This window comes from Onychomys torridus, chromosome 6 (genome assembly GCF_903995425.1).
Source record: "Onychomys torridus chromosome 6, mOncTor1.1, whole genome shotgun sequence".
Taxonomy (NCBI): domain Eukaryota; kingdom Metazoa; phylum Chordata; class Mammalia; order Rodentia; family Cricetidae; genus Onychomys; species Onychomys torridus.
This window is the reverse complement of record NC_050448.1, coordinates 4,310,019-5,463,451: the sequence shown is the minus strand read 5'-3', so window position 1 is coordinate 5,463,451 and position 1,153,433 is coordinate 4,310,019. Positions and strand designations below refer to the sequence as shown.

Here is a 1,153,433-nt window from a genome sequence, read left to right as displayed (position 1 = left end):
AGGTACAGCAGTGCTCTCCCTGAGAACAAGTGTGCCAGTAAGCCTAAGAAAGTAGGCAGCAGCACACGACAGGTAGTTTTGCAAAGACTGGGAGAGAATTACAGTGTAAAACACCTGCTTAGCAGTTTTACAAATCTTTCACAAATATTAAAAACAAAATTAGGTTTGGGTACACATTTTGTTTGTTTGTTTATTTATTTTGGTTTTTCAAGACAGAGTTTCTCTGTGTAGCTTTGCACCTTTGCTGGAACTCATTCTGTAGCCCAGGATGGCCTTGAACTCACAGAAATCCACCTGCCTCTGCCTCCCAAATGCTGGGATTAAAGGCGTGCGCCACCACCTCCTGGCTACACTTTATTATTTTAGCTCTGTGACTTCTACAAACTGGAAAGAGTGGAGGTGAGGAGAGAGAAAACCACATTATTTACTCTTCATTGCCATGAACAAAATTCCTCATAGAAACAATTTGATGAATAAAGGATGTCCTTGTCTTACTGTTCCAGGGTGCTCAGTCATTGGATGCTTGGCCCCATACATTTGGGCAGAACATCATGGCAGTTCAAGAATGTGGCTGAAGCTGCTACTTCCTTCTTTCCAGGTAGGAAGCAGGTAGAACCAGGGGAAAGTGGTGGAAAGGGCAGGGAAAAATACAGCACCAAGTGTGTTTACTGAATGACTTATATTCTCTAACAAGGCCCCACCTCCCCAGTTTTAGCATCTCCCAATAATACCATCATATTATTAATCCATCAATAGACTAATTGACTATTTGACAGGTCAGAGAGCTCTGATTAACTCTGGAATTATAATAAAGTGATTAGAAGTCCTTGTCCTTGTGGTTGCCTCTGCTAAATGATGTGAAAATACACCTACTGCTGGGTGTGCTTTAATCCCCAGTAAGTTATGAATCCAGTGAAGTCAACAATGAAACACATCCACAACAGGCCCCTGGCTGAATTTGCTGCTGGATTTATTCACTTGATCTTACTTTGGGAAGCTTTTTTTTTTTTTTTTTTTTTTTTACTTAGAAAGGACTCCCTCCATACTTCAGGGAAAATGTTGGGGGTTTTTTTGTTTGTTTGTTTGTTTTTGTTTTGTTTTGTGTTTTTTGTTTGTTCGTTTGTTTTAGTATATCACTCCCAGCAGAGACCTAATATTGTTTTACAATGTGGGGTATACTGTCATTGGGAGAGAGATTATTGCCTAGGACTTTCAGAATTCTGTTAGGAAAAATAATACTTTGCTTCTAGTTTTCCCCATGGGTTGAAATATTTGTGAGAGTAATATTTATTAAATTTTCTCTTAAATAGGAAAACTTACATGCTAACTATAATAAGTAGGGTAGTGGACGAATGAAACCATTTGTAAGGCCCAAACAGGCTGAGTATACCTAAGGTACACCACTCCAACTTTTTCAGCTCCTTGCGCCAATCAATTCCCTTTTATAGTATAGCTCCTTTGGGTTAAATTTTCAAACTTACAACTGAGAGAATTCTGCCTTTTAAAAAAGGTCTCCCTCACAAAAGTTAAATTAATTAGAGATTCTACTTTTTGAATTGAGTAAAATGACATTATAAAGGTAATTTACTGACCTACTAATTTTTTAGTGGGATACAATCAAATTCCCAAAGTATATCTTTGGTGGTCATTTTAATGTTACAATCATTTACATAGTTAGATTTTTTTAAAGGTGTTTCAGTGATACATCTCATTAACTATTACAATGTCCTTGTGACCTGCCCAGGAGACAGGTATGCTTATCTAATAACATGACAGTCCTGCTCTCTGCATGACACATTTCAATGGAGGTTGAGTAACGAAGCACCAGGTCCTCTATGTAAGTACCTATCTAAAGAAGCAATGGCTTCCCTAACTGGGTAGATGGGACAGTACTACAAACACCTGACTAAAGATCACAGTGTAAGTCATGAGTGTTCATCCAAGAAAAAGTGTCCAATAAAAACCTGGGCGGACCAAGAACTAAGGCAGCTGAGGAAAACTGGGATCAGGAGAAAAGGCTTTCCCCAAGGAAGAGCACACCAATTAGTTGTCCAGTACCCAGCAGCCAGCCTTGAAAAGATACATACAGGTAGCATTACATGGACCAAACAAGTTTTAAAAAGGAATTTATAGGTATATTCTTATATGCATACAATAAAAATTAGTTTTAAAAAAAGAGGCCATAACTTTGAAGGCTAGTGGAAAGGGTTATATGGAGGGTTTGGAGGGAAGAAAGAAATACTGTTAATCAAATTATAATCTCAAAAATGAAAAACCACCTGTGATGATATAGGTATATGAATATAAAATGAATGTAGTATCTGATATGAAGTACATATACATACTATCTGATATGGGCTAAACAGATACCTAGCCAACACATTTTAATTATTTTAATTTTTATTTATTTTATTTTATGTGTTTGGCCTGGATATATGTCTGTACCACATGCATACAATGCCCAATATGGTCAGAAGAGGACATTGGATCCCCTGGAACAGAGATATAGATGATTGTGAGCCACCTTGTGGGTGCCAGGAATTAAACCTGGATCCTCAGAAAGAGAAGACAGTGTTTTTAATGACTGAACCATTTCTCTAGCCTATGACTGACATATTTTAATGGAAACCCTATCTGTACCTTGTGATATCTGTAGTATATACAGTTTAACAATATAATTTCTAAATATGTTTTAAACAATTTCCAGTTTTAAATCCTGGCAAATTACATTCAAATTACATAAAAATGAAAATTGAAATATGCCAATAATATTCAAGTATAATATTTTTCATTATTGTGAAAAGGTATTTCCCTAGTAATGAATTCCCCCCAAGTACCTGCCTTGAGAAGATTTCTCCAGAACAGATGCTACAAGTGGCTAAGGATACTAATCTGAGGGATATCAAATGAATCTAAGCACACTGAGTTCTTTAGTCCATTTACTTTCTTCTTCTAAGCCAATTCTATCTACACCGTTTCAGCCCTGTCCTCACGTTCAGCTCTTCTCTGTGCCCAGTTTTTCTGTCTTCATAGTTTTTGTAAGCTCTTGTGCTTTTACCTGATCTTCATCATCCTCCATTCCTTTGTCCTCCATCTATATCCTTCCTGGCTCCTCACCCCTGGCCCTGATAAACACTACAAGAAATCTGCTTTACCCTCTGCTGAACCTCGGTCTTCCTCTCTTCTCTCTGGTCAAGTGGTTCTGTCTATTGCTTCTGTCTTTACCCTTCACTCTGCCTCTCCTCTCCCTGGCCATGCAGTTCCTTTGGAATTCTGCTGCAGTCCTTACTGCACCTAGTTATGCAAAAAGCCCTATTGTCCTCATCCATTGCTCTGGAATGCCACTAGGCTTGAAGGCAAGGGATGGTTTGAGCTTCATTTGCACAAGAAGCAAAGCTATGCATCTACAGCCAGCTTGTCTCCTAGGCTCAGAGGGGGAGTTAGTTACCTAGAAGTTCAGCAGATCTGAGGAGCTGAACTGTTTGCCAAAGGGTCTGGGAATATTTGGGCACATAAGAACTTCACAGTAGAAGACAGATGAAATATTAAAAACTGAATAACACCAAACATTCCATAATAAAAGGCTTTGCCTTTTGACAGACCCTTGGCCAGTCAAAGCATAGCTTTTAATACACAGCTGAATCTCTATAATATATACTTGTGGCCTGCAAGACCCTACCATACTATTTTTATTTATATTACTTAGTAAAGCAGATAAGGTAGACAAGTAGCCAATATTTTCCTCATTAAGATTCAGTTTTAATATTTGATGTAAATGAATCACATAACAGCTGAGTGCATTGTTAAGTTTCACATGTGTCAAAGAGGCCTGTGTCAGTTCACTCTATCACGGATGGATATTCCACAGGCCACATGCACACATGTATATAACCATCTGCAGCTGGTGGGCAGGTGATATCCTGGATATAAAATCCCAGGAGCAGTGTAGAGGGGTCCATTTCTCCACACCATTTCTACCTCCAGAGGGCTTCACAGCAGATGTGGTACCTGCTGTGACTGGCTGTGTTTTGTTAATGACTAGATGCAGCATCTTGTGGAGCATGGGTTATCATTTGGATGTTCCAATGAGCACTCCTTTAAGATGCTCTCCTATTTTAAAACTGTCATTTCATTGTTGAATTGTAAGAAATCTTACTCTGGGCACCAATCCTTTGCCAGATGTGTGGTTTTCCTAGTATTTCTACCATTCTGAGGGCTCCCTTTTTACTTTAAAAAACATGCTTTAAATAAAACAGGAATTTACATTTGATGAAAAAAAAGATTCAATTTTAATATTTTAATCTAATTTTATCTAAAATATTTTATACTTTTTGCCAATTCTACTTCCTTCATATGATTTAATGGCTCTTCATAGAAGTAATATTCTGAGATATAAAATTTAAAATGCTTGAGGATTTACTGATGAAGATAGTTTCTTAAGCCCCTCATATTGTACTTTCTGAATTTCTATGTTGCTTTTGATATTTTTCTACCTTTTGAGATTCTTTAGATTTTGTGTATCTTTAAATAACATCCATTTGGTTTAAATGAGTTTGAGTTTCTATTCTTATTCCTCTAATTTGGGGATTATTTACACATTATATTTTAATACACACACTTAAAATAATTATATGATTCTGCAGTATCACTCCTGGTAATAACCTAAAGGGAAACATGAGTGTGTGTGTGTGTGTGTGTGTGTGTGTGTGTGTGTGTGTGTGTATTCATGTGTGTGTGTATTTGTGTGTATGTATTCCTGTGCATACATGTGTAAATGTGTATGTTTTGTGTATGTGTGTGTGTGTGTGTGTGTATTCATGTGTGTGTGTATTTGTGTGTATGTATTCCTGTGCATACATGTGTAAGTGTGTATGTTTTGTGTATGTGTGTGTGTGTGTGTGTGTGTGTGTGTTGGTTTTGTGTATGTGTGTGTATATTACATTGGCTACTTGACTTTTTGTAACCTGACAAATCAACTTACAGAAGGGTTGGTCTCCAACCACAGCTGGAGTCCTCAGGCCGCCATGGCAGAGAAGTGGTGGCAGGAGTGTGAAGCATCAGGTCATGTGCCCAGAGTCTTGAAACAGAGAGAGTTGAACGATTGGATAAGAGTCCCCAGCATGCTTTGTCCTTTTTACAGAGTCTGGGACCCATGCCCATGGCACGATGTCACACACGGGTGGGTTTTGACACTTCATTTAACATAATCTAGAAAACCCTTTACAGACTTGTCCAGAGATTTGTCTCAAGGTTGATTATAGATCCTGCCACGTTGAAAATCAATATAAACCCTCACTCCATGTGCTCGTGTTTCTACTATTAAAAGTGTCAAAAATATTTAAAGATACATCAGTCAAGGTAGCAAAAAGAAAAGTAGATCTGACAATTAGTCATGACAGATTTCTAGAACAGACAGGGCATGGCCGTTATTAAGGATGGGTGGCACAAAATGACCCGAGTAAAACTTTCAAACAAAATACAAGAATGAATTTGATAAAATGGAATTATACACATTTAAGTGTATAATAACTAAAAGAAATATAAAGGAATCTTCAGGTGCTGAGTGTCAGTAATATTTTTCCTATTAATTTTGTTTACAGAATGTAGACATGTCTTAGGAAGCCTCTGTAGCTGGTTTTCTCCAGTTCTGCCATGCCCCACAGACCCTGCAACCGCTTATGAAATAATCACTCAGAAGCTCATATTAATTAAACTGCTCAGCCATTAGCTTAGGCCTACCACTGACTAGCTCTTACACTTAAACTCAGCCCATTGTTGTCAATATGTATGTTACCACATGTTCTGTGGCTTTACCTGTTGCCTTTACATGCTGCTCCCTGGGCGGCAGGCTGGCATCTCCTCCTCAGCTTTCCTGTTCTGAGAATTCTCTTCTCTGCTTGTCCTGCCTATACTTCCTGCCTGACTACTGGCCAATCAGCATTTTATTTATAAAGAGTGATATACAGCAAGCCTCCAAAGTAATGTTCTGATTGTGTAATGGTCTGCACATATTTTACACTTCAGTAATTTTACTCAAAAGTCAATTGTGATATTATACATCTGTAATTCTAGGAGCACTTGGAAGGCAGAGGCAGGATAATCATGGACTCAAAGATAGCCTTGGCTGTATATAGTGAGAACCTCTTTTTAGTGACACCCATACCTTGGTGGTAACCAACAGTTCTCAATTTTGACCACCAACACAGTCAATAAGATTGAAATAATGCCTGGTATTAGAAATCTGGCCTACTACCCAGGGCTTGTGAATTATAGACTTGGAGGAGAATAGTTGTACAATATTAGTTGAAGATGAGTTATATTTGTTCATGTTGTGGAATGCTTGTTTAATAATGCAAAGATTTGTTGCATTCTTTTATGTTGCATTTGTTTAACTCTGTGAAGTTGTGTTACTTTGCCTGTCCAAAACACTGGATTAGTCTAATAAAGAGCTGAATGGCCAATAGCAAGGCAGGAGAAAGGATAGGTGGGGCAGTCAGACAGAGAGAATAAATAAGAGGAGAAATCTGGAAAGAGAGATCATGGAGTGAAAGGAGAAGAAGAGGAATCCAGGGGCCAGCCACTCAACTATACATCAAGCCGTGAAGTAAGAAGTAAAGAAAGGGATATAAGAAGGTAAAATCCCAGAAGCAAAAGATAGATGGGATAATTTAAGAAAAGCTGGCTAGAAACAAGCCAAGCTAAGGCCCTGCATCATAAGTAAAAATAAGACTCTATGTATTTATTTGGGAGCTGGGTAGTGGGCCCTCAAAGAGCCAAAAAAGTAAAGAACAAATAGAAAACAAACAAACAAACAAACTAAAGAGAACCTACAACTGCCTCTTTACTAAACTAGTAGAATCCCTAACTACATTCTAAACATTTGTCCTTACACCCACAGATAAGTGTAGTCTTTCCCTCTCATCAAGAAAAACTGTCTCTTTGCAACTGACAGAGACCATTACAGAAAACCTCAAAGAAACAAAATGCAGAGTTGTAGAACCCAGTCCTACAAATCAACCCTGCACCTTAGACTTAGGTAACAGTAAGGAAGAGAGGCAAAAAGATTGTAAGAGCCAGAAGATCAGGAGTTTGCTGTGAGACTGTCTCCTAGTAATGTCAGAAACCATACACACAAATTCTTACCAACACAACTCTCCAATTATGATCTGAACAAAGATGACACCAAGAGATATGTCAAGTGGAGGAGAAAGTCCATGATGCTTAACCCTGCACAAAGAACTATAGGCAATCAAGGAAAGCTGAGAATAGGAGAAGTGGTCTTCCCCAGGAAAGGGCACACCAACTGGTTGTTCAGTGCTGTATGGTCAGCTCTGAAAACATACATACAAGTAATATTATGCAGACTGAGAAGACTATTTCAGAATATATATGTGTATTGTTACATGAATTACTGTGTATAATGAGACTCATATATACATATATAACATATATATATATATATATATATATATATATATATATATATAATAGCAATTGATGAAAAAAAGAGGTCATAAACTTGGAAGAGAACAAGAAAGACCATATGGAGAACTTGGAGGAAGGGAGGGGAAGGGAGGAATGATGTCAATATATTAAAAACTAAATATAAAACAATGTTCAAAACTATAACTTTAATTATGACATATTCCTTATTATACATCATTTTGAGACATTGTATTTGAAAAGGCATAAGGTGTCTCATTTTATCCATCTAATGATCAACTAACCTATTTACTCACTCTTTGTTATTTACTTCCTTTCACAACTCAGTACTATATAAGGCTCTAAAATATCATGTATTTTAAACCAGACCATTAAAATTCCCAAATGTGTAGAATTTACTGTCAATCCAGTCTCATGATTATTTAATTCCTGCATATAGATATGTAGGTCAATTTTAGCTTTGTTTGGTTGCTTAGTACCATAGAATACAATTGATCAGGAATTAAGTTTCGTAACCAACCCCATAAGAGAGGAAGCAAATGCAGTTTATGAAGTAAAGGGGCAGTTTTATAAGTGAGACCTCTGAGGAAGATAAGAGAAAGCAACTCAAAGTGCAGAAGAGGAAAAAAGAAGAAATTCAAAACTGGAAGTGATTAACTATCATATGCTGTTCATTAGTAGATTAAAGACTAGAAACCAGAAACTTTGACACCTGTGCATATCAAATAAAAAACCTGTGCATTGCTACCACATCTAGAATATCAGCAAGTCTCTCTGCACTCTCTACCTCATACATGCACATCCATCCATACACGCTGAATGATAAGTTTGGATTGGAGTCTTATACAGATACTTTACTATGGCTTGATGAGTATTTGATGTATGATACTCAAATGAGAAGATGATTGGGCAAATTTTTCTATCTTCAGACTGTGTTGAATGACTCTGCTTTCTCCAGTAGTAGGAATAACTAGGCTAGCAGAGAGAAGAATAATGAATAATAACATTAACAACTCCAAAATAGAGTACATTTGGATGGAAAACTGAAAACGACATTCCTTTCTGGAATATGAACTGATTTAGAAACTTAATTTTTGAATTCAGTAGAATTTCTGATGAAAACTCTACCTAAGGAAGAAGTCTAGAAGATACCACATGCCTTGATCCCTTTTGGGTAGGATTCCTCAGGGATGCTGAAAAAGCCAGGGAGCTTCAAGATAAGTTTGAGTCATCGAAGAGATAGGATGCAAATAAGAGTGACTGGAAAAGCCACAGACTTGGCTGCACTCTGAAAAGTTCAATCCTAAATCAAGTTTCCAATCAGAAAAGGCTCGCATTCCTCAGAAATGGCATTGCCATGGTGTGTCTACTCTTTTCTGGTATCAGCTGGGGACAGCACTGTGAGCATCACTGTGAATGAAACGCTGAGGCTGTGAGTCAAGCTGAACCGCTGAGGGAGGCATTTTCATGGAGACTTCAGTGGATGTGTTCCAAACTGGCATTTTAAATAAAAACGAGCAGCACTTGTTTTAATAATAAGAGAGGTTGTGTAATTTTTTAATACTGTCAATCATTACCTGGTAGACACAGGTGTAATGTGTTTATATGTGCTTGTGTGTGTGTATGTGTATGTGTACATATATATGATAAATGATAGATTGCCAACTGATAAATGGATTGATTGATATATAATTAGACTTTATCAATGTGTGAGAACTTAACAGAAAATCTGTTCAAACTAAATGCCTAGTTTATTCACTCAAAACTATTCCTGACTATATACAGCATGTCTTAGGGCAGAAAATAAAGCAGATCAAGAGTATCTATCATAGACATAGTACACTTATATAAGATTTTTATAGCAGTGGACTATGGATAAGGATAAAGCTGATATGAAGAGGGAAAATTGTCTGGCAAACATGCTATTTTAAAGAGATAAGTCATTTCAGTGATCTATGATCAATGATCTGGGACCATAATGAAGTGAGTTTGTAGAAAAGCTTTCCAGGAAAGAAGAGTAAACATACAACATAGAAGTAACAAGGAAAACAGTTAAAGGCCAAGTGCAAGAACAAGAGAACTACCACAGTGATCATGAAAAATATTAGGAACCAAGGAGCCAGCTCAGGACTACAAAAGCCAGGGATGCTGTGAGAGAAGCTAGACTAATTTCTATAATTTCTGTAATATTGGAAGTTCCAGTAGAGCTTGGGGAAGTAAAACAGGATGCTGACTCATGCTATTAAAGGAATTGCTGTGGTAGTTTTGTGAGGAACACCTGTAAGTAGAAAATAAGTTTGAAATAATGTTCTATCAATAACTCAGGGTCTATCTACCTATATCAATTATTCTGTCATGACTATAGAAGTTGCCTCTTTCATTGATGTCTTTACAATTTAATGCATACTTAAACGGAGTAACTCAAGAATAATTAATGAAAAGATTACAATAGGAATATAGACAAAACAAAGAGAACCCAACAAAAGTAAATGGTGCTCTCTGTCATCTACTCTTAAGCTTGAAATGGAAATAATGAAGGGTAAATATAAGAACCCAGAATGATAGCCATTGATTTGAATGTACTAGGCAAAACCCATGGATAAGAACTTAGCCAATGCCAAAATATAAGCCCAGATGATCCACTATCCTAGAGTAAAGCATTCAAGAAACTATCCCTACCTAAATTGTCAATGATACTTCATGTCTGGTCCCTACCATTGACCGAACCTAACCAGAAGTCAGGAGTAAAGTAAATCCATCAATACAGTTCATAAATATTACACACTTGATAGAGCAGCTGGAGAAGCAGGCAAAGTGAATTAGTACATCCACTCAACAATTAATTTAGATATTCATAAGTATTCCCCCATTTAAATTATTATGCTAATTAGTCCCATGAACCTCTTAAACTTCTTAGAGAAGATTCATGAATTATTCACTGTTACCACTTCTGTATTTCACATTCTTTTCTCCTTGTTTCCATTCTCACCAATTCCTAGAATGTGATATTTGTTATTGTTAATGTGATAGTTAATCTGTATTGTCAACTGGATGGGATTAAGAATCACAATGGAGGTGCCAGATGTAGCAGGAATCTTAACAGGTCTTATTAATAAAAACAAACCTGAAGCAGGGTGAATACTGGAAGATCAGAGAAGCAGAACAAAACACAGCTACCTCACCTTGCTAAAACCTCAGATAATCCTGTTTCCTCAGACTGGATGCCTCCAAATGGCTCTCAGCCGAAGTGCTGCTCAAAAGCCTGAAAGCTTAACCAACATCTAGTTCCTCATGAATACTTCTGTAAGAGACAAGACAGGTTTCAGAAATGGCCCCAGAAATAGGAGCTGTATTAGACTGTATTATTTAATTGTTTTGTTGCCATACAAAAGTAGTTTAAGGAAGGAAGGTTAATTTGGTTTACAGTTCCAGAAAAAAAACAGTCAGTCGTGAATTTGTGTAGACAGGAGCTTCAGGCAGCTTCTCAGATTGCACTCACATTCAGAAAGCAGGGAGTAATAACTGTTGGCTTTCAGGTTGTTGTCTCCATGTCATTCAGTCTTGGATTCCTGTTCATTAATAGTGGCAACATTCCAAGCTGGGATCCATGACTACATAAAAAGAATGTGAGCTGATCACAAACATTCATCATTCTGTGCTTCCTGACAAATGTGACCAGCCACTTCAAGCTACCAGCTATAATGGGCTACAGTTTGGAAACATGAGCCAAAAGAAACCATTTCTCTCTTAATCAGCTTTTGTCAGTATGTTTTATCACAGCAGCAACAAGTAAGATGAGTCCAACAATCTAATATGACCTGTTCTTAACTTAATCATATCTACAAAGGTTCTATTTTCAAATGAAGTCACACTCACAGGTTCTAAGTGAACATGAGTTACATGGGGCCATTGATTAATTTCAAATGAGTTCTTGAATCATTCTTGAAAGAAATAGGCCTCTGAGCATGTCTGGGGGAATATCTAGAATAGTTAATTAAGGAGAGAATACCCACCATAAATGGGTACCATTCCATGAGTTGGGGACAGACCCATGAGGGTAGAAAGGATGCTGGATTCAAGAAAATGGAAAAAGCAAGCTGAGCATTGGCAGTGACCAACTGCCTCTTTCAAAACTCTGTCCTCAAAACAAAATGCTTGACCAAGGTTTCTTCAGTTCCCACTTTATACAGATTTCAATCACAAAAATCTACAAGGAGCTAAACATACAACTGCTGTGGATATCACTCTGTGTAAATAAAGTTCTGATTGGCCAGTGGCCCAGGCAGGAAGTATAGGCGGGACAAGAGAGAAGAGAATTCTGGGAAGTAGAAGGTTGGAGAGAGACACTGCCAGCCGCCGCCATGAGAAGCAACATGTAAAGACACCGGTAAGCCACAAGCCTTGTGGCAAAGTATAGACTAACAGAAATGGGTTAGTTAAAGATAGAAGAACTAGATAACAAGATGCCTGCCACGGCAATACAGTTTGTAAGCAATATAAGTTTCTGTGTGTTTACTTGTTTGGGTCTGAGCGACTGTGGGACTGGTGGGTAAGAGAGATTTGTCCTGACTGGGCCAGGCAGGAAAACTCTAGCTACATACAACAAAAATGTGTAAAGTAAATGTTACAAGGAAAAGTAACAGCTTGTGGACAGTTCCTGGTGACAAGAATGTATGGAGATATTATGCTTCATCGTAGATGGAAAAGCTTGTATTGTTCTAAAGATACCATCTGATACATTCCACCTCATAACCCCACAATGTCAAATCACCTGATGTTGTCCACATGTTTCCTTGTTTGTTTTGGTGTTGTGGAGCACACTCAGGGTCTTGCTCTTGCTAGGGAAGTGGTCTCCACTGAGCTAAATCCCCAGTCCCAGACTCATAGCACTCATACTCATACCTGCATACTCCCACATAAGCACACATATATGCCTAAATTTAAAAGTATGTTGTAGATAAAATTCTAAATGATGTTATTTTATAAGAAACACAGAGCCAAATACAGAGTTAAAAGCCCAAGAGATCAGAGCAGTAGCGAATAGCCTTTAGCTTACCACTTGCTGCCATCCTTCCCCTGAGAGAAAGATCTTCTTCCTGTGTCCTGTCTTTTTATTGCTTTTCTGTTCTGCCTTCTTATTGGCTATAAACCCAACCACATGACTTCCTCATCACCACCTGTCTATACAGACCTCCAGGTCTCTATGGTTGGAACTGGGATTAAAGACCCCTGTCACCATGTTTGGCTGTATCCTTGAACACAAAGAGACTCTTGTAGTTAGAGTTTTCCTGCCTGGCCCACACTCAGGACAAATCTCTCTCACCAGCCAGGCCCATAGACACTCAGACCCTACCAAGTAAACACACAGAAATTTATATTGTTTACAAACTGTATTGCCGTGGCAGGCTTCTTGTCATCTACTTCTTTTATCTTTAATTAACCCATTTTTGTTAGTCCATACTTTGTTACATGGCTTGTGGCTTACCAGTGTCTTTATATGTAGTTTCTCATGGCAGCAGCTGGCAGTGTCTTCTCCCCCACCCCAGTCTTCCATTTTTCAGAATTTTCTTTTTCTTGTTCCGCCTATATTTCCTGCCTGGCCACTGCCCAAACAGCATTTTATTTATACAGAGCACACCAGATATTGGTGAAATTATTTAGGCCACTCCATGTAGTTAAAAGGGAGGTTTATTTTGTGGGGTAACTTACAAAATGAAGGGATAGGTTGTAGGGTCTGGCAAAGGTATGGCGTGGTCTGGCGGTGTTCTCTGGAGAACTCTGCTCAGTCTACCTCCAGCATCCAGGGTCCCAGAACCAAGAGAGCCCTCTCCTCTCTATTCTGGGTCTTCAGCTTCCTCCCTCAGCCCTGCCTTGTGGGTGTGACCATTACCAAAGCCTCAGTGGGGGTTGGAACTTCCAGTCCAAGGCTGGGATGGCTACCCACTACAGACTCTGCCTGGCATGTGATTAGATTAAGGCTGTGTACTTACCACTGCTAGACTTCTGCTTAATGGCTATGACCTCTGATCTCCAGGCAACTTTATTTATTAATGTACAAATAAAATCACATTTCAGCACAAATAAAATATCACCATAATGTTTCTATTAAGTCTTGTAAAAGCTCTCTAATGAAAGCCCCAAGTCTCTAACATGAGTCTTGTCTTAGCGCTCTGTAGATGCTACCTTCATTCTTTTTCTTTGCTAATATCAACTTTGTGTTACCACTAAACCAACACATATCACTTAATCCTCATAATAGGCTAGTGATAGTATCTTAATTCATGTTGTAAATAGAGAATGAGAAATCTCTCAAGTAGAAGGCATATATAAATCAGTGTGGAGAAAGTGAACACCCACTTCCTGGCTTCTGCCAAAGGCAACAGAGGTCACACATCTAAAATATCAACAGTGCCTCTAAGAAATAGTAATGTAAAATATGAGGAGACTGTTCTCATTAAAGAACATGCCCAGGGTCATTGCTGCATTTGCTGAAAGCTTCTTACACAGCTCCGAAACAAGGAAAACAGACAGACCAATGCTTGAATTGGAGCACTGCCAGAGAAAAGTGAGCCTGAGCTCCTATGAACCATTCTGCAACTGAACTTATAATAAGTCAAAAGAGATGAGATGGATCATCAGATGCATTTCTACTAATAAGAGAGTATAAATTTACTAGGTAACACAGATTGCAAAGGAACCGCACCAAGACTTTATTCATGTTTGCCTGATTCTAAAGGCTTGCTTTCAGACACAGTAAGTTCCTGCCAACTACACAGCGAGAAGACATAGGTCCCCAAATTGCATTCAATGTTGACACAAACTATAAACCAGGAAGAGGCTACCCCAAAATTCATTTGGATTCAGTAACTCACTCAAAACATAGGCTACATAAAGTTCTTTAAAAATCTATTTTACTCATGGTTGGAAATAAAATCAGCCAGAGAGACATGCAGAGGTCAGACCTTTTGGAGAGTTTCAAACATGAATTTGCATGGTCTCCATCCATGATCAGGATGCATGATTTTGCTGGCATCTGTGGGTGATGGACTTAACTGTGCATGGAGTGTCCTCTACACAGGAACTCATACAGGCTTCAGCATCCAGGTTTTCAAAACTTTGGACCATTCAATAGGCATTTTTAATAAATGATTTCCATTTGGTTTATCTCAAATTCTAGGTTGATGGATACAAGAATCAAAGTCTTTGCCTAAAGTGTGGGGGGTGCTTTCTAACAAAGCCAGTCCGTACTCTGAACCTATGCAGTGTGGCTACTACTACTCTAGGATCTGATGGACCAACCTCCTTCACACACACACACACACACACACACACACACACACACACACACACGCACATTTGCACAAACACACACACCAACAAACGAACAAATAAAGAAACAATAACAAAAAACCCACCCCTATCAGATTTGACATAGATAAAAAAAAAAACAACCCAGGTCAAAAATAGCATCTGTTTTGCACAGAACCAAATTCCTTATTGAAAACAATGAAATATGATAAATCCTGTCCATTATAACACATAGGTCTCAGTGTGGCCCCTCTTACTTAAATGTTGTTAGTGGCTCTCGCTCTTTTTTAATTAGCATATCAAGCATCTCAAGACTGTCCCTGTCTGCACTGCCAAGATCAGAGCCTTCACTCTTTGTATTATCTAGTACTTTAAACCACTGTCACTTCTCCTAATGTCACCCCCTATCATGAGCAGCAGCTTGACTAGTAAAGTGAAAGGTGGCACACACTCACCTTCCTCCAAATGATAGTTCCCATTCATCTTTTTTTCTGTTAGTAACTCAGATTAAGACATAACCTTGGGACTGTTGCTGTGTTTATGGAGAGATTACCCCCTTGATAAAAGTGTTATTTGAAGAAGAGAGATGGGACAGCATGAGCGAGAAAGATTATTCAAGTTCAAGTTCAGCCGGTAAATAACAGAAGTAGGTCAGAGATTCAATACCTCCTACTGTGTAGAGCAGAGGTGATATGTTCAGACCTTTATCTAACTCTCCCCATGTATAGGCCATTATAGTCTAAAAACTCTAAACATATAGAAACTTCTCCCCAGGAAATAAATATATGCACATGCTGATTGAGAGAATCTGAACTAATAAACTACATTTTAAGAACCTGATATATAATTCATGCCTTCAGTAAGGACCGCTTCTCTGCCTCTTCATTGACAAAAACTAAAGAGTTACTAAGATCTATTGTTTCTCGTTATTTAAATATTCTTCCCATGACTACAAATCTGTGATTAAAGAACTCATACTTTTATCTTTGCATCATTATGATCCATCATAGGACCCAATGAGATTTTAATAACATTTATAGATTAGATGAGAAAATGAAAGGATAAAGGGAGACACACAGGAAAACAGAGGAAAGAGGAAAGAGGGAAGGAAGGAGGACGGGAAATATGGTCAAAGTTCATTTGATTTAAGATGCTGAAGATGAGTTAATGTTTATTCTAATAGAATACTGTCCTCTGGCTCCCCAGTTCCCCTCCCCAGCAGCCTCAGCTCTGATGGCAAGAGTTTAGTTAGCTCAAGGATCACATGCAACATAAGCTAAATGGCATCAAACTGCTCATGGGTTCATACCCAAACCAATTTCCACTGCAGGGAGGTAATATTTCTGCAGTCTTCTAGACCACTTTTAGAATCTCTCCAGGCTATGGTGGCAACAATTTAGTAGACAAGAGGGAAATAGGGGCATATCACATGAACTGAACTGGAAAATGTCCTGGCCAATTAACAGCAAATGTCTCAGTCAATTAACAAACAGCCGGGGAACAAAGATTATCTATGGTGCTCTGCTCCATCCTGGGATGTTTATTGTCTGTTTGTGTCTTTTGTTTTATAGTTTCTACATTTCAAAGATGGATCTTCTACTCTTTCAGCAGTTTGTGCATTCCCTCAAGGATCCAAACCCATTTGATGAATCATTTTACTCACACAGCACCTAGCACAGTGTTTGATCCAAATAGGAATGCATAAATGTTCTTAAACAAATAAAAATTTCTATCCAAAATCTGAAGTTTTACTTTAAGTCTCTTACTCCCAGGTGGCCAAAGAAAGACATAGGAATGCCGACAAGATATATGTCCTGAAGACTATACTTTATTTGCCATTAAAACTAAAACAGGATCTATACATGTTGGTAAATACTGTCAATCCAAAATCTCAGGACCTGGAGTTAGAAGGCCCAATATTTCAAGGTCACCATCAGCTGGATAGCAAGTAGCCCAGCCAGGGACCATGTCTTAAATGAATTAAAATTAACTAAACTATATTTGCATTGGGAAGGTTTGGGGAAGTCATTTAATTCAATTCTCCATTTCTGTGACATAAAACCTGTTAAAATGGCTTGCTAAGCTTGTTTGTTGGACATATGGTACAACTGTATACAGATGTCAGCTCCCCAGTTTCGGTCAAGTGCTCATTTTTTTTTTCTAAACAGGCTTGTCTTATTACTTCTATAGTAACCAAAACAACCAAGTGTGTTTGTTTGTTTGTTTTTTATCACACCATTTAAGATAATGTAAAGCACTTGGCCCATTTCCATGGTTTCTTATTAACAGACATCAGTCAGCCTTGACTCTTTGTTACAGGGGCATGTCTGAAAGTCTGCATTTCTTCCTATACTGTTAGAGAATAGAAGCCATGAGCCAAGGTCACCATTACTCCTGATTCTCATTTATGTATGCTCTAGCCTCATGGACCCTTGGTTAGCCTAAGAGAAAGGGGTGCCTATTCTTTATAGATAAACTCTCCACTGAGGCTGCTTCTGTAATTCTCATCAGTTTCCTCCAGCTTTGCTCCATAGTATCTCTGCTTCTCCTGAGTCCTGAACTTCTTACCACCAACTAGCACAATCTACACACTTGTACATATTCCAACTAAATACCTCAAATATATCAATAGCTCCACCAAAAATATGTTGTATGATATATTATAGAATAGTATTTTAAAATGTGTTACATTGGTTGTTGCTGTGGAACATTTATTTAAAGATGAAATATAAGTTGTATACTTTTATGTCACACTTGTTTAACTCTGTGAAGCTGTGTTACTTTGCCTGTCTAAAACACCCGATTGGTCTAATAAAGACCTGAATGGCCAATAGCAATGCAGAAGAAAGGATAGGCAGGGCTGGCAGACAGAGATAATAAAAAAAAGGATAAGAGATCTGGAAAGAAAAGGTTTAGGAGAGAGAGAAGGAGGAAGACTCTAGGGGCCAGCCATTCAGCTACATAGCAAGCCATGGAGTAAGAAGTAAAGAAACATATGCAGAAATAGAGAAAGGTAAAATCCCAGAGGCAAAAGATAGATGGAATAATTTAAGTTAAGAAAAGTTGGCTAGAAACAAGCTAAGCTAAGGTCAGGAATTCATAAGAAAGAATAAGCCTCCATGCGATTTATTTGGAAGCTGAGTGATGGGCCCCCAAAGATCAAAGAGCCAAAAGAATAAAAACCAACAAACAACAATTAGGTACAAACATTATCAGATAAAAGTGTAATGGATACAAAAGTAAAGAATGAGTACAGGATGACAATATGCTTACTGGGACAGTGTTGATCTTGAATCATAGTTACTCTCTGCTTCATATTCTTCAACACTGTATTATCTGCCCTTTCCTAAATCTTCTAGTGGTTTAAACCTAGGGCAAGAGAAATATTAAAAACAATCAAAAATCCAAATATGTCCAATTTCATACATGGAGAGATCATACTGAAATTTTTTCTTATAAATCATTATCAACATAATCACTTTCACTAAATCTCATTTCACTATACCCAATATCCCTACATATCCAGTTAGTCATCAGATCTTAAAAAGTATTATCCCTTATGATTTCTTGAATTTGCATTGTTTCAGTGTTTCTTAATATAGTCCTGAATATTCTCTTCCTAGATTACTTACTAATTTAGACCTTGTCAGGTCATTCCACCTCCAGACTGTCCCTCTCAAAATACAGACCAGGGATAAAAGACAAATGTTAAAGTACTCAGAACTTCTCTCTTCCCCACATCAGACAGTATCATTTGTAATTTCAAAATCTGTCAAGAGTCTGGAGCTTCTCACAGTTTCTTGCTGCAGGCATGTATCTCAGAGGCCTATGCCAGCCAGAGTCACCTGGCAACCATGGAGAACTGACTCTCACTTCATAGATCAAGACATCTTTGTGTTGTGGAATATTTGTTTAAATACGTAAAGGTGTGTTTCATTTGTTTATATTGCAGAATATTTCTTTAACTATGTAAAGCTTTATTATATTTGTTTATGCTGCATTTGTTTAATGATGAAAAGGTGTGCTACTTAGTCTGCTTAAGGCCCCTGATTGGTCTAATAAAAAGCTGAATGGCCAATCATTAAGCAGTAGAGGGACAGACATGACCAGTAGGCAGAGAGAATAAGTAAGAGGAGGAATCTAGGCTCGAGAGGATCAGGGAATAAGAGAGGCAGCTGCCAGCCAGATATGGTTAGAACATACAGAAGGAAAGAAAGGTAAAAAGCCCTGAGGCAAAACAGATGAAGAGAAACAGGTTAAGATAAGTTATAAGAGCTAGTGGGACAAGCATAAGATAAGGCCAAGCATTCATAATTAATGATAAGCCTCTGTGTCTTGATTTGGGAGCTCATTGGTGGCCTATTAGAAATCCTACTACATTTTTATGTTTTTTCCCAACAATCAGAATTGCCCACACCTTGTTTTTGTCTTATACTCTAAGTGTGAATTGGTCTTCTAAAGATCTTTAGCTCCATTTCCAACTGAATTGCATGTGTAATTCAGCACTGAACTTAAACAGCAGGTTCAGATTCTTTGCAGTATTTTCTAAATTAAACACAATATGTATAACTTATCTCATAACATTTTGTTTTTAAAAAGAAAAGTCACTAGGGTCTCTTAAAAGACAGATATCAAAATAAAAACAAGAAACCTTAGGAAGGAGAGAAGCTGGACTGTGCAACCCAAGATAAAAACCCAAGATGATCCCTTTTATAAAATCAAATGTAAATGGTCTCTAAAATACCTAAGAATAACATTAAGGAAATACATGAAAGAAACTAAATTTTCATGAGAAACAAAACAAAAAGCTTAAATAAGTAGAAGACAGTAAAAGATAGTTCATAAATGAAAATCATATTACTTACAATGTCCATTTCTTTTCCTTGAGTTTGTAGTTATTTTCCTCTTTTTGATTGACAAAAATGATTCTTCGTTACATGTCTGTGAAGGGCTGTGCACATGTGTTTCTATAGCATGCCTGGGGAGGTCAGAAGACAATGAGGCATTTTTCCTTTTCCACAATGTGGGGTTCAGGGCTTGAACTCAGGCTCTCAGGCTTGTCAGCAAGCATGTTAACTTACTGTGGCCATCACCAAACTTATTTTTCCCTTTCAATAAGGGAAAAGAATCAATGTCTAGAACAGTACAGAAATAAATCTCACTCAGGCAGAAAATCAATTTAAACAAGGTAATGGAGAACACTTCTTTCTTTAAAAAAAGTTTATAAATTTCTCTAAAATTACTTAAATGAATATTGTTATTACATATAAATTTATCCCCATACTTTTATTCTCAGTCTCAACACTCAGAGGCTTGCATACCATAGACAAACCCCCAGAAACTTGCATTCCACAGGCACACCCCCAGAGCCTTGCATACCATAGGCAAACCCTGAGAGACTTGCATTTCATAGGCAAACACGCCTTCACTCAGGCATCGTTAGACAGAACTTTATAGAAGTAGGTATTCTAATGAAAACAACCCAACCACTGGCAACTGAAATTATTCCACATTAAAAAAAAAATTGGGGTGTGGGATTGGACAGGATACTCAATAATAAGAACTATTGCTGAGATCTGGCTGCACAATCATGAGGAACAGAGGTGCTTAGATTTCCAAATGCATGGGACAAACCTGGTGCCTACAAATGTCTGTGACTTCAACTCTGTGGGATCTGATGCCCTACTGCTGGCCTTCCTATGTGCACAAGAATTAAGTACACTGGCACGTGCACGTGCACACAGGCACTCGTGTGTGTGCGCGTGCGCGTGTGCACACACACACACACACACACTAACACACATGAATATATTAATTAATTAAATCTTAAAAAAAAATTTAAAAGAACCTGGAATCTAGCTCTTCAGTGGAATCATGTCTCAGAAGCTTACATATTTGAATTACAGCTCATTTTCAAATACAAAAATAAAAACAGAACTGATAGAAGGTAAGTATAGAAGTTTTCTTCATAAAACATTTAAAGGAACAAAACACTTGGCAAAGGAAACCCAGTGCAGCTTCCTGTGCAGTGATGGGCAGCTTCCTGTCATCAGACTTGCCTGAAGGCCATTGTCACATTGAGTCCCTAATGAAATACTGGGCAATTGTAACATTCAAAATTTTCATCCCCAAGGTATAATGCAAATGTGTAAAACCTTGGGTGTCTTAGTTTTTATCTCAACAAAGCTTCAAGCATGTACCAGCAGATAACCAGACATTTTCCCTAAACAACAGGGTTTTTGTTTGTTTGTTTGTTTATTTGTTTGTTTTTCTTTCCCTCCTAAACTCCTTTTGGCTGTAGGATGGTATAACATGACACCAAATGTCTCCAAGTATTGGTGGAACTGAGTTATACTCCAACATGAATGCTCTACATGTTCAAGATAATGTCCCAAATTCAGTTGCCTTCATCCTGTCTTTCTAACTTGGGCAAGAAGTATGACTACAGTGTGATATTTAAGAAACAAGCTACTCATGGCTTGGAGCCAAATGTGAACCCTACTATTCTACATTTAAAGAATAATTATCCATTCCCTGTGCAATTTTAATTCTGGATGGCAGAGATCTTGCATTTCCAAAATATGCCAGTAAACTCTACAGCTCTGGAAATTTCTCAACATCTAAAGTGCTAATATTGATACACAAATACATGGTAACTGAGATAAATAACCTTTCCTCCAATAGCTTGGCTGGGAGTTATTGCACCTTTAAAAAGTAGCTTCTATATTGAAGAAAAAAATGAAGATGCCAAAGATTAATGCTGGCCACTTCAGTGGTCAGTAAGTCCCAAAAAGCAAACATAAATCTCAAGCAAATAAGAGTGTATTGCTTAATTTTGCTTATCATTCATTACACAATTGCCAGGAAGTTAACTGTTCTATCTTGCAAAGCCATTACTTCTTAAATTATTATTGGAAAAGTTCCTTCTTCCATTATTGTACTAAGCTTTCATGGACTAATAATACATCATTAGATCTGGAGAAACTATGAGATTAAAGTGGACTGGAGTTCTGAGAGAAAGGGGATTGTGGTGTAAATTTTTCCAACACCTTGAACTCTTTATGTACAAGAAAAATTCAATCTGCAGCCTGTGGTCCACACAGCTATAAGTGCAGCCCAACTCAAGTCATAGATTTATATAAAACTTTAAAATATTTTATTTTTATAAATGAATTGTAAGTTCTCAAATGTTAACTTGGTGAGGAGCATTGTGTCTCAGTGTCAAAAGGTTTACCATCCACAGTAGACAATTATACCTTTATTTTCAAATGATTCTATCAAGAAAAAGTCAACAGGTTTTTATCATTTTTTACTGAATAGTAAGCAAATTGTTTTTATAAACCCAGGAGCCAAGTGTTGTGAGCACTGAAAAAATAACAAAGCATCACTTTCAAAAGTAAATTTTTAATAAATAAATTTTCTGTCATATATAAAGATCATTCTATACCATTATGCTTACTATGAAACAGTGCATTAATTACTAAATTTAATATATATTTTCCTAGTGCATAATTAAAGAATACGGTATGGTAATAATCCTTATCCTTGTGAAATTTGCATGCTCAACTTATATAAGACAAATTGTATCCTGTAACAATATTATCAAGTACATCAACAGTAGAGTTACAAAGATGCAAACAGTTAAAAACAAAAGGGGGAAATAGATAAACTTGGGGTACATTTCAAGAGGTAATTGGTACTTGCTATACACATATAGTGACTGGAATATATACTCACATGCTTTGACAGACACCAGCAGACAGAATCTAATTCATCTCCTCTTTAATGTAGCTTACCTTTAGCGATTTGCTTCTAATGAATTCAGAGCGCCAGAAGCAACACTGTGTGCTCCTTAACGCTAACTCTGAAGGACTATTCTCTGTTCTATTGGTACATGTGCTTTGGGATCCTTGGAGCACTGGATTAAAAAACTCAGGTAAGATGTCCAAGAAGCTCCAGTGGTTTCAGATTAGAGTTCTTTGTCTTTCAAGGTCAGCCACAAAATACATAAGTTAGCAAGTCTCAGGCAATGCGTATATTGCATAGCTCACGCTGACCCCTCTATGCACGACCCCCTGGCTAAGCTCCGTCTACTCCTAGGACAGGTACAAATGCTGGCACAGCTTGGCTACCCTGCAAACGATGACTAGAACAACAGGACGGGGGACTCGGAAAGAAATAAAGCCTGGATGACATTCTCCTGTTTCTGAGCAAGAACAAGCTGAAATATGAGTAAGGGAACGGCTAGAGGACAATCTGAGAAGCTAAGCAGAGGCTAGATCCCAGAAGGCACACTGCGTTATGCCATGGAGAGGTGTATACTCAAACACATGGATATATACCGCACTTCGAGAAGCGGTTATTTTTGAGGATTTATTCATTACTCTAGAATACATTCTCAGAATAACTTGAAGTGATTAATTTGCAAGCACACACACATTCAACCAATGCTGTCAGTTTAATAAATAAAATACTCAGTAAATGTTTGTTTTGTGCTAGTTTTTGTTTGTTTGTTTGTTTGTATTGCATTTTTTTATGCATACACTTTGGTCTCTGAAAACTCCAAAGAACTAACTGTTTAAATGAGCACTTCATTTTACTGGAATCAAAGCAACCCATTGAAACAATGGCCTATCCAGACATGCATGTTATTTTCTAGTGAGTGGCTTGAATGGCTATTGAAAAGGATTTCAGTGCATCACTGAAACTAATCATCTAAGCACTCTGTATGTTTAACCTTTGGTTGCTATAAAGATTACTCACTAAGAGCTTTTAATATTAGGAAGCCTGAGTTGAAAGGAGGTTAACTCTTTATCAAGTTCAGACAGCCATGTAGTACTAACAATAGTAATAAAATCCACATCTTTTCTCAACTAGCAGTTCTTACAGAATGCTTCCAGTTGGGCAAGTAATGGACATGTTGAAAAGAAATCAGAATGATGTGATTATTACTTGCTTATGACAGTGCCTTAAGTTAGCACTGAGTTTGGAACAGTGACATTCTAGTAGACTGTATATGTAATAATGTTATATTTGTAACAGAAAACATATCTCATATTTGGAAAAGTCAGCAGAGGCAGAAAAGAGTTATATTTTCTGTATACAATTATATAATTTCTGTATAAAATTCATCTGGTATATATATTCATATACTTTTACTGCCATACTGAACTTCTAAATTAATTCAGATTATGAGAAGAATGTCAGGCAGGCAGACTTCATGAGGTGAATTCTGAAAAGCAGCATTTTAGTGAAAATACCATAAACTCCCTGTTGTATGACTTAGGTGTGTGGTGTCTTCAGCAAATGTCTCATCATCAAGTTCTAGAGATGACTGAGAACATCGACAATAGCTTCTAATGTTTGGGGTCTATAGATCCTCACTAACCAACAATTCTGTGGTGGCTATTCTTGGTTGTGAATTTGACTATATCTGTAAATAATTAAAATACCAAAATGGAGGGCACACCTGTGAGGTATTTCTGCTTAATCCTGATCTTTGAGGTAGGAAGACACATCTTTAACCCAGATTTTTAACCACTATCTAAGCTGGCCCACACCCTTTGCTGGAAGCCTATATAAGGACATGGCTCTTTGCCACTTTCTCTCAACTAGCTGGCAAGTTCATTCCTTTGCTAGCATTAGAAATAATTCTTTGTGATTTTAGCATCTACTGAAGACCAGGTAAGACATCCAGCCTCATAGACGGAGCAACTTCTGGATTCTCGAACTTTCCATTCATAGCCAGCTATTTTCAATTAGCTGGGCCACATCCTGGGAGTCATTCTAATAAATCCCCTTTACATATATATTCATTCTATAAGTTGTTACCCTAGAAAACATTGGCTCATACACAGGCTGAGGTGAGAGATGTTTGGTAAAGTGTTTGCCTTGCAAACATAAAGACCAGATCTTGATTCTTCAAAATCCCCATTTAATAGTGCTGGATGTGGTGGTCCATCCTCATAATCCCAGTGCTGGGAAGTGGAGACCAGAGAATTCCTGGGGTTCACAAGCCAGCCAGCCTAGACTACCTGATAAAATCCAGTCAGTTAGAGACTTTATGTCAAAAACTATGATTTATTACATCTGAAGACTGTTAACTGAGACTGTTCTCTAGTATTTACATGCCTGTGCACACACAGTGTCTTGCACCTTCTCACACACTGAAAAGACAGATGGTCCCTATATTTTAAAGAAAAATGTTATTTAACTACCGTGTGGGACTGCCTTAAGGCAATAAAAGCAACCTAGTAGCTGACCACCAAACCTAAGCACATAAAAGAAGATTTCATAAGGAGGTTCATTAAGGTATAGTCATCAGCCTTGTTGAGGCGTGTTACTCTACTTTAAGAGGAGACAGAAGATTGTCAAGTATTAACATAAATACTGCAGTGTCAGTAAAGGGATACTAGTGTGCCACTACACAGGTGGTTACATGGTAGAAACAGACATGTGTTCCTAGGGGAAATACAAATCTAAAGAGTGATTCTTTTTCTCACCTAGAATATGTCAAGCATAAGAACATGTTTAAACTAACAAGATAAAAAGGTAGGATAACCTATGTCTCAGATTTATGTTAAATGTATTCTTGTTTGATAAAGAAGATATGACTGAACTTCTTCATGCCAAATGGACCACTCAGAAGGTAGCGAGGGACCTCAGCCCAAAGGACAATCCCATAGGAAGATTCTGAAAATATGCCTCATAGTAGAAGAGGTGACATTTTTAAGAAGTCAGCCAGAAAGTGATGCTCATGTATCAGCCAGAATTTGGAAGCTTGCCATTAGAGCCTATGTCAGAGAGATTGCTCATTACAGGAAAGATATCATCTTTCCTTCCTACAATTACCCTATTCCAGCCTCTTTTGTCTCTGAAAAAAAAATGGCCACCTAGTAAATAGAGTAGGAGAACAGAAGATTCTAGCAAAATAGTACAAAATAAAACAAGGTTATTCAAAAAGTTACCTTGGGAAGAATTTAGTCATACCTGAAAATGCAAAGTGTCCCTAAGTTAAATGTAACACAAAAGCTTCCAATCTCCTATAACTGTAAGAAGACCGCAGGGAGTTGTTTCTAATGCAAATGGTAAAGGAAAATAAGGTTACATCTGTATTACAGTAACCTATCAAAATATTGTTCTTTAATAGGCAATTATATTTTTAAAAAGACAGTTCCTTCAGGAAGGTGTGAGCTCAGGTGCACTTTTGACAGCAATGGGGCAAGACATATCACAAAGCTATCACAAAGAGTCACAGATCTTAGGTGTCTACCACCAATAAACAACTGTTTCTTTTATAATGCTCTGGGTTTGCCATATGCTGTATGACATTTTCTGGAAGACATTAATAAATGACTACTGGCCCATGGAGGGCACCAATGATAGAACAAGGAACATTTCCACCCAAGTCTAGCCAATGAATGGATAGAAGTTTCTTACAATAGCAAGGGTTAGAGGCAACTGCATCACTGGAAAGCTGACCATGGATGGCTGAGGCCTGAAAGATGGCATTCCTGGATTTCATTGTAAACTTGCAGGCAGTTCTATTGATGGGTTTCTTCTCTCTCAGTGGTCTTACCCATGGTGGCACCATTCTATGGGTCCTGAATAGATAGGGGAAAAGCTTGCTGAGCTGAAGCCCTCTTCCTTTGCTTTCTTACTACAGATGTGGTATGAGCAACTGTCTCAGTTCCCGCTGCCATACACCCTCCCTGTCCTACAGCACCTCTTGGTGGATATTTTATTACAGCAATAGGAAGATCCTTTCTTATCCAAAGTTATTTCAGTCAGTTATTTGGTCACAGCAAGAAAATAGTCACTTGAGAATGTGATACTAAGAAGCTGGACTGTGCTTGTGACTAAACATGTCTTAGTTAGAAATACACTTGGTGTGTTGAAACACTGTGGCCAAAAGCAATCTGAGTAAGAGAGATTTGTTTTTCTCACACTTTTCATCAAGGTTTACTACTGAAGTTAGTCAGGGCAGGAATCTGGAGGCAGGTGCTGATGAAGCCATAGATGATTGTTGCTTACTAGCTTGTTCCTCATGGCTTGCTTTGCCTACTTTCTTGTAGGACCCAGGACCACCAGCCCAAGGATGGCACCACCCATAATGGGCTAGGCCTTCACAAATCAATCACCAACTAAGAAAATGCTCTAAAAGCTTGCCTATTGCCCACTCTTATAGAGTCATTTTGTCAATGGAGGTTCCCTCTTCTCAGATAAAATTCACTTATGTCAAGTTGACATACAACTACCCAGCACAAGATCAAACAACAAATTATAAATATATTTTTTCAAAGTTCAATAAATATCTCTTTGGTGTTCCTACAGTCCTACTGGGTGATATCGTTAGGCCTTGCTCAACAGTGCAAACGTCACATGTTGCTAAGTTCTTTGATTTCCTTTCTCCAGACATATTCTTATTTCAGGGACCTGCAGAATATAGAAGAGAAGTAACTTGATTCAACTCATGGTGGTACATAAACATTTATATGCCACCTAACATTCACATATGTGTTTGTATTCACTGGGTATTCATTTTGAGGAATCAAATATTCTCAGCATAAAATTTCAGATAGTATAATAAAAAGAAACCTGAAGACAACAAGGACAGTTGAGTCTCCAGCGTGAGCCTGGACAGTTTCTGATGGAGCCTGTGTAACACACAGGTTGATTTCATCATCACCAAATCTTTGATGAAATTTTATTCAGTTTGCTTATAATATCTTTAAATATCTCTAAGTTAGTAATAAAACTAGATGAGAAAGAAAATTTTGAAAAGGATAAGCCCTGTGGACAGATTATTTAGTTTCTCAGCTAGGAACAAACGAAGAGCCTTCCCAGCTGTCGGAGCCTACACTGCAAGGACATTACAGTCTTTAAAGAGAGAATGCATTCTAGTTCTTTTTCCAAGACTTTCAGTGTTTCCAAAACAGTAATCTGGCTGTTTATTTATGTGTGATGAATGCTTTTCTGACCAGCTCAACCCTAAATTCAGAGACTTTTGTAAAGAGTGAATTGTCCCTGCAGCCAGCAACACTAACAGGCCCTAGGGAAGAAAACAGTAAAGGGGAAATGAAACATTTGTCAGCCACTCTTGAAAACTTACAGCATTGCTTGGGAATTGTGGTATTTTGTTTAATAAATGATGTTTACTTAGTTAGGGCAAAGTGTTATTATAGTCATTTTCAAACACAAAAACTTTCTTAAATTTCTCTAATCCCTTCACATTTTCAGAGGCTGTCGGTTATGATGGCCCACAAGACAGTGATCTGAATTCTAATACCAGGTTATAAGTAAACCCTTGCCTTGACTTCAGGCATGTTGTTTTATCAAGGAGGCTCTCTTGTTCCTTTATGTTTGCAATGTGAAAGCTAATCCAGTACTCTATATGGACCCAATCCTGAGCCCTGGATTCCCATAGCTGAACTCCACTTTGTCACATGTGAGAGCCACAGGTACAGCCCACTCATTGTTTTCATGGTTTGCTTTCAACATCTCAGTTCAAACAGCCCACTGAGTCTACAAGAATGTCTTAGAGCGTCATACTTGATTTCTTGTCTTTCTGCCCTCATCTTGATACTTTGAAACAGGCTAACAATGTGATTTATAAGTGATGCAGAATTCCTGATGTTTATTGTTGTTTTCTCATTGCTCCCCTTATTAGCAAGCCATACACCCTGTTTAGCACTATGGCATGACTTTAATATGGGCTCCCCAGATGCTCTAGGGCAATAAGACTCTGTTCCTTCTTTGGGAAAGGGACCATCTCTGAGCTCTGGCACATTGACTCTTTGATCTTAATTACAGTAATTCCATTATCTTCTCCATCCTTTAAATTTACTGCCTTAGGTTAATTTTCTTCTTTAATAGGTAGAGCCTATAAATCAACTTTGTAATCAAATATATTGAGTGTTCGTTCATAATCTACCCGAAGTTATCTTTCTACATTTATTACCCCAAAGTGTCCATAAAGCAGTCCAACTCTCCTTTGTCTGACCCATTTAGATTCTAGGCTCATGAGCACATTAGTGGGAGCTGCAGTCTTGGTAACGGATGAGTTCACTCAGCAGATAGATACCTGTTGAGAAGGCTGAAGACAGCAAGCTCTGTGTTCTCAGGTCAAGCAAGCAAAAGACATCAAAGAAATAGATAAGAAGCATTTTCAGAAAAAAGTAAGCTTAGTAGGAACAAAAAAAGTAGTGTTAGCCAGAAGAGGGGGAGAGGAAGGGAGGGAGGGAGAGAGAGCTGGAGAGACACAGAGACAAAGAGAATGAAACAAAGAAATCACACACACACACACACACACACACACACACACACACACACACACACACACACACACAAATGAGATAGCCAGGAACCGAGGCCTGGAAGAAAGAGATCTTAAATGTGGTGAGTTCAGTTAGAGAAAGTGAGTCCTCTCAGTCCTCAGTCAAGGGAGATGGCTATGTGGGGGGGAAAAAAAAGAAAAAAATCACTTGCCATGTGAGTCTGAAGACTGCCATGGAATCTGATCCCCAGAACTAAGGCAACATGCCACATATACTAGAGTATATATCTGGAATCCCAGCACTCCTAGAATAAAATGGCTGATGAGGACAGAGAATCATCTAGAAGCCTACAGGTCAGCCAGTCCAGTGTACACAGAGTTTCAGAAACACAGAGATTCTGAGTCAGAAGTGAGGTGGAAGACAAGATCCAACTCCCAGAAGTTGTCCCCTGACCTCTACCTACTACTCTATGCCTACACTCACACACATGTGGGTACACATCCACTACAAAACTTACAAACACAAAGTAAAGATATTTTTCAAAAAGTGAGTCCTTTCAACACTCTTTGTCCCAATAAAAATTACACTACAGTTATTTTCCCTGGTTCCTTACCTACCTATTCTACATATGAAGTTTCATTTTGCCTAGTCTGTACCTGTGTGACATCACCACCACAAGTCCCCTCTGCCACACTATCATATTGCATTGTTTTTTATTACTCATTAATAAAATATGTAAAAGGAGTTTATAATATATAGATAGATAGATAGATAGATAGATAGATAGATAGATAGATAGTGCTCTATGGATTAAGTGTTGTTATTGTGTTCTGCTCTTGCGGGCCACAAGAATATATATATATATATAGAGAGAGAGATTCAGCTGTGTATTAAAGCTATTCTTTGGCAGGCCAAGGGTCTATCAAAAGGCAAGCCATTTATTATGAATATTTGGTGCTATCCAGTCTTTAACATTTCAGCTTTCTTTTACTATGAAATTCTTGCATGGCCAAATATTTTCAGACTTGCTGAACTTCTAGGTTAACTACTTTCCTGCTGTAGTCAGTGCCTGAATAAGGTCACAGAAGCAAAGACAAGCTGGCAGGAAACCCAAAGCTTTGTTTCTTGGGCAAATGAAGCTCAGACCATGCCCCTGACCCAAGGCCTAGTGGATCTCCAGAGCAATTGATTGAAAACAAAAGAGGTTTTTACAAATCAAGATGAGAGGCAGAATAACATTTCTGAGGAGGCAGTGAGCCACCTGCCCAAGGAAAGAAATTGAGAGAAAAGAGAGGATGACAGGTTGTGTAGAGGGTAAGCAGATCTCAGGCAGAATCTTCTGAGTGCCAGGAGTAGAGAGCAGCAGAGATGGAGGAAGAGGATACAGAGGACGAAGATGAGACTGGAAACATAGGAGTTTAGTTGTTAGCAGGATTATAAGCTGGGGAATTGGGTGGAATTGAAGCTATAGAGACAGAGCTTCATCCAAGAAACTTAAAACAGATGGATAAAGAGCTTAGTGTATCTATATTTATTCTTATTCTGAATGCCTGATGGATCTATAGCTGTATTGATAGAGTTTTGTCTTAGAGGAATATAATTCACAGACATAAGAACATAGTGTACGTAGATATTTTTCCCCTCAGATATCCCATGCTAGACATGGCTAACCCCTGGACTCCTGGGTATTCCATATTCTGCTAAGATACTTAAGTAATAAATGAGGAAGTAATTCCTAAATGATGATGATCCTTTAAAGGAACAATGATGTGAGAAGAAATCTATTTCCATGAAAGTGCATTTCATTGCATACTAACTGAAGCTGATGAGAGAGGTAGAGTATCGTTTCAGAAAAAAATGACCTCCCAGTTCAAGTAACAACTGAAGTTTGGGAAAGGGAATTGTTATCTCAAATTAAGTAATACCTTCCAACAAACATGAAGAGGGTAATGTTTAGTTTTACCAGACTGTATTTGGAGCCTCACAAGATGATTAGATCCAACACAGTGATTGAAATCAAAGACTACTAAATTACATACTGAGAGTTTATAGGTATTGGTCTTTTAACACCAGGAACAGGAGGTCCAGTCAACTTGCCAATCACCTCTTCAGATATCACTTCTGATTTGGAATACAATGTTCCATGTCATAGAAGAGCCACAGATTAAGCAGTAGCTCTGTTTACCCAAACAGTAATCATTGAGTAGTAAAACATGGCAAGTGGTGGAAGTAGGTCAGGACACCGTCACACACATCTTTATTTGTGGTCCCACCCAAGAACAGCTTTGTGTCAGGTTCTGGGGATGATCCTATGATGAGCTAATTGATGAGGACTCACACAAACTGCAGTAGGGAAGTTCTGTGATGTTTCTTCCCCTCATGGAATAAATTAGCCCTCCCCATTTCTATTCTTAGTTGGGATAAATATAGATTGAGTGCTACCAGTGTGGATCAGAGTTCAAATGGTACCCACTGAGATTTCTAGATTGCTTTTTATCACATAACAAAGAATTGTACCAAGGATGTGTGGATACTGACAGAAATGGAACCAATTTATTAAGGAAGACAATGATATGTTAAAGCAAGGAAGCAGGCTAGAGAGCTGGGATAGGTCCTAGACTCAATAGCCCTTGACCTCCAACATCAAGACCATCATGGATTTTTTACATGGGCACCTGCCTTCTTCTGCCTTCAAAACTCACAAGGCTTTTTCTCTCTGCTCCCTCTCATGTAGATCCAGGTTTCCAGTCCTTCAGCCAATTGCTCTATTTCATGTGTTAACCTTGATGAATCTTTCTCCATGCACTACTCTGCTGCCACTGAGATCTCTCCTAGAAGTAAACATAATACAAAAACAACTAACCACATCCAGGGCACCTTACTTGTTCCTACAACTCCAGGAAAATAGAAATTCAAACCAGTCTCAGAAAGATGCAGAGGTGTTTACTACATCCATGGCTACCTCACATGTGTCTTCATGTCCAGGAGACCAGAAAGTCAACCAGTCTCAGAAAGATGTAGAGGTGTGTACCACATCCAGGGCATCTCACATGCCCCTTCATCTCTAGGAGACTAGAAATTCAACCAGTCTCAGGAAGATGTAGAGGCATGTTGATGAAAACAGTTACATTTTAATATATAAAGGATCTCATGTTAATGAATATTGAAGCCTCCTGTGTTACAAATGGAGCTGTGTAAGATAGAGATTTATAGCTAGAGTAGGATGTGATAATGTGAAAATAAGAAGTGAATACCAGTGGTTGATGTCTTAACCTTTCCTTAACTGTGCACAGGTAAAATCAAGAGCTGAAATTTGCTATCTGTCTTTTATGAAGTCAATTGTTTAACTTGTCATGGAATATTCAGGATTGTAGAACAAAATAAAAATTGGGGTAATATTTAAACACTTAAAATTTAGCCAGGTTTCTATCACTAAGAACTTGAAGAAACACAATTTACAGAATAAGAAAAAACTTTCTTTCAGAAACAGAAAGAAGTAACCATTTGTGTTTTGTAAATATGGTTTATATAGAATTATTTTAAATAAAAATAGTTATTTCAGGTTTGATAAATTCATTGAGAAGGATTTCAGGTGAAATATCCTTTAAGAATGGAAGCCACCCTCCACCAAAGGCATGAAGGAGGCCTTCCTCCTGGCCATGGAGTAAAAGGACTCCTTCTGTGGTGTGAACCTTATGATAGTACTACATCCTTATTGCATTAATGAGATCTTGCCCCTTCAAATCCTAACCTGATAGATCTCTGAGCTGACCATAGCTCAGCTCTGTGACTAGGGAAGACAGAGCCATGACATGTGCAAGTGACAAGGACTAAGAAAGAAGGAAAACACCAAGTCTGAATTCTCTTGGTTGCTTAAAAGTTGATCCTAAAAGTGTGAGAAGTTATTTGTGGTGGGATTGTATTTCACAAAATATTGTGCATACTAATAAACTTATCTGGGGTCAGAGAACAGAACAGCCACAATATTAAACACAGAGGATGGGCAGTGGTAGCAAGCAACTTTAATCATAGCATTCCATAGGCAGAAATACCTTTGGAACTCTGTGAGTTCAAGGCCACATTGGAAATAGCCAGGCATGGTAACATGCGCCTTTAATCCCAAGAAATGAGCCTTTAATCCCAAGTAGTGACATCAGAAAGTAGAAAGATATATAAGGTGTGAAGACCAGAAACTAGAAGCATTTGGCTGGTTAAGCTTTCAGGCTTTGGAGCAGCACAGTTCAGCTGAGATTCATTCTGGATGAGGACTCAGAAGCTTCCAGTCAGAGAACACAGGATCAGCTGAGGAACTGGTGAGGTGAGGTAGCTATGGCTTGTTCTGCTTCTCTGGTCTTCCAGCATTCACCCCAATAACTGGCCTCAGGTTTGATTTTATTAACAAGACTTTTTAAGATTCCTGCTACAGTTAATCCTATTTTTTAAGAGTTCAGGTTTTTTAATTTGTATAAAACAAGTGTCAATCCATTTTATAAATAAAAATCCTAAAATTTAAAGTTAAAAAAAAAATGTAGGCCATCTAATAAAAATCCTAACAACAGCTATGAAAAGACCCTTTTTGGTTGTTGGTTAGAGACATCAAGGAGACTTCCAAAACATATGTCTGATCACCATTGACCTTGGTTTCCCTGCAAAGGTTGAAGATAAATCCCTATTGCTGAAGACACAATGTACTTCTGAAACAGGACTCAGAGACTCCTGAGCTAGAACTGACCTGAATGTTTATTTTCTCACTGATGACCAGTTTTCAATGGTAACAGAAGGCACCATGTCAGCTTCTAAAGAAATAAAAAGGAGACAACCAACAGCCCTACCCAGGATTACTGTGACTACTATCAACTACATCAATGACTAGAGTGACACAATAGCCCTAAGAGTGCAGTAGTGGCATGCATACCTTGTAATTAATCAGCAGCTCTCTAATTGGACTTCAGGCATGACCAAGAAGAGGGAAAACATACCTGGTATTGGAAACCTAGTTGATAACTTAGTGATAATGAAGTCATGGATCTTAGAAGAGAATCCACAACCCCTATGTTTACTCAGCTAGCATAACCACACATAATTGTACACTGTACAGCTTTTACATATGAGCTTCTTTCACACTAAAAATATGCAGTTGGGATTCATTTATCTTTTATGTCCTGATAATATGGTTCTTTTTATTACTTAATAATATTCCTTTATAGAAACTAAGCACAATTTGCATATCCACTCACCAACTGAAGAAGCTTTTATATATATATCTCCTGAAGTGCAATCCTAATTATAGGTGGGAAATCCAAGCAGAGATACAGAGAGAAGTCAGGGGTAGATGCCAGCCAGCTGCTAGAGGAGCAAGATATATTAGAACATAGATAAAGCCAGGAGACACATGGCTAAAAATAGAATAATAGAAATGGGTTAATTTATGTTATAAAAGCTAGTTAATATTAAGCCTGAGCCATAGGTCAAAAATTTATAAATAATACAAGCCTCTGAATGATTATTTGGAAATGACTCTGAAATGGCACAGGACAGAGAAAAGTCCACATTTACATGGCACCAAACACATTCCTAATTAGTTTTAATAATAAAAACCTGGAGTGAGATATCAGGGTAAAAGCTGAAAGATCAGAGAAGCAAAGGAGCAGCTACTGTTACCTCTTACCTCTCCAACTGCTCAGACTGAAAAGGGCCATGCTCCTGTCTCTGCCTGGCCTTATCACTTCCTCTCTCTTCCCAGCCATATTACTTCCTGTTGTCTGTCTGTACAGACCTCCAGACCTTTATGGTTAACAAGTGGCTAGCTCCACTCTCTTATCTTCAAGCAAGCTTTATTTGTCAGAACACAAACAAAGTATCACAAAGGTTCCCTCTTTTTATCTAAAATAAAAAGAGAAGGTTTAAATTAACATAGAAAAACTATACATAATAAGTATAATAACTACATACAAATATCTACAGGCAATAATTACATCAACAATGTCTAGTCCATTAGGATTTGACAAATTCAGAGAAAATACTCCATTATCTACCCTATCTTAGTGAGTCCAAAGGGTTATACCTAATTCACCTACTATCCTAATATGTATTACCAACCCAAACTATCTTTTGATGTCTCTCAATCCTATACACTTTATTCCTCTTTAGTGAGTTTCTTTTATGAATTTGTTAACAAGGAAAACTATAGCTATAACTACATAGTCTTCAACTCCACCAGGGACCCAAGAAGGAAATAATATTTGAGTAAGCAGAAAGTGTAAGCAAGTGCCATCTACAAGCTGTGAGAAATAAGAGAAACAGTTAGCTGCCTAGACAGTCATCCAAAGTGGTTCTATAATGTTGGGGCATTCATCTTCAGCCTACATGCCTAGTATATCTGAAAGACTTTTCTGTGAAGCAGGATATTCTGAAGGGCTGTACTGCCTTGTCTTGGCAAAGTTCAGCAGTCACTTTCTTTTGTGTCATTTGTCCAATTTGGACAGCTTACTGTCAGCATACTTTTTTTATCCAGTGGCTAACTTTTGCAACAAAGAAAGTAAACTCCATATGGAGTTTCTTTGATGTCCATCATCTTCTATGAAGTAAATTGGTGCTGCCAGGAGCAGACCTGTCTCACAGATAAAAGAATCTATGCCATTAAAACATCTTAAATGCCATATTCTGTAGATCTCTGAAGTATTTGAAAACCACCTGTGTATGTAAAATATATATTTGACTTAGAAAACATATCTACTATGACTACAAGTTTGATTGTAATAGGTGACTAACTACTAACTTGCATTTCTTTATTATTCTAAGTAGGTTGTAATAATAACTTTCAAGGACTAGGAATTTGTATTACATTATTAAATGATCTGTATAGGTACAATACCTTGAACAAGAGTAGAAATGTACATACAGTATGTTCTAACAAAAATAACCTTAACCTTAAATTTGTATCAATATACAAGAATCCATATCAATGTAAAATAATTAAAACTAAAACTAGCAGTTGCTTTTTTTAATTTAAAAGTAGATTCAATAATCTACCTTTTAATCCTATCTTTTGTTTTGTTTTGTTTTTCGAGACAGGGTTTCCCTGTGTAGCTTTGTGCCTTTCCTGGAACTCACTTGGTAGCCCAGGCTGGCCTCAAACTCACAGTGATCCGCCTGCCTCTGCCTCCCAAGTGCTAGGATTAAAGGCAGGCACCACCACCGCCCGGCTAATTCTATCATTTCTATAACATATATACAGTATAAGAAAAATGACCTTAACTTTGTCTCAATATACAAAAATCTAAGCCAATGTAAAATATTTAAAGCTAGTAGTTGCTTTTTTGGTTCAAAAGTAGATTAATTAATCTACCCTTTTATCCTATCATATCTATACCCCCTTTTTTCTTTTCAAAACAAGAACCCTGAATCTATTCTCCTTTGTTCAGCTTTTTTCCTGACCATTATCAATAAAAAACCAACCTCCATAGACAATGACAAATATACATAACCCACTGAATGACCAAAAGCTACCCATCCCACCTCTTGGGAATATAGGTGTCATGCTCTTATAACGACTTCCTGATTCCTGCAGGTGATGGCATCTTTAGAGACCCCTGGAAAAACTTGGATAATTATAAATTCCTAGGAGAGCTAGCTGTATCATTAATTGTTCAGTCTCTGCATAGTGGGAAAATTCAGAGTTTATCTCAAGCCTTGGCTAGAGTAGCCTGCGAGGCTAGGCCATCTCAGTAAGCCATGCCAAAATGGTCCTGAGCAGTCTGTAGTCCAAAGCCAAGTTTTGCAGTGTTGTTCATTGGCTTAGTGGTCTTACCACAATACAGGTGGAATCATTGTTGTGGAATCCCTCCTCCTTTTGGAGACACAAAGGTCACTGTTAGGCATGGTCATGGCTCACTCCAGAAAATTTAAATATTTTAAATATCATATGCTGTGATGTACCCCATATCATGTACCCCAATAAAGCTTACCTAGGGATCAGAGGACAGAGCCAGCCACTAAATTAAGCATAGAGGTCAGGCAGTGGTGGCATACACATTTAATCCTATCACCCAGGAGTCAGAGATCTGTCTGAATCTCTCTGAGTTCAAGGCCACACTGGGCTATAAGAGAGCAACAGAACCAGGCAGTGATGGCACATGTCTTTAATACAAAAGTAATATGGCAGGACACAAAAAGGTGTATGAGGTGTGAGGAAACAGGAACTCACTCTCTTGAAGCTGAGGATTTTATAGACATATACTAGTGGCTGGCTATTTTGCTTCTCTGATCTTTCGGCTTTCACCCCACTATCTTGCTCTGTTTTTTTTTTTTTTTTAATCATAAGATCTTTTAAGATTCATATTACATCTGGCACCCAAAATTTGTGTGTCACAAATTCACAAAAAAGCAACTGGCCTGTGGCCTTGCAGGCCCCAGCTTATTCCTGAGCTACATGCAGCTGGAGTCTCCACTACACATGGGCCAGAGTCCCTAACCAGCTAGATCCAGACAGCCAGATCTTTCACTTCTTCTCTCCTGGTGGTCCCCATCTCAGGCTGCTACCACACTAGGTAGCTGCCTTGAAACCCATTTGGGCTTCTACTATTCTACATAGTTGGCAGAGTTGGTGAGTCAATTGAGAATTCTTAAAAGGAAAAGTTAGTTAACAGATAATTTTTCCCCCTTCAAAAAATGAAAAATGTTTTTACAGTGGAGGTTGTTTGGTTTCTGTTTGATAACATGTTAGGCAGTTTGAGAAAGGAATAATTAAGTGAGAGGATAATTAATGTTGATGGAATAGATGTAAAATCAATTATAAATATTGTTTGTTTGATCATTTCTGTTTTATCATTAAAAAGTTGGTTAATGTGAGTGCCAAGATAGAAGTTTTAGAAAAATTTGTAAAATAGATTATAGAGAAATTCAGACCCAAACAGAGGAATTTAAAGGTGAACCTATCTCAGCATTGCATTGTATGGTTACAGAGAAACAGCCTAAGGCTTTCAAACAGCCAACCTTAATCTATCCAGTAACCTCACAGGAACTGCCAAAAGCTCAAGGCTATGTACAAGCTGATTGGACTCCTGTGCCAATGTTAAATTTGAGGAGATTCAAAGAAGCTATATCATCATATGGCATGCATTCTCTGTGAAGCAAATATTAAATTAATGGTCAACTTCTAATAGAATTATTCCTCAAGACTGAAAAGTTTGATTACAGTGGTCTTGGAGGCTGGTTCCCAGGTACAATGAAGGATCTGGTGGAAAGATGAAGCTAAGACAATTGAACAATGAAGTATATGTAGGGGTATGGAAGTTTTCCAAGATCAACTTCTTGGAGAAGGTGATTATACTGATATACAAAGATAATCTTTATATGATAAATTTTATGCTGAATGGAAGCCTTGAATGCTTGGGACAGAAATGAAGAAGTAGGAAAGAAAACTGAATCATTTACAAAAGTTATACAGGGACCCCAAAACACCTTCACATATTTCTTACAAAGGCTATATCTAGCAGTAAATAGAATGATACCAAATTCGGAAGCTGGACAGATAATAATTGAATCTCTAGCATTTGAAAATGCTAATGCACAATACAAAAGAATGATTAGGCCATTAAAGGCAAGTCCAGCACCCTTGGAGTACTGGATCAGAGATATAATTAATAATAAATCTTATGACCATGATGATACTTGGCTAGGAGAAGTAATTTCCAGAGGTTTGAAGAAAAATAGTAATGTCAGGTGTTTCAATTGTGGTAAACAAGGTCACCTAAAATGGGACTGTAAATAGGGCATTCCTAGAAATGATGTTTTATCAAGGAACAATAACAACAGAATGCCCCTCCCTTCTGGATTATGCAGAAGGTGTGGTAAAAGCAAACATTGGACTAACAGATGTTAATCAAGAAGGGACAGAGGAGATAATCCTTTGCCTTTGCCATCAGGAAATTCTCTGAGGGGCCTCTTGTAGGCCTCCATGACAAATTTGGATCAGTCCTTTCCTGTCATCATATAAGAAACCCCTTCTCAGAGCAATTAAAGAACCTAATGCTTATTATAAAAAAAAAAAAAAAAAAAAAAAAAAAAAACCATACTGCTCAGGGTGATAGAACAGCTATAGAAGAGAGAATAGAAAATTCAGGGGAAACCATACAGTGAATTTTTTGGCAAACTTCAATAAATGAACAAAGACCAAAATTAAAAATACAAATAAATGACATTTTCATTAAAGGTCTTATAGACAAAGGTGCGGACATAACAATAAATGCAACAGAATCTTGGCAACAAAATTGGCCTCTTCAGGAGTTAAATATTCAGCTTTTAGACATCAGAAAATTATCTCAAGTGAAACATTGTGAGATGAGTCAAATGTATAGGTCCAGAAAGACAGAGGAAAATTGTAGCCATATGTGGCTAATAAAGCTATAAATCTATGGGATCATGATTTATTGCAACAATGGAATGTCCAGATTAACATTCCTCCAGCCTCAGAAACAAACCATAAACTAACATATGTTTCTGAGAAAAATATTACAAGGTATTATAAAGAACAGTCATGAACCATCCAGACTATACAAAAACAGAGCAAACAGCTGCTGATCTCTCTAAGACACCAATGACCCTAACTTTAAAATGGTTAACAGACAAGCCTGTATGGGTTCAGCAATGGTCTTTAACAACAGAGAAACTACAAGCCTTAGAACAGCCAGTACAAGAACAAGTAAATGCTCAGCATATTGAAGAATTAACCAGCCCTTGGAATTATCCTGTTATTTTGTTATTAAAAAGAAATCTTGTAAGTAGAGAATGGTAACAGAGCTAAGAGCAATTAACAAGATAATTCAGCCAATAAGCTATCTACAGTCTGGAATTCCTTTGCCTACTCTGTTACCTAAAGGATTGCCTCTTATAGTTATTGATTTAAAAGACTATTTTTTTCTTAATACCCTTATAAGAAAAAGACAGAGAAAAATTCTCCTTCACAGTACCTACATATAATAATTCTGAGCCAGTCATGAGTTATCAATAGAAGGTTCTCCTACAGGGAATGTTAAATGGCCCAATCATGTGCCAATATTTTCTAAGACAGCCATTAGAAGTAATATGTAAACAATTTCATAATCTATAATTTATTTGTACATGAACAATATTTTACTAGCTCATTCAAATGTGGATACTTTAGAAAGATGGTTTGAAGAAGTAAAGAAAATTTTGCCTTCTTGGCAATTACAAATATCTCCTGAAAAGACACAAAGAGGTATTCTATTAATTATTTAGGTTATAAAATAGGTCTATGAAAAATTAGACCCCAAAAGGTGCAAATTAGGAAAGATCAATTACAGACTCTTAATGACTTTCAAAGATTATATAGAGACATTTCCAATCTACAGACTGCTATTGGGGTTAAAAAAAAGTGATGAACTGAGTAATTTGTTCAGAACCCTAGAAGGTGACAAGGACTTAAAAAATCCAATGGAATTATCAACTGAAGCTCAGAGAGAATTGGCATTGGTAGAAAAGGAAATACAGGATGCACACATGAATCATTTGGATCCAAAGCTTGATTACATTTTGGTTATTTTACCCTCTAAGCATTCTCCTACAGGAATTTTAATGCAAAGGGAAGATGTTATATTAGAATGGATATTTCTACCAAATAAACAGAGTGAAAAATTAAAAACTTATGTAGAAAAGATCTCTGAGTTTATTTTAAAAGGAAAATTAGACTTCAATAATTAGCAGGAATAGACCCAGCAGAAATTGTTGTAACTTTAACTAAGGAGGACATTGACAAATTATGGGCAGAAGGAACCTTGGTAAAGAGCTTGCAGTAATTTTTAGGGAGAGATTAACAAAAAATATTCCAAAGGTAATAAAAATCAACTTATAAAGAGAGTTAACTGGATCCTGCCTTACATAGTACAGAAAATACCAATATCTGAAGCCCCTACATTTTATACAGACACAAATAAACAAGGAAAGGTAGGTTACAAATCAAAAAAATTAAGTAAAGTGGTTCAAAGTCCTTATAATTCATTCCAAAAGTCAGCATTATATGCTATTCTGATGGTATTAATGGATGTTTTTTGGAACCTCTCAACATAGTTACTGACTCTCAGTATGCCAAAAGAGTGGTTTTAGATATTGAAACTACAGAATTTATCCCTGATGAGTCACAATTAACTTTGTTCTTTATTAAGTTATAAGAAATAATCAGGAATAGGAAACATCATATCTATCTATCTATCTATCTCTCTCTCTCTCTCTCTCTCTCTCTCTCTATATATATATATATATATATATATATATATATATATATATATATATATATATATATATCCTGGCAATAAGTCAAGAAAATTATAAGGAGATGCCTATTGTAGTGGGTAGCCATCCCAGCCTTGGCCTGGAAGTTGTAACCCCCATTGAGGCTTCGGTAATGGTCACACCCACAAGGCAGGGCTGCAGGAGGAAGCTGAAGACCCAGGATCGAGAGGAGAGGTCTCTCTTGGTTCTGGGACCCTGGACGCTGGAGGTAGACTGAGCAGGGTTCTCCAGAGAACATTGCCAGACTGTGCCATACCTTTGCCAGAACCTACAACCTGTCCCTTCATTTGTAAGTTACCCCACAAAATAAACCTCCCTTATAACTATGTGGAGTGGCCTTAATAGTTTCACCAATATCTGGCGCCCAACATAGGTGCCATTTGTAATTAGAGTTTTCCTGCCTGGCCCACAGTCAGGACAAATCTCTCTCACCCACCAAAGAAAATATGTCTCAAAAAAAAAAAAAAAAAAAAAAAAGAGGGAAAAGAAGAAATGGAATGGATAGGTATAAAATATTATGGTAGACTATCATATACATTAGTAAACAAATTTAGTAAAATAGCAGCCTTAGATAACTTGTACTGTTATGAATTCTTATATGTTGATACAAATATAAACTTTTTATATTCCTATTTAAGATAATTTGTATATTGATAAAAATACAGAACTATGTTTGTTATAATGTACACATATTTTTACTCTTATTTAAAATATTTGTATATTGATACAAATGTAAATTTATATCTGTCATATTGTATGTATGTTCTACTTCTGTTTAAGCTATTCTGTATACTGATATATATTTAAGATTATTATCATATCTCATAATGCACTATACATTCCTACCTCTGTTAAAGATATTTTGTGTATTGTCACAATTTTAAAGTCATTGTCCTTTTACTGTACAATTGCTTACAGACTGTTTGCCTTATTTATGTGAAGCCTTAATCCTTAGGTTGTTTAGGTAGATAAGACTTACAGATTTATTGTCACCTATGCTTGTCATCTCTATAATTATGTTAGTTAGGTTATCCAGATTTATAAATACATAGGTCAGATGGACAGGTAATCTTCAAACACTTCATGGACCTAGAGAATATGACATTTAAATAACTTAGAATTTTGTTGACATGAGACACAATTGCTCCTGGCAGCACCAATTTGATCCCAAGAGAATGTTGGGCTTCTAAGACATTTCCATTTGGAAGTTTGTCTTCTTGGCACAAAATGGCCTACTGGGCAAAGAACTGTCCTTGCCTCAACTGCTGACAGTACAAATGTTGTTCTTTCTGGACCAGCGGGACACAAAGAAAAAGACCACTGTACTTTGCCAAGACAAGGTAAGATGGTCTTTCAGAATTCCTGCTTTTGAAATTGGCCTGTAGCCAATTTGAATGCACCAATGATGCTGAGAAACATTAGGTGACTGTCCAGGCTGCCAGCTGTCTCTGTCTACTCTTGCAAGACTCCCGAAAGTTGCTTGCATCCTTCTCCCATTTCTCAGGTACTATTATATTCCTTCTTAGGTCTTTGATGAGGTTGAAGACTAGCAGTTATAGTTACAACTTAGTATATATACATATATAATATCTTAGATAAAATATATTAAGTATTAGACTCAGGTTCTTTAGGATAGGACACCTACCACCTACCACCTACCCACACTCTAGACTTCCCTGGATTTTAGTATGTGTTTTTTGCTTGATATTGTTTGCATTTATTGTAATTCCAACTTATCTAGGTCATTATCCCTCATTACTCCTGGACAATATTTGATAACCATTTCTTTGTATATAGTCTTGTATTAGGTTAGAACCTTCTTATTTAGACAAAAGGGGGAGATGAAGTGGGTAGCCATCCCAGCATTGGCCTGGAAGTTCCAACCCCCATTGAGGCTTCGGTAATGGTCACGCCCACAAGGCAGGGCTGCAGGAGGAAGCTGAAGACCCAGGATTGAGAGGAGGGGCTTCTCTTGGTTCTGGAACCCTGGACGCTGGAAGTAGACCAAGCAGAGTTCTCCAGAGAACACCGCCGGACTCTGCCATACCTTTGCCAAACCCTACAACCTATCCCTTCATTTGTAAGTTACCCCACAAAATAAACCTCCCTTTTAACTATGTGGAGTGGCCTTAATAGTTTCACCAATAGGCTATTTGTTCTTTATGCAATCAAACGCCACTACCAGCAGGTTGTAACTTATAGGGTACTCAGAGGAATGAAATCTGACAGATGGATATGTTTCATTTTGTAGAATTTGGAAAATAGAAATATGTACACCACACCATTGATACCTCTTCAGGATTTCAATGGGCAACTGCTCTGAGTTCTGACAAGGCTGATACTGTAATCACACATTTGCTAGAAGTTGTGGCTATTACAGGTATACTTGTGCAAATTAAAACTGACAGTGCTCCAGCATTGTCTCTGTTAAAATGAGACAGTTTTTTTGTTTTTTGTTTTTTTTTTTTTTTTTTTTTTGCTTATTACAATATAAAGCATATGACAGGTATATCACATAATCCCAAAGACCAAGCAGTCATAGAAAGATTAAATCGAACTCTAAAGGATATGTTAAATAAACAGAAAGGGGTAACAAACCCCCCCAGGAATAGATTACATAATGCTTGATTAACTTCGAATTTTCTCAATGCTAATGAGAAAGGAACAACAGCTGTGAGAGACATTGGATAATAGAAAAAAAACTACAGAATTAAATCAGCGTGTATACTTTAAAGATGTGCTGATCTCAGAATGGAAGCCAGGATATTTGTTACACTGGGGACAAGGTTTTGATTTTCTTTCTACAGGAGAAGAAAAACTATGATATCATCAAAATTGATAAAGGTTTGATATGAACAAGAGAGACCTCTTTAATTAGAAGAGGTGATATGATAGTTCATCAACCAGCATGACCATTCAATTTAAATTAACTTATACCACTAACAAATGCTTTTCATTTAATCGGATATAACTTGCCAAAAGTTAGGGTTAGGGAAGCATTTTTATTTTTGTCTTTCAGGAGAGTGAAGGATAAGGAATCTGAAAAATACTGGACAAATGAAGCATCTGAAGAAAAAGAACAAATGATCCAGAAAAAAAATGTCCCAAGAAAAAGAGTAAATTGGCCTATTGGTATATTGCCTATCTAACAGGATAAAATTGTATAAGTCTTCTTAGGTGTTTCTTCCTGCTGTTCTCCACAGACATATAACACAAATGGTCTTTATGTAGTCCAAGTTCAATTTAAAATTAAAGCTGGCTTTAGAGTTGGAGTGTATCTCTCTCCTTTAAACCCAAGTACATTTGTTAAAAGAAAATGCAAAATCTCAGTATCATGTCTAAAGTGCCACCTGATATGGGACAGAAGAAAAACCAAACTTAAGGTACTATTCTATTGCCACTAATCTCTGGTTCTATATTGACTCTTTAAAAGTTTTCTTAAGGAATGAATGTTATATTAAAATTTATAAGATTAATATATTTATTTTAAATCTTGAGATGATATTAATGGTCATATAGAGTACTAACTAATTCTTAAACAAAGGCTTCATTTAGCTTCCTGCACATGGTTTTGGGTTTGAGTCTCTACCAGTTTTCTGCAGGGAACCATGACCATGCTTAATGGTGACTTTGAAGTTTCCAAAGAGAAAATGGAGCCCCACAATGACAATTCTATCAGGACAATTAATAATCCCACTAAGATGACAAACACCACCCAAAGATCAGTTTTGGACTACAAACTGCTCAGAACAATTTCAAGACGCCTGGCTGAGATGATCCAGCCTCACAGATTACTCAAGCAAGAACGTGAGACAATCCTTGCATGTTCCCATTATGCAGAGACTAGACAAATGACACAGTTAAATCTCCCAGGACTTGATAATTAACCCAAAAGTTTCCTTTTCAAGATCCCTAAAGATCCTCAGAAAGTAGGAAATAATTTTAAGAAAATGATTCCCACATTCCCAAGAGGTGGGGTGGATGGTTTTTGGTCATTCAATGGGTTATGGATAATTGTCATTGCTTAGGATGGCTGATTACAAATTGTTAATTGATAATGGTCAAAAAAGGGCTAAACAAGGAGATTAGATTCAGGATTCTTGTCTGAAAAAAAAAGAGGATATAGATAAGAGGTAGATTATTGAATCTACTCTTTAAAGGGAGATACAGACACAATCAGGTAAAAAGGTAGATTACTGAATATACTCTGAAAAGAAAAAAGAGAGGATATAGATATGATAAAATAAAAACGGTAGATTATTGAACCTATTCTTTAAAAGCAACTACAAGTTTTAAATATTTTACATTGGATTGGATTTTTGTAAACCCTGAACCCTTTTAAAGAACAATAAAATATATTTTACATACAAAAAATTATGTATATTGATATAAATTTGAGATTGATTTTATTAGAAAATATTGCCGGGCAGTGGTGGTGCGTGCCTTTAATCCCAGCACTCGGGAGGCTGAGGCAGGTAGATCTCTGTGAGTTCAAGGCCAGCCTGGGCTACCAAGTGAGTTCCAGGAAAGGTGCAAAGCTAAACAGGGAAACCCTGTCTTGAAAAACCAAAAAAAAAAAAAAGAAAGAAAGAAAGAAAAGAAAATATTATACATATATTTCTAATCTTGTTCAAGGTATTTTACCTATACATCTCATTTAACAACGTAAGGCAAATTGCTAGTCCTTGAAAGTTATTGTTACACACTAATTAGGATATAAAAAATGCAAGTTAGTAGTTAGTCACCTATTACAGTTGAACTTGTCATATTAGGTATGTTTTCAAGGTCAAACAGAAATATATTTTAGATAGGCCATCTTCAAACACTTCAGAGATGTATAGAATATGGTATTTAAGATGTTTTAATAATATAGATTTTTCTTTTTTTATGACAGTGAGCTATGTCTGCTCCTGGCAACACCAATCTACTTGAAAGAAGATGATGGGCATTGAAGAAACTCCTTATGGAGTTTACTTTGTGGCAAGTTAGCCACTGGGCAAGAAAATGTCCTTTCCTTGACTATTGACAGTATGCTGTCAAAATGGACAAGTAGGACACAAAAGAAAGGACTGTTGCACCTTGCCAAGACCAAGTAGAAGGCCATTTAGAAAATCCTGCTTTACAGATGAGTCTGTCAGGAATGCTAGGCCTATAGGCCAAAGATGGATGCCCCAACTTTGCAGAGGAAACTTGTGTGACTGTCCAGGCAGCCAGATGTTTCTGTCATTTCTCACATTTTTTGGAAGTCATTTGTTTGCCCTTCCTGCTTACTCAGTTAATATTTCTTTCTTGCATCTCCAAGGGAGTTGAAGATTAATACACTTATAGTTTTCTTGTTAAAAATTTCAGAAAAGAAACTCACTAAAGAAGGGTAAAATATGTAAGTTTGAAAGACATCAAAAGATAGTTTCAGATTGGTAATGCAAACTTGGATAGAATGTGAATTAGATACAATCCTTTGGATTTACAAAGATAGGATAGATAATGGAGCATTTTCTCTGAATTTGTTAAATGCAAATGGACTAGACATTTTTGATGTACTTATTGCCTGTATATATTGTATATACTTATTGTACTTACTGTATATAGTTTTTCTTGTTTTAGTTATAACCCTCTTTTATTATTATAGACAAAAAGGGGGAAATATGGTACAAGACAAATTACAAAATGGTCTTATTAATAAAAAACCCAGAGCCAGATATTGGGGTAAAAACCTGAGAGATCAGAAAAATAGGAAAGCCACTGCCAACATCACCTTACAGATGTCTAAGTCTCCAAAGAGACCTACTTCCTGTACACCCACGCCTATATGCCTTTTTGTTCTGCAATCTGACTTCCTCTCTCCACCCAGCTACATCATTTCCTGTCTGTCTGTACAGACCTCCAGATTTCTATGGTTAGTGCTGGGATTAAAGGCATGTGTTACCACGTCTGGCTCTGTTTCCCAGTGTGGCCTTGAACTCACAGAGATCCCTGTAGATCTCTGCCTCCTGAATGCTAGGATAACAGGTGTGTGCTACCATTGCCTGACTTCTATGTTTAATATAGTGGCTGTTTTTTTACTCTTATCCTCAGATAAGCTTTATTGGGGTACACAGATAAAATATCACCACATTTTCCCTTTTTTTTGTCTAATAAAAAAATAAAAAAGTTTTAACTAATGTAAGAAAAACTATATACAATAAGCACAATAACTATGTACAATATATACCAGCAATAAATACATCAACAATGTCTAGTCCATTTGCACTTGACAAATTCAGAGAAAATATTCCATTATCTATTCTATTTTGGTGAGTCCAAATTGTACCCAATTCACTTTCTATCCTAACTTGTATTACTAACTGAAAGCTATCTTTTGATGTCTTTCAAACTTACACACTTCATAGCGAGTTCTTTAGTGAGTCTCTTTTCTGAATTTCTTTACAAGGAAAATTATAATGATCTAATCTTCAACTCCCCCAGAGACCCGAGAAGGAAATACTATTACCTGAGTAAGGAGGAAGTACAAACAAGTGACTTCCAAATAATTTGATTTATGTAAGAAATAGCTGGATGACTGGTCAGTCACCTAAGGTTTTTCTGTGACATATAGGCTTAGTATATCAGACAGACTCATCTGTGAAGCAGGATTTTCTAAAGAGCCTTCCTATTTGTCTTGGCAAGGATTGGCAGTCCTTCGTTTTGTGTTCTGCTTGTCCATTTGGACAGAATACTGTCAGCAGTCAATGTGAGGGCTCTTTCTTGCTCAGTGGCTAATTTTTGCCACAGTGAAAGTAAACTCCATGTGGAGTTTCTTCAATGCCCATCTTCTCTGAAGTAGATTGGTGGTACAAGGAGCAGACATGTCTCATAGTCATTTAAAAAAAAAAAAGAAAAAAAATCTATGTTATTAAACATCTTAAATGTCATAATCTGTAGATCTCTGAAGTGTATGAAGCTGACCTGTCCATCTAAAATATATCTCTGCTTGACCTTGAAAACATACTTAATATGACTACAAGTTCGATTGTAATGACTAACTACTAACTTACATTTCTTTATCCTAATATCCTAAATATTTAGTAATAATAACTTTCAAGTAACAGCAAATTGCATTACATTGTTAAATAAACTGTACATGTATAATACCTTGAACAAGATTAGAAATACATGTATAGTATGTTCTAAAAAATTAATCTCAAATTTATATCAACATACATTATTTTACAATATACCAAAATCTAATCCAATGTAAAATATTTAAAATTAGTAGTTACCTTCTTAAAGTAGATTCAATACTCTACCTTTTCTTATCATATCTATATCCTCTCTTTTTTCTTTTCAGAGTAGATTCAATAAGCTACCCTTTATTCCATCAGTCAGTAATAAGTCTAAGCTAATGGCTGAGTAGTTATAATTAATATAAGCCTCTGAATGATTATTTCATAAGTAGTTGCGGGACCTCAAGGCTGGGCAAGACTGGAGAAAATTTCTGACTACATCTTTGTCTGTGTCTGAATATCTCTGTGATCTGTTTTAATAAGTTTTTCTAAAACTTGTATCTTGGCACATATATTAACCAACTTTTTAGGTATAAAACACGAATGATCAAACCAATAATACATTACATAAATCTCATCTAAGTTAATTATTAATTATCCTCTCAGTTAATTGTTCCATTTAAACCATCCATTGTGTAACCATACAGAGACCTAACATCCTCCATTGTAATAGTTTTTTTTAGCATTGGAAAACTCCCTTTCTGTCTTTTTTGTTTTTTTTAACTAATTCCCCCCTTTAAGAGATCCCAATTGCCTCACTAAATCTGCTGCTGATGACAGTGAATATGTGGAGGCTGTCTGCTGCTGCATAGAACAGTAGAAGCTTGAGAGAGTTTTCAAGGCAAATACCCAGTTTGGCAACAGCCTTAGGAAGGGGGCCAGGGAAAACCCAAAACCCACTGGGAGAGGAAACCTTCTGTCTTAAAAATGCACACGGAGAATCGTGGGGAAGAAGTACGTGTGGCAGGGACTGCCTAAAGGCAGAACTGGCCAGTGGTGAGGGTCTAACTCTCGCACCATTTGGAGCCCAAGTATCTGTGAAATTGCCCCAGAGAGACAGAAAAAATCCCAGACTAGCTCAAAGGGCTTTTAGAAAAGAAAGAAAAACCTAGCCAATGGGGCAGTGACTCCAGCGGGAACCCCTGTATGCAGCTCCAGCTTGTCCAGGTGGCTACAAAGCCACAGGCAAGCAAGCACCTTTCCCATGAATTCTTGCCCCAAAAGTTGGATGCCAGTTCAAGTGTGAGATGTAAAGCAAAGGATAATCAGACTGCAACTCACGGCTCCAAGGAGGCTAGCTAGTAAAGAGGACCCTAGGAAAGACACAGGGATGGCCCAGCAACAGAGAAATGTATGAGATCTATATGAGCAAACTGGGGTGGGGGGGGGGGTAATGGAGGGCAAGGATTGAGGGAAAGAGAGCTGAGGGGACCTGGAGGTTCAAGTTGGATCAAGAACAGAATGGGAGAACAAGAAAAGAGATATCATGATAAATGAAGACACCATGGGAACAAGAAGAATCAGAGCGCTGGAGAGGTCCCCAGGAATCCACAAAGATGACTATACTATAGACTACTGGCAATGGTTGAGAGAGTGCCTGAGCTGACCTACTCTGGTGATCTGATGGCCAAACACCCTAACTATCATGATAGAACACTCATCCAGTGACTGATGAAAGCAGATGCAGAGATCCATGGCCAAACCCCACTGGAGCTCCAGAAGCCCAATTGATGAGAGAGAGGAGGGATTATAAGAGCAAGAGATATCAAGACCATGATTGGAAAAAGTACAGAGACAACTAGCCAAACTAGTGGAAACACATGAACTGTGATTCAATAGCTGAGAAACCCCCACGGAACTGGACTAGGCCCTCTGGATAAATGAGGCAGATGTTTAGCTTGAACTGGTTAGGGGGCCCCCAGGAAGTGAGACTGGGACCTGTCCTTGGTACATGAGCTGGCTTTTTGGAACCTAGTGCCTATGCTGAGACATTTTGCTCAGTCTTGGTGCAGGGAGAAGGGGATTGGACCTGCCTCAACTGAATGTAAGAGGCTCTGCTGACTCCCCAGAGGAGACCTTGCCTTGGTGGAGGTGGGAATAGGGGGTGGGTTGTGGGGGGAGGCTGGGGGATAGGAGGAGGGAGGACAGGGGAATCTGTGGTTGATATGTAAAATGAATAGAAAAATCTCTTAATAAAAAGAACAGAAAAAACATAAAAACAGGAGTCAGATATAAGTGTAAAAGCTGAAAAATCATAGAACCAAAGGAGCAGCCACAGTCACCTTTTACCTCTCCAATGCCTCAGACCATAAAGGGCCAATCTCCTGTCTCTAGCCCACCTTATCACTTCTTCTCTCTGCTCAGCCATATCACTTCCTGTCTCCTGTCTGTACAGACCTCCAGACCTCTGTGGTTAACTAGTTGCTAGCTTAATCCTCTCATCTTCAGGCAAGATTTATTTGCCAGAACGCAAACAAAATATCCCAACAGTCTCCAGTTTAGTGTGATTTCAATAGAACTACTATTAACATTTAAATGCCAGGCATGCCTTCAGCAGTTTTGTTTACATTGTTATTGAACAAGATCCCTACCAGTTCACAACTCTACTCAGTTCTTCTTCAGGTAGGCAAACTTCAACCATGGCTTTACACAATTATGTCTCTACAGTTTCTGGCAATTTGCTCAGCGACCTCCATTCTCCAATGCAACAAAATTTATGGGCTTTCCATTTTCTTTTAATTTTAATGATGGTCTTTGCTGTAAGCACAGAGTGAGAACATTTTCCCCCTTTCTCTATGTTGCCTTCTCTGTCACTGAACGGACTTCACCACTGTGGACAGACAGAGACACAGTTGGCGGGGCTGACCATGATTTCCATGCTTAGCTTGTGGCAGCAGGGGCAAAAGCATCAGCCCACAGCAACTTCTGCAGATCAAAACCCACTGTGATGAAATCCAGGCAAATTCTGTTTGAAGAGAGAGGGAGAGGTGTGTGGGGCAGACAGGAGAGCAAGTGAAGGAAGCAAACCCCATGTCATTGCCTACGTCTCTGAATCACTGTTGATAAATCAGTATCAACCCAAGTAATTTTGACACCTGTGTTTTCCAATAGACCAGTAATATGGACAAAAAATAAATAGGCAAAGATGCACCAAAATTAAATGTCATCATCCATTATATTGATGTAAGAGATATCTACAGAATATTCTACCCAAACATCAAAGAATATATATACATTACTGAGCACTGCATGGAAACTTCCCTAGAATAGACTACATTTTGGGATACAAACAAAAGTTTAACAATCTCTGAAAAATTTAAATAACCTGATGTATTCTATCTAATCATAATTCAATAAAATTTAAAGTCAATAGCAAACACATCTCCAATAAGCAAACAAATACATGGAGATTAAGCAAGTGAATCCTAAATGATGAATGAGTCAAAGAATAAATCAATAGATTTTAAAGTTCATGGAACTAAAAAAAAATTTAAACAACATAGTAATACTTCAGGTACACATTAAAAAACAGTCTTGTGTGGAGAATTTGCAACTCTGTGATCCTATATTTTCAAAAAAAGAAGGAGCATAAATAAATGACTTACTGATACTATTCAAGAATTTGGAAAAACAACAACAAACCGAAACCAATTTCAGAGAATAGCAAGAAATAATAAATGTCAAAGCAGAAGTTAATGAAATAAAAACAAAGAAAACAATACAAAGAATCAGCAAATCTAAGAACTTGTTCTTTGAGATGAAAAGATGACTGACAGACCCTTGGCCAAGCTAATCAGAAGAAAGGTGACAAAAATGAACAGAATCAGAAATGAACAAAGAAAGCTTACAACATACACCAAAAGATTCTGATTATTATAAGGGAATACTTTGAAAATCTGTACTTCATTAAGATGTAAATTATAAAAGAAATAGATTAATTGCTATATTCATCCAAACTACCAAAGTAAAACCAAGAAGTAAACAACCTAACTAGACCAATAACAAACACGAATATTGAAATAGTAATAAAAAGCCTTCCAACTCAGAAGAACCCTGGCCAGATGGATTCACAGTATAATTACACCAAACTTTCAAAGAAGATCTAAAACCAATCCTATTTAAAATATATATATAAATTAGAAACAGAGAAGTTCTACTAAAACTCCTTCTACAAAACCAATAACATTCTAATACCAAAAAGAGTTTTACACACACACACACACACACACACACACACACACACACACACACTAACAAACAAATAAACAAAAACAGATACAAATTGTCTGAATAAAATACTTGCAGACTCAGCAAAGGCACATAACCAAAAGATCATATAACTTGATCAAATTGACTTTATCTCAGAGATACAGTGATGGCTCAACATTCCTGAGTCAATGAATGTAATAAATCATAAATGGACTTAAAGACAAAAAAAAAAAAAAAAAAAAAAAAAACCTCACATAATGATTTGAATAGATGCAGAAAAACCTTCAGTAAAATTCAATATGTCCTCATGCTAAAAGTCCTGGAGATAATCGGGCTGGTGGAAACATCCTTCAACACAATACATGCTGCATGTGGTAAACCAGAAGCAAATTTTATCCTAACTGGTGAGAAACTTGAAGCAATCCCATTCATATCAGGAACAAGACAGAGATGTCATCTCTCTTCATTCCTTTTTAATAGGGCATGAGTTGTAATTCAATAGCATTAGCTGGAGTACTAAGATAAGAACATAAAACAAAGGAATACAAATGGGAAAGAAAAAGTCAAATTATCCCTATTTGTAGATGATACATTTTACATAAGAGACCTCAAAATTTCCATGAGATGACTTGTAGAAATGATTAACAACTTCAGCAAAGTGGCAGGATACAAAATCAACTTTTCAAATTATTAGCCTTTTTATACATCAACAGCAAATACACTGAAAATGAGACCACAAGAATACTCCAATTTACAACATCTTCAAAGAAAAGAAAATATCTTCGAATAAACCTTGGACCCAAAGCCTCAGTGTAAAACCTGAAAGCTGAAATGGATAGTAGAAAACATAGACGACAGTGCCTTCCAAGAGATAGGTGCAGGACAGGACTTTATGAATAAGACTCCATTTGCCCAGGAATTAAGGTTTACAATTGAAAAACTGGACATCATAAAACTAAGTCTTCTCTAGAACTAAGGAAAGAATCAGCTGAGTAAGAGGAAGCTCACAGAATGGGAGAGAAAGCAAGAACAAAGATTCAGGGAAACAAACAAGCCTACTAAATGATGGGCTAGTGATCTGAACACAGGGTTTACCAAAGAAGAAAGAAAAAGGACTAGGAAGTATACCAAAAAGTATTCACCATCCTTAATGATTATAAAAATGCAAATCAAAATAGCTGTGAGATTTCTTCTCACCCCAGTTGGAATGGTTAAGATCAACAAAACAATTGATAACAAATGCTGAGGAGGATGTGGATGAACAGAACCCTCATTCACTGTTGACAGGATTACAAACTGGTACTGCCACTCTGGAAATCAGTTTGGAGACTTCTCAAAGAGCTACAAAACATCTAACATATAAGGCAGCTATACCCCTTCCTAGCATATGACAAAAGAATCCAACCTCCTACCACACAGAAACTTACTCAGCAATGTTTGTTGCTACTATATGCACAATAACTAGGACATGGAAACAAACTAAATGTTCTTCAACTGGTGAATGGATAATAAAATGTGGTGCATATACACAATGGAATACTTTTCAGCTGTAAAGAAAAGAAAAGAATTTTGTAGGTAAATGGATGGAACTAGAAAATTGTATATTAAGTGAAGTAACTCAGTCCCAGAAAGACAAATGCCACATATTCCCTCTTATCCATGGTTCTTAGCTCCATGTATTTGGATGTGAGTATATAACCTGTAGTAACTGCAGAAACTAGGAAAGTAAGACTGTACTGTGGGGATCTTTAAAGAGAAGAATAGTGGATAAGTGATAAGAAGAATGAAATGGGAAAAAGGAAGGGGTCTTTAGTTGGAACTGTGCTAGGGAGTTCATTATAGAAGGAGAGAGAAAACTAGAGGGATAAATAAGACTAAGGATGCTTGAGTAAGACATAGGGAAGCATCATTATATATTTACCTAAAGTTTCATACAATGCATAAATGTTTATGTGTCACACACATCAACAATATTATAGATATATACAACTTGGGGTGATAATTCTTCCCCCATGAACCATAGACTAGCAAAACATGCCAGTATCAGTCAAGAGAAACTTCTTTGTAAGTTGTTGGAGAAAGGAGTGCAAAAGACTCCTGAAACAATAAAGTCTATTGCCATTCCCTTGGTTGCCCTTGAGAAGCTGAAGGTTAGTCCCTATTTCTAAAACCACCACACATTTGGGATACAGGATTTGAGCTGGAACTGACCAGAAAGCCTCCTTCCTGACCACTAGCTTTCATAGTACTGGGAGGTGATATGCAAGCAGGTAAGGTAGAAAAGTTACCAGTAGTCCTACCCAGAAGTGATGGCTATGAACCACAGTTTCCAGCATGGCAAGGTATCCTTTGAGATGCAATGGTGGAACTTATATTTTGGTGGTAACTAACAAATGTCTCTTTGGACTCAAGGCTCACATTAACAGGAAGAAAATTATGCCTGGTCCTATAAACCTAGCCATGACTAATTAGCTCTTAAATTTTGAAGGAGAACCTACTACTACCGTTTTCCTAAACAACTATAATACTAATTTCATTCTAAACACTTATCCTTGTACCCATAGAAAAGTGTAGATCTTACTTCTCATCAAAGCATCATTTTGCAGCAGCAGGAGACCATCACATAAATTCACACCTTATTAAAATGCAGAGAACAAATGACTGTCACATGCCTAGGCCCAACTGATACATCAACAACAAACTTTTTGCAACTAAGCTTCAGGGAACATCTTGGAAGAGGGAACAGGGCATCTGCTGATAGACTGTGCCTTCTAATTGGAGCAGAGAAGCTACATCCATGAAATCTCAACTCATCTACCTACGCAAGACCTGAAGAATTCCAAAACAGATTACACCCATGTTGCTGGGTCCTAAGAGCTCCCTGAGGGAAGGGATGAGAAGGCTGAGAAGGCATGGCATCAATGACACAGACAGGAGGAGTCAGGTGAAAGGTAAACAGTAGACCTATATACTAGGTAAGGCAGAAAGCCTTATATATACCCTCCTCCCAGCATCCAGGCTGTGTCCTAATTGGGTGACATTGTGTGGTTTTCCCTCATTGGTCCAGCTATTAGGACCCAGTAACACACCCCAATGTAAGTGAGGGAAATCCCACAGGGTCCTACCCCAGATGCAATTAGCAAGTGGCCAGGGAAAGAGAATTAGTCTTTTCCAAAGATGAGCCCTTGTCCTTTGTTCAGAATTACTCTGAGTCTCTGGGGCCTTTTGAACCCCACCCCCATTCTTACTCAGAATGCTATTAGAATATTTATGGGGATGGCACAGATTCAGTGTGTCACTCCTGGTAATGCAGTCATTTTTGCTGATCTATTTATTGCAAGTGTCTGACCATCTTCTACTGCCTTTCTTGGCATCGTTCTTCAGTGACTCAAAGTTTTCACTGTAGAGGTCTTTCACTTCCAGGGTTGTTTATTCCTACATTAAAAAAAAAAAAAAAGCTATCATGAATGAGCATGTTTTTCTGGTTTCATTTCAGCAGGTTTGTTATTGGCATGTATAAAAGCTACTGGGTTTTGTGTGTTGATTCCTCTGCACAGAAAACAAAGCAACTGCTTGAATTAAGATACAGCCTGTCGAATGGGAGAAAATCTTTGCCAACTATATAAATGTGACAGAGAATCACTATCTAGAATGTATAAAGAACTCAGAAAAACTAAACATCAAAAATTTAGGAAATTTAATCACTTAGTAGGCTAATGAAGTGAGCATCCAGTTCCCAAAATAGGAGGCATAAATTGTCAAGAAACTTGAGAAGGTGTTCACTATCCTTGCATATTAGAGAAATGCAAAGCTGCACTGGGATTCGAACTCAATCTCATTAGCATGGAAATTGAGTTAATTAACAGACACACTGGCCTGGGCATGAGAAGAAAGGATCCTTATGCCTTATGAGTGAGAATGAAAGTTAGTTTTTATGGAAATCAGTACAGGTTCCTCAGGAGGCTGAAAAGAGTATTTCCGTACAGATCTATCTGATTTGTGGGTGTGTGCTTGGAGAACACCCCCAGACCTATACTCATGCCAATCTTTCTTCAGTATCACTCCCGATAGCCAAGTTCAGAAATCAGCCCAGGTGTCCATAAACAAACAAAAAGATGGACTTTTAAACCATGGTATACATGCACAGTGAAGTTGTATCCAGCCAAAAAGAAAAACTATGCTATTTGCTGAGAAGAGGCCAGAACTAGAAAAAGAGGTCACAAATTTGAGAGAGAGCAATGAGGGTCCATGGTAGAGTTCAGAGGGAGAAAATGGAAAAAAGTTACAGTGAGTTTCAAAAAAATTTAAAATTTATTATAAGTAAATAAATAAATATAATAATGGCAGGAAACACATAACTTTAATTTGAAAACACTAATGGAGCACCAGCCATGTGGCCTGGCAGAATTACTCAAAAAAGAATAACTTCTCTTTTTCTCCTTTTTATTCACTTTTCTTAGTGACACTTACAACAGCCTGGGCAAGCTTTTCCTGATGTCCCAGCTTCTTACTTCTGGGAAGTGTCCTCTTCCTTCTGCCCTGAGGCTGTTTGTCCCTTGCAGCTGGTTGCTGACCTCCACTGCTGAACTTTCTGTTTCTAGCCCTCTTCCTTTCCATCTCCCTCCTAACAAATGCCGTGATTTATAGCTTACACACCTTGTTTTCTTCTCAAACACTAATCAAATAGTTTTTCCATTTCAAAAAACAAAAACATGGACATGGACATGGGAACAGCAGAATGCAAAGGTAATGTGTGTGCCATTAGCTTCTGATCTGTCAACTGCAATGGGAATTCTGTTAGTTGTTCTCTAGGGGTACAGAGCCAATGGGATCAACATATGAAAGGACGTATTGTGAGAGTTAATTTGGTAACAGCAGCAGAACCCCAACTCAGAGCTGAGGCCAGGAACTGTTTGGTCCTTCAGTCTGGGTGTGGCAGCATCTGGTGCTGGTCTTCAATGGTTGTCTCACTCTGGGGAAAGGAAACCTGCAAACAGAAGTAGCCCAGTTCACAGTGATGGGTCTCAGCAGTGCTAATCTGCTGCTGGAAGCCCTGGAGGTTTCTTGAGAGCTGCTGGTCCTGAATCCATGCTGATGAAAGCTTGGAAATGCTTCTTCTGACCTCAGGGCAAGAAAGAATCAGCAGTAGTAAGAAGGCAAATTATCTTGGTGCCAAGAGGAATCTTCCTCAGTCTTTCATCTGGACTGCTACCAGCTGTTGAAATCAGTGTGGGTCCTCCCATGTCAATCACAACAATCAGTATACACTTCAGGTGTGGCTCCCTACTTTGGTGATTCTGATCTATGGCAAATTGGCATTGAAACCAATTAAAATGAACCGCCAGGGGATAGAAGACAATCTGTTTCCAGTAGAAAATCTCATTTAGCTTTTACCTTCCTTGATCATTCAATATGAACCTCAGCATGTATATGAAAGGCCATGAATACCAATCTGTGGCATTTTTGTTGTGTTATGTAATCCAGAGACCAGCTAACCTCTTCTCCTATAAAGAAAAGATAGTTTCCATTTGGTAGAGCATAGGGTAGATATCTGCAGAAACTACTCTCCCATGGCAGTACAAAAGCACCCAGGAATAATAAATGTAGGAATAAATCTCTCTGTGTTCCAATACATTAGTTATGAAAGCAAGCAAAGATTGGATTTAGTTCATGTGCCATACATGTGGCTGCCTACCGCCAAGGTAAGTAGTAGTTTATTGAAGGTGCTTGAGAAGAACCTGACCAAAGCAGACTTTGGAGACAGTCTTGATATAAGACATGTGTATTAAGTGTTAATTATGTGGAACTGACCAATGTTTTCATCAGCTAGAGGTAGACTAGAACTCCCTTTTTGGTAAACTTAAAATAACAGAGTATATGTTTATGTAAGTCACCTAAATTCTTCCTCTTTTAGTTTTCTCTTTTGTCAAACAAACTACTTTTTTCCTATTTTTATTTATTTTCTCCAAGATAAATAATTGGCAGGACATGGGGTGGTATGGAGGATTTGAGTGTTGAATATGATAAGTATATGTTATATGCATATATGAACTTCTCAAAGAATAGATACATTATATTAAAAATAACTGAAAACTTACTTTTTGAAAAGTAAAAAACCCTCTTTCTGTGTCTATGTCTGAATTGGGTCTGGGCTCGCTCTCTCTCTCTCTCTCTCTCTCTCTCTCTCTCTCTCCTCATTCGAGCCCATGGAACCAACAGTTACCAAGTAACCTAAGATATTAGGTGCTTCTTTGTGAGTTGTAAGCATAAAGGATGTGTAAATAAGAATTATGTGAGGAGTTCCTCACCCTACACACCATTGTAAGTCAAGCAAAAGGTTGGATTGACTAATACAATTAAAATTATTCACTTACCAAGCCTTAATTTAGAGGTCACTTGGCATTTTTTATTTCTTCATAAAATCCTCCTTTATAAAAATGTTGGAGTGATAATTTTCTTGTGAGGCAGTACATCTTGACAATATAGTTTTGCAGATGGAGAGTTGAAGACATCAGGGATTTTCATTTCCTTAGTCAAACCTGATGAAAATTGCTTTATCAGGGAAGAAGATACAACACTATGACTTTCTGTCTACAGGATGCTACAGCCACAGTGTGCAGAGTGAACAGCCCAGTTAGTGAACCAGTTCTTGTTGATATGATAACAAAGCATTAATTTGCCTCCTATTGTGGGCTTTTAAATTAACCAGCTGTGTTTAGGGAACACAGTGCAAACAACTGGCTTTTTAAACTGTTTGTTACTTCTCTGATTAAACTGTACTCTCCTGTAACAGCCAGCAAAGAGCAGTCACTTATCTGTTCATGCATCACTGACTGGTAGAGCACTTAGTAAGAAGCAACCATGGGTAAGGAAGTGAGTAGGAAATCTGATCTCCAACTCTGTATCAATCTGGAACCTGTCCCAGCCTCCCTTTCTTCTGTCCCCATCTCCAGTGAATCACATGGATCATGTCCTCCAATCTTCCTTGCCCTACTAATTGCTTTATCCTAGCCTCCCTCCAGCATGCATTTCCTGGGAACCCACAGGCCACTGGAGCCATGGAAGCAGGTAGGCTAACTGCACATCTTCACCTACCACTCCTCTCCTCCAAACCCAATACACAGTCTCATCCCCAGCTCTGTAGCAATCCACCTGCTAAGGCCTCCCTCTGTCCCCATCTCCAGAAGATCATTCTACTCCCCATTCATCCTGTTATCCCAGGCACCAACTACGGTAGGCTCTCTATTAACCCACCATTAAGCGCAACTCAGAAGCAAGTAGGCTAGCAAATCTGGTGGATTAGCTTCAAATCTTTACTTTCCCTCTATTTTAAATGGAATCCCTCAGCCTCATCCCTAGCTCTGTAGCAAGCATTTCATTACTCTCTCCTCATTTCCAGGGGACTAAGAAGATCATGGTGAGACCCTTACTCCCAAAGGTTCAAGGATAAAGACCACTGATCCAAATCACCACGGCCAAATTAATTAAAGTAAGCAGTTAATTAAAGAAAGCTATTTTTATTTGTATACATGGGCAGTGTTAAAGAGATCATCATTGTATGTGAGGGAGATAAGATTTTATAGCTCAGGGACAGGGAGTCCAAAAGGGGAATTTCAAGGGCAAAATAGGCAGGGTTCCAGGAGCAGAAGCACAGTAAGTTGGTCATAATGACTTTCTGAAACAAAGGCATGGTTGCAAGGTGGTCATAACAAGATAGTCATAATAACAGGTAGTTACAGGTGGTCAAAATAACCTTTTGAAACAAAGACATGGTTGCTGTTTCTGGAACAGGCAGTGTAGAACCATTTGCATTTAAGGTTACAGGTGGGGCATAGCCCAATCCTTGAGACACAAAGGGTTAATCATAAAGAGGAATATATCTAGTTTGTCTTTACTGTAAGATAACTTTAAAGCTTAAGATGAAAGCTGGTTGGTTCATCAAAATATCCTGCTTCCCTCCCTCCTGCAGAAGTGCTCACTTACCCCACCCATCCCCATTCCTAAGTACCAGCTCTTAATCCCTACGAATATATTTGACACTGAACTCCCAGTGGCCACATGTATCACCAGGCAACAAACAGTCAATTAACTCTCAAAAGAAGCAGAGAGGCCAACAGAACCTAAGGAACAACCTCCCCCACCCCACCCCCAAAAAAGCCAAGACCTGATATGAACTCCTGGAGTTACAATCTTCCTAACCTAGATGCTTAGACGACTGTGTGAAAAGTCATCACCAACAGCCAGTACAATGTACTTCACTAGAGCCTAGCAGCTAGCCACAGCAGGCCCAAAATATTCCAACAGAGATGAAGCACAACAGAAAGACCCAAAAATAGCCTTTATGAATATGATAGCAGTCCTTAATTAAATAAACCCCCTAAAGAAATCTATGAAAACATAAACAGTGGAAGGAAATGAATAAAAAATATTCACACCTGGATGTTGAAATAGAATCAATAAGGATCAAACTGAGGAGTATCAGATAATGAAAAATTTAGGAACTCAAACAGGAACCTCAGAGACAAGTCTCACAAACAATATAAGATGGAAAAGAGAGTCTCAGGCATTGAAGACACAATAGAAGAAATGGATATTATAGTCAATGAAAATCTTAAATCTAAAAAAAAAATCCTTGCTCAAAACATTCAGGAAATCTGGGACACTTTGAAAAGACCAAACCTAAGAATCATAGGAATAGAAGAAGGAGAAAAAACCCAGGTCAAAGGCACAAGAAATATTTTCAATGAAATCATAGAAAATTTCCCTAAAGAAGGAGATGTCTAACAAGGTACAAGAAGCAGACAGAACACCAAATATACTAGAGCACAAAATAAATTTTATTAGGTACATAATAATCAAAACACTAAATGTACAGAGTAAAGAAATAATATTAAAAGCTGCAAGGGAAAAATACCAGGTATCACATAAAGATAGAACTTTTAAGTAATGCCTTCTTAATGAGGACTCTAAAAGCCAGAAGGGCCTGGACAGTTGTCCTGTTGACTCTTACAGAGAACACAGATGCCAACACAGTCAATACAAAGCAAAACTTTTGATCACCATTGAGGAAATAAATCATCCCACGATAAAACCAAATTTAAGCAATATCTGTCTACAAATCGAGCCCTACAGAAGGTGCTAGAATGAAAATTTCAACTTAAAGATGTTAACCATATCCCAGAAAATACAAAGAATGAATAGTCTCAGACCATCGAATCAAAAGAGGAAACATTCCCCCTACACACATACAACACCAACATCACCACCATTACCATCACCACAACAAAAACAACAACAGCCAATAAACACTGCTCATTAATAGCTTACAGTATCTATGATATCCATTCCTCAACAAAAAGAGAGAGACTAACAGAATGGATGTGAAAACAGAATCCAACTTTCTACTGTGTACAATGAAAACACCTTGCAATCAAGGGTAGAAATCCCCTGAGGGTAAAATGATGGAAAAAGATATTCTGAGTAAATGGACCTTAGAAGGAAGCTGCTACAAGACATTTTAATATTTGACATAATAGGCTTCAAACCAAAACTAATCAGAAGAGTTTGGGAAGAGCACTACATACTCACCAAAGGAAAATGTACACCAAGATGACATTGTAATTCTTGACATTTATGCCCCAAACAAAAGGGAATCTAAGTTTGTAAAAGAAACACAACAACTTACATCAAATATTGAACCTTACTGACTGAGAGTGGGAGACTTTGATACCCCACTCTTGCCAATAGACAGATCATCCAGAGAAAAACTAAACAGAGAATATTGGAGTTCGCTGACATTATAAAGCAAATAGACCTAACAGATATTTACAGAACATTTCACTCAAACACAAAAGAATATATCTTCTTCTCAGAACGTTATGGAACTTCCTCCAAAATTCACCAACACTTGGATATAAAGCAACTCTAAATCAATATAAGAAAGTTGAAATAACACACAGCATCCTATCTAATCACCACAGACAAAAACTGGATATCAACAACAGAAACATTAGAAAAATTAGAAACTCATAAAAACCTAACAATTTACTACTGAATGAAAAAATGGATCACAACAGAAGTAAAGAAGAAAATTAAAGGTTTTCTAGAATCAAATGAAAATGAATACATAACATACCCAAACTTATGAAACACAATAAAAGTGGTTCTAAGAGGCAAGTCCATAGCAATAATTGCCTACTTTAAAAAAAAAAACTAGAAAAATCTCATACTAGAAACTTAATATCACACCTGAGAGCTCTAGAGCAAAAAAAAGTAATCACACTCAAAAGGAGTAGATGGTAAGAAATAATCAAACTCAGGGTAGAAATAAATAAAACAGAAACAAAGAGAAAGAAATGGATAATTTTCTCAATAGGTATCATTTATCAATGTTAAATCAAGATCAATTAACGTTAAATCAAGATCAAGCAATTTAAACAGTACTATCACTACCAGAGAAATAGAAGCAGTCATTGAAAGTCTTTCAACCATGGATTCTGGTGACAGCATAAACTGTGAACATCCACATGGTCTCTAGCATCAGCACATGTTAAGGATCGTTGGTAGAAGTACAGACCACACATATCAACATGGTTCTTTGCCAAACTTGGACCACAGACACCATCTTAGCCTTGAGCAGCAGCACAGGCCAAGGAAATCAACATGGCCTCCAAAGTAGCAGGCCATGGACACCAATATAGACCCTGGTGGCAGCCAGGCCCATGTACATCAACATGGTCTCAGACAGCAGCACAGACCACAGGCATCAATATGGCCAAAGTCGCAGCATGGCTCACAGATATCAATATGGTTTCAGGTAGTGGCACAGGCCTGAGAAATCTCCATGGCCTTAGGTGGTAACATGGGCCATGGACATGAACACATACCCCTGCCCCCCAGCCCCACTCCTACCCCCACCCTACCCCTGGGTACAGTAGGACCACTGACCCAAACATGGCTTTTAGCAGCAGCCATTATCTGTACTCCCACTGACTGTAAAGGGCAAGGAAGTGACTTTTTCTGTGGTATTAATGACTGTAGACTCACAGTTGAAAAGAGAGGCACAGAAGGCTTCTGTGACAACCCATGCCTCCACCCCACCCCCAAAGAGTAAGATCCTAAACAGAAAGCTATTAAAGGGAACTCTCAAAAATTGTGATAAAAGTGCTGAAATGTAGCTCTCCACAATTGATGGCTTCTGAGGGTGCAAGTGGAAGACCCAGTTTTTTTTAAGGGGATGGCCACTGGAAGTTTGACCATGGTCCAGTGAGTATATGAACAACACAAATTGGACTTTTTTTCTTCTTTTTTGTGAAGGTGGAGGTCACAAGGGTGGGAAGGCAGGCATGGGAGGACAGGGAAGTGAGTATGATTGGGGTACATGATGTGAAATTCCTAAATAATCAATAAAAATATTGTGTTGAAAAAACAAAAAGTCCAGGGTCAAATTATTTTAGCACAGAATTCTATCATATTTCCATAGAAGAGTTAACACCAATGCTCTTCAATTGAGACAAAGTATAAACAGAAGGGACATTGCTCACCTCATTTTATGAGGTCACAGTTACCCTGATACCCAAACCACATAAAGACCCAACAATGAAAGAGAATTACAGACCCATTTCCCTCATGAACATAAATACAAAATTTCTCAATAAAATACTTGCAAACTGGATCCAAGATCACATCAAAAAGATCATCCACCATGATCAAGTAGGCCATCACAGACTTGCAGGGATAGTTCAACATAAGGAAATCAATGAATGTAATCCACCATATAAACAAACTGAAAGAAAAAAATGATGCATAACCATCTCATTAGATGTAGAACCTGAACAAACCTGAATAAAACTGAAGTATAAATACTACTTGAATTGCTTTGATATTGAAACCCCCAGAAGACATCATAAAGGAAGAACTATATAAAGTAAGCAGTGATGTAATTCATCCTTCATATTTGGGAATAGAGGATCCTCTGAAGGAGAAATTATCCATAGCCTGGATGAATCATGGTAAAACCCAGCTACTCTTAAATATGCACTACACACAGGAAAGCCAAATAATCTTCATTCCTCCCTATGTTGCACTGTCTTAAAAATAACCAGGACCTACCCTGTACCCTCTTTTACTTTACAGCAGTTTAAGGGTGGGTAGGAGAGGTTGAGGGGAGAAATGAAATCAATTCCCTTGTGTCTGGGCTGTGGAATGTAACCCAGGAGAGTAGCACACCATTGTGTTAAATGGCTCAAGGATATTTCTAGAACAATGCAGGAGGATTGCTTTGTGGGTGATTAATGACATAAGGGGTCATTTTGAAGAACCGTTGCTTAATGGGATCATTATTGAATCATAGCCCATATGCTCCTCCAATTGAGGTAGTGAGAAAGAAGTCTGGAAAAAGATGAGAGTGTGAATTATAATACTGCTAATTGCTAAACTTAGGATGGTCTATAGGCTTCTCATAAAGAGAACCTAGATTTCACTTTATTAGATTTATAGAATGGTTTTCAGCAGTTAAAGCTTATGGTGATTGAGACAAGAGATTTTCTGTGACTACAAACTCTGTTCCATCAGGATGGTGCATCGATCCCTCACAAAGTCCTTTTGTTGGGCTTAAACAGTGTGGTGTCTGACAGAATATAGGCACAGAACTGATGTTCCCTCCACTGAAAATATCTGTGGTTTCTTAAGAAAACACATGAATTGCTTCTTTTTAAAGTGCTACTCTATGTGCTACTAAGGGAGCAACTACAGACCTTATCCCATTACTAAGGGAGCAACTACAGACCTTATCCCATTACTAAGGGAGCAACTACAGACCTTATCCCATCCATGTCTCCTAGGTGCTTATTTCTAAGGCAAAAGCTGCTCACTATGGAAAAGTGAAAATATCCAGTGGAGGGTTTTATTTTATTTTTGTTTTCTTTACTAGCTTTGTATCAAGCTAGATCTGTCATAGAGACAAGTCCAGGGCTGTGAGAAGACTGTATGCCATCAATATGACTGTATTTGGGAGCAGGTCCTGTAAAGGATAACTGAGATTAAATAATATCACAGGGTAGGACACTCAGGTAGGGTTTGTGTCTTAATAAAGACATATATCAGAGATGCCTTATAAAGACAAAGGGTTCCATGAAGCCACATCTGTAAGCCAACTCAGGGGGAAAAACTGTCAATACTTTGAAGGTAAATTTCCAGCTTCTGAAAAATATGAGTAATAATCCCTGTCTTTGAGCCAAGAAATGTTGATAGGAATTTGTGTTGAGATCCAGTTGGGATTGAGATCCAAAGAGCTGATCCAAATGATGAACTTCATATCTCTATTGAGGAAATCCTCAGATACTGTATATAGAGGCCCCCAAAGTCAGCCTGTAGGGTTAAGCTTAATTTGCCCACAACCACAACTTGTTTATAATTTACTCAACACTGGCTTCTTTGCCTTTTCTGTACCACATTATGTTATCAACTGTGTTTTTGTCTCTTCCGGCGTATACATGTTGAAACCTCATGCCCTGATGGGATCTATAAGGGACTGCTGTCTTTGGGAGGAACTGAGATGAGTTAAGGACCCTTATGTAAAGTCTAGAACTTGCTTCACTCTGTACTCCATCTTATAAGAAAGCAAAAAGTTGTAAATATTCATCCCAGAAAAGAACGATCCTCAGGACCCTAATATGCAGGGGTTTTGATCTTGAAATTCTAATCTTCAAAACTGTAAGTATTTATGTTGCTTACAAGTTCTCCACTGTACTATACTGTAGTGTTTTGTTATAGCAGTCTGAGCTGACTAGGCTACTCATTTCTTATTCTCAAATCTTCAAATTATATGTGGTGTATGTGCGTGCAGGGGGAGGGGTGTGTATTAAATCTACCTACTAGTTTTATTTCTCTGGTGGTAATAAAAATACCAGAGCAAAAATGACTTTGAGGAAGAAGAGTTTCTGTTAGGCCACAGTTTCAGGTTACCATCTGTCATAATTAGCTTCAGTAGTCCATACCTGGAAACAGTAAACTTCATTTGAGTTATTTCCTCTGTTTACTGGGCATGTGGATATTTTGTAGAGCATTTTCTTGATTGATAATTGGTATAGGAGGACTCAGCTCACTGTGGCTAGTCCTGTTCCTGGACAGGTGGGCCGGAACTGTGTAAGAAAATTAGCTGAGCCAGCCAGAGAGAACAAACTCAAAAAGCAGTGTTCCTCCTGGTCTGGAGTGTTGTCTACAGTTCTTGCCTTGAGTTACTGATCTGATTTCCCTCAGTGATAGATTTGGACATGGGAGTTATAAAATGAAATATGTTCCCTACCCAAGTTGTGATTGATTAGTGTTTTATCACAACACAAAAAATGTATAATAAACTGTCAATCTCATAGTGTGGAATTCACAGTCACCCAAGTCTAAGGGGAGTTGTTAACATCACATCCAAAATCAAGATCCGAAAGCAATGAATGCATTCTGAATGCATACATTCCACTTCTTTTTGTACACAGTCTAGGATCCAAACCCACGGAATGATGTTGCTCACCTTTAGACTGGATCTTCACATATCAGTTAATAGAATACAAACTATTTTCCACAGGCCTATCCATAGACCAACCTAATAAAGAGAGTGCTCCATTCAGACTTCCTTCCAGATTCTGTCAAATAAAATTTATTAACATACTATCCTAAATATTTTTGCTGTTGGATGTGCTTACCTGAAGATCATGAGTCCATACATGTTTACACCTCTTCTTTTTCCATCCTCAAACCAAGAGTAGGGAGAATAAGAAAAAAATCTGTGATTTCATAACATATTCTTCACTTTATCTGTCTACTTCTCATCTGTACACCCTGAGAAGAAAAGGAAATAAATGGTTAAATCTACATAGTGTAGGTTCTTAAATAACTGCTAATCAAAATTTGGTTTCTATATCCTTATCCTTTTGCAATTTGTTAGAGAGCAGAGTTTCTGACCTCCTTCAGTATCAAAATAAGAGCCTGAATTTTAAACAAGAACTCTAGGGTCTTGACATATGCAGATTACAATCTGAGTATCATGACACATATACTCAAGGACATGATCTTTGGCAGGAGAAGGAAGCAGCATTTTCTCCAGTGGATCTCAGCCAATAAAACTGGGTGCTTGACTCTATGTTGAGTATTTCAAGTCAAATAACCCCAACAGAAGTTCAGTCATACAGTAATATCTAGACATAGATGCAATTTTATAAGTTGCCCGCTTGTTTAATGAGCTGCCAGTGTCTTCCAGCTGAAGACTGTCAGGAACCCTTAGTCAAAACGGTTGGATTTATTATTCATATATCATGATGATTCTTGGATATCTTGGTATGGTGATGTCAGGGAAGCCTTGTTAAAATGTTTTGTCTGTGGTTGGCAGTTTTTTAAAATTGAATATAGATTCTTTTCTTATACAATATATCTTGACTACAGTTTCTCCTTTCTCTACTTCTCTCAGTTCCTCCCCATATCCCCTGGCCTCCAGATCAATTTTCTTTCTCTCTGTCATCAGAAAAGAGAAGACTTCTAAGAGATAACAACCAAACATGACAAAATAAAATATAGTAAGATAAAACAAAAACTATCAATTCAAATCTGGACCAGGCAAACCAGCAGAAGGCAAACATCCCCAAGAACAGGCACAAGAACCAGATTTGACACACTTGGGAGGCCCATAGCAACACTAAGCTAAAAACTATAATACACACATAGAGGAGTTGACTCAGGAGGTCTTATTCAGATATCCTCCATCCTTTATGACTCTTACACTTTCTCTTCCTCCTCTTCCACAAGGTTCCCTGAGCCCTGAGGAGAGGGATTTTATGGAGACATCCCATTTAAAGCTGTGTGCTCCAAAGACTATCTGCGTGTAATAGCTGGCTGTGGTCCTCTGTATCTATTACTGTCTGCTGCAGCATGAAGCTTCTCTGAGGATGGCTGACTAAGGCACTGATCTGGGAGTATAGCAGAACATCATTAGGAGTCAGTTTATTGATACTTTTTTTTAGACCATTAGTATTTTGTTTTACCCATGGTCTCTGGGTGATCAAGTTTCTCATTGTTGGTCACTCATGCAATGTTTTGGAGTTGGCCTTATGTCAAGTCAGACATTGGTTGGTTACTTCCACAAGCTCTGCACCACCATTGCCCTAGCATATCTTGCAGTCAGGACAGAGTATAAGTCAAAGGTTTTGTGGCTGGGTTGGTGTTTACATTTATTTTTGATAGCTTGCAGAGTACCTTCCTGTACCACAGACTCTAGAACATAGGGGTGGAAGATCAATGTACATAACAGCTAGATTTGTCTATGTTCAATGAATTATACAGGTGTTTTCCTCAGCAAGGAGGACCCTTCTTTCAGTTCATAGGAACCAATCCATTGCCTGGGCAACAACTTGGGTTGTCTGCAATTTTCCAGACAACTTGGCCAACAACTCAATTGAATTCAACTCAGTACCAATACTGAAAGCCTTATTTGGTGATAAGAGATGGCCAGTTGGGACTCTGTCTCCTTCATTATTAGGTGACCTCATTAGGATTGGCTTCATATACTTCAGGAAGTTTCTACCGCACTAGATTCAATAGAATCCCTCAGCTGCCCCTCAATTCTAACTGTGTCCTCTCACATTCCCTCCCTCAACAACATCTCCTTTCCTGCTCTCCATCTGATCCTCCCATTCCTATCCCTGTATCTTTGTCCCCATAGTCATCCTCCCACAAAATCTATTCTATTTCCCTCTTCTGGGGGAATCTATGTATCGCCTTATCATTCCCTTCTTCTACATTTAACTTCTCTGAGTCTATAAATTATATCTTGGTTATCATTTATTTACTGGCTAATATACACATATAACCAAATACATTGCATATTTATCTTTCTGGGTCTGTGAAAATTTTTACTAATTTCATCCATTTACCTGAAAATTTCATGATGTCAGTATTTTTGACAGCTCAGGAATACTTCATTGTGTAAATGCACCACATTTTATTTACCCTAGATACATATAGATTGTTTCTAAGTTCTAATTATGAATAGAGAAGCAATGAATATGGTTCAAGTACTATACTGAGTAGATAGGGAGAGAGTGGATAGCCTTGTCTTGTAGTTGATGTTAGTAAAATTGCTTTGAGTTTCTTTCCATTTAAGTTGATGTTGGCTATGGGCCTGTCGTATACTACCTTTATTATGCTTTGGCATGTCCCTTGTATCCCTAATCTCTCTGGGGCTTTTATCATGAAAGGGTGTTGTATTTTGCCAAAGGTCTTTTCTGCACCTAATGATATGGTCATGCATTTTTTCTTTTAGTTTATTTATATAATGAATTACATTCATTGATTTACTTATGTTGAACTATCTCTGTATGTTTGTGATGAAGGTTGGTTAATCATGATAGATGATCTTTTTGATGTGATGTTGGATTCAGTTTATAAGTATTTTATTGAGAATTTTTCTATCTATGTTCATGAATGAAATTGGCCTTTCTTTGTTGGGTCTTTATGTGGTTTGGGTATCAAGGTAACTGTGACCTCATAGAAAGAATTGGGCACTCTTCTTTCTGTTTCTATTTCATGGGATAAATGAGAAATATTGGCATCAACTCTTTGAAAATCTATAGAATTCTATGCTAAAACAATTTGGCCCTGGGCTTTTTTTTTTTTTTTTAATGTGGCTAGAGGAACTTTTAATGACTACTTCTGTTTCACTAGGTGTGATAGGCATGTTTAAATTGCTTATCTGATCTTGATTTAACATTAGTTAGTGGTACCTAATGAGACTTGCTTTGTGTTTGAGTTATGTGGTCAGTTTTGGAGAAAGTTCCATGAGGTTCTGAGAAAAAGGCATATTTTTTGTTGCTTGAGTGAAATGTATAAATATCTGTAAGGTTCATTTTGGTTTATAATGTGTGTTAACTCCAACACTTTTTTGTTTAGTTTCTGTTGGGATGACCTGTCCATCTGTGAGAGTGGGGTATTACATTCTCCCCCTATTAGTGTTTGAGGATCAATATGTGATTTATGATATAGTAGTGTTTATTTTACAATCTTGGGTGCCCTTGTGTTTGGGGTGTAGATGTTAAAAACTGAAATGTCATTTTGGTAGATTTTTCCTCTGATGAGTATGTAGTGTTGTTCTCCATCTTTTTTTGATCAATTTTGGTTTGAAGTCTATTTTATCAGATATTAAAATGACTATACCAGATTGATTTTAAGGTCCAATTGTTTGGAATAGTTTTCCAACCCTGAGGTTATATCTATCCTTGTAGTTGAGGTGTGCTTCTTGGATACAGCAGAAGAATGGATCCTCTTTTGGCATCCATTCTATTGTCTGTGTCTTTTTATTGGGGAATTGAGACAATTGGAATTGAGAAAGATCAATTACCAATGATTGCTGATTTCTGTTATTTTCCTGTTGTTTGGTGGTGGTGGTGGTGATGGTGGTGGCATGGTGGGGTGTATGTGCGTGTGAGTTTCCCTTCTTTTTATTTTGCTGGTTTGAGATTTATTCTCTGTGTTTTCATGGGGTTAGTTAACCTTATTAGGTTGGAGTTTTCTTTCTAGCACCATATATAAGGCTAGATTCATACATATTGTTTAAATTTGGCTTTGTCACAAAATATCATTTTTTTCCCTCAATCTATGATGATAAAAAGTTTTGCTGAGCCAGGCAGTGGTAGTGAACACCTTTAATTCAGCACTTGGGAGGCAGAGCAAGGAGGAACTCTATGAGTTCAAGGCCAGCCTTGACTACAGAGCAAAATCTAGGACAGGCACCAAAACTATATAGGGAAACCCTGTCTCCAAAAACTGAAGGAAAACAAAAATTTGCTAGGTATGGTAGCTTGGGCTGGCATCTGTGGTTTCTTAAAGTCTGTAGCACATCTTTCCAGGCCCTTCTGATTTTTAGTTTCCATTGAGAAGTTAAGTATAGTTCTAATAGGTCTGTGTTTATATGTTACTTGCTCTTTTTTCTTTTGTAGCTTTTAATATTCTTTCTTTATTATGGTTATTTCTTTGGTTATTAGGTGCCAAGGGGACTTCCTCTTCTGGTCCAACTTATTTGGTGTTCAGTAAGCATCTTATATTTTGATAGGCATCTCCTTCTTTAGGTTAGGAAAATTTTTTTCTACAATTTTATTGAAAACATTTTCTGAGCCTTTGAGCTACAATTATTATCCTTCCTCTGTTCCTATTATTCTCATATTTGGTCTTTTCCTAGTGTTCTGAATCTCCTGGATATTTTCTGTCAGGAGATTTTTAGAGTTAACATTAAGAAAATGATTGATATATCCTTTTCTTCTGCTTTATTTTAAATGCCTATGATTCTATCTTCCACCTCTTGTATTCTGTTAGTGGAGCTTGGCTCTATAGTTCTTGCTCCAATTCCTGAATTTCTCATTTCTAGAATTCCCTCAGTTGAGGTTTCCTTTTTTGATTCTATTTTCATTTTTAGGTCTTGAACAATTTTATTCATTTCCTTCCACTCTTTGTGGTTTACTGGATTTCTTTAAGGAATTTATTAATTTTTGATTTAAAGACCTCTATCAACTTCATAATTCTGTTATAAGGTCTTTTCCTTGTGCTTCAGCTAGGTTGGAATATTCAAGACCTGCTACAGAAGCTCTAGTGGAGACATATTGCCCTGGCTATTTTTGAATGTGTTTTTGTGCTGGTGTCTAGAGGTCTAGGCATCTGGAAGTGGATGATTGTAGGCCTAGGTGCTGATTTCTGGATTAGTCTTGGTTGGGTGTGGGCTTTGTTCCTTGGATTCTGTTTCCTCTCTGGGTTTTTGGAGTGTGATGATAGGAAATTTTCTTTGGACCTGATAGTTGTAGCTCTTTGGGGTTCTTTGGAATTGGGGGAGATAGTAAAGAGAGGCAATCCTAGAAAGCCTGAAATAGCACAGAGGATGGAACTTGGGGGTTGGATCTGGAGGAATTCGAGGAGAAGGGGAGATCTACAGACAGCCAACCTGCTTCCATGGCAGGGGTGGTATGTGGGTTAGGGGGTACCTGCTGGAGTTGAGGGCTGGGATGAAGCAACAGGTGGGGATAGGGAGGTGAGGGGGAAGTTCTGTGGGATCCACAGGAGATGTGGATGTAGGAGGAAGGAAGGCTGCAGCAGGTATTCTGGTGCAGAAATGTGGATGAGACTGGGGGATTGGGTTTGGAGAAGGGGAGGGAGTGGTGAATGTCTTCAGTTAGATTACCTGTATTCGTAGCTGGTGTTTCACCAGGAAATGCCTGCTGGTGTTGGAGGCTTGGATATTGGGATGAATTGGGGGAAGAAAGGTTGGAAGATAAGAGCTTTGTGTTCCATTGGGAATGGGGTCTGAGAGAAAAGGGCAACTGTAGAAATACTCTGCTATAGAGTCAGGGATGAGACTTGGGCGGGAGGTGGGGTGGGACTGGAGGAGCAGAAGGAGAGGTGAAGATCTGTTGTCAGCTTATCTACTTCGCTGGCAGGAGTCATGACTGAGAGTTTTTAAGAAGGAAACCCTTGCTGTAAACTAGGTAATGTCAGCAAAGAAGGATAATTCTGTAATTGGGCATGTTAGTTGATGTTACTCATAAAGTAAACAGAGAGAATATTCTCTTTTGTATGTTGGAAAGCATACACAACACACACACAGAGTGAGAGAGACACACACACACACACAAATGGGGAAAGAGAGAGAGAGAGAGAGAGAGAGAGAGAGAGAGAGAGAGAGAGAGATCACTCAAATTGTCCAAGAAGTGAAACCTTTAGTGGGATTATTTTGGTTTGGTGAGGTTTGATTTGTTTTTATGTCTTGAAAATGCTCATGCTTTATCTATGTCCAAGGAATTCTCATGTTCTAGGAATCAGTGTTTTACCAAAAATAGCAGAGGGTCCAGCTCTCATGGTCATATGATCTTTAGCAACACAGTCAAGAATCTTAACTTTGGCAGAAAAAAAAGAAAGAATAAAACTGACAAAAATGGTGATTCCCAAGAATTCATTGAGCTTATTACAGAACAAGTGGACAAAGTAAACCAAAGGAAACTGAGCTTCAGCTCAGTTGTAACACACTGGATCTAAACTCGCCCATAAATAAAAGTGCCAACCAGACTCCATATTGAGGATAAGGCAAGGAAATTGAAGGGTCAGAGATATTAGAGCCCATTCACCTCCATGCCAAGGCAATAAAGGAAAGGAGAATGGTCTGGCAACAGAACTAATGGTGGAAGTCCACAGTGTGACTAGAGCAGAGAACAGGTTGACACCAAGAATCTGCAGTTTAAAAATAAATTAGGTATTCCGTCACAACATGGCAGAATATTGAACAAAACTGTGTCAAATGGACCTTTGTTAAAATTTTTATTTATGAATAATATTATTTCAATAAAGCCACATTCAAGAAATCGAGGAATTTTTATTAAGTTAAGGGAAAATAATTGAGGAAGGACAAGGAAATTAAATAGAAAGATTTCCTTTAATCTTTTGTCTCAATCATTCAGAACAGTATCAGAAGAGGACCATTAAGGAGCCAAATTCCGTGTCATTTAGAAAAAAAAGGGGGAAGTTCAGAGTGATAACAATCAGTCTGTATATTATTAATTTTATCATGGCAACTAGTATGGCAACTAGTGGTAAAGGAAAAGCCTGTTTACTAAAAAATGGAGTAAAGCTTTACTCCACTGTTTCCCTAAAAGGTCTAGAAGTAAAGGGAAAAGATCAGAACCTTACTATTTTAATTTTGGTTCTGAAGAACCTCCAAATGCAGCCCAGACATGTGAAGAAAGAAAAGAGGGCACTGCTGCCTGTGGTGAGATGAGCAATCTGGACTCTGCAGCCCTACCATACACAAGTAGAGGAGTGGCTTGAAAGAGGAGCCACGCTAATGAGGAGTTCCAGGGTAGACGGAGTGTGGTGATGAACAAGAGATCTTAAGCTGCACCAGTTAGAATACTTACTGGGGTGTCTTAAAGGTGCTGAAGAATTCGTGGGTTGCATTTCTTGGTGTAGAAGATGGTACTGGGGTATGTGTTTGTCATAGCAGATGGGTCCACAGAAACATTTGGATTCCTCCCGGCCTCCTCCAACTCCAGGCCATCAAGGACACCAGGGAGAGTGAGAAAACAGTGGAAGTCACCAGAAAGATAGTAAACCTCCAACTAAAGGGCAAATGGAGAAATCAACCATATCATCAAAAGTCAAGTCTGCCCACCTGGGACCAAGTTAAGGCCCTGTTCACCAAGGGGGAAATTACTTTACTAATGGCTTTGGGTTTATGACTGACCTTGAGACCATAATAGACTCATTCATTTCTCTGGAGAAGAGACTGCATTTTATTTTTCCTTGGGATTTAAATCACTCCCTAATTGTATAGGATGTCATAATATTTGGATTCCTATTAAAGTCAAATATGGGCTGACATTATACAGCAGACCAGAGCTACTAATCACATGAGTCTCTTTTCAAGCTATCCTCTAGATTTTTCTGATCAATATAATATTGTAACTAATAGTACTAGATATGGTTTAGATCTCTGTTCTTGGTACCAAGTCCTGTGCACAATGCTTTTACTGATCTAATATTATAATTTGCTTGCTTTGGTGAAAACTCCAAGAAAACAAGAGTCTTTTCTTACTGACCTCAGTTTTTTCAGAAGCTTGGGACTGTTTTTGGCATGCACTTTGGTGCCTCTCTCAGGTGTGGTGGATAGGATTAAGATTACCTCAGATTGTTCATTACAACTGGCTATTATTTGTTTATATGCCTCTATGGAAAATCATGGTTCACTGTGGGTGGTTTGTCCTTGTGATTAAACATCTTACTCATGTGATTCTTGTTAACCCTCAGAGTATAAAGTATTTAATGTTCTGAATAAAGTTGGGCTATCACATTAGATATCCAGCTCATTTTTAAGCCCCATTTTCCCAGGTTCATGCCACGAACTAGAGCAGCAACAGCTGAGATTAATAGACTAATTACTGGCAATATGTGGTACTTCTTGCAAAATTCACTTGTTACATTGTAACTTGAAGTACTACTTATACATTCATTGTATATTCAAAGATCTGAATATTAATTACACATGATATATTTATGTTCATGGTCTTTAGAAGAATTAATGTCTGCATATGACTCTATATACAGATAATCTCAAGAAGAAATATGAAAACTTTCCAGTGGTGATGTTTCAACAGAACAAATGAGAAGAAAAAAAAAACTTCCCTCTGGATGAGAAAATTGATGATGGTAGAAGTCAGAAAAACTGCCAAGTCAGACATCTCTAAAAGTTAGTAAATGCAAAATGGTTCATACATAAGGTGGTCCAAACAGGATCACTATCAGGCCTCAGCCCATGTGTAGTTGTTTTTACAATTGTGACCCTGCCCAGTTGGTTAAAAAAGAAACCTGTGGTCCCAACAGAATCAAAGTTCTCTCCTTCCAAAATTGAAAAAGTTTTCAGATTCTGTCTTGGAAGCAAAAATCAGAACCTCCAAAATATGGTAGCCTGACATCAGCCCAGCTGACTCCTGACACATGTCTTTGTTAGATACACAGGTTATTAACTTGGGAACATTTTTGAGAAGAGCTGAAGTTGAGCCACTCCATATGTAAGTATATTACATCCCCATTCATGCTCCAAACAGAGAATATATTTAAAAATAGAATCAATTGTTTCTATCTCTCTCAAGTGAAACAGAAAATAGGAAATAGAAAATTTGATTTTTCCATGAATTCCCAATGCCACATTTGATCACCCCAAAATTAGTCTAAGTATAAATGATACAACCTGTGCCTGCATTACCATCTACAAGTTCCAGGCAATCTTTTTTTTATGTTCAACACAATTGATGACTTTTACAATGGTAAAACGATGTATTGAACTTATTTAAACATGAAATCATGTAGTCATGTGCCAGTAAATAAAGATTTTGCCAAGGCACTGATGTATGTCCTAGGTGCTGTCCTTGGCTGTAGATGCATGGTGTTAAAGCAGATTAAATTCCCATTCTCTTGTAAATAAATAAACAACAAACTGTAACCAAATTATTCAAATCAAGTAGTGAAGCAGAGAACACAAAGAAGCAGGATGGCTGAGGACGTGATATCAGAGCACTGGAGCTAGGACCTGAGTAATGTGCAGGACACAACCATGTTCAGGGATCAGGGGATAGTTAATACAAAAGCACTGCATTTAAAAACAAATGGTTGTTTCCGAATAAAAGGAAGAGGGCCTGAAGTACAGTGAACTGAGAAAAGAACAGAACAATAAGAGGCTACAACTTGGATTCTGATATCTGAACTTGAGCAATGCCTGAAGACAGTTAGCTGGTGACTGAAGAGTTTACAACTGGAAGAACCAGCCTGAGGACCCTCAAACTTGTTCCCTGCTGTGTGTGCTATGTAGTTTCATCCTGGCTTTTCCATAGTGCATAAGAAACCAATCACAGTAAAGACAGAGAAGAGCAGTGGGAACCTGGGTTGCATCAGCCTGTAGCCCCAGATCTCAAGAGCTGGATGCAGAAGCATCACAAGTATGAGGCCAGCCTGTCCTCACAGTAAGACAGTGCTCAAACAGCAAAACCAAGGGAGGACAACATGACTGTGGTCTAAGCAAATATTCCTGAAATGAGTGAAAAACACAGAATAATTTTAAAGTATTCTCCTGCAGGTAGAATTTAGGAGAGAGTGGGACAATACAATGAAAAAGTTCTAGAGACCAGCATTCTCTAGTCAGATATATTTTTTGGTGTCTGGATGGTGACCAGAATACTAGATGGAAGTATGAGAGTAAAGACACATTTCTCAGAGGACAGTAGAAATGAGATAAAAAGTGTGAAAGGGAGTGAAATCATGAATATTACAAAGCAGAAAACTAAAGTATACTCCTGTGCCCTGACATAGAGATGAACTAAATGTAGCATAAATGTAAAATGAAAATTGTTGAGTGAAGATTGGAAATAGTTTAAAGTCATAGTGGGGATACTCAGTTTCTTCATATTAGGGACTTAGCATGATTTATCTCACACATTGGTCCCATCTTGTCTTTCTCAGATATTTTGTTAGTTGGACCTTGGTCTTCCCAAACTGATACTTGAATTCTTTAAGTTGCTTGTACTTCATATGTTCCTCCTCTCTCATTTGAAAATGGTATTTTTCTTTAAAGACAACATTCTTAAAGTACATCTAAATAATAAATGTAGCTTTTGGAGGTTTTATGAATAAATAAGAAACTGAACAAATGGCTATACTGGATATGTAGCAATGTCCTATGCTGCCAGATATTCCCATGGGCATGAAGACTTTTCTCTTGTCAAAATTAAAAATGGAAGTGAATTAAATAATGTGAAAAATGCATACAATGGGGAATGGACACAGAGTTCTAACTGCTTGGTCTATGATGTTCAAACTCCAGAAAAAATTTAAATCAGAAATGTGATAGAATTTTATATGAAAATACTGAATATGACATTATTTATTCATTCAGAAACTGCAACAGAGTTTTCTTTTTAGCCTACCACATTTCAAGTGTCATTTTAAGCTGGATCTGCAGCATGGAAGTCTTTTCACTCATGGATATCACACTTTTAACTAATTAGAATAAAGTTTTAGAAACTAGCTTAATCCCTTCTAAAGAAGGTGGAAATTTAAGTTAAGAAATTTAAGAACACTGGCTGCTCTTCCAGAGAACATGTTTGGTTCCCAGCATCCACAAAGATGCTTACAACCACATCTGTAACTACAGTTCCAGAGGGTCCAACAGATACTCTCTTCTGGCTTCTGAAGGCACCAAGCATGTTTATGGTAGACAGATACATGAAGGTAAACTATCCATACCTCTAACATAAAATAAATAAATATGTTGTTTCCAAATATGTTGATGAAGTTCTAAGCAACCATCAAGAGGAAACTTGATGCACATATATTAATTTAGAAACTGTGCCAAGATATAGTATTAATAATTTATATTGCTCTACAGTACTTTGTGCCTTCTTTGAGGCCCCTTTCCCTCTGTTGGTTTGTCTTATCCAATTTTGATGCGATAGTTTTTGTTTTATCTTATTATATTTTAATTTGTTATATTTTTTAAAATGAGTGAGTGAAGTAATACCTAGTCACTAGGGTAGAGGTTAATATCTGAACCATCATTTATAGCTGCTGGGAGAGAGAAAATCAGTTTTCTCCAATGGAGTGATGCTGAGTCCATCAGCCACTCCAGGTCAGGCCTCATGCTCAGGAGTAGATGACCAGCATGTAATAGACTCCAGGGGTTATTTGTTTGTTTGTTTGTTTGTTTGGTGTGTGTTCATTTAATTGAAGTTTGATAGAATTTTTTTCTTTTGGGGTGGTATTTTATTCTGTTTTCTTTGGTTTGGGGGGGTTTGTTTTTGTATTGGATTTTTGTTTTCTTCTAGAGGAATAACTTAAAGTTTGGAGGGTGGGGAGAAGGAAACAGATCTGGAAGGACCTGGATGAGGAGAAAATATGATCAAAATATATTTAAATTTAAAATTGTTTTAAATAATAAAAAAACATAGTTGAACAGTTGACAAAAACATCAATCAGAATAATGACCATCTTCTGAAGATAGGAACTTCTCAAATGACAATTGGGAAATGAATCTATTGGTGAAGGATAAATCATTAGGAGCTAATGTAATACTATGTCCATTTAGTAGAGTAATAGCAATGGGTTCTTTCCTAATCCTATGACTAGTCTAGCCATAGGTCCTTGGCCTATCAATTATTCCAGGAATAAGTTCTATCTTGTGAATGAGAATTAAATCCAATCATAAAATTGTTGTTTACTCCCATGATGTTCATGCCACTATTATGCCAGTGTGAATGTCTTGCCAGGTCAGTTATGATTATAGTTCCCAGGACTTACCCCTGGGTAAGAGTGATTATCTACCTTTGTACTCCAGTAGAATACATAGCAACTTCCAATACTATGAAAGTTATCCAGTGGGGATGAAGCTTCCAGGTAGTTCCAAGTTGATTTCTCTATGTTCTGTGATTCAAATATATGGTATCTTCAGAAATAGTGTCTTACTGTTGGATTTAGTGGGCAACCAAGAGCATTGGCAATCACGTGTAATGTTGAGGAGTCTATGGTACCTTTCTTGACAACAACTTCGAAAGTAGTAACCCATTTTTGGCACTAGGCTTTATATTAGATAGTAGTATAAAGACTAGTATCTAGTAGGGGCACTGGTGTCCTGTTATAGGGAAAATGTCTTCATAAATGTGTGTGTATACAAATTAGGAATCTTCTACAGTAGTAGGTATGTTTCCCTATGACTGTGTTTGAAACATATTTAGTGTTACTTATACCTCCCTGTGTTCCATCCTCTACTTTGTCCTCCCATCCCTCACCATAAATGAACATTTCCTGTTCCATTAGTTCCCTTTAAGCCTTTGCTTGACTATATTCTTTTCAGTCCCTGCCCCATGGCTCCTTATGATTTTCTGATATCTACATGTGTCCAAACAAAACATACATATCTACAGATGTAACACTAGAATTCATAAGTGAAAGAAACCATGTGATATCTTTCTGTGTCTGATTTACTTCACCCAGAGTAACTATTTATCTATGCATTTATGAGAAAATGTTATAATTTCATTTTAACAGATGAAGAACATTCCATTGTGTAAATAAACCCTATTTTCATTACACATTTATTCATTCATGGATACCTAGGCTGTTTACTTTTCCTGGTTATTGTGAATAGAATAGCAGGAAAAATGGATGAGCAAATCTCTCTACAGTATAGTATAGAATCCTTTAGATATATTCCCAAGAATGCTGCAGTGGTTTGAATAAAAATGGCCCCCATAGACTCATAGGGATTGGCATTATTGGAGTTGTGACCTTGTTGGAGAAAATGTGTCATAGAGATGTGGGCTTTGAGGTTTCAGATCCTTAAGCCAGTCCCACTGTCTCTCTCTTCCCTGCTGCCTGCCAATTCTGACATAGAACTCTCAGGTTCTTCTCCAGTACATGTCTGTCTGCACAGCCATATTTTCCACCATAATAATAAAGGACTAAACCCCTGAACCTGTAAGCCAGCCTACATGGCACACTTCTAAATAATAAACTTCAAAATATTCAAAATTTATTTAAAATAACTGATCATCTATCAGAAGTTTTTCTTATAAAGATTTTATCCAATTCTACAAGCTGCATCTTCATCTAAATGATGGTGTCTTTGCTGTATAGGAGCTTTTTAGTTTGGTGGGGTCCCATCTACTGTAGATCTTAAAGCCTATATTATTGGAGTCTTGTTCAAAATGTTGCTTCCTGTACCTGTAAGTTCAAATGTATTCCCTATTTTCTCCTCAATCAGATTCAGGGTACCAAGTCTTATATGACATTGTTGACCCATTTGAAATTGGATTTAATGTAGGCTGAAAGACAAGGATCAAGCTTCATTCTTCTACCTATAGTTAGCTAACAAGTTTGATCAGTGCCTCTTGCTGAAGATGCTAACTTTTCTTCAATGTATATTGTTCACCTCTTTATATTAAAAATTCATTTGGCTATAACAATGTGGGATTGTTGTTGGACCACAATTCTACTCCATTCATCAATGTGTCTCTTTTTTTTGTCATTATTGTGTTGTTTTTATTATTCTTACTTCAAATTTGGCATGCTGACATCTTCATCAGGATTGGGTTGTTTTTGTTTGTTTGTTTGTTTGTTTTGTTTTGACTGCTCAGGATTATTTCAGATATCCTGGGTCATTTGTGTTTTCACATAAATGTAAGATTATTAATCAATTTGCTTACAGCTCTTTGTCTGTCTTCTCAATTTGACTTGAACTCATTCATTCTTTTCAATTGCATCTCATTACTTAGGAACTGGAAAGGACCCTGAGGAAATCATCACATGACTTTGGGCCAATCATTTTGTTCTTGAGTTTTCATACCTAAATCTGAAAAAAAAAATATGGTTTCTAATTGCTTGGGAGGATATTGAGCAAAATATATTAAAGTAGAGAGAGAACTTAGAATAACACTTTACTCAATAAGATCAATTAAGGATTTATTTTTTAAAATATTTTTAAAAATCTGTAAAATATTTAAAATATTTAATATTTTATTAAATATCTGTAAAAAAATACCCATAATACACATTAATTTTATATATTCAATTTATATATTCCAATTTATGTATGGAAAACCATAATAAAATAGTATTTAGAGGCAATGATTGTCAATGGATACTCAATTTTCCATCTTTTGAGTCAAAGGATGTGTGTAATCAGACAGCAATTAAAACCAGTTTTCAATGATACAATAGAAAGGTGAGATGACTGAAATCATGCACTTAAACACAGAATCTTACAGGAAGATGTAGAAGTATCTCTGTATTTTTTAAAGCGTTTTTAATTACATCTTGTAGGAATTAAGTGAAGTTCTGAGAGTATTGTTTGACCTGGCATAGTCATGTTAAGGACCCCCTCCGTGCCTCAGACTCCTTGGAGTGGCAAAGCCTTCCATGAGCGAGACTCAAATGCACAGCAAAGCCCCTTTCTGGTCCAAATGTAGCTGTTGAAGAAATGTCCAGCATGAAGAAAATGTCCAGAGTATCTTTCTCTCTCTGGATGTTTATAGCCTGAAGACTATCACCATTGCATAGACTGCTTCTACTGAGATTAACTAAACCTGCCTCCTTGTTCAGCTCTCCGTAATAATTCTACGTCTTTGTTTATCTGTGTGTAATAATTTCGCATGCTTCTTCAAGTGTATGTACTAAACATGCTGTTAGTCTGGTATGCTGTGTCTTTTTTACCATTGAGTGCCCAGACCACCTGATCCCAGATTTTCTATCTTTTTGGTTTTTCTAGACAGGGTATCTCTTTGTAGCTTTGTCCCTTTCCTGAAACTCACTTGATAGCCCAGGCTGGCCTCGAACTCACAGAGATCCACCTGGCTCTGCCACCCAAGTGCTGGGATTATAGGCATGCACCACCACTGCCCGGCAGATTTTCTGTTTGTGTGTGTGATTTCATCATTACCTCATCACTCTTATTCAAGGTTCCAGTAACTAAGACATGCAGAAGCTGGCATATTTTATATTTTGTTTCAATTGTTTGTGAATGTATATGCGCACATTTATGTAGGCATGTAGATGCTACCATCTTGTTAAATAAGAAACACAGAGCTGCCCAGTTTCCGGCCATTTGGTGGGCCCTGCAGGAAGGCTCCCCTTTTCCAAGACTGCAGGCATACCCTGCTGTCTCCACATTCTGCCCCCACACCCATTTGCCCAAGACCCCAGCCACTTCCTGAGAATCAGAGACCAGCACCCAGCTTCCATCCTGCCCTGGAACTCCCACCTGGACCAGAGGTGAGTGCCTGGGGTCACACACAGAGAGACCCACACCTGGGTCACAGCCTGGGGCACCAGCCACTCCAGGGAAGATCTGCCCAACTGGGCCCCAGGTTCTGGCCATAGGGCAGGACCTCCCATCCCCTCCAGGAAGGTTCCCCCTCTCCAAGACCCTCTGTTGAACCCTACAATCTCCACGCCCTGCCCCCACACCCATCTGCTGGAGACCCCAGCCACTTCCTGAGACTCAGAGACCAGCCCCCAGCTCCCATCGGCCCCAGAACTCCATCTGGACCAGAGAGCCCCCAGCTACCATCCCCCTCAGAACTCCCATCTGGACCAGAGCTTCCATCCTGTCCTGGAACTGCCATCTGGACAAGAGGAACTCCCATCTGGACAAGATAAGGAGACTCCAGGGACTTCCTGAGACTCAGAGTCCAGCACCCCAGCTGCTATCCGGCCAGCACTCTCATCTGGACCAGAGCTCCCATCTGGCTCAGAGCTTCCATCTGGACCAGAGAGAGGCTCCCTAAATCTGTCAGCTCTGTCTGGACCAAGTACATTGATAAGACCAAAAACAAATCCAAAAGGAAATGGGCAGATGCCAAGGCAGAAGTATATACCACAAAATAAAGAGAAATACAGCATCAAAAGAACCTAGCCCTTCTCCAACAGCTAGACCTGATATTAACAGAATGGAAGAAACAGAAGAAAACAACCTTATAAGAAACATCATGAAGAGGCTAGAGCCTTACATAGAAGAAATCAAAAATAAAGTGGAGGAACAGACAAACAAAAAATGGGAAGAACGCTATAAAAAACTAGAGGAAAGGACAATTAAAGCAGAAGAAAACAATAAGTCTCTGAAAGAAAATCATGAAAAAGCAAGGGAAACAGTCCAAGACCTGAAGAGGGAAATAGAAAAAATGAAGAAGACACTAGCAGAAGGAATGCTGGAAATAGAAAATCTGAGTAAACAAACAGGAACTTTAGATGCAAGTATAAGCAACAGAATGCAAGATATGGAAGAGAGGATCTCTGGTGTTGAAGATATGGTAGAAGGAATAGATTCATCAGTCAAAGAAAACACTAAAACCAACAAAGTCATGATCATAGAAGAAAACTTTCCCACCTTAAAGAAGGAAATGACTATGAAGATACAAGAAGCCTATAGAACACCAAACAGACTAGACCCCCCAAAACAGTCCCCTCACCACATAATAATTAAACAACTAAACATAAAGAATAAAGAAAGAATATTAAGGGCAGCAAAGGAAAAAGGCCAAGTAACTTATAAAGGCAAACCCATCAGAATAACACTCGATTTCTCAATGGAGACTTTGAAAGCCAGAAGGACCCAGAGAGATCTGGCATCAATGGTCTCTTAGTGTCTGAATTATATCAGGCACTAAGAGACCATGGATGCCAGCCTAGACTAATATACCCAGCAAAACTTTCAACCATCATAGATGGAGTGAACAAGACCTTCCAAGACAAAACCAGATTTAAACAATACTTATCCACAAACCCAGCCCTAGAGAAAGCACTACAAGGAAAATTCCAACCTAAGGAAGGCAGGTACATCCATGAAAATACTGGCAATAGATAACACCACAGCAGTAAACCCCAAAGAAGAGAAGTACACACACACTACCACCAAAAAATAAAAATAATAACAGGAACAAACAATCACTGGTCATTAATATCCCTTAATATCAATGGACTTAATTCACCTATAAAAAGACACAGACTAACAGAATGGATATGAAAACAGGACCCATCCTTCTGCTACATACAAGAAACACACCTCAAACTCAAAGACATACATCTCCTAAGAATAAAGGCTGGGAAAAGACTTTCCAATCAAATGGTCTTAAGAAGCAAGCTGGTGTTGCCATCCTAATATCCAGCAAAATAGACTTCAAACTAAAATCAATCAAAAGAGATGATGAAGGACATTACATACTCATCACAGGAAAGATCCACCAAGATGAAGTCTCAATTCTGAACATTTATGCCCCAAACACGAGGGCACCCACATATGTACAAGAAACATTACTAAAGCTTAAATCACATATAAAACCCCACACATTAATAGTGGGAGACTTCAACACCCCACTTTCACCTCTGGACAGATCGGCCAAATTGAAACTTAACAGAGACTTAATGGTCTTAACTGATGTTATGGCTCAAATGGACTTAATCGATATCTACAGAACATTCCACCCAAACAAAAAAGAATATACCTTCTTCTCAGCACCCCATGGAACCTTCTCTAAAATCGACCACATACTTAGCCACAAAGCAAATCTCAACACATGCAAAACAATTGGAATGACCTCCTGTGTTCTATCAGACCACCATGGTTTAAAGTCAGGTTTCAACAAAGAAAAAATAAAATAAAATCAAAAAATAAAAAATAAAAAACTACAGAAATCCTACAATTTCATGGAAACTGAATAATGCTCAACTGAATGGGTAAAGGAAGAAATAAAGAAAGAAATTAAAGACTTGCTAGAGATCAATGAAAATGAATACACCACATACCCAAATTTATAGGATACTATGAAAGCAGTGCTAAGAGGGAAATTCATAGCACTAAATGCCCACATAAAGAAGCTGGAGAAATCTCATGCTAGTGACTTGACAGCACACCTGAAAGCCCTTGAACAGGAAGAAGCAAAGTCTCCCAGGAGGAACAGACACCAGGAAATTATCAAATTGAGACCTGAAATCAATAAAATAGAAATAAAGAGAACAATACAAAGGATTAATGAAACAAAGAGTTGGTTCTTTGAGAAGATCAACAAGATAGACAAGCCCTTATCCAAACTAACTAAAAGACACAGAAAGAGACCATCCAAATTAACAAAATCAGAAATGAGAAGGGGGACATAACAACAATTATCCACCATGATCAAGTAGGCTTCATCCCAGGGATACAAGGGTGGTTCAACATACGAAAGTCCGTAAATGTAATACACCATATAAACAAACTCAAGGATAAAAACCACATGATCATCTCACTAGATGCAGAAAAGGCATTTGACAAAATCCAACACCCCTTCATGATAAAGGTCTTGGAGCAATCAGGAATACAGGGAACATACCTAACCATATTAAAGGAAATCTACAGCAAGCCAACAGCCAACATCAAATTAAATGGAGAGAAACTCAAAGCAACACCACTAAAATCAGGAACAAGGCAAGGCTGTCCCCTCTCCCCATACTTATTCAATATAGTACTTGAAGTTCTAGCCAGAACTATAAGACAACATAAGGAGATTAAGGGGATACAAATTGGAAAGAAAGAAGTCAAGCTTTCCCTATTTGCAGATGACATGATAGTATACATGAGTGACCCCAAAATTCAACCAAGTAACTGATATAGCTAATAAAAACCTTCAGCAACATAGCAGGATACAAGATCAACTCAAAAAAAAAAAAAAATCATTAGCCCTCCTATATACAATAGACAAACAGGCTGAGAAGGAAATCAGAGATACAACACCCTTTACAATAGCCACAAATGATATAAAATACCTTGGGGTTACTCTAACTAAGCATGTGAAGGAACTATATGACAAGCACTTTAAGTCCCTGAAGAAAGAAATTGAAGAAGATGTCAGAAAATGGAAAGATTTCCCATGCTCATGGACAGGCAGAATTAACATAGTAAAAATGCCGATCTTACCAAAAGTAATCTACAGATTCAACGCAATCCCCATCAAATTACCAACACAATTCTTCACAGATCTGGAAAGAATAATACTCAACTTCATATGGAAAAACAAAAAACCCAGGATAGCCAAAAGAATCCTGTACAATGAAACAACCTCTGGAGGCATCAAGATCCCTGACCTCAAGCTCTATTATAAAGCTACCATAATAAAAACAGCTTGGTACTGGCAAAAAAACGGACATGAGGAACAATGGAATTGAATTGGAGACCCTGACATTAACTCACACACCTATGAACTTATAATTTTTGACAAAGAAGCCAAAAATATACAATGGAAAAAAGAAAGCATCTTCAACAAATGGTGCTGGCATAACTGGATGTCATTGTGCAGAAGGCTGCAAATAGATCCATATCTGTCACCATGCATAAAACTTAAGTCCAAGTGGATCAAAGACCTCAACATAAATCCAGTTACTCTGAACCTGATAGAAGAGAAAGTAGGAAGTACTCTTTAATGCATTGGCACTGGAGATCACTTTCTAAACATAACACCAGTAGCACAGACACTGAGAGAAACAATCAATCAATGGGACCTGTTGAAACTGAGAAGCTTTTGTAGAGCAAAGGACACTGTCAACAAGACAAAGCTACAGCCTACAGAATAGGAAAAGGTCTTCACCAACCCCACATCTGACAGAGGGCTGATATCCAGAATATATAAAGAACTCAAGAAATTAGACATCAAAATGCCCAACAGTTCAATTAAGAAAAGGGCTGTAGAACTAAACAGAGAATTCTAAACAGAGGAAGTTCAAATGGCTGAAAGACATTTAAGGAATTCCTCAACATCCCTAATTATCCAGGAAATGCAAATCAAAATGACTCTGAGATATCACCTTACACCTGTCAGAATGGCTAAGATCAAAAACACAGAGGACAGCTTATGTTGGAGAGGATGTGGAGCAAGGGGAACTCTCCTCCACTGCTGGTGGGAATGCAAGCTTGTACAGTCACTTTGGAAATCAATATGGCACTTCCTTAGAAAACTGGGAATCCATCTCCCCCAAGACCCAGCTGTAGCACTCTTGGGCATATACCCAAGGAATGTCAATCATACCACAAGGGCATGTGCTCAGCTATGTTCATATCAGCATTGTTTGTAATAGCCAGAACCTGGAAACAACCTAGATGCTTTTCAACTGAAGAATGGATAAAGAAAATATGGTACCTATACACAATGGAGTATTACTCAGCAGAGAAAAGCAATGACATCATGAGGTTTGCAGGCAAATGGATGGATCTAGAAACAATCATCCTGAGTGAGGTAACCCAGACTGAGAAGGACAAACATGGTATGTACTCACTCATAGGAGGATACTAGATGTAAAACAAAGATGACTAGACTGCTACACAATTCCAGGGAGGCTCCCTAGAAAACGGGACCCTAGGAAAGACCCAAGGATCACCCAATGACAGAGAAATGGATGAGATCTACATGAACAACCTGGACGTGACAGTGGGAGTAATGAAGGGCAAGATTTGAGGGAAAGAAAGCTTAGAGGAGCAGGAGATCCCAGCTGGATCAAGAACAGAAAGGGAGTACAAGGAATAACAGACCATGATAAATGAAGACCACATGAGAACAGGAATAGGCAGAGTGATGGAGAGGTCCCCTAAAATCCACAATGATACATCCTCTGTAGACTGCTGGCAACGGTTGAGAGAAAGCCTGATCTGACCTAGTCTGGTGATCAGATGGCCAAACACCCTAACAGTCATGCTGGAACTCTCATCCAATAACTGATGGAAATGGATGCAGAGATCCTCAGCCAGGCCTCAGGTGGAGTTCCAGGAGTCCAGTTGTTGAGAAAGAGGAGGGACTGTAATAGCATGAATTGTTGAGAACAAGATTGGAGAGGCACAGGGACAAATAGCCAAACAAATGGAAGCACATGAATTATGAACCAAAGGCTGTGGAGCCTCCAGCTGGATCAGGCCCTCTGGATAAGTGAGACAATTGAATAGCTTGAACTGTTTGGGAGGCATCCAGGCTGTGTGACCGGGACCTGTCCTTAGTGCATGAGCTGACTGTTTGGAACCTTGGGTTTACACAGGGACACTTGGCTCAGCCTGGAAGGAGGGGACTGGACCTGCCTGTACTGAATCTACCAGTTTTAAATGAATCCCCAGGAGAGTCTTGGCCCTGGAGGAGATGGGAATGGAGGGGAGGGGAGGGGGGGGAACGTGTGGGTGGGGGCAAGAGGGGAGAGGACAGGGGAACCCATTGCTGATGTATAAAATTAAAACACAAATATAATAATAATAATAATAATAATAATAATAATAATAATAAAGAAAAAATAAATGAAACACCGAGCCAATTACAGACTTATAAGCCAAGACGTCAGAGCAATAGCTGAGAGCTGAAAACCTTACCCTTCACAGCTGCTCTGTCTTTCTTCTCCCCAAGAGAGCTACTTCCTGTGTTTTTCTCTTCTTTATAGACTTTCTGTTCTGCCTTTCATTGGTTGTAAACCCAACCACATGATCTCCTTGTCACTGCCTGTTTGTACAGATCTCCAGGTCTTCTATGGTTGGTATTGAGATTAAGGGCATGTGTCCTCATGCTGGCTGTATCCTTGAACACACAGAGATCCTACCTAGCTTTGCCTCCTAAGTGCTGGGATTAAAGGCGTGTACCACTACCGCCCAGTTTCTGTTATGGCTTGCTCTGACCCCAAGGCAACTTTATTAATATAAAAATAAAATCACATTTCAGTACAAATAAAATATCACCACACAGGCATACATGCCATTGTGTGCATATGGAAATTAAGGAACACCTTGCATGAGCAAGTTCCCTCTTTCTATCATGTGAGTCCTAGGAGTTGAACTCAAGTTGTTAAACTTATTAACAGATGTCTTTATCCAGTAAGCAATCTTGTCATCTCTCCCATGAAATATTTTAACTAGATATTTTACTGGAACCTAAAAGAATCTTAGTTTAATACCTTCTCAGTGTGTAAGAAAAAAATTGGTGACTAAAGCTGTATGTTAAAAAGTCAAGGATATAATCACCCAAATTAGAATATAGGAAATATTAATAACCAAATTTCTTAAATAAACAATATGACAAAAGGTCTAGGGAAACCATTAGATATATAAAGTTAGAAATTTAGCATATTAATATTTAGATATTGAATGATAAGAATTGTTTATTCCTTTCAATTCCTTTTTTTTTTTTTTTTTTTTGCCTAATTCACTGCTATCATTTTGTTGCTGTTGTTGTTACTGCCTGTCCTAGTTCATTGTTGTATATTTTTCTAAGTTTTAAGTACTAATTTTTCCTTGTTCAGGGAATGAGGGATCACATCTGTAGCACCATACAAATACATAGCACCATAAAAATATCAGTCACATATGCTGTGCAAATTCTATTAGTATTGTTTTATGCTTGTTTGTTCTTAAACGGTTCCAGATACAACAGTAAGGCTTTGTCTATTTTCCCAAGCATATGAGAACCATAGTTTTACACCAGTTAAACTGACAGTAGTGGACTTTCCACTAAGAACATTCTTACTGATGTTTGATAAAGCTGGTTGGCATGGAGTGCAGGGAACAGAGAAGCTGCAGGCTGTGATGAAGGAAGACAGGTCTCCCTAAGGAAAGAGCTGTGCCTTTCCACAGTGTGGCCACATGCATGAACTCTAGACACGAAGATGCAGCCTTTCCAAAGCTGAAAGCTTTCATTTCTCTGAGTTCCCTGGTGAGGAAAACTCCCAGAGAGACCACCTTGGTGGTGGCGTTCCTATGTCTGAGTAAAGGAGAAGCTCCTTACCGCTGACATGTCTGGTTGTTGGTTGTTGTTGCCACTACCTCTGGAAACTTTTGAATGTGATCTAGGATCTTTACACCTCATACAACAAGTCCTGAGTTTCTGCTACTCCATCCAGTGACATTTATATTTTTTTTTTACAAAAGTTCAAAAGATGACTTACTTCCAGACCCAGGTGCCTCTTCTGGGAAGCCAAGGTGTACAGGTGAACTACCGGTGCTCAGTGCAGTCAAGGTCACTAACCTATAAATGACAAACCCTATAGCAGTGAGCACTCATGTAGAAAGATGTGTTTCTCTTTCTCTGATGGGAACACACTACCATGTAGCTAAAACAAACAAACAAACAAAAAACCCCAAAATCTTCCAGAGCCTATTGCTTTGCAGGGTTTTCCACATGTTTCTATCAGTTAAGGCTGTAGCTATCTGATTTCATCATAGCCAAGTTCCTGTGATTTCAAATAGTTTTATACAACCTAGACATGAGATTTACATTTATCTTTGAGAAATCTTTTTCTTGTTAACAATATTATTTTAAGGCTATAGGATTTTTATTTTGTAGTGAACCTAGAGACACAAAAAGAGGAAGAAGTTAGAAAAGACCATGTTAAGTAAAGACCTAGACTTCTTATTGTTGACTTCATTTTTCAATAGGCTGCCTCAAGTTGAAAACATAATGTATGTTTATAAACAGGATTATAAACCATCTTCATCTTTCAATATTCACATATACACCATCTTTAAATTTTTATATACTTATCATTATGTCATTTTACAGGTATAGTATAATAAAGGAATAATAAAAGAACATGGGAAGGTGACCTCAAAACCACCCAAGGTATACAAGGTAGTAAGAAGGATGAGTTTCTGCTTTCCATTTTTTTATTCATCTATTTATTCATTTGTTTTGAGACAGGCATCTCCTGCAGCACAAGTTAGACTCAATCTCACTACACAGCAGAGAGTCACCTTGAATTCCTGATTCCTGGTATGTACTACTTCACTCTGTTCAGAGCTAGAGACTGAACCCAAGGGCTTGAGAGGCAATTGAGCTATATTACCAACCCAGTTAAGTTTAGTCTTTGAGGATCTAAAGCATTTTTGAGAAATCAAAGTTATCAATACATTAGAGATTACAATGACAATAATCCATAAATTACAGTTCTTTTTATATTTCAAAGTTTATTATCCTGCCCTCAGGAATACAGAATAATAATTTCAATGACATATTCTTTCTCATAGAACATCGAAATGACTGGGACTTGGGGAATGGATAAGGATTGGTCCTTTCTAAATAAGAGACTCTCAAGTCACACATTCTTATGATAATCTGCATTGGATGAATGTTATTGTGTGTCTCTTGTACGTTACAGAGGGATTTCTGTCTGCTGTATTCAAACCTCAGTAATAATGCAATGGTGTCTCTTCCTGTAGTATAAAGATAAAGAGAACAATGTCAAAATCATCACAGCCTTGTTCAATTTCTCTCACTCTACTTAAGCCTTCAACTTTCTTACTCCACTAATGCCTTTGCTGCCAACAGATGGTCCTGGCATGTAATATTTCTAGAATAGAGTCTTCTGGCTATAATTTCCTCACATTTTTTTCTCACCTGAAAATCCTCATGACCACAGATTCCATTCTCTTTGTGTTATAGAAGCAGCAGGGGCTTGAATGGCAGCCAGGCTGCCATTACTAGTTAATTTGTTTAATCTCCCCTATCAACACATTAGTCTCAATCATAATAATAATACTTCTCCAAACTTGTTAAATGTATTTAGAAAGGGTATTTTTAAGTATGCTCAGCAGAACGACAGTAGTCCATATATATCATGGTTAAAAGTAACACAGTAAGTGAGGGGTTTGCTGTTTTGTTTTTATCAGAAGGAAAGCCTTTTCTTGCCAAAGCTAACCTCATCCATCATCTCTCCGCCCATCAAATGTCTTCATTTTGTGTTTAATTATCTTATGATTAAGAAAGAGCTTCTTCTGTGCTTTTAAGAGTCATGGCTGCCATTGCAGTAGCAGCAGGGACTGGGGAAAGGGCACACTGTGCATGAACTGACTCAAACGACTCTCTGAAAGTGGCACCTGCCATTTACTGCCTACATCTAATCCAGCCAATATGTCTCAAGGCCACACTAAATTCAAAGGTATGAGGAGGGCTGGGGATGTATTTAACTGGTAGAGAGCTTGTCTAACATGTAAATACTCTGGTTTTGATGCCTAGCTTCCCCAAACTGGATAATGTGGTACATACTTGCAATCCCAGCACTTAAGAAGCAGAGGCAGAAAAATTAGAAGATCCTTGACTACACAGAGACTTAGAGGCCTGCCTAAAGATAAACAAGATAAAAAAAATCATCCAAAAAACAAAACACTTCTTATGATTGTCTTATTTTTTAAGACTTGGTTATATTTATATGTATGTATGTGTGTTTTGTGAATGCAGGCTATATGTGAATAGGTGCCTAGGGAGGCCAGAAGAGGGCATTGGATCCCTTCGAACTGAAGTCATAGGCAGTTGTGAGCTGCTTGATATAGATTCTGGGAACCCAACTCAGGTTATCTGGAAGAACAACAAGTATTCTTAACTTCTGAGACCTCTCTCCAGCCTTGATAGTTACCTTTTATTTGTGGTGAATTTGAACTCCTGATGCACCTGCTTCCACTTTCCAAATCTAGTATTATAGTTGAATGTTACCAAATAAAGTATGTTTTAAACTATATTTATTTGTTTATTCATATGAATGGAGGAAAATATGAGTACTATAGTACACATATGGAGGTATTATCAGGACTTGCAAGAATTAGTTCTCTCCTTCCCTGAAGCACGATCCTAATTACTCTTAAAAATAAAAACCCAGAGGAAGATATTGAGGATGAAAGCTGAAAGATCAGAGAAACACAACCACCAGCCACTAGAGACTTCTTACCTTTATGAAATCTCAGAACAAATGTGGGCCATCCTGTCTCTACAAATCCTCAGACTGAATGAGCCAAAATTCTGTCTCCACCCACCTTATATTCCAGTCTCCACCTCCCTAGTGCTGGAATTAAAGGCATGCACCACCACTGCCCAGCTCTGTTTCCCTTTTAGACTGGTTCACTCTTAGTCCAGGGTGGCCTTGAACATCTGATCTTCCTGCTTCCTCCTCCCAAGTACTAGAACTACAGGTGTGTGCCACTAATGCCTTGATGGTTAACTAGAGGCTAGCTCTATCTGCTGATCTTCAGGCAAGTTTTATTTGTCAAAACACAAACAAAATATCACAACATTTCCCCCTTTTTGTCTAAAAAAAACCAGAAAAACTATACAGAAAATACAATTACTGTATACAAATATATACAGGCAATAATTACATTAACAATGTCTAGTCCATTAGGATTTGACAAACTCAAAGAAAATACTCCATTATCTACCCTGTCTTGATGAGTCCAAAGTGATGTACCTAATCCACTTTCTATCTTAACTTGCATTACCAACCAAAAACTTTTTTTATGTCTCTCAAACTTATTTATTTTTCTTCTTTTTTTGTGAGTGCCTTTTCTGAATTTCTTAACAAGAAAAACTACAACCATAAAGTCTTCAACTCCATCAGAGAACTGAGAAAAATTTAATACTACCTGAGTATTCAGGAAGTGCAAAGCAAACAACTTTGAAAAATAAGAAATAACAAACAGCTGGATGCCTGGACAATCACCCAAGATTCCTCTGCAACTTTGGGGCATCCATCTTCAGCCTACAGGCATAGAATTTCTGACAGACTTTTCTGTGAACCAGAATTTTTTTTAAAGATTGTACCACCTTATCTTGGCAAAGTTCAGCAGTCACTTTCTTTTCTGTCCTGCTCATCCAATTGGACATCATACTGTCAGCAGTTGAGGCAAGGGCAATTTCTTGCCCAGTGGCTAACTTTTGCCACAAAGAAAGTAAACTCCATATGGAGTTTCTTCAATGCCCATCATCTTATTTGAAGAAGATTAGTACTTCCAGGAGCAAACATCTCTCAAATCTCTCAAATATCAGTCAACTATCTCTCTTCAGTTAAAAATACCAAAGACAACACAATCCAGATTTTATGTGTAATATCCATCTTTATGTGGCTTATTTCTGATACTACCTTTACTGTCTCTTTAAGACTTTATTTTTTAAAACTATCTATTTGTTTGTATAACTGTATATATTTCTTTTTCTCTCTCTTACAAGCCTACATACATTTTTAAACACATTGTAAAGCATTTAAAGTTTTGTTTCATCTGAATCTGTATTATTATGAATCTACTGTTTTAAACTACAGCATTACTAGGGCTAAAATAGCAGCTTTGGCTGGTGGCTCCACTCACCTCAGCTTCCTAATATGGTGGTGGTAAGTTAACAGGCAGCTCTGGGAGCCACCATCAACTCTTAGAAACAGTGGTTCTATGCTTTTATCAAAGCTAAGTGTAGCCCAGAAATGTAGAGAGCTGCGTGTAGCCGCACCTTAAAGATGGCGCTGGCTTCCACCCTCTGCCTTCCTGACAGCAAGTACTCTTTGTGGTGAACAGCTCCTTATTTGGTTATGGCTGGATTCATGTGCCACTGGCATATGTGTGGACCTATGGATAGTGCTCACATGGCTGTCTGGGGTTGGTAGCCCAGACCTACTTAAGGGCTGGGAGAGGCTTACCTGGGGGACAGACATCGCTACTAACAAGGTCCTGAATAAACTGCTTAAAGAAGAGCTTCAGTGTTGCGTCATCCTTGCTGGTCGAGGCGGTCACAACAAGTGGTGGCCCGTACGGGGAACTACCACATTTCTCCGTGGGGCTCAGAACTTTCTGCAGTCAGGGGTATACCGGTAAGTCCTCAGGTAAATTGGGGATCCGCGACAAAAGCGGGTTTTTTGCTCTCACCTGTAGATAAAGGGGGAGCGGGACAGTAGAGCCGCGACCATAGCGGACAGGTAATCAGAAAAACAAAATAAGCAAGTGAAACTGGAAGGCTGGGGCTGTTTGGTAAAGGCTCCGAGAAACCTCTCAAATTGAGGAAGAAAGGATATGTCAAGATGGGCGCTTCCTCCTCGCACCCAATTTTTCTGGCTCTTAATGAGCTGCTTCTCTCTAAGAAATTGAGGATAAGGAAAAGCACCCTAGAAAGATTTCTGGAAGAGTGTGATGTTGTTGCTCCTTGGTTTGCAATTTCAGGAAGTCTTACAGTGTCTTCCTGGGAGAAATTGGGAAGAGACCTAGTCTTCGCCGCAGAGCAAGGCACACTTAAGCATGGAGTTAGACCAGTCTGGAAATTAATAAGAGGGTGTTTAGAAGATCAGAGATGCAGTGAGGCAGTTGAGAATGGCCAAACTGCTCTGGAAATACTGCAGGAAGAAAGATCAGAAAGGGCAACCTCAGAGAAAGCAGTACCTGAAAAGGAAGGGCAAATAAAAAATAAAGAGGCAAAAGATGAGAAAAAACATACAAGTTTATATCCTAGCCTTTCTGAGTTGGAAGACTCGGTGCTTCCGATCTCTCCGACTCTGTCTTGGATGATGAGGATGTTGAATCTGTTTGTGAGTCATTGCAACGAGTGAAGGTTAGAAAGAAAAGAAAAGAGAGAAGAGGATCCAAACAGTTAGAAAAGGGCCATGAGAGCGTGGTCCCTTCTGCTCCCCCTCCGTATCCTGGAGCAATGGGGGCAGAGGGCCAAGTGTCTTTTAATGCTAGAGTATGGACAGAAGTTAGAACAGAAATGCAAGTTGCATTCCCAGTATTTCAGAATCCTCAGAATCAGAGATATCATGAACCTCTAGATTTCAAGATTATTAAATCATTAGCAGAATCTGTCCAGACATATGGTATTACAGCTCAGTTGGAAGCTCTGTATAGATATGCTATCATTCCGTCAGACTGGATGAACCTTGCACGAGCCTGTTTAAGTTCTGGTCAGTATTTAGATTGGAAAGCCTTTCTGACAGAGTTCGCTAGTGAACAGGCTGCAGCTAACAGGGCTGCTGGTGGAGGCCAAGCTGCTTGGGATATGGATATGTTGCTTGGGCAAGGTAAATTTGCAAATCAGCAAAATGGGTATCCTATCCAGGTTTATGAGCAAATTAACAACATTGCCAACAGAGCTTGGAAGGCATTACCCAATAGAGGAGAAGTTAGTGGTAATCTCACTAAAATTGTCCAAGGACCCATGGAACCCTTCTCAGACTTCGTAGCTCGCCTAGTGGATGCAGCTGGAAAGATATTTGGTGATCCTGATACAGCCATGCCATTAATTAAGCAGTTGGTTTATGAGCAGTGCACTAAGGAATGTAGAGCTGCCATTACACCTTACAAAACTAAAGGATTGGAGGTTTGGATGAAAGTGTGCAGGGAATTAGGGGGACCACTAACCAATGCTGGGCTGGCTGCTGCAGTTTTACAAATTAGTCAGAAGAGGGCAGGCGGCACTGGGACTTGCTTCTGATGTGGTAAAATGGGGCATATGAGACGTAGCTGCCCCCAAGGAAGAAGTAATCAAGGGGGAAGTAACCAGAGACCAGGGAGTGACCAACGCCCTGTCCCGGGACTGTGTCTTAAGTGTAAGAAAGGAAAACATTGGGCAAACGAATGCAGGTCAATCAAGGACATTAATGGACAGCCTCTGAGGAATAATACTCCTCCAAAAAACGGACAGTGGGGCCCCCGGCCTCAGGGCCCACAAATATATGGGGCAATGGAGGATCAGAGACAGGAAGGGAATCAAGAGCAGTGGCTGACCCTCAGACATCCCAAACACCGTGGCAAGCCACTGCAGGTTCAGCAGGATTGGATCTCTGTGCCACCACCAGACTCATATTAACCCCACAAATGGGGGTGCAAGTAGTGGAGTCTGATTTTCAAGGCCCCCTTGACCCTGGGACAGTGGGATTGTTAATAGGGAGATCATCTACTACATTAAGGGGATTGCGAATCCATCCTGGGATAATTGACTCAGATTATACAGGTATAGTTAAAATCATGGTTGAATCACCAAAAGGAATCACTGCTATTTCCCCAGGAGACAGAATTGCACAACTTATCCTGTTACCCAGTTTACATGATTCTCACCCAGCCTATGACAAAGAAAGAGGAAGCAACGGATTCGGATCCTCAGGCACAGATTTAACATTTTTATCTTTAGACTTAGATCAGAGACCCACATTACAGTTAACCATTAATGGCACCAAGATAATGGGACTTTTGGATACTAGGGCAGATCGCAGTATCATAGCTAGCAAAGACTGGCCTCGAGGTTGGCCTATACAGGCTTCCTCACAAACATTGCAGGGATTGGGTTATGCCAGTGCTCCTAATATTAGTGCAAATTTGTTGAATTGGCAAGATTCAGAAGGTCACTCTGGCATTATGCAACCCTATGTTCTTGAACTTCCAGTGTCCCTTTGTGGGAGGGATCTTATGAAATCCATGGGCTTTCAATTGAGTAACGAATATTCCAAAGAATCTAAAAATATCATGAAAAATATGGGGTGTCATCCTAATTTTGGCTTGGGAAAATTTTTACAAGGCAGAAAGGAGCTGATACAAGCAGTACCTAGGAAACCCAAACAAGGATTGGGTTTTTCCTAGGGGCCATTGAGGAGGGTATTCCCATATCCTGGATAACGGAGGAGCCAGTGTGGGTTCCTCAGTGGCCACTCTCCTCCGAGAAATTACATGCTGCATATCAATTAGTGAAAGAGCAATTGGAGGAAGGGCACATTAAACCTTCCCTTTCTCCCTGGAATACACCCATATTTGTCATCAAGAAGAAATCAGGAAAATGGAGATTGTTACATGATCTTAGAGCTATAAATGAACAAATGAGAATTATGGGACCCATACAACATGGTCTTCCATTGCTGTCAGCCTTGCCTGAAAATTGGCCTATTATTATGGTAGATATTAAGGACTGCTTCTTTTCCATTCCGCTGAATAGCAAAGACAGTGAGAGATTCGCTTTCACTTTACCGTCCATTAATCATGAGGAACCTGATAAAAGATATCAATGGGTTGTATTGCTACAAGGCATGGCCAATAGTCCTACTATGTGTCAACTGTTTGTAGCAACTGCTTTAGAACCCTTGAGAGCACGTTTTCCTGGCCTGAGATGCCTCCATTATATGAATGATATACTGTTAGCAGCTAAGGAGGAGAGCATTCTTCAAGCAGCATATAGCTCACTTGTGGAACTGCTAAAGCAAAAGGGACTCTGTATCGCCCCTGAGAAGGTGCAACAGAGCAAAGTTGTCAATTATCTTGGCTCTAAAATAATTAATTATCATATCATGCCACAAAAGGTAGAGTTAAGGAAGGATCATCTTTGCACATTGAATGATTCTCAGAAATTATTAGGAGATATAAATTGGATAAGAGGAAGTTTAGGAATGGACAATTATGAATTAAAACCATTATATGATATTCTAATTGGAGATGCATCCTTGGATTCACCGAGGCAAATAACCAATGAAGCCCGAGAAGCCTTAACAAAATTAGAGGATAGGTTACAAAGGGCTTTTCTTCAAAGAGTGCAAAATAATGATGATATTACCCTGTGCATTCTGCCTACCCAGTTACAACTTACGGGGATTTTATGGCAAAAAGAACCCTTATTATGGATTTATGCTAAAATCTCACCTGCAAAATCAATTGAGTATTATCCTACTGCTGTAGCATTACTTGCCAGAGAGTTTGATAACCTGATGGACCAGCTGAGGGTGGCTATTGTCACGGTGAATTCTACCCGAATGGATACCGGACTGGCAGAGAGATTATCTTCCTGGATTGCTACAGCCATGGATCACCTGAAGGAGTGGGCGGGAATAGGAGCCCTAGTAGACTTACTGGTGCTCACCTCCCTAGTATGCTTGTGGTGCATTTGTCGCATTAGGATCTCACAGCGTCGCCATGTGGCCATGATTATCCAAGCCTTTATGGCCATTGAAGCAGGACAGTCCCCCCAAGCCTGGCTGGCTACTTTAAAAGATATTTAGGCACAGGATGTGAGGCCTGCGCACTGCACTTTAGGCTAAGATACGCTGACCTCAAGAAGAGCAAGTCTGATTGCATGTGGGTTGGTACCCTAACTCCCACCTCTGTGAAAAGGGTATCGGACGGGTCTAGTGTTCTCTGGGTGGACGATGCCTGGACAAACATTAGTACATGTTCCATTTTAGCAGAGATCAGACCTCTACTCTTGCCTGTTGCTCTGCAAAACAAAAAGGGGGAAACTGTAGAGAGCCGCGTGTAGCCGCACCCTAAAGATGGCTCTGGCTTCTACCCTCTGCCTTCCCGATGGCAAACACTCTTTGTGGTAAACAGCTCCTTATTTGGCTATGGCTGGATTCGTGTGCCGCTGGCATATGCGTGGACCTATGGATAGTGCCCACATGGCTGTCTGGGGTTGGTAGCCCAGACCTACTTAAGGGTTGGGAGAGGCTTGCCTGGGGGAGAGACATCGCTACTAGCAAGGTCCTGAATAAACTGCTGAAAGAAGAGCTCCGGTGTTGCGTCATCCTTGCTGGTCGAGGCAGTCGCAACACAGAAACCCTGTTTTTTTGTTTTATTTTGTTTTGTTTTTGTACTAGCAAAGGCTAACAGCATAATATGTCACTTGCAGATGCCTCATTTTCGCCACACTGCTGATCAAATGCTCATGCCAGGAACCCTCCAACTTAAGAGAGACAACTAGGAAGTTGTTTTTAGCTCCATTTTGAATTGGTTATTAAATATTCTCAGGTTTGAGGTGGAGACTCGAGCTGTTGGGCACTATTAGTAGCTGGAGACATTCTCTACAGTGCCTACCAAGCCCTGTTAGTCAGACAACCCATTTGTAAAATAAACATACAGATGCTTATATTATTTAAACTGCTTGGCCATTAGCTCAGGCCTACCATTGTCTAGCTCTTACTTTTATATTTAGCCCATTTCTATTAATCTATATTTTGCCATGTGGCTTGTGGCTTACTGGTACTTCCTTGTCCTGGCAGCTGCTGGCAGTGTCTCTCCGCCTCTGCCTTCTACTTCCCAGAATTCTCTTCTCTATTTGTCCCACCCATACTTCCTGCCTAGCTACTGGCCAATCAGTATTTTATTTATACAGAGTGATATCCACAGCACATTAATATCAAAACAATATGTTTAAATTTTAAGATAGTACTATACCTAAAAAAATGTTTTAAAGAGTCAAAGTGAATTTGAGGGGTAAGAGATTTATGACAATAATAGTCCCTCAATTTTGGTTTTCTTCTCTCTCATACCAGATAGTTCTTCTGATATGAAACAAAGACTGAATTTTCTTTTAACAACATGCTCAGGTTTAGAAAACAAGAAATCCATGCTCCAATTCCAAAGCCAGACTTAATTTTATTCAATTGAACTGGGACTACACAAAGACCATTTGCATTATGTGTCTGTAGAGAACAGCAGAAACAAACATTTGGGGATATTTTTGAAATTTTCTGTTAGAGATGCAATATACCAATAGGCCAATTTATTCTTTCTTGGGACATTTTCTGTGGATGAATTCTCCTTTTTCTTCACAGATGTCATTTGTCTTCAGATTCCTTAGCTGGATGCCTTCATTATCCTGGAAAGACAAAAACAAAAACAGTCCTAACATTAACAGTGGAGAGTTCTTATTTGTAAAGTTATAGCTGATTAAATGAAAAGCATTTGTCCTTATAAGTTAGTTTAAATTTGATGGTCATGCTAGTTGATAAACTATCACCTCTTCTAATCAAAAAGTCTCTCTTGTTCAAATTTAACTTTTATCAATTTTGATGGTATCTATAGATTTTTCTTCTCCTGTGGAAACACAAGCAAAACCCCTTCCCCAACATAACACATATCCTGGTTTCCATTCTGAGGTCAACACACCTTTAAAATAGATAGGCTGATTTAATTACATAGTTACTTCTATTGTCCAATGTCTCTCCACAGCTGTCATTCCTTTCTCATTAGCATTAAGAAAATTTATACTTAATAAAGCATTATGCAATCTATTTCTGGGGGATTTTATTACCCCTTTCTGTTTACTTAGCATATCTTTTAGAGTTCAATTAGATCTTCTATAACTGCTTGTCCTACAGGATTTTGTGGTAGACATTTAATATGTTTTATATTGTACTGTGCAAAAAAATATTTAATTTTCTAGAGACATATGCTGGAGCATTGTCAGTATTAATTTGTACAGGTATTCCCATGATGGCTATGACTTCTAATAGATGTATAATTACAGAATCAGCCTTTTCAGAACTCAAAGTAGTTGCCCATTGAAATCCAAATATGTATCTATGGTGTGTTGTACATATTTAACTTTCCAAACTCTGAAAAATGAAACATGTCTGTTTGTCAAATTTCATTTCTTTGAGTACCCTCTGAGATTCTTCCTGCAGGTAGTAGAGTTTGGTTATACAAGAACCAAGGAGGCCATTTTCTTATACTTTCATTGGCTTTATCAAACTTTTGCTATTGACATTGTGTTTTTCATGAAATTCTTAGGCCTTGAGCACATTTTCTACTAATAACTGATCAATTTCATCATTACCTTTTGCTAGAGGGCCTGGAAAACCAGAATGGGACCTGATATGTGTTATATGTATGGGATGGTTTCTATTCCTGACTAGTTTATGTAGTCCTATAAATAATGAAGTTAATTCTAATTCATCAAGAATAAGTTCAGCAGATTCAATGTATAAAACAATTCTTTCTGCATATTCAGAGTCAGTGACTATGTTGAGAGGTCTGTAAAGTCTATTAATAACATGAGAGGAGCATACAATACAAACTTTTGGACAGAATCATAAGGCTTTGATCCACTTTACTTAAATTTCCTAATTCATAACTTGCATTTCCTGACTTATTTGTATCAGTATAACATGTAGGGGCTCCAGTTCTTGGTGTTCCCTGTACAATGTAAGGAACAACATAATTGGTTCTTTTTATAAATTGAAATCTCTTGCTTTTGGGATATCTGTGTTGATCTCTCCCCAAAATTATTTCAAGTTCTTTGCCAATATTCATTTTCTGCTTATAAAGAGGAATTTTCACCATTAGTAAAAGGCACTACAATTTCTGCTTGGTCCATTCCTGTCAATTTACAAAGTCTTAATTTCCCTTTTAGAATTAATTCAGAAACCTTTTCCACATATGTCTTTTTTACTCTGTTTGTGTGATAAAAATATCCATCCTAAGATAATATCTTCCCTCTGCATTAAAATCCCCGTAGGGGAATGCATAGAGGACAAAATAACCATGATGCAACCAAGCAAATGATTTACATGTGCATCCTATAATTTCTTTACCATCAAACCCAGTTATCTCTCAGTTTCCACTGATAATTCTCTTGGACTACTTAACTTCTTGTCATTGTTTAAGGTTTGAAATAAATTACTCAGTTCTTGATTTGTTACTCCAAAAATGCAATGTAGATAGATAATGTCTCCCAGCAATTTTTCTAGTGATTAAATCCACAATTGCTAACTCCTGGATTTGCATGTTTTGGGTTGAATTTTTTGTAGACCTATTTTAAATACTATGTAATTAATAGAATCTCCACTTCATATTTTTGGGAGCAATTTGTAATCCCCAACACAGCAATATTTTCTTTACTTCTTCAAACATTTTCTTTAAAGTATCTTCAGTTGTATCAGCTAGTAAAATATCCTCCATATAATGGAAAATTATAGATTGAGGAAAATGTACATGAATAATTTCCAATGGCTGTTGTACAAAATATTGGCACAGAGTGGGTCTGTTTAATATCCCTTGTGGGAAGACTTTCCATTGATATGTCTTAATAAGCTGAGAATTATTATAAGTATGCAACATGAAGGCATTTTTTTCTATTCTTTTCGTGTAAGGGTACAGTAAAGAAATAATCTTTGAAATTGATAACTATAATAGGCCATCCTTTAGCTAACAAAGAAGGCAGGGGGATTCCAGGGTGTGAAGAGCCTATTGGCTGAATGAGCTTATTAAAAGCTCTTAGTACTGTTTCTATTCTCCATTTTCCAGATTCCTTTTAAATAACAAATACAGGAGAATTTCAAGGACTACTCAATTTCTCAATGTGTTGAGCATTTAGCTGCTCCTGTATCAGCTGTTCTAAGGCCTATACTTTTTTGATGTCAAAGAAGAATGTTCCAAGACAGGTTTGTTAGTCAACCATTTTAAAGGTAAGGCTGTTGGTATCTTTTAAAGACCAACAGCTGTTGTGCCCTGTTCTTATACAACCTGAATGATTGGTGGTTGCTGGATCCTAATGACTCCCTTGGGGGAAGGGCTGAGAAGGCATTTTGTCAATGGCACAGACACTGGGAGTTTCTTGTTTACCTTCAACTGACTGCTGATTTCTGTGCCATTGACGCAACACCTTCTCACCCCCTTCTCCAAGGGAGCCCTTGGGTTCCAGCAACAATTGATGAGTGTTCTTTATATCTTTTAATATTTTTCCCAGAAACATATTTTAGTTTATGGTTAATTTCTAAGATTGGATGTGTAGCATGAATCTTAAAGGTACTTATTAATAAAATCAAATCTGGATCCAGGTATTGGTGTGACCAATGGAAGATCAGAGAAGCAGAACATGCCACAGCTACTTCACCTTACCAGTTCTGCAACTGATCCTGTTTCCTCAGACTGGATACCTCTGAGTCCTCATCCAGAAAAGCTTTCATTTGAACTGTTACTCAAAAGCCTAAAAAGCTTAACCAGCCAAATGTTTCTAGTTTCTGGTCCTCACACCTTATATACGTGTCTGCTTTCTGCCATCACTCCCTGGGATTAAAGGTGTGCCTGGCTGTTTCCAATGTGGCCTTGAACTCACAGAGTTCCAGAGGGATTTATGCCTCTGGAATGCTAGGATTAAAGGTATGTGCTACCACTGCCTATCCTCTATGTTTAATATTGTGGCTCTTCTGTACTCTGACCCCAGATAAGTTTATTAAGGTGCACAATATTTTGGGGAACACAATGCTATCACATGGAAGACTATGAATCTGGGTATTCCATTGATGTAGCAAATCGTGTCCCTATAAATTCATTGCTATATTAGCCACATATGGCTTTAATTTTCCTCTAAGTCCTTCTGGCCCTATATATTCAACCCATCTTGTGCTTTGTTTTACCTGGGATAAAATTCAGATCCTTAAAAGATGAAAATTTAACTCCTAAAGAGGCCAATTTGGATGCCAAGATTCTGGGGCATTAATTGTTACATCTGCCCCTGTGTCTATAAGACATTCAATTACAATATCTTTCATTTGCACCTTTAGTTTTGGTCTTTGATAATTTATAGAAGTCTGCCAAAATATTTGCTTTGTGATTTCTCCTGAAACTTCTGTTTTATTGTCTAAAGCTGTTCTATCATCCAGAGCAGTGTGGTTTGGTTTTGTTTTTGGTTTTGTTTTTTGGTTTTGTTTTTTTAATTGTCCTTTAATTGCTCTGGAAAAGAGTTTCCCCTATGGTGATTGGGAATGACATGGGGGCCTATGAGAGGAACCCAAGGCATTTACCAATGGAAAAGTGCTACCCTCTCTGTCTCTTATTGATCTGTATTCTTTGGCCCAATGTCTGTCTTTGCCACTCCTTATACATACCCCAGAAGGATTATTTCTTTAAAAAAAAAAAAAAAAAAAAAACCAAAAACCAAAAAACATTGTTTCTAGGAATTCCTGGTTTACAGTTCCTTCTTATGTGACCTCTTTTTCCACAATTAAAACATTTGATGTTTTGATTTTTCTTTGAGTATCTGGAAATCACCTCTCCTATCCTAGTATCATTATGGTTATGAAATTCAATATTGACTGTATCTAGGATCCATTCCTCTATGTGTGCTGATCTTGCCTTTAAAGTCCTAATTCCCTTTTTGCATCATGAATTAGTATTTTCAAAAGCCAAGGTTCAATTATCATTTGTCTAGCTTCTAAATTTCATATCATTTTATTTACAGCGGATCAATCTTTGTGAAAAATCAATGAAGGTTTCTTTAGTAACTGACTCAGTTCTCTTTCCAAATTCTTCAATTCTGTCCCAAGCATTCAAATTATCTACATGGCATTGAGCCAGGGTATGGTCATCATATAGAGTCTGTCTCTATATAGCAACATAATTGCCCTTTCCAAGAAGTTGGTCTTAGGATATTTCAGTACCTCTAGACCTACTTTTTTGCTCAATGGTCCTAGCCTCTTCTTTTTCCATGAGGTCCTCCACTGTAATTGAGGACCAGGTTTCACTACTGCTGTCCTGTGGGACAACTCTGTTACTAGTTGACCATGACTTTAACATCTGCTTCCCAAAAGATGAATGCATACCATATGAGACTATTACTTTGTTAAATCTCCTTAAATCTAACACTTCTACAGTAATTATGTCAGCTCTTACACAGCCTTGGGGGTATCTGTCATTTGGCAATTTCTGTAAGGTGACTGGCTGGATAAATTAAGGTTGGTTGTTTGAAAACCTTGTGCTTGTTCCTCTCTAATTTTATAATGTGATGATGAGATTGATTCTCCTTTAAATTCCTCTGTCTCTATCTCTATGATCTGTTTTAATATGTTTTTCTAAGGCCTGTATCTTGGTACTCATATCAACTAACTTTTTCTAAATTTTTATATTCATTTTACATACCAACCACAGATCCCCCTCTCATCCCTTCCTCCACTCTCTGTACCTTACCCCTCATCCCCTCTTCCAACAGAGTAAGTTTTTCCATGAGGAGACAGGTAAGCCTGGTACATTCAGTTGAGGCAGGACTAAGCCTCTCCTCAATTTATCAGGGGTGAGCAAGGTAATGGGATCCCATAGGTAATGGGAACTAGAAAGCCAACTCTTACATCAGTGACAAATCCTGATCACACTTCCAGGGGCACCTCAAACAGCCCCAGCTATACAATTGTTTCCCATATGCAGAGGATCTAGTCCAGTCCCATGCATATTCTACAACTGTCAGTCTAAAATTTGTGAGTTCCTTTGAGCTTGGTTCAGTTGGACTCCCAGAGCTTGGCCTGGTGCAGGCTGTGGGTCTCTGCATCTGCTTCCATCAGTTACTGAATGCTGGCTCTATGATGACAATTAGGGTAGTCACCAATTTCATTACCAGGGTAGGCCAGTTCAGATACCCTCACCATTGTTGCCAATAGTCTAATCTGGGGTTGTTCTTGTGGATTCCTGGGAATTTCTCTAACCCCATAATTGTCTCCCTCTATCAAGATATCTCATTCATTGTTCTCCCACTCCCTTCCTCCCCAAGATTGACCATTCTGTTCCCTCATGTTCTCCTCCCCTATCTTCTATAACCTATCCCCCCCCACTTTGCCAGTTTACTCATCAGGATCTCCTCTGTTTCCACTTCCCAGGGTGATCCATACATCCCTCTTGGGGTCCTCCTTGTTTCCTAGCTTCTCTGGAGCTGTGTATTGTAGTCTGATTATCCTTTGTTTTATATCTAGTATCCACTTATGAGTGACTACATACCATGTTTGTCTTTCTGAGTCTGGGTTAACACATTCAGGATATTTTCTAATTCAATCCCCATTTGCCTGCAAATTTCATGATGCCTTTTTCCCCCACAGCTGAGTAATACTCCATTGTGTATATGTACCACATTTTCTTTCTCCATTCTTTAGTTGAGGGGCATCTAGGTTGTTTCCAGGTTCTGGCTATTATGAATAATGTTGTGTTCTTATGGTATGCTTGAGCATCCCTAGGGTATATGCCCAAGAGTGGTATAGCTGGGTCTTGAGGTAGTTTGATTCCCAATTTTCTGAGAAACCACCATACTGGTTTTCCACAGTGAATGTACAAGTTTGCACTCCCACCAGCAGTGTAGGAGTGTTCCACTTTCTCCACATCCTCTCCAACATAAGCTGTCATCAGTGTTTTTGATCTTAGTCATTTTGACAGTGAAGATGGTATCTCAGAGTCATTTTGATTTGAATTTCCCTGGTGATTAAGTATATTAAGCAATTCCTTAAATGTCTTTATTCTTCTTATTCCTTAAATTCTTCTATTGAGAATCCTGCATTTAGACTTGTAGCCCATTTTTTTAATTAGGTTTTTTTTTTTTTTTTTGGTGTTTTGCTATCTAGTTTCTTGAGTTCTTTATATATTTTTGAGATCAGCCCTCTGTCAGATGTGGTGCTGGTGAAGATCTTTTCCCATTCTGTATGCTGTCATTTTTTCTTATTTACTGTGTCCTTTTCCTTACAGAAGCTTCTCATTTTCAGGAGGTCCTATTTATTAATTGTTTCTTTCAGTGTCTATGCTATTAGTGTTATATTTAGGAAGTGGTGTTGTGTGCCAATGATTTCTAGACTACTTCCCACTTTCTCCTCTATCAGGTTCAGTGTAGCTGGATTTATGTTGAGATCTTTGACCCACTTGGGTTTTGTGCATGATGATAGACATGGATCTATTTGCAATCTTCTGCATATTGACATCCAGTTATGCCAGTACCATTTGTTGAAGATACTTTCTTTCTTCCATTGTACAGTTTTGCCTTCTTTGTCAAAAATGAAGTGTTAATAGGTTTGTGGATTAATATCAGGATCTTTAATTCAATTCCATTTGTCTACATGTTGGTTTTTATGCCAATGCCAAGCTGGTTTTATTACTATAACTAGAAAGAAATTTTGATAGTGAGAAAGGGAGTCTTCGTTCACTATTTTTCTCTTTCCAGTCCAGTATTCATGTATTTATTATTTATGACTTATATATCCAAAATACATAAGTTGTATATAAATAAAATATAAAACAATGTATATATATAGATATAGATATAGATAGATAAAATGTGAATACATATCTTTAAATCTAATTCCCAATCCCATTTTTCTGGTTAAGTAATCTTTTATCTACAATGTGTCTATTCTTTTGTATATACATACACAGTATTTTTGTTTATACTCAGACTCCCATTTCTGTAGATTCAATGAAGTATAACTTGAAAATACTCAAGTAAAGTGAATCTGTACTGATGATGTACATTTTTTCTTCTTTTCTTCCTTCAGCAACATAACATTTTGAAAGTGTTTATAATGGATTAAGTACTATCAACAGTCAGGGATAGTGTAAAGAATATAGGAAGATGTGTCCACATTTCTCCTGCAAGATTGGGCAATAGTGGCACAAATGATATGGAAGTAACTGGCCACTCTTGGATTAGATTCAATGCCAACTCCATAAGCTGGAATCCATTATGACACTGCTAACATGACCAAGAACCTGAGACTAGATAGTTCATGGGCCTAGGGTAAACCTAAGACTATTCTTCTGCATCAGGAACATAGTGATAAAATGGCACCAAATGACATAATGCTATATCTATGTGCCTTGATCAACCACATCAGAGAAGCTTCTTAATGAATGTGGGATATAACACAAAGACACACAACTGTGTAGAGAGTGAGAGATTTTGAAGCACTCAGCTCTAAAATGGATATCTTTATCAAATCCCTCCTCTTATGGCTCAGGAATTGATATAGAAATGGAGGCAGATTGTGAAAGCCAGATATGGTAAATGATTCTGAAGAAACAATGTGTTACAGATACAACAGGACTGAAGCTTAGATGGATTCACAGAGACCATGAAAACATGCCCAGGTTCAAACCATACAAAACCTCAGCATTGAAAAGGGGAAATTGACACAAACCCCACCCCTAACCAAGAAATTATTTGCATTTGATACCTTCTGAGAAATGGAAAATCAGTTTTCTCATAGTTTGTCTCTATGTCTATTAACAACAGTCTAAGCTAGACAACATAGCCAGGAGTAGTCACCAACACAAGACAGGTTTCAAGATATTTGTGTGCTTTTTGTTTTATTATGATACTTTGTATTATTGGTTATTGGTTTTCATTTTTTTCTTTTTCTTTTTTTAGTTTGTTTTGATTTTTTGACAGAGAGAGAGAGAGAGAGAGAGAGAGAGAGAAATAATGGAAAGAATCTGAGTAAAGTTGGGAGTGGGGAAAGAAAATAAAACATATAGTATTAAAAAGTATATGGGGAAATATGCATAGTTTATGTGGAAGTACAATACTATGTCATTTTCTACAATGGTTTTGAGTGTGCATAAATTTGGGAAACCTAGAGTTGATCCTGGTCCCTCCTTTTTGAAATATGTATTTTTAATTTGTTCTGGCTTCTGTAACAAAATACTGTTAACTGGATAGCTCATAACCTTTTCTGATTTCCACTCACAGTTATGTAATATCAAGAGGTCAGTGGATCCACTGTCTAGATGGTCTGTGGGGTGTGGCCTACCTAGAGTTCTGTTGGCCTGTATGGCCTCTGGTGCAGCAGGGAGTGTCCACCTAAGTTAGGGCTTGGGATATGGCAATGAAGAGGGGAGGGAGTACTGGGTATAGGGTAGGCAGCATACCTGGTCTTCTGGCAGGTGTGGCCTGTGGTTGGGCAAGGAATGTCTTCCTGAAAGACCTAAGAATGTAAGAGAGGCTTGAAGGCTTTTGGCCTACCTGGTCTTTTGGCAAATGTGGATTGTGGTTGGGCAGGGAGTGTCTGCCCAAGGATGTAGAGAGACTGGGGTTGGTCCACAGCTACTGGCCTTCCTGACTTTGAATTAACATTATTTAACATACACAGAAAAAACTTGTATTTTGTTCAGCCATGTTTTTATTCTTTTTTTTTTTATAAACAGAGAATATGCTATAAAAGTTGTACATCCAGAATAGAAGTCAGTATGTCGATTCCTCAGAAACTTGGGGCTCATTTTACCCCCAGATCTTACTATACTACTCTCTGGCATGTACCCAAAGGACACTTCATCTGACCACAGGGCACCGCTCAACTATGTCCATTGTGGCTCTATTCTTAATACCAGAAACTGGAAACAACTTTGATGTTCCTCAACAAAAGAATGAAGAAGAAATTTGTGATATATTTACATAGTGGAATATAAGATGTTTTTAAAAATGACATCATGAAATTTGCAAGCAAATAAATGAAACTAGAAAAAATCATCCTGAGTGAGGTATCCCAGACAAAAAAAATATAAATATGGCATTTATTTGCTTACATATGAATATTGGCCATTAAATAAATGATAACAAAGCTACAATTCATTAGACCCAGAGAGGTTAAGTGGAGTGGCAAGGACTGGGCTGGTGGTGAGCATGGATCTCCCTAGAGGGGAAAGTAGTTCAGATGTGATGGGTGGAATGGGAGTGGGACTGGGTAGGAATGGGGAGATCAGGTGTGGAGGGGAAGCTAGTGCATGGGAAACATCCTAACACATATGGAGGTGATCTCCACAAAGTCTCTAAATAATAAGGGAGACAGAGTCCCCACTGGTCATCTCTTGTCACCAAATAACAAGTCTTGGTACTCCCAGTATTGTGGCTGGGTTACAGCCAATTGAGTTGTTGGACAAAGTGGTCCTATGGAAATCCTCAACAACACAGGCTATAGACTCTCCACAAACTGACAGCAATACTGAAGACCATACCTACATACCTCATTGAAAGTGGAGAGGTTAAGCATGTGCCTACATGGAGCCTTCATCTTTATGTTCTAATGTATTTGGTAAAGGAAGGTATTCTGCTAGCTTCCAAAGATAAACACCATAAACACCAGTCCAGCCACAAATGCTTTGATTTATAATCTGCCCTGCCTGCAAAATATACTGGAGCAATGATGGCTCAAAGCTTGTGGGAGTTACCAACAAATGTATGATTTGACTTAAAGCCTACTCCAGGAGACAAAACACATGCAAACACTGTTTGGATGCCCAAGAACCAGAGCCTATATAGTCCAGAGACTTAAGGTAAAACTAAATGCTATTGGTTAAAAGGAAGGAAGGAAGGAAAAATAATAGAATAAAATAGAATGACTCCTAATGATATTCTGCTATACTCATAGATCTGTACCTTTTTCAACCATCATTAAAGAAGCTTCCTCCTACAGCAAATGGAACAAATACAGAGACCCAGAGCCAGAAATTACAGAGAGAAAGAGGTGTGGGAACACATAGCTCTAAATGGGACATCCCCATCAAATCCCACCCCTCAGAACTGAAGGAACCACACAGATGAGGAGCCAAAAGGGATGGAGGACAGCAGAAGAACAAGCCTTCTAAATCAATAGCAAAGCTCATATGAGCTCACAGAGACCAAAGCAGCAAGTAGAGGCCATGCACAGGTCTGGACGGTGTGCTCTGTGTATACTGCAGCTGAATATGAGAATGAGTGTATCTCTGCTTCTTGTGTCTCCTCTTGGGCTCCTTTCCATTTATTGGTTTCCTTTTCCAACTTCAATGTGATAGTTTCTGTTTCATCTTATTGTATTTTATTTTTCCCTGTTTGGTTGTTACCTCTTAGAAGCCTGCTCCTTTCTAAAGAGAGACAGAAAAGGAGTGGATCAGATGGGAGATGTGGTTGGAAGGATGTGGGAGGAGTAGAGGGAGGGATTGTAATCAGGATATATTGTATAAGAAAACATTCTAGTTTTCATAAAAGGGGAAAACCAGTAAAATTTGTTAGTACTTGTTTTATGGTTCAGCATATATATTATGATAGTAAGTGTTTGTGTATTCTTTGAAGACCTTGAACACTTATAAGGAAACTGTTGTATAAGTTTTTATTGGTGATGATTAAATTATACATGGTAATCTATACTAAGACTTCCATTGCTTGTTCTATCAGTTACTGAGAAAAATATTAAGATCTTTACCTTTGGTGATTTATTTATTTCTCCTTTTGGCCCTGTGCATATTTGCTCCATGATTCTTAAAGGACTATTGTTGAGTATATTCACTTCAGGGTTGTTTATCTTCTTGATGAATTGACCCTTTTGTGATAATAAAGCAATCCTGTGTCCAGTGGTGTTCTTGGTCTAGAAGTCAGTTTTGTTCGACATTGATGTAGCACATGAGCATTCTTCTGTTCATCTGATCAGTGCCCAGGTGCTCTGTCCCCCATCCTCTCCTGCTCACTCTTCTGTCTTTGTATTTGCAGCAGAACTATTGTGGGCAGAGAGCTTGGGTTTGTGTTTATGCAGTTTGATAAGCTGAATTTAAATTATTGATATGATTGAAGTTTCATCTAGCATTGTGTTATTTACTGTGCATTTGCTCAGCTTCGTTTTGGTTTTTTTTCTGTCTTCTATTGGGTTAACATAATGCTCACTGTCTGACACTATCTCTCTAGTCCCTGTTGAGCTCATACAGGGTTTATTTTGGCATCTTTCCTCTATGGGTTATAATGTGCAAGCTTAGTTATTCACAAGTTTTTAATCATTATTTTTCTTTATTTATGAGGTAAGTCACCATGAGCCAGATACTACAGCACTTGCCTATAGTTGTAGCTAATTTGGAAGCTAAGACAAGAGGGTCACCTGAGCCACAGAGCCAATGAACAACACAGATACTGATTTTATCTCCAAAATAAAATAAAATAAAGTAAAAAAAAATGAAAATTTTAAAATTACCATTCCTATCCTTTACATATTTCTATAAATTCTAAACATTACAATATGATGCTTTTAGGTTTTATTTATTATAATCTATGATGTGAGCCTAAGAAAAATTTTAGAGCTATTTTATATTTACAGATATATTTAATATCTACAGTCTTTATTTTTGTGTGTATCTTACTTAAGTTCCATGTACTGTCAGTCTGCTTTGTTCAAAGACTTTCCTTTAGCATGTTTTACGTCAAATTTTAAGGGCAACAAATTCCCTTGGCTTCTATTTTTCTGAAAATACGTTATTTTGCTTTCATTTTTAAAAGATATTCTGCTGCATCTGGAATTCTAGATGAGACTTCCTCTGATGTCCATGAGGGAATAAGCTAGTCTAGAAGTACCTCTGCTGTCAAAGGAAATAGAAATTTATGGGCAACAACTATTTTCAGATTGTGGCAATAAGTGGCATAGGATTCATTCCTTAAGAGAAGTGAAAACAACTGAGGTGAGTGTCGACCCTCACTTTGGCTTTCTGACAGCAGTCATTCTTGAATTTCAACAGTCAAGAGGAGTCCAACAGCCTCACGGAGGTGAAGTGAAATAGATTGGACACGGGTGTTTAGGGTTCAGAATATGGCTTTTCTGTATTCTACATAACTTCCTTTCTTGCAAGATTCAAATCCCTCCATTCTCCACATCACTTTGGTAATTCTAAAAAATATCTTGTGTTTAACATTCTCCCCCAATTTATCATTGTTATTAATAGTAGAATAAATCTTGTACTGTTTTTAAATACATAAACCAGAACTCTTATTATGGTTTTCTCAAATATATTTATTATTTATTTGTTTATGTGCATGCTCATGTATATATATGTACACCATATGCATGCAAATGTCCATGGAGCCCAAAGAGAGTGTTAGGTCTCCTGGAACTGGAGTTGGTGGTTGGGAGCTGCCCTATGGGGTTTTGGGAATCAAACCTGGGTTCTCTACAAAGCAATATTTGTTTATAACAAGTGAGCTATCTCTCTAGCCCTTCTTATGAGTTTTTTCTATCTACAATATGTCTTAGAGGTCATTGTCTCAATATCACATATCCTATCTCATTCTTTTTGGTGTTTGCAATTTCTTTGGCTGTATATCCATGAAAGACAATTGTGTAGTAGGAATTTTAAAGGTACTTGTTAATAAATCTCAAACCCGAGGCCAGTTATTGGGGTGATTGCTGGAAGATCAGAGAAGCAGAACAAGCCACAGCTACCTCACCTCACCAGTTCCTCAGCTGGTCTTGTTTCTTCAGACTGCAAGCTTCTGAGTCCTCCTCAACATGAATCTCAGATGAACTGTGTTGCTCCAAAGCCTGAACGCTTATCCAGACAAATGCTTAACTAACTAAATGCTTTTTTCTCCTTTAATTCCTGGTCCTCATGCCTTACATACTTTTCTCTTTCTGCCCCCACTCCTTGGGATTAAAGGTTGGGTTTCTGGGATTAAAGGTGTGGCTCACCATGCTTAGCTGTTTCTAAAGTGGCCTTGAACTCAGAGATCCACCTGGCTCTGCCTCCCAAGTGCTGGGATTAAAGGTGTGTACCACCACCGCCCAACTTCTGTTAGGGCTTACTCTTCCTATTTTCTAGCCACCATTTTTGGCTTTGTTCTAGTGGCTGTCTGTTCTCTGACCCCAGATATGTTTATTTTGGGGAATACACAATATTTCAGGGAACACAATACCCACCACACAATTGTCAACAATATTGTCAAAGACAATATTGTACGTTACAAATTATGGTCAATATGCTTATAAATGTTGTGTGTATGGTATTTTTCTAATAATTTTGTCAATTTGAGTACAAGAACTACATTTTCTTCCTCTTTAGCAGATCTCAAGTCTGCTAAACACACATTCCACCACTGAGTATATGCCTTCAATCCACTACCATTTTTCTAGACATTTGCAAATAATCTTTTCTGAGTTAAATCTTAATTTCAAGTTATGTATTCTTCCATGACCCTGACCCAAGAATAATGTATGTGTATTTGCATGTTTGTTATGATTGTTGAAAACAGATAGTATAGGCTGAAAGCTGTCCTATAAATGAAAATCCAGAAAAACTGTTGAGAGCAACATAGAGACATTGTTCAATAAACAATGATGTTTGTAATTCTACTTGTTATTTGGGTCAGTTGAAGTAAGATAGTTAGTGATATAATTCCTTATAAAACTCTGCAAAAGATTTCTGTAAAATAATCCCCATTTCTTCCCCACATGATGCTTTCTGTCCTGTTCAATACATGTAAGTGTGTCTATCCCATTGTTAGGGATAGACACACTTAAGACACTTAGGGACAGACATATACAGACAAAGCCAGAGAGATATGGGCCTAGAGACAAATTCACAAAACAGCCTTCAAGCAGGCACAGATAAAGATTCATACAACAGACCGACAGAGGAGGACAGACACAGGAGAGTGAAGCAGGAATGCAAATCCAGGCCCATTCATGGTTAAGTGACACAAGGGGGAAGTGCTTTGATTTCTGCCTTCAGCATAACATTTTATTGACAACTTGTAGCTTATTATTAATTCATTCAAACTAACCATGATTTAGACCACATGTGAGGAAGTTTAATGTGCTAAAGGTAAACAAGGCTTTTTTTTTTTTCTCATCTGATAATGTCAGCTTTGAATCTTTATATATGTGTATTTCATTTGGGGACACAAGGAGGAGAAAGAACACACTTATATAAAGGCTCAAAAGATAGCAATGAAATGAAAAGGGTTAAATTGGGGTAGAGGAGAAGAGGTCAGGGTAGAGGAGGGAGTAGAAGAGGGATAAATAAAACTAAAGACCTTTTGACAAAGATATGAAATCTACTGCTGTAGAAGGTTCCTAAAAGATAGATAGATACAGATACAGAAAACAGAAAGATACAGTTATAGATCTAGATAGACATACACACACACACACACACACACACACACACACACACACACACATATACATACATACATACAAAAAAGGGTTAAAGTGAGGTTACTCCATAACAGATCAGCAATGCCCCACTTGACTTTTTGGTTTGAGTATTTTAAGTAGAATTGCATGGGTTTTCAATAGCCTCCTTATAATTGTTTCTAGAAGTATAATTACCTGCCCAAACTTCCATATTTAATAACAGTAAATTGTTCTCCAGATGTTTGAATGCATGACATTCACTATACTACAGTTCATTTTCTTTTAAAATTGTTTTAATTTGTGTGTGTGTTTGTGTGTGTGTGCGTGTGTGTGTGTGTGTGTGTGTGTGTGTGAATCGTGCATTTGTTTAGGCATATGTACCAGTGGAGCATGGATGGAGGTCAGAGAAAGCCTGTGGGGTCATTTTTTTCCTCCCACCTTTACACATCTTCAGGGATAGGACTCAAGTCATCTGGATTGCTCAGTACATACCTTTACCTGTTCAGAATGTTTGTTATTAATCATTAGCAATATTTTTTATTGTTGACTTGTGAGATTACAATTACATAAATTTTTCCCTTCTGTTTCCCCTCTCCAACTTATTCCATGTATCTCCCTTGCTCTCATTTAATTTTTATTTTAATTTTAATTCTCTTTTTTCTTTGTTATTTTATATATATATATGCATGTATGTTTGTGTGTGTGTGTGTGTGTGTGTGTGTGTGTGTTCCTAAATATATAAATGCAACCTGTTCAATCCATATAATACTGTATTTTCTTTTTCAGGCCGGATCACTCAGTATTGGACACCCAATTGATGTGCTCTTCTTCCCAGGGAAAGACTATTTCTCCACTCACAGCATTCTTTAGTTGCTGATAGTTCTTTGCCTAAGGTTGAGGCCTTGTGAGCTTTCCCCATTCCTCTTTAGCATTTCTAATCCTGTCATCTGTGTTTAGGTCATGTTTAGGCAGCCATGTTGTAAGACATCATGAGTGTAGCTTCTTCTCTACTGTTTCTATGAAGTCTCTCTTTGCAACAGATGGTGACAATTACATAAAATCACAACAGATCAAAATGCAGAGTTCTGGAGTCCGGTCCAGACTGATACATATACACCATAATATTTTTATCTCATTCATTTTATAAACAAAAAGAGTTTTCTCGTTTTCAATTTGTTTTATTGATTATAAAGTTGAACACGAGTTCAAACCCAGACTGGTAGACTGGGATACACAGTGAGTTATTGACCAGCCTAAGCTACAGACTGAAACTTTCTCAAAATGACAACAAAAAGAAAAACAAAATCAGTCTCTTTTGCCTCAACTTGACCTTTATATTTTACATTTTCTTACTCGTTCTAAATGTCCTGATAAACCCAGTAACCTTTTGCACACATCTAACAAACCTTTTCTGCACCATTCTTGGAACTCAGTCTGGCCTGCCACACTGCTGTGGCTTTATCCAGTCTTTCTTCTTCCTTGACACACTTAGAAAGGGATTCTTAGAAAGGTTCCCATTCTTGCTTTCCACTTCTCTAACAATTGCACTCACACATATGTCTTCTACATCTTCCTACTTCCCTCATGTTTCTCTCATGCTGAAAGAAAACAGTAGAAAGGAACAGCAGACAGAGAAAAAGATAGAAAGAAGGGAAGAGGGGAGGGAGGGGAAGGAGGAGGGAGAGAGGGAAGGAGGGAGGGGAGGGGAGAGAGAGGGAGGAAGGCGACTCAAAGAGGGGAGAGGAACTTCTTCAGGGATTCAAGTAGTTCTCATATTTTGAGCAGATAAAGGCTATAATTAATATCTTTTCACAAATGTTGAAGAGAGATTGAGTTTGTTAATTCATGAGCTGCATGATGTCAAAGAAGAATGCTGAGTAGTTCTTCCTCTAGAATTCTAGGCAAGAATTCTAACAGTTTCTTCATGGCCATACTTAACCAGAGACATCTGCCTATTTTAGCAACAAAGATCTCACAACGAAATAATAAAGTAACCTGAACATGAGTGTGTGCTTATTAATAATAAATCACAACTTAAAAAGATGTTCAGTTGTCAGTGTACACAGAAAAATGACAAAGGACAGAGAATTCCCTTCATTGAGATCTAAAAAACTCCAATGGTTTATAGTGTTTTTTAAATTTTTCTTGATATCTAGGTGTACGGGTTTTAAAGTTTGTGTACATAAGTTTTCCTTTTCTTTAGGTTTTATCAGGTTAATTTAGAAAGAAAAATCTCTATAGTTTACAGATCATAAAGGCCTCTCACAATGTAGCAGCTGTCAAGGTATGAATTTGAATTTAAATAGTGCTATTAGTGCACATTATAAGAGCAGTTTTCTGTAATGTATTAATCTTCTTTAATTACTCAGTTGCATCCATCATTTCAAAAAAGTTTAAAATTTATTGCTCTAACTCTGCAAGATGAAGAGAGTTTTATTTTAATAGTTGCAAAAGGAATTATTGTACTCTACATATAAATTATTGTAAGATTACAGACTACCCTTAAGAATAGACGCCTTTAAATTTTTCAGATAAAGAAATGATGAAATTCATCCTTCATACACCAGATGTCAGTGTTTCTCCATGATAGTAAAATGTAGCAACAAATTTTGGCAGTTAAAAAAAAAGTTTCTGTTCTCAAGTGTACACAGAACAGAAATGTGTTATTGTGGAAAACCAGAAGTAAAACTAAGAATGTTCATAGTAATTTGTATTTCTTTGAGGTGGAGACTACCCAAATGCTAATGTAGCATCAAATATGTAAATACTTCATGAGTGTTTGCCTACAGTGGACTCCGATGAAGCAATGAGAATGACAAACATTGACTGCCCTCCATCCCGTGCACCAAACTCAAGAGTAGTTCACATTAGAGTGTTAGAGTCAAATTCAAAGGACTGAGCTATGATTAACTAAGTTTTGCCAAGTTCCCAACATGGAAACCTCATGTGTGGGATAGATGAATGATCACCCTTGGGTGGCTGTGAATAGGAGAAGAGAAGAAGGAACTCTATAGTAACGTAACATCTCTCAAACTCAGCGGAAACTTAGGATTTGATCAATATGAAAATTCATTGAGCAGTACCTTTTTATTTCTTCAATTGTATATATCAATGTTAGGCTTTAAAGATTTTATAAAATTGATTCAAGAATGAGAATTAGTTGGAAATCTCTCAAATAGCTAATCTCCTGATAGCTCCACAAATTATAATCCAATTTCGTGAGTAGATATGTTGTGTAAAAAGTAGGAATTCCAAAGCTTTTGCTTTCAGACTTTCAGTGTTTAGGTTTGATTCCCATGGCTGCTGGTTCTTGTTTCTTCAAGGAAATTCCTTCAGCATGATGACTGTGCTATCCCACTACAAGCCAAGGGTGGATTTTCCTATTTGTTAAAATCTGCCTTAAGTCAGACATTTCCACACTACCAATGCTTTCCTTTTAGCATATAAAATATCTTTGAACTTGTCCTATTTTCAAAAATAAAATACCCTATGCTTCTTAGCGCCCATTAGCTATGTTGAATCCATTTTGATTTTTTTTCTGAGCTCAATTTCATAGCTTCATGTTGTCTGCCCCCAAGGCCTAGCTCTATAGTGACACAGATGCCAAAAATATTCTCCCCTAAAGTAAAAATCCTCCATAGTGTTAATATTTTTGTGTAATTCCCTAAGACATTTTAAAGCACTAAGGGTTATTCTCAGAAAGAGAAAAAATGTGTAAAATCTCCAAAGTCCTAACCTAAGAAGTAAGTCTACAGAGGACATCAATCCCAAATGGCAGTTTCATCTCTATGTAATAATTTTAACACTATTATGAAGTTTCCTTTGTAAAGAGTGAAGAAAGTCCTGAGTGAACGTGCATTTTTGACATGGGCACAGCCATGTCAAAAGCAAATCCCTGGAGCCATGGGAAATCTGCAAAGCTTTCCCTGTATATATCAGGCTCTGAACTGGCAAAGCTGTCCTCTGGTACAAAAAGTGTTGACAAGGTGTATGGGTGCAAGTGCTTACAAACAACTAACCAGTGTGTGTAAAAGCTAGCAACTGCATCTTTCTCCTCCAGATGTTCGAGCCTAAGACTGATGCCCTACAGATACCGCCGCTGTAGATTAGCTAACTACTCTCTCTGCGCTGTACATATTGAATGCCAAGGATTCCAGGATGCTGTGTAGGTGATGCTGCTCACAGCACGGCCTGGGCTGGGCGGTGGTGGCACACGCCTTTAATCTCAGCACTTGAGAGGCAGAGGCAGGCAGATTTCTGTGAGTTCGAGGCCAGCCTGGTCTACAGAGTGAGTTCCAGGAAAGGTACAGAGCTACACAGAGAAACCCTGTCTCGACCCCGGATTTTTTGGTGTGGTGTTCCTGTGCTTCGGTTTAAGATATGTAGCTTCTCAGACAGTTGGTACAATCCTTGTCACTTCGCTACGCTTCTCTAAAGTGATGACGAAGCAGAAAATATGAGTTCTGAATTAGTTCTTGGCAGTGAGGAAAAATGGTGACCAGAGATCCAGTAACTGTGACACAATTGTGATGTGTTGGCACTTTTCTCTCTCTTGATGCTGGTGGAGAAACGCTTCTCACCCAGAGCAACCCTGAATGCACAGTACAGGGAGGTTTTCTGTTGTTTCGTCTTTTGTTTTTGTTTTTATTTTTGACAAAGAGCATAGAAAAACTGCATCCTGCTTGGCAGTTGCAGGAGGAAGCAAGCAAGCAGTTTAACAAGAACCAAGAACATGCAGTTAGCTAGGGCATTTGGACCTTGAGTTTCTGGAACATGGTTGGGTGCCTTACCATGGGACTTTTCAGAGCAAGGGGTGTAAACCAAAGGTGGCTTCAGCTCAGAAAAGGTGGAGAAACTTCTGCCCTGTTGCATACATACATGCATACATATACACACATACGTACATACATATGCTCAGTTTTGAAAAGTAATCATTTATGGAGTACCATATGATGGCTGTGATACATGTACATATTATTTAAAGTTTAAATTAGGTTAAATATCTCCCCAAATAGTCTTCATTTATCATTAAAACTCTCAAACTCCTTTCTTCTAATTTTTTGAGATTTTGTATTTATAGTCACTTAATTATATAAGTACCACACATACAACAGTATCTTGTTCTGTCTAACCAGATCTAATTACTTACTGATGAGTGTTTTCCCCATCATCCCCTTCCTCCTGACTCTTTCCAGTCTCTCTCTGACAGTCATCACCCCACTCTCAATTTTCATGAGATCAACTGTTTTATGTTCCACAAATGGATGAAACATGGCATACCTGTCTCCTTGTATCTAGTATCTAGCATAATTCTGTCAAAATAATCTCTGTGCCATCCATGACATTTTATCATTTGTAATGATTGTGTAACTTTCTATTATCTATATGTATCATCTTTTCTTCATCCACTCACAGTTTGGTGGACATTTTAGCTGTTTCTATTTCTTGACTATTGTATTACTGTGATGAACATGGTAGTAAAAACATCTCTTCAAGGGCTGGAGAGATGGCTCAGAGGTTAAGAGCACTGACTGCTCTTCCAGAGGTCCTGAGATCAATTCCCAGCAACCACAACCATCTGTAATGAGATCTGGCACCCTCTTCTGTATACATAATAAATAAATAAAATTAAAAAAAATCTCTTCAAAAGATTAATTTAATTTCCTTTCAATTTATCTCAAATTAAATTTTTGAAGAACTTCCATACTGTTTTCTATAAGAGCTGCACTATTTACAATCTCAACAATAATATTTCCAACATTTTTGTGAAAAAGGTCCCCCTTTCTGTACATTTTCCCACTTTGGTCAATATATATGGAAATCTAACAAAAACAGGAAATGAGTGTAGGGTGTGTCTATTTAAACACATTTCTGCCAGGAAGTATGCTTAATTCTATTGTCTGATTGCAATGATTAGACAGAGCTGGTGCTGTCAAATAAGGCCTCTTTTTCCTATTGGTTTGTTTGTATTTGCAGCAATTATTTCTTTTCAAAAGACAGAATGAGTATGTATCATAGATTATGTGTTTAAATTCCCAGAACAAAAGGATTTGAACAAACTCTAGAAATAGCTTCAGAAGGCCAGTCTATCCTAAAATAAGGGAGGATTTGGATTCAATACCTGGCCTCATAAAAATTAAACAAACAAACAAACAAACACACACACACAGTATTTTTGTCTCCACATGAAAATGCAGAAAAGAAGCTATTAGAGAAACCGAAAACTTAACTGAACACAGTGATTGTTCGTTTTACAGCTTTCATCATTAAAGTGTTTAAAAATTTGCACAGCTTTTCAAATAATTCTCTTTTCTCAGTTGTAAGCTATAAAGCAGAAGTAGCATGGAACTATTTATAATGTCACAAGCCAAAGACTGCAGCTGGCAAAGAATGACTCTTCATACCTCTGCCTCCAGTGTCTGTCCCTCCTTTGGGAGGTACAATAAGCCTTAGGTTGTTACCTTGAGGGGGTAACTTTGTACACACTAAAAGCTTTTGGTCTATTATTATGAATTTCTTTCATTGTTTCATTAACATACTTTCTCCACACACAAACATGCTGCAGTTACTGTGGGTTAAGAGAAACACTTCACAACTTTTTGTTTCCCTTAAACTAGTAGAAAACTAGTATAAGAGCTTTCACATTCCAGTATCAAGAAAAATCAAAGTTATTATGCAAAAGATAGATGTGTTTATCCTTGACTTCTAAACACAAACTCACATGGCTTATTCGCAATCCTCCCAGGCTACAATAGAAATCTTGGAGCTGCTTCTGAATAACCTAGGAGTGCAATTGCAATTCAATCCTTTGTTCCCATGAAGCAAACAGAGAGTGAAAAGAAGTTCACAGTAAATATGGCATTCAGATAGAAACTTTTTCTTTTATTGTCTAAAAATCAGAGTAAAGAACTCTTGTAGCCTCTAGTACCTTCTATGATAATTGTATCGCATTCAGTTATTTAACAGAAGAATAAATTAGGAAATATAATCTAACATTAAGATCGCTTTTAGTAGTTCTTTTCTGTGTTGACTAATAAAATAAACACATATTTTAAGAGATACCAAGAATGAAAGAGCAAATGCTTAACTAATATCCAACCTATTGTCTAACGTTATTCTCTTCCATCCCTGCATGCTTACCATGCCCCAATTCTAATTTGTAATAAAAATAGCAAAGCATTTAAATTAATAAATGTTAGGCCAACATATATGTTCATCAAAGTGTAATCAATTTATTAAAATATTTTTAGACATTCTACCAGACATCTCTAAATGGAAAAGGAAAATTAGGTTGACAAAAAGATTGTTCATTAAAATAACTGCATTCAAATGTAAACACACTATTTCATTTTATTCTTACTTAAATTTAAGAACTGTCCCTGTATTATTAGAAACTAAATTAATATTGGTCCATGTAGAAAAATTCTGCCTTTTACATCTCTTCAGCTACAGTTTAAAAAGAATCACTACAGACACCAACAACCACATGACAACAGTGTTTGTCTAGTTGTGTTGAATGATACTATCAACATGACTGGATCCAAGTTCACTTAGTAGGCAAGTTGATATTTTGTTCATGCTCTAACAAATAAAGCTTGCTGGAGATCAGAGTATGGAGGTACCCACTAGTTAACTATTGAGGCAGGCAGTGGTGGCCCACACCTTTATCCCAGCACTTGAGAGGAGGAAGCAGGAAGATCAGGAGTTCAAGGGTACCAAGAATATATGAGATTAATCAGATCTAAAAGAGAAACAGAGTCAGGCAGGAGGCTCACACCTATAGTCCCAGCACTAGGGAGATGGAGACAGTAATATAAGGCCGGAGGAGACAGGAGTTCCCCCACTTTGGTCTGAGGACTTTGTAGAGGTAAGAAGTCTCTCTAGTGCCTGGCTCCTTTACTTCTCTGATCTTTCAGCATTTACCCCGTTATCTGACTCTGGGGTTTTATTATTAAGACCAATTAGAATTCACACTACAGCAAGCTCCTGGCACATTTATGAGAAATAATTTTAATCAGTTAACTGAAGTGGGAGGAGCTATACAAAAAGGAGTTTATATATAAAAGGGCTATATATAAAGAGGTTCTGCATGAAAAGGAGAGTGGGGACTGAGCAGAGACATCCATCCTCCTCTGTTTCCTGGATTTGTGTGGGAGCCCATTTTCAGGTTCCTCATGGCTTTACCCAGCAGATCTCCATAGAGAGGATGATTGGAACCATGGGCCTGAGTGCAGGTGTCTGAGATGGTCTTGACTGTGCTGGAGGAGGTCTCTTGCTCCATCCCTTGGCATTTGTATAAATACCCTGGGGCAGAGACAGTCAGGGCCTGTTGGAATAGTTTCCAGGCCCTCTCAAGGCTATCCTGTATTTTCTGTCTGTTTATCTCTACAATATAAATCTTTCTATCTAATATTTCCTGCTGCTTGTACTCAAGAAAACTCTGGGGAGCTGTGGGGTTGGTGGGTAAACACCCCACAGAATGGCGCCATGAACTAAAGAAAAAAAAAGGGACTAAAGAAAAAAGAAAAAGGGGGGGGGGCTAAAGCCAAATGAACAGGGACTAAAGAAAAAGGAAAATAATAGTTTTATTACAGAGTTTTTGGTGAAAGTGTGAGTCAGCCTTGCCAGTGGAAAGTGGTATGCCAGTGTTATGGAATATATATATAGATATAGATATAGATATAGATATAGATATAGATATAGATATAATTGAGGGGCAGGGGTTTTATCCTCAAGAGAAAAGGAAAATGGACTGGAAGGATGTCTGATGCTGAAGTGCAAAATTCTCTTCTGTCAAAATTTTCTATCTTCTATCCCTTTCTCAATTTCTATCTGAAAAATAAGTATAAGTTATAGTGTAGCAATATAGTGTAGGAAAGACTTAGAAATGTAAGACTGCGTAGAAAAAAATAAGTAAGGCAACTAGACAGAAAACTTTTCAGTTTTCTAACTTTGGGGGCTATGAATGCAAACTGGGGGAAAATCTTTCTTTGAGCTTTATGGGGAGTAAAAAAGCTCTTCTTTGAGCTTTTAGGGAAGAAAAAGTTTCCTATGGAAGCTTTTTGGGGACAGCTGAAATGCTAAGTGCAAGTGGCAGGAGAAAGTGATTTCTCCCTGAGGCAAAAATGTGGGTGTAAAAAGCCAAAAAGTTTAAAGTCAGAAGTTTTGGGGAAAATTGGTGTTTCTCTCTTGGGGAAAAAAAAATCTTTCTCTTAAACTAAAAAGCTTTTCTTGGAAAAATTGGGAAAAATCCCCCACCTCCAAAGGCAGCTAGCAGAGGTACAGAGCCACAGACAGATACCTGAAGCTCTGCATCTGGTGGGGGGTGGGGGAGGACAAGCAAAATGAGAATAAAATCAGTGGGAGAAAATCTCTCTGAAGGAGCTATGGAAAAGCTGTTGTAAATGTTTTTGTTTTTCCACTGCTGGGTAAGGCAAACACAAGCCCCAAGGAAAGTTGCTATCAGAAATTGCCCACCTCAAGGCACACTAATGAGGCAGGTGCAGTTCTAATTCGGGGGCTAGGGTCAAATGAAGGAGAGACACCTGTTGAAGCCAGCTCAGAATAAATCTCCCAATGTCTTAAATGAAAACTTAAAACGCTTGGTTCAAATCTCTTGTTGCAAAAGCAAAAACTTCATAAGCAAGATCGGTAAAAGTACCAGAAGTTGACTCCCAGACCCAAAAAGAACTATGGGAAATGGAGTCCATAAACTAGCTCGCAACAAAAGACTGATATAAGAGAAATGCATTCTGGGAAATGTAGTTTTCCAGCTAAAAATGACGATACTGTCCAAAAACTTTTCAGCTCAAAATGAAGTTACTTCTCAAAGCAATGCTAGAAAGCTTAATCTTACCTCTTGAGAACTCAGATCAGAAAAAAAAAGCTATATATAAGAGCAAACAAGCCACTTTAAAATCCTTAAAACAAGGGAAAGCAGTTTATACACTGAACGTTGTCTCAGCTATGAAGAAACTTACATTGAAATTAAAAAAAGTTCCTTGCCTTTTGAGCAAACTGCCTGCAATGAGTAATTCCTTTGCAAATCTAATAAGGGAGACAAGAAAACAGGCATTCAAAAAGAATTGGCTGCTTTATAGACTGGATACAAACTTCAGAAAATCTGTCTTACAAAAGAATTGCTTCACCTTAAAGTTCCTTATAAGAAATCAATACCAGATATCACAGCTGCTAATAATATCAGAAATTAAAGCTAATGAAGTGAAAATAATAAATCCTGAAAGTGCTTTTTCTCAGAGTAAGCTAATGAAGGAAAATGTTTCAACAAATTCAAGACGCTATTCCACAAAAGAAAGTTGTCATGCTCTGTGGGCCATATTAGAGCTCACTCCAATCTTCTTGGTCCTTTAGCTGAAGGTAATGCAATGGCTAATAAGTTAAAGATAGTAGCATTATCCCAAGTGGAAATGGCTCAATAGTCACATGCTCTTCATCAAAATAGCAAAAGCTTAAGAAAGCAATTCAATATTACCAAAGAAGCAGCTCATCAAATAGTTAAACGATGTGGGATATGTCCAAGATATTTTCCTGTCCCTCACCTAGGGGTAAACCTTCGAGGTCTTCTTCTTAGTCATCTATGGCAAATGGATGTTACTCATATTGCCAATTTTGGCAAATTAAGATATGTACATGTGACCATTGACACTTATTCAGGATTTTTAATGGCTAGTGCACAACCTGGGGAAGCTACAAAACATGTAATTGTACACTGATTGAAGTGTTTTCATGTATGGATATATAAAAAATTATTAAAACTGAAATTGGTTCTGAATATAGTAGTAAGGCATTTCAACAATTTTGTACCTAGTGGGGAATCGTACATAAAACAGGTATTCCTTGTAATTTTCAGGGACAAGGTATTGTGGAAAGGGCTCATAGCAATCTTAAAAATATAACTTGAAAAAATAAATCATGCTCTTTTTGTTCTGAACTTTTTGAATATGGATGTCTGTGAGCAGTCTTCCGCAGATAGATTTTGGCACAGTGGCATCCAAGCAACTTTTGCTCAAGTGAAATGGAAAGATCCCTGCTCGGGACTATGGAAGGGTCCCGATCCTGTGTTAATATGGGGTCGAGGACATGTTTGTGTTTTTTCACAAGAGGAGAATGAAGCTCGGTGGTTACTGGAGCGTTTGGTAAGGAGTGTGGAACTAAGAAAAGTCAGCCCCAATGACGTTCCTATAAAGGAACCAGAATAAAAGTGGCTCATATGTGTTTCTGAGGTTTTGTCACTGGTTAATGCAAACAGTGAGGAAATAGAGTTCGGAGCTGTGCTGCTTTGGGCTTTACTAGCTCCTTTAGAAAAATACTTTATATCATCTATGCTGTGGAGTATTTTGCGAAGAGCTTTACAGCAGCTAAATACAGTAATTTCACCCTCAGTGTAAGGTGAAGTTTTTCAGTAGAACAAACCAAAAGTACTACTGCAATAGAAATGTTTGTCTGAATTGAAGCACTTAGGGGAGCTATTATGAATGTGGGTGAAGGGACAGCCTCTAGTTAAAAACTGTTTACCGCTGGCAGTGCTTCTCTGCCGGTTCTGGAAATGCTGAGAGAACTGGCAACTTTGAGGTGTGGCTTCCTCTGGAGAATGTTAGTCCCGTAGCAACAGCTATCACAGTTCTACCACACCTCTTACAAAATCCCAGTGTTGTATAGCAAAGCTGACTATAAACTTGAAACTTTAGAAATGATGTACATACTTCCTGTCTAGTTAAGAGAATATTTCTAATAGAGATTGTGATAATAATTAAGAGTAAGAAGTAGAAAAAGATGAAAATAAGATGTGTGGGTTTGTAGAAATTATTCTGTTGTTAGATCTGTGTTAAGAAATCATTAGGTGTTTGCTAAGTTAAATATACGTTAATGGTATCCATATATAAGTTTGGAAAATAGATCTATAGAGTTCCTTTAAGAATATAAGCTTGCAAGAAGTATCTAAGGTAGCCTTAATAAGCTTGTAAAATGCGAAGATGCTAGTTGTAAACGTAAGTTTAAATAAGAAATAAGATGGAATGAATATAAGTATATAAGAAGTAAATAAGAAATATATTTGCTAAAGTAGTTCTATAGTTTCCTTAAGGAGTATAAATAAGTAGATATTAATGTTATATGTGAGTTTGTAAAAAAAAAAAGGGTAAATGTTGGATTGTGTTTAAGTGCTTTGCAAGACAAAATATGTTATATGTGAGTTTGTAAAAAAAAAAAAAGTATAAATATTAAGTGTGAGTCTATTAATGTACATGGTGAAAGAACCTGAGACACAGAAGGTAGTGTCCTAGTAGACTGCAAAGCAGGCAGTCTGAATGGTTTCAAAAGCTCCAGAAGCCGCTAAGAAGCTAAGAATGGCGGATGCCAGAACCAGCACAAGAAGGCATCCACAGCTGAGATCCATGGAAAATCAATGCAACACAGAAAAACCTGAGCTAACTTCAAAAAAACGGTGTGGTTTGGAATACTACTGTAACTAAAAAGATCTCTGTGAGAACACAAGTTGCAAAAATGCTTGTTTGAACTAAAATTGTTAACTGCAAAAAGTTTTGGTTGTAAAATGTCTCTTTGTATTTGGAAGTGAAAGCCTGATACCAGAATTTACTTTTTTGAACTTTTTGAACTTAAAATAATGAGATAAAACTTCAAAAAGATTTTGGTTATGGATTCCTTCATATTTGGAAGGCTAGTACCAGAATTTACCATTTGAATTTTGGGACTTAATGAAATGAACAATAGATTTTATTGCAATGGGACAATTTTGAGTTTACTTATAGTAATGACCTAGAAACTGTTTGCTGGAATTGGGTTAAAAATGGAACTGTTTAAATGAAGAAATTTATTGTTTCTACTTTGAGTCAAGATGCAATTTTATGTATGCATATATGCTTTATTAACTGGTGATTCATGGATTGTTTTATGGAACTGTTTAAATGGAAAAGTTTGGGTTTTCTAACTAGGCTGGAGACTTTGCTTAAAAAATTATAAATGAAAGGGAGTGTAGTAGGAAACTTAAAAGGTCTTATTAATGAAACCAAATCCGAGGCCAGTTATTGGGGTGATTGCTGGAAGATCAGAGACACAGAACAAGCCACAGTTTTCTCACCTCACCAGTTCCTCAGCTCGTCTTGTTTCCTCAGGCTGGAAGTTTCTGAATCCTCATCCCAATGGCTCTCAGCTGAACTGTGCTCAAAAGCCTGAATGCTTAACCAGCCGAATGCTTTATTCACTACATGTTTTTTTCTCTTTAGTTCCTGGTTCTCACGCCTAATATACCTTTTTCTTTCTGCCCCCACTCCCTGGGATTAAAGGCGTGGGTCACCATACTTAGCTGTTTCTAAAGTGGCCTTGAACTCAGAGATCTGGCTAGCTCTGTCTCCCAAGTGCTGGGATTAAAGGTGTGTACCACTACTGCTCAGCTTCTGCTCTGGCTTGCTCTTCCCATTTTCTAGCCACAATTTCTGGCTCTGTTCTAGTGGCTGTCTGTTCTCTGACCCCAGATATGTTTATTTCGGGGAACACACAATATTTCAGGGAACACAATACCCACCACATTTCCCCTGTTTTTGTCTAAAATTAAAAAAGTTTATAACTAATACAAGAAAAATCATATCCAATAAGTATATACAATATACACAGTCAAGATTACATTAATGATGTCTAGTCCATTAACATTTGACAGATTCAGGTGAAAAACTCCATTATCTATAATAATGTCCAGTCCAGTAACATTTGATAAAACTCAGACAAAAATTTTTCATTACTTATCCTATCTTTTCTTTTCATAATAGATTCAGTAGTCTACCTTTTGTCATTTTTATATCTTCTCCTTTTTCTTTTTATAGTAGATTCAGTGATCTACCCATTTATCCTATTATTTCTTTGTCTTTTTTCTCAGGGTAGATTCAGTGATCTACCTCATATCTATTTTCTCTTTTTCCTTTTCTTTTTTTTTAACAAAACCTCTGAATCTAATCTTCATGTTCAGCTTTTTTCCTGACCATTAACAATTAACAACTTGTAACCAATCATCATAAACAATGACAATATCCAAAACTCATTAAACGACCGAAAACCTCCCATCCCACCTTTTGGGGATGTGGGCGTCATCTTCTTAAAATTACTTCCATCTTTAGGGGATCCTGAAAAGAAAATTTTTGGGTTAATTGTCAAGTCCTGTATCATTTGTCCCACCGCTGCATAGTGAGAAAGTGCAGGGCTTGTTTCAAGTCCTTGTTCAGGTAGTCTGTCAGGCTGGATCATCTCAGCCAGTCATCTCAAAATTGTCCTGAGCAGTTTGTAGTCCAGAGTCGATCTTTCCATGGTGTTAATGGCTTTACCTTAGTCCATGTGGCATCATCATTGTGGAGTCCCATCATCCTTTTGAAGATTTCAAAGTCACTGTTAGGCATGATCATGGTTCCCTTTAGATTTTTTTTTTGCCTCCTCTGTGGTTTGGAGTAATCACAGTCTGATAAATGTCTGTCTCTCGGGACCATGAACGTTCTTCCCTAGAAGAGAAAATCTTCACAGCAATTTCTCCCCAGCATTTCTCTTGCCAACCTTTTCCAAACTGACCTTTGCCGATGCTTTCTTATAACATGATGGTCCTGGCAATTCTTCTCTGAACAAGCAGTGGTAAACCCTTTGTCCCAGGTAGCAGCATCACCAAAGTCACCAACACCATGAGAAGCAGCCAGCAACTTGGAGCAGCAGCTGCTGCCTCCATAGTTCCACCACTCTGTTTGTGGCTCCCTTCAACTCGGGATCCTCCTGCCTCTGCCTTCTTAAGTAAATCCTACCAGCATGCGCCACCACAACCGGCCGAGTGTAGCTCGGGCCTAAGCTGGGCCCACAAGGCCACAGGCAAGAGGCTATTTCATGAATTCGTACCACAAACGTTGGGCGCCAGATGTAGTATGAATCTTAAAGAGTCTTAGAAGGCTGGGGAGAGACACCACCAGTCGCCGCCATGAAAAGCAACATGAAAAGACACTGGTAAGCCACAAGCCATGTGGCAAAGTATAGACTAACAGAAATGGGTTAATTTAAGATAGAAGAAGCAGATAACAAGAAGCCTGCCACGGCCATACAGTTTCTAAACAATGTAAGTTTCTGTGTGCTTTCTTGGTTGGGTCTGAGCGACTGTGGGACTGGCAGGTAAGAGAGAGTTGTCCTGACTGGGCCAGGCAGGAAAACTCTAACTACACAAGGGAGAATTAATATTCCTTAGTCTATTTAATTAAAAAATATTTTCTTGTTGTTTGAGTGGATTAATGTCATGTTTTGTTAGTAAAAAATGCAAATGGGGTATATTAGGAGACTACTTTTAAAGTGTAAAGAGTTTAATTAAGAAACTGCTTTTGGATGCTTTGCTAAAAGTTTTCAAAGTGTTAATGGTTAGATTGAGAATATTGTTTTTCAATATGGGTTTGTAGAAATTGTATGAGTTTGGGTTTTTTCTAACTAGGTTTAAGATTTTGTTTTAATTTTTTTTTTTAAAAAAGGAGGAGTTACGAGTGAATTAAGGTTGAATTTTACATTTGCAGAAATTATGTTTATTTTGATATTAATGCACCCTGGTTTTGTGGAGTTAAGGAAATATTTATGTTTATGAATACATCAGAAGTTTTTCATATGTTCTGTTAGCAAGAAAATTCAAATGATTAAGAGTTAAAGTTGTAAGACTGAGAAAATTGTTAACTATATATAGTACCATATATGTTAATTCAAATGATTCTGTTAAGAGGTTGCTTTGAGTTGTAAGATTGGGAGAATTCTGACTATGTATAGCAATATTTATGTTAACCTGTAAATGGTAATGATGAAGCCAAGGGATTCTTTAAGTTTGCGACTGCATGAAGTTTTTAGTTTAGAAAGGGCTTGATGTAGCTAAAGACTACTGTAGTCACCTTGGATCTAATTCAAAAAAGAAATGTCATCTATATCATCCTCTACTCCCATACTTGGAGGTATAACAGCTATGGAGATTGCTTATGTAGATTGCTATTATGGAGATGAGTTATTTTTTTATATATTAAGAAAGGGAAACCTGTGGGGGCCTGTTTTCAGGTTCCTCATGGCTTTAACCAGCAGGTCTGAGTAGAGAGGATAATTAGGAACATGGGCCTGAGTGCAGGTGTCTGAGATGTTCTACACTTGGCTGTGCTGTGGGGGAGGTCTTTTGCTCCATTCCTTGTATAAATACTCTGGGGCAGAGACAGTCAGGGCCCATTGCAATAGGTTCCAGGTCCTCTTGAGGCTGTCCTGTATATTCTGTCTGTTTATCTCCACAATATAAATCCTTCTATCTAATATTTCCTGCTGCTTGCACTCAAGAAAACTCTGGGGAGCTGTGGGGTTGGTGGGTAAACGTCCCACAGATGTCGATGTGATATGACCAACCAACTGCCTGAAGCTCCCATGAATGTTTTTCCTGCCTTGAGAGAATGTAACCATGAAGTGATTCACCATAAATTTTTCCCTCTGAAGTTGCTTTTGTCAGAGTATTGTATCATAGCAAAAGTCCTGAGCAGTTGTATATATTAACAATTAATGAAAAAGGAGTCCAAGAATTTGAAAGAGATAAAGGGAAAGTATATGGGGAGGTTTGGAGAAAAGAAAGGAAAAGGGGAAATAATGTATTTATATTATAATTTTAAAGAATAAAAGTAATAATTCAAATTCAAAAAAGTAAGTGCAATGAAATAGTGGTGTTTTGAAAATTGTAGTAATGTGTTAGATCCATTTACAAACTAGTGTTTTCTACCCTGGTTATAGAAAAGTAAACAGATACAGCATGAAGCCATATGAATAGAATGGCTGAGAAGCAATTCTCAAGTTCCCACCCCATAATTTGAACAGAGTTTTTGAGCATCTATACAAGGCAGCACACAGAGTCAGAATGCTGTGGAGGAAACAAAGAGTGGGTCATCTGATCCTCCTGTAAACACGAAGCTTCTTGGAACACTTGAGTGTGCAACTACTCTTGAGTGTTCTGAGGAAGACAGGGTGGATAATGAAGGATCAATTAAGTTTCCATAAACCTCCAACACCAGTGTCCAGAGATGTCCCACTGTTTCCACAGAAGGAGAAAAAGGGTGACTTAGCAGAGATGGGCTACTGTGTCCAAACCCTTGGGCAAGAGGTCATAGGTCACATCCACAGAATGAACTTTCCTCATATCCCTCATATCCCCAGAGTGCGATGGAAACATTTTAGCTTATGTGCTTGTAACTGGAGAAGACCTTCCTGGAGATTCTATTTTCCAGGCCACACTAAGGATAACTATATCCTGGATACCAAAAATAAAACTTCATATGATGCTTCTTAACTCAAAAACTTGAAATAATAGATAGCACTTAATTATAAAACCTGAGGCAAACAGACATGGTGGCACATACTTGTCATCCCAGGACACTAGGGGTGCTGAGACAGAAATATCACCAGCGGCCAGCCTGGGCCACACAGTGAAACCCAGTCTCCAAATCCAGTAATAATAACACTAAAACTTGTATCTCTTACCATAAATTATCTAATTGTGTTGTAGAAGCTTTAGCTAATTCATGGTCAGAACTTCTATAAGAATTAATTTGGGACTTCTCTTTTCCTTGAGATATGTAGTAAATTCTCATGGCACTGGAGCAGTAGGAGGAATAGTATTGACGTAGAAATCTAGTACAAACTGCAGCCTGCATCCCCACACTGCTCTTGTCTGGAAATTTTGGGAGGCCTGCCTCTTAACAAGCTGCTGGAGGATATCTCTAACCCCTTAAGATATTTTCTTGATAAGAGGACTTTTTGTATATTTGAAAAATTAAGCCAGAGAGGTACCACTTTAGTTAGATAAACTGTATTTAAAAATGTGATCTGTGGGTGAAGGTTCTATTTGTTTTGAGATATAGCCATCTTCATGTCTAAGCTGAGTCACCAGGCACTTCATACTTGTATGACTGATCTGCAGTGGGAACCTTGGACATCCTGGTCCAGTGAGATTTCACAGTCAGTCATCTCTCATATGTATTAGCGTACTATTTCTGAAAGAATGACGTCCGCAGGGCTCCTGAAACAGGAACTAGTAAAGGACGTATTTGTTTTTCCTAAAGTCATGTACTTTTTCCCCTAGATGATTGTTTTTGAGACATGGTTTCGTGTAGCCAACTCTAGCCCCAAACTCAAGTACCATAGGATTTGACCTTGAACTTCTGATCCTCCTACCTATATCATGATTACATGTGTGCACTCACCATATAAGGCTTACTTGGAGTTGTGTTTATGCTAGGCAAGCACTCTATCAATTCAGTTACATCCCAGGCATCTATTTTTTTTTTTATGGTTTTAATGCTTCCTTTCGCTCAAACTGTAATTGTGAATAGATTGAAAGCTTTCCAGGTTCTGGGAATAGTCTTAGGATTCTACAACACAGTACTGAATATTAAAGACATATTTCTGAGTATGTTTGATATGTTAACTCAATTAATCCACAGAAACATCTTTGGCAGAGGAGAGAAGAGGATTATAGCTGCCAACATACCAGAATGTGACTTTTTTTTTCAGTTTTACAATCGTAAAAACATGATATGCAAAATTCCAATTTTGAATTTTGAATGCTTCCCAAGTTAGTTATATGTGATACAATGTTCTTAAGATGCTGGGAACAAGAGCAGTCACAGATCCTAGTCAGACAGCTATAGTGCTAAACAACCCATACCATGTACTATACACTCTGTAAATTATATGAGATTTCCAATCCTATGTTATAAGGTGCACTTTGGTTAAATGATTTCATGTACAGGTCAGTGGAAAGCACTATGAGCATATTCAAGGTGGTAACTTCGATTGCAATGTTCAATGGGTTATCAAATGCATTTTCAGTTTAGGATAGACTTGCTGGGGTATGACTCCTTTATAAATTGAGAATCATTTGCAGTTTTGTTTTTAAATGAACAAACTAAGATGCAGAGAGTATGTAGTATTTTTCCAAAGTTATGAAGGCAATCAATGACAAAGCCTGAACCTAGCTATCTGTGGAGGATGGACATCCACAAGCCAGGTGGAAGCACAGATAGGTGGGCAGAGAGCCAAGCTCTCCTGAGTTCAGCATCCCTGCCAGTCTTCCTCCAGGTGTCTCAGACCTGTCCTCGGGTGAAACTGTACTCTCTTCACTCTGCCTCACTATAGTCTGGGAAGTTATGCTTGTATTTCTATCACTATGGGGTCAAATTGATGTTCCATTATTTCAAAGGCCACAAGTGCTCAGAAACCCAAAGAAGATAATGTCTAGTGGGTCTTATTCAGAAAGCAGTACATGTGAGCTCTGTACCTCTTCATCTCTCCTCCCTAACACTCAGGGAGTGAGTAGCTACAGAAAGTGGTTGGAAAAAAAGAGGAATCCATACTATTTACTTTTCTCACAATTCCCCAGGGTTTATGCACACACTCACACACATACATGCTATTTCATAGATGTAGAAAGTGAGGTAAAAAGGTTAATTCACTGTTTGTTTCCAAATTTACTGATTTAGTAATTTGTGGAAGTAGAATGTGAACCTAGGCAGGTTCCTTAATACAATCATGTTCTTTAATTCAAATAATTCAGTTATTCTTCATTCATTCAAATAACTCAGTTATTCTTCATTTGAGAAAGGAAAACAGAATAGCTTCAGTGCACAATAGAATTATTCCTCAATACTTCTTTTCTGACCTGGGAAGGTTCTGACATGTTGGAGTCTTCATGAAACCCCATGTAGAAGAGAACATTTAAAATGAGAAACAGGAAAGATTAGAAGAAGAGAGCCTGGGTTTCTTGCAGTAGGTCCAGAGAGTGTTGGTCAGCGGAGGCACCTCCAGCACCCAGGGACTCTCACCACAAGAAGAGCTGACAAGCATTTCTCCCTAAACCTTGGCTCCTACTCCAGATGAATAGATCTGTAGTTACTAAGAAATGCATTGCTCTTCAGCTGCAAAAGAAGGAGGAGGGGAAGTCTGGTATCAATCATGAGCAAAGAGAACACATCTAGCCCAGATACTTGACTCCACTCAATGACTTAAAATGAATGTTGACTTCCTTTGAGCATTAAGTGGACACTATGAATGGAGATAATTATGATAGTGGCTTCATTACTATTTCTGAGACTGTTTTCATTCAAATCACTGAACTTTGCCTTGCTTATTTAAATGCCAGGGTACAACATCCATGACAGCAAAGAATTCATCCTCTTGTTGACTTTTTTTCTGTTCAGTATTTAAACAAGAAATTGACCCTAACAAGAGACATTATAAGTAAATATATGTTAGCTAATGCCTGAATGATGGAGCAGATGAGGACAAGTTTTATGGGATTTGCCCTGAGCCTTGTGACAGAGAGTTAAAGGGAAAGGTGTTGAGAGTGAGAGAATAGTAGCTATGTGTCTGCAAAGAGAGGAGAAACAGACTCACTCTTGCCACAGCCCTGAAATGGTTATTCATGACAACTGGTTTATCACCTTGAGGAAAATCATCACATGCCCCAGTCATTGTATAGTGACTTGGACTGGCTTACAGCCTTGGAGGGGAATGACTGCTTCAGCTGGAAGAGTTCAGGAGCTCACTGAAATATTCATTGACAACATCAGACACCTGCCTGGGATGGAAGTGGCTTGGATCCTTGCAATTATTTATGGAAGCCTTTTGTCAGAAAATACAGTGCATTCCTGCTGCTTTTTTCTTTTGATGCATGTTAGTATTTGTTGTTTCTTTTTAATCCCTTGGGCTAAGGCACCATGGGAGTGTACCTCTTAAACTCTTTGTTATCTGATGGGAGAGCATCTAGCTAATGGGTGCAAATATCCTCAATACTTTAAAGATAACTTTGACTCAATACTGGCAACTTCCTTTATTTCTTCCCCCCTCCTCCTCTTTATCTTCACTATATGTATAGAGAATCATAAGCTTTCAGTATATTTGGTAGAATCATGGTTTTCTTAATTTAAGGAGGTATGTAGATTTTTCTCTTCCCTTGAAAATTAGCTTCTCATTCTCAAGAAGTGAAATATTGACTCATGTTATATTATGTATTAAAATAAATTTTGTTAGCACCTTGGGAGAATATTTAAAGTGATCCCCATTTTCTAAAACCAAGATGAATTTCCATGAATGAACTAAATACAGCATGGGGCTGTAACTGCTTGGAATAGATGTATAGTTGGGCCATTAGAAGTATTTTCCACCCTTCTGAATGAACACAATGTCTCAAAATGCTGCTACCTCTTCTCAACCCAGCATAGACCATTTCACATTAGCAAAAGTTCAATCTTATTCATCATACCATTTCATTAGTTCTATCCATATGCTCTGGCCCTCCACTTGCCTTTCAATTTTGGGAACCTCCCCTATCCATCTCAATTTCTTCCCCATATTCTTGTGAACTATCCCTCCAACATTTCTTTCTTGTATCTTTATAGCCTTAGTCCATTGTCAACTTTTTTTCCCTTGTACACTCAATCTCAACATAGGAGTTCCATTTTTCTTGCTGTAAAGTAATGTTTGCAAATATGGCTTGGGTCTTTTTATGTGTATGTGTTAGACATACTCCAATAACTAAGCTATGGAATCAATTCAGGTGGATAAAATGGGGTATATATTCACAGTGGAATGTTATTCAGATTTAAAAAGAGCAAAATTATGTCCTTTGCATGAAAATGGATGTAACTAGAGTTTACCACATTAAGCAAACTAATGTAAATTCATAGACAAATATCACAAGTTTTTCTCTCATTTATAATCCTAAATTTTATATGTATGCTTGCTGTGGATATTGCTCTGTGTAAATAAAATTCTGATTGCCCAGTAGCCAGGCAGGAAGTATAGGCAGGACAAGCAGAGAAGAGAATGCTGGAAACAGGAAGGCGGAGAGAGGGACACTTCCAGCTGCTGCCATGACAAGAAAGATGTAAGGTACTGGTAAGCCATGAGCCACGTGACAAGTTATAGATGAATAGAAATGGGTTAACTTAAGATAGAAGAAGTAGATAACAAGAATCCTACCATGGCCATACAGTTTATAAGCAATATAAGCATCTGAATGATTATTTTATAAGTGGGCTGTCTAACAGGGGTTGGCAGGGGCTGGAGAGAAGGTCTCCAGCTACATATGCTTAAAATCATGTAAGTATATAAGCTATGAAAATAGAAGTTGATCTAGAGGAACAAAGAAACTTATGAGAAGGGGAAGAAACGGGAGCCATAGGAAAGAATGAGGTAGGAAACAGTCAGAGTATATCACATATATGTATGGTAATGTCCTGCTGCTTGATAATATGTACAAGAAATATTCACCAATAATAATGCTAATGACTGTACTTTATATGTAAGAAAGATATATGCCAAGTCACATTTGTACCCATTATCACAAACACTAAAATCAAACAAAGAAATTTGAGTGAATACTGAAGTTTCAATGCTACACTTATATAGTCTCCATTTTCCACTAAAAATTCTAAGTCTGCCACCACTTTCTACAGTGGGAGTGTTCTTGCTTGTCCTTGGCTGGGTGTGTCTGCCTTTGGACGCTGCCCTTTAGAATTCACACATCTGCAGACTGTAATACTCCATAAGCTTCGTTTTATCTGCACACAAGGCCCTTGGCATCAGTCTTGTATTTTTGTGGTTAGTGTATATTCTGCAATCTATTTCCACCTGAGAAAAATTCAAACACACACACATTATCTCTATTATTAATGCTTTGTCAATTTTCTTCTTCAGCTTTTAAAATACTTTATTACTTAACATTTTATCTTTAAGTTTGTGAATGTTCTTTTGAAATTGTTATAGCATAATATAACTAATTATTATCAATATATACTGTCATTTAGCCAAGCACTCACATTGTTGAACAATTGAGTAATAACATTTATTATTAAATGCGTGCTAATGGCAAACATCATTCTAAACCTAACACATCACACCAGTTTGAATTCCTCTGTGAGGCTAGATTCCCAGGAGTGTAGATTTTTAGGTCAAAGGTCATGAAGAATTTGACACAATCTGGATAAAGGTAGAGCTCCCCTTTCATGTTCACAAAGAACAATTGGAGTAGAAATGGTACTTTTGTGTCCAAAGCTATTCCCAGGATTATTTTGCTGAGGGAGTCTTGTAGATGAAGGGACATTTTGAGAAAGCCAGAGTTAGAGGCCATGGGAGGACTAAGGAACTAAAAGTTGAAAAGGGAAGAGATGTGATAAAACCAGAGGGTGTGAAACTTGGTGAGAATGAACAGGAATGGGTAAAGGGGACATAATGGGATTTAAAGAAAATCTTTTATAAGAAGCCTACATTTTCTTTAACAAAAAGCTTGTAATGTTTGTTCTCACTCTGTCTTCAAGAAGTTCAAATAGGTCACATGGAAATTTACTGAAGCTAGTACACAAAGGCTTATAAAAGCAAACTTCAAAAGAATATCTGCAAAGCTTGCATGCCATGAATCTGTAAAGCAGGTATTGGGGGTGAAGGCTATGAGCTTTTGGAGCACAAAAAGCCATAAAAGAGGCTTTTAGCTGCAGCCTGGTAGTTTTGAATTTCGGGGGTTGGGAGTAAGGCTAGGACTTATAGAGAGCTCTGGAATATATCCCAAGTTTACCTCAAAAAACAACAACAAAACAGTTATGAATGTATGAAATTTTCTTTTCTGTTTGTTTTTAATATACAATTTTCACTATCCCTAAGGATAGTGGGCATGATAATTTCTTTTCTTTTCTTTCTTTTTTTTTTTTTTTTGGTTTTTCAAGTTTTCCTGTGTAGCTTTGCACCTTTCCTAGAACTCACTTGGTAGTCCAGGCTGGCCTCAAACTCAGAGATCCACCTGCCTCTGCCTCCTAAGTGCTGGGATTACAGGCGTGCGCCACCACTGCCCAGCTGATAATTTCTAATGCATTAGTTTTAGTCCATTATTTTGTTTAATACAGACCTCAAAACCGTGCCACCTGAGTTCAGAAGCAACAAGACACCAGGAAAATAGTTTTCCCACATAAGAAAGGAAAGTATAGAAGAAGCAGTCCAGGAGAAGCCACTTTAAACTAAGAATCATGTAAGTATCATATACACTTTTTAAACCAATAAATCAAAGAATGGCAAAATAAATCATGTTAAAACTTTTCAAACCACTCTAAGAATATCTGTCATCATAGCTGCCTATATAAAGATTATTTCAAATTATTTTTAAGATCTAGTATTTTGTCTCTGGGTTCCTTTATTCTAAAGAGAACAATGGAGAAGAATAGTAATGCTAGTATCAAAGTAAGTTATGGGCTATGCTGATATTACTACTTTAAAACCTTGTTTACTTAATAACTTATAAGATCAGTAAAAGAAAAAAACAAATACTACTTATTTTTGCTTTTCTTATGTTTCAAAATACTCAAAAGAAAATTTTTCTTTATAGAAAAGTAATAAATAGTAAATTCAAGAGAATATTAAAATTGGAGTATCACTGCTTTACCACCCATAACAAGTTCTAAAAATTTTAGATGAAGGATTGAAGAAAAAAAAGTGGGTAAATGACAATATTTGAGCTATCTTAATCTGAACAAAAGCAGGAAAATTACATCATGTTCTTACGAAATGCAATAGGGAGTTTAGATCATATTACTTCTCTGTAGTTAGAGTTTTTCTGCCTGGCTCATAGTCAGGACAAATCTCTCTCACCAGCCAGGCCCATAGATGCTCAGACCCAACCAAGTAAACACACAGAAACTTACATTGTTTACAAACTGTATGGCTGTGGCAGGCTTCTTGTTATCTACTTCTTCTATGTTAAATTAACCCATTAGTATTAATCTATACTTTGCCACGTGGCTTGTGGCTTACCAGTACCTTATGTCTTTTTTGTCATGGCTGTGGCTGGCAGCATCTCTCCTCAGCCTCCCTGTTCCCAGCATTCACTTCTCTACTTGTCCCGCCTATACTTCCTGCCTGGCTACTAGCCAATCAGCATTTTATTTACACAGAGCGATATCCACAGCACTTCTATTTTTCTTTTTTTTTTAAGGAAGGTTTTAACTTTTATATAGTAAAACTACATATAACAAAAAATTATGAAGCAAGAATTACAGTTACAATATTAAAGAAGATATCCTATCTATCTTATAGTTGTGAGTCTAAGGTTTTATATCTAACTTATCTTTTATAATAACTGAGAAAATTATAACTATCTAGTCTTCAACCACATCAAAGACCTCAGAAGGATATAATATTACCTAAGAAATGGGAGAAGGATGCAAACAACTTTTAGGAGTCTTGCAGGGTAGACAGAGACAGCTGGCAACCTGGACAGTCACCTAATGTTCCTTTGTAAAGTTGGGGCATCTGTCTTCAGCCCACAGGGATAGAGTCTCTTGGTCACTTTTTTCAGTGTCCTGTAGAATATCTGGTTGTTTCCTCTGCTAAGCAGGAACCTGAAGGACCATTTTGTCAGGCAAAGTTCAGTAGTCACCTTTCTATGGGTCCTTCATGTCCAGTTGATCAAACAGTCCAGGCAAGAACAGTTTCTTGCCCAAATGGCTATTTTTGCCAAGGTGAAGATAAACTCCACATGAAGTGTCTTCAATGCCCATCCTTCTCTCTGAAGTAAATTGGTGCTGCCAGCAGCAGACATGTCTCATTGTCCAGAAAGTCTAAATTTAAAAACTTTTTTAAATGCCATATTCTGTAGTCTTTTGAAGTGTTTGAAGATTACCTGTCTATCTGAAATATCTCTGTGTATACCTAGAAGACTTAACTAACATGGCTACCAGTATGATTATCATAGATGACCAATTATTAATCTATTTTAATTATCCATTACAATTTTAAATGAGCTGTACAAACATAATACCTTAAACAAGAGTAGAAATATACATATAGTATAACAAAATTAACTTTAAGTTTGTATCAATAGACTAAAATCTATACCAATGTAAAACATTTCAAACAAGTTGTTGCTCTTTAGAAGTAAGTTCATTAATCTACCCTTTCATCCTATCATATCTATATCATATCCCCTTTTTATCTTTAGAAAGAGATTGTATTTATAATCAAACAGTTTTAAATAAAATATTGTTGTTTTTTTTTTCTGTCCCATACCAGAGGGCTCTTCTGATTTGGGATGTAAGAATCTCTTAACCTTTTCTTTTAACAATGTGCCTGGATTTAGAGAAGGAGTGAGCCAATTCCATCTCCAAAGCCAGCTGGGAATTTGGGCATAGTTTTTGTTACTACTTCCTGCTGGAGGGGGGTGCTGTATCTTATGGGGACACAAAGAAAATTTTAGGATTATGGAGTAGTCCATGAGGGTAAACCTCTGAGCCAGTTGCCTTGAAACCATTCTGGATGTTGGATCATCTGGGCCATGGTGTCATTGGAGACCTTTCAGGGGGTCTTGGCTGATCAAACCTGATGTATCTTAATCTGGAACAAATCCATAGCCTCTGGCTTTCTGTGGAAACAAAAGCAGAGACTCCTTTCCAAAGCAACATATGCTTATATCCAAACTTTGAAGTCAAGGTACCTTTAAAATTTACATATTTGTTTAACTCAACGGCTTTTATGATCAAATCTTTTTTGTAGTTAAAAATTCCAAAGACAACATAAACCAGATTCTCTGTGTAATATCCATCTTTATAAGACTGAAATGCCACTGTGGCTGCTGGCTCCGCCCACCTCATCTTCCCAAAGTGGCAGTGGTACAGTTTACCACCAGCTCTGGGGCTGGAGCCATGTGTACCATCAACTATCAGAAGCAGTTCTATCAAAGCAGTGCATAGACCAGAAAAAAAATTTTTTTTTAACTAGCAAAGGCTAAATGTACCATGTAGCAAAATAAAGTGTAGCTTGTAGACTCCTCATTCCCGCCACATTGCAGGTCAGATGCACATGCCAGGAACCCGCCATAGTAGTTCAAATGCGCAGGCTGCCACTAACTTGAAAGAGACAACTAGGAAGCTGTTTTTGCTCCATTTTAGAATCTTTTTTCTCAGGTTTTAGGTGGAAATTCATGCCCCATGTTGGGCGCCATTTGTAGTTAGAGTTTTCCTGCCTGGCCCATAGTCAGGACAAATCTCTCTCACCAGCCAGGCCCATAGATGCACAGACCCAACCAAGTAAACACAAGAAACTTATATTGCTTACAAACTATATGGTTGTGGCAGGCTTCTTGTTATCTACTTCTATCTTAAATTAACCCATTTCTATTAATCTATACTTTGCCACGTGGCTTGTGGCTTACCAGTACCTTATGTCTTTTTTGTCATGGCTGTGGCTGGCAGCATCTCTCCTCAGCCTTCCTGTTCCCAGCATTCACTTCTCTGCTTGTCCCGCCTATACTTCCTGCCTGGCTACTAGCCAATCAGCATTTTATTTACACAGAGCAATATCCACAGCACCTCTCTGCTGTTTTTGGTTTTTAATTGCCAGAAAAAAAAATGGCAAAAATGAGTCTAATAAAATCTGGGTCTGCTGCCAGATTACTGCAAAAACTCACGTATGGGGTTATGTGTCTCTTAATGTCATATATAACCAGTGCATGGAAACTAAGTGAAAGTTAACAGCACACATGGTTTGGTGGATGGACACAGCATATCAGACACTGTGCTCACAGGTAATACTAGCATGTCTACACAGTTTGCCTGCCCACTTCAGAGGCATTTGCTTTCCTTCTGGACATCTAACATAAACCATCATCATTACCTAAGCTCAGGTGTATCTTCAGTTAAAACAACTTCTTTGCACACAAAACATGTGACCAGATGGACTGGATAAAGCTCCCTATGCTCACTGGAAAAGTGTTACTTATAGCAGCCAATCAGGATCATCCTGAATAGGAAGTATGCAAAGCATCCATTCATTATCTACTTAGATTTACAGAGGAAGCCAGGGTTTTAGTGCATGAAATACAAACTATCTTCCTTTATCAGCTGGCAATGAGTAACTAACTCTTCCCATGAGGCAGAAAGTTGTGAATGTAAAAATTATAGGTCACATTGGATCATAGAGACTGGATGATCTCCCTTATATCTTTTTATCTATGTATCTACTTGAGCCTGAACTTTAATATATCACTTACACAAAGTGATAGTAGATTTGCCAGGTGTTAAGATGTGTGTTTCAATCAGCTCATGATGGATCATTTCTACTACACAAGCTTTTCATATTTAGGGTCAAAAGCTCAGGTTCTGCAGTGTCAAGAGCTGTTTTAGGAATACATATAGCTCTTTCTCCCTATTGCATATTACTCTAAGTTCTGTGAAGATAAAAAGAAGCCAGATACGTGGCACAGTAGTTAAGAATAGAAGTTATTCTTTCAGAGGACACTGTCTATAACTGAAGCTTGAGGGGGATATAACGTCCTCTGTCATCAGAGACACCATATCCATATATAAAAACCTATACAGATACATGCACAGATACACATATTTTTTTTAAAAAGAATAATTTTTTTTATCTTAGTGTTTGTATGTTTATGAACCTATGTGTCAGACACAGGGCACATGGAAATGTCAGAGGCCTCTCTTACTTTGTAGGTCCCTGGGATTGAAATCAGATTGCCAGGGATATCAGCAAGTACCTTACCTTCAAGCCATCTATCTCATCAGCCCTCAATAGAATTTTTAAATAAAAGTTTAATATAAAGAACTAGTAGCAATGTGGAGTTAGAGTAAAAAGAAATTGAACAACGAGGAATAAGAACATTTTAAATAATGTGGAAACATCAAACACAAGGAACACCTATCCTTTCTTGAAGGAGCTCACTCTCACTGAGCGATGACATCTCAAGACTGGAAGAGATCTGATATCTTGTTCCCCTTGAGCCTGGGAAAGCATTGCAGATGCTGTCTGAAGGCATGAGATGTTGGAGTCAAGAAAAGGATCCTTTTTACTTAAGACACAGTGTAGAAGTGAATCTTACTGGAGGCAATTCCCCATGGATTTTGTGAACAAGGGACCTGGGGAAAGCTGTAGCCCACTGGATGACAGAGAGTCATGAAGAGGTCTGGCCCTTAGGAACTGTAAGTGTTACAGGAACCTAGTTTTCAAGAATGGTTCACTTGTTGTAGTAGAACAGAGCAAGCTACTTGCTTAACAATAGCACATGGGAATGTTTTTGGCACATGGAAGGAGGGGCAAAGCCCTTGTGGTGCCCACCAAAGCCCCCAACAGACAGCACTTCAGTGTCAAGCTTGAAAAGAAAAACATTCAAAAGGCTCAGGTCAGTTACTATAGAACAGGTAACAATACGAAATTACAATGAGAGTATATAATCTGATATGTGGCTCCAAAGGGGTCTGTACCATGCCCATGCTTATCAGGCTTGCCTCTTTCTGAAACAACATCATTTAAAAGCATTTCATTATAACATGTTTGTATGTGTGGTGAGGAAGAGGCATGAGCCGCATGCACACGTGATGGTCAAATCACTGGTTCCCTCTTTCCACCATGTCAGTCCACTGGTTCCCTCTTTCCACCATGTTGGTCTCAGGGATTGAATCTGGATCTTCAGGTGTGATGGTGGCTTTACCAACAGAACCATACCACTAGCCCACGGTTATCTTTCCTTAGTGCCTTTGAGTGTGCTGGCTTATATGGTCCGAGTAGCTCTATATCCAACCATAGCAAATATATTCTCTGGAGTCCCTTCTTGCTCTGGGTTATGCTTTCAAAGCTAGCATCCTTTTATTCCATACTATAATTGTCTGAGGCACTATTCTAGGTTTAGACTAAGTTGCTTCTAAAACATGAATAAATTTACTAGTATTTATTTAAGTGAAAGATATGCCTCAGTGGGCCCTAGATTACCAGACCACTAAAAAGCTCAGTGAACCATCATGTTCCTGAAACAATAGGTGTATCTCCTACCTCTTAGACCACAGGTCCTAGCAAGGCATCCAGAACATTAGTCATTTCATGTTTACTAAGTTTCAGTTAACATGATGTCATAAATCTGATGAACCAGCATATTGTTTTGTGATATGTTGCTTGATTCTGGTCACTGTTGGGCCTAACATGACAATGAACATTTGGATCAATATAACACCAAGGTAGGACATGAATATATCCTACTCTCAATTCAATAAATGTCCTCTTGCCCTGATCTTCAGTCTCTTTATGTGAGTGGAGAAGAACCCTTTCCATGTAGTCAAATGTCTATTGGCTTACTGTAGGAAGACACCAGTGGTAGTTTATCAGATGGAATTAGGGTTAGTGGGGTGTGTGTGTGTGTGTGTGTGTGTGTGTGTGTGTGTGTGTGTGTGTGAAAATGATACATGTGTGGGACTTTGGATGCCAGTGTGTGTGAAAGCCAAAAGACAACCTTGGGTTGGTCTTTAATTTCTATGATGTTGGAGAGAAGGTCTTTGTTGACCACAGTTAGAATAAGCCAATCTACCTGGATCACAAACTTTTGGGATGTTAGATATTTTTCCTTTTGTCCAGTTGACACAAAATGGAGTCCTCTTGGGAGAGGGAACTCCTGCTGAGAAAATGCCTCCATCATATTGGACTATAGACAAATCTGTGAGGAATTATCTTGATCAGTGCCTGATGTGAGAGGGTGGTCCTGTGGGTGATGCCATCTCTGAATACAAGTTCCTGAGTTGTATAAGAGAGCAGCCTGAAATCATGGGGATTCAGCTAGTAAAGTGTTTTCCCCATGGCCCCTCCCTCAGCTCCTTATTCCTAATTCCTGTCTTGCATCCCCACCTAGACTTTCCTTGTGAAGGAGTATGACCTGAGATGTGTAAGCTAAATAAATAATTTTCTCCCAATGTTACTTTTAGTCATGCTGATTTATCACAAAAATAGAAATCTAACAAAGACATGCCTTGTCTCTGCCTTAAACATCTTGCCAGAAAAACAAGGTTACAGAAACACATCGTTGCACCCAGCTTTATTCAGGCCCTGGAGACACTCATGTATTAAGCACTGTACCATGGATCCATCTCCTTCATCATGGCTACTCCTTAATTAAATTGAATCAGTCTACTGTCATAACCCATAGTTTTTTGTCTCAGCTAGCTTTATATACTAGATGAATGTTATTGAGAAACTCTATTACCATAGTTCTGCCTTTGAGTTTAATAAACTAATATGAAGGATCTGTCAACTACCAATAACCCATTTAAATTTTCATCCAGAAACTGAGGAAAATGATTACTATTTGTAGTCACAGAAGCAATGTTAAACTAATATTCTGATCCACTAATTGAGACAACTGGAATCTCAGGATCCTGTACCTCAGCATCGAATGTTTTAGCAAAAGTCCTTGGAACACAAAGGCATTCTTTTTTTCTCCCAAAGTCTTACTGTTTAAATGACCATAAATCACATGGAGAAACTCATAGGAATTACAATAGTATAAATTTGGTCTTTTGTGTCAGCAAGCAGTATTTCCATGTACTAAACATATTTAAACAAAAAAAAAACAACAGCAAAAGTCTCCTTATATCCGTATTGAACATGTACAGACTACTCTCTTGTTTTTCTCTAAATAATATAGTTATTTATTCACAAAATATTTAGTGTACTGGGGGTTGAAAAAGTAGCCTCTGGTTTCCATTTTATTTCATTAAAATAAACTTTCACATATAACATTAATATATTACTTTTGTAAACTGTTTCCAATAAGCCACTTACTCACAATTTGAATGTCACTTCCTGTACCATATCATGTTTTACTTCTGTAATTATTTGGTATCATTGGTACATATTTCTTTTTATTCAGTCATTTCTCTATTGGATTTTGCAGTAGCTATATTTTTATCATCTTTGTTTTTTGGTTAACTATGTTTTACTTCTTTTTCTCATATTTCCTTCCCTGTATTATATGTTTCAGAAACTACATATCCCAATCCCCATTCTGTCAGAGCCTTGAAGTGACTTACGTTTAAATGAGAATCATCTCAAGGTTTGAAAGGCAGAAAGGAAGCAAAAATCAATTAATTTTTCTCTAAATGGGTGGGCACATTTTTAAAGCCTTCTGCAAATATGTAGGCAGAAGTGATCTTAGTTGTGATTTCCCAAATTCCTAATAAATTATAGTAAATCCCTCCTGGTTTAAGTAATTAGAGGTGTTTAGTGTTTTCTCATGGAAGGCTGAGCAGGCAGCTTCTGTGAAAAAGCATCTGGTTTTCACTCTGGTTCTTTCTCTGCCTTTCACCCTTTCGTTGTCAACCTTTCTTCCTCTCCTTTGCCACATCTATTTCTTCTCTGCATTCTTAAAATACTAGTAATCACAGTACTTATCTCTTCTTATTCTACATTCATTCCCTGGTCAGTTTTCACCATCCCCATCATACTGTATTCTACAGCTCCAGATTCGTGGTAATTAGTAATGACTATATTAGTCAGCTTCACTGGGATATAGGATCATTCTGCTATTCTTGTGGCTTACAAGAAAAGTGTATCTGCCATTTACATTTATGTCAGCTGAGAGTCAGGACTCATCTGTAGGTCTGAGCTTTTTCCAGTGCACAAGTTCTGCTTGGATGTAGCATATCACACCCCTGTCACATGAACAAACAGCACTAATGGGATGGATACTCTCTTCCACAGGAAACTGTGTAGCAACTCACCTAGAAACTGATGTGGATATATATAATTATCCAACAGAAGTGAAGAAGTGAGTGTGTGGGCTCACCAAGGTGATTTACTAACCCCAAAAACTGTAAATAGCTTCGATAAAGATGATATTATTTTTTAAACTTTCAAGAATTTGTGTGCATTATTTCATCTAATACCCATAACAAATATGAAGGGATACAATGACTCAATTGCCATTTTGTTTCAATTCAAGTCTTTACTGCAAGTCTGAAGCCATTAATATGAATAAATCATTGTTGCTGGTGAAGCCTTAGGCTTTATTGAGATCTATAACTAATAGTTACTTGTCTTTTCCAATGAAAAGAATCATAAAAAGATGCATATTTTCCTGCTTAAAATGTTACAGTGTTGGGGAGATAACTTGGTCATTTCTCTGGCTAGCTTTATGTCAACTTGACACAAATTAAGTTATCTGAAAGAGAGGAAACTATTGAAAATGCCTTCATAAGTTCTGGCTGTAGGATATTTTCTTAATTATTAATTGATTGGGGAGGGCCCAACTGATTGTGCATGATTCCAATCCTGTGCTGGCTCAGTCCTGAATTCTATAAGAAAGCAAGCTGAGTAAGCCATGAAGAACAAGCCAGTAAGCAGCACTCCTCCATGGTCTCCATATCAGCTCCTGTCTCCAGGTTCCTGTCATGTTTGAGTTCCTGTTCTGACTTATTTTAATTATGAACAATGATGTGGAAGCATGCGTCATATAAACCCTTTCCTCTTCAAGTTGTTCTTGTCATGGTGCTTCACCCCAGCAATAGTAACCACAACTAACTCAGTCATTAACATACTTTCTGGAAAACATAGTGACCAGAAACAGATCCCAGAAACCATCACAAATACTGGGTGGGCATGGTGAGTACACATGTAATTCCAGTCCTCAGAAGGTGAAGGCAAGAGATTTCCAGAACAATATGCCCAACCCCATAAGCCATGAAAACAAGCTGTGGATTCACCTAAAGGACTCTGTTTCAATGAATAAGATGGATTTTAATTCAAGAAGGCTTCCACTATCAACTTCAGGGCTCCACATGTAAATGCATGCATATTGGCAAATACATACACATGAGAGAAATTAAAACAAAGAATATATTCTCCAAATATATTACTATAAGGGTGGTCCCTATCAATGTTTTGATTAAAAGGATAAAAGGCAAAAAAAGTACTATATACCACTCTGAGCCTCTAACTAAGAAAAAATGTGGGTTTTTTTTTCCCCCTTGGGTTGGTAGAAGGCAGGTATTGATGATCTTTTTGAGATGCATGTGGGCACCTAAGCCAAGAGTTGATCATAAGGTGATTACTGCACGTCCAAGTCCAAACCTGCTTGTTCTAGAAAGTTACATGAACAAGGACTCAACTCCTGTCTTGTTGGGCTTCTTAGTCCCTTACTTATAGTAGTCTAGCTTGCAATGTCTATGTTTCAAGTGGAGTACACCAGTGTACAATGGATTTCATCCACTCTCACCTTGATGCTAGATATTCCTGGAAAAGAGCCTGAGAGTTGAGGACTCCAAATCTCTAGCTCCTGGTGAGACTGTTGTTCAGAAATAAGTGGACACATGGGGTAAACTCTGATACTCACATACTCATTGGCAGCCTGTAAAAATCTCCCATTGCCTAGATCCTGTTTGGTTTTCTTCATATAACTATCTTATCTGATATGCTATATTATTAAGCGATTAAGCAAGAGAACTTTAGCTTAAGAGACGAACCAAAGCTAGACTGTAAAAGAGCTCTGTTGAGATATGTGCACTCAATGACAATGTAAAATCCTAAGAAAGATACTTTGCTGGTGACTTTTTTTTGGTCAAGAGTAATCTAGGGAGAGGGAACCATAATTGAGGGGGGAAAATGCCTCCATCAGAGTGGCCTATAGGGAAGTCTGTGCTCTATTTTCTTGATTCATGACTAGTGCAAATAGGTCCAACCTGTTGTGGGCAGTGCCACTTAGGGGCAGCTGGTGTTGTAAAAGAAAGCCAACTTAGCAAGCCTGTTCTCAGTGCTCCTTCATGAGATGGGCCCTGCTTCAGTCCCTGCTTTTATGGTCCCACCTTGACCTCCTGCCCTGACTTCCCTTCATGGTAGACTATGAGCTGAAATTAACTCTTTCTTCCTAAGTTGTTTTTTTGTTATCACGGTGTTATTATTACAGAAATAGATATCAGACTAATATAGATACACAGTGTAGCTGGATGTAAACCCAGACCAGAACAATACAAAAACAAAGATGTTTAGGATTGAAGAGAGAAGAAAGATACTGTTGCCCAGTAACAAATGAAGTGAAGGGCTTCTATTCTCAGAGTGAATTATTCCTACTGATGCATTCATCTTATGGAATTCTCGCTGTTTGCTCACACACTTAGAGAGAATCACACCCGTGATCAAGTCTAACCCAGGCACCGAGCTCCAGTTAGCCTTTCCAATCAGGGCAGCAATAAACAAAGGAAATCAGCCCTGTGGAAACATTCTGAATTGGCTGGTGGAATGTGGAGTGGAAAACCCTATTCCAGGTATAGCAAATGCTGTTGATGCCCGACCTACATTCCTTCTGCAGAAACTCACTTTTCTCTTTTGTCTGATGACTTCTTGTTGCAATAGCCTGCCATACTGAGCTTGCTATGGTCAAGAAAATAGACTTAACTTATGTATAGGGTAAGCTACAAAGACTAGGGAGTACCAATTCAGAACAGTCTTCAACAAATTAGGAGTACTGATAGGTGAGAAGTTGCAGCTTTCTGATATTCTCTGATAAGAGATATGTTCAATATGCCTGATCTCATAGGCATTCCCTATGGAATTGGGCACCAGTTATCCATTGGGTCAACCTCATAAATGTAACCGTGTATATGTTCTTCCATTTCCTTTCTCATCTCCCTATGTCCTTACCAATAGATATAAAGTTGGGACTCCAGGCCCTAAAGTTTTTCTACTATTTATAATTTTAAACCTTTTTCAATAATATATAACTTCTATTAATCCAGAAATGGCTTTAATCTTCAAAAGTATTTAAAAATATTGAAAAGGAAAATCAGAATTACCTATAAATGTAACTCATTTATTTTTAAAACAATAGACACCAAAACTTTCCCTTCTACTTGCTTGCAGAGGATGAATTCTGATGCTTACACTATCAGAAAGTCAAGATCTCTTTTAAAGCTTCCCTCTGCCCACTGTCCAAAAGAAACAGATGGAGAGTGGAGAGTGATGATACAATATATTCCCCATAGTTCTCAGAGCTGCTCTTACACTGTGTCTATAAACTTTGTCCTCTGTAGACTGGCGTGCCCTTACCTCTGTTTCCCCCAATGACTAATTTTTAGTAATGGGCCTCTGGGAAGCAGCGGGCCCAGGTTCCTAGGGGAATATTCCTAGGCTCAGCTATCCACATCAGTACATTCAACCAAGTAAATCTAGTCATGTTGAAAGGTGTTCATGAATACAGGCATCTGCTCCTAGTAGGTTACTTTTTGTAACTGATGAAGTCAGTGGGAAATTGGAGATTCTCAGGATTCTACACAAGTCAACATGTATATATTCCCTGAGCCTTGGTGGTCAAGGTTGGAGGATGGTATAGTTGCATTATGGAGGGCTAAGAACTCAGCCTCTTACTCTAAGGATTTGACCAGTTCTCTATCTCACAGTTGACTGTTACTCACTTCCAAAAGAAGCTTCTCTGAGAAAGGTTGAGAGCAGCCTGTATATAAACATATACATTTATTAGTCACAGAATGAACACTGAGCAAAATAACAATAGCAGGTTTTACCATAGGGCCTTACGCTCCCATCCATGGGCTTTTGACCAGGATTACAGTGCAGACATGGAACACAGTCAGCCTGTGAAACAAGCCTAGGTAGGCCACAACAGTGGTGCCACTGTCACACAGCTGGCATAATTTGCTCGGCAGGTCAGGAAGGCAGTATGTAGAGTACAGTGCTGGTAAGACCATTTATAACATTTCTTTCCTAGACTGCATGATATGTTACTATACTGTTGCAGAAGAAGATGGAGAAAGAGTGCTAGAGCCAATGGATGGGTAGTAGTGCTATTAGATACCATATTCTAGACCTGCATGACTCTGACACTCAGGGATTCATGGCAGCTGTGGTCAACTGCACTGAACCTGCCTAAGGTCAAGCCCACCAGAGTAATGACATAGAATAGGATAGATTATCTCTAGACTCTGTCCTCTACTGAGGAGTTGCTGTCAGTTAATAGTTTGGAGGAAACAATAATCAATTCTGTGAGGATGTGACCACTGGTATGATTGCAGTTTTCCATCTGATGACCCTACATCAATGCACACATGGAAAGCAGTAACAGGACTTAGAGGATTTTTTTTTTTAAGACATGAAGTTGTGGATGGTATGCATGTTGGTGCCATATGGAGAGATTTGGAGGGAAAGACTGGAGTATATGTGATTAAACATCAAGCAGGATGGAATGGAAAAATTAAGGGACATGGAAAGGAAAAGAAGACATCCCCCATCCCATAATCTGGTTGAAAGTTCTGAGAAGTAAAAATCCCAACCTATTAACAACATTTGCGGCCAACATAGACATAATATTCCTTTCATCAATATACATTTTATGTTAAAGTAGCAGTGATCCAAGCTAAGTGGTGAATGTATATAACCTGGGGCTTCCTTTCCCCAGACAGTTTGCAGCAAAGCTATGGAACCTTCCAGCATCTCTATGATAAGACTTTGACCTCATCAACTGTAATCCTGTTATGTGCACTCAGGCACCATCCTGGGATCTCATTACTTTTCTTAGCTACTCTTTGCTTGAAACCCATGGAAATGGTGTATGTGAATATTATAGAGGCAATGCAGTAGGAATCTCTCTCAGAGAAGCTCATGCTGTGGGGTATGTCTTACTTTCTGAGTGCCTTCCTGCTTCTTAATCTTCTTGCTTAAAATCCATATTAAAATATATTTTAATTAGAACCTCAACTCTGGTTCATACTAGATCATCTTCAAATCATTTTTAACATCAAACTCAAGGTGCTTAAAAATTTAAGAAAACTTCATAAGTTGCTGTGAACAATGGAGTGGAGCTGTGTCTCTTTTCCTACCCCATTGCCTTTTAGTTAGTTTTAAGTTTTATTCTTGTTCTTGTATTTTCTACAGACCTTAAGTAAAATTTAATAACATTTCTAATCATATTTTTTGTGGTGCTGAGCATGTTAGGCAGCATTGTACCACTGAACTACATTCTCAGATTTTTGAAATCGGATTTTGTTGTTACAGATTTTTTCAAGAATAAGAAAGAGCTCTCTCAAGTGAAAAGTAAAAGTAACCTGAGTATAGAGTCATGAAAAAAAATCTGGATAAAGAAATTGGGCAAACCATCACCCTACAAATTAGAGCATGAGATATATCCACAAGACCAAGCAGAGCCGATTGAATCGATAGCTGGGAGGAATGCATATATAAGGCACCTAAGGACAAGAGTAGTGTAGTAGTAGAGTGTAACTCAACTTGGTGTCTGTTATGCACACCTTGCTCCTACATACTTGTTACCCTAGATCGTTTGCCTGCACATACTACACATATATTTACCTCTCCAAACAATGCAGCAAGCAACTTGGACTCTTGGGCTAAATGTATACTCTTATCTAAACAAAGAAATAAGTTTCTCCTCTTCTAAGGACCACCAAACTTGGATAGTTTCTATGCAAACATATCCCACTTATTTCAGGTTATTGAGTGGGGGATGAATGCACTATAGGATGGGGCATTTCCAGTAAAAGTGAATACGACTTAATAGAATAGAGAACCACCTATACTATTCCTTTTAGTCACCAGTCCCTTCAACATTTAGACTACATTAAACAAGGACTCAGGCTGTAACTAAGGCCTTTCAGCATGCTCACTCACCTGGCCCTGTTGTGGAATATTTAACCACGTAAAGATGTTTTATGTTTGTTTATGCTGTGAAATATAACTTTAACTGTGTAAAGGTATACTACATTTGTTGCTGTTGCATTTGTTTAATTATGAAAAGATGTGTTGCTGTTTTACCTTGCCTACTGAAGGCACCTGATTGGTCTAATAAAGAGCTGAATGGCCAATTTCTAGGAAGATAGAGGAATAGGAGGGTCTGGTAGGCAGAGAGAATTAGTAGTAGGAGAAATCTAGGTGAGAAAAACAAGTAAAGAAGAGAGGAGGGAGACACCTGGGGCTATCCAGGCAGCTACCAATAAGCACACACAGGACAGAACATACAGAAAGAAAGATAAAAAACCCTGAGGCAAAATGTAGATGAAGAAAAACAGGTTAATTTAAGTTAAAAAAAAAAAAGCTAGTGAGAAATGAGCATAAGCATTCATAACTAGTAAAAAGTCTCCATGTCAAGATGGTTGGTGGCCCAAGAGGAAAAGCCTGCTACACGACCCAATGTCAGTCTTAACAGTTGTAATGGTATATCCTCTTCTAATCTGTGCTATGCTTTACTTCAGAGTTATCTTGCTACTTTTGTGAGCCTGTGTGAACTCTCATTTTCAATTCTTTGCAAGTCCAAGCACTTGCAAACAGCTAAACATGATTACTAACCACACACACACACACACACACACACACACACACACACACACACACGTTATTCATCATTGAACCTGTAACACTGCATGTGCTAGAATAAAATTTTCCACTGAGCTTTGTACTCCAGCAGAAAAACCCTATTTTTGGTAAATTGCTAGAAGCCTAGGGGCATGAGAAGGAAGAGCCTTCAAGAGTATAGGTAAGGGGCTAGAGAAATAGTTCAGCTATTAGGAGCATTTGTTGCTCTAACAAAAGACTGAGATTTGGTTCCCAGCTTCCACATCTCCAACAACCATCTGTAACTCCACTTCTAGGATATCTGACACCCTCTCTTGACCTTCTTGGGCACTAGGTATGCCCATAGTTTATATACATACAAGCAGGCAATACACTCCTATACACAAAGGAAATACAGAAAAAAGTAATTTAAAAAGGATATAGCTATAGGAAAGCCTCCCTCCCACCCCTACAACATCCAGGCTTTTTTTTTTTTTTCAGGAAATCTACCAAGTTGGCATGGAATAAATATGAGAAAGAATGTTAAAAAAGAGGAGTATCCACTGTGAAGTCTTTGGAGAATGTTGTTCCTAACAAAGTCCTCATTGGCCCCCGTCAAAGTCTATCCAGATCTCTTGTTTGACGTATGGGAGCAAATTAATACATGGTCAGTATAAAAGAGGGCTGGAAAGAAGTGGCCTGGGAATGCTGGATCCATAGCAGATGACAGGGTTGAGTGGAAGGACATACAAAGGAGAGAGGTAGAACTAGGGATGGCCCTGGGGCAGAGCTAGAGATCTGTATGGTGCAAGGGCTCAGAAGCAATGCAACACTGACAGTAGTGAATACTCATAACATGTGTTTCTAATGGATGAGTGGGAGATGTTCTTCCCTGTCTGGGGCTCATGAAGATTGTCAACACCTTAGAGCATTGGCACACATATAACCAAAGCACTTGGAAGGGAAAGCCAGAGGTCAAGACCTCAAAGGCAGCTTCACCTACATAGTGAATTTGAGGTCATCTCCAACTACATATGACCCTTTATCAAAATAAAGGAACAAACAAAGAAGATAATGTGCTATTGTCCATATTTTAGTTGCTCTATTTTGAGTTTCCCACACTGCATTTTTTACTTTCAAATATATTTTGAATGCTATAAGAAACAAAACATTAGTAAGCGAACCTTGTAATTTCCAGACCTAGTTTAGCTTACGTCACTTTAAAATGTATATGTATATGCTGTGGGATGTTCAAGTATGTCAGATGTGTTGCTCTGATTGGTTAAAATAAAACACTGATTGGCCAGTAGCCAGGCAGGAAGTAAAGGTGGGACTAAGAGAGAGGAGAATTGAGAGAACAGGAAGGCAAAGAGAGACTGGCCAGCTGCCATGACAAGGGAGATGTAAGGTACTGGTAAGCCACAAGCCACGTGGCAACTTATAGACTAACAGAAATGAGTTAATTTAAGATATAATAACTAGATAGCAAGAAGCCTGCCACAGCCATACAGTTTGTAAGCAATATAAGTTTCTGTGTGAGTATTTTATACGTGGGTTGTGGGACCGTGGGGGCTTGGTGGCACCTGGAGAAGAGCTTTCCAGCTAAAATGCACCCAACATAGGGCAAGACTTTCCACCTAAAACTAGAGAAAAAAGATTCTAAGACGGCGCTAAAAACAGCTTCCTAGTTGTCTCTCTCAAGTTAGCAGCAGCCTGCCCGTTTGAGCTACTATGGTGGGTTCCTGGCATGTGCCTCTGACCTGCAGTGTGGCAGGAATGAGGAGTCTACAAGTGGCACTTTACTCTGCTGCATGGTGGATTTAGCCTTTGCTAGTTTTAGGGGGAAAAAAAAGGTTTCTGGGCTATGAACTCCTTTAATGGAACTGCTTCTGATAGTTGGTACACGTAGCTGGCCGTAAAACTGTAGCACCACCAAGTTGGGAAGCTGAGGTGGGCGGAGCCACCAGCCACAGCACCATTTCAATCTTAGACATGCTACAGTTTAAAACAACTGATTCACAATAAGACAAATTCAGATGGAACAAGACTTTACATGCTTTACAATGTGTGTAAAAATGTACATAGGCTTGGAAGAGAAAGAAAAAGAAATATACAGTTATTTAAACAAACAGTTTTTAAAAATAAAGTCTTTAAAGAGACAGTAAAGGTAGAATAAAAAATAAGCCATGTAAAGATGGATATTACACAGAGAATCTGGATTGTGTTGTATTTGGGATTTTTAACTAAAGAGAGATATTTGATTGTAAAGGCAGTGGAGTTAAGCCAATCTGTATATTTAAAAGATACCTTGACTTCAAAATTTGGATATAAGGATATGTTGATTTGGAAAGGAGTCTCTGCTTTTGTTTCCACAGAAAGCCAGAGGCTGTGGATTTGTTCCAGATTAAGATACATCAGGTTTGACCAGCCAAGACCCCCTGGAAGGTCTCCAATGACATCATGGCCCAGATGATCCAGCATCCAAAATAGTTTCAAGGCAACTGGCTCAGAGGTTTACCCTCAAGGACTACTCCATAATCCTAAAATTTTCTTTGTGTCCCCATAAGATACAGCGCCCCCCTCCAGCAGGAAGTAGTAAGAGAAACTATGCCCACATTCCCAAAATTATCAAGCTGGCTTTGGAGATGGAATTGGCTCACTCCTACTCTAAACTCAGGCATATTGATCTAAAACAAAAAAAAATGGTTAAGATATTCTTGTGTCCCAAATCAGAAGAGCCCCTGGTGTGGGACAGAGAAAAACCAATAATTTTATTTAAATCAGGTTGATTATAAATGTGATCTCTTTCTAAAGAAAAAAGGGGATATGATATAGATATAATAGGATGAAAGGGTAGATTAATGAACTTACTTTTAAAGAGCAACAACTTGTTTGAAATGTTTTACATTGGTATAGATTTTAGTCTATTGATACAAACTTAAAGTTAATTTTGTTATACTGTGTGTATATTTCTACTCTGTTTAAGGTATTATGTTTGTACAGCTCATTTAAAATTGTAATGGATAATTAAAATAGATTAATAATTGGTCATCTATGATAATCATACTGGTAGCCATGTTAGTTAAGTCTTCTAGGTATACACAGAGATATTCAGATAGACAGGTAATCTTCAAACACTTCAAAAGACTACAGAATATGGCATTTAAAATAGTTTTTAAATTTAGACTTTCTGGACAGTGAGACATGTCTGCTCCTGGCAGCACTGATTTACTTCAGAGACGAGGATGGGCATCGAAAACACTCTATAGAGAGTTTATCTTCACCTTGGCAAAAATAGCCATTTGGGCAAGAAACTGTTCTTACCTGGACTGCTTGATCGACTGGACATGCAGGACCCATAGAAAGGTGACCACTGAACTTTGCTTGACAAAATGGTCCTTCGGGTTCCTGCTTAGCAGAGGAAACTGCCAGACATTCTACAGGACACTGAGAAAAGAGACCAAGAGACTCTAGCCCTGTGGGCTGAAGACAGATGCCCCAACCTTACAAACGAATATTAGGTGACTGTCCAGGCTGCCAACTGTCTCTGTCTACCCTGCAAGACTCCTAAAAGTTGCTTGCATCCTTCTCCCATTTCTCAGGTAATATTATATCCTTCTGAGGTCTTTGATATAGTTGAAGCTAGATAGTTACAATTTTCCTTAGTTATGATAAAAGAACAGTTAGATATAAAACCTTAGACTCACAAATATAAGATAGATAGGATATCTTCTTTAATATTGTAACTGTAATTCTTGCTTGATAATTGTTTTGTTATATGTAGTTTTACTATATAAAAGTTAAAACCTTCCTTTTGGAAAAAGAAAAGAAAAAGAAAAAGGGGAAGTGCTGTGGGATGTTCAAGTATGTCACGTGTTGCTCTGATTGGTAAATAAAACACTAATTGGCCAGTAGCCAGGCAGGAAGTATAGGTGGGACGAAGAGAGAAGAGAATATAGAGAACAGGAAGGCAGGAGGGAACACCGGAGCCACTGCCATGACAAGTGAGATGTAAGGTACAGGTAAGCCACAAGCCATCTGGCAAGGTATAGATTAACAAAAATGGGCTGAATATAAGAGTAAGAGCTAGACAATGGTAGGCCTGAGCTAAGGGCCAAGCAGTTTAAATAATATAAACGTCTGTGTGTTTATTTTATGAGTGGGCTGTCAGAATAACAGGGCTTGGCGGGGGCTGGAGAGAAGGTCTCCAGCTAATGTATTTCTGAGGGGCATGACTGTGAGGGCAAGTGAGTTGACACATGTGAGGGACCACACTGTCATTACAGCATCCTGCCCTTCCTCTCCTTTCCTCCATAGGCTTTTCATAAATGGAGGAAGCTGGCTTTCTAGATAGTGTATCAGATTCGTGTAAGGTAGGGAAAACCATTTTCCTGAAAGAGAAGATATACAGCAGGGGAAAAATAAATGCAGAAGATTCCATGGTGCAGACCAGACTAGAATGTTGGATGGAGAATAATACTGCATCACTAAATACAATCTTCCACTTAACAGACAAAAGAATCCTCAGAAACATATGTTACATGAAGAATGTTGGAAGAAAAAAAATCTAATATTTAATGAGTTACTTTGTCTTCATCTTACAATCCTTAAAATCATCCCTATATTTCATCAGCCATCTTTTCTTAATCATTAGTCAGTCATTTTATTTGTGTGTCAAAGTAGCTTCTAAATCATATTTTGAAATGCTTTACTATGGCAAAATAGCTGCAGCTATTAGAAACAAATGTTATCATAAAAGCCCCCATGGACATTCATACTAAGTCATCCATCCAAGAAATAGAGCTTGGGCTTCACATAACATTTAATACTCTTTCCTGAGCCATTTGGTATATTTACAAGACAGGCAAAGAAAAAAAATCCCCTTCCTACCTTATATCTAGCTTTGTATGAGTATTTTTTATAAAATGTGTGTCTTTAGAAAGCCATCATATTATAAAAGCTTTGTGGTATCAAGATGAAAAAGGATATTGCAAATCATACATTCATCCTGGTAGTAAATAAACCATTTAGAAACAAAAAGATGTACTGTGCATAATAGGGGAGAAGAATGAAGGCAATGTTAGACCTTAATTTTATTTTTTTGAGTAATTTTATTTCATTTTTCTTATATAATTCTCTAATTTAAAAACTTAGCTATGATATTTGAAGTTTTAAAAAAGTCATTGGTACCATCAACAAAAATTTGAGGGGCTGGAGAGATGGCTCAGTGGTTAAGAGCATTGCCTGCTCTTTCAGAAGTCCTGAATTCAATTCCTTGCAACCACATGGTGGCTCACAACCATTTGTAATAAGATCTGGTGCCCTCTTCTGGCCTGCAGAAGACACATGCAGGCAGAATAATGTATACATAATAAATAAATCTTTAAAAGAAAATTGAAAGTTGCCTTTTTTACTTCAGATATAGAAAGTCATTTCTGAGTTCAGACATAAAATTAATGGGCCTCGCATGTATATATGTTACTACTATATGTTGAATGGTAACAATTTTTATATAGCACCTCCCCCCTCTACACACACAACAAGGTCTCAAGTAGCCTAGGCTGGTTTTGAACTCGCTAAGTAGTCAAAGATGACATTGAACTTCTGATCCTACAATGTTAGAATAACACATGTATATGACTACCCCTAGTTTATGTGGTGCTAAAGCTATAACCTAGGGCACTGTATATGCCAGGCTATTAGAGCTATGACTCGAGCTATAGTTACTTTTTTGTTTTGTTTTGTTTTTCAAGACAGGGTTTCTCTGTGTAGTTTTGGAGACTGTCCTGGAACTTACTTTGTAGACCAGGCTGGCCTTGAACTCACAGAGATCTGTCTGCCTCTGCCTTTAATCCCAGCACTGGGGAGGCAGACCATCACAATTCTTTAATTTAATGATGAAGGAAAATTTCCTTCCTAGTTCTAAAATAACCCCAAATTCTAATGGTTTGATGCAATCAGCATTTATTTCATTCACAAGAATTCCAAAGCAGACATTCTACATTCAGTGTCTAGGCTCATACTTCTCCTTAGGGAGAAACTGGAGGACACTTGATCCCATCCTTCCATCCAGGAAACAGGATTGACTTCAGGATTGCATCTTTATTCTAGACATAGATTTTCTCACAGGGTTTTGCTCAGCTCAGCTCTCATGGTCTTACAGAGCTCAGGTCTTCTTCCTTTGAAGTCCCACTCTACATTGTTTTATAGTAAAATGCTGTGAGAAAATGGCATTTACTCATCTTTCCACATGTCTTTGACTGTGGTATTCTGCCATTAGTAAATATTTACACTTAAAATACTCTTATCTTTCAGAGTCAGAATTCATGGTTCAGAGACAGAGAAGCAGATGTACAACATGGCTCCTCGCACTACTACATTTCCTTTTCCGTTAAAAATCTTGCTTCCCATGGTTGAAACTTTTGACTTTACTGGTTTAGTCATCTCATTTCCAGAAGAGTAAGAACATATCCACTAAAGTCTAAACTTTTGAACCTAAAATGAGACTGACTTATAGCCATTGTGAGCTTTTAATTATTTTTTCAGATATACCTATTATAGAAAGTAATTATGCTTTTATTAGAAATTAATCTTGATCACCATTGAGAAACCAGGTAGCTGCTACATAGGGAGCACAGATAGGATCATATTGAGAACCCAGTGAAGTTTCTGAACTACCCTTTAGCATGTACATACTATGGAAGTCCAATACAGACAGAATGAATGAATCATTGATTTTTCCAGAGTAAATATCTGACACTTTCTACCAGGTTGATAAGTGTGACACTGGCTGAGGTCAAAGGAAAATCAATGAATTATGAAACAAGTTGTAAATTGTTTTCTTTGAGTACCTTCAGAAATAATGAACCTACAAAACCTTGCACACATTAGTTTCCACATTATTTCTCTATTACTTGCAAGAGGACTGGTGATGGTGGATAGGGTTTTTACGCCGTTATTCAGTTACAGATATGTTCAGCAATAGCTGAGCAAATAGGAACCTAACCTGACCAGCAGATTACAGAAGTTATGTTGATGTGACTGTGTTTTCTTGCCCTGTGTGAGGAGTGTGTGAAGCTATCTCTATTTGAGAAAATGAAGTGTGAGATTGTTGCTGTAGTTCTTAACCATAAAGAGGAATGTGCAGAGATCCTGTGATGATAAAGGTAAGCAGTGTGCTTTCTTTGTGACCATTAACTCTGTAGGAATCCAACCTCTCAACATAATATTTGTTATGTAAAATATCCAAAGTTGAATATACAGGTATAGTATAGGTGTGCATTTGCTAACAGTATCACTTTAGAAGGCAGAACTGAGAAAGGACTCCTGCAATTTCTCAGCAGGATTTAAATAACCATGATAAGATATTGACTGGTTTTCATTTCCTTTTCTCAGAGCTAGTTTTGTTTGCTCTCTCAGGGGTACCAGCTGCAGCCAACTGTGCCTCCTACCATAAGGTCATATCCCTATCTGCATTCTTTCCTTACAGCTCCTGAGTTACAGACACTCTATGATGGACAGTTTGACTACATTTCTTGATGCTTGATTTCTGATGTTTTAGTCTCATAACTCCTACCACTGTTGAACTTTATGAACCTAGAAAAAAAAATCATCCTGAGTGAGGTAACTCAGACCCAGAAGACAAGCATGGTGTGCACTCACTTATAAGTGGATATTAGCTGTAAAGTAAGGATAATCACTCTGAAATTCATAGACCCAGAGAGGCTAAATAACAAGGAGGGCTCCAAGGGGGACTCATGGATCTCCCTGGGAAGGGAAAATGAATGGATTTTGGAAGTGGTCTGTGGATGGGTGAGGATGGAAATGGGAAGGATCAGCCAGGACAGTGGAGTAGGGTAGATGGAGACAGTACAAGGAGAGACTGGAAATGGGGACATTTGGAGGGTGATGTGGAAATCTAGTGCAGTGGAAACTCCCTAGAATCTACAATGGTACTCCTAGGGAGTACTGCTAGTAATGGGGGATATGGAGCCTGAACGGGGGTCATCTGCTGTAACCAGGCAAGTGTTCCAAGGGTGGGACTGGGACACCAACCCAGCCACAAAACTTTGACTCATGCCTGTCCTGCCTGCAATAAATGTTGGGGCAATGGTGGCTCAGAGCCTATGGGCGTGGCCAACCAATGACTGGTCTAACTTGAGTCCCATGCTATGTAGGAGTCCATGCCTGACAATGCCTGGATGGCTAGGAATGGGAAGTTGGATAGTCAAGAGATATAGCATTCAAATCAAACAAAACTGGCAAAACAAACAAACAAACAAAAAACAATGAAATGATTCCTAATCATAGATTGGTGTCTAGCCCAATTGTCATCAGAGAGTCTTCCCCCAGCAGCAGATGGGAATAAATGCAGAGACCCTCACCCAAACATTCAAACATTAACTGGAGCTCAGGGAACACCTCCAAAGATGGGGAGGAAAAATTGGAGACAGAGGGATTGAGAACTCAGCCCATGGAGTCAACTAAGCAGGGCTCATAGGATCTTAGAGAGACTGAAACAATGATCATGGAGCCTGCAAGAGTTTGCCCTAGATTCTCTGCATGTATGTTATGGTTGTGTAGAGAAGACCCAACCTGATGTCCCTGTGAGACTGCCGACAGTGGTAGTGGGGGTGTTTCTGACTCTTTACCTGCTCTTGGGGCCTTTTTCCTACAGCCTTGCTCTATGTGCCCAGTTTTATTTTAACTTGTTAAGCCATGATTGGTTAATATCCCTTGGAAACCTGCTCTTTGCTGAAGGGGAAAGGAGGAGGAGTGGATCTGGGGGAACGGGGAGGTGGGAGAAAGGCAGGGGGAAACTGTGGTAGGGATGTATTGTATGAAAGAAGAATTTAAAAAAGAAAAAAGGAAGAACAAAGCTCTATGTGTCTTTGCCTTGGATACCAGTTTAAAAATACATATCTTGTAAACTGGCATTCAATAAAAAGGAAGTGTTCTCAATCCTGCTTCTCACTCCCTATTAAGGACCTGCCTATGTCTGTTCTGTCTAGAAGTCCCTATGTGAGTAGAATGTATATTGAAGTTAAATTCTTCTTGCATGTTGAATGTTATACTTCTCTTCATCCTGCCTATAATTTTCAGGAAGTTCCTCCCACTTTTTGAGTGTCGAGCAACAAAATTAAGCCCTTTCTCAGAGAACTGATTAATCAAGGCTGTTCTCCACTAGGTTTGAGTGTGCCACTTCTTCCCTTAAGGTTTCTAGTGCATTTGCTATTATTGCTGCAAAATGAATTACATAAAACTTAGAGCATTAAAGATAATATTGATTATTTAATTTTGAGATGGTCAGAAATGTGACCACCACTTAGCTGGGAGCTTTTCACTCACAATTTCCTACAAGGTTGCATGCAAACTGTTGGCAGGAGCTTTGGTCTTATCTGAAGGCTTGAATACAGAAGAATTTAGCTCCAAGCTCTTTTAAGTGGTTGTTTGCAGACTTTAGTCCCTAGCTACAGGAATGTTTCTTCCACCACACTGCTTTATGACACATTAACTGGTCTTTCCTGGAGTGATTAAGCCAAAAGAGAATGAAAGAGACCCTGTAAGACAGATGCCTTTTTCTGCTCAGTATTGAAACTGACATTTCATTATGTCATATTGGTTCTATTCATTAGCAGTATCATCAAGTTCAGCCAATACTCCACAGGAGAGTATTACACAGAGAGTGAATATCAGGAGGCAAGGGGGCTTGGGGAGTGGCTAATGTGCTTTCTGCTATATTCAGCTATAGGGATAGTAGTACTTTCCTGAAATTTCCTTCAAGTTATTTAAGTAATCTTCAGCTTCACAGAGTAAACATCTGTGTATTCAGCAACTTGATATTCAAATTCCTGCCTGCAAATAATAATCAGCATTTATTTTTCATGACTTTTTTTTTATGACTTGATAATGAGAGTCAGACAGAGATAGTACCTAATCCTACTTCTGGAACTTTTCCAAACATTCAGCTATAAATAAAGAGATGACTACAAATATTTGTCCACATGTCCTCTATCAGAACCTAGTTATAGCACTGAGGTAACTGGAAAGTAGGTGGAGAAATACATAAAACACTCATGTATTAGCAAGACTAACAACTTCTACAATGTGGTTTAATTTTCAACAAGTCATAAACATGTTGTCAGCACCTCTTGTATACAACTGTATTAGCTAAGTTACTTATTTCCACAATAAATTTTTTCAAAAGCTCAAAATTCTCTGCAAACACTGGGATTCTAATAAATTTATCCTTTCCATTGGATACATCACACTGAGCACATTTCCAGAATTTACTGGAAATTATAAGAACTTCTTATAGCTACCACATATAGACTGTAATTGAAAGCTAATTAAATATGAGAATTATTTTCTCTTAGGTATTATAGAATTAAAATACTAACTACTATGCAAGTTTTTCATGAAAAAGGCAAATTTCAGAATTTCTAAACCATATGTTATCAAAATACACACTACAATATGTTGTTATATCATACTTTCCTTTGAATAGCAACATTTGATGCAAACTGAAACATTTATCACAGAAAGTGGGTGAGAAGGCTCTGGAGCTTCAGGTGGCAAACAGGAAGCAAACAGAAGGTCACATGACCAGGAGACACTTAGAAAAGTCTTGGTATCCTCTATACAGAAGAATAAAAAGAAATCAGTAGTTGATGAGATGAATATTGCCCAAAGTATGGGAAGCTAAAGACATGTTTGGAACATGGAGCTATGCTCAAGCTGCTTAGAGAACTCCAGGTTGTAGGTTTTTGAGAAATGTCATCCATGTTGGATGGGCTTTCTAGTGGTACAGCTGTTTGAGTTCTCCATGCTCCTTTAAACTAACTACTCACTTGTAATTCTGATAGCAATATCAACAAAAATACACATTGGTTTACCAAATTGGACTTCAGTGCAATTGTTAGAGTCCACAAGAATTCCCATAAAAGAACACCAGTCATATATGCAATCAACAAGAATCTTTATTAAAATTACCAACATGTTAGGGTCTAACAATCTGACAAAGTGGCAAATGATGACCCCCTAGAGAAGCTTGAAGCCTCTTTTTAAGCAGGGTTTGGGGAATTACAAACTGGAGAGATTAGTCTGGGGACTGATTGGTAGGTTTAAACAAAAAGTTTTTAGGGTTGGTAGGTAGCTTTAGTGGTTAGGAACTTTCCCTCATCAGAGTCGGGAAAGGTATCTTTAGCTAGCAGAAGGCTGTTGATTGCTTGCCCCTAAGTGTGGTTTTCCCAAGATCTGCTTGCTCAACTCCAGTCAGCTCCAGTAATCAAAACTAAAGTCTGGTCCCTGGCAGGGAGGGACTACTAGGAGAGTCTGTCATGGCTCTAGTCTGGCTTACTGGCCCTCTCAGAAATCATTACTTTCATCTGTTCTGGGTTCTCTTTCTGGAGAGATTAGATGTGTGCATGTTGTTTCTCCCAAAAAAAAAAAAAATTCCCCTATTTTTTGAAACTTCACAATGTCTGAAAAGAAACGAAAACTGAGTCTGGTAAATTTATTTATTTACTTCTTTGTTTGTTTTTGTTTTGTTTTGGGGACAGGATTCTTTTCTATAATAGCCCTGGCTGTTCTGGAACTCACTCTGTAGACCAGGTAGGCCTGGAACTTACAGAAATCTGCCTCCCTGTCTCTAGAGTGCTAAGGATAAAGGCATATGCCACAATTCATGGCCTGCTAATTTCTAATAGCATGCATTTTTATAGTAAGAGCAAATATTGACAGACTCAGTTAATTACAAGCCAAGATTTGTAATAGTGGACATCTGGATGGCATAATTAGATTCTTGCCAGTCTGAACTATAAAAGTTAAGCTGTTGTCTTTTCCATCTTCATTTACTTTTTTGAATTTTGAATATGATAGTATAACATATTCTATCACATTACATATAACATATTCTATCATATTACATGTAACATCCATAATGATGAATATGAGGCTAAACCTTTAAATGAACAATATTTTGTTATTGAATTTATACAGTTATAAATTCAGATGAAATGTTACAAGTTTAGAATGTTAAACTTAATTTCCTTTGTAGCTACAAACAAAGTAACTATAAAATGTACTTAGAAGGAAATGAAAAATAATTTAACTATTTCACTATAAACAACCAGCCAAGCACAAGGAAATAATTATTGTAGAAAGTGAAAAGATAAACAAAACAAAATATGTAGCTCATTCACAAACAAAATAGCATTTTTCATTATTAATTAAGTGTAAATGGGTTAAATTTCACAGTCAAAGTCATATATTAGCAGGATGGGTTTGCAAAGATAGATTAGCAGCTCTGGATGCTGGGACTCAATCTCCACTCTCTGGAACTGTAGCCAATGCTCTAAGCTGTTCTAATTCCACAGGTTTGAGCCCATGTAAGTGGTACACATACACATAGTCAGGTAAAACATCTAAACCTGTAACACACACACACACACACACACACACACACACACACAAAATAGAAATAAAACAGTTTTTAAAAGACATATATTAGAATTGTTAAAAAATAAAGCCATACATAATCTACAGATACTCATTTCAGATTCAAAGATACAAGTCCTCCATTTGTAATGATAATTGGTGAAATTACAGATATTATGTACAATAGTGCTCCCCTGTGCTTATATAACCAAATGATGTCATAGCCAATTTTTGTTTATACAAATCAACCATTGATGCCTACCCTGTAATGTTTCCACAAAATAAATGTTTGCATAAAATCATGAAACCACATATTTTTCAAAATGAATTTCTGTCATGAAGTGAATCTTTGCTTATTGAAGATGAAAGGTTAGAAAGATATTCTATAAAAATGGAAAGAAAAGATGGGTGATTATAGTATCATATGAACAAATTTTAGATAACAAATAAAATAAAAATTGCAGTAATATTAGCATCTAATATTAAAAATACAAGATATAATAATAATAATAATACTAATAATAATAATAATAATTTAGTCATTTAAATACACCAAGAAACACATAGAGAAAAAAATGACAATATCAATGGGAGAAGGAAACAGAACTAGAGAAAAGAAGTCTCAGTATTAAGAACATAGTATAAAATAAATTTATTGTGAGGAATAGATTAACAAAAGAAATTTAGAATGAATCATCATGTCTGACACAGTATGTTACCTACCCCCTAAAACTAACCACAATATCAAATAAACAAAAATCTAACCACATAGAAAAACAGTAAGTTACTGGAATTAACAAACCTCCTTCAAAAATGAAGTGTCAATGACCTTAACTCATAAATAAAAAAGATAGATTACATGGCTAGATTAAAAAAAAAAAAAGATTCAGCTGTTTGTTATGTCCCAGAAACATATGTCACTAGCAAAGGCCCACACAGAGAAAATTAAAAGAATGAAAGTCCATGTATCAAGTAAATAGAAAGCCCAAACAATATGGCATACTAAGAAGTCTGGGGATCAAGTCAGAGTTTATTAGCAGACAAACTCAGTGCACTACACTCAGAAAACAGAAGGAAGCTACCACACTGCCACGGGTCCAGCTGCTGCTGCCTCTTTGTTCCCAAGAGGGATGAGGACCAGAAGCAAGCTGCTAGCCACACTTCTCATCTCACTGCCAGCTCCTTACCATCCAAGGGAGCATACTTCCCCCTCCCTGAATTTTTTGGGATTTAGGTCACATACCCTCCAATATAAACTCTGCCCTTAGAGCAAAGCTGCACCTTACTTTTGGCTATCAAACTGAATGACAAAATTCTCACAACATTTCCCCCTTTTAGTCTAAATAAGAAGGAAAGTTCTAATCCTAACATAATAAAACTATATAAAATGAACACAGTTATCAAGTCTTAGCCAAGAAAAGAAAGGAAATAACCTTAACAACAACAAAAAAAATGAAATTACATAAACAAGAACAAATGTCAAGTACAAAACACATTCTAGATATTCAGACCATAGGTAATTGGTAAATTCATAGAGATTACTCCAATAGTTGTCTTTTTCCTGAAAAAGCTATATTTTGTAGTCAATATGTTTTTAGTTAAGATTCAAGAGGACTGTAACTATGACTATCTTATATTCAATCACACCAAAGACCTGAAAAGGAAAATAATATTACCTGAAGAAGAAGGAATTGCAAGCAAACAAATTTTTTAAAAAATGCAGAAAATGACAGAAATAGCTGACTTCCTGGTAAGTCACCCAAGGTTCCTCTGTAATGTAGGAGCAGACCTTTTCCAGAAGCAGCAAAATGTTGAAGGGCTGTCCTACCCTGTCTTGGCAAAGTTTGACAGTCACTTTTCTTTGTCCTGTTTGTCCAGATTGGATAGCATACTTACTGCCAGAAGTCAAAGCAAGGGCAGTTTCCTGTCCAATAGGCCAGTTTTTCCATAAAGAAAACAAACTCAATATGGAGTGGTTTTGGTGCCCATCATCTTCTCTGGAGAAGATTGGAGCTGCCAGGAGCAGATATGTCTCATATCAAAAACAATCTAAGTAAATAAAACATTTTAAATGCCAAGTTCTGTAGGTCTTTGAAGTATTTAAAGATTATCTACCTATTTGGAACATATTTTTGCACACCTAGAAAACTTAACTAACATAATTATAAGTTTGACAAATATGGGTGACTATTAATCTGTTATTCTTTGTGTACCTATATAGGTTTAAGTACTAAAACTTTACATTATATAAATAAACAAGCTGTACAGGTAATATCCCATGTAGAAATGGAAACAGATGTACGTTATAAAGACAATAACCTTAAACAATATACAAAAATATCTTAAACAGAAGTAGAAATGTATATACAATATGACAAAAGTATCCTTAATTTGTATCAATATTCAAAAATATCTTAAACAGAAGTAGAAAAATATGTACCATATAACACAAATAACTTTGAATGTGTATCAATATACAAGAATCCATATGAATGCAAATTATTTAAAACTGAGAGTTGTTTTTTAGTTTATAAGTAGATTTAATAATCTACCTTTTTATCCTATTATACCTATCCCCCGCTTTATCCATTTCAAATGAAATTCCTGAATCTAATTCCTTTTGTTCTGCTCCTTACCCCATAATACCTTACTACCAACACCCTACAGATGACAATTATCCATAACCCTGAGAAAAACCCAAAACCATCCACCCCACCTATTGGGAAGTTGGATATCCTGTTCTTAGAATTACTTCCTGCTGTCTGTAGAGGAGAAGGGTGATGGTATCTCTATGGGACCCTATAAAGCTGAAACTGGTTAAGATTTGAGATAAATAGCTGCATCCTTTGTAGCCACTCTCTGAGTGATGGGTAAAGCTTATTTGAAGTTCTGGCTGGAGTGGTGCATGAGGGTGGATCATCCCAGGTAGCCAGCCATCTTGGAATTGGCCTATACAGTTTGTAGCCAAAAGCCTATTTTGGGTGGTGTTTATCAGGTTAATGGCATTATTATGATCCAGGTAGAATTGTTGTTTTGGGGCCTCATCATCTTTTTGGAGACTTCAGAGAACATTGTTAGGAACATTTATTGTTTACTATGGAAAACTTAAACATTATTAATATTAAAATGGAATTTTCAAATTTTAAGGTGGTATTTTACCTAAAGAAAAGCTTTAAAGAGTCAAAATACTATTTCCTACTTTCTCTTCTATCAGGTTCAGTGTAACTGGCTTAATATTGAGTTCTTCGATCCACTTGGATTTGAGTTTTGTGCATGGCAATAGATATGGATCTATTTGCAATCTTCTACATGTTGATATCCAGTTACACCAGCACCATTTTTTTGCATATGCTTTCTTTTTTCCATTGTATAGTTTTGGCTTCTTTCTTAAAAATCAGGTGTTCATAGGTGTGTGAGTTAATGTCAGGATCTTCAATTTGATTCCATTGGTCCACATGTTGGTTTTTATGCCAATACCAACCTGTTTTTATTACTATATCTCTATAGTAGAGCTTGATGTCAGGGATGGTGATGCCTACAGAGGTGGTTTTGTTGTACAGGATTCTTTTAGCTATCCTGGGTTTTTGTCTTTCCATATGAAGTCGAGTATTATTCTTTGCAGGTTTGTGAGAAATTGTGTTGGGATTTTGATGAGGATTGCACTGAATCTGTAGATTGCTTTTGGTAACATTGCAATTTTTACTATGTTAATCCTCCCTATCCATGAGCATGGGAGATCTTTCCATTTTCTGACATCTTCTTCAATTTCTTTCTTTAGAGACTTAAAGTTCTTGTCATATATGTCTTTCACTTGCTTAGTTAGAGTTACCCCAAGGTATTTTATATTCTTTTTGGCTATTGTAAAGGTTGATGTTTTTCTGACTTCTTTCTCAGCTCATTTAGCATTTGTATATAGGAGGGCTACTGATTTTTTGAGTTAATCTTGTATTAGTCTTGAATGGACTGGCACAGGAGACCACTTCCTAAATATACCAGTAATATAGACATTGAGAATAACAATTAATAAATGGGACCTCCTGAAACTGAGAAGCTTCTGTAAGGCAAAGGACACAGTAAATAAGATGCAACAACAGCCTAGAGAATGAGAAAAGATTTTCACCAAGCCCACAGAGGGCTGATCTCCAAAATATATAAAGAACTCAAGAAACTAGACATCAAAATAACAAACAATCCAATTAAAAAATGGGCTAAACCACTAAACAGAATTCTCAAAGGAAGAATTTCAAACTGCCAAAAGACATTTAAGGAATTACTCAGCATCCTTAATTATAAGGGAGATGCAAATCAAAACGACTTTGATATACCATCTTATACTTGTCAAAATGGCTAAGATCAAAAGCAGTGCAGACAGCCTAAGTTGAAGAGGATGTGGAACAAGGGGAACAGTCTTCCACTGTTAGTGGGAGTGTAAACTTGTACAGCCATTTTGGATATCAGTATGGTGGTTGCTTAGAAAATTGGGAATCAATCTACCTCAAGACCCAGTTATACTACTCTTAGGCATATACCCAAGGAACACTCAATCATAAGACAAGGACACATGCTCAACTATGTTTGTAGCACCATTATTCGTAATAGCCAGAACCTGGAAACAACCTAGATGCCCCTCAACTGAAGAATGGATAAAGAATACATATACACAATGCAGTACTTCTTAGCAGAGAAAAACAATGATATCATGAAATTTTCAGGCAAATGGATGGAACTAGAAAATGTCATCCTGAGTGAGGTATCCCAGATGCAGAAAGACAAACATGGTGTGTACCCACTCATAAGTAGATACTAGATATAAAGCAAAGGATAATCAGGCAACAACCCACAACTCCAGAGAAGCTAACTAACATAGAAGACCCAAAGATGAAGGTATGGACCACCCTGGGAAGGAGAAATAGATGCGATCTCCATTAGTAAACTGGGGATGAGGGGTAGGCAATCAAGGGTAGGGGATGGGGGATGAAAACATAAGGGAATACAATGGTCGAGTTGGAACAGGAGGGAGGAGAAAAGCAAAGAAAGAGATACCATGATAGAGAGAGCTATTATGGGGATAGAGAGAAACCTGATGCTAGGGAACTTGCCAGGAATCCCCAAGGATGACCCCAGCCTGGACTACTACCAATAGAGGGTTCCTGAACTGAACTGGCTAGCCCCAGAGATCAGACCAATGAATTCCCTAACTGTTATCACAGAGCTTTTCTCCAATGACTTATGGAAGCAGATGCAGAGATCCACAGCCAATCACCAGGCAGAGCTCCAGGAGTCCAATCGAAAAAAGAAAAGAGGGACTCTATGAGCAAGTGCATCAGGATCATGATGGAGAAACATGCAGGGACGACCAAACCAAACTAGAGGGAACTTGTGAAAGTTGGATCAATGGCTGTGGAGTCTACATGGATGGGACTGTGCTGGGCCCTCTGCATGGTGAGACAGTTGTGTAGCTTGATCTGCTTGGGGGGCCCCCTGGCAATAGGATCAGAATCCATCCCCAGTGCATGAAGTAGGGGGAAGGGTTTGTACTTGCCTCTACTGGATGTGTATCCCCCTGGGAAGCCATTGCCTTCTTGTGGATGGGAGTAGGGTTGGTGGGTTGGGAGGGGGACACTGGAGTGGCAGGAGGAGGGAAGAGGGAGATCTTTGATTGGCTTGTAAAATGAATGAAAAATTTTTCTTAATTAAAAAAGGGGAAAGAAAAAAACTCAAAATAAATTTTGATGGGTAAGAAATTTGAGACAATAGTCCCTGGATTTGGTTTCCTTCTGTCCCATACCAAGTGACTCTTAATATGAGACAGAGACTCTGAATTTTCTTTTAACAACATGCATGGGTTTAGAGAAGGAGAGAGCCATACTCCAACTCTAAACCATCTTTAGTTTTTAATTGAGTCAGGACTACACTCATTTCCAGAGGTAATGAGATTTTACCCTGTGGAAAGTAATTGTACCCTTAGGCCCGATTATTCTTTTCCTTGGTAATTTTTTCCAGACAGTTCTCCCTTCTTCTTTAAAAGGCTATCTATCCAAAGGTCCTTGATGTCATCAAGATGGATATTTTTATTTTCCTGTAAAGTCAAAAACAGAACCCCGCCCAGCCCTAATTTGGTGAGTTTTTTCTTTAGACATGTTGAATCACCATTTTGGTTGATGAACTATCATTTTTCCTAATCAAAAGGTCTCTATTGTTTGAATTGAATCTGTGTCAATTTTGATGGTATCTATAGCTTTTCTTATTCTGTGAAAACAAAATCAGAACCCCTTCCTCAATGTATCCTGGTTTCCATTCTCAGGTCAACATATCTTTAAGGTACACAGGCTGATTTAATTCAGTACTTTTTTTTAAAGAAACTATCTAAAATTTCTGCACAGCTGTTGTTTCTTTCTCATTAGCATTTAGAAAATTAATAAGGAATTATGCAATCTATTTCTGGGGGTCTTTATTAACCCTTTCTATTTAGTATTTCTTTTAAAATGCAATTAGATCTTTCCATAACTGCTTGTCCTGTTGGTTTGTGTGGCATACCTGTAGCATGCTTTATATTGTAATATACAAAACACTGTTTAATTTTACTAGAGACATATGCTGGATCATTGTCACTCTTAATTTGTACAGCTATCCCCATGATGGTCATGACTTCTAATATATGTGTAATTACAGAATCAGCCTTTTCAGAGCTCAAAGCAGTTGCTCAATGGAACCTTGAATATGTATCTATGGTATGTTGTAAAATTTTAATTTTCCAAATTCTGCAAAATGAAACACATCCATTTGCCAAATTTTATTCTGTTGAGTACATTTTGGGTTACTTCCTGCAGGTAGTGGAGTTTGGTTATGCAAGGAACAAGTAGGACATTTCCTTATAATTTCCTTGGCTTGTTGCCAAGCGATGGAAAAATCCTTTCTCAAACTCTTGCTTTTGATGTGGTGGTTTTTTTTTTTTTATGACATTCTGAGGCCTCCAGCACATTTCTTACTAATAACTGATCAATTTCATAATTATCTTGTGTTAGAGGACCTGGCAGACTCACATGGGATCTGATATGTATTATATCTATGGGATGATTCCTATTCCTGACTGTTTCCGGTAATCATATAAATAAAGAAGTTAATTCTGAATCATCAGGGATAAGTTCAGCAGTTTCAATGTCTAAGACCACTCTTTTTGCTTATTGAGAATTAGTAACTATAGTAAGAGCTTCTGAAAAATCCAATAATATCATGAGAATTCCATATAATTCTGACATTTGAACAGAATCATAATGGCTTTGAGCCACTTAACTTAAATTTCCTGACTTATAACCCACCTTTCCTGATTTATTTGTATCATATAGAATGTAGGCTCCAGATATTGGTGTTCCTGTACAATGTGAGGAGGACCCAGTTGGTTCTTTTTATGAATTGAAGTCCTTGCTTCTGGGATACCTGTTGTTAATCTCTCTCAAAAAACTACTGAAGCTCTTTGCCAATGTTCATTTTCTGCCCATGAAGAGGAAAATTCACCATTAGTAAAAGGTACAATTTCTACTGAATCTATTTCTGTCAACTGATGAAGTCTTTTAAAAAAATTATAATTTAATTTAATTTTATATATCAGCCACAGATTCCCCTGTCCTCCCTTCTCCTTCCCCCTCTACCCTCTCCCCAGCCCACCCCCCATTTTCATCTCCTCCAGGGTAAGGACTCCCCTGGGGATTCAGCTCAACCTGTTAGAATTAGTTGAGGCAGGTCCAGTCCCCTCCTCCCAGGCTGAGCAAAGTGTCCCTACATAGGCCCCAGGTTCCAAACAGCCAGCTCATGCACTAAGAACAGGTCCTGGTCCCACTGCCTGGGTGCCTTCCAAACAGTTCAAGCTAATCAATTCTCTCACTTATTTGATCAAGTCTTAATTTCTCTTTTAGAATCAACTCAGAAACCTTTTCCACATATGTCTTTAATTTTTTACTGTTTGGTAAAAATATCCCTTCTAAGACAATGTCTTCCCTCTTCGTCAAAATCCCTGCAGGAGAATGCATAGAACATAAAATAACTAGGATGTAATCAAGTTCTGGATCCAAATGATCCACAAGTGCATCCTGTAATTTCTTTTTCACTAATGCCAATTCTCTCTCAGCTTCAGTTGATAATTCTCTTGGACTGTTTAAGTCCTTGCCTCCTTTTAAAGTTTTAGACAAATTATTCAGTTCTTGAGTTGTTACTCCAAAAGTGTGCCATAGCTAGGTAATGTCTCCCAGCAATTTTTGAAATTCATTAAGAGTCTGCAATTGATCTCTCATGATTTGTACCTTTTGGGGTTGAATTTTTTGTAGAACTATTTTATATTCTAAGTAATCAATAGAATCTCCTCTTTATATTTTTTAGGAGCAATTTGTAATTCCCAACAAGGCAAAATTTTCTTTACTTCTTTGAACATATTTTCTAAAGTACTTACATTTGAATCAGTTAATAAGATGTTGTCCATATAATGGTAAATTACAGACTGAGGAAACTACATGAATTAGTTCCAATGGCTGTCATACAAAATTTTTGCACAGGGTGGGGCTGTTTAACATCCCTCATTGGAGAACCTTCCATTAATATCTCTTAACAAGCTGACAATTATTATAAGTTGTCCAGCTGACCAACAGGTAGGGCTGATGCAGGACCAGTCCAGCTGGTATCTCTCTGGGACTGAGTGGGATGGTGAGTGTTGACGGCCCAGACCTCCCCTGTCTACCAGAGAGAAGCACACGGAGCTGGGAGTCTTGTCAAAGCAGGAACTCATTTTATTGCATCAGGAGTGGATTTATATAGGTTGGGGTGATGAAGGATGGCGTGAGGGTAGCGGGCCAATGAGATGATGCCATCTCAGCAGTTACTAGGCAGAGGCAATTCTAGGTTTGGTTGAGTTGAGTCGCTTATATGTGGAAGTCATGTCCAAAGACAGGTTGGCAAACTTGAGCTAGACTGGGGAAGTTACATTGGGCCTCACACCCAGGCCTTATGAGGCCCAACAATAAGTAAGTATTGTGAAGTCAAAATTTTCCCTATCCTTTTCTTTTAGAGGTGTAGTGAAGAAACATTCTTTTAAATCAGTAACTCTAATAGACCATCCTTTAGGTAACAGAGCAGGCAGGGGAATTCCAGGCTGTAAAAAGCACATCAGCTGAATTTTACTTATGGCTCTCAAATCTGTCAATATTTTCCCATTTTCCAGATTTCTTTTTAATAGCAAATAGAGGAGAAATCCAAGGACTGGTTGATTCTTCAATATGTTGAGAATTTGGCTATTTTTATACCAGCTGCTCTAAGGCCTGTAATTTTTCTGATGTGAAAGATTTGTTCCACCCAGACAGATTTGTCAGTTAACCATTTGAAAAGTAGGATAGGTCAACAGTTCATGAATTCCCACTAGTTTGGTTTGCTTGTCTCTGTATGTTTCCCCATCGTGATCTTGATGCCCTTGCTAAAAGGATCCCTCTACTCTCTCTTTGACTGGACTCCTGGAGCTCACCCTGGTGTTTGGCTGTGGATTTATGCATCCGTTTCCATCAGTTACTGGATGGAGGCTCTATGATGACAATTAGGGTATTCGCCAATCTGATTACGTGAGCAGACCAGCTCAGGCACCTTCTACTATGGCTAGTAGTCTAGGGTGGGGTCATCCTATGGATTCCTGGGAACTTCCCTAGCACCCTATTTCTCCCTGTTCCCTTGATGTATCCCTCTATCATGGTATCTCTTTCCTTATTCTCCCACTCTGTCCCTGTTCCAGCTCTACCATCCCATTCATTTATGTTCTCATCCCCCATCCCCTACCCTTCATTGCCCCCTTCATCCCCAGTTTACTCATGGAGATCTCATCTATTTTCCCTTCCCAGGACTATCCATGTGTCCCTTTTAGTGTTCTCCTTGTTAGCTAGCTTCTCTGGAGTTGTGGGTTGTAGTCTGGTTATCCTTTGCTTTATGTCTGGTATCTACTTATGAGTGAGTACATACCATTTTGTCCTTTTGTGTCTGGGTTACCTCACTCAGGATTGTATTTTCTAGCTATGGATCCTCCTAGGACTGGACTAGGCCCTCTGCATAGGTAAAACTGTTGTTTAGCTTGACCTGTTTAAGGAGCCCCTGACAGTGGGAACAGGATCCATCCCTGCTGCATGAGTGGGCTTTTTGAAGCCCAGTGCCTATGGTGGGACACCTTACACAGCCTTGGTTTAGGATGAGGGGCTTAGACCTGTCTCAACTTAATATACCATCTCTGCTGACTCCCTATGGGAGTCCTTGCCTTGGAGGAGGTGGGAATGGAGGGTGAGTTGTGGGGGAAGGCTTAGGAATGGGAGGAGGGAAGAAATTTGTATGAAAAATGAATAGAAAGTCTCAAAAATAAATAAATACATAAAAATGAACAAACACACAAAAAGTGGGGTTGTTGGTACCTCTGAAAAATCAATAGCTGTTGTGCCCTGTTTTTTACAGCCTGAATAATCATTGACTGTTCTTTATGATACCTTTTAATATTTGCCCAGAAGCATATGTTGGTTTATAATCTGTTTCTGAGATCAGAGGAATGTTCATCTGGGTATGCCATCTCTGTAACAAATCACAATCCCATAAATTCATTGTTGTGTTAGCCATACATGGCTTCAATTTTCCTCTCTGTCCTTCTGGCCCTATACATTCAACCCATCTAGTGTTTCATTTCAGCTGAGATAAGTTTCCAATACCTAAAAGCTGAACATTTACCTCCTGAAGAGGCCAATTTGGATGCCATGATTCTGGTGCAATTATAGTTACATCTGTCCCTGTGTCTAAAAGACTTTCAATTACAATGTCATTGATTCATATCCCTAGCTTTGGTATTTGATCATTTTATGGTTTCTCCTTAAACTTCTGTTTTATCTTCTAAAGCTGTTCTGTCATCCAGAGAAGCATGGATTTTTACCATAGAAAACTATTGCTTCCTTAATTATCTTTAAAGCTAACATTTCTATAGGATCTCATTTATATTCTGTATATCCTTGGAGATACTTGTCATTTGCTTGTCTTTAAATGAATAGTAATTGGATCAATCATAGTTGGTGTTTTTACAACCTTAGACAACTCTTATCTAATTTCATAAGGTAATGGTAAGGACAGTTCTCCTCTGAATTCTTCTGTCTATGCCTGAATGCTTTTATTGTCAGTTTTAATAAATTTTTCTATGGCTTATAATTTATCAGTAGTGACTTTTTCTAAGGCTTATATATTTTGAGTAGTGAGCTATTCTAAAACTCGCATATTATCAGTCACCTTTTTGTTCTCTTCATTGAAAAATACTTCTAAAGCCTTTATCTCATTAGTCAAAGCTGTCTTATCCTCCTTAGTAATTATTTGTAAGGCTTGCATATTATCAACTACTTCCTTGGTTTCTTTATTGGTAACTACTCCTAAAGCTTTTATATTATCAGTCAACATTGTCTTATTCTTCTTAGTAACTATTTGTAAGGCCAGCATTCCTTTCTTTAAGGCCTGTGTCTTTTCCATTTCCCATTGTTGGCACTCTTATCAAACCATTTTTTAAGGATAATACATGAATTACCAAACTAATAACAATTATGATGAAAATTATATTGATTCCAGCTAGGCTGCTTATCTCCTTAGTTAATTTTTCTAACATCCTGCCCATATTAACATCAAGCAGGGCCCTAAATCCCTGCATTATGATATTTCCTGTCATTGACCTGGGAAAGGTTTTAGGATTATCCTTTCCGGTTTTTCTTTTAGTCTGCCTCTTTTTATTTCTTTATTTCTTTGCAGAGCAGGCAGAGAGCTCAGGCTCATCTCCTGGGGAACTCAAAGACCAAATGGGCAGGTGGGCAGGGAGGGCCTGAGGTGGTGGGATGTCCAGCAGATTTGGGCCTCAGAGGTGGGCTGCAATATGATGGCTGCATACTCACACACCTGCACACCCTCCCTTGGAGGCAGGCTGCATGTGGGTGGCTGTTGGTGGGTTAACCAGGCCCCACATTAAAGTGCTAGATAATGAAAGAAGTCTGTTGATCAAATTAGAGTTTATTAACAGGCAAAATCAGTTTACTACACTCACGATATAGAACAAAGCTGCCATAGCACCACTGATCCAGCTGCTGCTGCCTCTTCATTCCCAAGGGGGCAGAGACCTGAACCAAGCTGCTAGCCATGCTTCTCAGTGGCTCACTGCCAGCTTCTCACCATCCAAGTGAGTATGCTTCCCCTGCCTTGGCCTTTTATTTGGATATTCAGTCATGTATCCACTAATTCAAACTCCACTCTTAGGGCCAAGCTGCTCCTTATTTTTGGTTATCCAACCAAAAGTCAAAATTCCCACAACAGTCATGTCTGATAAAGTGTATTAAAAACAACAATTAGTTGTAAGCATGAAAAGGCCAGTGCATGCTAATAAAGAAAACAATTCGTCAAGAGTTAATAATGCTAAATATTTTTACACCAAACTCTGGGTCTCACAATTTCATAAACACAGCTGAACATAGAGGATGACCAAAGTCCCAGTGCAATATAAGTAGATGAGTTTACTCTCCTGTTGTTGTTTTTTAAGACAGGTCATCCAAATTAAAATCAATGACAAAAATAGACCTATCAGATAGCCACATATGTCATCTTAAAAGGAAAGAATACATATTAAAAATTATTTTGTTGGTATGAGTATATTGACTATATGCATCTTTCTGTACCATGTGTGTGCCTTGTGCTCATGGAGGTCAGAAGAAGGTATCAGATCTCCCAGAAATGGATTTACAGAGCTGCCATATGGGTGTTGAAAATTGAACCCAGGCCAGCAGCAGAGAATACATTCTTCTTGGCAGCCTACGGAATCTTCTCTAAACAAGATCATATTCTATGTTAATCACATAGAATATTAACAAATACAAGATAATGAAAATACTTGCTTGTATCTTATCGGAATATCATGGACTAAAACTAGAAATCAATACAAAAAGAAACAATAGAAGCTTTACAAATACTTAAAATGAAACATTCTTAAATGACCAACGAAGGAATCAATGAATAAATCAGATAGGAAATTTAAAATTTTCCAAAAATGAAATAAAGACAAAACTACAACTGTGATGGTCTAAATCAGAAATTCTCTTGTAGCACCGTAATTGACCACTTGGTCCCCAGTTGGTGGCACTGTTTGAAGTTGCTTATGGAACCTTTAGGAGGTATAACTTTGAGGAAGGAAGTGTGTCACTGGGGGCAGGCTTTCAGGGTCTTTAGCCCCTTCCCACTTCCATCTCACACTCTCTGCCCCCTGTGTGTACATGAGAACCTGACTAGCCAGCTTCCTTTGATGGCCATCTGCTGCTATTCCTCTCCTTTCATAAACTTTCTCTCTGGAATCATAAGACAAAATAGGCTTTCCTATCTATAAGTGCTTTTTTTAATGGTATTTTATCACAGTGAAAGAAAAATAAATACAACAACTTAACCAGAAATGTTAAGATACAGTTAAGCTGGTTTTATGAAGAATATTTGTATCTATTATTCATATATAAAACATAACAGAAATATCAGATAAATAAGATAATGTTAAAACTTGTTTGTAAAAGCAACCAAAAAAAGAACAAGCCAAACACAAAACAGTAGATGATAAAAAATAATATAGTTGTTGAAATGAATGAAATAGAGACTAAAAACAATAATAAATAGCCAAGAGTTGATCCATTGAAAACAGTGACATAGACACTCATAGACAATGCAACTGAAAGAGAAGATCTAAATTCTAAAATTATTAATGTAAAAATGAACATACTCACAGATTCTAATTAAAACCAGTAGACCATTAGGAAATACTTTGAGAATCCATATTTAAAAAAAACTGGTAAACTTAGAATAGTTGGATAAATTTCTGGACACACATGGCCTACCATCAGTTAAGAGGATAGAAAAATATAAGCATGTCCATAGCAAAAAAAAAAAAAAAAAAAAAAAAAAAAAAAAAAAAAAAAAAAAAAAAAAGGAAAGAGAGAGAGAGAGAGAGAGAGAGAGAGAGAGAGATGGAAGCATGAATGAAGATCCTCCTGACAGATACAAGCTCAGGATGGAACTGCTGGCCTCTATTAAACCTTTAAAATCAGCTAACCCAGTACTTCCCAAAGTGTTTTATAAAGTATAAGGAATACCACAAGATAATTCTACAAACTCACCATCAACCTATAGAAAATCAGATAAGAACATAACGTAAAAGTACACAGTGGTTTCTTTGATGACTAGCAACATAAAAATTCACAATAAAATTCTTACAAATTGAACTCAAGAATAAATACACTGTATTCAAGATAATACACCATAAAAATTTAGTTTTATTCCATAAATACAAAGATTATTCAACATGCACAAATTAATAAATATAATGTAGTACAGAGATTTAAGACAAAAATCCATATGATCCTCTTGATATAAGTAGAAGATGCTTTTCATAAAGTTCAACATCCCTTTAAAATGGAAGTTTCAAAGACACAAAGAATAAAAACAACAAACAAACTTCAGCCACTACTACATTACTAATAACTGAAGAAACAATGAAGGCATTTCCTTGAAGGTCAGTAACTGACAAATTATTCCCAATATTAGGTCTTATTCAATGTAATCCTAAAAGTTTAAACTAGAGCAATAAGACAGGAAAAATATATGAAAGGTATATAAATAGGAAAGGAAGAAACAGTAGCATCAATATTTGCACTTGTGATTCTACATGAAAGCACACCATCAAACTGATAAACACAGCATTGTAACAGGACACAAAATCCACATGCAAAAATAAGTAACATTTTTATGTTCCAACAGTGAACAACCAAGTTGAAATTAGGAAATAAGTCCCATTTTTTTTAAAGGTAGTAATAAAGGAAGGAAGTTAAGGGATGATGAAAAATGTAAAACACTGAGGAAATCAAAGAAGACACTAGAAAATGGAAAGATCTCCTCTGAGCTTTAATATACAGAATTAGTGTTGTGAAAATGACTACATTTCTGGAAGGTGTGCACAGTTAATGAAATACTCAGAGACAATAGTCATATAGGTAGAAAAAAAATCATAAACTTCATGTGGAAGTAAAAATGTTGGTTGTTTTGCTCTTTTGAGGGGCCCACTACACAGCTCCCAAATAAAATCCACAGAGATGCTTATTCTTTCATATAAATGTCAGACCTTAGCTTGGCTTGTTTCTTGCCTGCTTTCTTAAATTATCCCGTCTACCTTGTGCCTTTGGGCTTTTTCCTGTTCTTACTTCTGTGTATCTTATCTTCACTTTTACTCCATGCTGGCTGTGTGGCTGTGTGGCTGGCCCTTAGCATCCTTCTCTCCTTGTTCTCTCCCTCTGTCTTCATTTTTTCTCCCAGATTTCTCCTTTTATATAGCCCTGCCTTTCCTTTCTCTTGCCTCTCTATTGGCCATTCAGCTCTTTATTAGACCATCAGGTGTTTTAGACAGGCACAGTAACACAGCTTCACAGAGTTAAATAAATGCAAGTTAAGCAAAAGTAACACATCTTAAAATAATATTCTACATTTTCCCTTTTTTTGTCTAGATAAAAGAAAGGTTTTAGCTTTTACTATAACTACATACAACAAAAAGTTATCAAGTAAGAATTAATTTACAATATTCAGTCCATTTACATTTAACAAATTCAGAGAAAGCACTCCACCATCCATCCAGCTTAGTGACTCCAAAGTTTTATACATAATTTACTTTCTATCATAACTATGGAAAACTACAAATATAACTATCTAGTCTTCAACTCCATCAAAGACCCCAGAGGGTATTATTTGAATAAACAAAAAGTGCACTGAAAATACCTTCAACCCTCTAGCAATGACAGAGACATCTGACTGCCTGGACAGTCATCCAAAGTTCCTCTGCAATGTTGGGGCATCCATCTTCAGCCTACCAGTCCATAGAATCTGGCAGAACTTTCAATGAAGCAGGATATTTGAAAGACTGTGCCACCTATGTTGGTAAAGTTTGTCAGTCACTTTTCTCTGTGTCCTGCAGAACGTCTGGTACTTTCTTTTGTGAAACAGGAACTCTGAAGGACCATCCCACCTTGTTTTGGCAAAGTTCAATAATCACTTTCCTGTGGGTGCTACATGTCTAGTCTGCACAGCACATTGGCAGCAATCAAAGACAAGAGAAAATTTCTTTGCCCAGTGGCTAACCTTGTCATAATGAAAGCAAACTCCATAAGAAGTTTCTTCAATGTCTATCAACTCTGAAGTAAATTGGTACTTCCAGGAGCAGATGTGTCTTATTGTCATGAAAAAACCCCTAAGTTAACAAAACATTTAAAATGCCATATTCTGTAGGTCCTTGAAAGGTTTGAGGACCATCTATCTACCTAAAATATATCTCTATATGATCTGGAAAACATACCTAACATATCTACAATTTTGATTGTTATAAATGACTAACCACTAACCTATGTTTTCTGATTATCCTATATAGTTTACAATAACAGCTTCAAAAAACCAGAACTTCTCTTTACATTTCCAAGTGAACTGCATAGGCACAATACCTCAAACAAAAATAGAAACATACATGTAATATGTTTTATCAAAAATAACCTTAAAGTTTTATCAATATAGATAAATCATTTAAACAAGAGTAGAAATATACAGTGTGACGAAATTAACTTTAAATTTGTATCAATATACCAAAATCCATGCCAATGCAAAATATCTGAGATTAATAATTGTCTTTTTATCCTATATTCCTATATTCTCCTAAATTATAACAGACATCTATACCCCACCAAATAACCAAAGATCACTCACATCTCCCAACTCTTGGGAATGTGGGCATAATTTTCTCCAAACTGCTTCCTGCTGTCTATGGACAAGTATCTTTAGGGTCCCAGAGAGAAAATTGAGATAATAGCCAAGTTTTGGGAAGACCTTTGTTGATAGATACCATTTGTCAGGATTCAGGAGGTCTCCTTTGATCACACCTGATCAACATCATTTCTGAAGGAATCCACAACTTCTTGTCTCCCGTGGAAACAAAACTCCAAAGCAGTTTAGATTTCCATTTGAAAAATACATTTTTTGACTTCTTTTTTATAGATAACCCTAAAGTATCTGGGTTGGTTCAGTTTTGCAGTCCTGTTCACAACCCCATGTCTCTCTCAGCAGTTGTTGTTTCCTTCTTAACATTCAAGATGAACGCAATAACACTCAGGATTCAGACTCCCTGTGTATTTCCTGTCTTATGTGGATTTTTTCTTTTATATTACTTTATTCTCTTTATAGTCTTTACTTTATTATTTCTAAACTCTTTCTTTCTATGACTGTCCATACCCATATTCTTTCTAAGCCTATGCACATTGTAAAACACACTGTAAACTGTTTGGATTTTTTTTTTTCCATCTGGAAATCTTTTACTGCATATCTTTTACCCTTTTTTGACAGTGTCAGCAAACCTTTAAACTGTTAACCTACATCTATATCCTCTGAGGGCAGCTTTCAGCTGGCTCCACCCACTTCTCAGGTCCTGAAATCCAGGCCTAAAGCTCACTGCCAGTCAGCAGTTTGTGACCAAGAACTGCATTCAACCTTCCTTGGGTTCTAGAATGCTAAGGTTTGCTCTGCAGCAAGCATATTTTACTTAGCTTTTTTTTTTGTTTGTTTCTATTTTTTATGTGGAAAAAAAAAAGCTGTTTATGTGCTCTGCTATATGGAAGGGTTTCTTAAAGGAGCCATATCCTCTTTTTTTTTTTTTTTTTTTAAGCTTTCTCAGGCACTGTGGAAATTTGAGCGCCACATTGGTATGCCAAAATGTTGTTGCTTGTTTCTGTTCTTTTGGGGGACTTGCCACCCAGCTTCCAAATAAATCACACATGGAGTCTTATTCTTAATTATAATGTTCAGCCTTAGCTTGGCTTGTTGCTAGCTAGCTTTACTTAAATTATCCCATCTAGTTTTTACCTTTGGGCTTTTACCTTTTTCTATTTTTGTATACCTTTAATTTTTTTGTTACTCTGTGTCTTGCTGTGTGGCCCGGATGTTCTCTTCCTTCTCTGGCTACTCCTTCCTCTCTGATTCCTTGATCCTCCTTTCTTCCCTGGCTCCTTCTTTGTTTTTCTCCTAGATTTCTCCTTTTATATAGTCTCTCTGCCTGCCAGCCCCACCAATCCTTTGTCCTGCCTTGCTATTGGTCATTTAGTTCTTTATTAGAGCATCAGATGTTTTAGACAGGCATAGTAACACAGCTTCACAGAGTTAAACAAATGCAACATAAAGAAAAGTAACACACCTTAAAATAATAGTCTACAACACACAAGGCCCCTGGTTAATCAACTCAATTTTAAGCAGGAAATACAATTCTGGAGGCATTGGGATACCTGATCTGAAACTATCAGTGTCTTTAGCCACGAGGGAAATTGTTTTGTGATTTCACATCACCACAATCAGAATTGCTATTATCAAGAAAGGCAATAGTAAATAGCAGTGAGCATGTGGGGAAAGAGGAAATTTTATTCACTGCTGATGGGAAAGTCACTGGTCTACCACTGTAGAAATCAGCATGGCTGCTCCTCAAAAAACTAAAAACAGACCTTCTGTATAATACAGAAGGTCACAATTTCAAACAACCAATTTTGCAGTACCAGAAGTCTGTTCCATAAGTTAACTTATTTCTGCAACTATTTACAGAAATGTCAAGTCCCATTAAGTTTAGGGCTCAATCCCATGTGATTTCCTCTGACTTCAAAGGGCATGATGATGACCCATACTGCTAACCACTCTAGTATGAGTTGAGGAATCTTACCATGCCTTCTTTCAATTCAACTTAAGAATAGCTCATAGGGGTTGGAGATGTAGCTCAGTGGTAGAGTGCTTGCCTAGTGAGCACAAGGCCCTGGGTACAATCCTCAGCCAAAAAAAAGAAAGAAGAAAGGGAGCTACTGCAAGGGATATGTCTTTGCCGGGCAGTGGCGCATGCCTTTAATCTCAGCACTTGGAAGGCAGAGGCAGGCAGATCTCTGTGTGTTCGAGGCCAACCTGGTCTACAGAGTGAGTTCCAGGACAGGCACCAAAGCTACATAGAGAAACCCTGTCTCAAAAAAACAAAACAACAACAACAACAAAATAGCTCATAGGCTCTTCAAGATATATTTGCATACTGACATTCAGAACGACATTGTGCACAAAAGCTTAAACATACAAGTGTCCATCAAAGGACAAATAGATAAGCACAATGTGATTATCTACCTTCAACAGGAAGTTATGCAGCTTTGAAATGAAAGGAATTCTATCAAAGTTATAACACAGATAAACTGAGTATGATAAAATTGCTAGCAAAAGATAACTAATCTGTGAAATAGAGTAAAATTTGTATAAACAGAATATTATCCCTGGGGCTGGGAAAGGGAAAGAGAATTGTTTAAGGGATATGGAGTTTCAGCATTTTGTGATGTATGCAGTTGTGGAGGTAGAGAAGAATGACTTATTCAAGAGTCTTCAAGACTGTATTTCTGGGGCAGAAGAGATGGCTCAGTGGTTAAGAGCACTAGCTGTACTTCCAGAGGACCCAGATTCTATTCTCAGAACTCACATGGCAGATCTGGGGGATCCGATGTCTTCATTTGATCCACTCAGGCACCACACACACATATAGCATAGAATTACATGCAGGCACAACACCCACACATAAACATGAAAAATCACTGCTGTCCCTTGGCAAGTCAGAAATCTCAGACCTCAGCATCCCCGGTTAGGCCAACATTGGGTCTGACATTTGAACGTTGATGCAGATCTTACCAACACTCCTGAAATCCATTTACAAAGGCTTGCATTCGATCAGGCTGCTTCCACGTTTCCTGTTGCTTCTACAGTGATTGAGCAAATGAGAACTTTGTAACAAAATATTTGTGTGGGGAGGGAATCTTCACTGAATGCTCAATTTTGAAAGAAAACTAAGACCTTTGAGGTTCAAGGAACTAACTTTTTCTGGTGTAAACTAGGACATGAGGAAGAGAGGATCTCATCAGCATCACAAGGTTATATAGTAAAACCTTAAAATCACATGAACTACAGTTTCATAGAGACACTCCATCTCTATCAAAGTTGATACTTTATGTTTTTCTTGTTTTAACTTAGTGTATGAGTGTGGATGCTCTTGTGAGACAGCATGTGGGTTGATGCCAGAGGAAACCTTAGGTGAGGGTCCTTTTCTTCCATTTTGTTTGAGACAAGGATTCTTGTCTCTCTTGTGTTCCCCAGGCTACGTGGCCTAGGAGCTTCTGGCATCTCATGTAAATAGCACTGGGATTACTGGTGTATGTTAGTTACAGTGTCCAACTTGATGTGAATCTGGGAATCTGAACTCAACGCTTCATGCACTGAAACCTGGCCCTGCTTGACATCTTTAATGCTGATTAAAAATTGGGCTCAGAGTTTTAAAACAAGCAAATATCAGTCAAAATTCTCTTTTCAGTAAACTTATAATATGCTTTCACACCTACAAATCAGGTTTCAGTATGTAGAGGGCCAGTGTCTAGCCAGAAAGTGGCTCCGGGATTCAGGTGTTTAATGACGATACAAAATCAGATGGTGGGTTTTTCTTTGCTTAACAAGAGTGGGAACTTCTCTGACCAAGGCTTTTCAGGCAAGGCAAACTTTTTATCCATTCCCGATAAAACCCCTTTGTCCTTAGCTTTACTTTGTGCTGCTTCTTGGTGGAAAGTGAAGGACAGAGTTTAGGTCTACAGCCAGAGTTCTGAAGTTCCTTTGGGAAAGCTCCTCAGTCTGGAATGAGAGAACTCCTCCCTGGAGGTGTGAAGAGCTTCCTACTCTAAGATTTTATCCCCTCATTTCACATGAATAAAAGTTTAATAAGCTTGAAGGGTTTGCAAAAGCCAGAGAAAGCATGGGATTCTTTAAGCAGAAACTACCTCTTTGCCTTTTACGCAGAAGACCACTGAGAGAAACAGGAATCTTCTTAGACAGAAGGTCTTTGTCTTTTCCTTACACTTCTTCCATAGTGAAGGGCTGTGTCTATTGCATAGAAAACACTTCCAGTGTTTGGTTCTTCAAGTAATTAGGACGATTTCCACTCTATCCCATTTCATCCAACCGTCCAGTCTTATTGTTCCTTGTTAGCAAACAAAACCTTTTCTGATTTTGTATTTGGCGATTGGTTCTCACTCTCATTAAAACTTCAGAAAAATCCTTCTGTTCAGAAAGTTCCACCCTGCTTAGAGTGGGCCAGCTATAATTCCTTCCATTCCTTCATATTCATTAAAACCATCTTTCCCCTAAGCAGTTCCAACGCAAAAATGAAAAAAAAAAGAAAGAAAGAAAGAAAAAAAGAGAAAAAAAAGAAGAGAAAGAATGAAAAAATCCAACCGCAGTGAAAACAGAAATAAGGAAGAAGAAAGCCAGAGCTGGTGATTTGTTTTGGACTCTTTCATGTTAGCTAATGGTGGGGCAGACACTTTACTATTAAGTAACTAGCTCAGCTTTGATTTCCACATTCAGTTCTTAAATTTGTATGCGGAGTCCTTTCTTGTAAAATTGACAGAAGCACAGAGGGAAACATCACAGCGTTATTAAAACCAACCAGAATGCTCCATCTGTTGTGCCTTTCAAGAACCCAGCCCACTAACTTTGCTGTGGTGGATGACTCAACCCCTCAAGATGCAGCACAAGGAGGGATAGTCTCATTTTGCAGAACTGCCAGATCTCATTCATTGGAGCAAAGTGCCTTCCCAAGGGGCTCATTTACAGGCAGTTGTTTATCTGTTTACATATTTAAATAACCTCCCTCAGTGGACGAAGTTTGTCATGAATTTCTAAAGAGCAAGCGAATGCATTACTCTGCTGTGTGCACCCTTCTCTCCTCTCTTTCACAGGTTTTTAATCTTTCCTTTTCCTCAGTTCTTCCCTCCCTCCATAATTTAATTCAATTCCCTAAGTGACCACGGATGACCTCGAACTTCAGATCCTTCTGCCTCTACCTCCCCTCCAGTGCGCCGGCCGGTGAGTGGGCGGGGTGCAGAGACATTCCTGCTTCTGTCACCCCAGGCTTCAGCCCAAGACCCTCGCCTAGGCCATCCCACCACGTTCCAGCTCCGCTTTCTGTATTTGAACAGCGCTTCACTGTTTGAGAAACTGAGGCACAGGCTTGCACCTGCATATTTGGTCTAGAAAACCATGCTCTTTTTAATCTTTCGAAAGTTTCATGGGATCCAAAGTATAATCAGACGATTATACTGTCTCTGGGGGGGTCGCCACGGGGCCAAGGGTCCTCGTCCCGGTGCGAGCCGCTCGCCGTCCTCCCTCCCGCGGGCCTGGGTCCGCCCTGGCAGCGCGGCTCCGTGACTCAGCCGCTGGCCCAGCGCTGGCCCTGGCTGACGCCGGGGAGGAGGGGATGGGGAGAGGAGGAGGGGAGGGGATGGGGAGGGGATGGGGAGGGGAGGAGGGGAGGGGGGAGGGAGGAGGGGAGGGGATGGGGAGGGGATGGGGAGGGGAGGAGGGGAGGGGGGAGGGAGAGAGGGGGAGGAGGGGATGGGGAGAGGAGGAGGGGAGGGGATGGGGAGGGGAGGAGGGGAGGGAGGAGGGAGAGAGGGGGGAGGAGGGGATGGGCGGAGGGGAGGGGAGAGGAGAGGAGGAGATGGGGGAGGGGAGGGGGGAGGGGGTATAGGGAAGGAGGGGAGGGGGGAGGGGGTATAGGGGAGGAGAGGGGAGGAGGGGAGGAGGGGAGGAGGGGAGGAGGGGAGAGGGGGGGGAGGGGAGCGGAAGGAGGGAGAGAGCGGAAGGAGGAAGGGAGCGGAAGGAGGGAGGGAGGGGAGGAGGGGAGGAGAGGGGAGGGGAGGGGAAAGGAGGGGAGGAGAGGGAAGGAGGAGGGGAGGAGAGGAGGAGTGGAGGAGTGGAGGAGGGGAGGAGAGGGGGGAGAGGGGAGGGGATGGGGGAGGGGAGGAGGAGATGGGGGAGGGGATGGGGGAGGGGAGGCGGGGAGGCGCCGCTGGCCGGAGACCGCCAGCCAGGCTGGGGGTCGCGCTCGCCCGCCCGCCGCGCTTTACGGCTGCCGAAAACCGGCCCCGCCGGCCGCCGTACCGCAGACCCGCGGCGCCGCTCAGGTAATGCGAGTGTCCGTGTTCGTACCGCGGGAGCCCGCGGGGCGCCGGGGCGAGGCCGGGCGCGCTGGTCGGCGGCCTCCGCGGCCCCGGGCGTCGCTGCCAACGCGGCGTGCCGAGCCCACGACGCCCCGCGGGGACGCCTGCAGCGTTGGCCTCGGCAGCAGCCGGGGGAGGCCGGCCCCGTCCCCGTGCTCCCGTCCCCGCGCTCCCGTCCCCGCGCCCCCGCCCCCGCGCCCCCGCGCCCCCGTCCCCGCGCTCCCGTCCCCGCGCTCCCGGCCCCGCGCTCCCGTCCCCGTGCTCCCGTCCCCGTGCCCGTGCTCCTGTCCCCGCGCTCCCGTCCTCGTGCCCCCGTCCCCGCGCTCCCGTCCCCACGCTCCCGTCCCCGTGTCCCCGTGCTCCCGGCCCCGCGCTCCCGGCCCCGTGCCCCCGTCCCCGTGCTCCCGTCCCCGTGCCCCCGTCCTCGTGTCCCCGCGCTCCCGTCCCCGTGCTCCCGTCCCCGTGTCCCCGTGCTCCCGTCCCCGCGCTCCCGGTTCCCATGCTCAATTTAAGCATCTCCAGCACTGGCAGCGCCCAGCCCTGAACTAAGTTACTCGGTAGAGTTCAGTCCGCCGAACTGGGACGGAGGAATGTAGGTGATGTTCTTCTGGAGCCCGGCGTTTACTCCTTTCTGTCAGCCGCTGGCCGGCCAAAGATGCAAAATTCAGTCCCTGCCCTCGGGGTGCCCTTTGTCCAGGAACTCAGAGCCGGGTGCTATGGTAGTAAGGGTCAGGAGATTGAAGGAAAGGTTGGGGTTTTAGAAGGGGTTTCTTCACTTCTTTGTAGCCCCAGAAATTCTTCCTGAAAAGGGGGTTTCTAAGGGATTTCTCTCTTTTACAATCTGCAGTTATCTCTGATAGACATTCTCAGAAATACAGTTGTTTCGTGATGAGAATGATCTAATGCATTTTGATACCACAGAAAGAGTATTCCAGATTTTTTATTAGAATTCCAGCAAGAGTGAATTATATAATTTAATAGTTACGTAAAGCTTACTAGGTCACATGGAGAGCTTGATTCTTGCTTATACACATAGTTAACACATACCCATTGCTTACTATCTACCAAACACTGTCCTTGGCATTAGAATAAAGTAGAAACCCTTGGTTTCTTGGTTGTACTTTCTAGTGGGAAATATATGCAATAGGAAAAATAAAAGGGTGTACCATTATACACACTATGCAAAATACAAGGTTTGTGTGTTTAGCAACTTAAAATTGTCTTATACAAGAAGTTTTCAAGAGAAAGTAACATATTTCAACAAACTTGACCAGCTGAGGGAGCAAGCCATAGGCTGAGTCCAGAGCTTTCTAGGCACAGAGTAGCAAGTCCATGGAGGCCTGTCGCTGTGTTCAAGGAGAAGGAAAGAAGTCTGTAAGGCTGCAGTGGCATTGAGGGGGAGGGAGTAGTACATATGGTTTTAACCTTTTCCGTAGGGGCTGCTTCATGTGTATACTGAACTATTGCAATACCTCTTAAAATAATATGGACGGCCTTTGGAGAATTCTGACAATATAAGTCAACTGGTGATCCAGCACATCTGTTTAAACTCGTCCTTGTGGTTCCTGTGTTGGGGCAGACTGAAGGGAGGGTTTAAAGCAGGGACTCTAATTAGCTCTTAAGACAACTTTCACTAGGCTGGGAGACTGTAGAAGGTTGGTGTGCCGACTAGATTAAGAATCTAGACTGGGCCGTGAATGTATTTTGGATGTCTATGTTATGTCAAGCCAGCAGTTAGTTGGAACTCATGTGATACAGAATTTCAAAGGTGGGCAAAACAGTGCTACATTGTAATGCTGAATGGATTGAAACATTGCTTATCCAGCAGAGAGGAGTACAATGCCAGTACTCATAACCGAGTGGGGAACTCCTGATGGCGTGCCAGAGCATCGATCATGTGCAGGTCTCATGCTGTGTGTTTGGGACAGGAACAGCCGTGTCCTATCTGGAAGTCAACATTTCATAACATGTTTTCCTAGCCTCCAAGCTTTCACAAAGTTCAGCCTTCTCTTACTTGGTGTCCTGGGCCTTGGAGTGTGCGATATGGATATTCTGTCACTTATTCTCATGAACTACCACACCCTCCCTGCAGAAAACAAAACCAACAAAAGACCCACCAGCACCAAAGACTGCCTAATGCAGGCAACACACTTTTCTGGGGATAAGAACATAAACATTAGAAGGCAGTTTCACAATATATCTGTTTACAAAACAACAGTAGTAGTAGTAGATTACCTCTTAGGGCTCAGTACCCTCCCAATTGGGGCTTACCAAGTGTGTATAATTCTTAAGGGAGTGCACTCCAATCAGAAAATGACTTGTTATCTTTCAAACAGTTCCCATGAACACTACCTAGTAGGAAGGAAGCTTCAAGCTCAGTTCCATGTTTGTTTCTCTGTGTGCTCTAACCAAAGTCTGTGGTATCTTCAGCAACAGGTCTTACCTATTCTGACTCGCAGCCAGGAGCAGTGGCAACTATATTCATTGGGTGAATTCTAGGGGAGCCCTTTGGCAAACAACTCATAGAGAATTATTTTGTTTAAAATCCTATGGTGTCTGGGTACAGCATTATGAATGTGGTACCATTCAGGGTACCTCTGTTAAAACTCATTTTTAAAATGATATATTTCAGTTAGTTTATAAGGGGTAGGCCCCTATGTGGCTTTCTCATGCATCCTTAGTTTTGGATCATCTTTCCTTCACTGCCAGCTTCCTCTCTGCACACCCCCCATCTCTGTTTAAACCTCGTTATCTCTAGTATTTTCTTCCTACCCAGATGTGCATATCACATGTGACTTTCTTCTCCCTCCTCATCAAGATCTCATCAGTCATGACTCCTTTCTTGCTTCCAGACCTGTGCAGATATTCCAGTCAAGCACAGAACATAAAATTCAAAGCTAGGAAGGATCCATGAGAGAGACTATGACATCTGTCTTTCTGAGATGCCCTACTCATTCAGTATATTTTTCTCGTTAGTGATGAATAAAGTTATATTTTCTATAGTTACCACATTTTCAATATTTGTTAGTTTATGGACATCTAAGTTGATTCCATTCCCTAGCTACAGTGAGTAGACCAGCATTTAACATGGATATTAATCTGTAAGAGGACATAGAGTCCTGGCATATGGGACAGGAACTGTATAGCTGGGTCATACGGTGTGTATATATATCTCCCTATGGACTGACTCTCACTAACATTGTACAAAGACCCTTTCCCCACACCCTTGCTAGCATATGTCCTGTTTGTTTCCCTGATAATAGCTATTTTGATGGGAGTGAGATGGAAAGTTGTTTTAATTTGTGATTCTTTGATAGCTAATGATGTTGAACATATTTAAAAGTGTTTATTGATTAGTATATTTCTTCTTGTAAAAATTCTGATCAGTTTCATAGTCTACACTCCCATCTTATTGAGTTATCAGAAATCTGGGGCCTTGGTCCATGCTAGGCCTGTGCTCTGTTGTGTTAGTACATACCTATATCTGATACTCTTGGCTTTTGATATACAAAGTTTGATGAAATGAAGAGAATTGTCGAATTTAATTATGGAGAGGTGGTATTACATTTAGGGAATATGTTAGCAGAGATTATTTTCAAACTGGGTTTGAAACAATAAAAATTGACTGGATGGCATGACTAGGCTATAGCAACAAAACATGGAGAACTGTCTCTTGGAGAGTGTGTCAAGAGTGAGAGAATGGTTGCAGTTGGAAAAGGACCCGTTTAAGATTGTTATCTTTTGTTTATGTGGACTCTTTGTTGAATTAAGATTCAGCAGGTATGATATAAAGTCTTAGGTAGCAGATGTAATAACCACTATGTAAATGACATTATCTCTGCTTTCACATTACTCTTCCTTGTAGAAAAAGAAAGGTATATTCGAACATGCCAGTGAAATTAAAAATGCCTTCGGACAAGCACTGAGTAGTGTGAAGGTCTTAGAAATTAATTAATGGAAATTATCAGTTTGTGTCAAGAACCCCAGAGCACTCATCAGCCTTCAGAATCCATTGTGTGTTGTGGGGAGGGGAGGGAAGAGATTTCATGTATTGGTGGACCATTGTGGGAATGTATCGTAGACCTTCTCTCATGTAGAGGTGTGGGGAGAAGTCTGAGCTGCTTCTGTCCCTGTCTGTGGTGAGCTAGTAGCCTTGCTCTTCTCCTGTCAACCCTGATGGCCTGGAGAGTATGGAGGTCATTCTGTATCAAGGGGCTGCAACTGTGTCCCCAGACCAAATCTAGCCTGTCACTTGTTTCTTTAAGTGACTGTGTATCAGGACCCACCCACATTCATTCTCTTCTGTGCTGGTATGTTATTCAGATAGCTTCACTGTCAGTATACCAACTGACTGGTATACCAGCTATAAATCGGTAACAATAACAATAATGTTCTGATAGTTACTAAGAGCCAGGGTTTTTTTTTTCACTTTATATGCAATAATTTATTTAATCCCCATCAAAATATTACCAGATAGTTTCTGTTGTTTTTACATTGAAAAGAATTAAGGTATGAAGTGAGTTAAGAAGGTTTCGGGGAACATCTTACAGGGCCTTAACCCTAGTCAGAGAACTACAGACAACTAAGGAATGCTAAGAGTGAGGAAATGGCCTTCCCAGTAGCTGGTGGTCAGTCATGATGTCACATACATGTAAGCAACAGATAGACTGGGCTGGCTTTATATATATGTATATACATATATATATCTATACACACACATATATACACACATATATAACATTACATATATCACTTGTATAAATTACATATATATGAAACTATATACATTTATATGATATATATTATGTATTTAACAACAAAAAACTAGCATTAACATAAGAGAGAGAGAAAGGGAGGATGTTTGGGAAGGGTTGGAGGGAGGCAAGGGAAGGTGGAAAAGATGTAATTATAATGTCTTAATTTCAAAACAGTAAAGAACTTGCTCAAAAATTTACAGGAAGTAATAGAACCAGGAGTCTTTTTTTTTGAGTATCTGTGTCCTCAATTTTAATACATCGTTATCATTGAGTACATAGAAAAATGCATGCCATGAAGAGAACTTTAGCTAATCAGAAAAAACTATAATTCAGACATGTTTGTGTTCAAATAAAGTTGTATATCGTGAAGTTAAGACACTGATTAAGTCTGAAAGAACATTATAGTTGAATAGTCAGTGAAACCTAAATATGCCTTGATAGAAAATTCTACCACAGCTTCCCTTTTTTATGCCTCTGTAGATGTTTTGAAAGCAGTATCTGTACAAAGTAATTAAATAAGAAATGAGACTGCAAGGGGGCTTGTCATTATTTCTACTGACAGTGTTGGTGAGTTTTCAGGAGTCCATATACTAAGTATCTGGTGCAACTAATACAAGAGATTAGGAGCTAAGGATCACAGCTGGAGTGCAGTCTCAGTTCTGTACACAGTGAGTATCATATCCAAGCTCTTTGGTATTTAGGTTTTTTAGATTTCTCTCTCTCTTTCTTTCTTTCTTTCTTTCTTTCTTTCTTTCTTTCTTTCTTTCTTTCTTTCTTTCTTTCTTTCTTTCCTTCCTTCTCTCTCTCTCTCTCTCTCTCTCTCTCTCTCTCTCTCTCTCTCTCATTTCCTGAAAAGTAAGGAGATAACTAAAGAGAATATCTCGGGCTCCCTACAGTTCAAAAACGTTACAATTGTGTAATTTTTTACATTATATATTCAAAGAAATAGATGGAAGCACTATATGGGAGAATTAAGTTTCTTAAGGTTGAAGAGCCATTTCCCCACTGTGCACACAAATACAGATGAGAATACACAAACATTCACTTGATATTTCTATAGTATCAATGTGACTTACTTTTTATCTCTGATTTATTTGACTCTGTAGTTATATTTAATTTGTAGTTAATTAAATACCTGCCATGATTTTTTTGTCTTTGTATGAGGAGTAGATAATGGTTCTCTTGATAAATTCCTTGACCCCTGTGATCTAGCAGCTTGTCTCATGTTTTCTTAAGCAAAATTTGTTTCATTGCTCAATTTGTCTGCTAGTTAAAAGCAAATATATAGGTGAAATCAGCGTATCTGTTTCCCACTGTTGCATGGGCTATTGATATCAGACAAAATTGTAATTTAATTGTTTTGACATTTTGATCTGAACAGTGCAGATATGAAAGGTGATTCATCTTGCATAGAAGCCTACTATTTTCAGCTCAGCATGATTTTCCCCTAGCAACTTGCTTATAAATGTTGTATCGCTTTAAAAAAGTTGGATTTTAATCATTTAATGGAATGTTTTCTCAGTTTTAATTACAAGGATTTGATAGCAATATAGGTGTTCTACATTCTAGATTTTTAGTCTGAAAAAAATCTTAGAGATGCTGTGAATCTTTGATGAATAGATAATAAAATTCCTTATTTGGTTAGGGTGGGACCCCACGTCCACCTCTTCCCTCTCAGTGTTGGGATCCTGTTTGACTTGAACCTGTGCAGGCCCTGTGCATGCTAGCACAGCCTCTGTGAGTTCATATGTGCATCAGTCCTGTTGTGTCTGGAAGACCCTGTTCCCTTGCAGTTATCTATAACCTCTGGCTCTTACATTCTTTCTGCCCCTTTTCCACAGAGATTATCCCCAACCTTTGAGGGGAGAAGCTTGATGAAGGCACCCCATTTCAGAAGGAATGCTCCAACACCTCTCACTCTGCATCTTGTCCGTTTTGGGTCTCTGTGATAATTCCCATCTATTGCAAATTAAAGATAATGACATTGTTGAGATTCTAGTAACTCATCATTATCCATTCTTCTCTTGACTTCATTCTGACTGGTGAATGCATGTAAAAACCAGCTGCTCTTTTATTTTTTTTTCAATGTCAAATGCAAAATTTAATTGTGTGATTTTTTTTTTTTGTATCATTATCAAGGATTCAATTTCAACCCAAACACAAAACTACATAATAGAAGCTTGATGTGTTTGTATTATAATATAGACATTTTTACATGCTTCTGATTTGAACTCATCTAAGCATTTTTTTTTTTTTGTAACAAAAGTCCTTCACATTGTGTTTGGAACAAAAGAGCTACAAACGTGTAAATGAGTGTTTGATTGAAGATGGCTCGTCCATTGTACTTTCTGACATTTTTCTGTCTCAGTAACCTTCTTTTTGTATTACATACATAGGTTTTGGATGCAGGTTTCCTCATTGTATCAGATCTTTTCCTTAAATATTATTGACAAAAGCCCCTCTTTCCTATCCACCCCCCTTCCTGCCCACCCTCCTCAACTTGGTTTGTTTTTAACTGTATGGATCTGTAAAGTTCATAATTCTTACCTAGGAGTGTTCAGTGTGAGAGACAGAGAGAGAGAGTCAGAGAGACAGACACACACAGAGAGAGAGAGAGACAGACAGACAGAGAAACAGAGAGAGAGAGAGAGACAGAGAGTCAGAGAGACAGAGACAGAGAGAGAACAAAGCCAAAAACAAACACAAATGACTCAGGGAAGCCTGTTCCCAGAGGACAGAGTGGAATGAGGAAAAGCACCCAGGATGAGACATTCTGAGATTTTAAAATGGTGGGAAATGAAAATGAAGTTCTTTATGTGGCTTTCCCCAGTTATTTGCAAGCCTTGCATATGAAGAACAGCTGCAACGTGGAGAAATGCTGATTAGGAATTCTAGTCACCTTCATAGAAATCATTCCATTATTTTATAGATTATTGATTTCACTGAATACTTCACCCTTAAAATGAGAAATACGGATGCTGCTGAGTTTAGTGTCTTCAGTGAAGGGTACTGTTGTAAACTTTAAAGATAGCATCTTTACTTGGATGCCGTCTTTGAAATGGTGTCAGACTGAAGCTTTACAAAGTGGGATTTGGGATTCCAGTGACAGAAGTCTTGCTGTTTCTCATGTTTTAAATGACCTGCATGCTGCAATGTGCGCCTCAGTAATTATGAAGTGATATGAAAAAAATTAAAGGTTTTGCAGTTACCTTAGCATGTTAATAAGACTCTGACAACAGTACTAAGATTAAAAGTGAAGCTAGTTTCTCTGATTTTATAGGAAGCATAAACATGTTTTGTTAACACACACACACACACACACACACACACACACACACACACATCAAATGAAAGTAGAAACAGTTGAAACTCTCTCAGTAAAACTCATAAATAATTTCTAAGACAGAAGAGTCTTGGCATCAGGAATCGCACATGGAGATGAAAGCGCACGGCAGAAATAACTGAGCACTGGTCCTTTCTTGTCAGTATCCTCTAAATGTGCTTCACTCTGGTCAGGAAGCCAGAGATCAAGCATCCTTTTAAGATGTTGCTACTGTTTGTTACAGCATTGTGGGGAAGACGGGGCACTCAGCATTTATAGTTACTTGAAGATGTTTTGATAGAAAGATCTAAGGGGTATATAGTACATATTTAAGGTCTGCTTGGGTAATTTTCTGATAGAAAGTACACCTATTTTTAAAAAAGTTTTATTTAAAATTGATTTCAGAGAACATTTCTTGAAAAGGAAACGTATGTTTATAATTTATTTCATATTAAGACAGTGCAATTGTTGAACATTCAGATATCTGTAAGTCTATTAAAAAAGAAAAAATAAATCATTTTAATTTTTTAATAATTTGTATTTATTTATTTATGTGTGTGTGTATATTTCATGTATGCAGGTACACATGTCTGGGCACCCATAGGAGCGAGTAAAGGGCTGTATTTACAGGGGATTGTGAGTCACCTTATCTGGGTGCTGGGAATCTAACTTGGGTTTTCTGCAAGAGCAACAGGAAGTCAGCTGATACACTGGGAAGTATCCTGAGTATATGAAGCCTCAAAGCCCGCCCCCACAGTGACATACTTCCTCCAACAAGGCTCTTAAGTGCTGAGCCATTTCAACCCAACAACACACTTGTAGCTTATGACCCAGTGATACCCTATATTCTGAACAGTTTTTAATCTTCTCATCTTTTTGCATTTTCTTCTTATAATTTTGAAATTATACTAGTATTTGCAATTTAAGACTTTTAACCATAGTCCACATGTACTTTCTTAAACATTTTAAAATGTAATGCCTGGTCCTGACATGACATGACACTCAGTTTGGTCGTAGTAACCTATTGTTCTCTGTCAGCCATTGAAGCCATTTGAACAAATTCTTTCTTTTCTTCAGGATTTCTTCACATGAGTGAGGTTGTTAAAATATTTTTAAGAGAAAATCAGTTTTCTCTTCCTTCCTTCTCTTTCCTTCATTACATGCTGGCTGATTCTTGCAATGCTTCTCTCCCTGTTCATTCTACTCTGCGAATCTTGTTCTGTACACCATTATGGCAGCTTGAGAATACTTGGAATAGGTATATCATAGACCTACATAGGCGAAGAGGACATGGCTTCTTTCAAGTTACCATAAACCTCAACAGGAGGTCATTTTTTATCTTTAGAGCCATAGAAACACTTTGTGACAATCTTTGCAAAGATTTAAATGCAAAGTGTGGCATGAAGAAGTGCTTATTCATGCTGTAGGGTGTTTTTTTTTTTTTTCTAGTATCACACATTTTTATCATAGTTATATGCAAAACTAGTATTTCATGCCATTAATAGTAAGACTCTGTGAATTTAGTGTGGATTTTTATGAAAAATTTACTTCTTACTGATCTCAAGAATACAGCAGTTTCTCCATATTATGTTCTAAATATCCTATTGGGTACCAAGCCATATCTGAGTTTAATAATTCTTTTGAATAAATCTTATCACTTTGTAGAAAAAGATAAGTAACACTGTAGACTCTACCATGGGGAGAAAAAGAAAAGGTCTTTAACATCCTTGTGAGATGTGTGGATTTTCTCCTAACTTAAGTAGTTTTTATTTGTATTGGGAAAATGGTACAACTTTGTGTTGGATTTGATTACTAATAAAAATATATATTTCTTTTGGACCAATTTCTTCCCTCAAAATTCTTTTCATTTAACACCATTATAGTTTGTTTAAAAATATATATGTGAAAAACATCTCACTGAAGTGTGAAATGATTTCTGGGAAGATTAAATGTGTATTTATTAATTATAATCTATACTTATTGACCTGTTTTTAGAATAACATTTGAATTTCTATATGATAGTTCTTTTATCCACCCTAAAAATTTAGAAGACAACAGGACTTTCCAATTGCTCCCTCAAGCCCCTGTGTATTTGTTTACCTGCCTGTGTGTGGGTGAGATAATTGCTTCTTGAGTATCTAAGATGACAATAATGCATAAATACCTGTCATTTCATTAAACGAGTAATTTGTGGTGGAAACAATGCATTTTTGTGTTATTATGGTTATATTAACCTAATATTTTCATATAAAACATGTTTTTAGAGGTTTTCAGTGTAACAATATTTTTAGTTTTTATTACATGGTCACTTAATGGCATTGTTTTGTAGAGAACACATAAGAAAATATAAGACATATTAAATTTTGCTTTTGACTTTTTTCTTAAACATTTCTTTATTTTTTTCTTAACTATCATTCCTTTCTGTTATAAGAGCTTCTGTCCTTGGCTGTTGAAAATCCGTCAGGGCTCACTGAGAACAGCTTATTATATACTTGAGCAAGGTTATGTAGCCACCATTTTTCCAATAGAAAATCAAGTCAGAATTCCAATAGTTTCGAATTTATAACAAATACACTCACATCAGAAGAAACATTTTCTTCTCTGTTCTAAGTTGATTAAATAGATGGTCAACTTGCAAACATTTAAGAAATAGAAAAAAAGCTATTGATCTAAGAAGAGAGGGACAAAAGTGTGTAAGTCCTTTGAAAAGTGCTCTGACTGTGCTAAACCAATGCAGAGTTGTCTGTAGTTGTTGTAGGTATTGCAACAGCATGGCTCCTGAACAATAAAAGGACACCTGGATTCAAGATTGGAAAGAAACAATTTAGGGAATTAGATTTGCTGGCAGAGGGGTGTCAGAGTGTATACATACTAAGTAAAGATAATAGCTCTCAGCACTGTCTTAATGAAGGTAGGGAAAGGACAGAGGACCCTTGGGAATAAGCACTAGCATACAACAAAGCTAGCAAAGCTAAGTCAATTTATGGTGTAGATTCAAGATGGAAAAGGATCTTACAAATTTGTGTTTTGTTTGTTTTTAAATTGATTTATTGATCATAAAACAGAGGTGTTAATAGACTTGATCTCATCGAATGGAAAATCAGTAACCATCTGGGTTATTGTAGATGCTCTGCCATGTGGCCATCAGCTGGTTGTGAGCTGACATGTATCTCTCAGTTTTAGCCATAGGAACATGTAGAATTTCAAAGGAGCAAACTTTCATGTGGAGATAAGAAGAAAGGTCAGTCGCTGGGTCAGAGCAGAGGAATGGGGAAGGCAGAATCTGCATCTCTCAGCACTTGGTCCTTTAGGAAAAACGAACAGGACTGTGTCTAGCTCGCTTTCTCTGCTAAGTATGCTATGCTTTTGACTTGCTGTGCCAAAAGCCTTGCCTTCTGGAAACAGTATTGGAATGGTGAGGGGAAGAAGGAAAGAATAGTGACAGATGCCATCTATGTAATATGTCATTTATAGTCCCATGTAATATGTCATTTATAGTCTCACTTAGTGGAAAAACTGTGAGCCACTCTGAATGCTCATTCTCAAGAAATAGCTGTTAAGGCCTGGAAAAACAGATCAGGTTATGATCACTTACTGCTCCTCCAGACTCTCTGGGCTTTCTCAGTACCCACATGGTGGTCACAACATTTGCTACTACAATTCAGAGAATCTGACACCTCTTCTGGCCTCCATGGGTATTGCATATACGTGGCGCACAGATATACACACAGGCACAACATTCATATATGTAAATAAAAATTCTAAAAATGAAATAGCTATTAAATTGGAATAAAAGAAAAGCACTAGGTTGAGGACACAGTCATTTTCTTCTGTGAGAGTGCTACATACAAACTAAATGATATAAAAACAATACATTCCAGGAACAATCTCATATTTTTTGAGGTGATGTATTTGTTCATATTGTTCTTTATTTTCAGTTTCCTAGGAATACAGTCTTCAGTATGGATGAGATTAAGTCCTTTTAAAATGTTTTAGATTTATAAACATGATACATTTTTTTTAAAGGAAGGGCTACTGTCATGGTCCAGTGTAGAAAGGATCTGTGGTTCCTACTTGCGACAGTGTATTCCATTGCTGAAGAAATACTGTTGTAATTCTTCTGCTTTCTGGTCAGATTGCTCAGTTTGCCCTCTTAATGACCTGTATGAATTGCTTTGCTGCCCTGTGGTCATTATGTACATATAAGCCATTCAGTTTCTCCTCTGGATGTTCTTCATTGGAGACATGATACCTTGAAGTCATCAGAACACGTTCTTATCTGCCTTGCTTTTTTTTTTTTTTTTTCATTTTTCTTTATTAAGAAATTTTCTACTCACTCTACAAACCATCCACAGATCCCCCCTTCTCCCACCTCCCATCCTCCAACCCTCCCTCCCTAGTCACCCCACATCCCCACATCCCCCAAGTTAAGGTCTCCCATAGAGAGTCAGCAGAGCCCTGCACACTGAGCCTAGGCAGGTCCAAGCCACTTCCTACTGCCACCAAGGCTGTGCAAGGACTCACACCACAGTCATGGGGCTCCCAAAAGCCTGCCCATGCACCAGGGGTGGAGCCCAATCCCCCTGCCTGGGTGCCTCCCAAACAGTTCGAGCCAAACAACCATCTTCCATATCCAAAGGGCCTAGTCCAGTCCCATGCAGGCTCCACAGCCACTAGTCTACAGTTCATGGGCTTCCACTAGTGTTGCTGGTCATCTCTGCCTATCCTCCCATTGTGATGTTGATGTCCCTCGCCTGCAGTATCTCTCCTCTCTCTCATCAACTGGATTCTCGGAGCTCAGCTTGGTGCCTGGCTATGAATCTCTGCATCTGCCTCCATCTGTCACTGGACAAGTCTCTGTGATGACGGTTAGGGTATTCATTAGACTGGTCACCAGAGTAGACCAGTCCAGGCACCCTCTAGACCACTGCCCGCAGACCAAGGTGGGGTCATGCTTGTGAGATCCTGAGAGTCTCCCTGGCACCCCGACTCTTCCTATTCCCATGATGTCCTCTTCTATCATGGTATCTCCCTCCCTGCCCTCCCACTCTGTCCCTGTTCCAACTCAATCCTCCCATTTCCCTATGTTCTCATGCCCCACTCCTTGCTGTCCGCCACCATTCCCCCCCACTCCCAGTCCGCTCCTGTGGATCTCATCCACTTCTCCTTCACTGGGCCATCCATGTGTCCCTCCTAGAGTCTCTCCCTGTTAGCTAGCCTCTCTGGAGTTGTGGGTTGTAGTCTGGCCATCCCTTCCCTCACTTCGAGTATCCACTTATGAGTGAGTACACACCATGTTTGACCTTCTGAGTCTGGGTTACCTCACACATGATGACTTTTTCTAGTTCCATCCATTTGATGTCATTGCTTTTTAATGTTGAGTAGTACTCCTTTGTGTATATGTGCCACATTTTCTTTATCCACTCTTCAGCTGAGGGGCATCTAGGTTGTGTATACACATACACACATGTTAATTCTATACAAGAATATATTAGTTCTTTTGGCTTCTAACATGGTTTATTTTATTTTATTTTGGATTTGAGGTCTGTTAAGAGTGCCTACTAGTTTTTACATGAATTGTTGCAACTATACCAGTCACCTCTGTAGTACTTTTTAAAAATTTTGTGCATAAAACTGCTTATATCTTTCATTTATTCATCATTGAAAATATTAAAAGGAAAGAAAAGACAAAATGCTTATATATACTCAAATTTATGACATTTCTTTATGCTACACCTTTCCATGTATTATTTAGATCAGTGTTTTTCAGACTTCAAGATGACCTACAAAGATAGCTTAATGAAGTATAGTGTTTTTATATGTAAAAGAAATGTAATAGTATAAAGGGAACTATTTAACATTGTATATAGTAGTATTTTATGAAAATATTTAATAATATTTAATTATTTAATATTTAATAAGGGAATTTTATTTATCCTGATAAGTGTAAGTACTAAAATTATCACAGTAAAAAGTATTTTCTTTCATTATATCTGTATCTTCCTCCTTTGATCCCTTCCCTCTATCCCTCTATCATTTCCTGTTAACAAAAGTGGAATCCTGCCTTGCACAGTGTTGAGGACCCTCCTTTACCTCTGCGGTGAATGTCTTCCCTTGCAATCCTTTGTCTCCAGAGGCATCTGAAATGAAGACTATGCTGCATGCTCTTCACAGGCCTCGTCTCTGATTGTAATTTGTTCTGACACTAACATTTTATTTCACATTTTGGTTGTTTCTGATTTGGGCCATTATAAATAAATCAGTAGATGTTTTTAATATCTGTAGTCACTGTTTTTTTGTGTGAACTCTACCTACACAGAAAATTGGTGGATGAAATGACAACATTCTTTAAATCTTTCCATAAGTAGTTCCTGGTTCCTCCAGGGGTGCCTCTGTCTGTATGTGGTCTACAAGTGTCGTGGCTAATGTACATCATGGTAGTTATTTGTTATTTACATTTTAAAGTGTATTTTTTTTTGCAACAATGTTAAGGCTTTATATTTCTCTTTCTTTCATTTCAATATATAAATTATTCTCTCCCTTAAAACTCTTGAATCATTCTGAATCATACCTCTATTCTCCTAAAGATATTCTACTATCAACTTCATATAATTTATATTGTTATTTATAATAATATGTACTATTTTCACACACTTTATTATAAGAAAGTCATATGTGGATGTGGGACCCTGACCCCTTTACAGTATATTCTGATCACACTTTTCTCCTTCCCCAGCTTCTCCCAGATCTTCCCCATCTCCTCACCTACCTAACCCTTTATTTCTCTCACTTTAAACAAACAAACATGAATGAAACAAAACAAAAAATAGACCAAGAAACCCACACAGAAATTACCCCCACCAAAAGAGAAATCTGAAATATAAAAACAAAAGACCAATAGGATGAAAAAAATCTACAAACAAAGCAGTATGAGACAAAAAAAATCTCTGAATTTATTTATTTTGTGAATTGAATTTATTTTGTGTTAGGTATAGGACCTACTCAAAAGTGTGGTTGATGTATCCATTGAGACTTCATTGAAGAAAACTATTTTTTCCTTTACCAGCAGATGTCAGTTGCAGATAGCTTCTTGGTTAGGGGTAGTAGTCTGTGTCCACTTCCCTGTCTCAGTGCTTGGGACCCTGTCTGGCTTAAACCTGTACAGAACCTGTGCATGCTGCCACAGTGTCTGTGAAGTCACATGTGTGCTAGTCCTCTTGTGGTCTGCCAGGCACTGTTTCCTCGGTGTCTTCCATGCCCATGTGCTCTTCTAATCTTTCTGCTTCCTTTTCTACATAGTTCTCTGATCTCTGAGGAGAGTGGTTTGATGAAGATGTTCCATTTAGTATTGAGTGCCTCAAAGTCTCTCACTCTGTACACCTTTTCCAGTGGTGGGTCTCTGTGTTAGTTCCCATATACTGCAAGAGGAAACTTCTCTGGTGATAGCTGAGAAAGGCATTGAACTGTGGGTATATCAGAATGTTGTTAAGAGTCATTTTATTGCTATGTTTCTTTAGCAGAACAATAGTATTTGGTTTTTCCCTAGGCCCATTGCCTATCTAGTCTCATGTTACTGGCCACCCAAGTAATGTCAGGCATGGGCTTGATCTCATGTAGTGGGCCTTAAATCCAGTCAAAGAGTGGTTGGTTACTTCCACAGTATTTGTGCCACTACTGCGCCAGCATATCATACTGATGGGTCATCACTGTGGCCACAGGGTTGCTTTCTTTACTGAGTCGAGACTGTAGAGAGTCACATTTTGCTGGTAGTACATTTGGGATATTAAGAGCTATTGCCTCCTATTCTCAACTTCTCTCCTTCCTGTGAGGTCATTTTCTGTATCAATGGAATTTGCTTTCAATGTTGGAAGACCTGGGTCCTGACCTCACAGTGAAAAGACAAATTCTGTACCTAAGGTATTTAGAGTGCTATCCACTATATGCATATCTGAGAGACAGATTATCTTAACTGATGGAAATCATTTAAGCTAACAGGGCTTTTATTTTTTCATTTTCCAGCAGCAGATGAAGAGAACTAGGACTAAGAAAGGTCAAAAGGGCCCATTTGTTTTGGAATTGAATAATTAGGTATTATTTAGAAGAGACTCTTTTCTTAATATATTTCTATTTTGAGGCAAATATGAAATAGCATCTCATGTTTCACAACACAATTTCATGGTCATTGCATGATCTGTAAATAATGTCTAAATGAATGTAACATTTTTGTGAAAAGCATGATCTGTAAATAATGTCTAAATGAATGTAACATTTTTTGTGAAAATTTCTGTAGGCTATTGACTCACAAACTTTAATTAATAAACTTAAGATTCATAAAGAATCACTGAATGTAGTCATGAGGTTTCAAAGTTTGAGATTTGCAGTCACAAGTTTCCACTTCTTGGTGACATTTTAAGCCCTACAAGGAACAAGACTCTTGGAAGAATTACTGTATAGTGGGAAGGAATAAGAATTAAAATGCATTTGCCGGAGAGGTTTTGACCTCATTAAAGTTTCAAACCAATCCCCTCACATACCCCTGAAAGGATTGACTTGAAAGCCAGTACTGTTTTTACATAGTAATTGGTGTGGTCAGGAGATTGATGACATCTGTGCTTTGTAGTGCCGTGTTTCTTACAAAGTTCTGATGCTGCCACACCCTTCATTACTCCACAGGTTCTCTGTACTCTGCATTTAAACAGTCTGTCTTCTGATGAGGTAGGTACTCAGTGTCATCATGTCTGGGTCTTTGCTAGGCAAGAAGCTTAGCATATGGTGTGTGAAACTAAGTCAGCCTGGCTGCCTTGCTCTCAAGGGACTTCTCATGCACCATGGGTGTGGTGGTGGGATGCATATGCTTTTCCAGTGTTAGACCTCAAACTAGGCCAAACAGCAGAGAATGTTATGACTAAGGGGGACCTAGCAGTCCTGAACATCGACACAGGCTTGTTTACTGCATTGTCACTCTCAATTTGTTATAAACATCAACCTAGGAATAAAACTTGTCTTTGTAAAAATACATTATAAAGGAGACAACTCAGATTTTTTTAAGGAAAGAAGTACTATTCCATAAATAGTGTTCAGAAGTTTCATAGACTGTGGAAAACACTTAGATTCTTACCTAATAACTTAGTATAAAACAAATTTCAAATATAGTAGTATTTGATAATGAACTGTAGTGCATTTAAAAAGTATATTTAAAAGCTACTAATAAGTTAGAAAAGTAAAAAATTGCAATTACTTACCGCTATCAGGTGTGGATGTCTTACATAGGTCTGCACAAGAATGGGCCCTTCAAAATTCAGACATGGATGAAGGAGCGGGTAGAACTCTACCCCCTCAATGCTGAACTATTTGCTACTGATGAATTGAAGGATGGGGCTAGGGCACATAGATCAATTATGTACCCACTGATGATCCCATTAGACTCCAATACTTCTGACCCAATAACTACATAGATACCTCAGGTTAAACTAAAGGAGTCACAAAACGAAATGAAGTCATGTGTCTGGGAAAGGAACTGATGGGAAGCAGAGAGGGTTCATAGGAATGGAAGGGAGGTAAGAGACAGTTTTGGGGAGAGAATATTCAGAATGCCCTGTGTATATTAAATTATAAAAGAACACATTTAATTAAAAACTTTCAAATATTTGGAAAGGAAAGAAATTTCAAGATCCAAAGCAAGAGAACAGCCACTAAGGAAAAGATAACTGGTGATTAAATAAACGTATTTCTTTACACTAAACTAAAGCGAGAGACTGTCAACTATTGTTGAAAACAGTGTAGGTAATGCCTATAGCATAGCATATGATAAATGCAATAGAGATTATTGGATGCTGAAGTAATAAACTACAATAAAATGCATGACTCTAAATAAATACAATATAGTTGAGAAATGTGTCTTTTTCTTTCTTAGAAATGTATTTATAATGATTAATAGCAAAAACAGTTTTTTTCTTTGTGGAAAGGGTGTTTCTTATTAATGATAAAGTGGTTTAGAGTATGTAAAAATTATATATCCTGTGAATTTCCAATATAAATCAAATACTAAACCATTCTGCAGACATCATTTGAAGACTTAATGTGTGGTAGGCTCAACTAACTGCTGAAATGCTGCATATGAATGACAGAGTCTGTTTCCCAAGGAATTCACAGTGCAGGAATGGCACACTCTTCCCCCCTCTTTCTTCTTGCCTTCTTTGTGATAAAGGAGAAACTACCCAGAACCATTCTAGACATTTGTTTTATTGTTATCTTTTCTGTGTTGTATAATGTGATGTTTGATACATTGTCTTGTCATATCTTTGAATTTCACATTTTGAACTATGCTGTTTTTCTTTCTCTTTTGTAGTTAATTTTATTTCCACTTTTCTCAATGTTTTAATTTTTCCAAAGCTTATTCAAGTGGTCTGTTAGTCTTAAACTTTAAATTTATTCCTGTGTATGTAAATGATCAGACATCATCACAGTTCATAAAACATGCTGTGCATTATGCAAACTTGTTCTGTCGTGTTATAGAAGTGACAGTGTGGTCAATATTTCAACAAGATACTCAGAGATAAGTAATAATACATGCAAAGGTTATCTGTTATAGTATGTTTTTCTCATGCCTATGCACTGGCCAGTGTTGTTTTGTGAATCATACCCACATCAGCTTTGACTCAGTATATCGAAGTATTTCAAATGAGAACCACTGTGGAGGGAACTTTTGTCTTAAAGGGAAATGTGGAATTTTTGGGTCAGGTATCTTTTGAGCAAGGTCTGTAAAGGGCTTACAGTAAGAACTAAAATCTATGAAAAAGAACGAAACAAAGTCAGCTTGGTTTCAAGATGAAGATATTATTGAATTTGTATCATATTTTTTTTTTTTATAGATTCTGTCATGTAATAAATCTGGGCCAAGTATTTCCTGAGTCTAGAAAGTCATTCTTACTATTCTTAGTTCTGTGTTCTGTATCTATGCATTTTCCAGTTTTGTGTTTATGGTGTTGAAAAGAATAAAGCCATTTGAAATAAGCTACAGGATGGCTAAGGATTTAACATAAAACAAAAGCCCATTCACATGTGTGTCCTAGTAGAATGTTTGTATAGACTCTCTGAGTCACTTAGCAGTCTCTTGCTATAGAGCTCTTAGATGCTGACTTCTCAGAACCACAAAGCATCATGTTGGGTGAGGATTAGGGTCATTGACTTGCATTAAGTTGCTGCTTGAATTGGTTAATTGGCTGTCTGCAGAACTTCCTATTTTAATTTGTTTTTTAAATAATAGCAATTGTAAAAGTAAGAAAACATGCTTCCAAGTAGGCATTTGCATATTGTAGCTTAGCTATTCACATCTGATTATCAGGGAAGCAAATGTAGGCAAGTTCCCTGGGGCAGAAATAACCCACACATAGATTTCAAAGTCTTGGATTTTTATCTCTTTCTTACCTCTCTCCCTTGATGTAGAATAACTGCACAATTGTATTAAGAAACTACACAAGTCTTTCACTATTATCTGTGAGGGAGAACTCTCAAAGAACTATTGAGCATTTGAAGGTGTGAAAATGAAAAGATATCACACATTTCATGGGGGAATTATTGGATGTATGTGTACAAACAGAGGGTGGTAGAGAATTGACGGGACCCACATTTATCTGTTAAGAAAAAATTCATATGCCTAAATTACTTTGTGCTTGAAATTTAATTTGACTTGATATTTCATATGATATCCATTTATGTTTAAAATAGAAATACCAACTGGCTCTGTTTCCGAAAATTATTTAGAAGGAGAAGTTTTGTCTTGTTTTTCATGTTGTATCCTTGATGCATTTTAGTGTAGAGATATGTGTAGTTGTGAGATTTATAATAATTTATATTTAGCCTGTAGATAAAGAGACTTCCCCCTAGTGAGAGCTTTTAACAATGTTTCTGAAAATCTAAGCATTAGACAAACAATGTAATCTTATGTGTTTGACAAGTACAGGAATACCAAGGGATGACTGAGGTTGTAATTTAAACACTCCATGGTATATGAGAAAGAATAATGTTATGATATTATTTATTCAAACTGTGGTGTAAATAAATCAGTAAAAATTAGATGAAACTTGGGAAATATCATTTCTCCTCTATATAAAATATTGATAGCATCAATATAATAAAGTAACACATTGCTAGGTATCAGTTGCAAATTATTTTCAGCAGAAGTGTTAATTGAAAATTACAATGCATGAATATTGTATTTAATTTTATAATTCATCTTTTTCACATATATTTATCTTTCCATGCCTGAATATCATTTTTAAAAATTCTTTAAAGCACAACCTAAACTGATTTCTGAAAAACAAATTCTCAATATCTTTTTATATAGTGATTTTCTTTTGGGGGAAGTGATTTTCAGCCTTTATAGAATTATTTGACATAGATTAATAAGTTCTATCCTCACTTCTGCCATGCTTTAATGTGTCCATTTCCTAGCATCATGTATGAAAAGCTTCATGCCATGGATTTTGTTAGTCACACTAGAGTTTATTAAACATGAATTCATTCATGTGATTTTATGAGTTTATTTGAAATACATGTGGAATGACTGATTTTACTTAGAGATTTAAAATTTGAAGTTTACCTTAAATGGTCCATCCTTGTTCATACCTTCCCTCAGCTTTCTAGACTTTCTAGACTTCACTTAAACTGGGGAGATATTTGATGAAAGAATTTAAAAATGAAATAGTAATAGGATGATATTTGATATAGTATTATGAGAATTCCAAAAATAAATTTCTTCATACTAATTTTTCAAAACACATATTATAAAATCTATTCAGAACAAACTGAGCTTAAATAGAAAAATTATGGCATCTGTTTACTTTTGGAGTTTTGGAGTTACTGTTCCTTTTTCTACTCCTTATGTAAGGAATAGCAAGGAACATGTGTATGAGAGTGGTGATGTTCAAGGTAAAGGATAAACAGAAACAAAACTGAGTAGTTGCCCTGGGAAATACATCTGTGGATGCAGGAATAACAAGATGACTGCAGGAGGGGCCTTCTAGTACCTAGTAGTAGGAATGCTCTGGAACTGCCCTTGATTTGAATTTCTTGAGGTTTTGTGGTACTAGTTATAAATTAAGGATTGATAGACATATATCTATCTATGGAAGAGCCAGGTAGTCACAAGTAAGGAAGATGCCAGTTATTCAAGGAATGAAATTGTCTAGGTCAAATAACTACATTCAAGTGCAGTTTTTAGTTTGTCTAATCAAAGCAGACAATTTTCATTGCCTTGCAAACCTGTCTGCCTGCTTGGCACCCTTTTCCTCCTGACCTCATTGTTGCTGATCTTTGCAATGCTCCTAGAGTTTTGCCTTCTCCAGTGTATTGGATCCAGTACGGCCCTTCAGGTTTGCTTCTTTTCCTTAGTGATTTTGTTTGTTTCTTCCATGTCTTTTCTTTGTTCAGCTTGATTGTTCATTTTCTTTTAGTACAGACTGATGCTCCATTGTCTGGATTTTTTTTTTTTCCATCTACTTGCTCATGGGCATCTCAGTTTCTTGCCCTTGGACTACTGAGCATCTGGCTGCTGTAAGTATTCATGCTTTTCTGAGATGTAAACATTCACATCCTTTGTTTAAATACCAAGGAGTGTGACTCTTGAATGCTGTGGTCTGAGTAGTGCTCACTTTGTAAGGAATCTCTAAGCTGTTGCCTGGAGGTCCTACAGCATTTTGCATTCTCATCAGCAAAGAATAAAAGTTCTTACTTCTCCACATTTGTCCAGTGTTTGTAGTTACAGCTTTAGAATTTGGTCATTATATTGAATGTGTTATGCTATTCCATTGTTTCAATTTATATTTCTCTCTTGCCATTTGACATGGAAGATCTTTTGTATGACCATTTTGGAATGTCTTGCTTAGTAAAGTTCATGTGATGTATCTTTGGAAGTCAGGGAAGGAGCTTGAGGCCTGAACCTGGTGGCAGGAACTGATGCAGAGGCCATAGAGAAGTTGCTTACTGGCTTGCTTCCCATTGTTTGCTTAACTACTTTTCTTATACAACCCAGAACCACCTTCCCAGGGATGGCACTCATAGTGATCCTGGCATTCCTACACTAGTACATAATCAAAAATGCCCCTGTAGACTTGCTTGCAGGCCAGTGCAATGGAAGCACTTACTTTACTGATGTTCCCTCTTCCCAGATGACTCTACCTTGTTTCCTGTTGACAAAAACAGACAAGCAAATAACCTAACCAGTACACTCACAACTGCTCTTGACACACATACCCTGAACTGTTAAGTTTATGACTTCTTCATACACACACACACACACACACACACACACACACACACACACAAAATGATCTACTGAGGCCAGTTAAAATTGTCTGTATTTTTTTTTTTTTGGTATGTAGGCGTGGCCACTAGAACATGGACAATAATATATAGTGGCTTGTCTCTGAAGAAAATTGACTTTCCTCCCCTTAGCAGAAATTGACCACCTGTGGAATCACATTTTCCCACATTCTGGAATATTCACTAGTGTGGTATTGGTGAAATTATTAAGGCCACTCCACGTAGTTAAAAGGGAGGTTTATTTTGTGGGGTAACTTACAAATGAAGGGGTAGGTTGCAGGGTCTGGCAAAGGTATGGCACAGTCCGGTGGTGCTCTCTGGAGAACTCTGCTCGGTCTACCTCCAGTGTCCAGCATCCCGGAACCAAGAGAGAGACCTCCTCTTGATCCTTGGTCTTCCACTCCCTCCTCTGCCCCACCTTGTGGGTGTGATCATTACTGAAGCCTCAATGGGGGTTGGAACTTCCAGGCCAATGCTGGGATGGCTATACACTACAGTGTGGTCTTCTATATGTCTTATACATGCAGCCATAGTTGTTGAGAGTTCTGGGATAGACGCGCATGTCCAGAAGACAGTGTTATAGAGAACTCACAAGGTGGGGCTGAGGGAGGAAGCTGAAGACCCAGGATTGAGAGGAGAGGCTTCTCTTGGTTCCAGGACCCTGGATGCTGGAGGTAGGCCAAGCAGAGTTCTCCAGAGAACACCACCCGACTGCGCCATGCCTTTCCCAGACCCTGCAACCTATCCTTTCATTTGTAAGTTACCCCACAAAATAAACCTCCCTTTTAACTACATGGAGTGGCCTTAATAATTTCACCAATATCTGGCACCCAACGTGGGGCAAATTCCAAAGGCCTAGGTGGCTCCCATGCTCAGCCTCCTCCATGACTGGCAGGTACCTAAGCCCGCTTGCAAAGTTGCATTTAACCAGGGAACGCCTGCACAGTTCCATTCCCGAAAAAGGGAGCAGCTAGTCTGGTCTCAGTTCCCTACCTTAGCCCCCATACCAGCGAAAACCACTGTGAGTGAGGCCTTTCCACTCCTCCCTGAGTGCCGACTTGCCGTCATCTTAGCTCCTGCCTTCAGCTGCAGCCAGCCACGGTCACCAGCAGGCCCTGCTTTGGTCTACACTAACGCCTCCTACTGTGTGAAAAGTGCTACTGCACCCCCCAAAACCACGGAAAGGTAAGCTTATTTCAAGTAAAAGTACTTGATAATTTTACACCTTAAAACTGACTAACAAATTTTGAGTAATTCTTGTAATATTGCCGACAACATTACCTCACAAGAATTTAAAAAGCTTTTTGCCTGTATGATGAATGACATTTTCCTGGAAATATACGACCTCCCTAAGGCATATCTGGCCTGTACCATTTTGGCATTCATTGTAGTAATTCACACAATTTATTATTTTGTGGGGTAACTTACAAATTAAGGGGTAGGTCGCAGGGTCTGGGAAAGGTATGGCAGAGTCCGGCAGTGTTCTCTGGAGAACTCTGCTCAGTCTACCTCCAGCATCCAGGGTCCTGGAACCAAGAGAAGCCTCTCCTCTCAATCCTGGGTCTTCAGGTTCCTCCCTCAGCTTGTGGGTGTGACCATTATAAAGCCTCAGTGGGGGTTGGAACTTCCAGGCCAAGGCTGGGATGGCTACCCACTACATCTCCCCCTTTTGTCTAAATAAGAAGGTTCTAACCTAATATAAGACTATATACAAAGAAATGGTTATCAAATATTGTCCAGGAGTAATGAGGGATAATGACCTAGATAAGATGGAATTACAATAAATGCAAACAATATCAAGCAAAAAACACATACTAAAATCCAGGGAAGTCTAGAGTGTGGGTGGGTAGGTGGCATGTTACAAAGATCTTTCCAAAAGGTGTCCTATCTTAAAGAACCTGAGTCTAATAATATATTCTATCTAAGATATATCTATATATCTATATCTATATCTACATATATTTATATATTAAGTTGTAACAATAACTGCTAGTATTCAACATCATCAAAGACCTGAGAAAGAATATAATAATACCTGAGAAATGGGAGAAGGACGCAAGCAACTTTTGGGAGTCTTGCAAGAGTAGATAGAGACAGCTGGCAGCCTGGACAGTCACCTAATGTTTCTCAGCATCATTGGTGCATTCAAATTGGCTACAGGCCTAGAGTATCTGACAGACTATTTTCCGAAGTAGGAATTCTGAAAAACCATCTTACCTTGTCTTGGCAAAGTACAGTGGTCACTTTCCTTGTGTCCCACTTGTCCAGAAAGGACAGCATTTGTACTGTCAGCAGTTGAGACAAGGGTAGGTCTTTGCCCAGTAGGCCATTTTGTGCCAAGAAGACAAACTTCCAAATGGAAATGTCTTAGAAGCCCAACGTTCTCTCAGGATCAAATTGGTGCTGCCAGGAGCAATTGTGTCTCACGTCAACAGAATTCTAAGTTATTTAAATGCCATATTCTCTAGGTCTATGAAGTGTTTGAAGATTACCTGTCCATCTGACCTTTGTATTTATAAATCTGGATATCCTAACTAACTTAATTAAAGAGGTGACAAGCATAGATGACAATAAATCTATAAGTCTTATCTACCTAAACAACCTAAGGACTAAGGTTTCATGTAAACAAGGCAAACAGTTTGTAAGCAAATGTACAGTAAAAGGACAATGACTTTAAAATTGTGACAATACACAAAATATCTTTAACAGAGGTAGGAATGTATAGTGCATTATGAGATATGATAATAATCCTAAATATATATATCAGTATACAGAATATCTTAAACAGAAGTATAATATACATACAGTATGACAGATATAAATTTATATTTATCAATATACAAATATTTCAAATATGAGTAAAAATATGTTTACATTATAACAAACATAGTTCTGTATTTGTATCAATATACAAATTATCTTAAATAGGAATTTAAAGTTTATATTTGTATCAACATATAAGAATTCATAACAGTGCAAGTTACAGTGCAAATTATGTAAGGCTGCTATTTTACTAAATTTGTTTACTAATGTATATGATAGTCTATCATAATATCTTATACCTATCCATTCCATTTCTTCTTTTCCCTTTTTTTTGAGACATATTTCTTTCATTAAGGAGAGTACTGAGTTTAACTGTTTCTTCCACCCCCAACCCTAGAACCATCATCCATAACCCTGAGAAATATGAAACCTTAGGGAGAAGGGGCATCGTTTTCTTAGAACTCCTTCCTGCTGTTTAGGGGACGATGGTATCTCTGTTGGGTATTGTGAGAAAGCTTAGATAGTTAAATCTCAGTTATACTAACTGTAGATTCTGTAGCAACTCTTAGAGTAATGGGTAAGAATGTCTGAAATTCTGGCAGTTAGTGTAGTATGATGATGATTACTATGGCATCATTCTGGACTGGGTAGAGTTGTTGTTGTTGGGGCCCCATCTTCCTTCTGGAGACTTCAGAGAATGCTATTGGAAAAACTTATTTTTATTAGAATGGAAGGTTTGGAATTAAAGATAACATGACATGTAAGAAAGGATTCTGAGAAATCAAGAGTAAGCATGGAGAGAATTAGAATCTTGAAGACAATGGTACCTTATAATTGGTTTCCTTCTGTGGGGTATTATTACAGGTTTATTAGTTAGCCATTTTAAAGGTAAGACAGTTGGTATTTCTCAGAGTTTAACAGCAGTTGTGCTTTGTTTGTGTACAGCCTGAATGGTTGGTGACTGTTTTTTATAGCATGTTATGATATTATTCCTAGAAACATGCATTGGTCTGTATTCCTTTTCTGAGAGTGTAGGAATTTGAATCTGGGTATTCCACTGTTGTAGCAGATCTCGGCTCCATAGATTTACTGCTAAATTTGCTACATATGGCTTTAGCCTTCCTCTCTGTCCTTCTGGCCCTATGCATTTAACCCATCTTGAACTCTGTTTTATCTGAGATAGGGTACCAATAACTGAAAGTTGGACATCTACCTCTTGAAGAGGCCAATTCGGATGTCATGATTTTGGTGTAATTATATTCACATCCGCACCTGTGTCTACCAGGCCCTCCAGAACCAAGCCATTAATTCAAATTCTAAGCTTTGTTTGCTCTTTGTTCATTTATGGAAGTCTGTCAAAATATTTGTTTTATTGTGTTCTTTGTAAACTGTGATTCATCTATCAGAGCTCTTTTATCATCCATTGCATATCGGTTTTTACATTAGGCATTGGTTTATTCACATGTCCTGGAGAGGAATGTCTTCCACAGTGGCTGGGAATGTTCTTACCACATTTGATTTGGGGGCCTGCAAGAGGCCCCCTGAGGTGTTTTCCACCAGTAAAGGGTTGCCTTGTATATCTATTTTTGATCTGCACTTACTGGTCCAATGCCGGCCGTCGCCACATCTACATAATCCAGGAGGTTGTTGGGGTCTCCTGTTTAGGCTATTCCTAGAAGGAGTATTACTTCTAGGATTATCCTATGTACAGTTTTTACTTATATGACCTGGTGCACCACATTTAAAACATTTGGTACCACGGGGCCTTCTTTCACCTCTGGGATTTGTCTCTCCTATCCAAGTCTCATTACTGTAGTTAAGAGACTCGACACCATTAGTTTATTGAATCCATTCTTCCAAAGGAGCTGATCTGATCTTTAATGGTGTAAGTATTCTTTTGCATTCTGCCTTAGCATTGTCGAATGCCAAGGACTCAGTTAATACTTTTCTTAATTCTTTATCTGACACAGCTTTTGTTATAGCTGTGTTCAGCCTTTGTAAAAAATCAGTGAAGGGTTCATGCAGTCCCTGAAATATCTTTGTGTATACCTCAGTTGCTTTTCCAGGTTCTGGAATTTTTTCCTAAGCATTTAGAGCTGCTGTATGGCATAGGGATATTGTATGCTTATCATAAATGGCTTGTACATTCCTGTCAGCGAAACACCCCTCACCAAGTATTTGATCTTGGGAGATCTCAAAATCTCTGAGTTTACCTTGTTGTTCTAAATTTCTTGCCTCTTCTCTCAACCAGCTTTTCTACTGTAACTGCTGGCTATATTCTAGAACAGCTGAAATTAACTGATGCCAGTCATTTGGAATGATTCTATGTGAGGTAGACCACGAATTTAACATCTCTTTTACATATGTGGAGTGTATCAATATGTAACTGCTGCTTCCTTTGTATTTTTAAAGTCCCTTGTTGAAATTGGTTGTAATGTATATGTGGTATATGGCTCGGGATGTGTGCCATCTGCTGGCTTCTCATGGATTATAACAGGATAAGCCATTGTATGAGAGCCATTTGGAGATGTTACCACCTGTATGGTCTTGCCCTTCTGCTTATTAGGTCCCTTGTCATGTTTATTGAGAGTTTCCTCCAGGGCTTGTAAACGAGCACCTAGGGTCTGTTCCAGGGAGTAAACCTCCTCTCTTGTAAGGGATTCCAGATTTCTCATGGAATCATGGAAGTTTTTATGTTTTTCTGAAACACATGATTCCATGGACCTTATCTTATCAACCAATGATAATTTTTCTTCCTTATATAGTGTCAGCGTAGCTACAACTTCACTCTGGAGAGTTAGTGTTCTATCCATTAAATACTCATATTTATTATCAGTAAAAGCAATTTTTGGTACAAGCTTGTTTTGTAAATTCTGGTTAGCAGATTCCAGAGAGAGAATATTTTTATGTAAGTACTAGTCAGCAGATTCCAGAGAAAGAATCTTTTTCTGTAAGCCTTCAACACAGTCTGTGTTTTACTACTCCCCTGGATCTGAGATATCAATGTTGACTAGCTATTATTTACTTTTTGAAATTTTGTTTTGTGCATATGGGTGTTTTGCCCACATGTTTGTTTGTATACCATGTGTCTACAGTGCCAAGAGGCCAGAAGATGGCATCAGAGATGGGACTGGAGTTATACACAGTTTTGAGGTTTTATGTGGATGATGGGATTTGAACCAAGGTCCTCAGTAAGAGTAGCCAGTGCTTTTAGCTATTGAGACACCTCTCCAGCATTCAAGTTATTTTTAAAACCATTGATGGTTGCTTGTTATGATGATAAGAAATCTTGAAAAATATTCAGATCATAGCTAAACCTAGATTTTTTATTATTAAATACTTATTTGTGGCCGGGCATTGGTGGCACACACCTTTAATCCCAGCACTTGGGAGGCAGAACCAGGTGGATCTCTATGAGTTCGAGGCCAGCCTGGGCTACCAAGTGAGTTCCAGGAAAGGCACAAAGCTACACAGAGAAACCCTGTCTCAAAAAACAAAACAAAACAAAAACTTATTTGTGGAAAGCTGCTTTTGACAAGGGTATTAAAACAATTCAATGCAGAAAGAAGACTCTTTTTAACAAATGATGCTAAAACAATTAGATATCCAGATGCTGGGAATAATGTTGAATCTTTACCATGCACAGAAATTAGCTAAATAAAATCATGCCTTAAATCTCAACACTGAGGAGGTAGAGGCAGCCAGATCTCTTAGTATGAGGCCTGTCTGTTCCACATTGTAAGTTCCAGGACAGCCAAGACAATGTGGAGACACCCTGTCTCAAAAAACCAAAAGTAAACAAACAAAAAATGGCATAACACACACACACACACACACACACACACACACACACACACACACACACACAAACAAGTTTATAAATCCCATACATGATAAAGTTCTTATGACTGGAATGTTCACAGAACTCCGAACAGACTAAGATGAAAACATATCTACAAATAACATTATACACACTGAACAGAATATATTAAGAAATATATATACATATATTTGCATATAATAACAATTAGTGAAAAAAAGGCTATGAATTTGAAGGAGAGCAATAAGGTATATATGGGAGGTTTTGGAAAAAGAATGGGAAGGAAGAAATATTGTAATTACATTATATTCTCCAAAATAAAAAAAAATGAAATAAGTATAACCATCTGAAGTGACTCATTAGGCACAAGAAACAACACTCAGCAATGAGTATCAGGTAGTTAAACAAACTAACCAACCTAGAGCTACAGTAACAGAGAGTAAGGAAACAAGATTGGTGGTGAAGATTTAGAAAATTCAGCCTTCATATCTCGATGTGGACAAACGGTTGCAGTTCTTTTAGTTCATAAACCTAGATGTAACATATAAGTGACATTTTCAATGCTAAGTATGTATCTAAAAAGAAGAAAACCAAATATCTACACAAAGGTTTGTGTTTGTTTATGGAAGTGGCCTAAAGGTAGAAACAACTGAATTGCCTGTCATCTGTTGACTAGTCAGCTTAAACATATAGCTGTATAGTTAAACATTAGTTGGGAATAAAAAGAATGACGTATTGATCCATATTTGCCCAGGGATGAAGATTGAGATCATGGAAGGGAAAGAGGCAGGCCATTCACGATACTGTGTGATTACACTTAGATGGAACATCCAAGATTGGCCAGTCTCTACAACAGAAAGTTGTGGGCCTAGATTTGGGAGGAATTAATAACATCTGCTGTAAGTGTGGAATTTCTTTTTTGAAACTAAAAGTGTCCCAAAGTTGTGCTAATTTTTGCAACTCTACATATACTAAAACAAACTAAATAGTCCACTCCAAATGGGTGAATTTTATTTTATGCAAATTAAGTTTCCATAAAGATACTTTGAAGTTTCAAGACCGCATGGTCTGAAATGTAAAGGAAATGGTGGTCTGTAGCTTTCAAAATGTGTGGGCAGTTGAGATAGAAGTCTTAGGTGATTTAAATTAGATGAGTGAAATAATCAAATAAGGACAATTTCAGCACTTCCTATTTTAGCCTTTCTATTCAAAGGAACTCCTTTAAAACCTTTTTTTTTTTTTTTTTTTTTTTTTTTTTTTTTTTTTTTTTGCAAGGTTTGAATACCTTGATGAGTTAAAGACCAATTGGGTGATTTGCTTCACAGCTGGAGAGATAAGATGTTTAGATATTATCTTCATACTTGAGACCCACACTTACAGTGTACTTAGTACTATCTCTGTTCTCTATTCAAATTAGCAATGAAGCCTTCAGCGGGAAGGGAAGGAGGGCAAATCGTGATATTTTGTCACTATATAAAGCTCATATATTATCCTGAGCCTTTTAACTAAGATGGAATAAGTGATTCCAAGGAAGTAGGGAGTCATAAGAGAATCAACGTGCACTAGAATGCTGGGACTTCCAGAAAGTACTTGGAGAATGGGTGACTTAACAGTTTGGGTTTTTATTTTATTCTTAGAATGTACTCTGACTTCAGCTCATCATCATCTGCTGTCCTCTACACCCTCTTATATCAGTTTTCACATTGATGTGACATACTAAATATTGTAATTGCAGGCCTTGGGTCGCATAGCAATCTGTTCCATATTTCACAAGTACGTTTTAATTTTTTTATTTTGAGATTATATTGGAATTACATCGTTTCCTCCTTCACTTTCCTTCTCCCAAACTCTCCCATATATACCCTTCTTTGTTCTTTTTCAAATTCATGGCTTCTTCCGATTAATTCTTATTGCATGCATATATGTATCTACAGATACATTCCTAAATATAACCTTCTCAGTTGATATAATGTTACGTGTGTGTGTGTGTACTAGACATATATATTCAAGGTTAACTATTTGGTATTGGATAGTCACCTGCTGTGCTCTTCCCTAGAGAGACTGTTTCTCCTCCATCAGCATCCCTTATTTGCCTGTATGTTTGTGTAGGTTTGAGGCATCACGGACTTTCTCCTGCCCACTTTGCAATGATTTCAGGAGCTATACTTACAAAGTCTCACCACCGTGATTGCCTGAACGTGAGCTGAAAGAGGACAGCACCACGACTATCTTGCAGCTATTCAAAAAGTAGTCATGAGTTCCAAGATAGCCTGGGACGCAAAGTAAGACCCTGATTCAGAAGACAAAACACAATGTAATAACAAACAAAACAAGAAAAGAACCCCACAAGGAAATGTAACTTTTAAAATTACTAGTTGAGAATGCCCAAACACCACTTGTAGATGTTAGCCATACCATACATGAATATAATTATATTAAAAACACTTAGTTTTTACTCTAAATGCTTTATATGTATAGTTCTCTGAGAATAAGTTGTCATTATTGATAATTGTTGAATATTGAAGCCATTATGTTTTATTCATTTCGCTTATTTTTAAAATCAAGTGTGTGTCTTAGTTAGAGTTCTTATTGCTTTGAATAGACACTATGATCACAGCATCTCTCATAAAAGAAAACATTTAATTGGGGTGGCTTGTTACAGTTCTGAGGTTCAGTCCGTTATCACCATGGTGGGGCATGCAGTCAGATGTGGTGCTGGAGAAGAGACATGTTGCAGGAAGTGCTTTGAATGTCACACTGTGAAAGAGACCTGAAAGCCTGTTCCCACAGTGACACACTTCTTCCAGCAAGGTCACACCACCTAATAGTGCCACTCTCTTTGGGGACCATTTTCTTTCAAACCACCACATTCTACTCCTTGGCCCACAAATGCTTGTAGCAATATCATAATGCAAAAGTGCATTCAGTCCAACTTCCAAAGTCTCCATAGTCTGTATAATTTAAAAGTCTAAAGTTCAAAGTCCCTTCTGAGAATCATGCTGACTCTTAATTGTAATCTCTGTAAAGTCAACATAAAAAAGCAGGTCACATATTTTCAACATATAATGGCACAGGATATATATATATATATATATATATATATATATATATATATATATATGCATTAACATTAAAAAACATAGGGAAGGGAGCCTAGTGTGGACATACTGAACCTCATTTTAATGTTCCTCTAATCTGAAATCTCTTGAGCTAGGCCCCTATAGATCATCAAATTACATTTAACACCACTCTCTTCCATGCTCCTACTAGTATGGCCCCTTAAGCAATGCTTAAAGCAGTGGAAACTTCTTTCATAACTCAAAATACCAAAGTCCAAATTCCTTCAAAAGAAAATATTATCAGGCCTATCATAATAATACCCCCGTCCCGTCTTAGGGTTTTTAATACTGTTAAGAGACGTCATGACCATGGCAACTCTTATAAAGGAAATGTTTAGTTGGGGCTGGCTTACAGATTCAGAGGTTTAGTCCATTATCATCATGGGGACCATTTTCTTTCAAACGATCACATTGTTTAAATAAACTAACACTAATTCAGTATATTACTGGTGTTCTCAGAAATTGTTTCAGCTTGTAGCTTAATATAGATAACCCTTGTATGGAATGCTTTGTATCATTAACAATTTGAAACTTTTAAATTTCTACCAATATTAATTTATTTTAAATTTGCCTGACATATCCTACAGTTCTGTGATATTCTATATGTATTTCTCATAAGAAATGCTTATATAAGTAATTCTCCTTCAAAATAGTCTTCTAAAATGCATAAGCATCACTTTCTATGTCTAGTTGTTAAAATGAATTTTTTTCAAATGTGAGTTTGCTTTTCCTGGATAATTGTGCTGTCTTTGTTCTGTGGTTATTTAGTTGGAAAAATATATACATGCAAAATTGAATGTGGTGGCTTATGCCTATAATTTGAGCCCTTGAGAGGCTTAGGAGTAAGAATGGCCATGAGTTTCAGGCCACCCTGAGCTATACTGTACGACTCTGTCCTAGAAAATAAAACATACAAAACAGAACTACAAAACAAAACAAAAAAATCCAAAAGAAAGTGTGATTTCTAAAATTACTACTTAGTAGGTAAAGTTTACATTATATGCTTCACATTTTATCATAGAATCCAATGGGCATTATTGATTTATTTACTTATAAACATAAATCTTACAGTTCAGTATGCTAAGTGCTATTTTTTAGGACTAACCTTTGATTCCTTCTTGGAATATTGTGCCCTATTGAATAATTTTGGAAGAACTTATGGATCTGCCAGGGAGCACCCACCATAGATATGTTTTAGGGTGTGCTAAGAGCAGCATTTAGCTCAGAGAGGGTCTGCAGGTTCATAGTCTTTAGTTGAAGAAACATTTCCAGACTCAAATTAATTTGTATTACCTTTGAGTACTTTCTAGATCTCCTCCAATAGAGTCCAATATGTAAAATGAAAGCCAGGTACATGGGTGCTTTGAGTATGTGAATGACAGGGAAGTCAGTTAAACCCTTTGCTTATATATTGTCCTTCTCTTAATATTACAAACATTTGAGATAATTAGAATTTATTAAGAGAGAAAAGTTCATTCTTTTTATAGGTTTTGGACAATCTACCCACGATAAGTTCATCCCTTTCCTTCAGCTCTGACATGAGGCAGCACACAATGGTGCGAGTGTGGGGTTCAGATAAACTGCTCAGTGCATGATGAACTTGGGAGCAAAAGACAAGAGGAGGAAGGATGTATTTGTCAGCCCCTTCAAGAGCACAGAGGCAGGGACTGAAGAGAATACCATTCACACTCACCTCTGAAAGATTCCCCAGTCTCTAACAGCACAATTCTGGGGAGTAACACAAAGGACCTTTTATAAGACTAATTGCTAAATGGTCTTATTAATAAAAAACCAGAGCCAGATATTGGGATTAAAACTGAGAGATCAAAGGAATAGGACAGGCCACAGCCAACCTTACCTCACCAACACCTGAGTCTCTAAAGAGATCTACTTCCTGTATACCCATGCCTGTATGCCTTTCTGTTCTGACATCTCATTTCCTCTCTCTCTAGCTATATCACTTCCTCTTCCTGCCCAGCTCTGTCATTTCCTGTCTGTCTGTACAGACCTCCAGACCTTTATGGTTAACTAGTGTTGGAATTTAAGGCATGAACTCACAGAGATCTAGATGGATTTCTGTCTCTCCAATGCTAGGATTGAAGGCATGTGCTACCATTGCCTGACTTCTATGTTTAATGTAATGGCTAGCTTTTTCTTCTAATCCTCAAATAAGCTGTATTAGGGTGTACAATATATTGGGGGTTAGAATATATCACCACATTCCCCCTTCTTTGTCTAAAATAAAAATAAAAAAGTTATAACTAATGTAAGAAAAACTATATACAATAAATACAATAACTATATACAATATATACAAGGAATAAATACATCAAAAGTGTCTAGTCCATTTGCATTATACAAATTCAGAGAAAATATTCCATTATCTATCCTATTTTCATGTCTGCTTCTAGCAGCACCAATCTACTTCAGAAAAGTTAATGGGCACTGAAGAAACTCCATGTGGAATTTGCTTTCATTGTGGCAAAAGTTAACCACTGGGCAAGAACTGCTGACAGTATGCTATCCACGATGGACAAGCAGGACACACACACACACACACACACACACACACACACACACACACACAAAGACTGCCGATCCTTGCCAAGATAAGGTAGGAAGGCTCTTTAGAAAATTCTGCTTCATAGATGACTCTGTCAGATATGCTAAGCTTGTAGTCCAAAGAAGGATGCCCCAGTGTTGCAGAGAAACCTCCGGTGACTGTCCAGGCAGCTGGCTGTTTCTGTCATAACTCACAATATTTTGGAAGCTGCTTGTTTGCACTTCCTGTCTTACTAGATAATGTTATTTCCTTTTCCGGTCTCAGAGAGAGTTGAAGATTAAATAGTTACAGATTTTCTTGTTAAGAAATTCAGAAAAGAAACTCACTAAAGAGGTGTAAAGTGTATATGTTTTGAAAGACATCAAAAGATAGTTTTGGTAATGCAAATTAGGATAGAAGGTAAATTAGATACAATCATTTGGATTCACAAATATAGGATATATGGAGTATTTTCTTTAATTTTGCCAAATACAAAGACTAGGTATTGTAACTGTAATCCTTACTTGATAACTAACTGTTCTATTATATGCAATTTTACTATGTTGAAGTTAAAACCTTCCTTTTTGATTAGATGGAAAAGGGGAAGTGCTGTGGGATATCTTTCTGTATACTGTGAATATGTGTTGCTCTGATTGAGTGATAAATAAAGCTGCATTGGCCTATGGCAAGGCAGCTTAGAGTCAGGCAGAAATCCAAGTGGATAGACAGAAAGAGAAAGGAGAGTCAGGGAGATGCCAGCCTGCTGCCAAGGAACAGCATTCCAGCAAACTGATAAGCCACAGAACATGTGGCAAAACATAGATTAATAGAAGTGGGTTAAGTTATAAGAGCTAGCTAGCAAGAAGCCTGCCATAGGCCATACAATTGTAAATAATATTAACCTTCTGAATGATTATTGTATAAGCGGCTGATGGTCCATGGAGCAGGGTGGGACCAGAGGAACTTGGGACTGGAGAAACCTTCTGACTACAACCTTTGATGAATTTTGAAGATCCAAAGTGGGGACTTCTACTTTCAGCCTGAAAAATCTCATGTTCATTTCATAACACAGTAAGCAACGTGTTTCCCTCCAAAGGTCTCCAAAGTCAGCATTGCACAGAGCTTCAAGTTTAAAGTCTTTTGGGACTCCAGATAAGCTCAGTTGTGAGCCCTAGTTCTGGTCACTGGTGCAAGCTGTACATGGGCCTGATGAAACCAAGACAACATAGGCCTCTGAACAACTAGTGATCTGAACAACAAGAAATGAATCTCTTTGAGGTTTTGTGCATTTTTGCACATTTTATTCGTATAAAAGTCTGTGAAAGCAATTTGAACCTGTGATGAATGGGGTAACCTTGCAGGTTCCTGCAATTCCTTCACAGCACCTCTGATTTTCCTGGTGTAAAAAACTTGGATTATTTTCTTTAAAATATCAGCCTTAATAGTAGTGGTCTTCTTGGATGCATTTTTATGTATACATGTTTCTTTTTTGGCCAAGCCACAAACTTTTCAAATCCTTCTTGTCTGTTCTTTTTTATTCCAACATTTTACCATAAATGTAGCTAAAAGAAACTATTCATAACCATGATGTAGCCTGAATGCTATATACTTCTGCCACACTTTCTTTGCTACCTAAAGTAGCATGTCAGTTTACTTCCCACAGCCTCAGGGCATGGGCAAAGTGATTTTGAATTTTTTTTGTTCATAGTGTTTCCAGGTTGGCTTCTAGTCCAATTCTCACTAGAATCTGCTTTTCTCTAAAACCTCAGTGTAACTTGCACTATCTCAATTCCTGCCCAGATTCTGGGTGTTTGAGCCATTGCCCGACTGCTCACTGTGCTCGTGTACAGCAGTGTAGGCTTTTCCCGGTTCACTGTTTTAAAAATTTACAGGTATCTTTATTAGACCGCTTACTACTGAATGGCAACTTTATGTGATAGCCTCCATTTCATAACACAACCTCAAGAGAAGAAACTTACAATAGTAAGTGTTTGCTCTGCAACTTCCAGTGCGCGATCCAGTGACACTGTGGCCTTGGGACCTTTGCTGAGGTCCAAATTAGGGCACTAAATGCTGGATAAAGCAAAACTGCTCACCCTATGGTGAGCTAGGAAACAGGACGGAGGGTAGGGTGGGGAAGGAAGAGGAGAAGGAGAAAGAAGAGAAACAGGAAGAGCTACGTCAAGGGACAGTCCCAGTTGTCTTGGTCTTTAACCTTGTAGAGCAAAGAGAAAATACATTTCTGTTGAGATACCCATTGTGATCATGTTTTGTTGTACTCATAGCTAAGTCATATATTCACTTTTAATTTATTACTAAGGTACATATGAGAGACTCCATTCTCAAAAGCCTAGAAAGAGTGAAAGTTTAAAAAAAATCATGATTAAACCAATTTTATGAACTTTAAGAAGGAACCAAATCCTTCCACAGTTTTTATTCATTCAATTTTCCCAGTTGATATTTTTTTAACTTAGGTGTTATGAATTACATCATATTTGGGTTCAAAATAAATATAGTCTATGCCTTTGAAGAGTACATATTATAATGATAATGTAAACAAATTAAACTATTTTATAACTACATTGATGATCTATGGCCAATAAGGCAGCAAATGGGAATGCTCACCAAGCTTTTGGAGGCAGGATGTCTAAAAGGCATGTGAGAGGGTTTGGGAGTTATTAGAAATGAAAGCCAGATATTTGTATTTTAAGGTGAAATTTGGGGGGTGCTTGACTGTAGTAGGAGATCACTGATACATTTTTAAAATAGAATTAAATAGAGTATTGACCTTTAGAACACTACTTTTGATATGTAGATGATGAAGTATCACTGGATGCTTTAGATGAGGCAATGCTTTATAAGATTTTTGTGTTGGAGGACTAGTCTACAATGCTGTGAATCACAACTGATTTATATGAAATGAAGCAGGTTTGACAGTGGAAACTCCTCATTTAGATTTAGACATTGTTAGTTTAAGATAGTTTTAGAATTCTCCTATGAAGAAGTTCACTGGTACAAGTTCATATTCAGTCTGGTGGCAGCTTGCCCAAGTCGGCAATATGTTACTGTATCCCAAAGTCTACCATTAAACCATCAAAAGTGAACCTAGTGGTGGTATTAATTTGATAAGAGATTCCTATTCATTGGTCAAAATATCTTACTGGAGAAATACTAATTTTATAATAGTAACATCAAGAAAAGTCCTGAATTGATTTATTGAGCCTGCAAAGAACTTTGCATCTGTCTGTAAATTGAGAATGTTTTGGAATAACTGGAAGATTAATCAGTATAGTTAAACCCATGTAAGGAAAACTGGTTTAGAAGAGCATTCTTTCTAGAGTCCCAAGTAGAGGGCCACTCCCAGACAAGTACACTTCCTCCTTGGGAATAGTCTGTTACATACGCCATTGTTCATGACAGTTGGAGAACATAACTGTTAGTAGTTATTAGAAGTAACTACATAACCTGGCCTTGCAACACTTACATCCACAAGCCCTCTTGATAGCCTGTAATTTTTCCATTGAGTGTAGTGGTAGATTGCTCTTGGTGTCTGAGATACCACCAGGACCAAGCTGCTTATATCAGATATTGTTTTAATTACAATGGTAAAAAAACAAACAAACAAACAAAAACAAAAAACAAAAAAAAAACCCTCTCATACAGCTTTGGCACTTTGACAAAGACATGTAAAAGAACTCACAGAGATCTTATGGAGTAACTACACAGGGAATACCAAAGCTTTTTGAGAATAAATAATTAGAGGTCACAGCTGTATGGCTTTTCTGCTGTACCTACCTAATATTTCTAGTACTTAAGAGGAGACTCCCTGCTGTGGCAGGAAAGAGAGAACTCTGGGACTCAGGCTCCCTATTTCTTTAGAGTACCAGTGAGCAATGACTAAACTGCTGCTCATAGTTTCTCTGTACATGAAATGAATGTATGAACTGGATCAGTGGTTCTCCTGGTTTGCTTACCCAAAGGATTTAGAGGGAACACATCACAGACATTTGAGCATAAATGTTTATAGATAATAGCAAAGTTATAAAACTAACCTAGGATGGGTAGAGAAAAGGTGGAGGGTGTGTGTGTGTGTGTGTGTGTGTGTGTGTGTGTGTGTGTGTGTATATGTGTGTGTGTGTGAGAGAGAGAGAGAGAGAGATCGAGCGAGCATATGTTTAAATTGGAACTTTTCAACCACAAAGAAGAATTCAGTTATATTGTTTTCAGGATAGCAGATGCAATTATAGATAACTATATAAATAGAATTAAGCCAGTCTCAGAAAGATAAATATACATTTCTCTCATTTTGTCTTTCTAGATTTTATATAGATACATAAAATTCTGTATGCCTGTATCATGTGAGGTTGAAGTAAATCTGCCTAAAATAAAAGGGATAATGGGAAGGGAAGAGAAGGAGAAAGGAGAGGAAGGCAGTTTAGGAAGGATATATTCAATATCCAATATATAGTTTTATATAAAAAGAAACTATATTTACCAAATCTAGTAACAAAAGAGCTTGATACTGATAAATGTTTGTATTAAAAATTTCTTCTATAAAATGTTTGCCTATGATTTCAGGAAGTTCATCCAGCTTCTGAATCATTGTAGCGAGCTAGTGCTTTGCACACTGAGCTGCATGGCCCTGGAGAGCCTTGCCAGCTCTGAAATGTTCTGATTGTCTGTTTATGACCTGAACTCCAGAGATTCTTTCTTCAGTTTGGCAGCTGTTCTGCCTGGGACACCTCTGGTTCTTCTGGGGTGGCTAATGAACAGTCGGCAGGCCAGCTGTGTTGATTTGTTCCATGACCTCATTAGGCAGTGCTAGTATTTCCCAACTCAGGCTATGCACATATTCTCCTTACTACCCTAAAGGTTTTCTGTTTGATGAACTGTGAAAAAGTTGGACACATCTCAAAGTCAAGAGTATGAAAAATGTAACCTCCATTAATGCTTTGGCTCTGTCTGTGTTGATGTAAGATACTGGTTAGCTTTTTTGCTCATTTCTCATATATTTTAAAATTTTATTTTATTTTTATCATGCTTTTTTATTTTAGTTTTGAGATTATAATTATCTCACCCCCTTCCCTTTCCTTCCTACAAATGCTCCAATATACCCCTCCCTTCTCGCCTTCAAATTCATGGCCTTTTTTTAAATCACTAATTCTTATTGTATGCATATATGTTTATGTGTACACACACATATTCCTGAATATAACATGTTCAGTTAATATAATGTTATTTATATGTATCTGTGCTGGACTGACTGGCACTCAAAACCCCTTTTTGAAGAAGACCATCTTTCCCACTCCCAGCTGAAACTGGAAACCCAGCTAACTACTCATTGCTGGTGAAACCATGGTTATCAGAGAATCTACAGCCTCTAATTTACTAAATCAGCAGAACCTTTTACAAAAGCTATAAATTTTGTCTTCAGCCCTTACCAAGGTAACTTCACTTCAGTACAGAAAATCTCAGATATTTTCTTGTGACTATAGAGGTTCATTATTCTATAGCTTATAGATTAAAAAACAGACATAGATTCAGGGGTTGGGGATTTAGCTCAGTGGTAGAGTGCTTGCCCAGCAAGCACAAGGCCCTGGGTTCGATCCTCAGCTCAAAAAAAAAAAAAAGACATAGATTCATTGATGTCAGCTTGTGGTGTATATCTCTATATATTTATCCCTCATATTTCATGCAAGAATTAAGTAAAGGAAAAAGTCATTTGGCCATCTATGTTAGGTTTCAATCAGTTTTAAAGTTTGGAATTATTAATCTTTTAAGTATTCTGAATTAAGGTGATATGAAACTGATATTTTCATCTTAACTTACTGTCATTGATCTTGTTTTTAGATAGGGTCTATCTACCCATGTACCCCTGGCTGGCCTAAAACTTGCAGAATTCTACCTCATCTCCCCAAGATAGCAAAGTTTATTGCTATTCTGGACCTTAATGTAATCATTCTCAGTTGTATTATTCTGAACAATAATGAAATAACAGAAAAAATGTATCACACTAACTCTAATTTTGTTAGAATATTTTCAGGACCATAACTGTTCTGTTTCTTAACCTCCACAATTCCTATAAGACTTCTTAGAGACCTACATTAAAATGTTTTCAGCGGTAAACTCTAGACTGAGTATGTTCACCACTGAAATAATTAATTTATCATAAGTGATGAAAACAATAATATACCCAGTATTCAGATACAGTCTCGGTTCGGTGCTCATTGTTTGCTTGTTCTATTTTTTGCTCTTCTATAAAAAAGGAAGTCATCCATTTAAGCCATTTATTTATAAACAACTGTTTCAATGTTAACAGAGTTTTTCAGTATTTACCAATTATCTTCCCAAAAAGATTTCAATATCTGAAAAATATAAATGATGAGTGTACTGGCTGGTTTTGTGTGTCAACTTGACACAAGCTAGAGTCATCAGAGGAAGGAGCCTCAGTTGAGGAAATTCCTGGATGAGATCCAGCTGTAAGGTCTTTTCTCATTTAGTGATTAATGGGGGAGACCCAGCCCAGCCAATGGTGAGTGGTGCCATCCCTGGGCTGTTGGTCCTGGGTTCTGTAAGAAGGCATGCTGAGCAAACCAGTAAGAGGCATGCAATCCTCTGTGGTCACTGCATCAGCGCCTGCCTCCAGGATCTGACCCTGTTAGAGTTCATGTCCTGACTTCCTTCAGTGATGAACGAACAGCAATGCTGAAATGTAAGCCCCCAAATCCCTTTCACTCCAACTTGTGTTTGGTCATGGTGTTTCATTACAGAAATAGAAAACCTAAGACAATGGGACTGTAGAGACAGCTCAGTAGTAGTTAAGATGGCTCTTCTGTTTGTTCTGTTGTGTTCTGGTTTGTATTTTATTTTATTCTTTAGATGTCTGTTTTCTAATGAGAGAGTAGTGGGGATTTGTCTGGGAGGGGAGGTGTGAAGGATCTTGGAAGAGTTGGAGGAGGGGAAGCCATAATCAGAATATATTGTATAAAAAGTTCATTTTTCTATAGTAGAAAAATAGAAAAGTAGAAATAGCAGCAAGACTTTTAAAGTGACCAAAACATTTAATCATTTTGTCAGTTTAAATGTTTTACTAACACAAACTCTAAATGTTTAAATCAATGCTTTTATTTGAAAAAGAAAAGGAAAAAAAGAACACATACTGTCTTTGGAAGACCTGAGTCGAGTCGCAGCACCCACATCATGCATCTTACCAACAGCCTGGGACTCCCACTCTAGGTTATCTGACACATCTGACCTCCTCATACCCAGGCATGCATCGTACACATAAATAAATGATAATATACTTTTAAAAATAGAAAGGGTGTGTGTACAAATGAGCAAGTCCTCACAGCAGGTTTTTTTTTTAATTATCAAGGAGTATCATCATCTTATACTCAATTTCATAGTCATATTCAAGCTTAAGCCATCTGAAACCTGTGCACGGGGGCTTGACAGGCAGTGATGATTCATTTTCATAGAATCGTCTTGCAGGAGTGATATCACTGTAGCCACCCTTCACCTATAGCTTGCTTCCTCCAGAGTTCTCTTTCCCTTTTGCTCTATATGTTTCCGGCCTAAACTTCTGTGACAAGTTCTGCTCCTTGGGCATTTGCCTCCATCTTATTGCAACTTCTTTCTATTTATTATAGCCTACATATGTTGGAAATTGTCTTCATAGATTTGTTTTCCCAAGTATGGCCTCTGCAACTTGATGTACCACTTAGACTTATTTACCTTGTTTTTTTTTTATGTTATTTAACCAATTTTATGCTTTGAACTCATATGCACTTTAACACTCAAGGAATGTATTTGGAAAATGAACAGTAGTTTCATTTCCTACTGGTTGCTTATGATAACGATTTTGAATTAGATGCCTTTGTCTAAAATATATACCAAAGAGTTTTGAATTTTTGTTTCATTGTTTGTTAATGTTTTAGAGGTTCTCACTCTGTAGACTAGGACAGGTTAGAACGCACTTTGTAGACCTGATTAGTCTAGAATTTGCAACAATTTCTACTTCTTCCTTATCTTTAGTGCTGGGTTTACAGGTAGAGGAGCACAGTAGGATACACTTTTCTCCTCTGGACTGGACTGACATAAGTTTCTGTGTCTTTCTTTCTATTATTTTCCCATGTTAGGCTGGAAGCAAGCATCTGGCTTGCAAAGCTCATGTTCTTTAATTAACCATATTTGATTAACCATATTTGTGGAAGATTTGGTAATTTCCTATATATAACTAAAGTAATTGTCTGAGATTAGAGATTGTTTCACTTAAATTGAAAAGGATATTTGAAAAAGAATGAAATTTAGAATGCATGAATTTATTCTAGAAAGGATGAACAGTTACTTTATTGTTTTCTAACACTACATAAACCAAAAATAGCTTGTCAAAATCAGCAGACAAATGTAAACAAACTTTCTTCAAAACTTCACCTATTTTGCAAAATTAAAGGAATTCTGTATTTTGGCTGAGAATTTAACTTTTGTAGAATATGATAAACGTCCTATAAAAACAAGAAATTTCTCACCACTGACCTACTCTGGTGATCAGATGGCCAAACATCCTGTCATGGTAGAACTCTCATCCAATGACTGAGGGAAGCAGATGCAGAGATCCACAGCCAGGCCCCAGGGGAAGCTCCACGAGTCCAATTGGTGAGAAAGAGGAGGGATTGTATGAGTGAGAATTGTTGAGAACATGATTGGAAAAGGCACAGGGACAAATAGCCAAATTACTGGAAACACATGAACTATGAACTGAGGAGCTCCCAACTGGATCAGGCCCTCTGGATAAGTGAGACAGTTGATTAGCTTGAACTGTTTAGGAGGCCCCCTGGCAGAGGGATCAGGACCAGTCCTTAGTGCATGAGCTGGCTGTTTTGAGCCTGGGGCCTATGCAGGGACACTTTGCCCAGCCTGGGTGAAGGGAGGAAGGGACTGGACCTGCCTTGACTGAATCTACCAGGCTGAGCTGAATCCCCAGGGGAGTCCTTGCGTTGGAGGAGGTAGGAATGGGGGTGGATTGGGGGGAAGGCAGGGGGGCGGGTGGCGGGAGGAGGGAGGGCAGGGGAATCAGTGCCTGATATGTTAAATTAAATTAAATTATAAAATTTAAAAAAAACAACATAATTTTCATAATAATACACGAATCAATAAAGGAGATGCTGGTTCTTAATTCTGGAGTCACTCAGAGTAGAGCTCTTCTCCAGGAAGCAATTCTGCCACTTATTCTCCAATGACTAAATGAAGGAGAATCAGTTAAAAGTTGCATTTTTTTATTGTGAGGTAATCACAGGAGACACCTCTATTTTCTGTAGGAACAGAAATATTTTATTTTATAACTAGATCACCTGTGCTCCAAGGAGTAATTCCTAAGTTCTTTCCATTTGTTGTTCTGTTCCATTCCTCCATGGATTATGCCTCCATTATTGTATTTCATGACTTTTCTGTCTTCTCCTCCTTAAAAGAGGGAATTTACAGATAGTTAACAGCTGTCATAAATTGGTTGTAATGTATTTGCTAAAGAAAAGTCTTGAGAGGATGGTGTAGATGGCTGTCATTAAGCTAGCCTAAAAAGAGACTTGATCCAAACTGTTTCAAATGGTGAACTGTTTCCAAGTACAGAGATCAATCATAACATTGACTTTCCATAGAGCATGCAACAGTTTACAAAATATAAATGTGGTTATGTCATTACTGTTATCGTAACAGGCTGCTGATGTATCTTCAACTGATAAATTGTCTCAAATAGAGATCCATTTTGTATCCTAATCTCATGGAGTGAAGAGGAGAATCCCATTGTAAATATTCCCTACCACTATTTCTATAACTCTACTTGGGAGAGTTTCATCCAAGTGCAAAAATGAAAAACTACAACCTGCCAAGCGTCAGTGGCAAAGTGAAATGAAAAAATTGCAAGTTAATAGTAGTGATGCCTCAAAAAAATTTCCTGTCCAATTTAACATCACTTCACCCAAGGTCACTTTTCAGAGCTGATTATTCTTGGTAATTTGTAGATGAGACGATTCTACCTTGGTCATAGCTAGTGAAGACTGAGAAAATGCCACAGGAGGCTTGAGATTCAAGGTTATCAGTCTCCCTTAAATGAGACAAAAACCACAGTCTCACTTGTTTTTTTTCCTAAAACTCAGCACAGCAATAATGCTCAAAGAAATGAAACTTAAAGTCTGTGCTATGTTTTATTGGCAGTCTGGAGTCATTCTAATGTGAAGTATCGGTGCAAGGACAAGGCAAGGGCATTGTGTTGCTCTCATGTAGCATTTCATGGAGGGAATTTCCAGTGACTGTTCTTACTAGTTTACTCTGTTGTTTTAAGAAACCATTGTAGATTTTAGTCTGTGTAAATATATATCAATTATAGCTGAATTTTTAACCTCCAGGAAATGCCTCAGTATGCTCTCTTTACCCAATATAAAAATATATTGTAAAAAGGCTTTCATAAAACACTTTCTTACTTATAAATGATTTATATATTATAGACAAGTCCAAAGAAGATAAATTTTTCAAAGGTATGTCATATACTGATCTTTACTGTATCCTTGTCAAACTGATGTACATATGTACACGTGCAAACATGTATGTGTGTTCACAAGAGAGAACAGAAAAACAGTGCATTAATTATTTACACCTTTTTAAAATTTTTTGATTAAAATATAATGGCCCCATTTCTCTCCTCCTTCCAACCTTTCTCATATAACTACCTGCTCTCTCAAATGTATGACCTCTTTTTAAAGATTGTTCTTCTTACACACATACACACACACACACACATACACACACACACACACACACACACACACACACACACACACACGATAAAAATGTAAATACATCCTGCTGAGTCTGTTTCGTGTTATATTTTTATGACCAAGCTACACTCATGAAATCTCAACAATACAGCTGCCTAAACAAGTCTTGAAGAATTGTAATAACAATTTGCATCCCAAAGTGAATATGGGACAGTTTGTAGGCACCATCTCTGAATGATAAGCTATAAACAATTAACTACCAAGAGAGGAGAAATTGGCTTTTACTCAGGGACGAGTTTCCTCATTGGTCACACAATACCAATATATTTAAAAATTATTATTATTATTAATGTGTGTAGAGGTTACACATGACATGCATGTAGAGGCCAGATGACAGTTTCATATAGAGTTGCTTTCCTATTTTTCCATTTATGTGAGTTCTTGGGATCAAATTTGTATTGCCAGTCTTGAAAGGCAAGTTTTTTTACTCACTGGTAACAATTTCACTAGCCTAGATTGCAACACTTTAAAAATGGCTTATACTAGAGATCTGGGTATGGCTGGTCACATCTGCAATTCCACAGCTTGTCATTTTGAGATCAGCTAGGACTAGATTGCAAGTTCAGGGCCAGGCTGAAGTACCTACTAGGAACATGTCTCAAAAATAAGAAAAATAACATCATCAAACAATAAAATCTTAAACACTAGTATCTGTACAGTGTGTACAAGGTCCAGGGTTGAATTCCTGTCACTAGCATCAAAAGTTACGCCAAAGATCTAGTCTTGCAGGAAGAGCAGCTTGCCATGGACACTTCTGTCTCACTTCCTGTTGCATCATCCATTCCTGTTGCATCATCCATTTCAGTGCCTTCATCGCACAGTTGCAGCTTCTGAAACAGATGGGTATTTTGGATATTTACAATGTCACCAATTGAAAAGTCTGAAATATATGTTCCTTTCAATATTGATCATTTTACAGAATAAAGTTTAATAATAAAACATGATGAAAATTTAGATATTTAATATCCACTACAACATCCTCTTCAGAATCATCTAAGCTTACACTTCCCTATCAGCCAAATTTGAAAGCATAATGTTGTTATGTTCTTATAAAACAGATGTTCTTGTTAGGTGAGTATGTGGTATTTTGTGGGTTAGTAATGTTGACTTTACTTTCACATGTTTGATACATTGGGCCTTATGAATGTCCTGCTCATATATTTTATCTCTTCTCCATTCTCTTATTAATTAAATGCCTTTTTGTCTTGGAACTTTTTGTCAGAGTCTTACTTGGTTAATTTTCTTTACATTTTCCTTCAATATATTAATCTTTTCTTTATTTCTGCCTTCTAGTTATGAAGTTTGCTACACATCACATTCACTAGACACACTTACATAACTAAATTTTTAAAATTTTCTTCTGCTAATTTTTGATATTAATTATTTCAACCAACAAAGAATTTATTATTATGTATGAGTTAAGACAAAAACTTAACTTATGTCTTATAACAATATAATTTGTGTGTATTATCTTACCATATTTCCTTTATTCAGACTATATTCTTAATGTGTTTAGACTACCCAGAATATGCCTTCATTAAATATACAAAAACTGAAAATAATAACAAGCAATATTTTTCTTTTTAGCATCCTTATATCTCAATAGAAATACTTGTGGTTACTTCTAATTTTTATAGATTTTAATATTTTTTTTTAATTCAAGCAGCTTTATGGAAATTATGTTTATATACAAATGCCAATCATTACATAGCCACTTGATATTTCTCTCATCCTCCGTGTGCATTAGTGCTCATCCCTCCTCTTCCATAGCTAGCTCTGGCAGCTGCTGATTTGCTTTTTATACTGCAGATTTGTAGGAGTTCACATAGAAGAGATAACCCCAGACACTCCTTTCAACCTGGCTGTTTGCTCACCACAGTGTGTCTCAGACTCACCTGTGTCTGTTCCTTCTCACAGACTAGATATGTACATGTACCATTCACTTTTCCATTTCTGTGCATACTGTTTGGAATATTAATTCAGCTGATGCTTTTTTATTATAAATATAGTTTCTAGGAACATATACATTTATATGTGTAGACATAAATTTATAGATGCAGTATGTCTGCTTTTACTAGACAGCTTGCAGAAGTTGTATTTTTATTGTATAGAATCAATACATTAGTTGGGGGATAACCAAAATTACATCAGTTTTGAGTGCTTCCGTTTACAAATGTAATATTTTTCATTTGCTTACATTATCTTAAGTCTGATTCTGCAGTTTGGAGAAGGACAGATACTTCTTATGATAGAAATAACTTAAGGATAGGGCAATGGCTCAGACAGTTCATTTCTTGCCTTATAAGCATGAAGATGTGAGTTTAAGCCCTGAAATCTTGTATAAAAGCTAATCCTAGTAGTATATGCTTATAATCCCAACATCGGGTGTAATTGGTTTTTTGCTTTTTAATTAGGGGCCTGCCACCCAGAGCTCAAATAAGTACATGGAGACTTATTCTTACTTATGAATGCCTGACCTTAGCTTGGCTTGTTTCTAGCCAGCTTTTCTAACTTAAATTAGCCCATTTTTCTTCTTCTATGTTTTGCCTCTGGGCTTTTCGCCTTTCTTTACTCTATACATTTTTATTTCCTTGTTACTCCATGGCTGGCTGTGTGGCTGTGTGGCTGTTTGGCTGGCCACTGGTGTCCTTCTTTCTTCCTTTTTTCTCTTGAGCCTGGATTTTTCTTCTTATTTATTCTCTCTGCTTGGCATACCCATCTATCGCTCTCTCCTGTCTAGCTATTGGTCATTCAGCTCTTTATTAGACCAATCAGGTGTTTTGGACTGGCAAAGTAACACAGCTTCACAGAGTTAAATTAATGCAATATAAAAGAATACAGTACATCTTTGCATAATTAAACAAATATTCCACAACATAAATGAATGTAACACATCTTAAACTAATATTTCACAACAACTGGGGGAATGGAGAGATAAGAGGATCTCTGAGATTCTAGGCCACTATGATTCCTTGTATTAAAAGATCAAATTTGGGTGTATGCATAGAGAGATTTCTTAGTAGTTAGGAGCACTTGCAGTTCTTTCAGAGGACTTGAGTTTGGTTGTCAGTACCAACATGGTAATTCACAACTACCTGTAATGCTCATTCCATGGTGTCTGATGTCTTCTGATGTCTGTGGGCATCATACTCATGTGCACCTACCTACATGCATACATACTTCCATGCATAAATAAAAATATATCTTAAAGAATTTTAAGGTTAGTGTCTTATTCACTGCTCTATTGTTGTGAACAGATACCATGACCAAGATAAATCTGACAAAGGAGAACATTCATTTGAGGATTCCATTCCAAAATGGAGGTAAGGGAAGTTAGTGAGGGAATATTGTACCAAAGCAAGTCGGAAAGCCAACTGAGGAAACTCTGCATCTCCATGTGTGTTGTCAAAATATTCTTTACATTTCCAATTCCTTTTGGCTTTTTTTTTTTTTAATTTTTACTGCAATGTACTTCTTTCTCTTGGGCTCATTCTATGTCCTGTTACCACCGCTCCTATGACACCTCCAACATCTTGGGGTCTCTAAAGCAATCCATGATTCACCTTCAAAGTTTCATGCAATGACCTCTCTAGGACTTTATCCAGGACAACCTTGAAACATGCCTGGCCTCAGTGGCTTTCCTTAATCACAAAGGAAGATTACATAACCCCTTTCTTCTATCTTTGACTCTATAGCCAGGACTATGTGGCTGAAGATTCCAAGTTCTGATGCTTGCTGGGGCCAGAACATGGCCCCCTCTTTCAATTACAACTTCACTAGCTTTCTGTTTTCAGTGGTTTTCTTCACTGCTTAAGCTTGGCTGTCCTGAAACTGGATCTGTAGAACAGTCTAGCCTCAAACTCAGAGATCCACTTACCTCTGCCTCTGAAGTACTAGTATTAAAGGCATGCACTACTACATCAGGCTCTAAGCTTTTCTTTAATTCCTTTTCACAAGTTGGAAACTCAGCTGGGTGGGATTTTGCCCTGAGGTCACCACTCCCTTTATTCCATTTCTTAATCTGTTTATCTCCAAGAACACAGGACTTAGCCCCATTCTACTTCCAGTTATTCCTTTCCTCCTCAAATTGTACATTTTGAATTTTTACTTGTTACTTGCTCCTTTTCATTATAAATCTTCATTAGATTTACCACTAATAACCACATGACAGAGTCTTTGCTAGGCTGTTTTGAGATTTCCTCTGACAACAGAGTTAATCCAAAACTTTTCTTTAGCCTCAGGCAGACTTTTCAGGCAAGGGCAAAAGCAGCCACATCCTTCACCAAAATGGCACATGAATGATCTCTAGGCAACATACTAAAATTATTCCCCTCTGAATCTTCTTGAGCTAAGGCCATACAGTTCAAATATTTTGTGCTCCTATTAGTATGTCCCATTAAGCAGTGCTATATACCACCTGGGTCCATAAGTTCTGCATGTACTTAATACTTTCAAATTTTATATTCATAATTCTTTTCATCATTTCTATGTAATTGTGACTCCATAGTTAAAGTCCTCAAAAGCAGAGATCAATTCTAATAAACCTTTATCTACATCTTTATATATTTGTTTAATCTTTCCTATAACAAAGGTAAATGGTAAATTGATTCAGATTTGAAATCAGAAACTAGACTAGTAGCGCAAGATGACATCATGTTGTGGCAGTATATGCATGTTTGAAAACAGAATCATGAGGACTATCTTGTGGGATTATATTGCCAAATTGAATCAGTTGTACTGACACAAACCCACCTGGGATTTAGAACCCTTACCTATCTCATTTCTGGAGCAATGTCTGCTTCGTTATTTTTGGCATTCAGTCCTGAACACACCAGAGCATTCACATCCTCGGTTTACAAATAGGGTTGTAATTATGTTTTATTACGTTAGTCATCGTAAGCACTCTCATATCATTGGTGACAGTATTTTACCTTTAGTTGGTTGTTTCACATGTTAGTATATTCCACTTAGACTATGAATTCCCACTATGTGCCTATTATTGCAGTACTATTTTAATCTTGTGTGCAAAACAAAATATCACAAACTTAGAAAATAAGACACATGGCTTATAATATCAAATGAAACAGATTGTGCATCTTTTGTATAATTATACTATTTTATCAAAGTGAAACACCATTAAAATTTATTGTACATGGACTTATTTGGGTTGTCTGAGAAGAAAAATCATGGCATTAAACTTGTCAAAGCAGTAAGCTGTGAGGAATGTTTCATACAGCCTTCAACAGCTCATCAGGTAAGCACCCTGACTGACAAGGCTGGTGACCTGGAGGATCTCCAGAGCCTGCATAATGGATGTAAAGAATCAATTTCAGCAAGTTCTTCTCTGACTCCACTCACATATACAACACACAGCTAAATGTAGAAAAGCAATTAAAATTATTTCATGTAAAAATAACATTAAATAATTAGCTCCCATTGATGTCTTTAAAAGAAACTGGCTGTCTGCTATTGGAGTTTGTTTGGTCTTGTATTTGTATATATGCTGCATGATTCTTAGTATTCCTTGCTATTTTTTAACTCACATTTTCTTTTGAATTTGCTTTAGTTCTAACATGTTATTGTTTTCTTGACATTCTGGAAATTCATTTGATTTCTTTAGTTGTCTTGTGAGATTGGAGTCCACAGTTGAGACTAACAGTGAAACTAAACTCTCTAGTTCCAAAGTGACAGTGGGATTACTGTTCGCTCCTGTATTCTTGTGAAAAGGAACTGTGAGTTACCATTGTTACCAGCAATGACAGCTGTGCAGAGGCCACCTCCCAAGTGATCACTTTCTCTTTGTTTGTGCATTTGTATGTTGATTCCTGTTTGACCTGCATATGCAAATATTCAGTGAAGTATGTGCATGTGGAGGCCATAGGACCACTTTTGCTGTCATGAATTAGTCATTACCCACCTCAATTTTCAGATATAACCTTTCTGTTTGGGGCCTGGATCTCATCAAGTAGACTAGAACAGCTGGCAGAAGGGCCTCGGAGATCCGCCTGTCTGCCTCTCCGGCACTGGGATGACAACTCTTTGCCACTACACTAAGCTTTCTTTGGCAGCTTAGTAGTAGTGTTCTGAGACTAGAATTCAGTTCCTCACTTAAATTGAAAAGGATATTTGAAAAAGAATGAAATTTAGAATGCATGAATTTATTCTAGAAAGGATGAACAGTTACTTTATTGTTTTCTAACACTACATAAACCAAAAATAGCTTGTCAAAATCAGCAGACAAATGTAAACAAACTTTCTTCAAAACTTCACCTATTTTGCAAAATTAAAGGAATTCTGTATTTTGGCTGAGAATTTAACTTTTGTAGAATATGATAAACGTCCTATAGAAACAAGAAATTTCTCACCACTGACCTACTCTGGTGATCAGATGGCCAAACATCCTAACTGTCATGGTAGAACTCTCATCCAATGACTGAGGGAAGCAGATGCAGAGATCCACAGCCAGGCCCCAGGGGAAGCTCCACGAGTCCAATTGGTGAGAAAGAGGAGGGATTGTATGAGTGAGAATTGTTGAGAACATGATTGGAAAAGGCACAGGGACAAATAGCCAAATTACTGGAAACACATGAACTATGAACTGAGGAGCTCCCAACTGGATCAGGCCCTCTGGATAAGTGAGACAGTTGATTAGCTTGAACTGTTTAGGAGGCCCCCTGGCAGAGGGATCAGGACCTGTCCTTAGTGCATGAGCTGGCTGTTTTGAGCCTGGGGCCTATGCAGGGACACTTTGCCCAGCCTGGGTGAAGGGAGGAAGGGACTGGACCTGCCTTGACTGAATCTACCAGGCTGAGCTGAATCCCCAGGGGAGTCCTTGCCCTGGAGGAGGTGGGAATGGGGGTGGATTGGGGGGAAGGCTGAGGGGGGAGGGGGGAGGAGGGAGGACAGGGGAATCAGTGGCTGATATGTAAAATTAAATTAATTATACAATTTTATATCATATCTTCCTTTCTTCTTTTAGAAAGAAATTGACTATGATCAATAACAATTTGTAAACAAAACCCCTAAATAAAGACAAACATCCATAGTCCATTTTTTGGGAATGTGGGCATAGTTTTCTAGGCGACAATAAGAATGATTATCCAGTATTGTCCAGGAGAAAGAAAGGGTAATAACATAAACAAAAATGGAAATACAGCTAACAATAACAATGTCAAGTAAGAAACATAGTAAATTTCCAGATCATAGGTAAATGACAGAAATATATATATTTTTGGAGGTTCCCACTGCACTAGGTTTTCCAACTGTTCCTCCCTGTATTCCCTACCTCTCCTGACTTGATCTTCCCTTCTAGTCACCCATGCTAACAGTCTCCTTTTGAGGCAAGCACTCTACCAACTGAGCTATCTCTCCAGGCTCCAATTTCTCTTTTAAACTGTAAATTTGAATGAGCATTGGGGACAGAATATTCTAGGAATGGGATTTCTGAAAAGTGAGTTCTTCATAAGGATTTCAGACCTTCCTGCAGTTCATCTGCATGTAAGTACAAGATTATCTATTCTGGGGAGATATTTGGTTACTTCAAAATCATCCACAAAAAGAGAAACTCCAAAGGAAGTTGATTTATTTGCTTTGGTAAACTTGATTCTGTTTTGTAACCTTTGAAACATGGCTTTTATGAGTGATACTATTAAAATGAATGCCAGTGATTCTTAAGACATATCATATATTTCTCTGAATGAAATGTGATTTGCAAGAAATAAGGACCTGCCTCCACAAATACATTTCAGGGCACTAACTCCCTCTCAAATATCTAGAATTTTTAAATCGGTTTTTATTTTACATTTTTGAAATAAAATATTTCACTCTAACAGTTGCACTTTAATGCTCCAAAGGATTGGTGTATCATAATGGTAGTTTGAGCATAAATAGATCAAGCACTAGCTCTTCACGTATAATGCAGTTCAGTGGTCTCTAGACATTCATTATGTCTAGACTTCATGAAAGTCTCCCTTCATCTTGCAGCAGTGGTGATGCATGAGGGAGAGCTGATGTCAGGCACTGTGCGAGGAGGGTTGCAATCAGATATGAATACTTTTAAAAGTGTTTTGAAAGAGTGAATATCTACCTCTATTATGTATTAAGGTCTTATTTTTTGCATCATGGACAATATATAATGAAAAAGCTCGGAATATTGGATGATGTTCAGGACAGCATACTGCAGTTTTGTGGAGGTTTTCTTAGTCATCTTGTGAAAGCTAATCATTGTTAGAGTCTGTGCTATGATTAGGGGTAAAAGTGGGATGCTAGCCAGGCACACACTATATATCCGAGTTTTAGATGCACACATATGCCAAACCAAACTCAGAATATGAGATTTTATCATTACTGAGATTTCAGGCTTAAAATATTTGACTAGAATAGAAAGGAGGCATGGAGTTTACCAAACTTTGTATGTAGGAGAGGAAAGAACATTTTTAGGAGCATTCTTCCACTGAAAGAAAATTCAGTCCTCTATTGAGTTTTGTTGTGATTCAACATAAAAGACACACTATTGTCCGTAGGTGCTTATAAATTAGCAAAGGAGACTGAAAGGTGCATAAAGATTTCTCAAATTAGACAGGGGAGGTGCAGTTGAGCCCCTGTCCACAGTCCACTCTGTTTATTGGCAGCACACAGTCCCTGGGGATCTCTGCTCCCTGTCACCAGCGCTGTATCCTTTTCTTATTGCACATTCTTAACCTTTTCCTGTTCACCCTGTCCTACGACAAACAATAGTCCATTGGCCTTTGCAAGAAATCTGTGACATTAAACCTTCCATAGAGAGGTAAAGCCATGAACCAGTGAAAGGTTTGGTGACCTGTGGAGAAAAGGATCTCTGTAGCTCTGCTTCCCATTTCCTCATGTTTGCTCTCCTCTGAGGATCCTGGAAAACACTCATTCTGGTACATGTTCTATTGAATGACCATTCCCGCCCTATTCCATTGTCCACCAAATTGTGGCAAAATAGGATATGCTTTTACATATCATCAACTAATAAAGGAACCATGGATGGCTGGGAGAGAGTAAGAAACAACATAAAGTAATTTAGTGTTTGAGATTATCAGATATGAAATATAAATGGGAGAATGATGAGTATGAGTGAAGTGTCTGTCCTTTAACTGTCTATAGAATCTTTGAAGAGATTCCAGGTAATTTCATTCCAGGCCTGGATATCTTCTGGTCCAAGAAGTGTTTATTTAAAGAGCAGATTTTGAGACCCAGGATTGCCATCTGGGTATTTGAGAATAAGATGTACTCTACTGAAGAAATGCAGGCAGTGTTCAGCATCAACCTTTAGGAAATCAGGTAACCTTTCTTAGATATGAAAATATTCTTCTTCACTTTAAACATCCTATACTGGGCAACAAGCTTTTGATTAAATTTGTTCTTTGGCTCTTTCTTAGATGTATATAAATCATTCTAATTGCCCTTACTCCTGCCCCTGCTCTTCTCAATCTTGACGATTCCACCTACTTCCTACAAATCCCTCTCCAACATCTTTGTGTTTTCTTTTGTATCTCACCAAGTTTAACCAGGGCTGCCTGTGTCACCATGGTTTGTAGCTAGTATTGGATATTGGTGAGCACCCTTGTGTACATAACTGAAGACAGTGAATCCTACTCCCCCAGAATCTATCAATAGCCAATAGTTTCAGGAGGGAGGTTAGTACTCATAAGCACCTCTCTCACCTATAAGTGATTGTTGACTTGGCCTGTCTTTTGTAGACCTAATGCCAGTAAATATAGCTGATATGAAGCTATGCTTATAATGTCTATGCCGCATCAAGATGTAGTATTTTTTAGTCCTTTCTCCTATATTCTGGTTCTTAAGGTCTCAATACCCACTCTTCTGAAGTGCTCCCTAAACCTTAGCGGGTATGGTATAAATGTCTTGCTTAGGACTGAGCACTCAGCTGTCTCTTATTCTCAGCACATAGATCAGCTTTAGTCCCCGTGTTTGTAACAGAATATGGCACAAGAAGCTTCTTGGATTAAGGGTTTGTGCTATATTTCTCTGTGATTTTAACTGTAAATATTGAGAGTGCATTTTGATGCTCTGTCATTTTAAAGAAATGGCAGTAGTAGGCTCTATAACTTCCATGTATTGCTGAATGAGATTATAGTGCCAGGTGTGGAAACCTTCCTGTATATTGAATCTAAAGTCAAATCAGAAAGTGGTTGATTACTCCTGTAGCAGAACTTGGCAAAATTACAAAAGGCAGTTGCGCACGTGCGTGCATGCACACACACACACACACACACACACACACACACACACACTGCAGGAAATTATTTTTAATATTGTACATTATGTATAAGTTAGAAAATTTTCAAATGACCAAATATACTATTAAATTTTTATGTCTATGTACCCACCATACAACATTTATTTCTTTTTTTCTTTCTTAGCCAACATATCCTGATTTTAGTTCCACCTCCTTCTACTCCTCCCAGTTCCTTGGTCCTCCCCTCCTATCTGGATCCATTCTCTTGCTGTCTCTCATTTGAAAAGTATTGACTTCTTAGAGATAACAACAAAAAATAACAAAATACAATAAAATAAGATAAAATAAAAACCATTACATTGAAGTTGGGCAAGGCAAACCAACCAAAGGAAAAGAGCCCAAAAAAGGCACAAGAATCAGAGACACACTTGTTCACATGCTCAGAAGTCTCATAAAAACACTAGAGTGGAAGCTAGAATATATATGAAGAGGACCTGGTTCATTCCTGTGCAGGCCTGTGCATGCTGCTTTAGTCTCTGTGATTCATATGAGCTTTTCTCGTTGATTCTGAGTATGTTGTTCTCCTGGTGTTCCCTATCCTCTTCGATTCTTATACTCTTTCTGCTTCCTCTTCCATGGGGTCCCCTGAGCTCAGAGGGGTAGAATTTGATGGAGACATGCCACTTGGAGCTGAGTGTTCCAGAGTGCCTCCTCTCCTCTCCTCTCCTCTCCTCTCCTCTCCTCTCCTCTCCCTCCCCCCCCCCTGTAATATCTGGTTACGGGAGGAAGCCTCTATGATGAAGACTGACCAAGGCACTGGTCTATGAATATAGCAGAAGTCAGTTTAATGTCACCTTTAAAAAAATGAAAAGAAAACTGCTAGTATTTGGTTTTACCGTGGTTTCTGTGCTGTTTAGTTTCTGATTATTGGTCACACAAGCAGTGTCAGCTATGGGTTCTATCTTGACATTGGTTGATTACTTCCACAAGTTTGTACCACCAGTGTGCCTTATGTTTAGTAGGCAGAACAGCATTGTAGATCAGAGGTTTTATGGCTAGGCTGTTGTATACATTTCTCTTTTGGTGGCCTGCAGAGTTCCTTACTGTACCAAAGACAACAGAACATAGGGGTAAAGTTTCCATGCAGGCACCAGCTCAACCTCTCCATGTTCAATGTGCTGTGTGGTGTAGTCTTCAACAATGGGGCCTTGCTGCCCATTTTTTGAGAAACCTAAGGTCTTGGCAACAGCCTGGGTAGTGATTTCCATGGGACCCATTAGGCCTACAACTCAATTGAATGTAACCCAGTCTCATTACTGGAAACTTCATTTGGTGACGAGAGATGGCCAGTCTCCCTCATTATTTGGAGACTTAAGATCAACTTTATAACACAGTCTGCTCATAAAATCTCCTCTATTTTCCTCTCATAAGGAGATTAATGTATGCCCCTAATCCCTTCCTCTATACCCAACTTTCCAGTGTCTACAGCTTGCAGCTTGGTTGGCTAATATACACAGAAAAGTAAATATATATCATATTTATCTTTCTAGGTTTTGGTTACTCTCAGGATAATTTTTTCTAGTTACAACCATTTAACTACAAATTTCATGATGTCATTTTATTAATGGTTGAATAATACTCCATTGTATAAATGTGCTACTGTAGGTGGAAGTTTCTGTTCCACCTGGTCCCACAGGCATTTAGTCCCAAATAAAAATATAGAGGCTTATTTTAATTACAAACTGGCTATGGCTCAGGCTTATCATTAACTAGTTCTTACAAATTAATTCAATCAATTTCTAATAATCTATATTTTGCCATGGAACCTGTGTTCTGTAATATCTCGCTCCCTTTGGCAGTGCTCAGTGACTCTTCTGACTCTGCCATCTTCTCTTTGTCTCTCTGCTTGAATTCCTTTCCTGGCTCTATTTCTCCTTGCTGTAGGCTAGGGCAGCTTCTTTATTAACCAATGAGAACAATGCATTCACAGTGTACAGAAAGTGTTGTAGGTAAATGGCAAATTACAAAGATTAATCCAAAAGCTGTCCTGACCTGAAGAGTGTAAATCAGTACCTAATATTCTCTTAGCTAAGATAAGAAATGATTGTAACTCTAACTATCCATTCTTCTGTTGAGGAAAGGGAGGTTGATTCCAATTTGTGGCCACTGTGAATAGAGGAGCAATAAACATGGATGAACAAGTGTCCTTGTGGTAGGTTGAAGAGGATTTTGGGTATATGCCCAGGAGTGGGAAAGCTGGATCTTGAGTTAGATTGATTCCCTTATTTCTGAGGAAATCCTACACTGTTTTCCAGAGTGGCTGTTCAAGTTTGAAGTCCCACCAGCAATGGAGGGGGGTTCCCTTTGCTCCATATCTTCTCCATCATGAGCTGTCACTTGTATTACTAATCTTGGCCATTCTGATAGGTGTAAGATAGAATCTCAAAATAATTTTTATTTGCATTTCTCTAATGGCTAAGGAAATTTCTTTAAATGTTTCTCAGCCATTTGAGATTACCCTATGAGAATTCACTGTTTAGATCTATACCCCATTTTTAATTGTATTACTTGGGTTTTTTTTTTTTTTGCTGTTTTGTTCCTTGAATTCTTTATATGTTCTGGAAATTAGTTCTTCTATTAGGTATGGAGTTGGTAAAGATCTTTTCACATTATCTAGGCTACAGCTTTGTCCTAATGACATTGTCCTTTGCTATGCAAAATCTTCTCAGTTTTTTGAGGTTCCATGTATTAATTGTTATATTTAGTGCCTGCATTAATGATGATGTGTGCAGAAAGTCTTTTTCCTGTGCCAATCAAAGTCTCTATCCCACTCCACTCTCTCTTCTGTCAGGTATGTTTTATGTTTTATGTTGAGGTCTTTGATCCATTTAGAGTTGGGTTTTTGCAGGGTGATGAGTATGACCCTATTTGCCTTCTTCTACATGCAGATATCCAGTTTGACCAGCAACATTTTTGAAGATGCTGCCTTTTTTTTTTCAGTGTGTCTTTTTGGCTTCTTTATCAAAAACAGGTGTCCACGTGTGTGTACATTTATGTCTGGGTCTTCACCTTGATTTCACTGATCAGTGTGTCTGTTTTTATGCCAACTCCATGCTGTTTTTTCTACTAAAGCTCTGTAGTACTACTTGAAATCAGGAATAGTGATACCTCTAGAAGTTCTTTTATTGTTCAGGATTGTTTTAGCTATCTTTTTTTTTTTTTAACTTTCTGTAAGAAGCAGAGAATTTTCTTTTCATGATTTGTGAAGAACTGTGTTAGAATTTTGATAGGGTTTCCACTGAATTTGTATATTTCTCTTGGTAGAATGGCCATTTTTAGTATTTTAATCCTACCTATCCATGATTATGGAAGATATTTCTATCTTCTGATAAAGTCTTCAATTTCTTAAACTTTTACCACACAAGTCTTCCACTTGCTTGTTACCCAAATTTATTTTATATCATTTGAGGCTATTATGAAGGGTTTTGTTTCTTTCATCTCTTTCTCAGTACATTCATAATTTGTATATAGGAAGATTACTCATTCTTGTAAGTTAACTTTGTGTTCATCCCCTTTGCCAAATGTGTTTATCAGCTGTAGGATTTTCTTGGTGGACTTTTTAAGTTCACTTATGTATACTATCACATCATCTACAAATAAAGATACTTTGACTTCTTCCTTTCCTATCTCCTTGATCTGCCTCAGTGGTCTTATTGCTCTAGCTAGAACTTTAAGTACTGTATTGAGTAGGTAATGGAGAGGAGAGTGGACCACCTTGTCTTGTTTCCAGTTTTAATGGAATTGCTCTAAGTTTCTCTCCATTTAAGTTAATGCTTGCTTGGGCTTGATGTAAATTGGGTTTATTATGTTGTGGTATGCCCCTTATATCCTTTATCTCTACAGGATTTTTATCATGAAGGAATGTTGGATTTTGTGAAAGGCTTTTCAGCATCTAATTAGGTGATCAAGTAGGTTTTTTCTTTTAGTTTATTTGTATTGGTGGATCGCATTTATTTATTTTCATATATTAAACCATCCCTGCATATCTAGGATGAAACCTACTTGATCATGGTGGATGATCTTTTTGAAGTGTTCTTGGATTTAGTTTGCAAGTATTTTTGCATTTTGTTGATAAAGGAAATTGGTCTGTAATTCTGTTTTTGTTTCATTTATTTATTTATTTATTTATTTATTTATTTTATTGTTTATGTGGTTTGGGTATCAGGATAACCGTGGAGCCCTAAAAGGAATTTGGCAATGTTCTTCCTGTTTCTATCTTGTAGAATAATTTGAGGAGTACTAGTGTTAAGTTTCCTTTGAACATCTGGTAGAATTCTCTGGGAAAACCATCTGGGCCTGGGGTATTTTTGATTAGGAGAATTTTAATGGCTTTTTCTATTTAACTAGTGTTAAAATGTCTATTTAAATTGCTTATCTGATCTGAGTTTAACTTTGCTAGGTTGTACCCATCAAGAGAATTATCAATTTCTTTGATATTTTCCAATTTTGTGGGGTACAGATTTTAAGATCCTCAATGGAATTTGTTTCATTGATTCATTGTATTGTTTTTGTTGATTCCACTCCTGAGTTTGTTTCTGGACATCTATTCCATTTTCCTGTGATTTCTTCTTTTTGTTCTAGAGATTTCAGATGTGCTGTTAAGTTGCTAGTATGGGATCTCTCCAATTTTTTATGTAGGCACTTAGTGCTATGAACTAACATTTTAGAACAGCTATATTGTGTTCCATAAGTTTGAGTATGTTTTTTTATGCATTTTCATTTAATTCTAGAAATTTTTAAATTTTTTTCTTAGTTTCTGTCTGTACCCATCTTTTCATTCAGTAGAGATTTGTTCAGTCTCCATAAGTTTGTAGGCTTACTGTTGTTTCTGTTGTTGATGATAACCAGCTTTAATCCATGGTGGTCTGAGATGATCCAGGGAGTTATTTCAGCTTCCTTTATCTGTCTGGATTTGCTTTTTATCCAAGTATGTGGTCAGTTTTGGAGAAAGTTTTGTAAGTTGCAGAAATGAAGGTGTATCTTTTTATGTTTGGGTGAAATTTTCTGTAAAAATCTGTTAGGTCCATTTAGTTTATAACATCTATTAGCTCCAGTATTTCACTGTTCTGATTTTGTCTGGATGACCTGTCTATTTGGTGAGAATTGGCTTTTGAAATCTCTATTAGTGTGTCAGAGTCAATATGTGATTTAAACTGTAGTAGTATTTCTTATACTAACTTTTGTTCCCTTTTTGTTTGGGGCATAGGGATTAAGAAACAAAATGTTTTCTTGTACTTTCCTTTGGTGAGTATGTAGTGTACTTCCTTATTTCTTCTATTTAGTTTTTGTTTGAAGTCTCTTTTGTTAGGTATTAAAATTTCTACACCAACTTGCTTCTTAGGTGTTCTATATCAATTTAATTAAACAAGAGTTGTATGTCTACCTTAGGACCTATAACTTCCATGTGTGGCTGAACTAGATTATAATGCCAGGCATGGATTCCTTCCTGTGTATCGGGTCCTAATCAAATCAGATAGTGATTAGTTAGCCCAGTAACAGGGCTTGACAATAATTACAAAAAGTAAGCATATATAAATATATAAATACATATATATTGTAGATAATTATTTTAATATTATACATTATATATAGAAAAAAATCTTCAAGTGATAAAATATTATTGAATTTTATATGTAGGTACATACCATGATTATTTCTTGGTTAAACATAATGCAAGGAATTAGGGAGAATTTTTAACTTCTAACACACTTGCCACAAGTATTGTCTGGATTTAGCTCACCTGACTCAGGCAAGAGTCATCTGAAAAGCCTGATCCTCAGTTTAAAAATCCCTCTATAATATTGGGCAGTAGCCAAGTCTTCTAGGGCATTTTCATAATTACTTATTGATGTGGGAGGACTCTACCCATTGAAGGTGGTGCTATCCTTGGGCTGTTGGCCTTGCATTCTACAAGAAAGTAGCTAAGCAAGCCATGAGGAACAAGCCAGTAAGCAACAATCTTCTATGACCTCTGCATCAGCTCATGCCTCTGGATTCCTGCCCTGACTAGCTTCAATGATGAATATTGATGTAAAGTATAAGAAAAACAATCCTTTCTTACTCAAATTGCTTTTTGTCACAGTGTTTCATCACACCAATGTATCCCTAACAAGATACTACTAAGCATGTGAACCTGAGTTTAGATTCCTATCACTAATGTTAAAAACCCCAGCTCTGATCAGGCTCAGAACGGAGAATTCCTGTGATCTGATGGTCATACAGTCTAGTCAAATGCTTGAGCTGCAAACTGATGGTCAATCTTTTCTCAAAAAATATGGTGAAGACACCCATTGCCAACCTCTTGTCTCCTCATGCATATGCACACATATATGAACATGCACACAGAAAACACTAAACACCTCAAAATTGTGTTATTAAGCTAGTTAAACAAAACTAAGTATTTAATTTGTCAGGAAACATGAAACATTTTGTTTATCAGTTGGCTCATCCATAAAAGACTTCAAAATATAAATGACAAAAATGTCAACCTGGGATTCAAGCTAGAGTACCTTCCTAGTTTAAGTTTGGTTTCAAAATGATTTGTTGATTTTTCAGTTTATTTCATATAATTATTCTTCCTGTGGGTCAAGTTAATTTATTGACCAAATCATTGTCACCAATTCTGTGCATTTCTGTCCCTTTGTTCTATTTTCTCTACAGTGTTAGTTGCCTCTGAGCACTTTGTAGGGTGGTCAGACTGGCTAAGGGTCCATGTCCTTGCTCAGAAGGAGGAAAAGGATGTGGTTGGAAGGGTGAAAAGGTATTGGAAGCTCACAGACCATTTCTCCTGGCAGGCTGTTGCATATGCTCTTAAATTGTTCCCTCCATTGCTGATGAGATCAGTAGGAATGGTGCATAACCCATCAGAGTTGACCTGAATCTGTGGGCAGCATGCTCGCCTACAGAGCTGCTTTGTAACAAAGATACTGGTGAAGAATCACAGTTCAGTGATGTAAAGGAGGAAAAGAAATGAGTAAAGTGGGAGACAGACAGTATTTATTGCAGAAATGAGAGCGTCAGACTATAGGCCAGTGATTATGAGCTCAAGCTACACACTGGAACCCTGCTGGGAGCTTCTAAAAATACAAATTGATTTAATTGATCTGGAGTTACATGTAGATATCTCCATTTAAAATAAATTCTATGCTAATTTTGATGTAAAGCTAAATTTTAAAGCTATTATTTTAGAGAAACCAAAGTGAGAAATCCAAGCTCACTTACACTGAGGTTTTCAGACAGTTTTGTAAATGAACTGTGTTGAACATGAGTCCAGTTTTGTGCTCAGAGAACTGAGTACAAAGACCTGTTAGTTGAAGAGGTACAAATAAAGGTCCTGACAGTGTCTTAACAGACAAGGTTTTGTATTCCACTATTTTGCTATCTATGTTCACTGTGTTTTAAGAAAGATGTTATTTGATTTATCAGAGTGAAGCTTCATCAGTATTATACCTACTCTTACTGACAATTTACAGTGTCCATGGTGCTTACTCTTCCTCAACAGTAGGCACCTACAGTATTTTATAGATAAGGAAATTGCAACCCAGAGATTTTGTTATTTCTTTAAACTCTCAATTATTTATTTATTTTTCTAGGACTGTGAATGTTTACGCACAATGCCGTAGTTTACCTGGCTATATATATATATGAGGTTTTCAGTTCAACAGATAATTATTGGCCAACTAGTAGATGATAGCTGCTGGGTTGGGTTAGGATAGGCATCACTTTTCCTGAACATTAATGTGTACATTACTTTGGGAAGAGAGCCTCAGGATTTGCTTTGCAGCTCCACCAGGCAATTAGCATGTGACCCAAGAACAAGCAAACCAATAGCAGAAGTGGAGTCTTTAGACTGATTAATTTAGAGTTGATCTAATGACAAAGACTAATGAAATACTACCCTACCAATAATCCTTTTTCCTTAGGTACATAAAATGTTAAAATCAAAATGGCAAATACTGGAGTTTAAAACATCTCTTCCTTTATCTTCTTCAAACACGTATTTGGGTTAGTTAGTAGAGAACATGTCCTTTGTTGTTCAGTCATACTCCTGGCTGTGGTGGGCCTTTAATGAGGAGAGGTGATCTGTCTGTGTGTAGATAATCACTGGGTGTTCATTTAGAATAGTTTCTTCTAGTTGAGATGTGAGAAAATAAATTAAGTAACTGCTGCTAACGACTAGATGTTTTGGCTTTTCATACAGATAACATTTTACACTGAGTTATTATATTGAAAATGAAAGACAAGCTCCTTCTTGGGTGAACGTGTTCAGATAGCCTGATGCAGAGCTCATTAAAGCAGCTGTCAGGATCCCTCCATTTTTCCATTCCCCCACCCCACCCCATGTGGAAGAAGCAACTGTCCTTTTGAGTGAGTGTCCTACCAAAGAGGCATTTACAAATAAATGAAAAAATGTCACAATCGATTTCACTTCTCCAAGAATACTGTGTGTCTGTGTTGCCACAAATTCTCTTTGTTACTCCATTTTAGATCCCTGGCTGGACATCAGAAATAGCTTTTGATGGCATAGGGCCTCTTTCTGGAGACCCTAGGCAAGCCCTCTATTGGCAACCTTTTATAAATGTTTGTCAACTGTTTGATCAGTTCAATAGAAGCAGTGCAGTATGCTTCTTCTGTTGCTGCTGTCTCTGTCTACAAGTATTCAGGTGACAAATGTTCACCTAAATATTCGCTCATTTGGGAGAATTATCTCATATTTGATAACACCATAGAATTGTATAATTATATTCTACATTCTTTGCTAGCTCAAGTTGTTGGTTGTGTTTAATCTAGTAAATGCAACTAGAAATGTTGCTTGTAGAGAAAATATGTGACTATGCTTCTCCTGTGTTTTGAAAGTGTTCACTGTATCAGTTTATCTTGAATATTTATTTGCCATTTCTATAACTTGTATGAAACATTCACTAGTAGACAATTACTGCTGTAATTATAAGCTATTCCACCAGTCCAAGCATTATTAAGCCATACCAACATTATCAAGAGTTTGCTCTGAGCCATATTCTGTGGTAAGCAATCATGTGAATTAACTTATGTAAATGTATTACATTGGTGCTTAGATTCTAAGTTAATATGGATTTGGAATAAAGATAAGTAATTAGTAATTGCTAGCAGTTCTTATGGATGTTAAAATTATAGGAAAATAAATCTTCATATAATTACCCTTAAGAGATGCTAATCAGTATAATTAGTTATAGACTATGCTGTCATTTGAGATCATTTAGCTTACTACTGTTGATGCAAAAGATCATGGAATGGAACAATTAGAAATATTTTTATTCCTCTTAGATAAATAAAACTTCCAGCAATTTACATTTATCTAGTATTCATGGTACCCTGTTAAGTGCTAGGTCCCCTAACTCAAGAGTCTTACAGTGAAGAATGCATGGTTGCTTCTCAAAGCTCTATAGTCCCAATGGGACCAGCCAAGAAGCATTGAAGCAGAAGAAAGTATGGTGAGCAAAACAATATGTTAGTGTGGATGCAGCCTGAGAATTCAAGTGGGCACTTGAGGTATTGCAGGGACAGCTGCCAATGCTGTGATGGAGAATAGAAGCTGGAAGCGATTACAGTTTAATTTTAGAGAAGTTCATGATGCCCAGAACAATCATGGCATGGAATTCTAGCATCTGAAAATTTAGGGGGGGGGTGTACATTTGAATAAGTCACATTTAGGAACTCAAATATAATTGAGAAAACAAGGATGAAAGACCCACAATGTTAAGGCGGGCTAGTAAAGTCCTCACAGCTCACTGAACACAATAGGAAGGAAAAGCTTACTTCACATCCAAATAGATAGGATGTATTTTTTAGAATGCAAGGTCTTGGTGTGCAGGGACATGGTTTAATGCACATTGATTTCTCAGCATGTAATAAAGTATTTTTCCCATAACAGGCTTTCAATATTTCTAGCATCTAATCCTTAAATTTCAAGTAGAAATCTAGAAAATAGGAGGCTAACCCAAGAAGGGCTGACTTAAAGCTTTACTATCTACGACAAATAGTCTGATTTCTTGGTCAGTTGTCATAGATTGAAATCCCTTTCCATGTCTGTTATTTAGTTTTCGGTTTACAGTAAAAGTTTCCACTGAGGAAATTAGTATGAAATGCAATTTTCAAAATTTCTAATTCATTATTTGTCAGTAAGATGTTTTTCAGCAAACTGGAGATGATTTGGAATAAAATAAGTGAAGAATTATTTTTTTTTGCAAAAGGAAAATATGAACATACCTAGTTTTATTTTTTGAACTCAAGAAAATATACAACAAAATACATTATGAAGAATTTCATCCACATAGGAAAGATGAAATGGTAATCAATTAATTCAATGTTATAAGATAATGAATGAATTCAGGAGAGATTGTTTTAAGTCATGTAGTAAAGGATCTTCTCAAATGTGTAACCAGCTCTGACAGTCTCTCTGCACCCTCTTTTTCAATGTTTCTTGAACCTTACATGTAGGAATCAATTTGTACATTAAATTCATTGAGACTGGACTCCACAACTCTGTGTTTTCATTGCTTATAGCTTTTGGTAGTGATCTCTATCTTTCGCAAAGAGAAGTCTCCTTAATGTAGTGATGAGGGGTGAGGATTACACTTATCTGTGAGCATAAGACTAAATATTTATAGTTAAGTATTGTGCTGGTGTAGTAAAACAGTGGTCCGTGTCTGTGACTTCACTAGCACAAGGTGGTTAGCAGGGTTTTCATTCCCAGGCATGTCAGTAGCTATTTCCCTAGGCTCACCAACATGACTGCCTAAACATGACCTGAACAGGGATAGCAGTAATAGATCTGCTGACATGAGCAGGGGAAGGCCACAAGCAGAACTACAGACAGCTGAGAGTGGAGACATAGTCTTCCCCAGGGAAAGGCATCACAATTGGTTCTCCAATACCAAATGGACAACCATGGAGTAAAAGTGATATTATACAGACTGAGCAGGGTGTATTTATGTCTTTAGAAATATATATGACAACAATTAATGAAAAAGATGTCTGATATAGCAGAGCAAGGAAGGCTTGGAGGGATTAAAGGGAAAGGGAAATAATATAATTATGATATCAAAAATTAGAAAATATATTTTAAAAATATGTAACTGTAATTTAAAATATTATTTTAAGAGTGTAAATTATTAGACACTCTGGATTAGACAGTTTTATTTTACTTAAACTAAAAGCAGATCCTATTTTTTTGTTACTTTACATTTTGCATTGTAGAGCTTTTTATAAAATACACTTTCTGGGTTTATTTCTTTAAATCTGTGGTTTAGTGCCAGGTTATGTTTGGCAGCATTAAAGCTTTTTTTAAGTATTTGTGTGTTTATGAGTGTTCACATATGTGTGAGTTTGTGTGTGTTTGAGTGTCTGGTATCTATGTTATCTGTGTATGTGGGGGGTTGAGAATTTGTATATGGGTGTATAGTACATATTTGTGTTTATTGTGTGTATACATGTATGTGTATATGTGTATGGGTGTCTAAACATTTTGTATATACAAGTTTATATTGTATTTGTGTACATGGGTATAAGTGTTTCTGTGTTTGTATATATGTGTATATGTACATGTCTGTTTCATGTTATATATGATGTGTGTATGAGTTTGTGTTGTGTTTATGAGTATCTATGTGGTGGAGTTATAAGTGTGTGTGTGTGTGTGTGTGTGTGTGTGTGTGTGTGTGTGTGTATACCTAATTTGGAAGCCCTGCGAATATTCATCTAGGACTTCACAGAACAAAATAATAGCTTTCATTATTTCAATTTGTTAGAGAAAAAGAGTCACCAGCTGCTAGTTTCTGTAAGCAAGTTTCTGTTGGGTCATTTAGAACATTTTCCCCAGATAAATGTAACTTCTAAACACTATTTGATATTGATACGTGTTAGAAAAGGGAAAATTCATTTGTTCTCCAATGGATACATTAACCACACTCCAGGGCAGGCCCCATGCATAGGAGTAGTTGACAAACATAAAATAAACACCATGTTATTTTGTATGTACTTTTTACTTTATATTGTTTGCTTTTTGTCTTACTTATTTTCTTTTCCCCTTTTTTATAATGTTTGTCTTATTAGATAATTAGTTTTTAAATTTTTTAAGCTGCTTTTTTTGAGAGAGAGAAAAAGAACACACAGATGGGTGGGAAGTAAGATGAGGAGGACCTTGGAAGAGTTAGGAAAAATAATATGATCAGTTATATTGCATAAGAATTTTTAAATAAAAATAAAAAATAATGCAAGGGTTGCTCAACATTTAGAAAAATAACTTCTAGAATTGTATTATCTTAAACACACAGAATATTCAAGCAGTTAAGTAACTTGGAGCCAGAACATCATGATAGGCAGAGCCCCTTTGGTGTTGACAGAGTGCTACTACGTTTTTGCCAGTTGAGGAAGCAACATTCCAGGAGGAACGGTGTTTGATTTATTTAGCTTGTTATCTTTCAAACATAGAAGATGAAATGGCAAAGATCTTATCTGGAAACATGGCAGAAGCAAGAGTGATAGAGTTGGGCAGTGTTGAGTGTTCTAGCCTCACACCATAAAGTCCCAGTGAGAGACTTAAAGGACATACATTAGAAAGGTCACTCTACCCTGCCAAGGACCTGTGCAGTCCACACTGTCTTAGGATATCTAATTTTCTTAGCAGCCAATCATTTACAGTCTGTAGCTACTTGAGGTGAAATCACTTACAGATTAGGCCCTGGAGCACGAAGGCATTCTAACCATCTTCAAAATTCCATCAAATTGAGCTTTTAGCAAGATCACAATCTTCTATCTTTAACAGAAGTGTGAGTTTGTGATAAGTGGAGTCAAATTTGTATCTTTTATTATAAAGAAGAGTAAAAAAATTTATTAATTTATTAATCTACAGTGTCTTATCAGAGATGCAATAACCTTAACAGCAAGTAGAAATTTCAATAAACAAGACAGATTATTATTTAATTTACTATATAATTAAACCATTAAGAAGCACACTTATTTTTTATTTACTTTGTTTAGGGAATTTAACACAGAAGTCACACAGTGAAGTTTACTATAGTGGAGGGGAAGGAAGGGAGGTAGGGAAGGAAGGGCAGAAACAAAGAAATGAAGGAAGGAAGGAGGACCAGCAGGAGGTCATGTGGCCAGGCTGCCAGCTGGGTCGTGCAAGCCTCTCTAACTGGGCTCCCAGTCAAGGCTGGCTTCTGCTGGGCAGGTGGTGATCACAGTATGAGGCACAGGTCCATGTGTGGGGCCATTTCTGAAGCATAGTCTGTCTGGATTTTTCTGCTTCCACATCTTGGCCGACAGCACCTGTTCTATAGCATTTTCTTGGCAGGAAGCTTTAATGTACATTTTAACAAACTCCCGTGCCAAGTTTTTTCCTTAAGTTCTCAAAGGTAATTGTCTAAATATGTGCAGAGCAAATGAGACCAAACAAAACTGTTCTGTGGAAGCCCCGGCGGTGAAGCTCCCTACAGGCAGGGAGACCTGTGAGTCACACAGCCTTAGAAGCTGGCTTGTTGACAAGGAAAACTTGGAGTTGTTTGTAATTGTCTCCAAAAGGCTATAAATCTTCACTACATCCATGCTAATGTGTTCAATTTTGTTTCTGTGTCCCTTTATATGGCTATTCAAATTTCCAGTAATGGACACAAAAGCAGTTCTTTTGGTGTAGCACAAAGCCTTTTCCTGTCAGACAGTGCAGCTCTGACCACCTGTTGACTGGAGACTGGAGTTGGCATACAAGTTGTAAAAATGAGAATTATTTGTAACTCTTCTAAAATAGGCACAGTACCTACAGTTCATCCATGCATTCTGCTCCACATGGGACAGAAAGGGAGCAATAAGAGAAAACTGGACACTTTTGTACTTGGGTACCTATATGTTCTGCTGGAAGGCAGGCTGCACCCCACCTGAACCACTTCACATGCCTTCCTCTTCCATAATTCTTCAGACTCTCAGCTTTTACCAAGTATTTATTATGAAAGCATTTACATTCAGGTACAGTAAACTGTGGAGAAGCCTTCCTGAGGCCCCTTCCTATCAGTATCTGATTTACGACACTTCAGATTCCCTTTAATTTTAATTAAGAAGGAAGCAATATAAATTATGAGCATTTGGGTATGGTGATGCACTCCTTTAAGCCCAGCACTTGGCGGGCAGAGGGAGGCTGGTCTTTGTAAGTTAAATGCCAGCCTGGTCTACATAATGATTTAATGAGTTATAAGCAAGATGGAGCTACATAGTAAGATCCTCAATCTCTCTTTCTTCTCACCTACTGCACCCCCCTCTCTCACACACACACAAACTTTCATATGTGTGTCTTTATATATAGTATATATAGTATGTATATTTATATATGAAGAAAGCATAATAACAAAATATTTTTGATTAGTATGTATCTTAATGATATTTTAAAATCCTATATTGATTTAATTTCTTCTAAAACACAGAATTAGAGTGTAAGATAATATAGCTGGCTGTAGCTGAAGTTTTCTCCAGTCCTGCCTGGCCCGCGGTCAGGACAAATCTCTCTCACCTGCCAGTTCCACAGCCACTCAGAGTAAACACACAGAGACTTATATTACTTATAAACTATATGGCGTGGCAGGTTTCTTGCTATCTAGTTCTTATATCTTAAATTAACTCATTTCAATTACTCTATAAGTTGCCATGTGGCTTGTGGCTTACCAGTATCTTACATGTTGGTACCCATGGCAGCAGCTGGAAGCGTCTCCTGACTCAGCCTTCCTGTTCCCAGAATTCTCTTCTCTCCTTGTCCTGCCTATAATTCCTGCCTGGATACTGGCCAATCAGTGTTTTATTTATTAACCAATCAGAGCAACACATTTAACATACAGAATATCCCATAGCAACCGGCTGTGTAGCTAAGCACAGCTTTCTGTCAGGATGATGAAGAATGATTGTTAAGTAGCATGAAAGTTACAAATCAAGGGATTTGACAGCTTTGTAAGTTCGATGTATTTATTTAATAAATTTAAAGTGGGATACTCAATCAATCATTCAGCATGTTTGGATGAATGTCATGTGCTTTAAAATACAGTATATTCCATGACTGCTTCTGAAACAGTTAATTGAACAGCATTAACTGGGTCTGTCTCTGATGATATAGCTCAGTGTTAGAGCACTTTCTTATAATGTACATGATGTTGCCTTCACCTGTTAGTGAAATGAATGCACAAACACACACACACACACACACACACACACACACACACACACACACATCAACTTAACTCCAATTATAATTTTTATAATTATGAAATGTAATGGATTACAAAATGTTCTTGCTGCACACTAAGAAAACAAAATAGTGAAATTAATTAATACTAACTTAGTGAAGTATATTTAAATAGATGTTGAATGGGCAAGAAAGATGGAGTTCTGAGTCTTGGAGAAAGGTTAAATATGACTGCCATCATATTTATGTATACAGTGCTGTCCCTGAGCAAAACCACCAGTATTGCATCAGAGCAGCCGTGGCTGCTTTCAAGACTCACTAGATCCAAGCTAGGTGACTGTCAAAGTTCTCTTCCACAAGGAGAGGGAGTGGAGAGTGTCATTGGACCTTCACCCAAGACCCCAGAAGCTCCCTACTCTACCTCTTGGCCAATTGTCTGTGATTCTGCCCTAATTAAATGTAGCCTTGTGATCTCAGGAGAAGAGAATATAGCATGTGGGAGGTGAACTGAAGGTAGCGAGTCCATCTAAGCAGCAATTTGGAAGCCATGCTGCCGTGTTGGGGTCAGCCATGCTCCTGTAAGTGATCTCAGTTAGTCTATGGTTCCACAAGTTGGAACTTTGTCATTAGAGCCCTGAAAGGTGGGAACAGACATTTGTTTATGTCTGTCGAAGACAGAAGTCCCAAAATAGTACCATATAATTTGCAGAAGACATTTTCAACTTGCCTCTGTTGGATGAACATAGGCAAAATGAAGAGAAACATAGCTCTGTGGGATCAGCAAAGAGCCTCAGTTCAGAGGCAGCCATGCAGCAAGTTATGTCATGGAGGATGGCAATGCAGGAAAGAGACAGAGTTTGCAAGGAGAATCTGGTAGTCAGGGCAGGACTGAGCTGTAGATATAGACAATGAACTGTTACAAGAGCTGCAGTTGTGAGTACCATTAAGATGGTACGCTTGCTGAAGTCAGCCAGAGTTGGGCTGAGGAGGAAATGCCTAGGAGTGAGTGTGTACATTATTCAGGAGATGAAGTGGATGGAATGAGGATGACAACAGGACTGAATGAAGAAATACAGACTAAGCAATTAAGCTTTATTTTACTAATACTTACTTCTTATTTACAAATATAGTACAGCACTTAACTCATCCCAGAGCTGGTAATTAGCAATCAGGTTAAATTACTTTGATTACCACTTTTACATTTAATTAAGAACATTTTCAGAAGACTGATTTCTAAGTTGCTGTGTGGACTCTATAATTCTCTTACCCTTAGTTCTTTTCACTACTCCTCTCTGGGCTTTCCCTTTTTTCCCCCTTTTTCCCATTTTACCACATGAAATAACAAATATCTAGAGTAGATTTTACTAAATTTTAGAAGCTAATCACTTTTATTTGATATTAACAGTCTTAAAATTATATAGGCTTTAAAGCAAAAAGATAAATTCATTTTCTCCATGCTCGTGGAGATGTGTCTCTGTCAAGTGTTGAAGTGTTCTAGTATCTTCATCTGGTATCCATGAGCTGCTACAGTTACTCCTGAGAGGTAATCTCTTTTATCTATTGATAACATAAGTTTGGCGAAAATTTGTTGATGTAAGCAGTCCCAAATAGTTCTTCTTTTTAATTGCAAAGTATTCAAAGTTTCTTGTCACATGAGCAGGCTTTCTTTTATAATAATCATGAGTGTTGTTTGGAGAAGACAGGACTGTTATTTATCTCATGCTTTTATGAAGTCCTCGAATTAACACTGCTTCATTTTCAGTGTGTCGACTGATGTTCATTACCACCAGCTTGGGTTCAAATAAACTTCGGTTAGTTCGATAATCTAGGTGAACATTAACCATCTTGGTTTGGCCCTAGCAATATTCCCATGTGTTCTCATTGTTCGGCACCAATTTTAACCACTGTTTCTAGGCCTGGTAAGTAACTTTCTTTCTGGAACTTTCCTTTCTTACTCATTAAATCTGCGTGACTTGGAGGCACTCACCATCTAGGAAAGATAGTAGGGAACAGCATTTTGATTCCTCACAGGCCTAAGATGTCTTTACTCCATCCTCATGCTTGATTGATGGTTTGGTTGGATACAGTGCTGCAGTTTCTCAGAATTCCAAAGGCTCTGCTATTCTTGCAGTATTTTTTTAAAGCCGGAGGCCATTCTCATGGAGGATATTTCTCTCAAACTAATCATTTTAGGTTTGGTCATTTTATGTTGTTGTTGGTATGGTTATTATTTTGCTTTTGCTTTTCTGTTTTCTTTATTTCTGGAAGGATTGTTGGGGAAATTCTGGCCATTCTGAATAAATTCTGCTTATTCCTCTTCTTTTCATTTCCTGTTATTTTCCATTTCCTTTTGTATTTAGTGAGTTTCTTGATTTTATCTTTTTAATTTAATTTAATTTTTTATTAGTATTATTATTATATTTGTGTTATAATTTTACACATCAGCCATGGGTTCTCCTGTCTTTCCCCCTCCTACCCCCAAACCCTCCCTTCTCCCCATTCCATCTCCTCCAGGGCCAAGACTCTCCTGGGGATTCATTTAAACCTGGTGGATTCAGTACAGGCAGGTCCAGTCCCCTCCTTCCAGGCTGAGCAAAGTGTCTCTGTGTAAGCACAAGGTTCCAAACAGCCAGCTCATGCACTAAGGACAGGTCCAGGTCCCACAGCCTGGATGCCTCCCAAACAGATCAAGCAACTCAACTGTCTCACTTATCCAGAGGGCCTGATCCACCTGGGGGCTCCACAGCCTTTGGTTCATAATTCATGTGCTTCCATTCGTTTGGCTATTTGTCCCTGTGCTTTTTCCAATCTTGTTCTCAACAATTCATGCTCTTACAGTCCCTCCTCTTGACAATTAGACACCTGGAGCTAAGGATCTCTGCATCCACTTCCATCAGTTATTGGATGAGAGTTCCAGCTCGACAGTTAGGGTGTTTGGCCATCTGATCACCAGATTAGGTCAGGTCAGGATTTCTCTCAACCATTGCCAGCAGTATACAGAGGATGTATCATTGTGGATTGCAGGGGACCTCTCCATCACTCTGCCTATTCCTGTTCTCATGTGGTCATCATTTATCATGGTCTGTTATTCCTTGTACTCCCTTTCTGTTCTTGATCCAGCTGGGATCTCCTGCTCCCCTAAGCTTTCTTTCCCTCGAACCTTGCCCTTCATTACTCCCACTGTCGTCCAGGTTGTTCATGTAGATCTCATCCATTTCTCTGTCATTGGGTGATCCCTGGGTCTTTCCTAGGGTCCCGTTTTCTAGGTAGCCTCCCTGGAGTTGTGTAGCAGTCTAGTCATCTTTGTTTTACATCTAGTATCCTCCTATGAGTGAGTACATACCAGGTTTGTCCTTCTGAGTCCGGGTTAACTCACTCAGGATGATTTTTTCTAGATCCATCCATTTGCCTGCAAACCTCATGATGTCATTGCTTTTCTCTGCTGAGTAATACTCCATTGTGTATAGGTACCATATTTTCTTTATCCATTCTTCAGTTGAAAAGCATCTAGGTTGTTTCCAGGTTCTGGCTCTTACAAACAATGCTGATATGAACATAGCTGAGCAAATGCCCTTGTGGTATGTTTGACATTCCTTGGGTATATGCCCAAGAGTGCTACAGCTGGGTCTTGGGGGAGATGGATTCCCAGTTTTCTAAGGAAGTGCCCTATTGATTTCTAAAGTGGCTGTACAAGCTTGCATTCCCACCAGCAGTGGAGGAGAGTTCCCCTTGCTCCACATCCTCTCCAGCATAAGCTGTCTTCTGTGTTTTTGATCTTAGCCATTCTGACAGGTGTAAGGTGATATCTCAGAGTTGTTTTGATTTGCATTTCCTGGATAATTAGGGATGTTGAGCAATTCCTTAAATGTCTTTCAGCCATTTGAACTTCCTCTGTTTAGAATTCTCTGTTTAGTTCTATAGCCCATTTCTTAATTGAACTGTTGGGCATTTTGATGTCTAATTTCTTGAGTTCTTTATATATTCTGGATATCAGCCCTCTGTCAGATGTGGGGTTGGTGAAGACCTTTTCCCATTCTGTAGGCTGTAGCTTTGTCTTGTTGACAGTGTCCTTTGCTCTACAAAAGCTTCTCAGCCTGTTTGTCTATTGTATATAGGAGGGCTACTGATTTTTTTGAGTTGATCTTGTATCCTGCTATGTTGCTGAAGGTTTTTATTAGCTGTATTTTATTAGTTCCTTGGTTGAATTTTGGGGGTCACTCATGTATACTATCATGTCATCTGCAAATAGGGAAAGCTTGACTTCTTTCTTTCCAATTTGTATCCCCTTAATCTCCTTACGTTGTATTATAGCTTTGGCTAGAACTTCAAGTACTATATTGAATAAGTTTGGGGAAAGGGGACAGCCTTGCCTTGTTCCTGATTTTAGTGGTATTGCTTTGAGTTTTTCTCCATTTAATTTGATGTTGGCTGTTAGCTTGCTGTAGATTGCCTTTGTTATGTTTAGGTATGTCCCCTGTATTCCTGATTGCTCTAAGACCTTTATCATGAAGGGGTGTTAAATTTTGTCAAATCCCTTTTCTGTATCTAGTGAGATGATCATGTAGTTTTTTTCTTTGAATTTGTTTATATGGTGTATTACATTGATGGACTTTCATGTGTTGAACCACCCTTGCATCCCTGGGTTGAAGCCTACTTGATCATGGTGGATAATTGTTTTGATGTGTTCTTGGAGTCTGTTTGCCAGAATTTTATTGAGTATTTTTGCATCAATGTTCATGAGGGAGATCGGTCTGTAGTTCTCTTTCTTTGTTGCATCTTTGTTTGGTTTAGGAATCAGGGTAATTGTAGCTTCATAGAAGGAGTTTGGTAATATTCCTTCTGCTGCTATTGTGTGGAACAATTTAAAGAGTATTGGTATTAAGTCTTCTTTGAAGATCTAGTAGAATTATGCAGTGAAACCATCTGGTCCTGGGCTTTTTTTGGTTGGGTGACTTTTAATGACTGATTCTGTTTCCTCAGCGCTTATTGGGCTATTTAAATGGTTTATCTGGTCTTGATTTAACTTAGGTATGTGGTACCTATCCAGAAAATTGTCCATTTCTTTTAGATTTTCCAGTTTTGTGGAGTAGAGGTTTTTGAAGTATGACCTGATGATTCTCTGGATTTCCTCATTGTCTGTTGTTATGTCCCCCTTTTCAATTCTGATTTTGTTTATTTGGATGCTCTCTCTCTGTCTATTGATTAGTTTGGATAAGTGCTTGTCTATCTTGTTGATCTTCTCAAAGAACCAACTCTTTGTTTCATTAATCCTTTATTGAATTCAGCTCTCAATTTGATATTATCCTGGAGTCTGTTCCTCCTGGGAGACTTTGCTTTTTCCTGTTCAAGGGCTTTCAGGTGTGCTGTCAAGTCACTAGTGTGAGATTTCTCCAGGTTCTTTATGTGGACATTTATTGCTATGAATTTGCCTCTTAGCACTGCTTTCATAGTGTCCCATAAGTTTGGGTATGTGGTGTATTCATTTTCATTGATCTCTAGGAAGTCTTTAATTTCTTTCTTTATTTCTTCCTTAACCCATTGGTGATTCAGTTGAGCATTATTCAGTTTCCATGAGATTGTAGGATTTTTTTTTGTTGTTGAAATCTAACTTTAAGCCATGGTGGTCCGATAGAACACAGGAGGTTATTCCTATTATTTTGTATCTGTTGAGATTTGCTTTGTGGCCAAGTATGTGTTCGATTTTAGAGAAGGTTCCAGGGGGTGCTGAGAAGAAGGTATATTCTTTTTTGTTCGGGTCGAATGTTCTGTAGATATTGATTAAGTCCATTTGAGCCATAACATCAGTTAAGTCCCTTATGTCTCTGTTAACTTTCAATTTGGCCAATCTGTCCAGAGGTGAAAGTGGGATGTTGAAGTCTCCCACTATTAATGTGTGGAGTTTTATATGTAATTTAAGCTTCAGTATTGTTTCTTTTACATATGTGTGTGCCGTTGTGTTTGAGGCGTAAATGTTCAGAATTGAGACTTCATCTTGGTGGATCTTTCCTGTGATGAGTATGTAATGTCCTTCATCATCTCTTTTGATTGATTTTAGTTTGATGTGTATTTTGCTAGATATTAAGATGGCTATACCAGCTTGCTTCTTAAGACCATTTGATTGGAAAGTCTTTTCCCAGCCTTTTATTCTTAGGAGGTGTCTGTTTTTGAATTTGAAGTGTGTTTCTTGTATGCAGCAGAAAGATGGGTCCTGTTTTCATATCCATTCTGTTCGTCTGTGTCTTTTTATAGATGAATTAAGTCCATTGATATTAAGGGATATTAATGACCAGTGATTGTTCATTCCTGTTATTATTTTTATTTTTTGGTGGTAGTATGTATGTACTTCTCTTCTTTGTGGATTACTGCTGTGGTGTTATCTATTGCCTGTGTTTTTGAGGGTGTATGTGCCTTCCTTACATTGGAATTTTCCTTGTAGTGCTTTCTGTAGGGCTGGGTTTGTGGATAAGTATTGTTTAAATCTGGTTTTGTCTTGGAAGGTCTTGTTCACTCCCTCTATGATGATTGAAAGTTTTGCTGGGTATATTAGTCTAGGCTGGCATCCATGGTCTCTTAGTGTCTGCATTATATCTGTCCAGGTCCTTCTGGCTTTCAAAGTCTCCATTGACAAATCAGGTGTTATTCTGATGGGATTGCCTTTATAAGTCACTTGGCCTTTTTCCTTTGCTGCTCTTAATATTCTTTCTTTATTCTTTATGTTTAATTGTTTAATTATTATGTGGCATGGGGACTATTTTGGGGGGTCCTGTCTGTTTGGTGTTCTATAGTCTTCTTTTATCTTTATAGGCATTTCCTTCTTTAAGGTGGGAATGTTTTCTTCTATTATCTTGTTAATTATATTTTTGGTACCTTTTGAGTTGGTATTCTTCTCCTTCCTCTATCCCTATTATTCATAGGTTTGGTCTTTTCATGGTGTCCCAAATTTCTTGGACATTTTGGTCATGACTTTGTTGGTTTTAGTGTTTTCTTTGACTGAGGAATCTATTTCTTCTACTGTATCTTCAACACCAGATATCCTGTCTTCTATCTCTTGCATTCTGTTGGTTATACTTGCATCTGAAGTTCCTGTTTGTTTACTCAGATTTTCTATTTCCAGCATTCCTTCTGCTAGTGTCTTCTTCATTTTTTCTATTTCCCTCTTCAGGTCTTGGACTGTTTCCCTTGCATTTTCATGATTTTCTTTCAGGGACTTATTGTTTTCTTCTGCTTATTTGTCCTTTTCTCTAGTTTTTTTTATAGCATTCTTCCCATTTTTTGTTTGTCTGTTCCTCCACTTCATTTTTGATTTCTTCTATATAAGCCTCTAGCCTCTTCATGATATTACTTATAAGGTTGTTTTCTTCTTCTTCTCCTTCTTCTTCTTCTTCTTCTTCTTCTTCTTCTTCTTCTTCTTCTTCTTCTTCTTCTTCTTCTTCTTCTTCTTCCATTCTGTGATGTTCAGGTCTGGCTGTTGGAGAAGGGCTAGGTTCTGGTGATGCTGTATTGCTCTTATTTTGTTGTATGTACTTCTGCCTTGGCATCTGCCCATCTCCTTGTGGATTCGTTCTTGGTCTTATCAGTGTATTTGGTCCAGACAGAACTGACAGATTTAGAGAACCTCTCTCTGGTCCAGATGGAAGCTCTGGGCCAGATGGGAGCTCTGAGAGGAGAGTACTGGCCAGATAGGAGCTGGGTGGCTGGACTCTGAGTCTGAGGAAGTCCCTGGGGTCTCCTTATCTTGTCTAGATGTGAGCTCCTCTTGTCTAGATGGGAGTTCTGGGACAGGATGGAAACTCTGGTCCAGGTGGGAGTTCCAGGGCAGAATGGAATGCTGGACACTGGTCTCTAAGTCTCCGGCAGTGGCTGGGGTCTCCAGCAGATGGGTGTGGGGGCAAGTCATTGATGTTGTAGTGTCCACAGGAGGGTATCTCTTGTCCAGATGGGAGTTCAGGGGTGGATGGGAGCTGGGGGCTCTGGTCCAGATGGTAGTTCCTCTGGTCTCTGGTCTAGATGGGAGTTCTGGGGTGCATTGGAGCTGGGAGCTGCTCTCTTGAGTCTCAGGAAGTGGCTGGGCTCTCAGGCAGATGGGTGTGGGGGCAGGGTGTGGAGACTGCAGTATCTGCCTGCAGTCTTGGAAAATGGGAGCCTTCCCACAGGGCCTGCCTACTGCTGATTTTATCTTTTACAATAGTATTTATAGTTTATAGGCATTGTGTTCTGTGACTTTCTATTTTAGTCATAAGTTTTTTATTTTTAAAGCACACTATATTCATTTTTCTGAAATTCCCTTTTTCTAGTCTTTTATTTGATGGAACCATTTTTCACATATTTAAACCTAATCTTTAAACATACACTTTAAGAACAAAACACTTAAAAACTCAATTTGGATTTGTTTCCTGGTGGGCTTTATGTCAGAACCTGGATTGACTGCTTTTTATGTTTCCAACCTCGTATCTGTTTTTCAGAGTAAAGGTTAAGAGAAAATTGAGACAAGAAGAGTCCATTCCCTATGCTATAGACTTAGCATTTTGTTTAGTATCTATTACCAAGTTTTATATAGGAGGCTTATCATATCTAGGAAAAAAATCCACTCTTTTGTGGATAAGGTCTGAGAAAGGGACTTTATTAATTTGACCCCCTATTTTCAAGACCTATATCTACAATTCTCTTCTGATGATGATGGTGATGGTGGTGGTGGTGGTGATGGTGATGATGATGATGATTATGATGATGATGATGATTCAGGATTCTAATTTATAGCCAACGGTTTGTTTTTTTTTTAAACTCTATATAACTCATGGAGGCTTTGAATTCACTGTCTTTCTGCTATCGCCTTTTGAGGCTAGAATTACATGCATATATCACCATTCCCAGCCTTCTGTTTTACATAACATCTGGTACTTCAAGCTGAACCTTTCAAGAGTTCAGTAGTAAAAGTTGGTCTGTGTCTTATTGATGTTATTCTCTGAATACTTAAGATAAAGTCCATGCTTTGCTGTTTCATCATTCTGCTGTTGGTTTTTCCTGTTCTGTAACATATTTTTAATTTTTGTGATTGTTGTTACTTCTGTCCTATACTTCTATAGTCTCTGAGTTTGCCTTTTCCTTCTGGTAATTGGTTTTTCAGTCTCATGTGGTATGAATTTATTTTTTCATGGTTGATGTGTTCCTTGGTGGAAGTTTTCTCTATGCACTTGTTATTTGAAGTTCATTCCTATTATCTTCTTGTGTGGGTATTGAGCCTAAAACCTTGAGCATGCTAAACATGTGCTCTGACACTAACATGTGCTCCATCCCAGTGTATAGTCTAGAGTAGTCATTTCTTTTTGGAATGAGTATTTCATCCTGTGGCGGGACCGTTCCAAGGTTAGTATAGTTAAAAGAAACTTCAGATAAGATGTTAGTAGCTGTCTAAACTATAAGTTAATGAACAGCATGCTTGCAATTGCATTTTAACATGATTTCTGAAGATTCAATTCAATCATTTAAACTAAGTTATTTATGCAAAAGTTAATATGATATTGTCTGTATTTTGTAGCTGCAATCACATTGAAGTTTAAAGCTGGAGATAGAAAATCCCTCCATAGATTACCAACCAAACATGAGTATGTACATTCTTTGTAGAAATTCTAACAATTATGTCTGGAGACTTATAAAAGGTGATGCTCATGTAACTTCAGAGGCTTCTTCAAAAGCAGGATACTTGAAATGTAGATAAACCACAAATCTCCGGTGTACTGAGGTTCCTTATTAAATATGCAGCCATAAACCTAGAAACATGCTTACAATGGGAGAAATTATAAATTTAGTATAAGGAAGCCATAGAGTAGAGCTTTAACTCTTAAGACTGCTGTTTTTTAAATATGTTTAATGTGCCCTGTAGGGGTATTGAGACTTGGCTCAGTGGCTAAGAGCACTTGTTCTTACATAGCATACAGGTTCAGTACCCAGCACCCACATGACAGCTCACTGTCCATTGCTCCGGTTCCAGAGGATTAGAATCCCTCCACAGATCTCTACAGGAACTACACATGTATGCAGCACATACACATACCACCAAAACATTAACATAAAAAAGATTTATTGATACTACAAGAATAAAAATGATACATTTACTAGTAGGAACTATTTCTTAGATATTTTATAAAACTACACTAAAGAATTTCTGTGACTTTTTAAATATATGAATAATGGTAGAGATACATAACTTGATTTTATTAGTAGTAAAAACATGGTAAATAAATCTAAATTCCTGTAATTAGTATTAATTTAGACTTTTGGAAACTCTTCTAGGTAAACAGTCATTTCTGTATAATTTAATCACTAATTATAGAGAATCAAACCCCTGAGGTACCATTTCATCAATTATGAAATGAAAACTAATGCATGCATGGTGTTGAAATGGAATGAAGTAGGTGGATCTATATATTCACATACACATCCTTGAACTGCACCTAATAAATGCTTTCAGAATAAGAGTCATATGAGCAGCATTGACAGTTTTATGGACATAATTTTAATGACAGAATATTTGGAATGAGTATTTAAAAACAACCATTCATCAAAATTCAAAGCATAGATAATTTGATCAAATTAAATATTTAAATTTTGTAAGGGGGCAATAGACACTATGTTCATGAATATTTAAAACTATGCATCTCTTTTTCTGGAATCACTGTGTAAACATATTTTAAGCATCCAGGAACCCAAACCTTTCTCAATTTATTAAAAATGGAATTACAAAACACATTGCTTATTATTTTCATGATTACAATGAAATTTTAAAAATTGCGATCATTAAGCAGAATTGTTAAAATATTGCTTAAGAATAGAGTAAAGCTTACCTTCTACAGCTTCCTTTACATGATATGGTAATAAAAAGACACAGATCTTTCTAAACATAGAATCTAATCTGTAATAGATTAAAATATCTGCTTCGTCTAACTGAATTCATGATTATTGTGAATTTGTTTATAATTGAGGATGGGGAATTATACTTAGTATTTTGTATTTTACTTAGATATATTTTAATCTCACAAAATAAAATAAAGTGTATCATATAGTTGTTCTGAGAGCTTTTTTTTTTTAAAGATATTGATCTTTTCTTAATTGTGGTTTCTGGACCAATTCAAAAATATCAAATAATTAATTTTTTCATAAATTATATTCTGATCACATTTTCCCCTCCCACATTTCCTCTCATATGCCCCCCTCCTCACCACCATTCCAAGTCCATGCCTACTTTCTCTCTTTAGAAAATAAACAGGTAAATAAAAAAAAAAAAAACCAGTCAAGAGTAAGACAAAGCAACAGAAAGAAAACCAAAGAAAATGCACAAGAAACACACACACACACACATATATATATATATATATATATATATATATATATATATATGTAGATACATACATATACAAAACACAAATTGAAAACCATAATAGATTAGTAAAAGACCCCTGTGTAGTGGTATTTGCTATGCTCATGACCTTGGACTATAGGGCCTGAAGGAGGTGGTGATTCCTGCCATTGTACATGACCTCTTAAAAAGAGAGGGAGAAGAGACACATGCCCTTTCTCCCTGCCTCTATCTGTGAGGTAGATTCACTCCTGGTAAGATCAGAAGATGACTTCAACTGTCTACTCTGTTCTGTGTTCATGAGTGTATTTCCTCAATTTATATCTTAATAAATCCCCTTTACCCATTAAATAGACTCACACGGCTTGGGCTTGATCATAACAAGTGGCCTCCATTGTGGGGTATGAACTCATGATCCTGAAATTAAGAATCTCATGCTCTACCAACTGAGGTAGCCAAACAAGAGAAGTTCAATGCCCAAATGACCAGTTTTTCTAAAAATAAGATAAACTACATATGGAATGCTTTTGAAGCCCATCTTCAGCTTAACCTGGAACAAATTCACAGCCTCTTGCTTTCTGTGGAAACAAAATCAGAGCCTCCTTTCCAAAGCAACATATCCTTATACCCAAATTTTGAAGTCAAGATACATTTACAATCAAATTTGTCTCTCTCTAGTTAAAAATCCTAAAGACAATATAATCTAGACTCTGTGTGATTTCCATCTTTATGTGGCTTATTATATTTTTATATATCATTTTATCTTTTAAGACTTTATTTTATTTTTATGACTATCTATATCCTTTCTCTCTCTCTCTCTCAAGCCTATGTATCTTTTACATACATTTGTGTGTAAAGGCTGCTGAGTTAAACACACACACACACACACACACACACACACACACACACACATCTATATGATATTTTTACTTCAAAATTGGGTCTAAAGATATGTTGCTTTGGATAGGAGGCTCTCCTTTTGTTTCCACAGGAAGCAAGAGGCTGTAGATTTGTTCCCAGGTGAAGATGAATCAGATTTGATCAAGCCAGACCTCCTGAACATTGACAGATGGTGTCTATCAGCAAGGTTATATCCGGTCTTTCCAGGACTTGACCATTATCTTGAATTTTCTCAGGATCCCCATAGGATTAACAGCACCCTCAATCAGCAGGAAGTAGCCCACAATACTATGCCCACATTCCCAAAAAATATTATGGATGTTTGTCTTTGTTTTGGAGGTTGGTTACAAATTGTTATTGGTTATAGTCAATTTCTTCATAAAAAAAGAAAGAGGGATATGATATAGAAATATAGGATATAGATATAATAGACTAAAAGGGTAGATTATTGGATCCACTTTTTTTGAATCTACTTTTAAAAGGCAATAACTTGTTTGAAATATTTTACATTGCTATAGATTTTAGTTTATACAAATTTAAAGTTAATTTTGTTATACTGTATTATATTTCTACTCTTGTTTAAGGTATTATGCTTATGCTATTCATTTAAAAATTGTAAAATATAATTAAGGAATACAGATTACAAATAATCTATGATTATCAAATCTATAGTCATGTTAGTTAACATTTTTAGGTATACAAAAGTATATTTCAATTAGGTAGGTAAAGTTCAAATACTCCAAAGACCTACAGAATATGCCATTTAAAATATTTTAAGAACTTAGACTTTTCTGGACATTGAGATATGTCTGCTCCTGGCAGCACCAGGAAAAAATGATGGGCATCAAACTCATTATGAAGTTGCTTTCTTCGTGGCAAAAGTTAACCACTGGGCAAAAAAGGGCCCTTGTCAACTGCCTGACAGGATGCTGTATAAACTGGACATGCAGGACCCACAGGAAGGTGACCACTGAACTTTGCAAGGCGAGATGGTCCTTCAGGTTCCTGCTTCACAGAAGAAACTACCAGGACATGGGGAGAAGCAACTGATAAACTTTGCCAGAATGGGCAGAATAGTCCTTAAAATTTCCTGCTTCACTGAAAGCTATGCCAGAGAATCTAGAGGCTAAAGATAGATGCCCCAACATTACAGAGGAACAGCCAGATATCTCTGTCATTTTTAGAATTATGGAAATTGCTTGTAATGTACTTCCTGTTTGTTCAGGTAGTATTATATCCCTCTGGAGTTGAAGACTATGTAGTTATAATTATAGTTTTCCTTAGTCATGATAAAAGATAAATTAGATATGAAACTTTCGACTCACAAAAAAATAGGATAGATGATAGAATATTTTCTTTAATTTTGCCAAATACAATTAGACTAGATATTGTAACTGTAACTCTTGCTTGATAACTCTTTTGTTATATATAATTTTACTATATTAAAGTTAAAACCTTTTTTAATTAGACAGAAAAGAGGAAGTGCTGTGGGTTGTCTTTCTGTATGCTGTAAATATATGTGTCTCCCACTGGATATTAAATAAATCTGTTTTGGCATAAGGCAAGAAAACTTGCAGCCAGGCAGGAAATCTAAGCAGAGATACAGAGAGAAGGGCAGAGTGGGGAGAGATGCCATGCTACCACCAAAGGAGCAACAAGATGCCAGCACATAGCAACATATAGATGAATAAGAATGGGTTAATTTAAGATGAAAAAGTTAGCTAGCCAGAAGCTGAAGCCAAAGGCCATTCAATTTGTAATTAATATAAGCTGCAGAGTGATTATTTTATAAGCATCCATGAGACAAGAGGGACGGGTAGAACCAGGGAAATTTCCAGCTATACCCGAGGCAAAAAAACCAAACCAAACCAAAACAAAAAACCAGACAAAGCAAACAGAAAAAAAGAAAAAACATGAAAAACACATATACACAAAGAAATACACACATGCAAATCGCATAAAATCACAAAACCAGAAACAATAATAAATAAGTAAGTAAGGTAAAAAATGAATAAGATAATGTGAGGTAAAAATCAAAATGTCCAATTAAGCATTATGAGACAAATCATCTCCAGAAATACCACTGAGTTAGTTTTGTGTTGGCCATCTCCTGCTGGGAAAAGAGCTCTCCTGAGACTCCAATGAAGAAAAACTTTCTTTGTGATTGATTGCTTGTTAATTGTAGATACATTTAAGGGATTTAAGCCCCTGTCTGCTTCCCCTCTCATTGCTGAGACTCCATCTAACTTGAACATGTTCAGGCCCTGTGTCAGCTGCCACAGTCTTGAATGTCGCATGTGTGTTGGTCCTGTTGTATCTGAAAGGCACCATTCCCTTGGTTTTTTTCCCCCAACTGGTTCTTACAATCTCTGTGGTTCTCTTGTCTATATGGTTCCCTGAGCCCTGAGGGGAGCAGTTTGATTAAGACATCCTGTTTAGGACTGAGTGCTCTAAGTTCTTTCACTTCTGAACATTGTTCACTCGTGGGTTCCCATCTACTGTAGGAGAAAGCTTCTCTCTGATAATGGCTGAGTAAGACACTGATCTATGGTTATAATAGAATGTAGGATGAAGCCTTTCTCTGTTCTGCCTAGTCCTGCAATCCTGTAGCTACTTATAAAATAATCATATAGAGGCTTAATAGTAATTACAAATTATTTGGTCTATGGCTCAGACTTACTGCTAGCTAGCTCTTACATCTGAAATTAACCCATTTCTATTAATCTATATATCGCCACGTGTTTCATGGTTTTACTTGTGGTCTATTACATCTTATTCCTCCAGTGGCTCACAGTGGCTCCCCTAACCCCACCTTTCTTCTCCCTGTATCTCTGCTTGGATTTCCTGCCTAGATATAGCCTGCCTTTCCATAGGCCAAAGCAGCATTTTTATTAACCACTGATAATAAAACATTCACAGCCTACAGAAAGACATCCCACAGCATTTCCCCTTTCTGTCTATTCAAAAAGGAAGGTTTTTATTTTAATGTAGTAAAATTAAGTATAACAAAACAGTTATGAGGTAAGATTTACAGCTACAATATTTAGTCTATTTGTATTTGGCAAAATTACAGAAAACATTTATTTATCTTGGTGAATCTAAAGTTTTATATCTGATTCACTTTTTATCATAACTAAGAAAAATTATAATTATCTGGTCTTCAGTTCAACACTATCAAACACTCCAGAAGGATGTAATAGTATCTGGGTAAACAGGAAGTGCATTGCAAGCAACTTCCAAAACTCTAGAAATGACAAGAGACATCCAGCTGACTGGACAGTCACCTGAAGTTCTTTTTTTAAATGCTGGGGCATCCATCTTCAGCCTTTAGGTCTAGCGTATCTAGGAGACTTTTCAGTGAAATAGGGGAATTTGAAGGACTATCCCACCTATTTTGGCAAAGTTTGTTAGTTGCTTTCCTCTGTGTCCTGTAGAATGTCTAGCAGTTTCTTCCATGAAGCAGGAACCTGAAGGACCATCTCACCTTGTTTTGGCAAAGTTCAATGATCACTTTCCTGTGGGTTCTGCATGTCCAGTTCATATAACATGTTATCTAGCAGTCCAGGCAATAGCGTTTTCTTGCCCCAATGGCTAGCCTTTGCCATAGCAAAAGCAAACTCCATGAGTTTCTTTGATGCCCATCATCCTCTTTGAAGTAATGGTGCTGCCAGAAGCAGACATGTCTCATTGTTCAGAAAAGTCTCAGTTCTTAAAACATTTAAATGCCATATTTTGTAGGTGTTAGAAGTATTTGAAGATTACCTACCTAATTGAAATATATCTTTGTATACCTTGAAAATGTAACTAACATTACTATAAGTTTGATTATCATGCCATAGATGACTATTAATCTGTATTAATTGGTATTTCATAAGTATACATTACAATTTCAAATGTGCTGTATAAACATATTACCCCAAACAAGAGCATAAATATACATATAGTATAACAAATTTGACCCTAAACCTGTATTAATAAGCAGAATCTATACCAATGTAAAGTAGTTTGAGACCAACAGTTGTTTTTGGATTAAAGAAGATCCAATTATTATAATTTTTTCCATCATTTCTATATCATATCCCCCTTTTTTCTTTAGAAAGAGATTGACTATGACCGTTAACCATTTATAAACAATTCCCTTTAAATGGAAATATGTATAAATAATATTTTGGGAATTTGGGGGATAGATTTTTTTTTTAAATACTACTTCATGCTGATTAGGGGCACTGATAATCTTATGGGGATCCTGAAAAAATTTAGAATATGGTTAAATCTTGGCTGTAGTAGTCTGTGAGGCTGCATTGTTTCAGCCACTTGCCTTGAAGCTGTTCTGGATGTTGGATCATCTGGGCCACAGATGTCACTGAGACACCTTTCAGGGGGTCTTGCTCCATCAAACCAAATTAGCCTGGAAACAATTAATAGATTCTCATCTTCTGTGGCAACAAAAGCAGAAGCTCTTTTCCAAAGCAATGTATCCTTAGACACAAACTTTGAAGTCAAAATGTCTTTAAAATATATGTGTTGGTTTAATTTAGTAGCCCCCATATTAAAACGTTTCCCTGTAATTAGCTCATTAAACAGTCAAAATTTTCAAAGAAAACATAGTATATATATATTACAGACTCTGTGTATTTTCCATTTTTATGTTTCTCATTTCTATATTGTTTTATTGTTTTCTTTTAAGATTTTATTTTATTTTATGACTATCTATATCCTTTCTCTTTTCTCTCCCAAGCTCTGTACATTTTTTAACATATTGACACCTGTTTAGAGAATTTTTTCCTTCTGAATTTGTCTTTATTGTATATCTGTAATCCTTTTATGACCATTGCTTTAAACAGTTAAGGGCTAGGACCAAAGCAGTGGTTTTGAAAGCTGGCTCTGCTCCATTCCTTTGTTCTCTGAGTGCCTAGCTTCACGGTGGAGGTACCAGAGGGAGACACACTTATTGCCCCAACTCTGGGAAACAGTTTTAAGTAGCATGCAGCTGTGTTCTTAAGCTCACTGCTGTGCTCTCAAGACTGCAGGCAGCATCTGGGAGAAGCCTCATTGTACTGCTGTGCATGAGAGACCTTGGGAGTCTACCATGTTCAGCTGAGGCCCATTATGGACAGGGGATTCAGTTCTGTGCTGCTACCTGTATTTAGGACCTTTTTGTTTGTTTGTTTGTTTGAGCTCTCTCAAGTTTTATGTGGAAATTTTTGTCAAATGCAGCCTGAAGTCTTTCTTTGTCCTGTCCAGTCCCACAGTCCCTCAGCCACTTATAAAATAATCATTCAGAGGCTTAATATTATTTACAAACTGTTTAGTCTATGGCTCAGGCTTATTGCTAGCTAGCTCTTACATCTTAAATTGACCCATTTCTATTAATCTATATATCGCCACATGTCTTGTGACTTGTGTTCTACTATATCTTGCTCCTCCAACAGCCAGCAGCATCTCCCTTGACCCCGCTTTTCTCTCCCTGTTGTGTCTATGCTTGGATTTCCTGCTTTGCTATATCCTGCCTTACCGTAGGTCAAAGCAGCTTATTTATTAACCACTGATAAAAAAAATATTCGCAGTGTACAGAAAGGCATCCTGCAGCAGTAGAATATTGTTGGAGTCATTTTATTGCAGTTTCTTTAGCAGAACAGCAGTATTTTGCTTTCCCCTAGATTCATGTCCTGTCTAGTCTCAGGTTATGACCATCTGAGTAGTTTCAGGCATGGGTTCCTTGTCATGGAGTGGGCCTTAAACTAGTCAGGCAGACGTTAGTGACTCCACAACATTTGTACCGTTCTTGTGTATCATGCAGACAGGTCACCATTGTCAACTGGCTTATAGCTGGGTTGGGTTTGCTTTTGTCCCCTAGTAATGTGCAGAGTACCTTCCTGTACAGTGAACACTGGTCAGTGATGGTGAAGGCTCTAGTTAGGTACAAGTTTAACATCTCCACTTTCATTTCTCCAAATATCAAATCCAATTACTCAGAATCAATCAGGATGTTTAGTTTGACAATGGCCAAGGAAAAATTTTAAATGGTTTCCAATAGTCCTATCCTGTTACACTGTTAGAACAAAGGATTAGGATAAAAACGTAGATGTTTTCCATTGAATAGAATATTTCTTTAAATGATCTGTAGTTTAAGTAAAATGGACAATTGAAAATACTACAGATATTAGTCTTTAAAACACTGATATTTGTTATTTAGGATCAAGGCAGTGACTCTCTAAATCTTTAATTATAATGGGATGTGGAAATGTGCAACAATGTGCTTTCTATATGTCCAATGGACTGCTCTATTTCAAGGAAAAAAAACCTTACTGTGTTGTTGTTCATTTTTCTGGGGGCACTTTACTAATTTACTTTGTTTTCATTAAAATAAGTCAAAAATCCACCAAAAACTCATGGCCTTTTGAATAATCCCAACGTGAAAGATGAAAGGAGTAGCGTATATTCTCTGTGTTTGTGTCTGGATTCCATTGAACCTTTAGCTCTCAAGCATTCGACTGTGGATATGTGCTTCAAATGGAAATTTCTTCTTCACTTTGGAAAAAAATAGAGAGATTTTCAGACTTCCTTTGATTAAAAACTGAAATTTGTGCACAGTTTTCTGTAGATCACTTAATGACACTGGTTTGCGCTGCTGTGTGATATAGAACACACTTATTTAAACCATCTCCAAGGTTAATGTGTTTGTTCAGACATAGCAATGATTAGAATATTACAGCTTTTTTACAGTCTTCATGTAGATTTTTCAGTTAATATTTTTTCAATGAAGTAGAGACATTGTTATTTATGCATATTTTTTTAATAAAATGATGTATGGCAGAGGGAGATTATATCAGATATACTTTTAGTTCCAGGTGTAGCAACCCCTCAGGAAGCATATTCTTTAACAAACTTGCATAAGCCAGTTTGGCTGAAGCCACAGTGTGTTGGCCATTACTTCTAACTTGGTGTGTGCTCACATAGCAGATGTTTATCAGGAAGTGACATTTTAAGTACTTTCTATCCTACCAGGACAATTTGCCTTTCACAGATTTCATGTACTTTGGAAATCTTTTGCATATTGGAGTTAATGTGTAACACACACACATACACACATACACACACACACACACACACCTATTTTTACATTTAATGAAACAGGAGATAGATAACCAGTTCATTTTCTGATGTCTGATTTTAGGAGTTTTATTACAGACATCCAGTGGGAAATACTTGGGCTCTCCTTATTAAATATGATGTGACTCAAAAAAAAAAAAAGAAAGAAAAAAAGGATTTGGTATTCTTAGTTCTTAATTCATATTCTGCTTTGCTGCTTCTATGTATAGTCGAAAACATTTCTTATGTATTTGAGCTTTAGTGTTGTACTGTGTTAGATGAGAAAAATAATATTCACCTTTTATAGTTGTTTATAGATTCATAAAAATATATACAAAGCATTTTAGTGCCCTTTACATAGTAGCCAGTGTATTAGTGAAGGTCCTTATGATTCCTGATAATCTATGACAATTAATGATGTACAAGTTAGTATAGTCTTTACTGTCTTCTATTTGATGAAGACTTTCTAGTATTTTATTTATTTATTTTGGACTATAATTTTACAAACAACATATTTAATATCCTCCATAGCTTTGAAATACGTTACATTATTATTCTTTGGAGACTCTAAGGTAACAAGGATATTTCCTGACATGACTAATCATTTTGATATTGGAATCTATATTCATTGCATAAGGCTTTTCTGTTTCTCATGGATATTTAGAAGTTTCATGTTCCTTTTGACAAATGTGATTAATTGGTCTTATAAACTTTGGTTAAATGCCTATCAGAATTAGGCATTATTTTCATTTTTACTAAACATCAGTAATATAAGGAGATTTTTATTTGTGCGACTCTTTTCATATCCTTCAGCTTAGGTGAGGTACATGCTGGGAAAGCATGTGCACCTGCCATGTATGCCACACATGATGATATTGGAAGCCAGCAGGGATTAACAGCCTTTAATAGTTCCAAGGCAATGCTGTGGTTTCTACTGAGGATTTTAGATGATTGAACTAAATTCTCCTTTGTTCAGCATTTACTGTGCATATTTTTATGTTTATCAGTAAATATTTGAGACACAAAGATCAAGATGACAAATTCCTTGTCATGATAGATATTTAGGGGCAAAAGTTCACTTAAATGACCACTATGGAGGTTCAAAAGACTGCGTTCAAAGTCCATTAGAAGTCCAAATGCCAGGGGACTTAGAACCAGAACCAACACATCAGTCCACATATGTCAGTAAAACTCCTGGGAAGTCTTAATGTATGTGAGGGAAAGATAAAAGTGACTGACGATTTTAGAATCTGAATTGTAAAACAGAGCCTTTTTGTTTTTCTAGTGGCTAGGGACTATAATAAGTACATTTTTTAATGCTCTAAATTTTATAATGGGAGAATAATTAGGGAACATAATATAATTTAAGTTATTCTTAATTAAAATGCTTATATATTCATTAAGTTTAGAAAACAGAAAACATGGCTCTGGGTCTAAATTTACTCTACTTATATTTAGGTGGGGATTTGATTTGATGAGATATAATGATGATGATGATGATAATGATAATTATGGTGATTATGATTATGACAACAATAGCATTTGATGTATTATCTGTATCTCTTTCCCATACTGCTGTATGTCTTTTAGAAGATGATTCCTTCTCTTGCACTCATCTGTTACAGAAATACTCAAGTGTATGTGTTTTCTACATCTTGTAATTAATGCAGAAAATGAGTGGTCTGTGATTTTATGTACATTGTTTTCATCAATGGGATCTCCACCAGTACATTTAAAATGTATATTCTCACAATATGTTAGGCAATTATCTGTCTTTAAATGTAATCTTTGTTAAATTTAATCTCTGAATTTTGCTAATAACTTTCTCAATCTCATATTTTTCATATAAAATTGAAATTTCCACATTGAAAAAATAATCAATAATAACACAGTTCATAGTTGTGAAATTAACTAATATGGCTATCACCAGTCTTCAGTGTTTTCAGTGCTTATACTACTTCCCTCCCCTTCTCTCCCCTCCCTTTCCTCTCCTCAGTCCCCTCTCCCTCCCTCCCCTCTCTCCCCTCCCCCCCTCCCCTCCCTCCCCTCCCCCTTCCACTCCCTCCCCTCCCCCCCTGCACTCCCTCCCCTCCTCTCTTTCTTTTCCTTCCTTTTCTCAGTGCTCCTTAGGATTGAACCCAGTGTTTTTTGACATGCCAGGTAATGCTCAGAGCTCCTCACATTATATTTAATAAATATTTTAATTAAAAAATATTTTTCTAAGGAAAAAAGAGAAAAAATATAAACAGCTATTTTATTATGCATTATAATTCTTTAGCCTTTTTATACAAATAAAGTGGTTTCATTTGTTTAATGACTTTTAAAGTTTAATATATTATGAATGCCTTTAAATATTACCTTTTATTTAAATGTGAATTTGTGGATGCAATATAATAAGTATATTGTGGAATAAATTGTAAAATTTATCTGCTTCTTAGTGTAGAACATTTTTAACATCTTTTCTTCACCCTTGTAAAATACGACAGAAGTATTCTCAGAAAAAGCTATGAGCATGGTGTTTATGTATTTAGGATAATTGCATGACAGTGAGATTGAAAAATAAATGTTTCAAAGGTAGCACCTCTTAATACTCCTAATGGATAATACCTTGTATATATAAAAGATACAGCTTTCAGAGCATAGTTAGTTCAGGACTCGTAACTGTGACCACTAAAATAAAAGGCATATTATTAACAGAAAAGTGTATCAAATCTATTTAATATAAGTTTTATATGACATAGGAACCTTCAGAAATGAAGAAACTAAGCAAGGATACCAGGTCTTGGGCAGTCATGCAAGAATATAGTTAGAGAACAGAAGGTAACCTCTGTTCTTCCTCAGCACATAGCCTTCTGTCCAGATCCTTCTTTGCTTTTCTATGTAACATTCATCAGTGATAAATGTTACATCATCTGGAGGGTCTCAGGAGCTACTTCCAGAGTAGGTAGGGCAGATTATTCTGTGTTGGAACAGCTGGCCATGAAGAAATGTAGAAGGTCAGAGAATGAATTTCCTGGCCATAGTTTCCAGTAATTTTTTTTTTGCACCCCATCTGTGATTATTTTCTTTGAGTCTCATGCTTACAGAAGCATTGTCATCCTTAGCATTTGTAAACTTGACACACATTGGAACCATTTGGAACCAGAGAACCAAAATTCAGAAAATGACACCATCAGATCGACTTGTGCACAAGCATGTGGGAGCCCTTTCTTGATTAATGATTGATGTGGGAGGGCTCAGCCCATTTTAGGTGGTGCCACCCATGGGCAAGTGGTCTTGAATTGTATAAAAAACAGACTGAGAAAGCTTATGAAGAGGAAACCAGTAATCAGTGTTCCTCCATTGCCTCTTCTTTCTGCCTCCAGGTTCCTGCCTTTACTTTCTTCAATGGTGGACTGTGACTTGAGAGTTATACGGTGAAACAAAGCTTTTCCTCCCCATGTTGCTTTGGGTCATGATGTTCTAATACAGAAAAAGAAACCCTAAGTCAGGCATCATCACTCCAAAATGTGTGAATATGTTTCTCTGGTGCTGCAGTTGTTTGATTTCACACAGAGATAAACCCTGATGTAGAATATTATGATATAGATTCAGAAGAAACTGTACTTCATATTTTGAATTTCAATTTTGTCATACTTTGTATGACAGTCTCATGAGATGCTGCAGTGATGAGTGGCAGCTTCAAGCTAGTTAAATGATCAGTAGATTAAACAATCCATATTTCAAAGGTATGTCCAACCCTGGGAGCTATGAATGTATCCCAAGACAAAATCATAAACTTACCTAAAATGAGTTGTTTTTTTTTTTTTGGTGATTTATTTTTAGAACTTCATTGAGTGGTTCTTGAGTATGAACTTTGTAGATAATGTTGCTTCACAATGTCAAAAGATTGGACACACCTGAAAGTTGTGCTGATTGGTGATTATTCATAGATTGAATTTTATTAAGTACATTTTTATGTTGAATATTTAAAATTTCCATGAATTCATCAGGTTGTGACCCAGCTGTATACATACATAGATTTATGGATATAAAATCCTTTGATCCAAATAGAATTTAACCTGGGATAGCTTTTATTTATGCTATTACTGATGTTCTCAGGTAACTGTAAAAGTAATTTTATAGATCCAGACTAAGAACTTTGCAAGTGTCATCTTATTTAAACATCAAGTATGATGTAGAACTATACCCTTTATCTTTTACTGACACAGAAACAGACTTAGAAGTTTTAATGCTAGGTATCTATGGCTTCAACACCTTTCTCTAAGTAATTAGAGTTGTGATGTGATTGATTACTGTAATTATTGGGGCTGAATAGATCGCTTGTTGGAGAGATTGACTGTGATGACGGATGGAAGAGAATTTAGAGGCAAAATAAAACCACAGCGTTTCTGCTGATGTCAGTTAAGTCAAACACATGCAGCTCCTGGCACAGTTCATATTTAATTTCATACTTTCATTCCATTGGGTAGCAGTATTTACATGTAATTTTGGTCTTTATACAGACAGAATGACAAGTGACTTTAGCTTATGCAGAATCATGAATAGGTTCAGTTTATGATACAAGAAAGAAAACATATCAACAGAGGTTAACAATCTAGGCACTAATCTCATTTCTTATCTTTATATGTTAATATGGGATTCCACAATGAATTATCAAAGATTGGGTGATTTATAAACAACAGTTGTTTTCACAGTTCTGACAATCCATGACCAGAGTGCCCATGCATGTGGACGGGGATGAAGGCTTTGCCTTGTTGTACACTTCTGTTTTCCTGTGTCCCTTTACATGGGAAGAAAAATGGGAGAGCTTTAGTCTCTGCATAGGCTGCTAATTCTGTAAAAAGGGGCTTCAATCATGGATCCAAATTAACCCAAAAGATGTTGCCTCCCAATACTCTCACACTGGGATGAACATTTCAATCTATAAATTTTGAAGGGAACATGAACATTTGATCCATTGCAATAAATTGTAATATGTTATACATTAAATCAACTGTAAGTGATTCAATGTGCATTGACATTGAATCTTTCAACTTCAGTTTCAATCCAACTTTTCCAAATGAGAGGTTTTTCCTTACAAATTTCTAAGTGATAAGACATGTTCAATAATTTCAGTGATAACCTCTAAACCTCTTTTGACTGAGTTTATCTTTAATATAGATTTATTTCCTAGTTTATGTGGATTTTTGTTCTTTGTATTTTTAAAGTTAGTCCCTTCTCTGGATCCCAATAGTGATATGTTACAAATGAGTAGTAGAGGTTTCTGTTTATGTCATTTCTGTTTTGATTCCGTACACTTTGATAATTTTTAAATCTAAATATAAAATTGTGGTTTTTTTTTTTTCAAGAGAGGGTTTCTCTGTGTAGTTTTGGTGCCTGTCCTGGATCTTACTCTATAGACTAGGCTGGCCTTGAACTCACAGAGATATTCCTAGCTCTGCCTCCCAAGTGATAAAATTGAGTTTTGTGTTAAAAATCCAGAGAAAGAAATTAAGTCATGTACTGCCCACCATTGCTAATGGTAGGTAGGACAGATGACAGACAGGTCTGGTGCTTCACATTCCCTATTTTATACATGATTACATAAAAATTTAGAAAGATGCATCTCTAAATGATGCATGACAAATGAAAAATAAGCTTTTGTGGAATATATAGTTTTAACACTTGGCATGTATTGATGGCAGCTGCTACTCTTTTGCATGTTGTGACTTCAGTGAGTGAAACATAGAACTAGATCAATAAATACTCAATGCACAAAAGTTACTTTCACTTTTTATCTTTTTTGAGATAAGGTTTTACTATGTAGTCCAGAGTGGATTAAAGGGGGTCACCACCATTTCCAACTTGAGGAGAATTTCTTTATGTATAAATTTTGAGCAACTCATTCATTATTTCATTCAACAAAACCTTTTCTAGAAAGCCTAGCTCATTTCTGACAGTATTGTGGTTTGTGATGATGGACAGGTTTGGCAATATCCTTTAGTGTTTCCACTTTGCCTGGTCTGGGCCTTGGCTGGTGGAGGCTTTAACTGTTCTCTTTAAGCTTTAGTTTCTGCCTTATCTCTCCCAATTTCTATTCTCTTCACCTAGTAAATGATTTTTATTTAGTCTACTGGTCTGCTCTTAGATGCCATTCTAGTCTAGAACACAGAAACTTCTTTGTCCTTGCTCAGCCATCACTGAGAGAAAAAGCCCTCAAATAGCTCAGTTTCAAAGAAAAACTTATGATGAACTACAATTATGTAATTTTCCATTCTCAGTGAGATCAGTTGCCACTTTGCTGGACAATGTGCTCGATTGTTCTGATAAATCAAAGAGGATTATGGTGCTTTTGTATTAGTTCTCACAGTCCTTCCTAGATCCTCTGCAGACATTTTCTCAATTTTGACTAAAAATATACTTTTTCAAATATATTTTTTCATATTCTAATTTTTTAAAGAAAATTTATTTTTAATCTTTTTCAAAATATTGCCTAATACGATATGATTAGTAACTGAATTATTGACACCTATAAGTCCCTACTAAATTATTTCAAAAGCTATATGTACCGTATGTCCATTCCAATCTTAAAATGTCAGCTTTAAGACTTTCATTTGAAATGCATCTTTCCAATTTTAGAGTTTAAATGCCATGTTCAACAGGGTACATTATGATTTTCTTTACTTCTTGTTGTCATTGGTCATAGGAAGGAGGTCTTGTCAACTATCAGATAGTTTAGACTTTTATTATTAATGAACTAATTCATACAAATTTGATGTTTTAAGATCATGAGCAATAATGTTAGTTTATAATTTGAAATATCAGTTGACCTGAGTCCATGCCATTATATGATAATATTTTCATTTCTTAGAGAGATTTTGAACTATTAACTTAAAGTAAGAGAGGCTAAAATTTAATAGTATATGACACAAAAGAAATATCTTCTCTGAAATTATAGTCATAACAAAGTAGTGATTTAAAGTATGTAACAAGATGGCATGATTTAAATTTATATAAAATATAATCCATTTGCTTCAATTTTTAGATCAGTTTAGTCAAGTAATATACTAGCTTTTTTTTTTTTTTTTTGCAAAGGTATCTGTTTGGGGGAGCACAATATTGCATACAACATTGGACTCTTCCCGCTGGTCCTAATATCTCCTCCTGTTCTGTCTCTCTCTTCCTCCCTCACTCCAGTTGTTTACCTTAGTCAGAATGGCTTTCAACAATAAAGGAGAGTGCAACAAGTACTGTAAAGGGTGTGCAGAAAGAGAGACCTTTGTTGCTCCTGCTAGAAGAGCATACTAGTACAATCATCTTAGAAATCAACATGGGGGTTTTTAAAAATATAAAATAGAATTCTACATTTTCCAGTTGGAACCACTCTTGGGCATATACCAAAGTGGCTCTACATCCTACTCCAGACATATTTGCATATGCATGTTTATTGCCGCATTGATGACAACAATAAGGAAACGAGGAAGGAAGCTATGAGGCTGTGAGGAAGAGTACAAGGGAGGTCAGAGAAGAACAGGCAGGAAAAAAAAAAAACAAATTTTGTTTGAAATATGCTACAGTGAACCTTAATGCTAGTATCCTAGTGAAAAAATGAAATAATAAAAATAACATTCTTTCTATTTGAATGAAAGTTTCTAATGTATAACTAGTATCCTATAGTAGTTTCTTGGGTGCTGTCCATTAAATGTATCTTAGGTATACATATTGCTAGTCTCCCAAATATATATAAGTATATTGAGTACAGTTTGAGGGAATATCATATTTAAAAGAAATTTCAATAATCATCTTCAGGGTACATTTTTAGAAGTTTCGTGGTAAGTTACAACTGAGATGTATGCAAAGATTTTGTATTCTAGTGAAAACTGAGTAACTTTACATACTATAACCTCATAAAAATTAAAGATTAATAAATGTTGCTCTGTGAAGATCATTATTACTGCTCTCTCTGTCTCAGAAATTATTGCACCCAGATTTCTCATTCCTTATTACTTTTTAGTATTTTTAAATTTCCTGTATGACTTATTTATTTTCTATTCCATGTTATCCTAGTGTACATTTTTAAATGTTACATTGGCTTCTTTTTATTTTACTAATATGCAGTTAGACAGTTGGGTGTAATCACTTTTCTTACTTGATGTGTTTTGTTTTCTTTTAATTTTATCTCTTATGCCCAATGTTTAAAATTATTTTCTTTTAATTTCATTTCTTTATAAAATATGCCCAATGTTTAAAGTTATCTTGAGCAAATGTTTGGGAAATTTATATTACAGTTGCTATAGAAGGACAGTGTATTCAAACAGAACTCTTGGGATACTTATTTATAAGGGACTATGCAGCTTGTATTGTATGTCTTTGGCTGCTATTACTTAGTTTTGGATTAGTATATCACTTGTCAGGGTCTGGAGGAACTTAGTCTTTTTACAGATGTCTCCTTTTCCCCAGTGATCTTTACCTTTAACAGGAGTTACTGAAGCATTCACTACTAAGACTTTTTAATAATTTTTTCAAGTCTAGTCTTCTCTATTCACATTTTCCCCCTAGTTCTCTATTTAAAATTATCTTAAATTTGCTCACTGTATCTTGCACATCTTTCATTTTCTTGTAGTCAGAAGTTGTCCTGTGTCCTGCCCGGCCCACAGTCAGGACAAATCTCTCTCACCCACCATCCTGCAGCTGCTTATAAAATAATCACTCAGAGGCTTATATTAATTGTAACTGCTCAGCCATTAGCTCAGGCATATTAATGACTAGCTCTTACGCTTAAATTAAACCATAATTCTTGTCTATGTTTAGCCACATAGCTTGGTACCTTTTCTCAGTTCTGTCTTGTCATCGTGCTTCTGCTGTGTCTGGCTGGTGACTCCTGACTCAGTCTTCCTCTTCTCAGAATTCTCCTAATCTGCTTGCCCTGCCTGTACTTCCTGCCTGGCTACTGGCCAATCAACATTTTATTTATCAACTAATCAGAGCAACACATATTCACAGCATACAGAATGACATCCTATAGCACTTCCCCTTTTCTATCTAATCAAAAAGGAAGGTTTTAACTTTATCCTAGTAAAATTACATATAACAAAACAGTTGTCAAGCAAGAATTACAGTTACAATATCTAGTCTATTTATATTTGGCAAATTTAAAGAAAATATTCTATTTATCCTATATTTGTGAGTCTAAGGTTTCATATCTAACTTATCTTTTCTCATAACCAAGGACAATTATAACTATCTAGTTTTCAACTACATCAAAGACCCCAGAATATTACCTAAGTAAATAGGAAATATATTGTAAGCAACTTTCAAAACTCTGGAAATGACAGAGACAGCTGTCTACCTGGATAGTCATCCAAAGTTCCTCTGTAATATTGGGACATCCATCTTCAGCGAATAGGCCTAGTCTCTCAGTCCCTTTTCCCTGTGTCCTGTAGAATGTCTGGTAGTCTCCTTTGAGAAGCAGGAACCTGATGAACTGTTTCAACCCTTTTTGACAAATTCAGTGGTCATTTTCTTACAGGTCCTACATATCGAGTTTATACAACACATTATCAGTAGTCCAGGCAAGAGCAGCCTCTTGCTTAAGTGGCTATTTTTGCCAAGAAGAAGATAAACTCCATATGGAGTATCTTTGATGCCCATCCTCCTGTCTCAAGTAAATTGGTGCAGGAGCAGACATGTCTCATTGTCCAGGAAGTCTAAGTTCTTAAAACATTCTAAATGCCATATTTTGTAGGTCTTTGAAGTGTTTGAAGATTACTTACCTAACTGCAATATGTCTATGTATACCTAGAAAACTTAACTAACATGACTATAAGTGTAATTATAATAGATGACTAATTATTAGTCTATTTCTTAGTTATACATTACAATTTAAATGAGTTACATAAACATAATAAAGATTCTAATCATAAACAAGAGTGGAAATATACATACAGTATAACAGTATTAACTTTAAATTTGTAATAAACTGAAATCTATAGCAATGTAAAATATTTTAAATAAGTTGCTCTTTAAAAGTAGGTTCAATAATCTACCCTTTTATTTTATCACATCTATACTATCCATTTTTCTTTTTTAGAAAGAGATTGTATTTATAATCAACTCCTTTAAATAAAAATAAACATTCATAAATAATATTTTAGGAATTTGGACATAGCTTCTCATACTTCCTGCTGGATGAGGGCCCTGGCATTCTAATGGGGATCCTGAGAAAATTCAAGATAATGGTCAAGTCCTGACTGGAGTAGTCTCTGATGCTGTATTCTCTGAGCCAGTTGCGTTGAAGCTGTTCTTGGATGTTGGATCATCTGGGTCTCTCAGGGGGTCTTCCTTGATGGAACCATATTAATCTGGAAGGAATCCACAGGTTCTCATCCTCTGTGGAAACAAAATCAGAACCTCTTTTCCAAAGCAACATATACTTAGACATAAATTTTGAAATCAAGATACCTTTAAAATATACATATTGATTTAACTCAGCAGCTTTTACAATCAAATGTCTCTCTGCAGTTAAAAATCCAAAAGACAACCTAATCCAGATTCTCTGTGTAATATCCATCTTTATATGGTTTATATTACTTTTACTGTCTCTTTAAAGACTTTATTTTTAAAAACTATTTCATTATATAACTGTCTATATTCATTTTTTTTCTTCCAAGCCTACATACATTTTACACACTGTAAACCATTTAAAGTCTTATTCCATCTGAATCTGTCTTATTGTGAATCTATTGCTTTAAACTGCAGTGGCTATTACTGAAGCAGAAGCCTTGGATTCTGACTGCCCACTTCAGCTTCTCAATATAGTGGTGGTATATTTACCACCAGCTCTGGAAGCCATGCACATCACCAACTCTTGGAAGCAGTAGGTCTATGCCTCCAATCAAAGCAGTGTATATCCCAGAAATCTCTCTGTCTTTTTTTTTTTTTTTTTTTTTTTTTTTTTGGTCTATACTTGGAAATGCCAAATCCACCATGCACCATGCAGTGTGCTGTACAGCTTGGACAAACCTTTGAGTAACTTGGCAGGAATCTGCCATGCTGTAGCTCAAGCCCGCAGGCTGCAAACCTGCCATACTGTAGCTCATGGCTTGTCTGAGATACAACCAGGAAGCGATTTTTAGCTCTGTTTTAGAATATCTTAATAAGTTCTCTCAGGTTTTAGGTGGACACCCTTGTCCCATATTGAGCACCAATTTTAGACAAATTTCTAAATGGTCTTATTGAAAAAAAAAAAAAAAAAAAAGCCAGATGTAGGGGTAAAAGCCTGGGAGAGATGACAGGGAATTAGGGAAAGCCATAGCTAACCTTACCTCACCACCTTGGCAGCTTCCAAATGTGAGTTACTTCCTATCTACCCACGCCTATATGTCTTGCTGTTCTGCCATCTGATTTGTTCTCTCTGTCCAGCCCCATCAGTTCCTGTTCCTGCCCAGCTCTGTCACTTCCTGTCTGTTCATACAAACCTCCAGAACTCCGTGGTTAACTAGTGTTGGAATTTAATGTGTGTGCCACCACACCTGGCTCTGTTTCCAGTGTGGCCTTGAACTCACATAGATCCAGATGGATCCCTGCCTGCCAAGAGACAGGATTAAGGACATGTGCTATAGTTGTCTGGCTTCATTGTGTACTTATAATGGCTGTTCCTGTTTCGCTAATCTCCAGGCAAGCTTTACTTATTAAAGCGCAAATAAAATATCACCACATTTCAGCACAAATAAAATATGACCACATTTTTTTCTCTCTGAGTTACTGTTTTAATATTTTCTTTTACTTTATTTAAAATATTATGGACTAGAAAGTTTACTATTGAAAATGGATCTTCATTATCTGATAGTTCTGGAAATTTGAAAGCCCAAGGCCTTCACAGGCATATGCTATGGAGACCCTTGCATTAGCATGGCAGAATAGACACGCTGAGGGTGACTTCTGATGCTGTGGGGCTCCACATTCAGGCCCTCACTAAATGCTATTATGCCCTGAGGCCCATTTCTAGATACCATTAACAGCCAAATGCAGAGTGATTTTTTTTTTGCTGATTTGGAGGTTACATATTTAAATCATAGTAATCTCTGATTCAACCATTAATTTTTTTCACACCCATCCTCCTTTTCATCCATTTGCTATTCAGTTTTGTTTAATATGTTGCTTAACACTTCCTTTTTTAATTTTCCATAATTTTTATCTAAAAGATCTATTTTCTTCTTTTTGAAATATTTGATAATTTAGAAGTCTGTTACAATATTTGCAATTTTATGTCATGATTGTTGTGTTTTGTTTTTGTTTTTTTGCTGAAATACAACAAAAGGTGTGTTGCATACTGATGGTGTGTTTCTTCATTCTTAAGTCACAGTTATGTTCACACTAACTTTACACCACTGTTGTGATCACTTGCTGTAGTCACTAGTGTTGCACCATTTTGAGCATATGGTATCATGATTACTTAAGTTATTCCAGGATGTGAGAGAGACACACCAGAAATATACACTAGGATGGGATATGCTGTAACTATTTCAATAACCTTTCTAAAGCTTCAGAAATTGTAGCCACTATTTTGGTAATATGTGAGCTATGACACTGTGTCTTCCTAAAGTTTTGATTATATTACCTTAAATTTAACATTTATGTTAGGTGGATTTAAAGTAATATTATGGAATAGTTTATAACTTTAAAAGTTTAGTGCTTAATTTTGAACAAGAAGTTAACAGCAACTAATCAGTAGTTCTATACTTGTTGCCAGGAGTACTTTCTATCTGTTTTCTATTTTTTATCTATTATTGAACTTCTGATTAGAAAAATAGCTTTGCTATTACAGGTATTATCTGAGCTAACTGATTTACAACATTTACTGAATATTTTATTTGTTATGGAATTGAAAAGTTGTGATACCTGTGTGAATTTTGAGACTACTACATACTTGTATAATGGTGCCGTCAAGTCTGACAACTATGTCAGAGTGGAGTCAGTTTTAGCCAGATGAGTGTGTGTCCGTATCATTATTGTCACTTTAATTTGGGCCTTTGGGTCGGACCCAGGGCTTTGCCTGTGCTCAACACCCTATCTATCCTCAGTGTGCCTTATGTTCCTGAGTCTGATTTTAAAATTATATTCTTTGAAAATAAGTAAATATGATTATATATCAGTTTCTTGATTGGTTTGAATATATTTTCAACTTATAATATGAAGGAAAATATGTTACATTAATATAAATATTAAATGAAACAGAAAGATTCTTAGCTTGTGCCTAGTACCCAATATTCTTCCAAGAGAAGGAACTGTGACAGCTATTCCCTTTATTGTTTTATTAATACTAGATTCTTATCATGTTTTACAACTTATGAGTATTTTCTTTTTAATATAACAGAAAGTCTGTGTCATAGTATAAAATACAAAATATAAACATGTACTCCAAGTGCTTGTGGATGCAGTTAGGATTAGAGCATTTGCTTTCTTATATATGATGCCTTGGATTTGATGCTTAGCACTAAAACTAAGATCATTGTCTATTTCATATCATTCTTGTGTGTGGTAACTGAGCATTAATAATTGACACACAAGGATAGATTTGGGATATTGTAATTATGGTATAGGCAGTGTCTATCTACCTGATGAGATGTTTTAATTGTTTATCTCATATAAATCAACAGAGTTTATTTCCTCCTGAATTCATTTGTATCTAGTGTCCATCAACACACCCAAATTTATATTCTTTTTATTTGGAATTATATCTTCTACTTATTGGCATGACTTTTTGACAAATTAACTAATAATGTATCCTCAAAAATCCCACCCCAGGTCCTATGAATTGTTCATCATTTTTGGAAATTTGTTAGTAGAAGAGCAACTCTATTTACAGTTAGAGCTCAAATTTATCAAACAATTCTTTTTCACACCGTATTATTTACAACACATAGTCCTTGTCATGAAGAAAGAGATGAAGCTCTTGCATATGCAGAACATTCATGTATAGTAAATGCTTTCCTAACAGTTTAATGGCATGGAAAACAATGTGGAGGGAGGTATAACAAGACAATGTGTGACTCATAGCAAGTCAACCACACTAAACATCATGCTTTAACTCTTCAGAAAAGGGTGCCGCATGTAATGTGGGCCTGGTAACAATTCTGTGTAAATATATCATATGTAGATGAGTATGTGTACACACAATATGTACACAATTATTATTACTTTCTGAATATGTATAAAATAAAAAAGTTCATTATCACCATTCCTATAAAAAAAGATTCTGAGATATGTTTGGATTGGTTTTAAGACAGGATTTTTCTTAAAGTACACTGAATTAAATCTATAGTGAAGATTTTCCAAGTGTATCACCTCAGGCTCACACACAAAAAATTAGTCATTTAATACATGCTGTGCCTTGTCAGTTATAAATGGTATTAGATTTTTTTGTTATCTAATAATGAATTTCCCCCATCCAAATTTATCATCATTTTATAGCCTTCATAGCTGCTATGAAATTTACTAGAATGGAAAGGTTACAACAAAATTAACTAACAAAATTAGTTCAAATGAGAGCTCATCAATCCAAACATACCTACTTAAATATATGAAATATTGTAAGTCCAGTATAGAACAAAAAGGATTTACTGCGCTAACTAGGCACCGTGGCAAGAACACGCATTCCCAGGATTTAGCAGACTATGCTCGGAGGGTCCAAGTTTGAAAGTAGACTTTACCAGAAAGCGAAGCCTCGTCTACCATATGAGTGTGTAATAGTTCACCTAAAATAACCTACTTAGAGAATATTTTTAAAAGCATCCATCCATTCTAAGTATTCAGTTGACATAATCTGACGTGCCAAGCTATGGAACCACCATGTTGACAGGCATGCGTTTCAGTCGCTTTGCACTGCACCATTGTCCGTTCCAGCCCAGGTGTCTTTCTGTGGTCTAGTTTGTCTGCATCTTCATATGTGTCGTAACTCGGATGGGTGTGTGTGTTAATGCTGCATTGCCGAGAGTCTGAGACTTGTTTTAGCAACTGTTGAATTTATATTGAGCTCAGATGGACAGGTTCAAAGTTTAGTTGAAGAAGATGCCAGTTCTGCAGCTGCAGTACAACACTTGCTGTTCACAGCTGAAAGCCGTCCTTATTAGTGGTGTTTGCAAAGTCAGCACCAGGAATGTTCAGCTTGCAGATCCCCTTCCTCGTTCTCCTCAGCTCTTTGGGTTTCCCCCTCTATGTGAACTGTTATTATTGCATTATTTCTCTATATACTTCCATCAGCTCTCTACACTGCCCTACCAATTTTTAACCCCCAACCTCCCTGAGCAAAGAGCTCTGTTTCTTCCAATCTCTGAGACCCCTTGTTCTGGGCCTGGGAAGTGCTGTGGGCAGAATGCTGGGGTGATATAGGATCATATTTCCTATTCATTTGTCTTCTGGGATCACAGCTCCACACTGCCCTTTGTCGATATCTAAGAACAATTCCTTTTAAATATTATGCATTTCTTTTCTTTTCTTTGTTTAAACTCAGTAGTGGGGTGGTGTCCGAATTTGGTCTTATTTTCTAATTTATTATAGCAGGTACTCCATCTTAGTTTTTTGTTTTTGCTGTTGTTGTTTGTTGTTGTTAATTAATTAATTGAGTTACTAATTGATACATATGTATTTAGTATTATTATAGTTGCTTGAAGATTGGGTTATTTGAGCCTACAATTAAATAAGAATTAGATTAGGTCTTACATAATGATCAATGTCTTATATGAATCATTTATTAGTGTGTTTTACTTTAAAACTGAGTAGAATGTGCTGAAGGATTTCATCTTGGGATCTTCACAGCTGTTTGTTAAATCTCAGGGAATGTCAGCAAGTCTGCAGTGGAAGACAAAGCACACCAGCTCATTGAAACACAGAGTAGCTTTTTGTTAAACGAACAGCTGAGGCACATGGTTCTCTCAGAACCTAGGAACCTTAACTCTATGGTGATTCTAAGAAGCATTCTTTTGTATTTCACTTCCCACTGGGCATGCTAAAAAGACCTCTTCAAAGCCCTAATTCTAAACATGCACATTTTCTTCTTTGCTACCTCAGCATTCTGCTTTTAATATGTGTCTTGTGTAAAAGCAATTCTGGAAGATTTCTGTTCTCCTATTAGGTAATTCTGGAAAGCAACACAGTGAAGAAAATTGCTTAGTTCTGTAATTCCCTGTATATTTGCACAGGAATCCCTGTTGAATCCGTGCCTATTCATTAACCACCTGATCTGGTGATCTGTAGTGGGGTTTTGGTGTTTCTCAAAGGTTAATCTCCATAAGAAGCCTTTGTTGCTTTTATTAAATGTAAATTCTAACTTATTAGGTATGGCATGTGATCTAAGATTTTGTCATTCTGGGAAGCTTATATTTTTGTTCCTGGTTACAGAATTCTTCTTGAATATTAGTAAGGAACTATGTAATACTCTTAGGAAATATTCTTTAGCACATTGTAAGTTACATGCAATACCCTTTGGAATTATGGGAAAGTTTAATATATTTTATTCCAAGTTGAAAATTATGGCAAAGTGAAAATGAGGAAACAAGCACTCTAGTCTCACTTATGAGACTGTTGTAAACATATAGCAAAAGTGGGCAAGGGAAGGAGAAAAAGAGCTTAAGTTGTATTTACCAGGAAATGTAGTTGAAGTTTGCATAGTTTCCTGTGTCATTATTCTGCCAGATAAAGATGAGTAGAAATGGCTGCTTCTGAACCTTTCTGAGGTCATAGCAACTATTAAACTGAGCAAAATCCATGGCCCCATTTTCTTAGCTAGGAAACAGTAAAGACAAAGCCACAGTTTATAAATATAATCCTTTACATGGGTTGACTGAAGGAATTAAGTATAAATTGACACATCTACACAAAAGCATTGATTACATGGAATTAATCTTCACAACTACATAATATGTGATGCTATACTTTCATGAGGTAGTTTTAATATACCTTCAAATCTTAGTTCCAAGAATAGATAACTGTGTTACCTGTTATTTTCTGGAAATAAAAACATAGAAAAACTGTTTCATTATTTATATGGTTCTGGAATAAAGTTGATAGCAAAACTGGATAAAACTCTATAAAACAAATTTATTGATGGCTATCAATGAATGGTAAATATCATTCTATCAGATATGTCCAGCATTTTACCATCCATTTCATTTTAGCAGCTAAATATTTTATCATTTCAAAATAAAAATATGTAAATTCCCACAAAACATCTTCAAAAATAAATAAGAAACACTGCAATTTCAGTGGACCTTGACAGAGTAATAGGATTAAGTAGCACGGCGTCATGGAAACTATTGAGAGATTCTGGTCCAAGGTAAATTTCTCTACTTTACAAAGACTATCTTTGCAAGCTTACAGTAAGCATCTCTATATTAGAGACATTTCTTTTTTTTCCCTTTGGTATGTGGACTCTTCTTTTTTTCCTTTTGTTAATTAAATTTTTACATGCATTTTACATCCTAACCACAGTTTCCCCTCTCTCTTCTCCTCCCATTCCTTCCCCTTCCTTCCCCCTGCTCCTCTCCATTCACTCCTCTGGATATTTCTTTTAATGTCAGAAAAAAGATTGAAATGCTGTCTTAATTTCCCTAACTAAAGCAATAGGGCAAATGAAAGAGATGTGCCACAAAGATCAGGGAACATCCTACACAACCAGAGCACCCGTCTCCAACCATCCTGGCTGGACAGTGTGGTCATGTTTTCAAAAAACAAATTGGTAAAAATTTAAAAATACTTCTTCAAAAGTGGTAAAAATAATTGAATATATAACCACAGAAGATCTCTCTCCACAAAATGTGCTATCTATTGAAATAGCTCAGAATTATTTAAGAGTGAAAGAACAATATACAAATACCAGTTGTATTACTGGATGACATAGCAACTAATTCGAAACTGTAGCTTTGAACCTTCTATTTGAAGTAACCATTCATATTTAGGCTACAGCATTAAATTTATAATCTGCCTGATCTTGTGACACAAATATTAATGATTATTAAAATATTGGGGGTACAAGGAATTTTTCTGTAAAATTTGTGTATTACCTAATTTAAATATTTGACATAACTCTATGGTCTCAATGTTTAGGTGATAACATAATTATAATAAATTTAGGTAATAGTATAATCAAGGCAAAGTAAATGATATTGTGTAGATGTGTCAATTTGTACTTAATTTTCTTCAGACACCACTACTAAGCTAGCATCATCCCATGTAAAGAATTTTATTTATAACTTTGTGGATTTGTCTTTGTTGTTTCTTACTTAAGTAAAATAAAATAATTATTTAGATAATAGAATAATTATTATTTTCCACATAAGATAAAGAGGAACAGAATTAAATAATTTTATCAAGACTACACTCCTACTAAGAGTTAGAAGTTGAATTATGCTCTAATACTATACAGTCTGTTTTAACAAAAAGCACAACAGACACTATTGCTCCATTTCTAAATTCTAGAATGTACCTTATGACCTTTTAAGACGTGTTTATTATTTTTTTTATTTTTAACTTATATGAAAGTAGTTTAGACAGTGATGTTCTGCTGAACACCTAGCAATTGGTACTCTGGGGAGAAAAGCATTGAGTTCTAACACTTTCAGATTTCTATGGTGTAAATATTTCTACCATAGTCAACTTCAACATACAAATGTGACATCAGACAGAGAGTTGGAAAGAGTTGCGTGGAACCTGTTCTTGCTGCCCTGCACAAGCTGTCCACAGTACATCAACATGTGGAGCTTTATGACTCATAACTCCGTGAGTAGGCAGTTTGTGCTATATAATTCCTATTAATCTTCAAATTAAAGGTATGTCCTTGTCATGAACTGAACTATATTGGTACCTTTTAAAGAGTGTATAAGGAGTTAAGTAATATAATTTCATATTTTGATGAATGAATATTTCATTAAAATTGTGTTACTGCTCTACTATTTCTGAACTGATTATTAACTTAGTATTTTTATATACTTTGCATCTTTGAGATCATACATATTTATATATAGCTCTGGATAAACTTTCTTTCAAATGATCATTAGGCAGTTGTTTCTTTTTTATTTTCTTATTTCTTAATATATAGGTTGAATAGATAGTTTTATACTTGATGTTTATATATTTTATTGAAAATAGATTCTTCTTTCATATGAAACATCCTTAGCACAGGTTTCCCTCCCTCCAAGCCTACCAGCTGCCCACACACACCTTCCCTCTCCCATAAATCCACTCTTTCTCCATTTCCCTTCCAAAAAGGGCAGGCTTCCAAGAGACAGTAACCAAATATGACAAAGAAGCCCTTGGTAGTTATGTTTCTTAAAGCAAATTGAGTGGAAATTGATTCTTTTTCTTTCTAATCCTGAAGTAAGAAAGTTTATTTTAACAATATATTTTAGGTATTATGTCATTATTACCATCTCTAACTATAAAATATTGATCATATGCTATTCAGATGTCTGTGTAACATTTCTTATTAAAGTATAATTCAATATTTATGCAGGAAATGTTTGGTTATCATGTATGCTGATCAATCAGATTTAATAAATAGATGCTAAGATATAAAGACTCATTACCTAATTAAGTTTACTTGCATTGTTTTCTGATGGCGGCAGTGTTCACAATGAATAAAATATTCACCATAGGTCTAATTTATTACAGATTTCAAACACTGGACACGTACCTATTCTCTATTTTCCCTCAATGTAACCTTCTAAAGTTCCACCTATGATGTTTCTTTTGATTCAATTAGTTTACTACTAACATTTATGAAACAAAGTTTTTATCTTCTATTTCCCATCTAAGGGATATCTTGATTATTTGTAAATTTTGGTAATTATTAATAAAACTGCAATGAATGTCAATAGAAGGATTTTTAAGATATACTTACATTTCTTTTGGATAATTTTATAAGGAAGCATGATATCCTCATGTGAGGACAGGTATATACTTACCATTTAAGAAACTGGAACCTAGTTCTCTGGAGTCATTATGAAATTTTGTTGTATTTAAAAATGTATTTGAGCAACATTCACTCAAAATACTTGTAACTATTCTAACTCCAATTTTAGGATATAATGGATGAATGAAAATCAAGTAGGATTTTTGTGAATAATTTATGGATTTTGAGTGAATTAAGAAGACAGTAAAAATTATATCGCTGACAAAATTATAATACTAATAAGCATAGTGATTTCTAAAATTTGTCATTGGTCATTCACCCTCTTCAGTGAAGTTAGATCTGAAGGTCAATTATCTACCATCTAGCTCTTGACTATTACACTTTAAAGACTATGTATTTATTAGAAGAGGATTAGCCTAATAATTCTTGGGTTATCAATAGTTATAACTAGGAATATGTTATTTCTTGGCATAATTTGAAACTTTCATGAATATTGAGAAGAGATGTGTAAATTTGCAGTTTCACAATGTGCAGAAATTATAGTAAATGAGCTAGCTGTTTTTAAAGAGCTTTGTATTGTAGAATTTCATTGATTACTATCACAAAATCACACATTCTTATTAAGAATGGAGTCATGTAAGGAAAAAATATATAATCCATTGATTCGTTCACTCAGTGATTATTTGTTGACTATTACACACTGTACAGTGGTCTAGGCACTGGTCTATAGAGTGTTAAATGGTGGCTGAAGTCTAAGAGGTTAGTGAAAGAAAGAATAAATGAAAATTAAAGTAGACACATATTAAAAATATATAATGAATAATAATATATTTAATTATATATAGGGTATAATAAAATAATAAGAAAACTTGAAAACTAGTCATATAGTCAAGACTTATATGACATATATAGAAGAAAGACTTTGGGGCCAGTTTAATGTTGGGAATAGGGAAGAAATGTGTGGAATTGTGCTCTTGTAAATTATAAATCATTTTAGGTTCCATAAGTATTAAAATATAGTTCATGAAATGATTGTACTATCAAATACTTCCAGTTACATATTAATTATGCATGAAATATACAATTCAATGGTTTTGTATTTGTGTATATTTGTTGATGAACGCACAAGAATTAAGCTGAACATTCTCTACTTGATTGTATTGTATTATATACTGTTAGATACACTTTTAGATTTATGTGAGGCCTAAATGACTATACATATTCTTTGTCTGGGTTGATAATTCACTACCTGTGCTACCATTTTCTTAAGAGAACTTGTTAATTGTAATATACCTAAGCAATGTTTCAAAGATAGTCTGCTTCATATTCTGAGAAAATTGAGAATAGAATGTTGTCATTTCATTGGTTTGATATTTGCATTACTGTGACAGTAAATTGCATTTCTGAACTCAATGTAGAGGAGTGAAATATGGAATTGTGTAATCTAGAGACAGAATCTTTTTCCAATGGGAGGTATGCCCTTCAAACAAACAAACAAACAATATTTGAATAGATATAAAAATTTACTGTGAGCTTCAGGCTAATGGCTTAAATTCTTCTTGGAGGCTTTTGCATACAAAGTATTCCATATCAATGCTATTCATTTTCTAGGCAATACAAGAATTAATTGCTCATATTCTTAACTGTATATAATATAGCACATTTGTTTATAAAATCTGAATAAAGGGATAATCTATAATAAAATTTCTTCTTTGCTATGATGTTTTGAAGAAAATAAATAGCTGGTTGTCATCAAGATGACTCTTAGGTAAAAGAACTTGCCATTAGTTGATGGCCCGAGTTGGAGCTACAGAACCTGCCACTGTGGAAGGAGAGAACTGACTCCCACAAGTTATCCTTTTACATCCACACGTGTGTTGTGGCATGCCTGCACTTGTATACACTTTCTCACACACACATCACATACAGCAATAATAAATTACACTAAAAATTTTTTAAACTCCAAATTTCTATTCATACAAATTTAGTGGGATGTTTACTTTAAGACACAGTATAAGTAAATGATAGAGTGCTCTGGATACTGGTAAAGAAGGTAAGGTAATGCTGTTTAATCTACTAGATGATGCCAATGTAAATGAAAATGAACATTGCAGAGTGAAGAGTAAACAAAAACCATCAGAAATTAGAGAAGATATTTACAGTTTTAGGGTTTGTCATCTAGGGGTTTACAGTGTATGGTGGGAAGAGTTCTGAAATGAGCGCTATGAAGATTCCCATTCTTTGATCTCTATCTAGTCTACAGTAGAACTAGTAGTATCAACAGCAGAAGAATGGAAGGGGTTTTGCAGATATTCTACATACTAATCAATGTAATGGTGTTCAGTTTGCCAAATTAACTCCTACAATGTAAATTAACCTTGGAGCATGATAGTTCAGCATTTCTCTAATTTATTCTCCATGATGTATATTCCACAAACAAACAAACAATATTTGAATAGATATAAAATCAAAATTCATTAGACTTATGAAGACTTAGAAATCTATTGGAGATATTTAGAATAAAAAGTAATAGAATTTCACTCTGAGATCAACCAGATGGCTTAGCTGGTAAAATTCGAATGATAATGTAGGACTTTATCATTAGAGTAGGTGGCAATCACAGAAGACAAACTGTCATCCTATTTTTGAAATTAAAATTTTGGAAAGTATAAAATATAACACAAAAATGTCAATGGTGGTTTTTAATAGCAGGTTAGAAATGGAAGAAATAATGCTTAATTAAAATTAGAATAGGTTGATAGGAATTATGTAGATGAAGAACACAGAAAATCAAAAGGTTAAAATCAAGTCACATTCTCAGTGGTCAGTGGAATAATTTTCTAGAGATAGTAGAGAAAAAAAAACATGGGGAAGAAAAGTGTATGGACAAATATTGCCCTCAAATCTCAAATTTTATGAAAACAATTTATTTTACACATAAAATTTAAGGAAGGTAAATATAAAAACTAATAGTGAAATCATAGAGAATATTTGTGAAAATCAACTACAAAGATAAAATAATGAATATGACTAAAAGAAAAACATTACTTATATGGAACAGTGATCTAAGCAGAGGAGGCTGAAGACAGTGGACTCATTAAATGTTTAAAAGAAATCTGTCCACCAGATCCTAGTCTAGTAAGAATATTCTTCAGTTTGAAGATAAAAGAAAGGTATTTTCAGTTTAAAAGCTATTAGAATTTTGAAGAGCAGGTCTGCACCCTAGAAATTTTAAAGAAAAATTAACAAGGTGAAAGAATTTATAAATAATGTAAAATTTGATGTATACAGAGGAATAACAAATAGTGAATGTGACAACCACATATTAAAATATTGTCTTGGGGTTTAACACTCCTGTAAAGACATCAAAAACTATTTTGTTGATATGAGTACCAAATACTATACATGTAAACAGAACTGAATTTGCTCAGAATTAAAGCAAAGTTAACATTTAAGTGGGGAACACATTGAGAGATGTTGATTGAGTATTCTGTGGCGTTAGTGATGTGGGGAGCCAAGCAAGGAAGAGTGAAATTCAGAGACCAGTTTAAAAATCAAAGCAAGAACTTGTATCCTGTACGAATAGTAAATAACCTCTTAGATCTAGCTCAGTGATAGAATACATGCTTGGAAAAAGGATAAGCCACAACTAGGACCAAAACATTTATAAAATACATATTTGGTGAATGCTTTATCATCTAAGAAAGGAAACAAAAAGACAAGATATTTGAGTACATGCTTCATTAAAAAACAAGTTCATCTATAAGTTAATACAATAAATTGTCAAGAAAATAAGAATTACAAGTATACAAGGAACACTATGCACAAATTAGACAGAAATCTAGAATAACATCACAATTGGTTGCAGATACAGGCATAACATAAAGAAAGTATGATGATTCATAAAACATTGTTATTTCCTTATCGCCCTAAAAAACAACATTCTTAGGTAGGCATGTGTGTCTACCAAGAGACTTGCATGTGAATTTTAATAACATCTTAACTTATAATGGTTTTAAACTTGAATTCACAACTACTATTACTTGAGAATGGACAGTTTACAATTTACATACTAAAATAATCAGAAAAAATGAAAATACTCTCAGTGAAAGCAACATCTTACAGATGAATATCAGAAACATTGGGCTAAAGGAAAGAAACTGGACATTCAAGAAATTAGTGCATTTATAAGAAGTTTTGAAATATGATAGCTACAAATACATGTTTGCCAAGAGGAATGTGCTACAGAATATAAAGGATAGGGTAAAAGACAACTTGTTGCGTGATTAGTGCGTTTTTATCTTGGTGGGCATGTTTGTTACTCAGATGCCTGTTTCTGTCAGTACCTATAAGTACTATAAGCACAATTATACTGCTGATAGTTCTTTGAAGAAGGAGAAGCAATAATAAGAATGTCAACTATTTAGGTCCAGTACTGTGAAATCTTAATTGCTGTAAGAAGTGTAATAATGGCATGCACATGTATTTTTCATTCAGTGATGTGTTGGCTAGTAGTCAGCTCAGAGCCTTAGATGACTATTTAAATATTTTTAAGTGGACCCAATATTTTTTAAATTAGAAAGTCCCTATACCTTGTTTTTTGCAATAATATGCCTACTGAAACTAAAATTAGTTTTTTTGAGGATGATTATCTAATATTTCCAGATGTGTTGAAGCTAGTTCACATGTAGCCATATCAAGTGATAAGTGAGTTCTCTCTGTGTGCACTTAACTGGAAGGATTATAGTAGTGAGGGCTATCATCACTTCTCAATCACAGCAATGCACAAGCAAGCTGGGAAGATTGAACACAGTTAGAAACTTTGTTCAATCCCATGGGGTTATATTCTGGTTGTGCATGGAGATACCTCTGCAGAAGTCAGGGAACTACAATAGTCCTATGAAGAAGTCTTTCTGCCTCACAGCTATGACCTGAATTTATTTTCAGGTTACTATTATCCTGGTTTGAACCTAGATCCACAGATGAATAAAAATAGGAAAATTATGTATAGTGCACTATTTTATTTCCATAATTCAGTATTTACAATTGCTGGTGTAATGTTCTAACTACAAAACATTAATGGTTTGTTTGTTTTTATGTATAAGAGCGTATTATGTAGCCCAGAGTAGCCTTAAAGCTCCACAGTGTCAGTGATTACATGTATGTGGTACTATGCCCAGATGAATGACATTTTTAGATACATATCAAATCTTTGTATGAGGATACTTGTGAACTCTCATCCAAGCTCAGTGTGTTTAAGACATGGAAATAGTGCTACTTTCCTGTTTGCTAAACTTATAAAGTTAACTATTAATAAAGTCATTTCAATGTGGTACTTCATCTTGGAGATTGTTCTGAGAAAAATCTTTCTTCAAGAAAATAAAATTTCAATACTCAATGTTTTATTTTAAATTTCAAAATATTTTTTTATATTTTCTTTACTTTTACTGAGATAATTTATGGAATTACTGTTAAAGTTATTAAGGAAATAAACTTCATAACTTTCATGCTGAGTGGACACTTAAAATTAAAAAATTTTAAGTCATTGGTAAGCTTTGACTTTTTCCTTCCTTTAGAAAGGAGAAATACTTAAGGACATAAATATGAGTATTTAATCTTGCTGAACATATAACAGTTAATACCATCCAACACAAGCCATTTATGAGCTATTATATAATCATGGTAAAAAGAAGTTGCATTCCTTTTCAGCATTTTTAGATTTTTTTCATGTGGAAAGGCTTTTAGTTCTTTGATTTTTTTTTTTTCGAAACTCATGTCAAAATTATTCTATGATGAAAAACAAATATCTAATTTTCATGTTGTAAATTGAGAAATCCTTTTACCTTTAAAAACTAATTACTATATTACAAATGACACATTTTAAAATGTACATTTTGCATACTTTTAAAAATGTACCAGAGAAACCATCACTGCTGTGAAGATAGTCATGGTCCTCCTTATTGCCCCTTCCATCCCACCTACCAGCCTACCTTTGGGTCTCTGAGCCTCCGGTGGTCTGCTTTTGTCGGGCAGAGATGCCATTTTCTACCTTTGTTTTATGTTGTTGTAATATGGGAGTGGATGTTGGTGCTGAACATCAAACCTGTGAAGTATGTGTGCTATGTAAGCACTCCAACACTGAACTACACCCTAGCTATGATTATATTATTCATTCTTAATTCTGTAAGAAGTGTAATAATGACTAATAATGAATAATGTAAATGGTACCTTGTATTTCTGTTTCCTCAGTCCCTTCCCCCTTCCCTTCCTCACTCACTCTTTTCTCTTTCTCCCTCCTGCTCCTCCCTCTGCCTCTCCTTCCTTCCTTCCCTCCCTTCCCCCTTCCTCCCCTCCTTCCTTCCTTCCCTCCCTTCCCTCTTCCTTATACCTCCCTCCCTAGCTTTCTCTCCTTCCATACTGATTATATACCAATATTTCAATCATTGTGACTTCTGAGTAGTACATGCATGCATACCATAATTTACCTAGTTTTCTGAGGTGACATATTTGGGTTACTTCAATCTTTGAATAATGAATATTTGAATAGAAAATCTTTGTCAGATATGCCCTTTCATTTCTATCAGGAAAATATTTAAGGATATGGTAGTTGGACTACATGGAAGGTGTGTATCCAAGGATTGGCCAAAAATGTTTTCCACAGTTGTGTTAATTAGTTTGCATTACTACCAGTATTGTCCATAGCATTAACTCTCTGCATGCCTACCGCATTCAGTGTAGGCTATCTTGGTAGTTGACATGATGTTACATTGTAATTTTAATGTCCATATGATCAATGATAATGGTTTTGAGATTTTTCTGCTTTTTTAATTTTTGAGATCATAACATAATTATAATGCTTCTCCCTTCCCTTTCCTCCTTCCAAACCTCTAATATACCTATTTTTTACTCTTTCAAGTTCATGTACTCATTTTCATTGTTAATGCATGCATCTATGTATATGAACATATACATACATCTATGTATTCAACCTTCTCAACTACTCAATATTAGTGAAGTCGAGGGTAGCAGAAGAGAACCTACTAACAGCACTTTACTAAACAAACATAATCCCTAACGACAACCTAAACCTTTGTCCTTATATTCACAGATAAGTATTGAAATGTTATTAATATGCTATCATTGTCAATGATTGATAAAATTCTAAGTGATTTTGCCCATTGTAATTGTATTATTTGGTATTTAATATTGACATTTTGAGTTTTTCTTTCTAAATTCAGAATATAAGTTCATCACCAGACATACTTTGCCATTATATAATTTCAGTATCTGGCTTGTATTTTCATCTTCTTAATGTTTTTCAAAAAGCAGAAAACTTTTATTTGTAGCTCAAAATATAAATTATTTTGTTAACTATTCTTTTGATGTCATGTATGTAAATAATCTGAAATAACAAAAGTTCTTATTCTTATTTTATATTAAATTTAGTCTAGAATATACCTCAAATTAATTTTTAAATGAAGGCCCATGAATTTACATATGGATATAAGTTGTATACCTATATATAAGACTTATTTATCTATTAAGTGGACAATACCTCATTTGTCATTCATAAATCTATTGGTCAAGTTGTCATGATAGTCTTACTGCTCGTTTTTGAAGCTATTTTGACGTTCTTAGTTTTTTATATTTCAGGTGGTTTTTATAAACTCTTTATTTTTTTGTGAGTTTCACCTTGCATTATGATCATTCACTAACTCTCTATTACCCTCTTTCATTCCCTTTCTACTCCCACCGACAGCCTCCTCCTTCTCACTAATCCCCCTGCTTTCATGTCTTCTGTTCTTTGTACAGGTAGCCACTGCTTCTGTGTGTTAGTTGTATGATGTCTGGACGATAGCAGTTCTCTTCACATCTCCCCATCACTGGTGCTTCCTGGTCTCTCATCCATGATGCTCCTCGAGTCTTGGAGTTGGTTAGAGATGTTAGGACTCTGTATTTGTTTCTTCTCAGAAACTCGACCAGTTATGAGTCTCTGAAATAACTGTCAACTTCTGCAAAGAGAAACTACTCAGATCATGCCTAGGAGCAGCACTCGTCTTTGGGTAAAAAGAGATTCACATGGTCATTTTATTCAACATCAATGATGAATTCTCCCCAAGGGTCTGTTAATACATAAAATCAATCATAAGCAGTTGACCTAATTTATGGACAGGCATTTATTCCCCCATTTGAAGGGAGCATCAGATACAATCAGAAGTAGTTACTTACACCTAAAACAGTTGTACCACTACTACACAAAGGACAACGCTGCCTGGCCACTGATCTGGTATTTCATTGGTGAATTGAATCTATGTATTAACTTGAGAAAAAAATACATCTTTACAATATGATTTTCCTAGCCAGTGAATACTTTGTCTTCCTTTATCTAGGTTATTCTTAATTATTTTTTAAATGTTTTAAAATCTTCAGCATATTAAAATTTCATATTTTTCTACCTTTGACCTTAAGCATTTTGTATTTGAAAGTGTATTTTAAGTGTTATTTTTATTTTAAATTTTGTATACTTGTTGCTAATTCATAGAAATGCATTTTTGTGTTGGTCCTATATCAAGGAACCTCACTAATATGCATATCAGGTCTCACATAGTGTTTCCACTAGACTAAGTTTTCCATCAGTTTTTACTTTTGCAGCAAAATTGAACAGAAAGTTTACTCACAACCACAGAGCCTTCCAGCTTCCCTGTATTGCCAGAATTCTTTTGTTGTTGTTGTTGTTTGTTTTGTTTTGTTTTTGCCAGAATTCTTAAAGATTTTTTTACGATGTTTATAACTTATAATTTAATGACTTTAAGCTTCCCAATATTCCTATATTTATGAGTTAAGAGGTTCATGAAAAATTGGAGAATCTTTGTCTATCATTTGTTTTTCAAATCCTTAAGTATTTATTCCTCTTTTTTCACTGAGTAATCTAAAAATATTAGATTAATATGAGTGTATTAACCACTTGTAATCATCCCACGAGTTACTGACATTATTCATTCTTTTTGAAAATCCTTCTTTCTGTTTGTATTTTGGTGTTACATAAGTAAATTAAAATATAATTTTTTTCTGGTTATAAAATTATTCAGTAATTAAGAATGTAGCAATATTTTTCCTAATGTTTTTCTTTTTAAAGGTGTTATTTTTTGTTGATGCATACTTTAATTTCTTTTTAGAAGCTCATTTCAAAAAGTATTATTTATATTTATATAATTAAATACATTGTTATATTATTTATAATATTCAAGAAGAATATTATAAAGGTCTTTGGCAAATTTAAAGGAACTAATTTTGTTAGTTGCAAATATTTAAATAAAAAATTAAGAAGTAAGCCATAAATTATGTTTGATACCAATAGATCTTTTGAGCTATTTCCCTTTTATTCTAGGTAAACCAGTAGAATAAAATATAATATTTCTTTCTTATTTCTATATTTTACTTGTATGTTTGTTGACTATACTTTTTTCTTACTTTTGGAAATTATAGGGATGGACTCAAAATATTGGAAGGGAAGTTGGAATTAATGTGAATGTTTTTTTCATTTCCCATATTTACATGTTGAAACCTAAAGTACCCTAAGCAAGATAACCTTCGGAAGAGGAGACTGAGATAGACTTAGAAAAAGGAGACATTGGAGGATGACAGACCTTGAAGGTTCTGTGCTCACAAAAGGGTTTTATCATATTGTTAAAAAGGTTCCAGGGAACTTGCTGGTGTCATTACCATGACAGTACAGCTGGGAGGCCCTGTTTTATGAAATGGGATGTGAGCAGTTAGCAGACATAACTTGTGATGCTGTTATCTTAGATTTCCCAGCTTCTAGAATGATAAGACTTAACTCCACTGTTTGTGGTGTTTTGGTATAGTCCCCAAGTGGACTTCAACAAGTGCTTACTGTAATAATGCTACAGTGGATAGCCAACAGACTCGCTTCTGCACAGTCAGTTCATGCATCACTGGGAATGCTTGTGACTTGATTAAATGATTAGTCTAGCAGAAGAGAATAGGCACAGTTATGAAATATGGTATAGATAAAAACCATAAATTCGCCATATATAACTTCAAATAATCAGAAATTACTCAGTTTTGTAATTTTCAAGAATACTCTTTAATTCATTAATTTAACATAACTACTTTTGTGAATGATGGTTCTTCTAGGAAAATCTACATGTTTTATGGGAATCATAGTCATCATAAAGTGGATGTCACATCTTGAGCATTTGATGTAAGCAGGAGAAAGACATTGGTAGATGGATGTATTAGAGCAAGTGCTGTCCTGAAAGGTTGTAATTTAAAATGTCATATCGTGAGATGCTGAGGATATAACTCATTTAGTAGACTGCATGAAGCTCTAGTATGAATCTCCAGCATTGCCTAAAGCAGTTGTGGCACTATAAATCTACAAGTCCAGCACTTAGGATACAGAGACAGGGATTACAAGTTCAAAGTCATTCTTGACTATATAGCTAGTCTAAGGCCACCTAAAAAAATAAAATAAAATAATAATACCAGATATTGTGACCTATGAATGTAGTCCCAGTTGCTTAATAAACTGAGACAGAAAGATCATTTATGATCAGAAGTTCAAGACCAGTCTAGGCAACACAGCAAGATCCTGTTGTATTTAAATAAGATAATGTAACACCTTCTTTGGTCAGATTGTTTTTCTAGGGGAGATGTTAAGACAGGTTTGCCTTGATTCAGCTGTTCTTCTGCTTTGGACTTCCAGGGCATGAGATAACTAGTATGTGCTTCCACACCTGACTTGGGTCAGATTGTGTGTGCTCTAGAATCACTGGGAAAAATACACTAAATATTTCATATTATAAAGTTACAGTGAGTTTGTAAGAATAGATCATTTTTCTACTTTGAGATATTGAAATATATGTCATGTTCCTTGCCAATGAAAGACACTAAAGTTCCATTGTTTTTAATGCCATAATTTGGAAATTACAGTAGTTTTATTAGAATTCTAAAAGCCCAATTAAGTTTTTTAAAACTTCGTCAAGCATAGGCATTTTTGCTCTGGTGGTTTGTAAAACTTCATGTAGATATATCACCAGCGTTCAAGATTTTAAATATATTTCCACTTAACCACTGGCACCTGTGTGGTGAGGCGTGAGGATGAGAAGGAGAAGATAAGGAAACGATTCTGAGTTTCACCTATCAGGGTGAGTGGACTAGGTAATTACTACAGTACTAATGTGAGAGTTGCTGAAAGTAAAACAATACGAAGAAGGTACGAACAAGAAAGCTTCCTTTGTAAAGATGAAATATTTAGGCAGCTTAAGCATTATCAGAGATGTCATAAGCTTTCCATAGTCAAATAATTTCTATTTGAATTATACAGGAGAAGCAGCATTTTGTTCATGATCAAGACTTACAGAGGGAAGAAAGAAAGAAACAGCAACAATTCCTTTCTGATGTGAATATTTGTAAATAAAGGCTCTGCTGTGGGAACCAAAAGGCTCTGCTTATGAGCCATTGTCAGGGGGTGCTTTTAGAATTCTGTTGGCAGCTAATACACTGAAATTCCCTTCAAAATGCTTGCCTTTTGCTATAGTTTGTTTGGGTTTTTTTTTGCTATTTCTATGAATATAATGTTTTTCAACATTCAATAACATGAAACAACTGTTTAGCAACTGAGGATCACCACTTTGTCTTATAATCCAAATTTGGTTTTATAATCCTGGGAGCATTTTTATTTAAATATTGATAATGCATCAATGTGATTATTTAAAGTCTTATAATAGTTAAGGCTTGATTTACTATTGAGATTATTACTATATAAATGAGATTATAATGATTAGACCTACAAGTTTTAATATCCAGTTATTGATAACTAGTTACCATATGATAAGTACCCAGTTACTGGGGAACATCTTTTCTTTTGCCATTCTCTACAAAAATGAAAGGATACATTCTATAATTTGTTCTAAATGAGGAATAATGGAAGAAAGAGCATGATATTCATTTACTAAACATTAGATTACTGAAACTGAAGTTTTGATTTTACCAAAAAGACTAAGACAAAGGGTGGAGGTTATAGAGAAAAGAACAAAGGAGCCAGATTTGGTTCAATTTGAGTTTGTTCTTTCCATCAATATCCTGTCTGTTTGAAGAGCTCCGTTTACTTGAATTCACAGTTAAATCTTTTGCATTATAAATAGTTCAGTAATACAAAATGTAAACATAATTCTATTGCATTCAGCTTAACAGTCACTAGCCTCTTGTCTGTACATAGAAGGGTAACCATATGTGGTAGGGGTGGTGATAGGCTAAATGTAAATTACCACCAACCCTCAAAGGCTTCACTTTACTTGGTCAAAATACCAGTTTTGTAGTTTGCTTATGAAGCTTGAGTAAATCTTATTGACATTTTATCACCTTCTAAGTCAAAATACTTATTCTGTAATTAATAAAATTAGTTTTTAATGTGCACTGTGTAGGAAAAATAATTCCTCAAAGATGAGATGGTATGATTCCAGTGCCTACTTAGTGCAATATCTGTCTCAGAAAATGCTCACTAATTAAGTTCATTTTCAAGCTTTGGGATGGTGGTAGGATAATAAACGGCATCAATGTAACTAAAGGCTGTGAGGATGATGTAGCTGTTACTGTGTCTCATTTCATCCTCTTGATACTGATTGATTGAATCAAGAACAGTTAGGCAAATAGAAGGAATAAGAAGGAAGAGCAGCAGAGTTGCCTTGAAATTTACAAGCAAGTAAAGCATTCTGTGATTTCAAGAAAGGGTACCATGTATTGAGTCTGACACTTCTCTATGCCTCTTTGTATTGTCTGGCTTAGGAATCATAAGCCTATATTACTAACTTTAAAATTTGCATAGCAAGTAATAAAATTGAGAAAGAAAACAATCCTTTTTATCTTTACCAGAATATACACTGAACAATATTCTGAATTATCTTTTTATTTTGGGGAGAGATAAACCAAACAAACTCTTGGATGCATACAAGAGTTTACCAATTTCTAAAATGACTGCAAGTTCTTCAGTATTAAAAACAGATTTTTTTAAAGTGGTGGAAGTAAAGAAAATAATTAGGAGAGGAGGAGGGAGTTGGTGGGGAATATGGTGCATGGATTACTGGAAGAATATTGGATTAGTTTTTTTTTTTCAAAGTCAGGATCTCTGAAAAATTCTGAGCAGTTGTTTGTTACATTGACCTACACTAGATATTCCTGGTCCAAGTATATCCAGCCATGTGATAGGATTCTATTTTGTAATCATTTGTGGTTCAGTAGAGACTAACTTTAGCCACAGACTTCAAAGCCTGATTTTCAGTTGTAACTACTTTTCAAAACACATATACTTTTTCAGACTTCATATATTAAGAAATAAAACAGGAAATTAAAAAATCTCCTATTGCTGAAAATGCAAAAAATCTGCATGTGTGATGGTTAATTTCAATCACCAGCTTGTCGAGTTCTTCTGTCCCCTGCAGACAGGTGTCCGGCGGCTACTTCAGTCTTCTGATTCCGCTGCGATGATGCGAAGTGCTCTTGAACTATGAGCAGACCTTTCTTTGTTGAGTTGCTTTTGTGACATATTTTATCACAGCAACATGGAAAGAACTATGACAGCTTTGTCCATTGTGACTGAGCTATGAAGGCAAGAAAAACATGCTTTTGTCTCTTTGATTGCCAACTATAAGTGAAATACAGTGCCACTAAGAAGCTAGCAGAAACTACCTGGACAGCACAAACACGAAATGATGGCTGAATCTGTAAATCCCTGAATCTGTAATCATCTGCTGCTCCCGATTACCTCATTTCAGTCTCAGTCATATGGAGCCGACCCAGCCTGTGCAGTTCTTTAAAATTCATTTTAGATGTACTCATTTCATTTTATGTGTATAACTGCACATAAGTATGTGCATCACATGCATTCCTAGTTCCCATGGAGGTAAGAAGATGCCATCAGATCTACTGTAATGAGTTACAGATGGTTGTGAGCTGCCCTGTGGGTACTTGGATTCAAACCCATGTCTTCTGGAAGAGTAACCAGTATTCTTAACCACTGAACCATCTCTTCAGTTCCAGCATGTGCAGTTTTTAAAATGCTGTGCTGTCTATGAATTACTTTCCAATTACTTTTCTTGTTTGTTCTTCGAGAGAAGGTTTCCCTAGCTATTCTGGAACTTGCTGTGTAGACCAGGTTGGCCTCAAACTCATTCACCTGCCTCTGCCTCCCAAGTGCTGGGATTAAAGGCCTGAGCACCACACCTGGCTCCAGTTATGTTTTTAATCATCAAAGTACAATGCCTTCTTGTTTTTGGATATGTGAAGTTCTAGTAAAGATTCAGAACAGCAGTACACTCTTAAAGAAACAAGATTCCTCAGAACCCTAAACTACAGCACAGGCGCATCAGTGTTGCTTGTATCTTTAATATATCCTGACAATTTTTTAGTGTAGAGCATATTCCAGGTCAGGATTTTATTAGAACAAACTCTTCAATCTACCCTTCATTGTAAAATCTAGAGGCTTTTGATTTTGGCAGTTGCCTTACAGGTTTAGCAATGTTGTACCTCTGACATATACAGAGGTGGAATGGTGGTATGGTTTCCTTTTTCTTTCCTTTAAAGCCTTGTCTATAATCCACAAATTGGTTGGAAAAGGAGGGCCTTAAGTCCTTTCTTATTTAAATATTTGGAACTTATTTTCAACAGTTGAAATTAACATAGGCTTTAAAGAAAATGGAACAACTTCTCATATATTTTAGGTCTTTGTACACAATAGAAGGACCACATTTACTTCTGAGTTATAATTCCAAGTTACTAAACAGAAAACTGCATTGTAATTACCATGGGAAAGTGCAACTCAATTACTCTGTCAGAGCATTTTGTTCAATGATTGATCACTATTTTAAAAGAGCATATTTTAAGATCAGGTGATAGTCTAATTTCATAGGCATAATCACTCTCATCAGGATGCTTACAGACTAAGATACAATGTTTCAAGTAGAGCTAGATGTAGGGAGAAAGACATAACAGGTTAAAAAACTAGGCATGTGGGAGTTTACAGAAAAGGTTATGTTCAGAGGAGGCAATCAAAAAAATGTTTTCTTAATCAAAAATGTATGTCTTGAAAAACCAACTAAACACAAAAGAGGCAGCACACACACATGTAAGCAGACACAGTGTATGTTTTGAAGATCTTGTATATAATTTAACTTTCTACAAACTAATTTCATAAGCATGTGAAAGGGACTTTACAACATAAGGCAGTTTTCACTTAGGCTATCATTTTTATTCTCAAATTTATATTTTACATTTTATTGGGTTACTATTTTTGTTTTCAAATTTATTATATAAAAACAAATAGGTAAATCACAGAATCACAGGATGAAACATATGTGGTGGTTAATGACTAACTCAGAGTGCACATTGGTACCCCAGATTTATCCTTGTGGCAAAGTCATTCAAAATCCTTGAAATGATTGTTTCTGTACCCACTCTAAGATACCACAGAAACTAGAATTTATTCCTCATTTTGAACAGCTGTTTTGTTTCTGTTGAAGAACGTCCCACCTACTCCACTCCCATACTCTCTACTCTCTGGGACTGAGTGATGTGCCTTTCTCTATGGTCAGTGGCTCCAGATTCCTGTGTGGAGCTGTGCTGTGTGTCTTTCTGTGGTTGGCTTATTTTAACCTAAGACAATTTTCTCCAGACTCATATATTCAGATAAAATGGCTTTATTCCCAATGACTTAATACTATGTTATTTCATAGTGTGATCTCTCTATATACATATTTATATTAATCTATCAATATACATATATAGAATGATAGAGATGTATTATGTGAGTTTGTATTTATAAATACACATGAACACAATTTCATATGGGTATACCTTGTTTTAAAATTCATTAATCCCTTTAATTATATTCAGTCAAATTCTTATCTATTGTGAATCATTCTGTGGTAAGCAGAATGTACTAATTTTCCTATAGTTTGAGAGTATTGGCTACCATGTTAGTTCTGATTTTATTTTCCAATTTTCACTCTACCGAAAGGTTTTTTTTTTTTTTTCACCCCATAAGCCTTTCTGCCAATGTAGCAATCCAAATCAGACCAAATCAGACCAAATTAGAAAAGCTCTGGTTTAATGGGTAAAGCATTCCTGGGTGATTCTCTGGCCCCTGAAAGAGAAGATAGGGATGAGAGACCAGAAAACCATATGTCTGTTTTCTGAGATGCACTGTGGAAATGGTCTTGAGCCTCTCTTGGGGAGGAGCTGTGTTTTTGAGCTTTGAAGGGGCAGATTTGGGGAAAGAGATGGGGGAGGGGAGTTGAGGTGGATCTTCCACCAGAACATTCCAGACCCTTTGGGTATAGGGATGCCAGGGTGCCAGGAGCTGAGTGGAGCTCCCAGAACACCTACCACCAGTGTTTTAGGAGTGCTCCTTTCTCAGTGTCTTTCCTAGTATCTGCTATTTTGTCTCCTTTGGACCACTTCCACTCTAACTGGATAAAATGATGAAAGTTATAGCTTTGATTTATATTTCCTTGACAGTAATTTTGAACACTTTCCATGTTATAATGCACTTCTTTTACTGGAGAGACTTTCATTTCTGACTTTGTAAAAATCATTTATCTATAAATATATAGAATATGTAGATTTACTCCGATGCTTATTCTGTCTTTTGTTTGTATCAGTACCATACAGTTTTTATTAGTGTGGTTTTGTGCTATGTTTTGAAATTGGGTAGTAGGTTACCTATAGCTTAGTTCCTTATTTAAGGCTGCTTTATCCATGAGGCTATGTTGTGCTTCCACAAGAATGCTGAGAGTTTTTGCAGCTGCTCTGAGGTATGCTATTGCTACCTCAGATATTGATCACACTGAGCTCATAGGCTACTCCAAGTAATGTGGACATTTCAATACAAATTATGGCAGTCTACAAGCATGGGATATCTATCTGCTTGTGCATGTGTCTTCTCCATTTTCACCCTTCAGTGTTCATTAGATTTCCCATCTTTGAAATGATAACCATAGGCATTTCACATTATTTTTATAGCTATTGTAACCTTATTTCTTGTTTGGGAAGTCTGTTATTAACATAACATGTGGTTGGAAGTTTTCCCATGTCTTCCCTGGTCTGGCAGCCACTCAGCCCCAAATAAACACACAAAGACTTACATTATTTACAAACTGTATAGTCAGAATGGCTAAGATAAAAAACACTGAAGACAGCCTATGCTGGAGAGGTTGTGGAGTAAGAGGAAAAATCCTATACTGTTAGTGGGAATGCAAACTTGTAAGCCAGTTTGGAAATCAATGTGGTGCTTTCTTAGAAAATTGGGAATCAATCTCCCTCAAGAGACCCAGCTATACCACTCTTGGGCATATACCCAAGGAATGCTCAATCATACCACAAGGACACATGCTCAACTATTATCATAGCAGCATTAGGGAAACAACCTAGATGCCCTTCAACTGAAGAATGGATAAAGAAAATATGGTACATATACACAATGGAGTACTACTCAGCAGAGAAAAACAATGACATCATGAGTTTGCAGGCAAATGGATGGAACTAGAAAATATCATCCTGAGTGAGGTAATCCAGACTCAGAAAGACAAACATTGTATGTACTCATTCACAAGTGGATACTAGATGTAAAGCAAAGGATAACCAGACTGCAACTTACAACTCCAGGGAGGCTACCTAGTAAAGAGGACCCTAAGAAAGACACAGGAATCACCCAGCGACAGAGAAATGGATGAGATCTACATGAGCAAACTGGGGATGAGGGGGTAATGGAGGACAAGGGTTGGGGGAAAGAGAGCTAAGGGGAGCAGGAGATCCCAGCTAGATCAGGAACACATTGAGAGAACAAGGAAAGAGAGATCGTGATAAATGAAGACACCATGGGAATAGGAAGAAGCAGAGTACTAGCAAGGTCCCCAGAAATCCACAAAGATGACTCTACTATAGACTACTGGCAATGGTTCAGAGAGTGCCTGTGCTGACCTTCTCTGGTGATCAGATGGATGAACACCCTAACTGTCATGATAGAACCCTCATCCAGTGTCTGATGGAAGCGGATGCAGAGATCCACAGCCAAGCCCCAGGTGGAGCTCCAGGAGTCCAATCGAGAAAGAGAGAGAGAGAGAGAGAGAGAGAGAGAGAGAGAGAGAGAGAGAGAGAGAGAAGGGATTATATGAGCAAGAGATATCAAGACCATGATTGGTAAAAGCACAGGGACAAATAGTGGAAACACATGAACTGTGAACCAGTGGCTGAGGAGCCCCCATGGAACTGGATCAGGCTCTCTGGATAAGTGAGACAGTTGATTTGCTTGAACTGTTTATGAGGCCTCTAGGCAATGGGACTAGGACCTGTCCTTAGTGCATGAGCTGGCTTTTTGGAACCTAGGGCCTATGCTGAGACACTATGAGACACTGGACCTGCCTCAACTGAATCTACCAGGCTGGGCTGACTCCCCAGGGGAGACCTTGCCTAGAAGGAGGTGGGTATGGGGTTGGATTGGTGGGGGAGGAGGGGGAGGCTGGAGGTGGGAGGAAGGAGGACAGGGGAATCTGTGGCTGATATGTAAGACGACTAGAAAATCTCTAATATAAAATTAAAAAAAAATAAAAAGGAAAAATAAAAGGGATCAGGTGGGGGATGGAAGGAAAGAGTACTGAAAGAGATGACTGGAAAGCGGGCGTATTACAAGGTGAGGTAGAAATGTGATACAATGGAAATTCCCAGGAATCTACAAGGGCAACCCCAGCAGAGACTTGTAGCAATAGGGGATACATAGCCCAACCTGGCCATATCCTGTAACCAAGCAAGACTTCCAATGGAAGGATTGGGACACCAACCAAACCATATAACCTTTGACCTACAATCTGTCCTGCTCACAAGATGTTCTGGGGATAAAGGTAAGGGAGAAATTGTGGGAGTGGCCAGCCAATGACTGGTGCAGCCTGAGACCCATGCCACAGGAGGGAGCCTACCCTTGACACTGCCTGCATGGCCAGGCCCCAGTGGCTGGATATCCCAGAGACCTAGGCTAGAACCAAACACTACTGGCAAAAGTAGTCAATGTAATGAAGCCTAATGATATTCTTCTATACTCATAGATTGGTGCCTAGCCCAATTGTCTTCAGAAAGGCTTCATCCAACAGCTGATGGAGGCAGATGCTGAGACCCACAGCCAAATATTAGGCAGATCTCTGGGAATCCTGTGGAAGATGGGGAGAAAGGATTGTGGGAACCCCAGGGGTCAAGGACACCACAAGAAAACTCATGGAATCAGCTCACCTGGGTTCACAGGGGCTCAAACAGACTGAACTGACAACCAGAGAGTCTGCACGGGACTGACCTAGGCCCTTTGCATATATGTTACAGTTGTGTAGCTTGGTCTTTTTGTGGGATTCCTAACAGTGGGAGCATGGGCTGTCTCTGATTCTTTTGCTGGATTTTGGGATCCTACTCATACTGAGTCACCTTGCCCACCCTTAATAGAAGGGGAAATGTTTAGTCTTTCTGCAACTTGATATACCATGTTTTGTTAATGAGAGGCCTGCCCCATTCTGAAGGGAAATAGAGAAAGAATGAATCTGAGGGAGAAGGAAGGTGGGGGAGAGCTTGGAGGAAAAGAGGGAGGGGAAACTTTGGTAATAATAATAATAGAACCACTTAAAAATAAATGTATTTTTGTGTGTAAAAATAAAAAATATATTTATAGAGCATAGTGCCTGGGTGGGGGGAGGGGGGGGAAGAACTACAAACTGTATAGTCTATGGCAAGCCTCTTAACATAAGATTACTAATTTTCTTTGTGGATTTTGTTCCTCCCCACTACTGAATTTATTAATTTTCTGTGTTCATTATTTAGGTTTCTTTTCTCATTTTGTGTAAAAACATGTATGTATAAACTTGTGAATATGACCTATTCGTTTCTAAATTTGATTTCCTGTTACTTTCTCTCACTACTGTTCTCCCTGGGGAAAAAAAATGCTTCTAAATTTTCATGTCAGGACCTAAAATATATTTTCATTTTGATCTCTGGGGAGTTCACAAGTAGTGGTTTGGAGTCTTGTGTATGTTTTAAGTGCAGATATGTGTCTTGCATGACATGCTCTTCTGTTTGCTTCTTGTTATTTTTCCTGCTGCTATAAGCAACTGGAAGCGACTTAGGGGAGAAGGGCTAATTTGGCTCACAGTTCCAGGTTATCTGTTGTGGTAGGGAAGTAAAGGCAGCAGGAAGTTGAAGTTCTCATCCATGGTTAGCGATGGAGAATGCATGCTCCTGTCAGAGTGTGTGCCGCACTTTTGTACAGTCTAGGACCCAAGTTCAGTGAAGGATGATGCCCAGTGTGTGGCTCCATCGAGGAGACTGGGGAAATCCCCTACACAGGTGTCTGCAGATTTTCCTTCATTGAAGCTTTTTTCCCTCATGATTCTGGAATTTGTCAAGTTGGCAGTTAAATGTAACAAACACTGGGAAGATATTACAACTTTATTTTGTCACTTCAGATTTGTTATTTGCTGTTGGGTTTTGTTTGTCTTTCATGAATTTTCATTAAAACTGAATCACTTGATTCAAAGCCAACATGAGTTGTGTCAGGTACAGTTTCAATTTGATGAATGAGTTTATGATGATTCACTTCGAGAACTACAGTTCTCTCAGTTCTTCAGTTTTACTCTCATGTTTACCTCTGTGGTCCTTCACAAATCTATATCATGTTTCTTTGACATATTCAATAGCACTTTTCATTATTCATATTTATATTTTCATTTTGATTGAAATTGCAAAGCTGGGTTTAGTCAGGTATATAATAATATACATATAACATCACTGAAATTGGCAATTAAACCATTTCATTCTCTGGTATGATTCTGATCAGTGAAGTATTACAGCATGTGACAAGCTATAATATGATGCTGAGAAACTCTCAGCCCAGGCTCTGCAGCAATCCAGTCACTAGGGTTGAGAACTACTGGGTTAGGCTATGTAGGAGACCAGTTGGGCTTACTATGTCATAGAAATCCCCCAAATATCAATTCTAATCTTCTAGGAAAAGGCAGGCTGTAAGTATGAAAATGTTATGCTAACCTTAGAGGAGAAAATATGAACCAATAAAATGACTTCAAATGAGTAATAGCAAAGAAGTATATTGGTAGCATACAACACTGTTACTCTTTTACCCTGAAAGATGTCCAGGTCCAGAATCCAAAATCCATTGCTTGAAATTGTAGTTGAGTTGGTACCTCAACCATGAGGTTGAGGATGTCAGAATCTATTTCCTCACTCAAGGTTTCTAGTTCTCAGTCATAAACCACATGGGACTGTCATCCCTGCTTACTGTGTGTTCAAAAGATAGCACGCTCATTTATCATCCTCTTTCCTTTGCTCCATTTTTATTCCAGAAAATTACTCACTTTCTAGAATAAAAGGAAATAAAAAGAAGGTGAGCAAATAACAATTATCTAGCAACAAGAAATAATCATGCTGTGGATATCTCTCTGTACAAATAAAATGCTGTTTGGCCAGTGGCTAGGCAGGAAGTATAGGCGGGACAAGAGAGAAGAGAATTCTGGGAAGTAGAAGGTTGGGGAGAGACACCGCCAGCCGCCGCCATGAGAAGCAACATGTAAAGACACTGGTAAGCCACAAGCCATGTGGCAAAGTATAGACTAACAGAAATGGGTTAATTTAAGATAGAAAAGGTAGATAACAAGCAGCCTGCCACGGCCATACAGTTTATAAGCAATATAAGTTTCTGTGTGTTTACTTGGTTGGTTCTGAGCGTCTATGGGCCTGGCGGGTAAGAGAGATTTGTCCTGACTGTGGGCCAGGCAGGAAAACTCTAACTACAAATGGCACCCAACGTGTTGGCAAGAATTTCCACCTAAAACCTGAGAAAAAAGATTCTAAAACAGAGCTAAAAACAGCTTCCTAGTTGTCTCTCTCAAGTTAGCGGCAGCCTGCCGATTTGAGCTACTGTGGCGGCTTCCTGGCGTGTGCGTCTGACCTGCAGTGTGGCGGGGATGAGGAGTCTACAAGCAGCACTTTACTCTGCTGCATGGTGGATTTAGCCTTTGCTAGTTAAGAAAAAAAAGGGGGGGTTTCTGGGCTATGCACTGCTTTAATAGAACTGCTTCTGATAGTTGATGGTACACATGGCTCCAGACCCAGAGCTGGCAGTAAACTGTACCACCGCCATGTTGGGAAGCTGAGGTGGGTGGAGCCAGCAGCCACAGCGGCATTTCAGGCTTACAAAGATGTATATTACACAGAGAATCTGGTTTGTCTTGTCTTTGGGATTTCTAACTGCAGAGAAAGATTTGATCATAAAAGCTGTTGAGTTAAACAAATATGTAAATTTTAAAGGTACCTTGACTTCAAAATTTGGATATAAGGATATGTTGCTTTGGAAAAGAGTCTCTGCTTTTGTTTCCACAGAAAGCCAGAGGCTGTGGATTTGTTCCAGATTAAGATACATCAGGTTTGATCAGCCAAGACCACCTGAAAGGTCTCCGATGACACCATGGCCCAGATGATCCAACATCCAAAATGGTTTCAAGGCAACTGGCTCAGAGGTTCACCCTAATGGACTACTCCATAATCCTAAAATTTTCTTTGTGTCCCCATAAGATACAGCGCCCCCCTCCAGCAGGAAGTAGTAAGAGAAACTACACCCACATTCCCAGAATTATCAAGCTGGCTTTGGAGATGGAATTGGCTCACTCCTTCTCTAAACCCAGACATATTGCTAAAAGAAAAGGTTAAGAGATTCTTGTGTCCCAAATCAGAAGAGCCCTCTGGTGTGGGACAGAGAAAAACCAATATTTTTATTTAAAGCAGTTTGATTATAAATGCAATCTCTTTCTAAAGAAGAAAAGGGGATATGATATAGATATAACAGGATTAAAGGGTAGATTAAGGAACTTACTTCCAAAGAGCAACAACTTGTTTAAAATGTTTTACATTTGTATATTTTTTAGTCTATTGATACAAGCTTAAAGTTAATTTTGTTATACTGTGTGTATATTTCTACTCCTGTTTAAGGTATTATGTTTGTATAGCTCATTTTAAATTGAAATGGATAATTAAAAATAGATTAATGATTAGTCATCTATGATAATCATACTCATAGCCATGTTAGTTAAGTCTTCTAGATATATATAGAGATATTTCAGATAGATAGGTAATCTTCAAATACTTCAAAGACCTACAGAATATGGCATTTAAAATTCTTTTAAAATTTAGACTTTCTGGACAGTGAGACATGTCTGCTCCTGGCAGCACCAATTTACTTCAGAGAGGAAGATGGGCATTGAAGACACTTCATATGGAATTTATCTTCACCTTGGCAAAAATAGCCATTTGGGCAAGAAACTGTTCTTGCCTGGACTGCTTGATCAACTGGACATGCAGGACCCATAGAAAGGTGACCACTAAACTTTGCTTGACAAAATGGTCCTTCAGGTTCCTGCTTTGCAGAGGAAACTGCCAGACGTTCTACAGGACACTGAGAGAAGTGACCAAGAGACTCTAGCCCTGTGGGCTGAAGACAAATGCCCCAACTTTACAAAGGAACATTAGGTGACTGTCCAGGCTGCCAGCTGTCTCTGTCTACTCTTGCAAGACTCCCGAAAAATGCTTGCATCCTTCTCCCGGTTCTCAGGTAATATTATATCCTTCTGAGGTCTTTGATGTGGTTGAAGACTAGATAGTTATAATTTCCTCAGTTATGATACAAGATAAGTTAGATATAAAACTTTAGACTCACAAATATAAGATAGATAGGATATCTTCTTTAATATTGTAACTGTAATTCTTGCTTGATAATTGTTTTGTTATATGTAATTGTACTATGTAAAAGTTAAAACCTTCCTTAAAAAAAAAAGAAAAGGGGAAGTGCTGTGGATATCTCTCTGTACAAATAAAATGCTGTTTGGCCAGTGGCTAGGCAGGAAGTATAGGCGGGACAAGAGAGAAGAGAATTCTGGGAAGTAGAAGGTTGGGGAGAGACACCGCCAGCCGCCGCCATGAGAAGCAACATGTAAAGACACTGGTAAGCCACAAGCCATGTGGCAAAGTATAGATTAACAGAAATGGGTTAATTTAAGATAGAAAAGGTAGATAACAAGCAGCCTGCCATGGCCATACAGTTTATAAGCAATATAAGTTTCTGTGTGCTTTCTTGGTTGGGTCTGAGCGACTGTGGGACTGGCGGGTGAGAGAGATTTGTCCTGACTGTGGGCCAGGCAGGAAAACTCTAACTACAAATCACATTATTCTTGTTGGAAGAAGCTTCTATACAAGTCCAGTTTTTGTTTTGGAGCACAGACTCTGGAGACAAATGTTCTAGTTTTGGTTCTTGGCTTTCTTCTGCTGAGGAAAGCACCCTTGTGCATGTCATTGACTATGAGCACCTTCTATTTTGCAGGCCTCAGAATGAGGATTCTAATAATCTTTCTGTGGGACTGGTAGGAGGATCAAATGAGTGACAATATACAGAAAGCTTTTAGAGTAGTCACACATATATATATAAGTTCTCTGTCATTCTTAACAAGAGCATTTAACATATAAACAGATTCATGATTAACAAATACTTCATTAAGCAACCTAAAATACCATTGCAAATTTCAGTAATATTTATTCATCTGTAGACTGTCCCATTATTTATTTAGTATTGGTGATGGGCCAAATGCTATATTCTAATTTAACATCTTAAGTGATAGTAGTGTTGCTTACTGATCCTCACTATACTTCATTTGATTTGACCACTTAGTGATAAATAATAGGAATTCTTGTTTATTATTGTTAGAAATAAGACCCCACTGCTGAATTTTACCCCTAATTATGTAGCACGTTTCTAGAAATTGCGGGCTTGAAAGCTGTGTGGATTGTAGAGGCTTTTGTCACTAACTGCCGCTCAGGGAGAATGTGTCACTTTAAGTCATGTCAGCAGTGAGTGACATCAGACAACAGGATATTTTGAGCTGGGAGAAAATACTCTGAGGATAATTTCATTTAAAACAAACAAAAAATTGGTGTTAGAAAACTTGAAAAAAAAAAGAAAATCAATAAATTAAAATATTAAAAAATTCATTTCTGAGGTTAATCACTTGTGGTAAGTTGGTAGAAAATGAATCCTAGATTACTAGCTGCAAGAGTCCCTGCTGGCTTCTAAACCTTGTTGGTATTGCCTCAGGGTGTTTTTAGGTAAGTAATTGTCTACAGATTTTAATATGCCATGAATGGAGAATCCCTCTATTTGCTTGGCTTATGGTTTTAACACACTTGGTTATTTTCACATTAATTATCAAGGGACAAAATATCTTGTAGCTTTATATTTGTGCTGGTTTTTCCAACAGTGCCTGAAAGAGTAACAATAGAAAAAGTACGGAAGAGAAGCAATGTTCCTTTCTTAAAAAACTGGTCCTGTTTGCCTCTATTTTTTGTGATTCCCCTACATTGATTAACCACAAATATATTTTCCATGTGAAGTTGTAAAGACATGTTTTGATAATAAGCTAAGTAGATCTTTCTTATGTGAGACATAAAAATGTAATAATACATAATTTGGGTCAAGTAGTAGCACAAAGTTTTCAACCTAGTTTTTAAGAAGTAGTATTTAAAATGATGTAACATTTAGCATCCAATATCAGTTTTTAAAAGATAATATGAAAAGCTTTGCTTGCTTATATTCTTTTGATGCAAATTAAAATTATAAATCTAATCATAAATAAAAATTATCCACATGCTGTAAAAGACCCATGGAAAGGAGAAGTTAATTTTTGTTCCTTGTATTGATTTTATCAATATCAAATAAAACCAAATGTCAATATACCATGGCCCGTTGTTATGTGATGTAACTAGAGTAACGGCTGGGCTCTGCAGGAATGGAACACACTGGCTGGATCCTTACATTCCAGTTTTCTGGGCTCCATCTGTTCACCCACCATTTCCTTGACAGTTATGCAGCACCCTTGCCTTCATCAACAGTGTGGGCATGCTACTGGTGCTCTTAGTCTTTACTTTCTCTAGTGTGAGGAGTAGGATAATTTCTGCAGACAGCACTATTAGACAGGACATAGTCGATAATGAAAGGAAAAGAAATAAAGTCAGCTTTCCATTAGGATCATGTGTTTCCTTTCTCCACAGTTCCTACTGCTTCGGAATCCAGAGAGGTGAGCAGATCCCCCTCCCAATAGTACCTCCACAGAAACAACAGCTTTGGCTGAGGAGAAGGCAGAAAAACATCTCTCCAAGGGGGCTCTCCCTGATGCTTGGGAGATAGACAAACTGAAGGCTGCTCCACAGTAACTCTGTGCATTAATTCTGAGATAAACAAGTCTTCGTGATATTTCCACTGATATTCTAACAGTTATATCTGTTTTCAAATTATCCCTCTATGTATTTCTTGGTCTGTAAGGTGAGGATGATAATCAAACATGGAATAGTATTTGTGTTGGATGGACAAACAGAGAAGGACAGTCCATGACAAATCACAGCAGAGTGTGAAAAGATTCCCCTTTGCATGGCTCTGTAGTAACATGTTAGAATGAGCTTTCAAAGTAATTGTCTACCACAAGTGTAGTGAAGTCAGAGGCATACCTGTTGATTCAAGCAGAGGAGGTGTCACTTGCCCATATAAGCTCTTTGAGGAGCTTCGACTGTTTTCAGAAGGGCTGCTCTGCTTGTCTCTTTTTTCTGTCTTTTACAAGATTTAATCTTTAAATATCCAGTCCATTCCAGTTCCTGTGCCAGAATGAAATGTTAGCATAGACAGCACAGATACCTCACAGGGTACGTTAGATTTGCTTGTGTTTTGTTTATCTGATCATTTGGTCTATGAATCACAGTGTTGAATTTTTTCTAGGTTTTTTTTTTTTTTTTTCAAAGCTTTACTTAGCCATCATATGCTATGGTAAGACTTAAGAATTTGTCACTCAGATTTTTTTTTTTTAGTATTTTAAACATTTTGATGTTCATTTACTTTTACTTTTAAGGAAACAAGTAATTTTTCGTGTGAGATTTCAGTACATACTTCATTTAATAATGAATCTTCCTCAAATCTTCATTATGTATATTAGCTGATTGGGTGATCCTAGTGAGAATTATGTTTTGAGGAAAGATAGCATGGAATTTTCCATTCTTCAGACTAGTGGAAATTTACTTTTTGTAGGGATTGCTTCTTTTTGGAATATGTAGAAGAAAGTTGTGCTTTTTGGCCATATTGAAAAAGTACCCAAGAATGTAATTGGACAAGCAAGCCATGGGGAATGGCGGGGACTTGCTCACATAGATTGTGTTTGATAGCCTGAGATTTTCCTCTTACATCTATTTATATTTTAGGAGGCATGTTATGTATCACAAGTGACTATATATACTTGATTCTCTAGATAGAATATGTGAAAGTGTAACATGAAGAAATTACTTAAGGGCAGCCAAGTTATCTATTTTGGCATTTCACTAACAGAAATCTTCCAATGTTGCCATTACTTATCTAGAAGTCAATGTAGGCCCAGAGAGGTAGGGGCAATCCATTTCTGTAGTATCTATTTTGACTCATCTTTGCTATACTTGCAGCGATAATTTTGTTAGCAAAAGATTTTATTTTATTTTTAAATGTTTTGAATTCCATGAATGTAAGGGTTAATGTGCATCTGTGAGCCATGTGTGACTTGGAGCAGTCATTTCTGTCTTTCCACAATGTAGAGCTCAGGAATTGAACTCAAACACCTTTACCTACTGAGGCATCTCATTATCTCAAACTATTTTAATGTTTAAGTAAGACAGTTCTTGCCATGTGAATTCAGAAATTGACCCATAAAGCTTTTGTTTTCTCTGGTTACCTATTTCCTAGACTCTAAGCAAACTTGCATTGTTAAGTGAGTGGGCTGAAGAGTATCCATTCTATCATAATCAGAGTCTGTATGTTTTTGCTAGGGACAATCTGGAAAAATCACATATATTTCTTATCTCTTTTTATTTTTTTTTTTATTTTATAATTTGATTTAATTTTACATATCAGCCACAGATTCTCCTGTCCTCCCTCCTCACACCCCCACCTTACCCCCAGCCTGCTGCCCATGCCCATGTCCTCCAGGGCCAAGACTCCCCTGGGGATTCAGCTCAACCTGGTAGATTCAGTTCAGGCAGGTCCAGTCCCCTCCTCCCAGGCAGAGCAAAGTGTCCATGCATAGACCCACTCTGGTGATAGGATGGCCAAATACCCTAACTGTAGTGCTAAAAATCTCATCCAATGACTGATGGAAGCAGATGCAGAGATCCATGGCCCCAGGTAGAGTTCTTGGAGTCCAGTTGGCAAGAAAGAGGAGGGATTGTATGAGCAAGAATTATTTTTTATCTCTTTGATGATGACTCCATGGATGTTGATTATACCTTATGGCAAATTCTTGGGACAAGAAGTATGTTATTCTGGATATATTTTTCAAATTTTGAAGTATTTATTTGCATTACATAATGAGATATTTGGGGGATCAAATTCAAATCTAAACACAAAATTTATTTGTTTCATACATACCTTTGACATATACCATGAACGAAATTTTATGCAATCTCTTTCATACATTCCATCATTAGAAAGCAAAAGAGTCACTATCTCTGTCACACATGTGAATAATCAGTAGTCCACTTGTGGCATCACTGTTCTTTTCAAGTTTAAGTTTATGCTAGTACTATGTGATAATTTTCTTATACATATTCTCATTAAGTTATTTTCAGTAAATATATATATATATATATATATATATATTCTCATGTAAATACACACACACACACACACACACACACACACACACACACACACACACACACACATATAGACAGAGAGTATTATTAGTTTAGGGGAAAATGTTCTTGGTAACCACGCAGCACAGTGGCATGTTTATGGGCTGAAGACTCTGGGTGGGACTGAAAACAGATGTTGCCATAAAAGAGGAAGCTTTCTCTATGTTATGGATATAAATTCAAAAATGTGTTGAGTACCTGAAAATTTGACTGTGCTCTGTCAAATGTGGTCAGGCGTATGTAATATTATATTTGTGTCAGGTTGGTGCACATAAAGTGTCAGAGTGTCAGATTTGGAATATGAATTGATTTTTAACCTGTATATTCTAAGAAATTCTTACTGCTTTATCTCCCTGATTGGTTATTTTAGCTGGTATTTGCAAAATATATTATTCTTCATTGTTGTACCTTTATAATCCATCTATTTCATAATGAAGCCCATGTTCACAGTTTCTTTAGCAGTGTACAGAACACCTGCAAACAGATGTTTTCATGTTTATGTCTGCCAGACACATGTTCCAGATGGCTAATGCATTTTAAGTAATTCAGCCTCCATTTTAGAGAAAGCCAGTATCTGTTGTGCAAATGGAGAAACCGAGGCACAGTTTGTATATTTGCTTAAAACCTCACAGTCAGGAATATAATTCAAAGCAAAACATTCTTGCTACATTCCTTTTCTGGAAAAGAGAGAACACTGATTTTTGTAGTGTAGGGATATTAGTTCTTATCCAAATGGCATTGTAGTGACCACAGACCACAGATGTCACTATCAGATTGTGACACCATTACTTAATAAAAACACTCGCACCCAGGAATCACAGATCCCTGGTGCATGCCCTGTCTTGGATTAATTCATTTTCTTGTTCATGGTCCTTCATGTGTGTGAACTAATACTATCTCCTCACTGTCACAGTTGTCTGTCTTAGTCAAAAGCATAGCTCTAGCTATTCTGGAACACCTATCCAGGGCAGCAGCATAGCACCTCAAGTAGTAATGCTGAGTGAGCAATGTTTCAAAATCACATTGATGTTATAGAGGTGCTATAGATAATATAAATTGAAATAGAATCATGTCAATTTCTGCCCTCCCATTTCTTCCTCCAGGCCCTCCCAGAAACTATCCATCTTTTCTTTCTGTGTCTCTTTGCCTCTTTTTCTTTTATTAATATTGAATATCATTTGATGCTCAAAGACACTTTAGACTAACTGACAGAGCCATGACGGTTCTGATATGTGAAGTAGTCAGTGCTGTTAGAGTTTATCAAGAAGTTTAAAGGATCTGTATTTTTTTCCTTTTACTGTGGTGGTCCTGTGGTGATCCCAGAATACGGATGTGTAAATAAATCTTGTGTTTTATTTCAGATTACGAATAATAAAATACACCCAGGTCTCCCTTCTGTCTCACCTGTCACCTTACATTATTGTAGCGTAAATGGGAATGTCCTGATTGAGTTTTACTGTCCTCAGAAGGCATATTCATGTCGTCACCGGCGTCAAACCTTGTTTCTACAGTTTTAATAATGGAAAACATCCTAGGTGTACAGTAGGAGCATGGAGTCATTGAATTTAAACTCTTGCTTCATTATTTACCCTAAATGTACCTTTAACAGTTTGAAGCTCCTCTCCCAGGCTGTCTTTCCATCTTTCTGTAAGTAGTATAACATACTTAAGTAGATGTCCAACACAAAGTGAACTCAATGGTACTTTTGTAAATTCTCTGTCTTGTATAATTTTGTTTGGGCATTTTTTCTTTGTTTATTTTATGGGTCTTTACCTTGTATATTTTGGTTTCTAATTTTGTGGAGTTTTTTTTTGTGTATATGTGTGTGTTTCTTTTTTTGTTTCCTCCTTTCTTTTCTGATTTTTGTTCTGTTTGTTTGGTTTTTTAATAAATATTTTTATTTTATAATTAATTTAATTTTACATATGAGCTGGCATAGAGTTGGGTGGGAAGATTTGGGAGAAGCTAAAAGAGGAGAAAAAAATTTTTTACAGTAAAAAGGAAGAAGGAAGGAAGGAAGGAAAGAAGAAAGGAAGGAGGGAGAGAGGGAGAAAGGAAGGAAACCTTTTTGTGGGTGTTGTTGGGATGGTACACAGTCTTGTGGCATCCTGACTAAGACTGAGAATGATGTGTTATTTAGGCACTTTTTTTCCCCCAGCATCTATATACTGTTTTTCTTCCTTGTATCTTATATATCACCAATTAACACAGATGCTGCTAGCCAAGTGTACACTGCTCATTCCTGACTTGGGCTGTGGCTCTGAACTCTGTTATGCTGGTGACTCAGGCCAGTAAGTCATAGCTTGGTCCTGAGAGGCAATGTGAGGCAGCACAGTATTTTACATCATCAGAAGTGCAGAGGTCATGGAGATTTCTGTTTTTCCTTAGAAGTTCTCATTCAGAAGACCTTGAGAGCAACATAAGGTATATATTAAGCAGACATCTGAATAGCTTTGAAGATAAGGCAACAATGGGAAACTTGGAGTTGAGTTTGAGCTTCTATCTGAATTAAAACCACATGCTACTTAACTGCTATGAGGCTCTCCAGGCCCTCCTTCATAGGTATTTGCTACCAATCGAAGTTCGTCTTCCTAAAGCTCTACTGATGAAGTAGACAGTTACTCATTTCATTGCTTCACTGCCTTATAGCATTTCTAAGGCATGCTGATAAGTTTTAATAATCAATTGTCCATAATAGAGTATACCTTGTTTACTTGTTTCCATGATACAAATATATTTGCTTTGGCAGTTTTCTTGTGACCATCTTCTGACACTGAATGTAAAGTTTTGAAGTACCATGAGCATCCAGCTCTTACTGGATAGGGCTTTGCTATCCATCCAGCTCACACCCAAGCTTCCTTGATCTTTTGTTCCATCCTTCTGACTCCCTTCCTTCTCTCACCTCTTTCTCTCACAGATTGAGCTCTGTTTTATCTGGCCAAGGAGCATCAAGAGTAGAAAAAGAAATGTAACTTTCAGGGGAAAGTTTTATCATGCAAATTAATGATTATTACTTTCATTTGAATAGACAGCCCTTCCCACCCTTCTCTAGCTCTGCAAACTTTTTCTCCAGGCTTGTTTGCCTTACTGTACAGTACTCTCTTTGCTTCATACATACATCAGCTGCTGTCCCTCTGTTACCTTAACCTTATACATCACAAGATGCTCCTTATTGAAAAGAACAAAACAGTCTAATCAGAACTGACAGATTCCTATTGAATTACATTTCTTTACACTTAAAATACAGTCGAAGTAGCTGGTTTTCTGCATTCTCATTTTTGGTTTTCTAATATTTCATCTTTTCTCTCCACCATTTAACTCCTGTTCCTGCTACTTTAGTGAAACTGTTTCTGATAAAGCCAACATGTCAAATGCAGTGAACATGTATGTGATCTTAAATTACAGTGCCTCTCTAATCTAAGTCTGTGATCATCTTCTCTCAGCATACCTTTGTGCACTATTGGTCCCATTCTCTTCAACTTTCTGTGTGTCTACACAGACTTTCAAATTTCTAAGGGATCTTTATGGTTGAGAACCCACTCACTAATAGTTATTACCTTAAGATATTTGGGATTTTGTTTTTTTCATCTTGTCTATATTTTAGCTGTAGATTTGCTCAGTTCACCAAACCTGCTCCCACATCACCAAACATGTTCTCACTTCACCAAACATGCTCCCACTTCACCAAACATGTTCTCACTTCACCCAACATGTTCCCACTTCACCAAACATGCTCCCACTTCACCAAACATGTTCTTACTTCACCAAACATGTTCTCACTTTACCAAACATGTTCTCACTTCACCAAACATGCTCTCACTTCACCCAACATGTTCCCACTTCACCAAACATGCTCCCACTTCACCAAACATGCTCTCATTTCACCAAACATGGTTTAGAAGGCTTTCTCTCACTAACTCTAAAACTGTTTTGTGGACCTCATGACTAGCATTAAATTAAGATAACCACTGGTGTGTTAGATATTTATTTCCTATTAAAGACCTCATAGAAATGCCTTGTCAATGAATCTTGTACATGGGTCTGAAGTTTGAATCCAGGCTGTGGGTTTTAAATGCCTCTGTTAGTGGTCTTAACCTGTCCTCAGCTACTCATCCTTTTTCTAATGCCTCTTATTTTGACTTCATCTCTAGGAAAATGATAACTTGTGTCTTGTAGCACTGAGAATGTACCCAGGTCTGACTTCTATATTTAGGAATTACAGCATGCAGCTGACATTGTACACATAAGCATGATTATTTCTAGTAACAAAATACAAAACAAACACCAAAATGCACTGGAGCGACCATGGGAAAATGAAAATTAAAAGAAAAAAATATAAATACTTGAAACAGAAAGCATAAAATGGCTTATACATTTCAGAATAAAGCAGGCATACAAGAAAGAGATTTGAAACAGAAAAAAAAATTGCAAAAGTGTATTTAAACATTGTTCATACAGCATGTGCCTAATTCTTAAAATAATAACAATAACTATACTGGGCAATGAAGCTCAGTGGAAACTTGGTTGCCAGGATTTCCTGAGGCATTGGCCATACAGACAGCCTTTGCCTCAGACATGCTGGAAGTCTATTCTCTTGGAAGTTTAGTGTAAGTGCTATTGCTTCTGCAGTTGAGATACAATGAGGATTCTTATTAGAAAACCATCACGTCCTGAAGTCTCTTCTGCATTCCAGTGAAGGGTAGGCTTTCAGCCCTTGCCTGCAGAACTCAGTCACAGAGGAAGGCTGAGCCCTTATCTGCTCTCTTACATACCTTGCAAACACATCTTATCCTCTAGAACCTAGTTCTAGTAATGCTCTCTAGTTCTGGATAAACGAAAAGAGGAATTGGGCTTGTAATTTTAATTTTAATTATAATTTATGTTTTGTGCTCTGGGTTTTTTAAATATGAGCTATCTACTTGTTCCAATTTGAGACTTCTGAGGTTTCCCACCAAATGCTACAGTTGGGAACTCTCTCTTGAACCACTTTTCCTCTGAACAGAGCTGGCTGGAGCCGTCACTTCAATGGGGGGGTGTTTATTTGTTTGTTTTCCAGAAGAGCTCATCAATTTCTCCCTGGTTATAGTTTTTATGTGTGTATATCTCATCTCTATATCATAATCTGTTTGTGTAAATAATTTATGTATTACTCTGTTCATATAAACTGTCTCTTATTTTTATTTCTGAAAGTAGCTTGATGTTTATCACTTAGCTTTCAATAAGTATATTGAATGAAGCAATAAAATTAATAAAAATTAAGCATAATGGCCTTCATTTGTCCTGAAAATGTTAGTTATCTAGTTTTCCAAGTAGCCATTTGTAAATATTACTCAGAAGAAAACAACAGTTAACCTAAAGAAACTTGAAAGAATTTTAAGTGGAAATGAACCCATGTAGTTATTTTTAAACTTCAGTTGTATGCTTTGAGTTAATGCAACCAAAGCTCAGAGCATTTCTCCTTACTCTTTGCATCAAGTGGGTAGTATTTAGAAGCTTTTATTTTCACTGTTCACCCTTGAAAACCATGTTTCATGGAAAATTGACATCTTACTAGAGCTGTGTGAAATCATGGACACAGGACAGATTTTAAACTGAGATGGTGGATTTTTCCTTAGCCAAAGAAATGTTTTTATTGATACTAGAAATTTAATTAGCTTTCTGATCGAAGAGAACAATAGGAATGCAAACATGTATACATGGGAAGCAATGTTCAGCTTCCCAGGTCTTCTGCGGAAACTTGTGTACATGTTCTGTGTGTGTCCAGTGCATGTGGGTGCCCTTATTTTTGTGAGTACATGTGCAGGCCAGATGTTCTGCTGGAGTGTCCTCTTCAATTGCTCATACCCATTATTTGTTTTTTCTTCTCTCTCACCATGACACTTGCCTTTTGTCTGGACTTTCTGGTTAGAAATTGTCTGTCTTAATTCTTCCCAAGTCTTTATTACAGGTATGCATTATCATGCCTGGTTTTTATGTGGGGTTCCAAACTTAGGTCCTCATTGCTTGAACACTGAGCACAGTTACTGAGTCATTGCTCCAGCCTTTACACATTCTTAATTATAGTGAAATCAAAGTGGCTTTCATATTTTAAAGACAAAAGGTAATCAGAAACAACTCAATTCAGACATTGTTATGCTATTTATATGAATATATGTGAGTACACATGTGTGTTTTTAATTTTTCTCAATTTTAAAATACGTGGATTTTTGATAGCTTCTCTGGATGTGCTGAGTTGATACCAAAGCTTCATATGTGGCTGACCTTTTAGATGCTAAGCATGGAATATTGAAGTCACATCCATTTCACATGATGAGAAGTCTTTGGGGAATGTGCTGTTGTCATCTGGCTGTGACAACCCTGAGCATGCTGTCTCTAGTTACTGTATGGAGATATATAGTGGCAGCCCCATACCCCATTCTCATGGTGCTTATCTAGTCTCCTGTGACAAATAATTCCACTCAGCTTGTCAGTGGTGACAGCTGAGACTTTTTGCTTAGACTCCTTGACAGTGCGTGTATTAAACAGCAGTGCCATACACTCCATTAAGTTTCTGTAAAATGAACTGTCTGCTTCGTGCTGTTCTGCTGATAGTGGCAGCAGCAAGCTAATCCTCTCCAGTCGTGGAGTGCTCGACCGAGTGCTCTCACTCTCAGACTGTTAGGAGAGGGACTACAAGGATAGCCACAAGAAGCACATGTCATTCATTCCAAAGCAGATGCTTTGAGGAAGCTATTTACTGTAAATTAGGAGGCAAATATCTTCTGAAGGAGGCAAGATGGGTTTTTAGATGATAAGTATCTGATGTTTTATTTTTCCAAAGCCCAACTATTTGTAGGCTCTTGGAACAAAAGGCATAAACACAAGACAGGTGGATCTGCTTAAATATGTCTACATGCCAGGCTCTTTGTGTATGCACGTGTGTGCCCAAACATGTCAGGAATCTCAGCTTCTTATTGTGAGGAAGTATTTTAAGAGAAGGTAAATGAGTATTTTTCAATATTTGAAAGAAAACCAGAGCACTGGAAACGCTGACATCTGACTGTTGTCAGAAATAAGAAGAAAATGGACCTATTTTTGAAGCTGTTGCATGTGACAGAATAAAATAATATCAACAATGGATACCTGAGAAAAGCAAGTCATATTTTCCTTAGCTTTATAAAGAACAGGCTTTAAAAGTCCTTAATACTCTGAAGATGCTCTTCTAAGTCTCCTCCTGCATTTTTGCTTAATTTCCTCACATTTACAATCCATTTTTGTAAACCACAGGCATTGATGGAGAAAATCATCACTGAAACTATCATTTCAAACTGAAACATCAGCAGAAAGCTTTTGTGCAGCATCGTGTAGGAGAAGATGGCTTTCTAGTGATACTAGGGTAGAGCAAACAGACTCACTGCCTTTCTGTAAAGTGAGAGTGTAGACCTCATACCTACATCCTGTGACAGAGACAGCTAGCAGAGGAGGGGCTGTGAGCAGTCTTTTCTGTATTCACTGTTCTATGTGCAAATGTTTGTGTGCTTGTATGTGTGAGCATGTGCCTGTGTGCCTCTGTGTGTGTGTGTGTGTGTATGTGTGTGTGTGTATGTGTGTGTGTGTATGTGTGTGTGTGTGCATACATGTGCTTGTATTCATGTGGAGCCCAGAGGAAAACCCCTAGTGTTCCTCTCGAGCTATCCACCTATGTTTCTTTTTTTTTCCTTTTTAAAAGGTTTAGTGTGTGTGTGTGTGTGTGTGTGTGTGTGTGTGTGTTGTGTGTGTGTGTGTGTGTGTGTGTGTGTGTGTTTGCATGTACACATGTGAACAAAGCCCTCAGAGGCCAGAAGGGGATTTCAGACCCCCTGGAGCTGGAGTTAGTCTCTTGTGAACTTCCATGAGGATGCTTTGTACCAAACTCATGTCCTCTGAAACAGCAGCATGAGCTTTTTATCAGTTTACTTCCCAGAACCGTTTTTTTTTCTCTCTTTTTGAGGCATCTCTTACTCTCCACAAGCCTGCTATATGGTGCTAGGCTGGGTAGCCAGTTAGCCCCAGGAGTCTCCCTTTCTGTACCCACCTAGGGGTGGGATTAGAAGCACACCACTACTCCTGGATTTTTCTCTTTTCTTTTCTTTTCTTTTCTTTTCTTTTCTTTTCTTTTCTTTCTATCTTTCTTTTCTTTTCTTTTCTTTTCTTTGATATGGGTCAAACTCAGGCCCTCATTATCATAACAGAATTTAATTCATTTTAAATTGAATTTAATTTCCTAACTGAGCTACTTCCCTAACTGTTTGTTCACTCTGATATATCAGAAAATCTTTTCTCAGACTAGTGGGATTAATCAGTAGATAAAGCTGCTTGTTGACAAGCCTGATGAACTTAGTTGGATCCCTGGGATCTGTATACATGATGAAAAGAATCAGCTTTCTCTCTGGATCTCTCTGGATCCCCATACATACATATCACACAAACACACACACACACACACACACACACACACACACACACACACACACACACACCATCTATGTATCATCTATCTATCTATCATTTATCTATCTATCTATCTATCTAAATTAATAGAAAAATTTAAAATGTATAAACTAAGAGAGATAAGTTTTCTTTTTCTAGAGAAGCATTGCCTAGAGCTGTTCTACATTAAGAACGTCATCTCCCGTGTTTGGTAAACACAGAGAGCACTGAGGATTGCCTGCCTTCACTCCCCCATGTTTCCTCATCCTGCTCCCGACATTAGCCTTCATCTGTCTGTCTTGCTTCTGCCTGTTTTTAGCTTTTCTCCTTCTCCTTCTTCTCCTTCTCCTTCCTTCTCCTTCTCCTCCTTCTCCTTCTCTTCTTCTTCTTCTTCTTCGTCTTCGTCTTCATCTTCTTCTTCTTTTCTCTCTCTCTCTTTCTCTCTGCCAACCACATCAAGGATCAGTGCTAGGAGTTTTCTATAACCATTTGAAAATTGAATTAAATTAATTTTAGCTGATGCATGAAAATGTACAATTGTACATATTAATGTAGCATGCTATATGTGAGGCCTATATACATGCATATCTCTGTAATTTTAAAAACAGAGTAGGCACATCTATACCTGCTAATGTTTGTTATTTCTTCAGTATAAAATCATTTAAAATCTATTTTTTTCTAGTTTTGGTAATACACAGTACACTGTTCTGTCTATATTCACCACACAGTGGACAGTGTAATGGAACAGCCTGCTCATATCTAAGCTGGTACCTCTGGATCAGCCTCATGCTTCCTGGTAATGTCTGGTAACTCCCATTCCATTCACAATTCAGATTCCACAGAGAATGGAGTTTTTTGTCTCATTAACTTCATGCTGAGCTCTCTGGTGCCACCCAGGTCATAGCAAGAAATGACAGGCTTCATTTTTCATGACCGAATTGCATTCCACTGTATAGTCTGCATTTTCTTTATTGATTCTTCACTGATGAACTATCAAGTTACTTTTCTAGTGTTTGGGTATTGAAAACAGTGATGCAATAAACAGGTAGTGCAGATGTCTCTTCAACATGATAACTTAATTGCCTTTCTTTATATACCCAGGGGAGGGATTGCAGGCCATATAGAAGTTCTACATTTAATTTATTGTGGAACCTTCATTATATTTCTACAGTAGTGGTACTAATTAACAGTCCTCTCAACAGTGTGCAAGGCTTCCCTATCCTCTGCATCCTGACCAGAACTGGCTACCTTCAGTCTTGTTTGATGATAGACTGCCTCACTGGAAAGAGATAATGTCTCCTCTTGCCTTTGATTTGCATTTCCCAAGTGATTAGTAATGCTGGATAAGTTTTCATGTGCCCATTGGCCATCTGTGCATCTTCTTTTAATGAACTTTATAGATATTTAAATGTGCGTTTTAAAGCCAATATATACCTAGTATCTATATGAAAAGGCACTTAAATTTTTCTAAGTAATTTAGTAAAAGAATCCAATTTTATTATGACTTTTATTCTTTAAAATTACTGTCTGGCTCTGTAGCATGTGAATCTAGAGCAGATGATAGCTGAAAAGTTATATTAGGTAAACTAAAAATGGTCTGTAGCACTTTAATCCTAAGTGAAGATGTCATCTAATTTATGGTGTACATAAGACAATTGTTTAATAATACAAGGTCCATGTAAATACAGAGTAGCTGTTTCCTGTAGGAAGAATACCTGACTTTCCTGCCTGTCCTTGGATGTTGGCTTACAGTTTATGTAACCCTGGGTCTGATGGTTGAATGTTGGCAAGGACATAATTTGCTAAAGCATAATAGGCCAAATGAGAATTATAAAATGTTCCTCTTACTAAGCAATTTGTCCAGACTCCTTGCACTGAACAAAACATATATTAATAAAGAATAACTTATTTTATTCTCCATATACTATGTTATTGGCTGCGCTCATGGTATATATTGCCTTAAATATAGGGTAGTTTTAAATGAAATTAAGGCTAGATTGATGAATTTTTAAACATTTTACTTTGTAATTGTCACATGTATCCTTTTATTCTTTAACTAAGAAGCATATTTAGATGTAAATTAGAGTTTTTCAGTGGTGGTCTAGGTCTCTTCCCTCAAAGTTCAGCTGTTAACCATGTTTCTGTTATGGAGAAGTATATGCATTCCCATACATACAATGGAACATACATCTGCTGTTGTGGTTCATCAGGACACACTGACTCAACATTTAGCCTGATAGTAAGATCACGTAGCACTGCAGTTTGGGAACTTCTCAGAAACTAGTAAGAATTCAACTAGCAGATGTATTCTGTGCAGATGGCGTTAGATGCCCCTGAGATGGAAGAGAAAATTCTAGATATTTTAAAATAATCTGTCCCCCCACACCCCACCAAGTAGAAGCATATCTTGTTTCAATATGGGGTCATCTTAAAGTTGCTGATACTTGCATAGATAGCTAAAAGTTCAGTGTAACACATTTACATTTTAAATTTTAATTATCCATACTCACATTTGAATATGTGTCAGAGTTCTAATACTCTGTAAAAAGCATAGCCCATCTTGACGTCAAGGAAAAGCCAGTGACTGTAGTAACAACTTGAACTTTCAGCTCTTCCCCTGACTTGTCATTTTGGGTCCATATGTCTTGCTAACACCAGAGATAAAGACAAAGAAGGGGAACCCAGTTAATTAGGTAACAAATCCAGTGAGGGGCAAGGAGGCTGCCATGCTGTGATTTATGGCATCTTGTTGAATAAATCTGATTGACACTATGTCTTCAAAGTTTTATTTGGATGAAATGACAGTTTGTTCTTTTTTTTAAGTGTGTCTGCCTGTTTTTATAATCTCCATGCTGACGTTCATGCTTCTAGTTCAGCAGTGTTTAAGTACTTCTGATTTTATCTTCTTCACTAGAGTTTGTTTCCAAACTGAGGTAAATTTGAATCCTGAGCAGTATTAACCTGCATTTCCGTGATGGTCAATGATGTTAAGCAGTATGTGAAATATTTATTGGCTGTTTCCAGTCTTTTTTTTTTTTTTTTTTTTTTTTTTGAGTACTCATTAGTGAGTCCATTTACGGTTTGGATGATTTTGATGTTTAATTTTTTACAGTTCCTTATGCGTTTTAGAGAGTAATCCCCTGTCTGATGTATTGGCAATTTTCCCTTATTCTCTAGGCTGACTCTTCACTCTAAAAATTATTTTCTTTACTTTGAAGATGTATTTTATCTGCATTTCTTGTTATTTGCTGTCTTGACATTATTATAATGACATACACAGGGTGTTTTTCTTTCCATGAGAAACAACAATTAGGCCTGTTCATTGATGGATTAAAAACAAACATTCCCCTTAGTGTTGAATAGACAGATTGATCAATTATGTGCATGGATTAAAGATAAATTTATCAAAAATAATTTATAGTTTGGATAGAAATTGTTATCTAGTTGCAATAGAGAAAATTTAAACGTGAATTATGATATATGTCTAAAACATTGTAATTGCCATTCTGCATAACCACTTAAGTTCAAAAAATTTGAAGTGACCTTATTTTATTCAAAGAATACAGTAATTTAGACATACAGAAGAGGTTCTCAACTATATCAAACCCAGATCTGAGCATCTAAAGAGATTTAAAGTTTTTTCTTCCTAAATAACTTTTAAGAATGGAATAGACAGTAACTCTGCAATGATGGCTTAGGCATAGCCATTTTCCAAATGGTATGGGCAAAAATGAGTGCCAAAGGATAGCACTGCCCCACAATTCTGTGCTTTCATGACCTATTTCAAAATTGGTTCCATCAATTGCTTCTCCATTTTTAGCAAATTGATGTATTTCACAGAGAGAGTTAAATAAAGATTCTCATAATTCAGCAATGCTATATTATGACAAGAACTCTCAGTAGGGTACTGAAGTTTTTAAAGTCTGCCCCATCTCCATGATCTTCCTCTACTGGGTCTTTATGGGTTTATTTTTCAATCACTGTACTTAATAAGGTATTCCATATATACAGAAGATTTCCCTTACCATGGCACAGCAGCACCAAGAAGAAAAGCAAGTTAGGGCAGTTAGTTACTTCCTGACTTACAGTCTATGTGAGCCAATGAGTGAAGCACTCATCTTTGGGCTAGTCGACTGAGATGTATAAAGAAAGACTTGAAATTTGTGCAGTATTAGGGCTAAATCTATACATATTTCTTTTGGGCCCCAGGTTCTTAAAGTTTACTCCATAGCTTCTGTAATATTCAGTAATAATAACTAAGTTAAAGTTCAAAGTATTTTGAACAACTCAGTGTAATTCTTAATAAAGTATCCCTTCTCCTCTCTGCTATTTTACAATTCAATTTTCATAAGTGTTATTTAGGTTATAACAACTGTTAGAAACACACAATGGCTTAAGTAATATAACAACCTCATTTATTTATTTATTTGTTTGTTTGTTTATTTATTTATTTATTTATTTTTGGTTTTTCGAGACAGGGTTTCTCTGTAGCTTTGGAGGCTATTCTGGAACTCGCTTTGTATACCAGGCTGGCCTCGAACTCACAGAGATCCACCTGCCTGCCTCTGTCTCCCAAGTGCTGGGATTACAGGCGTGCACCACCACCGCCCGGCTCAACCGTATTATCAAGAGTTTTAAAAGTTAATAGGCATTTTAATAAGACCTACATCAAAGCTGGGTTTTAAAGAGATTAAATAGGCCCACTAAACACTTAGTGAATATGACAGAAAACTTAAAATAAATAATGTTCCAAAGCTAAATGGCTATAGCTGTGTGGAGTTGTTTCTTGGTCTTGTTTCTTATTGGAGAAGTTTATCAAGTGCTGCTGGGAAACTGAACATCCATGTATACAGTGTGGAAACTAGATCACTCTAATTGCACAAGAATAAACTCAAAATATATAAAAAATTTTAATATCAAATCTGAAGCTTGAAAGTACCAGAGAAAAAGCAAAGGTGACTGCTTTAAAGTATAAGCAGAGTGAATGAGCTTCTGTAGGATGCCAATAGCTCAGGAAGTAATGACAGAAATGTCAAATGATACTGGAGGAATGAAAGCATCCACACAGCACACACAGGGAAGGAAGGAACTGCCAGCATGACATGAGGGTCTACCAAAGGGAAGGGAATCTTTATACTCATCTATCAGGAAAATAATATCCAGAATATATAAAGGAATCAAAATATATAAAGGACCCTAAGAACAACTTATTCAATTAGTAAATAGGGAAATAAATGGAATACATACTTCTTAAAAGAAGAAGTGATAATGTCCAGTAGATATTGCAAAAATTTTGACATTTTGGCCATTAGAGAAAGGTAATTCTACAATTTCGATTTCTGTCACAGCCTAGTTCAAATGGTTAACACTAGGAAAACAAAACCTAATATAATTGGAGGGAAAGCAGTGAGTGGGGTGAGGTGTGGAAAGAACCATTATACGCTGATTGTTAGAATGTTAATCATGGCAGCCACTATCAAAATCAATATTTAGGTTTCTAAAAAAAGAACCTGAAAAATAAAACCATATTAGCCATTTTTTTCCACCTTGGTATACACCTGAAGGAAAAAAAAATCAGCTCATAGAGTAGAGGTAACTGCACACCAATGTGTACTAGAGCAACATTCTAAGTCAGGAAATCAATCTAGATCTCCATAAATTCCATAACTTGATGTGTATCTAGGAAAAATACCACACACACATATACACATTGGCAGCATCATCTGTGAAGAATTATAGCACTTAAAGGGAAGTAGTTGAAACTGGACATGATTATGCTAAATAAACTTAGCACAGATATGCAGTCAGAAATCCTGCTTTCTCCATAGGTGAAATCTAACATATTAAATAAGTAAGAAAAAGCCATGACAGTAGGAGAAAGGCAGCTGTTAGGAAGGAGAGAAAGCAACTGGAATAAAGGGAAATAAGGGTACGTGAGGTCACTGTAGAAGGTCCATACGCTCAGTGTATTATATGCATTCATGAACATACACTGGAACCTATTGTTTTGTACAATCCCCACATAGTAACAAAACAGCCAAGGGTAAAAATAGTATTTGATATCTGAGGATAATACCTTAATCTAAATAACATAGTTACCTTTTCCATAAGTTACTCTGGCATGAGTTGAAGGAGATGTCTCATATAGATACTTAAATTATGTTGATGCCACTTCTCAGTAATAGGAAACAGATGGGCAGGTCATACTCCCTTTACTGTCTTGTTGCAGATATTTGGTTAAAATGTGAAAATTCAAATATGTATTTTTCTTTTATCACTCTGAGCAGGGTTTTCATGTACACATTACATTTTAAATTAACTTGGGCAACCTTTCCAATCCTAGCACTCTGGGTTTTCTTTGACTTTCTATTGTAGCCTTTCCATCTCTTTGTATTCACAGTTGAGAAGTTGATGCCAAATTGTGTAAAACATGTTCTCTTCCATGCTGGGATCCTTGATGCCAGCTGTCCCCCTGGAGTGTGTGCTTTAGTAATCAGCCCTGAAACGCAGTCCTGGTAATGGAAATACTGGCAGCCTCCTGTACAACAGGGGTGCTAGCCTGACTTGCTGTAATTAGGAATGTGATTAGAAATAAGTGATGCTTTTGGTCTTCAATTTGAAGGCATGAAATGAAGGGATTTGAATTTGTCCTACATTTGGCAGATGACAAAGTTTAGAAACACTAGCTTCCTGAGCCTGGATTCAAAAATCCTGTTGTTTGGTTACATTTTCTCAAAGCATGGTGTTTTACCTTGTTTGCAACTACAGCTCATTAAAAATTTTCTTGTTAATAACTTCAAGTTATATGTTATTTCTAGCCAAAATTGTGGAGTTAAAAAGTCTTCTGCTATATGATATAAAGCATAAAATAGTAACAATAGTAACAGTAATATTTTCAAACACCTATAATGCACAGTACTTTATGCTAGGTGTTTTCAGTTAGTTCCCCTGTCAGTCTTATGAAGCAGATGCTGTCCTCACCTCATAGGAACATGAGAGACACACTTTATACGCATGTGTGGCAGAGCCTACATTCTCGAACACTGTGCTATACTGCTCCATGCTGTGAAGTATCCATTTGCAGATAAACATTTAGCTTAGTTCAGTACTGATAGCTCGCTCAGATATTTATTCTATTGTCAATCCTTTGATAAACATTCACACCCACTTGTATGTCAGGCACTGTGCAAGACTCCAAAAACATGAGTGAATCTAGCCTTTGCCCTGATGAATCGAACACTATGAATTTAAGATTGTAGATTCCTAAGTGCACACCAAGTCACCCCAGGTACCGCAGCTAATATGCAAAGGAATTACAAGTTCTTAAAATAATGTTTATAGGAAACAACAATATCTGTTAACTATCACTTTATGTGTGTGTGTGCTTAAAATCACTACCATATTAAAAGATACAAATACTTCTCATGTAAAATTACTAAGAACATAGCAGTGGTTTGAAAGAAAATGGACCCCAAAGGGAATGAAAATATTCAAGGATGTGGCTTTGTTGGAGTGAGTATGGCCTTGTTGGAGGAATTGTGTCACTGTGGGGATGGGTTTTGAGGTTCCCTGTGCTCACAGAACCACCCAGTAGATCATTTTGCCTGAAGATGTGAATACTCTGTATGTATCTACCCTTTCATGATGATAATGGATGGAACCTCTGAAAGTGTAAGTGAGCTATACCAATTAAATGTTTTCTTTATAAGAGTTACTGTGGACATGGTGTCTTTTTACAGCAATGAAAAACCCCAACTAAGACAGACACCATGAGCAGAGAATACTTGAGATTTTCTGGCCTACAATGGCAGTTAGTTCTTTTTATGTTTACTATTTAAAGAACCTCAATTGAGTAGCACACTTGTAATATCTCTGTGATTACAGGAACAAAGTGCTATGGAAATTACATGAAAATGATGAATATCCAATTGAATGCAAACATTTATATGGTTTGCTCACATAGGTATTTTAAAAATTTTTATAGATGAAAGTAAGGTCAGCATAATCATTAAGTTGAATTGGAATGAAAAGATTTGGGAAATAGAACAAAATATTTGGGGGGGATATAATTGTGTGATTTAGTTTATATTTAAATAAAAACAATGAACTGTCTAGTTTGTTAATTTCAAGATGGTTCTTGATGTTTTATTCTTTTGTCTTTAACCTTAGACAAAATAAATGTTATACTCTCTCCTTAAGAATACAGTATGATAACACTTCAGTGGATGGGCAAGCATCTCAGAAAGTAAACATAACCTGTGAGAGAGATGTGACTGACAGCCAATTTTCTACACTCTGGTTTCTACTCACTCCGAATTTTTTAGGCTTCACTATTATTTTGAGACTTGGAGCATGTTGTGATAGTGAACTGTATTACCCTAGTTCCTTTTTCAAGAAAAATGTGATTATTCAATGGTAAGGTGTTTTGTTGACAAGAGAGAGCATTTTTATTGGGCAGATCTGTTCTTTGAAGTGTAAAAGAGAATCAGTGGAACAAAAATAATTGACTTTCTGAAAAGTTGCTGAGTTTCTGGTGGAACTTGCTCCTTTGCTATGTTGGAGCCAGAAGCTAACTACCCTTTTTCACATCACCAAGCATAGGTGGAAGAGAGACCAGTCTCAGAGAGCATCAGCAGGAGATTCCAGTATGTGTGAAGTCAACAGATGATGTTCAGATTGGGTTGTGCATGTGACCAGGGCATAGTGACATGGCGGCAGGGTTTTGCCTCCACTTGACAGCTGAGCTTTTTTTTTTTTTTTTCTGTAAATTGCTTAGAATTATGACTTTAATCTTATTGACCACATTGAATTTCTATCTTCATAACTAGAAAAGAACAGAGTGGGAAGCCATGAGACAATGTAGGTCAGGCTTTGCACATAATCTTAAATGGTCAGATAAACCTGCTTTAAATAGAATATTAAAAATATATAAAACAGAAGCTCAGATTTACAAAAAAAATTAGAGAGAGATACAGTTCAACCTTCTGCTGATAGAGTGTCCAGGTAATTTTCTTACTAGGTAGTGTTCAGATTACCATATTTTGAGTAGAACTTTCATGACCCCATCCTGATTTATGATGTTTACCAAACTCAACCTGAAGATCTTTCCTTGAGATTTCCTGAAAATCATGTCCAGCAACTCAATATGTTTTATTCGTTTTATTTATTACAGACTGGGCCCTGCCTCTCAAGTCTGTAAATGTTCCTTAGACTCATGGACTGAATTTACTGAAACTATCTCTCTGGGATGTCTGTAATATGAAAGCTCTATTTTGTATGACTTATATAATTCAAGCCTTTGGTTCCCTCTTATCTGAGTACATTTGCTTACTAAGCTGAGAAGAGGATTACATGATATTGTGTTGGTCTTATTCACAAGAATCTTTGGTTGACATAGATAGGCATTCCTGGGTAGAATAAGGCATCCGGTCAAATATAACTGTCCCTTTAAAAATTGCTGTAATTTCTCAAACTAAAAAAATCCTCTTAAATATTTTAGTGGTTTTGTTATCAGAAAATAATCCATTAATTTTTAAAAAGTTACATCAATTATCTAATTGATTAAGAGATCTTATTAGTGAATTGAGTGAACACTCATTAGTGAAATGAACCAGTCTTCCTTCATTTGAAGAAAACGAAATTATTAAATATGAAGCATTGTAAGTGTAGCCCACTGACATTTACTAGGAAAATAGGATTGTACTTTATTTATAAATTTGTGCCACTGTTATGATTAGCTGAAAATTATAATACAGTTACCTTAATATTTTACTGTGTCGACTTTGAAATACTTTTCAAATAAACAGGTATCTTATTTAAAGATATTTAAAAGACACCGTGTCACACAAATGCCCTGGTCCTCTGGCTCTCACAATCTTTCATGTTCCTGTTCCATGATGTTCCCTGCATCTAAAGTATTGGAGTTGTGATGTAGATGGAACATTTGAGGTTGTACTCCCAACTCTCATTTGTTCTTGACATTTTGACCATGTGTGGATTTCTGTGGCATAAATAGGCTTCTTTGGTGGAGGGTGAGACTTACAATTATCTGTAGGTACAATGTATTTAGATGGTAATTATACTGGCTTAAGGAAGTGGCAGTCGAGTGTAATCTTCAGTGGTGTGTCATTTCTTTCCTGCCCACCTGTCCCGAAATATCTGGCAGCTGCTTCCCAAATAATTGGCTCAGAGCTTAATATTACTTATAAATGATCAGTTGATAGCTCAGGCTTGTCACTAGCTAACTCTTACACTTAAATTAACCCATATTCCTATTTCTGCTTTGCCACATGGCTCATGACTCTTTACCTCATTTTCTGCATGCTCTGCTTGCCTGGTGGCTGGCCTGTATCTCTCCTAACTCTCCTGACTCCACCCTTCTCCCTCCCATCATTCTCTCTGTGTCAGGTTGTCTCACCCAATTTCTTCTTGTCCTGCTATTGGCCAATCAGTATTTTATTAAAAATGAGCATAATCCACAGAAGTAGAGAACTGAAAAGGAATCTACATTTGAACAGGAAGAGTCTTGCCAAGATGTCTATTCGCGTGCCAACAAAAATCTTTCAGAAAGCCTAGAGCCACATAGTAACCTGTGAGACCAACATTCCTGGGGTATATTACGGGAATAATAACAAGTGGCATGGCTGGAGCTTGCACCCATGTTAAGGAGCATGAAAAATAAAAAGCAAGGCTCAGGGGCTAGCTGAGGGAAAGCTACTATCCAGAAGGGCCATGTGGCTGCAAGTGGAGGGGACTGGGAGACATCTGGCAGAAGTGAAAAGGACTTTCTCTGTTGATGAAGAATTTCTGGGTTTTGTTGTTTTGTTTTTTGTTTTCTCAAAGGCTATCTGATGTGTTTTTGAAAGGTGGGTGCAGGGGTTGATTTTTAGGAAAGAAAGAAAGACAGAAATGAAGAAAGATGGGAAAAAAGAAAGAGAGAGAGAGAGAGAGAAAGCAAGTAGGACTCCTTTAGTGTCCATGACCTTACTACAGATAGGTTGATAGGGGTAGGCATGAATTCCATCATACTGAATAGGCCTTAAGTCAAATTAGACAGCTGTTGCTTACTGTCAATATAAAAGTGCTGCCATTACACCCTTGTGAATACCTTGCCTGGCCTGTCAGTGTGGTTCAAAGGCTTAGATGTTGATGGCCTTTCTTTCTTGGCAGTTGACACAAAACCTGTAGATACTATGAGAGCTAGTCTCCATGAAGGATAGATACATCCAGGTAATTTCCAGCTGGATACTCAAAGTCCTGTGTCTGAAGTTTGTGGCATTTTTAGCACTTCAAGTTCTAGGGACAGGGCAGATAGGATGGGCAACAGGGGCTATGGCAATAGCATGTATTGTTTTGAGAGTCTCTTGTACTACTCTGCCCAACAAGTCCAAGGGAGGTTTCCCATGCCTGGCGTATCTCAACAGTATGGTTTTTAAACAAGACAACACCAGTTGACATGCCAGTGCTCTTGGAGGAAATCTCACAAGGCACTACACCTAAATGAAGAGCTACAGGCAATTAATAGCTACTGAGAGAGGGAGATTGTGTCTTCTACAAGGAGCCCCCAATAAGGTTATCCATTCCAAGTGGTCAACTCAAAACCATATACATTTGAACAACATTTAATGGGCTCAGCAACATATATAATATATACTATATCTTATATATAATCACATATATAATTAAAAAAGAAGTGGTCCTGATTTTGAGTAAAACTAGGGAGACATGTTTGGAGTTGGAGGGAAAGAGAGGGAGGATGGAAATGAGGCACATATAATACTCACATACGTAATCTCAAAACATATTTATTGAAAATCAAAATCAAAAGTGAAAAACAAAAGATACTAATAAGGAGATCTTTGTCATGTATGTAACAGTTCAGGGTTTCTTTAGCTAATGTATTAAATGTTATGTTAAGCTTTATCCTTTGGATTTATTCTAAAAAGGAGCAAAATAGTCTTATGTATGCCTGAGGCACATGAAACTGTGACTCAAACAATGAAAGCTGGGTAACTCAGTGGGAACTGCACTGTGAACTCAGTTTCTGGTTTCACTCAGTGTCACTGGCACTGATATCTGTGGGTATTGGAAGTGCTCTATTTAAATTATCAATGTTTAAATTAATTGAGGAATTTAAGAAAGAAAGGATGTTTAAATAATTTGTAAATTGTTTATAAGTATTACAATTGACTATATATATAAAATACAATAAATCCCTAAATTCATACTAATGAAGTCTGAAGAAGGATAATTAGCCTTTCCAAAGAATAAGTTCCTAATTGCTTGTTTAGTATAAAGTGTTCAGCCCTGAAATTATATATACACACACACAAAGGAACTGTGCATTTAATTTAGACTCAATAGTTGAATCAAAACAATGTTTTATAGGCCACTTCATAGCAAGAAGTATTCATATCATGATGTTAGAAAACAGTGTAAAACTACCCTTAATCACAGTACATGTTTCTGCAAATGCAGCCTCATGTCATAGCAAAACACTGATGTCATCAGTGGACCCCACATATCATGGTGGCCCCATAAGATTAGAGTGGACCTAAAAATTCTCTGTTGGTCAGTGGCGTGGTAGCTGTGATAACAAGAGACTTTCCTGGTGGAATGCATCCTGCAATTTCTATGGTATAAACATAGGTAATGTATTGCCAGTCATGTAAAGATATATAACCTGTTATTATATAAATTGTATGCTGAAAATAATCATTAGTGGATGTTACTATTTTATATGTTTATTATACTGTATTTTTATGAATATCTTAGACTACATTATTCTACTTGGATAAAGATGTTTAATATTAAACAATATGTGGTATTCCTTCAACAGTAGACACATTAGGGATATTGGGACAGTGACAAGACTGACTAAGGCACCTCAAACATATTTCCATCCTTAAGCAACCCACACACATAGTTTTGGACAAAAGACTACAAGAATGGCAGGGTTGGGTATTGAGTATTATGGTTTTTGTTTGTTTTATTTCGTTCTGAAATTAAAAGTATGCAGAATAAAAAAAATACTACAAGATGATGAAAAGCATGCCGATATGCTTAGTATGTTTGAGAAGGACAGATTTGTGAGTAGAGCAATATGTTGTTAAGAATCATTTTATTGCTATATTCTTTTATGCTGTATTTTTATTTTTATGCTTTATTTTTATTTTTATTGCTATGTTCTTCTATGAAGATCAGAGCATCACTAAATCCTCATCAGAGAAGCTTCTTTCAAGGAAAGAGAATTAATAGAGAGATCCACAACTGGACAATGTGCTGAGAAGGAGAGATTATGGAGCACTCAGTCCTAAATGATATTCCTTCAAATCCCTCCTGTTAAGGCTCAAGTGTCTATGTGAAAGAGGAGGTAAAAAGATTTTTAAAGCCAGAAATGGTGTTTGACTTCAAGGAAACAGACACCAGATTGACAGGCGTTTGAACTCTCCAAGACTACAGTAGCACACAGGACCTACACAAAAGCACAGCATGGAAAGAGGAAATGGACACTAAGTCCCACCCCTTACCCAGAAGCTATTTGCAAGGGACACCTGCCTGGAAGGAGGAAATCAGTATTTGCCAGTGGAGTGTCACTGGATGTCTTCCAACTCCAGCAAGTGCAGGTCTCATGCCCCAAAGTCGCTGACCAACAGAAATTGACCCCATGTTTTATTTTTATTTTATTCTATCTATCTATCTATCTATCTATCTATCTATCTATCTACCTACCTACCTACCTACCTACCTATCTATCCATCATCTATCATCATTTATTTTTAATGTGTGTTTTCTGTTTTGTTTGAGTATTGACTTTTCTTACTGTTTTTTACTCTACTTTGCTGTTTTGGTTTTGATTTTTATATGTTTTTGTTTCTTTTGCTCTTTTCTTTCTTTCTCTCTATCTTTTTATGAGAGACTGAGACACAGAAAGAACATGAAGATTGTTAGGTGGGAGAACCTAGGAGGAGTTAAGGGAGGGAAAAGCATGTGATCAAAGTGTGTTGCCTAAAATGCTTAAATACGATAATTACAAAAAAAGGAAGGACAGAGCTTGGATTTTTATGTACTTCAGGTTGTAACATGTTGTTGTGTTTTGTTTTCCTACAATTAGAATGTATTCAAATAAAAATTGGATAACATTTAATTTGATGATCTTAAATAGATCTACTATGCACTAACAGACATCTATTTTATTTGACTATCTGTAGTTTTATTATTTGATAGTCTGACATAAATATGAATCATACACTACACTGGATATTCTTATATTTTACTGCCAGTCTCTTTGTATTTCAATTGTGAGATTGCATTTTTTTTTAAGGATTTTTAAATTGTATTTACATATGTGTGCTTGAATGAATGTATGTATACCATATGTGTCCAGGTGCCTTAGGAGGCTAGTTGACACTGGTTACCCTGGAGCTGGAATTACAGGTTGCAAGCCACTGGATAAAGATTCTAGGAGTCAAACCTGGGTCCTTTATGAGAGGAGCAAGTGCTGTTAAATGCTAAATCACCTCTCCAGTCCTGGGAAATTATACTCTTACAAGAATATTTAGTGTAAGAGAAAATCAAGCATGACCTGGCAGCCACCCTACATGGCACACTGCACTTCTAAATAAGAATCATGGCACACAATGTTCCTGAAGTCAGAACTCTTGAGTTCTGTAATAGCATGAGATAGCCAGTAACTGACGAATCTGCACTCTCTGTCTCCTTTAATGAACTTCTGCATACAGACCCTGGAGATAGGAGCTCTTACTGTCCAATTCAAGGTAATGTGCCAACCAGTCACCATCGTTAGCCTTCCACTGCACAACTGGTTGCTCATGTGCGATTAAGCAGATGCTGTTTCCCAAACGGGTCTCCGTGCTCTTGACAGACCCACGGGCACTGCTGTCTTGTTGGGGCATGCCCGGTAGCAATGGCAATTTTGCTCCCTCTTGTGAGCAGCATGAGTGTAGGGTGAAGGGACCATCTTGGTAAAAACCAAAACAAACAAGCAAATAAACAAAAAACAAGAGTAGAATGGGTAATTTGACACCAGATCAAAGGGCAGCTCAAATGCATGTGGTAAAGTGCCTGCTAAAAGGGATTAAAATACCAACACTTGACTTAGAAAAGTTTTGGTCTGAGCTCCTACAACTAAATTCTTGGTTTTCTATAGAGGGGCTCTTTGAATTAGAGCTGTGGTGGGGAGTTTTGAAAAATGCATGGAGAGAGGAAGGTAGGATTGGACATTCCTTGTCTGTGTCTTTCCAGCCTATTATTATGGCTGTAATTGGTACCTACCTGGGGAAGGGGCAGATAGGCACTGCAGACTTTTCTAGTAGCAGACAGAGATAAACATGGACAGCGAGAGAACAGGGAGGGATTCAAGGAGAAGCTGATAGAAATTCTTGTTTGCCCATGGAAGAGGGCACTTCTGGCAAGAAGGAAGTCACAGTTAGGCACCAAGGACGGTCCAGGTAAAAGTCGCTTGGCGCTGTCCTCTTTATATCCTTTCTTGGATGCATTGCTTGAACGCTGTAGCTTAGAAAGTGAAGAATGTCAGCCGCCACCACCTGTAGATCCCTTCTCACGGCTTTGTGCTAGTCATGATGGTTGCTGGCCAAATGAGCAACCCAAAGTCTCGACTTTTCCAGTGAATTTAAATCCTTCCCCTCAGAGTTATTTAGCATGCCTTTTAAGGTTTAAAACCATCCAGCAGTTGCAGAATGCTTATTGAGATGACGGTGTCAACCTCCATATATAATGCAATTATTAGAATCCACAGATACGAATTCCAACATGTGGGAGGATTACAAACAACTGCCCAAAGCATGTATGAGCCCCCATGATTTTTTTTATTTGGAAGGCACATTATTATGATCACTGTGAACTTCAAGCTGAAAGAAATAAATCTGGTGTAGCCTTTAATGTGGAGATGTTCCAGGAGAAGTAGCGTTCTCATCACTTGCTGAGCAGGCTCCTGGACCTCCTCAGCATTTACACTAAGTTCTTCTGTGCGCCCTGAAGGCTTGTGCCCCCTTTAGGACACAGCAAATTTCAAAGATTTAAGGCACCGACCTACTGAGCCTTTTACTCAGTTCCATGGAAGGGAAAGTGCCACCACTGAGGCGGCTGGCACACCGTGTGCCAACTTGCTTATGATGGGGCATGGCAGAGACAGGTATGGTACTAGGTCTGATAAAGAATGCCCCTCTGGATAATTGGATCCTAGCATGTCAAGAAATAGGGACTCAGACATACTGCCAATGTCAGATTTTCTTGCAGCAGCCCTAAAGTCTAAGGTCCCCTATGTAGAACATTAATACGATTATTAAAAAAATAAAGAGAGAGCACCAAAGGATATTCAAGAGCTCAAAAATATTCTCCACAGAACAGTATGAACTACCTTTAAAAAGGTTTGTCACCAATAGGAAATTCAGCTTGTTACTGGGATTCCTCACAATCCTCCAAATCAAGCTGTAGTGGAAAGAGCATACACACAATCAAAAGAATAAGTTGTTAAGTTCAGCAGGGAGAATATGGGTCTGAATAAGGTTCATTGTCAACAACTTGTTAATATGGTATTATTTACTTTAAATTTTTGAAAGCAAATGACAAGGGAATTCTGTTGCTCTTAATCATTGTGCACCTTTGTTAGAGCCTATGAAGTCACCTCTGATGACATGGAAAAATGTAATAGCAGGTACCTGGCAGCCACTATCCCCACTGGGAGAGGTGTCACTGCTTATGTTTTTCCAGAAAATGGACCACAGCCTATCTGGATCCTGGCCAGGCTCATCAGATCCTGGACAGCTGAGACCAGCAATGAAGCACATGAAGATGAGCAGTCACAAGATATGGCAGCAAGCACCTATCCTGCTTGTCTAAATAATGCCAATGATGAAAAGTATTGGTCATTGGTACCTAACCAGCCCTTGTTATCAGGGGTAGAGATTAGAGGACCTTGTCCTTAGCTGTTTGATAATGACTTCAACCTAGTTCCTGATGTGGGTCCCATAAGAGAAAACTCTCAAATTTGTAATGACACTATTCCCATGCCCAGGTAACCTCTTTGCTTTCATAGTCCTTATAACCTATTTACCTATGTTATTATCTCCTTAGTTGCAATATATTGGTGGGCATATTCTGCTTGTTTATCAGGAGGTTCTGCTCTCAGGAAAGCACAATAGTATAGAGGGGAACTGTAGGAGAATATGTAGGCATGATGCAGCAGCCAGCCTACATGGCACATTTCTAAATACAAAGCTTCTAAATAATCATGGAGTAGCATGCTTCTGAAGTCAGAACACTGTACTCTAAAGTAGCACGAGTATCCTGTAGCTGTCCTGAGGGAAGTCTGTACTCCCTGTGTCTATCTCATTTTATCTGTTTCTTCTGTATAGAGACCCTGATGGTCTGAGCGCTCGCTGTCCAGTCCAAGTAATGTGCTAACCAATCACCATTGGTAGGCTTCCACTGTATAAATGGTTGTTCAGGTGCAAAAAAGCAGATGCTGTTCCCTGAAACCATATCCAGAGAGGTTTATCTCTATCCCCTTTACTGATCCGTAAGCATTGATGTCTTGTTGGGGTTCACTCCAATGATACCAATTTAGTAATGGAAGGATGGGCAAAATGTTGAAGTCAACTTCAAATCTGAACATGTTACATATTGTTCTATTCCCCACACTTCAAAAGTGCTGATTTTTGTAATCTTATCCATCTTATCCACCTGGTATAGGAACAACTCATTTCACTTTGAATTCCCTTTATTAAATATAATGAATTTGAACTACATTTAACAAATTGAATGTATTTTTTATAACATAGCTATTTATATCCTTACCTAACTTTCTGTGAAGATGTTAAATTTTAATCTATTGGTTCACACCACTTTTCATTTTAGACATAATAAAACTTTCTTTCAAGTGAAGTCACTTTTCTTGTTCATATATTAAAAGTTTGTTTGTGATAATATTTTTCATGCAGTCATCACACATCTTTAAATAGTTTAAGTGTCATATTTTATTGCAGATGTGGAACAGGTTTTAAGGAGTATTTATCACCAGAGTACAGAAAATATTTACTAATCTACCCCAGTATTTTAATGTGTTATTTTACAAATAAAACTTTTGCTTTCCTTAGAATTTATGTGCCTCAAATAATGGAAGCAAGATATCAAAAAGATTAATTTTCACTTATGTTGTTCAGTGGATATTCCAGACTCTCATGGGCAGTTTTGAACAATGACCTTGATCCAGTTTACTGTAACACAAATATATTATGCATATTCTCTATTTTTTCAGTTTTTGAGAATCTTGAGTTTCATACTTGTTTTGATTGTTATTCAGTCTCTTCTCATATCTACCCCTTTCCTACCTACCTAACTCGGTATACTTTACAACCCCTTCAAGACCCACATATTCTTGGATATATGGTCTTCTACTGTAATCAACTTACCAGAGACTACACTCTGAGAAAACTGGCTTTTTTTTCCCCAAACAGCTAACAGTTACCTATCACCTCATGGTTAAGGATGAAATTATGTGCCCAACTCCCCTCCATGCTAGGATTTGTCTGCTTGGTCTAACCCAGGATTTGTGCAGACTTTCCATCCCTGTGAATTCACCTGAGTAGCTGTCTCAAAGATGTTTCCTTGCAGTCACCAACCTTCTTGAACTCTCATACACTCTGAGCTCCCTCTTGCTCAGTCATCGCTGCATTTTGAATTGGGAAGGTTGACATACAGATTCACTGTATGGCTGAACATCCTGCAGTCCCTCATTCTCTGCTTCTTGGTAAGTTGTGAGTCTCTGTGTTAGTCACCATCTACTGCAAATAGAAGGTTTTCAGCTGAGCATTGAAAGATCCAGTATCAATGAGTGTAATTATAATGCACTTGGAATCAGTTTGATACTACATCAATTTAGAAACATAATAGTAGTAAACTTTCCTCTACGACCTGTTATTTCTCTATATGTTCTCATACTGGAATTGGTGGAATGTACTGATTTAACCTTGTGGAGTAGGACTTGCATCCAAATCAGAAAGTGATTGGTTGCTCCATGATGCCTGCACCACCATTGGACATGTCTTGTTTGATCAGTCATTAGGGTATCTCTCAGTGTTCACAATTAGGAATGATTGTTGATTTTTTTTTCTCTTCTGGTGGCTTGCATAGCATCTTCTAGCACTGTGAAATCAAGTCAATAGAAATGAAGCTTCTAGTTCAGTACAAGCTTGATTTCTCTGTGTTCTGTGACTGAAGTGTATGGTATATTCAGCAATAGGGTCTTACTATTAACTTCTGGAATATAGCCAAGCAAAATGGCAGTATCTTGTAATGTTTGGGGGGATTAGGAATCCTCATTGTCCTACAACTCTCAAAGAAGTCACCTGTTTCTAGATCCGGACTTTTTATTTGTTATTTTGCAGTGTCTAGATGGAGTGTTGTTCCTGAATTCCAGTTTAATTGTGTGTGTGTGTGTGTGTGTGTGTGTGTGTGTGTGTGTGTGTGTGAGAGAGAGAGAGAGAGAGAGAGAGAGAGATAGAAATCATGAGCTTCTGAATGTATTATGCAATGTGGTATATTTGCACAATAAAATATTAGTCATCTATTAAGAAAAATAAAATTATAAAATTCATTAGTGAATGGGTAGATATGGAAACAATCGTTGTAATGTAAGCCAGACACAGAAAGGCAGACATAACATCCCTAGATATATCCCTAATATTAGCTTAATATTCAAATACATGTGTTTCATTTGGAATACTCAGAGAGGTCAGGGAATTACTAAGGGACAATGAGGAGGAACATTCAAGAGGAGAGAGAATGTACTAGCATCAGGGACTAAAAGGAAATGCACAACAGGAAGAATAAAACTGGGTGGAGGGATGGGGGGCAGGACAGAGTAGGAAGAATGAGGAGGAGCAAATAACACCAAAGAGCTTTCTAATGATGCACATGGAAGTCATGTGACTGTGTCTATGATCACTTAAGGAACAGCCCAGACTATCAAATTGTGAACAGTTGACAAAGCTGACTGACCATCGTGTCATCGATGGTCATCTCCCTTTACTCTTGCTCATTCAGTTGCACTATTCCAATTTATATAGAATTTTGTTTAGTGCAAACACTGAAATTCTTGTCCTTTTAACTCAGGAATGTCAGAGTCAGGGCCATTATTATTTCCTTACAAATTAGTAAGAATGAATGTACCAGGTAGCTATCTGTATGGTGATGATTTTGTGCTGGAATAAATTAAGCAATGAAGAAATTACTCCAAGATGGTTTATCAATGAAGAAGTTATTTCAAGATTATTTATCAAGAGAATAGTTTTTTTTTTTTATAATAGAAAATTCTAATTAAAATATAAAGTCCCTCATCTGTCAAGTGTTTAAATATGTGGGTCATAGAGGTGATAACTGTCTTCTGGACTCTATTTCTACCAACCCTCCCCTTTTGCATGTAGAAAATTCATGACCAAAAAATGTACAATGGCCTACACTGTTCCTATTGGAGTTGATTGTAGAAGTTGTATCATAGCCTGCAGTTTGACTTACTGAGGGACATCTGTAGTGTGAACATCTTGGTGGCAGAGCTGTCATTGCTCTCCTTACCAGCACTTTGTAGACCTACTGCAGACTTCTGAGGGTAAGCCATGCATTTTGTCTGTTGTACTGAACTTCTCACATGCATGCTTCTTGATTCTTATGCAGTGGTTTTCTGTTCAAGTATATTATTTCTCTGGATTGTCAGATTGGTTCCTATACCTCATGTGATTCATATGTCCATGGAAGGTTTCCAGGGTTATGTATCAGTTTGCCTTTTCTCCTATGTGTGATTTTGATAGCTGATCATACAGTGTCTGTGCAGTTGGTGATGAAATACAGAGACAAAAAGGCATAGGATTGCAAACTCAATTACTGCCAAACTCGTGTGTAATTCTTCTAAATAAAACAATCCTGAAAGGCAGTCTTCCCTAATGAATTAGTGGGCTCACCATTGCACTTCACACCATTATTCTTACTGCCACAGGATAAATGAATGTCCAACAAGGCTTTGATACTTCTTAGAAGCAGATACAGTTAAAACCTCTGTTTGCTTTGCTGTGAAAGAATGACTAGAAACATGAAAGAATTGCTCAATGTGTCTGCCACTGATTAATTAGAGGGGTAAGACCTTTACTTACCATGCCCTTAAGATGAGGGCTGAACAAGTGTTAAAAGCAGTTTATCCTTCAAAGACAGCAACAGTGTTTCGGTTAGGGGAAAATAAATAGCTTGATCATTGGCCTAAGCCTTTCCTTTGACTTTGAATTTTATTCTGTTTAATTCTTTACAATGCTTTAGAGACATGGAGAACTTTTAATTGCATTCAATGTATGTATATATATGAAATCACATGATTTTTGAGCTTATATCCTATGCTGGTATATATTTATAATACAATTTCAGTAACAAATAGTCATTTAAAATTGGCATCTTTCAAAAAAGCACATCTTCTTGTCTCCTGAATTGAGACACTGTGCTTGTCAATCATCCATAGGAAGCGAGTTCCCTTCTCCAGGGCTAGTCCTTAATCTGTTATGAGTGTTTGTTGAAGGGCTTAGCATTCACTTTGATAATTATTTCTTACCCATTTATTTATGCATATGTTACAGAGATTATTTAAATCCCACACATGCACAACTACTATCCTGGCACACATGTGTTTTTTGATAAGTGAGGAAGAAAATGGAGAATTTCACCCTGGACCACAAGTGACTGATTAGCATTGGAATTCCAAAGTTCAAAAGGTAGTTATTAGCATAGTGCTTTACATAAGGAATGCAATGGAAATTACACAACCCTCTCAGCATAATATCCAAGTGGAACAGCGTTTGAAGCATGTTGTGGTAAGGTGCTTGCTTTTAATTAACTTTCCTTATAGTGAAGAAGAAATGTACTTGAAGAAACCTCATACTTCGAATATACAAATACTATTTTGTGTTTTCATTTTGTTGGTTAAAATTTAATATTATTTAAGGTGCTATGCATCTTGACAGATAAGAGGTAACTGCCGAGATGGGCCAGAAGTTGTTCCTTGCTGCACTGCTCAGTTCTTCCTTATGAAAGTAGTCTCTTTGTCGGTGCTGTCTTTCAGATTATGGTGTAACAAGTAAATTTTAGAAGCATTTTTTAAAATCTAATAATATCCCTGTATAAATTAGTGATACCATGTTTTAAAAATTCATTTTTGCTTTTCCTGGTATTTGTCATGTTAAAAGCACAAGAGCAGGAGAAAAATAGTAACGCGCTTACACTGTGACCCACCATGCAGTGTCAGGGTCTGTCCCCTTTGATATTTTCTAGTACTGCACTGCCACTGTTTGGAGTTACTCTAGACTTTGTGTCACTGAAACAAGTCAGGGGCTATCAAGGAAGGATCATGAATGATTATTTTGACCATGTCAGTAGTTCTGTGTTTATGAAAGAATTTGTAAATAAAAAAAGGAAGTAAATTATATCAATGTTGAAAGCATATCTCTAACATATCCTAACATCTTATGGTCAGGTGCCCACCTTTGGATTAGACCAGTTCTTTCCTCCATCTATATAAGAGGCTTCCTATATAAATTCTGTCCAGGTATCTTACACAATCCCCTCTTTCTCTGTGTAGAGAAGTCACTCAATTTCTTTTCTCCTTTGAAGGATTCTGTGGTGTGTTCTTGGCACTCTCTTGTACTGAGTGCTTAAGAGGAACCTGCACAGCACGGCAGTATCCATTACTGGAAATGCCTAAGGGGTCATCCCTGTCATATCTCACAGGGGAGATCTCTATTGTCATATCTCACATGAGTGATCCCTGCCATCTCTAAAAGGGGAGATCCCTATCATCTCTCACAACTCCCTCCTGTGTTCTTACTGTCTGCTATTGGTTAGGTTCTGCTCCTTGTGGCTGCATGTTATTTGTGTATATGGTAAACAATGCATTTATGATACTTTCTGTGGATTATAAAGAAGTGTTTATAATTTAAAAGAATACACAATATTTTAAGAATACTCAACCTAGGCAGGGTGGTGGTGGCACTTGCCTTTAATCCCAGAAGACTATCTTTAATCTCAGGAAAAGAGGCAGAGGCAGGCAGATCTCTGAGTTCAAGGACAGCCTGGTCCACAGAGCAAGTTCCAGGACAGCTAGGGATTCAAAATAATAATAATAATTTTATATAAAATATTATATTAATATTAATTATTAATTATAAAATTTTAGTCTTAAAAGTTCTACCATTGTTAGAAATGCCAGTAGGAAAAATAGGAATAGCTGGGTAACTCAGAATTGCTACACACACCCATCCCTCATGCCCCTCACCCTCACATGCATTTTGTGGCTAAGGTACTATGTTTTTTCAGTTTCACAAAATACATCCTTCCTTTCCAAGATCCTCAAATTGGACCAATCTCTGTTTATGACTATGCTACTATTTTATATAAGTAAACAACAATGACAATAAAAATAACACAAGAAATGAATGAATGGTACATATATTTCATGTCATAAGAAATAAAGATACAGAATCACCTAATTTTACTTCCAAAAACATGCCACAGAAGTAGAAAAATAAAATAAAAAGACTTGAATGTGTGTTGTAAATGAATATGTTGTATTTTTACTATTTGTTGTCTGAGCTGCAAGGATTTCACATGTCATCTTTCATTATTTTTAAGATAAGATCCTTACATTAATTTAAATACTGGGTATACATTTATTTTGTCTCATCAGAATGGCTTAGGGCATTCAGGTTAGGAGAGACGGGAAAGGGCTGTGACATCTGTCAGCACATGGATTCCCAGGCCTGATGCAGATGGTCTGAGCCAATCCTGGGTCACCACACTTCTCCTCCAGAGCTTTGGCTTTTCCAACACGATGACCTTCTGAAAGAGAGCTAACTGTGCAGGGTACATGAAAGGCATATTAATTTTAGGTCTAGGTTACCTGAAAGATAGACAAACCTAACAGACAGACAGACAGACAACCTTTGGTTGTGGTGATTCATTTCATTAGCAGCAAAACAAATAGAAATGTTTGACCATGGGGGTTCATTTACTTTCTTGAATAGTTAATGACCTCATCACTTCAGTAAGTTGCAGAAATTTTCATCTCTAATTTACTACCTTTTAAATTATGTGAATATTACAAATGAATTAACTAAACACAATGTATGTACATTTCATGTATGAATATTTTAATACAGTTAGAATATTAATTCTGAATCTCCTATAATTTATTTAACAAAATGGGCTACTGTTTTCAGAAAAGATTTCTTTATAAGGTATCAACTATGGAGCAGGCATTGTTGCAAGCAGTGTGACTATAACATTGTTGTAACCAATCATCACACAAATTATGCAAGTTTTATGGTGATTACATGCAAATATGTGGCGATAGCCATTGAAACACATCTATAAATATACACCGTTTAATGTTGATAAATGCTACCCAAGCACAAACATAAAGGGAGGATGGAGTTCAGCACCAACAAGCACATAGGAGCTGCCCTCAGGTGAAAGGGTAACTTTAGGGAAGCCATGACTTTGAGTGGACACTCAAATGAGGGGATCGAGGCACTGTGATAATTTGTACAAAAGTGCTGACTAATATATGTTAATTAAGTAGTTACTGTTAAAAATAGATAAATCTTTTTGATGAATTGTACTCTGTGAGCACAGAATGTCTGTGGCTAAACTGATAAATTTTGCACATGGAGGATCTCTCGTCATTTGTCATGGGAAAACAATCTGAATCAAGAACACAGTCTCAAAATCTTCTGTTCATAAAGGTCACATGATCATTTTAGATACATTTGTTTTTTTTTTTCCAAGGGACAAAAGTAATTCTTAAAATACTGAAAAAGAAACTATTCTTTAAATGTTAATACAGATACAGATACTAGAGAAGTTTTAAAAATATGTAGACCTTGTTTTACCTTATTATAGGAGGAAAACTAAAAAACAGTTGAGCATGAAACACTGACTTTTATCTATCCTGAATGAATTTCATGGAGCATCCAGAGTGATGCATCTGTCCCTTCAAATATTTATCCATCACTTCCGGACAAGTAGTGTATGAGGCAATAAATAACAGACAGCAAGGACAGGAGAAAACAGTTTTTAATGCCTTGTGCTTAGACTGTCACTCTGGCAGGAAGTAATAACTACATTCTGCATTATTTAAGGTGAGGTAATAGACTACTTCCTTTTTCAGGCAAATTACTTGGTGACTGCTGCCTGACTCTCAGATGCCACCATTTCCTCAGTGAAAGACTGGAGTTGTAAGGTGTGATGTGATGTAATGTGATTGGCTGCTCAATCCCCATGCTTTTGTTCAATTGTCATTATGGGAAGAATTTTCTCAAGTGTAAGGTGTTCCATATGGGATACAGCGTTGTGTAATATGAAAAGCACAGATGAGATTAGAGTGACCTCTACTTGACTTTACTCATTGGCTATGTGATGCAGAGCCAGTTATCACCCTGCAATTCCATTCATTTATGTATAAAATAGAAGCAGTGACACTGACTCAGGTGAGCAGCTCAGAGGAGTAATGTGAATGAAATTCTGGACCTTGTTTTGGGAGCCCAACGAAGAAATGTTGACTACTTGACAGATGAGTTCAAGACCTCAGGTTACAAAATAAAAATGCAGACTGTAGCTGTTTATTGACAAGCATGGCCTTCAAGTTCTGTCCAGCTCTGGGGTTGGATAGGCACGAAGGACCTTTTCTTGTGCCTGCTTCCTCACTTCCCTTGTCTTCTTGTTATCTCATGTGCTTTTCACTTCTGGGAGAGAGGAAAATAATCTTCTTCCTATACAAACCTCAGGTGTCAGGTGTCCATCCAATTGTAAAACTTCTTTGGTTTTGAAGTAAGAGTGTAGAGCAGCACATCTGGGGACAGCAATATTGTTTTGGTGGGGGTTGTGCCCCTTAGTGTCACCATTTAAAGATAAATGTACCTTCACTCATATGTTTGTTAGGATTTCATGAAGCTGAATTGTCTTTCTCTGCTTGTTCACTTTCTGTCTTCAATTCATGCTTACAAACAGTATTTCTTTGTCCAAAAACCTTGGTAATTCTTTTAGAGTAGGGCAGAAATAATGTAAACGAGTAGTCTATCCTTCAATTACTAAATATTCAAAATGTCCATGTGTACTTAAATAATGAAACGCATTAATAGTAGCATTTTCAAGTAAAAATCATAACTGGGTGATGATTGAATTTCACACCTCTAAATAGACTGCCTTTTATTGACCTGTAGATTAATTTAAATAATATCTTCTGTATTTTTGCCTACTAAAGTGCACAATATGAGCTTATTATATTATTTTTATCACAATGGCATGGTTTTCATGCTTTTCTCCCTGGCCTCCTTTCAGTGTACATAATTATGGAGTGTGTAGTTTATATCAAGTTGTTGGGTAGGCCTTAGGAGATAATAAAGAGAAAAGGAAATGTTTGGTTTTGATAAGAAATATAATTTAGTGAGTGCCAATTTTATAAAATAACATTTACTTTCTAATATAGTAGAAGTTAACATAGGAAACAATGTGAGAGAAGATGTGTATTCTGGCTGGGGCTATCAAGAAAGGTAAAAGAGCAGAACGCGTCTCACCAATGCTGGAACTATGCCAAGGGTGTTAGGCTGGTTAAGGACATTTTCCAGAGAATTCACTGTCAGAGGTGGAACTGGGCCTGTGGGTAGTGTTACAGAAGGCACACCAGGCTTCCTAAAACAGCAACATTATTGTGCAAGCACTGCCAGTGTAGTTAATTGAGGAGAACATATAAGAAAGTCAGCTACAGACATGATAAGAATCTTCTCTGCATGTCCACTCTCTGGAATTAAGTTACTAGTGGTCAGCTGTTGGCCCAGAAGTACTAATGTGAAGAGAAATAGACCATACTTAGATAATATTGTATTAATTGCTGCTCATGTATTTGCTGTAATTGTTGTCAGTTATTATAACTAATTGCTCATGTGCCAGTTTATAAGTTAAACTTTATCTTTAGTATGCATGCATATAAAACAGGATAATGTTCTTAGTGGGGGGATACAACCTGTGAATTTAGGTATGCCATAGGGCTTTGGAATAGAGTTCTTGTGGGCAGAACAACTAGATAAGAATATACTTTTAGCTGTTACATATTAATGGAATACAAAATATTGGTGAAGTTATTTTTCCACATGGATGGATTTTCTAATAAAGGGTAAAGAAAAGAAACTTTAATTTATTCATTCTTGATAAAAATGTGTTTTACTTATTTCTTGCTTCATTAATCAAAGTATAAGGACATGTTTTTGCCTTCCCTCATAGTTTTAAACTTACTTCAGAGTTTGGAGTTTGTGAAAATATGTATGTACCTTTATTTGCCTTTAGCACAAGAATCATGTCTTCCTAGCACAATAGACTGCCAGAACTCTTTGTTCATTTCTGTTTAGTATTTTATTTATTCATTTGTTTATTTGCATGTCTTTTCTCAAAGATAAACCTGATGCCTGAGTAAGACCAAACATTATCTGTACATTCCCCCATTTAAAGTTCTTGGTTGAAAGATTGTGTTTGCTTTAAAGGTCAATGTTAAAAAAATTACCCACCACTAGGGGAGGAGTTCTTAGTAACTGAGAGCTGCTGGGGGCCAAATAGTTTTCTTATGGTTGTAGTCCCATGTATGTCTACCATATGCCTATGGTTGGCCATACGCCCGTGAGTATATGGGTAGCACAATTGGAACCCAACAGATTTTTAAAACTGTGGACACAAAGTTAATTTGATATGGAAGAGGGGGTAGATTTGGGAGGACAGGTGAATATGATCAAAATATAATATGTGAAATTCTCCAAAAATAAAAGAATTAAAACTTACATTTTTAGAGCTTCAAGGCTTTATTTACATGTCCAAGTATCTCACTATGGGAAAAATAGTATATAAGATTATTATGAACAATGTTAGATGGGATACAAAAAAGGGGGGAAATTTCACATACTTGTGATGTGAGTGTTTAATTATATAGTTATTATGGAAGACAACATATGCACCACCTGAAACACTAGGAGTAGAACAACCACTTTATGTATCTGCTGCTGGGGAGACTGTCTGAAGTTTATGGAGTCTGTCCTTTGGAGATATTGGTTCATACCTGTCCTTGTTGCAAAATGGTTTTTAATCACCAAATCAAAAACCCGCTTCTTATTTCAGCAATGAGTAGAAAATACACACATACATATATTTAAATAATATGAAATATTATTTAGTCTAGAACACAAGTAAATTTAATTCATAAATACAGACAAACCTGGAGGATATTGTATCATAAAACAACCCAAGTTTTAAAAGATGAATAACACATGGTATAGCTTTTACGTGGAATATAAGGGGTTGAATCAGAGAGTACCAACAGCTACATGGATGTTGTAAATCAAAGGAAACAAAATTTCAGTTAGTTAGAAAGTAAAAGTCCAAGGAAAGTATGGTATTCACAACAATTGACAAAGGACTTGATTCATATTGTTCTCACCAAATTAAACAAAACAGAAAGGGACCTATTTTAGAGCATTTTTTATAGATATACATGCAACTGAAACACTTAAAATATTAATATAAAAATGTAGAGACAGCATGAGTTAAATTTAGATTTTAATGATAGAAGAGGCCAGAAAAAATTAAATTGCTAATAATTTAGAATTTCATCTATACTATATAATTTCTATGAAAAATAATTTGAAAGTACAGTTTTATTATTTATTCTTTTATTGAAATGGATTTCTTTCATGTATATATTCTGATTATTAGTGTTCCTTCCCCAACTCCTCTAGATCCTCCTCACAACCCCACAATGTAAATCCACATCCTGTCTTGCTCTTTGTCATTAGAAAAAAATAGGCATCTAAAATGTAATAAATAATAATAATAATGAGATAAAAAGCAAACAAACTTAATTAGAACAACAAAAAACTAAAACAACAACAAAAACAAACAGAAAAGGAAAGAGCCAAAGAAAAAGCAAAAGAAACACACACAGATATAGAGACAGACATATTGGCACACACAGAAATTCCCTAAAAACACAGAATTGGAAATCATAATATATGAACAAAAGACCTGAGTAGGATAATAGAAGGAAAAAAATGCACATAGAAGGCATGAGACAAAATATATCCTCCAAAATACCCTCAAGTTCATTTTGTGTTGGCCATTGTGTTAGTTAGTGTTTCTATTGCTGTGAAGAGACACCATGACCACAGTAACTCTTATAAAGGAAAACATTTAATTGAGGTGGCTTGCAATTTAGAGCTTTAGTTCATTATCCTCATGGTGGAAAGCAAGGCAGCATGCAGGCAGACATGGTGCTAGAGAAGAAGCTTAGTCCTACATCTTGACCTAAGGGCAATAGGAAGTGGTCTGAACACTGGACATGGCTTGAGCATATATGAGACCTCAAAACCTACGCCTGCACTGACACACTTCCTCCAACAAGGTCACACTTCCTAACAGTGCTCCCTCCTGTGAGCTTATGTGTAGTAGAATGTTATTTCAAGGTGTGTCACTTTTGTTTATATTGCATTTGTTTAACTAGGAAGCTGTGTTCCTGAGCCTGTGTGAAACACCTGATGTTCTCATAAAGAACTGGCCAATAGCGAGGCAGCAGGGGAAAGGATAGGCAGGGCTGGCAGGCAGAGAATATATATATATATATATATATATATATATATATATTCTGGGAGAAGGAAAATGAGATGGAGTAGTAAAAAGTGCTAGAAGCCAGAGAAGGAGGAGGACTCAGGGGCAAACCACCCAGCTACACAGAAACCATGGAGTAACAGTAAGATTTACAGAAGTAAGAGAACCAGAAGAGCCCAGAGGCAAAAGGTAAATGGGGAAGGGAAGCTGGCAAGAAACTAAGCCAATCTAGGGCCAGGCATTTATAATTAAGAATAAGCCTCTGTGTGTGATTTATTGGGAGCTGGGTGGCAGGTTCCCCAAAAAGTGTAAAAACCTCCAACAATACGTACAGGGGCCAGTTACCTTCAAACTACCTCAGCCATCTACTGTTAGGCATGGGGGCTGCTTTGACGAGTGGTTTGTATACCTAGTAAGACTCCTTTGGAGAAAGCTGCTTTTCACTAGTGAATAGTTATTAGTTTGTGGCTTCTGGGTTAAGGATATGGAATTGTGTCCACCTCTCCTCTCAGTGCTGGGACCCCTTCTGGAGGAGACTTAGGAAGGCCCATTGTATGCTGCCAGGCTTGTATTCATATGTGTGTTTGGTCCTGCTCTGTTTGGAAGGCCTGTTTCCTTGGTGTTCTCCATCCTCTCTGACTCTGGAAATCTGTTCACCTCCTCCTCTTCAGGGTTCCCAGAGCAGTGACGGGGGAGGAATTGATGGGGACATCTCATCCAAGACCAAGTTTTTAAGGTCTCTCATTCTTTGTTCCTTGTCCAGCTGTGGGTCTCTGTAGTTATTCCCATCTACTGCCCAAAGAAACGTCTCCATTTTCTGAAGCTCACTGAAAACTCTGTGCTGAGTTGTGACTGAGTACTATAAGACAGCATCTTTCTTATCAGGGAAGCCATGACAGGGTCTCTCTCCCCTACCAGACCCAGATGCTATGGTGCAAAAAGGGGGACCTGGGCTAGTTCCTGACTCATACAGACAATGTATCATCTCTAGGGTATGCTTCACAGAAGACAGGAAGTTGTGGGGGAAATCCAGGCATCCCTGGAGAGTCAATGATTAACTGTAGGATAAAATGCATCTCAGATTATCAGTGTCTTGTACTTCCTCTTCAGGATATCAACAATCTACTTAGTGTGGCCACACAGTTCCTAATGTGGCTTAGAATAGATCTGTGTGTGTGTGTGTGTTTTTTTTTTCTCAAATTTGTAACCAGATTAAGGACTGAGGTCTTTGTTTAAGCAGATCAGTTTGACCAATTGGCAAGTTTTATGAATTCTGGTATTTTGAAATCATAACAACTTCCTTATAGATCAAGAAGATTAATTTTATATTTATGAGAAAAATAACTTTTGGAGTAGAAAATGTCAGAGAGAATATCTATGTAATTTGTCTTACTTTCTCTTACAAAGGTTGAATATTTTCTCCATGGAAAGGTAACTTTAATTTCTTATAGAGATTTTAAAGCTAATTATTTATTTAAAAATTAATCTTTTACTTACACACACACACACACACACACACACACACACACAAACATACATACACACAGAGGGAGATTCTGGAAAAAATGCAAATGTTAGTCCTTTCTAGTTAAATAGTTGTATTTGCATTTATCCTTCTAAGATAATTTCTATCTTGTATATACTGTATCTAATATTTACTCATGCATATATTAAAGGGAATTACAGTTATGGACAGATTCATAATGATATTCCATCAAATTTTATGCATCAGTGGGCATTATTAGACTTTCTGGAGCCATACTCTTTTTATAAATCCCTTATGTATAGAAGGATTGTTGTTCTCTTTCTGCTAATCATAAGGGCTTGTGTGGTAGATGACAGATGATGTTAACTTTTATGTTATATTACTTAGTGTAGAAAGGAATAGTAGAAACTTTTCTTAATCCTAACAGTATATATTTTTAATGGGATAATTAAAATGTGGTATTTCTGTAGCTCTGACATATCAGTTTATCTGTGAACATTCTGCTGAGACCACACAGAAAAAGCAGAAAAAAAAATCCCCTTCCCTCAAAAAACACTAAAATACTTGCCAGTGAGATTCATAACAAGAATTACTAGGCAGTTTAACATAAAACTTTTATGCAAATTCCTTCAAAATTCCCAATTTTGTATGTCTCATGTGGCTCTGAAACCCTACATCAAAAAAAAAAAAGAAAAAAGAAAAAGAAATTGCTTTGAAACCCAGGCCTCTACTCAGCCATGCAATAGCGTGCAGTAGAAATGAAAATAATAAGGTAGAAGACAGGACACCAGGATGACTTTCAGTCAGCTTCCTGCTTGGACAGAAAAAAGAAATAAACAACACAAGGAGCCCTTCTGAGATGACAAGAAATGAGTTTCATTAATAAAAAGGAGAAGATACACTGCAAGCCTTTTTATTTTATTTTATTTTATTTTATTTATAGACTGGTAAAATGTGCATGGACATAGTTTCCTAATTTACTCAGTTTTAGGAATTCAGTTCAGTTAACACCACACATACCCATTCACACTACTGAGACTACTGCAAAACATTGCCACCCTCATCTCAGAATGCCTCAGCTTCCATACTACATCTGTGCAGACCCTGTAACAGGCCATGGTCCTTGTCCTCAACATGACTATCACCGTTCTATTCTCTGCCTTTCCTAGTCTGACTGCTGAAACATCTATTTCTTGTGAGCATATTTTACTTATCATGGTGTCTTCAAGTTACATAGTAGTTGAAACGTGTCAGTTTTGGTTTGGGGATCAAATTCAATACAAACATGTACAAGTAAGGGAAGTTGATACAGTATAAAAATGGTTATCTTTAAAAAAAAAAAAATGCTTCTTCAGCCTGGTGGTTGTGGCTCATGCCTGTAATCCCAGTACTCGGGAGGCAGAGCCAAGTGGATCTCTGAGTTCAAGGCCAACCTGGTCTATAAAGCGAGTTCTAGGAGCCTCCAAAACTACAGAGAAACCCTGTCTCGAACAACCAAAAAAAAAAAAAAAAGATTCCTCCTATTTTTAATTCACTGAGGAAATCAGGATATATATGTGCATTCAGTTTAATGAGTCTTACTATGTGACACATGCGTCTATCACTGAATACCATAGTTAGGCTTTTTACTCAGCTCATTAAAGTTCAACATACTATTTTTAAAGAGAGGTGACTACTCATGCTTTATTTCCCCAAATCCTGTATTTCCAAGAATCTTTGTCCCTTAGAAGTGTTAGGACAACTGTTCACCCTAAAGACAATGAGGTCCCTCCAGAAAGCAGCTCCTGGGAATGCAATTCACTTGGCTGGAGCCCATAGTGAGAAAAGATAATGAAGGTAAGAGTAAGTTCTCAACCTTTCCTGGGTTGCACTCTCCGGACTCGGAAACACATGTTATAATGTTCTGTCACAGGCCCAGGCAAAACAGTGATGTGGTATGTTGCCAGAGCATGGGGAGGATCTGTATAGGAAATATAAGAGGTATGCAATCATATAAAACTGAAGGGTTCATTGACAGCAGATTTTGGACTGCTGGATAATGTCCATTTAGCAGATGAATGAAAGAAAGCTTATAAAGGGAATCTACATTTGTAAGGGAAGACATTTATGTATAACAGTGTACACCTACCTTCTTTGAGTGTGTGGGTAATACTACCAGAACAGCAAACAAAGGTAGCTCTAGATAGTCCAGCTTCCAAGCTGAGTAACCATCATTTTACCAAGAAGAGAAGAAGTCAGGGAGCAGGATACAAATAAAAGGTGGAAAGCAAAAATTGCAACTCATGGCTTTTTACATAACTATTTAATTTTGAAAATATATTTAGGAACACAAGTGCTCATTTTCAAAATGTATGTTTATGCATGTATGTGTGGATTAGTTCTTGAAAAAAATCTCTTTGAAAATAGTAACAATAAAAGGGACAAAAACAGAAGCTGAGTGGTGGTGGCTCACGCCTTTAATCCCAGCACTCAGAGGCTGAGCCAGGCAGATCTCTGTGAGTTCAAGACCAGCATGGTCTACAAACGTGATTCAGGACAGGCACCAAAACCATACAGAGAAACCCTGTCTCCAACACCCCCCCCCCAAAAAAAAAGAAAAAGATTTTTAAAAATGGACAAAACAGTTAAAATTGATATTGCTAAAGAGAAATATTTCTAATAAAGTAATATTTAGATTTTAATTCTGTAATTCAATCAATTTTGTTACTATTGGCCAAAGGTACATATGACCTGAGTTCTAGAAACATTCCTCTTCATGCAAATGGATGCACTTATCAAACCTCACCTTCTTGTCCTCATCCTGGCCCACCTTCTCCAATCTTTACTAGTCACCGTCTTGTCCTCATCCTGGCCCACCTTCTCCAATCTTTACTAATCACACTTCTTGGCCTCATCCTGGCCCACCTTCTCCAATCTTTACTAGTCACACTTCTTGTCCTCATCCTGGCCCACCTTCTCCAATCTTTAGTAGTCACACTTCTGCTTTGCACTGGACTGGTCTCATAGGAAGAGAAAGCATGTGATACTGTTCTTTCAGAATCTGACATGTTCTTTTTAATACAAAGACCTTTAGTTTTTATACCTTTCTGCAAATGGAAAGATTCTATCCTTTATAGCTGAATGATATTTCATTTTATTAACATTCAATAATTTTTACCTATGTATATGATGAGCAGCAAAGCTTATTCTATATTTCAGAACTGTGTATAATTCTACAGCAGACAGTGCACAAGTATCTCTGTGGTTCCAATTTTAATTCTTTGGATATATGCTCAATCTGAGAAAACTAGAAAAATTTACACACACACACACACACACACACACACACACACACATATACATTTATATATCAGATTTATTTTTTGTTTGGGATTTCCATCATGATTATACTAATATACATTTCCACCAACAGTGTATATAAATCCCTTTCTCCACATCCTCACCAGCTTTTTCTTTTTTAAACATTAGACAATTAAACTAAGGTGGGATAGCACTGCATCATAGTTTTCATTGCTATCCCTCTTGTGGTTAATTATATTAGTCTATCTTCATATATTTTTGTTAATTTTTAATTTCTTCTTTTGGAATAGCTGTTGAGATAATCTGTCCTTTTAAATTTTTGGACATTTAAAATGAATGGCTTGTTTCAAACTAAATATGAACTAATATATTTATAGCTAAATATGAAAAAGAGACATAAATGGAACTCAGCAAATCATGAGAGGATGCCTTAAAATTTTTACTCTTACTAAATTGAAATACTAAAAGAAATCGATTGATTTCTAAATCTATGTGACATATGAAAATTAAATAAACAGATCTATGGCCCACAACAAGATTGGTGTAATAGTAAACTGTCTCTCATTGTAAAGATTGTCTTGTTTTATTATATCATTATTCAGAGCATTGTTGACTTTCTTCATGACAACTTAATATTTAATGTGTTCAAAATGATTGTTGATATTCTGAAAGCAAATAAATATATTTCAAATAAAAACCATGAGTAGTGAATGAGTGAAAATATTTATATACACACCTGCTCTATCTCTTTGACTTTAGCAAAGTAGTATGGCATGAATTTTGATTAAATAATATTATAATGAATCAATTGTAGCTTAAGTGGATTAAACAAAATAACCTCTAATATGATCACATGTTCTCTTCTTATAGAGTCACCAACTTTTAAAAAATGTATTTTTTTACATTGATGTGTTTGTGTGGGGGGTGGTTGTGTGCATGTGTGTGGAAGTCAGAGGGTATCTTGAGGAGGTCAGCTCCCTCCGTCTACCATGTGTGTTCCGGGGCCCAACTCAGGACCTCAGGATTGGTGAAAAGCGCCTTACCTACCGAGGCTCTGAGATGCCCTCACTGACTTTTAAAGGTATATATCAAATACTATAGCATTCATCATTTCTTTTCCTACTTACTAAAATTCATTTAGAAATATATTTATATTTTTTTTACTTATTGAAATGAATGATGCTTTATTCATATATTGACTTCAGAATTCCCTAAATCTTCTATATGCATTCCCCTTTAGTCACCCTGTGATTAACAGAGGATTTCTTTCAGTTTCATATGTGGTAATTAGACTCCATAACTGTGAACAACTTATTTATGACTATGTTATTGGTAAGGACAAAAAATGAGGTTTGGTGTCCGTGTTAGAAGTGGATGGTATGTAAGAGAAGCTTGCATGCCTGCAGTGACCAAGAATGAATATGATGTGTGATGACAAGCTCCAGACATGGGGGTGAGGTGTGTACTACAATTCATGCCTCATCTGAAGAGAACCAGATTCTGCAGTGACTTCATATTACCTTGAGCAAATTTCCATGTAGGATTCCCAAGTTTAGATTTCTTAAAAAAAAAAAAAGCTCAGAAATCCAAATGTAGTGTTATATGTCCTAGTTTTAAATGATGATGTGTTTAAATTGATCTAAGTAAGAATTATTTTAAACTTTCAACATACTTCACTTTTCTGGAGTATTTGGGAAACACGTGGCTGCAGTGAGCAGGGCAGCGCTACAACCTGTTCCCTAGAACAGATGCCATGTCTGTAGATTACAGTGGGCTTAGTGATGACCTCATTCCCCAAGACTGCTGCTTCTATCATCTATGCTTTGCAAACACTATGAACCCTTGATGTGGCATTATTATGCAAGTAAAATTTTGTATTTATTTACCCTCAAGTCTCAATACAGAAGCTTTTAATACTCAGTACATTCTAAAAGAATTGGAACCCAAGTGAAATGTCTCATAGCAGCTTTGAAAGCCACTGTTTCCTATGTGAACCCTCACTTTATACACAAAAGTAGAGTTTGGTGAGTATATTCAACAATATACACTAGTAATCACAAATCTGTTTCAAACATCTTTTCATGATTTCTTACAACTCTCAATCATGCAGACACTCATAAAGAGAAAGCATATTACCTTGATAAAATCTGTTTCCAGTACAGTAGTACCATTTTCCTGGATGGTTACAGTAATACTCGATGGACTGTTTAATACTCAGTCAGAACTTAGTATGTCTAATGCAGCTGTGATGCAAATCCTCTAACAATTCATTTAACATTATTATGATTCTATGACACAGGTTTTCAAACCTTCATCTGTAGCTACTATTGATTGAAAATATAAGCATACATAAAATGTATAATTTATTAGAAATTAAAATTGTATGTTTGGCTTTCATATTTGTATTTATAGAGATTGTATGTATGTCTTTTCTAATTTACTTGTATATGTTTCTGCATGTGTGTGTATGTACCATGCCTGTCTTTGTGTATATGTTTATGTGTATTTGCATACATGTCTGATTGTATGCCTGTATGTATTTTTGTGTATATGTCTCATTGTATGGTTATGTGTGTTTGTTTGTGTTTATGTGTGTGTGTGTGTGTGTGTGTGTGTGTGTGTGTGTGTGTGTAGACAGAAAGTGGTTTTATAACATTTGATGACTTGCACTGGATAAATTCATGGAAACCTGGTAACTGTGTTGTATTTCTTTCATTCCTTTTCTGTTGCCAATGTTAAAGTCTAATTTGATATAATCTTACCAATTACAATGACTTCATTTCAATTTTTCTTAGTTATGTTTTTAGATTATATTTTCTTACATTTATGTCATATAATATACAAGTCTGTTACATTTTTCTACATAAAAGACAGGCAAAACCTCTTAACACATGGGTTTTCAATATTTGAATTTTATTTTTATCACTTCAAATAATCAGGTGGGTTTTTCTTATGAAAACTGTGACATTATTATTAGAAATATACTGAAGTGTGAAAGAAAGAATAAGAGATGAATACACCACCCCACATACATCCTTAGCTGAGTGGTATATAAAATAATCCTTCAATCTCAAGTGTCAAAAAGACTTTATATATGAGCTGGAATTGAGACCTAAGTGTCTCGTTTTCTGACTCTATTTTGATCACAAATGCTATATTATTTAAGACTGACTATTTAACATTGGTCTATTTCTTTCTGCAAAACATTGCTCATGTATATCTTGTATATTATGTATGCAAAGAACACATACATGAAGGTGTAACTCAAATTCCTAAACAGTCTTATTAATTAAAAAAAAAAAAACTGGAGCCAGATATTGGGGTGAAAGCTGAAAAATTAGAGAAACAGAACAAGCCAGCCACATTGTTACCTCTACAAAATCTTCAGCTTCAAGAAAGTGAGTTCCTGTTTCCTCACGCCTTATATACCTTTCTCTCCCCAGACATCACTTCCTGGGATTAAAGATGTGTGTGCTTTCCAGTACTGGGATTAAAGGCATGTGCCACCACTAGCTCTGTTTCAATGTGATCTTGAACTCACAGAGATCCAGACATATCTCTGCCTCCTGAGTGATAGGATTAAGGGTGTGTGTCACCAATGTCTGGCCTCTATATCTAATCTAGTGGCTTGCTCTGTCATCTGATCCTCATGCAAGTTTTATTGGGGTGCACAAATATATCAACACAATGAAGGAGATCTGTAAAAGCCACTGTTATAGAATTATTTCACTAGAAACTACAAGCCATAAATAATATGAAGTAAGAATAGATGTGACACCAACATTTAAATTACCTTATACAATGAGCTGAACATTGTTAAGGTGGTAAGATGGGGTCCAAGGAGTGGGTGAAGATTTAAACATTAAACTAAAGGTTTCTTCTACTTAGAAGAACCTAATTGTGTGTTTAGTCTTGAAACCGTGTTGACAGATTTTACATATCTATGACATAATCATTATTCCAACAAACTTCAACACATTCCATGGGAAAGGTGATCAAGCAAATGTGCCATATGATAAATATTCATGTCCTTCCTTAGATATTCATAATAAATTGATTAATAAAAGCCTTGTAGAATGGGGCCAATGTTTGAAGGAGTTGTGAACTGACACAGCATGTCCCCTGCACTGTCTGCCTGTCAGTTGCATTTCCTTCATGTACAGTGCTCAGGTAAAGAGGCTAAACATCATCTTTTTTAGGTCTTGTATTTCTGTAAAGAAGCTGTTTTTTTTTTTTCCTTTTCCAACAGCAAATGGGTTATCAGACACATGATTATCTTAGAAATGAGTTCCTATTGCAAGAATATGAACATAGGGCCCTGCATTATTAGTAGAGGAGATGAACAATTTGAAAATGAGGAATCAGGAGTACCTGCAGCTAAGCAGGTAAGCTCAGCCCCCCAAGCCTCCATGAAGGTTCCTTTGCACATATCCACATTGACTAGAAATTTTACGATGTCCTATAAAAGAACTCCATATAAAAGCACTTCATTGTGCTTAGCCTAACTTCTTTTCTCGCTCCACATTTGGCCTGTTAACTTATTTCATCTCTGTCAGGAGACCAATTGGTCAGTTCTTTAATCAAATCTTGGTGTGTTTTAGCCTTCTCCAGAAGCAAAGTACAACAATGCTAAATTTTCAGCCTGTACTTCTTTACTCCAATGTCCTCTTAAAAGGGTCCTTTTAAAAATGTATTTTATCACTTTTGAACTGTGCTCATATTTGGAACATAAAAACTTGTATGTAAAATTTGTTGATATGCCTCACTGCACCAAAAATGTTCTTCATTGTAATCTGAACTTAAGTTATTAATAAGTTTCACTAGGATTAGACACAATTGTTGCTAAGTTCCTATTTTTGTTGTACCTGGGTCATACGCATACAGAACATTAACAACTAGAACAAAACTTCCCATTTGAGACAGTCTAAACTCCTAGGTACACTTACTGTCAAACCAGTTCTGCATATGGATAGACAGTGGTCGGGAGAGGCCATGACAGAAGGTTGAGAAATCCTGAGCATCTCCATCTGGGCTCTTTGTATTCAAGGAACACACAGTCAAGTTTGGTTACATAAATGTTTATGTTACCTTTTAAATTAAAACAGTTAATTAGGCCTTGTTATCCTCCTTGTTTGAAGAAACTAGGATGCTGGTAATGTTAAGTAGTTTACTAAATTTATGGCTAATAAAGAGTACAGAACTCAAACTGAAATATATTTTTAACCTCCATTTTGTATTTTTCTACAGTGAGTTCTCACACACTTCAAATCATATGTAAAGAACACATTCTATTTTCTTATCTCTTTCTCCCCCACATTTGAATTAATGGCTTCTTCTGCCTCCAGTACTTTAATTATCTTATTAGTTAACTGTCTTTGAGATGGGGCCTTGCCATGTAGCCTAGTTTGGCCTCAAACTCATGTTCCCATTTCCTCAGTTTCATAAATCCAGGGCTTAGAGATGCATGCCATGATTCTTGGCAACAAGAATTTAACAAACATTTAAACAACACTTATTTATTGAAGTAGAGCACACACATTTGAAAAAGTCCCAAATTCCATGGCTGGCTATGCAATAGACCTCATAAGAGAAGCTGGTTCTACAATTCTGGTAAATAATAGCAAAGGTGAGCTCTGATGGGTTAGTCTCAGCCCTCATCAAATAGATAAGGAGAAGTTGTGATTAATAACCAGCAACCAGCCAGCATGCAGGGAATAAGAGAGGATAGAGTGCTGAACTAAAAATGAAACTTCTCTATCACATGCCTTCTCTGTAAGGTCCAGACATCATGATGGAATTGGGCAGGAGACACTTAGAACCAAAGGGAGTGAATGTCTGCAGCAAGATAGTATTTGTCAGGTGCTAGAGCCCAGTCCCACACATTAACTCACAATGGCTGAACTGTGTACACAAAACTTATACAAGACAAAGACAGCTGGTATTTCAGCATGAATGGGGAAGGGCTTCATGAAATTTCATGTCTCTCTGAAGAACTGTTGGCAGTAGGTGGTTTCTGGGAGAAGGAGCATCACCCTTTTTAAGAGATGCAGCCCCTGGAAGGCCACCCAGGCTCCAGTATATGACCCCACACCCCTGTACATAAAAGCAGCACGCAGTAGACTCTGTGGTGTTAAATTAATAGAGAGCCAGCATATGAAGTTAAGATGTAAACAGTGGGGATGTTGGGAGAGAAACTGAGTAAGGAATGGAGGGGTGGTATCCAATCATATGTACATGTTGATATTAAAGCATTTTTTTAAATTTAAAAATGTGTTCATAACTAAATTAAATTTTCTAAAAGACTGTAATCATTTCCTATCATAATTAGCAAATAATATCCCAGGTATGCTAAGAATCACTGTCATATCTGCTCCAGGCAGACACTGGAGAAGGAAGGGAAGTTGGACAGGAAGCAGTCTGAGAAAGTTCAGCAGTGTAGATCATGCTCCTCTCCACCCATGGAGACTCTCTTTGTATCTGAGCCATATTCAGTCATTGTTTCTCTGTCTGTCTGTCTTTTGTCTCTGTCTCTGTCTCTCTCTCTCTCTGAGATGGGTTTTTTCCATGTAGCCTTGGCTGTCCTGGAACTCACTCTGTAGATCAGGCTGGCCTCAAACTTCAAGAGACCCACTAGCCTCTGTCTCCCAAGTGCTGGGATTAAAGGCGTGTGCCGCCACCACTGCCCACTTCTCTTTTCACTGATTAAGTCTGAGCTGTTTCCCATATTTGTCTGTTGGCTTAAGTTTGTCTGGGTGTGCTTTTGTCAGTGAAGTAGGCATTAAGGTACGATAAATGCAAACCTTTTTGTCTATTGCAAATTTATACTTTAGTACAAAAGAAATATGTAATAAATAAATAACTCAATGTCTAGTAAAGTAGATGAAAACACATTGTATGTGCAATTTATGCACAGTAGAAGCTTTATGGAGGCACTAGGTAATGTTTCATGGGGGAATAATGGAAGATCCAGTTCTTGAATTAATGATAGCATTTCTATGTCTCAACGTAGTTTCTAGAGTTTACATTAATACTCAGAAAAGACTTTACAAGGATTTACAGATATTAGATGTTATATGTCATTAGATTAAAAACTTAATAAAATGTCAACTGAGGTACTAGTATTGGGAGAGTATTGATTTATAACATTAAGTTCTGTAAATAAAAGCATGATGCTGGGTGGAGGTTGTGCATGCCTTTAATGCCAGCACTCGGGAGGCAGAGCCAGGCAGATCTCTGTGAGTTTGAGGCCAGCCTGGGCTACAGAGTGAGTGCCAGGAAACGTGCAAAGCTACACAGAGAAACGCTGTCTGGAAAAACAAACAAACAAAGGGCATGCTTTGTTCTCCCTTCCCTTTCCTCTAGACAGCCCCACAGATGGATTGTTTCAGGACTCAGTGGTATGAGATGTGCATGGCATACAAACAGTTTCCCATTTGGTTATTTTCTCAAAAGCAGCTGATTTGTTTTTCAAGCCTTCCTCTCTGTCTGTCAGACATTTAGTAATAGGATGCTTTTCTTTTGCCTGTTATAAATGTTGATTGCATCATTTATGTCTTCGGCTAAATTCACCTTGGCAGACTGGAAAGGAAGAAATGGTCTGCACCTTTCATTTGAGTCCTGTACTGCTATCCTAAAGCTCTGTCTAGTCTATGGCTGTTCTACCATCCTGTTAAGTTAGTAAAACTCACTCAGGTGCCTTGTGGATGGAAGCAACATATGAGTTTATTAGCACAAAAACATATTAAAAATTTATTTTTAACATTTATTTTAGCATGCCTTAGTTTCAAACATTAAATCTTGCTATGTAAGCATGATGATCTGAGAATTCACATATATGTGGAAGGAGATAAGTGACTCCACAAAGTTTTCTCTGACCTCCATGACTATGCTGTGGCAGCTGCATCCTCATATAGATAGATATGTACACACAATAATGATGATGATAATAGCAATGACAGTAATAAATTGATCAAGACTAACCAGAGGCTATATTAATGACTTATTGGCAATTCTAAAACGAATCATTTATTGTCTGGTATTTAACTGGAAGGCTGTACCATGGCACTCAACATTATCCTTTTCTAGGAGTGCTGGGATAGATCCTATGAAATAACTGGCAGAAGCATGTCAGTTACATGAAAACTGGAAAAGAGAAACATGAAGATCCTGATTTTGGCACTTTAGGGACTGTCTCAGAAGTGTGGTTCTGAGCTGGAGTAATCTTCTCTAAACCTCACATTAACAAGCATCTCCAGGCATCCACAATGGATCTGGTGTCTCGGTTCTTTCTAAACTGCTGTTATTTCCTCCTTCAAAACTGGTGAGATCTAAAGTGAAGGGAATTCTTCCTTATGTGTGATGGTGTTGTAAAGCTGCAATGAGGAACAATGGGTAGGCCTTTAGAGTCTTTGTTATGAACACTTCTGGTATTGTCCTTAGAAAAGTGATGCAGTGGTCGGTTGAGAATGCTACCTCACACTAGGTGATTTTAACAATTGTACTCATGAACATGATTTTGTCTACATGACAACAAAGGTTCTGTACATAAAAGTTAATAATAAAGAACTTGAATAAATAGCAAATGATGGTTTTATTCATTATTAAACCATTTTTCTTTAAAATATTTTAAGTTAAATTAGTATAATCTAATATTTAATAAAATTAACATGAATACAACATACAGTTAGAATGAACACTAGAACATCTCATATAGTTCAATATGCTTTGCTTTATATTGAAAACAAGCTATGTAAACATTTAGGTTCTGAAATTACAACACTAATAAACAGGGCATAATCTACCACCTTTCATTAATTTAAAAATATGACTGTTGCATGTTTAAAATGAAGGTACTTCTTTTAAAGTATTTCAGTATTATTGGCGGCAGTGCCTGTATCACTGTGTCTGCTTGTGCATGTGGCAGCGTGGCAGCACCAAGCATAACTGTCCCTATTGTCATCACTTCAGTGATGTGTATTAATGGCACTTTACACATGTTGATTTTGACTATTGCTTAAAACACCTTTAGAAATATTAGACTGTGGGGGTGGGGGAGACTGTCTTACAAGTTGCCTGTCCTAGATGGCTTTCTTTCTATTGCTGGGATACAGTGTTTATTTCTAAAAGCAGCTTGGGGAGAAAGGGTTCAGTTTGGCTTAAGAGCTCTAATCACACTGCATTGTAAAAAGAGGTCAAGGAGGCACTCAAGGTGGGAACCTGGAAACAGGAGGAAGAGAGCATCAGGGGATACTGCTTACTAGCTTGCTCATTGCAGCTCACTCAGCTGTCCTGGGTTATCACATGGAAACCATTAATCAAGAACACGCTGTATAGGCTTGCCTAGGGTTGAATCTAGTGGCGACAATTTCCTTAACTGAGGCTCTTCCAAGATGAGTCCAGTCCGTGTCACACTGACAGAACCTAATGAGCACAACACTTCAATCTTAAGAACTATGGGAAATGGATGAATTCTGGAGGATGGTATTTTTTTTTTCTAAAAATATGTCCCTTCTTATGTTGACAGCCTTCAATGGATGGCCCCACACAGAGAATTATATTGACAGCCCAAATTAGATTTAAGTAAAATAAAAGATGACCTGAAGTTAGTTGCGATAGGGAGATAGGAGTGGAGTTGGGGAAGTTGGGTAGAGTAAGGGTATAATATGCTTGAAGTACATTGAGAATATGAAATTCTCAAGGAATTAATTATTAAAAATTATTTGTTTTCAAAAGTACATATTGGTGAAATTATTAAGGACACTCTATGTAGTTAAAAGGGAGGTTTATTTTGTGGGGTAACTTACAAATGAAAGGATAGGTTGTAGGGTCTGGCAAAGGTATGGCGCGGTATGGTGCAGTCCGGCAGTGTTCTCTGGAGAAGTCTTGCTCGGTCTACCTCCTGTGTCCAGCATCCCAGAACCAAGAGAGAGCCTCTCCTCTCGATCCTAGGTCTTCTGCTTCCTCCTCTGCCCCACCTTGTGGGCATGAACATTACCGAAGCCTCAATGGGGGTTGGATCTTCCTGGCCAATGCTGGGATGGCTATCCACTACAAGTACAGCATATATTAATTTCGTGGCATTTCCACTTTCTATCTACTCCCATTTGAAAATGTTACTCATAAAAATTGCCAAACAATAGTAGAGTTTTCTATTTTTAGCAAGAAAAGTTCATAATTTTCATTAGATACATTTATTTGTGTTATGATTTTAAGAATTTGGAAGACTTTATAGTGTTATCTATATCTCTTACAGTCACATAGTATTTTCAATGACCTTGAGGTCTTGCTCATATTCTTTAACATGTATATGTTTGAATGTAGACAGGAAGGAGCTTCCATGAATGAATCATTAAGATAGGCTAATAGCTAATTCATTTTTTTCTGTTTCCAGTTCCAGATTAATAATTAAAAGAGTAATTTTTGCTCATTCTGCCTGTCTCTTTTATGTTTTCTTCCTCTCTTCCTTTCTACATGCATAGGAATAGTACTTGAACACCCAGAACTACGGACCTTTCAAACTCCTGTGTTCAATATCAGCTCTCTTTCAGAAAGTGGAAGGCAGAACAGTCAGGGTGCTCATCTATGTATTCGTCACATAGAGACAAAGCTACCTACACAGGTGACATCTACCATTGTTCTTTTCAACAGTCCCTGTTCTCATTAATTCTTCCTTGGCTTCATGAAGACCTGTGGGCTCCTGTTGCCAGACTCCCTGTTAAATCCTGTGACTTGTGTCCTCTCTGTTTGTGAATGTCGTTTAGGGAAATATCTTTGAACATTTACTATTCCATGTAACTCTTTGAGACAAAATTTTAAAATGAGTGTAAAAATCTGAACCTAAAGGACACAACAAGTATTTTCAGTTAAAAAAGACAACAAAGGAATATCTTCCATGCTTATAAACCTATTATTAATAAGAAAGACTATTTTATATTACTTAGCTATTATTTGAGAATATTTTCCAATTTCCTATTTATAAATCTATTTATATTAAGAGAGTGTCTATTTTACTTTTATCACAAGTATTAATAAAAGAGAACACATTTGAATTATATGTCTGTGGATTTAGTTAGTTTTGTGTTCAATACTTCTTTTGAATCCATTTTGAAAGACAAAATTCAATTTTCACTAAGTAAACAATATATTCAGTGTTAAAATATACATCTTTTCCAAAATAATTTTCAGATACTATCTTTACATTAGGAAGTCTTCCTTATTTATGTCATTAAAATACATCATGATTTGTTCAAGATCATAATATTTATTGAAATCTTGTGCTTGGGTTTTGAGTATCAGGTATGAAAGATCCTGATTCTCATTTTATTTTTACAAGATGCTGCACCTTTGGGAATGTGAAAAGTTCATTTATCAAAATTGTCATATATATTTTTAAAAGCTAATTATTTGACTTTTTTTTAACTCATCTGTTCTTATCAAGATAGATCCATTTAAAATAAATAATAATTTCCTCTTGATGGTTCTATTTAGAAATAAAATCCATCGCACCTTTTTAATAAACATTGAAACATAATATTTCTATTACTAATGCCAAAAAAATGTGAATTCATTTTGGGAACAAGGATAATAGCATTCTTAGTTAAATGAGAATGTATTGACCTAGTGGCCCTCTTATAAATATAATTAGTTTATCATAAAAAGAATACTAACATTGAATCTATAAATTCTCTGAAGGATATTAATAGAAAAGGATTATTTATTGCTGTCAAGAAAATCAATAATGAAACACTTAAGAGGTAGGTATAAGTGCTAATCATCATTGATGGTTGTTCTATAGGAAAAAATGTAGTTACTACATATATAGAGGTCATACTCCCAATTAGATTTGCTTAAATGAAAATATCTAACTTAATTAAAGTCAGTGGTTACTAAAATTGCTCATTTGTGATTAGAACAAATCTATAATTATTTCCTAAGAAAAACTTATCCTTGTCCTCAGTTCCTTTCTCAGGTAGTATTCCTTCAGGATGACTTTTTATGGAAAGCCTTTAATGTCAACACTAGGTTCTATCTACTTAGTTTCTCTTCAATGTCATTAAATATCACATTTCATTCTAGGCATATATTATTATCCAGCTCATAGCTGTACAGCCATGTGAGGGAATTTATCTTTATGATTAGTATTAAAGAATAGGTACTGAAAGAAATGTTATATATTCATTCTGGGTTCTTGGCACTAACACAAATAGTTTTATTGCTTGATATGTTTGAGGGATGGAACATTTTCCAATTAGTTACTATTTAATGAAGTGATATAAAACTGGAAGGAACCCCACATAAACAAGATGGATGTCCATGTTGAATACAAAGTATGCATAATCCTTGCAAACTCAGAATCCTTATTGTGAGCTGTTGTAATTCCCTTAAAGTCCAGAAAGGATGAAGAATCAATATCTACCAGGTCACAGGCAAAAGCCAGAATTTGCTTAGTCATATAGTGTACCAAAAATTTTAATTTCCATAAATTTGGCACAATATTTTATATTTCCTTAAAATAACTGCTATTAATTCTTATTACTTTAAAGTTACTAGAGTTTTACATTGTAATTCAATTAAACCTAGTTTCTTATTGAAAAACTTTTGTTTAGCTCCTTGATGTTTTCTTAAAGTGAAGAATATAAACAGAATTTAATTTATTTCTGTTTATTATTTAAAATTGTTGTGATTAACATTGATATTATATTTTCTTCCTTATGAGAATGCATATGGGGAATTTTAGACAACTTAATTAAAAACTTCTTCCCTAATTACTCAGAAAACTTACAATACAACCTACTATAGCTTTTGCATAGTGTAATTTTCTGTTGTTGTGCTAAATACCATGAACAGAGGCAACTCAAAGAAACTTAGTTTAATTGACTTTATGGTTTCAGAGCTGAGAGAGTCCATAATGGCAGTAGAGGCATGACAACAGGCAGACACAGCAGGAGTCTAAGAGAAGACATCTCTATCTTAGCAGCAGGAGGCTAAGATAGCAAGCTGAAAGTGAGGTGCAAGTTTAAACTCTCAAAGCCCACCCGAATTAATGTACTACCACCTGAAAAGCCATACTCCATCCTACTAAAGGTTAGATAACTCTCCAAAAGGTGCCACCAGCTGGGTACCCAGTGTTTAAGTATGTTATCCCAAATTATCACATATTACTAATAATACTGTCAGTTATTTTACAGAAATGTGTCTTGTGATCTATTGAGGAGTAAAGAGATCATTGCCTCTACAGGGGCATGAATCAAAATAGCTTTCCTAATGGTAATAAAATTTTCAACTTAGGGATAGACAAAAAGGATACACAGTGTTTGAGGTGATCTGAAAGAATATGAGAAAAATCTTAATTTCATGATGTATGAAGCAATTCATTCCATGGAGGAGACCGACTGCTTTATCTTGAAGGGCTTGAATTACTTGCTGTCATACTTACTGAGATGCATTACTCTGGATATTTTATGTTGAGTAGTCTCTGTACTAGTAAAGTTGGATCTTTCAGAGATTCATGAAATAAATAGCACCCTTTGAAACTGCACAGTTTCAGGACCCTCTAAGTAGCTCTGTATTTACAATATTCCATGTTTTGGACAGAGAGGGAACCTATCTAACCAAGAAGTTTTATTATAAATATATATTAATATTATTTGTCTCCTTTTTATGTAAGAAGATTGGTATAAGGTAGTAGTACAAATTTTTGCAAAGTATTACTTTGTGTAAATGACAATTTTGATAAAATAAATCCCATTTTCTACTATAATTTTAATGTCTTAAGTTATTTAAAAGTCTGCAGAATATATAATGAGTTAGTAGAAAAAAGCATGGTTTCCCACTGACATTATCATAAACCCTTTGGAAATATGCAATGAATTTGTCTTTAAATATATATTTGTTTACAGATTAATGTGTTAACTTTCTCCACTTTTATTTAACATAAAATTTGAATCCTTAGCTCAAGAAATAAATCAAGAGACAAAAAAAAGTCTTTGTTTTACAAGCAGAAAAGAAAGAAGTTACAATGTTCTTATTGGCAGAAGCTATTATCCTACATTTAGTCCATTAGAAAACTCATGCATTTGATTTATTAGAAAATTAGTGGTATACAAAGATCACCAAAATGAGCGACTTTTCTACATATAAATAAAAATGCAAAGAATGAAATGAAAAAAAAAACAATAATGTTCTCAATGCCTCATAAAAGTTAAAAATAAGATTTTAAAAAAAAAAGCAAAACATAAAAAGCCAAAAATAACCCACTAATGAATACACATTCTTCTCAGCAACCCAAGGAATTTTATCAAAAAGTAGTCACATATTATGGCACAAATAAAGTTTCAACAGATAAAGGAAACTTGAAGTCATATCTCCCATGCTATATGACCACACTAGAATAAAGCTGGATATCAACAGTTATAAAAAAGCTGGACATCAATAGCAATGGAAACTAGAAAAGAGCACAAATATGTGGAAGTTAAATAATACACCGCTGAAAGCCAAATGCACAAAGTCTGGAAGAGGGAAAGAAATTAAAGATTCTTAGAATTAAACAAAAATGAAAATACAAGCCAAATCTCTGCGATTTAATTAAGGAAATTTCATAAGAAAGGAAAGTTCAAAGTACTATGTACCTACATCAGAAATGTGTGAAGTCTTAAATTAGTAAATCAATGATAGACAAGAAGGCCTTGGTAAAAACGACCAAACAGTACCCTCCCAAATTAGACAGGAAGAAATAATCAAAATGAGGGCTTACTTGAAAACCAATATACAATCAACATAATACACATTGAGCAGGTTATATTTAGGAATGCATATGTGTACACATAGACATGTATTCATATAACAATAATTAATGAAAAAAGGAGGAGATGAATTTGAAAGAGAGCAAGGAGGATTATATGAAAAGATTTACTTATAATAACATTGAGAAATATTTAATCAAATTAACCAAAGGAAAGAGATAGATGATCAGAAATATATATATTTCTCTCTCTCTCTCTCTCTCTCTCTCTCTCTCTCTCTCTCTCTCTCTCTCTCTGTGTGTGTGTGTGTGTGTGTAATATATACATATATATTAGAGATTAAAAAGAGACAGATTAAAATAGACACTAGGGAAATTAACAGAATTATAAAGACATACTTTAAAAACCATATAGCAAACTACTACTGTATAATCCTTTTAAAACATATACATGTATGCAATAAATCTAAATGGAGTTACCAAGTGATAGAGAAACAATCCCACAACTCCACATTTCTGGCCACCAGAAAACTTCCCATGCCACAAATGGCTTGCATCTAAATGCATGGTTGTCCAAACCAGCCCCATGGAAACCCCTGAACAACTCAGGCTATTGCCAAGGCTATTTGTTGCTCTCCACAAATAATGTCACGTCACAGTTGCTGAATTCAAAACATAAATGTTTCATTGAACTTGGAGAAGTCAAGCTGGTGACTAGCTACAGCTGTTGCCTCTAAGGACTAGTGTTAACGGTACTGGGAAGTACTCTGCACATTGCCAGAGGAGAATGGTAGCCACCAGCCAAGCTACAAACCCCACAACACACAAAAGTGATGAAATAAACAATGTAAACAGACCCATGACATCCAATAAAAAAGAAACAGGAGTAAAAAAAAAAAATCTCCCAATTTAAGCGAGTGCATGGCAAGATAAATGGATTGAGCACAGAACTCTATCAGACTTTCAAAGAGGAACTCATAACAGTATTCCTAAATATAGAAAATGAAGGAAGATTTCCAATTCTTTTTACAAAGCCAGTATCTCTTTGATACTAAAACCAGAGATGGTAAAGCAAAGGAATTTTAAAGTAATATCTCTGATGAACATAATGCAAAACTTTTCAATAAAATGCTTGCAAATTGAATTTGAAAATGCATCAAAAAGATTATTCTTAGTGATCAACTAGGCTTTAACCCAGAGATGCAGAAATAAGTCCATATATGTAAATCAACAAACATACTCCAACTCATAAATAGGCTCAAGGACAGACAACTCATAATCTTCTTCCTAAGTGCATATAGCCCTTTGTTAAAACCCAACACTATAAAAGTCCTAGAAAATTTAGAAATAGAGAAGATATATCGCAATACAATAAAGTTAGTATTCAAAAAGTCCATAAGGAACTTCTGGCTAAATGGGAAAAAAAAAACTCAAATTATTTCCACTAAAATCACAAACAAGATGAAGATGTCTACTGTCCCACTACCTATTCAATATCAAGTCTTAGCTGGAGCTATGAGAAAAGTGAAGAAATAAATTAGATACAATAGAAAAAAATAATCAAAGTATTCTTATTTGTAGATGAAATGATTATATAAGATCTCCTAAAGCTAACAAACACATTTGACAAAGTAGCAGGATAAAAAATTAATACACTCTAAATAGTAGTCTTCCTGTTCACAAATAATAAACATAACAAGAAAGAAAATAATTCCACACACAATAGCCTCAAAATATTGCAATAATTTTAATCAAGGAAATGAATGACTTGTATACAGAAAACTTTAAGACCCTGAAAAAGGAAATGATAAGAAGATACCAAGAGATTAAAAAGAACCTCCTATGATCATGAATAGATAGAAATTAATATAAAAACCCTCACCCTATGTAAAGCAATTTACAGGGAATGTAATTTCCATCAGAATTCCAATGTAGTTCTTCACAGAAACTGAAAAAAAAATAATCTCAGATTGTGCATGGAAACATAAAAGAACCAGGATAGCCAAAACAATTCTGAGTAACAAGAGACCTGCAGGAGACCACCCCAGATGTCAAGCTACACTGTATAGCTACAATAATGTAACAGGCAGGACTATCCATGTGAAAACTCACACTGAATCAATGGAGTAGAGTTGAGGAACCACATACTATTACCCCAAACTCCTACAGCTACATTTATTTTTGATAAAGAGGTCAAAATCACATTAAAGTAAAGACATTATCTTCAGTAGCTGGTGCTGGTAAACTTGACAATAACATGTAGAAGGATAAAATTAAACCCTTTTCTCTCACTCTAAAGAAAACTCAACTCTGAAAGTATCAAGGATCACAAGGTAAGGCCTGCAGCCTAGAACCTGATATATAAGAAAGTAGAAAACACTCTTAAACTCGTTGGCACCCGAGAAGACTTTCTTCCCTGATAGCCCAGACATTAAGATCATAAATTAATAAATCAGATCTTAAAATTTAAAAAAATGTACTTCAAATGACACTATAATTTAAGTAAGACACAACCTACACAATGGGAATTTACCAACTGTACATCTGGGAGTGTGCTAGTCTCTTGAATCTGCGAAGAGAAAAAACCAAAGTGAAAAATTAAACATCAAGAAAACAAACAACCTAATTTTAAAATCGAACATGGAACTAAACAGAGATTTCTCAATAGGTAAAATATAAATGGCTAAGAAATATTTTTTAAAACTTTCAACATCCTTAACCAGTAGAAAAATGAAAATAAAAACTGCTTTGAGATTTCATCTTACCCCAATCAAAATGACAAAGTTAAATAAATGAAAAGAAAAAAACAAAAATTCAAAATGACAACCAATTCTGGGGGTGGAAAAGAGGAACAAGTATTCACTGCTGGTTTGAATCCAAGCTGATGCAGCCACTGTGGAAATCAGTGTGAAGTTTCTTCATAAAGCAAGAAATGGGTCTGCCATAGAACCCAGCTACATGGCTCTTGGACATTTATGCAAAGAACTCTATATCCTACCATGAAGATGCCTTTTTGTCTTGCTCATTGCTGTTCTATTCACAGTTGTTTGAACACAAAAGCATCCTTGAAAATATATGACATTTACACAATGGAATGTATTATTCAGCTGCTAAGAGAAATGAAATTTGCAGGTAAAAGACAGGATCTGTAAACAGTCATCGTGAGTGAGGTAAAACAGATACAGAAAGAGGAACATCACAGATCTCTCATTTTATGAGTGCTACCTTGAGTTTTTAGACATGTGATTTCCACTTAGAACATATACCAAAGGTAGTAAACTGATCAGATCACATGAGTAGGAACTGTCAGGGAAAGACAGAAGGAAAGCAGTCAAGGCATAACAAGGAAAGAAGAGTGACAACAGGAAGCTAAGTGGAGCTGAGGATGGAAGACAGCAAAGGAGGAAATGCAGGGAGAGATAACTAACATTAAAGACATTTCAAAACAGTCATTTGTCATCCTACTACTGCAGAACCTTTGTAAAATATATATATATATATATATATATATATATATATATATATATATATATATATATATATATATATATATAAAGTTTAATTGAAGTCAGCCTATAACCATGCAGCAATGCCATATTAAGTCCCAGTATAGAGAATAGTAACCTCTTCTGGAGTTACTGGCAAGAGAGGTACCATTGACTGCTAAACATTAAAGGCTGTTGCCAAAGCTCTAGATAACACATGACTAAAATCAGAATTCTTTTTTTTCCATTTTATTTTAATTGATTAAGAAAAATTTTTCATTCATTTTTCACACCAAAGATCCCCCTCTTCCTTCCTCCCGCCTCCCCAGTTTCCTCTCCAACCCACCCCCTTCTCCCCCCAATCACAAGAAGGCAAGGCCTCCCATGTGGAGGCACATCCAGTAGAGGCAAGTCCAAGCCCTTCCCCCTGCCTCAAGGCTGCACCAGGTTTTGCATCATAGGTAGTGGGCTCCAAAAAGCTCACTCATGTACCAGGGATGGATTCTGATTCTACTGCCAGGGGGTCCCCCAGGCAGATCAAGCTACACAACTGTCTCGCCATGCAAAGGGCCTAGTCTAGTCCCATGCAGGCTCCACAGCTGTTGATCCAACTTTCATGAAGTCCCTCTAGTTTGGTTTGGTCATCCCTGCAGGTTTCCCCATCATGATTCTGATGCATTTGCTCATAGAATCCCTCTTCACTCACTTTGACTGGACTCCTGGAGCTCTGCCTAGTGTTTGGCTGTGGATCTCTGCATTTGCTTCCATCAGTCATTGGAGAAAAGCTCTGTGATGACAGGTAGGGTATTCATCAGTCTGATCATTGGGGTACACCAGTTCAGTTCAGTGTTGTGGGAATTCTGCCATTTGGTCCAATGACCAATTGAATGGAGCAGTTTGACCCAATAGGTGTGGTCTTCTCTAAAGATAGTAGCCCATTAATAACCCATGGGGGAAGGATTGAGCTCTCTCTTGAGCTGGTATTAGCAGGCAGCTAGAGGAGGAGAAGCATGGCCTTCAGTTTGGTTCCCATCTTCCCTGGGCACAATGGCAGGATAGTCACAGCTGCATCAGTAGCAGTGTAGTCTTAAGAATTGTTTTTACTACTTTTTTGCTTGTCCGTGTGCGTGCATCTGTGCATGTGTGCGTGCATCTGTGCATGTGTGCGTGCATCTGTGCATGCAGTGGGGGTGGTATGCACACATGTGTTTGCAAATGTCTGCAGAAGCCAGAAGTGTAAGGTCTCCTGGAGCTAGAATTAATTTTAGTTGTGAGACACATGATGTGGCCAATAGCAACTGAACTTTGATCTGCACGAGTCACATTGCTAACTCTGAGCTACCTCCCTAGCCTCTTTAATCAATAACTTTATACTTTTCTCACATAATATACTTTAGAAAGCCAGGCGGTGGCTAAGCAGATAGTCTGACATTTACTACCACTAGCACCCATCAGCACATGAATCACGAAGTATAGAAACCGTCTATGGCAGATTTAGAATCATTTTAGCCTAATACTAGTATTTACTTTTAAATGATTAATTTCAAAAAATAGCATTGGTTGACCCACTCATAAATTTTTCACTCTTAAACACTATATCAAAATATAATTCTTTTGGTGACTGTGGTTAAGTACTGTGCTTTAAAAGATGGAAAACTATGTATGCTTTAGAGGCTGTACGTGGTGTGTGTCAAAGGGTAGCACATTGGCTTTGGATATTTTGCTTGAATGAGAATCCTACTTGGAACTCTTATCTCTGGGTCTCTGTCTCCAATTTCCTGCTTTGTCTTATAATTTAAAGGAGACACTGATTTCCATTCTCACTGCTTTGAACGTGTCTGGAACTATACATGCCAATTGGTGCATATCCTTTCAGCTTTCCTGAAGTTATTTCATAGATCCAAAGAGTGATATAAAGACCCCAAGGTCTTCATTCTTTGCCTCACAACATAAGAGTAAGAATTGATTGTTTCTCTGTGTCATAGTGGAGCATTTGTTTGCTTGGTCACAATGCTAGCTCACTATTTTTCATTTTCCAAATATCAGCACAATTTTTCATTTCAAGGCAGACTGTAATTTGAATCTCAGGAAGCTTGCATCCATTTCCTGAATTTTCATGTCATACTTCTTATGAGACATTAGAAGAAAATGTTTGACCCACAAGCTAATAAAAGGGAGGATTTTTCTTGAGAATTATTAGTAGTACTATGTATAATCTTTCAAACAATAGTAGGAAAACAGAGAAGAAAGACTGTTATCATAATAAAGAACTCTAAATTTCCCAGAGAGCAAGCAGTCTGTAAGGGGTGTGTGTTCGGGCATTTGTGTTCTGCCTTCACTGGGCAATGTTATGGAAAAGTATTAGGATCAATAGCTGCATTGAGCCTCAGTTTCTTTCCTTTTATCTTTTTGCCTAAAACCTATACTTTGAGTTGGGGAAGAAGATTTCTATGGCTCTTTAAATATCCTTAAAGAGGATCTTTAGTAAGATATTGAGATATTTCCTATTTAGTAAGTGCCACTTTTCAAGGAATACACTTGTCTTTACTAAACACTTTCAATGATTTAGTGAAGGAGTATAGCATAATTTTCTGTAGTTTGTTCAGACTATTCCATTTTCACAGAAACTATGAGCTTAATAGAATAATAAAAAAATTATGGAACACACACACACATACACACACCACACCATACCCCCCCCCCCACACACACACCAGTTCCTGGGTTAGTTTAACCTACTTTCAAAGTAAAAGACTCCATTCACCTATCCTTCATCCCATAGAAAACAGATTAACTGTATAGTCTATAAACCCCTGCCTCTCTCCAGCAGTGATCACTATCCGAACTTTAGTAGATTAGACTGGCCTGTTATTGAACTAGTAAAAATAGTCATACACCGTGCTTTCTTCTATCTGGCTTTTTAAATGTGTGTGTATGGGCATTTTCTTGTGTTTATTAGCATCTATGCCATACATTAGAAGCCAGAGGACAATTTCAGGTGTCATCCTCAGGAATATTATTCTTTTCCTTTGAGACAGGGCCACACATTGACCTGAAGCTTACCAATTATGTTACAGTGGCTGGCTGGTGAGGCCTGGAGATCACCCTGCTCTCACTTCTTAGCACTGTGATAATGCCTGCCTACTACCACATAGGCTCTGGGAATTTAATTCAGATCCTCATCCTGTGAAGTGAGCATTTACCAACTGAGCTATTTTGTACATCTGTGGAAATTTAACCTTCAAGTCAGGATCAGCATTATGTCCATGGATATGCACTGCCAAGTTAGCTACAGTGGTTGGTATCCATTGTCAACCCGACAAGATCAGGAATCAGTCAGGAGACAAGCCTTCAGGTACACCTGTGAGGAATTATTTAGACTAGATTAACCTCTATCCATCCATCTCTATCCAAGTTATGAGGGATTATTTAGATTAGGTTAGCTTCTATCCACCCATCTCTATCCAAGATGTGAAGAACTACCTTGATACATTCATTGAGTTAGGAACAGCCACCCTAACACTGGGTTAGAATGTTCCCTGTATTGGAGTCCTAGACTGCATAAAAAGGAGACATCTAGCTGAGCAGGAGTACTTATGAACGAACACAAGTACAATGTGAGCAGCTGCTCCTGCACCTGCTGTCAGGACTGACCTACAAAGGTAGATGCGATCTTGAACTGTGATCCACAAATAAGTTCTTTCTCCACTGGGTTGCTGTTGTCAGGGTGTTTCTTCCGAGCACCAGGAAAAGTGATTGGGACAGTTACAAAGCGAGACCAGTTGCTCCCACTTGGAAGATGATCTTCACCTGCACAATATTTTCTGTAGTTTCTCTAGGCATTCTGACTGCTGTGCTGTTTGCAATGACTTAAGATTTGCCTCATCTAATTTTGGTTGAAAATTCAAGCAGTCCTACTTGAACTACACACAATAAATGAAAACTGTTTCCCATGTACTACACTTTTATGTGTTTGGACCCCGCTGAAATTGGATGCTCCTCAGATGCTCTAAGACGTCGCTACCTTTCTCTGAACTGTTGCCTGTCTGCTTGCCAAGCCATTTGCTCTTTATCATATCGTTCTGTGCAAACACTGGTGTTTGCCATTGATTTTATAAACCTGTGATGTGCAAAGTTGCACTTTAATGCATGTCTTCCTAAAACACTAAATTGAAACTGCTATTATTAATTTAAAGTGTAATTAAGTACTGTAATTAATGGGAAGCAGCTGTGCTCTTACAAGGAAAACAGTCTCTAAAAATATGTTATGTTTTGGATTTTAGAATTATGTCATGCTGTGTAGTAATTCAGGAAAGGAAGCAGGTTAATTGAGTCTAAATGTGGGAAAACACAGTTGCCATGCACCTCAGACTACCAAATATCTTTGTTTGCACAGAACTTTTTATATAAGACATCATTTCCCAAGCTACATTGCCTCTGCCACTTGCACAGTTTAAACAGCAAAGGTTGAGAACAAAAATTATGAAGAACTGTAAGTATTAATTAAAAAAAACTAATTGCAAGGTTCAGTTTTGTAATAAAATAAATCATGCAAGTAGGTAATGAATAAGAGTGGTCATAGACAACATTTTTTAATGTGTTTTTCAGGAGAAAATGCAGGCTTGACCTGTCAGCCAGACCTCCTGGCACACTGAGCTTAGTCAGAACACCGAATTCTGAAATAGGATAGCACTCTCTGTCTCCTTTAAAGTGGTTCTTCTGCATAGAGACCCTGGTTGTCTGAGTGCTCACTGTCCAGTCCAGGTAATATGTTAACCAATCAGTCAATAGGCTTCCAAAATATAAATGGTTGGTCATGTGCAATAATGCAGACTCTGTTCCTGTAATCATCTCTGGAAAAGTTCATCTCCATGACCTTTACTGACCCAGAGGCACTGCTTTCCTGTTGGGGGGATGCTCAGTAATGACATTTCATGTGAGATAGTTGGTAGTCTTACTTACCTAGAATATATGTTGTAATCATTTAAATATTTTTATATTATTTCCCTTGGTAAACTAGAGTGCTATAGAATATTATTTTAAAGTGTGTTACTTTTGTTTATGCTCTAGAACATTTGTTTAATGATGCAAAGATGTGTAACACTTGTTTGATTAAATAAAATTCACCTCTGGAGAGAAGGTTGAGTCCACAACTAGCTGACAGGAAGTGGTAGGGAGGAGCCAGGTGGAGCAGGGTTTTTAAGGAGGGACAGGGTGGTACTTTCCAGGGAGAAGTGAGCAAGGAGAGGAGGTAAGTGACTTGCTGTTCACCCTCTCTGAGGAGCAGAATTCCACCTCAACCTTTGAGTCTTGAGTTATTTAGAGGGACAGAGATTTAGATGAGTTCCCTTGGTAGCTTTGAAAGAGTCGGTGTCTGAGGGAACAGAATTCCCTTCCGGCTATGGCCCTTACACCCTAACTGCTGCTGCTAGGGTGGAGTTGCAGTTGCTGATTCAGACAGCCATGGCTTAAAAGGCAGCAACAGTTTAAAAGAGGACAACATTAGAGATATCAACACGTTTAGCTTCGCATAAAGAAAATGTGAAATTGCATGAAATACTGATGCTTTCAACTGTCTTGCATGCAGCCTCTGCTCTCATGTTAAGATTCACTACTTTTGCTGATGGTCGGACTTTGCTGCAGCCAGTGTAGTCACGGGTACCACAGGGCCTGGGAAAGAGGGAATAGTAGACCAAGACACAAGACTCCCAGCTTCAAGAATGAACTGTTTTTGTGTTTCTCGCTGCTGTTTCTATATTGTTGAACTAGGCACTAAAGATAGCATTGCAAACAGTGTTGTGCCTAGATCACAAGACCCCCAAGCCAGACCACCACAGAGCCAATATCTGATGCAAGCACACAGAGGTTTTTAATAAGAAAGCAAGCCAGAGGCTTGGTTGGTATTCCAAACACTCCACATAGAGGTAGTGGAGGATGGCCCCAAGCACTCACTTGAAGAGGTTTATATAGGAAAAGCTTACATCCAGAGAGTTACATATCTCAAGATTGGACAAGGGGGCTAGGGGTGAAGTAATTCTTTGAAGTTACTGGCTGAACTATAAGCATGAAGTTACTGATGGCTAACAAGATTCAGGGTATCTACAGAGACATAAATTTTCTTGCTCCATATGTCCTGCGTTTGCTGAACCCAGGATAGATACATTCAGATTTATTGTTCCAGTCCTATTTTCCCATAAGTTCAACTTCTGGTCAGTTGAGTCCATTACTCCCCATATCCTGTTTTACCAAGTCCAGGATATATAGATTTATTGTTCATTCTCAGGAGTTCAGCTTCTGGTCAATTTTAAAGCTGCTGGTCAGCAAATAACTTTAGAGGAGGGTTGGGGAGTGTCTCTCAAGATGTCTTCTGATTTTTCCCTTTCAACAGCAGTGTCCGGGGTCAGTAAAGGGCACAGTGATGAAACTTTGCTAAGTTAATGACATGTAGGGTACTGGGCGGGGAGGATGGAGATGAGCAGCATCCTAGTACAGTGCTCTCTGCTGCCAGCATTGTAGCTCATTCATAAGGTGCTTAGTAAATGCCTTTGGCAAGTCTGCTTGATGCAGGGAATTTTTCAGGGTCTGAGGCAAACAGGCTATTGGCACCATCTCACCCTCCAAGAACTTGTCAGTTAGCTATGAGACAAATTCAAGTTCATAATAAAATAATCCCAGAATACCAGAGGAAGAAACTTAGTTTAGAATGTGTGTCTTAGATTTCTATTGTTATAATAAAAGACTGTGACCAAAGGCAAGTTGGAGAAGAAAGAGTTTATTTCAGCTTACAAATTTCAAGTTACACTTCACATCAGTAGGGGATGTCACCCACATTGAGTTGAGGCAGAAGGCCATGGAGGAGCGGAGCGGTGGTACTGCTTTGATCCCCTTGGCTTACTCTGCCTGCTTTCTTTAATAGTCAGAACCACTTCCCTAGGTGTGGCACCACACAGGTGGGATGGACCCCCTCCCACATCAATTGTTATGCAAGAAAATGCCTACAGGTTTGCCTAAAAGCAAGCATACTGAGGCATTTTCTAAGTCAAGTTTTCCCTCTTTCAGGTATGTCTAAGTTTGGGTCTAGTTGACAAAAAACCAGCACAGCATGGAATCTGGGTGGCTTCATGTCACATATTAGAGTTGCTTGAGTACCAGGAAATTTTAAGGCTGAAAAGCAGGGACATGGACATTCCACAACATGGAGTCAATATTATGTTTTATTACTGTCATATTAAAAACCCACAAATACTGGGAAAAAAATCAGGTTATTTTTAAGGAATAGTGTCCTATTTTTTTATCAACTTCTTTTATTCATCCACATGTAGCCTTTGTATATTTATAAATACTCCTCACATAATACTGATATGAGTTAAAAATTAGTGTGCTTGTGGAAAAATCCATTCAGTTCCCATTCAGTATTACATTTTTCCATTCTATTGAGCAGATGCAAGGAACCACAATTGTTCATTTTTTCATCTCCCTCTATATATTCTTTACCCCCTTCATACTTTTTTCTGCCGTTTTGTTTGATTCTGGCTGGCCTGTTTCCAGAACATACTACACAGCCTGACAATGAAGCACCAGTATATGCTACTATGTATATTTGTAATTTACTTTACCCATTTCCTTTTTAACAAGATAAATGTTAAATGTTTTTGTAATAAAAGAAAGTGATGCCATAGGAAGATGATTTAATGGGTAAGAGTGATTGCTTTGAAAGCAAGAGGACTTGACTTAAAATCTCTAGGAACTGCATAAGAAATACCCAGGCATAGCTATTCATGCAGTCTCTGCACTGGCCAAGCCAGCCATCTGAAACTAAGTTTCAATTTCAGGAAAAAAACAAAAACAAAAACAGCAAGAAAGCCATCTTAAAAAATAAGGTCAAGAACACTAAAGGAAGATAGTCAATGTCTTCCTCTGGTCTCTGTATACCTACTCAAGTGCATGTATGTATACCCCTAACAACTCTTGTGTATGCAACACACACACACACACACACACACACACACACACACACACACACACACACACACACGAAAATTGGGAGGGTTATCATTAGTTTTGTTTCCTGTGATCTCTAATCCACAATGTCTCTCCCTTTGGTTGTTTTATAGGTTATGTACATTACTAATTCTCAGATGAATGCACTTGGTGTTCAAGATCTCATTTTCACTTTATCGTTTCCTTTTTTAATGCTTTCTGCTATGGATTCATAAAAATGTGTATATTTGCCTGATTTTTTATTATGCTGCAGTTCATATATATAATGAAATTCAAGAGATGGTTTATTTAGTTAGCATACGGGCACTCCGACTATGGAAGCTATGAGCTCATTTGCAGTTACATGGAGACTGGGCATGATATTTGTGCTTGAGAGATGCTGTACAAATGGGTTCATGCATTAACCTTCCTTCAAATTGCCATCCTCAAGTTTATCCTACAAAATAAATGGTGAAGGGAAAAACGTTAATTATGAAGCTTTTCAAGATTTTTTGTTTTGTTTTGTTTTAGAAAGTGGAGTGTTCACCGCGTTCCCTGTTAAATGAGGTTCCTTGCTTGGCAGCGTAGGGTCTGCTGTGGTAATTGTGTGCTTGGAGCGAAAGCTTGATGATGGAGAAGACAAGTGCAAAAGCAATGTTTGCAACAGCCAACCAAAACAGTCTGTTCTGGTCCCAATGAATTAATGGACTTAACCTTGCAGCTGCAGTGGTGTTATTATGCAAATATTCTGAGGATTATGAAAGCCAACCTATTCTCCACAGAGAAAGTTGATTCTTTCTTCCCAAGAATTCTAAGTGACTAGATAATTGACACATTGTATTACCACATCAAGTAGAGAAAAAAATATTTTCAGTCAATCTACTTATTTTCATTGTATATTACAGTGTTTTCAGCAATTTATTGAGGCTTTTAACTAGAACAATGCTATTCAGCTTAGTGAACTTCAATGTCCTTGAAAAGGAAAGGATTGGAAATGCTGGATGACTATTTCATATTATGTTTGTTTTATTTCAGAAGGAAATAAAATAACCCTTAAATTTTACTCAAGCATAGTGATGTGGTTATATTGAATATGTTCAAAACAATGTATTTACATTTTGATTGGCAACAGCCTAGAGATTGATGAGCTAATTATTTGATCAAGCTGATAGCCACTTTGGTTTCAGAAACAGATCTTAGATTGATCACGCATACAAAGTACTTGCCATTGAAGGTTCAATCTTGGTAATTGACCAATTGTGAACATCATTCAGAGTGCTCTTCAGGGGATTGAAACTTCATTCTAGTAAAATATTTGATGATTTTAAAATAATTTAAATGAAAGAAACATATAAGGGTAAGGACAACAGTAGCTGGCTTCACTATGATAGAGCTTTAGTTATATAAACAGTTAGAGGATGATAATCAACTCAAACTATGTATGAACAATCTGCAGACATTATCTTGGGAGTATCAACTTTATATAGTAAGTTATATACATCCATTTGTACATGGGGGATATTCAGATGTCTTTAAATTGATTACACACACATTTGTAAATGCAATAATGATAGTTGTTAATTGAAAGTATACAAAATTTGGAATCTAAGTTATTTTATAGCTTCATTTGAATAATAATCTTTCATTCATCTCTAAGGAAGAATACTTAAGAAAGGCTTATGAGGTTGAATTGAATGATAATATATGTAGAAGTGTTTGAAAACATAAAAATTGTGAATATTATTTAGTAATATTCATCCATTTTTATGTTCTTTATCTTTCTTCAAATATATGTATGCTAACTTCTGAGTCAAGTTTTGAATGCTAATAATGCATCCAGTGAAATGTTTTGAAATTTTGTTTCTTAGTTTAAAATTTTATTCTGTATAAAATATCAATATGAGAAATATTTACAAAAAATTATTATGAACTTTTTTAACTAATATATCATTACTTTTAAAATTCTGGTATATCATAAAGTGTCTAATAAAAGTCCCATTACCAGGCATGAGCAACCCTGTTTTGCTTCTCCAGGGAGTCTAAGGGACTCCCCAATAATAGAGACTGTTACTGTTGCTCTAGGTTTCCTCCTAGAGATTGAAGGTAAGTGCCCATTGCTGGGGACACAATGCACTTCAGACACAGGGCTGGAAAGATACAGCGGGTCTAACCTGAAAGCCTCCTCACTGTGGACTAACTTTTCTAGTCTTGGAAGTCGCTATATGAGCTGCCCAGGGAGGGGAGCCACCAGGGGTGCGGCCCAAAAGTGAAGCATAGGAATCAAAACAATGGCCAACATGGCAAGATAACCTAAAGGTGAAATATGCAACAGATGTATAATTGCACTTAAGATGAGGTCAACAACAGGAGGGAAATCATGATTGGAACTGGAAACCTAGCCAGCCACCCTAGGATGAGTGAAGTCAGAGATCTTAGAAGAGAACCCACTACTGCCGCTTCAGGGAAACACATAATTCCCAACTTTATACTTAACAATTATCCTTATACTCATAGATAAATTGTAGCTTCCATCCCTCATCAAAGAAGTTTCTTTTTGTAATAGATGGAGACCATTACATAAAACCACATCAAAACACAGAGAAAATAGATCATTGTGGTGTCCTGTCCCAACACAACTCCTGCATCTAAGGCTCAGAAAACATGAGAGGAGACAGAAAGATTGTAAGAGAAGAAATCTTGTTTTTACTTTTATTACTTTTAAAGCCTCATAAACAGCTTAGAAGTCCTTCATGTTTGGTACAAACTGTAAGTCAAGCAAGTTCAACTTTGAAATGTTGATGGCCTAAGCAAATCATTTTAACTATATTCATAAATACTTTAGAAAGTACCTGATTCTAGCCAAATTGAAATGTGCAATCTAACTGTAGTGATTGACATGAGCAAAGAGAAAGCAGTTGTATTTTTCTTGTAGTTTTTCAAGAAAACATCCTTTTTATATAGATAAAATCTCTGGTTATGTCGACATCAGTGATGATTAATGTGTTAAAGTAGAAGAAAATTAAATAAATATAATGTTTTCTTAAAATAAAATATTTTAAGCTTAAAAATAAATTTCCAGGCAGTGGTGGCACATGCCTTAACTTCCAGCACTCAGAAGTCAGAGACAGACTCTCTAAGTTCAAAGCCAACTGGTCTACAGAGTGAGTTGCAGGACAGCCAGAGCTACACAGAGAAACCCTGTCTCAAAAAACAAAGAAAAAACAAAACTAAAAAAAAAGGGGAAAAAAACTTCAGTGAGTTTGCATCTCCTAAAATAACAGGTTAATCTCACCTTTAACACCTTAACAACATGGCTGTTTAAAAAGGACCCAAAAAGGACGCCACCAACAGACGAGCTAACTGATGTGGAAGGGGAAAGGCCCATGAGTCCCACCCTCTGTGAGGAAGTACCGGCAACCAAAGGAAGCCAGAGAGAGAGGGAGAAGCAGTCCTCCCTTAGAGAGGAGCCCTGAGGTTCGTTACCCAGTACCAGTCCTGGAATAATGTACATGCAAGCAACACTGAATAGACTCTGCAGGATATGTGTTTTATATTTGTACATACATATTCACATGTGTGTGCACGCGTGTGCATACACTCAGCATGGGAGAGGTTGGAAGAAGGAAAGGCAATGGAGAGAAATGAGGTAATTACATATATTTTAAACCAAAACTCTGACATACATACTTAGTCTTCAAAGCTCTTGATTCATGGTAAGAGTAGCTTCTGTCAGGAAAGCGGGGTAGTTACTCAGTCATTTGTTTTCATATTGTTGTTCCATCCTGAATGACTTTTCTCACTGTTTAGCATGTCCTTCTGTCTAAGTGTCTCTATCTCCTTGTCTTCCTCTTGTACTATAGTGACTGATTCTGAATTTCTCTTTCATTATTCTTTGCTTATGAACTTCTTAGTGTTACAAGTCCTTAAACAATACATTACTTACTTTTATATGCTTTTAGAATTTAAAATAATATAGAATTTGTTTCTTTCATTCAGTATTCACCATGTCTTTAAAATCATTGAATATTCATGCAATAATTTTTCATAACTGCATTTTATTTTTTCCTTTTTCAATGATATTTGTTTTTCCCTATTTTTTAATGTAAACACAGCTTTTAGGATATCTTTTGTACATACTTAATTCTTATTATACATTGTTGCTCTACTGTAAAAATCGAAGTGAAAATATTAAACTAGTGAATATTAAGTCAACATCCCTAGATAAAATACAGGTTTAGGTTAATCTGAACCTGTAGTCACAAATCAAATATAACTATATTGTATGTGTGTTTCTGCTTAAAGGTATGTTATTTAGTATATAATGTTGATTCATTACCAATTACGTTCTCAACTCTTCTCTGATTGTGGCTTATCTAACATGCATAATGTCTCCAAATGGCCCATTATAGTCTTTCACTTGAGAATTAGAAATAGACAACGTGTACTGAGCTTGTGAGGCATATAGAGAACAAAACACAGACAGACAGACAGTCAGACAGACAGACACACACACACACACACACACACACACACACACACACACACACATCGTTCAAACCACAAAAAGATATTTGCATGAAATGGATGGGTAAGCTGAGGAGACTGTCTTTCTTCAGCCTCAAGTCAAGATGCAGGGTTGCATGCTTGCCAGTCTGCATGCACTTGAGTCTGTAAACAATGACATGTATGCAACAAGGCTGATTTGTTATGAAACATGTTGGTGAGTTATTGAATTAACAAATTACCCATTAATAATGGAGAACAATTTTAGGTCTCATAGTGTTTTCCAAACATTACCTTGATAATTTGTTTAACTTATGGTATGGCCCTAACCTTAAGAGAGTTATTTATATTAGGGTCTTAATGAGACCTGAGAAATTACATTTCTAATTGCCTTTAGACATAAGTTTATGAATACATGTTGCTGAACTCTTCCTTATTAAAAAGCTGTATTAATTCTACAAGGCATGTGCTGTTCCTGAAATTGCAAACTCCAAGTTTTGCTCCTTTGCCAGCTCATAGTTTATTCTATCTTCTACTTTATATTAGGATGCCGTACACTTTTTCAAACCAGCAGTGAGAGTTTGTATTCCATTTCAGTATTGTAACTGTTCCATCTCCTTACAACTATTTGATGTAACCAAACCTTTTGGATGCCAGTCATTTAACTTCTATTCTGTTTCCAAACCTCTGAAAGGTTTAGTACTAGTCCAAGATATGTACTGCTCTATCACTCCCACTAGTGCAGTGTGTCAGTGCACACAAACCCATTGCCTGTTTGTTGTTCACTCCCATGAGTGCAGTGTGTCAGTGCACACAAACCCATTGCCTGTTTTCTGGTAGGCCACTATTACTATGCAAATGTATGTTAATCAGCACACACAAGGTTACATCTTGCTGTGGATTCTATCTTTTGTTTTCATATTAATCATCTTTGGTTAATTTTGCTTACTATACATTATTTATATATTTTTAAGATTATGATATAATTATAACATTTTTCCTTCCCTTTACTCCCTTGAAACCCTCCACATACCCCTCCCCACTCTCCTTCAAGTTCATGGCCTCTTTTTCCACTAATTGTTATTGCACGCATGTGTATACATATATACATGTGTATTCTTAAATATACCCTGTTCAGTCAGTATAATATTACTTGATGGTTACTTTCATTAACATATCACATACACTCTTCAGTTATTTTTGAACTCTTGTCAAGTTAACAGTCTATATGATACAGGGAAGGTATTCAGTGTCTAGCAACCCAAAATAAAAATGTTTAATATTGAACCTTTTCTAAATGGTACCATGATGCCATAAGTATACAGTTCCACACTTAGCCCTGTGTCATACACAGGATCCTAAAACATAACACATAGGAATACTGTATAGCCATCAAAAACGTGAAAAATAAATTAATTTGATGTTCAGGGTTGGGTTCCACCCTCTTGAAAGACACCTCATTGAAAAACACACATAAATATACACATGCCAAAATTTGGGGAACCTAAAGTACTTTTGGTCCCATACATTTTTTAGTAATGCCTTTCTTTTCCTTGTGTGATAGTCTATGTGTAGACTTCAAGTTTCATTGTAGTGCTTAAAATTCACTGAGCTTTGGAAGCTTTCAGAAGTTAGTCAGCTCTGAATACTTCTCATCCCTGTGTGCTCTGATATTGCTGTTCTCACATTTCCTGGAACTCACGCCAGCAGAACTTTCACTTTCCATTTCTATCATCAATGCATTGACTTCTCAGCTGCATGCAGATCTCCTTGTGCTACATGACTATAATGTCCTCATATATATTTCCCAGTTCACTGGTTTCTTCTTCACCTTTTTCTAAACTGCTTTTGCAATATATGAGATTCAAATTTCAGTTCTTATCATTTCTAAAAATTTCATTTTAGTCCTTTATTAATTATGTTGATTTGTAACAACATAATTGTCTTCTTACATTTAGTTTCTATAAATATATTGAACATGCTCCATATTCTCTTTCCGATTATTCTGATGTTAAGTTAGTTGTATTACTATGTGGTTGACATTAGTAGTTTACTTTGTATTTGTACTTGACATTTCCTGAAGCAGGAGGTAAAGTATTTTTTTGAAGGACTCTGGAAACGAGTGACCAGGGAGCAGATCTGATTGATTCCCTCTGAGTTCCTTTATTTGAGACAGAATTCTTTTATCTCATGCAGAGGGCAAAGGAATATGGAAGTGGACATATCTAATAATTATTGTTCTAGGGGCCTATTGGCCAGCACTGAGAAAAATAAAGCAAGCTCACAGAGGATACTAGGAGGAACAAACACATGTGTGTGGTAAATAGCAAAGTAGGTCTCCCTGATGATGAAAAAGTCACTTCAAATCTAAATATAGTAACCATGTGGAGGAGAGTATTCTGTGAACAGCTAGCAGTATGTGCCATACAGAATGGCTAAAGTGTGCATAGCGCATCAATACAAATATGAATCACATCATTTTCAAGAAGACATTCTGTCAGCAATAATTAAAATGCGCAAACTGTTGCCTCATAATCTCACCTCAAGGGCTTTGCCACATGGAGAAAATATACCAAGTATACTAATATATGTATTACATGTTTATATCACCAGTAAAAACAGCATGACAATGTTTTTAATAGCAGAAATTCAGGAACAAAATGATTGCCTATTTGTGGCTAAATTAGTAACACACTATCCCATGAAATCAAACCTAGTCAAAATTATGAGTCATAACCATGATTACTGATATGAGAGCTTTTCTTCTGTCCCTTATCAGTGAAAGGAGAAAATACAGGAGTGATTATTTTATCATCATTTGTAAAATACCCAGACACAGGCTAAATACTTGCAAATGAATATGTTCACAAAGTAAATGTGTGTGTATCTGTATAATTTTATCTGAGAACACACACACTGACATCTTTATGAATGCTTGTTTTGAGAAGAGCAGAGTAGCAACAGAAAATCACATATTCATTGCAGATTCTTACGGACTTTCAGAATATGCTCACTTTACTCACCAGTGAAATTTTTTACATATAAGAATACACTCAAACTAAACATCAACATTCTGCTGTTGTGTCCTATTTTTTTGGTTTCTGCTCTGTGGCCAGAAAATATTGTAGATATTAGATATTAAGGAAGTTCACATTGTCATGTTGGAATTTAATAAATTTGAGATCATGAAAGCCATAATTACTATGGGATGTATAAATTTGCTAATATTAAAGTAAAATGCTAAACTTAAATTCCATAGTTGATTGATTCTGCTACAACTTCTTGGCATTAAATATTTGAAAAAATATTCACTAAAATTTAAAATAAATGAAAACTATACAAGAGGTAAAAAGGCCCAAATCCAACCTGTTGTTACTGCATTGATTTCTCTAGCTCCATTTTGCTTCATTTCAAAACTGCACATAATTAATAGCAGTATCAGGATAACTTAAGAAGATAATAGAACTAATTGAAGAACCATAGTATGTATATGAATGTTTATGTTCCTATGGTAATATAATCACATGTATATACGCTGTGAAATAGAAGAATAGAGATTTTGACATACATGAGTGCAATGAAATATATTTATTTTAAACCTGTTGAGACATCCTGAACTCTTCCCTGGCACTATGCAATAAAGACTGGGAAGCAGTAACTTTTGCATAGAAAGCACTGGCTTTACCTGTCACCTGATTCTTCCCTTTCCTACTAGGAAGTGAAGTTCTTCATGCTAGAACTCAGTATTAAATGAGAATACATTATTTTTCAGAGCTAGACTTTACAATAAAGCTCTTTAAAGCAGCTTGGGTTTTATGATTGTATTAGGAAAAATTTTAGAGGAAATATTCAGTTTCATTTCATTTTTAATATTTTTTTTGGTTTTTTTCAAGACAGAGTTTCTCTGTGTAGCTTTGTGCCTTTTCTGGAACTCACTCTGTAGCCCAGGCTGGCCTCGAACTCATAGAGATCCACCTGGCTCTGCCTCCCGAGTGCCCAGCTAATTTTTAATATAATTTTTATTAGTCCTCTGAACATTACATTTAGGAAATATATTGGGTTTGACTTTTTTCTTATTCTCTCATTAAATTGAAGCTGGTGTTTGAACCAGCACTTTAACATGTTAAAATCAAATGCTGTCTTTGCTTCTTGGTACACAGTAGATTCCCGTTTTTCTCTTTAATATGGTTTTTAAATTTAATGTATCATTTCTTATATAATTGTAGAACCAGTATACATAATGTTTTGTAAGTTATAATTCGTAAGTTAAGCTCATCAATTTATTGTAATTTTTCTATAGGTATTTGTTAACTTTTCATAAAGCTGGATTTAATTTTATAAGCTAGTTTGAATAGTTACATACAATCATAATGAATATGATCAAGTCTCTTAAAATATATCCACTCTTTGCAGTTATTCTAAACAAATTATTTTGATAAATAGGGATTGTTTATGCCTGATTTAACTTACTGTAGTCAGTTTGATCTGTGTATTTTCCTGAATTCTTTGGGGATGCTATTATGACCATGTATTAAAGATAACCTGTCTGTCATGGCTGTGATGTATTGCCTACAGACTGTAGCTGTCATGTGACAGGCACTTGTTGGTTAAATGCATGACCTTACAATTCAATACACATTCCTCACCAAAACATTCAGAAACACATGAATAGAAGACAATTTTCACAGCCAGAAGCTCCAGTGAAGCCCACAGTGAGGAGTTAAGAAACTCTCATTTTAATCAGTGAGTAGGTGTGAGCCTTCTTGTCACTTGCCACTGAATACAGGAGATAAAGGAGCAGAGGACTCCTTTCCAAATTGCCACTTTACTTCCCTACACTCTCCTCACCCTTCAGTCCCTCCAAGTGACTCGGGCTTTATTTTCCAGACCTTTGTTTTGCATCCTTACTAAGGGTCACACTTTGCAGACATAGTATTCTAAATAGTCCAAAATGAGTTATTGCAAGATGTCTGTTCCTAAATCACAATGTGTTGCCTCTAAGCCACAACTTATTCTAAACTATTCTTTTGTTTTCTGACCATGCCCATTTTCATTTTATGTATGCCTAATATACAGATAAATTACTTTAGAAAATAAGTCTGCTTAAGTCTCTCTTCTGGTCTCTCACTATAAAGGCCAAGTTTTCCAGTGTCCTGTACCACGCTCATGGGGAGCAGGACTTCTCTCTTCCTCGATCTTCTCTTCTAATTTTTGGCACCACCCTCTAATCACCCTCTGTCTATTTTGGTGTCTTGCTTGGTCAACCTTGGTGGTCCTAGAGCTTTCTAGCACTCTCCTTTCTCAGTGTCTTTTGGAAGTGTTAGTACTGTCTGCAATGCACTGCCCTTTATAGCTTGATGGATAATGTTCTCATCCCAAGTGTCCCTTCTTCCTTTAGCTCATTGTGTTAACGAGAAGCAAGTTCTTAGTCAATGTGCCCTATACCTCTTACCCTAATCTGTTTTCTGTCCATATACATAACATGTTGATATATCATATGTCTACATGGATTTTGTAGTATGTTTCATGTCACTAGATTATAAGGCGATACACTTGCAAATATTAGAGGATCTATTTTAAAAGTTATATAACTAATAATATAGAATTAGTGTACGAGAAGCATTAAACTGAAAAAATGACTTTCTGTAAAGTTGATTTAAGGGCAATAATTTAATTGGGAAGTGATGATGTTTTGAGAATTTAATTACCTTTACTGTTAATATAATTTCTTTAATGTTAGTCTACGTTAATAGAATTGTATGTGAGTTTATATAATTTCAATAGTATGTGTGTTTGATGGTTGGCCTATAAAATTTCTGAAAAATCTAACTACTGGCATTGACAAGTTATTGTGATTCAGCCCTGGCCTATGAGTCACTGGTTTAGGAACTGTTTCTATAGTCTTTTAATTAAATTATTAACTTCTCTGTATCTTATTTTTCCCATTTGCAAAACAGTTCCTTCAAATGTGATTATGAACATACATTAAATAATGTAAATAGGAATAAATAAGCAAACAAGAGGTTACTGCTATTATGACATTAATATTTATAATAGAACATAAAATAAACATTACCATTCAAAGCGGCCAAAGCAGGTTTTAGAGACATAAAGAAAGTGTTTAGAACTTTCTCAGAATTGTTGTGACACCCTTTTCACTTATACATACCATCTTATAAGAGTAGCTTTACACAGATAACAGTGTCTTAGATCAGAGGGCAGTGCAGTTCTGCAGCATGTATGACACTCAGCTCAACCACAAAACAAACAAAAAACATCTTTCTACTGATTCTTGCTATTATTATCATCATTACCAGTGTGGAGTACAGCAGAAAAGTAACTTCACTGAGAAATTACTGCAAGTACTTGAATAAAGACAAAACCGAATAATGTCTGTGCAAGGGCTGTATATTGTTCTGATGGAAGTCAGGGATTAAGTATTTAATGTAAGAATTTAATGGAGTTATAATAATAATTGCGCGTTTGTTTTTTGTTTATTTTTTTAACCAAGAAACCAGAATTCTCTTCTTAATGAATACAGGCTTCTCTTAAATTGAAGACCAGGGAATCATTTACTTACTTGATAAATGATCAGGAAGGAGAGTGTTTTTCAGGCCAGGTTTTTTGTTTGTTTAACATCTTTTTTTTTTTTTTTTTTTTGGTTTTTCGAGACAGGGTTTCTCTGTGTAGCTTTGTGCCTTTCCTGGAACTCAATTTGTAGACCAGGCTGGCCTTGAACTCACAGAGAACAGCCTGGCTCTGCCTCCCCAGTGCTGGGATTACAGGCGTGCACCACCACCGCCCGTAGATATTTAACATCTTATCTATAGGATTCTTTATTTGTGATCACGTTATAGCATCCAATATATCAAAGATCCATGTGCACAGAATTTTACAAGTATCCTTGTGGTATTATATACCAAAAGACTTTATAGGAGGTAGAAAGTGATAGATGCATTATCTTAATATAAATAATGAAAGCACCAGTAATGTTTCATTTACATTTTGGTAACTATTACTTGTTTTCTTTATCATGTAATTCTGACTGGAGGTGTTGAGTTTATTTCCACTCTTCTTTTCTTGTTCATAATTTTGATTTCAGTGATTTCTTTTTTTAGTATCCCACTTAGTCAGTGAATCCCTTGTTTCCCTAGCCATCCATGATTTAGCAGTATGCTCAATACCAAAAAGACTGGTGACAGTTCAGCATCTCGGTGACCTCCTCAAGCCCATTTCCAGGTGATTCTCATCCACTGTGTGATAAGGAGTTCTGCTCTAGTAAGCCACAAGCTCCTTGACGGTGGGGACATGGTGAAGGAGTTCCACTGTGCCTTAGCATTTTCCCCAGGGCTCTGACTCATGAAATTATTTACATATCACAGGGGTTCAGTTAGTCATCATGTACAATAGGTAGAATCCCATATATTATAGTTTAGAACAACTAAGCTGTTAGGAAAATATGTCCTAAGCTTAGAGCAATAACCAAGCTATTCATTATTAATATTGCTCATGTTAACTAATCAATATTTCCTGGTCATTGACTACTACTGTACTTTTTCATACATAAAATATTAGTAAAGATCTTTTATCTTGTTAAAAAAAGTAGATCTTGAGTCTAACCTTCACCTTCAAAGAATTCATTTAGAAAACTGAATCAAAATGTGGTATGTTTATCATTCTTATAAATATTTAATATATGCTATTAGAAGTCAGGAGAGAAGTTTAAGGTACTTTGCGACAACAATGACTATTAAATGTCAATATGTGATTTCATTAAATATTTCAGCTGATCAATATCATGTCTTGATTTTCTAGAAAGTGATGAGCAAGCATCGCAAGTCAGAGTTTCTTATTTATTTATTGTTTTGTTTACTTGTTTTGTTTTGAAGACAATGTTTCTCTGTAGCCCTGGCTGTCCTGAAACTTACTCTGTAGACCAGGCTGACCTTGAATTTAGAGATCCTGCCTCTGCCTGAGTACTGGGATTAAAGGTGTGTGCCACCAATGCCTGGTTACAGTTTCTTATTTATAACTTAAGTAAGATGATTATAGAATACCAAATATTTTCTCTCTCATATATATATAATTTTAAATCAGTTTGGATATTTTTCTTATATACTTTATAAGATTCTTATGTACATAAACACTATGAAAATTTAAGAGGTTGATGAGAACCTAATTCACCCTGTCTGTGTATGCTGTTATTACAGATTAAATTATCCACATCTTTAATTGTAGGTAGTTTCTTTCCAGTGCTTAGCAAGTTGCAAGTCTGCTCTATCTGCTACCAACCCATGATGAGTGCTTAGGGAATTGAAACTAATTTTAACATTAGCCTAGCAAAATGTAATTAGGACAGCTAATCTGCTGAAAAATACACCCATCAAAATCCCTATTTTATGTAATGTCACTGTAATGGAACTAGCATAAGTATAAAATGCAAGAGGGAATGATTTGAATGGTGACTGTGAGCCTTGTAGTTAATATTTGTCCTTTAATTTTACCCCAAACTTGCTAATAAGAGGATGGGATAGGGGTACTCTCTATAATTTTAGGCATGGAATACATTTTTAAAGCAGAAATTTTAATGCAAATATTCAATTTTATTTAATAGAATTTTTAACAATAACAAATGTGGAATGTAGGCTCTAGTTGATTTTCTACGTTGGGGTTTGTGTGCACACGTGCACACACATTATGAAAGCCATGAGAAGCAGCTGATGATTATTGTCTGAGAATGCTTCTCACTGGGCTTTGCCTTATTATGGACTATTTGAGTTTCTATCACCTGCTCTCTTATTCCACCTTTTCCTCATTTTTGAGAGTAGATACAGTGGATTTAGGATTTGGCTACGAAGAAAATTTTACCATTTTTGTGCAATTTATTTGTTAATTTACTTTTATATTTACCTCCTAACTATACGACCAGTAACAGCAGAGTGATGGGCATGGATGTCACTACTTTTCTTTGAGTTGTATCTATAAACAAATATGAGACTTCATTATTTAAATTTGAGTTGCTAACAATGACATCTATACTTGTAAATTTTTGTTTTGATTTTTGTTTTTTAGACAGGGTCTTAACACTGTAGCCCAAACTAGACTAGTCCTCACAATGTATTCTAGCCTAAAATGCATGATCTCCTTCTGCCCCCAAGTGCTGGCATTCTAGATGTCACACCATCACACACACAAAAAAAATGTTTAAAATCATTACAAGTGTATGAAATGCACTGTGTTTTTACTTGCAGCTTATGTCAGCCAAGAACAGGTATTTTTGTAAATAGTTCATTCCTACCTAGGAAACATTAATAATTTACTTGAAAAAATTCCAAGTTTTATTGATGAAATCCCAATTCTAATTGACTTTTGTTTCTTCGTTTAATTTCAGTAGTTCATTAAATATGAATATATAGGCCCCTATGCTTTGATTAAAAATTACCGTAATGTTTCTAAACTTGAAAATATATATGTATTTCCTTAGTTTATGTTTTGGGTAACCATAAAATAAATAGAAATTACAGTAAATACATAAAATCAATAAAATTAAAGTAATTATATACTGTATAATGTTATATTCCTGAAATGGATAACTGATAGAAAATTTAATATTAGAAAGTATAGTCCCGAGTAAGTTTCCTTATTTACCTGTTTCTGCAAAAATTTATTTTGACTTCAAGGAATCCTGGTAATAAGTTGTTTTCATTTTGTTTTTGGTGTATCAGAAGAAAGAGACTGTCAGAGTAACTACTGTAGAATGATTTGCTGATGGAGTTTATAATATCACAACACAGAAAGAGTGCTGTCTAAAATTTATATTATAAGTGTAAAGAAAAGACAGTATCAGTGATTTTTATGTGTAGCTGGAGTTTTCCTGGTCCTGCCTGGCCCACAGTCAGGACAAATCTCTCTTATCTGCCAGTCCTACAGCCTCTCAGACTCAACCAAGTAAACACACAGAGACTTATATATCTTATAAACTGTATAGCCATGGCAGGCTTCTTGCTAACTAATTAACCCATTTCTATAAATCTATATCTTGCCACATGGCTCGTGGTTTACCAGTATCTTACATGTTGGTACTCATGGTGGTGTCTCCTGACTCAGCCTTGCTGTTCCCACAATTCTCTTCTCTGCTTGTTCCGCCTATACTTCCTGCCTGGCTACTGGCCAATCAGCATTTTATTTATACACAGTGATATCCACAGCATTTATGTATTGTATTAATATGTTTTTACATTATAGTTGATACTTGTTTAGTACATTTTAGTACGTTGGTATGTTACAGTCATATGAAATTGTGTAAGTGAGCATCTCCTTTACAAGTCTACCATGAACGTGAAGGTGAAGTGTCTCCCACATGCACGCGACTAGTGACACAAAGTGCTTGGCACATATTAGAAAGGAGTGCAGGAGGTGTGAGCTACCTACAGACCCAAACTGAATATTTTTGTGATGGTTTTCTTCCAACAAAATGTATAGATGTATGGTTTCTGAGCATCTATAAACCTTTCTTTTAGAATAGCTTATTTGAGGTAAACATGATATACCACAAAAGACATATTTGCACTATACAAATTGAGAAATTTTGACATGAGGTCTACACCTGTGACTCTGCTTTTAAAGTCAAAACAATAAGATACACATGGCTGAAGCGAATTTCCTTGAGATTCTGTTTATCCCGGGCTCTTATATGCTTTCCAATCCCAGACAAGTGATTATACACTACTATCACTAATGATTCAGTCACGCAGGAATAGAATGTCACATAAACAGAGTCATTTACTGCATATATCTAGTTCTTATCATTTCCCGGAATCATTCTCAGATTCATCTCTGTAGTGAAGAGTATCACTACACCATGACATTTTGTTACTAAGTATTTCTCCACTGCAAGATTGTGTCATAGGTTTATGTATTCACTTGATGTATATTGGCTTGCATTCAGATTATTTTTTCTTTTTTTAATTTATTTATTTAAAAAACATGTTTTTTTTCATTTGCATACCAATCCAATTTCCCCCTCTCTCCCTTTCTCCCGCCTCTCACCTTCCCCAATCCCACCTCATCTACTTGTTTGAGAGGGTAATACCTCCCTTTGGGAGTCAACAAAGTCTGGCATACTAAGTTGAGGCAAGACCAAGTCCCTTCCCCCTGTGTCCAGACTGAGCAAGGTATGCCACCCTAGGGAATGTGTTTCAAAAAGACATTTCATGCACCTAGGATAAGTCCTGGTCCCACTGCCAGGGGCTCCCCAAACAGACCTATCCACATAACTGTTATCCACATTCAGAGGGGCTAGTTTGGGCCTATGCATGCACCCCAGGTGACAGGCCAGTTCCCAGGAGCTCCCACCAGCTTGGGTCACCTGTCTCTGTGATTTTTCCCATCATGATATTGACCTCACTGCTCCTATGATCCGCCCTCCCTCTCTTCAACTGAAGTCCAGGAGCTCAGCCCAGAGCTTAGTTGTGGATCACAGCATCTGCTTCCATCAGTTACTGGAGTAGGTTCTATGATGACAGTTAAAGTAGTCACTACTCTGATTATAGAGGAAGTTAAGTTCAGGCACCTCTCCATATTTTCTACTGGTCTTAGCTGGTGTCATCCTGTGGATTCCCCTAGCACCAGGCTTCTCCCTAACCTAATGGTTCCCTCTACCAAGATATCTCATTCATTGCTCTCCCTTTCTGTCCCTCCCTCCACTCGGCCATCTCAGTCCCTCCTATTTCCATCCTTCATCCTTTCCCATCTATCCCCCACTCCCCAGTTCACCCAGGAGATCTTAACTATTTTCCCATCCTGGGGACCTCCTTATATGTACCTCTTAGGGACATCCTTTTTACCTGTCTTCTTTGGGGTTGTGGATTGTAGCCTGGTTATCCTTTGCTTTGCATCTAATATCTATTTTGAGAGTGAGTGCATACAGTTTGTCTTTCTGGGTCTGGATTACCTCACTCAGAATGATTTTTTCTAGTTCCATCCATTTGTTTACAAATTTCATAATGTCATTTTTTTTTCTTTTTTCTGCTGAGGAATACTCCATTGTGTAAATGTAATACATTTTCTTTATCCATTCTTTGGTTGAGGGACATCTAGGTTGTTTCCAGATTCTTGCTATTAGGAATAATGCTACTATGAACATGGTTGAGCAAGTGACCTTGTGGTATGATTGAGCATCTTTTCGATATATGCCCAATAATGGTATTGCTGGATCTTGAGGTAGGTTGACTCCCAATTTTCTGATAAACTGCCATACTGATTTTTCAGAATGGCTGTACAAGTCTGTACTCCCACCAGAAGTGGGAGTGTTCCCCTTACTCCACACCCTCTCCAACATAGGCTGTTTTTTGCCTTTTTTAAACTTAGGCATTCTGACAGGTGTAAGATGGTATCTCAGAGTCAATTTGATTTGCATTTCCCTGATGGCTAAGGATATTGACCAATTCTTTAAAGGTCTTTTGGCCATTTGAGATTCTTCTGTTGAGAATTCTCTGTTTAGATCTGTAGCCCATTTTAAAAATTGGATTATTTGGTACTTTGATTTATAGTTTCTTGGAGATCAGCTCTCTGTAAAATGTGGGGTTGTTGAAAATCTTTATCCATTCTATAGACTGCCATTTTGTCTTGTTAACCATGTCCTTTGTCTTACAGAAGCTTCTCAGTTTCAGGTGATCCCATTTATTAATTGTTGTTCTCATTGTCTGTGCTACTGGTGTTATATTTAGGACCTGGTCTCCTGTGCCAATGCATTCGAGCATTCAAGGCTACTTCCTACTTTCTCTTCTATCAAGTTCAGTGTAGCTTATGTTGGGGTCTTTGATCAATTTGGACTTGAGTTTGTCCGTGACAATAGATATGGATCCATTTGCATCCTTCTGCATGTTGACATCCAGTTATGCCAGCACCATTTGTTGAAGATGCCTTTTTTTTTTGCGTTATATAATTTTAGCTTCTTTGTCAAAAATCAAGTGTTCATATGTGTGCAGATTAATGTCAGGATCATCAATTCAGTTCCATTGATCTATGTTTCTGTTTTTATGCCAATACAAAGCTGTTTTTATTACTATAGCTCTATAGTAGAGCTTGAGGTAAGGGATTGTGATGCCTCAGAAGTTCCTTTATTGTGCTAAATGGTTTTAGCTATCCTGGGTTTTTTGTTTAGTATATGAAGTTGAATATTGTTCTTTCCAGGTCTGTGAAGAATTGTCTTGGGATTTGATGGAGATTGCATTGAATCTGTAGATTGTTTTTTGTAAGATTGCCACTTTTACTATGTTGATCCTATGTATCCAAGAGTATAGGAGATCTTTCCATTTTCTGACATCTTCTTCAGTTTCTTTATTTAAAGACTTAAAGTTCTTGTTATACAGGTCTTTCACTTGTTTGGTTAGAGTTACCCCCAAGATATTTTATGCTGTTTGTGGCTGTTATAAAAGGTGATATTTTTCTGATTTCTTTTGCAGCCCATTTATCATTTGTATATAGGAGGGCTACTGAATTTTTTGAGTTCATCTTGTATCCTGATACATTACTGAAGATTTTTATCAGCTATAGGAGTTTCCTGGGAGAATTTTTGGGATTATGTATGTATACTATCATATCATCTGCAAATAGTGGAAGTTTGACTTCTTCTTTTTCAATTTGTATCCCCTTGATCTTCTTTTAGCATCTTATTGCTCTAGCTAGAACTTTTTATTAGTTCTATAGTACTACATTCAACTGGTACTATATTGAATAGATATGGAGAGAGTGGACAGCCTTGTCTTATTCCTGATTTTAGTGGAATCACTTTGAGTTCCTCTCTATTTAGTTTGAGGTTGGCTATTGGCTTGCTGTGTATTTTCTTTATTATGTTTAAGTATGTTCCTTGTATCCCTGATCTCTCCAAAGTGTTTATCATGAAGGAGTGTTGGATTTTGTGAAAGGCTTCTTCAGCATCTAATGAGATGATCATGTGGTTTTTTTTCTATCAGTTTATTTATATGGTGCATTACTTTTACAGATTTTCATATGTTGAACCATTCCTGAGATGAAGCCTACTTGATCATGGTAGATTTTTCTGATGTGTTTTTGGATTCAGTTTGCCAGTATTTTATTGAGTATATTTGAATCAATATTCATGAGAGAGATTGGTCTGTAATTCTCTTTCCTAGTTGCGTCTTTGTATGGTTTGGGTATTAGGGTAACAGTAACCTTGTAAAAAGTGTTCAGCAATGTTCCTTCTATTTCTATTGTGTGGAACAGTTTGAGGAGTATTGGTATTAACTCTTCTTTGAAATCCTGGTATTGTTCAGTGCTGAAACCATCTGGCCCTGGGTTTTTTTGGGGGGAGGGGAATGGGATCAGGAGATTTTTAATGATTGCTTCTATTTCCTTAGGAGTTATAAGTATATTTAAACTGTTTATCTGGTCTTGATTTATTTTCAGTATGTAGTACCTATCCAGAAACTTGTCCATTTCTTTTATATTTTCCAATTTTGTGGAGTACAGGTTTTTGAAGTATGACCTGATGATTCTCTGGATTTCCTCATTGTCAGTTGTTATGTCCCCCTTTTCATTTCTGAGTTTGCCAGTTTGGATGCACTCTCTCTGCCTTTTGGTTACTTTGGATAAGGGCTTGTCTTTCTTGTTGATTTTCTCAAAGAACCAACTCTTTATTTTGTTCTCTTTGTTTCTATTTTATTAATTTCAGCTCTCAATTTAATTATTTTCTGGCATCTATTCCTCCTGGGTGAGTTTGCTTCTTTTCGTTCTCGAGCTTTTATATGTTCTCTTAAGTCACTAGTGTGAGATTTCTCCAGCTTCTTTATGAAGGTGTTTAGTGCTATCAATTTTCCTCTTAGCATTGCTTTCATAGTGTTGATAAGTTTGGATATGTTGTGAATTCATTTTCATTAAGTTCAAGGAAGCCTTTAATATCTTTATTTCCTTCCTTGACCCAGTGATGAGCATTTTTCAATTTCCATGAGTTTGTAGGCTTTCTGCAAATTAGTGATGTTGTTGAATTCTAACTTTAAGCCATGGTGATCCTTTAAAATGCAAGGCGTCATTCCAATCTTTTTGTATCTTTTTAGGTTTGCTTTGTTACCGAGTATGTAGTCAGTTTTGAAGAATTTTCCATGAGGTGCTGAGAAGAAGGTATATTCTTTTGTGTTTGTGTGAAATGTTCTATGAATGTCTGTTAAGTCTATTTGAGTCATAACATCTGTCAGTTTCCTTATTTCTCTATTAAGTTTCTGTCTGGTAGACCTGTCCTTTGATGAGCATTGGATGTTGAAGTGTTCATCTATTACTGTATGGGGTTTGATATGTGATTTAAGCTTTAGTATTCTTTTTTTTTTTTTTTTTTTACAAATATGGGGCCTCTTATATTGGGACATAGATAATCAGAATTGAGACTTCATCTTGATGGATTTTTCCTGTGATGAATATGAAATGTCCTTCTCCATCTCTTTTGATTGATTTTAGATTTAAGTCTACTTTGTTAGATATTATGATAGCTATACCAGCTTGTTTCTTAGGACCATTTGACTGGAAAATCTTTTCCTAACCCTTTATCTGAGGTGATGTCTGTCTTTGAGGATGAGGTGTGTTTCTTGTCTGCAGCAGAAGGATGAGTCCTGTTTTCTTATCCATTCTGTTAGTCTGTGTCTTTTTATAGATGGATTGAGTCTATTGATATTAAAAGATATTAATTGCCAGTGATTCCTAATTCCTATTATTTTTTGGTTTTGTTGGTGATAGTGTTTTTGTGTTTCCCTTTGAGGATTGTTGGTGTGAGGTTATCAATTCCCCCCCCCCTTTTTTTTTTTTTGTGGATGCTGCTAACTTCCTTTGGTTGGAGTTTTCCTCTAGTACTTTCTGTAGAGCTGGATTTCTGGATAGGTATTGTTTAAATCTGATTTTGTCATGGAATATCTTGTTCTCTCTGTCTATGATGATTGAAAAATTTTTGGGGTATAGTGATCTGGGCTGGCATCTGTGGTTTCTTAGTGTCTGTCTAACATCTGTTCAGGACCTTCTGGCTTTCAGAGTCTCTATTGAGAAGTCAGGTATACTTCTGATAGGTCTGCCTTTATGTTACTTGGCCTTATTCCTTTGCACTTCTTAATATTCTTTCCTTATTCTGTATGTTTAATGTTTTGGTTGTTATGTAATGAGGGAACTTTTTTTTTTCTAGTCCAGTCTATTTGGTGTTTTGTAAGCTTCTACCTTCATAGGCATGTTCTTTGGGTTGGGGAAGTTTTATGATTTTGTTGAATATATTTTCTGTGCCTTTGAGCTGGAATTCTTCTTCTTCTTTGCCTGTTATTCTTAGGTTTGGTATTTTCATGGTGTCTCAGATTTCCTGGATGTTTTGTGTTAAAAATTTGTTAGATTTAACATTTTCTTTGACTAATGAATCTATTTTCTCTATCGTATCTCCCAACCTGAGAGTCTCTCTCCCATTTCTTGTATTCTGCTGGTTATGCTTGCATCTGTAGTTCCTGATTGTTTACCCAGATTTTCCATTTCCAGAATCTCCTCAGTTTGTGTTTTCTTTATTACCTCCATTTCAGTTTTCAAGTCTTGAACTGTTTCCTTCACTTGTTTGGTTGATTTTTCTTGGCTTTCTTTAAGGGATTTGATTTCTTCCAATTTTTTGTTTGTCTTCGCCTCTACTTCTTCAACTGTATTTTTCATTTCCTCTTTAAGTGTTTCTGTCATCTTTATAAAGTTGTTTTTAAGGTCATTTTCTTCTGCTTCTTTTACATTGGTGTGTCCAGGTCTTGTGGTTGTACCACTAGTTTCTGGTGGTGCCATATTGTTCTTTATGTTGCTGAATGTCTTCTTACACTCTCATCTACCCATCTCTTCCTCCAGGTGTAGGTGGGGCCTGTGCCTTAGGGGTCCCTCTTCCTCCAGGTGTAGGTGGGGCCTGTGCCTTAGGGGTCCCTCTTCCTCCAGGAGCAGGTGGGGCCTGTGCCTTAGGGGTCCCTTTTCCTCTAGGTGCAGGAGGGGGCTGTGGCTTAGGGGGTCCCTCTTCCTCCAGGTGCAAGTGGGGCTTGTGGCTCAGGGGGTCCCTCTCCCTCCAGATACATGTGGGACCTGTGGCTTAGGGGGTCCCTCTCCCTCCAGGTGCAGATGGGACTTGTGGCTCAGGGGGGTCCCTCTTCTTCCAGGTACAGGTGGGGCCTGTGGCTTAGGGGTTCTCTCTTCCTCCAGGTGCAGATGGGGCCTGTGGCTTAGGGGGTCCTTCTCCCTCCAGGTACAGGTGGGGCCTATGGCTCAGGTGATTGCTGATGTGTCGGTGGATGTTTGGGGGTGTGGGAAGGCTGCTGCCAAGGTCTCTGGGGCTTCTGTAGATTGGGGAGAGGCATGGGATGTACCCCTGGAGGCTAGAGTCTAGAGAGCATGGCTGTCCAGTCAGGAGCCCAGACATGCACACCCTCCTCCAGATGCAGGCAGTTCCTTACATTCAGATTTTTATAACTATAAATAGAAATACTTTTAACATTCACATCTCTCATTTTATGGACAGTTGTGTGACTGCCCTTCTGTTAGGTCGATCTATGGGAGAAAAGGAGTTAATCATGTTTTAAGAAACTGTCAGGCTATATTCAAAAGTAGTCACAACACCCCTTTCCCATTAGCCATGTGTGATGTGCTGATTGCTCTGCACTTCCTACATTGGCAGTTTCTTTTCTCTGCTCAATCTGGAGAGGGGCTGTGTGTCTTCTTGTCTTGTGTCTCCTTAAGTCTTCATTGCCCATTGACGTTAGTCTTGCTGTTGTATGCTTATTTGCTTCTAGCATTTTCTCTGGTTTAATATCTACTCAAATAATTTTTCCTTATTGTTTTTATGTTGTCCTGGATGCTAGTCGTTCTGTTCATTGTATTTACAGTTGCATTTTTCTCATCCTGTTGTTTCTCTTTTATTTCTTTTACTGGAGTTGAATAAGTATCTACCAAATTTCATACTGTGGCTGGCTCAGGGGTGGAGGTGGGGGGGTCAGTGAAGAGCAAGATTCTATTATTGATTTCAATAACCATTGAAATATTTCAATAACCTTTAACAATAATAATTGTCAACTGAAATTCAACTTATGTATAATATATTCTTTGTTTATTCATTTTGAAGTATATAATTTATATACTGGAGTCTGGTGTCCAAACCGTGTGGGAAATGGGCACAATCTCTCATGCCTCTGACCTATTGATCTGTGTCTTGGAGAGCAAGAGTGAGGGCCAATCAGCTAATCTTCTTGGGAAATGCATAGGTACATTCAAGAATTTGTCTCCTAGGTTACTGTAAATCCTATTGAGTTGTTAATCAAGACTAACCATGACAAGCAAGATGAATAGTTTCCTGAAACTGTGAGCATTCTTCACAAATGTCATAGAGAATCTTTGTTTCTTGTCATGTTTTAGATGCCTGTGAACAATTATTGGTGAAGCATAAAATTGGAGAATGTTAATCTTATAAATCATCATTTTGAAAGGATAGAATTTAAAAATTAGAAATTGAAAATTTAAAATTATCACCGTGCATAATTTAGAGCATTGTTAATAGTTCAGTTTCTAGTTACACAGAATTACCCAGTAGATCTGATAGTTCCATTAAGACCAGGCACTCAAGACAGATGAAGGTGAAGGACTGAGTAGGCTTCTGGGGGGTTATGGACTTTGACCCCACAGTGCTCTGCTTTAGTTTTCCTGTCCATCTCCTTCATCCTGCAGCAGCTAAAACAACATGCTAAAACTGGGAAGAGGGACCTTTGGCCTCTTCCAATAAGAACTTTTTGAGTCTCAATATTTTCTGTGCTGAATTGAACATCAGGGACTTTGAAGGAGACACTCACTGAAAAAGAGATTCTTTACTTAGCTACTCAGAAAAATTAAGGGCATAAGCTCCAACTAGCTCAACATACTTATTAGTGGAATGACTGTGAGATATGGAAGCTTCACATTCAAGGTTATTTAGTCACTAATATGTAGTTGTGTTATTTTTTAACTTTTCATCTTTTTTGTCAAGTATTATGAAAAAAAATGTTCCAGCTTAGTGAGAATCTCATTAAAAAATCAGATCTTGGTAGAACAAACTATTAAAGCAAATAATTGCTTACAACGTTCTATTTTCTATAGTTTCAAATACTGAATTAGAAAAGATTATAACAAAGAATATTCTACTAGTGTATATTCATACTAGAGATTTTATTATCATTGGACAAATAATATTCATGAGAACAAAGGAACAGTGTTTATTAGGTATGACATGTGCATTTGTTAAATGTTTTAGTATCTTAAATTGATATTTATACATTTGAATTTTTAAATATGAATTAAAATAGTTATATTTATAAAACCAAAATAATCATATAGGAAAATCATTTAAAGGTAGAGTTATATACCCAGGGGGTGACTGAAAATAGATGAACACTTGAGAATACAGAGGAAGATTTTCAGTTCACAATTGTAGACTAACTAGATAAAGCCACATTCTTTCACTTCCTGTTAATTCTGAAGAGCATAATTTCCCTTGGAACATACTTTGTCTTTCCATATAACTGGTTGGTGCAACATTCTATTGTATTTCAAGACCTATTTACTATGAAAGAAAGATCCTTTACAAATCCACTCAGTATAGGTTTATATTGACCCAGTGAGAGGTGCACCTGTGAACCAGCTGGGAAGGTCATTCTTTCCTATGCTGTAGATATGCAAGTCAATTAACTGATGCGTGTGGGAGATGGGTCATTAACCAGCCATTCAGGCCATTCATTGTTCTGACTCCTACTCAGTCCTCTCTTATATTTTCATAGCTTCTATGTGTGATCAACAGATGTCTTCAATATTGTGAATAATTTAGTGAAAGGAAGCTCCTTTTAGGTTAGCATGGTTGGTATTACTATGAAGCCAGTTAATGTAAACAAATGTAAAAAGCTATAAAACATTGTAGAGATTTCAAATTTATATTCAGTTAAATTTTGATTAATTATCTAAATAATGAGATACCATGTATGAACATGAATTCTAGTGCACTAAAAGGCTAAGGGAGAGCTGAAACTAGAGGACAAAAAAATGATAAGTTCTTGACTTTTGGGTCTTCAGTGATCTTAGATGACAAAAAATGCAAACCCTGACATAAGGAGCAGATAATGTGCAGTGCATCCGAATTTTAAAATTGTATCCAGGAAACAATCTCGTGAAAATGAAAATGTTGCCATTCCACACTTATCAAGAGAAAATATTTGTGAACCGTGTGTTTGAGAAGGGGTTGCAAAGTGTTTATAACTAAAGTTGCAGAGTTCATACTCACAGTGGGACATTAACTGTATTCCATTTCATCACTTTTGTTTTATTATAAAACTTCACTAATTTTACCATCTAAGCTTTTGGGTTTTGTTTTGTTTTTTAATTTTATAGTATAAACAGGTATAGATATTTTATTCCCAGGTGCCATTTGGAAAGTTACCAATAAGGTCAAGGTTTTCAGAAGTTCATAGTCTTTTGGCTCCTTTTTTTCCTGCCTCTCCCTCTCACTTTGTCTGACTATGGAAGGCTTTAGATACAATAAATATAAGTGAAAAAATAGTCCAGTCATTACCCCTAGGGAACTACTCACAAACCAAGCAGAATATAATTATAGCATTATAGTATTTAAGTTATAGCTGCACACATACTTAACTATCTTCTAATGTGCTCATTAAATCTGAGATTTAGATAATGGATCACACATCACCTATTCTGTTTTTAAAATCCAAATCTTATTCAAATAAGCGAAGGTTCAGTTGGTAAATCTGATCTGAGAAAATTTTATCCCCCTTAGTACCTTATTTCCTGATGGTGGCCACAGTCTCTTAGTGCATACTTGAAAGTGAATGTTATTCTGTGAGTCATGGGACTCAAGTCTATGAACATTGTGAGTCATATGCAGAAAATACTTCATTGTTTTCGATTTGTTCTTCAAATGTATTTATTTTGCCTAGTGAAATGTTCAGCTTACCTTACATAAGAATCATTTTCTCAAATGGACTGCTCAGGTTTGTTTAAATTAATAGGAGTTTTTATCACTTTCATGTGGTTTGACTGATATATTTAAGGGATTTACAATTTGAGCTTTATGGGAGGCATAATGAAAATGCTCTTGTGCAGGGTAAACAAGGTGACTCCAGGAGTGTGGTTACATGCTGGCAAGCCTGATGACCTCTGAGCTCAATTGCAGCATCCTTCATGATTGAAGGAGAGCCAAATTGTCCTGTCTCCACACATGCACTGTGGCATATGTGTAATGACAAGCAGAGACACATGCATACAAACAGTAATAATACAAGAAATAAAGAGAAAAAAAAAGGAACTATTTAATTGAAAAACTAATGTTTTGAGTTTGAATTTTTAATAATATGCTATTTTTGCATAAGAATGATTTTATATTTTTAATGAAGCACATCCTTTTAACAGGATATTGGTATAGGTGGGAAGAACAATTTTCATAATGACTTCTCAATACAATCTAATTTCTAAACAACAGTTAGTAATTCACACTACAAGATTATGCTATTTGATATACAAAATCTACTTCTTTGTTGTTTAAATATTGCCTAATATGCCACAATATTTAAGATACGTTGCTCATGGTATCAGGAAGAAGGAAGTATGATAAATAATGCAGAAAGTGAAAAGAAAATACAAATTTGCCCTTCTCAGATAATGCCATATTTGACTCCAAATTTTCTTGCAATCAAAGTACAATGGGTATTTGTCATTTCCTTATAATTCATTGTTATAACTTATAGACTTTCTGACTATTAATCGTCTAAGAATGTTTTGCATAAGGAATTTTATAGAGACACTGGCAAAGGCTATGGTAAGAATCTTTTGCAGTGATATGGTTCTTCTGTTTAAAAAGGACTAACACTGAATGAGAACCTCATTGGATCTCTCTAAAGGCAATATAATCAAATTTTAATTTTGTAATAATCTGCCTTGGTACAAGATAAGAAGATAAATTATAAACCAATATGGCTAGAGTATAGCTTCTATGTCATTGTTCATAATTTTAGTTTAGCAGTTAGAGCCACATAAGCTACTAATGCCTTGGTGTGTGGTCATTGTGGAAAATTTATTGTTATTTTTTAGATAAGAGTTTTAGGTATTGACAATAATATTTATTATCTCTTGAAAAATTTCTGTAGCCAGGTGCAAAAGGACAAGAAAAATAAGATGTTAGGATAAAGCTGTATCTTTAGATTTGTTACATAGTATATACTGCATTGGTAATCTCACAAGTTGGCTATGATTCACCTTTAAACAGCATTGCTTTCATTAAAGAACATAGCATTCATAACACATTTGCTTATAAATAACTGGTTAAATATTAAAGTAAATTTACTGACTAAGCAAGTAGGCAGAATTCTAAGATAGTACATTTAAACTTGTAGTTCCTGGCATACACCTTCTCCCAGTTAACTGATCAAGCATATCCCAGGACTGTTGAAAGGGGATTTTGTAGACTTAACTAGAGTCTCAGTCAGTTGACCTTAAGGTTGGGAGATTATCTGCTTGGTGCTGATCTGGTCATAATGAGCTCAGACAGTACAAATATACCCTTGGCTGTTTGTATATGAGGAACTTAAAACTTTGAGGCACAAAGATGTTCAAGAGTCAGCATCTCATGGAAGAAACTGGACTTGTCCCTAGTCCCTTCCCCACTAAGAAATAAATCAGTCTCCTCAGAACTTTAATTTCAACATCATTTTAGCCTGTGTCTGATACCTTTGTTGAAGTTTTGATGTATCGAACTGAGATAATGAACATGTGTTATTTACAGTGCGTATTTGTGACAATAGAAATCTGAGGAAGCAAGATCACTAAAAATTCCCAGCATAGAATGATATCAAAATTCAGTTGATGTGTTCCTGTGAAATCCTCAGGACTCTGTCTCCAGTTTTTCCTTCTGATAGGAACCTGCCTGCAGCAGCTACATCTTGAAGTACCCACACATCTGCTTCCAGAAGTGAAGTCACAACCACTTCAGGTGGCATGCCTTTGCCCCAATGCCCTGATGATTCAGATTGACACAGTCAATGAAATACCTGACAACAGATTAGCAATATAACTTTAAAAGCTAAATTTTGAAGAGAACACTGGAGTAAAATTATATCAAATTTATATAAAAATTCTCCTCCTTCCCTGTTCATGCAGGGAATAGCAGGTCTTGTAGGGGAACCTGAGATTTCTTTTTGTTTTGTTTTGTTTGTTTGTTTTTGCCCCCCCCCCCACCATCCCCCCAGCCCCTCCCCTGCATTTCCATATCCTCCAGGGCCAAGACTCCCCTAGGGACTCATTTAAACCTGGTGGATTCAGTATAGGCAGGTCCAGTCTCCTCCTTCCAGGCAGAGCATGTGTCCCTGTGTAAGCCCAAGGTTCCAAACAGCCAGCTCATGCACTAAGGACAGGTCCTGGTCCCACAGCCTGGGTGACTCCCAAACAGATCAAGCTATTCAATTGTCTCACTTATCCAGAGGGCCTGATCCAGCTGGGGGTTCCACAGATGTTGGTTCATAATTCATGTGCTTCCATTTGACTGGCTAATTGTCCCTGTGCTTTTTCCAATCTTGGGCTCAACAATTCACAGTCTTGCATCCACTTCCATCAGTTATTGGATGAGAGTTCCAAGACGACTGCTAGGGTGTTTAGTCTTCTGATCACCAGACTAGGTCAGATCAGGCCCTCCCTCGACCACTGCCAGCAGTCTACAGAGGATATATCATTGTGGATTTCTGGGAACCTCTCCAGCACTCTGCCTATTCCTGTTCTCATGTGGTCTTCCTTTATCATGGTCTGTTATTCCTTGTGCTCCCTTTCTGTTCTTGATCCAGCTGGGATCTCCTGCTTCCCTAAGCTTTCTTTCCCTCAAATCTTGCCCTACATTACTCCCACTGTAGTACAGGTTGTTCATGTAGATCTCATCCATTTCTCTGTCATTGGGTGATCCCTGGCTCTTTCCTAGGGTCCCATTTTCTAGGTAGCCTCCCTGGAGTTGTGTAGCAGTCTAGTCATCTTTGTTTTACATCTAGTATCCTATGAGTGAGTACATACCATGTTTGTCCTCTGAGTCTGGGTTAACTCACTCAGGATGATTTTTTCTAGATCCATCCATTTGCCTGCAAACCTCACGATGTCATTGTTTTTTATCTGCTGAGTAGTACTCCATTGTGTATATGTACCATATTTTCTTTATCCATTTTTCAGTTGAAGGGCATCTAGGTTGTTTCCAGGTTCTGGCTATTACAAACAATGCTGATATGAACATATCTGAGCAAATGCCCATGTGGTATGATTGAGCATTCCTTGGGTATATGCCCAAGAGTGCTACAGCTGGGTCTTGGGGGAGATGGATTCCCAGTTTTCTAAGGAAGTGCCATATTGATTTCCAAAGTGGCTGTACAAGCTTGCATTCCCACCAGCAGTGGAGGAGAGTTCCCCTTGCTCCACATCCTCTCCAGCATAAGCTGTCCTCTGTGTTTTTGATCTTAGCCATTCTGACAGGTGTAAGGTGATATCTCAGAGTCGTTTTGATTTGTATTTCCTGGATAATTAGGGATGTTGAGTAATTCCTTAAATGTCTTCCAGCCATTTGAACTTCCTCTGTGGAGAATTCTCTGTTTAGTTCTATAGCCCATTTCTTAATTGGACTGTTGGGCACTTTGATGTCTAATTTCTTGAGTTCTTTATATATTTTGGATATCAGCCTTCTGTCAGATGTGGGGTTGGTGAAGACCTTTTCCTATTCTGTAGGCTGTCGCTTTGTCTTGTTGACCTTGTCCTTTGCTCTACAAAAGCTTCTCAGTTTCAACAGGTCCCATTGATTGATTGTTTCTCTCAGTGTCTGTGCTACTGGTGTTATGTTTAGAAAGTGATCTCCTGTGCCAATGCGTTAAAGAGTACTTCCTACTTTCTCTTCTATCAGGTTCAGAGTAACTGGATTTATGTTGAGTTCTTTGATCCACTTGGACTTAAGTTTTGTGCATGGTGACAGATACGGATTTATTTGCAGCCTTCTACACATTGACATCCAGTTATACCAGCACCATTTGTTGAAGATGCTTTCTTTTTTTCCATTGTACATTTTTGGCTTCTTTGTTCATAGATGTCCGGGTTAATGTCAGGGTCTTCAATTCGATTCCATTGGTTCACATGTTGGTTTTTATGCCAGTATCAAGCTGTTTTTATTACAGTAGCTCTATAGTAGAGCTTGAGGTGGGGGATCTTGATGCCTCCAGATGTTGTTTTATTGCACAGGATTCTATTGGCTAGCCTGGGGTTTTTTTTTTTTTTTTCCATATGAAGTTGAGTATTAATCTTTCCAGATCTGTGAAGAATTGTATTGGTAATTTGATGGGGCTTGTGTTGAATCTGTAGATTGCTTTTGGTAAGATCATCATTTTTACTATGTTAATCCTGCCTATCCATGAGCATAGGAGATCTTTCCATTTTCTGATATATTCTTCAATTTCTTTTTTCAGGGACTTAAAGTTCTTGTAATATAGGTCCTTTGCATGCTTAATTAGAGTAACTCAAAGGTATTTTATATCATAGTGGCTATAGTAAAGGGTGATGTATCTCTGATTTCCTTCTCAGCCTGTTTGTCTATTGTATAGAGGAGGGTTACTGATTTTTTTGAGTTGATCTTGTATCTTGCTATGTTGCTGAAGGTTTTTATTAGCTGTATCAGTTCCTTGGTTGAATTTTTGGGGTCACTCATGTATACTATCATGTCATCTGCAAATAGGGAGAGCTTCACTTCTTACTTTCCAATTTGTATCCAAGGGGATTAAGGAATCTCTTTGTGTTGTCTTATAGCTCTGGCAAGAACTTCAAGTGCTATATTGAATAAGTTTGGGGAGTGGGGACAGTCTTGCCATTTCCTGATTTTAGTGGTATTGCTTTGAGTTTCTCTCCATTTAATTTGATGTTGGCTGTTGGCTTGCTGTAGATTGCCTTTGTTATGTTTAGGTATGTTCCCTGTATTCCTGATCACTCCAAGACTTTATCATGAAGGAGTGTTGGATTTTGTCAAATGCCTTTTCTACATCTAGTGAGATGATCATTTGGTTTTTTTTCTTTGTGCTTATTTATATGGTGTATTACATTGATGGACTTTCTTATGTTGAACCACCCTTGCATCCCTGGGATGAAGCTTACTGGATCATGGTAGATAATTGTTTTGATGTGTTCTTGGAGTCTGTTCACCAGAATTTTATTGAGTATTTTTGCATCAATGTTCATGAGAGAGATCAGTCTGTAGTTCTCTTTCTTTTTTGCATCTTTGTTTGGTTTAGGAATCAGGGTAATAGCCTCATAGAAGGAGTTTGGTAATATTCCTTCTGCTTCTATTGTGTGGAACAATTTAAAGAGTATTGGTCTTAAGTCCTCTTTGAAGATCTGGTAGAATTCTGCAGTGAAACCATCTGGTCCAGGTCTTTTTTTGGTTGGGAGACTTTTAATGACTGATTCTATTTCCTTAGGGGTTATTGGACTATTTAAATGGTTTATCTGGTCTTGATTTAACTTAGGTATGTGGTTCCCATCCAGAAAATTATCCATTTCTTTTAGATTTTCCAGTTTTGTGGAGTAGAGGTTTTTGAAGTATGACCTGATGATTCTCTGGATTTCCTCATTGTCTGTTGTTATGTCCCCCTTTTCATTTCTGATTTTGTTAATTTGGATGCTCTCTCTCTGCCTTTTGGTTAGTTTGGATAAGTGCTTTTCTATCTTGTTGAACTTTTCAAAGAACCAACTCTTTGTTTCCTTCATCCTTGTATTGTTCTCTTTATTTCTATTTTATTGATTTCAGCTCTCAATTTGATAATTTCCTGGAGTCTGTTCCTCCTGGGAGACTTTGCTTCTTCCTGTTCAAGGGCTTTCAGGTGTGCTGTCAAGTCACTAGTGTGAGATTTCTCCAGCTTCTTTTTGTGGGCATTCAGTGCTATGAATTTCCCTCTTAGCACTGCTTTTGTAATGTCCCATATGTTTGGGTATGTGGTGTATTCATTTTCATTGATCTCTAGGAAGTCTTTAATTTCTTTCTTTATTTCTTTCTTAACCCATTGGTGATTCAGTTGAGCATTATTCAGTTTCCATGAGATTGTACGATTTCTGTAGTTTTTTCTGTTGTTGAAATCTAACTTTAAACCATGGTGGTCTGATAGAATGCAGGAGGTTATTCCAATTGTTTTGTATCTGTTGAGATTTGCTTTGTGGCCAAGTATATGGTCGATTTTAGAGAAGGTTCCATGGGGTGCTGAGAAGAAGGTATATTCTTTTTTGTTTGGGTGGAATGTTCTGTAGATATTGATTAAGTCCATTTGAGCCATAACATCAGTTAAGTCCATTATGTCTCTGTTAAGTTTCAATTTGGCCGATCTGTCCAGAGGTGAAAGTGGGGTGTTGAAGTCTCCCACTATTAATGTGTGGGGTTTTATATGTGATTTAAGCTTTAGTAATGTTTCTTTTACATATGTGGGTGCCCTTGTGTTTGGGGCATAAATGTTCAGAATTGAGACTTCATCTTGGTGGATCTTTCCTGCGATGAGTATGTAATGTCCTTCATCCTCTCTTTTGATTGATTTTAGTTTGAAGTCTATTTTGCTGGATGTTACGATGGCTACACCAGCTTAATTCTTAAGACCATTGGATTGGAAAGTGTTTTCCCAGCCTTTTATTCTTAGGAGGTGTCTGTTTTTGAATTTGAGGTGTGTTTCTTGTATGCAGCAGAAAGATGGGTCCTGTTTTTATATCCATTCTGTTAGTCTGTGTCTTTTTATAGGTGAATTAAGTCCATTGATATTAAGAGATATCAATGACCAGTGATTGTTCATTCCTGTTACTGTATTTTTTGGTGGTAGTGTGTGTGTGTACTTCTCTTCTTTGGGGTTTACTGCTGTGGTGTTATCTATTATCTATTTCATGGGTGTATCTGCCTTCCTTAGGTTGGAATTTTCCTTCTAGTGCTTTCTGTAGGGCTGGGTTTGTGGATAAGTATTGTTTAAATCTGGTTTTGTCTTGGAAGGTCTTGTTCACTCCATCTATGATGATTGAAAGTTTTGCTGGGTATATTAGTCTAGGCTGGCATCCATGGTTTCTTTGTGTCCGCATTATATCTGTCTAGGTCCTTCTCGCCTTCAAAGTCTCCATTGAGAATTGGGGTGTTATTCTGATGGGTTTGCCTTTATAAGTCACTTGGCCTTTTTCCTTTGCTGCCTTTAATATTCTTTCTTTATTCTGTACATTTAGTTGTTTAATTATTATGTGGTGAGGGGACTTTTGGGGGGGTCTAGTCTGTTTGGTGTTCTATAGGCTTCTTGTATCTTCATAGGCATTTCCTTCTTTAAGTTGGGAAAGTTTTCTTCTATGATCCTGTCAAATATATTTTCTATGCATTTGAGTTGGTATTCTTCTCCTTCCTCTATCCCTATTATTCATAGGTTTGGTCTTTTCATGGTGTCCCCAATTTCTTGGACATTTTGGGTAATGACTTTGTTGGTTTTAGTGTTTTCTTTGAATGATGAATCTATTTCTTCTACCGTCTCTTCAACACCAGAGATCCTGTCTTCCATCTCTTGCATTCTGTTTGTTATATTTGCCTCTGAAGTTCCTGTTTGTTTACTCAGATTTTCTTTTTCCAGCATTACTTCTGCTAGTGTCTTCTTCATTTTTTCTATTTCCCTCTTCAGGTCTTGGACTGTCTCCCTTGCTTTTTCATGATTTCCTTTCATGGACTTATTGTTTTCTTCTGCTTTAATTGTCCTTTCCTCTAGTTTTTTATAGCATTCTTCCCATTTTTTATTTGTCTGTTCCTCTACTTTATTTTTGATTTCTTCTATATAAGGCTATACCCTCTTCATGATGTTACTTATAAGGTTGTTTTCTTCTGCTTCTTCCATTCTGTGATGTTCAGGTCTAGCTGTTGGAGAAAGGCTAGGTTCTGCTAATGCTGTATTGCTCTTTATTTTGTTGTATGTACTTCTGTCTTGACATCTGCCCATCTCCTCTTGGGTTCATTCTTGGTCTTATCAGTGTACTTGGTCCAGAGAGAGCTGACAGATTTAGGGAGCCTCTCTCTGGTCCAGATGGAAGCTCTGGCCAGATGGGAGTGCTGGTCGAGATGAGAGTGCTGGCTGGATAGGAGCTGGGGGGCTGGACTCTGAGTCTCAGGAAGTCCCTGGGGTCTCCTTATTTTGTCCAGATGGGATCTCCTCTTGTTCAGATGGGAGTTCCTCTGGTCTCTGGTCCAGATGAGAGTTCCAGAGCAGGATGGAAGCTGGGGGCTGGTCTCTGATTCTCAGGAAGTGGCTGAGGTCTCTGGCATCTGGGTGTGGGGACAGGGTGTGGAGACTGCAGGGTCTGCCTGCAGTCTAGGAAAAGGGGAGCCTTCCTGCAGGGCCCGCCTATTGGCTGGAAACTGGGACCAAGTTGGGCAGGTTCCCAGGATGGCCTGTGTCCAGAGGTAGGACCCAGGGGCAGTTCCCTCTCTGACTATAACCCCAGGCACTCACCTCTCATCTGAGATTTCTTATTTCACAACAAATTCTGCCTTGCATCTTTAAATAAGGGATTGTCAGTAAAGGAAATGCTCAGTTTTCTACTTTCTAGAAACTGAGGGCATATTCCTAAATATGGCATTGTTCTGTTCAGTTTCTTTGTCTGGTAATGGTAAGCATCCAAAGCATACTATTTTTCATAGTAACATCATGCTTTAGTGAACCCTCCTCCCCAGTGGCAATCTTTCTTATTCTCAAACTGAAAATGGTTTCTCTTCCTAGGCATCCTTTGCAGACTATATATATTTCTTTCTTTCCTGGCAACTCAAGTCCAGGACCATTATTATGCTTTACCACTCTCTCCATTGGAATGCACAGAACCGGAATGTTTTATGATAAACATTTCTTTTAGAGATCTAATAGATCTGTCCTAGTCTCCCTTCAGATATAAGCTCATTATTAACAAGTGTGTATGAGTTATTGAGTCTAAGTGTGACCTTAAAATTACTTTGAGAGTGTGAATTAATCATAATGATTTCTTGAGAAATTGTTTAATAATTCCAAATACAATAAAGGATTTAACCAATGCCTTTTCTGAACCCACCATATTACGATAATACAGCCTGACCTCCGTATTTGTGAGTTCTGTTTCTGTAGAATAAAAGTTTTCAGAAAATACAGTGTCCTTGAATATTGATTTCTTTTTGTCCTTATTCTCTAGTCAACAAAGAACAGCAATTACTAGTAAGATCTTTATGTGTGTGTGTGTGTGTGTGTGTGTGTGTGTGTAATGTATTATATATATAAGAAATCTGTGGTTAATTTAAAGTACATAGAAGGATATACATTTGGTACATTCAAATAATATTCCATTTTAAATGAGAGGCTGAAGCATCTGTGGAATTTGATTTCAATGTGAATATGGATGGGCATCTAGATGCAAATCCTCCTTAAATTGAGATTCAACTGTATTTTCAAGTAAGGTCTACCAACAATGCACCTATTAATAAATACTCATTTCTACTTTTAACCCAGCAGCATAGTTGTGGGAGAGAAGAAAAGTGGGAGGGTTAGGGAGAAGGAGAGGGTAAATTTGGGGGAAGAAGAGAGAGGGAGGGAGGGAGAGAGAGAGAGAGAGAGAGAGAGAGAGAGAGAGAGAGAGATCTTTATAATGGTGAAAAAAGGCTATTTATGGTGAAAAGCCAGGAATGGTCCTTATTGGTCAATGGATTTTTCTATTTGACTATTAACTAGAAAACAGATGACAATAAAGCCTCTTCCCAAATGCACATCAGTTCTATGATATGTTCTTCAGAGTTTCTCTGAGGTAGGACAGTCACTCATTTACAAGAATCCAATTCTCTTAAATACATAGGCATGCATTTTTGGAATCTATTTCTCTTGGAAGATTCATCAGAAAGTATGTTCAATTAAGTCAAAAATTATTTAGGTGCTGTATTTAAATCTCTTTCTGACAGTAGAACCTATTAAACCTGCCTATCTTTTTCAACTAAAAATCATACACACACACACACACACACACACACACACACACAAATGAACAGAAAACATTTCAAGAACCACTATGTATAAATCAGGCATTTTGATGTTTCATTGTTTTGCCCCTTCCCAGAGAGATTCACAAGGCTTATGTTGAGTCTGGGATTGGATTTGGGATAGGAGATTGGAGTATAAAGCATTTCCTTCCACATAGGCATCTCCATGAGAATGTGTGGACAGTAGTTTTCTAGATACTATTTGCAAATTAGGGATTTTTCTAAAGCCAGCTTGTTTGTTATAGTGGGGAAGGGGAAGAATGGTGGTGTGATTCATTGTTTTATTTCCTTTCATTGCTAAAGTAGTCTAGTTTGAATTTTCATTTGCATGTACCTTACATACGCTAAATGTTTTTCTTAGCACTTGACTTTTTTAAACCTGCATTATTCTTTCATCCTATCACATCATTTATTTCATCATATTGAATATTTATCATTTGAAAGTTTGCCTTCTTTTATGAAAATCCATTAGCTAGAACCCCATGCCTGGTTAGTCATCCACAACAGCCTGGTAACCAACTGGCCTACTAAGGAAAGCTACTACCACATGTGTCCCTTACTGTTTGTTTACTCAGCTTCTTTTTGACTGAGATAGTTTTCATATTCTATAAGAAAGAAGGCCTTTACACATATAGTTTAAATACAATAATATAACAAATATAAAGTTCAAAAATTAACAGTCTCTGTTACAAGGAAAATCCACATTGTGTTATATTTCTCTATTGCTATAATATAAACTTATAGCTGTTAAAAGAAAATATAGACAACATTTTCATTACATTATACTAATACCAGTGGATTGATAATGAACCACTCCCTGGAATTTTTTAATTTGGTGCTTTTTTCTAATGAGTATTTGGTTGAGGGTGAGCCATACCAAAACTTTTTCTAGTGAAAAAAAAAGTAGATGACTAACTTATATATAATTACTATCTACCGGAATGATTCTGATGGACAGAAGAATTTAAAAAACAGTATGCTTAGAAGGTGCTATCCATACATAGGATATTCAGCAGTTGGGAGTCTGAGACAGGAGGGTTATGTTTTTCCAAACCAGCATGGATACACACTGACTCAAAAACAAAGCAAACCAAACCAAATCAAAATGAAAAAAATAAAATGACAAACACAATTTAGCAGCGGCTACACAAGACGGATGTATACTGAAATGGTGCAGATTAAATGTTGGGATCTCCATACATATTTTTATGTATTAATATTCTCAACATAAAATGAAGCTGAGGATTTAGAATTTGCTTTCATAAAAATAGCACTGTAGTACTTTTGCTCTGCAATATAAGAGTTGAGAATAGCTTTTCTCCCTCAGTGGTCTGAAAACTTGAACTGTTTAAAAGAAAGATCACTCTTAGAAGTGAGTCTTGCTCCTGAATACTAACTAATCAGAAGTGTTTTAACAGCATAAAGGGGAAGAGAGCAAAGATGGCTTATTTCATGCCTTCCTTTCTGCATTGCTGGCGACTCCTTAATTAATTTATTTATTTGTCTAATCTTGCCAGTGTCCAGGGAGACTCATTACTGAGCTGAGATTGAAGGAAGTAATTAATTCAGGATAGTTGATATTGCTTTGATGCACCAGAGGCTTTTGGTTCATCTACTGAAGTGTGAAAATAGTGCCGTGGGCTGCAAACCGAAGAGAGGAAAGAGAAAGTGGACTTGTAGGCACCCAACAGTGTACTATTTCCTAAGAACCTTCTGTTTGTAAGAAGGGCATCTTAATTAGAAGATGGGATAAAGATTAGCCATTTAATCTTTCAGTTTAGTAAACTAAATGTGTGCTTTCAGAAAACCATGAAGAAGGATGTTTGGGATGTATTCCCTCAGAATTCTAGAATAGTTCTCCATAGCATGCCATTAAAGGAGGTGTATTCTCAGTTTGGCGGAATGCCTTAGATAGCTGCTGTCCATGTAGTATTGCATCTAAGAATCATATTATCCTGCAGTGCTCTGTGTTATAGAACCAGTGGGCCACACGTCCCTGTCTCCACTGAATAACTGACACAGAAGTTTGGTCTCCGAGAGGATACTGATGACACCAGTGCAGGTGTGGGATTATTAGGAAGAACAGCCATCTTCCGTGATGCAGAAGAAAGGAATGCAATGAGATTTCCGATTTTTTTTCTGTGAAACAAATGTTCCAGACATTCAGAGGGTAAACAGTTTAAATGATATTCCCAGGACACTAAGTTCCATATTCTAAGTTCCAAGATGTCTTTTCCCAAAGTCTGTGGAACTGCAGAAATATATCAGTCATAGTACTAGGGGAAGTTGTCCCCACAAAATTTAGTATCAGAAGCAAGTGATTTTTTTTAAATGTTATTTTGGGGGTAATTGTTGTTACAGAAGTCAGCAGATGAAGGTAGCAAGGTTGAGTAAGCCATAACTGGCATTGATGTTGGCAGTTGCTCACAAAACCAGCAGCTTTTTCTATTGTGGTTCTGGTTGTTCTTAGATCTAGATGGAAACAATCCACACATGAACCTGATCTTCCAGTGTCATTGTGTAAGGTATGACCACACATGAACCTGAGATCTTCTGGTGTCATTGTGTAAGGTATGACCACACATGGCTACTTGAGTCATTCAGAAAGCTAATCTACCCCAGCATGCACCATTTTATATAACATAATTCCATTTATTAAAAGCAATTCTATATGGCCCTGCTGCAGCCAGGGTCTGTGTTGATGTCCACAGCTAAGACCATCGAAGGCCATGCTGATGCCAGGGATCTGGGCCATACCTGAGGTCATATTGGTGTCTGAGGGCCATGCTGCCACAGGGACCATGCCAATCCAAGTGACTACCTTGGACCATGGTGATGTCTGGACCCAGGCTGCTACCTAACACCATGTCTGGGTCTATGGTCCTACCATAGCTGGGGTCTATATTGATGTCTGTGGCCCATGTTGCCACCAAAGACCACACAGATACCTGGGATCTAGGCCACAACATATGGCCATGAGGGTGTCTGAGGGCCATGTAGCCATAGGCATGTTGATCTGTGACCTACACTGTTACCTAGGGCCATGGTGTTTCTGGACCAGGGCTGCTGCTGAGGACCATGGCTAAGTTCATGGCCCCACAACTGCCAGGATCTGAATCGATGTGCATGGATCCTGTTACCATTATTGGCCATGCAGATGACCCAGGTCTGGTCAGCTATCTGAGACCACATTGGTGCCTGGGGCTATGCTGTCACCAGGGCCATACTGATCTGGGTGGCCTGTGCTGCCAATGGGTCCGTGATGATATCCGGTCCCCAGAGTCTGTTGAAGGCCATGTCTGGGTCCATGGTCCCGCTGAAGCTGAGTTCTGTGATGATGTCCTTGTTAGCACAAGGGGTCATTGGAACCATGCTGTGCTGAGCCCACTCTTTATTGGCCCTGAGATAGCAGGTCCTGCCCCTGGCTGGATAATGCAGCAGGAGAGCTGTGCCACCTCACAGGGGAGAGTTGGCCTCCACACTCAGAAAGATAGCCCCACCCCTTACCACAGGCACGCAAGCAATTCGCCTAGGCAGCACACTAGAGCTGACACTGTTGTCAGGGGAGCAGGGGAGCCAGGCCTGAAAGTGTGAAAGCAACAGAGCTGATCACCCTGCCTTGTCTGCAATGCAGTGACACAGGTGAAAAATGCCCAGCTCTGCCCCTGGCTATCTGTGGCAGGCAAGAGAGCTGCCCCAGGGGGTCACAAGATTGAGAGAACTAGCCCTACCCATCACCAGATGCAGCATATGTGAGAGTGGGACCTGCACCCCACTTGGGCAGCATGTTAAAGATGACCCTGTTGTCGCAGGGCACAGGTGAGCCAGCCCTGAAGTCATGAGAGAAGAAAGCTGATCCCCCTTCTAATACTCCCCTACAGCAATCAGGAGAGAGGGCCCTGCACAAACAGTAGAGTTGGCCCTGGTGATATGAGTGTGGGTGACTCAGATCTGAGGACCTGAGAGCAGGAGAACTGGCCTGGCATGCTGCATTGAGTGAGCTAGCTGAGGCAGTGGTGGAGAACTCATCTAGGTATTAATGATGAGGGAAACTTGTTGGGCTTAAGCTGACCAATGCAACTATCACCTGGACCCAGAATGAGGGCTATGAGTTAGCCCACCCCAACATCCACCTCTATGAACTGTTGGAGTATGTGAAGAGGATGAACCTACAGATCCAAAACAGCAGGATCTCCATGACACAGGACAACAGACTATCCAAGAGGAGCCCCAGTGAGAGCCCATTATCTTTGGTGCAACAGAAGCAAAAGGCGTTAAGCCAGACCAATGACTCATGGCAATGAACACTTGCAAGTGAAAATGAATGGACCAAAGGGTAAACTTAATGGGCCACACTACAGCTTCCAGGACAAAATTCTTCTCCTTTTGTTTTATTTTATTTTATTGTTTTTCTTTTAAATTTGGTTTTGTTTTTGGGGATAGATTGCAAAGGCAGAGGGCAGATTCAAGGGTAGGTGAGATAAGTGGGATTGGAATACATGATGCAAAATCCATAAAGAATCATGAAAGTTTTGAAAGAAAAGAAATCAGAAGAAATAACTATTTACTAATTTTTTACGTGAACATAATGTACTCAGATCATATCCTCCGCCACCACCCTGCTTCCCTTACAATTCCTTCTAGAATCCACTATATCTTTCACTCTCTGCAAAGAAAAGCAATTCGATTAAAATGTTAAGAATATATTTGAAAATATTCCCATACTTTAGAACTTTAGGGGTTAACATTCCTACCAAGCCTCATGCTGGTGATACTAATTGACATTAACAGGCCATGGTATGAATCAGCTTTCTCTTGAAACATCATCTATCTCTTTACACTTCCATGTTAATATTTGTATCAGGAACTTTATAAAAACCCTCATGCATTAAGCAGTTGTTGTTTCCAAGAAATGAGTTTATTACTATTAATGCTTTAAAAAGCAGTTTTCTTGGCTTCAAACCATTTTGCCACTTTAGCCATGTGCTACAGACCATGAGTTCTGCTCCATGTTGTGTAAGTGCTGTGCTAATAACCAAGATGTCTAAAGGGCTAATGAGGAAGAACAAGAGTATTCAATAAGTTTATTGCTTAATATGGGTTTTATGTGCTTGTGATAAATATGACTGCTGATTCTTTTTCTTTTCATTTTAACCTTAAACAAACTTGTGAGTATCAAGAAAAGCCTGAATTTCAAGACTTTAAAGCAATATTACAGTTAGATAACAGTGTGATAAGCTAATATATGCTGTCAGTAACCCTGACTGTGACAGTAATCTTATTAAAAATATCAAGAAGTAATTTGCTTTATGAAACACAATGCAGTTTTCATTGTACTTTAAACAAAGGATTCCAGAGGATTCTTCCTTTTATACTTTTATTAAAATAACCTTTACAATGTAATTTATTGTTATTCTCTGAAGGCAACTATTTATTTATTATATTTAATGAAAGTAGAGTTCAATATATTTAATTTTTTAAAGTGAAGACATGCATGAATTATATACACCTATGTATGTTGGCAATATACAGACACATATGCAGGTTAGCATGCCACATGTAATTATACATAAAAACTGCATTATATCTAGAATCCACTTATGAGTGAGTACATACCATGTTTGTCCTTCTGGGTTTGGGTTACCTCACTCAGGATGATTCTTTCTAGTTCCATCTTTTTGCCTGCAAATTTCATGCTGTCATTGTTTTTCTCTGCTGAGTAGTACTCCATTGTGTATATGTACCACATTTTCTTTATCCATTCTTCAGTTGACGGGCATCTAGGTTGTTTCCAGGTTCTGGCTATTACAAATAATGCTGTTGTGAACATAGTTGAGCATGTATCTTTGTGATATGGTTGAGCATTCCTTAAGTATATGCCCAAGAGTGGTATGGCTGGATCTTGAGGTAGTTCGATTCCCAATTTTCTGAGAAACTGCAATACTGGCTTCCACAGTGGTTGTACAAGTTTGCATTCCCACCAACAGTGGAGGAGTGTTCCCTTTGCTCCACATCCTCTCCAACATTGACTGTCATCAGTGCTTTTGATCATAGCCATTCTGACAGGTGTAAGGTGGTGTCTCAGACTCCAGTTTGCAGTGAGGTCGTTAAGGAAGGAATGGCTCAGCTGCCTTTAGCCTACCGGCTATGGGTGGGTTAAGACTTCTGTTGGTCCTTTCTTTGTTAAACACACAGATTGCAAGCCCAGCGCCACTTAGAGATCTTTGGCAACAGTCAACTCTGCAGCTCTCATATGATTGAGCCTGTATGATAATGAGTATTCAGAGATGGGTAATTCCTGGGGGTGCTCACCAACCTAAGAAAGAGTGCCTGTGTGACCTGGACAGGTGTCTCCATGACAGGTAAGGTGACCTGCTGACATCCCACACAACCTAAGAAGCTCATTTTTTAGTAAAAGAGGGGGACCTGTAGGGCTCTGGCCCCAGTTTTGGATAACTGTTGCCTTGACCTTAGTATCCTCCCTATGCTAATTCCCTGTGAGATTCCACCCTCCTGAATGCTTAAGGGAAATTCCTTGTCTGCGTATCCTGCATATTGGGTATTAACAGCTAAGATGCAAGATTGTAAAACATAGGAAGCAAACTTCTGCCCTCCGGGGTTCTCCCATTGTGCTATAAGCCTGTATTTAAGACCTCCTCCCTCCTTCAATAAACGGCATTTGGCATTCAAAAAAAAAAAAAAAAAAAAGGGAAAGAAAGAAATTGAAGACAGCAGCGATGTTCTAAAACAGGAAGTGGTGATGGTGTCATGGGCTTATGAGGATGCTGGACTAAAGTCTATCAAATTGTGCAAAAAGGAAAATAGTATACTATGTAGATTATCTGTCAATAAAGATCATATATACATATAAAACTGCAAAGAGGAAAGTCAAGATATACTTATACTTCTAGATATATGAGAGTATTTTTTGAATCTGCATGATTATTTATTTAAATTAACACAGGTTCCTCTGTTCTATAAAGCACCTAACAACATTTGGCTTAGGAGCTCAACCTTCAGAGCCTTGTTTATCAGCAGTATTTAAATGGAAAAAGAAATCCTTACCAAATTGAGCATTAGGGCTGCAGACAAGGCAGCTATTGCTCTTTAATTGTGATCAGATTAATAAAATAGTAGTTTTTACAATTCATTTGGAACTCATCAGCAGGGAATACATTTTAGTGCCTCTTTGAGTGTCTTCTGGATAATAAATTCTTGCCTTTTGAGTGTAAGTATTTGGATCCAAATCCCAGATACAAGTTTATTAAAAATGATAATAGTTCTTAGAGACTATAAAATGAAATGATGTGCACAGAGTATGTTTCCAGTGCTTGACTTTAAGACAATTTTTATATGACTAATTTCAATACTTTCAACTTAGGCAGACTGTTGTTGAATTTAAATGATTATTAAATATTTAACTAGACAGAATATCTCATTTTGAGTAAGACTTTTATTTTCACTTATTGATAGTTTTTAATAATAAAACAAAATACTTGCCCTCTAGCAACGTTAAACTTAATGATTGTAAATCCAATAACATTTAAGTGAAACATGGTATACTTCAGACACAAATTATAAGAAAGTGTAGCTCTTCCCATTAATAAGGAAACAGTTATGAGAAAGATTGTGTCATATGATGTTTAGCAGATGATAAAAATACACATTTTTTACACAAAGCCATTTGGAATGTGACATTGTTTTTATATTTAGCATTATTCTAATAAACATGCTTCCTTCTGGAATCAACATATGAACAAGACTGCTTAGATCCTGTGTTAATAAATAAGCCCCCCCTGGAAATTCAGACTTATTTCTAGTACAGTGAAAAATGAGAAGCAGCAGGTGAGAGAAAAGCAGCAAAGACTTTGAACTTGATAATTGTGAACAGAAAGTGGCCAATGAGGGAGGTGTGGCTGGTGATTGGCATCCCCACCAGATGACCCCATGACTGAGTAAAATCCTTGGGAAGGTGTTGAGCGGGGCTTATCACAGCAGAATTCTCACTGAAAATAACAGTACACATAAGCTAAGGAGTGTTCTGTCACATTTCTGGTGCCAACAGAAGACATTCAACTCCTGGGGGCATCAGAGAAATAGATCACCTGTGAAGTGGGTTGAGAGGGTTGAGATTAGAGGACTACTTGAAACAGGTGCTCATCAACTAGCCTAGGTGTGCCTTCTACTAATGCTCCTCTCTCTTCACATCCCCATTAATGAGCTGATAGGTATGATACCCTGATAATTGACCTGTTTATGCATTTGTTATTTGGATAGAAACAGGCTAGCTCTCCCTCAGGTCAGCCTTCTGTTTTTCAATTTCCATTTCCCTTATGTTCTGAGTCCAACTCCATAAACAATGCTGAGAAATGGCCTGAGTAAATGATGTATCTAATTCCAGGGTTCAGCAAGAGGGCAGTTGTCCAGGAGGCCCATAGTCGACTCCCTTCCCACCTCCTCCTCTTTCTTCTCCATCATCATCATCATCATCATCATCATCATCATCTTCATCAGCATTATTATCATCATCATCATTGTACATAGATTCTTCTCTCATACAATAGATCCCATCACAGTTTTCTCTCCCAGCTCTCCTCCTACCTCCCTCATGCCCAGATCCACTCCCACTTTCCACAGAAAGGAGAAAGTCTCCAAGAGAGAACATCTAAACATGACTTTATGTTTTAGATATGTCCCTTGTATTCCTAATCTCTCTAGGACTTTTATCAAGTTGGGGTGTTGCATATTGTGAGAAGCTTTCTGGCATCTAATGAGATGACCGTATTTTTTTCTTTCAGTTTCTTTATATGGTGGATTACATTGACATATTTTCATATGTGAACCATCCTTGCATCACTGGGATGAAGCCTACTTAAACATGCTGGATGATCTTTTTGATGTGCTGAGTTTGGTTTGCAAGCATTTTATTAAGTATTTTTGCACCCATGTTCATAAGAGAAAATGTTCTGATATCCTTTCTTTGTTGAATCTTTGTGTGGTTTGGGTATCAGGGTAACAGTGATCACATAAAATGAATTTGGCAATATTCGTTCTGTTCCTATTTTTTGGAATAATTTGGGAAGTATTGGTATTAGCTCTTTGAAACTGGTAGAATTCTACACTAAAACAATTTGGTCCTGGACATTTTTATTTTTATTTATTTTTTTGGTTGAGAGATTTTAATGACTGCTTCTATTTCATTGGAGGGGGCTATAGGTTTATTTGAATTATTTGTCTGATCTTGATTTAACCTTGGTAAGCGGTATTGGTCAATAAAACTATCCATTTCTTTCAGATTTTTCAATTTGGTGGACTAGAGTTTTTTAAAATATGCCTGTAGGCTTCTCTGGGTTTCCATGGTATCATTTATTATGCCCCCTCTCATTTCTGAGTTTATTAATTTGGATATCCTCTCTCTATCTTGAAGTAAGTTTGGGTAGGATTTGTCTATCTTCTGATTTTCTCAATGAATGAGCTCTTTGTTTCATTGATTCTTTGTATTGTTCTTTTTGTCTCTCTTGCATTGGTATCAGCCCTCACTTGGATTATTTCTTTCAATGTACTCCTCTGGGGTGTGTTTACTTTTACTTCTAGAGTTTTCAAGTGTGCTGTTAAGATGCTAGTGAGAGATCACTGCAATTATTTTAAGTGTAGGCACTTAGTTTATGTACTTTCTTCTTAGCACCACTTTCATTGTGTCCCTTAAGATTGGGTGTGCTGTGTATTCATTTTTGTTGAATTCTAAGTCTTTCTTTTCTCTCTTTATTTCTGTCTTGACTCAGTATTCATTTAGTAGAGAGTTGTTAAGATTCAATGAGTTTGTAGATTTTCTGTTGTTGTTTAAGTCCAGCTTGAATTCATGGTGCTATAATAGGATGCAGAGAGTTATTCCAATTTTCTTTTATCTGTTGAGACTTGCTTTGTGTCCAAGTATGTGGTCAATTTTGGAAAAGGTTCAATGAGATGCTGAGAAGAAGGCACATCATTGCATCATTTTGTGTTTGAGTGAAATGTTCTGTAAATATCTTTTAGGTCCTTTTGGTTTATAACAACTGTTGGCTCCAGTATATCTCTGTTTAGTGTTAATCTGGATGTCCTTTGGTGAGAGTAGGATATTGAAGTCTCCAACTATCAGGGTGGAATGAAGGTTATTATGTGATTTAAGCTATAGTAGTAGTTCTTTTACAAAAGTGGATGTCATTGTGTTTTGAGGATGAATGTTAAGAAATGAAATGTCATGGTGGATTTTATGTTTGGTGAATTTTTCCTTTGATGTGTATTATATGTAGTGTCTTTCCCAATTTTTTCTTTCTTAGACTCTTTTTCCCCCTATCTATTTTTATTAGTTTTGGTTTGAAGACTATTTTGTTAGATATTAAAATGGTTACACCAGCTTTCTTCTAAGGTCCATTTGTTTAGAATATTTTTTCCAACCCTTTGCCCTGAGGTAATGTCTACCTTTGATGCTGAGGTATGACTCTTATATACATCAGAAAGGTAGACCCTGTTTTCACATCCATTCTGGTAGCCTATGTCTTTTTATTGGGGAATTGAGACCACTGATATTGAGAGATATCAATGACCAATGATTTTTTAATTCCTCTCATTTTGTTATTGTTGTTGTTGTTGGTGGTAGTGATTTTGTGTGTGTGTGTGTGTGTGTGTGTGTGTGTGTGTGTGTGTGTGTGTTCTTCCCTGCTGTGGATATTGCTCTGTGTAAATAGTTATGATTGGCCAGTGGCCAGGCAGGAAGGATAGGCTGGACAAGAGAGAAGAGAATTCTGGGAAGTAGAAGGTTGGAGGGAGACACTGCCAGCCACCTCCATGAAAAGCAACATGTAAAGACACTGGTAAGCCACAAGCCATGTGGCAAAGTATAGACTAACAGAAATGGGTTAAGATAGAAGAAGTTGATAACAAGAAGCCTGCCACGGCCATACAGTTTCTAAACAATGTAAGTTTCTGTGTGCTTTCTTGGTTGGGTCTGAGCGACTGTGGGACTTGAGGGTAAGAGAGATTTGTCCTGACTGGGCCAGGCAGGAAAACTCTAACTACAAATGGTGCCCAACGTGTTGGCAAGAATTTCCACCTAAAACCTGAGAAAAAAGATTCTAAAACGGAGCTAAAAACAGCTTCCTAGTTGTCTCTCTCAAGTTAGAGGCAGCCTGCTGGTTTGAGCTACTATGGCGGGATCCTGGCATGTGTGTCTGACCTGCAGTGTGGCGGGAATGAGGAGTCTACAAGCGGCACTTTACTCTGCTGCGTGGTAGATTTAGCCTTTGCTAGTTTAAAAAAAAAAGTTTCTGGGCTATGCACTGCTTTGATAGAACTGCTTCTGATAGTTGATGGTACACATGGCTCCAGACCCAGAGCTGGCGGTAAACTGTACCACCGCCATGTTGGAAAACTGAGGTGGGTGGAGCCAGCAGCCACAGCAGCATTTCAGTCTTACAAAGATGGATATTACACAGAGAATCTGGTTTGTCTTGTCTTTGGAATTTTTAACTACAGAAAAAGATTTGATCATAAAAGCTGTTGAGTTAAATAAATATGTAAATTTTAAAGGTAACTTGACTTCAAATTTTGGATATAAGGATATGTTGCTTTGGAAAAGAGTCTCTGCTTTTGTTTCCAAGAAAGCCAGAGGCTGTGGATTTGTTCCAGATTAAGATACATCAGGTTTGATCAGCCAAGACCACCTGAAAGGTCTCTGATGACACCATGGCCCAGATGATCCAACATCCAGAATGCTTTCAAGGCAACTGGCTCAGAGGTTCACCCTAATGGACTACTCCATAATCCTAAAATTTTCTTTGTGTCCCCATAAGATACAGCGCCCCCCTCCAGCAGGAAGTAGTAAGAGAAACTATGCCCACATTCCCAAAATTATCAAGCTGGCTTTGGAGATGGAATTGGCTCACTCCTTCTCTAAACCCAGACATATTGCTAAAAGAAAAGGTTAAGAGATTCTTGTGTCCCAAATCAGAAGAGCCCTCTGGTGTGGGACAGAAAAAAACCAATATTTTTCTTTAAAGCAGGTTGATTATAAATGAGATCTCTTTCTAAAGAAGAAAAGGGGATATGATACAGATCTAATAGGATGAAAGGGTAGATTAAGGAACTTACTTCTAAAGAGCAACAACTTGTTTAAAATGTTTTACATTGGTATAGATTTTAGTCTATTGATACAAACTTAAAGCCAATTTTGTTATACTATGTATATATTTCTACTCGTGTTTAAGGTATTATGTTTGTATAGCTCATTTAAAATTGTAATAGATAATTAAAATAGATTAATAATTAATCATCTGTAATAATCATACTCATAGCCATGTTAGTTAAGTCTTATAGGTATACATAGAGATATTTCAGATAGATAGGTAATCTTCAAATACTTCAAAGACCTACAGAATATGGCATTTAAAATACTTTTAAAATTTAGACTTTCTGGACAGTGAGACATGTCTGCTCCTGGCAGCACCAATTTACTTCAGAGAGGAAGATGGACATTGAAGACACTTCATATGGAATTTATCTTCACCTTGGCAAAAACAGCCATTTGGGCAAGAAACTGTTCTTGCCTGGACTGCTTGATCGACCGGATGTGCAGGACCCATAGAAAGGTGACCACTAAACTTTGCTTGACAAAATGGTCCTTCAGGTTCCTGCTTCGCAGAGGAAACTGCCAGACATTCTACAGGATACTGAGAGAAGTGACCGAGAGACTCTAGCCCTGTAGGCTGAAGAAAAATGCCCCAACTTTACAAAGGAACATTAGGTGACTGTCCAGGCTGCCAGCTGTCTCTGTCTACCCTGCAAGACTCCCGAAAAATGCTTCCATCCTTCTCCCGGTTCTTAGGTAATATTATATCCTTCTGAGGTCTTTGATGTGGTTAAAGGCTAGATTGTTATAATTTCCTCAGTTATGATAAAAGATAAGTTAGGTATAAAACCTTAAACTCACAAATATAAGATAGATAGGATATCTTCTTTAATATTGTAATTCTTGCTTGATAATTGTTTTGTTATATGTAATTAATTGTACTATGTAAAAGTTAAAACCTTCCTTAAAAAAAAGAAAAGAAAAGGGGAAGTGCTGTGGATATCGCTCTGTGTAAATAAAGTTATGATTGGCCAGTGGCCAGGCAGGAAGGATAGGCTGGACAAGAGAGAAGAGAATTCTGGGAAGTAGAAGGTTGGAGGGAGACACTGCCAGCCGCCGCCATGAAAAGCAACATGTAAAGACACTGGTAAGCCACAAGCCATGTGGCAAAGTATAGACTAACAGAAATGGGTTAATTTAAGATAGAAGAAGTTGATAACAAGAAGCCTGCCACGGCCATACAGTTTCTAAATAATGTAAGTTTCTGTGTGCTTTCTTGGTTGGGTCTGAGCGACTGTGGGACTTGAGGGTAAGAGAGATTTGTCCTGACTAGGCCAGGCAGGAAAACTCTAACTACACTTCCCTTCTTTTGATTTAGCTTGTGTGTGTTTGTGATTATTTATTTTCTAGTTTTTTTCATGATTACTGTTAACCTCCTTGGGTTGGAGTTTTCCTTCTTGCACCTCATGTATGGCTGGATTTGTAGATAGATATCATTTAAATTTGACTCTATAATGTTATGTCATATTTTCCCCATTTATGATAATTGAAAGTTATGCTGGTTATAGTAGTCTGGTTTGGCATCTGTGGTCTCTTTTAGTCTATAGCACCTCTCTCCAGTCTCAATGGCTTTTAGAGACTCTAATAAACCATGTGTAATTCTAAGAGCTCTGCCTTTATATGTTACTTGGTCCTTTTCCCCTTGCAGATTTTAATATTCCTTATTTGTTATGTATGTTTAATGTTTGATTATTATGTGATGAGGTGACTTCCTTTTCTGGTTTTATCTATTTGGTGGTCTATATGCTTCTTTACCTTTATAGGCATGTCCTTCTTTAGGTTAGGAAAATTTTATTCTGATTTTGTTAAATATTTTCTGGGACTTAGAGCTGGGATTCTTCTCCTTCTTCTATTGCTATTATTCTTAGATTTGGACTTTTCATGTCCCTGATTTCCTGGATGTTCTATGTCAGGAATTTTTTAGATTTAACATTTTCTTTGTCTGATCTATCCATTTCTTCTAATATATCTTCAATTCCTGAGATTTTCTCTTCCTTCTGTTGTATTCTGTTAGTTAAGTTTGCCTCTACATTTCCTGTTCAAATTCTTTAAATTTTCTGTTCCAGAATTCTTCCAACTTGTGTTTTCTTTATTGCTTCTATTTCCACTTCAAGATTTTGAACAGCTTTATTCATTTCCTTCAACTGTTTGGTTTTTCTTGACTTTCTTTAAGGGATTTATTCATTTCTTCCTTTTGTGTGTGTGTGTGTGTGTGTGTGTGTGTGTGTGTGTGTGTGTGTGTGTTCCTGGCTTTCTTTGGGTGGTTTGTTCATTTCCTCTCAAAGGACTGCTATCATCCTTCTATAGTTTTAAGGTCTTTTTTGTGTGTGTGCTTCAGCTAGGTTGGAGTTTTCAGGGACTGCTATGGTATGGTAACTGGGCTCTCTCTAGTGGGAGACATTGCCCTGGCAGTTATTGATTGTGTTCTCACACTGGGTTTATGGTGATTATAGGTCTATGTGCTGATTTCTGGGTTTGTCTTTATTGGGTGGGTGTTTTGTTCCTTGTTTCTCTTTCATCTACAGGTTTTCAGAGTGTATTGACTGTGTGTTGCCTGTCTTAGTGGCCTACTCATCTGGTATTGGTGAAATTATTAAGGCCACTCCACATAGTTAAAAGGGAGGTTTATTTTGTGGGCTAACTTACAAATGAAGGGGTAGGTTTAAGGGTCTGGCAAAGGTATAGCGCAGTCCGTTGGTGTTCTCTGGAGAACTCTGCTCGGTCTACCTCCAGTGTTCAGGGTCCTGGAACCAAGAGAGCAACCTCCTCTTGATCCTCAGTCTTCAGCTCCCTCCACTGCCCTGCCTTGTGGGCGTGATCATTACCGAAGCCTCAATGGGGGTTGGAACTTCCAGGCCAATGCTGGCATGGTTATCCACTACAATCTGGTGTGCTCATGGGTAGTGCATACTGGTGTTGGAGGCTGAGATGCAGTGAGGAGTGGAGGGGGGAAAGGTCAGGAGGTGATGGTCTGTGAGATCCACAGAAGGTTGAATGGTGAGGGTGAGGAAGTTTTAGCTGGTGTTCTGTTTCAGCTCCATGGACTTGCCTGAGGATTGGGTAGGGGAACAGAGAGAATGGAGAAGGTCCATGATCAGGCTACCTGGTCTTCTAGTAGTTATGGTCTGTGGGTAAACAGAGGGTATCCACCCAAGTTGGAGGCTGGGACATAGCAATGAGTTGGGTAAAGTGAGGTCAACGTTTTCTTCTTATGACTTCCTTCTGGTTGTTTTTTAATTTGCTCTGCTACTTTCTACAATTACGTCCCCTGGAAAGATAAAGCTCTTGTTCTTCCACCATTCCAGGAAAGCTTTGCTCCTCTACACACATGCTCATCTGGTTTGATTTTAGGACACTTTAAAACTTTGTGAGACATCCAGAATAGTTCAATTTCCATTATAACATTTCACGCTCTTTATTCCAAGGAAATTAAAAATTTCTGGGTTGGGGATTTAGCTCAAAGGTAGAGCGCTTGCCTAGCAAGCACAAGGCCCTCGGTTCGGTCCTCACCTCTGGCAAAAAAAAAAAAAAAAAAAAAATTCTTCTTGATTATGCTTGAAGCATGGAAATACAATTTTACTTTTTGATAAAGTTCTTTAAAAAACTAAAAATTAACAAATATCATTCATAGAATCCATTGGTACATATAAACTGTTATAAACTTAACCAAAATTACTTTTATTTCTGTCTTTAATTTTTAAAGACATGTGAGTAGTTTGCTTTGAAAATAAAAGACACAAAACATGATTTTAATGATTCGCGAGAGAGGACTTTTAGCCTCATGTCATTTGTGACATTCTATAGGTAAATTTGACTGTATTAAATAGATACTAGATATCTTTTAATCTTATTAATTCATGTATGTATTTGTTATAAATTCTGTGCCTTTCTGAAAACTTTTCTCAAAAAAAAAAAACCGAAAAAACAAAACAAAAACAAAAAACCTGCAAAGGATATTCTGTATAATAGCCAGAGAAAATGTGTTCCATGGAGGTGAAAAGAAAAAGTGTGTGTGTGTGTGTGTGTGTGTGTGTGTGTGTGTGTGTGTGCGCGCGTGTGCGCGCGCGCGCGCGCGCATGCATGCATATAGAAGCAGCAAGAGAGACTTACTGTCTTCTAATTTGCCTGCAATTGGCTGAGAGTGGTTAGGTGAGCTTTATATTTAATGGTTTATAATTGCATAGTCTTGATTAAATTGTTCATCTTTCTGAACTTAGCTCCTGTCTGTTGGAACAGAGTCAAAAGCATGATGTATGGTGAGCAGTGCCTTGGGGGACTGTGAGAGAGGCTCAGGTGCATCTGTTCCCTGGACTGTTCTTGGGTGTGACCTCATGCCTCCTGTGACAAACATTTACATTCAATTTGTAAGACATGTTCATTCTTGTTGGATGTCAGAACATAGCTAGAGAACCCAATCTGGTCAGTGTACCACAAATCTGGATATAGCCTTCTGCTTTTCCATATATAGTCTATAGTATGTGCCAAGCAATTAATTATGTTTAAATTGGTCTGTCCTGAGAGTTCTGGGAAAGGGCTCTTCAGTTAAAATTTAGTATGTGCTTACTGATGTTTATTTACATGTTTTTCTGAACTCAGCCTTCCTTGAATCATTTCTTTCTTTGTTTCATTTTTGTAAAAAGTGTAGACTGTGATTGAAATAAAGTTGTCTACAGCATTAAACTGTAGTCCACTCATTCTTTCACATAGATCTGCATATGTTGACAAAACTTGCCACCTCTTCTATAAGGTGTGATCATAATAAAAATTTCATGGGAGAATGATAATAGTATTCAGTGTTTAGTTGTGGCTTTTGTCAATTGCCTAATATCAGACAGGCTTCTATTTAAAAGAAATTGATGTGATTCACAAGTCAGAAAGTAGGTAAGGGATGAAGAAAACTCATTAGGGTGTATTATTGCTTATAATAGACATTTGGAGGCATATTTGTTTGGCATGTGTGCTTATTGTTTAAATATATAATCACTTGGTAATATATATGTTTGTTTGTAAATTTGGGAATGGTAGAATATGCTCCATTAAACTAATGATGCTTAAACAGATAAACGAGCCTATTTTTGAGATGATTTCTTTTCAAGATGGACTCTTTCTCCACGGCTCCCTTTTCTGAGCCTGGATGCATAACTTGTGGCCCTAAAACTGATTATCAAGAAGTAGATATTGCTTATGAGACTGAACTAGGAAAAACCTACTCAAATAAATGATGGGGCACTTATTTATATTTAATTGAGCATCATTTGACATTCACTTCCCCGAGGCTGCAGGCAAGGCCCTGATTCACAGTGCTAGTTTTATAGGTGCTATGAGCTGGCTACAACTGTGTGCTTTTATGTACTAAATTAGAATATGTGAGAGGTAACTATGTAATTCTTAGTTAACCCTTTAAAATACTGAGCTCTTTTAAGTATTAAAGAAATGTTGTTATACTATTATGGTAATCTGGAGTTCACATTTATACATTTTGCTTTTTAATAGCAGAATATTACCATTTTATTAGTGATTGACTATGACAGTAGAAGATATCTGATCTTGAAACACTATAGAAATATTTAAAAATCATACTGTGTGCACATCAATTCCGTAGTGGTAGAAGTATTTGCATACTAGATTTTGTTATTTAATATAATAAAGATTTAACTAATAATTATTGATTATATTTTACTTGTTATTGCTTTTGATCTCATGAATTTGAAACACTTAGCACAGTATTTATGTGATAGTTTTGATGGAATTGTAGGCCTAATTTTGTCCCAAACATACTAGAAATCATTTCTAATCTTTATGAATAATAGTGGATTAGATACTATAAGTAGGAGGGATTATTTCACTTTCTGTGTTCCCTAGAGTTACACACTTTAAGTCATTGGGGTATTTTAATTAAAAATGAAGACCTGGGACTTGCAAGGTGGCTCAAAGAGTAAATCAATTGTTATGCACATCTGAGAACCGAAATTCCACTCCTGTAATCATCAGAAAATGGAAGGAGAGAAGTGACTCACCCAATTGTACTCTCACCTCTGAACATGTTCTGGCATGTGTGCCCTCTTACCAAACACATTACACACACAATGGTATTAAATTATAAATAAAATGAAGGTTCTTGCATCCACCCATTAAGATTTTATTGTAGAGAGACCCAGAATCTGACTTTTCAAAGAGTACAAATTTAATTGCTAAATTTAGTTGTAGTATACATTGACCCTTTCAATTCTCTAATATTTGCAGACTACCAATGGTGTTGACTGAATTTTCTTAGAATTTCCCCTGCTGGTAGGCATCTAATCTCCTGCTAACACAGAAGCAGCTTCTCCATTTCTCATTTAATTTTAGGTCTCAGGGCAGTAGAATCTCTGTTGCTCACTTGACCACAAGTCTTGAGAGAAACCAATGGAGAAGGAAATCCATTACTGGCCCAGCACATGTTCACCCTTTCAGTATCATACCACAAAACCAAACCATGTTTTTCACTTTTAGTAATTAACTGTTTTAATTAGGAGTTTTTCCACTCTTATTTACACAATATTCATTTACCTTTCATTAACATAGGAAACTGAATTTGTGGGCCATCATAAACCAATATTATTTGCATATGCATACTTATGCACACTAAAAATAATAACAGCATTGCATCATCCTTCTCTTAAGTTTAGAAAATTCTCCTGTAAGAAGGCTGAATCTCAGAATACATCTGTGAAGATTACTAAATGTTTCAAATCAAATCTAAATATTTTTAAATGTTTTTAATTGAAATAGAATTACATCACTTTCCCCTTCTCTCTTTCCTCACTCTAACTACTCCTAGTTGCTCACAATCTTAAGTTTATAGTCTCTTTTTCAGATATATATGAAACATTAATATACAATCTCACATACACAGTCACACATATGTGTATATGTGCCCAAATATATACTTGCAACTTGGTAAGTCTGTTTTGTGGTCTGTGTGTATATGGATTCAGGGCTGACCACTCTGCATTAGCCAACCAATAAGGGGGCTCATTCCTGAGAGAGTTAATTCTTCTCCTATTAGTCATTACTTGTCTGTAGTTCTTTGTTTAGTGGTGGCACAATTTTCCCCCTTTAACATTAATATATTTGTTGATTTTTAGCATTGTTTTGGCCTTCTTTATGTATCAATTTCTAGGAAAAACTGTTTCACAGCAGACCTTCCTTCTATTCTGGCTCTTAAAATCTCTTTGTCCATTCTTCCTTGATGTCCTCTGAGCCCTATTTACAAGAGCTATGATATGTATGTATCCTTTGGTGCTAGCTTCCCACTACCTGTTGATCTCTGAATTGTGTCCAATCTAGTCAGTATCCTGTGATGGTCTCTATTTGCTGTAAAGAGAGGGCTCTTTGATGGGGAGTGGTGTTTACAATTATCTGTGAGCATAAGGATGAGTTTAGAATGTAGTAAAAAATTATACTCATCTATCAAACTAGGGCTAGTATAGTCTTTTCTCATGTTCATGATCTCACTGGAATGAGGAAGCTTGCAGAGTTTCTGGTACCCCGCATGCTTTCTGCCCTGTTGAGTTTGGTATAATTCAGTTAGGCAGCCTTTGGCTACCACCAACAATGATGCTTCTTGCATCTTTACCAATATTTTGCCATGCTGCTCATTCTTGTGGTTCATGGGTGTTGCAGCTGGGCAGGATTGTAATGTTGCTTCCCTCTTTTGGCAGATTGAAAAGAATTTTCTTGTACCATAAAGGTTAGATGGCAGGAAAGAGGATTTTTGGTCAGTTCCAGTTTGACTCATCCAAGTTCTGTGTATGTATTTTTGCATACCTACTTCTTTACAACAAAATAAATTGTTCATGTTTTTAATTCAATTAAGTTTTTAAAATTTTCACATATGAGTATTATAGTTACATAATTTTTTATCTTTTCTTTAATCCTTTTCTTCTCTCCAATCCCTCCCATGTCCCTCTCTCCCATACATATATGACACACAATATATAATTGTATGATATATAATATTTTGTATATAATGTACAATATAGTACATACAATACATTACAAATGTATATAATACATAATATAGTATATACAACTGCTAATATATATATATAAACACAGTTGCTAATATTGTATATATTACATATCTTAGCTGAGAGGTGAATTAATTCTCCCCAAATATGAGCTTTCATTAATACAAACATATACATAAAAATAAAACTAAATGGACTATCAACTTATACTTACACTACATATACACATACTATATATACACTATATATAAATATATATATATATATATATATATATATATATATATATATAGAGAGAGAGAGAGAGAGAGAGAGAGAGAGAGAGAGAGAGAGAAGGCAAAACTACACTTATCTGGGGGTATAAGAATAATTATTTAGAATGTATTTAGAAACTATAGTAGTTGAAGAAACTGGCAATGGTAGGTTTACTAATTTCATGACCTCACTAACCAGAGGAAATTGGTTTGGTTTCCCATACGAGGCGTGATTAATTGGGTCTTATGTCCCATCAGCCAGCTCTTGGACACTGCCAAGATATATTTGGCACTATTGTACTTTTAGGGATGTTTTGCCATGCTAGTCACGTTTATTGTTGATTGGTTGTTGTAGAATATTATTTTAATGTGTGTTATTTTTATTTATGCTCTGCAACATTTGTTTAATGAAGCAAAGATGTGTTTAATTAAATAAATTTCACCTGAGGTCAGGAGACTGCATCAGCAACTAGCTGACAGAAAGTGACAGTGAGGAGCCAGGTGGAGAAGGGTTTTTAAGAAGGGGCAGGGCAGGGCTTTTCAGGGAGAAGTGAGCAAGAAGAGGTGAATGACTTGCTGTTCATCCTCTCTGAGGAGCAGAATTCCACTTCAACCATTGAGTCTTGAGTTATTTATAGGGACAGAGATTTAAATAAATTCCCTTGGTAGCTTTGAAAGAGTTGGTGCCTGAGGGAACAGAAGCCCCTCTGGCCAAGGCCCTTGCATCTGAACCACTGCTGGCAGCGGGAGGAGCTGCAGTGCTGATTTGGAGAGCCATGGCTAAAAGGCAGCAAACAGCAGTTTAAAAAGAAGAGGGCAGGTGGTGTCATAGCCTGGTAGGACTGCTGATCGCCCTTCTCTCTTGGCAGCTTGTGGGCACCTTCTGATACAATGGAAGCTAACCTTCTGGGAGAAGGATAGAGTACTGTTAGCAGGAAGAAACAAAGGACTGGGAGATAGAATGGTAGAAGCAGAAGGCATGCTGAGTGATATAACCCAAGCCCAACAGGACACAAGGCACATGTGTTCTCCCAGCTGAGGTTTTATAACCTGTAGTTATAAATTGGGGAGGTTGGAGGGAGGACAATACAGGGAGAGAGAAGTAATAAATAACACTGAAAAAGCCATAGGGAATCATATTACTTACATTTATCTAAAATTAAATATATAAATGTCTGTATATATAAACATACAACATATATAAAATACATGTCTATAGTATGCATAAATATATGCCATAACACATATGTATGTATATTTATATTTATGACTAACACTTGGTATGATAACACTCCCTACAAGAGCTATAGATTATCTTAAAAAAAAAAAAATCTTAGCACTAGGCATGGGAGATCTTTCTCAGTAATGGTCAGGGAATCCAAGAAACTCCCCAGGCAATATAGGCGATGCTTAATATCCTTGGCTGCCTCCCAGATGATGTAGTAAGTCCATATTGTTGAAGACACCACAAACTTCAGATGCAGGACTAGGAGGAAGCAAAGTGGATCTAAACTTATTTCTTTATAGGTTTTAATACAATCACTTCTTTAATCAGATGATTTCTAGGATGTATTTGGGAGCAATGCTATTTCAACATTTGCAGTTGCCAGAAACATTTCAGGCACACTGTGACTGAAACCTGTTGGCAGTGGTGAGTTGGCACAGACCATAAGGAATTGATATAGTGTTGCTATGACCATGGTTGTTTCACAAATGGCACAGGAAGGATGAAATGTTAAAATCAAATATCTAGGGACATGATTCAGTGAAGAGAACTACCCAGAATATGCGGTGTCTCTGGTTAAGAGATTTGAGTAGATAAGTTTAACCACAGGAGCACTCTAATGTAAGTGTTCATGGATTATCTGCCCCCTCTCCACAAACATTACCCTGTCTGCTCATTTAAATGTCTTCTTCCTATTTTCTTTATAAGTGTCTATGATTGTGTCTCTCCTTACAACTTCTGATACTTCCACCAAATCACAGGTAGCCCTCAAATTGCTAAATCAGTGGAAGGTTTCCTGATCACAGTGTTGGGACAGCTAGAGCAAGATAAAGCTACATCCTCAATATCCTTAGGAAAATACTCTTGTATTTTGAGTATAGTGGAAAAGTTAATAATACTGATATAAAAATATCAATGTGGCCAGGCGGTGGTGGCCCACACCTTTAATCCCAGCACTTGGGGAGGCAGAGCCAGGCGGATCTCTGTGAGTTCAAGGCCAGCCTGGGCTACCAAGTGAGTTCCAGGAAAGGCGCAAAGCTACACAGGGAAACCCTGTCTCAAAAAAAAAAAAAATCAATCTCCCAGGTTGGCTAATGTGTTGGCACATTGCTGTCACTCCCATAGCCCTCTCTGCTTTGGAACCATGAAGTTGGGCAGATTCAGCAAGAATAGAATATTCCTGAAAGGGCCATTGTAAGGGAAACAAAGCCCCCCCCCACTAGCTCTGCTAATTGCAGATTCAGTGGAAAATACTGCACTCTGCCCCCACGCCCCATACCAGAAAAGTTAGCCCATCATGCTCTGCTAACAGGATGCTTGCAGGATGACCCCTGCGGTTGTGTTTGCACGATAAATTGCTTGAAAAGAATGCTTGCCAAATAACCCCTTGCTAGATAAGCTTGGAATTCATTTACCTATCCAGACTCTGAGAAAGACTGCGGAGACATCTGGCGTCCAGGTGTCTGCACTCAGGGTGACCCCACTCCCCTGCCCTGGTAGAACTGCCTCATAAAAGGCCTGTGAGCCTCAAACTCGGGGTCACCAGCTACTCCTCGCGCTGGTGCCCCACGAGCTCGTGTTAAAATAAAGCTTCATTTGTGACCCGATATCAGAGTGGAGCTCTCTGTTTTGAACGCCAACCCTAACATTTTGGAGGTCTCACCGAGATTGGTAAGGATGGTGGTGAGTCGGCGGGGAAGCAGCTGTTCAAGCAGCCTGTGAGGACCCTTGGACGGTGGGGGACAGACGTGTCCTGAACCCACAGGCTGCAGCTCTGGAGTATGGGGACCCTGAGACAGGGGCCCCGTCTGGTTCCCTTTTGTCTAGGAGATTTTTCAGATGGCCCGGGCCAATAGACAATTTTTTTTGGCTTCATTTTCCCTACCATTTTGCTGGCTTGTCTTGTTTGTGTGTTGTGTCTCGATTTTTGTGTCCTTCTGTGTCTGTTTATACTTGTTCGGAATGGGACAGTCGGCCGCCAAGTCTGCCTCCACCCAGTTGTCCCTAACCCTCTCTCATTGGTCGGCAGTGACGGACCGCGCGTTGAACCTGGCGGTTCGGGTGAGAAATAAAAAAATGGCAGACTTTCTGTTCGTCTGAATGGCCCACCTTCGGAGTCGGGTGGCCAGTAGATGGTACTTTTTATCTTAATATAATCAGGGCAGTCAAACAAAAGATTTTCATTCCAGGTTTGCATGGACACCCAGACCAGCAAGGCCTACATTTGGGTATGGGAAGATCTGGTGACTGACCCTCCTAAGTGGGTCTGACCCTTCCTGACTGCTCCTATAGCGCCTTCACTAACTTCTGCTCCGATTCTTGTGACCAAACCTTCCCAATCGACTCCATTACCGACTCCATCCCCTCCTCAACGCGCCCCCCCCCCCCCCCCCCCCCGTACCTGAATCTCAGAATGACCTCATTTCATTTGCCTTAGACTTCCCGCCACCGCCGCGGCCGCCTCCCTATCGGCCCGAACCACGACCACCGGCAGAGACTGGGCCCGAGTCTGTCTTGGTCTCCCCGTCGGGTCCAGCACAGGGAACTCGCCAGAGGAGAGCAAGATCCCCGGATGAGACACCCCTAACTATCACACTGCCTTTGCGCCCCATTGGGGGAGCGGTCGATGATGGGGCCGGGGGTGACATGCCCGCTCTCCAGTACTGGCCCTTTTCCTCCTCTGACTTGTATAACTGGAAAAATAATAACCCTCCATTTTCTGAGGACCCCTCCAGATTAACAGGTCTCTTAGATTCCATCATGTATTCCCACCAACCTACTTGGGACGATTGCCAGCAGCTCCTGGGGATCCTCTTCACTACAGAAGAGAGAGAGTGCATTCTCCTGGAAGCCAGGAAACTAGTCCCCGGGCCAGATGGGCGACCGACTCAACTCCCCACCCTGATTGATGAGCGCTTCCCACTGAGACAACCAACCTGGGACCCAAATACCCCGGAAGGTAGGGAGCATCTGTCCCTCTATCGCCAGACTCTAATGGCGGGTCTCCCTGTGGCGGCCAGAAGGCCCACTAATTTGGCTAAGGTAGGTGAGGTTCTCCAAGGGCCTGATGAAACCCCCTCTGCCTTCCTTGAAAGGCTCATAGAAGCATACAGGAGGTATACGCCTTTCGATCCACAGTCTGAAGAACAGAAGGGGGTGGTAGCGATGGCCTTTATAGGACAGTCAGCTGCAGACATAAGACGCAAGTTACAGAGATTAGATGGTTTGCAGGAACTGAGTTTGAGAGATTTAGTCAAGAAAGCAAAAAAGGTTTATTATAAAAAAAAAAAAAAAAAAAAAAAAACAAAGAGGACAAGGCCGGTCAGTCTTGGCCCTTGACGACTGAGGAAGTCAGGGTTCGGAACCCCTCCCCGAGCTCCGGGTAACCTTTAAAGTGGAGGGGACCCCAGTCGACTTTGAAGTAGATATGGGGGCAGTCTTTTCAGCCATACAACAACCACTCGGGCCACTATCTTCCCGCAAGTCTCTAGTCCAAGGGGCCAACGGGAATAGAGAGAGACCCTGGACCACTCAGAGAACAGTCAACTTGGGGAAAGAACTCCCAGCAACAGAGGAATATTGGCTATATGGGACCACCATCCCCACAGGACTGGAAAATGAAAAATGGACCCACAGGTTCCCGGAGGCTTGGGCAGAGATGGGGGGGACCTGGACCGGCAGTAGAACAGCCACCCGTTATGGTCACCTTAAAACCCACAGCAGTTCCGGCTCGGGAAAAGAACCCCTTTGTCTGACAAGAGAAACACCAGACAGCGTTCGAGATGCTAAAAAAGACACTCCTGTCGGCACCTGCCCTCGCCCTTCCTGATGTGAGTAAGCCCTTCACCCTATACCTCCACGAGAAAAAGGGGGTGGTGGTTGGTGTACTAGCACAAGCTCTCAGACCCTGGAAAAGGCCCGTCGCCTTCTTATCCAAACGACTCCACCCAGTGGCTAGAGGGTAGCCCACTTGCCTCCGGGCAATGACAGCAGTCATTTGATGAGAGGTGCGGACAAATTAACTCTGGGGCAGCACCTGACCATCATTGCTCCCCATGCGCTAGAGAGCATTGTTCGCCAGCCGCCCAAATGATGGCTGAGCAATGCCCGGGCCACCTATTACCAGACAATGCTACTAGACCGAGACCGAATCACATTTGGGCCCCCGTCCCTTTTAAATCCGGCCTCCCAATCTCCCTGGAGGAGGGTGAAAATAAACTAGTCCATAACTGTGAGGCCATCCTAGCCTAAGAGACCGGGGTCTGAAAGGACCTAACAGACCAGCCTCTAGCCCACTCTGATCTGATATGGTATACGGATGGCAGCAGCTTCCTGAGGGGGGGGGCAGAGAAAAGCGGGAGTAGCCTTAGTGGGCTAAAATCGGGTAATTTGGTCTAGTAGCCTCCCGGAAGGAACTTCAGCCCAGAAAGCAGAACTGATAGCACTCACGCGAGCTCTCACCATGGCTGCAGGAAAACGGGCCACAATCTATACTGACAGCCGGTATGCGTTCGCAACAGCGCATGTGCATGGGGCAATATATCGAGAGAGAGGGCTACTAACATCGTCTGGAAAAGAAATCAAAAATCAAAAAAGAAATTGAGGCCCTATTGGAGGCTGTAATGTTGCCCCGAGAGCTGGCCATCGTACATTGCCCTGGGCACCAAAAAGGGGACTCCACAGTGGCAGCGGGAAACAGGAAGGCCGATCAAGAGGCAAAGGAGTCTGCCCTCCGGGATCCAAGGAGCCTGGCCATTCACGCCTCGACTCTGGAGGATCCAGCTCCTGAAGAGGCTCCACCCCCGGAACTTCTGAAAGACACTCTGGAAAGGATCCACAAATTAACCCATCTGGGCAGCAGAAAATTGATCCAGCTGACTACAAAAGATAAGACCCTCTCCCCATCCAAAAAGAAACAAATGGCAGAAAAGATGGTAGCTGCTTGCCAGGCCAGCCAGCAGGTAAATGCATGTCCTGGGAAACTGGCCCCCGGAAAAAGGCTATGAGGAACCCGCCCTGGCCAGCATTGAGAAGAAGACTTCACCGAGGTAAAGACAGCTAAGTATGGCCTGAAGTACCTGCTAATGTTTGTAGATATCTTTACAGGATGGGTAGAGGCCTTCCCTACCAAGAGAGAAACGGTGATCATGGTTGCAAAAAAAAAAAAAAAATCTTAAAAAACATCTTCCCAAGATTTGGACTGCCTCAGGTAATTGGGTCAGATAATAGACCATCGTGGCCCAGGTAAGTCAGGGACTAACAAAAATACTGGGGATTGATTAAAAATTACATTTATGTCTATAGACCCCAGAGCTCAGGACCGGAGAACAATTAAGGAGACCTTAACCAAATTGACCATGGAGACTGGCTCTAGAGATTGGACGATGCTCCTACCTTATGCCCTCTTTAGAGCTAGAAATACCCCTTCCTTCATGGGTCTTACCCCCTTTGAACTGCTCCTTGGGTGTGCACCCCCAGTTAAGAACCTAACCCTCCAGCAAAGAGAAATCATGCCTTCCCCTCTGTCTGACAGGCTGCAAGCCTTAGCATCTGTCCAGCATACACTGTGGAAGCAACTGTCCGCTGCATACCAACCCGGTGGGGACAGCGCTGCCCATCAGTTCCACGTGGGGGACTTCGTATACATCCGCAGACACCAGCATCAGACTTTGGAACCCCGGTGGAAGGGACCATACCAAGTCCTGCTGACCACTCCAACGGCAGTCAAGGTGGACAGGATCGCCGCCTGGATCCATGCCTCCCACCTCAAGCCAGCCAAAGTGCCAGAAGACTCCTGGACTGTGGAATGGACTGACAATCCTCTTAAGCTTCGGATTCGTCGCCAGTGCGACCGCAAGTAACCCACATCAACCAGTGTCTCAGACTTGGCAGGTTATATCAGGCCAAGGGGAAATTGTATAAAAAATTACCTCTAATCAGCACCCACTGTGGGGCTGGTGGCCTGACTTGCACCCGGACCTCTGCCAGCTAGCAGCAGGGTCAGATGACTGGGATATCCCTACAACTGACCCTAGGAACCCTAGATCGCCAGCCGTCTGTTAGGATGGAAAGGAAACTTGTAAATATAATTTAAAAAAATATGGGTATAATAAGGGAATCAATAACAAAACTTAAAAAAGATTAGATGCAAAAAAAAAAAAAAAAAAAAAAAAAACTTAAGAGGCTCTCAAAGCTGGCTTGAGGGATGGTATAATCAATCCCCATGGCTAACTCCATTATTGTCAGCCCTCACATCACAGGACCACTTGTTGTATTAATTCTTGTCCTCATGATTGGACCATGTATCCTCAATCGAATCTCAGCTCTTGTACGATCCCAGGTAAATGAGGTTAAGATGATGGTCCTGAGACAACGATACCAGCCGGTATCTGGCAGTGGCCTTTAGGATTAAAGGTCGGCACAAGAGATAGGGTGGAATGAAAGGGCCATTGTAAGGGAAACAAAGCCCCCCCCCACTAGCTCTGCTAATTGCAGATTCAGTGGAAAATACTGCACTCTGCCCCCACTCCCCATATCAGAAAAGTTAGCCCATCACGCTATGCTAACAGGATGCTTGCAGGATGACCCCTGGGGTTATGTTTGCAAGATAAATCGCTTGGGAAGAATGCTTGCCAAATAACCCCTTGCTAGATAAGCTTGGAATTCGTTTACCTATCCAGACTCTGAGAAAGACTGCGGAGATATCTGGCGTCCAGGTGTCTGCACTCGGGGTGACCCCACTCCCCTGCCCTGGTAGAACTGCCTCATAAAAGGCCTGTGAGCCTCAAACTCGGGGTCACCAGCTACTCCTCGCGCTGGTGCCCCACGAGCTCGTGTTAAATAAAGCTTCATTTGTGACCCGATATCGGAGTGGAGCTCTCTGTTTTGAACGCCGACCCTAACATTCCAATGGATGATAAATCAGAACCCAAACAGACCTGGATTTAATTTTCAATTTCAATACATTTTTACTATGGAATCTTTTGCATTAACTTTGTACTTTTGTATTTTTTGTACTAATATTTAAGATAAGTGAAATACTATCTGTGTTGACTGCTGAATTTTGAATGTTTCTGTGCATACTGTTACACTATTTTACCCAAGGCAAATGCGTCATTCATCTTTACCTTAATCCCAGCCCTACACAGCACTTTTATTCAATAGAGAAATGGATACTATTTTGCTGTTGTTGTTTGTTTGTTTCTTAACTGTATCGTCTCTGAGTTTCTGTGATGCTGCTGACTTGTTCATCAAGATTAATTCTCAGGATTGATCTGAGGTTTCCCTTTCCTCCCCATCCTTCACGCCTTGGTGCTCAGTGATTAACCCTCATCATGGCGCTTACACTGTTGCTTACATACTCCTTGGGTACTTCCACTCATTGCACGACTATTGCTTTATACCACACCCTCATTGTGTGTGGTAAGACTGCTCCAGCAGGCCACTGGTGAAGCCCACTCATCTCTACCCTCTCTATTTCACAGTGAGCGTTTGGTTCATTTGTTTATTAAGCATGTATCTTTCTTTATTTTTAAGTCAGACACTGTTTCAAACCCTAGATATAATGAGGAAATGAAAGAGGGAAATTATGAAATCTATGATTAACTAGACCTTTTATCCGATTATGTGATGGAAACTGCTGTTGTTTACTTTTTGTCTTACTATTAAAGAGCTGGTTAGTGAGCTACCCTAGGACACACAGGTAAGTGTCATAGCTCCAGTTTGAACACAGGTAGTCTGTATCTAGTCTACTTGGGCACTTTTAGTAAATTACCTGCCTTTTAATCCCCAACATAACCTGACAAAAATTTAAAATTAATATAATTTCCCACCTTATGTATGAGAATATAAGACTAATTGTTACTGAATGTTACAGAGCTCATAGCAAATTGGGGCTAATACACAACAATCTGCCTCTATAATCTGTTTGAAAAATGTCCCTAGGAAGCCATTATCACTAGACACAGATGTAAGTTTCATTGCATAGGCAGCTGACATGAATATTAGCATAATAAATATGAAGACATAGGGATGAGCAAGAGATAATGGAGGAAAGAGTAATCAGAATACATTTATATATTATGAAATTGCCCAAGAAAAATATTAAGCAAGAAAGAAAAAGAATGGAACCAAAAAATGCATAGTGTGCTGGTATTTTGCTAGGAACCCTTTGGGTTGCCATGATAGGTCAGCAACCTGAATCTAAAATACCTCCTGTTTCTAATGATTTTGCTAGGGAGTCTATGGATAATTAAATGTAATTTTAGCTGTGCTAATTTTACAAACACACACACACACACACACACACACACACACACACACACATATATATATATATATATATATGATTATATAATTCTTCATTGAATTTTTTATTTTGAGTGGGGTACTCAAGAGTAGATTTTAGAACTCATATTTCTACCTGACCTCTTCCTCTTTTTTTGAAAAGAATTGTGATATTGTGAATTGTGGTAGATAAAAGTGAGGAGACCATTTGTAAAAATTCCATTTCTATCTCTTAATGTATGCGAAATGATGTGAGATGTATATGCAGAAGGCAAGTAAGAGAAAAGCATAGTTCATTTAAGACACTCTGCTAGTACTGAATAATCCTCTGTGGCATTCTGAACAACAGAAGCTCTTGTCTGAGTGTAAGTGATACAGTTGGAGACACTTTTGCTGGAGGTTGGTTTGGTAGGCTAGTGGCCCCCTGATTTTCCCACCCCTTCAGCCTTCAGAGCATGGCTCTTGATCGTTCCATGTAGCTAACCCAGCCACTTTGCCTCCTCAGCTCATGGCATTCACCACTTCCTGTCCACCTACTGAGCCACTAATATTCCCCACTGTGAATAATTTCTGAGAGAGGCAAGTTTTCCTTCTCTACGAGGCCTGAAATTTCTCTACAGAGGGATAATTGTGCATTCTTTGTGACTATTTTTTTGGCCATGACTTATGTTGTCTACAAGTGTGCTGAGTTATACATGTGTTTCTTCGTTATTTAAGTATACAAACTAAGTAAGAATTCTAACAAATCTTCTAAACTATAACTATTTAGTGAACTCAGTTGTAAAATCCACTTTATTATTTTCTTATATGTTTGTTGCAAAATTTAAAAAGTATCCTAGGTGAGGAATAAATAAAATAATTAATCTATATTAAATGCATAGACATCTTGTGGCACTTTTCAAAGGAGAAATGATTAGACTATGGTGTGAAAACAATGATTTTATGTCAGAGAAATAATATGAACTTTAAAAAGCTGTCAGTAAGTAGTTTATTCCGATTGATTGACATGTTTTTTTTAAACCTGTATGTAGAAAAATCTTCAATAGATAAAGTAATTTACTCTTTTTATTTCCGATATAGCTGCTAAATATATGACTGAAAATATAGTATCTTGAGAATTAGAAGTGCAGCTCAGTGGGGGAGTGCTTAGCTTGAATATGTATGGGAGGCCATGTTTTTTAATCTAGGTTCCAGTATCAAAAACTTCTCTCCCTCTTATCTGTCTGTCTGTCTATCTATCTATCTATCCATCCATCTACCTATCATCTATCATCTACCTATCAACTAATCATGTATCTATAATCTATCAATCATCTGTCTTTATAAAACAATGCATTATATATCTGTTTATCACCTATCTTTCTATTTTTTATCACCCATCTATTATCTATTACCTGTCAATCACCCATCTGGCAATTATCACCTAATTATATCTAGACATTATTATCAACCTATCATCTATCAAATTACCTATAATTCATCAAGATAATTGATTCTCAAGAAGAAATACCTTTATTGTTCCTGTTTTTGTTTTTGTTTGTTTGTTTTGGTTTTTCAAGACAGGGTTTCTCTGTGTAGTTTTGGTGCCTGTCCAGAATCTCACTCTATAGACAAGGCTGGCCTTGAACTCACAGAGATCTGCCCGGCTCTGCCTCCTGAGTGCTGGGATTAAAGGTGTGTGCCACCACCACCACCACCTGGCTGTTCCTGTTTCTTATTGACTACTTGCCATTATTTGATAAGTTATATTCCTTTCTGCTCGACGCCATAGCCGTTGGTTAGTCTGTGCTTTTCAGCAAAATAAATAAGGAGAACTTACTGACAAGTTTGAATATATTATTTTGTCAATAATTATTCTGTATTTTATATGTCTTATCATTAAAATGCTATTTTTTCCTGGTGGGTGTTAGCTAGTTATTCTACAGACTTGGTGGCAATGATAATTTATTTCTGCCACCACAGAGTCACGGCAAGTCCTGCCTTGCCACTGCCGTGACTCTAAGCTAGGGATATGCATTTTAGAATAAATGTACACTCGGTGGCTTTGCCACTTTTTCTGTTTCCTGCTGAGAATTATTGAACAAAGTTTGTCTTGACAGGGAGTCCTATGAAAATTGTAGCTTATCTGCTCTATTTCTGTGACATTTTGATCTACTTTGGGGCTAAATTTACACTTCGGCACTTGGTGACTTGGTGCCTGGCTGTTCAGCACTCAGTGGACACTCTGTAACAGCCCTCATCTTGGCACTTCCTCCCCTTGGCATTGTTTCACAGTAGGTACAAGATATTGCACTTCAGAGAAAGTAAGATGTAATTAATATCTTTTAATTACTTTAAGTGCTCGTGAAAAAGCGAGAGCTGTGGTAGCCACACCAAGTTATTATGGCCAGGTGGTAAGGACTGTTATTGTACCTATCTAATCAAGGGTTTTTCTAATCTTGATGTGTATTATAGTCATTTGAAGTTCTGGTGAAAACACAGTTTAATGAGGCCTGTCTCCAGGGTCGTTAGTTTGCAATCCAGTGCAATATCTAGGGTTCTCACAAGTTTCCCAGTACAGCTGATGCAGCAGCTTTACAGAGCACCCTGCAGAGCTTGAGGAATTTGGATTATATGCAGCCATGGTGCTTAAGGCTGTGAACAGTGAAAAGAATACCCAGTGCTTACAACAGAAGCACAGATCTGGTCTACTTACTTTCAAGTTTATTACAGCATTGAAATAACCGAAAAGAAGATAAATACCTATGCTACAATAGGTTTCACAGAGTAGACACTCAGCTTTGGAAAAACCAGGGCAAGTCTCAGACAGCTAAGACAGCAAAGTAATAGACATACAGAGAATAAAAAATGTTTTTCCAAAAACGTGTGGCATGTCTTGGATAGAAAAGATTTTAGAAGCAGAGGTTTCAGTCATGAAGGCCACACACTGTTTATTGTGCGCCTTCTCCATATTTGTGCAGCTGTAGGATCTGGAAACATGACTGCTCAAGTCAATGGAAGAGCTTTAAGGATGGATCAGTGTACTGGAGAACCTCAGCTCCATATGCAACTATGTGGACTCAGAATATATAGCTCATGGCAGCCTTCTTGTAAATGTCAAGCTGAAAATGAAATTTATATGATTAATAACCAAGAGTTTTTATTAGTTCTTTATTGGTGAAGTGGTATGAATAAAACTGTTAATAAAAGACATTCATATCTTATAATCTAATAAAAAGTATAAAATTATAAAAATGTTGTTGATAATATTTTATTGACTCCACAGGAAACCTCCTGAGCTAAAAGCATCATGTGTTCTGTTAAGTTGAATGGTTTTATATATATATAGTATTTTGTGTTTAGAAAGTCTAAAACTAGTGTGCTAACATGCACATATCAGACAGCTCATCATCAGAACTAAATATCAAAATTAAGGGTTGTTTTGATCTCTACTATATATTTTTCCTCAGCAAATACACAAATGGTACATGTTTAAAAACAAAATAGAAATTACTAATTACCCATCACACATGAGGGTCTGACATACATACAAAGTGTCCTTCCTAACTTTTTCATTTTTAATATACAAGTCAGTTTAAAATGATTGAACTTCTCTGAGAACTAGAAAAGCTATAGCCTGTGCTTAAGGAATAGGGAAAAAATCAAGGCAAAACATTCATAATTTCCAGCATTTTTCTCAATCCCATGTTTGTAGCTACTACGTCTCTGTGTTAGAACCTGGAGTCTATGTTCTGTGGGAATGTTGTGTCCCAATAGACATAAACTAATACTTGGTGTCCAGATTCTGTGTGACAATGTAGTGACAGACCTGATGATGACTTGGGTAATCATTGTGATAACCTTGCCTTCCCCTCCCAAGTAGCCCGCCATACTGGGGATGGCATATGTGTGCCACATTTTCTTGGATGAACCCATTTTAGAGAATAGCACGAAAACTCTAGAGAGACAGGAGAGCGGCAAAGGAATTGTGTCTCCCAGAGCTAAGGGATTGTGTGTGGGGACCCACCACAACACACTTGAGACTCCATCCTCAGCTCCTAGAGATCCTAGACCAGGTCTTAAGGAGAGGGAGAGGGAGCATGGGAAGAGGATGTCTGCAGTTTTCAGAGCTGCAGAAAGGAGTCATTAAATGCCATATGCAACAATGTGAATAAGTTGGGATATTTTATCATAAGTGAAAACCAGGTATAAAAAGACAGATATTAATCCAATTTATGTGTAGAATTAAACATTAAAACAATGGATCTTAGGATGGTAAGATGGATTGGAATGTAAAGGCTCTTTCTGAGAAAGCCTGGTATACTGAATTTGATCCTTGAAGCCCATGTAAAGGTGGAAAGAGAATCGAATCCATAGCTCCACAAAGTTGTCCTCTGATCCACATATGCACACACAGACATGTGTACTCAAACTCACATACACAATTTACTCACACTAACAATTAAATGAATTTAAGTTTTAAAAACTGAGTTCATCAAGTTGGGAGTAGAAAGTGGGCACAAAAGATTAAGGAATGTAAAAGATAGAAATAGAAGGTAAAACTTGGGGCAATTTATAAGTGAGGTAGTCAATTTAGCTGTAGTTAACAGATAATGAAAATGTATTATAAATTTCACAAAAGCTAAGAGGAAATATTTTGACTGTTTTGCCACAAAGAAATGATCAACGGTTGAGGAAATAGGTATGTCAAACTTGATTATAACATTACACAGAGTGTGTATGTGTTGGAATATCATACTGGGATGTTGATTATATACAAATTTTATTTGTCAAATTAATACAAATAACTATGACAGCAGTGAGAAACTAACAGCTATACACTTACTACTTCATATCACTGTCAATTGATAGGAGACAGAGAATAGCCAAACTCAGCATCAGAAGATATAAAACAAAAGGCAAAGCTTTGGTGTTGTCTAGTGTCTAAGTCAAGGTTTCTAGTGTTGTGATAAACCAGGAAGAACAGCAGCTTGAAGGGCAAAGGCTGATTTCATCTCACACTTCTGGGTAACAGTCTATCACTGAGGGAAGTCAGGCAGGAACTCAAGATTCTAGAGGCAGAGTTGATGCGGATGGCATTTTTTAAAAAAAAGTGCTGTTCATCAGTTTGTTTGCCATGGCTTGCTCAGCCTACTTTACAGTAACAAAATCCACCAGCCCAGGGTTGGCAACCCCCACAGTGAGCTGGGTCCTCCCACATCAATCACTAATTTTAAAACTACTTTTAAAACTACACTACAGACTTTCCTACAGGCTACCCTTTCAGAGTCATTTTCTCAATTGAGAGACCCTGTATCCAAATGGCTCTAGGTTGTGTCAACTAGACATAAAACTAGCCAGAACAGGTTTATTAAATACTATATGATAATATCAGTCAATTGCTAGTCCTTGGACTATATGCTAGCAATATTATATAGAATGTTTCTAATTTCCAAACAAGTTCCACAGCTTGCCTTTGGAGTTTCTTGTTAAGCAAATGAGAATTCAAAGAAATTAGCCCCTTGCACATGGTTTTGATGGAAGCAGCAGGTGTCAGTCCTTCAAATGCATAGATTCATATCACTTCTCCTGTTCCCTCTCCATAAATCACTTCTGTCCAGTCATGTGTCTTCTGCTTTATCTTTTAGTATGCTTAGTAGTGTGAGGCAGAAAGTACATATGTCATTAATGCTTGCAGAATTAAGGTGCAAATGTAAACATGTGCATGAAATTAACCAAAAAAGAAAAATATGTGTGTTTGTGTGGGAATTTATCCTGTAACAAAAAACCACATGTTAAAGATTGTGTTGTATGTATTCTTATGTTAAAAACAAAAAACAAAACAACAACAAAAAAAACAAGAGGATTTCTGTACAATACAATAGAATTTTCTATAATAAGGATCTGACAAAGCAACACTTTAAAAGCATTAACTGCAAAATCAAGTTCAGGAGCCAGTTGATGTACTATCATGCACAGCTTTCGATTTCAACTGAGAACCTCTGGTTTTCTGGCTTATGAACAGGCTATGCGCTTTGACTGGTAGGTGCCTGGATGAAGAGCCCTGGGTCCACCCACCTGGAACAGCAAAGGCCCTCCCATCCACTAGGAGCATTCAAGTAAGTGCTAATTACTTTATTAGAATGTAAGACTTTTAGTCTTGAATTGACTTCCAACAAAGTGACCTGGTATATTTTTATACAAACAGCATTGTATGTCAAAATTTTATGAACTTCAACTTCTATCATTTATCTTACAGATTTGAGTCCACATTCTTTAGATAGTGTTACACATATTTTACTTTCTGTTTGCCTCCTGAAATTGGTTCAGTTTCTTTGCCTTTATGTGTATCAATTATTTTATATATTTACAAATGTAACTAATTAAATCCAACATTTTGTTTATCCCAATACACTGATTTCATTGAAAATTTACAATGTAATTTGTACATCAAGATAATGTATATTTTCAATATCTACTAGCTATAATTATATCCACTACCTGAAATATATGTGTGTATGTATAATATATATATAACATATACATACATAATATGTAATATTTGTGATATATTTTATATGTATATACATATACATAAATATGGTTTTCAGTTTTCTATGGGTTCATTGACTTTGTGGTACATTTCTCCACATATGGTGATATGCAGTCTCAGCTTCCATGTGAAGACATGTCAGAATGAGTTTGTGTTTCTACTAGAACAATTCATTCTGTGGGTAGAGAAAGTTGCTATTGTGTAGTTAAAATACTTTTTATAGAGACTACTTCTGTCCTTGAACTTCAAATGGTTCTTCTAGTTTATTCCATATAAACTTTTAAATCAGTGGATAAAGGAAGGACTCCAGAGAGATCAGCAACCTGAGAACAGGCCCAGCATGGCTACCAACATACCTTAGGAACCAGGATGAATTGTTTAACCTTTCAAAGTATTCTCTTTGCAAATCTATGAATTAAATAAAATGAGACAAAAGGGACAGTCATATATACCTTAAACGGCAACAAAGGCTAAGATGGATAATTCAAATGTTTGAAGTGTCACATTGACAAAATGTACCACCTGTGAAGACATTCAAATTAGATTTTATATTCACTCATTCATTCAATCATTCATGTGTGTGTGTGTATGTGTGTGTGTGTGTGTGTGTGTGTGTGTGTGTGTGTGTACGTATAGGCACTCATGTGCCTTGGGTATGAATGGAGATCAGAAGCAAACATTTTCTACTTTCACATTGTGGGATGCAAGGGTTAAGTAGAGGATTCAGACCTGGGAGCAATCACTCTACATGTTGAACCATCTTGTCAGTCCATAATTTGGTTTCTGCTAGTGAAAACTGGCAAGGTCTAAATTAGTCATGTTTTCATTACTCATTTAAAGGGTCAAATAATGACTGCTTATAGTGAGCACATAGAGGCACAGCATCAAATGCACGTGGTGATCAGGAGACACCTTGTGGGAGTCAGTCCTCTCCTTCCATCATGTGATGGTAAAGATGAAAATCAGGTTGTCAAGCTTAGCAGCTTTGATTTTTACGTACTGAACCATCTTGCTGGCACCAAATTTCAAAATTTTCAAATACTCAAATAAACAAATTGGAAAGGCAGGTGGGGCAGTGGTTGTAAGGAGAATTGAATTTGATTTTGATTGAGTTGGACTTTGGACTGAATCAGATCTAACATATTTTTAAATTAAATGCAAGGCTATAAAATTTTATTATTTAAAACATAACCATTGCCTATTCTGTTGAGCCTATATATTCTCCTTTTTATTACCTAACAATAAGCTTGAAAAAGAATGTTTGGGCTCTCCCTAAATTTGAGTAGTAGAAATGGGGATAAGGCAGATTTTAATAATAAAATTCACACTAACAGATTGACCAGAGTGATAATTCTTCAGAGGTGTTTTCTTTTGACACTTAGCAATGGGAACTGTGAATACAGTGCAGAGGCCCACCTAGCTTGCAAACTACTGGCTAGCAGAGCCTTACTTAATCATTACTTTCACTGAGAAATTGTGACTCCCTAAAGAAAAAATATCTATTTGGGAATAGTTTTATGATTCTTTAACAAGTACAAAAAGTTCAAGTCTATTTGTAAAAATTAAGCCAATATTTAAATTAAAGTGAGTCATATAAAATCAAATCAATAAATTTATGTATGTTTATTTTGTACTACAGTTTTACAGTTTTTTAGCTTCATCAGCTACAATAATTTGTTTTACTTTGTTTTTTTACAAATAGCTTGTGTTTATTTATTATAATCTCTTATTTCTGCCTTTCTAGCCTATACCTTAGTGGGAATGTAATTAATTTCATCAGGAGATAATGATAATTAGGCAAAAAGTTGAGCAGAAGATGGGAAGTGAGTCAAGGCAATTTATTTAGAGGATCTTTTCTGTATTATTTGGCTCAATTTAAATCAGAATTTATTTTTATAAGAAATGGAGCCCAGGACAATATGGACTCTCATGTGCTATCCTTGACAGTAACAGGAGACTTAGAACAGGATGAGACCTTCATATTGTTGGCTGGACCTTTCTAACACCTTCATCCTACCTCTGTACCTCACAGAGCCTTTCACTTCATGACCACCATTCACAGTCAGCTACTTCAACTTCGATCTGCTTTGACCAGGGGCAAGGGCTGCTGATGTGCACTGCTTATGTCAACTGGTTTCTGAATTACAAGAAACAGTGTCTTTGCTTGTGATATGTAGTTTCATGATATTTTATTAGAAGTTCATTCCATTAATTAGAGTCTAGCAATGTATTTTGTGTGTTACTTTTGCTTAGGTTGCATTTGTTTAACTCTGTGAAGCTGTGATACTTTGCCTGTCTAAAACACCTAATTATCTAATAAAGAACTGAACAGCTAATAGCAATGTAGGAGAAAGGATCGGCAGGGCTGGCAGGTAGAGAGAATATATGGAAAGAGAAATCTAGTAGGAAGGAAGAAGTAGCCAGAGAAGGAGAAGGACCCAGGGCCTAGCCACCCAGATACACAGCAAGTCACAGAGTAAGAAATAAAGGAAGGTATACAAGGAATAGAAAAGGAAAAGCCCATAGGCAAACAGTAGAGTTGATAAGTTAAGAAAAGCTGGCTAGAAACAAGCCAAGCTAAAGCTAGGTATTTATAGGTAAGAATGAGCCTCCATGTGTGGTTTACTTGGTAGCTGGGTGGCAGGTCCCCCAAAGAAAAAAGCAAAAACAACATCAACAATGTTGTGATAATTTTGGGGTCTCTTTCTCTGATAGCTAATTCAAAGCTGAAAATCTCAGATGTTAATATTCACACTGCTTGGAACTGGCTTTATCTGTACCCCTGACCTGGCCCTCATCTGTGGTGTTATATTGTGCACTGTAGGAAACTTTGCCTGAAGATCAGAAGACAAAACAAGCCACTGAATTAAAAATAGATGCCAGGCAATGGTGGCACACAACTTTAATCCCAGTACTGGGAAGCACACAGGCCAGGAAGTGATGTCTGGGTGGAGAAAGGTATATAAGGCATGAGGAGACAGGAAGTAAAGGCTTTTCAGCAGAAGCATCCCTTTCAGCTAGAAGTTTTTTCTAGCTGAGAAGTTAGTGAGATAAAAGATGGTGGCAGTGGCTTGTTCCTTTGTCTCTCTGATCTTTCAGCATTTATACCAATATCTGGTACTGGGATTTTTTTTAAGACTTTTTTTTTTTTTTTTTTGAGCTGAGGATCGAACCCAGGGCCTTGCGCTTGCTAGGCAAGTGCTCTACCACTGAGCTAAATCCCAACCCTGGGATTTTTTATTAGACCTTTTAAGATTTGTGTTGCACTCGTCTTCTCTTTAATTTTGTTCTTCTAGGTAATCCAGTGCAGATTCTGTGCACTGTACAAAACTAGAATAAATGTGAACAGTTCACACTTGAGGAAAAGAAGCTATGCATTGAGACTGTGTTGATTCCCTCCTTGTATTCCACGATCCTGCTTAGTAATACGAACTTAGAACAGATAAGCCATAATCATGATTAAATGACTTTTAATTCACTTAAAGGGGTAAATTAACAAAATACATATTCAATAATTTGGTGAGGCATGAAATATGAACAAATTATCTTTTTATACTAGGAAAGCTAGTGACAGCAACTTGTGGTTCACTGCATAGCCCAATGGTTCCTACCATAAAAGTAAAGTAGCCCTAGCATCAAGATAAAGGTGCTTAGAAGCCACATTCATAGCCAGAGATGTGTCAGTGGAACTGAGCTAAGGACTTTCTGGAGTGAATCCTTGTGGCTGCAGGGGATAGTTCCATACCTCTTACCACGTAGTCACCATTACTTGTCACTCATTAGCTGTGACTTTCAAATGAAGTGTTTGATTAAAATCAAATCATCATTCTTTTCATAACCCAGAAGTAAACATGTAAGATTTAAAAAAAAATAAAGATATGACAGTGGATTTAAAAATACTGTAGCTCTTCTGTGAATATTGCAGTTGTTTGATTTTTTAATAAAGTGCTTTTATTATCAAAATATAGTTTAAAGTATTCTAATACAATAAAGTTGGGGTATTCAGGAAGAAACCCAAATAATAATAGTAAAAATTTAGCTGTGACTTAGTGGACTTGAACCAAAATTTTCTAGTCAATTAGAATTGATCACTTCAAACAGTGACATACAATAAAAGTAATTAGGAATCCCACCTTAAAGCGTGACCGGTTGCTTTGCCTGGTGATGGCATTTTATGCTGTCTGAGACTCACAGTGCTTCTGGGGTCTCTTCGAGCCTGGGTAGAAGCACATATCACAGGTTTTACTTTTCTTGAGAACTCCCTCACTGCTTATGAAATGCAATTTATCCAAGATTACTCTGTTATTTTATTCCCTGAAGAGGCATCTGCACATAGATGTATAACAAATGAAAAGCAATGTAGAGTTTTCATAGTCTAAAAACAAAAATTCAACAGGAAAGTAAAATCTGGAATCACAAATGGTTGTAGATTATTGGGATCTATGCATTTCACACTCAATAGCTCTTAGTAGAGAAACCTGCTGATACTCTACTGTTCATCAGAGGAACAAAGAAGGAACAACTGACTTCAGCACCCATAAAGAACTTGTCTGTCCTCACATCCACACATGTGCAGTGGTGTTGCCTATTTACCATAGTCTTCTAGTCAGTATAACCACCATATGATTAATCTACTGTTTAAGATAAACTTTGATAAAACTGTAGCATTTTTATTTGGATTTATCATGTATTTATGACTATAATATGCATTAAATAAATATTAGGTTTTAGTGTACTATTGCTGGCAGAATGATGGTTTATACATTGCTAAAACCTATCTTTGAATCAAAAATTCCATTAAAGCACTTTTATATTTTTTAAGTTCGTTTGTTTCAGAAAGCAAATTTGTAATATTTATATATATATATATATATATATATATATATATATATATATATATATATGGAACATACACACATTATATATATAGAGAGAGAGACAACCTTTATACTGTGAAGAAAAATTATCCATTAAAACTAAGTTGTGTTTTTAAAAGGAATACATTTTTGCCTTTCAAAAATATTATCTTTGTTTATGTGTCTGTGAGTGTGTCTGTGAGTGTGTGGATTGTGTGTTTGTGAGTGTGTAAGTGTGTGTATGTGTGTGTGTGTGTGTGTGTGTGTGTGTGTGTGTGTGTGTGTTGTTATGTACATGTGGAGGTCAGAGGACAATTTCCAGTTTGAATTGGCTTTCTCTTTCCACCATCTGACTCCCAGGGACCGAATACATCTGTCAGGTTACAACAAGTGAGTGACTTTACCTGCTGAATCCACTTTTGTGTTTATCTAATTCAATTATTTCCTGTCTCAGATAATATGATAGGCATTATGAAACTATCTAGTTCCTGATAGATATTTCAATACCATCAACTTTTAAGCATATTAATCAGTTTGGCAGCAATTAATTTAGTAGTTGATGCTGGAAATTGTCTTTGCACAAGTGAAGGAACTGGAATAACTGTCTTTTTGTCACAAACTTGACACGTGGTCTCTTGTTAACTACTGGTCTGCTTTATCTACAAAATGCTTCCTGTCCTTGGAACATCATTTTATAATTTTCTTCCCAAGACAGTTTTGTCTAAGATTATTTCTTTTCAAACTAAATGTTCATCTTCTAATAAAATGTTGTCGGTTATAAAGCAAAAACACCCTTTAATTTTCTTATTCATTCTTTTATAATAAAATATTTTCACCATCTAGATCATATTAATTTTTTTCATATAATTTTTTCATAGGTTCTATAGAAAATTTCAAGGATAGTTTAATAGAAATACTTATTGTGAAGTTATATTTTTTCAGAAGTAGTTTCTCAAATGATTTCTTGTTGAATAGAAGTACTAATAATTACAGTAGAATATTATACAAATGTCAGTGAGTCTGTAAATAAAAGTATAAACAGAATTGCTTTAACTCCAAATTATATATTTTAAATCTTATTACTTTGAGATCTCAGGTGTAAATGCCAGAGTGGTCAAGGTTTTTGAGAGTCATTTTAGCACAAAGCCACATGAAATCAACCCCAAATAGTATGTAATAGATCACAGATAGTTACACACATGTACATTAGTAACATTAAAATATGAAAATACATACTTATTTAGAATTATACGCTGTTTCTTATTAGTTGTTTTTTCTATCACATAGCTGCTCCCATTTAAATAAATAGCACAGAGGCTACTTAAAAGGGGGAGTCAGGAGCAGTTAACTCAGCACGAATTAAGCAAATACTATGTTGAGGGATTTATAAAAATTGATAAAATTTAATGTCATGTCTTCTAATACTATTGTTTATTCTAACTTTTAAAATGTTTACTAGATATTTATATTTTATAGACTATTAGTATTACTTATCAAGATTAATTAATGTGAAATGTTTCTCTATGATATAGTAAAATATCTTTATTCTTTGTGTCTTCTAATGCATTAATTTGCCTTTGCCTTTAGCCTTTTGATTATCCTTTTTTAATGTTTGTTAAAATTACTGAAACTTCATAAATTACCATGTGGGCTGTGAGTTCTTCTTCTTTTTTTGAGAATATAATTCATTTACATCTTTTCCTTCCTTCAAACCTTTCTCATACACATCTCCTTATTCTCTTTCAGATCATAGCCTTTTTTTTTCATTAATTGTTATTACATTCTGTCTTAATTACTTTTCTGTTACTGTGAAGATAAATCATGATCAAGACAACTTATAAAAGAAAACATTTTGCATTGTCTTGGGTACTTGCTTACATTTTCAGAGGGTGAATCCATGACTATCATGGTAGGCAACATTGCAGCAGGCAGTGAGGCATGGTTAGGGAAGTAGCTGGGAACTCACATCTGGTTCACAAGCACAATGCAGAGTGACAGACAGAGAGACAGAGAGACAGAAGAGACAAAGAGACAGAGACAGGTAAGAAACAGAGAGACTAAGACAGAGAGACAGGGAGACAGAACTAATGGGAATGGTATGGACTTTTGAAACCCTTATGACTCATAGCTCCTAATCCTTCAGAAACAATTCTATTTACTGGGGACCAAACATTCAAATGTAAGAGCCTGTGGGAACCATTCTCATTAAAACCACCACATATGTATATATTTATGTGTATATACAAATATATTCTTAAACATAACCAGCTCAGTCTATATAATGTTATTTGTATGTATGTTTTCAGGACTGACCATTTGATATTAGATAACTAATTGATGTGCTCTTCCCTGGGGAACACTCATCCTTCTATTCTCAGCATTCCCTAGTTGCTTATAGTTCTTTTTGTAGAGTTGAGGCCTCATTGGCTTTCCCATGTCCACTTTGGCATGTATTTGGTGTCATCTTTGTTCAACTCATGTTTGGGTAGTCATGTTGAGGAAATTTTATGGCACAAGCTTCTGAAATTCATCTCAGAGAAAACTTCCTGATCTGTTGGCTCTTACAATCTTTCCAACCCCTATTGAAGAATAGTATGGAAATGCTCTGTAGATGAGTCTATTGGGACTAAGTTATACAAATTTACACTTTGCTTAGTTTGGATTTTCTAGAATGGTCTCTGTCTGTTGAAAAGAGGTATTTCCTTGACGGATGATGAAGACTGCACTTATCTGTGGGTATGAGATCCTACGCTTGCCCTTAGGGGTTATGCTGGTTTAGTAAAGTAGTCATTGTAAGTTCTTCTCCAAGGGCCATGAGTTTACTAGCAGTGAGAAAGTTGTTAGGTTTCCAGTACCAGGCATGGTTAAGCAGGATTTAAGTCCAATTCAAGAACTTCTGACTACTAGCAAGGCATGTGTTCTACCTTACTGACTCTTAGAGTTAGAATGCCATGCTTGTCATTATTGTGGCTCATAGATGTGATATCTGGGTAAGATTGTTGGCTGCTTTCTTTTGTTGGAGGCTTGCATAGCACCTTAATGTACCATTAATGTTACTCCTTAAGGAGGGGGTTTTCAGGTTAGTTCTATCTAAGGGGCTGTTTCTGAAGTACATGATATCGTCAGCAATAGGGGCTCCCCTTCCACCTCTTAGGTGGAAGTAGTAGACTGTATGTTTGGAAGTCTCTTGGACAGCTCTGACCAACAACTTAAAAGAAGGTTTATTTTGAGGTGATCTTGGCTTTTGGGGAAAGCATTGTCAGCCCACATGAGAAAAGTTTACTTAAACAATATCTGTACATCTATACACAGAATTATGCACAACAGAGGTTTTTAAAAAAAAAAACAAACAAATAGTTAATAGTATGACTCCTTATGAATTTTTCAGACATCTTTATTTCTTTTTTACCTTTCTTTCTCCTTTTGTATTTACCCACATCCATTTCCCCAAAGATCCCTCCACTTTTCCCATTTCCTTGATCAGATATTTGTATTCGGCTATTTTTTCTGTCTATTGCTCCCCCTACCCAGCAATGGTACCTTTTTACATTCCTGGTTTCTACCATTACTCTGGGATATGTACTCACATCTGAAGATGTGGAGCTAGAAGTGTCACATGAAACAGAACATACAAGATTGTGTTTCTGGTCTGGGTTACCTCACTCAATATGATCTTTTCTAGTTCTACACATTTGTGGGAAAAGTTCATAATTTCACTTTTCTTTATAGCTGAATAGTATTCCAAAGTGTGTACCACATTTTCATCATCTATTCATAGGTTTAAGGATATTTTGGTTATCTCCACTTCCTAGAATTGTATATAGAGCATCAATGAATGTGGCTGAGTAAGTATCTGTGGAGTATGATGCTGAATCTTTTAGGAATATGCCAAGGATTGGCATGGCTGGGTCATACGGTAGATTTATTTTTAACTTGTTCCCCCTTATTTCAAGACAGGGTTAATCTGTGTAACAGCTCTGGCTTTCCTGGAACTCACTCTGTAGACCAGGCTGGCTTCAAACTCATGGAGATCCCACCCGTCTCTGACTTCAAAGTGCTGAGATTAAAGGCATGCACCATCACCATCAGGCTATTTTTAGCTATTTTCCACACTTATTGTCATAGTGGCCTCACTGATTTGCAATCCCACCAATAGTGAATGAGGGTTCATTTTCATGATTGCTAGAAACATGATTTTTTGTCTTTTTAAAAATGTTATTTTTAGTTCTTTGTATATTGTGTATATTAGAACTCTCATATAGCTGTCAAATATCCTTTCTCATTCTGTGGACTTCTTCACCTAGTTGATTGTTTCTTCGCTATCTATGTAGAAGCTTTTTAGTTTTCTGAGATCCCACTTGTCAATTGATGCCTTAATTATTCAGTAAATGGACTGGTTTTCAGGAAGACCTTTACTACACCCATCCATTTGGTGAAGGTACTGCCTGTGCTGCTGCCTGTGCCTCCTCCTCCTCCTCCTTCTTTTATTTTTGTAGCAGTCTCAATGTTTCTCAGTTTACTTTTGTTCTTTGGTTCATTTTGAAATCGTCTTTACAAAAAGGGATAGATGTGAGTCTAAATTCATTCTTCCATGAGTAGACATCGCATTTTCCCAGCATCATTTGTTGATGATGGATTCTTTCTCCACCTTATATTTCTGACATCTTTGCCTGATGTTATGTGCACTTGTGTTTGGGGTAATTAGTTTGTCCCATTGCTGTTCATGTCTGTGTCTGGGCCAGTGTCCTGTTGTCTCTGTTACTGGGTCTCTGTGCTGTACCCTAAGATCTGGAATGGAAACCCCTCCAGCATTGCTCTTTTGACCAGGATTATTTTGTGTATCCCAAGTCTCTTGTGGTTTCATATGCGTTTGGGGATAGATTTTTCTTTTTCTGTTAAGAATAAGATGAGGCCTTTGGTATTACATTGAATCTGTAAATAGTCTTTGGTAAAATGGACATTTTTACAAAATTGGTGCTACCAAGACATGACTATGCAGTGTTCTTTTTTCTTTCTGCAGAGATTTAAAGTTGTCATTGCAGACGTCTTTTACTTCTTTGAGTAGGTTTATTACTAAGTAGTTTACTTTCTTTCAATCTATTGTGTATACATAATCTCCTTCTCTGTATGTTTGTTGTTAGTGTACATGCAAGCTGTTGATTTATGGACTTGTGGAAATGGCTTCTGTATCCTATCACATTGATGAATTTACTTACCAGTTTTAGAAGTTTACTGATAGAATCTTTGCATTCTCTAATGAAAAGTACTACAGACTCTCCAAATATGAATAGTTTGTCTGTTTTCCTGTGTGTCACTTTAATTTCCTCCCCTAACTGTATGGCTCCAGCTAGTACTTCAAGCACAATATTGGAAAGGCATGGGGATTGACCCAGAGCAGCTATATTATTAAGATCATTAAGAAGTACAGCATATTTTTACTATGTGAAGGGAAGAAATGAGGCAGTAGATAAAATAACCATTCATTGGGGGAAAGCTGACAAAAAAGCTAATCAAACAATGTTGCACAAGGAGAACATAGGGTATCTCAAAAATATTACAGATTGAGCACACAGCAGCCCTGGGACTGATAACTAGTAACCCCTTATGGTAGGAAGTGTTGTGTGCACAAGATCTAAAGCTACAGCTTTAGACCTTCAAAGACTCTGTCCCCAAGTCATTAGCAGCTCTGTCAAAAATATTCTTGGTTTTGGGTCTCAGGGAAAAGCTTCTTGTACCCTGACCCCAGCTATTATTAGCTCAGGCAAGCATGTTCCTGGATTTTGAGGAAAAAACAAACAAACAAACAAAAACACAGTTTTTTTTCTACATATACTAAGGCCTCATCAAAAGCCTCAGTTGGTCAGTCCTGTAACAAAAATTGCTAAGTAGTCTTATTAATAAAAAACCTGGAGCCAGATATGGGGTGAAAGATGAGAGATCAGAGGAACATAACAAGCCAGCCACAAGTTCTTACTGCTAGGAAATCCTCTGTCCAAGAGAGCTACTTCCTGTATACTCATGCCTTATATACCTTTCTGTGCCCTGCCATCTTACTTCCTCTCTCTGCCCAGCTTCATCACTTCCTCTTTCCACACAGCTCTCACTTCCTGTTTGTCTGTACAAACCTCCAGACCTCTATGGTTAACTAGTGCTGAGATTAAAAGTGTGTGCCACCACACCTGGCTCTGTTCCCAATGTGGCCTTGAACTCATAGAGATCTGGATAGATCTCTGCCTCCTGAATGTTAAGGTTAAAGCCATGTGCTACTACTGCCATACCTCTATGTTTAATATAGCCCTGTGATCCCCAGACAAGCTTTATTTGTTAGAGCACAAATAAAATATCACCACACAGTCCAGTCCTCAAAAGGGGTTAATGGACATCCCTGTCTCATTCCTGACTTCAGACTTTTTTCCATTTAGGTTGATGTAGGCTCAGGGTTTCAAAGATATAGCTTTTATTGTGTTGAGGTATGTTACCTCTAGTTCCATATTGTCCAGGATATTTATCATGAAGGTAGGTTGGAGTTGGTCAAAGGCTTTTACTGAATCCTTTGAGATGATCATGTGGTTTTTATCTTTAAGTCAATTAATTTTGTTTACTACATTTATTAGCTAGTGTATGTTGAACCATCCCTGCATTTCAGGGATAGGACCAAATTGGTTATGGTGAATAATCTTTTTAATGTATCTCTGTACTCTGTTTGCAAGTATTTTATTGAATATTTTTCAGTGTTCAACTTGCCCTGTAGTTTTCTTTTCCTGTTGTATCTTTACCTGGTGTAGGCATTAGATTGATACTGGCCTCACAGACAGTTTGGGAATATTCTTTCTGTTTATATTTTTCTGAGTAGTGTAAGAAGGATAGGCTGTAGATTACACTTTCTTTAAATGTCTGCTAAAATTCTGCTGTGACTCCATCTGCCTCTGAACTTTTTTTTTTCTAGAAGGTTTTTATTACTATTTCTATCTCCTTCCTCATTATGGGTCAGGTCTAGTTTGGTTGTTTACTTAGCCATGGTTTGATTTAGTGCATAGGCTGAATTTAGAAACTCATCCATTTCTCTTACGTTTTCTGGCTTAATGGAGTATAGGCTTTTAAAAACGTTCTCCAATAATATTATGAAGTCTTTGTTGTTTGTTGAAACGTTTCCCCATGCATTTCTGATTCTCGGAATTTGAGTCCTCTCTTTGTTTTGTTTTGGTTAGTTGGGTCAATCTTGTTTATCATCTCTAGGAATGAGTTCTTAGATTTATTGATGGTTTGTATTATTTTCTTTGTTTCTATTTCAGTATTTATGCTCTGGTTTTTGTTATTTATTACTGTAAACTGGGTTGGGTTAGGTTTGTTCTTGTTTTTTTTTTTAACTTTTAGTTGCCCATTAATACATAATTTTAAACTAATTACTTTAAAATAATCAGAGATCGGGTTGGAGATTTAGCTCAGTGGTAGAGTGCTTGCCTAGCAAGCACAAGGCCCTGGGTTTGATCTCACCCCCCCCCCCACCAAAAAAATCAGAGATCACAAATATGTAGCTATATTTCCCTTATATGACTGCTTCAATATGTCTCAGAAGTTTTTGTTGTCTTTTCATTGTTATTTAGTTCCAAGAATTTATTTTTATTTCTTTCTTGATTTTTTTCTTTGATCCACTTATCATTATATAATGAGTTGTTTAGTCTCCCAGAGTTTGTGTATTTACTAGAGATTTATTTGCTGAAAATTTATTTTGTCACATTGTGGTCATATAGGATACAAGGAATGATTTCAATCTTTCTGAATTTGTAAAAAAAATTGTGTTTACAGGATGGGATCTAATTTAGAAGAGTTTCCTTGTGCTGCTGAGTAAAATGTATTTGCTTTGGGGTTTATGTGGAATATTCTATCGTTCTATTAGGTACATTTGCTGTATGAAATCAATTAGTTCTGATATGTTGGGAACACAGAGGTTCTTGTTTCACAGATCACTAGGAAAATTAAGAATGTTAGGCATGCAAGATTGTCCTTTCAAAAGATAATAACCTATTTTTCCACACAGAAGGCTGGGAATTGGAGGTGATTAGTAGACTGATGATCTGCATTTTCTGTAGGGCCAGGCCATATCAAATTCCCACAACCAGGATAGGAGGTAGCTAGAAATCCAAATGACCCTAACGTTATCTGTGCAGCCCGGTTCTCTCTCAAGCTCCCTCAATTGGGACTGGACATGGATAATAGCCCAGATGACCTCTACACTATCTGTATGATGAGACAATGTCAGAACCTTCTGAAGACACTTAAGCTAATGTTTATACCCATCTCTAGAACCCAAATTCTTGGAAGAAATGACACATATTTTGAGTTGCGCTTCAATGTAATTATGACTCCTTGTTAACTGGGGATTGTATTATATCAAGAAACTTTTTTCCAAACTGTATTGTGTTTCAATACACTGGCAATTAGATTCACGAAGTTTAATCTACCCTAAGTAGAGTTGAACTGAGTTTTTATTCTTGTCTCTTCATGCTCATATTGTTTCACTGATGGCTGTGATGATTACAGGGACTCCCTCCCCCAACACTGATGTTTCTCTGATGATTTTCATTTTTGTGCAGATTTCCTGTCTATTGGAGAAGGTTGGGTAATGAAATCACCTGCTATTATTGGATTGATGTTAATATGCATCTTTAAATTTAGAAGTACATTTTAAAATAAATTTTGATGCCCCAAAGTTTGGTATATGTGTTTAGAATAGTAATGCTTTCTTTGTTAATAATGGTTAGAATGAAATGTTCTTCTTTGTCTTCTGATTAGTTTTAGTTTGAAGTCTATTGTGTCAGATATTAGGATAGCAACATCTACTTACTTCCCTGACCCAACTGAATAGAATATTTTTGTCTATCGTTTGATGATACTTATCTTTAAAGCTGATATGTTTTTATAGACAAGAGATAGATGGATTTTGTTTTTGATACATTGAGTGAGTCTCTGTCTTTTATTTGAAAATTAAAGCCATTGATATTTAAAATTATTATTGAAATGTGTGTGTCATTTGTGGTCATTATATTGTTAATGATTTTTGGTATAGTATTATCAATGGCATTTCATGTTCTAATAATTATGCCTTCATATTTCTTTTTACAGTGGTTCTGTAATGCTCACTTTTCAGTTTGACCCAAAAGAATTATGTGTGTGTGTGTGTGTGTGTGTGTGTGTGTGTATATTACATATATGTACATTTATATATTTTATTTTGTTGTATATAAAAATTTTAGGCTGTTTATGTAGCAGAAAGTTTTTCTTTTTCTTTCAATTATGACATATTTTTACTGGATATATTAGTTTAGATTTGTTCTCATGGGTTTTTGGACTTGGAATTCATTGGTTCAGGCTCTACTGGCTTTCAGGGTTTAAATTGAGAAACCAGCTGTTATTCTGATGGGTTTTCCTTTATGTGTGGCTTTTGTTTTTCTCTTTAAGCTTTCAATACACTTTCTTTGTTTCATAGACTTTATACCATGGTGATTTTCTTTTCTAATCTTCTTGATTTAGCATTCTGTGTGTTTCTTGTATCTGTGTGAGTATGCTTTTCCTTTGTCTGGGCAAGTTTTCTTCTAAGATCTTGTTGAAGATCTGACCTATGCCATTTTACTTGAAATTCTTCACCCCCATTTACGCTTAAAATTAAAATGTTGGTTATTTATTTATTTTTTTAATTTTATAATTTAATTTAATTTTACATATCAGCCATGGATTCCCCTGTCCTCTCCCCTCCCCCTTCTCCCCCACCCCTGCCTTCCCCCCAGCCCACCACCTATTCCCATCTCCTCCAGGGCAAAGACTCCCCTGAGGATTCAGCTCAACCTGGTAGATTCAGTCTAGGCAGGTCCAGTCCCCTCCTCCCTTCACCCAGGCTGAGCAAAGTGTCCCTGCATAAGCCCCAGGTTCCAAACACCCAGCTCATTCACTAAGGACAGGTCAAGGTCCCAGTGCCTGGGTGTCCCAAACAGTTCAAGCTAATCAACTGTCTCACTTATCCAGAGGGCCTGATCCAGTTCCATGGGGGCTCCTCAGCTATTGGTTAATAGTCCATGTGTTTCCATTAGTTTGGCTATTTGTCCCTGTGCTTTTTCCAATCTTGGTTTCAACAATTCTCACTCATACAATCCCTCCTCTTTCTCTCCAGTTGGACTCCTGGAGCTCCACCTAGGGCCTGGCCGTGGATCTTAGCATCCACTTCCCTCAGTCACTGGATGAGATTTCTAGCACAACAGTTAGGGTGTTTGGCCATCTGATCACCAGACTAGGTCAGTTTGGGCTTTCTCTCGACCATTGCCAGTAGTCTACAGTGGAGGTATCTTTGTGGATTTCTGGGGACCTCTCTAGCACTTTGCTTCTTCATATTTTCATGTGGTCTTCATTTATCATGGTCTCTTATTCCTTGTTCTCCCTCTCTGTTCTTGATCCAGCTGGGATCTCCTGCTCCCTTAAGCTCTCTTTCCCTCGAACCTTGCATTTCATTGCCCCCACTCACATCCAGGTTGTTAAAAAGTTGGTTTTTAATGATAAGTTCTCTTAGCCTTTCTCTTCTGTGATTTTTCATGTTTGTTGTTTATTTTGTCTAGATCCATACTTCATCTTTGATTCCTGCTAACCTATCTTCTTCTTGATTCACTCTACTATTAAGGTTTTCCTTTGGATTTTCTATTTGAGTTGTTGGGTTTTTCATTCCCAACTTTATTTCAGCTTGAGTCTTCATCTATGTTTCTGTCTCCTTATCAATGTTCTCAAGTCCTCCATTGTGTTCATCATTTTCATCAGCCTTATGTTTGTGTTTTCTTGGACATCATTCAGGTATTTATTTTTCCTAGAATTTTGCCCCTTAATTTCATTGAGCCGTGTCTTTAACTTTCTTTAAACTCTTTTAATTCTTTGATGTAGTTTATGATTGCTCTTTTAATTTATGTGTCCTGGGTTTCTGTTATATAATTTCAATGGACAAACCTTTATACATTACTAGTACATTTTAGAGAGAAAATACTGGCTTAATCTTTCATATTGTTGGTATTTTTGCAATGAAGTCTGGGTATATGGACTCATTTTGTTAATTCTGCATCTGATATGGACACAGCAGGTTGAGGCAGAATAGAAGATGTGTGGACACATTGGGCCTAGAGGTTGGATATAACTTGTGTAGAATGAAGTCAGACAGACAGAGGGAACTAGGTTGTTTTATAGGATGTACTTTCTGTTCTAAGCCTGGGATAGATGTAGCTGTGTAGAAAGGTTGAATGTGGCATAGAAGTAGCCTGGAGGGATGTAAGATTTTAGCTGAAGCTTGAAAATTGTTCATGGTAAAGTAATTGGAGTCCAGACTAGGCCAGGGCACAATATATGGACCCCAGACTAGATCTAGCAAGCTGAGATGAATGCATGGCTGGGGGGATCATGGAAACTCACCTGGTCAGAATGTATAGAAAGACATGGGAAGTCTGGCTAATTCAGATTATTTTAAGTGGTACAGAAGGAACCTGTGGGTATTTCCAGGTTGAGAGTCCTGGAAGAGCTTTGAGGTTGGCTGTGTTACAACTCAGGGTTGGTCAAACTAGACTGGCTACCTGGGGTGTTCAGAAGTGCCAGAGAAGAGATCTGTCCTTTTTAAACTTTTAAATGAATTAAAAATTTTCTTTGATCATCTTGATCTGATATTTTGGAAAATAGGCCATTGATACACCTCAGAATGAAAACTCAAAACAAAAATAACAAAAATCAAAAACAAAGAATAAAAAACTTAGGAGTATTTAAAAGAATAGCATCACTATACAATTTCTACTGTAGACCTCAAAGAAAGGAAGGATGGAGGAATATCAGGATTCACGCTGTGTGGGGCAGGTTAAGGTTTACTCCTGTCATCCTGGAGCCAGTGGTCCTTCTTGGTTGTGTCCTACAGAAACAGTGTAGGTTCCCTGCTTCAACTCCCAGGGACATAAGAGTAAGAATGTCACAATCTGTATGTCACCACAAAGACACAGCTGGAACCAAACAGGCCTGGCACCCTGATGGATACCTGAGCTCAAGCTCTAGAAAGGTGAAAATCAGTGTCCATTGTCTCAGTTCCAACACCTGTCTGTGACAACTTGATTTGTTGTATCTACATGAGACAATGATACACGTAGCTAGAGTTTTTCTCTCCAGGTCCCGCCAAGCCCTAGCAGTCCTGTAGCCCATTTATAAAATAAACACACAGATGCTTGTATTTTTTTAAACTGGTTGGCCATTAGCTCAGGCCTACCATTGTCTAGCTCTTACTCTTATACTCAGCCCATTTCTGTTAATCTATATGTCACCAAATGTTCTGTGGCTTCTCCTGTTTTCTTTACATGATGCTTCCTGGATGGCAGACTGGCATCTCCTCCTCTCTGTCTTCCTGTTCTCTCAATTCTCCTCTCTGCTAGTCCCGCCTATACTTCCTGCCTGGCTACTGGCCAATCAGTGTTTTATTTATCAATCAATCATCCATAGGAGATATATCTCTTTATTTATGGTGAACTTTGCTAATCATGGTATCCTTTTCAGGATAATAAAAAATATTTTACCTTGGGCCCTGGAGCAGTATAACAAGGGACTGGAAACATTTGAAGATTGAGTTTAGTAAAATACACACACACACACACACACACACACACACACAAACACACTAAAGTATATATATTTTATTGACATCCGTATCTATATAATATACATGTATATCCTTTAAAATTGTCAAGAAAGCTGTGCAGAGGTATATACATATGGATTGATAAAATACAATGAGATAATTTCAATAAGTTTTAATTCACAACTAATTATTATAAACTAGCAATTCCTTTGTTAATAAAGAAAAAGTACAAAATAAGGACAGTGTAATTCTTCATGTGTAAATTTGTGGTAATTTTTAAAGTTGGGATTTTTATTTGATTGTTTAGTATAAAATACAGTTTGGAATGAGTCCAGTGCCAGTATAAACACAGGCAAATGAGCTTGCTCTGGACCCCAAATCGAACAGAGACTTATATGTTTTCTTTTAGTCCTGTCCTACTCATTGGGCAATATTCCTTATTACTGAGGCTAAAGGTGCTTTTGATACTTTGAGTTAATTTTCTCATTCTCATGTCTTGTGAGAAATTTTCCCATTTTGTTTGTGGTGAAGCAATTGCTGAGAGAGGGTAGGCACCTATTCTGTGTTCCTTACTGGCGCCTATTCTGTGTTCCTTACTGGCCTGTGGTGAGAACAAATTTCAAAACATTCAGTTCTTTAACATCTAAATTAAAATTCTGTCACTCAGTGACCATTAAACTCCATTGGCTCAAAAATCGGACTCAAATTCAGATCCATCTATCATTGCTTCTTCCCTTGATGGCCACTTTCATATGTATCTGTGAAATATGAAACTTGAACTGCCTCTATTTTTGTGAAGGTCCTTCCTTGTTCCCTGATGTGCCTCTTCAGTCACCTAGCTCTCTCTGCTGCCCAAATATTAGCAGGGAGAATAAAGTACACAGTGGCTTCTTGAGAGAAATGGTACACATTTGCTGTTTTCAAGGACTTAGGAATTATTTCATTATAGTTCTTACTGTAGACCATGACAGTCTGAATCTCACACCCATGGCTTTAGCAAATGCCAAAGATAGCCAGCCTAATTCCCAGCGCTAACTTGGTAGGAAATAGATTTTCTTATCAACACATTTGTGACTCTGTATTTATCTGTTAATGTCTGTAACTCCACTTGCTAATGTGCCACTGGTTTTCTGTGTGGCCAGTTCTTGGCTTTAGCAATCTCTAAGCAGCCCATTTGTTCATAGGTCTACTGTGTAAGCAAAGGCTTTAACCCAGAAGCCTGCTGTGTTTATTGATCTATTTCTTCATAATTCCATATCAAGCAATCACACAATTCATGAACAGACTGTGAGGGAAGAAATACACATATTACCATCAGCAGGAGACTAAACTAGCCGTGCACTTAGAGGCTCCACTAAGGACGGCGGCCTCATCTGTATTACATGGAGTGACTGAGAAGTATCACAGTGAGGCTTTTAACAAATCAGAGTTATGACTTTCTTCCTCCAAAGTACAAATGTTTCTTTAAGATATCATTTTGGTATTTGCCTAAGGTTGTTTTTGCCTTCCATTTGAATAGGATGGGACAGTTTCTAAGTCTAAATGAGGTGCTTAGCCAAGCAGTATTCAATAATGCTCAGTCTGCCCTCAAATGGGCCTTTGCCATCTCTGAGCTGTGCTGAGCATCTGGACTTCAGTTACATATCCTGGGCCAGTGTTCAGTTACTCTTATGTGACCTCTGCTCTATCTACTGGAATGATGATTTTTATTCTGTGTATTCTTTAGCAAAATCATAAAATTTAGTGGCTTTAAAAAAAAAAAGTTTCTCTAAAGAATGGTGCCAAGACAATACTTAAGTTATTTAGTTAAATTGAGAAATCTTAGAGCAGAATTAAGATGAACCTATTAAATTAATTCAGTCCAGTTGTGTAAAAATATATGCAGCCAGCAGACACTTCCGTTGTAAGGAGATAACACACTGTTTTGCACAGGGAGAGAAGCTGGTGCAGGTTCAACGGCAGGTGGAGTCTGGAGTAGAACCAGGACAGCACATATCTGCACTGTGTGTGTGTCCTGACTTCCTCTGTCGCTGCTGATGGTTCTCACCTGTGCCCTGACTTCTCATGGCTCCTCCATGCACATGCATGTTCTTGAAGCACTTTCTCAAGTATGGCTACTGAGAAATTCTTCTCTCCATTTTCCAGTATGCTAGATAATCCCTTTTACACACTTTGTGATGTCTCTACACAGAAAGTAAAAAAATTCTCTTATTTGTATTCTTATGCTTCTAGCCTGTTTTTTTTAAATTTTACTATTTTATTTTTATTTATTTTTGATAATACTAAGTTTTGAAAATTTTATAATTAATTTAATTTTATATATCAGCCACTGATTCTCCTGTCCTCCTTCCTCCTGCCTCCTCCCATATTCCCCCAATCCACCCCTCACTCCCGCTTCCTCCAAGGCAAGGACTCCCCTGGGGATTCAGCTCAACCTGGTAGATTCAGTCCAGGCAGGTCCAGTCCCCTCCTCCCTTCACCCAGGCTGAGCAAAGTGTCCCAGCATAGGACCCAGGTTCCAAAAAGCCAGCTCATGCACTAAAGACAGGTCCCAGTCCTACTGGGTGTCCTGTTGGGTGTCTCCCAAACAGTTCAGGCTAATCAACTGTCTCACTTATCCAGAGTGCCTGATTCAGTTCCATGGGGGCTCCTCAGCTATTGGTTCATAGTTCATGTGTTTCCATTAGTTTGGCTATTTGTCCCTATGCTTTTTCCAATCATGGTCTTAATATCTCTTGCTCATATAATCCCTCCTCTCTCTCTCTCTCTCTCTCTCTCTCTCTCTCTCTCTCTCTCTCTCTCTCTCTCTGTGTCTCTCCCATAGATTGGACTCCTGGAGCTCCACCTGGGGCCTGGCTGTGGATCTCTGCATCTGCTTCCATCAGTCACTGGATGAGAGTTCTATCACAACAGTTAGGGTATTTGGGCATCTGATCTCCACAGTAGGTCAGCTCGGGCTTTCTCTTGACCATTGCCAGTAGTCTATTGTGAAGGTATCTTTGTGGATTTCTGGGGACCTCTCTAGCACTTTGCTTCTTCCTATTTTCATGTGGTCTTCATTTATCATGGTATCTCTTTCCTTGTTCTTCCAGTCTGTTCCTGATTCAGCTGGGACTTCCCACTCCCCTAAGCTCTCTTTCCCCCAACCCTTGCACTCCATTACACCCTCACCCCCTCACTCCCAGTTTGTTCATATAGATCTCATCCTTTTCTCTGTTGTTGGGCGATTCCTGTGTCTTTCTTAGGGTCCTCTTTACTAGGTAGCCTCCCTGGCATTATGAGTAGCAGTCTAGTCATCCTTTGCTTTACATCTAGTATCCACTTATGAGTGAGTACATACCATATTTGCCATTCTGAGTCTGGGTTATCTCACTCAGGAGGATTTTTTCTAGATCCATCCATTTGCCTGCAAACCTCATGATATCATTGTTTTTCTCTGCTGAGAAAAACCACATTTTATTTATTCATTCTTCAATTGAAGGGCATCTAGGTTGCTTTCAGGTTCTGGGTATTACAAACAATGCTGCTATGATCATAGCTGAGCATGTGCCCTTGTGGTATGATTGAGAGCATTCCTTGGGTATATGCCCAAGAGTGGTATAGCTGGGTCTTGGGGGAGATGGATTCCCAATTTTCTAAGAAAGCACCATATTGATTTTCAAAGTGGCTGTACAAGCCTGCATTCCCACAACAGTAGAGGAAAGTTCCCCTTGTTTCACATCCTCTCCAGCATAAGCTGTCTTCAGTGTTTTTGATCTTAGCCATTCTGACAGGTATAAGGTGGTATCTCAGAGTCATTTTGATTTGCATTTCTCTGATGATTAGGGATGTTGAACAATTTCTTAAATGTCTTTCAGCCATTTGAACTTCCTCTGTTGAGAATTCTCTGTTTAATTCTATAGCTCATTTCTTAATTGGACTGTTGGGCATTTTGATCTCTAATTTCTTGAGTTCTTTATATATTCTGGATATCAGCCCTCTGTCAGATGTGGGGTTGGTGAAGAGCTTTTCCCATTCTGTAGGCTGTCGATTTGTCTTGTTGACCATGTCCTTTGCTCTACAAAAGCTTCTCAGTTTCAACAGGTCCCATTGATTAATTGTTTCTCTCAGTGTCTGTGCTACTGGTGTTATATTTAGGAAGTGATCTCCTATGCCAATGCATTCAAGACTACTTCCTACTTTCTCTTCTATCAGGTTCAGAGTAACTGGATTTTATGTTGAGATCCACTTGGACTTAAGTTTTGGGCATGGTGACAAATATAGATCTATTTGCAGCCTTCTACACGTTGACATCCAGTTATGCCAGCACCATTAGTTGAAAATGCTTTCTTTTTTTCCATTTGTACATTTTTGGCTTCTTTGTCAAAAATTATATGTTCATAGGTGTGAAGATTAATGTCAGGGTCTTCAATTCAATTCCATTGGTCCACATGTTGGTTTTTATGCCAGTACCAAGCTTTTTTTATTATGGTAGCTCTATAGTAAAGCTTGAGGTCAGGGATCATGATGCCTCCAGAGGTTGTTTTATTATACAGGATTCTTTTGGCTATCCTGGGTTTTTTGTTTTTCCATATGAAGTTGAGTATTGTTCTTTCCAGGTCTGTGAAGAATTGTGTTGGTATTTTGATGGGGATTGCATTGAATCTGTAGATTGCCTTTGGCAAGATTGCCATTTTTACTATGTTAATCCTACCTATCCATGAGCATGGGAGATATTTCCATTTTCTGACATCTTCAATTTCTTTATTCAGGAACTTAAAGTTCTTGTCATACAGGTCCTTCGATATACAGGAGGGCTACTGATTTTTTTGAGTTGATCTTGTATCTTGCTACATTGCTGAAGGTGTTTATAAGCTGTATGAGTTCCTTAGTCAAATTTTTGGGGTCACTTATGTATACTATCATGTCATCTGCAAATAGTGAAAGTTTGACTTCTTCTTTTCCAATTTGTATCCCCTTGACTTCCTTATGTTGTCTTATTGCTCTGGCTAGAACTTCATTGAATAAATGAATAGAACTATATTGAATAAATATGGGGAGAGGGGACAGCCTTGCCTTGTTCCTGATTTTAGTGGAATCACTTTGAGTTTCTCTCCATTTACTTTGATGTTGGCTGATGGCTTGCTGTGTATTTCCTTTATTATGTTTTGGTATGTTCCCTGTATTCCTGATCTCTTTAAGACCTTTATCATGAAGGGTTGTTGGATTTTGTCAAATGCTTTTTAATCACCTAATGAGATGCCCATGTGGTTTTTTTCTTTGAGTTTGTTTATATGGTGTATTACATTGACAGATTTTCATATGTTGAACCACCCTTGCATCCCTAGGATGAAGCCTACTTGATCATGGTGGATAATTGTTTTGCTGTGTTCTTGGAGTCTGTCAGTATTTTATTGAGTATTTTTGCATCAGTGTTCATGAGGGATATTGGTCTGTAGTTCTTTTTCTTTTTTGCATCTTTGTTTGTCTTGGGAATTAGGGTAATTGTAGCCTCATAAAAGGAGTTTGGTAATGTTCCTTCTGCTTCTATTGTGTGGAACAATTTAAATAGTATTGGTATTACCACTTCTCTGAAGAGCAGGTAGAATTCTGTGCTGGAACCATCTGGTCCTGGGAGATATCTCACACTTGTGACTTAACAGCACACCTGACAGCTCTAGAAACAAGAAGACAAAACTCACCCAGGAGGAGTAGATGCCAGGAAATAAACAAATTGAGAGCTGAAATCAATAAAATAGAAACAAAGAGAACAATACAAGGAACTGATGAAACAAAGAGTTGGTTCTTTGAGAAAATCAACAAGATAGACAAGCCCTTATCCAAACTAACCAAAGAGAGAGAGCATCCAAATTAACAAAATCAGAAATGAAAAGGGGGACATAACAACTAATACTGAGGAAATCCAGAGATTCATCAGGTTGTACTTCAAAAACCTCTACTCCACAAAACTGGAAAATCTAAAGAAATGGACAATATTCTGGATAGGCACCACATATCTAAGTTAAATCAATACCTGATATACTATTTAAATAGTTCAATAATCCCTATGGAAATAGAATCAGTCATTAAAAGTGTCCCAACCAAAAAAAGCCCAGGACCTGTTTTTATTTTTGTTTGTTTTAAGAGTTTCTCTGTATAGCCTTGGCTGTACCAGAACTCACTCTGTAGACCAGGCTGGCCTCAATCTCACAGACTGCTTGCTTCTGCCTCCCAAGTGCTTGGATTAAAGGTTTGTACCATTGACTAGCTAGCCTCTGCATGTGCCTTTTTAACACAAAATCTTACTCTTATTTTTGACCTAGTGTGCTAAAAAAGGGAAATTACAGAGTTTGGAGATCATAACTTAAGACAAAATTCCTTTATTCTACACGAGAAAAAGAAGAAGCCAGGGTAGAAAGTGTGTCAGGGCGCTATACTTAGGGAGCTACTGAGCACCGTGTCTGCTAACTCTGGCTTGAAAGTCCAGGAGCCTCTGGGTCAATACTTGGTCTGAGGCTTGGGCATGACTTAGGAATATTCTAGAAGTAGTATTAAATGTTCATTTTCCCCCTCCTACTTTCCATAAAATATCCAGACCTAAAATGAAATGTTCAACTAAGTCCATTGTACATGTACTGTGGGTATGTGTATTCACTACTTTTCTGTTGCTGTGAAAAAATACAAATTATATAAGAAACTGTATTTGGGCATAAGTTTCTAGAGAAATAAGGATCCATCATGGTGGAGAAGGCAGGTAGTAAGGGGCAGACATGACACCAAAAGCAGAGAGCTGAGAGATCACATCTTTTACCACATAAATGAAGGAGAATCCACAAGCAGGAAGGAAGTTAAGGCTATAGGTTCCCAAGGCCTCCAGTGACATTCTTCATCCTAAAAGGCTATACCTGTTAAATCTCTACAAACTGGGGACCAAGTGTTCAAATGTCTGAACCTACAGAGGACATTTCTCATCTATATATCTACACTGTGTGTATGCATGTGCATGCATGTGTGCATGTGTGTGTGTGTGTGTGTGTGTGTGTTGCCATCCAAGAAGCAAGATATGAAAGAAATGGTATCTCACGGGCCATGTGGTGATACATAGATTAATAAAACTGGGTTAATTTAAATATAAGAGCTAGCTAGTAATAAGCCTGAGCCACTGGCCAAACATTTATAATTAATATAAGCTTCTGTAAATTTATTTTGGATAGGGTGATTAGGACAGAAATGCTCTGCTTCTGGTTGCAACATATTCTTTCATAATTTGTATGAAAAACCCAAATGCACATTCATTTGCTATTAAGAGGCAGAATTCTCATTTCATACCCAAATGGGTTTGAACATAATATTCTTCCTTGTTAATTTCTAAGGTGCAGCTATGTATATGCTTGCTTGTGTTTTTTCCTTAAAATGTTTTAGGGTAGTTCTTAGGGTAAAGGAGTACACAATGGGTAGAAGCAAGAATTGTGTGTCTCATACACTTTTAGGGTTTATAGTCCATTAGTTTCCCTTGTATATAGATCAAACACATGCATATAATACAGATTCCCCTTTTTCTAAAGGCCAAAGGTCAACATCAGGCTTCTTCCACAATTACTCTTCACCTTGTTCTATGAGACATAGTCTCTCCACAGTGAGAATTTGCTACCTAGCCCCAGGCATCCTCATGTCCCTACCTCACAAATACTAAGATAATAGATGCATGCCATTACCAACGTTTTTACATGGTGCTGAGAATCAGACTCATGTATTAATGATTGTATACTTACTAACTGAATCATATTCTTAAGTGAGTAAATATCTTTTTCTTTTTTTTATTTTTTGAATTTATTCTTTGATTACATTATTCCCTTCTTCCTTTTCCTCCCTTTAAGCCCTCCCATTGCTCTCTTTCAAATTCATAGCTTCTTTATTTCATTAATTGTGTGTTATTTCATTAATTAATTTTATTAATAATATATACATACATGCAAGTAACAGTATACAGAATGATAAAGTTGTATTCTCATAATTGTCTTTCTCATTCTGTATAGTGTTACTTGTATATACACTTTCAGGACTGATCATTTGGGATTGGATAACCAGTTGGTGTACTCCTTTTTGGAGATTTTTTTTTTCTCTCCCTCTTGTAGAGTGGAGGCCTTGTGTGCTTTCCTCGTTCACTTGAGCATGTCTCTTTCCATTGTCCTTGTTTAGCTCTTTCTCATGCTGCCATTTTGATGAGCCATTGTGGATACAGCTTCTGGCATTGCTAGGAGGCACATCTCAAAGCAAGATCCCTACTCCTGCTTTTTAACAATCCTTCCCTCCCCTCTTCTTCAGCATTCCCTGAGGCTTAGGTGTGAGAGTTGTGTAGAAATATCCATTGGGATTGGGATCCACAACTCGACATTTTGACTGGTTGTGTTTTCTCTAATAGTCTCCCTGTGTTGTAAAGAGAAGCTTCCTTTATCAGAGGTAGGGTCTATATCCATCTATAGATATAAAGACAAATATTTCAAATGAAGTCAGGGATTATGCTGGGTTTTCTAAATTAGTGTTTGTAAGTTCCTCTTAAAGATCCATGACTACACTCACCATGAATAGTTGCCTAAGTTTCCAGGACCAGGCATGGTTTCCCACTAGTTGAACAGGTCATTAGCTATTGGTAACCGCAAAGTTATGAGTGCACTACTGTGCACTTAGGATTATAATGCCAACCTAGTCATTGCAGTGGTGTATAAGAATCATGGGATGTGTGCTTCCCCCCTTTCTGGAGAATTCTTGAATCTAAAACTAAATTTGCTATGTGACCCACCTATACACCAACTCATTAGCATAATCCCCAAAAAGACTCAACATCCTGCTCTATAGACACTCATTGGTCATGTTCATTGGTGCTCTATTCACAATAGCTTGGAAATGGAAACAACCTAAATTTCCTTCATCTGATAAATGGGTAATGAAAGTATGATATACATATTATTTTTTATTCATTTTATATACCAATCACAGACCCTTCTGTTCTCTCCTCCTGCCCCTCCAGCCTTCCCCTGCCAACCCATCCCCCCAATCCCTTCTACAAGAAGGTAAGGCCTCCCATGGGGAGTCAGCAGAGCCTGGTACATTCAGTTGATGCAGGTTCAAGCCCTTCTCTTTGCCTCCAGGCTGTGAAAGTTGTCTCACCATAGGCAGTGGGCTCCAAAAAGCCTGCTCATTCACCAGGCATGGATTCTGGTCCTACTGTCAGGGAGCCCCTTAAGCAGATCAAGCTATACAGCTGTCTCACTTATGCATAGGGCCTAGTCCAGTCACATGGAGGCTCCACAGGTGTTGGTCAAATTTCATGAGTTCCCATTAGTTTGGTTTGGTTGTCTCTGTAGGTTTCCCCAACATGATCTCGATGCCCTTTGCTTATAGAATTCCTCTTCTCTCTCTTTGACTGAACTCTTGGAGCTTGGCCTTGTGTTTGGTTGTAGATCTCTGCATCTGTTTCCATCAGTTACAAGAGAAAGGCTCTGTGATGACAGTTAGGGTATTCACTGATCTGATTACTGGGATAAGCCAATTCAGGCACCCTCTTCACTGTTGCTAGTCATCCTTATCGATTCCTGGTAACTTCCCTAGCATCCTGATTCTCCCTATCCCCATAATGTCTCTCTCTATCATGATATGTCTTTCCATTGCTCTCCCACTCCATCCCTGTTCCAACTTGACCATCCTGCTTCTCATCTCCCATCCCCTACCCTCCATTGCCCACCCCTCATCCCCAGTTTACTCATGGAGATCTCATCTATTTCTTCCCAGGGCGATCCATACCCTCCCATTCATTCATACAAGTGATCTGATCAAGATGCTCAAAAAATGCCTTCTGCTGGCTAGTTAGTACCAAGTGCAGGCCATCCTGACTCATAGAGGCTTTTCAGACAGCTTGCCTTGAGCGTATACATTCTGTTCAGCTGTCCACACTCCCTGAAATCCTTAAAACGGTCAAGAAAGAGGCTCAGGGGAGTGGGGTGACTGGGGAACTGGCCCATCATGAGTTCAGGATGTTCAAAAAATAAAAATAAAAGAAAAAGAAAACAGACCAGGATAAATAAACAATAACAGACAGAACAGTCGTTTGCAGGAAAAATTGAAATGAGGTGCTGGCCTTACACCACATTGCAATCTCAACCCGCTTTATCCCCACAACGATACTAGAGGAAGCTGTTCCCTTTCTGAAAGACCTTCCAGCCTACCTGTAGAGTCCAGGAACATCTTCCAGGACTCCTGTCCTCGATCTTCCAGAACATCCACCTAGATCACCTCAGACTACCAGAAGGAGCTCAACAGAAACAGATTGAGAGATAATTACCTGTTGCCGGCTTGTAGTCAGACTCACTGAAGGGTGGTCATGGTGGGCTCAAGGATCTCGGTGGGACCTAAATGTTGCACCCAAAGTCCAATGTCCCCAAAGACCACCAAGAGACTGATCTGAATGCAAAAGCAAAGAGTCTTTAATTTACAAGTTCAAACCCCAGGGCCCCTGGTCCATCCATTGCAGCGGTGGAGTGAGAGGGGCCCCAAGCAGGACCAGGACAGGATTTTTATAGTGGTTAGGGTCCAGGGTCTAGGGGAATTCCAACTCTGTAGAGTCACAAGCTCAGGATTGGTGCTTACTTGAGGGTGGAGACACTTGGTTTGAACTGATTGGAGCATTGCAGCTGCAAGGAAATTGCCATATTCTCTAGCAGTTTATGTCATGCACCTACATTATTGCCAGGCCTGTTTTCTCTTACAGTTAGACATTCTATTTGTTATCTACAGGAAACTTGCTCTCTCTGACAGCTATAGTATATAATCTATTATATCCTTTAGGTTATGGCAGGAAATGTCTGGAACTCATTTTTTATGTGGCTCGTAATTGTATGGGTCTAGGGGCAGCACATCCTCTGGTGAGTTTCCCATGGCTTGCTGCCCCCTGTCTGACCCTTCTCTAAGATGGGCTGCAACCCTGTCATCCTCTCAGTCTCCCTCTATCATGGTATCTCTTTCATTGATTTTCCCCTCCATCCTTATTCCAGCTTGACCATCCTATTCCCTTATGTTCTCATCCCCTATCCCCTGCCCTCTATTGCCCATCCCTCATCTCCAGTTTACTCATGGAGATCTCATCTATTTCCCCTTCCCAGGACATTCCATGCATCCCTCTTAGGGTCTTCCTTATTATCTAGCTTCTCTGGATCTGAGGGTTGCAGTCTGGTTATCCTTTGCTTTACCTCTAGTATCCATTTATGAGTGAGTACATACCATGTTTGTCCTTCTGAGTCTGGGTTACCTCACTCAGGATGATATTTTCTAGTTCCATCCATTTGCCTGTAAATTTCACAATGTCATTGTTTTTCTCTGCTGAGTAGTACTCTATTGTGTATTTGTACCACATTTTCTTAATCCATTCTTCAATTGAGGGGCATTTAGGTTGTTTCCAGGTTCTGGATATTATGAATAATGCTGCTATGATCATAGTTGAGCATATGTCTTTATGGTAAGATTGAGCATTCCTTGGGAATGTGCCTAAGAGTGGTATTGCTGAGTCTTGAGGTAGATCGATTCCCAATTTTCTGAGAAACCACTATATTGATTTCCAAAGTGGCTGTAAGTTTATACTCCTGCTAACAGTGGAGGAGTTCCACTTGTTCCACATCCTCTCAAACAGAAGCTGTCATCAGTGATTTTTACCTTAGCTATTCTTGTAATATTACTCATCTACAAAGAAAAATTAAAATGAAACTAGCCCAGACCCTATTGCTTGAAGTAACCCAAATCAAGAAAGATGCCATGTGTTCTGTCTCATAGGAAGCTCCTACCTCCAAATCTTCAGATATGAGTACATATCCTGGAGTAACTGCAGAAACCTGGATAGTAAAGATGGACCATTTCTGGGGTGGGGGCAATAGAGAGGATGATATCCAGGTACAGTGATCTGATCCAGGAAATTAGAAAAGGGAAGCTCTAAATAGGGAGGAGAATGGAGATAAAACACAGAAGAAAAGAGGCTGAAATAATAGTAAGGATAACTGAAAAGATAATGAGTCATACTATTAGCTACCTACCTGAAAACATCTATAATACATGTATAGTTTAAATGAAACTTTCTCATCTGGGTTGATAATATTCCTTCCAAGAGCCAAAGGCCATCTAACAAAACCCTCCAAACCAGGAATGAGAAGCCCTCTTTTAAACTGAAGTCAGGATTATCTAATAACTCCCCAAACATAACAGGCTGTTGCTATTGCCCTTGGTTGTTCCCCAATAGATGGAAGATAGTCTGTATTGCTGAAGACACATGCACTTCAGATGAAGACTGAGATGTCTCTGAGTTGGAACTTACTTGAAAGCCTCCTTCCTATGGACTAGCATTCATGGTGCCAGATGAATATTATCTTTAATCAATATATCTTTCTACACAAGTATAGAGCACTGTAAACCAAACATAGATTTTTTTATTGTTATGAAATCCAAATGTTTTGAAATAAAAAAGAAATCCAGTAATCGTGACTTTATTTAGCTAATATTTCATATTATATAGGACATTATGTATTCATCATTTATACTCCTAATCCCCTATAAAGGAGATAAAGCAGGTGGTGATTTTGTGTGCAAGGAACTTTCTCCATATGTCTCACTATTTTGAGCCCCCATCTGTTGATACAAATATAAACTTTTCATATTGCTATTTAAGATAGTTTGTATATTGATACAAATACAGAACTATGTTTGTTATATTGTACACATATTTTTACTCTTATTTGAAATATTTGTATATTGATACAAATGTAAATTTATGTCTGTCATACTGTATGTATGTTCTACTTCTGTTTAAGATATTCGTATATTGATATATATTTAGGATTATTATCATGTTGCACTATACATTCCTACCTCTGTTAAAGATATTTTGTGTATTATCACAATTTAAAGTCATTGTCCTTTTACTGTACATTTGCTTATAGACTGTTTGCCTTATTTATATGAAGCCCTAGTCCTTAGGTTGTTTAGGTAGATAAGACTTATAGATTTATTGTCACCTATGCTTGTCATCTCTATAATTATGTTAGTTAGGTTATCCAGATTTATAAATACAAAAGTCAGATGGACAGGTAATCTTCAAACACTTCATGGACCTAGAGAATATGGCATTTAAATAACTTAGAATTCTGTTGATGTGAGACACAATTGCTCCTGGCAGCACCAATTTGATCCTGAGAGAATGTTGGGCTTCTAAGACATTTCCATTTGGAAGTTTGTCTTCTTGACACAAAATGACCTACTGGGGAAAGAACTGCCCTTGTCTTAACTACTGACAGTACAAATGCTGTCCTTTCTGGACAAGCAGGACACAAGGAAAGAGACCACTGTACTTTGCCAAGACAGGGTAAGATGGTCTTTCAGAATTCCTGCTTCTGAAAATGATCTATCAGATACTCTAGGCCTGTAGCCAATTTGAATGCACCAACGATCTGAGAAACATTAGGTGACTTTCCAGGCTGCCAGCTGTCTCTGTCTACTCTTGCAAGACTCCCGAAAGTTGCTCGTGTCCTTCTCCCATTTCTCAGGTATTATTATATTCCTTCTCAGGTCTTTGATGAGGTTGAAGACTAGCAGTTAAAGTTATAACTTAGTATATATATATATATATATATATATATATATATATATATATATATATATATATATATATATATATATATATATACACATATATAATATCTTAGTTAGAATATATTAAGTATTAGACGCGGATTCTTTAGGATAGGACACCTTTTGGAATGATCTTTGTAACATGCCACCTACCCATGCTCTAGACTTCCCTGGATTTTAGTATGTGTTTTTTGCTTGATATTGTTTGCATTTATTGTAATTCCAACTTATCTAGGTCATTATCCCTTTACTCCTGGACAATATTTGATAACCATTTCTTTGTATATAGTCTTGTATTTGGTTAGAACCTTCTTATTTAGACAAAAGGGGGAGATGTAGTGGGTAGCCATCCCAGCATTGGCCTGGAAGTTCCAACCCCCATTGAGGCTTTGGTAATGGTCATGCCCACAAGGCGGGGCTAAGGGAGGAAGCTGAAGACCCAGGATTGAGAGGAGAGGTCTCTCTTGGTTCTGGGATGCTGGACGCTGGAGGTAGACCTAGCAGAGTTCTCCAGAGAACACCACCGGACTGTGCCATACCTTTGCCAGACCCTACAACCTATCCCTTCATTTGTAAGTTACCCCACAAAATAAACCTCCCTTTCAACTACGTGGAGTGGCCTTAATAATTTCACCAATACCCATTTCCTTGCTGAAGTGTGTGAATACTGCCATAAGCTGTCACTCTTCTGGTTTGCAAAGAAGTATTCCCATGAAGAAATTGTACTGCTGATTTGTAGGAAATATAAAAATACGAGTGAACTTTTCAACATAATGGTAAAGTTTCCAGATCAGCCAATACTGCATATATTGCTTAGATTCCTTCATAGAGAGAAATGATTCACTCATTCAGTAGTGTTAAGGCTGTGACTATGGCTGACACAGATAAGTGAGACACAGATTGGGTGAGATTCTTTTATTTGGTTTTAGATTTCTTTGTGGTGGAGAATTTAATTATTCATCTGACGTAACATCACTGAAAACAGTCAGCGTGGCTTTCTAAAAATGACAGCTACCTTTACAGCTGGGTGGGTGCTGCCTGGCCTTGGCCAGGCATTGCTGTTTCTGTTGTTTCTATGTGCATGATCAGGAGGTAACTTCATGCTGGAATCAGCCAGAGCTGAAATGGTATGTACAGGAACATCCACCACTGCTTGGAAAGAAGTGTTCCTCTGTTATGACAAGCAGAACAATATAAATTTGTTGTGCATTCTGTTCTGTTGTCCTGTTTATATTTTTTTCTCTTCAACTTTTTCTTCTTAGGAACATTCACATTTTTAAGTGGGAAGGAAAAGCATGCCTGTCTGTTTTCATCGGACCTGGGCAACAGTAAGATCTTATCTTAAAAGAATGCATTATATATTTAAGAAATATGTCTCTACATTGGAACAAAACAGGAAATACTGTTGAGTTTTTCTATTTATTTATCTAGAAAAAGAAAACAACATGCCCCGAGGAATTAATCATTCTATACATACACTCTTCTTTATTTGGGCCTCATCATATAGAGATAATGAACTAATTTAAGTGGCTCGATATCACTCATCCTGTAAGATGCCGCTTCTCACTCAAAAGACATCTGCCATTCAACGCAGTGATTAGAAAATGCACCTTGTAGGATGATATTTACAATGAAAACAGTAGAGCGACAGACACATAATATAAAAAATGATTTGTAAGCTGGTATCTTATAACTAGAACATCCTGATTTGTGTGTGTGTGTGTGTGTGTGTGTGTGTGAGAGAGAGAGAGAGAGAGAGAGAGAGAGAGAGAGAGAGAGAGAGAGAGAGAGAGAAAGAGAGAGAGAGAGAATGTGAAAGAGAGAGAGAGAGAGAGAGAGAGAGAGAGAGAGAGAGAGAGAGAGAGCAAACAGAGTGCATGGACAAAACAACAGGAGTTTACAGAAGTTAGGGGGAAGAGAAGCTAAGCCCTTGGGCTAGAGAGGTTTAAGGTAAGAGACTGGGTGAGAAGAGTTGAGAGGAGCTACACTGAGTTACCTAAAGGCCAGTGTGTGCTTTGGCACGCAAAGGGGCAGATATAGCTAGTTAGCCTTTTGTCTTGCATCTCTTTGGGACCTGGAAAATCACATAGTTTAAAAAATAATCTAAAATCCGTCATTACAAGCTTTTGAAACAAAATGCTCTTCTGGAAATGATTAGGTGCTGAAGATCTTTCCTTTATGTTTAGCCAGTATTTAAATCCTGGAAGTTCATTTTTCTGGGACCCTAGCAATACTGTCTGCTTACAGGCTCATTTTTCTTTTATTCAGATTTCTAAATTATTGTTTAGGACTCTGCAACTCCATATGCACATCATCACTCCATGCCTTTGTTGGCTACATGGCCCCATGAAATGAAGTCTGTCTTTGTGATATTTGTAAAAGTGTGACATTTGATTCTTAGTTTTCCTCTTTATAAATACCTGGAAACTGAATAGAAGAAAGTAGACAACTTAGAACAATTCAGTTGTCATTACCTTACTGCAGATAATACGTCAGAAACAAACATTTTATGCATTCTTTATTCACTTATGGTTATTTATCAAGGCCTGATATGACCCCAGTTCAGCTTAGGTTTCTGAGCTTTTGAGCCAAATTTTAATGCTTGGTACTATAGTATATATGAGATAAACATCACTTAAATGTGCAAATCAAGTCACTGGTCTCATAGCAACCTACCATTTATTGATGAAATTAGCTGGATATGCAGCTAATTTGTGGTAAAGGAGATATATTTTAATTGAAAATGAAGATAGTCTACAAATCTGGCTTAGTAGTCAGTTTTACTTAGGATAGTGAATCTGAATTCTCAAGCAAACTCTAGTTTAGGCACTGCTGTAATTCTGGATTTCAATGGCCTTACACACACATGGCCAACATGCTCTTCCTCTATACATGGAAGACCTTCTGTCTCAGATTTTTAGCAGCACAGTGAATATGAGAACATAGAAGCTGTTTTTGTGCTACCACTGTGTCCTAACAGTCTAAACCTTACACTTCCACATTTATAAGATAAAAGCTTAGAGTACTTGTAAAAATTAAGTCACATAAGTCAAATAACGTTTGAAACAATTTCACCATTATTTTTTTCTCTTTACAAATCAAGTCACAAATTTATAGATGGAATTTACTAATTTGTCCAAAGTCATATAGTGGTAGAAGTGATTCACACTAAATTTGGCTCAGCATTCTTAAAGTATATACATTACATGTAGCCATGGCAACCAAAACGACATAGAACAGCTGATAAAACTGTTTCTTTATTCTTTGCTTAGAATTAAGTCAATCCCAGCTATGTAAGGTAAGAAAGAATTCAGAAAGAAATATTTCAAATGTCACAGTTGTAAGGTAAGCCTGGAGACCCATACTGAGTCACAGAGTCAGTGTCCTAGAGTCCTGTGGCAGTCTTAGAGTTTGAGCTTCGAGGATCCTGAAATTTACTGTTGAAAAACCAAATTAAGAGGGTTTGTTCATTTAATAGCAAGTAATCATTTTACTGTTTTCTACAACATTGCCAATAGTGGGAAAACCCTAATGACATTACTTTAAATATACAATTATTATGACATTTAAAAAACTACTTCCTTGATAACTGTGCTACTTCATTGTAATACAGAGTTTATGACTTTGTATTTAGCATGTGAATTATAATAATGAAGATTCCTGATGCTACAAACAAATCCCCAGATCCAAACTGACTAAGACATGGCATAATTAATCAATACTGACAACTTTGTCCCTGTTTGCATTTCTGATATTTGGAAACATATTTGATGCTATTGTGAAACATCTTATTATAATAATAGGCTGATCTATGTTATGATGTCATGAAATTAAATGTTCAAAATGAACTGCAGATTTGACTGCACCCTGAGTATACTGTTGAATTTACATTTCTAATTTTTTCAGAAGGGTATATGAATATAATGATTAACGACATGAAATCTTGGGGTTTTATGCACTGAGGCAAATTATTAAAAGAGAGAAATGTAGAAGTGGCATTCATCACAGACTCATTCCTGACTGCAACAGGAATATCAGCACAATGTATCCAGTGTTAATGGGGTAGAAAATGAAAAATAGCCATAAAATGTTGGAGATGATGATTGTAGGGTGCAAATAGGTTGAAATTGGATTTTTAAAGGTCTATGCATCAGTTGTCTTTTTTTTTCTTCTTTCTTTCATCTGGTTGAAAAGTAAAACAGAAAATGTTAAAAATCCACAAAAGTTTGAGAGCCATGGTCCTCTGAGATGGTTGGGAACTAAGATTAATTTATCAAATGCCCCTTCCCCTGGACCACACATGAAGACAAAGAGTAAAATAGAGGATTAATTCATCAAATGCAACTTCTGCTGGACTACACATGAGGAAACAGACTAAAATAGAGGAAATTGATAACAATTTTAATCATTTGATCCAGCATGCTATTGTGGACCATTGTTTCAAAGTAAAGCTGGAGTAATTACTGTGGAGTAAAGACTGGCCTCTTCCTACTCTTAGATAATTTTATCAAAGTCATTCTCAGGCATTATCATTTACTCTTGTAGGATTACAAGATAGACGTTACTGGCTCATTTCATAGTTTGAACCTGTGCAGTGTCTGTGTCCACTCTGTGTGGCTTCTTTTCCTGAATTCTTAGAAGTAAAAGCAAAGAAGTCACATGTTACAGCTGTTAGAAGTCAAGGACAGACAGCTCACAAGGCTGCACTTACAGAAACATTGGTCATTAATAAATTAGCTACTAGGCCACTTATGCTACATGGAAAAAGGGCTTGTGACTGATGAAAGCAGTAGCTTGAGAAATAGAAGAAAAAGGAAGACCTTTGATTAACATATATATTCATATATTGATTAATATTAATTAATTAATTAATTCATGTGTGATAGAGAGACTGGGTTTTTCTGTGGAGCTTGAGCTGCTCCCACACAGTGAGTCTCCTGCCTTAGGCTTCCAAGTGCTGCCATCACACATGCCCCACCATACGTTGCTGGCTCGATTTCACCAAGGGACAGAAAGGAGAAATTGATTTGTGTGCTGAAATATAATCTGATGAAGATATAGGCACACTTTTTCATGGACAATTTGGAATTTATACATGTACAGATGACTTCTTACTGCCTCCGTTTCCCTTCCTCTCTTTTTGCCTCACAGCATGGAAATAATAGAAAGTGGAGTTTAATGACCAGGAAAATCAAACCAAGCCAAGTGATTTGATGTGGACTGAGTAAAACACACACACATGCAAGGGGATGGGGGGCATCATTCACATTTATTTCTGAAGCTCCCAAATTTTAGATTCTTTGCCAGGTAGAATGGTTGTTCATCCAGCTAGAATGAGAGCAACATTCATTTTTGTGGGTACCAGAACTCACAGTGTCATCTTAGCCTGGTTAGAACAAGCTTCGTTAACAGCAGTGCAGGAAAATGCTGAGTTTTGTACTCTGAGGTGCTGCCGAACCAATCATAGCACCGCTCTTACCCTGTCAACCTCTGCACTGACTGTCCTTTGCACCTCCGTTCACCTACACAGCATTAGAAAATAGTTTCCTGTCATTTTGAAATGCTCAGAAAGTTGCCCGCTTTAATGCAACAATAGAAAGGGGGAAAAACAAGAGCAAATGCCAGATGCATGTGTTGCTCCTCTGTGTTAACAGATGACAGAGCTGCTTAAGTTCACCGTCTTTAGGGTGACTCTTTATTGTTTATTTTTGAATGCAATATTTAGGGCATCTTTGCAGATAGCTTGGGTTTTTATATTCTTCAGCAGAATGCCATCTTTTGACAAAATGATTACAAGAGAAATTGTTTACGTTATTTTCTATCACTTGAATTTTCACACTATACAACACCTGCCTGCCAAAGAGGAGTGTGATATCCTCACCTCACAATTTTGACAGTGAAGAAAGTAATCAGAGGAAAGAGAAAGCCACCAGCCCCTATTCTATACCCAGCTGTAAATATGTTACAGCTGCCAGCAACAATGGTCATCAGATATAGAATTCTGGGAGAGCAATCTTACTATGTTCAGCCCTGCAGTTGCTGCTCTTCAGCCTTTCATTACAACTGTGAGCCTATTCCAGATCCTTGTGAGTCATCTCTTTCTGTAATTACTCTTAACCTCCTGTAAGGTGAAGGTCAGAAGTGACACGGAAATCAGTGAGGAGCAAGGGAGCCACGTCTGTCAGCATTTACTGACAAGCAAGGCTGTGAGTTTATTTCTAATTTAACATGAAAGGATGCCTTTTTCAAAGTAGTCTTAACAAGCATTATTCCAGTTAGGCCACTACTGGTGTGTCATGTTATTTTATATGAGCACTAGATAGTTCAGAGTTCCTCAATATGCTGAGTTCTCCTTTAGAACCATTTGTTTACCAACTATGTATTGAGTGTCTGCTTTTCAATAGTCTTGGTTATTGGTATGCATCAGGAAATCTGTCTTCTGAGAGCTTATGTTCTAACAGGAGTTACATGTCATTAAATAGTGCCACAGAACAAGCTGAAATCCCTCCACTATCCAGGGCTTGGCCAAACTTACATGGAGAGCTGTGCGTTTTGTGCACTGCACAACTCCTGGAACATCCAGGCCCCTTTGTGCCATTGCTATTGGTGGTCCCTAGAATGGTGTGCTAGAAACCTCATCATCTCTGGACAAAGCGCTCATGGAAGTCTGGTACAGACAACAGCATCTTAGTGCTCATCCAATGCACTGTGCTACATGCAGTGCCCATTAGTGCTGACAGGATAATCTCTTGACGGCAGCAGCCACTGATGCTAGAATGCCCAGTGAAGAGCTGTACTGTGGCTTGCATATGCTGGAAGGATATGCCTAGGCAAGGACAAGTTGGTAGTTAAAGCTAGGACAGGCTCAGAAAATTCTGAGTCTGAAACACTTCTGGTTCATAACATTCCAGATAAGATATCAACCAGCAAGACCTCAATACTACTCAGTGACATTAAATCATCGTGTGGCAGTCCTAGCACACAATTGCCCAGACAAGACAGAGGTAGACAAAGACTTTTCAGAGTCCATAGAAATGATTATTGGGTAGTTATTATTTTCTTTAGTGATAAGCTTCTATTGTTCAAGGTTGGAGAGAAGCCCATCACTTGAGACCACTGGGTACTTTTGCAGAGGAATTTTTTCCCTTTCCCACAGGGTGGTTTACAACCATCTTTAATTCTAGTTCAAGGAGAGCTGATGCCCTCTCTGGTCCCTGTGGGCACCAGGCATGCAGGTAGTACACAGACATGCATGTAGGCACAATATTCATAAACATTAAAATATTTTTTTAAAATTCTGTGTGCTATCTTTGAGTTGAAGAATTATAAACTGTGTTGGTGGGGGATATTTCTGTTGATAGTATTTTTACTGTGATAAATCATGCATTATTTTCTGAATAAGAATATGAGTTTCAGTGAATTCCAGTGTCTTTAGGTGGCAGTAGTACAGTTTAATGGTTAAGAAAATGAGCTTTTAAATCAAATATAGCCACGCTTGAACTTGCAGATAGCCATGCAATGCTAGTTACTGCTGATGACTTTGGCAAGCAGCATTTACCTTGACCTCATTCTTTCATTTATAAAATAAAAATGTTAACCTGTAATAGATGACCAGTGCTTGGACTAAGCCATATAAATTAGACATTTTCTCCAGAGTGTTACCCAAATACAGTGTTCAATCAGCTGTTTCTTTACTATCATATATCTGCAGATACAGTGGTGGTTTACAGAACTAACCCTAATTTATTCATAAAACAAAATGGGCAGATTATCAAATTTTGTCCATGACATGAAAATAATAATAAATATGGTTAAATGTTTGAAAAAATGCTAGTTAATCAAAAATAATATCATCTCTTCATTAGGAAGTATGAATTCCTAGCACTCTATTTCTTGTACTATATATGTGTGTGTGTGTGTTTGTGTGTGTGTGTCTTATATACATATATAAAACATGTTTATATATAATATAAGATAAATTGGAGTCAAGTATTTTACCACATTGATATGATGTCATGTGAATAAAACTTTAACTCTTTGCTTATACATTCAATATTAGTTAACAATTTGACCAGTATGTTTTTTCCAGAGTCTTTTATATTATTAAGATGTGACACTTTCTAAATTAATAATATTGCTTTGATTCTATTAAACCTTCCCCAAAGGTTGTCTTATCTTTATTTTGTGAAATCTGAGGTTTAATGGTTGGAGTATCTTTGTGCTTATTATAAAATAAGTAGAGCTAAGTATATGAAAGGTCTTCTAATGGCCACTTTGACTCTTTGAGTAAGTTTTGGGAAAGGATATTTTCATAATATTTCTGGATACATTATTTCCTTATGGCCTTGTTTGATTTCCATAGCTATAATGCTGCTCCTATGTTGTTTAAACATGTGTTTAAGCTGCAGCCATAATACGCTGCTCTCAGAAAATGTTGAGTGTCAAGTCATCGGTTGTTGACTGATTTTGTTGATTATCTCGTTGGTGTTATAAAGATTTGGACATGTGTTATCATGGAATAACTGAGGAATAAAGATTTTCCTGGTTCCACTGTTTGAATGAGGCTGAGTCCAAATCTATACAAAAACTATTTTTATAAAGGATAATTATTGACATAAGTATTACCCCATTTTTCTTAACATTTTCAGTACTTTTCAGTGGGTAAATGTCTAGATTTATTAAAAATTGGCCATTTGTTTTTAATATTTAATATTTCCTGAAATACTTTGCTTTTATCTCATTATACTTTTACTTTCATATTTTATAACCTGATTTACATTCTGACAAGGACAACTAATAAAGAAAACCACTTGAAAACACAATGTAGAAATAGCTAAACTCTCAGTAGTCCCTGCTATCATGTGTTTTCTCCCAAAAGGCTTTAAGTTCTTCTTTTGGAAGCCATGTATACTTTTTTGGATTCTTATCTTTCATTTTTATTTCATTATTTCCTTAAAATTATTTTAAAGCTATTAATAGTCTTTATCCAAGTTACTCAATACCTAAGCCCAGTTGTCTATTATTCCTTACTATAGAAGTTAAAACATTTTGTTTTTCCAGTAATTTTGTATTAAAGAGACTTCGATGTTTGTATCACAGAGTTATACGCTTTTAATAAATCTCCAATACAAAATATTATCTAGCTATCTTTAGAAAATATATCAGTGGTTATTTTTTCTGTTAATTCTTATTTAAACTAAGAAGTGAGTTGTTTGTCTTCTGTCTGAATATGTATTTAGCAAAATCAAAATTTGCAATCATACGCAGAATCATAGGGCTGTATCTAGAGAAAACGACAAGTAATGTACATCTCTGGGTAATGTTACCACTCTGCTCTATCGTAAAATAAAGGAGAAAGAAACCTGATAGCAGGCTTTATCTGCACCCAAACTGCTGCCAGTTTGGAATGAGATCCAACAGGTGATGAAAGGCCGATGTGTGATCCTGACTTCCTACATGTCAGTGTGCTCGGAGACATTAAGCTGGAGAGAGGAACATGGGCTGGTAGGCTGGAAAGTGGGAAATCTTGTTTTCTGCTTGGCATATTCTGTGACTTTCTTCAGTGGGTAGGTGGAATTAGTAATATTTTAAAGATTACTTGGTTTAATATATTAGTAAATCTGTATTTCAAAGTGTTAACGCAATTCAGCAAGTATTTTATATTAAAGAATGTATAGGTTATATTATTCAATAAATAGTTTTCATCTCAATTGTTTACAGGTACTTTAAATTGTTTTCTCACCTGGTTTTAATACTCACTTTGCCTTTTTTTTTATCCAGGTATATTTGAAATCATAATCTTTATGTTAAAAGGTTATAACACTATTACATTTTTAGGCCTATCTAATTCAGAATTAAATTTTAACTTATGTAGTTGGAACTATTGAGTTTCTTGATATTCAGACACTTTAATGTTTAAGTCTGATACTTTGGTCACTCATATTCTTAAGCTAAATGTATTTTGCACATCCATTGTTCTTGGTGCACTAGGGTGATAAAAAACAGAATAAAGCTGTTGCTCTCTAGTGGAGGAAATATATGCATATATGAACAATACACACACATTCAGAACACACAAAAGTTAGAGAACATTCACCATGTGGTAAGAAGACCTCAATTTCTATTTGAGAAATTAAGACAGAGCTAAAACTAGAAGAATGTAACATGAGTTTCCCCTAAGTGCAAATTAATGTTCAAGTCAGTGCACAGAAAAGTGCTAGGGACATGGTTGTTCCTGAGTGTAGAAGAGAATAAAGTGATGTATTGGTGTGTAATGGTGTGCAGGAGCACAGCTGCTTTAGAGTTCAGATTGATACTGGGTGTTTCTAATTATGGGTGGTCAGTAGAGGGTAGGTCAGAATGGCTGATGTAATGCCTAGAAATGAACCTAAAAACATGGATGATAATCTGATCAGAGGGTTGTTATGCTTGAATAAGGCACAGAGCTTTCATTCTGCACAGAAACTAGAGCAGGTTGCATTTGGCAGTGGAATATATATATATATATATATATATATATATATATATATATATATATATATATATATATATATATAATTACTTACCAAGATACCAAGAAGGGAAGCACAAAACAGGAGTGGTTACCATACAAACTTAAGAGGGAATGAATTTTGGTGAAAGTTCTAAGAGAAGTGGAAATTTCCAGAGGTATTTCAAAGGTGCAAATATGTTCTCATTCCAACAAAAAGGGATGGAGACATAAGGGAAAGATAATTTATTCATGAACACACCCAGGACACCCAGGTAAACACACCAGATAAGTGACCAGGTGTTGCTTAGGTGACAGACACCATAACAAACCTTTTATACTTCAGCAGCTTGGAGCTTGGAGTTGGTCCTAGCATCTTTTAGTTTTATAGTTATGATAAAAGTTGATGCACACTTTCTGAACTACTGGCTAATACCAAGTTCCCAAAACATAGTTTAGATTAATTCCTTTTTCCTGAAATCTTCACTCTTCTTTCTGTATTATTTTCATGTCATTGAGTTTTGTTGCTCTTCTGTTTCTAATTTACCACTTAGGAAATGAAAATATGTATTCATGTTTTTTTCAAGAATAATTTATCACTGCATTAAAGAAACAGAAATGTATTATTCTCCTGATTTTCATTGCTGTTTTCTTTAGAATATTTGTAGATTCAAATTAAGTAGAAAGCATGTTAATTAGTGTGCAGATTTTTTAAACTATCTATAATAGGAAGCTAATTGGTGTTTTCCTTAAAGAATGAATTTAGAGAAATGTGATTTGAAAGTGTAGGGCTGTTAATCACACAGATCCAAGTGGAAGAGACTATTGATTGAGTAAAATAAGCAATTATGATTGTTTAACTGCCATCTTTATTCTAAGAGAATGGAATTAAATGATGGTAATACCTGCAAGACTTAACCCATGAGAATTCCAACCAGACCTGAATTCTTCCATCTTGCATTAGCAGGTGCAAGCAGATACAAAGAGGTCTACGTAGTTTCAGGTTAAACTGGGAACATTGGGGATAAATGCATGAAAATAACTGTTACAAATTCTTGGAGTAAATATTATCTATAAATGTAAAGTGTAAAAGATATTCTGACAGAGGTTTGGAGAAAATCAAGGAATATTTTGCTTGTTCTTCACTCTAAAAGGTGTGAAGAGTTGGAAATAAAAGGACAGTGTCTGGGCATGGTTGAATGATGAGCAGTGTATTTCATTATGGAGAAATTATAAGTGCCTGTAGATGGATGAGTAGGATAGCAACAAGTCTGTGAGTAGTCTTAACAAATACAGTGTTGAGACACTGGGGAAGCATGCGAGTTGTACATGTTATCGAATGGGATTACAGCAATGCAAGAAGTTATAAAGGACAGAAGCACAGGACAGAGATTGAGTAGAAAAAATATTTGTCCTTGGAGGTCATCTGACAATAGAAACCAGGAAGAATCTGAAGTAATCCTGGTGCTGATTAGAGAAGAAATGGACTATGGGCAGAAAGTTTGTCTCTTACACATTGAAGGAGATGTCCTACTTTTATTAGATAATTGGTAGGTAGAAACTATATTCAACATCACACCATGAACAAATTTTACTATAGAAAGCAACAGAAATATCTGACTGGGAGTTCTACATGGACTAAACTTGAGATTGCTTCCCAGGGCCCCAGAGACAATCGCTCAGAATACAGCTTTCATATCTCTTGACTATATGTGTGGCTGGGGAGGCTTCAGGATAGCAATGAGCCTTTCATCTGATGGTTTGTGTGCACATTCTAACATATATTCTCGCTACTTGTGTGTACTTTCCAGCTGCTGTGTACATTTTTATTTAGAGAATCAGAACAATTAGTGTCTGCTTCAAATAACAAATGTGTCTAGAGGGGTTAAATGTGAGAGGAACTACTCAGGACAGGCTAAGACAAAACTCTAGTCAAAATCTGTAAAGCCTTTAGAAGGCCAATGTTTTAAAAGAAGAGTAGTTTTTGAACGTCATCTGTTAGCTTGCCCCACATTAAGTAGATGCTTCCAGAGTGATGAGGACGGGAATACCAAATGGAATATGTGATGTATACAGATGGCTCTTAACAGGGGAAATCTGAAATACTCTTTACCCAAATCTCTTTATTCACTGCCCCGGTGTCAACAGATAAGCATGCTTTTTTGATGAGTAAAAGCAGTAAAGATGATTTCTTTCTTTGGGTGAATGTAGGAGATCCTCAAGAGCCCCCTTCTCACTGCCCTCCCTTGTAGACAACACTCTGTGTCATCTCCTCTATTCCTAACTCTAAATCTAGTACATACATGACATCTTACTGTTAGAATCACTTTGACCTGCAAATGACCTTACATGAAATTATAGGCAGTAGAAAATTCTCTGGGCACAATCCATAATACTTGTGTGGATCGTTGTCAGTTCCACAATGGATTCCCTATCAGAATTCTGTCATTCCTCTCAAGTCCCTTTTCTCTATTTCTTTGGTAGATTTAGAAGCAAGGCTGATAGAGTTAGCTGCCAGATATCTAACTGAGGAGTCAAATATCTGAATCATTATTTTTTACAGCAACTCATAACAACTCAAAATCTGTCAGTGTTGTAGTCAAAAGACAGTTGTAGTTTTAAGGATAAAGCAGCCCTTTTACCATAACCACATACTTCTGCAGATCCTTCATAGAGTTTGTAAAGGAGGAAACAGGTCAGTCAATCATTGGAGGGCCAGCCTTTCCTCCTCTTCATGCATCATGTTTACTTTCAGTGGCTCCTCATACTTTAAACATGGGATACACAGCATCTTTGGCTGTCCTATTCTAAAAGGAAGTCCCAGGTAGCATGGTGCTGGTATATGATTTCCTATACACTGATTATCCTAATCACAAAGGAATAAAACAAGTGATTAGGGAGCATACTCTCAGGGCTCCTTGACTTTTCCCTTTAGTATCCTCTCAAGATAAGCCATTTGAGTTTTATGTAATTTAATTCAAATTTGACTTTAGTTTTCATCAGTAGAAGCAATTTGCTTTGCTATTGTGTTGAGAAATGGCAGGTGTCAGTGAAGGATAGACAGGTGCTTTCCACTCATAAACGGTACCATTATTTAAAAACAGCAAAGTATATTTTAAAATGACTTAATTGTTTTACTCATATAAATTTATTAACACAAGATGTTCATGCACTGCTATGTGTTCTGTTTCCACATGTTGTGGTCAAACCTCGTGGATATAGTAAGACTATAGTACCTTTAACACATCTAATTTTAGAGCATTTTTCTTACTACCCCACTATGGTCCATGATTATTGCTGTGAAGAATCACCATCACCAGGCAACTCTTAATAAAGAAGGTATTTAACTGTAGCTGGCTTACAGTTTCAGAGATTTAGTTCTTTATCATAGGAAGCATGGCAGCATGTAGGCAGACATGGTGCTTGGGAAATAAGTGAGAGTTCTACATCCTGATTGGCATGAAGCAGGAGAGAATCACTCGGTCTGGCTTAGACATTTGAAACCCTGAAGACCACTTCCAGTGACATACTTCCCCCAAGGCCACACCCACCCAACAAAGCCACACCTCCTAATGCCAATCCCTAAACATTCAAATATATGAGCTTATAGGGACCATTATTATTCAAATCACCCCAAACCCCTCCCAAATCCTCATACCCATTAGCAATCATCATCAGTGTTTCTTTACCCCAGTCTCTTACGTCCACTTCTCTACTTTCTGTCACTAAAAATTTGTCTATTTCAGACATTTCAGAAAAATATGGATTAAGAGTACAATACTTTTTTTTTTACATAATATGTTTGTGCCTGGCTCATTTCACTTGGCATACATTTTCAATATTTAGCTACAGTGTAGCATGTAGCAATAGTCCATTAATTTTAATGCTATAGATAATATTATAAATAAACTATAAAAACTGTTCTAAGTTTCATTTCATAAAAAAAAATGCATCTCTTGAAAAGACTTGGTAAACTTCTGATAAATACCCATGGCAGAAAAATAGTATAAGTAGAATGATGATGCCACAGTGCACGTTTCCCAATAGGAACTTCAAAGCAAAGATTGCCCTGTGGTAGGGTCTGCCATCACCTTGCACAGTTGCCTTCTCTGCTCATTCATTGGTAGGGGCTATCTTGAGAATAAGGTAGCTCCTGCTAGAAGCCCTGAGGTAGAAAAAGATGTAAGATTTATTTCTTAATCAATCACATTCCTTGGGACTTTGTAATCTTTCTTTAAGAAATGATCCAAGTATTTAATTTCTGTCGATGAATTTCTGGTTAAAATATACACCTATTAGAAATGTTTCAGCCATTTACACATTACAATTAGGAATGCTGAATTTAATGTATACCACCATTGCATATTTATACACTATCTCCTTTCTCTTGGCTGCTTTTGAAGATAAAGGATTCCACTTCTTTCTTTTGGGTCAACTTTCATCAAATAAGAAGCACTATACACAGGGGATCTCAATGGGTGCTATTGATTAACAGACTTAGATAAGACTTGCAAATGTGGCTTTGGGGCATTCAGTAGAAGAGCCTTGCACCCTTCTTCTGTGTCCCACTAAGACATTCGTAGTATTGCAAAGAATATGTGGAAAGTGGTCGAGAGCTACTTGTTGACTTCCCGATGATATCACAGTCAGTGCGGTGACAGCAAATAAAACCATAGTTCTATCCAGTGACACTCACAGCCGATTTAAGCTCTCTGAACTAAAAATATACATGCATTTTATAGCCTAACAAAAGTACAGATGGTGCATTGAAAACAACCTATGAAATACTTTCCCATTTAGTGTCTGTCTTTCCCTGTTCTGACACATAAAAGTGGTAAAATTATAAATAAACCTAGATTTTAAGTTCCTAAATTGATGAACAAATTGAAACTAATGCCAAGTACATTTTTGAAGGTGATAATGGGTCAAAATTTCTGAATTTTAATTTTATATAGCACTGAGGAATGCTGCATCTGTAGTGTGATAGGAATACTGAAGTGATCAATTGTATTATTCTTTCTATCTTGGTGAGATGGAGTTTTAAGTTAGGGTTTTTATTGTTGTGATAAAACACCATTAGCAAACCTAGTTGGGGAGGAAAGTGTTTGTCTACATTTCTACATCATGGTCCAATATCGACGGAAGTCAAGACAGGAACTTAAACAGGGCAGGAAACTAGAACTGATGTAGGGGCCATGAAGGGATACTGCTTACTGGCTTGCTCCTCATGACTTGCTCAGCCTGCTCTCTTATAGAACCCAGAACTACCTGCCGAGGGATGGCACCACCCAAAATGTTCTGTGCCTTCCCCCATCAATCACTAATTTAAAAAATACCTCACAGCTTGATGTTATGGAGGTGTCTTCTCAATTGAGGTACTTGCCTTTCAGATGACTCCAGCTTGGGTCAAGTTGACATCCAACAAGTCCTGAGGTCCACTGGGGATTTGGCCTCAGTGCCTGGACTTCTGTGCTCACTTTCAGCTGATCTGGAAGCAATCCAGTTACTTCACTAACTCGTAGTCTCATGTTAGCTGGCTTGTGCAAGCACCAGAGGTTGCAGCACTGGATGGGATGGGATGAAGTGGCAACCAGAACCTGTAGTAGGAATCTTAAAGGTTCTTGTTAATAAAAACAAACCTGAGGCCAGTTATTGGGATGAATGCTGGAAGATCAGAGAAGCAGAACAAGCCACGGCTATCTCACCTTGCTAGTTCCTCAGGTGATCCTGTTTCCTCAGGCTGGAAGCTTCTGAGTCCTCCTCCACATGAATCTCAGCTGAACTGTGTTGCTCCAAAGCCTGAACGCTTAACCAACCAAATGCTTAACTAACTGCACGCTTTTTCTCCTTTAATTCCTGGTCCTCATGCCTTATATACTTTTTTTTTTTCTCTTTCTGCCCCCACTCCTTGGGATTAAAGACTGGGTTTCTGGGATTAAAGGCGTGGGTCACCATGCTTAGCTGTTTCTAAAGTGGCCTTGAGCTCAGAGATCCACCTGGCTCTGCCTCCCAAGTGTTGGGATTAAAGGTGTGTACCACCACCGCCCCACTTCTGCTATAGCTTACTCTTCCCATTTTCTAGTCACCATTTTTGGCTTTGTTCTAGTAGCTGTCTGTTCTCTGACCCCAAATATGTTTATTTCGGGTAACACACAATATTCCAGGGAACACAATACCACCACAAGAACCTATGTAGTGGGTCTATGGAGAATCATCAATGCTATTGTGCAACCCTCAGGTCATTGTGTTTTAAGTCTCCTGACCCTGCTATTGGGGAAAGATGCTCAAGTGACAAGGGATTTGTAACCCAGCCATATCATTCTAAGATCAGACAGAGCTTCTGAAAACTTTGAAGTTGTCTACAAAATGCTCCCAAGTGTGGAGTGAACATTGCCTAGGTTAATACTCCCTGGTACAAGAGAAGCAGCCTGTCTCATTAAATATAGTCACTAAACAATATATGTTAATTCCAAGTCTAGGTGTTGCAGAAGCTCTCAAGGAAAAACAACTCTCAGCTATGTCTATAAAATGGTTGCAAAAGCAACCTTTGTTGAATACTTGGCATATCTTATATACATCTTAATTTTTGTTGTTGTTTTTCAAGACAGGATTTCTCTGAATAGACCTGATGTCATGGAACTCACTTTGTAGACAAGGCTGCCTCTGCCTTCAGAATGCAGGGAGTAAAGATGAGTGTCATCACCACCCAGCCACATCTTAATTTTTTGGCCTTCATAGTAAGGGGGCATTTTAGTATGTTCATCACAGATTTTCCCCTTCATTTACGTGAAATGTACCTCTCTTACTGTTTGCACAACTGGAGACTTCCTCTTTGCTTCTTTATTCTGATGAACTTCATAGATATTAATCTTCAGCTGTACTTACTTTGTCCACTGTAGCAATTATTTCTTTGGACTAGTAGCTCCTGAATAATGATATGAACACTTTTTATTAATTATGAAAGTTTGGCCATAGTTTAGGTTGTTCCCAACTAGTGCTTTATACCTAAATTAACCCATTTATATTAATTTACATTCTACCACATGGCTTGTAACCTCTCCTTTATTTCATACATCTGACTTCCTCCAAGTCTGGCTGGAAAATCTCATGCCTCTGATTCTTTCCCAGACTTCCTATCTCTGCCCAAAATCCTATCCTCTCCTGCCTAGCTATTGGCCGTTAAGCTCTTTATTAAACCAATCAGTAGATACCTTAGACAGGTGAGGAAGGACAGAGAAACATTTTCACACACTGTACAAAAGATTACCCCAACAGTTCACTCTTTTTATTAACTTTTTCTTTTCTGTGCTGTCAAATCCATCAAGAGCAAGACTAGTCTTTCTATTGTCTACTTGTGTATCCAAAGACTGATAATAGGGACCATTCTATAGTCAGATCTCAACTGGTATTGTTGATTGATTCATTTCATGTTTGCAGCACCGGAGGTAAACCCAGGACCTCAGACATGCAAGGCAAGTGCTCTATCACTAAGCTATATGCCCAGCCCTACCCTCCACCAAAAATTAACAAAACAGAGTTTGAAGAGGTTTTTTAACTTAGACGGAAGCACAGGGATTAATAGAGGTTTTTATTTTGGATTTATTTGGTTAAATTTTTGGTCTTTCAAAGTATGTTCTGATGTGGATCAAGTTGGTCCAACTCCTAATTCTCTTGGTGCCACTCTCCAGCACCTCTCCATGCCCCATGGCACCTCTCCATGCCCCATGGCACCTCTCCATGCCCCACTGTAACAGACTTTCTTTGGGCCACCAAATCAGGATATGGAGACTTAATATTAGTTGTGAATGCTCAGCTTATGCTTGTCTCACTAGCTCTTATAACTTGATTTAACCTGTTTCTCTTCATCTAAGTTTTGCCTCGGGGCTTTTTACCTTTCTTTCATTCTGTATGTCCTACTCTGTGTCTGCTGGCTGGCGGCTGCCTGGCTGGCCCTGGGTATCCTTTCTTTCTCCCTGATTCTCTCTTCTCTCTACTCCCTTGCCTAGATTCCTCCTATTTATTCTCTCTGCATGCCATTCCTGCTTATCTCTCTCCTGCCTACCTATTGGCCATTCAGCATTTTTAGACCAATCAGGTGCCTTAGGCAGGCAAAATGAAACAGCAACACATCTTTACATAATTAAACAAATGCAGCCAGGAACAAGTGTAACACATCTTTACATAGTTAAACAAATGTAGCATAAACAAATGTAACATACCTTTACATAGTTAAAAGTAATATTCTATAACAGCCTATCATGTCCCAATCCTAAACAAAGCTTGTTTTTGTTTTCTTTGGAATATAACTTCACTTGGCTTTACACTGTCTACTTAAACAAGTATGTGTATAGGTGTTTTGTCTGCATGTATATTAATCAGTGTACCACTTGGTACCTGCCAAGTGTAGAAGAGGGCAGTAGATGTCATTGAAGTGGAGTTAGTGATTATGAGCTGCCATGTGGATGGTTGAATTAAACCCATGTCCTCTGAAAGAGCAACCATTGTTCTTAACTGCTGAGCCAGTCCCTACACTCTAGTCCCTACACTATCTCTCCTAGCATGTACTGTATAGGACAAGAGGGAACTTAGACATAGGCCACCAGACCTCAAGGGATATATTCTACAAAGCACTCCACTCCCCAGAGTTGCTAGAGGTCTGGGATGTACTTTTTGAACACTTTACCAAGTGTTTTGGCCTCCCTCTAGCCCATGCAGAAAATGAGTTTTCTGGACATCAACCAGCCCTACCCCATCCCTAGACTCATAACAACTTTTGAAACTGAATAGTATAGCTGCTAAATTCTTCCAAACATAAAATAGCCAGTAGCTGTTATCCATTGTCACAGGACAATTTACAGGAGCCATTTCTCACCATCTGGGCTATAAGGCTTAGGGGCAAATGCCTTAACTCTCTGAGCCATGTCACCAACCAGGTCTACTAATGAGATAGTTGACATGCAATTTCACTTGAGTCAAAACATCTCAGAAAAGAACTCTGGTTGCAGTTATTTGGGGTGGTATGTGAGAGTCTTTAAGAAAGAGATGTCAGGCTAGGGAAATATCTCTTGCTTGTAATCCCAGTACTCTCCAGGCTGAGGTAGACTGTTAAAGGCCTGTGTTTGCTAGTTCCAGCCTCAAGAAAAAAAAAAAAAGCACACATTGATACAGAAAGGAAGGGGACTCTATCAGTACTGGATTGGGACAGTTCCTACAAGTATTCTTTAATGATGCCCACACCATCTGGGAATGATACTATAAGAGTGTGAGCTTTAGAAAGAACCAGACAAAGTTGCTTCATGAATCAGAATTTATTAGCTTAGTGCTGCTTTTAAAAACAAAACAAAACAAAACAAAACAAAATAAAAAACTTTCCACTGACCTTAAAACAGGGAGATCCATGAAACTGGTATCTCGAGTTAAAGGGAAGAAAATCCCAGGGTGAGGCTGGGAAGCCCCATCAGTCACCAAAACAAAGGGGGAAATGGCACAAATGGGGCCACCTGCAATATGGAAATCCTGGTCTCCAATACAGAGCCAGGGACCGCAGAAACCTGGTGTTGCTGAATGGAGGACTCTATTCATTTATGATAAGGCTTAATCTCATAGTACTTGCTTCTAATTTCCTTCATTCTAATAATAAAGATTTAGACTTGAGTGATTGATTGAATGATTTTGAGACATGGTATCATGTAACCAATGCTAGTCTAGTGTGTAGATGAAGATGGCCTTCAACTCTTGATTCTCCAGCCTCCAGCTTCTGACTCTTGGGATTACAAGGTATAGCTAAAATGTACCTGTTTGTAAAATATGAGGGATTAAACCACAATTATTATATGCTAGAGAAGTACTTTACTAACTGAGCTACATCTTCAATCTCAGAATTTAAAATTTAATTTCTAGTCAGGTTTGAGTCCTGCAAAGAAAAAAAAAACCACAATATTATTTTAGTTAGCACCCAATATGAATGATTCTGAAATGAGTGACTTAAGAACAATAAAATTCCTTCCTCATTTGAAAATTTTCAATCATACTTATGATAGTTTTCTATGCCTCATAGAGAAATTGTAATGATTAATGTGAGTTAAGCAATTACAAAATAGTACAAAACTCCAAACCTCCAAGGGAAAAAAATATGTTGTGGAAATGTACACCATTAACATCAGTTACGTTTATTTGAAGATCACTGAAAACACCTATTCACACTCACCAGGGTGTTACTGGGATTAATTGAGTAATGTTTACCCAGCATCAGAACATGAGGGAAAACACATTTTCCCTTGCTATTTCAAGTGTGTTTGCAGATATTTACTGTTTATCCTGAATGCTCAGATAAATTGTTGCTTTATGATCTTCCTCCTACACAACTCATCAGACTGCCCTGCCTCTGTGGCTCTCTGCATTCTTAGCACAGTAATCTTCTGCTTGACCCCTGCAAATCAGAAGAAGCTGCAAGATGCATGTGTGCTAGAAATGCTACGGGCAGCTCATGATCTAAGGAAGCACAGCTTGCTTTTGTCATGCTTCCAGTTTTCCTTTGTCAAGATGGTAGACTCGATTTTGTTCTTTTATAGGATTCTTTGTAGAATTACAGAGTCTGACATGTTCTACCCAGAAGGCCATGGCACCATGTTGGCCCTGTGCATCCATGACTACTCTTTTTTTTTTTTTTTTTTTTTTTTTGGTTTTTCCGAGGCAGGGTTTCTCTGTAGCTTTGGAGGCTGTCCTGGAACTCACTTTGTAGACCAGGCTGGCCTCAAACTCACAGAGATCCACCTGCCTCAGCCTCCCGAGTGCTGGGATTACAGGCGTGTGCCACCACCCCCATTCCTGGCATGACTACTCTTTTTATAGCATTACAATTTAACAGTTGGCTACTAGGATGCAGGTTGTGAGAAAATAAAATGAAGATTATACCCATGTTGATTTCTTGGTATATTTATTATTTTTATGCTATTTGAAGGCTTTGCCATGACATCTAAATAGTTAGAACTTTTAAATGGGTTTCAAATGTGAATTTTTGCTCTAAAACTTGTGAGCGTGCTCTCTCTCTTAGCTATGTTTTCCTCTTCATTACCGCTTTACCACTGTGGTTCAAGTGGGTCCTGCAGGCTCTTCTCAGTTACTATTCCCTTCCTGATTTAATGCATATTTACAGTTGGTAATTGTGTATGGCACAGGGATTACGTGATTAGCTGTGTTATCTTTATAGCAATGTATAGCTAGTTAGCTGGTACCAGTAGGCCAGGACACTACCCAGAACACTATTTAATTAGCATCAAGCTGCCATCTGATTATTTTTGCATGATATCTCTTTTAGAGGAAAGCTTTTAAAACAAGAAAATGATACCTTTACTCCTGCATTGGAAGGATGATTAATAGATCGGAAGTCTCCAATCAGAACTTTCTTTATCCCTAACAAGTATATTGAGGTTGTTTTCTTAGCTTTGTCATTTAAGAAATATTTTATTTTCCTTTTTTTCTTTTTTGGCTATGTTTTGCTGATGATGGATGTGAAATTTAGGGAAAGATAAATTTACAGACTAGGAAAAATCATATATAAAATTTAATTATAAAGATTTAAAATTATCAAAGATCTCAGTAGGTTAAATATGATACAACAGTACCTAGAGAGGTGTCTCCAACAAGCCAGAGAACCTGAGTTTGTTTCCCAGGATGCACATAAAGTGCAGATCTCACAGACATATCAGTAACAGCAACAGTGGGAAGCACTAGGTAGAGACAGGTAGAAGTGGAAATTATTAGCCAGGGAGTCCAACAAATTGATGAACAGTGTTTTCAGTTAGAGACCTTTGAAAAGGAAGACATTCATTATCAACATTTTACCTCCAGATGCTTATGCCAAGTGTATACCCACCTGTACTTATACATTCACACACACATGCAGCAGTGTGTTTATATATGTATTAAAATACACAAAAAGTTTAAAAAGAAGACATGCTTTTGAAGGTTCAATAAAATGCAGCTACAATAACAATAAGAAGAAAATACCATCTTCTCCATTCCACACATTCAGAAAGTGATCTATTTCTCTATTATGTTTTGAAAAGATACAGATATTCTGATATAAAGTGAATACTTGGCTACTCATGTAATACTTCCATCATAGTGAAAAGGAGGCATCTTTAGGATGATAGTTGGATTTTAATTCTTGAGATATGAAGTTTTTAGTTTTGTATTCCTTCTTCCAAACTGACAAAATATTTCACAAGTGAGGGAAATACTAAAAGTGTAATGAAAACACAATGCCCAAGATTGCATAAATGCATCTTGTTTTATTTATGTTTCTGGATGTTTTAAAACCACATTATTGGGTTTATTCTTTGTTTTGACAGAGCCATGCTGAAGAGTAACCTAATGATTGCTTTATGGTTCTGTTCATTATAGCTGGAACTGGGAAGCCGGGGGTGGGGGTGGGGGGTGGGGGGGTGGGGGGGGGGGGGGTGGTGGTGGTGGTGGTGCTGGTGGTGGTGCTGGTGGTGGTGGTGGTGGTGGTGCTGGGAGGCAGTGACTGGAGTTATCAAGTGTGCTTTGTTACCTCAATCAGGTAAAACTTATTTAATTCATTCTGTAACCCTATTACAGAAACATGTGAATAAGCGTTCACATCTTTAAACTAGATAAACTACTACACATTAACTGTGGTCTTACTAAAGCACATTTTTGACTGGTTCACCATGAACCAATTTATATTTATGTAAAGTAACAAAACTCTCTATAGTTTACTGTTTTCGGTCCAGAGGTTTACTTGATTTTGCATGTGTGTGTGTGCTATGTGGCAGGGACTTAATAGTGTACATGAATACTACGTATTGTGTGTACATGGAAGCCAGATGTACATGTTGACATCAGGCATTGTACTCATTTATTGTTCACTTTATTTACTGAAGTGTGGTCTCTTGCTAAACCTGGAGCTCATCAGTTTGACTTGCCAGCTTGCCCCTGAAGATTTTCTGTCTCCATCATCCAAGTACAGAGATTGTGGGAGTTTGTGGGAGTCCAGTTCCAACCTGCTCCCACCTTTAGAAGGGTTCTTGGCTGAAGGAGAGAGATATGAGGAAATATTGGGTAGAAAGAAAGAGATGATAAGAAAGGCAGAGACAGAGGATAGCTTTGGGAGGTCCCTGGGTCAAAAGGGCTTTTTTAATACGCCAAGAGGAGAGGCAAAAGACCTCGGTCTTGCAAGATCAAAGCATACCATACAGCCAAGAGTAGACCCTTTCAAGCACCTGGTAAACATACCTGTGGCAAAATCATCCCATTATGCTGTCCTGCTGGGTAAAGCAAGCTCAGATTCTCTGACTTTGAGTAAGGTCTCACTAGGAAGCCTCTATAAGGCCACCACAGGGATTACATGTAGGCCACCACCACACTGAGCCAGCATTATGTGGGTGCTGGAGGCCTGAACTCTGGTCCTTATGCCTGTGTGGCAAGCACTTTATCCCCTCAACCATATATCTAGCCCAGAGTTTTCCCTTTTTAAAACTATAGGCAGAACTGAGTATAATGTGAACATGAAGCTCTGCCGGCACGCTAGCAAAAGGCACAAGAAGGTGCATTGGTACAGATCAGCTTTTATTTGAGGAGACTCTGTTTTTATACTTCTATTTTTCAGGCCACTATCAATGTTCATAAACAGTTACTTATGACCCAATGACCGCCAACCAAATATAGCAGTGGTGAGCAGTGCTGGAAAGGAGATCATCTTTTCTTTGATAAATGCAAGGGTATGAACACGAACCTAGAAGTCATAGGTGAAGGTGGTAACAAGGAAAAGAAAACATTAAGTCTAAAGTCATTAGGAAATTTGAGCAAATGCTGGAGCATTCATTATACTGAAACTGTCCTATGGAGAATGGTGTACCAAAGGACATGGATTCCTTATGATCAAGTGGAGATGTTTTATTCAACATAAATTGTAGGAGGCAGGTAGGTCCATGTACTCACAGATAAGCACTATGGGATCCAGGGATGTTAAACAGGGCTGTCTCTTCAAAGGGAAAGATTTATAACCTGTTTTTCTGGCCAGAAGGCTGGAAGACATGGTTAACAGCCTGCTGACTTTTGACCTTTGTACTATCTGTGTGCCCAGGCCACACCAGATCCTCCCCAGACATACATATTGAATGAGATTGCCCCAGTCAATTTCCAGCACTATTCTCCCCAACCCTGATCTTGAGTCTGTCTTCCCATTTAATCTATAAGCCTTATGTTTAGAGATGATGTCATTACACTGTACAAAGAGTTGCAGTCTGGTGGTATCTTAAGCTTGGTCTTGCACACAGGATTGAGTTAATTATTACCAAAACACTTTTTTTCCAAATTGTGCTATGCTTGCATATACCTGAAATAAACTACTCAAGATCAGACTCCCAAAGGCTGAAGCAACACTGTCCCCTGAGTAGTGCTGAACTGAACTGCATTCCCACCTATCACAGCTTGTTACTCTGCTGACTATACTGTCACAGAGACCTCCTCAATGAATAACTCTCTAACTCTGGATTTCTAAATGATCCTACTGTGTGAAACAGACATTATTGTCTACACTCCTTGTTCACACAGTTAATCATGTGCAGACTTTCAATATGTCTTGATTTATTGTCTTGTGAAATTATTTGACTGTTTATCTAGGTCTGTCCCTGATCAATCTAATTTCCTTTCATTGCTGAGAAGTTCCTGAAAAATGTGTGTTGTTTTTCATCTGGATGAAGATGAGTGTACTGACAGCTCAGGGGAGGCCCCACATTCTCTGATGTGAGAATCACAACTGCATCAACATTACTCATTACAGGTTCTCATGAGCAAAGTTGTCACACTGAGATGGCCTTAAAAAGGCAGACACAATAAAAATGCACTCATTAGTGAAGGGAAAGCACTGTTATTCCAACCATTGTGCTAGCAGTAAAGTAAAAGGAGGCATAAAAAAGCAACCAGTACAAATGGACAGATACGCTATACTGGAACACCCACATGTTCTAAATAATTTAAAATAGCTTCCTGCTTCCTCAGTTCAGGTAATTTAATAATAGCTCACTCAACAAAACTGCAAACTAAGAATTACTGGACAACAGTACTTATGAGTCTTCATTTCATGTTGGACATTGCACTTAACTGTATTTTTGAAGCATGGACTTTTTAAAATAAATGGAGAAAGAAATATTAATAAGAATTAGGGAATAAATTATCTAGGCTTCATAAAGTCATTGATCAGCTTACACGTTGATATGTTGTATAGAAATTGCAACTTCACATGCTTTCAAATAACTTTTACATTTAAGTATTTGTCTCCACCAGAACTGAAAATTAGAACAAATCAGGGTATGTACTTGGTTAAGATGCAGCTTAGTAGGTCAGAATTTGCTTCAGAGTGTTGAGGTCTGATGTATGATAGACAGACTGTAAAAACAAACATATGTTTGTCTTTCTCTCTTAAAACACACACACACACAAAAAAAAAAAAAAACTAAAGAAAAACTACACTAGACTAGGGTAATTTTGCTAATTTCTCTGAGAATGAATTCAGAACAGGTCATGATTGGTAAAAAAAAAAAAAAAAAAAAAAAAAAAAAAAAAAAAAAAAAGACTCTTCCCTAAATATCCTGTGGGGAGGATATTTCAAATTTCTTAATACTTACTCAGAACTATGGGAGTATTTACAGATAAACTCTCTCCAAATGTAATCATGCTCTGTCTGAGTCCTGAGTCTAGAAGTTCAAAACAAATTTAAGGAGAACAATTTCTTCCCCATACAGAGAGCAATAAGACAAGTGAGTTTGTACCATTATTGTGTTTGTGATATTATCAATTTGATGTAAACCAAACACAGACCTCCAGTATGTTCAATAACGAGGTGATGACACTAACTTTCAGTGGCATCTGAATTATAGGGCTTGGTTTTAGGGTTTCACCACAGGAGAAAATATCTGAAAAAGTCAACTTAGGAGGATATGTCTTTTGTTTTAGCCCACATTAATATAGCTTTACTATTTTTGGGTCTGTGGTAAAGAATCAGATTGTGGCCAGGAGAATGGAGTAGGTAGAAGCAGCCCACCCCACTGAGGACAGGAAGCAGAAGGAGAGAATGAGAGAGTGAGTCTAACCCCTGAAGACTTTGTTCTGCCTCTCACAGATTATACTATCTTCTGATAGCCCATTTAGCTATAAATTTTTCTATGGACTGAGCTACTGAGGAGGCTAAAACCCTTATAATCCAGTCACTTCCCCAAAGCCCCAACTCTGTTCACTACAGTATGTAGCATTCATCTCCTACAAATTTGATAGATATTTCAGATTGTAATCCTAACAGACTTGCTCATCATTTTCAGAATATTCTGAGAAATATAAAAGGCAAAAATAAGTATAACAGTGATTGAGAGTAAATCAATTCTCTTAGTCTACCACAGAAAGGAGTTAAAGTACCTTCAATGTTGTATGTACATAAGGCAAGCTTCACAAGTATAGTTTATGTTCTCCAAGATTCCTACACTGAAATCAAGCCCTAGCATAATTCTGTTAGGAAGTACATCCTCAGGAACAACCTTTGACAGCTCTGGGGCATGAACTCAGTGGCATTATACATGGAGACCCAGACTCTTTCTTCTCACTGAGACTGCAAAGACACCAGGAAGAAGGAGCAATCTGTGAGTCAAGAAACAAGCCAGACCACACTGACTCTGCAGGAGCTGTGACCTTGGTCTTCCAGGCCTCTTGAATCAGGAGAAAAGTTTCTATTTTCTATAAGCCCAACAAATTTATGTTTTATTAACACAACCCAAAGTGGCTTAGACAAGAACATTTACAACAATCTCCACAGTTTGTCATTAATAATATAGCATTCCTATGACCAAATACTGTAGCCGAATTTAGGCATAAAAGTTTTGAGTCTATCTCAAATTTCTTTTAATATTGTGAATATTTCATATCTTATATACCTAATTTATATCCTTTAGGAATTAAAAAAAATAAAGAGTAAGCTTGATTTTGCAAGCTCCATAGAGAACAAAAGTGTTTGTTCTCTTCATTGTAATATCTTGTGCCTTTCATACAGAAAATGTTTAACAAATATTTGTTGAATGGATGATGTGTGGTGACTTTTATATCTATATTTCTCTGGCAGAGCACATAAATTCTTTATTCATTACCCCAGATACTACATTTAAACTCGTTAAGGCTGCACAGTTTGTTGCCTATCAATCTATTTTGTCATGGTCATTCTGTCTGCCACTGTCTAATTTCAATGCCAAAGGAAAAGGAAAAGACTAGCTACCAATATTCATTTCCTGCTGTTTATAACGGGTTTTTGATTTATCACTTTGGCTTCTGTGATATGATTCTTTTGTATTCTGCTCAGATAGATGGTTGATTTTCCATCTTACGTAGCAATCCTCTTGCCTCACGTTTGATCCATTTTTACTCATGTGGTATGTGAAGATAGCACTGCCCCTTGTAACCACTGTCCTCATGTCTCATTTACAAAAATCCACCTGGAATGTAACTATGAATGTAGTATATGTTCTGTATATCATTCAACTTTTATCCTTAATAATTCTTCCAATGTTTTCTCTTTTGCTGACTTCTAATTTCCTACAAAGAAATCTGGGGCCAGCAAGGCCTTTCAGTGAGTAGAGCTGTTTGCCAGCAAGCTAACAATCTGTACTCACTCCTGAGACCAGCATGGTACAAGGAGAGAACTGGTTCCCAGGAATCGATCTCTTACCTCTGTGTGAATCTGTGGCATGTATGCATGTTTCCTAATACTAAATAAAAATCTATAAAAGCAAGCTGGCTTCATTTATTGTACAATTCTATTTCTCAATAACTTAGAGTCTCCAACAGTTATTAGCATGGCATTACGTGACATTTATGTGACACCCCAAACCTGTTGTTTTTATCTGTGATACATTCTTCTTGATAACTACTTAGAGTCTGAAAGATGGAAATTAGTCAGGCATAGGGGTGTGCTTGCATAAAACCCCACCAGTGAGACAAAGACAGTAAGATTGTTATTAGCTTATCATAATTTACTCATTTAAAAATTAATAGCTGTGAGATGGGAAAGCTAGTATTCTGCCATGGAATGACACTGGGTATAGCAGTGGCTATGGCAGGAACAATGCTTGGGAGTAGTTGGCCATCATAAATTGGACTCCATGTTTTTAGTGGCTTTTTTGTTCTTGTTTTGTTGGAAAGAAGATGAAGTTGGGTAGATAGAGAAGGTAAAGGGTTCTGGAAGGAGTTGGGAGTTAGGAAATAATGTGTTAAGTATATAATGTGTGAAATTCTTAAATAATAAATATATTTAGAAAATTAAAAACAAACCAAAAGTAAAATTGATACTTTTATAAATAAGATGCTATTAAGTTTGGCTCCATACTTCTAAGCAGTAGAAGCAAGACTAGATAAAATGTTCATTTGAATTGGCAATCTTAAAACTACCCTCTGTCTATACTTTTTTCCATTTTAATTTTAAAAGTTTTAGCATCTATTTTTTAAATAAAATATTTTTGTTTGGTTGGTTTTTGAGATATGGTTTGTCTGTGTAGTCCTGACTAACATGGAATTTACTCTGGCCTCAAACTCAGAGAGCCTCCTGCATCTGACTCCTGAGTGCTGGGATTAAAGACATGCTTCACCACTGCACAATTAAATAAAATATTTTAATTGAAATATTAAATCTTTCCTTTGTCCTTCTTCTCCCTTTAATTCCTCATGTCTTCCCTCATTTTTTCTCAAATTCATGGCCTCTTTTTAATTACTGTTGTTACACACACACACACACACACACACACACACAGAGAGAGAGAGAGAGAGAGACAGAGACAGAGACACACACAGAGACACACACAGAGAGAGAGAGAGAAAAAGAGAGAAATACAACTTGCTAAGTGAATTTGGTGTTTTTTGTTTGTATATTTGATTTTAGAGGAGACCGTTTGGTATTAGATAATCACTTAGGTGCCGATTCCTGGGGCAGACTAGTTGTCGCTCTCTCAGAAGTCTTTACTTGTGTGTAGTTCCTCATCTAGGACAATGCCCTTTGGGATTACCCAATCACATTAGGATGCCAATTAGTATTGTAATCGTCCAGGTCTTGTTTAGACAGTCATATTTTTGAGATGTCCTAGATATGATCTTGCAGCAGATGCCTCGGTTTCCTTGTAGTCTTTCTACCTCTCTTCTGCAATGTTCCCAAACTTTAGATGGAGGAGATGCACTGTAGACATGTCAGACTGGGCTGGATCTGTTCATCTCAGCAGCTACTCCAGTTTCACCTTTCTGTGACAGTCTCTCTCCATCTCTGCTTCTTTCATGAGTACAATAGCTGTTTATCCACAAATTTTCCTTTTTTATAGCTGAGAAGTATTCCATTGTGTATATATAGCATATCTTCATTATCTATTCATCAGCTGCAGGTCATTTAAATGCTTCCTTTTCATAGCTACTGTGAACAGAGTGGTGATTGACATTGATGAGCAATATCTACATATGTTTTTTTTTAGTTACTTTATATGAAATAAGAATGGTATTTGTATTGATATAACTTGCTGCATAAGTTATAGATGTTATATGGTTATTTGTATTATTCAGTTAGTATTTTTATCATATATACACATATATATGTGTATATATGATCTATCATTGCGTGTGTGTATGTGATTGAAATGTTTATTATTAACATGGCTTTCTGAAGACTAAAAGATCAATCTTAGTATGTAAACTTAACATAGAATTGGATTATTTCATATTATTTAATACTGTCCTATTATGGCATATCTTATTGACCATTTCTAACCAAATATAATTACAAGAGATACTACACAGTAGACACCATGAATCGTGTGTGGAAAGCCTTTTCAACAAAAGACACTGTCAATGAGTTGGTAGTTCTGAGTACCTTTAAGGTATAACATATTTGTGAGTGAATCTATTTAAAACTTTCATCTATTTCACAAAATATTCTTCCTATAAATTTAGCAATTTTCCACATAATTAAAAAATAGAGGTCTAAGAATCATTGCAAACTATACTGATTTAATTTTTATCTTACTTAGCTCTCTCATAAAGTGAGCTTTATGCAAATAACTATGCCATCTAAGAACCTTCAGTTGTTTTGAGAAAAAGATTTATATTACTTTTTAAAATATCTTATCACTTAAGACACAAGAATATACAACCTAACTTGATGCTTTTGTGTTAGTGGAGATATGATTTGAGTTGTGTGGGCTGGAAGATACTTGAATTCAAAATGCTATTACTTTAATGTGTAAAGAAATTACTTGGTTTAACAAAGACTTTTTTTATAAGAAACAATAAAGCTGAGAAATGTCTAATGTCTAACATAAATTATATTAACCCAACCAGAGTTGCTGAGTAACCTAGGAAATGAGGAAAATCCAAGCTCTTTAGAAACAAAACCTCTGCTTTGTGGTAGTTGGTTCATGTTCTACCTTTCAAAGTGCAGTCCATAGAAAATGCTGATTTTATGAGATGTTTAAATATGTGGAGCAGGTTAACACAGGAAGTGACTGCCTCCTGTCCCATGAGGGACTAGTCACTGAAAATAACTTTTTTGCTTTATTAGTTTCTTGCACATAGAGGTATTGATATCAGAAGTATTGCCTCCAGGAATCCAATTCAGCATTTTATTTCAGTCTCATATATTTAGCATCTGAATTTAATTCTGTTAATGAAGAGTGGGGGTGGGAGACACAGAGTAAGTAAAGCATAAAAAAAGAGTGATTTTCATAGCCCTAGATGGTCATTGGGTGAAGACTGAGGATGCTCTTTTCTGGAGTCCCATACTTGCTAAGGTTACCCCAGCTTACCATGGTCTTGGTGTAGGTTGTCAGATATTAGATATTACCCATTCCTATAAGATCACACATCAAAATTCAAATTTTGATTTAAAATATTTTGTTCGTACTTTCCAGTGTGTGTGTGTGTGTGTCTGTGTGTATGTGTGTGATAAGTGTATACATGTGTGTATGTGTGTAATTAATAGCTAGACTATCATCATGTAAATATCATGTTCTATCACTTTCTAACTCATTGTATTTTATCAAAAATAATTTTTTCATATAATAGATTCTATCACAGTTTTCCTTCCCCAACTCTCCAGAGATACTCTCCACCATTTCCCCACCAACCTAACTCCATATCTTTATTTTGCTCTCTCTTTGGAAAACAAATACACATACAAGAAAATCAAACAAAAACAAATTAAGGAAAACATAGTAACAAAGAACAAGCACAATAAACACACACACACACACACACACACACACACACACACACACACACACACTATAAACATTGGAAACCACAGTATGTCAGAAAGAGACCAGTAAAATGAAAAATGCCCAAATAAAGCAGTGTTAGAAAAAAAAGTACACAAAAATATCATTGAGTTGGTTTTGTGTTGATCTACTGCTGAGCATGGGGTCTACTCTTATGTGTGGTTAATACACCCAGTGAGATTCCACTGGAGAAAATTAATCTTTCTTTGTAAAGGCATGTCAATTGGAGATAGCTTCTGGGTTAGAGATGGTAGTTCATATATGTGGGTACTTAGGGATCACACACAGCAATTACTCTTACCTACAAATTCATCTCCCTACCCCTTTCATTATTTTATTCACACAAAAGTATAGTGAGTTGTTAAGAAATAAATTATTGTTAATATCTGGCTGTCTGTGCACTAAATTTGAATTACTTATGTTTATATGTGTTTTTTTTCTCCACTTGCTGATTTATTCTTAGAAAACTAAAATTGTGATCTCTAGAAGCCACATTTTTCTTGTTAATATTTATATTATAGAGAGGTTAACAGTGAACTTGCAAAAGGAAAGCCTACCGCAGGTCTTATATTTATATGTTGTACTGGTTTGAATGAGAATGGGCTTTACAGGCATACAAATTTGAATAAAACACACACACACACACACACACACACACACACACACACACACACACAGACACAGACACACACACACAGACACACACACACACACACACACACACACACACACACACACACACACACAGACACAGACACACACACACACAGACACACACACACAGACACACACACACACAGACACACACACACAGACACAGACACACACACAGACACACAGACACACACACACAGACACACACACACACAGACACACACACAGACACACACACACAGACACACACACAGACACACACACACAGACACACACACACAGACACACACACAGACACACACACACAGACACACACACACAGACACACACACAGACACACACACACAGACACACACACACACACAGACACACACACACACACACACACACAGACATTGGTTGGTGGAACTGTTGCGAAGAATTAGGAGGTGTGGCCTTGTTGAAGGAGGTGTGTCACTAAGAGTGACTTTGAGGTTTCAATAGGTTCATGCCATTCCCAGTTAATTCTCTCTGCATTTGGCTGTGGATAAGATGTGAGCTCTCAGCTACTGTTCCAGCACCATGCCTGCTTGCTGGCTGCCATGCTCTCTGCCACAATGGCTGTAGACTCTAACCATCTGCTCCTAAATTAAATGCTTTCTTTTATATTTTGTCTGTATCATGTTTTCGCAACAATCGAAAAATAACTGAGACATATATGACATTTTAATATTTTATATATCATACTATAGTATTTATGCTAGCCCTTAATAATATTTGAAGTACACATTTAATGAATTTTAACAAGACAGTTTCAGAGGCCACTAAAAGTGCTACACTTCTACTGCAACATTTCTAATTTTGCTAATGGGTTGTGATTGGTGTTATAAAATAGACATGTAAATTTCTATCTTTGGCATCAGTGAAAAGTTTTATCTATGAATATTTTTAACTATGGTTAAAAATATTTCAATTGACATTCCAAAGACTAGATCAGGCTTCTCTCAAATTTCTCCTTGTAAATTTCCAGTTTATAGTTTGAAGCCACACCTATTAAACACCTTATATTATGGTAAAGAACATTCCCATGTATTCAGCTTTATTGTACAGAGAGAGTGGATTCTCAATTTTGTTATGTACCAGTTTTGGTGGAAGTTACCATGAGAATGCCCTGCTCCTCTCTGCCTCCCCTCACACTTAGTGAATAATTGCTGCTCCTTCTCTTGGTGTAAATCCTTGCCAAGAATTGAGGCTGAAGGGCAAACACAAGCTGCAGGTCTTTTAATCTCATGGTTTTCGGTAGAGTGTTGAGACAAACATTGAACAAGTGGACTGGTAATAAGTCCTGAGGATAGAAAACAGTAAAAGTAATTAAATAATTAAATGGCATGAGATGCGGGGGGGGGGGGAGTAAAATTGATTATCATCCATTACTTCTGACAATCTCTAAAATTGTCTTTAAATACTGTATATGAGTTCAGAATAACAAATATTTCATAATGGTTTCTCTCTTATGTGGAATATATATATGGGGTGTGTGTGTGTGTGTGTGTGTGTGTGTAACAGAAATAAAAGAGAAGTATTTGGAGGAATAAGGAGGGAATGGGAAGAGAGAGGAGGAACATGGGGATGGGAATGAACACATGTGAGCATGTTCAGGTTGCCACAATAAAACTCATTTTCTTGTACTTTAGTGGACACATAAAATAGACTCTAGAAGGGCTGAACAGCCTGGAGAGATGGACCTACAGCTAAGAGCTCTGGTGCTCTTGCAAAGGATCTGCACTCAGTTCCTAGCACCCTCATTCAGAGACTAAGACCACCCTTGATGCCATGTCCCTGGCCTCTATGCCTTCCTCTAGCCTCTACAGGCACCTGTGTGTACACACACATAGGAACACAAGCCAAACACACACACACATACACACACACAATTTTAAAAATTATTTAAAAGGGACCAAAATGAAAATTTGTTTTATAATTATAATTTTTAAAATTTCAATGCTAAAATATTTATGATGAAAAATATGCACAGAGGATTCTGAAATATGTGTTTCCCTGAAATACTTCTATAAAAGTGAGTCTCAGATTAATTTATCTTTAATCTATTTATATAATGTAAATTTAAGATGTTCTTTGATCATATGATTTGGCCTGCATTCTAAATTCTCTTAATACCACAGATTCATATTCTTCCTGTTCCCCTTTACTACCTGGAAAACTAGTAGGAAAAAAAGGAAATAAATGAGAAGACTCCTTTTTTTTTTAAGATTATGCTGATCATCAGCCTTTTGTTTCTTACTTGGTTTAAGGACAAATTTCTCAGCAAGACTTGCTCATTATTATCATCATTATTATTGTCACTGGTTGAAATGAAAACATAAACTTTATGTATTCTTCATGCTATTTTATTAACCTAAGATACCTGTGAAGGCTTTTTCTATTTAACATTTCAGGGATTGTTATTTGTCAGCTTGAGTCTACTTTTTGAAATTTCCATGTTCTTATTTTAAATTTGGCTTATTAATATTCCTTAAGAACTTTTTAAATTATAATCTACACTGAAAAATATATACCACTTCTTAGATGAGGCTAGTGAAATATTTAACCAACTAGTTCCTTTTAAATTTGAAAACACAAAAATCTGAAATAACCTGTAAGTGTGAATCACCTTGTGCTACGGGACTCTCTGCCCCGAGATCTAAGTCTAGAGATGATAGCTGAATACTGTCTTCTGGAGGCGTCCAAAGAAGCCAGGGCAGTACGTCTTGAGAGATGTGGGAAATGGATGATGTAGGGATAATTCTACCCCTATTTCACAGAGAGCAACACTGAGAATTCCCAGTTGTACAGTTGATTCTTTCTTACGTGAGATGTGAAAGTAGGAGAGGCAGGCTGCAGGAGGGTCTACCCCCACTTCCACAGTATTTCACTAACCTTGGAGATTCTTCTGTGCTGAATTTATTTTTCTTAATTTTGTTTAATCTTGTGTATACAAAGATTTTCTACTGGTTTGACAATTGTAATTCATGTATTCTTTGTATTCTGTATTATGGTTTCCTCTTGTATTTTGGTAGGCACTCCATGATCAGAGCAGATTACTGAGTCTTTATGGCCATCTGGTAAACAAGCCAGAATAAACCGCATTGTTCCCAGTGAGAGATCACCAAACACACAGGACGACAGAGACTTAACATAATCCCAATGCAATAAGTGACAGAACTTGAACACAATCATTCCAAATCCTGAATGCAAATGCAATCATTTATTAAGCATGGGATTGTATATTTTAGTGCTCGTCCTTGAAAGAATTTGAAATTTTATTAGTTCACATGCTAGTGTTTTATGAAGTGGCAATTTAATTAGATAAGAATCTATCTTTTAATTCAGCGTTTTTCTACTCCTCATTTTTCCAACATGGATACCAACAGAGTCATGTTTGATGTATTCAACTTCTGCTTCTATACAACAGAAGGAAAGAAACACCAAACCAAAGCAAAGCAAACAAAATACTGCTGACTCCCCTGGCCAGGGTCACATTTGTTTCTAATTCCAGGTCTTACTTTCAGCGTGCACTGAAGAGTGACCTGTTGAAGCACACGGGTAATAGCCATCCAGTTTTATCTGATACAGCATCCACTCAATGCAAACTTAATTTGTATAAAAATACACTTTTTCTATTTGTGCTATTTTCTCTGTGTATATTTTTCTTTTGTAATTTGCTTGTTTGACATGCAACCACGCTAATAGCTTCAGCAAGGCTTTCTTCTAAGAATGTGTAGTTTGCAAGAATATGCAAATTGCTCAGATGCTAGAAGCAGAAATGAACAAAGCAGGCTTGAATAATAAATATTTAATTTGTTTCTCACACTAGTTTTGCATGATGCTTTTATAGTGAGCATTGTTTTCATTTCCTTTTCAATGTAATTGTGTTTACTGAGATTTAAAGTATCCACAACCATCTTTAAAATAATGCAAAACCCATATAATCTTTAAAAAAATACGTATTTGTTTATCACCTTTATTTTCATTGTTGTATGTGTGTGAATGCACACATGTGTTCTCAGTGGCAGAAGCTGCATATATTTCTAGTAACATGCTCAAATGGAGTTAATGTTTGGTTTAAAATAATTTGTCTATTATAGATAACAGGCTTTTCAATGTTTATTATGTCACATATATAAATAAAATTAATATGATATTCATGAAAACTAGAAGGGTCTGAGAATTTTGTCCCTTTTTCAGTGGCAAATTGATAATTTGATATTCGAGTGTCTTAAGCACTAAGAAAAACACCCACACATTAAAATTCTTATATACCATTACTATTCTTCATGAGCAATTTAATTTTGAAGAGACAACACTTACAAAATAGCAAAGTAGAAAATAAATTCTTTCTCCATTATGTAAAAATTAGAGTTTAAAAATACCATTAAGCAAAGCCACACATATGTAATTAAGCACCTTATGATGTGGAATACAGCTGTTTAGTTCTCATAGAGTGATGTTCATAAAAGCAGATGATAAGACAAAGCAAAGAGAAAAGGGATGCAAAATGTCAGCCTACCTTTAGGTATGACTTAAAATGCAACCAAAAGGCTAAACATAATGGCTCACACCTGCAGGCCCAGAAGACAAGGACTGAGGAGGATGCCATGAGTGTGAGGCAGGGAAGTCTATGTTATTCACTGCATTCACAGTGCCTACAGTGAGAATTTGATTAAAAAACAAATCAGAATACAATTTAATTTCCAGAACTGTCTTACATGGAGAAATATATGACTGATATCTTATTGGCATATATGCATCATGGAACTGATAAAATATTACTAAAGTAGTTAGTAGGGTACTTATAGTTCAATGGTAACGCAGTTGTATTATGTAAAGCATCATGGTAAAGCAGTAATAATTATAAGTCCAGCATCACACACATATTCACACATCAGTGGAGTTACTTCCTTTATCTAATAGTCATAGTAACCTGAGCATGTGGAAATATACAGGTGAAATAACATAGTCACTATGTTCATGCATTTATTTTTCAAACTTTTATTTTCTTAGGAGAATGTTTTGCAGAAATAGCTCTGTTTAATGGAAGTTCAAAGCAGGATTTATTTTAGACAGGCCTTTTATAATCAATGTTCCAAACTTGTATTTATATTTAAGTAAAAATAATTGTATTTGTATAAGTATCTATGTTGCTGTAATCCATCCAAACATTGAAATCTTCACCTTACATAATTTGAAATAGTTTTCATAAATCATATTTAAATGCACAATTTATTGAGCCCTGGCTTTCTGTGAACTTTTCTCATAGATATTACCCACAATGTAAATTACCTTGATTTGTCTTTCCTGAGCATTTACCTAGTGAGCCTCAGTAATTTTTACTGTCCTGATCAACAATAAACACGTTTTTGGAACTGGGTCTCAGAAAGCTTAACTGAAGAAGGTAAGACGTGAAGGTAGGCCACCTTATTGCAAGACATAGTCAGAAAGGTCTAGAAGGGGTGTAGATATCCAGACACCATTTGCTAAGAGTGGGGGAAGACCCAGAGTATGTATTTCTTTTTTGGCTGTTGAAATTCTGGAGCAACAGACTGATATGCTGGTTAGATGACTCAGTAGCTTGGGGTCTTTATTACTAAGCCTAAGAAATCTGGAACTTCCAAAGTTGTTCTCTGACTTGCGTGTACTTATCACAGCACACTACACAAATAAAAATGTAAAAGATGTACTGGAGGAACCATTTTTAGTAGGAAGAACATGTTACTTCAGGAAAACATAACAGCTGATTAGAGACAATAGATTTGAGTAGAGTGTGTTCAGTGACACCAACAGTGGCATGGCAGAGTTAGGCTCAAGCCCCTGAAAGCCCCAGATGTTCGAGTACCACTCTTACTTTATGTGACTTTCTGATGAGTATCCACACTTGCAAAGAGGCCAAGTATTTATAGATGGGAGAAGACATCCAGGTGTTTTCATAATGAATGGTTCTCATCATGTTTGGGGGCAATATTACATGTAAGAGGGCACTTAATACAAAATATCAAAGAGCCAGTAAGGAATGTGGTTAACCTAGGGACAACAAGTATTTGAAATGATTGACATTTGTTCATTTTACCGTCTGTTTACTTCTCTGAAATACATTTTGATGGATGTATCTGTATTATCTGTATAGATGTTAATCTGGCCAAATAATATTAACAATTTTAGATATCTTAAATTTTCCAGAAGTCTAATTACTGGAAGCATTCAAACTCAATCTCTAATTCAAGTTCACAGTTTCATGTATCTCTTCACTTGATATTCTCTGTCTAATGTGTGTAACTGCTTCACATCCTGACCACATTATACTTTTGGAATTAGAGACATTTCTAACAGAAGCTTAATGAGTGTGTGGATGGTTTGTATCTGAAGGGATACTCAGAACTATGTGCCTAGGTGAAGTTTTCAAAACAGAAAGAATAGGCAGTGTATATTGTGACTGGATTTACCACGGAAATCCTGTGATATTATTTGCTGTAGACAACAATAATGGAACAGCCAAAGTGCATATCACAAGTTCCCAAAACCAAAAAAGTGCATATAAATTTCTCCAAGGGATGTCCAGCACTGATCATAATTTGTGTTTCTTTTCAGTGTCTTGTTCCAGTGTAGCTGGAACCTCAAGCTTAGAATGAAACTAACAAGATAATAATAGTATTTCATCCAGTGTCAATCATAGAATGATATCTGTTCTGTATGCCAGTAATATGCTTTAGATGATCACAAGTAATTATTTAAAATAAACTACCATTAAAAAAATTTAAGATGACAGTTTCAGATATCGTATATGTGTGTACATGTGTGTCTGTATGTGTATATATTTGTAAAATCTATTCACATAGCATGCCCACAACATTGTATCCCTTAATTTTTATAGCTCGTTGCTCCTGCCTCAGTTACTGTCTCAGCCACAGCGATGTCAGGAATATTCTTCCGCTGCAATCCATAGTATTACCACTTATGTTGCACATTGCTGATCATTTATAAAAAGTACAAAACTGAATTTTCTTTAGCTTATGAACTGAGAGAACCAACCTATTAAAAATGCTTTAAATTCTGCAGCATCCTTGGGCTTTACAGTCTATAAAATCAAGCCACCATCCACATAGCCAGACTGGAAAGAAAGTATGAGTTTGGTACAGTTGCCAGAGCAAACACACTGATTGAGGTTTTTGAATGATAGAAATTGGTCAACTCCCAGTTTTAGAGTTAAAATCCTGAGAGAAAAATGTCAGTTGCTTGTTCTTTCCAAGAACTGTGAGTGAAGGGTACATTACTAACCTTTTTTTAAAATTATTTTTTACTCTTATGGAAAATGACCTTTTGTTCTTACATAATATATCTTAATCAGGGTTTTCCTCCATCTACTCCTCCCCATTACTCCCCACCTACCCTCCCATCTGCATCCACTCCATTTCTGTCTCTCAATAGAAAACAGTATCCTAGGGAGTAATAATACAATAAAATGTAATAAGCTAAAACAAAAACTACTACATCAGAATAAGACAAAACAAACAGAAGGAAAAGAGCCCAAGAAAAAGAACACGAAGCAGATATAAATGCAGAGACACACTTGTTCACACTCAGGAATCCCATAAAAGCACTAGACAGGAAGCCATAATATATACACAAAGGGTAAACATATTATATTTATGGATAAATTATTATATATCTGTGATAAAAACATATGTGTGTGCTTGTGTGCATATGTATATAAAGTTACACATATATAAATTAAAATACATTTATTGACATTTTATATAAATATAAATTATACATATACAAGCCCTGCCATGACATCATGAGACAAGGAAATTCTCATGATGGCTTATTGTGTTTCTATTTGACATTCACTGCGGGTCAGCAGCTTACTCTCTCCTTTGTGTTTTCCTTTTCTTCTTATTTGTTTATTATTATTTAATTTTTTATTCTTCTCTCATCCCAAGCACAGCTTTTCCTCCCTTAAATACTCCAATCTCCCCCCACCTCCTCTCTCTCCCATATCTCCATCCCCACCCCTTTTTCCCTGGAGAAAAGAGTAGACCATAGCCCTCCCACAGACATCAACCAAACAAGACACATCAAGATACAGTAAGAACAGGCACAAAACCTCACATCAAGGCTGGGCAAAGAAACCAAGGATGAGGAAAAGGGTCCCAGAGCAGACAAAGGAGTCAGAAACCCGAACTGCCACTGTTAGGAGTCCCATGAGAACCCCAAACTAAACAACTACAGCATGAATGCAGAGGAACTAGTGCAGACCCATACAGGCCCTGTGATTGCTTTTTCAGTCTCTGTGAGTCCCTATGAGCCCAGGTAAGTTGATTCTGTGGTCTGTGTTCTGATGTCCTCAACCCCTCTGGCTTCTACAATATTTCCTCCCTCTCTTCCACGGGATTTTGTGAGGTCTGTCTAATGCTTGGCTGTGAGTCTCCACATGTGCTCCCATCAGCTGCTGATGAAAATTGGGCTAGGCACCATCTAAGAGTATAGCAGAATATCATTAGGAGTTATTTAGGAATCCATTCATTGACCTTTTATTTATTTGTTTGCTTATTTGTTTGTTTAGGTCACTAGTATTTGGTGCTACCTACGTCTCTGGGCCATTTATTTATTTACTTATTTACTTACTTATTTTGGTAACTATTATTTGGCGCTGCCCTACGTCTCTGGGCCATTCATCTTTTGGATCCTGGCATCCTGGCAGTGTCAGGCATGGGCTCCTTCTCAGTGACATGGGCATCAACTTTGACCTGTCATAGGCTGGCCACTCCCACAATTTCTGTGCCATCATTGCCCCAGCACATCTTGCAGGCAGGACAGGACAAAGTTTTTGTGTCTGAGTTGGTATCCCAGCCCCTCCAATGGATGCCTTGACTGGTTACAGAAGATGGCTGGTTCAGGCCTTGTATCTTTCATTACTAGGAGACCTCACTAGAGTCACCCTCATAGGTTCCAGGAAGTTTCCATTGCACTAGGTTTCCACATCACCTCCCCAAATGCCCTGCAGTTGTCTGCCCATGTGCTCTCTCTTCTGTCCCTCCCTCCCGACCTGATCTCTTCTGTTCCAGTCCCTACAATCCCCAGTCCACTCATACATAATCTATTCTGTTTCCCCTTTCCAGGGAGATCCATGTGTCCCCTAGATCCTTCCTTATTACTTAGCCTTTCTGAGTCTGTGGATTATAGTGTGATTATCCTTAACAGCTAATATCCACTTTTAAGTGAATACTTATTGTGTTTGTCTTTTTGGGCTGGGTTGCCTCACTCAAGATGATTTCTTCTAGTTCCATCCATTTTGTCTGCAAATTTCATGATGTCATAGTTTTTAATAGCTGAGTAATGTTCCATTGTGAAATGTACCACATTTTCTTTTATTATTATTATTATTATTATTATTATGTGTTTTACTTTTATACATCAGCCATGGGTTCCCCTATTCTCCCCCCTCCAGCACCCACCCCCACCTTACCCCCAGCCCCTCCCCTCCATTCCCATGTCCTCCAGGATCAAGGAACCCCTGGGGATTCATTTAAACCTGGTGGATTCAGTACAGGCAGATCCTGTCCCCTCCTTCCAGGCTGAGCATGTGTCCCTGTGTAAGCCCAAGGTTCCAAACAGCCACTTCATGCACTAAGGACAGGTCCTGGTCCCACAGCCTGGATGCCTCCCAAACAGTTCAAGCTATTCAATTGTCTCACTTATCCAGAGGGCCTGATCCAGCTGGGGGCTCCACAGCCATTGGTTCATAATTCTTGTGCTTCCATTCAATTGGCTATTTGTCCCTGTGCTTTTTTCCAATCTTGGATTCAAAAATTCACGCTCTTACAGTCCCTCCTCTTTCTCAACAGTTGGACACCTGGAGCTCCACCTGGGGCCTGGCTGAGGATCTCTGCATCCACTTCCATCAGTTATTGCATGAGAGTTCCAAGACAACTGCTAGGGTGTTTAGTCATCTGATCACCAGACTAGGTCAGATCAGGCTTTCTCTCAACCACTGCCAGCAGTCTACAGAGGATATATCATTGTGGATTTCTGGGGACCTCTCGAGCACTCTGCCTATTCCTGTTCTCATGTGGTCTTCATTTATCATGGTCTGTTATTCCTTGTTCTCCCTTTCTGTTCTTGATCCAGCTGGGATCTCCTGTTCCCTAAGCTCTCTTTCCCTCAAATCTTGCCCTTCATTACTCCCACTTTTGTCCAGGTTGTTCATGTAGATCTCATCCATTTCTCTGTCATTGGGTGATCCCTGGGTCCTGTTTTTTAGGTAGCCTCCCTGGAGTTGTATAGCAGTCTAGTCATCTTTGTTTTACATCAAGTATCCTCCTATGAGTGAGTACATACCATGTTTGTCCTTCTCAGTCTGGGTTACCTCACTCAGGATGATTTTGTCTAGATCCATCCATTTGCCTGCAAACCTCATGATGTCATTGTTTTTCTCTGCTGAGTAGTACTCCACTGGGTATATGTACCATATTTTCTTTATCCATTCTTCAGTTGAAGGGCATCTAGGTTGTTTCCAGGTTCTGGCTATTACAAACAATACTGATATGAACATAGCTGAGCAAATGCCCTTGTGGTATGATTGAGCATTCCTTAGGTATATGCCTAAGAGTGCTACTGCTGGGTCTTGGGGGAGATGCATTCCCAATTTTCTAAGGAAGTGCCATATTGATTTCCAAAGTGGCTGTACAAGCTTGCATTTCCACCAGCAGTGGAGGGGAGTTCCCCTTGCTCCACATCCTCTCCAGCATAAGCTTTCTTCTGTGTTTTTGATCTTAGCCACTCTGACAGGTGTAAGGTGGTATCTCAGAGTCATTTTGATTTGCATTTCCCAGATAATTAGGGATGTTGAGCAATTCCTTAAATGTCTTTCAGCCATTTGAACTTCCTCTGTGGAGAATTCTCTGTTTAGTTCTATAGCCCATTTCTTAATTGGACTGTTGGGCATTTTGATCTCTAATTTCTTGAGTTCTTTATATATTCTGGATATCAGCCCTCTGTCAGATGTGGGGTTAGTGAAGACCTTTTCCCATTCTGTAGGCTGTTGCTTTGTCTTGTTGACCGTGTCCTTTGCTCTACAAAAGCTTCTCAGTTTCAACAGGTCCCATTGATTGATTGTTTCTCTCAGTGTCTGTGCTACTGGAGTTATATTTAGAAAGTGATCTCCAGTGCCAATGCATTCAAGAGTACTTCCTATTTTCTCTTCTATCAGGTTCAGAGTAACTAGATTTATGTTGAGGTCTTTGATCCACTTGGACTTAAGTTTTGTGCATGGTGACAGATATGGATCTATTGGCAGCCTTCTACATGTTGACATCCAGTTATGCCAGCATCATTTGTTGAAGATGCTTTCTTTTTTCCATTGTACATTTTTGGCTTCTTTGTCAAAAATTTTATGTTCATAGGTGTGCGGGTTAATGTCAGGGTCTTCAATTCGATTCCACTGGTCCACATGTTGGTTTTTATGCCAGTACCAAGTACTACATTTTCTTTATTCATTCTTCAGCTGAGTTTGTTTACAGTTTCTATCTATTATGGACAAAGCCACTATGAACATATTTGAGCAAGTGTCATTGTAGTAGGAGGGAATGTCTTTTGGTTATATGCCCCAGAGTGGTATAGCTAGGTCTTGATGTAAATTGATTCCCAGTTTTCTGAGTAACCACCATATTGATTTCCGCAGTGGCTGTACAAGTTTGCATACCCACCAGCAATGGAGGATTGTTCCCCTTTACACACATCTTTGCCAGCATGAACTGTCACTTCTTAGCCATTCTGAGAAGACACTGTCAGGAGTCCCTCCAAAACACCAAGCCAACAACCATAACATGGATGTATAGGACATATGCAGACCCTTGCAGGCTCCCCATTGCCACATCACTCTCTGGGAGCCCCTAAGAGCCCGGCATAAAGGGGGAAGAGGAACAGCGGCAGCCATAGGGGTCGAGGACACCAGGAGAGCACAGCCTGTGGAAGCAACTCACCCTTAAGAGGAGTTTGCTTCCCCAGTGGGACTCCCTTGGAGAAAACTAAAATTTCTGGCTGCTGGGACAACTCTAGGACCCCACTTCGGTTTCTGAGTTTTTTGTGTATGTATCCTATTGTTTTTCTGGTGTCCTCCATCCCTCTGGCTCTCACACTCTTTCTGCCTCCTCTTCTGCAGTTCTCTGAGCTCTGAATGGAGGAATTTGATGAAGACATCCCATTTATTCCTGTGTGTTTCAAGGTCTCTCACTCTGTGCCTAATGTCTGGCTGTGGGTCTCTTTATTTGTTCTCATCTGCTCCAGGAGAATGCTTCTCTGATGATGGCTGAGCTAGTCACTGATCTATGAGTACAGCAGAATGCCATTAGGAGTCATTTTGTAGCTAAATTTAAAAAAATAGTATTGGGGTTTACCCTAGGTCCCTGGGCTGTCTAGTCTCAGCTCACCCAAGTGTTAGGCATGAGCTCTATCTTGTGGAGTAGACCTTAAGTAAAACCAAGCCTTTGTCCTTATCCCTCCTTCCCACACGTATGTTCTAGGGCACAGACTCAGGTTGTCAGCCTTCAGGGACCACACCTCCACTTGTTGAGGCATCTTACTGGCCTGTGTTTATGAACTCTTGACAGCTGTGAAATCACGTGTGGAGGAAATGTGTATGTGTCTTTAAATCTAAATTAGCACTGAGGAATCTGAGGTTTAGATTCACCCAAATCATACAGTTCTCACTAGGATGTCTGACACTCACATACTTGCTATTGACTACTCTGTATTAAATTCTTGATTTTGTCTTGTACTGGTTGCTTTTCTAACTGATCTTGCCAGTTTTTTGCTTATTCAAAGAAGAATGATCTGAGCCAGAACTTCAAATACCTTAGAATGAGTCACCCAATTTGCAGGGCCTTAGTCACAGGTTGATAGTCCTCACTAATTTGGTTCATATTATGTTTTATAATATCCCCCAAATTCCTTATATTTGAAAAGAAATCCATCATGGATAATGAAAAATGTTATGGCAATAATTTTGTTTCATTATGCTTTTATGCTAGATATTTTACTGCACAAAGGTACTGGAAAATAAGAAATCTGATTTCTACTTCTTTTCTTTGGTTAGAAGTGATATGGAGTATTTGGATATCAATCATACCTAAAAGGAAGGGAACAGATTGAGCCACTAGATTACCCACAAAAATAAATCAAATGACAAAATCACTCATAATCTTAATACCTTTGAATTACTAAATTGTTTGTTTTTTACAAAGTAGCTCAAAAATATATCTTCAAATACTTCACATGAAAGTGTGGTGTGATCTTTGTCAAATACACTGTGAAACAGAAATTGAAGGAAGTGCTTAATAATAAAATAGTAAACAAATACTTTGCAAGAGAGGATTAAAATATTTTATCATCCCCTGTAGAGTAATTCATTTAAGGCTTTAAATTCATGAGTAGTTTTTAGCTTCTTATAAACACACAGTTACCAGTTTGTCATTTTCTTTCTTTCTGATTATGAATGTGTTTTATTTAAATAGACTTAAAATAACAAAATGTTTAACTAATGGACACAGTGCACTCAGGACACAAGTAGCTCTACTCAGTTGGCAGCCTACTGATGAAAGACCAACACCTGAGAACAATGCCTGTTAGTCTTGTTGTGGACTCTACTATTATTTAAAGTAATACAATTTGAAGCAACTATGATTAACATGCTACAAGCTCTAAAGATAAAGTGGATAGCAAGAAACCAAAAGTAGGAACCATAAGTAAAATAAAATTCTAAGAAATTTCAAAACTAAATGCTAAAGACAAAAGTCATAAATGAAAAGAGGTCTTCATTATTATTATTATTATTATTATTATTATTATTATTATTTGGATGTCCTTTTCTGACCAACATTTCACAATTATTCTCAAGCTCTCCAGCATGCTGATCTTTTAAAAATAGAATTACCAGAAAACATGTTTCTTTTCAGATCATTGTATGTATGTGTTCATTTTCAATATTGAAAATATTTCTCTGTATTTCTACAATCACTTCATTTCACAGAAAATTCAAGCTTCATTTTAGTCTTTCAAAACAGTCCCCTTGGCTTTCTCCATCTGATAGCTGTTTGGGATTAGCCATTGATCTGTCTGCTGTCAGTACAAATATGCATGCTTTGAATGAATGCAGTCCATACTCAGTCATCCATCTTTACCCAACACTGCCCTTTAAAAGGCCAGGTGCACTGAAGGTGTTCAATAAAACTCACTTAGATTGATTTCCATCTTTGCAGATAAGAATGGAAGGACAGGGACAATTCGCAGTGACTGTAGGATATTCACACACTCCTGCAGCAGAGCTAGGAGGCCTGTTCCCAGCTATTGTCCAGAGTGGAACTTATTAACTTAATACAGGGCTTATTTCTGTTACTACAGAGATGAGTGAAATATCTCCCTCTATGTGGGGCCTAGCCTTAACTGTCTTATGTTTAGATGAACTGTCTTTGAAAGCATGAAGATCTTTTACATTTGTACATTTGGAGTGTGTGTGTGTGTGTGTGTGTGTGTGTGTGTGTGTGTGTGTATCATATGCATGCCATAGCATGAGTGTGGATGTCAGAGGACAATTTGTGATGTGAATTCTGTCCTTCCACACATGGGTCTATGGGCTAGAAGTCAGATCCTCAGGTTGGAAGCAAGTACCTTTTCTCATTGAGCTGTGGCCCTGTTCCATATATGTTATATTTAAAAACTCTGTGTTGCATTGCATTTGTGGTTGCATTTATTTTAATTCAAAATAATTTTGCTTACTGTAGATGAATTTCCAAATGGTCTTATTAAATTAAAAAAAAAAAAACCAAAAACATGGAGCCAGATATAATAGAGAGATATCAGGGAAACAGGGCAAGCCAAAGCTAACCTTACCTCTCCAACTCGGCAGCTTTCAAATGTGAGTTACTTCCTGTCTACCTATGCCTATATGCCTTGCTGTTCTGCCATCTGATTTGCTCTCTCTGTTCAGCTACATAATTTCCTCTTCCTGCCTAGCTCTGTCACTTCCTGTCTGTCTGTACAGAGCTCCAGACCTCCATGGTTAACTAGTGGTGGAATTTAAGGTGTGTGCCACCACACCTAGCTGTTTCCAGTGTAGCCTTCCTGCCTGCCAAGTGATAGGATTAAAGGTGTGTGCTACAGTTGCCTGACTTCTTTGTTTACTTATAATGGCTGCTCCTATTCCTCTGATCTCCAGGCAAGCTTTATTTATTAAAGCACAAATAAAATATCATCACAGCTATATATAACATCAAGTAAAAAACACACCGGGAAGCTGAGCCATCTTTGCCCTGTGGTTTGTGATGTCTCTTTGTATGTCCTGCAGGTCATACTGTCTGTGCTCTGGAGGTCCCATGCCCAGCTTCAAGAAGCTCTGGTAAAATCATTCACAAGTGTCTACTTTGAGATTCCCTGACAGGATGAAGGCTGGGGTGTAGAAATTCACATTAATAATGCGAACTTAGGGGAACGCCTTAGTGTGTGGAATAAAGCAGGGTTCCACAAACCTCTAAAATCTTGCTGAAATCTGTGAGAGTGATCAGAGGCCCCTATGTAAGCTATTGATTCTCTAGTCCTCATTTCGCACAGGCCAGTTCATTTTTCTCATCTGTTTTTTCTTTTAATATTTCATTCATCAAAGTTTTAGATATTTATTTTGATATTTTTATTTTCAATGTTTTTAACTGAAGGAAAATTACATCACTTTCCCCCTTACCTTTCCATTCTCCCACTTTTCCCAGCAACTCCCCATTAAACCTCTTCCATACAGCCAGCTCTCAAGTTGGTGACCTCTTCTTCTTTAATTAGTCACTACATATAGATGTCTGTATGTATATGCACAGATAGGTAGATGATAGATAGATAGATAGATAGATAGATAGATAGATAGATAGATTAGATGATTGAGAAACTTCAGAGTCCATTTTTGTTGGTGCTGTGTATGTGGTTTCAGGCTGACCACTCTGTGATGGACAACCAGTAAGTAGACTCATCCCAGGGGAAGGCTAATTCTCTTTCTCCCCACAATCAAGAGTTACTCATAGTTCTTTGCCTACAGGCAGAATCCCAATAACTATTCACTGTTCCATGTTAGTATGCCCTGTTTTTGCAGCCATTGCTAGAAGATATTATTCCACAGTAGACTTGAACATACTCAGGCTTCTTCAATCTATCTGGACTTCTGTGATGTTCCCTGAGCCATATGCACCTGACCTGAAAGCCTCTTTCCTGTGATTTAGCTTTTATGTTTCTAGAAAATACTATGCCGGGAACTAAGAGAGGGAATCAATTAAACAGTACTACTGAGTAGCAGTATCTATGAACCATGACGATTACCACTGTGGCCAGACACATGGAAAGGTGCAAGTAGCACTTACATGTTCACATGCAGTGGGGCTCAGTCCACAGGAGGGACACCGGACCTGGTGCTGGAAGTCTAGCCAGCTTCCTGGAGTGCATGAGATTGTGGGCCTTAGAAAAGAACTTATGACTGTCACTATTCTAGACCAGTAGAGTCCCTTACACCATTTCAATCTCATCCTTATACTCACAAATTGTATTATCCTTGTTAGCAAGTTCTTTATAAAACCAAACTAAGAAATTATTTCCTGCCCTTTTGCATCAAGCTGTAAACCCCTATTCTATATAAAATATCACACTATGGAGGTCTGGATTTACTGTGAGATTTATGAAGGTTAATTTAAAACTCTCATGTGAAGGATCCCATAATACCTTTTATTTTTAAAAATAGAAAAAAGATAGATATTTGACCTAAATCAAATAAAGCAAGTCTTGTGCATTCTAAGTTCTCTTTTCATAATTCCTTCCATTTGGGAGTTGCTGTAAAGACTGGAGACCAATTGAGTGTTGTGGAACCTCTGGTGGGAATAAAATTAAATTCACCTTAGTGTGTGTGTGTGTGTGTGTGTGCAGCTCATTATAATTTTCATGTATTTTTAAGCTATTATAATATTTTTGATATATATGTCATGCCTTCTAGAAAATTGTTAGTATTCCTTTTGTGATCACAAAATGTGTGCAAGAGATTTATCCATTATATGAACATATGTTAAACTGTCTCAGAGGAGAAGCATATGGGCAGTAGAGATTTTGCTGTGTGGAGTTAGAAGTTACTTTATTAAAATATGTCAAATCAGATTATCAGATTAAGTGGGATCTTTTCTACCCAATTGTAGTTAGAGTTTTCCAGCCTGGCCCAGTCAGGACAAATCTCTCTTACCCGCCAGTCCCATAATCGCTCAGACCCAACCAAGAAAGCACACAGAAACTTATATTGCTTATAAACTGTATGGCCGTGGCAGGCTGCTTGTTATCTACTTCTTCTATCTTAAATTAACCCATTTCTGTTAATCTATACTTTGCCACATGGCTCGTGGCTTACCAGTGTCTTTACATGTTGCTTCTCATGGCGGCGGCTGGCAGTGTCTCCCCAGCCTTCTACTTCCCAGAATTCTCTTCTCTCTTGTCCCGCCTATACTTCCTGCCTGGCCACTGGCCAATCAGAACTTTATTTACACAGAGCGATATCCACAGCACTTCCCCTTTTCTTTTTTTTTTTTTTTAAAGGAAGGTTTTAACTATTACATAGTACAATTACATATAACAAAACAATTATTTAGCAAGAATTACAGTTACAATATTAAAGAAGATATCCTATCTACCTTATATTTGTGAGTCTAAGGTTTTATATCTAACTTATCTTGTATCATAACTGAAGAAATTATAACTATCTAGTCTTCAACCACATCAAAGACCTCAGAAGGATATAATATTACCTGAGAACCGGGAGAAGGATGTAAGCATTTTTCAGGAGTCTTGCAAGAGTAGACAGAGACAGCTGGCAGCCTGGACAGTCACCTAATGTTCCTTTGTAAAGTTGGGGCATCTGTTTTCAGCCCACAGGGCTAGAGTCTCTTGGTCACTTCTCTCAGTGTCCTGTAGAATGTCTGGCAGTTTCCTCTGAGAAGCAGGAACCTGAAGGACCATTTTGTCAAACAAAGTTTAGTGGTCACCTTTCTATGGGTCCTGCATGTCCAGTCTATCAAGCAGTCCAGGCAAGAACAGTTTCTTGCCCAAATGGCTATTTTTGCCAAGGTGAAGATAAGATATGAAGTGTCTTCAATGCCCATCGTTGTCTCTGAAGTAAATCGGTGTTGCCAGGAGCAGACATGTCTCACTGTCCAGAAAGTCTAAATTTTAAATGCCATATTCTGTAGACCTTTGAAGTGTTTGAAGGTTACCTGTCTATCTGAAATATCTCTGTGTATACCTAGAAGATTTAACTAACATGGCTATAAGTATGATTATCATAGATGACCAGTTATTAATCTATTTTTAATTATCCATTACAATTTAAATGAGCTATACAAACATAATATCTTAAACATGATTAGAAATATGCACACAATATAACAAAATTAACTTTAAGTTTGTATCAATAGACTAAAGTCTATACCAATGTAAAACATTTTAAACAAGTTGTTGCTCTTTAGAAGTAAGTTCCTTAATCTATCCTTTCATCCTATTATATCTGTATCATATCCCCTTTTCTTCTTTAGAAAGAGATCACATTTATAATCAACCTGCTTTAAATAAAAATATTGGTTTTTCTCTGTCCCACACCAGAGGGCTCTTCTGATTTGGGACACAAGAATCTCTTAACCCTTTCTTTTAGCAATATGTCTGGGTTTAGAGAAGGAGTGAGCCAATTCCATCTCCAAAGCCAACTTGATAATTTTGGGAATGTGGGCGTAGTTTCTCTTACTACTTCCTGCTGGAGGGGGGCGCTGTATCTTATGGGGACACAAAGAAAATTTTAGGATTATGGAGTAGTCCATTAGGGTGAACCTCTGAGCCAGTTGCCTTGAAACCATTCTGGATATTGGATCATCTGGGCCGTGGTGTCATCGGAGACCTTTCAGGTGGTCTTGGCTGATCAAACATGATATATCTTAATCTGGAACAAATCCACAGCCTCTGGCTTTCTGTGGAAACAAAAGCAGAGACTCCTTTCCAAAGCAACGTATCCTTATATCCAAATTTGGAAGTCAAGGTACCTTTAAAATTTACATATTTGTTTAACTCAACAGCTTTTATGATCAAATCTTTTTTTGTGGTTAAAAATCCCAAAGACAACATAAACCAGATTCTCTGTGTAATATCCATCTTTGTAAGACTGAAATGCCACTGTGGCTGCTGGCTCCGCCCACCTCAGCTTCCCAACATGGCAGTGGTACAGTTTACCACTAGCTCTGGAGCTGGAGCCATGTGTACCATCAACTATCAGAAGCAGTTCTATCAAAGCAGCGCATAGACCAGAAACCTTTTTTTTTTTTTAAACTAGCAAAGGCTAAATCTACCACGCAGCAGAGTAAAGTGCCGCTTGTAGATTCCTCATTCCTGCCGCACTGCAGGTCAGACGCACATGCCAGGAACCCACCATAGTAGTTCAAACCGGCAGGCTGCCATTAACTTGAGACAATTAGGAAGCTGTTTATAGCTCCGTCTTAGAATATTTTTTCTCAGGTTTTAGGTGGAAACTCTTGCAAACACGTTGGGCGCCATTTGTAGTTAGAGTTTTCCTGCCTGGCCCACAGTCAGGACAAATCTCTCTTACCCGCCAGTCCCATAATCGCTCAGACCCAACCAAGAAAGCACACAGAAACTTATATTGCTTACAAACTGTATGGCCGTGGCAGGCTTGTTATCTGCTTCTTCTATCTTAAATTAACCCATTTCTGTTAATCTATACTTTGCCACATGGCTCGTGGCTTACCAGTGTCTTTACATGTTGCTTCTCATGGCGGCGGCTGGCGGTGTCTCCCCAGCCTTCTACTTCCCAGAATTCTCTTCTCTCTTGTCCCGCCTATACTTCCTGCCTGGCCACTGGCCAATCAGAACTTTATTTACACAGAGCGATATCCACAGCACCCAATGTTCTTGTCCTTGTCATGAGCTAAATGGTGGATCAGATGTAATTATAACTACACCACATCTTTGTTTTCATTTTCATTGGAATCGTGCAAACTACAATTCATAAATCTTCTTTGCTATAAGTATGTGAAATTGAAATGATAAACTAAATACTGAGTATACCTGTGGTTGAAAGAAAGAAACTAGAGGTTTTCCCAAATTTTATAATAGTCCCAGCATTTTAGATGACATATTCCATTATGAGTTGTGAAAATAAAATTAAAAACTTTTATACTGTTAATGAAACACAAGTTTCAATTTTGAAGAAAACCTTAGTTTTTTTTTTTTCTTCTGCTTTCTATAGTCAATATTATAAAATCATTGTCATGAAATGATTACAAAATAGTTCAGGAATGTGCAGCCAAAACTGTAGGGGGAAAAATTGAGTTATAAAGGTGTGTTGTGGAGTTCACCTAGGATTGATACACTGTTATGGAATTCCTTTGATTTTGTAATAGATGTGGGATAAACTGGCTTTTGAAAACCCTGACGACATCTGTCCTCCTCACACTCACGTTCATCATCAGTTTCTATGTGTAATCTTGCTCTAGTTCTAGAGATCCCCTTCTTTCTATTGTCTTAATCTTGGCCCAGCAGCAGCTCCATCAGTGCAGCCTTTGTGAGCCAAATATTTGGTGTAGGTCTTTTGTCTGTTCCTTCTTAGGGAAATAATCAGGCCAGTACCAGTGGTGGGTTTCTTGTCTGTTCCTCCCCAGGTAAAATCCTCAGGAGTTTTCCAGAATGGTTCTGCTTCTCAGATTGCCCATCAATCACTAATTTCTGGTGCTCTTTTTTATTAATGATAATTATTATTTGACAATTTCAAGCATGTGTGTGCAATGCACTCTGTTTACTTTTATCCAACCCCCTTTTATCTTTTTCTCACCTGTGTCAAGCCTCCTCCTCCGTTCAAGTCCCTCACCCACATTCATGTCTTTTTATTTTGATTGTGACCTGTTGAGTTTCACCAGGTCCATGTGCATGGCCATGGAAGTGGAACTATTCACTGGGGCCTAGTGCACTCACAAGTGGGTAACTAGCTGCCAGTGACCCCGCCCCCCATCCATCCATCAATGACCAGAGGTTCCCATGGAGTGGTAAGGACCATTGAGCTCTCCTATCTGTGCCATGACCCTTCCACATTAGCTAAGACTTCACCCCTGAAAAGTACTGGGGAGCATAAAGTCAAAGATTTTGCTAAAGTAGAGCAATACCAGTGAATGCTGACATTAAACTTAGGTTTAGCAACTCAGATTTTTGTTTACTAATCCCATTTGGCAATATTTAACTTTCTGTTTAAGAGTCAATACCTTCACCTATATAAATATGGATTATAACAACGGGCTTGGGCTTCAGTGGTATAATAGGAAAAAATGTATAGGTTACCACTCTTAGTACATGACATACAGTAATCAATATTATAATGATTGCTATTGTTTTTATTTAATGGTATTTAAAAAGAAACACATGCTTGATTCTGCACTTTTCAAGGAAACTGGGAAAAAATTAATTACAGCCTTTAAAGCCATGAGGTTTCTCCTTTCTGTAAGGAAGAAAAACATATTTTCCCTGGTGAGCTTATCAAACAGATTGAGCAGATGAACCTCTAGCCTCTGAAAGCAAGCCTGGAGAAGCCTGAAGGAATTAGAGACAATCACACAGTCCCGACTTACCCCAGGACTCTGAAGGCATATGAGAGAACTTCTGATGCCTCTCAGGATCTTCTGTGTTAAATTCTGGGCAAAGACCCAGTTATCCAGAAGGAAGATAAGAACAGGAGATATTGAGGAGACACATTCGTTTGTTCACAAATTAATTAGCAAGATGGCAAATCAACAATAGCTTCCCTTCTGGCCAGATCTGTTTTAGTCATTTCATATTTAACATACTAACATAAGAACAGCCAAAGAGAGGATTGGGAAGGATGATAGCTATCTCAAGAAGAACTGACCTGATAATCTTCAATTGAGAACACAAGGAAGTTGTGGTTCAAAATGATACAGTCATAGAGACAAAGGTAATATTAAATGACATTGAAATGCCCTGGGAAGTTCCCATAGCCTGGAGGTTTCATAATCAAGTAATATGCAGGTTAGGATAACAAGAATAGTGATTTGACGTATAGATAAATACATATATAATATGCATGCACGCAGACACACACAGATAGGAAGGGAAGAGCAAATAGAAAACATTTAGAGCATGAAGACTCAAATTGGGGAGATAAGAAGAATGTCAGTGATCTTGACTGATTATTAAGAGCTATTCCATTTGAAAATACATTTCTTTTGCCTGGTGAAAATATACCAGATCATTTATCTTCTCCAGCAGAACAACAAATCTGGGGGTAGGAAAACTTGATAGTATTGAGATATCCAATTAGTATAGAAAGCACCATATTCTGGGCCAGATGTACAGTCTAACAGAGCTAATTGGATAGATAGAATTTTGTAACCTCTGCTGGAAGATCCTGGCTAAGTTGGAGAGGACAATGACTAACAGTGAACAACATCTCAGAAGACTAAATGTGACTAAGCTGGGTTTGAAGGATTTGTCATATGCTATGTGTAGTGGCTGGTTTATTATGATATGTGTAAATAGGTGTAATTCTAGTCTACGAAAATATATGTGTACAAGGCTGGAGGTCTGGAAGGCATGCATTGTTCTCAGAAACATACTCACCCCCAAAATCCCACCATAGGAATATTGATGGCTTAGGGAGAGAATCTGTACCAGGGTGAGTAAAGGCAGCATAGAATTTTTGATCTAGTTTACTTCTGGCCATTCAAATTTTGTCTTCCTGTTTTCCACCATACTTTATTTATATCTGGATCTGTTGTACAAGGAAGATATATAATTTTTCATAAATAAAAAGAAGCGAAATGTTAAAGAAGGAAAATCAGAAAATGGCACTGAATTCTGCCACTTTCTTCTATCAGTTGTGCTCTTAGGTGGACTTTCTGAAAGCAATTTCTTTTATAGCTGCTGAGTATATGAAAACAGTTAACACAGTTTAAATGCAGATGCATGGTTTTGTAAGAATTTACTGCTGTCAAAATTCATGTAACTTAAAAATCAGGTTTGGACTTCCCCAGATTAGACTTACTGTCTATTTTTAAACACAAAATGCAAATTACTTTACAAAATAAAAGAAAGAAAAATGAGCTTTTAGTTTGTCTCATTGTGAGACCCTAATTAAAATGTTCCATTTGAAGGATTTTTGTCAGCTCAGATTCTTGTTAAATAAATGTTTTATAGCCTTCACTGGAGCATTCGGCTACAGTATTCCTAGAGGGTAAATTTGCAAAAGACCACTGAACTCATATATATGGCTGCATATCTTAAAATACAGTTTTCTCCAAGAAAATTTTAATGTATGAAAACCCATTAGTCAACAAAGTTTATAACTATCACTTTAGGAAAATGAAGTACATTAACATTGCCAACATCTTGGGCCTGGAGAGATGGCTCAGTGGTTAAGAACCCTGACTGCAACCAGGAGGTGGTGGTGCAAACCTTTAATCCCAGCACTTGGGAGGCAGAGCCAGGTGGATCTCTGTGAGTTGGAGGACAGCCTGGTCTACAGAGTGAGTTCCAGGACAGGCACCAAAACTACACAGAAAAACCCTGTCTCTAAAAACTAAAACAAAAACAAAAAGCAAACAAACAAACAAACAAAAAACACTGGCTGCTTTTCTTAAGAACCCTGCTTCTATTCCCATCACCCTTACAGTGGCTCATAACAACATGGAACTATCGCCCCCAAGAGATCCAATACTCTCTCTAGGTTTCATATACTGCACATGTGGTGCACGGATAGGCAAAACACTCTTACACTCAAAATTACAAAATAAAATCAGGAAAATGATAACAGTAAAGAAACCATTAACATCATCCTGAGGCAAAAGAGATCACCTTTGTTTTTCTTGTCCAAGCTCATGGGAAACTAAGATGAATTTGAGCAATTACCATAATATGAATTCAGAGTCTGTTTCATTTCAGAAAGCAATCAATTCATAACATACTCTATGAGCTAGATTAATCCTTCCATTTTTAACACTTTCAATGATCTTTAGGAACTAGGATGACTGGAGAGCAGTCATCATACTAATTTATGTATATCATTATGTAAGTTTCATTTTACAAAGTAATTTATGCCTTATGCAATACTAGGACTTTAGTTGCATTTAATTTTATTGATTTGTGCCATTTTATGTTTTACATTAAAATTATGATAGAAAGGCAGGGTATAGAATTTAATAATCCAATCTATTAGTAGATATAAGTAATTATTCTTAAATTTGTTTTTAATAATTCACAAAAGTAGACCTCCTATGTGTGCATGATTCTCCATTGTTGAATGGAATCTTAAAGGGTCTTTTACAAAACTTCTGAGAATTATCACTTGATTATAGTATTTAATCAAATAAAGTAAGCTTTGAAAATATGCAATAAATATCACCTCTCCAAGATGTAAGAGGATAGGGTTTGTTACTTCATTAATTACATATTCCAGATAGACACATACACTTGTGGGTATTTATAAAGTTTACATGGCATGCATCACATTATTGATTTGTAACACACAGGGAAAATGACAGGGTGGGTTCAGTTGGTCTGTCATGCTCTACCACTGACTAAATGAATCAGTAAATTTGGATGAATTCATTAAGCAAACTCTTTCAGTCACCGTGTATGCTGTGAATGTTTCAGCCTAAAACTGGAATAGATGTCATATAGTACGGCAGTAACCATGCTGCTCCTCCAAACAGATAAAGGAGGACACTGAATGTCACTTAGTTTATTAGACACATATAATTCATTACTGAAATAAGATCTGTTAACAATTTCTATTTGTAAAGTGATTTCATTGTGATCAATACTTAGATAAATAGAAAACAAATTAAAAATCTTATGTTGTCTCAATTCTCATTCTTTAATTTTAATTTAATTGTAACTTTATTCACACTGCCCTTATTTCAATCTCAGGAAAGGTCTAAGTTTGTTTAACCCCTAAGTCTTCTTAGTTAGTGTATTAGTCATGGTTCTTCAGAGTAATAGAAACAAACAAACAAACAAACAAAAGTGTGTATATATATATATATATATATATATATATATATATATATACACACACATTAATAAAAGGTGACTTACTGCAATGGGAAATGGAGTAAGTTTTAGAGTTTGAAGATGCAGAATCCAGGAGCTGAGATCAAGGAGCAAGATTACTTTTTCTTATCCATCTGGTTCTGCACAGGCTCTGAGTGGTTATTTCTGCCTACAAGTGTGGGTGAGTCTTCTCTACTTGATCTATGGAGCCAAATGCCATTATCTTTCAGAAATGTCCTCATGGTTACTCTGAATATCTGTACATCTCTTGAACAGTATACCTGATAGGTAAAATTACACACCAAATATAGCATACTCCACATTCTGGCTCTTAAGCATTTTTATGGTTCACTCTTAAATTTTAGTTATTGTTGTTTATTTTTGAGTTTATAATTTAATTACAACATTTCTCCCTTCCCTTTAATCCCTCCAAATGTTCCCAAGTACCCCTTCCCACTGTCTTTCAAATTCATGGCCTGTTTTCTCACTAAGTATTATTTCATGCACATATATATTTCTAAATACATGTTCAGTCCATGTGTATCTTTTTCAAGGATGACCAGTTGGCACTGGATAACAAATTGTTGTGCTCTTCCCTGGGGAATTCCACCTCTCCTGATCCCAGCGTTAGTTAGTTGCCTGTAGTACTATGTGTAGAGTTGAGGCCTTACGGCTTTCTCCACCTAGTTTGAAACATTCATTGGTGTGTGTGTGTGTGTGTGTGTGTGTGTGTGTGTGTGTGTGTGTGTACCTTGTTCAGCTCACATTTGATAAGTCTTAATGTTGAAATTTTATGGGTGTAGCATCTGATGTTACTAGGAGATACAATCTCATTGAAAGTTACCTGATTATCTTTCTGTGTCCCCTTATTCCAACGTTCCCTGAGCCTTAGGTGCCTACGTGTTTTGTAGATGTATCCACTGGGATGAGGCTACACAACTTCACATTTTGATTGGTTTTGATTTCTTCATCTGTTGTGAAAAGAAGTTTCCTTGGTGAGAGGTGAAAATTACATGTATCTGTGGATATAAAAACAAATGTTTATAGATTGTTGCTAGGGATTATGTTGATTTAGTAAATTAGTGGTTGTAAATTCTCCTCCAAAATTTATGAGTTCACCAGTAATTAGCTAAGTTTCCAGTTGTTATCTATCTTGTTTGGTGGTTCTTAAGTCCATGTGGAGAGTTTTGATTTCTATCAAGGTAACTGTGTATACTGCACCTGTGGGGTTATTTTGCCATTTTGGTCTTTGCTATGTTTTATACCAGTCATAGCTGGATAGGACTGTGTATTGCCTCCCTCCTTTGTAAATTTGCATGCCATATTCTGATACCATGAAAGATAATCCTCAGGAAGGGGCAGGGCACTCAGGTCAGTTCCAGCGCAGGAGTCTCTGGGCCTTGTTTCTGAAGTGCATGGTCTCTTTGGCAATATGGACATGCTTCCACCTCACAAGGGTAAGCACAAAGATCATCAATAGGCTGTATCAAAACACAAAAACCTGGCAGTTGTGGCACACAGCTTTAATCACAGCACTTGGGGGGCAGAGCCAGGCAGATTTTTGTGAGTTTGAGGCCAGCCTGGTCTACAGAGTGAGATCCAGGAAAGGCACAAAGCTACACAGAGAAACCCTGTATATAAACCAAAAAAAAAAAAAAAAAAAAAAAAGACTATGTATGTACATTTCTGCATTGCATTAAATGCATTACAGAGGCTTTATTGTTTTGTTAGAGTTATGGTATGACCCCTTCCTTCTCCCATGTTTACCTCCCTTTCCTGAGAAGTTCTCCTTTCCCATTTCTCCTATCAGCTCACTTGTACTCTGCTCTTCCCCTTTCCCCTCTTCCCACAATCTTCCGTATTCACCTCTCTCTGTCTCTCTAAGAAGCCCCCCTTTTCCTTTTTCCCTATCAGATCACTCTCAAATTTTTTGGATACTTTTGGACACCTTATTATGCTTCTGTGTGTCATCCTGCACTCTTCCTACAAATTCCTGCTACCATTAGTACTCCATGATTATTGCTTTATTTTCATCTGTCTTTAATGAGAATATCACCTCTGGGAGAGCAGACTGCATATTTATTCAGATTGTCAGAAAAACTGAGGTTTGCATTTCATTTTCACCTTCAAAAGTTTGTTAACATTTTGAATCGCATTTTCTCGGTGTGTAAAACAATGTATATTTGTGAGTATTTTATTAAGAAAAAAATGGCATGTATGATACTCTCAAAGAACTCATTTAAAAAAATATAAACAAGATACAACAAGAAGAAATACTGCTGCTTATAATAGTAGTGAAATGAGGCGTTGAAGAATTACTTTTGTCAGAAAAAAATTCCTCTTGGCTTGGACAAAAGGCACACCTCATTCCTAAAGCTGTGGTGTTTAGAGACCCTTGTGGGTCACTTGTGCCCCTACTGTTGGGATCATAGCCCTAGTCATTAAAACCCTTTGCTTTACAAATGTCACACATGATGTAAATCAATTCTAACTTAAACTAAGCAATTAATGAGAGCATATTTATTACAACCAGCCAAATGAGCAGGAATTATCCATGGTATGTCCACAAACTAAATTTATTTGCCTTCTGCTTTGTCCTTTAAGCTCCATGCATTTGGTCTCTCTGGCTGAGAACGTTGCAGATGTCATGATTTTCTTCCTTGTCCAGGAGAGAGGAGTCTTCTGTTTTCTTAAGTCTAATTTAACTTCAGTTAGTCACCTGTGGTGCTGAACTAAATTTCTTCTGCTGGAGTACATTGCCACAAAAATGTTTCTGTCTTACCAGTCTAGTGGTCAGAATTCTCCCTTGAGTATGACTTTGTTGAGGTTGTGACGTCAGCAGCATTGTGTCTTTTCCAGATTTCTGAGGAGGATTTCTTCTTGGGCTTTTTATAACTCATAGTGACTATTTATTTTGGTTGGCCTGCCATGTCTTGTTCTGTGTTCAAAACTAACACCAAGGCATCCAGTCTTTTTTTTTCCTTCCCTCTAGCCCTTTGTCTATTCATTGATTTCTAGGAATGTACAATGAGCTCAGTGGTATACTCCAAGATAATCTTCCAATTTCCAAGTCATATTCTTAATTACCTTAATTGGATCAGTAAACTGAATTCCCTTTTGTCATGCAACAGAAGTATTTTAAACAATTTCAATGTATCATACTGTCTACTATATCTGGCTTAACTTCAAAAATTCCCTTACTGGGTTGGGGATTTAGCTCAGTGGTAGAGCGCTTGCCTAGCAAGCACAAGGCCCTGGGTTTGATCCTCAGCCCCCCAAAAAAATTCACTTACTGAGATTTTTCTAAATATTTAAAAAGCCAAGACTACTTATTTTTGCCTTCCATTGTTCAACAATGAATTTTTACATTTAGAACTTTCCATAAGCTCCTGCTGAAGTCCCTTGCTCCTAACTTCTATGTGCTTGTCAGTTTCTTCAGCAAGTGCTCCCTAATCTTTATCAAAACTGGAGAGGTTAAGGCAGGGCAGAGCATCTGAGAATAACATATCATTCCCTCCAATATTTTTCTTAGGGATGTAATTGTTGCATCACCAAAATATGTCTCCACTGAGTATACAAATTTCTAGGGAATCTTACACATAAGAATAAGTCACTTGTTTATGAAATCCAAAGGCTGACAGTAATTTTAATAAGGCATGATATTCTCAACAAATTTTTCTCTTCCTTTCTTTTTTGATTTTCTGTGACAAATTCTCATGGTCTGGATTTGTAGAGATAAGGAAAGGCCATTATGATACAGAAAAAACACTCCATAACCTGTCTATCACTATGCTTTCTAATTGCAATAGAACAAAATCAACAATCATCACAATGGTCAATGTCTTCCATGTCAGACCCTGCACAGCCATGTTAAAGTATCACCTCAACCATGCAAGGAGATTCAGAGATTATCTCTTTCTTAAAGACAAGAAAATCAGGACACATGAATTTATGTCTTCATACACCTGCTGAAGAACACAAGGGGGAAGTATGGTGGGACCTGAGTCCACACTGCTAGTTCTGAAACACATCAAGTAGGTATCATAAAAATGTAAATACTAAGTAAATGTTCAGTAATAAAGCAAGACTCAAAATAAATGCTTTATCTGTGTCTGCCATAGCCTTCTCTCAATTTCTCCATAGCTCATGTAGTGTAAGTTCAAGCTGGGTATCAGTGAGACTAGGGTCATTTGTTGTATGAAGTCTACATTTCTTTGTCTATATTTTTGAGCTATCTTCCACAGGAAGATGATATTTATTTACTTTATGAAGAGTGAGAAATGTCAAATTTATTTTCTTATTCTGCCAGGTCTCTAGGGAGCAACAACTTTTCCTCAGGTGGCTCCTTGTGCACTTGCTTCCACAACTGAGACTCAGGTGTCCTGTCTATCTGCCTTTTTAACCCAAATCTACCAAATCAACATGTTTGCCAGAGCAGTTCTATCATTCTTGTAAAAATACAGCTTTATGAAAATCATGCTATGGAGTATCTGCTCAATAAAATTCATTTATCCCTTTTTCTTTCATCCTACAATAGAACATAAAAGTCTACGTCTTTTTAATTATAGTGCGGTTTCATTTGCATGTTCCCATTTAGTCAATTCTTCTTAGAATTTGCATCACTTGCTGTTCTTATCAATTGAATTTGTTACTTATACATACAAAATTCTCCTTTATGCTAACTTATTTTCCAACACTAAAAACCTAAGACTCCTTTTATAAAGATTGAAGCCATGAGTTATGAATATGTCACATGAATGCTTTTTGATATTTTTCAGAGATTTTTTTTTGAGGACCTATTGTCTAATTTTTCTAGGTTAATATAAAAATAATCAGGAATCATAACTAATGCAGCCTTTGTTTCTAAAAACAGTAAATAAATGTTTCATATAAATTATGAAAATAATAGATAATGTGGAATTATCAAACATCAGAAAAGATGCAAGCAGAAATTACATAATCACCAACAGCAGAGATGACAGTTGCACTATTTTTTAATTTAAAATTTTTATTTGTTTGATAATTTAACATACTGTATTTACATAATTTCTGAGTTCCTTCTTTCCACTTCCTCCCATTTACCCCACAACTTTATCTTAAATTCATGATCTCTTCTATCAGTTATGCACATCACCATCATCATCATCATCATCAGAATGTGTTCATCTTTTTTCTAAGTCAATGAATCTTTCTGCATAAACAGGAGCAGATTATGCCATCTTGTAACTGACAATACTTGATCTAGATGGCCTCTGGTCCCAGGACCCTCATTTTTTTTACACTTTACTTTGCAGGGCCTGCATTTCTGGAAACCAAAGGCTCCTGGGAAGCTTGTGTCAAACAAGCCCATTTATCCTATTTCCCCAACATCAAGTGTTTGTTTCACTATTCTAACTCACCTTTTGTTAATTAGTCCAGTATTTTAAACTTTTAGATTATTATAGTGAGCTGTGTTCAGTAATCTTTGATGATGTTATCACCATTGACCTGGGACACCACAACCTATGATCATGTCACAAAGTGAATTTTATCAGTTAATACTGTTAGAGTTCTTGCTTCTTCTCCTTCTCCCCAGGCATATTTTCTCAGGAGACACAATAACCCTAAAATGAAGCGTATTAGTAGCCTAGCAGTGGCTTGTACGTAGTACACTGACTGTCCACACTGCACATTTCTCACTGTTAGGTTTATTATTCCTTATCTCCCATCTTGTTTTCCTTTTCTTTTATCCTTCCTTCTTCCCTGCCTCCCTTCATTTAACTTCATTTACAATATGTAGTGCAGGCTGGCCTTCATCTCATAATCTTTCTATTTTTTAGCTTCCTAAATGTTGACATTACAGGTGTGTGATGCCATGTCCAGTTTATACCTCTTATTTTAAACCTAAAGCTAAACTTCATTCAGCTTTGTGAAGAAGCCATATTGAAAATAGAAATAGACTGGCACCTCTTGAGCCTGATAGTTAACCATTTTGTGAATGCAAAGAAGTATTCTTGGAGGGAAGTAAGGTGCTATTCTAGTGAACACACATAAGTTAGGAGGAATGTCACACACCCTTATTGGTGATATAAAAATGTTCTAGTCTCTGGATTAAAAAATAAAATCCAGGGGTAGCCTTCTCAGTGAAGCCAATATCTCCTTAATCAAGAGGAATTCTCTAACTCTCTTAAAATATCTAAAGGCTAAGGATGATGAGGAGGCTTCAGAGGACTAGTTTGATACTGGATGTTTCCATTGGAAACCATGTTCAGAAGATGTCAAAATGAAGCAATGAGCTCATATAGCAGCAACAGCAGGTCCTTTGTTCTACCACAAGGACTTTCCATGCAAGACTTATTGGAATTATTTGGATTTTCATTGCTAGCCTCATTTCAGTTTGATGATGCTTCCCTGCCATGTGTTGGCTGGTCCTGGGAGTTTGGGTTAGTGGGAGCAGGTGGAGGGTCCATGGTAGGTGGGCCTTTGTGGAATGTGGAATAGAGGGAGAGCAGGAGAGAAGACATAGGGTCTTTGATGGTGGGCCTTGGGACAGAGGGATTTGGGATTCCTGAGTGGAGGAAGACAGGTCACTCCATGGGTCTCCAGCTGTGTGAGACAGCCTGGGGGGAGGTCATCTCAGATAAGGAGCAGGAAGAGCTTTATGGAGTCTGCCTAAAGCTGAGGGAATAGATCCCTACATATGAGATAGCTGTAAGGTTGCTTTTAGGCAGTTACTGCAGCTTTGGTGTGTTCAGAAGTTTTTACAATGATAATGTGTGAAGGTGGCTATACTAAATGACTTTTGAATGGAGACAAAAACAGCCTTAAGTTTGAAAAAGATGTCTTCTAGAATTTCTATAGTTAGGATAAATCAGTCACTGCTTAAAATATTGGAAGGCTCTCCAGTGCTCTTATTATGGGATGCGACAACTAGTGACTTTAAATTGAGACCAGTGCTATTTATCAATGTGAAAAGTTCCAGTGCTACCAAGATTACACGAAATCCAATTGACTCTCCTCCACCAGTGAAGCAGGGAATCTTAGCTAGCAACAAACCTGCTTCCAACATAGCTTGTAGAAGATTCCAGTCTCTGTCAAGAATGTACTTTCTGGAACTATCACCTGGCAGCTCTGATTAGAAAGTATGAAAATACAAGTACTCTTTTCACATCTGCTAGCATAACACCATTTGTGAAACCTGTGGATCAAGAAGCAATATTTATATTCAAATCTTATTAAGAAATATATGTAGGGGCTTGAGGGAGATGGCTCAGTTGATAGAGTGCTAGCTTTATAAGTTTGACATGCTTGAATTTAGATACCCAATGCCCATATAAAAGCCAGACATGATGGCACATATCTATAACCCCAGGGCTATAGGAGTGGAAACAGGAAGATCCCAGGACCTTGCAGACCACAATAGCTGAATCCATGGACTACAGTTTCAATGAGAAACAGTGTCTCAAAAATTAAGGTGGAGTGCAACTGAGGGAGACACCCTGTGTCAATCTCTGATTTCCACATGTACCTGCACACAAATTCACCTTGCATACATGTACATGACATATCCACACAAATCCACATAAACACACTTGCACAAATATCACTGTTAGGGTCTGAGAGAAGCCCCCAATAAAGACCAACAGTCATGTATGCAATTTAGCAAGAGTGTTTATTTCCACCATGATGGGGTGGCAAATAGTGACACCGAAACGGGGAGTGGGAGCGTTTGGGCATTGGGGAGGGGTCACAAGCTCTTTTTAATTAGAGTTAGGGGAATTCCACGGAGGAGGGATTAATCTGGTGCTGACTGGTGGAGGAAAAGATTAGTCTGGGAGCTGATTGGAGGGAGGCTATAGTGGGTAGAAGCCCATTGGTGGTGGTGGGGTCTAGTGTCTAGGGTCTTGTTGAGAAGAGGGTAAGAAAGCTATCTTTAGCTAGCACAAGTCTAGGGGGGCATATGCTGAGCCAGCAGAAGGGGCTTCGTGGTACTTGCTCAGTCAGCAGGAGGCTGGGGAGCTCTTGTTGATTGGTTGCCCCAGAGTTGTGGTTTTCCTGAGAATTGTTTGCTCAGCTCCAACCTAATGCAGACACTAAGAGACCATGGATGCCAGCCTAGACTAATATACCCAGCAAAACTTTCAATCATTATAGATGGAGGGAAGAAGACCTTCCAAGACAAAACCAGATTTAAACAATACTTATCCACAAACCCAGCCCTACAGAAAGCACTAGAAGGAAAATTACAACCAAAGGAAGGCAGATACACCCATGAAAACACAGGCAATAGATAACACCACAGCAGTAAACCCCAAAGAAGAGAAGTACACACACACACTACCACCAAAAAATATAGTAACAGGAATGAACAATCACTGGTCATTAATATCCCTTAATATCAATGGACTTAATTCACCTATAAAAAGACACAGACTAACAGAATGGATACAAAAACAGGACTCGTCTTTCTGCTGCATACAAGAAACACAACTCAAATTCAAAGACAGACACCTCTTAAGAATAAAAGGCTGGGAAAAGACTTTCCAATCAAATGGTCTTAAGAAGCAAGCTGGTGTAGCCATCCTAATATCCAGCAAAATAGACTTCAAACTAAAATCAATAAAAAGAAATGATGAAGGACATTATATACTCATCGCAGGAAAGATCCACTAAGATGAAGTCTCAATTCTGAACATTTATGCCCCAAACACAAGGGCACCCACATATGTATAAGAAACATTACTAAAGCTTAAATCACATATAAAACCCCACACATTAATAGTGGAGACTTCAACACCCCACTTTCACCTCTGGACAGATCGGCCATATTGAAACTTAACAGAGACATAATGGACTTAACTGATGTTATGGCTCAAATGGACTTAATCGATATCTACAGAACATTCCACCCAAACAAAAAAGAATATACCTTCTTCTCAGCACCCCATGGAACCTTCTCTAAAATTGACCACATACTTGGCCACAAAGCAAATCTCAACAGATACAAAACAATTGGAATAACCTCCTGTGTTCTATCAGACCACCATGGTTTAAAGTTAGATTTCAACAACAGAAAAAACTACAGAAATCATACAATCTCATGGAAACTGAATAATGCTCAACTGAATCACCAATGGGTTAAGGAAGAAATAAATAAAGAAATTAAGGACTTCCCAGAGATCAATGAAAATCAATAAACCACATACCCAAACTTATGGGATACTATGAAAGCAGTGCTAAGAGGGACATTCATAGCACTAAATGCCCACATAAAGAAGCTAGAGAAATCTCACGCTAGTGACTTGACAGCACACCTGAAAGCCCTTGAACAGGAAGAAGCGAAGTCTCCCAGGAGGAACAGATGCCAGGAAATTATCAAATTGAGAGCTGAAATCAATAAAATACAAATAAAGAGAACAATACAAAGGATTAATGAAACAAAGAGTTCATTCTTTGAGAAGATCAACAAGATAGACAAGCCTTTATCCAAACTAACTAAAAGACAGAGAGAGAGCATCCAAATGAACAAAATCAGAAATGAAAAGGGAGACATAACAACAGACAATGAGGAAATCCAGAGAATCATCAGGTCATACTTCAAAAACCTTTACTCCACAAAACTGGAAAATTTAAAAGACATGGATAATTTTCTGGATAGGTACCACATACCTAAGTTAAATCAAGACCAGATAAACCATTTAAATAGTCCAATAAGCCCTAAGGAAACAGAATCAGTCATTAAAAGTCTCCCAACCAAAAAAAGCCCAGGACCAGATGGTTTCACTGCAGAATTCTACCAGATCTTCAAAGAAGACTTAATACCAATATTCTTTAAATTGTTCCACACAATAGAAGCAAAAGGTATATTACCAAACTCCTTCTATGAGGCTACAATTACCCTGATTCCTAAACCAAACAAAGATGCAACAAAGAAAGAGAACTACAGACCGATCTCCCTCATGAACATTGATGCATAAATCCTCAATAAAATACTGGCAAACAGACTCCGAGAACACATCAAAACAATTATCCACCATGATCCAGTAGGCTTCATCCCAGGGATGCAAGGGTGGTTCAACATATGAAAGTCTTTCAATGTAATACACCATATAAACAAACTCAAAGAAAAAAATCACATGATCATCTCACTAGATGCAGAAAAGGCATTTGACAAAATCCAACACCCCTTCATGATAAAGGTCTTGGAATGATCAGGAACACAGGGAACATACCTAAACATAATAAAGGCAATGTAAAGCAAGCCAACAGCCAACATCAAATTAAATGGAGAGAAACTCAAAGCAATACCACTAAAATCAGGAACAAGGCAAGGCTATCCCCTGTCCCCATACTTATTCAATATAGTACTTGAAGTTCTAGCCAGAGCTATAAGACAACATAAGGAGATTAAGGGGATACAAATTGGAAAGGAAGAAGTCAAGCCTTCCCTATTTGCAGATGACATGATAGTATATATGAGTGACCCCAAAAATTCAACCAAGGAACTGATACAGCTAATAAAAACCTTCATCAACATAGCAAGATACAAGATCAACTCAAAAAAATCAGTAGCCCTCCTATATACAATAGACAAACAGGCTGAGAAGGAAATCAGAGATACATCACCCTTTACAATAGACACAAATGATATAAAATACCTTGGGGTTACTCTAACTAAGCATGTGAAGGACCTATATGACAAGAACATTAAGTCCCTGAAAAAAGAAATTGAAGAAGATGTCAGAAAATGGAAAGACCTCCCATGCTCATGGATAGGCAGGATTAACATAGTAAAAATGGCCATCTTACCAAAAGCAATCTACAGATTCAACACAGTCTCCATCAAATTACCAACACAATTCTTCACAGATCTGGAAAGAATAATACTCAACTTCATATGGAAAAACAAAAAACCCAGGGTAGCCAAAAGAATCCTGTACAATAAAACAACCTCTGGAGGCATCACGATCCCTGACCTCAAGCTCTACTATAGAGCTACTGTAATAAAAACAGCTTGGTACTGGCATAAAAACCGACATGTGTACCAATGGAATTGAATTGAAGACCCTGACATTAACCCGCACACCTATGAACATAAAATTTTTGACAAAGAAGCCAAAAATGTACAATGGAAAAAAGAAAGCATCTTCAACAAATGATGCTGGCATAACTGGATGTCAACATGTAGAAGGCTGCCAATAGATCCATATCTGTCACCATGCACAAAACTTAAGTCCAAGTGGATCAAAGACCTCAACATAAATCTAGTTACTCTGAACCTGATAGAAGAGAAAATAGGAAGTACTCTTGAATGCATTGGCACCAGAGATCACTTTCTAAATATAACACTTGTAGCACAGACACTGAGAGAAACAATCAATCAATGGGACCTGTTGAAACTGAGAAGCTTTTGTAGAGCAAAAGGACACGGTCAACAAGACAAAGCGACAGCCTACAGAATGGGAAAAGGTCTTCACTAACCCCACATCTGACAGAGGGCTGATATCCAGAATATATAAAGAACTCAAGAAATTAGAGATCAAAATGCCCAACAGTCCAATTAAGAAATGGGCTATAGAACTAAACAGAGAATTCTCCACAGAGGAAGTTCAAATGGCTGAAAGACATTTAAGGAATTGCTCAACATCCCTAATTATCTGGGAAATGCAAATCAAAACGACTCTGAGATACCACCTTACACCTGTCAGAGTGGCTAAGATAAAAAACACAGAAGACAGCTTATGCTGGAGAGGATGTGGAGCAAGGGGAACTCTCCTCTACTGCTGGTGGGAATGCAAGCTTGTACAGTCACTTTGGAAATCAATATGGCGCTTCCTTAGAAAATTGGGAATCCATCTCCCCCAAGACCCAGCTGTAGCACTCGGGCATATACCCAAGGAATGCTCAATCATACCACAAGGGCATTTGCTCAGCTATGTTCATATCAGTATTGTTTGTAATAGCCAGAACCTGGAAACAACCTAGATGCCTTTCAACTGAAGAATGGATAAAGAAAATATGGTACATATATACAATGGATACTACTCAGCAGAGAAAAACAATGACATCATGAGGTTTGCAGGCAAATGGATGGATCTAGACAAAATCATCCTGAGTGAGGTAACCCAGACTGAGAAGAACAAACATGGTATTTGCTCACTTATAGGAGGATACTTGATGTAAAACAAAGATGACTAGACTGCTACACAATTTCAGGGAAGCTACCTAGAAAATGGGACCCTAGGAAAGTCACAGGGATCACCCAATGACAGAGAAATGGATGAGATCTACATGAACAACCTGGACGACAGTGTGAGTAATGAAGGGCAAGGTTTGAGGGAAAGAAAGCTTAGGGGAGCAGGAGATCTCAGCTGGATCAAGAACAGAAAGGGCGAACAAGGAACAACAGATCATGATAAATGAAGACCACATGAGAACAGGAATAGGCAGAGTGCTGGAGCGGTCCCCTGAAATCCACAATGATACATCCTCTGTAGACTGCTGGCAATGGTCGAGAGAAAGCCTGATCTAACCTAGTCTGGTGGTCAGATGGCCGAACACCCTAACTGTTGTGCTGGAACTCTCATCCAATAACTGATGGAAGTGGATGTAGAGATCTTTAGCCAGGCCCCAGGTGGAGCTCCAGGTGTCCTATTGTTGAGAAAGAGGAGGGACTGTAAGAGTATGAATTGTTGAGACCAAGACTGGAAAAAGCACAGGACAAACAGCCAAACGAATGGAAGCACATGAATTATGAACCAATGGCTGTGGAGCCCCCAGCTGGATCAGGCCCTCTGGATAAGTGAGACAATTGAATAGCTTGAACTGTTTGGGAGGCATCCAGGCTGTATGACCGGGACCTGTCCTTAGTGCATGAAGTGGTTGTTTGGAACCTTGTGCTTACACAGGGACACATGCTCAGCCTGGAAGGAGGGGACTGGTCCTGCCTGTGCTGAATCCACCAGGTTTAAATGAATCCCCAGGGGAGTCTTGGCCCTGGAGGAGATGGGAATGAAGGGGAGGGGCTGGGGGGAAGGTGGGTGTGGGTGTGGGAGGGGGGAGGACAGGGGAACCCATGGCTGATGTGTAAAATTATAACACAAATATAAAATAATAATAATAATAATAATAATAATAATAATAATAATAATGCTGCAAACCAGAAAAAACTCTTCAAGTAAATGTATAAATGATCTGGCCTTTCATTACATATTATAAATATATGTTGCTATCCTCCTGAGAGCAGTTGTACCACTGCTCTGTGCCTAGGAAAGAGGAAATCCTGCTGGATTTGCTTCTGAGACAATTATAGACTGAGGGGTAAAATGGACACAAAAGGTGGTTACTGCACTGAGCAACAGGTAGTCAGGACTGTGATCTCTGACAAAAGAGAATCAAGTGAGATACGCCATCAATCTCCCTGCCTTTCTACCCAGAGACAGTTTCCAGAATGCAATAAACAAAGGAGATCCCCTTACAGCCCAACATGTAGCCATGGAGTATAAATTGATAGAGCTGGCCACTGGTGTCTGCAGAAATGATAATGGAAACACCAGAAGTCACCACATGTCTGCAGAGCAGCCCTAGGAAACTCCTAACTAAAAACCAATCATTTTCAAGAATAATTGTGCAAGGAGCTCCTGAGGAAGGCAAGGTTACTAGATTATGCTATACACAACAATTTCTGCAGTGTACACAGGACTGAGATTCATCTTTGTTCCAAGAGGAGAAAAACCATTGACTGTCCAGGACATTCACTAGTGCTCCCCACATATCACATACTTAGTGTCGTGGATAAACTATGCCTAGAATACAGATGACCTCACATTTGCTAAAGAGAATAATTCTCAAAATAATCAAGTTGATCCACAAATAACCTGCATATAACAAGCTTGTCACTCAGCAGTGTAGAGATGTAGAATAGTAATGTTATGTGTCAAATAAAAAATATAGGCATGAATAATTTTTACAAAACATAAAATTGAAATTCATAATCAGAAAAAAATAGAAACAGATCCGGAGTTATGGAAGTAGCAGACACCCACTTTAAACTTGCTCTTAACAATATGCTAGTTGACGTAAATGCAAACATGAATATAATGAGGTAAGAATCAAAGGAAGATATCAGAAGTTTGAATTCTATATTTATAGCACATTATATACTGCAAAAGAGACTGGTAGTCAACAAAAAACAGAATGATAGTTTTGCATATTAAAACAAAAAAGACTAAAAATATATTAGAGCTGTCACAACCTATTACGTATCCATATTTACATCTATCTTCTATAATATATGCTGTCATAGACCATCACAAGTAAAGAAAAATGAAGGAGAGAGAAAGTATTTTAGGCTAAAAATCAATGGCAGAATTATTTTAAGAATTTGGTGAATATTATAAATGTATAGATCCAAGAAACTTAACGAACTCCAAGTGAAATAGACATAAACAGAAATATACCAACTCAAGATATTAGTTAAAACAAGTGACACACAAAATAAATAGAAATAGCAAAAGGGTTTTATGGACTGCCAGAAGATTAAAGATGAGAAATGTCAAAGATTATCAGAAAATCAACTAGATGGCAATGGAACAATATATAGAGTGAAGGGGGCTAGTGAAGAGAGGGGACAACAAAGACAGGAAGGAAGAAAAGCAACCGAGATAGAAACTCTTCTGTACAGGGAAGGAATCTCCCAACAGCAAAAGCTGAATAAACACTCCTGCAGACAACAAATGCTCAAAGAATTCTTCTTCAGCAGGCAGGAACAAGAAGGAATACTCAAGGGCATTTTTGAAACAGTAGGAAAACTAAACGTGCGTCCACACAAAGGAAAAAATAGTATTTCTTTAAATATAAGAAATTGTTTCTCTCCATTTGAATGTACTTAAAATATAACCAACTACTTAAAGCGAGAATAATGGCAGCATATTGTGTGGCATTACAGCGTATGTTTCAGTAAATGTGTGCTATCAGTATCACCCAAGACAAAAGCAAGGAAACCTGTACAAATCTCTAAATTAGTTATATGTGAAATTATATATTATTTGAAGGTACTTCACATTACCTTAAAGCTAAAAAGTTTAAGTTACAAGAAATGAAAAGGGAAGTGCTGTTGGCTGTTTGTGCACTTTATTCTTTTGGGTCTTTTGAGAGCCCACAACCTAGCTCCCAAATAGACACATGGAGTTATTACTCATGAATGCCAAGCCTTAGCTTGGCTTGTTTCTAGCCAGCTTTTCTTAAATTATCCCATCTACCTTTTGCCTTTGGTTTTTTGTTTGTTTGTTTGTTTGTTTTTTCCCTTTTCTGACTTCTGTAATCTTTCTTTCACTCGACTCCATGGCTGACTGTGTGGCTGTGTGGCTGGCCTCTTCTCTCCATGTTCTTTTGTTTCTCAATCTTCTTTTTCTCCTTCTCTGCCTGCCAGCCCCGCCTGTTCTTTCTCCTGCCTTGCTATTGGATGTTCAGCTCTTTATTAAACTAATCAGGTGTTTTAGACAGGCAAAGTAACACAGCTTCACAGAGTTAAACAAATGAATGCAACACATCTTTGCATCGTTAAAACAAATGTTCCACAGCATAAACAAATGTAACACATCTTAAAATAATATTCTACAACAGGGGAGTTAGTGAAACTAAGAGATTGAGAAACAGCAGAAGTGCAGGCTATGAAGAAAAATGTGCAAACAAAATTGAATACTAAAATTAATTTCCAAATGAGACAAAAAACATATAAATAACAAAAGAAAAATGTACCAACATATAGAAATGGAAGTATAACATAGCCCCATTATGATTTTAACTCCATGATGCCTGAGTATAAGCAGCAGTAAAAGACTTATAGATAATGTTAAGAAATAAAGGATTCTATCCTGTGGCCTATTTAAAGCAAAGGAGCTTTAAATATAAAATAAAATAAGACATAAATATCCAGCTAATAAAATGTTAATATGCTTGACCAAACTGATACTCAACAGGGGATGAAGAACAGCAAATTAAGCTGGGTGTGCCCTCCGGCTCTTCTGTACTCTTTGGTTTCAGCTACCCCATAGTTCCCTGTTATTAAATTTGTACATATATATTTCATATGTTTGTAGCTTAATTCCTGCTAATCCATATTCTTCCCCATCTTTGACTTGCCTTTAATCCTGCCTATGAGAAAAACCACAGTATTTTCATCTTTATTCTGAGTTATATCACTTAGCATGATAGATGATGATGTACAGTTCCTGCAAATGACCTAATTTTATTATTGTTCCCAGCCAAATGAAGCACAACTCTGTGTGGATAGATCACATATTCCTATCCATTCACCTAGAGATGGATGCCTAGGTGGTTCCATTCCTTGCTTTTTGTGAATAGTGTTGCAGTAAGCATAGATATGAAAGTTTGTCTGTGGTGTGCTGACTTTGATTCCTTTTGGAATATGCCAGAGGATCCCATACTTATTTCTATTATGCTTTTACTAATGTATGTTTTCACCAGGAATGTAGAAAGGATCATCATGTCCTCACCAGCATTTGTTGTCATTTGGTTTTTTTGAAGGTATTTATCTTGATGCTGGTGAGATGTCCTCTCAACGTGGTTTTGATTTGCTTTTCTCTGATAGTTAAACATATTGAACATTATCACTTTACTTATTGGTCATTATATTTTCTTTTAAAAGAACTCTGTTCAATTTATCTTCTCATTTATTGATGGGATAATTTGAAGGATTTTGATATCAAAGCCTCATTTGACGGGATCCACTGTGATAAGTTTTCAGAGACCAGAAGAATTGCGTTCACTTTTGTGAGCATCATATCCCAGCTAATTCAGACAGACTGTAGGGCTGTGATCACAGCACAGAAAGGAGTCAAGAATTGTATGAAGTACAGGAAGGGGAACAATAAATCGCTGGAAAAGTTTGGGGGGATAATGGACAATGCATTAAAACAGTATTCATCTCTTATTTATGTCTAATAACACATGCAGTATAGAGCTCAGAAGCCTTTTGAACATTTCAAGCCATTCCTATAGCATTTTAATGGAAGATGGAGGTATCTCTGTCTTACTCACTTTGTAGGCCCTAACTCTCTATGAGAAAAACCTGAAGTTCATGTGTCAGTCACTGCAGTTTCCTGAGCTTTGTAATCCTCTTCAGAAAAAGCTTCTGATTTCAATGGCATTAATAGGGAAAAAGAACAGGAAATACTTATTTTAAATCATTTCCTTTCATTCATATAGACATGTTTTTCTTTGTATAGAAGACTCCTGAATTTAATTATTGACATTGTCCACTTAACAGGGTCATATTAAAGCAAGATCTGAAACACAAACAAAGCAGTTCTAACATGCTTATCTAGAAGTAAACACTTGTTATTGTAGTCTGTATATTTACATTGTGACTGGGATGAAAGCTCTAGAGGCTTGGTTATTAGAAGTCCAGGCTAGGGATATGTTTCAGTGATAAAGCCTGGGTTTCATCTTCAGCAGCATCTGAGTGTGTGTGAATACACACATAAGCATCATCTGATTAGTCTTTACTAGTTAGGTAAAAATCCGAAATGGTATAGAAGAATTGGAGCCATTTTAAGTTATTAGAAATGTTATGTCATTATGTACTGCCTCATCACTTGGCTAGTAAGCTCACAAAGTACCTGGAAATGAAATGAAAGCCTGGCTTCTTTATTTTGCCTGATATCTGGCCTATCCTCCTTCAACGCTGAGGGCATAGAGGTAAGAACATGACAACATATTCTAATCAGATTTTACAAAGTCCAGTTCCACATTCCCAAATGGTGCCCACAGGTCTCCAATCTTATCCTAAACCGGCAGTCATCTTGGATTCCAGAAATAGCAGAGCCTTGAGCATTTGTTTCTAGGGATGCATTGAAAGACTGCAATGATCAGCTAGACCACAGTTTGACCAGAACTCATTAAAGATGCCTAAGCTGCCCCAGTTCTCTCTCTAATCAAACCTAAAGCTTGTGCCAGCATTTCAAAGGCAGTCTAAATACTTTGCCTTTGCTTGTGTCTGTTTACTCCGCTGTATTGAGATCCTAAGTCTTATCGCTGGCCCAGGACTCCAAATACACAGAGATAACTGTAATGTGACTAACTCATCTAAAATACATTAGATTTTATATAAAAAACAAATTTATATAGAAATAAAATGTCTAAAAATCTTATGCAAGATTTGTGATTTCTACAATTACCTTCAGTTAGAGAGTAAGAACTTTTAAAAAATAACTTTAGTAACTTAATTGCTTCCAAGTTCTCTGTGCATTTTGCACTCGCGTCTTTGACCAAAAAACTTAAATGTTTTATTTCAGTGGAGATAGAAGTAATTCAGTCTCAGTTAATTTACTTATACCATTATGAAATTTAAAATATATTCATTTTAAATTGATCACCAATGTTGAGTAAAATTAGTTTCTGAGATTTTTGGAAAGCTAAAGATATTAATTCTTCTTTCAAAACAAACAAAATTGGTAATTTAGAGGAACTATTAAAAAGATAAGCTGGAATACTAAAAGAATTCCCAATTTATTATCTCACATATATGTATTCTTAACTTCATCATTATGCTTTGATAGGAAGGAAATCTGCAGTAAGTTTTTCATCTACTTACCCATCAGCATTAAACAGTTATGAATATGGAAGATCTAAACTCAACAGGTAAGAAATGTTCTAATAGTCTGTCCAGTCCTGAGATCAAGAAGGCTGGGCCACAGGTAGCCTTGACTAATATTAGAATGATATTTAAGGAAATTGATTTGTTGAGCTATAGAAAGGGTAAATACTTAGAGAAGTACGGGTTACTAGAGCAGTTCAATTCAACACTGGAATTTCTCTCTTTATTTCTACATTTATTCATTCTTAAAATTGCTAAGATATCACTGGCACCTCATTCCCCAAGGTGATGGGGTACCTTGTTTTCCTTTCACAGGTACCTCCCAATTGAGTCTACCATCCTGAAAATCCCATCCAGAGAAGCCCCGTATGTATTGCTCTCTTCATGGCCTTTCTCCTTTTCTTCATTTGGTAAATCTGGTCTCTGTGGGAAAGACAGCAGCCATTTCACTTCAGAAGGGAGTCTATTTTAAGGAACAGCTGCTTGGGGGAAGTGTGCAGACTTCAATCCTTCGTCCTCTTTTCTAACAATGCTAGTTGGCATGCAGTCAGCAGGAAAGTAATACTGGAGCTTTCAGAGAAATATTCTCAGCAGAAAGCCATGGCCCATTATGACACGAACAAAGGCAGTTCCCCTGGAATTATTTTCCAGGAAAGCATGTTATGGCACTGTGACTTCATTACAAAAGAAGACAGAAGAAGAAAACTAGAGGGGGATATAAAAGAAAAAGAAAACAACACCCAGATAGGAAATAACAAACAATCCCCCCCCCCCGTGTGTGTGTGTGTGCGTGTGTGTGCGTGTGCGTGTGCGTGTGTGTGTGCGCGTGTATGTGTGTGCGTGTGCGTGTGTGTGCGTGTGCGTGCGTGTGTGTGCGTGCGTGTGTGTGCGTGTGTGTGCGTGTGTGTGTGTGTGCGCGTGTGCGTGTGTGTGTGTGTGTGCGCGCGCGCGCGCGTGTGTGTGTGTGTGTGTGTGTGTGTGTGTGTGTGTGTGTGTGCGTGTGTGCGTGTGAGAATTTGTATAGCTTCTTGGCTTCTCTTATTTAGTTAATGAACAGATGATGGATCATGAGAATACTCTCCATACCATTAATTCTGATTTAGTCAGTTTCCTTCTTAATGAATGTTTCTACCAATGAGTCACTATTTCTGTTCATCATCTTTAGGTCACAGAATACAATGACTGTAGGTGTTGTTGGGCTTGTTTTTTGTTTTTTGTTTTTGTTTTTGTTTTTCTCATTGAGGGCCCATCACCCAGCTCCCAAAAAAATACACAGAGACTTATTCTTACTTATATTCATAAGCAAGAGTTTAGCTTAGCTTGTTTTTCATCAGCTTTTCTGACTTAAATTAACTTGTTTCTCTTCTACATGTTGCCTCTGGGCTTTCTACCTTTCTCTATTCTATATTTCTTTCTTCCCTTCTTACTCTGAGGCTGGTTATGTGGCTGGGTGGCTGGCCCCTGGTGTCCTCCTCACCTTCTCCTCGTCTTGCTCCTTCCTCTTCTCTCGAGCCTAGATTTCTCCTCCTATTTATTCTCTCTGCCTGGCAACCCTGCCCATCTCTCTCTCCTGCCTAGATATTGGCCATTAAGCTCTTTATTAGACTATCAGGTGTTTTAGGCAGGCAAAGTAACATAGCTTTACAGAGTTAAACAAATGCAACATAAAAGAATGCAACACACCTTTGCATCTTTAAACAAATATTCCACAACATAAACAAATGTAACACATCTTAAACTAATATTCCACAACAAATTAATATATGGAGATTGTTAGGGTAGAGCAAAAAGGATAAATAAACATTTCCTGTCTAAGTGGCTAGGTACGTGTTACCCAGTACACTCAAGTATGAGGCAATGTTAGTCACTTCTTATCCTTACATAGTGTCCATTTACTAGACTGTGCAACCCCATTCATTCTGGAAGAACTCATATAATTACTTATCATTTATGTAGGACAGACCAAACAAATTAGCAACTATTTTATTACAATGATCATGTGTGTGTGAGTGTGTGTGTGTGTGTGCGCGCGTGCGCGCGCGCGAGTGCATGGCTTCTTTTAAAGTAACTTTTATTGAATTTATTCTCTGAACTTTTCATACATACACATAATCAATTTTGTTCCAGAAGTTTCCACCTACTTTCATATCACCCCTCTATGCCATCTATCTTCACCCTACAATTCCCTTTCTTACAGTTATATCTTCTTGTAGTGTTTTGAAGCTCACTGAATTTAATCAGTGCTGTCCATGTGACCAAGAGTTTGAACTTATCCAGTGGCTCCTGGACTGGTGGGTACACATCTGAAGATAATGACTGCTTCTTCCAAAAGCTATCAGTAGCTACTAGTTCAGCAGAGGTGGGTAGAGTCCTGATCGATGAATGACAGCTGAAAGGCTCACCTCGTGTAGACTCATTGCAGGCAGCAACCACTCCTGCAGGACCAGGACTGCTGCATTGGCACCGCTTTGGGCAGAGGGCATCTCACAACCCTTCTCCTCACTCCTGGCTCTTTCCTTCTGTTCCTTCTTCTACAATCCTTTCAACTGCAACATTTATGTACTGTTGATGGATTTATTTTGACAACTAAAGAAAAAGAAAAATTAAAAGCATTTTGATTAAGATAACTTTTTGTATTATTAACTTCCAATGTTTGCTAATATTTGTAACATTTTGGATAATTTTTTGCTTTGTTTTTTTTTAAGTTTTTTTTCTTTTTACATACCAATCCCAGTTCCCCCTCCCTCCCTTTCTCCCATCTTCCCATCTCCCTCATCACACTCACCCACACACTCCTCAGAGAAGGTAAATCCTTTCTTGGGGAGTCAAGAAAGTCTGACATATTAAGTTTGAGGCAGAACTAAGCCTCTCCCCCCTGTGTCAAGGCTAAGCAAGGTATCCCACCCTAGGGAATGTGTTCCAAAAAGCTATTTCATGCACTGGGGATAAGTCCTGGTCCCACTGCCAGAGGCTCCCCAAACAGACCTATCCACATAACTGCCACCCACATTTAGAGGGCCTAGGTCAGTCCCATGCATGTTCCCCAGCTGACAGGCCAGAGTCCATGAGCTCCCCCCAGCTTGGGTCAGCTGTCTCTGTGGTTTTCCCCATCACCATCTTGACCTCGCTGCTCCTGTGATCCCTCCTCCCTCTCTTTAACTGAAGTCCAGGAGCTCAGCCCAGAGCTTTGCTATGGGTTACAGCATCTGCTTCCATCAGTTACTGGATGTAGGTTCTATGATGATGATTAAGGTAGTCACCACTCTGATTATAGGGGAAGGTAAGTACAGGCACTCTCTAAATATTTGCTAGGAGTCTTAGTTGGTGTCATCCTTGTGGATTCCTGGGGATTCCCCTAGCACCAGGTTTCTCCCTAAACCCCTAATGGTTCTCTCTACCAAGCTATCTCTTTCATTGCTCTCCTTCTCTGTCCCTCCCTCTAACTCAGCCATCTCAGTCCCTCTTGTTCTCATCCTCCATTCCTTCCTTTCTACTGCCACACACACTTAAGTAGTTAAGAGTGAGAACATAACATGTTTGTCTCTCTGCATCTGAGTTACCTCACTCAGGATGGTTTTTCTAATTCCATTCATTTGCCTGCAGATTTCATGATGTCATTTATTTTTATTGTAGAGTAGTACTCCATTGTGCATTTGTACCACATTTTTTTCATCCATTCTTTGGTTGAGGAGCATCTAGTTTTTTTCCAGGTTCTGGCTATTAGGAATAATACTGCTATGAACATGATTGAGCAAGTGACCTTGTGGTATGATTGAGCATCTTTTGGGTATATGCCCAAGAGTGGTATTGCTGGGTCTTTAGGTGGATTGATTCCTTATCCATCAGGGAAATACAAATCAAAACGACACTAAAATACCATCTTACACAATGACTAAGATCACATCTACTGAAGACAGCTTATGTTGGAGAGGATGTGGCGTAAGGGGAACACTTCTCCACTGCTGGTGGGAGTGTAAACTTGTACAGCCATTCTGGAAATCAGTATGATGGTTTGTCATTTTGAGTAATTGTTATGACTTTGCAAGGTAACATAATCTGTTGTTAGACTGTCATCCTATTGGACATTTAAATATTATCTCTTTTAATTATTCCAATGAACTGTTCCCTGTTTTGCTCTAATATTTAGTAAATAAATACTTTAGAACAAATATCTCAGGGAAGAACATGCTTCTCAGTCCTTAGAATGGAAAGCTATCACTCTGTCTTCATGGCTGAGTAAAGATTCCCTTCTTGCTCTTTAGACTTTTGTCAAATGATCCAGTCCCTGGAGCACATATTTTGTCCTGTCATAACTTGGCCTAGAAATATTCTGGTTCAAGGCTTCTAATCACTTTCTCTACCTTCCTCTCTATAACATTAATATTCCAGATACATGGTCTTAATCAAATTATTTATCTCATTTATTCTGTATGGATAAAATAATTTCTTCTTTATTGACAAAACTATTAGGTATGTTAAATTATCAAGCTTTTGTAATATTTGGCATAGCTGGAGTCTTACATCCCATGACTCACTTGAGAATTTTCAAATTCTAACATACGTCTCCAATCAAAATCAGAACCAGATAATCATAAGTGCTCTCATATATGATCTCATACAAGTTTAACCTCTAACATTGATTTCTCCTCTATGAGTTTATAGGAAAACCTTTAGTCTGAATGTAATGTAACAGTGGTTATATTCTTCTTTTCCAACTTTCCTTGGACTCTGTTTCAAGATTAAATGATATGGTTAGACACTTTAATTTTGGCATCTAAATCTTACAAGGCTGGTACAGTTATGGAAATTGTTCAGAGCACGTTGATTCAACATTTCAAGATTCAGATAATTTTCTTGAAAATTTTTACAATTGTCAGTTTTCTGGCAAACACTTAATTTCAGCCTGTTTTCGGTAAAATTTGCAGCATGGTATATATATGTTAAGATATGCAACTATACTCAGCAGGAGTACTGTGTTCTGAAGCATACTTAAGCCTGGATGACTAGAACCAGAGGCCCTGGCTTACCCTTAGGAGTCAAGCTTTGATAGTAAGTTGTCTGGCATCCTCATCTGGGAGAAAGGAACTGAAAAATAAATGGTAAAGTCAGAATAGAACATTGATATGTGGGGCTGAAGAGAAGGCCCAGCTTTGAAGACACTCTACTACTCTTGAAGAGGACCAGAATTTGGTTTCTAGGCCCACTTCAGATGGCTCAATATAGCCTAGAACTCCAGCTGCAGGGGATCTGAAACTTCTGGTCCGTGTAGGCAGCTGCACTTACATGCACATACCCACACAGAGACACAGACACTCCCATACAAACACATAATATCAATAAAATAAGTGTTAAGAAAGAAACACTGAATTCTGAGAAGTATTGTTTTACTGTTACTTCTTCATTTTTAATGCATTTGATGATAATATCTAGCCATTACTGATGCTTATATAGACTGATTATAAAATCAGATATTGCCTGAATAGGCTAGTAAACATGGTATACAGATTACTTGTAAGCATGCAAGAGATGTTAAAGGAAGAAACTGAGTCATGTATGTATGTATATATATTTCTTATTTTTCTGGTGAAAGCCAAGAGTCAAAGAACTTAAGAGGGAGAAGGTAGAAATTCAAATAAGTCCCCATTATTTTATGAATTTCTACTGTCATTTACAAATTATAAATTAAAGATGAAATTCCAATTTATGGCTCATCTCAGAGCTTGTGTTTCCTTGAGGTACAGCAGCTACTGTCAGTTAACTCTATTTCATATTATAAAAATATGTGAATATCAGTAATCCATACAAATGAGGCCTGGGCTCTACAACTTAATGGATTAACTTTTTTTTTCTTTCAACATTTTACAATGAGCTTTTGCTCTCTTGGAACTTGCTACATGGACCAGGCTGGCCTCAAACGCACAGAACTCTACCTGCCTCTGCTCCCCCAGTGCTGGGATCGAAGGTGTGTGTCAGCACACTCACTCAGTCTGAAATAACTTATTTCAATCTCCCTGTTAGGTCCTGTGCAGTGGTGCTGAGCTGAAACCCCAGAACATGGGAGAGAGTACAGAAAGCACAAGTTCCAGGCCAGGTGGACTACATAGTGTGACCATTTCTTCAAAAAAGGAACGAATGACACACGATTAAAACAACGAATAAATATGTAGGCATACCTGATGTCAGACAACAGCTAGTGTCTCTTTCTACCTGAGGCAAAAGAAAGAAAGAAAGAAAGAGAGAGAGAGAGAGAGAGAGAGAGAGAGAGAGAGAGAGAAAGAGAGAAAGAAAGAGAAAGGGAGAAAGGGAGAAAGGGAGAAGAGGGAAAGATAGAGGAAGGAGAAGTGTTCCTTATTTTATGTTCACCATCCATCATTCAGTGGTTAGTGGAGTCACACATTATTTTTAATCTCCATGTTAATTTTCTGATGTAGCTATTACTCCATTTTATATCCTAACTCAACTGTACAACACAGATTCTGATGCTGTTCATGTCCTCTATTGAGAACATAGATATTGCATACTGTACGTAAATTTTTATTATATATTTCTAAGAGAAACAGTAAGAATACTAAAAAGAAATCAAAACAAAACAAAAAGACAGAAGAAAAAAAATCTGAATCATGCCATGTTGGTAATACTGCCAACATAGGAAAAAGTCAATATTAAAACTGAAACAAAGCCTTGTGTTGTGAAGCAGGTTAGTAGCAGGACTTTGGAAGAAAGCATGTGAGCTCACTTCATAGTAAAACAGGTCCTGCAAGAGTAGGTAACTCAGGAAGCCAAATGGTAATTATTCACAGAAGAAAGCCGGTAGTGTACTGTTACAATACTACTGTAGCAAGTCAGAAGGTCACAAGGCTTGCAGGGTAGCTGACACAACCCGAAGCTGCTGAGTCCCCTTTCCAAAGAAAGAATAAAATGGGAGAGAATGAAGCTGGTTTACCTAACATGTCTTTGCAAGGTAAGTGCCAACAGCCTTTGAAATGTTCCCACTCAGAAACCAGCAGTGTTGTTAACTCTGTGTGTACGTGTGCCTGCATGCCTGTGTGCTTCTGTCCATGTGTCACCATTGAGTTTTGAGGTATGTCTGAGGCGGGGGTAGAGAGTGCTACATGGAAGGGTGGTGTAGCTGCTGTGCTCGCCCCTGTAACAGAGGAGCACAGGGATAGTGGAAAGCAGGTAAGTCCCTGTGAAACTGGAGACTTGGTGCCTCTGGGCTCCAGTGGGTTTTCCGGGGGGCTTTCCCCAGCACTGACAGGATATTTGTTTTTGTGTGGACACGTGGATGTTTTGTTCGTAATCAAGCACTGTCATCGATATCACTTAGGTTTACAAGTTAAGTGTAACTCCAGTCTTTAAATGAAGAAAACCAGTCTCCGTGGGCCAGCTCATCAGCTGGAGGAGTGGTTTCAGATACCTTTGCCCTTTGAAAGGCTGGCTTTATTGACTTTGGCTAGACTAGGCAACCATGCTTAATTTCTTGGAAACAAAAACAGGGTGGCTCACACATTTCCTTGTTTTTATTTTTTTTATTATATTTTTTTGAAGTTCTTTTCTCTGAAAATAAACTAATAGAAAATTCCCCTAGTATTTTTTGCAATGTTTCTATTATTCTACTCTGGAAAATTACCAGCTTTATAAAATAAAATTTTGATCAGAACATAATTTTTAAAATTTATTTGATAATTGCTTTTTGTTTAGATTATTCTTATGAAATTATAAAAAAAACTGTCACCAAAAATTTGTAAAATACTAAAATTTTCTTTCAGATAAACTAATCAAAGTAGCTGCACATGGCTTTAATCTCAGCACTCAGGAGGCAGAGGCAAGTAGATCTCTGTGAGTTTGAGGCCAGCCTTATCTACAAAGCAAATTCCAGAACAGCCAGGGCTGTTATACAGAGAAATCCTGTCTCAAAAATAAAATAAAATAAGCATACATCTGTGAAATATAACACAGTTGTGAACAAAAAAACAGATGAATTATACCTGCTTGATAATTAAAGTACATCATTCAATTTATAGATAAATTACTGAATTTTTCTTTGGTTTCATTAATCTTCACTATACTTTCTTAAGAATTATAGAATCTTATTTTTATATCTTTGTTAGACTACTTTTTGGAATACTGTGTAAAATGCTATTATCAAAAAACACTCTTAATAAAAACATTATGTGATGAATCTAATTTAGATTTAAAGGCTCATTTACTAAAAAGTCTCATTTAGAATGATTATGAGAATAATTTATTTGTATTAATTTTATTAACCAAGAGGTATAATATATACTATATATATGAACTCTAAGTAGTAGTATTCCTTGGAAAAGTATGAGAGAAACACCTGGATTATAAGGGCATTTCATAAATTGATTCTCTGTAAAATATGTATGGCTGCTGGCATCTGATAGCCTCTTGTAGGCTATGCTGGTGCAGTTAATAGGTTGAACATAAATGTAGAAGGAAATATACCTCTCCCACACCTTCACCATCTCTGTGTAAGGGGATAGTAGTCGTTATGTTTGAGTCCAAGAATGTGAATATAGGTTGTTTGCTGTTGTTCCCTTTTTCTCATACTTCCATATTACATTTCTGACAGAGTATGCGTTCCCATTCTCCATATATATACGTGTGTGTGTGTGTGTGTATACATGCACATATATATATTCCATATATATATATATATATATATATATATATATATATATATCCTGTTATATATGCATGTATATATATGCACAGATATATCCTGTTATGTATGTACAAAAATATACCACTTTCTGAATTTATAATCTGAATACATCAGGAAAACCTGTGCAGATTTGACCTAAAAGGAGGAATGCATTGAGTGGAAGTTGGAGAGCCCTGTGGATCTGGTTTACATGGGTTGTTTTTCCTTTAGGTGGGCCTCAGAGACTTTTTAGTTACATGTACCCTGTCCTCTTCTAATATTGCAGTTCAATTATAACCTTGGCTGGTCTACGGAAAGTTCAGACCTAGCTTCTTGAAGTGTTGACATGCTGTCATTTCAGTCTGGATCACACAAAAACAGACACCTTTGAGAGCTATTGGGGAACAAAGGAGTGTCAGTGTTTTACACTATTTCTAAATTATTTACAATATAATTAATGTAGGGATAATTTCTAGTTTTATTTATGTGTATAAAGATAAGATATTTTGGTCATTTTGCTTACTACCTACAGAATCAAATACAACCTAGAGTCTTCATCTACATGAATACCCTAATGTTCTATTGTCAATACCCCACCTAGTCCTATATCTGAAACTAAATTTCAAAATGATGAAAATAAATGGAATAAAAGTATTTTCAAAGATTAATTTTGTCTTTTACTTAACTGCATGTATTTTAAAAAATTATTCTGAGCTGGTAATGGTGACTCACTAATGTAATCCTTGTGAGGCTGAGGTAGGTAGGATATGTGCCACAAGTTTACACTAGCCTGGGCTACACAGTGAGTCTCAGGATAACCTAAGTTATAGTGTGAAACTCTGTTTCAAAAGAAAGAAAGAAAGATTAAAACTCCCCAGTTACTTGAAAATGGGCATTTTTTCTATTTGAAATACTATGTTCAGGTTTTGTTCTTCATACATGAAATCCATAGCTGAATGACAAGTATTTGTCTTTGAGGATCTTATATTATTATTACTGGAGTCCTTATATGTACCTTTAAGCAATAATTTTCTGAAGGCTTATGTAGACTATTAGATATGCTGGGCCATCTCTAGGCAGAAATGGAGGGTGCTAGAGTATAAATACATGGCTAAAATGTGTTCGTTGGAATATATCTTTGACAGAAGGCAGCCTGGGTCGGGAGGTGTTTGTGCTATGAGTGTTCTACTATCTTAAGTGGGTTAATGCCACTGTAGGAAAGGCTGTTGATGTGTTACCCTTCTACCTTCTGCCATGTGAAGATGCAGCAAAAACTTCATGCCAAATGCATACAGTTGATCTTCAGAACTGTGAATAGTAAAGTAGTACTAATTATAAATTCCTAATTTATTTCATTATATTAGAGCAGCACAAAATAGCCTGTGGTCAAGTGCTAGCCATAGATATATCAGATTCTGCATTTTGCTGGTATTTTATGTATATATATATATATATATATATATATATATATATGTGTGTGTGTGTGAGTATATACATACATACACATATATAGTAGTACTTATTTATATAATATAGTACTTTATATAATATATAGTATATACATGAAATAGCACAAATATAGAAAATGTATAAATCACACACACACACACACACACACACACACACACACACACACACATACACACAGCAAGTCAAGTGCCTGGTTGTACATGTTCTTGTTACTGAAGCCCAGGCACTATTGATCTTCCATATTTCAACAGCATGGGAAACTGGGCTTTTATAGTTAAGTTAATCCAATTCTATCTTGTGCTTAATATGAAAGGATTTTAATTATCTTTCCAAACACGAAAAGCAATTTCTTTGAGTCATGTCAGAGTGGCCAGACAGAAAATTTAAGTTATGAATTTTATGATAGAAGTTCATAATATTCCCAGGATTTAAGTGTGAATTATGTAGGTTAAGGCAGTATGACAACTATGATTAACATATATGATAGTGGGTCATAAAGAGCAGGCATGTGCCTGTTATTTGCTGAGGAAAAGGAAGAACCATTTTCTTGTATTTTGTGTGTAACTCTGTTGATCTGCCTGTTGGCCTGGAGCATGAGTGGAAGCCATTGGTCAGATGACTGGGTGAAGTGCAGCTCCTTTACCAACTACCTAAAAAGTGCTGTAGTCCAGGATTCCTCATACCTCTTTTCTTCCAAGAATGGCTTACATTGTCTGCTTCTCTATGTATCTTATTAACAAACAAGAAAGAATCAAGAAAAACTGTGAAGAAGACAAAGAATTGTGTGATCACCCAGTTTACAGAGCTTGCCTGATAACTCCTACCTCAGAATCAGCCCCTGTGAACTTTCCTAAGCTGTTTCTCAGGCTTTATCCTTAGTTACATATTTCCAAGTCTCCCTGTAAAGGGCATGGCATAATAACTCACCCTGGAGATTACTGAGTAAAACATACTGCTGAGTTCTGAGCTCTCACCAGGTGACAGGAGGTCTTGAGTGGAGAGTCACCTCTGCACCTCTACACATACTGAGTCTACCAGTTGCTTGCCTCACAGCAATGTGGGCTTTCTGGGAGCTTGGAATAGCATCTCTCCTTCCTGCCTTGGTTCCTCTTTGTTCTCTAGTTCTAGGAAACAATTATGTACAGTCTATAAAAGGATAGGGCTCAGCAGGGAAGAAAAGACAAAACAAAACAAAACACTGTTCTGAGTTCAGAGGAGTTGGCTGAGCCCTGTGGAAGACAGTGCAGCTCTGGAGAGCAGACCATGAGAAGAGTCAGGCCAGGAGAGAGCTTGGAAGACATGGAGTCCACTAGATACACAGTGTGGAGTAGGAAACAGAAATCCTATGAAATTGAGAAAAAGTGTCCTTGTTTTTACAGCATTTGTCAGAATTTCAGTCTCCACTGTAACCACCCAGAGCCTGTAATTTTATTCAAGACTTGGGGGCATTATTTTCTACAAGCATTTACTTTCCAAATCCATAATGAAAACCAATCTTCCAAGTGCTTTCAACAGTGACATATTTTAGGTTTTGTATTTATGACCTGGAAAACAATGTCTTGGACTCAGGCTATGATGGGACTGGACCTCCCAGTCTTGGCTTTCTGCTTGACTTCATGGTAAGCACAGTCACTTTTAAGACATTTAGTTAAACTTCCCTTTCAAGCAGAAACCCACAGAGTGCTTCTCATGGCATGCTTTAAGAAACAATGTTGTTTCTTTCTGGCTAGTAGAAGAAAAACAAAGGAGTCTAGGAAGAACATAGGTGCCTTGGTGTCTGTGGCTGTGAGGTGCAGCCTGAGGGTAGCAGAACTACATTCTCTGACCTGCTGAACCGGTTTGGTGTGCTTACTTACTGTGTATGGTGGGAAGGGATCTCAGCATTCACCACTGCAAACCATGCCTATGAGTACCTAGAATGGTTTCTGAAGCCCCAAGAAGACTTTCCATTGGCTCCTGGTCCTTGTAGAATTTTAACATCAGTCTAAATTAAGACAGATGCCAGGAACTCTCCTTTAACCTATTGTTGTTATGTAACAGAGGCCCCTGCTGCTCTTAAGGCTAGATTAAGGTAGGTGGCTCTGTCTTAGCAGATAGATAATAGAGACTTGAACATTGAAAAGCAGAGATTCTTAGGAGTTGGGGCGTTTTGCTGATTTAGCAGAGCTCTTCAGAGTTGAAACTTTCTGCAGCTTCCTAGAAGTTCTCATAACCTGAGAACAGTATTGAACATGTTTGGAGACAGTGATCAACTAAAAATCCCAAGTGCTAAAATCCCACATGTATCCTAGTTAAATAAGCCTGCCCCTAGGCAAGAACATGTGAGAAAATGGCTTCAGGATGTTCTCAGCAACAAGGCACAGAATCCTGGGGAAGGGAAATGAGATTAGGGGATGGCATTTGAAGTATAATACAAGAAATAATGAAATCAATGCAGCTGAGCTGAGGAGCTGTCTTCTGATTCCTTGATCTTTCTTAGTGGAAATAGAATTTGGACCTTATTTGAAATAGATTGACAAGCAATCCGTTAACTAGAACATGAGGTAAAGTTGGTTAATAGCATGATACTTAGTTAAAACCTGGTGCTGAGGGAGAAGCCATTTTTCAAATGCTTTAGGGTACAGTGTTCCTGGACTTTTAGCTTGTATGAAAGACACAGCTTTGATATTTTATGGCCCTGAGAGTGTTTTTAAAAGGAAACATTTACTTTCGGTTGAAAGCACTACAAAATCTCGAAGAAAATGTGCTGTATACATACACTATGCTGTGATTTAACCATTATTTTCAATTAAATTTTTTCATGTATATAAAAGGGTTTCCCTGTCTTTGAATCTGCTTCCATTCCCTTTTCGGAGTGGAACAAAGGATGCAGTATTAATCTGATGATTATATGTGTATAAATACCATATAATTATTACATTCTGTTCTATTCTCTGGATTTTGGAAAGAGTTTAAACACATTTAAATAATTGAGTAGGACTGTGAGCCAACCTTCATTTTTTATCATAGTTAATTTTGGAAGATTATTAACTAAGCATTTTGTTGGCTTATTATTAGAAAGTATTACACCTGGTTTACAAGTGAAGGGAAAATGGGCATCTGACAAGTTTGCAAAAGAAATGTCATTAGGATGAAAACAGAACAGGGTATCCGGCTTCACTTGAACCCCTGAGCTTCTAATCTCTCTTCAGGTAAAGGATGTGTAAACAGTTTTATTTGACAGGGCTGTTTGTTTGCTCTGCTGACAGATACATTTAATCATCCTCACAGCTAAATGCTTTAGAAGTTGCTTTCATAAATGCTTTAGTAATTTCTATTGAAAAGCAGGCTATCCATCCCCTCTAAAACTCTGATGAGAGAAGTTCAGGCTCTACTATGACCCTGTACAAATGAGTGTAATTTAAAGAAAATGCATAAAATCTTATCTGCTCAAACATTCCAAAAGAAAAATGTAATCAACAGTGAATGCAATGCAATAGGCATACAGATGTGAGTGTCCACCTTGAAAACAATACAGTCACCTTTGCTGTGGAACTTGGGATCTGAAAAATGATTATGCTCTCAAGGTTCAGCTATGTGATTTCTTTGTTTTCTCAAAAGAAAGAAAGAAAGAAAGAAAGAAAGAAAGAAAGAAAGAAAGAAAGAAAGAAAGAAAGAAAGAAAAGAAAAAGACTTCCTTTGAAAATACAGCATGAGATACCAAAAAGCCATAAGGACCACTGTATTGTATTTTTCTCTTGTTTATGAATCAGTACGCAACCACAGACAAGTCTCATCTTCCACTAAGTACTGATGAGTCTTGAAAAATCCTTCCTCACATCCACATTTCTTGGTGACAGGGAGATGAATGCACTTCGTCATCTAGGTGAAATCTGCCTCCTTTCTTGATGGTTCTTGGTATTTCATCCCATAGACAGTTATCTAAGAAGCTGTAGCTCAATATAATATTTTGATATTGGAAATAGTGGTTTTAGTTGACTCTAGAATCTTAAAATTGCAATTAATGACCAAAAAGGGGAAAAAAAACCAGAGGTGTTTGACTGAAAGCCCCTCAAGAAGAAAGATAAACGTGTATCTCTGTATGTTTTGTTCTCTCGAAACTGTAAAACAATACCAGCTCACAGACTACAAGTAAGAAAGCATATCTGTGCATTAGGGTTGTAGACCAGTGGGGGAGTACTTGCCTGACAATCGACACATGCTGTTCCCACAACAAGACTTAAATTTGTATATGAAATGCATGTTCGGACATTCCAGACAACTACTGCATAACTCACAAGTTTTCACTCAAGCGCCCAAGCAACAACATAAAGATGGTTTTAATAGACATTGGTTGAGATGCCTTGGAAATGATTCCAGAGATCCACAGATTTCTTGGTCAGACAATACATGGCAGGATAAGGGTCTGACTTTAAAAAAATAAAAATAAAATAAAATAAAAAAATAAAAAAACAACAACAAAAAACCCATTTGTTAGTACTGATATTTAAGTAATAATTTAAAATAATGATAGAGAAACAGCAAAAGTACTATGTAATTCATTTCAGAATCCTGAACTACAAAGTTCCTAAACACAATGAATATTCCTCACACATCCTTATTAGAAAAAAAATACAGATAATTTTCAAATATGTTGTAAACATGGAAAGAAGAAAGAAGTAAAACAAATCAAAATGATAAATGGCAAATATAGACTTGATTTAGAAGTGTGACTCAGTATTTGACTATTTAACTAGAAAGAATAAAAACCCAGATTTGATTTTAGGCACTGAAGAACTAAATGAAAAACAATTTGAAGATTTAAGCATTTTAATGTCTTAACTCTTCATTTGAAAGTATAAGATATTAAAAGCATATATAGCTTGAGTGGTGTCTTTCTCCTGGAGTTCTGATTGGGTTGTAAGTTGTGTGCAGATGTGTTGGGGTCGATGGGTAGAGAACATCAATACAGAAGAGAACATTGGCATTGACTTGCAGGCAATTGGCCTATGACTTTCAGATGAAGTGAGCTTGCTGCCTCAAAGTATTTATTTTCCATATGAAAAATAGAAAATTGTGATAAAACAAGAAAATTTAACAAGAATAGTACTGTTTTTCCTCCCCAAGGATTATATTTTTATTCTGTTCAGTTTCTATTTTACCTATACGTATTTCTTTGGGACAACATTTTTTTACAGATCAGAAAAATCTAATTTTACATAATACAAAAACAAAAACATTGTTTGTATATGTAACATTCAGTGACTAATAATTACATATTTCCAAGTACTCTGATGTAATTTAGTGACAATCTATAGTAATACTGAGATGAAGATCACTGAATGTTTTAGGAAAAAAAGTATTCTTTATATGAAATATGCATTGGCATAAGAGTATAATTACATAAAAAGTTGAAAGAACTAGTTTATATTCCCCTTAGGACAGAAATTAAATGTACAAAGCTTATTTGAGGCTCACAACTATCTCAGTCTTCTCTCATCTTCAAACAAAACAGCATACTGGCTGATTCCATGCTGAGACCTGTAGGTACTGGTTGTGCCTTCAGAAACTTCTGCCTTCTTACTGTCATTCAGTTACCAGGTAGTGTGTCAGGGATTCAATGATGAAGCACCCAAGCTGAGAGCTGAAGGTACCAGGCTTTGTCTCACTGTGTGATATTTTTTCTCTTAATGTTTCACCATGGGCCATTTTCTTTTCATGTAAATTTGTTCACTGTATGTTTTCCCACATTAAACTTTTATCATGTGATGAAAGACCATATCTGGCATGCTTACTGTAGTACTTCTCTTGCCTAGAACCATCTCCAATACTCTGTGTTTTTCACAAGAATACATCCAATATCCTCAGCGAAAGCAAACAAAATTCATAGTGTTAGTCCTATGATTTACATTTATTCAAACATGAAAATTAGTTGAGCATAAAGTAGCAGCACTTACCCTAATCAATAAAAACGTAAGTCTTAACTAAAATGCCATTTAGAAATAAACATTGTCTTAAAAATTAAAAGAGCCTTCTTTAGAAGACAAGTATATGGCATAGTGTGTTTTTATTCCAAGGAATTTGAAGTAGTCATTTGTAAGGCAAAGTTGAGTAATCTATTCCTCTCTATCACTGTGGTTCTCCTCTACAGTGGTACTAATTGGGGTTACTGGAATGAGCAGTCACTGTAAGTGGGAGAAACGAGAAATGAATGACTGAGAGGAACAAAATGGCCTCTAGACAAACTGATAGAAAATCAAATGCTGGAGGTCTTCAAATGCACACACAGAAGGCTGAGCTGCTGGTGTTGCTTGTTGGTTATACAGCTAGTAGAAGATCTACAACAGTTGTACAGGGTAGATATGATTATTTGGAGGAGACAAATGTGATACCTTTACCTTTGAATATAGTACATTTCAGATAACTGTGAGACATCAAAGCACTATTAAGCTGTTTATTATGATCTATTGTACATGATTTTGTAGCCATGAGGAAACCAGTCCTGACCTTTGACAAATCATTAGGTTTCTCGAAAATGTATTTATATAATTATTTATTTTGTGTAGATCAACCACATATTCCTTATTGGGTGATTATGAAGATGAGGAGCAATTTGCAGTACTTAGGACATAACTTAACCATATTCCTCTGTCATCATAGCCAGCTCACCATCATGTTAATTTTCAAATTTGTCGTCAGCATCTCATAGCAATGAAGAGCTGAATCTATGTCATAATCATGTATATGTATATGTGCAGATATACACACATAGGTATCTATATATACATATATATAGATATGAGATATATTTTTGCTATTAGTTTTTCTGTATATTCACTTACATATTACTACTCTGGGACCTAACTAGAAGAGGAAATACATTCAGACAAATCCATCTGCCTTTGAGAAAACATTGGATTCTCTATACTTAACTGGTAATAAATGTTTACAATGTCTTTCCATTTGTGTAACATTACAATAGCAACCACATGTACTATCTGCTATATACTATCCAGAATGGGGTTGGCAATCCTATGAAATTTGGAATGATGAGGGCTACTTCCATTCAACTCTACCTAAAGGAAGAAAAATAAAGTTGAATTGGTATTTATCCATTCACAGATTTGTGTCATTCCATTATTTCATCATCAATAATGAAAAAACTATTACAACAAACATAACTAAGCTGCACAGGAGATGCTGGCACTGGCGATAGGACTTGGTAATTAGGATATGTAGGCCTAGAGAGGTATTTGCAGAGCCCAACCATGAAGACTTGATCAAGTTGCTTTATATGCTTTCACACCTGCACAGTGACTGGCAGGTAGACCATTTGGAGGAGGAGCACATCATTTCATTCCTTTCAGACATGACTGAGAACCCATGACATGAAGGTAAATGAGATTCTGTACATCATTTATGAAAAGAAATGGAAGATAGAAGGAGATCTTTCTCATCTTGTGTGAGCTCTGTTTGGATAGCTCAACTTTTAGGAAACAGTTTCAGTGCTGCTTGTCCTGGATGCTCCATTCTGACAGGCTTTTCAATAACCACCAATAGGAACATCTGCCATGCTTGGCTGAGTGGCCCTATGAATGTGCACACTGAAACCTCCCTAGACTTCATGAGAACTAACAGATGAAGTACACTTGCTGTCATGGCTTTTAGTGAGGACAAGAATGAAAAGAGAGTGTGGGCTATGCCCTGCCCAGAATGGAGGAGGATATTGATGGTGATCTCTGTGGGCATAGCACCTTACTGGCCTGGTCCAGATTCTGATGGATTAGTTTTCATGGGGCATGATTGGGCGCTTCAGTGCTAAGTACTTGTTTCTGCACAGGAGGAAGAGCAACTGGGCAGCCTTTACCTCGATTCTAACACCTTATCCCAAACCAGTGATCTGGACTCCAAGTCCCATGCAGATGGGGAAGATGCATACAGTGTGAAGTGTCATCTCTCAAAGAGAGCAGATGGGTTGAGAAAGCAGATGGTGCCAAAGAAGGCAGGTAGTGTGGTGCTAGGCTCCAGGGAGGACCAGGAGACTCAGTGGTTCTAAGGAATCATGTCAACAGGAAAGCTTACCTGGAAATGACAGTGACTGAAGCAACAATAATGCCCAAGATGTTTATGTGGCTTGAGTTCTACCTCCTGAAGCCTGCTTGAACACTGAGGTATTTATTTTAGCCTGGGACTTGGACTCACTGTGTGGCTCAGACAGCCTCTGCAGTGGTGATTCACTTGCCTCAGCTTCCAGGATAATTGGGATCACAGGTGTGTACCACCAGGCCTGTCAAAGTAACATATTTTAATCACATTTAGTCTCTGAACTATGTTCTCTGTAATATCTGCTTTGTGGTACCTTAGAGTAAACTGCATGACTTACTAGTTTTCACTCTTAATAGCCACCTTCTAGAAAACCTGCTGTGATCATGAAGTCATACCTAGTCACAGAACCTGATGTGTAGGAGTCAAGGAAGCTTGAGAATTTTCATGACAGAATCTTCTTTGGCTTCTACCATGCTGCTGTTATATCCTGGTGGTAGTGACCTTATACTTCATTGTTTTGACTGCAGGTTTCTCCTACAATGACAAAAAGAAATGGGGAGACCTCAGAAGCTCCCAGCTTCCAAAGCTTGCCATTGTTTATGTAGGTTTCATTCTTGACATTCCAAGAGCGAAATGAGGTAATTCCTCATGCCCCTCTACCTCTTTTCTGCAAGTAATATATTCTTGCTTTCTCTGGAAACTACCCATGTTCTTCCCTCTTCTTTTTGAGGATGAAGTTTTTGCTTACCTAGTGGAACAAAGTGATAAGTTTTAGACTTCTACATAGGCAGAATTTGTATATTTTAAGGAAAATTTAAAGACAAGCAGAAATTAAATTTCAATATGTAATCTAAAAAATAAAAATATAAGAAGAAAATTAAAAACCACCATTTTAATTAAACATCACTAATGGAAAGAGCTAAAATTCAATCAAGATGTATTTTGTTTGCCTCTTGATCTCTGTAGTTTCCTGTTGTACCATTCAATGACCTGGCAAAGAAGGAAAACAGAACACTCTAAGAAAGTTTTACAAGTATTTCACATTTATCCACATGTAAAAATTAGCAACTACTAAATCTTATTACTAGAAAGAATGGGGATTTTGAATAGTCTGTTTTATAGGTGATAGACTTATTTTCTCGGGGAGCCTTAAAGCAGTCACTGTCCTCATAGCTTTCTGCCAGAGCTCAGCCTGACTCTACATTTCCTGCCTCCATTCATGCCTCATGATAATCTCATCCTGCCTACATTCCTGGCATTTTCATTAGAGGTGATAAAGCCCTGCAGAAGTAGTTTGAAGTGAATTGGTTCTGCTAAATTCAAGAATATTTTGACCGTTAACCTTCTCTTTGAATTTTAGGTGACTATATGTGATTATTAACAGTACAGATTTATCTCTACTAAGTACACCTTAAAGAGGTTTTTAGACGATGGAAGCTTTGCTGAAATGAAGGGTATTTCCTTCCTAGTGTGTCTAACTTAACAAATTACATGTAAAGGACATAAACTTCTTTATATTATCCATAAACATAATAAAAAATGTTCCATCACATAACATTGACTCAGTCAATAATTCTAGGCTTCACCTTAGGGTTTGAAGAGAAAATTATTCCTGCTACACATTTTAATTGTGCTATAAACTTTGGGAAATAGCTATTGATCTTCAGCATCTGGTGTCAGAAAGTGTTTTCTTCTTGTTCTAATGCCAGGGAGATTTGTACATAGGTTCAAAATGAAGAATTCCAAAGGAATCAAAAATAGAGTGGGCACAATAAACACTTGGTTGTTGTATTTGAGCAACTAAAATGTTTGATGGCTTAAAGATAATGTCTAAACATCTTTCTGCAGACTAGACACACATTTGAGTTAAGAAATATGTTACCTTGAAAGGCCTGGGGGTACACCTGTGATCCCAATTATCCTGAAAGCTGAGGCAGGAAAATCACAGTTTAGGAGTTGTCTGAGCTATGAAGTGAGTTCAAGGCCAGGCTAAGAAACCTTGTGAGGCTTTGACTCAAAACTAAATATTCAGCAAGAACTGGGATATTTCTCAGTGGTACTCACTTACCCAGAATGAACAAAACCTGGGGGCTAATCCTCAGTTACATCAAAAGTAAAATAAAATAAAACAAAAAGAAACAAATATCTTGTTTTAGGCATTCTCTAGTGGTATGATCTCTTCTATTTTAATAGAGAAATAAAAAGACCTAAGAAGCAAGTCACATTTAGAGTACATTTATGGACTTCTAAGTCCTCTTTGGTTCTCTTCTTTCACTCCTGTTAGCAAATCCCTCCTCCTTGGTCTCCTTCTCCCTCTGTTTCCTGTAGTCCAGGCTGGCATCTAACCCACAACAGAAGACCTGAGATTTGAAGTGTAACCAACCATGCCTAGCTCATGACTTAAACGTCTCTTAAAACTCTATGAAATGCAGTGAACTTTCTGGCTGTATTTTAGAAGTGAATATTCCCTATTTTCACCCTCAAATCATTACATTATTCCACTATTAATCAGACATTCACCTCCAATGATAATGATTATGAGTGACAATAAGCATAATTAGTCCTAGCTGAACTTCTATTAAAGATAAAGATTATGATAAACAGTAGTATATATGGCAAGATTTAACAGTCACATTACTGTGTGAGAATGATTCTTTATTTCCCCTCCACAGAAGGCTCTTTTAGACAATATTGGAATTAAATGATAAAGTCAGCTCAAATCCACATCTGTCTTTCATATATTTGTGTTCTTCATCATTAAGTATAGGATCCTTCAACTGACATTTTCAGCTCAAGGAAACTCAAGTTTAGAACATTTTATTAAATTAGATTTACATATAAATTTAATGGTACCAAACGGATTTGCTATTGGGTCAGTTAGTACTCCATCCCTTTGACAGAATACCTGTAACAATCAATTTACTCTGGTTTGTTTCAGTTCAGAGGTGTCAGGGTCTCAGCTTACGGTTGATTAGCTGCATTGTATTTAGATCTGTGATAGAGGAGCTCATCTGGTGGGTGAGTGTGGCAATGAGTTGTCACCAGTGACAACTAGGGAATAAAGAGACAACGAAGAGAAGCAGGTTTACATGTTTTTCGGGGTTGGGGGTTGAGACAGAACTTTTCTGTGTAGCTGAGGCTGACTTCTATTGTGTCGCACCTCTGCTTCAGCCTCGTGGGTGTCGGGACTGTGAGTAGGCTGCATACCCAACCTCCAACTATGTCTGAGTCTGGGGGTTGTCATTCACCATCTGCTGGAACTTTTCCATGTATCACAGATACAATCTATCCAAAGATAATGTTTCATACAGTTTTTACACATTCTAATATATAAGCAAAAATTTCTATACTTAAATTTTTGTTTCAGCTTCAACATCTACGTGTTAGTAAAGATTGTCTCCCAACCATATTATAGCTGGTAGGTGTGTGTGTGTGTGTGTGTGTGTGTGTGTGTGTGTGTGTGTGTGTGTGTGTGATTTTATAAAACAATGGGCCTTTGCCACTTTTGTGATTTTGAACAGTCATAGGACTTAGGCATTATATTAAAATGCGTACTTTTAAAGGAAGGATAGTCTACTATACATTGTATTCTGGTTCTTGGTACTTAGGTTTTACTGTTGTATTTATTCATGGCACTCTGTTTGGGAAGAGGAATATTGAAGCACAGTAAGTGAGATCTGCTTCACCTTCTGATCAAATAAATGGGGAGAGTGTTCAAAATAAGACTTCCCTTTTACAAAAGTGGATTGGCATGAGCAGAGCATCTGAAGAACATCAAGTATCAACTTATCATACATTCTTAGTTAACATTAGACAGAGTGATGACTGCTTTTCTGAGCCGGCATAAGTCATGCTTCCAGCCTGCTGTTACCATAGACTTGTAAGGGCAGCTAAGTTTAGATGTACTAGATGATTGTATATTATTTTCATTTCATCTCTACACATATACACCCATGTGGTCAAGACTTTGTGCCCATTCAACAGACAGAACATGAGCACATTTCATAGTAATTAACCACATTTTGTAAGAAATGGTTTTGTGGAAAGCACCAGGGTGTCATAATGATTTTGCTCCTCCATGAGAACTAAATATCTATGCCTCTCCATTCCTCTCTCCCCTACTCATACTTAATGTGTCCAGCTAAAATACTTGCATAGTGGACAATAAAGCAGTATGGGGTTTCCTGGCCTTCTTGCCTGCCAAATTGACAGGTTGCATTGCAGCAGGTGTAGAGCAAAGCAACTATAACATTCAGGGTGATAAAACACATGTGATACTACTGCAGGCGTTTGTGGGAATGGCATGTTATGGCAAGAATTGGCCTCAAGAGATTATATTGAGGTTCTGGGTGTAAGCACAATCTATGTAAGTGTAAAGGCATCATTAAGGTGAACACAAGTTAGAAAGATAAGCTTGACAGGCAGTGTGCATAAATGAAGGACCTTGCAACATAGTTTTTTAAAATACATTTAATATTTTACAAGTGTCCTATTTATATCAGTAGAATCAAGGAGAACCTGTCTTGGATGATATGACCTTTTCTGACAACTGGACATCTTAGTCAACTGCCAGGAGTGCAGTAATGGCTGGCTTACTGAAATTCACAATTGTGAAAAAAATCCAACATCGCCCAGTGCATTTTAAGAACACTTTTAGTCTTTTGTGTCAACCTGCTTTCTGTAGAATGTCTAACCTAAAATGTAACAAAGCAAATTCAATATAAATGCAATACATTAATCTCAAACTTACAGATTTATCAATTATTTAATTAAAAGAAGTAAATTATGGATGATATTTGCTTACTGTATATGTATTCTAATATTTGAGTATAAGTACAGAGAAATCTGGGCTTCCAGATACCATTCATGGACTACCAGTGGATTGACTCAGAATGAAGTTTTCTATATTCATGTACATTTAATAAGAGACAAGGTATCCAGATACCATTCATGGACTACCAGTGGATTGACTCAGAATGAAGTTTTCTATATTCATGTACATTTAATAAGAGACAAGGTATATGGAATTCATTGTATTTTCAGAGTAATTTATAGTCCCAGAATCAAGATGATTTAACATTTTTTTCTAATTCAAAATTATAATTCACCTGCCAGCATCCTTATATATTTCTGTTAATGATATTAATATATTTTCCTGAGACACAGGTGTATTTTTCTATTACAAATAACTCTTTCCATTTCTAATAAATGATTTATATTTCTCAGTAAAAATATGTTAATAAGAAAGACTTTTGAACATTTTTGGTCAACATATCAAATCAATATTTGATTAAAAGCAATATCAAATCAAAGTAATATCTGGCCAGTGGGGACTAAGTTTTTATTTCCCTGTTTTTTACTTACAAAAACCATTAAGACTGAAAGTGAAAGAGATATGTGTATACCTAATATAGAGAAAAATATTCCTAGGAAAAATAAAAATATTGAAATTTGGGAAGACAGCTCAGTCAGTAAAGTACTTGCCATGAAAGCATGAGGACCTGAGTTGATTCCCCAGCACTGTATAAAAATCCTAAGAACTAGGGTGCATGCTTGTAATCTTAGGGCTGGGGAGGAGAAGAGGGATGGACCCCTGCAGTTTAGTGGCCTATACTGTGAGTTCCAGGCCAATGGGAGACTCTGTCTCAGTGAACAAAGCAGATGAACCCAGAGGAATGAGACTAGAGATTGACATCTGGCCTCACATACTGGCACACACAGGTGCCCATGCACCACTCTAGACACATGAATCTGCATTTGCACAAAGGTACGCACACAAGTGGAAATAATACTAAGCTGCTTGTAAAAATATTTTAAATAAATTACACAGATAAATAACTTAAGATGGAGTGATAGAGAAATACTAAGTTCCTTGAGGGAAATAAAATATATATGGTGAGAACTGTACAAAAATGTAATATATAATGGGATTAAATTTCATCATGCATATTGTATAGCACAATGGTATGTATTTTTCCACAAAAATATTACATAATATTTTTATCTTTCTATGGATTAGGATTTCCTCTCCTGATCTGTGGCTCCCTTAGAACAAACAAAACAACGAGACTGTAAGAACCGTTGAAGTGGAAGGGTTAATTTGTCTTTCCTCTTCCCTTGTTTCCTGCTTTTCCTTTATCTCCAGTCTAACCAGTCTCTATCTCCCTTTGCTGTTCTTTATTATAATATGTTGCCATAAAATATTGTGTTAAATTTCCTCCTGGTAAACGAGCCTAAATACATACACAATGGTGGGATTTATAATACAAACGAGAAGGGAAATTCGTGTGTGTTGTCTCACTTGCACTGTCTTCTTTAAATACTGCTATATAGATCCAGTCATCAGGATTTTGGGTGGCTCAGATTTTAGTCTTTGACTTCTGTGAACATATCTCCATTCACTGTGAATTGCCTGGAACTTCGCAGACTGAGAACCAATGTGACACATTGCTATCTTTCATTATATTGTGTTTTATGAGCAATCTTCTCTGAGATGAGAAGAATAGAAGATGCTTTGGAGGAGAGACATCTGTGCACTGACTTAGCTAAACTGGGCTACCGTATCAAACCCCATAACTGGCGGTTTAAGTAATAGACATCTATTGTTCATAATTCTGAGCAGAATACCATCAAGGCACTGGCAGAATCAGATCATGGGAAAGGCTGTTCTGATTTGACAGTGTCGCCATGCTGGGTCCTTGCAGTGGGGATTAAGTTGCTTTCTACCTATTCTTCCTATGGGAGCTCAGACCTCCTCCAAGTTACATCAAAACCTAATTACCCCATAAAGTCTCTACCTCCAAAGGCTGCCACCTTAGCTTAGCCAATTAACAATGATTTAAGCTTCAAAACAACACTTGATGCATATGAGGTAGATAGATATTACCTTTCTCTGTCCTTAGTTCTGGCAGCAGCATCTTTGTCCTGCTAAGCCAAAACAACAACAGGAAAGTATCATTTGGACTTCTATACACCTCAGATTTTATTTTTTATGTTTATTTTTATGTTATTTCTACTCAGTACTATAAATATATTGTTTCCATTCATGAGCCATAACTTTTAGTGTATAAGTGTTTAAACATATGTGATACAGAGAAAGGATGAGCCATTTAAGGAGACTCCTGTGAAGAAAGTATTGAGAACTGCAGCTGGAAGGTACTAATGGGGATTTGAGCTGATTGTAAACTTTTGCATAATTTCAGAACAGCATAGTTTGTCCTCATAAGAAAGAAGGAGTTTGTACTTAATATGAATTTCTTGTGAACAAATATAGTATAGCATAATTGGAACTACCAATCACTAGACATAAGAGGATTCATATGTGTGCAGCTGTAAAGTTATTTTATGTCACTTCTGAAACTTGTGCCCAAGTTTTAAATCATAGCTTTATGTGTAACATAGGTGAAGGCATGAATTTAAGAACACAGAATGACATGCTGGGCCCATCAAAGTTGGTCTAGTATCTAATTTTTAAAATGCCATTACATTTAAGTCATAATATATAACAACCTAACAATATCTTCAAAAATAAACCTACATAAAGTACTTCAAAGAAAAACCATGGTTGTATAATTAAATGCCATAAACTTACCACATAGAAAATTACTGATTGGAAAGTTGAAACACAGATGAAAGGTTTGTATTATTAATGCAATTTTCTTCATGCAAATTTTTCTCTCTTTATTTGTTATAATAATCTGGATTTCGCAACATACTGAATCATTCTTTGAGAACATTTGTGCCCTATTTAGATAAATGTGCTAAAATTTCCTGAGTTTAAGCATGTTACTCTGGAAAACCCCAAATATTGCAGAAACTCTACATATTTGAGGCTCAGCTTTCATTATTCGTTTTTGCCAATACTTTTCCTTTGGCAGCCACTTTGTATTTCTCTTGTGAATGTGACTTTGAGATTAGGTACAATAAGTCTACTTTATTAAAGAACGTCTTGTCTGTAGACACTTTTAATTGTGAAGATAAGGAAACTCTATTTTATTCCCTCTTAATCTTGTCAAAGAGGCTCCTAAAGTAATCCCCCTTTCCCCTCGTTCTGTGAAAGTTGTCCTCAGTTCTAAAATCTGAAAGAACCAATTTCATGTTTTCAGTGACCTTGGCTTTTACTAATACACTTAAACAGCTATTGGATTATAACCCATTTTTTTTCTAGTTTTCAATATTTCTTGTCCATTTCTGATTAAGTTATGTTTCTTTCATAATTTTGAAATGCAAATTATTATTTTCTTGTCCATATGATTTTCTGAATTTCATTTTTATAAATCTAGTATTATACTTTGTATGGATAATTTCTTCAAGAGAATTATAAAATTTACATTCACAGTTTTCTGGGGGTCAAAAAACAAAACAAAAGACAACAACCCAAAGTCCCATTACCTTACTCCTATCTGCAACAAAACTCCTTTAAATTATTGGTTTGTCTAATTCCTTCTATTTCATCCTAAACCCGTTCTCCCCAGGATTTGCCCTAGTTAGTCACCAATATTGCTTTTCTCGGGGATTATAGCTCCCTACACACACAGACATCTGTTTGTAGATTTTCAGTTCTTGCTTGTGAGCAGCAGTTGGCTGTGCTGGCCAAGCCTCCCTCCTCCCTTGACTTAAGGTTGGTTCTGGACTTCCTCCTTTGCCTCCACATTGCTGCGCTGTTGTCTTTGTCAAAGTCTTTAGTTACTCCAACTCTTATGCTCACTTTCTTAGTGTTGTGGTGTCTCAGAGTCAGCCCTGAATCATATCTCCTGCCCCAAGCCTCCTCAGGGATCTCTTATGGGCATTATGCTAATTGCCACCATCTTGTCATTTTCATTCCTGACCAACCTTAGACACATAAGGCAAAAGAAACACTCCCTGTCTCTTACTATATTTAGTAATGTCCAAAATTTGCTATATTTCTACAGAATTGAATTCTCTGGAGTTCCTGGTTAAATGAAAACAAACAAGTTTCCCCAAGGTTTTTATTTAGCCAATGAGGAAATACTTCCTCCAGAAGCATCCATATTTTGACTGCTGTGGGAGTACAGCTCCAACCTTCTCCCAGCTTTTGAAGGGTTCTTTAGTGGAGGAGAGAGGAATGAGGAAATATTAGGTAGAAAGAAAGAGATGATAAGAAAGACAGAGACACAGGATAGCTTTGGGAGGGGCCTGGGTCAATACCCAGCCACATAGAGCTTTATTCAAAAGGGCTTTTCATAATATGCCAAGGGGAGAGGCAAAAGACCTCCCCCTTGCAAGATCAAAGCACAATGTACAGTCAAGTGCAGACCCTTCCAAATACCTGGTAAACATTCCCATAGCAAAATCATCCCATTATGCAGCCCTACTGGGTAAAACAAGCTCTGATTCACTGACCCTGAGTAACTTGGGCTCCCACAGACTGCTTCTCACCACTTCCACCAAGGTCACAGCAGTCCCAATTGCTATCACATCTTGTTAACATGGGGCTGCTAGCTGCTCACTCTATTCCTATTCCTTCTTTTCTAGCTTATAGTGCATATAGTAGACATTCTAGAACATCCCCAATGTAGTACAACTCTCTCAACTATCTCTTCCTCTGCCTCCACAGTTCTTCCCACAGGTGTATGCCGCCTGGGAGAGCTCTTCCACCTTCTTAAGAGTCACGCTTGCACTTCATGTTTCTCCTTTAGGTCTATTAGTTTCTTATTACTGTTGTAACAAATAACTACAGATGTGATCTGATATTCAAATAATAGATATTGATTCTTTCTCAATTCTGGAGCCCCAAATTCTGAAATCAAGGATTTAATATGGTTAGGTTCTTATGAGAACTGTGAGTGAGAATGTATTACACAATTGACTTTCTCTGCCAGATTCTGGTGGCTTCTGGTAATCCCTGGTGCACTTAGATTTGTAAGCTTCAATCTTGGGCCTTTTCCTCTTTATAGCAGAATCTTCTCTCTCTCTCTCTCTCTCTCTCTCTCTCTCTCTCTCTCTCTCTCTCATCACTTGTATTCTGAGTGTTTCTTTTTTTATAAAGTTTCGTGAAAAATTTTCATACAATATATTAGGATCATATTCTATCCCCTCCCAACTCTCTAGAGATCCTCCCCATCTTCTTACACACCCAACTCCATTCTCTCTGTTCCTGTGTGTGTGTGTGTGTGTGTGTGTGTGTGTGTGTGTGTGTGTAAATTTGCTTGCAAGTCTGCATGCTTATGTGTATGCACATGCATGTAGAGGCCAGAGGTAGAAGTCAGTTTAATTTGAAAGAACTCTGTGATTTATATATTCATCCTCTGGCTGTTTTCTGGGCACCATTTTTTGTATATATGGATAAAATGATGAAAAATGTAAATATCTCTCTTATGGGGTTTGCAAGTTAATACAATGTAATGGGAATATGAGAGCGAATTAGTAACAGTACATATCTGCATGTAATCAGTTTCATAAAGCAAATAATGAGATCATGATCATCTCATGAGGGTCATATGAGAACCATGAGACAGAGACTGGTGGAGTGAGAATCCTGGTGTTTAGACAGGATTTGAGGGCAGAATCATTAGAATAAAATATTTGACCTGAGCTCCACATGATGGATAGAAGTCAATGAACCCCTAGGGGAAAGTTTTGTTTCAAGAGGAAATCCCATGAGATGAGGCCCTGGAGCATTCTGATGTTACAAAGGCAGCTAGAAAGTTTGGCATGTTGTGAGCAGGAACACGAGAAGAGGAAGCAGGGCCAGAGGTTCAAGGTCCCTATAGGCTGAGGAGTTTGGATTGGACACTGAGTACAGAAGGAGGCTTTAGCAGTGTGAAGTGAGAGGGTGAGGAGTTCATCTTTGTAGCAGGAATCTTAACAGGTCTTATTAATAAGATCAAACCTGAGGCCAGGTATTGGGGTGAATGCATGTGCTACCACTGCCTATCCTCATGTTTAATATTGTGGCCATCCTGTTCTCTGACCCCAGATAAGTTTATTTCGGGGAACACACAATATTTCAGGGAACACAATACCACCACACAACTTGACAGCTAACTGTGGCTATTATATAGAGCTGGAAAACAAAATCAGAGAAAGGAATCCCAAACTAAGCCACCATGTTTGTAGTTTGAAATATTGCAAAATGGAAAGTCCAATGGGCTGATTTCATCTGTGTGCTCAGTGGGAGTTACGCTGAACATTAGGTCTGTCACTGGCAAGCATTCTCCAGATGTAGCAGAGGTTAGAATGCTTTTGAAAGAATGCGTGATCGGGAAAAACTGAATGACCAGCCTGTGAACAAAGTTACATGCAATTATCTGAGAAAATAAAAGCTCATGTTTACAATGGAGATGTGGGAATAAATGAGGACAGTGTTTACAGAGATTCTTCATATACCTTTCTCCTCGTATTCAGTGTTCAGTGTGAGCCAAGTCCTCTATGGTACATTATGGTGAGAAATTAAGCATCTAATTATTTTTCAAAGAGATTTTTGCCCTTGTCTAAGAAAGTATTCTTCTACTTATCAAGTATAGCATCCTAATTAACCACAAAATTTTGTTTTGGGTGGTATTTAATGAACATGGCTGGGTTTTTTTGGGGGGGATGGTAGGGGAGAAAAAGTATTCACTATTTATTTTTGGACAGACAGCATCAGCAGGTAAAACCACAATGTAGTTCACAAATTCATTCACAAGGTGTAAGAAAGCCGTAGCTGGTGTATTCTCTGTAACTATATCCACTTCATAGTGTAAACCGCAGCTGAGCAGGCAAACAGTGGACACTTTATCACAGGGTTCACTTGCAAACCCAGATGGAAAGGCAGGGCTTGGCAAACAAAAAAATTGTTTTGTATCCTAAAATCAGGTGCAACAACAAAGAGCAGAAACTTTGGTGACACTTTCCATTCTCATCTTGACAGTGGAATTCCACAGGGCAAGAAGAATTTTCTGCCTGGGAGCATGAGAAATAAGTCCCTCCTTCCTCATCAAACCATCAGAACACTGTTACAGCAGCTGCTCAAAATTATTAGATGTACAAAAATGTAATTAAAAACAACAACAACAACAAAAACAAAACCCAAAAAGCATAGAACCAACAGTGAAGACATCTTCACCCCCGCCCTTCTCACCAGCAGCACATCTCTTAGATTTAAGATTGGGAATACCTTGGAGGTCACAAATTAGCAAAATGGAGACTTTTTTGGCAACATAAATAAAAATCAGTGGGTAGATAATTAAATCTCACACATCCAAGACTTGCCTGTCTCAGCTTTATAACTTTCCCAGTGGCAGAGGGTAGAGGTGTGAAAATCTTTAGGACTTGGGATAAGGAAAATGAAGTAATAGAAAGATAACATGTGGAGTCCAACTGTTCTTGTGGCAGTCAGTTGATATTTCTTTAGCAGGTTTTGTTTTAAGTGACAGCCCAGACTCATCGTATAGCCTATACCCCAACTCACTTGCCTCCTGTATTTTATAACAAAATTGGATGGTATTCATTTTTATCTTTTTGTATTTTACCATTTTCACTGATTTTCCATTACTTCAATATTAAAACTATAAAAGATTTAAATGAATTTTATCTTTTTCTTTTTTTTACTCATGCTATAATTACTGTCATTTTCTTTAGTAAATGTGTTTATCATGTAAAATTTCTGGAATTATTTCCCATCACTTGTCATAGGGATACCAGTTTTACTTATACAGTCTTAATTGTTAAATACATTCCACTTGATTGGATTGTTTTCATATTTACATCCATTATTGTGGGAGCCCACAGAGTTTTGCAAGTAAGATCTGAGCTTGCTTTACTCAGCGGGACTGCATAAGAGAATGATTGGACCCGGGCCTGGGTTCCAGGTATATAGAAGGGTCTACACTTGTTTGTATCTAGCAAGGGGAGGTCCCCTCCCCTTGTCATTGTTATAAAAAGCCCTTTTAAATAAAGTTCTGGGTCATTGGGTATTGACCTAGGTCCTCCCGAAGCTATCCTGTGTTTCTGTCTCCTTGGCTATGCCTATGATTCTATCTACAAGCCCTCCTCTCTACTCCTCATAGGAACCCTGAAAAAGGTGGGGGCTGGTCCCCCACACATTATTTAAAGAACTGTTTTTGTTAGCTGCTTAGGATTCCTGTAAATGCTCTCTCATGATAGAAGAAATGTCATCCATGATGCCTTCTGTAGGAAGGTGTCAATCTCATAAATGGGGCAAGGAATAGTTATTCTAATTAAGTTCCAAGTTCTTCAGATGATCACTTTTGGTGATGGACTTTGACATGTACTGTTGGGGGAACAAAACATTCTGTCTGTACATAAAAGATTGCAGACATGTCCCTTATATGAGGATATAGGGAGCCGGCAATCTCACAGGATGAAAGGATAAAGGAATCCCTCACTTGAATCCCATTGTGGTGCTTTTTGGTCTCTTAAGATATCAAGAGCAACCAACTTTTGTTGATTATAAGTCATCAAGTCTACAACTCTTTGTAATAGTGGCAGTAGCTGTGATGTTGGATAATTCCACTGTACCAGTCATGGTTCTTCTTGTATCTGTCAGCTGATTAAAGTTTGCTTAGGAGTTGGGTGATGGTGGAGCATGCCTTTAATCCCAGCACTTGGGATGCAGAGCCAGGTGGATCTTTGTGAATTCAAGGCCAGCCTGGTCTACAGAGCGAGATCCTGTAGGCACCAAAACTACACAGAGAAACCCTGTCTTGAAAAATAAAAATAAAAAATTTGCATAGGAGCTTTTCCATTTTCATACACTATAGTTTTAGCCTATATGGTTCAGGAAGGTCCTAATTCAATATAACTGAGCTTCTGTTCACTGATATTTGATTATTTAATCATCTAACCAGATTCTGCATCATGATATTATAAAATAATAAGAATCAAATTGATGGTTGAAAGTCTAACTGCAGGGTACAATGAGAAAATAATAGTCCGAAAAGCAACAACATAAAGAAAAAGAGGCCATGGTTTTGAAAGTCAGCAAGGGATGAGGTGCATCATAGGGCTTGGAGGGAGGAAAGGAAGGAGAAATGATGTAATGATATTATAATCTCAAAAATATTTTAAATAGAGCATAATGATAAAATAGAAACTTGTTCACCTATTAATAAAAGAAAGTTGTGGGATGGCGTAGTTAAAATTTATATTGTTCTGAGTAAAGCAACTTGAAGAAGAGATGGCTTACTTTGACCTCCATGTGCACATCACAGTCCATCAGCTAAGGAAGTCAGGGCAGGATCTTGGGGCCACAGAGGAATACCCTTCATTGACATGCTCCCCATGACTTGTTCATCCTGCTTTTATATCATATCCAGGATCACTGGATGAGAGTTGGTACTGCTTACAGTGTGCTGGGCTATCTCACATCAATCATCAATCAAGAAAATGTTCCATAGGCTTGTTCACAGACTAATCTGGTGGGATATTTTCTTAACTGACGTTTACTCTTTCAAAATGACTCTAGCTTGTGTCAAATTGACATAAAACTAGCCGGCACACAAGTTTATTGGCAAGAGCAGTGGTCCTCGGTTCAAGTGCAGACTTTTCCTGCCCTTAAAGTATATGAAACACTTTCAACCACATCTTTTGACATTGCTCCTCAGCTAATTTATTGTAACAATCTCATATAGGACATGATGGACTTGCTTCTATTATGATGTAATCTAAGAGAGAGCTCAATTCCAAGGAGCCTGATGTGCTGACCATGGTCATTTGGAGAGTTTATTTCATAGTGCATTCCAACCCTGTTCTCTGAATATTTGTATTCTGTACTTATATGGTTCTATTGTCTAGTGGTAACCAGCATAAGTATATAATTATATGCATGTTTTGTTGGTAACAGATTTCAAGATGCTCTATTATTATGGTGCTGTTTGAATTATATTTACTGTATCAACATAAACAAATAAATGAAGCTGAATTATTTGCTTGGTTTACTGTGAACCACAAGTTATTACAGTATTGTCAGCTTGAAAATGTTGCATGACATTAAAACCATTAGACTTGACTTCAGAATCCTTATCATGTTTCCCTATGGTTTATTAGGAAGTTCTGGAGCTCTCACTATGTATATTCTTTATCATCATATGAAGCCCCTGCATAACAATTTAGATACAATTTAGAATTCTCACAGTAGTTGGTGGCCTAGTTGATAACTTCTGTTAAGTTCCAAACTACATTCCTCTTTGCATAAACTAAGCTGCTGTCATTCCAACATAAACTTAATGAAAATTTTCTTTTGAAAAGTTTGGAGTATTTATATTGCAAAGTTAGAATTGTGATTTTTCTTTACTTTGGATTTTCATAGGTAACCTAAACATAGTTTAAAGGATGTTAGTTTGTTAGGTTAGAAAATTGTTACAATCATGTTATTTTATAATCTCTTTTAACTACTTTCTCTCTTCTCCTTGAAGACTGTAAATAAAAACAAATCAAAGAATTATACCTATATTCCTTTAACCTTGGGGTTCTACCACCTGTCTTTTTTTCCTGCTTCCTTTTCCGATGGCCATCACTGCTGTGATGGCCCAGCTGCAATGTTGTCCTGTGTGTACTCTCTTATCTCCCCTCTTCTGCTTTGACTTACTATTTCTTGTGAATGAAAAGGATCAGTCTTAAATAAGACCCAATACTGAGAGCTAGATGACTCAGAATATTTCATCTTAAAGTCAATGCATTAAGGAATGTAGCATTAATAACTGACTTGATAGGCTGAATTGCATCCTATTTCTTTTGAAATGTTTCCAAGTAGTCAAGTAATTGTTTTCTGTTTCTCTTCCTTCTTGATATATACATGCAGCTAAGATGAACATCTGTGGGATTTTATGAGAGTTCTATGATAACAAGTATAGTTAAAAACTTTTTTTAAGAAATTTTTTATCCATTTTAAATATCAACCACAGAGCCCCTCTCATCTCTCTTCCCTCTCCCCCCCAGCCTTCCCTCAGACCCACTACCCATGACCCATCCCCCCCTTTCCCCTCCTCCATAAGGGCAGTCAGCAAAGCCTGGTACATTCAGTTGAGGCAATACCAAGCCCCTCCCCCCAGGTCATACACCAGGGATAAATCCTGATCCCATTGCTGGGGACCCCTCAAACAGACACCCAGCTACACAACTGTCTCCTTTATGCAGAGGGCCTAGTCCAGTCCCATGCAGGCTCCACAACTGTCAGTCTAGAGTTCTTGAGTTCGCACTAGCTTGGTTCAATTGTCTCTGTAGATTTCCCCATCATGATCTGGACTGCCCCTCCTCTTGCTCATGTAATTCCTCTTCCCTCTCTTTGACTAGACTCCCCGAGCTTGGCCTGGTGCTTGGCTGTGGATCTCTCCATCTGCTTCCATCAGTTACTTAAAAAGACTTTTTTTTTTCCTGGATTAAAACAACAACTGTGAAAAAGTATTAAAACAGGTCTCCCTGGAGACTGGGAACGCATGTCAGTCTGTGAATTTCCTCTTAATGTTTCTGAAAAGAAGTAAATATATATGGAGGTTACTGTAGCATGAATTTCTATCATGGTTTATGTTGCAAGTGAGCCTCAGTCATGTCTTGAGATACAGTGGGGTCAACCTGGAATACTGCCTATAATAATTATGACAATGAAATGTTATGGGTAGTATGTGTGCTTGCTAAACATTATTTATAAAAACAAAGAAACCTAATTTACCTCCTCTGTATTTGAAGCTATAGAACATTTAGAAGTATGTGAAGCTGAGCAAATTTGAAATGGAGACTCCAAAAGCCTTCATTTAATGAGTGGTTGTAACTAACAAGCTCTTTTTCCTAAAACAAATTGTATCTAGGGATTAGCCAAATGCAGATGACACTGGTATTTTGGAAGAGGTCATAATGTAGTGACAAAGTCATGTAAGTAATATTAGCATGAAAGGTGATATATGAAAGGAACATGTTGATTAGGAAGGATGAAAATGTAAGTGATAATGATTCTGGAGCACAAAAAGATGGGACTTCCTGGTAGAAAATACAGAAAAAAAAAAAAAAAAGCGGTTACAAATGATCGTGTGCAGCTTGAGAGGTGGCTGAGCAGTTAAGAGCACTTGTTGCCCATGCAGAGAATGAGCACTGGATTCCCAGCACCCATAACCCGCAACACAGCAAATAAAACACTATCTTCTGGCCTTTGCAGGTGCCCACACCTGGGTGTGCACACAAACACACAGACACACATGAACAAAGTTTAAATAAACCTTTTACAAAATGAAGATGTGATAAGAATAAAGGTGGAGAAATGTGGAGAGAAGGGTAATGAAGGAAAGTTTGATTGCTCTTTGGGGATGACACTAGTTGGTTTGGGATGGAATAGCCTAGAAAATATCAAAGCATAGTTGGAAATATTACCTTTCTTCAGGTCATTGTGAGAATGTCCATAGTCCTGAGGTAGTGTTTGTGTACGGGCTACTGAGCTGACTGGTTGTGTGTGGTTATGCATTAACTAACTCCATCTTTATCTTGCTTCTGTGAATTATTAAGCAAACCTGAGATAAGGGGTTCTTTTACAGGCTGCTATCTTCACTTTTTGAAATCTGCCACTGTGTGCTTTCTGCCAGGGAGCTGCCCCAGCAGGTAAGAGTGCTCAAGTTCTGTCAGTCCCCAGCCTCTGTGCTAAAAGGTGACAAGTGACCCTGACAAGTTTTCCTTTGACCACAGCACATGCACTGTGACATGTGCTGTCGCCACAAAACAAGACAACAGGCAAACAAACGAATAGGTAAATAATTTCAGTGGTGTTTCATGGTCATTACTGAGTTGATACTATGTCAATGAAATAAAGAGTTATCAATAAGGAAATGACTTATTATATTACTATAAGAAAATGTCCCTTTTTAAATATAATTTAACTACAAAAACAGTGCTACCTAGAAACCAGAGGTGTTATGTATGGATACTGATATCACAAATGATTCTACTCAGAAACCAGAGGTGTTATGTGTAATGTATAACCACACACAACCAGTCAGCTCAGTAGCCCGTACACAAACACTACCTCAGGACTATGGACATTCTCACAATGACCTGAAGAAAGGTAATATTTCCAACTATGCTTTGATATTTTCTAGGCTATTCCATCCCAAACCAACTAGTGTCATCCCCAAAGAGCAATCAAACTTTCCTTCATTACCCTTCTCTCCACATTTCTCCACCTTTATTCTTATCACATCTTCATTTTGTAAAAGGTTTATTTAAACTTTGTTCATGTGTGTCTGTGTGTTTGTGTGCACACCCAGTGTTTGTCATTTTTATACCTTTCCCTTTTTCTTTTTACTGTAGATTCAATTATCTACCCATTTATCCTATTATTTCTTTATCTTTTTTCTCAGGGTAGTTTCAGTGATCTTCCTCACATCTATATTCTCCTTTTTCTTTTTTAAACAAAAACTCTATTTTGGGGTTAATTGTCAAGTCCTGTATCATTTGTCCAGCTGCTGCATAATGAGAAAGTGCAGGGCTTGTTACAAGTCCTTGTTCAAGTAGTCTGTCAGGCTGGATCATCTCAGCTAGCCATCTCAAAATTGTCCTAAGCAGTTTGTAGTCCAAAGTCAATCTTTTGTTGGTGTTAATCAGCTTAATGGCTTTATCATAGTCCATGTGGAATCATCGTTGTGGGATACTGTCTTCTTTTTGAAGATTTCAAAGTCACTGTTAAGCATGGTCATGGTTCCCTTTAGACTTTGTGTGTGTGTGTGTGTGTGTGTGTGTGTGTGTGTGTGTGTGTGTGTGTGTACCTCCTCTGTGATTTGGAGCAATCACAGTCTGATAAATGTCTGTCTCTCAGAACCATGAACATTTTTCCCTAGAAGAGAATATTGTCACAGCAATTTCTCCCCACCATTTGTCTTGCCAAACTTTTCCAAACTGACCTTTGTCGATGCTTTCTTGTAACATGATGGTCCTGGCAATTCTTTTCTGAACCAGCAGTAGTAAACTGTTCATCCCAGGTAGCAGCATCACCACAGTCAACAACATAATGAGAAGAAGCCCGCAACTCAGAGCAGCAGCTGCTGCCTCCATAGTTCCACCGCTACTGTTTGTGGCCAGGTCCCAGGCCGAAGCTTCTCCTTAGCAAGGCTCCTAGGCTGGCCTCAAACTCAGGATCTTCCTGCCTTTGCCTCCTTCAGTAAATCCTACCGGCATGCGCCACCACAACCGGTCGAGTGTAGCTCCGGCCTGAGCTGGGGCTGGCAAGGCCACAGGCAAGCAGCTTATTCATGAATCCATACCACGAACGTTGGGCGCCACTATATTGGTGTCATTCCATCAATCCCAGGGAGTTGGGGATCCCATTACTGTGCACTGTCAGGGGCATCACTCTCATCTCTTATTTAAATATCTTAAAGGTCTTTAAACATCTCAATCTTTTCTTACCCCAAGGCCTAAATTAAATGAAAGCCGTTTCAGAACTCAGGGATAGAATAAGTCATGGATGGGGAGTGGTACACAGGAATCACACACACTAGACGCAGAGTTAAGATTGGCCAGTGTCTGTAGAGTGTCAGTGCTCCCTGACTTTAGTCAGTCACAGTGCCACAGAAATGGTGGCTATACAAATTAGTCTTTTCTGGTTAAGCCCTAAGACACTAGTTCAGAGTGGATGTACTTGCACTTGAGGTCATGTATGCAGAAAAGGCTGAGGGGGGAAAGAGGAGTGAGCACAATTGTGAGTAAGATCTCATTAGTGAAGAAAAGGAGCCTCCTCTCATGAGTAGTATGCCAGACTGACCTACAGTGTAGCCTATCGCCTGTACTAAGCAGACAAGAGTGGAACTTCACAGTGTTATATTTTATCCATTCATTCACTTATTGACACTCACTGGTTTGTTAGAAACAAAATTAGAGAAATGAACAGTAACATGCTTTTGGTTTTTTGTTTTTTGTTTTTTGTTTTTTTTTTTTTTGTTTTTTTGTTTTGTTTTTTGTTTTTTGGTTTTTTCAAGACAGGGTTTCTCTGTGTAGCTTTGCGCCTTTCCTGGAACTTGCTTTGGAGACCAGGCTGGCCTCAAACTCATAGAGATCCGCCTGCCTCTGCCTCCCGAGTGCTGGGATTAAAGGCGTGCGCCGCCGCCGCCGCCGCCGCCGCCGCCGCCGCCGCCGCCGCCGCCGCCGCCGCCGCCGCCGCCCGGCATGCTTTTGTTTTATAACAACCAGTTCATGAAGCTGTGGCAGTATCCACTTACCTCAAAATATAAATGTAAGTGAAGGTATTGATGTTTAGATAAAGATGAATATCAAAGTGGTAACAGAAGATCTAGAGCATTTGGAAACTGCTGAAAGTTCATGGCAAGCCCATTTGGTTAAGGTCAAGGCATGTGTTTATCCTACTCAAAAAGGTCTACTCAGCCTTACTGTTCCACTAGTCTGACAGAATTCAGACGAGTCATATGTGTAGCTGTAAGAGTATCAGTCACCATCGATAAAACACTGTTAGCATAATAGGTCTTCATGTAATGTGTGATCACATAACAGATATTGTGATGGTGGTGTGTCTCTCCATTCTTGTCTTCTTAAAGAATGAATCCAGTCAAGAGACATGAACAATCTGAACAGATATTACATAGCAAAGCAACAGAGGAAAGCTAAGCAAAGAGAGATTAGAGTGAGCTATCCCAAGGTGGAGACTGGCATAGTGGGGCCTGTGTTGTGGATTTTAAATAGATTTTAAGAATATTCATCAAGTGCCATTTTCATTAGGTAATGTGATAAAATTTCTATACCAAATCCATGGTGGACTGGATAGCCTTCTCAAGTTATTTCTGCCAATGATCACTATAAAAGAGGAAGTCCTAAAACAACTGTGCAAATGATGGTATAATGATGCTGCCTTTTGAGGACATAGACTCCCAGGGATTTTCCTCTTGAAATGACAAAACACTATTACCAAGGTAATGAAAAAGAAAGTATGTAACTTGGGCCTGAGATTTCCAGAGAGGTAGAGTCTGTGACTACCATAGTGGGATGCAGCAGGCAGGCAGGCATGTTGAAGCAGTAGCCGAGACTTAAATCCTGATCTGCAAGCATGAGGCAGAGAGCTAACCGTAAAGGGTGGACCTTAAATCTGCCCCTAGGGACACACCTCTTCCACCAAGGTCACACACCCTTAATCTTCCCAAACATCTCTAACCAACTGAGGCACAAGTGTTCAATTATATGAGTGTAGTGGGTCATTATTATTCAAACAACTACATGGACTCTTTGTTTGTACATCTGTGTGGTTGAATCCATACATGCCTTAGGTTATGACATAGTTGGAACATCTTATCTGCACCTTTATGGATGTTTAATCACACAGATTAGCTCTATCTTTTCTTGGTTACCTCTTATCTAGTTTTATGTGTAGGGACGATCTGAAGTGGTCTCCCATCTGAACTGGTTGGAGCACTTTTAGAAAGTGTTCTTAAGATGTAGTCTACTGTTTCTGGGGAGGAGTATTTAGGAAAACTTCATGGGTGCTAGTGAGAGCTTGCCAAAACCTGCTTTCAGCCACTTTTCATCAAGCATGGGCTCAGCTGCTCACTTTTTCTCGTCATTTTAACACTCTTTTTAACCCTAACTTTTGTTTTTACCATAACAATCATGTATGTAACTTTTACAATAGTCTTTGAGATAGATAAATTCTAATGTTATTCTTATGAAAAAATATTTAGAACAACCTGTACAGAAAAATTCTTGAGATCCTTATTTCACAGGGATATTTTTCAAATATTTACTTTTTACTTTTTACTTTTTGTTTGTTTGTGGGCCTAGAGATTTTTAATATTATAAAAGGATGCAAACTGTTTCTTATGGAGTGGTTTGGAGCAAAGGCTATAATCTACTTTCAATTATTATTGTTTTGGTTTTTGAGGAAGGATGTCCTGTAGTCTTAGATATCCTCAGTTTACTGGAAACTTGAGGCTAGCCTTGAGTTCCTGATCCTCCAGTCTTCCATCCAAGTATTAGGATTATAGACTTGTGAATTATCTTTGGTTCAAATACTTGATTTTATTACTTCCAGGTCTCAAACTTGGAATAAATCTATCTCTCTCAAATTTTAATTACCCTATTTTAAATTGAACCAATAAAAGTGAGTAAATGACACACATACTTTGTTTGTCTAGAAAGGAACATCTTTGTTATTTTAATCTTTAAATTTACTGGCACTGGACACATTATTTTGAAAGTCATGTGGTTGATGTCTTTCCCTGAGTAAGTAAAGTTAAATTTTTCCACTTAAAAACAATAAAATTCAAATGGGAGTAATGACTACTCACACATTATGTTAACATATTCACAAAGTGCAATGCAATATACCACAGCAGAAATAAAGAGCTAGCATTTTATTTTATTAAGTTAATCTGGGAAGATTTTCATCAAAAAGTAGGAGATCATTTTAGAGGTGTTTTTAAACAGCTTTATTTTTATTACTTTATAAAAACTTCAGATAAAATATTATATAAAAAATCAAAACTTTTGGAAAAAAATTGTACACTAAAATAAACTGAAAATTAGTAGCCCAGATTATTTTAAAAGTATCAGCATTTTTCATAATATTCTACTTTGTACATGTATACTTATTTTCAAATAATTTTTCATCTCTTTTGTGTGAAGGTCTTCCATTCATCATGAATGTTGTCAGTTTTCTCAATGCTGTGCTATATTTGGCAACATGAGTAAGGGACGATTACTCTTTGGCTCACAGTTTGAAGGGGTATCGTCCATCCTGGAAGGACGACTTGATGGCTTGAGTGGAAGAGGCTAGCCTCAGATACATTAAAAGAGGGACACTGGTGTCTATGTTTAGTTTACTCAAAACACACAAACTTGATTTCAATCCTGGACTATAGCTAAGGGGATGTTGAAACTCATATTCAAGATGAGTTTTTTCTCCTTAGTTAAACGTCTATGGAGATGTTTCTTGGACAATCCTCAAAGTGTGTCACCAATGTCATTTTAAACTGTCAAGCTGACAATGGAGATTTCCCTTTACACCACGACTTTATGAAGAATATTTCTGTAGCTAAATATGATATTGAAGGCAAGCTGAAAAGAAGGCATTGCTTATCCTTACTGCAGGGCCTCAGGGATGGTCAGTGAAGAAAAGAACATTAGATTAGTTTGATTCAGTGAAAGGTGTGGCAATTTCTGATTTAGAAACAGCAAACAATGAATCCCATATATGAAGGTAAGTATAACTATGCAGGCCCACAGTCTGAGCACGATGACACTGTAGAGTAGAGAACACTGGAGGTTGAGCAGGATGACACTCTAGAGTAGAGAACACTGGAGATTGAACAGGAGGTCACTGTAGAGTAGAGAGCACTGGAGGTTGAGCAGGATGACACTGTAGAGTAGGGAGCACTGGAGGTTGAGCAGGATGACACTGTAGAGTAGAAAACACTGGAAGTTGAGCAGGAGGACACTATAGAGTAGAAAACACTGGAGGTTGAGCAGGATTACACTGTAGAGCAGAGAACAGAACACTGGAGGTTGAGCAGGAGGACACTGTGGGGTGCAGAGAGCACTGGAGGTTGAGCAGGAGGACACTGTAGAGTAGAAAACTCTGGAGGTTGAGCAGGATTATACTGTGGGGTGCAGAGAATACTGGAGTTTGAGTAGTAGGACACAGTGCGAAGCAGAGAACACTGGAGGTTGAGGGTCCTCTGTTCGGTGCACATTAGCCACATCAATATCTTTGAAACATCCCATTGCTTATCAAACTCAAGTTTAATAGTCTTTTACACTTTGACCTGTGTGACACCCCTTTTATCTTTTTTGTTTTGTCTCAAAATTGAGACTTTGATTTGGTTCTAATCAGTAATATACTATTCAGAGCCAACTCTAGTCTAGGTCTTTGGTGAGTGCTTTCAGAAGGTTCACTAGCACTGTGTGAGGGACACACTGGAGTACACATGTCTTAACATCACCAGGTTGTTTAATACAGAAGAGAACAGAAAACACACATAAACATAAAGCCATGTGTACTGCCATAGTTCTGTAGTCCTGAGATTTGTGAAGCTGAGGCAGAATGATCACCAACTGGAAGGCAGTCTGGATGATTCAGGAGATGTGGAGACCCTCTCTTAAAAGCAAACAAATGAAAATAAAACACAAATGAACAAAAAACCAAGTTCTGTAGAATTGGAACTTCCCGACAATGCCCCCCCCCCTTTTTTTTCTTTAAACAGGACTTATGCTTTCTAAAGAAAATATTGTTATCAGTTTGGAGGCTCACACATACATATTTTCTTTTGCCTTAAAATTGACAATTGATGACATAGAGCTGTAGACTATGGTTTAAAATTGAATACCTAGGACTGGATTTACCTCATCAGGGAAACTTTATACTGGGTTTGAAACAAGGACTAGCAAGACCCTGACCCTGGCAGTGGGTAAGAGTGACATCACAGATAGGGAAGCCGAAGAAGAGACCAGTGCACTCCCTGATCCTTCCTGGAGAGAGCCTCTAGGCCAGGAGGAGGGAAGGCCCAGCAGAGCGGAGATGTCCCAACTATTGGGAGACATTGATGGAATTAACAGAAGCCAAGGTCACCACAGTTTTTACTCTTTTTTTTTTTTTTTTTTTTTTTTTGCTAAACCATTTCAATGTGGGTTCAGTCATTTTTAGAAGAATATCTACTTTTCTTTCTTGTCTCTTTTCCCCCCTCTATTAATTTCCCTTGTTCCACATTCCTTTATAAGCCAGCCATGCTGCAGGCCTTGAAGTCCCATGTGAGTGCCCTACAAGCACCTTTACGATGGGGCCCTGGAAATGCTGGCTGCAAGTACCTCAGCTTTGATAGGGCTTTTTTCAATTAAATTGTTAAGATGTGTTTTTAACGTAGTACTGTCTGAAAAATCTATTCTCCTGCAGCTATCTTCCATTAGGGCTGAAAATTGACTTTTTAGCCACTGACACTTGACAGGATGTTTATTTCCCTGTTACAACAATTGTCAATTGCCCCACCAATTTTTCTTCTCCCAGAAATAATGAAGGTCAGCCCCAATGTACTGAACTCTCCAGAGCCCCTCTGACTGTTTCTTTGCTTTTATATTTGGTATCAGCAATTCTCTCATTTTCCTTAAAAGAAAAAAAATGCAGATGCTCAGTGTTTTGGAAGAGCTCCCAAGGTGCAGCAGCAGGAAGAGAGAGGAGTCTGCACGTTGTTCTCAAGCTGACAACTCAACCACCATTTGACCTAGATGGAATAGCAGTCAGCACAGTCACACTTTCTGTATTTATTACTGTTATTACTTCAAAAAGCTCTTCAGCTTCCAGATAAAATATAACCTTGTAGTTGCTAAGGCAACTAAATTTTTTCCCTACTTAGGAATAGCAGAACAAATTAAGTAAAAACAAACAAATCCTCCAAATTTCCACAAATTATTGATACTTGGCTGTCCTAAGGTAGTCATAGCTAAATATTTCACTGGAGTCCTAGGCAGCCAACACAGTATATGGGCCACATCATTGAAACTGTAGCTGTCCATCTGTTTTCTTTCTTTAGCAATTTAATGCAAAGAGATGAAGTGATGTTGACTTATTTTTTTCTAAGTTTTGCAGTTTTTCTTGCTCTTATTAATTTTATGGAGTTTCCTGCCTATCAGCTTTCCTAAGAATGAAGCTCAAGACAGAACTGTCTTAGATTTACTGAAATAGGAAAAGCCCACCGATGGTGATAGTCTGCTTCTTGCTCAGCACTAACTTAGAAGTATACATTGATAGTTTCCTGTTGTAGTTGTTCCATGATGCTTCTTTCTGCTATGATTTTATTAATTTCTCATCACTGTGTGGTAGGATTATTTATGAAAGTATCTGGAATTTAGAAATGACTCTATTGTCTTTCAGAATATTCCAATAAAGTTTGACACAGAAATACACCAATCTCCATGGCATGTCATTGTTTATAAGATGTAGATTTCCACATTTTACATATTATTTATTAATTTTATCACACTATACAACTCTGGCTTGACTGGAAATCATTATGTAAACTATACTGGACACAAGTTTGTAGCAGTTTTCCTGCCTCAGCCTCTTGAGTACTGAGATCACAGACATGTTGTCATGAGGCCTGGCTTCAAAATTTAAAATTCTTAATCTTAGTATATACCTTCTAACTCATGCTACAACTGCTCCTAGACATGGAACATTTCCAAGAGTCTTGAAATAGAAAATTATAACCAACAGCACCTTTGCCAGATGGGACTAGGAATGACTTGTGTGTTTGAAAAGATTTGGAAGAGCTTTCTCCATGAGTTACTTTAACTGTGTCTCAACAACCATCACAAAAGCCATGTAACCATATTGTTCCAATAGAAAGCCACCTTCTAAATCCTATCACAAAGATACTGTTTCCTGTGACTTGTCCTTTGTGATTGTTTGTGTAGCTTTTTCAGGTTTCAGCCATCCCTCAATATCCTCTCATGAAAAAAAAAAAGTAACATGAATTTTAAAGGGTCTTATTAATCAAAACAAACAAACAAACAAACAGATATTGGGATGAATATGAAAGAGCAGAGAAGCAGAACAAGCCATAGCCAACCTCACTTCAACAACTCCTCAGCTGATCCTGTTTCCATGAATCCTCAGACTGAAAGCCTCTGAGTCCTCACCCCTGAGGAAATCAGTTGAACTGCTGCTAAAACCTTAAGCCTTATATACTTTTCTGCTTCCTGCCATCCCTTCCTGGGATTAAAGATGTGTGTCCTTCCCAGGCAAAGACATGAGATCTCAAGTGCTGGGATTAAAAGTGTGTGCACCACTGCTTGGCCTCTATGTCAAGGTTGTTCTGTTCTCTGACCCCCAGATAAGTTTACTGCAGTATATAATAAATATATCAACCACAACAAAATGCTTCAGACAAGGCTGTTAACAAGAGAGTTCATTCTGGATGCACTGTGGAGAAGAACCAGGAGTACCAATACCTCCTTAGTCTTGTTCCCAGGCATCTAGTGCTTATTTCTAGGATATAAAACCTTCAGAGAAGTTCTAGGCCATCATATGTGCTGGAGTAAATTGTTGTATTCTCTGAAACTTAGTCTCACTTCTTTCAATCTTGGCCTCTTATCTGTAAAATGGGATAAGATGTTATTTTATTGATTTAATTATTGTTTGAACATAAAAACACATGAAATGCTGTATTATAACTGGTACTCAACAAATGCCATGTTCTTTTTTAAAATTTATATATTTTTTATTATATTTGTGTTTTAATTTTACACATCAGCCATGGGTTCCCCTGTCCTTCCCCCTCCCCCTAACCACCCCCACATTTCCCCAGCCCCTCCCCTCCATTCCCATCTCCTCCAGGGACAAGACTCCCCTGGGGATTCATTTAAACCTGGTGGATTCAAGGCAGGTCCTGTCCCCTCCTTCCAGGCTGAGCAAGTGTCCCTGTGTAAGCCCAAGGTTCCAAACAGCCAGCTCATGCACTAAGGACAGGTCCTGGTCCCACTGCCTGGGTGTCTTCCAAACAGTTCAAGCTATTCAATTGTCTCACTTATCCAGAGGGCCTGATCTAGCTGGGGGCTCCACAGCCTTTGGTTCATAATTCATATGCTTCCATTCATTTGGCTATTTGTCCCTGTGCTTTTCCAAAGCTTGGTCTCAACAATTCACACTCTTACAGTCCCTCCTCTTAATCAACAAATGTCATGTTCTTTTTTCCACTTTCCTAATATTTTCCAATTAGCTTTTGTTTAGTGCCAAATTAGTAAAAAATGATTTTATGTATTATAATTTAAAGGTTATCATTTTAATGTTTTTAAAAGTCTTTTAAAAATATTGAATTAGAAGATATTAGTCTCACTCAATTGTAAGTTTTAAAAAACTAGAGAAGTTGACAGATAAAGACAAGATGAGGAAATTAAAATTCTAGAATTAATTTTAGAATGATTATATAATCTCAATAACAAGAGATTATACATTTCATTTGTGTGATTTATTTTCTCCCATGTTTGTATTTTATTGCATTAAAAATTAAAATGGTGTTGTGCATGGTGGTACATATCTGTAACAACAGCACTCAGGATAGAGGCAGAAGGAAAGCAAACTGGAGAGCAATTTAGGTTATGCTAGTAGACATTGCCTCAACTGTGACAACAAAACCGCTCCTGTGAAAACTATAAAAGATCGGGAATATTTGGTATATCTGGAGGCTAAGGGAGTGGACTCAAGAAGTTGGCAGACCTCAGTCTATGATGTGTTTTCCTCTCCTCATAACACTTTGAATAAGTTACTTGATTGGGCCCCAGTTCCCAGTAGGTAAAATTAAATTAATAATGTTTCCATAAGATGAATAAAGGGCATGATATGTTCAGAGCATTTGAGCATGCTATAACTCAGAGAACACAGGCACCCAGCAAGTACAAGTTCTTCTAATATCATGGAAATTCCTTGAGAAGGAAAATTTTCCTCACATAAGTAAAATCCAGTGATAATATACTTCAAATAAGTACTTGTCTTTGTAATTTTATTAAAGATTAATTTATTGGAGGATCAATATCCTTGGTGTATAAAAAATGAGAATGAATTCAATCTGGAGCCCAACATCAGCTGAGTGTGAAGGGTTTGAACTTGCTAAGGCATTAAAGATAGACTATTACATGCTATGGGAACTTCACAGATGTTATCTCCAGGTCTGCATGTTTTCTGTAGATGTTTTGATGAAAAGGCTGGAATGTAATAGTTCCAATTCAGTTATTGACATGTTTGTGAAGGGAAGAGATGGGTAAAGTTAAAGGTTAATTGACTTGAAAAGAAAAATAAAAACTCTACTCATTTTAATAGTGTTGGGCAAGTTCTAAAAGTTTCAAAGTTTATGACAGTATTAGAAATATAGCATATAATTACTTACTAACTGTAACAATTAAATAGGAATATTTATAAATGTCATGTTAGCAGCATGTGTGTGTCTGTTGTCCCAGTGACTTGGGAAGCTAAAGGAGGAAGATATTGATTTTAAGGCCAGAATAGATAATTTGATGTTAGATCCGAAAACCAAATAGTAAATACAGATGTCCCAATAGTAAAGCTGAAGGGCCAAAGCCGTGTGCTCTCACTTGCCTCAGTATGTGTGTTTATATTGTTGAGAACCCAGCCAAAGGTGCATATTGTCATCTGTGTCATCCCAGTGAATGAATCCACCCAGACTGCAGTTGCCCCATGCTGTCAGAGTTTGACAAGAATATGAGACATCTTCTAAACCTGGTTTCCTTCTCTGAATTTGTAAAGAAAGGGTGATTTTGTCACACTGTACAAACGGCAGAGCCAGGTTTGAATGGCATTTCTCTGCGCTATGATATTGGCCAATACCTCAGACATCCAGAACTGTCTCAGTTACTTTCCAATTGCTGTAATAAAGTACACAAACAAGGCAACTTGTAAAAACAATCACTTATTCTGGACTTACGGTTTCGAAGCTTTGGGTCAAAGACGACAGCTCTAAGGCAGAGAGAACGGAGACTCTTCTGCAGAGACAAAGAGACTTGGAGTGGGGTGAGTCTTTAGTAACAGGTAATCCTGTGCCCGGGGAAACACCTCCTCCCACAAGGTCACACCTCCTAAGTCTTCCCCAGCATTCCGCCAACCAGGGATCCAATATCCAAATCTATGAGCTTTAGGGTCCAATCTCACTCAGACCACTACAGGAAAATATCTTGTTTCAAAGGCGCATATTCAGACTATTTTATTAGAATATAGACAAAATGATAAAACTATCATTTCTACTGCTTAAAAATTGAATTGTAGCATATAGTATTTTAGTGAACTTAAGAAAAAATACTATCAGATCTTTGGCCCAATTCACATTATAATTTTATGATTATTGTCTTTTCTATGAGACATACTGTAATCATTTTTAAAACAAAGATTTATGTAGCACAAATCTTAAAAGTTCTTATTAATAAAAACAACCTGAAGCCGGGGGTGGTAGCACACGCCTTTAATCTCAGCACTTGGGAGGCAGAGCCAGGCAGATTTCTGTGAGTTTGAGGCTAACCTGGGCTACTAAGTGAATTCCAGGAAAGGTGCAAAGCTACACAGAGAAACCCTGTCTCCAATAACAAAACAAAACAAACAAACAAAATACCTGAGGCCAGTTATTGGGGTGAATGCTGGAAGATCAGAAAAGCAGAACAAGCCACAGCCACCTCACCTTGCCAATTCCTCAGCTGATCCTGTTTCCTCAGACTGGAAGCTTCTGAGTCCTCATCCGAATGGATCTCAGCTGAACTGCTGCTCAAAAGCCTAAAAGCTTAACCAGCTCTAGTTCCTGGTTTTCACACCTTATATACCTTTCTGCTTCCTGCCATCACTTCCTGTGATTAAAGGCAGAAATCACTGTGCCTGCCTGTTTCCAGTGTGGCTTTGAACTCACAGAGATCCGGATGGATCTCTGCCTCTCAAGTGATAGGATTAAAGGTGTGTGCTACTACTGCCTAACCTCTATGTTTAATATTATGGCTGTTCTGTTCTCTAACCCTAGATAAGTTTATTGGGGTGCACAATATATCAACCACAGATTTAAATGTTAAAAGCAAAGGGCCTGTGGCTAGAGACACGACTCAGCATAAGCACACTTCCTCCTCTTCCACATGGCCTGTTTGCTGCCCAGCCACAACAGGTGGCTCACATTCACCTGTACTCTGACTTTATTTTTCTGGCTTCCGCAGGCACCCACATGCACATAGCATTCTCACACAGAGACACACAGACACACAGACAGACACACACACACTTAAAAATAAATCTTAAAGAAATAAGTGTGTCTTGTGATGCATGCCTGTAAAATGTATATTATAGTATCTAATACATAGCATTTTGTATCTTTCTTAGTATTGAGTTCTGTTTAATGTTTTCAGGATTGTTTCAGCCTCTTTGCCACCCTGGTCTGCCTGTGACAGGGAAGCCACCTGGTCTAACCTGTGACAGGGAAGCCACCCTGGTCTGCCTGTGACAGGGAAGCCACCTGGTCTAACCTGTGACAGGGAAGCCACCCTGGTCTAACCTGTGACAGGGAAACCACCCTGGTTTGCCTGTGACAGGGAAGCCACCCTGGTCTAACCTGTGACAGGGAAGCCACCCTGGTTTGCTTGTGACAGGGAAGCCACCCTGATCTAACCTGTGACAGGGAAGCCACTCTGGTCTAACCTGTGACAGGGAAGCTACCTGGTCTAACTTGTGACAGGGAAGCCACCCTGGTTTGCCTGTGACAGGGAAGCCACCCTGGTCTAACCTGTGATAGGGAAGCCACCCTCGTTTGCCTGTGACAGGGAAGCCACCTGATATAACCTGTGACAGGGAAGCCACCCTGGTTTGCCTGTGACAGGGAAGCCACCTGGTCTAACCTGTGACAGGGAAGCCACCCTGGTCTAACCTGTGACAGGGAAGCCACCCTCTTTTGCCTGTGACAGGGAAGCTACCTGATATAACCTGTGACAGGGAAGCCACCTGGTCTAACCTGTGACAGGGAAGGGTTTCAGGCAATAGTTTTCATTTGAAACTTTCTTTGTTGCATGCTAGAAGCTCTTTTAAAATAAAGAATTTGACTTAATTTTATTTCAGCAATTACTTCTAGTTTTCTTCAAGATGTAAATTAATATAATTCTATAAGGGGAGAAAATAAGGTTGAATTTTTACATAGTCTACTTTAAAAAAAAGATTATTTTTGTATTCTTCAAACCTCCTTCATTTGCTATTCCCTACTAGTCCTGAATTTAACCAGGAACCTGATGATGACAAAAGCCAGAATGCCAAAGGCAAAACATTTGCATCATGTTCACTTTAGCTGAAATACATTATGTAACTCATAGAAAAAGAATGCTTAAAATGCTAAGTCACAACTGCAGTTCAATGATGCTGAATGAAAACTTGGAAGTGAACGTGAATATGGTAAACTACATCTTTCATATTGTTTAAGATGATTTTTCATTTTACTAACTTGGTCTAGAAAAAAATCCTCTGGTTTTCACTTTAGGTACTCCAGAATACTGTGATCTGTTTATGTAAATAAAATGAAACAAAACAACAACAACAACAAACATAACAGGACCCTGGTTACAGACAGACCATATAATTATCTTCATTTTTTATTACATGAACTCCTTCCGATATCCAATATGATGAATTATTTGGGACCTATAGATTGTGGTTTAATTAAAAACAGTTGCATTCAGCCACACTTGTACTTCTTTTAGATCTATTACTCTTATAGGGAACATAAAAAGTAAAATAAAGCCGAGTGTGGTAGCTTATTCTTGTAAGCCTAGTGCCAAGGGTTGCTGAATTGGAAGGGCTGAGGTTTAGAGGTGAGCCTTGTGTGGTAGAACCCGTTTCAAAACATTCTTTGTTTGTTTTTTAAGCATCTACTGCTATCTGAAAACAAATGTGTTTGTTCCTGGCAGATTGCTGAAATGAAGATGTTTCCAGTAGTTTCCCAAGATTAATTGATATCTCCTTTTGTGTATTTTAACATCGAGAAGGGGCTGGAGAGATGGCTCAGCAGTTAAGAGTATATGTTGCTCTCCTGGAGGACAAAGTCCAGTGCTTAGCACTCCTGTCCAAAACTCTAGGGTCAGAAGCATTGGAGCCTCTAACCTATAGTCACTTGCACTCACTCATATGTACAAATTTAAACCCAATCACACACACGCTCACTCACACACACACACACACACAATTAAAAATGAATCTTTAAAGTTTAATGGAAAATAACTCTTAAAAATCTTTTACATACATATTTTATAGTATAAATTTATATTAAATAGTTATAATGAAGAGAAATATGCTATTAAATATTAAGAACCATATTTCAATGTATACATTCTGATTTGTTTCTTGTCATATATTTTTCCATTTAAAACCACATTATTGGGGACCTTTTAAGAATGCTTATGAAAGTTTGTCAAGTATAATAAATGTTTCTTTAACTAAAACAACATTTAGGAAGTGATTATAAAAGTAGATTGTTCTCTTTTAATTGGAGGTAATAATTTTGTAAGTTGAAACAAGGGTCCGGGCTGCCTAAAGAAGCAAGAATAAGAGCACATTAGGTTTGAGAGGAAGAACTGCCTGTTAGAAGACATACATATGAAGCCCAGGAGTGGTGGGTTGTCCTTCCAATCCCAGGTGCTCAGCTCGTCAAGACAGGAGGATTTTAAATTTGAGTCCAGTCTGGCAACAATGACTACATAAATATTGCTCCAGGTGGACACGTAATTTCAGTCCTGTACTTTCTCTTGGGAACAAATATGGGGTATTAGTTAACTTTTAAGTGCTTCAGTTTCATTTTCCCCCAAATAGAAAATGACAACTACAAACAGCCCATCTAAGGTGATTATTTTAATGTAATAATAAGTCTTATCCAACCCGAGTGACTTGATGAACCCAGGGTGTTCTGCTCTTATCAGCCCAAAGACCAGGAAGCTCACTGTGCACCTGCAGCTGTTGGCAGGAATCTGCTGTTCAGTTATAGTTGATTCTCTTAAATAGGACCCAATATTTAGTTTGAAATGGCTCATCTTATGAGAACAAACTCTATTTTACATGTGAGTACTCACGCTCTCATAAGAGAGCAAACCTACTCTTTTATGTGTGATTACTCTTCATTCTCACAAATGTGACCTCAGAACTGGTGTGCTATCAGCTCTGATGTTTTTTTGTTTGTTGTTGTTTTGTTTTAACAAATAAAGTTCTAAAACGAAGTCAGGTTCAGGAGTGAAGAACACACTACCTGATGGGAGTTGTAGAGTATTAAACTATGGACAGGGATGAAGTAAAGGATTGTGCCAGTTTTTGCAATATACTAAAACCCTATCTATTAGCTAATGTCAGGTTGTATTACTTTTCCCATTTCTATAGCAAAATGACTGACAGAAGGAACTTAAGGTAAATGAATTACTTTTGAGTAACTGTACAAGAAAGAGCACAGTCGGCCTGTCAAGGGAAGTGTGGCGTCAGGGGTTGGTGTCTATTCTTGTGACAAGTTCATCCAGCAAGGAAAGATTAGTGAACACTCTGATGCTCAGAGAACTTCCTGCTTTCTTCTTTTTGTCTATGGCCCCCAGATCGGGGTGAGGGATGGGGGGTGGAAATGCCCACTTTCAGGATAGATTTGCCTTCCTCGATAAACCACTTTAGAAACACCCAGATAGACTAATCCATAGATGTGTTTCTATGGCAACTGCAAATCCCTAGTCAACTTGACAGTGGAGATGAACCGTTGCCTATGTCTAGGAGATTATGTGGCAAGAAAATTATGGCTCATTAATGCTAATTAGCTTCATTGATTTAAAAGTAAGTTATTTAATTCTTATAAAATATCCTTATTTTATGTTTCTCTTCTTGTTATAGAATTTTATATATAATTACTCATTTAACAGTTTTGGGAGTTTTTTAAAACCTACTAAAATTAGCCAGACTAAAATTTTTTTTTCAAAACTAAAATAATAGATGTAGCAATATTTTATTTTTATAAGAAGGAAGTTATATAGTTGTCTATAAGGAAATGGGATATGAAAACCATCAGGCCAAAACAGAACAGTGTTAGTTCATTGATGGATCTTAAATTTAGTATGTATGTGTTTGAAGAGAAGCAGGATTATAACATTGTCTTTAACTTTTAGAACAAATAAGGTAAAATCAGATTTTAGTTCTAAGATGTGTACTAAGACCCCAAAGACTCCAAACAGATGCCTGAATGAGTTCTCGTATAGAATCCACCCCATATGCAAACTTCACACACAATACACTTAAATTTTATATCTTTTCTACCTCAACAAAGCATGTATATCTAAATACAACCAAATTTGTACATATGACATTTCCAGTTTGGGGTAGGCCGAAGATTAGCATGGAGTTCTATTTCCTACTTTCCAAGTTCCCAGAGAGAAGCACGGCCCCACTGTGACCTCAGGGACTTCCGAGTGCTCTTTGGCTTCCCCTTTCATCAGTCTTTCTTCTTTCCATGACAGGAAGCATTCTCTGACTTTTCCTTGGAATATTTGAACAAAAATCACTACTTTGGTTCCATTTATGGATGGAACCTATGGCTACCTAAATGCAATGTGGCTTTTAACTCACAGATGGATCCTGTGAAATATCTGAACAAAACAGAATTCCTGCTCCAATTGGGCCACTATCCAGAGTAGTGTACAATTTGAAGATTATGAATGGTTTTCTTTCTAGAAATTTTCTATAGATGGCAGTGGACCATGTGTAACCCAAACCAGAGGAAGAAAAATTACAGAAAATTAGAAAAATGATGTTCTAGAACCTGCCAGTGTTTCACTCACCATATAGTTTCTTACCACATGTAAAGGGGTCATTTATCAAATATGTTCTTCTCAAATAAGGAGATAAAGTCATTCAAACTGTACAGAAATGTCCTTCTTTTAGTCTCTACCTAAGCATAGAAATATAGAATAAAAATACTATGTTCTGTTGTACTTTTTGATAATATGTTCTAAACTTTTGTTAACATGGCATTGTATACATAGAATGTAAAACTTCAATTTGTGCATGTTTTCAGAAGTGTACCAATACTAAATTCCATGCTCTCTGTGCCTGCACAATGATTATTAGAGAGCATGCGGTCATGAGATTTGTAAATCAAAGGAGCTGTGCATGACACAGAAGTATGGGACTTGATTTGTGAATGCAGTAGAAAATTGAGAAAAGCACATGAAGTTTCACTCCAGAATGTTCAGCAGGCTATATAACATAGTGTCTGTATTGAGTAGAAAGAAATACCCAGAATAATTACATCGGATGATTATAACCAGCATCTCAGCTTTTAATGTATTTAAAGAATATAAATTAGAAAAGGTAAGTCAAAAATGAGATGACATGAGGCAGAATCTGTGGTTTGATATGTTCCTTTGAGAGGCGTGAAGATACAGCACAGAGCATAGGGAGGTTTTGGAACTTGTTATGGTCTCATGTTTTAGTTAAGTTTATAGTGATGTAATCCTTTTTCATTTTTCATTTTCATAGTTCATCAGATTCCATTGATTAGCCTTGGAAATTTAGGAAAAGTCTTTCTGTTTCTCATATGTAAGCAATATGACAATTATTTTCTTTATATGGTGATTAAATCTTAACTAAAGAATTTTATTTGTTGCTGCTGCTGCTGCTGTGTGTGTGTGTGTGTGTGTGTGTGTGTGTGTGTGTGTGACGGGAGACGACAGTGAGAATCAGGGGTGTGTGTTATAAAATTAGAAAGTGGATCAGGATCATGAGAGGGAGGAAGAGATTTTGTAGGGAAACAGTAAATGGAATTCTTGACCAGAAAGCTGTAGGGAAGACTGCTTATGAGCACAAAGGGAACCAGCCACAGGAGGAGAGAGTAGAGGGAAGGGGATGAATTACAACAAAGAATGATACAAAGGGAGGAAAATGCCATCATGGAAACTTTTAATTTGTAGGCTTACTTAAAAAACAAAATGTAGACATTAAATAAAGGTATTGTCCCTCCCTCAAAAAAAGAATTAATACTTGTTTAAGAAAGAATGTGTTATTAGCAAAAATAAATTGCCAAGACTAATGATAAACTCATTGCCACCAATTTTAGTATTTAGCTCATCAAATTATAAAATGTAAGTTATAACATTAATTGATTACTATAAAATGTGATTGTACAATGAATAAAGAAACAGGGCTGCCAGAACCTGGAAACAACAACCTAGATGCCTTTCAACTGAAGAATGGATAAATAAAATGTGGTACATATACACAATGCGGTACTACTCATCAGAGAAAAACAATGACATCATGAGGTTTGCAGGCAAATGGATGGATCAAGAAAAAATCATCCTGAGTGAGGTAACCCAGACTCAGAAAGACAAACATGGTATGTACTCACTCATAGGAGACCACTAGATGTAAAACAAAGATGACTAGACTGCTACACAACTCCAGGGAGGCTACCTAGAAAACAGGACCCTAAGAAAGACACAGGGATCGCCCAATGCCAGAGAAATGGATGAGATCTACATGAACAACCTGGACGAGAATGTGGGTAATGAAGGGCACGTTTCAAGGGAAAGAGAGCTTAGGGGGGCAGGAGATCCCAGCTCAATCAAGAACAGAGAGGGAGAACAAGGAATAACAGACCATTATAAATGAAGACTACATGAGAACAGGAAGAAGCAAAGTGCTAGAGAGGTCCCCAGAAATCCACAAAGATACCTCCACTGTAGACTACTGGCAATGGTCAAGAGAAAGCCTAAACTGACCTACTCTGGTGATTGGATAGCCAAACACCCTAACTGTTGTGCTAGAAATCTCCTCCAATGACTGAGGGAAGCAGATGCAAAGATTCATGTCCAGGCCTCAGGTGGAGCTCCAGGAGTCCAATTGGTGAGAAAGAGGAGGGATTGTATGAGTGAGAATTATTGAGACCAAGATTGGAAGAAGCACAGGGGCAAATAGGCAAACTAATGAAAACACATGAATTATGAACCAATAGCTGAGGAGCCCCCAACTGGATCAGATCCTCTGGATAAGTGACACAGTTGATTAGCTTGAACTGTTTGGGAGGCACCCAGGCAGTAGGACCAGGATCTGTTCTTAGTGCATGAGCTGGCTGTTTGGAACCTTGGGCTTACACAGGGACACTTAGTTCAGCCTGGAAGGAGGGAACTGGACGTGCCTGGACTGAATCTACCAGGTTGAGCTGAATCCCCAGGTGAGTCTTTGCCCTGGAGGAGATGGGAATGGAGGTGGGCTGGGGGGAAGGAGGGGGCCATAAAGGAGGACAGGGGATCCATGGCTGATATGTAAAATTAAATTAAATTATAAAATAAAATAAATAAAAAAAGAAACAGGGCTGCAATCTGCATAGAACATGCAGTCAAATTGAGAAAAATTAACAATAAATGGACCATTTGATATTTAACATTGATTTTAAAGGCTGCATATGGGGAGTGTATGTCTTAAGACATGGTGTGTAAACTGAGAGCATTGAAAATGTGGGGGGGAGCCATTTGAAGAGCCTGACTCCTTTGAGGAGGCCTTTGGTAGAAACACGGGCAATGTGAACAGCAGAGCTGGGAGCTGTGAATGGCTGAGCTGGGAAGGCTGGCTTTTTATTTTCCCAAGTATAATGGGCATTTGTGAATTTTAGTGAAGGTAGTGAAAGGTATGCTTTGGAGTTTTTGCTTTGTTTCATTTTATAGGAGTATGTGCATTGTGTGAGTTCATGTAAAGTGCAAGAACGCACATGTACATAATGTGGAGGTCAACAGACAACACCAGGTGTCATCTTTGGGTACTGTCCACCTTCTTTCCTGAGACCTGATGTTCAATCAAAACCAAAGTAGACTAGACAGGCTGGCCAAGCAGCTCTGGGTCTCCCTTTGTCTCTGCTTCCTCAGCACTGAGAGAACACGACACGCCCTTGCAACATTGCTCAGCTTTGACTGTGGATTCTGGGGATGGAACTCAGTCCTCATACTTACAAGGCAAAAGCTTTGTTGGAGGAGCCATCTACTTGGCTTTGTGTTTTAAAACAAAGACTTTTGATTTTTAGTGTTGAGAATAATTTTAAATGACAGGAAGTTTATTGTTCTCATCACCTTTATACTTGTACTACCTTTATAACCTCCTCATCTTCTAAAAATTATAATATTGTGTTTATAAAATTATGAAAGAATTAACTGGCTTGATATAATCTTTTAAAGAGCTATATATTAACATGTTCATGTTGCATATTTGCATATAACTGGTTTTGTAGTTATGGTTAATATATTTATTATGATAGTAGCATATGTTTCATCTATTTTCTTTTAAAAAATCTATGCTATATTTTGGTTGGAGATGTATTTTTAAACATATGGATTCTTGTGTTGTTTTCAATTATCCTTTCAGATAATACCTTTGGCTATGAATAAGTGTGAAGTTATTGCTCTTGGTTTTATTTATTCCTGGCTTTTCAAAATGTTTACATGCATGCAAATCAGTAAGCCACTATGGGAGTCATTCTCTACTTTCTTACTAGCTGTGTGGTCTTGGTCAATGTGGTTAGCATTTCTTTAGGATGTTTCAGATTTATCTGTCTTAGGCTTTTGGTCCATGCAGTTAGCATTTCTTTAGGATGTTTCAGATTTATCTGTCTCATAGGCTTTGGTGAAGAACAAACACCATCATACAGGTAAACAATTACACTTAGACAACTGCAGTAAATATTCAACATTTTCTCTTAAAAATCTTTGTAGATTCACAAAGTGAGTTATTTTGACTTGGATCTCCTCAGCCTTCTGATCAAACCTAGCCTTCATTGTTCCCCTCTGTTCATTGTATAGACCACAGACTCTGAGGGAGATGTGCATGTGGCATCCAGGGAAGGCATCTGGGAAGGAAGGCAGAGAGCTAACACTGTTTGCAGTACCTAACTTTAAAAAATAGCAAACTTCGGTCAGGAGCAAAGAGAATCCTGACAGTTTATAAACCAGGGAAGGTTCAAGTTTTAGATTTTTTCTCTGTAAATAAAAAGTTCTTATTTGTATCATATGCATTGTTCTTGACTTATTAAGGCTGAATTTGAGTAATTATTGCCAGGAATGGAAGATGTGGTTATTGTTATTTGTATGGTTACATTACTTAAATTTATTTGAGCAAACTATATGTTTCTTCTCTTTGTTTGATTTTTAAAATGTAGATTATTATTCTCTATATAGCCCAGAATTGCTTGAGCCTTCTGAGTAGGATTATAGGTGTGGGAAACCATGTCCAACTCTTAAATAATCTTTCTTTAACTGAAAAAAAAATGAAAATATGGTATGAATAGATAGCTTTGAAAAGGAACATACATTGTATACTAAAAAGAATAACTGGAATTGCCACTAAGTAAAAGGAATATTTGAAATTCTCCTTTGAATGCATTTCATTTATGTTTGAAATAAACAGAAATATTTTATTTAGTGAAATGCTTGCCATGCTATTCAATAATTTTTAGGAAAAGACATAGGCTTCTTTCATTAAGATGATTGTAGCTTGAATCCTAATTGGTCTTAATAATAAAGGCCCAGAGCCAGACATTGGGGTAAATGCTGAAAGATCAGAGAGACAAAGGAGCAAGCCACAGCTACCTCCTACCCTGCCAACTCCTCAGCATGAAAGAGGTGAGCACCTGTCACCTCCCACCTTATATTCCTCTCTCTACCCAGCCATATCACTTCCTGTCTCCACCTCCCTAGTGCTGGAATCAAAGGCTTATGCCTCCCAAGTACTGGGATCAAAGCATGAGATCCCAAGTGCTGGGATTAAAAGTGTGTGCCACCACTGCCTGACCTCTATGGTTAACTAGTGGCTAGCTCTGCACTCCAATCTCTTTGAGACCCAGAAGAAATCAATTAACATATCTGTGTGTTACTTTCTAACCCATAAAATGAGCAGTAGTCTAGGAGCAAGTGAAGTACTTGTAGTAGATTCTGTTCTAAGTGTCATTTTATGGACTTGTTTATATTTTTACATATTTATGATGATGATGTGTATAGATGTATGTGTGGCATGTGGGAAGGTAGCATATGACAGGGCACATGTGTGGAACTCAGAAGACACATTTGTGCTGTAGGTTCCCTCCTTGCACCTGTATATGGCTTTCTGGCATTAAACTCAAGTTGCTAGGTTTCTGAGGACAAGTACCTTCATGCACTAAAGTATCTCACTTGTTGTGGAATATTACTTTAACTATGTAAAGGTATGTTACATTTTTTTATGTTGTGGAATATTACTTTAACTCTGCACAGCTATGTTGCATTTATTTTTACCTTGTCTAAGGCACATAATTGGTCTAATAAAAAGCTGAATGGCCAATAGCTAGGCAGTAGAGGGATAGGTGGTGTGAGCAGGCAGAGAGAAAGAGTAGGAGGAGGAACCTAGGCTTGAGATAGAGAAGAGGAAACAGGAAAGTAGGACATACAGAAGGAAAGAAAGGTAAAAAGCCCTGAGGCAAAATGTAGCGGAAGAGAAACAGGTTAAAATAAGTTATAAGATTTATGGGACAAGCCTAAACTAAGGCTGAGCACTCATGATTGGTAAGTCTTTGTGTCATGATTTGGGGGCTGGAGGTAGGAGAAAGCCTGCTATACTCATTAGCCCTTGTTTCATTTTAGAGATAAAACCATGGAAATTTATAAAACATTTTGTACCACATGAGATTACTTCTTGCAACAGAATGGAAGGTTCTTATATTTATTTAAAGAAAACGTATGACCACCAGAGCAGTCAGACTCTCTGTTGTGAGGAGCCACAGACTGAACATATCTCTAGTTCCTGAAACAAGATGACTTCTACTGAACAGGGGTTTCTTATGTGTATCTACTTGGAACTCAGGCAGATCTCTGTGAGCTCAAAACCAGCCAATGGGAAACCTGCCAAAAAAAAAAGTTTAGACTTCTTTTCTCACATAGAAATGATGGCTTAAGATCAAATAACTCCAGTATGTACAGATTTTTAATAGATGATCCATTGCTATAGAAAGTTTACTAGGGATGAGCTTTCATTTTTGTATGATTTTAAACATGCGTACTGATATCAGAGCTTCACAATTTATTAGAAAATTTGGGCACATGCAATTTTGCAATGGCAGTCCCTGATGGCAGCCTGTGGGGCAGCTTATGGTGCTGCTTTCTCCTGAGTAGAATATTCCATTGCTGTCTCCCTGGGAGTTGCAGCATATCCAGTTAGGGTATACTTGCAGCACATCATTAGCCAGGCACCACCAGATCTTCAAAACAAAGACACTGCTGAAGCTGAATTGCATGCTATCCCTGTAGGAATGAGCCCAGTGATGCCATATCATATCAGCACAGTGGGGCAGTAGCACAGAAAAGCCTTGGCTAATGTCCTTTATTTCCAAACAGAATATTTACGTTAGTTGTTCATTTTACCTCATTTCCTCTATCTTTCCAAGTCTAGCAACCATTGGTATTAGAAAGATATGTGCAGAGGTGATAAAAAAATAAATTAAATCTACTGAGATTTAATTATATTGGCATTAGTCACTGGGCCCCTTACTTAGGTATTGATAGTTGGTCTCTTTTATAGATTTACATTTAAATGTTCCATTGGCATAGTCTAAGAACAGAAAATACTGTAGAGTTCCCCTTTTATGGTGTTATATGAATTTTATGTAAACTTTAACAACTACATGAAATGGCTGAGATTTAATTTTGAGGCAATGACTTACAGTAACATGTGCAAGATCACTGTTATGTAATATGTTATTTAAAGAGACTTTCTTCAAAATTAATAATAAGTGGGGTGTCTGTTGGTTGACTCTTCTGAACTTTAATACCTTTTTGTCTTTTTAATTTATGATGATTTTACTGATTAATAAAACTATTTCTTTTTGAAGAGGGAATTTCTTGGGGCATTATTTTGGATAGTCATGCTTCCCCCCAGTATAGATATAGTTTACCTTTTGAACACCTGAGAGAAGAGGTGATTTTTTTTCTCTGCTTTGACCTATTGTTTGTTACATAAGCTATGGTGATAAATAAATCTTCCATTTACTTCTGGGAATATGTTTATTAACCCAGGAGCACTCAGTTATTACACTCAAGTTTGGAAATGGTGGACTTTTTCTCTGAATTTTTTTATGTTGACAATAAGCATACACAGATTTTAAAAAATTATGTTTGTGTCTTATCCATGTATATATATTCACACATGTTTGGATGCTCTTGGAGGACAGAAGGGGAATAGAATACCACAGCCTGGAGCTTGGATTATAAGCAGTGGCAAGCTGCAGACCCAGGCTCTGGGGAAGCTCCTTATACCCTCGAGAAGAACTTAACTGCTGAGCAATTTCTCCAGTCCCAGCACTCACACATCTTAGGTCATCTGAGGAAGTTCTCTACAAAGCTTCCTCAGAAGTTTGTTTCTTTGGATAAATATGATGGTTAAACTTTAAGAAAATAAATTTAAAAACTATAACACTTTAGTTAAATTGTGGTTAATGATTTCTCCTTCATGAGATGTCCTTTTTGTCATGTGAGATAGAAAAATGTGATATTGCCAAAAGATGCTTGCTATATTCAAAAGCCTTCTTCACTTTTAAAGGGGAAAGAACATTCACAATCTATGAATATATTTGCTTTCAGTGGCAGAACAAGGAATTGAAAAACAGGGTACTCATTTTGATCAATACATTTAATGAACAATTTTGAGTTTGAGAACTGGATATAACTAGATACAGCTTTTTGAAGGTTCTGTCGTCTTGTGTGCATATATTTAGCATCTTTATATTCTCTAGTGTGGAACTTTCACAGCGATTTGAACTATGGTTCCTTATCCTTGAAACTGTGATAAATGTACACATTAAAGATCAAATAGGAATAGAATAGCTTAGCATTGTTTCTGGCACAAATTTCTATCAATAATTTATCCAGCCCACCCATCCCCAACTGTGTACTTAGGTCTAGTTCTACCTCTCTCCAGTACTACAGCTACTAACAAGAATCTCTGCTCCCACTTTTTGCAGCTAATTGGATTTACCAACTTTACTATGAATAGTCTCTCATTCTTGTGTTAAAACATATTGTATTTCATAGCTAATTGATTCATGCAGACTAATTACACGTGAAATTAGTAATACATTTTCTATAGTCATCTGTAACTTGGCTTTTTTTGATTAGTTTTCTTTTATTTACTTCTTTTTCTTTTTTTCTGTTTTTTTTTGTTTTTTGTTGTTATTGTTATTGTTTTGTTTTGTTCTTTTTGTTTTTTGTTTTTTTTGAGACAGTGTTTCTCTGTGTAGTTTTGGTGCCTGTCCTGGATCTCATTCTATAGACCAAGTTGGCCTGGAACTCACAGAGATCCATCTGGCTCTGCCTCCTGAGTGCTGGGATCAAAGGTGTGTGCCACCACTGCCTGGCTCTTTATTTTTTTAAAAAATTCATCTACTTGTTTTACATCCTGGCCACAGCCTTCCTCCAATCCTCCTGTCCCTCCTTTCCTCCCTCTTTTGTTCTCACCCCCTAATCTCCACTTTTTCCATTCAGGAAAGGGCAGGTCTCCCATGTGTACCAATAAAAAATAGCATATCAGGTATTAACTAAGTGTAAATTAGTGTAAGACTAAGCACCTCCCTTTGCATTAAGGCTATACAAGGTGACCCAGTATGAGGTATAGGGTCCCAAAAGCCAGTAAGAGTCGGAAATAGGCTGTGTTCCACAAGAACACCAGGCTACACAATTGTCACATATATGCTAAAGGCCTAGGGAGCCTTCTTGTGGTGTCTTTGACCTCTCTGGCTCCTATACTCCTTTCTCTTCCTCCACAGGATTCCCGAACTCTGCCTAACATTTGCCTGTGAGTCTTTGTATATGCCTTGATCAGTTGCTCAATGACACCTCTCTGATGACAGTTGAGCCAGGAACCAATCTGGTCACAAGGAGATTGCCAGTTCAGGCTTCCTATCCATCTGCTGTTGTTATGAGTCTTAACTAGGGTCCTTCTGTAGACTCCTGGGAGATTTCCTGCACTAGCATTCCACCCAACTTAGAATGTCCCTGCCCCTGAGCAGTGTCCCTCCATGCCCCCAACCTAATAGCTCAGGGTCCCATCTCTACTGGCCCTCACTCCACTCACAAAATCTTTCCAGGGAGATCTGAATCTGTAACTTGTTTGAGTTTTCCTGAAAATCCTTAAATCTGTTTGTGAAACTATTTGAGCTCAGGATAACAAGTAGATTTGTTTTCTTTCTTTCTTTCTCTTTCTTTCTTTCTTTCTTTCTTTCTTTCTTTCTTTCTTTCTTTCTTTCTTTCTTTCTTTCTTTCTCTTTCTTTCTTTCTTTCTTCCTTCCTTCCTTCCTTCCTTCCTTCCTTCCTTCCTTCCTTCCTTCCTTCCTTCCTTCCTTCCTTTCTTCTCTCTCTCTCTCTCTCTCTCTCTCTCTCTCTCTTCTTTTTTTTTTTTTGAGACAGGGTTATTTCTCTATATAACAGCCCATACTGTCTTGGACCTTACTTTGTTGACCAGGCTGGCTTCCAACTCACAGAGATTTGCCTGCCTCTGCCTCCTGAGTGCTGGGATTAAAGTTGTGTACCACAACCACATGGCTATTTTCAGTTTCTTATAACCATGAATCCTTAAATATTTTTCTTTTGAATTCATACTATCTTAGGTTTAATCATTAAAGTATTAATTAAGTACAATAATTTTAATTAGGTAGGAGATAGATTCTGTTTAACAAGAAGCATATCTTTCTTATCCCAGGGGATATAATGCTATGGAGTAGACAAATACAAATAATACAAATCAATCTTGGAAGAATATTTTTGTAGAGGAAACAGATGTTACTGTTTATGAGTCTGATAATTTTACCTGTCATCCTTTACAGTGGACAGAGTGTATGAAGAAATCTGCCTACAGTGTACTCTATGCACTGTGCAAAAAACAGATGTAGTGTTTCAAATGACTATTGTAAATGCGATGTTCTGCCTAAGTAAGATGAGTTTTTGCTTTTCCATTTCACTCATTCAAGTTGAAGAGATCTGCATATTCAAAAGGCTTTCTGTAACATTAACTTGATGCAGCTATTCCCATGAAGGTTGGAAAACCAACAGAAGAAGCTGTTCATTTTCATGTTTAATGTTCTGGTTGAACAAATGATCTTGCCATGGCCAGGCTCCAAGTCCGCATTAATGAGAGACTATCATGTAGTTTCCTGAATGTTCTTCAGCTGTTACAAGCAATTGACAGGTGCATCAAACTTTCAAAAGAGTGCCTAATAAAATTCTGGTTTATGGTATTTTTGACACAGCTGTTTCCAGTAAAAAAGAAAATGAAACAGACCTCAGTGTGGACTTATTTGATAAGCATTTGATAAGTCTTGGTCTTTGCATTCTCCCATTTTAAGCACCACAATTGATGGGTGATGGTGGATATGACTGGAAGGTGTAACAGTAGGTGAAATTTCTCTTAAACAAACAAGCCAGTATTGGTGAAATTATTAAGGCCACTCCATGTAGTTAAAAGGGAGGTTTATTTTGTGGGGTAACTTACAAATGAAGGGATAGGTTGCAGGGTCTGGGAAAGGTATGGTGCAGTCCAGAGGTGTTCTCTGGAGAACTCTGCTCGGTCTACCTCCAGCATCCTCCCTCAGCCCCACCTTTTGGGCGTGACCATTACCAAAGCCTCAATGGGGGTTGGAACTTCCAGGCCAAGGCTGGAATGACTACCCACTACAAGCCAGCTTGGTCTACAAAGTGAGTCTAGAATAACTGGGTCTACACAGAGAAATCCTGTCTCTATAAACAAAACAAATGACCAAAAGCAAACAACCAACCAAACAACAAGAACAAAAATTTCAGAAAGCTTGTTTGGAAGTACTAACAGGGAGTGTAGCTACTCATATATCCAGGACCAGTCCTCCTCTGTTCAGGGAAGTTTGTCCTCTGATCAAACATGCAGCTGAGAGAGCCGTGCACATGGAGGGTGAGGGAAGAAGGAGACACCCACCTTGCAAGATGGAAATAAAGGGGTTGCCAGATATTGCAGCGAGTTACATTTTGTTGATGTCTTTTAGATACCAGTTCTTTTTTGTAATGGGAGACAGAAAGAGAGTGGATCTGAATGGGCAAGGGAGGTAGGGAGGAATTAGGAGGCATAACTATAATCAGGATATAGTATATGAAAAGAAATCTACTTTCAATAAAATGGAAAAAAATTAAAACGACCTTTATGTTTTATACTTTGATAACTCCATACATGTGTTTACTGGGTTTTTGTAACTTAAACTCCTGCCTTCTCCCCTAATCTTGGGGCAATGTGCTTCCCAACAAGCACCTTCTATTCAATGTCCTTTGTATAAACAATCCACTGAATTTAACTAAGTTTGCTTGCATGAACATGGGAGGGAGAAGTTGTTTAACGGAATATGGGAAACTTTCTAGTGAGCACACCACTGAAGAAAAGCACATCCCTCCCTAAAGCAACCACTAATTGTTCATACTCTCTTAATTAGTGGGGTGACATCTGAACACATCTTCTCTTGTATGATGCAATGGTGACAATCCTGAGCAGACCTCACACAGCATGTTCTTTCTCTTATGTGAATCCTAGCTTCAGACATTTGGATTGATGTGTTTCTTGGTATAACACAGACTCATATTTGTGACTTCAAAACTTCGGAGTTTTTATGTGCTGTCAACTTTTAAGTTTATTTAATGAATATCTTACATAATCAATTTCTTCTAATATGCAAATTAGTTAATGAGAAGTTATGTTACAGTTTAAGTTAATGATAATATTACACAGGTCTCAAGATTTATAATCACTTTTTATACTTTTCTGAGTCTTTTCTTTTTTAGTTTACTCTTTGAAATGTGTACTTTTGAGAAGTACTTGAGATTGAATGTAGGTCCTCACAAAATAGACAAGTGCTCCATCCCTGAGCTGTACCTCCATTTACTTTGTGTTTTGAGCATGGTTTCACTAAATGTTTTTAGGATGGCCATGAAGTTCCTCTGTCACTCCTGTGACTTGATCCTCCTGCCATGGCCTCTGGAGTAGCTGCAGTTAGAGGACTGTGCCATTAGCAACAGCTTTCTTATGTGTTTTTCCATATAAGAATAATGGGGATCCTGAACCACCTCTAAGTCCAGCACACTTTACTAAAAGTTCATGCGCATTTGGAATTAGTACCATGGTATTGTTGCTTTTGACTTCTACATTTCTTCCCCATAATGGTAAGAGGAAAGTGATTATTCATTTTGCAAAAACAATATATAGAAAATCAATGTTGCATAACAATGTTATGATTAATGACTTATTTTGTCAGGAAAACGTTGTTTTGTGGTTACAAATCTAATTAATATATCAGTAACAGATTTCTATTAAATCTAGAATGAGTATTCATTCCTCAGAACTTCATGGTAATGGGTAGGAAAATTAGAGTGAGGCATCCTGCTCTCATGCTTTCCACTGGGTAGGGATGCTGCTGTGCTTCTGACTGTGGTTTTGTATGTTTCCACTCCAAGAGGGACATTTAAAGATATTTACTGTATTATTCTAGATGTATATTGAATGATTATTATTCCATACTGACCGTTTGTATGTGGAATGCAGGTGTGTGCGTGCGTGCATGCGTGGTGTGTGTGTGTGTGTGTGTGTGTGTGTGTGTGTGTGTGTGTGTGTTCCAGAAGGCATAAGGTCCACTTCAAGCATCATTTCTCAGGCACTGTTCACTCTGTCTTTTGAGACAGGGTGTTTCTCTGCGACCCTGGACTCACTAACACCTGGGATCTGCCTGACTCTACTTCTCCCAGACTGGAATAATAAGAATTTCCTACCACACCTGGCTTCTTGTGTGAATTCTGAGATCACGCATACATCATCATGCTTTCATGGAAAGTACTTTGCCAACTTAGCTATAACCTCAACCCCTTTAAAGTGATCTTGTTTAGATCTGTTACATAATACATACCACTACAAATGGCATCTTTTGTTATGAAAGTGCCTGTATAGTTTCTTTTGTTTAATGTACCTATATTTTGAATGGAAGTAAGAAATCAAATTGATTTGATACTGAAATACCCTTTGGTTACTCACAAGGTGAACTACTGAAGATCTGGTAATAAAGCCAAACCTAAACCAAAGGTCTGAGGTAGCATTCTCTCCCAAACAATATGCAAGCTATTACACTTATCCATTTTGACTCATGTGGGACTCATTCCAAGACTCTCAGTGGATTCCTGAAAACTTTATACCAGCCACAATAAAAAATATGTTTTTTCTACATAGGCATACCATATATAAGGATTAACAGATAAATTAGACACAGTTAAGAGATTAGTGACAATTAAAAATAATAAAGGAGAATAATCATAACTATATATATTAGCAAAATTATAGAAAGCGTATAAATTACTTATTTCAGGAAATTTTAAATTACTTATATTCAGGCCATACTTAATAATGAGTAATTAAAATTATAGAAAACAAAAACTGGCAGTGGAGGAGTACTGCCTTGGGGAGATTGTTCTAACAACACTTTAGTCAAGTTCCATTTTAGATTTAGATTTTAGACTAAAAGACCAGTAACTTTTGTTTTATACTTTGTTATGATATTACTTAATATTATTTTCAAAATTGTATTAATGATTTTGTGAAATGACAATTAATGATTAGTCAAATGATAAATGGGAAAGAGGCCACTAAATCATGGCCCATGAACAAAGTCAATGTCATTACTCGTATTTGGAAATAATGATTTATTGAGATGCAATCACATTTGTTGTCATTTATTATCTGTTGGACTCTTTATTAAATGTTGGAGCCAATCATTTGCAAGACAACACAAAGGAAACATGTTGGTGCTGATGATATAGTCAGGATGTTATGAGTGCTCACATTATATACAATTGATCAAACTATTTAAGTATAAACAGTACAGTGTGTTCCATGTACACTACCCCCAAATGAAATTTGATAAAAAAAATTTTGAAATAAAAATCATGTTTTAGAGAACATAGTAATAAGAAGCATGCCCAAATATTTATCATTACATCATATAGATATGCACATGTATACTCCCCCAAATGAAATTTGATAAAAAACTTTGAAATAAAAATCATGTTTTATAGAACATAGTAATAAAAAGCATGCCCAAACATTTATCATTACATCGTACAGATATGCAATTATTCTGTAAATTATCATTTAAAAAGTGCCACTCATGAACATGGCACTCGTAATGTCTTTATTGATGTCAGATATCACCACAGATTATGAAGATCCTTTCACCAACACAGCCCACACAGCACTCACTGAGCATCAGTGCTCCAGAAAATTAAAAGGCAACTAAGGCAGTGCCTTCCTCCTGTTGATTGTACAACTTGACTAGGAATCAGCTCTCTAAGAGCTCTGAAGATAGGGTATGGGAAAGGCTCAGAGATAAAGGGCCTGCCAGCACCTAGTAAGCATGAACTCCCAACACCCATGTACATGTCAGATGTGCATGAAGGCCTACTGATAATTCCAGCAATAAGAGAGCAGAGCCAGGGGATCCCTAGAGTAACTGGCTAGCTTAGCTAGCTATTTTGGTGAGCTCTGGTTTAAATTGAAGACCCTTCCTCAGTGAATAAGGTAGAGATGACTGAGGAATTTTTTCCATGTCTCCTTCAAGCTTCCACATGTAGGCATGTGTGCATGTATATCCTCATATATCCACACATATGTGCACATCACCCACATGTACATTAAAAAAAAGACGTAGAAGGAGAAACAGAGGGAGTACAGGGAAAGTGAGTTTTTGCAATTATGGTAATTTAAGCTTTTCAGTGGTTAGAGGATTTGAGAGTAGCGAGGACTTCTTAAACAATCAGGCTGATTTCCAAAGCCAGTTTCCATCATTTCCTTCCTCCAAGAGATACAAGCAGGTTAGAAAGCTGAAGACAACCAGGAGGTTAAAAAAAAGAAATGATAAAAATGAACATTCTCTTCATGCAGCTGTTTGTATCTGTCTCTTGGAAACCTAGGCATTCAATAAATATGTGTTAGCTAAATAAAGAGCCGAAAAGTCTACATTGCAGAGTTGCTAAGCAACTTGCCAGAATATAGTAGTTAGTGACTCTTGCTGGTCTCCCGATGGCTTTTGGTCTATCTGAAGGCTGGATTGAAATTATTTGCTTACATGTGAGCTATTTAATTAAAAGGAGCTAAACTAGTGTTAAAGGAGCTATTTGTAATATTTAATAGTAATTTCTCTTTATATGAATATTGTAATTTTCAGGTTATCTCTATGCCATAGACAAGTATTTGTTTTATATAAATATACCCTGTTCCTTATGAAAGAGGCATACACAAACATCTATATATGTATAACACATATATATGTTATATATGTCATACATATATATGTGCTGTATTTGTTATAGTTAAACATATAACTATATATATACATATATGTGTTTATATAGAAATCAAATACAGTATTTATTCATCTATACATAATATATAATTAATGAGTATATATTAATTTCCATAGTAATAGAGTATATAAAGTAAAAACGTATTCTCTAGCATTTAGAGTTCTGCAAAACAGATACCTGGAAACGTAATTCAATCCAGCTGTGGCAGCTGTTGATAATGTCTGTATTTCTCCATTTGTGAGGTAATAGTTGAGCCAGATTAATGAGAACCCATATTCCAGGCTCTGAGTAAACTCGTTTTGGTTGTTTTGTTTTGTTTTGTTTTTGCTGTCATCCTATTTAATCATTTATAACTAATCCTGAGGATTAATACTGGCACTTACACCTCCTGGAGAAAGAAATTGGGTTTGTAAAGGCCACCCTTACTTGGCACTTCACTTGACACTGTTTGCTGCTACATTGTCTTTGCTATTACATTAGCTGTTATCTGAAGTTTGACCAGCACACAAAACTAGAAACCTGATGATTCTCTGGGACTAGTGCTCCAGTGTTGCTCAGTGGTAGAGAATGTGTTTAGCATACAAGAGGACCTGTGTTGGATCAGAGAGAAGCAAAGTGACAGGTAGAGCAAGAGAGGAAGAGAGGAAGATGGAATGAGAGAGACAGAGAAAGAGAGACAGAGAGAGACAGAGGAGGAAGAGAGAATGAGAGAGAGTGTGTGTGTGTCCGTGTGAGAGAGAGAGATAGAGAGAGACAGAGACAGAGAGAGACAGACAGAGACAGAGAAAGAGGCAGAGAGAGACAGAGACAGAGAGAGACAGAGGAGGAAGAGAGAGAGTGTGTGTGTGTGTGTGAGAGAGAGAGAGAGAGAGAGAGAGAGAGAGAGAGAGAGAGAGAGAGAGAGATCCTCGGGATCAAAAGTCTGTACTGCCCGGGTTTCTGGATTCTTTGAGGTTTTCCAAAGATCACCTGTAATAAAACCCAGAGATGGGGAAGGGAAGTGGCCTGGATCTGCAGATTATTATTGAAAAACCTGTTTTTTTTTCCTCTGGAGCTTTGTAGCTAATGAGAGTATATATGTATATATATGTGTGTGTGTGTGTGTGTGTGTGTGTGTGTGTGTGTGTGTGTGTGTGTGTGTATTAATTAGAAGAATGTAGGAGAATGAAATTATCAACTTCTAATAGAGGGCTTGCCTTCCCCTTCCTCCTAAGTTATTCTTCACAATGATGTAGAAAACATGAGTAGCAGCTTGTACACATTTTCTGGCTAAGTTCTAGATATGGTTTTTCTAATTCTTTTTCGGCTTCAAAAGCCTCACAAGGATTTGAATTTTTTGTGGGAGGGTTTTGCTTTTTCAAGACAGGGTTTCTCTCTGTAATAGTCCTGGCTCTTCTGAAATTCACTATGTAGACCAGGCTGGCCTCGAACTCACAGAGATCTACCTGCCTCTGCATCCCTGAGTCCTGGGATTAAAGGTGTGTACCACTACTCCCAGCTTAAATTTCTATATATTTCTTCTTTGATTAGCATTTCCAATGGAATACTTTTTTTGTTGTTTGTTTGTTAAGTTATTCCATTAATACATGTATGACCTAGTTTAATTAATGTTTGTGACAAAATTTTAGCAATAGAACCTGTGGAGTATGAAGCAGATGCAAAGATCACGCTGCCTGGCTTTGATCCTGTTTCTCTGGTGAAAGCTGTGCCTCTGGGCAAGTTGTAATATCAATGCTTTGTTTTGGCGTGTCTGGTGAGTCGTTTCACCCACCTCCTGAGGTGGTGGTTGTGAGGTTGAAAACCAGACAGATTTCAAACACTTCAGGCCGCTCACGGTGCAGTCAGGAGTGTCTCTGATTCTAACACCATTTCGCTCATCTCAGGCAATTTATAATTGGAGTTTGTGCCTTTGTTGGACAAACTAAGAAATAGAGCATGTGGCTGGCCCAGTGCTGAAGATCAATGAAGACCAGAGTTCAGGTCTCCAAACCCACAGGATACTTCATAACCATCTATAAGTGCAGTCCTAGGCGATCACCAATCTGTTTACTGACTTGTGTGGGAACCAGGCATGCACCAGGTTCACATACATACTCACAAACAAAATGCTTTTGTAAATGGATAAAAGAAATTATTCTAAATTAAGAAAAATTAAAGATAGGACTAGATAAATGTGTCTGTCAGTGGTTCCAATCACATGAGTACTGCTCTTCCACAGGACCTGAATTCAGATCCCAGGACCCACATCAGGTGCCTCGTAACTATCTGTAGCTCCACCTTACGGGGTCCAACCTTCTTTTTTGGTTTCTGTGGCATACACACAGAGAGACATATACATAGATAAATAAAATGAATATGTAGAAGCATATTGCGAGTAAAAGGAACTCTAGAAGAACAGGTGAGGAGTTGAGTAGGTAAAAGGCGGTGTGTTAGACCATGAAGCTAACAAGTGTGCATAGAGATCTCCTCCCACTTTCCTACACCTTGCCATACAGTGAAAACACAGTTTTCTCTTGCAATCTTCACCTATTCGTATTGAGCATGTGAATATTCCATATATAAATTCATTTACTACTGCAGCTTAGGGACTTTAAAAGCCATTTACTTGGTATAATAAAACTAAGCATTCAAAAATTGGGGAGCTAGACTCATCAAATCCCTAAACCTCACCTCTATCCAAAGTGATATCAATTTAATAATCCTTGATATAAAACCGTGCTTAAATGGGGTAATTGCTTTTTGCTCAGTGAAAGCATTATTTATCTCTAGCACATTTGTCTTCAGAAGGGTCAAATGTATAATTTTCCTGCCAAGTGGTGCTGATTTTTCTACATTGTGGTTATTTTGACCAGGTTGTAGGTTAAAAGCAACTTTGAGCATTGTCTTCTTTCAGTTGCAACATAGTTGCTTAAAAAACAAACAAACAAACAAAAACAAAAAACAAAAACAAACAAACAAACAAAAAAACAACCTTTAAACACATTCCACGTTCAGTTAGTTCAGCCTTTGCAAGGGAGAATTTACAAGGCTTTCTGGAAAGCATAGGTGGAGATTGCTGTTTTATGGTTTCATTTTGAGCACATTTAAAGGCATAATCTGAATACAAACTATTTCTAAGCTTAACAATGCCCTCCTTAAATGCTAACCATGGGTAGGAATGGTCATATTAAAATTTGAATTTTTAAAAATTACCCAAGAGCTACTATTCCTTTCAAGGGCAGATATAAGCAGCATGTAATAATACTCTAATGAAAATGATATTTCAGTCTGATGTCAATGATCTCTGTCTACACTTGTATTATTAGTCCTGACAAATGTTGATGGAAGAATTGAAAAAGTCTTGTATTTATTTTCTTTGCTCTTCTAGCTGCAAGATATATTTGTGGCGAGGAGGAGTAAGAATGCATATACATGTTAATGTATATGAATGCACATATATGTAATTCACATATAGTGTTTATATATATACGTGTATATGTATACGTGTATATATATGTATGTTCTGTAAGTCCCATAGTTATGATTTTAAAGATTTATGCTGTCATATTTTCCAATATCAAATGTATTTTATTTTGGGACACTAACATTCATTTTAGAGACTAAACTCGGTATATATCAATATAGATATAAATATATTATAAAATGCCATTTTTGCATTTTATTAAATTAGGTATCCAAGATATTGATATTGTGAGTAAAATGCAAAAACTCTGGGTTTGGTGTCCCGGGTTTCAGCACCAAAATGTTAGCAAATTGATGGCTGAAACTGCAAGGAGAGAGTTCAGCCCTAGAGAGCGAGGTATCCGGGACATCTCGAGCTCCTCAAAACAAGAGCTCTGCCCTGAAGGTGTCCTGGACACCTGGAGCTGTTTAGCACAGCTGTGTTGGCTGGGACTGCAAACAAACAGCCCAACCTTGGAAAGGAAGGTTTTCTGACTTCTTAGAAGAGTCAGGCCTGGAACTGCTTCAGCAAGGAAGGGTATCCTGACTCTTCGGGAAAGTCAGGATATACCTGGTGTGATGGGAGATGGTCTCCCTGCAGGACACAGCAATCCTGCTCCTCTCCTGGAGAGCCACAATCTCTGGCTCAGTGTTACCAGCTCTTTCTCGCTCAGTCCACTATGGGACGTCCCAGCAAGGCTTCTCTGCTCAGCTCCCCCTTGCTCAGTCCACTATGGGATGTCCCAGCAAGGTTCTCCTTCTCAGCTCCCCCTTGTTCAGTCCACTATGGGACGTCCCAGCAAGGTTCTTCTGCTCACCAGTCAATGAAGGTCTTCACCCAATACTCTTTTGAGAAAGAGGTTTATTTGGGAAGGAGGAGTCCAGGAGAGTAGCTGCCTCTATCAGGGTGGAGAGAATAGCTCACAACTGATTGGGCAGGGCAGTTTACATAGGATGTCTAGGGGGCGGAGTCAACTGTGATTGGTTAGTTTATTTTCTGCCCAGGGATTGGCCAGTTTTGTGAGCAAGGGGCAGAGATGGCCAAACTGTGTTTCTTTCACTGGCCTTCCTTTGCTTTTTGACACTACCTCTAAGGCCAGGGCACATTTCTTTCACTGACTCTGATTCTAGGGGCCAAGAGTGTTATTTTGGTACTAGTTTCAGAGTCAGGGCATATTTCCTGGGTTCTGGGTTTGGAGATAAAGTGTTCATTTCTCTGGCTCAGGTCCCAAACATAGGCTGGGTTTCTTTCCCTGGTCCTGGGCACTAGGGCCAGGATTCTGCTGTCCTGCTCTGTGATTGGTTGGTTTCACAAGTCAGTTGGACAGGGGCAAAGATGGCTCTGATCTGAGCTAAACTGTGTTTCTCTCACTGGCTTTATCTGAGCCATGCTTCCCTAATTCTGGGCTCTAGGGTCAGGGTGGGTTTCTCTAGCCAGCCCCTTTTCCCTACATATATATAGTATTGGAATGCTGTTGGTTGGGTTTTGCCAGCTAAAGCCTCAATTAAATTTAATTATTTTAAAAACAAAATAGCAATCATTCTATGGTGTCCTATGCTGTCTTTGGAGTATGTTTGCATATATTCATGTTTGCTGAATCCCATGTTAAATTATAGCTTTTCAAATTAAAATTAAATTTGTCAAGCATCACTGGGAACAATATTGTAAAATATTCATTTCTTTGTTTACTGAGGTAATTGCAACAACTACTGTTTGACACCCAAAAACACAGCTTTCACTTTAAATGGTGTAACATGTAGTTTATTCTGAAGCTATTTTGAGTGACCACGGCCCAGGAATATAGACATGGGTTAATCCAAATTCCATGTTCCAATGTGGAAGCATTTCATGAAGACTGTCATCTTACGTAACAACGAAAGTCATAAATCAAAGCAAATTTAAAATACTTTGGTACATACATCAGAGAGATGGTTACAGCAGAGTGGGGGAGGCATTTCTATGGGCCTAAGATGTGTTACCTAATGGCACACTTAGCTATTGGGTTGGTAGAAGCTAGTAGTCTGCTAAGTATACAGATTTCGAAATATTTTTATCTACTAGTAACATGATTTTAGTTCTAATGCAGAACTGAGCAAAGAATGGCTATTCTAGGGTTAAAACTGACCCAGCACAGGATAATTAGCTTCAGGACCTGCAACATTCTAATCTTTTCACATCACTGAAATTCAGATCTTTTCAGTCAGTTTTTGCATACATAGGTTCTTTCTGAGAATTCGCATAGTTAAGTAATATTCAAATTATTGACTATAAGAACCAAAATTAATCTCATTTTTATTCATAGCTTCTCAGGACTGTGAAGAGTGGAGATGTTTTTTCTTTCCCTCATGATGTCAGGGGTCTCTGCAAAGGGCCTGGGGTTATTTGGAGGCATCTATTCTCCTGTGTGTGCTTTTCCACTGTTATTGACTCAGAGTCCTTACCTGGGCTGTCAGTTGCTGCACTTGTCTACCTATCTTCTTATCAGATGCTACAATAGACTAATTGAATTTGTTTCCTGTAATGCTAGAGAACAAAATGTCTAACTATAAGTCATTCAGTGTCTGCTAAGACTCATACTTCAGGAACAACTAAGTTCACCAGCATTACACAAGAACAGGGGATCTCCCGTGATGGCCTGTTTATGAAGTCATTATTATTATGTACCAAGAATACTCCATGTCTAATCACCTCAAATGTCCCACTTCCTAGTACCTTTACCTTGAGCGAATGGATTTTGACCTATGCATGACACTGATGAGGGTCATAAATTTCCAGGTTTACAGCTACAGGTGCCCCCAGTGAATCAACTGGAAGCATTATTGCCTATTGTTTTGAACTAACTTCAGAAGTCATATAATGCAAATTCTGCCATACTACTAGCCTTCCCAATTTCAAGAGGTTAGAATGATTATTGTTGGTATTACCTCTTATTAGGTGCAAGGTCAAAGTCACAAGTTGCATTCCAAGATGATATGAAATGAGAAAGTTGTTGTAGCCATGACTAGAAAGTAAAATGTCCTATACAAATGACATAACCAGCAAATATTGCCTTTTAATATATTCTGCACTGCACTGATTTAATTCCACCTCTATTTTAGAGTTTAGACAAAGATCATAACAACTGGACTAGCAAAAGGAAACAGCACTCATTGTAACTGTGCCCTTCACAGTGGACTGTTAGTCAGATTTAAAAGTTGAGTGTAAACAAATGATGGGTGTTTGTCCCTTTAGGATTTGACAAAAAAACAAAAAAACAAAACAAAAACAAACAAACAAACAAAAAAACAACACCAAAGTCACTTTTAGCAACAGCACCTGAACTCTTCAAAGAACTATGTGTCTTCACAGTTTCCCAAAAATATGGAACAGCAATAATGATGAAGCTCTCTTCTGTTCCATGGTTTTAAGAAGCAGTTCTTAAATTGTTAACCATATATCTTGATATCAGACTTTTGGAAGACAAGGATCCTGCAATAAGTAGGCAGCAGATTAGACCTGACTTGGGGCTGTTTTCATATGGTCTATTGCCAAGAATATTATTTTTTTAAATGTTCAAAAATAACAAAAATTAATACAACACAGGGAACAAGAACAAAATAAAAGAAGGAAAATATTCTGCAGAGATGAACAAATATTAAAATACTTGCTACCTGTCACTTTTATGGATCATGTGATTGGCCCCTCAATCACTCCTACTTGATAATAATATAGATTCTTCAGCTGATGCTGGATCTACAGTCATCAGTGGGAAAGGAGATATTGGAATTCTGCCTCTTTGTGAAGTTCCCTGAAAGTTGTTGACATATTTAATACATCTTCAGAAGCATAAAATTTAATTGTTCACAGAAATGTGAGAACTTCTTAAAATCAGATTTTTTTAACCAATGAACTGAATTTCCAGGATTATAAACCGGTATGTAAACCATACACATGACTTTGTCTACAGTAGATCTTGTTTTGTTATTATGAAGAAAGACTGGATTGGAAAGTAAATGAGTATTCTTCCAAACCAAGATCTAAGCTAAGAGTCTTTATAAGTTTGAGCTTTGATGTTTTTGATATTACTTAAAGTTACTAGAGTTTTCATACAATCTAAAAAGTATTTTAAGTTAATAATAATTTTAGAAAGTAATTCCTTCAAATGTTTACAACTTTGCTTTTATGTGTCAAAGAAAACAAAACAGAACCTGAAGCCACCTTATTATGTCACTGAGAGTACATTACACCCTATTGTTCAAACTCCACAGACTTGAAATGACATCTTCTTGTTTATACTTGAATACTCAGTACCTGAGATCTATATAACACCCAGTAAATATTTGTTTCATGAATAAATCGGTATCTCCTTCCATAACTCTTGTAACATTAAGCATTCTGACATAATTCACAATCTTCAGACTACAGTTGAGATCACATGATTCTGTCCTCCTTTGAGAAAGGAATTGCATGATGTAGTTCCTGTATTATCACATGAGTAATTTAATGAAGAATAACAAAACCAAAAATGTTTGTTCCTGAGTACTGAGTTCAGTGTGCACTCTCACAGAAGTGCATTTACTTGGAACACCTATCGATAGAAATGAGGGAACAGCCATCATTTCTAGTGGAAAAGGCAGCCATGCACTGATAATGGAGGGAAGATTTAACTGTAGCACTTAAATGAGCTAAAGGGGACAGATTTGACTGTAGCCCCTACATGAGCTAGAGGGAACAGATTTAACTGTAGCACCTAAATGAGCTAAAGGGGACAGATTAACTGTAGTACCTAAATGAGCTAAAGGGGACAAGCACAGGTCTTCGAGGGCGTTGTATCCCTGACCTACTCAATTTAAGAGTCTGAACTGGAGCCCTTGCTGTCACTTTAACCAAGATAGCAGTATCACTGTCTGCACCAAGAATTGATATCTATGTGTACATGCAACAAACTATGCCTGATGGCTGGCTTAGGTGATGAGTGCAGAAATTGTCACTACATTCTTGGTGTGGTCCAAGCTTACACTCATTGTGAACTGATAATTTCCTATCCTTGGACTGCCCTTCTCTTCCACTCTTAAAGTATCCTACTCCCCATGAGGATGGTAAGTTATACATCATATTAGTGGTGAGCCATCTCCTTATGAGAGATTAACAATGGGAAATCATTGAAGTAGGAAGCAATATTCACTGAGGCTCTTAAATACATTTTCATATTTAATTCTTATGATAGCTCTGTGGGAAGTTACTATTATTACAATGATCTTAGTTTTATAGAAGAAGAACATGAAGCAAAAGGAATAAAAGTCCACAAATGTGTAAGAGTCATAGACTTAATAAATAAAAGGGGGAAACTTAAATTAAATGGGGTCTTGCTTTCAAACTTGAAACATTTTTTTATGCTGTGCTACCCCCTGAATAAAAACACTGTATTCAGGTAGAAGTGTGTGGACATACAGATATTTATAACCCACATTTGTATATTTTATGTCTTCCCTCCTGTCTGGCATAGTCCTCAGCAGTACAAATAATCGACAAACTGGATGAAGTAATGAGTCGATGATAGTCCTTAGTATTTTGATGGAAACTGATACAAAACAACATGAACAAGCTTGGCTGGGTGAGCAGAGTGGGAAGACACAGGCATGAATAAATAACACATAGTAGAACAATGTGAGGGATTTCAATCAGGAAACTGGTCCTGTATCTTCCATGTTCTAGGCTCTGTGGTGGGCTTTTCCCTTAAGCCTCATAATACTACACATGCACCTCAGTGCTCTGTATTTCATCAGATATATGTATAATCAATTGCTTTCTAATTACTTGTTCTCTATTTTTATTTACCAACACCAAGCACACAGAAAAACACATCCATTATATCTTTGTGTTTTCCTCAGTTGGTGTTGGTGAGGTTTCATGAAATTAAAATATGTAAATTAATCATAAGCCCTTTACTTCTCTGTATGTAGAAAATCTCTGGATAGATTTTAATGTCATCAGTTTCAGGAATCTATTTAGATGTGGCCTTGGTGGGTGTTTATGAGGACTTTGATCTGGTTACTAATAGTCCATTTAGCTGATGTCCTCTTCACATCTCTTTTTCCACATCCACTGAAGGGCTTAAGCTTAAGGTCCTACTCAGGAAATTTGAGTACTGAAGGAAAAACAAATAACCACTCTGGAGACTTGCTTATCCTGATGTGAAATGGTGAGGACTCAGGATTGCTGCTAATCCTGGAAACCTGAGTTCAATTGCTGGGACCCACCTGGAAAAAAAGAACCAACTCCTACAACTCATCTTTGACCTCTGCACACACTCACATATGTGAGTGTGATAAGAACTTTAAAAGAATTAATAGCTTTATTTTTACTTTTAACCTACTTGGGAAATGTTATGAAAATGCAACCTGGCAGCGGGGGGTTGAGGGGGGTGGGGGGTGAGGAGTTTATAGATCCATTGAAAGAGAATGCATCGTGGAGATCCAGTGTGAGGCATATATGCTGGTGTATGTGCCTCTTGCCTCCACTGAAATGCAATTTATTATGCTCAGTAATTAATCCTCTGAGAAAATTTTAAGTACTATGAAAATCATATCCAACAGTACAGCTGAAATGTTGTGATGATACAGGCATGGAGAGTGAGCTAGTGAATGTGAGTGGGACATTCGATGACCCTAATGATCTACCATTATCCTTCTGTCACCACAGCCTGCACTGTCTTAAGAGACAGCTAGAGAGGCTCAGCAAACATTTCTATACACTATTATAGTTCTCTTTCTTAACAGATAGAACAGCACCTTCTGGATAGTCTATTGAATTTGCAGTTTCAATTGTGTTTGGGGGCTCTTCTGAAATTTCTGTATCTATTAAGTAAAATACATTATTTATCCTTTGTAAAAAGGCTTCTTATAAAAATACTTAATGGATCTAAATCCAAAGGGTAGCATTCGTTGCTTTAATTGGAAACCTTTTTTACTTGATTAAAAAAATAATATGGTATCCCGGGTGAGAGATTACCTTGAGTCTTTGTATATACTATACTATGGACATTTAAGTTTTCTTTCAATTTTAATTTTGAGAATTCCATATATTAATGCACTCTCTTTACATCATTTATGCCTCTTCTTCTTCCTTACCAACTCCTCCCATGTACCCTATCTTATGACCATATCATGTATTATTACATATGGGTGTGTATGTATAAACATATACAGATAGATAGATAGATAGATAGATAGATAGATAGATAGATAGATAGATAGACAGACATATATATTTACATGTAAATACTATCAACTCAGTTCAGTTCATGTTTCCTATATGTATACATGTTTAGAGCTGAGAAATTGGAATGGGATAATTTACCAGGGGCCTCAAGCCTGGAGAAAACTAATTTTCCTTTTCTGCCTGTGGTTCTTCATCATAGGATGAAGCCTTGTGAAAATTTCTCCCCCCAGTGTTGGAAGGTCAACTGGTATGTGTAAGGGTTCTGTCCTTAATTACTTCATCAGCCTGGGACAGCCCAGTCTAAAAAGCAGGCGGGCCCTCTGTGTGCCTCCCTTTTCTCTTTCTGCTCTCTTCCCTCCATGAGGTCTCTCTGTCTCTCCTCTCTCTCTCTCTCTCTGTATCTCCCCCTCTCTCCCAATAATCTCTAAAAAGGTAACTATGGCTCGTAACTCCAGCACTCTCCTCCATCAGCATGGCCACCCACTGAGGGCGGCGGCCGGCCAGCCATGATTTAACCAACAGTATGGCCTTGTGCAAGTAGTTTACAGGCAACCAGGTTGTTGAGAACTCAAGAATACAACTCCCCTGTTGTGTTCAGAAGACACTACCTCTCAGAAGTTGCCCTAGTCCTCTGTCTCATACATTCTTTCTGCTTCTGATCCTTTCTGCCATGATTCCTGAGCTGGACAGGTTTTATTACAGATGTTTCAGTTGGAGCTCGACAATCCAAGGTCATTTATTCTCTGCATTTTGACCAGTTGTGAATCTCTGTAATAGCCTCCTGTTGCTACAAAATGAAGCTTCTTTGATGAGGTGTGATAGCCATTTATCTATGGGTATAAAAATGATTATTTAGAAAGTAGTTAGAAATTAGATTAATTTTGCAGAATGATAGTAGTAGGCAGGCTCCTGTTTAGTGTTTGTGACTTCTCTAGCCATGGACTCTTGGCTAGATTTGATATGTCATGCTCGTGTTCTCTCCTACTGAACAGGCTTCAAGTTCAAGTTATAAATCCCCAAGGAATAAGTGCTACTTATATCTTGGAATAGCTTCTTTGACTGTTCATTGTTGTGGTTCACAGGCTTTCCATCTGGGTAGGACTCTTAATAACATTTGTTCCTTGGTAGCTTGCATAGTACCAATGAGAGCTGGACCTCAGGGAATTGGCTCCCACATCAATTCAGCTTGATTTCTCCAAGTTCTATGAATGGAGTATGTGATATCTTCAGCAATAGGCTCTGTTTCTGTCAGGCAGATGACAGCAAGTGGCTGGGAGGCTATTCTTCACCATCAACTTGATGATATCTGAAATTACATAAACCCCAAGAGGCTGGGTACACTTGTGAAAGGAAAGATGTGCAATAGTTTCATTCCCTACCATTATTAATACATCAATTTATGCCACAGAAATGACAATGAAATTAGAGGTAAAGAGTCCCTTCATGATAATAGTAGTAGGGATAATAATAAATAATAGTAACTAATAAATAATAGTCATTAATAATAAATAACAATATTAAATCAATCAAGAAATAATAGTGAAAAACCTTGGCTCTCATGCATGAGAGGCAAATGTTTTACCCTTGAGCTACATCAGCATTTCTAATGGCTATTGGATGGCCTCAATTGGCTTCCTCACATTCTACCTTTGTTTCAAACAGGATCAGAAAAAGAGGGAAAGAACACCAAGAGTGAGGAATGGAGTCTATTTGTCTCTTATTGTTGGCAGCTGAGCCTGGGCCTGAGGCCAGGACTGGATGGAGTAGTTACTGCTTGTGAGACTTGGTCAAAACAGTGACTCTAATGCGGAAGAAGGGGCTTACTTTGTAGATTCCATTCAAGGCAGCACACAGGGGCTGGGAAGGAAGGGCAGGGGAAGGGAACTGTAAACCATGGAGAAATCCTTTCTTGATTTTTATTTGTGGACTCCATCTCCCCAGTAGTCTGTTTATCAATGTGGTATTTGGTTCTTTCATTTATTTTTAAGTGTTTAAATGAATAATATATTAACTTTTAAAGGTGACAGATTAGTAAATTTATTTTACTGACTTTGTGGAAGGATAAGGATTTCAAAGACTGAATAAAGCCTGCTTTGAAAATCAGCATGTCTATGTTTGATCAAAGAGGGAGAATGAATCAGACATGATGGCCAGGACTTCATTTCTATATAATTAATTCACACCCCAACTCATAAACCCACGCCAACCTTGGCAAGCATCTGTCTCCTTCCATTTCCAATGCAGTCTGCTAACATAGCTTTCCTTAAGGCCTCCTCCCCACTGACAGCAAAAATGCACCTCTTCACCCTGCACATCACCTTTTACATGGCACTGTTCCCCATCGCATAGCCCACCCTTCCTCCATCCACAGCACCTTGCTCTTGCTTTAACCTTGAGTTATGTCTGGACTCCTTTCAAAGGTTCTTTAATACTTTATTATAACTGCTTATTTACACTTTTTCTATTCACTTCTTGAACTCCTTGAAGGACCTGGATAATTTTATATTTGTCTTTCAAAAAGTTAATATTATGCTTAGACTATACTAGATGCTTAGTTTATTAAATAAATTAATGAATGTGTTCAAATAGCACCATGTAACCCATGTTGAGAGTGCATCACATAGGTCCTCTGAATTGTCAGATGTCACTCAGAGACTACAATACCAATGCTTTGATATTTAAAGACTCTATTTCATCTTTACTTATTTAAATTTTAGTGGATTGCTTCATTTACTGATGCCATGTTTAGATCAAATCTATGTTCTGGATATTGCTCTGTATAAATAAAATGTTGATTGGCCAGTAGCCAGCCAGGAAGTATAGGTGGGGCAAGCAGAGAAGAGAATTCTGGGGACAGGAAGGCTGAGGGAGAGAGCTGCCAGCCGCTGCCATGATAAGCGAGATGTAAGGTACAGGTAAGCCACGAGCCACGTGGCAAGTTTTAGATTAATAGAAATGGGTTAATTTAAGATAGAAGAAGTAGATAACAAGAAGCCTGCCACGGCCATACAGTTTATAAGTAATATAAGTGTCTGAGTGATTATTTTATAAGTGGGCTGTGAGACCACAGGGGTTTGGTGGCACCTGGAGAGAAGCTCTCCAGCTACAAATCTATTAATCTTTCACTTCACTTTTCCTTAGCAAATATTTTATTTAGCAAAGCTACTAATTTGTGTGTTTCTTTTGTCACTGCTTTCCTTTCCATTTTGGCATTGTAAGTAGGATGATGCATTTGTTAAATCTAGAATAAAATTTAATCCTTGATGTGTTCCATCAGTGGATAGACTGCTTACATTTAATCAATGAGAAGTTGGAAAAATTATCTTGTACCATCATAGTAAATTTAATTATATCTGTTGTTGCTTGTAGATAATATGATTGTTGATATTTGGTTTGTTTTATGAGGTATTTGTAAGCACTTAGCTGTGCAATCAATTGTTTATGCAATAACTACTTTTCAAAAAGTAATTATTTCCAAAGTGCCAATGTGTACTCTTGAAATATAACACGGTCTCCTATTGGGGTTTTGATGCTGGGAAAAAAATTAGTCAAATTCAAGAAATAGTGAAATGAATTTTGTGGACATTCTGTTCTGGAAGAAACTGTGACAATACTAGTTTAATCATTGTCCCCTGATACTGTTCTTAGTGACATCCCAATTCCAAAAGTTTTAGTTTGTAGAAACCAAGACAGCAGTCCATTGCTTTCATAGTGACATATGGGTTTGTTGGGTACTGTTAGGCACTCATCTGGCGTGATGATGCCATCTGATAGCTATTCACAAGACCTTGTAGCAGGATAAACTACATGAAAATAGATATTTACAGACCTTAAAATTATATAGAAAAGGATACTAATTTTGGAGCTTGTTATTATGTAGGCAAGCAGATTCTTTTGTGCCATTTTGCTGCCTGATGCATACAACCTAGGAAATGTATCACAAATGATTATTTCTAAGTATTCTATCACAGAGGGACATTCTTGTGGTGATATCACAAACTTTAACAAGATCTCTTGATGTGGTATGTTAATAAGCCTTCTACTAGGTGATTCATTAAGGTTGCTGACAAAGGTACCCAAGTATGCAGTATGATTATATTAATGAAAATCTGAGCAAACAGACTCCCAGAGTTCATCTTCTCTTTCTAGAAGTATATCTGCTGCATGATAAGTGGTAATTGATCATCTCTGCACAAAGTCAGGTTATACAATCAGTTAGAACTGAAATTCTATATTTCAGTGATTATTTGCTATAAGGCATATAATTAGGACCAAGGGATTAATTGAACACAAGGCTTAAGAACACATCATTTGATTAGTCCATTTTATCTTGTTGTTATAATTATTATTAGTGTATGTGTGTAAGACAGAGAGAGAGAGAGAGAGAGAGAGAGAGAGAGAGAGAGAGAGAGAGAGAGAGAGAGGGAAATATGGGCATGCATACACGGTGTGTGTATAGAGGTCCAAAAACAACTTGGTAGACTGAACTCTCTCCTACCCCCTTTTCAGGAATTCCATGGTTCAAAGTCAGATCACCCACCAGGCTTCCACATCAAGTCTTTACCTACTGAACATCTGACAGTTGTGCTATTTTAAAATGCAAACTTAAGCTTAGAGGAAGTGTTACATGTTACTTTATGACTCTTTATTGTCTTTTGCTAAAGGCTAATTGTCCCTGTAAAACGAATCTTAAGAGCTCTTATTAATAAAAAAAATCCAGAGTCAGATATTGGGGTGAATTCCGAAAGATCAGAGAAGCAGAACAAGTCACAGATAACCTCACCTTGACAACTCCTCAGCCGATTCTATTTCCACGAATCCTCAGACTGCAAGCTTCTCAGTCCTCACCCGAATGGATCTCAGCTAAACTGCTGCTAAAAGCCTAAAAGCTTAAAAGCCCTAGTTCCTGGTCCTCATGTCTTATATAGCTTTCTGCTTCCTGCCATTACTTCCTGGTATTGAAGGTGTGTATCTTCCCCAAACAAGACCTGAGATCTCTAGTCCTGGGATTAAAGGTGTGTGACACCATGCCTGGCTCTGTTCCTAGTGTGGCATTGAACTCACAGAGATCCGGATGGGTCTCTGGCTCCCAAATACTAGGATTAAAGGCATGTGTGCCATCACTGTCTGGCCTCTATGTCTAATCTAGTGGCTGTTCTGTTCTTTGACCCCAGATAAGTTTTATTAGGGTACACAATATATTTGGGGGACACAATATATCAGATGTCCCTAATTGTTGCTGTTGATTGTGAGTAATTTACTTGGCTAGTCAGCAACAGGTGTTAGTTCTGTTTATGAAGGTGGGAGTCTTAAGCACTAGACACAAGCTTCTATAGTCAGCCTAACTCCGTCCTTAATGATTCATTTTTAACAGGTGTGTCTACAAGATCTGAAATGCAAAGAGTTGGACACACTGCCATGCATGATTATATTGTTGACTTTAATTGACTACCTCTCTGTTCCAGTTACCAGGTTCCTAATCTATAAAACCAGTGAAGATTGCTAAAGTCATTTCTATCTACCTGTAATTAAGGGTTTGTAGCTGGAAGTTTTTCTGTGTTCCGGTTGGCAAGCAGTCGGGACAAATCTCTCACCCTCTTATGTCCCCCAGTAAACACACAGAGGCTTACATTAATTATAACTGCTTGACCATTAGCTCAGGCTTATAACTGACTAGCTCTTATGTGTAAACTAACTCATAATTCTTATCTATGTTTAGCCACGTGGCTTGGTAACTTTTCTCAGTTCTGCCTTGACATCTTATTTCCTCTGTGTCTGGCTAGTGACTCCTGACTCAGGCTCCCTCTTCCCAGAATTCTCCTTGTCTGCTTGCCCACCTATACTTCCTGCCTGGCTACTAGCCAATAAGCATTTTATTTATCAACTAATCAGAGCAAGACATATTCACAACATACAGAATGACACCCCGCAGCAAGGGTAAACAAGTACAATTCCATAAGTAACTGATTCATGATTTTCTGAGAACATTATTAAATTATATTGTTCATGCATTGAATGTGCCAGTATGAATAATCTTTTGCAATAATACCTTAAGTATCATTCGATCAAGAAATCTCAATCTGTATTTAATATGACTAAGAAGCAATGAGTTTTCAGTGTTACTTAAATTATTTCCATAATTTATGAATAATTATAATAATATGGTAAAAGAGATTATTCTTTTTTATTGAAAAATAGATTTTCATGCGATATATTTTGATCGTAGTTTCCCTTTTCTCAGCTTCTCCAGGATCATCCCACCTCTCCACCAACCCACTCTCTTGCCCATTCTTTCACCAACCAACCAAGCAAACAACAACAACAAAACAGAATTCAAAACACCAAAGAAAACCCACAAGAAACACACACTCTACACCTACTAGATGCATTTGTGATATAATATAGTCAGTGGATAGTGAGATTAAGAAGAGTAATCTTTCAAAATATTAAGAAACCAAACACTATTTTATTCTAAATGTTACTGTCCTAAAATATTCAACAGATTTTTAGAGGCAAGCAATAGTACAAGATGCTGCAAATTTCTCCAAACAACTTGACAGCAACCCTGCCTTATAAAGGGATCAAATCCTGTTTCAGTTCACTACTGAACCAGTGTGTAGTCTTACAAGTATGGGTTGTATTCACTTATTCAATGGTGCGTCAAGAGTGTCGGCAAAATATAGAGGGACATTTACTGTGAAATTAGCTGACAAATCTATTAACTATGAAGCAGAGCTTAATTAATGGTATAGGAACATATTCTCAGTTCCTTAAAGCCACCCACATCTACAGTGGACAGCAACAGAAGACGGAGAGATGGTATGCTAATTAACCAGGAAAAGACAAATTATGAAGACCATAAAAATGAAAATCCAAATAAAACTTACTGAAGATGCTTCGATAGGTCTAACAGATGAGGATAAATCAATAGTCAAGAGGAGTAAGCAAATTGTAATAGAAAATGGAAAATTTCAAAAAATAAAGAAAATGTTTACGTGGAAACAAAACTTAAATATGTCTATATATGAAAACTCAGAAACAAATCTATGGATTCTTTTTATGTTGCTTAAAGAGACATATTGTAGGCAGGAGTTTCAAGAGAAACTGCAAGATTATATGTTGCCATTTTTATTAAAAAACTGAGATGTAGAGGAAATTTATTTTCTTTTTTCTCACTAAATGCTTTAAAGATTAGACTGGAGGTATACACTGTGAAGCTGGTTTATACTTGAACTAGAAGGGAGAGTGCAGGTTGTGGTTTGCTTGTCACAATCCTCCTTCAAGGTGAGGAAACTGAAAAGGAAATAACATCATCAGGTTCCATAATTTGTCATTGCTAAGACTATTGTTCTGCACACTATTGCCCATTGAAAACTATGAGAAAATAACTGGCAGACTCCATCATCTTGCAGTTAGGACATTACATCATATCTTCCCTTTTGATGGTAATGATCATGCTGCACATGTAAAATGTATGATTTACTAGGATCCAGATAAAATGCTTTATGTTCTGTAGGTAATCACTCAGCTCCCTTTCACAACACCAATAGCGCCACCATCCTCTGATTTGACCACATGCATGACACTGTAGTGGAGTTGATGTGTGACTTCTGAGATTAGATTCTAAAGCAATGTGAAGCTTCTACCTTTTCCATGTATTCAGTCTGATGCTCTCTGCCAGTCTCTTTTGGTTAATCACTCTGGGACTAGATGCCTGCCATGTGCTAAATGCCAAGGGCATAGCAGTGAAGAGTGAACAAAAGCCATGGGAGTGAGTTTAGAAATGGATTCTCAGAAGGTTTCCAGAGACACAGTGCTTCTAGGGAATAAATGTAAGGTCTGGTTCTGGTTCAAAACTCTGGTCCATAGTGAGAGAAAATGGCAATAACATATATAAGATTTACTTTCAGTTTTGACCAGATATTGTTGAGAAGTTCTCATTTTGCTTGTAGCAGTGTTTTGATTTACAGAGAAGATGATACAATAGCTCAGAAAAATGCAGATTTATCTATGAGCCCTTTATCAGCTCTGAAACACACTGTTTTCCCATAATCAGGAGCAAGGCCTCTTCATGCATGGTACTTCTCAACCAGGTCAGTGTCTCCATTATGTATCCTCTTTCCTTAGAATCCATCCAAAGGACTTGTATCAACTCAGTACCACCTAAGTAATATTTCGATTACTTTTAAAGGTATATGATTCTTTCTGGTTCCTCTTGCATACAACTTTCCTTTTGTACTGGTTGTTTTTTATTGACTTGACACAAGTTAGGGCTGTCAGAGAGGAAGGAGCGTCAATTGAGAAAACGCCTTCATAAGACCAGGCTGTAGGCAAGCCTATAAAGCATTTTAATCATTAGTGGTGGATGAGGGAAGGACCATACTCTTATGACCAGATTGTGGTGGGGACCCTCAAAAGACCACCATGGAGACTGGATCCCACATATAAAAGCAAAGAGCCTTTATTTTCAAGCTCCATGGCTTTGTCTTTCTGTCTTTCCAAGGCAGCGGTGAGAGAAGAGAGCCCTGAGCCCAGGCAGGGTAGGGTTTTTATCATAGAAAAGATTGGGGTAGGGATTTCCAGGGTTCAGGAATCTGATTAGCTGACATTTGTCTAGGAGTATCTGTAAAACAAAAATAGGTGTGTGCTAGACTTAGGGACATTTGACCATCTTATCTAATGGTTGGAATGTTTGGGATGTTAGGTATGTCTTCATCTCTAGGTGGATCCCTGGGTGGTGACAGCTTATGGCTTTTCCTGGATCTGGGTGTTGCTTGCCAGTAAGTCTGTCACAGAAGTTGTGTCTGGACCTCTAAGCCTGTCGTGGCGACTATGTGGTCAAGCTATTTTGGGGTCCCTCCACACATACCATTGTGGGGATGTCATCCCTGAACTGGTGGGCTCAGTTCTTTAAGAAAGCAGGCAGAGCAGCCCAAGATGAGTAAGCTAGTAAGTGGTACCTCTCCTTGACCTCTGCCTCAGCTCCTGCCTCCAGGTCCCTGCTATGCTTGAGTTCTTGTCCTGACTTCCTTTGATGATGAATTGTGATGTGGAAGCGTAAGCCAAATAAACCTTTCCTCCCCAACTTGCTTTTTGGTTACGGTGTTTCATTGCATCAATAGACGTTTTAACTAATTTACCTTTCTTTTCAAAAGAATTTAATGTCTACAGTTGAAACAAAATTACATCACATTCTCCCTTCCCACCTTGCCTTCCTTCCAGCCATCCTCCCTTGAAGGACTGCTCCCATTCCTCTCCCCCAAATTCTCAAATTGGTAGCATCCTTTTTCTTTAATAACTATTATTTCTCTGATTATTATATGTATGTATGAATGTGTATATACAAATATATGTAAATACAACTTGCTAAGTACATGTTTATTGTTTGTGTGTCTACGATATCAAAACTGATGACTCTGCATTGGACAACCCATAAAGAGATTCATCCTTGGAGAACTTTTAAAGTCTACAGTTTATAGTTAGCTATGGAAGAAAGTTTACTATTGTGTATAATTTAAAATTGGGAAGTCTCACAGGTAAGGAAGAAATGGGTAAGGTAGAAAAGAATCCACTGCCACAAAGAAGTTAAGAATTGGAATATGTTTGCTGAAAAGGTTGTTGAAGACGGACCCTCACTATACACAGATAATTGTTTCTATGTGTTAAACTGGGAGCTGAAACCCATTTCCTGGTTACAGAAGGACTGATACTTAATACGCAACATTTTAATGATGTTTGGATTGTTTATTTTATAGCTGAGTGAACTAGGAAACATATTAGCCTTCTTCAAATGAATGCATTCTCTTTGTATAATTCTGATGATATCAATAAAACATACTGGGTTGAATCAATGGAGATATTGGAAAAATTTGTGAGACTTAGACTTCAGCATAGAATCCAGATGGACCAATTTAAAGAGTGATTGATTATATATATATATAAAGACTTTAGTAAAATTATACTATAGTTGAAAAGTATTTAAGAATTTGTGTCAAGAGTATTAGCATGGAAAATATGTGAAATTTAAAGTCTATATCAGTGTCTTATTAGAGTAGGAAAAAGAGAAATTAGAAACAATTGAAAAATTACAATAGATGCATTTTTGACTTTGCTGTGTAGGTCTTTAAGTAGCTGTACCATTTGAGGGAGGTATACTGCATCTCTGATGCATCCCTGGTTTTGCTTATCACAATTATATGATTGCCCTGGCACCCCTATCTACTCCCACATACATGACCTCAAACTTCATGTGGTGTTATGATACTTGGTTTCATGTCTGTCTCTGGTATGATTTTGTGATCAGAAAATAATTAAATGATATTTATCTTAGAATAGCTCTTATTGTATATGAAGTATTTGTCAAATGGTAGTCTACTGAAAAAATGTATTTAAAAACAACGTTTGGAAAAGATACTGCTTCAAAAACTTTAAGATGCTAATTCTGATGGAAACTGCCTAGATCTCTTAGTATCTGTTAACTTAGTAGATATTATTGGGTGATATTTCCTTAGGGTTTAAATGAAGAATGAAGGCAATAATTTATTGCATTTATAAGTATACATTACACTAAAGGTTAAAACCACCAAAATGCACCCAAGTATGAAATAAAGCATCAAAGCTACTTTTTATTATTTTACTAATTATTGTATCATTTGAAAAAAATTTAGATATTTAATGGGAATTAAAATGGTTATTTGTGGGCTGGTGATTTAGCTCAGTGGTAGAGAGCTTGCCTAGCAAGCACAAGGCCTTGGGTTTGATCCTCAGCTCAAAAAAACAAAAACAAAAACAAAACAACAACAAAAAAAAACTATAGACAGTCAATGTGGATCTGTGAGTTTGGGGCCAGGCTGCTCTACAGAGTGGCTTCCAGGATAACCAGAGCTACACAGAGAAACCTTGTCTTAAAATGGTTATTTGCATTTTCATTGTATTTCAAGTGATTTATCTCATTCTTCATAGACATTTATACAAATGTCTAGCATAGTTATTATGTTTCTTCACTGTCTTAAGCATATAATGGCTGCAATGAAAACCTTCGTTGCTTATATAGCTTACATTTCAGTGGCAGGGCACACAAAATAAAAATTCTCAGAGAGTCAAGAGTTTTTTTTTTTCAATCATGCTAAATAGACTAGTCAATATTGTTATGCTGATGTTGAGAAGAAAGTCTGAGAGATCAGAAAAAAAATATATACATATTCAATATACTGGATATATATATATATATATATATATATATATATATATATATATATATAATCACCCATTGAGAAGATATAAACAAAGCAGAGAGGACAGAGCCAAAAATATATCAATGTTTAAAGATTTAATAGACAGAGCAGAATAATTCATGAATGGGATGAGTGAAGGGATGATACCAAGTAGCCTGAAAGAAAGTATATTTCAATAAGAAGGAAGTCATTGCTTTGATCTAGTACTGTTAGGTAAAGGTTACAAAGAAGAAGAACAAAACAAAACAAAAGCTTAATAAGATGACAATCTCTACCACAGATGCATTCCCACCACCATGTCTACTATTAGCAGTAATACCAATTTTAATTGCAATTGTATAAACACTTCTCAGGCCAGACACTTCCCATGTGTTTCAGTTATTAAGCAATTAAAAAATAAGGAACATGTTATTGGAGTGATGACTGAAAATATCTAATGACTTTCATTGGAAAAGAAAATGGGAGGAGGCTGAATTACTCATACATTGTTACACTTAGGAAATACACCTAATTGTCAGCACCAATAGCCATTTGTTACTTTATAAGTTCTGTTGATGGTGAATTTAAAATGTTTCCAAAGGTTGCTTTTGGCTTGGCTTCACAGCAGCAGCAGGTAAGGTGCGTCTGTTTGGAGGTTTGTGTGTGGGCCCTGAAGAGCTGTTGGCAGGAAGTCCCAGTTTCTTGCACCAATCCCTTTCCACAGGCCTGGTCTGAACAAAGCAGGCTTTCCACACAGTCAGAAATCAAGAGCTAATGGGAGAGACCGTAAGGGTTTCTACGACCCATTCTTGAAGGTCTGTTGACATACTGTCAGCTCTGCACAGTGTTCATTAAGTAAGTGTCATAAGGGGATTCTTACAGAAAACAAGGCTATACCTTGTGAAGCTAATGTCAAGAAACGTGTAAATTAAATGTATGCCACCATGTTAATGGAGAAAGAGTGACATCTCTAAGTATATGATTTGATAATTTTCTTCAGAGAAGAGTAGCAAAAAGATGAGAAGTTAACCAAAAGATGTTTAGTTAAGGAGTGGTAATACTAAGGCATACTTTAGTGCAAAAGGAATGAAAACCTGGCATAAAGGAGGGAAGAAGGATGGCCCCTCAAAGGCTTGGTTTGGTATGGAAAAGGACCCACTGAAAAGGAAGAACAGTGAGTTGTTTTCAAAGAAACCACAAGGTAGCACATGGTGAATGGAGGATTTTATGGAGGGAAGATGGGGCAATTTTTCCTAACATAACTTATTTTCCGTGGGAAGCATTAGGTGAACACAGCAATGAGGAATGAAGAAAATGGGAGCTAGCTAAGGAAGAGGCACTAGGGATTTGAGCATAGAGGGAATGAAATATAAGCATTAATGTGGAGAGTACAAAAATAAATTTTCTATGAAGTTTATAGTATGATTGTCTAGCTTTTGTGAGTGCCCATTTGAGAGTCTTGACCATTTGTTCATACATATATAAGTGAGCACACTCAGCACATTGGCAGGGTCATAACTTCCTTCAACTAGATCATAATTACCAATTGCCTGGGGTATTACAGTCGTTATCTGGCTAATTTTTCTTCCCCAGATTTTTCTTCTTAGTGCTGCATCAGTGTTCTTAAAACACTTTTGACATAAATTAAACTTTCGGCTAGAAAATATTCATTGTTTCCTCTTGGTCTTAAAGACCAAATCCTTACATTTTAGTTCCCTAGGCCGATAATATGACCTTAGCCTGTTTCTTCAATCATGGAGAACAATGAGATTCTTCCATGAGGCAGTCATATAACCTACTATGTACATTGTTGCTGTGGATATCACTCTGTATAAATAAAATGTTGATTGGCCAGTAGCCAGGCAGGAAGTATAGGCGGGACAAGCAGAGAAGAGAATTCTCAGAACAGGAAGGCTGAATCAGGAGACACTGCCAGATGCTGCCATGAGTACCAACATGTAAGATACTGGTAAGCCACGAGCAATGTGGCAAGGTATAGATTTATAGAAATGGGTTCATTTAAGATGTAAGAACTAGATAGCTAGAAGCCTGAGCTATTAGGCCAAACAGTTTAAATAATATAAGAGTCTGTGTGTTTATTTTATAAGTGGGCTGCGGGACTGCCAGGGCTTGGTGGGAGCTGGAGAGAAACTCTCCAGCTACACATTGTGTTTTAGAATCCTTGCCAAGATGCTTATGTGAAACCTCATTAGAAAGGGGCATTGGAAGACTTAGGAAGGCCAACCAGGAAGCTGTTGCAGAGAAATGGGATGATAGCCTTAAAGCTTTCACCAGGGACACTAAGACAGAGCAGGAAGATATTTGGAAATGAGGATAAGTTAGAGAGAGAGAGAGGTTTAAATTGACAAGCAAAATCTTCATGTACCTGATTGTAAAAGTTATGTGAAAAAGAACCAAAAAGAAAAGCAGCAGAGTGAGGCAACAGTGTGTCCACATTCTATGCATATTAACTTTGAGATAGCTAAGTGAACATGAATAAGTTAATGTCTAGTTGGACATGCATTTTATTTCTAAACTTTATGCATGCAAATTTTATTAGGAAATTAAGATTTGATAGCCATTCCTATTGAAATCATAGATTGAGATATCATCATAATTTAGGAGCATACACATACACCCATACACATACATATAACATTAGAACACTAGAATCAGTATAAAAAGACATAAAGATAGGACAAATGAAGTAATAAGTAGTTATATAAACTCAATGAAACTGTTCAGTCTCCTAATATTTATATTATCAAAGAATATGGATAAGAAAGAGCTGGTATTTCCAATTATTAGCATTACTGTAAAGGAAGCTCAAAGACCATTTTATTAGAGTTTGAAAGAAAAAGAACATGACAGTCAAGCTGTAAATCTCATCAGGTATTTGGAGGATGGAAAATGAGACTAGGAAGAGAGAAATTCATGCTTTTTTAGTTAGGGTCCAGGGAATGTGGCGTGTTCGGTAACAGAGATCAACAAGCATCTGCAGGTGGAAGGGTATGGGGACTCAGAGGAAGAGTGGGAAAGTATCCAGGAAAGCATCCTTAGGGATGGTTAGCATCTGAAGAAGACACAGAAACAAGGAAAAGAAAGTTGCTTCTGCAGTTAGAACTTAGAAAGCTGGCAAACTCAGCTGAGCTCCATGGGGAAGATCCATAAATGTGGGTGGGGTTTCTCAGAAGGGAAAATGCATCACCTCATTTGGTGATAACTGTTCCTTCCATCTCCTCCATCACAGGTCTACAAGTAAACCAGATTCTGTGGGAGATGCTTTCCTGATCAGATTAACAGGACTGGCCTTGTAAACTCTTCAAGAAGGAGACAGTGGTATATAATGTTTTAGTCTTTGGAGCATATCAGGGTGTCAGGTGTCTCTACCCAGGGACAGAGAAGATTCAATTCTTTTGATTAGAAGCAAGTAGCTTTCACTTAGTAGAACTGGATAAAGCCCTGATAATTCTTCTTAAAGTTTACCATGAAGGATGTCTAAGCCTTTTAACCCATATAGCATTCCCCCTCAAGAGTTAAGACCTTAAATGTAAATCAAGAGTTGGGTAAAGTGGGGCATAAAAGGGAAGGGGTCTCCCATATTGATGACTTTCAGGCCTTGGAAGGTAATCCAGAGGAAATGTAGATTGTAGCAGGACCATCTGAGAGCAGAGTAACTATAATAGGAGGAAATAATGTTAGGACAGCCATGAGACCAATGATTAATAGTGTGACTATTAAGATTCTAATAGACATATCCATTTTCACAATAGCAATCCAGTTCCAAAGATTTCCACCCAAGATTTGGCGGTGTCATGACTTATGTGTTGGTCATCAAGTGTCGCTCCTAGGCAGGCAGTTCTCATTTAGACAAAAAGATAGATAATAAGAAACCTGAGCCAGCTTCTAGATTGCTGACCTCAGATCTAAACAGTGCCAAGGACACAAAGTAGAACTGCTTGCTTTGGGGGTACCTGCCATGAGTGTTTCCTTTATCTCTGAAATAAAATGAACAATAAGGAGAAAGATTAAGTTTAATGACAATAAAACAAACACTCTTATAATGAAAGGGTTGGAACTATCAAATAGCTGCATGAGATGTTTCAAAAATAAATAAGGCAGAACTCCATTTTGAATTTTTCTTTATATGTGGTCATGTATACTCTAATTACACTGTTGCTTTCTCAAGATGCACTAACATTTCTCTTCATAATTTATCTGGTTCTTTGGCTTTAGACAAAGGGGATAGACAGGTAGTATGATATTTCAGCAGTTCTAAAGAGACTTATCAAGATACTGTAGCTTTTGTTTTGATTTTCTTGACTTCTATAAACCACACTGTGAGGAAGCCCTGGCTTTACAAGGGAGAGACCATATTGAGAGCAATCATGTATGCAGCCAGTTCAAGACACTAGAGTAAGGCTAGCATGGATAATCTAGCATTACTTGAAAAAAGGAATTGATACAAGCTCATCAGGAACCTCAGGCAAGACCAGCAGAGCAACCTCCATTCTTATCATAGTACAAATACCTGAAACTTTGACCTATTTTGTACTACTATGTATAAACTTTAATTATATTATTCTATGTATTGTGAATTGGTATGTTCACTCAAACTTGCATGATTGAGCCAGAAATAACTCATTACTCCTGATATTACTGTTCCTTGCGTTCTCACCATTGCTGGTACAATAAGAGGTAGTTAACCATGCTGCAGATAGAACATTTGTGAGAAACACTGCCTGATCTTGATTTTTAGTATTCCATCTTATGCTAAAACCCTATGCCCTAAGTTCAATTATCTCCTCAGTCTACAGATGAGGACATCAAGGCCTAGAGGGGTTTACTAACCTAGGCTATACATCCAATAAATGGTTGAAATATGTCATGCATATTCAACTGGTTTAACAGCTAACTTCAAAGTACTTTAGTTCTAAATTTGAAGAGCATTTATGCCATATTCTTGGAACTTCTGGTTGTGAATATTGGATAACATATTTGTGCCATCATAACTTTGTAAAAACTTCTAGCAAGAACATCATATTTGAAGACTTTTCATTTTAATTTAATTTTCATTTATTGATTTTTGTGCATGTGTGCATGTCAGGTACATGCATATGCATGCCCCAGTGTGACTATGAAATGCACAAGGAGATGAGAAGACAGTTTCTGGGAGGTCCTCCATTTGGGTCATAGGGAAGGAACAGCCTGTCAGTCTTGGCAGCAAGCTACCCGTTGAGCTGTCTTGCTGCCTTCTTTGAAGATTTTCTTTATGTCAAGCTGTGTTTTCTAACATAATCCCCATAGTCTCCTTTTATGGCAGCTACCACCTCTACTTTTATGCACATATCTAGATGGTACATTATTTGCCATGGACCTACAATGACAATTTGATTGTCAAACCCAAATCTTTCTATTATGCTACTGCCAATTTTAATTCTTAAATTGATATTTAGTGGCAAACTCCATTTAATTTTTAGGCTCCTGGCTCTTGCTCCCCAGAAGATCTGTGAGCAACTCATCTGCTCTGTCTGACGGCTCCCATCTTAAGTGACTTTGTCCCCTGGAAACTGCTCCTGGTCTCCCACATAATCTGTTTTCTCCTGTTACTTGTTATCAAGGTCTGCCTGTCTTCCTTCCTTCTTTTCTTTTCCTCTCTTTTCTTTAACTCTCCTGTTTCTATGTTGTCAACTAAACCAAGGTCTCCAAGATGATAAAGATGTTTGGTCTTATGTTGTGTTAAAACCATAGCCAATATGCAAGAATTGTCATAGGGCAACCTTTCAGTAAATATTGGTAAGTTAATTTATGAACTCTAAGACTCTGGTTGACAGGAAGTTACCCTTTGGAACTTAGATTTTTCATAACCAAGATCCCGTGGTCTTAATAAGAACATATTACGTAAGGCTTGAGATATGCCCACTCTTTCAGGACATAAAAGTTATTATAACATGAGATTATACCTCATGGAAAGACTTTCTTGGTGCCTAGAGAAATATCCCTCTTATCTCTTTGCTTGTGTTATCAAAGAGCATATCTTAGGCCATTGCATTAAAGAATGTAGTAGTCATTATAGTGGTTTCCATGGTTTCCGTGGACAGCTGTCAGCAGCAGAAGATAAGAAATTGTAGCAAAAAAAATCATTTTTATCCCTGCAGTGTCGAGGCTGCGCCTACTTGAAACTGAGTCTTTGGAAAGTAGTTCACATGTCTCCAATTAAAAAAGGAACTCAGATATTAAACTAATTAAAATAATCTTAGTATTCTTGTTATTTATTTCATAGCTTGGAAGTCTTTCTAAAAATAGTATTTCAATAAATAGGAAAGACTTGTATACTCAGTTTGTTAATTATAATGACAACAAAGATGAATATTTTTTCTTTGAGAGAGATAACACTCGAGTTGACTTAGAACCAGGAAGACTCAAAATGTGGCTAATTTCATTACTCAGCTTCATGTTGGAACATTAACATGCATAAAGCCAATCATAATACCACACTTTAATGTACTTGGAAGTAATTATTTCAAATAAATACATAAATGTGAAAATATAATCTATGTAAATCTATGTAAATGGGAGGTTATAGTGAATTAGTATATAGCATTACTGAGTAAATTGCTCAGGATTTCATTAAATAAAGAAGACTAAAGACTTGGGTTAGAAAGAAAAAGCTCCTTTGCTCTATTTCAGTTGCTTTAGGTTGTTAATCTGGTCCAAGATGATCAATTTCTCGTTCATCATAATAATTAGGGGTGGATTTACTGAGCATTAGTGTAATTTTCAATCATGCTAATAGTTGTGCAATCCTCTCCTCATTAATATAAATGAGGTAAATTAGATCCGTGACATTATAAAGCAGCCACAGAAGCTGCAGCAACTTTCCTGGGTCCTCCCTAAACTCCACTAATTTAATTGTAACATGTTGTGCCTTGGTTCTTCTTTCCACTGTCTTTATTTTCCATTGCTAATGGTTCTCTAGACTAGTTAATGAGTGTACTAACCTCTTAATTTAAGTGACTGCTATGGTGTGTTCTAAATCAGACATACTTAGCTTGTCTCGTTACCTTTAACCCTTTCTCCAATATTCAGTCAATGCCATTTATGGGGCAGTCATCCATATGATTGAAAATTAGATGTCTCAGCACAGTACACCACCCCAAAAAGAAAACTTGTTTACCGGTTTGCAGTCCAGAAGCACTGTGGATCACACTAGTGTAATTAAAGATGTGAGATATGCAGGCAATTTCAAACTTAACATTGCTTTTTTATGGTATCCTTAAAATTTTTATTTATATCCTCAGAATAAATTCACTTTTCCATGTTTTATAGTTTAGTCTTTTGAAAACATGCCTGTCCTGAAAACACTGCCTAAATTATGTTTCCCCTGTACAGTGTTTTATCTGAGTTTGTTCATAGTCCATATCAAACTCTAGTCAATAGTGATTTTATGACTATTTACTTTTTCCCCCTATAGATGATAAGAAATTGAAAAGAATGAATCAAACTGCATTAACAGATTCTACCCAGTTATTTAGTACCTTTAATTATCTAGTTAAAGAAGAGCTGTGACTTTTGTCCGTGTCACATTCTACATATATTTTTGTTAAGTGATTTTTAAATTTCCTTCCACACGCAACATTTTAAAAGTTTACAATAATATTGTTTTCTCTTTTGGAGTCATTAAATAAAGAGAAACTCTCGATATTCCCAAGGAGTGTAATAAAATAGCTTGGATTTGGTTAGTATTACTAGTCATCTCAAGACACAGAATGTATGCTAACTTTTTTCTAGAGTTTAATTGACATCAATTGATATAAAAATTAAAGGCTTTCCAACATTTTTATACTGGATAGGGTATCTTAGTTTTACACTTTCATATGCATTCAGGCAGTTATTATTCATACTTCCTAAATAAGTAAATTAAGAAATCTTGCAGGTACTTTGGGATCCAGGTGAATCACTGATCTAGCATTAACAATCATATTTACCAATATTTAATAAGCCTCAACCTGCCTCAGCCTCCTCACCGTGAGACAAATATAAACACTCATGGCAGAAGACTAGTGAAAACTACAAAGAATCAGAATGAGCAACATATTTCAACATATAGCTGGGCATTAGCACACTCACAAGTGTGTGGATTGGCAGGAAGTATCAGCTGGGCCAACAACAGCCACGGTAACAGCATCCCCAAAATACTCTGGGCTCCTCAAGATGTCCCTATCCATAAAAAGGAACAGAAATGCAAATTTTGTCTATTTCCTCTACTTGCTCATTTGCCTACATTCCTTCCACTCCTACATTCCATAAATACCAGCATTATGTGCATCCCTCTCCTTACTCCTTCATCAGTTTGTGTGTGAAGCCTGGTATTTCTTCCCGTCTTCCAGCACATCTCAAAACTACACTGCTATCTCTTTGCCTTCCTGCTACTGTCATAATGGCCTTAAGCTAGGATTGGCATTGCCTGATACTTTGGTTACTTTTCTTGTTGCTGAGAGCAAATATTTCAACAGAAGCAACTTAAAGGAGAAAATGTTGATTTCTTATATTTGAAGGGATACAGTCTGTCACAGAAGAGAAGGCATGGTGGTTGAATTTGAACCAGTAGTTTATACTGTGTCTGTAGGCTGGAGGTAGTGAGGCATAATTGTTGATATCAGCTGGTATCTTTCTTTTTCTTCTTTTATTTTGTCGCTGTTCCCTGTTTCTGAGGTCTTATGACCTTTGGTGATTTGAATAAGAATCACCCACTTAGGCTCATATGCTTAGTCGTCAGGTAGTAGCACTCCTTCAAAGGATTAGGAGGTGTGGCCTTGTTGGAAGAAGTGTGTCACTGGTGTTGGGCTTTGAGATTTAAAAATCCTAAACCAGGCCCAGTTCTCTCTTCCTGTGGCCTAATGATCAGGATGATCTCAGCTACTGCTGCAGTGCCATGCCTGTGGCTATGTTCTCTGCCTTGAGAACTACTAACTCTGAAACTGCCAGGAAGCCCCCAAATAATGCTCTCTGTTGTAAGAGTCATCTATGTGATGTGTCTTTACATCAATAGAAGACCCTTGGGGTAGGTCTTCCTATCTCAGCTAAAGCCTCTGAAAACTCCCTCAAAGAAGACTGCCCAAGGTAACCATTACACCATTCTAAATTAAGTCAATGTGACTTCTCTCCCAAGCATGTTCTTTCTCCTTTCCTTCCTCCTTCCTCCCCTTCACCCTACTTAACACCCCCTGCCCCCTAAATCATGCCATTTTCTGGGCATATTAATCAAATAGGTATAAAAAATCTTCATGTTGATTATGACTTCCATAAATCACCCTTGCTGGACTAACATCATCTTGATTTTGTGAAGCAAAAATTGCTTTTAGACAGTGGGATATTTGAGTATAGAAATCTGAAATTGTGTTCCTTCAGAATAAACTTAAATCTCAAATCTTCTAGTTGTATAAGCAAATTTGTTACATTTCTTCAACTATAAAAATGTTCTTTTTAAGCAGGGATTTTTGTTGTATGTGCCATCTCCACAGTCATTCTCAGTGCCTACAAGAATATTTGCTCAATAGGCATGAAGGAGTTGGAAACAAGTCACCACAAAGTATGCCACTTTGGCATGGTATTTTGATCCTTGTGCTCTTGAAAAGCAAAGGATAAAGAGACAAATTCCCAAACACTGTAAGGAAGACATCCATTTGCTCTTGAATGACAGGAGATGGGGGCTGGGAAGTCTACACAGGTAAGTTGTTCCCAATAATCTAATCATTATGACCCATTGCTCCAATTAATGATCCTATCATCAGCACCACTACACTGTCACATGTGCACAATTTCCTACTCTTTGACCAACTCGGAGTGCACCCATTGAGCTCTACACCTTTGGTTTTCCATTCCATTGAGAGCTCTCTTATCACAGAAAGCTCATGTATACAAATCGTTATGCATTCCTTCTTTTGATCTTCCCTATATCAGTTCAATTCCCATACCCAGTCAAAAACTCCCAAAAGGTAAGGGTAACAATTTGTCTTCCTAAAAAAGGAATGAGAAGCCTATACTTATTGGAAGTCCAGAGATTAAGTAAATTCATAGTCGAAAGGTCCCCTGCTCCAGATAAATGTCTTATCCAATTGGATATTATATTTCCACCATAATAGATTTGAGTAAATAACATCTAAGAAGAACAGCTACATTTGTCAGAATAAAACTTCTAAAGCTGGGCAGTGGCACATGATTTTAATCCCAGAACTTGGGAGGCAGAGCCAGGTGGATCTCTGTGAGTTCAAGGCCAGCCTGGTCTACAGAGCAAGATCTAGGACAGTAACCCAAACTACACAGAGAAACCCTGTCTCAAAGAAAAAACAAAAAACAAAAAACTTTCTAAAGCCAGATCAAATACTCTGTATTTCAGTTAAAAAGAAAACAGATTATAGATTCCATGACCAAACAACTCAACTCTATGATTTAATATTTGATAACCATCACAAATATAAGCTATATTCCTATGTAGGCTGTCTATTTCTACTTGTTAATGTTAAGGTACATATGCATTTTCATCCCACTGTGAGCTCCTTGGTAGACTATATTCCCCAACACTCCACTTTCTCTTGTTTGCAGCCAAGTTTCGTTCCTTAATCTCCCTACCCCCACAATTCTCATGTTTATGATGTTGGGTAGAAACAGTGGATGCTTTAATTCACCTACAGGATAAACCGACAATGGAGCTCAAAACCTATTACTCTATGTCTACTAAATCTACCATGATTACTAGGAATGCTATAACAGGATATCCTGCACTAGAAGGCTTCAATAGTATTAGAGGCTGGAGAGACAGAACAGAGATTAAGAGAGTGGGTATTGCTCTTTCAGCACCCTCATCTGGTGCCTTGAAACTGCCTACAAATCCAGTTCCAGGGAACTGATGCTCTTCTCTGGTCCTGAAAGGCATCGGCATGTGCAGTCAAGGCATGTATACATGCAAATGCAAACACACACTCAAACACACACAGAAGATCATCTATATAATATATATAAAATTTTGTTGCATATATTATTTCACATATAATATATAATTATATATTATATAATTTATGGATATATTATGTAATATATAATAAACATAAATCATATGTATTATATATAATATATATAATTTCTGGAGGTTAGAAGTTTGAGGCCACTCTGCTAGCATGTTTATTTTTCCTGAGGCCTTTCTCATTCTTTGAGGATGAGCACCTTGGCTAGGCCCTCAGGCTGGCTCTACTTAACATTTGCCTCTTTAGTCTCTTCCTATTTGGGAGACACTAGTTTATAGGACGAGGACACGTCTATTATCTTATTTAGCTTCAAAGTCCCCATTAAAGTACCTACCTCCAAATGTAATTCATACAGTAATGTTTCCTAAATGTCAGTGTTTAAATAGAAATTTAGGTTCTATTTACAAGTAAAACTTTTGTCAAATGAACTATTTGGACTGTCTTCTCTCAAATACCTCAAACACTTTTTTTTTTTTTTAAATGATTCATTTATTTATTTATTATGTATACAGTGTTCTGCCTGCGTGTATGCCTGCAGGCCAGAAGAGGGCACCAGATCTCATTACAGATGGTTGTGAGCCACCATGTGGTTGCTGGAAATTGAACTCAGGACCTCTGGAAGAACAGCCAGTGTTCTTAACCTCTGAACCATCTCTCCAGCCCATACTCAAACTCTTTTTAATCTCTATTTTTGAACTGTTTTGTGGCTCAGTAATTCAAATATTTGCTTTATCTTTGTTATAAAGCTGGGAAAGTTATAGCTCCTGTCTCCATCACAAAGCAATTAAAAAAAGTAATTATTTGATCAAAAATCCATTTTCAATATAGTTTAACATTTCCCTATATTTTATTTGCATTACACCATGAATTTTTTAAATTCTAGAATACATAAGATCAAAGTACTGAGGTGAAAACAGTATAATTTTACCAATCTTACTAACACTGAGGTTACTATCTCATTCCAGTGAGTTTCATGTGTTTACATCAATTTATGTAGCCTATTCTTTGACGTTAATGTTATTACTCCAGCTGACACTCCTTATTAAGATAGAGACTTTAACTCTTTGCTTTTATGATGTCCATAGCAAGATTGTTACTTTATTTACTAAGTTAAAATCTATCTCTTTTTCCTAGTTGAAAACTTCTTTTTTTCTGATTTAACCAGAAAGTATAACTTACATGGAGGAGAAGTTGACAGCCCAGGGAAATTCTCTGCAGTGATTCAGTGAATGACTCATTTAAAAAAAAATTAAAAATTTATAAGTATTAAGATACATTTGACTTGCCATTTCCTAACTTTAATAGAGCGATTTTGAGAGGTTTTCTCAAATTGACTGAATCACAAAGGAAAGAAGACACATGGAACAGATATTTTGTTGTTATTGCTATTTTATTTTTAAATATAAGCTGTTTGCATGGCATTGCCTTAGGAGCATGACTAAGGGGCCACCGTGTTACCCAGTGCCTTATGTTTCCCTCACCCATATGTACAAAGATAGGGTTACTGCTAAAATAGCTTTCCATGGTCGCACACAACAACCCCCTACTGTGCATGCAGGCTTGCAGCTTTGGCAACAGAAATGGGTTCTGAACACGTTGTCTCTAGCAGGGTAGTGTGAGAAAATATTTGAGTTTTAGAGCGAGACCACATTCCTTATATGCTCCCCTTTCACCTGTTAATTTATTCATTGCTTATCACATGTCTCCTGAAGCACAGATAATGTTCCCTCTACTGTGTGTAATCTGGAGTGCTGACCCGTGTAATGCAGTAATATAGAGCATAACAGCTGCTCATCTGAACATTAATTGATCTATGCATTACCACTCATCACTTCTGCAATTGATAAGGAAGATGGGTAGAGATGAAGAAGGGAAGAGAGGAAAGGATTGGAGGAAGTTGAATGTCACAGTATTTGAAGTGTATTTTTTCTTGGGATGTGTATAATGTGACCAGATGCCTAATTACTCAGGTTACAGTGAATTTTTTTCCTATTAAAAAGTAAATTTTTTAAGCTTCAAAATAGAGTTCATTTTTGAAGGGTTGGTAACTTTGAACATCATAGAAATATCTTGACAGTAAGTTTAGTATTAATGAATTAATTTGCCTTTAAAAAGAAACTATTTACCAGTTTCTTTCAAAAGCGATGGTAATGTGAGGTTACTATCTGTCCTTCCTTAATATAGGGATGGTGTCATAGTGCAGAGCCAGGGACAGACAGCACACCAGCATATGGGGTTCTGTTCTCCTTCCTTCTGGGAATGACTCAATAGTTCCATCAATCTGTGGAGATTTTTCTGCTTCTATTATTAGATTGGTCTAGCAATAACTACTGATGAAATATCATGAGGCGAAATAATACCTAAAATCCTCATGGACAGAAGTCCTAAGTCCATGTGTAGGGCATTCCTGGCCACACCACCAATCAGGCTCCTATGCTGCTACCTCCTGCCATGGTGAACTGGATTAAATCCTTCCCTTATACTGTGGCCAGAACCCACAAATGTGCTGGGATGGATACCACTTCAACTAGACCATTGCATAGGGAGAATGAAGAGAGGCCAACCACAGTAACTGTATCATATGGAGAAACATTCCCTGTCAGAGGATGGCTTTACTGCCATTCCAAAGGAAAGCTAACTCTGGGCCATTTTGAGCATACTCCTAACCTGTAATCTGAAATGCCAAAATCCTAAAATATCAAAATTCATGTAACTGAAATTCCAAAATTATGCAACCCAAGAATTAAAATGCTAAATGATAAAACCATGAAATTGCCAAACTCTAATTTTTGTTGGCAAAAGAAAGGATATAGACAGAATAGAAAGACAACTTTCATGAAAGAATTTATAGGTTTTTCAGTTATCTAAATGCTTATAAAAGAAGTATAAGTGCAGCTGTCAGTCACAAAGGACACAGACATGATCCCACCCACAGAGAACTATTGGAGTGAAAGGACCTAAGGTCATAATTGGGCCTTGAGGTGGGCAGGAAAGCTTTAGAGAGAGCACAATAAATGGTGGTAGCATAGCACAGCCTGAAAGGGGAGGTGAGGCTCCCTGAAAGCCTGGAGAGCAGCTTTACAAGCGAAGGGGCTAGAGAGGTGGCTGGGTGGTTAATAGCACTTGCTGGTCTTGTAGAGGACCCTGTTTGTTTCCAGCACACACATGGCAGCCTACAGTCTTCTAACTCCGGTCCCAGGGATCCACCACCCTTTCCTGGCCTCCACAAGTCCTGCTTATATGTGATGCAGGGACATACATGCAGGCAGGACATCCACATACAGAAAATAAAAATAAATAAACCTCTTTGAGAAAGAATGAGAAATGAGAGGAGAAGGCAGGAAAGGAGAGGGAGGGAGGGAGGGAGGGAGGGAGGGAGAGAGAGAGAGAGAGAGAGAGAGAGAGAGAGAGAGAGAGAGAGAGAGATCTAAGCTCCATAATTAAGATGGGGCCAGGGATGTTGAGAAGAGCCCCTTTAGAAAGCCTTCACCTCTGACCACATCAAGTCCTTTTAGGGGAGTTTTAGAACAATCCCCAGCACAAAGGAAAGGTCTAAGGTCTGGCATTTTGGAACCTTTTAGGAATGGCAGGACGTTGTACATAATGTAATTTAGTTCAACACAGAATATTTACAAACAGCCTTGAGGAGCCAGGTACTGGTTGGGAGCATAAATCAAAGGTTGTGCTTAAGACACAGCACAGGCAGCTTAACTCTGTCCCAGAGAGCTGCAGGGAGGTTTAGGATGATTCAGGCTGTAGGACTTTGTTCAGATACAGGTTGGGCTGTACCACACTCAGTAGAGAAATCCTGGAAAATACTGAAGCATTGCTTTCATGTGTTTGAGAAACTGTTTACAGTTGAGGTTGAAGTGAGTGAGACTGGAATAGATGGGAAAGAATACCCACAGAGAGAGCAATGCCAAGTGGATGTATTCTATGAGGACAACTATTTTATTCACACTTCAACAAAGAAAAAAAGGAGCTACTATTATTCCATGAATTTGAAATATGATTAGTGATCTTGAAAGCTGACAAACTCTTAGTTATGGACCACTTATATGAAATTGCCCACAATCTGTTCTTGTGATACACTTTAATATATCAAATTTTGTTTTTAGATTTTTTTCCTGATGCTCAGTTGTCAATGTAATTTTTCTAAAATTAATTATGCTATATATTTTATTTCTATATGATTTTCCAATGCTGGAAGTATAAACTATACAAAGATTTTGGAGGCATTCTTTTTCATTTTGAACGTTGTTTTGCACTTAAAACTATGGAAGTTCATTATCATAATACTGACTGTATGTAACACATGCATGCACATTTGAACTCTGGAATTTCCTGGGTAAGTCAACAGGTGTCATAGTGTACTTTTGCCATCCTGGAAGATAATATTTCTCAAGATCTAGGCTCTTTGGGTGCTTATGTATGTGACAGTGACCCTTGTCATTGTTTGCTCAGTCTCATCGGAGTCTTTAGAACAGTTTGTAACGAGCTCTGCCACTCTGCTCTCTGAAATGCTGTTTAGGTGGACAACCTAAATCTCTCTCTCTCCCTCTCTCTCTCTCCCTCTCTCTCTCTCTCTCTCTCTCTCTCTCTCTCTCTCTCTCTCTCTCTCTCTGAGACGGGATCTCACTATGAAACCTTGGCTAGTCTAGAATTTGCTTTGTAGACCAGACTGGCCTGAAATTCACCTGAGTTCTGGGATTAAAGGCATATGCTACTACACCTCACAAGAACTTAAGAATGTGATATGTTTGTACATTTTGTTTTTTCACCATTCTTAATGAATATATTTATATGTTCATAAATTATAATTTATTGACTATTGTTTGTACATCTGTTTAGGTGGTATGTTTTTATTATTTTATTGGGTAATGTGGACTATAATGTGTCCTCTTCTGTTCTCATGTGTTTCACAAAATCTTCTTTAAAATACAAATAACTGTAAAGAGAGGAAATTTTGATTTTTCTAGAATTTTAGTTTTGTGACTATAAGCTATAGAGACTTTAGAATTTTAACATTTATTATTAGGCCATTTATCGTAATGCCTGCTCAAGTTAACTCTAATTGCTATGTGATGAGGGATTGTGGGAAGGTTGTACTTGCTCATTTTAATCCCCAAAAAACAGTAAGCAAAAAAATAAGAGACCTCAACTCTACTATACTTGCAACTAAATAATGCTAGCAAGCTGAATGAGCTCAGAAGAGGATCTGTCCATCCAAAAACCTCATCTTAATGAGTACCTTGATTATAGTGTTGTGATAAGCTGAGCAAACCCAGTTGTTTGTCCCACAGAAGCTGAGGTGATACACATGTCTGTGGCAATAGGTTTGCAACAAGAGAAAACAGCTGTGTGTATAAATACAACAGACTATAATTCCTATAATTTCATGGTTAGTTCAATGCAGGGTATTTTTGCAATTAATATTTCCTTTATAAGTTTCAATGATTCTGCAAAATGATGAGCCATATTTTCTTAAAGTTGTCTTGGGCTTTTATACTGTAATTTATAAAGAATGCTGTTCTTGTATTTTTAAGACAGGGTCACTCTATAAAACTCAGACTGGCCTCAAACTCATTGTCTTCTTGCCCCTCAGGGATCTTGATCTTATATTCTAAGAAGTGATGTCAGGTACTGAATCACAGTAGTGAAATTATATATTATGTTTTGGACACATACTTATAAGGGTATATTTTTTTTTAAATTATTTGTTTTCATGAATTTCCAATTTGCAAGTCTTGTATGTTCTGTGCTTTTAGAAGAGTGATGTGTGGAGACAGCACTGCTTCTCTGTTTGCCTTAGCTATCAGAGCAACTGTGCAAACTTAGGACTGCACCTCTGTGCTAGTCTGTGATCTTATCTCCATCAGTGTGAGTGTGTAGAGGCTGGGTAGATTTGCTCTGCTGTCAGGACACAGGACTCACTCTCCAATATAGGGAAACCACCAACAAATGCATACACCAAATGATGTGCCATTAAATTAGTTTTCAATTAAGCATAGCAGATCACTGTTAGTGCACCAAATTGCTTTTCTATAGGATTCAGAAACACCTTAACTCCTTTTCTGAGACCAATCAACATATGAACAATAGATATTTAATATGTCCAGTATTAGTGTCTTTGGTTCATCTGAACTCCTGGATGACAAGTGACTTCACAGAGTCTGGAAATGAGATAGTGACTTCATTTGTTCAAATATTTCATCATTTCCCAGGTGGATCAAGAGCAAATATCTCAACACAGCTCTCCTGAAACATCCTTGATAGTTCGATTCTAGAACTCAACCAAGCACGTTAAGCGAGTCTAAACAATCTTACAGATAGCACACTGGACCACTATGCCTAATGGAAATTGAAAACCAGAAGGTTGGGAGGAGAAATTGCTCTGTGAAAGGGGCCAAACACAGAAAGACAAAATTTTCATGACCTCACATATGTGTGCAATCTAAAAACAGTTGAAGTTACAGATGTAGAGATAAATGGTAGTTAATAAGGGCTGTGGGTGGGGATGCTCAGTCAGGAAGGGGGAGGTGTTGCTTACAGGCCGCAGTTTGAGCCAGGTGAAAGGAGCAACCTCTGGAGACCCGCCGGGAAGTGTCTGAAAAGTAAACAATGACAATGTGCACTTGAAATGACTAAGAGTGGGTTTTACATGTCACTACATAAGGCTGAGCATGCCAATTAGCTTCAGTCACTAATTCTTAAATGTCTATATTGTCTGCATAGTATTTATAATTTTTGTCAATTGAAAAAATATTTAGAGAAGGAACAATAAATACATAAATAATTTGAGTTTCATTAGGTTCCAGGGAGCACTTCTGAGGAGAAAAGCAATTTTAATTTGTTGAGTTAAAAAACCTCATTAAATTGTGACCCAAAAGACAAAAGGAAATGCTGTGAGTGCCCAATAAGAAGGCACCATGGGAACTGTTTTCAGTTTTGTGGCTCAGAACACAAGATAAGACGCTGACTCTGTGCTTGTCCCTTAGTCATTCTTCCATGCTTCCCTCTGATGTTATTGGAGAAGCATTTTTTGCTTATTTATCTATACGATAGGTTTGAAGGCATGTGAAGAAGGTTTGACCTTTGACCCTAAAAGGAGCCATTTCCCTGTTGTTCCCCTCAGTCCCTTCTGTTTCCCAGGCTTTGTCCCTGCAGCTGTGTGTGACTTTCTGCCTGCTGTCCCATAGAATAATGTAAATTAAGAGTGAGCAGAGAATGACTCAGCTTTTCCATCACAGCAGTGGACTCTGGGAAGACTCTGTGTGTGCTAAGGTTTTAACTGCTATTCTTTTTTTTCTTTTCTTTTTTCTTTTTTTTTTTTTTTTGGAGCTGAAGATCGAACCCAGGGCCTTGTGCTTGCTAGGCAAGCACTCTACCACTGAGCTAAATCCCCAACCCTGGTGTGTTTTGTTTGTTTGGTTTTTGGTTTTCGAGACAGGGTTTCTCTGAGTAGCTTTGCGCCTTTCCTGGATCTAGCTCTGTAGACCAGGCTGGCCTCGAACTCACAGAGATCTGCCTGCCTCTGCCTCCTGAGTGCTGGGATTACAGGTGTGCGCCACCACCGCCTGGCGTAACTGCTATTCTTATCTAAGACTTTTTCTTGAAAAAAATTATGCTGTTTCTGGAACATGGGATTCATGTTCTTCATTTTCAGATGAATAATTGATTCCCCCTGTCACTACTTAGATAGTATTTTCATTTTCATACCTATGTAACTAGCTAGGAAAACAATACACCATGAGAACAACAAAACAAACTGTAAATCTTCATTCTCAGTGCACTTCACCATAGCTCTGAAGAACCTGATGCATTCTGGGTGTTTCCAGCATGGCTTAACTGTCCTTGAGAATATTAATGAACTAGGTTTTGTATGCATATGTAACATAAAACCATATTCAGACAGAGATGAGAAATACATTCTGTGTTATTTGTCTGTTGTTTATTTTGGGGAAAGGTAAAGGCTGCTTCAAAGTTGCTATGCAGCTGAAGATGATCTTAAACTCTTGATTCTTCTGTTGACACCTGAGAAGAGTGCTGAGCTTGTTAACCCCTTGCCTAGGTTTTCTGCACTTCAGAGAATAAACCCAGGGCTTCCACACACTGTGCTAGCACTCTCCAAATGACCTGCATCTTCAGGGTACATTATGTTTATATTAAATCCAATTGTAATTAAGAGGAAATTTGACTTATTTTCTCACCACTCTAATACTGAGATTTAGGTAAAACAAACTGTCACTGTAGACACTACTTGATAAAATATGCAATTAAAAATCAAACCTGCTTTACATAGTGAATTGCTCATAGCAGCTCTTACTTGTCACATTTTACTTCCTTCTTCTTCTTCTTCTTCTTCTTCTTCTTCTTCTTCTTCTTCTTCTTCTTCTTCTTCTTCTTCTTCTTCTTCTTCTTAACCTAATGCTTAAATCTTTACTTCTCTGTGTTTTCCAAACTGTTGCTTTGCCCTGTGGTTGTAATTGAAAAGCAATTTAAGACACCAGCTACAACATTGCCATCAACTAACTCAATTGACTGACTCATGTTTTAAATAAATGCACTGTGACTATGATCACATTATTATTGGGTGTGAATGGATAAGAAGCTTGGGGAATGACAACATTCATGGAGTTCAGAAACAGCTCACAAGACTTCCATCCTCTCACCAGCCTAAGTCACTTTCTTCATTTCTGTGAAGACATGCTAGAGCAAAGCAGTGTGAGGAAGGAATTGTTTATTTTGGCTCATGGTGTACAGAGACTGACCACCATGGTGGAGAAAACATGATGGCAGGACCATGAGACATGCTGATTCTTTAATCAGGAAGCAGAGAAACCTGAATGTTGATGGTGAGATTGCTTTCCTGCTCCCCAACCCTTTCCTCTTTTATTCAGTGTCAGGGTCCAGATTGTGAGATGGTGATGCCTACATTTAGGGGGTCTTCCTTTTTCACCCAGTGAAACCTCTGTGGAAACACCCTCACAGACAGGCCCAGAATTGTATCCCTTACATGATTCTAAATGATTATCAAGGTTAACAATCGTACCTCTTATGTCTCAAGTGAAAATATTTTCCTGTTATGGAGGATGAGAAAGGAACGGAACGAAGTATATTTTTTCTACTATTCTTTTCCTCTTCCTTTCCCTTCACTACATTATCTTCCTTCTGGATTTTATCTATAACAACTTTGATAACTATCTTCATCCTAATAGGATCAAAATTCTAATACACTGTCAGATAAATATATGACCTCCTAAGCTCAGGTTCATCTACAGACTGGAGATCTTAGGACCCTAAAAGGTACCTCAGCAAAGCAAATGAAATAATATGGTAAAAATGAACTTGCTTTTCAATATAGATAAATATATCAGAGACAAAACTGACTTATGTTAGATAGTATACATTTAGGTATGGAGACAGACAGACAGAAAATAGATTTTATGGTTAGGCTTTGTTGAATAATCTGAGATGTAAAGTAACAAGAATTTGGCCAGCAGTTGAAACCAATGAACAGAACAGGCATGGGCTTCTGACTCCCGAGTTCTGGTTTAAAGAATGTGGTATTATGCCTGACTTGTTAATATTTTAAAGACTTGAAGACTTGGATTCTTATGTGTGCTAGTGATGAATATCAAAAAAAGCAAAATTAATTTGTTCCAAATTTCTTCATAGTTTTCCACAATAGCAACCATTACTGAGAAATGAACAAATATTATATAAAATGTTTTGGTGAAATAACATCTACAGTGATTTTCAGCTTAATTTAAAGTCACACCCTTTATTAACTAAATGCTTTTATTTAACTCCAATGTAATAAATAATGGGCTGCTCCATTCTCTCCTGTCCTTATGCTTTCTGGACATGAACTGAACCCCAGGCAATGAGAGGTATCATACTGGCTCATAGTAAATTAGTCTTACTCAGAGGATAGTTAAGATGTGAAAAACAGGGAAATATTAAAAATATTTAGTGAATGCCAGAACATGAGCACTAGCCAGCCAGAATATCTGCCAGGCTAAATGAAGACCTTGTCTCAAAAATATGACAGTGGCAGTGTCACATGTGGAATCCTCCTGGGCTTGGTCTTAGCACCAAAGGAAAGACTGAGAGAGGCACTGGAAAAAAGATGAGGGATTAGAATATTACTGAGGAGACATTTCTGGGTTCATCATTATCTTAGTTAGTGTTTCTATTGCTGCAATGAAGCAACATGACCAAAAAGCAAGATGGGAAGGAAAGGATTTATTTGGCTTACACTTACATATTACTGTAACTCATTCAAGTCAGGACAGGAACTCAAGCAGGGCAGGAACCTAGTGGCAGGAGCTGATGGAGAGGTCATGAAGGAGTGCTGCTTACTGGCTTGTTCCAGGATGACCAGGCCAGGGATAGCACCACCCACAAAGAGCTGGGCCTTCCCAAATCAATCACTAGTTAAGAAAATTATAGACTTGCCTACAGCCCAATCTTAATGAAGTAAATTTTCTCAATCAGTGCTTCCCCCTCTCAATGACTTCAGCTTTTATCAAGTTGACATTAAGAAAGATATAAAACTATCTAGCACAGCAATATAAAAGTCAAACATTAAATAAAAGATCATATGGCATGCTATCAAACAATTCTAATGAATAGGAGCAGTGAGATGGCTCAGAATGAGAAGGGATTTGTCCCCAAGCAAATTGAACTGCCTGAGTCACTCCCCAGACCAACTATGTAGGAGAGAACTGACTTCCACAAGTTGTTTTCACTTTCTTGAACTTGCATGCATGTGAACACACACACACACACACACACACACACACACACACACACACACACAAATGAGATAAAAATGTTCTCAAGAAAAAATATGTTTAAATGCTTTAAAAGTCTTTCACAACTCCATTCTTCACTGATTATGGGAACATGTACTTCCATTTACAGTGTAAACTTTTCAGAACATAAATTTTATTTCATTTTCAAGATAAGGTTGTATTCAAATCCCTTTTCTATGTAATTCCCAGAAATATGAATGGTAGAATTTGAGTAGAGATTTTTCTAGTTTGAGTTCCTCTAGGTCAATGCTGCTTTGATAAAGAATAGAGACAAGGGAACAGTTGGCATAGAACAGCATGGCAGGAGAGCAAAGGGAGACTCCACAGGGCTCTTCAGGGTGTGCTCACACCTCCAGCGTGCCATTTTCCTAGAAGACTTTGCTCTCTGCAAAATGTCTTTAGGAAAGTATGATCATATCAGTGCCTCAAAAGTTTAATGCATAGACACAAGGTTACATAAGTATAGGCAATGATTTTTTTTATTGGAAACAATTCATGAAAACTTAGGAGTTTTTAAAACTACAAGTCTTGGAATTATTAAAATGATAGTATGTGTTTGGACTTCTGAGATAAAATGTTTTCCTTGTGAGCATCTCTCTCTCTCTCTCTCTCTCTCTCTCTCTCTCTCTCTCTCTCTGTCTCATGTATTGTTGAGACAGGGTTTCTCTGTGTAGCCCTGGCTATCCTGGAACTCTCTCTGTAGACCAGGCTGGCCTTGAACTCAGATATCTGCCCGCCTTTGCCTCCCCAGTATAGGTATTGAAGGCATGAGATACCATGTCTGCCTGAGAATCTCTTAATTGGAGAGTGTGGCTAAATATTGCTTGGGGAGTGTTATCAGGAAAAATAAGGAACGGCAACCATTACAGTTTGTGTTCCTTGTCTACTTCATCCGTTAAGTGGAAACTAACTGTTCAGTTCAGGTTCTTTGAAGATTTACTTTTATTGTTTCTGATCATGTGTTTTAAACTTAGTGACTGTTAGCATTTTGTGTTAAATCTTTTATTTACATCCAAATATCTCCAGTGTAGAATACACTTTTGGAGAGTGATACCTTGTCTTCTTTCTGAGGGAAGCATTCCATATACAGAAATAAAATGCCTTATCCAGAAGAGCCTCCAATTTCTTTATGTTACTCAGTTGTGAGTAGATTAATGATATTTCAAATGGCGTTTATCATTATACATTGGCATTTAAAAAGTTCTTTTAGGCAACACAAATCCAAATTCAAATCTATTCCTACCACTGAACCCTGGGGAAGTTCTTAAGAATGGCATTCCCTAATGATTTTGTTGATTAAAACAAATTGTGGTAATGCATTTCTAGTTCAGACCATATTCATACATATTCCTGATAGGCCCTAGGAAACAATAAAAAGAAATGGTCAAAATACAAAACTGTTTGTTCTTAAACCATGTAATATATCTTGCACTTACTCTTCTTAAACAGACTCAAACAGTAGCAAAAATTGTGTGTTTCTTTGTAAGCAATCTTCCAATTGCATCCAAACTGAGCTACTAGACTATCACATTTGGAACCTCAAATGCTTAAAATGTAACTATTTTGGTCACAAATTGGACAGTGACTCAGAACCTATGGTTCTATAAACAGTAGCATTGGCGTGGCCTCACAACCTGCCAGAAATGCAAATATGCAGGCTTCACTTCCAAATCCAATAAGGCAGCAATCCTGAGGCCAGGCCTCCCAGTCTGCTCTAGTGAGCCTCAGAGGGTTGCATTGCTGGTCTAGTTCAGAAGGCGCTGAAACAGAGAAAGGAAAGTGGAGGGAGATACCACAAATGAACTCCAGGCCTCACAGCACCTGCCTGGAAGGAATTCGAGAAATCTGAAGTACATGACAAGGCTGAACGAACTTACCAGAGGTCAAGTGCTTACAATTAAACAAAAAGGTAGCTTGTTTAAGAAACACATGGCATGCCTTTTTTTCTTGAACCATTATTCAACTATATGTAATACAATGCAACAGACAAAACCTCTCTGAACATACCTTTAATCAGTGATGAGGGAATATTTGGGAAATATTTGGAGATGTGATTTATTTTAATCAGCTCAGTGGTGATACAATAAAAATGTGCGGATAGCAATACCCTCAGCAGCTTCCTTTGGGGACTTTGTGGAATGAGGAAGTATTTTGAGAAATTCAACTCTTCCAACAACACACACCCCCTAAGATCGAACTTCCTTATGGTATGCCCTGACATCTTGGACCTTAGAGAGGAGAGAGAGACAGAGAGAGAGAGAGAGAGAGAGAGAGAGAGAGAGAGAGAGAGAGAGAGAGAGACAGAGAGAGACAGAGAGAGACAGAGAGACAGAGACAGAGAGACAGAGAGACAGACAGAGAGAGAGAGACCATCAGAGAGACAGACAGAGACAGAGAGACAAGGTTTTGAGAAAAAGGCTCAGTGGTTAAGCACACTGGCTGATCTTCTAGAGCACCTAGGTTCAATTCTATACACCCAAATGATGGTGCATAGCCATTCATAACTCCATATATAGGGAATCTGATGCCCTCTTCTTTCTTCTGTGGGCATCAAGCATGCACATGGTACAAACATACATGCAGACAAAACACTCATACAACTAAATGGAAATAAATCAAGACTTTATTTCTTAACAGGTGATTTAATATGGTTTTACTTTTGATAAATTAGTAAAGTTAAGAAAGTTTTGTGAAAACAATAGCACAATTTGTTGGGAAAAATCATATAAAAGTTGAAATTGCCTTTATGTTGTTTGTTTTTGGAGACATGTTTTAGCAAAGCAAGAAAGAGCACAAGAGGCTCACAGTTTGTTTTCAAAGAATGGCCACCTCCTTGTTGTCCAAGAATAGATGAGAAAAGACATTGACTTAAGGAGAAAATTCCATGGATTCTAAATAAAGTCCAAAGGTGAGACAATAAAGCCCCAAAAGGTGGCAAAATGGAATGGGATGTAGTTCAGACAAATTGCTTTGGAAATATGTATTTGTAAAGACTGTGCAGCAGATACATATGAAAATAAAAAATCATGGATGACTGAGTACAATGCCTAACAAAGTGAAATAACCTATACACACACTGAAGATATAGGACTTCTTTCTTTCTTTCTTTCTTTCTTTCTTTTTCTTTCTTTCTTTCTTTCTTTCTTTCTTTCTTTCTTTCTTTCTTTATTTATTTATTTCTCTCTCTCTCTCTCTCTCTCTCTCTCTCTCTCTCTCTCTCTCTCTCTCTCTCTCTTTCTCTCTCTCTCCTTCCGTCCCTCCCTCCCTTCCTTCCTTCCTTTATTTATTTTTAGTTTTCGAGACAAGGTTTCTCTGTGTGGCCCTGGATCTTACTCTGAAGGCCAGACTGGCCGCCAACTCAGAGATCCACATGCCTCTGCCTCCTGAGTGCTGGGATTAAAGGTGTGTGCCACCACCAAATGGCAACATCTTTCTTCAATATTGTTTTTAATTGTATTTGTATATTTTTCCAATGTCCTAAGATACTAAATTTCTTTGTGTGTATATTTGACTAATATTGCTCATATTTTCTCTATGGAAACTATAAAAATAGATTTATGTGTGAAAACATAACTTAGTGTTGTATGTCAGGAAACCAATTTACATGAGAATAGAGTTTTAACCTTATGTTTCTTGTAGTTTGTGTCTCAGAATTAAATTTCTGTGAATACAGAATAATATCCCTTTTAAAAATACCTCTTAGATCTTAGATCCACTGTGGCACTACTAAATCAAGAATATTGATTTAATGTTTCTTATGGGCTTGGAAAGAAATGATATTTTCAGTGTCTTACCAGCTCATGTTGTCAATACTGTGGATTCTCTTTCCTCCTTCTATCATGACTGAAATAAATTTTATTTGTTAAATTATATAGTAAATAATTTACATGTCATCTTACTAATCCCTACGTGTAGAAAGGAAATACGAAAATGAAGCCTTGATTCTCTTAGAAAAAATATTATTTCCAAATCAATTTAGAAATTTTTACTTACAAAAATGAGTATATTTTCTTTTTATAGAAGTTTTATTAAAATGTTAGAGAATGAATCTTTAAATATTTGCTATTTGCTGTAAATCAGCATAAATTATTAAAACTTGTACATATGAAAAACTGAAAGAGTCAAGAGATGATAATGCGGAAAACTGAGTTTTATATACAGAGCGATATTTTTATAAACTGCACATGACTATAGAGATTTATGGAGGGAAATATATATTTTACTGCTTTCTTAGATTAGTAGATCTTTATATTATTGAAATATTTGAGGAGCTTTTGTAAGCAAGATTGGTAGTTGGTTCTATTCACATGAGATTCTGATTTGGTTGGTTTAAGGGGATATGGAAGCCAGTAATTGGTATTGGTTAAATCTGTTGCAAGTGACTATTTGAAGTCCAAGGTCCTGTAGAAAAGTCTTTATGACCACAGAAGTTATACTGTTGAGGCAAAGCAAAATGCTACTCATTAGCAGAAGTCAATATATTACAATGAATTGATTTATAAGCATTGTCTTAACGTCTTGTATACAAGCAAGAACTGTCTTGGGGATCTCACACAAACTCTTTCCTTTGAAAAGTACACAAATATTGAAAAATAAAACCTGGGAAAGTAGGTTTATGGAACTGATAAGCACAAAAATTAATGAATATTTTCATTTTCTCTTTGAGTAGAGAAAAATATCTATTATTTACTCAGCAAAGGCTTATGAGTTTATACTGAGTGTATGTCAGACTGACATCCCTCTTTAATCACAAGAGACAGACTGACTTACCATTATGGAAGTTACATCTAGCAAATGGAGTTAAAATTCAACAGTCAATAATTTAATATTATTGCTTCACTTTCTTTGTATTTATAGGTTACCTATCCATTTCCACCTCCCAGAATTATATTGATTCCTTTTTACAATAAACTAACTTAATTGTATTATTTTAAAATATAAAATAATAATTAATGAAGGTAAATCTTCAGTTACCACAGTTATGAAAATGTGACATGAGTGACGCATAATTGACCATACTTTCAGCATCTACATATGGACCTTGAAATAGTTTAGAGGTAAAAAGATGTAAGAGAAGACAGTTGGCAACTTTGCATGGGTTTATGGAATTATACACTTTTGAGCCATCTTAACTCTTTTACTCAGCATATGTTTTATATTTTATATGAGAATATTAGGCACCATCAGTACAATCAGATATGTCCTCCATCCTATCGTGAAACTCAGCACCTTATATGCAAAACCACAAAAAGCTACAAGACAAATGAAGGAGAAAGACACCAAAAGAGAATATGCAATTAAAAGATGCCTTTGTGCAGGGATAGAAAAGAAAAAGTTTGTCCTTGTAAACACATTGATTTGGGACAGTAGAGCAGAAGTTTTATTGTTCATTCGAGAGAATATACATGGAACAATCATTGCTCTGAGTAAGTATTATGCTTAGAAACATTAGCTTTCAGATTGTCATCCATGAGATTTCTGTGTGCATGAATAAATACAGTGAAATTATTTCTGTGCACATAACTAAACAAAGCCTGGAGGAAAAGCCCCTGGAGAAGTGCAATGCTCCCAGACTTCATCTTCCCAGGATCCCCACCTGGAGGCATACCTGAGTTATTCCAAAAAGATTAATAATAAAATTTACCTCAATAAATAAATACAAATCATTAAATGAAACATAACTCACTATTTTATTATACTGGTCATAATACAGTGGCTTTAATGATATATTTATTTTTCACATAATGAGTTATTGGAAAAATTAAGTTTAATAACCTGTCAAAGTTTGGTACAAGATTTAACAGATTGTACCAACTATGATGAAAAACAGCAAAGAATACAAGAGAAATGAATTGAAGGACAATCAGGATTTAGGATATATATATATATATCCTTTGAACTTATAAAGTTTGACCTATATCTATACATAGACAGACCTGAAGATTAGATTTTTCCAATTATTGGGAATAAGTGTTGAGAAATAAAGTGAGATTAGTTTTGTGATACAATCTTTGCTGATTGAAAGCAATGTAATTTCTTGGGTTTACTAACAATGAAGTAAGACTATCTCCTAGTCTTTTTTAAATTCTAGTAAATATTTTAAACTCACAAGATAATGGACCTTATTATGTTGGTAGAGATAGCATCTATTGTTGGGAAAGAAGTATGTTTCATATACTTTTATACTATGCCTCACTGATACTAACTCAGCATATATTTTACACACTTTAACACACAGAACTTTATTTCTGAGACTTGATTGCTCATTTTGCCTCTTATCATTCAGATTACTTCTTACATTTATGAATAAATACACCAATTTTCTGTGACAAAAAAGATTCTTAAATTCTTAAAAGTTGTCTTACAAAAAGTGATATTCTAAATAAAGAAATGTGTTAAAATTTGCCACTTAGAAACCAAAAAAGTGTACTGATTCAGAACATGTAAGTCAAGCATAACATGAAAATGAAGAATATGTCGATATGTCACTCATAGTCTTCACATATCTAAATATCTCATCACAAGGAAGTGTGTGTGTGTGTGTGTGTGTGTGTGTGTGTGTGTGTGTGTGTGATTATAGTGTGCTTTGAGACATATATCTAGAGAATCATCTGGCCTTACTTTTTCCAAGCTAGCTATTTCTAGCTTATTAAAGACACTCTTCATAAATTACGAACACATTTCAAGCAGAACCAGGGTACCATAGCATACAATCTGGTTACATAATATATAACATTATATAACAACTCTCAAACTCCCTTCATGTGTGGAATATTAAGTTAGAAATCCAACATGAAATCTAATGATGAAGGGAACAAGAAGTTGGGTTTGTAGAGGGGCTAGGGTACGTCTGGGAGGAATTGGGGGAAGGGGATAAATATGATCAAAGAAAAAATTCTCTAATAATAAATATTATTTAAAGCAAACAAAAACAAATAAGCTGCATATGGTGGTATATACCTGCGATCTTAGTTCCTCGGAGTCAGACAAGAGGGATCATGGCAAGTTTGAGGCTAGTCTGAAATAAATAGGGGATTCTGTGTCATCTATAATGGGACCAATTCTTTATAAGCATAATAAAAAAAATTCTGAAACCAGCTACCACCAGTACCAAACACAATGATAACCTCCTGTGATGCTTTGAACATGGAAAGTTTCTTATGAGCTATGGAGACCCACAGAGACTCCGTAGTGTGGACTTATTCCATCTTGACTCAAGGTCAGAGAGTCCCAGATTATTTTGCCCCACAAGGTTGCATAATTAAGATGTTTTGGCCAAAGGTGTAGTTACCAGGTGTCTTATACTTCTAGGCCTAATTATAGGATGTTTTGCCGTAAGGCATGGCTACAAGATGTTTTGAGAATTGAGGAAGTGTTTACACTTGTCTGTACTTTGTACTTTGAACCATTGTGTCCTTGAAAGGGGGAAGTCTTTGCTTCTCCCTTGCTGGTAAATAAAAAGCCCATGAGGAATGAACTCCAGATGAAGGTAGTACTGAATTGACTCAGAGCCCTCCTGATGCTCTTCTGTGTCTGTCTTTTTCTTTCACTTCTACATCTCTTTTTTTCCTATGTATTATTTCTTAATCCTCACTCCTGCCTTCAAGGACTGTTGGATAGTTGGGCCAGGCGGGATGGCAAGGAGCATTGACACATCTCATTAGCATGTTGTTTAATATTTGTCCTGATGTTCAGTACATGCAAATGAAAAATTATTGATTTGGTACTCATGGTGTTTTGGAAAAGGAACCACTACACTTTCCAGGAATATACCATCTCAAAGATGTCACTGCAAAGTCCAGATTGCTTGATATACCAGCAAAACCAATTTTGGAAGTATCAGATCCCAGCCCATTTCTGTTTTTAAGTGTGTTAAGTCTATACTGAGGGTAGAAAGAGAGGAGGACATAAAAATGAATTTGAATTTATCTTTATCACAGGCTATGCTAAGTGGCTATCAGAATCAACATCAGGAGTTCCAGGGAGCCAAGTGGAATTCTTAGAACTAGCAAATAAAGATGCTTTCTCCCATACCTGTTTATCTTGGGACACATCCTATTAATGATACATGTTCCTTCCTCTACCCCACACAAGGAAGTGTGTGCCTTTAAAAATAGCTTAGTGCTCCCTTTGACTGCATATAAACTAAATTTGGAACAATAAACAGATTAGTATAGTACCTGAAGCAGCAACAACATGAAATTCTGTGAGCGTTCCATGTATTTAAACATGAACTTGGGTGAGTAGGAATGTGGGGGAGGGGGTTGAAAGGAGCTGGAGGAAGGGAAAGAATATGAATATTTATACTGTATGAAAATTTTTAAATGAAAAATGAAAACTTGGGAAAAATAAAAAACAATACAATATCTTAAAAATCAAACTTCTGTTCTTTGATAAAGGCTTATAAAAATATTTTTTCAGTCATTGAATTCCCAGAAGTCCACAGATATTCAAAATGCACACATTTAACTTTGTATCTCAGTGCCTTCAGCTTTCTGTTCTGGTGTGCGTTGGCATCCATATTGTCTGACAGGCTTGTCCCAGATGTGTTGGTATCCATATTGTCTGAGAGGCTTGTTCCAGATGTGTTGGCATCCATATTGTCTGATGGACTTGTCCCAGATGTGTTGGTATCCCTATTTCCTGCTGGCCTTGTTCCATGTTTGTCTGCATAGGTTTTGACTTTTCTCCTTTTGTCTTTGGACACCCTCTATCCCTTATTGGTCTTCACAGTTGTAGGCTTGGTGTGAGAGGAGCTAGGATAGTCCTTTCTTTGGACACTGCAGCTACAATTCAACAGTTTCCTGACTTGAGAAAGCAGGACAGTGCTGGTCCCTTGAGAGACAGAGTCAATTTATGCACTTTTCAGTATTGTTTTAATCTGGTTCCAGATTCACCTCCTTAGGCTGGAGACATGCTCAGTGGGTAGAGTAGCTCCCTGATAGGCATGAAGCCCTAGTGATTAGATACCCACCACCCCGTAAAACCAAGTCCAATGGCACAGCCTCTGCCAACTGCAAGTCCAAGGTGTTACCTGGACTACATGACACCCTGCCCCCTCAAACACAGAAATACCCCCCAAAACCTAGAAAACATAATTTAAAAAGACAATAACATTTAAATGCACAGGTAATATGGAAATGCAAAGTAAAACTGAGTGTTACTGGGACCAATAAGTAAATTTCCTTCTAGAAAGAAATGGAAACCCCAAAAGATGTGAGTTATAACAAACTCTGACATTGAAATTGTGTCTGCTAGCCACAGTAATTTTTATCACCTGAAAGAAGGAGTAGGTATCTTTCAACAGGTAGACACTTTGAACTGTCAGAAATCTTAATGGGTTTAGAGTTCATCCTGGCTGAGAAAGCAATCAGGCTATAACTTCATGAGGACTGTAAGAGATAAATTATAATAAAAACATCTTATAGAGGTATAAGCACCTCTATAACTGGTAAATTTGAGAGCCCATGCTCCCTTTACTTTAGGATTTAACAAAATAGCGTGTGTGTGTGTGTGTGTGTGTGTGTGTGTGTATAAAGGCATTCAGTCTATCTTCTATGAAGGAATTTAACATAAAGGTGATATATATTCCTTTTGCAGTCCACTGTTCTGGCACTGTACTAGTTTTCCCAAGTTAACCTCACTTTATTAACATTTAAATGGCTGACAGCAGCTAATAGGGAGAAGATTATATTCCTAAAAGGTGAACATTTTTTTTCAGTTTCCTCTACAAAGATTATCTTTAGAATTTTCTTTCTCTGCTGTACCTATGCTTTTCAGGAGTCTCGATCTAGACATTAATTAAAGTTTCTTGGAATGAATACTGCAGTTTATTGAAGAGGATATGTGTCCTGTAATGTTTCTCATCATCAGTGAATCAGTTACTCATGGTCAAGCCCTTAATCAGAGCCACTGGTCATATTATTCTCATAGTAAAATGGAATGATAACTTTATCCAAATGGAAAGAATTTATTTTTGGCTAACATGTATTTGTGAACTGTTTCAAGGCACTCAAAAATCATGCTCTTGCATGACAACAGATGTTCTTAGCATATTGTGATGTAATTGATTCAGAAGGTATCCAAAATAGTAGTTGGCCTCTTTCAGCTTCAGACACAGACATCTTTCACTATTAACATTAATATAAGGTTGTTATTACTTGATGACATTATGAGTTTCTGCAAGGGGTTACAAGAAATACCTTTTCACATCAAATGGAGAACTGGATTTAGATTTAGTTACTTTCATTGGTTTGTCAGATAGATACATTTGGAAACATAAAAATAACATTAACTTTTAGCTTAAAAGTTGGCTTTATCAAAGAGCTGTAGAATCTATTAAAATATGTATTCCTTTCCACTTTGCTGCTCTGCCCTGCTCTAAAATATGGGAGTGTACTTAGATTGTGAGCTTGTAGGTCAGTTTGATGCAATGTGTTTTAATTGACCACCTTATCAATGTATTTGTTGTCATATGGAAGAGAAATATATGTATAGGACATGGTACCCACCCTTCAGGGACAGTAGTTAGTCCAGGAAAGAAAATGGATGAGGGTATAGTGTGAATACAGCCTGGTACACAAGCCTGTGTTCAGCCCAAGTGTGTCTTTTTCTGAAGTACTTCTCAGACTATACATAATCTACATCTGTATATAGACAGATGTATAGATGTAAATATAGATACAGACTGGTTAAAGTTCACTGCCTTTAGTTTTCCAGTTCTCTAACCCATTTTCCCTACTGTATCTCAGGATTAGTCATATGTCAATTGAGAGGAAATTTCTGTTTACTTTTCCATCAAACATGTACACTTTCTCCTTTGTTCTTGATTTCCTTTTCACCCTTTTGTCCCCTCTGATGTACAGAATCTATAATATATGTTGCTTGAATAACAGAAAGCAGAAATTTTATTTATTTTATAAGGGCTAGCCACATTAGTAGCTATCATTTTATATTTTTATATAGGGAGCCTATTAATGTCATTAAAACCCATGATCTTTTAAAACTGTTGTGATATAGACTTTATTTCCACTGTGTACTTAAGGAAAATAGAAAATGGAGATGCTGGGAAGTGGCTTACAATAAAATAATCTTTATGTGGGCTTGCTCCTCCTGGTGTAAGGAGGCTTTTCTTCTGCTCCTTTGATTATTCTTCACAAAAGAAAAACACTCCACTTAAAAATAAAAGATGATTAGCAATAATGGATTCCTTTTTTTTCAATAATGGATTCTTTAAGATCATTTTTTAAAGATTTGAACTGTCTATGAGAAATATCTATAGGCTTGTGATAATAATAAATTTCTGCAACCAAATTCCTCTTCTCTGGTGTCTGGAAAAGGTTAATATAAGGTGATGTGTTTGGAGAGGGTGCTTCTTATTGCTAAGGTACCTTTGAGTTTAATAAAGAGGTTACAGGAGTTTAATGGCATTTTTGTGTTTTCACTGTGTCTGACATTGTTCTACATAACTTGTACTTTAGGACGTTTACTACCCATAGACATCCAACAAGTTAAGTGTTGCTTTAATCTGTAACTTCCAAGTAAGCAGTGGAGAATAAGTGGTTAAGAATTGGTTCTTGGTCAAAGAAGAGATCCAGCCACTCAAGTCCAGTAGGAATGTTTTGAGACCTGCTGCTTTGCCATTGTTGACTGTATCTCAGCCCCATGGGGCAGCTGCTGATGTTCATCATAAGTCATATCTGCTTATGCTTACTTTTTCTCTGTGTCTTGTCTTCCAAATATGCATCTTCTTGTGAAGATCTTTCATGTTTGGTATCCTATTTGGGTATCAACTTTTAGATATTATACTTAGTGGTTAGTAAATAGTCATTAATTGAACAAACAAAAATACTAGATTATCTGTAGTCTAAATAAATGTAAAATACAAGGAGACAGTAGAGAGAGGATTAGTAAATTTGGGAGAGCTAGATATCTGAAAAGTCTCCTGTTAGGAAATGTACCAGGTGGACACTGCAGTGTCTATCGATCAAACCCACTTTGGGGATAATTGAAACTCACTGTGCTAACAATGCATTGGAAATCACATTAAGAATAAACATATTATTGGGTTTAATAGAAATTGTTTTATTTTAAGGTTAAGAAATAAAAATATTCATTCTTTTGCTTTACTCTTACAGCCTTTTATTTTATTTGGGAATAATATTGCTGCATAAGACATCTTCAGGATGTTTTGAAATCCTGTTAATTGAGTTACATATGTCAGCAGCATTTGGCTAAAAGCAGTTGCCCAAGTTTCCAGTGGAGTTTGAAGTATTTATCATGGTTTTGATGTGGTTTATGCTGTGTCAATGGCCTGGAACACTCTCAGAAGAAAACCTGTGCCTCAAGCTGCTGCTGCTCCTCTGTGGAATTGCCTCTGTACCTCTGCTTGGAAGTATTTGCAGTCTTTCTCCAGGGACTCTCTAAAAACCCGGAAGCTCTGAGAGTCCATCTTCAAGTCCCCATATTGGAGACTTTCCTAGACTTTAGTCACTCTGCAGTAGCCTCCACTACTGCTGACACTTTCACCCCACAATCTGTGATGCCCCATGTGGGGTGGGGTGTGAAGTGGTCTCTTCTTACTCCATCATGTTTTGTTTCAGCCGATTCTTGTTTCCATAACTATATCAAGCTTTCTTAAATGCAAGGACTCAGAAGTAAGTACATTTCACAATACAGCAAATACTTAGTGAACAGTCCCTGTGATTGGAACATTATGCAAAGTGGCCTGTTGTCTTTTCTCTGAGAGCTATACAGAATTCTGTTTGGGGAGGATTTTTATGACAGTATTTCAACCTGCTTCTAAACCAATTATAACTCAAAAAAGGCTTTTTGGTCTCCTATTTTGTTTTTACTTTTTATTTTCTGGACATAATCCCTCATGAGTGGAAATCTGTGGAAGAAAGAAATACGAGAACAAGAAACCATTCCATCTTCCTGCTAAGCATGCAGGGTCCTTGAGCTGTTAACAACCAAACAACCACCACAAATCTATTTAACAGATATTTTCATGAAAAGGTAGCATGTAATTCTGGAAATATTGAAAATTCTTTCATCAAATTGTTGTTATTCTTCACATTTAACATAATTCAGAGCTTGTCTGCCCCTGTTTTGTGGAGCCTTTTACTTTTAGTTCCCATAAATACCCGACTTTGACATTCCTACCACTCTCTAGATTGGACAGATCTGCTCAGATTCCTGAGAATACTAATTTGAGTTTTGGCATAATTTCATCATTACAAAATTTCTATTTTAACTGTCACAATTGGAAAGATGATTAACATTATACCTAGAACATTACTGATAGAATACTAGATTTTTAAAATTAACTTATGATAGCAAATTATACATTCTTTGATTCTGAGCTCCTTTCTCAAGTCCTTCAAGTGCCTAGTTTTTGTTTATTTGTTTGTTTTATGACATTCAAAAATTATTGCTCTTGGGGCAGAAAAAAATAGTATTGTGCATGTAAAGTTCTGGACTGTTAAGAAATGTATCAGTTTACAAATTAGAAGTAACACATTGAAAGTTTAGCAGGACCAGAATAGCTAGGTGAAAGCCAGGAACTGTGTAGATATAAATACTAGGGTAGTGGAGAGAATGCCTGGCAAACTCTAGCAAAAAGTCTGCAGGAAGAACACCTACATAGCCTGTATTTGGGCACCTGAAAATTGGAAAACAGGTACATGGTGCAAGTCTCTCTCTCTCTCTCTCTCTCTCTCTCTCTGCATGTTTACTCATATGTGTACTTGTGTGGAGGCCAGAATTGATTAACATCAGGTGTTCCATGATTGTTTCACCTTACTTGAACCTATCAACCATCTCCACAGCCCACCTGTTCATTTTTAGTGGAGCCCATAAATAATATCTAGTTAACTGCCAGAAGGAAGACCTCTTTGGCTCCAAATCAAGAAAAGCTGAGGAGGAACTGGAGAAACTTTATTTAGAAACACTCTTTGGCCCAAGAAGGAGAAAGAACTAATTCCATAGACTTCAAGAAGAGTCTTCTTAGGGCTCACACACTTCTATAGCATCATAGTCTTCATGTCTTATAAACTGTATAGACAAAGTAGAAGTAAGCAAACTAAATTCACTAAGTTCAGTGAGGAAAGGGGAGGATTTTAGGGCATCTTTGTTTCACCTTAAATATAATGTATGCTTATTTCATTCTCTAAATATGTTTTGCAAAAAAAAAAACCACACTCAAGGACACAATATTCATGTATTATACAAAATCTGTGAGCAGGTGCTAATGCTAAACTTTGGCTCCTTATAGCCACAGTGGTTGGGTTTAAAGGTTTACTTGTTTCAGAACCACCTGAAGAACTTACCTTCTTAGGCTTGCTGCTCTGGTTTCTGATTCATGGTTTAAAGCCAAAGAATGCATTTTGAATAAATGCTTGGTTTGGTGAGGTAGCTGTACCAAGATCGTTCTTCGGAAAGCACTGACTAAGAGAATGGAAAGAGGCGAGAGAAAGAAACAAGTTTTCTTGTGTTTATCAGCATCTCAGAACTGTAGTACTTTTTCTTTTGTGACAGCACTGTCACCAAAGGAAGAGAACTCCACATACAGTGTGTATGTGTGTGTGTGTGTATGTGTGTGTGTGTGTGTGTGTGTGTGTGTGTATCACAAGCAACATAATCCTGATCCACACAATATCATCATCAATCAGCAAGAACACATATAATTTGATAGACCTGGTATCATTACCCATGTAACTATTTTGACTGTCTTAAAGGTAAACATTTTGTATATTGGAAGAAGTTAAAAGGATGCCTGCATCTTATGTATGAAAGGTTATTAGCTTATATTTACTTCTTTCTAAAAATATTTTAAATTTTATTTATCTGTGTTTTATGCATATGAGTATTTTGTCTGAATGTGTATTTGTGTATCATATGAATGCTTGATGCCTGTGGAGGTTAAAAGAGAGTGTCTGATTTCTTAGAACTGGAGCTAGGGATGGTTATGAACCACCATGTTGGGTTCTCAACAAGAGGTACCAGAGCTCTTAACCACTGGACCAACTCTCCAGCCCTGAATATACTTCTTAGTAATGGTAATGGTCAGCAGTATGAGTGAACTACCCTCACAAATAAGTCAAAGTATTTGACTATCACAGAATAATGGCAGAATACTTTTCTAGTTATTCAGTAACTTAATGTCAAGGAGTCTATACGATATTGATTAACTAATCACTTTGCCTAAATATGGTTTTTTATATCATAAGAAATATTTCTTGTATTTTGTCACATGTAAAGTCAAATTACTAGTTTCACATTAAATATTGTACTATAAAGCAGCCAACAGAAGGAAACAGAGAAAATATATACAGATAAATTTTGCTAAAGAAATTGATTTATTTACTAATGTTTTCAAAAGACCCGTGTCTTTACCGACACAGAAACAAATACCTTTAACTGATGGGAATTTATTATTTCTTCCATCAAAGGTAAAGAGTGGTACTGACTTTGCTCCATTTATATTTACAGGTCAATTTAAAAAAAAATTTATTCGTATTTAGTGTGTGTGTGTGTGTGTGTGTGTGTGTATGTGTGTGTGATGTGATGTGTGTCCGAAAGTGTTGAGTCACCTGAATGCTATGGCATGCTTGTGAACATCAGGAGACAACTTTTGGTAGTTGGTTCTCTCTTTTCACCTTGGTTGAGACAGGGTCATGCTTGCTTTGGCTTTATAGAGGGCCCTCAGCTGGCTACTCTATAAGCTTTGGGATGATTCTGCCACTTCTGTTCTTTATCTCATTGGAAGAGTTCTGGGATTAAGATTTCTGCCACCATAACCAACATTTTTACGTAAGTTCCAGGAATAGAGACAACACTCAGGAAATCAGGACACTACAGAAAGTACTTTTATCTGATGGACCTCTCCTAGGCCACAGGTTGAATCTTGAACCCCTTCAGGACTTTATGAAGAAGTAATCTTATATAATATATAGTTTTAACCTGGTCAAAAATGTTGCTTTTTTCTCTATTCCCTACTGAAAAGCAGAGAAAATGAAGGTGGGATCTCATTGGCTATTTGTTGTCTAAATTGCATTAAACTGAAACACATAACAGCCACATGTCTCTAGTGATTTAGCTTTATCTTTATTTACTCATAGCCAAGTATGCTACCTCTTCAAAGGGTTTAGTGCATGATGTAAGACCAGTTGTTCCATGAAAAGCACTTTCAGAGAGGCTTAACATACTTCCCATTCACTTCATTTGGCATCTTCAGTCTGCTTCTGTCAATTGCTCTGGTCTTACCATGTTAAAGTTTGCAGATAGTTCATTGCATCTGCTTTGCCATCAATGTTTTCATAATCCTGCTTTAGTAGGGGATTTTGTTTTCTGTCTGAACTCAAAGAACTCTGAGCTTAAAATACAACAATAGAGGAGCACTAACTTTATGCAAAGCCATCAATCATTAAGCCATTTTGACCAACTGAGAAAATGACAAACATGTGGGGCTGCAGAGATTCTGCAGGCCAGGGCCGTTGCCTGGAATGGAGTACTGTTCTTAATAGCCTTTGTGTTAGCTGTCTACTGTATCCCAGAAGGATTCTGTTGTTGGGATGGTGTAATGTCAGTAGGTAAGAAAATTCATTCAGCACAGAGTGACTCAGAAATCTGACTCTGGGAGATGCTGTGTCCCTACCAGTTTTTTTTTTTTTTTTTTTTTTTTTTTTTTTTTTACATACAACTTACATACTGTCCTCTTTTAAAATTCTGTAGAATAGTATGATTTGGAATATGCCATAAACTCAGAGGTTGGGGTATTTTCTTTCTTTCTTTCTATCTATCTATCTATCTATCTATCTATCTATCTACCTATCATCTATATCTATCTATCTATCCATCACACACACACACACACACACACACACACACACACACACACACATACACATATATATATATATTAGAGAGAGAGAGAAGCATTCATTTATAATTACCCTATTTTTGTTCTATCTGAAACTAAGTCAGACTTGGTAGTGGAGGTTGGCTTCAAACTTGCATTCCTGCCTTAGTGTCCTGGAAGCTGAGCTTACAGGTGTGGGCTACCTCGCCTGGCTTTTAGAATTAATTAATTTTGACTTCAAATAAAATGCCCATATGCTTAGAATTTAGAATAACCCTTCATTTAGTACATAATCAGTCTTTCATTCTTCTGGAAATTTACTTTTTCAGGCCATGATCAGATGTAGGTGACTACATTTATAAAGAGGCCTCTCTTCTTGATTGCAATTGAAATAATTCTAATGTAATCTTACAGACTTAGAAACTGAAGAGAAAGAGAGATTCCCAAGTTCCACAACTAGAAGAAGTGTCTCATTGACCACGTGGTCAGTTTACTGCTTCCCAAGGTTCTGAGCAAATTGGTTTTGCTTTGTCTTAGGGAATTATGATACAATGTAGGAGAGGAGCAAAGAAAGTCTTTAGAGATGCAGAAAAAGACATGTGAAATTTGATGGGGATTAAGTTGGCTGCTGTTATTTTCTTCTAAAGTATAGTACCATTCTGGACTGTATTCTGGCTAGTTTTTTTATTGAGATGTCTATGGTTACTTTTAATAGCTTTTCCGTTTTGTATCATGAGGTGTGAGTTTCCTAACATCTAGGTAAGAAAGTTCTCAGTTGTACATGGGAACAACAGAGGCCCTCCAATAGGAGATGTACCAAGAGACATTAGGGCAGAGTGCTAAGGTGACACCCCATTTCAGTATTATATTAGAACACTTAAAGAATATACATTGTGAAGTGTGCTTATTATCATTATTGAATCCATTTTATTCTAATGTATAATTTATAGTTACCATCCTCTTAAAACATAAGTTAAAAAATGAATTGTAAAAACTCTTTAGACACACATGATTTTCAAATTATCTTTGAAAGCAATTTGTATATTGAATTAAATTATTACAAATGTACTAAGAATGTGTTTAAAGTATAAAAAAGCACATTTCTATTCTAGTTTTTTCAAATTCTCAACAGGAGGATATTCTAAAGTCATTATTTGTGTCAAATCCAATTAAAATAATTTGAAGTACTCAAAGTTTTAAAACATTATTTTGTAAGCTTTTTTCCTAAGATATTAGAGGAAGAAGTCAGTTTATTGAGGGACTTCACAGTCAAACTTAGCTATAAATAACACACATGAAATCATTAAATAAAAATTTAAAAAATGAGAATCAATTTCATATTTTAAACATATCAAGAACAATAAGTTAAGTTGTATTCTCTAAAAGCTATGTTGAATCTGCCTATGAGTCTGACTTTGTTTAAAAATAGGGTCATTATAGGTCCAGTTAAGATGAGGTCAGAATAGATTAGACTGGTGTCTAAAGCCAATGCTTTAGTTTTTGTAAGAAAGCCATATGAACCAATGAGATTTGGGGAGATGCCATGTGGTGATAGAGAGATATTAGAATGATGCATCTATACACAAAGTAATGCCATGGACTTCTGGTGGAGTAGTCTCCTACCTAGACCCCAGGAAGAATTGACCTTACCAATACCTTGATTTTAAATGATTTTTTTTCTTCAGGATTGTGAAATATCAACTGATATTATTTTAAGGCCTCCATTTTGCAGTTATTATTTAGGACAGCCCCAGCTAACAAACACTGTGAACCACTAATAAATAGAATGGAATCCTCATTTGGTCAGCTAGAGGAGAGCCTCGTACTGAAAGTAGTATAAGGCATATAATGTGAGCCTCATCCATTTCAGGATGAACGTTTATACAATCAATAGGCAATCCTCTGTTTACTTTAACAGCAAGGTCAAAAACAGGCTGAAGGTAGATGTGATCAGGATGTCCCAAAGTCTTTTAATCTAAACATCCTTCTCACATGAACACCCTTCTCTAAGTCAGAGTCACTATTTGAGCGCCAGTAATAACATTTACATTTGTCACTTGCAGGGAAGGAAATTGTTCTCACATCCTCTATCGTTAAGTATACTTCTTAGGAGTGCATATTATAGTTATGCCCTGATTTTTCAGGGTAGCCATGTGACAACTGATCCAAGGTATATTTTATAAACAGAGTCTCTGGGATTCACTGTGCAATCCCGAAACAGTAGCAGTTAAGTCAAATAATCCACAACATCAAACATTATCCTCAAGATTCTTCCTAAGGCGTGAACTCCTTATCCTCATTTATCCACTTCCTTTTTTTTCCTCTGTGCTCCAATCATGATGAGTTTCTGCATTTCTTACTTTCCTGATCATTGAATTTGTTTAGTTCATTTTGCTTGATCCTCTTTTTTTTGTATACTTTACCTTGACCAGGTGACTATTATTTATATTCCTTAAAGTCTATCTTAAGATTCATCTTCATTAGCTCATGAGTAAGCTCCTTAAAACACCCCCCACTCACGTTTAAATGTCTTTCTGACTTGTGAGTCACAAGTTCATCTGTCTTCTCCGCTACTGAAGACACTTTCTCATTTCGTTCACTCCATTATTCTCTTAGCTAGAAGACAGTTGAGGATACATGGATAGTTACCCCTCACTAATTCCTTTTAAATTAAACACATGCATATATTTAATGAAAAAATCACTCACAGTTGACTAAGACACATTCATGAATATTTTGTTTACTGATTCGTTCATTATCACCACACATAGCTTCTTCAAGCTTGAGCATGAATGCTTGACTACAGTAGTACCTCATAACTATTTTTTCAATGGATAAGATTTTGAAGGTATTTTTAACAAATAATCACTGAAATTTATTTCTCTTGTGATGTACATGGTTCCTAAAGCTATCAATTCACTAAAAATAATTAAAATCCAATACTTAAAGATCTTTCATAGTCAAGTAAATTATTCATACATTTAACAATAAAGCTTTTTAATAAAGGACATGTCAGTCATATAACAAGGAATTGTGAGGCCCATTAAAACAGTTTGTACAGTAGCATAGCTGTTGACAAGGAAATATGTTCAGGATACATTACTGACTTGCTAAGTAGAAGAATGTATTTCTGTATAAGAATATGTCTGGAAAATTATAATTACAATGATCATGTTGCTTTGCTGAGCTATTCCTAAAAGTAATTACCTCTGAAATTTATTTCTTATCTTTCTAAAATGTGTTTCATTAAAAAAACAGTAAAAATACTATGTATGTTTATTTATTTAAAAAAATAAATAAAAGAATTAAATTTTTTTAGAATTACTACACCATACTTTTCCAAATTAACTTTAGCTATTGTATATGAACAGTGTGAGAAACCAAACAGTTATTTTTGTCACTTAAAATATCTTTTTTGAAAGTTATTCCATAACTATATAACTCAGAATGGTAAGATAATAGATGGGATAATTTCAACTGATTTATTCATGTAAATTTACAGAAATATATAAATTATACTATATATATACACATATATGTACACACACACACTGTAGAACTGTTTTGTGCCGTAGTAGCACTGAAACCAATGAGTCACCAATCACTATTTCCTGGTTGTTGTGTTGTAGGAATCAGAATAAGTACTCAGGATGGTCTTTTGTGATCTCTATGATCATGCTGTGGGGCAGATGCATTCTCTGGGTCTCATGACTTTTCATACTAAGCTGAGCCCTGAAGTTAATTACTGCAAGAACATGAGAAGTGACTCTGTAGCAGTGTCCCTCACTGATTGAGGACCTCATAAAACCTGTCAAAAAGACTATCAGCAGTATTGCAGCCAGGCCACCTTTTGGAGACGAGGTTTCCGTGTTTATATTCAAAAGTATCAATCATTCTAATACAGACTCAAGCTTGTCTTTCTGTAGCAGTATTTCCATTTGCAGTAAAGATGTAAGGGGAGGACTCCTGTGTGTTCTTGGATCTTATATCAGTGTCAAAATTAGTATATAAAGCATCCATCAATTATATACACAAGGTGAATTGGTCATGCCTTTTACAAAGTGCTATATATTTGAGATTTTATTACATATTTTCAGACACCTCTGGAAGCAGGCAAATTAACAAGCTCCTGACTAACCTACCTGAGCAATAGTGAAAGGCATGGCCTGAGAGCCCCATTATTCTATCTTCCCAGAAACTGGAGCCTTTACTTCTAGAATTATACTGACACTTATTTATAAATACCAGAAATATTTTCAGTTTTGCTTTTAATCATCACAAATATCATAGACTATTCATAGGTAGTTCTGAAATACTTACTGTTAGCCTATAGGAGTATCTAAGAAGACTTAATTCTGTTTACCTACAATTTTGCTGAGTATACAAAATTGTACCAAGTATAAAGTCTTATATCAGTTGAAGTATAATTTGTTATGGTTGGTTTTTATTAAAGTCAACACACACTAATCTAGATCCTTATATTTAAGCAAAATGCCACTTCAGAGGGGGCATTTCAAGTTTGCATACTGCTTCCCAGCCAAGACAGCATTCAGCCAGTGACTTGTAGGCATTCTAATCATTAACTTTGTTATTGCATAAGAAAGCATCAGCATGCCACGTGGTGGTGGTGCATACCTTTAATCCCAGCACTCGGGAGGCAGAGACAGGCAGATCTCTGTGAGTTGGAGGCCAGCCTGTTCTACAGAGTGACAGCCAGGACAGACACTGAAACTACACAGAGAAACCCTGTCTCAAACCCCTCCCCCACAAAAAAAAGGAAAGAAAAGAAAACATAAGCATAAAGACTGGTTATCAAAAGTTCAGAATCTGGGTGGAGATTTACTCTATTTGAAAGAATTCAACATTTTCACACTTTTTTAATGTCAAGCCTATCTTTTGCTTCCCTTTGTATATTAAAAAACAAGTTTGATCAAGACACTATCAGAAGCACTGTTTTTAGTAGATGACCTGATTTGTCTTCAGTTCTAATTAGCAAAAATACCATGATTAACACATTTTAATAATTTCCAAATACATTAGATCTCCATACTAGTATTTACTAACTGTGTCCTGTTAGTCCTGGGAGATATTCATGTAAAATACCCCAAATACCCAAAGGTCATATTTTTTCCATGGAGTGCTTAACACAGTCTCTAACATTCAAGAGGTTAGAGTTTAATGTGTTTAAATTTCTTAGGTAGTAAATTTCTTAGAAAAGTATAGTAAATTAGAAAAATTATATTTGAGAATATATTCTTTTTTTCAGAATATATTCTATATAGTTATTTCCTTGTATTTATTTTTTTAATGCCAGCAATTATCTATCCATTTATATACTCATGGGGAAATATAAAATAAAATATTTTTGGATTTAATATTCATAAGCTTCAGATAGTCATAGATTAGAGAAGTTCTCATCAGTAATATGTCACAGAACATTAAGTATGTGCTTACCCTGTTCCCATGAGACTAATTGAATCATTAAGCTATAGCTATTAGAAAACTGATCAAATGGTATAGACTGAAGTCATGAGCTTCCTAGTGATCTGATTCCATTCATTAGCATGTTTGGCTCCTTCCCTCCTTCTTTCCCCATGATCTATGGAAAACAGTTGTTGAGTACAACTGTCTTATGTAAGAAAGAATGACACTGACCTGTGCTCCTTGATTCAATGTGTGGAAACAGTAGAGTGTCTTCTGCAGCATCAGACAACACTCAGTGTGATCATAACATCTCTTACTCATGTCATTTCAAAACCTACATGTTGATAAAATTCTTCAATGTATGCTTATTTATAGGTAGATGCTTCCAGAAGATGCCTTTGGGGGGCAGGGAGAAAAGATGATTATCATTGCAGTAATAGTATGTGATCTCCACAGCATTGTAAGCTAGATCTTTCTTTTTAGAGAGTCATTGGAAGATATATTACAGTATGTTCTGTATAGTAAGTGCTCTTTTATTACAGGTGATCAAATGGATAGAAGACTGAGCGTATTAGTTCACAGACTGTAGTACTATTGCACGTTCAGAGACTTATGCCATGGGCTAACCACTCACCTTTCAGATACTTGCAGCTCTGATTTATATTGGCATAGTTACTCATGGAGGATTGGTGGACTTTTGTTCTTTCTAGTTTTTCATAATCAATATAATAATAATAATAATAATAATAATAAATAAAACAAATCCCCAAACAAACATAACTAAAAAAAAAACCCAAAGAATTTTCTCTATTGTTTAACATTTATCAAAGATATTAAAATTACTATTGGTAACAAGAATCATGATGATTTTTCCTAAGAAGAAAACACCTCCATCACTTCTGTAAATTTCAAATAGATTTTCAAAGCTTTAATCATAATGCTGCCCAATCTGGAGTGAATTATACTTAGAAATGCATGGTTGTCTACATCCACTTATTCTCTCTTAATTCCAAATTGATTCCTGTTCTTGTTGGGTGTGATTCCATCTTTGGATTCACTCTTCTGGAACTCTAGATTTCTGGTATCTCTTGAACCATTATTTTTTAGGTACCTGAATTCACACTTAACCTATTGTGTCATCACCTTCACTAGCCTTCCTTGCTTTTTCTCTCTCTAATACTGTACACTCCTATGCTTGCACTTCAAAGTCTCACTCTGATTCTGGAAGTTATCCGTCAGAAGTCTTCAAAGAATGTCAGTACCTTCACTGGGGATAGCAAGAAGACTTGCATTTAGAATCCATCATCATTTGCCTGGTTCTTTTCTATGATCATATATCATGCTCTTTTCACATTTCATTTGTGTTTGAAGTCCCTCTCCAGAGCAGTCTGTCTCCATCAAAGATATTGCACCTGTGGGTAGTCTAGTTCATAGAAGCGTAATTTGATAGTTTAATGCACTTTGTCTTCAGAGAGAGAAACATGGCCATTTTTAGAATACTGATTGTGGAGCAGTGAACCTTGGCTAGTAGGAACAAACAGAAGAGCAAGAGATGTATGCTGGGTTTTGTGATTATCAATGAGAGAATGGTGTTCAAGAATCTTCAGAAGGTGAAAAAAGTTTGTATCAAAAAGTGTAAAAGGAAGTTATGAGTTAAAAGTTTTGGGTTAAAAGGACCAGTGCTATTCCAGAATTTGATGATGTCACCATAAATTCCTGCATTCACTGTCTTTTATGCATAGGATTTTAGACCACACAAGGGCAAAGGCCCAGCCTCCTTGATTAACCATTGCGTATTTAATAACACAATGGTTAATCAAGATAGAGTCACAAGAAGTATTTGAATGCATTGTTTTTCTTGAATGAACAGAGTATTGTAGTTAGATTTTTCTTGCCTGGCCCACAGTCAGGACAAATCTCTCTCACCCACCAGGCCCATAGACACTCAGACCCAACCAAGTAAACACACAGAAACTTACATTGTTTAGAAACTATATGGCCATGGCAGGCTTCTTGTTATCTACTTCTTCTATCTTAAATTAACCCATTTCTGTTAGTCTACTCTTTGCCACATGGCTTGTGGCTTACCAGTGTCTTTACATGTTGCTTTTCATGGCGGTGGCTGGCGGTGTCTCTCCCCAGCCTTCTACTTCCCAGAATTCTCTTCTCTCTTGTCCCGCCTATACTTCCTGCCTGGCCACTGGCCAATCAGAACTTTATTTACACAGAGTGATATCCAAAGCACTTCCCCTTTTCTTTTTTTTTTAAGGAGGTTTTAACTTTTACATAGTACAATTACATATAACAAAACAATTATCAAGCAAGAATTACAGTGACAATATTAAAGAAGATATCCTATTTATCTTATATCTGTGAGTTTAAGGTTTTATATCTAACTTATCTTTTATCATAACTGAGGAAATTATAACTATCTAGTCTTTAACCACATCAAAGACCTCAGAAGGATATAATATTACCTGAGAACTGGGAGAAGGATGCAAGCAACTTTTGGGAGTCTTGCAGGGTAGACAGAGACAGCTGGCAGCCTGGATAGTCACCTAATATTCCTTTGTAAAGTTGGGGCATTTGTCTTCAGCTCACAGGGCTAGAGTCTCTCGGTCACTTCTCTCAGTGTCCTGTAGAATGTCTGGCAGTTTCCTCTGCGAAGCAGGAACCTGAAGGACCATTTTGTCAAGCAAAGTTCAGTGGTCATCTTTGTATGGGTCCTGCATGTCCAGTCGATCAAGCAGTCCAGGCAAGAATAGTTTCTTGCCCAAATGGCTATTTTTGCCAAGGTGAAGATAAACTCCATATGAAGTGTCTTCAATGCCCATCCTCCTCTCTGAAGTAAATTGGTGCTGCCAGGAGCAGAAATGTCTCACTGTCTAGAAAGTCTAAATTTTAAAAATATTTTAAATGCCATATTCTGTAGACCTTTGAAGTGTTTGAAGATTACTTATCTATCTGAAATATCTCTGTTTATACCTAGAAGACTTAACTAACATGACTACGAGTATGATTATCATAGATGACCAATTATTAATCTATTTTTAATTATCCATTACAATTTAAAATGAGCTATACAAACATAATACCTTAAACATGAGTAGAAATATGCACACAGTATAACAAAATTAACTTTAAGCTTGTATCAATAGACTAAAGTCTATACCAATGTAAAACATTTTAAACAAGTTGTTGCTTTTTAGAAGTAAGTTCCTTAATTTACCCTTTAATCCTGTTATATCTATATCATATCCCCTTTTCTTCTTTAGAAAGAGATCATATTTATAATCAACCTGTTTTAAATAAAAATATTGTTTTTTCTCTGTTCCATACCAGAGGGCTCTTCTGATTTGGGACACAAGAATATCTTAACCTGTTATTTTAACAATATGCCTGGGTTTAGAGAAGGAGTGAGCCAATTCCATCTCCAAAGCCAGCTGGGAATTTGGGCGTAGTTTCTCTTACTACTTCCTGCTGGAGGGGGGCACTGTATCTTATGGGGACACAAAGAAAATTTTAGGATTATGGAGTAGTTCGTGAGGGTAAACCTCTGAACCAGTTGCCTTGAAACCATTATGGATGTTGGATCATCTGGGCCATGGTGTCACCGGAGACCTTTCAAGTGGTCTTGGCTGATCAAACCTGATGTATCTTAATCTGGAACAAATCCACAGCCTCTGGCTTTCTATGGAAACAAAAGCAGAGACTCTTTTCCAAAGCAACATATCCTTATATCCAAATTTTGAAGTCAAGTTGCCTTTAAAATTTACATATTTGTTTAACTCAACAGCTTTTACGATCAAATCTTTTTCTGTAGTTAAAAATCCCAAAGACAACATAAACCAGTTTCTCTGTGTAATATCCATCTTTGTAAGACTGAAGCGCTGCTGTGGCTGCTGGTTCCGCCCACCTCAGCTTTCCAACATGGCGGTGGTACAGTTTACCGCCAGCTCTGGCTCTGGGTCTGGAGCCATGTGTACCATCAACTCTCAGAAGCAGTTCTGTCAAAGCAGTGCATAGCCCAGAAACTTTTTTTTTTAACTAGCAAAGGCTAAATCTACCACACAGCAGAGTAAAGTACTGCTTGTAGATTCCTCATTCCCGCCGCACTGCAGATCAGGCGCACACGCCAGGAACCCACCACAGTAGCTCAAACTGGCAGGCTGCAGCTAACTTGAAAAAGGCAACTAGGAAGCTATTTTTAGCTCCGATTTAGAATCTTTTTTCTCAGGTTTTAGGTAGAAACTCTTGCCAACACGTTGGGCGCCATTTGTAGTTAGATTTTTCCTGCCTGGCCCACAGTCAGGACAAAAGGGTGAGAGAGATTTGTCCTGACTGTGGGCCAGGCAGGAAAACTCTAACTACAGAGTATCTGACAATTTGCTGCATACTGGGGAAAACAATGATTTTTTTTTTTTTAAGGATACAATTTTGATCTTCAATAGCCCCCCAAATATTGAGGGCAGCAGACTCATGGTTTGAAAACTCACACATCATTTTAAGGATCATGATGGGCATGTCCACAGAGTGCAATAGTCTATGCAGTTTTCTTAAAGCATTTCATACTTACCTTGTGTACAGAGAAGACTGCCACATGTCCTGCACAAAAATTACCTTCAGTTTCAACCTTACAGCTTTTCATTTCCAAAGAAACTACATTCTATTCCTTGTTGCTTCACTGATCTTTGCTTTGGGGAAAGAGAGAGAGATTTGTATACTAGGGATTCAATATCATTTTCCAAATTCAGCTGTAAATTTAAAGTTATACCTAACTGTATGTCAGGATTTGTTTAGACCTTTGGGATGTTTGTATGGAACATTCTCCAAAATAAATGCTTAGTCATCCACTTTTAATGGGTATATTAATTATAGCAAAATCTCCAGATTGTAAAATTTTACATACTAGACTTGAAGATAGCAATAAATATTTTGCAACCATTACAGAACATCCTTACACTTGGAGCTAAGGGTTCTAATAGATACATTTCATATTTAATTGGCTACTTGAGTTCAGGGAATAGTACCTTAGATAATTACCAAAAACTGGGATCTAAACATATGTCATATTATTAATGTCTTTTCAAATGTACTTTTTAGCCAATTCCATAATATTTGGATATTTAGAACTATATAATTAGAGATTATGGGTGTGGCTACTTCCTATAGCTTGGCTGGTTAAACTCTGTTAGATAAAGCAGAATTAATAAAGATAAGGTCAAGAATTTGAGCATTTTTTGTGATTTAATTACCTTTCATTCTATCCCTAGCCAATGACAAGGCAGTACATCCTTGCCATCAGCTCCGAAAGGTGTGTCTGGCTGAGTGAGACAGATGAGGTCTATACCGATGAATCAACAGCAATTCATCTTATGAGTAAAAACAGCTCAAACACATCTTCTTGTAGCCTCATGTTAAACAACCTATTTATGACTCATTCCATATTTGTAAAATGTCCACTGAGGTTCTCATACTTAACTAGACCTTAGAGAAACAAGCATTGTTGAATATGCAGACTCAGGAAGGTTCTTCAAGTTATTTTGTTTAATGTTCTCAGATTTCCTGCTATTGTTTCAGACTGTTAGCATGGTGTGGTTTTCTTTCTCTGCGAGGACAATAGGTAGATCACTGTATTGAATGCATTATTTTATCTGAAATTCTTACAAGGATTCTTTATATAGTTAAAATATTTATGGGGCCTAAATCAATGAATGTTATTTAATCTATTTGATTTCATTTTTAAGGCAGAATATGAAGTAATATGTTTTATTGTGACATTGTCATATGTAAGTAACATTATTCTTTATCATTTAATCTTCAGATAAACACTATGATTTTAATTTTTGACATTTTAAGAAAGAATGATGTTATAATAAATTTTCTTCAATTGATAACTAGCCAGAATATTTTAATATTTGCTCACAAATTAACCTGTTATAAATGGTACTAGAAACAGCAGGTGATAAACTATTCTGAACTTGCCTGTATATATCATAGGAACCTGAACACAGTAGAAATACATGGCAATCTTACCAACATGACTGCCCAATAATTATATTAAATCTCAAAAGAAGTTTTGTTTTGGAAATATATTCTAGACTTTTAGGTGTTAATCATGTAGAACACACAGTAACAGCATAGCCTTGCCTGCCATGACAGACTGAAAACAACTATCCTACACATCAGCAACAAAAATAACATTAAAATGTAAGGTTGTAGTTGCATTTGGCCTTGACCAAGCCATTTTGACAAAACAAGGCACCTTCTGGTTTGAAGGTCTGTTGAAGGATGTGACTGAGATTTTAGAATTATGTGTGTGTTTGTGTGTGTGTGTGTGTGTGTGTGTGTGTGTGTGTGCGTGTGTGTGTGTGTATGTATGTGTTCCAGTTTCTGGTAGATACTATTTATTTATGGCCAGTTTACTGAAAGGGGTTGGCAGTATAATGTTAGGTGTATAATAATTTATCTAATTTTTAGTTTTGTTTTAATTTACCTGTATATGTGTATGTCTCTGTGGGGTAGGGTGCACATGAGTGAAGTACAAGTGCTCTTCAAGACCAGAGGCACCAGGTTTCCCTCGTGCGGAAGTTACAAATAGTTGCAAGCTGCCAGGCGTGGGCGCTGGGAACTGAGTTTAGACCCTCTACCAAAAGAGCATGGCTATTGACCTCTGAGCCCTCTCTCAGACCCATAATATGAACCTTGTAAAGAAAAGTCACAGGGTTTGGGAGTGTGATCGGGATGCTGAAATATTCTCCAATTTTTGAAAACACTTGCTTCTACTATTTTGGAGCATAGTTACATAAAATAGCATATCTGTCCACCTCATACTTTCATATCTCTAAAAGCCAAGGCCAATAATGCCAGTTCTCATATGTAAGCTTATAGAGCTGAAATAAATAATGCATGGGTATGATTTCATTAGGACACATTTAAAATATTTAACATCAATTTAGTATTTATAATAAATATTTTATATTGATAAAACTTCCATCCTCTAATTGTACCCATGTGTTAAAATGTGACTGTCTGGGGACTCTGTGACTGTGATCCATATCCAGTTATAAATATGTTTATGATTTGCATACAATTATTGAAAATTTAAATTATTGGAAATCATCAGAATATTAAAAATTAAAGTGGAAAATAACTAATTAGTAGTGAAGATGGTAAAAGTATAAAGTGGGTATTTTTTATATGTGATCGTAAAGATATTTTAATGTTCACAGTTGAGCAACAAGACATGAAAAAATATTCTCATGTGTTTCTTCATGTTATTTCAGTAACTAGTAAGATTGGCTAATGCTATCTATCACAAGAGCAATTCAATGTAGTGGTAACATATTGGGTGGCTGAGAAGTTTACTCAAACATATTTCTACTCTACCATTACTAGCCACATGACCACTGTGCTATATGAACTGTTTAAGGTTTTATTTCCTTATCATTGAAAACTATATGATCACATGTGCTCCATTAGGGCCTGTGAATAGAAAGTGTTTTCAGAGATACCCTGTTATCTCAGCAAACTCTTAAAGTTCTGTGACATTTGTTAGATTTTGTCAGGAGGCTCCTTCAGGTTCCTGAGATAGTTTTATTAACTTAGAAAATACATGACTTCCAAAAAATAAATGAAAATGTAAGTGTTTTCTTGAACAGGGAGATACATGTCCAGAAACATCTAGGGAAAAATGTGTACTGGCATTTCCCAGCCTTCGTCTTGATTTCCATCACTGTTTAACCATTTTAACAAGTGAATTACTAAGTTTCAATCAGTTCTGTATAGAAAGAACTGACTCTCCCTAGCAGGAAGTGTTCTGCCTCAGACAGCCTTTCTTTGCTGCAGTATCTGCCTTAGTCTGGTGTCTCCAACCTGTTGACATTTCTGTGGATTCTGGATCTACCAGAATCTGATATTGCACTGGCTAATTTCTCATGACACATCTTTTTATATGTATGCATATTCTATCCATTCTCTTTCTCTGTGGAATACTTTAGAAAGCTTTAGTGCATTGACATTCTTGAAATTCTCTGAACATCTTATTGATTTACTTTTTGGTAGGTATATGTGTTTTATAATCAGCTATTTTCAAAACTTTGCTTTTTTCCACTTATCTTCTCTCTCAAAACAACTATAGAAATATCAGTTTCCATCACATTTCCATGTTTTTCTTTAAAATTTTTAATTAATTTTTCTGACACAACCTTCTGGTTCTTTAACTCAAATTTGTTTCCATGTCATATTCCTTATTGACATTAATGTATTTTTTTATGTTCACTGCATCTACATGGCTTAGTTTTGAGAAGCCATCCATTCTGGTTTTGGGGAATTCTCAAGCCATACCATAGCTTTTGTATTTTTTCCTCATGGCAGAAAATGTGTGAAGTGAGAGAGAGACCTCAAACAATGCAGTGTAGTACCTTGTCATTCCTCACTGTCACATCCTATCCTTTGTATTAACATGGAGTCACAGGATGCCTCTCAAGAAAGCTGTAATACCACTCTTTGCTGCAGGTACTTCTGTTCTCCTGAAGATACATAGACATGGAGAGAGAGAGGAGAAGATAACATAATAACCCACAACTAGGAAAATTGCAGGGTCTCTTATGAAATCTTTCCACCATGGCTGAACTCTGGTTCCTTTGACGTGGATGGCTATAGCTGATGTGCTAGGGCTTGATAGACAATTTTGTAATGGCTTCCAAGTTTTGTCAATATCCCATTGCTACAGCTCTTGTTCCAGAACTGGGTTAATGGCAGAGGCCAGCAACTTAGATTAGCTCTGTCTTTCTGTTTGTGTCTTGATAAGTTTTATTTTTTTCTTTTATAGGATTGTATCCAGTTTTATTAACATATGATGATTAGCTATCAAAAATCCAAAAAACAATGAAACACTATTTTTCAGGAGGGAAGACAGACTTGATTCTATAAATTTAATTAGTTTATAAAGCTCCAGGCAACATCTGTGGAAAAATACACACCTATAGGTTTTGTTTGTTTACTTGTTTGTCTATGTATTCCAGGATGTCTTGTGACTAATCTTCATTTACTATCTGCTTCCAGGTTCTGGGATTGCAGGTGATTACACTCTTACCCAATTTGAGGCATATTTAGGTAAATTTCATGATTTTAGAGGATTTAGAGGTCAGTGAAATGGGGAGAAAATAAATATTTGCCACAAGTGGGTGGGAATCCAGAAATTATACCCAGAAAGTTCAAAGTACTGACCTAGTGGGAACCACACCATACTGTTACCAATGAAAACACATTTCTGTTTCTTTGTAAATAGAAAAACATTATTTCACAGAGACCGCGAATGCTAGGGCCTCAGGCACAAGCCAGCATAAATAAAGGAGGAAGGGTAGAATTTGGCAGATACAGGAGACTCCTGTATCCTGTGGAATATACTACAGTGTCAAGTGCGGTATTATGAAAATCTCTTCACACTGTGTTAGAACTGCCTTCTCTGTTACCTCTAACCCTGAGTTCTCTGGACTCTCTGCCTAACAACAGCAGCAATCACTACTTCCTTGTGGTAGGACTATCTCTGTCACTTATCTTATGGATGAATTTTCCTGTTTTGTTTTCTTTTATTTTTAATTCCCCCAATTGCCATCTTTAGAAAGAATGTTAACATTTCATTTCACAGTCATTTACACATATTTCATGTACCCATCTTCTCCATGAAAGCAAATCTTCGTTTGCTCAGTTAGTGTGCTGATATGATACAGTTACAGCAGGTATGGGTACCTGTAGTACCTGCTTAGAAATAGTACCAATGGATGGGAAATGAAGTTGCACAGGAGTCAAGCCCAAAGCAAAGGGATACAGAACGAAATCAAACTTGACCCTAAGTCTAAACCCAGACACCTCTCCACATACTCCGCAAAAATGAGCACCATTCTGTAAAAAGAAAACCAACTAATGTGTGTAGATGAAATTCTAAGCAGTCTTAGTAAATAAGAAACACAGAGCCAAATACAGAGTTAAAGCCTAAGAGATCAGAGCACTAGTGAAGCCCAAGACTCCCTTAGCTTACCAATTGCTGCCATCTCTTTCCCTGAGAGAGAAAGACCTTCTCCTGTGTGACCTGTCCTTTTATTGCCCTTTCTGTTGTACCTTCTCATTGGCTCTAAACCCAACCACATGATTTTCTCATCACTGCCTGTCTATACAGACCTCCAGGTCTCTATGGTACTGGGATTAAAGGTTAGGGTCACTGTAGCTAGAGTTTTCCTGTCTGTCCCACAGTCAGGACAAATCTCTCTCACCCTCCAGGCCCATAGACGCTCAGACTCAACCAAGTAAACACACAGAAACTTACATTGTTTACAAACTGTGTGGCCATGGCAGGCTTCTTGCTATCTAGTTCTTCTATCTTAAATTAACCCATTTCTAATAACCTATACTTTGCCACATGGCTTGTGGCTTACCAGTGTCTTTACATGTTGCTTGTCATGGAAGCAGCTGGCAGTGTCTCCACCCAGCCTTCAACTTCCCACAGTTCTCCTCCTCCTTGTCCCACCTACCCTAACCTCCCTGCCTGGCTACTGGCTAATCAGCACTTTATTTATTTTAACCAATCAGAGCAACACATTTGACATACAGAACATCCCATAGCAGGTGACCACTTGGCTGTGTCCTTGAACACAGACTCTGCCTGCCATGTGATTGGATTAAGTCAGATTAAGGCTGTGTGCTACCACCACTGGACTTCTGCTGAATAGTTTGCTTTTAGCTCTGATCTCCAGGCAATTTTATTTATTAACATACAAATAAAATCACATTTTAGCATAAATAAAATATCACCATAAAAGTGTGGCTTTATTATTCATCTAATCTGTTCAGTTGAAAAGACCTATGGTACATAAATTAAAAGAAAAATCTATTAGCAATTGTATCATGTAAATTCCACACAAGAAGGCCATGAACATTAAGCTAGATTCTCCCTAAGTTCTTTAGTATCAAGTTGTTTTTTCTTTATCTCTTTAATAGAATGTACTTATTTTTCAAAACGTTTTATAGTTTTATTAGATTGAAATAAAAAAAGAAAATATGAGATTGATCTAAAATACTGGTAAGAGATAGTTTCTTTGTTGTTATGCAGAATTTTATACCCTTGGCAATGGTCCAGGCTATGTTCAATACCATAAATAGCAAAGAGTTGCTCTTTAAATTTTCCAGTCAGATATGTCAGTTATTTTGAATATACAAGTAGAGGAAAATACCTTAAAATTTGTAATTAAAGCTTGAATCATAAAGATCATAGAATTAAAAAACACCATGCACCAAAATTAAACCAGACTCAAAGTCTGTATATCTCCATGAATCTCTGTGACTTTAGAAGAGTCATTCTAAAGGTGTGGGGTTCACGTCGGATTTTACACTACGACTATGGAGTGAACTTTTAAGCATTTAAGAAAAAATCCATAACAAATTTAGAACTAGAAAAAATAGCTTTATATCCTCAATTTCATATTTTGAGATTGTAATTTAATTGTACTTCTCCCTTTCCCTTTCTATCCCTCCCATACCCTTCCCATACACACCTCCCTGCTCTCATGCAAATTCATGGTGTCTTTTTTCACTATTATTGTATGTATGTATGGATAGATTATATATATATATATATATATATATATATATATACATACATACATACATATATATATATGTATATATATATACACATACATACATACGTGATTAGATAGAGATAGTTAGATTATATCTATACATCTAACATGTGGATGGATATATATTCCTAAATATATCCTGTTAAGTCTATATATTGTTACCTGTAGGTATGTCTTCAGCACTGACCGTTTTGCAATGGACAACTATTTGGCATGCTCCTTTCTAGGGAAGACCACTTCTCCTGCTCCAAATTCCCCTTGGTTGTCTATCTTTCTTGTTGTAGAGTTGGGGCTTCATGGACTTTTCTCCATCCAGTGTGGGATGTTCTTTGTTGTCATCCTTATTCAGCTCACATTTAGGCAGTCATGTTGGTGAGACTCTGATGTTACTAGGAGATACAATCTCATAGCAAACTCCCTGACCCTCTGGCTCTTGCTGTCTTTCTGCCCTCTTTTTCTCACTGTTCCCTGTGCATTAGCTATAGTAGGATTTTATGGATGTATCTTTTGGGACTAGGTTCCATAGCTCTGCATTTTGATTGGTCTCTTTTCTTTGTAGTGATCTCCATCTGTTGCAATGAGAAGTTTCCTTGATGAGAGGTGAAGACTACTTATCTGTGGATAATGGATAAATATTTATAGATTGTTTTTAGAGATTATACTGGTTTGGTAAGTTTATGGTTGTAGATTCTTGCTTAATAAACATGATTCCACAATTGCTGAATAGTTATCTATACTTCCAGTACTAGACATGGTATCCCTTCTGTTGAGTGAGTCAGAAGTCCATTAGAGGGATGTTGATTATGGCCAAGGCATGCATGCCACTACTACATCCACAGGGCTATTTGTGTAACACTGGTCATTGTTGTGGTTTATAGGCATCATTGCTGGATCGGGCTTTTGGTTGTCTCTCTCCTTTCAAGTTTGAATGCCTCATTCTGGTACCAAGAAAGTTAATTCTCAGGAAAGGGGCATTCAGATTAGTTCCCTCTAAGGGGTCTCTGGGCCCTGTTTCTGAAGTGCATCATATCTTTGCAATAGGAACTTACTTTCTACTTTTGGGAGTAACATAGGTCAATAGCAATAGGGTATTTCATGACTGGTATTGGGGTTTTTGTTAGGTGGCCTTTGGCACTTTATACATGGAATTCTTGAATTATAAGGTTTTTGTTTGTTTGTTTTCTTTTGTTTTTAGGTAGAGTTAATAGTATGATTCCTTGTGTTTTTTTTTTCAGCCTTCCATACTGCTGTTTTATCTATCTCCCTTCTTCTCTTTGTTCCCCTTCCCAATGAACCTACCTCCCCTGTCCCATTCCCCTGATCAGATGTTTATATTTGGACATTCCCTTCTCTGTTGCTCCCCAGCCCCCCATCCTGGCAGTGGTCCTGTTTTACTTTCCTGGTTTCTGTAGTTACTACAAGTTATGTACTCACATCTGATTCCTGAATTCAGTACTTCCTCATCACCTCCTCCCTCATCAACTAATGTTCATTTCCTTTTATTCTATGTTCTCCTTGTTAAATGTACTCAAATATACATTTGTTTACATACATACATATATACATACATACATATCACACACACACACACACACACACACACACACACACACACACAGCTAAGTTCCTTATATGATACAGAATATGTAGGTTTTTTTTTTTCTGAGATTATGTGACCATGCTCATTATTATGTATTCAGAGTGCATTCACTTTTTTTTCCCAAATTTTACTTTAGAGCTAAAAGTATCCCATTTTATATACATATGCCAAGTATTCTTTATCCACTCATTTGTTGATAGAAAACTAGTTTCCTTGCTATAGGGCATAAAGTACCAATAAGATTAGTTACTTTATAATTTACCTCTTTTAATCATATTTACTTACTCTAAATATGAATATATTTTAGTTTACTGTAGTTGGAAGTTTTTCTGTGTCCTGCCTGGCCCGTGGTTGGGACAAATCTCTCACCTGCAGTCACACAGCTTTTTATAAAATAATCACACAGAGTTAATTATAACTGCTTGGCCATTTGCTCAGGCTTTTTACTGACTAGCTCTTACACTTAAACTAACCCATAATTTGTATCTATATTTAGCCATGTGGCTTGATACCTTTTCTCAGTTCTGCCTTGTCATCTAGCTTCCTCTGTGTCTGACTGGTGAGTCTTGACTCTCCTCTTCCTCTTCCCAGAATTCTACTTGTCTGCTTACTCTGCCTATACTTCCTGCCTGGGTAGGCTACTGACCAATCAGCATTTTATTAAACCATTGTACAAGGCCATTATCCAACAGCAGTTTCCAGTAAAGGATGATTGTTACTCCCTGACATAGAATCAAAATAAGGATAAGGAATGAGGTACCTAATGTGTCCTCACAGAGATAGGTTTGGAAACACTTAGCAAGACCCTGTCTCTAAATAAATAAATAAAGGAAGGTAGACTAGAACAAAAGAAAAAAATAATTATCAGAAAAATACAACTAGTAGATGACTGTTTGGACCTCTCTCCCTAGAAAATCAAACATTCAAAGTTAAAATTTGCAAGTAATTTTGACATGTTATAATGTTCAAAGTGACTCAATTGCCTGTGATTGACAGCTTCACTTCACAGAATCAAAAGCTGGCCAGCGCATGAACTACAGAGTCAGTGCTTGGAAACTGGTGTAATCATCCTTTGCTATAGCCTGGATTATCCCTTGCCTTTTGCACAACTCTTTCTCTTTGAAAACCAACCTTAGCAAAGTTTCTATTGTCCAAAGTTTAAAAAGCACACGCTGACAGCTAAAAGACCACAAAGCCTTTTGTGGGCTTACAAGTAATAGAAAATCTAAGACAATGAATGTTGACCATCTGGAACAGAAGTTTTCAAATCAATGCAAAAATAACTGACAAATGAATAAAATGACATCCAAAAAATATTTAAAGAAATAACACTGCACCTGTGCAAGTCTAAGTACATAATTTAATATGATCATGTGGAAAAGTGAAGTTTAAACAGAAATCCCCTGCTGTAAAATGTGACTACAAGTAAGGAGAGAGTACACACCCATAGTCCTCTCATATTTCCTGTGTATGTGTGTAAATGCCACACAATAAACCCTTTTTGTAAAGAATTATATTTTTATTCCATTTGCAATATCTCAAACTAATTATATTATACCTTTGTGAAGGTTCTAGAAAGTTCTTTAGTATTGTGGTATTGGTGCTTTAAACCCTTGTCTTTCATAAAAGCTTCTGTCAGGGAGTATGTATGTATGTTTGAAATTAGCAGTTCTCTGGTTGTTACCTTGGCATTGACTGTAATTGAGGAGCTTTGTGTCGGTATGTTCTTAAGTATTACCTGTCACCTGAAATATGACAGTGCTGTAACTGCAAGACCTTAGGGATGCCTGTGAGTTGGCACTGCCATCCGACTGCTTCAAAACTGCCTGGCAATCTTCTTAATGCCTAGACCCTGAGATGATTAACCTGGCCCTGCAGGCTCTTCCTTGGCCATTTACACACTTGTTGTATTACAAGTTGTTTGCTCATAGCTGCTCTTCCCTCAGACATACCAAACCTTAGAAAACGGCCCCATTATTTTCTGTGATAACTAGTACTCAGGTATGTAACTTCCTATATATTTTCATTGTTTTTATGGAAATTAAAATCTATTTCTAATGTTGTGCTTTCAATCTTGTTTGCTGTAAATGCATTCTATAACATGGAGAATGATTTCCCTGGAATGCATGACCTTGGTTTGACAGTTGTATCATGTAGATTATGTATCATGCAGTCAAGCAATGATAAAATAGGAGCCAAAGTTAAAGACCAAATTTAAATCATCAGGGCAATGCTAATGTTACAAAGGACATGGCCAAGAAATAAAGCAGCCAGGTACTGCTTACTTTGAGACAAGAGTTATTCATTTGCAAATAGTACTGTGTAGATGTTGCAAAATTAGTTTGTAAATTCTGAGAAAATCTTTGTAAATATGGCATAATAACTCAGGAGGTCTTTATTGCTATGAAGAGACACCATGACCAAATTAAAGGGTAGATTAATGAACATACTTTTAAAAAGTAGCAACTTGTTTAGAAATGTTTTACATTGCTATGGATTTTAGTTTATTGATATAAATTTAAACTTAATTTTGTTTTATTGTATATATTTCTACTCTCATTTGAGGTATTATGTTTATGTTGTAAACATAAACATTTAGAGTGTAATGGATATTTAAGAAATACAGATTAATAATTAGTCTTCTATGATAGTCAAACTTGTAGCATGTTAGTTAAGTTTTCTAGGTATACATAGATATATTTCAGATAGACAGGTAATCTTCAAACACTTCAAAGAATATGCCATTTAAAATGTTTTAAAAATTTAGACTTTCTGGACAGTGAGACATGTCTGCTCCTGGCAGCACTGATTTGCTTCACAGAGGAGGATGGGCATAGGAGACACTCCACATGGAGTTTATCTTCTTCTTGACAAAAATAGCCATTTGGGCAAGAAACTGCTCTTTCTTGGAATGCTTGAAAAAATGTATCGACTGAACATGCAGGACCCATAGGAAGGTGACCACTGAACTTTGCTTGGCAAAATGGTCCTTCCGGTTCCTGCTTTGCAGAGGAAACTGCCAGACATTCTACACGACACTGAGAAAAGTGACTGAGAGACTCTAGACCTGTGGACTGAAGACAGATGCCCCAACTTTACAAAGGAACATTAGGTGACTGTCTAGGCTGCCAGCTGTCTGTCTACTCTTGCAAAACTCTTGAAAGTTGCTTGCATCCTTTTCCCACTTCTCAGGTAATATATCCTTCTGAGGTCTTTGATGTAGTTGAAGCTAGATAGTTACAATTTTCCTTAGTTATGATAAAAGATAAGTTAGATATGAAACCTTTGACTCACAAATATAGGACAGATAGGATATCTTCTTTAATTTTTCCAAATACAAATAGACTAGTTATTTAAATAGACTAGATATTGTAATTGTAATTCTTGCTTGATAATTGTTTTGTTATCTGTAATTTTACTATGTGAAAGTTAAAACCTTCCTTTTGGATAAAAAGAAAAGAGGAAGTGTTGTGGGATGTCCTGTATGTTAAATGTGTTGCTCTGGTTGTTTAATAAATAAAACACTGATTGGCCAGTAGCCAGGTAGAAAGTATAGGCGGGACAAGCAGAGAAGAGAATTCTGGGAAGTGGAATGCTGAGGCAGAGAGACACTGCTAGCCACCATGGCAAGCCAGGAGCCACATGCCAACTTATAGACTAATAGATATAGGTTAATTTAAGATATAAGAACTAGATAACAAGAAGCCTGCTGTGGCCATACAGTTTGTAAACAATGTAAGTCTCTGTGTGTTTAGTTGGTTGGGTCTGAGCAGCTGCAGAACTGGTGGGTGAGAGAGATTTGTCATGAACATGGGCCAGGCTTTGTGCCTTTCCTGGATCTCACTCTGTAGACCAGGTTGGCCTTGAACTCACAAAGATCTGCCTGCCTCTGCCTCCCGAGTGCTGGGATTAAAGGTGTGCACTTTTTTTTTTTGAGCTGAGGATTGAACCCAGGGCCTTGTGCTCTCTAGGCAAGCACTCTATCACTGAGCTAAATCCCCAACCTCTCAATATTATTTTTTAAAATAGTTTAAACTGTGTATTAGGAGACCAAATTGACATAAAATGTTAATCAATTGCAACCATAATAAAATGAATAAAATTATCTTTATCATCGATATATTTATGTAATTTGTATTGAGTAAAAATTAATAATATCTTATGTATATTCTAGTGACATACACATAGTGAGACTCTATTGAATTTTGCATAAATTTACTAACCTTAATTTTAACCTTGTTAAAGATCAAAGTCTGGCCTGCCTCATGGTTGGCAAGTGCTTCTACTCATGAGCTATAGTCCCAGCATTGATTTCTTTTAATCTATCATCAAGAATTTAGCTATTCATTGTTTATTAGCCATGACTGTCTACAATGTACCTAGTGACCCCTAAAGAAGCCTTATTTCCAATTATGAAATTAGAGACTTAGCCACTTGAGTTCTGTTCATTCATATTCTGTTGCTAACTATATCTGTGTTTTAATTCCCCTCTCCTGGTGTTCTCTACCCTAGAGTTTCCCCTGCTCAGAGACTTCAAATACACACACATACACACACACACACACACACACACACACACACACACACACACACGCACACACACATGCACGCACACACACATGCACACACACACACATGCACACACATAGACACATGCACACACACATGCCCACACATAGACACATGCACACATATATACACACACACATACACACGCACACACACATGCATACACACACACAGACATATGCATGTGTCTCTGTGTGTATGGTAATTGTTTTTGTCATCTCACACACGCACATGCATACACGCACACAAGCACACATGTACATATGCACACATGTACACATCTGTGCATGTGTCTGTGTGTATGGTAGTTGTTTTTATCATCCATGGTCCTTGCTCTACCATTTTCTAACTTTCTGTTTTGTTTTTTAAATCATAATTCTATTTTTAATAATTTTTTTTTTACAAATACAGTTGTGAATTTGTAATTGCATAATCATGTTATTTAGGCATCTTAATTCCTCTGTGAGCAAATGAAATGGAGTTTTAAATTCCAACTATTGTTTTTAACTCTAACACTTGCCCTGTCTTCCTGTTAAATGCAACCCCACACCTCTCCTGTCACAACTGCCTCATTCTCTGTGTAGCTCAGCTTCTTATCCTCATGTCCACAGCTCTCATTTTTCCTGTAATCCTGGATTCCACATTTTTAACTGACTGCTCCTTGTTTCCATTCCAAGTTAAATACTGGACTACAATGAAGCACTTCCCTTGAAACACTTCCCATCTCCCTCTATACCATTCTTCTGCTTTCATTTAGTCCTGTGAACTTCAATACCACCTAAGGGTTGACAACATCTGCATTTATATTCCAAGTCTAAATTTCTTTGCTGAGCACATTCTTGTATAGAGAGCTGTGTATTTGGTATCTCCACTTGCACATCTCATAATATGTCTCAGACAACATTTCCTAAGCAACATATTAAAAGTCTTACCACCACACTGTGTGGTGACAAAGTAGGTCTGCCTGTGGACTTTTCTACTGAAGAATATTAGGTTCCTATTGGATCTCACATAAAAACTGTGGAACATTCTAGAACTTATTTCTAAGCAAATTATACTGGTATTCTTCTTCAAGTGTATTCAGTATAGGGTTGCTTCTAATCACCACCATCACTTTCACCATGACCAGTCCTCATTGCTTAAAAAATGATGACCTGTTTTGTCTCCTGCTTCTGCATCTTTGAGCCCACACTCCAATCTTTACACTCTACTAGGTTATTCTGTTCCAAACTGAAATCAAACCATTGTTCTTTAGAGGCACCTTTAAACACACAGTCAACATCCACATCTTGTATTCAAACAGATACAATTGCATTTATCCTTCAGTTTATTCAAATGAAAAATAGCTCGTTTGTTCTCCAGTAATAATACATCATACTATAGTAATTAGTCATGATGACACACAGCCCCTTAGAAACTACACTCACTCTTCCGTCACTAGAATTACTGTCTCCCATATATTTTTGTGGCAAAGATTTTTCTATATTTCTGGCCTCTCTTCCAGTGGAAACCCTTAGGGATGCCTTCTTTGAGTGCCGTCTGTCCATTTCTCTCTGGCCCATAACTATTTTTTTCTCTTGCTTCATGTCACACTTCTCCAGTGAGGAGGATTTGACAAAGCAATTGTTACATCAAGGCTGCTTGAGATCAAGTCTTCATTTTTGTTACTTTGGAAGACTACTGTGCTCAAGTTTCTAATTTGCCCAGTGAACATTATAATTTCATTGTATTAGCTCACAGATCACTGTGAGTCAGCACAAAGCAACAGTGCAAGGCATCGAGAAGCATCCAGTGAGCCTTAATGCAATATCATCTCCAATAGTCCTTTAGTGGTTAGCTACTATCTATCTTCTCTCATTAGAACATTGGTTATTCAGTGTTTATTCATTGTATTCTAGATACCCAGGAGCATTGCAGACACAATGTAAAATGCCTGTTGGAGAGTTGAATGGATAATAAAAATAACACTATCATAAATTTAAGAAGTTACTATGAGTTTAAACCTACTCTCTAACCTCTGTCACCATGAGCCCAACTACACTGTATGTTTGCTTGTTATTTTTTTCTGTTTTGGCTTTGTTTTTAACCTAGGGCACATTCATTGTATTTGACCCGTGAGTCTCAGCAGTGACAGAAGCCCCTGACAGAGTTCAGGTAGATGAGAAGTAGGCTTGAGATGGTAAAGATGAAACTGTATTCAGTAGTTTTCCAAGTCAATAATTTGGAAACTGTATATGTTCATGCATTACTGATTGAGGTGTGATAAAATGCACTGGTTTGAGTAGATATTAAAAATTTCAATTAGAAACAGCATGTCACTAAATTAGCTTTCAATACTTTCTTCATAAAGCAAAACTTATTTATCCTTTTCTTGGCTTATATGTCTTTGACCATCCCCTCCTCCAAAAGAGTAAATCCTCCCATGGAGGGACAGTAAAGCCTGGTACATTCAGTTAAGGGGGCAAAGCCCCTCCCCCCTGCATCAAGGGTAAGCAAAGTATCTGACCATAGGTAATGAGATCCAGAAAGCCAATCATGCACCAGGGATATCCTAATCATACTGCCAGGGGACCCTCAGACAGACCAAGCTATACAACTGTCTCCCTTATGCAGGGGTTCTAGTCTGATCCCAGGTGGGTTCCACAGCTGTTGGTCTAAAGTTCATGAGTTCCTCTGAGCTTGGTTCAGTTGTCTCTGTAGATTTTCCTATCATGATCTTGACACCCCCTCCCCCATTGCTCATATATCTGGAATCCTGGAGCTTGGCCTGGTGCTTGGTTGTGGATCTCTGTATCTGCTTCCATCATTTACTAGATGAAGGCTATATGATGACAGTTGGAGTTTTCACCAATCTGATAACCAGGGTAGGCCAGTTCAGGCAGCCTCTCCTCTCTGCTATTGCTAATAGTCTCACCTGGGGTCATCCTTGTGGATTCCTGGGAATTTCCCTAGCACCAGGTTTCTCCCTTACCCCACAATGTGTCCCTCTATCAAGATATCTCTTTCATTGCTCTCTTACTCCATCCCTCCCCCAATTTGACTATCCTGTTCCCTCATCTTCTCATCCTCCATCCTCTCCCCTATATTCTTCCCCCACCCTCATTTTGCTCATGGAGATCTCCTCTGATTCCCCTTCCCAAGGTGATCCATATTTCCCTCTTAGGGTCCTCCTTGTTAGCTAGCTTTTCTGGAGATGTGGGTTGTAGTCTTGTTATCCTTTGTTTTACATCTAGTACCCACTTATGAGTGAGTACATGCCATGTTTGTCCTTCTGAGTCTGGGTTACCTCACTCAGGATGGTATTTTCTGGTTCTATCCATTTGCCTGCAAATTTCATGATGTCTTTTTTTTTTAACTGCAGAGTAGTACTCCATTGTGTATATGTACCACATTTTCTTAATCTATTCTTCAATTGAGGGACATCTAGGTTATTTCCAGGCTCTGGCTATTATGAATAATGCTATGCTGTGAATATCACTCTGTACACTGTGAATGTGTTGCTCTGATTGGTTAATAAATAAAGTGCTGATTGGCCAGTAGCCAGGCAGGAAGTATAGGCAGAACAAAGAGAGAGGAGAATTCTGGGAACAGAATGGCTGAGTCAGGAGTCACCAGCCAGACACAGAGGAAGCAAGATATAAAGATACTGGTAAGCCATGAGCCATATGGCAAGGTATAGATTTATAGAAATGGGCTAATTTAAAATGTAAGATCTAGCTAACAAGACGCCTGAGTCATTAGGTCATACAGTTTTAATTAATATAAGCCTCTGATAAGGTCTGAGTTGCTGTGGGCCTGGGAAGGACTGGAGAAAACTCCAGGTACAATGCTGCTATGAACATAGTTGAGCTGAGCATATGTCCTTCTGGTATGGTTGAGAATTCCTGGGATATATGCCCAAGAGTGGTATCCTTGGGTCTTAAGGTAGATGCATTCTCAATTTTCTGAGAAGTCACCATAGTGATTTCCAAAGTGGCTGTACAAGTTTGCACTCCCACCAACAATGAAGGAGTGTTTCCCTCTCCCACATAAGCTGTCATCAGTGTTTTTGATCTTAGCCACTCTGACAGGTGTAAGACAGTCTCGAGTTTACTACTTCTTTAACAATATTTTCTTTGGTCATAGCAAATATTTCCCAAAACTTCTGATGATAAATGCCATATTTTAAGTCTGTTTAATCTTCCAGCTTTTCTCACTCGTATAATCTTTGTCTTCCAGCCTTTCTCAGTTTTATAACCCTTGTTTTCCTGGTTTTCTTGCTCATATAATCCCTGTTCATTCCTGGCAAAGTTCCCTGGAGCACTGTTCTGTCTTTGGCCCTATTGTTGACACAGTGGTCTCAAACAAGGTTGTAAGATTCAGCCACCAGGAAACAAGCCCTTTATGGATTCTGTTTATTATTTAATATAAAGAGTGAAAACAGCCAGGTGAACCAGCTCCTCCCACAAGATGAGTGACAACGCAGACAATGAAACAAACACTGATGTGTCCCAGTGTAATAGGGACATAAGTCAGGGTACAGTTATCTGAAAGGCTGATTCTACATTGCCACAAGCAACTTGATGGGCTATACCTCTATCCTAAGGGGAGATGTTCTAGAGACTGAGTGCTTCCTGCCTCAGCAGGCACCAGGAGAACAGTCAAGCCTCATAGCATCTCTGAAAGCCAAGGTAGCAGGAGGGAGAGGACTGTGTACTATCTCTTCACAAGCCTCCCAAGCATGATGTCTTGGAGAATGTGTGTGCTGGTACCCATGGATTCCAGAGGAAAACAGAAAATCCTGGATTAGAGTTACAGATGTTTTTAGGGAGCCTGATATCAGTGCTGGGAACCACACTCAGATATGCTGTAAGAAGCAGCATTGGCTCTTGAATGCTGAGCCATCTCTCCACATACCCCATAATGTTGTTTTTTTCTTTGCTTTTAATAAATATTTCAAAAATATTATAAAATATGCTATACTTTTCTGCTAGACAGTCACAAAGGCACACACACTCACCCCAGAATTGTGGAGGAGATATATGCATGTTGGCATGTCTGTGGACGCACGCCTGAAAGCCAGAGGTCAATACTAGGTAGCTTCCTCCATTTCTCACCTTAGTTTTTTGAGACAGGATATCTCACAAAATCTGGACTTAACCAATTGATGAGATGAGTTGGCCAATGAGCTTCAGAGTCCACAGTCTCTACCTCTCATTACTAGGATTGCAAGCATATCCCCACCACACTAGCTTATTACATAGATATTATATCACTGAACTCACTTTATTGTACTCACTGAGCCTCTTTCCAGCCCCAGTCTACATTTCTCTTGTGAGCCTTAGATCTGCATCAGTATGCCACCAAATACCTCCATGGTATGGTTCAAAAATTCCAGAATCAACAAATCTAGGCCTAAATTATAATCTTACCTGTTCCACAGCTTCTCTGTCAACATACATCATTTAAGTGATCTGAGCCCAGGTCTAGCAAAACACAAAACTTCAGAAATCCCATTGTTAACAGAATTAATTCACTACTATTTGTAGAACTAGCCTGTAAGCTTCATGAAAACAAGACCCTTGTGTTTTGTTTTCCTTCAGCCTTGTATTTTTAACATTTTACTCAAAGGGCCAACACTAAATATGCAGTCAATATTGATACTGAGATGAACTAAACATGTAAATTTACCTCCCTAAAATAATCTGGTCCTGTGGTACAGTGCTATAAATGCTGATTCTTTCGACCAGTGTGGAGTGGACACAGACAGTAACTGGGAGGCTCACTCTGATATTACCTGCTCCGCCCAGCTCCGAGTCCAGCTCCGAGTGGAACATCATTTTACACCTCTGCAACACTTTGACTCTCTCTTCTACCCACCAGAGGATATTGCTTCAAGAATCAAGTGAGATAATGAATGTGTTGTGTAAACTTAAAGCCCTTTATAAAACAGAGGCTTATTTAGAAATAAATAAAACAGATCACTTATTTAGAAAATCAATTACCATTCTTTTTTAGTTAAGTCCAAAGCATAACATGCAGTCTTTGTGAAGGACGTTCATCTTTCTGAACAGTATTAACTCTGTAAGAAGATATTTAGACTCTCCTACCTAAATAAATGCTTCCAGTGAGGACTCAGGAGATGACTATGCCTGGGCACTTACCAAGGAGCTGTACATACAGTGTATGTGTGTCTCTGAACCACTAGAGCACATTTTCATTCTTCATTCTTCTCTTTTCTGCCTTACTTTTTCTGTCAGCCTGGATTTTTAATCCATGCCATGGCCTTCTTTCTGCAACTCTTGCTTGTAATACATTATTATAAAATATTTGCATATCATGGGTATGACATTTTCAGCCTTCAAATGCTGATTCTGTGTTTTCTTGGATTTGTGTCTGGAATTCATTATTATTAACAACATGTAGATTCTGCCTTTCATGTGGCACTTCTTATCTTTGAGGCTCTTAACTTATTTCCAGTGTAATTAATATTTCTGGCACTACTGATCTGTTGGGTTGAAAGGAATTATACTTTTTATGGGCTGAGATGGAGGAAGCCATTTCAAAGTTCTCTGTTTAGAAGCTGAGAGGTTTCTGAAACGTCCTGGAGTTTTGCACATCAGCCTCTCTCTAAATAGTCTTAGAATAATCACTGACTACGTGCAGGGTTGTAGTCTTCAGGATTTTAAAATCAGCAGATGACAGTATCTTATATATTATTAATAATTCTATTGAGAAAGTGAAGTTTTAGTATCTCTGATGTACTGATTGCATTTCACTTTGATGTGCAGTTAGAGCTGATTTTTCTGGATCATATTGTTTCATTTTCATTTGTTTTGAGATGCTATGTTTTCTATATAAAGAGGTCTCTCTCAAAGAGCATGATGGGCTCTCAGTTTACATTTCACTGACAGTGTGTACAGATTCTCTTTTCCCATCATCCTTAGCATATATCATCCTTGACATTTCAATAACAACCATTTATTTAACATGTGTAACTTGACAAGCCATTGTAGGTTTTTTCCAAATTTTTTGGTGATTAATTAGTGGTGTTGAACAGTTTAAATATATCTGTTGACCATTTGTACTTCTTCTTGGAGGAATATGTTTAATTTGATCCTTTGTCTATTTTTAAGAGGAATATTTTTGTCATGGATTTCTATGAGTTCTTAATATATTTGGGATGTATAGTTAGAAACACCTCTCTTCATTTGATGGATTGCTTTTTCATAGTATCAATTATTTTGTTTAATTTTTTAATTCCATCTATGTTGATATTTAATGTCATACAAGATAAATGTCCATGTTCATCTTTCTGCATATCAACATCTGTTTTCTGAACAATATTTGTTGAATAAATTATCTTTTCCACATAAGCATACTATGGGTACTCTTGTAAAAGTCATTGCTCATACCTGTATGGATTTATTTCTGGACTTTTCATTGTGTTCTGTTTGATTATATGTCTGATTTTAAGTCAGTAGCATACTATTTTGATTATTGTAGCTTTGTAATAAACTTTGAAATCAAGAAGTGTGATGCCTCCAGATTTATTTTTTACTAAAATTTCTTTATGTGTTGAAATTTTGTCATTTTTATAAAAATTTTAGGATTTACTTATCCTGTATCTGTGAGTAGACTACAATATAGATTATGTTGAATACATAGATTTTTGGATAGTAGAACAGGCTGACAGTAGTGACTATTTGTATGCATGAATACAATTTATCTTTCTTTTGATTTATATATTCTTCAATTTTAATAAATATTTCATGCTTTTCCATTTTAGTTATCTTTTACCCATTAGTTAAATTTGTTTGCATGTATCTCCTTTCCTTTGTTTCTATAAATGGACTATTTTTCTGAACTTTGATCATTTGCTGTCAAGTGTAGAAACATAGCTGAGTTCTATGCTGATTTTGTAAGGGCTACACTATATCTTGATATCTGATAGCAAAATTTGCAATATAGCAAATTTTCTATCTATGTTTTGGGATAAATGTAAACTGTTTTAAATGTTAAATGTTAAAAGAAGGAGTAAAGTGTTTTCTGTCCTTCATCTCAGACTCCCCTGGTGTTTCTTTTTCTATCTATATTACTGCTGTTTTTACTTTGTATTTTGAGATATTCAGATCATAATTGCACCTATTGTTTTTATTTTTCATGATTAACCTCAGAAATTTCAGAGAAAAAATGTAATGTAACCTTAACTGTTCTGTGTAAATATGAGAAGGTTGAGCTGCTACATAAAATTAATTAAAACATTCATGGACAAGCATAGGATTGTGAAATGGACATGTTGTCACAGGCAACTTTTATAGCATAAAATCAAACACCTTTAGGCATTATAACAGAATCTGATTAAGGTTTCAGTTTCTGATGACAGAAAAAAATCCTGATGATTTCAAATGAACTTTTCCATTTTTCAGCTCTATTTTTTATCTAGGAATTTTCTAAGATAAAAGTAGAATGTGTCAGATTTATATCATTCATTTTTTAAAGATGCAACTGATAGACTATAATTATTTTTTCAGTAAGACAATGCAGGTTGACTGAACTCTGGGAGTAATATTACTAGGAAGAATCTAAACATCTAATTGATTGCTTTAATTTTGTTTCTAGTATATTCATGTTCAAAGCCTTACTCAGATGTGATTGCATCTGTTGCCTCCATAGTTCTTTTTACTCTGTATTATTTTCAATTTTAGCTTCTTCTTCAGAAATTTTAGTAGTGTAGCTTCAAAAAATGAATTTTCTGTTTTTCTCTGTTGGAAGATCATTTCATTTTCCTTTATAGTAGAATTAAGATGCTTAGATAAACTTTTCAGTTTTTTTTTTGTTTGTTTGTTTCACATTCCAACTCTGAAGAAACAATCTTTTTTATAAAGGAAAACTAACACAAACTCTAATAGCTATAGTGACATATGTCCATGATACCAGTGGAGTTGAAGTTCTCCTGTGTCCCTTCCAGTCCACAGCCACTCAGACTCAAGTAAACACACAGAGGCTTACATTATTTTCAAACTGTGTGGCCTAATGACTCAGGCTTCTTACTAGCTAGTTCTTACATCTTAAATTAACCCACTTCTATAAATCTACACTTTGCCACATGGCTTGTAGTTTACCAGTACTTTACATCTTGCTTCTTCTGGCGGCTGCTGGCAGCATCTTCTCTTCTCTGCCTTTCTCCTTTCTCTCTCAAGTTGAAATATCCCACCTAACCTTATTCTGCCTCACCATTGGCCAAACAGAGCAACATACATTCACAGCATACAGAACAACATTCTGTAGCACTTCTCCCTTTCTGTCTAATCAAAAAGGAAGGTTTTAACTTTAGCACAGTAAAAATACATATAATAGAACAGTTATCAAGCAAGAATTATGATTACAATACCTAGTCAATTTATATTTGGTGAAATTAAAGAAAATTATCTATCCTATATATGCGAGTCTAAAATTTTATATTTAATTTACCTTTTTGCATAACCAAGGAAAATTATAATTGTAACTATCTATTCTTCAACTACATCAAAGATCTCAGAAGGGTATAATATTAGCTAAGTAAACAGGAAGAGCATTGTAAGCAACTTCTAAAAATCTAGAATGACAGGGACAGCTGGCTACCTGGACAGTTACCCAAAGTTCTGCAATGTTGGGGCACCCATTCTTCAGCCTATAGGCCTAGAGCCTCTCAGGTGCTTCTCTCTGTGTCCTGTAGAATATCTGGCAGTTTCTTCTATGAAGCAGGAACCTGAAGGATCATCTCACCTTGCAAAGTTCAGTGGTCACCTTCCTATAGTTCCTGCATGTCCCGTCAATACAACATTTTGTCAAGCAGTCCAGGCAAGAAAATTTTCTTGCCCAAATGGCTATTTTTGCCAAGAAGAAGATGAACTCCTTATGGAGTGTCTCTGATGCCCATCTTTCTCTCTGAAGTAAATCGGTGCTGCCAGGAGCAGATGTGTCTCATTGTCCAGAAAGTCTGGTTTTTTTTTTTTTGTTTGTTTGTTTTGGTTTGGTTTGTTTTTTTTTTGTTTTGTTTTTTTAAGATTTATTTAATTATTATGTATACACTGATCTGCCTGCATATATGGCTGCAGGCCAGAAGAGGGCACCAGATCTCATTACAGATGGTTGTGAGCTGCCATGTGGTTGCTGGGTATTGAACATTTTAAGTGCTATATTCTGTAGGTCTTTTAAGTGTTTGAATATTACCTATCTAACTGAATTATATCTTTGTATGCCTAGAAAACTTAACATGACTATAATTTTATCTATCATAGAAGACAAATTATTAATCCATATTTCTTAATTATTCATTACAATTTAAATGAGTTACATAAACAAAACACCTTAAATGGGAGTAGAAATATATAGTATAGAATAGAATAACAAATCAACTCTAAATTTGTATCAATAAACTAAAATCCATAGCAATGTAATACATTTTTAATCAAGTTGTTGCTCTTTAAAAGTAGGTTCATTAATCTATCCTTTCAGCCTATCATATCTATACTATCCCCTTTCTTCTTTTGAAAGAGATTATATTTATAATGAACCTGATTTAAATAAAACATTCATAAACAATATTTTGGGAATTTGGGCATAGTTTCTCATACTTCCTGCTGGATGAGGGCACTGGCAATCTAATGGGGATCCTGTGAAAATTTGAGATAACGGTCAAGTCCTGACTGGAGTAGTCTGTGATGCTGTATTCTCTGAGCCAGTTACCTTGAAGCTGTTTTTGGATGTTGGATCATCTGGGCCTCTCAGGGGGGTCTTTTTTGATAAAACCATATTAGCCTGAAAGCAATCCATAGGTTCTCATCTTCTGTGGAAGCAAAAGCAGAACCTCTTTTCCAGTGTAACATACCTTTAGATATAAACTTTGAAGTCCAGACACCTTTGAAATATATATGTTGGCTTAACACAACAGCTTTTACAATCAAATGTCTTTCTGCAGTTAAAAATCCCAAAGACAATATAATCCAGACTCTTTGTGTGATTTCCATCTTTTTGTGGATTATTTTTTATATTACTTTTACTGTCTCTTTAAAGACTTTATTTTTTAAAACTATTTCTTCATGTAACTGTCTATATTTTCTTTCTCTTTCAAGCCTATGTACATTTTTATGTACATTGTACAGTTTAGAGTTTTATCTGATCTGTCTTATTGTGAATCTATAATCAGGAGAGATTTTAAATAGTTAAACTATGTGGCTTGTACAAAAAGCAGCAGCTGGGCTGGAGAGATGGCTCAGCTGTTAAAGGCTAGGCTCACAACCAAAACAAAAAGCAGCAGCCTTGGCTGCTGACTCCACCCACCTCAGCTTCTCAATATGGCCACAGTATGTTTACGGTCAGCCCCAGACACCATGCTGACTGTTGACTCTGGGAGTCTGTGGGTCCATGCCTCCATCCAGCAGTATATAGCCAGAAACCTCTTCTTTTTTGTTTTGTTTTGTTTTATATTAGAAAAAGCTAAATCCACCATGTAGCATACTGTGAGGCTTGGAGAATGCCTCTGTGTATAGTGATGGGAATTCACCATGATGTGTTTTGGCCCACATGAACCCACCATACTGTAACTGAAGCCGCATGCCATGGCATCTCTGTACCTTGCGTCTATGTATCTCAGCCCATATAAGACATGAGGTAGAAAGCTGTTTTTGGCTCCATTATTGTGTATTTAGAAGCCTTTTTTAAAGTCCTTAGGCCTTATGGAGATTCGAGAGCCCCACGTTGGGTGACAATAGTAGTTGAAGTTGTCCTGTGTTCTGCCTGGTCCTGCAGCTGCTCACACCCAAATAAACACACAGAAGCTTGTATTATTTTCCAACTATATAGTCCAATGGCTCATGATTCTCCCTAGCTAGCACTTAAATTTTAAATTAACCGATTTCTATAAATCTATACTTTGCCACGTGGCTTGTGGCTTACCAGTACATCTTGCTTCACCTGGCAGCAGGTAGCAGTGTCGCTTTTGCTCTGTCATTTTCCTGGAGTGTCCCACCTAACCTTATTCTGCCTCACCATTGGCAAAACAGCGTTATTTATCAGCCCATCAGGGCAACACACACTCACAGCATACAGAATACATTCCATAGCATACCAGCACTCTAAAGGTTGAGGCAGAAGTTTTTGAGTTTGGATGTATTAAGTAGCTTGGGATACTCCCTAGGACCTTACCAACAAAAAGAAAAGTTTCATCTCTAAATCTGACATGCTACTATGTGGGATTCTCCAGATCTCCTTAAATGATTCAAGCAAGAAACCATATTTCAAAACTAAGAACTCCAAACATAGGCATGCAGCACGATTGTATTGAGCTTCAGAATTTAAACTCCTGTGCCATCCAATGATGTCAAACTTGCCCTTTACGCTAGAATAAGGTATTATCAACATATTTCAAAGCTTCCTACTCTTCAGATATTCTCACCTTTCTGCATTTTCAGAAATGAAAGACATTTAACAAGAATTTTCCCAAATATTATTTTATGTACTCCATAAATTTATTTAAGTTGTGACATAAATAGTCTTCAGGATTTAATGTTTATTTTCTGTTTAATTATTCTACAAGTCTACTTTTAGGGGCACTGGCATCAGAAGTCTACCACAATCTCTAACATGACATCATAGCTGATCTCTACCAGCTCTTTTCTAATTTCATCACCCTTCCTGAGAGCATGCCACCTCTGTAAAGTGTTTAAATGTAGATTATGATCTGGTGAGTCTAAGATGGGGCTTAAAGTGGTAATTCCAGATGGGATGCTGAAGATGTTGTGATTGGTCACTGGGCAATTTGAGAATTAGGAATTGAATCTTCTCCTGGAGCCTGTTCCATTTGTTTACCTTTGTTTATCTTTTCAGATTTTAATGCTTTTTATAAATATAGTTTTATCCACATTTATGAATGGAATTATTTCCTTAGATGAATGATATGAATTCTTGCTATAAGCAATTTTCCTGTTGGAATCCATCTCCATATAGAAAAGCTTCACTGGCTGTTCTTCCAGAGGTCCTGAGTTCAATTCCCAGCAACCACATGGTGGCTCACATCCATCTGTAATGAGATCTGGTGCCCTCTTCTGGTCTGCATGGACACATGCAGGCAGAACACTGTATATGTAATAAATAAATAAATCTTTAAAAAAAAAAAGAAAGAAAGAAAAACTTCACATGGGGTACTGTTAGAACATTGAAAAAAAATCAGTTACTTCAGATGAGAAGCAAAGCATGGGCAGTAAGGAGCAAATTCAACATTTATAACACTAAACAAATCTCAAGGATGACAGCTGTCTGTGAAACAAATGATTTCAGTTCCATCGGCCAACAGTGTAGTAGTTTTAACTTGAACTATTTTCATTCCCCTCTTCTTAATTCTGTGTTACCCTTAACCATAATTCCTAGAAATGTCATGGAAGTAAATAATTCCTAACCTTCATAGGCTGTGCTTCTTGACATGATTACTAGACTGTGTGACATATGAGGGATTGTCCTCAGTTCTGGATGGTGGGTATCTAAGATCAAAGCCCTGGTTGAACTAGCAGCTAGTGATGGCTCACTTCTTAGTTCACAGATGTCTAGTCATTACTGTGATCTTTCCTGGAAGAATGGTCTTATTTATGAACTCATTAAACCAATCCTTCAGGACTGTATCTTTATGACCTAATCACTTCCCCTAATACCTTACTATCTGATGTTGTCTCATTGGCAGTTAAAATTTCAACATACAATTTTGAGAGCATCACAGACATTCATGCTGTAGCATGGTCATGAGATAGGAAGGGATTAATTTGAAACACTTCACAAGCTAAATTTGTATATGTGTGTGTGTGTGTGTGTGTGTATTCAATACATATTTATTCAAAGAAAATAAGTCTATCAACTTATCAATTTGAGAGTAAGTGCATGGGAGGAGTTTGGAGGAGGGTAAGTGGGAAGGGCTGGAAGGATGAAAGGGGAGAGAGAGTGATGTAATTCTCTTTCAGTTAAAAACATATTAAAAATAAAATAAATGAAAAAATAGAATTGCAATTAATTTGTCTAGAAGGGTAAATGGATTGTATAAAGTGATGAAATATATTTGTTAGCAGTGTAGCAATGATTACCATTTAGTCAGGTAATTTAGTAAATAAAAATTGTCTGGTTTGCTCACTTATGAAAATACTATACCTCAAATATTTGCTGAAGTTGCACTTAAATGAAAGATGCCACTCTATGGAATTCTCTGTTCTTTACAAACAAACAAATAAATAAAATAACAACAACCAAAAATATTAAAAAACAAGACAAAAACAACCAAACAACAAAAAACTTCCGGCTTTCTAACCATAGTTTGTGTTTTAAAATCCAACTTGTAAAACAAAACAGAAACAGTATATGTTTGTTTTGTGTTACATGTTTTTATTTTATGTTTGTTTTACTGCACTATAGACAAAATGAAGAAACTTCTACATGCTAGACAAGTACAAGCATCCGAAATCCCCTTAAAAGAATTAAAAATAAAACAAATATAATGCACATTTGTAATTTACCAAACTTCACTTTCTGGTTTCATTGAATAGTATGAAGTCTTAAAATGAAATTTTCAGTAGAATTTCCCCTTTAACATTTTGATAAAGTGATAGAGATAAAAGAATGTAATTAGACTCCTAGAGCTCCACCAAGGATCTTGGCATCCTCTTCCATGAGTTATTGGATGAGAGTTCCAGCACGGCAGTTAGGGTGTTTGGCCATCTGATCACCAGACTAGGTCAGATTAGGCTTTCTCTCGACCATTGCCAACAGTCTACAGAGGATGTATCATGGTGGATTTCTGGAGACCTCTCCAGCACTTTGCTTCTTCCTGTTCTCATGTGGTCTTTATTTATCATGGTCTGTTATTCCTTGTTCTCCCTTTCTGTTCTTGATCCAGCTGGGATTGCCTGCTCCCCTAAGCTCTCTGTCCCTCGAATCTTGCCAATTGTCCAGAAAGAGGAGGGGCTGTAAGAATGTGAACTGTTGAGACCAAGACTGGAAAAGCACAGGGACAAATAGCCAAACTGATGGAATCACATGAATTATGAACCAAAAGCTGTGGAGCCCCCCGCTGGATCAGGCCCTCTGGATAAGTGAGACAGTTGAGTGGCTTGAACTCTTTGGGAGGCACCCAGGCTGTGGAACCTGGACCTGTCCTTAGTGCATGAGCTGCCTGTTTGGAACCTTGGGCTTACACAGGGACACTTTGCTCAGCCTGGAAGGAGGGGACTGGACCTGCCTGTACTGAGTCTACCAGGTTGGGCCGAATCCCCAGGGGAGTCTTGGCCCTGGAAGAGATGGGAATGGAGGGGAGGGGTGGGGGGGAAGGTGAGGGTGGGGGTGGGAGGGGAGAGGACAGGGGAACCCATGGCTGATGTGTAAAATTAAAACACAAATATAATAAAAAAAAAGAAAAAAAAGAATGTAATTAACTGACACAATTTTATATTATTAAAATATAGGTGGAAAAAAGTCTGACATTTTACAAATGGTCTAATCCCATTCTATATCTGAATATATATATATTCACAACTGGCAAAAGGCTAGTTTTTAAATAACACATTTGTGTGTGACCTTTTAAGAAAATTACCAGTGTCTTTGTTTAGAGTGCAGAGGGCATGGGTTTCAAGGAGCATTTCCCACTAAATGGAGTATATTACTCCGACGTCACAGACATGCTGTCAGGAAGTGGCACTTCATTAAGATAATGTGACCTTTAGAATATTCTTCCAACAGTTTAATATATCTTTTGTGGTGGGATTTGGACTTTAATTTCTGTAGCTTTGTGATAGATTGGAAAAGCAAACTTCTGAAAACACTATCCCTGTTCCGTGTCTGCTCTGCACAATGCTATTCGGGTTCTGTATTGCTTTGACCCTAAAACAGCATTAAATGTCAAGTAAAAAATTTTTGTTAAAAAAGGTATTATTTGCCAGGAAAATGTCTTATAGAATTAAAATAAAATTGGCAGTTCGTGCCTTCAGAGGAAAGGAAAAAAGGAAACAAATGGTTGTGTAGAAGGAAGCAAAATCAAATTTCCTTTTCTGTAACATTTATAAGAATATGCTGGGAAGAGCCCCCAAGCCTGTTTCTTACTCAGTCAAGATGCTGAGACACTACTTATTACAGGGCATGTGCTTCGGCAGTTCACAATCATTTGTTCATTCATCATCAAGAGCAGAAATTTAACTTCTAAAATGATTTTTATGCAAAGTCAAAATAGGCAATTTAGTGGAAAGAGAAAGGAAAGTGCTGTGTGCCGCTCTGGCTAGAGGCAGTGTTTCTTGGGAAACATTTATGAGTTGGTCTGTTTATTTATAGGTTTACATTTTATGGACAAAATCGAGTCTTTTACTTGGATGCCTTGAAATCTACCTTCAGGCAAGAAACGTCTCTATTTTGATAATTAAAAGTCAGAGCATGCTCTTCTTAATCATATGTCAGAACCACTCCATTGAAGTTCTCTTTATGAGATGCTTAATGCAGAGCAGCCCACTGAACCCTGAGAGTGCTTATGTCATGAAAACATCAGAATTGGTTGGTGAAGAGGCTAAATAAGGAAAACTTTATCTTTTTGCCTGTTACATGGATTTTAAGAAAAAGATTGTTTCCCAGGCACCATTAACAAAATGGAAGTCTAAATTAGTGATGTAATCAGTGGCAAGTAACAGAAACTTGATATGGATGGTTGAAGTCAGATGCAGCCCCAGAGACTTCAAGGTCTCTATTTTTTCCTATATATTGTTGTGATAACCTCATAAGAGAGTTAAAACTGGAAGTGATACCTGAAAAACAGGCACTAAACTTTTCACTGAGTTAAAAGTAAAACAACAGGAAATTGGTGTGCCCAGTGGTTGGATGTTTTTCTAGCAAAATCTAAGACCTGGGTTTGATCCTTAAAGCTGTCAAAACAAGTTATGAGATTCATAGCAACTTTAGAATGAGGATGGTACATTCATATCAATAATGTTTAAAGTCTATGAAGTGTAAAAATCTTTCTTTTCATATTTAGAACCAGATACAGATAAGTCCTTTATAATATATTAATCTTCCATGGTTGCATAGCACACTAGCACAAACTTCATGGTCTAAGACAATATTCTTATTTAATCTGTTTCAGTCGGTCAAAATGTGGGCATAGTTTAAAGGAGTAACCTGTCCTGATTTTCACACAGCTACAATCAAGGTCATCCAGTCTATTTGAGCACAGTCTATTGGAGATGATTGTTAGTAGATCAGTGTTTTGTGTTTACAGACCCGAGGTCTTTTGTTCCTGACAGTTCTCTGTTCCATGGTGGCTGTCTTTATAGACAGTCCATATAATTCTGCTTGCACCTATACTTTAGTATGACAGTTGCTCCCTCTAGTCAGCTAAGAAAGAGATGTTCATAGTACCATTTAATCCTAGAAGTGGCATTTTTTGCCATAGTCTGCCATTCAGAAGACAGCCATATTCATGGAGATTTTATATAAAGGGTAGACACAGGAAATGAAAACCTATGGGGAGGGTCTCACCACAGACGGTCTTAGAATTGGCTTTTGAAGTACAGTGAAAGTAAAATGCTCTGTGGCTTTCAGATATACAACTGACTTCAAAGATTAAGGATCAACTGAATGTCTAAGAGACACTTAACCAGAACAAATAAATTATAATGTGTGCTGTTTAGAATTCACAATTCTAAAATAGTAAAGACATAGCTTGAAGGTTTAGGAGATTGTTTCTTATCAAGGCATTATTATTTAAAGTTAACCAAATTGGCTGATAGCCCTTGAAATATAATAAGTACCAGTTAAACCACTAGAAGATTTTGATCATGGTGCCATTGTGTTTCATGTTATCATCAATTTGTAAAGATCACCTAAAATAATGATCCCAGCATTCAATTTGCAATGCATAGGATCTACTTGAAAAGCCATACCAATTCTAGATATGTTCTTACAGCCAAAAGCAAACAGAACATACTTTTACATTTCTTTGCACAGCCCCACCTCCATGTCCAATGATCTTCAACATGGAGATCTATGGCAGAAAGTTCCAGTGATGTAAGCGTCTTTCTGTATTTTCCTTGACTTCCTTCACTGCTCTTGCCCTATTGACAATTTATAACCCCTGCACCATCTGGGGAACAGACTGCTGGCTGCCAAGGAGACTCATTAACATTCCCCTCCAGAAATGCTTGCTGTTTAATTAGGCTGCTGGCTGGAGTCAGACAGTGTGAGCCTTAGGTGGCTGTGTGACAAATCCGTGACTCCATGTGTTCAGATGTCAAGGTCATTGAGATTCCTGCTTATACTCAATACAGGGCAGGGAATCCAGAGAACCGGCTGCTGATATCCTTAAAGGGGACTTTCCCTAGTTAATTGAGACTCTAAGTTATCCCTCTTTGAATTCACAGCTGTCATACCCATGGGTTGTTTGACAGTTTCCTAACTCCTAGGACATCAGGTTTGGCATTCAGGCAAGCTTCCTTGTCAGAAATAGTCAATAGTGTTTGTAGGGTACTAACTAAATTTTTGAGGACAGACTGCTTAAGGAGGCAGTTCTTGAGACATACTTAAGTAGATAAAATAGAGCAATGGTCTCCTTATCAAAGCTAAATTGCTGCAATTCTATTGTAAAGGAAATGTCTATTAAACATTCGTTAATATTCAATAATATTTTCTAACTATCATAATTCATTGAAAAATGTCCATTATACAAAATGTGTCAACTCAGAGTTTTCCAAGACAGAATCAACCAACTGTAAAACTTTTTGGCTCAGTCAAGTGTTCATATATTCAGTGATTCATCCATTCAGTTATTTCATTTGTCAAATATGAATTGATCCTTTGTCCATAGGTAAGCCCAGTGTTACATGCCATGTATATGATTAGTGGTGACTCACAAAAGGTTTTGAGTCAGTCTCTAGAGGGGAAGACTATTATTCCCAGAAAGTCATAGAAACAAAATACAGCCACAACAATGGTAAATAAACATACTTACTTTTGTGAGCTCTATAATCCAGAAAGTTAAACTAAACTAGTGAAAAGTGAAGACTTCCCAAAGGAAGATACTTGAACTGTGTTAGGTTTCAGACCTGGGGCAAATGGCTGAGGTGCCTACTTAATATATCAAAGCTGACTCTGGCCACCAGGTTCTCCCTGCACTCCTCAGTCCCTGCTTGTTACAGTCCCTTCCTGGCTGTCATACCCTGTTCCCTACCCAGCCCAGGGACTGGGCTGTCCTTCCCCTAGCTGACTTCCCTATGTAATCCAACCATTTTGGTTAGCTGTTTTTTGTTTTCGTTGTTGTTTTGTTTTGTTTTCGTTTTTGTCTACTCTTTTAGGCTGCTGCACCTGGTTCTTCTCTCTCTCCTCTCCCTCCCCCTCCTCCATCTCCTCAAGTGGCACAGCCCAGGGTCATGTCACCTCTGGACTCTCACAGATGTCTCTGCCACTGGCTCAGCTCTCCATTTTAACTACAATGAACTTTCTGCTCCACCATACCTAGGTGCCATCAGGTTTTTTCCTATTTTATTTCTTTTCCTTTTTTCATTCAAGCTGGAAAGAGGAATGATAAAGTGGGGGATTCCTAGATATCAATTAGGAGAGGGAGACAGGGTCTTATCAAGAGAAACTGGTTGCTTGGGGTCAGGGACAGCTCATCTGGGAAAGTAGCTAATGCTGCTTTTCAGAGGCAAATGGATGTAATATTGAATATGAGCTAATGAAATCCAAACCCTAAGACTGAAAAGAAGTTTGAAACACTTCAGGTACATCAAAGAAGGAGAGCATCCAATCTTCCTGTCTGCTCCTGGCTGCAGAAAGCTGGTCCTTTACTCTTCAACAGTCTTTGCCTGTTTGTCCTTTGACAAAGTAGTCCAGTGAAAAGGCGGGCTAGGTTTGTTTTGTCTTTGTCTCTGACAATGTTAACTAAGAAAGACTGATACATGTCTGTGATCCTTAGGGCAAATTCACAGAGTTGCTTTACAATCATCTATTTCTCATGCTACATTAAAACGCTCCATCCAAGAAACAATTATGAGTGCTAATCTTTAGTAAAATAGTAATATTTTATTTGAAGATGAAGCTTTTCAAAGCTATTTCATGTATTTCTATATGTATTTATTTTCTTCCTTTAAATATTGTAGGCCCCTTTTCTCCTTTCTGGAGGCAAAAATGTATTTTGTTCTTTTTATGTAATAATTTTGGTTTTTCTTTGTTTTTGTGGCTACAGATAACAACGATAGACTTTGAGCCATGTTTACTGGTGTCCAGTTAGTTTAAAAAGCTTAAAAGTCTATAGTTGCATATCAATTACTTATGTACTCCTTTCTCAGGAAAGAGTTTGAACCCCATAGACTGAACAGAAAAATCACATTTAGGGATAAATGTATTAAAGTCCCCTTCCAATTGAGTATTTTAGTTATAAACATTTGTATGCAGGGGGCATGGAAGATATTCTATTTAGTGTGGACATGATTTTATTTCAATGTTGTAGGTTTCATTCTTTAAAAAGACTCCTGGGATATCAACATTCTCTGCAGTGGTAAATGCAAAATTGGACAGGGGAGCACTGGTCTAAAGATTTTCAATTAATTCTTTTTCTCTAATTTTAATTATAATGATAACATTCTATCATTCTGAAATTAAAATTAATGCTTACTGTTGTTACTATTTATGTAGTTGACATAATTAAAAAACACAAAATCATCAAAATTTATTATGTACATGTGTGTGTGTGCACATGCATGTGCACCAGCCATGAGGTACATGTGGAGGTCAGAGGAAAACCCTCAAGTTTGCTTCTATCCTACCTTGATGGGATCCAGGCATTGATTGAGATGTCAGCCTTGATGTACTGGGCCACCTCTCCATTCCTCAAAATCATCTTTAAAGCTAAAGCCTTGTCATTGGAATTACTTATGTATTCTTCTAGCTTTAAGGTACATGTTGTAAAGTCCAATAGGCAAAGAGGAGGACAGGCAGAATGCAATTCCAGTGAGAAAATTCTTTAGGAAGGTGCACTGTTTCAGTAACTTTGTATATAGTTACACAGTTGTCACTGATTTTATTATTTTTATTTTTTATTTTTGGAGTAATAGGCATTTAAGAGAAGAATAATATAGGGGAGTAACACTCATTAAAATGCCAGAAAATATTATAAATGGGAAAAGCCTAAATGAATTGGAATTCATCCCTATTGTAGATAAAAATGCTAATGGTCTTTTCATAAGTCAGTAATCATTTCAAACAGCAGAGAAAGGGTTTTATGAGCAATAGGTTGGGTTTTGTTGTTGTTGTAGTTTTTGTTGTTGTTCAGCTGATCTTTTTATTTAGTGAAAACAACTAAATCAGAATTTTGAAGAGTGAAATAATCCCTTACAGACACCCACTGGTATCTAAGTGCTCAGTGCTTTTCTATGAAACCTTCCTCAACACACACACAGTTCAAATGCAGTACTGCATTCCTCTTCTTGGGCTACTGTGGTGTCAAAGGTTAGAACGGCAATGGCTCCAAGTAGAGGAAGAGAATGTGTGAACAGGAAAGATGAGCAGTGGCCTCATTTGAATCATGAGATGTCTTTATATCAGACCTTCTCTTGGGTTCATGCATGTCCAATGATTGCTCTTGTCTTTCCCAATAAGAAGAAAGAAAATAACTAATTTAGTTCCATCTGGGCAGTAGCACAGAATATTTCTAAGTTACAAAGTAACACATGAGCTGATGCCTGCTTTGGAAACTTCTAAAGCTTTGCATTAAAAGAGTTATATAGATACACTTGAAAAAAAATCTCTGCCTTGATTCGAATTTAACTGTGTGCATATACCACAGGAGCACATGGGCTGAAGAGAGGTGTAAGAGGAGTCTGCAAGTTTATTGGTAAATTTGAATAAAAATCCTTTTATTGAATGTTAAAACATTTTGTTAAGATGGTAAAGAGGAATGTTATCTTAGTCACCTATAAGTGAAGGGAGAATGGATATGGCTTTGAGTCATTTTAATGTCACCTCACTGCTGAATGTGAGTAACTGATAATTGTGACTGTGTCTTGAGGAAAGCTGGCAAAACAAACAACATCTGAGGAGGAGGAGGAGGAGGAGGAGGAGGAGGAGGAGGAGGAGGAGGAGAAGAAGAAGAAGAAGAAGAAGAAGAAGAAGAAGAAGAAGAAGAAGAAGAAGAAGAAGAAAACAAAACCCCAAATCTTGTACTTTGCTATTCTGACACTATTATTGATAAGGAAAGAAACATAAGGCCTTAAGCATTGAGGTTTTCTCCTGCTATGGTAATTTTATTTGTGAAGATTGTTGGCTCAGCTATTTCTTTGCCCCAGATGCTGAGAAAATAAATCTAAACTTGGGCTTGTGACACCACTTAACTTGAAATAATGATTGTTATCAGTGCCTCTCCAGTCTGTTTGGAGGGCAGGAAGTTGGGCTGTGTTGGGGGAGAGGTATCCAACTCTGAATGACATTTGAGGTGCCCATCTATTTCTCCCAAAGAAGTGGTTAGGAATCACCAGTATCAGAACCATAACCGCAGTTTTATTATTTAGGGTAGGAAAGAGTATGATTGAGCCGTTTGTCTCTAGCTGTAATTGAGCTATGATTTTCATTGATTTCATAAGCCTCATCTTAGACGGTGATTTGACAAAATGTATTTAGTTGACTTTGTGTCAAAATTACCTTCTTCCTTTGAAGTTGTTTTGTTCTGACTAAGTGTCTTCTGCACTTGAGCTATCTCTGCCTTTCATCTGTCAGCACAATTTAGATAGAAAGCATTGGGAAGGTTAAGCTGCAGGGAAACAAGATACACAAGTGACGAAAAGTCAAGCTTGTTTTAAAGAGGCAGTTTCCCAAGATGTAAGGAGGGTTAGCACATGTCTAACTTAAATCATCTATATTAAGCAACTACACACCAATTTACCCAGATCAGTAAGTTCTATTTTTAAATACTTTTTCACTGATGAGCTACCAATGTTTTGATATTCTTGAATCTGGGTGAATTACACTGTGATACTGCAAAAGCTCAGCAGTGACTTAGTAGCCAATTCCTTGGCTGTTAAAACAGCACATTGGTCAGAAATCCTGTGTACCCTACTCCAGGTTCACCCCAGGGTTCACCCCAGATGCCTTAGACCTGAGTTTCTGATTTTCACATCAGATTTCTCTACAATGAGGAGCAAGAGCCAAACAGGCTATGCAGCAGGGAAGTGCCATTGCTGGGGGTGAGGCTGAGATGTGAACTGAAAGAAACCAGGGAAACAAACAGATAAAACCCCAGTAAGTTCAGGTTCTAGTAAACATTCAAACATACTACTAAAATATAAAGTCAAATGACACATTCATTTCAATAAGGTCTAAGTTGAGACCCTGTTATTTGTTTTACATTCTATCCACCTTGGAGCAGATGGAATACTCAGATGGGGCAGAGATATGGACACATGTGCAGAAAGTAGTTCATTGCAGCAAAGAGGCTTGGTTGCCCTGTTTGTAGAGGGCAGACAAGGAAGAACTATTCATCTGAAAGCAGAAAACTTTTTCTTTAAATTTTTAAATTTATTCATTGTTTAAGAATTTCATATTTGCATATAATATGCTTTGTCAAATTCATCTTTATCCACTTGCCTTTAGTTCTTCCACTGGCCCCTCCATACCACTTTTCTCTCCTCTACTTACGTGTTCTACTTTAACCCAGTGAGTTCCACTTAGTGCTTCCTGCATGTGCGTGGAACTGGTCAATGAACAGCGAATGAGAGACTGCGGAGTGCTAGCCCCAGACAGCACATGTGTATCATTCCTTCTATATCCTGGGTTCAGGGATCATTTTGGGGGAGTGGGCAGGGAGATTGTTAGGGCCAGAAGTAGTGGGTGTCTGAAGAGAAACAGTACACACCAGAGATGACAGGACCATTGCACACATCAGGGAGTGTCTCAGTGTTACTGGTGGAGTTTCTGTGGCCTTCAGTGGTGGGACAAAGCCAATCTATTGTAACCTGGTAGGAAGGGCCTGGGAATCAAAAACTGGATCTCATATATCTCCTGAACAATGAGCTACTTTTGTCTCCCCTTGGTCAAATCTATGTCTGAGCCACAGAGGAAGCAAGCCATCCTGGTTCAGACCCACAGGGGTCTGTGGGAATAAAGCAGTCTGGAGGGTGGTACAAACTGACCTGGGCCACTGACAATGCTCTGCTGGTAAATCACTTCTGCGGTAACTAGACGGTAAAGCTCTAAGAGAACTAGCTAAGACTCAGTGGATAGAGGCTTTTGTTGCTTTAGAAATAGGATTTAATATCATACAATTAGAAAAACATAGTGGAAAATCATTTACTGACTAATGACTTCCATGCAACATTTGAAGATATTAATAATAAACACTAGAGTAAGAAATGATTAGAAATTTATAGTTATAAAACTATAACTACTGTTTGAAGAAAGGATAGATGAAAGACATTCTGAAGACTTCATCAAATGACTTTTGTCATAATAATCTGTGAATCCTAGGTCTTGGGACATGCCTAGGGGTTTAAAGATCTTGTGTACAAATATAGCATATGTACCAGAGTTTGGATCACCAGAACCCACATAAATTCTAAGTGAGCATAGGAGTCCTCCTGTAATTCCAGTCTGAGAACCAGAGCAAGCTGGCTACTGAAACCAGCCATATCCTTGGGCTTTGGGTTTGATTAAGGGCCCTTGCTTCAATGAGTAAGGTGGAAGAGTGACTGAAGATGAGTCTAGACCTCACCATCAGACCTCTGTGTGTGTGGGGGGGGTGCCCCTTCCCCCCACACACACACTGAAAAATAAATGTGACTCAACTGAAGCATGGCTACTGAAAGTCTATATAACTCCTTTGTCCTCTGGGCACTGTGGTGTCCTGAGGACAACTCTCAGTATCTGCTAAATGATTTGACGTTGTATTGCTGTTAGGACTCCTTTGCTAAGACAGTTATAGGTTATCAAAAATGAAAATTATGTCATTAGTATAGTCTTGTCTTAAAACTGAAATCCTGTCACAAGACTCCTTTCAGAGAGTAACAGTGGTTCTTGCATGGAGACTTTGTAAAAGAAAAGGAGAGATATTTGTAAGATACTTGCAGTCACACTCACTGATCTTGTTAAAACAATCCACGGAGGCAGTGGTGCATGCCTTTAATCCCAGCACTCCGGAGGCAGAACCAGGGATCTCTGTGAGTTTGAGGCCAGCATGGTCTCCAAAGCAAGTTCCAGGGAAAAGTGCGAAGCTACATAGAGAAACCCTGTCTCAAAAAACAAAAATACTTCATTTATGTTGGGGATTTAGCTCAGTGGTAGAGCTCTTGCCTAGCAAGTGCAGGGCCCTGGGTTCAATCCTCAGCTCAAAAAAACGAAGCAAAAAATAAAATAAAATAAAATAAAATAAAACAATCCAAAGGCACAGGAGGTCTGGGAATCCCAGTTCAAATGAGTGACTCTCTCTTCAACTCAACCCATTTATGTGTGATGAGAACCAAGCCTGTGTAATTCAAGTCACTTTAGACACATGCTCATGTTTGAAACAAAGAATGCAAAAGCTAGTATCAGAAAACATTTTTCAGCATATGGTTAGGTTGTCCACTACAGCTTGTTGCAATCCTTGTCAAAGGTCATGGGTACAAAAACATGAGAGTCTGAAATAGCTGTGTGCTTCAGTATCACATTCAGAAAGCTATGCTGTTATCAATTACATCTGCTGAACCAAAATAAACCTGCCTCTTTTATCAAAAATGTAGTGTGTACTAAAGGCCAATTCTGAATTTTCTTTATGTGAGTTTTCCTGTACCTGTGAACAAGCAAGAAATAGAGATGGAATCGAGAATTTCAATGATGATTCCATAAGACCCACACCCACCTAAGGCAAATGCAGCAGGGAGCAGAGGACCAGAGTACACTGTCAGGTTCAACTGCACTCAGGCCCTTGAGTATCTTATTTGCCTCACTCCAGAGAACAAGTGGAGTCCCCGAACAGTGACTGGCCTGCAATCACGGAAACACGCTGCTCTGCTTTCCTCTGCAGGTTTAGCTGTGCGATAGGAGAGGTGTATGGCAGAATACACACATTTCAGAGGAAAACACAGGTTACAGCTCTCACAAAGAAAAAAATGATACCATAGCCAGAAAAGGCAGAGATGGTTTCATTACCGGTCAGCTTATCTGAAGAGACTCTACTGCCTCTCCAATCTTGACTGGGCCTGAACAATTGGATCTGTATGACACAGTTGTCCCAGAGTTGTTTATAGCGGCCATGAACCAGATTGCGGTTTCTGTAAAGGCGGAGGCTGCTCTTAAGGGTTCCTCCCAGCACCCTGCAGTGTGTATTGAACAACAGGAACACCAGAATGGAAGTGCTTGTGTCTGGAAAGAGGTTCAACTGCTAGAGGCAGAAAAGTCTGCCGTAGTTTTTCTTTGTGAGGGAACACTGTTTCTTGACTTGTTTGGACTCCCTTGCTAAGAGATGCTAATATGAACCAGACCAAGAGTTCTTCCTGGGTTCATGCTGGGACTCCAAGGAGGAGAACTGGGGATGCGAAAAGAAACAGGAAGATGCTGGGATCAGGAGGGTTGAGAGGACTGATGATCCAGGCCAGCAAGTTAATTAGTATCACAACTCCTTATAACCCCTCAAATAAACCAGCAAGGAGCACCAGACAGCAGAATCACAGGGAGCTTAGAACAACTCTAGCTCCCCTTTTTGCAAGTAAGCAAAGCATTTCATATTTCAGGGTCTGGAACATGTGGTCACAGATGTACAGGGGAACTGTCAAGTTCCAGGCCTACCAGAGCTTTGGAATCATGTCACACTTGGCAGAGCCAACAGTGATTCTGGCAGGGAAGAGAAGCTCAGTGCTCCTAGTTCCTATCCCAGAAGCTCAGTGCACCTTGTTCTCATCCACAGGACCTTGGAGGGCTTCTGTGTCCAGCCTCTCACACTAGTATGAAACTTATTTGGAAAACCGTCTCCTGCAGTTAGAGCCTACTCTGCTAGAAAGTCCACTTTAGTTTAGTCTTAATTGTTGAAAATATCAGCAGGTGTGAAATCTCCTGGGAACACACCTGTTGACAGCGGAGCCTTCGTGAAATGACTCTCCTTAGAGCTGTGTTGTCATTTAACTAAGAATTAAAGGAAACTTTGCAAAGATCTTGTCAATTTTCATAAATGTCAGGGAATGCCTCACTCTGTTTTCTTTGTTTTTAAGCTTTGATAACCTACCCCATACCCCAAACTCAATCCTCAGTTTGTGCACTTGATGTTGCCAACAGCTATTTTGTATCGAGAGGGACTCAGATAAAAACACACCAGTATTCTCCTTTCGTTATTGAAATACATTCTTGCACTCCTAATTGATTAAGACAATAAATGACTTGAAAATTTGAGAGAGCCCCAACACATATACAGTTGTAGAAGTAGAAGACTGATTTGATGAACGTGTTTGTATTATTGACCAAAAGCATCAAGAACGTCAACCTGAAAGCACCTGGCAGGGAGACTCTTGGTGAAAGTTGTGAGAAGCGGATGGTTTTGCCAGCACCATGTTGCCTATCGATACATTTTTAGAGAGTTTGGAGGTGGATTCTCTAAAACTGAGAGAAAACTAATATCCCACTTCATGTTATCAAGACTTTGTAACGATTACTTGAGAAAGTTAACTCCTGTGTGGGATAGTTCCATGTCACCTTGACACAAGCTAGAGTCATCAGGAGGAGGGAAGCCCTGTTGAGAAAATGCCGCCAAAAGATGGGACTGTAAGCAGACAAGGTTATAGAAGATTTTCTTAGTGATTGATAGGGGAGGGTCCATCCCCCTTGTGGGTGGTGCCACACCTGTGTTGGTGGTCCTGGGTTCTATGAGAAAGCAGGCTGAGGAAGCCCCAAAGCGCAAGGCAGTAAACAGCACCCTTCCAAGGATTCACATCTGCTCCTGATCTTAGCTTCGTTCTGTGTGACTCAGGATATGCAAGTCAGATAAACCCATTCCTCTCCAAGGTACATTGCTTATGTTGTTTCCTTACAGCAATAGAAACCCTAACAGCAGCATCTCCCAAGAGGAAAATCTAATATTCAAATTGAAAGTACAAAGTGGTAAAGAAAATAGTCCTGGAGATTAATGTCTTGGCTTATAATCATCAAACTAATTTTATTTTAGCATTGTGAAAAACAAATTAGGATTTACAGAAAATTTGCAAAGTGACTTTGGAAAATTATGCATTTAACATTTGCCATGAAAAACTCCCTTGGAAGCATTAGACCCTCCAAAATAGACCAACCTTTAAGAAAACTGCCAGTGACTTCATGTTCTCTAACTTCCCCACTTGCCATTTGGAGTTTATTTGTTTGAAGAGGGAGAGCTTTGCGAAAACATTACTTTAAAAATAGCATAAATCTGTGAGTTTTCAAAAACATTTTATATAATTTTATCCAAATATGTAAATTTGTATTAATAGACAACGACCATAAAATTATTAGACTTTTGTGATTAAGTAAAATGGGGAAATTTAAAGCCCTATTAGGTTGGCTTTTATTGCATTTAATGAGAATCTCCCAGATGGTAGAGAAATCATTAAAAATTAATTTTATAAGCACTGGCCTTGTCTTAAAGTGTCTTGAACTGATAAGCTTTCTTACTCTTCTAAAATTGCTACAGTTCATTGATGAAGTAAAGTGGCTGACTTTTTAAAATTGATAATCCTATTATAATTATTAAAGTATAGCACATTTGGTTTGGCTAATGTGTTTAAAGTGAATCAGTACCCCTCAGAGAAAAATTATATAATAGTGCAGTGAATTCCACATTTTGAGTTTTAAGACCTCATTGAAATACAAAGCATTCTTATAAACTCATAATATTGTGATTCTTTAAATGTTTGATGATTGAGAAGGTATGATTAAATGATACTATGAGTTGTAAAGGTTTACTAATTTTAGTAGCATTGTTAGCATTTTTGTTTGTTTGAAAAACAGAAGGGCATTATTGTTAACAGTATAATGAATTTTATGTATACTATTGTGCAAGTTTCCAGTCGCTTAGCTGTCCTATTAGGGGTTTGTGAAATTGTGGTGAGCCATTGGTCTAGATTCTATTGAACAATATTGTGGACAAAAGCAATTAATAAAATACTATAACCTGGGAGCCCATTTTTTTTTAAGATTTATTTATTACAAATACAGTCTGTCTGTATACCAGAAGAGGGCACCAGATCTCATTACAGATGGCTGTGAGGCACCATGTGGTTGCTGGGAATTGAACTCTGGACCTCTGGAAGAACAGCAGTGCTCTTAACCTCTGAGCCATCTCTCCAAACTGCTGGCAATTGTCGAGAGAAAGCCTGATCTGACCTAGTCTGGTGATCAGATGGCCAAACACCCTAACGGTCCTGCTGGAACTCTCCTCCAATAACTGATGGAAGTGGATGCAGAGATCCTCTGCCAGGCCCCAGCTCCAGGAGTCCAGTTGTCGAGGAAGAGGAGGGACTGTAAGAGCATGAATTGTTAAGACCAAAATTGGAAAAGCACAGGGACAAATAGCCAAATGAATGGAAGCACATAAATTATGAAGCAAAGGCTGTGGAGCCCCCAGCTGGATCAGGCCCTCTGGATAAGTGAGACAATTGAATAGCTTGATCTGCTTGGGAGGCACCCAGTCTGTGGGACCTGGACCTGTCCTTAGTGCATGAGCTGGCTGTTTGGAACCTTGGGCTTACACAGGGACACTTTGCTCAGCCTGGAAGGAGGGGACTAGACCTGCCTGTACTGAATCCACCAGGTTGAAATGAATCCCCAGGGGAGTCTTGGCCCTGGAGGAGATGGGAATGGAGGGTAGGGGCTGGGGGGAAGGTGGGGACGGGGACAGGATGGGGGAGGACAGGGGAATCTATGGCTTATGTGTAAAATTAAGACACAAATATTATAAATAACAAAAAAAAAGAGTAAGAGCTAGACAATTGTAGGCCTGAGCTAATGGCCAAGCAGTTTAAATAAAAATAAAAAATAATAAAGATGCTATAACCTGTGTCGAAAATGAATCTAAACACTAAAGTGTCTTGCTGTCTTCTCTTGATATCACAGGAGATAAGAAACCTCTCAGGCTACTAAAGACGATAGTGCTGTGTAGGGCAAAGACATAGATACATAGTCATGTTTACTCAGTAAGTGTGCCTCTAAAGCACACAATCAATACCACAGACTGAGAAGACAAAGCACAAGTATGTCGTGTTTTAGCTTTATTTATGATTCTTTGGACTGGGCTGGTTTTTTTAACCGCATACCATTATTTATTAATATTCTTTTTATTTTTTAATTTTTAACATTTTATTTCTGGGATCATAATTTAATTACATTACTTGTTTCCCTTCCCTCCCTCAAAACCCTTTGTTATAACACTTCTTTTTCTCCTTCAAATTGATGGCTTTTTATTTCTTTATTAATTGTTATTGCATGATTTCCTAAATATAACCTGCTTGACGTTTATAATGTTCCTTGTATGCATGTGTTCAGGGCTGACCATTTGGTATCAGAAAGCAATTTGTGTGTTCTTTCTGCTCTCCACATTTCTCAGTTGCCTATAGTTACTTGTATAAGGTTGGGGCCACTTGGGCTTTTTGTAATCTGCTTTGGCATATTTATTGTTGTCTACCTAGTTCAGTTCATGTTTTGACAGTCATGTTAGTGACACTTTATAGGTGTGGCTCTTGACGTTTCCAGGAATCACAATCTCACAATAAACTTCCTGATCTTACAGTTTTCCACCCTCTCTTTCATAATGTTGTCTGAGCCTTAGGTGTGGGAGTGTTTTGTAGATATGTCCATTGGGACTGGGATCCACAGCTCTTCAATTTGATTTGCTGTAGTTTTTTGTAGTGGTCTCTGTATGTTGAAAAGAGAAATATCCTTGATGAGATGTGAGTATAAGGACAAGTGCTTAGATCTTTGTTAGAGATTATATTGGTTTGTATAGTGGTTGTAGCACTGAGTAGTTAGCAAAGTTGTTGAGTGAATCTTCAATCCAATTAGAGAGCTCTTGGTTACTGCCAAGGTAGGCATGTCACTATTTCACCTTAGGGTTACCATGTCATGCTGGTCATTAATGGGGTTCACAGTAGTCAAGGCTGAGTGGGACTAATGGTTTTCTCCCTCCAGAAGGCATCATACAAGCTAGTCCTCAGGGAGGATGCATTCACGTCAGTTCTAGCTCACAGGTCTGTAGACCCTGTTTCTAAAGTGCATGATGTCTTCACCAACAGGGATTTACCAATTACCACCTAACAGAAACATCAATGCCAAACATCAGAAGCCCTCTTTTATGTTGTTGGCCAGGACTGACCAAGAGACTTCCAAAATATTCCGCTTATTGCTATAGTGCTTGGCTGTACCATATGTGGGATTTAACTCTCTATTTCAATTCTTTTATATTTATTTTTGGAAATATAAGCTTATTGTTTGTTTTTTAGAGATAGCTCTACTAAGCTGTCTTATAGCAGAGAGCTTCTTGCAAGAGCAGTGTTCTTAGAGCTTGAGGCTGGTTGTGGAAATATAGAACATCTTTCTACTTCTCTTTTTCAAAATTATCACCCTGATCCTTAGGGACTGTAGCCACACAGACAGTGTCATTCAGTTGCTCCCAACAGAGATTACCATGGTTACCTACAGCTTCACATAGAAACATATTCCTAGGCTCATTGTATTAATATAATTAGTAGTTGACATGAAGTGAAAATGTTCAAGTATTACCGTTTCAAACCTTATTTGTGGCATGAATTATAACTTTTTTTCTAAAACATCATGGAGGATGGTTTTTAAGCTAGTTATGAAATATATGTTAAATAAATTCCTTTGCAGCCTGCTTTACCTACAGGTTACAATCAGGATTTGTGGTCACTGTTACTCAAGAACAAAGTTACATGGAAACCAATAGTTATAATGGTGATTCTTTGCTTTATTATTAGTTGGTTCTTCCCTTCTAAAAGATAGCATCAGAGGGCAATGACAGTCACGAACGGAACTCCCTCCTCAACACAAATTTGAATAAACGAGCCCTCCCATTTCTGTCTTTGTTTATGTGAACTGCACTCAAGTACCCTGTACATTAATTATTTTACTGTTTCTCTCACACTGCTGGAAACAGTTCCATGAGCTTTACTTTTCTCTCTTTTCAGTTTTCTGTCGACTATCCTGAGGAGAGTGACTAGAACATAGTAGGATACCATAACTCAAGGAATTTACACTGATTACAATTCTAGCAAATGCATTGAAGGACAAGATGAAATCTAAGTGATGATTATTTGAATAATAATGGCTCAATTATATTTATCTTTGACTCAATCTCTCAAAGGCATAATAATTTAACATATTATAAATCAAAGATATTAGTTTAAAGTACAAATGCACATTGGGTGGCATATCACTCACTCTACAGTAGACAGTCTTTATTTTGCAAAACTACTTTAAAAGCCAGCTTTACATTAGCTAGAGGCAGTATCTATTTGTTTAAATATTAAGGCAATTCCACATAGTTAAAAGGGAGGTTTATTTTGTGGGGTAACTTACAAGTGAAGAGATAGGTTACAGGGTCCTGGAAAGGTGTAGCACAGTCCAGTGGTATTCTCTGGAGAACTCTGCTCAGTCTATCTCCAGCGTCCAGGATCCAGGAACCAAGAGAGCTCACTCATCCAGATCTCTGGTCTTCAGGGGTCCTCTCTTGGAAGTATGACAGTTACCGAAGCCATAAAGGGGGTGGTACTTCCAGGTCAAAGCTAGACCGGCTACCCACTAGAGGTATCAATGATAGTTAGGATAGTCTACCCTCCTGTGTATTGCCTTCCCTTCTGTTACTTCCTCCTTCTGCTTAGTCATTCATACATTTGTTTTATACAATAAACAAATTGAATTTCAAGCTTTTATATCTAGAGTATATCAATCATAATTTATTCAAAACCATAGATGGGTTTAGTGGTACATACATGCATTCCCAACACTTTGGAGGTTAAATCAGAAAGATCCTAAAGGTCTGTGTAATGAGAACCTGGGTCTTTGTTTCTCTCATTTGTGTATGTGTGTACACACACACACACACACATACACACACACACACACACACCAAACAAAAACAAAAACAACAACAAAACAAACCCTTGATGGCCTGAAATCCACTATGCAGTCCCAGAGACTATTGTGGAAATTGTGTCCAGAATCCAAGAACGACAAGTGTGAGACACCACAGTGGGCTCTAGAGTCCATCTTTTAAAAGTTGTGATTTTATCACTTGATAAAATTAGGTAATTAAAATTTAGATAGGAAATTATATTATAGCTATATTCAAATTATTAGTCTTTTAGAATTACCCAGTGAAGTAAATTGAAGTACTATGATATAGCTAATGGTTTTCTTCAAATTGTATGTAGGCAGGATGAATAAGGAAGGGATGTGGGTGGAAGCTAAGTTGATGGATGATAATCTCAAGGATAACTGCAAGGGATTGCTTGTTAATGTCGTGGTCATTCAACTTCTTCATACACTAAGTGTTCTCTGTAACAGAAAGAGAATGAAGGTCACAAGGGAACAGAAGAATGAAAAAAGACACAATATTGATAAATGAATGTAACAGGTTTTGGAAAATTATGTCACAACTCTACTAAAACCAAAGACTAAGAAGGGATGGTAAACATCATTGAGTACTTACATTCCAAGCAGAGTTGTAACTATAAAACTCTCCCAATAATATTTTGCTCTGTGCTTATTATAAACAATAGTTTTCACATATATGCCAATGAAAATTCAAAGAGTGAAAGTAAGTGGGAGAGGTTTCAAAATGTGGTCCCTGAATCTGAGTAGAGATTGTAAGGTATACTGTAAGGTGCATTACCTGTAAGGTGCATTACACTTTAAGTTATAAGGTACACAGTTATTTTTCTTTTAGACTTATGGCAGGAAATCTTCTTGGCCTTGATACATCAAATTTGCTTTGATTATATATCAACCTTGCTTACAAAAGAACAACAACAAACACCCAGGAAATTAGAAACAAACTAAATCAAGATTGTCTTAGAATACTTCTTATTCAGAGAATGATGCATTTGGATCTTTTGTCTTGGTTCTGAGTATCTGTTTTTCCCTGATCACCAAGATGAAATGTGAATAAGTGTACATGCCTCAAAATAGATAATACTATCAAAGTTTCCTGAGTAACAAATGCACAAATATTCAGTACACACACACACACACACACACACACACACACACACACACACACACACACATCATAACAGAAGATGAAAGGCACTGGGAAGAAAGGATAGGAATTATTTTTCCCAGACCTTTTATTTCAGGCTAATGGCAATTTTACTTTATTGTACAAGAAAATGGACATGTAAAAATAGCTCTTAAAACAGGTGTGTTGAGTCACCAGGTATACATAATTTTAGAGGAGCACTCTTATAGAAATGTGATGTAGGCAATAATGTCAGCTTCATTTAGTTTGACTGACAAAAGCAGACAGTGTAGAGGTTGAGTAACATGTCCATCCAGCAGAATTACAATAAGACTCAATATCTACATCATCCAGGTTGATTATCCAATTCCACTTTCTAATATCAAATTTTAAAGTAAATGACTTTGTAATTTGCATATTTTGATGTCTAAATACATTAAGTGTTTATTTTAGAGTTTCTCATTTTGGGCTAGTACACAGACAAATATCTAAAAATAACTAGGGATGAATTAACACTATAATACTCAAAATACTACTTAACATGGACTCATGAAACAGTTATCAGTGCCTCAAATGCAAATACTTTAAAAGTACTGTTTATTCTCATAGATACTATTCAGATATATACCTGTATTGCCAGGGTATGTGTGCCATTATGTAATTACCCAGGTGCTGGAGACCAGCTTCCACCATGTGGTCCATGCCACCCAGGATCTTGTAAAGTCCTATAATAATTGGCACATGGTCCTATATAATAGTAGGCAATAATTTGAAGACTGTAATTAAGTGCATTGACATAAGACTTTGTCTTTTAATGACCATTAATGGTTATTGAATAGAGGATAAATTAAAGATTCATTAAGCTATGTTCAAAAGTTTAAGAAAAATGTTTTCAAATGGCAGATGTACTGTGCAGTGAAATGGATATTATTAATACCTGTTCTGTTGACTGGTGTTTTGAGTACTGACAATTTAGGTTAAATTTTATGAAGTATTTTAAGAAATTTGCAAAAGAACATTTATTTTCAATTTATAGAGCATTACATAAATCTGAGCTCCGGAGATATAAGATCATTGAAAAGAGCACAGGAAATTTGGCTCTTCTTACATTAAAATGACCTTTTGTGTGGTTTTTCTCTAAATCATCTGAAAGAAAAGGCAAAGCATAAAAAAGAAAGCACTAACATATGAAGTAAAATTATGCAGAGAAGCTGTAGCATACTCCATTTCCATCAATATTAGTTAACATTTAAGCTCATAAGATCCATACTCAAAAACATGTGGGAGCTCAGAGGTTAAGAACACCAACTGCTCTTCCAGAGGTCCTGAGTTCAATTCCCAGCACCCACATGGTGGCTCACAACCATCTGTAATGAGATCTGGCACCCTCTTCTGTATACATAATAGATAAATAAATCTTTTTTAAAAATGTGGGAAAGTAAAGGGAAGCTAGAAACTAAAGAAGAATTATATTCATATTTCTCAAAGTATCATACAGGCATTTAAAAATATAAAATATAATAAATTTGAGATTTTTAATTATAGTTAACCTTTTTAATGGTGTTATTAAAATCAAGGATAAAGACAATGTCATTTGTCTAGGAATGTTTTGTAAAGGTAACTTCAACTAAAGATGAGTATGTATTAATAGAAATGATTGCCCTTTTAAAAACTTTACATCCTACAGGTCAACTAAATGCATATGAAAGTATAAGAAGTAACTCTGAACCACTAGAAAGAAAGTATTTTGAACACTGTTGGGGCGTTGCTAATCAAACATTACAGAAGCATCTGCAGCCCAGCCTCCTGAGTGGATAGATCCTAGTCTCTCTCCAGCACTCACTGTTTATATGTGGTTCGCCTTCTTTCTTTTTGTGCACTGACCATGCAGAATATTTTCTTTAGAGAGCATAGTATATCAATTACTTACATTTTAGTCGAAGTCCCAAGCAATCTGGAAATGTTTTGATGACTTCAAGAATCAATTTAAAGGGTAGATTCATATCCAAATTATGACATTTTATATAAGGACCTGACTGAGCTCCTGGAATCAACCCTTCCCAGTGTCTGAGGAGAGGGATATCTACATACGACATTTTGAAAGAGATTTATTTTTCACTTTTCCCAATGTTTTCAACATTTGCATGATGAATTGTGTATCCATTCTTCTTCATCAAATTCCTTGAGAATTTCATACATGAGTACAAGGCATTTTGATTATATCTAACTCTTACCAGTCTCTCCAATTCCTCTTGATTCCCACTCCCATTTTCTTTGCAAATTCATGTCCTCTTCCTCTATTTTGTCTGAAGTATGTTAAGTTTAACTTAACATGGGAGCGTAGGGCTGAATGTTGCTGTACAGATTCTATACCAGTGGTCACATCCTCAAGGAAACTGGCTTTCCTTCTCCAAGTATCAGCTGAATGCCTGTGGACCTCATGAGAGGGATCTTGTGAGCACTTTCCCCATCCATGCTGGGACGTTGCTTGGTTTGATCTTGCACAAATGTTGTGCAGGCAAGCAGAGCCAACGAGAGTCCTGAGTGCAGCATACCTGTCACATTCAATTGCTATTTTTTCCAGTGGTCTTTTTGATGCTATGGCTCTTAAAGTTTGGCATCCCATTTTTGGTGCATTTTTATTGTTGAGAGGGATTGTACTGTGTGGATATAAAACATTTTATGTATCATCTTATCATTTGATGAATATTTGGTTGTTTCTACTTTCTGGGTGATGGAATAATGCTCTCAAATATTTGCATAGTTTTCCTGTGTGCTTTATTTATCTTGGATATACACCAGGAATGCAATGGTTGGATTGTATAAATTTTATGAACAATTCTCAGATTATTTTGAAAGCAGCTGCCCTGCTTTATATATCTGCTTGCAGTGTGTGAATCCTAACTTCTTTACATTCTTCCTCACACTTGTTTTCTGCCTTTTTTACTATGCTGCCTTAGAATGTGTCACGTGTTCTTTCCTTTTTGTCTAGAATTGTCTCTCTAAAGACTAATGGCAGCATCTTGCCATGTGCACAGCATCTTGTAAATCTTCTTTAGAAAAATGTCTGTTTAGAGCCTTCATCCATTCTTGAATTGGATCATTTGTCTTTTTAAAATTCGAGTTGTAAGACTTCTTTATATATTCTCAATGTAAGCCCCACATTGGATACATGATTTGAAAGCATTTCCTTCAGTTTCACACTTGCCTTTTCATTTTCTGATGGTATTCTTTGAAGCAAAATGTGTTCTTGATTAAGTCTAATTTATTCATTGTTTCCTTTTGTTGCTTTTGCTTTTTGCAATAAAGTTATGCAAGATAGAAACATTGAAAAATAGAACAGGCCTTAGTGTATTATTTTATTTTTCTATTAGTTTATAAGTATTACATTTTATTATGGCATTTTTAATACATTTCTTAACCCTAGCTGTATCTATCTTTCATATTTTTGCCTACTATATTCACAAACATCTATATCAAATATCAAATAGGAAACGTGATGTAGAAGTCAAGAAATTTATGTTAAATAAAAATGGTTTGAGTTTTAGGGTTGTGATACCAACTGTGGAAAATAGTTCCTCACGTGCCAATCTGGGGACATGAAGTAAAAGAAATAGGCAAGCTTTTCTCCAAATTCTACAGGAAGAATCCCTGATGTAGGGAAGTGTACAGAAGAAAGGAAAAACAAGCATGTGCACACATGCACACACACACACACGTGTACACACACACACGTGTACACACACACACCACACATTACTCATTTAAGTCATGTGAGAGTACACTTGGGAGTTTGGGAAAAGAACAGTAATGTGATCAAAACACATTATACAATATTTTCAAAGAATTATTAAAAATGTGAAAAGAAAAATAATAAAATTCTACAATGTTGTTCAGGGAATATATGCATTATTACATATTCTAAAAGCACATAGTTTCCTTTTATGGTAAATAGTGAGAGACTGTTCTATAAATATTATAGTCTATGTAGCCCCAATTTTTACCTTTAAATAATAAATACTGCAATAAATTATTGCAAATTATGATATCGATGTAATTTTCAGGCTTTAAAATTGATCTTAACTCTAAGCTTAACCCTGTAAAATGATAGTGTCTATTTTATCAACAGGGGAGTTATAGTAAGTGTGTTCATGAAGTGGCTACTATCACACTGCTACCAGCATTTGCTTGTTTTCCTAATAAACCTTATCCAGGCACAATTGTAACTGATGTCTCAGATTGGATTTTCAAGGGAGGAATCATAACATCAGATATTATTTGTTATAGGATATGAGAAAATTGAAGTTACTTTATATACTGGAATAATTAGGTGATTGTTGTTTTGTGGGTAGAAAGATCAGATCAAAGTGGAGCTCTGCCCCTTGATGATCCTCTATTTCTTAACAAACTTAACTTACTCCAAAGCTTATTAAATGTTGACTATGCATCACATTCTCTGTGCCATGCTAGGTAAAAGTTTCTGTAAATAGAAGATTCTCTGATGATGGCTGAGGGGGATATTAATGTATGCTTATAACCATAAGTCATTGGGGGTCAGCTGAGTCTATGTCCATTTAGCAGAGTAATAGGACTCTCTAGAACCTGTGGCTCGTCTTTGCATTGGCTTTTTATCAAATAGTGATGCCAGGTATGGGTTTCAAATTTTGTAGCAATATTTAAATTCAATCAGAAAGTGGAAGGTTATTCCCATGACATTCATGCCACTATTGCATCAATAGGTTTATCTTGCAAGGCCAGTCATTATTGTAGATCACAGGATTCACAGTGAGTAAAATTGATAATTATTTTTATCCTCTGGTATTAAGTATATCACCTTAGTAAGCCAGTTGAGATGAAACTCCCAGGTCCATATCAATTTGATTTTTCCATATTTTATAACTCAAGTAGCTACAAGGTCTTTTTTATATTTAAATTGTTTCCCATTTTACATACCACAGTTCCCCATCTCTCCTCTTCTTCTGCTCCTCCCCTACTCCCCCCAGCTTGCTCCCCATCCACTCCTCAGATGAGGTAAGGCCTCCCTTGGGGAGTCAACACAGGCTGACATACCAAGGTGAGGCAGAACCAAGTCCTTTCCCCTTGCATCAAGATTGAGCAAGAATACCATCATGGGGAATGGGTTCCAAAAACCCATTTCATGCATCTAGGATAAGTCCTAGTCCCACTGCCAGGGGACAAACAGATTAAGCCACACAACTGTCAAACACATTCAGAGGGCCTAGTTCAGTCCCATGCAGGTTCCCCAGCTATCAGTCCAGAGTCTGTGAGCTTCCAATAGCTTGAGTCAACTGTCTCTGTGGTTTTCCCCTTAATGATCTTGACCCCCACTTCTTGCTCATACAATCACTCCTCCATCTCTTCAACTGAACTCCAGGAGCACAGCCAAGTGCTTGGCTATGGATCTCTGCATCTGCTTCCATCAGTCACTGGATGTAGGTTCTATGATGACAAGGTAGTCACAAATCTTATTACAGGAGAAGGCCAGTTCAGGCAACTTCTCCACTGTTAGGAGTCTTAGATGGGATCATCCTAGTGGGTTTCTGGGAATTTTCCCAGCACCAGGTTTCTCCCTCACCCCATAATGGCTCCCTCTATCAAGATATCTCTTTCATTGCTCTCCCTCTCCAGCCCTCCCTCAACTCAGCCATCTTGATCCACCATGTTCCCATTCCCTACCCTTTCCACTCTACCATCCTCCCAGTTTACCCAGGAGATCTTAACTATTTCCCCTCACTGGGGAGACCCATGCATGTCTCTCTTAGGGTTCTCCTTGTACCTAGCTTCTCTGGGGTTGCTGATTATAGCCTGGTTATCCTTTGCTTTGCATCTAATATCCATTTAAGAGTGAGTACATACTACATTGGTCTTTCTGGGTCTGGGTTAACTCACTCAGGATGATTTTTTTATAGTTCCATCCATTTGCCTACAAATTTCATGGTGTTATTTTTTTTTAACCACCCAGTAATACTCCACTGTGTAAATGTACCACATTTTCTTTATCCATTCTTCAGTTGAGGGGCATCCAGGTTGTTTCCAGGTTCTGGCTATGATGAATAATGTTGCTATGAATGTAGTTGAGCAAGTGTCCTCATGATATGATTGAGCATCTTTTGGGTATATGCTCAAGAGTGGTATTACTAGGTCTTGAGGTAGGTTGGTTCCCAACTTTATGAGAAACAGCCATACTGATTCCTTTGAGTGACTGTACAAGTTTGCATTCCCCTTATTCTTCTCCAATAAGCTGTCATCAGTGTTTTTGATCTTAGCCATTCTGAAAGGTATAAAATGGTACCTCAGAGACATTTTGATTTGCATTTTGCTGATGGCTAAGGATGTTGAGCAATTCCTTAAATGTCTTTCAGTCATTAGAGATTCTTCTATTGAGAATTCTCTGTTTAGATCTGTACCCCATTTTAAAATTGGATTATTTGGTATTTTGATACCTATTTTCTTGAACTCTTTATATATTTTGGAGGTCAGCCCTCTGTCAGATGTTGCCTTGGTAAAGATCTTTTCCCATTCTATAGGCTTCTGTTTTGCCTTATTGAGCATGTCCTTTACCTTTCAGAAGATTCTCAGTTTTTCTATTCAATACAGTTCTTAAAGTTCTAGCTAGAGCAATAAGACAACAAAAGGAGTCCAAGGGGATAGAAATTGGAAAGGAAGAAATCAAACTTTTGCTATTTGCAGACAATATGATAGTATACATAAGTGACACCAAAAATTCTACCAGGAACTCCTACAGCTGATAAACACTTTTTCATTTGGCAGGATATATGACTAACTCAAAAAAAAAAATCAATAGCCCTCCTACATACAAATAATAAATGGGCTGAGAAAGAAATTAGAGAAACATCACCATTTACTTTACTATAGCCACAAATAGCATAAAATATATTGTGGTAACTCTAACCAAACAAGTGAAAGACCTGTATGATAAGCTCTTTAGGTCTTTGAAGAAAGAAATTGAAGAAGATATCAGAAAATGGAAAGATCTCCCATGGTCTTGGAGGGGTTGATCAACAGAGTAAAAATAGCAATCTTGCCAAAAGCAATCTACAGATTCCATGCAATCCCCAGCAAAACCCAACACAACTCTTCACAGACCTCAGAAGAACAATACTCAACTTCATATGGAAAAACAAAAAACCCAGGATAGTCAAAACAATCATGGACAATAAAGGAACTTGCAGAGGCATTACTTTCCCTGACTTCAAGCTCTACTATAGAGCTATCATAATAAAAACAACTTTATATCGGCATAAAAACAGACACATAGATGAATGAAAATGAATTGAAGACCCTGACATTAATGCAAACACCTATGAACACCTGATTTTTGACAAAGAAGCCAAAATTTTACAATGGGGAAAAAAAGCATCTTCAACAAATGGTACTGGCATAATTGGATGTCAACATGTAGAAGATTGCAAATAGATCCATATCTGTCACCATGCACAAAACTTAAGTCCTAGTGGATCAAAGACCTCAACATAAATCCAGTTACTCTGAACCTGATAGAAGAGAAAGCAGGAGATAGTCTTGAATGCATTGACACTGGAGACCACTTCTTAAATATAACACCAGTAGCACAGACACTGATAAAAACAGTTAATAAATGGACTTGCTGAAACTAAAAAGCTATAAGGTCTTAGTGTCAGGTTCTAGAGGGTAAATAAGAAAATTGGTAATGTTTGACTGTACTGTTTGGAGGTCCATGGGACCTCACTGATCAACAACTTCAACAGAATAACTCATTCCTGGCACTGTTCATTTTATTTGTTATCCTCTAGTTATTTGTTATCTATCTCAGAGGGTCCTTGTTAAGGCATGTATTGTGACTCCATTTTAACTGGGCATATTGGAAGTTTCTACAGAATAAAGTTTTCATTGACTTTTTAAAATATATCTTACTTTTAGTTATCCCTTTCTGTACTTCATCCTCTAACCTGTCCATCTCCAACTTCAATTTAACACTCCTCATTCAACTAGTTCCCTTTAACCATTTATATTAGTGCATTGTGTCTTCACTCTCTTGAAAGCCCCTAATTATCCCTCATTAATTCTTTGATCTCCATGAATATTCCAAATAAACATTCATCTCTGAAGATTCAAAGCTAATACTCTCGAATTAGAGAAAATATGTGATGTTTGTCTTTCTGGGCCAGAATTACTTCATTTTCAATGATTCTAGATTCAACAATTTCCTTATGATTTTCATAATTTTATTTTTAACAACAAAGTAATATTCAGTTGTGTAAGTTTACATTTTTAATTATCAGTAGATAGGCATATATGCTGCTTCTATTTCTTGGATAATATAAATAGAATAGCAATAAAATGGAATAAAAGGTATCTCTACATTAAGATAGAATCATTTCTGTAAAGCTAGAAGTAGATCAATCACATTGTCTAGCTATACCACTCTTGAGCATATAACCAAAGAACTCTATACTTTGCTACAGAGATACCTCTTCATCCATGTTGTGGGTATTCCAGAAAGAATATAAAATTTAATTTTTGCTTATTGAGAGATAACTTTGGAGGTATTGTCCACATTGTTGAATGTTGAGGACAATAGTTGAACTTTGAAACTTTTTCCTACTCATTTGACTATTCATTGTGTTTGTTCTTTAACTCAGGATATCAGCCATCAGCAATGGTATCCACAGTGGGAAGAGCAACCAATTAACCAGTAAATTTTTTGGCTGGAGATACAAGTATAATAATGGTTTGCTGCCATCTTATCTCTTAGCCAAATGAGAAAAGTGTATATACATGTTGTGAATGTGACTGTAGGGCCAGAGAGACTGAACCAAAGTCCACACATGTGTCATAAATATAAATAATGATGAAGAGATGGATCCAAGGATTAAACATATAATATAAATTTAAATACAGGGGCTGGAAATTGTTCAACAGTTAAGAATGTTTGCTGCTTTGGCAAAGGACCAGAGCCCAGTTCCAGAACTTACATCAGACAACTCAAAGCACTTTTAATTCCAGTTCCAAGGGAATCCATTGCTTTCTTCTGGCCTGCTCATGCATCTGAACTCACATAGTGCATATATGGAAAAGCAGACATACCCACATACACATAAATAAAAGTAAACAAAATTTTACATACTTTTGTTGTTGTTGTTTTCAAGACAGGGTTTCTCTGTAGCTTTGGAGGCTGTCCTGTAAGTCCCTTTGTAGACCAGGCTGGCCACGAACTCACAGAGATCCACCTGCATCTGCCTCCCGAGTGCTGGGATTACAGGCGTGAGCCACCACCACCCAGCTTTACATACTTTTAATTCTGCAGATTAAATACAAGTCAAATTAATGAAGTCATATAGTGAATTATATATAAAAAGTATGTCTTGCTATAAAATACAGCTATATAAGAAGTGTATAACTATAAATAATTATACATTACTTTAATTTTTAATTTTTTCATAGAATATATTCTGATATAGTTGGCTTAGAAATTTATAATTTCTATATATATTAGATAAATCACTTGTGGTAAATGGCATTAGAGTCAAGAGCCCACAATGTCTATATCTCAATTTATTAAGGAGTGCAATAGGAATACAGATTCACTAATAAAAGCAAGGTACGTGTGCTGCTGGTCCACTGCTGATCTAGCTCTTGTTCTCCTCAAGGTCAATGGGCACCAACTATAAGCTGCTTTCCACCATATGACATAGTCTTGACCACTCAAGAGAGTAAACAACCACTCTCCCTCAGCTCTTAAGGGGTCACATATATAGACAAAGCCATACTCTGGGTCTTGTACCCTAAGCCATTGGCTGAATGGAACAAATCCCCACACTTCCCCCTTTTTTTGTCTAAATAAGAAGCTTCTAAACCTAATACAAAACTATACACAGTTAGAACAATTATCAAGTATTGTCTAGAAAAAAAGTATGGGTAATAACATAAACACAAATGGAAATAAAATCAACAAGGACAACATCAAGCAAGAAACACATACTAAATGTTCAGACAAAAGGTAATTGACAAATTAGAGAGATTACTCCAATAGCTGTCCTATCATGAAGAGTTTAAATCGTGTACCTGATATGTCTTAGCTAAGATATGAGAGGATTGTACTTGTAACTATTTAGTCTTCAATCCTATCAAAGACCTGAGAAGGAAAATATTACTTGAATAAGCAGAAAGTGCAAGCAAGCAACTTCCCAAGTATGTGAAAAAATGGCAAAAACATCTGGCTGCCTGAGAGTCACCCGAAGTTCTGCAGTGTTGGGGCATATACTTTTGGCTACAGGCCTAGAATGTCTGACTATTTTCAGAAGCAGGAAAATTTGAAAGACTGTCCTACCCTGTCTTGATAAGATTCAGCAGTCGCTTTTCCTTGTGTCCTGCTTGTTCAGAATGGACTGCATGCTTGCTGTCAGCAGTTGAGGTAAGGACAGTTCTTTGCCTAACAAACTCTATATGGATTGTCTTCAATGCCCATCATCCTCTAGGGTGTAGACCAATGCTGTCAAGAGCAATCATGTTTCATGTCAACAGAATTCTAAGTTATTAAAACACTTAAATGCCATATTCTCTAGGTCTTTGAAGTGTTTGAAAATTACCTATCCATCTGAAATATATCTCTGTATATCTAGAGAAACCTAACTAACAGCTTAAAGCCTAAGGCTTCACATTATAAAAATAAACAATCTGTAAATAGATGTCCAGCTTAAGGACAATGATGCTGAAGTTGTGACAATAGACAAAAATACCTTAATCAGAGGTAGAAATGTATAGTGCAATATTACAAAAATATTCTTAATTTGCATCATTATACAAAATATCCTAAACAGAAGTAGAACATACATACAGTATGACAAAACAGATTTACACTTATACCAACATACAAAAATATTTTAAACAGAAGTAGGAACATATGTACAATATCAAAAATATAGTTTTGATTTTGTATCAATATACAAATTATCATAGTAATAGAAAAATAATTTTACGTTTATATCAATATATCAATGACCCATACAAATTATGTAAAACTGATAATTGCTATTTTAGTTTACAAGTAAATACAATAATCTTCCTTATTATACTATTCTATCTATACCTCTTCTTTTTCTATTGTGAAAGAGATCTCTGAGTCTAAACTTTATTCCCAGGGTCATGGGTTTTTGCCCCACATTGGGCAAGAGCCCACAAAAGTCTATATCTCAATTTATTAAGGGATGCACTGGAAATACAGACTCACTAATACATAACAAGGTAGATGCTCTGCTGATACACTGCTGATCCAGCTGCTGTTTTCCTCAAAGCTGATGAGGACCAACTGCAAGCTGCTCTCCATCACCTCACCCAGTCTCAACCACTGAAGAGAGTGAACAACAACTCTCCTTCAGGTAGCTATTAAGGGGTCACATACACAGACAAAGCCATACGCCAGGGCTTGTACCCCAAAGCTGTTGGCTGAACAGAACAAATTCCCACAACAAGCACTAATGGTGATCATGATGGATTGTATGGCTATCCTCTGTCACTGTAATACTATCCCTCACACCTATTGGTGAAATTATTAAGGCTACTCCACGTAGTTAAAAGGGAGGTTTATTTTGTGGGGTAACTTACAAATGAAGGGATAGGTTGCAGGGTTTGGGAAAGGTATTGCGCAGTCCGGCGGTGTTCTCTGGAGAACTCTGCTTGGTCTACCTCCAGCATCCAGGGTCCGGGAACCAAGAGAAGCCTCTCCTCTCCATCCTGGGTCTTCAGCCTCCTCCCTCAGCCCTGCCTTGTGGACAGAACCATTACCAAAGCCTCAGTGGGGGTTGGAACTTCCAGGCCAAGGCTGAGATGGCTACCCACCACACACACCAGCTCATTCTTGCCCTGTATCATCATTCTGTGAACTCAGAGGTCATGATGCCCTGTTCTGGAAGAAATAGTAGTGATCATCTTGTGCAATGGTGTTCATCTTCTTGTTACACTGATCCAAACTATTTCTGCTGACACTTTGTATGTCCCTTGCCCATCATGGGAGATCCCTATACTGATTACTTTAGAAATTCATTCTCAACTTCATACTTGACCAGGTCTTCATAACATTTTTAAATAATTTTTTTGCAGGCATCTTTTTTCAAGACATTTTTTGTTCTCTTTGAAAAACTCCTTTGAGGGTGAAAGCCCTCTACAATGAAAACTTCAAATTTCTGAAGAAAGATACTTTAAAAGGTCACTGAAAATGGAAAGGCATCCTGTGTTCATGCATCAGAAAATTAATATTGTAAAAGTGATCATCCCACAAAAAGCAATTTGCAAATTCGATGCAACCCCAATCAAAATACCCACAACATTCTTCACATAAGTAGAAAAAAATCCTAAAATTCATATGTAAACAGAAAAGACCTAGGCTAACCAAAGAAATCTTGAGTTAAAAAGAATTTTGGAAGTATTGCCATTCCAGATTTCAAGATGTATTGTAGAGCTATAGTGTAAAATATTGTGTAAAAAATATATGATGCTAGCCTAAATCATACACAAAGACCAATGAAATCAAATAGAAGATCCAAATATGAATCCAGCTAACTGTTACTTGACAAAGAGGTAGAAGAAATGATAGCATCTTCACAAATGGCTCCTGGAAAACTGGATGTCCACATGGAAAAGTACATCATTATACCCATATTTATCAGCCAGTACAAATATTAGCTCCAAGTTGATCAGAGACTTCAATTTGAAACCTGAAACACTAAACCTGCTAGAAGAAAGCATAGGTAGTACCCTAAAGGTTTTTTGTGTATCTGTAATAAAGGACTTTCTGAACAGAAAAGGCCAAAGAACTAAGGCAAACAATTTGCAACTGGGACCTCATAAAACAAAAATGCTTCTAACAGCTAAGGAAACAACTGAGCAGAAAAGAAACTCAAAGAATGGGAGAGAATCTTTGCCAGCTCTATGTCTGATAGAGGATTAGTATACAGATTATACAAAGAATCCAATAAACAAAGAGTCAGGGAAGCATGACACAAAAGAATGGGCTACAGATCTAAACAGAAAGTTCTCAAGGGAAGAAATACAAATGGCTAAGAAATACCTCAAAAAGGCTTCATTGTATTTAGCAATCATGGAAATGAAAATCTGAGATATCATTGCACCCAAGTCAAAATGATCCAAACCAACAAAAGAACTAACAACAAATACTGGTGAGGTTGTGGAAAAAAAGAAAATCTCATTCACTAATGGTGGAAATGCAAATTGTTGCAGCCACTCTGAATATCACTAATAAGAAACCTCACATAACAGAAAATAAATCTACCACATGACACAGCTATATCACTCTTGTGTATATACTGATAGGAATCATCATCTTTCCCCATGGATACTTGCTCAGCAATATTCATAGCTTCCCTGTTCATAGTAGCCAGGAAATAGAAACAACATAAATGGACTTCATCAGATGATTGAATAATGAAAATGTGGTACAATGCAGTGGAATATTATTTCTATGTAAATAAAAATGAGATTTTCAGGTAAAATGGATGGACTTAAAAGATTGTAAGTGAGATAACCCAGACCCAGAAAGAGAAATGCCTTGTGTTCTTTCTAGTCTGAGACTTCTAACTCCAAATCTTCAGATGTGATTATACAAAATGGAGTAGATATAGAAACCAGGAAAGCATAAAGAGACCATAGGTGGTGATGAGGTTCCAAGGGGTGGGCGATCGGGGGCTTAGCAAAGAACTGCAAGATTCAGGTGATATGAAATGGGAAATGAAATAATGGAGAGGGGACTCCCAATGGAAAGAATGAAAGATAGTCAATACAGAAGAAGGAGAATGAGCTAAAATTAACACTAAGGTTGTTTGACAAAGCCTTAAGAAAACATTATTTTATAATTACCTAAAATTATACACAACACATATAAATGCATTACCACCATTTTGATAGACCAGAATACATTTTTACTAGCTTCTAAATCTTATCCTCATCAAAGAAGCTTCTCTTTGCAGCAAACAGTGCCCATCATAGAAAGCCACAACTGTACACAATGCAGAGGATAGCAGGTCATGAGGAACACAACCTCAACACAAGCATCTGGATCATAAGGCCGGAACCTATGGCTTGGGGAAGATTGTGGTAGAGCATAGTAGGAACACTGTAAGAGCCAGAATACTAGGAAGTTGGTAGTGGCACAGTCTCTTCTAGAACTATCTTATAAGCAGGACTAGAACAATGGTCATCTTAACAGGGAAAGGGAAAAGTTTTACTGCATTCCACCCACAAAGAACTTCAGACAACTATTGACTGCTAGGAGAAGGAATATACACTTCTCCAGGGAAAAGGCTCCTTATTTCTTGTCCTAAGTGAGTAGTTAGACCTGAAACTAGAAACATAAAACAACAGACTCAGCAAGTTCACAGGTTCTCTCTCTCTCTCTCTCTCTCTCTCTCTCTCTCTCTCTCTCTCTCTCTCTCTCTCTCTTAATCTATCTATCAATCTATCTATCTATCTATCTATCTATCTATCTATCTATCTATCTATATGTGTGTGTGTGTGTGTGTTATACATACACATGTATGCATAGTGTGTATGCATGTAATAGATATAATGAAAGAAAAGAGACCATTGGAAGAATTTGAGGGATAATGATTGGAGGGAAGGAGGGAGAAAGGCCTATGTGATATAATTCTATTTCAATTAAAAGTATTTTTTAAAAAATAGAAAATTTCTTTGTTCTGTCCTAAAGTTTTGCTTTCGTCCTCATGGTTTCACTTTCAGTTAAGGATTTAATGTGTAGAGAGTAGAGCTGTATGCCTGTGCGTATGACATTCACATACTCATACCTACACCCACATACTAACTTTTATTTTGCACTGCTGGGAATTGAACCCAAGACTTTTGGCATGGTAGCCAAGAGTTCTTTTACTTAGGTAAACTCCTTGGACTGGAATAAAATTTTCTTATGCTAATTCCTCTACATTTTTTGTTTGAATTTTAATAGCTATAATATTATATGTAGTACTGCTAAATATGTAAGGGGCTGTGGTGACTGAGAAACATTTGTGGAACATTTTCTCTGTCTTAAGGGTTAAGTGATTGAAACTGACACAATAAAGTCTCATTGTGTCCCCATAGCTATAATTTTTTATTGTATTGGAGTGCATTTGTATGAGCTGGAAAAGAAATCTTAGAAAGATTGATTTCCTTGCCTAAAGTCTCAGTCAGTGAGTGGCAGTCTGGCAATTCATATTCTTTTCTACTGTAAAATCACCTGCACAACAGTTACTATGTTAGAATGAAAAAATATTATTTTTTCTACCAATAATGAAACTTTTAATTCATGTGTTATAGTGATTTTAAAATGGCCTCATGGTTTTTACTACAATAAGGTACAGATATTAGAAGCTACGTTCCATATCTACAGTTCTTTGTTTCTATTCTGTTTTCTCTAGGAATTGCACTGTAACCCTAACTTGTCTTTCACAAAATTAATTGTTTCCTGAGCATATTTGAATTCAGCTTTACCTGTTTCCTCAGTTTGAAATTATATACTCTAGGTGACAAGCAAGACTTGACCAGTACAACAATACCTACAACAATTTTGCCTCCAGTCTGGAAAAGACAGGCAGCGACAATTTTGCCAAGAATAGGACATTACTAATCCCTATTTTTTCTGCCTTAACAAAAGTCAAACTTGATTTATTTTTTCCTCTCTGTTTAAAAAAAAACTAAAAATATTTTCTTTTCTTTGGAGCAATTTGTTCAATCTTTAGAAGCCACTTAATTAAATTATTACCTGCTGGAGCACCATCTGTTTTTGTCCTAGAAATAAGAAGCATGGCTTTCTTTTACATAGCCTTGCTAAATATGTAGAAAGTGCCAAAAAGCAATAAATATCATCAGCAGATGGACTGAGGCACTTCAATCTCTACACAATAGGTCTCGATTGTTCTGTGGATTGCTAAATGAATTGTTTTCTAGATATATTCCTTTTAAAGTGTATTATGTGTAGGAGAGGAGTTGAATTAATCTTATTTTGTAGGTCCCTTTACATTTCCCTGTAAGACACATGCCCTGATTTTATTTTTGAACTGGATATCACTCCCATCACAAATACCAGGTCTGAAATGCACATGAATTTGGCAACATCACAGTGCTTCAAATGGCCTTGAAGGTCCTTAGTCTGGTGGTAGTCTTTCTAAATTTCTCTCTGGAGCCCGCTTCCCTCTGTCTTCTGCTCTTGTGTCCCTTTGCTCCTGCCAACAGTCTGTACAGTAATCATGTTGCCAGACAATCTAGTTTTTCTCCTCACTGTAGACTTGGTGTCTTTTAAGAAAATGGAGAAAGTTTGATTGAGACAAATTGCCATGTGGCCTTCCTTCCCTGTGAGACTCAGGAACTGGGAGGACTAGGTGTGTATACATATGAGTGATTAATTTGTTTAATTTGATAGTTGTTATTTATCATTGTAATCTATCATTAACAATATAATTCTAGTGAGCAGTATCTACAGCGCAGACTCATAAAATTGTCCCATTTGAGTTTCTCCTTACAAACACAAAAATACTTTGCCCATGAAAAACAAAAATTTCTCTGCACTTCAAGCTAGTAATTATGGGACAATAATTTCAATGAAGCCCTTCTGATTTTGAATAGTTTGTGACTTAAAATGATAGCAGTTACAGAGGGATGTATACTTTAACAAATGTTATTAACTTTATCCATAAATTAACTCTTAAAAGTACATAGATTGGGTATTACTACCCTCTGTTGGAGTCTCAACTAGATTAAATAATTGTTATAGGACATAATGCTGGCAAAAGTATTATGTGACCCTAAGTTTGTATGATCTTGTTAAGATGCTGTGATTATTTGCGGTTTAATATTGTTACACAACTTTTAGATACTGGATACTATTCTAAACTGCAAATATAAAAGGACTAAATGAATTAACTATATTTCAGACAGGATATGAGGACAAATAAGGCTGAAGAAAAGCAGGCATAACATAAGAAGTTTGAAAGTAGAGATAAAGAGGAGACACCTGTCATTAAGATCTCACAAAAGAAGAATCTGCAGCTCACGTGTGGGTGAGCCAGCCCAGAAATTGTGAGCATGGGAGAGATGTCCTCATTATCCACCTGTCTGGTGGCGGTATGAATGGGAGAGTATTACCGCCCCCCCTCACACTCCCCCTTCCTCCCACATCAACATCTGGAGCATGTTGGAGAGCTGGCCCTATGGTCATAGGAGTGTGAGAGCCGACTCTGTTAGTGCAGGTATGGGTGAGCCAGCCGTGAAGTTCTAAGCATGGGACAGCTGTCCTCGTTTCACATCTGGAAGACCAACCCTACAGCTGCCCAGGCCCAGACCTAAGGTTATCCCTTGATCCACCCCCAATCATCTACTCCGTCTATGATCTGCGGGAGCACGTGAAGGGACATGACCTGCAGACCAAAAGCTGCAGGATCTCCACAACACAGGGCAACAACAGGATATCCAGAAGGAGTCCCAGTGAGGGTAGTCAATAGGGTAGTAGAAACCAAAGGCCTCGAACCAGACCAATGACTCCTTGCAATGAACACTTGCAAGTAGAGATATATGGACAAAGTGATTCACTGTGTCACACTGCAGCTTCCATGATGAGGTTTTTAAGATTTTTCCTCATTTATTTTAATTTTTTTAAGTTGTTTTTTTTTTTTTTTTTTGAGCTGAGGATCGAACCCATTATTTTATTTTTTCCCTTAAATTTTGTTTTATTTGGGGGCTGTACAAGGACAGAGAGCAGGCACAAAGGGACTGGCAAATGAATGGGATCAAGATACATGAAGTAAAAGACACATAGACTAAATAAATTAATTAATTTTAAAAAGATGCTGCAGAATTTCTTGCTTTTACAGAATGAAACAACTCATAGAATGTGTGTGTGCGTGTGTGTGTGTGTGTGTGTGTGTGTGTGTGTGTGTGTGTGTGTGTGATGTATTCTGAAGATTGGACCAGGAGCTATGTACAAGCTAGACAAGTGCTCATCAGTGGAACTGCATAGCCTGCCCCTATGTTGTAGGATATTAAACCAAATAATGTAGCCAGATTTGTTTTGGCCAAATAGGATATATGGTACTTATTTGAGAAAAAACATACTCACAAAATGAATAGCTTTGACCACCAGCCATCCTGTTATAGCTCATTATTTGCAGAAGAACTTCAGCAGAACTTGGAAGGCTTCTTCTTCCTGTAGCTCATGGTGTGAACTGTGTGTCACTCCATTATAAGAAGTTGGTGGCTGGTCTAGTGTGGATGGCTAGTGTTTCTTACATGTCTAACTTTAATTCTGAATACTGGGCCTACCATCCTCCTTTTTTTTGTTTTGTTTTGTTTTTTGTTTTTCGAGACAGGGTTTCTCTGTGTAGCTTTGCACCTTTACTGGAACTCATTTGGTAGTCTAGGCTGGCCTTGAACTCACAGTTTGATCTTTACAGAGAAGAAAGTTTTGGACATATGTTACAGGCATGTATCAAAAAACATAGTTCATTTGTCATTATTTTGCTTAACAGTATTATAGAGGGCTGGAGAGATGGCTCAGAGGTTAAGAGCACTGACTGCTCTTCCAGAGGTCCTGAGTTCAATTCCCAGCAACCACATGGTGGCTCACAACCATCTGTAATGGGATCTGGTGCCCTCTTCTGGCCTGCAGTCATATATGCTATATACATAATAAGTAAATCTAAAATAAAAAAGTTAGAATGTCTTTGAGTCACTAAAATAAAAACTGCCTTAAAAAAGTAGTATTATAGAGGTCACATCTGTGAGGGGGTGGTGGGAATGAGAATCCTACAGCATTTCCATTCCTGAAGGGAGTGGGAATAGAAAGACTTGAAGAAACAACCTTTGTTTTCACACAGGGACAGAAAGTGCAGCTCCACCAGTTAAGACAAAAATCAAGTTTGAAGACTTGAGATTTGATATGTAGGAAATATTAGAGAAATTGTCATCTTTGGTTCAGTCATAATATAAACTGGTTCTTCATTGTTTGAACTGCATGAAGTGTATTATCTTTGAAAAAAATGAAATGAGTTTTATTTAGTCAGGTGTATTATTTCCCAGTGGGTCCCTGAGATAGCAGAAGTAAAATCAGGAAGAATGGAAAGGCTGATGGGATGCAGAAATTTCCATCAAAAGAGGATTGTGGGAACAAAGAAATGGAAGAGATGCTAAAACCCACGCTCCTTCAGTAGTAACACCGGCATTTTAAAACTGAGGTACTAGGTGAATTTTGTAATATTTTCATGCTGTAATATAATAATGTAGCTTTCAATGGTGACAGTTATATAGAAATTCTGTTAAACGTTTTATGTTCAATGTCCTTGTGACTATTGTATTTTCATGTCTTTTTTTCTGAAATTTAATTTCGTATCACCATTACTAAATGTTCTATTCAAGGCCTTTAATTCTCCCCCCTATAAATAACATGTAAGCAACACATGCTTGATACATATTTGAATAAGTCTCAACTCATAGTCTTCAGGTATATAAATTGATGATGAATATTAATTTTTCATATAAACTGTTAAGCAGATGTGATAATGTATAGTTGTTGTATTTCTCTCTCTCTCTCTCTCTCTCTCTCTCTCTCTCTCTCTCTCTCTCTCTGGGGGGGTGGTTCAAGACAGAGTTTCTCTATGTAGCTTTGCACCTTTCCTGGAACTTGCTCCCAAAGCAAGGCTGACCTTGAACTCACAGAGATCCGCCTGCCTCTGCCTCCCAAGTGCTTGAATTAAAGGCATGTGCCACCACCGCTTGGCTTGGTCGTAGTATTTCTCTTTTTTTAAGTTAAAACACACATTTTATCGTGAAGATTAACAGATGCTATTTTATCATACTTGAAGAAATGTCAGTTACAAGAAGAATGCAATCTAAAATGATAATTTTCTTATGAGATGTAGAAGAAAATATTGAAAATAATTCTTTGCTTGACTTCAATATTTGCATGGCTCTATACATGACAGGATAGGACAACATAATTAATAGAACTTGGGTGGTTTGTTTTCTCTTTTATTACTTCATTATATTTTTATTGTTTAATTGTGTGTTTGTTACATGCCCCTTGATGGTCAGACGACAATTTTGTGGAGTTGATTCTCTTTTTCTGAAATCTAAGACCTGAAAATAAGTTCATCGGGTTTGGCAACAAATACCTTTATGCACTGAGCCATCTCTCTATCCCTGTTTAGACAATCCTTAAAAAGCAGTTAAACCTGGATCCTGCCATCAATTGTCAAGTGAAAATTCTTTTATATTTCACCAAAGTGGCTGAGACTCACAAGTCTTGCCTCCCTTCCCATTGATGTGCTTCTGGTACCCAGGGAAACATGATAAGCCACTCAGTGAGGCCCAGCTTCTCAGCACATATTTATCATGTAAGATACATGGCATGCAGTTAATCTACAACTAATCTCTTCCTTCACTGTCACACTTTGGGTTAAATCATCAATTTTAATTTCCTTTCCCTTGTGGTCCCAGAACTTGAAAGCTCAACAATAAACTTTTTATTTGGATCTTCTCATGTTTTGAGAAAAAGAATTGGTTTTCAGAATATTCCCAATTTAGACTTGAGATGGTTTGTATGATACATTTTGCTATGTGACATAGTTTTACAAGAAATACATACATTGAATAAATGTTTCCCTCTGAGATGGCTTTTCCCAGTAGTTAGCCAAAGTAAAATCATAGTAAAAACTTTTTCTTAATAAAATCCCAGAGTGTATATGAGAAAGCCATTTTAGTAAGTAAGGCATATAGACTCTGAGAGCCAGAGATTCCAATCTGGACTTAGAATTGTCCTTCTATATTACAATTTCGGAAAACCCTACAATATAAACTTCAAAATAATATATTTCAAGTTTGAATAAATATATTGATACTTTTTTGAAAAATAAAGACATTTATAAATTAAGCCAATACATATTTTTGAAAATGTAAAGGACTGTTTTGGTGGCCTTATGAAGATAAAATCTTTGTCTATACCTGGAAATCTAAAGCCTCCACCAAAAAGCAACAATTTAAGATCATTCATGCCAGCTAAAAGGATAAAAGATTGTGGTGTATCTCTCAAACCAAGAGACTCCTTCTGACAGCTCTCAAGGAGCTAAGTGATGATTGTATGGATGCACTAACTCTTGACACCCTTAAAACCCTCTCAAGCCTGTGCAAACCACACATAATAGGGAGAAGGACAAAATGAAGCCAGGGGGTTTAATAACTAAAAACAGGTCAATAATAGGCCAAATGTGAGCTGTAACTGCCAAGTTCCAGGGAAGATTGTTTTGCTTTGTCCTGGGCAGCAAAAGGAAAGAGAATTTGAAAAATGTTGTGTAGCTGGAGTTTTCTCTCTGGGTCCCGCCAAGCCCCAGCAGTCCAACAGCCCACTCATTATTTTTTTTTTATGATTTATTTATTTATTATGTATCAGCATGTATGACTGTAGGCCAGAAGAGGGCAGCAGATCTCATTACAGATGGTTGTAAACCACTATGTGGTTGCTGGAAATTGAACTCAGAACCTCTGGAAGAGCAGTCAGTGCTAACCTCTAAGCCATCTCTACAGCCCCCAACAGCCCACTTATCAAATAAACATAAAGATGCTTATTTTATTTAAACTGTTTTGCCTAATGGCTCAGGCTTCTTGCTTGCTGTTCTTATATCTTAAATTAACCCATTTCTATTAGTCTATAAGTTGCCATGTGGCTTGTGGGTTGTGGCTTACCAGTACCTTACATCTTGCTTGTCATGGCGGCGGCAGCTGGCACCGTCTCACTGCCTCAGCCTTCTACCTCCCAGAATTCTTTTTCTCCTTGTCCCGCCTACCCTGTCCTTCATGCCTGGCTACTGGCCAATCAGGGTTTTACTTATTAATCAATCATCCATACAATGTTGGTAAGAAAAGAGCATAAGGTAGTGGTTATGATCTGTTTCTATCTCTCTCTCATGTTCCTACTCCCAGGTGGTCTTTTATTCAATAAGCCTCTTGCCATGCTCACTGTGATCCCTTAGTGGCTCATCTGGGAAGGGTCCACCAAATGTACCTTTTCTGCATCTTTATCATTACAGAGAGAGACCCATAACTGTACAGGTGTGGAGCCATCCACTAGAGAATGAAACATCTACCAACGGCCACACATTCAAAAAGAGGGTGAATCTTCTTCCCTAGAAGCTACTAACTGCCAATATTCCTCAGATCTTAAACTGAGACTCTGAAATTCCTGTGAGTGCTAATATGATTCACTGTCACAGCACCTGAAGTCACAGTGCAGGAAGAAGCATGACATGCCTTTCCCCCAAATCAGTCTTCTCAAACCAATGAACTAATTGGCATTCAAAGCTCTAGGAAACACTAGCAATGCTTTCTCATTGTACTTACAGATTCTATTATAGAACTGTCATAGGAAATTGAGAGTCTACCTCATGTTTTAAAATTAATCTACTAGAGTCATTTATTTATTCTACTTGTAAAATAACTTTTACAACAAAGAAAGCTTTGGAATGTCTTTCTAATTCCAGTAAGACTTACAGCATCTTTTATATTGAGTTAAAATACTGTTAGGAACATCTAAGTCAGTGAATCAAGTCAGTCATTGTTAACAAACTAATGTAAATATACTCACATACAAATAATCATAAATATGCAATAATGAGCACACTGCATATATAGATAAATACGTGTAATGTGTTTATGATTATATATTGTTAACTCCTGGGCCTATTAAAGGGAAATGCTAATCATAATAGGAAAGCCTTTTCTTTTTGTCATTATTCTTTCCAGAAAAAGACTAAAGATAATCTCATCTATATAATACTAAGATTTAAAACTGGTTGTTATAAGCCAGACATAGTAATTTTTATAACACATTAGCCAAAAATCTCTCTTACCTGGACCATACTATTGATTAACAAGGCATTTCCCACTCTGGTAGTACTTGAGAACAGGGCTCCATTTCTCATTATATATAGGTTCTTGTTAATAAGATTTGAGGTATCTGGTCATGTTTCATTTTTATTAGGGCTGAATTTTAATGTTGTGTATAAATGGATTTTTCTTTGGGCTGCCAGCTCACAAAATAAGACACTGAAGACTTATTATTAATTATGAAAGCTCAGCCTTAACTTAGGTTTGTTCTTAACTAGTTCTTAAAACAAATTAACCCATATCTATTAATCTGCATACTTCTAAGTGGTTCGGTTCCTGTGCTCCCAATCCTGCTGCTTCTCCATCTGGCGGGCGACTCCCCCTTTCTCTTCCCAGAGCTCTCTCTGTCCAGAAGTCCCTGCTACACCTCCTGCCTCCAATCACAGTGACACATCTTCACACAGTGTAAAGGAATATTCCACAACAGTTGTGAGGTTGATCTCTCTCTTTTCTTTGATTTTATGATTTTGTTTTGTTTTGTTTTGTTTTTGTTTTTCGAGACAGCTCTGTGTAGCTTTGTGCCTGTCCTGGATCTCGCTCTGTAGACAGACCAGGCTGGCCTCAAACTCACAAAGATCCACCTGGCTCTGCCTCCCGAGTGCTGGGACTAAAGGTGTGTGCCACCACCTCCAGGCCGACTTTATGAATTTATATAATGACTTCAGTTAGTAAATAAATTGCAGAAATGTATACTGTTTTCAGTATTATAAACACATATATCTCATTTACTTTTTAACTGCATATCTAATGTATAACTACTTATGTTTTAAATATATGTAGTTTAACATAAAGATATTAAAGTTATCCTAAATTATACAGTGCACCTAAGATTTGATTGAAATAGTCTTAGTATATAAACTGTTAGCTTGAAAATGTATAAAGATGGAAAATCAACATAGTAAATTCTCTCCTTGTAGGGATGGAGGGGTAGGTCAGTAATTAAGATGACTTACTTCAGAAAATGTGAGTCCTGACTTCAGTTCCTAGCACAGCTACCTGTAAGCCCAGCTCCAGGAATCCAATCATCCTTCTCCTCTTCCACATTCCTCCCTTTACTTCCATGTTTACATGCACATACAACCACAGAGACATGCAGAGTACAGTCAAAACTAAATCTTTAAAATATTTATTTTCTCCTTGTGATTATTAAATGAGAGTGAATGTTCTGATCATATCCTTAAGTAGAATATGTAATATAAGACTTATTGTCTAAAATTTTTAGAATATTTATTCTCTTCTTCAGTATTTTGATAGCCACTATATTAGGATAGACCTGGAGCTTCTACAGATTATATTCTACATTGAAAAATTTCAACTTATTCCTGTATTTCCTTTTATGTCTATGTAATTTACCTTGTTTCAATCAGTAAGAATATAAAAGAATTAACATTTATAAAATTGGACTTAGTTTTAGATGTATTATGTTTTGTATATGAAACTTTATTATGCTTATATATTTGAGTATGTATGTATGTAGTACATGGTTATATTCACTTAGTTGTATGCACATGTATGTGCACATGCACATGTGTACAATTGAGAAAGCCAGAAGTAGATGCAAGATGTCCCCATACACTGTCCTCCCAATGAGTTTGCTAGGTTCTGTTTGTTACAGAACCTGGAGTTCATTGAGAGGCTAAGGCTGACTTGTTATTGAGCTCATCTCAGTTTCTCCAGGCCTGGGGTTACAGGGACCCCTACCACGTCTGGCTTTGATATCTAAACCAAGATTCTCATACTTCATACTTCCATGGAAAGCATTTTTCCTACTAAGGCATCTCACCAGCTCTGTAAATTTATTTTATTGACCTAAGCTTATATTGGCCCCCCAAAATAAGTTTTAATTCAACTCATATCTTCTTTAGTTTTCCTTATAGAAGTAAGTGTATGTGAATGAAAAGTTTTTCAGCATCTGAAGTTTAAAATGTTGATATGGAAAGGTCTTTTCTCAGCAAAGATTTGTTGAAATCAAAAGAGTATATTATACTTTTCATAAAACAGATTTTTAAAAAAGGATTAAATGCCATACTATAGAGAGTATGCATATTGTTGAAATTTCTACTAGAAGAAATGTGATAAATACTATGGCTTTATCTGTACTATGCTGAATTTTTTTCCCTAAGGAGATTTATGGTGTGTACTTGCTATTTACTTTCTTCTTCTCTTTTCTTTAACTTGATACAAGCCTGAAATATCTGGGGAAAGGGAAACTCAACTACAAAATACCTACATAATATTGGCCTGTAGAAGTATATGGGTGCTTTCCTCATTAGTGATTGATGGGGAGCTCCTCCCAGCCCACTATCTGTCAGCTCCCACCACTGAGCTGGTGGTTCTTGGTTCTGTAAGAAAGCAGGTCCAGTAAAGAAGACAGAGAAAGCAAGCCAGTAAGCAGCACTCCTCTGCATCAGCTCCTGCTTCCAGGTTCCTGCTCTATCTGATCTCCTGCCTCAGCTTTCCACAATGATAGAATGTGAGCACTAAGTATATATAAGCAAAATAAGCCTTTTCTTTCCAAGTCACTACTGGTCATAGCCTTTAGCACAGCAATAAAATCAAGCTAGGACATGTGGTTAACATCGATTAAAGTCTCTGTGTTTGTACTATTTTTAAGCCATTGAAGTGATTAAGTTAAGTGGATCACATGCCTCAGTAATATAAACATAAGAAATTTAAGTAGCAATTATATGATCATAATGTGTATCTACAGTTTGTCTTTGTAATATAAAATTTCCATTTCACTCTGGAATTCAAAAGTATTAGTTAAAGGAAACATGCTATGTCTTTTACTTGCCTGTTAGAGCACAGATGTTTTATTTTACAGAGAAGTGCATTCTATGGGAGAAAGGAATCACATTTTCTCAAAATAGCACATATTTTAAAAATTTTAGTTATTTGGAGTTTACTTTTCAATTTTGTTTTTATTTAGTTCATTGAAGTGAAAATAATCCAGCTGGGATCTCCTGCTCCCCTAAGCTTTCCTTCCCTCAAACCTTGCCCTTCATTACCTCCACTCATGTCCAGGTTGTTCATGTAGATCTCATCCATTTCTCTGTCATTGGGTGATCCCTGGGTCCTTCCTAGGGTCCTGTTTTCTAGGTAGCCTCCCTGGAGTTGTGAGTAGCAGTCTAGTTATCTTTGTATTACATATAGTATCCTCCTATGAGTGAGTACATACCATGTTTGTCTTTCTGAGTCTGGGTTACCTCACTCAGGATGATTTTTTCTAGATCCATCCATTTGCCTGCAAACCTCATGATGTCATTGATTTTCTCTGCTGAGTAGTACTCCATTGTGTATATGTACCACATTTTATTTATCCATTCTTCAGTTGAAGGGCATCTAGGTTGTTTCCAGGTTCTGGCTATTACAAACAATGCTGATTTGAACATAGCTGAGCAAATGCCCTTGTGGTATGATTGAGCATTCCTTGGGTATATGCCCAAGAGTGGTATAGCTGGGTCTTGGGGGAGATGGATTCTCAAACTGCTAGAGAAAATACTTAAATGTTATATTTTGTAATAAGTCCATAAACTTTTCTATAAGAGAAGAAAAAATTTTAAATGAACTAGCAAATTTAATATATGTATTCATATTTGCTATTATATTTGTAGATGCATATATAAAATAAATTTCATATATACCTATATATAATATATGTAAATATAATTTTTTCCAGGTAAAGGATTAAAATCTTCCATTATAAATGCTATTATGTACTCATTTCCTTGATAATTTTCCATTAGAAATGCTTCTGATGTTTATTATATCGGTGACTTCACCATTCTTTGACCCAGGTAGTATTCCACCCCAAGAAAGAATTTGCTGAAAATTATTAATGAGTAATGAGTCTAAAAGTGGTAGTGAGGATGTCAGGCAGACATCCATCATGGTGAGGACTTAATATCTGTATCTGCATTACACCCTAATTGATGGCTCTGCCTGATGCTTGAAAAGCATTAAATTATGATGCGCATGTGATGCAATGCCTATTGTCAGGCTAGAGATGAAAACTTGCTCTCACCCTTGCAGTTCCTTTTTAAATTATTTGCAGAGAGATGACTTTGAATGTTTATATTAGAGGTCAGAATTATAATTATCACAATTAAGACAAGCCATGTTTACATTCAATACTAAAAAATTAGAGAGAGGATAGAAAGAGATTCTTATTCAGTGATATGTGAGAAAATTCTAGATAATTTCATTAAGACAATGGCTGAGCAAATTCATCTGCTGTATATAACTAAAAATGTAAAGACAATGTAGGAGGGTAGAGGGAGCATGATAAGAAAGGGAAGAATATGGGGTATAAACTGTTGTAGAATATTATTTGAAGGTGTGTTACTTTTGTTTATGTTCTGGAACATTTGTTAATGATGCAAAGATGTGTTTCATTAAATAAAATTCAACTGTAGTCAGGAGACTGAGTCAGCAACTAGTTGACAGGAAATGGTAGGGAGGAGCCAGGTGGAGAAGGGTTTTTAAATAGGGTCCAGGGTCCAGGAGTGTATTTTGCATGACAGGAGCAAGCAGAGAACATGAGCTACTTAGTATTCAGCCTCTCTGAGGAGCAGAATTCTACTTTAACCTTTGAGTTCTTTAGAGGGACAAAGGTTTAGATAAATTCTCTTTGCAGCTTTGAAAGAGTTAGTGCCTGAGGGAACGGAATCCCCTCAGGCCATGGCTCTGGTGGCCAAATCACTGCTCTTAAGAGAGGAGTTGCTGTTGCTGATTCAGACAACCTTGGCTTAAAAGGTAGAGACAATTTAAAAAAGGAACAATAAACAGATAAAAGTACATGATATACTTCAAAGAAATTGTCCTAAGAGAGATATATTTACATAGAAAATACACAAATTGGCTTCAAAGGAGGGCAGGGAGGGATGTAACATATACGAGATGAAACTGGAAAGGAAAACTTGGGGCTGAAAGGGAACAAGTGAGAATGGGAGGCAGAAGTTAGAGGAAAAAATAAAGGAGTGTCAATAAGACTAAGTGTGAAGATTCTGTAAGTAGATGAGTGGTGAATCTGTGTCATGCCCGAATGATAAGAAAATATTGATGTTTTAACTAAAGAAAGAATTACTTCCTTTGTGATAAGAAATTGCAGTTGATAAAGTACATTAAAGTAAATTGGCTCCTGAAGCATTAATCGTTTGTTTATCACCTAATTTGTAGCCATAATTTTATAAAAACTTGAGGTCATTTTAGAGCATATGTTCCCCAAAGCCACCTTACACTGTCTGAATGAGGAATTCAGTTCTGGAGTTTGGTTTGCTCTGTGCACTATGGCAGAGTAAATCTTTCATTCATTCAGCTATCTTTGGAACTTTCTGACTACCTAGTATATTTATTAAATGTATCGTTTACACAAAGTATTATTTTTAGTATTCCTCTATTTCTTAAGCAAACATCATTTAAGCTGTCTGAAAAATTGTCACTAACCTAATATGTCATTCATTTTATCTGCATATTTTGATATAATAAAAACAGAAAGTAAGCACAGAGCTACAACAGAAAAACCAAACCAAACCAACAACTTTGTACAAATGTTGGATTTTCCTAAATTGCTTGGGAAAAATTATTTTAGAAAAGAGTCAATAGTGAAGGAGTGAGAGGGAAAAAAGAATACAAGAAACCATTCCTGGTGTTCTAACGCCTAGATAGAGCAACTGCACGATTATGGTTAATATATCATGCTTTTTTTTTAGTCTCTTCTGTCATTACTATGATCAAACACCTGACAAGAAACAACTTAAAGGGGGAATGATTTATTTTAGTTCATTGTTCAAGGATATATAATCCAGCAAAGTGGGAGAGATCATGCAGCTGGGTTCTCTGTGGCAGCAGGATCCTGCCGCATGGCTCTTTGCATCGTTGTGGAACAGGAGGAAAAGGTGAGAGCAGACGCTAGACAGGCTATAATCTTCAAATACATGTCCACATCCGTGACTGCTGTCTTGACCACATATCCAGAAGGCTCCACCACATTGCAACCTCCAGCTGTCTATGAGGGATGTTTCCCATTCAGGCCATGGTGTGGACTAGATTTAAATAAAACAAAACAAACAAAACAAACAAAACAAAATTATAATGTGTGGCTGTTTTGGTCTTCTCCCAGTATTCATAATGTCTGACAGAATTATATATATATTTAAGATTTATTTATTTTTATTTTATGTGCATTGGTATGTCTGTGAACATGCCAGATCACCTGGACCTGGAGCTATAGACAATTGTGAATTGCTTTTTGAGTGGTGGGAACTGAACCCAGGTTCTCTGGAAGAGCAGCCAGTGCTCTTAACTTCCCCAGCCATCTCTCCAGCCCAGGAATTACATATTTATGGTACATTATATTCATTTTATTTCTTCAATCTTTAAATTTATTATTTTGCCTCTAAATCTAGAACTATTGCTTCAAATTCTTTAATCAAAACTACAAGCAGTAGATAAGTTATACTGCTACCATGTTTACTCCATGGTGTGAGCCCCAGGTGGCAGAGAATCCCTCCCTTCTCTCTGCTCTCTTTGCTACCTTGCCTCAGCATCTGTGCCATGGGATGCATCCCTGGCCAGCATGGCATTCCAAGATCTGTAAATGAACTGGGCTTATGCTTTTTGAGCCTTAACAATGTTTTCCCTGCCTAGGTTCCTGGTTCACATTCCTCCCCTTTGGGTCAAACTACCAAAAGCAACTGAGAGTTTACTGTGTTTTTAAGATTTATTTATTTAGTGTGTGTGTGTGTGTGTGTGTGTGTGTGTGTGTGTTTATGTGAATGTTTGTCTGTGCTTCATGTCTCTCTAGTGCCTGTGGATGCCAGAAGAGGGTTTCAGGTCCACCAAAATGGGAGTTATACACATTTGTGGATTCTAGGAACTGAACTTGGATCTCTTGATCAGCAAATATTCAAATTCTGAGCCATCTCTCCCACCCTAAGAACATACATTCTTAAATTTCTGTTGTTCTGTGACTCACATATGTGGTATCTTTGTCAGTTTGGGGTGACTGTCCAGTTGTAGGGGTTAACCAGGAGTAATGTCAATAAACTAATACCTGGGGTTCTGTGGGACCTCACTGGCTAACAACTTAAAGAGAAATAATTGTGACACTGGGTTTTGTTTTTGCTACACTGTGATGTTTTTGTTCCTTTATTATAGGGTAACTTGTTTTAAATTCTCTCTCTCTCTCTCTCTCTCTCTCTCTCTCTCTCTCTCTCTCTGTGTGTGTGTGTGTGTGTGTGTGTGTGTGTGTGTGTGTGAGCAAGCTTGTACAGTAGTAAATTTCCATATGACATTTTTGAAAGGTCTGTAATGTTCACTACCACATCACCCTTTCCTCCTACCCCATCCCATATGACCCTTCCAGTTCCATTACTTTCCCTTTTCCCCTTTATATCATCATATTGTATCTCCCCTCCCCTGAAGTCCTTACCTTATGATTCTCACAAGTTTCCTGACCTCTGTGGATATTAAAAAAAAAAAATACACATCTAAATATTCAACATGAACATTCACATATGAGAAAAAAAGTGGAGTTTGGATTTTTGTGCCTGAATTACCTCAGTGGAGCCTAGAACTGGCAGCATAGCCTGTGACTAGGTAGGCCATAGACCAGAGAAGAGAATCCACTGCTATTAGTCTACTAAATCAACATTATATTAAGATAAGTTTAATGACATCATTATATGCATATAGTAATGCATCTCTCAACTCTCAACAGAAAAGATTTTCTTGTTGCAGTCGATTAGCAGAAACCCACAACCTGTCAGAATACAGAGACTAAAGACTGCAGAATGTTCAGCACTAATTGGAACCCATGTCATATGCTTTTCCCCCAAAGCATAGGGATCATGGAGAAAGAGGGAGTGTAAAGACTGTAAAATCTGTGCGCTGTGTATGATTGCAATAGAGTGGCTCCCTGGACACAACCAGACAGGTGTACATACAACCCCACAGCAGTTGTGGCAGACAAAATCAGCATGGGGTCTTGGAAGAGTCACACCCTTCCTGAGGACCTCTTGGCAAGTGAAACTGCTAGGAAAGGTCAAGTCACTTTTCTAGGCTCTATGACCCTGCCCTTGGTAGGACCATGCTCTAGGGTTGGCCCTTCACCCAAGAGCAATTGCATTCACTGAACAAAGGATGTGAAACTGGGTGAGTAGGGATGTGAGAGTGCATTAGAAGGAATCGGAGTAGGCAGGTACATATGATCAAAATACATTATATGAAATTCTCAAAGGGTTGATAAATACTGTTAACAAAATAAAAAGAAATCTTAAATTCATTCTTCCCTTAGATTCCGTTAGAACAACTTGGCACATTTTGTCTCTTCTTTTGTGTTTTGTATGCATTTGTCTCTTTTTTCCCTTATAAGAATAAGTATCCATTCATCTTTGCTTTGTCTGTTTTGGGTCAATTCCAGATAAGAATGAATCCTACTTGATAGAGTAGTATATGGGAACTTTAGAATTTTATTTTTGTTGTGTATGATTGAATATTAAGTTGTGTGTAATATTCCTAAAAATTCATTTTTTAAAGAATAAAAAGCATTTTTATTGCTTGAATCTCTATTAGCTAACCTGTGAAATGTCAGAATTCTAAGGCTGATGCTACCTTCTCTCATGAAGCCCTAGTTTTTAATCTTCTTTGTTAATATTGATTTGTCAGTGACTATCATTAAGAATTAACTTACCAAATATCAGTTGACCTTTGTGCTTCACCCCTTCCACTGGGAGATAAAGAAATGTCATAAAGTATGGCATAGGACCTCTGCATCTAGCTAAGATGAGAAGTCTAGCACACATAAAATTTAAGTGTAAACAGTATAGATACTATTAATCTGCAGCAACAATGCTCCAGTGGCTTACAGAACTGAGACCACCTATAGTTAATTAGCTGACTTACCCTAAAACTGCTCAGCAGGACACAATGGCCAGTCATCTGAAACTGTAGGAGAGAAAAACTTCCATCTGCCGCTTGCAAGGTTATGAAACCAAGACCTCCCAAGCTGGCAAAATGTCTGGTCTTTGGACAAATGCCATCCCGGACTTTTACTTAAACTTCACTGTTCCGGGCCAGTCCAAGTCATAGTTCCTGGGAATGCCTTTGTCCTGTCTGATAGCTTAAAAATGTCAAGCCTTTTTCTTCAACCATGACCCTGTGGATGTGCCATATTATAGAATTGATTCTTGTGTATCTGCTTTACCTGTTCCAATCTTAGATTTGTGTTTTCAGAAGCGGCTCTAGCTTGGAAAAGATCAAATCATTCCTTCAGTGCATTTGTCCTGAAATGTTTAAAGTTGTTTCTAAACACGTGTTTGACACTGGCTTCATGGTTACACATTATGTAAATGTCTATACTCCTGGCACTCACCACAACTCCAGAAATTGGTTGTGTATGTAGTTTTTTAATGCTTTTAAAATAGGATTTCTACCAAGTACTTTCAACTTTTAATGCTTTTATCTTCCTTCCCTATTAGTGTAGATGTAACCGGCTTGTTAAATAAGAAACACAGAACCAATTGCAGAGTTAAAAACCACGAGGTCAGAGCAAGAGCGGAAAACCTTACCCTTCACTGCTTCTGCAGTTCTTCCTCTCTGCAAGAGACCTACCTCTGTGTGTCCTATCTTTTTTATAGATTTTCTGTTATGGTTTCTCATTGGTTGTAAACCCAGCCACATGACCTCCTCGTCACTGCCTGTTTGTACAGACCTCCAGGTCTTCTATGGTTGGTATTGAGATTAAAGGCATGTGTCTGCCATGCTGGCTGTGTCCTTGAACACACAGAGATCTGCCTAGCTCTGCCTCCCAAGTGCTGGGATTAAAGGCGTGCACCACTACCGCCCAGCTTCTGCTCTGGCTTGCTCTGACCTCAAGGCAACTTTATTAACATATAAATAAAATCACATTTCAATACAAATAAAATATCACTGTATATTATATTTGACAGAAAATATGATTAAATTATTGATGATTAAATGTTGCTTTCCCTAGGGAAATGGTTACACTTACTAAATGTAGGGGTGTATGTGCACATGTGTGCACATGCATGTGAAGGTCAGAGGACAATGTCAGACATTCTCACTTTCTGTCTCATTGAGATAGGGTCTAGAGTATACATAGTTATCTAAGGTATCTGTCCAGCAAGCCACAGGGATTCCATGTTTCTGCCTCCTTAATGCTAGGAGTATAGGAGTTTGTATCATCACAGCCAGCTCTCTTGCCTGAGTATTGGAGTCTGAGCATATAATCTCATGTTTGAGCTACACCTGCCTAAGCCACCTGTCCAGACACAAATCATTAAAGTTTTATGCACTCACATAGACGTCCTTGTTTTATATTTTGTTTTTAACTTTTAATTTAAAAAAATAAACTACTTATTTTAATGTAGTATAATATTTATTTTCTCTTATTTCCATAGGTAAAAAGATGGCTTATCAGAAGGTCAATGCAGATTTAAGAACCTCAGGACACTCACAGTACTTAGACAATGATGACGTCCAAGCCACTGCCCTTGATTTAGAGTGGGATATGGAGAAGGAGCTGGAAGAGCCTGGCTTTGACCATTTTCAACCAGATAATGCTGAGACTCAGAACTTGGGCCATTCAGAAACTTTAGACCTCCATCTTGATTCTATTCAACCAGCAAGTTCACCCAAAGGAAGGTTCCAGAGACTTCAAGAAGAGTCTGACTATGTTACCCACTATACCAGGTCTGCACCAAAGAACAGCCGCTGCAACTCTTGCTACCTTTTGAAAATAATTTGCACAGGCACCATTCTATTTATTTTTGGAATTCTAATAGGTTATTATGCACACATGAATTGCCCTTCTGATGCCAAACCATCACAAACAAATGATCCTCAGTTATACCAGGATATTCTCAAGATGATCAAAGCAGAAGATATTAAGAAATCCTTCAGGTAGGTGCAGAGAAATGGATGTTGGTGGGATGCATTTCCTGAGAGGTAAATCTCTGAAGAGAGATTAAACTTGAGTTGTAAGTTTGTTAAGAGGATGAACATAACTTACATCACGGATAGAAACTTATGGAAGGACTCATATTTTCAGGGTTTTGGTTCTGTAATACAAATTTATAATGTGATTTTATGAATTGATAATAGTGACCATAACTACAATGGCAACTGAAAGACTCTAGCCTATGCATTTTCTCCCTTTGAAAAATCTTGCTAGGCCATGTTGGGATACAAAGATGGTTTGAAACAAAAGCAATAAAAACTAGGATAGTTGTCTCATGGTTACAAATGTAATGGCACCACAATGAAATTCATATGCTTTATAGGATGAGATAACTGCCATTAATTGCTGCCAGGGGAACTAGGGGTTGTTGAAACCTTCCATTTTTCACCTTTCAAGTAAGCAATCTCTATTTAAACACACTAGCTTCCAACTATCAGATAGTCAAAAAAGCTACCTTCTCTACTGAAGGTGACTTAGTGGGATAGCTATGGGACCAGAATGCATTGATTATTCAATCAAATTATAATAAACCATTCTTATTGAGGAATCAGTCTGAGTTGTTAGGAAGAGTACTAATGTGACAACTTGGTGACTGTCATTGGCTCAATTTACATACACAGTAAAATGGAAGGAGAAGAAAAATTGGAAATTGTCTTCCAAGAACTTAGGAGAAACAAACAGCCTTTTGTCACTTGTATGAAGGTACAGTCCAGCAGTACTCCTTTCCCAGAATGTTTGTTGTGGGTCATAGTGATTTACAACTACAGAGCTACTTGCAAGTGTGTATGTCTAGTGATCTTTCTGGGAAAACTTATATTGAAGATGTATGAAGTGTAGTAATACTGATGCATTCTAATACTCTCCATGATGGGAATACTGTTCCTATGTACATCTTATCTGGTTTTCACTGATGCTTAAGCATCCCTGGAAGTGTAATTGGCAGGTGATAATGCTTTCCATGATATTTCCTCATGTAAAATTTCTATATTGAATTGAGTTAAAATTTGTGTTTTATAAAGATCTATTGTGACAGTTATGAGTTGACCTATACATCAGGAAATAGCTTGAATATTTCAAGCAATGGATATGCAGTTGTTTTATTTTATTTTGTGTGTTGTGAAGAGTTTATGTATACATATAAAGGCTGGAGGTCAGTGTCAGGGGTCTTCCTTATTTGTTCTCTGTCTTTCTCTTTGAGATGGTGTCTCTCTCTCAGAATCTGGTGTTTATATATTCAGTTAGTTGACCAGCAAGCCCTAGGTGTCTTCTGTTTTCTTCTTCCCAATTCTGAGATTTCAGCTGTCATTTGTAGCCATGCCTGGCTTTTATATGAGTGCTATGGATAGAAGTTACATCCTTACTCTTGCAAGGCAGGGACACTTTTGGCCAAACTACCTCTCAGCCAGCCCCCAAGCAATGGATATTCAGTGTAGGCCTGTTATTCCATCAGGGATGAAAAATGTGGAACTTAACAGAAAATAGTGAGGCAGCCCAGAATTAAGCCACCATTAAATCTAGGAAAATAAACTGGTGGATACTAGAATTTTCTGTTTATGCAAGTGCAGGCAGGACACAACCTCAAACAGAGCAATAGCAAGTCAAGAGAGGGCAAGAAGCATAGCATCCCAGCTTCCTCCTGCCCCTCAGGGTCCGAGCAGCTCTTCCAGTAGCAGAATCCAGAAGGAAGCTGACTGGGAGCCCCAGAAACTTCTAAAATTGACAGAGGCTAAGCAGGGGTGAGTAGAAGGTTTCATAAGCAGATGTCTTTGTCAGTGGGATGCTGTTTCTCTAAGACAAAAGGTTAATTAGAACCATCGAAGGCTGTTTACTTCACCAAGGCATCCAGGCTATATTGTAAAAGTAGATTCTGCAAGGGACCTATGAGATTAATTTCTCTTTAACATTAAGAATAATTACATTCTCCCCTCGCTACATGTCAGTTTTCTATTTATGAGCACAGTGTAGTTCATAGCCTCAAACCCACTTTTTTCTTTACTTTGGCTTAGTCAGAGTTAATTCTGTATGAAGTCATGAGGGATTACCTGCTTGCATTTTACTTACTAACTAGGCTACTTATATATTTTCTTTCTTTACACTTTATTAATTTTGTTTATTTTCAGCACTGTAAATATTTCTAAAAGCTTGCTAATATCTTTATTTCAAATAACCAACTAATGATAAAAATTTAAATATACAACTAAGTATTGGTGAAATTATTAAGGCCACTCCACGTAGTTAAAAGGGAGGTTTATTTTGTGGGATATCTTACGGATGAAGGGATAGGTAGGTTGCAGGGTCTGGGAAATGTATGGCACAGTCCGGTGGTATTCTCTGGAGAACTCTGCTCAGTCTACTTCCAGCGTCCAGGGTCTTGGAACCAAGAGATCCCTCACATTTGGATCCTGGGTCTTCAGTGTCCTCTCTCAGCCCCGCCTCATATGCGTGACCATTATCAAAGCCTCAATGGGGGTTGGAACTTCCAGGTCAAAGCTAGAATGGCTACCCACTACAACTAATTAAGAATATTATATCCCTTACAATGGAACTTGAAGGAAAGTAGGTTTTATTTTCCAAATAAATAAAAGAAAATCAACAAAAATATGACGTATCTAAAGTTAACCTCAACACATATATTTACCAGGGATTAGTCTACAGGAACATCCCATGGTAAGATAAATATTTGATTATGCTCTATAAAATAGCCATAGTTTTCCTTATTCATATAGTTTTCTTAGATAATAATGTTTTGGTACAAATATGTTTATACTAACTATCTGAATAATATCGTTTCAGTCAATGACAACTTTTTCCTTAAAATTATTGCTAACCATATACTTTATTCTAAATTATGTGCTGGTTTCTTTCCAACTTGTTATAGTTACTTGGGAAAGGGATTCACAACTGAGAAACATCTATAAAATTTTCTTGTAAGCAAGTCTGTAGTACATTTTTTTTTCTCACTATGGCCTCACAGTCCTTGGTTCTGTGGAAAAGCAGGCTGTGCAAGCCATGAGGATCAAGTCATGGATAAGAAGCTCCCCCTCCTCTTCATGGATTGAAATTCCATTTCTGTCCTCAGGTTCCTGCCTTTAAATTGTGCTATATTATCTTTTAATGATGAACAGTGATATGGAAGTACAAGCAAAATAAACCTTTTCCTCTCCAAGTTGATTTTGGTCACAACATCCTGTTACAGTGATAGAACTTTAATTAAGGCAGAAATTAGTACCAGGAGTGGGATCCTGCTATGAAAAACCAACAGTGTGTTTAGAAGGTTGTGTTACCACTGGAACTTTGGCCAGGAAAAGCCATTGAGCTCTTAGAGCTTTTTATGAACTGTTGTAAGACATATTTAGAAATTGATTCCTCTCTATCAATTATCAGTTCCTTTCCATGCTCAACCAAGTATTTCTAATCTTGTCAAATAATCATTTGCTCTATGTAAAAGATATTGCAGTTCACATTCCATAAAGAGAACAAATTTACTTTGCTGAACAGTAGACTCCCACTTCTATCAGGTTTTTACGGAATTAGTATTTATAAGGAAGAACAATCATTTTATGATAATAGGAATTATAAGGAACAATAATCATTGTATGATAATAGGAATCAGATCTGCATTGGATTTATAAATTATTTATTGAGAAATAACCTTGCTATTTAGACTTTCCAAATATTATTTCAAAGCAGTAATATGCACATAAAATGTGTATTACACCATCAATTATGTCATTACTCATGGATATGTTGTGTTTATTGAAATAAATGACAACTTATATAAAAATCAAATACTATCAAATGTTAGGATATTTTATTAAAGCCTCAATTCCAACTGTAGAAAAAGATAATTGCTACTATATTTTTAAAGCCACTATGTAAAATTATTAAAACAAATACTAGTGTACCAGGGCCTTCAATACTACCAAATGACATTATCATCTAGAAAGTCTGTACTCCAGAATCATATAGCTGAGTTCTCTAAGAATTACATAAGAAGTTATGTTTCACTCCTGTTTTAAGTTCATGAGTTTGTGCATAGGTACAGATAAGTCAGTTTCTAAGATTACTAACAGACTGACATTTGTTGACATAGTATCAGCAGAGAGGTATGAAGGTCATGTATATGTACTGCATGTTTGTGCTAATCAATTTTCTCAGAGTTTGTTCTTAGTTATTTGTTCCGGTTCTTGTTGCTTTTTGGAAAATGAACTCTTCTTTAAGTTGGTAGTCTGTTTCCCACTTCTGTTGTTCTGTGTTTGTGTGTGTAGACTTGCAATATGCCAGATATACTCTGGGACATCAGATTAAAATAGGTTATTAAAAGTTGCTTTAATGTATGCTTTCATTCATTTTGACAATAAAGGTTATTGTAAGCATTCGAAGATGAACCTGATTTTATATCATCCACAAATAGGAATTTTCTTTTCATCAGGACTGGGTATATAGAATTTAGAATCGATATTATCCAAGTATCTTTGTTCACTAATTTCAACTAAGCCTTGACCATTGAAAAAGCTTAACTCCATCTCTAGATGTATTCCAGATTTTTATTTTCATTCTTTTTTAAATTGAAATTTGATTTTTTCATTTAATATATTCTAAATATGATTTTGCCATCCACAACTCCTCTCAGATCCTTCCCAATTCTAAAAGAACCTGAATATCCACAGCTCTATCATTTCTCTCTTTCTCATTAGAAAACCAAAGCATGGACATGTACGAATGCAGTTCCTGAAGCAGCACACACAGAGTCTGCACAAATTTAAGCCCAATAAGGTCCCAGAGCTGAAAGGGAAGTAGAGAAAAGGCCCTGTCCCTAACCTAGAAGATTTCTCCTGATGATATTGCCAATAAAGTAATAATTTATTTTCTGCAATGGAATGTCACTGGGCATATAAACCACATTTAAGGGACATCCCATGCCCAGTAGTAGATGGCCAACACAAGACAAACTCAATGGTATGTTGTCCCATTCTGCTTTGTCTGGACAATTTTTTTGTTTTCTAAGGAATGCACCACCACTGCCTGGTTTGTCTAGACAACTTTTTTTTTTTTTTTTGGTTTTTTGAGACAGGGTTTCTCTGTGTAGCTTGGGCCTTTCCTGGAACTCACTTGGTAGCCCAGGCTGGCTTTGAACTCACAGAGATCCGCCTGGCTCTGCCTCCCGAGTGCTGGGATTACAGGCATGCACCACCACTGCCTGGCCAACAATTTTTTATGTTTTAGTTTTCATCCTACATCTTCACCAAGTAGCTTAAATATCCTAGTTCATAATGAAAATTATCTGTCTAAATTTTGGGAAGGGGAGTCCAAAATATTCAAGATCCTGCAAAATGCTTATGTCCAGTGCACACAGCTTCTCCCAGATGTAATCCTGGCTACCTTGTGTGAAACACAAACCTGTTGGGCTTCTCATATTACTCTTTATGTTTTAAGTGGAATGAATAAAACAGTAATAACATTACATAACTACAACAATATTCTATGTAAGAAATATTTGTTTGATGGATTTCTCTATATATTTTATGCAAGTCTAATAAATATCATAAGTCAAAAGTGGAAAAGTATGTTGAAAGCTTCAACATTATTTAGAAATATATTTTAATAAGATATTTAACCTGAGACTATATCTAAACTGAGTGTATCTGTATACATATATTTAACCTGAGACTATATCTTATTTAAAAATATATTTCTAAATAATATATATATATATATATATATATATATATATATACATAAATACACATACACAAACACACACACACATATATATATGTATATGTATATTTAAATCTCATACAATGTATTCTGTCTTTTATATTATTAAAGGACAAACCTTAATAATATACTTCCCAGGGGCTTAGAAGAGAAACTATGAACAGTGAGATTTATTTTCAGGAAATGAGTCTAAATACACCAAGCTCTTTGTCCATCTACTTTATTCTTCTGGGATAAAATTCTGTCTACACAGCTACAGTTCTGTACTCAAGCCTAGTTCCTTTCTTGCCTGATTTGTCTCTACCTTTATCTGTTGTCCCTTCTAAGTTCTATCTTAATTCTCTCATCTTAGTTCTGCCTCATCTAGGTCCTTCTCATCTCATTCTTACCCATAGAGAAGTTTCCCATCTGGCTCTTCCACACCTTCTGCCCTGACCTCCAGTTCTCTAGTAAAAAGTCCTCTCCAGCCAAAATCCTCAATATCTTCTCTTTGGTGTCCTTATACCTCAGTTCCCCTCAGTCTCTGAGGTGTTCAGTTATAAACCCAAGCCATAGTGATCTTTGGCAGAGCAAGGTCACCAGGCTGGAATTCTTTCAGTGCTGTTCTGTACAAATTCTTACAAAGGTAGGTAAGAATTTTCCTCAGGCAGTGGCTCTCAGGCTTTCTTTCACAACCCAAATGAGTGCTAATGATGGGTTAGTCAAGAAGGGAATTTATATGCTCTCAATCTACATTCCTAGAAATGGTTAGGTATGAAATTAGGAGTCTACTAGTAAGGGTTTAAGGAAGGAGGGTCTCACCCCTAAATTGCACAAGAAATAAAGCTATCCTCCTGACCTAGGAGACAGGTGGTTTTTTCCCCCATTTGGCCTGGGATGCTTGATAGGTATTTTAGATAAATACACTGTTAGGAGTTCTTTGAAGCGTGCATAGCATTACAAGAAAATCATTGTGGTAACCAGCTAATATAAATAAAAATGCTAAAATATCACCAAGACATCTTAAGCCATGACTTGATCTTTGGAGACGTCATTGACTTTTCCAAGTAGTAGCTTTTGTGATAGTAGCAGAATTCCATTCCATTTTCCTGTGACTTGCAGTAATTCTGATCATGGTTCCCCTCCCCCAACTCTTCCTTGATACTTTTCACCTCCTCAACTATACAACTTGGTGTCTTTTCTTTCTCTCTTTAAGAAAGCAAATAAATCAGAATAAAAACAGAAATAAAAACTTAACACACACACACACACACACACACACACACACACACCACAAAATTAGAACCCATAATATACAAGCAAAATACCTGTGAGGTTAAAAAAAAAAAAAAGCCTAAATAAGCAATATGAGACAAAAGTCTACAAAACTACTGTTGAACTCGCTTTGTTGTTTTAACAGTTCTAATGCTGCATTGTGCAAATGTTCCACATTTTCTCCATGCACTCATTTGGTGATATGAATACATGCTGTTTCCAATTTACAGATATGACTAGCACAGCAGTAAACATGCATGAACATGGATCTCTACAAGAGGATGTAATGTTCTTTGGATATAGTCCCCAAAATGATATCACTAGATCTTAGATCTTACGTTTGATGTTACCAATTCCTAGGGAATCACCACACTGATTTCTACAGTGGCTATTCAAGTCTGTACTCCCATTAGCAATGGGTGAGTGTTACCCAAACTCCACATCTTTGCTAGTGTGAGCTCTCATTTTTTTTTTTATTGATTTTGGTCATTCTGACTGGTATAAAATAAAAATCCCAAAGTAGTTTTGATTTGTATTTCCCTGATAACTAAGGATTTTGATTTCTTTAAACACTTCTCATTTGTGTTCATCTTTTGAAAATTCTTTGCTTAGTTCCATAGCCCGTTTTATAACTGAGTTATTTCTTGATGTTCAGTTTTTTTTTATTTTTGTTTTTTGTTATTTATATGTTTTAGATACCCAGCCTCTATTAAATGTGTAGTTGGTAAGGATCTTTTTCCAGTCTGTAGCCTGTGACTTTGCCTGAATGATGGTGTCCTTTGCCATATAGAAGTGTTTCAGTTTCAGGAGCTCTTACTTACTCGTATTGGTTTTAGTGCCTATGCTCTTGGTATCCTGTTCAGAAACGTCTTTTTCTGTACCAAAGAGTTCAAGACTACACCCTACTTACTGTTCTGTCAGGTTCACCGTGTCTTGCCTTATGTTATAGGGTGATATAATTGTATTCTTCTTTATGCAGCCATTTAATTGTGGTTGCACCATTTGTGTAGAAGATGCTATCGCTTTTCTAATGTGTCTAGTGTTTTTGTAAAAATAAAAAGAAGTCAGGTGTTCTTAACGTATGTACTTACATCTGAGTCTTCAGTCCAATTCCGTGGATCAATGTATCTGTTCCTCTGCCAAGAGTACACTGCCTTAATTACTATAGCTCTGTAGTACAATTTGAGATTGAGGGTGTTGATACAATAGTGCTTTTATTATTCAGGATTGTTTTTGCTACCCTGTGTTTTGTGTTCCCATGTGAAGGTGAAAATTATCCTTTCAAGCTCTGTGAAGAATTGTCTTGGACTATTGATGAGGATTGCATTGTACCTGTAGATTGTGCTTGGTAGAGTGGCCATTTCACTATTTTAATCCTGAGTGTATATTTTAATTCAAGAATTCCCTTGCGTTTTGGCAATCTAGATATCATAAAATATAGGATGGAAGAGAAGCATGTTGTATTCTGATTATGTCTCATACTGTTTTTATTTTTGCATAACTATAAGGACAATATATAGAAATGTGATAATGTTATAAAGTATCACCCCAAAATAACCCATTCTAGTATCTTTAAGAAGTAATTCCTTTTACCTTTACCTATCAATCAACAAAATTGCTTTGTGCTGCATTTATTTACTTGGTAACTGCTTTAGATGTATCTTCAACTAAATATACTTAGATCAATGTTTCAGGTAAATGAATGTAAGTGTAAATAATCACACTGACATATTGCTTGGTGTGAAGGGCTGTAGGTGTAAGGAATTTTCTTAGTGATTACTTATAAAGGAACGTTTAAGTTCTTCCAAACATTCTTAGAGATAAATGTTTGTATTCTTATTTAATTATTCTTTTCTCCATAAATACCTAGAAGCTTCAGTGAGTTTAATTTAGTTGTTTACTTTGTGTTATGAAAGTGCCTTGCAGAACCACCAGCCTTCTAGGTCCTCATTACTGTTAGTTTTTGATAGACCAGCAATAAAGTTGTTGTTTTCTCATATGTTAATTGACTTCATTTGTATTTCTTTTTGTTTATATGAGCAACTTTCTAAAGAACCCACCCCCCCAAATTTTACAGGTTCAGAGACAAAATATTACAACAGAAAAATATAATGCAATATGTATAGCACTTTTCTGGGTTTATTTTGTAGGTACATTTTTAAATTTTGGCTTTTGTTTATAATTTCAAGCATGGATAGTATTTACATCATTTATAATCCTTTCTAGCCCTTCCACCTCTTCTCATATCCCCCTATCAAAATCATGAACACTTTGATTATTACTGTTACACACACACACACACACACACACACACACACACACACACACCACTTATTAATTCCATTTTGTGTAGCTCATATGTACATATGTTTTAAGTTTACAACTTGAGATTGGATAACTTCTTAGGATATTCATCTGGGGAGGACTAATTCTCCCTCTCTTAGCAACTATTAATTGCCTACAGATTTTTCATCTAGGGGCAGGACCTAGTGAAATTTCCCTGTCCTCATTAACATGTCAGCTGGTAATGTCGTACTTTCCTTGTTAGGCAGCCACGTCCTTGAGTTTTTGTGGGCACAGCTTCCCTGTCACATGCAGAAAGCACTGTCTCACAGAAAAGACCCTGTTCCTCTGGCTCTTGCACTCTTTCTGCCTCTCCTCCTCCATTGTTTCCTGAATCTTGGGTGTACTAGGGGCTGTGCTGTAGATGTAGCAATTTGGATTGGATACCGCATAGTAAATTGTTCTCTACATTTTGTCCAATTGTGGATTTCTGCAATTATCTCTTTGCTTTAAAAAGAAAATACTTTCATGAAGGCTGAAAGGTACACTTCCCTGTGGGTATAGGAGAAGCATCTAGAAGGCAGTTAGAATGCAGTTAGGAATGACCGTATCAGTTTGGGAAGAGGGCAGTAGTAAGTTCCCAACAGCTGGTGATCTTATCAGCCATAGGTAGATAGTTAGGCTTATAATATTAGACATTAATTATTTCCTATTGAGTGGCCTTATGTACTATTAGAATCTGTTGGTTTCTCCTGAATATAAGAGCCACTATAGTGCACTTGGGATATCTTGCCATGCTGGTCATTGTTGTAGTTTGTTGGCTTTGGAGATGGGAGGGTTATTGATTGATTTTTCTCCCCTGGCAGCTTACATAGCAGCTCCTGATACTATAGGAGCTAGTTTGCAGGGAGGAGGCTTCCAGGCAAGGTTCAGCTCCATTCTTCCATGTCTTATTTCTCAAGTATGTGGTGTCTTCAAAAACAGGGTCTTCCTTCTAGTTGTCAGCAGTGACAGAGTGCAGGAAATAACCTACATTATTTTGAAAGAATTTTGTGCTTCTCTGATCAATAACATGAAGAGGGGATTTCCACTCATAGCACTGTTCTGTTATTGTTTCTTTTGTTTTGTTTTAGATAGCCTATGTGTCTTGAAGGAAATAGTATCATCTCAAGTACCATAACCCCCTTTGAATATATGTGTGTGTGTGTGTGTGTGTGTGTGTGTGTGTGTGTGTGTGTGTGTACAAATATGTAAGTGTGTGTATACACATATACTTACATATGTATGCATTTTTAAGTTTCAGGCAATAGTATTCTAGCAATTATTTTATTTAATATGAAAACTGGAAGCTGGTTCTCAAATCCTATTTATTTTCAGTTTTTGTAAATGTATTTTCAAAGATCTTCTTCCCTCTCACACTTACTCTTTTTTCTTTCTTAAAATAAATATTTTAATTGTGTATATGCATGTGTGTCTGAGTGTGGGTTTGTGCCTGTACGTGCCATGGTCACACAGGCTGGAAGATGGCTTTGGATCCCCCAGAACAAGAGTTCAGGAGGTAATGAGCCAACTGTCAGGAACTGGGGTAGAATTTGGATTATTTTAACTACTAAGCTGTCTTGCTACCCTTTATCTTCCTTCTTCATTCCACCTTTCCGTTCTCCTTCACTTTATTTTAGTAACTCATTGATTTTATTATTATGCATTTGAGATAATACTCTTTGCACCAGGTAAGCCTTTCCAGAACCATTTCAGTTAGGTGTCAGTGATTTAAGGACACACCCGAGGCCATGACAAGTCTGCAGGACACTTAAATTCCTGTGCTTTCCTCTCTCCTGTACCCATGAGTCACACACTCCTCACCAGTGTTTCAGACCTCCTCAGAGCCCTCTCAGTTCCACACATTAGCAGATCTTACTTCATAGTCAGAGTACAGAAAGGAAGATTTGCAGTCTTATTCTAATGGGAGCTCTGTGCTAGATCACATGATGAGAATTCACTTACACATGATCGTTTATAAATGAGAGCAGAAAAATCTTTCATGAGCACCCGTGGGTTAATTTCTGGGTTATCAAAGAGCTGGGTTGTTAGTGGCACATTTCTCCTCTGACCAACAGAAGGCTAGGTTTCTTTTTTCCTGGGTTTTGGACAAAGGACCATTCTTGCCCATGTTTGCCACTGTTCTCCTCAGTCCAAAGCTTTCTTTCTACTTCCTGTTCTTAGCCATTTCATTAACATGTTGACTGATTTTTCTTCACCCTTCTTATCCTGTTGTTTTTCTTTTAACATCCTACATTAGAGAAGATGATAGCAGGAATGTTGGGATAAATGAAGAAAGCATAAAGGCACTGCTATTTTAATGAAAGAAAAATGTGTAAATGTATGACCAGTGTCGTAAGTCAATCTATTCAAATGATAACTGAATTCACCAGAAAAAAAAATGATAGTTTCTTAAGGAAATAATTATCTATTCCACCATTGAGCTCTCTACATTACAAACATACATTGTCTTAAATTTAATCACAAAACGAATGTGCATAGGAAGTACATAATTTAGTTTACATAATTTAATTATACAGAGAATCTCATTACTCTGAACTTTACATAAAGCATTGCTTAACTTAGAATTGTTTAAGTCATGCATAATGATATTACTACTTTTCACTTATTGGATGCAACTCACAGAGCTTATGGGAATTAAAGTCCCACCTAGTCCTCAGGTGAATGAGAGTTGTTGAATGCAGTGATTTTGCCTGTAATGCCCTCCCCATGACTTGCTCATACTGGCTGCCTAGAATGGTCCAGTGCCAGCATAGCTCATTTGTTGATGTCACATCAGTTGTGGTTGTTTGCTCCCCACCCCTTCTCTATCCCCTCAATTCCATGCACTTCAATGGCTTAGGAATGTACTACTTTCTATAGTGGAGGAAGAAAAGTGAATTCACCACATTTCGTCATACTAGACATAAGTTCAATAATCTTTCATTAAAGACCATAGAGCCAGCACATGGATGCCCTTGGTAAACCTTCCTTTCCTGCTCATTATCACTTCAATTGTTGGAAAATTAAAATAACATTGTGATTACTCAAGTTTCTTAGTGAAATTTTAAATGAAGACCATATGTATATGAATAAATATTCTTTTTATTTTTCATACATTTTATGCACATTTTTACTGCTTGTACCCAAAATTGATTTTTAAGTTGGAAGATGTTGTTTTTATTTCATAAACATGGATATGAAGTTCTACTATGGTCCAGCTGAGCTTCAGGGAAGCCATCAGTTTTTACTGGCTTTCTGTTCTGTCCTGAAAGGTCACTTTCTCTCTCCTTCTTCTCCTTCTTCTCCTTCTTCTCCTTCTTCTCCTTCTTCTCCTTCTTCTCCTTCTTCTCCTTCTTCTCCTTCTTCTCCTTCTTCTTCTTCTTCTTCTTCTTCTTCTTCTTCTTCTTCTTCTTCTTCTTCTTCTTCTTCTTCTCCTTCTCCTTCTCCTCCTCCTCCTCCTCCTCCTCCTCCTCCTCCTCCTCCTCCTCCTCCTCCTTCTCCTTCTCCTCCTTCTTCTTCTTCTTCTTCTTCTTTCTTCTTCTCCTTCTCCTCCTTCTCCTTCTCCTTCTCCTTCTCCTTCTCCTTCTCCTTCTCCTTCTTCTTCTTCTTCTTCTTCTCCTTCTCCTTCTCCTTCTCCTTCTCCTTCTCCTTCTCCTTCTCCTTCTCCTTCTTCTTCTTCTTCTTCTTCTTCTTCTTCTTCTTTCTCCTTCTCCTTCTCCTCCTCCTCCTCCTCCTCCTCCTCCTCCTCCTCCTCCTCCTCCTCCTCCTCCTTCTTCTTCTTCTTCTTCTTCTTCTTCTTCTGTCCTCCTCCTCCTCCTCCTCCTTTTCCTCCATCTCCTCCTCCTCCTCCTCCTCCTCCTTCTTCTTCTGTCCTCCTCCTCCATCTCCTCCTTTTCCTCCTTCCCCTTCTCTTCCTCCTCCTCCTCTTCTCCTCCTTCTTGTGTCTCTTCTTCTCATTTTTCTCACTCCCTCAAGTATTACTGTGCAACACAGAAGAGCCTATAACTTGCTGTGTCTCCCTGGCTGGTCTCAAACTCATGATTTTCCTGTCCCTACAACCCAGTTCTGGGACCCTACATGTACACTGTTTTGGTGCCATAGTGTCAAGTGAGATAGTTCTACCCCATTCATCAAGATCTCTAGACTGACTCAGCTGTTTGTCCTGGGATTTGGTTAACTTCAAGGTAGTCAGACTATTTTTGTACTTTTTCTTATGAACTGATTATAATATGTTTTTATTTCAGTTCATCTTTTTATCATATTCATTGCAAAAAAGAAGCAAGATCAGTCAGATTTAATAAAAGGAGATAAAAAAAATCATTTCTTCAGTGAACAGGCAAAGGCAGGTGAATCTCTGTGAGTTTGAGGTCAGCCTGGGCTACAGAGTGAGTTCCAGAAAGGCACCAAAGCTACACAGAGAAACCCTGTCTCGAAAAAAAAAACAAACAAACAAAAAGAGGTTGATAATGATAATACTAACTAAATTAAAGTTGAGATTCAGTAAGTGGAGGCTAGTAATGGTAAATATTCTTTTCTCTTTAACAGTCAAGGAAATCAAGATTCAAATGTCAGGCTCCATCATTTGAAAGTTAAAATCTGAAAATTCAAAGCTGTAGAAATCAAGCAAAATACTTGAAATTTTTTTTCCAAAGATATTAATGCTATAATCTCATGAAGATGCTTTACAGCTAACAGAGTAATGTGTGTTTAAAATAGATTATGCAAAGTTTATCAAAACAAACTGAATATTTTATCTTATTCACTGAAAATTCCCAACAGATTTTTCTAGATGGGACAGAAAGTAAATTTGGTAAGTAGTTCAAATCTACAAAAGAGATGAAGGAAGCATCATACACACACACACACACACACACACACACACACACACACACACCACTTACAACTCTTGTTGATTTTTTTTCCCTCTGGAGAAGACAGGTTAAATCCATACTGATTTAAGGAACTTGAGTAAAGTAGTATAATTTAACTGGATTTAAAAAATCATGTATCATTTCAGGATAATTTAAACTATGAGCCCTTAGAAGTAAACTGAATATTGATATGGAATTTGTTATGCTCAGTGTTAAGTGTAGTTGTTTACAAATGTACTCTAACTGAGGAGAAACTGGTGCAGAAAAATGGTGGATATAAGGCCTACCAGCACTGGAAGTTCCTATCAAAACTGAATTTTTTAAGAGGCTGGCATGGTAGCTTAATAGTAAAGCTCTCGGCTAGCATGCATAAAACCCTGGCTTGAATTATTAGTACTAAAAACATGTTGATAGTTACCTTTATTTCATTAATTAATGTATTTTGGGATCTTGTTTTAATGTAGAAATACTCAACTTGTACAAAGATAAAATTTTAAGTTACATTATATTGTATCTACCAATGTTTATAAATATTTTATGAAAGGCAATCATTTTCTCCAGTATATTCAGTTCATGGCATCAACATGTAGTCAATTGCCCAAGAAAATTACCCTTTCAAAATATACAAAGTGATATTCTTATCTAAAAAAAAAAGATTGAAGTTCTCTTCCTTTTCATTATAACTGGACAAATATATTAAATTTTCTATGTCTGATTTGGGAAATCACTTTCTGTCTTCAATAGCTGATTGTGTGCTGTGTCTGGGTCCTTTACAAATGAAGTGCAATTCTATTGCTTAAAAATTGCTTTCTTGTGCAACATGATGTAGTAATGAATTAAATCCAAATGAGCCTCATATTCACAGTGTCATTATATGGAACTCATCCCTTGCGGAACTTTTTTATTATCTAATACAAGGGAAGCTAATGTCTTCCCCTCATGGCTCACTTCTCAGAGGGATATGCAACTCAGTACAGGAAATAAAGAAAACTATGATTTGGGATCAAATTGCATTTTTTATAAACTCTCAAAATCACCTAGAGCACTTTAAAATGTCCCCAAATATGCAAGTCAAATTTTGGTAGAATAAGAAATAAAATAAGCTGTTTCATTCTTTGGAATATATTTCTGTCTGTGATAGAAGAAAAATGAAACAGAACCATTTTCTTTGAACAGAAATGAGTGCAGGTGGGTTTTACTCTCAATAAAAATAAAGTAAGTGTGGGTGTTTTCTCACTTTTTCTTCTCTGGTTTCATCATATTAACTCTATTCTGTGGGGAACTACTTATAAGATCAGCTTGTACCAATATTGTAGTTCAAGCTGCTACATAGATTTAAAAGCTCTAATTTATTAACTTGATAAGTTTGCTAATTCAATAAAACACCAGCTATTCCCTTGTTAACTACCTAAATCATATCTAGATGGCATATTTTAATTTAACTTGATATTTCAAATGTATCTTGCCACTGCATATGGGCACATAGTAAAGGTGGACAAACATTTACTGTATTTCAGTAGGACAAGTGATACACATTCTATTGAGTTTTCTGTCATAGGCTATTTATTCTGGCTTATTGAGTTCTTTGTTCCATGCTTATTGACAGAAGCCCTTTCCAGATTCCTCTATGTTCTCTCTTGCTCAATGTCATCTTTGTTATTTGGTATAATATATTGTATTGATCTAAGCTCCCCCCCTCTGATTTTTAACACAGCATCTAAATTCCTATATAATGTTGAATTTCAAAATTGTATGAATATAAAATATCATGAATTAAGAAAATCCAGTATGTTTCTCAACATAGCAAACTAGGGTAGAGATAAAAGCCGTTCAAACCTACATCCTTCTGTGATCTATATCTTTTCCTAATTTAAGGGTGTTCCTTGTTGTTCCTAAAAATGCTTTGCTTTTATTTCATGTGTATGGGTGTTGCCCTGCAGGTATGACTGTGTACCACTGTGTACTCACAGAGGCCAGAGGACAGCACCAGATTTCCTGGTACTGAAGTTCCAGATGGCTGTAGCTTCAGTGCTAGGAACCCAACCTGGGTTCTCTGTGAAAGCAGCAAACCTCTAACCATTTCACCTCTAACTCTCTAAGCCTCATACCCACTAAGCCATTTCTTCAGCCTCAATTATTTTTTAATAAATAATCCTATTAAAAAATAACACCTCATAGGCTACCATCACAAGTCTTATTCAGGTTCATTTCTTTACCTAGGCTTGAGTCACAGAGACAAAGTGTTAAGTATGAGGAGGATTATTAGTTGTTGTTATCATTGCTTAGTTTTTTGTAAAAAGTCTTCAGCCATTCACCAGTGATGGATTCTCATTGGTCACCATCCTTTGTAAGCCACTTCTTGACCTATCTCCCAGCCCATGGTTTTTTGCAATTTCTTTCTTTTTCTGTTATTCTCTTTTCTGAAACAGTATTCTGTTAAATACAAAATACAGAAAGCAAAAGGTATACATCCCATAACAACTTACAGTCTTATGAGGATCATTTTTACTTATAAATAATTGTAAAATGAAGCACCAAATGTGAAACACTGTAGAGAAGGATGTGCAGAGAGGTGCAGGAAAGGTGGGGTTTTTCAGAAGTGTGCCCTGTATGGCCAAAAGTGATAGATAAAGGAAGACATAGCTGTATAATTTGACTTTCAGAAAGTATCCACAAAAATGTGGAGAAATAAAAAGGGAAATAAATCAATATGGCTGGTAAGGATGCATTCTTCAGAAACAGTACATTTGTAAAATGATTAATTCTTGGGAAGTAAATGATTTCATGGATGATTTCGGCATGAGGTTGTGAGAAGTAGGTACTGACTACAGTAAAAGATCACAAAGTCATGCAAGAAGGAATCCCTAGACTAGACATGTGCTGTAGAAGATAACTCCAAATCAGCAGCAGAGAGTCTGGAGAAAGGGCCAGATGTCCTTTATACATTAGTCAGATAGTAAGCATATGTCCAATATGTGGTTGGCCTGGAAAGAGGTGGAGTGTCTGTGGATAAAGTGGACACTTAGCTATTAATCTAAGAGGCAAGATGTATATAAATGGCATTCAAATTTCATCAAATTCTTCTCCCCAACCTCAAATAATTCAAGTTTTCTTGCTTTGTGATTTGAGTGTCCCTACTAGTCTTTCATTGGAATAATTTGTCAAGATCCATGAAAGGCCTGAGATTTTATAATACCTTTAAGATAAGTTAGCGTGCTTTGGTTTCATGAATATCAGCAGAGCACCTGAAACTCTGTGTGAAAGACAAACAGTGGATTACTGCTTAGCAAACTTTGCAGTGTTTCTGCATGAGTAATTTGAGCCCCACTTTATACAATGTTATTAAATAGAACTCTGTGACATGCAAAGGCAGTTTTTGCATTAGGAATGGGGCTTTGGGACCAGAGATGTCCCTCCCACACACTTCCACACATCTTTTTTTTTTTCTTGATTGAAAGTATGGCTTCCTGTTCCTCTTACGGAAACTGATGTATTCATCTGTTCAAGGGTGTAAACAAACCTGACCACTTTCCCTGCAGGAAATGCTCTTGTTATCTTCCAAGACTATTTTCTACTTACACATTTCTGAGAGGCCCGATCAATGGCAATCTGTATCTTTGTGATTTTCAGGAAAGAGTGACAGAGTCTCAGTAGAGCCATTTTTCATCTGACTATACTAAGCATGGCTTCATGCACATAGTACTTATTGAGTTATAAAAATGGAGTTTTCAGAAGACCGTAGTTTGAACTCTGGTTTCAAGAAGTCTAGTGGGGGTGGAAGATGAATGTTCAAACTTTAGTAATACACAAAGAGCTGCCATAGGGTGGCCAGAATTCTCAAAAGAGGTCTTCTAAACCACATGGCTGTGACAGAGTCACTTTTACAACTTGGGTTAAGCATCACAGCAAACATAAATGATAAATCAAAGGTAATATGTGGAGGGAAAAAAATAATTCAAGGATGTTTCATGGTTAGGGTCTGGAATAATACATGAATCCGTGGTTTTTACACTAGGCACTGGTTTATTCCAACATGATGTTCTTAGGCTTATAGGAATCAAACTAATTTGTTATATTAAGTATACATTACTTTTAAAATATAGTGTTTATGTTTCTCTCTGTATGTTATATTCTTAATTTTGTTGAGTAATTTTATACTGAAAAACAAATAGCTAGTTATGGCACATGATACTCTGATGAGGATGCAAAGGGTTAGAAGAGATAGAAATTCTAGGAAATGTTCTAAATCCTAAACAATTTAGGCACAGTCATGATGGTCCATTAATACACTGATATTCCAAAATGTTCAAATTAAAACCTTTAATGCCTAAATTATAAAAGGTATCAGCTTTAAAAAGTATATATATATATATATATATATATATATATATATATATATATATATATTCATAAAATAGAAGATTTAGACCACAGTAGTAGATCTGGGAAGTAGGGAGATGGGGAGGAGCAGAGGAAGGGGAAACTAATCAGGATATATTGTATGAGAAAAGAGTCTATTTTCAATATAAAGAAAATAAAAGAGCAATGAAAGAGTTACTAAGCTTACACATTGTTGATAGCCATTCAACTTGGCCAATTCAATACTGAAGAGCAGTACCTTCCATTTTTGTTTGTTTGATTCAAACAGTTCCATTGAAACGGTAATCTGGATCCAGTCTCTTATGATAAACTAAGATGGATTTTTAAATTATTGACTATAGAAATGAGGAGGACATAGTACTCATGAATGTTAGCAAGATTGCTATCTATGAGCCACAGCCTCTGACTCTGACTAACTGCCTTTAAACACATTCATAAACATGACTTTAAGTGACATCAAGACACTATCTTTTGTTGCTGTTTTTAACAAAACAGTAACAAGTTTCCAGTACTCTGAATCCATTTGAATTATCACAATAACCCATTACTATTTGAATCATGTTTCAGGAATAACTCCCTTGTTTTGGGTAGTTATTGTAAGAAGAGGAGTTGAGGCACTTGAGGGCTGGCTGCATGTGCCTGGTCTGACACAAAGAACACACTGATTCTTGGGTTTTGTTTCTTTATTATTTAATATCCATCTTGTGAAGTTTTCACTTGCTTTATATCTTAGATATCAAGGGGTTAACTGTAGTTCTTTAATGTATTAGTGCCAAGATTTCTGCAGAGCACATAGTAATATAGTTGCTCAAATGAGAAAAAATATTTTGTAAGTCATATATAAAACTCTAAATATTTGTCAGTGACAGATAGTTTGCTTATTTTGACAATATTTTTAGGCCAAATCTATAAGTATAATGTTGTCCTAAAAGTGGATACTTTTAGGCAGCAAGTTTAAATTCCTATTTTTGGAGGGCTAAAAATGACCCATTTTGAAGGCATTTTCTGGATGTATGGGTTGGAAGACTCAAGATCTTTACAGCAGGGAGAAGTGAATAAATGTATTTACTTCTTGCACAAGCTACTGGCTTATTTTCCTCCTATTTAAGAATATCAGCATTCTGAAACGTTGGTTTCCTCCTAGGCCTCCACCATGGCAACAAGCTAAAACAAAACACCTGGCTTTTGTGTGTCATTAATGAATATGGTACTAGTACTTGGATCAGTCCAAAGAGATAAATAAATAAAGCATAAAGACAAATAAAATAAATGATGCCAGGAAAATAATGCATCATTAGATTTTATCACCAAATGATGTGGTTTAATGAGAACAGTATGTGGGGAAAATTACGTTAAAATGCATTTTAAAAAGCATTAAGTTGTGAATATACCACTCAGAAGATGTTACGTTCTGGCCACACAAGAGAAAGCAATGGCTCACTTGAGTGTTTCTTGTATTCAATACTCTATAATGCCTAAGTCAAAGTTTTTAATGAATTTTAAAAATGCGAGTTATTGAAATCTGCAACCCAGTTCTGGATCAGCAGGCACTGTCAGCATGGATTGCAGGCCAGTGCATTTTCTGCTTTAATGATATCATGACGGATGGAGAATGGCACCCACTGCCGCCCATTTATCTCTCATGATTACTGCCTTGAGCATATTGATTCTTTCTGTGGCTTCTCAGACTCAAGGCTGTAGCGCAGGTGGAGATACCATCAGTTTTATACAGTATGCTCTTAATATGCTCCAATTTTCACCTCTTTAGATAAGATGTGCTAGTCAATACCTGGCAAGAAATTAAATTTTACTCATTCTAAGGTAACACCTGAGAATTTTCATAATTACAATACAGTCATGTGCTACATAGTGAAATTTCTGCTAACAGTAGACTGCACATACCATGATGTTCCCCTGAGTCTGATCCGTGAAGCTATGACAGTATATATAAGTATAAGCTGTCATGTTCACACACCAGAAAAATCACCTAAGGGTGGATTTACCTGGAGGTATGCTATTATTCAGTATATTCTGTATACTGAAAACAAATACAGAAAAATATACATTGCAAACTGTAAAAGTTACCTCTAAATAATCAAAAACCACTAAATTATATTCCCCATTTACTTAATTGCTGTTATTGAAATTGTTTTTACAATAATATTGGGTAACAGGAAATTTAAAGGTACATGAATGGCATTATTGCTTTAAAAATATCTCAAAATATTAGGAAAAATTAGTGGAGGTGTTTAATTAAATGATAAAATCAATGTAGTGTGATATGGTCAACAATTAGGGAACTATCTTAGTAACAGTTATTAGCAAGATTCGAAATAACAGACATAGACACACATGTAGGTGATAAAAACTTGAAAGAGATTTGAATGACTCATACAAAGAGATAAAACTGTTTTATGTATAAGATATTCAGGTATGTGTTATTTGGAATGTGATAAGTGGCCTTTGGTTCTGTGAGGCTGGACTGGAGCATGTGAGGATATGAGATGACTTTAGGACAAGGGTGTATAGTTGGCAGGGAGAGAGACAAAAGAGAAGGGGAGCAGAAGCATTGGGGAGGAGAAGGAACTGCAGAGATCCAGTCTGAAGTCAGAACATAAGGGCCTTTCTCTGCCATCTTAAAACATTTGGTTCATTTGTAATCTAAAGATTGAGGGGTCACTTAATGAGACACATTTGGAAGAATGGGAAACAGCAGAAATGAAAAATTATGAAAGAACACTAAGATGAAGAACTTTTGGGATGATTTTCATTGTTTCTTTGACTGCTGTTATAGGAAGGAGAGCAAACTTGTGGAATGTGAAGCCAGCATATGGCTTTCAGGAATCCTTTAGAGATAATTCCAGTGGCATTTGCTGCCTTTGTGGAAAATGAACAAGAGGATTCTTGGTTCTTCCTGACTGATTGATTTAAACTAAAGATGGCATTAGTTAAGATGATTTTTCATCCTTCCTATAATAACTTAGCAGTTATCTTCTTGTTGCCTGTCTTAAGCAATGCCTATTATGATAACCCATAGTGTGATTAAAATATTATTTAATATATTACTTGGGTATTAAACCATTAAAATAGTATTAAACAATCTTCTAAAGGTATGGATTTCTAAGCAGAGTGTGAAGAAGCATGTAGTCTTGTGTATTTAGCAGTTTATGCATTTGAAAGTTGCAGTGAAAGCCAAGGGCCTGGGCTCCTAAAGAGGAGCATGTGTTGAGCTCTACCATGGCATCCATGCAGCTCTAACTGAAAGGACAAGAGTGAAAGCCATTAAAGAGCAACCCTCAGAATCAATCAGAGATAATGAAATTGCACTGGCCCAAGTATTAATCAATTTTAATAATTGTGTGTTACAATGGTTTTTGCAATAAAAGGGCTGCTATTTTAAATTCTGTTCACTTATGCTGTGACCACATGGTTGTCACACAACTGAAAAGCATAGCTATTTTCAACACCTGTGTTATAATTCACTTCATTTGCCTGCTTTTTCTTTGCAAATTTTATACATATCCCAATTTGGCTAATTGGTTATTGAAACTGTTTAAATGAACTCTTGCTTTCTGGCTATATGGATGTAACCTTAAAAATTCTGTCTTCAAATAGAGCAAGACTAATTGAGGATAATAAAAAATCAATACTGGAACAAATGGGGTCTTGATTCATCAGCTTTTCACAAAGCTATAAACTGATTCACTAAAATAATCATCAATCAAATCACAGACAGATCTTAGTTTTCTCTCATAGTCCTATACTTTCCACACTCTCTTTTCAAATGGTATCTTACATTTTCATGAATTATTTTAAAGCAATCAACCTTCAATTTAAGTAAGTTCTTTCCCTTAATGTCTCTGAAGAAATGTAGTAAGAATGAGTTTGTTCATATAGCATAAAAGAGCAGGGAATTTTCCTCTGCTAATATAGGTTTGTCCACATGCCTGGACAGGTCTGGAGACTCAGTGAGTGAAGGTTGGGTCGTCATGCTAGTTACTTACATAGGTGGCACCTGATATCTCAGGCTCTTTAGCCCCAAATTTAAACAGAGAATAGACAGGTACCCAACTTCTTGCTTCAAATTTTGAGCTTACTATATCACTGTCTTGGCTACCTGTTGGCTTATAAAGTGGAGGATAAGAAATGTTATAACCAGATCACGGAGCAAACTATTAAAGAGACAGGTAGGAGTTGATTTTACTGATGTCTCTTGACTAGGGATGTATTTTGATCATATTCATCCCCTCCAACTCTTCCCAGACCCACACCTAATTCCTATCCACACAATTCTGTGTGCTTTAAAAAAATATTGAAAAAATCGTTTTAATATAACATACTATGTTCATGTTTTTTCCCTTTACCAACTCCTCCCAGATCCTTCCCACCTCTCTACCCACCCAACTCCATTCCTTTTCTCCTTTTCTCTCTTTCAAAATTCAATAATCAACGAACAAAAAACAACAGCAACAATATCAAAAAGATAAGAATTACAGACATACATTTAAAAAAAACATTAAAACAACAAAACAGAAATTAAAATATGGAAACAAAAGACAAATAGGACAAAAAAAAATGCCCAAACAAAGTTTTATGAGACAAAATGTCTACCAAGATATGATTGAGTTCTTGTATTGGTCTTCTCCTCTTGGGTAAGAGGACTATCCTGAAGTGTGGTTAATATAACAAGTGAGACTTTACTGGAGGTTTTTTGGTTTTTTTTGTTTGTTTGTTTTGTTTTTTTTTCTTTGCCAGTGGTATCAATTACAGAGAGCACCCTAGTTAGAGGTGGGAATCCCTTCCAAAATTCTACAAGATAATTTCTGCTGTCCACATATTCTTGCATATGGCTCTTCTACCCTAAAATAGTTAACTTACCAGGGTTCTGTACTCTAAAATGCCACTACCTCTCCTTCTCTCCAAAGCTAACAATTGCTGCACTGATAGGGGTTGGATTGTGTGACCAACTCCCACTTCCAAGCTGGCATTGGGCTTGTGCAAGTTTTGCACATGTCATCACAATCACTTGAGTTCAGATGTGTCCCAGATGCTTCCCTGGTTACCCACTGCCTCTGGCTCTTAAACTTTCTGTCCCTCTCTCCCACATTGATCCCTGAAACTTGGGAGCGGTGTGTGGTCTATATGTTCTTTTTAAAATATGCTTCAAGTAGGGCTGAGCTTTCTGAAAACATTAATTTTCATTCTTGGGCATGTGTATGTATGTGTTAAAGACCATTCCAAGTTTAAGGGGACAGGGAAGAATAACTGGGGGGCCCTACCCTTCTTTGTGAAATTAAAAGTAAGTACCCATTGTTCTTTTGGGTTGAGGCTAAAGTGCTCCAGTTTTCAATTAAAATATCAAAACTTGATGTGGTATGTAGTATATATCTGTTACTCTAACAATTGAAAACCTTGTCTTGCCAAGAGTGCAGAGAAAGACTGTCTCAAAAATAAATAGCAGAACACTATGTTTAATCTACATCACAGTTTTAACTGCATTTGAGGCTAAAGGCTCCTACCATGTTAATATAATCAGTCACTTGTGCATCCTTCCTGCTCAGGATTTGCCTCCATTGAACACCACTGGGTCAAGACACATCCAGTTTCAGCAACTGACAATTTTGTGTCTTTCTATTTGTTACTGGTGACTATGACTTTACAGCTTATTCATTCCTCTTCAGAAATTATCAAAGCATTAGAAGGGACTCTGGTGTTTTAAAAAAGACAGATGGGAACAAGGTCCTCATGCTTTTCTTGACTGCTAACTGTGCATTGCACTTTCTTTCCTTACTACTGTAATGCTAACACAGTTCTAGTAGTTGAAATAATAAGAACAAAAATAACTGCACTTTCTTAAGTTGATGTGGAATCTAACCTACCATGGGTATCTCAGATAAGAACATGGTGGGACACACTTGTAAATCCTACTTTCACAGAATTTTTGTTTTGTATAATTATGCCCTGAAACACCATGTTAAGTTGTATTTACAGTTGCTTGGGGATGAGATAGATGCCCATGCTGTACACAAATTGACTGTCACTTGGTGATTGCAATCAATAAAAAGAAGAAAATACGATAGAATGATTTATGCAGTGGGGAAATATGGCTGCATGAAACTGAATTATGCCCCATGATTCTACCTGATGACAAAGATACCATTGATTTTGACTTAGCTCTTGTTTATTTTAAAACTCTTTGAATTAAGGGAAGAATGAGACTACAGTAATTGTATCTTTCCAAACACTTGTGAGTAAGTGAAATAGGACATGAAATATTCAATATACGCAAAATTTGGCTAAAGCTTTTCTAAGAGGAAACTCTGGGTGCCATTCCCTGAGTGCTGCTACAGTACTAATGCAATAACAGGTGAAGGGGTAGGGCTCACTTGTTTAGATTCAGCCTGACAACTTTCTCCTCTGTTCCCCAGCTTCCCGGCCACTCTACCACATATGCTTCTTACAGTCCCAGTTACAGAAAGAGAAATGCATGGACATTATCTTAATCTAAGTGTGTATTGCTCAAACAAAATATCATAGACTGGGAAATTTAGAAATGGTATAAATAGGTTTCTGGTGGTTGTGGGGAATAACAGGCCCAGGGCAAAGAGAGTGAATCTTACCAAGGTTTCTTGTTTGTTTGTTTGTTTTTTGAGACAGGGTTTCTCTGTGTAGTTTTTCGCCTTCCCTGGAACTCACTTTGGAGACCAGGCTGGCCTTGAACTCAGAGATCTGCTTGGCTCTGCCTCCCCAGTGCTGGGATTAAAGGTGGGTGTGTGCCACCACCACCCAGCTTCACCAAGGTTTCTTAATGCATCATTCCATGGTTGGTGGTAGAGGGGTGTGTGTGTGTGTGTGTGTGTGTGTGGGTGTGTGTGTGTGTGTGTGAAAAAGAGAGAGAACACAAACTATAGCATTTCACAACAGAACAGACCACTCCTCTAATACTCACCCACACTCTCAGTATCACCAATTCCTTCCTGAAGAGAGAATCCTAACCGTGTAACTACCTCTCACAGGTTTCGCCTCTTCTTTATTTATTTATTTATTTATTTATTTATTTGTTCGTTCGTTCGTTCGTTCGTTCGTTCATTTATTTATTTATTTATTTTTGAGCTGGGGATTGAACCCAGGGCCTTGCGCTTGCTAGGCAAGCACTCTACCACTGAGCTAAATCCCCAAAACTCACCTCTTAATATTGTTACAATTGTATATAAAATTCACCAGATGTTGTGGAAAGATAATCAAACCATAGCAGACATTTAAGTAGCTCTACCATGATATGTCCCATCATTGTGATTATGGAAATAAATGCATTATATGCTTCTAAAAATAAGAATTGAATTTGTTTTCACCACAAACAAAAAATATTAGAAAACACACATAGATTAAATTGATATAGATATTATATAATTGTCACAGGTATTGACACATTGCATGACATCTCAATAATATATACAATTTTCTGTTTTTATATGTCCAATTTGGTAAACAGCACAGACAAGAAGACTGCCATGCCTGCCTAGTCTATCTAGTGAGATTCTTCCAAGGGCTACATAAGAGAGACCCTGTCTCAAAAATGAACTTCTAAAAGATAGAAGTTGTTTGGAAAAGTTCTTAAATAAGGAAACTTGTTGGACAGTGGTGGTGCATACCTTTAATCCCACCATGTGAGAGGCAGAGATAGGCAGATCCCTGAGTTTGAGGCCTTATCTCCAGAGCAAGTTCCAAGAAGCAGGGAGAAAAGAAAAGAAATGAGAGAAGAGGAGGAGGGAGGAGGAGGGAAGAGAAGAGAAAAGAAAAGAGAGAGAAGATCACACCATAAGGAAAGGAAAGAAGCATATGAACTTGAAATAAGATGTATTTTTGTTGTCATAACTGCTTAGACTTTTGAAATATGCTGATACCTACTGCAGCTCAACCCACATGTTAAAGCTTATGGGAATGGTGATGTCAGATGTCAGGGTGGTGGTCTTAAGCTGGCATGCCTGTCATTTAGTATCTTAAGTTGCTGTTGCTTGGTAACATGTCTGCCCATATTAGTGCTTCAGAAAAATTTATAAGTGAAACTTTGGCAATGGTTTTAATAATTTCCATATTTCATACTAATTTCCCGAAGAATGCCCAAATTCCTGATCTTGGCATCAGAAATGCATGCCATGGCTCCTAATTCTACCCGCTTCTTCCTCTTTTGGCTGTGCTTCACAGTGAGGTGACTTACAGCTGTCCAGACACATCTACTGTCCACTATCTCTTTGTCCCTGTGTGGAATTGTCTCCCTACCTCAGATACTGAGCTCCACATGACTACTGGGCAATTGAAATGTGGGTATTTTAAATAAAGACTTGATTATTCTTACTTAAATCTAATACCAAACTATACCTGCTGGTTCTTACATTGGATAAGAGAATGAAGCTCTAAGACTCATTATTCTTTTAATATGAGACTATTGGAGAATCCTATGCAGTGGAGTTCAGCAGGAAAGTGCATGGTACTGACTCAGCCTAGGGAGGTATAAATGGAGGTAATAAGAAGAGCTTGCACAAATTTCAATGTTAGCACATTTATCTGCCAGATGTTTGATGTAAGATGACAGGAGTAAAAGAAAATATGGGTACATTTACGGCCAACTGGCTAAAAGAATGAAAGTCTTTTTCACTTACGAAAAATCAAAAGGCACAGTATTTATCAATGCAGAGTCTGGATCCTGATGAATTTAAGATAAGATAACCCTGCCTACTTGATACTCAAGAATATATATTGAGTCTATAGCTCAGAAGAGAAATATGCAGTTTAGAATTGCCAATGTGTTATTGGCGTTTAAAGCTATTAGGTTTATTGAGATTAGGAAAGAAGTCAGTATGAATGGAATAGATCTGGTGTAAGAACTGACCAAGGTTTTAAGCACCATACAGCTTTCATTGGAGTGGAACCCGCAAAAGAGACAGGGAAGGAACCAGTCTGGTAGGAGAAAAATAGGGTGGTGGAAGTCAAAAAGAACATCTCACTTATCTTTATCAAAGTACCCATGATAAAATATTCAATGCAATAATGGATTGAATGGTGTATGTATATGTATGTTTGCATATATGTATGTATGTGCATGTGTTTATATATGTGTGCATGTGTATATGTACATATGAGTGTGCATTCTTGTGTGAGTACATGTTTTTATGTTTGTGTTCATGTGTGTGTGTGTGTGTGTGTGTTTGTCAGTTTGAGTGTGTGGACTATTGCTCATGTTAAGCAATAGTTCTAGGGAACTGGCAGAGAGAAACTGATTAAATTAGATTCAAATGAGGCTCTATGAGAAACAATGCAGAGACTAAGAATAGATCAAATATGTGGTTGATTGCAGAGGCAACAACTTCTAATGAATTCTGAGTTAATCTTGGTCAGAAGAGAGTGAGAGGAGAGGACTGCGTGTTACTGCAGGCACGGTTGTTTTACTGGCACCTGGCTCAGCTGGAAAGCCTGGCTCGCAGTGCGCAAGTGCACACTGTGACTGACTTGTCTCTCACAGCTGCCCCATTACTCTTTTGGCCTATCAGTTCTGTATTTAAGGAGTAACTGAAGAATTGTGTTTTTAAAACTCAGTCTTAATTGAAAGGCACTATAACTGAAAATATTTTCACCTAAATGAAGAATTGTAGTTTACATTCTGAAAAAAAAAAGATGTAAGAATTCTGTATCATAACGGGAAGATGATTTTAAGTGAGAAATAGTAAATATTCTTTTCCTCAGTGGCTCATCATGGAAATAAATGCATTTGCATAAACTGGTGAAGCTTCTCAAGTGTTAGCAATCAATACATAAATGTTTAACACACAAATCTCCATAATAGCCTAGATTAATTAATTTCCAAAAGGATTGATTAGGTCAGTGATACTGAATGGTTTAAAAAAACATTTTTCTTTTCTTCTTCTCTCTTCTCTGGTTTCCTCTCTCCCATCCATAGAGAACATTTTTCTCGATCACTTTCCCTTATTAGAGACAGGCTCTCTTACTGAACCTAGAGCTCACTAATTGGCTAGGTTAGTTGGCTAATGGTCTTCTGGGGATGTGCCAGTCTCCATTCTCACATCATTTGGGTACACACACCATCACACCCTGATTTTTACATGGGTCCTAGAGTTTCAATCCATGCTTATGGGGTGACCACTTACCAACTAAGCAGTCTCCTAAGGCGCTTATTTTTTAATATGTTCTGTGTGTTTTATCTTAAACTGAAAACTCAATATGTGAGTTGCTCTTGTGAAAACATACAGTGCATTTCCTGTACCACCTGTATTGCCAGCTATCCATCTGCCTTCAAGTTCATTCGAGAGTAATTTGGATCTCAGAAATGGACAACCACTCTTGCAGTGATCGTATGTATCAGATATGTTTTGTGATTGCTATCCATAATCCCTCAAACAACCCTGACATCTATGTAGTATTTCTTCGTAGTTAATAATAAAACTTGTGAGGATTTGGGGAAAGGGACATCAAATGGAATTTTAAATTGTTCCTCACTGTTCTTAAATGCTTGCGTACCATGTGTACCCTAGGTGAAACCAGAATGTTTGCCTAGACTTTTTATCCTGTCTCCCAGATAAATGACTTTAAAATGACTTTAATTTCCTTAGAGAAAAGAAATTACACTTCAGTTTATACAAAGTAATATTTATATAAGTTTGTAAACATTTTATTTCAAATTATAAGACATAAAATATTGCTTACATGTTTTCAAAAAATCGTATCCTTCATAAATATTGAATTTTGTTCAGAAATTTTATTCAAAAATCCTTCAACTATTTAAATTTGTATGATTACAAGCTATATAACTGTGGTAAAGAGTATATTTCTAAACTATGTGTTAATTCTAGGTTAACAGAGAGAATTCTAAATGATATCATCATTTCCTATGAGAGGCTTAGTTCAGAATCATTTAACACACTTGCCAAGGAAATGATAAATCATTATATTGGGAAAGGGAATATGAGCATATATTTCCTTTTATAGTAATAGAAAAATCTTTGAATTTCCTTTGCTAATATCTCTACGCTCTTCTCAAGTAATTATACAACTCACAAACACATGAACACAGAATTTCAAAACAAGGTTGTGCAGGTAACTAACACTGTGCTTGTGATAGTAGGGATTTGTTACCATGGGTTTGTTGTTAACAACAGAACTTAATAAGTTGAACAGTAGTGAATCAAAAAGAAAAGTATAGATCTCAAAATGTAAATTTAGTCAACAAGAGGCCCTTGTACAGAACTCAGAAACTGTATTTTTTTTTAATTAGTAGGGCAGATAATCCTGGAAGATGCAGAGACTAGTAACAGGGATATAGAATGTTGATGTTGGGTGCTGAGGTGATAGCTCTGTGATGAGGACCCAAGTTCAGACACCCAGCCCTCAAGTCGGAGCTGGATACACTGACTCATCTATAATCTGTTTTCAGCATGGTGTAGGGGAGCAAGGGAGAGACAGGATATACCTGGGCTCACTACCCAGCTGATCAAGTTGGTGAGCTTCAGAATAAGTGAGAGACCTTGTCTTCAAAGTAAGATGAAAGAGCTACCAAAGAAGAACCAGCCTCTAAGTTTACATGTGCACACATATATTGCACATAAGAACATTTACACACATGTACAATACATCCATGCACATAAACCACTGTCCAAAGAAGTGATAGTGTCATGATTAAAACAACAGTGGTATGTATATATTCAGGTAATAAATACCAGATAATTTAGCAATTGCTTTGAGAAGAGTTTTAGAAACTTGAGTAATCATCAGCCCTAGGGAGAAATTATTAAGAATGAACCCAGGTGTGGAGATAGAGCAGTGAGTTATTCTTTCCAGAAAAAGGACATAAGAAACTACAAACTGTTTGTAGAACCAGAGTTCAAACACAAGGGAGAATGGAACGGGGCTGCTGACAAACAGGAAGGTGGCTGAGAAACTCATATTTTATTTCGCTAACCACAGTGACACAACTTTTAGGATGACAAGATGAAGGCTAAGGTGGAATACAGGTGGAATCTGCAAGAAACAGAAGCCTAGAATATAAAGAGGTCAAAATGGCATGGCCTCAATCCCAGACAACAGGCAGTCTGAAGAAAAACAGGCCTTAGAACTCAGGGAAGAGACCCACTTGGGTGCAGGATCTCAGAATCTGATCCTAACATGGGGAATCAGGGAGCTTCAGGGCAGCTGTCATGGTCTGATGGAATTTGGACCAACATGTCTAGTGTAAATGTCTGTGCTCCTCTTTAACAAGAAGACTACAGTCAACAGTGACTATCCAGGAGGAAAGGGTTAAAGTTACTTTGAAGATGCAGGTGGCAGCTGAGGTATTGGTTAGGGACATGAATAGACAGATTCATGAAAGGGACCAAGAGAAAGAACCGTGTCAGCTTGTTCCCTTAAAACTTCTTTTTGTGACATTGTGATGAAAGGCTTGACCAACTTCCCAAAAGAGAATAATAATGCAGGCTCTTTCGTGTGTCTTTTCCTGAGCAGCCTAAATGAGAATTTCTCTGTAATAAGGCTACTTTTTAAATGTGACCAAATATTTTAAAGTCTATTATCAATTAAAGATCTAACAGATACAAGGCAACACTAGTTATCAGATCCTTACTTTCTGAAGAAACCAATGTGACTGCCAGTGCTGGCAGTCATAAGCCAGAGTGATGCTATGATTGCATAATGCAACACTAGAACACAAGTGAGGATGTTTGTTTAGAATGATTCATCAAATCAGCTTTATGACATTTAAAGGAATTCTTGATGATTGATTATTATTTGTAAAATATAGATGCTTTGTTGGTGGACAAATGTCAATGCTTACTTATAGAATTTACTTGGTAAACTGCAATTCAGATTGTGTTCAGTGTAGGTAATAGAAATCATTGAAATTGACTTTACAATAAGACAAGACTACTGAAGATCTCTATCATAAAGTTTAATCACCCTCAGGGGCTGGGGATATAGCATAGTATACTTCTGTAGCTCTTCTGAGACCCCAAATTCAATCCCAAATCATCTTGATTTTGTAAAAGTCTTATTACTTAAAGAAAATTAACTACCATTAGATAATATTTTCCCATAAGGGACAATAGTAAAAATGAATGAGTATAGAAAACAAAAGATATCGTCAATGGTCCTACTACAATCAGTATATTGATTTTCCCCTGAACAAGTATGCAGGCTATTTAAACCATCCTGAGTTCAACTACAGGAACTGGAACTGATGTGATGAGCTCCACAAAGTTGTCCTCTGACTTCCACATGTGTGCAGTGGCATGTTGCCCTTCCTCATAGAATGATAGCATGGGCATCCATCAGTATTTCACCAGTTTATCCTAAATTTAATATCATTAATGATATAAATGAAGATGGTTTCTGAGAGCGCTGTGCTTGCTTTTGATAATCCTTCTGGACGTCAATTAACAGTGTCTTGTGACTTACTTAACTCTCTGCATTGTTGTGTAGGTCATATATTGCTGTATTTTTAGCCTTATAAATAATTACTTCTATAATAAGCCCTATGCACTAGTATCTCCTGCAGAGGTCCTTGGTTCGATTCTCAGTACCCATGTGGTATCTCAAAACTGCCCATAACTCCAATTCTGGTACTCAACACCCTTTCTGGCCTAAGTTGGCTATTATGTGTGTATAGGCATTTGTGCAAACAAAACACCTATACAAATAAAATTTAATAATAAAGTTCTTAGTACTTTATTAATATGTCTCAATCAGGAAACAGTTTTCTACATTTCTCCACATGGAATAAATGTGTGCCAATAGGAAAAAATGCCATACCTCGAGGATTTAGCTGGTTGTGAATAGTGAAGGGAGTTTCAGGATACAAAAAAGAACAAAAAGCAAGTGGCAGAAAACAGAGAAAACTGATACACTGAGATGCAATAAAAAGGGTAACTGGGCATACTGCCATGGTATCTGTCCTGAAAGACTGGGTACAGATGTTTGTAGACAAAGGCCACCAGTGAATGGGTGCTGAAAAGAGCCAATGAAAGCCAGGGAAATGAGCTAGAAATCAAGGACCAAAATTTCTCACTCAAAAATTTTGGGATCACATACGTGTTGAGTCCAGATATTTCATAATTTTAGATTGCCATGTCATGTTGATTTATGAAATAAAAATGAAATTGTGGGTATGAAAGTCCATGTAAATAACAAAGTAAGTTAATATTTTTTAAGCTAGCACATCTTCTTAGATCAAATTATTAATTTAAAAAACCTGAAATTTTGTCATGAAATCAGTTTTGTGCCAATTTACAAAAAGTTTTTAGTTTTCTAAGTAGTTTTGGATTTTATATATATAAATTGGCATTATGTACTATGTTTGTATTTTGTTTCTAAGAGTATCACAGAGGATAATAGTATCAACTAAAGGCAACTCAGGTTTAGAAGACATTATTTTTACCCTTTTAATATATGAAATTCAGTTCTCTTTCTGCTTTCCTATTTTTAATATTTTTCAAAGGTTCTATGAGTAGGTATTTAGTAGTATTTACTTGTGTTGTGCTGCCATTAAATATTTTTTCTCTGTCATTTCTACGTACTGGTACACTAAAAACAAAAACAAATCTTACGTTTTTATAATCAAGGCTGCTTGACAAGAATGTCTCTTGGTGGAAATTGGATTTCTCAAACAAATATTTTGAAAACAAATTTGTATGATATTTAGAAAGAATTGAAATTTACACTCAGACTAATTCATATAATTAAAAGTCACTGCATGTTTTTCCTGAAAAATTTATCCCTGTTTCGATAACAATAAAAAATAAAATTTGATATTGGCTATTTAGTTAATACCTAATGAAGTGATGCATTGTGAGAAAGAAGTTTGGACTGTTTTCTATTTTGAAATATGTTATGAAAATATTCTCCTACTCTTTTTATATACTCAGATTGATCTTTCACAGAAAGGCAAAAGCCTCCATTATGAGATAAGGATGGGAACATGCACTCATAAGCCTGGAAGCGGTTGTTTATTTCCTGTGCCTCTGCTATTCACACAGATAGTTCTCCATGTACACTCCTTCAAGTGCTATGTGTGTGAGCACTGCATCTTCTTTGGCGCCATCTTACATTTCACTATTCGCATTCAGAAAGTTTGTTCAATTCTAGCCTCACTCTACTTTCTGTAATTTAAATTCATTACCTCTAATCCTGTTTTCAGTTGAAGCAGAGTAGACGCTATCATCAAATTATGTCTGTTTTCATATTTGAAGATCAGATTGGTTTCTTTATAGTGAGAAACATTTCTTTAAAATATTATGCATTGCAAATTACTTTCATGCCATTTGTAGTTGGGTCAAAATCAGAACAAAAAATGTATAAGGGAGGAACAATAATAAGACTAGTGAGATTAATCCTTTAGTGAAATCTATTTCTCTAAGGCTGATTGTGTGGTAAGGGAGACGTGCTGAGAAGTGCACATATGAATACATGAAATGGCATAGACAAAAGCCTGTCATGAGGGGTAGAGCAGAAATCATGTGAGTAATCAAACTGGATCTGTGCTTCTCCCCCTCAATAACCATCCTGGCTTTCTATAGAAAATATATTGTAGAAAAAAAATCGATGTCACTATGAAAATATAATTAAAGAAAGTTATGCTGAATTCTCATTAGGACATATTAAGTGAATATGCAAGGAAGAACTTTTACTAATAATGAAAGTGTGAAATCATTTCAAAGAAAAATGAAATGAGACTGGGGTTAACTTTTCATATCCTTCTACTTCATTTTCTCTGGAGTTTTTAAGAAAGCAATACAGCTGGGGCTTTTTTTTGTTTTGTTTTGTTTTGTTTTTGTTTTTTTTTTTTTGAGAATGTAAAGCAAGAATAATTCAGAATACCATGCTATTCCAAGGTAGAACTGATTTTTACATTCCACTTCCTGGAATTTATATAGGTGTGTAGTGGAAACAAGAAACAGAGTCATCAAAGGTGTGGAGGTTAATGTTCATTCATTTAAGGTAAAGGGAGAAGCTTTAAAAAGACTCCAATTTGTGATTGACTACCAAGTAGGAACTGGGTGTTAAAACACAAATCTACCAATGTGTGAAACACACATACACACACACACACACACACACACACACACACACACACACACACAATGTTCAACTTGGCATAAATATCTCTATATACTCACATATAGAAATTATATTTGTGTACATATATGCCAAGTTGAGTGTGTGTGTGTGTGTTTCTGATTATACCAAATATCTTTGCATTGAGAAAACAGGAAGAGTAAGCAGGAATTGTCCCTGCATGATGTATAGATCACTGCTTCCAGCCCCTGTGGTTCCTATGGTTATTAGTAAATGTTTCCTCCTTATCAGGGCACAGAGGGGATTTTGAGTGCAGTTAATTTCATTCATTTCCCCCCAGTAATTTTAGAGAATCCCTTAGATTTATTCTCAGGGCTCAGATGTGAGTTTTCTTCCTGGCCAGTTCTGGTATCAGTTGTCTTAGTGCTAATCTTTAACTTGGCTGCTCTGTTTTCAGACGTCCTATAATTTTTAAGGTTTTGTTTTGTTTTTGTTTTTTACATCTCCACCTATTACTTCTTACTGCATACAAGATTATGTTTTCAACAACATAGTTTTTCATTTTCCTACTGGTAATAAATGTCTTTGTTTTCCAAAACAGCTCCGTATTCATTCACTATTTTCTTCTTCTCTTATTGGATGTGTTACTTTATTTTGCATATCAAATTTTAATTATTTTTAAACATAAGTTTTATTGATTATTTTGTAATTTCACATCATGTACCCTAATCCCAGTCATTTCTCAGTCCCTGTATATCCACCCAGCACCCTTGTAGCATTTCCCCCAAAAGAAAACAAAGAAATAATAAAAATAAAATTAAAATAGTGAAAAAAGTAAAAATATTAGTGAAGAAACCAGCAAGCAAACAAACCCACTTTACTCCTCCATCCTTCCCACTTCTCTATCACCTCTTCATTCGTCTTAGTGGCACTGTGTATCATGCAGTGCACTCTTCTGTCCAAATACCTTTACTTGCAAATGTTTACTGTGTAATCTGTTGTTGGTCCCTTTCAAGACCTCTGCATTCTGGTACCCCATCAACACTGGACCCTCATAGGATATCCTGCTGTTGCCAGGAATCATGGAGATTCTGCTGGTGTGGTTCCAAGGGGCCAGTCTCTTCACCCATTCCAGCAGGTCACAGATGAGATAGATGTCGGGGAGTGCCCACTCAAAGACTTGGGTGTGTGCCTGGGTAGTGGGTAATTTGGCCATTCTGGACTGCTGGGACCAACCCCCTCAAGTGAGGGGTGGAGCCATCTTTCCCAAGTGTGTGTGTGGGGCGGGCAAAGTGGGGCAGTAGCTCTCTTATCGGAAGGCAACCAGTGCTCCCATGCTGGGGCCGTGGGGTCTGCGATCCTAGGGCATGCAAGTGGCAGGGCTAGCTCTCTGGTGAGGCCGAAGGCACAGGGGTGGGGCCAGCTCAACAAGGTTCTTGTACTTGAACACATTGTCCAACACATGGTTCATATGGGCCCTTGTGGTAACATTGGTGATAGACATCAACACAGACCCCAGCTGTAGCAGGACCATGGACTCTGACACTGCCAGCAGCAGCAATTTGGGCTCATATGTCTCCTGGCCCTGGGTGGCAGCGCAGACTTCACAGATCAGCATCAGCCCAGCAGTAGAATGGTCCCTGGATTCCAATATGGCTCCAGGTGGCAGTTTAGACCCTAGTCAGTCATACAGCCTCAATAGTAACAGGAGCCATGGACATCAACACACACCTTGGCGGCAGTATAGCAACAGACCCAGACATGGCTCCTGGCCACAGCTCGGGCCTGAATGTCACCATGGCCCTGGGTGGCAGTTCAGACCATCGCAATCTGTATGTCCTGGAAGCAGCACAACCCTCAGATAGCAACGTGGCCTCCAGTGTCAGCCTAGCCTAGGCATTTGCACACCCTTTGGAGGTAACAATAGATACAGACATCAACAAAGTCCCGGGCTTTGGAAGTTTCATGAACCCTGATGTGGCCCTAGGCTACAGCTAGTGACTGGACATCTCCATGATCCCTGGTAACAATGCAGGCCACTCAGTTTGGGAGGATTTCTGGCGGCATGGCCCTTGGGCACCACTTTGGCCACATGTGGAGTCCCAAATCCTGAGCATCCTCATGGCCTTTGGTGGTAATAGGAGCCATGGATATCAATACAGACTGCCACTGTCACAGGGCCATGGACTTAAACATGGCCCTCAGCAGCAACACAGGCCAGGATGTCACCATGACCCCTGGTGGCAAGCAGGTCATCCACATTAGCCTGTCCCTCACCACCTTCACCTTTTCAGATCTGCCTGTCTACAGGACATGAACCATTCTGCCTGCCTGCCTCCCTCCCTCCCTCACTCACTCACTCCCTCCCTCCCTCTCTCTTCCCCTCCCTCTCTCTGTCTCTCCCCACCTCTCTCTTTCCCATACCCACCATATATTTGCTCACTATAATGGTATCCAGCTGCCTGGTACCACAAGACTGTCCTTCACCCAACCAATCCTAATGGTACCAGGAAAGCCAATTATTTTTTTTAAGTTTTATATATGAGCTCTACACCTATATCACTCCCATTTCTCTCAAACTCATTCTGTGTTCCCCACCCTTGCAAATTCATGATGGTCTCTTCTTTAATTGTTATTGATGTATATACATACGTGTGTGTGTGTGTGTGTGTGTGTGTGTGTGTGTGTGTGTGTATGTAGCCTACCAAAGTTGAATTAATTTGCTCATATGTACATGTCCATGGCTAACCACTTAAGATCAAATTTTCCCATTGGGGAGCTCTTCCCTGTAGGAAATTAATTCTCCATCTCTCAGCAACCATGACTACTTGTTAATTGTCTCACTTCATAATTTATTTTATTGTAATTATGTGGTTGGTTTATTTTTGTAACAGAGTTTATTTGTGTTGCTCTGGTTGTCCTAGAGCTCAGAGATCCACCTGCCTTTTCCTCCCAATTAAGGATGTGTGCCACCACTGCCTGGCTAACTATTTATTATTTTTTAACATAATCTTTTACATTTTTATTTGAAAATTTCATAGATATATGCAATGTATCTTGATCCTATCCAACCTTACTCTAGTGCTACAACTTCTCTGGTAGCTTTCCTCCAACACATCTCCTCTCTCTAATTCATATCAATTTTTGTTAATTTGTAAGCCTTCTGTGTCCAATCAGTACTATTCATATATCCATATGGGGCCATCTACTGGGGAATGGATAGCCTACCACTGACCACATCACCAAAGAAAAGGGACTCTCCCTCCCAAGCAGGCATCTACAGTTAAAGCTGTAAATTTATAATTCATCTGCTCTTTGGAAAGGCCCTTTGAGGGTAACTAGCATTGCCAGTAGGAAGAGTATTCCCATTTGGCCCTCTATCTCTATTAGCCTCCTTTTCCTAGCCAATGCACACCATGTTTCAAAGATTTCCTTAAATAAGTATCTCTTCATCTCCTGTACAGTATCTGAGATTGGTTTGGTAATATATGATTTAGCAATCTGGATTTACTTTTTCTTAAGTACTTATTGTTCCTCTAATTAGATTAGAGAAGCATGAATTTCTCAGCATTCTTCCACAATAGTAGCATTTTGGTAAGTATAAAATTAAATATTTTGCTGTCAAAAACTTTCAGTAAATTCTTGAGTTAATTGTTGTCATTAGAAAATAAAATGCCCTGACAAACTAAACTTACTGTCGGAAAGATTGTCTGGGCTCAGGTTTTATTTCTGTCACTGGTATCTTTGTTTTGTTAATCATGGGCTTGTGGGTGCAAAACTTGATATCTGGGATGCACTTTGAAATGAAGCTGCTTCCCTGATAGCATCCAGGAAGCAGACAGTGTAAGTAAGGATGGGTGAAGAAAAAGTTAAACTTTTCCAAAGTACATCCCCAGTGAACTGCTTCCACTTCCAAAATTTCTATCACCTTTTAATAGTATTGTATCCATCAATAGGTAAATCAACCAACTTGGATAAAGCCCTCATGATCCAATCAATCACTTCCCCTAGAGCCTAAATATGAATGTCAGTTCACTGGAAACTAAGGCATGAAGAACATTTCAGATCCTAACCATAACAGAAGGTTAGCTTTTGAACTAACAATGTTAACAGTGTTTGAGGTTGGAGAGCAAGAAATAAAATGGGATGAAAATAAGTTACATATATTCATGTGTTCAGTCTCAAAAATAAAACTGTAAGGAAACCAGGAGATAAAGTTAGGTATTTGTTCAATTCTTGGTTAATTTGTGGGCTACCTAAATATTGAATTGTATATTAGTTTATCATGCTATAATTTTTAGCTTTATTTTTATTATTATAAAAATCCATACTTCCTACTAATTTTGGACAAATTTAATTACTTGGCAAGAATGACTAGCATTTGCTCTTATACTTACAATACTTAAAGCTTTGTAAGATGTTCTGGAACACTCTTCCTATAAGTTCAAAGGGTTTTGAAGTTTTTGAAGTTTATATTAATGAAAATTTTACTTAAAAATTTCAGACATGTCTTCAGAATCAAACACAGACTGACTCCTGCAGATACAGAAATGGTTTATACATGCTTTTGTAGCATATAGATTAGATTAATGTAATTCTGTGTTTTCACCTTATTCAGAATTCTCCTTGTAGAAATGTGACACACTGTATTTGGTCATAAGTAGTATTCATAATCCTTGTAGGATAGTGAGAAGTCCTGCCAGTTGAACTGTCTTATTACTGTAAATTGTCTTGAATTTTGCATTTCATCCTTGTGTATCTGTTGAATTCTAAATAATCATCATAGACAAACAAATTCAATTCCACTAAAATTGGCTTCAGGAGCTGTTAGATTGTGAAACATCCCTTTAGTCTACTTAGTAACCAAGGAAAGATCTTTGAAAACAGTGTTGAATAGTCTCAAGTAAGCATCAGATGTGTCATACCACTCTGCTTCACACTTTTGATAGAAAAATATGTTGCTATGGGAGATTTTCCTGGCCCACACTCTAGTGTGCTCTTGTGTGGCATGCAATATGTGACTGATCACCTAAAATAATTAAACAAAAGAGAAATTGGGAAGGTTATGCACAATAGATTAATTGAGGTTCAGAGGAATTTTTTTTTTTTTTAAATTTAGGCAGCAGAGTATTGCAGCATATATTACTAACAATGTATGGTGTGTGGAAACAATTTCCAGGATGACTTGCCTCAAACATTGGAGGCAAATTGAATATAATGATAAAAAAATACTCCAACTCATTGTGTTCCATCATTTTGTGTTTTCTTGTATCTACTGAATGGCAAACTAGTCATCAGTTGACATGCACCATGGTTTTCTGAACGTGTTTGCTTTGTGAGCAGTGCTGCATTGGTCATGGAATGCAGGTGTCCCTTCAGTGAGATGATGTTATTTCCTTGGGGTTGTTGTTAGTATAGTATTTCTTTGTTCAGTGTTGTGAGGAAACACATTCTTTTATCTATTCCTACTGTGCAAGTTGATATCCCTACCCCACATTGTGTGAAGTATGTGCTCCACGTACTAACCATGAGTTGTCAACATTTTTCATTTTAATATTAATCATTCTTAGTTGAATGATATGATAGTGCATTATGGCTTTATATGTGTATCTGCAATGGTTAGTTACAGTGAGCAATCATTTATAGACTAGTTGGCTATTTCTATGTTCTCATTTAAGAAATGTCTGTTTAGGTTGCTTGCCCATTTTTTAAACCAAATTATTTAGTTTCTTGTTAGTTATCTTCTGAAGTCCCTTGTGCATTTGGAACATTAGCTATTTTTCAGGTGAATAATTTGAGATATTTTCTTCCATCTGAAAGTTGTTTGTTCACTCTACAATGGAAGGCTTCATTTTCCTATTGTTCTCAAATTGTTTAGGTTTTGAATATCTTTAGGAACAAATCCTATATGCTATTTTTCTATAACATCATCTCAAAAATATTAAACTAATATCTACTGGAGTAGATTTTAAGTTAAAGAAAGGAAACACATTTTTAAATTTTAATGAAACATTAATACTTTATATTTATTAATTGAGTGGTTGTCAATTTCTACTTCACTCAAAACAAAAAAATGTTTTAAGTTGAATAAACTATCACTGTTTCATTGAACAAAAGTTTCTTAACACCAAGAAGGGAGGATAATCTCAAATTTAAGAATTGCCCCAAATTAATTACTCACCATATCTGATTATGAAAACTTTAATGTCTGCATAATGTTGACAGTATAATGATGCTAACATTTTTTTTTCTTTTTTGTTTTTCGAGACAGGGTTTAGTTTTGGTGCTTGTCCTGGATCTTGCTCTGTAGACCAGGCTGGCTTCGAACTCACAGAGATACACCTGGCCTTGACTCCTGAGTGCTGGGATTAAAGGTGTGTGCCACTGCCACCTGGATGATGCTAACATGTTTTATCACTTAGCCAAAAAACTAATTTTGAATTATTTTTAAGAAATAATATTTTACTACCTTTCTTATAAATAATTTGGTTTAGTGCATTGATATCATGATGTCATGAATTTGTGTATAAAACTTGTGTAACACATTTTTGATTTATAAATAGTTTTCCATTTTTAATAGTATCATTAAATGTTAGAGTTTGTATTCATTCCATTTTAAACATCACTATAAAATTGTCAACACTAGTTTTGTCAACACTAGTGTCTGTCAATACTAAAGTAGTGGCTTGATCTTGAATTAATATACAACCCATTATTGGTGAAAAAATATTTAGCTTTGATGGAATAGGATTAATGTGGCATGATACTTAAAATCATGTACTCCAGAAGCCACCTACTTCTGCTGAGGCACTAAAAGAATGTTGGATGCCAGCCAGGCTTGTACAATGTTCAACCCATTGCTTACATGTTTGACAGAAACATCTGGCAGGACAGCTGCTGACTTCTAGAGAGCCATAATGATTTTGAGAGAAGGGAGATGTTGTTGTGCAGTTAATATCACGCTACTACTTCAGGTATCTGAACATGGTGAGCATTTGTGTTTCTCTGACAGCATATGCTTTCTCAGTTTTACGGATGAAATTTCCAGATCATGTATAATATTGAGATGAGGATCATCAAGTGATTTTAAGCTATCAAAATGTTCCAAAAGAGCATAGAAGATGGGATGAAAATGTCTTGTTGTTTACAAGTGCCTGTCCAACAAGCCTTGAACTAGGTGACAAAATTTCATAGGCTAGACTGTTACCAAGAAAAGCTAATGACAAAAACCTCTCTTGATTTCACACTCTGCCCTGGAAACACTCACAAATAAGTCTGTCAGATTTTGTACCAATGAAAGGATTTTGGATTAGCTTTGTTTATCTCAGCTGTTGTGAATTCTCCTTTTCCGTCTTTTTTCTTTCTCTCTTAGAACGATGATTATTAAAAAAGATGTGACAGCTGCCAGTGAATCTATCTGTTCTTTGACTTTTAGGGCGATATTTCATATGCCATGTGCACCTATAAAAATAATGATCTAGAGTTTTGGGGGGAAGCTTTCCCTCTAACACTCAGAAACTGACATTTATGATTTGGTCCCATAATAACCAGGTTAGGTAGTCTGTCTTCATTTGAATACTGTTGCATTGTATTATTGTAATTAATGGGGCAGTTTGTAAAGAGATATAATCATGACCAGGGTGGACATGTTCACATTTTACTTCCCTTTGCTGCTCAAGCTGAGAGTCTGAATACGAGACTTTCATGCATTGATTTTTACATTCTTTGTCTCATCAAATGTTAATGATAGCCTACAATGTGCAGGGTATTCTATTAAGTGCCAAATACACAACAGTGACTGAAATGGATGCAATCATTGCCTTCCTGTAGTTCATAGGTTAGTCACAGAAGTTAGGTATTCAAATGCCTCCAGAGTAAAGGAGGTAAAGAGGATGAGTGAAGCTCTAAATAGAAACCTGTAATTAGTGGTAGAGGATGTGCCTGAAGGGGAAAGAAAGTTCTACCAGATGCAATCAAAATTCAAAACATGTTTAAACAATGAATCATACTTTTAAAAAGAATACACTCCTGCAGTCTGAGCACTTGGCTCTCCACCAGGAGTTTTACCTTCTTGTATATATCAGAGCATGGATGCCCTAGAGGCAGTAAGAATCTCTCTACACTCAGGATGATTCTCAAACTTAGCCACTGTCTTGAGAGCAGCAGTGGGCAAAACTGGACTTTGAAGAATGGAGCCGCATTGTCAAGTTCCTGTCACTTTAGATCCTGGTGGCCTAGCACTCTGCAGTGAACTGGCATTGCTATGCCTCTGGTACTTCTGGGAAGTACAGCTTGTCTCACTAGTAGTAGCTTTTTATGCAATCAGCAACCTGTTTTTATTCATAACATGGAAACATTTGGGGGTGCTGGTTTTATTTGTTCACTCTCATTTATTTGTTATAATTTTATTGTTGAGAGTTTCACAAATATATAAAATGGTCAAAGCGTTGAATTTGTTTTAAAAAATAAACAAAATGTCATAAGATAATAGAATCTGACACTAGAAATATCCACATGTTCTTGACTGAGCATCATATATAATTCAAATTTAGTAATTAAATCAATACCAAAAAATATAACGTGACTAGACATATCTACATGTATACACAGACTACTGTGCTATGTAGATGTGAGAATTCGTAAAACTTTTGGAACAACAACTTTTTCAGAACAGAGAAGTGTCTTATGTAACTCTCCTTACCTGAAACTAGGGTATTTCTATATCATACAATAAAGCACATGAATTAAATCATAATAATAACAAGTAATAAAAATTAATAACAATAAAATAGCAAACATTACTAGTTTTATGTTATAGACAATTAACATGAGAAAAACAGAACAAAGTTAGAATCAAACAAATTTTCCAAATCATTTTATTTTTAATGGATATTGTTATTATTGACTCTAGAAAAGCTATTATTCTTAGGAATCAGATCTTCCTTATATATAGCTGCACCTATATTATCTATCAATTTATTTATCTACCTATTCATCCTCTCTCTCTTGCTCTTTGTGTGTGTGTGTGTGTGTATGAATATGACATAACTCAAATGTGAAGGGCAAAGGGACAACGTTAAGGAGGAATTCTCTCATCATGTGGGGCCTAGAGAGCACACTCAGGCCACTGATCTTGGCAGAAAGAGACTTAACCTGCTAAGCCATCTTGCCATTCCCCAGATATTTGTTTATAATGCTTTATGTTAACGGAGTAATGTTTTGAGAGAGTTTTCTTTAATTAAAGCTTTCTGCATATGATTAAAGTATATGAAGTTTTCAGCAGTACTCCATAAGTTTTTCATCAAAATGATGATATAAAGTTATAAAAATATTTAGATGTCTGTAACACATATCTCAGCCTTCATCAAAATTTCTAAGATCATATAATTAAATTGTTTTTATCTTTATTAGGACATCCCACTGAGGTTAGTTAAATCTACATTTGTTATTTGATTTGGACCATAAAAATACTATTAATAGAAAGTAGGAATGCTTTGATGTCTCTCTTCTGCAAAGAAGTGTGAGAAATTAGTACTATATTGTTCATAGCATCATGAAATGTTGACATAAAATTTCTGGGAATGATTGAAGAAAACCGATGCACTGAAACTGAGGTTTAGTGATATTTTAAAAAATAATGCAGATAATCATTACAGTGGTATGTAGTCAATGATCTACTGTGACTTAGTTAAAGTTATTATTGCTGTGATGAAAAACCAAAATCAACATGAGGAAGAAAGGGTTTATTTCGCTCACAGTTCCATGTAACAGTTTATTATCAAAAACAGTGAGGGCAGGATCCTGGAGGCAGGAGCTGGTACCGAAGCCATGGAGGAATGCTGCTTACTGGTTCAGCCTTCTTTCTTACAGTACTCTGGGACACCAGCCCAGGGATGGCACCCTCCATCATCAATTGCTAATTCAGGAAATGCCTTATAGGCTTTTCTATAACCAAATCTTACAGAGATATTTTCTTAACTGAAATTCCTTACTCTCAGATGGCTTTAGCTTATGTCAAGTTGACATAAAACTATTCAGTACAGCCTGTTATTGGATTTTATTTTGAGACTGTTTTTTACGCTGTAGCTCAGACTAGCCTGGAACTCACTATTGAAAAATCCCCTAGATAATCTGATCCTCTTGCATCTACTGCCAAGTGCTTTGATTACAGGCATGTGCTATAACACTTTCTCATGTAATGCTGGGGAGTAAATACAATACTTTATGAATGCTAGACAAGCACTCAATTGACTGATCTCTGTCTCTGGCCCATCCTTAGGTCAAATGCTAATACTTATAAATAAGATTTCAAGTCTTGTCTCTTTGAGAAGAAATTATAGACAATTCCCAGGCAAGCTCTATAATATATATATATATATAGTCATGTATATATAGTCATTTATTTATATAATATATATCATATATTATATATAAATAATATATATAAAACCCTTGAAGATCTCTTTTCTTCCTGAATTACTCCTTATCTCAAAAGTGGGTGTCTGAAATATCCTCCTTCCCAGTTGCTAGTGGAACCTTTAAGATAGTTAGGCAATGCAAATAGGCCACTAGGGGTCTGACCTTGGATCATAGCACAGCCCTGCTTCCCAGTGGACACTCTTCTACCCCCTCCTTCTCCCCCTCCTCCTCTTCTTCATCTTCTCTTTCTTTGTAGTTTTCTTCTTCTTTGACTTAATCTAACATGGTCTTTTAGTTTTATTTAAATTTTTCATACAGTATATTTTCATCATATTCTTTCTCCTTTCTCAACTTCTTTCAGATCCTCCATTCCTCTCTACTTACCCAACTTCATGTTCTACTTTGTGATGATGATGAGGTGTAAGCAAACACATTCTAACCACTCTGGATGCTGGCATGCTTTCCAAGTCTTGAAATTATGAACCAAAGCAAGTCCTCCCCAAAGTGCATCGTTTATATGTTTTGTTAAGGAGACTAGAACAGGATCCACTACAAAAGGTTTCCCCATTTTCAGTGTCCGTCTTTTCTACCCTCATAGGGAAAAATTGAGAAGATACTCTGTTTCCTCCTGGGTTTATCAGTGTTGGAGACAGTCCCTCTTTCTAATGTGGTACTCCCACTCAGTATCCTCCCTTACTCAGGACCTTATAAAGGTCCCTTGCTTAACACAAGGCCACCATGTTAATGCCATTCTGCTACAGGTTCCCTGGGCCAGCCCTGCACTGACTTCTTAACACCACCCCCAGAAGAGTACTGTAGCTTGTTTTAGTTTAGTTTAGATATCTTTACTATTGAATGCTTAGAAACTTGTTTGTTTGCATTCTAAATTGAAATAAGAAATTGTCAGTTCATATATTACTTTTATTTTAAAATTTATTTTAGACTTACTTACTTTTTTGTGTGTGCAGGTTTTGAGTGTGTGTGTGTGTGTGTGTGTGTGTGTGTGTGTGTGTGTGCCATGATGGGTGATGTCTTTCTGTATGCTGTGAATATGTGTTGCTCTGAACGGTTGATAAATAGAGCCATTTAGCCTATGACAAGGCAGCATAGAGACAGGTGGGAAATCCAGACAGAGAGACAAGAAGAAGGTGGGGAGAGACACCAGCTGACAGCGAAGGAGAAGCAACATGCCAACAGACTGGTAAACCCATGGAACATGTGGCAAAACATAGATTAATAGAAATGGGTTACTTTAAGATATAAGAGCTAGCTAGCAGGAGGCCTGCCATAGACCATACAGTTTGTAAGTAATATAAGCCTCTTCATATTTAATTGGGTCTGAGCAGCTGTGGAACCGGGGAGGACACAGGAAAACTTCTAACTACAGTTTCATATGAATGTCTAGTTCTCAAAGATATCAGAAGAATGTGTTGGATCCCCTAGAAACAGAGATATGGATGGTTGTGAGCCATCATATGAGAGTTGGGAATAAAACCTGGGTTCTCTGAAAGAGTATCAAGTGCTCTTGATGGCTGAGCCATCTATCCTGGCTCATTACATTAAAAGTAATGTAAGGAATATGTGTGTTGGTCTTAAGTCAAAATTATTTCTCATTTAGACCATTGGCTGATGATCTACAGACATGATAGCTTATAAATTCTATCCTTTTGTGCTGCAGAGAGTCTACTGTTGACTGGCTGAGTTTTCACGCGGTAATGGTGTCATTGATTGGATAGCCTTCAGCATCTATTTATTCAAGGGAGTTTTGTTGATTGGTTACTATTTTAAAACTATTTTGAAATTACAGAGAAGTGAGTTCCATTTTAGTTTGACTTCTGTTGCTCTGATGTAAGAAGACTGAGCAGAAGAGGTGATTTCAGTGTCGGGGGAAGCTAAGACAAGAAATTGGAGGCAGGAACTGAAGCGGGGGCCTTTTAGCAATGCTGCTTATTGGCTTGATTTCCATGACATGTTCACTTTGCTTTCTTATAACACCCAGGACCACCTGCTTAAGGGTGTCACCAACCATGCAGGGATGTGCCCTCCCACTGCTATTGTTAATTTGTTTTTAAAAAGCACACACTCTTGCCTACATATCAGTCTTACAGAATCATTTTTGTAATTGAGATTTCCTCTTCCAGATGGCTGTAGCTTATATTAAACTGGCAAAAAATGAAAGAAAGAAAAGAAAAGAAAAGAACAACAACAAAGGAAAAAACAGGCTTTTCCTACAATTATGGAATGGGAAGGGGCCATTAGTTCACATTTCTGTTCTCAAGAAACAGAACTATCCATTTAATTTATGTTAACTACTTTGAGAAATTAGCTTTGTGTTTCCCAAAGTTATCCTTTCTTGGAACAAGCCTCTGACATGCCTTCTTTTTCCAGCTGATAGCACACAGGTGATCCCTTCAGCCGGATATTTTTCTTTGAGGCCTAATGCCTGTCTTTAGTGATTTCAACATGGTTTCTGGCACTTTTATCAACAAAAATTGTATAAGCCCGAATTTCATCTTTGTTGTGTCTCTGCACTGAACCATGGACACATTAGTTATGGGAACAGTAAGGCACCTCTCTTCTCAGGAAAACACAATACTTCTAGAGGAGCAGTTCTCAACCTGTGGGCCATGACTCCCTGGGAGTCAGATACCCTGCATATCAGATATTTACATTATGATTCACAACACCAGCAAAATTACAGTTATGAAGTATCAGTGATATAATTTTATGGTTGGGGGTCATCACAACATGAGGAACTGTATTTAAGGATCACAGTATTAGGAAAGTTGAGAACCACTGCTCTAGAGAAAGAGAGAGAAAAAAAAGCTCCTAAGAGCTCAGATTTTCAAGTGTTGAAGGATAGATAACCTGCTATGTTGTTGCTAGGTGACCTAGAGGAATTTATTTTGTCTCCCTGTGCCTTTCATTTCTCATCTATACATTAAGTGAAAATGTTATTTGTCACTGAACTAGTAGAATGAAATGAATTATTACTTGTAAAATGTTTAAAACAGTTGTGGTACATAAATGTCACATAAAACATAGGATGTTAATGGCATATATTGTTTTTGCTTGTTTGTTTGCCTGTTTGATTGTTTTTTTTTCAAGAGAGGGTTTCTCTGTGTAGCTTTGCGCCTTTCCTGGAACTTGATTTGTAGACCAGGCTGGCCTTGAACTCATAGATCAGCCTGCTTCTGCCTCCCAAGAGCTGGGATTAAAGGCATGTGCCACCACCGCCCAGTGCCATATATTAAGCCTCTATGTTGCATGTGAAGAGGTGGGAAGAAAGAGCAGCTTGGCAACTGTCATCATGTTTGCTGTGTTTTTTTCTTTCATCTGAGGAATAATGTATGATGTCTCTTAATACCTAAGCTGTGAGGATATGTGAAATGAAGAATGAATTAAACCAAATACACCAGGCAGATCAGTGCATTACTGCCTACAATAAAAGCTGTGATAAAAGTATGTAAGGGAGAGAAATTGTAGTGTTTTACAGTACAAGGTGTGCCAAAATACTGGAACTTTAAGCAATTAAAATAAATTTACAGTGATTAAGATCAAGCTTAGATCATGTCTAAGGGAGGGCAGATGATGCAGATGAAAGGGTGTGAAAAAGTACTGGTGTTTCTCGTAGTTTGTTATCTCAGGGAAGCTGTGTTTGACTAAAAACTCATGACTTCTGAGATTATTCAAGCATGCTTGAGTCAGGCATCCTCCATTCCAACAGAGGTGACCAAACAGTGGATGCCTGAATTTCATCTCTGGGGCAGCAGAGCCTGAGAATCAGCATCTCCTTTCAAAGCTCCCCAGAACAGTACAACATATGCTGCAAACTGAAAACCTCCAAGCGCTCTTTAGCTAGCATTTTGAAGCATTTCTTAAACATAAGAAAATGTTTTAGTAGATCATAAATGAAAAAAGACACTATGGATTGAATGCAACTAAAATTAGTTATATACACGTGTGAAATAGTCAAACAGTAAAGAAATAATAAAAATAAAGAGGCAAAAATCCTTCTGATGCATAACAGATTCCATGTTCCTTCTTCAGACTAAAACGTTAAATATTCTCCTACATATATGAAGATATTTTCAATAATTTTTATATGAATGATGTTCATCATTTGAAGACAAATTGTGTAGTTAGTATATATTGAATTACATACAATATGGTCACTAGAATCTTGTGTAATAAATATTTTAAAGCAGCCTTTTATGATAATTTAAAATGACACCTAATGATGAAGTACAAAAAAAGGTGTGTATATCATATTCTTCTAAAATGTTAGCCAGATGTTCTCTGGAACTAGATCTCCCCCAGCATTCAGAACCTAAAACTTCTCAGGTGACTGTATCACATAGTAAGACATAGCTAGTCTGCCAGAATCAGACATGACTGCATGTATCACATACTTAGATACAGCTAGCCTGCAGGAAAGAGAAGCTCTGCTCTTTACATTTAGTGTGTTCAGGTGGAAAGATGAAGGTTTTATGTTAAATTGTTAGAACACACACATGTGGGTTCAATATAGAAGAGTTAAAGAGATCTTCTGTGATGGTCCTAATAAAATACCGTTACCTAACAGCGCCAATGTCATGACCACACTCTTCTCCCTCCGACCCTTCCAGCCCTTCCAGATACCTGTCCGCCATCCCTCTTTACCTTGTCCTCTTCCATGCTCTCCATCAGTCTCCTCATCATTGAAAAATAATTTTTCTAAAATAATGAGCACATTTCTGCCTAAGTGCTTCTCTTACTTAGAAAATGTCTCTCTCTGTGTGTGAATGTGTGTGTGTGTGTGTGTGTGTGTGTGTGTGTGTGTGTGTGTGTGAGAGAGAGAGAGAGAGAGAGAGAGAGAGAGAGAGAGAGAGAATTCTTGATGTTAGGTATGTGGCATGTGCTTGCATTCTTGGCACACATACAGCAGAGACACAGGGTACATAAAGAGTTGGTAGCCAGTCTGAACTACATAATTAGACTTTGGGATACAGTGAGGACCTTTCTTAATAATAGCAATAATAATTAATATATACTATGAAACTAGAACATTAAAACAAAAAGACATAATGGCTCAGAAACCACATCCGTCCAGTTGCCCTGTGCCATCAATGGTCTTTATGGGCAGATATTAAGAGGCTGTCTACACCTAGATGTAGCACAAGCAAGAAGTGAAAAAAAAAAAGCAGTGTTGTAAATGGTGAAAACTAGATTAGAATAAAATCTTTGTTCACTTTTGAACTCCAGTTTGTTTGTATTCTGTATGTATCTTGAGTGAGCCCAGAACTAGCTTATCATATGTAAAAAGGAAACATAGTATCAGACTTACTATAGCAAAATCATGTTTATAAGCATGATTATTATAGGCATTGAGTGACATGAGAGTTTCATAAATGTTTGATATGTGTGCATGTGTAAAATTAGCCACTGGATTTTTCTTCTTATCATAGAAGATAGGTGGTTCGCACTTTGATCAGGACCAGCTGCTGTTATTTGCTATGTGTGTGCCCACATAACCATGACTGTAATTGAAGATGTTCAGAAAATCGTGGCCTTCTTAAATTTGTGAACTATTAAAATGATTTTATTCCCCACATGTATAAACAGGAGGTGGTATAGATTTCTCAGTTTCAATCATTTGGGACAAATACAATTTGATGCAATTTCAGGAGTTGATTAAGATACCTAACTAACACAAGACACTGGATTTGATTAGCATGTAGTATACATTCCATCACATATTTTCAAAATGCTGTTCATTTGATTAATACAAATCTAATTCTTCTGAAAAATTAAAATAGGCAGTTTTGCCTAATACCCTACCTCAAAAGCCAAAAAGTTATAGAAGGTCCTATATCACTTTGTAGATTTTTAAAGAAATTTGTGGGATATAAATGTTCTCTGCTCAAATCTTTTGATTCTCATTGATGTCCAAGTCTTTCCTTGCTATTTGGTTTGCCATTGTGTGTCTATTTTGTGCAAGGAACATTCAGCTTCTAGTTGACTCATCTGCTCTATGTGTCATAGCTGAGTGGTCAGCACAGAGCATCAAGGGTGTTACTCTTATGGGCAAATCCAGTAATAAAACCAAGTATTATCTTTCAAAATGAGAAATACTTTCTCCCTTTCAAGCGAAAAGCAAGAACACTGTGCTTTATGGTACTCAGTCTCGCATAGATATCACTAACTTCTGAATCAACAAACAGGAGGAACAAACCGGTGTGTTTATGGAGGGGATGTGCTGTATTGACTGACAATTACTGGATTCCAAGTATACTTCAAAATCTTGGAGTAATATAACTTGTCTTCAGGTGATACCAGATAGGGGAGGGGGTAAAGTAAAAGGAAGACAGAATATTTGACTATCAAAAACAGCTTGGAATTCAAGTGGAAAATCAAGTCCAAATTCAAGAGTAGTGGTAGACATTAAAGGCCAGACACGTGTTCCATTTGGGGAACAAGAAGCCTTGCATGTTGTTCCGGAGGCTTCTTACCAACCAATTTCAGGGAAATTTATATTTCTTTAGACTTATTTTGTTGTTTATAAAATGGAATTTGGAACAGATTACTGGTTCTCAACCCATAAATTCCATGAAGTACTGCAACATCTGAATTAACTGTGTTGGTGTAAGAACATGGTCTACACTTAGCTGTCTTTCAGCCAATACTTCTCTGCACTCAGGAGAGTGAAACATGAACTAGATGATTCTAAGGTTCTGAGGACCTGACACTGAAAAAGGGCTGCAAAGGTAATGCTGAACTCAACTAGAATATATTTTTACACTCATGAATGTCCGTTTCCTTTGGAGATTGTTAGAAGGTTTAATTCTAATTTATCATCCCCAAAAAGGATATTGTGCATTTTCTTATGATTTCACTCTCTTCTTATTCCTACTTGCCTCAGATGCAGGTTCTTGGCCTGCATGAAATTGTGTGTTTATATCTTTGTTGATTTGGGTTTTTCTTTCTCAACACATATACTACCCATCTTCTTTGTGCCATTGGTTAATTTTGCTCTATTCTAGCAAGCAAAAGTTAATAAGAAATTTATTTTATTACTAATTTTCATAAAAATAAAGATAAACCACAATTTTAAAACAATATGGGTATGAAATAACAACCCATTTCTTTAGAAATTCATATTTAACGGAATTTGTCTCTCCTGAGTTTTCATATATAATACATAAACTGCAGTGAGTTTATTGTGAGGCCTGTTCTGTCAATGAAAAGGAAATGAGTTTCTCATGGAGAAATAAAGATGTTAACACAAAAATATGAAGATTTAAATGCTGAAAGTGTTCCAAGAAGCCCATAGCTGCTATTGTCCTTCATTCTTAACATTGTTAGTACATTAATGACTAGCTATTTTGAAACAGAGTATCTTAAAAATGACCCATGCATGGTCTTTTGCCATGGTCTTCAAAATGATCATCTACTGAATTTTCTTTCACTGTTAGTTGTATTTTACTTTTAAAGTATATGTAAATTATAAATAACATGGGAAAATGTTAGTGTCTGCCATTTATATTTGTTTTGAGAATTTGGGAGTCAAATTAAGAAAAAGAAAAATGTATATTAATTGAATTGTGCATTTTGGGTTCCTCAAAATATATAGTAACTCCAACTGAATGTTTCACTTTAAATGATGAATAGCTAAACCACTCATATGGATATGGTCTGATTTTATTTGTAGTTATCCATTTATCTATAAAGACAGAGCAATACTCTGCATTTATATATGTAAGGTTCTCAAGAAAATGTAATAAGAAATGTTAAGGGGAAGTCTTCAATATACATCAAAATATGAAGCTCAATCTAAGCACTGAAAGAAAAATAAGACTGTAGAAAACTAGTAGCCAAACTGTATACTATTTGTGTCTAAGCATCTAATAGTTCCAGGAATGGGAATTAAAAATATTAGCAGACTTGAAGCCCTATTTAAGATAAGTATATGTTTTTGTTACACACACATACATCACTGCTACCATCATATATGTCCTTGAATTTAATACGATGAGAACTTTGACAGGATATAAAAGGGTTTAAGATTTTGTGTATTGGTTTCTTCATTTATGACACTGTAATTTTAATATAGCACTGCTCTGCATAGCATCAAAGGTAGTAGTCTATCAGAGTAGAAGTCTATCCATATATTGAGATCCTTTAAAAAGTGGACTATTGTGGATCTCAGTCCCAGTGGATACATCTACAAAACACTCCAGTGCCTGAGGCTCAGGGATCATTGCTGAAGATGGGGAGGAAAAAACTAGAAGATAAGGATCAGGAAGTTTGCTCTGATATTACATCTCCCAGGAGTGTCAGAAACTAAACACCAAAGTCTCACAATGTAACTGCCCAAACATGAGCTGACGAAGATGACACCAATGGACATGCCAGAGTGGATGAGTAGAAGCTCACAATGCCTCCACTTCACACAAGGAACTGTAGGCAACTTCAGAAAGCTGGGAGTGGAGAAGTGGTCTTGTCCAGTGAAGCACACATCAAATAGTTGTTCAGTACCAAATGGTCAGCCCTGAAACCATACATGCAACTATAATTAGACTTGCCAGTTTATATTTAGGAATGTATATGTATATACATATATATATTTGCAAACAATAATGATCGGTATATGGGTGGTTTGGAGGGTAGAAAGAAAAGGGAGAAATATGAAATATCTCAAAAATATGTTTTTTAAAAATTAAAAATAAGATATAGACAAACATACATGGAAATATTTATTCAACCACAAAAATAATTATGTATCGAAATGGAGAAATGGGTGCAAGCTGAGGTCATCACAGACAGTGAAATAAATCAGATGCAGGAATATAGCAATTGCATGTTCTTTGTCATATGTGCATCCCACATTTGATATAGATTATCATCTATCTTTCTACCTACCTATCCATCCATCCATCCATCCATCTATGCATCATCTGTCTGCCCATCCATCATTTCATCTAGTCTATGTATCTATTTGAAAGAAGAAAGGAGACCAGTTGTTGGGGTGGAGAAGCTGAAGTGTACGGCAGTACATATGGTCAAAGGATATAATATATTCAAAATAATAAACTACCTTTGTTTAAAAACTTCATAGTGGTCCAAATCTAAGAAAAGTCTCGAAACTACATTGTGTTATATTTGAAATAGTTAAAAAAAAATTCAGCTCCTCAACTTTTTTAAAAGGCTGTTAAAGTAATAGAGATATACTGTTAAAAATAGTTACATGTTCACTTAGGTTAAAAAAATTACAGTAAAATATTTTATAATATAGTTAGTAGTTACTTATATTAGCTACCCATTTTGAATACATTTTTACTTTAAATTGGCTTTACCAGGGATTAAATATTAGAGAATTCTTGCTGGATGATGGTAGCTCATGCCTTTAATCCCATTACTCAGGAGGCAGAGGCAGGCAAATCTCTGTGAGTTCATGGCTAGCCTGGTCTACAAAGCGAGTTCCAGGACAACCAGGACTGTTACACAGAAAAATCCTGTCCCAGGGGAAAAAAATAGAGCAATTCTTAACAAAAACTCCTACAAGTTTTGAGAATTTATGTATGTAGCCGTCCCTTTGTATTTTTGGGGCACTGGGTCAAAAACATGGGATAGATGTCAAAACAGATAAATGTTAATGTTAATAAAATATAAGGATTTTCATTTTTATTAAATTTATTTTTCTGTATAATCTGGAGAATGAGCTTAAATGAGCCATATTTGGTTTTCAAGTCAGTTTATTAAGTATGTAGCAATCCAAAGTGAAATAATAAGTACGACAAAGGCTATAGATAGAGAAATAAGTATAGATGATTGATTGATAGATAGATAAGACAGATGATAGATAGATAAAAATATTTTCAAACTGTGCATTGAACACATCCAGTGGAAATCAAGTAGTCAAGCTCCTTGAGGCATTTAGCTAGGGTTCCTGATAGAGTCTTACAATAATCAGTATTCCCTCTAATGAAGATTATCAGAAAAAGAATAAATAACAGCAGAAAGGTGATATCATCGTACTGGGGATTCTCAACATCCAGCAGACATTGAGACTGTCAGCTGCAGCTCTTTGTTGAGCTTTTCCTTCATGGATAAGCTTCTCATCACTGAACTTTTGACTTCTCTTTCCAACTGCAGATATTTTTATGGCATGGAATAAGCATAGTAACACTTATTGGAAAAGGTTGACTTTTGAGCTGTTCTCCAGGGCACAGTGTTTCAAGCCTAGTTCTCTTCCCACCCTGTTCACAGCCCAGGTCCCAGACAAGGGATCTTGGAGAATGCTTGACACATTTGGGTCTCAGGGGAGTGAGGGGCAATCCTGCTTCCAGAGCAGGCTTCTCAGTGAGTCCAAAAAGTCCATGGCATTGTATTGTTAAAATGAAGATTACATGGATATGTATCTTCGTACATACTTTAACTATAATTGATTTATAATACCAATACAAGCTATTTATTTATAATAATTAAAACAATGTAAATTTAAAAAAAGAATTTAAATGCTAGCTAAATGTTACTAGACAATATTTTTGGAATAAGCACAAGAAAAATCCTATTCATCTTCAGTACAGAAACAATGCTTCAACTATATTTGGTTCTCATTTATTGACTCCAAGGTTATGTGTACACAGAGAGGCAATATATAATTTCTCATCATCCTGATAGTGAATATTTGTAGTGACAAAAAATATTATGATCTTGACTAATCTCTAAGAGTCTCAAAGCTGAAAGCATTTTTTAAAGAAAAGGATACAACTTAGATAATAATTCACATTAATTTGAAACTTATGATTTGATATTTTATCAAAAAATAGTCCATAAAACTAAAACAGATTTTCAATGAGTTTTCTATCAACAAGTTCATATTTGTGATTTTGGGGAAAAGTATTTTAATAAAATAAAAACAAGTTCAAATGGCTATTTTTTGTTGAATTCGTACTAAATTAATTGAATTTCATCAAATATGTGAAAAACTTCACAGAGATGCAGGTAAAAATGGAGGAATTCAATTCTATCACAACCAAAAAAATAGAAAGGAAGGGAAAGAGCGAGGGAGAAAAAAGGGAGAAGAAAGGAAGGAAGGGAGGAAGGAAAGAAGGAAGGAAAGAAGGAAGGAAGGAAGGAAGGAAGGAAGGAAGGAAGGAAGGAAAAAGGAAGGAAAGAAGAAAGAAAGGTTAATGCTTTCCAGGATCATTTTGGGTTAATGATTTGCTGGTGTGTATTCTCTGTGGCCTTTAGAGCAATTATTAAGGATCATAGGACTTGGAGTGTTCAGATTCTTATGTGTGAGTGGCAGAAATTGATTGTGGCTAAGTTTAAAGATGGAAAAAAGTAGGACAGCTATTATTCTGTCCACAGAGTCAGTCTGAAGACTGGACTAATGATATTTAAAGATGGGAATGGAGATAATGAAGGTATGTGAAGAACAGAGTGGGTCTCACTGACCATTTCATTAGTATAACATTGCTGGCTGTGCCAACATGTGGCTTTCAACCTTGAGGTAGGACAAAATAAAAAGGAATATCTCCCCTCTAAGACTAATTCTCAGGATGGAATAATAATGGAGTAGAGTTGGAGTAACAAAGTCATGAAAATTCCTCTTCAGTAATAGAAGCAGGGTCTACCTTTCAGCAAAATGACTCATTACACATCAGCTTCCCAAATAAAGGTGTTAGTATGGTATATAATGACAGTCATGACCTCTTAGTTTCTTTCCATTTTATGTAATAAAATACCCTAGCAATTTTTGGGGTAAAAGACTTACTTTGGCTAAAGTTCCAGATTATATTCTGTGACAGTAAAGAAGTCACAACCACAAAAGCTTGAGGGAGCTGATAGCAGAGCAGCCATGATCAGTGACAGAGAGGGAAAAGTGCATGTTAGTGCTCAATTTGTTTATTCAATTTCATGCAATTCATGATCCTCTTCCCAGAGAATGCTGCCACCGAAAGTGAGCTCTTCATACATGATCTCCTACAAGTATACCCAGAGACCCTTCTCTTGGGTAACTCTAGACTCAGTCAGGTTAACAGTCAAAACACAGCATCACATATGACTGATGTACTTTCTGTAGAGATTCTTCCTTTATAGCATGTATAGGGATCTGATTTGCTATCTTCCTGTCTAGAGACATGGCCTGTATTGCCATGGGGATTAGGAAAATTGAAATGGCTTGGCACACAAGCCTACCTAAATATCTGCACTTATTATAATGCCATGGAGGCTAGCTAATGCCCTTCCTAAAGGCCCCTCTTCACAGCACTACCTTCATGCAATGTTCTTTCAGAGTGTCATATCTATGTGTAGATTTCTTTCAGAAGCTGTTTTGTCTTCTATTTTTAGCATAGTCACAACAATTAGAATTTCACTGTGTAATTTTCTAAGCCTTTACAGTTTTCCATTGCTGTGTGGCATCTGCTATTATGTTGAAGTTGTTGAACACCTCATTCTAATTCTAGGGTTTTGTTAAATGTGCACACAGATTTGATGTACAATGTAAATTGAATCTGTGAGGCAACCTATCATTTCCCTTTTAGGTATGATGTTCTATCTCCTGTTTCTATAGATGAAATTATTTGACTTTTTTATTGTAATGAGGGCCCACCTTTTAATTATCTACATACCACCTCCTTCAACTCCAGCCTGGGGAATGGTTGCTCTGCAGTGGTTGTGAACTCTACAAGAATAAGTAGAACAACACAGACTTCAGTCTCAAGTCAGACTGGTGTTTAATGAACACTATTGTAGAAAGGAGACATCTTTTTTCATGTTTATGAAGAAATTCTAGTCAACGTTTTCCTTTTTCACTGACTTTTCTCTGCTTCATGCACAGCTAATCCAAATTACTTGTAATTCTTGAATTTGAAGCTCACTACATACTCACACTGTCTGTAAACTCTTAAAGTAACCTTGCCAGGAACCAGCATTTAAGAGCAAGTTCATATGTTAAGTGATTGATTTGGTTTTATTTTAAAAAAATGCTTTGTCAAAATAATGGTACAAAAGAGGCATGCCTTGATTTTTTTTAAATTCTTGCTCACTTGTAGACTGATCTTTTATTATTTCATCAAGAACTATAAAATGTCTGTATAATTTTTAGATATTTAAAATTAAACACATGTTTCATTCTATATACCATTGACCTCATAAATATACCAGCTCTGAACCATCAAGGATGCAAATGATGGTGATCAATAAAGAAATGAGAAAACAAAGTGGCACAGGCCTGTTCCTGCTCTGGACTTGGGAAGTAGATCTATGCAAATGATCTTCATGACTTGATCGTTACCATACACATTTTCTACTGTGTCTGTGCCATGGTGTATTGGTGAAATTATTAAGGCCACTCCATGTAGTTAAAAGGGAGGTTTATTTTGTGGGGTAACTTACAAATGAAGGGGTAGTTTGCAAGGTCTGGCAAAGGTATAGTGCAGTCCAGTGGTGTTCTCTAGAGCACTCTGCTAGGTCTACCTCCAGCGTCCAGGGTCCCGGAACCAAGAGAGAGACCTCTTCTCGATCCTTGGTCTTCTGCTTCCTCCTCCGCCCTGCCTTGTGGGCGTGACCATTACCGAAGCCTCAATGGGGGTTGGAACTTCCAGGCCAATGCTGGGATGGCTATCCACTACATCGGCGGGAGACAACTAGTGTTGTACTTGGACTAAGCCTGATGTAGGATTGCAGCACCTAGGAAAGGTTAAAATGACTGAAAAGAGTGAAGAGCTAGGAAGCTGTTCAGAAAGATAATTACTGACCCTTCCCCCTTCAAGAGCTTTGTTTCATGTAACATTCCTTCTGCTAAATGGTAAGGAGGGAGAAGTATCAAGTCTTTAAGGTACTTGACAGAGCTAAGCCAAATATAGAAATTTACCGTGAACTGAAATGAGTAGATACAAATGGAAACAAATGTTAAGGCTAGGGGGAGAAGTTAATAACAGTATGAACCTGAATCATAATAGTCTACCATGTGTAGAAAGTATGGGAGATGTATGACCTTTCATTTCCTTATTTGCTTGTGTTTTACCCCTACTGTTCATGCCTGACTGGTACAAGGAGCCATGGACACACAGTACTGAATGTTTTTTTTCTTTCTATTATATTGTAAATTGATTTGCTTTTCCATCCATCTAGTTGGACCCCTGTGAAAGAGCTACATAGTTCTCCTTCTGTGCTTCATTGCACCTTTTAGTTTGTACAGCTTTGGTTGAGTACCAGAGGGGCGGCTGCTCACACCAGGGATAGGAATTCAGTGACTCATGAATGTACACAAGAAAGAGCAAAGGCAATGTCTAGAAGAGAGGCTGCAAAATTCTGCTCTCAATGATGCAGAAATTTGAATGTGAAACAGGTTCTGATCTTGACATTTTGCCAAAAGTCTAGTTTTATTGAAGTTCATAGAGCAAATACAGCACAGCTTCACATGCTTCCAGGGATGTTAAAATATGTTTCCATATGTCACCACTACAGAGAGGCATTTTATTTTTAAAATCCAATCAAGTTTAATATTATGTTCAATTCTCAGACATTTAGTATAGTTTTGTTTTGTTTGTTTATTCGGAGCTGAGAACCCAGGGCCTTGTGCTTGCTAGGCAAGCACTCTACCACTGAGCTAACCCCTAGTATAGTTTTATGACCAAAATAAATACACGTTCATAGGAGTTCAATTATAGAACCAAAACAGCTAAAAGGAGTGGAGATAGTAGTCTTACCATTCCACATTAATGTAAGTATACATAGCATGAATGGACAAAACTTTATATAAAATTTCTTGTCATTAGAATAAGATGCCCATGTTTTCATTATGATTGTTTTTGTGGTATCAAAACCTAAAACTAAAGTTTTACGTGTAAACTAAATAGGCTCAGTAATATTGGTTCCTCTGGATTGAACAATACAAATTGGGAAATACTGTTCTAATGATGTATGAGACAGAGTATGCCATGAAGCATAATGATGTACTGGATTGTAATGCTTCCTCCAATCTATTTTTCTATGACAGTTTTAAGATCTAACAGACTTTGGGGTTATCCTCTAGTGGATTTTAGAAACCACACTGGTGTAGTTCAACATGATTCAACTATTGTATAACTGATTCCCTCATCTACAATCAAACAAAATGTTAGAAGACAAAAATATGTTGAAAAAGTCAAATAAAAACTGTCATTGAATATTCTATATCCTCTAATGAGCACTGTTCTCTGCCATCCCCCTTTGCTAAGTGTGTGCTCAATAAATTCTAGTGTGTGCTAGTGGAAGCCCATGAACTGTGGACTGGTGGCTGGGGAAACCCCATGGGACTGGACTAGGCCCTCTGGATACAAAAGACAGTTGTTTGGCTCGAACTGTTTGGGGGGCACCCAGGCAGGGGGATCAGGATCCATCCCTGGTACATGGGCAGGCTTCTGGGAATGGGGTGCCTGTGGTGTGACACATTGCACAGCCTTGGTGCAGTGGGAAGAGGCTTGGACCTGCCTAGGCTCAGTGTGCTGGGCTCTGCTGATTGCCCATGGGAGACCTTGATTTGGGGTATGTGAGGATTCAGGGTGGATTGAGAGAGAGGGCTGGGGGATGGGAGGAGGGAGAAGGGGGGATCTGTGGGTGGTATATGAAGTGAGTAGTTGATTTGGGGTATGTGAGGATTCAGGGTGGATTGAGAGAGAGGGCTGGGGGATGGGAGGAGGGAGAAGGGGGGATCTGTGGGTGGTATATGAAATGAGTAGAAAATTTCTTAATAAAGAAAAATAAAAAATAAAAAGTTCTAGTGTGTGTCCCTTTGAATTTACTATCTGGTACATATGGATGAAATAGTAGAAATGACCAAGTTTCTGTCTTCATGGAGCTTACAGGCTTACATTCCACTCCTGATATTTTGTAGCACATTCACTGTGAGGCCTTTTCCAACATCTCTCCCCAAGCTTCCACAATATTTCAAATAAAGAACCATTTATATCCTTATTATGTGCAATGATTTCTCATCTGTCTTGTTCACTAGGCTATGAATTTCTTGACAAAAAATTTGTGAGATCAGTCTTTGAACATCTGGTGCCCTGTAAGCGCACGTGGCTTCAAATATTATTTTGATAGGTATCTGTTAGATAAGTCAATAATAAAAAGCAATATGAGTCAATAGACCATTGCCAGCAGAATAAAATAAAAAATTAAATTTCACATAATATTTGAGACTTAATGCAATTATTGAAAGTTTATAAAATAGTGAAGATGTACTTGTATCTATGAATCACATTTGGGAAAAAATATAACTAGGTTAAGATTATGACACATATAATTTTCAAAAAGGCTCAAGGGTTAGGAGTTTAGTTCAATGTAAAGACTCTTTCCTAATTAGTTCAAGACCCTGACTTAGGGTTCAAATATAGGGGAAAATTTTAAAAAGAGAGGGAAGGGAAAAGAAAAAGAAAGATGTAGTTATCATCCCCTTTCCAAACCATATTCCAATCAATAAGTGGTCGTGGGATGTAGTGATATTGAAGTGTTCCTTGTGTAAGGCTGGCACTGCCTGGCTGTAAGATTCATGCCTCTTCTGGACTTCCCCAACACAGAATCCACAGACTCAAGGAGTGTGCTTGGTCTCCTCAGTGCCTCTGTAGGCCTTTCCCCATCACCAAGCTTCCCTATGCTCCCTAGTACTTTACTGATACCTTCATTTTCTATTTATTCCTCACCCTCCTCAAGTTGCATTCTATCTATATTCCTCTGGTAAAATAACTACAAATGTTACTTCCTCCCTTCTAATTAGGACACAAAAATTTCAGGAGCATTTATATCACTTTTTTTCTTAGGAAGGCATTTTATACATTCTGATAAGGTCACCCACTACCCCCTTTCAAGGTTTTTAGTACCATTGACCATTTCTCCTTGGATACTTTACTGGCTTCATATGCCTTCCTTCAGCCACTAGAACCACAAGTCTAGCTTTTCCTTTATAATCTCATTATTTCCATTGCTTTAATTGTATCTCGATAATATGGGAGTTGTTCTATGAATTAAAGTTTTCTCACTCAGGGATGGAGAAATATAACTCAGTGACCAAGATTGCTTACTGATTGTTCAGGGCATGCAAGTTTGGTTTTGTAAAACTTCTAGGTGGCTCCCAACCCCTTATAATTACAGTTCCAAGGGCTCTGATGTCTTCCTCTCTGCATCATGGGCAACTGCACTCCGTACATAGCCCTCCATAAACACACAGAAACCCTTGCATACAAATAATTGTGAAAATTCTTACAATTTTTTGATCCTCATAGCATTCTACCTTCACATAATTTAAAGAAGAATTTTAGTTTTCTGTTTACAGTATCATAGTTCTCAGCTGGATTTGATTTGTAGAAACTCCAACCCATCTATTCACCCCTAATTCATATTTCATCACTTGTTAATATTTCAGATAGGTTTCCTAGATATGTCCTGAATCTGCTGATTTGTGTCAAAAATTTCCTTCTATTTTTGTTCTAGGGTACTAAAGCTGTTTCTTTTACTAAATCTTCCTTTCTTACAGCCTATGAGGCCAGGGGTATGAAAAATTTTATAATAAAGGAAGAGGTATTAAGTCATGTGAGCTGTGTGGACCATAGTCTGTTGAAACCACCTAGCTCTTCCATAGCAACAACAACAACAAAGGAGCCATGGATAATATGTGGGATGCGCATTGAACTGAGTGTTCTGTCTCCCCAGTGTTGGCTGCTGTGCAAACGAGACCCCAAGCTTAGGGTCTCACCACCCTTATTAAAAACAAATAGAAAGCAGGCAGAGCCACCAGTGTCTGTGTTGGTGGACAGAAACAAGTAGGCCCCTAGAGCTTGTACGTTAGCCATTGTAGCCAAACTAGTCAGACCCAGGTTCAGTTAATGATATTAGGCGAAAAGTGACTAAGGAAGACAGTCTGTTGACCTCTGGCCTCCGTACACAGATAGACACAGACACAAACATAGACATGTGTGTGTGCATAAATGCATGTGCGTACATGCAACTGTATTCATCATAGAGATTTGAGAAGACCTGCTCAGCTTAATGTAAATATTAATCTTCCTCCCCTAGTTCACTTAACTGATTTCACTTCTTAGCCATTGTTTAAAATACTGCTGTGAATACACTGATGCTGAGGTCTTTTTGCCATATTTTTTTTTCTTCTTTGGAGTTCTAGCCTTAATCTGGAGTATGACTACTGGATCACACCATAGGTCAGTTTTTATGTTTTTTTTGTTTTTGTTTTTGTTTTTTTAAATGAGGGACTTCTATGCTGTTCTCCACAAGAGACAAGGTCTCTACTAATTGATACTATCATCATCTGCAAGCAGGAGTTCACTTTTCTCTATCCTCACCAGCAGTTGTTACTAGGATGCTTTAAAAATATTAGCATTCCTACTGGGTTGGGATGATGGCTCAGTATGGTGTTCATTTACATTTCTTACATTATTGGTGTTGAGCTGTTTTTTTCTACACCATAAGAAAAAAAAAAAAACAAACACAGATGATTTGCCTCCTTTTTGTTTACCATCTAAATGCTATTAGTCAAAGGTCGTAAAGGTGCATGTATTTCTCTGGATTTCATGAGTATTGAATGCAGAGTAAATGTCCACTTGGTTGTATAGCAAGATTGAGCTTCTTCAGTGTCACACAACAATCTACCATGCTTATTCATAGAACATTGGAGTCTAAGATACTAATATCATGGCCACTTCTATCCCCTTCTGTGTGACATCAGGCAACTCAGCAACTTTCCTATAGCTCAGGTTTGTGTAAGGAAGTATAGAACTTACCAGAAAGAAGCAATGTAGAAGTTGAGGTGCTTTGAGAATGCCAGTCATGTGAGCATATACTGATAATGTCACTTATTAAAATATGAAGTAAATCACAGTATTAATATTTATAATGACAATGTGTCATTGAAATAGTTCTCTTTCTCTTTGCATGGTTTATGGTATACATTTTAATTTTCTATATTAATTACCATTAAGACATAGAGATGCTGTCTATGAACAAAGCTTAAACTTTGTCCTAGGGGATCCCTTGTAGACTTGACCTCACTATATAACTAACAATCTGAAGCTCTGATTTTTCTATAAATTTTGTATTTGATTTCTTTCATGGTGATAGATTTTTTCCATAGTACACAGAACAAAGAAAAGGACTTTCCAGTTATAGCTCTAATAAAAATGGCAGGATCTCACTGAAACTGTGATACAAGGTATTGAAATAGTGTATGATTACATTAGACATTTTCCTATCATAAGTATAAACAACTGATATTAGTTTTGTTCTGACCTTTTTATTTAAACAATTGCAAATCAAGAATTTCCATTACATTCTCAGAGAATAATTATAGTTCACCAAATTTCATTTATCTAAACCAGAATATTCTTAGACATTCAGTGCATGCTAACTGCAAGCTAAATATTTTCATTTTTTTCTGTTACAGCTACCTTTTTCTGGTTCTTCGTCAGCACTTACAAACAAACACCTTATGGCCTGCTAAATGAGCCTCAGAAAGCTGCTATGCACAATCAATGCAATTGCAGATATTTAAATGTGCATAAATATGCATTTGCTGCTGTCAGCAATTATACTTGCATGCAAACAAAGCTCAGATATATACATAAGGCACCCCTGTGACATACTGACTGTCAGAAACAGGTTTTAAAACTCAGGCTACTCTGAACTGTGTTCCTTCCAACTCTGAACCAGTGTAAACCAAGCTAAACTGGCTGCTGAACAATCTGAAGGGCAACCAAGCAAACCCCAGTAAATACAAAGATAAACATGCAGCTGCTACACTTCAGAATCCCTGCAACCCACTGGAAATCTGAGAATAGTGACAGTAGCTGAGAGTGAGTTCTTTCTGGAAGCATCCCACATCCATGGAGCCTGCATGCAGCTATAAAAATTTTAAGTCCATTTTTTAAGCTAAAGGTTTCCATGCAACAAGAGAACTAGAGAGAAAAAAAATCTAGTACAAAAGGGAATTTTTGAAATTCCCAGGAGCACCAACAGAGTTCCTTATGCTACTGATGGCATTCTGAGAACCTGAGGTCTGAGATGACATTTCTCCAGGAAATAATTGTCAGTAGTTGTTCTAAAAAGGAACCTAAGGAACCCCCTCTTACATTAACTTTCTCACGCTTATGTTATGTGTATAACAGTATACAAATTCTCCCTCTCCCTCTTACCTTCTCCCTTCCTCTCTTCCTCTCCCTTCCTTCCTCTTCCCTTCCTTCCCCTTCTTCCCTCCCTGTTCATTCTCCTCTCTCCTGCAGTATTCCATCTTTGCATCTCTCCCTGACTCTACTTCCTTGTGTCTCAGAGGAAAAACAAAGGCAAAGAAACAAGGGAAGGGCTGCCTAGATAACTTGAGGTAACATCCCTCTGTCAAAATCCTTTACTTAATCACAGTTATAAAATGTCATTTCATGTAATGTAACATATTCACAACTTCCAGACAATGGAGTGGAGCTATTTTGGACAGCCATTATTCTGTTTCCTAGAATCATGTTCTAGAATCTTCTGTGACAATTTCTGACTTAACTGGAAACCTACTAGTTGGCTAGAGTCTGAACTGTGTCCTGGGATTCTGCTCAGGACTTTCAGCCAACCTTCTGCAAAATATTTATATTGTATGCAGTAAACTCAAATGTTCCTCTTACCACTTTATAATTGATTATTTGCTTTTTCATGACATGATGCAATTCATTAACATAAAGAGTATATACATTTTAATGGCATTTTATTATGCGGTGAAAAATAAAAGAGTTACAGTTCTGTGGCCATAGAAGATATATTTACAATTATTTTGCCCATAAAAACATAAAACCATTCAGTATGAGATGCACAGATTCCAATAAACTAGTTCACATTAAAAATGGGCTTTATCAGAATTGTCCCTTATGCCATCAAAATAGAATGTTGTCTTTTCAAAACAATTTCCAGATGAATAACACATCATAATGTGTATTTGCTAAGACATAAATACCTTCTGGAATACAAAAAGATGACAAGAATAGATAAAACTTGAGGATATGTATTACAAATAGAGCTGGTATTTTAGGAACTAAGGCTGCATTTGTTTCTGTGCCTATATGAATCTCTGCCCCGTGTGACATCTGAATGTTAGAGTGGTAATTTGTGTATGTTTAGAAACTAATGTTAGATTGAGTGAGCACATGACAGAAATATGTCATTGGCTAAAAAACAGAAAAGATAATTGAGCTCTTGATGCTGAAGTAGTTAAATGCCAGCTCAGTTGTTCTACACTATAGGATAAATTGCTGAACAGCAAGAAGGGCTGGACATATCATAGATAGAAATTAAATTAAAAAATTTAAGATGTGCTCATTTTTATGTTATGTGTATGAGTATTTGGATTGCATTTATGTGCACCATGTGTTTGCCTAGTGATTTGGGGGCTAAGAAGGAGGAATCACTTCCCTGAGGCCTGATGTTCCAGATCTTTGTGAGCCACCTGAAGTCAGTGCTGGGAACTGAAACCAGGTTCTCTGTGAGACCAGTACCCACTTCTAGCAGCAGAGCCTCTCTAGACCCCACAAAATGAATTTTCAAAATCTGCATGCACCATATTTTCTTTATCCATTCTTCAGTTGAAGGGCATCTAGGTTGTTTCCAGGTTCTGGCTATTACAAACAAAGCTGATACAAACATTGTTGAGCAAATGCCCTTGTGGTATGATTGAGCATTCCTTGGGTATATGCCCAAGAGTGCTACAGCTGGGTCTTGGGGGAGATAGATTCCCAATTTTCTAAGGAAGTGCCATATTGATTTCCAAAGTGGCTGTACAAGCTTGCATTCCCACCAGCAGTGGAGAAGAGTTCCCCTTGCTCCACATCCTCTCCAGCATAAGCTGCCTTCTGTGCTTTTGATCTTAGCCATTCTGACAGGTGTAAGGTGGTATCTCAGAGTCGTTTTGATTTGCATTTCCCGGATAATTAGGGATGTTGAGCAATTCCTTAAATGTCTTTCAGCCATTTGAACTTCCTCTGTGGAGAAGAAAGCTTAGGGGAGCAGGAGATCCTAGCTGGCTCAAGAACAGAAAGGGAGAATAAGGAATAACAGACCATGATAAATGAAGACCACATGAGAACAGGAATAGGCAGAGTGCTGGAGAGGTCCCCAAAAATCAACAATGATACATCCTCTATAGACTGCTGGCAATGGTTGAGAGAAAGCCTGATCTGACCTAGTCTGGTGATCAGATGGCTAAACACCCTAACTGTCGTGCTGGAACTCTCATCCAATAACTGATGGAAGTGGATGCAGAGATCCTCAGCCAGGCCCCAGGTGGAGCTCCAGGTGTCCAACTGTCGAGAAAGAGGAGGATCTGCAAGAGCGTGAATTGTTGAATCCAAGATTGCAAAAAGCACAGGGACAAATAGCCAAACGAATGGAAGCACATGAATTATGAACCAAAGGCTGTGGAGCCCCCAGCTTGATCAGGCCCTCTGGATAAGTGAGACAATTGAATAGCTTGAACTGCTTGGGAGGCATCCAGGCTGTGGGACTGGGACCTGTCCTTAGTGCATGAGCTGGCTGTTTGGAACCTTGGTCTTACACAGGGACACTTTGCTCACTCTGGAAGGAGGGGACAGGACCTGCCTGTACTGAATCCACCAGGTTTAAATGAATCCCCAGGGGAGTCTTGGCCCTGGAGGAGATGAGAATGGAGGGGAGGGGATGGGAGGAAGGTGGGGGCGGGGGCGGGAGTGGGGAGGACAGGGGAACCCATGGCTGATGTATAAAATTTAAAACACATAATAATAAAGAAAAAAAAACCAGAAAAAAATCTGCATGCAGTCACCAGAGAAAGGAAAGATTTGAAAAGTGTGAAACAATGTGAAATTCACAAATAGCAAATTTTAAAGTACAGATGATTATGACATTGTAAGGATAATTTAAAAGGCAAAGTAGTTTGTGCCAAATAACTGTAACTAAAAGATAGTTTGGGAATAGGAAGTACAAGGTGATGAATCGATTAGGAATCTAGTTTGAGAAGTTAGAAGAGTAAGATCCTTGTTGACAAGACTGCAGGACATGATGACAAAGCTGCTTCTTCAAAATGCCTCGGAAGGTGAGAACACTTACAAACATGAGGACTTGAGTTGGCATCAGCAGTAGTCACAGGAAGTTGGATATCCCAGGAGCTTCAGGGTAAGTCATTATAACTGGAAGAGTGAGTTTCCAGCTCAGTGAGCAACCCTGTGACAGGGAATGAGGCAGACAGTGACAGATGGCTAAGATGGCTATGTTTCTCTCCTGTGTACATTCACACATACACGGGCATTTGCACGCGTGCGCGCGCGCGCGCACACACACACACACACATACACGCACACACACACACTATAACTATATATATTCACATTATTCTTGTGTTGTTAGTGGTTTTAATTATAATAGTCTTAAATTTAGTCTGGACATTTTTAAAAGAAAAAATCCCATTGGAGAAATCATAGCTCAATAGTAACATACAAAATCACATGTGAAGTTTATTGGTTTAGGGGTCTCACCTACTAAAGTATTTGTGAATTATGCTCATATATGGAAAAAGCATAGCTGATGATTTTACCCCTGCATGTTTACCTGGCAAGGCTTCCCACACAAAATCCAATGTTTTCTGCAAAGAACTTTGTGTAAATTTCAAAAACTGATTTCTATATGAAATTTCAATGATATAATGAAAAACAAAGCAGGAAGAAAAAGCACATGATTTTCATATAAGTTAATAATGTCTTTAAAATTATTATTGCCAATGACTTTTTATCCATTTAAATTTGGGTGGTTAGAGAAGTAGGTTGTATCTGGGAAGACTTGTGAGAGAAGATAACTATAATCAAAACACTTAGTATTCTCTCAAAGAACTATAAATTTTGTTTTTAAAAAATTTCAGGCATGCATGTTGGCACACCCGTAGTCACAGCACCGCAGTGGTGGAGTGAGGGGAGTCTGGTGCTAGCTTTGTAACTAGACAAGTCCAATCAGTGATCACCACATTTGAGTAAGAGGCTTGTTTCAATATTTAAGGGAAGAGAATAATTGAGAAGATACCCAAGGCCAATGTCTGGCTTGCAAATGCTCTGATGTGCATACAGAGTACCCACGCACACTAGAAATATATACAGATATACACTCAAACCATATTCACATGCACAGGAGGAAATAATTGTAGGTGTCCAAAGAAATACAATTCAGCTTTATTGGCAATCAAGGCACTTGTAACTTGGAAGAAGCCAGGAAATCAAACATGGTGAATAAAGAAAACTTACGCTTAATGTAGACATGCTTGTTGGTAAGTTTGCCACTGTTGCGGATTGAACCCTGTTCTAGTGCTTGCTTGCTCTACCATTGAGTTCAATCCTTGGCCAACATATGGTCTCTTTTTAAAATCTCATTGGACTTTCCTTGAAAGCTCTAGTGAGTAATGGTTGTATTTGAGAGAACAGAAAAAAGTGCGTTGCTGAGTTTCAAAGCTTCTAATGATCACCAAATACAGCATCAAAATATGTATGTTGTCAGAATAGGAGGCAATACAACTATGAAGTAAAGACAGACAAATAGTAATAAAGTTCATTGGGATTGCAGATTGCTTTTGAAGTCATTTGAAGTTCCTGTTTTATGTCTCCTACTGTGTTCCTTCACTACTGTGAAGTTTTGTTTTTTGCATTCACAACTTGGTTGATATTTTACCATTAAGAATATATAAGTTAGAAGCAAGGCTGTGCCCACTTGGAGTCAACTTTATTTCCCCTAAAGGGTCACACCCTCTCAAACATGAGAAATACTTTCAACTGTTTATTTTTTATTGGGACCTCCAAGGTCCTTGTACTCACAGATGCATACAAGTGAAAACAGGCTGTTAAATGCACATGGTTGTCTCTTCGCTGAGAAAGTTGGGAATGGAAGTTGTTCATAGCCTTGTGATCTATGCTATCTGTAGACACAGGCCACATCAAACTTCCACAAGCAGGACTAGAGGTGGCTAGTAGTCTAGACAACCTCTATGCTATTTGTATGATTAAAACCACATCAGATCTTCCCCTGGGCCTTAAGATAACACATGTGTCCTATCTTTAGAACTCATCTTCATGGAAGAAGTGACATGCACTGTGAACTGAGTTTTGATATAACTATGCCTCCTTGAGCACAGGGAATTGAGTTACCAGGAAATTTTTTTCCAACTATTACTGTGCTTAAATATGTCCAAAATAACTGCTTGGTGACAGAGTCTAGAAGTTTGAACCAACGCTGGCTTTTGAGTTGTGTTGAACCAGATTTGCTTCTTGCCTCATGTGGCCCACTACTCTATTGTCCCTGGTATTCACTTATTTCCCCACAAAATTTCAATAGTTCTTTATAAAAGACTGAAAATGTGGTATGTAATTAATAATTACTAAGTTTTAAAATTAATTTTATATTTTAATTTTGTAATTAGTAATTATAGATGTTTGTAGTAATCTAGTACATTAAGGAATGAAGAGCTTTACATGGATGGGAGAAATCTTACAGAGCTACAAGCAATATTCATCATGGTAGTTTTATGGTTCAATCAATTTCAAATATGGTGAATTCTATTTACTTCCTCAAAGCAAACCCAAAACACACAATTCTTTCTTATAATTTATATACTTATCAGATTTTTCTTCTATTTCAGAAAATAACTATTTGTTATGAAAGTGAATCAAATTCAATCTAATAGTTACTACAAATGATGGTTAGTGTTGTCAGCTTGACAGAATCTAAGATCACCTTTAGGACAAGCCCCCAGGCACATTTGTGAAGGATTGTTTGACCTCTAGGTATGTCCAAAGGAATAATTTCAGTTAGGTTAATGGAAGCAGAAAGATACACAGAGCTAGGTTCCTGGACTATGTGCAAAGGAGAGAATCAGCAGAGCACAAGAACTCAGCTTTCTGTGTCTTAGTTACGGATGAATGTGACAGACTCAAATGCTTGTGCTGTGACTTCACTGGTATAATGGACTATAACTGTATCCTGTGAGCTAAGTGAAACCCTTCTTGTGACTTCTGGCAGGGTAGTAGTTGTCACAGAAACAGGGAGAGTAACTAAGACATTACCCAAAGGGTAACAAATAAACCTCATTAGATACATTTCCATTCCAGCCTAGTGAGAAGATACCTAACCTTTGAGTGCCAGACACATGACAGTTTTGCAGCAAGTACACTTTTGGATGCTTACATAGGGAAATGTAAAAGGGGTTGATTACCTTTAAAGACCACATTTCCCAGGCTCCATGAAAGCACTGTTGAATTTAAAAACTCCTAAAAAAATCGTGTACAAACTAAATTAATGCGATTATCCATTTTAGTTTAACTGATCTTAAAGTTGAAGCTGTGGACAAATGTGTACTCAAAAATTTCCATATAGAAGATGAGCAAGCTAAACTAACAAGAAGAGATACATGAGACAAGCAAGGCAGTGCTGGTTTGATCAGGGACACAATTGCACCATGCTAGCTGGCTAGCACAGAGGATAAGTGATATGTGTTTCCTAAAAGGATGAATAAATTAATGGAGAAACACGTAAATTTCTACATCTCCAGTGCCTCCTTTGTTTATTGGCACAATAGTATTTTTTCATGTACATTATGTCTGTTCAGAAGACTGAAGTACAACTGACAAGTGAGATATATGCAACTACTTTTGGAAGACAAGGAAATGAACTGGAAATCACTCTAAGTTGGCAATTGGGGGTTTAAATCTACTTACAAATTGTATGTAATGAGGTCACTGCCATTTGCATAGCTAGAGCAGACATACAGCCCTATGCTGGATCTCATAGTCATTCCTCTATACCATCTCCTCATTGCCTACATTTTGATTTTTAATTCACATAACTTAACTATGATGTGCTTTTATAAATATAAGAAGATATGCAAAACAGAATAATAGCACCTGACATAATTATAATTCTGAGAAGCAGTAAGAATTATTGATGTATTGAAAAAGCTAAGGATATTATACAATAAAAGAAAGAGAACTTAAAAATTACTATTCTGACTACATATAATATTTTAAGTAGTGTAATTATCTGAATATAATATTTTTAACAGAACCTGGCAAAATAAATAAAAACAATAATCTTGAAAATTTAAGATTATCTACATTGTCACCATAATAGTAATTTTATTTATTATAATACCTTTTAGGTCTTAAGTATATTATATTTTCATACTTTAAATCATGATGGTGACACAATTTTAAATCCCTATAATTTTATACTAAATTCCAACCATGCAATACTGAATACATTTTAATGGAAACCACACCTTAAGGTATATAAACTGAAATATTTATTTCTTTCCAAATGTAAGATATTTGTTTTATAACTCTATCTATTATAAATAATAGTCTAATGATCATAGTTACATTTGAGGTCTTGTCTATAAATCATCAATTATTTCTTTGATATAGATATATATAACAGTAGACATAACATCAAATAATATAAATTATAATTATAGTAGTTACAAGTTTAAAAAATATTTCTGCTCTGGCAAATCATTTTTTATATCTGCGTTTATTATATAATAAACTATCTTTTAACTCTAAGTTATAGACTGTTGTTTAAAGTATTTGAAATGAATTTTACATATGTGATACAATGTTTTATTCTTTAAAACATTACCAGAAGAACTTTTTGTGAATAATCAATGTATTTTTCATGTAGTACAGTAGAAAAGAGATAATTAACAATAAAATACAGTTTTAAATTGTTATTCTGTAGTTCCTTTTTCCTGGATCTGTAGAAAAGGAGAATTCTAGGTTAGGAGTTAAGAATTAATTCTATTACCTTATAAAACACAAGTTATACTTAAGTTATTAATAAAAATATGACAATACAGGATGAAATGAAAATGGAGTTAAAAATTGGCAGTAAAGTATTCTTTCTAGAACACTTCTATTAAGCCAAAGTTTTATTAGTTTGCAACAAAGTTAAACATGTAGGAATAAAAATATGAAGAACTCACTCATATCAAGGAGAAATTGTGAAATATTCTTAATTGCAAAGATTAAAATGATATAAGTTGTGTGAGCCGCTTACTGAAACTGTAAGTGATCCTCAGAATTTAACAGATATGTGTCTCTAGGTGTCCATTCCCATGCAACATGCAACAAATCAATGGAATAGCCTTCATCTATAAAATAACTATCATCAAAATCTGGTTGAAGCTCTGTAATGAAAAACCCTGGGGCATTTCCAAACTGGCAATACAGAATGACAAGGGATACATCATGGCAGGATGTGAAAGGCAATAAAGAAAAAGCAAAAAGAAATAAAAACTTAGAACTGAGGGGATAGAGATTAAATACAAAATAATATTGTCTCTTTGAACAAAACACAATGGGACATTTCAGCTACATTTCTTAAGTTATAAAAAAATAGTAATTAGGCAAGATATTATTGTCAAAAATACCAATATCACTTAGATATATCAGGAGACTTTCTGATATATATGTTTTTAGTTACAAGAAAGTACCCTTCTTGTCATGAACCTATGGGCACTAGGACTGTTCTGCATATCAAACTTATACAAATTTAATTACTGACCTCTACTGACAGTTAATAAATAGTACAAGCAAAACTCAGAAATAGTTGTCCTAACACCTGATATACTATTTCACCTATATGTCCATTTCTAAAGCATAAAAAATATTGATAATTAGAGGAATAGATCAATAGAAAGCCTACATTTGAAGGAGCTGGCCCCTTTAGTTTTCTTTAATATCTAGTATTAAGTCTACTGAATTCCCAAGGGCCTGCCTTGAGGAGATTTCTATCAGGGTCCAGAACAGATGCTATAAGTGGCTAAGGGTTCTAATCTGAGGGATATTCAATGAATATCATTAGTCCATTGACTTGATTCTTCTAAGTCAATTCTATCTACACAGTTTCTTTTGTGTTCTCATTCTAGCTCCTCTCAGTCCCTTCTGCTCTCAGTCCCTCCTGCTCTCAGTCCCTCATGCTCTTCTCTCATCATTCTATCTAGTTCTTTCCATCTCAGTCCTCATCTTTGTTCTTTTCAAAAAATTCTCCTCAGTGCTCTCTGAGAACCAGTATATACACAGATATTCTTTGGCAAAGCAAAGTGAGGGTTGAAGTTTTCAGGGTTGCAGAGAGAGGTGATAAGGATTCACACATAAAGCAATAAATGTCAGCTTCCAATTCAACCCAAAAGGGGAGTGACTGAAGGGGAGTTCTCTAGTAGGGTCAACTAAGGCTAAGAACAATTAGGGAATCTAGGAACAGCACCTGGCTGAAGAGGAATTAAAACTTAATTTACACAAGAAGAAGCGTGGCACCTATAGCCTGCCTGTCCTTGATGGCAAGTTCCTTGAGTCAGTGGGAAGTAACTGCCTTAACTCAGTAACTAGCAAGTGGCTAAAACATCATCCCAGGAATATGAGCAGTAAATCTCTTAAAGTTGGAGTCTTGTGTAAATAACCCAGGGTGAAAGTAAGGAATAGGATTTAATGTTAGTGGTTCTTTTCTCTATCTGTGGGTGGATGAGCTAATGTTTATCTATGTGCAGTTTTGTTCTTGGAAAAAGGTATCTTTGCTGAAATACTTTTGTCCAGAGAATGGCCCTGGCCAGATGTATGTTAACAAAAATAAACAAAGCTGGAGACAATTATCCACTTATCCCAAATGTATAGGGAAAGTTATGCCCAAGATTGAGATGCAATTATGAGATTACATGTACACATAACATGGAGATGCATGGTAAATGGGGAGAATCAAAGCTGTTATTGCACAAGAAGTTTACAACAAGAGATAGCCAGTTCATTCAAAAGGCAGTAATTCCATAATGTCTTGCATGATGGTTTCCACTAACAGAACCCTTCGTTCTGATAGGTTGACCTTCTGAAATCTAGTTGTCACTGCTGTATACTGCATGGACTTTTGCTACCAGGAGCCTTCAATATAAATCATTCCAAAAATAGGCTTCAGTAGCGATATAATTTATTAGTTAAGTTCAGTAAAAAGCCTTTTCTACTTACCTTAATTCAATGTCTTTGGGTTTTAATACTAAAGAAATATAAATAGAAGAATTAATTGAAGTAATCTATGATTGTTGTTGTATTTTTTTAAATACATGGTCTCTCAGCCTTCATTCATGCTAAGATTGCAGGAATTTACAATTCTTGGTGCCTACATTTTAAAATATCCATACAGCTACAAAAATTCATTTATCTCTTTTCCAATAACCTCTGCTTTCCAAGAATATACCAAGGTATTTTATACTTTGTAAGAAAGAATTATAACTATATTTCCTTACATACTAATATCAAAATAGCAGAGACTTTCTGTGAATTTGATACTCCAGTGTGTGTGTGTGTGTGTGTGTGTGTGTGTGTGTGTGTGTGTGTGTGTTTGCTTATATGAGGAGGGTCTAATGTAGCCTAGAATAGCATCAACCTTACTATATAGGTAAGGTACAACTTGACTTTCTAACCCTCCTGCTTTCACTTCCAAAGTCTTGTGAGTACAGGCCTGTAGCACCACATCTAGTTCTCTTAAGTAGTAATATAAAATATCTACACAGTACGTTCATGTTGGAGAAGAGAAAGTTTGTTGCTCTGGTTCACTTGATAGCTCTCCACTTCCCAGTCTTGTAACAACTGCTCTTAGTCTCTCTTCTTGGGTACATACCCTTTCCTAAGACCATTTCTTTCCTAGGAGATTCCTCTGTCTCGATGTCTTAGCACCTTTGTAAAAGTCAGATAATGGTATATTGTGTAGGTTCATTTCTGGCACCCACTTTCTTTCCCCATGAATCTGTTTTAAAGCTGTGTTGTCTGTTTTCATTACTGCACCTTTGTTTTAAACTAGGTCATGTGGTGAACTCAGCTTTGTTCTTCCTCTTAAGAACTTCCTGAGCTCCTGTTTCCTGGGGATTTTAGGAAACTTTTCTGTCTCAATAGAGATTGAGTTTAATCTATGGATCCTGTCTAGGTTAGGGTTACTTTTGCTGTGGTAAAACACTATGACCAAAGCAAATTGGGAAGGAAAGGATTTATTTGACTTATACTTCCATACCATTGTTCATCAATGAAGGAATTCAGGACAGAAATTCAAACAAGACAGGAACCCAGAGGCAGGAGCTAATGCAGAAGCTAAGGAAGGGTGCTGTTTACTGGCTTGCTTATCATGGCTTGCCCAGCCTGCTTTCTTAAAAGCCCCCAGGAACACCTGTCCAAGAATGGCAAGAACACTCACAATGGTCTTGGTCCACCCCCATCGATCACTAATTAAGAAAGTGCCTTATAGCTGAATCTTATTGAGGTGTTTTCTCAATTGAGATTCCTTCCTTTGAGATAATTCTAGCTTGTGTCAAGTTGACATAAAACTAACCAGCACAGACCCCTTTGAATAGCATGGACATTTTAGCAGTAATAGTTAATCCCATCTAGGAACATAAGCTCAAATTATATTCTTTTTATGTTTTCATGTATCTCATCAATGTATTACGGTTTTCTATATATAGATCTTTACATCCAGCTCTTTGTAAGTAATTGTGTTAATTTTACTTCAATATTTAAATGGAGCTTGAAGAACCAAAGCACCCCATTTCAAGCAAGCCCCTCACCACAGCTGGAAACAGGCCTGAGTTTCAAAATTCTCAGAATTGCTGACATAGGTCCCAGGAAAAAGTCAGGATGTTTGAAGGGCCATCTGGTAGCAAATGATTAACCATAGAATGATCCAATGCTGGAGATGGTCAAAAGTACAAAGTCAGGATGTTTAAAGGACTATCTGGTAGCAGTTGATTAACCACAGAATGCCATAATGCCAGAGGTAGTCTATAAAATTTGACAAACAACCAGTTAAAACTACAAAGTAAGGTAACACAGAAATTCTGGATAGCTCCTAAAACTTGAGCCAATCAGAATTGTACCCATACTAGCACCCCTACCTGATGTAACCTTGTGGTTTTTGCCTTTTAAAACTGAGCTTACAGAGGGGTGGGCACCTCCTACAGCCTCTACTGTGTTGGATCGATTGACAAGGTCCCTGCCACGTGGCTTGAACTGCTTCAATAAACCTTGCTGTTGCATTTTGGTGAGTTTGTGTCTCTGGTGGTCTCTGCAGGGGTCTTGCAACCAGGGCACAATAGAGCTGTTCTCTAGATTTCTTTTTCAAGTAGTTATTTTAAAAAATGCTAACATTTTTTTTTTCTGTAGAACTTGAGAACAAAACATTTGTTTGTTTTTATTTCTTTCTCTTGTTCAGTTGTTCTAATACTTCTTTAATGAGAGTAGACATCCTTGTCCAGCTTCATATCTTGAATCAAATTAGAGGAAAACCTTCAACCTTTTAAAAAAATTTTTGTTATATTAGCTGTAGGTGCATATTAGTGTGTGTGTGTGTGTGTGTGTGAGAAGATTGTAAGTTTTATCTAATTCTTTCACTGTGTCTGCTGAGATGCTCCTGTTTGTGTCTTTCTCCCTGCTAATGTGATCTACCACATTTATGCATATACATATATGAATTCATCCTATGGTGAAAGATCCTCCTAACATAGATTTATTTAATTCAGTTACTAATATTTTGTTGAGAATTTTTGCATCTATGCTCATCAGTCAGATCCACTGAATTTTGTTTCTTATGAAGAAGACAATCATTTTAGAAGACAGTTATTTTTATCGTTGTATCACCACTGCCTACAATACTTGTATACTTCAATTTTGAGTGAATTTTGAGTCCCACAATTTCTTAAGTTGTTGATGAACCATGGGGCTTAAAATATATCAAACAATTATATTTTCCAATTGTATTAAAAGAATACAAATTTGATGGTTTAGCATTGAGGATTGAACCTATAGCCTTGCATATATTAAGCAAATTCTTGATATGTGGGCTTAACCAACAACATAAAAAGCTAATTTTGAGAGTGTAATTTTGGTGGCTGTATAGCCATTTTCAAAATGCCAATGCTTTTCTGTGGGAGGCTAGCTCCCACTTTTTCCCAGGGTACTTTTGAGGAGAGAGGGACAAGAAATATTTAGATAGAAAGATAGTTTGGAGAAGACAGAAACACAGGATAGCTTTGGGAAGACCTGGATCAATATTCACCAGCCCCTTCTGTTTCTTCAAAAGGGCTATTTATAGGAATGCCAAGGGGTGCCCCAGCCAGCGGGGTTTCAATGGGGGCGACCCACCTGTAGGAGCAAATGAAAGAAACAGGGAACATGAGAGACGACATAGCAAGACAGGATTCTGATCAAGATGCAAATTTTATTTTCCTCAGCAAGGCTTATATAGCACAGGAGGGGAAGGAGCAGGAAGGAGGGAAGAGGAAAATGGGCATGCAGAACTTGGAAGGGGTGCAAGATGTGTGAGACAGATCGTGCAACTGCGAGATGTGGCTAAGGTCACTGGTCTGGGACCATTTATTCTGTTGCTAGGCTACCTGACCATGGAATGCTCTTTATGTTCAGTTGTCATGGCACCTGACTGTGGAATGTCTTCTTATCTTTGGGGGCCTCTGTTTAGTAAACTGGTGTTACTGCTCTGGGAAAGGGCAGTGGGCTTATGACTTGTTCTCTGACCTAGCTAGTACTTCTCCATGGTTCATGTTTGGTTCCTGACATCTTGGTCCCTGACAAAGGGGTTGGGTAAAAGACCTCCCTTCCCCCAGCACAGCCAAGTACAGACCCTTCCTAATACCTGGTAACCATGCACATGGTCAAGCCATCCCCTAATGCAGCCCTGCTGGGGAAAGCAAGCTCACATCTCACTAGGAAACCTTTGTGGGCCTCCACACTTTTCTATGCTTTTAAGCTCTATAGAAATTTTCATTTACAAAATGCTGTGGCCTTGCTCCTGAATGCACAGTTGTCTATAGCTCTCACTCCTTAAGAGGCATCTTGTCCTATGCTTTGTGTTATGTCATGAGGATGTTCATTTGACCTAATCCTATAATTTTCCTGGTACAACTTTCTAAAATTCTCAGTGAATTGCACATACCACCTGACAGAATAGAATTTGTATGAAGATTTTTTTATTTATTTCTTTAAAATGGCTCACAATTTTTCTCTTTATACTAATGTTAAAGAGGCCTTGCAGTGTTGACTGAGCAGTTGTTATCTCATTGAGAGTGAGAGGTATGCCATGGCTTTGCAGTTGAAGTGTCTGATGCACGAACAGAAGGAATAAGTTTGGATACCCAGGTCAATGCTGTACAGGCATGATTGCCCACTTGTAATTCTTGCCTTGGAAAGTGGAGACATAGTATAAACAGAGCAAGGTGACTAGTAAGACTAATTATATCAGCTAGTTCTGGGTTTAATTGAAAGTCTCTGCCTTATTGAATAAAGTAGAAAAGAAATCCAAATTCACACATCAACCTTACACTACTTCATACATGCACACACATTTACACATATACCCATGCACTTGTGGAACCACACATATGCACATGCATGCACATTACATACATACACATGAAAAAAATCCATAGGGCAGTACTTAAATTTTCCTTGTTAGGCTCTATTGCAATTTTTAAGTATTATTGCTATTTAGTACCATTGATGGTAAATTAAAACATATTTGTCCATTCTGTTTATGCCCTTTTCTATCAAAGTCCTAGCATTGCTAAAATCTAAAGTTGGAATATCTCATAAGTATGTCCAAGAGTCTCAAAACATGAGAAATTAGTTAAAGGTACTTTCTCAAATATGATACTTAAGGCTCTGTGTTACTCCATGTACATAGCTAAACTTCTTATTTACCTTCTGCTTTTCTTCTTAAACAAAGTAAGGATAATTATACCTTCATTGCCAGCATTATTCAAAAATAAAAGATTGTGTGCTTTAAGTACCTACCACTGTGCATAGTAAGTAATTGTGCAATAAATACTAACTTTTTTTCATTTAGTTTCTCTATGACAGGCTATATATTTTGACTGCTTGCTTAGTACTCTAGCTCTTTTTGACTAAGCTTATTTTATGGGTAAAGGATAAGAACATTATGTTTTTGACTCAGGAAAATTGCTTAAGCACACAGTTATTGCCCATTATGTGCTGTGAGAAAAAGAAACTTTGATACAGTACATAACAAGAACACAGAAGCAATTAATACATGTTAAATCTCCCTAAGCATTATACTTAGGAGATATATGTTGCATTCATCCTGGTAAACAGTGGTAACTAAATGACACTATTTATACAGCTGCAGACATTCATAACTCATTACTCAGCAATTCTGCTTTTGGTTTTTACCCAACATAGTTATCCACATATGTACAAGGACTTACAAAATAATGTTTGTATATGGATTTACAAAGGGAAAGTGTAGATTTCTCTTTCTAGTCAAATGGGTAAGTTGTAGTGTGTTCGCACAGTGATAGTGAAAGTGCACTAATATTTTAATATTTAAAGAGATAAATTTGACAAGCATAAAAATTAATGAAAAAAAACCTCTATGCAGAAATCTGTATATATTATAGCATGATATCATTAATCAAACAGAATAGTACAACATGATAAAGATACCTAGGTGTCCATGAGTCATAATGATTGTTATTAATTCCAATGTTATGGACCAAGAAATGGCCTGTGCATGGCAGGCAAGCACTGTACTACTGAGCTGTTTACCTCCTCAACATAGTAATGACTTGTTGAGTAATAGTTATTTTTGAAAGGGAGGAAAAATTGTGATTATGAATTACTAATCTGTTTTAAAGCTAGAACTATGACATTCACTTCTATAGTTTTGTCTGTGCTAAATAAGCTAATGTTTCTAAATATACAGTGAAAATAAGCCTTTCAAACTTTCTAATTGTTTCTGTTCAACTATGTGCATTACTATATGAGCATTTAAAACTATCTTTAAATACATTCTTCAATTGAAATTATAAATGTTCAAATTTGAAGTAATTATTCAGCAATATTGCTGTGTTGAATTTGGGAAAATATGTCCAATTTTCAAACCCTGTAAGCTGTCTTTCATACCTTTTCAACCTAATTACTTAACCATGGGAAATTTCAGCCAGTAATATTGAATGACATAATGTAGGCATGAGTTTAAATATTTGACCATTTGAGTGATGTCTGACATATTACAAATGATGAGGAAATGAACGGAGAGTTCTAAAGTGATGAAAATTACTTTATTTTTAATGTCAGTCTTCATTATACAGTAACCTTGCCTTTGAGTATATATGTCCCAAGATAATTCTCTTCCTTATTTTGGTGGATCATGGAAATCAGTCTTGAACTCTTAGCAAGACTTTCATGACATGTTCAAGCCTTTCTCACAATTGGAGACAAAATACAGTATCTCATGTTTTTTCATCTATTCTCTCAATACAGTGAACAGAAGTCAGAGATATGTGGTATTTTCCCCACTACATGAAGCAGCCATCTTCTTCAGCATTGAACAGTGGCTGGGTGACCTCTAATCTAAGTCTGTCCTAATCCTGTGCATCAGGTGATAGCACCAGATTCTCAGGAATGTCCCCATTCCCGATGCTTCTGGCCAACAATTGATAGCCAAGATTTATTCCTCCACTGTGAAGAAATGACATTTACCTGAGTAGCTGATACACTAGGTAAAACTTTTGTGTTTACCAGCTTACAATAATAGATATTACACACAAAACACAGAGGGAGCAATGCATATTATGTGGAGATGATATGGAACTTCATGGACCCCTCAGGAGTCATTAATTGTCTGTAGCTCTTCATCTAAAGGAGATGTTGTGAGACTTTCCCCATTTGCTCTGGCTAGTCAACTGGTGTGGTCATTATGCTGGTCTTGTTTAGACAGCCATGTTGTTGAGAGTTCATGGATACAGCTTTCCTGTCCTAGAGAGTAGACACACTCTTACAGCAAATATTCTGTTCCTCTGGCTCTTCTAATCCTCCCTCCTCCTCTTCCTCATTTTGTACCCTTTCATAGTGCCTGTATCCTACTGTTTCCCTTTCCAGAGCTGCTGCTCTCCATGTCCAAGCCCATGCTCACTTTTCACTTTCCCATTTTTATGGTTACTCCAGGTTACATGCTCACATCTAAAGATTTGGATCCAGACTTCACAAATAAAAGAAAACATGCAGTGTTTTTTGGCATTCTTGGCCATTCCCCCAGCTACATGACCTCAATGCCCAGTTCAGTAACCAAGCAAGGGGCCTTACATCCTAGGTAATCCATGTGCTGTGTGATTGTATAATTTGCATGCAGCATGATCATGCAATCTATGTGCATGTGTGGCATAGCTCTGTAAGCCATATGTGCAGGGGAATCCATAAGAAATAGGACACAGACTCCTCCCTCCTTCTCCTTCTCCTCCCCACCTTCTCTCTATGCAAGTGTCTTCTACAGGCCTGGTAAAGCTCTCTTCTGTCCCCTTCTTCTCCTAATAAAGCTCTGATAACGGGTTTTGTCTTATCTTGTGGCCTTTCTCTCATGGTAACACCACCACTTAATGAATAACAGTGCTGCTGCATTAAAACCGACTGTTCTAGGTCTTGGTTACCTCACAAAGTATAATATTTGCTAATTCCATCAATCTTCCTGCAGATTTCATTATTTCAGTTTTCTTTACAGCTAAATAGAATTCCATTGTACTGTTATGCCCAGATTTCAGGGACCCTCAACAGACCACCACAGAGACAGAATCCTGTATGTAAAAGCAAAGAATCTTTATTTTCAAGCTCATAGCTTGGACTCTCTGTCAAACTCAGAGGTGAGAGCAGATAGCCCAGAGCCCAGACAGGGTGGGATTTTTATCATAGCACAGGTTGGAGTGAGGGGATTTCTAGGGTTCAGGACCCAGATTGGCTGACATTTGTCTAGGGGTATAGGGAATGTTTGGAATGTCAGGTATCTCCCCTTAGATACAGGCCCAACTGGGTGGAGTCAGCTTATGGCTTTTCCTGGGTCCAGGTGCTGTCTGCCAGAAGCTGTGTCTGGGTCTCTAAGCCTGTCATGGCAGCTGTGTGGTCAAGAAGTTTTGGCACACACCCCCACAGTATATATAGATTACATTTTCATTAGATATTAATCAGTTGGAGACATTCAAGTTGCTTCCATTCAAGAGCTATTGTAAATAGAGTAACAATGAACATGGCCACTCAAATTTCTGTGGAGTAGATATAGTCCTTTGGTATGGCTGGTATTGGTAGATTGCGTTTTAGCTTTTCGAGAACATTAGACACTGTTTTCCAGAGTGGCTGCATCACCCTTCAATCCCATCAACACTGAAGGAGGTTTTCCCTGCCCTACCTCCACATACTTGCCAGCATTTGGTGTCAATTGTTTTCTTGATTTTAACTCTGACTGGAGTAATATGAAACCTCAAAGTAGTTTTAATTGTCATCCCCAGGGATATTTTTGGAAAAAATATTTTGAGTATAGCAAGTAACTGTCTTAGTTGTTGTTCTGTTGTTATGCAGAGACATCATGACAGGCTTAGTTCATTATCACCATGGTGAGAAGCATTAAGGCACACATGGTATTGGAGCAGCAGATGAGAGTTACCCTCTTATTCACAAGCAGCAGGCAAAGAGAGACTAGACCTGGCAGGGGCTTTTGAAACCTTACTGCCTATCCCCAGTGACACACTTCCTCCAGCAAGGCCATATGTAATCTTTCTAATCCTTCCAAAGGGTTCCACTCCCTGGTGACTCAGCATTTAAGTAAATGAGCGTGTAGGGGCCATTCTTATTCAGACCACCACAGTAACTGCTAGTGATCAGTTTTGTTATGGCTATCAGCTAGCCCTGGAGGTGTGAAGGATGAGCTGGCAAACAGGATATGAGTCTGCTCTGCAAGCTTTGGCTTTCATATTAACTGCAAGAACTGTGCTCAGCTCTAAGGAGAACAGTGGGGGTTGAAGATGAGTCAACATAGCCCTGGAGGAGCAAACAGATGCAATCCCTGTGTGAAGTGCTAAGTGTTTTCATTTTACATGGCATTGCATTGCTAACTCATTCCTTTTGTCTTTCCAATATTTTCTTCAGTTAATCTGCATTTGACTGTGATCTAAGTGCAAGCATATGCTTTTAGCCAGTACAGGTTAATGCAACAAACTGAACTGCTGATTCTAGGTCAATAAAATTAGCACCTCACTCATAAAAATTGCTCTTTACTCTCACACATGCTGCTGAATCTTATGAATTCTCATTGGCATTAATTTGAACAGAATAGAGTTCTACCAGTTTTAACCTACACTACCTGGTGGCAGGAATGTTAGCAATGATGCTCAGACTTCTATAATGAAACAGACTGTACACAGATCTTAACATAGAAATTCTTAGGAATTAGATTGTGTTGACTTCACTTTGTAGGGTTCTCAATCCCAGCTAAGGACTAGAAACATACTCAAAAAATGAGTGGAAAGCAATCACTGATTTCAGAGGTTATGAATACTCCTGGACAGAATTGTTTCAAGCATCTTCTGAGCTAGTTTTGCTTGGTTCCTGGGCTGGCCCAGGGAATTCCCTCCAGGGATTCTGAGCCTTGCATGAGCAGCTCCATGTCCAGATCCTTTGTATTTCACAGCATCACAAAGGATCCTTTAAATACATCAAATAAGCTTTTTAAAGAAGCTCACCATTGTTAGTAGTTAAGCGGCGCTAGGAACATGTCCCGAACATGACAAGACCACGGGAGAGTTTTATTAAAGAGGATAGAGGTGACAGGCCTGGGTGAAACACACGTGGGGAGAGAGAGAGACAGAGAGAGACTGAGAGCCTCATGCAAGATGGCGCCGGCTTTTTAAAGGTTGGGCCGCGCATGCGTACAGGGACTCCTGTGGGTACTCCACGCATGCGTGTAGATTACATGGCTGCGCGCGCGCTTTACGCAACCATGTAAGGCCACAGAGTCCCGGTCCCGCGAGATGTCTGACCCGGAGATGGCTATTCTACACCGGAAATAGTTAGGCGGTCCGCCGGGCAAGCCCAACCGTGTAATTGTCTATCATTCCCGACTCTCATGTTTTTTAAAAAGAAAAACAATGTGGATAGATGGGTATGGGACGCCGTTTCTCTCAAAGACTGCTTCAGGCTGAATGGTGGACATTGATTGGTTTTGGGGGGAGATGGGGAAGCCGTCTCCTGAAGTTCTGGGATGAAATCCTGTAGCTGTGTCCATCCTCCAAGGTGTGGCTGGGAACCTTCTATCTGACAAAACACTGGTGACATAAAAGCTTAGACAAAAGATTCATTATTATTTTGTTTTTGGAGTTGACATTTATCTGAGGTAGATCTGGCCTGTCCAGATGGAGACATGTTAAAGGTGGCTGTGATGTTTAAGTACTCTGCTTAATTTTTTACCTGAGACAAGCCTCATTTGAGGTGGTTTATTTAAGGCACCTGTTTGTTTTGCTAGTTTAGCGTTTGGGAAACGCAGGTGATCAGTTACTGAGTATTGAACAGTGACAAACTGTTATATCCTTACCGCCTGGATATTTTTACGGTCCCTTTTGCCTCCGGCTCTATGTGGCCCTAGTTGGGAAATTCCTCTGGAATTGGTGACAAGGCAGTGGATCCTGGTGTCCTCTGGAGCTTGAAAGTGGAAGAGAACTTTTTTTTTTTTTTATTAGATACAAGGCAAAGATCGTGGCCCTGTCTGTATGCACATGAGAAACACAGGCGGTAACTTTGAAATGAGACAATGAGCTCTTATCTTAGTTGGAAATCCTTCTCATTAAGTAACTCTGAAAGTACAATTAAATCTGGTGAGGGAAGTAAGGCTGTCCTCTGTTCCCAACAATAGGAGGAGTGACATCCTAAACTCCCAGGACTGAGTCAATGGCTCTGGTGTCCAGAAGGAATGAAAATGATCGCTTCCCTGCTGAGTTCTGGGTTCCCTGCTGTGTCTGTAGCCAAGCCTAGGTTTGTTGGAGGTCTTAGCTTGCCGTACCCATGCGTCTTGGCGCCTGGGGGCAGTCAGCTGACTGGTTGTCTTTCTAGGCAGCACAAGGACAAGGCTGTTGATGGGCAGGGCATTTGCTAGCCCATGGGCATTTGCTAGCCCATGGCCTTTTTTATTTAAAACAGGGACCCAACAGCTTTCAGGAGTCAGCTTTCAGGAGTCAGTGAGTGCCAGCATTTGGCAATTTCGGGCTTTTTTTTTTCCTGACACACCTTAAATGCCACAGATGACTCTTTTGCCCATGGGGTCAGGAGCCTTGTTCTCCAGATACTTAACTTTTAGCCGGGAACAAGAGATGGATTTTACTCTATGTCCTGAATTTTTCCTGACGATTGGTGGCTTAAGGACAGCTTTTGGAAGGATCTGCCAGTAGGCAGACTGTAAACCAATCCTTTGGAAGACTTGCTTGAGGCTATAAGCTGATTCCTTTTGGTTTAGGAGCCATCCCGATTATTGTAAACTTAATTGTTTAGATCTCAGCTATTTTTAGACCCGTCTGTGGTTCTCAAGGCCGTTTGAGAATGAGTGGGTGGAGTTAGGGCAATTCTTAGGAACCGCCCAAGCCTGCGCATTTGAGCCCGCCCACCAATGGCGCGAAAGTCAGACAGAGGTTACATGTGGCAGACGCCTTAGTGGGAGAGGGAAGAAAGGATTTAGAGCTTTAGCAGAAAGTTTGGAGATGAAGCAACTCTTATTTTCACGTTTACTGGCTGAAGTACCTGCCATACTGTTATGTGGTCAGGTTTACCGGTACCGCAAAGCTGTTAAGCGGCCATATTTACCGGTACCGCCCCATCCGCCAAAGTAAGTGGGTGGTATATGCCCTCTGTCCCAAAGCTGTAACTGAGTGGAAAATAAAAAATTAAAATAACAAACCGGGATCAGACTCCAACTCAGGCGTCCTGAGAATGAAGTAAGATCTAAGCTCAGCTAAAGTCCCCCACTTTCGTCAAGGGATGGGAGGAGCTGCGACTGTGCTGCCTTGGATCCACCCAGTAGACCCCAGACGCCATTTTTGCTCCGAGCAAAAATGTGCCTGCCAATGCCAGCACAGCCTGGACAACCCCCGGGATTGTCCGTCGCAAACATATAGCTCAGATTTCAGGCATTAGAACAGCAGACTCACTGTGAAAAATCGTGGCGGTATCAATAATGGAAAGCCGCACTTCTCGTGGCTGGCCACCATCCGCGGCGGCCAGCAGGAGGTGCGTGCTGGTTGGCGGAAGAATCATAAGCCATGGTTACCTTTTTAGAGCTTTTAGAGAGAAAGAAAGCTAAGATAAAGAGCAACTCTTTCCATTTGCCTGTTCGCTGGTCAGAATTAGATAACTCCCGTAAAAGATTGGGATTTTTTTGTTATTTTTTAAAGCATACTTGGGCCATCTCTCAGTACAGAGATGGATAAGCTTAGGAATCTATAAGTAGGGCTGATCGAGTTGGAAAACTTATTTCCCATGTCTGCAGCGGAGAGACAAAAACGAAAAATAAACATGATCCGGAGCCAAGACCTCCCGGAGGTCTGGACAGATCTCGGGCATAAGCCGCCTTATCAGCTCGTCAGCCGATAAGCGGGAGGGGGGGGGGGGGGGCCCGCTGTGTGAGGCAAGGTCTCCCCGGGAGCCCTTAACGCCCAGCCACCCCGTCGGGTGCGAAGAACGTGCCGGCTTCACACAGCCCCCAGGACGCACCTGACGGTGGTGGTCCCTTTCAGAAATATCTCAAGCTGTAGACGTGGGAGGTGGCTGGAAATCCGGGCCCGCAATGGGGGCCAGCGGTAGCCAGTAAAGAAAAGGGGAAAACTCACCAATCAGTAGCAGTGTTGCATGCAGATTTGTGCGACCAGGCTAATGGAGAGTGGTCTGTCGCGAACGGAGCAGAGTTCCCGGTGTGTGTAGCGCAGTTTCCTTCCCGGTTCCCGGGTTTCCAGGCGCAGAGCACCCGGAAGCGCCCGTTTTCGCACGGCACCAATGTTAGTAGTTAAGCGGCGCTAGGAACATGTCCCGAACATGACAAGACCACGGGAGAGTTTTATTAAAGAGGATAGAGGTGACAGGCCTGGGTGAAACACACGTGGGGAGAGAGAGAGACAGAGAGAGACTGAGAGCCTCATGCAAGATGGCGCCGGCTTTTTAAAGGTTGGGCCGCGCATGCGTACAGGGACTCCTGTGGGTACTCCACGCATGCGTGTAGATTACATGGCTGCGCGCGCGCTTTACGCAACCATGTAAGGCCACAGAGTCCCGGTCCCGCGAGATGTCTGACCCGGAGATGGCTATTCTACACCGGAAATAGTTAGGCGGTCCGCCGGGCAAGCCCAACCGTGTAATTGTCTATCAACCATGTAGATCACATTCACTGATCAAAAATGAGTACAATCAAGTCTTAGAGGCAGGTGGAAATAATAATTTGCCTTTTTGAAAACATCCTCAGCCTTTGAGGTTCACAGTCTTCTGAGCAGCAATATAGTGGTGATCTAGAATATGGTAGTCACAGAAATACTCTGGTTTTGATGGAATGCTTTGAAATTATGAAGGGCCAATTGGGTACAAAGATCAGGGACTCATCCTCATGGGAAATCTACATGAATAAACTTATAATACATTAGAGCACCATCATCAATCCAAAGTAGTCAATTTTTAACATTACTCAGCACAATTTGTCATTTTCTATCACAATATCAATTAGTTTGGAATGTAGTATAGCCAATATATTGTTAAACACATTTTATAATTATAAGAGACTTTGAAGAGTAAGTCTGTTTTTCAGAAAGGAAGCAAACAAATCCAAGATTCCCTTCTAAAGTGTATATATATTTCTGGATTTTAAATAAGAGATACTACTCTAGTTATATTTTTTAACATTTTTGAGCCAAATGAAATTGGTAAATTTTGCATATTTTATCTGCCCCATGCAGCAATCCAAAGCTGCAAGTGGATGAAAAGCCAAAGTCTGGGAGAGGGTATATGTTAGTTTTTTAGCAGCGCTAGGAACACATCCCGAACAAAACAAGACCACAGTAGAGTTTTATTAAAGAGGATAGAGGTGACAGGCCTGTGTGAAACACACACGTGGGTGAGGAGATAAGTGTGTGTGTGTGGGGGGGGGGCTCATGCAAGATGGCACTAGCTTTTTAAAGGTTGGGCCGCGCATGCGTACAGGAACTCCTGTAGGTACTCCATGCATGCGCGTAGATTACATGGCTGCGCGCGTGCTTTACGCAACCACGTAAAGCCACAGAGTCCCGGTCCCGCTAGATGTCTGACCCGGAGATGGCTATTCTGAACCAGAAATAGTTAGGCGGTCCGCCAGGCAAGCCCAACCGTGTGGACATGTAATTCTCTATCAGTATATCTACCAGTTTGTTATATGTCCTTTATCAATAAATTTGCCCTCTCTGAGTCAGACTCTCATGGTAGAAAGGCAACATGTAACCTCACAGAACTCTGTTAGATAACAGATGTAAAAGAGGGTTGAGGGGGAAATGCAATTATTTCTCTACCTGGGCAGTTATGCATTTAAAATGATGGAAATGGAGAAAATAGCAACTTAACCATTAGCCTATGGTTAGTCCAACAAGGGAAATGTTCCCTCTGAATATCTTACACAGACATTGGCTATTATGCCAGGTTACAGCCTTCTACCTCCTGTCTACAGGGAAGATAAGATGCAACCCTGCTGTCATATCTCCTATCCCTTGCTGCAGGTTCTGCCTACTGCAGTGTAGAGCATAGAGCTCAATGTCTCAAAAGTTCAAAATGAAAGCAGTACCCCATTGGTATCTACTTGGTCTGCTGTTTATCAGAGAGTGCTTTGAATTACAAATTTGATCTGCTGTTTCTCAAGTCTGGGTTTTTTTTTTTTTTCCTCCATATCTAAAAGTTCAGGGACACAGAACAATAATTTATTTTAAATAACTAGATATTGAAAAAGTTATCTAAACCGGGCAGTGGTGGCATATGCCTTTATCCCAGCACTTGGGAGGCAGAGGCAGACAGATTGCTGTGAGTTTGAGGCGACCCTGGTTCGAGGCCAGAGTGGGTTCTAGGAAAGGTGTAAAGCTACACAGAGAAACCCTGTGTCGGGAAAAAAAAAAAAAAAGAACAAGAAAAAGTTACCTAAAAACATTAATACATTAATCACAATTTCATGGAATTTGATATGGTTAGAATAATAGCACTAGAGCTGTTAGAAATTAGAATACTTTCTTTGTGAAATGCTGTTAGCTCTTTCTTGTCATATAGAACAACATGGCCTACATATTCATAGAGATGTACACAAGCTGAAGAGCTGAAGAAGGTTGTTCTAAGGACTGTCTTAAAACACTGAGCCTAAGGTCTCTGAGTTCAAGGCCAGCCTCATCACGTACTGATATTGAAGACAACTAGAGCTATATACTAAAACCTTGTCTCAAAGCAAAACAAAAACAAATAAAGAAGACATTAAGCCTAACATCCATTGCCTCATGATTTGCAAGCAGAAGTTATTTTTAAGAATGATATCATTTTAAAACTAAGACTTTTAATTAGATGATTTTTATACCAAAAGCAAAGTTTACAGGTTGAATGAAATTTTGCTTATGGCATCTGCTGTCATTTTTAGTAGGTGATTAGTCATTTTCTTCTTCCTGCATATCTGACAGAAACCCAAAGGATGAATCATAGTTTCAAGCTGTTGCTCACCTCATTCCTCCCAAAACCGAGAACCTGGAAATGATTCCAACAAACCCAAGAATTAAATTCTGAAAGTGCCTTAAGGGATTTGACAGAAGTATTTAGCAATCTGAAAATTACAGCAATCTGTCACATTAACTTTTTAGGAAAGGTAGGCTGCTGAAATGTACACATACTATTTATAAAAATGTATCCAAGTTAGAATATCTTCTTGAATATATGAAGACACATCTGCTTCTATAAGTATTGAGATCTGCTTGGGCTCAATTTGTATAAAGACATGAGCTCACTGGTAATCAGAAATATAGGAAGTAGATGAGGTCATTTTCTGAAAGTCATGACTTTATATATGGTTCTATTAATATACCTTACATTATTGTACATATTTCTTACCAAAAATACATACATACATATACATATATATATATATATATATATATATATATATATATATATATATATATATAAATGTTTTTTAGAGTATGATGTGGTAGTGATGGTACAGGCCTTCAGTCCCAACCCTCAGGACTCTGAGGCAGGTTCTAGGCTACCCTGGGCCATAAAGTGAGATGCTGTCTAAAAGGTAGAAAGAAAGAACAGACAAAGTTTATTTTTTTGTTGTTGTTTAAATGATAAATGGCCAGCCAAACATATAAACTTAGATAATTATAATATTAAGCATATTAATTCATTTACTAATGAAGATTTTTGGTCAATAATGTTAATATGAATAAGAACTTTAAAAGTTAGGGAACCACCATTCTGTAAGTATAAAGCTAGACTCACCATTTTTCAATACCAGTACTACTTATTTCTTAACAATATGAATGTGTAGAAGTCAATGCCTCAAGATCCACTGATCTGTAGTAGTACAGGGAAAGAAGAGATGTTGTAATTATATTATCATCTCAAATTTTAAAAATTTATTAAAATTTATGAGCCCAAACGTAGCTAATGAACCACTTGTACACCTTAATAATGACTTAAGAAGTCAGAGTAGAAAGGCCCTGAAGATAGAGCGTAGGCATACACAGATATGTAAAGGTTGAAGAATGAGGGAGAACTGTAAGAAAGATGGAGAATACCAAATTTTTTTGTTTGTTTTTAGAATATGCTTGAGTTTGCCAGTTTTATATTATATATTAAAATTAATCATCATGTCATTTGTTAAATGAATTTATTTTTACCTGTAATATCCTGATATCATAGTAGGTACTGTGGTCAAAATGATGGGCAATATAGGGCTTCTACTTCTAAAGAAGCTTGCGGTCTGTTGGGGGTGGGGGCAAGTTCTCAGAAGGCTAAGCTCTGAGGTTTCCCCTACCTGCTTTGTTTCCCTTTGTCACTATTGGCTTTGCCGTGACCACTCCCAGACTGTCTTGAAAGCACCCCAGTTCCCTGCCATAACATGCAAATGCTTTTGCAAAAGCTTACACTTTAATTAAAAGAATCTTTATCACATTTTTATATATTCTTTTTTTGCTTCTGTGTATCTGTGAGGCTGTATGCATGCTGTGGGGTATGTGCAGAGGTCAGAGGGAAGCTTTTAGAAATTCACACTCTCCTTCCACCTGATGGGCCTGGGAATTGCCCTTACCAACTGAGCCATCTCACCAGCCCCCATTTAAATGTTTCCATAGTCCTTATTGTAGTCTCCATTTTCCACTGAACAAATAAATGGACCTCATTCTTCAAGGCTAATTGGGGTACAATGCACACTGGGACCCTTGTTTAAAGTTAGCAAACCTCCTACTCCTAGAATAAGTGTCAAGTGTTCTGATTTTGTGACATTCATCATGACATGTCTCAGTTTCTGCAGAGTAACAATGAGAGACAATTTCTTAAAGATTTAATGAAAATATTTTATTTAGGAAACATATTAAACAGGTCCTAGAGTATTGTCAACACACAAAATGTGTTGTCTTGCCAATATTTGTGTGAATTTGCAGTTCTAGTAACTTCTACCAAAAATAAATGTATCTAAGGTAGCTTTTAAAATGTACTAGTATCTTCTCACAATGATGGTTATGCATTCATGTTGTTTTTGATATGTACTTATATGCTCATTAGTAATAAAGTAATGACCATGCATACATGTATTCAAACAATGTACTCTTTCCTAAACAAGTTATTCTTTCAGGTCATATATGATCTATACCGGATTCTCAATCAATCTCTTGAGTTTTCACATCTGAGAATTGAATTTTCCTTCTTTGTGTCTCCTAGTCCCAAGCATCTTCCAGATTCCCCACTTGCTCAATATCACTGCATTCTACCCTTGTCAATTGAAATGTGCCCCTTCTTTGGATTAATAAAACATTTTGTAAAGGAAACTATGCAAGCTGAGAGCTGAAAGCTGAAAAATATGTTGAATATTATTTGTTCTGAATAATATTGTGTAATAAATTTATATAGACTTTATGCGCATATGTACATATGCATGGTATGTGTACATATAACACATATATAGATATTTGGTCTAGCAATCTGAGGCACAGAGCAGTGAACTGGTTTCTCTGAAGTTATTCAATTTTTCATTATTAACAGTATTTATTTATTTATTTCATTTTGAAGAGCAAGAGCTACTGTGTTCCAGGTACTGCTATTGATATCAAATTAAATAAGTAAACCAAAACAAACAAATAAAAATCATTCTGTGATATCAGGAACAGACATTGCAACAAAAATATGAATCCAGGTATTTTATCTGGGAGGTGGTCTCAGAAAACAGAGAAAAGGAGGATGTGAGTAAAATGGCCAATGGGAGTGTAATATCTGTAAAGCAAGCCACATCAGGGCTTCTTATACTGAGGAATTCAGAGAAAGGGTTTTTTACTCTTAAATATGAATTTGTAGATTATTCTGAGAGATACTTTGTTACTTTTATGTGTGAGGGTTTACATGTGCTCTTGATTCAGGATGCACAGAAGCTCTGCTGTACTAATGTTTGTAAAATTGAGACTGCAGAACATACAAGCAATATTGTGATCAAACTGTGCTCTCTGTAGCAGGATTGCAGGTGTGTGGAGGCCAGAGGTCAGTGTGGGGTGTTTTATTCCATAGCATTTCTGCTTCCCTTTGAGACAGGGTCTTTCATTGAACTTGGTGTTCCTTGTGTTCACTAGACTGCTAGCCACCAAGCTCCGGAGTATGCCTGACTACTCCTCCCCAAAGATGGGATGACATGAGTTTACCACCCAGCTTTTTCTCTGGGTGCTGCGGTCTTAGCTCACATTTGTGCAGCAACCATTTTACTGAGTTGTCTCCCAGCCTTTCTTTGGTGCTTTTAAAATTTGACCCAACATGAAAACAATTACCACAAAATTAATAGAAAAAATCCAGTTTTGCTCTCGAGCCCTCTATTTATCTAGTCATGGAGTTATCAGGACATGTTTGATGTGCACTGGTCGAGTCCTCCCTCACTCTCATTCATTGCTAGGACTATGTAAAGCTGGTATTCAGGATAAATGCTCAATCCTGAGAAACTTACAGCTTTCCTAGTTATAGAATTTAATTATTTATTGTTAGAAATAGTGACAAAGTTATTCATTTTTTCCTTTCAATTATATTAAGTTTCAAAATTCTCACCTGCCACCTTATATCTCCTCATCTGTAGCTGCCACAGAAATCTACTATATGCATGTATGTATAATATTACTCACACATAACCTGAATTTACAACAATTATGAATGACATATTATTGTAACCAATAAGTAGATCATATGTGTTACAAAAACCATACAGATATGATTTGGGAAATACAATTCAACAAGAGAACCTCTTCACAACTTTTTAGGCTGAAAATCTTGGCTAATGGCAGGAAACATCATCCTAGTACCAATACCATAAAATACTTCTCAGAACTTTTGTATTTTAGAGGGCAACACCTCCTCAAAGTCTAGGAGTTTTTCATAAATTAACCATCATTCTTACTTGTAATGAACAATGAGATTAGTGACCAGGTAGTGTCTAGATACAATCTGGGCAAACTGACACATGCACCTGAAAAACTGGATTCATTTTCTAATTCTAAACTCAGAAGAGCTGAGAAACTCAGTCTGTATATGTAGCTTGACTTGTGATAAAAAAAAAAAAAGGACACTTTCAGCAGTCTTAAGTAAAATATCATGTTAGATGTTGCTATGCAGCTGTCTTGTCTGTATCCAAGAGACCTTGTTGATGCCCAGGATGCCCTAGTATCTGTTTCTATCAGAAGGTAAGGTGGAGATGCCTATTACTAAAGTGCGGAGGCTCCTGCAAAACCTCTACTGAGAGACACCGATGTGGAATCAAACAGGCTTAAGTGTAGTTTTCTCTGCGTTTTATGCTTCATCTAGGAGGAAACAAGTTGAACTGTAAGACATGTTTGAAGGTAGAAAAAGAGGTTACATGCTCAAAGTCTTGTTTTGTTGCTGTCTTTCAGAGTGACATATAACCTTCCTGAATGTTCTAGAAGCCTATATTAAGTATAAATGTGAATCAAGCATTCTAAAAAAAAAAACCAATCCTTGATAAAGTAGTTCTTAAGACAAAAATTGACTAACATCTTCAATATTAAAAGCAGTTTGAATAATTTGTTTAGTCAGATTAAATTTTTCAGTGGCTATTCAAAATGCTTAATTCCAAGTCTAAACTGCTATTTAAAATAAAATAAAACAATTGCAGTATTCTATATGTTCATCTATATTATAAACTGGAATTAATTTTTCCTGGACTTTCTATCTTTTCTCATCTATTTTCTGATACTATTATCTAAAAATGTGTTCTTAAATCAGATTAATCCATGTGTAATTACATTTTCCAATAGAAAATTCCATTTGTTCTTTAACAAATATTTAGAAATTTGAAAAATGAAATGATTCCATGGTTCTTCAGCTCAAATTAGTGAGATAAAAATGAACATTTATGGACATTTCCATATCAATATTTTCTATAATTTGTGAATATGTGTTTCAACACATGCATGCATGCACACATAGGTGTGAGACATTTGAATCAAGTTGCTTACACTCTCTATCATGTTGCAACTTTCTGTCATAAGCTTCACAAGTTCCTAAATCTGGGAAGCTGTCGTTTATAAAATCATTTTCACACTAATAAGCACTTTCTTTTATGCTGTGGTTAATTAGCATGCCACTGTAGACAAGGAGAGGTGGACACTTCACAGAACTTGATGAGACTCCCACATTAGGGAATTTTGTTGTTGTTATTTTTATTTTCTTTTTAAGAGTTTTGCTGTACTGGGGAGTCACCCCAAAGTTTTTTGCATGCTAAGTAAGTACTCCTCTATGGACCTACATTTCCAGCCTGCAAATTTTATTTTAAGTGACATCATAGGAGATATTTTTACCTCCAAGTTATCTTTACATTTTGTCTTTTTCAGTCTTTTATGACATTTCTAAACAATGCTTATTTTGTTACACATTCCCATGCCCTTTTAACCATTATGATTATTTTGTACTTGATTTGCTCTCATGAAGTTATTCTCTTTACTAGGAAGAAAATTCCATGCAGTGACTTCCTTTAGCATTCGCTGGTTTTCATCTTTTCCTTTTATTTCTCTTAGACATTGAGTCCAGCAGTTTTGGAAATATATACTGTTGTAACATCATGGTCCCAATGTTAGTTTCTCCTTATGCTGTGTTGTATTGTTGTCTTCACAGACAAGATGTAAATAAAATTTGAAGCCCAGCAAGTGAAAGAAATTGTGCCTCTTCACTATTGAAGTTCCATCTGCTTCCACAGACACAATCATATTGTAAACACCCCTAAGTATGTGTGAATATGTGATGAATAAGTAAGGGCTACCTCCTGCATGCAAGGGCACTTCAGATTCATGTCCCCAGCTTCTTCCCTGGTCCTTAGCAGATTACCTAATGTACTTTTTAGTTCCTTGATAAACACAAGATTCTGATCTCTTTAGGACCATAGTTTCTTAAGTGTGTTTTATATCTGGAGAAAATTGTATTTTTCTAGTTAATTCATGTGAAGTAAGGTTGTTATTCCTAGGGAACTCTGGGGAAAACTAGTACAGAATAACAGGAGAGTAAGTGCATAGGAAAGAATGTGAATAACAATTCAATCTATTGCTTCCTAAATCCAGTGCACATGGCTCAGCTGTACTAGCTCTTGGTCCCACAACAGCTTTGATACTCTTTCCAACCATTTAGCTCCCTTCACAGCCATTTGCTAGCTCCTAGCTACATGACACTGTTTGCACATTTGTCAGGCTTAGCTTCTGTGCTTATTATTCAAAATGACCCACTTGACTCCCAATATTTGAGATATTTGTGTTTTTAATGGACTACAACTGTAAACCTGGCTTTAGCCTAAGAAACATTGATTTTTCTAAATACAATTTCAAAACATGATCATTGACAATTCATGAATCCAATAGGATAAAATCCTTTTAAGTAGGTTAAAAAAAATCTCTTTTCCATGAAGCAATCTAACAATTACTCATATAGAAAATATAAATTAACTAGTATGTTAAAATGAAATAACAGATTATTTTTGTATAATCTATAAGTTTGGAAATTTATTTTCATAACATTTTAGAGCATAATAAAAGAAACGTTAACGCCTAACTGTTGTTACATCACTCATGATTTCCCCATATCCAATTTCTGAAACATTTGGCTCAGTTTCTTCCACCTCTGTGTCTATTCTGGTGGAGAGTGGGATGATGGGTTAAAACAGAAGGGTACAGGCAAACTTGACCACAGCCAATGTGCCATGAAGCCAAGGACAGTGTAGTGCCTCATTGCTTCTCACCACACTTCCTCCTACCATTAATCTTTGACATTGCTAAGATTAAGGCTTTCAGAATTGCTTGAAGGGGCAGCTACAGAAAACCTCTTTCCTTCTTCGTCCTCTGCAGTTTGTTTCTCCATCACCATCCCAGGTCCTAGCTCCTGAATGCACCCATCGCTTTTTAAAGTCAAATTGCATCTGGGCCAGCATTATCTGATTTGATTTCTCACCAGATCACCTCTCTAGGACCCAAGTCAAGCCATTCAAGTGCATTCATGTTGCCCTTCCCCCATATCCTTTAATAGCTTAATGTCTATGAATACTTTAAAACAGCATGGAAAGCAAGCCCTTCTTTCAAGCCTTCTCAAAACCCTCAACTCCTATCACTAGAATTAAGGATGTGCCTCTCATGTTTCCATAACATTTAATTGTTGTCTCTAAAACACACTGTGCAGATTGCTTTTATGGTACCAGGGTTCCCTCCAGTATCCCAGAGGTGGGAAACCACATCATTAATCTGTAGGTCTAGTCGCTGCTTGCCACCTGTGTGTCAGGTGTGGACTCCAAAACATGTACTAAAAACTGCTGTATATATCTGAAAATGAGAAAATATTTCATAGTTGTTTTTAAAAGTATGTTAGCTTACTATACTTACAGATTTATGTTCCAAAGTCTTCCCTACCCATCCACAGCTAACTGATGTCCCAAATTCTTAATGAATTTCTTCATGTTCATTAAAAAAAATTCTTTCCTATGGAATTTTTTTGTAAAAGATAATGGACTATTATTCTTACATTATTCTATTCATTCATAATATCCTGTGTTTTGAGCTGTAATTAAACTTTTCAGCGTCAGAGTTTCTGTATGAAAAAATAAAGCCATTATAACAAAATTTGAAAGCTAATCTAACTGTATCTTCTTTCCTGTTCCTTTACAAACAGAACAGTTTTTCCTCTGAATTCTACTTTAAATAACCATCTTCTCTAAACTTTGTAGTCTTATTTCCTTTTGTATGCCTCCTACCATCTGCTGTGCATCTCTTTCTCAAGTAAACAGTTTTCCCTTGTAGAGCTTGATGCTTAATGAAAATGACTTACTGAAAAGAAACACTTCTCAGGCTGAAGGGAACAGCTAAGTGGATAAAGCATATACTGTGAACCATAAGGTTTAGAATTCAGATCCTTTCAACCCATGTGTGAATACGGTCATGGCAGCCATCTTGTCATCCCACTGCTCCCAAGGAGGATGTGGGGTATCTAGACTAGTGTATCTGAGTTCTGGGTTCAACTTCAAGTTCTTGTATCAATAAATAAAGTGGAGAGCTATCAAGGAACACCAGAATTGCAGATGCCTACACATTCATGCATATTGGTGTACATATGCATGCATACAAAAAAGAATAATAAAACAGATCCTTTGGAAAATTTGGAAGAAATGAATGGTTAACAAAAATATATATGTTCATCTACTCTTTCTCAAAAATGAAGTACCTGCTTTGGGTGGGAAATTTCTTATCTCTTTTTTTACAGGCTATTAATGTGTTTAAAGCTCCTTGCAGTGTTGTATTATTTAGGTCTCACGACAGTTCTAAAAACATTGGCATTGATACTCTTAATCTCATTTTGTACAAAAATGGAGGTCCAGAAATTTATAACACTGAAAGTGTCAAAATTAAGGATTTGAACACAACAGTTATGGCTTCAAATGTATATTCTTAATTACTGTGCTGTGACCTCTTTGGGTTATGTAATTCTTCATAAGGATGAAGGATTTACCGTTGTCCAGCTTTTGTCCTCTCAACAGTGGGGAAAGGATGATGATATCCAGCCAAGGCAGCATTTTGGCCTCTTTCTAGACACCCAGCTCTTCCAGAAGAGTTTTGAATGAGAACAACCTTGGCAGTCCTTTCCTCCACCATTTATAAATCATGACTTTCTTCTTTTAGATTAAAGATAAGACTGGAGGGTAGGTGGCAGTTTAATGCTGAGTGAGCAAGTAGGTTCTGGAATGTTTTGCATACTTCATTGACAAGATGAACTATTCCATTTCACACACTGATATTTCTTTCCCAATGATCCAAGGACAAGTGATTTTTTTTTTTTTTTTTTTTTTTTTTTATGCTTGGTTAACTAGACTTGGGACATGTGCAAGACAGTATCCATTTGGGAATGATGTGTGCCATCCCTGGAAGCAGATCAGGGGTAAAGGTAGAATTATATCTTTTTTAGCTTAGGTCTGCTAATCTTTTCAGACTGTTTGACAGGTGAGTGATTGGCATAAATCTTTTCCTTTTTAACGTCCTATAACCTACTTAGATCCTTAAAGCTTCAGCTCAAGATAAGGCAGAAGGAAGAAAAGGAAAACAAAGAGGAAAAAAACCATGGAAAAGCAAGGGAAATGGGCCAATCCTTCCACTGGAGATAACAGCCAGCAATACCATTAATTTAAAATTATATGCTTAGCCCAATTCCATAGAGGCAATGCTATAACTGTATTACAAAAAAGAGTATATAGAATTGAAGTACTAAACTAATACTCATTGAATAAATGGGTTAGTAACTAAACTACCTGATTGAATGTACAATAAGCTGACTGTTAATATTGACAGTGTTTGTACAACAAATTAAGGGAGTTGTGAAGTTTGGACCTGAAGGTAGGTAGTTCACACATGCAGGTAAAATATAAAATAAATGATTTTAAATTTTGATTTAAAAATAAAAATCAAAAGTTAATAAAAATTATAACTCAAGTTGGCATTTGTTTGCAAAGATATAAATAACACTGCAGTTTGGGGAATCTTCCTCTGTCCTGTGCAGCAAAGATTTCTCATGTCTCTTTCTCAAGACTCAATATTCATAAAGCAGAAGAGCCTACTAATACATTTTGTGTGAACTCAGGTGACCATGAAGGAAAATACATGGATGTCTTTGTGTTTAATTCCAATCTCTCAGCATCCACATTTCCTAGTTACTTGTTCAGAGATTATCTCCTGTTTTCTCTTGTTTGAACACTCTCTTATTTAATGCTTTAGTGATGGGAGTTGGAGACACATGAAGATGTGTGAAACTTATTAAATCTTCTTTTTGATCAAGGGTTTAGATTTAAGTAGTGAATATATCTGAACAAAAAAAGTGACCTAAGGCCATGAAGAATTAAATGCACTGACTGAGAGAAATCTATTTTTTAGGTCCTTCTTTTCATAAACAAAAGAAATAGGCTTGGCTTTGAAAGAAAAGGAAACCAACCAGGCCTCCAAATATGAAAACATGTAATCAATGACTTGAACACACATATACACTTTTTCAACACATACACACTACACACACATGCATATAGTGAATGGTTCTCATCTGCCTTCCTACTCTTCCATCTGCCCGGCATCCCATCAGTATTGCACGGATGCCCACAGGATCCTGTCTAAGCTTTTGTTAGTGAGTATGTGTTTCACTTCTAGCCCCATACACGAATAGCCTCTAACAAATGTTTGCTGGTCCTCTGCTATTGGTGAAAACTACCACACCTTGCAGTTGACACTAGCTAGTCATCTGGTGAGTGTAGGACGTCTGCCATGCCATGAGTGGAATCATGGAGGCCGTTCCCAGGTTTGATCCAATTTTGTAAATATAGATGAACGTAACAATTCTAATTCCCACCCTAGATATCAACATTGCATTACAGTCTTCTAATAGTGCATTTTCCACAAGACACACACAAGCTTTCATACTACTGAACTTAAAGTCAAATCAGATAGAAACAAAATAAATAATATGGAAAATTAGGACTTTATTAAGGCCAAAATAAGTTTAAAGCTACCTGAGGAACAGCCATTGGTCACTTTTGCTTCTTGAATTCCACTTTATGCTTTAACTATTGATAAAGTTAGTCCAGGCATAGACTGAATTGAAGGCTGAAAAAATTCAGTGTGGCCTTGAACTTACAGAGATCCAGACAGATCCCTGCCTGCCAAGTGATAGGATTAAGGGCGTGTGCTACCATTGCCTGATTTCTTTGTTTACTTATAATGGCTGGCCTTTTCCTCTGATCTCCAGGCAAGCTTTATTTATTAAAGCACAAATAAAATACCACCACATTTCAGCACAAATAAAATATTTATCCTTCAAAATACCCTTAGAATATAAATTGTCTGATGCTCTGAATAAAGTTAGCTATTGCATGAAACTTTAGTCCATCTCATATGTAGGCTCTCCTTCCCCTAGTTTATGCTGCCAACTAGAGTGGAGCAATGCAGAGTCTACAAGGGATGTGATGTTCTTTCAGACCAACTATGGCCAAGATGCCCAGGAAAAAGCAGAAGTTGCAACTTCTCAGTGTGGGCTTCTCCTCTCTCTTTCTTGATATTTTTACAATATGTTTTTTGTTCTTTTAATTATGGGTATTCTAAATAGGTGATAATTCATTGTGGATCTGCTTTTCCCTGATGGCTAAACATATTGAGGTTTTTGTTTGTTTGTTTGTTTGTTTGTTTTAAATCTTGGCTGTGCTTTGGTATATGTGTGGCAATCAGAGACAACTTGTGGGAGTTGGTTCTCTCCTTTCTCTGTGTGTATCAAGGGATTGAAATCAGGGTGTCAGGAGCCTTATACACAGAACAATCTCATTGTCCTGCAGGGAACTGAAAAAGAAGGGGTACTTCTTCATCTATAATGATTAATAGTGGGAAAAATCCCTCACCTATCCATACAGTAAACATTCTAAGACTGTAAGATGATAATATTTACAACAGGGGTTTTAAATGAAAATATGCATGGAAAGGTATTATTTTAGAGCAGAGAATATAATTTTTTAAATGTTAAAATTACACTTCGGAACATCAGTCAGATCCTTGGTTACAAGAACATAGTTCTGAATTTTAGAAATTCTTTTAATCAACTTTGTTATCCAACCTTCATGTATGTAACCACCAAATACCTACTAGCAAATATTTATAACATGAACCTCTCTATATGCATGAATTTGAATATTTTTCCTTCTGAGTAGACACTGAGACTGAAATTATAATTTACTTGATTAAACAAAAGGGAATTATTTCTCAGAAATTGAGAGATATAGAGAGGGTTTATACAGAGGGCAATCATAGATGTGGGTGCCTCATAATTAAAAATAAAGTGGATAAATAAAATAATGCATTACTTATTTTAACTAATTAAATAAATTGCAAAATAAACTTTAATTGACTAGTAGGGAACTTTATAATAAATGACACTGGTTGTCCTTAACAGAATATGTAGTATTTTACTTTGAAAATGTAAGTTCAGTTTAACTTCTTGAAAATGTACCTTAGGAAAGAAAGAGGGTAAAGATTGCTAAGATTAAAAATATGAAAAGTGTTATTGGCATGGATCAAAGATGCATCAAAATACAAGTATTAAATAAGCATAAAGCTAAGGCAAAATATTTAAAAATCTGGAAGACAAGAATGAGTTCTTATAAATATAAAAATTACTAAAAGATAGCAAACTAAATAGTTGGATTTCATTATAGATATTGGAAAATATCTTCCAGATACAGTTACAGCTAAAACACCATCATTTTAAGGACTCTTAGGCAAAGAGGTTGGTGAACAAGCATAAGGTGGACATGATTTGGGTTGCCAGAACTCACCCAAAAATGCTGAATGTGGTAGTCGGAATTTATAATTCCAGTGAAGGAAGGGCAGATTAACAGATTCATGAAGCTGTTTGTCTGGCCGGTCTGTTCTAATCCTTGAGCCCATGTTCTAGGGAGAGAGGCAGAGACCATGTCTCAAAGACAAGGCAGAGAGCAGCAGAGAAATGACATCAGAGCTTGTGTTGACTTCTCATTTCACACCTCACACCTCTGTCTCTCTCTTTCTCTTGACTCCCATCTCTGTTCTCTTCCCCACACACATGGATGTACTCACATACAAACACAGATTATCATTTTACTATCATTGTAATTAGACTAGGCCATAGGATATGCTAAAATTTACATAGATGGGCTGGAGAGATGGCTGTTAAGAACATGTACTACTCTTACAGAGAACCTAAGTTTGTTTCCCAACACCCTTGTAGAAGAGCACATAACACCAGCTCCAGAGGAATTAATGGCTTCATCACAACAAACAACAATGCATATGTACACACACACACACACACACACACACACACACACACACACACATACATACATACACACAGAGAGATAGTATTAAAAAAAACTTTAAAAATTATGCATTGATTTTATGTATAAAAACATAATGCCAACATCTGATGAACATAGGAAAAAAAGTAAAAATGTGAATCACTGTTTCTCATGAATATTTGAGAAATATCTAACAGGAAAGGAAAGTCCCACAGAACACACCCTGCAGCTTATCAAAATTTTAATCTTACTGTATCAGACAGTGCACTCTCCAGAACCAAGAAAATTAGTGCCATGGTTCATGATTTTAGATGGTTGCAGAAGTCACATCAAAATTCATAAGAACAGGCTTTTGATAAAAATGTTGTATCCAAGCTTGATAAAATTTCAAGATAAATGAGAAGAGAAGGAAATGACTTGAGTGCATTATGATGCTCACTAAAAATGTAAGACTAGAAACTTTCAATTTAAACAGAACTCTAAATCTACATAAAAACAAATAAGTACTAAACTTAAGTTATTTAGAAAAATAACCATTACAAACCTTTGAAAGAATAAGAGCAACTGGCAGTTTGCTGATGATAATGTATATTTAGACAACCAACTGATTCTACAAATACAAGGCGCTTGATGAAGTAGCTGAATATAATGAATTAGAAATACAATCACACTTATTTCTTCACAGAAGAAGCAATATCAGTTGGGCAATATTTTTCTTACTGATACAAAAGCAAATTCAATAGCATTAATAAGTAACAAGATTGTGAGTTTGAGGCCAGTCTGGGCTATGTATTGTGACATTTGTCTTAAAGAAAGCAAAGCAATTCTAGAATCAATATTTAAATGCATTGCAGCCTTTTAAAAATTATCAGCATGAACAAATCTCAGCACTGATTCCATGATTCAGACTATCTATCATATTCATATTCCATGATTCAGATTACAGATATTCATATTCCATGATTCAGATTACAGTATTATATTTTGCTCAATCCATGTTTCTTGTTTAAAGAAAACTATTGGGAGTTGGTGAGAGGGCTGAGCACAACAGCAAAGAGCAGTGTTTGGGTTTGGTTCCTAGCACTCATGTGGCCTGTCACTACAGTTCCAGGGGACCTGATGCCCTTTTCTGGCCTTCGCCAACACTGACACACACACCACCACCACCACCACCACCACCACCACCACCACCACCACCACCCAATTTTAAAATTAAATCTTTAAGCACCTTAAACTTACAAATATTGAAATGCTTATTTTGAAATTTAGATACCTTTAGAATATTTATAAAGATTGAACAGGATCTATATGTCTGTCTAATGATCTATATATTTATTTATTTATTGACATTTCTATAATTATCTTATCTGACTGGTATCTCATATAGAATTAATTTTTCCATGTTGTAAAACTTTATTTACAGGAAATTACATCTATGAAACAAAAATGCCAATTAGCTCTGAGCATTCCTAGCCAGTATAGAAACCCCTAATTGAATCAAGGGATTAGAACTTTGAAATAGAGCAATTTATTTCAGTAAAGCTCTTTATAATGTGCTGGAGGTAGTAACACATGTTTTAATTTAGTCTTCTGAAGCTGCCTAGAAAGCCTCAAATGAGCAGGATTGTCCAAAGTCTTTATCATGCTCTATGCACATGCTCAAAAGTGCCCCTGAGGAACAGGAGTTAAAAAAGAATTTGAACTTCTCAAGGTTAGTTGGGAATGGTATATATATATATATATATATATATATATATATATATATATATATATATATATTAGAACTCAACTTTATTGTTACAACCAAGGTTTATTTACAGAATATAAATCTCTTAAAAAAGATACATTCCTTCATTTAATCAATGATAGAGAGCCTTATTAAACAGAAATAAAGCCTAAGCCACACTCTGTATCTTAACAGAAACACGGCTTCACTGCAAATTCATGAACACAGAACACAAATGTCACTTCAGCAGCTACATGAATGAGGCTGTTGATTTCACTGGCAATGCCATTTTATCCACGGAACAAATTTTACTTTAATTAACAGAAGGGATGTTCTTTAACATCATGGTGAAAATGAGTAACACTTGGATCTCTCTCTGTCTCTGTCTCTCTCACTTTTCTCTGCTCTTCCCCCTTTCCTCCCATATGCATGCTAAAGCAAATACAACATGTCTCTCAAAGTCCATTCTTTGTACTTATGTCTATAGTAATATATTAAATTATTTTTAGTAAGTCCCAACTTTGCTTCAAAAGAAAAAGGCATTAATTTAAGAAGAACATCAGTGATTATGTTTGATCAAATGCTGACACTATTAGCTGAATCTAGAATATTCTTTTTAGACATCTGTCGATATAGCCTTTAAAAGCATGCTGTATGTTGTAACTAGAGTTTTCCTGTTTCCATGCTGCTCCCGCAGCCACTTAGACCCAAGTAAACACACAGAGACTTTTATTACTTATAAAATGTATGGCTGTGGCAGGCTTATAGAACTTGCTATCCAGTTCTTATATCTTAAATTAACCTGTTTCTATAAATCTATACCTTGCCACGTGGCTTGTGGCTTACTGGTATCCTTACATCTTGCTTCTCATGGCAGTGGCAGCTGGCAGCATCTTCTGACTCAGCCTTCCACTTCCCAGCATTCTCCTCTCTGCTTGTCCCACCTATACTATAACTTCCTGTCTGGCTACTGGCCAATCAGTATTTTATTTATCAATTAATCAGAGCAACACATTCACAGCATACAGAAAGACACCCCCAGCAGTATATTAATATGTTCATTATTTCAATCCTCTATATTTAGAAAACTTTAAATATTCAGAGTGATGTATTAGCCATTCCTATAGGGTCTATGCAAAAATAGTTGCATTACTCCAGAATTCTGAATGCTCTTTTGTAATGTTTACATACTGATGCTGAGGGAAAGTTCTCTGAAAGTGTTTTATTTTTATCAATATAGTTGATACCATTTAGTCATCTATTAGGTAGCTGTCTCAGAGTTATTTTTCTTTTCATTTCATTTAAAAGTAATTACTTTTCCTGTGAAACATAATCATAGTAAAAGCTGAGGAGACAGAACACATCAGTCTATATCTGTTACAGTTTGTTTTAGTAACAAAAGTCTATATCTGTTAAGAAAGCAAATCAATGCATCTTATTTCTAGTTTATTCATAGGATATCTACATACTAGGGAATTACATATGTATACAATAGGAAAAATAGTTGATTAAACGTAAGGTAATGAAAGAATAAGCTACATTCTGATAACTTGTTACATATTAACATAAGAAAAGAATCCTAAAATTTGTCTTTTATACTTGAATCATGTTATAATTTGATTAATAGATTAAAATACACACTCCTGAACATATACAATGAGATGCATTGAAGAAAATAGTTCATTATTCTGAATGTGAATAATGAAATACACTAGACCAAGATCTATTTTATGAATGTATGAAATTCTCAAAGAATAAATAAAGTATATTTTCAAATGGAGCTAGAGACTGGCTGAAACAAACTCTTAATACTAAAAAGTACTTTTGATTTTTTCCCCACAGTGAAGGAGACTGAAGGCTGGTGGTTGTAGAGAAGTTTTGAAAATCCACATTACATGTCCCCTGCTGTGTCTAATATTCTCCACAGATCAAGCAAGTAGTCATGGTAACTCAGCTGTGGTATTGTGTTCCCAAAAATATTGTGCAGGCTAATAAACTTATCTGGGGTCAGAGAACAGGACGGCCACAATATTAAACATGAGGATAGGCAGTGGTAGCACACACCTTTAATCCTAGCATTCCAGAGACAGAAATACCTCTGGATCTCTGAGTTCAAGGCCACATTAGAAACAGCCAGGCATGGTGACACATGCCTTTAATTCCAGAAATCCACCCTTTAATCCCAGGGAGTGATGGCAAAAAGTAGAAAGATATATAAGGCATGAAGACCAGAAAACTAGAAGCATTTGGCTGGTTCAGCATTTGGCTGGTTAAGCTTTTAGGCTTTGGAGCAGCACAGTTCAGCTGAGATCCATTCTGAATGAGGACTCAGAGGCATCCAGTCTGAGGAAACAAGACCAGCTGAGGAACTGGCGAGATGAGGTAGCTGTGGCTTGTTCTGCTTCTCTGATCTTCCAGTGCTCACCCCAATAACTGGCCTCAGGTTTGTTTTTATTAATAAGAACCTTCAAGAGTCATACTACACTCAGCTGTCAGTTAGACTACAGGAATCCTTTCATGTAAGGAGCAGCAATATTTGCTAGTGAATAATAAATAAGATGCTACTTTAGGAGATAAATAGTAAATATCTAATAACAACTACCAACAACAACAAAAAACACACTCATACTGAAATCCTATATATACTCATCATATAGATCTGCTTTGAGCCTACTATGGACAGTCCTATTTAGTAAGTGTATTAACACACTGAAGTGGCACAGAAGGTAGTGTGTGACCTGGAGGACACTAGATGACCTTTGAGTGGGAATTATTGCATCTAATCACAGCAACTGATATGCATGAAGCTATTATGTTCATTTTTCTAGCGAAATAAAGGAGACCTTCAGAGTGTCAAACAACTAAATGGATAAGAACTTTAGACATAGGTCATCAAAACCTCTGGCAGTCTCCATCACAACTCTGTATCTAAGCTTCATTTCTTTATTTAGGTATCCATGTATAAGTATTTATATTTATAATGTGTGTGCTTGCATTTGACTGTATATGCATAAGTGTGTCATGCATGTGTGTATAAATGTCTAAAAATGAGTGGTTATTCCATTCACCCTTGAGTCTTTGCTTAGGGACTGAAAAGTTTTTATCAAAAAAATAGAAAAAAAACATGGGAATCAGATATGTAGAATACCATTGTACCGTGTTATCAGAACTATGTAATCAATATGAGGCAATGTGATTATTTTAAGGAGATACACTGTTTCTCTGTTTAGATGTTAGATTTACTACAGTCCGTTGTCTGACAAAATGTTTATCTAATGAGTGAATTCCATTTATAACACATGAAAATCATGGAAAATTAGACATATTTTATGGAAATCAGACATTTGTATTGTGTTGGCTGTCTGGGTGAGCTTGAAATTCTTTGAGAAGTACGCTTTCAGAAAAGAAAGGCTTCCTGACAGTTATTTATATTGTGTGGCCATAAACATTTGGATTAATTGCATATTTTGTACAAATGTCAGCTACTGATTTAATTTTGATGGATCTATTTATGTCCTGTCTCAGCTTTAGGTGAGTTATGGGACTGTTTATCATCAGTCTTCTTTGCTGACCCCTGTGAAATAAAACGTCAGATATCATCAGAAAATTATTTTTTTCCTTATGACGTTTTCACTAACTGCAGACATATTCCTCTCTGACAGAAATATAGAAATAGTAAAGATAGTAAAAACAATACTTGAACTACTTTTGTTAAATTTCACTAGAGTGACAACTATAAAATGTTTAACTAACATAACAAAGAGTAACTGGGATGAGCACAGGAGCTGGAGATTTGGCTTGTGGTGAAGAGCACTTGCTGCTCTTAGAAAGGAATGGAGTTCATTACCAGAATCCCTGCTGGGCAGTTCACAAATGTCTGTGACTTCAGTTCCAGGGTATCTGACTGGCTTCTGGCCTCAGGGGGCACCTACACACACACACCCCAACACACACACACACACACACTCACACGCACGCACGCATGCACGCACGCACACACACACACATGCACACACACACACACACACACATACACCCCAACACACACACACACACACACACACGCACACACATGCACACACGCACACACACACACACACACACACACACCCCAACACACACACACGCACGCACACACACACGCACGCACACACACACACACACATTTACAACTACTGAGTCTGTGATTTCACTTGTAAACACTCCAAATTCTCACACTGAGTGCTGGCCGTGTAGTACCGAAAGAAATTCTGTAAATTAGTTTGTATTCTTATACAAAAATACAAGATTTTGTTCTGGTGATTATATGCAATGTATTCCCTCATCCCATGGCTGACTCACTTCTTACCTACTCACAGTATTTTAGAACTTGTAAACTGCTTTTGTATCCATGAGATCATTTAGTATTTCCTACCTTCCATGGGTATCTTGTTCCTCAAATAAGGCTACTGTATGTAGTATCAATACTTTGACTTCTAAAATCAATCACTATATCAAGTTTTTTTTTTTTGAGAGTCACTAATTCAACTTTGCTGAACACCAGTGTTCTAGTCTCTAATTTTTTAATTTACCTACTTTTCATGATTGTGTGAATATTTACAAACCATTTTTGTTATTGAATCTAGTTCATCAATAAAAGGAGAGATATTATCAATACAAGTCCGATTTTTCTCCAATTTTAATAGGACATCTTTATCCTGATGCCATTACTTCAGTCACAAGTCTTCTGCTTCATTTGTTCACCTGTAAATTTCCAATATATACCTCTTCCTATACATGGCAGAGGAATATAAACCTATATAGAACCCTGCTGTCTATTGTCTGATTACCTGGCAATTCACTGCTTGCCTTGAGTTCTGGATGTTGTCTTATATTTGAAAAATAAAATAAATGAAAAAAAAACCACATTTATTTTATATGAGAGAGGGTGACTTAGCTGTAAAGTGATGCCATGACCACAGAAACTTTTAAAAAGGAAAAAAATTAATTGGGGCTAGTTTACAGTTTCAGAGGTTTAGTCCATTATCATCCTGGTAGAAAACATGGTGGGACATAGGCAGATATGATGCTAGAGAAAGAGCTGAGCATTCTATCTTGATCCGCAGGCAACAGGAAATGAACTGGGTGTAGTTTGAGCATAGGAGACCTCAAAGCACACTCCCACAGTGACACATTTCCTCCAACAAGGCCTTACCTATTCCAAGAAGGTCATTTTTCCTAATAGTGCCATTCCCTTTGGGGCCATTTTCTTTCAAACCATCACAGAGTGCACGTGCCGTGGAATATGTTATGTACAGAAGGTAACTCATGGATGTCAGTTTTCTTCTTCTAAAATACAGATGCTGTAGGCGGAATCCAAGTTATCATGGTTGATAATAAATTTCTTTACCCACCTCAACAGCCCCATAATATCTAGTCTTAAGCTTCTCATCACCAGGATCTTTGTACACCTTACAGAATAGCTATGGCTTAATGTCTCTTTGAACACCCCGGCCTCAGAAATTCTGTAAGTCCAATTTCCTAACCTCGGTATCAGAAGTCACTGGTGACTTGATGTCCTCCTATTGTTGGCCTAAGACCATTTCTACATGTGTACTTTGTCAGTTTACTTGTTTGATGTTGTCCTACAAGATAATGCATACCCATTTCATTGAAAAAAAAAACTTGAATGATCTCTCAATTTTGAGCTTGGCTCTGTTATAATTAAAATTATTGTGTATGGTGCAGAAAGTAGGAATTTAAGGATTGTTCTAGTCTGATAGAGATGATGGCTGCTAATGAATATCTTCCTGGAGTGCATGCAGGACTAGTCAAATTATCTCTAAATTGAATAATTGCTTTTCTATTAGTTTCTATGGCATGGTGGCATTTCAGTAGATTCTTAGTGGATGAATAATTTGAGTGACAATTTGTAACCATTTTTCCCAAAGATAACTTAAATACATTTTCTAGGCTGCCAATAATATGTCACAAATGTACTGCTGGATTCTTATTTGATTTGTAAAATTATTATTTTGACTTTTACTATGACAAGAAATCATATGAATCTAGTGGTGAAAAAAAGATGACCAATTTTAGATGTTACAGATCTTGATTCAATATTCTCTCATCTATCCAAAAGTATCTGTGTTATTAATATTCAAAGAAAATTCAATTTTGGTCTCATTGTTTTTTTTCTTCTTTTTCACATAATTGTTATTTCTGTTACAGTTTAGGAAATAACTTACATTAATTTAGATTTAATGGTGCTTTTGATTTTATTAAGTGAACAACATTTAATCACAGTTACAGATAATTACCAAAACTGTGGAAAGATTGATAAGTCTTTCTAATTGCTACCTTTAAAAAGTTGGGAGTACAAGTACTAAGAATGATACTAAGGGCAAGTAAGTAGATATTATAATGCAAAATAGTGTTTATCACCAGGGCAGATGTGCAAATGAACTCATAGAGACTACTGCAGCACACATATGACTTAAATATTCAACCCAGACTGAATATCAGCAAGTAAAGGGGATGTGGGCACACACCCCACCCATAATAAAGAAGCTGCTTGCAAGTGATGCTTCCTAAGAGAGGGCAAGTCAGTTCTCGTCAATAGTGTGTATATCAACCGCACTCTAGGGTAGGCCTCATGCCCAGGATTACGTGACCAACACAAAATGGACTCCATCATTTATTGTGTATGCTTTCGTTATGATTTGGTGTTATATGTCTTTTTTCATTTAGTTCATTTCTTTAGGTTTTTTTTTATTTCAATATTTTGAGAAAGAGAAAGAATGTGAAGTTGGGTGGGTAGGGAGAAAGGAAGAAAGAATATGATAAAAATATATAAAAATTTAAAAATAAAAAAAATTAACAAGACAAGAACTAAGTGTTGTAATATTTGGGATGGAAGTCTATAGTGAAGCACAAACCTCATGCCATATCTAATATAGCCGTATAAAAAAGCAATATTAGAGTCTAGAACTTGAAACCATATTACAGACCTAAAGTCATCAAAACAGCTAGCATTAACATGATAATGAGTATATAAACTCCTGTGTTCATCCAGGGCAGTCTATGTGATTTTGATGTGTTTCAATCTAAGCATGTCTTGTTTTCTAGTCTGACATTAGGTAGTTTATAAATATATTACACTTGTAAAATCATTGGACAAAGAATAGTTCAAAATGCAAAAAACATGTTCTTTTAGTAATATACTTTTTATTCTTGCTTGTTCTACCAATTATGGAAAGAAGTTTGTCACAACTTTCAATGTTGGCTGTTGATTTGCATTTATTATGCCTACAATTTGGTCTGTATAAGTTTAGAAACCCATCCTCAAGCCAGAGACCTGTATGTCTTCCTCACCTCCATATTCATTTCAGTTACACGATATTTGACAGACACTAGATACACATTGGTTATAATTTTGTAAAACGTGGTTGAGTTTAAGACTAAAAATGTGCTTCCAGTTATCAATCCAGAGAGCAACTAATTACTCAAGTCTGTACACTGAAGAAATTAAGACACTCCTGGTACACTCTGCTGAAAAATAAGCTTTACATTGTTGGCCCTTGAAGGCCCTGATACGTCTGTTTCTTTTCAGTCTTGGAATATGTTATACTTTATATGTGCTTAAATGAGTGTCACTGCCCCCCTTACATGTATATATATATACATATATACATATTCTCATAGACACACATACAGACACATCCAAGCATTTATACACACACGTGCACACATTCAGGAAAAGTTTGAGTGTATATCCAAAGGACTCAATATTTGTACATGCATATTTATTGCTGTAATTATTCATAAAAGCCAAGAAATTGAATCAGTATAGAAATCTATCAACAGGTGAATGGAAAGAAAAGATGATGATGATAATGTGTGTGTGTGTGTGTGTGTGTGTGTGTGTGTGTGTACATGTGTGTAGTTATTTGAGTAGTCTATTGTTTAATCAAAAGCCCCTGTGAGTCTGTGTACTTTCTGGACTCATGCCATTGTATCACAGAAGGAAGCAGATGAAACTGAAGACCTGTAGTGCCTGATGCATAGATTAATTGTCCATCTTTGGAACTTGCCAAATTAAAATAATTTAATGAGAAAAGTGACATGTGGCATGATAGGCTCTCAAAAACATCAGGAAGTTCAGAATACAAACACTATTAACATACAGGGTATTTTTCTCACAAAGGGTTGATATAGCCTTCACACCTCAGTAGTCACAACACCTTCATGTCATTTATTCACATTTCTTCTTTCTAAAACATACTTTAAATGCAAAATCATATTACACTCCATTATGTTTTCCCCTTTCAAATATGCATTCAGCAATGACAAGCTATGAAGTCATCTTTTGTACAGTGTGGGTTGGGATGTAAGAGAGTTGGGATATTGAACTGTTTTTAAGCATATAGAATAATGGATGTCTTGATAGGGTGTCTTATTTCAATGTGTTATGTTTCCTCAAACCCATATTGTTTTTCTATCTTTTAGTACTTGTTTGATATAAATATAAAATTAAAAAAGTACTTGTTGAGTATCAAGCTAGCCTATCAGCATACCTTCTAGTACTTGCAAAGCTAATAGCTTTATGCAGCGTGCACCATCAGGAGTGGAGGATTAAGATCCCTCAAAGATAATCCACTTCTGCAATATTTTTTTCATGTAATATATAATCAGTTTCGGTTTTGCTCTTTTAGAGCATTCTCAATCTGTCAAAATTGATCCATTGTGACCTTTGAAGTAATGTATTAATTTTTTCATGATGTTTTCTCATGAGTAAGAGTCTTCTCTAAATTGCTATATTATTTATTTTCCATGCTGGTATCAAACCCAAGGCTTTGTGAACACTTGGGGAGCATTCCCCTACTATACAATGCTTAGAACTCCTTAGCTTTGACTGTTGTTCCTTAGACACTGGTGTTGTCCACTTCATACTTTGAAGCAGGATCTCTCTTTAGACAGGAGCTCACCTGTTCACTCACTCCCAGCAGGGAGAATACACATCTCACTATCATAACTTGCAGTTAACATGATTTTGGAAAATCGAACTCTGGTTTGCAAAGCAAACCCTTTAGCTCAACTTTTGACTTTTTAATATATGCATAATATCAATTGTCACAGAATAAATGTGAGCATTTTTCTTCTGTATACACATATAAGAAAATATTAGTGAGTACTAGAAAATATGCTGTTTTTCCTCAGTGTAACGTGAGTATCACTCCTGAGATATTTTCTTTGCCCATTCACTTAGACCACAGTCTTGGCAGTCACCCTGGAACTATGAGTACTGCATGCACCACTTCCTCCAGTTCTGACATCAGTGCTGCTTGGTGGCTCATCCAGTAGCAGGTGTTGAACATTGATATGAACAGAATTTGGTCTAACAAAGCCAAACTCCTTCTGTATCAAGTCTCTGTTGGCCACTGAAACATTAACGCCAAAGTTAATTCCAAATTCAAGTCTCAGCCATGACAGTTCATTGTGCTACCTGCCAGAACTACTGGCCCATGGAAACCCTTATTTTAAAAATTAAGTCAGAGTAAAACTTTCTCTCAAATAAATACTGTGTGGTTTGGAGTAACACAATTCTATTTTTTGCAGGTTTCTTAATTAGTGAATTGAGATTGCATAGCAGTTAATTCCTTAATAACATTTCTGGTTTAATATAGAAACCTGCTTAATTATAACAGAAGTGCTTATAATGTCTCACAAAACATTTACTGCAAGGAAAGAAAGATTTAAAAAATTGGGAAAGCTGCAATGTTCACATTCTAAGAAATTTTAGATCATATAAAGAATCTCTCACAAAAGCCACTCATATCAATGAGACATTGACTGCTATTTATTTAAGTGAAATGTTTACAAGTATTTGTATAATGTAAAATAATATAATTTAGAGTTTGATTTCATAAGACTTCTAGTGAATTTTTGCATAACACAAATATAAACCAAGATTTAGTAGTGTAGATTTAGTGTATTTTATTGCTTTTTAGTGTTTTATTTTTGAGAGCTTCATACACGAAATCTACATCAATATTACCCCCTCCCTCTAACTCTCCCCATAGTCCACACCTCCCAAATTCTTCATTGCTTCATAATTGTTGTTGTATGCACACACACACACACACACACACACACACACACACACACACGAGAGAGAGAGAGAGAGAGAGAGAGAGAGAGAGAGAGAGAGAAAGCGCAAGAGCAATTGCTCTCGCAAGTTTATACAACCTACTGAATAAATTTAGCTTTGCTCATATATACACGTGTCCAGGTCTGACCACTTGAGTTTGAGTTTGAACAAACTATGTGGGAATTCATCCTGAAGAAAACTGATTCTTCCTCTCAGCAGGCATGGACCATTGACCATGTGGGATTTTCCCTGTCCTCATTGGCATGTCAACTAGTGTTATCATTATGCTGGTCTTATTTAGGCATCCGTAGTGCAGGTTTCCTGTCATCTGTAGAAGACGCTATCTCACAGGAGACATCCTGACCCCCTGGTTTGTACAATCTTTTTGCTCTCTCATCTGTGATTTTCCCTGAATCTTGCTTATAGTAGTTGTGATGCAGACATATCAGTTGGGTTAGGTACCCCACAGTCACTTATTCTGTCCATGCTGAACAGTTGAGGATCTTTTTACTAGTCTTCATTCGGTACAAAAAGTTTGTCATGAAAGATGAGAGCAGGACTTAACTGAGAGTATGATGGAAGTGTTTACAATGCAGTTTCTAATTATATTGGCTTAGTAATAGGTTCTCCTCTAATGCCTATGATTCTCCAGCCATGGGGAATGGAATAAGTTACATACCTGGCTTGCTGGGATGTTACAGGTACCTAACTAACAGGTACTTGGCTTAGTCACCAGACATGGGTTTCCTCCTATAGAACAGTCCAGACAGAGTGCTGTTGATTGTCTCCAAGAGAAAGGTGCCAAATTGCACAACTGGAGGTATCTCGATGGTCCAGTCATTGTGGTAGTTCATAGGCTTTACGACAGTGTAGGACTGCTTATTACTCCTATCCCTTGGCAGTTTGCATAGCTTCTCCTGGCATTATGAGACCAAAAGCCACTCCTCACAATGGAGCATTCCAGGTCACTAACAGATATTATACTGAGAGAAGCAATCAGAGCCACAAAGACAAAGGCTTCATGTTCTCTCTTATTTGAGCATCCTAGCTCCAAATCTTTATTTGAGTATAAAAACTCTAGTAGCCACAGAGATAAGGAAAGTAAAAGAGGTGAATGATATGTATGTTGTAGATGGGAGATTCTAGAAAGGAGGATAGTGTGACACAGATACTGTTTAAGGGTAATGGGGGAACTGTTGGGGTACTTCATTTGGAGAGAGGAGAGGAAAGAAAACACTGAGGGAGAGGAGGAAGAGCACCAAGAGTGCTTTGAAAATCCATAGGGGAACCTATTATTCTTTGTATTTAAAAATGTGTGTACATATGCAATAATTTAAGTGAAATTATGCCACGAGAGCTGAAAATGGCTTCCAATAGCCACAGATTATTTAATAATAATGGCACTGACAAGTGACAAGCATTAGAAAGCCCCCCTCAAGTTGTTGTTCAGCGAAGTCTTAAGAGATTTCCCCAAACAATTTAGGCTATTGCCATTGCTCTAGATTACCTTCCAGAACATGAAGGTAAGACCCCCTTTCTGAAACACCACACTCGGAATGAAGCTAAACAAAAGTTTGTATAAATTTAAATACAAGGATGAAGTAGGACAGCTTTTACAAAAAGAAATCAAACATTAACAGCTTGACTATTTGGAATGTTATACACTATGAATGAATGATATTCCACTGTCAGTTTGTGTGTGTGTGTGTGTGTGTGTGTGTGTGTGTGTGTGTCTGTGTCTGTGTCTGTGTGTGGTGTGTGCCCTTGTGTGCTGGTGCATGTAGATGTCAATGGTCAACTAAATGTTTAAAACAAGGTCTCTCACTGAACCCAAACTAGCCCTTTTGGATAGACTGGCAACCCTATAATTATGTGCATCTATAAGCTTTGCCAGCATCTTTGAAGATGCCTGTTTTATGTTAATGAAGTAGTATTGTTTAACTTGCAATAAAGATGCTCTTGTATTCAATTAAATTCAACCTGCAAGTACAGTACAGTAGATTTAAATTATTTAATCTCTAATAGATAAAAGAATAGCACTAAAAATTCTAAGCAAATATCCACACTATAGTTTATGGAAAAAATATCCTAAGTCATAATCTTAGCACTTTTTCCAGAGATTTTCTCCTTAGATATTATGGAAAGAATAATTATTGAAAAAACATAATTTGATTGGAAGTAGTCAATATCTTGCATGTTTACTTGATGTAGTATTTTCTAAACATTATGTTTATTTGTGTGTGTGTGTGTGTGTGTGTGTGTGTGTGTGTGTGTGTGCATGCACGCGCCCCTGCCATGGTGCACAGATTGAGGTCACATAACAAATTGTAAGACTTTGTTCTTTCCTTCTACCTTGTATGTCCTGGGATCAAACTCAAGCCATTAGGCATGGTGGCAAGGGCTCTTTCTCATTGAATAATCTCACTGGATAGTGTTTTGAAACTGATATTCTAAAAGTACAAATGTGCTTCATACAAATAAGTTTTCGGATGAATGCATGTTGCAATGGATTCATTTGAGAAGATTGTTATGTTAAATTGATCAGTCAGTGAGAGAAAGTAAGCAGGAAACCAAATGGAGGAAAAGGTGTTGTGCAAGTGAGGAGCCAAAGCCTGGAAAGCTGAGGATGAATAGCAAGTGGGCCACAGTGATGAAAGGCCCGAGGTTCAAAGAGGAAACAAAAAGCACATATAGTATTAAAGGTATTGATCAATCAGGTCATAGTTCTTCCATAATAAGACATCAATTACAAACCATTTTTAGTTTAAAGATAATGGTCTTCAAATATTCTAATCTTATTTGATCTCGCTCAGAGAAGGAATCAAAAGAAAATACTTCCTATCTATGAGGTTTGTATAATTTCTTGGCAAAGTTAAACAGAAAATATTCCTGAACAGAACATTGCTGCTAACACTACATTGCTTTTAAAACTAGATGTGAAAATTACAAAATATCTAAAAATTCCAATGCATCCTATTAATAATAGAGTTTGATTTTACATGAGAGAAATTCTTTTGCTGTACTCTATCATTTAGAATGGATCTTATGATTGTTTTAATGAACATATCAGGATGTGTGATAAAGTTCAATACTCTTTCAAGGAACATCTCAACAATGGAAAATAGGAAGAACTTTTCAACCTATTTATAAAAATAACTAGCACTGCTTTTTATTATTTAATATTAATATTAATTTACTAATCTAATATTACAATAAATATTTTCTGAAGGTCATCTTGTGAATAATAATTCAAAAATTAAAGAAAAAATTAAAACGGTAAGAGAAGAGGTAATGGAATTTCCATTTGGTGATCACATGATTTTTAGCAAAAAACAAAAATGAAGGAATGTTTCATAATTAATGATGTCTTAGAGGAATTGGGTGGAAGCATCATAGGGTACTACCCTATGATGGCTGTAATTTAGGCAAATAGTTTAAATTTGTACATATTCATAGTCATCAGTAATTTGATAGTTATCATACTCCATCTGAGTGGCTATAGCAAAATACCCTAGATCTGGCAACTTACAAACAAAAATTTATTTTCATGGTTTCAGAGCTGATAAATCAAAGATTTCCTTGTCTACAAATCTTTGGGATGGGCCTGCTTCCTCACAGAAGGTTCCTTCTAGCTCTGTCTTATATGCTGAAGAAAAAGCCTAAACCTCCTTCTGGCCTCGTTTATGGGAGTGCTAATTGCATTAATAAGTAATTTTCACCTGTGATCAAAGCACTCCCCACTAAATTCCCAACTCATCATTTGGCGACTTAGTATTTCAGAGTACCAATTTTAGGGAACTGATTCAGACATTCAAAACTGAGCAATAATATTAACAGCTAATGTTCTTATATATGAGGATGGTATAGCCTCCCAAACAGACCTTTAGTCTCCATGTAATGCCACTCAAAACCTTGACATTGACTTGAAAGGCTTATTTCAGATGCTACTTTGTTGTATACCTTTCCCTCCCTGTGATTAAATGTGGGATAGAAGCAATTCAAAGTAGCAGTTAATCTTGGCTCAAATTTGAGACGAAAAAGTCTGTTATATTGGGGAGGGCATGGTGACATGAGGGGTTCATTCCATGGTGAGAAGCTTGAAACATGGCTTTTTCACATCTCTTGAGGGATACAGAAACAAAGAGCTAAGCTATAGATCATGTGAGATGATCCTCTTCAAGGATCACCATAAGTGGCACCAAGCTCCTGAAATTTCTTAGTCTCCCAGACCTCTAAGAAACAAGACATTAAAACACATGAGCCTGCCAAGGAGCATTTTAGACCCAAACTTAAACATTGAGTGTGGAAAGGGGACATAACAGAGTTCTATTTTAAATATCAGTAGGTGCCGATTATTCAATACTCTTTTTATTCATTAAGAAATTTTTTCATTCATTTTACACACCAATCAAAGATCCCCCTCTTCCCTCTCCCCCCCCCCAGCCTCCCTCTCCCAACCCACCCCCCGACTCCCACCCACAAGAAGGCAAGGCCTCCCATGGGGAGGCACATTCAGTAGAGGCAAGTCCAGTGCCTTCCCCCTGCCTCAAGGCTGCATGAGGTGTCCCATCATAGGTAGTGGGCTCCACAAAGCCTGTTCATGCACCAGAGATGGATTCTGATCCAACCACCAGTGTGTGCCCCCCCCCCCACCGCCCCAAGCAGATCAAGGCACACAAATGTCTCACTATGCAAAGGGCCTAGTCCAATCCTATGTAAGGCTCCACAGCCATTGATCCAGCTTTCTTGAGTTCCCTCTAGTTTGGTTTTGTCATCCCTTCATGTTTCCCCATCATGATTCTGGTGCAGAACCTGACTGTACATGGATTTTTTAAAATGTTGTTAGAAGAATCAGAAGTAACAAAGCAGTAGTTTGCATTTATATTTCCTTGTAGTCCTACCTGAAAAATAAATTTATCCTGCTTTGATTTAATATGATCGCCTTCATGCACCTCGCCTCCATCACTCTGTAATTCTCTTAGGGTCAGATCTTGTCACATTTATCCTTCAATATCCCATAAAATCTATTAATAATTGCTCACATATGAATAGTCATATATCCAAATTGTAAAGACTTCCTCTAGTTTTTAAATATGCTTTAAAAATTTTCAGAACTTTGGTACAACTCTATAAAAGTGAAGATGACCTGGAGATTTCAAAGAAGATTAAGAATCTCTGGACTGCATTGGGCTTGGAAGATACACAGTTGATGAACTACTCAGTGTTGCTGGATTTCCCTGGGTCCTCTCCAGGCACCATCACTGTGAGCAGCACTGGCCAGTGCTTTTATCCTGATGGCCAACCTTGCAGGGAAGAAGCCAGAAGAGGCCATAGCCAAGATCTGCTCTACTCATATGCAGCCTATTCTGCCAAAGGAACTCTCCAGGTAATTTGACCATTTGTCTCTGTCATTTTTCTTGAAATGGAATTAGAAAACAACAGCTTTCATCCAAATTGAACTAACTGGCAGGGTACAGCATACAAAAGTAGCCATTAAATACATTTTGGGTAGCAATACTAGCGATCAAAGAAGATGGGAAGTGCCTGAATCTTTACTTGTCACATTTTGAAAGTGAAAACATGTCACATGAATTTAATTCAAAGGTGTTGAAGGTGCAACTGAGTTAGTCACATTTTTCTCAGTCCATATATTTCAAGAGAATCTCATTTATGGTTTTGAAGGAGGCCAATTTGAATATGTTGATATGTAGGGAGAGAATATAAATGGCAAGAATTGCATTTGAAATTGGTTTATGCACATAAGAAATGAAGAGGAAAATTGATATGATTATTCACACATTTGGGATTTGAAATGCAGCATGCTGGCATTCATGATGACGAAAGTGTGAAGGGGAGCCAGGTGTGGATTATTTCTCTACCTCTCAGGGTTAGCTAGCTTTGGTAATTCTTTTGGCTTTCTGGTTAAGAACAAAACTTCTAAAGCCTTGCAAGTTAAAGCTCACACTGTAGGTACTCACTGTTTGCTACCTCTTATATGATGCTGAACTTCTTAGCTCTCTTGAGGACCACGTGATAATTAAAATAACTAAGTGAGTCCTCTGAAACAATGCATGGCAGAGAGTGCACACAACATGCATGAGAGAAATAATGGCATTTTTGCTTTGTATGGCAGCTGCTCTGACTCAATGTAAACTACGGTTTTATCAGACATATTTAGTCCTTTAAAATTGTGAATTGTCTAATTGAATACAGATGGAATTTCCCTCTATTTCTATTGTTTATGTATACATTTAAAATCTTTTTAATCAACTATAAGGAAAATATGGGACATTTAAACAGTTTAAAGATACTATATAAATTACTTAAAACAATAGAATAACCAAGGTTTGTTACATTGCAACTTACATTTTTTTTTTTTTTATTTTGGGGTTTCTGAAGTGTGTACAGAATGCATGTGTAGTAGAAGATGGAAAGGCTTCCATTTTTGTGTTGTTTCTCACCTTGACTTTTAGCAGAATTTCATATAACTAGCACAAGGAGTTTTATTACTAATTGTCAAGTACATTCAGATCATTCCCCTACCCCAATGAAACCCACACCCCAAGCACAACAACAAACAACACTAAGAATTTAGTAAGTCTTTGGACTCTTTCCTACCTGCTTGGTTCTGAATTTCTCCTGGCAAACATTGATGATTTCTTGATCATGGAAATATGGAAAAGCCATGTTCCCCTAACCTAGTTCTCCATGGAGACTGGAATACTGTTAGACCATCAGTTCCATGGACCTGACTCCAGATATTTCAAAATTTTGTACATATTTATCTTATCAGTGGTATGTGTTAAATATTTTCATTGTTTCATACAATAAACTAAGCTTTACAGAATATTTATGGAATAAATAAGAGTAAATAACATATGAAATTGACTGCTTCCTTGTGTTTTATATTTAACATTAAATTAAATCTAATTAGTAGTAAAACTCCTTGTGCTAGTTATATGAAATTCTGCTAAAAGTCAAGGTGAGAAACAACACAAAATGGAAGCCTTACCACCTTCTTACACATGCATTCTGTACACACTTCAGAAACCCCAAAATAAAAAAAAATGTAAGTTGCAATGTAACAAACCTTGGTTATTCTATTATTTTAAGTAATTTATATAGTAGCTTTAAATTGTTTAAATGTCCCATGTTTTCCTTAAAGATTTTAAATGTGTACATAAACAATAGAAATAGAGGAAAATTCCATCTGTATTTAATTTAGGCAATTCACAATTTTAAAAAAGGACTAAATATATCTGATAAAATTTTAGTAAAGAAGTTTTAAAAATAGTAATAAACCAATTATTAGACAGGAGAAATTGAAGATGAAAGCAGATATAAAATATATTCCTTTGAAATATTTAGTGGTTTAGGGACTAAATGCAGTTATACATAAGACAACTCTTTCTATCTGAAGACTTCAGTTTGAAAAAGTTAGTCTTGTGACTTAAGTAAGGACATAAGAATAGCTATTTTAATATGTAATAACACACATATTACACATAGTACATAAATAGATGCATGAAGATGTATGTATCTGATGACATTTTTAAGACTTAAATAATGTGACTACAATATTCAAAAGTAAAACAACTATAGCTGACTATTGTATATATATGCATACAGAACTTGTGCATACACTTTGCATCTATGTTCTAAGGGGTTGTTGTTACATTGAAATTCACACAGAACAACTTCAAGAGAAATGGTGACTTTTGTGTATCTTTGACCATTCCCCAATTTGAATTAATCTTGACTGGCTGCTGCTGCTACTGATTCAGACATATCTCCTTTCTTATTTTGACTACCTTCTGTGTTCATGAATTTCTATGAGGCAGAGCCATTAACAAGTTTTTAAATTATTCTATTTTGACTGCCAGTGAAGCTCCCCACATCTTTTGGTTTTGACAAGGTTATTTGCAGAGGAGTATCTCCCCTTTACTTTGAAAAGCTGTCATGGCCATTCATCATAGGTCTGTTTTGTATATGCTTCCAATTTGTGCTTTCTAGTAACTGTCTAAAGAGCATTTGTAATATCTGATATCTACTCTGCAAACCTACTTAGTGCCAGCATGATGGATGGTACGCTTTGCAAATTTTTTGTAATTCATTGTGCACTAGAAAGGTGACACTGTTTACCCCATGACAATGACAGGTAGGTCAGTAAAGGGTTCCTAAGGAGACTTGTCTTGTCAGATGCAAAATACATTTTAAAATGGATATATAAATAATTTAGCATGTGTGTGTTTAGCATCAGGGAATAAAAAGATATTTATGTTTTACTAAAATAAGAATTGCAACAATAATATCATCACAGCAATGGAGACACTGGTCATGAGGTTTGGCTATACACAATTAATTTTGTAAACTGAAAATATGGCTTTTAGCTAATTCCTATAAAATCATTTCTTTTGTCTTATTTGAAACTAAGCTGACTCAGGAAAAAAAAGAACATAATTAATATTTAGCACATTTTGCCTCTACTATGTTCTGCTTTTGAGGCAGGGTATTGGTTAACAGACCCATACATTTTAGGGATGGGGTTTGTTTTCCTTCTGTAAAGTTTTAATCTTTGCCTGGGAGACAATCCAAGTAATGCCAATGCATATTCTGTGCATAAGATATATTGTTATTGACATATTTATTACAGCTTACTCCACAGACAGCTGAACTCAAGAGTAGATCCTGTCAACTGTACAAACGGGAAATCATCGAGTCTCCTAATCCTTTATGACTTTATTCATGTCAGGGGGAAATGACAGTTACCTAAATGGTTGTTGTGGGTAGAAATCCCCAAAACATATAGAGTGTCTGTATGGTAATTAGAAATGCTCGATTAACAGTAACAGTTATTACTATTTGGAAGAAAGTAGGCATATTTAAATAAGAAGCTGAGAAAACCTTAAAACATTGTCTTAAGATTTTGAAAATTCAGATTTATTATATTTATCATGTTGTGTGAACATAATATTCCAACCTTCTGTTTACCATGACAAATATTAAGAATTAGGAAAATGCCTTTGAAATTATGAACAAAGCATAAAACATACATTAACTTGAAGACTTAAGTAATGCAGAGATGAAATATTTTATTTGTGAATGTAGAGTGATCCATTGAAGTGTAAACCTAGTTAGTCTTATCAATAAAAACCGGGAGTCAAATATTGGGGTAATGAACTGCAAGATCAGAAAAGCAGAGGAGCAGCCACCAGTGACTTCTTACCCTCTCTAGATGATGAAAAGGACAAGATCCTGTCTCCACCCTGCCTTACTTCTTTTCTCTGCCTCTTAAGGTGTGAGCCTCTCAAGTGATGGAATTAAAGGGATGAGCCCCCACCACCTGGCCTCTATGAATATCTAGTGTCTAGCTCCACCCTCTGATCTGCATGCAAGCTTTATTTGTCAGAATACAAATAAAATATCACACAAGGCTGTAGAATAATTGTACAATGTTTGGGAGAGTGTGACCATACAGAATGCTGCAATAGAAATAACTTTTTGGGCAGGGGTTGTGGTGGTGCTGAATTTTTCTATAACTGAGGAAAGGTTTATGTGATGATGAACCAATTTTTTTTTTGGTTCTACTCATAAAGAATCTTTTCAATTAATTCCACATTACAAAAAACAATGTTTTTCTCCTCTCCATATTGCCATATGAGTTGCTGCTCCCTCCATCTACTATTCTGTTTACACACCCATACTCCAATTATACATCTCTTGTTTTGTTGCCTTGGCACACTGTGTTCTAAAGAGAATAGGATGATTTTCTTTATCATGGCCACTGCATAATTGATGAATTCCTAATCATCCTTATCAGCATGTGTATGTATCAATATATATGTTTCATTACAAATCCATACTCTCCTGTTGTATGGTTTTCACACCCACAAGAATGGGAGCCCATCAGAAATCTAACTTTTAATAAAAAATAAACTATATAGTTTTGTCATTTTTAATGGATTATAATATGGACATTATACCAGAATTTTATAAATTTCTATAGAATTTAAAATTTTTATACCAATTAACTTTGGGACCATGCTAAATTTAATAGGGTTTTAATATTTGTTTCTAACTAGTGTGGTTAGTGACTTTAAGAGAATAAAGCAGAATAAAAATTAGAAAATTAGCTATCCTGCTTCAAAACAGTGCTCCTTGTTTACATTTGTTTTGTGCATATTTGAGCTATCTATATATTTAATGTTTGACATAGATAAATTTTAAATATTTTCATTGCTCTAATGTTCTTGTTTTTAAATAAATGAAATATATACCTTCATTTCTCTCTAACATTTCATTAAGTAACTATAGATTATGTTTGAAAAATTAAAATTTCCACTAAAACAATCTGTGGGGACATCATCATAAAAACATTAGGATTATCAATGTAAAAGAAATGATTGTAACAGAAAATTATTTTATTGTTGCATCTGTTAAAAATTTTGATCCAAAATATTTTACCTCTACATTTTGTTTGTAGAAAAAGTATACATTTCATATTTTATTTTATTTCAATTGACTTATCATGATACATTACCCTCGTTTCAAATAAGAAACCTGTCATTAATAAGACAGAGAGTTTTGGACAAGCTGTAGTGTTCAAAATATAGAGGTACTTGCTGCCAAGCCTGACATCCTGAGTGTAATTCTTAGAATTCACACTAGTGGAAAGAATAAACCAAGTCATGCAGTGAGTTATCCTATGACCTCTACATATGCTCCATTATAAATGCATGCTTACATATACACCACACACACACACAACACACTACATCATCATCTTCAAAATAATAAAATAAATATATTAAAATGTTTAAAAATAGAATGCTTCTTCAGTAAATTAAAAACATTTTAGAAGTTATTTTGCTTTGCTTTTGTGAATTACTTTTGGATAGTTTCATTACTCATGAATACTATACTTACATTGTTTCATCCCCTACTTCTCTCCCCACCTCCTCCCGTGTTCTCCCAACTCCCTCTTAAGTTCATGACATTCTCTCCTATAATTATTATTGACTTGAACAAATATATATACATAGATACACACATACACACACACACACTCAGCCTAGTCAGGGCCAATTCTGTGCTGCTTATATGTACACGTATTTAGGACTGGCTATTTGGAATAAGATAACATTTGAGAGGGATCATCCCTGGGTAAAACTGATTATCCCTCTCTCAGCAAATATTTATTGCCTATATTTCTTCATCTAAGGGTAGAGCCTTGTGAAAATTCCAGTATGGCATTAGCAGGTTGACTGGTGTCATTGTATAGGTTTTGCTCAGGCAACCATATTGTTTAGATTTCATGGGTGCAATATCCCTGTTACACTTGGAAGACACTATAGGAGCTGGAGTCATGGCCCTGAGCTCTTACAATCTGTCTGCCCCTCTTCTGTGATGTTGGTTTCACTCCTGACAAGATGAGCACTTCAGAGCTCATAAGAAATGTCTTTAGAACTTGGCTATAGATTAGGGTGTCTGCTTTGAACAAAACATTCACATGTCCAACCATGTTCAATTTTGGACATAGTTTCTGAAAAAAATGTTAGGGTAAAAGTAATGTATACGGGTAGGGACCTGTTTTTATGTTTCTATGGGAGAGATTTAAAGGTTTTAAGAGATCAGGAATGTTCTCTCTCTCTCTCTCTCTCTCTCTCTCTCTCTCTCTCTCTCTCTCTCTCTCTTGTTCAGAGTCAAACAGAAAGAAATCATTCAACAGAAGCAGAATTTATAGGCCTCTTTTTTAAAAAAAATAATTCTCAGCCTGCAGAACAGACAGGAAGTAAACACCTGTTTGGGCTGCTGATGCTGTAGCAGTGTATGATGCCACAGACTGATTGGTGGAGATTCTGTTTTGATGGTTCTGGTACAGAACAAACAAACATCTACAAAATATTTCTCTCTCTCTCTCTCTGTCTCTCTCTCTCTCTGTCTCTCTCTGTGGTGGGGAAGTATGTGATGACTATCTATATAGGAAGAGTACATTGGTCCTTGCAAACCTGCATGGAAGCCACAGACTGATGTCACTTGTCATCTTATTTTTGATGCAAGGTCTCTCCTGAACCTAGAGCTCACATACTCATCTCTGCTGACACAGCACTGTAGGGACTGTCTTGTGTCTGGCCTTAGCACTGAGGTTATGGGCCTCAGTGTCAAGCTGTTCAGGTGTCCACTGTGGACCTGAACTCAGGGCCTCATCCATATACATCAAGGACCTTTCCCTATCCCTAGGAAAATGTAATTTTAAGCAGAGCCTCTCCTTCACAGACTGACTGGCCCTGTTTCAGCAGACAGCATCATGAATTTTTCCTCACTAGTGGAATCCAGCTGTTAACCACCTTTCTTGATGGCCTCCAGAAGATGTCTCCAGAGAGTTTGTGCAGCTCCTGACCTCCAATGACAGACCTTAGAAAGATTCTTTTCTTCTTCTGAGTCTCAGTTTCCTTATCATGAAGTGGTGGCAATATTGGGCTGCTGTCTGAGATGGGTATTGTAGAGAGTGTTCCTGTCACAAAACTTTGTCAGATACTATTTTGGTTATTGTTACTGTTCAGTAGCATGTCTGATTAACAACTCAAAAGCTTGACACTTCAAGGAACACATTTCTTCACAATAAAATTGGAACACTTAGCAAAACATTGATACACAATATCTTTCCTAAAATGATTTAATTATCTTAATATTCTATAATACTACACAAGAAGATTGGCTTTCTGATTTCTATGACTTTTTAACAACTATTTTGTTTTATGGAAATTCCATTAAAACCATAAAAGCTCTGTTGTACGGAGTGTCATTCAACTATGTTTCAGTTTCCAGCTTTGCTAATATCTCATTGATGATAGCTTCGCAAATATTTTACCAGAAGCATTCATTTTTTTTTTTCACAGTAACTTCTGTTGGAACATATCTGCCTTTATAAGATGCACAGTATTTGAATTCTTATTCCCTTTTGCAAGAATATTGACATTGGATATTAGAATTGTAAATACTTGTCATCAAGTCCTTAAAAGTAATTGATAACCTTTAAATATGTAGATGAGTGCTATATTGGCCTTTGTTTATACTTCTCTATGCTCTGAGGATGGTGGTTGAGATTAATGAACCTCTTTGTCCTTTCTTGAGGGGGCATCTTTGTCGTAACTATCAAGCTTTGTGGATCTCTTTCTCAATAATTAGTCTGCATTCTTTGGGTATGTATGAGACAAATCCATGCTGGGGGACAGAAACATTTGATAACTATTTGAAAAACAATGTTGTATGAGACATCTATCCTAACACACACTGCCGGTGATATGGGTGAACCTTCATGAAATGTACATTGATGATTACTGTGCCAAGAAGTCACAGTTCCTTAGAAAGATGGCATTTCTAGTAACATTGTACAGTGACAGTGAGAGATAGAAAATTATCTTTCTTCCTGACTCTGATCTTTTTTTTTTCTTTTTTTTTCTTATTATTATATTTGTGTTTTAATTTTACACATCAGCCATGGGTTCCCCTGTCCTCCCCCATCCCGCTACCACCCCACTTTCCCCCCATCCCCTCCCCTCCATTATCATCTCCTCCAGGGCCAAGACTCCCCTGGAGATTCATTTAAACCTGGTGGATTCAGTACAGGCAGGTCCAGTACCCTCCTTCCAGGCTGAACAAAGTGTCCCTGTGTAAGCCCAAGGTTCCAAACAGCCAGCTCATGAACTAAGGACAGGTCCAGGTCCCACAGCCTGGATGCCTGGTTGGGAGACTTTTAATAACTGATTCTATTTCCTTAAGTGTTATTGGACTATTTAAATAGTTTATCTGGTCTTGAATTAACTTAGGTATCTGGTACCTATCCAGAATATTGTCCATTTCTTTTAGATTTTCCAGTTTTGTGGAGAAGAGGTTTTCAAAGTATGACCTGATGATTTTGTGGATTTCCTCAGTGTTAGTTCCCTTTTCATTTCTGATTTTGATAATTTGGATGCTTTCTCTCTGCCTTTTGATTAGTTTGGATAAGGGCTTGTCTATGTTGTTGATTTCTCGAAGAACCAACTCTTTGTTTCATTCATTTTTTTGTAGTGTTCTCTTGGTTTCTGTTTTATTGATTTCAGCTCTCAATTTGATTATTTCCTGGTGTCTATTCTTCCTGGGAGACTTCGCTTCTTCTTGTTCTAGAGTGTTCAGATATGCTGTTAAGTCACTAGTGTGAGATATCTCCAACTTCTTTATGTGGGCATTTGGTGCTATGAATTTCCCTCTTAGCACTGCTTTCATAGTGTCCATGAGTTTGGGTATGTGGTATATTCATTTTCATTGATCTCTATGAAGTATTTAATTTATTTATTTCTTCCTTAACCCATTGGTGATTCAGTTGAGCATTATTCAGTTTCCATGAGATTGTAGGATTTCTGTACTTTTTGTTGTTGTTGAAATCTAACTTTAAATCATGGTGGTTTGATAGAATGCAGGAGGTTATTCCAATTGTTTGTATCAGTTGAGATTTGCTTTGTGGCCAAGTATGTGGTCGATTTTAGAGAAGGTTAAATGAGTTGCTGAGAAGAAGATATATTCTTTTTTTTAGGATGGAATGTTCTGTAGATATCGATTAAGTCCATTTGTGTCATAACATCAGTTAAGTCCTTTATTTCTCTGTTAAGTTTTGATTTGGCAAATCTGTCCACAGGTGAAAGTGGGGTATTGAAGTCTCCCACTATTAATGTGTGGGTTTTATATGTGATTGAAGCTTTAGTAATGTTTCTTTTCTATATGTGGGTACCCTTGTGTTTGGAGCATAAATGCTCAGAATTGAAACTTCATCTTGGTGGATCTTTCCCGTCATGAGTATATAATGTCCTTCTTGATCTCTTTTAATTGATTTTAGTTTGAAGTCTATTTTGCTGGATATTAGAATGGCTTACACATGCTTGTTTCTTTTATTATTATTATTATATTTGTGTTTTAATTTTACACATCAGCCATGGGTTCCCCTGTCCTCCCCGCTCCCGCACCCACCCCCACCTTCATCCTATCCCCTCCCCACCATTCCCATCTCCTCCAGGGCCAAGACTCCCCTGGGGATTCATTTAAACCTGGTGGATTCAGTACAGGCAGGTCCAGTCTCCTCCTTCTAGGCTGAGCAAAGTGTCCCTGTGTAAGCCCAAGGTTCCAAACAGCCAGCTCATGAACTAAGGACAGGTCCAGGTCCCATAGCCTGGGTGCCTCCCAAACAGTTCAAGCTATTCAATTGTCTCACTTATCCAGAGGGCCTGAACCAGCTGGGGGCTCCACAGCCATTGGTTCATAATTCATGTGCTTCTATTCCTTTGGCTATTTGTCCCTGTGCTTTTTCAAATCTTGGTCTCAACAAGTCATGCTCTTACAGTCCCTCCTCTTTCTCGACAGTTGGACACCTGGAGCTCCACCTGGGGCCTGGCTGAGGATGTCTGTATCCACTTCCATCAGTTATTGGATGAGAGTTCCAGCACGACTGTTAGGGTGTTTAGCCATCTGATCATCAGACTAGGTCAGATCAGGCTTTCTCTCGACCATTGCCAGCAGTCTACACAGGATGTATCATTGTGGATTTGTGGGGACCTCTCGAGCACTCTGCCTATTCCTGTTCTCATGTGGTCTTCATTTATCATGGTCTGTTATTCCTTGTTCTCCCTTTCTGTTCTAGATCCAGCTGGGATCTCCTGCTCCCCTAAGCTTTCTTTCCCTCAAACCTTGCCCTTCATTACCCCCACTCATGTCCAGGTTGTTCATGTAGATCTCATCCATTTCTCTGTCATTGGGTGATCCCTGGGTCCTTCCTAGGGTCTTGTTTTCTAGGTAGCCTCCCTGGAGTTGTGAGTAGCAGTCTAGTCATCTTTGTATTACATCTAGTATCCTCCTATGAGTGAGTACATACCATGTTTGTCTTTCTGAGTCTGGGTTACCTCACTCAGGATGATTTTTTTCTAGATCCATCCATTTGCCTGCAAACCTCATGATGTCATTGTTTTCTCTGCTGAGTAGTACTCCATTGTGTATATGTACTATATTTTCTTTATTCATTCTTCAGTTGAAGGGCATCTAGGTTGTTTCCAGGTTCTGGCTATTACAATGCTGATATGAACATAGCTGAGCAAATGCCCTTGTGGTATGATTGAGCATTCCTTGGGTATATGCCCAAGAGTGGTATAGCTGGATCTTGGGGGAGATGGATTCCCAAATTCCTAAGGAAGCTCCATATTGATTTCCAAAGTGCCTGTTCAAGCTAGCATTCCCACCAGCAGTGGAGGAGAGTTACCCTTGCTCCACATCCTCTCTAGCATAAGCTTTCTTCTGTGTTTTTGATCTTAGCCATTCTGACAGGTATAAGGTGGTATCTCAGAGTCATTTTGATTTGCATTTCCCAGATAATTAGAGATGTTGAGCAATTCCTTAAATGTCTTCCAGCTATTTGAACTTCCTCTGTGGGGAATTCTCTGTTTAGTTCTATAGCCCATTTTTAAATTGGACTGTGGGGCATTTTGACATCTAATTTCTTGAGTTCTTTATATATTCTGGATATTATCCCTCTGTCAGATGTGGGGTTGATGAAGACCTTTTCCTATTCTGTAGGCTGTTGCTTTGTCTTGTTGACCGTGTCCTTTGCTCTACAAAAGCTTCTCAGTTTCAACAGGTCCCATTGATTGATTGTTTCTCTCAATGTCTAGTGAGATGATCATGTGGTTTTTTTCTTTGAGTTTGTTTATATGGTGTATTACATTGATGGACTTTCATGTGTTGAACCACCCTTGCATCCCTGGGATGAAGCTTACTTGATCATGGTGGATAATTGTTTTGATGTGTTCTTGGAGTCTGTTTGCCAGTATTTTATTGAGGATTTTTGCATTAATGTTCATGAGGGAGATCGGTCTGTAGTAATATCTTTGTTTGGTTTAGGAATCAGGGTAATTGTAGCCTCATGGAAGGAGTTTGGTAATATTCCTTCTGCTTCTATTGTGTGGAACAATTTAAAGAGTATTGGTATTAAGTCTTCTTTGAAGATCTGGTAGAATTCTGCATTGAAACCATCTGTTCCTGAGCTTTTTTTGGTTGGGAGACTTTTAATGACTGATTCTATTTCCTTAGGGGTTATTGGACTATTTAAATGGTTTATCTGGTCTTGATTTAACTTAGGTATGTGGTACCTATCCAGAAAATTATCCATTTCTTTTAGATTTTCCAATTTTGTGGAGTAGAGGTTTTTGAAATATGACCTGATGATTTTCTGGATTTCCTCATTGTCTGTTATTATGTCCCCCTTTTCATTTCTGATTTTGTTAATTTGGATGGTCTCTTTCTGTGTCTTTTAGTTAGTTTGGATAAGGGCTTGTCTATCTTGTTGATCTCAAAGAACCAACTCTTTGTTTCACTAATCCTTTGTATTGTTCTCTTTATTTCTATTTTATTGATTTCAGCTCTCAATTTGATAATTTCCTGGTGTCTGTTCCTTCTGGGAGACTTTGATTCTTCCTGTTCAAGGGCTTTCAGGTGTGCTGCCAAGTCACTAGTGTGAGATTTCTCCAGCTTCTTTATGTGGGCATTTAGTGCTATGAATTTCCCTCTTAGCACTGCTTTCATAGTGTCCCATAAGTTTCGGTATGTGATGCATTCATTTTCACTGATCTCTAGGAAGTCTTTAATTGCTTTCTTTATTTCTTCCTTAACCCATTGGTGATTCAGTTGAGCATTATTCAGTTTCCATGAGATTGTAGGATTTCTGTAGTTTTTTTATGTTGTTGAAATTTAACTTTAAACCATGGTGGTCTGATAGAACACAGGAGGTTATTCCAGTTGTTTTGTATCTGTTGAGATTTGCTTTGTGGCCAAGTATGTGGTCGATTTTAGTGAAGGTTCCATGGGGTGCTGAGAAGAAGGTATATTCTTTTTTGTTTGGGTGGAATGTTCTGTAGATATCGATTAAGTCCATTTGAGCCATAACCTCAGTAAAGACCATTATGTCTCTGTTAAATTTAAATTTGGCCGATCTGTCCAGAGGTGAAAGTGGGGTGTTGAAGTCTCCCACTATTAATGTGTGGGGTTTTACATGTGATTTAAGCTTTAGTAATGTTTCTTTTACATATGTGGATGCCCTTGTGTTTGGGGCATAAATGTTCAGAATTGAGACTTCATCTTAGTGGATCTTTCCTGCAATGAGTATGTAATGTCCTTCATCAACTCTTTTGATAGATTTTAGTTTGAAGTCTATTTTGCTGGATATTAAGATGGCTACACCAGCTTTCTTCTTAAGACCATTTGATTGGAAAGTCTTTTCCCAACCTTTTATTTATAGGTTGTGTCTATCTTTGAATTTGAGGTGTGTTTCTTGTATGCAGCAGAAAGATGGGTCCTGTTTTTCTATCCCTTCTGTTAGTCTGTCTTTTTATAGGTGAATTAAGTCCATTGATATTAAGGGATATTAATGACCAGTGATTGTTCATTCCTGTTATTATTTTTATTTTTTGGTGGTAGTGTGTGTATACTTCTCTTCTTTGGGGTTTACTGCTGTGGTGTTATCTATTGCCTGTGTTTTCAAGGGTGTATCTGCCTTCGTTAGGTTGGAATTTTTCTTCAGTGCTTTCTGTAGGGCTGGGTTTGTGAATAAGTATTGTTTAAATCTGGTTTTGTCTTGGATGGTCTTGTTCACTCTATCCATGATGGGTGAAAGTTTTGCTGGGTATATTAGTCTAGGCTGGCATCCATAATCTCTTAGTGTCTGCATTATATCTGTCCAGGTCCTTCTGGCTTTCAATGTCTCCATTGAGAAATCGGGTGTTATTCTGATGAGTTTGCCTTTATAAGTCACTTGGACTTCTTCCTTTGCTGCCCTTAATATTCTGTCTTTATTTTGTATGTTTAGTTTTTAATTATTATATGGCAAGGGGACTTTTTTGGGGGGTCTACTCTGTTTGGTGTTCTATAGGCTTCTTGTATCTTCATAGGTATTCCCTTCTTTAAGTTGGGAAAGTTTTCTTCTATGATCTTGTTAAATATATTTTCTGTGCCTTTGAGTTGGTATTTTTCTCCTTCCTCTATCCTTATTATTCATTGGTTTGGTCTTTTCATGGTGTCCCAAATTTCTTGGACATTTTGGGTCATGACTTTGTTGGTTTTAGTGTTTTCTTTGACTGATGAATCTATTTCTTCTACTGTATCTTCAACACCAGAGATCCTGTTGTCCATCTCTTGCATTCTGTTGGTTATACTTGCATCTGAAGTTCCTGTTTGTGTACTCAGATTTTCTATTTCCAGCATTCTTTCTGTTAGTGTCTTCTTTATTTTTTCTATTTCCCTCTTCAGGTCTTGGACAGTTTCCCTTGCTTTTTCATGATTTTCTTTCAGGGACTTATCGTTTTCTTCTGCTTTAATTGTCCTCTCCTCTAGTTTTTTATAGCATTCTTCCCATTTTTTGTTTGTCTGTTCCTCCACTTTATTTTTGATTTCTTCTATATAAGCCTCTAGACTCTTCATGATGTTACTTATAAGGCTGTTTTCTTCTGCTTCTTCCATTCCATGATGTTCAGGTATAGCTGTTGGAGAAGGGCTAGGTTCTGGTGATGCTATATTGCTCTTTATTTTGTTGTATGTACTTCTGCCTTGGCGTCTGCCCATCTCCTTGTGGATTCGTTCTTGGTCTTATCAGGGTACTTGGTCCAGACAGAGCTGACAGATTTAGAGAGCCTCTCTCTGATCCAGATGGAAGTTCTGGGCCGGATGGGAGCTCTGGTTCAGATGAGAGCACTGGCCAGATAGGAGCTGGGCGGCTGGACTCTGAGTCTCAGGAAGTCCCTGGGGTCTCCTTATCTTGTCCAGATGGGAGCTCCTCTTGTCCAGATGAGAGTTCTGGGGTAGATGGGAGCTGGGGGCTCTCTGGTCCAGATGGGAGATCCGGGGCAGGATGGAATGCTGGACACTGGTCTCTAAGTCTCCAGCAGTGGCTGGGGTCTCCAGCAGATGGGTGTGGGGGCAAGGCGTTGAGGTTGTAGTGTCCACTGGAGGGTCTCTCTGGTCCAGATGGGAGTTCTGGGGTGGATGAGAGCTGGGGGCTGGTCTCTGAGTCTCAGGAAGTGGCTGGGTTCTCAGGGAAAATGGGCGTGGGGGCAGGCTGTGGAGACTGCAGTGTCTGCCTGCAGTCTTGGAAAAGGGGAGCCTTCCCACAGGGCCCACTCATTGGCCGGAAACTTAGGGCCAAATTGGGCAGGTCCTCCCAGGATGGTGCCCAGGGGTGGGACCCAGGGGTGGGAAGCATTCATTTTTATAATGTATCCAACTTCTTCTCAGCTATTTCAGTGTGGATCAATTTTTGTATCAACTTAGTAAAATGATTTCTTTTTAACATAGAATAATATAAGTTGTTGCTTTTCAGTTGTTGTTGTTGTTATTTTCCCTTAACCATTTCTAAATATGAGAAATATGTTCATTAATGTGACCAATAGAGTAATAGTCTATTTCTAGCTTCTGCCATTGAACATCAAATAGTGTGTAGCTTACTAAATGAAATGAAAAATAAAAAATTTCTTCTTTTTGCAGTGCACTCACTAATAATATGTGATCATTTCTTCAACCAAGTTTTTAAAATCATAGATTAACTGTTACTTATATGGTAATGGTATTAGTAAACTCAAAAAATTATATTAAAGGCACTTATTTAATTATATTTTAATAGGAAGAAAATTATAGTGAAAACCAGTCCTGAGAGAAGTGTTTTAACAATTAGGTCTCTTGACAAATTCACTTGAAAGTATAACTTAGCTTTTTCTATATTTCATAATTATTTAAATATAAGCCTTGGCACCTGACTATGCATGATGAATAATTGGGAAAAATAATGTGCAATGTGCCCTCAACAAAAAGTTTCATAGTAGTAAAAATGGAAACTATGCAAGCCCACATGCATACTCACACAGATATACTCACACTAGTTCAGGCACATGCCCACACACACACACACACACACACACACACACCAGGGGACAGGACGGGGAGGTCCTTAACCGGACACAGATTATTTGAAAGTAAAACTAGTAAAAGTTCATATTGAGTGACAGTGAAATATAATTCATCTGATAGGTAAGGGTTGAAATGGGCCTTGATGTGTTAGCAAAGTTTTGAAGATGTTCGTAAAGGTGATAGCTGAAAGTGATGGTTAATGTTAATTGTCAGCTGATGGACTAGTGGCTAGATGGACTTGGTCATGCCTGTGGGAGGCTATATGGACAACATTAACTGCAGTAAGAAGAGTTGCCAACTGGGAGTAACACAATTGTCTGGCTTGGATCATAGATTTTGTTGTATGAAAAATGGAATGGAGGAATAGCATGTGTCCACTTTTGCTTCTTGACTATGTCTAGTACTTATGAGTTCTTGAAACAGAATCCTTTGCTCAAAGGTATCATCCAGGGAGGCTGTTGTGTACTGCCAGATGAAGTCCTTAGATTTTGCTGAATTTCCCTCTCCGTCTCCAGCCACTTCCTCTCACTCTTTCATCATGTCTACCGCAAGCTGTAACTTGAAAGAATACACTTTGTAATACATAATCATTAGAACCCACAACAACAATTATTTTAATAACAAAAGTTAAAAAAAGCATAGCTGAAAAGAATCATCTTGCCTGCTAGGAATATCTCTTTGATGGGTCCCGCAGTTCAGAATTTTGCAAAAGGAAAGGGAACCAGGACTACTGATGGAGATTTCACATACTCATAAATATTTTGCTTGCGAGAAAAGGGAACTAATTAAAAAGAACAATATAAAGGTAACGTGTGATGGAATTATGGCATAAATAGTTATTTGGTGCAATATTTTCGAGACCAGAATGCCATGTTTGTGGTGGGTGACATAACAATTGTCAATGATGTCTGGTCATATGAGCAATTTGAACAGTTGTGCACAATCATTCATTCATAGACGACATTGTACTTGATAATAATAATAATAAATAATGACTTGTTAAACTTGCAAGCCTGAGATTGATATGATTATTATGATTCTTATTGATCCTAAAAAAATCAATCCTCTGATGTTTGTAAAAATGACTCATGAAACATGAATCTATAAAAACAAACCTGATGATTTTCAACTCATAGAAGGGAGAAAGCAGAGAAGCTTCGTCCTTGTGTAAAGAGGCAACATTGTAACTGGTCAGTTAGAGAGTTAAAGTTAGGACAGCATAGGTTGTCTTTGAAGATTTGATTCGCTACAAACAACTAGATACCTGACATTATTCTCACTATAAAGTTTTATTTTCCTGTACATTTTCCCTTTTCAGGCTGATGTCATCGATGTGAGTTATGGAACTGCAGATGATTTAAAAAGGATCACAAAATTTAAAAATACAACAAATCAAATTGCACTCCTGAAATTAGGAAAATTACCACTGCTGTATAAGGTTAGTACAAAGGCTCTTCTTATTTGGTGATAGAGTAAATGAAGTTTTTATTGCTGTTTGAGGTAGGAGCTTTTGAAATTTTATCTATATAGAGAGAGTGCATGTGTGTGCTTGTGTGTGGTGTATGCGTGCGTGCATACGTCCATGTGTGCGTGTGTCTGTGTGTAGCATGAGCTTGCTCCAGTGTATGAGAGAGAGAATTATAAGAAGTATCATTTCCAATAGAAGAAATTAATATCTTGATAGAAAAGAAATTGATGCCTGTATTCCTTAAATGAGGAGACGCATTAACTTGGTGATTGGTGAGTGTGTGAGCTCCCAGTCAAGGAACATAGCCATGTAAAGGTCCACATCTAAATATTGGCAAAGATATCTTGGGCTACATCTTCTCACGACATATATGAAACTTCAAATCTGTGCTTAAAATTGGCTGATTTCTATGTGCATCCACTCTTAGATCGGAATCTAACTGACTTATAATCTTCTGTGATTAATTTTGTAAACTCTGTAACTTCACATGACTGTTCACACTTAGAACTCCAATTGAAATATAATATTCTAAAGAGATGTAGAACTTTTATTTAATTTTTTATTTAAATTGAAGTTTATTAACACTTATCCACTAGGATCTATATAATTAAAACAATTCAAACTCAATACTGGATAAGGATTTAGCCCAATGTATAGCCAGGGCTGCAGGTTATTATTTCATTTTCTATTTCTGTTTAGAAAGAATGGTCACTGTGATTATGTCACAGGAAGTCTCTTGTTCTGAAGACACATTAAACCATTTCAGATGCAATTTTTAAGGGTTTTGCTAATCCCCAATTCCCAAAACCATTTCCAAAAACTGTTGGATAATGATGGCACATTCCTTTAGTCTCAGCACTCACATGGCAAAATCAGGTTGATGTTTCTGAGTTTTAGACTAGCCTGGTCTACTTGGCTCACTGCAGAGCTCCAGCCCAGCCACCAAACTTCAAAGTAAGACCCTGTTTCAGACAAAAAAAAAGGAAAGGAAGGAAAAAAAGAAGAAGGAAGGGAGGAGAACTCTGTACATACATTTTTCATTATCTTTCAAGGATTACTTAAATCAATGTACAGTTGTGACACAGTTTTAAAGATTAAAAAAGGACAATGATATTATTTTGTGCTCAATAATCCTTTGAAATGCAATAAATATGTTAAATATGTTTAAACAGTCACATAGTTAAAGAAACCATGCTCAATCAATGTATTCTAATTGGAGAAAAAAGATAATATAGTCATGGTCAAAAAATAACAAAATATTAACAGTGGTACATACATGTAATCAATACTGAAAATGATCTCATATTTGTAGAGGTGAACCAAATGAATATTTTTAAATAGAAGAGGAAACCAAAGTAACACAGTTGATATGTGTGGGTCTAATATGTTCATTGTACCAATTATGAATGTGACTTAGTTTAACTTTAGTAATTGATGACATCTCCATCTTTACACTTGCCTGAATCTATGTGTTATATAATGACTGTGTATTTTAAAAGAGAAAATGCCTTTAACATTTCTAATTAAGAGTCTGGAGCAGTGGCTCTGTGGTGAAGAGCACTTGCTGTTCTTGTAGAGGACCAGAGATCCACCTTCCTGTCAGGTAGATAGTTTGTATGGCTCATGGATGGGTAAGTCTTTTTATGCCCTGATCAACCAATTCTCTAGAGCATATCTGTGCTATCTGTCCCTGCTTTTTAAGTCTGAAGCTTAGAATATGAACTAACAATCTATTTGGTATAGGGTAGTTCTTTGATACTATAAGCTTTGGCTAAGATTTGCTCTGATCAATCTTCAAAATGTTAGAGTGGAAGTATGTGATCTGAAATCCTCATAAATTCTCAACTTGCTAAAATGAATTCCACTATGAAACATTTTTTAAATAAAATACTATACAACATTTTATTTCTTCTTATGTACATTTTCACTATCTGCAGTAATAAATAAATGGTGTATACTCTATAACATGTAAAATTAAATAAGTTACAATGGGCAGAGTTTGTACTATAGTCTAGATCATAACACAATAGCCCTCACATGGAGGAGAAAATAATACATGGAGTAATTAAAACTGAACACATACTTAACTATGTTATTTCAGCATAGTAAAACTATACTTAAAATTTACAAATCCTACTGCTATTCTTACAAATGGAAAAGTGTAAGACATGTTTCTATCACTGTCATAGAGTAAGTTATTAAAATGTTTTATTCTCATTATATGTATTTTAAACTTAAATTGAAAATTTTAAAGATTTAAGTATCCTATTTTTTAGAGTCCTAAAATGAACTATTTTTTATCTATCTGATAAAACATTCTATACAGTAGGAAAAATGAAAATCATATGATCCATCATTCTATACCATGATGTCAATACATTGCTCTATGTTTTGTGATCAATATGTGTTGCATGAAAGACTTTGCTTTTGAAATACAAATATACAGGATAAATGAGGAGTGTTGCTTACCAGCCATCTATATCTACAATAGTCAATGAAAGTCTATGGTTTTCAAATCTTTAAGACAAGTGGAAAATAATTAGGAAATATTCTAGTTAGGTAACTAAAAATCCTGACAAATACTACATTTTGAAAAATTCATTTCCATGAAGTATGTATGTACTATTTGTTATTTTTTTGTATGTTTGTGGGGTCTATATTGTTTAATTTGTCCTAGATATAATTTTTCTCAGAAGCCTTTGTTTAAGCCAGATGATAATTGCTCTCAAAAGCAAACGAGTTATCAACCTTCTCCAGCCTAAGGCTCAGGGAAGAAGCAGAAGAGGGATGGAAAGAATGTAGAAGACAAAGATGAGGGAGAGTTTCTGAAATGCTGCTTCCTACCATTGCACTCATGAACTCATAACCAACAGTACAAGACCCAAACAGGCCACTTCATGTGTTAGAGGACCACCAAAAATGGTAGAATGTTCACTTAATTTCTCATTCTGTTTCCCCAAATCAGAATATGGATGTATTTACTTGTTAAGTAGCAAAAATAAGTGGTATATTGGACAAAGACTGAAAAGTAAATCTTATTTCATCCCTTAAGATTTTTGAGAATTCAAATTAATTCATAAAGAGTATAAGAGCCAAAGGGGTTAGAGGACACCAAGAAAACAAGGCCCTCTAAATCAATACGAACAAAACTCGTGAGACTTGAAGCAGCATACGCAGGGCCTGCACAGGTCTGCAACAGGTCCTCTGTGTGTATATTATGACTTTGAGTTTAGTGTTTTATTGGATTCATGTGTGTGCCTTTACTTGGGCTCCTTTCTTCCAGTTGGTTTGTCTTGTCCAACCAGATGTGATAGTCTTTGCTGCATTTTATTATACTTTATTTTGTTGTACTTTAAAAAACATGAATGAATAAATGAATGAAAACTCAGCCACTCGGGAAAAGTTTACACCTGCTGGGAGAGGAAAATCAGTTTTCTCCCATAAAGTAGCCTTGGATATATCAGCCACTCGAGGGCAGGCCTCATGTTCAGGTGAAGTTGTTGACCAACATGTACTGGACTCCACAGTTTTTCTGTTGTTTGGTTACTGTTTGGAGGGTTTTCTTTTGGGGGGGGGTTGCATTATATTTTGTTGTTGTATCGGGTTTTTGCTTGCTTTTTGAGACAGAACTTAGAGTTGGGTTTGTAGGGAGAGGGAGCAGATCTGGAAGAACTTGGGAGAGGGGAAGAAAATGATCAAAATATATTTAAATTTTAAAATTGTTTAAGTAGTATAAAATATAATAATAAAAAAGAAAATTTTATGTGTACATATAATGCATTCTGGTTAATCCCTCTACAATCTTCTTTTATCTCCCTCTGTCAATTCCTCCTCCTCACTTCCTATACTTTTCCTAGATTCATGATGTTTGGTTTTGTTGTCTGACCCATTTAGTTTAGCCATTGCCATCTGCTTGACTAGTTTATTTGGACTCTCCACTGGAACCTGATAAGGGCTCCTTTCCACAAATTCAGCAATACTAAATTTTGCAGCGGTGATGAGTCAGGCACTCTGGGCCTCCCCTCATCCATTGCTGCCTGTTTGTGGACCATTCCTGGACAGACCTATTGTAGGCATCTTTAGTCATTGAGAATTCCTGATTCCTGTGGCCGTATATTGCCCAGAAGATGGCATTTCGCAGTATATTTCTGTATTTTCTAGCTCTCTCCTTCTTTCTGCTTCCTCTCCACATTGTTCCCTTAGCCTTGGAGAAGGTCTTTTAATTGCTGTCTAGGTATAAGAGCGTATTTACAAGGCGATTTGATACTATGCCAATTTAACTAAAAACAGAATTAAGTTCCCCATAACCTCCCTTCTCATGAGCGTTTGACTATATTTACAGTTTTAGGCATTTTGTCCCTCCTGTGAAGTGAGCCTAAAATCAATTGGTTACCTTCATAATTTCTTGCCACAATTATACAAATATCTACATGCTGCCTGACAAATTAGTGTTGTTTGTGGAATTAAAAGCTGGTTAAAACCATTGATGACATTTCTTTCCTATCAACTATCCTAGCAATTTTGTCATTATGAAAGCTAGGAGGTAGACATGAGGCTGCTAGGTAAGTTCCAGCCTGATTTTTCTATTTTGTGAAACCAAGGTGTGTGGTGCCTTCAGCCATCAGGATCTTATTTAGTTCTGGAGAATAACCAAGAAGGATGACAAGAACCGCATTGCTTTGGGGGCCTCTAAGGCCTCTCTGATCAATGACGTTGTTTCATTCTAAACTATCTCGATAGGGAGGCGTATGCGGCAATGAGCACCACTGAGCTGTGTGCTGCGGCAGTGGGCTGACAAGCTATGAAAGGGAAGAAACACGCTTGCCTACTGAAACTCTCCAATACCATCCCCTGTTACAGAGGGCAAACAGATTGAATGGCAACCTTAGAATATTTTTGGACAAAAACTTATTTAAATGGTGTCACTGCTGAGGTTAGGGTGATTCTGAATTTGAAGACACACTTGCTTCTGTTTTACCTCAAAGCAATTTTTGCTAGTATTTAATGAAGAAAAAAATAAAAGGCAAACATTATCTTGATACTTAGAAAAGATGTACTTTGTTCATTGAATAATTTAATGGGGCACTTCACACCCAGTTCTTAGAAGTAATTATAAGAGAACTGTGCTTCCATAATTTGTAATTATAAGATTCCAGAATGCTCTCATTTGTCATAGAAAATGTGGTCTGGCCTTGCCCTTTATCTGTCCTATGGTGGCATGAGCAAGGGAGAGAAGCACCCTCTCCAATCCCTCATGGCCTGTGGCAGGTGGGAGAGTAGGAGAGCTAGCTCTGCCTCTCACCAGCTGCAGCACTCTGTAGAGTGGTCCCTGTTAGCATTCCCTGGGCAATACAGTAGAGATGGCCCTGGTGGTGTGGGGAGGAGAACTAGTCCACCCCTTGCAGCTTACCACATTGGGTAGTAAGCACAGTGCCAGAGAGCTCACCGTGGTGGTGAGGACAAGGGAAAGCTAGCAGGCTGACCAACCCAGCAACCTCCTGACCCAGAACCAGGGCTATGAGTTGTGCCATCCCAGCATCTCCTCCATCTATGACCTGTCGGGGCATGTGAACGGGTAAATCATGCTGATTCCAAGTTGTAGGATCTCCACGACACACAACAACAAGAGGCTGCACAATCAGAGCCCCAGGGAGGGTCCTGTATTTATGTTGCAGCAGAAACCAGAGGCCTGAACCTAGACCAACGACTCACCGCAACGAACACTTGCAAGTAATGATAGTGAACTAAAGGTATACCATGTGACTCACTGTGTCCCACAACAGCTTCCATGATGAGATTTTCCTTTTCTTTCTTCTGTTTTTCCTCTTCTGGAGGATATGGTAGGTTGAAGGGAAGAGGGTGGATGGAAAGGGGCAAGGAGATGAATGGGATCAAGATGCATGATGTGAAATCCATAAAGAATCAATTGAAAAAGTTGAATTGGGCTGGAGAGATGGCTCAGCGGTTAAGAGCACTGGTTGCTCTTCCAGAGGTCCTGAGTTCAATTCCCAGCAACCACATGGTGGCTCACAACTATCTGTAATGAGATCTGATGCCCTCTTCTGGCCTGCAATTATACATGCAGGCAGAACACTGTATACATAATAAATAAATAAATCTTTAAAAAAAATTTTAAAAAGTTGAATTGGAAAAAATTTAAAAAAGCAATTAAAGTAAGTGAATTTAGAACAAATACATATATTTGAATATTTCACAATACTTTCCAAATATTTAAGTGTTTCTTGTTGCTTGGAATTAAATGCAAGTGTGTCCACAAAGCTTCATATTGTGTCTAGAGATAACTAAATAATTAGAAGTCATGACCGTGTTTATGTTTAGCTAATCACATAGATATTAGCTTACTTATGTCTTTAATTTATTTAATTTTCATTAGATATTGAACCATTCAAAAACTATCAAATCATAACAAGTAACATCATGAGAGGATTTTTTGTTTTGATACCTCTTATTGTGAGATACTGAGAACAGTTATTTCCATGTATTAATACTCACTTTGTAGCATGAAGGGATAGAGAATTTTATTTCTCTCAATTAAGTGTTGTTGCATACACTTAAAAAAAATGAACACAAAAGAGAAAGAGGACAAATAAGCAGGAGAAAAATGGAATGAGGGATAGAGAAGAAACGGAGGGAGAATAGAAGGGGGATGGAGAGAGAGACACAGGGGGGGAGAGAATGAGATAGTTAGGGAGAGGGAAAGAAAAGAGGAAGGAGAGGAAATAGACATTCTTTCCTATTTAATCACTAAAACCATCAATATTTCATAAAAATTCTAAAACATTAAAAAGTAGCCTAAACATTTGGACTCATTAACCTAGAGAACACATTATGAAAATACCCCCCCCCCCCCCCACACACACACACTTTCACATTTTAGACTTTCCTATCCTTCTCACGTCTGGTTGGCAAATTTTAAAAATGTTTCAGGGCTTCACAGTGTAATTCATCTTCCTTATTTACTCTGTGTTCAATGGGGAATTTGTTTAAAATGGTATAATAGAATACTGCATGATGCAAATTATGGCAAACACTGTTCCCATTGCTCACTGGTTATGGCACCTTGGAATACAGTCTAGTTGCCCACCATGTTACAATCTGCACCATAATTATACAGATAGTCTCACCTAAGGTTGTGCTAATATGAAACCTCTGGCCAAATGTAATTGATATTATTATTATGAACAAGGTTGTCTACTTCCATACCTATTCCGTATAGTACTTGATGTCATAGCTAGAGCTCTAAGACAACTGAAATAGATTAAAGAGATGTAAATTTAAAATGAAGAAGTTGAAGTATATTTATGTGCAAAAGATATGATGGCAAACATGAGTGACCCAAAATTTTACACTAGGAAACTCCTACAGCTGATAAAGACTTATAGCAAAGTAGTTGGATACTAAATTAACTCACAAAAGTCAGTAACCTCCCTATCTACAAATAAAGAATGGTACAAGAAAGAAATCAGGGGAACAATACATTTCACAATAGCATAAAATAATATAAAATCTCTTGGGATAACTCTTACAAAGCAAGGGAAAGGCTTGTGTAGCAGGAATCTTAAAAATTCTTATTAATAAATCAAACCTGAGGCCAGTTATTGGGGTGAATGCTGGAAGATCAAAGAGACAGAACAAGCCACAGCTTCCTCACCTCGCCAGTTCCTCAGCTGGTCTTGTTTCCTCAGACTGCAAGCTTCTGAAGCCTCATCCAAATGGGTCTCAGCTGAAATGCTGCTAGAAGCCTAAAAGCTTAACCAGCCAAATGCTTAACCAGCCAAATGCTTCTAGTTTCTGGTCCTCACACCTTATATATCTTTCTCTTTCTGCTGTCACTCCCTGGGATTAAAGGCTTGCTTTCTGGGATTAAAGCCTGGCTGTTTCTACTGTGGCCTTGAACTCAGAGATCCTCCTGGCTCTGCCTCCCAAGTGCTGGGATTAAAGGCGTGTGCTACCACTGCCTGTCCTCATGTTTAATATCGTGGCTGTCCTGTTCTCTGACATCAGATAAGTTTATTAGCCTGCATAATATTTCGGGGAACACTATACCACAACAGGCTTGAATGGGAAAATCTTCAAATCACTGAAGAAAGAAATCAAAGAAGATATCAGAAGATGGAAAGGTCTCCCATGTGCATGCATCAGTAGGATTAACATAATAAAAATGACCATTCTATGAAAAGCAATCTATAGATTAAGTACAATTCCCATAAAGATTCCAACACAATTCTTCATAGACCTTGAAAGGACAATTCCGAGCTTCATATAAAAACACACACCCAAAAAAGAAAGAAAGAGAAAAAGGAAAAAGAAAAATAACAGGATAGTTAAAACAACCTTGCATAGTAAAACAACCGCTGGAGGTAACAGCAGCCTCCAGTAATAAGAGCATAGCATTGGCACAAAAACGAACAAGTGGGCCAATGAAATCAAATTGAAGAACCAGATATAAATCTTTACACCCATGGGAACTTGACATTTGATAAAGAAGCCAGAAATTCACACTGGAGGAAGACAACATCTTCAACAAATGGTGCTGGTTAAACATGACCACATATAGAAGAGATCCATACTTATTATCCTGCACAAAACTTAACTCAAAATGGATAAAAGACCTCAACATAAAACTAGATCCAGTGAACCTGATAGAAGAGTAAGTGGGGAACAGGCTTCAACTCTGGCACTGGAGACAACTTCCTGAGCAGAACAGCAATTGCACAGGTACTGAAATCCACCACTAATAATGGGACTTCATGAAACTGATAAGATTTTGCATATTATAGGGCAACATCATTTGGACAAATCAGTAGCCAATGGAATGGGAACAGATTTTTACCAACTACACATCTAAGAAAGGGCTAATGTTCAAAATAACTAAAGAACTCAAGAAACTAGACAAAAAGAGAGCAAATAACCCAATTTAGAAAAATGGAGTATAGATCTAAGTATGTAGCAGAGGAAACTCATAACTGAAACATGTAAACAAATGTTCAACATCCTTATCCATCAGGGAAATGCAAATCAAAACTACTTTGAGGATCCATCTTAAATTAGTCAGAATGGCTAAGATCAACAAAACAAGTGACAGCTCATCCTGTTGAGAATATAGAGGAAAAGTAACATTCATGCATTGCTGCTGAGAGTGCAAATTTGAACAGCTACTATGTAAATCAGTGTGGTAGTTCTTCAGGAAGCTGGAAATCATTCTACCTCAAGGTCCAGTTATATCACTCTTAGGCATATAGCCAAAGAATGCTTTATTCTACCCCAAAGACACTTGCTCAGTCTTGTTCTTTGCTGCTCTATTCACAATAGCCAAAAATGACAACAACTGTTCCTCAATGGAAAAACAGATAAAGCAAATATAGTCCGTTTACACAATGGAGTATTATTCAGCCATTAAACAAAATGACATAATGAAATTTGCAGGCAAATGGATGAAACTAGAAAAATTCCTGAGTGAGGTATCCCAGACCCAGAAAGACAAATATGGTATATATTCACCTATATATGAATATTAACTGTTAAGTCAATGATAACCAAGCTACAATCCATAGAACCACACAGGGTAGGTATATAGTAAGGAACTAGAGAGAATAGATAGATCTCATTGGGAAAGGGAAATTAGATGGATAGTTATGTATGATTGGGGACTGGAATGGAAAGATCAAGGGGATTGTGGGAGAGAAGATGGGGAGAGAAATCTAAAAGTAAGGGTCATTTGGGAAATAGTATGGAAACCTGATACAGTAGAAATTTCCTAAAATATACACTTATATGAAGGTGTTCTAAATGAAACCACCAAATAATTAGAGAGACAGAGTCCAAATTGGCCAACCCTGTCACCCAAAGAGGCTTCTAGTAATGAGATTGGGCTACATCTAATTGAATTGTTGCCCAAAAGGATCCCATAGGAATACCCATACAACCTAGGTTGTTGCCAGGACAAACTGACATCAAGGCCCATTGTTGAAGACAACACTTATACAACTCGTTGAGCATAGTGAAGATGAGCCTACATAGAGCCTTCTTCACCCCTGTGTTCCAACATCTTTAGTACAGGAAGGTACTCTATATGCTATCAAAAGTGAAGCATAGACACCAAGCCCAAACCCTTCATCTACTTAAGACTTAAGGCCTATTCCACAAATGGGACCCAAACCAGGAATAGCTTGGGTGGCCAAGAACCTGAGACTAGATAACTGAGGAACCTAAGTCAATGCTAAATAATATTGGTCCAAAAAAATGAGAGGGTGGGGGACGGAGGTGGGGGGGAGAAGAAAAAAGAAAAAAAATCTATGTAGTGATAAAATGACTCCTAATGATATTCTGCTATACTCATTGATCAATGTCTTGTTCAACTATCATCATAGAAACTTCCTCCTCCTGCAGATTGGTAAAAATTAGAGATCCACAGCTAGATGTTACACAAAGAGTGAGAGACCTTAGAACACTCATCACTCAATAATATGTCTCCATCAAATTCCTCCCATCAGAGATCAGGGAACCCTGAAGAAGAGAAGGCAGAAAGAATTTAAGAACCAAATGGGATGGGAAAACAAGAAAACAAGACCCTCTAAATCAACATGAGCAAAGCTCATATGAACTCACAGATAATGAAGCAGGATGAACCAGGGCCTCTGCATTTGTATTATAGCTTCCAATTTAGCATTTTTTGTGGAATTCCTGAGTCATTCCTGGAAGGAATGAGTAAGTCTCTGATTCTTGTGCCGCTTCTTGGGCTCTTAGTTTATTTGGTCCAACTTTGAGGTGACAGTTTTTGTTTTATCTTATTATATTTTATTTTGTATAGTTTTAAAAAATGAATAAATGAATGAATGAATACCTAGCTACTAGGGTAAAGGCTAACAGCTGAACTGTCATTTATAACTTCTGGGAGAGGGAAATCAGTTTTTCTAGTGAAATGACAGTTGCTTATATCACCCACTCTGGAGCATGTCTCATGTTTAGGAGTAGTTGAACAACAAAATAAAAATTATATTTAAATTCAATAATTGTTTTAAAGATAAAAATATCATAAAAATAAAAGCTACATGGTGTATTGTATCTAAACTTCAGTTCAGTAGAGGCCCCATTTTTACAACAAATTACTATTTAATAAGTTATACAAACTATTATAGACCACAAAATAGTTTACTTGAACATTGAAACAATCTCTATCTAATAAAATATTGTCCTAATTAGTAATTATTAATGTGAAATTAAATTTATCAAACTCATACATTTTCATTAACTAACTTTAACTAAAAATATACATACGCTATGTTTATATAAAAGCTATCTAGAAAATTTTACAGCCTATGCATATTATAGTTACAAATGCAACTTTCTTTTTCTGTCTGAATAATGAAGATTTCAAGAGCTTTTACTAGGGCTAAAACTTTTATATTTCAATTGCTACATTTCCATTTTTATTGTCTAAACATGAATATCATTTTTACATTTTCTCTTATGTTGCATTTTAGATTATACCTGGTAACCTCATTGAATATATAAATTTCTTTTTCATTTACTTAATAATTATTTTGATATTATGATCATCTGGCTAAACTTTAGAACACAGCATTAATGGTTCTTATCATTATTAAAATAATTCCACATTTTAAATAATTTAGCATTGGAAAAAAATCAAAGAATTAAATAGTTCCTTTAATCTACAAAACTAGGTTAGATAAATTTAGACTAACATTTATAATTAAGAAAATGATATCAAGTCTTTAAGAGAAACTGTCAGCTTTTCTATTTTCAGCTATAATTTTCTTTCTACTCTAAATTGCTAGACTTCTATTGATTTTTTAAACTGTCAGCATACTTTTCAGCTTAGAACTTGAATTCTTAAGTATATAAGTTTAGAAACGACATGTATACTTATAAGACATTTGTAATTCTCAGGGATTAATTTTACAAAGTTGTATGAAAGACTTCCTCATATAAAATCAGAGATTGCATGAATTTTAAGAGAGAATTCTTGCAGACCGGCATGTCACACTCCACAACAACTGATCCAGCATATGTTTGCCTCAGTAATAGGTCTATGATGAGTAATAGCAGAAATTATTGATGGTAATGTATTATGGACACTAAAATGTCTGTCACATAATTGAAAACATTACTTCTCTTCCATTATAAATAGAAGATTTTTTTTTATTTTTCAGCTTTTCAAGACAGGGTTTTTCTGTGTAGACCTCTAATTGATAATAAAACAGCAAAATACAATCTATTTTTATCATAATTTTATAATTTTGAGATTTTAAGATTTTTTTCTCTTAATCTTGGTGGAATTTCCCCTTTATTGAAAATAGATTTGTTTCTTATTAATATATCCTGATTATGGTTTCTCCTCCTTCTGGTCCTCCCAGTCCCACCTCCCTTGCCATCTCATCTGAATCGACTCCCTTTCTGTCTCTCATTAGCAAACAAATAGTCTTCTAAGGAATGATAATACAAATATAACAAAATATAAGAGAAAACTAACCCTATCACATCCAGGTTGGACAAGACAAATAATTAGAAGTAAAAATTCCAAGGGAAGGCACAAGATCCAGAGACCACTTGTTTATACATGCAGGAATTCCATGGAAATACTAAACTAGAAGCCATAATACATATGCAGAGGACCCAGTGTAGACATGAGGCGCTGTGCAAGCTGCTCAGTTCTGACTTCATATGAGATAAATAATGTTTACTTAGCAGGTCTGGTTTTCTTGTAGCCCTCCATCCCCTCTGGCTCTTAGTTCTTTTCACCTCCTTTTCTGTGGGTTTCCCTGAAACTTGAAGGGAGGGATTTGATGGAGACATTATCATTGAATGTTGAGGGTTCCAAGTTCTCTCACTGTCTGCATAATGTCTGGCTATGGGTCTCTGTGTTTATTCCCATCTACTGCAAGAGGAGGTGGCTGAGCATGACACTGATCTATATGATCTAATGAGTATAGCAGGATGTCATTAGGAATCATTTTATTTCTACTTTTTAATTTTTAGAAGAGTAGTCTATTTGCTTTATCTTTTAGGGAAGAGTTGAGAATGTTATAACAATTGATGTTGATCATCAATTTTTAGGATATTGAAGAATACTTGCTACTTCAGTTTTTATCTTTTATTGAAAATTATTTTTATATAATATTTTCTAATTGTGATTTCCTCTCCACTAGCTCCTTCTAGATCTTACTAACCTGCTCTCTCATACAAATCCACACCTTTCTTTCTCTTTCCTTAGGGGGAAAAGAAACAAGTTGGAAAATGGGAGACAAGAGAAGGGTAAGGAAGGGAATACAGGGAGAAACAGTTAAAACTAAGTTTGAGGGGTTGTATGGAAATCTCAAACAGTAAATGTTTCCTAAAATACATACATATATAAAAGAGGTATAAATAGAATCACAGGAAGAGATGGAGACCCAGTTGGACATCTCTCATCACCAAATGAAGACTCCAGTTTTGGGAATGGGTTACATCTAATAGAATTGTTGCCCAAAAACATTGTGGGAACTCCCAAACAAGCCAGGCTATTGTCAAGGCTCTTGGTTGCTCTCCACAAATTGATGTAAGGCTGTGTTGCTGAAGATAACACCTATACAACTTACTAAAAACAGAAGTTGAGCTGGTGCATACCTAGAGCCTTTACCCGTACTGAGCAGTGCTCACAGTAATAGAAAACTACTCTTCATGCTACCAAAGGAGAAAGGTAAATTGCAACCCAGCTTTAGAGACATTTTAAAGGTAGCAATTTGAAAGGTACCTGTGTATTGTTGCAGCTTCTTCTAAATACATTATCTCCAAGAGACCTTCCTTATATTCTCAAATCCCTGTATTAGAAGGTGACTGTTGATCGATGAATAAGGCTCCAGAGTCTGAATGAATGATTTCACTTACACTGCCTGATCCATTATGGGACAGCAAGGCCTGCTTTCCAAACCCAGCATACTCTGGTCCTCACAGTTATGAATTTACCTGTGTCCAAGAACATTTAGATGGCTTTTCTGAGACCTTTTCAGTGCTGTGGTCACAATCATCTTTCTTCACAACTGAACAAAAAAGTTTTCAGTTATTTTCAGATGTTTCAGGATGAGAAGAATAGAAAAAGATAGGGGAACTGTGAAAATGTATATAACTAGTTGAGGCAAATGATGAGTATGTGAGTGTTCATTTGTCATACCTGTGCAAATTCTGTTGAATTCTTTAAAACAAAAATTTCTAGCTACAGTAATTGAGGGGGAACTATAGCCAGGATTCTCACAGATGCCTGGAAATGGTTCTGACTCTCAGCACCAGTTGAGCGAGCCCTTCTTGCGTGCGTGCTGATGAGTGCTTTCAAGGAAAGCTCTCCATTAGACACAACTTCTCATTTATGTGGAGAGTCTTTCAGGCATCTTTGCTCTTACTCAATCAGGCATACTAATCAGAGGACTTGGACTTTCCAATTTAGCAGTCCAAAATTCAACCTGACTAATGGGAGAAAGAATGTCACTTGACATTTTGCCTGAAAGTGGAGCAAAAATCAACAAGTGGATTGGGTGTGTTCATTTCAGATAAAATCACTCTTCATACAAATTGACTTTTTATCAGATTAGCAGCATGCAGGGCAAGCATAGCCTAGGGCCCCTAAACAAAAAAATACATGTAGGGAATTGGTTCTGAATTTGCTCTCTACCAGAGTGCCTGGAGAATCATGAGGCCTTTACATTCCTCAGTTAATTTATTATTAGACAGAAGTTCTTACTAAGTTCTTCATCAAAGTGTTGCTACTAAATGTTACCCTGAATAAAAAGAATCTCTAACTTGAAAATACTTACGAATCTTACATCATAATCATCTTAGATTGCATGTTCATGTATAAGACAAGCAAAGCAGAGTATATTTCTGCAGTATGGCAAGCATTTGAGGAATGCCTATGGAATGTCCAGTGTGCTTGCTGGGCTGCTCTAAATATCTTCCAGCATTATGTTGATTTGGCTAGCTGTTAAAATCATTGCATATAGAAATATTTTATAATTAGTAATTTAAAATTATAAAAGTATTTTGTTGTGCTAAATAAGCCTTAGACTTGTTTGGGACTAAGAACAGGTGATTTATTTGGCTCCTTCTTATTAAGACAGACTTTTCAAATGCAAGTATGAACAATGAAGTTTTTCATAAATTGATAGCCATTCCCTTCCTAGGTTGGAGATTCTGTAAATACATTTGCTTCTGGCTCCAATGTGCCACAATCCCAAGACAATGTCATCAGATTTCAGTTATAGAAGAGTGTCAGTGGTTTAGGTTGAGGGTGCACATCGTGACTGCGACATAATAAGACAATCTTATTAAAGCAAATAATAAATAGAAAATTGCTGGGTTCATCTTAGAAGATACTCAGAATGAGCAATCTAGTCTTTTCTAACTACACATTATTTATTAGAGTTTCAGGTTTGTTTTGGTTTTCTGAATTTTAATATGGATTAAAGAAATTGAGTAATAGATGAAAGTCATCCGTGAATCTAAAAAAAAAAATGAGTTAAGTTACTTTTGATTGTTAAATTTGAATAAAGAAGGAAGAAGAGAACATTAAAAATAATCCCCATACTATGAAATGTTTTAATGTATTACTAGATTATTATTATTATTATTACATCCTCTTCCTATTTAAAATATAGGCTTAATCATAGGTATATTTCATATTTATATTTTATGTTATTCAAGAATAATGAAATATAAGTAATTGTCTCAGTCTTTGAGCTTCTACAGCATTTCATGTCTCATCTTTCCTAGTTTATTTATGTTTGCTTTAATTTCTAACATTTGCTTTTTCTCTGAGTGTAGAAGCATGTTTATGAGACAGTGTAAAATAGCCAGGTACACCTCTTTTTATACCACTTGAGCCACTGATAAAAAATCTGCCACACACACACCCAAAAGTAAGCAAGTTCATGCTTTTATGAGTGAAGATTTGTGATCTAAGAGATAAAGGAGTTTTCCCTTTGTGTAAATAGAGGTCTTAGCATTGATTACCATCCTCAATTGATTTTAGTAAAATGTAGGAGCAAGTTCAGTTAAACTATACCTTCATAGTCTATTCTAAGGATGCATCCATTCAAGGAAATATAAAATAAATTTTTATGTATGTTATTCAGAAAATGAGTTTACTCTCTCATTGAGTGTTAATTTTAGTATAATATGAAAGTTTTATAGGTAGATGACTTGTTTTCATTGGAGTTTACGTTGTCTCTGCAATAATCCTTATATAATTCCTTTTGGATTGCACTGGAATTATAGGAATGCCTCTGTCATGTCGTATCTTCACTAATATAATTTTAGCATGTGTGGAGTATAGAGACCTGTTATTGAGCCTTAGGCTTCAATTGTTTTCCTCTGTTTAAATCCTGCAGTTCCTTTTTCCAGTATGAAACTGATTGATTATATTTCATTTTATGATGACAGTTATTGTATTAATTTTTATGATTCAGGCTGAAAGAGAAACCACCTACCAATGGATTTTTATGTAGATGTTCTGAATAGACTCTAAGACACAAGATGCAAGAGCAGTTAATCCTATCACCACAGCCCTGCCTATTTCATGTTGAGCACACAGGAGACAGAAGACAAGATGTTTGAAATATATCCCTCCTGTCTTATGACAACATTTCCAGTCTCAAGGAATCTTTGTGACACAGATAAAATTAATTAATCCAGATGATCTGATTACCACAGCCCCTGATTTCTGTTAATAACCATGTTTATCATTTTAATGTGAAATTGGCTTCTAGCAATTTACTTGATCACAACTATGTATGATGAACTCATCCTGCAGTATTTGACATCAGAAAATATGGAAGGTTGAGAGCCACACATCTGCCAGCATATGTTGGCCCTGATTCTTCCTTTTCTTCCCCAAAATATAGCTTAAAATGTCTTTGTGTGAATTTATGTGTCATGTATGTGTGTGATTATGGATGTTTCCATGAATTGAGCAAGTGTGTGTGGTGTGTGTGTGTGTTGGGGTGTTTGCATATGCCCATGTGTGCATGTGGAGAACCAAAATTGATGTTGGGTGTGTTCCTTATTCACTCTTTATTTAGACAGAGTTTCTCTCTGAGCCTTGATATGGACAGTTTGGTTATGCTAATTAGCTAGCTTGTTTTGAGTTGCGCCTCCCCCCCCCCCCCCCCCCCCGTCTCTTACTCCTTAGTGTTGGGATTACTGATGGGTTTCTATGCATTCCAGACTTATGTAAGTACTAGGGTTCTGAACTCTGGTTTTTATGCTCAATGGACAACATCTTACTGACAGATTCAGATTCATCTCCTCAAACTAAAACATTTTCTTAGAGATTTATTTTTATTATTTTTAAATTATATGTGTATGTGCCTCTGTGTGTGTGTGTGTGTGTGTGTGTGTGTGTGTGTGTGTGTGTGTGAGAGAGAGAGAGAGAGAGAGAGAGAGAGAGAGAGAGAGAGAGAGAGAGAGCATGTGAGTACAGGTGCCACTGAGACCAAAGCTAACAGATCACCCAGGATCCAGAGTTATAAAGGTTCTGTTCTGCCTGACATGAGTGCTAAGCTGCTTTCCCTGGACACTAATTTTTATGAAGAAAAATGTATCCAGGAATATGTGAAAATCATATCATTTTTCACATCAGCTTACACCTCTACAAAAACAGGATGATATCAATGATTTCATCCAGTCTACTAAGTTATATAACTAAGTGCAGATCTCATAGTTTATATTTGATTATACCCTTTTTGAAAAATTTTAATTTATTCTTGTAAATTTCATACATATATACAATGAAATATGATCATGTGTGTCCTTCATTTCCCTGTCGAAATTTCCTAGTTTCTCCTATTATGCCCCCTTCCAATTAATTTTATGTCCTTTTTATACATATGGTTAACTAATGCTGCACATTGCATGTGTGGTAGGCCATCCACTAGAGCATGGAAACCAGTCATTGGCCCGATCCTCTAAAAAGCATGGATCTCTGTGTCTTCCAAAACCATCAAAACTGACAGTAGCTGCTCGGTAATGGGTGGGCCTGGAGAGCACCTACCTTATCAAGGCTGGAGTTTTTGTTGACTTTATCTTCTGCAGGAAACCTCTGGTGCTGTGAATTCCTGGTTAAAACAGCCATATTGTGTCCAGAAGACAGCCTTTCACAGTCCTCCTCCCTATCTTCCAGCTCTTACATTCTTGCTACATCCTTGCTGTATGCTCTGGACAGGGTGGGCTGTGTTTGTATAGGTGTGAGAACTGGCTGTAGTTTTGGCACTTTAACCAGTAATGTTCCTCTCTGCTGACTTCCTACTGTAAAATGAAACTTCTTCGTCTAGCAGGTCTATTTGAGTGTAAACACAAATTTTTAGATAACAAATTGACAGCGTGACCATTTAATAATAGCAGGTTCTACTCTAGGTCTTTTGACTTTATCAGACATGAAATTTCACCAGGATTATCTCCTGGAGCAGGTATCAAATACACTCTCAAAGTGCTTAGTTAGTTAAAAAGTCATGTTGGTACCAGTAGAGCTGTCTTAACTGGCAGGTCAGGGTCAGTGCTAGTGAAGACCACTGTCTTTCTGCTCCAGTAGCACCTTCTTCCCACACTAGGACATCTAGCCTGCAGTCATGATGTTTCCCAGTCAGTTTAAAATTGACTTCTCTATGTCCTACAGCCAAAGTGTGTGGTGTCTGCATCAATAAATTCTTAACTGTGTAGCTATTATGAGCAACCAAAGGCAATGACAGAAGTTTGTGCTCTGTTGGGAATCTCTTGGGCCTCCTTGACTAGTAACTCATAGGAAGGTATCTCTGATTTTCATTGAAGAACCCATATATTCTGAGAGCAATGTTGTCTATCTATCCAGAGTCTGAATTTTTTTCTTTTTAAATGTTGTGTTTTCAAATTTGCTCACTAACTGTGGTTTGCTATAAGGCTTCTTCATACAGTTTAATTATTGGTTAACTCTCCCACTACCTTGAGCCCTGCCTGATACCTGAGCCTCCATCCCTACTTCCTTCTTCAGCACTCAGCATTCACTCCTTTTCTTTCATTTCACATGTAGTCTATGAATTTTAAGATTATTCTTTTGTGTTATGACATAGTTGGTGTCCATGTGGGTTTTCATATATCCTTTCTTTGGTTCAGTCCTCCTTTCCACTCCTAATTCTCTCCATAATCTGCACCCTTTCCTGCTCCAGCATTTCTGCAGCCTGTGTTCAACCTTTCTATGTTTATTTGACCTAAGTCTGCTATCCACTCTTCCTTAGCATGTCCCCAAAGGCCTCATCCCAGGTTCCTGATTTCATTTGTGCTCTAAGATAAACATACAGCTTTGGTGGACATCGAGATTGACTTCATTTTCTGGTTTTGTGAATAGAGTGGCAGTGGATACAGATGTGCAAAAGGATCTATAGAAACATATGAGTCCTTTGACTATGGACCAAAGTGTAATTACTAAATTGTATGGTAGTCTGTTTCTAGATTTGTAGGACTTCCAAGGTGGTTGGATTAGTGTACACTTCCACCGTCAGTGTCTATGAGTCCCCTCCCTCAACCACACCATCATTTGCTGTCATTTGAGTTCCCAATGATGAACATTTCAACTGGGGTGAGAAGGAAATTTAAAATTATTTTAATTTGTATCCCCCTGATTGCTAAGGATGTAGAGAACTTTTAAAAGTGTTCCCTAGTCATTTACTTCCTTTATAGAAATTTCTACTTAACTCCTTAGCTCCATAGCCCATTTTTGATTAAGTTGTTTATTTTCTTACTGTTTAGTTAATCTGAGTGCTTTGTACAGTTTACATACTATTCCTCTATTAGATGAATATCTGTGAAATATTTTATCCCATTCTGTGGGCTATTATCCACTCACTTCACAGTTTTCTTTGTTATGCAGAAGCTTTTTAGCTTCACAACCCATTGTTGATAGGAGATTATATTTCCCATGCTCTAGAATCTTATTTCTGTGCCTACAATTTGAAGCACACTGCCCTACTTTTTCTTGTACTGACATCAGAGAATCAGGTCTTTGGTTTATTCCAGTTATTTTATTTGTTGTGTGGGTGTGGCATTTTGTGAGTGGGATTATTTCATTAAATTCTCTTTTAGTGTGTGTGTATGTCATGGGTATATAAGAAGGCTACCAATATTTCAATGTTGATTTTGTACCCTGCCACTTTGCTGAATGTGTGTATTGTATAAGAGTCTCTGAGGTGTATCATAACATCAGCCCAAATGGATAGTATTTTCCATACTTTTTTTCATATTTGTAACTCCTTTAGATTAAGAAGTTCAGTTAAATGTAAGTGAAAAATGTTCACAAAAATGCAATATAGCATTTCATAAAATCAATAGACCACCAGAAGGCAAAAAAATATATATTTTATAGAATATTCTTTGACGATTAAACTTTTCATGTTATTTTAAGACACAGATTTTATTCAGTCACATTTTAGAGCATTTATAATCTGTGAAAGATCCTTCATTGTATTTAATTTTTTCTTGCATTTTCATGGATTTAATGTGTGTGTGTGTGTGTGTGTGTGTGTGTGTGTGTGTGTGTGTGGTCTGTGTGTGCAGGAGAAAGTTACAGGACAAGCTGTGTTGGTCAATTCTCTTCTTCCCCTGTGTGGATCCCAAGAAGTGAACTCAGGTCACCTGGCTTGGTGTATCAAACACATTTACCTGCTGAGCTGTCTCCCCCTCCCCCTTTCTCTTATATAATAATTGTTTAATTCTTCCATTTTAAGTAGCAGTTAGAATGACATAATTGGGGCTGGAGAGATGGCTCAGCCGTTAAAGGCTAGGCTCACAACCATAATACAGAACGACATAATTAACCAGTGATGTAAAGAACCCTTATCACTTAATGTTTTAGGCCCTGAAATCAAGTATTTTTCATCTTTAATCAGGTTCAACCTATGATCTTTAAAGAATCATCTACCAATACATTTATTCATCTGTATTTATTCATATTCACCACAAAGTTTCTCCTGTGAAGTGAAAGTGAATGACTACTTCAAGATGGTTTATTGTTCTCTTTCTCAAGTAAGACAAGCAAGTGTGACTTTTAATTCTATACACTTAGAGTGATAGTTCACCTCACTGTTGCCTGGATGCTCTCGACATACCCCTCTCTTATTTTTAAGATAATATTAAATTCAATACACAGACAAATAAACTGAGTCTCAGAGTGATTGATTATTGTAAATGCACTTTCCAGCAAATGGCTAAATTTATATATGAAATACAGAAAATCCACATCTAGTGATTCCACTAATGCATGAAGGGAATTGTGCAAAATATCTGCTTATTCGTGCTGTATCACTTTAAAAATCAATTTTCTAGACATAAGAATGTGGTCTTGTTTTACTATATTGTTCAACAAGATTATATTCCAGATAAAATGGCCACATATTTTGCAAAATTTCACATAGTGTATTCTTCTTTTCAGAAAAGTCAGTTCTTTATACCATACTTGTATTTCACTGAGAGACATACAAAGGTTACCAGACACAGCTACCAATGGATACATCAGCAAAGTCAGTTTGGGAACCCTCAATTTGGATTCATTTATATGGAACCCTAGGGCAACAAAAGAGATTCATTGATATAATTGTCAACTTAGTCATTTTTATTAAAGTATTCTAGCCACAGCTCAGGGAAAGAAAACCCACCCACCTACAAGCTCAAAGAATTTACAGTTAATGATAATGCTGTCAGAAAACTGAATCTGGTTAGTGTAAATTTTTACGCCTCTTTTCATTTTAATTCTAGTGCAGTCTGCTAATGCTTTTGATTAAAAATATCTTAATTAAAAATATAAGAGGGAATTTTTGTTAGATCTACCATTTTAGTTAAACACATAGTAAGTCTGTAGCTTGAATGTATTATGGACATACAACTATATATTATGTCTCACTATAATTTCTAGTTTAAGCCATCTGTACATGTTTTATGGCAGAAGATATTACATGACATTTTATTGCTTCCTGAAATCTGGAGAGGGAAGAGTGATCTAGAGTAATAATGTCAGGAAGGGTGATGTAATAAAAGATGGTTCTGAATTTTACACAGACCTCCAAATATGATCCTCTACATATTAGTATATATAAGCAATATCAATAAAGATTCATAGCACAAGCTGCTGCCAGACTTCAAGAGCATGTGGTTATAGAATTCATTACAGAATAGATAGCCATATTCTAGGATGTTACAGCAAGAAGCCATAAAAATTTGTGGAGATTTTAGAAAATTGTGTGGGCAGGGGTTTTTTCTTTATTCTTTGTTGATGAAGCAAAATTGATGAATAGAAAGTTGTCTTCTCCATTTAAACATACAGCCAAGTATTATCTTTAATTTAGAGCAAGTTTTGGGAGACAGCATCCACATTCATTCATTTATTTCTTGACACTCATAGAATTGGAAAGACAATACATAGATTCTACTTTTTCCATTCCACTAGAAATCTGCCTTCTAGTTCTTCCAGGGTTTTCATGATTTTTATAACTATTTTGTTCCTCTACTTAAGCCTTGATTTAAACATATTTGTTATTTAAAAATAGTAAACTGCAAGGCTCGTGGCAAAGGCAGCTCATTCTTCCTTCCCCTTAGTATGAAGGTAATCCATTGGAATGAGGAGAAAGACTCAATGTTGTTAGTTTGTGATTGCCTCCTCTTCTGTATATGCACTCACAGTAAGCTGTGCTTGTAAAGCTCCCTAAGCAGGAGGCCTTGAAGGGTCAGATTGGACAGCTGCTACAAGTCAGTAAATGCTGGGGGACCCACCACAAAAAGGTGTGTCATTTTCACTGAAGTGATGTAACCATTTCCTCACAAATGTTCCTAAAATTGGGAAAGAATTGAGAGAGGTAAATGTATATTTCCTAATTGATAGGTGTACCACATACACCCCAAACATACACTGTATATCATTCAGGGTTCAACAGAATACATAAGATTTATCAGAGTATATATGATTTATCATGTGGTACACAGTAGCTCAATATGTTTCCTATGACCACTAAACATATCTAGAGATCCCCTGTGTGTCCTGTGGTTTCTGTGGGAGGCCGAGCTCTGCTTTTCTCAGACTAAATCTGATGTGAATGCCTCTGATCGCATGCAGAAGCAGAACTATGTACATCTCTCTATTTCTACTGTTTCATTTGATGAGAAAAAATGCCTTATGAGGACAGAGGAACCAAAAATGCTGATGTGTAGGTATGCTGAAAGTCAGCATGACTTGATCAGATTGGCTTGAAATGTTTTTGGAAAATACATTTTGTGTATTCTAAATGATAAGTACATCATGCTTTTGTAAGTTTGGTGCAAGAATTTTACCTTTTGTCTAAAATAGTCTCAAGAAATCTTTAAATTTTAAGGAACAAATATATTCTATTGTTTCAAATTAAGATGTCACATTAATAGTAAACTGAAATAGAAATTGTTTGTATCTACTGATTTTGAGATTTCCATAAAATGACAGCAATAAAAATTCCCAGGTGTTAGATTAAGGACAGAACTGTACTTTAGGAGATAGCATCTAAAATTGAGTATAGCTTCATGGTCAGTATATTTTCAATCAGGTGCAAAAGAAGGAATGTTGACCCAGAATTAAAATCATATCACCAAAATTGATAGAAAATAATTTAAAAATTGCTATAAAATATATTTTAATAAAAAATGTGAAGGATATACACACAAACAAAAGAGAAAGTTAAATACCAAATTGTAAGAGGATTAAAGTTATTTGTTATAAAAAGGACATAATTAAAGCAATGCAAAAGGCTTTGTTGGACAAGCATGTTTATAGAGCATGAGGAAAGTAAGGCATGTCCCTGGGTCTCAGCCCCAGATTTACACACACACACACACACACACACACACACACACACACACACACACATATCAAAAATAAGAAGCTGCAAATTGAGCAAACAGAATTTATACAGAAGCTTGACTAGGGGCTTACACAAAGAACCTCTACAAATAACAAAATCAGACAAGACAAATCACCAAGTAACATTACAACTTCATGTAGCAGTAAAAACAGTAAATTGCAAACTACTGTGAAAATGGGAAATGTTACAACTTTTAAAATTTGTCTGGCAATTTCCCTTTCTTAGGGTTTCTATTGCTGTGAAGAGACATCATGACCACAGCAACTTTTATAAGAGAAAACATTAAATATCAGGGGGCTTACAGTTTAGAGGTACAGTCCATTATTGTCATGGTAGGACATGGCAGCATGTAGACAGACATGGTGCTGGAGAAGGAGTTAAGAGTAAAGAAAGAGCTACATCTCGATCTTACACACACAGGAAGTGGTCTGAAACATTGGGTGTGGCTTGAGCCTATAAGACACCTCAGAGCCCATCCCCATAGTGACACCCTTCCTACATACTTCCTCCCACAAGGCTATACCTACTCCAACAAAGCCATACCTCCTTATAGTGCCACTCTCCATGAGCTTATAGGTGCCAATTATATTCAAACTACTATAGTACCCAGTCAAATAATCTTGAGTTTCTAGTTCATATGTAAGGAAAAAATAAGTAAAAAAATTGACTGAAAAAATTAGTCCATGGATATTCATTAGAATTTTTACATGAAAATCCCAAACTAACCACAACCTGCAAATCAGTGAGCAAATGATAAACACATTGTAGCTCTTGATAAAATGGAATATTTTTCCTCTAGTAAAAGGGCCAAGTACCAGTATGCTTGACAGTAGGATAAATCTAAAAGCATATTCAGCCAATAGGCATATTTGAAAGTGCAAATGCTATTTAGTCATACATACAATGTAGTTTATAAGTGCTTTCAGTGGAGACCAGTGGATAAATGGTTACTTAATCAGAATTTGGGGTTTTTCAGGGAAGAGGTGTACAGAAACAGAGACAGAAATGGTCCTCACCTTGACACAAGACAAGTTGTGTTTTTCAAACTGATTGATATATGCTCTTAAAAACTGGTGGATTTTACCACATAAAAAATGCATCTATATCAAATTTCTAATATACAGGGAGGAATTGTAGATACCATTGTAATGGTAGGAAAAGAAGGTCAATCCTATAGACACTGTCAGGATTTCCATGTTATACTGTCTTCCTAATGGAGGAAAATGTACTTTCAATTTGAATGTAAAACGTCTTGAGCTGTTTTCATAAAGTAATAATTTATTTGGGAACAATTAAAACATGAATTGTACAATATTACTAGTCTACTTTCATGCATGGATCAACATATAAGCACGTATATATAAGTACCACAAGAAGTCTTACCACTTCCTTGCGATGTTTTCCTGTAGACTGATGCTTGTTATCTGTTTTAGTTATCAATGTGAGTATCTGTAAAACAGTAATTAAGTAGGAAATAATCACCATGGATTCATCTGGATCCAAAATCAACAGCTGATTCAAATGCTAAATTGTGTAGTTAACTAATTTTTAATGTATCCTTGAGTGCTTCTTGTAATTTCTTTCAAATAAAGTAATATTCCAGTAACAATTGATATGATCTAAATTAGAATTTTCTCTATCACAATGTTTTTTTTTTTTTTACTAATTTGTATATATCAATAAGAATAAAAATTAGCTTTATCTGATAGTATTGATTTACTTTACCGACTAATTAATCACATGTTTAATATTGTAAATGAATGTAAAATTTTAATTGGGTGATTAATTTATTCCAAGTAATATATACCTAGTTATGCCTGAGATTACATCTATTATTAAGCTGTTGAGAATTGAAAGAGAACATAGCTTAAATGTTTTACAAAGTAGCATGTCATGTACAAAAATACCAGAGAAACAAAAATTTTATTATAAGCTGCTTTAGATGGGTGGCATGTGGGAACTCATCCAGAGACATTTTGTTGGTTGTTTTGCTCTTTTGGGGAAGGGGTGCCACCCAGCTTCCAAATCAATCATTCACAGAGGCTTATTCTTAATTATGAATGCTGGCCTTCGCTTGATTTGTTTCTTGCCAGCTTTCCTTAACTTAAATTACCCCATCTACCTTTTGCCGCTGGGCTTTTCCTGTTCTCTTACTTCTGTAAATCTTACACTCCTCTGTATCTGGCTGTGTAGCTGGGCGGCTGGACCCCGAGTCCTCCTCCTTCCTCTCTCATTCCTTCTTTCTTCTTCCCAGATTTCTCTTTCTATTTATCCTCTCTGTCTGCTCACCCTACCGATTTGTCTTTCCTGCCTCACTATTGGCTGTTCAGCTCTTTATTAGACCATCAGATGTTTTATACAAGCACAGTAACACAGCTTCACAGTTAAACAAATGCAATATAAACAAAAGTGACACCCCTTGACATAACATTCCCCAGCAGAGACAGACATCCTTAATGTAAAGATGCGAGTGAAATGATATGATGTGGGAAAATCATCCCTAAATTGTGATTGCTAGGTCTGGCAGAGTTCCAACAACTTTAGTCCCAGAACTCAGGAGGCAGAGGTAGGTGAATCTCTGATTTCAAGGCCAAAATGTTGTACTTCATGAGTTCTGGGTTGGCCAGAGGTACATATAGAAGCACTATCTATAAACAGACCAAAAGAAGTTGAAAGTAATTATTGCTTATAGATGTTTTCAAATGTGTCTTAATACCAAGTCATTTACTAACAAATACAGGCAGCTACAACTTTTCAATTATCTTCATTACATTAAAGTTCTCCAATATACTTTTTATATTACCTTTGCAAGTAATTTCTTTTAAAAAAAATTAAGGGTATACATCACTAAGAACAAAAATTTTCATTGACTTGTGTCACATGTGTTGAAATGTTCTCCCCATTATGTATCTCTCTTTTGGATATCTTCATCATTTAATCAAAGCACCAAACATCCACTTGTTGAGTTTGCCATCAGGGTTAAATGTGCACATTATTTTAAATTAAAATTATCAACTGTGCAAAGCAAAACCTTCAGCCTGAATAGATTGCTCAAAAGGCTGAAGAGATGGCTCAGAAGGGCAATGAGTACTTATTACCACTGAACCATCTCTTCAGCCTCTTATATGCCAGTTAAGACTTAAAAAAAAAGAATGTGCTATAGACCTGTTGCCCAAAGTCTTCAAGGACTATCCTTATTTATAGCTATAGGTCAGGAACTAACACATTTATCTCTGCAGTAAACACACACACACACACACACACACACACACACACACACACAAACACACACTTGGAATATATATGTATACACACACTTGGAATGATCCAAAGGTTGTTTCTGGGGAGTTGTTTTTAGAGAGACTGGTGTTTTTGAACCGCCATTTTTAAAATCTTGGCATATAGATCCCATCCATTTCTCTGTCATTGGATGATCCCTGTGTCTTTCCTAGGGCCCTGTTTTCTAGGTAGCCTCCCTGGAGTTGTGTAGCAGTCTAGTCATCTTTGTTTTACATCTAGTATCCTACTATGAGTGAGCATATACCATGTTTGTCCTTCTGAGTATGGGTTACCTCACTCAGGATGATTTTTTCTAGATGACCATATGAGAACAGGAATAGGCAGAGTGCTCAAGAGGTCCCCAGAAATCCACAATGATACATCCTCTGTAGACTGCTGGCAATGGTCGAGAAAAGCCTGAGCTGACCTAGTCTGGTGATCAGATGGCCAAACACCCTAACAGTCGTGCTGGAACTCTCATCCAATAACTGATGGAAGTGGATACAGACATCCTCAGCCAGGCCCCAGGTGGAGCTCCAGGTGTCCAACTGTCGAGAAAGAGGAGGGACTGTAAGAGTGTGAATTGTTGTGCCCAAGATTGGAAAAAGCACAGGGACAAATATCCAAAAGAATGGAAGCACATGAATTATGAACCAAAGGCTGTGGAGCCCCCAGCTGGAGCAGGCCTTCTGGATAAGTGAGACAATTGAATAGCTTGAACTGTTTGGGAGGCACCCAGGCCATGGGACCAGGACCTGTCCTTAGTGCATGAGCTGGCTGTTTGGAACCTTGGGCTTACACAGGGACACTTTGCTCAGCCTGGAAGGAGGGGACTGGACCTGCCTGTACTGAATCCACCAGGTTTAAATGAATCCCCATGGGAGTATTGTCCCTGGAGGAGATGGGAATGGAGGGGAGAGACTGGGGAGAAGGTGGGGGCGGGGGCGGGAGGGGGGAGGACAGGGGAACCCATGGCTGATGTGTAAAATTAAAACACAAATATAATAAATTTAAAAAAAGGAGAAAAAATATCTTGGCATATTATAGCTATGAAATCCTTAACTGTTCGTCTCACCCTATGGATAACATTTTCAATGATTGCTACTTTACATCACTGACAGATTATAAATTGCACCTCTATAAATGTATGGTCAATCATAGGATTGTGAGTTCAGGCTCAGATAATTGGTTTTACACTAAAGGGAAAATGAGGTTTATCAAATTCATTCACGAGATATAATAATTCATTCATTCATTCAATAACTGTTCATTGATCAATAAAATACAAGCTGAATGCAAGTGCTAGAGGGCAAAAATCTCAATTGATTGTAATTGTGGCCATTTTTAAGTCAGCAAGGAAGTAGTATTTTCAAGATCCTAGCCTGTTTTATATAAAGAATCTCCACCCCAGGATAGGTGGGATTACAAATCTTAATAATGGACATTGGATCAATGTGGAATTAAATTTAGGGTTTCTTTTTTTGTTGCATTCATTTATTTGTTTGTCTATCTATCTATCTATCTATCTATCTATCTATCTATCTATCTATCATCAACCATCTATCCTATCTATCTACCTATTATCTATCATCTCTGTGTCTGTGTGTACATGTGGTGTGTTTGTGTGTACTTGTGTGTGTGTGTGTGTGTGTGTGTGTGTGTGTGTGTGTGTGTGTTCATATGGATCTGGTACTCACAGTGTCCAAAGGTGTCATATGACCCACTGGGGATGGATGTGGGCTAAGGTTAGAGGACAACTTGTGAGAACTGTTGCACACTCTTTGCACTATGTGGGTCCCAGGGATTGTCACAAGTGTTTTTACAGACTGAGATAACTCTCTGGGCCTAAGGTCAGGTTTAGTGCTGACTAATTGATGGCTTTTGTTGACTAATAGTTCCCAGCTTTATTCACAGATTCTTAATTGTGTAATACAGATTGATGTAAAATTTTAGAGATTTAAATAATACAATATATATTTTATAGTATTTTTATGTTATAATTAACTTAATTTCATATATCAGCCACAGATTCCCCCATCCTCCCTTCTCCCACCCCCCAGCTCTCCCCTCCAAACCACCCTCCATTCCCACTTCCTCCAAGGCAAGGTCTCCACTGGGGAGTTAGCCCTGCCTGGCAGACTCAGCCAAGGCAGGCCCAGGCTCCTCCTCCCTACCTACACCAAAGTTGAACAAATGTCTCAGCATAGGCCCCAGGCTCCAAGAAGTCAGTCCATGCACTAAGCACAGGTCCTGGTCCCACTGCCTGGGCCCTCCCAAACAGTTCAAGCAAATCAACTGTCTCGCTTATGCAGAGGGCCTGATCCAGCTCCATGGGGGCTCCTCAGCCACTGGTTCACAGTTCATGTGTTTCTGCTAGTTTGGCTATTTGTCCCTGTGCTTCCTCCAACCATGGTCTCAACATCTCCAGCTCATACAATCCCTCCTCTCTCTTGCTGAATGGACTCCCGGAGCTCCACCTGGGGCTCGGCCGGCCGTGGATCTCTGCATCAGTTTCCATCAGACACTGGATGAGAGTTCTGTCATGACAACCAGGTTGGTTGGCCATTATACAATACAATATATTTTAAGTAACCAATGCAATGGCTATGACATAGAAACCCATTCCTGAAATCATATATACACAAAACAACACTAGATGAACTGAGCAAGTTCTCTCTTTCCCTTCCTTCTCACTCTCCCTCCCTCCCTCCTCTCTACCCTCTGCTGTGTGTGTGCACAAATGTGTGTGTGTGTGAGATTGTGTGAGTGCACAAATGTGTGCGTGTGCACACAAATGTGTGTGCGCATGATTGTGTGTGTGTGTGCACAAATGTGTGTGTGTGTGTGTGTGTGTGTGTGTGTGTGTGAACATCAAAAAAGAAGCCATGAATTTGAAAGGGAACAATGTGATGATGTGGGAGGAATTGCAGGAAGAAAAGTGAAGCGGAGAACTATATAATTACCTTGTTAGTTTTAAAAACTGAAAATTAAAAGAAAAATTTAAAAAAAGAAACTAGTTGTCCCTTACAAATTATGTTGTAACTAATTATACAGAAAAATGGCCCTCCTAAATTTTCCTTCCCTAAGCCCATATGAAATTTCCAGAAGAGAGTATGTTTTAGATAAATACTTGTTATAGGTGGGCACAGTAGTGCACATCTTTAATCTCAGCACTAGGGAGGCAGAAGCAGGTAGATAACTGTAAATTCTAGGCCAACCTGGTTTACATAATGAGTTCTAGGACATCCAAGGATATGTACAGAGACCCTATCTGAAAAAAAGAAAAAAAAATTAAAGAGAAAGAAAGAAGTAAAGAAATGAAGGGAGAAAAGAAATACTTATTATAATTCTGTGAACATTTGAATTACCCTCAATACACACAAAATAATTCATATAAAACATATCCTTACATGTTGAAGTTCTGTCCCTCCAGATGATGTTAGACAGGAATACAAAAGGCCTCTGGTACATCAGAAACAGGGTCTCATGAGACATTAGGTACTAGCCCTTTTTCATGGGCTTCCCAGACTCCAGACTGTGCTAACTACATTTCTGCTGTGTATAAGCCACCCAATTTGTAGCATTTTGTTATAGTTGTCAAACTCTTATGTCATAATTATCTAATATATTTCCTTATATATGAAAGTTCAGTCTGAGACCTGAGGTTTCTAGATATTTTCTCTCCACATCATGAAATGTAAGGAAGTCATGAAGTCATTCTAGTACAAAAGCAGTCTATGACAGGGAGAGTACCTGTAACAGCTGAATCCAAATGCACCAGACAGGGAAGTTGTAGCAGCTACTAGGCAAGAAGGAAAGAATTCAGGGACATCGAAATCTAGCCACAAATTTGGGAAGCTTATGAGAATCATGCCCTGTGGAAGTTCCCTCCAGACCTAGGACATAGCCAATATTGTAGAAGGTACATCGAGCCCCAGCATATTGAAAGAAGAGGAAGCATGGTGGATTGTTTGTTTACAGCCGACTTTCAAGTTTATTTTTTCTGTCTTTCAGCATTTGAAACTTGCTTCTCTTATCTTAAACTTGCTTGGGACATTATATAATATAATTTTGCTTATTGAACTCCTTTTATTATTGAGATATATAATAAAAGAACGTTGCTTAGGGTGCTTCTATGAAAAGCACATGAACATGAGTCTATCCACCATCAAGTTAAATGCATCAGTCACTGTCAACTTAAGCATGCATTTTCAGAACTCAGGCTTGAGAGAGGAGTCTTTGGAAAAATTGATGGATCATGTGCAGTCCATGAATGTGTAGGGTGAGCTTCAAATGCTCTATCAAATAAGTGGATTGTACTGACTTCATAGCAAAGTCGGCCAAATGATGTTTCCCATCACAGCTCAGACCAACAAGTGCTGTACAGTTCTGCGGAGTCATTACAGAGGCAGGATAACTCAGAATTCATTGCTATTCTGGCTCCCTTTCCCCTTCTGTATTCATTTGTCTCTGGGAGCAGCAAAGCAGCACACTTCTTTACACAAGTTACAAATCAGTACATTACCCTTGATTCTTCCTCAATGCCCTCATTCAGAAAATTGCCAAAGCTTGCAACTTTTAGCATGTCTTTAATCTTCTATATTATTACTGCTTCTCACGTACACTTTCCCTGCCCCTGATCTTCCTCGATTGACACCTACTCTGGGCTGCTGTTGGAGTGTTCCTGAAAACCCACATTGACAATGAGGCTTCTGTGTTAAATATCAGGTACATAGCATTCAGAGCTTTAGAAACGTTTTAGAATATTTTGATTACTAATGTTTATCCATTTTAATCTATAGACAAGCATATTTATCCAGTACAGAGTATATTTTAGTGATTTTTTTCATTACCCTAACAAATGCCTGATTTTTATAAAGGAGTAACTTAAGGGATGTAGGTTTTATTTTGGCTTACTGTTCACATGAATATAATTCACCAAGTTGGGGAAGGCATGGAGCAGAAGCAGAAGACTTTAATTCACATTACGTCTATAGTCTTCAATCAGAGAGTAAACAAGCAATCGGCATATGTAGATAATATATATTAAGTCCCCAACAATGTGTTGTGTTGCTGTATCTGCATAGTAGTACACTGTGCAGGTAGAACTAATTTCCATCTCATTATCATTATTTAATATTCAGAAGCTTTGATCCCACTCTTTTATTATATACCTTAAAGTATATAATAGCTCAGCAGGTTTCTTTGCAAGCTGGAAGACCTAATTTCAGACTCCTAGCACCCATATAAAATGCTAAGCATGGGAAGAATCAAGCAGAACCTGAAGCTCATGGGCCAACCACTCTGGTCAGTTGATGAACTACATTTTAGTAAAGAGACTACATCAAAAATTAAGGTGGAGAATGAGAAAAAATGGCACCCAACTCAACCTCCAACTTCATGCATAGGCACGCACATGGATACATTCACTCATACACACTCATTTATACACATGAACATGTACACACACATATACTGCAACACATTGTAATAGATTATACTGAATAACAGTGCCTCCTCTCTTCAATAGAAAACTGGAACTTATTATTTACTTAACACACATGTATTTTTTATGATGCAGAAACACATTTGAGACAAATAGTATTCCTAAAGACATCATAAAGGTTTCTGTATTTTGTGTCTATGACCTACTTGATATTAACCTTTTGACATCATCAAACATTCAAAATCCAACTCATTATAATTCTCAGGCCAAATCATGATATTCTCTCTGCTATGTCCATGTAATGTTGTGTCATCTGCTTTGAACAAGTTTCCATAGTGAACAAAAGCTTCAGACTTACTCTAGATTCAGCTACTACAAGAACCTTCTTCAGCCTCTATCTTTCTATTGAGGGATTCCTTCCTTATCTGCTCATCTGAACTTCGATCAAATCTTTATGAGTACTTTCATTATCCTATGAAGCCTCTTAGATGCATATGAAGATAAATCTATTACTGGCCTATTTCACCCTGCATGTATATGGCAATGATCTGCCACCACATTGGAAGCATGAGGAAATTTTCACTCCTCCTATGATTATTTTATATTTTAGATATTAAATGAAATGTTAAGGAGAAGGGATGTCACATTTAATAATGGATGGGACAATTCCACAAACACAAGCTCTATTGTTCAGCAATACATCTATATTAGGTATAGACATCATAAAGGAGCTTAAATACAGGCATTCAACAAAGGTGGTTCTGACTCAAGCTTCCTAACCTGGATCTCAAAAAAGTTGAATTTGGATGTGTTATACAGTTTAAACAGTCACCATCATACACTTATCCTCATCCATGCTTACAAACCATTAATGTAGCTGCATGGTCCACCTGTCACCCTGGTTGACCAGCTGCATTTAATTTACACGAGAACCAGAACCCCCATCTTCCTTCCAGGATTTAACAGATGCCTCTTGCCCTATGACTGTTTTGTGAAACAGCCTCCACAACAAAGATGTGCAACAAAGTCAGGATGCTCTCAAAGGCTGATCCATTCATTTCTGAGCCTTTCCAGGGAAATGCTCACTGACTGTTCTAAAGCAATGGCTTATAGTAGAAAGTTGGTAAATAAGGATGCTTTCAACACATAGTACTCCAAACTGTTTTACCATTGTGGTCTGCTAAACAAAACCAGCTGAAACCACCAGAGTGAAATACTAATAAAGAATATGAATTTTCACTGAAAAAAAATATGTGTGTTCTAGGAACAGTTCATGAACCACTTCAGAGCATAGCATTTATAAACCAGTTACCAAAACCTAAGAAAAGACGATTTCTATGTTAGAATTGCCTTTATGCATTTGTTCAGTAGGCCACCTTTATCACATTATCTCCATTATCTTTGTTAACTTTTATACATTTTACAATATAACGTTACAGTGATATTACTAACTATCCATTGGTAATCCATATTTTCATTAATGCTGTACCTTATTGTGTTAGTTACCTTACTTCAGTCTGGGGATAACATCCTGACAATTTGTAGAATTTATTTCGTTGTATTTTTGTCTGTGGCAGACTTTCCTAATAATGCAAATTTATGTCTGTTAGTTTTCAAAATTTATGTATATCCTTTAAGAAATGTTAATTTATTATTTGTGAAAATCTGGCAATTACCACACAGGATGAAATTTGAAGACTGAGTGACTATGAATCTATTATTTCCCTGAAACACTGGCTGGAAATAATTGCATGTTAATTGACAATTGTTACTTCCCAGTTCTGAGAATAATGCTTGATCCACTTAAGTATTTATTGAATTATATAGTTAAATTAGTGGTAAATGAATTTTCATTTTATTGATTATCTAACTATATACTTATCTGTATGTCTGTCCATCTGCCTATCTATTTATCATCATCTAGTTATGTATCATCTATCTTTTTACCATCTATCTTTCATATATATATAATCTATCTATCCATATTTATATTTACAAATAAGTCTTATGGAAGCAAAACAGAAAAACACCCATATCCAACTGCTAAATTTTCCAGTTTCTTCTTGGACTTAGGTTTTATTGGAATACTTCTTATCAGAACATGGGTGGAAGTCAAAGCTTGTTACATTCTGGGATGTGATATTTCTATGCAAATATGTTCATCTCCCAACTTTGTTGTCAGATTGATGGACCTTGGTTACTGCTTTATGGAGGATAAAAATTATTACACAGAAATATGATAGCATTCAATTGAGAAACGTATGAAAGAAGTGGTAATTTTCTTTAGACTTTGAAGCAAGAATGTCACAAAAGAAGAGAATCTTAAAAAACACTTACCCATTTTCAACTTTGTATATTTTTATGTCAGTACTGTCCAACTTTAAAAGTTCAAACAATTGAGTGTTCCAGTCTTTCGAGTTGCTCAAATCTTTACACTCTCTTCTGAAACTCCTTATTTCTCACTCCAACTTTACTATTCCCTTTCTGAGTGACTAGCTTTCAGGGAAGTTCAGACCCTATCTCTCAATTATATATTGTGTGTTTTTATTTTTGGTTTATTTAAATTAGTTAATGCTACATCACTTGCACTAACCAAGAAAACCGTTTTAGAATGTGAATGATCATATTTTATTTATATGAAAAAACATGCTTTTATGAAGAATAACTTATGTCATAATAAAGTATAAGTCATTTGTTATTTTTATCTTGGTTAAATTTTCATTTTCTTTAATCTACCACCAGAGTTATTTATTGGACCATTTTTAAGTTCAAGTAAAATGAAGAACATTAATGTGTATTTACTTTGAAGTTGTATCAGTTTTATCAGAGTAATGGCACCACTGTGTATTCATCAGCATATTATATAAGAACAACCTTAAATATTCTGCCACAAATTCCATGCAGCTGGCTCTTCTGTTTTGTATTCTTGAAGTATGGTTAATTCTAATTTCCCTACTACACATTTCTAATTCACTACTTAGGAATGTGAATGCTAAGGTACACTAAATTAGCCATGATTTTTATCTATTGATGTGATGAGAATGGGCAAACAAAATAAAGAGGAAAAAGTACTTACTTCAATAGAGAATTTGGGTGATATTGATGACTACTAATGTAAACCCCAAGACTGTGCATAACGAAACTCTACTGGACAAATGATTCTCCTCCTTTTTAAGGGGTGAATGGCATCAAAGCTAACTATCATTCATCACTGAATGCTAATTATACATTGCTCAGTAATATTGATGCTTATTCAGCCTGAGAATTGGAAGTCCTTGGTGGGAATCTTAATTGAGATAAAAATACAAGATGGGTAGACATCTACAAGAGACTCAGTTTTTCAATTGAAAACACCATTAACAATTTAAATATAGTGCTCTCCATGTGTTATGAAGAAAGTTTTCCTTGATGAAGGATAAGCATATATACAAATAACATTATACAAACTGAGCAGGATACATTTAGGACTATGTAGATGTATCCGGCTTGTTAAATAAGAAACACAGAACCGATTGCAGAGTTAAAAACCAGGAGGTCAGAGCAAGAGCGGAAAACCTTACCCTTCACTGCTTCTGCGGTTCTTCCTCTCCGCAAGAGACCTACTTCTCTGCATCCTGTCTATTTAAAAACTTTCTGTTCTCCTCTCTCATTGGTTGTAAACCCAGCCACATGACCTCCTCGTCACTGCCTGTTTGTACAGACCTCCAGGTCTTCTATGGTTGGTATTGAGATTAAAGGCGTGTGTCTGCCATGCTGGCTGTGTCCTTGAACACACAGAGATCCGCCTAGCTCTGCCTCCAAAGTGCTGGGATTAAAGGCGTGCCCCACCACTGCTCAGCTTCTGCTCTGGCTTGCTCTGACCTCAAGGCAACTTTATTGACATACAAATAAAATCACATTTCAATACAAGTAAAATATCACTATAGGACTATGTATGTATATCTGTACACATATATGCATCTAACCATGAGAAATGAGATCATGAATTGAAAGAGAGCAGGAGGGGTATATAAGGGTATATAAGAAAGTTTAAAGGGACGACAGGAAAAGGAGAAATATATTTATATTATAATCTCAAAAATAAAAATAAGAACAGAAAATCCCATAATACTTAACAGGAATAAATAATAATTATGAATTAGTAGTCACTCTTCAGAACAGTAAATGTTTGGTAATATTTTCTGACAATTTGAAATATTTCAATAGTGGATAGAAAGTGCATTGTTAAAAGGAAAAATATAATTCTGAAATACTGAGTATGTAGTTTTACTTTACTAAAAATAGTGAGCAGATGAGAGAGCACGCATAAGCACTGGTGGTAGGTTGGGTACATACTTGGATTAATTTTAGTAACAAATATTTATTTATCTATGATGTGAATGTGTACTTGTACCTATACAGATATGAAAACACACAAAAATATATTTTATGTTTATTTATAGATATTAATAATGGAATGATGTAAATAAAAGGCAAGAGAAGTGTTTTATTTGAAATTTTATTTGAATTATTGAAAATGCTTAGAAAATTAATAAGAACAAAAGTAATGATAGGTGCCATGAATAATTTGCAGAGTGGTTAGTGTGAAAGTTTTGTTGTATTTGCATTGTACTTACTATACAGACAACATACAGGCCTTGTTTACATGTCCAAGTAGAAAGCTTAGAGGTTTTGTAAAGAGAGAAATAATTCTTACTAGCTCTACTACTTTGGATTTGTGACTAGTTAGGACAGGTTACTTAAAATTTGGTTCCAAAACCAGCTTTTAGAATGAGATTAGTAACAGCTATCTTTTTGGATTTTGGTGTAGTTACATCTGCAAAGCCCATCAGTGTGTATGTACTCACTCACTAAGTAGTCCTCATTTCTATGGATAAGATAGCATCAAAATACTTATGCCATATAAATAATCACACAATTGTAAAGATGGCAGAACTTGGCTTCACATATTAGGAAGTTTTTAAATTTACACCCAGTGAACAGGTGGAATATTAGCAAAACATAATTTCCCACATCTTGTGTCTTATCCTTTTTTCTCCTGCTTTTATTTCCTAATATCTTCTTTGAATATTTATTTGGTAATTATCATGTATAACCTGAGGCTTTTCTATGCCCCACCCCATCCTGCAGTAACTTTTAAATGATCATTTAGAGCCTTATATTCATTATAAATGCTTGGTCAATGGCTCAGGCTTATTACTAGTTAGCTCTTACATTTAAATTAACCCATTCCTATTCATCTATTCATCGCTACCACATGGCCTGTGGTTTACCAGTTATTCACATTTTGCTTCTTGGGTGGCTCTCAGTGTTTACCCTGACTCCACCATTTTTCATCTCCCTCTTTAGTTTGAATGCATCACCTAACCTTATTCTGCCCTGCCATTGTCCAAACAACTTAATTTATCAACCAATAAGAGCAACACATATTAACAGCATACAGAAAGATATCCCACAGAATTTCCCCCTTTCTGTCTAATCAAAAAGTTAGGTTTTTATTTCAAAAAAGAAAATTATATATAATAGAACAGTTATCAATCAAGAATTACAGTTACAATATATAGTCTATTTGTATTTGACAGAATTAAAGAAAATAATCTATCATCTATCCTATCTTTGGTAGTCTAAAGTTTTATATCTAATTTACCTTTAATCATAACTAAGGAAAATTATAACTACCTAGTCTTCAACTCCATCAAAGACCCCAGAAAGATATATTACTTGAATAAACAGAAAGTGCATTGTAAGAAACTTCCAAAACTCTAAAAATGACAAAGACAGCCAGTTTCCTGGACAGTTACCCAAGGTTTCTCTGTAACACTGAGTCATCCATCTTCAGCCTACAGACCTAGAATATCTGACAGACTTTTCTGTGAAGCAGGCTATTCTTAAGGGTTGTCCTACTTTGTCTTGGCAAGGTTCGGCAGTCTCTATATGTCTTGCTTGTTCAATTTGGACAACATACTTTTAGCAATAGAGACAAGGGTACTTTCTTGCCCAGTGGCTAACCTTTGCCACAAAGAAAGTAAACTCCATGTGGAGTTTCTTCAATGCTCATCATCTTCTCTGAAGTAGATTGATGTTCCCAGGAGCAGACATGTCTCATTTTCATAAAAAAGGAACCTATGTTATTAAAACATATTAAATGCCATATTCTTTAGATCACCGAAGTGGAAGTGTTTGAAGACCACTTTATCTAAAATATATCTCTGTTTGATCTTGAAAACATACCTGACATGACTACTAGTTCAATTGTAATAGGTGACTAACTATTAACCTGCAGTTCCTTATTATAATAAATATTTGGTAATAATAACTTTCAAGGACTAAAAATTTGCACTGCATTGTTAAATAAGTTATATAGGTACTATACCTTGAACAAGATTAGAAATGTATGTACAGTATGTTCTAACAAAAATAATCTCAAATTTGTATCAATGTACAAAGATCCATATCAATGTAAAATATTTAAAACAAGTGGTTGCTTTCTAAAAGTAGATTCAATAATCTACCATTTTATCCTATTATATCTATACCTCCTTTTTTCTTTTCAGAATAGATTCAATAACCTACCCTTTTCTACTATCCTATTTTCCACTTTTTTCTTTTCTTTTTTTTCCAAAACAAAACCCCTGAATCTATAATCTCCTATGTTTAGCATTTTTCCTGACCATTACCAATAGCAACTTGTAATCAACCACCATATACAATGACAGATATCCATAACCCATTGAAAGACCAAAAACTACTCACCCCATATCTTGGGAATGTGGGCATTGTGTTCTTAAAATTTCTTCCTGCTGTCTGGGGGTGCTGGCATCTTTAGGGGACCCTGGGAAAATGGTCAAGTCCTGGAAAAGCCCGCCATATCATTTGTTGTCCGGTCTCTGTGTAACGGGAAAGTGCAGGCTTGTCTCAAGTCCTGGATAGTATAGTCTGTGAGGCTGGGTCAGCTCAGCTGCCACCTCAAGATTGTCCTGAACAGTTTGTAGTCCAACACTAATCTTTAGGTGGTGTTTGTCAGGTTAGTGGTGTTAACACAGTTCAGGTGGAATTGTTGTTGTGGGGCCTCACCTTCCTTTTATAAACTTCAGAGATTGCATTAGGGTAGATTACTCCTTTCCCTGATAATTTTTTTCCAGGTAGTTCTCCCTTCTGCTTTGGATACTTGTTTGTCCAAAGGCTTTAATTCTTCAAGACGATTGAATTCTTCAAGATGATTGATTTTATTTCCTGGAAAGACAAAAACAAAACCCTCTCCAATCCTAATTTTGGACAATTTCCCTTTTGACAAGTTATATCTGATCAAATGAAAAGCATTTGTTAGTTTTATAAAATAGATTAGATTGAGTGATCATGCTGATGGTCTTCTAATCAAGAGGTCTCTCTTGTTCAAATCTAATATTTATCAATTTTGATTTATGATTTCTCCAATAATTTTGTTTTATTTTCTAAAGCTGTTCTAGCATCCAAAGCAGTATGGGTTTTTTTGTTTGTTTGTTTGTTTGTTTGTTTTTTGTTTTTACAATGGTATTAGTTCCTTTAATTGCTCTGGGAAGGAGCTTACTCCATGGTGACAAGAAATATCTGAACCAAATTTGACATGGAGGCTTGCAAGAGGCACCTCCCAAGGCATTTCCCAATTACCTTGTCTGTCCCTTGTTAATCTACATTCATTGGTTCAGTGTTGGACTTTGCCACAACTTCTGCATAATCCAGAAGGGAGGGACCTTTTGTTTGGATTATTCCTAAAAACAAAAACATTGTTTTTAAGAACACCCTGTTTCCTTTTTAGGTGACCTTGTTTGCCACAATTAAAACATCTGATGTTTTCATTTGTCTTCAAGCCTCTGGAAATCACCTCTCCTATCCAAGCATCATGATGGTTATTTGATTCAATATTGACTATAACTCCAAGGGTGCTGATCTTGCCTTTAACAGTCTAATTGCCCTTTTGCATTATGCATTAGCATTTTCAAAAGCCGAAGATTCAATTATTATTTGTTGAGCTTCCAAATTTGGTATCATCCTATTTACTGCTGAAGTCAACCTTTATTTATTTATTTTAAAAAGGGTGATTTTTTTCATTTATATACCAATCCCAGTTCCCTCTCTCTCTCCTTCTCCTGTCCCTCTCTCACCTCCAATCCCACCCTCCATCTACTCCTCAGAGAGGGTAAGACCTCCCTTGAGGAATGGCATATTAAGTTGAAGCAGGACCAAGTCCCTCCCCATATGTCAAGACTAAGCAAGGTACCCACCCTAAGGAATGTGTTCCAGAAAGCCATTTCATGCATCCAGAATAAGTCCTGTTCCCACTGCCAGAGCCTCCCCAAACAGATCTAGCCCCATAACTGTAACCCACATTTGGAGGGAAAGTTTGATCCCAAGCAGGTTCCCCAGCTGACAGGCCAGAGTCCATGAGCTCCCAGTGAGGTGAAGATCATGAAGTCAATCTTCATTTTAGTAAATGACTTAGTGGTTTTTTTCCCCCTACCTTTTCAATTCTGTCCCAAGCATTCAAAACTGCTGCATGGCATAGAGCCATGTAGTCATCATATAATGACTGTCTTTGTACATTACCATAATCACCCTCTCCAAGAAGTTGTTCTTGGGAGATTTCCATATCTCTAGCCCTATTTCCTTGTTTAATGGCTCTAGCCTCATCTTTCTACCAGGTCCTCCACTGTAATTGAGGACCAGGCTCCAAGATTGCTGTAACCAAGTCTCTCCACTCTTGTGGGATAATTCTGTTACTAATTGACCATGAATTTAACATCTGTCTCACAAAAGGTGAATGCATACCATATGAGACTATTGCTTTCTTAAATCTCCTCAATCGTAACATTTCCACAGGAGTCCATTCAGCTGTTACACAGCCTTAGGGATATCTATCACTTGGCAGTTCCTGTAAGGTTACTGAATAAATTAAAGTTGGTTGTTTGAAAACCTTAGGCTGTTCCTCTTTAACCTTATAATGCAACAGTAAGATTGATTCTCCTTTAAATTCTTCTGTGTAGGTCTGAACATCTCTATCCTCTGTTTTAATAAGTTTTCTAAAATTTGTATCTTAGCACTCATATTAACCTACATATTTAATGATAAAACTGATGTTTGTAATTGACATTATATAAATCCCATCTAAGTTAATTATCCTCTCATATAATTGTTCCATTTTCAAACCATCCAGCATATTGTCACACAGAGACCTAACTCCCTCCATTGTAGTCATGTTTCCCATTTTTAATGTGGGGGAAAAAACTCTCTTTTTAAACTCGTTCCTCCCTTTAAGATTTCCCAATTGTCTCACCAAGTCTGCCGACGCTGACGATTGAGAAGACAGTGAAGTATGAGGCTGACTGATGCAGCAGAAGGCCGAGTGGGTGTCAAGGCAGCTGCCCAGAGTGGCAGCAGCCCATGTATGGGTTCCAGGGAAAACCCACAATCAGGAGAGTGAACCCTCTGTCTGAAAAACGCACCCAGGGCATTGTGTGTAAGAAACATATGCAGTGGGAAGTACCTAAAAGCAGAACTGACTGGTGGTAGGGGCTAACTCTAGCAGCATATTGAGCCCCGCACCTGTAGAGTTTGTTGCAGAGAGGTTACAAAAACAACAAAATCCCAAACTTGCTCAAAGGCTTAGGGAAAGAAGAGGGGAAAACCTAGCTAGCATAAGGTAGTGACTCTGGCAGTAGCCTCTGATGCAGCTGCACAGTTTGCTGGTGGCTGCAGAGCCACAGACAAGCAGCTTTTTCATGAATTCATGCCCCAAAGTTGGATGCCAGATTTTATTAGTTCCGTTTTAAGATTTTAGAAAGAATTTGGACTATTGTAATTTTCTCAGCTCTCTGTATTTTTGTCACTCTTCTATTGCAATGAAGAGACATTGTGAACACAGCAACTCTTATAAAAGGAAGCATTTAATTGGGGGCCTGTTTCAGGTTTCAGAGGCTTAGTCCATTTTCCTCATGGTGGGAAGCATGGCAGCACCCAGGCAGGTTTTGGAACAGTAGCTGAGAGGTGTATCCTGATCCTTAGCAGAAAGGCAGAGATAGAGCATGTCTTGAAACCTGGAAGCCTAACCCCACTGACATACTTCCTCCAACAAGGCTACACCTCCTAATCCTTTTCTGATAGTACTATTCCCTGATAACTGAGCATTCAAATCTATGAGGCTCTGGTGACCTTTGTTATTCAGGCCACCCCTCCCCTCATTAGTCTAGGGAAATGGATCAGTGCATAATAGTGTTTACAGTACAAGCAATAGGACATGAGTTCAGGTCCCCTACAAAGCACATAAAGCTTTGTGTGCATCTACATGGACTTTTAACTGCAGTGCTGTGGGAAGGCAGAGACAGATGGATTTCTGGTGCTTCAGAGCTACTGGCCTTGATCCAGGTTCAGCAGAAGACTGTCTTCAGGTAATGGCACTGAGGATGTTAGAGCATGAGATGTGGTGTCCTCCTTTGTCCCCTGCCACACGTGTTGCACATTCAACCACATACCATACAAATACACAACACACATCTACTGCACAAATCAATAACAACTCTTTTGCTGTGTTTTCCATTTTTGATGTTTTTCCCTAACATTCAGACTGCTGAAGAAGACTGATAATAATTTATCTGATGCATGTTTCTCACACTTTAGACACCACAGTTGAACTGTTTCTGAAAAAAGACTTCTAGGCCCAAAAGGTCTGACTTCTCATTCATTTGACATCACATATGACCTACGACATAGCTTTCCTGTTTCCTGCTGACCTTAGTTACAGTGCTAACGGAACAGCAGTGGTTGTGGTGTGCTGTTGTGTGGTTCTTTGATGGAAACCTGAAGGACATGACTAGAACTAGACTCTCACTGCGTTATGTAAGAGAGACAGAGAGAGCTACACAACCCAATCAAAGCATGGCTTTCTCGATTGTATTTTACTTTTCACAAATTTAAGAAAAAGTGTGAATTGTTATTCTAATAACAAAAATACCATTATATGTTCAACATACAAAGGAAGTAAAAGAGAAATTTGAGGTATTACTGCTCAGAGTGAGTTCTTAGCACCCGGACAACTCTTTTCACATGGCAGTCCATCTCCATCATGTCAGAAGTCCATGTACAGATAAATTTGTTAGCAAGCAACCCTCTTGTCTTCAGATGCACAAGAACATTTGTCTGCCGTTGTCTTTTATTATCTATCTAGAAAAGTTACAGATAGTTGGGTTTCCCAATGTTTATGACCTAAATTTGCTTCAATTGAAACTGTCTATTCAAATCTTTTATGTGACTCCTCTTTGTAGGTTCCACTTTTGAAAATGAGACAAATGTCTCCACTGACATCTACATTAGCTTGATATTGTCTCTGCCTATTGATTCCTTCATTAAAGGCCCTTTCCCTTCGCTATCTCCTCATTAGCTTGCAAGGGGAGGGAGAGCTTCTGGCTCGTAGAGTTTGCTCAACAGACGTAAGGCCAGATGCTGCTCTGCTGGGTATTCTGTTTGATTGGAGTCTAGGGATCTGGTCTGACTTTAGAAATATTAATTTCCGTATATGCTGAAAACTTTGCCACCAGCTCTGATGAACTTGGTTCATTCTCCATGTTTGCAGACAGGTGACTGTGTAAATATTCTCCAGATCTGTAAATTCTAAAATGAAGTGCTTTGCTCTCAATTTTGTTTGTTTTCATTATTTTCTATGAAATAAATCCCATTTTCTACTTAGTATTGTATGTCTCACTCCAATATTTTAAAAAACTATCAATTTAGTTCCCATGTAAAATATACATGAACTGAAAGACCCCAGACCCCTGGGATACTTTCGTCTGCGGGAGGGCACCCCAGAAACCAAGATTCCAAACCAGCAGATGCAACAAGCAAGAGGAATGTATTTGGAGCTGGCAGGAGCAGACTCTCCTCCCTGGTCAGTCAGAGAACGCCAAGCAGCAGTTACAAGCATTTTTAAAGGCAGAAACTACAAAATTAGCATAAGATACCAGGTGCCCCGGGTTTGGCCCAATTTAAAAATCATCATATATTTCAGCAATCATTTTGCTTCATGGGAAATTTTGTAACACTTGTCTGTCCGTAAACTGGTTGGCTCAGGGGAGACCTGGGGGGCAGTTACTCTGGAGGGGAGTTCACATAGTTACAGGCTTGTGATTGGGTGACATTTGACCTAGTTTGCTGGGCTGGCCAGATGGTCCTTATCTTGGGTCCCATTTGGGGAATTTTTAAACAGAGACTTACAGACCTTGTCCCAAGGCCGGCGTCTGGACTCTGAAACTTTTTACTTATTTCCAGGGAGGGGATGGGTCAGTGTCTAACGCAAGCAAGTTTACAGAAGCAAAGTCAGCAATTTGCAATTGCAAAATGTATCTCTAATTTTTTTTTCTCAGAACTACATAAACTATACATTTATATCTAAGTATAGGCTCCACTGTAAACAAATGTGTCATTGGTATATATGGCCTCTCATTACATTGGGGGAGTGGTTTCATCCAAGCTAAAAGTCACAGGAGGATAGATTATTATTATTTTTTATTATTTAACTAAATTACTTTTCTTTTACTGTGATAAAATAGCCTGACAAAAGCGACTTAAGGAAGAAAAGGCTAAGTTTGGCTCACATTTTGACTCGCAATTCAAGAGCTGGTGGCAGCTGGTCACATTGCACCCACAGTCAAGAGCTGGTGGCAGCTGGTCACATTGCACCCACAGTCAAGAGCTGATGGCAGCTGGTCACATTGCATCCACAGTCTAGGGCTTGTGGCAGCTGGTCACATGGCACTAAGAATCAAGTGACAGAGGGATTTGCATGAAGCTGCTTAGGCAATATCCTCCTATCCCTTGACATAGTTTGAAGATATCTATCTTAGCATGACTTCTTTACATTTTTTCGCCCACAACTCCAAGCACCACAATTCGGCCTCTGTGGAAAAACGTCTCTCTTAGGAAAAACAGTGAAGGCAGTGGCATCCTGGGAGGAAGTGATGAGCCATCCACATCCCCAGGACAGGCGCAGCCCTCGCTGGCTGTGCCACCAGCGGAGCAGGCTAGGCCGCGGAACCCGGGTCATCCCGGAACTTTGATTGGCTGTCCCGGAGGCAGCGATCCTCCCATGCGCAGAGAGACCTCCATGGGTTTCCAGGACGGCCTCAACTCTATCGCCATTGGTGTGAGTGATGAGCAGGGGTCCTTGTCGCCGTCGCAGCCGTAGCCTTGGGGGGCTCCGCAGCTCTGTCGGAAACACTGGCACCAGCAGGGTGTGTGGGGCCCAGGCACTTGAGCCTTGCCTTCTGCCAGCACATACGCAATCATCGACTTCTTGTCCCATCACTTGGAGGAAGCCACAGTCATGAAAGAGTGAAATGCTGCAGGATCAGTCACCACCACACAGAACTCCAAATGCATTTGAAGGAGATGCTTAGCATGTTTCCAATCAACGCTGCTCACTCTCCTTTCTACCGGAGACTTCTGTGAATTGTATTAGATAAGGAACCAAGAGGCAAGGCCACCTCTCTTGCCTGTTCCACACAAGGCACTTGTCACCATCGCTCTGTTTGTGTTGCATTTTGTTTTGTTTGTGAACAAATGAGTTGATGGAGTACACTCCAGGAGATTGGTCGTTTCCATTGCCCTTCATTAATTCTGGCCATCCTTGTCATTCTGTTGTGCCCAAATTGTGATCCCCAGAGAGACCACCGAAGACGAGCATACAGGAATGCAAAAGCAAGGTTTTAATTCAGGATATCCATGATCAATACAAGCCTAGGCAGAGACTTCATCCAACACACCCAATGCAGTGGAGGCTGGAGGAAGTGTCCAGCTTGAATTGTGCTCAGCTTTTAAAGGCAAAAACCACAAATTTGCAACAGCAGAGGAATTCCATACATTTCTGATTGGCTTGTGTCTAGGGACTTAATAGAAATCATGATTCAATCTTCCTTCTAAGGAGGTGGTTGCCCTTCACCATTTCTGATTGGCTGTCTCCATGTGGGGACATCTGGTGATTAAACAGTCACTATGGAGACTAGGGTTCAGACACTGTGGTCAACAGTTACCCAGGGAAACAGGGAGCAGACATTCCTGAATACCTTTTGACTCTGTACTTTACACTTTCTGGTTTCTGAAATCTGGGCTGACTGGTTTCAGTAACTCAAGGCCTATTCCAGTAACTCATGGCCTATACCTAAAAAGGAGAAATCTCAGGCCTTACTTTTAGGGTGAAAACATTTTGGTCTTATTTTGGTTCCACAATTTGTCTGTTACTTTCATTGTGGCAAAGTGGATTAATCCTCTCAGCATGCAAGGAGATGCTACAATAACCATGAAAGTGGTCAAATCTAGTATTTACTGGCTTATGGTCCAAACTACCACAGTCCTACCTCAGTTCAATATGAAGCCAAGTTGTTTGGCAGGGTTCAGGGCAGCTCTGCCCCAGTGTTATGTGCCAACCTCCGTCTCTCTGATAAGTGAGTGTGGATTCCAGTCCAGGTACCTGCAAGGTTTACTTATGCACAGAGCCCAGTGTGGGACTGACAATTAATTCTCCATGGGATTGGACTCGAAGATGGATTAATGCTAGTAATTCCTGAATGTGGCTGGAGCAGCCTCCTTTTGGAAATCATCAGCTATCTTTGGGGGTGGGGGTAGGGAAGGGTAGATCTCTGTACCTTTAACGGGTTTCTTGACTCTTCTCTCTGTAGACATTCATGTAAGTACTTCAGATGGTAAAAGCCTTTTCTCCTGCCCACAAGCCTCCTGTCTGAACCTTAGCTTGCATTCCTTGAACCAAAAGCTCAATGTAGGCATGCTCAAAGCTCAAGGCTGGTTTGGGTTTGGCAAATTTTGTTTTCTTAAATATATTATCTCTGACATAATGTTGCTTTGTTGGCCAACAAGGCTGCCCTGAACAGGAGGGGAGGCATGCCAGCCGTTGTCCTGTTAATGGCAGAAGAAAACCCGCCTCTCTCCCTACATGCCTGTCAACAGTTCTTGACAAAGACTATCCTGGTTCTGTTTTCAGTGTTCTGAAAATGTCAGTGTTGTGGAATTGTTTCTTGTGTCACCTAGAAGGGCTGAGCTTGCCAGCAGAATATCTGTCACCTTGCTGTTCCAACACAGGGCTGGAGACCCTGCTCCACCCCCCCCCCACCCACAGTGCCTGTCTCCTTCATAGCCCTGTAGAGGCTACACTAATTCTTGGAAGTGTGAGTTGCTGGTTTAATTTTTTATTGTCATTTTGTTTTTGTTTGGGAGAATATATATATATATATATATATATATATATATATATATATATCGCTATAGAATAATACATTGGTAGGAAGAAGCTTTTTAGAGCACAACCAAAAAATTCCATGTCTTAAAAATATATTCAACAGCAGTGCAGCTGTCTTCCGGCTTCTGTGCCGAGCTTGTAGATGAGGGCTGGATTGCAAGACAAAGTTGAATGTAAATTGACCCGCACCCCTTGCAAATTCTCAAGGTTTACTTTCCTGTAGTTATACATCACAGCAGGGCAACAGGGCACACAGTACTAGAGTGAAAGTCCTTTTGGGTATGTGCTGTACTTTATTGTATTATTATTTTAACTTGTGTTGGGTCTAGGAACCTGCACTGTGTTTGCATCATAACTAAATCCCCCAGGGACAGTAGGGCTGATTGCCAACAACAGCACACTTAAGCAGGTGTGACACGCCCTCCAAGTTCGGCAGGGTCACCACAGGATACAGATGGCACACATCCTTGCTGCAGCCAGAATGAGCTAAACGAGAATACACTCAATTCCCCTCCTCCTGTACATTTCAAGAAGAGCAGGCATATGGAATATTTACAACCTTAATTTAGTTTACAGAAAGGAACCAAAATGTGTGAGTGTTACGTTGGCCACAGTTCGCGATGTGTATTTTGCCTGACTTAATCTTAAATTTAAACTATTTTTTGCTATATAAACTTTTAAGTTATTAAACAGTGTTTTCTTTGGGTACATGTTGTTTCAGGATACCAAGATGTTAAATATATTTCTTGCTATTGTGTTTCAACAAGAGACCTGCCCACCCTGCCGTCTTCCGCTGTACATGCTGTATATAGGGATCACATGATGCTGCTGAAGACGAGAATAAACTGGAGATTAGTGTGCTGTATTTAGTCCGTACTGACCATGGATGCTCTACTTAACAGCCATATGCAATAAAATAAAATACATTATTTATGAAATGAAAAAATAGGAATGTTCCTTATAAAAAGACACTGCTGGGTTTTATCATTGTCTTTGGTCCAGTTCAAACACCCCTGACTTTAACATATGTTTTCATCTCTAGTGTATACATTCACTTTTCCCTGTATTCTATAATGTTCATTATGTCTTTTATTTGTGTTTTCTGAATAGAAGTGTTCATCCCACTGCAGTGACCCCTTGGACACTATTTAACTAAAAATATGTTAAGTTGATAATTATGGCAATGCTAGTTTATATTTGACTAGTCAAATTATGTTTACCTCATGTTAGACTTATTTAAATTTAGTGTTGTTAGAGGAATAGATTTAGATTGAACATCTGACTAATGTAGTGGCTTCTATAAATTACTTGGTACTTAGACATTTCTTGGCATGAACTCTTTTTTATTAAATTTACTCATATTCTGGGGCTAGAGGAACTTTCAGCATGGAAGAACAATTGTTGCTCTTGAAGAAGAGTGGGTTTGGTCACTAGTACAAAACATCTCACAGCCATCCATGCCTCTAGCTTAAGCGTGGGTGACAAGACCACTTTGAGCTCAGACCACATGCTGGCATGACAGAGGTGGGAACGGTGGGGCACAGAGGTCAACCATGTGCCTTGTCCTCCCAAACACCATTCCGCATCTGTCTTCATTCAGATTCTCGTCATTTTCTCATATTTCATTATTAGTTGAAAGGCAGTATTTGTTTTTCATTCTAAAAAGATGTATAATCATGAAAAAACACAGTACTTCACTGCTTGACACATTTTCTGAAATTAATGAAAAACAAAAACAAAAACAAAGTTTAAGCAAAAAAAAAAAAAAAAATGAATACCCAAAATTTCCTAGAATGACCATGATAATGAAATGATGCAAGTCAATCAATTAAACTACAAATGAATTCAATTTGAAAGTAAAGTATCATGAACAATAATTCTCCTTTAAAAATTATTTCTTCTGTGGGGCGGTGGTGGCGCACGCCTTTAATCCCAGCACTGGGAGGCAGAGCCAGGCAGATCTCTGTGAGTTCGAAGCCAGCTTGGGCTACCAAGTGAGTTCCAGCAAAGGAGCAAAGCTACACAGAGAAACCTTGTCTCGAAAAACCAAATATATATATATAGTTTTGAAATTATAATATAATTGTATCATTTTCCTTCCTCCCTCCCTTCATATTCTCCAATATACCCCTCCTCATGCTGTTTCCAACTCCTGCCCTCCTTGTCTTCTTATATCTGTATTAAATATACAGATGATTAGGTTTGTATGGCACAGCCCTAGGTCAAATACATTTGGAAATTATTAATAATAAAAATATCTGGGTGCCATATTTTCAATTCTTTTGAAATATTTAATTGGAAAATGTTTTTCATACATTATATTCTGATCATGTTTCCCAACCCCTCCTATATCTTCCCCACCTACCCACTCATTTAAATCAACACATTCTTTATCTCTCTTTAGAAAACAAACTGGCTAATTAAAAAAACAAACAAACAAAAAACTAAGCAAACAATGATTTAAAAAAAAAAGAAAAGAAAAAGCACAAGAAACACACAAAGCCCATAAAACACTAATTACTAATTGGATACAATAATATATAAGCAAAAAGATCAGTAATATAAAAAATACCCCCAAACAGAAAAATTAGGGACAAAAATTCTAAAAAAAAAATGGCATTAAATTTGTTTTGTGCTGGCCACCTACCCCCAGGCATGCAGCCTGCTCCTAAGTATGGCTATATCCCCTGAGATACTGTGGAGAAGACCATTGTCTGTCTGTTTTTCACAAGTGGGTCTCATTTGCAGATAGCATCTTGCTTAAGCCTGGGAGCTGGTGTCTATTTCCCTTCTCAGTCCTGGGATACCATGTGACATAAACCTGTGTGGCCTGCCACAATCCTGTGAGTTTATGTGTGTGTCAGGTCAGTCCTGTTTTATCTGGAGGACACTGTTTGAAAACCTTCAAACATACATGAATTTTATAACGAGAAGTCAGCATTTGAACATATATAAGTTACAAAAGGCTTGGAAGCATGCATTTCTTTAACAATGTATGCATTTTGTCTTTGTATGTGAGCAATTCAATTATTTTTTTTCTTAAATTAAGTAAAGCTTATTGAGTCTGATCAGCCCTTGTTTCCAGGGAACTGCAATTCAATTTCATTTTTTAATTGGAACTGAATGTTGTGAATTTCTTAGCCCTGCTAAGCAAGATCTAGCAATAAAGTACCCACTTAATTTATACTAAGTTTCTGGAACTTAGTGTAGAGAATGAGTATTATAGTTTATATTTAAATATCTCACAATGTTCTGTTTCAGAAGTTTTCATTTACAAACACTGCTGTTCTATAACAAATTACTTTCAATTTCAAATAAACCTATTACCAAAACATGAGTTACACTTATTCAATTCAAACAAAACAATAATGGAATTCTAATTCCCATTTGATGTACATATTAGTATCTAAAATGTCTACAAATGCATAAGAATGGGAGATATGTTCACTGAGACATTATGTTTTCTTAAATACTCTTATTTTAATGCAGTTTATATGTATTCCTATGGGATAGATATTTCTGCTTAAACTGTTCTCATGGCACATTAGGAAGCCATATTACCATGTTCTATTGAGATAATCTCACAAGGAAAGAACTGAACCACAAAAGCAGTTGATCTGTTCCACAGCTTGTCAGTATTATTTAGCTGTTTCTTGTTGGTTCAAATTTTCTTTAAAAAATGCTATTGAGGGTTGGGGATTTAGCTCAGTGGTAGAGCGCTTGCCTAGCAAGCGCAAGGCCCTGGGTTCAATCCTCAGCTCAAAAAAAATAAAATGCTATTGAGATTGTGTCTGTGGTATGTATAATTTCTCTTTACTTCTGTCCACATAGAGATTAAAGTGAGAGTGATCTCTGCCTCAAATTCTATCTTACTACAGACCTAGAACCAGAGAATGGTAGGGATGGCAGGCTTGTGATAGATGGCTTGGTCTGTAGAAAAATCTGCTGAAATAATAATTTAGAGTGTGTCCCTGCACCCATGTGATGGAAAATCTGGCAGGTTAATTTAACAGCAAATTTTATCATCAAAGGAAAGAATCAGGCTCAAATGGACTTTTGCTCCCTTAGTTTTTAAAATTCCATTTACTATCTGTATGAGAAAAACATTCATGGAAATGCCTGATCCCTTCATTATGAAGGGAATAAGCATGCCCCAAAAGTCAAAAGCTTTTTAGGGCCAGGAAAGTTAGTCTACCACTAACATTCAGGAAGTGTGTCCTGCTTGTCAGTTACTGTCAGATGGAATGGAAGCAGAGGCAGCAGGCATAGGCTCTTAGTCTTCTTAGCAACTGTTAATCTTTCTACCCAGTAAAAGCAGAAAAGGTAACGTGAAGATTCTTTGTGCTCTGATTCATTTCCTTACAGGAAGTTCATTTGGAATTTGCAACCTGTTAGAAGTTACGGATAACTTTGTGGTCACATGCATGCGAAACCATTGAGAATGTATACAAACAATAATATCCTTTAGCTGTTCACATCTTCCTCATCCTAATGCACTAAATTTGAAAGAGGATAAAAACTATTTTTTTGTAATATACTGTTTTAAAATGGAGGAGAATGAAAAGTTACAATTCAAATACTATTTCATTGATTGGCAAGGGAAAAATAAATCATTACACTGGTTTTAAAAGATATAAACTGATGTTGTAAGTGGAAGAACTGCTAGAATTTTTTTATTTAATATCGCTTGGAAAAATATTCACATGGTTTGGACGAACTTATGATTCATGGTTCTTTTATTTTCACAAGGAATGAGAAGCAGACATGGCCTGGTATGTGTGGGTCATGGTGGAAATGCTCCATACAACCATCTGCTTTTGAAAATATCACCACACAATTTTGTCACTTTTATCTTTAGACAATTTTTCTCATAATAATCCTTTTTTTTCCTTTCCTGGAATAGACTCCATGTCAGATAATTGCAAAAAAAAAAAAAAAAAAAAAAAAAAAAGCATGCCCATTAATACTTATTATCATCACTAAAATAACTAAAGACAGATAAAAACTAAAGTTCATATATCAGATAGAATTTTACATGACTCCCCTTGGCCTTGTTTGTTATTTTGTGTGACTGGTAGGCAAATACCATGTCTTTATCTTTATAAGGTCCATAATGTTAAAAGCAAGAAGATGAAGACACTGCTATATGTGTATGTGTGTGTGTGTGTGTGTGTGTGTGTGTGTGTGTGTGTGTGTGTGTACATATATGGTACTATATCTTATGGTAACAATATTATATATATATATATATATATATATATATTAACATGAAGGTTTTTCCATGTAAGAGTATTAAGAATTCTCTTTAGTTATAGAAGAATTTTTTTTGTAAGCAAAATTGTAGACAAATTTCTAAATGGTCTTATTAAATAAAAAATCATGGAGCCAAATATAGGTGTGAAAACCTTAGAGAGATCAGAGAAATAGGGAAAGCCACCAGCCAACCTCACCTCACTATCTCTGAAGCCTCCAAATGAGAGTTACTTCCTGTCTACCTACACCTTTATATGTCTTGCTTTTCTGCCCTCTCATTGGCTATTAGCCCAGCTACCTCATTTGCTTGTCATTGCCTATCTTTACAGACCTCCAGGTCTCTATGGTTGGTACTGGTACTAAAAGCCTGTGTCACCATGCTTGTCTCTCTCCCCTAGTATGGCCTTGAACACAGAGACCTGCCTGCTAAGTGATCAGATTAAGGGTATGTGCTGCCTGACTTTGTTTACTTAAAATGGCTGGCCTTTCCCCCTTGATCTCCAGGCAAGCTTTATTTATCAAATCACAAATAAAATGTCACCACATTTCCCCTTTTTTGTCTAATTTAAAAAATTAAGAAGTTATAACTAATATAAGAAAAACTATTCACAATAAGTACAATAACTATGTACAATATATACAAGCAATAAATGTATCAACAATGTCTAGTCCATTTGCATTGACCAAATCAGGGAAAATATTCCATTATCTGTCCTATTTTGGTGAGTCCAAAATGTACCTAATTCATTTTCTATCCTAACTTGTATTACCAACAGAAAACTAACTTATAATGTCATTTCGAAATCTATACACTTTACACCTCCTTAGTGAGTTTCTTTTCTGAAATTTCTTAACAAGGAAAACTGTAACTACAACTATCTAATCTTCAACTCTCTCAGAGACCCAAGAAGGAAATAATATTACATAGTAAAACAGGAAGTACAAACAAGTGACTTCCAAAAAAATGTGAGTTGACAGAAACAGCCAGCTTCCTGGACAGTCATCCAAGGTTTCTCTGCACATAGGGGCATCATCTTTAGCTTATACAGAATAAATAAAAATACTGAATGTTTACTCTCATATACATAAAAGTATTCAAAAATACTTTGTATTAAGGCTTATAGCTTCAAATCTTCAGACATGACTACATATCCCCAAATAACTGCAGAAACAAGACCAGGAAAATGGGACCGTTCCCAGGATAGACAGTAGGGACGGTAAAGAGAGACATAGCAGGCTACAGGTGATCTGATCAGGGGACTGGCAGAGGGGAGCACTTCAGAGTGGGGAAGGTAAATACAGAAAAAAGGAGAGATTTCCTTCTTATTAGTTACAATGCCTGAATGTCTCCCCATTCCTCCTGTCTTTAAAGTACACATTTAAGTAAGAACATTGTTAAAATATAATCTGAAGAGCTAAATGTAAATTTTCAAGTGCTAAATGGAGACCTCTGTAATTTCTCTCTTTCTTTTATTCTGAACCAGAAAATTATATAATTTCAGATGCACACTTGCATGCCAGTCTACAAGATTAGCTCCAGTCTCCCACTTCCTGTCCCACCCTCTCTCCCACAGGAAACATAAGCAATAAAAATGGTTGCCATTAAATTAAGTGCTGCTCTCTCTATGCATAGGATTAATACACCATTTTCTGTTTCTCTTAAATATGTTTTGCCTTATTAAAAACTGTCTAAATATGGGAGAACGATGGCATGCAGCCATTAATGTGCACCCTTCCCCACAGCATTGGCTCTGAGGGATGAGGCTGCGCCAGCAAAGTATGATGGGCAGGCGTGTGCCTTTAGTAAAGTGTGATGGGCAGGTGCCTTTAACTCTAGTTCTTCTTTGAGCACTTTACTAATGATGGCTGAAAGTAACATCTATTTTTAAATGGAATTTTTCTATGTAACAAACATTATGAAAGTTGTAAAAACATGTGCTTATTTTTAAATAATGAAATTTGAGATCATATTTTAAATTTCTCATTATCTATCAGGAAGGTGGATATAGAGAGGGAAAGGCACAGAGAGTAAATTTTAAGGAAAATATCTCCAGTCTGAAATCTGCTGTGAATAACAGAGTGGTCTTGACCTGGTAATCTCTATGCCACATTTGCTTCAATTTGCAATGCTATAATGAATGCATTTTTGAAACTATAATGTCATAATCCTTTAACATGGGATAAAACATAAATACTTCGGGATACTTTTGTGTCCACTTCCCTTAATCCCTGTTATTATTCCTTCCTCCCTTTCTGCTTTTTCTTCAGTTGTGAAATTGAAACTTTTGTTTCAGATCTTTGCAGTAAAATTAACTTTCCAATGACTCCAAGGTATCTTCCCTATAAGAAGAAAAATCACTTCTTGTTAATGTCACTGGGATTGTTAAAATAACCTTTATGCATCATGTATAGCAATTTGAAATCACAAGTTAAGGTGTAGAGTGATTTTTAAGAAGAATGGTGTGATCATCCTGGGTACACTTTGTCTGATTACAATAAATTGTCTTATCTTATAGTCTTTTTCTAGGTAACAAAAAAGTGAGTTTATTTCTGAAACATAGCAAAGCAAGTAAGGCTCTACAGACCTATTTAGTGTCATCTTTTCAATAAAATACACAACTAAAAGGCCAAAGGCATGCCTGCCAGTGGGAATAACAATCATGAGAACTTCAGTAATGAAATGTGAGCTATGAGTTCTTGAGGTAAAAATAGCTGTTCACAAAATGTTACTTATATCATTTTTTAGTTTTTCATCTAAACTATTTAATTTACATGAATAAAAATGTATTATGAAATAAGATTTATGGTATTTTATTTATATTATATAACAGTTTGTTTTATTATTTAGTGTTTTTGTTTCATTTTTTGTTTTGTTTTGTTTGAGACAGGTTTTCACTATGTAGCCTGGCTGGCCTAGAATTCTCTAGAGATCTTCCTGTCTCTGCCTCAATAGTGCTAAGATTAAAGGCATGCACTACCACATCCACTATTTAGTCTTTGGAGACAGGGTCTCATGTAGCCCAAACTGTGTTTTTGCTATGTTATTGAAGGTGTCCTCTGTCTCTACCACTGGCTACTAAATGGTATTACAGGCATGTATTACTCAGCTCAGATTTATGTTTTAAAATACCTTAGTGCATTCTTTTAACGGTTATTAATCTCCACAATACGACGTTTATGAAATCTGGGTGGTTAATTTTAACAATCTAAACAGACAGGCATTCAAATCTCAAAATACTGACAGAAGTGTCCTATGAAACAAGTCACAGCAGGAACCATCTTCATTGTGTAAATTCGCCCTTTAGCTGATGTCAGTATAAAGGGTGACTATATTACTGAAAGGAAAGCATTGTCTTAGTTGAGATTACTACGGCTGTGATAACAAGACCAAAATCAACTTGTGGGAGGAAAGGGTTGAATACATGTTATAGTTGTAGTGCATCACCCTTGAAGGTCAGGCAGGAACTTAAGGCAGACACTTGGAGGCAGGAGCTGATGCAGAGGGCATAGAGGAGTGTGGCTTAGTGGATTGCTTGCCATGGCTTGCTCAGCCTGCTTTCTTATAGTACCCAGGAGCACCAGCCTAGGAGTGTCACCACCCACAGTGAGCTGGGCCCTTCCATTTCAGTTATCAATCAAGAAAATGCCTGAAAGGCTTTCTTGGGGGGGCATGAAATGCATGTCGTTTCTTAATTGTGATTCCCTCTTCCTAAATGACTCTAGCTTTTATCAAGCTGATATAAAACTGGAAAAGATGTACTGCAATAGAAAAATGTCCATGAATTTGTGAAACTCCTGTTTAATCCCCAACATTACCACTTGGTAGTTTTGGTCCTTTACCAAGCCTTCAATAGTCAGAGTTTTAGTAGCTATATAGTGAAAATTCAAATGAATAATATCAAATGATCTGAATATAAATCAATGAATGACTTGAAATCAGGACCTGGCCCACCCACGGTAGATGTGAAATAAACACAAGATGATTTATCAACCTGACTCAGATGATGGTAACTGCACGTGTGTTCCTGAATCTTGGTCAGGGCTTACCTGATACTTCCTTATTTGGATATCTTCTTTGTGGTGGTATTGTGTTCCCCAAAATATTGTGCACCCTAATAAACTTATCTAGGATCAGAGAACAGAACAGCCACTAGATTCAGAGGCTAGAAAATGGTGGCACCATGCCTTTAATCCTAGCATTCCAGAGACAGAAATCCTTCTGGATCTCTGTGAGTTCAAGGCTACACTGGAAAGAGCTAGGCCTTTAATCCCAGGGAGTGATGGCAGAAAGCAGAAAAAGTATATAAGGTATGAAGACCAGAAACAAGAAGCATTTGGTTGGTTAAGCTTCTAGGCTTTGAGCAGCATAGTCAGCTGAGATTCATTCTGGATGAGGCCTGAGAGGCTTCCAGTCTGAGGAAACAGGATCAGCTGAGGAATTGGCAAGGTGAGGTGGCTGTGGCTTGTACTACTTCTCTGTTCTTCCAGTGGTCACCCCAATACCTGGCTCCAGATTTGTTTTTATTAATAAGACCTGTTAAGATTCATGCTACACTTCTTAGTTCCTTGGATTGTTATAACAACATGCCATAGATTGGGTTATGTAATGAGTAGAAATTAGTTTTCTCAGAAATTTACAGGGCAAAGTATTCACATGTTTTTTTTTTAATTTTTCTGAGCTTTCTCTTCTTAGCTTTCAGTTGGCTCCCATTTCCCTGTGTCTTCAAGGTTTCTAATGTCCCTATCTCCTAATGATTGAGTGTGTGTGTGTGTGTGTGTGTGTGTGTGTGTGTGTGTGTGTGACTGTCTATTGTATATGCATGTGTTCAGGTGCCTGTATGTGTGTGTGCAGGTAACTGTGCATGCATTTGTCTGTGTGTGTTTGTGTATGGGTTGGTACCAGGTAGGAGTGTGTACCTGTCGAGGCAAGGGAACAAGAACATGTTATTCCTGGGGTGTGCTCCCTTAGGTATTTTGAGGAAGTTGCCTACATGACCTAAGGCTCTCCTGGTACGCTGAGTGGCTGGCAAGGGAGCCTCAGGAATCAAAGTGTATCTACCTCCCTAGTGCTGGGATTATAAACATATGCCATATGCCACCACACTCAGCTTTTTTGGTTGGGTTGAGAGGATTGGATCCTCAGAACTTTGCTGCAAATACTTTGCTAACTATTTAATCTCTCCCTCTACTTCTGCATTGTAAGGAAACTGATCTTTTGGACTAGGGTCCACTCATTTGACCTGTGTGAATATGTGACCTTGCTCAACATTCTACCTCCAACAGTAGTTGTATTTTAATGTGTGCTAGTGTAAGAATTTAAACATGTGGGTTTTGAGGGAACCCTACTCAGCTAGGAAGAACAAGTCTATCTGTTCAACTACAGTCTTTCTACATTATGCCTATATTTTCCTATACGAGCCCTCAAAAAGCTGTGGTAGCTTCAAGGGCTCAGTGCGATTGCTAATGCTGTACCAATGCTGTGAAGGTGTTGAAGGAATAAAAAGAGAACCATCATCCTTTGATGCTTGAAATGACTCTGGCATTCTGCAAGTGCCTTGAATTTTGTGCAAGGAAAATCAAAAGTACAAGGCTAGCATGCTTCAGTTGGAAAGGATGAGTTGACAGTTCAGGAGGATGGCTGAACACAGCTGCTAAATTCAATTGATACTTTCTTACTAGATGCTAGAGTAGTAAGTTATGAAAAAAAAACTCAGTTGAAAGTAGGAACAGAAGTATATGAAGTAACAGAAAACAGTGGAGGCTCCTTTTCTTGTGTCTTTGGATTTGAATTTCTCTGTCTGAGTTTTCCCTGAGTATCTAAAAATTATATACTCTCTCAGTATCTGTTCACAGCAATGAATGGAGACCAATGGTGACTACTATTAACAGTATAATTCCTGGGAAAGCTTAAAGTCTTGTAACCTATTTGCAACAACCCATTATCTGACCATGGACTAGTACTGCCATTTGGCATTTGATTATTAGGCAATTGATTGTATATTGTACACAATGAGAAATGTATAAATGTGGCTCATGATATGATGTATGGGATCAGTAACCTTGAAATGGCCTAATACATTCATGTACAAGACCTTGTCAGGAAGACAAAATTCACAATGTCAAAGCCTTCTAGGCAAATTACCACCAGTCTATGTTCTCTCTCTAATAACAAAATGGAAATCAAAGAAAATAAAATTATTTTAATTTGTATTTTAAAGAATGGTAAAGAGAGAATGTAAAACATTTAATAAATGTTTTGATTCCTAAAATTTAAAAACAAACTGTCTCAATACTTATAGTCACAGTGTAGCATAGCTGTACATTACACACACACACACACACACACACACACACACAAAAATGTTCCATGAGTTTCTCAGTTACATTCTGTGTACAATAAAACAAAACATTTCTGTAGGATAATTTCAGTATCTACACTACAGATACATATGAAACATTTATTCATTCAATGATTCTTTAGTTGATAAGTACTCTAAAACTTTCAACTGTTCAGCAAAAGTCTTTTTTTTTTTTTTTTTGCCACTCACTCCACTAGATACTAAGTAAATAACTGGAAGCTATAGGAATCCCTTTTCATATTGGTCCAAACTTGTTATTGTTAAAGTTTTCCCAAAACACATTTTAATTACTAGAAAGAAAAACAAAATGTTGCTGACACTGTTCATACTTTAAAATGTGGCTTTCTGTACTGTGGGGGCAGGAATGCAGCAGTGAAGATACAATGTAGTTTTGAAAAGATTGACTCCTCCTGGAGGATGGATACTCTTAAGTGTAAACTGGCTACAAGTTAAAATTAACTGACAGACAGGAATCTGAGTATGCCTAGGAAAGATTATTTAGATTCATATAATTAAGTCAGAAAGACCAGTCTACTGTGGGTGGAACCATCCCCTGGATTATGATCTTTTCTGCATAACAATGAGAAAATGAGCTGAGCACATGTATTCCTCACTGGTCACTGTCCGCTTTTTGATTTTTGATGCCATGTGACCAGCTGCCTCTAGCTCCTAATCTGTTACTTCTTACCATGAAACTCTGGCTCAAAATAAGCTCTTCTTCCTAATTAGCTTTCATGGGATATTTAATCATAACAATGTGAAAAGTAACTAAGACATCTGGTACACCAACTTGAATGTGTCTCAGGATGGCTAAGGAATTCCTCAGTGACAAGTCTAACTGCTAACATTAGTCAAAGTTAGGCAAGAACTTTGAAGTAGATGAACTTATGTATCTCTTTAGAATGCAAACAAAATTAGCATTTCACAGTATAATATCAAATGATACCTGAATGAATTGAAAGGATGCATCTGCTTGCTCACAGATATTTTAATACATTACAATGATACTATTTCAATATTCCCTACATCTTGTTTCTAATGGGAGATTAATCCAAAATTAAATATCTGTACAATATATTCTGAGAAATGAATCATAAAACTATTTTGAGTATTTTTAATTAGAACAATTGCATTATTTTTGGATGATACATTTCTGACTAGTAGTTTAAATTTTTTGATGTTAAGGTTTACTTGTTGCTGACATAGGAACTCGAATATCATGGGATGGCTTTGAGTTCTATGCATGACTTGGGTGGATCCTGAACTGAATCTCCAGGTACTATAATATAGGCAAATGCCAACATACAAAGTTTTCAACAAAAATTCGAAGCATGATATCATGTATGTATATATATATATATATATATTGCTATTTCTGTCAACTGTGGACAATACATACTTGGACAACATAAACCATCTCAGTTTGTGTGAATAGAGTCTCTAACATTTTCACAATAGTAAATTTGCCTAACAGCAGTTCCTGAGAAACTATCCTTGCTATTAAACAATAGACACCTGTCTAAAACACAATAATTAAGTCTCCATTGACATTTTAAGATCACTGGGTTAGACTACATGAAAAGATGTTTGTTGAAAATGTAGTTCAATTTGTACATTTTGTAGATGATGAAACCCAGGGGGAGAGAGATCAAGTAAGCTATCACATTTCCATGATGTCAAAATGGACATCAGAATTCAGAAACATCTTTCATAATAAAACTTTCACATTTATTTTGGTTGACATGGATTTTATTTGCAAGCACTGGAAGGCCTTTCAAAGAAAGATAAAAATATAAGCTAATCCAGCTAAAAGGAACATGGATGACCAGGGCCTGCATAGTGTCCCTTCTCTTCTTGTCTGTTTCTGTCAGTCACCAGTTTCCACAAAGTGGATCTTGTGACTGCCTGGATTCTCCCATCAACAAACCACTTCAGTATGGTGAGCAGCAAACAGTGCTGGACAGGGTAAACCCTCTCACCTGTGACAATGGGGAGTTTTCCTGCCCCCAAAAGAAATGCCACAAGTTCATCTGCTTTCATAGATACAACTCAGAACCATCTGCCCCAGGTGAGTATCAGCCACAATGTTCTAGACTCTCTTCCATCAATTATTAATCAAGAAAATATCTCACAGAAACGGCCACAATCTATGCTGACGTAGGCAGTTCTTCAGTTGAGGCCCCTCCTGGGTGTCTTGTTGTGTCAAGTTGACTATACATGCGTATCTCCATTGAGCAATAGGTCTCCTCAACATTTAGGCAAGCTGAATCCTAGCATGGTCACAATGCTGTGTCAATGTGAGGAGGGCCAGTTTCTGTGTGATTTAGTGTATTCGGCTATATTAATACATGGCTTTATTTTGGAAATTGCCTCCTTTACTGCTAACTGCATTGGTAATCCACCAATAAATAATTTACGAAATTAAGAGTTACTGCATTAAGTTACTGAATGCAAGCTAAAGATGATTCTTGAGACCAAATTTAACAACACAGAAGTGTTTGCCAAAAGGCCAACAATTGCAAAGGAGGATGGAAGAGGAAGCCAGTTCACATAGGTGTTATCCCTTAAAGACTCCAGGAAGCAATCTACCTTCGAAAAAGAATATTCAATTTGTCCCACTGTTTCATTATAGTTAATTAGCTGCAGAAAAATATGATGCTTTATATTTATTATAGAAAGGGTCACCACATAGTACCAAAATATATACAAATAAATGAAAATTGACAATCAGCACATATTTATTCTTAGAAAAATAAATCTCAAGCAAAAGGCTTAATAAACATTGCAGTCCAGAAAGGTATTATTCTAAATGAACTTGCTTTTCTACGTACAGGCGGCTGAACCCAGGGCCTTGTATATGTCACTTAAGTGCTGTACCTCTCAGCTACCTCTACAGACATAAAGCATGGTCAGAAAATTAAGAAAAGATAAAGAAGAAAGAGATGGGAAAGGAAGAGAGAATGCAAACAGAGGGAAGGAGAAGGAAGAAGATGAGGAGAAATGGAGGAGGTGACAGAGAAACAGAGACAAAGGGGAACAGAGGGAACAGAAACTACAGAAAGCCACATCGGGGATGACTGTATTAGCATAGGTATTAGTTGTAGTGAGATTTTAATTTATTTGCTCAAAATAGGGAATGCAGCTTAGTAAAACTCACTGTCTTAGTCATGGTTTTCTGGAGGAGCAGAACTTATGGAATACACACACACACACACACACACACACACACACACACACAATTAGAATGGTTTTTAGGCTGCTGTTGTCCAATAATGGCTGCCTACCAATAGAAAGTCCAAGAATCAAGTTGTTGTGTAGTCCACGTGGCTGGATGTCTCAGCTAGTCCTCAGTATATTCCAGGATCCTGAAGGTGTAGACGCTAATGCCAGTGAAGGAATGGACTTGCCAGCGAGAAGCAGAGGAGGCAGGTAAAGACAGAAAGCTGTTTTCTTCCATGTCCTTTATATAGACTAATACCAGAAGGTGTGGATCTTCATACCTCAGAGATCTGCATTAGAAGTGGGTCTTGCCAGAGTTGCAGGTGAAAGGGCCCCAAGAATGTGAACTTTGTAGATCTGCCCCCACCACTCATCTGTCATATGGTGGTGAGGGTGAGGGAGAGACATCCCCTCCTCCTTGTGGCAGTTGAAGGAGCTGGCATTCAGGTCATAAGAGTGGGAGAGCTGTCCCTGCCCCACTGGCTGGAGCACTAGGGAGAACAGCCCCTGCAACTCACCTGGGTAATACAGTAGAGCTGGCCCTGATGGTGTAGGTGTGTGTGAGCTGGCCCTGAAGGCATGAGAGCAGAAGGGTGGTTGAGGGGGGATGAGGAACTGGTCCCACCCCCTTGCTCTTTGAAGCATAGGGTGAACTAGCTGGAGCAATGCTGGAGAGCTCACCTTGGTGGTGAGAATGGGGGGGAGCTGGTGGGCTGACCAACCCTGCAACTACTCAGGACCAGAACCCCCAACTTCCTCCCCATTTATGAGCTGCTGGAGCACTTAAAGGGGCAGATCCCGAAGATCCAAATTGCAAGCTTTCCATGCCTAAAAGAAACAACAGGAAATCCAAGAGGAGTCCCAGTGAGGGCCTAGTATTGAGAGTGTAGCAGAAACCAGACTCCAAGAACCAGACTAATGACTTTACAATGAACATTTACAAGTAAAGATGTGTGTGTGGACTAAAGGACATACTATGTGACTCATGTGTCACACTACAGCTTCCATGACAAGATTCTTCTTTTCTTGCCTTTCTAATTTTCTTTCAACTTTTGTTTTATGGGGGCAGGTGTTGCAAGGGTAGAGGGCAGATGTGAAGGGACTGGGAAATGAATAGGATTGAGATGCATGGTATGAAAGACAGATAGAGTAAATAAAAAGAAAATTTAAAAAAAAAGCAAGGTTTCATTCACTGAGTTGAACTTGTCCTGTTTTAGGGAATTTATTCAGAATTATGTGAGGTCCAGGCCTCACTTAATCAATCAGCAGAACTCATTCACTGAGCATCATCTACATGGCAGGCACTGGGATGGACACCACAGAATACCAATGCCACATTGCATCACTTTATGGAGTACCCCTTGCTTTTAGTTGACACACATTTGTGTGGTTGATATGAAAATGTTTTCTTGAGAAAGGGATCCTTTGTTAATTTGCATAGGATGTGGTCTCTTGGCTCTTTTAGGCTAGTGGTAAGATATAAGGGCTGGAGAGATGGCTCAGAGGTTAAGAGCACTGGCTAGTGGTAAGATATAATGATAATAAGATGGCTCATTATCTGGTAGAGACACAGACTAATACATTCAGTACAGCTGTTAACAAATTCTAAGTTGATAGGACAGGCTTGCCTCTGGAGAAAGTGCATCATCATCCTGGGCTACTTTCTGCTCTGGAAAAGGACAAAAAGACTAGGCAGAACAGCATTCATCTAAAAGCAAAACTCTGTTTGTGGGGACCCTCTGCTAGTCTCATATAAGTAGACAATCCTTGTACAATTAAAGAAGAGAGAGAATGAGAAAGTCTGTAGCAGAGAAAGAATCATATATTAACACAGCAAGGGACATTTATATCATACTCTCTTTCCCCAAAGCTCAGAAAACATCATATAAAGATTTTAAAAGCCAAAGGTCAGGGAAGAATGAAAGAGTATCTTCTAAACACATCAGAACCACACTGCATTGTGAACACCAGGGCAGCTGGAGTTGCCCAGTGCTACAGTTGCTGACCTGAAACTAAAATCATGTATACATGCACAGCACTAACTGAACTCAGTAAGTGCTATATAATAAAATCAAAACAAAACAAACAAAAACTAGGATGTGAAGTTGGAAGGGTACTTGGCAGGGAATCAAGAATGAGTTGGAAGGATTGGGGAATACTATTCAAATGCATTGTATGTATGTTATTTCCAAAGAATAAGTACAATATGCCATATTTAAAATAAAAATAAAAGAAGAAAATCCACTCATCTATCACCCATACCATTTTATATGCTAATGGTAATTAGTAGATAAGGTTTTGTTGACTGAATATAAACCTCGACTTACTTAAATCTCAACTGAAGAAATGCCTCCATAAGATTGGCCTATGGACATACCTCTGAGATATTTGCCTAATTGCTAATCAATAAAGGAGGGCCCAGCCCACTGCAGAGGCATTACCATCCTTGGGCAAATGAGTCTGGGCATTATAAGAAAGGAAACTTAGCAAGGCAGTGGAAGTCAGCAAACAGTGTTCCTCCACAGCCTTCCTTCAGTTCTTCCCTTTAGGTTACTATCTTGAGTTCTGGCCCTGAAATCACTTGGTGATGTGGAACTGTAAGATTATCTTAATTAGAGTTTCTATTGCTGTGAAAAGACACTACAACCATGGCAACTCTTATAAAAGCACATATAAAACATTTGACTGGGGCTTGCCGATAGTTTCAGAGGTTTCCCACTGGGTGTGGTTTGAGTATATATGAGACCTCAAAGCCCACCTCAACAGTGACACACTTCCTCGAACAAGGCCACACCTACTCCAACAAAGCCACATCTCCTAAATAGTACTACTCCCTATAAGTTTATGGGGGGCAATTATATTCAAACTACCAGAAAGACAATAAACTCTCCTCCTCAAGTTGCTTTTAGTAATAATATTTATCAAAGTGACAAACAGCAAAATAGAACAATAGTTCACAGCTCAAATTTTGGAAAACAGAAAATGAAAGTGACTTTAAAAAATATTGAAAGAATTGTGAATTATTTATTTTACCCACAATACGAAAGCAGTGACATGTGAACATCTAAATGTAAAAGGCTTTCAACTGTGTTTTCTTCACTTAGATTTCCTTATTGGAAAAGGCTGGCTTTGGAGGTGCTCTTCTCTACACTGACCCTTGTGATATCCCAAAGTCCGGAGATCGTAGCTCTGAGACCTTTATGGTGACACTGAATCCAGGAGGAGACCCTTCCACACCTGGGTACCCCAGTCTTGGTAAGCTCCTTCTTGTAATCGTCATATAGACATGATTTCTAAGTGTATGCTACCTAATATAGTCAATAGATAATAAAAGAAATAATTCTAAATGCTCCAGTTTTCTAAAGTGAATACTTTATTTATTCAAAAATATGTACTACCAATCTGTTAGAACAAAGCATTTCTAGCAATCTATAGTAGGTTGCCATTTCAATGATGTATGCTAATGAAGGACAGCAAACATATGTTTGTACTGATTAGTTTATAAGATAAATTCAATCTGGGATTGGGAGACACTCCATGTAGTTTGTATACACCAAAAAACACCTGGGACTCTTGGTTGTCACCGCTGCACTGGGTCTGATATGATAACTGTGAGTCTAGAGTTTAAGGCTATCCAGAGTTGAACAGCAGTAGGGGAAGGACGCTGGGAATTATTTATGATGATATTTCCTTGGATTGGCTCATTTTTGTGAGTTGACAGATAGTATCTTTATCTTAAGCATCCTTCTGTGTTTTGGAAGCTGTGGGTTCAACATGAGATACAGGTAGGACAACTGTCGCTGTGACAGATGTCCACAGTGTTCTTCCATTTCTTCCCAGCATATCATTGACATATAGTCTGTTCATACACTTAGGCTGATGGGAGTGATCTTTAACCCCTTCTCAGAGCGAGGCCACCCCACTAGCCACAATTATTTAATTAGTAACTAAGCCACACAAAATATGTGATTATTCATACATTCTCTTTTCTTTCTTCAAAATATTACAAAACACATCATAATAATCTTACTCAAATTTAGTTATCTTTTCCTTTTTACATACTAACTTTACTAATTATTTAGTAACTTTTTCCAGAACTCTAACAAATTATTCAATCAACTGATTACAGCTTTGTCTTCTACTATAATCAGTTTTCTGTAATTTTAATGAGCTGTACTTTGTATAGTTTCTCATCCTATCATGGAAGTTTGACATTAGAATAGTAGCTGTCTATCTGTACTCTGTAGGTATTGCAGATCACAGTCTAGTTCTTCTATCTGTAACTACCCTCATGGTCCTGTGTTATAATTCCTCTGCTTTAAAAAGCAGCATTTAGTGATTGTAGAAAATTAGTGGACTGTGAGGTTAGCAAAAGGAGACAATTTATGAATTCTCTGCTCTCTGCTTATTTTGATAAGGTGTCTAGTTGGTAACATTTATCCTTAATAGGTTTTTTGTTTTTTTGTTTTTTGTTTTTTTTGTCTAGGGTTGTTTTGCAAATGCAGAGTTTGGGTGGGTCTATCTAGCAAAATTCTGGGCAAAGTATTAAGTTTTCTCAGAATGCTTTTTCTATTTAATACTGAAATAACTTAAGCCAAAAGTATTGCCAAGGTATGTACAGAATCTGCATTCTTTTCTTGCAGCACTGTCTAATCTTATTTCTATGTGACCATAATATATTTATCAAAGCAATTAAAATAACATTCATATAATTTTACTCACCAATTACAGACTATATAAAATATCTACAATTCCTTCATTAGTTTTGTTGTTGTTTGTTTGTTTGTATATGGTGTGGCCTTCAATCTTGAATTCCAACCTTCATTCAGTCACTCTGTTCTGTAATATTATCAAAGCATATATATATATATACAGTATTGACACTTGACCTGTTGTTTTTTAGCTTTCACCCAGTCATCTTGTCGAGTAGTTTATAATTTCTAGATCATGCCTTTGGCTTTTGTTGAAACACTGAGAAAAAACATGTCATCCTTTGGAGTGTCCATCAAAAGGATGGGTCTCACTTCCCATGATGCTGTTGGTTCTTCAGTTTTGCAGGTGTTTGGCAGTTTTCTGTACTGTCAGTTCCCTTTGTCATTACCCTGTATGGCAGTGCTAATAGGCTTTAAATACCCCTTTTTTAAACCACTGCCCCCAAAATTTGAGAAATTTTCAATGATTCTCATCTGCAGTAATTATGACAGAGTACTTGCCAAGTGATTTGACATTTCTAGCATTCCATTAGAATATATGTTGGTTTTGAGACAGAGCTTCACTCTGTAGATTGAGATTGTCCTTGAATTTTATAGATTGCCTAGGCTAGCCTCATACTGTGGTAGTCATTCTGCCTCTACCTCTTACAACTCTGAATTGCAGATATGAGCCACCATTCTGTTGTTTTAACTTTGGCATAGTGGCTGTGCCTTAATCTACTGCTACTTCAGCCAGCAATTGCAACTTTGCAGCTACCAGCCTGCTCCTCTGGCTCTGCCCTGGCTAGTCAGGCCACAGCAAGGCAAGAATGATGTTCCTGCATGCACCAGCTCCATCACTGCCACTAAAGGTAGTTTTAAATAAATCTCTATCATTCTGTTTATAAATAAGACTCAAGACTCAAAGGCTGGGGTGAAAACCTACTAGCTCAGAGAGGTTGAGTATCAACTAGTTAACTTTTTCTCCTTGTTGGTGTCTCTCAAAAGTAGTGTCCTTCCACTGTAACAACAATAACAACAAAAAGATCCTGTGCCACTCAAAATCCCTCCCTACTATTCCCAGTGCCTCTCATTCTCTTCCAGATGCCCTCGGATGCTCTAGGATTATTTTCTGTCAACTAGGTGCTAACTCAGTCTCCTGACCCAAGGTTAATTTCATTAATTAATACAAATTTAAACTTTGTTCACAGTGTGATCAAATATCCTCAAATATCACTAAACTTAGAATACATTTTCAAATAGTTCTAGGAATCACTACCTATATTTTCACAAGATGAATCACTGTTTAACTATTGAGGGTGCAATTATATGTTGGCCTTGTTAAATCTAAAGATGAACAACATTATGGACTGTTTCTCAATGCCATTTAAGTAGGTACTGAATGAAAATGGCTTTTGCAAGTATAATGCTACTTCGAAGGATCTGTCTTTTTTCTTCATTCAAAGCACTACATAGCAGAAATAAAAGAGAAAGATAGTAAATGTAGTGGTCTATATCTGTGGCTCTAATACATGTTGTAACATGAATCTTAGAGGGTCTTATTAATAGAAACAAACCCAGAGCCAGGGATTGGGGCGAATGCTGGAATATCAGAGAAGCAGAACAATGCACATCTACCTCACCTCGCCAGTTTCTCAGCTGATCAGCAGGAAGCCTCTGAGTCCTCATCCAGAATGGAGCTCAGCTGAACTGCTGCTCCAAAGCCTAAAATCTTAACCAGCCAAATACTGCTAGTTTCTGGTCTCCATGCCTTATATATCTTTCTGCTTTGTGTCATCACTCCCTGTGATTAAAGGCGTGAGTAACCATGCTTGGCTGTACCTTTGAACACACAGAGATTCAGATAAATATCTGCCTCTGGAATGCTAGGATTAAAGGCATGTTCTACCAATGCCTATCCTCTATGTTTAATATTGTGGCCGTCCTGTTCTCTGACCCCAGATAAGTTTATTAGCGTGCACAATATTTCAGGGAACATAACACCACCACAACATGTATTTCCTTTCTCTCTAAATTTGCTCAGTATCTTCAGTTTCAGGTTCCACTGGTTTTTTTGTTTTGTTTATTCATTTTTTTAGTATAATCCTCTACAAATATTTTGCCCTTTCTGGTATGGACTTCAGGTTGTAGATTTGTAAATATATAAATATACAAATAATAGTTTATTGAGGAAAAATTCAACAAATACAAAAACAAACAAACAAACAAAAATAGTATCTAAGTTGATATTCTTCAACTCTGTCAAGGTAAATGACTATTAGAAGAACTAATTCAAAATCATTGATCAATGATTAGGAATTATGTTATAATTTAAGGGTGATTAAATTCCAATGAAGCAAAATAGAACAAACAAAAATCCTAGAAGTTATTTGCTGGTGGTCTTATTTACTATGTATGCAAACTAAATTGAATAGTCCAATGACAACTTTGTGTCACCTGTCTAGATGTATCACTGACTGCTGCTCTGCTATTCTTGTTTGGTCTACATATTCCCTAATAACTTTGAGCCCAATTCAATATTTTCCAGAAAATGTGAATAAACTAAAATGATAATAGAGACATTTATACAATCTGATGAATATTTAACTTAGAACCTTTTCATCATCTCAAAAATTCTGAGTCAGGTCCAGTAAGACAGCATATAGAAGTAAAGAAGCTTACCACCAAATTCTGTCATCTGATTCCAATTCCCAGAAGCCCCTTGGTAAAGGTGACCACCACAAATTGTCCTGTGAACTCCAAAGGTACAACCTGCTCCCACATCCCATACAAAACAACTACACTAATTGCTGGGATGTCAAGTACAATTTTTACATCACTTCAAGTGGGTGTTTTGTAAGTCAAGATTGTGGAAGTATACCTCCAAGAATTTTTAATGAATTGCTGGAATGAGACATGGGGATTCCATATAAGAAATGGCTTTTTACTAAACCTATTGCCTAGCTCAGTCATTCCTGAATATTTTTGCATCAAAGCAGGGAAGAAATAGTTTCTGAATTACATGTTCCCATGTGATTCAGCAAAGAATGTCTTGGAGTCATCACTTTAACAAAAGTAATCTTTTGGACACTTTTAGCATGGTAGGTACTCTGAACTTTATTTTCTTGACAGTAAAAAGACGATTATGCTGCTCCAGTGTGTCTCCCACAAGGTAGTTTTAAGGAAATGGAAAACCTTGAATTCCAAGTCTGACTTAAATGGGAACTTTGAAGCAGGGAGCCATACATCTGTATTCAAACACACTCTGCTGGTGATTCTGAAGTAACTCAAGTTTGAGACGCCTTGGACTAGAAGAGCTTTATGGTACTTCATCTGCCAAGTCCAAATTGGACCATTGGGGCCAATGCTCTGAACTGTGTGACCTCTTGCTACTGTTTCTTCAGCATCTGGGCCTTTCATATTTGCTCTCTCTGCATCAGTCAGGATTCTGACATGGCATCCTGGATTTGCAGCCCAGTTCTTGCTCTCAGTAGGCTACCGATGAAAAGCCAATGGTGCTGAGTAAACAGGTTCCTGTAACATGACTGATGCCTTGGACTGCATTTGTCCCTGAGTTTATCTGTAACTATAATCTAATAGTTGCTGTTTAAAAAAGTGAAAGCACATATCCCTGATGTGATTTTCACAGAATATACATCTTTTTCTTTTTAAGTGCATTAAGACTTCTTAAATGTCTTCTGTCATTCAAAATAGAATGTGATTGATACCAAAAATACATTTTTATTTGAGATATTAACTAATGAGTGTTATAATCTATTGTGTTAATTCTTTTGAGCTGTGCATAGTAATAACATAGTAATGCCTGTAATAACAGAAGTTTGAAGACTGAGAAAGATAATCAAGAATTCAGTCATCTATAGCTATATAGTAAATTTGAAGCCAACCTAGGCTGCACTTTGTGGCCTTGTATTAAAAAGAAATAAACAACAGCAACAATAACAAAACAATGCCAACATCCAGAAAATAAATTTATCAAACTTCAAGAGTTAACATATCAAAGTTTTATTTTATTATTTTTTTCATAACTTTGTAGGAATGAAATAAGCCCATAGGTTTGTCTTGTACTACGCATGCTTTTTTTTTAGTGGATATTCACAGTAACGAAACGTAATTATGACATCCATGGTCCATTGTATCTGCAGTTGTGCTTGGTCTAACACCACATTAGCTATGCAGAGTCACACAAGAAGAACTGGAAAGCTATGGGATACATACAGGCCAGAAAAGTAGGAAGTGGAACCTGGTTTTCATCATTAAATCATAGTAAAGAAACATTTCCCCTGTCTCAAAGTATTAAGGCTCTCTGAAATTTAAATTCCACATAGTTTCCAGAGTCAGAAATATTTTCTACCCATGCATTTATTTTACTTATTTGTCTTTTGAATTTACATTTTTAAATTTAATTTTATTGTTGCTTTCAAATAACAATATATTAAGTTTTTTGACTAGTTTATTGAAATTCAAGCTGTTTCTTTCATCTCAATTTAATACTGAATGTCTATAAACTGTATTTCCAGAACTCTGTCTTATTTAAAGCTTTTACTGGTGTCTCTCTGTGCTTGTGACAATCCTTTTCTCCCTTTTCTCTTTGTTTTAAATTCTCAAGAGGAAAGTCTTTCCAGTGGTTTTACTCTACTGAAATGTATCAGAGGGTACAGTTTATTTAATATTCCTGTAGTCACAGTTCAGTGGCTCTGTGTTTCATACACTGTCTGCTCAGTGTCGCTCCCACCAGCCAGAGCTGTGCAGAGAGTAAGATGGGCACTGGGAATGTGACAAGGCTCCAGCAGGTGGCCTTGGTCCAGTCACTTGGACAAATGTCTGAGGACTGACTTGAGTTAGTGCTAAATTGCCTGAGACAGTGTTGAGCTCTTCCCTGACTAGAATACCAGAAAATATAAATATCTTCCCAGTTGTCAAAGCAAAATGTTAGATACTCACAGCATGGAATAAATTTTCACTTGGTGGGGGAAGCACAGAAATCGTCTGCATTCTTACTATTTGGCTGTAAGCTGGTGGGTTATGTCCCAATGTCTTCCTAGTTATATGAAATATTATCAAACTCCATTCTTAGTACTACTTTAAGGAGAACTATCATTAAGTATCAAAAATTTTTCTGCAAATTTAATTCAACAAATAATAAAAATATATTATTTAAGTTTAAACATTACTTTGGAAACAAAATATTGTTTTAAAAATAATTTATGAACATGAGTTTTCATAGCCCTATGCAGGGGAACATTGTATTGATTGTTGAAATAGCTAAGTGTGCAGCCTACAAAGAATGCCTTTGAGTGGTGATTGTTCTTAAGAAATCTGGTGCTGCTGGTATATTTGTCACTGAGAGTGTTCTTCATTGCTATACTGAGAGTGCTTTACTTTGAACAAACACCAGATCGATAGAGTCATTTGTTTTGCTTCAGAACCAATGTTTCTGTAGAAATCTATGGTGAGTTCTTATGGAGATAAAAATTCTACTGAGAGAAGGGTCAGCATTTAAGAGCACCTGGTATTCTTCTAAAGGATGTGAGTTTGGTTTCCACCCCCCTCTGGTGATCACCACCCTCATCTGACTCCATTTCCTGGGGATTCAACATTCATTTCTGGCCTCCTTGGACACCTGAACACACATTCATAGAGATATGAGTAAAATTAAATATTTTAGAAGTCTACTGTGTAAAAGTAGGTATTCAAATACATGTCTTTTAAAAATGTTTTTATTATTGTATTTGTGTTTTAATTTTACACATCAGCCATGGGCTCCCCTGTCCTCCTCCCGCCCCCACCCCCACCTTCCCCGTATCCCCACCCTCACCATCCCCATCTCCTCCAGGGCCAAGACTCCCCTGGGGATTCCTTTAAACCTGGTGGATTCAATACAGGCAGGTCCTGTCCCCTCCTTCCAGGCTGAGCAAATTGTCCCTGTGTAAGCCCAAGGTTCCAAACAGCCAGCTCATGCACCAAGGACAGGTCCCGGTCCCACAGCCTGGATGCCTCCCAAACAGTTCAAGCTATTCAATTATCTCACTTATCCAGAGGGCCTGCTCCAGCTGGGGGCTCCACAGCCTTTGGTTCATAATTCATGTGCTTCCATTCATTTGGCTATTTGTCCCTGTGCTTTTTCCAATCTTGGTCTCAACAATTACAGTCCCTTCTCTTTCTCGACAATTGGACACCTGGAGCTCCACCTGGGGCCTGGCTGAGGATGTCTGTATCCACTTCCATCAGTTATTGGATGAGAGTTCCAGCACGACTGTTAGGGTGTTTGGCCATCTGATCACCAGATTAGGTCAGATCAGGCTTTGTCTTGACCATTGCCAGCAGTCTACAGTAGAGGTATCATTGTGGATTTCTGGGAACCTCTCTAGCACTTTGCTTCTTCCTGTTCTCATGTGGTCTTCATTTATCATGGTCTGTTATTCCTTGTTCTCCCTTTCTGTTCTTGATCCAGGTGGGATCTTCTGCTCCCCTAAGCTCTCTTTCCCTTGAACCTTGCCCTCCCACTCTCGTCCAGGTTGTTCATGTAGATCTCATCCATTTCTCTGTCATTGGGTGATCCCTGTGTCTTTCTTAGGGTCCTCTTTTTTAGGTAGCCTCCCTGGAGTTGTGTAGCAGTCTAGTCATCTTTGTTTTACATCTAGTATGCTACTATGAGTGAGTACATAACATGTTTGTCTTTCTGAGTCTGGGTTACCTCACTCAGGATGATTTTTTCTAGATCCATCCATTTGCCTGCAAACTTCATGATGTCATTGTTTTTCTCTGCTGAGTAGTACTCCATTGTGTATATGTACCATATTTTCTTTATCCAATCTTCAGTTGAAGGGCATCTAGGTTGTTTCCAGGTTCTAGCTATTACAAACAATGCTGATATGAACATAGCTGAGCAAATGCCCTGTGGTATGATTGATCATTCCTTGGGTATATGTCCAAGAATGGTATAGCTGGGTCTTGGGGGAGATAGATTCCCAGTTTTCTAAGGAAGCGCCATATTGATTTCCAAAGTGGCTCTATAAGCTTGTATTCCCACCAGCAGTGGAGGAGAGTTCCCCTTGCTCCACATCCTCTCCAGCATAAGCTGTCTTCTGTGCTTTTGATCTTAGCCATTTTGACAGGTATAAGGTGATATCTCAGAGTCGTTTTGATTTGCATTTCCCTGATGTTGAGCAATTCCTTAAATACCTTTCAGCCATTTGAGCTTCCTCTGTTGAGAATTCTGTTTAGTTCTAAATACATTTCTATACAATAGATATAATAAACTATTTAAGTGATAATTATTAAACTGTAAGATAATTTTATTTTTACACTCAGTGGTCTCTTTTTGTGTATATATATATATATATATATAGTATTATTTTAATGATGTTTATATGTGGGGGAATAGTATATACACTCAAAACAGGCACCCTCAGAGATCAGAGGTGCTGTATCTCCTGAAGCTGGAGCTACAGTCAGCTTTGAGATCCTGAGGTAGGTCTTGAGCACCAAATGATCTTGATAGACTTCTGGAAAAGGCGTAAGCACACATAATAGCTGAGAATTCCTCTAGCCCCTTTCATAGTCTTATAAACAGAATAAATTTTACCAGCTCCACAGTCCTGATAAGTAAACTGATCTAGATTAAAATTGACCTAATTAGCAAAATAATAACACAAATTCATAAATTGTCTCATTTCTAACCTAGAGATACTTTTCTAATAATATTTTGTATCCATTACATAACTTATGTGTAAGTGTTTGAGGTGCTAACAAACACAAATTTGAATTTAATGCAGAAAAATTTGAGATTTAGTTAAATACTGAACATGTTTGAGGGTAATTTAAAGATGAAATACAAAACACAGTGGGACTTTGGCAAGCTGTGCTGAGGCCTACACTGTGAGTCAGAGTTTTAGCAATGTTTTGACAAGCCCCTGAGAGACTAGAAAGGACAGACTCCTTTTGGCTCACAGGTTCTGTTGCAAGCAGTAAGAAAATGAAATAGAGACTCAGCTGTATATGATAAAGCTATACCTAGAAAGATCAAGGAATCCCTCTGGAGAAGTCTAATGTCAAGGAATATTTGATGTTATTCAGCTTTTAATATATCAGCTGTTTCCTACAATCAATTTCTTGTGTCCTGATTACAGTCTCCCTCCCTCTTTTTGTCCCTGTTCTTCCCCAAATTCCTCCCTTCCAGATCCACTCCCATTCTGTTTCTCATTATAAAAGAACAGGTTTCTAAGAGTTAACAACAAAACAAAACAAAATAAGATATAGTAAGATAAAACAAAGTAAAAAACTCACATGGAAGTTGGACAAGGCAACCCAGCAGAAGGAAAACAGCTCAAGAAAAGACACAGGAGTCAGAGACTTATTTGTTCACTCACTCAGGAGTCTCATAAAAACACTAAACTGAAAGCTATAATATATATGCAACCAACCCAGTGCATGCCTGTGTCGATCCTGTGCTAGCTGCTTCAGTCTCTGTGAGTTCTCATGATCTTTGCTCAGTTTATTTAGAGAGCCTTGTTCTCTTGGTGTCCTCCTTTAAACATTTTTTTTTAAATGTGAGTTTTGTTCTTTAACCACAGATACTTGGATTTGTTGTTGTTGTTGTTGTTTGGGGTTGGTTGGCCAGCCAAACCAAAAACACACTTGTCCACTAAGGAGTCTTACGACTCAGTATCCGTGTGGATGTCATTGAGAGTGAGTCTATCTAAGAAGGATTGGCATTAGTAGCAGGCTTTTTTTCTAACTAAGGAAAACCCTGACTGTTGTGGGATATTTGATCACTCTGTGAAACCAGAGACTCTGTTAATAAAATCAACCTTGGATCAAGGGGTGGAGCCAGCAAGCAGTTGAGAGGAATTAGCCATAGAGAGTATGAAGGATTCAGGGATATAAACAGGGAAACTCACAAGGAGTAGGAGGGCTTAGAGTTTCATGGTCTGTTTGTTTTGAGATGGCTGGAGAGACACTCTCTCCCACCAAAAAGGAAAGTCAGCTGGTTGCTTCTTAGTATCTCAGAGCTAGCAGGTTTTCACACCAATATCTGGCTTCTGAGTCCTTATTGGTAAATAGAACAATAGAAATTTGTTTAAAAACAATATTCTGTGGCAGTGGCAGAGCTGGTGCCTGAGGCCTGAGCAGCAAGATGCTGACTTTGGGGTATTGACTATGAGGTGCAGAAAATAGTTAAAATATCAGGTGCAGCTGCTAAGGCAACAAAAACAACACCTGACAATCTGAAGGACTGAGGGCCCACAAGAAGAGGATGGCTGCTGCTGCTCATTCATTGTAGTTGGCCAAATGCTCCCTTGAGAGGATGAGGCAGCAGAATGGCATATCCAGACAGATCATCATTGTGCATACCACAGAAACACAACTGACCTTCTCCTCAGCAATGGAAAGGACAGGTCTATGTTGTCCAATTTGTTAGCCACAAGCTACATCTGTCTCTTTAGCTTTACATTTAAATCTATTAAAAGGAAATGAAATTTAAAATGTAGTCATCCTTGCCACATTTCAAATACTTGGCAACCAATGTAGCTGTGGCAAAGGATTTACATGAATAGAGAAAGAGCTTTTACCCGAGATGCTACAGAATGTATGGCTATAATTACCACTTTATGTAGAAGTGTCTGTTGCAAGCTATCCAGAAGCCTGTCTCTCCACAGTCTTGACAACTGATGGTTGTTTGTCTCTTAATTTCTTTTAACCACTGGCATTATTAAAAACTGCATTTAAAAAGCATACAGTATGAACCACATGTTAGGTATGCTTCATGAATCCTTTTATGGCTTAGTGTTGAACCAAAACATAGTTGAATGCTTCTAAAGTAAACATTTTCCATTTCCAGAATTATCAGAAGAGTTTTTGAATTTTAAATATGTTAAAATAAATCTTGCAATGTTATTTTAAAGTGTTATTGCATTTGCTTCAAATTGCTAGCATTGTAAATTTCAGCACCATACAATTTCTTCTGAAAGTATATCCTGCATGAAAAAGTGTGCTCTACTTTTGTTTTGACTATCAACTACCTCTCAGTTTAAGTTTTCAGTGAAAATTGGAAGATTAAATCATCTTTGGAAAATTACAGGATTCATTTTTGAGGGAAAAAACAGTTAAATATTAGACTGCTCAGAACGGGGACCATTTTTGCAATAAGTTAAAAGCTAGATTTTTTATAGTTGTTTCCCATGTGAAATTAGCTTTGTCTGCAGCAAACAATGAACCTTCTTTCAATTGGAATTAATACCACCTACATATTTGCAAAGTTAGTAGTTGCCTGCACAATGCCACCTCATCTGATGATCTTCCACACTCCCATCTGATCTTATACACTGAACATGCACACCCCACCTGATAATACAAACCATCTTGCACACCCCATCTGAGGATACACACACTATGTACATCCCTGTCTGATGATACACACTGACCTTGTACTCCCCTATCTGATTATACACATTGACCAAGCCTGCTATTGGTTGGGTAAGGGCCCCTGTAGACATCTTTCCTCTTTGGTCTATTCCACTCTTAACATTTGCTGTACCTTGTAACTTAATAAAATGGACAAAAACATTTCTTACAATTTTTAGGACTCCAAAATCCAAACAAACCTATATTGGCAGCCTCACTATAGACCATTTTGGTCTGTTGTGATTATTACACATTTTCAGATCTTCAGAAACAATGTAGCCTGAGAGATCTAATTTTGAATAAGATGTGGGCTATTATTTCATCTTGGTATTGCTGGCCTATAAGCCCTGCCTTTCTCCTTGACACAAAGCCTTCTGTCATTACCCTTCTCTAGTTGTAAAGAGATGCATACTTTACATGGCAGGCTTCTGTAGTCTGTGGTCTAGGGTGTGATATAAAAAGTAATGCAGGCTGTACAAAAAGGGTGGGGAAGTGAGGTCTTATGGTTATAAGAGAGTTCTCACCTGCACAGTGCACCTGTTCATAAGTCAGCAGGAAGCAAAACACATCACACTGAAAAGTAATCTGGCTGATTATTTAACAATTAAAGTTGTAATTAGATTTATAATTGAATTTTTGGTGTAGTCTAATGTCTGGAAAATCTCTGTATTTCAACTAATCCTTCACTCAGCATGATCTGTTCCAGGCCAGTGCCAAACATGTTCAAAGATCTGTTTTTTTCCAGTACAAACGAAAATCAAACCTTTAGGACTGTCTCACCATTCCCTTAGGTGATTCATCCCCATCTCAGCGACAAAATAGGAAATACAACTGCATCTGGAAAAAACATTGACATGATAATTTTAAGGCAATACCTATGAGCACAGGTTTGAGAAATAGACCAAAACCAAAATGTGCTTTAGACAAGTCTTCCTCAAATGTATATTATAAAAATTTTCATTGTTCCACAAATACACTGAAGTTGTTATCATGGAGCTATGAACTTGTGGTGGATTGAACTCTCATCATGTTAATATTCCAAGCAAGTTTTGGAATCCATACCTGGTAAGCACAGCCCAAATTCATACTCAGAACCCTTGCTCACAGTGATAATTGGCATGGGGAGATTTTTGTAGACTACAGCAAACTGGAGCAAAACAAATTGCTTTAGATGTAGAATAAATAATATACAAATCAATCAGCAATATTATTTAAATTAAAAGTATTTAATATGAATAATTAAGTGACACATTATGTATTTACTGGGTACAATGATGGCTCTATTTAGATTCAAGCCAAGATTTCCCACTATGTTTGTCCCTGGAACCTAGGTGACACCAAGATAATAGATGTCCTGGTCAGTAGGTATTTCTCTAAAATTTCCATTCTGAAATTTGAGACCATAGTATATCAGAATGCTTTTTTTTCTTTTTTGAAGTTATAATTACATCTTTTTGAAAACAGAAATGAGTAAATTATAGGGAAGCGTTAGTGCATGTCTCTATGCATCACAATCTTTCTCCTAATAAGTGAAGACTAGCACTCTCAAGGTATAGGGAGGAGAATCAGAGGTTCAAGTCCATCTTCAGGTACATAGTGAGTTCAAGGCCAGCATGGGCATACACATGAGACCCTGCCTCTAAAATAAAGAAACAAAAATAAAATTTACAAAATTGATTAGGATGCAGACCAACTTGGAGAGAGGATCCTGCAATAACATGGAGAAGCCTGGTTGTTTCAGAAGCCAAAGAGCGAGACTTTGCAGAAACTCACCACGCAGACACTTTGATCCTGTATTCTCACTTGTATAAGTATGAGGACATGGACTTCTGTTCATGCCATCCATCTGTGTTATTTGTTTATAGAGTCTGAGCAAACATGAAAATCAGCTTATTTGATTTCATTCTTGATGTTTCTGTACCCCATAAGCCACTCTGGACTAAATTAGAAAAAAACCCTGTTTAATGGGTAGAGCATTCGTGGGTGATTCTCCAGCTCCAAAGAGGAGAGCAGGAAGAGAGACCGGAAAACCATGTGTCTGTTTTCTGAGGTGCAGCTTAAACACCCTGTGGGAGTGGTCTTGAGCCTCTCTAGGGGAGGAGCCATGTTTGGCCAGCTTTGAAAGGGAAGATTTGGGGAAAGAGATGTGGGAGGGGAGTTGAGGTAGATCTTCCACCAGAACATTCCAGACTCTTTGGGTATAGAGATGCCAGGGCGCCAGGGCCTGAGGTGGAGCTCCACCAGAACAATTATTATTAAAAATGTGAAGGAAAGAGATAAAGTTTTCCATGCAACTCTGTTTACACTGTCTTCAAGAACACAAAACAGCAAAATATTATGTGCAACTTTTTTGTGCTTCACACAAGTTTGTTACTAAGATGGTAACTTGTAAGTAAAAGTAAATGGTTCAATAACAATTTAATACTTACTTGAAAAAACACATATAACTAGGAAGAACCGTACCATGCATTCGGTTCTGATGAAACAAGTCTATATAACTCAGAATATGTGTCAGAATTCCAGAGAAGAACCTGACTTTCAAAATGTCTATAACAATACAGCATGGCAGGTGAGGTTTCAGGAAAAGAAAGCTATGTGGACAATGATGTTTCAGTGAAGGACCAAAGTGAATGATCCTAGGTGTTCCCTGCATGTGAAAGAGAAGCAGGAGGAGCAACAGAATTCTTAAGAGAGCAGCCAGCTACTGCTTAGATCACCCTGGAGAGGTATGTCTTCAGACACTTACTGATTAGAAAATCCATTTACTGAAGTGTAGTGATGGTCCTCAGTCTTAAAGTTTATGTGTGAGCCCAAACCTTCGACATGTGTCTATGTGTGGAGAACTGCTAAAGTATGTTTGTATACATATATATGAGCCTGTAAGACAGAGCATGACCTTGGATGTTTTTCTTACTCTTTGAGATGATCTCTCACTGATCTGAAGTTCAGCTAGCCCCAGTAACCTGACTGTCTCCACCTCCCCAGCACTTCGATTGCAAGTGTGGGCTATGCTACCCACTATATTATGGAGATACTGGGGACTGAATTCACCTCCAATTTCAACCCCAGACCCTCTAAGGGGTTACTGAGAACTGTGTTTCTGTATGAGGACATTCTGGGTGGTTTAGGAAAGAGCTCTTCTCAATCAGCAAGGAGCCAGGAGCTGGGCCAACTTTGGCATGGCTTTCCACAGCAGCAGTGCCTGGCTCTGGGCAGGCAATTGCAAGGACACAGAAGAGACACAAATGCAAATAGGAACGGGGGCTGATTTCCAGAGCTGCTTCAAAGAGTTCCACCTTACGATGCAAACAGGGCTGTAAGACTTCCTTGAGTTCCCCTTAAATGTGATGAAAATTAGTTGTGCCCCTGGTAAGGTACTGTGCGGTGGAGACACAATGTAGTCAAGGAGTCACTCCTCACACAGAGACCCCGCAAGCTACTGCATGGAGCCATGGAAGGTAGCATAGTAACTACGCCGGTGCTACACAGAGCTCAAGTGTGATAATTAGAAGCAGGGCAGGCTTGAAAGAGGCTCTGAAACAGGGCCTTCAGGACAGCCTCAGGCTGTACAACAAAGCTGGAGGAGAGGAAACAGCCTGCTTCTGGAGCTGAAGCCTGGCAGACAGCTCTAAGGCATTCTTCAGCAGACACCAGTTAGAGAAGAGAAGGCTGTTAAGTCTCAGTCAGCTTAACATATAATGAGGAGAAGCTTATCTATGCAACCACTCACCAAAGGACTGGGAACCTGTGAGGGCAGGTGCAGGCATTTACTGCCAGGGCCTTCTGATGTGTCTGCTCTACAGGTGGCCCATGGAAAGGTGCAAGTTCCATTGGTGTTCCTTTTTAAACTCCACTGCTACACTGGGAAATGAAGCAGCTTTGGGTTCTCCATACTGGAAGGAATATTGGCGATCATGTCTATTCACTTCTATGTTAAAAGTGAAGAAATGTAATAGTTGAGGACAGGAGCAGTGCTCTGTATGGTAGTTTTTAATTCCTTATAGCATCTAGCTTGATACTGTGACACACTAGTCCTGAGCAAAACAGAATCTAGTGAGCTCTGTGCGGATAGCAGGGTTGATAGAGTGTCCTCCCATAGCACCCATGAGGGCTGTGTTGAATCCTCTGAACAGAACTCTTGTAATCCCAGACAATGGAAGGATGATGCATGAGAATCAAGAGTTCATTGTTATTTTTAGCTACACAGTGAATTTAAAGATATCCCGAGTTACAAGAGACCCCCCCCCAAAAAAAATAAACATAATGTAACTAACATATGGTAGAGGTTGGTGGTCATTACTCAGGACTTTGACTGCCTTGAGAAATGCATCTTTTCCCAGAGAACTGCACATTTAAAACAAATTTAAAAAATAAGCCGTAAACTGTCAAAGAACTCACTGATCCTCTGACAAAATGTCTTTTGAAAAAGCCCTGTAAATTATCTGAATAGATATTACAGAATTTTTGCAGTTACTTTTTCTTGAAAAGAAAGCAAGCTTCCCAACTCCTAAATAAATGTGTAAAAACAGGAACATCAGGATGCTGCTTCCAGAAAGAATCATCTCGTTTCCTGAAATGAAGGTGGTCTTACCTCATGACTATTTAAAAGATTATAATTAAGTTGTGTTGAAAATTATTTTTAGCTTTCTGAAGGCTTCAAGTGTGTGACATATGATATTTACATTCAGTCAAATTTTTGATCACTTTAATCTCTTTTTCAATAAAAACATAGACTATGAACTCTTTGATAAATAGTGTTCAGAAATGTACATTACCACTTAATTGGCAGTGGGATATTGAAAAGAGTTAAGATTTTTTTCTTTTGTCTAAGATAAATACTGCAAACATTAAAACATATGAGTGTAAATGGTATATCATTTGATCTGCTAAAAAACTGTATGAACATTATATTAAATATAATGAGACAGGAGATGAGGTGATGATCATATCTTCTGCCCAAGGACTTTCCTTTCTTCCTCTTGTTTAACAGATACAACTTTGGAATAGATGATGTTCATGAATGAAAAAAAAGAAATAAAAAGGAAGGGAACATGACTGCTCCTAAGTATGGTGGTGGAGAAGGTTTATTACAGACATATAGGAGAGCAAAGGGAGGGTAAAAGAAAGGTTGATTCCATGGGAAGGGCCTGGAATAGATAGGGACTGAGAGATGCAGGGAAACCTGGCCATAATGTGAAATAGGCCCTTCAGCTGTTTGAACCCTAACAGTTTATGTGTTTGTATCTTCATTCACATTGTTTGTCTGATAATTATGGAGTGTCACCACATCAGTTTCTTTCCTGACTTACCTGGAAATACTGGAACATAGATGTGGTTGGTGTCCCAGTGTCTTACTGACTGGGAACACAACAAAGGATATTAAAATCTGTCAGGATTACAACTTTGATTTTTAGATGTTAATGTTTAAAGAGTTCTGAAAAGTAATGTCTGATTAGCCATTTATTATGTACTGAATGTTTTCATAAATGTTAAAATAAATGTATTTGATCTCCAGACAGAAACATATAAGGCAGTTTATTTTTCTAAATCATGTCTATTTTATAGATAATTCCAGCACACCAAGATGTCACCACAAACTGTGAGGTTTTCTTTTTGTTTTTATTTTGTTGTTGTAGCAATAGGCACCTATTCACAAATAATGATACCAACTGTTGAGTATTGCCTTCTTGTAGACGAATTTCTAAGCAGTCTTATTAAATAAAAAACACAGAGCCAAATATAGGAGTGAAAGCCTTAGAGATCAGAGAAGTCACCAGCTGACCTTAACTCACCAACTCCGCAGCTTCCAAATGTGTGTTGCTTCCTGTCTCACCCACACCTTTCTTGCCTTGCTGTTCTGCCCTCTCATTGGCTCTTAGCCAAGCCACCTCACTATTTTGTCACTGCCTGTCTGTACAGACCTCCAGTTCTCTATGGTTGGTACTGGGATTAAAGGCATGTGTCACCATACTTGGCTCTGTTCCCTAGTGTGGCCTTGAACACAAAGGGACCCAGCCTGCCAAGTGATTGGATTAAAGGCATGCCTGAATTCTATGTTTACTTAAAATGGCTTGCTATTTCCTCTGATCTCCAAGCAAACTTTATTTATTAACATACAAATGAAATATCACCACACCTTTTATCCATTACATTTCATTAAAAAAAATTCTATCAAAAATTTTCAATGACTCTGAGACACAATGACAGAAGGAGAAACGGCAGCTTTCATTCTTCCCCACTGAGGTTGAAGTCACAAAGTGTTAGGGCTATGGAGACCCTGGTGGAACCTCCGCATTTCACAGATACAGAAACTGCAGATAAGCGGGGTAAATGACGTGCCTGGAGTTAAGTGGCAAGCTTGGTCTTTTAAACAGCATGTTATAAGTACAGTATGTGTTCACTGTCCTTTAAGTCCATACATGCAACTTAACAAGCTTCATAACCAAAAATCATATCAGCAATTGAAGCTCTTTCCGTGACAGCTGTTAAGTGCTGGAAGTGGTGCTGGACGTCTGCACAACATCAGTCTGGCAAGGGAGCATCATGCTTAGCAGTTTTAGAGAGGTTTCAAGAACATTTAAAGAAAAGGAGATAAGCATAAGGCAAACTGTATCATCATGTCAAATAGCTTCTGACAGACAGCCTGAGTTGTGGCTGGCACATTGGGTGACCTCAGATGTGTCAGCACCAGAACCCAGAAGCTAGGGCCTCAGAGCTGGCAAAGTCACCTCAGCATGAATTTTCAGTTCTCAGCAGATATTGCTGACAGCCCTCCCTTTGGTCTAGCAATGATCTAACCAAACAGGTCACAGATGTGCAATCTCCTTCCAATTGGCTAGGCCAAGATCTACAGCTGGGAAGGCAAGCTAACACTTTGTGTTTTGTACAAAGACCTCATGTGGTAAGAATTGGTTATTGATTATTCATTTAAAGGAGATATTTAAAACTAAATGTACTAGGTCAATCCCATGTGACCCTGGGGTGGGGGTGCTTTTGTTTTTGTGAATATATACTCCATAATAATGCTGCTAAGCTCCAGTGGGAAGAAGAGTGGTATACCTGTTAACAGCATAATAGAAAATGCTCCTCTCTTCACTGTGACAAGGATGGTGGTGAGGAAGTGAACTGGAGGCACTTGGCTTGATCAGGGCTTCATGTCAAAGCTTTATTAAAGAATTGAAATTGGTTTGGGAAACACTCAGGAGAGGAAACAACAAGCTTGATGGCTTCCTGAGAGAGGAGCTGTGGCTCTAAAATGTGTTCTGTGCTGTGTGTGTGCACATGTGCATTTGTATGCCATGGCTTCTTAGAGGACAATGTCCTGGAGTTCTGCTCCTACCAGCAGGTAGCTTCCAGGGATGGAAACCCCATCCTTAGATGTGGAAGTGAGCAACTCTACCTGCTAAGCCATCGTACTACCCCATGTTAGTTCTAAATACAAAACACGATTCCTTACTCAGTGAAGTTCCTTATTGAAACTGGGATATTGGTAGAGGATTACCATAAGCCTTTGTATGAATTTCTTATAACAAATGATCATAATTTTAGTTTCTTAAAACACCAGGAGTGTATTCTTTTACACTTTGGCTAGCCATCTCCAAAGTGAAGGTGTTCACAGAGCCTTGTCACTTGAAAGCTCTATGGAAGAGTTGTTCCTTAGATCTTCCTAACCCGTGGTAACTGTGTATAACTGGCAGTGCCCTTAGCCTGACTTGGTCACCTATTTATTTATTTATTTATTTACTTTATTATTTATTTGTTTGTTTGTTTGTTTGTTTTTTCCATGGGTCACATGTCTATCTTCTATTCACATGTGATTTTGTCTTATGTCTCTTCTTATAAGGACATTAGTGTTAGGATTCAGGGGCAGACTAATGTGCATTCCCTACATCATAATTACATCTGTAATGATTATTCCCAAGCAAGGTCACATTCATATGTGCTTGAGGTACACAATTATATTCCTCATTATATCCTTCATTTGTTTTATTGACTTCAAGTGAGTTATGGAGTAACTGATTATAAAATTGTTTAAAGTAGCAATATATGCCTTAACACTACTTGAAATTTTCCCAATGAGGGCAAATATGTAGTTTTCTCTGCACACATAAACATATCCATAGTACTTAATACTATTGTTTATAGTAGTCCCATGTATTAGTGGTGTTCTTGGCTGTAGATATACACAGATGAATAAAAATAGCATGGCTCCCATACTCACAGAGTAAGAAAGAGATTCCTCACCAGACAAACAATTTCCTGATCAAAATCTACAAAAGTAGTGCATAGTGTAATTTTTAACTGTGGTAGAGGCTGGAGGAGGTTGTTGAACCCAGATGTTTGGTAATAATTGTGTGAATAAGAAACACTGAGGTCTTCTAATGAGCATGAATGCCCCATGCAAAAGTAGCATCTATTAACTGCTTTTCTTTCTAAGAAAAAAGACCTTACTTGCTTCAGACTCCTTTTCCTTTGTGGTGTGTGTGTGTGTGTGTGTGTGTGTGTGTGTGTGTGTGTGTGTGTGCATGTGTGTAGGAATATTAAAATATGTTCATGTAGATTGAAGTTCAAGGATGTGAAGGTTAGGAACCCCCAAACTCACCCTTTTTGTACCATGGTAAACATGTAGTCTTTTGTTCAAACTTTATCAGTAGCCGGGTGAGTCAGGAGTCCGGGGATGAATGGCGAAGAGTATTGACACACTTCCCCTCCTCTATGATTCAGGATGCTGTTTATGAAGCCTGATGAGACCTTGAAATGGAGAAGTCCCTGGATCTTTTTTAGTATCTAGAGAAATCCCTGGTTCTATTTCACAGCCACATGAGAACAAGGATGACCTGGGTTGTATTTCTGTGTTTTCAATGGTTGTAAAAATGTCCCTCACAAAATTCAAGTTGGATGGAAAGATATATCACTTTCTTCTACTTTTAGAAAGACCTAGTTAACAGTGCCTGAGCTTTCCTTATATTTATGACTTCCCAGGATGTGCTAAAAGCATTTTCTAGTTAAAGTCCAAATTTTAGTTGAAAAAAGAAAGAATTACCCTCCTAATTCTTGGTAAAGTCTTTCCATCAAAAAGGCATATCTTCAGAAACATTTTTCCCTTATTTCAGCAGATCACCTCACCTTGTTTTCTACTTCCCTTTTTATGTTGATACTCTTTGTTTTTTGGCTATTGTATGTACTCACTTAAAATGTGGTAAAATATAAAGCCATGAAATCAATACATGTCTAAAAAAGAAAACCACAATGACAAAAATACAAACTAAATTAAGTCCTGCCATAAATTGGCCCCTTCCTTGTTGGAGAGGCACAGTGGGAAGCAGAGCTTTGTCCTCAAGAGAAAGTTCAGAGGAGTCCCATCCAAAGTACCCATTTCATGGCTTAAGAAGCACAGCAGGGGGTGATCTTCTTCAAAGTCACTGGCTCCATCTTTCTCATCTCAAAGTACCTAGCTCAGTAGAACATTGAAATGGCCCTCTAAGGACACATTTATAGTCCCTAACAAGTGGTAGCACCTGAAGGGCTGGGGCATGGTTCGTCAGAAGGCACTATATTATTTGAATCTTTCTTCTGTAGCAAGGCATCATGGGTCTAGGAGTCAAGGGGAGGAAATAGGAACGGCACTGTCACTGCTAGAAACCACTAAGAAGATTTTGGTTCCAATCACTATGATCTTAGGCCCTTCTGGCCTTCATGTTTGGTGCTTCTGCAAAGAGGAAGAACAATATTTCCACTGAATGGAAAGTAAGGCTTCCCCCAGCTACTCAGAGCTTCTGATACTCTTAAGTTAACAGGATCAGAAATGAAGAACAGTATCAGAAGGAATGATTTCTCTATACTAAAAGAGGGAATTTAGACTGCTTCTCCACAATGAAGATAAGGAAGAATGTTAAGACTGTTCTTTTCACTGTGTCCTAAGATTAAATGTACAGAGAACTAAAACAGCCTGAGCTAGGCATGGTGACAAAGGGTTCAGACCATTCAGAAATGAAAATACGAGTCACTTCTGAAGGTAAAAAACTACCAAGAACATCTGGAGTTCTTGCCAAGGTAGAAGAAATACACAGGTAATAGAAGACTACACAGCCAGTTATAGAAACAAGGATTATAATTGCCTTCAGTGTTTCTGGCCTGTTTTGTTAAGAACACAATTGTACATACATATACACACACACACACACACACACACACACACACACACACACATGCACACATGCGCACGCATACACACACACACAAACACATTAAGCATATATTTGTATTTTCTTTCATCTATTTCTTTATCATGAAGTATAATATTGATAAAGATAATATCAATATTTAAGTATTATAAGTCTGTATCATTCTATTGAAGTTATGGAATACTAAAAGACAGAGTGTTCCTTCCTCAGGAGACTGCCACCCATTGTGGTATGGTATTTTGTTTGCCTTCTGACAAATAAAGCTTGCCTGGAGATCAGAGGACAGAGCTAGCCACTAGTTAACCATAGAGGCCAGACAGTGGGGGCACACACCTTTAATCCCAGCATGTGGAAGAAGGAAGCAGGAAGATCTGGAGTTCAAGGCCACCCTGGGCTACATCAGACTGAACTAGTCTAAAAGAGAAACAGAGCTGGATGGTGGTGGCACACACCGTTGAACCAGTACTTGAGAGGCTCTTCCCTTTAATCCCAATACTAGGGAAGACCATGCCTTTAATTCCAGGACTAGGAAGGTGAAAACAAGAAAATAAGGTGGGTGGAGAAAGGCTCTTCCCCCCATTCATAGAGACAGGAATCCCCCATTCAGTCTGAGGATTTGTAGAGACAGAATGCCCTATTCGGTTGGAGACTTCATAGAGACTAGGATAACGCTTCAACCCGTTCTATGGGAAGAGTAATACATTTGTAGTTTTATATAGGATAATTATGTCATGTTAGGTAGAATTATGCCCTTGTTTATCTATTTGGAAATTATGAGTGACCTAAGGAGATGTAGTTGAGTATCAAGTTGACAAAGGCTCTGTTTGTGGGGGTAGGCTTGATTGACAAAGGCTCTGTTTGTGAGGGTAAGTCTTGATTGACAAAGGCTCTGTTTGTGAGGGTCAGTCTTGATTGACAAAGGCTCTGTTTGTGAGGGTCAGTCTTGATTGACAAAGGCTCTGTTTGTGAGGGTAGGTCTTGATTGACAAAGGCTCTGTTTGTGAGGGTAGGTCTTGATTGACAAAGGCTCTGTTTGTGAGAGTCAGTCTTGATTGACAAAGGCTCTATTTGTGAGGGTAGGTCTTGATTGACAAAGGCTCTGTTTGTGAGGGTCAGTCTTGATTGACAAAGGCTCTGTTTGTGAGGGTCAGTCTTCATTATCGACTTGACTGGATCCGAAATGAGCTAAGAAAGAAACTGCTGTGCATACTTGTGAGAGATTTACTGGACTGGGTTATTTGAAGTGGACAGATCTACCTCTAAATGCTGACAACTGTAGTTGGAGACCTTCTCTCCAGCCCCCGCCAAGCCCTATTAGTCCAACAACCCACTTATAAAATAAACACACAGACACTTAAATTATTTAAACTGCTTGGCCATTAGCTCAGGCCTACCATTGTCTAGCTCTTACTCTTATACTTAGCTATTTCTATTAATCTATACTTTGCCACATGGCTCATGGCTTACCAGTACCTTACATCTTTCTTGTCATGGCGGCGGCTGGCATTGTCTCTCCCTCTGCCTTCCTGTTCCCCGAATACTCTTTTCTGCTTGTCCCACCTATACTTCCTGCCTGGCTACTGGCCAATCAGCATTTTATTTACACAGAACAATATCCACAACAGACATAATCACCTTATGGCAGCCAGAATAAAGGAAGACATCCCCCCCCCAAAAAAAAAAATTTTTCCCCTTTTGCATCATTCCTTCCTGCCTCACTGGTGAGCACATCTATATTGTTAGCAAGTTCATTTACATGCTGCTTCTGCCCTGGCTGTTGTATTCATTTGCTGTTATCAGAACCCAGATTATTCAGTCTCCCAAGTTGCATTGAAGGCAAACAGCTCTCCAGGAATTCTCCAGATCGTCAGTAGTAGGTTAGGACTGCTGAAGCATGAAGCCTTGTGGACTATGTTCTCAGCATCTCCACTAAGAAGACTCCCATAGCTGAACTCCCTAAAATATTATGTAAGCCTACCAAATAAATTCCCCTAATAAACTCCCCATTTACTATATATATATATTTCTATCAGTTTTATTCCTTTAGATGACCTTGTTTGACTCATACACATGCAGATCAAATCTTTTTTGGAAAAGCAGGTTTCTTTTAAAGAGAGCCTATATGGCAAAAGAGAATAAAATGGAAAAGTGTTTTTGTTTGTTTTATGTTTACTAGCTGGGATATGGAGTTGAAACAAGTGCACCTGCTGTAGTTTGAACTTTCATCTACAAAAGAACATACTCCTGAAATTGCCTCTCAGTTTGCAAGGGGTCATGAAGAAGAGATGAGACGTAAAACTATAATCAGTGAAATGTCAATAAAATCATACACTTGACTGCACAAAGTTACCATAATGAAAATATACCAAGACACTATCTGTCAAATACACTACCCCCAAATTCCAGTTGAGCTCATTTAGTCCCTAGTTAAGATAGGCTTAAAATAATGCTTCCCTTTTCTTACCTTGTTAGTTGAGAGCTATCAAATCTCAAATGTTTTCTGTGGAGTCAAACATAAAATATAACTCCTGGAAAGTTTCAGAACCTTGTGAGATTAACTAAGAAATCTCTATAAACAATGAGATGTCAAGGTGGTGTTTGATGAAGGAGTGAAGTGCAGATTCATATTGTGGAGTAAGATGGGGCAAAGAAAAGTGGCCAACAACCTGTAAGCAGGAGAACAAAGACACACCAGGAGAATTCAAGAGAAAGTAATGCATTTTATTTAGGTCAAAATGTTACTGAATTATCTGTATGTGTGCACGTGTGTGTGTCTGTGTATATATTTGTGTCTGTATGAGTGCATGTGTATCTGAGTGTCTGTGTGTATGTCTGTATATCTGTGTGTGTTTGTGTGTGTGTGTCTCTGTGTGTGTTTGTGTGTGTGTGTGTCTCTGTGTGTGTTCGTGTGTGTGTGCACTTCTGCAAGGTTCTATATTACTATTTCTTGGCACTCCTGTTACATTTTAATTCGAACTAAGTAATCTGATGCCGTTCTTACTAATTTTAGCAAGTTAAAGTTAAAATTTTAATATTTATTCAACACTAATAATATCTAATTCATGTTCTGTGTATTACCTGATTCCCAAATTATTCAAATTTTCCTACAAATTTACAGACAAAAGCACAATTTTTCCATATAGTCAGTATCTAGGTGGCTGTTGTTTCAAAGGATTTCCACAATGAGAAGCCTGAGGAAGGTATGTTGTACTCTGTGGTTCACTAAGGACAGGGGCTGCTGGGTAACAGAGGTACCTTCTTGCTTTTCCCTTTTGTTCTATTATTGAGTGTCATAGATAAAGCATTTCCAGAAATTTTCGGTTTTATTGATCTATGGGTAGCCTGGATTGAAAGAGACAAGATTTGAAATCTCACAACCACTTATTTTGAAAAATCTATTCTAGTGCCTTCAAATCTAGTTTTCAAATATAGCAAGTTTTTCACTCAACAGATTTTGTCAAACTTGTTAGCATATAAAAATAACTTCTATGTCTATGAAATAGACAAATCAAAACTAAACTATGAAATACGTGTCTCTATAATAACCAAGGATTATATGGAAATACTGTCATTTGAAATTGCCCAATATCTAACAGGTTGACATTATACATGAGAAACATATGCTGTTTGCATACATATTAAATTATTTCTACAATACCTACAATACAATCATGGTTCTGTATCACTTGTAACCTTGCATATCGCTGCAGTTCTTCTTAACCTATGTCCGATTTTGCATTCCAGTCTTTATCTCTGTCATTTTGCTAATAGAGAGTCATTTACTCACATGTATACATGTGCCTTCATATCCCTGTGTTGCAGCACAAATATGCTTGTGCCAGTACACACAAACACACACATACACACACACACACACACACACACACACACACAAATACACACACACACACACACACACACACACACACAAATACACACACACACACACACACACACACACACGGAGGTCAGAGGTTTTGATCTTTGCATTTCACCTTATTTGAAAGTTTGCTACTGTAAAGGCCAGGATATCTTATTCACAGTCTTTTAGGTATTCTCCAGGTCTCTCTCTTCCATCTCTCAGTAAGAGCACTGTCCTTATAGATGTGCTACACTGGCCAACTTTAAATGGCTGCAGGAATGCAAACTGCAGCCCTCACTCTCTACCCACCAAGCCATCCTCTAGTCCTAGAATGACATTTTTACAGAAAATTGCCCAGATAAAGAAGCAATGTAAAATCTTAGTGATACCTGAGTAGTGAATGATATATTGAACAGGGAAAGAATTAGAAGATGGTAGAAGACAAGGAAGAAAAAGCACAATGTAAGTGATCAGCTATCTCCTTGATCCAGCAATTTGTTCATGTGAGGAATGATGTTAAAAGGAAATTAATAATTATATATATATATATATATATATATATATATATATATATATACATATATATGGATTTTAAATGACAGACTGTCTTGGGATATCAGCTATTTGGATTATAAGCAATATCAATTTTGTAAGAGTGGTATTCTGTGCCAAATAGAGAAGACAGTTTCATAAAAGCAAACAGGGGGTCATGAACTCTTTCTCCACTGGTTATGATTGGTATTATGGTAAGAATGAGGTGAGAGTGGAGTTAGGAGGAAGGTGTGGAACTGTCATGGTTAAAGTAACTTACATGTGGAATATGATGAAATCCTGTGACAGATGTGAGCTATCGTGTGTGTGGATTTAGTCACTAGCTTATTCTAGTGGATCATGCTCTACTCACCTATCAAGAAGTTCTGAAGTAACTCCCAACTCCTCTTCTCCCTCCTCCTCCTCTTCCTCCTCTTCTCCCTCCTCCTCCCCTCCTCCTCCTCCTCCTCCTCCCCTCCTCCTCCTCCCCTCCTCCTCCTCCTCCTCCCCTCCTCCTCCTCCCCTCCTCCTCCTCCCCTCCTCCTCCCCCTCCTCCCCTCCTCCTCCCCCTCCTCCCCTCCTCCTCCCCCTCCTCCCCTCCTCCTCCTCCTCCTCCCCTCCTCCTCCTCTTCTCCCTCCTCCTCCCCTCCTCCTCCTCCTCCTCCCCTCCTCCTCCTCCTCCCCTCCTCCTCCTCCTCCCCCTCCTCCCCCTCCTCCTCTTCTCCCTCCTTCTTCATCACTACTCCTTCTCCAACTGCTATTGCCAGCCATTCTTCCCTCCACAGGGAAGAACACATAGGCTGTTTTCATATCCCCATGCTCACTAGAGTCCTTTAGCTTAAGTAATTTTCAAGCCATGCCTCTTCCTGGTCAATCATTTCCCTTTCATTTTTAGTGAGTGATGGAAACTTCTCTTTTAAAGTGAAAAATTTCCCTTTAAACATTTTTATATTCCTTCTGTGATATTTTTTATTTCACCTGGCTTACTTTAATAGATATATTCTATCCACTTGGAATCCATATTCTCCTTACTCTTTGAAAAACGAGAAATGCAATGTACACTGAGGAGTAGGCCACAAAGATCAATTGAGGGAGAATGACAATCTATGCTGCTGTATTATTTAGGTGCAAGTCATCTGAAATTGGTTTCATTTTTCATGAAAACCCACAAGATTATCAAATAAAAGTATTTCTTTACAGAAGTCAGACCCACTTTTGCCAACATTCTTATAACAGTACTTTTCTATTTTCCATCAATATAAGGATTAGATTAGTCAGATATCTACTGAAAGGTATAATTAAAGAGAAAATACTTACTAACTGAAAAAAATGCCCCAAGCGTTTATCCTTTGCCCTACTGAATATCATGTTTAATGTGAAATCTGAAGATAATACTCCATCGATTGCTTACAAACATGCTATCATTCCTTCTGGGATATCTGTCATTCTGTAGCACTTACCCCATGTGGAACAACACATAGTTCTGAGTCACACTTTACATTCTGTCAATGAGAAGCAGTATAAACAAAGAGATATTTTCCCTTCTCTTTATATCAAATATTGATAACTCTATGGATATATGAAAAATACAGATTGCATGATGTGATGCTTATCAAAGGCCTATGCTAATATTTTATGCAAAGGTACTCAGAGGCAAATTGGTTTAAAAGAGCCAGCACTGGAGACAGTGGGGACATGGAGAAGGTCCAATCAACAGTAAACTTTCACCACCAGAAGAGCTGATGACATAGAACAAAGTTCAGTTACCACAAAGCGCTCAAGTAAGACAAAGGGGCTAGATGCCAGCAGAAGGGTTTATATCAGACTTAGGAAGAACATTAGGAGCTGAAGGGTGTCTAAAATCCAAAGCAAACTAAATTTTTAAAAGAATTCTTTTTTATAAAGTTCTTATGACTAAGCAGCATAAAGGATAGCATTTTAACTTTCTGGTATAGGATTCTAACTTCTCAGCTAACTTGCTGTCATGAATATGCATGGAGTTTTATTACATACATGTTTTAGTTGTAGCAAGCAGTAATTTTCCTCTTTATATTTTCTACTTTATTACATTGGTTCAGAATATGCAATTTTTGTTTTTACTATAGTATTTTGGATTTTCTTAAGTAATTATGCATATTTATATTTATTCAACTTATTTTTAGTTCAAAAAATAATTACTACCTTGTGGAATCTAGTTAGATAACTGGATTAGGGTGACATTTTATTCCAACTTATGCTGTTTTTAAGACAATAGCCTAAAATGCCATGATAAACTAATGGAAGTCTGCACCAGGGCCTGGGAGGATGTCTCAATCAGTAACGTGCTTGCTGTACAACGTGGCCTGAATTGCATCCTAGCACCCAGGAAATTGCCATGTGTTGTGGCAGGGGGTGGCAGAGACAGGAAAATTCCAGAAGCTTTCTCATTGCTGCTATTTTAGCAGGATCAGTGAAGTTTGGGTTCAAAGAAAATAACATAAAAAGCAATTAAGGAAGACATCAAGTCATCAAGCCCATGAACACACAACACACACACATACACAACACACACACACACACACACACACACACACACACACACAAAACCAAACACAAACACACACAAACACAACACACACGCACACATGCACCCAAACACAAATACACCACACACATTCAAACACACACACACACACACACACACACACACACACACACACACACACGGAGCACTGAACACAATTCACCTTCACATCTTCAGTGGTTATCTTATAATCTCAGTGAGGTTATCATTTCCTTCAGTATGAACTAAGATTTAACTGTTTTAGAAATTTTAAGTTTATTTCTTAATTAGTTTATAAAATATCAGGATTCCTTATGAATTTTTCCTATAAATAGGTTTAGGTTGACCCTCCTCCTTACTCCTCTCCTATTTCCAGCTGATAACCCATGTTTAGACCTACAGTGTTCTGTGGTGGTAGGCCATTCTCCTCTATATTATATGCTGTTGGCTTCACTCCTGTGAAGTACTTCATGACAAGACTAAATCCAGAAGCTGTTCTTTGTGTGCTGAGGGTCACCACCTACCACCTGTATATTTAAAAGGATAATGAATGGAATAAGACAAAACACTTCATCTTCCTAAACTTGGCACAACTGAGAAAAATGTTTTAAAACTGTCGTCCATTGATGATAACTGCTCCAGGAAGAGAGGGAGCCCCACCAATTTCAAATAACAGGAGAGGATGTAAACGCCTGTCAAAATTGCCACAGTGAACATGAAACAATCCTATCCAGGCCCTGCAGCATCCTCCTTTGCTGCCTCAGCACTTGCTGCTGAAATTTGCCAGCATTGCTCACATCATGTCTAATCTGTTGTCACTGCAGATTTAATTTCTCTGTGCTAATGCTCTTCTCAAGCAGTAAGTGGACACCAACAGTTCTTGTATAATCTCCTAAGTAGGAACCTTTAACTGCCAGTTAATCTCATTATTCTTAAATATTCAATTATTTCCAATATGCAATCATCCTTTATAGTAATTAGTTAATAATTATGCAGCTTGCTGCAATAACCTCCCAGAAAACTAATGACCTCAGAGAGGCATTGCATCCTTTTTTGCCAAAGGCAAATAGCCACTTGAATTAATGATATTTTCCAAGACTATCTCTGAAAAATATACCATGACTCTCCATTTTAATTAAAACAACAGCTACATTGACAGTGATGGAGAGCCACTCCATGACACCAAGCACAGCTGGAGGTGGGATACTGAGTGAGAGTAAGAAGAATTCACTTTCAATCCCAAGTGCATTACCTCATGAAAACAGAGAGAAATAATAAAATGATGACACTATTTGCTTCACCTTATGAATGAAATATTCATTTACTCATCCTATGTGTCTCTAATATGTTAGTGAAAAAATCTCAACAATGCTTAACTTGTGGAATAATACCAATTCTCTCCATGTTATATAATATGTATGAAATGAGAAAATACTGTTCTTATAGAAGAGAATCACACAAACAGCACTGCATCAGTAAGCATAGAAAGGTTTTTCACTGTTTAGTTTTTGATTCAGTAGCCCTTCATAGATAAGAAATGAATTATTTCTAGAAACCTCAGGACAAGAAAACAGGTAAAGAAGAAAGAAAAGGTAAGGAGAGAAAGATGCAGAGTGAGGAGGCAGGGCAGGAATAAGTAAGTCGTCTCTTAGATCTCTGAATTACTGCATCTGTGTTCCAAGTGGAATTAGTTAAAACTATGTTTATTCACATACCTTTGTAGTCAGAAGTTTTCTTGTCTGCCACCCAGTCCTGCAACTGATCAGACCCAAGTAAACATACAGAGGCTTATATTACTTGTAAACTGTATGGCCTAATGGCTCAGGCTTCTCATTAGCTAGCTCTTACAACTTAACTCAGCCCTCAGCCCATTTCTATTAATCTATGCATTATCACGTGGCTTCATGGCTTACAGGTGCTTTCACATCTTGCTTCTCTTGGTGGTGGCTAGCAACACCTTTTCCACTCTCCTTTCTCCTCTCACTGTCTCTCTTGGATCTTCCTCTCTGGCTCCATCTTGTCCTGCCATAGACTAATGCAGCTTTATTCATTAGCCAATGGAAATAAAACATATTCACAGCATATAGAAAGACATCCCACAGCACTTCCCCTTTTCTGTCTAATCAAAAAGGAAGGTTTTAACTTTAACATAATAAAATATATATACATATATACATACATATATATATACATACATACTATAACAGTTGTCAAATAAGTATTACAATTACAATATCTAGTCTATTTGTATTTGGCAAAATTAGATAACATATTCTATCATCTATCCTATATTTGTGAGTATAAAGTTTCATATCTAATTTATCTTTTATCATAACCAATAAAAATTATAACTATCTAGTCTTCAACTACATCAAAGACCCCAGAAGGATATAATATTACCTGAATAAACAGGATGTGCATTGCAAACAACTCCTATAATTCTAGAAATTACAGCGACATCTGACTGCCTGGTCAGTCATCCCAAGTTCCTCTGTAATGTTGGAGCATCCATCTTCAGCCCACAGGCCTAGGGTTTCTCAGTCACTTCTACCTGTGTCTTGTAGAAAGTCTGTCAGTCTCCTCTGTGAAGCAGGAACCTGAAGGTCCATCTTGCCTTGTTTTGGCAAAATTCAGTGGTCATTTTCCTATGGGTCCTGTATGTCCAGTTTATACAGCATTCTGTCATACAGTCGAGGAAAGGCCCATTTTTTGCCCAATGGCTAACTTTTGTAACAAAGAAAGCAAACTCCACTAATGGGTTTCTTTAAAGCCCAGTATCCTTTTTGAAGTAATTATTGCTGCCAGGAGCAGACATGTCTCATTGTCCAGAAAAGTCCAAATTTTTAAAACATTTTAAATGCCATATTCTGTAGGTCTTTGAAGTGATTGAAGATTACCTACCTAATTGAAATGTATCTATGTATACCTAGAAAACTTAACTAACATGACTATAAGTTTCATTATCATAGATGACTAATTATTAATCTGTATTTCATAATTATACATGACAATTTTAAATGTGTTGCATAAACATAATACCTTAAATAAGAGTGGAAAAATATATACAGTATAAAAAATTCACTTTAAATTTGTATCAATAAACTAAAATCCTTAGCAATGTAAAACATTTCAAACAAGTTGTTGCTCTTTAAAAGTACATTCAATAATCTACCCCTTATCCTATCATATCTATATCCTCTTTTCTTCTTTAGAAAGAATTGCATTTATAATCAATCTCCTTTAAATACAAATAAACATTTATAAACAATATTTGGGAACTTAGGCATAGCTTCTCATACTACTTCCTGCTGGTTGGGGGTGCTAGCAATCTTATGAGGATCCTGAGAGAAATTAAGAATTATAGATAAATCTTGTCTACAGTAGTCTGTGAGGCTGTATCAACCTTTCAGGGATCTTAGTTGATCAAACCAATTTAGGCTGGAAGCGATCTATAGGTTCACATCTTCTGTGGAAACAAAAGCAGAACCTCTTTTCCAAAGAAACATATCCTTAGACACTAATTTTGAAATCAAGATACCTTTTAGCCAGGCGGTGGTGGTGCACGCCTTTAATCCCAGCACTTGGGAGGCAGAGCCAGGCAGATCTTTGTGAGTTCAAGTCCAGCCTGGTCTACAGAGTGAGATCCAGGAAAGGCACAAAGACAAAGCTACACAGAGAAACCCTGTCTCGAAAAAAAAAAAAAAAGGTACCTTTTATATATATATATATATATATATATATATATATATATATATATATATATATATATTAGTTTAACTGAGTGGCCTTCACAATCAAATGTCTTCCCGCAGTTCAAAATCAGAAAGACAATATAATAATATGTAATATCCAGATTCATTGTGTAATTTTCATCTTTATGTAGCTTAACTTTTATATTACTTTTACTGTCTCTTTAAAGACTTTCCTTTTTAAAACATCTATTTCTTTATATAATTGCATATACTTCTTTTCCAAGCCTATGTACATTTTTACAAACACTATAAACCATTTAAAGTTTTATTCCACCTGAATCTGTCTTACTATGTATCTATAATCCTTCTCTGACCTGGAGAGATTTTAAACTGTTAAACTGTACAGTGGCTTTGGCTGTTGACTCTACCCCTTCAGCTTCCCAACATGGCAGAGGTATGTTTGCTACCAGCTCTGGGATCCATGCTCACCACTGAGTCTAAGAAGCAGTGGGTCTATGCCTCCATCCAGCAGTGTGTAGCCCATAAACCTGACTTTTGTTTTGTCTGTAATATTAAAAGCTAAATCCACCATAAAGTGCACTGCATGGCTTGGAGACACCTCTGTGTAACTCAGCAGAAATCTGCCATGCTGTAGGTCAAGTCCATATACCATGAACCCACCATATTGTAGCTCAAGCCAGCAGGCCACAGTGTCTCTGTACCATGGCTTGTTTGATAGACACAACTAGGAAGGTGCTCTTGCCTCCATTTTTAGAACACTTTAAAAAAAAAAAAAAGCTTTTTCAGTTTTTGGGTTGAAATTCTTGCTACTACATTGGGTGCCAAAATGTAGTCAGAAGTTTTCCTGTGTCCCACGTGGTCCCGCAGCAGCTAAGACCCAAATAAACATACAGAGGCTTATATTACTTGCAAACTGTATGGCCTAATGGCTCAGGATTCTTGCTAGCTAGCTCTTACAACTTAACTCCGACCATTTCTATTGATCTATGCATTGCCACATGGCTTTATGGCTTACAGGTACTTTCACACTTCGCTTCTCCTGGTGGTGGCTCTCAGCATCTCCCCCACTCTCCTTTCTCCTCTATCTCTTTTGGATTGTCCCACCTGTCTCCATCCTCCCTGCCATAAACAAATGCAGCTTTTTTTATTAGCCAATGGGAGCAACAAACACATATTCACAGCATACAGAAAGACATCCCACAGCATACCTTGTTATTTAACTGCATTTCTAAATACTATTCTTATGTTGAAATTTTGTGATCTCATTGTAAAGGAGAAAATTTGTCTACCCTTTACATTTCTAACATTTAATGCAATCTCCCCTCTGCTCTTTTTTTTCATCATTTAATCTGTTTCCCAAGTTTTAGCTAATCAGCATTTCGTATTTTGTTTTGATTTGCATGCACATTGATCAAAAATTAGTAAAAGTTTATAATCTAGTTCCAAATGTGTGTGACTCCCCACTGATTGTCAATGACCTTCCTTGCCTTAGGAAACACGATATTTTTCTCCCTATGGTGATGCACATTGCTATGGAAACTATTAGCAAAGCTCTTCCTCTTGGACTCTCTGAGTGTGTACTAAGTTTTAATAAATATTTACTGAGTTTCCTACCTCTGAGACACTCTACTGGGATAGCAGTCCTCCACTTCCCATGTCTGAAGGGAAGTAGTCCTTAATATCCAGAAAATAGTTGGGGCAACCAATCTGTCACAGGTGTGACATTGAGGAGTTTGGTATTTAGAGTGAATTGAGTCTTGTTACATGTTTTCTGAGCTCTTCCTGTCTGAACATGTCATCACTGGACAAAGCAAGCCTATAATCAAAGGATAAAAGTGTGGTTATTTAGTCTAGTCATAGCTCACCACCAAACCCTGAACAAAATGGAAAGAATATGTTTTTGCCTTATGTTATTTCATTTTTGTCTCTAGAAACACATTTTTCTGGTTAACTATGAAAAAGAACAAATAATGAAAGCATCTTCCATCATTCTTACCTGTCACTTTAAACAAAAATTTAATAAAACAAAGTACTTTGAAAGGACCTAACACAAAGTAATGAAATAGTGGAAACTTTCTTTTATGCACTGAACTTTTGAGCCATAAAACCCTAGCTGACTAGTGGCCCAGAATGTCATTAGTTCTGGTTCCAATCTTGCTGTGACTTAGAGTTCCCACTGACCTCTGAAGTAGACTGGGAGTACTGTACTTAATAGTATCTAAACTCTTCTAACTTCAACTGTGATCATGCTGTGACATTGCTATCATAAAGAACTTCATATAGGTCTAAATACTGTAGTGATTTGGTATTCTCACATTATTTCAATAAATATACAGTGAGGGCAAGCTGACAAGTGCCGAGGGTCTGAGAACCTAAATCTGCAAGGCTGTTGGCTTTTGAAGGCCTACTTGCTTTCAACTGAAAGAAAGCCTAGAACCCTTGTTCCTAAGCACCAGATTCATACTACTATTTTGTCCCTGGTCATTAAAGTACCTGACAAAGTCATCCATTGGAAATGAGAGTCCATCTTTGCTGCATTAAAAATGCGGGCACAGCTTCTCTAAAATAATAATTTTTGTTAGAAAATATTAACAAAATTTTCAATAATAAGTTGCAGTCATATACAGTAGTCTACTCTTACTTTTTTCTATATTTGACTTTAAGATTTTAGCACTTCATAGAATGCTGGGTTCAAAATTCCAAAGAGACTATTAGCTAATATTACAGATGATAGCATTTAGAAGGCAACCTGTTTTCTGTATGTAAATTCTTAAAAACACTTTGAGCACCACTTAAAATGGCTACCATCCATCTTTTAAGATGTGTAATACCTGGAAGTTGTCTGTGACCTTTAGCAAAACTTCATCCACATGAACATTCCTCTAGTTCATCCACTAATAATTTTTAGAAAAAAATATTACTATAGGGCAGTAGCATACTTCTATTTCCCTAGGCCAAATCCCTGCCATCTCACAAAATAGGCAAATACAGTTAATTAGAAATGAGTTCAGCTACTGTATCTCAGAGTACACAGAAATTACCCTTAGGAATCAGCTCACATAATTTCTTCCTCTGGCTTTATAGGTTGATCTCATTCAACATGGCTGGCACACTGCTCTGAAGGCTTCACTCAACCACCACAATTCCAAAGGTTGCTGTGTTTTTAGAAAGCCCTTTCATATTCTGACGACTCCGTCATAAAATTGTGTGAAGTATATTGGTCAAACACCTATGTAGTACTTAGCTTTCTCAGTCTGGGCATTCTGAACTCAAATTATGCTTGCTCATTGTTTATACTTATTTAGTATCTATTCAGTGTGTGTGTGTGTGTGTGTGTGTGTGTGTGTGTGTGTGTGTTTTCCTGCATGCAAAGAAATCAACTAAGAGTGGGATTCCCTACATAAGCAGCAGTTATTTTCTTTTCTAAAGGAAGTGGAAGGCTTGCCATTCATTGAGTGTCTCAGAAATTAGCCCCAATGTCTAGCTTTGATTCAGCACTGTGGATGAAGGCTGAAGTTACAGCTTTGATTTAGAGAGAAGGAACAGGCACATGCCCACTCAATATAATGAATCTTTTAGGGCCTCTCATTAAATTGCTAACCAACAATTTCTATTTTATATCTCATTTTGGCTAAAATGGACTTTCATCAGAGAATTTTGGGACCTGGGCATATTGCCATACTCAATGTATGTACTCAAAGGTTGTGAAAATCAATGTCCAATCAAACAGTATCTGTCACCTTAACCTATAAGAATGTTAGGAGTTATAATAAGATCCTGACTAAATGTCCTCTTTTCAGGGGTAAGGCTATCACAGCAGACATGAATATTTATTCTGAGTTTCAAAAGATGAGCATCACAAACTTTCCAAGGTAAAAGGTTTCTGGAAGCTTCCACATAGTGTTGGAGGCTGGGCAGGACTTCTTGTCCAGTTGAACAGCAGCAATTCCCCCTGTGGGCTACAGTTTCTACATTTTTATTTAGGTAGTGTGGTGAGATTGAGAACTATCTTTGATAACATCATGGCTCAAACTGAAGATATAACCTGACAAAACTATTGAACTATTTCCTCTTGAATAAAACTAATCTAAGAATACCATGCCCTGTATTTACTTTTATCAACATTTTAGAGAGATGTTGATGCAGTTAAACGCTGCCATTTTAAAATATAATGCTTGTTGAAGTGAAGATGTAAACAATTGTAGAAGCACCCCAAAAGGTATGGAACATGTCTGACATTCCAGAAGGTTCTCCTATGTCTCTGTTCTCTCAGTTGCCACCAAATCACTTACATTAATTATCAGGGATTTAGTCTTTAGTCTAGAAGTTTTAAGAGTTTGTCAACACAAATTAAAAGCTTAGTTTTAAAGGCAGTTGATCTACAATTTAGATGAGTTTAATAGATCATGGCAGCCTCTAATTGGAAACAGTCAAAATACCAGAAAGTAAAAGAACAAAGACTGGCAAAGCATGGCTAGTAAGTACAATGGCATACCAGCCATGCCACTAACACATTAACACACACGAGAACATACGGGAATTAAAAACGCTGAGGGAAAACACCAGGGTGAAGCATGATGTAAGGTCCCATTTATGAAGATCCTAAATTGTTCACATTTACCAAATTCAATATATTTTCCATTTTAACAAAACCTATGACCTTACTCCTTTGTGTCTCCGCCTTCCTGTCTGCCCTACAAATGAGCCTACCATGTGTATTTTCAGTATTCCTGTGTTCTTCTGCTCAGTGTGCTCTTGTACCAGATACTCTAACAGCTACAATGGTAGGCATGATTCTGCTGCTGTATTTGTTTTTCAAAAATGACATGAAAATCGAATATTATTTTCTTAATTTATCACTGAGGTTTCCTTTCCCCATATTGTTGCCTGCATATCAAGTGAGGGCCTGGGATATGGTTCAGGGGGTAAGAGTACTTGGTGTGAAGAAGATGACCTGTTAGAATTTCTTGCACCCAAATAAAAAGTTGGGGCATAGCTATTATGTCAGGAATCCCAACACTTGGGGGCATATACAGGTGAACCCAGAGCTCACTGCAAGGCCAGTCCAGCTGAAACAGAGTTTCACGTTTAGTAACAGACCCTGTCTCAACAAATGAACTGAAGAATGATAAATGAATATTTACAATTTAAACTTCTGGCCGCTGCCTCTTTGTTCCCAAAGAAGAGGTAGGGAAGGGCTGGAGAAGGTCACCATGCCTTGGCTTCAGCAAGCCCTCCACAGTCCAAGGGAGGGATCACCTCTTCTCCAGGGCTCCTATCTTATCACTATTTCAGAGAAGAGCACAGCCATTGGGCCAAGCCGTTCTGATACAATTGGCTATCAGACCAAATTCCAAGAACAAAAATGTCCAAGTTCTTACTGTAACTACTGTCCAAAACTTGTGGCTTTCTGGCAAGCTCTCAGCTGAATGTCTGCAGGAAACAGAAGAAAGAAATCTAAATTCCTTTAAAGCGAGTCAAGACTATGCCCTGATATAGAAGTCAATTCTCTCATTGTAGTTGCATGATCTATACAGCCTTTGATATAATGTGGGTTTTAGAGCTTTGGGTGTTTTAAGACAGTGCTGAAGTCACGTCTGTGGATGTTCGATCTACTGTGGCCTGGTGCGTTTATAGAATACAGAAACTGCAGCAGGAAACTGAAGAGGGTGTAATCTAATTGAAGAAATTTTAAACACTGTGTGTTAAACTTCTAACATCTTCTTTCTATGTAAGTCATTACTTTGAAAACATACCTCATGTCTAATATTATAGAAAATGCTAAGAATTATAATAAGCAGCCTGGAAATGTATTTTATTATATTGTATAGTTTGCTTGTCTTTTATTTCAGCTCAGAAAAATAAAACATAATTTACTATTTTTATAAACATAATTATAGGAATTGAATAAATTTTTCTTTATATGTTCTTAAATTTATTTCAGATTTCAAGTTATTTTCATAGACTGTAATTTAATACAATAATGTTTTTAAGTATTTCTATGCAAAAATATTCAACTCTGTTTTAAAGTTCAAACTTTAGTTCAAAGCACAGCAAAAAATTCTATATTTCCTCCTATGTACATAAATTTAATAACGTGAATTTAGCATTTCTTGTATTTTTCCAAATGTATTTATTCTTTAAAAATGGATTTATTCTTCTCACATCCTCCATTATTCTTACTTATTTGCTTTCCCCTCCCAAATGACCCCCATTTCCATTTCCACAGTTCATGGCTCTCTCTCTCTCTCTCTCTCTCTCTCTCTCTCTCTCTCTTTCTCTCTCTCTCTCTCTTTCTCTCTCTTTTTTGCTCATATAATTAGTTTGGGTTACCTGTACCAGTGTGAAGTAAGGATATCTACTTAGCAGTGACCCCACCACTGAACAGTACAGCCCTTTCTCCAACACCTATGCCTGTGTACAGCTTCAGGCAGTGCTGGGGCCTTCTGAGCATCTCCTCACCAATGACAAAGTTGATGACCTAGTGCAGGACATTTGTAGGTAACCACTGCTGCTTCAGTTTAAGAGGGCAACAGCTGTGTGATGCACAGAGACAGTGTTTCCCAGGCTCCCTCCTGTCCCCTGGCTCTTCCATTCTTTCTCTCCCTCTTCATCAGTCTTCCCAGACCCTGGGTTAGGTGGGATGGATGTCCCATTTTAGGGCTCTTCAGTAAACTGTCATTTATGCTCAGCATTTTGACTAGTTACAATGTTCTACATAAGCCATTATCCACAGCAAATAGATACTAGTCTGATAAAGACTGTGAGCAGCATTAATCTATGGGTGAAAACAGAAATATTTAGTAAGCATTTTAAAAACATGTTTATTTAGCAAAGAAACAGTGGGCTCACCCAGATATATATTTCCTCTGATATAAATTTACTAACAAATTTAGAAATGTCTTTTGTTTTCCAAAAATTTATTTTGCATATATAGTAATTCTCAACTATGTGAATATTCACAAATGTTTTGTCAAATAAAAATTCATATGTATTTGAGATAAAAAATGATCACCCAAAATGGAATTTACCCATTTCTAGTAACTCATTAAATGTGTTTAATTACTCTTAATAAAATTTCATTTCAGTTCCTTAATAGAGACATTTGCTAAGTATTATGGCCATATTATAGGGCTCTGATAAGGACAGCACTTTGTTTCTTTTTGAAGTAAGAGTTTCCCAAAACATGGGTGATCTTGTTTGAATGGCTAAGATTTAATAATTTTGAACTTTTGTCCTAGAATGATATTGACTTGTAAAATTTGGCTGGGGTAGAATTGAAGAATAGCAGAATGTGAATTCCTGTGTGACACAAGTCCAGTTTTTGGATCAAAATATAAGTGCAGGGTTGGAATGGGAGGCAACTGCAGGTGGAACAATGTGGTGATTCAGCACCACCTGTCCATGCAGTGAGCTTGCTGTCTCTGAGGGATGCTCTTCTGTGCCCTAGTTTTCTTATTGACCCACTTACCACCATACTGTTCACTTGCCCTTCTGGACGAACTGCTGTGTCTTGTCCTACCTTTGATACTGAATCTTAAGTATTTCAGAGGAAGCTCTTAATTTAGGCGATCAGTACCACAGGAGGGGAGCACCTTGGAAAACTGAAGTTCTGTTATGTTTTTCTACCTTCCAGGATAAAAGCATGCTGTTTGGAGAAGCACTGGGCATGGTTCAAGGAAAGAGTCCCAGCTAAAAATAGATAAACAAGTGAAGTCAGACATGAAGCAATCTTTTCAAAAAGTTCATAAGACAGCAGGACACTATTTCATACTTCCTTAGAAATTGAGGAGTTTGAAGGATAAAGCCATGCTGTTGGTCTGAGGCACAAATGTTCAAGACAAATAAACATTTGTAGACAGCAATCATTCTGGGTTTTAAAAAATACAAAGTTCTGTGAAAAATAATAGAAATTCTTCAAACCTTTGTTCAGCAAATGTAGACAATAACATTTAATCTATAGCTTTAACACCTGTTCTTCTCTGAACAACCCCACCCTCCCCTTGCAAATAAAAACCAGCAAAGCAAATAACTTGCATGGATAGATAAATGCCATTTAAGCAATTCTAAGATTGACAGACTTTCAGTTAGGTTAAAAATATGAATTGAACAAAAATTGATTTGTTTTTACTTCTAGTATAATTTTTCAAGCAGGTAGAAATATGTACAATTACTAAATATTAATTTAAAAAATATATATATATATATATATTCAAGTTCAACTTATAATTTTTTTGTTTTTTGAGACAGGGTCTCTCTTTGTAGCCATGGCTGTCCTGGAACTCACTTTGTATACCAGGCTGGCCTTGAACTCACAGAGATCTTCCTGCCTCAGCCTTCTGAATAGAGTACTGGGATTAAAGACATTCACTATCATACCCAGCTATAAATTTTTTATTTAACATTGTAATCTTGTTTTTAATTGTCTGAACAGACCCTTGAAATCCTGATTCACTTCTTGTTTTTGGAAATAAGATCTATTTGGTACTAGGGAGATGGCCCACTGGTAAAGTACTTCCCACACAATCGTGAGGACCTAAGTTCAGATTGCCAGAACACAAGTAAAGCCAGACATGGCCACATGTGTCTGCAATTCTGGAGCTTCAGTGACAAGACTGGAGCCAAACACAGGTGAAGCTCTGGAAGCTCCCTAGCCAGTCTGACAGAAGCAGTGTTTAACTGAAAGAGATGCTGCATCAACCAGGTGGAAGGGAGGACCAGCACTCAAGGTTGTCTCCTGATCACCACCTGCACTGCGGGATTTATGTACCCACATTCTCAGATGACTTGCATACAGGAACCCATGGTATGCATAAACAAAGTTAAAGTAAACTATGAAGAAAATAATCTTAATTTTAACATAATTATATCCACAGTTTATTATGGTATTGTTTGCTGCCATTTTATTTTATTTTAAGACAGGATCTCTTGTATCCCAAGCTGGCCTTGAATTTACTACATAGCTGAGCATGCCCTTAAAGTGCTCACCTCTCTGCCTCTATGTTCTAGGTTCTGGGGTTCTAGGCTTTATGCAGTATTGGGATGAAATGGAGGGTTTTGTTTGTACAAGGCAAGTCTATTAACTCGAGCTGCATCCCCATCTGGCCTGTACTTCTCTTATTACTCAATGGTTGTGTTGAGTAAATATGACCAGAATTGTATATCCTTCCACAATATTTGCTGTTTGTCTCTTAAATAAGCTTTCTGATTAATATATAAACCCAAATAATCCACATCCACTCAATTCAATGTTACTATATTCCAAAGAGAGAATGAGTATTATAAAAAATTCATGTTCAATTCTATTTTTGTCTACACTCTATAGATGATCAGTGCTATCTAATGGGTATGTAAAAAATTTAGATATGTTAGAAATGAATTTTTAGCTACATGGAAAATTATACTTTTTTATGCTTCAGAATCAATATAAGGACAATAAATACTCAGCATTGTATTTAATAAGTTAAGAACTTTAATTTTATTTAATCTAATACTTCTTAAATATTTTAAACTTGCTCTTTTCCCATAAAAACATTTTGATATTTTATATGGCAGTGATGTTCTCTAGAAAGAGTATTAATACAGTTCATATATATGTATGAATATATATATACATACACCAGAACACAAAGCAGAACTCTAAACCATGCACAGGATCAGAGGCTGAGAGGCGGCTCATCTGAACAGATGCACACAGGAGCAGGCAGACACAGACGGCACTGAAGACCTTGCAGTGCAAATACAGAGACTGAAGTGTGATCCCCACACCATGTGAAGAGCTAGGCATGGCCATGAGCTTGTCTAATGTTAGGGACTGGACAGAAGGATCCTAGGAACCCTGTGGCCATCCAGTCTGGCTGGAAAGAGAGCTCTAAGTTTGGAGAATAATTCTGAGCATCTTGAAGTCAGAGGAAGTGCATTTCTCAGATGAACCACCTGACTTCACTCCAGACAGGAGGTATCCTTGTGAAATGAATGCCGAATTAACCATAGGTTTTCATATTGCATTAAATCGTTGAGTGCTATCATTAATTTTAATAGCATATTTATGAGTTCATAACTACTTCTGGATTACATTAGAGCTAAGCACAGAACGCACCCTCTCATTGTATGTTTTGTCATTTTAAAGGAGGTATAAATTTAATTATGAGGTTTAGTCAAGATATTTATTTTCCCTCCAGGGGATCACTTTCATTTCAGGGGCTAAATCCTTCCTGTCTTATCTTAAATTGGATTAATTAAAGTTACACTGATGTTTTGAATATCCCATAATGAAATTAATTTATAAAGTATTAATATGCATATATTGACTAAAATACTTTTAATTTTCTTAACTCTTAATTATAAATTATATAGAAATTGCTATGCAATTTTATTTTAAATGTAGCAATTCTTTTACAAACTTTTAGATGGTTCAAGTTATTATTTACATTCATTCCTCTTTTACCCAAATATTCATTGAAAGTTTATCTCTAGTGATTTGATAGGATAGTGGTTTATTTTTGTTTACTTCTAAGTCCCTGTTTCCTGGCATGTAGTAGCAATTCGGAACTATTTCTTGAATGAAGGAATGGTTCTGAACATGACAATTCACCAGGCAAAGGTCATCACCTCTTTGTCCTAATCCTCATTGTTTAGAGATGAAAGACATTTGAACCATTGTGTGAAATTTACACAGCATAGATAGTTAAGGGGTTGTAGGATTACTTTCAGAAGCACCTAACACATTGTAGAAGAGGAACTGCTCATGTCCAGGGCATGACTTTCTATATAAATTAACCAAATCCAGACAGTCCCTCACAGATATGGACAGTGGTTTATTTCCAAAGCAGTTCTAAATTCCATCACTTTGACAATCACCATTAACCACCATGAAAGATGACTTGCAAATTAATTTTGCAATGTGAGTAGCAGCCTGCTCCCAGAGCTAGACAAGGACACCAGTGATACTGGTAACGTAGAGTGCTGCCTCCAGGGTTCTGCATAGACTAGGCATGGGAAACTGATGCCTGATGAGCAATATGCCTAAAGAGAAAAAACATATGGAAGGAGTGAAGGGGAGGGGTGGTAGCAGGGAATGAAGGGTAAGAAAGAGCATGAGAAAGGGAGGGGAGAGACAGTGATAGTGAGAGGCAGAAAGAGAGGGAGGTAGAGGTAGGGAAACAAGAGAGGGAGAGGATGGAAGACAGAAGGGGTAGGAGTGGGGAGCAGAAAGGAATTTAAGCTTGGTTTAGGAATAACAGGAAAGTAACAGCTATAGGAGCCTACAAAGAAAGCAGTTCCGGTGACACACAGAAGGATATCACGGGAGCCAGTACGTCAGTGTGTGCTCGGTAGTCCCTGGAAGGCTCAGGCCTAGTCCCAGTTCAGTTCTGGGGTTCTGAAGAGATCTTGCTGGCACTGAAGTGTGCAGTATGTTTGTAGCCAGGATGAGATGATTGTCTGCAGGGCTAACCTTTCCTGGGCTTTGACATAAGTTAGAAAGTGGAAATAAGAACCAGGAGGAAGAGATCAGAGGGGCAAAAGAAAGAAGTTAGGAAAAGTAGTGGGTCCTCCTTCAAGGTGTTTATGAGCAATTTTGAAAGATTCCCAGGTACACTATAAGACACGAAATCTTAAGTTGGTATCACTTGTGGACATAGGTGCTAAATCTTCAAATGCACACTAGCAGAATGAACTAAACAACATACTGATAGACTCACTCATGTGATCAAGTAGGACCTATAGCTAGAGGCAAGCTTAGTCAGTATGTACAAGTCAGGAAATGTGATTCTGCAAAGTATGAATTGCATTTATGTGCTATTAAATGATTTATCTCAGATTTGCCACAACTTTTTCAGTCAGTCGTCGTTACATAAAGACCACATTGTGTTCAAATACAATAGTCCTGTTTTACATACTATAGAGAGTTCCAAAGAGTCTGGAGATTCTCCCTGTTTTCCAGCTAACGATTGGGCATGGAGCAGTTTCATTGACTAGCACACTAGTTATACTATTTCCTTCTCTCAAAGATAAAACCTTTGTTCCCTGCCACTGCAACAACAACCAGGATACCAGCGATTTCTTACGACAGGTTTTCATCCCCAACTTATTCAAGTTGATGTGAAATAAGACTGGTAGTACTAACATACACAACAGATTATATTCTCAAAATAACCAGAGACAGCATTTCTGGTCTCAATGACTGTCAACTACATACTCAGTCTTGAAAATATTCTTTAAAATAAAAGTAACAGTGCTTCTGGGAAAAGAGGGAGGAAGAGGGAGGAATGGAGGGAAGGACACATACACACACACACTCACACACACATACACACACATACACACACACTCACACACACACATACACACACACACACTCACACACACAGACACACCCACAAACTCACACACTCACACACACACACATACACACACACACACATTCACACACACACACACACACACACACACACGTTTAGGTAAAGCTAATCGATATTTATGTAAGGTTATTTAAGAAAACTAAAATCACTCTCTCTTGTTTTAATTTTCACATATTTATCATTCAGATGCGGCCATCACCAACATTATTAGTGGTGTATAAGAAGCAGGAAACAAGAAAGGAGAACTGTAAGGAAGGAGAAAGACTAGAAAATGGGAAAGAAAGAATGAAAGATGGGAGGAAGAAATCTAAGACTGGCCATCAGGCTTTGTACTTGATGGAGCTTTCACTTTGCACTGTGCCTGCTGCTGTATGTCTACACATCATTTACTTCATGATTTTTCTGTACATTAAGTAACTTTGTCAGAATTTTCCTTAAGTTGTTTTTCTTTCTAAATTCAAATTTTGATTTGCATGTTGTATTCAGTATCTTTTTTAACTCCTTTCTCCTTAGAACCATTTTGTAAGAAAGAGTCTGGATTAAATTTGAGGAAACCTTTCCATCTAAAAATAATTTATATTTAATAAATAAAATACAATATAGTAAAAGTTAGGGAGATAAAGCCACAGTTTTCACAATGGTCTCTTGAGGGATAAGAACAGAATATGATTGCATATTGAAATTTCTTTGTACTGTTACATCTTGAATTAATAGTTATGATGCTCGTGGGTGTATACACGACATTTAAATGGGGACAGCTAAAAGCATTTCATTTACAGTCAAGAGTAAGAAAAGGACACTCACTCTTACTGCTCTCCATGTTGGAAATCTCCACCATAGCTATTAGACAAAATGAAAATCAAATGACATCTAAATTATCAAGTACAAGTTACATGATCTCTGTTGGAAGATGAGATGATTGTGTGTAAATAAATGCAAATATTCCACTGATAAACAGTTAAATCAATAAACATGTCTTATAAAGTTTCAAGATGTAAATTGAACATAAAAAACATATTTTGTATATCAATAATGAATGAATTGAACAATAAGCCAGTGGAGTAATTCCATCTACTGTAGCTATAAGAACAAAAATAAAACATTTAAGTAGATTTTATCAGTAAAAGAGATATACAGTAAAAATTGTACATTGTTCTGGATTGCATATCCTATAGTTGTTAGGTTATTGTGGGAGGACAGAAGGTTCACACTGCTATGAAATGCTGGCAGGCCTGTGCTCCCAAGTTCAAGCACACATATTATTCTTTTGTTTACTTTTGGTTATTGTTGGTTCTGGAGACAGAGTCCAAGGAATTACCCTAGGCTGGCTTCTAACTTGCTAAGTAATCCAGCTTGACATTGAAATGTAGACCCTTCTGCTGCATCTTGAGGGCTGGACTGACAGATCTGCCCACCACACCAGCCTCTTCCTAATGTTTTGTAAGAAGCAGTTTCTGTCAGAGTGGGCATTTTTTGTTGTTTTTGTTTGCTTACTTGCTTGTTTTGTTGCTTTATAATTGATTTTTTCTTCTCTGAAGTCAGTGTTTAATGTCACTAACAAATACTGCTGGCTGACATGAGCCTTGGATCCCAAGCTGCCCATCTGTTGTGCATTTTCCTAGTTCCCAGCCCTTTCATTTTTCAACCTAAGATAGCAATGCTAAAAGTGCATTCTCAAAGAAAGTGATCTTCATTTAGTAATCTTGTGTACACATATGCAAATAAAAAAATAATTCATTTCTTTGTTTTTCCTTACTATGAGAATTTTCCATGACCTCCATCATAGAAGGAAGATCGATTCAAGCCTAGAAAAGAAGTCCACTTGAATTATTTAGATGAACTTTTGAACTTTTCTTACATTAATTAGATAATATTTAAACTCACTGTTTAAGCTATAAAGCTAGAGAAGACAAAGAAGGGATGAAGGAGAAAGAGGAAGAGAGGGAGACAGGGAAAGAGTGGGTCAGGGGACATTGATTAATCCCTTCTTGAATCCAATACCTCTTTGCAAAGTGTTATATACCAGTAACTAGAGAATTTTTAAATAGAATTCTGATGAAACAAATTTAATCCAATAATAATTTGTCTTCAATGTTAAAATGCTTTATGCAACCTGATAAAATTTCAACGATACAAAATCTTTAATTCTAGGAATTTATAATTTTATAGTGTCTGCGCCATGCTTAAAATGTTGCTACTCTAAATTAGCTTATGGTCAACAGACTCTTTAATTAGAACATTGGTAATCTGTCCCCTGAAGCATTTCATTGAGTGTGTTTATGAGTCCAGGATGGGTATCCTAATGAACACGATGATTTAAAAGTCTCATTAAGTAGAAATGAAATAGAATACCCATGAGGCCAGCATGATATTTTATTTCATAAAAGAACAGTCTGAGCTTAGAGTTCACTATTAAAGCAATCAGGAAATTTGAAGAGTGTATCTTTAAATTTATGCCAATAATAAATACGTTATAGGGTGACTTTATTCTGACAATCAAAAAACTAATTTTGATTCTAGACGAATCAAAAAGACACTGGATTGGCTTTTTTAAAAAAAATTAATTCATTGAATCAGTTCTAATGGTAGCCATGGTATTGCAAAACTACATAAAGTTCAGATGAGCAGTGTAGAAATTTTATGGGAAGAAAAATCTGGCTGTGTGTGCTTTGGATAATGTGGAATCCCCCCCCCCCCAGTGGAGGAACCAGCCTTGAGCCACTGAGATGCTCTTTACTCACACATCAGAATGGTTGTGGCTACCTGAAATGTTGTGATTTTTATTTACAAGGTTGTGTTTTCAGTAGACACTCTATTTTCTGAAGTATTTCACTTATTTCCTTTATAATTATATTACATATAATCTTGTGTGCTTCATGTATCTCAATCCATATCTCCTGAAAGCTATAGGAAATGAACAAGATGTAGTAAAACATCTATTACTACTATGTCTTACATTGTGTCACAACCCATTTCTATTAAGGTAGGATACACATTTGAGATTCTATTCATTCTTCATCAGTAATATTTGGCATGCTTTCCGCTGGTGTCTTCCTTATTATTTATATTAATTTTCAACCACACACATTGTTTTGCCTTAATAATTTGTTTCATCCTAAGAAAACTAAATTTGATAAACTTCCCTTATTCAAAAACAAAGTGTCCCCAAGTTTATCATGTTACTGAAATTCAGACTTATTTCTGCATTTGGAGGTTGCTATAGACCAAATTCAACAAACCGAATGAAGGTAAATAAAGAGAAATAATCATTGAACTTGACTTTCCTTAAAGAGAGAGAGAGAGAGAGAGAGAGAGAGAGAGAGAGAGAGAGAGAGAGAGAGAGAGATGAGCCTCAGGGAAGTTTCTCTTTTTAAACATATGTATTCTATCTAACATAGCAAGTAGAATGAATTAATAAAATGATTACAATGACATAATCTGATGAGGTGATAATTCCAGGCAATGGACAGCAACTGACTCTGATGTAGAAAGTAGGAAGAGAAAGGAGGGGAAGGAAAGAATGTTGTGCCTATTGATAGATGCTCATAAGACAACTAGAATGTTGTCAATATGTCAAATCTAGTCAAATCAGGACTCTATATTTAGCCCTGACTGACAGGAAAGAGAGCGGCCAAGTGAAGATTGTTAACAATGCTCTGAGGAGGGCAGCAACATTGCCATACAACCACAAACTCTACAATGACTTTTCATTTTGTTTAAAATGAACTGCAAACAGTGACAGGGGCAGGAGGATGGTCTAAAAATAGAGCAAATGATAAATTGTCAATCAAACCTGCATATCTAATAGTCGAGCAAAAGAGTTGACACTATTAATGGGTTATCTTAAAATTTCATAGTATAATACAAACAGTAATTATTTAAAGACACACTCTGGAATATTTAAAGCAAATATTATATCTGGCATCTCTTTAGAGTCATTTGGTGTTTGGGTGTTTAAAAATGATATCTCACAAATGGATGAGTTTCAGAACTGGGTGATCAGTACCTAGGGTTTACTGTGCTAGTTTGTGTGTTACCCCATTGGGCATTTTTCATAATAATGTTTTGTTTTGTTTTCTAGAAGTAAAATAGAACTAAATTCCACACTTATCATAGGGTCAATAAAGTTTTCTATGGCATAGTGAAGTGTCATGATAATTGCATCTTTGGATTTATTTACGTAGAGGGCATTGTCTATATATGAGAATGTTTTATTTTGAATGGTTACCAAAACTGTCTTACTGACTGCAATTTATTTAACTCAGATTACTATAGTGACCCAGTTTAGGCTGAAACTATTTTTGTGCCCTTTAAAAAAAACTATTAAAAAATATTCTCTTTCTATACAATGTATACAGGAAATCTAAATAGTAAAAAATTACCACCACTGGGCATTATTAATACAGGTTATTTTGAATATTGTATTTTAAAATCAGAGGTGACGATAGTATATAAATATGTATATTATTACATACTCCTAAAAAGAGAAAAACTAAAATTAAAATGAGTTTCAAATAATGTTGAATTTGAAAATAGAACCTATTATTGAAAGATTTCTTTAAAATTAAAGATAGTGTGCTCACAAATTTGAATTTCCAGGAAAATTGGTGCATTTTGAGAGACATCCATGATAATGGCAGACTGTTTTTTCTTTTTTCCTTGACTATTTGCTTTCCTTTCTAGTCTGAAGGAGGGTTTTGTGCCTCCATGTACATAAAGGTTGTCTGTTTGCATACATCAGTGTTCTGTGTTAATGTACTTTAGAATGAGTGAGTGAAATACAAACTTGGAGTTTGTAACTAATCATATTAGTAAGTGATCATTCCAGCCTTTTATTCACAGTGCTCCACTTTTAATTGTGAAAGCTCGTGGGTACTCTCCAGCTAGACACAAGATGCTGTCTTTGGTTATATCTGTGTAATATAACCTAAGTATGCCCCAATGAAGTGTGTTAACCTTAGAGTATTATTCCCTTTCACTTAAACAAAGATACTGTAATGTCTTCTGCTATATTTATTTTGTGTGGGAGATATAATTGTTATTAACAATAAAATGTTACAGTCCAAAAATTTATTACAGCCATAAAGTAATAAGTGTATTAATCATTCTTTTTTGAACTGTAGTAAATTTATTGAAAATTTTATTTTTTGAAAAATTTAAGCTAAGACCATGTGCTATAATGCATGCAATTTTAAACAGACTTGAAAACTGAGTTTATAATGATAAAATTACTCTATCTTGAAAAATATATATAGTACTAATGAGTTAATGATTTAAAAAAAAAGTCTTCTTAAAGTGAAGTTATGCTGAAGTTTTCCAACATGATATCCCAAGAGGATTATTCAGTAGAATACACAATACTGTCACCTTTAATAGATCACCATTACATTAAATAAGAGAACACAAAGAATATATGTCATTATACCAAAAAATGACAAATAGATATTTTAAAAAGAATAAACATTAAACTTTAAAATGTAAGTAGAGGCAGAAGAGACGGATGGAGAGGGGAGTTGCAAGAAGGTGACCCTAACCCCCAATGGGGGACCTTCTGACGTGAAGCAGTCTCTGGAAGGGAGGGGATAGTAGGATAGTCAGGAAAAGGGGTATTACTCAGTTACTACCAAATAAATAGAGAAAGAATGAGAAAATCTGATTGCTTATAAAAGTCTCAAAGTGAGAAGCAACTACACAAACATAAAGAAGTCTGTATAGAAGAAAGACAATAGGAACCACATAGTAGAACTCAACAGAGACAGGGTTATTAATTTAGTCTCATTGGTCAAGTTATTACTGGTTGATTTCTAGAATGAACTGCAGAGTATTAGTAGAATCACTACATAATTTTAAAGTTTGTTACATAGAAATATAGAGTAAAACATAACTTTATTTGTTCATTACAAAGCAAAGGTTCAATGATTCTAAAAATTACCCATTACCACCTTCATATTATTTTGAATGAGAAAATGTGTACATTTAATGATAAGGCCCAGGAAGATTCAGTGACTCTACTTTCACCATCTATCTTCTTTAGAATTTCTATTCCTGGGAAGGGACACTATGGCCACAGCAACTCTTATAAAGGAAAACATTTAACAGGGGCTGACTTAGAGTTCAGAGGTTCAGTCCATTATCATCATGGTGGCATGCAGGCAGACATGGTACTGCAGAACTGAGAGTTCTACATCTTGATCTTCAGGCAACAAGAAGTGAACTATTACACTGGGTGAAGCTTGAGCATATATGAGACCTCAAATTCTACCTCCACAGTGACAGATTTCCTCCAACAAGGCCATATCTATTCCAATGAAGTCACATCTCCTTATAGCGCCACTCCCTATGGGCCAGCATTCAAACACATGAGTGTATGAGAGCCATACCCATTTAACCCACCACATCCTCCTACATTTACTGGCTGGACTTAAAACAAATCAATTAGAAACAGATAAAAATGGAAGGAGAAAACAGATGTAACTACAGGAATATAAGCAAGAGTTTAATATAATGAGAAAATAGAACAAGAGGCTAACTGTAGAAAGAAGAGGGATAACTAAGTGCAGGTCATGAGCACAAATCATGATGAGGAAATAAAGCCAATTTTGTTTTTCTAGTTTTAACTCTGTCATGATTTGTTTGGTTTTGGTAGTGGGATTTTACCATTGAGAAGTAGCACCCTAAAAGGAAACAACGGTATAGTGCTGGCTATGCCTACATAGACAAGGATATAACACATACTCTAGTGAACTTTCTGCTATAGATTTAGAATAGTAGTGCAGAAATGATTGTTATACTTAGGCTCATGACATACTGAAATGAGTGAGTTTGATTTATCTAATCCTGTTGTGATCACTGTTCACCACATACACTTCTTGCTGAATTATTGCAGGTTAAATGACTGCAATTATCTATGAATAAAGCACAGACAACAGATTTCACCCTGAATAACTAAGAATATATCATATATCATAATAATAAAGCCATCATTTTACACATTATACATAAATGACAAAATTGGAAATTTTAATAATGATGCAATACTCTGCAATGCCTATAGTCTCTATTCAAGTTATGACAGCTATCAGTTGTTGCTGTACATCTATCCTTCTCTCCTAATACTCTTAATACTTGTGCAAATGCTTTTGCTTTCTCATGTCTTGATACTATTTAAGTGCAAGTTAATTTTGTCCTATGCACATGTGCTTTATATATCTATAGAAAATGTACCAGCATATCATTTCTCAAGCTATTTTGGAAGATATCTAAGAAGCAGTAAGGAGCCAAAATATTCTTTGCTCTTCTCAAGGAAAAGAGAAAATAGTACATATTCCTTTGAATTCCCTTCTCCATTTCCTCCTTCTTTCCTGCCTTCTCTCTTTTTCTCTCCTTCCTTTCTTTCTTTTTTCATCCTCCTTCCTACTTCTTTCCTTCCCTCCTTCCGTCCATTCTTCCTTCCTTCTTTCCTTACTTTCTGACAAGTTATCAATGCTATCCGGGCTGGTTACAATTTACTCAGCAGTCAAGAATACCTTTTAAATGTCTAGTCCTCCCTATCTCCACCTTCAGACAACTTGGATTGTAACACCATATGGGTTTTATGTGGTGCTGAGGGTCCAACCAGGGACTTTGTGTGTTAGACAAGCACTGAACTAACTGAGTTATACTCTCTTCCTCCTTTGGAATTCTAGTAGATTGATGGCAATCCAGTTTCTCTGAAGCCTCTGGAGTTGTTTCATAAAAGGAAAAGCTAGTGACCTGTTACACCAGCTTGATGTCAGCTGTACTTTGAATAACATTTGAAGAAAGAGGAGCCAGAGGGGGCATGAGTTCATGTGCACTTGACTGTGCTGTGTAGTGTCTGTAGCCTTGAAAACCAGGCTGTGCTGTGTTCATCTTCACTATGAATTTCTGAAGCTCTGTTCATTCCCACAGAATGCTACACTGGAGGCAGATGCAGACAGATTTATTGTGAGCTACCTTTCCCCACTTTGAAACACACTTATACAAAGAGAGGATAAGGCAAGTTTTCTACTAGACGTCACCAGATCTTAACAACAGTTCTGAGTCTCTAGGGGACTGAATGCTCCTTATGAGTTAAATATTTGATATGGATGGATATAAGTTAATCAAAGAAGATCAAGAATAACTAAAGTGCCCACTTCCATTTAGTTTTGATGAGCATAAATGACTGGTTTCTGTATAACATATGATTATATATGATAATAATTTCATCTAAAATATGAGGACAAAATTAACTAAATCATATAATGCATTAACCCAGAATATAGAACATTATGAATTATCAGTGCACATTGGCATCATAGCTACTGTTATATTGCCCATTTTTTGGTCATATGTATAGTTGTTACGTGGTTTGTATGCTTTAACAGGCATGTTAAAATTTGTGCTTTCAAATTTTTGTTCCATTTTATTTGATGGGTTCATATTAGTGTTTTGTCTTATTTTATTTATTTATCTATTTATTTATTTTTAATGACAGGATCTTGTGTAACCCAGACTTATCTTAAATTCTAAACAGCTCAGGATGACCTTGATCTGATTCTCTTGCCTTCACCACCATAATGCTAAGATTAAAGGCATGAGCCACCATTCCCAATTTATTCATTGCTAGGGATTGAGCCCAGCTTTTATGCAAGCTGTGCAAATATTCGACTAATGGAATTATATATTGAACCCTGCTGATTGATGCTTAGGCTATTTGTTACTATCAGGAGATTGTAACATTTGTAGATAGCAAGGTAAAAGCTCAGGTAGATGTAGTACTGTAGTTCTTTCCAGGGTTCAATGATATTTACCTGATTTAATGGGTTAACTTATGACAACTCTATTGACTAGAACCAGTCCTGTTAACTAATACACAGTAGAGTTACTGTACAAATTTGAAAGCTGATTTAAAATTTATCTTATAAAAATTCAGCCAGTTATGACCTTAGTCTGGTGGTATGCCTTCTCAATTTAAGAAGCAGTAAATTATAAATTCAGTTCCTGCAAATATCAACTGCAGAAATATACTCCTCTGATGAAAAAGAAAAGTTACATTATTACATGTATCTTAAAATTTGGTAAATGAAGGCTAAAGAGATGACTCAAGGGATAAAGTTGCTTGCCAACAATCCAAGTCAATACCCTAGCACCACAGGGTAGAAGGAGAATCAACTACATGTACATTGTAGTACACACACACACTCACACATACACACACACACACACACACACAGAGAGAGAGAGAGAGAGAGAGAGAGAGAGAGAGAGAGAGAGAGAGAGAGAAAGAGAGAGAGAGAGAGAGAAAATAAGTATAAAATAAACATTGGTACATGGAACTCTGTAATGTAGAGGTATTACAGACTTTCATATTGGACATTAGCTTTTGGTGCTTCTGTTACCAAGCAATGAATACCTAAATTAAATATACAAAAACTTATTTAAAATATTGGTTTGATTTATTAGTCTCTAGCACTTTACACACCTTGTGGCACTATTTGCAGACTTTGATTTATATTGCCTCAATGTCTGAGTTCCTACTTTCTAAATGGATTTCTCTTACATATTGCCACGTTTTTATAAAATATCAAGTTTTTTATAAGTAATATTCAGTGCATTGAAAACTTCCACATAAATATTCTCACATGTGACTCCTGAGTATTTTGTTGTTGAAGATGTATGACTTTTTTATTACCTTTTTTCTTCTCAAGTATGCATTTTTGCTGGGGCTTACAAGAATTAAATCAGGTAGATTAAAGCACTCACATTACTAAATAGATATTTTTTTCTTACATTTATAAAAAGAAAATAGTACTGAGTGGAATGGCAATAGAAAGTTTTATTGTTGTTGCTTTTTAATGAAAAAATAGTCTCAGCAAGTCAATACATACAGCCAGAAGTCTGGACTTCTGTCTCCTTGAGTTCACAATGGCTGCTTTACAATATTTTACAAGATGACCAATAATCTGTAAAGGAAAATCTTTAATTCCCATGTAGTCCTCTTGAGTGTCTTTGTTGTACTAAAGAATCACAACTCTTCACCCTTCTTGATCCCTGTTGGTATGGTCAGCCTGTATTATAGGAAGGAAAAGAGAACACAGGATAAGTGGTAATCAGTTGTGCTGAGGTTAAGCCTAGACATAGGGATATCACAGTGGATCACTCAAAACCTGGGAAAAGGCCAAAAGGCAATTAGGCTTGCACTGAATTTTCTGTGTCTTGCATTATTTTGATGGCATTGGTCCGCTCTCATTCTAAATCACAGATATCAGCAGTGATATTTTTGTCAGTGGTCATTCTACCATTAGTAGTCTGTAAATGTGCATTTTTATCCTCCCCTTTGTCACTTCTAGACAATTCCAAATTCTCCTTATTGGATATGGTGTGTAAGGGAGTAAGGGGCAGAATTGGGTACAACTGTAACACAGAGATTATACATAAGCCATAGCCAGACTTGACAGCTTCATGCCTGATTCATTTTCTTTAGAGATTAGAAAACCTCAGTAGTAGGACTATAAGGTTTAATGTGTACATTGCTAAAATCATCAAAGTAAGAGGCCAATTTAATGTGGAATGTATATGTTTTATGTATTATTCTCATTTTTATTTGCTTTCTTTTCAAAAAGGGTCTTGTGTATCCTAAGCTAAACTTGAACGTACTATTAAGGCTTTAAATTCTGATCTTGCCTCCATTTGTGAGTGTGGGGATAACAGGTGTGGACCACAGTTCACAGTTTTTATTCATAACCACTGGCATTTTAGCACCCTAAGTGGTTCTCAACCTTTCTAATGCCACAACCTTTTAATACAGTTACTTATGTTGTGGTGATGCCACATTATTAACATTATTTTGTTACTACTTCATATTTGAAATTTTTCCACTGTTATGAATAAAAATATAGATATAAGACATGCAAGATAACTGATATGTGACCCCTGTGAAAGAGTAGTTCTACCCTTACAGGAATGATGACCCTCACAGGTTGAGAACTGCTGTTTTAGATGACCATGAATACTTCAAGTGACTCTTTGACAATTGATGTCTTCTGGGTGATTGGGAGGCAGAGGGAGTAAATATTGACCAACAAACTTTTCAGAGTAAGGCTTGGTAAGGCTCTCACATTGTCTCCTTTTAAATAATTTACATCCTGTAATCTCTGGGCATTTGTAATTTTGGATTCATCTAACTTAAGATTCTCAAGGAAAATACACAGTATCTTCTTGATGTATTTAGAGTCTTCAGATAAAATTAATTTTAAGCTCTAGGTATATGCAATATGAGGCATTGAATGGGAACCATTTTAAAAAATCATGAAACCATATGCAAATTACACATTAAATAAGAAGAAAACCATAAATCCAGTAAAAACAAATTGAAAATAATTTGATGTGACAGATGATTATTTTTAAAGAAAGCAATGTATCTTTGTAACATGGACATGAGCTTACTTGTACAAACAATGCTTTGGACTGAACAACCAGTTTTCTTCTGGCCCTTTGATGCCATTTCCTCCAGTACTGAATGAAAGTACTTTCCGAGTGACCATTTTAGCTTGTGTTCTTCTGTACTTCAAAAGCTTCTAGGTGCTCACTGCAGTGATCTGAATACCATAAGCTAGTAAGCAGGGTTCTTTTAAGAATCCTGCTACCTATCAACTCATTTATATAACACAGTCTGCAATTATATAAATAATAAGACTATATAATTTTTTCAGCTACACTTCAGCAAATGTAGTGATACCATTTTGTTTTTCTTCAGCATATTTCCAACATATTCACACCGTAAGTTGAGTTTTGGATTTGAGCATCTTCTAGGAACTCCTTTAAGATATGATTCTCCACATCCTCCTCTGTCTCCATATAAATGTTTCCCTATCTCACAACCCTATTCTTCCTGCTCAATACTTCATGACAAGGTTGACCATGCTGTACTATAAATGCTTTATGAGCAATGTGAGCAAAGCTCAAAGTCACGTTCCTATTTCTAGCCGGGCAAAGAATGATACCATCATACATGTGAAAGAATAAATGAGCTCACACTTCCACATGCTTACTTTACATGCTAGCTGCTGGTTTACCTTTTCATTTGGTTTTATGTTTTCATGCATGTGGTATGTGCAACTGAGTCCTCCCTAAATGCCAAAAACAGGGTAAAAACAACCAGCAACAACAAAAACACGATGTATAGCTGTTACCTGCTTCAGGTGAGCATCTCGGCTATTTCTTGTTTCCTTTGTTCTCACTCTTGCTTCAGTGGCTACTCTTTAGGCCCCTTTCCTGCCAGACCTGCAGGCAGACATTTTACAGTTTCAGAGTCTTTCTTTTGAAAGAGTAAATCCAGACATATAGAAAAGAATGTCTCCTGATACTTGCCCCAACTCTTCTTTATGATATTCTATACTTGCTTTTATTTGGTCCCCACAACATGTCAGGTCACGCAGGTATGTTGGCTTCTATCCAGTCATTTAATGATGTATCATGCAGGTATTACCATACCAGCCAATAATAGCATTAAATTCTCAGTATTAAAATACACATATTCTCAGGAAATGAGTATTACATTGATGACCCAATATAATATTTCTATATTTTCTATTTTATTTTGTTTGCATGTTTCTTTGAAATTCTAGAGAATATTTATATTTGTAAGAAAAATATAAATAGGATTGCAATATAAATAAGAATATGCATTATTTTCAAAGAATTAACAAATATGACTATTTTCTTATAGGAAATGCATTTTTTTTGCTCTAATTTTTATAGAGTTTGGCACAGAAACACATTCTGTAGCCCGAGGTAGTCTGGAATTTACTATGTAGATAAGGACCATCTTAACCTCACAGTGATTCTCCTTCCTCAGTCTTCTGAGTTCTGAGATTACAGATTGAACTACTATTCTATGCTTATGAGGAGTAATTTCCAGGATTCTCATTAAATATCCTTAATATACTAAAAAAAGTTGATATCCATGAAAGTTTATGAAGATTTCCTGAACTTGTACAATATTAGAATTGAAATAGAATTGTAGGTCATCCTGTTTATTCATCAATTTTTTTTACATTTCATCTAATTTATATAGCAAATACTTACAAACTGTCTATTTTCTATCTAGCATTATTCAAGTACTTGTGGACTCTAGCAATGACAGAAAACTTACAAATTTACAAATTATAGACACTCTTGATCTTATTGTTTGAACTTATCCTGTGGTTGATACATTGTGCACCCCAATAAACTTTTCTGGCAGTAAGAGAACAGAACTGCCACTATGTTAAACATAGTGGTTAGGCAGTGGTAGCACATGCCTTTTTATCCTAGCATTTCAGAGGCAGAGATTCATCCAGATCTCTCTGAGTTCAAGGTCACACTGAAAACAGCCAGGCATGGTGACACACACCTTTAATCCCAGCACTTGAGATCTCATGTGTTGCTTGGGGAAGACACAGGCCTTTAATGCCAGGAAGTGATGGCAGGAAGCATAAAAGCATATAAGGTGTGAGGACCAGGAACTAGAGGCTTTTAAGCTTTTAGACTTTTAGCAGCAGTTCCGCTGAGATCCATTGGGATGAACTCAGAGACTTCCAGTTTGAGGAAACAGGATCAGCTGAGGAGTTGTCCAGGTGAGTTTTGCTGTGGCTTGTTCTCCTTCTCTGATTCAGAATTCACCCCAACATCTGGCTCCCAGGTTTTTTATTAATAAGACCTTTTAAGATTTGTGTTACACTATCCATTTCTTTATATGTTCTTGAAATGTGTTGATAGAGTTATAGAAGACATTAATGAAAATAACTTGATTTGAGTTTGTGGACCCAATGTGAGTTATATCAAGCCACAACTCTTCACATGGTCCCTGGAAGCCATTTCTGGTGAAATATGATATATGGTAAAGTGTAGTGGGAGCATCAAGCAATGTCTCTGTAGCTACGGACTTACCAGTTTTAAGTTCTTACCAGTTCTCTAAAAACTCATCATGTAATCCAGGATTGTGTTATTGTCACTGTTCTCAGTTTACTGCTTAATATTTCACTAACTGCTGCCCCATATGCAGTCACAAACACCTGAGAGCCACAGCTTTCCAAAGATTAGCTACAGAAGACTTGTAATTCCTAACAAGAAGATCACATTAGAGCAACGGATCATAGAGAAACAGAGAAGACATATATTAATTGACAGTACACATAATCTGCTGATGCTGCACATTGAGCAGTACATGTACTGTGACATGTAGATTAAATTCATACCATGTGGTAAATAATTTTTAACACAGAAGGAACAGCAGGAGATATTCCAACTCAGAGAAATATACACTGGAAATGACTATTTCCCACTTTTGTAAACTACTGAAAAAAATCTTATATTGAACTTGCCAATGAACTTCTGAATAATGTACATCTGGATGAAGTAGACTGGTGTGGTCTCATCTATTCAGCTCCTTTAGCACTTCACTGCCATGCATGTGGCAGGAAAAATGGCTTTGACAACACACATTTCTGGGAACATCATATTTACTAAGAATAACAATTTATTACTCAAACTTACATTTCAATGAAATGTTTTTCCAGGAAAATATTTTAATTTTATCTTGCTTTTTATAATTTCACCTGACAAATTAAATGACTTGAAATAGAAGTGGATTTTTAAAAATTATGACTTGTTATTATGAACTATACAATCACATAAATCCTATATTATTCTGCATATCTTAATTTTACCATCAGTCATGCATATATAGATTTTTGATTCATTGTAGTTTATACAACAGATCTACATCAGGAGAATAAAGTCATATTACTTAATACTGAAAACCATCTATAAGTACTTTTTACAGATGAGGATAATTTTGGGATTTCTCATTTGTGCAGTCACTTTACTGTTACTTGTTTATAATTTTACCTGTGTGGTAGTTTATTTTACAAGAAACTTTTACCAATCAGTACAATGAATAGTTAATAATTAAGGGATATTAGTCAAGGAGATACATATTAAATTGAAGAAAGGGAAGAAAGGCATTTCATGTACATGGTGATGGTTATTCTTCCTTGTCAATCTGAATAAATTTGAAGTCCTCTAGGTCCCACACCTCTGGATATGTCTGGAAGGATTTTTCCAGACAGGATGAAGTGAGGAAGGAAAGTCTACTCCAAATGTGGGCAGCAACATCCCCCAGGTCCTGGTCCTAGGCACAATAAAAGGATTAGCTTCTCTGTGCTTCTTGATCTGTTTAGACATGAAGAGTCCCCACCAAAAGCACCCATGAACTCTGCTGTGTTTCCCCCTGGTGATCAAGGAAATGCTTTCAAACCATGGGCCCGAATCAAACCTTCCTCTTTAAGCTGCCTCTAGTCAGATATTTTGTCAGAACAATGAGAAAACTAACATTCATTACACTAAAATCATTTTATATAGAATATATAACAATATTCTAATTCTTCATAATACAAATTATTTAAATTAGCAAATGAGCTTGAGTATTCCAAACCATAACAATTTTTGAAAATATGACATTTTATCATATATTACTAATGTTATTTAAAAACTCAGTGGACTTTCATCCCAATGACTTCTTTTATATATGTGTTAATATTTACTTTCCAATGTATTTTACATACATTAAAATACTACCTTAATAATTCACAGACCTTTTTTCTTGAGTAAATAATGATAAGAACATGTATTGTATATTTTCTATATTCCAGACACTATAGATCAGTGTTTCTCAACCTGTGGGTTGTGACTCTTTGAGGTAAAATGACCCTTTCACAGGGTTGCATGTTAGATATCCTGCACATCAGTTGTTTACATTATGATTCAAAACAGTAGCAAAATTGCAGTTATGAAGTAACAACAAAATAATTTTATGGTGGGGCATCACCACAACCTGAGGAACTGTGTTAGAGGGTTGTAGCATTAGGAAGGTTGAGGACCACTATTGTAGGTAAGTCTTGTGAACTTTGTCTCATTTGCCTGGAAGTAATCTCATGAGAGTGGGCATTATGCTACAATAATTTGTCCAACTGTTTATTTGTGATGATAAACATGCATACTGGGAAAAAACAGACTCTTACAGTTCATTCTCACATCTAGAGAGCATTTGGAATTATTATTTATTCGCATTGGTTTGTACGTTAAGCACCTACTACACATCAGGAGACACTGATGCTAGTATGATCACAGTAAGTTTCCCAGGGCTGAGCTCTGGAAACTGTTGAGAATGAACTCAGTAGTATCAGTGATTCAGACAAGCATCTGCTCCCTGTAGCTTATCTTCTAGAGCTGCAGCAGATGCAGAAAATGTGCATAATTAATATGGAATAAGAGAGTAGAATAGCCACCAAGACCCAATAATACTGTGATCTGAGCATGGTTATCAGCTAGACATAGCTAGAAAAAGTGAGAAGTGAGGAGAGATGGAGAGGTTACTTTTTGGCTTAGTAGCTGGAGAATTACTGGAAGAAAAGCATATATGCAGCCTCAAAAGGAAGCAAGAGTGAGACAGGAGATCATCTTCAAGGACTGTTGGAAAACAGTGGCTCTGTAAGTTGAAATTGAATGTGAGATTACATGAAGTCATGAAATGGAGCAGGTAAAAAAAATACTTTACATAAATTTAAACTTTACAGTTTGTGTTTATTTTGTTAAAAGCAATTATCAAGCCATGAGATGTCAAGGGCGGAGTACCCCTGTTTGATTTCTATCATTCTTGTCTATAGGACAATCTTTTAGAGACATATCAGGTGAGCAATTAGTTGAGTGAAAACTGGTGAATGAGGGGATTTGGAAGCATCCAGTCCAAGGATAGGCCATCAAGTTGGCTGATTAAATGGCCTTACACTGTAATGTGGATGAATTGATTAAGACCCTTTTAGCTGCTTGTTTTACTGTATTTTGTAATTTTGGTGTTGTTGGAACAAACACCTCAGCAGCTGTTCCTTTGGAAAATGGTCCTCTGTTTTTGAGTGATTATCACACAAACATTAAAAGTCCATGTTTTCAATTTGGGTATATTCCATCTAAATGAAATTTTTTTTTCATTTAGAGAAAAATTCCTACTCTATTTTTCTGTCTACCTCATGCACAATTGTGCATTCTTTTCTGATCTGTTAAAACTTTTTTGTGTAGCTTTTAAATGTAAAATGTCATGTGTTTTGAATCCTTTAAGAATATTTCAACTAGTTCTCTGGGTTTTTCTTTCAAATTTTATACGGAATTATTATTTTCTCTTGTTTGCCAATATTGAGATGATTTTATTCTGTTGGCTGACAGGTAATGCCAAGTTGGTTTCTGCATTCTTAACATGTATTAGGCATATAGTATAACAGAGCTTATTTAAAAGGAGAATTATCTGATCTTCTTATATCCTGTCAATTTTATTCTTACCTAAATGGTGTCCAAACAAAGCTCTTTGAAGGATGCTTACCCATGCTTCTACATTGTAAATTTTATTATGTATGTTTTAAGGTGCATCATTTCTATTCATTTACATTTCCTTTTTATCCACTGTTTTTAGGAAAGATTTTCTGCAAATAAGTATGAAGGAAGAGGCAATAGTTCAACTTGTTGCTTTTCACAGTTTTTAGAATCAGAATGCAAAACTTTTAGGAAGTACTTAATAAATAAAAAATCAAGTATTAAGAATATCCTACTTTAAGAAAGTCATTTTGCAGTATTCTGTTGAGAATTTAAATTCACATAGTAATTATTTGATCATTGAAAATTATTTGAATGATCTAATGTATGAATTTTTCTCTGTGATACCCCTTATAAGTATAATCTAAAACTCAACAAACTGCAGGTAAGAATAGTGAGGCTGTAGACCCATGGTTCTTAACATGTGGGTTGCAATCCCTTTGGGGTCAACCGACAGTTTCATGACATCAGATATCCTGCATATCAGATATCTACATTATGATTCACAATAGTAGCAAATTATAGTTAGGAAGTAGCAATGCAAATAATTTTATGGTTGGCGGTCACCACAACAGGACAAACTACATTAAAGGGTCGCAGCATTAGGAAGGCTGAGAGGCACGGTTGTAGGAAGAGGGGAAGGTTAGAGAAACAGACACTGTAAAGGGCATAGCATTTCAGCTGGACTGGGAGAGCATTTATAAGTATGTTGCAAATAGCCACAACTCAATATAATAAAGTCTGTTCAAATTTCATTTAAAAATAATTTGGTATTATTCTTACCACAAACCAAGGATAAATTGGTAAACCATCAATGTTAGCTTGATTTAAACTTTATGCAAAAATTTATATTTAGATCAAAAATTCACATTTCATCTATAAATATGTACAATAACCCACACATCAAAGCTATTTTTAAAAACATTAAATATGGAAATATTTTATAGTCTTAAAATAAAATCATCATGTCAATTGCTTTTGTCTGGCATTTCTTTTGTTCTCTGTTTTGTAGTACTAAAAGACTCAGATTCTACAGAGAAACACTTGGAATGAATTTCACATAATTAAAAGTATATTTAAAAAGTATATTAAGCATATACTTGATGGTCAAGAACAAACTGAATTATACCACTTTAGAACAATCATAGAAACAACCTTGTGATAACACAGAGTAGTTTAGCTTATATATTTAGGCCAAAATGAATGTTACTATCCACTTAAACTCTGTATCTTAAAATATGATTATCTTCTTTCCACCACTATTTAAAACAATTACTTTCAATAATTGCTCAATATCCCTAATTATCCAGGAAATGCAAATCAAAACAACACTGAGATACCACCTTACACCTGTCAGAATGGCTAAGATCAAAAGCACAGAAGACAGCTTATGCTGGAGAGGATGTGGAGCAAGGGGAACTCTCCTCCACTGCTGGTGGGAATACAAGCTTATAGAGCCACTTTGGAAATCAATATGGCACTTCCTTAGAAAATTGGGAATCCATCTCCCCCAAGATCCAGCTGTAGCACTCTTGGACATATACCCAAGAAATGCTCAATCATACCACAAGGGCATTTGCTCAGCTTTGTTCATATCGGCATTGTTTATAATAGCCAGAACCTGGAAACAACCTAGATGCCCTTCAACTGAAAAATGGATAAAGAAAATATGGTACATATACACAAAGGAGTACTACTCAGCAGAGAAAAACAATGATATCATGAGGTTTGCAGGAAAATGGATGGATCTAGAAAAATTCATCCTGAGTGAGGTAACCCAGACTCAGAAAGACAAACATGGTATGTACTCACTCATAGTAGGATACGAGATGTAAAACAAAGATGACTAGACTACTACACAACTCCAGGGAGGTTACCTAAAAAAGAGGACCCTAAGAAAGACACAGGGATCACCCAATGACAGAGAAATGGATGAGTTCTACATGAACAACCTGGACGACAGTGAGAGTAATGAAGGGCAAGGTTCGAGGGGAGCAGAAGATCCCAGCTGGATCAAGAACAGAAAGGGAGAACAAGGAATAACAGACCATGATAAATGAAGACCACATGAGAACAGGAAGAAGCAAAGTGCTACAGAGGTCCCCAGAAATCCACAATGATACATCCTCTGTAGACTGCTGGCAGTAGTCGAGAGAAAGGCTGAACTGACCTAATCTGGTGATCAGATGGCCAAACTCCCTAACTGTCGTGCTGGAACTCTCATCCAATAACTGATGGAAATGGATGCAGAGATTCTCAGCCAGGCCCCAGGTGGAGCTCCAGGAGTCCAATTGTCGAGAAAGAGCAGGGACTGTAAGAGTTTGAATTGTTGAGACCAAAATTGGAAAAAGCACAGGGACAGATAACCTAACTAACAGAAACACATAAATTATGAACCAAAAGCTGTGGAGCCCCCAACTGGATCAGGCCCTCTGGATAAATGAGACAACTGAATAGCTTGAACTGCTTGAGAGGCACCCAGGCAGTGGGACCCGGACCTGTCCTTAGTGCATGAGCTGGCTGTTTGGAACCTTGGGCTTACACGAGGACACATGCTCAGCCTGGAAGGAGGGGACTGGACCTGCCTTGTACTGAATGTACCAGGTTGAGCTGAATCCCCAGGGGAGTCTTTGCCCTGGAGGAGATGGGAATGGAGGGGAGGGGTTGGGGGTAAGGCAGGGGTGGAGGCAGGAGGGGAGAGGACAGGGAAACCCATGGCTGATATGTAAAATTAGAACACAAATGTAATTTAAAAAAAAAGAAAAAGAAATTTATATCTGGACGACAGAATTGAGGTGGAATGGGTGAGAGTCAAGTTGATGAAAAGAAATGGGAAAATCCAGGTCAACCGGTTGCTCTGTTTATATAGATGTTTACTAGTATGATTTATATATATAACTGTAAAAGCACATGTGTTTTCTCACATTTTATTTATAGATATCTACAAGATTTTCAAGCAGAATAAATTATTTTACACCTATTTTATGTTAGCTTTCCTATTTTACATTATATTATTTTCTTACATAACTTATTTTCCCATGAAGATACTTCCCCACCCGAACTCTAGGTTGCTGTATCCCAAATTTCAACATTAGATATTTAATTTTAAATGCAGATTTTTATTATTAATGTATATTTTAATTTCTTATATTTGTGTTTTAATTTTACACATCAGCCATGGGTTCCCCCTGTCCTCCCCCCTCCTACCCCCACACCTACCTTCCCCCCACCCCTCCCCTCCATTCCCATCTCCTTCAGGGCAAAGACTCCCCTGGGGATTCATGTCAACCTGGTGGATTCTGTACAGGCAGGTCCAGTCCCCTCCTTCCAGGCTGAGCAAAGTGTCCCTGGGTAAGCCCAAGGCTCCAAACAGCCAGCTCATGCACTGAGGACAGGTCCCAGTTCCGCAACCTGGATGCCCCTTAAACAGTTCAAGCTATTCAATTGTCTCACTTATCCAGAGGGCCTGATCCAGCTGGGGGCTCCACAGCTTTTGGTTCATAATTTATGTGCTTCCATTTGTTTGGCTATTTGTCTCTGTGCTTTTTCCAATGTTGGTCTAAACTCTTATAGTCCCTCCTCTTTCTCGACAATTGGACTCCTGGAACTCCACCTGGAGCCCGGCCGAGGATCTCTATTTAATTTGATGTTGTCTATTGGCATGCTATAAATTACCTTTATTATGTTTAGGTATGTTCCCTGTATTCCTGATTGCTCCAAGACCTTTATCCTGAAGAGGTGTTGGATTTTTTCAAGTGCCTTTTCTGCATCCAGTGAGGTGGTCATGTGGTTGATTTCTTTGAGTTTGTTTATATGGTGTACTACATTGATGGACATTTTCATGTTGAACCACAGTTGCATCCCTGGGATGAAGCCTACTTGATCATGGTGGATAATTGTTTTGATGTGTTCTTGGAGTCTGTTTGCCAGTATTTTATTGAGGATTTTTGCATCAATGTTCATGAGGGAGATCGGTCTGTAGTTCTCTATCTTTGTTGCATCTTCATTTGGTTTAGGAACCAGGGTAATTGTAGCCTCATAGAAGGAGTTTGGTAATATTCCCTCTGCTTCTATTGTGTGGAACAATTTAAAGAGTATTGGTATTAAGTGTTCTTTGAAGATCTGGTAGAATTCTGCACTGAAACCATCTGTTCCTGGGCTTTTTTGGTTGGGAGACTTTTAATGACTGATTCTATTTCCTTAGGGGTTATTGGACTATTTAAATGGTTTATCTGGTCTTGATTTAACTATTCAGAAAATTATCCATTTCTTTTAGATTTTCCAGTTTTGGGGAGTAGAGGTTTTTGAAGTATGGACCTGAGGATTCTCTGGATTTCCTCATTGTCTGTTGTTATGTCCCCCTTTTCATTTCTGATTTTGTTAATTTGGATGCTCTCCCTCTGTCTTTTGGTTAGTTTGGATAAGGGCTTGTCTATCTTGTTGATCTTCTCAAAGAACCAACTCTTTGTTTCACTAATCCTTTGTATTATTCTCTTTATTTCTATTTTATTGATTTCAGCTCTCAATTTGATAATTTCCTGGCATCTGTTCCTCCTGGGAGACTTTGCTTCTTCCTGTTCAAGAGCTTTCAGGTGTGCTGTCACGTCACTAGTGTGAGATTTCTCCAGCTTCTTTATGTGGGCATTTAGTGCTATGAATTTCCCTCTTAGCACTGCTTTCATAGTGTCCCATAAGTGTGGGCATGTGGTGTATTCAATTTCATTGATCTCTAGGAAGTCTTTAATTTCTTTATTTCTTTCTTAACCCATTGGTGATTCAGTTGAGCATTATTCAGTTTCCATGACATTGTAGGTTTTCTGTAGTTTGTTTTTTGTTGTTGTTGTTGTTGTTGAAATCTAACTTTAAACCATGGTGGTCCAATAGAACACAGGTTATTCCAATTGTTTTGTATCTGTTGAGATTTGCTTTGTGGCCAAGCATGTGGTTGATTTTAGAGAAGGTTCCATGGGGTGCTGAGAAGAAGGTATATTCTTTTTTGTTCTAGTGGAATGATATGTTGTTATTGATTAAGTCCATTTCAGTCATAACATCTGTTATGTCTCTGTTAAGTTTCAATTTGGCCAATCTGTCCAGAGATGAAAGTGGGGTGTTGAAGTCTCCCACTATTAATGTGTGGGGTTTTACATGTGATTTAAGCTTTAGTAATGTTTCTTTTACATATGTTGGTGCCCTTGTGTTTGGGACATAAATGTTCAGAATTGAAACTTCATCTTGGTGGATCTTTCCTGCAATGAGTACGTAATGTCCTTCTTGATCTCTTTTGATTGATTTTAGTTTGAAGTCTATTTTGCTGGATATTAGGATGGCTATACCCACTTGCTTCTTAAGACCATTTGATTGGAAAGTCTTTTCCCAACCTTTTGTTTATAGGTTGTGTCCATCTTTGAATTTGAGGTGTGTTTCTTGTATGCAGCAGAAAGATGGGTCCTGTGTTGGTATCCATTCTGTTAGTCTGTGTCTTTTTATAGGTGAATTAAGTCCATTGATATTAAGGGATATTAATGACCAGTGATTGTTCATTCCTGTTATTATTTTTATGTTTTGGTGATAGTGTGGGTGTACTTTTCTTCTTTGGGGTTTACTGCTGTGGTGTTATCTATTGCCTGTGTTTTCATGGGTGTATCTGACTTCATTCAGTGCTTTCTGTAGGGCTGGGTTTGTGGATAAGTATTGTTTAAATCTGGTTTTGTCTTGGATGGTCTTGTTCACTCTATCTATGATGATTGAAAGTTTTGCTGGGTATATTAGTCTAGGCTGGCATCCATGATCTCTTAGTGTCTGCATTATATCTGTCCAGGTCCTTCTGGCTTTCAAAGTCTCTATTGAGAAATTGGATGTTATTCTGATGGGTTTGCCTTTATAAGTCACTTGGCCTTTTTCCTTTGCTGCCCTTAATATTCTTTCTTTATTCTGTATGTTTAGTTGTTTAATTATTATGTGGCAAGGGGACTTTTTTTTTGGGGGGGGGGGTCTAGTCTGTTTGGTGTACTATAGACTTCCTGTATCTTCATAGGCATTTCCTTCTTTAAGTTGGGAAAGTTTTCTTCTGTGATCTTGTTAAGTATATTTTCTGTGCCTTTGAGTTGGTATTCTTCTACTTCCTCTATCCCTATTATTTGTAGGTTTGGTCTTTTCATGGTGTCCCAAATTTCTTGGACATTTTGGGTCATGACTTTGTTGGCTTTAGTGTTTTCTTTGAATGATGAATCTATTTCTTCTAACGTATCTTCAATACCAGAGATCCTTTCTTCCATCTCTTGCATTCTGTTAGTTATACTTGCATCTGAATTTCCTGTTTGTTTACTCAGATTTTCTATTTCCAGCATTCCTTCTGCTAGTGTCTTCTTCATTTTTTTCTATTTGCCTCTTCAGATCTTGGACTGTTTCCCTAGTCTGTTTCATTGCTTTTTCATGATTTTCTTTCAGGGACTTACTGTTTTCTTCTGCTTTATTTGTCCTTTCCTCTAGTATTTTATAGCGTTCTTCCTATTTTTTGTTTGTCTGTTCCTCCACTTTATTTTTGATTTCTTCTATATAAGGCTCTAGCCTCTTCATGATGTTACTTATAAGGTTGTTTTCTTCTGCTTCTTCCATTCTGTGATGTTCAGGACTAGCTGTTGGAGAAGGGCTAGGTTCTGGTGATGCTGTATTGCTCTTTATTTTGTTGTATGTACTTCTGCCTTGACGTCTGCCCATCTCCTTGTGGATTTTTTCTTGGTCTTATCAGTGCACTTGGTCCAGACAGAGCTGTCAGATTTAGAGAGCCTCTCTCTGGTCCAGAAGGAAGCTCTGGGCCAGATGAGAGTACTGGCCAGATAGGAGCTGGGGGCTGGACTCTGAGTCTCATGAAGTCCCTGGGGTCTCCTTATCTTGTCCTGATGGGAGTTCCTCTTGTTCAGATGGGAGTTCTAGGGCGGATGGGACCTGGGGGCTGGTCTCTGAGTCTCAGGAAGCAGCTGGGATCTCTGCAGATGGGTGTAGGGCAGGGTGTGGATATTGCAGAGTCTGCCTGCAGTCTTGGGAAAGGGGAGCCTTCCTGCAGGCCCGTGGAATGGCAGGAAACTGGGGCCAAGTTGGGCAGGTCTTCCTGGGATGGCTGGTGCCCAGTGGTGGGGCCCAGCAGCAGGTGCCTCTCTGACTATAACCCAGGCACTCACCTTTGGTCTAAATGGGAGTCCAGGGCAGGATGGAAGCTTGGGGCTGATTTCTAAATCTCTGGAAGTGGCTGGGGTCTCTGGCAGATGGGTGTGGGGGCAGGGCGTGGAGGTTGTGATGGGAATGGATGTGATTAAAAAAAAAGAAAAGAAAAAAAAACCATTGTATTCAGATATAAAATCCTGTAATAATATTTTTTAATATAAATATCTTTTATCCTGTATGGGAGAACTTGAAGGAGATCATAATGATTTTTGAAGGAGAATTATGGCAAGTCTTCATAGGTCATGTTCAGGACTCTAGTCATGATAAGAAACTATAAAATGTTATAAAGATCACATATTTCAAAAAAAGTTATTTTGGCTACAGTTTTGAAGGCAGATTAGAAGAGTAGGTAGTGAAACAAAGAAAGCTTCCACCAGTTGTTCAGGAATGATAGCTTCCTCAAGTACAAAGAGTCATCAAGATTTGAATAAGTAGATGGCATTAATGAATAGTGTCATCCTTGTCTAGTAAACTGGACAGATGAGGTGACCCTCTTTTCCATTGTCATGTATTGTTGGGTGGGAAAGGGGGCACTACACTAAGGAAAGATTGTGTGGAGAAGAGCTGCCTGGAATTCTACTCCATTTGCCTATGTAAGAACAATGTAATAATTTTGAGTATGCAATAAAAGAGATGGTATACTCTGCTATATATCATATACTTCATTCAAAGGAGAGAATAGATAACAAGCAGTAGATGGACAGAAGTAGTCAACTCCACTTGTACTGAAAGTGAGGTACAAGTGTAGATGAAATGTCTTACTGGGCAAAAGAGGTAAAAATCAAATGTGAGAGTAAGTGATGAAACTTGGGACTCTCTCATCTGCAACACAACTATAAGATGCTAAATAGACAAACAGGAGAGATTGAAGAGAAGACTCATCTGGGCAGTATCATGTGATTATACAAAAAGTAAGAAAATAGCCAAGTTGTGTGATAGTTTTTCTTGTTATAATTAGGTTGAAGGCCATTCTCAGATACTAGGTATTCTAAGAAACAGCTATTTTAAAAAACCAAATTTCAGCATTATCATTATAAAACATCAAAATATGAAAAAAGTCCAGATGGTATTGTGAACATTCTCATTAATGAGTCAGATTCATCATTATATAAGGCTCAAATGAATACTGAAATAAGTATTTAAACAGAAGGAAAATATACATGCTAACTCTTTAAAAATTTATACATTTCCCTCTCATTAAAAAAATAACTGCCATCTATTTAAAGGTTTTCTTATGTATTCAAGCATTAGGATATTTTGTGTCAAATTCTAATTCCCGTTATGCCTAGGAACCACATGATTTACATTTCATTAAAATATCTGAAACATATGTTATATGGAATGGTAGGAATGTGATCAATAACTGAAATGAATTTATCATTTAGAAATTGCTCTGATGCTATCAGTCCCTGAAAAACTTGCTCCCAAATAAGCTATCATAGAAGTCTTAGAAAACAGATATTCATAGAGCAAAGTTAATGTCTCAAATCACATCTGAAAGCACACAGAAAGTCTTGTGTGAAGACAAAGGTTACTGCACACACTCCAAGACACAAAAGGTCTACATTGTGTTTGCTGACAATTTTCAGCAGCCATGTGCTTAGGGTTATGGTTTTAAGTTAAGAAACCTATGTATAGGGATAGAAAGCTGCCAAATACCATGTCTTTGCCAGCCAGTCTGTGAACAGTTGTGGGCTTATTTGTGTATCTTGGACAGAGAACACACAGAACCAGAATGCTTCTCAACAATGAATAGCAGATTAAGAACATATGAATGTTGATTGCCCATGATTGTACCACATAAGTTCTTAGTTTGTGATGGCTTATATGTAATTATGACACTTGTGGATCTTGCTAACTCCTTATATCTCTGTTCATGATTAACACATGTATTATAGTTAATGACTACTTAACTTGAAATACCTTAACATGATTTGCTTATATTTTTTTGAGAAATAAACTTACTTATCTTTTAAAACTAAAATTAAACATTCTCTAATTAATTCTTTTCCAAAAGTTAAGGGCAAAACTTTTCCCTTTGTTACAACATTAATAAAACAAGCTATATTTTAGTGCAAATGTCTTCAAAATTCAATTCAAAAATTGATTTTGGAATGCACTAAAATAATGTTCTTAAAACTGTGATATTTAGAGTAAATGAGAAAAAGATACAGTGATGACCTTATTGTAGAACCAAGATCAAACTAGTTGAGGTAAAGGAGCTACAAAATTGCAAGATAAGGAAACTGTAGGGAGTCACCTGGGATGTGCTGACAGTTCCATTGGACAAGAAACAAAGTTAGAAGGAGTGTGAGCAGGCAGAATATTAATCAGCCCCCTTTGGGGACTCAGAGTAGAATTAACTTAGAATAAATGTTAACACTGCAACGGATCACACTGCGAAGGAGTTTTCTGATGGGCTTAGAGCCAGACAATAAACTTCGTGACTTTTTTTTCTTGGATTTTCCTCTTTATCTCTGTGTAATCATATGTCTATGAGTCCCTGTTTATACATGCATGTACTTTTGATGATTATAAAAAGGAAAGAAGGTAGCATGTACCATTGCTAACAAAGTGAAACATCTCAACCACAATTTATATGGAAAATAGAGGGTAAAAATTAACATAACTAGAAATGCAAATACTTAGCAAACATCACATATAAATGCTAAACAGAAAAATAAAGATTTAAATTAAAATATATCAAGCCATAGAATTATCTACAATTGCCAAAAAGTAAAGCATAATGTAATACAAACTTCTTTTAAATATGTGGGAAAATAACTTCTTTTAAAATATGTTGGAGAGGGCCCTGGGGAAGACTCTTCTAATTAGTTGAACAGTGCCAAATGGTGAGGCATGAAAACATACACAAAAGTAACACTATATGGTTGAAGTAGGATATATTTAGGAATATATGTGCATGCAAAAGCAGTTAGTGGACAATAAGGCTACAGATTTGAAGGGGCCTGGGAAGGGGTATCTGGGAAGTTTGAGAGAGAGGAAATGGAAGAGAGAAGTGTTGTAATTATATTATAATCTCAAAAATAAAAATAAATAAAATATATATGTATGACATATCATTGTCATTGATATAAAAGCAGCCCTTCCAGAAAACCAGATACAAGACAGGATAAGGCCAGAAGCATAAAAAAGTTACACACTTAGTGCAATCATTTCAGCTGTAAATGGATTCAAGCAAACAAGTGTAAAATCTCACTTCAAAAGATTCCCCCATGGTTTACTAACAGTAAAAACAAACAAACAAAAACAGAAACAAAATTACTCCCTGCTTTGGCATGGAGTAAGATATAAAGTGTTTTATCATGATTAAAAGCAAAATACAAAAGAGTGGAGATTCATTTGGAAAAGTGTAAGCACTATTGTTCATTATTAGATAAAATATTTACTATTAAAATACCCTTTATTCTTTAAAGACTGGTTTTTCTAATAATTATATCAATAGTCCATCAGTTGAATTAGTGATGTGAAGACTCCACTGCATGCTTTAAGTGACTTTGGCCTTTGGTTTTTTTTTTTTTCACTAAATGACTACGTCTATGTAAGACTAGTGCTAATAAGATTTCTGACATTAAAGAGAAATAAGGCATTTTTCACTTTTAAAATATTTAATGAAGGAAAATGCTACAGATGCAATTGCATAATGACAAAGCTGCCTAAATACAAGAACAAATTTTTTTGGCATGGAGATGATAAGTCCATTCTAGTAAGTAGTGTTACAAAATTATATACTTGAAAGAATAAATTAATTGAAAATGAACACAGATGTGAATCTGAGCCATGGAAATCCATATGCCAATTATTGCCATATAATATTACCATTGAGACTTAAGATGCTCAAGAAACATAATGACATAGAATCACCCATTGTTCAATTAGACTTTGTGGAAAACTAAACTCTTTAGTGTTTCAGAATATATATTTATAAGTTTGTTTACAACTGCATCTGAAAGTTTAGGTTGAAAACTAACAGCCTAATGCAAAAACAAAATAAAACAACAAAAGCAGTCTAGCAAGCAACCACAAATCAAAGGCTTATGAAATATTCAATACACATTCAATGCTAACTCCTTATGACAGGACCAGGCAATACAAAATAAGATGTGTCTACCTAATTTATTACTCAGAAATAGCAGAGTAAATAATCATTGAACTAATTTTGAAAGTGGACATAATTAGCACAATTAATCATCAGCTATAAATTATTTAATTCATTAATAGTTCTGGAAGAAAAATTAGTATTATAGTCACTTTTTCATTGAATACTCATCATCATAATGTTGTAAACTAGACTGTATGATGCCATCAAATAATTTAAAAATGTTAAGTTCAGTTAATATTTTTAAGATGCATTAACTTGTACATTATAAGATAATGAGTTTAAGAAAGCCAATTCAGTAATTATCTCTGATTTGAATTTCTGTGACATAAACCAAATAGCCCCCTACACAGTCCACATAAGCTCTGGCTCATCAACACTATGTTGCAAATATTTTGAATAGTATTCTAGAATAAGGACAAGAAATATATATATATAATATTTATATATATATTATATATATATAATGAGAATAAAATCAATCCCTTATAAAGACATTTTATCACTCTGATACAAATAAATGAAATTTTAATACATAAGACATTTGATTTTACTTGTTATCAAGAATGACAAAAACTCATAAATACTGTGGCTAAGAAAACAATGAAAGCAAGTTCTCGGTAACCACAGCAAGCTGTGCCACAGTATTTCCTGCCTTTGGACTGGTGAGCTTTTCTTGCAGGGCTGCATGAAGCTGTAACTTAGCCTTAGCATATTCCTTGATACATGCTGGCAACAGGGAGAGTTGGGATAAAATAATATACCTGAACAAAGAGGGGTAGAAGGGAGGGAGAAATGTACCCAGATCTTACACTGGCTGAGTGTGGGACAAATTTTAGGCCATCTGGAGAGCAAGAGTTGAAATAAATGGAAGGGATAAGAAAATAGAAAACATATCCATAAATGCTCTTGAAATAAAAATTAAAATCTACTTTTCACATTTTGAAAGCCTTTACGAAAACACTGACATTGTTTCTGCCCACTGAATGCTGCATTTGGTCACGCTGCCTCAAGGCAAAAAGTCCTTTACTGGATAAGTTAACACACATGGTTGTTTTTTATTTGAAACATCTGCTGGATTACTCAACTGAACATAAAACAGGCATGTTTTATTTTCATCAGGTTATTTCCACTGCATGTTTATTGGATTCAATGTAAGTCCTTTAGAAGTAATATGTGTTGGGCTCAAATTTCTATAGTATATTAGATGCTTGATTCCATTTCTAATGTTCCAATAAACAGGAATTGTGTGAGATTCAATGATCAGCACCATTTTCCTGCTCTGAGTAATGCAACATATAAAATAAGTATTAATAAAATATTACATTGCTAGCTTGTTCAGTTCCTCAGAACCTGTGGAAGATGTCATGCCAGCTCTCATTTTGAATTTAGAAGTGATTTATATGTAATAGCCTATTGGGGTTGGTATATAAAAAACTGTGGGGTCAATGACTGTGATTTTCAAAGCAAAGAGCTCAGATAATTGGAAAGGAAAAAGATGGTGAAATCGGTACGCTGGTTTTCCACTGTGCTGGCTATTACTTTGACAATGCAGAGACTCTACAATAGATCAGTTGGAGCACTCAAATTGTTTCAGTTTTACAGCCTATGTTGAGATGTAAAAATACTTTGCACAAACTCTTGAGCAATGTCAGATAATTTAATTGCTTGGCTATTGATGCTCACCTGTTTCAAGTGGACTAAACTCTAATGCCTTTAAGTGATTATTGATATGGGAATGCAAAAATATATAGGATGATTAAATAATTCACATCTTATTAGTATCAGATACATTTATCAACTAAATATGTTATTTATGATGATAATTAATAAATTTAATGTTAAATTTTGGATAGTATAGTTTACACATAGCTGATAAAGGTGGTGTTGCATCCAAGTCAGTGAAATAGAGCTTCAAGGAACTTCTAAAGGCTGCTAGATGAGGAGCCTTGACTGCTCAAACAACCTTCTCAGTTCTGTATGAGATTCTTAGCTTTGACAGGGTAGATTAACTGCATTGCATTTTTCTGGAAAATGTATGAGTTTGGTAAGCTTTTCAATTAGTTGTATTTCTTATATTTCTTTTTCTCAAAAGATGAAACAGAACAGAAAATTACAAAAGCCTCTAAGCATGTTAAATTAGAAGTGATTTGTGGGCTGGAGAGATGGCTTGGCAGTTAAGAGCATTACAGCTCTTGCCAAGGACATCAGTTCAGTTCCCAGCACCTATGTGGTGGATTAAAACTGTTCATACCTTTAGTTATTGAGGATCTGGCACATTTTTCTAGACTCTGTAGGCACAAGGCACACAGGCAGCACACTTGCATACATGCACGAACAACACTGATGCATATAAAATCAAAAGAAATAATTTCGGGGGGAATTGTATTAAAATGTTCCTGGAGAAAGATATTCAGTGATTTTATCTTATAGCACAGCTTAGGCTACTCAGCAACCATACTGTCATTTGCAGAAGTTCCAAAGTGTCTTCTGCAGCAAACCCATAAAAATTAGAATACAAAATGATGATATCATGCTTTATTCTCCTCTCTCTCTCCTTTTATAAATGCTTTAATTATTACTTTATATTTTCTATGGTACTCTGGTTATAAGTATTTTTTAAAGAAAATGCAATCTGTTTGTGATATGTAAAGTATGAGTGATTGTTCTGTGAGGAAGAGGTATTTGGAGCTAAGGTATTTGGACAAAAGGAGAACCAAACCATATTTCATGGAGGAACCAATTTTTTCCTGTCCAAGAAAAAAGACAAAGAAAATCAATAAACAAGCAATCATAATAAGAACTACTAGACCTTTGCCACAACCACCAAAATGAGATAGGAAAGCTATATCTAAACGATACAAAATAAATCTGGATTTCTAAATGGAAGCTCAAGGTTGGAGTAGACATTCTAGACTTCCATTTCCTCAAGTACACAGTGCAGACATTGACACCTTAGAATTTTTCAACCAAGGCTAATTGTCAAAGTCATCTGCAGCGTTTTGTAAGGACACAAGTGTCAGGGTATTTACAAATCCAGAGATCTGCATAGCTTAAGTATAGTGAAAAGATACTTGATTTTACAGTGCTTTTTAAAAGGTGAGTCTTGCCTCCCTTGGCTGTTTTGCCTTGTGACACATCACTTTTGAATTTAGAATGGTTCTCTCTGCTTAGTTATTTTTTTCCTGTTACTGTGATAAAATAATATGAAAGAGGCTATTAAATGGAAAGGGGGTTTATTATGGCTCGTATTTAGAGGATACAGCCCAGCATGGAGGGAAAGTCAATAGTGGCTAGGACTTAAAAAGGCAGCTGATTAGGTTGCCTCCACAATCAGAAATCAGAGTTAAATGAATGCTACTGCCGGGCTACAGTTTTCATGGCCCAGGATCTCACCCAGAGAATGTTACACCCAAAGGTAAGATATACATTTCTATATAAATTGACTTAATCAAAATAATCTTTCACAGATATTCTCAAAGATAAACACTACTCAAATGTTACCACTATATAGCACACTCCTCTACCTCTGCTAGATAGAGAATAGGTCAGATGATGTCTTTTGAAGACTTTAGCTAATTTCCTGTATAAATGAAAAATCAAGAATAAAAATAGACTAGAACATGTTGAACAATCATGAAGTTTTCCTATAGAAATGTTGAATATTTCAGGCTTGTCTGTATTCATTAAAACTAAGCATCATGTTAAGTATAAATTTAGAACAAGATTTATTTAATCTTTGGAACATACAAGTAATGAATTCTAATTTTAAAGCTTTCTTTTAATAGCCATTGTAATCAAGTTATGAAAAGATTATTGGAGACATTTCTTTAAAAGATAATTGTTTAAAAAATGATGTCACAGTAATTTGAGTTCTAAGACCCATATTGGAGAACATGATAATGTTGAATGTCTCATTTTCTTGGATAACACATTCGTGGCTGGACTGCATGATCTTTGAAAGTTATTTTAAGTTTTAATGCAGCACAATTATCTCTTTGACAAAAGAATTTTAAAACAGGTACCAGGGTTTAAATCTAATTGGCAATAAAAATGGTAGAAAATCTTTGTTAGGATATCAAATATGATAATTATATTCTCATACACAGCATTTGCTTTCCTATTGGCATCCATATTAAATGTCAGGGTATTTTGTGAAATTTAAATTAGAAATATTCCTGTATTTAAGGTTGTAAGCCATGAATAATAAGTTATATGTACCATTTCTTAAAGTAGATATGGAATAAATTTTACTGTTGCATCACTTTGTATAATTTTTACATAAGTATTTTCCCTTTTAAAGAGTGATTTTTAAGTTCTTACACACACACACACACACACACACACACACACACACACATCTAATTGTTTGAATGCATGCGCACCTCAGGCATGAATTTCACTACGTCTTAGTTAGGGTTTCTATTGAGTGAGAAAACATCATGACAAAGAGGCAAGTTGGGCAGGAAAGGGTTTATTTGACTTTCACTTCTGCCTTGTGTTCATAATTTAAGGAAGTCAGGACAGGAACTCAAACACAGCAGGAACCTGGAGGCAAGAGCTGATGCAGAGGCCATGAAAGGGTGTTGCTTACTGGCTTTCTTCCCCTGGCTTTCTCAGCCTACTTTCTTATAGAACATAGGATCACCAGTCCCAGTCCAGAGATGGCACCACTTAACATGGCCTGGGCCCTCCCCCATTGATCATTAATTGAGAAAATACCTTACAGCTGGGTCTCATTAAGGCATTTCCTCAACTGAGGCTCCTTCCTCTCTGATGACTCTGGCTTATGTCAAATTGAGGCACCAAGCCAGTCAGTACCGTAGATAAAGCTGTTGTGACTACTAACAAGTTACAATGGCCTTGCCTTTATAATGGCCCTCACAGAGTAACTCACACTGAGGAGGATACATTACCAAGAAATATTTTCACAACATGAATTGAATCTTGTAATCAATCATTTTTAGTTTCAACTTGATGTGATGTTAAACCACCTGGATGATATACCCATTGAAATCTCTGAAAGGAGATTTCTATTAGTTTAATTGAGGAACAAAGGCCAACCCTAAATTTGGGCAGTACCATTCCAGAGTGAAGATAAAGCAGAGAAAGTCAGAAAGCCAGACTGACTACATTCTTCTTTTTTTGCTTCTTGGTCCACTCAATATGGGAGCAGGTTTATCATGCCACTGTGTGTGCTGCCTCTACTGTCACATATTCCTTTATATGATGGACCGTGCCTCCTGAGCCATGAACCAAAATAAGTATTCTTCCTCCTCAGGTTGCTTCTTGTGAGACAGTATGTATGACAATGAGTGAAGTAATTAATTCACAACCTCTCTTCTGACCTGCCAAATGAGGACATGTGAAGAATGGTGGGGTGTTTGATAACTGTTTTAATTTTCTAAGTAAGTACTTGCTATATGGGCAGGAAGACCTGAGTTCATACCCTGGAACCCATGTAAAAAGCTGGGTTTATTTCTGAACACCTGTAACCCAAAGCTAGATAATAGTGGGGTGTAGAGACAGGAGGATCATTGGGGCTTGCTGGCCAACACCCTATCTCCAGGTTCAGTGGAAGCCTCTGTCCTAAGAGACTAAGGCTCACAGTAATAGAGCAGGACACCTGATTCTTTCTCTGGCTTCTGGATACCACACTACTACTACTACTACTACTACTACTACTACTACTACTACTACAGACACACAACACACACACATACACACACAGATAAACACATCCATTCTTTCACACACACACACACACACACACACACACACACACACACACACACACATTCTCTCTCACTATGCTTCCTCCAACACATATATACTTGCAGAATTGAATCTAAGTGAAACATGTCTCCAAGACGTGAATAAATTTAAAAGAACAACATTGTACATTATTAAAGTTTTAGGGTGGTAAAGAAAAGCAAACAAACAAACAAACAAAAATGTATTTTGCAAATATATTAAACAAGTCTTTTCCAAATCAAAGCAGAGATAGAGAGGAGGAGGGCTGCTGTGTTTATTAATTAACAGACAAATGTTAAAACTGCACATGACCTAGCAATGTCCCATGAATAAACAGTCAGACATGCTTTACATATATGGGTAAAGCAAAATCAGAATAGCAGGTCTGAACCACAGTGCCTGCCCACTCTATATCACATTCCAGAAGCAAAATAATGCTACAGAAGGCTGTCACTTGTTATGGCAATATAGCTTAAAACAATATTCCTTCTCAATGTAGAAATCATCCTTGTTGTGGATAGAAGAGGAGAAAACTATTATTTTTAAAGAATAATCATGCAAGTGAAATATGTATCACAGGCTATAGAATAAAGATATGAAGAAGAAAACAAGATAACAGAAACACCATTTATGCAGCTGAGCTGGTAAAATCTAATCACCTAGCTTTGCTCAAAATAAATAAAACTAGTCCTCAAGAAGGAGCTCTTGATCACATTTGTCCTAAATTTACCTGGTAATTGGAGTAGCCACCAGTGTTACCTAGCTGCCAGTCTTCATCTTTAGGAAAATCTTTTGCTCATGTCTTCATGACAAGAGGTTTCTTTGCAGCACAGAGCCAGGCACCTGCTGCCATCTGTACTTCTGCCATTTCAGTACTCAGAGACACAGGGCATGAAATTCTGCTTTGTATGTAAAATAGAAGATTTCCTGGGACCATTAGAAAAGATTTTCTTCTTTAGTTGTAAAGCCAATGAAAAGTTTTGAAAGTATACTTTATGCATACAAATGAGAAACTATTCACAACTATAGGTTTTCTGAAGTAAATACTATAAGGAAAAGAGAGCCCTTTTCTTATTTATTTATTATATATTTATTTACTATTATTTATTATTTTAATTGAAATTTAGTTCATAATTTCACCCGTTTCTTTTCCCTTTTCCAACCCCTCCCAAACCTCCTATACCCTCTCAAATTGATTGTCTCTTTTTCTTTGGCTATTATCATTACCTATAAATGAGTAGATACATAAATACAGCATGCTGACTCTGTTTCCATGCTGGTGTGTATATGAGTTCAGAAATGACTTCTTTGTATTGTATAACCAACTAGGGATCTCTTTCCTCAATGAAGCAAATTCCCTCTCATACATAAATCATTGGTTGCCTATAGTACTTTGTCTAGGGCTGGAGCTCTGAGATTTCCCCTTCCCACAGCAGCACATGTATAGCTTATCAGCTTCTAAGAGTCAAATTCTCAGCACACCCCACTGTCCTGTGGCTCTTATAATCATTCAGTCCTTTCTTCCACAATCTTCACTGACCCATTGATCAAGAGCTGTGTTGTAGATAGACCCACTGCATTGATTTCCCCATGACCCATTGATCTCTGCATTGTATACAGTATGGTTTTATTTGATAATCTTCATTTGCTATAAATAGAAGCTTAAAGGATGATAGGTATATTTATGTATAAGTGTGTGTGTGTGTGTGTGTGTGTGTGTGTGTGTGTGTGATACACAATTTAGATTAATATAAAATAATGTGAATCCTTGAAGCTTCATCAACAATCCTTATTATTTGGCTCATGTCCTTTCTTCTCCATCTGTATTGACCTTTTCATACCCTCCATAATTAGAGACCCCTCACCATGCACTGATGAATCCATTGGTCTCATTGGCAGACAAACTGCCAAAGTCAGCCACAGAGACAGCCATTTTGGCACTGGTGATGTGATGTGTATGATTTTCAAAGTCTACACCCAAATTATTTACAGAAACCTCATTCATAAAAGATTCAGGGACAGCAATGCCCATTTTCAATCTCTTTGCTGGTCTTTCTGATTCTTCACTGCACATAGGGTTTAGATCTGAGTGATAAAATCCAGTCTCAAATAAATTAAAACAATCACTTTCACCATTGCTGGGCAGGGTGAGTAACTCTTCCGTTACAACAGGCACATGATTGACTTGTCCACAGGGTGTGTTTCCCAGTGGAGGAAAGCTATCATCCAGACAGTTCACATCTGTGGGGTTGCAGACCTTCATATCATTTCCATACTGCTTTCCCATTTCTAGCAACTTCTCTGTGGCCCCTTCCTATTTTTATGGTTTCTGAATGTAATAGCATTCTCTAGAAGAGCAGAACATACAAAATAAATCTCTCTCTCCTCCCCTCCCCTCTCTTTCTCCATATACATGTGCACATAAATGGGACTATTTAGAATGGCTTACAGAACAATGGAAGGTCCAAGAATCCATTAGTTGTTTAATCCATGAGGATGGATGTAGCAGCCAGTCTTTAGTGTGCTCCAGAATGCTGAAGAAGTAGGCTCTGGTATAAGTAACAGGCTTATTAAAAGCTGGATCCTAAGCAAAAGTAGGAGCCAGAGCTGGAGCTGGAGCTGGAGTCAGAGCCAGAGGCAGAGCAAGCAGACAAAGAGAGAGAGAGTTTCATTCTTCCATGTCTTTTATGTAGGCTGCCAGAAGGTATGGCCCAGATTAAATGTGGGTCTTCCCACCCCAAAGATCCAGACCAGAAGTGAGTCTTTCCACTTCAAAGCATTTAATTTTAAAATAAAATCTCTCACAGATGTGCCTATACATTAGGGTTTTAGTTAATTCCAGAAATATGTTGTTTGTTTTTGCTCTTTTGGGGAGCCACCACCCAACTCCCAAGTAAGTCCCACATGGAGGCTTACTCTTAATTATAAATGCCTGGCCATAGCTTGGCTTGTTTCTAGCCAGCTTTTCTTAACTTAAGTTATCCCATATACCTTTTGCCTCTGGGCTTTTTCATTTTATTACTTATGTTTATCTTACTTTTATTCTTACTTGGTGACTTGCTGTGTACCTGGGTGGCTAGTCCCAGGTATCCTCCTTCTTATCTTGCTCCTCAATCTTTCTCTCTATCCTCCAAGATTTCTCCTTATATTTATTCTCTTTGCCTACCAGCTCTGCCTATTTCTCTCTCTTGCCTTGTTATTGGCCATTAAGTTCTTCATTAGATCACCAGGTGTTTTAGACAGGAAAAGTAACGTAGCTGGACAGAGTTAAACAAATGCAGCATAAACAAAAGTAATACTTCTTAAAATAATATTTGACAGCCAAGAATAGCCACCATACTTCACTTACTCCATGTTATATATTCACACTTGAGGAACTGGAGCTAGGAAATACAGATGACAGAGAACATTGATCAGCTATCTTTCTATGTCTGAGTTCCCTCACTCAGTATAATCTCTTCTAGGTCCATCCATATATCTTTAAATTTCATAATTTTATTTTTTTCTTTAGATCAGAATTGTATTCCAATGTGTATACATATTACAGTTTTCTTATCCATTCATCTGTTGATGAACATTTATGCTGTTCCATTTAATAGTTATTTTGAATAAAACAACAATGAACATTACTGAGCAAGTATCTTTCTGCAGAATGGGATTTCAAGCCATTTGGACATATGCCAAGGAATGATATAGCTGAGTCACATGGTAGATTTAATTTTAGCTTTTGAAGATTCTACAAGCTGATATCCATAGTGGCAGCACTAGATTGCAGCTCATGAACAGTTAACGAGTGGTCTTCTTTCAACACATCATTTCCTACTAGTTGTTTTGATGATTCTAGACATTCTAACTGGAGTTGACCTGCCTTTTTACCCCTAGATAAAAATCTGTCTTTGTCATTAATTTAAGACACAAACTCCTGGTTTAATTCTTTACTATTATTAAACAAATTATGCTACTAGTATTAAACTTGGTTGAGTATTTTATGTTACTTTATTTAATCCCAGAAGTCATCTGATCATTCTTATATTTAATTTGTAGTTCACACTTGAAACTGAGGAACAGTGTAGAAAACCCAATAACTGCTCTAAAATATCTAGTTTATCATAGGAACTCCATCATCTTTCACATATAAGATTATGAGAATGCTTTTCATTTTAAATACATGTTCCAGGTGATTCTCTTTTTTTCCAAGCAGAACTGTATCAATTATTATTAAAAGACATTATTAATTAATGATCGTGGGATTTCTGAAAGGTTGTGGGAAGACAATCAAGCTCCCTTCTTGTAAAGACTACTCAAATCAGAAAGCCACTTTGTAAAATTACCCAATGAAGTCTTCTTAGAATGTTTCAAATGGGAAAATTTAGAACAAGTCTTGGCAGCTCAGATAAGCATATAGTTTAACAACTTTTCATAATTCTGACATTCAGAAAATAAAATGAAAATGGCAGAATTAACTGGTGCTCTTTGGAAGAACATCATCTCAGTGACATCATTGCAAAGTTAAGATCACAAGGCACACTGGCAAATCCAGTTTCAGGAGTCAGGCCCAATAGGTCTCTTGTTTTAGGGGAGTTAACTCTATGTCGCTGATGAAAGGGGGAAGAGAACATAGAAATCCATTTTTTTTTTTAGAGAGACAGATGGAAGTAAAAGGACCCCATTGCCTTTAACAAGTAGAACTTGATTGTAAAGAATTCAGAAAAATCATGAATCAAAGTGTGATGTGGACATTCATGATTTGGACAGTGAGGATCAAGATGGTGTCATTTTCTAATAAAGGAAGGTAGAGGGTATGAATTGGAAAGAGAGCAAAGAGGGTTATCTAAGAGGGTTTTGAGAGAGGAAAGGAAAGGAGAAATGTTATAATATTATAATCTCCTTTTTTAAAAAAATTAAAACATGCCATAGAGGTAAACAGGTTCAATGTGGGAGCTACAAAAGTAAATAATGGCAATATCAGGTCCAAAAATTTATGTGTGCAGGTGCAATGATGGTCTCCTGTGAATCTAATGTGACCAAGTTGTTCCACATTAAGATGCTATTGTGTTAACCCTATACTTTTACAATATGTCTGCATCTCTCACTATAGCTTCTACCAACAAGCAATGTTATTACCTGAAGCTAAGGTATGGGAATAAAGCAAATTATTTATTGACCATAGTATTATAATATATTTCTATTATGAGAAAAGGTTAGACAAATAAAAACTACATTGTGGATTTTGTTTTTCTTTTTAATATTGAGGAAATATATGAAAACTAATCACACTGGATATTAAGAGTTGGTAATCCACATAGTTGAATATTTAGTTGGATTTTAAAATTAAACATATTCATAAATCTTGGTAAGCACTCTTGGTCAACTGTTTCGTTTTTGGTACCTTTACTGACAGAGCATTTGGTTGAGAGTAACGATGGACAAGGTGATGATGATGTTCATGAAGATAGAATCTCAGAAAAAGTTCCTGTAGGTAAATACCATTATTCAGGTGAAAAAAAAAATCATAAACCCATTGTCAGAAACAACATCTAACTACTCACACCATATCAATAACCTCCCATAGCCTGGCTAGTAAGAGCCATTTCGGTGACCAGCTCAAGTCTATTTTGTTTTAAGCATTTAGACATCATGGAGAAACTATTTAAAAAAAAACACAATCAATAAAAAAAAAAATACCTCATGACTGTCAACTTGAAATCAACTCTATTCCACTAGTTAACTTTCTGCCACATTGTATGAAATTTAATTTAGATATTTAAAGTAGTTATTTGAACCTAAGATGCCACCAGTCCCAACCTTATCTAAGAATCTCCATACTGCACTACTCTCAGGACTTGGAAAGAGCCCAGATTTCAGATTTAACCTTGAAATTACCCAGAAAGCATTTTGTCAAAGATTAAAATGCAAATGAAGTCCTATTTCTAAGTTCTCCAGCCTTGTCTCTAGCCTTATATATCACAGTCTTAAATTTAGCAATTAAGTACCCAGATCCCTAAAGTTTTGGAATGAAAAAAAAAAAAAATTCTTAAAAGATTTTCTACCTAGTAACCTGGAGTCTGTGTTCCATCTGTAATAATGCTAAGGAAGTGAGGTCACTTCCTGGGGCCCTCCAGCCTGCACCTCCTCCACATAGACTTTCTCTAGGCTGACCAGGGCTGCCAACTTCTCTCCTTTCACCTTTCCATGTGTGTACAATGAAACACCTTGGTGTCCATAGGCTCATAACACACACTGACCTGGGAAGCCTGGCTTTAGCCAGATGCTCAGCTCTGAGAAGGCAGAAGGGTTTCTAGGCCATTCCCTCTATACCACATACATCCCAGGAAAAAGTCATTTCCTCTTAGGGTCTTCCCACTGTCCCAACCTGTTCCCTGTAGATCATTCTAGTGTCAATTTCCTAGTATGTCATCATATGTATATGATCACAGATTCCTTATACCTGGGAAACCCCATACCACTGTCACCACAGGTGAAGGTACAAATAGGGACATGTGCCCATGTCTTCACACCCACACTCACAAGGGCACACAGAGGACCCATTTGTAAGTCAGTATAGAAAAGGCCATGCTTAGGTGGCCTTGGGGACATTTAGGGTTAGTGTTAGGGTAATAGGCAGTAGCAAACTCTTTGTGTTCATGCTTAATCATGCCTTTCACTTAGAGAACCAGGCTGGGCTTCTCTCCTTTTCTATGTATCCTAATGTTTATTCCCTTTGGGCTTCCACAAGCAACAGTGTGCCTCTTCTGTATCCCCAGACATTGCTGTCTCGATTCTGGTTTGCAGGGTGTCAACACCTCTCACAACATTCCTTACCCCAAGGGAAAAGTAAACACTAGTTTTAAGACTTTGGTAAAAGTTTGCATATCTTCATTCTTGGATGATCAGTTTAAAATTCATTCATATGTAAGTTTCATGCTTATTGAAGAAAAAAAGAGAATCTTAAAAATTCCATGCAAAAACCAGAAGGAAGAAAAAAGGAAAGAGTAAGTTAGTGGTTCCTAGATTTTATAGAAGTACAAAAATGTATAGTGGTATAAATAGCATGGAATAAGAGCGAGTTAAGAAGAACCAATGGTATTTGAAGAGACTTATGGGAGGATGTATGGGAGGAGACATGCTCAGTGTAAAGGTGTATGATAATATCCTCATGTTACACATTAGCATGCACAATGAACATTTACATAATTAAATTGTTTTTGCTTCTTTTAGAAAAAAAAGTAAAAAAAGATTTTCTTCTCTAATACTCTCTGAAATAAGTACATATTTGTTAAAAAATCACTTCATTTTCCATATTTTCTTATAACTGTTGACCTAAAATATGTGCCTCATACATATGATAAAAATAAGCTCACATATATTATATTGTACTATAACATATTATATTATATTATATCATATCATATCATTATATTATATTTATTATATTTATTATGTGTTGACAAATTTCCAAAACCAGCAAGTAGAACTCACTTGGTATTTATGCTTTGAAATAACTGTTACCAACTTCAGTTAGCTGGTCATTTTATTATTTACATATTTTATGCCCTTAAAAATAGTAGATTTTTGCCAGGCCACAGTGACACATGCCTTTAGCCCCAGCACTTTTATATTATACTATAACATATTATATTATATTATATTATATCATATCATATCATATCATATCATTATATTTATTATATTTATTATGTGTTGACAAATTTCCAAAACCAGCAAGTAGAACTCACTTGGTATTTATGCTTTGAAATAGCTGTTACCAACTTCAGTTTGCTGGTCATTTTATTATTTACATATTTTATGTCCTTAAAAACAGTAGATTTTTGCCAGGCCACAGTGACACATGCCTTTAGCCCCAGCACTTGGGAAGCAGAGGCAGGCAGATTTCTGTGAGTTTGAGAGCAGTCTAGTCTTTCTTTAAGTCCCAGGACAGCCAGAACTGTTACCCACAGAAACCCTTTCTCAAAAAACCAAATATATATTAGATTTCGTGGTTTCCACACAAAGTTATTGACATTTGCTTAGCATTTTCCAGTTCCCTTGTAATTTTGACTTTTTTGGAGAAAACAATATATTAATTCATTTTCCTTTCAACCATATGCAAATGTACTTAGTGTTTATTATGATATAGGACAAATATTTCTTTATTGCATATTTAATTTGTGGGTTGAAAATTTGAAGTGATGAAAATGTGTAACTGTTAGACATTTTTTATTAATAATTTTGCTTTTCTAACATGTTACTATGAAATATTGCTTTTCTGAACCAATTATTTCACATTTTTGTATTATTTTTGATTTTATGTGCATAGTGAAGAATATAAAGGACACTATTCATAAATGTAATAATCTGTTGATATATATCCATACATATTTAGTAATATATGTGTGACATTTCCACCCATGGAGACTTGACTAGGTTTACAAGTCAGCTATGAATCCTCAACTTTTGAGCAGGCCTTCAGTACAATTAAACAGCTGTTGGTCACCCACAAGATAAAAGTGCTCCAGTTTCACTATTGGGCACAACTTAGTGGTCTGGGGATTATTGTGATTTATAAAACTTTCAATCTGGAGGACTTCTGTTTTCTTTTCTCCTTTGGTAGCTCACATAGAATCTGTGGATACCACAAGAGCCAGTCTGTAGGAAGGAGGTTTCCATGTCAGCTCCCAGTTTATTCCACCAAGTCCTGTTTTTGACATGTGAACCTTGCTTTGTGTTCCATGGTCATGGAGCATAGCATGAATCTTAGAGTATTAGAGGAGGCATCATTTCCCCATATGGAATCTTTCACTCTCTGTGTCTGTGTGTGTGTGTCTCTCTCATATATGTAGTGTGTATGTGTGTGTGTGTGTGTGTGTGTGCGTGCGTGTGTGTGTGTGTGTGTGTGTGTGTGTGTATACATATATACAAATACTTACTTTGGGAGATGGAGACACAAGAGGAATTTGGAGTGGAAAGAGAGGGATGGGAATGATGTAGACATATTGCTAATGTACGATGTTCTCAAGCAGTTTGAGGTTTATAATAAAACAAAAGAAATCACTGAATACCTCATTTGTAGTTATGTACTCATCTGCTAGACTCTGTAGACTTCTTGAAAGAAATAAGATTAGATTTAATGCCCACTCCAGTGTCTTTAGCCTTTAGCCAGGATGTGGGAGGTTTTCAATAAAATCAATGAAGGAATTATTTGCTTCCTAACATTTCACTTGGAAGGCATTTTTTGATTTTCAAGTGTAGTTTCTTTTTGGTTTTTCAAGACAGGGTTTCTCTGTGTAGTTTTGGTGCCTGTCCTGGATCTTGCTCTATAGACCAGGATGGCCTCAAACTCATGGAGATCTACTTGGCTCTACCTCCCAGGTGCTGGGATTAAAGGCGTGTGCCACTGCCACCTGGATCAAATGTAATTTTTTTTAAAGTTTTCCAAATGAGATTCTCTTTAGAAGAGCAAAAGGCTCATTCACTGGATAAACTTCTACTCCTGGTTGTTTAGCAAAACAGAGAGCTGCTTTGTCCTAGATAGATACTCAAGTGGATTGTGTATTAGAACACTTCAGATTCAGCAAGACCAAGATGCATTTGAAGAAGCAAAGGGATCTACCACAAGTATAAAAGTATAAAACAAGATTGGGATGAAAAGTAGGTCCTCTCAGCCAAACCTGATGGCCTGGGCAGAAAACTCACATAGTAGAATGAGCAAACCAGTTCTCACAAGTTGTCCACTTACTTTCATATGCATCCCTGATGTGTTCACATACACATACTGTTGGATGAGCTACATACAAAGGGAAAGGGATTAATTTGTAGAGTGTAGCATCTTCATCAGTAGGATCTTACCTTCTTTTTCTGGAAGGCACCAAGGGTAATGGACAAAGACTATGTTGCTTTGGTGTTTTCTTTGACATTCCTGGCCAACAACTCAAAGGGGAGTTTCAGGATTCAACCTTTGTATTACTGACACATGAGTATTTGTAGTGTTGCTTTTCTTGTTGCTGTAACAACATTCCTTGTGAAATATCTTAAGGCTTATTTTCTTTTAGGGCTTGAGCAAATTGTCCATCATGACTAGGTCAGTATGACAGTGAGAGCTGTTTCAGCTTTGGCAGAAAGAGAAGGAAGCAGATGGTCACATTGCACCCATAGCTAGGAAGCAAAGAAATGCTCAGCTCAGTTTTCTCCTTTTTATTCAGTATAGGACTTCAGATCATGGGATAGTGCCACCCAATTCATAATGGGTCTGCTGTCCTTGGTTAAATCTTTCTGAAAACATTATCAGAGATATATCCATTCATGTGTCTCCTAAGTGAATCCAAAATCCAGTCTAGTTGACAGTGAGGAATATATATCACAACATGCATGCACTAGTGTCATGAAATGTCATAGTATGCCACTGGCAAACATAGATACTTTCATTGTAACTTGAAGTAATTTTGAAATCTATGAAAAATAAATAAATCCTGAAAATCTTCAAAAATTAATGTTTTGTATTGAAAACACATTTGACTCTAACACAATCTAAAAATACCCATCATTCTTTTATATGATTTATTTTTATCTTTGAAACTATGATTCAAATACATCACTCTTTTAGTACATTTTACATCAAAATTTTCATGAGCCCAGATTATTCTATTATTTGATTCATTTGTGTATCTATCAGTTCACTCCAAAGGTGAGAAACATGAGGGAAATGCTTATTATTTCAGTGATTGAAAGTTCAGAATAAAAAATAAATGATTGCAAGACATGTCCATGATCAGATAGATCTAGAAAAATATCTTTCTTTCAGTTCTGCTGGATATCATACAGATAATAAATGTCACTAGAACAGCATTATTTATTTGTATTGTGAATATTCTTCTGTGGTACTCAAAGTCTGTTATGGTCAAATTTTGACTATACATGTGAGGAGGCATGTGGCTACTTTTCCTCTCATTTTATGTTCTCAGTAAACACAGTTCAATGCCTATTACTATGAAGCTATTTGCAAACATACATAAGACAACTAATGAAACTTGCTGTAATGTGTGGACTATGGCAAGACAATGAACACTGAAACTATTTGAAGCAGTAAAAAACCAAATGTATTATTTAAAACATACTATCTCCTCATACTTTCCATTACATTCATTTTACTGATGGATTTTTATCTATGCATGGCTCCAGGATTAGCATCTTTTTTTGTTTGTTTTGTTTTTTGTTTTTTGAAACAGGGTTTATCTGTGCAGTTTTGGTTCCTGTCCTTGATCTTGCTTTGTAGACCAGGTTGGACTCAAACTCAGAGAGATCCACCTGGCTCTGCCTCCCAAATGCTGGGATTAAAGGTGTGTACCAGCACCACCCAGTCCATTATTGGGATCTTAATTGTGTATGCTATTACCTTATTATCATCACCTGTTCAGTGTTTGTTAGCTATGGTCAGTTTTCCCTTGTCAGTCATGTCTCATAGATCTTTCTCTAGTTTAGAGATTGAATGTCATCCAAAGACTACTCTGTGTAAAGCTTGGTCCATGGAATGTGCTCCTGGGATCTGAGAAACCAAACCAGAGAACTTCCTGTCCTGGTATGCATGGTATTGAAGAGCTTGGTGGTCTCTTCTTCTGCTTCTAGCTCAAGTAGTATATAGTTCTGCTCTAATGTGCTATGGCCATAGACTGAAAATAATATGGTCAGTAGACAATGGTCTAGAAACACCGAATATGTAAGCGACAGCAACTCTTCTCACCCTATAAGTTAACTGTCTGGGGTATTTTGTTAGCAACTGCAAGCTGCTTACCATAGATATCTCTTACTTTTTACCTTTTACTTTTCTCTTCCAAAGCTCGTGCAGATGTGGGATTTTCCTCAGCAATGAAAATAACTTCTGGACAGTATTGATGCATAATGTTAAAGCTGGAGTTTAAAAGACTATTTGTGCTACAATATATAATGGCATTAGCCAGCAGAGCAGAGAATTTTGTCTACATCCAACTCAGGGAAAACTCCCCCTGCTTATTGGGGCTTGATTCTAAGCTGTCTTCAGGCCAAAAGCTTCCATAGGAATCTTTTTCCGCCCATTTTTCAATGGAGGCATATTCAAGGATTTCTGAGATGTAGAGCCACTTACTGATAATAGATATATTAATAATGATAATAATAATTAATAATAATGATTATAATATATATAAAACAATAAGCAATGGCTTATAAAGTGCATACATACATATATGTTGGTGTGTATGTATACAACTATATTGTGGGAGCCCATAAAGGTTTTCTAGTGAGATCTGAGCTTGCTTTACCCAGCAGAGCTGCATTAAAGGATTGCTTGACCACATGCATGGTTATCAGGGGTCTAGAAGGGGTAAAAGTGTGAGCGAGTCTCCTATTGATAGTGCCATGAACAGGAATCATAGACTTGGTAAAAGCAGAGAGAGGGCTCCACAGCAAGTTTGGGCATTTTGGTTGTGTGAATAATTATGGTAGAGGTATTCTATTTTCCAGAGTGAAAGTCAGGCAGTGGAATGCTGAAGTTTTAAAGCGAAGCTGCACTGTAAATCTCCATCTAGCTTTCTTTCATTTGCTCTCTCTTAATTTCTATCTATGAAAACTAAAGAAAAAAATTTAGAGTAAGGTAGAATACAGAAATATTGGTTTAGGAATAAAGTTTAAGGAAAAATTTAGGATAATGTAAGCAATAAGACAGAGAAACTATGTTCTTGATTTTCCAACTATGGGGCTATGAATGCAAAATCCTGGGGAAGAATCAGAAAAAAAAAAATCCTTCAAAGATGAGAAAAACAGGCAGAAAAAGATTCCTGTAGAAGCTTTTGGCCTGAAGACAGCTTAGAATCAAGCCCTGAGAAGCAGGAGGAATTTTACCTGAGGCGAATGTGAACAACAACAAAAAATTCTCTGCTCTGCAAGCACATGCCATTGTAACACCATGCCATCAAAATTAGTTTCCATTTGACAATAAAGTCAAAATTTAGAGAACATAAATTTTGGGAAAGATTTAATAGTCTCCTTCTTAAAAACTAAATGATTTTCAGGTCTTTGTTGCTCAGAATTTTTCTTTTTCTGTAAGGGCAAATTTTAGATTCACTTGAAAATAACATCAGTATGGGGAAATCACCTATAGTTGCTCAAAAACAAACAAACAGACAAACAAAAAAACACTTGGAACAGGGTTGTTTTTGTTTTTGTTTTTTTTGCTAGTCCTCTTTGCTAGTTCTGTCTCTCCTTCTAGCCGAATCAAAAAAGCAGTAGCCAGAATCCTTTGAGGCTAGAGCTTAGTCATAGATGCTCAGGAGAGTGCAGGTGGAGAGCTTCAGAGAGCCAAATGGGGCAGCTTCCTCCAAGATGTGTGAAGCCACAACAGAGGCTGTGCATGACCCAGGGAAAATTGCTAGTATAAAAAAGCAGGGTAAATATGGCCATACAGACAAAGCTGGTGGGAATGCCAACAGTTGCCCACCTGACTGCCAGCCCCGAGTTGGTAGGTGGGGCTACACAGCATTCACAGCTGCAAAAAAGATCTATCTGAAAAAGTTCTCTTTTTCTATTGGGGAAAAGATCTTTCTGAAAAAGCTTTTATTCCAAGTGCTTTCATTTTCTTTCACTGACCTGGTAAGGTGGCAAATATATTTGAAGACTTTTTGTAATAGCTTAAAATATAATTTTATGATCTCAGTGGCAACTGGAAAACTTAACTGAAGGTGTCATAATTAGGGTTTTTTTTTTTTTTTTGTCTTTTTCCTAGAAATTTCCACTCCTTCTGTTTCTGTTTAGAAAGGAGTAGTCCTCCCACAAAGTGATAAGCCTCCCAAAAATGAGTGAGTTTGTAAAAAGTGTCTTTAAAATTAGCATGGGTTTTTGTTTACTTGAGTGGTTACTTTGAAATAATTTGAAATGATTCTTTTCTCCTGGGAATCAAAATAGTCTCTTGAAAATTTTATTGAACATCAGTTAAGAGTGAGTTTTGATCCAGGAAAAGAGCTTGGTGCAGCTGAGACTGCTGTAATCACCTTAGACCCATTTTAAAAATGATATTCCATCTTTATTGTATTACCTCCTTTACTGGGAGGTGTGGCAGCTATGGAGATTGTTGTAGATGTTTGCAAGCTCAGTAGGGACCTGGGCCAGAGCTGGGACAAGCTCTGTACCCCCTCCTGCCAGAGGCTGGTAGTCAAAGACAGTCAACTTTCTTCTTGATAGCTTCCAACCTAAGCCAGAGTATGCTTGATGGAAAGTATAACTCCATGGCAGGTAAGGGAGATCAATCAAGGAGGATGACCTAAGACAGGCGCAGTCTATCTGAGGGACCTGAGGGGCCCTTTTTATATCAAGAAGGAGGAATTTTGGAGGCCCACAAAGGTTTTCTAATGAGATCTAAGCTTGCTTTACCCAGCAGTGGTTCATTAGATAATTGCTTGAACATGTGTGTGGTTACCAGGTGTTTGGAAGGGTCTGCACTTGGATGTGAGGTATGCTTTTGATCTGGCAAGGGAAGGTCTTTTGCCCTGCCACTTGAAATTCCTTTAAAAAGCCCTTTAGAAGAGAGAAAGGGGGCCAGTGGATAAGGATCCAGGTCCTCCCGAGCTATCCTGTGTTTCTATCTGTCTCTCTCCCCTCTATACTTCTACCTAAATATTTCTTACTCCTCCCTCCTCAAGAGCACCCTGGGGTAAAAGTGGGAGCAGGTCCCCTACGTATAGTTGGTAGTTCTTTACTCTTTTACTCTTTGCTCTTTTGGGGCCATCACCCAGCTCCCAAATAAATCATGGAGGCATATTCTTCCTTATAAATGCCCAGCCTTGGCTTGTCTTGTTTTCTACCTGCTTTTCTTAACTTATTCCGCCTACCTTTGGCCTCTGGGCTTTTTGCTTTTCTTACTTCTGTGTATCTCACCTTCACTCTCACGCCATGCTGGCTGTGTGGCTGTGTGCCTAGCCCCTTTTGTCTCACTCCTTGATCCTCTTCTCTTCTGCTTTTCCTCCAAGATTTCTCCTCTGTTCATTCTCTCTGCTTCCAGCCCTGCTTGTCCTTGTTCCTGTCTCACTATTGGCCATTCAGCTTTTTATTAGACCATCAAGTGTTTTAGACATGCAAAGTAATACAGCTTCACAGAGTTCAACAAATGCAACATAAAAAATGCAACACATTTTGCATCATTAAACAAATGTTCCACAGCAGAAACAAATGTAACACACCTTAAAATGATATTCTACAACACACACACACACACACACACACACACACACACACACACACACACAAATATATATATGGATTTCTGATATGTAGAGCCACCTATTTATAATAGATACAATAATATATATAATGATTATAATAGATATAACAATAAGCAATGGCTTGAAAGTGCATATGCACATACATGTGTTTATATGTTCTAAGTATGTGTGTGAATATATATCATAGAAAGAGAATATGTACGCCAAATACCAAGGTCCCTATTCTGATTTTGCTCTGCTGTATATATCACTTCTACAAAATGTCTGGAACCCATTTTCATAGTGCCACTTTGTCCATTCAAAGTCTTATAGAACTTCTATATTACTGCCTTGATAGTAGTCCCCACACCTCTTACTGCATCATAAAATTTCACCATAGAAAGGACACTGCAAGTCGGGTTTTAGCCTATAATGTATGTACTAGCCTGAAGGTGACCTATACTATATGTCACACCCTTTTACTTCTTTATTTTATATCAAAGTTTGAATAACTGATTTTTTTCTCTAGTACCATCTCCTCTCCAGTTAACTTATTTTTTCTGGTACTTTGAAATGGAAAACTATAAAGGCCAGGAACATTCTATAATAGAGGGAGCTAATGAGTAGTGATCAAAGAATTGCTTTGTAGAACTCCATCATGTATCGTATAAGCCTTTCTTCCCTATGAAGAGACAACAAAAGTTACTATATGGTGCTATGTTCTGACAAGCAAGATTTTACCATCCATGGTAAAATCCACTTCTGAGACACTTGTTAGCAATTATCTTGTTCAATTTTTCTTTTTCTCATGGGTCTGTTCTTACTGTGGATAATATTTTGAATTCTCTCACTTATTTAAGGACCACATCAATCCCTGTTTCTTCTAAGAATGAAAGAGACACTGTGTTGTCTAACAGTGAAAAAAAGACTTTTATGTGTGCATGAGATGGGATATATTTTTGAAGAAAATTTATGAATAAACTAAAAAAAAAGTTGAATTTGTTCAAGTTACATTAAGATCACAATGTTTCAAAAGACTGCCCATTCATGGCCTGTTTGAAGTCCTGAACACAGTAGCTAAAGATGTCTTTGCTATCATTTAACAATACAGTAGCTTACAGTCAGGGTTCCTAATACTGCAGTGGCCACAGCCATATCTCATACTGTGCCATTGAAATTTTTGTTCTAACTTCAGGGAAGATGTTTTTAATGAGATGATCTTTAAATACATTGGAAAATATACTTTATTAACAAGATAGGCAAAATTACTATAGTCTTTTTTATGTAGTAAGTCTCATGAGACATTGTGTTCCCATTACAATTTCCTAATTTCTGTCCTATTTTGAGTCTCATTACATTGGATAAATTGTAGATACTTTTGTAAAAAGATTGTCATATTTATGTATTCAGAAAAATAATTAGTAATAGAGTTTGCCATTTACTGGAGCTTCTTAATGGTCGGTCATTCTATGGTTTATTTTCATAGATCATTAAAATGTCATTTTTCCTTTGAATGTATCTTCTCTCAATATAGACATGATTATAGCAAATAAGTTATTATTCTATGCCTAATTAATAGTAAAATAAATTTTTAGTCATATTATTATATTAATGGTAAAATTCCACTGAATTCTTTCACATTCTCATTCCAACTTCAAAACACACATCAATAAGCAAATCAATGTCAAGGTAGGAAATATTTCTGTTAAGTTCATTCAAGCGTCCCATGTTCACGTTATAATTTTAAGACCAGAACAAATATCACAAAACTTTCCTCAGAATCACTTCTGGGTTAGAGTAAATGCCAGATGGCATTCCAGACCATCAGTTGGTGTCTTCTTTGTGTTAATATTATTATGTCAAAGTAGAAAAGATTGAACAGACCATAAATATCTAAGAAATACTTAATATCTGGTAATTCATTATTCTCATTGTATCTTTATCAGGGAATTAAACACTAACTCCTTTACATTTGTTATTCTGAAAACTTTGCCAATGTGTAAATATCAAAATAATGACTGTTCTGCCCACTCATATTACCAGCCTCAAAAAATAATATATTCTCATTGAATTCTGGTATGAAAATTGTTATTGCAAATTAATGGCTGCAAACTTCCACAGCTATAACAAATTAAGCAAGCAAAGCATACTTTATTTACTGTCATTTAAAAATGCAAAACACACCTTTTTTTAAAAGGAGAATAATAGCAAATCATCCCCACGTTTATACCCTTCAAGTCTGAGATGAGTGGCTTCTCAGGGGAAAGCCTCTATAGAGGATTGCTTTACTTTTGGTACACATAATGTGCAGATGGTCAATTATTCCAGTTATGAATCAAGACTACTCCTCCTGAAGTAGAGAGCAAACTTGATAGTTTATCTACTTATTTTTCATGGTTATTTCCAAATGCTAATATTTTGTGAATGCTTTAGGGAATGAAATAGTCTTATAACAAATAATGAATACAGAAATTTTAGTATTGTGTAAAGTAGAGAATAGCTCTAATGTAGCCCATCCCTCTGAAATAGAAATAAGAAAACATCTGTCAGTATGAAAATAGTGTCATTGTTATTATACAACCTAAATTTCACATATAGTGAAAAATTTTTAATTTATTCAGTGAGATAAAAATACTTCATCAAAAAGAACTGTTTCTTTGGGAGAAAGGACCAAACTTTTTAAATGCTTTAAAGAAGGCATTATTAAAGAAAATACAGGGCTTAGCTTTTTCTTGAAATAGTTATATTAATGTGTTTTAAAGCACTGGCTATCTCAGAAAATATGAAGGAAAATATAATCTAATTTGGTTAATAATATTAAAATTATAGGACATACCACATGTCAACTAACATTACAATTAAAAAGTATGTACTAGGTGACATAGTATATAAACTCTAACTTCATACCTCGTCTTACTGGATATTTGTGAATGTTTTTATTATATGAGTAAAAAACATGAAAATCCCTTATCTTAGTAGTGGCAGCTTCACACATATGTTAGCCTATTTGTTGGACTAAACAGAGTAGCAGTGAGTTAGATATTATATTACTTGGACCAGAAATAATTTTACTTGACCAATACAAACTTTGAGTTTGTATGTCTAAACATTAAAAAACATGCATTTAATCATCTAAAAAGTTATCTTCTTTTTAAGTCTATTTCATATATATGACAAATACTTTTAAATGAGTTAGACAGGAAGAGCCTCGATGACTTTTTTTCTTCACTTTGTTATGTATATGTGTCTTCTGCCTGTGTGGATCTGTATACCATGTGCATGTAATACCTGTGGAGGCCAGAAGATTGTGTCAGATGCTCTGGAACTGAGTGGTTATGAGCTGCTGTGTGGTGCTGGGAAGCCAAACCCAGGTTATCTGGAATAGCAGCAAGTGTTGTTAAGCACTCTCTAGCTCCTTCAATCAACTTTATATGACTTTTCTTATATATATGCTTTTTCCCTCCCAGTGCATCATCAATATGAGGCATTGTCTTCCAGTACTTTCCTCTTTTTATATTTTTGATATCTTTTGTTATTATTGGATTTTAATAATTTTATTTTTGAAAATTCATACATGAGTACTGTGTCTGTCAACCTTTCCCAATCTAACTCCTTCATTCTCATTCCCTACCCAATTCATTCTCTTCTTCAATTATTATTGTCTGAATGTGTGTTTGTGTGTGGCATGGTGTGGTATATCCACATATGTATATAAAACCTAATGAATCAGTTTATTGTTACATATATATGCATGTGTCCTAGGCAGACCACTTCAGATTGCACAACCTATACAAGAGATCATGACTGGAATCAACTGATTCTCCCTCTCTCAGGAGTCATTGACCACTGTCTGTAGCTCTTCATTTAGAGTAGACTATATGGAATCTCCCTGTGTTGGGGAATATTGTTTTAAGGTGTGTTACTTTTGTTTATGTTGCATTTGTGTAACTCTGTGAAGCTGTGTTACTTGGTCTGTCTAAAACACCTAATGGTCTAATAAAGAGCTTAATAACCAATAGTGAGGCAGGGGAGAGAAATAGGCAGGGCTGGCAGGCAGAGAGGATAAATAGTAAGAGAAATCTGGGAAGAAGTATCCAGAGAAGGAGGAGGACTCCGGGGTCCAGCCACCCAGCTACATAGCAAGTCATGGAGTAAGAATAAGATTTACAGAAGTAAGAGAATGGGAAAAACCCAGAGGCAAAAGGTAGACAGGATAATTTAAGTTAAGGAAAGCAGGCTAGCAACAAACCAAAATACGGCCAGGCATTTATAATTAAGTTTAAGCCTCTGTGTGATTTATTTGGGAGCTGGGTGGTGGGCCCCCAAAAGAGACAAAAACAAACAATAATGTCCCTGTACACATTTGAATGAAAGTTGGTAATGATATTATGCTAGTCTTATACAGGCAACCATAATACTGAGATTCCATGGATATGTTATCCCAGTAATGTCTAGGAGACACTGTCTAGATGCAGATATCTTTAATACCAGGCTCTCATGAACTTCAATGCCCATCTTCAGTGATTTGCCCTGAACCTTAAATGCAGGACTTGCATCAAATATGGTTGGTCACTTACTCTTGCATTTTTGACAAGTTGTAGATGTCTGTAATAATCTCATCTGTTGCAAAAATTAATCTTCTTTGATGAGGATGCATCTTTGTATATAAGAATAAGTATTTAGATTATATTCATTAGGAAAATGGCAGTAGTAGGTTCTAATTGAGGGTCTTTGACCTTTCCAGCACTGCCTCCTAGATGAACATCACAATAATTGTTCAATTTTGTTTAACGAGTGTGTATATTACTTTCTACTCCTGTGACAACTGCATAATTATGGCTGATTTTACAAAGTTTGACTAATAATAAGGAACATGACAATATGGTTTTGCTTAAAGGATTAATAACCAACTCAAATCATGAGGTCGTCAGTGTCTACAACATAACTGTTCATTTGTACCTCAGTCCAACCATCCATCCATAAATATCCACAGCACACCCAAGTTTTTCAAAGTACTGTGTTCATTCTCACATGTGCAACAGTGAATGAGTCCCAGGGACTCTACATCTGATACTGTGTAATAAGAAGAAAGTGAGGAATTAGCATATTAATTTCAGTATTCTGTATAATCAAAGGTTTTTGTGAGGGACAGAGAATAAAGACAAATCTTCCTGAGTGAAATGTACATTTTCAGGCATTGAACTTCCATAATCTAAAATCCATATTGCTTTGAGAGGAATTGATATCTTGTAAAATTAAAGAAATATGAAGATCAATAATAAAACCATTCATGGTTAAAATACCTCTCAATGAGAATTGTGGTGTGTGTGTGTGTGTATGTGTGTGTGTGTGTGTGTGTGTATGTGTGTGTGTGTGTGTGTGTGTGTGTATGTGTGTGTGTTTGTATGTGTATATGTGTGTATGTGTGTGTGTGTGTTGTGGAGAGAGAGAGAGAGAGAGAGAGAGAGAGAGAGAGAGAGAGAGAGAGAGAGAGAGAGAACACTCTCTAAAGGAGCACAAGCTATGTTAAGTGTTTTCATTTTTAATCTGAACAACCCAGTGTTGACTCTGACAGGGTCCAAGAGAATTAGTGATATTGACAATAGTGGTTTATACAATACTGAGAAAATGAAGTGTCAGCTATACCCACAAGGATGACAAAACGCCTAGCCAATTTAATGTTATGGTCATTTCAGAAAAGAACTGTAAATTTAGTGGGCTCAAGTAAACATGAAAGCACAGTTGTGCTACTTGACAAATGGTTTGACATGAGTCAAGGTGGTAGTCCCAAAAAAAGGACATAAGATATTCTGGGACAGCAGCTGCATATCCTTCTGGGACAGCAGCCACATAAACACTTCTTTTATTTGATTACTTGAGTCTTTTTCAGAAAAAGCAAGGAAAGGAGCAAACAGTTTTCATCTTCATTGCCCCACTTTTTACATTTTTGTTGCTTTTAAAATTATATAAATTGTATTGTGGAAAACTATACACCACCTTAAGCCAATTCCTGTCTGATGAGTCAGGTGCCACATGAGTAATTTTGTCAGATAATAGATTCTGGATGTTAGGACCTAATGTTCTTCATTGTGACTGGTGCCTGGGTCATGTGGTTGTTGCTTGTCCAGTTGCTATAAAGTGGAATGAAGAGATATTTGCTTAATTTAATGGCAAAGAAGGATCATGTGAGAGAAGGATGGAAGGACAAAGATATGAAAGGAGAGTTAGTTGAACTAGATGCAGGAGTCACCTTTTCCTCTCAACTGCAGAACCTGTTAACCCACATGGGTTCTGTCTTTTATTTTACCAGCACATTTCATATCTTAGACTATCTCAATACCTCATATTGAAACTTCTAGAATCTAATATTTCTGTTTGGATACTTGGCGTTTGTTATATACATTGGTATTTGAGAGACAGAGACAGAGAGAGACAAACAGAGAGAGAGAGAGAGAGAGAGAGAGTGCATTGACACTAATGTTCCCTTTATACCCATCACCCAATTGTATCTGGAAGTTTTCCTGTGTCCAGCCCAGTCCTGCAGCTGCTCAGACCTAAATAAATACACAGAGGCTTATATTATTTTTAAACTATATAGCTTAATGGCTCAGGCTTCTCACTGGCTAGCTCTTACATTTTATGTTAACTCATTTCTTATCTATGTTTAGCCATGTGGGCTGGTACCTTTTCTCAGTTCTGCCTTGTCATCTTGCTTCCTCTGTGTCTAGCTGGCAACTCCTGACTCAGTCCTTCCTCTACCTGTCTCTCTGCTGGATTACCTGCCTGGCTATAACCTGACTTGCCATGGGCCAGTGCAGCTTCTTTATTAACCAATCATAACAACACATATTCACAGCATACAGAAAGACACCCCACAGCTCCCAAAGTAATTTAAGTGAACATTAACAGTTTGAAAAGATACAATACAATACTGTACTAGATATATACAGTTGCATAGTGAATTTAAGTTCATTTCTCTCATTTTACCCTGCAGTCTTCAGGTTTTGCTGTGCAAAGTAACGGACCTTTTATTCTGTAAATCAGCATACCAAAGACACTGGTGGTTTAGGAAAAACAGTTTATATTGGTTGATGACTTTTTAAAAGATTTATTTTTATTAACCAATTTAGGATTGTATGTACATGTATGTTGTGTGTGGGTATGTGCACAAAGCCAGAGAGAAGGTGTCAGATTTGTTAAGAACTTCTTACTAGTGATTGTGAACTGTTCTATGTGAGTTCTGGGAACTGAATTCATGCCCTCTTAAATAGCAGGATGTGCTCTTAACCACTGAGCCATCTCCCAAGCTCCAGAATGATAATATTATCACAGCAAAAAATTGTATAACTTGCAATATTGTAACTAGTGAGTCAAAGAGTGAAACTTAGTATCTTGTCTATTCAGATTCTCATTGTATATAGATGTGGCATTTGTCACAGGTGGAATTACTGATTAAAGGGATCCATTTTCCTTTCTCTTTAGATCATGACATATACAGAAAGTAAAGACAGTTAGCCACCAGCTGTACTACAGGTTGGTGTCAGTAGTTACTGAGGCTGGACACTGCAGGCCAGAACACAGAAGCTGATACCACAGAAGGCACTCAGTGCTTTGCCACATGTTTTCTTATCTAATAGCAATTGTATTCTTGCATATAACCCACTTAGTTTTGTATCATGTATGATGGATTCTTATAGTTCATAATGTACTTTAAAATATAACTAAATTAAATGGTATGCATGTTTAGTTGCATTAAAAATGTCTTAATATATAAGAAAATAAAATTCTAGTTCTCTAATAAAATAGATTTTTAAAACATAGCTTGTAAGCATAATTTAATCTTAGTGTCCTACAAAGTCCTGCTTTTAGTATCTGCTCTCAGAAGTGAACTGTTTGTCAGATTTCCATTAAGGTGAAAGTAAAAAAATTAATGAACCAATTACTTAGGATATTTCAAAACTAATGCAAGTCTATTAGTCATGCAGCACAAAAACCATCAAAGATTTAGGAATGCTCAATTTGGGCTTAAGGTTCACTCATATTCAACTTTTAAATCCATTATTTTATATGCTTAATAGAGCATCTCAGAAGAAAATAGAAGTTGAGTATTGATTTTTATTAACTGATAAATATATTTAAATATGTTTTATTTATTGAAATGCTTTCATCTACCAATGATTGCCTTTTGACAGGACTAATCAGTGAGTTAATGGGAACAAATGGGCTTTGGAAATATATTTATGGTGTCTTCTGGGCAGGCGAGAGATTGCTAGGAATAAAACATGATCACAGTGTGAGTGGAAACATACAAACTTTTCTTTATTTGTGCCCCTGCTACATTCATAGGCTCCCCAAGACTAAGAAAGACAGAATATTTTTCAAACAATTGTTGATTTGTTTATCTTTCTCAAGTTTTTGAACCCTTGACAATGTGCTATGTACCACTTGTCATATTTTAACAGGAAAGGGGAAATTTAATCATTAGATTAACTGGAAATGAAAACAGATCAAAATAGTGAAGAGTTATAGCTGGGGTAATTATCAGTGGAAACTTACTGTAGGAAATAGCCTTGAGTTGAACTTTGCAGAAAGCAAGTGTCTTAGGCATGTGTGATGATCTCAGAACAGGTTTAATGGAATTAATGGCTTAAGTCAATTCACAGTAAATGTGGATCACAGAGTACACAGAGGAACAAGCTGGGTGTTAGCAGATGATGTGTGAATATTGGCAACCCAAGACTTAAGATTATTTGGCATGTGGTATGCATGATATCATTCATGACCTTAAGTTTTATTGGCTATTGGAAATATACCAATCTCTGACATCCATGACAACTTTGCAATCACAGATTTCAAATTGTTAGGGATGTAAGGCAGAATTTGCCTTCAAAGTACAAGAGAGTGAGCTGGAAGGTGAGAATGCATGTAAAAAGTCAAATGAAGCAATGGATACTTGTGATCTAGGGAGTTGGATCCCTGGGGCTCTGTTGCTGGCAAGCCTTGTCTACTTGGAAAATTCTAGGCCAGTAAGAGACATTGTCTCAAAAAACAAGGTGGAAGTAAAAGGGACAGAAGAAATGGAATGGAGTGAGGGTCCACAGAATCGGTCATCTCATCTACAAAGCTGACAAAAAGCAAATTTGAAAAGATGCAAGAAAAAGAAAAGTGTCACTAGGTAAATGAAAACAATACAAAAGCAGTAGCATTCACAGGAATATCAATAGAGTAGTCTTAACATGACGGTAAAAGTTAAACAGCTAGCAGGGAGGGGACTAGGCAGGTAGGAGGGAGATTGTGATGGTGAGTATATATATAAAACATTGTATATAGAATTTTCTGAAATAAAATATTACTATGTTTAAAGATACCGTTACATGTGCAATTAAAATACTCCAGGTCACAACTGAGTGGGAAGTATGCACATGGCAAATCACAGTAAGTGGGCTGTTCCAAAACTTCCCAACTAGCCACCCAGGTGTGGTCTGTGTTTGAGGACATGAACTGTCTTGGCCCAAGATAGAGGTTGGAGCAGAAGAGGACCCGTCAGTATTGGCTAAAAGCATGAAACCTTCTTATCACTGTGATCTTGACCCAACAGGCTACATGATTCCTAACATCATATCTGTGAACTGTGCATGTCCTGGCTTGTAAGCATATGACCTGTGAAATCTCAGAGTGTAATTTCTGAAAAATCCCACACTTGATTTATACTATGCTGTTAAATATCAAAATTCTTCCTGCTTTTCTAACTAGCAACCCTACATTGTCACTTTGCTCTGGGCTCTGTAAATTAGACAGCTTGTCATAGTCTTTGACATGAAACAGTCAAGGAGCAGTGAAGTTCACTGTGTTCAAAATTCACTGTAACATGTGGGCATAAAGTAGTAACGGAGACCCAAGACCAGCCCTGTGCTTCTCCAACAAACTGATTCTCAGTTTAAATCTTTATTGCTATTTCCTCAAAACCACAGCTTCTATGATAGCCACAGCCTTAAGCAAAATATCATTTTTTTGTCTTGTGATTTTCCACATGATAAATTTAAAAGGTGGTTCACAAACATATTTTCTCATGTATAATCTGCTTCCTGGAACCTGGTTACCAGGATTATGGAGGCCTGCACCACCTGTGGACAGATTAAATTAAATTCCAAGTAAATCTCCAGGAATGATTTCCCTATTAAAGTTCTGCAAATATGGTACTGCATTCTAAAATGTAACTGTCGGCATTCAACTGGGACTTTCCTTTTCTGAGTCAATAACATAGTTTTGCCGAGAGTTTTGTTGTTGAATTGAGCAAATTTGTGCTATTGTCTCCTCACTATTCTCTGAGTATGACGTGCATTCTCATAATTATTTTGTCTTCTCAGTTTTTTATTTGTGTTTTATTAAAATTATAGATAAATATAGTTCATTACTTATCCAAATAGTTCAAAGAGGACTTAATTCCTAAAATTATCTTGTTCCACCTTTCCTATGTCCTTCTCTTGATTTCTCCAGAGTGCACAATTAAATTGGCTAGTAATGTCACATTGATCCATGCACATCCTCCATATGTGTTTGAGGCACATCACTTTTATTATTCAATGTGTAGGCACATGTGTACACGAAGTGAGCTTGTACATGTGCATGTGCATATGGAAGTTGGTAACATCCTTGGATGTCGCTTCTTAAGCACTTGCCTTTTTTTTTTTTTTTTTTTTTTAAGAAATGGGGATTCTCGGGGCTGGAGAGATGGCTCAGAGGTTAAGAGCACTGACTGCTCTTCCAGAGGTCCTAAATTCAATTCCCAGCAACCACATGGTGGCTCACAACCATCTGTAATGAGAGTATACATAATGAATAAATAAATCTTAAAAAAAAAAAAAAAAAGAAGAAGAAATGGGGATTCTCATGGGAGGCCTGGAACTTGTGAACTAGACTTGGCTGCCTCAAGGAATTCTCCTTTTTCTGCTATGATTCCAAATGTATGCCACAATACACGCACACTTTCCCCACCCTCCCTTAACATGAGGACTTTGGTGAACAAACTCATGTTTTTACACCTATAAGGCTAGTATTTCCCATATGAGCCATCTTCCTAGCCCTGTATTGTAGCTGAAGTTTTCTCCATCCTGCCTGGCCCAAGGTCAGGACAAATCTCTCTCACCCACCAGTCCCACAGCCACTCAGACCCAACCAAGTAAACACACACTTATGTTATTTATAAACTGTATGGCCATGGCATGCTTCTTCTTATTTACTTCTTATATCTTCTATTAACCCATTTCTACTAGTCTATAAGTTGCCATGTGGCTTACCAGTACCTTACATCTTGCTTGTCATGGTGGTGGCTGGCAGTGTCTCTCTGCCTCAGCCTTCCTGTTCCCAGAATTTTCCTCTCCTTGTCCCACCTATACTTCTTGCCTGGCTACTGGCCAATCAGCGGTTTATTTATTAATCAATCAGAGCAACACATTTAACATACAGAACACCCCACAGCACTGTATTTCAGTTTTACTCATTGTTCTGATTGTCTCATTATTCTGCATCATCAGGATTTACTTTCTGGTCTCATGTACATTATTCCAAGTTTATTTCCTTACCTCCATTCTCCTGAAATACAAATTTCTGACCATATTAATTATGATTATTCCACTTCTAGTCATACTATACTACTGCATTTCTTTTTTATACAACCTATGGTCCTGTTAAAGTTAACCACTGTCTTCAGATAATACTTTGTTTCCTGTGTGACTCAGAAATCTTTAAATCCTAACTCTAATCTTACTGTCTATATTCCCTGGAGTCCTTAGCTCACATCTGCTCACATCTGCATATATCCCCATTTGTTCTGCTGTCCTGGAGGTTCTCCTTGGCCTCTTGGACTCTGCTCACAGCTTTGTTCTTCTGTGAAGATGGCCTTTGGTTGGGAGATTATTCTCAGGAATGGTCAAATTAAGTTGATTTCGGTTTTGGATGGATGTGGGTAATATTCATTGACCAGAGGCTTAGATGTGGGAGTTCTTGGACAAGTTTGTTTTTTATTAGTGGTCTTCTGATTTTCATTAGTTTTAGAAGATATTTTCTACTGGTCTGCTCTTACCTGCTTCTAGCAAATGCTCCATTTTCTGAAGGCATTGGACACAGAGTTAACCAAGTGTATTTTCAGACATCCTAACAGTATCCTGTTTAACAATGGTAACTTTCTTATAATCTGAAGCCTCCCTCTTCTTTGTCTCCCCACTTCCCACTGGCATGATAAAGGGGTAGGCAGCCACATTGTGTGTACAAGAAGCAGATCCCTTCTTCACACAGCATTTCTTAGGCTCCCCTTCTATATCCTGTCAAAAGTTGCAGGAACCGCCAGTCCCTGGACCTTCTGAATCTGTGCTACAAGCCACACTCTTTCTGTCTCCTCACCACAACTTCAGTTCCAGCCTCCAAGATCCACTCACTGTTTGCCGCGGAGGTTTCAGTTCTTACAGTGCAGCTCCATCTGCTGCCTTGGTTCCCAGGCGTTTCTGTGTCTCCATTCCTTTCTGGTTACTTTAGTGAGTCATAGTGGTAGAACTGGTGGTAAGTGTCTGTGTGAGTTGTTGATGGAGAAAGACAATATTATTCAGACTAAATAATTTTATAATGTTTCCAGTCATTTTAATGAGTCGAATATAATTGAGGAGGGATTAAATAAACAAATATAAACTTACTACTCATCATTTATACACTTGATTGCAAAGAACTTGTCTATGATTATGTTTTTGTTTGCTAAGGATTTGTGTTTGTTTGTTTTTTTCTCTTTTGAATACAGATGGAAGCTTTAGACAGAGTCGACCAAACCTCACCTCTCTGTTAGTACAGCCCATCTCAGCATCCTTCGCTAAAAAACTCATTCCTTTGCTAAAACTGAGACTGGATGATGATGGCTGTCACCTTCTAGAACTTCCGTATAATGGTAAGGTAACTCATGCTTCTTTGCATCTGCTGAATACTTTAAGAACTTTGGTCATTTTTTAAAAATAAATCTCTTAAAAGGTTGAAAATTATTCATTTCAAAACTATTGACTTTTGGTAGAAGGGGATCTGTCCCATTCTATGTTTCTATAAGGATGAGTTTGGAAGGTAATTTTTCTTCAGATCTAAGAGATTAATGAAGCTGGGATATTTCTTTCAAGGAGAAAAGGAGGAGTTGGAATTGTTCCAAAGAAAAGGAGCTTCACAAATAAAGCATTTGTACATGCATGGAAATCTGCTTAATGTGGCTTCACAGGCTCAGCTCTGGAGGGCTCACTGACTGTCAGGGTTCAGTGGATAGCAGTGGCTTTCTGGCAGTCTCACTGTCTGCCAAGATTCAGTGAATAGCAGCAGCTATCTGGGGTATGAAGTCTTTTAGTATAAAGCATTAAAGCTTAATTCCTACAATTGACTAAAAAAATCCCTCTGTCTATACGCATCATCGCCTGGGAGATGCTTCTCATTCAGAGGTGCAGTTTGTCAGGCCTTGTTGGACTTTGCAGGATAAAACTGAAGCAGTTAAGCTACCTGTGGTGGGATGAAAGCATGGGCTGCATCTTTTTTCCTGCCTTCAGCTTCAGCATTAAAGTTCTGAAAAAGAGACTTTTTTTTTTTTTTTTTTTTTTTGGTTGTTAAATGTCTCTGGCTACTGTGAACTAAGATTCTGGATTCTGGTCCTTTGGGTTTGTGTGTAGCCAGATCTGGGGTGCTATGCACTACCAGTGTTTTACATCATTTGTTTTTCTCCTAACAACTAAAGTATTAAAATACATTTTGAAGAAAAGATTTGCAAAATCAAGACTCCTAAATGTTAGAAACATGAACTTTTCTGTGTGTGTGCATGTGTACATGCATGTTTGCTTGTATGTGTGTGTGTGTGTGCCTGCATATGTGTGCATATGCCACAGCTTATGTATGGATAGGAGAGGACAACCTTTTGGAGTTAGTCCTAGGATTCCTAGGATCAATCTCATCAGCTTAGGGTCAGGGGCTCCTCCTGCTGAGCCATCTCTGCTGCTCTGAATTTGATAATTCAATTATGAGTTTATCCATTTCAGCAACTATCCACCTTTCGGGGAACTGACATTTCCTGTGATGACATTGTAGTCTCTCAGCTTACTTCTGCAGTAAATGCACTGGGCTTGCAGCCTCAGAATCATAGAAAAGCCACATTTGTTAGAATCAAAGGTGAATATATGCCCCAGCACTTCTGTGGACTGCAAATGCTGTGTGTATTAGTGAGCCTTTTATCAAATGACAATATCAACTGACTTCCTGACAGTGAAGTGTCTTGACACAGAATAATGCTCTCTGGCTACTCCTCCAACATGAAGTTATGTTCATGTATGAGAGGCCAGGAAGGAAAGTCGAGATTGAGAGTTGAAACTTCACAATCCCAGTGCTCAAGAATCAAATGAGAGATCTGCTAAGGAATGATGTCACATGAGCTCTTCTCATGTGGTAATTACTATTGTGTTAGACAAAGTCAAATGTATTTAAGGTTAGAGAAGAATTTGGTGATTTTGTGAAGTTTTCATTTTTCAGAAAACAGACTCTTACATTTATATTTTCCAGATAGTAAATGAACATACTGCGTATTTGTGTGCTTGAGTTTAAATTTATCTTAAACAGAGGATAATGACATCTCACACCAAAGTTCTGTATAAACTTCTTATGACTCATCTGTGATAAATATCCTCCTAAAATTGTAATAATTGCTTATGTTTATGTGTGTGTAAAGGTGTAAAAATACCAAGAGGGTTCTTTACTCTGAACAAGAGCCACTCGCTCCACTAGTTTACAAATCACAAATAATGTGAAACACAATACAGTCTAATTCTGCCCTTTTATTGAGTATTCCAAGCATAGTTGGAATACAGTTAGAAAATCTTAATTGATCAAGGTTGAAAAATAGTTAAATGTATGTACACATCAAGCAATTATTTATTTTATTTATTTAACTCACTATGACAGTGAATCAGGATTCTCTAAAACCTAGGCCAAAATGTAGCCATGTTTCTCTATTACAAGTGCTTTATCGACATCTTTACCCTTCATGTTTTTGAAGATTGTCACCATTTTACAACAATATATGATAAGTAGGTTTGAGGGTTCTATAAACTCTATAGATGGACCTGATTTGCTCAAACCTATTGATCCATTCCATCTTATAAGTCTTCTCCCAGTAGACAAAAACCAAGATTCATTTTCTGAACTTTATTTGAGCAATGACCCATTTTAACACTAGAAGAAAATGAAAAAGCAGGTAACTCTGGGATCTGCTTCACCTCTGGGACCATGGTAATGTATAGTGCTGGCACATGGAGCTAGTGGGGAGTTGAGTTAGCTGTGTAAGGGAGAAAGGTACAGCTGGAGACAGAGATCGGAGTTAAGAGTAAGTGGTAGAAATACATGAAGGGATTCCTAAGCACTCAGTGAAGCAGTCATATCTGAAGCTAAATCCATTGAGCTGGCCATAACTGCAAGTCAATATATTACCTTTGGAATGTAATAACTTTGCACTTGCTTTTCAGTTACTTATAACCAAAAGCTATCTAAGTAGCATAGATGATGAAAGTTTCAAAAAGGAATGAAAATGCTTGGGATACGTAAGGAAGCGGTCAGGGCATTCTGTTGACTCCTTAGGGAAGCAATCCAAAGAGCCAGAAGCACCTCTTTTGCCTAACCAGAAACATATTGGGTTGATTAAACCATTGGATATCCTCCGTTTGCTTTCTTTGGTCTCTCTTTGGAGAGCCTATCTGCTAATCTAGTATGTTCTCAGTCATTTTCCTTGAGGAAAATGAAGAAAGTGTCAAATAGTAATTTGAGCTCATGTTTAAGTTTTATGAATACAGTGAAAATATTGAAATGGCAAACTATAAAATAGGTTAATATAACTTATGTGGAATATATACAGACCTCAGGCTTAAAGGAGGAAACATATTTAATATATTAATGTTACAAATTGTGATTATGCAAAAAATAGTTCATTTTAACTATTCAAAATATAGTTATTAACAAGAAATGTTCATTCACTTAGATTCATAAGTATTTTTTGGTATATATGAAGCTAATGGAATTAACAATAATGTTGCTCCATGAAAAGAAAATCTAGGAGACTCTGTGTATGTATCATTACAATTGGTTGACGATCATCTATCCATCCTATGATAGAACGTGTATTTTGACACACTGCATTATTATAGAACTGATAGACTGACATCTCTATGTATTAGTCCAACTTTTTGACCATACAAAGAAGAAGAATGTAAATAGGTTATTTTTTAAAGAATAAAATTATGAATGTGTTTTGCAGTAGGGTTGGTGTGCTAGTCACTTTTACAACACTGAAACAGAAATATTTGAGATGAAGTAGGACTGTTTGGTTTTGCTAACAGTGATAGGGTTTAGTTTGTGGTCAGTTTGCCATGTTCCATTGTCTGTGGTGACAAATCATTGAGGAATCTATCAGACAGTTGCTAATGAAGGCAGAATGAGGAGAAAGGTGGGAGGTGGCTCTATCTCTTCCAGAGGTTCATCTCTACCTATTAACCTTGCTGCTACTAGGCCCATTTCCTGCAAGTTCTATTGTCTTCCAAAAGTATCACAGAGTAGAGACACACATAGACAGACCATAGGGAGTTCTTATCTAGACTTTAGTTACTTCTAGTCATCAGTATAAAAAAAAAAATACCCAGGAAAAGTGGGCATCATTTTTGTTTGTGTACATAACTCTACACAGCATACATATAGGTAAAATCAATGTGCTTGTATACATAACTCTATATTTCATGCATATGAGTTGAAATCAGTGTACTTGTATATGGCTTACATATAGGTAAAAATCAATATGCTACATAACATTAGTAAAGGCATATCTGGCCAGGAATGAAGGCTACATGTTAGGAGTTGCCAGTGTACTCCTTAGCAGTGACACCCAATTTTCTAAATTGTCTAGTAGCCAATTGCACAGTGCACCTAGAAGTCTGGGCTGGAAGCTAAGAACATAGTACGCTGTGGAACTAAAGATCAGCATTCATGAGCTACCAGTCTGAAGTCCTTGGATAAAAGAAAAAAGAGTTTCAGAATTCACTTTGAAGGACTGTTCATGAAGGATCTGAAATACAGAACACAGGTGTGAGACCTATTGTCCCAAGTCCACAGACAGTAGAGTCAGACCTGTTTCCTGGGGAGTGAAGGTAGGGCTTACCCAGGGTGACAGAACTGTCATTCGCCTTGAACTTCTCACGTTTCCTGCCTTCTGTTTCATCAGTTAGCTATTAGAAATGATTCAGCATAAATTTTTATTTGTTAAACACTGAAGGCAATCTGAGATGTACTTTCAAATAAAATCATTTTCATCTATACTATCTAATATTTCAGTGTTATTTCTGCCATTTTTGTAGATTTGTTACATTCTTATCTTACTGATTTTAAGCATTTCTCTGCTCTTGATAGATTATAGGAGCTCCGACTAAACTTTGGAATTTATGCATGTGATAAAATCTAATACAACATGTGCCATCTATTTTGATGATCTGTTTTTCACAATGGACAGATGTAATTTACAAAGTTACAACCTACTGGAAATATCTTGCTCTTTCTCTGTTTCTACATCCTGCTATTTCATAACATTCTTTGTTATTGTTTTTTTTACAGCTGTTAGAGTATATGTTGTATGTGTGTATGTCTAAACTGTGAAGGCTCCACAGCTTCTTATCTGTAAGTCTCCACCAACACTGACGCTTCCATCATAAGTTATTGAGGTTTCTCACAAGTTAATGTGATCTTGCTTACTCCTCTCAGAATTTAGATCTTGCATGCTTCTAGACACTGAGATATGAAATTTCTCTGACCAGGATGAATAATTTAATAAGTTCCTTAGAAAACATTGGTTATTGTTCGTTTCTATATTTCAAATCTTTGAAATTTCCCTTGTAGTTCAGATTCTGATATGTGCCCTACAGGTATTTGAAATGAATGTAGACCATATAGTTTACAGGCAGTAGTCAATATACTAAATTTGGACAAAATTTCTCTTCTAATCTGTACAAATATTCTGTATTTTGTTAGTCTGTAAAACACACCTACTGTGAATGTGATTTCTCTATCTTGTTGTGGTGTCAATTCTTTACCTTCTATGTTTTGAGCTCACTTCTTAGATGTTTATGATCCAAACACTTCTTACTGAATAAAATTACGTTCTTTCTGTCTAGCAACACATGCCTTCCATTATGTTTAGCCTATAATTATTTAGCTTAATATTTTTTTGTTGTTTTGTTTATTTTTGCTATTTTGGTAACATTTTGCTTTTAATTTTTCTAGGCCTTTAAACTTTATTTCAATATGCCTCAATACAGCAAATAACTCATGTTTCAAATACAGTGTTTTATACTTGAACTGGAGCATTTGATCCAATGAATTCAACATAATTCCTTTGTCTTTATTTTCTGAGCTTCATTTGGCATTTGTATCTAGACCATCTTTTTAAAATTTTATTTCCATGTTTAGATGTTGCCCTTTTACTTAATTATTGCTGCCTTTTAAGCCATAGCTCTCCAAATCAGCAACTTCAACTCTGCCACTACCACCTGTGGTTAGACTTAAAGAGTCTGTTCCCTCAGGCTCCAACTCTTGCACAGCTACACAGGGAACTTAATTGTAGCTGAAGTTTTCTCTAGTCCCACTCAGGCCTATAGCAGCTCAGACCCAAATAAACACACAGAGGCTTATATTACTTAAAACTCTATGGCCTAAAGGCTAAGGCTTCTTGCTAGCTAGATCTTACATCTTAAATTAACTCATTTCTATAAATCTATACCTTGCCATGTGGCTTGTAGCTTACCAGTATCTTTACTTCTTGCTTCTCATGGCAGTGGTGGCTGGCAACATCTCCTGACTCAGCCTTCCACTCCCCAGAATTATTCTTGTTGTTTATCCTGCATAAACTTCCTGCCTGGCTACTGGCCAATTAGCATTTTATTTATCATCCAATCATAGCAACACATTGACAGCATACAGAACATCCCACAGCACCTCTCCTTTTCGGTCTAATCAAAAAGGAAGGTTTTACATATAACAAAACAGTAATCAAGCAAGAATTACAGTTATAATTTGTACTCTATTTGTACCTGGCAAAATTAAAGAAAATATTCTGTCTATTATATATTTGTGAGTCTAAAGTTTCATATCTAATTTATCTTTTATCACAACCAAGGATAATTATAATTTTAACTACTATATAGTCTTCAACTATATCAAAGGCCTCAGAAGGATACAATATTACCTAAGTAAACAGGAAATGCATTATAAGCAACTTTCAAAAATCTAGAATGACAGAGACAGCTGGCTCCCTGGACAGTCATCCAAAGTTCCTCTGTAAAGCTGGGGCATCTGTCTTCAGCCCACAAGTCTAGAGTCTCTCAGTCACTTCTCTGTGTGTCCTGTAGAATGTCTGGCAGTTTCCTCTATGAAGTAGGAACCTGAAGGACCATTTTGCCTTGCAGTGTTCAGTGGTCACCTTCCTATTGGTCTTGCATGTCCAGTCAATCAAGCAGTCTAGGCAAGAACAGTTTCTTGCCCAAATGGCTATTTTTGCCAAGAAGAAAATAAACTCCATATGGAGTGTCTTCGATGCCCATCCTCTTCTCTGAAGTAAATCAGTCTTCCGGGAGCAGACATGTCTCACTGTCCAGAAAGTCTAAGTTTTAAAAACATATTAAATGTCATATTCTGTAGATCTTTGAAGTCTGTGAAGATTACCTATCTATCTCAAATATATCTATACATACCTAGAAAAACTAAATTAACATGAATATAAGTTTGATTATCATAGATGATTAACTATTAATCTCTGTCTCTTAATGATACATTACAATTTCAAATGATAATTTCACATAATACCTTAAACAAGAGCAAAAATATACATACAGTATAATAAAATTATCTTTAAAATTGTATCAATAAACTAAAATCTACAGCAATGTAAAACATTTCTACACAAGTTGTTGCTCTTTGAATGTAGGTTCATTAATCTACCCTTTCATTCTCTAGAAAAAGATTACATTTATAACCAACACACTTTAAATAAAAATTTTGGTTTTTTTCTCTATCCCACACCAGAGGGCTCTTCTGATATGGGACAGAAGACTCTCTTAACCTTTTATTTCAGCAATATGTTTGGGTTTAGAGAAGGAGTGAGCCAATTCCATCTCCAAAGCCAGCTTGGTATATTTGGGAATTTGGGTTTAGATTCTCATACTACTTCCTGTTGGATGAGGGCACTGTATTCTTATTGGGACACAAAGAAAATTTTAGGATTATCGAGTAGTCCATGAGGCTATATTGTCTGAGCCAGTCGCCTTGAAACCATTTTGGATGTTGGATCATCTGGGCCATGGTTGTCATCAGAGACCTCTCAAGGGGTCTTGGCTGGTCAAACTTGATGTACCTTAATCTGGAACAAATCCATAGCCTCTTGCCTCCTGTGGAAACAAAAGCAGAGCCTCCTTTCCAAAGCAACATATTCTTAGATCCAAATTTTTAAGTCAAAGTACCTTTTAAATATACATACTGGTTTAACCGAACAGCCTTTATAATCAAATGTCTTTCTGCAGTAAAAAATCCCAAAGATTTTTACACAACCTAGATTCTCTGTGTAATATTCATCTTTATGTGGCTTATTTTTATATTACTTTTACTTTTTCTTTAAAGACTTTATATTTTAAAACTATTTTTAATATAACTGCATATTTTCCTTTTTGTCTCTCTTCCAAGCCTATCTACATTTTTACTAGGACTCAGGATTCAAAGGTTAAGGTGGAATTCTGCTCTTTAGAGATGCTGACTAGCAAGTAACTCACCTCCTCTCTTTGCTCTCATCCTCCAAAAAGCCCTCATGCTTCTCCTAGCCCCTCCCTAAAAGCCCTTCTCCACCTGGCTCCTCCTTACCACTTCCTGTCAGCTAATGGCTGACTCAGCCTCCTGACTCCAGGTGGATTTTATTTAAACAAACACATCCTTCCATCATTAAACATACTTTGCAGAGCATAAACAAAAGTAACACACCTTAAAATAATATTCTATAACATTTAAATATCTTATCATTATATTTTTCCTTGAGTATAATAGAACTTAAACTCTTTGTGTTCCTTTGAAACACAAAGTTACTGTAGTAATTTCTCCCTAGGAATCCTTCATTTCTTTTCTACTTCATGAGAACAAACTGTCTTTATCATCTCTTGAGAGCAATAAGGCAACCTCTATAACACCTGCTTCCTAGAGAGAGAGTCATTATTTTCTAGCATTAAAATTAGCCCTCTATTGAGGGAAAAGGGATCCTTTCTTAACTTCATTAATTATCCTTTTACATAACATGCTTGCAGCTAATCAAGAAGGAGAAGGTTTCTAGTACACTCAAAAACTGCAAATTAAAATGGGTGGAGGACATCAGTCTTTAACATGTCCTGCCTGTGGGATTCAGAGCCTGTCACCACCCTTACATCTCACAGGACTGTTTTAAAAAGTGACTCAGAGTCATTAAATTCTCTCAGCTGATATACAGAGCCCTTATATAATTTATTTGTGTTTACATTCTAACTTTAATTTTGAACAAATAATGCTTTGATGTTTGATATTTCTCAATACTCCTATTAAAATTTATTTTATCATTGTAAATTATTTTTACTTGGGATATTTAGTCCAGCAGTACAGGCTACCATATTACTAATAAAGAAAATCTTCTCTCTGTGTATTAATGTCTTAGCAATAAAAACATGAGTTGGTGTTTATATAAAGATTAATTGACATAGAATATATTATAAAAAGTAAATAAAATACTTAAAATGAGCACTGCATGACATTTAGCCAATGGTCCATGTTTAGCCAATGGCCCATGTATAAGATGTAGTACAAAGCCAACCAGAATAGATACATCAATGCTGCTACTACTTAACCTGGGCTAGTAACTACTGCTATTTCTAAATCCACACAACTAAAATAATATGAGGACATTTCCAGGGAATAACAATACTCTGGGCTGTAAAAGGGAAGCTGTGGCTTTTGGCTAAGCAATGTAGTCTTTGCTAGGAAGCAACCAGCCCAGGAGGGTGATAGAAAATCAACCCTCCAATCTTCCACATACATAGCCTATTGATCACTATTGAAGCCTTGGCTATACCCTACTTGAATTCAACAATGCAGGGAACCAGAATGATGTGGTCCACAGGAGGCACGCTCCTGGAGCACTAGCATGGTCAAAGGGTGAACAATAGATCAAATAGACAAAGGGGAGCTATGTAGATCAGGCAATTTTCGAAAAGAATAGTTTTCTGATTGATCCTATGTCTTGTGATTTGTAGAGGTTTGTATGACTTGTGATTGTAGAATAACCAAGTCAATTAATCAATTTTCTCAAATTTAACTCTCTTTTTTTTTAAAGGGAGACCCCTTCATCTTTCTTGGAGTCTTTCTTTTCTTTTTTAAGATTTATTTATTTATAATGTATACGGTGTTCTGTTTGCATGTATCCCTGCAGGCCAGAAGAGGGAGCCAGATCTCATTACAGTTGGTTGTGAGCCACCATGTGGGTGCTGGGAACTGAACTCAGGACCTCTGGAAGAACAGCCAGTGTTCTTAACCTCTGAGCCATCTCTCCAGCCCTCAAATTTCACTCTTACAAAAAACGTTTTACTTCCTTTTCAGATTATCAAAAATATATGCCTTTACTTATACAAAAGGAAAAATGTTTATCTTTTCAAATGCATTCACCTTCATCTATGTAAATGTGTGTGTGTGTGTGTGTGTGTGTGTGTGTGTGTGTGTGTGAGAGAGAGAGAGAGAGAGAGAGAGAGAGAGAGAGAGAGAGAGAGAGAGGAGGGTTTTGTGTAAATAGTTGACATTTTTAAAAGATGTAAAAAAAATTACAGAACACTAATTATTGAAAACATGAGTTTATAACAGCCTTTAATCATCATGGAATATAGAAAAATTTAAAACATACACACTGGTATAGATTATTAATTTAAGATGTGTTACATTTATTTATATTTGTGGAACATTTGTTTAATGATGCAAAGATGTGTTGCATTCTTTTACATTGGGTTTGTAAAACTGTGTTACTGTGCCTGTGTAAAACACCTGATGGTCTAATAAAGAGCTGAATGGCCAATAGCCAGGCAGGAGAAAGAATGGACAGTCTTGGCAGGCAGAGAGAATACATAGAAAGAGAAATTTGAGAGGGAAAGAAGAAAGAGCAAAAACACAAGAAGAGAATGCTAGGGGCCAGCCACCCAACCACACAGCCAGCCATGAAGTAAGACTGAAAATAAGAAAGTAAGAAAATGAAAAAACACAGAGGAAAAAGGTAAGTGGGTTATTTTAAGTTTAGAAAGGCTCGCAAAAAACAAGCCCAGCTAAGGCTGGGAATTTATAATTAAGAATAAACCTCCATGTGTGATTTATATGGTAGCTGGGTAGTGGGCCCCTGAACAAAGAGCCAAAAAAGTAAAAAAAATAACCCAACAACCACAGCACACACACACACACACACACACACACACACTAAAGACCCCAAAGTAGAGGAAATTGTACTTTAAACTCACATACAAAAATTCTCAAGCATATAGAATAGACAAGATTTCTATTAAAATTAGAAAACCTAGAAAGCACTGTGTTTAGGGAAATGAGAAGCTTAATTATGATTATTGGAATGCAAAGCTGGCAGCAAGTATTAATCTTCAAATTTCTGTGGATGGCTTTGGAGTCTTTCTGAAATACTTGCTAAGGTTGGTTATACCATAAATAAAACCTTGTTAGTTAGTGTTCTGAGACAGAGACTAAGAACCAGTTGACCTTGACAATGGCAGGAATGCAACAGACTGTTGTCTCTGGAATATACATCTGTAGCAGTTATTTTTCTGAACCTGATGAAATTAAGAGATGATGAGAGGAGGTCTCTTTCATGTCTCTTGACTCTGGCACAACTCCCTTTATTTGAATACAAAGATTTCTGAGTGAATCAAATTGTTGTCGTGTTGAAATCTTTTAAATTTTGGATATCATATTTTAAAGCTGTCATTTTGCAACATGAAAGACAGAAACCATTTGGTAAAACAAGTAGGAAATGTAGGGATATCCACATGTGTGTATGCACCAAGTATTTAGATAATAAGTTGGAAATGAGTGTTTTCAAGAATTTCCTCACTCCAATTTCAAGTTATTTTTTATTATTTTGAAATTGAATCAATATTAATGAAAGCTTTAAAGTATATCAAAAGTATTTTCTTTTAGCTATTCAAAAGTAAACTACAGACACAGTAGCTACCCACATCTGAACCCTCCCAGAACAAATAACAGAACCATTATAACAGCTGAAATATTTCTGCTACACACTCCACTGGCACAGCTACAGTGAGTCAATCATTTCAATAATGTTCCAATTGCAGAAAGCTCAACTCAGGCTCCTGCATTACTCAGTGCTGTCTTTTTTCCTGTCTCCAATTCTTGGCCTGTCTGCAACTTTCCAATTAAAGCTTTCAGGGTATGAATTTTGGCAATAGTAATGATGTTCCTTTCCCATTAGATCTCCCAATGACCTTTTGTTCTGGATCTACTGCTGCACTGGATAGCTTGCTTAAGTTGTTCTCTTTGTTAAGCTACCTCTTTCAACTTTTATTTTTGAGACCAAGTCTGAACTGATGTATCCATCCTGCCTCCAGTCTTTAGTATTCATGGTTTGTTGGAGCTCTGATTCACTTACTGATAATATTGTTGAATTATATGTACCAACTTTACTGTGAAGATTTTTTTCTAATTTGCTTGCAACTTATTTATAAATATTAATATTTAATTATTACTTAATTAGGATTTTATTTTCCTAACTAATTCAATAAGTTATAATACTATCTTTTCAGTGGGTGGTTTGTTCAATAAGAATTTAGTTGAAGCCTACATGTTAGATTTGATCACTTGAAAACTCTGAAAGTTGTTCAAAATAACAGCTTTTCCTTTCCCTCTGCCATTTAGTTTTCAGCCATTTGTCCTGCATATTGACTTGTCTCCTGTGTACTAAACAAGCACTCTATCTACCATTAAGCCTTATTCCCAGTGCCATTTTTATTTAATTAAAATATAGTGCTATCATTTTCCCTTCCCCATCTTCCCTCTACTCTCCCCTCTCATACCCACAGCGTTCTCCTCCTGAGTAATCGTTGTTACTTACACATATGCGTCAGCACACACATAAATACAACCTGCTGAGTCTCTGCAGTGTCGCCTACAGGCATTTGTTTTTAGGGCTGACATTTGGCTTTGGGTATACCAGCAGGACCTCATCCCTGAGGAAGACTGGGATCTTATACAATCACAAGCTGTTCTTGACATCCCTGTCTAGACCAGGCTGCTCTGTATATTCTCTCCTCCACTTTTGCTTCCCAAGTCCTGGGACCAGAGGTCATAGAGTAATACACCTAGTTTCCTTGATTTTCTTTTCAATCATCCTTGTTAACAGACTTTAAAATTTGAATTCTACTTAATGTACACATCAGGGAATATTCTTTTAAATTTTCCCCAACTTTTGAATGTGTGATAATTCCATATGTGTATATAATGTATTTTCACCAGATCTACCCTCTAAGTTGCTCGCTTTCAATTTCTCCCTCTCCTCCCAATTTCACATGTTTTATTTTATGAAATCTGCTGAGTGAATACTTTATTTTTTCTTAAAACTGCAGTTGTCCAGCATTGTCCAGAAATGCAACCTCAGCCTAGATTCTGTGTCCTCTCCAAGCCTGCATATTTTCCTTGAACATTTTCTTAGTTTCTGGTACTATAGGATTTTTCAAAATGATCTTGTACTTCTCCCACCTCAGTTTTGCTAAACAAAATCCATCAACATTCTGTAATATTATCTAAAGACATTTCTTTAGAAAAAAAAGGAAGGAAGAAAGAAGAAAAATTAGTTTCTTTAAGGGAAACTATTGTCTAGAAAGTAAGATTGCAGGTTGCCTATGTTTGTGGCTTTAGGAAAATTCTTCCCAATATCACTCAAGGAATAAGGCTTAGAAAATGGTTATTTTAAATATTATATTTAAACCTAAATGTGCAAAATATATCAATACACTGATGGAACTGATCACTTGATGCATGCCATCGAATTATCTACCCATCAACCAGTCATATATCTATCTCCATAAGTCACCTATTTTTCTCCATGTCATGTAAATCCTTCCTATGACAGCTATGGACTAAGCAATGGAATCTTTTCATGTATGTAATCAGTGGATGTTCCTCCTGTCTCCAAAGGATATTCTTCTCACCCCACTGTAGTCTCACAGACCTGACACTCTCACTTAGGAACTCTTCTTCCTACATCCAACGTTCTGCCCCAAACCAAGGTAGCTAATGACATCCGTGCCCTACTTAGACTGCAATTTAAACCACTTCATGTTGGCTCTTACATCCACCAGTGTTCTCTATGTGTGTCCTTGCCTCTGCTCATTGAATTAATATCTTGACAGTGGTTTTTTGTTTGTTTGTCTGTTTGTTTTGTTTTGTTTTTTTGAGACAGGGTTTCTCTGTATAGATTTGCACCTTTCCTGGATCTCCCTCTGTAGACCAGGCTGGCCTCAAACTCACAAAGATCCACCTGCCTCTGCCTCCCAAGTGCTGGAGTTAAAGGCATGCACCACCACCACCACCTGGCTTGACAGTGTTTTCTTTCTCATTCTCTGTCTCTGCCTCCTTCTGTCTCTGTGTCTGACTGTCTCAACCCACCATCCCTGTGTGTGTCTCCAGAGACTTTTTCTTTTTCACACTAGAAACTCAGATTTTTTTCTCTTCTCTAATTTTGCTCTAAAATATATGGAAGTTTTTCTTTATTTGTAGAATTTTTTCAACTATTTTCTCCATTTGCCTCTCCCTTTATTTACTGCTTCTGATATTAATTACACAACTCCAATTATTATTCATTGTATCTTAAGCTAGTGCTTATGTAGTTTCTGTTTCTATAGCTTCTTATGGTTCTCTGGAAGTATTTCTCAGTGTTAACTTCAAGGCTTTGTACCCATTCTTTACTCAGAACCACATAATGCATTACCTAGTCTGTATTTTTATGTATTTCTTAGAATAATTCTACTTTATTTAACAATTATTTAATGATTTTAGAGTTGTTCCTCATTGTTGACAAGTTCTGATTTTAGTCTGTGTTTAGTCACAATGTTTATATTGGCGTCATGTGTATTCCGATGTGACTACTTTGTGGGGTACATTAATGGTTCATTGAGTCCTCTTTATTTAGTTGTGCATGTACATCTCATGTCTGAGGGCTTGTTGCCTTAGACTGACAATTTTACTCTTTCGTTGCTTATGGAGGACACAGCTTATGGTCCTCACTCAGTCTACACCCTCCTGAGTAAATTGGCTAACAGTCGGTTTTTCTAGGTGTTACTAAAGTATTCTAAAGCACCTTCATTTTCAGCCAGGTCAGTAGGCAGTTTGTGTCAAGGGATTTGGTGTTATTAAATGCCGTTCTATGAAGAGGAAATATCCTTGGGTTTTAATACAATCATCTCTGGAGATTTGGGAGAAAATAAATCCCTGAGAAAGAAAGTTTGTTGCAATCTCTTTGCAATAGAGTTTCAGCCCTGTAGGCATGGGGATGTCTGATTAACCTGATCTCTGTCCCACTTGGGAATCACTCTTTCTTCACAGTGTCTGCATCTGTGGTCTGAGTGCAGCCATTATGTACATCTGTGTGTCCTATGTGTGATCACACATGCTGTGTTCATGTTTCTAAATAAGCCTTTCACATTTGAACATTCACATATTTATCATTATCTTCTAAGCCATTTTCCCACTTGGGGTACTGTTGTTGCCTTCTTTAATTTCTACTATAGAGCATGCTTTAAAAAGCTACACTATTCCTTGCCCATAATATAGGAGGATGTCTACTGTTGCTGCTATGGACAGGCGCTTTGCCTTAACAGTGAACTGTTTGCTTTAGTAATGGCAGCAGTGGTAAATGGAACTTTAGAATGTCAGTTAATCAAACATTTCACAGAGATTTGTTACTAAAATTTAAAGCATGATCATGGTGCTGTTTGAGTGAAAGAAAACAGATTGTATATGTGCATTTTCCAATATGGATATAGAATAATACATTAATATGCATCTGGACATACACATGAGAATAAAAATAAGTAGAAGAAATGTATCTTTTTGCTATGTTACTATTTTAATATTTGGACCCATTCTTTGCAAAGTGGTCTTTAACAAAGTCATGAGTGGAAGGACTGTAGTATAAATAGAGCAGTGGCTCTCGGTCTTTGCCCTGACTGTGCTAATTGGGTGAACTGACACTCTAATGGTGCCTCTTCTGTTTTTGCCATCAAGAAGCTGAATGAGCTTAGGTAGAGCTACTTTTATAGCACAATCACTGTGGGTAAATTCACCAGAGGGATAAAAACCAAAGGCAAGACTGATTGATTACATTAATACTTAGTTGAGTTGTAAAGGAGAAGACTTTAGGAAAAATTTCATATAGATTTAATTCATAAGAAATACACACCATTTTGAAGGTGGAGAGATAGTTCATCTGGTAAAGTGTTTGTAGCAAAAACATAAGAATCCAAATTCTATCCTGGGAAACCATGTAACAAAGCCTACTGAGGAAGTGCCTGCTTATGATACCAATGCTAGAAAGGCAGAGAAAAGTAAGAATGTACATTCCTAAGAATCTCTGTCTGGCAAGCCTAACTTCCCTCATAGGTTCCTGCTCATTCAGAGATGCTGCATCAAAAATAAATGGATAGCTCCTGAGAACCTATAGCAAAGATGATGTTATCCTCTGAGAGGAATCAATATATATTTGATATAATAGTAAGAAAAAAAAGAAAATATTTCATATTTTGAATTTGAATCCTACCTTTTGTACACATGATAGTATGCATTTTTCATAATCTTACAGAATCTGTAAGAGGAAGAAAAGACCCCTAAAATATTTGGAATTTTATATAATCCACATATCAAAAGTAATCTAGAACAAAGGCTATGTAAAGTTACCAAATTAATGCTTGCATATGTATATGTATATTTTGTATGTGAAAATAGCACCAACTATAGGACATGTCTTGACAAAGTAGAATTCATTCCAGAAATGTACACATCTGTAAACATTGTAAAATGAAAAGCTTCCAGCTATCTCCATAGATGACTCAATATCTGCTTATGGGAAAACCTCTTAGCAAAGTAAGAATAGAAATGAATTTCTTAATTTGATAAAAGGAATTTCCCAGAAACATATATCAAAAATGTTTTAAAAGATAAAATGGTTAAAAAAATCTGCTTAAGTTAATAATAAAAGGTAAAGATCAAAGGACACTGTTTTGGCTCCATTTCTCTCTTCATGGGCTCCAGGACAAAATGATAGGTGGTTAGGAGGAATCAAGGAGGTTAAGCAGATGGCTTAAGGGGAGTATCTGTGATATCAGCCTTGGGAGGCAGACATAGCAGGACCCCTGGACTTGCTTATCAGCCCATGTAGCTAGTTGGTGAGCTTGAGGTTAAGTGAGCGACCTTGTCTGAAAGGAAATGGAGACTGGGAAGATGGCTCAGCAATGAAGGGGGCTGGGAAGATATCTTGGTGGCCAGACACTTAATGTATGAGTGTGAAGAATGGAGTTTGTATTCCCAGAATCCAAGTAAAAACCAATTGATCACATCAACTTACCAGTAATTCCCGTTTTTTTGAATCCACAGAGCAAACTGGCTGGTGAAACAAGCCATATCATGTAGCTATGGACTTAACTGAGGGACCTTGCTTCAATGAGTAAGGCAAACAGTGATCAAGTAGGATTCCTGATATCAACATCAGGCCTCCACATTCAGGCACACACAATTATGTGCATATGCATAGACATACACTTAGATACATACACACACACACACACACACACACACACACACACATGTACATAAACATGCACACATGCCTCAGACACATATACCTGAAAATCAATAAAAAGAAAAACAATAGCAAATGATACCATATGTCAACCTGTTGACAACCTCTGGTTTCCACATGTGCACTCACATAGGTGTGCTCATGTTCACATACATGTGCACAAACTGACATTCATATGTATACACATAAAAGAGTGAAAGGGGTTGTCTTCATGGAAAACTAACAAAATTAAGAACCCTAGGTATTGAGGCCACAGCCCTAGCTTGTGCCTGTGCTGTGTGGGCCAGTCAGAATGGGTGCCACTACAGTGAGCATGTATGTGGTGTACAGATGGAAGAGACAAAACAAAACAAAACAGAGCAGTTCAGGTATGGTGGGGAGCTGTGGAACTGGAGATGTGACAGCTGATGTGAGTAGTCTGCACTGCCACCTGAGGCTTTGGTGACATCCAGGCCAGTGCTGCTGTCAAGGGCCATGTTTAGGTCTGTAGTCCTACTGCTTCTATGTTGACATCTGTGGCCTGTGTTACCACCCACAACCATGAGGATATCCACAGTCTAGGCTGCCACTTGAGGCCATGTTGAAGTCCAAGAGACTTGCTGAGCTGGCTCTGGGAGAGCTGGTCCCTCATGGGAGAGTTGGCCCCAGTGGCAAAGGCAAGGGAGAGTTTGCTCTGCTCCTCCAGGGGCAAAGTATCCTAGTGGAGGTCTGGGCTTACCAACTCAGCTACTACATAGGTCCACATCCAGGGCTTTGGGTTGGCCCACTGCAATATCTGTCCCATCCATGACTTGCTGGCGTGCATGAAGGGACTGGTCCTAGGGAATCATAGCCATAGAATACGGGTGAGGGTCCAGTGTAGCAGAAGCCGAAGGACTTGAACCAGACCAGTGACTCATTGCAATAAACATTTGTAAGGAAAGCTATTTGGACAAAAGGTAGATGGCATGACATACTGAAGCTCTCAAAGCCACAATTGGATATATAATAGAGAAGCAGGAAAAATGGAGAAGTGAAGTAATTTTCTAAAATTTTATTTCTATTTTTCTTTTCTTTTGTGTGAGAGGCTACAAGGGTAGAGGACAGACATGGAAGGACTGGGAACTGAGTAGAATTAGGGTACATGATATAAAATTCATGGAGAATCAATTAAAAACTTTATAGATTTAAAAAACCCTATGTATAAACAACTGTGACATATTGAGGATTAGCAATACAATAAAATTAATCAAATGTATAAAAATAAGTGAAATTATTTCTGAAAAATAGACTGTTAGAAAAAATAGGTATGAAACAATAAAAAAATAAATTCAATAATAGTTGTACAAAACTGTTGAGAAAATATAAAACTCTTTAGACAGACAAAAAGGCAAGTGAAATCCACTAGGAAGTATACCATGTTTGTGTACTAAAGAGTGAGCATCATTTCCTCAGATAGGTCTATGGGTGCCTTGCAATCCTAATGGAAAACAAACAAACGAAAACATGAAACTTAAAAAGTTAACATTAAAGTTCATATGAAAGTAGCAGTCCATCAGTACAGTCAAATGAGAAAGTAATTGCATGGTGGTGATGTGATTATATTCATTAAAACACCAGGATAGAGGTTCAACTGCAATATAAAAATAAAGCTAAAATAAACCCGTGTGTATTAGATATCTGTACCATGGCAGCTGCAGTAAGACAAACTACACGATCAATTACTTAATAACAATTTGCTTTCTACTGTCCAAGACTGGATCAAAGATATCAACCTGAAAAAAATCCAGTTTCAGTGTTTCAAATACTTGAAGGGCATGTGAATTACATGTAATTAGAGTAAAAAAAGTCTTTTAACCATCTTAAAAATTGTATTACACTTACTTATTTATTGGAAGGGGCACATAAGAACCATATTACATGCATCTTCATGTAACTTCCTGAACTCAGTTCTCTCCTTTCACCATGTGGGTCCCAGGTATGGAACTCAGATCATTAGTGTAGGAAGAAACTGCTTTGCCTGCTGGGCCATCTTGCTAGCCCCAAGGAAGTGAGTTCCAAGCTAAACCAAACAAAATAACCATTCCCAGATTACCAACTCCTGCCTCTAGGGATTCAATGCCCTCTTTTGACCTCCATGGGCAATGCACACACATGGGACATGAGAACACATGCAAGCAAAACATCAATACAAATAAAAATTTAAAATAAAAAAGAAATTAGTAGGGGTTTATTATATAATCTATGAAAATAGATTGTACTATATGAAAATAGGCTTTAGGGATAATACTTTGTAAAGTATTTTATGTACAATTTTCAATGCTGATATAATAGTGAGTCACACAGAGAAAAATGTATGTTTGTCTTACCCTCCTGTTCTGAAGACAGAAAGGTATTAACATTCACAGAGATAATGGTATCTGTCTTTTGTTACTCTCTTTTTTGCAAGCTGTAACTTTCCTGAACCCCCTCCCCCAGCAGTTTCCTGTGCTCATGTTGGACCCTGTGCTGGAATAAAAATGAGATTCAGGTTTGTCTCTTTACACCTTTCAGAGCAAGAAGCTGGCAATTATGTCATGGTGACCGTAGCAAGACAAATCCCTAAAAACAGAGTATGCATAAAATATTCTTAATGTTTGGCAAGAAAAAGTGTGACTTTAACTATCTGAAAAAAGTGAATCATGTGGAATTATTTTTACTGATGATACTAGATAAATGACTTCTAATGTTTTTGGGGAAACATGACAGTATTGATAAGTGTTTTTAATTTCTTTCTTTTTTTTTTTTTTTACAGAAAAAACAACTGTCCATTTGCAAGTGCATACAGTCACAAAATTTAAAACAGTGACTAATGTTGTTGGATATCTAAAAGGCTTGACATCACCAGGTAAGTTGGATTAAGTAGTTATAATCTAGTTCCTAAATCATACAAAAAGTCCAAAAATGTTCCATGTTCCATAATAATTTTGGAATGTATTTCAATATCCTACTTTATATGTAACTAGAGGTTTAGATGACTAAAATAATGGGTTTATATAAAGCCTGAAGTATGTTTTCCTTTCTTTCCTCCCACATCTCATCAAAAATAAGCATTAGCAGGCAGAGTATGTGTAAAGGCTAAGGAAAGGAAACAAGAGGTGGCGTTCATAACTGTTAAAGTGAGATAAAAATCAAAAGGCAATATTTTTCTTATTTTTTACCATGATACTATGGAAAATTTTAGTTCAATAACAAAATACTTTAAAAGAAAATATCATAGGTTTTAAAGATGCAGTTCTTGAAAACAAATCAAGTTTTGGTCTCAAAACAAAAGCTTCTAATGTTAATATCTACCCCAGATTGAATATATCATCCACTCATAGTTCCTCCCAATATCTGTGTTTTGGGTTTGAAAGGTCTTTTATGGAAATGGTTATCTGGTTATATGTTAAATAACTTATACATTTTTATTAACTGTTGGTGGAATCTTTGGTCTAAAAATTAAAAATGAAAGTATTTGGTTCATTATCAGTAAACAGGCTAATGCCAGCACACTCTGATTCATCACAAGGCTGGATCCCAAGTCACAGAGTCGCTAGGAGAACATACGCAGTTGACTACTGTTCTATTTTATTAGATGTTCATTTATTATGTACATGTGTGAGAAAGAGTATGGGCACAGCGGTGTCATGGTGGGTGTGTGGCCATCAGAGGACAACTTTCAGGGATTATTACTCTCCTTCCATCACAGATTCCAGAGACTGGTCTCAGAACACTGGGTGTTGGGCTAAGTACTTTAACTCATTCAGATAATCTGCCATCCCCAGAGCACCATTAAGGTTTTACTGTGTTCAAACCACTTCTGTGGATATGACTTGGACACTGCTCTCCTCTCCTTGGAGAATTATTCTCTGTAGCACTAGAACTAATTGCTGACCCAGAGAATTTTGAAATCAAGTTTTATTTCCTCCCTATTTCTTGATAGCCAACTCTTAAAAATTTCATACAATGTATTTATTCTCCATCGTTCCTATATTGTACAACTTGTCATAGCAGAATCCTTAGACATAGACATAAATAAACTTAGAAATCCACTTGGCCAATTTCAATGACTTTTACTATAAGCAAGTCCAGCTCAAGTATGAGAAGTGATCTATTCCATTTGTAAATCATCACAAGGAAACACAGTTGTGGAAAAAGTATACCAGATTCATGCTAACGGAATTTTAATCTATCAAAAGAAGTTTTATATGCAAACATTCTTAAATAGTGCTTATTATGAATTTTCTGTAAAAAATTGCTTATTCATGAAACTTTCTTATTTACTGATGCTAAAATCCAGATACATACATTGATTGTTAATTTATTTGGGATACAATTCATCTCAAGCAGAATTTTCAGACATTTCTGGGAGATGAGAAAAAAAATGCCCAAGCATTTAATGTTTGAATATATACCTAGATAGTGTTGCATATATCCCTATATCCCATGATGTATAACTTAACACAGTGTGGTAAAATATTTAAATTCATGCTGGTTCCAATCAGTATTAAAAACTTAAATGATTCTATAACATTATAACTATTCTAACAGTCTTTGTCTTCATGTAGTTGAGGATAATCTATTTAATCCAAGTAGTTGTAGACCCTACTTTATGTATATTTTATGGAATACTTTTCAAAAATCACATTGATATTTATAGCTCTTATATATATCTCTTGAATAATCAGGGTAGGGTACAACTTATAAGATATGAAAGTCAGAGGACAATTTGCAGATGTCATGTCTCTCCTCTCACCATGTGGGTCCCAGAGTCAAACTGAAGTTGCAGTGTCTAGACCCACTGGGCCTTCTTGCTGAACCTGCCTGTATAGTTTCATGGAATATCTCAGTATCAAACAATGATGAGAATGCTCTTTCATAAATACATATGGCCACTTGATCAAATAAAGTGAACTCTCTTGCTATTGTGAATAGCATACATTGACCAAAACAAAACAACAACAAAAATTAACCAAAACAGAAAATAAATCAGGAGAATTCTCTGGAACTATATTTTGATCCTGTTTTAATGACGTGAATGGCCAGTGAAACATTCTGAAAGGACCATATCCATGAATTGTGAAAAGTTTCTTACAGGAATGAACTGTGTGTGACCACATGAAATAAAATATATGAAAAGTTAAATTATCCACAGTCCTGACTTGATGGTGATGAATTTTATTTTCTTTTAGAGAGTGGAGAAGGGCTAAAAATATAAATTGAAACTATAAGTATATCCTAAATACCTATTCTTTTCACAAAGTCTATACATAGCTAGCAAACTTTTAACATGCAGAGCTCCTAAGCCACTTCTTTTTTGGAGATGTATTAATAGGTCATGGCTCTTCACTAAGCACACACACATTGTTTGGTGTGCACATCCCACCATGATGTTGGAAAAATGTTAGGTAAGAGTTTCATTGTGGTACATTTGTATACTTCATTAATTAATATTTCATGTTTCAGAGGACAGTAATGTGGACCTAAGCTTTGGATTCATAATTGATGTTAGCAGCTGCTTCTGCATTGATATACCCAGACCTATGAATCAAGAAAGGGGTGGAAAATGCTAAAATGGTATTAATTATCAGAACAATTTGGCTTAATTGTTGCTTATTTGTGCAATAGGCTTATATAAATGTCATTAAACTTATTGATGAGGATTACATTTTACTTTAATAGTTCTTATTTCATTCTCTTTCCAGACCGGTATATTATAGTTGGCAGTAACCACCATGTTGGATACAGTTATAATGGACAAGAATGGGCCAGCAGTACTGCAATAATCACTGCGTTTATCCAAGCCTTGATGTTACAAGTGAAGAAAGGATGGAGACCAGAACGCACTATTGTTTTCTGTTCATGGGGAGGAACGACTTGGGGCAATATTGGCTCCTATGAATGGGGAGAGGTGAAATAAATTCATTAATTACAATTACTTTATTTCCTTCCAGCTCTTTTATTTTCCAGATATTATAGTCTAATATTATTGAAGGCAAAGAAAATGATGAGCATCTCAAAAGGACTTCCTATCTGCTAACTGCTAGGAGGAAATTTGAGTTATTCCTTTGGGGGTTCTATCTGATCTGAAACTAACCTTATTCCGTTGCTCACAGACCTACACACCTTCATATCACTTGCAATAATGTTTGCTTGACCAGTATACTTTCGCTTAAGGGATAACACACATGAAATACACTAATCTTTAAAAAAAGAAAGATCCCTCATGTACTTTTAAAAAGGGAAATAATCTTACAACTGAGAAAATGTCCTCTGGTATAAATAAGCTGAACAAGACTCACAGAGTACTTAGCAGAGATTATTTCGGCATATTCAAGTGAGTGCGAGAAGGTTCTATTTCAAAAAGTATACTTCCAATGAAGACATTCCGTTGTTTGGGACCCTTTCTAAATTCCAGGAGGAAAAACCATAGCCCCCGAAACAAAATTTTAAAATTTATTTAAAACTTCAAGATAAATATAACAATTTAAAAACACCTTTTTGCATTTTATGGATTGTTTTAAATATTTACAAAACAATAAAACTGTAATTCAATTTTTTTTCTTCCCATTGCTCCCTAAAAACTTTCACATCTTGCTTCTTGCTTCTTGTCATTCATGATGCTGTCTATGACCTTCTTCAAGCCATGCACCATTCCCAGCTTTCCCAGGGAATCCCTACTACCTTCTTACTCTTGATCTTTTCTTGGGAGACTGTATGTTTTACATTTGACCTGTTTGGCATTTCCCATCACCATTTGCTCAATGCCACAGGGCCAGCCCTTAGCTCACTACCTAATGAGAGAGTTGAGATATTTCCTGAACAAATGAATTATCTGTATTTTACTCAAATAGATTCTCATTTTCCAGCTTGGGTCAGAGGTCTGGAAGGTAAAGTCCCAGACTTATTTGGGGGCCCTTATCCCAAGTAAGTCAGCTCCTGCAGGATGTAATAAAAGAGGGACTTGGTTTCCTCATGGACTTCTGGATGGGGAATATGCTGTTGTGTGGAATTTGTATGTGGATTCAGCAGTTGTTCTCTGACTTCCTTCTTTCTGAAAACTTTTCAATTACCCTTGACTCCTCTTCTCCTCCCAAGCTCTCAATCTCTCCCTCCACTTCTCCATTCACTGTTTGCTTTGTAGTACTATGTAAGCCCCTCACCCACCTTCCTCAAAGTACTGACTCAGTAAGATCCTACTTCATACCCTCTAGTCCAATAAGTGTTAAGAAAACATCTTAAAGAATGTTTTTAAACAGCTTCCATTATGTCTACAAATTTCACAATTAACTTATATTGTATTTATGAATATGTATGTATAAACCACATCCACAAAACAGGTTTTTCTCACATTGTTTCCTAAGTTACATACCTTAAACACAAATTCATAAAGAATTATATTGCAAAAGTTTCTTGGAAGTATTTAAATGTCAGTCATGACAGGCTATGAATTAAATAAATATGGATTTGCATGTATAGGAGCAATTTTTCCAAACTATGTAAATAGTTTGTGCATCGTAAAATATAAATTCCTTTTAAGCAATTTGTGAATTCATTGCTCCTTTTGACAATTCTGTGACTTCTCATCAGAGACCAAATATAAATCTGTTATGGGACATGAGTTCAAAGGAATAGAAAACTTACTTTTATACACACAAACAACAGCAATAGACTCATCAGGTTGCAGTTATATATTTGTTCATAGTTATACAGATGTGAATGTAGCAATAATAATCAAAGAAAAATAGGCTATCAACTTAAGGATGGATTGGGGTCATAGGAGGGTTTGGAGTGAGGGTACCTAGGAGAGGTGGAGGGAAGAACAGATAGAGGGAAAGTGATATAATTATATTTTTATTAATTATATATATAAATACATATAATGTATTTATATTTAACTAAATATACATATATATGTAGGTTGCTCTTGTGTGTATGTGTGTGTGTGTGTAAAACTGAGCAAATTTACACATTTAGTTACCTTCTGAACTCTTCCATTAGTAGATTCACAAACATATAAGTAATAAAATCATCAAGGATTTTCAGAGTTCACCATTGGCTAATAAAAATGTATCTGTAATTTTCCATATAATATATTGCACCACCATATCCCATAGAAACATTTCAATGCCATCCATTTGAAGGAAAGTGTGGACTCTTGGTTGTTCATTCTGTTTACTCTTATGCAATCTGTGCCTTCTGAGAATGAAACACTTTTGTTTATATCAATCCTGAATGCAGGTGAGCAAGAAAAAGCTTTGCTCATGTCCCATCTTGCCCTCTGTAATTTTGCTTGCATAGGAACCCCTGGAAACCCAGATGAAGTTAACAGGATTAGATGAAGTTGCTCAATAAACTTTTAAATGGTAATTGTAGCCATGCAAGAAAGAAAGAATTGACTCAGTACCAACATTAATCCTTGTGGGAAATTAAGGCATTTCCTAAAACAGGATCTTTTAAAGTACTATTTCTTATAGGAAGAATATTTTTCATATGTTCCTCTGGAATTATTACAATTTTTAGAGGAAGGAAATAAGAGTTCAGATCTTTCCTATCATAGACATGTTATTTTTAATAAACTTGAGTTCTCTGAGATTAGATTCCTCCAGTAAGTATATATCTGTCTCCTGTGGTACTCATAGAAACCATATTAACTGAAAGAGGAAGTATTTGTGTGCTCATGTGTTGTAAGGAAGAGTCTATGTGCTCATGTGTTAAGAGGAGGTGCCTATGTGCTCATGTGTTAAGAAGAAGTGTCTATGTGCTCATGTGTTAAGAGGAAGTGTCTATGTGCTCATGTGTTAGCAGGAAATGGCCATGTGCTCATGTATTAAGAAGAAGTGTCTATGTGTTCACATGTTATGAGAATTATTTTCATAGAATATAAGTAATAATGGACAATTTTTGTCATATTATATATGAAATTACTAAAGTGTTTTTAATTACTTGTGTTCATTTGAAAGGTGAATTACTTTTAAATAATTACTCATCTCTCTCAATTTGTAGATGAATTTCCAACACTAAGTAGAAAGAAATCAAGGATATAAGTCCCTCTGCTCTTTCTCCTCCCAGTGTAGGGTCAGAAATCTTCAATACCGCAGGGCAGGGATCATAAATGCAAAGTCATGCCACTGAGTCATTACATGCCATTAGTATATACAACATTCAGGAGGATTTTTATAAGGTAATATTTTCAGGTTCACAGTTCTTATTTGTCCAATTTTCCTTGACATACGAGTTTATTGGTGCAAATTAGCTTACTACTTCACAGAAAAAGTATGCCAGCCCTAACCAGTGCAGCTCACCAATTATGTTCTCTAATTCAATGACTGTAACATTAGACACTATCATTGAAGAAAATTCTTAATCTGTGTTCTTTAATTGAACTGACCATTAAACTAACCTTTCAACCCTTTTCTCTTAAGTGATTATTTTACATCAGTACTACTTTAGCAGCAGTCTGATTATGCCTAACAGCGTAAACCAAAATTGGAGGACGAGTTATAGAAGAAGGGTTAGCCTTTACATACAAGAAAATACTTTATGCATGTTTGTGATAAAAAAAAAAAACATACTTTAACATCATAGTATTTATTATCCTAATGAGGTATAACATGTTATTTTAACTGCACCAATGGTAGAACTTTTAACATTTTTATTTCAGGATTTTGCGAAGATTCTACAAAAGAATGCTGTGGCTTACATTAGCCTCCATAGTCCCGTCCGCGGCAACACCAGTCTGCATCCGGTAGCATCTCCATCTCTCCAGCAACTGGTTCTAGAGGTAAGATGGACCAGATGTGGAGGAATAGTTACTCAAGACTGCATACTCCTCTCTAAGCTAAGCTTTCTTAATTTATTTTATTTAAGTATTCATAAAATGATCTGTAAGAATTTTTAAAAACTGTCATTGCGTCAGCTTGTTTGTTTCGTCGTCTGTGTGAGTGTTTTGGAGAAGGAGTCTCCCCATGTAACGCCGAGAGGCCTAGAATTCATGTGATAGGTCAGGATGACCTGTAACATACAATTCCCCTGACTCTAAGTGCTGAGTTTACAGATGTGTGCTAACTCACCCAGCTTTTGTTGTATTTTGTTTTATTCATCAGTATTTCTAAAAATTAATTTATCATACTCTGGAATTCTTCACATAATATAATTTATGTGTCTATTTGTAAGAAATTAATTATTCAGTTATAGATACAGTAAAATTTAAGTTTATTTGAAATTCAAACTTAGCTCTTAAATTCCTAATTCTACATTTGTGCCATTTCTATGATAAACTTGGTTACTTTTATATTTCTTTTCCCACTGGTTGTATTTAGTAAAATTTGGAACTATCCTAGTTTTTTTTAACACTATGACCATCCCTGAAGGTAGCAGTACAGCAATAAATATACTTGACATATTTACAAAGTACAAGGCTGGTTATGGCGGCTCACACCTGTAATCTCAGTGCTTGAGGGGCCAAGGCAGGATTGTGAGGTTGAAGCTAGCTCAGGCCAAATGGTAAGACATGGAAAAACATACAAAATTAAAGAAATTTGTGGAAATCTTTGTGGAAAAGGAAAAACTTACTTTTCAATAAAGTATTGTAAACTCTAAAGTTCATGACATCTTACCACTAATAAACATTTCTCATGTAACTCAGGAATTTAGAAGACTTTTTCTCCTTTGTTGATCTCCCAGTTATATTTTATAACTTTTACTGAACATGAAGTTGTCTGTGCTGTATCTCTGTACAAAGACAAGCACACCATCGTTGGGGTACAGTTTGTGCCCAGCCCCAGTCTCTGTTGGCATACACTCGACATGCCTTTCAGATGGTCACAGAGCTTCCAGTAAGTACCATAGGAACTGAACTAGACAGACGTAAAATATGCCTCAAGTCACCCTAATTCTTAACTGAAATGAAATGCAAATGAACCCTTTATGACTTTCATAAAATATTTTTAGTTTGATAATTTCCATTGACATTTCCATATGTCATACAATAAAGACATTGAAAAAGATCAAATAGAAAAATGTTTACACTTATTTCCAGCTGTACCCTAGTGTACATGCCATGAATTGTATCTAGATTCCTTACCAGAATCACAAGAAATCCACCAGAGGGAATGAGCTGCATATTTTTCACTGGAAAGTTCATATATGTAGTGGATAGCCATTCCAGCATTGGCCTGGAAGTTCCAACCCCCATTGAGGCTTCGGTAATGGTCACACTCACAAGGCAGGGCGGAGGAGGAAGCGGAAGACCAAGAATCAGGAGGAGGGCTCTCTCCTGGTTCCGGGACCCTGGACGCTGGAGGAAGACCGAGCAAAGTTCTCCAGAGAACACCGCCGGACTGTGCTATACCTTTGCCAGACCTGCAACCTACCCCTTCATTTGTAAGTTACCCCACAAAATAAACCTCCCTTTTAACTATGTGGAGTGGCCTTAATAATTTCACCAATACATATATTTCTAAATGAATGAGTGGCCAGGGAAAGGAGCCAGACAGGTGACATGGAGAGAGGACATCATTTGTTGGCTTGCCTTTGTTTTGCATATATAGAGATTGACACGAAAACACACAGCTCTAGGACTGAATCAGATAAATGTGCTTTTCTTTTTATGTTTTAACTTTTATTTATTATTATTTTAAAATTTAAATATACCATTTTATTAATTATTTAAGACTCATCCCTTTAACTTCCCCCTGATACTTCCTATCCTATTAATTTACTCTTCTATATTCTGTGTCCTCTTATCTATTTTATTTTTCTAAACCCACTTGAATGCAATTTGTGCTGCCTATACACCTATCAGTGTGGAGCATGGTTAATCAACCAAGACGCCATCACCTTAAAGTTGACTCTCCTTTCTCCATCAGCTGTCAAATATCAATAGCACATCAACCCCTCCATTGTTGATTGGCTTGATTAGATACAGCCCTTGTGCAGGCAGTGACAGCTTCTATAGGTTCATGGGAGTAGAGGCACTGTTATTTCTTGAACATTCATTTTCCCTTGGTCCCCATAATTCCTTCATCTTACTACATTTCTTTCCCTTCTTCTATGATGTTCCCTGGGCTTTAGGGGTGGTGGGGGTGAGGTTGTGTTGTTGATATTCCATCCATGGCTGAATACTCCATAAACACTCCCTGTACTTGGACCTGTTGTGATTTTCTGCACTAATATTATTCCCAAGAATATGTTATGGGAAGAGAATAAGCAGAATGTGATGTGCTAAATACATGTCTAAAGCTGTCAAAGAACACATTTAATTAATAAAAACAAAATAAATTAATTTTCTTTGAACATTTTCATAAGAGAAACTACAAAACATTTAGTTATGTGCAGCCACTTATATGGGAGGAAATAAGATATATAAATAATATATGTCTCATGGCAAGATCCACTCCTACATTTGTCTAGGAGAGAAACATTTTTGGTTCTGTATTGAAAATACTTATATACCAACCTTATATGAAAATGATATAGAACCATATTGAAAGAAAACTTTAATTTGCTTTGATTAATGTGTTTATTAATATTCATAAAAAGTATTTCATATTTCTGAGTCATAATAATGATAATGACAAATTAATTTGTGTTCCCAGAAAATCCATAGGGTATCAATGACTTGCCAATCAAATGTGAACCAGAGGCAAGAACCGAGGCTCTTGTTCAGTTATTTTTTCTGATGTTTTGCTTCTATGTTGATGTGCGTTTCTGCTCCATTTATGCTTCTAATGTTTAACAAATACAAAACTGATCACATCACTTGAAATTTTTATAAGTTTTAGAGTTAGAAAAGTCTATTCAAAAACTCAGATGTAGCATGAATTTTAACAGGTCTTATTAATAAAAACAAGCCCAAGGCCAGTTATTGGGGTGAATGCTTGAAGATTAGAGGGGAGAACAAGCCACAGCCAACCTCACCTCACCAATTCCTCAGCTGGTCTTGTTTCCTCAGACTGGAAGCTTCTGAGTCTTCATCCAGAATGGACCTCAGCTGAACTGCTGCTCAAAAGCCTAAAAGCTTAACCAGCTCTAGTTCCTGGTCCTCACACCTTATATACCTTTCTGCTTCCTGCCATCACTTCCTGGAACTAAAGGCGTGAGTCACCATGCCTGGCTGTTTCCAGTGTGGCTTTGAACTCACAGATATCCAGATGGATTTCTGCCTCTGACATGCTAGGATTAAAGGCATGTGTGCCACCATAGCCTAACCTCTATGTTTAATATTGTGGCTGTTCTGTTGTCTGACCCCAGGTAAGTTTATTAGGGTGCACAATATTTTGGGGAACACAATATCACCACATTTGTTCTCTGATCCCAAATAAGTTTATCAGGGTGCATAATATTTTGGGGAACACAATATCACCACTCAGAAAGTAATATTTTTGAGTCCCTAAACATTTTTAAAAATTTAGATATATTTTCCAACCATAAGTTCCTCTTCCTCTTTTGTGTATTCACTGCCACAGTGCATCAGATGAAACTAAAGTGAAGGATCTCACAATGACATTGAGAATGTGTGCTTAATATGCATCAAGAAAGTGTTCAGTTATAAAAATGTTGGCAAAGTACACTGAAATATTAAATGCTAATTTATTATGTAAATAAAAATTCAGATATGGATTTTGATCATTGTTTCTAGTCTTTGGTTTCTAGAAACACAACTCTCCTGGAGAGTATGTTGGCAGAAGATGACACTGTTTCTGTTCGGCTGTTGATGTAGAACCAGAATTGTATTGCTATAGGGTAGAGACACAATAACTTCAACTGATACAGGCAATGAGTTCCATAAAGCAGGTGTTCCAGTTATAGTTCCCAACATCAAGGTCTGGGTGTTCCAACAGCCTCATGTCCGGACCGATGCTTGGCAGCATGATTTGGTATTTTCATGTAGTTTTGCCAGTGGTTAACATAACTAAACATTTCTTATGGATCTCTGCATTATTGTTTCAGAACTTTATTATATATAACAAAGTGAACTTAAATCAGCCTACTATTAATATTAAGAATGATTTTCCATCCTATCATTCACAAACATTTAAATATGCACTCTGTGTTTGTGTGTGCGAATGTGTTTGTACGTGTATATGTGCATGTATTCACTTAGTTCTTCTGAATAAATTGGTGTTGAATAAGGAATTCTTTTTAAAATTTAAATATACAAGAGAAGATAAACAGGTCAGAGGAGTTGGTTGATGAAGCACATCTGACTTCATATAAAATTACTCATAGCATTACTGCTAAGATGGGGTCAAAAACATTTAGTACACAATATAAACATATACATACCTCTGTCTCTATATAGTTCAACCCTCTCAAGTTTTGCAATCATCTTTCATAGATCATAGAAAGTATTGATTTTTGCCCTAAGGAAAAGAAAAAAATGGATCATCCATGTATTAGCCAGTGCTCTGTATGTTTCCCACAAATAAAGATGAAATTTCTAAGAACTTATTTTGGGAAGGCCTGAGGCACTCACACATATGAAAGTAGTTAATCTAGCCATATTCAATTCATACATTATTTTTTAGTTGCCTGACAGAAGCTTGAAAACTAAGTAACCATATACTGTGAGACTGCAAGACACAGGCAAAGCTTCACGAAAACTTCTTAGAGCTGGTTAAGACATTTTTAAGGTTTGTAAACTCTTAAGTTTTTACATTTTCACACACACTAAGGTGTGGTGCATTGAATGAGAATGGCGCATATGCTTGGGTGCTTCATCCACAGCTGGTGGAACTGTGGGACTGCTTTGGAGGTCTGTCCTTGAAGGAGGGTGACTTTGTTGGAGCAGTGTGGCTTAGTTAAAGGAGTGTGGGCTTTGATGTTTCTGAAACCCATGCCATTCCATTAACTCTGTGTCTACCTTATGCTCGTGGATCAGATACAAGTCGTCAGGTACTTCTCCAGAGTCATGCCTGCCTGCCTTCCACGGTGCTCCCCATTATGATGGCCATAGATTCACCCTCTGAAACTGCAAGCAGTCCTTCAATTACATACTTTCTTTTATAAATTGCCTTGGTCATGTTGTCTCTTCACACCAAAATAAAAGTAACTAAGACATAAAGCTTCCCACTAAAATATGCAGTGTATGTATATTAAATCACCCAGAATCATTAGTGCATTGGGCCTAGAAGTGTCAGGAATACTTCAGAATCCCCACAGGCTGTTGCAGAGCTCCTTACTGGATGGGTATTCATATAGAACTCAAGTTGTGCATGAAATTGCTTTAAGTGTTGCAGAACAAAATGAGCAAAGGAAACGACCCTATTGTCCAAGATCTTAGGACTATGCCAAACACATAAAGCATACAGTAACAGCTGGAGGAAGATACCAATATGATATACACTGAAGTAAAATTTATAGGAATGAGTTAATGGGGTTGATTGAATTCCAACACCTGCATAACAGGACAGGGGCATGAAATCCCACTTAAGGCCCAATGCTTCAGTCATGTTAGTCAATCCCCATTATGCCAAACAGCTAGTTTCTTTTCCAACCAGCTGTATTAAAGTCCCTTATAATTTCCTGGCTCAGTCTAAGGGTACTACAAATAGTCTTTGTCTATCTATTGTGCTGCTAATAGAGTCACACCCTTAACTTGCTATGGGTAGATATTGCTCCTCTTATCTGTCAATGCCATATTTTTAAAGGAGGCATTAGTTCAAATACTCCAGTTAGCAAACATATGACCTGAAGATATTAGAGGTGTTTATTGGCATTTATCTTGGTTTAATGTTTTATTGTCCTAATATTGAATAATTAGTCATAATCCAAGGATCATTCTTCAAAGTTCTTAGAAATAAATAGGTATTCCCTTGAGGTACTATCATGGGAACAATATGAGATATCATCACCTAAAGGGTACTAATTGAAATGATGCTACACATCTTTCAGTAACAAACACCAAATTTGGGAGCCATATTGAAACCTGACTACATACTGAGGATATTTATTTCACAACACAAATGTTACCAAATCCAGAACCTAATACCTGGAATGCAACCATCCTCAGATTTCTTGTGTCTTTTAAATGTATGTATGTCCCTATTTGTATGCATGGCTACGTTATCAGAAATCTCTTAGAAGAGAACTTACTACTTTTGAAATTTTCTTCTATTCTATTATTATTTAACATTTTACATGTCTGCATGATGATGTAATAGCTGAATTTTAAATGAAAGTTGATTAAACATGGTGATATTTACCATGCTAGCATTTTGAAACATTGTAAAAGTAATTTTTCCTAATTGAAAATCTACTAGTTGTAAGATGAATTGTTAAAAGGTATTCTTAATTAAAAACTCAGAGCCAGATACTGAGTGAAAACTAAGAGATCAGAGAATCAGAAAGAAGCCAGCCATGGTCTAACTGCTAGGAAATCCTCAGCCAGAGAGAGCTACTTTCTGTATACTCATGCCTATATCCTTTCTGTGCCCTCCCATCTCACTTCCTCTCTCCACCCAGATACATCACTTACTCTTTCTGCCTAGCTCTATCACTTCCTATCTGTGTGTACAGACCTCCAGACCTCTATGGTTAGTGCTGGGATTAAAAGCATGTGCCACCATACCTGGCTCTGTTCCTAGTGTTGCCTTGAACTCACAAAGATCTGGATGAATCTCTGCCTCCCAAATGCTAGGATTAAAGATGTGTGCTACCATTGCCTGACCTTTACGTTTAATATAGTGGCTGGATTTTTTTTCTCTGATCTCCATGCAAGCTTTATTTATTAGAGCACAAATAAGATATCACAACAACTATTTCATTGAGAGGAAACCCTGCGTATTTTATTCCTGGAGCATTTGAAACATGTCTAGTCTAAGTGAATTAAAGACCTAACCAGAAACATATGACCTTTGCCTTACTTAAGGTTTCTATTACTATGATAAAACAACACTGTCACCAAAAGCAGCTTGGGAGAGGAAAGTGTTCATTTCACCTTTCATCTCATAAGTCCTTCACTGAGGGAACCCAGGACAGGAACTCAAAGCAGGACCCTGAAGACAGCAACTGAAGCAGAAGCCATGGAGGAACACTGTATACTGGCTTTGCTCCCATAGCTTACTGAGTTTGCTTTCTTAGACAACTCAGGGCCTCCTACCTGGAGGTGGCACTGCCCACAGTGAGCTGGGCCCTCCTACAACAGTAATCAATCAAGAAAATGCACCACAGGCTTGCCTACAAGACAGTTTTTGGGATATATTCTCAACTGAAGACCTGTCTTCCCAACTGGTTTAAGTTTGTGTCAAGTTGAAGCATAGCTAGCCAGCAAGGCCTTATTAAATGTTCTTCCTGTGTCTGCATTCTTCTGCTCATCCAGTTAAACCACTCATGATTTTGTTGTTCTGTCTTTAAGCAAATGCCATTATTTTATTGGGTTTTCCTAACATCATTTTCCACACCCATCTTACAAGTTGTCCTTATCTAGGAACTGTGGACAGCAATGGGGGTTACACATGGGAGGTTGTTCAGTGTTTAGACAAGCATGACTCTCCACACACCTTGATAAGACACTAAGCACAGTCATTACTCTATGACTTTACTTTCACTTTATATTACAACACTCATGATTTTCATATACCATACTTGAATTAATTTAACTTCTGTGTACTTTTACTACTGGCACATGATAGGAGGTGTAAAAGGAGAACTATTACATAATTGTTGCTCTTTCTCATTCTGCTCTTGATAATTATAATTGACACACTGAAATGAAGCTTGTTTTTTTATTATGGTTGCCATAAAAGAGAAAAGTAAATTTGCTCAAAATATACTTCTATTTATTTGTCTTTCATGACAAATTATGTAACTGCATTTTATTTTCCATTTTGTTCAGTTTATTGATGTGAAAAATTGTCTTCACTTTCTTGATACTCATGAATTCTAATACTGTTCAGTGGATTCTACTTAATTTATCTTTTTTTTTTTTTCTGTAACTTCTACTACAAGTCAACTGAAATGACCATCCAGGCTAATATGCTGATTTAAAATCCTTCTTAACACTAATTTACTAATTCAATAAAGTCTTCCATCTAAGACTGTAATTCTATTGGCAGGATTTTATCTCCTAGGTTTACAAGCCTTCGCTCTGTGTTAAGAGCTAGCAGTCTCTCAAGTTTATTACTGTTTTACAAGGTTTTATGTTCAATGTATACTGACAATATGTAAATCACTTTTTATTTAAATCTAGATACCAAGGGAAATCATAGATCTGGTTCAAATCCTGGGATTCACAAGGCAGCTTATTAAATGTTTGAGTTGTATAGCCAGAGAGAAATCTGAACAACTGGGGGTTATTAGTGAATTCAACCTGAAATAATCCACACAATCATAATTAATGTCCCATTATTAAAATGGCCAGAGACGAGTAATTTTTGTCTGTGGGTTTTTATCGTTATCCTGGACAGTAGCTTGGCAAGACTTCAAAGAACAGCTGTTCATTCAGGCGAGGTGTTAGTAAACCAGCATTGTTGGCAAGTTATATGACTGTGTTCAACTACAGAGTCATTAATGCAGCTCAACACATGCTTCCACTTTTTGTAAATGAAATTCACTCTAAGGATTTGTTGTGGCTTATTTTCCCCATCTGCATATCAATTATCTTGTATGTGTTCAAAGAAACATCATTAACATCATTTTACCATTTATCTCACACTTACAGCTATGATGGTTGTCATTAATAACTTGAATATTTTATATTTTTGTGACTAAATAAATGAATTTAAGTACTACAATGCTACAAAAAAAAAAAAAAAAAAAGGTGGGAAACCTTTCTGGGTATAACTCTGTGGTGAATTCAGTGTCAGCTGGCACTTTCCCCTCATTATTGTTGCTTCTCATGGTCAGAGGCTATTGTGATGAAGAAATTTTGACTTGTGTGGTTAGTTAGGTCTTATTCTTGAATAAAATAATGTGATTTACTGAAACATGAAAAATCAATGATAATGATACATAAATGATTAAATAATCCAATATGCAAATGGCCTCAATTAAAACCATTCCCCACTGTGTTGTGAAAGACATTTCTGTCCATCAAGAAGCTCAGTGAGTTGGTGAAGTGATGTAGTGGCTCCAGACACACCTCATTTGGAAACGTCATCTTTTAGGAGTAATGGAAGGAATCCTAGGAGCTGCTGGCAGTTGACAGTTCCTGGAGAAAGGGAGTCATTTTTCTTAAAGGCAAATCAATCACATGCCATGGCAGGCTCCACTCCCTAGACTAGTTGGGCAACACAAACTGGAATTGATGGATAGAAAAAAAGAAGACTCAAATTAGATCCGAGTGTATGGGAGGATAGCCGTGGGAGGGGTTGGAGGAGGGGTGAACATGTTTAAATACACTGTCTTTAAATAAATTCTTGGAGTTAATGAAAATATTGTTTAAAAATAAGATAAATTAAAAAAAAAAAAACAGATTCCTCCCCACTTCCTGAAAAAAAAAAAAAAATGACCACAGGGGAAAAAAAAACAACTTTAAGTAAACACTGTTGAAACTTCAGGTAGATTCTGCACAGAAGCCTAAGCAAGGGTTAAATATTCTCACTTTGGTAATAAATTCCCTTTAATGATAAAGTCTAGAATTTGCATTTTCAAGCAAATTCACCCTTTCCCCGAAATATTACTCAGAATCTGCTGCTCAGACTTGGGTGCTGATTCTCTTTACTTTTGATCGGAAATTTCACCTGCCAATTCACAGCCTTAAGCTTCATGGAGCTAACATTTGTTAGCTAACTCTTGAGTTTCAATGTATAATTTTAAGATATAGATGACAAAATAAACAATAGAAGACCAAGTTATTTTAGCCCTGATACATTAGTTGTCCTGTGGACCATGATAGCAATTGTCTGTGTATCTCTAAGGTGTTGAAAAACAATTTCATTTTGGCCTAAGGAAGATTCTCAAATAGGAAGAATTACACTCAGGCACTCAAACATTGTTGACAAATTGGGAAAGAGATTAAACTTTCTTATAAGTGATTTCTTCCCTGTATATTTATTTGTATAGCAAATGATTCATAATCCAACCTGTATTTGTTATCTTTCATAATGCATAAGGGAGTTTGTCATTTTTTTCAATTCTATTGATTTACGAGGCTAACAGCTTTCATATTTATCATTTATCATTTGTTTATCTATACCATGACTTAAAAATTCTGGTTCTAACTCTATAAGCTGTATATGATAACAGCTGGTGAAATATAAGAAGCCATGAACATTTTAAGGACTTGTATTATTGTTTATTCTTTCTGAGGCTGTATGAGCCCATAAACATGGTGGGTAGCCATAGGCACTTATTTATGATAAGCATTCATCCAGAAATGGTTCTCACTCATTTATCAGTGGTAACAAATGACAATTAAAATAAAAAATAGATTAAGATGTAGGTAGGTCTGCAGGAAAGCCTCCAAAGCTAACAGTTAAGAGTACCTGCTTCTCTTAAAGAGGACCTGAGTTCAGTTCCCATCACTCACATGAGACAGCTCACAATCTCCAGCAAGACTAGTTCTGGGGCATCAGACCCACTCTCCTGGCCTCCTTAAGTACTGTACTAACATGTTCAAATCAACAGAGAAACATGAGTACACACTTGAGAAAAAATAAAATCTCTTTAGAAGAATGGCAAAAGTCAAGGCTGAAATGGACACTGCTTTACTGAGGATTATAGGGAAAATTGCAATTTAGAATCACAGCACCAAAGTCAGAAGCCCATTTCAAGGCACCCTTTATCCTTTAAAAAAAATCTAAAAGTATTTATTTGAAGAGTTGAGATTAAATGAAGGGTACTGATCAATTATTTTGAATGAATTTTAATCAGATAAGAAATAAAATAGTATTTTTTTCTAGCTATATACAGTCATTATCCAGAAAGTTTTGATAACATTCAGTAATTCATCTTAGATTTTAAAAATTATTAGCCATTGAGCAATCTGTAACAAAGTAGAATATTCCTATAAAATCCATAAAGATTGTATTTTGATTTTATACAGTAAATAGGAATTTATGAAAAATAACTATGTTTATTATAAAACATTCCTCTTCAAACTCTCAATATTATCCTATTTTACTTTTAGTTGAAAAAATTTGAACCCTTTAAGATTTTTCAAAACACCCTCTAATTAATCACTGATAGTTTAGTCCCCCACTCAGACCATGTCTCCCTGATTTACACACACAAGTACACTACTTTAAAATTAGAAGAGTGATAAACAGCATTTTGTTTGGATTATTGCAAAGTCACAACACATGGTGCTATAGTTGGTGGACTGGAATCTATTTGGAACATAGAAATGCATTTAATATGCTAACAACTATTCTGTAGATTTTAACTTTTTATAAACAAAAATGTTCAATGTATGAATATTATTTTATTTGTTGATATAATGAAATTTCATATAATGAAATAACATATAGATATATCACCTTTATCAACTGATTATCTTGTGAAACAAATATTTCAAATTTTTGTTACAACATTGTTTCCACAGTGATAAAATTCTTTTTTGTTCAACTAGAAATCTTGAGAGTTAAGAAGCTATCATTCCAAATACTGTGACCCCATATTCTGCCAAAGTGCTGTGAGCTCAAAGCCACTGTCACAGTTATTGAGTGGTGATATGCAGGAAAATAGAACGTCCCCATATTCTGCCTCTTGAAATCCCCTGAGACAAGTAACATCCATCCATCACCAACAAACACGTATATGACAGTACCATCACATGACTCTCACATTTCTAGTCTCAGTCCTGAGCATGTACATGTGGAATATTTGGTCTCAGCTAGCTGTAAAGTTGTTTTCATGTTGTAAAATAAGGACTGATTAATGTTTGAATTCACACTGCATAGCTTCAAAGAGAATTTCTGCCTGAGACCACAATGCTTAAATTAAAGGACTTAAGGGAATAAAGCAGATAAAAGTCACAGCAAATGCCTTCAGTAGATAAGGTACAGCAACCACAAAACAGAATGACCTCCCAATTTATTAAAGTCCAGATGATGAGGTAAATGGAAGTCAGAGTCTGTGGAAAGTCGAATTAGATTAAAGTTTTAAGTGAGAAGGTATATACATTGTTCTCAGGAGAAGTTAACTCCTCTATAGTGACTGAGATCTACTTGATTCTGAAAGTCCATGCTTGGTGTCAGTTAGGGGCTCAAAGTCCTAAGGATTGTCACAGCCAGCTCTTTGCATCCAGGGAAGTGTCTGATAAAGTGCTATACTGTCACTGCATGAGCAATTGACATGTTGATGAACTCAGCCTCTTGAGTTCACAGGTATTCTGAACTCCAGCATTTGGGGTCACTAACTTACAGAGGCTCTGATAAGGTTCACACCATTTTTGAGAAGTAGAAGTTGATTTCAAGTTGTGACATATTACTGATCAGGTAACAAACTCTTTAAAGGAAGGGGAATACATTCAAAACATCAAGCTATATAACTACTTGGAAACATTTTAACTGTTAACATTTAACTTAATTTTAAACATTGTTATCTTTCCAGACTAGTGGGCAGGAGCTAATCTACATACATGCTTAACATTTCATAGAATAAATCCCGAAGCATGAAATTTCTGAGTAAAATAATACTATATTAGTCTATAATATCATAATGTTGTTACTACTCCTCAATTATTTGCAAATATGTAAATTTACACTATTATTTTGTATATTGTATATTAATCACTGATAGTTTAGTCAACCACTCAGATCGTGTTTTGTTTGTTTTGTCCTGTTCTGATGTATCTGTTTCTGTTTTAGCTTATTTTATTTTATTATTTATTTATTCTGGATTTATTCTATGAAATGTTAAGCATGTACGTAGATCAGCCCCTGCCCACTAGTCTGGAAAGATAACAATCTTTAAAATTAAGTTAAATGTTAACAGTTAAAATGTTTCCAAATAGTTATGTAGTTCTACCAGTTCACTCCTGTTTTGTATATGCCAAGCGACTGAACAATTGAGTAAGTAGTAACAGGCATAGAGTGATTATAAGACAGAGAGATACAGATGTCTACTGTCCAATGCTCCAGTTGGAGCCTTGTTCTTGCCTTGCTATCTTTACACAGAGAAAATAAATCTGCATCCTTACTAAGAAACTCCTGACCCCAATAATTAAAGCCTAAAATGTCACCTAGGGAGTTTTTTTTCTTTTAAAATTGAAAATAGCTTTTTGTCATATCCTGATTACAGCTTCCTCTCCCTCTCCTCTTCCCAGTACTTCTCCACAGCCCCTCCCATTCAGATCCATCCTCTTTCTATCTCATTAGGAAAAAACAGGCTTCTAAAGAATAATAAAATAAAATAAGCTAAAACAGACACAGACACATCAGAACAGGACAAAACAAACAAATGAAAGGAAAAGAAACCAAGAAAAGGTACAAAAAAACAGATACAGATTCAGAGACCTACTCATTTGCATACTCAGGAATCCCATAAACACAAGAATGGAAGCTATGATATATAGACAAAGGACCTGTAGGGTAAAAAGAGAGAGAGAAATAAATAGATATATAACTTAAAAGATGAAATTTTTAAAAAGGAAGAAAGCCCAGACATAACTTATAAGACAATGAATATCCAAGATGATGTTGAGTTCATTTTCTGTTGGCCTCCCACTCCTGGGCATGCAGTCTACCCCTATGTATAATGTGTTTCCCATTTTTATCTGCAAGTGTTTATCAATTAGAGATAACTTCTGGGTGAAGAATAGGGGCATGTGTCTACTGCTTTCAGCTGTAGAAACCCTTGTGATGCAGATGCATGTAGCTCTTGTACATGTTGCCCCAGTCTGTATGAGTTTGTCTGTATATCAGTCCTGCTATGTTTCCATGACATCTTGCATACCCTCTTACTCTTACACTCTTTCTGCCTCCTCTTCTGTAGGCTTCCCTGAACCTGAGAGGAGGGGCTTGATGGAGACATCCAATTAAAGGCCAAGTGTTCCAAGATCACTCTAGTCTAAAGATTTTCTGACTGTGACTATTATGGAGTATTAGTTTAAAATGTGTTACATTTAGTCTGATGGTGGTGGCACATGCCTTTAATCCCAGCATTCAGGAGGCAGAGGCAGGCACAGTTTGAAGCCAGCCTGGTCTAGAAAGCGAGTTCCAGGAAAGTCACAAAGCTACAAAAAAATTTTTTAAAAAGTGTTACATTTGTTTATGCTGTGAAATATTTGTTTAATGATGCAAAGATGTGTTGCATTCTTTAATGTTTCATTTGTTTAGCTCTGTAAACCTGTGTGATTTTGCCAGTCTAAAAATGTGATCTAATAAAGAGATGAATGGCCAATATCTAGGCTGGAGAGAGGGATAGGCAGAGTTGCCAGACAGAGTGAATAAACAGGAGGCGAAATCTAGAGTTGAGAAAAGAAAGAGAATGAGAAGAGGGAGTAGTGAGAAAAGGAGAAGGAGAGGAGGACACAGGGGCCAGCCACCGAACCACACAGCCAGCCATGGAGTAAGAAGGATAGAAAAATACATAGAATGAAGAACGGTAAAAAGCCCAGAGGCAAACATAGATAAGACAAACAAAATAATTTAAGTTAGAAAAGCTGTCTAGAAACAAGACAAGCTAAGGTTGGGCTTTCATAAGTAAGAATGAGTCTATGTATATTTATTTACTTATTGGGAACTGGGGGTCAGGCCCCAAAAAGGTTTATAAAAAACAAACACATGATTCTATTTATTTGTTCTGATCTCTTGTAGGAGGTAACTACTCTGAGAATGGCAAAACGCACTTATCTATGAATACAGCAGAATGTCACTAGGAGTCATTTTATTGCTGTGTTCTTTTTTTAAAAAAAAAAAATTAATTTTACATATCAGCCATGGGTTTCCCTGTCCTCCCACTCTCCTGCCCCCAACTTCCCCCCTAGCCCACCCCCATTCCTATCTCCTCCAGGGCAAAGATTCCCTTAGGGATTCCACTCAACCACCTGGTAGATTCAGTCCAGGCAGGTCCAGTCCCCTCATCCCAGACTGAGCAAAGTGTCTCTGTGTAAGCCCAAGGTTCCAAACAGCCAGCTCATGCACTAAGGACAGGTCCCAGTCCCACCGCCTGGATGCCTCCCAAACAGTTCAAGCTAATCAACTGTCTCACTTATCCAGAGGGCCTGCTCCAGCTGGGGGCTCCACAGCTTTTGCTTCATAGTTCATGTGTTTCTATTAGTTTGCCTATTTGTACCTGTGCTTTTTCCAATCTTGGTCTCAACAATTCACACTCTTACAGTCCCTCCTCTTTCTCCACAACTGGACTCCTGGAGCTCCACCTGGGGACTGGCTGTGGCTCTCTGCATTTGCTTCCCTCAGTCAATGGATGAGATTTCTAGGACTACAGTTAGGGTGTTTGGCCATCCGATCACCAGATCATTGCCAGTAGTCTGCAGTAGAAGTATCATTGTGGATTTCTGGGAACCTCTCTAGCACTTTGCTCATTCCTGTTCTCATGTGGTCTTCATTTATCATGGTCTGTTATTCCTTGTTCTCCCTTTCTGTTCTTGATTCAGCTGGGATCTCCTGCTCCCCTAAGCTCTCTTTCCCTCAAACCTTGCCCTTCATTACTCCCACTGTCGTCCAGGTTGTTCATGTAGATCTCATCCATTTCTCTGTCATTGGGCGATCCCTGGGTCTTTTCTAGGATCCCATTTTCTAGGTAGCCTCCCTGGAGTTGTGTAGCAGTCTAGTCATAGTATCCTACTATGAGTGAGTACATACCACGTTTGTATTTCTGAGTCTGGGTTACCTCACTCAGGATGATTTTTTCTTGATCCATCCATTTGCCTGCAAACCTCATGATGTTATTCTTTTTCTCTGCTGAGTAGTACTCCATTGTGTATATGTACCACATTTTCTTTATCCATTCTTCATTTGAAGGGCATTTAGGTTGTTTCTAGGTTCTGGC

The 1,153,433-nt window shown here is 37.2% G+C and overlaps 2 protein-coding genes and 1 long non-coding RNA gene across 3 annotated transcripts; all 3 read left to right on the top strand.

The window, feature by feature from the left end:
- The first annotated feature begins 195,396 nt into the window (after positions 1-195,396).
- LOC118585700 lies at positions 195,397-197,273 on the top strand. Its single transcript, XR_004945223.1, has 2 exons — positions 195,397-195,952; positions 197,126-197,273. It is a non-coding gene; the product is annotated as an uncharacterized LOC118585700 (long non-coding RNA).
- Positions 197,274-299,548: 102,275 nt separating this feature from the next.
- On the top strand, positions 299,549-798,952 carry LOC118585535 (inactive N-acetylated-alpha-linked acidic dipeptidase-like protein 2). The gene is made up of 2 exons (XM_036190213.1): positions 299,549-299,586; positions 798,447-798,952. The coding sequence occupies exon 2, from the start codon at positions 798,455-798,457 to the stop codon at positions 798,950-798,952; it is 498 nt and encodes a 165-aa protein (XP_036046106.1). The 5' UTR covers positions 299,549-299,586; positions 798,447-798,454.
- Positions 798,953-919,312: 120,360 nt separating this feature from the next.
- On the top strand, positions 919,313-1,141,257 carry LOC118585534 (inactive N-acetylated-alpha-linked acidic dipeptidase-like protein 2). The gene is made up of 10 exons (XM_036190212.1): positions 919,313-919,335; positions 919,479-919,752; positions 936,655-936,774; positions 1,002,654-1,002,804; positions 1,110,369-1,110,512; positions 1,130,308-1,130,400; positions 1,133,240-1,133,445; positions 1,137,199-1,137,318; positions 1,138,221-1,138,372; positions 1,141,191-1,141,257. The coding sequence occupies exons 1-10, from the start codon at positions 919,313-919,315 to the stop codon at positions 1,141,255-1,141,257; spliced, it is 1,350 nt and encodes a 449-aa protein (XP_036046105.1).
- Positions 1,141,258-1,153,433: the final 12,176 nt, after the last annotated feature.

Bases quoted from the DNA above. Each gene is read 5' to 3' on its own strand.
- LOC118585535 (XM_036190213.1), top strand. From the start codon at position 798,455: ATGGCTTATCAGAAGGTCAATGCAGATTTAAGAACCTCAGGACACTCA.
- LOC118585534 (XM_036190212.1), top strand. From the start codon at position 919,313: ATGCACCTCGCCTCCATCACTCT. The intron at 936,775-1,002,653 runs GTTAGTACAAAG...TTCTTCACTTAG, and splicing joins AATTACCACTGCTGTATAAG to ATTTCCTTATTGGAAAAGGC. The intron at 1,110,513-1,130,307 runs GTAAGGTAACTC...TTTTTTTTACAG, and splicing joins TCTAGAACTTCCGTATAATG to AAAAAACAACTGTCCATTTG.